The 1,067,358-nt window shown below is 35.9% G+C and overlaps 3 protein-coding genes, 1 long non-coding RNA gene and 1 pseudogene across 15 annotated transcripts; 3 read left to right on the forward strand and 2 right to left on the reverse strand.

Annotated features, from left to right (window-relative positions):
• The first annotated feature begins 359,330 nt into the window (after positions 1–359,330).
• On the forward strand, positions 359,331–824,576 carry PPFIA2 (PTPRF interacting protein alpha 2). Of its 11 annotated transcripts, none has more exons than XM_041738826.1 (34): positions 359,331–359,386; positions 360,725–360,830; positions 365,430–365,680; positions 438,555–438,608; positions 636,243–636,344; positions 647,345–647,509; positions 653,392–653,466; positions 685,091–685,207; positions 707,378–707,599; positions 717,916–718,062; positions 719,051–719,185; positions 724,990–725,073; positions 725,325–725,456; positions 727,070–727,132; positions 731,172–731,263; positions 736,744–736,879; positions 738,713–738,933; positions 748,687–748,924; positions 752,486–752,515; positions 755,641–755,771; positions 757,524–757,678; positions 767,173–767,266; positions 782,016–782,024; positions 793,168–793,249; positions 797,027–797,227; positions 801,703–801,765; positions 803,286–803,315; positions 804,905–805,080; positions 809,286–809,383; positions 815,081–815,256; positions 816,268–816,336; positions 819,670–819,829; positions 821,049–821,140; positions 823,184–824,576. In XM_041738826.1, the coding sequence occupies exons 3-33, from the start codon at positions 365,432–365,434 to the stop codon at positions 821,105–821,107; spliced, it is 3,765 nt and encodes a 1,254-aa protein (XP_041594760.1). In that variant the 5' UTR covers positions 359,331–359,386; positions 360,725–360,830; positions 365,430–365,431; the 3' UTR covers positions 821,108–821,140; positions 823,184–824,576. The 11 variants fall into 11 exon arrangements, with proteins under 11 accessions (XP_041594760.1, XP_041594762.1, XP_041594763.1 ...); XM_041738823.1 differs by having other exon boundaries at positions 359,332–359,386; positions 804,887–805,080; XM_041738828.1 differs by lacking the exon at positions 821,049–821,140 and having other exon boundaries at positions 804,887–805,080.
• On the forward strand, positions 499,295–501,014 carry LOC121481356 (annotated as a pseudogene).
• LOC121481357 (RWD domain-containing protein 1-like) lies at positions 562,575–566,192 on the reverse strand. The gene is made up of 2 exons (XM_041738662.1): positions 566,127–566,192; positions 562,575–563,578 (listed from the first exon to the last, which is right to left on the reverse strand). Exons 1-2 carry the CDS (start codon positions 566,190–566,192, stop codon positions 562,754–562,756), a joined length of 891 nt encoding a protein of 296 aa, XP_041594596.1. The 3' UTR covers positions 562,575–562,753.
• A 454-nt stretch (positions 824,577–825,030) lies between the features above and the next one.
• ACSS3 (acyl-CoA synthetase short chain family member 3) lies at positions 825,031–968,326 on the reverse strand. 2 transcript variants are annotated; one of them, XM_041738835.1, is made up of 16 exons: positions 967,941–968,324; positions 936,898–937,042; positions 922,201–922,389; positions 917,389–917,523; positions 913,820–913,960; positions 904,048–904,128; positions 903,872–903,967; positions 883,938–884,089; positions 871,662–871,765; positions 856,462–856,557; positions 853,668–853,731; positions 844,138–844,219; positions 841,859–841,981; positions 828,771–828,870; positions 828,511–828,686; positions 825,031–827,524 (listed from the first exon to the last, which is right to left on the reverse strand). In XM_041738835.1, the coding sequence occupies exons 1-16, from the start codon at positions 968,246–968,248 to the stop codon at positions 827,456–827,458; spliced, it is 2,061 nt and encodes a 686-aa protein (XP_041594769.1). In that variant the 5' UTR covers positions 968,249–968,324; the 3' UTR covers positions 825,031–827,455. The 2 variants fall into 2 exon arrangements, with proteins under 2 accessions (XP_041594769.1, XP_041594770.1); XM_041738836.1 differs by lacking the exon at positions 922,201–922,389 and having other exon boundaries at positions 967,941–968,326.
• Positions 968,327–1,018,957: 50,631 nt separating this feature from the next.
• Positions 1,018,958–1,029,042, forward strand: LOC121481464. Its single transcript, XR_005985295.1, has 3 exons — positions 1,018,958–1,019,056; positions 1,028,180–1,028,205; positions 1,028,836–1,029,042. It is a non-coding gene; the product is annotated as an uncharacterized LOC121481464 (long non-coding RNA).
• The last annotated feature ends 38,316 nt before the right edge of the window (positions 1,029,043–1,067,358 follow it).

The raw sequence follows: 1,067,358 nt of genomic DNA on the forward strand, positions 1-1,067,358 counted from the left end.
CCTCAGGCCCAGGATTGCTACTTAGATCCCACTGTTGGTGAGCAAGGCATCAGTTCTCTCAATGGAAGCTGACTCAGGAGGTGACTGCTTTCAATGGAAGCAGCTCCAAAGAAGATCTTTTGAGAAAAAAATGAACAAATACAGAAATTAAAGGCCGGACTTTCTGACCATGCTAAACACATGTGAAACTTGCAGAATATTACAGAGAATCTTGAAATTGTGTTAGAAAAACACCAGAATTATTCCACGTGAAAATTTTAAGAATGAGACATTCCAAGCCAACAGAACCAAAATGGCAGAAGGATTGGCTTGGCATTAGCCAGGGAGGACCAGGAACGGGCGGAAAAAAAATGGATCAGCTAGGTGAAGGAACAAGTTTCTAATAGCTCAACAGAATCTGGTTCAAGATGTCACACGGGGATAACCTGGACTTACATCCTCCCACAGACACACTGAGTCTACAGTTACATATGGAACAGTCCTTCTTTAAAAAAGCTTAGAGCCTGGCTGAGTGATGACTTCACACTAGGGAAATGAGAAGAAAAGCAAGTGGGAGAGGCTGGGACATAATCTTGCCCTAAGGCCCCCCTCACCCCAGTGCTGAGACCCACAGCTGAGAGAATTCAAAACCAGGGCTTCTTCCTGCGGAGCAAAGCATTCAATAAAGTTCTTTTTTTTATTTTTTTTTAAATTTTTATTTATTTATGATAGTCACACAGAGAGAGAGAGAGAGAGGCAGAGACATAGGCAGAGGGAGAAGCAGGCTCCATGCACCGGGAGCCCGAGTGGGATTCGATCCCTGGTCTCCAGGATCGTGCCCTGGGCCAAAGGAAGGCGCTAAACCGCTGCACCACCCAGGGTTCCCAGCATTCAAATGTCACATCAAGCACTCCAACTTTTAAGACATGGGTTTACATTATTTTTATTAATTTTTAGAAAAAAATGCAGATTTCATTTGGTAAATTTCAGAGGCAAGCACCACAAGAGAACCTTGCCAGTTGAGATGTATGTGATGCAGACAAACCGTCTTGTGAAAAAAGATTCAAAAGGGATTATAAGCATGGCTAGCAGAGTAATTTTAGAATGAAGTCAGGAGGCCATCAAAGAAATGTAGCTCATGCATCCAAATGTAATTTGAACTTTTGACTTTTGCCAACCTCAACCTACCACATCCTAGAAAACATCCTTGTACCTTGGACTGAAGTAGAAATAACAAAGTCCTGTTAGCTAAACAACCAGTCATGTATTAGTCAACTTAAACTTAATAGCACCAGTCATAATTAATTCAAAACATTTGTGTAAGCATGTAGTTTTTGTCTTCAAAAACTCTTGCCTATTGCCTGTGATTTGGAGCACACTTTTGATTTTGGTCTACACTTTGTCTCCTGGATTTTAATCCCTAAAACCCCAAATAAATGCTTACATTTATTTTCTGGTTTTCAGTTTTGCCTTTTCCTGGCCAACATTACCCCCATGGTAATTTAAACAGCTTTGGATATGAGATTGGGAAATTAAATTCGATATAGATGTGAAACAAGTCACCATGTACTCTGATGTATTCAGTACTATGAAAGAATAATTTGCTTTTATACTCTGCAACAATTCTGGGCTCCAAAAAGGGCATAGAGACAAGAAGTAACAGAATAGAGCTCCAAACTGCAGCCAGAACAATCTTCTAAATGAAGATGAAAATATAAATCCGTTAATGTCATCGCTTTGAATAAAGCCTTTTATCTCTTCATAATTGCTTTCAGGTTCAGGACCAAAATCTTTATCCTCATCTGTAAGACTCTTTGTGATCTCACCCTATCTTTTTTGTCCTCAGACTCTACCTCCATCACTCTCTCTCTCTCTCTCTCTCTTCTAGTAACAATGGACTTTCTTCATTTGCTCAAATGAGCTGTTTCCTACAGCTACAAGCTCTTTCTGCTGCTTCAAAATAGGGAAGATTCCGGTTCCCTTGCCGACTGAACTCAACATTCATCCTTCAAATCTCAAGTATCACTTCCTCAGGGAAGTGGACTCAGGCCAGGCAAGCTCCCCAGTTACAAACATTTAAGGAATCATGTTTGCTGTATGACTATTTGACTAATGTATTTTACCCAAGTTGTCTGTAAGCTCCATGAAATCAGGGACTGGGTTAGATTTTGGTCACTATTGTACTCACAGCTCTAGGAGTTTGTCTGTGATTCCCTTCCCTCTCTAACTCCTTTTCCTACATCCAACTTGTTTTTGAATGCTCATTTTTGAGATTCCCATGGTACTGTCGGGCTCTAGTCACTCCAGTTCCTTCTCTTTTACCTACAAATATACCATCAAGAGATGGGGATATGCATCAAACCCTGCGAGATATTCTACTATCAAGAAAAGTGAGGTGGCATTTGAAAAAAACTTGGTAGCTATGTATGTAAAAGACTGTAGCTGTTCATAAACTGTCTTAATTCAGGTCATTATAGAATTAAAAGGTAAATTGTAGGAAAAGATTCTACTTCAAACCAAGGAAATCAGAGTGGTTAAACTTGTAAGCCACATCTTGGATTGTTTATGCGACATTGACTTCCATGCTGAATTTGTGGTAGTTGTCTATTTCAAAATAAATGCAAATAGAGTAAGTGTTAAGATTGATGCATAAAAGAGAAAAGCATTTTCTCCATAATTAATATTCATTCCTTTTTTAAATTGGCTTAGAAATAAAGCCATCATCTCAGACCAAAATGACTCCCCCGTGATGGGGTCATTATGGTTTTTCTTTTTTTTTTTTAAAAAAAGTTTATTTATTTATTCATGAGAGACATAAGGAGGCAGAGACATAGGCAGAGGGAGAAGCAGGTCTTTGCAGGGAGCCCGATGTGGGACTGGATCCTGGAATTCCAGGATCACAGCCTGAGCTGAAGGCAGATACTCAACCGCTGAGCCACCCAGGTGTCCCCATTGTGCTTTCTATTGGGGGGGCGGGAAGTGAGGAAAGGAAAACAAAATCTTATGACTTAATTATCAGCGACATCACTTATTATTTCCACAGATGTAAATACTTTCTTCATCAATTTTCTCAATGTTCTTGATAAAAGTGATTACAATGCTTCATACAATCCTAGTGTAGGAACTTTATGTAATGAGAAGTTGTTTCTTTTTTCTTTTCATAGCTTGCCAAACTAGGAGTCATCTAATCAAAATTCCTCAGTAGCAGGTGAGAAAGTAGTACTTGTACTGTGAATGAGTGATATAAACATATGTAGGTGATTTGTTCCTTTTAGGGTGTATGTGTGGGTATGTGTGTACATACGGACTTTTTTTTTTTTAAGTGAGATGGTGCATAGCTAACTCATTTTTCAAAGATGTCTATATAGCCAACCCCATTTTAAGAACCAGACAATCTCATCTAAACAGTCAGGGGCAGAAAACTAAGGACATTCAATAAAAGAGGGGGAAGGTAAAGAATAATTGGAAAGATAGAAAACTTGAGAGTTCTGTGTAGTATGTTATTCATCCCCTCTTAAACGTATCTTATATTACTGCCTATGAAACTGAGACTCACTCTGGATTTGCTAACATTCCTATATTTGGATATTGATATAGTACATTTTATTATGATGAACCAAGAAGCAGTTACATAAAATGAGAAAGTCTGGAGGAAGTACAACTGTGTACTGACATCCAGGTAGGAGTATAAAAATGTCCTGGATTTAGAAAAAGCTACAGACGGAGCTATAGCCATGCAAATGGTGATTTGGACATACGTTATAGCTCACTGCCCCCAATTTACAAAGAAAACCACAGCTGTACTGAGAAATGACTACAGGGATGCAATGCATTATATATGGAAGATGCTTTATATTTTAGAAAAAAAAATTAAAAAGTGATGAGATAGTTTCAATTAATTGTCTAGAGCAAAATTTGTAACCCTATAAAATTATTCTAAGTCTACTAAATGTGTGTGAATTTAACAGAAAATTTTACTTGTCTTTATTAAACATTTTTCCCCTTACAGCCAGCAAATGTAGGGAGAAGTAATTAAATATGTAGTGTTTTGCATATAGACATGTTCTAAAACTAAGGCTGAAAATGTTCACTTTATTTACTACAACATTTTGATTACTAATAATATAGTTTTACAAGTCTTCAGATATCTTTTGTGGACATTTGTCATTTATTTCTTGATGTGGAGGTTTTATGAATTTCTTTTCAAAGACTCATTTATTTATTTTAGAGAGAGAGACTGAGTGAGTGAGTGTGGGGAGGGGCAAAGGGAGAGAGAGAATCTGAAGCAGACTTCCCATTCAGTGGAGAACCTGACTTGGGACTCAATCCCAGGACCCCAAGATTGTGACCTAAGCTGAAATCAAGAGTCAGACGTTCAACCGACTGGTGCCCTTGAATTGTTTTTCCAGAAGTAAGGTCTAATATACTAGTGTAGGTTCAGGAAACAGTGCTATAATTTAGAGCTCTAAGGGAATCTCAAACATGAAATTGTAGCATCAATAGAAGCAATTCTTCTAATAAGGTATTAAATGAATGGTTACCAATCCAAGTAAGATTGAGGTGGTAGGCAGGTAAAAAAGGCAATAAAAGTAATGAAACTTAATATGGTAGAAACCTGGTATGATAGTTACGAAAATTCAGATTAAAATGACCGTATTTTGAATTATTCTCTCTGAGGCTTGGATGTAGCTGGAGGGACTACCTGCTATATTACATTATTGCACAGTAGCTTGGAGTATGGACTTCAGATTCAGGATGCTTTTATCTGGAGTAAGTAACTTGTCTTCTGTACGCCTTGGTATCAAATCTACAGTTTCCGTGGAGCTTAGGGGACTTAATATATTTAAAGATCCTAGCACAAGCCTAGCACATAGCAAATTACTCCAAAATGTTATCTGCACTCTAATTACTGCCACCAATATTGATGCTTATAATCTCTATAATTGATAATATTTTTAATCTATAAGGAATCATGAAGAAGATATAGGAGACCGAAGAAAGTGATAGCAATATTCAAAGAGATGAAGAAAACAGGACGTATAATTGTAACCTTGAGACGTTTGTGCTGGATGTCAACTTCTGATCAAAAAAGAAAAACCAGAGTGAATTATTTAAATAGTGGTTTGTGAATAGGAGAAAAGGAAGAGGTGGTTATCAGGAGCCAAAATGGAATTTGAATGAATCATGTCAGTCTAAGTAAATTCCTTTTGACAGAGATACTAGACTGGTAAAACACTTCACTTCCTAAATATCATTAGGGACAGTGTTTCCAGGCTTTAGTAAGTCACTAAATAAGCTCTTTCATCTTGTGAACAGGATAGGGATTTTGTTGTTCATTAGATTCAAGATGCTGGACTTATTAATTAGAAAAGTAATCAATCTTGTAACTCTACCCAAAGGGTCCAGATTAATGAATTAGTGTAGACATATAAGAAAATTTCTAACAGTCTATTTCAGGGTCTAGTTTTGGCTGTCCCCTGTGGTATACATTTTATAAATTAATATATTGAATAATAATGATGATGATGAAGAACAGTAATAGAAACTTTAGAAGATTTTATCTCTATTCACAGCCAATTTCCTCCTTTCTCTTCTAACAAAACTCCAATTTTCTTCAGCCATTAACTCTTTTTATAGTAGCCATGTGCCCAAGTGGAAAAACATCAGTCCCAACCCCAGAATCATGACTGGTTTAAGTAAGACAACCATTATGCCCTATACCATTTGCCAGTGATTGATTTGGAAATGGGCATTTTGACTTAGAAGGAAAGTTGGCCAGGAAAGTTCCTGGGAGACAGAAGATAGAGATTTGTTTCTTAAGGCCTTCTGGATCTTACCATGAAGACAAAATTGTTGAAGATGCTAATGCCATCTGGAGACCATGGAGGGAAGAAAGCCAACATGCCTCAGAAGAGCAGGGAAAGACGATAGAAAGACCCCAATCACTGAGAATGTTCTTGAACCACTAAATAAATTTATTTTGCAACGTGTGTGTGCAGTAAAACTTCCCTACTTTGACAGCTGAGTCAGGTTTTTCCATACCATGTAACCTAAACATTTGAACTCCTGAATCTTGAGTGTCAGGTGCTGTGCTACATGTCTTAAACCCACAATCCCATTTAATCATCTCAGTAGCACTACGTATCTACATTTTACAGAGCAGTAAATTGAGGCTCCAAGAGGGGAAGTGATTTGCCCAAATCTCACTGCTAGTAAACAGCAAAGTTGATATATGTTGTCAGGTATCATGCTTAAGGATTTGCATGCTTGGCTCTTATAATATGCAAGCTTAACAGTTAAGTTAAAAAAAGAATGATAATAAAGCTTTGAGGGGGATAGCAAATATGTTGAAGGGAAAATTTAAATTCTAAGAACTTTGAAAAATAGGTTAAGTATGATAGCTGCTTTTGACCTGGGGGTGTTTTGTTAGAACTAGGCTATTTTGAGTTTCAGATCTGATGACCTTCTGAGAAACTGCATGGAATCAGAGCATGAGATACCATAAAAAGTGGGGGACGGGTAGGAATTCTGAGACCCCAAAGGACTATAACCTCAGGATAAGTATGAACTAGAAGCTAAACCTGTCCCTGCCCACTTTCATCCCCAAGATCTCAAAAGAAAAGTTTCTCTGCAACTTGGCAGAACAGGAGAAAAAAAAGAAACAAAACCAACTTTAGAAATTGTTGCCATATGTGAGATTTTGAATTCAGTTGTAGTAAAAATTCTCATCACTTGGGGACTAAGAACAACAATAGCAAGAACAAAATAATCCTCCAAGCATGAATAGTTTGCCATACAAATACTAACAGAGAGGAAACATGTGCAGCTTCATTACCATCAGATAAAATTAACTTTAGTATCTAAAAGAATTGTTAGAGATAGAGCAGATACTTCACAGAGATAAAAAATTCAATTGTCAAGGAAGATGGAAAATTTAAACATAGGGGTATATAGTTACATAGCCTCAAAAGACATAAAGGATGAATTTTTAGAACTACCAAAATAAATACATTGATCTCTGTACATGGTGGTGGTAGATTTAAGCAGGCAATTCTCAGTAATTGATAGAACAAACAGACCAAAAAATTAGTATGTGCACAATATAATTAGCATACTTGACCTAGTAGCCTCCCCAACTGAAGAATTTATATACTTTTCAAATTATATAGGGAAAAGTTAAAAATATTGACTATGTTCCATAAATACACTTTCAAAAAATGTAAAAGGACTGAGATGATATGCGACGTATTCTCCCATTGAAATGCATTTAAGTTTAAGAAGTAATAAGAAAAGTTTCCATGAAAATCTCCATAAGAGGGGGAATTAGGAAACCCAGTTTTATATAATTCATGGTTCAAAGAAGAAATCATAACAGAAATTAGAGGTATTTAAGAAATAAAATTCAGCTGAGTAAATGTAAAGATCTAATTGGCTTTATTCAACTATTCATGAATCAAGTAGCATCCCATCCAGCAAGCAGAAAGGAGCTCCAAAGGGCTGTACAAAATGGAAGGGTTTTATAGGCAGAAATGGGGCAGAACAAGGTTATTAGCAAAAGAAAAGAAAGGATTACTTCAGGCCAAGTTACCTTTCCTTAGGTGAAGGCAGGTGTCTTATCATGCAGAGTACTTTTCTAGGGCTAATCAGGAAATTCTAGACTTCTTGGCTTAAAATTCCACTCCTTGGCTTAAAATTCCACTCTTGGCTTAAAATTTGCCTGAAACTGCAATTAGATTAGTTATTAAATCTTGGTGAGGTTTAACATAAGTGACTCCATTTTGAAACTGTTTCTTTTCAACAGGGTATTTTTTAATAATGATAATACTAAATAGGAAATACTATTTTTAATAATGATAATACTAACTAGGAAATTGAAGAGGATATAGGCTAACACAATAATTAGAAATTTATAGCCTTAAGTACTTAGAAAATAAGGCTGAAAATTAATGTCAACCACGTGTCTCTAAAAGTTAGAAAATAGCAAAATAAACCACAAAAGTATATAAGAAAGAATATAAGAGCAGAGATTAATGATTTAAAAACAAATATATGAGAGAAAATATCAACCAAGCCAAAAGTCAGCTGTTTTGGAGGCAAAAGATCAATAAAATTGACAAACCTGGCAAAGGTGATCATGAACAAGGGAGAGGAGACCTAAATAATCCATACAAAGAATGCAAAAGGACATAACTATAGGTGCTGCAGACAATAAACAGATAGATGGTATTATAATTAGTTTATGCCAATAAATTTGAAAACATGGAAAAGAATGTCCAAAGTCCTAGGAAAATAAAACTTTCCCAAAGTGAGTCAAAGTAAAATAGACAATACGAGTAGTTCTATAAACATGAAATGAATGGAGTATCCAAGAATTTTCACAAAGAAAACCTCAGACCCAGATGGCTTTACTAGTGACTTTTATCAGGTAATCAAACAAGTAATTCTTATCTTCTGCAAACTCTTCCAGAGGACAGTTCATTTTATAAGGCCCATTGAATTGTTTTCAACAGTATACTAGTTTGTCACAAGATATTGAAAGCTTTTTCTTGCATCTGGAACCTGAATACTATTTATTTTAACATTGTACACATAAATTATACAAATTACCAAAAATTCATCAAAGAATCTAGATATAATATCAATATCCAACAATAAATTGATATATAATGCCATATCAACTACAAACAGAAAATGTAATTTTAGACTATAACATTCACAATAGCAACAGAAATGTCAAATATTTAGGAACAAATTAACACAAGTGTGCAGGATCTATATGGATAAAATTATGACTTTTTTGAAGGTCATTAAATATGTACACAGATATATTGCAATAATGGATTAGGATACTTAGTATTGTAAAGATGTCAATTGTCTCCAAATTGATCTGTAGATTTGATGCAATTGCCATTAAGGCCACTATAGATTTGTTGTTGTGGCTGTTTTTCTTGTTGAATTTGAGGAGCTGATTTTGAAATTTTAATGAAAAATGAACAGCCAAGATATCCTTTAAGAAAAAAATACATGATTATTGGAAAACTTGCTGCAACAGGTATTAAGATTTCTAATATATAAAGCTATAAAATAATTAGTGCACTGTATTGGAGCAGGTTTAGACAAGTAGAACAATGGAATTAAATGTAGTCCAGGAACAGATCCAGGGATAAAACTGAGGTGGCACTGCTGTTAGGTAAAAAGTAATGGACTTCTCAATTTATGATAGGAGGGTAATTGAATATTTGTCAAATAATGAACAGAAGTTCCATCTGGCTTCTCCCATCCTAGGCACAGAAGTCACATGTAGGTGGTTCAAAGTTAAGATTTTAGAATATGCAATAAAAAAATATATTTATATATAGAAAGAGTTCCTCATTAAGACAGGATTAAGACAGGAAATAAGACATGAAAACGTATAGCCATAAAGGAAGACTGGTTAACTTGACTACATTAAAACTGAGAATTTCTTTTAAAATTATAAGAATAAAGAATCACAGAGTAAAGTTGCAGCATATGTAAGCAATAAAATATCCTATCCATAATAAATATTTAGAGATTCTTACAGATTAATGAGAAAAAAACATGTTTTAATAGAAAATAAACCAGACAAATGACTTGTATAGACTTTCACACAACAGGACATCCAAGTGATCAATGGACAAATAGAACGCTGGTCTATCTTATTTACATGTTAAAGTTATAGCTAGATATATCATTACTTACTCAACAGAGAAGGATGTGAAATATAAAGAAGGGGTGTGGCAAGAATAAGAAGTGTAAGTTTTCCTAATAAATATTTTTGGGGAATGGTATGATAATATCTAGTAAAGTTGAAGATATGCAAAATAGTTTTTCCTCTTCTAATATATTCCCTAGAGAATCTCCTGTATGTGTGTACCAGGAGATAGTTATAAGAATTTTTATAGCATCAGGCCTTAAAAAAATAACTCCCGCTTGAGGCTAACACAATAGGAAAATGGAAAAAAAATTGTGGTACCTCATACAATGGAAAGTATTATGACAATTTAATCAAATGTAAAGTTAGGTGTAAAAATAAACGAAAAAAATCTGACAAATATGGTAAGCAAGAGTAGTAAGTCATTTAATAGTGCGTACAATATTTCAATTGGTTAGAGTTCAAAAATAAGAAAAACTAACTGCATTGTTAAAAGTAAGGGTTAATTTTTATAAAAGTCATAGAATTGGGTATCTCCAAGCAGCAGGGAGAATGGTCTGATAGAAGAAGGCATAATTCTGGGCTTTCCAGGATGTTGTCAGTGTCCTAGTTCTTCACCTGATTACATTTGGTGTCTGTTTTATGAAAATACCTTAAAGTATATATTTTATGTAATTTTTAATGTATGATATATCTCAAAGAGCTATGTTTAGAAAACAAACTAAAAGTAAGATTTAACAAGATTTTATTTTATTTTATCTTATTTTATTTATCAGCATATATTGTACCAGTTGTGTGTATGAGTGTGTGTAGCTGCGTATGTATGTGTGATGTATAAATAAAATCGGTTAAGTGATATATATAGATACATTTTTATTCTAAATGTTTCAATGAACAATGTATTTCATTCCTTGAGTTTTTATTTTATTTAGTTTTATTATTTTTTAGGGAGCATGAGAGAAAGCGGGGATGGGGTGGGGCAGAGGCAGAGGGAGAGGGAGAGAGAGAGAATCCTAAGCAGGCTCCACGCCCATTGCAGGGCTCAATCTCACGACCCTGAGATCAGGACCTGAGCTGCAATCAAGTCTGCTGCTTAACTGACTAAGCCACTCAGGCACCCTATTTCATTCCTTTAAAGATAATTTAAATGATGAATCATTTCATAATTTACAAAAATATTATGGTGAATTTTTATGTGCATACACACAAAATATACAATTATGCCTTATATTCAAACTAGTGTTGGTCATGGGACCTTACCTTTGTACACAAATATAGAAAGCAGAAAAAAACTTAAAAATTTCACTAATATTTAAATTCAATGTGATCTAATAAGAACTAGTGTTTAAAGTATAAAAATTAATACCAAGGAAATAAAATTCTTAAGTTCCCTGAACTTTTTAGATCATAACTGAATTATTCAGTTCATACTTAAAGATGGCTATGTTCATTATGTAAAGTGATAAGTGTATTGAAAAGACTAGACTTTAGACTATTTGATAAAGAAAACTGGACCTAGTGCAAAGGAGATTTAATGTAGACAGTAGAGCTGTTTTCAAATATTAGAAGGGCCATTATGGGAAATAGATAAATTGGACTTAAGCAAATTGAAAACTATTGTGCTGCAAATGGTACCAGCAAGAAAGTAAAAAGAACTCACAGAACTGGAGAAAATATGTGCAAATCATGTATGTGATAAAAGACTTCTTTGTAGAATATATATAGAACTCTTGTAACTTAATAATTAAAAGATAAGTAACAAAAAAAAAAAACAGGCAAAGACTTGAATAGACATTTCTCTGAAGAATACATACAAATGTCCAAAAGCACGTGAAAAGAAGGCTACATCATCAGCCATCAAGGAAATGCAAAACAAAACCACAACGAGATGCTACTTTACACCACAAGAATGACTACCATAAGAAAGATGGATAATAATAAGTGTTGATGAAGATGTAGAGAATTTGGAACCTTTATACCGACTACTGGTGGGAATGTAAAATGGTACAACCTTTTGGAAAACAGTATGGCAGTTTGCCAAAATGTTGAATGTAGGTTATTATATGACACAGAAATTTAACTCCTAGGAATACAACTGATCCTTGAACAACATGTATTTGAACTGTGTGGGTCTGCTTATATATGGATTGTTTTGGCTAAATACAATAAGTGTTGTAAATATTTTTCTTCTCTCTAGCTTACTTTATTGTAATAATATAGTATATAATACATATAACATACAAAACATGTGTTAATTGACTTTGTGTTATCTGTAAGGCTTCTGGTTAATAATAGGTTACATTGTAGTTGAGTTTTAGAGGGATCGAAAGTTAAATGCAGATTTTTTACTACATCAGGGGTCAGTGCCCTAAACCCCTGCATTGTTCAAGGGTCAACTGTATACCCAAGAGAAATAAAAGCATATGCCCACAAAAAATTGTGAATACAAATGTTTATAGGAGTATTATTAAAATGGCTAAAAAGTAGAAATGACAACTATTAATTAACTCATTAATGGGTATATAAAATGTTTCAGAAATGCAATAATATTCATACAATGGAATATTACTCAGTTATAAAAAGGAATGATGTATTGATACATGCTGTAATATGGATGAATCTTGAAAACATTATGCTAAGGAAAAGAAGCCAGTCAAAAAGCTCCACAGATTATACAATTCCATACTTATGAAATGTCCAGAATAGGTAATCTGTAGAGGCAGAAAGTAGATTATTTGTTGCCTGGGCTCAGGAGATCACTCTAGGGAGATGACGAGTAATTGCTGAAGGGTATAGGATTTCTTTTCTTTTCTTTTTTTTTTTTTAAATTTTAAAGATTTTATTTATTTATTTATGAAAGACATAGAGGAGAGAGAGAGAGGCAGAGGGAGAAGCAGGCTCCATTCAGGGATGTGGGACTCGATCCCGGGTCTCCAAGATCGTGCCCTGGGCCAAAGGCAGGCACCAAACTGCTGAGCCACCCAGAGATCCCCAGGTATAAGATTTCTTTCTGTGACAATTAAAATATTCTAAAATATAGCTGTTAAAAAAAATAGCCCCAAGAGATAAAATTAGGATCAACAAATAGAAGGTAAAACAAGACAGATTTTGGTTCAATATATGAGATATATGTATGTAAATGAATTCCTAGTTCATGGAATGGTCTGCCTCTGTACATGGTGAGTTTCTACTCATTTCTGATGCTTCAACTTACGTAGGATAATTACAAAGGAGGGTTGAAATAATTTATGTGTGGTAGGTAGCATTCCAGGTGTTTTTAAGCCTTATAATCCTTGGTTATATGAGGTAGGGCCTAGTTTGATTTCATAATTAACAGTATGGGTAACTCAATTCCTTTAGGGGATGGTGTAGGGCCTAAATATGTAAACAAAAGAATAAAGTATGGAATGACTAGATGATATTTGTAAAATTGCATTGTGAATCAATTGTCTTTCTAAAATACGAAGATAACTCATTTATTTTAGAGGATTGTGACTTATTTCCGTAACAAGATAATGCGTCAATTAATTGCCTTATGCTCCAATTAAGAAGCAATATAATTCTCATGCTTCCTTTTTACCCTTTTCTGTTTCCTCAAAAAAAAAAAAAAAAAAAAAAAAACAACAAAACAAAACAAAAAGAAAAACAAACCCAAAACTTGAACTTTAATGGGGGAAGATGTTTAGCTTTTGGAAGAAAAGAAATGTGTCCGTATATGCTTCAATGACCCTTCTGCTGGAGGAATCATTCTGGAAGAAACAGTCTTGACTAGAGCACCTGTAGTCTGGCTTTATCGTCTTCTGCAGATCACTCACCTCTTTAAATGTCAACTTCTTTATCAGCAAAATGGGGATAATAATAGTACCAACCTCATGAGGTGTTTGGCAGAATTGAATTAAATTGAGGTAATGCACGTAAGTCACTTAGCACAGTGCTTGACTTATGGTAAGGACTCTACACACATTTATTCAAAAGCCCAAATAAAAACATACAGCCTCTTACACCAGAATGGGTAGCATTGAAGCAAAGTTTCGGAAATGCAATGGAGATCTAGGAAAGAAAATGGGATTTGATCAGGGGAACTGCTATGGGATTTATTTGTATTTACTTTTATCTCGGCACAGTTTTCCTTCTTCCAGTTGGCCCACTTGTCCTTCTACTTCCAAGTGCACAGGATGCATCAGCAAACAGGGATTTCGAGGCAGACATGAGCATGTCACCTCACATTTGCCCCTTGAGGCCAAGAGTGCATCTGTTTAGTGGGTTGGTGGAAGACAATGGGGAATAATGTGTTATATATGGTTATCGGAACATACTATTGTCTTTCTATGGACATTTCTACAGGGCATTTTATAGATTAAAGTCTTGAAATATAGCTTATCAGATCTGTCACTTCATTCTTGATGTGTAAAATACATTCAAGATAAATCCAGCATAAAATAGTGACAATTTTAGTTTCAGTACTGACACTAAAAATATAAAAGCATGAATAAGTCAACTCTTGGATGCCTCTCTACCTTAAATTTTATTTTCAGATTCCTCCAACAGCCTTTTGCTTTAGGCTTATGGGTGGTTACAATCTGAATTCTGAATTTATAGCTTTTATATTCAGATCCTAGATCAATAATGCTTTCATTCCTCTTCAACATGATATGAAACTAAGAGTTTAAGAGACTAAGGGAATGTTTACATCTGTAAGTACTTATATTTAAGTGATATGCTTTCATTTTCTGAAATTTTTGTTCATTTCTAAAAATGAACATAGGAAACAAATAATTCTAGAAAAGGAATAGGTCAATTTCTTTTGGATTATTCTATTCTGGCTCTCATTTTCCCATCTTTTTTGGTGGTGTAGATTTACTAATAATAAAGACAAGACACTGAAACGCACTATGGAATTTAGTTATAGAGGAAGCCAGCAAGATTTATAAATATCTTCAAGGGTCTGTCTCTTGGTGTAAAGTCATCTCTCTCCTCCCACCATTAAAACTGAGTTATGCAAAAAACGTGAACTCCTACTTACAGAATTTCTTTATCTTGATCTCCACATTCAATATCCAAGTTCATGTTATCAGCATTGCTCATCAGCCTTGTACTTGGTCATCCAGCTTTTTTTTTTCTTTTCTCTCCCATTCTTTATATTGACATCACTCTCCCCTAAATCTTCTCCACCAACACATCCATACCCATAATCTAAGTGTGTGATAAAATTCTACTAATTTTGTAAGAAAAAGTAAGAGGTATTTTTCTCATCGTTAATTTCTCTTACTACTAAAACCAGAACTAACTTATTTCTTATGTGTGACCCTCGGCTCTAAAATGCTCTCTTAAATTTAGCATGTATGATGTGATCTTACAGTTTTAAAAATGCATGTGTTTGTCCCTGTTGTTAAATTGATAGCTCTTTGAGAAATAGGGTTGTGTCTATTTTTTTTAAAGATTTTATTTATTTATTCATGAGAGACACACACAGAGAGAGGCAGAGACACAGGCAGAGGGAGAAGCAGGCTCCATGCAGGGAGCCCGACGTGGGACTCGATCCCAGGACTCCAGGATCACGCCCTGGGCTGAAGGCAGGTGCTAAACTGCTGAGCCACCCAGGGATCCCTCTGTGTCTATTTTTTTAAAGTAGTTCCCAACCCTATCATGATTCTGGTTCCTTGAGAATGAAATGAAGTAGCAGTGGTAGAAATGAAGAGAAGTAAACAATTTCAAACGTATATTAAAACTGTTAGAAATTGCTGATGGATTAGATGTAACAAATGAGAGAAATATATCATCAAGATAAATCCTACGTGTTTGTCTCGGACAACTGGAACTATTTAGTGAGATGTGGAAACATAAGAGCTATGATGTATGGGAATCAAGAATTCTGTTTTGTAGCTGTTAAGAGAGCAGTTGATCAGGGAAGAAATGCACATTTGGGTATCATTTCATTACAGTTAATATTTCAATGCCATTGTATTGTAGAGATAAAGTAGGAAGAGAGAAAAAGAAAAGTTTGCTCAGATAATCTTCGGAATTCTTCAATTTTAAAAAGAGTATGAGGACCGGGGGGAGGGGCAAGATGGCGGAGGAGTAGGGTCTCCAGGTCACCTGTCCTCAGCAAATTACCTAGAAAACCATCCAATCATCCTGAAAACCTACGAATTCGGCCTGAGATTTAAAGAGAGACCAGGGGGAACGCTACAGTGAGAAGAGTTCGCGCTTCTATCAAGGTAGGAAGACGGGGAAAAAGAAATAAAGAAACAAAAGGCCTCCAGGGGGAGGGGCCCGCGAGGAGCCGGGCTGAGGCCGGGGCGAGTGTCCCCAGGACAGGAGAGCCCCGTCCCGGAGGAGCAGGAGCTGCACCGACCTTCCCCGCGGAAAGGGGCTCGCAGGGAGTTAGAGCAGGACCCAGGAGGGCGGGGATGCCCTCGGGCTCCCTGGGACACTAACAGACACCTGCGCCCCGGGAGATGCGCCGAGCTCCCTAAGGGCTGCAGCGCTCGGCGGGGCCCGGAGCAGCTCGGAGGGGCTCGGGCGGCGGCTCCGCGGAGGGGGCTGCGGGGCTCCGGGAGTAGCTCGAAGGGGCTCGGGCGGCGGCTCCGCAGAGGGGGCTGCGGGGCGGGAGCGCGAATCCAACAGCGCAGGCACCAGAGCACAGGGCGCCGGGACACAGCCCAGGATCCGGCCTCCCCCGGGACAGGCAGAGGCCGGGAGGGCCCAGGACAGCAAGGATGCTCCTGCCTGGAACTGAGCAGATCAGCGGCCCCGCCCCGGAGCCCCCAGGCCCTGCAGACGGAGAGCCCCGGAGCTACTGCGGGAGCTGACTCCAGGGTCCCAGAGCTGCCCCCGCCACTGGGGCTTCCTCCCGGGGCCTCACGGGGTGAACAACCCCCACTGAGCCCTGCACCAGGCAGGGGCAGAGCAGCTCCCCCAAGTGCTAACACCTGAGAATCAGCACAGCAGGCCCCTCCCCCAGAAGACCAGCGACACGGACCAGTTCCAAGGGAAGTCAAGGGACTTAAACTACACAGAATCGGAAGATACTCCCCCGTGGTTTTTTTTTGTTTTTTGTTTTTTTGTTTTTGTTTTAGTTTTTGTTTTTGTTTTGTTTTGTGCTTTTTTTTTCTCTCTTTCTTCTTGATTTATGATTGCTTCCCCCACCCCCCCTTTTTTCTTTTTTCTCCTTTCTTTCTTTTTCTTTCTTTTTCTTCTCTTTTTCCCCTATTTTTTTCTTCTTTCTCTTTTTTCTTTTTCTCTTTTCTTTCCTTCTCTCTCTTTTTCTCCTTTTCCCAATACAACTTGTTTTTGGCCACTCTGCACTGAGCAAAATGACCAGAAGGAAAACCCCTCAAAAAAAAGAATCAGAAACAGCCCTCTCTCCCACAGAGTTACAAAATATGGATTACAATTCAATGTCAGAAAGCCAATTCAGAAGCACTATTTTACAGCTACTGGTGGCTCTAGAAAAAACCATAAAGGACTCAAGAGACTTCATGACTGCAGAATTTAGATCTAATCAGGCAGAAATTAAAAATCAATTAAATGAGATGAAATCCAAGCTAGAAGTCCTAACCACGAGGCTTGACGAGGTGGAAGAACGAGTCAGTGACATAGAAGACAAGTTGATGGCAAAGAGGGAAACTGAGGAAAAAAGAGACAGGCAATTAAAAGACCATGAGGATAGATTAAGGGAAATAAATGACAGCCTGAGGAAGAAAAACCTACGTTTAATTGGAGTTCCTGAGGGCGCGGAAAGGGACAGAGGGCCAGAATATGTATTTGAACAAATCCTAGCTGAAAACTTTCCGAATCTGGGAAGGGAAACAGGCATTCAGATCCAGGAAATAGAGAGATCCCCCCCTAAAATCAACAAAAACCGTTCAACACCTCGACATTTAATAGTGAAGCTTGCAAATTCCAAAGATAAGGAGAAGATCCTTAAAGCAGCAAGAGAAAAAAAGTCCCTGACTTTTATGGGGAGGAATATTAGGGTAACAGCAGACCTCTCCACAGAGACCTGGCAGGCCAGAAAGGGCTGGCAGGATATATTCAGGGTCCTAAATGAAAAGAACATGCAACCAAGAATACTTTACCCCGCAAGGCTTTCATTCAAAATGGAAGGAGAGATAAAGAGCTTCCAAGACAGGCAGGAACTGAAAGAATATGTAACCTCCAAACCAGCTCTGCAAGAAATTTTAAGGGGGACTCTTAAAATTCCCCTTTAAGAAGAAGTTCAGTGGAACAATCCACAAAAACAAGGACTGAATAGATATGATGACACTAAACTCATATCTATCAATAGTAACTCTGAATGTGAACGGGCTTAATGACCCCATCAAAAGGCGCAGGGTTTCAGACTGGATAAAAAAGCAGGACCCATCTATTTGCTGTCTACAAGAGACTCATTTTAGACAGAAGGACACCTACAACCTGAAAATAAAAGGTTGGAGAACCATTTACCATTCAAATGGTCCTCAAAAGAAAGCAGGGGTTGCCATCCTTATATCAGATAAATTAAAATTTACCCCGAAGACTATAGTGAGAGATGAAGAAGGACACTATCTCATACTCAAAGGATCTATCCAACAAGAGGACTTAACACTCCTCAATATATATGCCCCGAATGTGGGAGCTGCCAAATATTTAAACCAATTAATAACTAAACTCAAGAAATACCTTGATAATAATACACTTATACTTGGTGACTTCAATCTAGCTCTTTCTACCCTGGATAGGTCTTCTAAGCACAACATCTCCAAAGAAACGAGAGCTTTAAATGATACACTGGACCAGATGGATTTCACAGATATCTACAGAACTCTACATCCAAACTCAACTGAATACACATTCTTCTCAAGTGCACATGGAACTTTCTCCAGAATAGACCACATACTGGGTCACAAATCGGGTCTGAACCGATACCAAAAGATCGGGATAGTCCCCTGTATATTCTCAGACCATAATGCCTTGAAATTAGAACTTAATCACAACAAGAAATATGGAAGGACCACAAACACGTGGAGGTTAAGGACCATCCTGCTAAAAGATGAAAAGGTCAACCAGGAAATTAAGGAAGAATTAAAAAGATTCATGGAAACTAATGAAAATGAAGATACAACCGTTCAAAATCTTTGGGATGCAGCAAAAGCAGTCCTGAGGGGGAAATACATCGCAATACAAGCATACATTCAAAAACTGGAAAGATCTCAAATTCAAAAGCTCACCTTACACATAAAGGAACTAGAGAAAAAGCAACAAATAGACCCCACCCCCAGCAGAAGAAGAGAGTTAATTAAAATTCGAGCAGAACTCAATGATATCGAGACCAAAAGAACTGTGGAACAGATCAACAGAACCAGGAGTTGGTTCTTTGAAAGAATTAATAAGATAGATAAACCATTAGCCAACCTTATTAAAAAGAAGAGAGAGAAGACTCAAATTAATAAAATCATGAATGAGAAAGGGGACATCACTACCAACACCAAGGAAATACAAACGATTTTAAAAACATATTATGAACAGCTGTACGCCAATAAATTAGGAAATCTAGAAGAAATGGACGCATTCCTGGAAAGCCACAAACTACCAAAACTGGAGCAGGAAGAAATAGAAAACCTGAACAGGCCAATAACCAGGGAGGAAATTGAAGCAGTCATCAAAAACCTCCCAAGACACAAGAGTCCAGGGCCAGATGGCTTCCCAGGGGAATTCTATCAAACGTTTAAAGAAGAAATCATACCTATTCTACTAAAGCTGTTTGGAAAGATAGAAAGAGATGGAGTACTTCCAAATTCGTTCTATGAGGCCAGCATCACCTTAATTCCGAAACCAGACAAAGACCCCACCAAAAAGGAGAATTACAGACCAATATCCCTGATGAACATGGATGCAAAAATTCTCAACAAGATACTAGCCAATAGGATCCAACAACACATTAAGAAAATTATTCACCATGACCAAGTAGGATTTATCCCTGGGACACAAGGCTGGTTCAACACTCGTAAAACCATCAATGTGATTCATCATATCAGCAAGAGAAAAACCAAGAACCATATGATACTCTCATTAGATGCAGAGAAAGCATTTGACAAAATACAGCATCCATTCCTGATCAAAACCCTTCAGAGTGTTGGGATAGAGGGAACTTTCCTCGACATCTTAAAAGCCATCTACGAAAAGCCCACAGCAAATATCATTCTCAATGGGGAAGCACTGGGAGCCTTTCCCCTAAGATCAGGAACAAGACAGGGATGTCCACTCTCACCACTGCTGTTCAACATAGTTCTGGAAGTCCTCGCCTCAGCAATCAGACAACAAAAAGACATTAAAGGCATTCAAATTGGCAAAGAAGAAGTCAAACTCTCCCTCTTCGCCGATGACATGATACTCTACATAGAAAACCCAAAAGCCTCCACCCCCAGATTGCTAGAACTCATACAGCAATTTGGTAGCGTGGCAGGATACAAAATCAATGCCCAGAAATCAATGGCATTTCTATACACTAACAATGAGACTGAAGAAAGAGAAATTAAGGAGTCAATCCCATTTACAATTGCACCCAAAAGCATAAGATACCTAGGAATAAACCTAACCAAAGAGGTAAAAGATCTATACCCTAAAAACTATAGAACACTTCTGAAAGAAATTGAGGAAGACACAAAGAGATGGAAAAATATTCCATGCTCATGGATTGGCAGAATTAATATTGTAAAAATGTCAATGTTACCCAGGGCAATTTATACGTTTAATGCAATCCCTATCAAAATACCATGGACTTTCTTCAGAGAGTTAGAACAAATTATTTTAAGATTTGTGTGGAATCAGAAAAGACCCCGAATAGCCAGGGGAATTTTAAAAAAGAAAACCTTAGCTGGGGCATCACAATGCCAGATTTCAGGTTGTATTACAAAGCTGTGGTCATCAAGACAGTGTGGTACTGGCACAAAAACAGACACATAGATCAATGGAACAGAATAGAGAACCCAGAAGTGGACCCTGAAATGTACGGTCATCTAATATTCGATAAAGGAGGAAAGACTATCCATTGGAATAAAGACAGTCTCTTCAATAAATGGTGCTGGGAAAATTGGACATCCACATGCAGAAGAATGAAACTGGACCACTCTATTTCACCATACACAAAGATAAACTCAAAATGGATGAGAGATCTAAATGTGAGACAAGATTCCATCAAAATCCTAGAGGAGAACACAGGCAACACCCTTTTTGAACTTGGCCACAGTAACTTCTTGCAAGATACATCCACGAAGGCAAAAGAAACAAAAGCAAAAATGAACTATTGGGACTTCATCAAGATAAGAAGCTTTTGCACAGCAAAGGATGCAGTCAACAAAACTAAAAGACAACCTACAGAATGGGAGAAGATATTTGCAAATGACATATCAGATAAAGGGCTAGTTTCCAAAATCTATAAAGAACTTATTAAACTCAACACCAAAGAAACAAACAATCCAATCATGAAATGGGCAAAAGACATGAAGAGAAATCTCACAGAGGAAGACATGGACATGGCCAACAAGCACATGAGAAAATGCTCTGCATCACTTGCCATCAGGGAAATACAAATCAAAACCACAATGAGATACCACCTCACACCAGTGAGAATGGGGAAAATTAACAAGGCAGGAAACAACAAATGTTGGAGAGGATGCGGAGAAAAGGGAACCCTCTTACACTGTTGGTGGGCATGTGAACTGGTGCAGCCACTCTGGAAAACTGTGTGGAGGTTCCTCAAAGAGTTAAAAATAGACCTGCCCTACGACCCAGCAATTGCACTGTTGGGGATTTACCCCAAAGATTCAGATGCAATGAAACGTCGGGACACCTGCACCCCGATGTTTCTATCAGCAATGGCCACAATAGCCAAACTGTGGAAGGAGCCTCGGTGTCCATCGAAAGATGAATGGATAAAGAAGATGTGGTTTATGTATACAATGGAATATTCCTCAGCAATTAGAAACGACAAATACCCACCATTTGCTTCAACGTGGATGGAACTGGAGGGTATTATGCTGAGTGAAATAAGTCAATCGGAGAAGGACAAACAGTGTATGTTCTCATTCATTTGGGGAATATGAATAATAGTGAAAGGGAATATAAAGGAAGGGAAAAGAAATGTTGGGAAATATCAGGAAGGGAGACAGAACATAAAGACTCCTAACTCGGGGAAAGGAACTAGGGGTGGTGGAAGGGGAGGAGGGCGGGTGTTGGAGGGGAATGGGTGACGGGCACTGAGGTGGACACTTGACGGGATGAGCACTGGGTGTTTTTCTGTATGTTGGTAAATTAAACACCAATAAAAGTTAATTAAAAAAAAATAATAAAAAGAGTATGAGGAATTGACAAAAAAGGAGACTAAGAAGGAAGAACCAAGGAAATTGGAGCAAAATCAGAAGAATATGGCGTCTCAGAAATTGTAGCGGATTGGATCATTGTGCCTCGCTATCCACTCTGTCTTGCAAGAGAACTATTTACCCCTGCCTGTTGCCACATAAACTCTTAGTCAAGGATTCTTGCACACTCTATTGATTTTGGGCTCAGTCGTATGATTTACACTGGCAAATGGAATGTGAGCAGACATGCATGCCCTGTCCAGACAGCAGATGAGAAGCATAGCAAGTTTCCACCAGACCAGTCATGTTCTTGAGCCCTCTGCCAAGAGAAGGCTAGGCCTCAGAGAGGCACCTGTCTGTCTCATGGTTGAGCATCTGCCTTCGACCCAGGTGGTGATCCCCGGGTCCTGGGATCGAGTTCTGCATCAGCCTCCCCACAGGGAGCCTGCTTCTCCCTCTGTCTGTGTCTCTGCCTCCCTCTGTGTCTCTCATGAATAAATAAAAATAAAATCTTTAAAAAGAAAAAAGAAGAAGCAGCTGCTCCTTTGACCTGGGTCCCCAAATGAGAAAACACATGTGGCATGTATTAATTAAAAGTATACATTGGAACAGAGTTATGACAGGCAAAGTGCTGAAAGAGACATATTACTAGAATCAGTTATAGATATTATTTTCTGAAGTAAATACAGTTTTGCAGGGCTTTTTTTGTTTTTGTTTTTATAAATCATACTCTAGCCAAAGTTGACTAAATATAGGACCAAAGAGAGAAGAATTTCAAGGAGGAGGAGGATGGTAATTAATCTAAAATTGTGTAAGGAGGTATGTATAGAATTTGATTTTAATCTCCTTTTCATTTTTGTAGTGTGTAGAATGCTGGTAATGGAGGGGGAAATTCAGCTTCCAGAAAAAATATAGGCACAGAGTATTTTGGATTAAACTGTCAGTGTGTTGCAGCTTTACAAAAGAAGCCAGATGTGGTTTTGGAGACTGTGATGAAGTGAAGCTAGGCCTTTCTTTGAAATAATTGAAAAAAGACTTAGTACAAAAAGTTTGTACCTTGAGCATATGTGTAGTCACATTCTAAGGACAAACCTACAGAAGAAATCGACTATTTTGTTGCAACTTTATAAAGAGGATAAAGAGAATTTCAGAAAAGGTACTTAGCTCAAATTTCATGATTCTCAAAAATAAAGCAGTATGGATGGAAAAGTAGAATATAGGGATATGTTTTCTGAATAACTTGAACCATTGTATATTGATTTTAAGAACGTTAATATTTCGAAGCCTGCTAAAGCCACAAACACAAAAATAGACTTTTGGAATCTATACAAGTCTTTTTTTTTTTTTTTTAATTCATGGGAGAAACAGAGAGAGAGAGAGAGAGAGAGAGACCTAGGCAGAGGGAGAAGCAGGCTCCATGTAGGAAGCCCGATGTGGGACTCGATCCCAGAACCCCGGGATCAGGCCCTGAGCCAAAGGCAGACGCTCAACCGCCGAGCCATCCAGGCGTCCCTATACAAGTCTTTTATAAATACTACTATAATAGCATCCTTCTTCTCCCATTAAATCTCAAAATAAATGAATGAAAGCAGCTTCTCGGTATTCATTATTACATTGTGAAGATATTTAACATCCCATTGATATATTCTAAACATTGTTTAGTATTTCTTTTTTGTTTCAGTACAAGTAAAATGAATTTGTCTTATAAATTTACACATGGTCTTTTGTCTTTCAGCACTATTTTTCTCCATAGGCTTTGGGTTCCCCAACCATGGTATCTTCAGTTATGGTTTTAAAAAATTAATGCGAATGTATTTTCAAAAGCTTCATTTGGAATCTGAGCTACCATTACTATTGAGACTATTTGTGGGGGTGAATGGGAGTAGGTAGGTAGCTGGGTATAATGCAAGATATCTCGCTAAATTTGAATTTGAGATAAACAACAGATAATTTTTAGTAGAAGTATGTTCCAGGTGATATTTGAAGTTCAAATTCTATCTGAAATCCTGTATTCTTATGTGCTAAATCTGATGACTCTAAATGGGAGGGAGTGTCAACATCCTGCCTCTTCATGTTACTCTTGCAGGGCTGTCTCAACAGTTATGCCATATAACTAATGTACCCAAGGTCACCCAAAGCTACTATGAATGGCAAGCTATGAACATAGTGGCCACGTTAGGACTTGATTGGCATACAGTTAAAATGCCAACCGAAGAAAAATTGGAGAGGAGACTAGCCAATGGCTTGTAGTATGTGGCTCAGTGCCCAGTCAGACCTGGATCAGAATCACTGCTCAGAATCCCACTTCCTGTGTATTCCTAGTCATGGCTCTTTCTGAGAGATCCAGTTTCATCACCATGTGAAATGGGAATGATAATAATTACCTGTAGTGTTTTTTGTGAAGCTCAAATATGGTTATGTTCATAAAATGCTTGGGACGGAGTCTGGCACAGAGTGTCATTGACTGTTACCCAATGACTATTTTCATTAATAATTTTACATAAGCTATTGTGAAAGAGAAACCTAGAATGATGTATTCTGCTCAAAATGCCAAAAGGTTAGCTTTAGTGCTGCTTGTATATTGTGTATTTTTTTTAAAGATTTTATTTATTTATTCATGAGAGACACAGACAGAGAGGCAGAGACACAGGCAGAGAGAGAAGCAGGCTCCATGCAGGGAGCCCGATGAAGGACTCAATCCCAGGAGCCTGGGATCATGACCTGAGTGAGCCAAATGCAGATGCTCAACCACTGAGCCACCCAGGTGCCCTGGTACATTGTGTATTTTGCTCAGCCATCAGATTTTAAATCACATATATATGCAATAGTTACTGATTTAAGTATTAATAATTTTTTTCAGATCAAAGCACTGTGAATATGTATTTAAAATCTCATTTATGGGATGCCTGGGTGGCTCAGCGGTGGAGAGTCTGCCTTCGGCTCAGGGCACGATCCCGGAGTCGTGGGATCCAGTCCCACATCTGGCTCCTCACGAGGAGCCTGCTTCTCCCACTGCCTAGGTCTCTGCCTCTCTCTTCATGTGTGTCTCTCATGAATAAATAAATAAAATCTTAAAAAAATAAATAAAATCTCATTTATATTTAAGAACAAATGAAATTTAACAAATTAGTAGAATTAACTGTATCCTTTATTCATATACTAATGGCTTCTTTATTAGACTGATAGCTATTACCTTGATAAGAAACTCTTAGTGTGTCTAAGTAATGCTAATTATATGGAAAGGTAGTATACTGGGCTCAATTTAGTTGTTTCTACTAGTTATTATTGTTGATGTTTTTAACTACATATGATATCTATAATCTCAGGAGATTATGAAAGGAACCAATTACAAAGATTTTAGGTACAGACCATGTTTATTAAACTAAATTATGTAGAAGCAAGTGTATTTAACCAGATAAATGAGAGTTGCACAAATGTCTAAAATATTTTTCTCAATATTCACTTTAAAAAAAAAGATTTTATTTATTCATGAGAGACACAGAGGGAGGGAGAGAGGGGGGCGGGGCAGAGACACAGGCAGAGGGAGAAGCAGGCCTCATGCAGGGAGCCTGACGTGGGACTCGATCCTGCGTCTCCAGGATCAGACCCTGGGCTGAAGGCGGTGCTAAACTAGGGAGCCGCTGGGGCTGCCCAATATTCACTTTTTAAAAAAAGGTCTTATTTATTTATTCATGAGACACACACACAGAGACGCAGACCTATAGACAGCTTCTTCCCATGGGGAGCCTGATGCAAGACTCCATCTGGGGACCCTGGGATCACAACCTGAGGCAAGCGCAGACACTCAACCACTGAGCCACTATTCACTTTTAATTGTCATAATTAAATAACCTTCACATTTCCTTTTGTTGTTCAGAATACAAATAAGTGGGCTAAAATATATTGTTGACTATTTTAACATAATATTTCACACTGTGGGATTTTAGAATGATCTCACCATTGAAACAATACTGGTGGGAAAACTTTGGAAACTAGCATCTGCATTGACATTTTTCATAAAAATTATTATTCAAATTCCTAAAATACTGTGCAATATTAGAACTCCCTAATTAATAAGGAAAGAATGTCACTTTTCTATCCTATGATCATTTGGCTGAATCCCAACTAATGTTGAGCTTTTGCATTGTCATTCAAAATACCACTTCACAGCTATTTTGTTGCCATTTCACCCTTAGTGCTGTATGGCATTGTCAGAGAAATTATTTAAAAGTATAGAAATTCAAGATGCCTGGAGAGTAAGGAGAGGAATGAATAATTTCAAGACCCAGTAGGATTCTGAAATTTCTGGCAGCTATGATTTCTAAAAGATGCATTGTTTTAATTTTATTTTTTTAGATGCATTGTTTTAATTGGAGATTTTCATTTTAACTGATTTAATAGTAGATTTTTCCCGGTACAATATAAATCCTTAAAGGAGAACAAAATTTTCTACCTTTTTGGGAAAAAAACCCTTAATTGAAATAATGAGCTATTAGGTTCATCAGGTGACTTTGTTTCAATGGTAAATTAAAATGTAAGTTTAAATGTAAGTAAGTAAATGTAAGTTTTGAGTTTACTTTTACTGTAGAAGTTTTATTTTCAATAGTGCTTAGCATGCAGTGTACTTGTCTTTAATATAACACAATTAATTACATAGTATTTCTAGAAGAAACTCTCATGAGATTCCTATTTCAGGAAAGGAACCAGAAAAAAAGAACTATTTGCCTAGATTTAACTAAATATATCAGAGCATATAAGACAAAAAAATTTTTTTCACCTTCTATTTCTCAGAAAATGTAAGACTGTCCCAGAAAATGTAAGTATGTTCTAGAACAGAGCATTCTTTAATTTGATAATCGTCAGATTTTGTCTAGTGTTAAAAGGTATAGTTTCCTTGTACTAGGATCTGCTTATCTAGGGTTCCTGGATAACTAATGGAACATTGCGACAGACTATTAAAATATATTTCCTTATGCTAACCTGACGGCTTAATTTTAGTTACATCAACTTTTTATCAAATTCCTTTAATTCTTTTCAATTGGAATTTTTACCTGCTTTTTTCTGAGTTAACTGAAATGTCACTCCTTCATGAAGATGCATGTCAGGAAATATTTTGCCTAATTTCTAACTTTAATAAGGAGTTAAGAATTGTGATATAAATATCTCTAACTATTCCACATTCTTAAGATAAAATATTTAGTGAGAATTAACAAGGGGTCAAATCCTGTTTTAAGTTTCTAGGAGCACATTAATAAATCACAGCTTCTGCCCTCAGGAGAGCTATGGCTTAGAGGGTAAAAGACAATTAATAGGACCATTAAAATACAGAGCAACGTGTGATGTGGTAGTTAGGGGGTGTTCAGAATTCTGTGGAAGCCAGGGCCACCTGTTTCAACCTCAGGACATCATGGGAGTTTCCCAGAGTAGGCAATTTATAGTATAATTAATAAATAGGAGAAAGGCAACCGGTATTGTGGAGGAATGTTGGGAAAAAAAGCTTGAGTAAAGAACTCTCAAGGTGCCTCAGAAATTTTGTTGCTACATGTGTTTGGAAATGTTAAATTGTGCCTGTGGAGACACAATTCTCCTTAGGTGTCTCTCATTTCTGTGTATCTCGTGAGCAAATGCATTACTGCTATTTTTACACACTAGCTTTTTGGGGATGTGTATATAGTGAACAGCTTTACAAGATGGGAGATTAAAAAAAAAAAAGATGGGAGATGATATCTTCTTCTGGAGCACAGACAAGCGTGTTTATTGTCTGTTATAGTAATGTCTCCCTCTGGACAAGCCAGTCTGACTTATTGTGCATTATAGGAGATGAGAGGTCCCTAAGGTCAGGGTTTCTCTTCTGTAGTGTAACCCACTAGATGGGTAGGCATTATGTGGCCCTGTTCACATTTCCCTTTGGGAACTCGGGGCTCAGAGGACTGGCTCAAATGCCATTACTCTCACCATTGCCATTTTTGTGAGTAATAATATTCAGTCAGATGAAAAATTCCTATTTATTCAAGTTTAATAAATATACTCTTTATTATAATGTATTTTTTATAGATTGGAGTGTTTATGGAAAAAGTAATGGGAACTAGTATGAAATAAAAGGGGGCACTTATTGTAATAGTAACAAATTTCTTTCTACCCTGATACTTTTGAAATGAGTTGTCAGATATATTGTTCATAAAGATATCTAACAGAAATGAAAATTATCATGAAAAATATGGCCAAGAGGCATCATTGATCTACTCATATTTATCATTTACCTTTTCTGTGCCAAGCACAGTTCTAGATACAGAGGATACAGAAGTAACTAAAAGACAAAATCCTTGCTTGTGGGGAGCCATGTTCTCATGGAGGAAGAAAGATAATAATCAAGTAGACAGATAATTGTAAAATGCATCCAGCAGTGATTAATGTTATGAATAAAAATAAAACATGTTTAGTATATAGAGAATAAAAGCACGAAGTACCATTTTTATAGTATAGCCAGAGAGAACCAACATGGTAAGTAACATTTGAGATGAGAACTTAAGAATGTGACAGAGCAAGTTCCGTAGCATTCTAAGGAAGAAGGTTCTAGGCTGAGGCAAGAGCAAGTGTAAATGCCTAAGGCAGGAGCTTGCTGGGTGCATTTGAGGAACAACAAGAAGGCCAGGAAAACTGCAGGGACACGAGCAAGAGAGTTGTAAAAAAAAGTGATCAGAGAGTACAATGTGAAATCATGGAAACCCCCTGGACTTTGAATTTCACCCTGAGTTAAAATCTTGGCTCTGTCACTTACTAGCAGTTGTAGGTGAGAAGCTCTTGGTTCCATGAGGTAAGATGAGTTTCAGTGCATCTGGAGGGGTTGGCCAGAGACGAGCATTGAAGGATGTCTGCTCTAATAAGGAGAAAGCCCAAAAAGACAATATTAGGGTTCGGGCAGGCTGGTACAGATCCTGGTAGGCTGATAGATTGGACAGTGGAAGCTTTAAAAGTTATATTTTGATTAATTGTAGGGTTTTTTTTTTGAAATAAAACAAGCAGGCATCCCTCAAAGGAGAAAGGAGAGGGGAGGATGTATCGGATGTTTTAGGATTAAGGAGAGCAATGCCATTGGAGGATAGGAGACTGATGACCAAGGAAATATGATAGGATATGTCGAATTCTAGAAAACATCACCAGACAACCTGTAAGCAAATATTAAACATAATAAGTATTATTATAATTTTATTACTGTATGTAATATTATTATTATATAAATAAAATAGATATTAGAACTTTCTCTGGTGAAGGAGTATACCACCTTAATAGAGACTTAGCATTCTTGCAGAAAGGAGAGGTCAGAAGTGTAATAGTGATAGAGTTTTGTTTGGCAAGCTGAAGTTGTTTAAGGTCTTTAAAGATAGGGAACTAATTGGGTTTAAACAAGGTTAATGATATAATAGTTTAGAATTGGTGGACATAGGGAAACAAGGGTCATGATGCAAAATCTTGATAAATAAACCTTGCTAAGCGACTGGTTTCTCAGATAAGCAGTTTCTTGCTTCCAATAAATTGATCTGTGGGAATTTCCAGAAACAAACACGGAGGTTATAGGTTTATTTAGCCTTATTTTTCCTTGGCATATTTCTTGAAGCAAACAAGTTAAGTCATGTTGACATAGGGGACATAGAGTCTTATCTCAGTTATAGTGACACAGATGGTCTCCATTCCCCACTTTTATTTGTCAATCTTCAGCCCAAGCTGGGAAATAGGTAGATCATTATCATACGGGGAAACAATCAATCAGCATCTGTATAAACTTTTGTAGAGTCATGACTCCATAGCAAGTTGCTGCTGCTCAGTCATTTCAACTGCTACGTATGTCAGGTTTTGTTGTTGTTATTGTTGTTTGTAAGATGATAATTTTTTTTTTAATCACTTGATAGGACAGTGGCAGTAAACATGTAAGGTCCTGGAGACACACATTTGAATCGTGCCATTCAGACAAATACTAGGAGAATAATTATAATCAGAATTTGTAGACTTCTAAGCCTAAATCCAAGAGTGCCTAACTAAACCAGGAGAACAGATTCCATCCCTAATCTAAAGAACCAGATATGGGGGTATTATCCAAATCAATTACTTTCATTGTTTTTTCAGTTCTTTATAATAATATTAAAGGTCTCATAAAAATCCATAGGGATGAACATACAGCATTTTTCCCCCTAAAATGCATATCTACAACCTCAAAAGGCCATTATTCTGTCTAGGGCTGCTCTGTTTTAAATCATCATATTCCCAGCCTCCTGAATTTCTTTGTGATATTGTCTAGCTTCCTCTGCAATCAATGAACCGAGGCAGGTAGGAGCTTCTCACGTTGCGTGTCTCTTTTAAAGCACGATATGAAAAATCTTAAGGACAGAAGAAAGCTATCTAGAATTTCCACTGAGTGATTATGGTTTTGAACCTCAAATCGAGGCCCAGTTTTTCTGCCTCTTGAATCAAGTGGAATGATATGGAGAAGGCCTGTAATTTTGTAAGATCTAAATTTGGCAAAACATCTAAAATAATTATAAATAGAGATGCCATCCTTGATAAATGTCTCATGTAAAAATGTGTTTTCAAAGATGAATTCTCGGGGGGGCGGGGCAAGACGGCGGAAGAGCAGGGTCTCCAGGTCACCTGTCCTCAACAAATTACCTAGAAAACATTCAAATCATCCTGAAAATCTACGAATTCGGCCTGAGATTTAAAGAGAGACCAGCTGGAACGCTACAGTGAGAAGAGTTCGCGCTTCTATCAAGGTAGGAAGACGGGGAAAAAGAAATAAAGACACAAAAGGCCTCCAAGGGGGAGGGGCCCCGAGGAGCCGGGCTGAGGCCGGGGCGAGTGTCCCCAGGACAGGAGAGCCCCGTCCCGGAGGAGCAGGAGCTGCACCGACCTTCCCCGCGGAAAGGGGCTCCCCGGGAATTGGAGCAGGATCCCCAGAAAGGCGGGGACGCCCTCGGGCTCCCTGGGACAGTAACAGGCACCTGCGCCCCGGGAGAGTGCGCCGAGCTCCCTAAGGGCTGCAGCGCTCGGCGGGACCCGGAGCAGCTCGGAGGGGCTCGGGCGGCGGCTCCGCGGAGGGGGCTGCGGGGCGGGAGCGCGAATCCGACAGCGCAGGCCGCGGAGCACAGGGCGCAGGGACACAGCCCAGGATCCGGCCTCCCCCAGGGACAGGCAGAGGCCGGGAGGGCCCAGGACAGCAAGGAGGCCCCTGCCTGGAGCTGAGCAGATCAGCGGCCCCGCCCGGGAGCCCCCAGGCCCTGCAGACGGAGAGCCCCGGAGCTACTGCGGGAGCTGACTCCAGGGTCCCAGAGCTGCCCCCGCCACTGTGGCTTCCTCCCGGGGCCTCACGGGGTAAACAACCCCCACTGAGCCCTGCACCAGGCAGGGGCAGAGCAGCTCCCCCAAGTGCTAACACCTGAGAATCAGCACAGCAGGCCCCTCCCGCAGAAGACCAGCTAGACGGACCAGTTCCAGGGGAAGTCAAGGGACTTAAAGTATACAGAATCGGAAGATACTCCCCCGTGTATTTTTGTTTTTGTTTTTGTTTTTTTTGTTTTTGTTTTTTGCTTTTTTTTTCTTTCTTTCTTCTTGATTTCTGATTGCTTCCCCCACGCCACCCCCCCTTTTCTTTCTCCTTTCTTTCTTTTTCTTTCTTTTTCTTTCTTTTTCTTCTCTTCCCCCCCCCCTTTTTTTTCTTCTTTCTCTTTTTTCTTTTTCTCTTTTCTTTCCTTCTCTCTCTTTTTCTCCTTTTCCCAATACAACTTGTTTTTGGCCACTCTGCACTGAGCAAAATGACTAGAAGGAAAACCTCACCTCAAAAAAAAGAATCAGAAACAGCCCTCTCTCCCACAGAGTTACAAAATATGGATTACAATTGAATGTCAGAAAGCCAATTCAGAAGCACTATTATACAGCTACTGGTGGCTCTAGAAAAAACCATAAAGGACTCAAGAGACTTCATGACTGCAGAATTTAGATCCAATCAGGCAGAAATTAAAAATCAATTAAATGAGATGCAATCCAAGCTAGAAGTCCTAACGACGAGGCTTAACGAGGTGGAAGAACGAGTGAGTGACATAGAAGACAAGTTGATGGCAAAGAGGGAAACTGAGGAAAAAAGAGACAGGCAATTAAAAGACCATGAGGATAGATTAAGGGAGATAAATGACAGCCTGAGGAAGAATAACCTACGTTTAATTGGGGTTCCCACGGGCGCCGAAAGAGCCAGAGGGCCAGAATATGTATTTGAACAAATCCTAGCTGAAAACTTTCCGAATCTGGGAAGGGAAACAGGCATTCAGATCCAGGAAATAGAGAGACCCCCCCCCTAAAATCAACAAAAACCGTTCAACACCTTGACATTTAATAGTGAAGCTTGCAAATTCCAAAGATAAGGAGAAGATCCTTAAAGCAGCAAGAGAAAAAAAGTCCCTGACTTTTATGGGGAGGAATATTAGGGTAACAGCAGACCTCTCCACAGAGACCTGGCAGGCCAGAAAGGGCTGGCAGGATATATTCAGGGTCCTAAATGAGAAGAACATGCAACCAAGAATACTTTATCTAGCAAGGCTCTCATTCAAAATGGAAGGAGAGATAAAGAGCTTCCAAGACAGGCAGGAACTGAAAGAATATGTGACCTCCAAACCAGCTCTGCAAGAAATTTTAAGGGGGACTCTTAAAATTCCCCTTTAAGAAGAAGTTCAGTGGAACAATCCACAAAAACAAGGACTGAATAGATATGATGACACTAAACTCATATCTCTCAATAGTAACTCTGAACGTGAACGGGCTTAATGACCCCATCAAAAGGCGCAGGGTTTCAGACTGGATAAAAAAGCAGGACCCATCTATTTGCTGTCTACAAGAGACTCATTTTAGACAGAAGGACACCTACAACCTGAAAATAAAAGGTTGGAGAACCATTTACCATTCAAATGGTCCTCAAAAGAAAGCAGGGGTAGCCATCCTCATATCAGATAAATTAAAATTTACCCCGAAGACTCTAGTGAGAGATGAAGAGGGACACTATCTCATACTCAAAGGATCTATCCAACAAGAGGACTTAACAATCCTCAATATATATGCCCCGAATGTGGGAGCTGCCAAATATTTAAACCAATTAATAACCAAACTGAAGAAATACTTTGATAATAATACACTTATACTTGGTGACTTCAATCTAGCTCTCTCTATACTAGATAGGTCTTCTAAGCACAACATATCCAAAGAAACGAGAGCTTTAAATGATACTCTGGACCAGATGGATTTCACAGATATCTACAGAACTTTACATCCAAACTCAACTGAATACACATTCTTCTCAAGTGCACATGGAACTTTCTCCAGAATAGACCACATACTGGGTCACAAATTGGGTCTGAACTGAAACCAAAAGATCGGGATAGTCCCCTGTATATTCTCAGACCATAATGCCTTGAAATTAGAACTTAATCACAACAAGAAGTTTGGAAGGACCACAAACACGTGGAGTTTAAGGACCATCCTGCTAAAAGATGAAAAGGTCAACCAGGAAATTAAGGAAGAATTGAGAAGATTCATGGAAACTAATGAGAATGAAGATACAACCGTTCAAAATCTTTGGGATGCAGCAAAAGCAGTCCTGAGGGGGAAATACATCGCAATACAAGCATCCATTCAAAAACTGGAAAGAACTCAAATTCAAAAGCTCACCTTACACATAAAGGAACTAGAGAAAAAGCAACAAATGGACCCCACCCCCAGCAGAAGAAGACAGTTAATTAAAATTCGAGCAGAACTAAATGATATCGAGACCAAAAGAACTGTGGAACAGATCAACAGAACCAGGAGTTGGTTCTTTGAAAGAATTAATAAGATAGATAAACCATTAGCCAACCTTATTAAAAAGAAGAGAGAGAAGACTCAAATTAATAAAATCATGAATGAGAAAGGAGAGATCACTACCAACACCAAGGAAATACAAACGATTTTAAAAACATATTATGAACAGCTGTACGCCAATAAATTAGGAAATCTAGAAGAAATGGACGCATTCCTGGAAAGCCACAAACTACCAAAACTGGAGCAGGAAGAAATAGAAAACCTGAACAGGCCAATAACCAGGGAGGAAATTGAAGCAGTCATCAAAAACCTCCCGAGACACAAGAGTCCAGGGCCAGATGGCTTCCCAGGGGAATTCTATCAAACATTTAAAGAAGAAATCATACCTATTCTACTAAAGCTGTTTGGAAAGATAGAAAGAGATGGAGTACTTCCAAATTCGTTCTATGAGGCCAGCATCACCTTAATTCTGAAACCAGACAAAGACCCCACCAAAAAGGAGAATTACAGACCAATATCCCTGATAAACATGGATGCAAAAATTCTCAACAAGATACTAGCCAATAGGATCCAACAACACATTAAGAAAATTATTCGCCATGACCAAGTAGGATTTATCTCAGGGACACAAGGCTGGTTCAACACTCGTAAAACCATCAATGTGATTCATCATATCAGCAAGAGAAAAACCACGAACCATATGATCCTCTCATTAGATGCAGAGAAAGCATTTGACAAAATACAGCATCCATTCCTGATCAAAACCCTTCAGAGTGTTGGGATAGAGGGAACTTTCCTCGACATCTTAAAAGCCCACAGCAAATATCATTCTCAATGGGGAAGCACTGGGAGCCTTTCCCCTAAGATCAGGAACAAGACAGGGATGTCCACTCTCACCACTGCTGTTCAACATAGTTCTGGAAGTCCTCGCCTCAGCAATCAGACAACAAAAAGATATTAAAGGCATTCAAATTGGCAAAGAAGAAGTCACACTCTCCCTCTTTGCCGATGACATGATAGTCTACATAGAAAACCCAAAAGCTCCACCCCAAGATTGCTAGAACTCATACAGCAATTTGGTAGCGTGGCAGGATACAAAATCAATGCCCAGAAATCAATGGCATTTCTATACACTAACAATGAGACTGAAGAAAGAGAAATTAAGGAGTCAATCCCATTTACAATTGCACCCAAAAGCATAAGATACCTAGGAATAAGCCTAACCAAAGAGGTGAAGGATCTATACCCTAAAAACTATAGAACACTTCTGAAAGAAATTGAGGAAGACACAAAGAGATGGAAAAATATTCCATGCTCATGGATTGGCAGAATTAATATTGTAAAAATGTCAATGTTACCCAGGGCAATTTACACGTTTAATGCAATCCCTAACAAAATACCATGGACTTTCTTCAGAGAGTTAGAACAAATTATTTTAAGATTTGTGTGGAATCAGAAAAGACCCCGAATAGCCAGGGGAATTTTAAAAAAGAAAACCATAGCTGGGGGCATCACAATGCCAGATTTCAGGTTGTACTACAAAGCTGTGGTCATGAAGACAGTGTGGTACTGGCACAAAAACAGACACATAGATCAATGGAACAGAATAGAGAACCCAGAAGTGGACCCTGAAATGTATGGTCATCTAATATTCGATAAAGGAGGAAAGACTATCCATTGGAAGAAAGACAGTCTCTTCAATAAATGGTGCTGGGAAAATTGGACATCCACATGCAGAAGAATGAAACTGGACCACTCTCTTTCACCATACACAAAGATAAACTCAAAATGGATGAGAGATCTAAATGTGAGACAAGAGTCCATCAAAATCCTAGAGGAGAACACAGGCAACACCCTTTTTGAACTCGGCCACAGTAACTTCTTGCAAGATACATCCACAAAGGCAAAAGAAACAAAAGCAAAAATGAACTATTGGGACTTCATCAAGATAAGAAGCTTTTGCACAGCAAAGGATACAGTCAACAAAACCAAAAGACAACCTACAGAATGGGAGAAGATATTTGCAAATGAAGTATCAGTTAAAGGGCTAGTTTCCAAGATCTATAAAGAACTTCTTAAACTCGACACCAAAGAAACAAACAATCCAATCATGAAATGGGCAAAAGACATGAAGAGAAATCTCACAGAGGAAGACATGGACATGGCCAACATGCACATGAGAAAATGCTCTGCATCACTTGCCATCAGGGAAATACAAATCAAAACCACAATGAGATACCACCTCACACCAGTGAGAATGGGGAAAATTAACAAGGCAGGAAACAACAAATGTTGGAGAGGATGCGGAGAAAAGGGAAGCCTCTTACACTGTTGGTGGGAATGTGAACTGGTGCAGCCACTCTGGAAAACTGTGTGGAGGTTCCTCAAAGAGTTAAAAATAGACCTGCCCTACGACCCAGCAATTGCACTGTTGGGGATTTACCCCAAAGATTCAGATGCAATGAAACGTCGGGACACCTGCACCCCGATGTTTCTATCAGCAATGGCCACAATAGCCAAACTGTGGAAGGAGCCTCGGTGTCCATCGAAAGATGAATGGATAAAGAAGATGTGGTTTATGTATACAATGGAATATTCCTCAGCAATTAGAAACGACAAATACCCACCATTTGCTTCAACGTGGATGGAACTGGAGGGTATTATGCTGAGTGAAATAAGTCAATCGGAGAAGGACAAACAGTGTATGTTCTCATTCATTTGGGGAATATGAATAATAGTGAAAGGGAATATAAGGGAAGGGAGAAGAAATGTTGGGAAATATCAGGAAGGGAGACAGAACATAAAGACTCCTAACTCGGGGAAAGGAACTAGGGGTGGTGGAAGGGGAGGAGGGCGGGTGTTGGAGGGGAATGGGTGACGGGCACTGAGGTGGACACTTGATGGGATGAGCACTGGGTGTTTTTCTGTATGTTGGTAAATTGAACACCAATAAAAATTAATTAAAAAAAAAAACAAAGATGAATTCTCTGGCTGTAGGTAAGAAAGATCCACTTACAAAAATATTTACGATGGAATATTTACTTGTTTAAATAACAAAAGATTAGAATTGAGAATATCCTATGTTTAGAAGAATTTCCTTTGAGCTTATTGGTTACCCCAGTTCTGTAGAGAGAATGTTTTCTTAATGAAAAGTATTGTGATTACAGAAAAGATTCTACTGATGATATCAACAGTTTCAAATTTTTAATATCTGTTTTGTTTTGAGGAGGATTGCAGGTAATTTTATAAAAATCCTAAATCATAAGACAATTAAAAACATGTTCTTTACAGAACTAGCAGTGGTATGGTTGGGGGATAGCTACGCCTAAGAATACGATTAAAAACTATTTGCATATGTACCCGTAATATTTATGCTGTTTGTCATTTTTTAATATTCTAATAGTCGAGATAAAGGAGTTTCCTCCTTTCTGTACATTTGCATATGTTATCTCTACTTTTTTAAGTAGAATTTTAATTTTCAAAAGTTTTTAAATAGAATAATTTTTATGTCTAGTTGTATAATAAAACCAAATTTTCAGCAGGAAATTAATATTTATATCAGTTCCATTATTTTAGAGACTTATATTCACTCTTAGAATTGTTTTAGTTTGAACTGTGGGTTGTATGGTCTCTCAAGTTGATGGGCCAAATAAAAGGGAAGCGGTAGGACACAGATTTAAAGAGGGATCTAAGAGCCAAATTTTGAAGCCAACGAGGAGGAGAGTAAGGAGTTTGGATTCTATGGAAGAGAGAGACTAGGGAAGGGTTATTTCTCTGAGACCTTCAAAGGGCAGGAAATTGAGCTAAAATTGAATTTACTCTGAATTTTGATTTTCTGTTAACACAATAAGGATCTATTTTGAACAGAAGGATAATAGCGATAATCATGAGACACTTCCCAGTTTTAATTGGTTATAGCACTCACATGCTTTTTAGTAAGAATAAGCTTTTCCTAAAAGCGGCCTGAACATTATAAGTTCTCTTTATCCCAGTGTTGAACTGCCAACACCTTTTCATAATTTTAATCCTATACTACGGCTTCACAGTCTGGCAAAGAGCTGCTGTATACTTAGTCAAAATGTGGTGTTCACACCTCGCTTTAGTTCACCATTATCCTTCCTTTCCCAATTTGGTTTACTGGATTTAAGGCATTTGAAAATTCTTTTTCTTTATTCTTTCTCAGAAAAACCCTTCCCCCTCAGGTGCTTTCCTTTTTATCTTTCTTCAGTTCTAGTAGGGCTCCGACATCAATGTGGTGTTCATTCTTGTCCAACAATATCTCAGTCTTTTTTTTTATCTCAGTCTTTTTGCTTAATGTCTTTTCCACGGGATTGAACTATAAGAAATTACCAATTTTTGAGCTACAAAGATAACAATTTCATATATTTTAGCCTATTGCTTCTCCTGCTTCTTACTCTCCTCATCATTGATACCTAGTTCACTGATCTCTTTTCTCTTCCTTCTTCTTCTTCTCCAGTTAGTTCCATAGCATCCTCTAGTACAAACCATAACATTTTGGGGGTTTTATAATTGGCTTCATAGTATATTAGATCATTAATAAGATACATATTAATAATATTAATAGAACACTTTGCACATGCCAGATATTTTCTATGGGCTCTGTAGGTATGAACTCATTTACTCTTTCAAACAGCTCTATGAAGAAGATGCTGTTATTATCCTCATTTTATGGATAAGGAAATAGTTACTAACTGTTTAAGCAATTTCCCCACAGTCACACAGAAAGTAGATATCCAAATTGGAAATTTGAGCCCAGATACTCTCTACTATTTTACCCTATTGTTTTGTTAATTAATTAAGGTAGAGAGGGGATTGGGAATTAATAGAACATAGGAAAAAATAGGGCAAAACAGTAATGCCAGTGAAGGAGCTAAAAATTGGGCTATTTAGTTTCAATAGGGATGTTTCAAATTTAGACCACCTTCTGGTAAACATGACAATCTTGGAGGAATTTTAAAATGGTGGAGAGCTTTGTAGACCCAGCTTGTGATGTACACTGTGGAGGTTTTGGAAGCATAATATTGGGAAGAACCCCATCCAGAGATCTCGTTTTTGAAAACTATATGGGAAGGAGTAGGGGTAGGTCCCATCCCTGAGGGACCTAAAGGACTCGGAGAATATTTAGTAATCCAAGGTACCTACCAGGACTCTCCTCCTCAAGGTACCGGTGATCCGGAGGACAAGTTCTGAAGTAACAAAGGCTCATGGAGGAGGGGCTCAGATAGATGGCCTGACTTCCTCACAGACATCTTGCAGAGGAACTGCCACTAATGATCTAGGTTGGATATTTGCTGCTGCAGCAGGCAGTTTTGACATTGTTGTTGCTGATTGCATGCTCATCACAATCAACGAGGATGAGGTTCTGATTGTGGTAATTATAACATTACTAAGAAAATCTTATCGCACTTACAAAATTATCATATTCCAGACATCTCAAATTTATGCAATATGTTGTTAATATGAGATAATGCAAAATTCCAAGGAAACAGTAATACTGCTACTAGAGAATTAATTGTGTTTATTTATAGGGTATGCTAGGAAACATTTTTGACATGAATGCTGACTCTCTGAATATGAGTAAATTGAATAGATATAATAACTAATTGTATAAAAGTTTAATTTCTGGCCTAATGGCATGAAAATCAATTGTAATTTTTTGAATATATTTTTAGCTCATATATCACTGTAACCAATAAAAGTAAGATAAAAGGTACTCAAAGACACTTTTCCTTATGATCTAATTTGATTTAAAAATTTGCAACAAGAAAATATTCCAATTTTAGCCTGTAGGAGCTTAAAATCTTGGCAATGATAGCTTGGTCTACCAAATAATATCAACCTATGAGTTTTTCCTATTTGAGGAGGATCAAGAGAAGGTAAATCTTTAAGATACATAGAGTCCTAAATTCCTTAGAAATCTTGAGGACTTTTACAGGATAAGTTTATTCATTGACTTTAGGTCACATTTTTCCCCATTGTCTAAGACAAGTCATATATACAATACTTGTGTTAAAATCTGCTGTTCTGATACTTTTGTATGTATCATGTCTATGACATAGAATATATGATAGGATGACTGTGTATCATTGGCTAATAAGTATTATTATTATTATTATTATTATTACAGCTTATACATTTTCATTAGTATGATTTAAAGTGTTTCAAAAAAAACTTTTTTTGACTAATGACTAATCCTGGCAAGGGTTGACAGGTCTAGGAAACTGTGTGGACAGCAATATTTTTCTACAAGTAAGTGAGTTAATTAAAAAATAAACAAATTAAATCTCTGTCCTTGGAGATTGAAAGAATATGAGATGCCACTTTTCACCTATTGGACTGGTAGAGGCTAAAACTTTTAATAACTAGTATTGGTAGGGATATAGTAGGTGAAAACATACTGTTGGTATAAACACAAGCAGACTGATATTATACAACTTGTTAGGCTTCTGGCAATGGATGGATCACTTAGGAATGTTTTGGCTGAAAGTAACAGAAAATCAGAGTGGCTTATATAAATAAGGTTTATTTTTCCTTACATGTCAAGAAATATTAAGTTAATTGCTGGGTCAGAAGTTAATGATATCAGTGCCAGCTCTTCTGTGATTTCTCTTTGCCTGTATCTCATACCTGTCGTCTCATGGTCCCAAAATGAGTGTTGGTGATTCAGATACATTTTCTGATGCCAAAACAGAGAAAAAGTGAAAGAGAGAAGGGCTATGCCAGCTTTGAAGAAAACAAAGGGAACTTCAGGTGTTCCTTCAGAAACTTTTGCTCATGTTTCAAAGACCAAATAGAGTCCTAAAGCCCTTCCTAGATTCAAAGGAAATTTGGAAAACAAATATTTCACTTCCAGTGAAGATTTTAGTGAGAAATGGTAAAGGAGGAGTAGGTTGAATATGGCTTTGTGATAGCCAGTTAACAGTGTCTGCCAAAGATAAAAGCAAGAAGTATATTCCTTCTAATCCAACAATTCCACATTCATGAATGTATCCTTCAGATATATTACCAAGGAAATAGTATAGGCTATGTGATGGAAATTTTTCTAGTGTTTCAGAAGTTCATAAAGCTCCAAATTTGAAGACAGTAGATAATAACTACTTCAAGGAAAACTGCCCCTCCCCTACATATGCATTTATCAACAGAACTTGAAAACTTAAATTGGTCCTCTGACTCTTGCTGTAGACAACTTTTCCTTTCCATCCAGGGAAAGAGGGCATGACAAGATCTGCTTGTAGTGATCAGAATGACATTCAAATTATAAGAGACTGAGATCACATTTCCTAGCAGGGATGCTTGCTGAGCTGCAGGCATTTTGTAGGCCCATCCTGCTTCTTATAGTAAAAAAATTGGGGGAGCTAATAATTCAAGACTTGTAGTATTTGGGCCCACTAGTGGTGGTAAAAGATGTCATGAACATAGAAACCATTATGTCCTTTATGCCTGGAGAATTCTTAAATCTGGAAGTTGGCTGATGGTAGGGAAGGCTTACCATCCTTTCTTCTTATTTTCAGTGTTGAACGTATTGAACTAGACTTGCTCTATCCAACATGGTACCCATATTGAGAATGCTTTTACTTAGCTGTGGGCTGCAAATGTCAGGGGCTGGAGAGACAGGGGAAGGGGCTGATGGAGTAGGCAACCACAAAGGTTAGCCAGAGACTGTACCACTCTACCTTGGAATTGTGCAAACTAGAGATGCCTGTGGGGGTCTTCCAGAAAAATCCACATTTGAGTAACTGCCATGCTGAGGATCCTGATGGTGGATTACAATAGCTCTAATCATTTCAGAGATGGCTTCCCCTTTTCTCTAACTCTTCTCCTAGATCTTAGGATTTCAGAAAAGAAAAAGAATTTTTCTTTTTAAAAAAAGATTATATTTACTCATGAGAGTCACAGAGAGAGAGAGAGGCAGAGACACAGGCAGAGAGAAGCAGGCTTCCTGCAAGGAGCCCGACTGATGAGGAACTTGATCCTGGACCTGGGATCACACCCTGAACCAAAGGCAGATGCTTAACCACTTAGCCACCCAGGTGTCCCAGTAAAAGAAACTTTTAAATAGCTTAGTCAGGGGTGGCTCAGTGGTTGAGCATCTGCCTTCAGCTTAGGGTGTGATTCCCCAAGGGCTGGGATCAAGTCCCACATCAGGCTCCCCTCGAGGAGCCTGCTTCTCCTTCTGCCTATGTCTCTGCCTCTCTCTCTCTCTCTCTCTGTGTCTGTCATGAACAAATAAATAAAATCTTAAAAAAAAAAAAAAAAAGCTTAGTCAGTTGGGAATATAAAAGAAAAAAAGTGAAAGAAGAGATGATGTTCCCTTTCTGTACTTGCTAAGTCATATTGTAGGCCTTGAATTGATTGTGAAATCAAATTTTCTACTTAAACTGTGAGATTTTTTTAATGCCTGAAAACAGTAGTGAAATGGAATGATAGGAGGAAGCTAAGGGATCTGCCTGAGGTATCCTCAAGGAGAGAAATGTGAGAGACATTAGAGCAGTGATTATTAAATTTTAATATGCATCAGAAGCACTTGGAGGGCTTGTTAAAACACAAATTGCAGATTTCATTTGCAGAGTTTCTGATTTGGTAGGTCTGAGCTGATCTCTGGGACTTAAGAATTTGCATTTTCAAATTTCCAGTGATATTGATACTAATGCTGATAGTTGAGGGACCATACTTTTAGAACCATTTTTAAAGGCAGTGGTAAAACAAGAACAACAACAACAAAAACAAAAACAAATCTTTTTTTTTTTTTTTTTGCATCTGTTAATTTCAGTGTTTAATAAACTATAGATAAAGTTAGGGGTGTAAAGAAATGTTGATTGCAGCTTTATTTGTAGGAGCAAAAAAATATGGGACTGAATAAATTATAGTATATTCCTAAAATGAAATACTATATAGTTATTGTAATTACAGAGATATGAATCTAATATGTATTTTCAAATTATAAAAATCAAGTATTTCAGCAATGTTAAGTTTTGGGGGGAATAAATACATGCTTGCATGGAATTAAAATCCAGTGTAAGAATACAGAGGACTCTCTATTAACAGTGATTTGAATCTTTGAGGTCAGATGGTAGAGAGTAGGTACAGGGACGTTGACTTTGACCTATATATTCTTCTGGTATTCTGATCCAAAGTTTGTATTAAAGAAAGAGTAGTAGTTCTATAGGACCAGTGCCTTTGCATATGGTAACCCATTCAAGCTTAATGCTTTTTTTTTCTTTTGGTCTGAAGAATAGACTGATCAAGTATATAATCTCCTCCATAAATTTTTTTTCAGGTTAATCTTTGCTCAGTGATCCCACTATTGTACGCTAAATTGTGTCCCTCTCAAATTTACATGTTGAAATTTTAACTCTTAGAATATGACTGTATATGGAGGTGGGACCTTTATAGAGGTAATTAAGGTAAAATAAATTCATATGGATGGGCTCTAATACACTCTATACTAGTGTCCCTATATGGGGAGGAGATTAGGACCCCAACATGTGCACACTCAAAAGAAACCATGTGAGGATGAGGACACAATGGGGAGCCAGCCGTCTATGAGCCAAAGAGAGAGGACTCAGAAGAAACTAAACCTATTGAAACTTAATCTTGGACTTCTAGATTTTAGAACTGTGAAAAAAAGGGACACCTGGGTGGCTCAGTGCTTGAGTGTCTGCCATCGGCTCAGGGCATGATCCCGGGATCGAGTCCCACATCGGGCTCCTTGCAGAGAGTTTGCTTCTCCCTCTGCCTGTGTCTCCGCCTCTCTCTCTCTCTCTCTCTCTCTGAGTCTCTCATGAATAAATAAAATCTTTAAAAAAATTTCTAAAAAACGGTGAAAAAAAATTTCTACTGTTTAAGCTAGCCAGTCTACGGTACTTTGTTATGCAGTCTCAGAAAATTAATATACCCATAGTACTTTCTTTATTCCACTCCTAAATTATTTGCTGCATCACATTTTAATGTGTTTATATTTTTCATTTTCCGCTGGAGTATAGCCCCTTTGTACTGGTATTCTACTGCTGTCATAACAAATTATTATAAAGTTAGTGGCTTAAAACAATACTAGGTTATTATTGTAGAGTTGTTCTATAGATCAGAGATCCAGTGCTGTTCTGTTTGAGCTAAAATCAAGGTGCTGGCATATTTCTGAAGGCTCTACGGAAAAATCTCTTTCCTTGCTCATTCAAGTATTGACAGAATTGAGTTCCGTGTGGTTGTAGGACTGAGGTCTCTTTGCTGGCTGTCAGCTAGATGCTGTCCTTGGTCCTAAAGTCCCCCTACATCTCAGAACTAGCCGGAGAGTGGTGAGTCCTTTTTATTGCCATTTCTAAGATGACTGGTAATCTCATTCTCTCTAACTGCAGGTAAAATGTTCTTTTCTTTTGAAGATTCATGGGATTAGGTTGGGTCCACCCAGATCATCCAGGATTAAATCCTCATCTCAAGGTCTGTAACCTTAATCTTATTTGCCAAGTCCTTTTGCCATGTTAACATATTCACAGGTTATGGGGAGCATAAATTTAAGAACATATTTCATTCATTTTTTGCAACCTTAGCTTTTAGAAAGGCTTGGCAACATGGTTTATGTGTTTATTTGTTTTTGACAAGTATGTTTTAAACTAAATTTCCTAACTGGAACATGTGAAGGAAAGCCAGAATAAACAAAGAGAGGATGAGATTGAAAGATTGAGGTAAACGAGGTGAAACAAAGGAAAACCAGAGGAAAGGAAAAACATATCTCTCACAGAATTTCACATAATTCAGTAGAAGTCCTAGTATAATGTCCAGTATGTAAAAGTTAGCTGCCTACGACATTAGAGCAGACATATAAAAGGTATTTAATAATTTTTAACAAATCTGAATCACAATTCTTATGAATTTGGCTATTAACTGGCTCACCAATGACTAACCTAGAGAGGTAATTACAGTCAATCTCAGTAAATTGTATTAATAGCATGGTTGGAAATTATTGCTTTGGCTAGATAATTATTCTTATTATATTGTAAACAGTATGATCCTCCTTAATTTTTAAAGTACTAGAATAAAATAAAATACTCTTGAAAATAATTTAATTTGTTTATGATTAAGTAAACCAAAAATCTTGAAGTGAGTCATATTGGTATCATAAATAACTTTCAGGGTAATGTCACCAACTAGGAAGATCTTTTGACACAATGCCAGAGAAATAGGAATCTACTGTATTCTTTTTTAGAAAAAGTGACTCATTCCACAAATGCCGTTTAACCTTGGAGATGCCCATAGTAATTTCTAGATTTAGGTTTCATCTCCCTAGAAAAAACTTTAGGGGGTAAATGGAATTTGTTATATATTACTTTCAAAGCATACTGATGAGAAGTTAATCTGTTTTAGCCATCTCAGTTGGGTTTTATGGGGATATCCTTGAATAAATGCAAAAGACTTACTCAGCAGCAGATAATTATCAGAGTGGGATGGTTCATAGAACATCTGAGAAAACATGATGTCCTTGATGAAAGCATTGCAGGATTTCTCAGCAAGATAAGGATTATGGTCATAAAGTTGCTTTTTTGACAGTTTTAGATTTTCGTTAACTAAATGCTAATAGATCTCTTAGTAGGGGTGTTGTAAGTACATAGGTTTTTCTGCCAACTGTTTTCATAGATGAGGATCTAACAACTCTCACTTTAAAGTACTGTAGCTATATATTTATTGGCAAGCTTTTTAATGCCTTTTTTTTTTAATCTGAGAGATACAGCATTAGGTTCTTTAGGCTAATATTCCAATTCCAAACACATCACGTCAGTATACCTGAAGTGCTTTGCTGCTATGGTAACCCACAACGCCGAAGTGCGCAGGTGCTAGTTAGCAGGCTATATTTCTCACTTGGTGTACAGGAGGAAGCTCTGTGCAGCCTCCAAGGAGTATATGTGGTGGGGGGGCTGCACCGGAGGTGGGAATGCAAGGATGCATCGTCTGACTTAGAACTTCCTCAGCCTTCTCCCTCCAAATTGACACCAGCTGATAAGAAGCATTTTTCTCAATGCCACAAAGATGGATCCCAATTATGTGTGATAAATTGAGTTCAGAGCCAGAAAAAATGAAATTCACTGGTAATCAAAAACACTAATTTGATGACAAGGGTCAATTTCCCCTCCCAACAATATTTAACATATTTGCTGCAAAGAAACTAAGTGGAGTTCTTTTCTTGACTCACCATCACTTCTCCCCCCCTCCTTTCTTTTCTGGTTTCTGCCAGAAGTACCAAAGAAAATGAGGGATAATCCACAAGCTAAGTAATTAACTTCTGAATGGCCTACTTGAGAACAGACAAATAAACTGTCTCCAACAGAAGATATGTTCACCGCACAGTATTTTGTTTGATTGGTATTATTTTCTGGCCATGAACTTGGGTCTTTGTATTACACATTCTGTGCTCATTAGTTGGCGTGTGTGTGTGTGTGTGTGTGTGTGTGTGTATGTCCAAGTGAGGAGCTTCCAGTGACTAGTGCGTAATATGACATGGTAATGCTACAGCTGATGACTAGCATTTATAGCATTTCTTTGCTTTTCCGTTTTTAGGGGGATGAGACATCTTTTGTATTTTTATGTTATCAAAGAACAAATAGAATTGGGGCTTTATATTGTGATTTTGTTGCCGATTTTATGTGTCATGTCTGTTAGGGTTTCTACAGTGCCAGTCTAACCTCTCTGTGAGTTCAGGGCCTCACACTGAGTAATATCCTCCTGCATCTTTCTGATGTTATATTTAATGCTAGATAGAACAAGTAAGTAATAAGCTCAGTGTCATACACAGACTGGCTGAGAATAGTTCTTACTTTATTCTTTTTCCAATTCTCTTAAAAACTGTTAGATATTTATTATCATTTCCAAAGGTGTCATTTTTATAACTTCAAAATAAAGGCTCACATGTAAACTCTATAGTTCTTAGGGAAATCTTGATAACCTGTTTTTGTCAATGCATCTCTGGAAAGTTAAATTACTACTTTAGAACTGATTTGTCCTTAAGAAGTAGAATTTTATTTATAAGACTTCTGCTTGTAACAGTGATCTGTCTGTACTCTGAAATAAATGCTACATGGGTGGAAAATGTTACCATGTTTCTATGATGCACCAGCATTTAAAGACAAAACAAAACTTGATTTGCTCAGATTTTCCAGATGCTCCTTCTTTTCACAAATATTTATTGATTGGTGTGTGTGAAAATTAACCATACATAAACCCTGTCCACAGAGAAGCCATGCACATAAATAACTAACAAATTATCACACGGAAGGTGGAAATAAAAACAAAACCCAAAACAGAAGAGGGTATAGACAAAATGCTATGGACATTTAGAGGAATAAGGGATTATTAGAGATTAGAGGAGATTTTTATGGAAGAGATGAGTTCATCAAATATTTACTAATGTCTACTCTATGCCAAGGAAGACAGAGTTCTTCATTTTACAGTTTGTTGGGAGCTAGCAGTTGAGTTGGGCTCTGAAAATCCAGTAAGACCTAGAAGCATAAAGATAAAAGACAAGATAGTTGCTTGTCTTACAGTTTGCTTTTTAAAATCTATCATCCACTATCTACCTGCTATTGTGTTTAGAGTTGGACTGCCTGAATCAGGATGATTTTGTGAATATTTTTTTTTAATTTTTATTTATTTATGATAGTCACACACACACACAGAGAGAGAGAGAGAGAGAGAGAGAGAGGCAGAGACACAGGCAGAGGGAGAAGCAGGCTCCATGCACCGGGAGCCCGACGTGGGATTCGATCCCAGATCTCCAGGATCACGCCCTGGGCCCAAAGGCAGGCGCCAAACCGCTGCACCACCCAGGGATCCCTGTGAATATTTTTTTAAGAATACTGGCTTGAAATGACAAATGGCCAAGCCACTCTAGTCTCTCCTCACACACTTGGTTGTGTGACCCATCTTTGCTCAAGTCATAGCAATATTAGGAAAGCCCTTAGACTCCAAGCATTTGTTGCTTAATTTATAACTCCTGGGGGAATGCTTGATCTGTAGGGTTCTCTTCTGTCCTGCATATGCTGAGAGGACATATGTTGTGGAGTCTGGGACTACTTGCCTGCTACCTTGTCTTTCTGCTAAAAGACATCAGTATTTTAGTAGGGGAAGATATATTTCTGTCACTCAAATCTTAACCTAAAATATATACCGCCATGATAAAGGAAATATGAGTAAGGGCTTTACACAGTTAAACCAATGCTATTAGTATTTGTTTTAGTCACATTTGGTGAAATTGACTTTTGTCAAGGGGTGACCTACTTAAAATATTAGTTCTCTGGGGAAATGAAGTTCCAAACAAGCAGGTTATAAGCAGTCTTTTGGAAAAAACATTCACAAATGGTGGGCCGCATGTATTTGTCAAGAAAATCTTCAGTTCTGATCAACTTACTTGTATGGTGTTTTGCTCAGAGTAAAGAATGTACCTTGAACAGTAGTGGAATATCTAAATATAAACCATGAGCATCTTCTTTCAGCCCTGCCAGAAACTTGTATTCAGTAGGTAAAGAAGACATGACATTTATTTATTGTGATAGTTGTTTTAGCAACCTCAAGGTTGATGTAGCACTGGTGGTTTTTTTTTTCTTCCCTCTAAGTATGACTCAAAATATTTCTTTCTTGAGGCTCACATGGAACTATACAGGATGAATAATACATGTCAGAGGTGTTTATAATTTCTTCCTTTAGGAAAATTACTGTAATCAATTATTAAAAGCTGATAATCAATGTTGATTATCTGAGAATGAGCTAAGAAAGTTAGAACCTTGGTAGATACATATGCAATTAATGTATTGAGGGAGATTAGTACAAATTAAAGAGGAAGTTAAAGGATTTTAAAAAGGCTTGGGGCTTATCTATAATTTTAGTAAGCCTTTGATGTTTGAGATAGAGATGCCGTAAGAGCAGGCTGTGGGACAGATATGAATAGTTGGAGCTAGACTATTCATAAGTAGCAAGTTGAGCTATGGTAGCCAGAATTGTTAACCAGACCAGAAAGGATACATAATCAGTAGCATCATGAACTATATAGGGATGTGGCCGTGTTCATGTTTGTAGAGGGTCAAGAAGTTTAAGGCTAATATTGAGGGGAAAATGGCCCAAAGAGAAAGGATTTAACATTGAGTCCTTGTGGGGCAAACAAGAAAGATAGGAGATTGAGGGAAACTACATCCAACATAAGGTTTTATTACACGTGAATGTTGAATCAGGTCAACAAGGCGATGTTGCAAGAACAACACAGAAGCAGCAGGAATCATATAATAAGAGCTGGTATAGGAAAATCAAATTACTAGTAAGGACTAGTCCCTTAAAAATAAATATATATGTAAGGGTGGTAAACACAGTATAGGTTATATGGTGAGCAGTCAACAAATAATATTTAGAATTGAATCTGAAATTGAGAAGGATTCCAACAATTCGTAGTGGCCAACTAGCAAGGACTACTGTCATATTAAATAAAAGTACAATGAGATAATACAATCATATAAATATCATATATTTATATGATATTATTGAGGGGTTTGGAAAGGCACTTCATTTCTACTCACAACTACCTAGATATAGATGACTTAGAATATCTTGAGACTGATTTGGTACTAAACTGCTTTTGGAGGGCCACATAATAAATTAAGTTTATTTGTGACAAGTTATTATGTAATATTGCATATGAAAATATTTTCCCCATAACTATTTTTTTCATCCCAAACTTATTCCTTTTACAGTTTTCAGTCTCCTTCAAAGAACTCTGTAAGTGTTGAAAATCAGATCATTCTAAAATAGATACATGGAACCATTCATTCATCCATTCATTCACTCAGCAATTATTTATTAAATGTCTTTTAGGTATCAGACATTATAAAACTTGTTGTCAGAGAGGGAGCCTAAAACTTAGGAAAAATTAGGCAGTACATCCTGAGAGCTCTGGAAGCATCTAAGAAGCAACCAATCTTCCCTGGAGGAGACACTTCATATATAAATTATAAGTTGCAGGGTAAAGATGGTGGGAAACAGCTTCCAGGGCAGGAAAATTAGACTCCCAAAGACATGGAGATAGAAAGGTATCTGATGTGTTTGAGGAAAAGGTGAGAAAAAAAAATGATGTGGCTAGAGCACAGCCTTTACGAAGATGAGATTCATTGGCATTGATTGGAAAGCCTCTGAGATGTTAAGCTAGAAAGTTGGGTCTCATTCTTTTCCATCTTTCAAACCCACAGTAGGCTTGAACGACATAGGTGACTAGATCTGAATTATGTTCTAGAGTGTTAACTCCAGCAGCAGTTGGAAGATAAATTGGTGGGAGGAAAGACTTGATTTTGATGGGAGAAAACAGAGACAGTTACTGCAGTTTTCCAAGGAAGAGAAAAATGCTTGAATAGAAGGGCACTGAGATAAAAAAAGAGAAACTGGATTCAAAAATACTTTTTAAATAAAATTGGGTGGGATTCGTGTCTGGTTGGATAAGGGAGATAAAGGAGAAGAAGTAATTGAGAATGACTTGGAAGTATTTAGTCGGAAAAATTCAATGGTGATGAAAATGAAGATTAAGAATAGAATAGGCTGTTCAAGGTGGGAGGCAGAGAACATTCTGGATTAGCCATGCTAGACCATTGCTTAGATAGAAAAACATTTTTATCCAACTGGCATCCAAACAGGAACTAACGCTGGCAGGGTATTGCTTGGTAAGCCAGACTTAAACGTAAAATAGAAATCACACATAAGAGATATGTTCAACTACTTATGCTTTGGCACGAGTGGCAAGCAACTTTCTTATGCGGTGGTATGAGCAATGGCAGCATTTCTTGTTTCCATATTTTTCCTTTAATGTTTTCCCATGCATGGCAAGTTTTCCATATGCTCTGCTGGGTAGATTCTTGTTGCCATATGGCAGCATGTAATAGCAGAAAAAAATCATAAAGAAGATGTTTCTAATTGTCTGAAGGGATTGCTCCTGGAAAATCATAATTTCATGCTGGGTTGCAGGACTATTCATAGTAGGTAGAATGTCTGGGTTAAGAAGTTGGCCAGTGCAGGAGCCATTAAAGTATGGATGCTAAGGATCTAGTAAGTTTCCTGTATTTCTTACAAAAAACAGACACATTTAACCCCAAATCAAAGCAAAATTGATCGCAGCTTGCTACTCTTGAATAATTTTACTCTTGCCATAGGGGAAAGGTAGAAAAAGAGGTGAGGTGGCTGCTTTTGCTGATTTATGCCTTGTAGAATTAACCATCTGTCCTTTCTCAGTTCAGCTCAGCTAACATTTTTTAATGGATATCTAGGTATTTGGAATCTTAAAAGATGAATGACCTTAGAACACTGCGAGTAGCATGGTGATTATGATATCAGAACCAGGCTTTTTGTCTGAGGCCTGGTTTAGTGGCTGGGTAGTCTCAGGTGGATCACTTCACCTTTTTGAGCTTCAGTATCCCCATCTCTAAAATGGAGATATAACCTCTACCTTACAGAACTATCAAGAACATTAGAAATAATAGACATAAATGCCTATGGCACTGCCTGTCCCAGGAAATGGAAGTCACCGTTATGTTGGCTTTTACCTCTGCACCTGCACCACCAAGACTGGCAATTAGCTTTAGTGGTAGACGACTTCCAGGTATATTTAGATTTTATTGTTTTATTTTGTATGTATTGAGCAAATACATTTAATGTAAATTGAGAAAGATCCAGGGTGCTATTTTCATTATACTTCAGATCTATGTGATGTTTTATTCACTAGTGCTTATGCTAAAACTAAGTAGTTTAAAACATGACATTCTGTGATCATTCAAAATATGCTTCTTATCCTTCAAAATGATATGATTAGAAAGATCACATAGCGGTAAGTTTTGTTTTATTAAACACAGAAGAGATGAAAGGCTACAGGGAGATACTGACCTACTTTTAAAAATGAACGTGCAGGTTCTAAATAAAATTAATTCACCAAAATTGATGATAGATGTTTAGCTATAGAACACTGGCAGGGAATGTGGATGTTTCACTTATTAATACTTTTGAAGAACAGATTGAAATCACCAAGTTTTGTTTTATTTTCACTGAGATAATGCTGGTAACAGGCAACCGTAGAGATCTCAATAGCATTCAACAATAAACTTTTCTTTTTTTTTTCTCATTCATGAGTCTTCTGATCAATTGCTATTCGGTTTATCTTGGCTGGGCTCCTCTGTGCTTGAGCTAGTGTAGGCTGGGCTTCTGGCTTTGGTTTGGTTTCATGCTACCCCACACCCTCTACTCTTTGGGTCAGGCTGAAGGGGAAATGGCTACATGGGGCACAGTTTTCTGATAGAGGCTGAAAATTCCAGGAGGCTAAGCCAAATTAAACAACCACCTGTATAGCCTTTCATAGCATGTGGTGTGTACATTTCCACTTACATTCTAAGTGAGAATTACATTCTCATCTGCCAGGGCAGATCAAATACCTAAGCCAAGTGTTAGGAGAGGTGGGGACATGTGTGCCATGTCTAAGGGAGGTACCGCACAAATCACATGCAAAAGGAATGGCTGTAACTGCATTAGGAGACCGTACTGGAGAATTGCGAACAATGACCCAGTAGACCACAGTGTCATACTGATTGAATAAAAAATAATGTTGACTCAAACACACAGTGAATGAAATGAGCTTTATGTTACTCTCTTTAGAGAAGACTAACATGGACACATTTAATAATTCCTGTCCTTTCGTATAATGATTATTTTGTTCTTATTTCATGTATCAGATATTTACTGAAGACCCTCTTCCAGGACCGTTTCATAAGCTACTGCCAGTTGTGTTCTAAGTTGCTGTGTGAACGGAGCCCCTGGACACGATGCCACACAACTGCCCCACCTCATGATGTTAGATAGTGTACCAAGAACAGAGGGAAGACACACCTAGAATCCTACAGATGCAATTCCCGGACATACGGCACTAGCATTAGAATCCAGGGCTCATAGTTGAAATGTTTTTAAGAGACCACCTGATGGCAACAGAGATGGGAAAGCAGATTGGTTACGGTACACTACGTGTGATACACTGTATTATGATCAAGAACAACACTATGTCTGCCTACTAGATGCTTTTGAAAACATTGACCTGCACCAAACATTCCCATCAAGGACTGGTTTGCCAGACTCATTTCAAGATAAACAGATGAAAAACAAAATAATTATGTGAATTGATATGTAGTTCATTATGATCTGTACTACTGAGAAAATAATTGCGAGAAGAGGAAGTGAATAATATATTCTCACCTAGCCTGAAAAACTTCCTCAGGTGGAAGAAAACAGAAGCAACCCTCCCACCCCCACCCTCATCAGAAAGGAACTTGGAGCTGGGATGCAAGTGGAGTGCTTACAGTGGGAGAAGCGCTTTGATCTCCTTGTGGCAAACCATGCTTTCAGCTTTAAAAGCAGCCCCTGTAGTTGCCAACTGATGACCATTATATGTTTCAGTGTATGGCCAGGATATAAAACATTCTGCAGATGGTGCCCATTACCTACAGAGAAAAGGATTACATGACTGGGACACATAACAGGAGGGAAATTTATTATTTTTTAAAAATTAATAGACTTTTTAAAATTTTTAATTTATTTTTATTTATTTATTTTCTTAGACTTTTATTTTTTAGAGCAGTTCTAGGATTACAAAAAAATTGAGCCAAAAGTATACAGAAGCCCCATATGGCATCCTCCCCAAGCAGGTTCCCTTATTAACAACTTGCATTAGTGTGTGTACCCTGATAATATTATAATTACATTAGATTATTATTAATTATATATTATTTGTTGCAATTGATGAGTCAATTATCAACACATTATTATTCGCTACAGTCCATAGTTTACTCTCTGTGGTGTACATTCTATGGTTTTGACAAATGTTTTATGATGTGTAGCACCATTAGAGCATCATACAGCGTAGTTTCACTTTCCTAAATACCCTCTCTATTCTGCCTGTTTATCCCTGGCTTCCTCTCCTTGCTTGTGATGTTTTTTTTACAATATGTCTTTTTGGTCTACTTGAAACTTTGTAGCCTTGGTCTAAGTAACCTATTTAAAAATATTAATGAACGATTTTAATCCCTAAGGCTTATAACAATAATGGGATGGAAACCACCCAAATCAGTACCAATAATTATATCACAGATCAAGACTGGTGTTGGCTAAAGCAAGCAATTAGAAGCATGATACCAAAATACAACCCAAGTAGGCCATTGGTAAGACTCAGAAATAAAAGGTGAGAAGTCAAAATGCACGGGCACGGCATGAATTTTCAACCAGGGCAGATGCTGGAGAGTTAAACCTATGGGCCCAGAACACACAAACATGAACCTTTCACACAATGATGAAGGCTGTTGAACCCATAAGTGTTGGGGAAGCTGTATCTCATCTGATAGGGTCCGTGATTCTTGGCTCAAGGAAGACTGGAATGCACCAACACCACCATGGCCTGTGCAAGGGGGGATTAGAATTGTGGGGTATCTGTGGGAACACAGAGGAAGACACATAACAGAATTAAAAAAAACAAAAACAAAAAAGTTCTCAGAAACAGAGCATAATGAAGCATTGGATTTCATTGATGGTTACAGATATCCGGTGAAGCAGGAGATGTTGAGGTCTGAGGCATTATAATTAGGAAACAATGAAAAAACTCCAACTATCAGAATATTTTGCATATTTTTACTTAACAGTATGTATGAATAGGTAATTTCTTTTTTTTTTTTTATTGTTAACTGGATTTTATTGTTTAGAGGCAGGCACATCAAGAGTCAACCAAACCAATTCTCAACCTGTTTATTTATACAGCTTCTGAATTTCTTTTGGTTATTTCTAGAGCAAATTTATGCTTTGATTTCTTTCAGAATGTATGGAAAAATCTTTCAGTTGATATTGAAGACATGCTATGTTATAAACTACTGAAGAGCAACTATGTGGAATGCAGAGGAACTTAATTTAATCATTTTAGGTTAAGAGAACAGGGGAAGTAACAGCCTTGTGTGCTAACTATGTGATTCCGCTCACTATATTTGGCTTAGTAGAACATATGTGCAGCAGCCCAGCGCAGAATGCATGTATATTGGAATCCCTCCATCTGTCATCCACTTTTGTTGAACAAGTAGCGGGTTGTTGTGTAAAATGCTCTACTCTTACACATCTGACCTCTTGCCAAAACCTATTTATTTTACTTCACAGCATATCAGGAATCTAGCTTTTCTTTTGCATCTCCACAGCCATATTCTTTAGCTGCAGTGATTTCTGGCATAGTCTCCAATCACTGAGTGACCTTTAAAAATGCAAATTTTATTCTGTCTCCTGCCTGCTTAAAACACTTTGCTGACTTCTCCTCGCTCTTAGAGTAAAGTGAAGAATCCTTTTCATGGCCTCAGCACCCTGTCTTTACGGTCCCTGACCACCTCACCTTGTCTATCACTTTCTCCCTGTCAGCAGCTCGGGCTGCTCAGGCCACAGCACACACTGACTGTCGCTCCCCCTAGGGATCTCTCCTCACTCCCTCTCAATCCTTTGCATAGTTATAAGCTACAAAACTCAACTGACTAATTTAAGGAGAAAGAAAAAGTCTTAAAAGCTATTAGGAGGCTCGCAGAATTATTGGGGCAGTGGGTGGGAGACAATCCTAGAGAACAAAGCTAATGGCCACGAAGCCAGGAACCACATGCCAGTGGTTACTCCAGACTCAGTGCCGTGCAGACACAATGCCAAGCCCCATATGTGGCTCTTCACCCTGCCAAGTCTGTTGCCCAAGCAACTCATTATTGCTACGTCAGCTGATACCTACAGAAAATATCCCTTCTATTGCCTGTTCTTTTCGTGTCACTCATGTTCAGTTCAGTCTTTCATACTTATGTCTTGAGGGCAGAACCTATGCAAATGTAGCCATACTCTAACTTCAAGGGATGCTGGGAAAATGAATATCTGGAATTTTTAAATTCCTTTTCACTAGGATGGGCTACCAAAACTCATTAAATGGTAAATTTATTAAACAAAAAGAATCTAGGTGTTGTCTGGCCCAATAATAATTATAGTTAATTTTTACTCATTCTTTAGCACTCAGATGAAATAATAACTCTCTCAGGGATCTCTTTCGATCACCCCTTCCTCCCAGTCCAGGTCAAGTCTGTTAGTAATATACTTTCGTGATATCCTTTACTTACTTTCCATAGCATTAGCACTATTCTTATGAAATGACTGTGTACTTCTTTGCTTAATTCTTGATTCTCTTTGCTAGAATAATAACTGTCTATGAAGACAGTTACTAAATCTCAGTGAAACCTTTGTATCTATAGTTTGGCAGGTAGTGGGTACCTAATAAATATGTTTTCAATGAATAAATAATATATTGAATGACACACCCCACTTCAGAATGCTTTCTTTTTTTTTTTTTTTAAGATTTTATTTATTTATTCATGAGAGACACAGAGAGAGAAAGAGGCAGAGACACAGGCAGAGGGAGGAGCAGGCTCCGTGCAGGGAGCCCGACGTGGGACTTGATCCCACATCTCCAGGATCACGCCCTGGGCCAAAGGCAGGCGCTCAACTGCTGAGCCACCCAGGGATCCCCACTAACCAAACTTCTAAACTGCTTTTTCGAACTTTTCCAACACATATTAGGAAGAGCATATTATTATTTAATTTTCTCAAAATGGTTACTCCTCTTAAGTGTACCTTATAAATATGCCTTCCTATATATGTATTAAAATTATATTCCTCTTCGTTTCTGGGAATAGGGATGGAACATAGTTATATGGTTACATTTAAACTGAATATTGCAGCCAAGTTGAAATATTATTTGTAGCCCAAACCAATTAGGTACCTGTTATAAAAGTCTTTGAAGCAGGGAATTTGTATTACCCAGGGTTTATCTGTACTAAACCTGGGTTTATCAAATCAGAGATTAAAACAGTATGTACACTTTGTTTTCAGAATGCTTTCTGAACAATACTGTATATTTGAGAGATTTCCTACTTGATAACAATTTACAAGATACCCATTTCCCGTGGTAAAAAAACTAGAGATGGGAAGTGTAGGGTTGGGAAAAAAAAAGTTTTCTCTACACTCTTAGGTTTAGTACATGGGCCCTGCAAATGGAAATGACCAAAGAAGTTAACAGGAAAAAGGTTTATGATACATGTACATGGGAGCTCAAAAAAGAAGTGAAAATCCAAAGAATTTATTGCCTACGCTTGAGAGCTTTTATACCATTTTGTACCATTTATATATCATTCATATGCCATTTTAACAAAGGATGATAAATTATGGGATTGTGACAAGACCAAGGAACAGAGGTTTGGGCTTCTAGAAACAGGAAATCATGTGAAGGTAAATATATGAAGAAACTAATGGAGGGGCATCCGGGTGGCTCAGTGGTTGAGCATCTGCCTTCGGCCCAGGACGTGACCCCGGGGTTCCGGGATCGAGTCCCACATCAAGGTCCCTGTATGGAGCCTGCTTCTCCCTCTGCCTCTGTCTGTGTGTCTCTCATGAATAAATAAATAAAATCTTTAAAAAATAAAATAAAATAAAATAAAAAAATAGAAACTAATGGAAGATAAGAGTTGCTTAGTAAAGGTTTGTTATGCAGATTCAAGTTGCTGCCAACTCCAGGGGTAAGGGTTGAATTGTTTTTAGTGTTTAAGAGTCACTCTTCTCTTTCTGGTATGGAAGATGGGTGAGACAACACTTTCAGGTTTGAAATATATAACCTGCTTTTAGTCAGAAAAGGAGAGGACGGAGAGTTCCTCTTGTGTTTGCTATTTCTTAATTGCTTTCAATTCATAATAATCTTTATGCCAAAGTGGCATAATCTGAGGTAGTATATTCTGATCCCCTTCAGAGGAAAAACCCTACATATATTAAACAAATATATACAAACAGTTTAGGAAGATTTCAATTGTGCATGTACATAAAAGCTTACTACTTTGCATTCATTTCTTACTTGTACTTTTATTATTTTAAAGTTTTCAAGTTTGGACTCAGGTACAATTTTCTTAACCCACATGTTTGAGCTGTGTTACCCAAATCTCATACCTCTTCTTTAATTCCCCCAAATTATCTTTTCTGCACATCTTTCTCCTAGTCATCCATTTTTTTTTAGGATTTTGAAGAACTTTGCATTACTTTATGGTTGATAACCAGCGCTCTTTTGTGTGGATGAGTTCTTGCAATTCTTTATAGAGAATGCAAAGGACCATATTTTCATATAGATTAAAGTGATGAGGATTATGGATCATGTTTCTCAAAATCACTGTCATAATGGTGGGCTCACTTCTTACCAATAGCTAAACAACATGCGTAACAGATAAACTCATTATTATATGGCACCATAAACTTGTAATTATGCAAGTAGGGGAAATATGTCCCAAGCTCTATACAATGTAATTCAATAAGGGGCTCCAATTACATAGCAAAGGCGCTCACTATTAGAGTTTTCTAGATTTAAAATCAGTGTACTAACAATTAGATTGACAATTTTACAATTATCAATGGGAGGATGAATTTGGGTTTTTAAAAAATTCATTCTAATTGCTCTTACTGATTTCCTATACCTTTATTGAGGTATCATTCTTGGAAAGGGTTCAATTAGTATTTATTGATTCACTCTGAAAGGTTCTGAAATACCGTACGAGCAAAACATACCCTTCACTATCCTTCATGGAGCTTAAAGTCTATGAGAAATCAGGAATTTTATTGAAGTATTGGCAGGTGTTTATTGAAGAATCACATAGCATACAATTAGAGTTGGGGGCTGGGGTGCTTACTGTCTGTGCAGTTGAAAATTCACATATAATTTTTGACTCCTCAAAAATTGAACTATGAAAAGCCTACTGTTGATCAGAAACCTTACCAATAACATAAATAGTTGATTAACACATATTTCTTATGTTATATGTATTATATACTGCACTCTTAAAATATAGTAAGCTAGAGAAAAGACAATATAATTAAGAAAGTCATAAGGAGAAAATACACATACAGCACTATACTTTTTAAAAAAACATTTTATTTATTCATTCATAAGAGACACAGAGAGAGAGGCAGAGACACAGGCAGAGGGAGGAGCAGGCTCTATGCAGGGAGCCCGATGCGGGACTCGATCCCAGGACTCCAGGACCACTCCCTGAGCTGAAGACAGATGCTCAACCACTGGGCTACCCAGGCTTCCCTAGTACTATACTATCTTTATAAAAAAACAAAAACAAAAACAACCAATCAATGTATAAATGGACCTGTGTACTTAAACTGTGTTATTCAAGGGTCACCTGTACCATTTACAATTGCACCATAAGAAAATAGCAGTCTGCTGGGAAAGACAAATATGGGGATGATGAGAGCATTTAGCAGGAGCTTGTTATCTAATATAAGATGATTAGGGAAATCTCCCCAGAATGATGTTAAGGCAGACAAAAGTGCATACAAATGTTGGGATGAGACACGGGGATCAGTGAATGTGACGAGATAGAGGCGCTGGCACTTGACATTGGAAGGTATCTGTGGACTGAATAGAGGCCTGGTGTATGTGTGTGGTCATGTGTGTATGTGCACTGAACAAAGATTATCTTCTTTTTTATTATTAATAATAAATTTTATTATTATAAATTTATTTAAAAATTTATTTTTAAATTTAAAATTTGAAATTAATAAATTAATTTTTATTATTAGTACTTATTTATTTGAGACAGAGAGAGTACAAGTGGGGCAGAGCAGAGGGAGAGGGAGAAGCAGACTCCCTGCAAAGCAGGGAGCCCTATGTAGGGCTCGATCACAGGACTCTGATATCATGACCTGAGCCAAAGGCAGATGCTTAGCCCACTGAGTCACCCAAATGCCTCCTAAAGATTCTCTTCTTGAGCAAACTCTATTCAGGCTTCCTGATATTGGGCTTCCATGTTCATCTTCACAATGTCAAAATTTAGCAAGAATCTTCCTACCTCACTTTAGCTGGGATCTTTTGCCCTCAGTATCTGGTCACTCTTGATATCTGATTGGGTTCCTCACCCTCTGCCATCCTCCAGGTGATATCTGATCACCTTTCAGCAAGATTCCTATTAGGTTGGCTTCACTAGAATTGTCCCTGATTGTGTCCTTTTAGCAATTTTCCATCCTCAGACTCCCCACCCCTGCTCTTCGGCTATATATACCCCCTTTCCTTGTTCTCTTTAGAGTCGAGCCAGCATCCCTCTCCCACTGCAGAACCCCATTGCAGTGGCCCATCTATCATAATAGTCCCCATGATGAAGTCTGACTTTATGTCTTAACAAGTGTCGTGAATAATTTTCTTGAACAAGTTTATGTATTTCTTTTTGTGCTTCTTCCCCAGCTGTCTACCTTACGTGTGGCTCATCACCAATAGCTTAGAACCATGAGGTAGAAATTTGCGAATTTGTGTGTAAAGTTGGCCTTAAGTTGAGGATAGGCATGGCATAGACCAAGATGAATGAGAGAAAAAGTGAAATATGAATAGCTAGCTGTACCCCAAAGCTGTGCACTAGAGAGTGATTGTATCTTCCATTTGCCTGGTCGTTATTTATGTTTCTTTTAACCAGAGGAAGGGTGCAGCTTTTGTGGAAACTCAACTCCTGGATCCATTAATCCCACCTCTGTCTCTGTTCATCTCTCATACTGTGCTCTCTGCCCAACATGCCCTGCTGGCCCAATTATCAAGCTTGTGCTTTCCTATCAGATAACATTTGAAATATTTTGAATTTAGTATGTTCTTTTTTGTTTTCTGCTTTTTGTTGTTGTCGTTTTTACTTCAAAGCTCATGATTTTCCAGCTATACTCAGAGGTTGACTCTCCTGATTATTGTCTTTGTACTATATGCTCTAAACTGCCTGGTTCCCTTATATAAATATATGTAACCGCTTATATTTTGATTTAAATTGTTTGGGATCCACAATCCCTTTGTTATGCATACTGTAAGCTCTCAGAGATAAACTACTATAAGAATTTCATTTGCTTCTTGTGGCTTTGCTTGCCTCAGGGTGCTACCAAATGTATCCAGGAACATTAGCAATTTGCAGCAGTTCCAAAGCACTATCAGTTATAAGACAAAAACCAAACGGCATTATGATTACACAGAAATTAGCGCAATCAATAGACGTAGCACTTCCCTCCACAATACATATGGCCCAGTAGATTATAAAATAGCTTGTTAGCGTACAACGGTGTACTTCTGTTATTCTGTATTATTTGTTCACATATGTATGAGCTATGACAAGGTATAATGAAAAGAGAACTGAGTAATGAATTGAATCCTGGTTCTGTATAATGAATTGAATCCTGGTTCTGTATAAGAGGTACAGCCTTGATCGAGATATCCACCTCCTTTAAATATCAGTTTCTCCATATATGAAACGGGTATGATCATACCTGCCCTCTAACAGGGTTATTAGGCAGATGTGAAACTTCTTTGGAAATGCAAATTTTAGGGTGTGATAATGGCTATTGAACCCAATAAAATAGCCACAGACATGCATAGTAAAGTATGTTTAAATTGCTATTGATGTTGCATACATTTCCTGAAACTAGATGAAATCATCTGTACAAGAGGGAAAACTGAAGCTGGCCATGTAGTTTTCTCCTTGGCAGATATTGCTATGTGATACACATTGTCCCATTGGGAAAGCCTCAGAAAATCATACATTCATTTTAGCTTTAGCTGTATGACTATGTGAGATACCAGGAAAAAGATTAGCTTTCTGCAAGAAATATGCTAAACAATGCATCGAACGCATTAATGTACTGAAGCTATCAGACCTAATTTCTGTAATGTTTGATTTGTAGTTGCTAAAATTTACATGATAGTGCAATGAAAATAAAAATAGGCATTTAAGTAAATTTGTTGTTTGCAGAAATTAGCCTTGATTTCATCAAGTTACATTCAAGATCTTCCTCTAGACGTTTTGTTTACCAATGAAAAAATAAAAGAGATTAAAAAGTATTTTACAACCATTTGAAAAACAGCAACTTATTATCAAAGATGAGAAGGCTGGTTCTTGGCAGATTCCAAAAGGAATTTTACAAAAATCTATTGCATATGTATGAATAAATTAATTAATCCTCTCATCACTTTAGCGGTGAACCCAAAGTAATAAAATATATGATCCCTGTTTTCTGCATAAGGATACTAAAGTAGAAAGGTTATTACATGCTCTAGGCCATTCTGAGAATCAATGTCTAAGCAGGGAAAAAATAATAATTCTGGCATTCTGGCTCCTGAGAATGAAATAAAGTCATTTAGACTTAGTTTTCTACTTAGAGCTTGTAGCAGTCTATCTTAGATTTACTTCACTGAACACGTTTCTTGTAGTCTTCCCTGCTCAAACCATTTAGTTTCCTCCCAAATAATATTTAACATAGGAAAGCAAATCTCATCCATCTGTGGCATCTCACACATAGTTTGCTTAATATATATCACTGAGTTGAGTTACTAATCGTATAATAGAAAGGGCATCTATTTTAATGAAATCCAAAAAGAGGGCCATGTTCAGTTTGCTGTTTCTCTTTATTTGGTAAGTTGCTGGAAGACTGACTTCCTAAAAGGAACCTGATGACTGTTTCTGTTTTACTTGTGTAATACTGTTCTCCTCACACAGGCTGCTTTGATTTGGTTTTGGGTGATGAAGTCTGTGTTTTGGTGCATTATGTAGGTGGATGTCATGCTGCATCTGTTAGATGAGCACCTGGTGTGCCTGGTCCCAGGGTTGGCTGTATTCCCGAAAGGCAGTTGGGGAGTTCATCACACAGCTGCTCTTCACGGATAACAATAGAGGCTGCTCCACTCATTTTGTGCCAACTCACTCAGCGTTTTCGGGAATATTACATTTTTTATATGACGTTGTATATACCTATCAGAAAATAAGCTTCAGTGAATTGTGAAAATACATCTGTTACATTTTTATATAATGCTTGGTTCTTAATTGAACGTAGTGAACAGTAGTGTTTCTCCTACCTGGGTTTTATATATCTATATAAATTATATATCTAGATATAGATATAGATATATCTAGATATTGATATAAATATATATTCCAAACACTTAATTTCATTAATTAAGCAATGATACATGACATTAGGCAAATGTTTATTAGTTTATCTAAAGACATATGTTATGAGAGTAGCTTATTTTTTTTTAAAGATTTTATTTATTTATTCATGAGAGACACAGAGAGAGAGAGATAGAGAGAGAGGCAGAGACACAGGCAGAGGGAGAAGCAGGCTCCCTGCAAAAAGCCTGATGTGGGACTTGATCTCGGGTCCTGGGATCACACCCTGAGCCAAAGGCAGACGCTCTACCGCTGAGCCACCCAGGTGTCCCAGAGTAGTTTATTTTAACAGGATTTGACATACTAGCTAGTCATAACCATATTTGTATTATTACAAGCAAGACAAAAAAAAAAGAAAATAAAAAATCAATGCAAATAAATGAAAGCTGGAAATGAAAGCTTACTTGCAGGTCAAATGAGGTGAGGAGAAAAATATTTTATTATGTTTCAGTTCATTAGGTGAACAATCTCTCTATTAGCCCATGGTGAGCTGAATCTGGGCCATTAAAAATAGCTATAGAGAGAAACAGATTGATTCATAAAGGAAGAATAGAAGGGGATTTTCATGACCACACCAAGTGGTTCATTTAGGTCTCAAGAGATGGCAGTTTCATATTTGAGAAAAGATGTGGAAAGAAAAAGGAAGAACAAGAAAAAGAAACCAAACTACTAAAACATCCCATCTCAAACCCTGTGAAAATGAAAGCAAAAAAGAAAACAACGTGAATGGATTTAGACTTAAGTGAAAAAATGGAATATGAACCAAGAAATACCTTTGATTATTTCCAGATCTGTTAGGGAGAAATATTGTCCAAAGCTATTGTGATCTGGGAACCCAAACAATACATATGGCTTTAAACATCAGTAGGTGATTTTGATCATATGAAAGAGTTAAATTTGGCAGTGGGGAATATAATTAAATAGCAATAAATTTTATTGCTAAAATATATATATTTTAAGTGTGTCTAAGAAGGCACATTAAAAAGAGTTTTTCGTTTGATTTGGTTGATTATCTATTATTTTAGCTTCTTGATTAACGGTGGTGTCATAAAGACACCGTGGTGTCATAGTTTGTCCTCAAGCAAACTAGGCATATTGTAACATGTGATCTTTTAAAACATCTTATAATGTATATTATACAAATGGTGTTTAATGTAGAAAACTCAGAATATACAAAGAAATAGAAAAATTTGTTAAGTCTCCAATGTGAGATATGTGATGTTAATATTTTATATACTTCCAAAATTCCATCTTTCATATATTCATATATTTCATATATGAAATATACTTTCATATATTTCATCTTTCATATATTCACACATAAACACACACACGGAACCATATTTTACATGATTCGATAACAATCATTTTTAATTTTCTTAAATAACTTTCCATATCTGAAAATATTTCTGTTCTTTTTAAGAGAGAGAGAGCACAAGAGGTGGGAAGAGGCAGAGAGAGAGGGAGAGAGAGAACCTTAAGCAGGCTCCATGCTCCCCACAGAGCCCAGTGCTGAGCTCTATCTCATGATGCTAGAAGCTGAAATCAAGAGTTGGACACTTAACTGACTGAGCCCCTCAGGTACCTCTGAACATATTTCTGGTTTGAATTCTCCTCTTAGGTAATTATTTAACCTCTCTCTAGATGGAGTTTGTCAATCACATTCATTTTTCATGCAACATATATTGAGCACCAACGATGTTCTGGGTATTAAATAACAGATTAAGTCTCTACTTTCTCAAAATTTTCACTGTAAACAGACAAACAAGTAAAAAAAAATCTGAAACAAAAAGATGGTTAATATCTTTAGTTAATATTATAACTATATTAGAATTAATATTATTAATATTACAACCTTATTAGAGTTAATATAATATTATAACTATATTAAAGTTAATATAATATTATAACTATATTAGAGTTAATATTATAACTCAAAGTATTATACTTACTAAGAAGAAAATAAAAGGCGATAATGTGATAATCACTAGTGTGAGATAGGAGTTGTACTGGTATCTGTCTAGGGCTGTTGGAATTATTTATGTAATATGTTTCATATGGTCCCTGGTATATGGTAAATACTTGACAAATATAAAAACAATTACAATAGTGATATTATGAGTGAGAGCAATTCATTATGGGAGTGCCTAAAATCAAAAGATAAACTGAAGCATATTAAAATCTTAAGTTTATTTGACCAAAAATTGATTCCAATTGGACAGCCAAACCAGAAGGGGTTGGGATCTCTCCATGGTGAGGAGCTGGGGGAAAGCCTTGCAGAGAGAAGAGGCCAGAGCAATGCCAGGAAATATTTGATTGGCTATAGTTTAAGCAGCTACATTGTGGAAAGCCCAGTTGGCTGCTGTGATTTGTTGTCCTTTGGTTTCAGTTTCTTAACTTTGAGGGATTATAGGCTTAGGTTTTGATTTGCTCACAAGGCTCTTAAGTCCTTAAAGCCACCTCAGTCTAATGGCCTCCTAGTGTATTTAATTCAATACTACGCTAGAATGTCATGTAGTTGCTATACTCATTCTACCTCCTGTTGTCACTGTCCCCAGTTAGCCATCTTCCAGTGATGCTTTCTCATTCCTATAAACTCATTTTAAAGTATTTTTGGTACTTTTATTTATAATATTTAGTTTCTGGAGGGTCAAAAATAATCTTAGAATTAAAAAAAATTAAAGCACTATATTGTAAATGCCTTACAACTTTTAATTTTTTTTTTAGAACGAGTAAAAACAACTGGACTTGCCTTTACAAACAATGAAATTAGTCTTAGCAGTTTATCAATTTAAAGACTTTTTTTTCCCCAAGTAAAGTGGGCACATAGTTGAATTAAGCTATTTTCAGAGGTTTCTAGGGAATAATGATCTCCTGCATCAACTCTTGTTAACCTCCAATCCTGTTTTGCAGGAAAAGCCACTTACAACTCTTCTACCTGTTTTTTTTCCTAGGTATTTATCTTTTTGATTCCTTCAAATATTCTTATATGGCTCTTAATCATTTGTGCATACTTATCAACAACTTCCAATTCCTTAGTTGAAGATTGGCTCTCTGTTGTGTCACTCTTCCCCATACCCTTGCTTCCCTCCTTCTTTTTTCTTAATATGGTTATATCATCATTTTGGTTACATCATTCATTTCTGTTTACATTTAAGGTCTAAGTAAGCATTTTCACACAGTCAAGAAGTGGTTATGTATCCTTTCTTGTGGTACTTTTTACTTTTCTTAGAATTCAGAATTTTCTTATTTGCCTGGTGCCTATCTTTAATTTTGTCCCTATGCTTCATTGGAGTCATAATGAGCACATCAATAGTATTTTCCAAAATGTCATCATCTCAAGTCATATATCACTTTGCTCAAGTCACTATCAGACCATCATCTCAGAGACCTTCACCCTCCCACTCCTATCTGGACTAGTTAATCTTTTTTTTTTTTTTAAGATGTTATTTATTCATCACACACACACACACACACACACACACACACAGAGGCAGAGACACAGGCAGAGGGAGAAGCAGGCTCCCTGCAGGAAGCTTGATGTGGGACTGGATCTCGGGACTCCGGGATCACTCCCTGAGCCAAAGGCAGATGCTCAACCGCTGAGTGGTTCCAGGCATCCCTGGACCAGTTAATATTGAGGCCAGATGCACAGCTGCCATTTGGGGATCCTTTTGTCCTCATCATGGGAATTCCCATTTTTCCCCTCTCCTTTGTTAGTTTCTCTCTTTCCTGGAGAGCACATCCTCTAGTAAGTTCCAAAGAAAGGATAAAAATAGAGAAATTTATTTTAGACTTTTACACCTGATATTCAGATATATCTGAATTTCTAGATTAAAAATTGTTTTCCCTCCAAATTTTAAGAGCCTTAACAGAATATCTTTCTAGTGTCATTGAAGTCCAACAAAAAACTTATTTTCATGCCTTCCTGAGCCACCTCTTTTAATGTTTAAAGGATTTTTAGAATCATTTTTTATCCTTGATGTTCTGAAATATGAACTTTTTGGCATAGATTCTTGTTCTTCTTCTTTTCCTCCTTCTCCTCCTCTTCTTCCTTCTTTCTTCTTCCTTCTCCTCCTCTTCCTCCTCCTCCTTCTTCTTCCTCCTCATCTGTTGTTGTTGTTGTTGTTGTTGTTCTTCTTCTTCTTCTTCTCCCGCCCCCCACCCCCCTTTCTGCAGCACATTCTGTGAGTCTGTTTAATTAGGATATTTAAGTCCTTCAAATCTGGACACATTTATAAGTTAGTATTTTGCTCTCAAAGTTTTTTATTTTTTTTTTTCTGTTCTCCATGCTGGTCCTTCTTTTATCAGGCGTTGAACCATTATGATCCTTTGATTTTCTAATTTTTTCTTTTATTTTCTTTCACTTTGCTTTTTGGAAAATATTGTTAGCTATTTTCAAGCCATTATTTCAATGTTTTAAAATCTCAGATACATACACATCTATGTCTATATTTATTCATTTAATATTTTTCCTGAACTTTGTTACTTCCTCATACCCTCCTGTTCTTTGTTAAAGGATGTATTATTTTAATTATGTCTCTGAGAATATTAGGTTTTGTCTGATAAATCGTTTTCTACTTTTTATATTGTTTCCACTTTTTTGTTTTTTCCTTACATTTATTTTGGTCTTATTCTTTTAGATTACTGTTATTAAAATCCACATAACAACTTAGTTTATATAGGCACAGAGGAACACCTATTTTGAGCAATTTGACCTCAACTCTTGTTGCATATTCAGTAGTTCAACTCTGGCAGAGAGTTTTCAACCAGAAGCCAGAAACATCACATATTCCAGGCTCACTGACACTTCACTTTCTATCTTGTACCCAGAGATTAGCCCTTATGACCAAGGGCAAAACTTCTGGCAAAGGATTGCTGGGCTTCCAGAAGCACTATGATCAGACTATTTTTCTATTGGAAAGTAAAATGGTCAAAGGATAGATCACAGAAATTTGCTTCCTAGCTCAGGAACATCCTGGGATGCATTAATTTCTTTTTAGACAAAGAAAAACCAATATCTTATCATGCAGGGAAGAGGGCAATCTTCTCTTTTGGTCATACTTATGGGGACTAGGCACTTCTAGGAAAGTCTTTCCAAAGACCATACAGTTCTCCAGCAAAGGCATAATTTTTAATGTATACCCAAGGAGAGTCCAGTAGGTCCAGTTCCAGTAGGCTGATCTGTCCTTTGCCTGCATGATCATCACATTGTAGAAGAAAGGAATCAGATCAGTTTATCCTAAGGAATGAGAGGCAGTTTGTATAGTCCATCATGAGACTATTCGGATTTGAAGTACTATTCAATACTTGTATTACCTTGGGTAAGTTACATGATTTAAACCTGTTTTCTCCTATATGTAAGATGGGGATAATAATATCTAGTTTGTAGAATTGCTGTGAGGTCTAAATAAGATAATTTATTTACTGTCTCTTTGCACAGTGCCTGGTCCATAGTAAAAGTGCAAAAATGACTGAGTATTATTACACGTAATAAATAAAGAGTAAGAATGGAAGGAGGTGTGATTCTAAGTTAAGAAGAGAATCTGTCATTTAGCTTGTACTTCGATTCAGTCTCAAAAAACCTTTGGCTATTGTAAAGGTGGCTCTAGGTCAAGGAAGTTGTGCTTGGAGATCATGAAACTATAAAAGATGGTCTAGTATCTTCCTCAATGATTCACAATGCTTTGGGTGGGAAAGACTAGAAGTTAGGAATTCTCTAGATGTGAGCATTGATAGCCACTCTAGAGGCATCAGCGTGGGGGTTCCTGCAGTTTGATAATGACAGGAGATGTCACCACAGTATGTCATAGCAGAAAGGGAGAAAAATATAAAATGTCTTAGACATACTAAGAGGAGTAGTCTATGGAGCATACAAGAGCTATCCTGTGGGGATTCCAAGCTCTACTTGCGAGCTATGCTAATGCTCCTAGTAGTGGCAGTGATGTTAATGATGGTGGGGAGTTAACATTCTGGAAGGATAGGTTTGGCTGCATGCAGGGACACACTATTTCTTTGTGACTAGTATCATCATGATCCTGTTTTTGTTTTTACTCTCCAAATAAATTGACTAAGTTTATGATGATTATAATTAAAATAGATTATTGCCCCTATGTGAAGTCAGTTTGGAAAAACTCAGTTGAAATTCTTTGTTTCTGTCAAGAATTCTACAATCTCTGCAAAGCATCTCTGAAGTCCTCCTTGTCCCTCTGGTGTGAATTGCTGCCTTTTCAAGGACCTCATATCCTCACATCTTCAAGCATTATTTTCATAATTCTTTAGCATTTGTTATGAGGTTTATATGGAGCTCTGAATGTCAAATATTACATATATTTAATCAAGGATTTGAAAAAAATATTTTTTGTTTTGGTGTTCAACAGTGTCTTGAGTTATGCTGACTCTTATAGGCCTAACCACTGAAAGAAAAAAACATTATAACTGGCTTCTCACTTGCATAATTTGTTTAAAGCATTGCTAATGTTTGAAGCCTCTTCTGGTAGGATTTCTTTGCATCTCGTGCTTGATAATGATTTGAGAGTAACTTCATGGTATAGTGATACAGGAAGGCATAACTTGTGCCATTTGATCTAAATGGATCAAGGATCTTGATTTCTGGCCCAGTGGTTTGAGATTCTAAGCCTGAACTTAGGGGTATCCCATATTCCTGTAATTTTGCTCAACTTGTAGATTCTTAGTGGCTGAGAAATGATTGCATGTCCATCCATGATTTTCTTTCCTTCTTTAATGAATTTGAAATTATCTATTTCATAAGATAATTTTGATAACAATGTCAGAAAAATATAGGAGTTACCTTCAATTTTCATTTTTACATTTCCTTCCTCACGAATTACTACCACTTATGTCAATTCACTGTCTATTGCTATTCATTTTAATTTTGCAATGGACTTCAAAGTTTTTCCTGCTACTGTAGCCTTTGCTGTGGTTTAGATTTTCTTTACTTCTTGTTTGCATCATTGCAAGAAACCTCTCAGATACATCCCTGCTCCCAGTGTCGACCTTCTTCAGTCTCTTAACACGCAATCGTCAAGTGGCATTCTATTGAAAATAAAATCAAACTTTAATAATTATAATTTTATACAGAAGAAAGTCCAAGAACCTCAGTCTTATCATTTAGAACCCTTAACAATTTAAACTCAGTTTAACTGTTTTTACCCTTTCCTCTTTCTCCCCTTCACATCCCCCCAGTGATTAATAACTTTTCTGGTTAGCTTTCCAAGACATACTGAAAATAATCTATTCTCTTGAAATACAGGACCTTGAGATATATGTGTATGTATATATATGTATATATAATTTATGGATCTTTCCAGAATGAGCTCAAATGATCTGTCTCATAAGACTTTCTCTCTCCTGTAGCCATTTTTTATCTTCTTTTATACCACAGGATGCCATGTTTTAAATGCTAAAGGTCTGAGTTGTACAGGCTGATTCTTTTAGCTCTTTCATTAGATAATGAATTCTTTGAGAGTAGGGACAGTATCTTCTGGTACGCTACACCATATCTAGCGGAGTACTGTAAGTTTCTTAAATCCTGAGTTAGGCTGATTGTATTGATTTGAGTTGCACTTCTATTTTAGGTTTCCCAAAAGACCTGGCTATATTTTAAAGTTCAGAAGTGACGCAATTTGTAAACACATTTCTTATCACACTTGTGTATTTCTAGATGAAGCTCTGCAAAGCAAGGTACCATGCTAGGGTCACGGGATGACCACTCAACAGGATCGATTCAGAAATATTGTAGTCCAAAATGTGAAATAGCACAGACTTAATTATTTAACATATGAGTATTGAGGACTTACTATGTATGGGAGAAATAACAGCTCAGTAATGAATAATTTAATTCCTTTGCTCAATAGCTCACCGTTTAGTGGAAGAGATAGTTGAGTTTAGTCTAATAGAAATGTGTTGAACACCTACTCTTAGGTGACATGTAGATAAGGTGGTCTCTGCTCTCTAGAGACCCATATCCTATAAGGGCAAGACAGATGGGTAAAGAAATGGCTACAATACAGTACATTTTATAATGGAAGAATCCACAAGGGGGCTTTGAGAGACAAAAGAGGATTGATTGCCTAACGCACCTTGCAATTTTAATGATAGCTTCCTAAGTAGATGTGTAAAGTCATAAATAATTTGCCTATGGGGTAAATCCCCAACAGTGCAATTGCTGGGTCGTAGGGCAGGTCTATTTTTAACTCTTTGAGGAACCTCCACACAGTTTTCCAGAGTGGCTGCACCAGTTCACATTCTCACCAACAGTGCAAGAGGGTTCCCTTTTCTCCGCATCCTCTCCAACATTTGTGGTTTCCTGCCTTGTTAATTTTCCCCATTCTCACTGGTGTGAGGTGGTATCTCATTGTGGTTTTGATTTGTATGCAATGAAACGCCGGGACACCTGCACCCCGATGTTTCTAGCAGCAATGTCCACAATAGCCAAACTGTGGAAGGAGCCTCGATGGCCATCGAAAGATGAATGGATAAAGAAGATGTGGTTTATGTATACAATGGAATATTCCTCAGCCATGAGAAATGACAAATACCCACCATTTGCTTCAAGGTGGATGGACCTGGAGGGTATTATGCTGAGTGCAGTAAGTCAGTCGGAGAGGGACAAACAGTGTATGTTCTCATTCATTTGGGGAATATAAATAATAGTGAAAGGGAATATAAGGGAAGGGAGAAGAAATGTGTGGGAAATATCAGAAAGGGAGACAGAACATAAAGACTCCTAACTCTGGGAAACCAACTAGGGGTGATGGAAGGGGAGGAGGGCGGGAGGTGGGGTGACTGGGTGACGGGCACTGAGGGGGGCACTTGACGGGATGAGCACTGGGTGTTATTCTGTATGTTGGCAAATTGAACACCAATAAAAAATTAATTTATTAAAAAATAAAAATAAATAAAATTATACATGGATGTAAAATAAATAAATAAATAAATAAATAAATAAATAAATAATAATTTGCCTATGTCTCTTCTCTCTCTGTGTGTCTCTCATAAATAAATAAATAAATAAATCTCTCAAAAAAAAAAAAAAAAAAAAAGAAAGCACAAGTGCATGGGGATAGGGAGGGGTGTAACTTCTTTTAGAGACTGGTACCTAGAAGTCTGAGAAAGGTTGGTGGGGAGGGACTGGCAGGCAAGGAAGCTAGGAAAACAGAATGGGGTGGGTTCAGATTGAGACTGGCCTTGTGTGCCAACTTAATTTAGACTTAAAATTGGGGGGCGGAGAGCTCCTGAAGTTTTTTTTTTTTCAATTTTAGCTTTTAATTAAAGCAAAAAATACTTTAAAGGGCATATCTGATAAGTGCATGACATGATTAATTTTTACAAACTCAATATAACTGTCCAGATCAAAAGACAGCATTCAAGTACCTTGGCCCTTGTTTGCCTCCTTCCAATCGGCACTCCCGAAGTAACCATTATCATGACTTCTAATAGCAATTATTGATTTGACTTGATTATGCATGCGTGTGTTTGTTTGTTTGTTTATTTATTTATTTTGAAAGAGAGAGAGACAGAGAGAACATGTGTGCAAGTAAGGGGGGGACAGAGTGAGAGGGAGATAGAAAATCCTAAGTAGGCTCTACACCTGGGAGCCTGACCTGAGGCTCTGTCTCCAACCTGAGGTGAAATTAAGAGTCAGATCCTTATGGGACGCCTGGGTGGCTCAGTGGTTGAGCATCTGCCTTCCGCTGAGTGTGGTGTTGGGGTGGGGTGAGGGGTGATCCCTGAATTCCAGGATGGAGTCCCACATTGGGCTCCCTGCATGAAGCCTTCTTCTCCCTCTTCCTATGTCTCTGCCTCTCTCTATCTCTCTCATGGATATATAAATGAGATCTTTGAAAAATAAAAAAAGAGAGAGAGAGATCCTTGAACAACTGAGCCACCCAGGCACCTCTGATTATTGTTTTATTTATTTATTATTTATTTTAAAAAAATATTTTGTTTATTTATTTACAAGAGACACAGAGAGAGAGCAGAGACACAGGCAGAGGGAGAAGCAGGCTCCATGCAGGGAGCCCGATGTGGGACTCGATCCCAGGTCTCCAGGATCAGGCCCTGGGCTGAAGGCAGCACTAAACCGCTGAGCCACCCAGGCTGCCCTGATTATGTGTTTTAGATATGGAATCACTGTGAGTACTTTTTGTGTGTTTGTTTTCTTTTGTTAATGCTAATGTTTGAAAAACTCCTTCATGTTGGTGTATGTGGTTGTAGATTGTTTATTTCCATCTCTGTATTCTATTGTATGAATATACCTTACTTTGTCAATTCTACTGATCAACACTTGATGGATATTTAGCTCATTTTCAGTTTGAGGCTGTTTTGAAAGTATTGCTCTGAGCGTTCTAGTACCTGAGAAATGTATATATTTCTCCTGGGTGTGTAGTGGAATGGTTGTTATTTGTAAATATTGCCACACAGTGTTTGAAAGTGGTTGTACCAGTGTAGACTCTACTGTTGCTCTGCATCATAAATAACATGCACTAAAACTGTATAAGGGAGGAGAAAAGAAAATACATTTATTAAGCAATTATTATGATCTTTTATACCGTTATTGGGGTAGGTCCAATTATGTAGTTTTTCTCATGCTACTATTAAGGAAACTCATGAAAACTGAGAAGGTAATCCAAAATCTCATAATGTAGATAATAATAACTCTAATTTACTGAAACCAATTATGACCTAGGGTCCTATAGTGGGCTGAGTAATGATTACGCTCCTTAAGACATACATGTCCTAATCCCTGGAACCTGTGAATGTTACCTTATCTGGCAAAAACTTTGCAGATACAATTAAATTGAGAGAAGATTATCTTGCATTGTTTTGGGTGGGGAGTAAATGCAATCAATCCCAATTGTCCTTATAAAAGACAGGCAGAGGGATATTTTAGACAGATGAGAAGAAGGTAGTATGACCAAAGAGGTAGAGATTGGAATGAGACAGCCACAAGGCAAGGAATGCAGGGGCCACTGGAATCTGGAAGAGGAAAGGAACATATTCTCTCTTAGAGCCCTGAGGGAACATAGTCCTGCCAACACCTGAATTTTGGCCCCCTAAAACTGGTTTTTGAAATCCTGGCCTCCAGATTTATGAGAGAATAAATTTCTGTTGTTTTAAGCTACCAAATTTGTGGAGGTTTACTACAGCAGCAATGGGAAATACAGGCATTAAGCTATGAGCTAAGGATTTTTCATGAATTATGTTACTTAATGCAATGAGGTAAGTGGATTAGCCTCATTTTATAGAGAAAGGAAGCGAGCTTTAAGCATGACTGAATTACTTTCCCAAGGGCACAGAGCTAGCAAGAATCAGACACAGGAACTGAAAACCAGAGATTGTATAACTCCAAAGATAATGCTCATGACCAACATAGCAAGCAGAAGAATCAGCCTCCAAATCCAGATTTCACTGATGCCCAAAGTCATAATTTCCCTATGACATGCCATGTAGTGGATTTCTGTTGTTTAAAAAGGTTCAAGAAGCATAATGAAGGATAGATTAGAACGAGAGTTAGGATACAGGGAAATCAGTTGGGAAACAAAGGGAATTATTTAGGCCAGACATGTTGAAATCCAGGACCAGATATCCATGGGAACCTACACTAGTGATGGAATGGAACAGCGTTTCAACCATAGAATTATCACACTGAGAACTGAAGGTGTATTATTTTATGCCCATAAATCCATGACTGAATGAATGAGTGAATGGCTGAATGAATGCCTGCTCAGCACTATTGCTCTTTAAATTACTTTAAACCACAGGGGAGAAGGTTTCTTGCTTGATGGTAGAACCATTATAAAGAATGACTTGAGTCCATAGGATCTGTGTTTTGGTATCAGTTCAGAACTGGATAGGAAAAAGGAAAATAATATAAGAAAGAGATTGTTTATCTCATCCTATAAAATCGAGTGGTTTCCAGTTCGCATACAGAAAATGTGCTCGAAATCACATAGGGTGGAAAATCCAAAGTAATAATATGAAGTTGTAAGGCTAAAGCATATGTTTCTTTTGAGGTAAAAACATATGGCTTTAAAAATTCTAGTTCTAAAAGTAATGCATGCTTATTTTCAGGATTTTGAGAAAGAAAGAAAAGTATAAAAGAAAGAATACAAAGAACTCACTAGGGGGATCCCTGGGTGGCTCAGCGGTTTGGCGCCTGCCTTTGACCCAGGGCATGATCCTGGAGTCCTGGGATCGAGTCCCATGTCAGGCTCCCTGCATGGAGCCTGCTTCTCCTTATGCCTCTCTCTCTCTCTCTCTCTCTCTCTCAATCTCTCTCTCTCTCTCTCTGTCTCTCATGAATAAATAAATAAAGTCCTTAAAGACAAACAACAACAAAACAAAACAAAACAAAAAAACCCACAGAGAACTCACTAGTTCACCACTCAGACATGTTTGTAGTCAATTTCTTGAGCTTCTTTCTTCTAACCGCTTTGCCGTCTATGTGTGCTAACCCATTCAGGATCATAGAGTGTCTCAACCCTTATTTTTTTCACCTATTACTTTATGGAAAGGAATTTACTATGTCTTCAAATACTTTTTCAAAATTTCAAAAATAATTATTTGATTTATTCAACAAACATTGACCAGGTGTCTGTTCTGTGCCAAGTATTTTATGCTTGTTGCTGAAGATCCATTGGTGAAGAGTATCTGAGGTCACTGTCTTCAAAAGCATATTCACCTAGTGGAAGGGATGGGAATCCCACTGGCAATTAGTGGGGGAAATCTTTAGATCTTTAGTCTCAGGACGCCTTAAATAGCTCTTCATGAGAGGTGACCATAGATGCTTATAAAAATGTAGCTGTCACCATTAATTCTTTAGCAGTCTCTTAGCTTCCTCTTTTCTTTTTATTCACACTAAGCCTCTCCTGCTTTTCCTATAGTAGACACCTGGATCCTAGCCTGTTTGAATTTTATAGACTAACATCTGGAAGCCATTTTATAGTCTCTTTTATAGCTCATTCTGGGGTGTTTTCTTTGAGTTGCTGAGAGGGCCAAGCCATAGGAATTACTCCTTTTGTTCTTTCTAATAGTGTCTTTTATTTAAGTGTTTTGAGGAGGAGAGAGAGAGAGAGAGAGCTCCCTTCACTTCACCATTATCATCGAGTTATAAAAAACTTAACTATACCTGATCTCCCATAGATGCAACTTTTTCAAGTACAAAAAACGTTGCTGCATGACTGTGGTGTGCACCAACAGTAGACAATTCTGCATGACTGCATTTCACTTTCTCAGTAGTATTCACACATAATCTTTAACTCACCGAGTGCACATATGGCTATAGGCTAGCTGTCACAAAGCCACATCTCCTATCTTCAGTTTTTTGAAGACTTTGATTAAATTTTGACATGTATACTTTTGCCTATGTACTTTGAATTGGCAACTCTGTGAAATTTAGTGTATTTCCAAGGCTCAAAGAATGTATACTCAAAAATTACACAAAGTCAAATATCTATACTGTATAGAACATGAAAATATCAAACTGTTTTACTGAATGGAAAGAAAAACACCTTTTTTGTTCTTTTACTACTGAAACCACTTTATACCATTGGACTCTATTTCCTGACATACTTTACCTTTATCTCTCAAAAAAGGGATCCAAAAGAAGGTATGATTTCTTAAGCCATCTGGCTTTGGCTTTACTGTTTGTTCTTAAATGTGTAGAAATCCAACAAGGATCTTCATGAAAGTATCATGCATTTCCTCCTCTGTCCCTGACCATGTAGACATTTTGAAGACAAGGGAAAGGAACATGTGAGACTGTGACTTTTGTCACATTTCTTTTTTAGGGGGCTTTTATTTTTTAATTCCAGGCTAAGATCTCTCACCTGTCTCCTTTAGCATTATATGACTTTTCTCTATTTCAATAGTTTTTATTGATAGATTAGCTTCCTATTGCTGGTACAACAAATCATCACAAATTTAGTGACTTAACACAATTTATTATTTAATAGTGCTGTAGGATAGAAATTCAACACTGATCTCAATGGACTAAAATCAAGGTGTTAGCAAGACCCTTTCCATAAATTCTAAGGGAAAAATCTGTTTCCTGGACCTTTGCAGCTTCCAGAGGCTTCCCACATTCCTTGGATTGAGGCCTCTTTCTTCTACCTTTGAATCTCTTCATACTTTTTTTCCTGTAGTTACTTCTTCTGAGTGACTCTGATCTTTTGCTTCTTTCCACCTTTAAGAGCCTTTGTGATTACATTGGTCCCACCTGCACAATCCAGGATGATCTCTCAATTTTAAGGTCAAGTTTATTTGCCACCTTCATCCATTGGCATATTTGATTTTTCTTTTCCCTGTGACCTAACATGGTCACAATTTCTGGGATTAGGACATGGATGTCTTTGGGAGCCATTATTCTGGGCATGATTACAATACCCACAATTGGGTATTGTATATATTTGCTTTTCTGTATCTTCTGTGAAAATATGAAGGCTTTCAAGTAGGGCCTGGGTTCTATTCATCCTCTCATTTCAGCCCCAAGCACAGTACCAGGCACATCATATTTGTTAGTGAATGGTTGTTGAGTAACATGAAATGTTTCCTTGTAAAGAAAAACAAAGACTTAGATAAGTAAAGAGTAGTACAAGACTTGCCAATGGAGGTGTCAGGTATATGTAATCTTGTAACAAGTGTGACTTTATCCTAGTTTCATTTGAGCTCCTTTTTTTTTTTTTTAAAAAAAAATTAGATTTGTAAAATAGGTGAGTATAAATTAAATGTTACAAATTATGGGAAGTATTCTATAATATATCATTTTAGAAATAAAATCAATATATTCTTAGGATATTATAACTACTAAATAGGTAATCCAACAGAAGCAATTTCCTAACCTTTAAAGAGGAGAAAAAGTGATTAAGGAAATAGATTTTTTATTTAAAAGTTACTTGCTGTGGCCTTTAAGGATCTTCTTCTTTGTCAGTCTTCCAGGTTCAGCGTGCTTATCCCTGTAGATCTCAGAGAATGGGACAAGATTTCTGCATGTTAATATGGAGATTTCAAAATCTATGAACCAGAGGACAATTGTGACTAACTCTTAGATACCAAAATCTTGCATTTATCAAACATGTGACTATCCTTTAGAAAATCCAAAGAGGAATGATGAAAATGAAACAAATCCTGGCACTATTTAAACGTAGCAAAGCTCAAAATTATTTACATAAGAAAGGAGGGATTGTTTGCTTCTCCCTCAATAATAAACTTATGGAATGCATAAATTTCAACGTTTTTCCCCCATTGTAAATGGAGAAGTCAGCCATATTAGGACGTCCAAAATGAGTTTCACAATTACCACCCTCTGGGTTAGACCTCATTTGCTCAGGCAGAGGGAAAGAAGGGTTGAGAAAGCAGCTCTGGAGAGAGACTGTCTGTGATCTACATTTAATACTGCCATTTTCTCTTTGTGTGACCTTGGGCAAACCTATTTTCATTTCTTTGCCTCAATTTTCTTATCTACAAAATGAGAATAATAGCACCTCCCTTATAGAATTATATTGAAGATTAAATGTCTTACTACGTATATAGTATAGATGAGTGCCTCCTTAGGACATACTGTCACTACCTGCAAGACTCAGTAGAAGAGTCAAGGAGAGGTCCGAATGCATTAGCTCTGTATGCTGCATGCTGATAAACAGTAACATACCTCCGTGTTATGGTTTGAGCTGCTGGTCTAATGTAATAATACAGTGTCGTAGGATCAATCACTCACCTTCACCATGCAAAGGAGTTTAACAGCATAATCCTTTATTGGCCTTAAAATATTCATTTTATGATAGGATAGATTGGCACCAAATAATTCTGTGCACACACAGACTAAACTCACTAAGGCAAATATAAACCTAAATTAAAATTTAATATACTTGCTTTATTAAAAATTTTCCCCTTGATTTAAAAGAGATGCAAAGGGACTTGCATTCGAAATAGCATCTAACTAGAATCTCCCAGTGCAACTTTTCCCCACTTCTCAATAAAAAACTCTGCAGACAGAAATAAAAAATAAAAATGTAAAGTAATGCTGGAAACAGAAACCATAGCCAAATGACAATTTCTAGTTATCTAGAGGTAGATGAAGTAAGTTCAGCAAAAATTATTAGTTTCACTTCTTGGCATACCTAGGAAAAAGATGAAAAAGGACAATATGTATTTTGTATAAATGTGTATTTTTTATGTACTTATTTACATATAAAATGTACAAATATACACATACAATAACACTTGTATATAAGAAGTGGTTTTTAAAAAACATTTTAGAAAGCCAGAACAACTTACTTTGCTCAATTCTAAATAGCATTTCATCCGAGAATTTTTAGTTGCTATTTCTAAATAATTGGTTCCAGTTATTCAGTGGGGTGTTGAGATGTTTAACAACAAGCTCTCCAACCTAACAGTTAATCAACCAATCAAGCAACCAATAGCTAACCCTGATTGGTGGGATTTGCTTATTTCCATACTGCCACTATGGCCAATCCAAATCACCAATGTGATGGTGTGGAACTGAACATTAACTGTCGTCATTGAGGGACGGAGCCTTCAGATGTTTTAGCTTCTAATCTTTGAGCTGCCTGGCTTGCATCACGTGGAGCCAGACTTTGCCAAATCCTGTAGATTCATGAATCAAACAAATATCCTTATTTTGTGGCCAATAAGTTTGGGAGTGGACTTTTTATTTATCAACAGGTAACTAGAACACTTGCTATCCCCCCCATTATTTTAAATGGTTATCAGGGACCACTTCTTCCTCATATTGATGACCCTACAGCTTAGCATAAAGTTTGCCACAGTGTAGGTATTCAATGTTTTTGCTATAATAGCAGGGAGAGACAAAGATCTCTCATTAAAAAAAAAAAAAAGTTCAATATAAGGAGTTTTATAATCTTATTCAATAATTCCAAGGTAATTTGACTGAAAATAAGACACATCTTAAGAATCCTTAGTAGGAGTATATAGATTAAAAGTACAGAAGAGTAAAAAAAAGTACAGAAGAAGAAATAAATATATAAAAATATTTCATAACCAACTTTTAAAATCATCATGTCATTATTGTGAATAGCCAGAGTCCTACTGTTAGATTCTTAAAAATCACACTAACTTTTTACAACGATATCAGAACGAGGTAATTTTCACATGTTTAATAAAATCTCTCTAGGGGTGCCTGGGTGGCTCAGCAGTTTGGTGCCTGCCTTTGGCACAGAGCATTATCCTGGAGTCCCAGGATAGAGTTCCACATCGGGCTCCCTGCATGGAGCTTGCTTCTCCCTCTGCCTATGTCTCTGCCTTTCTCTGGGTCTCTCATGAATAAATAAATAAAATCTTTAAAAAAAACAAATAAAATCTCTCTAAAAAAATTCCAAAATGAAAGTTAGGTTTTAATTAGTCCTAAAATTTAGGACTAATTTAAATAAACACAAATGTGCTGTGACCTACTGATTTAAGCCCTGGCAATCTCAGGCTCCTCCTTCATTCCGTCCATATAACCCATTATGTCCATTGGCCTTTTTGTTGTTTCTTACCTTAATCACACCATTCTAGCCAGGCTCCTCAGACTTTTCTTATAACTACTAAATGGCGAGTGAGACTGGGAAAAATTCTGCTGTCCTTATGTCTTCCAGTGGCAGAAGACAGAGATTCAAACTAATAAACTATAGTAAAATATCATTTAAAATATCATCATCTATCGTCATACATGGAATATTGTGTTTTATGCTCCCTGGTATTTACCTGACTTGCTATAACACTAATCAAAGCGCTACAAGGTAAACACTATTCAATCTGAATTCTCCCTCACTGAGAGTCAGTGACCCATATTATGCTTTCCTCACTTTGAATGGCCTCTTGCCAATCCATTTGGTTTGTTTATTCTGCTCTGGTCATTCTTTTTAACAATTAGTATCTTTTTTTTTTTTTTCCAGACAAGCTTTTAATTCAAGTCAGGTTACTAAGGCTAGTGCTCTAAAAAGAAAACTGAATGGCTGTATCATTAGAATAGATCTAAAATATACAGAAAAGATCAAGCAAAAAGCCAGTAGAACCATAATTTGTTGATTACAGGGTACGTTACAGTCTTAGATATACATTTCCATGGGGACTAGACAATAATGATCCCATATGGAGAAATTGAATTAATGCTCTCATTTCCTGGAATGCGTTGGACTCCTGGTTGGTAGTGTATACTTTGGTGTTACTTACATTTTAGATTGCCATTTCTCCAACCAGATTTTCAAGTGAAGGGATTAAATAGTATCTCTACATTTTATTTTCTCACCACAGTATAGGCCAGTCTTTTTAAAATAGTCCTGTTGTTGGTAATCATTAAGTATTTTTGAAAGAATGGATAGATGACCAATATTGATATAAAGATCTGAGATGTACAGCTAAAGTACATTAGGAAAAATTTAAATGATAGATCACATTCCATCTGTAGTTTATATTTATGGAAAGATATAATGTCGAATTATAGTTCTTTAAAATGTATGTTTATTTTCTTATTTCAGTCTCACTTATTTTCAAATGATTTAGGCATGACATACAGAGTTTTAAATTATTTCAACTTCAATAACAGAATAAAAAGGAATAGAGACAAGCTTAGAGAAGCATAAGGAGTTTATGTCACCAGATTTCTCAGATGACCTCATTACTACTACTGGGCACACAATTTGGCTTAGTTTCCTGGCAGCTAAGGCAAAAAAAAAAAAAAGAGAGAGAGAGAGAGAGAAAAGAAACATACCAAGCTAAGTAATATTCATGTCTGATATAAAAGACATAAACATTTCTCTACAGGGGCAAATTATTTCTTGGAAACATATTTAGTGAGACATATATCATGGGAGATCTATATATAAGGTGCAACCTTTACATTTGATAATATCTTCACTTTTGTTTGTACCATAGGCATAAAACCACTGTTGAAATAAAGAGTTTTTATTTGACCTCTTTTAAAGTTTGAGGGCAGAGCATTAAATCAAAGGGAACAACAAATAACTCAGTCAAGGCATTTCCGTGGGACTCTGAGCTATTATGGTTCAGCTATTATGGTTCACGTCCATGTGACTCATGTGTAATTTACAAAGATCAAATTTACCGAATCCAGATGAATGGATACTTACCATCTCATGAGACTGTCACTCTCACACATTCATATTTTGGTGTAGTCTTTAGCAAGTGCATTTGACAGCTTTAGCTATCAGATGTCAAGGGGCAAAGTTGTCAATCCTCTACTGGTTAAAATATTTCCTCCCTTAATTTCCTTTTCTTTTCTCTTTCCTCCCTTTCTTCCTTCTTTCCTCCCTCCTTCTTTCTCTTACCCTTTCCTTCCTTCCTTCTGTCCTCTCTCCCTTTCTTTCCCTTCCTTCCTTCTTTCCTTCCTTCCTTCCTTCCTTCCTTCCTTCCTTCCTTCCTTCCTCCTTCCTTCCTTCCTTTTCTTTGTATAGAGGTATCATATCAATAAGATAAGTTCAAATTATTGTCCATTCAACCATTCATTCATCAAACATTTACTGATCATCGAGTGTCAAGGACAAAGGAGTGATCGAGACAGTCCCATTGCTGTGCTCAGGGACCTACAGTCAACCCTGGAAGGTACATCCTGAACAGCAACTGCACTTCCATTTCTAGTGATATGATATGTCAGATGAGTAGAAAAATCCTCTTCATACATAATCTAAAATTTATGAATTAAATATTTAAAAATGTAAACTAGAGATTTAGCAAGAAGCTTAGTAAAGCTTAGGTCACCTTCTAAGTTCCTAAGCAAATTTGTATTTATTCTTTTGTATTTTTTTCCTTAATGAATGAGTCTTCCCCCAGATTATATAATGTTCAGGTCCTTCAAAATTGACCCTTTCCTGTTATCTATTTACAGATGAGTGAATGAGAAAGTGAGTGAAAAATCTCAGAGTTACCACATAGGGATAAACTATTAATCCAGAAAGGTAAATAACTGCAACAAATTATCTTGGAAACATCTATCCATCCTCCGTGGGCTTGGTGGGGAGAGAGGCACAGGGAGACTTTGGTTGGGAGTTAGACAGGAAAAGCCCGTAAAGTCAGGATCCCTAAAAGTGATACCTTTATGGATAAACTGGAAAAAAACAAAACTTGCCACCAAAAGGTGCATTGATGATAGTTGCCTGTTGTGGATTTATTCTCTTAGAGCGGGGTGTGTGGGGTGTGTGTGTGGGGGTACTTTTAAAGAATTCCTGACCACAAGCCTGGCCTCAGGAGTACTTGAGGCCAGAATTATTAAATTCAGTCATCTAGCCTCATGCTTACAACTTAGTTAGTGGTTCACCAAATTCTGCTTGCACACTGAGCAGTTTTCTCCTGAGGCTCTTCTCTTTCTTCCCTATCATATGCCCCTAAGAGGAGCTTGCGGATAATTCCAACATTTAGGCTTGGAAATCCATCAGCCTAAATCCTCAAGTTCATTAGGAACTTTTACTATCTTAGGTGACTGTGGACAATGGATTTGCCAATTGCTTTGCTACTAAAAACTACAGGCCACCATACTTTCATCTTATGTTGTTCTCACACTGCATTCAGCGACCACTGTCTCTCTTGCCGGTTTCCCAGTCTTAATACTAATGTCCCAGGTTCATTAGTCCCCTACTTCCAGTACCAAACTCTGTGTCAGTTATCTATTGCTGCAAACAAATAACTCCATAACTAGGTAGTTAATACAACAGTTTAACCAATTTCCATGATTCTGTGGCTTGGTTGGGTGGTTCTGCTGGTCTCCTGTGGCTTACTTGCGTGGGTACATTCATTTACCTTGAGGATTGATAGGAGAACAAATAACTCCATAACTAGGTAGTTAATACAACAGTTTAACCAATTTCCATGATTCTGTGGCTTGGTTGGGTGGTTCTGCTGGTCTCCTGTGGCTTACTTGCGTGGGTACATTCATTCACCTTGAGGATTGATAGGAGCCTGTCTTCACACCGCACATGGTAGGGCAGCTTCCAAGAGGGGGAGTTACATGCACAAGTACTTAAGCCTTTACCTTTTTTTTTTTTTTCTAAGCCTTTACCTTTACTGGAGTTCTTTCCTTACATGGTTTTGAGTTTACTATCTATTGTTATTAGTGGTTTTTGACAAACTCCGTGGGGACAGGTCTCTTTACACTGAGCAAGCTTTAGTCACATCAACTGAAGACTAGTGTCATGGATGGGGGATTTTTCTCCAGAGATGCCAGATAGGTCAGATAGCAACAATTCTCTGGGAATTGGACTTTTAGGGATGCTTCAAGTACTTCCTCCAGCAGTCTTCTGGTTTTCAAACCTACCATGATGTAAATCTGCTGATTTTCTAGGCTATCACAGAACGGAGGAGACAGTCATGGGGATTGGGCAAGTTAAGAGTCCATAAGACTTTCTGTTTTTACTGAGATTCAGCTATTTTTCTTGAATACGTTTTCTGTGAGGTATAGCACGTCTTTGTATAATTTCCAGAGTTCTGAAGAAAAATTAGATTCTGATAGTTTTGATGCTGTTCTCTTGCCTTTCTGGAGTAGTGAATTTTGGAAGGTTCCTTCTCTGACATTCCAGAAGAGCTTCTCCTGTGGTTATTTTTTGATGTAGCAAATGGAAACTAATACACTTTCCAAAAATAAATTAGTGGGTTTTTAGAAAGTATAATTGAAGAATTGACGTTGGGGAGGAAGTCTATAAATACTTCAGTGAGTGACTCCTGAGAATTTTGGGACCTCTGCTTTTCTTAAAGTTTTCTTTTTATTGGGTCTTGCTTCATCCCTACAAGATAAGAACAGAGAATCTGACTTGTTGCCCTGAGATTTGACTTAATAAGTGTTTTGTACGTTAGTCAGATAGAACTAGGTTGAAATCACAGTGTTTACTCAGAATGTGTTCTTGGGCAATTTATTTAAACTTTATTAATTTCAGTTCTTTCATTTGGAAATTGGAGATTATCAGAGAAAATCAAGATATATTGTGGGCATTTTAAAAATATTGGCCATTATAATAAATCATTCAACTGAATAAATTGTTTACAGGTAATATTAGTAAATGCTTTGATGTCTTCCTATAGAATGTTGACAAATATTTAAAATAATGTCAGGTAATCATTATTTCTGGTTCAGAATGGGGATCATGATTTGATAGAGGATATGTTTTCCCTAAATAGTGAATTTATTTATAAAACTAGTTTTAAAGTATTAAAACACCTACTAGTTAAATATGCTTTGTTTTAAAGGAACACAATTTAATGGAATTGGGACCACACTGCAGACACGTGAGGATATAACATACTTATTGCAAAATTTAGGTGGTAGTTCAGTGGCAAAAACTGATTAAAGAATCTAGCTAGTATTTTATTATTGAATTGCTTCTCAATTTACTTATTCAAAACTGAGCTTCAAAAAGTTCCCCCAAACTCCAACTTGACATCTTATATTATAGTTTATGTTTTAACAAAACTGAGAACTCAGTAGTTACTATATGTATTTAATACATATCTAGCTAACACATTATCTATCTATCTATCTATCTATCTATCATCTATCTATCTATCTATCTGAGAAACAGCATGCATACATGCTCAATAAATTTTTTCTTTGGGGTACAAAAATATTATATACATATTTCTGCATCTTTTCTCATGTTACTGTACTTTTATATCTTAGTAATCCACCTGAGCCAGTTGAAAATGATCAGGTAAATGAATGCATTCTTTTGGGGATTAGATAAGTTCCCATGACATGAAGTTACCACAGGCTCTCTTTATTTATTTATTTATTTTTATTTTTATTTTTTTTTAAATTTTTTTTTTTTTAATTTATTTATGATAGTCACAGAGAGAGAGAGAGAGAGAGAGGCAGAGACACAGGCAGAGGGAGAAGCAGGCTCCATGCACCGGGAGCCCGATGTGGGATTCGATCCGGGGTCTCCAGGATCGCGCCCTGGGCGAAAGGCAGGCGCCAAACCGCTGCGCCACCCAGGGATCCCTATTTATTTATTTTTTATTTTTATTTTAATTTTATTTTTTCAGGCTCTCTTTAGATTCAAGAGTGGGTTTTAATTCTCAGTTCAGTTCTCTATTGCTCTTACTTCAGAATTTCCTGAACCCAAGTTCTTAGTCACCTCCTCCAGACACCAGGACCTGCTTGGCTCAAGAGAGGCAGAAAGAAGGAATATAGTGGGTGGATGAGATCTGAAACAGCCATCTTACTTTCATTTAGAAAGAACAGTAATTGTTTTCAGGGTTTGTTTTTTTTTTTTTGTATAAATAATGAATATTCTCTATTAAGTTGTCTATCTGCTTTTTTCTATTTTCAGATGTTCTGAAAGAAAGTAAATTTTACACACTAATGGAGGAATAAAACCTATTTTCAAGTAATGTCTTTTTCAGAAAGTTAAGTGCTACAATTGTTTAAAAGAAGATACTACAAACAACTCATTTGAATGTTGAATGGTGGGGATTAATGGTTATTTATAGTGAAGGCCATGTCTTGTAGATTCCTTAAATTCTTTTGGAAGGCAACATTGGTAAGATTTTTATTAGGGATATGCTTTCTATGAGACTTTAATAGTAGTTCTATTTTTATCTGGGAAGAAATGAACCTCACAATACTAATTTTCTCACTTAATGGATTTTCCTCCCTTAAATAAGCCCAATTCTCTAATCTGGGGTGAGGAGCAGCTTGGTTTAGCCTTTATAGAAAAGTCCACTTATATAAGGGAAAAATAATTCAAGTAAAATATGATTTTAACTTTTTATGGAAACTGAAGAAATTGATTCCTAACTTTCCTTCATATCTCATTCTGGAGGTTGCCTTTGCAAAATCTAGGCTTTTAAATTATGCACGAAGTATTTTATACGATGTGTGAGTTGGTGGGAAAGCACATAGATTTTTAAAAAATGCATGAGAAAACACAAAGGATATGTTTTTATTGATTTAATAAGTATTTCCTTGTATGCTGACTCTTGTAGGCACTGGCCTAATCAGTAGAATAACTGGTGAGCAAGACAGGTGGTGTACCATCCTCAGGCAGCTTATATTTGGGTGCACAAGAAGACAAAAAATAAACATATATAGCATGATATCTGGTAATGACAAGTATAATGAAGGAAAATGAAATAGGAAAACAACAGAGAATTGAGTGCTATTTTAGATGGAACACTCTCAGCAAGCTTAGCAGCTTGTGTCTGTATGTAGACATATACATATATGTATTATTGTGTAATTTATTATAAAGAAATGCTCCATCTGAATTTGAAATTTGTTGTCATTTTATATGTACTATTTGCTTAAAATTCTATCTCTTCTTTATCTGTGATTATGAGTGTCCTTTATGATTCTTATAATTTTTTTAATGATTCCTATAATTGCCTATTTTTGCTCTTTCTCATTTTAACATGATTGGTTTATTTTACTGGTTTCCTGAAAAAGAAAAACAAAAAAATCATGATTTTTATTCATCCTTTCTATATTTTTTGTTGTTGTTTTCCTAATTTCAGCTCCATCATTATTATCTCTGCATACTTTCTTTGAAATTCCTAATTTTTCAAAATGAATGTTGAGTTTCACTACTCCATACTTTATTCTTAGTAATTTATTCATTGATATCTACAGATTTTTCTTTGAATAAATGATGGGCACACTCTCCTATTCCATTATAAAGTTGACCATGTAAGAACTTCCTGATGTGATGTTAGAGGCCATAGAGGACAGTGACAAAGAAATTTCTCACAGAGAATAGATTCAGGGGGTGCCAAAAAATGAGCTAGCCAAGAAATACCTCTATAACTAGGTATGGAGTGTGATTTTTGAAAAGCAAGAATTGATTACTAGTATGGACCAGTGATTTTTGGTATTTTCCTTCCTGTTTCCAAATGGAAACTTTCATTAATGTTATCTAGTTCCAACTCTATCATTAATTGTATGTTATCTGAGTGAGAAATGTAGGTAGATAATATTTAAGATTCCCCATTAAGCCATGACCAGACACCTCCAGACATGGTGGAGAAAATGATCATAAACCAGAGAGCCTGGGCTTCATAATGGATACACTAAATGTGTTGGTTTTGAGGAGTTACCTTCCTTGGAATAAGACAAGTGTGTTTTATCTGCAGAAAGTTGGATGTGTATTATGAGAGGAATGGACTATGAAAGAGATTACTAATTGGCCCCCAATATTTTTCCCTCCTAACTGCACAGTTATAGAATTTTTAGCTTCATTACTCCAGATTAAGATTTTATTTGTTGGCCTCCTTGTTGCTAACTGTACTGTGTGACAAAGGGCTGATCAATGGGTTGCAGATGGAAATAATTTATTCAATTATTGCATCAGGTGCTAAAATGGAAGTGTGTACCTTCCCTATGCTCTACTTCCATTTCCACTGGTGAAGGCACACCTTATGGTGTAAAGTAAAGCATCACTTTGAACAGGTAGATGGAAACTATTTTAGGATGGACGATGTAATAGAAGGAGCATAGGTCCCTATTGCTTTTAGAGTTGTATACCAATCTTCAACTCTTGACCTGGACATTTAAAGGAGAGGGAATTTAATACTTATTTTGCTTAAGACATTGTTAATTCTGGGTTTTTGTTACAGCAAATGAAACTGTATGCTAAGTAATAGATCAATGGAGAGGAGCATTCCTAGAGGAAGAAACAGATCTAAGAATATAACCTCTTTTTTCTAAGGAGAGTTAGTATTTTCCTGGAGTGAAGTTTGATGGGGTTTTGAGAGTTTAGTTAGTTGAAATATTTGAATTATAAAGAATGGAGAAAGTTCAAGAGCAATTACCTATTGACAATAGACAAATAATATTAAGCACTTTTATTTTGCCTCTTTTCTCCTACCTGTAATATAATCAATGCAAAATTAATGTGCTGGGTGATTTTTCTTCATTATATACAAGTTCGAACTTGGGCTTGATTATTTATTGTATAGAATTCCTTATAACCAGAATAAAAAGTTGAATTGTAGTTATAAACTGAATGAGTAAAGTTGTATGTGACAATCTGTGTGAATACAGCTTTGTCATTTAAATGCTCACAGGTTGTTAATATTTTGTTAGAGAGTTATATATATATTTTTAAATATTTTCTTTCTTTATTCATGAGAGACAGAGAGAGAGAGAGAGAGAGAGAGAGAGATGCAGAGACACAGGCAGAGGGAGAAGCAGGCTCAATGCAGGGATCGAGTCCCGGGATTCCAGGATCACATCCTGGGCCAAAGGCAGGTGCTAAACCGCTGAGCCACCCAGGCATCCCTGAGGGTTATATTTTTAAAATCAACCTCTGAACGTAATACTTGTATACTTTAATCTTTTTAGTTTTAAAAGTTCGCTGTAAGTTTAATCTTTGTTACATCAAAGAAATTTTATGTTCAAATGAAGTTTCTTTTATACCTCTGTAACAAAATATCATTGCGTAAGTAATCACTTTTTTAAGTCATATGAAAACAGGAAGTTCCTATCTTAAATATCTAAGAAAATGTTCCACTTTTTTTCCTGGAAGGATTATGTATGTCTTTCCCTCATGATACTGTACCATTTCAGAAAATAGTTACCTTTCTGACCTGATTTATGTTAAGTGTCATTTTGCCCTCAAGTTGCAAAGTAAGTGGGATTAAAAATAAACTTGCTAGTTGTTGCTTATACTCTGTTGATTTAACTGTTACAGTGAAAAATATTTCCAGAGTCCAAATACATAATTTAATAAAAATTAAAGAATCTGAGAACTAGAAAATATATAAGAAATATATGTAACTATAATATATATAACTCAGTACATGTAAAATCCTCCTATCAAGCATATAGTAAGAGTGTCTTCCTCAATATATGTGTACTTTCTTTTCCATTCTAAATTCTATCAAACACTTATTTCATATTGATTGAATGGATTTTTAAAACAGATTTTATTTATTTATTCATGAGAGACAAAGAGAGAGAAGCAGAAACAGGCAGAGGGAGAAGCAGGCTCCTTGCAGGGAGCCTGATGTAGGACTCGATCTCAGATCCTGAGATCAGGCCCTGAGCCAAAGGCAGATGCTCAACCACTGAGCCACCCTGGCATCCCCGATTTAATGGATTTTCATTTCAAAACATGTCATCAAAATTTAACTCATTACTTTATAATTAATATGGAAAAATAGTTTTAATTTAGTACTACACTGTATTTTTTGTTATTAAGCAAGTAAGGTGGCCTACTTATGATTAGTATTAAGTATAAGCAAACAAAGAAAAAAATGAATCCTTCACACACACACACACAAAACCCATAGCATACAGTTATTCAGGGTATTTATTCACTAAAATGAGCAGATAAGTGGTGCTGAAGGAAGAAGTATGTTTTTTTATTTTTTTAAATTTTGCACAATGATGGTGAATAAGTTAGTAGGGAGTCCAGTCTTAAAATGTGTTGCAAAGGGTGGCAGAGTGGTTCAGTGGGTCAAGCATCTGCCTTTGGCTCAAGTCATGATCCCAGGGTCCTGGGATCGAGTCCCACTTAGGCTCCCTGCTCAGCAGGGAGTCCGCTTCTCCCTCTCTCTGCTCCTCCCCTTCCCCCTTGCTGGTGTGTGTGCACATGCCATGCTCTCTTTCTCTCTCAAATAGATAAATAAAATCTTTTAAAAATGTGCTGTAAGATTAGGAAAGAGATATGTGCTATTGCTACATAAAAACTATCTAGAATTATAATTCTGAATTCCTCTAGAAATCTTTTCTCGGAAAGACTTTTCAAAATTTATTTAAGAAATGGGTAGAAAGAGGCTTCAAGGTTTAGAGCGGAGTCAAAATGCTCTATAATGTACGGAGATACTTAAATGAACTGATGTTAAAGAAAGAGGAACCTAGTAAGATACGGGCAATCCCCTTTGCTTTTACTAAGGGCATTTTGTATCTTCTCTTTTAATTTAAAAGAAACTAAATAAAGTTCTTTATGGAACTCAGTTTCTGAAATTCAGAGAAAAACCTTGTTAAAAAGTCCTTGCTTGTTTTGTGTTCATTGCACTTACAAATCTCCTTATGTAATATTAGCAATGAAAAGCTTAACATTGTTTTGAGTACTTTGTTCTGAATAGCCCATTACAGTGAAATACAATGTGAGTTGGCATTTAATCTTTGCAAAACCCTAACAATATTCTAGATTTTCCTTTTAGATATTTGGAACAAGTCTGCCATACTTACATTTAGAAAATGCTAAGGGCTTGGTGAGCTCTTACGAAATTTAATTCTTTTTGTCAGTGAGGTCTCATTATAAAAACACTGGATAATGCACTTTATAAAATTAACTGTAAATACAAATGAGAATATTTTAAAAATTATTTCAGCTATTATGCTTTATTTGATATCCTGAATTCTTTTACGAATTCTTAGGAAATATGCCAGTTCATTGTTCAGACTTTGCAAAGACATTCAATGGTCTAGTCTCTCTGCGAAAGTAGATGAAAAGCAATTCTATTGTTTGAAAGAGCAAAATGGCCTTGCTTACCATTGTTACCATTGTATTATTTTTTAATGGGTGCGTGACAAAATGAGCTCATTGAATTTTTTTCCTACTCTGTGTAGCAACTTTGTTGAGATATAGCTTATATCCCAGGACATTCACTCATTTTAAGTGTATCATTCAATGATTTATTTATGTTTTCAGAATTACACAACCATCATCACAATCTAATTTTAGAATGTATCCCTCACCTCAAAAAAGAAACCTTGTGCCCCTTGGTAGTCACTCCACATTCCAACCCCCAGGCATAAGCAACCACTAACTCCTCTTTCTAGACATTTCGTGTAAGCAAACTGTACCATATGTGAGTCTTTTGCATCTGACTTTTTTCACTGAATATAATGTTTTTGAGGTTTATCCATTTTCTATTCCTTTTTATTCATTCCTTTTTATCACCTAATAGATTGGTTTTGAGATTCTATGGCAGGAGAGATTAGGTAACTGATTTCTTGAGATAATTTATGGGACTCTGGGCACAAGCAGTGCTACTTTGTAACTCATGAAAATAAAATCAGTAAGTTAAGGAGGGTGTCATTTCCCTTTCCCTCAATTCTGCATAGGATATAGCATGATCATGACTTTTCAAGAAATGACAGTAGCTCTTCAAACTATCAGTAGCTCTCTTGGCATAGATGTTGGTATTCCCATGTTGAACTAACAATTTAGTTACTTTGCTCAAGTTAGTATAGCTACTAAGTGCCAAAGTGGGTTCCAACTCAAGAAATCTGGATTCAGAGTCTTACCATTAGGATATACAGGACACTGATGGCCAGAACCAAAGGTGTAGCCACGATTCCAACAATAGGAACACCTTTGATTCCCATCATTGGCCATGGAAAATCACACAGTCTTTCTCTTATTTTAGGATTCTTCAAAATAGAGGGGTGTTTTGATGTAGCCTAAAATGACTAATGACCACACAACATCTTGTATTTTAGTAAAACAAATGGGGATTATAGCTTGAAATTATAAATATTACCTATCTTTCACATAATAATGGTCCATTGTTTAAAATAAGTTTAATGTACAATCTTATTTGATCTTCATTAAAATTAGTGAAGAAAATAAGACAGCTAGTATTGAGTCCTTTATTTGTGCCAGGCATTATTATGGTACTTTTTATGTATTGTCTCATTTAGTGACCATAACAATTCGGTGAAGAAACACTATTTTCCTTATTTAATAAATGAGGAAATACTATTTTTTTTTTCATTTTCTAACGCCGAAAATGGGTCTCAGAGAGGGAAATAGCTCACTATAGGCCTTATGACTAATAGGTGATAGATCTTGGATTGGAACCCCGTGTCTTTCCTTCTAGTCCTTCTATTTTATCTTACTTCCTCAAAAGTAAATGGTTGAAAGCAGATTAAAAAAAATTAGAAAAAAAAGCAGATTAGAAGGATAAGGATGCATAAGAAGAAGTTGTGAAAGAAAGGCTGATTCTCCCATCAAGTTTCATTTTTGTGGATTTTTCATAAGCTACGAGATATTTGTGTTGTGCATATGTAAAGCTGTGTTTGCATGCTGTATAGAATTTACCTGGGAGTTAATTATATCTAGTCAGCAAATATTTAATGAGCAGCTATGATTAAGTTACTAGATTACTGTGCTGATGTGAAGTCAATAAACTAAGGGAGGGAGACAGAAATAGAAGGAGAGGGAAAGAGAGGGAGAAATAATAATTAAAACTACATTCCTTGAAACCCCAAACTCATTGCTTGTGTGAATTCAATCTTTTCAAACATAATTGAACTTGCTCACACCATATTGTATATGTGGGGATAGACCAAATATCTTATCTTGCAAAAAACGTGAAAATTGATTTTGACATAATATTCTCTATCTAACATAAAATACAGAATCACTGAATGTTAGAGCTGTGAGAGAGGCCTTAAAACTCATTCAGTCCAGTGATTTTCAAACTTGACTGCAAAACAGAAATCAACCAGAGAATTCCCTAAACTTCAGGCTTTGAGATTCTGATTCAGCATTCTAGGATAGGTCTTTGAGTCTGAATTTGTAATAAAAATTTCCAGCTAGTGAGTATCAGGTTTGTAAACATGCCCTTAGAAACCATTTAGTCTAAATGCCAACGTTTAAAGGTGGGAAAATCGAGACTCTGATAGATGAAGAGGTTCTAATAGGTTCAGCATACATTTCCAGAAGGCAGGGGTGGCCTGATATTTTGTCAAATATGCTGTTCTGAGGCCTACTCAAGTAACTGCCTGTCAACCATATAGAATTTATTTAGTTATTTATTTTTATAACAGATTTTAATTTTTTTTTTTTTATGATAGTCACACAGAGAGAGAGAGAGAGGCAGAGACACAGGCAGAGGGAGAAGCAGGCTCCATGCACCGGGAGCCTGATGTGGGATTCGATCCCGGGTCTCCAGGATTGCGCCCTGGGCCAAAGGCAGGCGCCAAACCGCTGCGCCACCCAGGGATCCCCCAACCATATAGAATTTAAATGAAAGATAGGACACTTTATATGATTTCTATTTTAATGAGAAGTATGTGAAAACATCTCAAAGCATTAACCTTAATGCTTGATAGAACTATGCTATGAGAAAGGTTATTTATACTATTTTATCAAATAGCCCCGATTGATTGCAGGTCCCAGACATATAAAATGACAAAGGATGTCATTTTCTTGAAAAATAGAATTTGTCTTAAAATAGTGTCTTTTTGATGGTTAATAATTTTATTATTTTGATTATTGATTTATATTTAAGTCACTGCATGTGATAAATGGGATGTTCATACTATAATTCTCATGTGTCATCATTAAACTTAAGGGCAATGAGATTACAAAGTGTTAATATTCTTATTGAAGCACATTAAGCTTGCCCTCTATTCTTTCCTGTACTATTCAGAGATTAAAATATGTCACATTTAGTTTTTTGAGGTATTGTGTTTGTAGTGAGTGTATAAAATGGATCAAATCAATATTTATAGATAATTATAGAAATATTCCAATGAGTATTATTTTTATTCTTGTACTATTAAGATCTCTTAGTGAAATGTGTGTATATTTTATGGTGGGAGAGGCTTGCATCTTTGGATGTAGTAAGGGCTAAAGCAGGAGTTATTCAAAAAATAAATATTCCCAGAGAAAATTGTTGCAGTTATGGCAGTTCACTCACATACTTGCTTTGTTGAAGTTGCCTCATTGTAAAATGTATCAGTGTTAACTACAGAATTGTGATGTATTGTGAAAATTGAATATACTTGCACATACAAGCACACACAAACACATTTTGAAACAGTTGCCTTTTTGGTCAGTAATGCTTATCAATTACAGTTATCAGTCTTGGTAATTAAGTGTTCATCATTCAGTTATTCATACATTCACTCATTTAATACACATATATTGAGTGAATTCTGTGTATCAGGTACTAGAGGTGCTTAGTGGAGCTTTCAACAGCCATACACAGATATGAAGACTGAGGTTAGAGTCATGGGTCCATTTACATACACATTAGAGCATCTCTACAACTAGAGCTGCACTCTAGTTGTAAAGATAAAGTAGAAGCAGAGAGTCCTTGCAAGGAATTTCAGCTCAGCTTTGAGTGATCTTAATCTCTGAAATTGGGTTAAGATGATCCCAGTGGGCCTGTGCCCATAGGAGACTAAAAGTAGTACAATTTAATCCCTTCTGGAGGAAGATAACATAACTTTAGGATCCAAATTATTTCTGCCAACAATTTTTCAAATATAATGCCTGACACTAAAAACCTATACAAGAAGAACCAATGAGGAAAAAAAAATAGTAAAAATACTGTATGTAACAGGCCTTATGATATTGAAGGGATGGTGGTGGGAAAAGAAGTTCTGCTGAGTCTATGGGAAGCTCCAGCTTGAGAATCACAAAATCTTCCTAGAGGTCATGCCTTATACACTGGACAATTATATACCTTTTGAAAGATAGTTTCTGAAATGCGCTTGAGCACTGATAGTGTCAGTGTCTGTATCAGACCATGAGACATAAGTGACTGTTCTTGCGGAATTGTCCATCATGAGACATGTGAGATCTACAAAATCATAAGGTCAGGCAAGACTAGTACCAGTCTACTAGGGATGGAAGTGCTAAATCCACATCGAACATGAGGAAGACTCAATGATACAAGCAAGCTGCATGAACAGGTAGCCCAGACACCCACCCCACCTACTACTGTTATCTGATCCCCTTGCTCAGCTCACACCCACAGCCATTGGAGGAATCCTTGCAAACAGCTGATAGGGAAGAAAAATTCCTGAGCTTTGCGTATGGGTTGGCTTGGTTTCTGGGGGCAAGTTAAAAATGGAGAGCTGAGCAACAGTCTCATTCAGCAGATGGCTTTGAAAGACTATTGCAAGGGAAAATCCTTCCAATAAGTAGAGCTTTACATGTGCGTCTATGTACATATATGTGGCCCATGCTAAGAATATGTGTTAAGTCATGGGCAGTGACTTGCCTGTTGGTCAGCAGTCAGAAAGGAGACCGACAGAGACCTCAGAGTCAAGGAAGGACTGGAGTAGAGGTATATTCATGGATATATAGAAGTGAGAAAAAAGTGTGAAGATTTTTGTGTTACATGTTATCTCTATAAGAGAGCATCTACCGTGAAGGAGGCACCGAACAAATTAGATCAAATTAGATCAAACCAAGTTGGCAGAATGGTTCAGTATGAGCTAGCCTTTGCTATTGGCTAACTCTAGTGCTACACCATAGGTATATGAATGAAAAAGCCACTTTGACAATATCAGAAACTAATTTTGAGCTGGAACATGAGGTCCCATGTCCCAGAGATGATTCAGCTAATGCAGCTGCCAAGTATCCAACCTGTAGCAGCAGAACCAACATTGAGCCTCCAATATGGCACCATTCGGCCTTAGACCTCTGTCTCCTGGAAAGGCCAGCAATTTGCATTGGCAGAAATTAATACCTTTTCTCAGTATGATGTGCCTTTCTACCTGCAGTGTCTGCACCAGTACCACCATCTGAGAGTTTATAGGGTATTTGATTTCTGACATAGGATCCCCATATAACATTGCATTAGATCAGGGAACCCATGTTATTGCAGAGCACTTATACTTATTTTTAAAAGGGAAAAAAATATATAGTATATATACTTTCCCCTCTTTCTTCCTCCTTTTCTCTCTCTCTCTCTCTCTATGTATATATATATATATATATATATATATATATATATATATATATTTAAATGTAAGTTTTAAGCGTATTCCATAACATAAAAAACCAAACAGATTTCTAAACCTCATAAAATTTGTTCAGCATATTTAATTAACTGAACAATGTATTCCAATATTACTGTAAATATTTGAGAACTAATTAGTTAAGGTTTTGGAAATTTTTATGTGTGATATACTCATATTATTAATCTTTCCTTATAAGTGCCAAATAGGTTTTCAACATTATAAGTTTTCTGATAATGTTAATTGCTTATGTGTGTGTATTTGAATGGAAAAATTCACCAGAAAAGAGCTTTTGAAATAACAAATATAATATTTTTATACAATGCAAAAGAGAGTTCAATCTAAAAGTATTAGAGCTCAGTATAAAAGTATATTCTTTAAGAAAATTAAGTGACAAGAAAGTTGTGTTCAGTTTAACATTATGCATAAGAAATCTGTTTACATGCTAAAAATAGAATCCATGATACTTAGCAGTATAATATTTGCCATTGATTTAATATTCAATACTTGTAAAAACACCAAGCTGCTTCTAAGTAATGCACTGAAGTAGGTTGGTAATAAGTTAGTAAAATAGATTTTAAAAGGAAACATTTGTACTTGTATCCTTTAAAAATATATCTAACCACAAATTTTATTGTTTTTAATTAATTTGCAAGGTGACATTTATGGCAGATTTAAAAAATATACTGGAGATATCTTTTCTCTATGTCTCAATTTCTGCGATGCATTTCTTTTAGGATTTAAAAGAATATTTTTTAATGGTAAACAGCCTGCACCTATTTTTTTTTCTGCTTTTTTCCCCCCCATCATTAGTTAATCTCAAACTTATCTCTGTTGTGTGAGTTTAAATCCTGGCTACACTAGGTGAACATGAACACTTAATATATGACATCGATATATTAATAATACATAACAAAATTGTGAAAAGTAAATAAAATTATGCATGTAACCGGTCTAAAATAACACCTGGAGCATTTGGTAAGCATTAAGTAAATGTTGATCATTGTTACTCGTATTAGATGTGCGTACATATATGTCTTAGTCTATCTGAGCTGTCATAACAAACTACTATAGACTCGGTGGTTTAAAAAATTGAAATTTTTTCTCACAGCTCTAGAACCAGGAATGTCCAAGGTCAAGTTGCCAGCATATTGGGTTTTTGGGGAGAGCATTCTTTCTGGCCTACAGATGGCTGCCTCTTTCCAGTGCCCTCACAAAGGGGAGGGGGAGGTGGGAGAGAGAGGGAGAGGGAGGGAGTGGGGGGAAAGAGGGACAGAAGGGGAAAGAGGAATAGAGGGGGGAAAAGAAAGAGGGAGAGAGAGGGAGACTGTGAGAGGGAGAGAGGGAGAGAGCTCTCTTAAGTCTTCTTTTAAGGCCACAGTTCCTATCTGATAACCACCCTGCCCTTATGAGTTGATTTAACCTTAATTACCTCCTAAAAACTCTGCTTCCAGGTTCAGTCACTTTAGGGGTTAGGGCTGTGACATAGGAATTTGGAGAGAACACAGTTGAGTTCACAGTACTGTGTTTATAAAATATCTGTCAATTTTATTTATTTTATGGAAGGATTTATATGTACTGTAGGATTTATAAATATGTATGCATATAAATACATCGATGTGTCTTATAGAAATATATAACATACATTTATAGTTTTATTTATATTTAATATATAATATAATATACATAAATGTTTCTTATAGAAATATATTTATACAATCAAAATACCATATGATTTCACTCATATGTGGAATTTAAGGACAAAACAAATGAACAAAGGGGAAAGAGAGCAAGAGAAGAAAACCAAGAAACAGATTCTTAACTACAGAGAACAAACTGTGATGCCTGGGTGGCTCAGTGGTTGAATGTCTGCCTTTGGCTCAGGGTGTGATCCCGGGGTCCTGGGATCGAGTCCCACATTGAGCTCTCTACACGGAGCCTGCTTCTCCCTCTGCCTGTGTCTCTGCTTCTCTCTCTGTGAGAGAGAGAGTAAGCACTCTAAACCTTGAATAAATAAATAAAATCTTTAAAAAAATACTATAGAGAACAAACCGATGGTTATCAGAGAGGTGGTGATGGGAATTCAGGAGTGTACTTGTTGTGGTGAGAACCAGGGGATATATGGAAGTGTTGAATCACTATATTTTACACCTGACAGCAATTTTATACTTTATGTTAGCTAACTGGAATTTAAATTTAAAAAGCAATGAAAACTAGATTGTTTGCATCTTATTTATCCACAGTGACTGTGATTTTTAAATATGGCACAAAAGATGCCATTGGAATTCCTATGATGCTTATACGCCAAGACCAGATGACTCATACACACACAATTTAGAGGTTTCCTCCTCTTATTTTTTCTCCTTTTCCCCACTTTTTTCATCAAATCATATTGCTGTGACAGCATATTTATGAAGAATTGCTCTTCTATACACTGTTAATTTTTCCATAAAGAAATACATGAGCACATACTTCCAGCTTCAAATGTAATCACAAAGAGAATCATTCTCCTCTTGGTGAGGGTTGAGGAAAAAGAAAATAGAAGAGGTGGTATTTGAGGCTGAAAGTACATAATCACCCAGAATGTGGATTTGAGATCAAATGAAGTAGTTTCTTTCAAAATGATTTTCAGAATTGTCCTGACACCTTCTGCTTCACATCTGATGAGAATCCAAAGGAATGCCAGTGTTGTGTAGCTGAGCTGCTAGATATGGTTAGAACACTGCTGGGTATGGATGCTGCTAACCCAACGGTGCATGCATTAGAGAATCCCTTTCCTTTTTGAAATGTTCAAAATAATATTTTGTATTCTTTGGGTATTGGATTTTTTCCCATGTAGTTTTTGTGGTTAAAATCAGGAGATTAATATGAAGTTTTTCCTGACATAGATATATTGGAAAAGAATGAAGATAATATATGCTCTTAGAAAGAAGGAATACAGGTGACAATAGTAGGAACTCCAAGGTTTAGAGTGTTAGATTTTGCAGGAATCTTATTATTTTTGGCAAGCCATGTTATGGAAGGCTGTGAAAATTGTACATTTTTTATTTATCTACCATGTTTATTAAATGATAGTATTATAAGGTCAGAATATCTGAATTATTTGCTCCTCATTGCCCTGTCACTTTCTCAGTCCTTCTTTCCCATGGTTTCCTCACCTGTAAAAGGGAATAATAATAGATAGTATAGTACTGATGTGTCAGATTCACTCTGTTATTTTAGATTATTAGCCATGTTTTCTGTAATCCCACTTCTCTGTTAAATCTGATAACAAATGGCTCTGGGATGCTGTCCCCGGCCATTCACAGTGCTCTATCCCTCTTGTTGCAACAATAGGTTTGTTTGAACACACAGTGTCAAGAGACCAGAGTCTCTTGTGGACTTATTTTATTTTTGTACTTTAATTATCTTAAACCAAATTCAAGCTTTAAAAATAAAGTTGGGGTTGTACCAGTAGTGTACATCTTTCAAGAAAAACTAGGAGTGGAGGGAAAGAGAGAGAGAGAGAGAGAGAGAGAGAGAGAGAGAGAAACCTGGATAATATTTGACATATGAATCCATTTATGCCTGAAGGAAACAAAATCTATTCCTAGACCACTTAGTGGGCCATTAATTTTTTTGTCTCCAATCCTCCTTCCTTCCTTCCTTCCTTCCTTCCTTCCTTCCTTCCTTCCTTCCTTCCTTCTTTGTCTCTCACCTTTCTTTCCTTCATTTTTCTTTCTTTTTTATCTCTTTTCTTTGCATTAGTTTGAATTGATTTTCTGTCACTTGCCTTTTGACCAATGCATAGGTTTTGTCTAATGAAGAAGTTAAAATAATAATAATTTTAACATAGATTTAAAGGAGTTGAATGGGGTCTAATACAGAGCAGACACAGTACTGGGATCTGAGGTAATTGCTTCATTATGTAATATTGAGTCATTTGAAACAGTAACACATATTGGGTATATTTCACCTTAGTATAAATTATTTATATGATAAAATCACCCTAAACATTACCTGTTTATACAGCAAAATTTATCTTGCTTCTTGAACTTTCTTCTGCTTATTATTAAGGACATTATATGATAAACATTTAATCAAGGGATTCATCTTTTGTGTAGTAGGTGTATTGAAGTTTAATGTCATTATTTGCTAACAACATTTTAAGATACCCGATCTGATTCACTGTAAGACTTCTTCCTCTTACTACTTTCTCTTGAAAGCATACAAAGAAAACTGAATTATGGGATGCTTGGGTGGCTCAGTGATTGAGCATCTACCTGCAGCTCAGAGCATGATCCTTGGTCCGGGGATTGAGTCTCACGTCGGGCTCCCTGTGAGGAGCCTGCTTCTCCCTCTGTGTATGTCTCTCTCTCTACCTCACTTACATGAATAAATAAAAATCGAAAAACAAAACAAAACAAAACTGAATTTTGCCAATTACTTTGAATGTCATGTTCTGCATTCATTGTCATGGTAGTAATCATTCTAGTAGATTTTCCATGAAATTTGGTAAATGCTAGGATTTCTTCTCTGAAAACTGTTATCAGACAATCAATCGCCTCACTCCATTTGACTGTTGTGAGCCTATAAGTATGCCAAGTACTTTAATTCATAAGTCCAAGCCTACAGGATTCCAAACTTGGTATTCTTTATCCTTGTAAGCATGATTTTGATGTTTATGGAGGAAAGTCAATGACTTTGTTCTTCAGTGATTGATTCTCACCTAAGCAAGAGCTGTAATTTACTGAAATTCAATTAATGACATATTGGATCTCATTGAAGGCCTGCCTCTTCACTGTCATTTTATCCAGTGGAATATGTCGCATTTGTATGGACCTAGCACATATTTAACACATCCTTGCAAAGCCACTGAGAAAAATAATGGTTTTGTATTACGGGGAAGCAAGTTTGGGATTCAGATGTCCCATACATTTTAGGACCTACCTTTCAAGACTATTAAAACCTTTGTATTAATTAATTGACTTTTCAATGTCTCCTTTGTCTTTATTTTATCAAGAAGATATACTTGCAGAATTTTTTTTTCTGATTATACTTAGTAGAAGAGAAAGACACTAAAAAATGTTTATAATTCTACTTTAAAACTCTGAATCTCACTTTTGTTTCAAATCCACGTTTAGGTTCTCCCTACTTCCCAAATCTTTGTCTGAATTTTTCTTTGTTCTGAGATTCTATTTTACATTTACTAGTCATTTAGTTCTCACCATTGAAGCCAGTGGGAGTGGCAATCAAAATTACACCACTACTCTAACCCCAGATTCTGAAGCAATTACAAAATAAGACAAAAGGAGACAGGGGCTAAACAAACATCACCTTCATTAGTTAAAACGTTGATAAAACTCATATCTTACTGGGTTTGCTAATAGTATTCACCAGAATATTATAAATCTACTTTAGAAGAGATACTGGCTGCTTACCACATCTCCACATGCTCTTCAATATTACCTAGCCCCTTTGCCGTCAAACTGAGTAATGTCACTGTTCTAGACATATGCCATATGTTTCCAGGGGTTAGGATTTAAACTCTACTGTGCCATCTATTTTTTTCCACCTTAGCCACATTACCAGAAGTTTACATGTTCAAATGGTACAAAATGGTGGCAAGATGTAAGCCAACTGGATCCCGGATCATTGCTTAGAAATGAGTGGCCCTGTAGAGCTACTGATCTCAGCTGACTTTGTTATGTAAAGCCACCAAATTTTTGTTATCTCAGCATTGCCTAGCTTAATATATCTAAAACATATTCCCTCCTAGTCCTTCAGCAGTGGCAGAAATTCCTCCCTAGAATGGGACAGCAGAGTGGAAAGCGTTCTCTCTATGCAAAGTATATTTTCTCTCCCATAGGAGAGAGGACAGCAAGTGGCTGGGCTAAATGTGTCCACTTTCTCTTCACCAACTCATGGATGTTGTGTGGGGGTGGAACAAGTGAAAAGGTGCAATTAGAGTGGAGCTCTTGCCACATACAAATAAATATCAAGAGTGTGAAGAGTTCAAATCCTCTAACATTCTTGCTGTTCTTGTTCTCTCAGGCCACCAAATTTAATTACCTGTGGATTGCCAGTGTTGTGGTTGTTCCCTTGGGGGGAAGATATCAGCCTGCAAAGATAGTCCTCTTTCCACCTGCATAAGGTCAATTCCTCTATATAAACCACTATTCCTTTGGGTACTTTTCTGGACCACTGATGGATAGTATAATTTTGTTGCCTGAAGGCTCTGAAATTGGACCAAAAAATTCAATATTAAATTAACATTTAGGCCACACTTGTATAGACACTGAAAAATTTATTTCCATGTCTATTTCTCTTATCATTTTGTTCCAAAATAGCCTATCTGTAATTTATAACTACATTACATGACATGAAGATATGCAAATAATGAACTGTCAATATAGACATGCCTCAAGTTTGCAAAATGAACCCTTTCATATTCTCAATCACTGAGGAGAAATGAACATTCAAGGAAATCAAGCCCTCTTGCAGGTTAGATTACCAAACACCGAAATGCAAAGAAATTGAAAATCAAATGATCTAGCTCTTGGCTATTAAATTTCAAAGAAATTAAACTCTAAAGTTTATCCTTCTCTTTTTTCTATCTCAACTAGAGGGATTTCTTGTGTTTAGGGTGATTTAGGACTTCTTCAACAGTCTTACCCTGAGGGAACTCAGACATTAATTAATTAAATGCCAAGTTTCTAAGTGGCTCACTTTTTAAGAGTCCAAATACTTGGTAGAGCATGCATTATAAGTATAACTCTAATCCCAAACCTATTGAATTTAGAATACTGAGCATTCCCCATTTAACAGAAGTTATTCCTGGCCAAATTCTATTGCCAAAAGCTATTAGGAAAGACTCAGTCATTTCAGTGAAGGAGAGGGAAGTATAGAAAGCTCCTACCCTCAAGGTTTAGTCTCTAGGAGAGTAGTTTATACCAGATGTCTGGAATTCATGACTCTGAATCTAAACACTATAAGTTGAATTCCCACATTAAAAGGTGAATTTTGGGGATGCCTGGGTGGCTCAAAGTTTGAGCGTCTGCCTTTCGCTCTGGGTGTGATCCCAGGTCCCAGGATCGAGTCCCACATCGGGCTCTTTGCAGAGCCTGCTTCTCCCTCTGCCCATGTCTCTGCGTCTCTCTCTCTCTATCTCTGTCTCTGCCTCATGAATAAATAAATAGGATCCTTAAAAAAAATAAAAGGTGAATTTTGGCATCATCTCATTATCAGACCTATGGGAAATATGCTCATGCTTCTGTTCATGCGTGATGAGAGATGTATCAGGCATAGTGTCTAGATTAGTCTGCCGCTGTAACAAATTATCCTATGATCTCAGTGGTTAAAAAAAAAATTTTTTTTAAACATGTTAACTAACTCCTGCTCACCTTACATCACCGTGGGACTGTTCCATATCTCTTTTTATTCCAGAATCCAGGCTGAAGAATCTTTGCTTACTTGTAACATGCTGCTTTCATAGCAGAGGGAAGAGTAAGAGATGGAAAATAATAATAATAATGATAAATTCAGTGGCCATTAAAGCTGTTGTGTGGACATGGTGAATGTCCTATTTGTCCATATACAGTTGGTCAGAGTGAGTAATGAAGCCAACCCCAACATTAACCTGATGGATATGTATACTCCTGCACTGGAGGCAGCACATGTCTTATGGCAGTGAAGAGAATCATAATTTGCTTATAGGAAATGGGAGTAAATATTTGAGAACAATACAAGCTATTATAAGTTACTATTTCCTCCTTGCAAAATTTAGAATATTATAAAGATGTCATCCAATTGCAGGTCTTTCTCATCCATTATACTAAAGGTATCTTACTTTTCATTTTCTCTCTGAGCCCCATACTTCAGGCTCCCCAGTATTCAATAAAATGTGAGAATGGTCTTGTGGCATCAAAAATCTCTTGTGAGAAGGTATTTTCACACATTTTTCAATCTCTCTTGTATATATTTGCTTAGGCCCCAAATAAACTAGTCTCCTAGGAATTTTTATTATAAATTCTTTGACTCATGTAATATTGAAAGGGATGTTTTTAATATTCTAAATATGTCTGTTTGATAGTAACTTGTAATTTAATAGCACTGTAGTCACAAGATGTATAATTCAGATAGTGAATTTTGAAATTTTTTGAGAATAGTCTTACAGATTGGTGTGTGGTGGATCGTGTAAAGAAATATGTATGTTTGAGCATAATGGACATCTCTAATATGTGGGCACAGAGCTTTATATGTATCCATTACATAAAGATTATTAGGTGTACTTTTCAAATGTACCACATCTTTATTAATTTTTTTCTTCATGGCTCATCAGCCATTGAGAAGGGTATATTGAAATATTTCATTGTAATACTCAACTTACTAGATTCATCCTATAACTCTATATTTGCATTATATATATGTTAAAAGCTATTTTATTAAGGTTTTTCAGTTTTGTAATTGTTATATCTTCCTGTTCCAATGAATTAGATGGCACAAAGCTTCCCAGCTAGAAACTTCGTGTCCTGGTCTCTTTTGTAACAAGCTATATCCATATACCTAACTAATCAAGAGTTCTCAGTTCTGATTAATGAGGTGGGAGCAGAGTGAAATAACTTCTCATTATGTGTATTAGGAGGAAGGTAATTGTTTTCTCTCCCCTTTTCCTCTTTCTGTCAGCTGAGACATGTTATTAAGCCAGTTTTATGCAGTTAAAAAAGAGAGAGAGAGAGCAGTACTCCAGGTGGTGGTGGACCCCATCAAGGTTGAAGGACTGGGAGTCTCTTCATGACTTTCTGGCCCATTGCCTCTACCTTCCCACATCTGTCTCATCTCTTGCCTCTGGATTGTCATATGATAGAGCAGGTATGTTTGGTGTCTCATTTGTTACCGCAGTTTAGGCTTAGCCAAACCAAGTTCATTGGCTGAAGTCAACTTGATCTAGTAGTAAGAGAATCACGCCAGTTTTGTTTTTGTTTTTGTTTTTTACGTATTTTCCTGGTATATCCTTTTCCAGCCTCTTATACCAAACTTTGCATTTTATCATATTTTGGGTGTGTCTTTTATGAAGAGCATACAGTTAGCTCTTCCCCCCCTTCACATCTGAGAATTTTTTGCAAGTTTAGTCCACTTAATTTTATTGTGATTGTTGATAATTTTGGACTTGTCTTCATCATATTACTTTTTTCTATTTTGTCAGGTTTGTATTTTTTTTCTTACCTCTCACCTTTTCTAAAAGCTTTATTTTTTCTAATTTTTCCACTCTTACTTTTTTCAAATAATATTGTAATATAGTCTTTAAAGTGATATATTGATCCAGTTTTGAGTTTAGTAGAAATTAAACAACATATCCCTGAACAACCAATGGGTCAAAGAAGAAATCAAAAGACAAAGTGGTATCTAGAAACAAATGGAAATGAAATGATAACATACCAATACTATGGAATGTGACAAAAATAGCTCTAAAAAGGAAATTTATTGTGATAAATTAAGAAAAAAGTTAGATCTCAAGGAAACAATCTAACTCACACCTCAAGGAATTAGAAAAAGAAGAACAACCTAATCTTAAAGTTAGTGGAAGGAAGGAAGTAATGAAGATCAGAGCAGAAATAAATGAAATAGAAAAAAGGAAAGAAGATCAATGAAATGAAGAGTTGAATTTTAGAAAATATGAACAAAAAAGACAAACACTTAGCTAGACTAAGAAAGAAAGAAGACTTCGGGCATCTGAGTGGCTCATTCAGCTAAGTGCCCAACTCTTCATTTAGGCTCAGGTCATGATCTCAGGGTTGTGAGATTGAGCCCTCATCGTGTTCCATGCTCTTAGCATGGAGCCTACCTGAGATTCTCTGCCTCTCCCTCGGTCCCTCTCCCTACTCTCTCTAATATAAATAAATAAAATCTTTTTAAAAATATATAAATAAGACTCAAGTAGATAAAATCAGAAATAAAAGATGAGACATTACAACTGATAACAGAAATACAAAGAAATATAGGAAACTACTATAATTATATGCCAACAAATTGGATAACCTAGAAGAAATGGATAAGTTCCTAGAAACATACAACCTACCAAGACTGAATCATAAAGAAAGAGAATCTGAGCAGATCAATGATAAGTTAAAGAAGATTCAACAAATAATCAAATCCAATAAGGAAAAATCCAGGACCAGATGGCTTCACCCATGAACAAAACATTTAAAAAAGAGTTAATACCAATCTCTCTCAAATTCTTCCAAAAAATTGTGGAGGAGAGAACATTTCCAAACTTATCATACAAAGCCAGTATTACCATATTTTATTTTTTGAAGGTTTTTTTTTATATGTGTTTTTTTCTTTTAGCAGACTGTGTTTTCTAAAGATGGCCACCACAATATATCCCAACTCATATGCCCTTGTGCAAGTTGACCTTGTGAGTCTATCTCTCTACCCCTGAAATCTACGTGGGCACTGTGACTGCTTTAATCCATATTTTATAGTAAAAATGACACTTTCAATTCTGAGCAGGGTCCTTACATGTCCTGGAAAACTTCCACTTGTTACTTCTTAGAATTAAGACTGTTAATAACGTTTTTGTTTGTTTTTTTTTTTTAGTGTAAGCGTGTCCCAGGCAATATTTAGGATATTTTATACTAAGAAAAAAAATTGTATCATTAATTCAAATTGAAGTGGATGTCCTGTATTGGTATTTACTAAATATGACAACCCTGCTTGGAAGCAAACAAACATACCAGAGGTGTGATTAACCTGAAACTACTGTGCTTGAGAAGCTCAAGCTGAGTGACCAGGCCTTGTAGTACGAGACACCATGTAGAGAGAGAGAGAAGCCAAGGAGCATCGAGGCATCAGCCATATGATTAAAGAAGACATCTTGGAAATAGCTCCTCTAGCCCTAGTGAGTCCCACTGATTCCAAGTGGATCAGATATAAGCCAACTAGCTTAGACTTGACCAAATTCCTGACATACAAAAGTTGTGAACAAAATAAAATGGTATATTTCAAGCCAAAGATTTTTGGAATGATTTGTTATGCAACAATTTAGAACTAAAATAGATCTCTCTTTGAAACAAACCAGCAAGCAAACAAACAAATACCAATGTCTTTGCAGGTCTAAATTTGCTGTTGTTATTATTCCTGATGAATTTCTTTGGTTTCAGTCATCTTTGTGGATGAACTCATAACTGATTGCATTTAATAGGTAAGAATTCTAAGTACCAGAATTTAAGTTATTCTCTTGAACGGAAGGGGAAATAACATTTTGTTCTGCTGGGACCAGGTCCCAGATTTAATGCAGGTGTCTCCATTTTAGCTCCTCATCTCACCAGAGACCCTAAAGTTTAGTATTCTTGTCTGAACAATTATATGGACAACCACACCTTTCATCTTCACTGACCATTATCCATTCCTATTCAAGTTTCGGCTCATGGGCTATTGTTTGGGGTTTTTCTTATTTTGGACAGAGAAGTGGTGATTTGGACAAATTCTTTCTGTTATTTTTTTTAAGGATTTTATATTTTTATCTAACAGAGGGAAATCTAGAGAGAGAGAGAGAGAGAGAGAGCACAAGCTGGGCGAGTGGCAGAGGGAGAGTAAGAAGCAGGCTCCCTGTTGAGCAGGGAGCCTGATGTGGGGCTCAATCCCAGGACCCCTGGAACACAACCTGAGCCAAAGGCAGATGCTTACTGACTGTGCCACCCAAGCACTCCTCTCTCTGTTACTTTAAGTTTAATGTCTTAAAAAAGTATCTTTTATTTACAACTTTTATTTAAAAGTCTTTGTTTTTTAGTAGAGAGCTTCTTAGATACCTGCTTTACTGCACAATTTCCATGTTATTTCTTCAGAAATTTTAAAATGGTTTATAGGAGAGACAAATTCATGTACTGAGATCCTAAAGGAGCTATACCAAATTCCTTGGACGATCTCCCATCTGTGGCTCTGAAGAAATCCCGAGTTTATAGGAGCATCAAGAACCCTAAGACCTGACATGATAAGAAGTTTGGGAAGAATTTTATTCCTTTAGGCTTTACTTCAAGAACAAGATAGTTCAGTTGAGGCTTTAGTTCACATGGATCTTGATGTTTTTAATTTATACCAAGATTTAATTTTTGTATTTTAACTTCTTCCTGGGAGCATAGAACAACAAAACATTTATTTTAGATTTGTGAATCTCTGCTCCTATTATTGGACTATCCTAATTTAACATTTAACTGATTTGCAAAATCTTTGCTTATGTTGGACAATGTCAGTGGATATAATTTGAGATGGCAAATAGAAGTGAGAGTGTGCTGTTGACTTTAGGTACCAAATGGACTTGGATTAATTCCTAAGTGGAACAGGAAATGACCAGTCCTCCATGGTGATTAGTTTGTTCACAATCACAAAATCATCAGGTTCAACTTGTGATGGTCCTATGCCTTTAATTTCAACAGTGTGCAGTTTTATGCAGCTATATAAACAATTCTAGGTTTTCAGTTTTACTCATCACATGAATTATTGGACTGTTAAAAGTATCTTGTACTTTTTCATTTCTCTGATTAAATAAAGAAAAAGAAAATTTGCCTGGCTAAGTAGGTTATTAGCTGAAATTCTGGAAGTAGATTCTTTTAGCTTGATTTGCCAAGTTTGGCTGTGAGACTTTTAGATAAATCCTCTGAGTTAAATTTTTAAAAATTTCTGGAGCTAAGAATAAAGATTTTTCTTCCTTGTCATCAAATGCAATCTGTAAATAGCCCTGTGCATTTCATAATGATTAGTATTAGCCCTGAAGTTTCCCTTCTAGAAGGGTCAATCAGTTCTAAAATTTTCCTCAAGATTTAATTAATATGAATTTTAAATTATTTTTGAAACTTTGAGAAATAAAATTTTCTGATGATCCCAAAAAGGTAATATATGAAGCTAAGATTACCAGGGGTGTAGTGGCTTCATGAAACAGAAAACCAAACTGTCATGATTTTCTTGTAATTTCTGTCAAAGGGGACAAACAAACCCCTATGTAATCATAAGCTTAATGTTTAAAGTCAATGGGTAAGAGAAACAAGAGCTAAAGATTAGTGAGGAATGTACTTCTTCCTTACTCTTGATACTTCCTTCTCTTTGGAGGGAGTTCCACTGGTATAACCCCCTTAACCTCTCTCCTATTCCTGCCCCCCCCCACCTCAACTTCTCTGCACAAATGAGGAGTTAGTTATGTTATTGGAGAGCTTAGAAAGAGACAGTGTCCATGCATAGTTTGTCTCTCTTCTCTTTCTCAATATCTCTCTTTCTCTCAGACAGGTGATTTTTAAACTTTAGTGTGAGTCCAAATTCCCTAGAGATGCTCTTTAAGAATTTTCTGGCCACCCCCCTCCAGAGATTTGATTCAGAAGGTCTAGGATGGACCCATAACTTTGCATTTTTAATACATTCCCAGGTGATGTTGATGCTGCTAGTCCAGGAACCACACTTTGAGAACCACTTCTGTAGTTCCCCCCTGGCCTGAGAGACCATGCATTCTGCTCTGCTCTTCCCAGTAACAGTTATGCAGCGGCAGCTTCTGCCCCCCGGTAGGGCCAGCAGTAGAGTCACCTCTAATAAGATTGGTACGTCCGTCCAATTCTGAGTCAGTATTTATTGTAAAGATTGGTACGTCCGTCCAATTCTGAGTCAGTATTTATTGTAAAGCCTACTTCACAATAAATAGAAGTGCTTTCCCTAAATTTGGTCTTCTATCTGTTTTCATATCTTACATGTCTTTTAACATGATCAGAGGTTGAATGGGGAAGCAGGGTGCTACTACTGCATCTCCTGATAATCTCAAAATGAGCATACGCATTCTCATGTAGTCATCCTAATTGCCTCGATTATATATAGGGAATTTAGAAATGACTGTATCTTCTCTATCTTTGTAAACTCAGTATGCAATCCACCACTATTTGTTATGCATTTGAACCCAGTACTTACTATTATTATTTTTTTAAGATTTTATTTATTTATTCATGAGAGACAGAGAGAGAAAGAGAGAGGGAGGCAGAGACATAGGCTGAGGGAGAAGCAGGCTCCATGAGGGAGCCTGATGTGGGATTTGATCCCAGGATTCCAGGATCACGCCCTGAGTGGAAGCAGAAGCTCAATCCCTAAGCCATCCAGGCATCCTGAACCAAGTGCTTATTAAAGAAAATATAGTTTATATATATAAATATTGCTGTCACCTCCTGGACAAGGAGATATTTCAGTGTTGGAATTATAAAAGTTATCTCAAACATATGAAATTCAAAATGAAATTTCAAACACATGAAATTTAGCAATCTGTTTCGAAGGTCTGATGCTGCTGAAATCATTAAAATGAGACTTTCAAGAATGATGTCCAGAGCTCAGTGAGTGGGCCGTCCTGATATGTGATTTCCTGGGAAGTTAATTTTTCAAGTTTAATTTATCATCGACTTTATTCCTTCAAGGTTTTCTATCTCATGCTGAGTGGATTACAGTCCAGTGACTACTCCTAGCAGCTAGCCAGCTGGTGATAATTGCTGTTAATTTCCTGGTATTTGGCAACCAATTGTTCCTTGACAACTGGAGGGAGACAACATAAGTGTCAGAGGGAATTGCAAAAATAACGTTGATTGTTTTTGCTTGATTATAAAAATGGTACATTCTTCCTGTTGAAAGTTTAAAAAATATGGAAAATATAAAGAAAAAAGTAAGAGTTTAAAAATAACCCTTCTACAGAGGAAATCATTTTCATAATTTTGTAAATTTCAGCTCTACCTGTCGTCTATCTTTATATATTCTGACAGATTCATTCAAACCACCACCACCACCATTTCTAGTAACAAAAATTTTGCATCATTCTATTTTTCCAGCTCTGGATTTTACTTTTTTGTACTTAAAGATATATCTTCAGCATTTCCCCTCTTTAGTTTTCAGAAGTGTGACTTTTGATGGCACTGCAATATGCTTTTGTATGGTTGTGGAATATATTGGTTTAAGAAATAACGAGACCAAAAAAATCCATCAAACTGGCAATTTATTTAAAATTTATTTTTAAATCCAGGAGGAATAATCTCAAAAGCAGTCAGATATTGTAATTTCATTTGTTAGCCCTAGCCTAATGAGGGCCTAGGCAGCCAAAGAAACAAGTCCAGGGTTGTAGGCCAATATGCTGTGTTTATTGGATATATTAATGAGTAAAAAACATAGATATAAGGAAATGAACATTTTTTTTGGTGTGAGGGGATATTTCTCTCCTATTTATTTGTTTTCAACAGGCAAACATTATTTCTTAATAACTGAATCCAAATCTAACCTAAATTTATCTTTCTTGATTATGGACAAATTTAGTCATTAGTAGGACTCCTCATTCTCCCAGGTATGAAATGTTTCCATAGTTCAATGCAACATCAAGATATTTCCTGTCTGTAAATGCTAATTAGGGTACAATGCTCACTGACCTAGTCTACAGGGGCTGTTCTGATGCTTTAAAATTAGTCTTAAAGATTGGTACTTGTATTAGTCAGGGTTTTTGAGAGCAAAGTCAATAGGATCTATATCTATCTATCTATCTATCTATCTATCTATCTATCTATCATCTATCTACCTATTTATATCATTTATCATCTGGCATCTATCTGGCATCTATCTATCATTTATCTAATAGGGGATTTATTATAGGAATTGACTCACAGGGTTATGGAAGCTAAATCACACAATTTATCATCTGCAAGCTGGAGGGAGAATCAGTAAAACCAATGGTATAATTCAGTCTGTGTCCAAAGGCCTGAGAACCAGGAGTTCCCATGTCTGAAGGCAGAGATAATGAAAATCCCAACTCGAGAAGAGAGAGAATTTGCCCTGCTTTTGCCTTTTTTTCCATTCAGGCCTCCAACAGACTATGGATGATGTTACTCATATTGGTGAAGGTAAATCTTCACTCAATTTACTGAATTAAATGGTAATCTCTTTTGGAAATGCCCTTGCAAATACACCTAGAAACAATGTTTTACCATCTCTCTGGGGACCCCTTGAAATAGTAAAGTTGACACATAAGATAAACCATCACAGTACTCCTTGAGGAGTACTCATTGGCTATTCATTAGATACTGATTTTTTAAGGTACATAACACCAGTCTTTCTTCAGTTTTTACCAGCCTCCTAGCTACTGACTTGAAGTACATAGGGATGAAATTCACCCTCTCTCCTTCAAATGTATTTTAGTCTGTGGAAAACATTTTTTATTTTTATGCACGTCGAAAACATATTTTAATGAAATAGGCTATTAATTAAGATAGGAAAAAAACCCACTGTCTTCCAATAGTTCCTGTTTTGATGAACAAAAATTTTTAAGACAAGGAAGTGTCACGGTCCTAAATACCTGATTCAGCTGGAGTGAAAAAGGAATTATCATATAGAGTTTAATATATATTTTTGAATACATGAATGGATGAATAAATGAGTGAAGGGTTTCTAAATTATAAATAGCAAGTATTTTCATAGTGTGCTTATGATTCAAAAATCACATATTGTGTCTTGTTTTACCTCACAACTCTGAGGTAAAAATCATTATTCCCATATTTTTACAGGAGAAATAGATGCTTAAAATAGTTTTGAATTGTCCAGGGCCACATTGCAGGAAATACCAGCTCCATCTAGTTTTGATTCTAGGGTAAGTGTTTATTTTGCCAAACACAACTCCTCTCTTAGGATGGAGTCACCACTAGAGAAAGGAGAAGTAGTACAAGAGTCTAAGAAAATTGAATATATAAAAAAATCTGTATTGAGTAGTCAGGGAAATGGAAATTGATCATTCAGGAAAGGAGAGAACAATTCTATAGCTTCCTAACTAATACATATGAGACTTGTTGCATCAAGGGTCACACTCGGGAGAAAATGGGCTCTGTGAACTAAGGATGAGAAAATATTTAGAAATGAAAACAGAGCCATTCAGAGAATTTAGAAAAGTGATGTAACTAGGAGAGTAGAGGAATAAACTGCTTTCTTGGAGCTCTAAAGTCAATACGCATGTTCTATCATAGGAAATGTAGATTTCTTGCAAAAGCAATTTAACAGTGTAATAAATCCTCTGAGTTTCAATGATTCCAATAATCCAGTTTTGTTCCTGGAAAGAACCAATGATTGGTTGTTGACTCCCTACTGAGGGCTGTAGACAGAATGGAATCCACTGGAAGATGTGCTCCTTAAGTAAGGAATGCAATGGACAGCCTGCCCCTATTCAGTCTAATCTGCTGGATGCTAATTGTGGCTGCTGAGTTATAGAGAGGTAAATGATATTTACAGAAAAGGGCTCACCAAAATCTTAGAGAACTGTGTAATGTGGTTTTTAACAGAAAATTGAGGTACTTCAAGGAGTAGTGATATTTTCAGGTGAATTCAGATATTATACATGGTACTAAAAAAGAGCATCTAGAATATGAATTATAACAACAGAAGCTTGGATCCTTGACTAAGAAATTAATATTCACACAAACCAAGAAGAGAATGTTTGCTTTTTTAAAATTAATTTTATATTATTTATTCTATTTTATTTTAACTGTAATATAATGAACATACAATGTTATATTAGTTTCAGGTGTATAATGTGATTCAAAAATTCTCTTTTTTTAAGATTTATTTATTTGAGAGAGACTGCATGGGGAGAAGGGCAGAGGAAGAAACTTTCAGGTGACTCCCCGTTGAGCACAGAGCCAATGTGGGGCTCAGTCTCACCACCCACGAGATCACGACCTGAGCTGAAATCACAACTCAGATGCTTAACTGACTAAGCCACCCAGGCACCCCCTGATTCAACAATTCTATATATGACTCAGTGCTTATCATGATAAGTGCACTCTTAACCCCCTTCACTGATCTCACCCATCACTTGCCCACTTCCTCTCTGATAATTATCAGTTTGTCTCTCTAGTTAAGGGTGTATTTTTGATTTGTCTCCTTTTTTTGTTTCTTAAATTCCACATGTGAGATAATATAGTTTTTATCTTTCTCTGACTGACTTATTTTGCTTAGCATTTTACTTTCTGGATCTATCCATTTTATGGCACAGTTTCATTCTTTTTGGTGGGCAAGTAATATTCTAATATAATATAATATAATATAATATAATATAATATAATATAATAATCTTCTTTCTGCATTCATCTTTCAATGGACAGTGGGGTTCTTTCCACATTTTGGCTCTTGTAAATAATGCTGCAATAAACATGGACGTGCATGTATCTTTTTGGATTAGTGTTTTTGTATTCCCTGGGTAAATACTTAGTATGGAATTACTGTATCATATGATAATTCTATTTTTAATTTTTTAAGGAAACTCCATATTGCTTTCCACAGTGGTTGTACCAGTTTGCATTCCACCAGCAGTGCATAAGGAATCATTTTCTTCCATAGCCTTGGCAACAGTTATTTCTTGAACATTTGATTTTAGCCATTTTGACAGGTATGAGGTGATATCTCATTGTAGTTATGATTTTTTTTTAAGATTTAAGACAGAATGTGCAAAGGTGTGTGAGTGGGGGGAGGGGCAGAGGAAGAGAATCTCAAGTAGACTGTCTGCTGCATGTGGAGCCCAATGTGGGGCTCAATCCTACAATCCATTAGATTACCATCTGAGCCAAAATCATGAGTTGGATGCTCAACCAGGCACCCCTTCTGTCTATTTTTAAATTGGATTATTGATTTTTTGGATGTTGAGCATTATAAGTTCTTTATAAATTTTGGATACTAACCTTCTATTGGATATGTGATTTACAAATATCTCCTATTTCCATAAGTTGTCTTTCAGTTTTGTTGATTGTTTCTTTCACTGTGGAGAAGCTCTTTATTTTCATGTAATCCTCATAGTTTTTTTTTTATTTTTTTTATTTTTATTTTTTAATTAATTTTTATTGGTGTTCAATTTACCAACATACAGAAAAACACCCAGTGCTCATCCCGTCAAGTGTCCACCTCAGTGCCCGTCACCCATTCCCCTCCAACACCCGCCCTCCTCCCCTTCCACCACCCCTAGTTCCTTTCCCCGAGTTAGGAGTCTTTATGTTCTGTCTCCCTTCCTGATATTTCCCAACATTTCTTTTCCCTTCCTTTATATTCCCTTTCACTATTATTCATATTCCCCAAATGAATGAGAACATACACTGTTTGTCCTTCTCCGATTGACTTATTTCACTCAGCATAATACCCTCCAGTTCCATCCACGTTGAAGCAAATGGTGGGTATTTGTCGTTTCTAATTGCTGAGGAATATTCCATTGTATACATAGACCACATCTTCTTTATCCATTCATCTTTCGATGGACACCGAGGCTCCTTCCACAGTTTGGCTATTGTGGCCATTGCTGCTAGAAACATCAGGGTGCAGGTGTCCCGACGTTTCATTGCATCTGAATCTTTGGGGTAAATCCCCAACAGTGCAATTGCTGGGTCGTAGGGCAGGTCTATTTTTAACTCTTTGAGGAACCTCCACACAGTTTTCCAGAGTGGCTGCACCAGTTCACATTCCCAACAGTGTAAGAGGGTTCCCTTTTCTCCGCATCCTCTCCAACATTTGTTTCCTGCCTTGTTAATTTTCCCCATTCTCACTGGTGTGAGGTGGTATCTCATTGTGGTTTTGATTTGTATTTCCCTGATGGCAAGTGATGCAGAGCATTTTCTCATGTGCTTGTTGGCAATGTCCATGTCTTCCTCTGTGAGATTTCTCTTCATGTCTTTTGCCCATTTCATGATTGGATTGTTTGTTTCTTTGGTGTTGAGTTTAATAAGTTCTTTATAGATTTTGGAAACTAGCCCTTTATCTGATATGTCATTTGCAAATATCTTCTCCCATTCTGTAGGTTGTCTTTTAGTTTTGTTGACTGTATCCTTTGCTGTGCAAAAGCTTCTTATCTTGATGAAGTCCCAATAGTTCATTTTTGCTTTTGTTTCTTTGCCTTTGTGGATGTATCTTGCAAGAAGTTACTGTGGCCAAGTTCAAAAAGGGTGTTGCCTGTGTTCTCCTCTAGGATTTTGATGGAATCTTGTCTCACATTTAGATCTCTCATCCATTTTGAGTTTATCTTTGTGTATGGTGAAAGAGAGTGGTCCAGTTTCATTCTTCTGCATATGGATGTCCAATTTTCCCAGCACCATTTATTGAAGAGACTGTCTTTCTTCCAATGGATAGTCTTTCCTCCTTTATCGAATATTAGATGACCGTACATTTCAGGGTCCACTTCTGGGTTCTCTATTCTGTTCCATTGATCTATGTGTCTGTTTTTGTGCCAGTACCACACTGTCTTGATGACCACAGCTTTGTAGTACAACCTGAAATCTGGCATTGTGATGCCCCCAGCTATGGTTTTCTTTTTTAAAATTCCCCTGGCTATTCGGGGTCTTTTCTGATTCCACACAAATCTTAAAATAATTTGTTCTAACTCTCTGAAGAAAGTCCATGGTATTTTGATAGGGATTGCATTAAACGTATAAATTGCCCTGGGTAACACTGACATTTTTACAATATTAATTCTGCCAATCCATGAGCATGGAATATTTTTCCATCTCTTTGTGTCTTCCTCAATTTCTTTCAGAAGTGTTCTATAGTTTTTAGGGTATAGATCTTTTACCTCTTTGGTTAGGTTTATTCCTAGGTATCTTATGCTTTTGGGTGCAATTGTAAATGGGATTGACTCGTAATTTCTCTTTCTTCAGTCTCATTGTTAGTGTATAGAAATGCCATTGATTTCTGGGCATTGATTTTGTATCCTGCCATGCTACCAAATTGCTGTATGAGTTCTAGCAATCTTGGGGTGGAGGCTTTTGGGTTTTCTATGTAGAGTATCATGTCATCGGCGAAGAGGGAGAGTTTGACTTCTTCTTTGCCAATTTGAATGCCTTTAATGTCTTTTTGTTGTCTGATTGCTGAGCCGAGGACTTCCAGAACTATGTTGAACAGCAGTGGTGAGAGAGGACATCCCTGTCTTGTTCCTGATCTTAGGGGAAAGGCTCCCAGTGCTTCCCAATTGAGAATATTTGCTGTGGGCTTTTCGTAGATGGCTTTTAAGATGTCGAGGAATGTTCCCTCTATCCCAACACTCTGAAGGGTTTTGATCAGGAATGGATGCTGTATTTTGTCAAATGCTTTCTCTGCATCTAATGAGAGTATCATATGGTTCTTGGTTTTTCTCTTGCTGATATGATGAATCACATTGATGGTTTTACGAGTGTTGAACCAGCCTTGTGTCCCAGGGATAAATCCTACTTGGTCATGGTGAATAATTTTCTTAATGTGTTGTTGGATCCTATTGGCTAGTATCTTGTTGAGAATTTTTGCATCCATGTTCATCAGGGATATTGGTCTGTAATTCTCCTTTTTGGTGGGGTCTTTGTCTGGTTTCGGAATTAAGGTGATGCTGGCCTCATAGAACAAATTTGGAAGTACTCCATCTCTTTCTAATCTTTCCAAACAGCTTTAGTAGAATAGGTATGATTTCTTCTTTAAACATTTGATAGAATTCCCCTGGGAAGCCATCTGGCCCTGGACTCTTGTGTCTTGGGAGGTTTTTGATGACTGCTTCAATTTCCTCCCTGGTTATTGGCCTGTTCAGGTTTTCTATTTCTTCCTGCTCCAGTTTTGGTAGTTTGTGGCTTTCCAGGAATGCGTCCATTTCTTCTAGATTTCCTAATTTATTGGCGTACAGCTGTTCATAATATGTTTTTAAAATCGTTTGTATTTCCTTGGTGTTGGTAGTGATCTCTCCTTTCTCATTCATGATTTTATTAATTTGAGTCTTCTCTCTCTTCTTTTTAATAAGGTTGGCTAATGGTTTATCTATCTTATTAATTCTTTCAAAGAACCAACTCCTGGTTCTGTTGATCTGTTCCACAGTTCTTTTGGTCTCAATATCATTTAGTTCTGCTCGAATTTTAATTAACTGTCTTCTTCTGCTGGGGGTGGGGTCCATTTGTTGCTTTTTCTCTAGTTCCTTTATGTGTAAGGTGAGCTTTTGAATTTGAGTTCTTTCCAGTTTTTGAATGGATGCTTGTATTGCGATGTATTTCCCCCTCAGGACTGCTTTTGCTGCATCCCAAAGATTTTGAACGGTTGTATCTTCATTCTCATTAGTTTCCATGAATCTTTTTAATTCTTCCTTAATTTCCTGGTTGACCCTTTCATCTTTTAGCAGGATGGTCCTTAAACTCCACGTGTTTGTGGTCCTTCCATACTTCTTGTTGTGATTAAGTTCTAATTTCAGGGCATTATGGTCTGAGAATATACAGGGGACTATCCTGATCTTTTGGTATCGGTTCAGACCCGATTTGTGACCCAGTATGTGGTCTATCCTGGAGAAAGTTCCATGTGCACTGGAGAAGAATGTGTATTCAGTTGAGTTTGGATGTAAAGTTCTGTAGATATCTGTGAAATCCATCTGGTCCAGTGTATCATTTAAAGCTCTCGTTTCTTTGGAGATGTTGTGCTTAGAAGACCTATCCAGGGTAGAAAGAACTAGATTGAAGTCACCAAGTATAAGTGTATTATTATCAAGGTATTTCTTGAGTTTGGTTATTAATTGGTTTAAATATTTGGCAGCTCCCACATTCGGGGCATATATATTGAGGAGTGTTAAGTCCTCTTGTTGGATAGATCCTTTGAGTATGAGATAGTGTCCCTCTTCATCTCTCACTACAGTCTTTGGGGTAAATTTTAATTTATCTGATATAAGGATGGCAACCCCTGCTTTCTTTTGAGGACCATTTGAATGGTAAATGGTTCTCCAACCTTTTATTTTCAGGTTGTAGGTGTCCTTCTGTCTAAAATGAGTCTCTTGTAGACAGCAAATAGATGGGTCCTGCTTTTTTATCCAGTCTGAAACCCTGCGCCTTTTGATGGGGTCATTAAGCCCGTTCACGTTCAGAGTTACTATTGACAGATATGAGTTTAGTGTCATCATGATATCTATTCAGTCCTTGTTTTTGTGGATTGTTCCACTGAACTTCTTCTTAAAGGGGAAGTTTAAGAGTCCCCCTTAAAATGTCTTGCAGAGCTGGTTTGGAGGTTACATATTCTTTCAGTTCCTGCCTGTCTTGGAAGCTCTTTATCTCTCCTTCCATTTTGAATGAAAGCCTTGCTGGATAAAGTATTCTTGGTTGCATGTTCTTCTCATTTAGGACCCTGAATATATCCTGCCAGCCCTTTCTGGCCTGCCAGGTCTCTGTGGAGAGGTCTGCTGTTACCCTAATATTCCTCCCCATAAAAGTCAGGGACTTTTTTTCTCTTGCTGCTTTAAGGATCTTCTCCTTATCTTTGGAATTTGCAAGCTTCACTATTAAATGTCGAAGTGTTGAACGGTTTTTGTTGATTTTAGGGGGGGATCTCTCTATTTCCTGGATCTGAATGCGTGTTTCCCTTCCCAGATTCGGAAAGTTTTCAGCTAGGATTTGTTCAAATACATATTCTGGCCCTCTGGCCCTTTCGGCGCCCTCAGGAACCCCAATTAAACGTAGGTTATTCTTCCTCAGGCTGTCATTTATTTCCCTTAACCTATCCTCATGGTCTTTTAATTGCCTGTCTCTTTTTTCCTCAGTTTCCCTCTTTGCCATCAACTTGTCTTCTATGTCACTCACTCGTTCTTCCACCTCGTTAACCCTCGTTGTTAGGACTTCTAGCTTGGATTGCATCTCATTTAATTGATTTTTAATTTCTGTCTGATTGGATCTAAATTCTGCAGTCATGAAGTCTCTTGAGTCCTTTATGGTTTTTTTCTAGAGCCACCAGTAGCTGTAAAATAGTGCTTCTCAATTGGCTTTCTGACATTGAATTGTAATCCATATTTTGTAACTCTGTGGGAGAGAGGGCTGTTTCTGATTCTTTTTTTTGAGGTGAGGTTTTCCTTCTAGTCATTTTGCTCAGTGCAGAGTGGCCAAAAACAAGTTGTATTGGGAAAAGGAGAAAAAGAGAGAGAAGGAAAGAAAAGAGAAAAAGAAAAAAGAGAAAGAAGAAAAAAAAGGTAAAAAGAGAAGAAAAAGAAAGAAAGGAGAAAAAAGAAAAAAAAAGGGGTGGGGTGGGGGACGCAATCAGAAATCAAGAAGAAAGAAAGAAAGAAAGAAAAAAAAACACAAAACAAAACAAACAAACAAAAAAAAAACACAAAAAAAACAAAAACAAAAATAAAAAAAAACCAAAAACAAAAACCACGGGGAGTATCTTCCGATTCTGTATACTTTAAGTCCCTTGACTTCCCCTGGAACTGGTCCGTGTCGCTGGTCTTCTGGGGGAGGGGCCTGCTGTGCTGATTCTCAGGTGTTGGCACTTGGGGGAGCTGCTCTGCCCCCTGCCTGGTGCAGGGCTCAGGGGGGTTGTTCACCCCGTGAGGCCCCGGGAGGAAGCCACAGTGGCGGGGGCAGCTCTGGGACCCTGGAGTCAGCCCCCGCAGTAGCTCCGGGGCTCTCCGTCTGCAGGGCCTGGGGGCTCCGGGGCGGGGCCGCTGATCTGCTCAGCTCCAGGCAGGGGCCTCCTTGCTGTCCTGGGCCCTCCCGGCCTCTGCCTGTCCCGGGGGAGGCCGGATCCTGGGCTGTGTCCCGGCGCCCTGTGCTCCGCGGCCTGCGCTGTCGGATTCGCGCTCCCGCCCCGCAGCCCCCTCCGCGGAGCCGCCGCCCGAGCCCCTCCGAACTGCTCCGGGTCCCGCCGAGCGCTGCAGCCCTTAGGGAGCTCGGTGCACTCTCCCGGGGCGCAGTTCCTCTGTCACTGTCCCAGGGAGCCCGAGGGCATCCCCGCCCTCCTGGGTCCTGCTCCACCTCCCTGCGAGGCCTTTCCGCCCGGGAAGGTCGGTGCAGCTCCTGCTCCCCCGGGACGGGGCTCTCCTGTCCTGGGGACACTCGCCCCGGCCTCAGCCCGGCTCCTCGGGGCCCCTCCCCCTTGGAGGCCTTTTGTGTCTTTATTTCTTTTTCCCCGTCTTCCTACCTTGATAGAAGCGCGAACTCTTCTCACTGGAGCGTTCCAGCTGGTCTCTCTTTAAATCTCAGGCCGAATTCGTAGATTTTCAGGATGATTGGATGGTTTTCTAGGTAATTTGTTGAGGACAGGTGACCTGGAGACCCTGCTCTGCTGCCATCTTGCCCCTCCCCCTATCCTCATAGTTTTTTTTTTTTTTTTTTTTTTAAACTTTTGCTTCCCTTGCCTCAGGAGACATATCTAGAAAAATATTGCTATGACCAATGTCAGAGAAATTACTGTTTGTCCTCTCTTCTAGGATTTTTATGGTTTCAGGTCTTACATTTAAGTCTTTAATACATTTTGAGTTCATATTTGTGTATGGTGTGAGAAAGTGGTCCGGTTTCATTCTTTTGCATATAGCTGTTCAGTTTTTCCAACCCCATTTGTTAAAGAGATTGTCTTTTTCTATTGTATATTGCCTCTTTTGTCAGAAATTAATTGACTCTATGATCATGGGTTTATTTCTGGGTTCTGTATTCTTTTTTATTGTTCTATGTGTTTGTTTTTATGTTAGTACCATACTGTTTTAATTACTACAGCTTTGTCGTATAACTTGAAATCTGGAATTGTGATATCTCTAGTTTTGTTCTTTTTCAAGATTGCTTTGGCTATTTGGGGTCCCTTGTAGTTCCATACAAACTTCAATATTATTTCTTCTAGTTGTGTGAAAAATGTTGTATTTTGGTAGGGATTACATTAAGTGTGTAGATTACTGTGGGTAGCATGGGCATTTTAACAATATTTGTTCTTCCAATCAATGATCATGGAATATCTTTCCATTTCTTTGTGTCAACTTCAGTTTCTTTGATCAATGTTTTGTAGTTTCGGAGAACAAGCCTTTCATCTCTTCAGTTAAGCTTATTCCTAGGAATTTTATTACTTTTGGTGAAATTGTAAGGTGCTATTTCATTATCAGTGTATAGAAAGGCAATAGAGTTCTGTATATTGATTTTGTATCCTATGAACTTACTGAATCCATTTATCAGTTATAGTAGCTTTCTGATGGTCTTTCAGGTTTTCTGTATACAGTATGGTGGTATCTGCAGATACTGAATATTTTACTTCCTTACCAGTTTGGATGCCTTCTATTTTTTCTTCTTGTCTGAATGCTATGAATAGGATTTTCAATACTACATTGAATAAAAATGATGAGATTGGAGATCCTTGTCTTTCCTGACTTCAGGGGAAAAGCTCTCAGTTTATCCTCACTGAGTATGGTGTTAGCTGTAGGTTTTGTATTTATGGCCTTTATTATGTTAAGGCCCTCTAAACCTACTTAGTTGAGGGTTTTTATCATGAATAGACATTGTACTTTGTCAAATGCTTTTACTCCATCTATTGAAATTATCAGATGTTTTTTTATCCTTTTTCTTGTTGATGTGATATATCATGTTGTTTGATTTGTAAATATTGAATCACCCTTGCAGCCCAGGAATAAATCCCAGTTGATCATGGTGAATGATTTTTTAAAATGTATTGTTGGATTCAGTTTGCTAATATTTTGTTTGGGGATTTTTGCATCTGAGTTCATCAGAGATACAGGTCTGCAGTTCTCCTTTGTGTGTGTGTGTGTGTGTGTGTGTGTGTGTGTGTGTGTGTGGTATCTTTCTCTGGTTTTAGTATTAAGATGAATTTGGAAGCCTTCCTTCCCCTTCTATGTTTGGGAATAGGCTGAGAAAAAAAGGTACTAACCCTTTAAATGTTTGGTGGAATTCACCTATGAAGCTGTCTGATCCTTTTTGTTGGGAGTTTTCTGTTTACTGTTTCAATTTTATTCCTGGTTAATTGGTCTGTTCAAATTTTCTGTTTCTTCCTGATTCAGTTTGGAGAAATTATGTATTTTTAGGAATTTATCAATTCCTTCTACATTTTTCAATTTTTAGGCATATAATTTTTCATAATATTCTCTTATAATCTTATAATTATCTTACAAATGTCTATGTGTGGTGTTGGTTTTTATTGTTCCATTTCATTTCTGGTTTTATTTATTTGATTTTTTTCTCTCTCTCTATCTCTTTGATGAATCTGGCTAAAGGTTTGTCAATTTTGTTGATCTTTTCAAAGAACCAGCTCCTGACTTCATTGATCTGTTCTATTGGGTTTTTAAAAAAGTTTCTATTTCATCTGTTTCTGATCTAATCTTTATTATTTTCTTCCTTCTTCTGGTGTTGGGTTTTGTTTGTTGTTCTTTTTCTAGCTTCTTTAGGTGTAAGGTTAAGTTATTTATTTGAAAATTTTCTTGCTTTTTGAAGTAGGCCTGTATTGCCTGTATTGCTCTTAGAACAACTTTTGCTCAAGTGTTCCAAAAATTTTGTACCATTGTGTTTCCATTTGTATCCATGTTTTTTGTTTTTGTTTTTGTTTGTTTTTCTTAATTTCCTGTTTGACTTTCTGGTCAAATCATTTATTGTTTAGTAGCATGTTTTTTAACCTTCATGTATTTGTGTTCTTTTCAGATTGTTTTCTTGTGGTTGATTTCTAGTTTCATAGTGTTGTCAGAAGAGATGTATGGTATGATCTTTTTGAATTTGTTGAGACTTGTTTTGTTGCCTAAAATGTGATCTATCCTTGAGAAGTTTCTTGTACACTTGAAAAGAATGTATATTCTGCTGTTTTGTACAGTAATGTTCTGGATATATTTGTTAGATCCTTCTAGCCCAATGTGTCATTCAAAGTCATTGTTTCCTTGTTGATTTTCAGTTTAAATGACATATCCATTTGTGTAAGTAGTGTGTTAAAGTCTCCTACTATTATCGTATTACTATCATTACTTCTTTTATGTTTGCTATTAGCTGCTTTATGTATTTGGGTGCTTAAATATTTACAGTTGTTATATCTTCTTGTTGTATTATTCCCTTAATGATTATATAGTATCCTTCTTTGTCTCTTATTACAGTCTTTTTTTTTTAATTTTTCTTTATTTATGATAGTCACACAGAGAGAGAGGGAGAGAGGCAGAGACACAGGCAGAGGGAGAAGCAGGCTCCATGCACCAGGAGCCTGATGTGGGATTCGATCCCGGGTCTCCAGGATCACGCCCTGGGCCAAAGGCAGGCGCCAAACCGCTGCGCCACCCAGGGATCCCTACAGTCTTTGTTTTAAAGTCTGTTTTGTCTAACATAAATATGCTACTCCACCTTTCTTTTCACTTCTATTTACACGATATATGCTTTTTCATCCCTTCACTTTCAATCTGCATATGTCCTTAGGTCTGAAATGAGTCTCTTGGCAGCAGCAAAGGGTCTTGCTTTTTATCCATTCATCGCCCTATGTCTTTTGATTGGAGCATTTAGTCATTTACATTCAAAGTAATTATTGAAAGATAGTTACTTATTGCCATTTTGTTGCCTGTTGTATGATTGTTTCTGGGTAATTCTTCTGTCTGTTTCTTTTCTTGTTTTATTCTCTGGCTTTTCTGGTTTTCTTCAGTGATATACTTGGATTCCTTTCCCTTTATTTTTTGCATCTATTACTGGTTTTTGATTTGTGGTTACCATTAGGTTTGTATATAATATCTTATGCATATAGCAGTCTATATGGTAAGTTGATGGTCACTTAGGTTTTTTTTTTAAAGATTTTATTTATTTATTCATGAGAGACACAACAGAAAGGCAGAGACACTGGCAGAGGGAGAAGCAGGCTCCATGCAGGGAGCCCAACGCGGGACTCGATCCTGGAACTCTAGGATCATGCCCTGAGCTGAAGGCAGACACCCAACCACTGAGCCACCCAGGCGTCCCGTCACTTAGGTTTGAATCCATTCTTTACTCCTCCCCCTGCCCCATTCTAGGTTAATCGAGTCACACTTTACATCCTTTTATTTTGTGAATCTCATCACTGACTTTTATGGATATACTTACTTTTACTGCCTTAGTGCTTCCTGCTTTTATTACTTTACTTGTGGTCTTTCCTTTCCACGCAGAGAGTCCCCTTTAGCATTTCTTGTGAAGCTGGTTTAGTGGTAATGAGTTTCTTTAACTTCTGTTTGGGAAATTCTTTAAGTTTCCTATGCTGAATGATAACCTTGCTGAAAAGAGTGTTCTTGGCTGTAAATATTTCCCTTGGCACTCTGAATACATTATGCCACTGTTTTCTGGCTTGAAAAGTTTCTGCTGAAAAATGACCTGATAGCCTTATAGGTTTCCCTTCTATGTAACTGTTTTCTTTTCTCTAGATGCTTTTAAAATTCTCTCTTTATCACTATTTTTTTTGTCATTTTAATTACACTTGATGGAATCCCCTTAGGTGACCTTCACTTTTTAATATTTTTTTCTCTCTCCTCTGTTTACCTTGATTGTTTTCCATTACTCTGTCCTCCAGGTCATTGATCCATTCTGCTTCCTCTAGTCTACTATTTATTCCATCTATTATATTTTTTATTTCAGTTATTGAGTTGATCAGTTCTGATTGTTTTTTTTTTTTTTATGTTTTCTATCTCTTTGTTGAGGGTCTCCCTGAGGTTTCTCAAGGCCAGTGAGTATCTTTATGATAATTACTTTCAATTCTCTATCAGGCATATTACTTATCTCCATTTGGTTTAGGTTGCTTGCTGTGATTTTGTCTTATTTTTTCATTGGAGCCATATTCATCTGTCTCATCATTTTGTCTAACTCTGTGTGTCTTTTTGTATGTGTTAGGAAAGTCAGTTATATTTCCTGGTCTTGAAAATAGTGGCCTTATAAAGATGTCTTGTAGTGCTCTGCAGGGTAATGTTCCCTTCACCAGAATCTGGTAGTTCTGAGGGGTCTCCTATGCATGCCACAGTGCCCTATTTTTGTGGCTTAGCCATATTTGTCTTAAGTCCAGTCATCTGCAATGTCTGTCTTTGCCTGTTGTGGGCAGGGTTTGGTCCTTCTGTTGTCAATGGGCCAGTTTGGGGCTGGCTTGGGCTTGAGCTGAGTCAGAACAAGCATTTGCCAGAGATGCAGTACTACCAAACTGCAGGACACTTTCCCTATGTTATCCCCCCAAGACACTTCTCTTGGTGGTAGAGCCTACAGTCATACCCATGTCTGTCTCCAACCTACTGATGGGGCCACAGTTGGACTGTTATTTGTGCATCTTCCTCTTCCCCTGGGACAGGAGTCACTTTGGAGTAGTGCTGGCCCCTGTCAGAGTTACTTGCACACTGCCAGGCTTGTGGAACTGTTTTGAATAGGTTCCAGTCAAGGGCATAGCACAGAAGAACACAGGAATGACCCGTGGTGCCAGCAAAGTTTACACCAGTCTTCTGTAGGAAGTACATGTAGTAGCCTAGGAAAACTCTTGCCCAAGATTGGATGGAAGGGGCACGTCTTCAAGAGAATATGGGAGTGGAGCATGTTGTTAGCAAGCTAGATGGAGTGCTCATGCTATGCTGATGCCCATGGGTGTCTGTATTTCTAGTCTCAAGGGTGGGGAAGGTAAATGGCACCTGCCAGCTCTTTTGTTCTTGGAGAAGTCTCCCAAAGATTCCTGCTCCTCTAGCACACAGTGTGAGCTTGGTAAATAAATCTCCTTCCTGTATACCCTAGGCAGTTGTCAATCTACCTCTTCTATGCTGTATCTCAGTGGGATTATTTGTGTATTGTCTCCTTAAGGGTGGGGGCTCTGCCCTCTTGGCTTTCCCCGAGCCAAGTTTGCTGACTTTAAAAGTTCCAGGTGTTAAGTCCCATGGATTGTTGGGCCCCTCTGGTTTTCAAAACCAAATGCTATGGGAATTCATCTTTCCGATGCCTGGGGTATCTCGCCTGGGGATATGCTACCCTTGCCTCTCTATGCCTGCCATATCCCTCCCTCCCATGGACAGTTCTGCAGGCTCATTTGACTTCTGACTGCATTTCTGCTTCTCCTATCCTCTTTGATATGGTTTCTTCTCTACACTTAGCTGAAAAGAGTTTGTTTTGCCAATCTTTGGGTTGTTTTCTGGGTTATTTACACTGATGTGGGTGTTATCTAGTTGTATCTGTGGGACAAGATGAGCTTAGGATCCTTCTATTCCACCATCTTCCCTGGAAGAATGTGTTTTGCTTTTTGCTTGAAGACTATGTGCTTTGTCCAAGAATATACTAAACTGAATATGGAGGAGAGATCCAACATCTAAGATAACAGAACGAGGTTGAATGTACCAAGAATTATATGGATAATAGGATTACTGACTATTAGTAAATACAATTTAAGACACATTAAAAATAAAATTTACAGTCTCAGATGTCTATCATATACCAATTTCCAGGGCATAACTACTAAATAAACTAAACATGAGATTATTTTTAAGTGGTAAAATTTAACCTCATTAAAGTCCTAAAGAGTTGTTGAAATGGATTCACAATGGAAGTAAGCAATTGCAAGTTGTAAAAATACACACAGAAGGGATCCCTGGGTGGCGCAGTGGTTTGGCGCCTGCCTTTGGCCCAGGTCGCGGTCCTGGAGACCCGGGATCGAATCCCACGTTGGGCTCCCGGTGCATGGAGCCTGCTTCTCCCTCTGCCTGTGTCTCTGCCTCTCTCTCTCTCTCTCTGTGACTATCATAAATAAATTAAAAAAAAATACACACAGAAGTCAAGAGAGGAGGACCAGCAGTAACCAGCATCAGGAAGATACATACTAATATATCCTAAACTTCCAAATGCACTGGGGCTGTAACGGGCAACATAGATGTGAGTACACTGTCCTCCTAATGCCAGTATACATATATTTTATGTCCATTCATCTTCATGGAGTTAGGGCCTTTTACAGTCGATGATGTCAACAAAACAAAAATGAAACAAATCAAAGCAAGATAAACCCTACTTGCTCAATACTTAGGGTATAGATCTAGGCTAGATTAGGCTTTGCTGTGAATTGAAGCAATAAGGAGCAATCAGAGGCCAAATTATAATGGGGTGGGGGTGGTAGTGGACTCTTTTGCACCTGATAAATAATTCTTTTAAAGGAAAGAAAAATTTTGAGCATCACAGGAGATTAGTGGCCTTGACTATAATTGGGAGTTGGAAGAAAAGTGGATCTGTAACTCAGTTCCTCACATTTTCCTCAGGGCAGGCAATTTTGACTGGACTAGATCTCCTTATGAATTGCTGGTGAAATTTACTAGCTGGAAGATAAATAAATGTCTTCAGAAGCTGCTGTATACTGACCACATATCCTTTTAGCAGAGAACTTCTGGTTGCTAGGGATGTTACTCTAAATAAGCCTATAATTTATGGATTTATGAGACACAGCTGAACTAGAGATTAGCAGTTGGTCATGGATTTTTTTGTAGCTATCTGGCTAGTAAGGTATAAAAGCTGAGAGAATGCCAGATTAACCAGATTCCTTTTAATGTTTATAATAGATATTGTTAGTGCTGGTCATTCTAACTAAAAAACACATTCCACTATGGAATTCCACCTTCATTTTAGGAAGGTGAGTCTTGTAGGGTTAGGACATCCCAGATTTTGATTTGGCACTAATTGTGTCGCCTTTCTTGATCGTGTCCTTTGTGAATTAGTAGTAAAGCTTGATGCCAAGTAAGACACTTTGTGTAATCCTGATTGAGGATTGAGCCCTTTGGAGGAGGGCAGTAGCTATTACTTGAACTACAGATGACCTGAGATCCTACAGCCAGACATGAGAGATTAATGAACTAGCAAAATCTAAATCTCTGTGACTTAATGATAAAACAACCTCAAAAGAGAGTATTCGTGAGAAGGTAAAAGTAGGGAAGTGCTCAAGTAACATCATTATTATCTCAGAGCCAAATACATAAATGCTGCTTCTTCAGAATTCTTACATTTGAAGGTGACAGACTAACAGATGGAGGGAGTGGATGATGTGTTCCTGACACAAATTACAGAACTGGCACAGAGGCAAAATGAGGGACTTTCTGGACATCTGCTGGAAGTCTCAGTTGGCTAAAATCAGAGTATCTGACATGTTCTTGATTTGCCTTGCTGATGACTTCATCTCCCAAAAGGCAAAGAAAGCAAGAACAGAAACTGCTACCCTGATTTTGACCCTTTTCTTTAAAGAATTAGTAGAGTAAAAGAGATAGAAAGCCTCGAGGAAAAAAAAAAGAGTGCTGTTTTGGAAGTTAGTATAGCCATGAAGGAAAGCCTGGGTGTGTACTGATGAATAATCTGCATATTGTGAAAGCCAACTTTATAAATGTAAGGGTTTATAGTCTGCCTTCCATGGGCTAAAACTCTTCATAAAGGAAGAGTTGTGAGTGTATTAGTTTTCTATTGCTGCTATAACAAGTCACTACATAATTCATGACTAAAAACAGTCCCAGTTTGTTTTCTCACAGGTTCATAGCTCGGAAGTCTGGACACAGTGTGCCTAAGGTGGAGTCTCAGCTTACGGATCATGTTCAAAATTAATGTGTTGTTTGGGCTATAATCTTATTGGAGGCTCTGGGGAGAAGTCCACTTCTAAGTTCATGCAGGTTGTTGATCATATTCATTTCCTTAAAGTTATTGGACTAACATCCTTATTTCCTTGCTGGCCATCGGCTGGGGCTAGTCTTTGTTCTTAGAGGTTGCATCTGTTCCTTCTCATGCTTTTCATGTCACTCTTTTCAGTAACAGCACATCAGGTCCCTCTAACATGTTAAATATCTCTGACTTTTCTGTCTCCTGTATATCTTTGACCCCATAGGTACAAAATTTTCTGCTTTTAAGGACTATTGTGATTAGATTGGATACACATGGATCATCCAGAGTCCTTGCCCTGTCCCTGAAGTTACAGTCCTTGACTGTAACTTCAATTATTCCTGCAGAGTCCTTTTCTTTTTTTTCTCTCTCATATGTTAAAGGGCAGAAATCAATACATGGATATCTTTGGAAGATCATTTTGCACACCAAAGTGAGGATCTTCTTCAGATTTGAACTATGCAAAGAATCAAAGTAAGGTATGAAAAAGGCAGATGAAATTATCCTGAGGTCACATTTTAAAGGATTCTTTATAAAAAAAATTTAAATACTAAAATTGTAAGAATAGCACAAGGAAGACTAATACCTCGAATGAGTTGATGCATTCAGAAACATTAAAAAAATACTGAAAGAACCATTACATTTATGTTTTCAGTAAGAAGATAAAGTTTTAGGCCTAGAGCTGGTCAGGATAAGAGTATTAATGAATATCCAAGAGATAAGGGAACTTTTCCCTTAATATAAATAGTCTTGGTGGAAAAAAATTCACACAAGAAATGTAAGAACTAATTGTTTTAGATGCTCAAATAGGCAGTGTCTTAGCCTACTTTAGCTGAATTATGTGCTAGGGCAGTGAAAGGATTTAAGGAAGAAAGCATCAAACATGATTTTTAAAGAATAATATTAAATGGTAGAGAATCAAGAAACACAAAGTAAAGCATTAACTCTGTCCTGTTCTGTTTAGTAGTTTAGACACTGACTTACATAAGGATATAGAAAGAGTTGCTCAGAAGTATCTGGTCTATAATTAAGAAGGAGAGTGTAAAAAAAAAAGAGAATTAAGATACATTCAAACTTCTCAGAATTTTTATTCAGTGTTTATGAAGGGCTATTAACCATGAATACTCATTCAGATGTCATAAATTGATGGTGACACAAACGGACCAGATAATATTCTTAAAAAGATAAAGGAGAATTGACAGTGCCTGAAGACTATTTTTGTCTGAGATAAACAAAAATACAAAGAAGCTATATAGTAAGATCTGATATCAATCTCTAGTTTCTCTATATTAAGAAACTGAAAACCCTTAACCAATATAGAAGAAAAAAAAATTTTTTTTCTGTGGTCTGACCTGTAGTATTTATTTTAGAATTTGGTAATTCTTTTAAAATCTTGCCATGTTCTTCTCGTCCTGAACGATTTTTACTTTGATAACTACTTTTTAAATTATAAATAAAAGTATTCCTTTTTTCAAAAAGAATACATATTATAGGTCAGAGCTGCGTCTAGACAAAATTGTATTCTTTCGTGCATCTCTGTTTTATGGGATCAGTTTTCTTCTTCCTGAAATGTATTCTTAAAGATAATTTCCTTCATTGAGGGTCTGTTGAAGGTAAACTTCCTCAATTCTTTCATGTCTGAAAACATTTCACATTCACTGTTAGGTGAACACCAATAGTATTGGTAGATATAAAATTTTAGGTTAACTGTTACTTTATTTTAGGTATTGAAAAGTATAGGTCATTTGTTTTACAATTTTTGTTGTTGTTGGGTTCTGTAATCTACTAATTGTTATTATTTTGTTAGTTATCTATTTTTTCTCATTGGTTACTTCTCCTTATGTTTAGCATTCTGCAGTTTCATTTTGATGTGTCAGAGTATAGATTTGTTTTTCTGTCATTTCTCCTGAATTGTTTTTATACTTTTGATTGCTAATACTTGATTGTCCTTTATCAATTCTATACATTTGTTAACCATTTTTTCCTTGAAAATTTGCCTCTCCTTTGTCCTTTCTACTTGTTAAAATTTATATCTTTACACTCCTTTGGAGTCCTTAATCTCCTTTTACAAAATTTTTCTCTCTTTATCTCTGTCTGCTACAATTCAGATAATTTCTTCAGTACTAACCTGCATTTTGTTAATTATCCCTTGAACAATGTCTGGTCTGGACCAAGACGTTGAAGTTTGTTTTTATTTCAATGACAACATTTTCAATATCTATAAGTTTTTTGGCTTCTTTTCCAAAGTTGCCTTGTCTTTTTTTTTTTTTTTTAAGGTCTTATTTATTTATTCATGAGAAACACACACACACACACACACACACACACACACAGAAAGAGAGAGGCAGAGACACAGGCAGAGGGAGAAGCAAGCTCCATGAAGGGAGCCTGATTTGGGACTCGATCCTGGGTCTCCAGGATCACGCCCTGGGCTGAAGGCAGGCGCTAAACCACTGAGCCACACAGGGATCCCCCTCCTTGTCTTATTTTTTATAGATTTTTTTCTCATATCTTCAATTTTTGTCTGTATAATTATTTTGAATATCCACTTGATCATTTTTTACTGCAATCCCAGGAGTCTAATTACCATATGTGTTGCTTTTATTGACTCTCACAATGTTGTTTTCTTCCCCTAATATGGAAATTTGTGTATTATACTTATTTTCATGAGAAATTTATCTGTGGGGATCCTATGGGACCTTAATTAAATATATTTTCTCCTGTCAGGTACCTATATAAATACATATAAATTAAATATAAATACATATATAAAGTAGAAGTTCACAGTCTAAACTTATATGATGGCAAGACTTTGTGGATTTTTAGGAGGAGGCTTTTGTTTTTATTTCTATCACGATTCTAGACTGGGATCAAATTTTCATATGTTAGGAATTTAGTAATCTTTCTAATGTGAATGTAATAACGCAAGGTAGCTAATACAGAAAAGTTAGGTTTAGTGACAGAATGCAGTGCTGTTTCATTGAAAACCAGAAAGATGAGTTACAGGTCATGCAATCAGATACTGGCAGGTAGATTATACCAAGCCCATCTTTCTCCCTCCCTCTCTCTCTCCCCCTCCCTCCCTTACTCTCTCCCTCTCTCCATTCCTCCCTTCCTCTTTCCCTCCCTCCCTCTTTAAAAATTATTGGAAAAAGGCATATGCTATTAATTCATAGGATCTGGGAGCTTATTCATACCATGCAAGATGGAATCTAGAGGACCTGCTTTTTGGATAGGTAGAAAATTAAGGAAGATATAATTTTAATATTTGAGAGAACTATTTTTGGTGTCTTCTAAGCTAACAGGATTCAATTCTCAAATACTAGGCTTATTTAAAAAGTCATATAGTAAATGATGTTATCAACACATAAACAGACCTACCCAGTGAACGTTAAAGTTAGAGAGCAAAAATATTACGAAAAATCTAAATTATGAAACCTAAGACAGGAAATGTAGAGAAGAATGGAAGATTTACAATCATAAAGGCATTACAAAGGCCAGGTAATGTAAATCAATACTATCATTTAATCCTACAAGTAGTTGTAGGGGAGATGTAGTCGATGCTTTACTGGTTTAGAAAATAGAGACCTTAATGTTTTGGTTGACCTAACATCATACAGTTAATAAAAAGTAGAACTGGCATTTGAATCCAGGTCTGAGTCCAAAGGTCATCCTAAGAGTACACTTGTTTTTTGCAAGGCTATACCATGAGGAGAGCACAGACTTGGTTTCAATCCCACATCTACAGTGATTAATTTTTATCTTTTATTTAGTCTCTTCTCCTGAATCCACATCTGAATAAAACTTTAATTTCTTACATCTGTCTCTGCCCTGCCTCAACTAAACTCATCTCGTTCCCAGACAGATATAAAGTCTCGGTCAAGAACCCAGGATCTAGAATCAAACCGCCTAGTAGGAATCCTGGCTCCACCACTTAAAATCCGTGTGACCTTGGGCAAGTTTTGAAATTTCTCTGTGTCAGCTTCTCAGCTAAAAACCAGAAGGGAAAATAATAATAGTGAATGTCTCCAGGTGGTACATAGTAAGCACTTCCAAAATGCTAATTTCAGCAATATTCTTGATTGGGGGAGGGACAATACATATGTGTAGGGTGATATACAAAATATTTGTGTTTGGCATACGTGTAAACCAATTAGAAAAGGTGCTGGTGCTACCACTGAAGCAGAATCCTTGAAGCATTTAGATTTTTATTGCTATATAGTGTGGCAAAGTCCCACAGGTCCTGGAAAAAAGGCAAAATTAGCTGGGGGTGGTGAGAAGGTACTCAAAAGACCAAGCACTAGGGCTATTTGCCAGTTACTATATGAATATTCTGTTTTTTTTAAAGATTTTATTTATTCATGAGAGACAGAGAGAAAGGTAGAGACATAGGTAGAGGGAGAAGCAGGCTTCCTGCAGAGAGTCCGATGTGGGACTTGATCCCAGGACCCCAGGATCACTCCCTGAGCTGAAGGCAGACACTCAACCACTGAGCCATTTGAGCTCCCAGCACAGAGCTCAACACAGGCTTGAACTCACAACCCTGAAATCAAGACCTGAGCTGAGATCAATAGTTGGATGCTTAACTGACTGAGCCACCCAGATGCTCCATAAGCATTTTTTATCATAAACAGATGGTATAGCCAAACTAGTATGTACGAGTTTGATATAGCCCTGAGTATATGGAAAAAAAAAAAAAAGTTTTGTTTGTTTGTTTTTTTTTTGGAAAAAAAAAAGTTTGATGAGAGTAACTAGTGTCTACAAAACTAGCCAGGCTCACAATTCCATATTGGAACATTATTCTTCTGATGGGGAGATTGCCTTTAAATCTCATTCCACTAATGTAGTTGTTGAGAAAAACAATAACCAATATTACTGAGCACTTCTTAAGTGTGAGGCTTTGTGCTAAATAATTTACATGTAAAAACTAAGTTAATCTTCACAAAAACATATCAAGGTGGACACCATTAAAATATGTAATTTGCAGAGAAAATGAGGGTGAGAGAGTATTAGAATTCATTGAGGAAAACAAAATACCAAGTTATTTCCAATGGAGTGTATTTAATGTGGATGTTGGATCAAATAATGATGAAAGGCAAATAAAATAATGATGGAAGAGAGCAAAATGGGGATGTGGACAACATCCAAAGATTAATAATGGTTGGTAGCAGCTATCATTCCTAGAGCTAAGAAAAGAAAAGAGATCATAGGAGATTAAAAGAGGCACTCTGCAGGGCTCAAGGTTGGACTTCCTTGGGGAAGCTCTGCTCAGCTGGTGTTTGATCCCTGTGGAAGTGTCATCACTTGTCAGGGGCTCAGATCACCAAGGATACTGTTGCATACTTGCACAGCCTAAAGAGCATGTAGCTCAAAGGGTAAGTGAGGGGAGCAAAGCAGTTATTTCCACTCTATAAAAGGAACAGATTCAGGTTTATATCCAAACCTGAGTGTGTGTGTGTTGTAAAGCTAATGCTCAAAGTCAAAGAAGAAAGTATAGGCTAGAGTCAGCAATTTGCTGCTGTTGGAGCAATACTAATGGAAACTGAGTTTCCATTAGTATTGTGGTTCAAGGCCCTTCCTTCCACAGACTTTCCAATTTCTCTTTATTGCTCCCCAAAGCAGAACCTAACAGTAATCCAGCTAACAAGAGAGTCTGAAAAATGTAATTTGCATAGTGTCCACACTACCAACAGAGAAAGATGTATGAAATTAAGAGCTTGGAGCTGAAACCTGTGTAGGTTGTATGCCAGTGCATACAATGCAGGTATGCATAGGTTGTAATGCACAGTTTGCAGCTATGTAGGTTATTTGCCTTCACAGGGATGAATTGTAAAGCACCATCTCTGGGAACCAAGTCTCTTACTGCTCAGAGTGTGAGTTGGCAGATAAGCATGGGAAAGAGATCAAAATATTCCACATGGCATGGATTAGAGTTGGAGATATCAATATGAACTCATTTTATCTTAATATAGATACATACAAAAGTATGGTCACATACAAAAGTGTGCATAAGTGTGAGTGTACATAATGTGCATGTGTATACACACACACATTTGTGTGGGGGTTAGTATACACACATATATTTCCTTTCTTTGTCAGCTAGAGAGCCTAGGAGCAATGGCATTTGGTAGTAGTGAGCACACTTGAAACCCAGATCTTGTTTTCCAATGACATCTAACAGTAAAAGAAACCAGGGCTCCTTATGAAACTGGCAAGGAATATATATGATGAGTCTGTAGCATCTTCCTGGGTCAGAATGAAGAAAGTGCAAACTGCATTGAAGAGCAGCAGGCTTCAAACCTATCATGGTCATAAAAAAGAAAGAAAGTCTGAGAAACTGTCACAGTCAAGAGGAAGATAAAGAGACCTGATGGATAAAGGGAATGTAGTATACTGGATAAGGCTTTGAAACAGAAAACTAAGGAAATCTAACTAAACTATAGACTTTAGTTAATAATAATGTTTCAATATTGGTTATTTAGGTGTAACAAATGAACCAGTCATTCTAATGTTTATGATAAGGGGAAACTGGGCTTGAGGTATATGGGGACTCTGCACTATTTTGGCAATTTTTCTGTAAATCTAAAACTATTCTAAAAGGCACCATCTCCCTTGGGAATGTGGATTATAGAATTTATTTTTGTATATATATATGCATATAATGATAGATTATACTGTATTACCCAGATTATGTTATATAGCATATTGTTAGACTAGATGAAAGAAGGTTCATGGATGGAAGGGCACTATTTTATTACCTGGCATTCAAGTTCTTAGGAAAATAACCTATCATCTGTCTTATTAGCATGCTCAGGGGGAATTTTGGAAGCTTGGAAAAGATAATGGTGTATATGAAATGAGGTGAAGATGCCAACTATGCCTTATTAGAGTATTAAGGAAAGCTCAGAGAGGTAGGTACTATAGGATCTCAGTACCCAACAGGTAACGTGTGTCCTAAGGTGGCTAAGAGGATATCTCCTTAACAGATCAAGAAATGTGCTATAAAGAGGGATATTAGCAAGAAGCTCAGTGGTGGCTATCCTATGTTAAGCAGCATTGGTTGTAGGAAATACTGTTGAAAAGTAGGTTCTTTCGTGCCATTAAAATTGTAACTTCTTAGAAGAGGAGCCAGGGGTAGCACCTAAACATTAGAGACAAAGTGGGTGATGTTAATATCATGGGCAGTAGATCAAATTGCCCCAAGGGATATCAACCTGCAGGGGTCAAGCTGGGTGTTCTTGTGGACAAGGTAAATTAAAAGTGGATAAGCAAGTGGCTGATGCCACTTATTCCAAAGGAAAATTGTCATCATTATTCAATTTCTAGATGCGAGACATTCCTCAGACCTAGAGCCCATCAGTTTAAGGATAGGCCATAGTCTCTTGAAGAACCCCACAACAACCCAGATATGTATAGTAGTGACTCCCTCAGTCATTAACCCCCAAATACTGCTGCCAGTTCTCAGAGTAACTGCACTCTGAAGAAAGGAAATTTCCAAAACTTTTGGAAGCTGTTGGATAAGTGTTCAAGCTTATACTGATATCGGGAGTTCAAAAATGCCATCAAGAAACCCCTATTAGATTAGGGCTTTTGGAGGCCAGTTGATAGCTCAAATGTCTCTCACTGCAACTTTAAGGAGTCCGTGGCTAACCGATGTAGTTATCTGAAAATTTCCTGAGTATCTGATAAGAATGTATTTAGTATCTGGAAGAACCATCATAACTGTTTCCATGTGATAAAAAAGCCAGATACCCCTAAAACTAGACTACCTAGGCCAAGGTAATAAATCAGAAACTATACTGTTTGTAGACACATAAAATGGCAGAGTTTAGTGCCATCTTCAAAGATCAATGAATACAGTGGTGACTCTCATATATCTAATGATATCTGTATATCTAATATATGTCACTAAGCTGGACCCTCCAAAGGCAGTAGATTGTAGTGAATACCAGCTTTCCCAAATGAGTGGAATGAGAAGAGTGGTCCTATTTGAGCAAAGAATGGTTGTTTGTTGTCTTTGTCCAGTACGTTTACAAATGACCAGATATATGAGGTCTAACACATGATTGCAACATAAGATACAACACATGAGGTCAAGTCAAAGGGTCGGCAATGCACTGTTAATATCCTAGAGTTCTGAACTCCTCTTATGCCCGAAGTCAGTGAGCATCACACACAATCACCTTGTCAGGAATATTCTGGAAGCTCAATCTTAAGTAATCCTGTGAAAGAAATAATTCACTGGCTTGCAGAGAGCAATACTGTCTTCAGGCTACCCCCCAGGCGATAAGGCCCAGCCCAGGGGCCTTGGAACAACCTCACAGACATGAGTAATGGAGCAATTTGGGGCCTCTTGTTGATCTCATGCATAGGGTTGAAATTTGAAAAGTGAGAGGGAAACATAAAGACCCAAGGGGACTCCACATGGATCCTAGTCTGAGCCTGAGACTCTGCCTGGACATAACTAGTAGCCTCTACTGGCTCCAGGCACAAGAGGGAAGCTTTGACAATTTTGAGGAAGGCCTCTTGAAGAGCAGAGCCTGGATCTAAGGGAGTTGGTGGTCTCTATTCTGAGCTCTAAGAGGACAAGATTGGGTCTGTTTACCTCATGGTTTTATCAATACCAAACACTTAATACATTTTTTGAAGGATGAGTAAATTAGAACTTGATTGCCAAAAGCATGAAAGATTAGTTGATTGTTGCAAAATTTTAACTAAAGTTTCTAGTTCCTTAAACACAAATTTTATATTATGCCTTTCTCATAAGATTTTTAAAACCTTAGTGTACTAAGTTATATAAATGCTTAGAAGAGTATCTGGCACAGATATACTTAAAACATATTTGTTGAACAAATGAATGAATAGTTAATGAATCCCTGTACGAAAGAAAAGTTTTTTTAGGTTTTCTGTTTGTAGAGCTTTAATTCATCATTTAATTCATGATTTCTGATTCTATAATGACTTAAAAAATTAATCTCAGGAAGGTGGGTCTGGCCCTGGTTTACTCTGGCTGGTAATTAGGAGAATATAGATATATATCTTATCTCCTGTCCTCTTTATTTTTTTCTTTTTCAAAGAATGGAACTTCTGGGTTCCAGGAACCAATATTTACCTTCATGTCAACACATAGTAAGTGGTTAGTAAATTTTAGAAGGACTCAGCTGACTTTATGGAAATAAAACTAATTGATTGTATTGGTGATGCTCTTGCCTTAGAGGTTGCCAATATCTGTATAGTTTCTTTCTTTTTGCTTTTTTTTTTTTTTTATCTGTATAGTTTCTTATCTGTCCTAAGTTTGTAGAGCCCTTGAGGATTCTGACAAAAATCTGGGTTTAAGTTCAGTTTTAGAGACTTCCCAGTAAAAGTTCTAAAAGAGTGATTTTAGAGGGGTTAATTTCCTTATGGTTATTTCCAGTTTTTCATTTATTTAAATTTAAAAATAGCACTCAAGAGGCTCAAAGGATTACAGAAAGCATAACTTAAATATTTTGAAGCATGTAGGAAAATGCTAGCTTTTTCTTTTATTCTTGAGTTTTAAGCATTGCATAACAACCAAAAATATATTGGATATTTAATTCATCTGTAGGACTGTCTAATTCATATTAATAAAAAATATGCTGAGATTTATTCATATTGTAGCTTTCCTTGGAAAATCTTTGAGGGCTAAGATTATTCTTTTATACATATACAAAACCCTCAGACTCTGGCATATTTTATCTTAAAATAACAACTACCGTTCAAGGAAAATGTATAATTCCTCGGTAGCTAAAAAGCTAGAAATATCTCTGCAGAGGTTTAGCATATTCTGGAGGAGAATAAGAGGAAGTCTAAATAATCTTATTTGAATGTATGGCTAAAATATTCAAAATGTGTACTCTTAATTTTTTTGCATTTAAAATGTCATTAATATGTAAAGTCACATAACTGGTACCTTAAAATGCTGGCCACATTTCTCACTTTACAAATGACTGCATTAGGATGACAGCTGTCAGTATGATCTTCCAGCATAAAATTGGGAGTTTGATAATTTCCCCTGTAGTCTTAGTTATCCAAGAAGATATTGTCATCTTCAATAAGAAGTAGAAAGTGGTCCTCACCAGAGGATGTCATGATTTTCTTTAAAGTATCACAATGATTCAACCTACATATTAATATCATGCTAATTGGCATTGTATAGCTAATATTGATCAGAGTCTACTTTTTTCCTTCTCTATGAAAAACATAAAAATAGATGAGTTACAGCAAGAGGAATGCATAGCTGGGCGTAAAGCACTAAAGTTTTGCTGGGTGTGTGGCTGGCTCAATGAAACCCTGAGATAATGCACTCTGCAATCATGCAGATTTGAAAAAAAAAATCATGCAGTTTTGGATTGGCTGTAATTCTCCATCAGCCCCTATCCTCCACAACAACCTTACGCCAGTTATTCCTTTAGTGTAGTATAGCTTCATATTGCACAGGTGATTTGGGGGGGGACCTCAAATATGGTATTATGGTGGAGTTTCACTGTATTTGCTGTATTTTGACTCAATACTATTTCTTTTTTCTTGCCATGGGACTCCTGTTTCTGTTTCTGTACTTTTTGGTAACATCTGTTGTTACCTTCGGTGTGAGTCTGACTTGACATCTGCTTCACTATTTGAATACTAGGCCTGCCTAACTGTGTTTCTGACTGCTGCCTGTATTGAATATGTGTTGGTTCTCAGTTGGCTTGGTCATCTGGTGCCTGTATCCCCTACCTAGAATAAAATGTGAGTCCTTAAGTTTCATCATCATTTTGCTATCGGTGTATAAACCCAAATAACTCATAGATGATCCTGTTTATTGGAGAGAAACAGACTGTACTGCCTCTGAATGTGTCATTCAATAGTGAGCCTTTCAGAAAATCTCTGTTGCCTTATGCAAGAAGTTGTGGGCATCGTAGTCATATATTTGGAAACTGTTATAATAGAAGAGTTAAGACTACTGCATCTGGAGTCATAGTGATTGGTCTGAATATCAGCCCACCATTTGCTAGCTGGATGATTTTGGCCTCTGTTTCCTTCCCTGTAAAACTGGGATATTTCGACCTGTGGGGACAATTCAGTAAAATAATTTACTAAATAATTACATGCTCCAAGTGCTCTACAAACATCTTATTTGTTGCTCACCACTCTCTATGTTAGGTATATCAGGTCTCATGTCATGATTCAACCAGAATAGACCCTGCCATTCTTTCTATACTTTTTTTGTTGTTTTCTTTTAAAATATCTTCTATTATTTGGATGCTCAGATATTTATGAGCTTCCTGGACAGGGAGATTATGTTATGTTTTGTGGCATGCTAAAAACCAGTTCTTATTCCTGGTGGTTACAATATATATATATTTTTTAATAAGTAAATTAATAACTTTCCTGAAAGCAATTTTATAATGAATCTGTCATGGCAATTAGAAATAACTATATTTTTTCACTTTTTCTAACGGAGCAGTCAAATTGGGAAAGTTATAAAAATCTTATAAATAAGAAGCATGATTGGGGATCCCTGGGTGGCTCAGCGGTTTGGCACCTGCCTTCGGCCCAGAGTGTGATCCTGAAATCCCAGGATCGAGTCCCATGTTGGGCTCCCTGCATGGAGCCTGCTTCTCCCTCTACCTGTGTCTCTGTCTCTCTGTCTCTCTGTGTCTCTGTGTGTGTGTGTCTCTCGTGAATAAATAAATAAAATCTTTAAAAAAAAAGAAGCGTAATGACAAAAGATATTCACTGCAAGAGATCATTGTTTCCAATAGGTCATATTTGGACTTTCTTTCTTTTTTTTTTCTTTCTTTCTTTCTTTCTTTCTTTCTTTCTTTCTTTCTTTCTTTCTTCTTCCTTCTTCCTTCCTTCCTTCCTTCCTTCTTCCTTCCTTCCTTCCTTCCTTCCTTCCTTCCTTCCTTCCTTCCTTCCTTTCTTTTTTTTTGACTATCTTTCTTTTCTGGATAAAAGTTGCATAACTTTTAAAAAAGGTCATTAATGGTGGGCACACTTTATATTCAATTTTGAATTATTTTCAAAAATGACTTAGTGGAAATTCCCTTAAAGAAAAGCAAATATAGTAGGTATGCCACACTTTAGAAAAAGGCATATAGCATCAGAGCTATGATTAGAACCTTGGCCCTACATCCTTAAAAACGTATTATATTGATAGATGTTAAGAAAACTGGCTCTTAAAACTTCATGTGTGTTGTACAGATTTGTTAGTACCTCAAAGATGTCAGACTTGCCTCATTTAAGTTCATTGCCACTCATGTGATTAAGTTCATCTATGATTTGTCTATTTGGAAAACAGTCTACTCTGAAGCACTCTCATTTATGCCACATGCAGCCATTCATTTGCTCTGGGCTGTATTCATTGAATATATGAATGGATTATGTTATGTGCACATAATTTCATTTAGAATTCATTAGAATGAAACTTAAGCCGAAACACAAGGGAACCTGCCGGGACACACGGGACCTGTAAGTCCTGTCTTTCACCTTGAGAAGATGGTTATACCCTATCAAGAGTTGGTAGTTAGGGGTAATGGTAGGGATGACCACATTTCCTGTTACTCCTCCTTTTCTCCTCAATATCACCCCACGTGGACATATCTGTGTGTCAGAAATGTGGGTTTAATATTATATCAATGAAAATAGCTTAGAATTGAATATAAGTACTCTCTCTTCCAAAACATTCCCCTTTGCCACGGAAAGTTCTCCTCTGATTACTTTGTTGTGTTGTCTCTCTCTCTCCTGCTTTCCTCTCTGCACTGCTTCCCGCTATACCAACCCTCCATCTCATCCTGTTCTTCTTCCCCAACTTCTTTTTACCTTCTTCCTTCTCCTCCTCCCTCTCTTCTTCCTCCCTTCTCTCTGTTCTTCTCTGCTCTCTTCTGTCCTGAAATCCTCAATGATTTATTATGAAATACATTTTAGATATGGTTTTTTCTTCGTCTGCTTCATTATTGTATAACCTAGATTCAGCTTCCTCCCTAATAAGGCTACATCCCTCTAGCAAATTTGGAAACAAGGAATTTTGCCTCACATCTGCTGCTGAATCAGTTATATACTGCAGCTGCTCATCTTACTGCCTAGCTCTCTTCCCCCAACTGATGTTTCAGGTAGATTACTGTCCCACACAAAGATGCTCCCCTTTTTACAAGCAACTAGGTTATCTATGTTGCAATGATCATCTCTTTTTATCGTGGTAGACTTAAAAAATTCTTCCTCTACTTTTCTCTCTGCATGTGTCACTATGTGACCTTGATATTATCTAATCCAGTGTTTGCTCCTCTGTATAGGGAATCAGGATATTTCTAGTTCTTATTCTATTTCCATGTCATTGTAGCAGGTGGTATTTAATATGCATTTATGTTTCTTGTTAGAGGAAAACACAGATGATTTATTAAATGCTTCTGGTCTCTTCATTTTTCCTCCTAACCTTTAGCTTTGGAAAATAGCATCAGTGTTTAGAAACTATGGAACAAAATCTTAAGCACAAAAAGGAAATGGGTCCTTGGCTAATAACTAGTAAATATTATATCTACTTTTTATTTATTTATTTATTTATTTATTTATTTATTTATTTATTTATTCATGAGGGACAGAGAGAGAGAGACAGAGAGAGAGAGGCAGAGACACAGGCAGAGGGAGAAGCAGGCTCCATGCAGGGAGCCTCACGTGGGACTCAGTCCCGGGTCTCCATGGTCACACCCTGGGCTGAAGGTGGCGCTAAACTGCTGAGCCACCCAGGCTGCCCTCTACTTTTTACTTCTATTATAAAATTATACAACTTCTTTAACATCTGAAATGGCATGACTCTGAGAACTGAAACAACTTTAAGGTTATATCCTGTAGACATATCAAACTCATATCCATAAATCAACTCATCATTCCTCTCAAGTTGTTTTTCCTTCTTGGTTTCTATAGGACTGCCACACATATCCATTGGGCCAATCGTTACACATGGAATTTCCTTGACATTGCTGTCTCCTTCACTTCTTAAATTTAAAGCTTCTCCAATGTCTGTCTATTCTAATGTGAATATCTCCTGAATCTTTTATTCTGAGGTGTCCATACTGACAGCACCTTGCACCAACCTGCTAACTACTATCTCCATTTCTAATCTCGATTCTGTTCACTCTTTTCTTCACATTGCATAAAGAATGATATTTCTAACTTGGCTGTCTGAGTGGACTCTTCCTTTGCTCAATTCAGTGGATCTTAGTTGCTTTTATCATACAGTCTAAAGTTACCTGGCAAATGCCAGCTGCCTGTGCATTCAATTTTCCATTTTTGCATTACCAAATACCCCTGTTTTCTGTTGGCTTACTGTGATGTCAGGATATGGATTCCATCTAAGTTTCAAAAATTCAGCAGGGGGCTTGGGTGAGCCCAGTTAGTCCATTCCAGTACCTAGCTTTCATGTGACCCATATTGACCAACTAAAGTGACTCTGAGGATTTTTCTGGAAATAGGACTCACCTTCCTTTTTTGTTTCTGTTCTGGATGTAAAGAGGAAGTGAACAGGTCTGGGAGGTATTGATAGTCTTTGAGATGACCAGTGCAAATGTTGGGGTGCCAAGAATGAAATCTTGGTGAAGGAATTGGACCTGGGAAAAGAAAAAACAAATAAGCTGGGTTCTAATCTAATTGTTTGCACAGTCATCTCAGGACCTAGAGAGATTTTCCTGTTACTTGGTACTGAAAGCATCTACTGAAAACATCTGAACTTATACTTCTCCTGCCTCAATTTAATCTCTATGATGGAATTGTACAGAATTTCTTTTGGGTCATTCTTTCTCTTATCTCTGGGTCATTGCACTTACGGCTTCTCCATATTAAGCAGTTTTCTCTCTTTTCTGTTCATCTCTGAAAAACTTGGCTAATTTCCAAATATCTTTTAGGTCTGAGTTTTGATTTCAGAAAGCCTTCCTCCAGTTTCAGATTTGGTACCACTCTTGTGTTTTCCTCTTTTACAGCACTCATGATATTGGTTCCTGTAATTGTCTACTTGTCTGTACCTTCAGTAAACTATAAGCTTTGCCATGATAGGGACCATGTCCACATTGTTAATTACTACATCTTTGGTCCTCGGTTCAGTGCGCGGCGCATGATAACAATTGGTTCATTCATTTACTCAGTAAACATTTATAAAACACCTCATATGAACCTGAGACACCTCTAAGACCTGGATATAAAATAGAGTATATTACAGAGAGAACCCTCCTCTTGTGGAGTTCATATTCTAGAGGGTAGGTAGGTAGGGAGAGTACACCACTAAAACACTACATATATAATAGGTTAGAATGTAGTACTGCTCTGAAGATGAACAAATCAGGGGAAAAGCAGAGTAAATGAGTGAATAAACCAGAAGTTGGGCTTTTGTTTTATGTTGACAACGTTATAAAATTTAAGAAACTTAATTTTTTCTGGCCATTTAAACTGTTCCTAGCAATTTTTTTTTATAGAGGATGATTTGCTATGAAATAAGTGACCAGCAGTTGAAAGATCATTGTTTAATCATCACCTAGAAGCACCTTAAACCTCCCCTCACTCTACATTTTTAGTGCAATAATTTTAACAAGTAATGTTTCTAAGAATCTGTTAACCACCTGCTTAGCCTTTTATTCATTGTGTTGGAATCATTCAGATTATTATTATAGGTTATGATAACCTAAAATAATAAAACCTAGAGAAAACTTATGAATATTTAAATTCCTCAATCATATCTTTGTGCAAGTTGTCAGTTTAAAATTGTCTTTAAAATGATTTCTCAAAGTCAATTTTTCGTTTTCTTTCCAAAATCATGAATTATAAATTATAGTATAGAAGTACCTATGAGATAAGATTTAATAAGAGGGAGTTCATAACATCTTTGAAGTGGTTTTAAATTACCTTAATTTCAGCTTTTGAGTCCTGATACATTTTTTTGAAACTAGATACAAATACTATAATAAAGGAAAGAGATTTTTGTTGTTATTTTTATGAGTACTAATGGGCTTTTTAAAAAAGATACCAAAAAATTTCATTTCTTGTTTAAATTATAGTTGTTTGGAAATACAAGTTTCTAACCTGGCAGTAACATTTTGCTTCTCCTATATGTGTTTCTTTTGAAATTTATGTATATATTTATGGATTTATAGTTTCCTTTAGAAAGTACACTTTTCTTTATAATATTAACACAAAAATCTAACCTACTACATTTTCTTTTGTCATTTTACATAAAAAATGGTAGAAAAAGATGTACTTATTTAATCAGTACATAGTTAGACTGCTTCTTATGTGCCAAGCATTGTGTTCATTATTCTCAATTCTTTGAATCACAATAAATCTTTATTGAAAAATATCAACTAGAGTTCCATCAAAGTATATCATTGAAATAAAAATCCCTTGGGTTTTTGGAAATCTTTCTGTATAACTAAGGTGAATTCTGTAGTGCAGAGACCTTAAAGGTTAGGGAGGAAAAATATATTTCTTCTATTAGGGAGGAAAAAGATATTTCTTCTAAAGGGTAAATACAAATAAACTGGAGACCCCATCCAAAGTATCTAGACTTAACAGGACTTGTTTGCTAAAGTATTTAGTCAGTTGGTGACATGTGAGAAGCATGGTGCTAAGCTGACATTTCACATTCTTCTGTTCTCAGCTGTGAACAGTGAAGCTTTCAGGTATCTCTGTTGTTTTTGCATTGTAATCTCAGGTTAGAATAAAACCCATGTGTCTAAAATGTCCTGCTTGCTCAGTACACCTTGTCTGGTGTACTGAGTTCCAAGTACACCACTGGAATGCATAGGGCTCAGTTCCACTCAGTGGATAATGGCAGTAAGTGTTTGGTAGCCAGCCTCCAAGATGACACCCAATGATTCCCACCTCTTTGTATTCACATCTTTGTGTAGCCCTCTGCTACACTGTACCAGGGTTGTCTGTGTGATCAATAGAAGTTAGTGGAAGTGATGCATGTCACTTCCAAGATAAGGTATAAAAGACTGAAGCTTCTGTTTTGAGAGCTCTCTTTTTCTTGTGCCACTTGCTTTAGGGAAAGTCATGATGTGTGAACAGCCTTATGGAGAGGACTATATGGTAAAACAAATTGAAGCCTCCATCAGAAGTCACATGCATGAACTTAAAAGTGAGTTCTCAGCCTCTAGAACTGCAGCCCTGGCTGACTTCACTGCAGTCATAGGAGATGCTGAACCACCTACCTAAGCCCTACCCTAATAGCTGACCCTCATAAACTATTAAGATAATACATGTTTTTAACTTGTTACTACTTGAGGAGTATTTTGTTACATAGTAATAGAGAACTGAAACACCTTTAAATTATTAAATTTTGTCTTTTGTTTTCATAAACTAGGTCAGGAGTTCAGTACAATGAATTTTTGATAACTGAAATCTATTCTTAGAGTGAAGTCAGGAAAACTTACAGACTTGTTGCTTTTCCATGATGCAGAAAATACTTGTCACCTTATATTTTCAGTCTTCCTTTATCTTAATTTTATGGACATATCTTCAAAGAAGAGAGGGAAGAAGAGAGTAAATGAAGAATTGGAAGGAGCATAGTGAGTGCTAGCTATTTTTCAGGCTTGTGCTAGATAACCCATTTACTCTTGTCCACAGTGTCATTAAGCTTGCCAACCCCGTTTTTACTTAGAAAAGTTAGATGATATCATGTAGCTAAAACATTTCACAACCTCAAAAGAATTACACTGGACTACTTTCTTACACCATACACAAAAATGAACTCAAAATGTATTAAAGACCTAAATGTAAGACCTGAAACCATAAAAATCCTAGAAGAGACGACAAACAGTAATTTCTCTGACATTGGTCAGGGCAGTATTTTTCTAGGTTTGTTTCCTGAGGCAAGGGAAACAAAAGAAAAAATTATTGGAACTACATCAAAATAATAAGCTTCTGCACAGTGAAGGAAACAATTCATAAAACTAAGAGGCAACATGGAATGGGAGAAGACATTTGCAAATGACATATCCAATAAAAGGTTAGTATCCAAAATATATAAAGAACTTATAAAGCTCAACATCCAAAAAAACAAATAAACCAATTAAAAATGGACAGAAAATATAAAAAGCCATTTCTCAAAAGAAGATATACACATGGTCAATAGACGCATGAAAAGATATTTATCATTACTTACCATCAGGGAAATGTAAATTAAAACTACAATAAGCTATCATCCAACACCTATCTGGATGGCTAAACTCAACAACACAAGAATCAACAAGCGTTGGCTTGGAGAAAAGTGCTGGATGTGGAGAAAAGGAAACACTTGTGGACTGTTGGTGGGAATGCACACTGGTGCACCCACTGTGGAGAACAGTATGGAGGTTCCTCAAAAAATAAAAAATAGACCTACCCCATGATCTAGCCATTACACTACTGAGAATTTACCCAAAGAATACAAAAACACTAATTCAAAGGGATACATGCACCCCTATGTATATAGCAGCATTATTTGTAATAGCCAAATTATGAGTGTACATCAATTAATGAATAAAGAAGAAATGGTGTATGTTTACAGTAGAATATTATTCATCCATAAAAAGAGTGAAATCTTGCCATTTGCAATGACATGGATGGAGCTAGATAGTATAGTGCTAAGTGAAGTAAGTCAGTCAGAGAAAGACAAATGCCATATGATTTCACTCACTTGGGGAATTTAAGACACACAACAAATGAGCAAAGGGAAAGAGAGAGAGACATATCAAGAAACAGACTCTTCATTATAAAGAACAAACAGATGGTTACCAGAGGAGGGTGGGTGAAATATATAATGGGGATTAAGGAAAGCACTTGTGATGAGCACCAGGTGATGTATGGAAGTGTTGAATCACTTTATTGTATACCTGAAACTAATATAATACTGTATGATAGCTAATTGGAAGTAAAATAATAACTGAAAAAATGTTCACAATCAGAATTCAAATATGAGTATGCTAAACTCCAATGACTGATTTTACATTATACTAAAGTACCAAATGCAAACATAAAAAACTTAAGTCCATAATGTAGGGATGCTATTTTTTTCCAGTTCAGTTGGAACCTCTGTTACAATGTTTGGGGAGTCTATTCTAAAGGGAGAAAAATATCTACATTGACAGATTTGTTGTAAGGATAAAGTGAGAAAGCAAGTGCAAACAAAGCTTTTGCAACTGCAAAGAAACATGCAATATAAGACCTGATATGATTTTTATAAGTCTTGGGATGGATGGTCAATATATATTTGTAGACAAAACGAAATGAGTTTTAATTCACTTTGGCTTCCTAGTCCATACATTTCTACAACAGCATGGATTTCTATCATATTTCCGATATACACTTATTTCTGGCATATAAAATCTATTTTTGAAAGATTTCTTTCTATATAAAACTTATGAGAGAAAAATAATCTTTAAGATACAGTATGAGAATATTAGCTGAACTGTACGTTGTCTGAAATACATGTATGTAGGTGAAACAGTTTTAAATTACTGAAAATATATTTATTAATGTCAATTTTGATTACTTTATCATACCAAGTTGATTTAGATGTGCATGTATATCATTTTTGACTGCTTGATATTACTGAGGCATTACTGATACGCATTTCTGTGAACGGTTTGCTTCAATTAATACCAAGATAGATTTGCCACTGTTCCTTTCAGCTGAATGTATTGTTGGTGGCATGTTTGTACTTTAGTCCCATTGCTTTACCAATGCCAATTCTGAAAGCAGTCATACCTACTGACAAAGTTTAGTAACTTATGTTTCTAACTAATTAAGTGAACAACTGAATAATTTTACATGCAACCTATTGGCGTCTTATAAGGAAATGAAGAGCCAAGTGAATACTCTGGGAATGGAGGTTTGGCTGGCCCTCAGTGTTCGCTTCTATAATTTTGATGAGTTACAGATTAGATTTCAGTATCTTTATATATTCTAGAAATAGTTAAAAAATTATTTTGGCAATCATTTTGAGTTCCATGACATAAAAGACCAGGAATGTATTTTGTATTATTTTTTTCACATAATGAGTTGAGACTAGAGCATGAACAGTTGGCTTGCTGAGGTTTCTAACATGGGATTCAGGGCAGTGTTCACACTTGTGGTCATTCAAAGAATGGCAAAGGGTGGTAGAAAGGAAACTGTACAGAGGTAGGATTGTGTTGGTCACATGTTTATTAGACCCTTAGTACATAAATGAAGAACCAACAAATAATTGTTATATTTATAAATGAATTAATGAAACTGGAGAGGCATTGTGTGTCAGTCATTTGGGTTATGACAAAGCTTTTGAATTTTATCCTGACAGAATGGGGGAACCACTGAAGGATCTTAAATTTTTGGATCATAGAAAGATTATTTGATGGCAAAAAAGTATTAAACTGAAGGCAATAAGACTAACTAGATGGAGGATCCAGGCAAGAGATGCTGGTTTGTTAATAAGAATGGTTAGAATGTGATGCAGTTCTGAACATATTAATTAGAAAGGCATTTGACTCCAACTAATAGAAAACCCAGCTTGCAGTGATAAATGTCTAGTTAATTTTTTTTTTTCGCAAACAGATACCTGGAAGTAGATGGTGGCCAATGTTGGTTCAGGAACTCAGTGATGTAAGGACTGGTGTTTTTGTGATTCTTTGGGAAATTTCATGCTTGTTTCCTCTTGAATACAAAGAAAGAAAGAAAGAAAGATTCAGGATAATGGCTGAAAGGAGCAGAGTTGTGCTAGGTACATTTGTTCTGTTTTATCATGAAGGGGAAAGCTTTCCCAGAAACTTCTTCAGCCAACTTTCTTTTAAGTCATTTAATCCAGAGACAGATCCCATAGCCGTTCTGGCTTCAAGGGAGATTGGGAAATCTGGGGAAAATATCCTCATGATTGATTATCATGATCCATCATTGGGGTGCTATATAGTTTCCCTAAAACATCATGATTCTGTGAGTAAGGAGAAGGGGAGAATGGATACTGGCAAGAGAATTACCAGCATCTTCTTCAGTTAGCTATTTTGACTCAAGTGGCACAGTGGAATAGGTTGCTGTGGCTCTCTGTGCTTGGGTGTAAATGTGCTGCTTCATTGACTGATTCATGTCATGATTGTTTATGATAGCTCTGATTAGTGAGTATGTAACCTAAAGGAATGGGCAAATTCAATTAAAAAATAAAGCTTCTCAAGCAATTTAATTTTCCTTATCTTCTATTTTAATTTATAGCAGCCACACAGAAAAAAACTACAGCCACCAAAGCATCTCTCTCTTTAGCCAGGCTGCGGTAGAGCTTTTTTGTTCCATGGTGATAAAATGTATGATTTTCATTTCAATTAGAAGAAATTGAAATATAGACGTTAGAACTAGAATGCCAAAGGATACCACACCACACTGACTTGCATTTACATTTTTTGAGTATCTAGATGTTTTATGATTTTAAACTTTTTTCATCAAGGCAGTTGATTTTTCATGTAGCAGTAGTTCCTCCATAGGAGTAAAATCATATGATTATGCAGCCTTGCACAATGTGCTTCAAGTCCGGTGGCAGTTAACTGCCAAAAGGACATTAACTCCAGGGAGCCTTCATCAGGCTTGAAGAGCTTTGGCATCTGGCACGTTAATCAGGGATTTTTGTAAAGTCAGTGAAAACGAAATATCTCCTCTGTATTCCTAATTTGTTTAAGAAAGTTAAATACCATGGACCTTTAAATGTTATCAGTTAAGCAATTGAATAACAGTATTCAAGGTCTTTGTCTATTGAAGTGAAGGTATTTTTCTATTTCCCTAACATGTATAGAAAAGACCTTGTTTCCTGCTACTGTGCAATAAATACTACTTAGTTTATCTTTAAGGGAAAATTGAATGTCTTAAGCAGTTTTGTTGTGTGGTAATTTTTTGGATGGAAGCTACAAAATATGCACCTAAAATACATAATCAGAAAAAAGAAAAGTTAACTATCTTATCCAGCTGAATTAAATTTATGCCATATTTTCTATTATGTTTTCTATTTTCATATTTTATATTTATATATCATATTTTTACTGATATCTGCTATAAATGAATACTAAGATGTAAATAAATATGTCCTATTCTATACTGTTTTTACATGTTAAATTATAGGCTATATGAAAATTTCCCTCTTGTCTGGAAAATGAACAAAACAACAACGTAATTCTTAGATTCTTTGAATTTTAGATTACAGCCATGGTTTGAGGGATCAACTCCTTTAACCTCCTTTTTTTGAGACAAGGAAATACAAAACCCACATCATTAAATTGCCTGTTTAAGATCTCATAGCTCAGTAAGGACAGTCAGTAGTTTGATCATAGGTTACTAATAATATTCAGCATTTTCTAATGATTCCAAATTCATTTTCCTAAATATCTAGATAGAGTCATTGCTCAAACCAGGAAGTGTTTCAATTGTAACTTAACATCAGATTGATGAGATTGGTCTACTATGGACCAAAGAGCCCCTTAGGCAGTTACTCTTTGGACCTCAATTTACAGAAGGATGGAATCTGTGGAAGGAGGAGAGATAGTTGACTGGAAATCATTAGAGTTTTGTTTCATTCATTCACTAACCTAATAGATACATAGAGACTATTTGTCAAGTGTCATGTACTATTTAAAGCACTGGAGCTATAATAGTATACAGGCAGATAAAATTCTTGTTCATAAACCTGCTTCCTTACCTGTAAAATAGACTTAACACTATGCACAATGCATATTAGGTACTCAATAAATGCTATATTCCTTTACTCTCATCATTATTAGGGTTAGATCGACATTGAGGAATATAAATTCAGTGTCTGAAATGGACCTGAATAAACCTCCTATCTAAGGAATCTCTATCCAGAATCTAATTCTGTTAGAGATACAGAGTAAGAACTTACTAAAAGTTGGTAAGAGAGCAATATCTTGATATTTTGTCCTCTAGATAGGGACCTAATTGAGTCTGTATTAGGCTTTCTACCATGTTATGAGTAGACCAATGAATCCCATGGACACTAGCCCTTTGTCTATGTTTTTTGCCATTTGTCTAATGATTAGAAGTAATCATGTGTGGGACAAAATGTTGATGCATTAGACCTTTAGTAAGGTCGCAGATGGTTCTGATAAAAGCATGATGAGTAAGGAAAGCAAATTCAAAAGCAGAATGAATGTTTATTTCCATGAGGATGTTTAACTGCCTTTTTCATGATGGAAGAGATCCAATGTAGTAATCTGGTCTGCATTGTCTAGCTGGCTGATTTCACTGAAGCTTGATAACATGCTAAGGGACTGGAATTAGTCACCACTTTTGAAAAGCTGGAGGACAGTGGTAGTAGGAAGATCAGTCTTCATGAAGGCAGTCCATGGCATTATGCTCATACATAACCTATGCCTATGCCACCATGGCCACCCATCTTGTTTATGAGCCCATTGAACAAGCACTAGGTTGCTAAGGAGAAGGCTCGCCTACATTCAGAGTAGATGAACATATGCATCCGATTGTTAATGGTCTAGTCTACTTCACTGTGAGAGGTTTTGTTGAGTTTTCTTCCCTAATGTTCTTAGTCACAAGTCTTTATCCTTGCTTCTTACAAGCCGCTGATCATTAACCAAGTATTCAGTAGCCACAGCCCAATAATTGGTACAGGTCCTTATTTTAGGCTCTCTATCTTTGCAGGCAAAGAGATGATGAGATATATGGCTAATATTCCGCTGCTGAAAGGATTTCCTTTAGTCCCTGACCTTCAGAGTCTTTTAGAATATGGTTAAAATAGCCCACTTTTGAATCTGTGTCTTTGTTACTGTTAAACTATTAGAATATTAGACTATCCCATCTATGTCATATGGTTTTGATTATATTTACTTTCATGCAAGTTTTAATGGCTAATAATATGTACTTCCTCTCAGCATTTTTCTTTAAAAATATAATTGCTGATCCTCACATATTTCTTTTTCTATGTGATTTTTATGTTAATTTAGGAGACAGGATAGGTTTATTGTAGAACCCATCAGTTACTTAAGGCTTATTTTAAGACTTTTAAAAAAATTTAATAAGACTTTTTAATAAAATTGAATATATATATATATATATATATATCTCCTGATTTTGAAGGCCTCCCATAATATCAGGACCTCACTCAAACTATTTAGCTTTGCCTTAATGATCAAATTTCTTTCTTTAGAGTTACCCCAACAGCCATTTAAATGAATAACAGCAATAAAATATTGGGGGCTTACTGTGTGCTGGTTGCCATGTAGTGAATTGGTGAAAAAAATGCTCCACTTCTTAGTAGAGGAAATGTGTTAATTTACAAATAACAATGGCACAAGCTAGTCTCTCATAAATACTCCATAATAAAGATGTGAATGAGGTATATATCCAGCCTGCCCATCCTCTTTCTACCACTTTGCTAATTTTTACTCATTTTCAAAGCCCGGATCAAAATCATCTTCTGTGTGATGTCTTCTCTCATGGTGATAATTCATAGTGACCTCTTTATTCCACTATTAACATTAACCACATCACTAATATTTATTGAGTTTCCACTTTGTATGAGATATTGCATTATGTGCTTTAAAAAGTTTACTCCTCAAATTTTATAAAGAAGGTTGTATTATGACCACTCTTATTTATTGATGAGGAAGCAAAGGCTCCAATAATTTCCTTCCTCCAAAATCATGCATTAAATAACTGATGGAATTAGATTTTGACCTAGATTTCTTTGTCTTCAATTTTCAAACTTTTTCCATCATATTTCCTCTTCATTAGGATTAGCACTAATCTATATGCCATATTATCTTAGTTTCTCTTTGAACAATGTATATTATTTCATTTCCTCAATGCCCATTTGACACTAAAATTCTGTCAATGTGTTAGCTGCATTTATTCAGCATCATAAACAATTTTTCTACATATTTAACAAATTTTGTGGCTCATGTCTTCCTTAAAAGAAAATCTCCCCTTTTGCCTTGAGAATTTTTCAACCACATACCTTTGCAGTTTATCACTAGGCAATCCTATAGAGTAGTGAGTTTATAAAGTGATTTATAGATGTTGTAGTTTAAAATGTAGTGAAAATCACATTTTAACTGGCTATATATGACACTTAGTTTTGTCTAAAATATTCATCTTCTTTATTGTTGATTCATTGTCTATTAACTGCCCATTTTACTATCTCTGCTATCCCAGGGATTCTATGGTAAATAAGAAGGGTGTAGATGAGGGCACACGGGCCAGAAACCCACTGTATCTTTTAGTATTCCTGGAGAATGTGACTCCTACATGGAGATCTGATGGATGAGCATTAGCTAGACCAAATAGGGGGAGAGCATTTTAAGCAAATGGGAAAAGTACATGTAAAAGCCTGAGATTAGGAAGAGCATGGAGGATTACTGAAGCAGAGAATATATGTGTAGGTATGGCTGGGACGTGAGACTGTGTGATAGGTAATGGACAGAGAAAAGAGCTGAGCCTAATGCCTGGCAAGGGTTGTACAGCTTTTGGAAAGTTTGAACTGACTGGAAGTCAGTGAACAATAGCTAGGAGACTGACTTCAAAGTGGAGTTCGATACTCAGGACTGGGTTGTGAAATTCTTCTAGTTGCACTTTAGAGGATACATTGGGTTGGGGAAAGTGATAAGATTAGAAGCAGATTTCTCAGTTCAGTGAACAAACAGAAAGATCCTGTGGTGGAGCTGGCAGGACTTTGTGACTGAGCGAATGCAGAGATTCAGGAGTACAGCCAGCTAAAAACAGTGGACCAGCCATGTGGAATCTGAAGCTATGGTATTTTGAAGAAAATACTAAAGAATAATAAATGCAAAGATGATTATAATTGTACGAGTTGTTTCCTGATAAGTTGTATAGTACAAATTAAATATTTTATAAACAGAATTTTAAAATAATTTCTAAGCACATCTAATGTTAAAGTAGCCTTCAGATATGATCAACATTAAAGGCTGATTGTAGATTGTTGAAGCTACAATTTACTCTATTCTTGGCTTTATTTACAAACAATATTTACTTAGCTAAAGATTTTCAGGAAAACAGCAGTCTTCCATGATGCATAGTGGGTTTGGCTAGCTCAAACCTAATTAACTGCTTATATTAATCCTTACTTGACAATGTAAAATGCATTGTAATATTTTTAAATGCATGCATTTTATTTCAATTGTCTGTTCTTGCTGCCATAATATATCAGAACTGCTCAGAAATCCCTTTATCTTACTTATTATTAATTCCCTTACAGCTACCAAACCTTGAATCTTTCCAAATTGTTGCATTAACACCTTTTTTCTCTCAGATTCTTCTGTTATCCCTGTAGGTGAAGTGCACAAGATGAAAATTAAACTAAAATTAGACATAATCAAAACATGATTTCATCATAACTCGGTACATATTCTCTAATGAATGGAAATCTTTTGTCTTGTTATACACTAATGTCTCAAGAATGAAAGTAAATTACACAGAAAAACTGCCAATAAAGAAAAAAATGAAATGAATAAACTAATTGTAACGAGAGGACAAGTGATTAATCTGTGAATATTTCTTTGTTGTTTAATTGCAGTGCATTCTCGTGGTATCAATATTACTCAGCTATTTAATCCAAGTTACTGTTATTTGAAGTAATTTTTATTCCAGGACATAATAGAAGGCAAACACCAGTGGTACAGTAACACTAATTAAAATTTTTGCATCTAAATATTAGTGGGTTAAATTTGTTTTTGATGTTTTATTTATATCCTACCTTCACTCAAGAGTCTCAAGAGTATTTGGATATTTCATTTTATAAGACATTTTCATATTCTTTATCTTTTTTAAACTTCCCAATAATTACTTTAGAAGGTCATTTTTATTCTCATTTTATATAAAAGAAAATTGAGACTTTGTGAGATTCAGTGACTTTTTGACAACACCAAACTTGTAAATATCAAAGTTGGCCTTCAAACTTAGATGTTCTGACTCTAAAACCTATCCTTTTTCCTGTATCATCATCATCATGCTAAAAAAAATAACAATGATGAGTTGTAGTGGCTCATTTCCAATTCCACTAACATCCATCGAATGCTAATTAAGTGCTGAATGCCAATTATGTGCAGCATTGATCAAGGTTCTGAGGCTAAGAGCAGGATCTCTTCTCAGATATGAATAACTTCAATACATCATAGGATATACTACTTCATTTACAGTTTTGTTGAGTTAGTATATTTTTCAGTAAAGAATTTTCTCTTATCATTATGTTCATGAAAGCAAAAGAAAAGTCATCCACTGTGAAAAGTGTGAAGAATCCAATTTCAATCCAGATTGTTTTCATTAGATACTGGTGATGGGATAGGGGATGATAGTCTCTACTGGTAACTAGCCTGGGAACAAAGGTGTTCTTGCTTGTTTGTTTCTGTTTTGGTCCTAAACAGTCCAGTCCCAAACCCATTAAAACCCATGTACAACCATCGGCCATTTGTCTGATGTTACATAGCTTTACTCAGCTAGACAAACAACATAGTATGCTTAGTTGCCCTATATCCCGGGAAATAGTGGAGTATTCCAAGTACTACATTTAAGGTTACCTCTCTTTAAGAGAAGAGGAAATAACTTTTTGAGTGGTGTGAGAGCTCATCTCTGAGAAGCTTTTTATAAATAAGGAGAAACAAATACATTTTTCTCACTGGCTTCTTACAGAGTTTGGGGAACATCTTTTCAACTAGGAATGGGACTTACATTTTTTGTCCTCCAAAAGTAGTCTTAAAAGTAATAATGATCTTAGAACTACTTTTTTTTAAATTAGAAATCAACATTTAAAATTCTAAATTTCTTCCTGTTACTCAAGCTTGAGTCTCAGGTGAGTTTAGATAAATTTTCAATTACAGAAAATAATTTATTAGGGATTTATTAGGGATGGAATGATTGCCAGTACAGCAAACAATGCTCTCAGTTTTTAGCAAGTTGATTATTAGGTTAATAGACTTTAGGTAGAAATCCTCAGAGATAAATGGTCAAATACAAATTATAATGCTCTGAATGAAATTAATGTGAGCATTTTAATATGCTTGGAATTTTTATTCATAGCAGTTTTTTTTTTTTGATTACTTCTGCTCATAGCCAGAGAGAGAAAAAAATGTGCTTGTTGATCTCTGGCCCTTAGTTCTTAGTTATTGCTACTTGCTGCTGAGATTCTGCTAGAACCAATTTACAGCTTTTTTAAAAAAAAAAATTGAAATATATTCGACATATAATATGTAAATTTAAAGTTTACAACATGTTGATTTGATATATTTGTATATTGTGATATGTTTGCCATTATAGAGGTTAGCCTCTGTCATATTATATAATTATCATTTCTGTTTAGTGGTGAAATAATTAAAATCTAGTCTCTTAGCAAGTGTGATGATTATAATACAATGTTGTTTTCTCTATTCACTATGCCATGCATTAGATCCCCAGGACTTATTTATGTGCCACTTGCAAGATTGTACTCTTAAACATCTCTTCTTAAACATCTGTTTAAAAAATACTAAAGACTTTCTTTCTATATGATCATGAGGTCTATGAAGCATAAATAGGCTGCTAGAAACTACCATACAAATTCTGAAATAGTGAATGAAGGCAGGGAACTCCTCCTTTATTCCTGAGCAGATTCTCTGTGGTTTATAAGAAATTTTAAAAGAATTTAGTTCTGGTAAGAACACTATATTTACTCTAGATACCAATAATGCCCTGTATTAGGCCGATGAAAGATTTGGAAGTAACAGTGAGTAGGGAAAAAGTCATCTTGTGCTGTAGATGGTAGCTGAGTAGACTGCCTAAGTTTTGTTCCTAAAGGGCTGTGTTTGAAGGAATATTAATAGATGAATCTTAATCATCTTTACTACTTTTATGAAAAAAAATTCCACAAAAATAAAGTGACTATTGATGCAAATTTACTAGTGCAATTTTGTTATGAATTTTTTTAAGTAATAAATTTATTTTTATTGGTGTTCAATTTGCCAACATACAGAATAACACCCAGTGCTCATCCCATCAAGTGCCCCCCTCAGTGCCCGTCACCCATTCATCCTCACCCCCCACCCTCCTCCCTTTCCACCACCCCTAGTTCGTTTCCCAGAGTTAGGAGTCTTTATGTTCTGTCTCCCTTTCTGATGTTTCCTACCCATTTCTTCTCCCTTCCCTTCCATTTCCTTTCACTATTATTTATATTCCCCAAATGAATGAGAACATATAATGTTTGTCCTTCTCCGATTGACTCATTTCATTCAGCATAATATCCTCCAGTTCCATCCACGTTGAAGCAAATGGTGGGTATTTGTCATTTCTAATGGCTGAGTAATATTCCATTGTATACATAAACCACATCTTGTTATGAATTTTGTACAGTTCTGTAAAGCTATAGAACTTTGAGGCCTCAGCAGCCCCTGGCATCATGGAGGCATTTCAGAAAAACAGCTGAAAAAATTTTCTATTATATTTATGTGTCATCTAATGCCTAGGTACAGGAGAGGAAAACTAAAGATTTATGTAGATTAACAAAATTTTTATTTTGTAAATATTTTATTTATTTATTCATGAGAGACACACAGAGAGAGAAGCAGAGACATAGGCAGAGGGAGAAGCAGGCTCCCTGTGGGGAGCCCGATGTGGGACTAGATCTCGGGTCTCCAGGATCATGCCCTGAACTGAAGGCAGATACTCAACCCCTGAGCCACCCAGGGATCCCCTAGATTAACAAAACTTTTAGTGGAAATGTGGTATTAAACTATATGAAAGATATATTGAGGACAAGTTTCTGTTCCACTATTCCTTGAGTCTGATGAGAAGATAACAAAGTTATCTTCACATTTTGAAATAGATAATAGAAATTTATAATGCTTATCATTGGACCAAAAATTGATTATCAATACAGGTTATTATTATCCTTATGGTAAGAAAAAGAATATCATTTGAATTGATTATGCTTTTGCTTTACAAAACATGGTGTCTCAATGCAACTGTTTTATCATTGATCATTTGAAGCTGCAAAATATAGCTACAACAATGAAAAAAAAGATGTTTTCCAAATGAACAAAATTTATGATTATCAAATACTCTAATATACTTAAAGCTGATTTAAATGCTTTGCAGTGAGTGATGCATGGATTTTAGAATTCATAGTCTCTGCTTTTGAATCATGTGCCTTTCGATTAAGAGCTGTATTACTTCTTTAGATCAGTAACCCCTCTTGTGTCTCATCTTCCTTCCAAGTAATAGTGGCTGATGATCACTCCCAAGCAATGCATGCTATAGAGTGACAGAGGCCAAGCTAAGGTCCATTTTCTGAGGTTTCAATTATAAAAGGGACAAAGAACCCCAAATTTTATAAACCCAATTTCATATAGTGGAATTACCAAAATTGTGGTGTATTTTAAACATTTACTTTTAAACAAACAATATTAGGAGACTTCTGCTCTGTTTAAGCATGAACTCTCTGAAGCATAAACAAATCGCAAGAAACTACATATAAAAAGTATGATTCCAATCATAACTTCCTATGGAGGAACTACCAAAATTCTAATTTTGAGATCCTTCATTTATGTGAGTCTGGGCTAAAGAGACCTCTTAGTTCCTGCTGGCTATTTCATTGCCTTCAACGCTAAATTAATGGTAGGGTACCTGTGAGGACTAACTGCAATATTTGAAAAATATTCCAGTAAATGCTTGTTACATTTTTTTCTTTTCCTTTCCCTTCATCTGAGGAAAAGCATTTGTAACTTTGGAGATCATGGAATTCAGTGTGGATTGTCCCCTCCTCTATATGTTAGAGACCTGCATTAACACTTCTGGGAAGCTTGAGTAAAAGCTAGGGGCTTCCCATGTTTTTTGATAGTGACCCACATGATCAAGTACACACACACACATACACACACACACACACACACACACACTACAGGCATCTCTTATTGCTGAAATTTAGCCCATTTCTGTAAACTTGTGTAATAAAAAAGTTTAACTATAGGCCAATCCTTAATGTCTAGCATTTAAAAAAAAATAGTGATTTTGCAGCCCATACAAAAGTCCTCTCAAATTTTGCCAGATGTTATTAAAACAAATAACTCAAATGAACATATAAAAATCTATTAGGAGTTTATTTATAATATAAAGCACTTATAAATCCAATTAAGTGATAATGTAACACTTAATGAACTCATTTGTAGGCATTGAGGTTTTGGGGAAGAACTCAATGATACTATGCAGTATTAGATACAAATTACATTATTGTTTTTCACTGCAAGGGACCTATAATGTAATGTGATGCAAACAATTAATGACATGATATTTTAAATATTCATAATAAAATCAAATACATTCGGCAAAATAAAAAAAAATTAAAACTTTCAAAATGGGCAGCCCGGGTGGCTCAGTGGTTTAGCACCTGCCTTCAGCCCAGGGCTTGATCCTAGAGTTCTAGGATTGAGCCCCACGTCGGGCTCCCTGCATGGAGCCTACTTCTCCCTCTGCCTGTGTCTCTGCCTCTCTCTCTCTCTGTGTCTCTCATGAATAAATAAATAAAATCTTTTAAAACAATAAATAATAAAAACTTTCAAAATGGAAAGTGAGTCTGGGCTACAACTTATCAGTTGAAGGGAGGTAGGGTTTGGTGGTGAGAGGTGGAGACAGATACGGTAGTCATTGCTGTTTGAGGGATGGGCAAGAGTTAAGCCAGTGAAGGAGCAAGTAAAAGAATAAATGCCCAAGTTCTATCTGTGACCAAATTCAAAGATGTGTGGACAGTCTTTTCTTTTTGGATCCCAAGATTCTTTAAGGAAATGACTATGCATCATCCATCATCTGAAGATTTAGACAAAGAAATGCAATGAAAAACAAAAAAGTCTTTTTGAGACCCTTTGCCTGCTTAAACTGGGCCTGGGAAACCAAAGTTTTCTTTTGTAATTGCATTTTTGAAAATAAGTTTTCTGCTTATGTCACGCTCATTCTCACTGCAATTTAAATGACTATCTTTATACTATTTTATTTTTCCTTTAAGATTTGATGTCAAGTATTCCTGGATCTTTAGATGGACAGTGAAAATTAAGTTGACTGTGTCTCAATAATAAGCATGCAAATTTGCTTTGTAGTGTAATCACTTTATCAAAGGTTTACTGCAATCCATTAGGAAAAATTGTTTCTTCCTCACTATCCGTGGAAAACACTTCATCCATGATCTTCAAATTATTATATAAATTTGCACATTTTTCTTAGGTCACTTGATCCGTCCTGTATTTATGGAAACCCAGCTCTTTCACCAAACCAATTCCTTTCTCCATTTCCTCCTTCCTCAGATTTTTAAATATGTACAACATATTTTGTAGTATGAATGTGATACTTGATGACATTACATGCTAATTGTGGCCATTGGTCCATCACACAAGATATTCCCTAGTTACTGCAAAAATTATTAAATTTTACTCTGGTAATGTGGTAAAACTTTCTAGAACTGAACTCATTTCTATCATTTTTGTTTCTTTTCATATTCATGTCTAGGTTTACAGCCTTTATGTGCTTTCCTCTACTCTATAGTTTATAACTTCCAAATTCCTACATGAGCCTTTCTAGGTTTCTGAATTCAATTACCTTATTCACCACATTTTACCATTTTTTAGGACATTATTAAGTTTCTAGTGAGGAGTGGTTTGTAACCATAATAGAGAATACATTTAAATAACAGAACTGTGAAATATGATCCTGTTTGAAGGAAATCCAAACTATGATGACAAGATGATCTTACATTTTCTTCTCAGACTCCCAGGTAACGAAAATATTTTTGTTAGCATACACATATGGATTTATTATAATGCCTTTTAGATTTGGACACGGAATTTTAAATACATATAATTGCTCTCTATTGAAGCACATGTTCAAATAGAGAAACTTCAGCTAGGGAGAATGTGGCTAACTGGATTATTGTTCCAACTCTTCAGTAAAGGGATGATGCATCCACACCTTTTACTATGTAATTCTGCAGTGCCCCTCCACTGTAGGAAGACTGTCCTGGATCCCTTGGCCCTGGGTTCAGTAAGTGCCTTGCCATGGCCAGATATTAGCTGATATAATGCAAATAGAGACATGAAAAGCATATGTGTGATTGTGTATCCTTTCGTGTGCCTCAACTACTGTCACGGGAAGAATATGCTGGGCCAGCACTCTGGTCCCAGAAGGAAGATGACAGATCATGGAGCAGAGCCAGCCTGAGTCAGGTTGACCATAGATCCATCGACCCTCCTCCTTTTCAGTGAATGAGCCCAGTTGAGACTAGCAGAGGCATTCAGTGAAGCCTAGACTTAGAGTAGACACACTATCTACCCACCCACCAATTTATTAGCTACATAAAATCTTACTATATGCTGCCAAGATTTCATTTTTCCTTTTTTTTAAAAGCAAAATTATTGTGGCCATGATGAACTGATACAGAGAATACTTATATAAATAACTGAAATATAAGTTTCTCAAAATAATGCTCTTACATGCTAATAACATTATCAAATACTATGAACTCTGATTTTATCCTATAATTATACTATTCTATTTTCACTTTTCTCTCTCTTTTTTGTTTCTACTTCATTATTTAAAAAATGATGGCTATAGGGCACCAGGGGGGCTCAGCCAGTTAAGCATCCCACTCTTGATTTCAGCTCAGATCGTGATCTCAAAGTTGTGAGATTGAGCCCCACACGGGCTCTGTGCTCAGTAGGGAGTCTGCTTGGGATTCTCTCCATCTCTCTCTGCCCCTCTCCCACTTGTGCTTTCTGTCTCTTGGGTAAATAAATACATCTTTTTTTTTTTTTAAAAAAAAAAAAAGATGGTTATAATCAACTGGAATAAATTATAAGGCAAGTAATGGTTTTCCATCCAAAATACTTTTACCATTTTGTTGTTTCAGTTCTGGACTCTTTCTGTATACCTCATGTCATCTCATGTTCTGACCTTAAAGGTTACATACTCAATGTAGAGCTCCTGTTATTGTCAAGCAAGTGCACAGATTGGCAAGGCCAAGCCCAAGGCCTGACTGATTGAGCTGGTGAGGATACAATGAGCCATTGATAGATTCAGACAGTTTGTTACTTATATAGACAATGAAAAGAATTTTAAGCCAAAGGTGCCAGTCCCCTGCTATTTTTATTCCACACACCAAAAAGGATGATATTGAAATGAAAAAAACTGGAGTTTGCAATGATATCTGTTGGACATGCCGTTGACTGAGGAACCAAGTACAGAATGTAGCTAAGTAGATTTATATTCTGACACTATGCTGAGGGGGATGGGCTAGAAATTCCTAGAACTCATCAGACCTTAGGGACTATGAAAGATTGTTTCATGACAGCCTCTCAGAGGAAAAAAAAAAGAGTGAGTAGGACAGGGCCTTGGGACATCTCCGTATAGGCTGCCCATCCTCTCCTGTTCCAAGAGAATTGTGAGGCATCCTGCCAAGACTCAGATAAGATGTGATTCAAACCTCTGCCTGTATGGATATGTGCAAGGTAACTAGGGCGCCCTGGAAGAGTTATTTCTCTATAGTTAACACGCTTTCTGTTTTTGTTGCAGTAAAAGGTATAAGATCACAGACTTTATGAAGTACAACATGTCTCTAATTGTCTATACAAAAGTAGTTATGACCTACATTATTTGTTATCTCAGTGGCTGCCCAATACGTATATTAGCATCTTTCTTATAAGTGCACTAATATTTTCTTCTCAGTGATTAGTATTATGCAGACCCTGGTGATTAAATGGTTGCATAAACCTCTTTTGGAAAGAAGAGTAATTTTATGCTTGAAATCTAAGTTAAATATGGAATTAGATTGCTCAGTGCTATGGGGTTTCTTGTTTAAGGCCAATAACTCTTGTCCAGAAGCAATTGTTCAGAGATTTTAGCATTTAATAATTTCATTTGATATTATTAATTATTTCATCATTACTATGCTAGAGGAAAGATAATTAAGTAAATAATAGTTTGGAGTTTGCATTTCAAATAGTGTTTTCGGATGTGAGTTGTTCATGACCAAACTTTTCAGAGTGAAATATTATTACACTAGGATAGTGAAAATACTCTGTGTAATACAATAGTGATAGATATATGCCATTATACATTTGTCCAGTCCCTGAAATTCTGCAAAATCAAGAATGAACCATAAGGCAAACTATGAAATTGTATAATATGATGTATCAGTATAGGTTCACCAGTTGTAGCAAATGTGCCCCTGTAGTAGTGGATGTTGGTGGTGGGGAACCTATGCACGTGCACAAGTACATAGGAAATCTCTATACCTTCCTCTTGATTTTGCTATAAACCTAAAACTTCTCTTAAAAAATAAAGTCTTGGGTGCCTGAGTGGCTCAGTTGGTTAAGCTTCTTTTGCCTTCGGCTCAGATCCTGATATCAGGATTCTGGGATTAAGCGCCATCTCAGGCTTCCTGCTCAGTGAGGAGCCTGCTTCTCCCTCTCCCTCTCCCTCTGCCTCCTGCTGGTGCTTGCTCTCTCTCTCTCTCTAGTGCTCTCTCTCTCTTTCACAAATAAATAAAATCTTTAAAAATGATAAATTAAAAAAAAATTAACTTAAATCTTTAGAAAAAGGCAAAAAAGTTTATTACAGCTCAACTATTAAGTTGTACTTAACTAAAAAGTAGTTTGTTTCAAAAGAAAACTTTCATTTTCATATAAGTAGAGAAAAATATTAGACGGTTAAATTTTCTATATGATTAGAAAACAATATCTTTTCCCAGCATGGCATGATTATAAAATTACTGCAATAATTTCATTATGTTTTTATGAACAGACATGGCCTGATTATTCTGAAAGAGGCAAAGCAATCAGTTCTGCACACAGGTTCTGCAAAATATTTCAGCTAATGAATTTATCAAAATAGTAATTTATGTCTGCTAAATTACTTTTTATAAGCTATAGGCAAAAGTAAAAATATACCCTAATATTAGTGCTAACTCTAATGATTTAAAATAGCTATCCTTGAGGAAACTTTGCATGACAAGTTTAAAATTAGATAAAAGTTGTTGCAAAGATGTTAAAAATAAAAGAAGGAAAATGTGTCTTAATATTTAAGACACATTTAATCTACGTCTTCCTTTAATATACGTAGTCAACAGTTTGAACACTGTATAAAAAAAGTTATTTCACCATTTTCCTAGAAATTATATTACTGGGAAAATTCTGCAATTTTTTTGTTTTCTTTCTCTTCAGAATAAAACTATACTCTTCATTTAGGGGTCCCTTGTCTTCTCGAACCACAGCCTCCCAATATAACGTTGTGATATGTCAATTATATCTGTACCAAACATTCTTTGACTCGTTGATGTCAAAGATAAAAATGGCAATGAGATCCCAATATAGCTTTCTGGTTTGGAAGACTACATACTTTAAAATAATCTAGAATAGAGAATACCACTTTTGGCAAGGTGCACTGGTGTTAATCTTGCTCTGGCAGGTCATCAATGAACAGGGTATTTTCCTGTCCTACCCTGATAGGAAGTCCTGCTAATGCCAGAGTTTTAAAAAGCTCCCTTAACATTCATGCATAATTCAACACGTGCCTTCTGATTTCTGAGCACTGTGCCTATCGTAGAAAGAAAAATATTTCCCTGAAACAGAAAATGCATGTGATGAGGCAAAATAAATTGTTTTGTATGGAGAAAGGAAATATTTTTATGTCGTTTTTATTGAAATGCTATTAGATTTAAATCTCCTAGCACAAAGGATAATACAATCAAAATTAAATGTCTTTCCATTACATATCCACATCTCCTTCCTCAGAGGTAATCACCATGAACAGATTTTTGTATTTTTACTGAAATAATATTCTTCATGTTTGCAAATAGGAATAAATATGCATATTTAAATATTTACTTATTTATTTATTCATTTATTTATTTATTTGAGAGAGAGAGAGAGAGCACGAGCACGGGAGAGGGGCAGAGGATAGAGAGAGAATCTTAATCAGGCTCCATGGTCATCACAGAGCCTTATTCAGGGCTAAATCTTATGACCCTGAGATCATGACCTGAGCTGAAATCAAGAGTCAGGCGCTCAACTGACTGAGCCACCCAGGTGCCCCACTGCAATATATATTTTTAAAGCAAAATAGGAGCGTACCTTGAGAAATATTTTTCATTATTATACTGTATATAAGTATTCATATAAGTAGTACAAGTGGACATGTTTCCAATGGGTATATTTAAAATATTTTAGCGTCAGTAACTATTTCTCCCTAGAGTCAGTTTATTGAGAATAATTCAGTATTATCTACAAATTATTTTAGTACTTTGTCAGATTCCTATAGGGGACATATTATTCACATACGATATTATTAGCTTGAATAATAACAGCAATGAATAAAGTTAATTGAATGCTCACTATGTACCATACTCTCTTCTAAGTGATTTACCTGTATTATTTAATCATTGCAATTAAAGCCTACTAATTTTACCCCATTTTATAGATAAAGAAACTGAATCAGAGGAAGATAAGTAACCTGTGAAAATTCCCACAGCCTATGAATAGCAGAGGCTGAGTTTGGATCCACTTATGTTCGTTCCTATGTTCTTATGTATTCTGCTATGTTAGCTATAAATATTTAATAAAAACTACTTTGTTCTTAATTTGAAAATACTATCTTTCAATATATCATATAGTGTTTAAAGAAAATGTATATTATGATATAATATGCACTTTATTTTCCATTCTGTGTGTTCCAAATATAAATCACAGAGAAGTTTCTTTTCTTTCTTTCTTTTTTTTTTTTTGTCCATCATAATATACTTTCTCTGAATTACTCTCTACAACCTAAATTGCTGTCATTCCCAACTCTTTCCAACGAACTCTCAGATGTCATTTCTATGAGAGTGTCTTGACAATCACGCAGACTGTGCTGGATTCATCTTATGTGTATCTGAAGGTATTGCATCAAACTTTTGGTCGTATGCGATCCATTTGGAAATTGACTTCCTGTCTCTCTCAGCATTGGGCTCCTCGGCTGTGTGACAGTTGGACAGCTATTGGGCTCTTCTTGGCTTCTTTCCTACCTTCCCTGTTACTTCCATCAAAACAAAGAATTCTTCTGTGATATGTTAACTCTTCTAGGACCAAACCCTTCTTTAAAAGAAGTAATCATGATTTTACAAAAAAGTCATTAGTGTAGAAATGTTGACCCATATTATCTTCCTCAGTAGCCACATTCTGCTAACAGTGTCTAAGTGCAGTTGTGCATGACCAAAATACTTCCATATACAGTTTCCATCCGTCCTCACAGAGCAGAAGATAAAGCATGTTGCTGAAAGGAAAAGCAGCTAGGATTTTAAAAGTTTTGGAGGAAGATCTCAGCTTCTTTGTGAAACCCCATCCAGTTCTTACCAATGTAATTAGTTGTTTAAGTTTTATATCTCATATTATGAAACCATCAAATTGTGTATCTAATAAAGAATTGAGAGTCACTTGAGAGGAAGAAAAAAAGGGGGGGGGGGAGGAGAGATACTTCAGGGTAAGGGAGATGTTCCTAAAAGTATTCTAAGAATATTGGCCTAGAAGCCTTGTTTAATTCTTCTTGCCTGACTGGGAAGATCCTCTATATTGCATTTTACATTCAGTTTTATGAAAGGGACAACCTTCTTCTCTAGAGAATGGTGAGCTGGTGGGATGGACTAACTTGGTGCCAATTTCTGGATTTTTTTAAAGGGTGCAAGTCATAATATAATGTTACAGATTGGTTGGGAACTGGAGATTTTAACTGCTTAGTTAAATTAAGTCTTCCCTCTTCTCCATCATTTATACATGCATTGGGTGTGGGGGGGGGGGGTTGGGGGTGGATTTTGCTATTTATTTGTTGTTTTGTTGTTTATTCAGCTGATTGATTTTCTTATAATTTTGTGGTGGCCATCAGGGCTAGTTACAAATATTCCATTTCTCTGCCTCTGTTGCTTCGACTGACAAATTGTGAGTAGATGTAATATGTATAACTTCCAGGCGTTATTATGACAGTATGAGATTGAGACTATTAGCTTGGGACCTTGAGTGACCTCTTGAACAGCCTCTCTGCTCATCTGCTTTGGACATATAGTGTGAGGGAGAAATAAACCTTTATTGTGTTAATACCCTGAGATTTGAGGATTGTTACTGCAGCATAACTTAGCCAGCCATGCCTGTGCTAACACACATTATTTTTGTCTTCTGAATATACCGCTATGGATCCTGAGTGATTTATAGTTTGTTAAAATTTCTGTTGAGATACCTTACTAGAGCACATTAGCTTTGTTATTCCAATTGTCATATATTGTTGTGTCATTACATAGCATTCCCCATAATTCTCATCCTTTTTTTCTTTTTTTTCCTTTTTTTTTCTATTCCTAAGAGAGATTGACCTTGTTTTCCTTGCTGTCACTTTTCTCTTTCAAATCACATTCATATCTTCCCTGATTTTTGTCAGAATTCTCATATTGTCATACAACCTTAGCAGCCAACATTAAGGGGAGCCACCACTGACCATAGATTTGACTCTTACAATTAAAAGGCAGCTTCCCTATATTGGTACACCTGATACCTACTCACATCAGTGCTATTAATAAAAGGATCTATCAATGTTTTGAGAATTTGCCCTGATATCACTAGGTAAAGAAGTTTTCCTTTCCCTCCATTTGTAGCATGGAAGAGCATTCCTATTTCAATTGGCAACACTGGCTCTATAAATATTATATATTCTTTTGGGGACCGATTCCACAAAATCATAGAGTTTTATTTAATACCATTAGAGATGAGGTCCAGAAATATTGTTACTAGGTTAACCTTTCATTCAGCAACAAGGCTTTAAATTATGATGATTATTGGGGGAACACAAATTTTACATCAATCATTTTCTTCATTAGAATATATATTATAAATGGTATCCATTTCTCAAGAATTTATCTCCTCTTTTGCAGTCACTCCCTTGTGACTTATTTTTAGGGATTTAAAAATATTCGTGTAGATAAACTTTCCATCACCCTATACTCTCTGGCTTTGACCTCTTCTTCATGCTCTTGTCCTCCATCCTGTCTCAGCCATACATTTTCATGGGAATACCCTAAAGACCATGTCCTTTCAATTACAACCACTTCAGATTTCTATTTTATGTATCCCACTCTCTAACCACATCATCCTCTTCTTTCTTATTTTACCTCAAGACCCAGACCTCTAGTCTTCTTCAATCTAACCAGTACCTCCTCATGTCTTTTACTTCCACTCAGTTTAAAACCGTGGTTTCCGATTTTAATTTCTTGTACATACTCTCTGCAGTCTTTTCTTTATGTTACCCTTGCTTTATTTTACCCCCTTAGCAAAACACAAATCTTGTTTAATTAAACTATTCTCCTATACTAAGCTCCACCTGTGCAAGGAAAAAAGCACAACTATGCTAACTTGTCTCATTTTAAATTCATGATTTTGAATCACAAATAAATCCTTCATTTTGCCCAGCAATCATATTATGCATCCTTAATCATTTCGTATTTCTTCTCTTCTAAATGATTATCTCTTCTTTCCTTCTCAAATTCATATCTCTTTATCCTCACCTTACTTCCTACTTCACTGAGAAGATTGTAGCAGTTATCAGTGAACTTTCACAGAAATCCACAACTACATCTAACCAGCTACCAATATTAACACATTCATACTCCAGTCTTCCTACTTGTTGCCATATATGGGTTCATACTGTTTTCATTTAAAGATAACACCTTCACTCATACTCTAGATACCATCTCCTGTCACCTACTCAATATCATTGTTCCAGAAATGCTCTCCTCTCCAATATGTTTGTTTCTTTTTTACTTGCTACTGGATCAGTATATAAATGTATTATATTATTTCTATGTCTGAAAATATCTCTTTCCCCATTAGCTCCAATGCCGTTTCCCCAAAGATCTGCAAGTAGCCAATAGGTACATGAAGAGGTGCTCAACATCACTAATCATCAGGGAAATGAAATTCAAAACCACAGTAAAATATTACCTCATACTTGTTAGGATGGTTATTTTCAAAAAGACAAGAGACAACTGGTGCTGGGGAGATTATAGAGGAAAGGGAACACTTTGCAAACTGTTGGTGGGAATGTAAGTTGGTAGAGCCATTATGGAAAACAGTATGGAGTTCTCTCAAAAATTTAAAAATAGAATTGTCATATGATCCAACAATCCCACATCTGGGTATATATTCAAAGGAAACAAAATCACTATCTTGAAGAGATATCTGTACTCCCATATTCACCGCAGCATTATTCACAGTGGCCAAGATATGGAAACAACCTAAGTGTCTGTTGACAATGGATAAATAAAATGTGATAAATTTGCACAATGGAATATTACTCAGCCATAAGGAATCTTGCCACCTGTGACAACATGGATGAAATTGGAGGGCATTATGTTGTGCGTGGCATAAAATAACCTAGATACCAAAAGACAAATATTGTATGGTATCATTTACATTTAGTATCTAGAAAAAAGTTGAACTCATAGAAATAACAGAATGACAGTTACCAAGGTAGGGGATGGATAAGCAGATATTAGAGGGTACAAATTTTTAGTTATAAGATGAATTAGTTTTGAGGATCTAATGTACAACATGGTGACTATAATTAATACTAGTATATTGTATACTTGAAATTTGCTGAGATTAGATCTTAAATGTTCTCATCACACATACACACACACACTAAACATACGAAGTGATGCATGTGTTAATGAATTCAATTATGGTAATCATTTTACAATGTATATCTATATCAATCATCACATTGAACAATTTATTTATTTTATTTTTATTTATTTTTATTTTTTGAGCAATTTAAAAATATATGACTTTATTTGTTGATTGTAGTTGGGAAATACAGTTATCAATAAAGTAGGAGAAAAAAATAACTATTTCAAATTAAAATTTCATAGTAGAATATGGTATGGCTCCAAGATCGAGCCACACATTTACATATTTTAGCTTCTAATTTTATTTCTTAAATTATATACAGTTTTCTTATAAAAAATCTATTTGTATACTTTAATTTCATGTTGAAAAACTAATTACTATACCACAAAATAATTGGCCAACCTGATGATGAAAATCTCCCCAATAAAAATGATCTTTTCCAATAATTTATTTGTCAAGACACTGTAAACAGATTTTATTCAAACTACTATTTCTGTCCTCACATGTCCTTTATATAAAAAGGACAGAATGCTATAATGTGTTCCAGATTCTATAGTATTGTTAAATATGAAACCGAAGTTGACCTTAAAAAGTACTATAAATGGTACACATTATTCCATATTATTCTATAGGAAGGAAATATCTCGTTTAAGTCATATGCCTGCTTATTCTATATATAATTCAAAGATATCTTTGGCCAGCTCAAAATAGAGTCCTGCTAGCTCCCAAACTCAAAGTGGAAGTTGAAAGAAAATAACGGAATGAGCAACTCTTGTTGCAAAATATTAATGGTAGATTACTGCAAAGTTTATTTGAATGTTTTGCCTGACTTTTTTTGTGGATGATATTTTACATATTTTGGATGTGATTTTTTTACAACATTTAATTTACAAAAATAATACCACACTTAACAGTAATCCTTTTATTAGTTACTAACGCTATCTTTATTTACCTAAAAAATGTTCTAAGAATCCTAGATTTTATGAGGCTACACTTTATAAATTATAAATTATAAATTATATCCTATATATTTACATAAATAATGGCATCATATTTAAAAATTTTTGAGCACTTTTTAAAAGCTGTTTTTAGAATCAAGTTTCATAATAAGAGCATAATAAAACCTAATGAAACTGAACTGTGATTTTTTTTTCTTTTACATTGGTTATTACATTTTTATATCAGGAAAACCATGTATAGAATATAAATATATTCATATGACTGACTATGACTATATATGACTATATATATGTATATATAGTCAGTCATCTTGCAAATCCTTATGACTCAACTCATTATAAACATCATTAGCCTTTTTCAATAATCATTTATGATTTTATGATCCTGGGTTTTTTCTTTCCTGGAGAAGTAGACAGGTGAGAAGTGAAGTCATAAGGTTTTTAATCTGAAGTAAAAAAGTTATAGTTAGTGAATCAAAAAGAATCACCATTGGTGAGTATGTACTTAATATCATATTAAATATTTTAGAGCAACTTTAGAAACTGTTTTTGAGTCAAACTTGTGAATAATAATATAAGTTGCTTATTGTTAGGCTTAGTATATACTGGAAGTGTAGTTGCAGCCATACCTGTATTTGAAGAGTTAACAAAGCGCTATGAAATATTAGTCTGGCAAACTTAGGCTGCACTCAGTTTGGAATGAAGAAAACTCCAAATGGCAAAGAAAAAGAAAAAGAAAAATGTTTCATTTCCTCTATTGAATTCAAGTTTCCATCAAATTCTACTAATTTGTGCTACACATTAATTACCTTTGGGGAATAATGGCGAAAACTTAAAAGAGAACCCTGCCACACATGTTAAAATTACCTGATGTTAAAAATATAAATGTAGCTCAAATTATAATCCACTCATCATTGGTACCAAATCAGTGGTTCTTTTCAACCTACCATTGGTCTACAAGGCGTGAATTAGCTACGGGCATTTTTATTGATTTCCACTGCCTAGAAAGAAAGTAGAATGTTTCATTTGAGCCAGTGTACCAATATTGAAACTGTTTTTCTGATAACTGGACAATATTCATCCTGGTTTGTTTAAACCAATTGAAAACCAATTAAAGTAAGGTATCAAAGCAATTGCTGATACTTCTGTTGTAGTAAAGTCAGTACTATGACATTCCTCCCCCTTTCATATTGTTTCATATTTTTAGTTGGTCTCCATGAGAATAGTCTTATGGAGTCTGCTGGCTTTCTGTATTTTCTCTCCATCCCTAGATTCACTGAATCTGGTAAGCAAGCAGTAGGGAGTACCCAAGTGATTAGAAGCATATGAGTGCCAGAGAATGAGAGATAAGTTCCATGAAGCTTAGAAGCCTGTCGCATCTGTGTTGATTCTGGAGGTTGAGAAGCCTGCAGAGCATGTCGGATCCTCTCAAAAAAAAAAAAAAAAAAAAAAAAAAAAAAAGACACATTTCTATACCTTACACAGTTAACCCATGAATGAAGAGGCACAACACCTGCAGAGGCTCTCTGGATTTTGGTGGCAATAGAGGCCACATTTTGGTATGCTGCTCTGACCCACTCACTGCGTAACCCATAAGCTCTGAGTGGGATCCAACCAGAGAGGGCTCTGCAGAAAGTGTATGTTGCAGTGTACACCTCCGGCTCATGGAGTAGGTGCATAGTTGTCCTTGTTATTAACAAAAAATTGCATGTCTTTGGTAGATATTGACTCATTTATAAAATTTTCGTATCTTGCATTTGTGTAACTATGTAAGTTAACTTAAATTTTTAAAAAAGGTATAAACAGCCAAACCGTTAGATGAGCATAGCATAAAAAGAATAAAACTAGAAATGGATTTGCTTTCCTTTTTATAAAATGAACTTGCTATATGATGCATGAAACAGACCCATGAATAAAAATCGTAATTTCCAATTAGTTAATTAGCCCATAGGACTACCAAACAAATGAGTGAATGTTAATTTTATGTAACAACTGTCATTCACAAATCTTTACAGCAGTACATGTTGATAGAGAGTTGAAAAAAAATTTTTGTGACAGGGATTTCAAATACCAGCTGCATTTGTATACTTTTCTCATGATATTGAACTCTTTTTTGTTATAATTTTCATTGTGAACTGGGAAGTAGTATATGATACAGCATTTAAGAATTTAGGCTTTTTTAGTTACACTATATGTTCAAATATTAACCAAGCTATTTTTTTAAAAAAAGATTTGATTATTTGAGATAAAGAGAGAGTGAGCTTGTGCGCATGAGCAGGGGCAGGTGAGATGGGATGCAGAGGAAGAGGGAGAAGCAGACTCCCACTGAGCAGGGAGCTTGTCACAGGGCTGAGCCAGGACCCGCAGATCATAACCTGAGCCAAGGTCAGGCAGACGCTTAACTGACTGAGCCACCCATGTGCCCACACTGTACCATTTTTAAGTTCTGGTGGCTTTTGTAGGTCATTTCAGTTCTCTGAAATTTTAATTTTCTCCCATGTAAAGTAGGGATAATGATGGTACTAGATCAGAGGTTGACATGAGGCATACAGGAGACAGGACGTGTGAAGTGTTGGCCATAGAGAAAGACTTCAACAAATATTAAGTGTTGATTTTCAGTAGACTACATGTCAGCTTCTTTAATTGTAAAATAACAATGCTTTGAAGACTTAAATAAGGTAGATGTCTGTTATTTCAGGTCACATCTATGTAAAGTAAAGTGAGGATTTCGTCAGCTATTCAGTGACTAGAGAAAAGAACCACTATATAAGCAAGGTTTATGAACAAATTGTAAGGACTGGTTGTATAGCAGTGACCCACTGAATCTTACTCATGTTTTTTAACTGTAAGAAGTAAGTTTCATTAAACTGCCTTTCAAAAGCAGTTAATTATGTTACAGATCTAGTTACACTCTACACTAAATTGTCTTACTCCTAGCTACTTCATCCTTTTCTTCCAAATTATATATTTTTATATCTCCTTCACAAAAGGGAGTTTGCAATTAGAACAAATAAGGTGTACACTTAGCAATTTAGTTTAGGTTGAAATAATGTTTTCATCTTGTGTTTGGTGAAAAGACAACTTTTTCTAAAATACCTTAATTCTCTCGTTCATTTGACAGTATTGACTGTCAAAGTAACTAAATGTTAAGGGCAGAAATATTAATGGAAATATAGGTGCATTTTCTGTTGCAATCAAAGATAAAAAGATTAAAAAATAGTTTTTTGGCATTTGCAATTACAGAAGGTCTTACAGAAAATAGCTGGGTAATTGTTTTGTCAGTTTAGAGATCACACACAGAATAATAGCATTTGCTTCATTTCACTCTGTGTCTTGAATGGATAGGATAAGCTGTTTGGGCAAAGACTTTGGTTTCAAAATATGCTGTGGAATTTTTGCATCAAATCAATATCTCTAAAAATGTGTACATGATTAATGAAATTTTGTCACGTTAATGATGACCTCCGTGGTTCTCAACTATTTCTCACTGTAGTTGTCATAAAGTGAATTTGCATCAGGCTTTCCATTGTTTTCTTCAAACTGTGAGCTTGATTTCTCATATTTGGATTTCATTGCCTGACCTGAAATTGGTTCATTGATTGTGATATGTCTCTCTTTGCTTCTTCTAGTAATTGTTTGCCAGAGAATGTGACTTACACGTTAAATGATGGTTTGTGTAGGATCAGGAGACATCAATAGTGAACCCACGAAGAAAATGTATGGGATATAATGAAATATTGATAATCTTGAACACATAACGCTGTGACTAGTGGTTTTCATAGAAACTCTTATAATTAAAAATGGACTTTTAGTCGCAGACATTCATAATTCTAATATTGCTCAAAATTGTTATCCAAACTATGAAAAGCGTTAATGTGCTATCATCAATGGTGAGAGTACCACAGACATCCTGTTAGAAAATCAGCTTTACCTACAACAATAAAAACTTTTCTTTCTCTGCAACTCTTCTGCTACTCCTAAGTTTAGACCAGATCTCACAAACTTAAATGCCTGAGGGAATTTTGCTGCTAACATTTCTTTCATATGGGTAAAGAAAGAAGAATATCAGGTAAAAATGTGTTTATGAACCCCATGCATAGCATTTGCCTAATTTCACTGCATTTATACAAACCCGAACAGGTCACACCTTGGTTTAGACCATATCTTCATTTTGTCTAGTCTGTAACACGTACTGGCCCACCTTCCATCTCTAATAACTCACGTACACTCTGCATATAATGTACTGGTCTTCTATATAACCAAACTGATTGCATAGTTTTCCTGTTTAAAATGTGCTCTCCTGGGACACCTGGGTGGCTGGTGGTTGAGCATCTGCCTTTGGCTCAGGGCATGACCCCAAGGTTCTGGGGTTGATTCCCACTTTGGGCTCCCCCGGAGGCAGCCTGCTTCTCCCTCTGCCTATGTCTCTGCCTCTCTCTGTGTCTCTCATGAATAAATATATAAAATCTTTAAGAAAAATGTGCTCTTCCTTCTCTTTGTTGCTGATGCAAAGATTTCACTTTCTAATACCATCTTCTGCACCTCATCTCTCTGCCACAGCCCAGGCTCTTGCCACATTGAGCGTCCATCCCTCAGGATGAAACCAACACTTATTCCTTTAATATCCTGACCAACATTTATCCTTTAATATCTCTCACTCCTGAAAATTTATGTAGTCTGTGAATCATCGCTTTAAAATCAGCTGTTTTCCATCCAGGATACTGGTTCCACCTATACCCATACTGCTTCTCGTGTTGTATTGCCATTTTCAGTGTTTGTGTCTATTTTCTGCTACCTGTCCTTCAGGGCAAGGGAAAATTCTTTTTTATGTGTGGAGCAAAAACCTAACAATATCTAGTACCTGAAAGGTTTTTAATTAAGTAATGTGTGTGTGCACACGTGCATGTGCATAAGTGGAGATAAACATATAAACTAGCAGTATAGTAAAATTAAAATTCTATGTGCACATCAAAGCATAGTAAATGTTTCTTTTGATTTTTCATGTAGTGAAGATTGCTTTTGACAAGTGTGAAAATATAGATAAAAAAAAAAAAACAAATGTAATGAGAATTGTCAAAGGAAATATGTCCTCTCCTCTCATAGTAACAGAGATTCGTCTGTATACAAATCCATCTATCTACTATTGTTTCTTCCCCTTGGCCTAAGCGCCTTCCATATCTGTGACTCTTTTATGATTTTCTACTTTTCCATAGAGTTTTCACCTGCTTTTCATTCGAGCAACAGAATTGTCCTTGGAATTTGAATGTTTTAAAAGTAAATGTTTTAAAGTAACTGTTTAGCTGTATGCTTACGAGATAACAGACTTTTCTATGATACCCTGCACTTGGGTCTTAATTAGACCTTAAAAGATAAATGTGAAAAAGCACAATAAACTGACATTTAGTGCATGAATGTACGTGTGTGTGTGTGTGTGTGTGTGTGTGTGTGTGTGTGTAAGTAGTATGGGCTAACGCTAGTGATCTGGAGTTCTAAAACATATTTTTACCTATACTTCCAAAAAAATCTCTGTTTTTCCTTACTGGGTTTAGGATATTGCTATTTCCTGTCTTTGTGATGATTCTGTTCTATTATTATAAGATCTTTTACCTAAATCTCCATTAAAATTGATTTTTTCTGATGTTTCCAAAAATATTATTCACATTTTTATTAAATCATACTTTTACAAAAAAATATGTTTGCATTTGTTATTGCTAGGTTGCTTCCATAGTTTCTCTGTCCTTTTCCATTTCTTGGGTGTACTGCAAGTTCTGAAACTGCTCTCTGTGATTTCTGAGTTCACCAGGGAGTTCAGGTTAGGCCTTAAAGCATTAGTGTCAGATACAGTTTGAATAACACCTCTACTAATTATCTCTATCTTGATTAACATGCTTAACCTTTCTCAACCATACAGAAAATGGGAATAACACCGAAACCCATGTCCTAGAGTTTGGAAGATTAAATAAGCTAATGCATGTAGAACAGATTGTGAAATATCTAGCAGATAATAAGCATTAATCAAATGTCAGTTGTTGGGATAATATGATGATGATGATGATCCTATTTTATCAGTGTCCATTTACAGTGCAACACCATTACAATCCAGCTTCACCCTATATCACCTCACACTATAACACTCGCTGCCTATAATGATAACTATTTGTCGAATCATTCAATAAGATCTACACGGTGTACTAGGTCCTGTTCTTGTGGATGGAGATACAGCAGTATGTGAACAGACGCAAGTCCTAATCTTTTGAAAGCTTACATTTGAGTTGAGAGGCAACATCTAATACACAAAGAAAAAGCAAATTCTGTTGTATTTCAAGTGATGATAAGTGCCAGAGAGAGGAAGCCAGAATGGAGTACAGATAACTGGGAAGCAATGGTGAAGTTTTAAGTAGGGCAGTCACAGAGCTCCCACTAAGAAGGTGATACTTGAACAAAGACAAAAAGAGGTAAGAAGACCCTTGTGCCAATTTCCTAGGCAAGAGCAATTCAGGTAGAGGGCAAATGCTTACCAAGTGTGAGATCAGAATAAGGTCAGAGAATTAAAGGGATCAGTGGCTAGAGATCGGTTCTGCTGTCATATAGGCCATTTACCATATCTTGCTTTTCTTCAAGTCAGAGGAGATCTGGAGCCCTTGTAATCACACCCTTTTCAGTTTAGAATCGCTGCACATGTCTGTTCGCAGTAACAGTGAGACACCAAGCACCAGAAGGCCCCCAAGAGGGTCACTTGTTTTCCACACAGATTCTTGCCTGTCCCCACTGTGTAAAAGCAGCCCTCCCTCCTGCTGATGGGAGTCAGTATCCCAGGGGGATGGCAAACTCCTCTTCTTGCCATTGATTCCTTGAGAGAGGAAGTCTAACGCTCTGACAGCAGCTGCAATTTATAATTCAGTAGGCCCCTTGTGGTATCTCCTGACTAGAGTGTGACTCCTTTGGGTGCTGAGGTTTCCAGCACTGACAAACTCAGAGTGATGGGGCCAAGGAAGCACAAAATTCTCCAGCGTGTCTCTGGAAGGGATAATAAGTGGGATAGCTCCTGCTTCCTGGAAGGATCTACGCATCTTTTCTGTTGGAAAGACTACAGTATCCTAAGAGTAATGCACTGCCTTTTCAGAGTGCTTCTTCCAGTTACAATTTTGGAAGACTGTTGCGGCGTTGTATGAGATTAGCAGTTTATGGATGGTGAGGCTAAAGATTTGACCAGTGGATTCTATGGTCATGCGCTCACTCTCATAACTCCTTTACTGTGAAGTGACTGCCCTGGCCAGAGGCTATACCATGTGTGATTCCATGCCTAAGAACTAGACATTCTGTAAGCCCCTTGATAGTGGTATTGGCTGACTCTCTACAGGAAAGGAAAGCAAACCCAACACACAATGAGGATCTCCTTCTGAGGGGACGAACTGGTCCTTTTAGGACTGGAAGGAGACTGATAAAGCCAATTTGACACTCATTGGCTGGTTAGCCTTCACAGGGAATAATGCCATCTTGAGAGCTCAGTGGTAATGTCTGTTGTTGACAAGTTAGACACTTAGAGGCATTAATAGGTAAATTTGCCTTGAGATGTGGAGTCCATAATTTTGGTGTCCCTATGTACCCTTTATGTCTGTCACTGTGATCACTCTAGACCAGCTTGGGCTTGATCCTAGCTGTGTTATTTTCATTTTTTTGATGGACGCTGCCATGCATGTTTAACTTTATGACTTGGCAGATCTGAAAGAAGCCAACTCATCATCATTAGTTCTGGACACACATTCACTTGGAGTGCCCTTGAACAAATATTTCCTTTCTATTAGGTCTTAAGACTTTTTTTCTCAAAAGGCCTATGACTATCTCCTCTGGATACATGAATTGCTTTAGAGTCCTTGTGGTTTACATCTGATTCCCCACCAGAGCTTACCATTAGTGCCACATTTTATCCTTTCCTGTTGCTGACATCTCCAACCCCATAATGTCTCCCAGATCACATGATGCAAGCAGCAGAGCTGACTGCACGAAGGTCTGGACCTACTATAGCATCCTTTTATGCTCCCGGCCCTACTTGGTGTGGGTAGCCTGATGTTTCACCCAGTATATGGCCCAGAGCAAAAGTCTTAGCTGTGGAATGTATTTGGCTCCAGAACATAAAGAGGCCTAGGGCTCCATGCTTCTTTCATTCTATAGGAAATTCAAAACACAGCATTTTGTATTTCAATTTGTGGGAAAACATAGCATACCTCTGACCACTGGATTCCTGAAAATTTTGCTGGAGTGTCTGGTTTCTGAAATCTTCCCATCCTATGGGACATATGTGTCTTAACACAGCCTCTAGAATACTAACAGCCTTTTGCTCATCCTGTTCGATCGACATGATGTTCATTAATGTAAGGGACAAGTGAGATGCTCTGTCGAATGTCTAGATGATACAGGTCTCTTCAGACTGTGTTATGACAGTGGATAACATAGTTAACACAGCCCGCAGGAAATATACAAGTGAAAATTGTCCATTCCGAGAGAATGGCAATGATTTCTTATCCTCTTTTCTAATTAGAATGGTAAAAACACATTCACCAAATTAACAACCACCAGTCATATACTTGTGGCTTTAATAATCCATTCCAACAATGACACCGTGAACAGAACAGCTGCTGTTATCAGGGCTACTGCTTTATTAGATCAGAAATGGTCTATAACCTTTCTCAGTATCTATTCCATTTCTTCAGGGACTAGACCATGAATTAAATTAAGATATAATATGGAGCACCACCCTTCATCTTTGGTGTTTAATGATAGCACTTATCTCTGCTGTAACCCCTAGGCCATGACATTGATTTTAATTTTCTATTTTGGCTGGAAGTGAATGATTGGAGGGTGCAAAGTTTCAGAGGTTTCCCTTTGGCCTTTTCCTAATATTACAGCTCTTATTCTAGACTAGGGACTCTTATGGACTCGATACTAATTCCATACATTTCCTCGAGGACTGAGAAAACAAACGAGTTGGGTTTCTTGGCCCGGAGGGCACACAGTGTGTTAGAATTTAGCCAGGACTCCAATCATTACCTGTTTCCTATAGATTCCCACTCTACCTAAAAGGACTATGATAAAACCATGGGTCTTTGGGTATCAGAGTCATCTCAGAATCTTTGTCTAATAGTCATTGAACAGTTTATTTTCCTTTTACTAGACTACAGTTATCTGAGTAAATGTTCATATGTAAGTCCCTTTGGAGAGTAACCATGTTATACACTTGCCATGGTGTTGCCCTGTTATTTTTCCCAGAGATTCGAACATCTCTTCAGTTACTAGACTCCAGATGTGAAAATGGGCTGAGATCTGGGAAACTGAGCAAGGAATTGTAATTTTTAATGTGACTCATCCTGCTTTTCCATTCTTGTTCAGCTTGCACTTTTTTTTTTTAACTTTTGTTAATTGCTCATCTATTCTTCTAGGGGCATCATAGTCTATTAATCATCTTCACAACCTTTTGCAGGGCAAGTCCTCTTTTCTGTTCCCCTGACCTTACTGGTGGTTACAGTAATTACTGTCTTGGTTTCTGGCAATTAAGTACTACCTATAACATCTATTACTTTGAGGCCCCTACAATCCCAAGAATGTTAACGACAGCAGCTCACTGATAAGTGAGCTATCCCCTATCACCACACATTCCTGAAAGATTTGATGAATTATGTATTCTCTGGATCCTCTCATGGATCACAATTATTTGGTGGGTCTTATGTCCTTATATAATATATCTATTCCAGTAATCCTACTTCTCTTCGACTGTTAATTCCTTTCTCTATCATCTGCCCGAGTAACTCAGGCATTTCTACTTCACTTAAAGTTGGCTATCATCTAAGAGCCAGGCATCTAAGAACCATTTCACCAACAACTTTCCTCCATCTGGTGATGTCCGTGATAGAGTATTAATCCCATGTCCCAAGAAAATGCCCTAGCTCTTCAAGTCAATGAATTCTTACTTATTCAGTCTTATATTCTAGCCCTCTTGACCAAGCACACTTAAAATCTAATTCCAAGAGGGCTCTTCAGGTTCCTGCTGATAAATGCCAGCTAATTCTTACAATTCCTTATTGTATATAATCTTAATTCTCGTTTAGACCAAGCACATCCCCATCTGGGCTACATTGGATTTAACTCTAGTTATCAGCTTGGAAGCCAGGAGAAGTGAAAGGACACCTGATGCTTCATGACAGAGGGGCTCCTGCAGGGTATTTTAGGACAGTGAAGTGCTAGCTCTTGCCAGAGAAGCATGGGCCACCTCTCTGCTAGATCAGAGAATCTGAGTGAGTCAGGCACCTGCATTCAGATATCCCTGAATGACCATAATTCTAGCATCTTAGGTTTTCTCTACCTGGCCCTGAACTTTATAAAACAGACTTGTCTTAATTGAACATTCAGATATCTCTGGGGCTTTATAACCCCACAATCTTCAAACCAGTGCTTGACTGTGTCTGTCTTTCTGCTGCAGGTAATAAGGTCTTCTATCACAGAGGCCCTGTGGCTCTAGAACTTGGCTATTAATTGCTTGTTAATAGTCTTTAGTCTCTTATTATCTTTCTGCAGGGCATCAGTACAATATAGCAGTAACTAATCAACTCCACTGCCTTTGTAAGCATCCCCTAACCCTGCTTGCATTGTGTCATCTGCCATGGCACTCTTCTCCACTGGGACTGATTTCCTCTTCCCTTTTATTTTTTCAAGTCACTTCAGATAAAATTGTCAGTAATTACACCACCACTTTGTACCAGGGACTATCCATGCTTCATTTATCAACCTGAATGTCAGTCTCTTTACCTTTGGGGTGGTGGTGAGCCAGTCTCAAATCCACATTTTACTGCCTACTTTCTCAGATTACTTCTGCTACCACTTCTATTAGTCAAGATCTAACAACAAGTAAATATTAAGATAGGCTTAATTAGGTAAGGATTTTATTAGAAAAGGTGCCTCTGTGACAAAATGTGAAGGAGCTACAGAAGCCTGGGGTGGGGGGCAAGTCTTTACCAAAGAAAGTTCGGATGGAAACACCCTAGTCTGCCCTGCAATCTTAAAAGTTTCCACAAAATCATCAGAGAGTCTTGGAGCCTATTTTAGGATCCACGTGTGTTCAGGGAGCAGCCAGTGAGAAGTACAGCCTTGGTGAAAAAATGTGGTGGTGGGTTCAGAGTGTAGCAGCCAATGCCTTTGGTCAGTTTAGCTCCCTAGGACTGGAGTTCTGCAAGGTTCTGCATCCTCATGCTGCCATATTAGATTAATGAAATATAACACATTAGTTCAGGGGATAGAGGGAGGTAGGTTACAAACTCAAATAACTATAGGGATATAAATGAACTATAGGTAATATAAATGAACAAAGTAGACAGCCTGGATTCTAGAAAGAAACACTGCTCAATCTTGAAAATAGTTTGATCTCAGTGTTGGACAAACAACAGGATTTGGTGCTGTGAAAGAATGATTGTTGCATGCAAGAATTGGAGTCTAGCATTGCCAGATCTTCTGGGTTTATTTTATTTTGTTTTGTTTTGAGAAGCCAGAAATGCAGATATTTATATATGAATTTTATGTGCTGAAAACTAATTTTATAAAAAACCTATTGGGCTAGCATAATAGAAGGCATCAACAAACTGATTTCAGCTTAAAGACTTGGAGTTTATGTTCCCCCATTTAACTATCTTAACCATTCTTCTTTTATCTTTAGACAAAATATGTTCCATATGTATGCACCCATAAGTTGGAAGCTCAATTCTTATTTTGAAGATTGACAAACCAAGAAAATAGGAGTGCATGGGTGGCTCAGCGGTTGGGTGTCTGTCTTCAGCTCAGATCATGATTCTGGGGTGCTGGGATTGAGCCCCACATCAGGCTCCCTGCAGGGAGCCTGCTTCTCCCTCTGCCTATGTCTCTGCCTCTCCGTGTGTCTCTCATGAATAAATAAATAAAATCTTAAAAAAAAAAGAAAAGAAAAATTCTTGGGAATTTTTTTCCCCTTGGTATAGAATGCTAGTATCAAAATTTTTCTAAAATTAGGGTGAGCTGATAGCTGTTTGCTACATTAGAATGTGAGTGCTTTTTCCCAGTGAGAGGGTACATAGTTTCATTTGAATCTTAAAGGAGTCCAGAAAATATAAATGAAAGTTTATGTTTTTTGTGTCTGTTTTTTTTTTTTTCTTTTTTCTTTTCTGATTTAGAGCCTCTTATATAAGAGAAATGTACTTGGTCCCAAGCACCTTTAGGGCATTTTCTGTGCTGTTTCAGAGCCAGGACTTTCTCATCCACCAATAATAGAAATTAAAGGAGGTAATTTTTTTTCCCTTGCACACTTCATCATTTCCCAACTGTCCTTCTCTTAGAATTAGTCAGATTCAATAAATGTGATTACACCATCCCACTTTTCTTTGCTTAAGTGTCCATCTGAGCAAAGAGCATTTAGAGATCTTGGGGCCTGTTCATGGATATAACTTTCAACCTCTTGCAACCCCAGTCTAAGCTACTTAATTATTTATTCTCAGTGGTAAAGCAGTTTAAAATAAGAAAATTTGGTGTTCCATGTGTAGATATGGAAGACTTATTTATCCATTTCTTTATAGGAACAATGCCATGAAGTTTAAATTTTCTGTAAAAATGTTATTGAGGAGGTCATTCAGTCATTAAAAAGGGTCTTTTATGGTAGTCTGCAAGATACATTTTGCTCCGATCTCAGAACCAGAAAGTTATAGCTTTCCTTGAGAAACTACTTGTTTTTATCATAAGGCACTGAGAATATACCTGAATAGTGCCATTCTTCTGCAAAGCTTGGAGCTAATCTGTGCACCGCCCCCACCCCCAAGGAAGGTTAATGGTATTTATTTTGTGTCAAGCCCATGCGGACTCCATTTTATTTCCCCATCCTTTTTCTCTTTGTCTCATTTTTCTTCACATTTTAGAATTTAATATAACCTAGCTATATGGCATATGTCTTTCATCGTATATCTTCTTAAAACTACCTTATGGACCAAAACATATAAATAAATCACACATAAGTCAACACTCCTCCAACTAACAAGTTCCTAATTACATTGAATGGTCACATCTGATACTCAAATATCATGTAAAATTTCATGGGAGTCTTTATCCTGTGCAATTCAAAGACATATTACCACAGATGGGATTAATTTTAGAGTTGTTTCCTGAGTACATGGTGACATTTATTGAAAGCACATTGCAGTACAAATGCAGAGAGTGGAATTAGGCTGTGTCTACCAGCAGAAAAGTTGTTAAGTGTGGCCGTGGCCACAGATGCTGACATTCTTCAATCTCTGCTTCTTACCAGACTCAGAATAGTCCCGTGAGATGTGACTTTCCAAAGAAATAATTTGACCTTTTAAACACAGACATTTCTAAAGTAGAGAACAATTTACTGTTCTTCCATACAGATAGGGGAAAAGAGAAGAACAACATGAACAGGTTCAGGTTTCACTAAACTTTTGAGGCTTAAACTCTTTCTTAGATCAATCACTTCTCATAAGAAACTCAGACATCTACTTTAGCTGACATTGTCTTTACCATTAGTGTTTTTTTTTTTTTTTGCATATAATACAGTAATTGTTGAGTCCTCCAATGTTTTCTCTGAAAACTGTATGTTATTTCATTGCAATGTGGCTGAGTTTTTTTCTTGCTATTTCATGTATTATAATTTAAAGTACCATTCATGGAACTTACATTTAAACAGACTGCTTACAGGTTAAATTGTCATGGGGAAAATTCACTTTTTCTTTTTCTTTTTTGAAAATATTTTTTACTTATTCATGTAAGACAGAGAGAGAGAGGCAGAGACACAGGGAGAGGGAGAAGCAGGCTCCATACAGGGAGCCCCACACGGAACTCGATCCCCGATCCTGGGATCACGCCCTGAGCTGAAGGCAGACAGACGCTCAACTGCTGAGCCACCCAGGAGTCCCAGGAAATTCACTTTTTTCAAAATGGTAGATGCTACATGTCTATTGCCTAAGAGCCTCCAAAAACTTTCCACTGAATTCAGAATGAATCCAAACTTTGTATTATGATATAATTCTCCCTTAGTCTGATGTCTAACTAACTCCTTTGTCTTCACCTTTTACCATTTTCCCTTTCATTCTCAGGGCCCATTTTTTTTTTTAAATTCTTTTAATAACCAGTATTAGTTCCCTCTCAAGCATTTGCACTTCCTCCTTCTTTTTCATGAAAATTTCCCCTAGAATCTTCAAATGTCTCTTTCTCTTTATTCAAATTTGCCTTCAGTATACTTCTTAAGAGAGAGGCCCTTCATAAACAGTAGTCCATAATGTCTATAAAATGCTATTTCCCTATGTCCCCACCCAATTATCTCATCACGTCATTCTTTTATTTATTTTATACAGATTATATTTTTGCTGTTTGGTTTCATTGGTTAGATGTGAGCTCACTGAAGGGATAAGCCAGTTTGTTATGTTGAATGCCTTATCTCCTGTTTTTGTGACAGAACTTGGTGCCCAGTAGGTTCTCAATCAAGATTTTTTTCTTGTCATTTTAATAAATGTAATAAAAATGAAGTACAACAGCTTATATAAACAATGCTGGGTATTAACCTCATTCTTGCTTTACTGAGTTGGTGAACAGACTTCCTAGGAATGTCTTCTTCCTCTACTCTCCAGAGGAAAACTGGGAATATTGAAGTTTTCTTCACTCAGTGACAGTGTTTTGTTCTGTTTTCTATGCAAAAATTGGTATCTGTGAAATATATCCATTAGTTTCAGTAGGCTCAAATATATGGCCAATAGGACATTATATAAGATTTACTTTTTAATTTGGTATATCTCAATGGTTTCACTTGAAAACACTATGTACGTTCTGCCTGAACCTCTTAATTGACAATTATATATATTTTGCTTATCTGCAGTATTTTAAGGTTAGTTTCAAAACCCTGAGGCCCTGAGTTGTACAATATGGTCATACAAATCAGAAAATCATTGGGATGAAATTGCATTCCAAACTCCATTTATTTTGTTGTTTTTTTTTTTTTCTATTTTACTACAGGTCTGATTTTATGACTTAACCTCACATTTTATTCAAAGTACATAAAAGATAGTTGTGAAAAACCATGATAAAAAATATTAATTGAGTTCATATCGTGTGGTAGGCACTTTTCTAAGCACACTGATAGATTATCTCATTTAATCATAAGACAAACTTTTGTGGCAGTGCTATTATCAGTTCCATTTTACAAATGAGGAGACTGAGGCCAAGAACTCAGAGATGGTGTGGAGCTAGGCTTTGAATCCAGGTAATCTGATAAATGGCCTTTGTGATGTTCAGCATAGGAGCCAGTGGACACCACTCTACTTGCTATTTGCCTGGATCACAGGTTAGGCAGATTTGAAGTCTTTTGCTGTGAAGGTGTCTCCTAGGATCTTCCTTCCCCTCTACCAAGGAATCTCCTGGCCACAGGGACTTTGGACATGCCATTCAATCCTTCTCTGAGCATTTCTATTTTCCTTGCTTTTTTTTGATTATAAAAGAATATTTGCTCGCTCTAGACAATTTTGTAAAAAAGTAAACATGTATTTATAAAAAAATAAAAATCCCTACAATCTCTCAATTATGAATATTTATTCAATTTCTTCCAGTCTTTTATGATGTCTTCCCTTTACAATTACATATTTTGTGTCTACATATCCTTATTTGTTGTTTTGGTTCTCCTAAGATGGGGCTAGACACGCAAGAGATTTATTGAGGGAAATGCCTGTGCTGGAATAAAGGGAGAAAGCCAGAGAGGATTGAGAGAATCTTCTCATCATGGTGCTAGTAAAGGAGCACAAGGAATAAAAAGGAATTGGATATGAGGAATTTCAAGGTATTGGGCAATTCTAAAAGTTTCAGTGCAATGGAAGATCAGAAACATAGCCAGTGAGCTGTCCATCAATTATGTTCTGCTCAGTATCAAGGTCACCAAGATTTACCCATTATGCAGTATACATCTGTGTCTCCATGCACATTCCAGGAGCAGCTCCTCATGGTTCTTGTGGGTCTCTCAACCTGTGGAGAAATATAAAAGGGTGAGGTTAGTAGTATGAACATGTCCCTGCTGTTGTCCTAGAGCCACGTCTGATTTTCTTCCTATCCCCCTCCCCCATCCATTCACCTTTAGTTATCACTTCATCAGGTCTTAGGGGCTTGCCTAATTTTGTGACTGAAACCTGTGTTTCTGAGGAGTCTGAGCCCTTGATAATTGTATCCTCCTCAGGCAAGAATCACTGTACGTGCTTCTTTACAGTCATAGTTGGGTCAGGGAATACCAGAGGCACCAAACGAATCATCTGGGTTCCATAAGTGCTCCTCCATTGTGTAAAAGCATCCCTACTTCCTCCTACTGATCATAGTTAAGTGTATCTGCCACCACAGTGACTTCTCTTCTTACCTGCTGGGTTCTAAATATAAGAAATCCAAAATTTTCTGGTGGAAGACTTAACTTATAGTTCAATGAGACTCCAGCTGTCTCCCCTTTTGTGGACCACAACATCCAACATTAGAGATCCCAGAGCTGATTTAGACAAAAATGAAAATTCACTAGGTCTTGAGGAGTAATGGTAAGAGTGATGGTAAGGACATTCAGTGCTTCCACCTCTGAATTTCCAGGGCCATATAATGTTCCCACTAGAGATGCAGCATCATAATAGAGTTCTCTGGTCTTATACATCGATAATATTGGGAAAAATATCATCCCATCTTTTCTGAATATTGCCCCACAGCTAGAGCTTCAGCTGTGCCTTAAGAAAACTATTCTGTTATTCTATAAGGCTGGCTATTTCTAGATGATGAGATGTCTGATACAACTAGTGAATCCCACAGTCCCGGGCCCACTCCCTTACCTCCTTGCTGTGAAGTGGGTCTACTGATTGGATGCTATAATGTTGGGATTCAATGACTACAGTTCAGGCATTCTATAAGCCTCAGGATAGTGGTGGGTAATGGAGTCTTAGGAGGCAGGAAAGAAACTCATACCCTGAGTAGGTATCTACCCCCGTAAGGATGAACCACAGCCCATTATCAGCAGGGTAGGAGCCCAAGTAGTTGGTCTTCCGAGTGACCAGTTGGTCTCTTGAGGCAAAGTGCACACTGGGAGGTCTTGTGCTGTTATGGACTGAACTGTGTACACCCAGAATTTCTATGTTAAAGCCTTAATCTTTATGGTGGTTGTATTTGGAGATAGAGCCTGTAAAGAGATAATTAAGTTTAAGTGAGTTCATAAGGGCTTTAAGACCCTAATTCAATAGAACTGGTGTCCTTATGAGCAGAAGAGACACCAGAGCTCACGCGCTCTCTTTCTCTCTCCATGCATATCTAGAAAAAAAGGCTATGTGAGGACACAGCAAGTAGGTGACATCTGCAAGCCAATCAGTGAGGCCTCACCAGAAACCAACCATTTTGGCACCTTGATCTTGGACTTCCAGCCTCCAGAATCATGAGGAAATAAATTTATGTTGTTTAAGCCATTCAGTCATCAGTATTGTGTTATGCAGCTGAGCAGAATAATAGGTTACAGATAGGATGGAAATTTAGCGATGTAGCATCTGGGTTTGTGAGTCCATTATCTTCTCAGCAGATTTGAGACAGAGGAACATTTTCAAGGCTTCCACACATATTCTCTTATTCATTAGTCAGACAACTCTGAGGAGATTGGAATTGTCTTAAATATGAGTGAAGTATAAAATTCTAATAAAAAGCATTCTCCATTCAAATTCTTCTTGAGCATCTGAATATTTAAGTTAACAGTTCTAGGGAAGAGATGGTTAATATGATATCTCAGCCATTAGAGCTTCCAGTAAAGAGTAAAACTCAATCGATAAGGTATTTCTGCAATAAAGTATCTTTTGCCTTTGGGGTAAAAAGGCATTTTGTTGAGATTGCCAACATTAGAGAGTAGAATTGTCTTGAATATCTCTCATGGTTCATTTTTTTAACATTCAGTATCAATAAATGTGAATCTGATGTTTTTTTAAATATAAAAATAGATATATAAGAAAATGATTTTCTACTTTGGAGTTGACATCTTTTCACCTGTAGACAAATTCCTAAATAACTCAGTAAATTTTATTTTGCACTTACTATGCATTTATTTTATGATGTAGTGGGGATAAAACAGTGAAAAACACAGGTGTTAGTTCCACCCTTACAGAGATTATAGGATAATGGTACTTCGCCACAGTTTCACTGAAGATGTTGAGGTCAAATACATCTCTCCATGCAGGTTTTGAGGCCCGTGTGTCTACTAATTCCATTAGTATCTACAGTCAAGAAGAATAGCATAATGAGAGTAAATACTGCCCAGAATATCTGTCATTTTTTTTCAGTTGATACACATGGTAAAAGATAAATCTTACTAATAGGGTAAGCTAGAATGAGCATTATCATACCGTATACTGTAAATAGTGAGCTGGGAGTACAAACATTAAAAGAAAACAAAGGAAACTCAGTTCCTGCAGCAAATCCAGTTCAAACCAAATTTGTGGCCTAAAGAAATGGGACCTGGGTAACATTTTCTACTATTATTCTTTTCAGTTCTATGTTGTAGACCGTTTCTACAATGCATTCTAATGAGAAGATATTTATAAAATAATCCATAATTCCCAGTGATGAAATTCTTTTGTTCATCACTTACCAAAGATATTTTGATCTTTTAAGTTATTGCTATTATTTTTTCACTGCCATATGCTACATTGTGTAGGGTGTATGTACATGTGTATGTGTGCATGTGCATGCACATATTTGTGTGTCTATGTGGGCATTGTTGGGTATACCTCTTATATTTCTCCCTACATCATCCAGTTCCTTGTTTTATACTATACACATTCTAGGGTTTCTGCTAAACTACTGTTCTGTATTAAATTGCTAAACCTCATGGGTAAATGTCTTTTCTTTCCTTAAATAGATTTAATATAGCCATACAAAAGTTTATTCCCAAGACCTTTAGCTATATCCAATAAATATGTCCAAGTAAGAACATGCATTATTTTTCATATCATCAAACTCAAGGACAGTATCACTGGAGCAACTTTACAGCTCTCTATAAAATTAAATGCGCATAACTCTTTTGTTACAGTTACCTCAGAACACATTGTATCTGAAAATGTTTTCAAGAGTCACCGTAAATTCGCAAAATTCAGCCAAGTAGAAGATATTACTTTATGAATATAGTTTACACTAAACTCATTTAAAAAATATACCCTGAGATGTGGTGGTAAATTGACTTCTAAATTAAATTTAAAAAGTCTACCTCATAATTAGACATATTTGCTGGAATACTAAAAATTGCCACATCGTTCCTCACATGATTTGGTTGCTAGACTACATAGTTAATGATGCGTAATCTATGAAGGTGTGAGTACTCCCTTAGTACTCTGACAAGATATTTCAGTTAATTATTTCTCCATATAATTTGCCTTCAATTTTTAATGTGATTCCAGTGGCAAAAGCTTTATGAATAAAACTAGTCTTTGCTATATCATTTTGCTTTCTGGGTGAGGAAATATCTGGGTCTGGAAAGAGTAAAGGCAAACGAATACCCAGGGTTAGGAAATGTATGAGTAGGATAAGCTATTCTATTCAAAAGTGTGCTGCTTCTGTCTTTTTTTTTTTTTTAAGATTTTATTTATTTATTCATGAGAGACACACAGAGAGAGAGAGAGAGAGAGAGAGAGAGAGAGGCAGAGACACAGGCAGAGGGAGAAGCAGGCTCCATGCAGGGAGCCCTACATGGGACTCGACCCCAGGTCTCTAGGATTAGGCCCTGGGCTGAAGGCAGCGCTAAACCGCTGAGCCACCCGGGCTGCCCTACTTCTGTCTTTTTGAATAATATAAACAAGTGTCCTATTCTTTCTTGGTTATTGATTTTTTTTTTTGCCATGGGTCTAATCTTATTAATTTATGTTAGTCACTAAACACAGCTTCAATTGGTTTATATTTTGTATAAAGTGCCCTATTAACTAATACTGAGATTGGTGCTGTAAAATGCAATGTATATGTGACCTTAACATAATTAGAGAATTATGTAATTATGAAATTAGAGTTCTGATTGGTTTTATTTGATTTGAACAGCAGTGATCCACATCCCAAAGATGCAGGAAGCATAAAACACTCCTGAAGCAAACATAATACTGCCTGAGTTTTATAGGTGACAAGTATATTTGTTAGACGTAGTTTTCTAGAGTGGCCATTCAGCCAACTCAATAGATGAAATAACCCAAGACACCAAACTCATTTATATTATTATATCAATAAGCAAGATATTTTCTGGATGGAGTCTCCCGTTCCTTTGAACTAACTTAAGACAGGCTCAAACTTCCAAACCTAGTCCGTGGAAACCTAAGCCCTTTCTTTAACATTGTGTGAATTTACTGGAGCTTCTATGATTATGGTTTCTCTGCATTTGGGCTTATGCTCTTGTGCATGCTGTTTCATCCCCACCCCCCAAAAAGCTCAAAAATAATTTATCCCTATTCATAACATAGCAGGAAAACTATTCTACAAAAAAATCACTCATAACTAAAGTAGTTCCATTAAATACTAATTCGGAAGCATATGATGACAGGTGCTGGAGTTGAGAGAAGAGAGGCCGTACATTGAAGCAACAGAAATAATTAGAAAGTAGATAGTCTCTCCTGGATACTTCTTACAGATAGATGTTCCTGCCATACACCGTCCCTCTGGTTCTGAACCTCTGCAGTTCTTTTGTCTCCACACCCTTTCTTCTTATGAGAAAAAAAAAATCCTGTCTTTGTCTCTTACAGTAAAGTATATCACAATTCGTTGTATCTTGTTTGTTTTCTGATACTAGCCTTCATAGGATTTAACCTCTAAAGAAAGTAGCTTAGCAGAAGTTAGCCAGAGGCATTTCCTTTCTAAGGAAGTTCCTGTTTTTGCCTTGTCCAGTGACTTTTTAGGAATGAAATGTTCTTAGTGACTGAGGCAGAAATGGCTCACTTGTAACAGCTGAGGTTTGCCCTTCTGTAGTTAGGACCATAGGGGGAGTCTTGAGGTTGGTGGGCAACATTGCCTCTCAGAGTATTGACTTCGAGAGTCATAGAATCCCTCCTGTGGTAAAGCAATCTCTGTAAAAATATAGCTGTATTTTCATAGGAAAATAATTGAAGGGCCACTTCTGGCTTCAAAGGGCCAAACTTGCCACTTGTAACTTTATATGGAAAGTGATTCTTATCTTTTTGGTTAAGAAGTAATAAGTGTACTACCGGCCTTTGTAGTATCAGTGAAAACCTATATTTATTAAGTAATAAATTGCTGGATTTTCAGTGTTGTACTCTCATAATAAAATTACACTAATTGTGTAATAATTTCTAAATTGGAATATATGTCATCAAGTAAGGTAATACCTTCTTGTCTTGGTATTTCCCCAGAAATAATATCTATAAAATGCTCTATTTTCAGAGCACAGAGCATTGATCCAGAACATCTGAACCATCTGTTTGGAAGTACTTCAAGAGTCACAACAAAAAACATAAAAGTATTTAGAGAAATTTCTGTTAGACTCTGCAGGCTAACAGGGCCAATTCAGAACTGAAAAATTATTGTTTAAAATTAACCCAATTTGGTTGAAATTTGCCTTTCTATTTCACACTCAATCCATCTACTTTTTTTTTGAATATACACACACATACATATAATTCATTTTTGAAAGAGAACACTGAAAATAACTATTTTGAAAATAATACGGACTGAATATACAAAACTGTTAGACACATTGCCATAGACTTTATATGCTCATATTTTAGACATGTCTTCATATTTAAGAATTGTTTTTGCACTGTTGCTTAGCAACATTCTGGTCATTTAATTCAAAAGCGACTTCTAAATTACAAAGCCTTTTGTGAAAAAGAAATCCAATAATCTGATTTTTTTTCATGTATAGAAAAAAAATGTGGAGAAAAGGCCTATTGTGCATAAAGGGACTATAGTATTAAATGCTGAAAAATGACATTCTGACTAAATTATTTGTTGTGATCTTTATTTTAAGTCTTTTTATCTAAGACATAAATAACATTGAAGTCAATTGTTCTTCACTCTGTTCAGTTGCTGGTTAATGTGACATCCAATTTACGTCCAAAAGGTTAAGTATATATGGAGAGCCTAATCTTTTAGGAAAAGGCTGGATGAAAATGTGGTTCTTTGTTCTCTGTTTTTGTGTTGCCTGAAGAAGAAATTAAGTAGGGACTTAATATATAAAACACATAAATATGTATTATATAGCACTTACACATCTATTATACAAACTTGTTACACTCTGCCTAAGGTATTAAAGTTTTGCATATATTTTATCCTCCACACTAATCTCTGTGCTTCTTAAAAGCAGAACCTTTTCTTACTTGTCACTGAATTCCTATACTGTAGTTGTATCTTATATGAAACAGGCTTTCCATAAATATGCATCAAGTGGAATATTTTAATAATAGTAATTATCATAATAACGACGACAATATTTTTTGAGCAGTTGACTATGTGTCATGTACTATATCAAGTACTCTATTTTAATTGTAGAGGCAATTATGACTTTTTTTTCTGTTTACATCAAGGACAGAGGAGAAGGAAATCTTAAATTATAGCACTGTAAGATCTGGGAAACACTGCAATACATAATCAAGAACTTGCAGTCTTCCACATTGTGATAAATAAGGTAAATTGAAATGCTTGTATTTTTAAGTATTGATAGGTTTAACAACTGTTTTTTTTTTTTTCAAACTTAGATCTCAAAACACACCAGGAATAATTTGTTATATCTTAGTGTAATGGATAGCTGTTGATTTAGCCTATGCAACATCTATTGTCTCATCGGGTAAGAGCTTCCTATTTTTTGTCTTGGGAAATCTCCTCTGCCCCATTCTCAGTTCATGTGGTTACAGTGGGAGGAGCCATCCTCCAACTCCAGAAGTGGGCACATAATCCATGCCTTACCTCTGACAGTGGCCTTCCCCTTTGGCTATCCCTGTGGTAACAAATTCACCAATTAATACAGGACACAAACAAAGGAAACAATTAGCAGCTCTGGGTGTTCAGTTGCAAATGGGGAAAGAGCTGTGCTCTTTTTATTGAGATTGCTGGGCTGGTTGGATTTAAGACTAGAGCCACTTGTAGTCACAATTTGGATTTCTTTACTAGCATCCCTTTGAGATTGAAACTAATGAATAAGAAACAATGTCAAGGCAAACATCACAGAATGATTATTCCAACCAATGTCCACTGATGAATGCTAAAATCATTGAGTAAAAGTTTGAGGAGAAACAGGATATTAGCATAATCTCAAAATCTCTCCTCCAAGTTATCGATTATAAAGGGAAAAATGTTAACTTTACAATAAAGAAATCTGGTAGAGGAAATGTAACCAAGCAATCAAGGTCAACATCATCAGAAATAAGATATGTTGGCACTGTGTTTCCTCAATATTATACACTTAAAGAGGAAAAAAATCAGCATTTTCTGGTATTCTTGCCCAAGAGGCATAAACTTACCCTAATCATCAGTCAAGAAGAAATGTCAGACAAATTCAGATTGAGGCGCATCTACAAAATAAGTGACCAGGACTCATCAAATTTTCAAGATAATGAAAGACAAGGAAAGACTGTGGAATTGTCACAAGTAGGAAGTGACTGGAGAGACAGAACAGCTAATGGCATGTTGCAGCCTGGGTTAGATCTTGGAAAAGAAAAAAAAGATTTTAAGGAGAAAAAAAAATCTCATAAAATTTAAATAAGGTCTGTAGTTTAATAATATTGTTCTAATGCTAATTTCCTGGTTTTGAAAATTGTATTATGTCTACCTAAATTATTAAAATTAGGAGAAACTGAATAAAGAGTATATGTGAACTCATTGTGATATTCTTTGAAATTTTCTGTATGTCTAAGACTATTTCAAACTCAAAAGTTGAAAAAACACACAAAAAGAAATTGAGTCAAGAAATTAATAACAATAGATTCCTGGCAACTTTATAGGCCTCTCTCCAGCTATATTTGAACATAGACATACCACTAGGCTTTCAGGTTGTGAGTTGAAAATTCTTTAATCGTTTTAATTAGATTTCTCTCACTTCCAAGCAAAAGAGATATGCAAATATCAATATCTCTTCTTTGACAGTGAGTTTACTGTGGTCTGTCTAGAAAACGTCTCGTGACTAAAAGTGTTTCACATAAGGGAATTTTCCCAATACTTTTTGTACAAGGCAATAATTTTTTTCATTTTAATAATTTTGCATGGAGGCATTCCTGTACCGTACTTTTCACTTCATATCTTTGTGGTGGAGTTTACTAAATATGATTTTTCATTCTTTCAGTGATTTTCAGTTACCATTATGAATATAAATCATCTGTCATAGAAAGTGTTGGCATCGTGATTGAAGTATAGAAATGTGTGTGTGTGTTTATACATTAATTGGCCTCTGTTAAAATTTATTTGTCTATTCTTATAATTTATGAATTCTACTCAACTTATATGGTTTTACATACATTTTCCTGCTATTTACCTATTTTAAGAGTCCCCCCCCCGCCCCAACTCACTGTCATATATCTGCTGTTGGAGAACACACTCTTACTGAAATCAAATCTAAATCAAGAGTCAGGGATGCCTGTGTGGCTCAGTGGTTGGGCGTCTGCCTTCAGCTCAGGTTGTGATCCCAGGATCCCGGGATCGAGTCCTGCATCAGGCTCCTGAGAGGAGCCTGCTTCTCCCTCTACCTATGTCTCTGCCTCTCTCTCTCTCTTTCTCTCTCTGTGTTTCTCATGAATAAATAAATAAATCTTTAAAAAAATAAATCAAGAGTTATTTGTAAATGAGGGAATACTGTAATTACCTCTTATATGATCAAAGTTCATGGATTGGGGATATCTGGACAAGAAATTTTTGTTTGTTTTATTTTCTTCATATATGTAACTATGGACTATGATCTATGTGGGTGAATGTATTGAATGTGTGACCTTGGGATATGATAGTGTAACTAAATTAGAAGTTAAAGTTTGTAGCTTATGTTTTTATTAATATTTTCCAGCATTTGTTTTCTTAAGAAGTCATCAGTGCTCCTGCTCACCATGATATATTTCCCAAAATGGCCTAAGAAAAATGAACATCACATAATGACAAGGAGAACTATGAATAACTCCCTTGGGCAGATTAAATGCGTCTCCATGTGCCAGGGCCTATGATTACTTCTTCCTGCTTACAGAGTTGTTCATGACATTCCTTTTGTGACGGGTCTTTTGTCCTAGCTGATGTGAATGTAAAGTCTTCTTTTTTGCCTGATGTATCAATTCCCTACAGCCACCTTAAATGCCTATTCCCTTTTATCTTGGTCTCCTTCAAAATTTGTCTCTTGCACATGTATTGGGCTTATAATTAATCTGAGTTGATTGCACTTCTCCTCACTGCCCATATGCATCTATTATTATCCATTCTTCTTCTTTTTTTAATTCCTTCAAGTCAGCAGCAGCTATACTGTGCTGTCATTTCCTTGGCTTGGAATCAATTCTCTTTTCCTGCCAAGTGCCATAGATCCTACAAAGTGCTTCTGTTGCAGTAGTAATTTTGTTACCTAATATAAATGAACAGCAAGACTTCAGAGCCTTTACTATAAATAGCATGGAGTTTCTCAAAGGTTTCCCACTGATGTTCACCAGACTGATTTAATCTCTACTAATAGTCTTAATTCATAAATTGACATTTTATCAATTCTTTCTGGATTTTTCCCACCACAGTCCCAATTAATATTTTTTTATGAAGAGATTTCTTTTAATTTTTATTTATTTATGATAGTCATCACAGAGAGAGAGAGAGAGGCAGAGACACAGGCAGAGGGAGAAGCAGGCTCCATGCACCGGGAGCCCGACGTGGGATTCGATCCCGGGTCTCCAGGATCGCGCCCTGGGCCAAAGGCAGGCGCTAAACCGCTGCGCCATCCAGGGATCCCCCAATTAATATTTTTATTGTTTGTAGAAAATTGGCTCTTAATAGTTTTGGAGCACTTATTTGTAAATGTAGTTTATCTTAAAGAAAGAGGAAAAAGAGGAATCAACAGGAAGATTCTTCTTTTTTTCTATTATTTCTTATTCTTGTGAACTATTTGTCACTCAACCTGAATACAATAAGACTGTGAAGAAACCTTTTCCTAATTGACAAAGTTGGGATCATCAGTTGGTAAACAAATTTATCGATGATTGGCAATTCTCAGGGTATAGCGTTCAGTGAAAGGGAAATGATGTAATGATGTAATGGAGAAGACTCTGAGCAGACAGTTGAAGAGATGGATTTTAGTCCCAACTAGACCAATACATTTCTGTGTGCTAATGTGTTATTTCAGTTCCATCTTCTGAAAATAGGTTTGATCACATGAATGTAAATTGCTTTTTTCTCCAATATTTTATGAGTCTAGAATACTGTGTTCCTTGAAGGAATTTACAATTTAATTGAAATGTAGAATGAGAAAAGTTGCATCGTCTACAATTCCTAATAAGCATTCTATAGCACAGGGACCATGTTTTATCCTTTCAATGGTCTCAAGTCCAAACATAGCCTGAAATAGAGGTTCTAGTTTTTCCTACTGAGCCACAGATAACAGATGACAGTCACATTTATAACACACACTTTTAAAATATATATATATATATATATAACACTTAAGGAAACACATGTGATTATGAACTTTTCCATGTTCAAATGGTAACTTTCACCCCTTCTCTGTCATATTTTAAAATTCATTGAAACTATTGAATCTGTTCTTGTTCATTTATTTAAACATCTTTATTCAGGTATAATACACAATAAACTGCACATATATAAAGTGCATAATTTAATGTATACACCTGAAAAATGATCATGATATAATGAATATATTTAACAATTCCAGTGATTTCCTCATGCTTCTCTGTAATTCTTCCCTTCTACTACTTCACCATATATTTCTATCCTCAAGCTAATACTGATCTCATTACTATTACTAGAGATAAGTTTGAATTTTCTAAAAGTTTAAACAAATGAAATCAGGGAATGAGAAGATACTATTTAGGGGAAAGTGAGGACTTGGCTTTTTGTACTGCATAATTATTTGGTTCATTTGTCTTGTTTTGTAGGTATAAAAGGGTCATTACTTTTTATTGTTGGGTCCTATTTCACTGTATAAATATACCACAGCTTCTCATCCATTTCCCTGTTGGTGGACATTTATTTGTTTCAAGTATTTAACTATTACAAAATAAAGCTCCTGTGAACATTTGCATATATAACTTGTATGGACATGTACTTTCAATTACTTAGGATAAATACCTAGGAATGATGGGATCATATGGTTGTTATCTATTTAACCTTTTAAGAAAATGTTAAACTCTTTTCCAAAATAGTTATACTATTTTACATTCTGACTCCTAGCATATAAGGGTTTCAGGTCCTCTACATCTTCATCAGCATTATAGTCAATCATTTTAACATTAGCCATTCTAATAGGTATAGTGGTATGTCATTGAGTTTAACTTGCATTTCCTTAATGATTCATGATGCCGAGCATCTGTGTATGTGTATGCTAGAGATAGATCTGTGTATCTTTGGTAAGATGTCTGTTAAAATATTTTGCCTATTTTTTTTTAATTTGGGAGTTTTGTTTTCATAATTCTAAACCCTGAGATTTCTCTGTATAATATGGATATAAATTCTTTTTTTTTTTTTTAAATTTTTTTTTTTAATTTTTATTTATTTATGATAGTCACAGAGAGAGAGAGAGAGAGGCAGAGACACAGGCAGAGGGAGAAGCAGGCTCCATGCACCGGGAGCCCGACGTGGGATTCGATCCCGGGTCTCCAGGATCGCGCCCTGGGCCAAAGGCAGGCGCCAAACCGCTGCGCCACCCAGGGATCCCTATCAGATATATTACTTATAAGTATTTTCATTCAACGTGTGGCTTGTATTTTCATTCTGTTTATAGTTTTTTTTAAAGAACAGAAGTTTTAAACTTTACGCTCTAGTTTATTTTTAAAATAATAAATGGCTTGGATATTATTCTGGCACTTTATTAATTAGCAAATAATTTATTACTTACTTCACAACAAGCCATGATACACAAATGTATTCTGATTCTATGGAAGACAATGCTGAGCTAATGGAGTCCTTATTGGTGGTGAGGTCATAATCAGTGCAGCCATTTGCAGTATTAAAATTTTTTGTCACATAGTAATTGCTACTACCCAGTCACTTCATTTTTAGGCTATTTAAAAATAACTTAAGGTAAAGGTTGTTGTAGATGTAAGCTCCAGGTTGGATAAGCATCATTTGCATGTAAGTCAAAGGAATGAATATATAAATAGTTCTCTGTCTTTATAACTTGGTGGATTCGTTGTTATATTTTCAGTATCGGAATATTAAGTTTATATCCTTGAAGTGGAACTGCGTTGTTGGAAAAATACTAATTTGTTCGTAACAGTCCAAAGCAATTACTTTTTATACAATGCCTTTTATATAGCAATTATGTTTTTTGCCCTTAACTCTATTACTCATTTAGAGTAGATACTAGTCTCCAAGACAGGACGTTTTATGCCAAAAGAACATCCAGTTCCAGGCTGCTAAAGACAGAGAAATGACAAGATTCATTACAAATGGAATCTGCACATTCATAGAAGTGCTGTCCCTAATCATGTTAATGGGAAGCATGGCTGGGAAAATCGATTCAGTTCTCTTATGGTTGATTCATATCTTCCTATTTACTGCCCCCAATTTTTGTAGGCAAAAATGTTGTCTGTGCACTATCAAACTTTGTTTTGATCAAAATCTGGTTTTAAGATCTTCAGTATGCTCCAATAAAATAAAGGTAATGAGTATCTCTTGTTTAAAATGAAAATATCCTGGAAAGTATAATATGATATTAAATCTTCAAATTTTATAATTGAACTTAATAAAAATATTTTCTAATACTTACACCAGACCTGACCATTAAGGTAATGGTAAATTTGGTTTGGTGTGAGAAAGGAATGAAAAGTACTTTTGGAATACAGTCATTGAAAATAGGTGAAGGTAATAAACACAATAGGTTATTGGTTGGTAACATGTGGTAAAGAACTAAGGACAAATAGAAGTCCAACAATATCCATGCATTATTTTTTTTAATACTTTGTTTAGAGAGAGAGAACAAGCAGGGGAAGGATCAGAGGAGGAGGGAGAGAATCTCAAGCAGACTCCCCACTGAGTGGAGAGCCTGATGCAGGGCTCAATCTCATGACCCTGAGATCATGACCTGAGCTGAAATCAAGAATTAGACATTTAACTGACTAAGCCACCCAGGCATCCCATTGTCTTATTTTTAAATATTAAAGCTCCCAAGGTTACAGGCTATATTCTCACTTTCTTTGTAGTTGGTGTACTCATATGACTAAGTTCTGGAAAATAGGACATAATTGAAAATAAAGACTGCAATTTGTAGTCATGCCCATAAAAAGAAATGTATTTGTGCTCACTTGCCTTCTTCTTATTCCTTGCTGTAGCAGGTGACAAGTACCTGATAAGAATAGCACCTGTGGACCAGAAGATGAAAGTCATGTGTTCAGAACTATAGACATGCCTTCTAATCCTAGGGTCCTTACCTCTAGAGAGTAAAAATTTATGAAAGAGATAATAAACATCTATTCCCTTTAAGTTTCTGTATTTTTGGATTTCTTTGTTATAGCAACTTAGCTCGTGCTCCAGTTAATAATGTCAGCATTATCAATTAAGAGAAGATATCACAAATTTCTAAATTAGAAAGAAGTTTAAATGTTTCATACATTTTTACTTTCCTGAAGTTTGATAGTGTATAGATAGTGTTCTCTGTATACAAAAATTGGACTATTTCTTTAAAACTGTATACATTTTTATTTTATAGGGATGTTCAAAGAATTCATCTGCCAAATTATTTTTTATATGTAAACTGTATAAAATGGGTTTCTTCAGAGGTCAATTTAAATCTAATGGATACTCTACTGGAATGGTTAATAAGGTATCTGATCTCAAGATTAGAAATTATTGCCAAATTACACATACAGCAGTTACTTCCTTCTCAATGAATTTACTGATATATATATATATAATATATATATATACACACACACACACATATATATATACACATACATGCATATATACATTCATATGCATACACATGACAGTAATCATGTTTAAAACTGGTAACTCAGTCTTTAGGAATTGTACAGATTTTTTGGTTGTTGTTGTTTTATTGTATTATGAAGCCCAAGATTTGTATATTTCCTAAAGTCTGGAAATCTTCTGATTGAGGTTGATGGTGGTTTTAAGCCTTAGGTTAGCAAATGGGAGCTGTGGTAGATTTTGACCTTATTATATTCAGTAGCCTACGTGTTTCTTGAGTTCGTGCGTCCTGTTTTGTGCTGGACCTTTTTTTTTTTTTTTTTACCAGATAGCCTGGAGAGATTGCTTTGAACTTAGCCTCTTGTAAAGGCTGGCTACCTGAGTTTATGAACTTGCCAGGTTACCACACTTTATGAAGGCTTTATTCTCAGACTTGTGGCAATTTTTATTTAGGTGAGCGACTTTTATTCAGACAAGTGGCTATTTTTAAATCATTAGGACTATAGCAGCAATATTAGCAAATGCAGGTAGACAGTGCTGCCCTTAGCAATCAGGCACAGTAGAGGCAAGGATTCAATTATAAAGAAAAAGGGACACCTGGGTGGCTCAGCAGTTGAGCGTCTGCCTTCAGCTCAGGGTGTGATCCTGGAGACCAGGGATCGAGTCCCACATCAGGTTCCCTGCATGGAGCCTGCTTCTCCATCTGCCTGTGTCCCTGCCTCTCTCTCTCTCTCTCTCTCTGTGTGTGTCTCATGAATAAATCAATAAAATCTTAAAAAAAAATTATAGAGAAAAAATGGATTAGTTTTCTTTTTTCTTTTTTTTTTGGATTAGTTTTCAATGGCTGTGTAACACATGCCCACAAACTTAGTAGCTTAAAACAATACAAATTTACTATTTCGCAGTTTCCATGGTCAGGAGTCCAGTAGATTATGCTTGAGTCTCTTGTGGTTGGCAGTCAAGGTGTTAGCTGGGGCTGCATTCTTATCTGAAGTTTGAGAACCTCTTCCAAACTCATTCAATCTGTTGGCAGAATTCATTTATCTGCAGCTGTGGGACTCATGGCTTCCATTTTCTTCTAGGCCAATAGGAGACCGTCTCTCACACTTCACCTTATTCTATCGGTCTGTCTATATCTATCTATCATCTATCTATCTATCGGTCTATCTAGCTAGCTATCTAGCTAGCTATCATCTATTATTGTGGTAAGAACATTTAGCAAGAGAGCTACCCTATTGACAAATTTTGAAGGGCATAATACAGTTTTGTTGACTACAAGCATAATGTTGACAGCATATCTCTGTAACTTATTCATCTTGAGTAGCTGAAACTTTACATCTGTTGAACAGTAACTCCCTATTTCTCTCACTCCCTCTAGTCCCTACAAATTCTATTCTCTGTTTCTCTGAGTTTGACTGTTTGAGAGACTCATCTAAGCGGCATCATGCTGTATCTATCCTTCTGTGACTGCCTTATTTTACTTAGCATAATGTCCTTAGGGCTCATCCACATTGTTGAATGATGGTGAGAAAACTGGATATCCACATGAAAAGGAGACTTAAACGTAAGATCTGAAACTATAAAACTCCTAGAAGAAAACAAGAGAAAAGGCTCCATGGCATTGGTCTAAGCAGTGGTTTCTTGGATATGACATCAAAAGCAAAGGCAACAAAAGCAAAAATAAACACATAAGACTACATTAAACTATCAAGCTTCTGCACTGCAAAGATAACTGCAAAGATTTGTATTGTCGATAAAGTCAACAGAATGAGAAAGCAACCTCAAAAGGGAGAAAATATTTGCACACCATATATCTGAAAATATTTGCACACCTAATATCTGAAAAGGGATTAATTTCCAAAACATATAAGAAACTCCCAACAACTCAGTAGCAAAAAAAAAAAAAAAAAATCAATTAAAAAATAGGGAAAGGACTTGATAGACATTTTTCCAAAGAGCACATACAGATGGCCAACATCTGTTTATGAAAAGGTGCTCCACCTTATTAATCTTCAGGTAAATGCAAATCAAAACTATAGTGAGATATCACTTCACATCTGTTAGGATGGTTATCATAAACAGATACAAGGATAACAGTTGTTGGTATGTTTGTGGAAAAATTGAAATACTTAAATTAGTGAAAATGTAAAATGGTGCAGACACTATGGAAACTATGTGAAAGTTCCTCAAAAAATGAAGAATAGTATTCTCATATGATCAGCAATCCCATTTCTGGATATATATCCAAAAAATTGAAATCAATGTCTTGAAGAGACATCTGCATTCTCAGGCTCACTGCAGCATTATTCACAATGGAAACAACCCGAATATCTGTCAACAGGTGAATGGATAAAGAAAATCTGATATATACCTATAATGGAATATCATTTAGCCTTTAAAGAAAAAGGAAAGGAAATCCTGCCACTTCACTTTATTTTAAAAGACTTGCTTGATTAGATCAAGCTCACCTAGGGTAATATCCCCAATTTAAAGCCAGTTGATTAGGGATTTTAATTACAACTGCTAAATCCATTCATAGTAACACATTAGTGTTTGAATAACAAGGAGGTTTTACAGCAGGGACTGGAAATCTTGAAGTAGGGGAAGGGATGTCTTATTCTTATCAATTCTGCCTACCAAAGGGAATCATTCCTAAATAGGTCTTTAGATATTAAAGTAAGAAATAATTTTTCAGCTGCTTAAATTGTCTTTCTTAGCTAAATCTATAAGCTTTTATCCACAAAGAGAGTTGAGTTCCACAAGGTGCTATAGAACCCAAGTTTTGTTTTAGATTAAAATTGTACATGCCAGGCATACCATGGTAGACAGACTGCCTCACAGTCAAGAAAACCTTCCACTATCCTGCTCTGGAATTATTAATTACAAAATTCTGAATGTAGCTTCAGATAGCTGAGCTTCAATGTGTCATTTCATTCACAAAGAAGGGGTAGATATTACAAGTAAATAAATAAAAGGAAACAATTTCCTTCTCATAAAAAGAATAATCCTTTCAAGGTTATGATAGTAGAAAAAACACATTATTGTAATCCTCAAGGCTAAAATGCCAATATCTCTCATACAAATAAAATGGCAGGTAGCTAGAAGCTTAGTAAAGAGAACCAGGGAAAGAGACAATCAACAAAAGCTCTCCTGGGATCACAGACAAGTCTAGGGTATGGAAAGCCAGTGCACATATATTTCTAGGCTGAGCTGGCTCAGGAGCAGTCAGAGCAAGACTTGAAAGCACTTCCCAAGCCTCAAACAGATCCGCAATGTCTGAAGCTTCACAGCAAAGGGGCTTAAACACAACCTCCAACTGGGTATTGTCATAACAATAAGCTACTCTAAGGAGAGGTAACTTTTCTTTCTTCTTCCTTCCTTTCTTCTTTCTTTCTTTCTTTCTTTCTTTCTTTCTTTCTTTCTTTCTTTCTTTCTTTCTTTCTTTCTTTCTTTCTTTCTTTCTTTCTTTCTTTCTTTCTTTCTTTCTTTCTTTTTTCTTTCTCTTTCCTTTTCAGATTTATTTATTTGAGAGAGAGATAGCAAGCAGAAGGGAGGAGCAGAGGGAGAGAATCTTTCAAGCAAGCACCCCACTGAACACAGAACCTGACATAGGGCTCAATTCTACGACCCATGAGGTCATGACCTGAGCCAAAACCAAGAGTCGGATGCTTAGTCTGTCACTGAGCCACACAGACACCCCCAGAGGTGATTTCTTAAGAAGGCAGGTTTTAAAATAATGTTAACAATCTCTAAGGAGAGGTAACTTTTCTTTCTTTCTTTCTTTCTTTCTTTCTTTCTTTCTTTCTTTCTTTCTTCTTTCTTTCTTTCTTCTTTCTTCTTTCTTTCTTCTTTCTTTCTTTCTTTCTTCTTCTTTCTTTCTTTCTTTCTTTCTTTCTTTCTTTCTTTCTTTCTTTCTTTTTTCTTTCTCTTTCCTTTTCAGATTTATTTATTTGAGAGAGAGATAGCAAGCAGAAGGGAGGAGCAGAGAGAGAGAATCTTTCAAGCAGACACCCCACTGAACACAGAACCTGACATAGGGCTCAATTCTACGACCCATGAGGTCATGACCTGAACCAAAACCAAGAGTCGGATGCTTAGTCTGTCACTGAGCCACACAGACACCCCCAGAGGTGATTTCTTAAGAAGGCAGGTTTTAAAATAATGTTAACAATCTCTAAGGAGAGGTAACTTTTCTTTCTTTCTTTCTTTCTTTCTTTCTTTCTTTCTTTCTTTCTTTCTTTCTTTCTCTTTCTTTCTTCTTTCTTTCTTTCTTTCTTTCGTTTTTTTTTTCTTTCTTTCTTTCTTTCTTTCTTTCTTTCTTTCTTTCTTTCTTTCTTTCTTTTTTCTTTCTCTTTCCTTTTCAGATTTATTTATTTGAGAGAGAGATAGCAAGCAGAAGGGAGGAGCAGAGAGAGAGAATCTTTCAAGCAGACACCCCACTGAACACAGAACCTGACATAGGGCTCAATTCTACGACCCATGAGGTCATGACCTGAGCCAAAACCAAGAGTTGGATGCTCAGTCTGTCACTGAGCCACACAGACACCCCCAGAGGTGATTTCTTAAGAAGGCAAGTTTTAAAATAATGTTAACGATCATACCTGGAAGCCTCAAAAACTATATGAATACCCAAGGCTGCATTCTCTCGGAATGATCAGAAAGAGAATATCCAAGCTACTATTCCTGGCTGAACGTGGGGAAAATATATACAATCCCTGAACTGTGGTAGTCTCCAAACCACACACACACATGTCCAACAGTAAAGGGTAAAAACATAACTAAGAAGGCTTATGTGTAACCTTTGACCAATAAGTGGCTTATGCTGACCCAAGAGTGACCAAGACTAGACAACAACAATAAGGGGAGGAATATGTGAGTAATAACATCAGAGGCTGCACACTGCAGGAAAAATACACCATATAGAATTATTTTAGCCAAGGTCTAAGTAAATAAACCAATGACCAAGCAAGTAACAACAGCTAGGTGTAATCAGTATCCAGAATTCATACCACATATTTTTATTAATGTCCAAGTTTCAACAAAGATAATGGTACATGACAACAAATGAGAGAGTGTGACTCATACATAGGGAAAAAACTGGCAATAGAATAGATATTTGAAGTGGTCCAGATGGTGAACTTAGCAGACAAAGGCTTTAAAGCAGCTCTTGCAAATATGTTCAAAGAACTAAAGGAAACCATACTTGAAGAATTAAAAGAAGGTATGATGATCATCCCATAAAATATTGAATACCAATGATGAGATAGAAATTATTAAAAAGAACCACTTTAAATTCTGTGGTTGAAATACAATAACTGAAATAAAAATTCACTAGAATGATTCAACAGTAGACTTGAGCTGATTAATGAAGAAAATGAATAAGCTTGAAGATAGATCAATAGAGATTATGCAATCTGAAATAGAATACAGACTGAAGAAACATTAACAGTCTTAGAAAAATGTGGAATATCATTAAACACACCAGCACACATATAAAAGGACTACCAGAAGGATATAAAAGCAAGGGAGAGGATAAATAAGTAGGGAAATAAAGGCTGAAAACTTCTCAAATTTGATGAAAACACCTTCATGCACAGAACCAAGAACTTCCACAGACTACATGATAAGCACAAAGAGCAAAACACCCGTTCCAATCATAGTAAAAATGTTGAAAGATAAAGAGAAAATCTTGAAAGCAAGAAAAACAGGAACCATAACATCAAACTAGAGTTCAGAAGGCATCGGGACGGATGACACAAAGTGCCAAAAGCAACAACTCTTAAAAATATATCTAGCAAAATTACCTTTCAAAAATGAGTGTGAGATAAGTGGGTGAGATAAAGACATTCCATGATAAACAAAAATGAGAGAATTTGTTGCTATCAGATCAGTCTTGAAAGATACATTAAAAGAAGTTCTTATGACTGGAAGCAACTGACATAGAGAGGAATTCAAAGCCACAAGAAAAAACAGAATACTAGTAAAGGTAATTATGCAGGTAATTACACAATATAGCATAATTGCATAGTTCTTTCTCTTTCTTCTCTTGACTGATTTAAAAAGGAATTGTGTAACCTAACGCTTATGATAATATTATTGGGTATATGACACGGGGAAAAGTAACATATTTGACAGTAATGGCATGAAGAAGGTGGACAGGAAGAAAGCTATGTTGGAATACGGAAATGACACTAGAAAGAAGACAAGAGAACCAGAAAAAGTGAATTATAAAGTGCATATAACAAACTATACATACATGCATGCTTTCATTTATCTAGCTTCTTTAAAAGATAAAAGATTATATAAAATCATGACTATAGCCATATATTGCTCAGTTTTAAAAACAGATGTAGTATAAATGGGCTATTAGCCCAAAAATCTAGGGAGGAAATGGAGCTACATAGGAATAAATCTCAAGGAACCCAGTGGTAGGAAACACAACTGATTTCATATATATCGGAACTTTAATAAGCAGCCTCTGGTTCCATTCTCTTGTCCTCTCTCTCTCTTACACTCTAGCTCTTTCTTACCCTATTTGTCTGAGACTGTATGTTGCATACTGGCTACATGGTCTTTCTCTTCAGAAAGGCCTGAGGATGACTGTTGTAACTCATGGTGAGTTCGGTTCCTGTGTCAGTGGTTCAAACACCAACAGGACAACACCTTATAACTTTGAGAAATAATGCCAAAAAACGAACTCCCTGAATCAGAAAACAAATTCCCAAGAGAGAGAATAAGATTAGGTTATCTTGGAATATATGCCCACTTTTATTCCCGTCACTTGTGCTTGCAGTGAGGTCACAGGCTCAGAAGAGGGTAGGCCGCCCCTTTATCAGAGTCTGGGTCTGAAGATGCTTCTCAGAGAAGGGCTGGGGGGGCAGGCATCCCACTGTATATCAGAATTGCCATATTTATTCTGTTGTTACATTTATGCCAGACGTCCTATGTAACCTTCAACAAGTCATTGAAAGCTTTCATCCCATAATTAAAATTACCAAAATTCTCATTGTGAGAATAAATAATTACATGCACTGTTTCGAGAATTTTAGAAAAAGCCTACTTCATCGTATTTTTAGATAGTTCAATTGTATGTATTGTAATTCAGGTGAAATAGGAGTAGTTATTTAAACTTCAAACATCGTTAATATTTTTTTTAAACATGATTATGGGAACTTCTATTACCTTGGGAAAGATAATGATCACAATCATTTTATTTCTATAATGATTCCTTTTTAGGTACTAATTATTGCTCTACAACATTTATTTTTTAAAATTCTTTAAAGTGTGTTTAACTGCACTCTTGAATATTTAATTTTGTTTAAAAGTAGTCTCCACTGAATTTTACCTCTCAAGTGAACTCTATAAAAATTGATTTTTGCTTTTCAAGAAAAGTGTTGAAAATGTAGCTTAAGGGAAGACTGTTTTATTATGTTTTCTCCCCCTTGTTCCCTTTGCTTAGATTCCTTTCTTTTAGTTGTACTTTAATGTTGTAGGACTTCCAACATTTCCTGAGGAGACCAGAGTGCCTGTTTTGGTTTTGCCTCCATTGAATGGAAGCAGTGGTTTTTTTTTTTTTTTTTTTAAGGTTATTTATTTACTTAAGTAGTCTCTACACCCATTGTGGGGCTTGAATACTCAGCCCTGAGATCAAGAGTCACATGCTCCCCCAACCAAGCCATGCAGGCACCCCGGAAGCAGTGTTTTTTAAAATTGAGATGCCATTGGACAGAATTTTGGAAGACCTGTTTGGATCCCACTTCTCTGTATCTAATGCAATGTATGACATTGGGCTGGTGACGATATTTTTGAATCTCAGGTTTCTCATTTGTGAAAGGAGGGAGTTAGGATATATTTTGCTTAATTTCCATTGTAGCTCTGATACTTTTTTTTTTTTTTGTGAATGGCTCTGTGGCATGATTCTCAGTTCAAAGTTATTATAGTAAACAACTATATGACCAGAAAATTATATTTTAAAACGACTCTGAAAAACCATCAGAGATTCACTGCCAGTATGAGAATCTTAAACCACAAGAACTTGACAGAGAATCCTAGTAGGTGTTAGTATATCTTGGTTTATTCACATAATGAGCATTTGCTCCTGATCAAAATGGTCTCTGAGTTTGCCTGAAAAGTTAAAACACTGGGTATTATACTATATGTTGGCAAATTGAATTTAAATAAAATTTAAAAATAAAATAAAATAAAACTCCTAGAACAAGAATAAAACAAAGTATTAAAAAAGCTTGATCCCACTTCTTCACCTGGCTATTTAAAAAAAAAATAATTAGAATTCTTTGATGGTAAAAGTATCAGGTGACATGTATGCCCCAAAATAAAGGATATGAAATTTGAAACTTGTGCAAAAAAGAGGATCTTTTTTTTTTTTTTTGGTTGGGTGTCTCCACTTTATTTATTTATTTTTCCAACATATTGCATAACACCCAGTGCTCATCCTGCCAAGTGTCCCCCCTCAGTCACCCCAACCCCCCACCCACCTCCTCTTCCACTACCCCTTGTTCATTTCCCAGAGTTAGGTGTCTCTCAAGTTTTGTCACCCTCACTGATATTTTCACTCATTAGAAACGACAAACACCCACCATTTGCTTCCATGTGGATGGACCTGGAGGGCATTACTGAAATGAATGGGTCCTCACAATGGCTGAATGAAATAAGTCAATTGGAAAAGGACAAACATATGGTCTCATTTATTTGGGGAATATAAAAATTAGTGAAAGGGAATAAAGGGAAAGGAAAGACAATGAGTGAATAGGATCTTTTTTTGAGAAATCTGAAGATAAGTCTCTCCCACCCTTAAATTTAGGAAAGCTTCTATATGGTTGGGGTCCATTCCCAGTTTTGTTCATTGGTTTTGTTTTCCTTTTAGTTAGCTTTGAGTTAGGAGTATATGGAAGAAGGAGGGCTCACAAGACAGAAGCCTAGGCCCTGAATTGGCATAATGTCACTCATGCTGTGTTGTGTGGGTAAATGCAAGCCAGACTATCAAGTCTTGTGGGAAAATAGGCTCCACTTCCTGATAGAAAAAGCTGCAAAGTGTTGAGGTCATTTTTGAAATCAATTCATCCTGAGTTTCTGATAAATTTGACAAATAGTATATCCTTTGCAGAATGTTCATGAGCACTGAGTAAAATACAGTGCTTTTTTCAGTGCCTAGCAAAGGGCAGCCAGTCAATAGATAACGTTTTATCAGCTATACAGTTATTATTAGAAACGTTACCTGTGTTTTAGGTCACCAGGAAACCAAATTCTGTTACTTCTACTCCTATCTTGTATTCCTTCTTTTCTACCTCTATTGCTATTGTGTGAATTATTTGCCATGAATATTGAAATAATCTCTTGAGTAATAAACAAGTGGTTATTAGTCTCTACTGAGGAGCCATAAACTCCATGAAGGGCAGGGACCCTGACTTCCTGATTTATAGTTGTATTTTCTTTTTCTGATAGTACCCTGAGCACAGTAGATGCTCCACAAATATTTACTATACTGTCCCCAAGCCCTGTTACAGCAGTTATCAACCCACAAACAGGTGCCTATCTTCTCCACCATATGCCCAGCAAGTGTCTGGTATACAGGAGATGCTTCAAAATTATTATGAGAATGAATAAAAGCAGGGTAGCACGTGCAAAGGAAGGGTAGCTTTAAAATTCATTGCCAGGAGTTTCACAGAATATCCCACTTAAGCCTGGGGATGTGTATTTTCTTTCCTCATTAAAGTCTCATTAGAGTCCCTTCCCCCCCCCCCCCCCCCCACTAAATGGACTGAATTAGCTTTCTTTGCTCTTAAAATAATTCTCAGTAGTGAGCTTGGTGTTACTCTATCCCCAGATGACTATTGTCCTAACCTTTATTTGCACTGAAGCCCGACTTCATTTCTCTTTGATTGCTTTAGCTGATTGAGCAGGTGGCTTATGTTTTATTTCTGAACATTCTCAAAAGACATACTAGTCCAAGTAAAGCAATGTTTATATAATGCTAAACTATAACATTTGGTAATGACTAAATTATTTTGGCATCTTGAGCGCAGAGCTAGTCTCAGCTTCTTCCATAATAATAATGATATTGTGTTAGTATAACTGCCTTCAGGAAAAAAGAGAAATCTAGCATCAATTTGACATGACTAATGTTTAAGTGGATCCTGCTGCCATTGCTTTTCAATAGGAAGAGAAAAATGATAGTTATTCAAAGCACCATGTGAATCATGTGTGTGCTATTGGTGCATAAGTTAAAGTAGCCCTAGGCAACTTTTTACTTACTCTTCTTTGATTTACTGTCTGTCTTAAATTGGAGCACAAATACATACTAAAACAATTTTAGGTCAACTAGTGCTTTTCTTTATTTCCCAACTATAGCCAAATTCTCCAGATTCTTAACTATTCGGATCAAAGAGTGACAAAAGAGGCACACAATTTAGTAAAGCAGAGGAAGATACAGCAAAAAAACACAAATAATTCACAAACCACATTTTCCAATTTCTTAAGGGTAAACTGGAGCTAACCCTTCCATAAATACATTTGGTTATTTCAGAAAATGTATGGACTTCTTTTTGGAAGAATTTTACCCTCCATTTTCCTGTGTAATGTTACTTAAGATTGAAAGGGTACTTCCATTATGTACCTAGTAATTCCTTTCCTTACTGCACTAAATAATAACATACTTAAGATGCAACTTAAGTTGAATAGGAGTCTTCTTAATGGACACCAACATTCTCTTTATTCAGGTGAAAAAACTGAAGCCCAAGGAAGGCAGTGACTAGGACAAGGTCACCCCAGCTCTCTATTACAAGAACTAAACTAGGTACTAAGACTTCATTCTTTTTTCCCTTTCTATTCTTTCTACTACATCACCACATATTTTTTTATTCTGCTTATTCTTTTGGTGTTATCCTTTTGAATGCTTATTTATAACAAGTTGCTTCAGAGGTACCTATACAGTTAAAAAGAAGTGAGATCTTTAGCATTAGGGAACTGGTTTTAAGGATTTGCTTAGAGATGCAAGACAATTATTATCCAGTCCTAATTTCATAAGCTCTCTTTTTGAACAATATTTTACATAAACAGGGAAGCAATTAATATTTAATTAATATTGCTATGAAGAATGCAAGTCTTATTCACGTTATTTTGGGATATATGCTGTAAGCAAGATATATGTTAGAAGTAAAATGCATGATCTATATTTAATTTGTATTGAAATTAATTTTACTTGATATCCTAGGATTGTTCGGGAGTATTCTAAAGCATTGCTCTGGATCTGCTTACAACATCTTATCATGTTGCACTCAGTCTATCACATAAATCTCCTATGCAGAAACACAGGTATATTTGTGATCAGTTCAATGTTGCATATATGGGTAGATCAATATTCATGCAATCAAGATATAAATATGTCTGTATGGTATTAAATAATGGTTGAGTTCCTTTTCCCTTTATTTTTCAAATTTTGTGTTAGTTCCAGTATAGTTAGCTTACAGTGTTATATTCATTTCAGGGGCACAATATAGTGATTCAATACTTCCTTATATTACTCAGTGCTCATCAAAATAAGTATACTCTTAATCCCCCTCATCTATTTTACCTTCCTCCCACTACCCCACCTTCCCTCTGAAAACCATCTAAATAGTTAAGTTCTAAATAGTTCTAAATAGTTAAGAGTCTGTGTTTTGGTTGGTTTCTCTTTTTTTCCTTTATTCACTTTTTGTTTCTTAGATTCCACATGTGAGTGATACCATATGGTATTTGTCTTTCTCTGTCTTATTTCACTTAACATTATACTCTCTAGATCCATCCATATTGTTGCAAATGGCAAGATTTCATTCTTCTTTGCAGAATAATAATAGATATACTACATCTTCTTTATTGATTCTTCTATCCGTGGGCACATGGGCTGCTTCCAAAGTTTAGCCATTGTAAGTAATGCTGCGATAAACATAGGTGTGTCTGTGTCCCTTCAAATTAGTGTTTTGTATTTTATCTGTCATCTATCTATCTATCTATCTATCTATCTATCTATCTATCTATATCATCTATCATCTATCTATCTATCTCTCTATCAGAGAGAGATCATGAATGAGGGGGAGACAGAGAGGGGAAGCAGATTCCCTGCTGAGCACAGAGCCCAACACAGGGCTTGCAGGGCTCCATCTCAAGATCCCAAAATCATGACCCAAGCCAAAATCAAGAGTCTGAAGCTAAAAAAAAAAAAAAAAAAAAAAAAAAAAGAGTTCAACTGACTGAGTCACACAGGTGCCCTGTTTTCATATTATTTTGGTGAATGCCCAGTAGTGAGATTACTGAATGGCAGGGTAGCACTATTTTTAATTTTTTGAGGACCCTCCATACTGTCTTCCATGGTGTTGAGGTGGCTGAACCAGTTTGCATTTGTACCAACAGTGCACAAGTATTACTCTTTTTTCTCCACATCCTCACCAATGCTTGTTCTTGAGGAATTTTTTAAGACATTCCGACAGATGTAAGGTTATATCTCATTATGGCTTTGATTTGCATTTCCCTGATGATGAGTGATGTTGAGCATCTTTTCATCTATCTATTGGCTATCTGGATGTCTTCCTTGGAGAAAGGTCTGTTCATTTCTTCTACCTATTTTTAATTGGATTATTTGGGGGGTTTTCTGGCATTGAGGTGTATAAGTTCTTTATATATTTTAGATACTCACTCTTGATTGAATATGCCATTTGCAAATATCTTCTCCCATTCAGTAGGTTCTTTTAGTTTTATTGATTGTTTCCTTTGCTATGCAGCTTTTCCCTTTTTTATAGCTTTAAAAAATTTTTAATTCTAGTATAGTTAACATATAGTGTTATAATAATTTCAGCTGTACCATGTTGTGATTCAACAATTTCATATATCACCCTCACTTATCACACCAAGTGCTTTTTATTTTGATGCGATCCCAATAGTTTATTTTTGCTTTTGTTTATCAAGCCTCAGGAGAAATATCTAGAAAAGTGTTGTTACAGCCAATGTCAGAGAAATTACTGCCTGTCCTGTCTTCTAGGATTTTTTTGATTTCAGGTTCACAGTTAGATCCTTAATCCATTTTGAGTTTATTTTGTTGGATAGTGTAAAAAAGTGGTCTAGTTTTATTTTTTTGCATGCAGTCATCCAATTTTCCCAATCATTATTGGGGAGACTTTTTGTCATTGCATATTCTTGCCTCCTTTACTGAAGATTAATTGACCAAAACATCACAGGTTTATTTCTGAGCTTTCTATTCTATTCCATTGACCTGTGTGTCTACTTTTTGTGCCAGTACCACACTGTTTTGATTACTATAGCTTTGCAATATAACTTGAAGTCTGAAATTGTGACACCCCCAGTTTTGTTTTTCTTTTAGAAGATTTTTTTGGCTATTTGGTATGCTTTATGGTCCCATACAAATTTTATAATTGTTTGTTCTAGTTATGTGAAAAATGCTGTTGGTGATAGAGATTGTGTTAAATCTGTACATTACTCTGCGTAGTATGGACATTTTAACAATATTTGTCCTTTCAACCCATGAGCATGGAATGTCTTTCCATTTCTTTGTGTCATCTTCAATTTCTTACATCACTGTTTTATGGTTTTCAGAGTATAGTTCACCTCTTTGGTTAGGTTTATTTCTAGGTATTTTATTATTTTTGGTGCAGTTGTAAATAGGATTGTTTTCTTAATTTCTCTTTCTGCTGCTTCATTATTAGTGTATAGAAATGCAACAGATTTCTGTATACATCAATTTTGTATCCTGTGACTTTACTGAATTCATTTATCAGTTCTAGTAGTGTTTTTTTTTTGGTGCTTTTGGGTTATCTCTATATAGTATCATGCCATCTATAAGCAGTGAAAGTTTTACGTCTTTCTTACCAATTTGGATGCCTTTTATTTCTCTTTGTTGTCTGATTTCTGTGGCTAGGACTTCTAGTACTGTGTTGAATAAAAGTGGTGAGAATGAACATTTTTGTCTTGTTCCTGACCTTAGGGGAAAAGTGCTCAGTTTTTCCCTATTAAGTATGATGTTAGTTGTGGATTTTTCATAATAGGCCTTTATTATGTTGATATATGTTCCCTCTAGATTTACTTTGTTGAGAGTTTTTATTATGAGTGGATGCTGTACTTTATCAAATGCTTTTTCTGCATCTATTGAAATGATTATATGGTTTTCATTCTTCCCTTTATCGAAGTAATGTCTTTTTCCCTTTAAATTGAATCCTTTGTACACATATTAAGGTGCTGTAATGTATATGAATTCCATATAGTTGCTATATTTGTGAATATATGAAAAGAACCTGCAAAGCTTTATTCACAAAAGTATGGTTTAGATAAACAAAAATATAATAACTATTATATATATCAAGATAAAAAATGGTCTATAAGTACTTACATATGTATTTTTTAAAGATCTCTTTCACTTGGGACACCTGGGTGGCCCGGTGGTTGAGCGACTGTCTTTGGCTCAGGGCACGATCCTGGGGTCCCGGAATCGAGTCCCACATGGAGCTCCCTGCATGGAGCCTGCTTCTCCCTCTGCCTGTGTCTCCGCCTCTCTCTCCATGTCTCTCATGACTAAATAAATAAAATCTTAAAAAAAAATCCCATTCCCTTAATATCACCTAATTTTCTTTCACTTTCTCATGTATATCTACCTCTTTTAAAAGCTCATTATCAAAGAGCAGTTTCCCATTTTTTCAAAGCATTTCACAGTTCTTACTAATAACACTTTTGTAACATTATGAGGAAGAGATATTATAATTCTTATTAGGAAAGAAATAAAAAGGCAGAAATATTCTTCTAAAAGTGTGTTTTCTCAGGTAGTTTTGTTGTCAAAATAGATGGGACTAGTTCTCAGGTTTCTTGAGTTCTTGTTTTAACTACAAGTCATGCTGAAACCTTACCTCCTTTTCATGGAGAATATCACTTGGATTGACTTTGATAACTACACATTTTCAAATTAACTTTATTATCTGAGAGCTAAATGATAGCTAGCATTCTGAGTTTGTTCAGTGTGTGTGCATGCATGTGTGTGTGTTCACTTAGGGAAGGAGATTGATGACAATGGAAAGATATGAATGTTCTGGAGGAGCATGAAAATGTTTGTGTGGTTGCTATTAGCCTGACTTTGGGAGAAAAGGAAAGAAGTGACCAAGAAGAGAACTGTGAACAAATGGCAAGAGGAAGCACTGAGGAAGAAACCAGCCTAAGAGAAAAATCCCTGGATCAGTCAAATATGCTTTCAGATGTACAGAAACCTAGCCCAATCTGGCTTACTGAAGAAGAATTCTTACTGTAAAATATCCAAGAAATTGATGTAATTTTAGTCCAGCTCAGTCCAGGGGTTTGACACTTTTGATGTCATCAAGAATTTTTCTCTTTCTGATGCTCAATTCTGTTCTTGCTGGTGGTTTATTAGCCTGACACTTAGGAGTGAGGTGTGTAAGAGGTTAGAGTGGGAGGTTAGAGTGAAATCTGTAAAAAGATGTTCAGGGTCACCACCCCTTAACTGTTAATTGTATCCTTGGAAAAGAATAAAATCACCCAAAATTGGGTGCTAGAATCAGAAGGGAAGAAGACTGTGAAGAAAATCTTGACAAACACTGAGTTTTTAAGGTGTAGGAAAAAAAGCCCATTAGGGATACCTTCTGAAAATGAAGACTACCAGGGACACAGAGGCCATGGGCCAGGTTTTGTGTGTCATAGATACATGCTATTTGGCTATCTATTACAATTTTCCCTTTTTCCAAAAAAATCTCTCTATGAAGGAATGGCCACTGGGATTGCATGGCTGTGACTCTTGGCTACAGTCAGATGTTTCAGATGGGTCCAATTGAGCCAACCTGGCTCATCAGATTCTTGTTTCTAAGAAACTAAACTTCAGAAATGAGAGATGTGGAAACCCCATATGGCACTCTGAGTTGAAGCAAACAAGTAAAGCCAATTAAATAAAAATACAGCCATGGACATATCAGAAGTAGGAGAGTTTAAAGGGTCTCAGCAGCAGAAGGAAAGGAAGTTAGGGGGAGGGTTGCTGGTGGAAGCATAGGGACTGGGGAGATTTTTGCTTTGTTCTTTAAGTTGTTAAAGACTTGAGTATCTTTTAATAGTTATATTTGCTTCCTCATTCTCATCAGATAAGCTTGCTTCCTAAATCACAGAGGATATAGAAGTCAATAGGTAGAAAATCTCTCAATTCCATGCCACCAAAGCTGAAAACAATCAACAATGGTGTTTATCTCACTATCCTTCTTTATGTCACAATGGAAAAAGCTGTCTCTCTCTGGTAAGTTACCCCACCATAACATTGTAAATAAGATCCCAAATTAAATACCTACTATGAGGGGCCACTATTGCAAAATTAATGAAATGAAGTCTGTGTCTGCACAGCTATCCATCCTGAGTTCCAGGGGCCTGTCTGCAAAATCCAAATCCAATTCATCCTGGCTGCTGTTTGGCATCACCTGATAGCTGCTCTCTGCTCTGGTTAAAATATACATGAAGATGATTGTAGGACCTAAAGCTGGCTATGACTTCCAGGACAGCACTTGAAATTCCAGGAATATTCCTAGTTATTTTGCCTTTGGGAAATTGGGACTGAAAAATACTGATAAAAATGTCTTCCACTACCTGCAGAAAAGAAAAATATTTTCCCATATGACTCCAACCCCTCCCCTACATTCCCTTCCTCTCATAAAATAAAAGCTTTGATTTGTTCCAGTTTAGAATAGGAGCTGGATGGAGAGAGAATAGGAGCTGATTGCCAGGTTTACTGAATGTCAGGTTTCTCCTGTTCTCTCAAGCATATTTTCCAAGATCACTGTATCTTTGATGCCTAGCATGGTGCTCAGTACATGGTAGGATCTCAGTGCAATATTGTCGAATCTTTGAACGGAAAGTGTATGAATGGATAGATAATTATGCAAGCTGGGAGAGACCTGAATCCAGAGTACAAGAGAAAGGATAAATGTTAGGGAAGAGGAAGACTTTTTTATCTTATCAAAATAAAATATTTTTTATTTAATTTTTTATTTTATCCTCATCGTTCTGCAAGGAAGGGAAAAATACAGATGTTGTTGCATACAAGACACAGAAAAAAAGAAAATTAGATAATAGATACTTAATGTTCTTTTAAATTCTCAGAATAGTGTCCTATGTGAATAAGGAATTATAATTGGGAATATGTTTAAATATTTACTTCTAATTTTCATTTCCAAGTGAGTTAATTGAAGCAGTTTGATACAATTTTCTTATTTTGGAACAACAAGCATTATTAAAGTAAGTTATCATGGATCTAACAGCTGCTAGTTTTAAACTAAGCATGGCTATTAAAGCAATGTATCTTGGGTTTGAAAACTAAACTTGGTTATGCTTTATTACATTGCAACTATTAAAATGTGGCAGTTTGATCAAAACCTTGTTTTTTTAAAGAAAAAAGATGTTTACACATATTTTAAAATTGTTAGTTGTTTGCTATTTGCAGAGGACAATTCCTATTCCCTAATACTCTTGGAAAATTAATTTAAGACAGGCAGAAGCAACTCTCTCAAATCAGCTTTGTTTTATTTTATCTTTAATAGGTTACCCTGTCCTGAACTTTTTTCATATTGTCTGGTTTTATCTCTTGTTGTTTCTAAACCATCATGAGACACTGTTTGTATTTGATAGGTCCTTTCTGATGAATAAAAGAGAGAGAGAGAATGAAAGAAAGAACGAAAGGAGGGAAGGAAGGAAGGACAATCCTTAGAAATCTCTTTTCAGATTACAAAGGGTTGGAGATACTTTAGGATATAAGGAAGTAGATAAAAATAACTGTAATTTTGTACTTTAATTGCAGTTGACCTCCATGCGTAGAGCCCAAACTAAAGTTAGCCTAGGTAACATAGTTTTTGTAGGGCACCTGTCACCAATAATTTATTATGATGGTTAATTTTGTGTCAACTTGACTGTGCTAAGGAATGTCCAAAGAGCTTATAAAACATTATTTTTCAGTGTGTCTGTTAAAGTGTTTCTAGAAGAGATTAGCATTTGAATCAGTGACACTGAGTAAAGATCTGCCTTTACCCATGTTGTCAGGCATCATCCATTCTGTTGATGACTGAATAAAACAAAAAGAGAGAGGAAGGGTGAATTCTTCTACCTGCAGATATCTGAGCTCCACATTATCAGGTTTGTGGCTTCAGACTGAGAGTTACACTCTTGACTGCACTTGTTCTCAGCCTTTTAGATTTAAACTGAATTATAATACTGGCTTTCCTGGTTCTCCAGGTTGTGGACAGCAGATTGTGAGCCTTCTTGGCCTACAAAACAGCATGAGCCAAGGAGCCAACTCTTCTATCATCTATCTGTCTATCTATCTATCTATCTATCTATCTATCTATCTATCTATCTACCTATCTACCTATCTGTTTGTCTGTCTATCTATCTAGCAATCTGTCATATTGGTTTTGCTTCTGTGGAAAACATTGATTAATACATTTGCCTTTATCTTTCTTAGAGAAAAAAATGAGATAAAGAAGCTTGCAATTAAAAAATAATATTTAATGAGTGAAAAATAAAATTTTGCTTTAAAACATTCTGATTTAGGCCTTTGTAAAAAATAAACTAGCTTATTTTCACTAATACAGGAGCTGACAATCAGAAGGAAGAGTCTCTTACAAAAATTAAAAAGCGGGACGCCTGGGTGGCTTAGTGGTTAAGCGCCTGCCTTCAGCTCAGACTTCATGTGATCCTGGAGTCCTGGGATCAAGTCCCACATAGGGCTCCCTGCATGGAGCCTGCTTCTCCATTGTCTGTGTCTCTGCCTCTCCCTCTCTGTGTCTTTAAAAAAAGAAAATTAAAAAGTAATATATGATGTTAGCTTAGGAACAGGTGGCTGGGTAGAAGGCAATCCATGTTATATGATAAGTCTATGTTATGCTGTAACAAAATATTTGGTAAATCTGTCTCCTGAGCTAACTTTGGGGGACAGATCATGTACGCATGATCTCTTAGTTTTAGGGGAAAAGTTGGGACATAGAATGGCAATGTATCTGTTGATGTTGCTTGCCCAGGAATTTCAGAGAAAGATGAGCTCAAAAAAGAATTTCCTGAATGTACAAACAATAATAAGACCAGATATGCCAGAAACTCAAGGACCTAAACTGTTAGCAGAGACAACTATTTTTAGAACTTGAACAGTGAAGATAACATTGAGAAACACTTTGAGTAAGCAAGGTTGATGTATATGACAACAAAGACTGCATCTTACTGCATCTACCAAAATGGCTAAAATCCAAACTGCTGTTAATTCCAAATACTGGTGATGATGTGGAGCAACAAGAACTCTCACTCACGGCTGGTGGGAATGCAAAATAGTACAGCCATTTTGGAAGACAGTTTGATGGCTTTTTACAAAGGTAAATATAGTCTTACCATGTGATCCAGCAATCCTACTTTTATCTATTTAACCAAGGGAGTTGAACACTTACATCTACACAAAATTTAGGACATGAATGTTTTTGGCAGTTTTATAATAATTATCAAAGTGGAAACAACCAAGATGTCCTTCAATAAGTGAATGGATAAATAAACTGTGCTACATCCATACAATGGAATATTATTATATAATTTTATAAGTAAGCTATGAAGCCAGGAAAAGACATGGAAAAACTTCAGATGTATTTTCTTAAGTGAAAGAAGTCAATTTAAAAATGTTACATATTGGGATCCCTGAGTGGCACAGCAGTTTGGCGCCTGCCTTTGGCCCAGGGCGCGATCCTGGAGACCCGGAATCGAATCCCACATCGGGCTCCCAGTGCATGGAGCCTGCTTCTCCCTCTGCCTGTGTCTCTGCCTCTCTCTCTTTCTCTCTCTGTGACTATCATAAATAAATAAAAATTTTTTTAAAAAGTTACATATTTTTTAAATGTTATATATTTTATAAATCCAATTATATGACACTCTGGAAGAGGCAAAACTATGGAAATAGTAGGAAGATCAATGGTTGCCAGGAGTTTATTAACTCTCCCCTGCACACAAACACATTCACTTGACAGTATGTCAGAAACTAAGATTTTTGAAGCAGTATGATCATTTCAGTTCTGACTAGAAATTTCTGTTACTTGTTTAGTGTTGAAGAAGGATGAGGCTCAGCAGTTAACTAGTTTCTTATTTTCAGCAAGACCAAGGAGACACTAGTTCAAACAAGAATCTACACTATGGTACAAATAATTTGTAGTAGTATTAGAGTACTAATTCCATGTAAACTTTGGGGATCTTTAGGTCAATATTTTTCCTAAATGATAAATTACTTTATCATTTTTGAGATCAAATGGTTATCTTTTGAAGAATGTATGTGAGTGTGTGAGAGTGTGTGTGTGTGCGCTTATGTGTATTTGATCCAGAACTGCACAATTGTAAAAGTAAGAAATCTGTGCAAATCTCAGAGGTGAGAGACTTGGAGGAAAAACAGACTTGGATTACCTAGGTATCAGTGAATATTGTAGTTTTCTGGGAAGAACCTGGATTTTGAAGACAGGCAGATGTGGGTCTAATTCAGGTTTTAGTTCCATGAGCCCCTGAAGTTTTGTTAACCTCTGTGAGTTTTGATTTACTTATCTGCAAAGCAGGATTAATAATTTATTGCTCATAGAATTACTGTGATGATTAAGATGATAAATGCAAAGGGTGTGGCTCACCACAGAAGCTCAATAAATGTTAACTAATTTCACTTGAATAAATAGTGGGTCGGGTGAGAAAGTAAATATAGGAAGACACAACTTTGGTCAGAAAACCGTATAGATCTTGGTTCAAGCTCTATATAGATTCTTTGGCACAAATGAATAACATTTCCTTTGTATTAGGTCTTAATTATTAAATATCCAAGTCCCGTATTAGACTAAGGTATACGCATTTAGAAATGCATAATGCTTTTTTTTTCAAGATGCTTGGAAGGGAGTTCAGAGAACAGTTATTTATATACCCAGCAGAACAAATAGCAAATAGTGTTAAAAAGTGAAAGTTAATTGGCAAGTGAGCCCAAATTGCTATGATGTGGGAATGGCAGCAAAAATCAAGTGGAAAATGAAGCATTTTATCTGGGTTTAAAACAGGAAAATGGCTTAAATAAATGAATCTATGGAATGACAACATGGGAGAGGATTAGATGACTGATGTTGAGTGTCTACTATGTTTCAACCGCTATCTACAAATTATCAAAATATATAGATTGAGCCTGATATAGTGTTTGCATACAAACAGACAGATGGAGACAGAGAGAGAGACACAGAGAGAAAAAGATCTAAAGATAGACATGGATGGATACATATCTTCATTTCAACTCTTAAAAGTAGCTATTATTAATTCAGTCTTGCAGATGAAAAAATTGAAAATTATTCCATTTCTTATAACTAGCAGGTAGAGAAGTGAATTTACCAGCCTGTGTCTGACCCACACTCTGGGTTCTTTCTAATATAGCATTTCTTGGATAGCAAAATATTTTTGAAATATAGGTTAGAGAGGTTAAAGTCAAATTATTTACATATAAAATTTCTGCTTTCCCCAATTCACAAACACTTCTGTATAGATCAAGAGAAAGGCTGGGGCTATCAGGGTGGAGATAGGGAGGAAGTTAAAGAAATGTAAATCTTATAGAATAGTAACCCGGTTTTTTATTTGCATTTTTACCAAGTTCGGAAATAAATTTTTGAGATCACTAGTATCTCTTTTCTTTTATGACATTTGTTTGTATATAATTTTCATCCATTGGGAATTTCTCACATCTTCATAGGTATTTTCTGGGTAGATATTATGTTCAAAATTCACAGGTTGTCTTCTACGGGCAGAGTATAGAATTTGATCGTCTTGCATTATCCAAAATGTAGCCTGGTAATTTTTTTTTTATTTCCATAAATTTAAGCTTGTTTAAATTGTAAGGATTTTCTTTTTTGTTCTGGGTCTCATAAGAGTTATATAGCATTTTTAACACAATTTTATCATTTTTACTATGTAATTTTGAGATATGCTAGGTTGTGTAGAATCATAAATAATGGGTAATATTGGTTTTGCCCGGCATTTATTGGAATATTACAAAGGTAAGTAAAAGGAATCCTCAAAATTTATTCTTATAATACTTGAACACATACATTATTCATGGCATTTATTTCTACATTCTTTAATGAGACATCTTTAAAAGGTAATTGAGTATAAATGGATTGAGAAAATCATTACTGATTTTCTAAAGCACGTTATTTTATCAGTTTTACATGCGTGGTTTACTTCTACAGAGTCACTTAACACCACCTATCAATATTGCTGTAAAATTGTATTGGAGCCTCCTTTGCTTTCTCTCAATAAAGAGCTTTTTTGACAGTCAAATTAATTTTCCACAAGGTACTGTGTGACATATTCAGTGTCTCACACAAGACTTATGTAAAGTTTGCTTAGATCATCACTGGATTTTTTTCTAATCAGTTAGCATTTAATTTTTATATGAGGTTATTACTTTGCTATTTAAGTTTCTGGTTAATGTGGCCATTGCTGATAGAAACATCGGGGTGCAGGTGTCCCGACGTTTCATTGCATCTGAATCTTTGGGGTAAATCCCCAACAGTGCAATTGCTGGGTCGTAGGGCAGGTCTATTTGGGGAATATGAATAATAGTGAAAGGGAATATAAAGGAAGGGAAAAGAAATGCTGGGAAATATCAGGAAGGGAGACAGAACATAAAGACTCCTAACTCGGGGAAACGAACTAGGGGTGGTGGAAGGGGAGGAGGGCGGGTGTTGGAGGGGAATGGGTGACGGGCACTGAGGTGGACACTTGACGGGATGAGCACTGGGTGTTTTTCTGTATGTTGGTAAATTAAACACCAATAAAAGTTAATTAAAAAAAAAAAGTTTCTGGTTAAAATTTATCTGTTTCTTAGATTTTCTTTTTCTTTTAAGATTTTCTTTTTATTTATTTATTCACGAGAGACACAGAGAGAAAGAGAGAGAGGCAGAGACACAGGCAGAGGGAGAAGCAGGTTCCATGCAGGGAGCCCGACGTGGGACTCGATCCCGGGTCTCCAGGATCAGGCCCTGGGCCCAAGGCAGGTGCTCAACCGCTGAGCCACCCGGGGATCCCCTGTTTCTTAGATTTTCTTAGCAGTTGGCCAACTATCTTATGTCATGTGTATTAAAATTTTGAACTAGTCATAATATTTACTATCCTTTGGTGTTTTGTGTAAAGAATATAAAACGTATTCACTGCATATCATATTTTTAATATAGGCACACATAAAGAAGAAACTGTTACCCATAATTCTATTACCCAGGGATAACAACCATTAACCTTTAGATGTATTCTGAGAGAGAGAGATAAAATAAATACATAGATGCAAAAATTATACCAGGAGATTTAATTTTCTTGGTGAAGTTGCATCCAGACACACATTTCTCCAAACATACAATGGTCAACAGGTATGTGAAAAGGTGCTGAATAGGGGCAGCCAAAGGGCCCAGGGCGTGATCCTGGAGACCCAGGATCGAGTCCTACATCAGGCTCCCTGCATAGAGCCTGCTTCTCCCTCTGCCTGTGTCTCTGCCTCTCTCTCTCTCTCTCTCTCTCTCTCTCTCCCCCCCCCAACACCATGTCTCTCATGAATAAATAAAATCTTTGAAAAAAAAAGTGCTGAATATAACTAATCATCAGGGAAATGCAAATCAAAATCACAATATTATCTCACACCTATTAGGATGACTATTATCAAAAAAGGAAAGAAAGAAAGACAGACAAGTGTTGGGAAGTTTGTAGAGAATTTGAAGCCTTTCTACACTGTTGATGCAAATGTAAACTGGTGCAGCCTCTGTGGAAACTAGTGTGGAGGTTTCTCAAAAACTTAAAGTCTCTGTTAGCTTATCTTAGTTAGCTTATTTGTATATGAAATCACCTATTGAGTTGCCACTATGTGATGGCTGATCACACTGGGGAATGTTATGAGTGAAAAAAAAATATCAGGCAACTCATAAGTACTTGATAAATATTAGTAATTTTCTACTATACTGATTATCTAAGCTACAGTATTCCATGTATAAGCTTCTTTAAATTTTTTGTCTATATTTATCTCAATCTATTTTAATGTTTATTAATTTCATTTAGATTTTCCTCCAAGAAATGGTTAAATTTTCCAGTTATTAAAAGGATCAGTTCTTCTTTGACAACATATTCATAAGTCACCCAGAGAAAGATAAATACCATATGATTTCACTCATGTGTGGAATTTAAGAAATGAGGGTTGCTGGAGGGGATGGTTTAAATGGATGAGGGGCATTAAGGAGAGCATTTTTTGTCATGAGCCCTGGATGTTGTATGTGAGTGATGAATCACTAAATTCTACTCCTGAAACTGATATTACACTGTGTTAACTAACTGGAATTTAAATAAAAACTAGAAACTGAGATAAACACCATGCTTTATGTTTTATAGAACAATAGTACAATTCTAATAAATTTAGATGTTGATCAGAACAATCTCTCATTTTAAGTTAATGAACAGTGATTTTAACTATCAGTGAAAACCAACTGTAATGCTGTATATTTGTTTATTGAGTGCAGGCACATTATTTTCCAGATGCTGTATGTATTTAAAATGAAGTGGTAAACTACTTGGATATACTCTCAGGATTTTAATATCCTGGAGAGTTATAGTCTTTCTACCTTATATGTTTTAAAAGGAAATATATGAAGTATTGTTCATGCATCCCTCCAACTAAAGGGAATGTTGGAGTGGGTTGAGGGAGATTCTGAGAAGAGATTTGCATGTAAAGTGCATTAAGGAGTAGTTTCACAGTCATGGAAGGAAGGCAAAAAAGCAGACTGGCCAAAAGGAGAAGTTGGATTGTGATGCAGACACAACAAAGACTTCAGCCAATCCAGAAAGAGATTCAGAAGGTGATATGACTGTACAGAATTTTCTTAAGTTGGAGCAAGTTTAACAGGCTTTAAGAGTATTAGACAGTCATTAAATGCATGTACTCTGGGAAGAGTCATGACCTTGGGTGAGTAGACTATTTGACTATGTTCTCAAAGAACATTCCATGATGATGTATTTTATGTATCAGCTTGACTAGGTGATAGTCCCTATTTATGCAATCAGACACTAATATAGATTTTGCTGTGAAGGTAATTTCAGTTGACTTTAATTAAGGGAGATTATCTTCGATAATCTTGTTGGGCCTGATAATTTGAGAGGCTTAAGTGAAGAACTTTCTTGAGAAAGAAGAAATTCTACCTGTAAACAGCAGCTTCAGCTGGTGCCCAGAGGTCCAGCCTGCCCTTCCTGTTAGCCTGCCCTACAGATTTCAGCCTTACCTTGCCAGTCCCTATAATTGTGTAAGTCAATTCCTTTCAATAAATTTCTTCACGTCCATCTCCTACTGGTTCTGTTCCTTTGGTTGAACTTCTACTGATGTAGGCTGAAAGCTGAGGACTGTCTATAAACAGAATGCCTAGTAGCAGGTCAATTAATCCTTCAGTCCAGAAGGAGTGTCTGAGCTAGGCATCACAGTGTTCACCATGGAATAAATTATTTCTCTTTTGCATTCAAATTTATACTACTACCACTTGCCATGCAGAGAAAGATGAAAGAAGACTGGGGATAACTATTATGCTATTTTACTAGAGATGACTCATATTCAAGATGCAGAAATCCAATCCAAGCAGTCTCTAGCACATATAAAATGAAAATTTGGGAGCAATGCTAACTTCAGGTGCTGCTGAACTCAGAGGTCCAAATAAAATGATAAATTCTTGGATTCCCATTCTTTATGTTTCACTTCTGCTTTTGTTTGGATTATTAGCATTTTTACCATTTATCTTCTTCACTGCTCAGGACTTCATAAGACTCATTCTAGAAAACCCAATGCAAAAAAAGAAAAAAATGCACATGAAGCATTCTGATTTTTTATTTCTTAGACTTAGGTGATAATACTAACCCTAAACCAATTACTATGAGTGAAAAAGACAGAACATGCTGATTGGTTAACAAAGTCTGGGTAACTAACCTTCCACTGGAAATGGGCGTTTCACATGTCATGTAAGGAAAATAGCTACAGCCTTGGGTTGCGCGGGAGTGATAGACATTAGCCGGAAACAAGTTCAATCTCCACTTAGTCACAACATAAGATAGAATTAGTAAAATGAAAAATAGATTGAAGGAAATTGCCTAAAATGCAGCCATGAGAACTAAAGAGAAAGAATTTGAGAAATTAATATAGAGGGAAAATTCAGTATCAAATAGGAATCACCTAAATAGAAACTAAATGAAATGAGAAGCAGTAGTATTTGAAGATATAAAGGCTTAAAATTTTCTAGTATTGAAAAAAACATAAATCCTCAGGTTCAAGAAACACAAGGGGTTCCTGAGGAAAATAAACAAAAAATAAAGCCCCCTTGGCACATTATAGTAAAAATGGAGAGCACCAGAAACAGATCTTAAAATTGGCCAAAGGAAAAAGTCAGAACAGGTACAGATGAGTGGTCACTTTTTTACCAGTAGACTTTTATTCTTAAAATCAAAAGTCAAAAAGAGAGTATAATGATTAGCTTAAATATATAGAGAGAAACACTATCCACTTAAAAGTCTATTCAGTAGTTTGCAGGAGACAGCTTACATTGCTTTGCAAGTACAAGCTGTTAAATCACTGGCTTCTTCAAGTCTGGGCCACTAAATTGCAAAGGAAATTCCCAGGGTAAGAAACGAATGTAATCTCCATGACATTTACTAAAAATTTTACTGAATGGATAAAAGACTAGCTCAGATTTCAAAAACTCAACATAATTAGGGAAAACAAAAAGCAACACATTTACAGACTCATGAGAATGAAAATTCAGAACACCAAAGGCAAACATAGGACTATAAATGAAGCAAGAGAAACAGAAGAAAACTAATATTAATCTGTCAACAATCTTGTCTATATAACTAATGGGATTCTCAATACAGTTGAACAATATCTTTTTTTTTGGAATATCTCCTAGATGATATAATTTAAAACTATATGCTAGTCATATATATGTATTTTAGCTAACCCTACTTAAGAAATAGTTAGTAATTTTAATTTGAATTAAAAGCTAAGCATTTACCCCAATGTTCATAGCAGCGATGTCCACAATAGCCAAACTGTGGAAGGAGCTACAATGTTCTTCGACACATGAATGGATAAAGAAGATGTGGTCTATGTAAACAATGGAATATTATTCAGCCATCAGAAAGGACAAATACCCACCGTTTGCTTCGATGTGGATGGAACTGGAGGGTATTATGCTGAATAAAGGAAGTCAATCAGAGGACAAACATTATATGGTTTCACTCATACAGGGAATATAAGAAAGTGAAAGTTATTATAAGGGAAAGGAGGGGAACTGAGTGGGAAAAATCAAAGAGCGAAACAAACCATGAGAGCCTCTTAACTCTGGGAAAGGAACAGAGTATTTTTGGAAGGGGAGATGGGTGGGGGGATGGGGTAACTGAGTGACAGGCAATTAGGAGGGCACTTGAGGGGATGAGCACTGGATTTTATACTATATGTTGGCAAATCAAACCTCAATAAAAACAAATGAAAAAAACAAAACAAAAACAAAAAACTAAGCATTTGATATTTTTTTTAATTGAAATGAATTATATGTGATTATCATTTCATTTTACACTAAACCTAGGGTAGGATTTATATTTTAAATAAAGGTTATTTCGTCCTTTTTAAATAAGCTGGCTTATTTTTTGCATTCTCTTTTACAAAATATATATGTATGTATATATGTAATATATATTTAATATATACATACATGAAACTAGGGATCTGATTCAGAAAGTAAAAGTAAGTATGATTTCAAATCTTCTGTAAACTTTTTATATTTTGCTATGGAAGTCATAAAAGTTACCACTATACAATCATACAGTTGACCCTTGAACAATGTGGGGGTTTGGGATGATGACTGCCTACACAGTTAAAAAAATTACATATGAATTTGTTTCCCCCAAAACGCCATGATAATAGACTACTGTTGACTGGAGGCTTTAACCAATAACATAGACAATTAACACATATTTTGTATTTTATATGCATTACATATTTTATTTTTACATTAGAATAAGCTAGAGAAAAGAAAATGTTATTAAGAAAAGCATAAGGAATATATATTTACATTACTGTATTGCATTTATTTAAAAAATCTGTATCTAAGTAAGCCTGCACCGTTCAACAACCCATGTTGAGTCAACTGTATTTTGAATAGAAAGATTAAATGAGATGCAAAGGGAATTTAAAAAAATAGTTCATCTCTTTCATCAAATTCTTAGATCACCTGGAAGTACAAAAGCTATCTGATGTTATTGGCTAGAAAAGATGTATTTATTATTTCAAAGTAATTAGGACTAATTGAATTCCTAACACCTCCCAGAAACCTTTTCTGTGTCTACTGTCTTTGACCCATTGGTCAACTGGCAATTGGACTGATTCATCCCACAGAATCAGTTCTGATGGACACTATGAACAACCTTTAGTTGTCTTCTTATCCCATTACTTCATTTAGTTCAAGATAAACTATTTTTTTAAAAAGATTAATCATGTGTATTTTATGACAGGTTCTGACCAACATTTGAATAAAATTTTATATGAAAGTTATCTGATGAATGTAGAACCATTTTATTGATTTCATATTTCGGTTTTCCTTCCTTTCTTTTTTTAAAGTTTTAGTTATTTAAGTAATCTATACACCCAATATGAGGCTCGAACTCATGACCCTGAGATTAAGAGTCACATGCTTTGAACTCATGACCCTGAGATTTGAGTCACACCCAAATAAGCCAGCCAGGCTCCCCTGTTTTCCTTTCTTTGAAAAATCTAGAACATGAATTCTTCAGTGCTTATCTGATCTTCTTTACATACTTCAAAATTAGTTTGGGGGAGCATAGACAAGATGAATTCTACCCATAAAAATTTTAAGTGGATTTTTTTCCTACTTTAGGCTTAGCCTAGCATTTTTAAAAATGATGATTCTATGTGATTTATTCTTATTTTAAGAGGTGATCATAAAATGCTTAATTTTTAATTGAATTAAAATATATTATTTCTTAAGTCGATTTAGCTAAAATATAAATGGTTAGAGGCCTTGACAAATATCACTGAACAGTTGCAGAAAAGTAATGTTAGTATAAGAACAATTTTGGAGACTATATTTTGTAAGAAAAATGTTTGGAAAGAAGTAAAGCTGTTTAGCCTAGAGAAGAAACTGATAAAAGTAAACATAATGACTGTCATCAAAGCTTCAAGAACTTTTCAAATAGAATTATCTTTTGAAAGAGAAATTAGTATGGATTGAGAAGACAAATTTAGTTTACTTTTAGAAAATCTTTTAAACAACCACATTGGAATAAAAATGAATAATTTATGGGATGCTGGATAGATATCTGAAGGTGTCAGATGAAAAATACCTGAATTAGGTAAACTCTGGAGTTAGAGTATAGCAAGAATAGCAAATTTTTAGTTCTGCTTCAGGAAAAAAAATGGTACCAAATGAGAATGTGAAGCAAGAGAGATTTGTTTTTGTTTCTTAAGACAGGAAGAAAACCACAGCACGATTATATGTTAAGAAAGATAATCCATGAGACAAGGGAGACAGGAGAAGGAGAGAAAGGGATATTTGGGAAGAAAAATTCTAGACTCTGAAAAAGCATATGGATGCAGGGCACAAGTGGCATTGGTAGAAATGCAAGTTGTTCATTTCTTATAATGGGAGGTGAGTCAGAGAATATGACTATCGTGTAGTAGATTGAGGTTTATTACGGTGACAGAATGAAAAGATTTGTAATAAGATCTAGCTCTCTCAAGTTCTGTCCTCTGAAAATTCTGAAAAAGTCTGATTTTCTGAAGTTTTCTTATTTCATGAGAGAGGAATGAAAAAGAACAGAAAGGATGCCAACACTTAGAGAATATGTACTACATTCCAGGCACTAGAGAAATTTTACTTATGTTATCACATTTTAACCTCACAGTACTCCTAAAATAAAGGCATCAGTGTGATTATTTCATAGGTAAGTAAACTAAGAAACAGAGTGATTAAGCTCTCTCATTTGTATAAATGACACCCTGCAACGTGACAAAGGTCAAAATTTAGGATGGAAATATGACTGCCTAGATCCCGTGTTTTTTTCCATAAATCATTATTGCCTAAATAATTGAAAACCACATGCAAGAAATATCTTTTCATTTTGATAAAAAAAATAATAATACTATGTCTTTAAAATCTTTCCTAGGCTGAGAATTTTATGGTAGTGGTTTGAAGCAATTATTACAAACTTGCTTTATTTTTAGTTTTCAAGGACTTAAGACCATATGATATTCCGGGAGTACTTAACAGATAATCCCTAAGAGAGTGTGTGCACTTAGAAGCCAATATTTTTTTCACTGTTTTTTTTTAATTTTTGCATTTGAAAAGCAATTTTTAAAATTGAAGTATAGTTGACACATAAGGTTCCATTAGGCTCAGGTATATAATATAGTGATTCAACAATTCTACGTATTATGCTATATTCACTACCAATGTAGCTACCATCTGTCACCATATACTATTACAAACCTGTTGGCTACATTCCCTGTGCTGTGCCTTTCATCCCCCTGACTTATTCATTCCATAACTGGAAGCCTGCACTCTGTGTTCCCCTTCACCCATTTGCCTACAACCGTTTTATACATTTAATAAAAGAAAATTCTTCACTCTTCAGTCATGGTAGTCCATAAAATAGCTCAGAGAGTTGATTGAAGAAATAGAAAAGTCAGTGATGGGGGATACAAGAAACAGGACAGAAGTTGAGGAATTCACCCTTAAGGGGTTTTTTGCTGTCTAGCACCTTAGGAAGATTCTCTTCTTGATGCATCTGCTGGCACACCTGGCCTCCATCATGGAAAACATCCTCGTAATCACCATTACCTGGGCTGACCATTGTTTTCAGACCTATCATTGCTTCCAGACACCTACGTACTTCTTCTTTAGCAGTTTCTCCTTTCTTCACCATTGAAATTTGTCTTAATTTGCTAACTCCTCCATTTTACTGTTTAATTCTGATGTCCAACAAGTCCTTGTAATTTTTGAATTGACAATGCACATATGTTTAATGTCAAAAACTTAGCACTATTGTCACAAAATTTCAAATTTCAGGTGATATATCTTCATTTTAAAACCAGTCAAGTCTCGAAAGTAACCACCCAGATGGGTGCTGAATATCAACAATTATTTTTTCTTTGTCTACAATAAGAAAATCAATTGTGTATTTTCCCATTCTATTAATATATATGATCATTTATAAATCCACAGCTTAACTTGAGCAAAATTGCTGATTGTGAGTGATTGATATTTTCCTTTTCTTCCTGTTAAGTACACAATATATTAAGCCTCTCTGCCCTTTTCTGCAGTCTTAGGGGATACATATTTTATGCTATCCATATATGGGCAATTCAAGAACACTTGAGAAATCTTTGTAAATTAGAGAAAAGAAACTTGTATTCTTCTTTGTCTAATTATTACTAATAATAAATCTCAGTCAAAAAAATCAAAACTCTGTACATCATCAAAACAGACTGTCATATATAAAGTTAGTATAATATAGTGTAATTTCTTTGGATGTCAAAACAAAAATACAAGAAAGCATACTAATATTATATATAACTCCACTCCTCTTATCCTTTTCAACAATAGAAACAAGTAACAAAGAATATGTCTTTGAAAATGTTTATTTCTTTATTTTTTTTCTTTAATTAACTTTTATTGGTGTTTAATTTACCAACATACAGAAAAACACCCAGTGCTCATCCCGTCAAGTGTCCACCTCAGTGCCCGTCACCCATTCCCCTCCAACACCCGCCCTCCTCCCCTTCCACCACCCCTAGTTCGTTTCCCAGGGTTAGGAGTCTTTATGTTCTGTCTCCCTTCCTGATATTTCCCAACATTTCTTTTCCCTTCCTTTATATTCCCTTTCACTATTATTCATATTCCCCAAATGAATGAGAACATACACTGTTTGTCCTTCTCCGATTGACTTATTTCACTCAGCATAATACCCTCCAGTTCCATCCACGTTGAAGCAAATGGTGGGTATTTGTCGTTTCTAATTGCTGAGTAATATTCCATTGTATACATAAACCACATCTTCTTTATCCATTCATCTTTCGATGGACACCGAGGCTCCTTCCACAGTTTGGCTATTGTGGCCATTGCTGATAGAAACATCGGGGTGCAGGTGTCCCGACGTTTCATTGCATCTGAACTGGCACAAAAACAGACACATAGATCAATGGAACAGAATAGAGAACCCAGAAGTGGACCCTGAAATGTACGGCCATCTAATATTCGATAAAGGAGGAAAGACTATCCATTGGAAGAAAGACAGTCTCTTCAATAAATGGTGCTGGGAAAATTGGACATCCACATGCAGAAGAATGAAACTGGACCACTCTCTTTCACCATACACAAAGATAAACTCAAAATGGATGAGAGATCTAAATGTGAGACAAGATTCCATCAAAATCCTAGAGGAGAACACAGGCAACAGCCTTTTTGAACTTGGCCACAGTAACTTCTTGCAAGATACATCCACGAAGGCAAAAGAAACAAAAGCAAAAATGAACTATTGGGACTTCATCAAGATAAGAAGCTTTTGCACAGCAAAGGATACAGTCAACAAAACTAAAAGACAACCTACAGAATGGGAGAAGATATTTGCAAATGACATATCAGATAAAGGGCTAGTTTCCAAAATCTATAAAGAACTTATTAAACTCAACACCAAAGAAACAAACAATCCAATCATGAAATGGGCAAAAGACATGAAGAGAAATCTCACAGAGGAAGACATGGACATGGCCAACATGCACATGAGAAAATGCTCTGCATCACTTGCCATCAGGGAAATACAAATCAAAACCACAATGAGATACCACCTCACACCAGTGAGAATGGGGAAAATTAACAAGGCAGGAAACAACAAATGTTGGAGAGGATGCGGAGAAAAGGGAACCCTCTTACACTGTTGGTGGGAATGTGAACTGGTGCAGCCACTCTGGAAAACTGTGTGGAGGTTCCTCAAAGAGTTAAAAATAGACCTGCCCTACGACCCAGCAATTGCACTGTTGGGGATTTACCCCGAAAATGTTTATTTCTTTATTTTTTTGAAAATGTTTAAAGGTTATGCTTGCTCAAAGGAAAGTTTTGTTTAAAGTGTTATTATACAATCCATAGGGATATATAAGAGGTAGACTGTTTTTTTTTAAAACGCAAGTTATAACAATTAGAAATACTTAGGTAAATTGTTTTATGTTGAATTCTATGGATGGTACAAAATTAAAGAGTCTGGATTGAATTAACTTTTTTGAAAAGAGAGTACAGAGCTTTGTTCTGGCTTGCAGGTGGATCCCTTTGATTCCCTTGGTTTTCTTTGGGCATTTATTTCAGTTTTATTTTTACTCCTAAAGTGTGCTCTTATTCTATGTACAGTCCCTACTCTTAAGATTTGGGTTTTTGGAGGTCTCACTTGATTGATGGCCTTCCAAGGAAATTCTCTTCGGCCAAGCTGGAATATCATGATGAGACCTCTGGTATCATCTTTGAGCCTGGCAGCTCTAGGTCTTGTCCTTTGCCTTTGTAGCCCAGCCAAGGAACCCACACACAGATTTCTGAATCACCATCAGCCTTGAAATTAGCAGCCATGTCAGCAGCCCTAACTCCAATCTTGATGCTTAGTTCAGTAAAACCGAGACTGGATATTGTCTAGTTTTATAATTATTTATGGTATAGGATAGGTCCACCACCAATCATTACATCATAGCTGGAAGTGCAAGTTCTGTAGATAAATTATTAACCAAAATGGAATCAGAGTTATTTTTTTCCCTAAGAATTCTCTTTTCCTGAAGTGTGTGTATTGAATTTGTACTTAAAATTAGAAGCATGATTTGAATATTGTAGAAGAAAGTAAATAAATGTTACCTGTTGTAACTTATATTATTTGTTGGTAACCAAGATTTTCAACATAAAGTAAAATGATGCAGGGATTAAAAGCAAAGTAGCTAAGGAAAAGCCCTACAATTTTACAGTTAATGGGATATAGCAAATTTTCCTTTAAGAACTTTATGTATTCCGCAGCTCTATCAATTGAAAAGTCCTATAGGCAATGACAATATAGTAACAGTGAACTCTTCTAAGTATCAGTCTGTAACAATTTCCCACCAAAAGAAAGGAGGACTCCTTGAAAACATGGGTGATTTTAAGTGTAGGTCAGAAAATGTGTGAGAGGAGCCTAGGAGATCATGTTGTGCTAGAAAATAAGCTATAAAAAACTAATAAGGTGATATTAAAACTTCGCAGGTACTGTCATTGACTAAAGATGGGACAGTGTGAGTCTCAAAAAACCCTGATTTTGATTAAAACATAATGAGTATTAAAGGCCATGAGTTTATCATAACACTTTACTTTTTCTTAAAGTAAATAACTTGTATGATTAATAAATTAGCTATTGGTTCCATATTTTGGCTATTGTGAATAATACAACAGCATGGATGAAACTTGAGGGTATCATGCTAAGTGAAATAAGCCAGACAAAGACTAATATGACAGTATGTCACTTATACATGGAAAGTGAATAAAAAGTCAAATTCATAGAAACAGTAGAAAAGTGGTTGCCAGGGGGTAGAAGGGTTGAGGAGAGACAGAGGGAGAGGTTGGTAAAAAGTACAAACTTTCAGTTATAAGATGAATAAGGTTGAGGATCCAATGTATAACATGGTGACTAATAGTTGGTAACACAGTATTATGTAATTGAAAATTTTTAGAGAGTATAACTTAAATGTTCACAAGCACAACACAAAGATAAATATGTGAGATGACACATGTGTTACTTATATAGAGGGATGAATAACACATGCCTCATCTCAATGTACACATATATCAAATCCTGATGTACAGGTCACATAACTTACAATTTTATGTCAATTATGTCTCAATGAAGTTGAAAATATTGTCCATTGCCCTAAGTGGAATTACTATTATGTTACATTTTTGAAGTATTTGATCACTCTACTTGTATTTAAGAGTAAGCTAAAATGTGTCCTTTTCCTCAACATGTTGTGCTTTCTTTTTTATTTGTTAAACTTTTTCATAACATTTTTTATCTGTTTTTAATAGATACAGCCATTTTTTTTAATTAATTTTTATTGGTGTTCAATTTACCAACATAACAGAAAAACACCCAGTGCTCATCCCGTCAAGTGTCCGCCTCAGTGCCCGTCACCCATTCCCCTCCAACACCCACCCTCCTCCCCTTCCACCACCCCTAGTTCATTTCCCAGAGTTAGGAGTCTTTATGTTCTGTCTCCCTTCCTGATATTTCCCAACATTTCTTTTACCTTCCTTTATATTCCCTTTCACTATTATTTATATTCCCCAAATGAATGAGAACATACACTGTTTGTCCTTTTCCGATTGACTTATTTCACTCAGCATAATTTTAGAGACAAACCACATGAGGTTAAAATGACTTAATTTTTAATTTAAATGATAACTTATAGAGTTCTATAATCAAGGTATCTATGAGAAAATGATATTGAATGATTTTTAATACTAGATCGTGGATGTGGCAAGAATTTAGACACAAGAGCTTAAAGAAAAGACATGGGTTGGAAACTATATTTGGAAAAACAGTATGGACTAAGGTCATGCTATTTCTTTTAATTTCAAACTATACTGAGATGGTGAGAAACCAATGAATTCATTCAAGAAATGTTGAGCATCATATTCTCATGTAATTTTGTATTTTGGCTACTTAACCGAGTGAATGAAAGCTACATTACAAGTCAGGGTTGAATCTCTGTCCATTCAAGCCAAATGTATGCATAGTTTTCATAGAAAGAGAAATTGTGCCAGACCAGTTAAACAGATGAGGACAATTTTATTCAAGACTATTGCAATAGAAGAGCGAGATCACTATAATAAAAGAAAAAGAATGAACTCCATTCCCCCAGAACAAAGATGGGAGGTGGAAAGGTATTGAAAGACACTGCAGGGAGGGGGTTCAGTCAATGAATTGGGCATCTTGTGTTTGCTGATTGGCATTTATAGAAGTTATATTCCCACCCTCCCACAGAAACTGGTAGGTAGAGGTCCTATCATTCTTAATGATTACGTTTCAAAGCAATGATTTCCAGGTCCTTGAGAAAGACATTTCTTGATTATAAAATATTTATACCTCAAAGGATCAGAGAAAGAATTTGCAATTCCAAGTTTTCTAAAGTAAATGTTCTAAGAAGGGAGGTCAGGGGACTATAGGTAGGAAGAAACCTGTCAAAAGCTTAGTCAAGCTGAAGGGGACATTAAGAAAAGGCCATCTTGGTCAACTATATCAATATTCTAATTATTGGACTTGAAGATTTCATAGAACAATAAAGCACCCTATACTTAGTGCTCTCAAGGCATTTAGGGACAAGTAACATATTACTATTTCAAAGTCAATCTTAGGTTTAATCTCCAGAGAATTTGGTTCACTGTACATTTTGTTTTCCTTCAAAGAATTATGCTTCTATAAAACTAAGGTTTCCACATAACAGGCAAAGGGATTTGAGGACGCTTTATCCCAGGGTGAATAAGCAGCCAATATGCTGTCATAGATGATGAGGGACAAGAAGCAGCCCAACTATTGAAAAAGAGTAATAAACATTTCTGTTAAGTAGAAAGGAAGTCTATATTCCAGGGCTCCCTTGTGGGAGGGTTGGCATAACCATAAATTGTAAATCAGAGCATAAGGAACCATTGCATGGCAAAAAATTATTTCAGGCCATTCAGTGAAGAAAATCTACTAGTGAATTGTTCTTTTCTTTCTTTTCTGGTTGATATGCAATTTATGTTCCACAAGGCTCTAGTCCATCTTAGCTTAAAATTTTATACTTGCTGCTTCTTGAGCTGTCTTGTTTTTTAAAGCTGGGTGAAAGTACAAGGGAGAATTTGTCAGTAGAATATTTAAAGGAAAATAAGTCTGTAAGATCCCTTGGAAAAAGTAAGAAGAGAAAAATGAGTGATATTTTTGAGCAAGGAAAGGATCAAAATCTAAGCTTACCTTTTCTTAGATATGACCAAAATGCTAGAATGGAAGACATTTGGAGTGAGGGTGTGGTTTTTAAGTTTTTATTTAAATTCCAGTTAGTTAGCATACAGTGTAATATTGGTTTCAGGTGTGCAATATAGTATTTCTACAAAACAAAAGAATGGCTAGTTAGGATCAGAACAGATATATGGAAATGTCTGGGGAAAAAAAAAGAAAATCAACCAAGAATTATGATGAAATTTGTAGAAGTGAAGAAAAGAGATAATTTTCTGAGATACTGAGATCTGGTCTATACCTCAATGAGGAGAACCCAAACAGTAATATTTGAACTTGTCAGTGGATATAACCTTATAGTAGTAGTAGTTTTGTAGCTACCCATGCTTGGGTTGATAATTGGGACATTAATTATGGTTCGTTCTAGAATGAGGTCATGCATTTTTAGATTTCACTTACATGTATTTCAGGGCTTTATGCATATATGCCACCCGCCCCCCTTCCTTTTCAAGCTCTTCTTCTCTATCTGTCACCAAATTTGAAGCTATTCAAGCAAAGCTTGGTCCTATACCACTCTTTCTGCCCATTCCATACAATTTCATCTGTGCCCCACCCTCCATGTGGTGTGTGTGTGTGTGTGTGTTTTACCGCAGGAAGGATGGTTGCTAAGTGAGTCGCAGATTTGTGTATCTGATGCAGGCCTGTTCTCTAAGTTCCAAAGCAAATAACAGTTTACCTGGCATCCTTTCCTGGGTATCTGAAAAAAACCTCAGCACAACTGAAGCTGAACACAATCCTTTCCCAATGGTAGCTGTCTTTGATAGGCAGCACCGAGCTCACCTCTCTCCCCCACACAACCCTCCGTATCTGATGCTTTACCATGACTTGTTACTTTTACATCTTAAATGTCTTTTGAACTCTTCTGCTTCTGTCCATCTGTCATGCCAACACCTTCATCCAAGGTGCCATCGTTTGACATCTGCATGACCGCAGCAGCCTGGACCACTTCCATGTTTCTTCCTGCCCTTTTCCTACCTTCCTGACCCACACACCTCTGTCATGTCTCCTTATTACCACTGGAGTGATCTTTCTGGAACGTAGATCTTGAGATCACATCATCAACCTCCTCTTTCAACTTTTCAAGGACTACTCGTTGCTTTGAGGATAAAAAAGGACTTCTTTATATGACCTTCAAGGCTTATATTACTTTGCCATCCCTACCTCACTCTGTGTTCCCCCTTTGTGTGTCTCAACAACCACTCTGGCTTTCTTTCGCTCCTTTAACCACTTTACTGACATACTATCATGTTCCCATCTAGAGATTTATGCTTGCTCATCCCTCTGCTTGAAATGTTTTCTCCCTAGATTGCCATGTAGCCTCTTATTTGGGTCTTGGCTCAAAAAAAAATATTACTTGCAAAGTAAGACCTTCCCCGACCACCCTATTTAAAATTTAGCATCCCTCTCCCCAACTTCTGTACTTTCTCTTCTTTGCTCTGTTCCTTTGGTGCCTTATTTGTCTCCATAGCCCTTAGCATCTTGATACGTACTATGTATTTTACTTATTTTATTAATTTTAATGCACCATCAGTTGGATTGTAAGCTTGCTTGCAGGTATTTTTCTGTGTGTTCAGGTAGTATCACTGAGCCTAGAAGAATACCAGAAACACAGCACTACATATTCTCCATTTGCAGCAGCAGATCTACTCCAAGCTTTCTCCTTGCCTGTTCTGTGGTATGGAAGGCTGGCCTCTACAGGTTGTATACTTGGACTCTTGCCCTCTGGCTTACACTCAGTAGTTTGCCAACTGGGAAATGCTTTCAGAGGACCAGAGGAGAAAGGGCATCTAGATTGGATATTTATTTCTCTTGCAGCACACCGGTAGTGGCTGTGTCTATCCAGTTAGGGCCAAAGATGTCTCATAATTCCTTTCTAAAGGTTGTAGGATCTCCAGGTTTTGGTAACTACTTCCTGTCTTTGCTTTTTAGGGGACAAGTCTTTGTTTTAATGGCTAGGCTCTCTGACTCTTCCTTTAGTTTCCTCAACCCTTGCTAAGTCCTGCCCTTCACTAAAATCTCCTCATTTACCTATTTGAGTGTGCCATCTACTTCTGCAGGTACCCTAACTGATAAAGTAGGCATTCAATAGTAAGACCAAAGATTATATACACTTAATGCTAATAAAATTATCTTTTAGGAAAACTGAGTGTGTAAAACACAACGTATTTCTGAGTGCATTGTAACTTCTCAATTAGTGGTAATTATTATTATTGGGCCAAGACTTAGTCTCATTGTTCACATCTTTTTTTTTTTTTAAGATTTTATTTATTCATGAGAGACACAGAGAGGCAGAGGGAGAAGCAGGCTCCTTGGGAGGAGCCCAGTGTGGGACTTGATCCTGGATCCCAGGATCATGCCCTGAGTTGAAGACAGATGCTCAACCTCTGAGCCATCTAGGCAATCTTTTTTTTTTTTTTTTTTAAGATTTTATTATTTAAGAGAGAGAGAGAGGGTTCGTGCACACAAGGTGGGGGGAGCAGCAGAGGGAGAGGGACTAGCAGACTCCTTGCTGAGCAGGGACCCCGATGCCGGACTCAATCCCAGGACCCTGGGATCATGACCTGAGCTGAAGGCAGATGCGTAATCGACTGAGCCACCCAAGTGCCCCTTGTTCACATCTTAATAGTATTCCATACAGCATTTTGTGTATGGTCTACCTGTTTAGCATATATATGGCACATAATATAACATTTCACTAAGTCTATCTGCTTTATCTCAGGTTAAAATATTTTAACAATAACTTATTTATAAGTTATAAATAACTCATTTATCAATAAGAAAATAGCATAGTAATAACTTGAAGATATTGGTCTTCATGGTTAATTTATTGTCATTTTGTAAAAATACAAGTACATACTCCAAAAGTGCTGCAGTAGCAGAAATATATTTACTTTGTTTTATGTCAACTAGGTGACTCCTCTGTGTACAACAGTGTAGTCCAAATACAGCCCAATTTACAATGCAAGCAAGAAGAAGATAAATCATAGAACAAAGATTCTAAAAATAACCAGTGATTACCTGTCAGGTCCCTGAGTATCACACTGCTTTAGTAAAGTGGCTCATTTCCACTTCATTCAGACAATAGCCACAATATCCAGTTGGCCACATATAAAGCTGTAGGGTGTTTAACAATGAATTTAATGCTAGGTTTTAAAATTCTGTGCCCCTCTAATTAATGTTTGTCCATAAATTTTTCTAGGAAGGTAATCTACATGATGCTATTAATGACTTTTTAAAATTCTCTGCTGGTGAAGAAATCAACATCACAAGCTTCTGTTTAGAATTCCTCTTAAGCTCACCCCAGAGCTTACTTAATGTAGTCTCTATGACACCACATGGGATTCCAGAAGATCTTTAATGAGCTGGTACAGAATCACTGGGATGAGAAGTATGTCTGCAGGAAGTCCTGTAAGCTCTTCATTGCCAAAAAAGATAAAATTTAAAAGAAGGAGGACCACAGCCTTTGGTCGAGATATAAACTCAAAAAGAAACTGAAGAATTTCTATTTCTATAGCCACATATGTAATTTACTTCATACTGTAATTATAATTTTAAACTACATAATTAGTCATTTTACTTTTAGTAATTTAGTCTAGTAATGTACTTTATCAATAATACAAATACATGATACAAAATAAATCTAATATTGGTAGAGGCTGGGCATCCTCTGGAACATATCTAATAAATCCACGAGGGATCTCTATTTCTATCACTCAGATCCACTGTGGTCACGAAAGGCAAAAACTTCATATTCTTCTACTTTCCATAATTTTTTAAATTCAATTTCTTCTGTGTCAACTTATGACATTTGTCTTCCAGATTTATGTTTAAGCAATTTGTCAGGCATCTCTTCACTCCTGGCACACACAACATAACCAGCTGTTGTCAATTTTTATCCCTTCCAAGCCTTTTGGATCAGTGACAATATCTCACCTCAAAAGATTCATTGATGTTTTGAGAGAAGATGAGATAATGAATAAGAGATTTCTTTGGAAATTTCAATATTTTTTCTCTATATAAATTGTCAAAAATAATATTTTATTCATCTAACTCTCTAGATTGATTTGCATCTTCAACAATGGCACATCTTTATCTCCACCCTCTCTGGGACTTTGTTCTCTTTATCCCTGTATCTGGGGCCAGGTGATGTGTTGCCACTCGTTCTTTCTAATTGTCACTGATTCCTCAGCTCCAGAGTAGAGTGTCCTTAACCAACATCCCCTCAATACTTCATTTCCACCCAAATGCTGTTTGAGAATGTGGGCAGACCCATATCCACATTGCACAGTTGTGTTGCAGAGCTATGTAGTATTCCTCTATAGTTGGGTAGAGCAGGAGGTAGGATTGCCCTGGAGAAAGGCAAGAGAAATAAGCTTAAAACCTTACCAAAAGATTTATTAGTGTATCTCTAACGTCATCATAAAATTCATATATATGACTACAGCTAAAAAGATGGACAAATGAGTACCCAGAATATCACACCACAACACACATACACGGACAAATGCTTCTGTGAAAGAAAGACTATTATTTCCCTCGTCTAATGATAAAAATGACCAGAAGCACAGTCCATCACAGATCACTTAGGATAAGGAAATGCCTCAACATGCTCCAGAGAGTCCAATTGTGGACATTTCCTACTCTAGAGTAGAGTAGAGTAGAGACTGCTATGTTAACTGTTGTGGCTGTTCACCTTAATTCATCTAATCTAGCTATATTTTTGAAGACCTAAAAGTCTAAATTCAATGAAAATTTATGGATTATTTTTAAATGAAGATAATTCAAATTTGTTGCTATTTAAAATAGTGAGCTCGAAATGTCGTTACTAAGAAGATCTAACCCTTGTTTTTACTTTAATAATACTTTATTAATCAAATCATTTGATTTTCCTCATAGAATTAAGATTCTCTATCCTGACTAGTCCCACCTGACAAATTGCAGGCGGGTCAGTGAGACAGAAGCTGTGACACATCCCTTCTCTGGGCTATAACATTTCCATGCCTCTGCTTCTTTGTGATATAAAGGGAATGGTAGATGGACTGGAAAGAGCGATGAGAAATGGATAGATGATCCCATGGTGCTTTCTGGCTTGAAGAGTCTGAGGCTTGAGATTACAAACTAAATGACTCATTTAATTCCATTTCTACATCACCACCATTCTCTCTATGTATATTCAGCAATTATAATAAAATTGGGTTTGGGGATAATTACTGCATCAGGCATATTGTAACATTTCATTCCAGGGATTTTTACTAGCTCCATGCACTGTTGCACTTTTCTCTCCATTGATTACCCTCCCTTCACGTTGATTTCATAGAAAAAATATTTATCAAAGTAATATTGACATACAGTTTAAAGATGCATAATACTGAAAATCAGACTCTCGACTGCTAATCCTCAGGGGACAACACCTCTTACTCTTTCAGTTGTCTCTTGTGATACTTAGCTACATACTCTCAGGTAATATATTAATGCCATTATTTCTTAATTTGTGTCTTTGTACAGTATCTATTGACTTCCTTTTATGGCAGATAAAGTTTTAGCTTCCTTGTGTTCTTGCTGATCTCTTTCTTTCACTCAATATAGAAATTATAACTTTTAGTTAAATCAGTTATCAATGTTTATCTTATCATGACTATGTAAATATTATCCATTGATGAATGTACGGTGATTTATATTTCTTTTCTTAAATACCTTTTCATGAATTTAAAACCTTTTTCTTTTTCCATAATTTTGTTTTTGTTAACTTCTCTGGTGAAAGCCTACAATCACACAGGTGATAGGAAAATAATGAAGGGTAATATGGAAGAAGGTACACCAATGAAAACTTCAAGTGTTAAAAAAAAATCTGTTGTATTAGTCAGGTTTCTCCAGAGAAACAGCTCCAATAGGATGTGTATGTGTATCTATCAATCTATCTATCAATCTATCAATCTATCAATCTTTCTATCATCATCTATCTATCAAGGCAGGGATTTATATAAGGAATTGGCTCACACAATTATAGAGACAAGTCCAAAGCTTCAGTGTGGGCTGGCAGGCTCAAGACCCAGGAGAGCCAACGGTGCAGTTACAGTCTGAAGGCCAATAGTCAGAGACCCAGGAAGGCAAGATGCAGATGAAGTCCAAAGGTCGTCTGCTGAAGAATTCCCTTCGGCTCAGGGAGGCCGTTTTTGTTCTATTCAGGCCTTAAACTGATTGGGTAAGGCCCACCCACGGTATGGAAGGTGAAAGTATTACTCATAATTACAGATTTAAAGTTAGTCTCACCCCATAACATTCTCCAAGTTGATACATAAAATTAAACATCACACCCATGATTTTGTAAAACACAGTGCTTTTTAAATTTTTTTTATAATTAAGCATGTTTTTACAGTGCTATATTTTAAATTACATCCCAGCTTGACTGGATTTTTCACCAATATGAAAATATTAGAAAATTTTTGAGAAAAAAATGGTCTCTTTTCTACATCCTTATTTGAAATAGTAATTAACTTTGCTAACAAGCTGCTTTAAACCCAGTATCGCTTGCTTTTCACCAGGGGTTATTAAAGGTCAAATAAAGAGAGAACATGAGCTCTCAGTGAAAAGAGTGGAAGCAGGGGGGTAAGGAATAAACTTTTATTATTTTTTACTTATGCTGCTGCCCCTCATCAGTGTTCTTAAAAAAAAGAAAGTGTAGCTTATTTTTCCTTAAACTTGCACTGTGCAATGTGAAAGTGACTAACCCCATGTGGCTCTTTACATTTAAATCAATTAAAATTACATACTATTCAAAATTCCTTTTCTTGATCACACTAGCTTCACTTCAAGAGTCCAAAAGCCACATGTTACTCTACTGCACAGAGCAGGTGTAGAGCATTCATGTCATTACAGAATGTTCTACTGAATAGCACTACCCTAGACAAATAATATAGAATTAGTAATTATAATCAAATATAGTGTTCCTGTCTTGTGAGAGGATTGAAGCACGCGCTCGTCTTACAAAAGTTGACTGATTCTCTTTTCTATTACTAAGAGCTGTTTGGACTTTAAAAGTAAGCCTTAAAATAAATATTACCTTTAAAACATTCCATTAGGACTTCTTGGTTTCTAGAACTCAACCCATTCAATTGATAAGGAAGGTCAAGATGTGAGAACATGGCACATTAGAGGAAGAGCGATACGATTTATATTTGGGAATGTGGCACATGAAGGGAAAGTGCTAACCCATCAGGGGTTGGTGGGGGTTGGATTCTTAAGATGTATGTGAAACATGTTGAAAAGCTTATTTTAGTCCCAAAACAGTAGACAAGAAATCTAAACTTTTTAAACATGCAGATAGCAGAAGCAGATTATTTTCCTTAGAGGCAGCTCTCAGTTTTATGAAGAGAACAAGCTAGAAAGAGGATAGGATTTCCAGTCAATCTTATCTGGATTCATATTATTTTTCCATCTGCCACAGTCTGAATTGTCTTATACAAATTCTTTAATTTTAGTCTCAATTTCTCATTTGCAACAGGAAACTAATAATACTTCATGAGCTGTTAAGATAAGTAGATGGGATAAGATATGTAAAGTATCTACTGAATACTTGGCATTTAATAGGAATTTTATAATTTGTTAGTCCGTAGTCCTTTCCTTAAACACATCTGTTCATATGGCAACAACAGAAGATATGAAAGGAAAATTCTGCAAGTATATAATATTCTTGATCCCATAGTTCAAAATGATTTTTACATGGCTTGATTTTTTTTTTTAACATGGCTTGATTGATGGGAAGTACAAGCAGTTTGAGATCTGATAATAGCTTATCACCCAGTAACAGGTCCTGAGTGTAGCAACAGCAGAATAGAAGTGAACACCTAGTAATCAAGTGGAAGCAGACCTAATACTCATGTACTCACCACCTGACTTAACTATTCTGAGACCCATCAATACAGAATTAGGTGTGGCCATCATAAATGCAAAAGAGAAAATAGTTTTTATCATATCTAAAAGGGTTTTCAGATAGTGTTGTGATTCACTGGGGTACCACAAACATGCACAGATGTGGTAATCTTCAAGAGATGTGTAGAATTGGTATTTCCTACAACTGAGAATACATATTCTGAATGTACTTACTTGACTACTCATCTAGCTGGAAAGCTCTCCTCCCAGAGAGTAACGTAACTTATATTTTTGCTTCATTCGAGTATCTGCTCAAGCATCACTCTTGCAAGGGGACCTCATTGACCATGACATCCAAAATAGCAGTTTTCCAAAGTTCTAAGTTTTACTTAGAGGATCAAATTTAATCTTTGGCAACAAGTACTGTCAGTTGTTTTCTTGAAGTGACAGGCTCACTCTGTTCATTTTCAAGTAAATGTCTGCCAATTACACAAATCTGATTAACCATGGTTTATCTGCCAGTTGTTCTTTCAAGTAAAAATGTTGCTTCATGAAAAAGGCAGCTAGTTTCAGCTCTCAACTCAAAAATTGTACAAATTCCTTTTTTTTTTATTCAAGCACAACTTAGGTATAGAGCAAAAGTGCCGTATGCATACTTTCCACTTCATCACATAGAACATTATAAAGTCAACATTTAAAAATTAATAATTTTTACTGTTTTAGTTTTAAGCGAAACTGACTTTTTTCTGCAAGTACATGGAATAATGCAGTAATTGGTAGTACAATTTGGTGGCACTGCCTTGATTCAAACTAAGGCACCTGTAATTTCACCCACCGTTACTTTCACACTATCGAAATTGCCCACAGTAATTAATTAGTGTACAAAATCATGTTAAAATAATAAAATAAATAATTTTATTGTTATTAAGTAAATTATAAAATCTAGGATTTAAATATGCTCAGAATATTGAACGAATAAATATATATTATATGCATATTAGAGAAAACACAGATGCACAAAGTTCAGAATTAGAAAAAATATAATCATATGAAATATTTTTGTTATAAGAGTTTACAAGGTCCAATAGAATTAGAAATACTTTATGTAATGGATAATTTTCTAGAGAATTGTAAGTTATCTCAATGCACCCAGTGGAAGATATATAATGGAAAACCTGAGGAAACATTAACAGTGTAACTTAATGTCAGTGACCCTTAATTTATTTTGGACAAATATAGGGCTAAGATTAGCAAGAAAATATGGGTGGAAAGAATAATAATTTATTTTATTAATTTCTTTATTTTATGCATTGAGAATTCATTCATTATTATGACCAAAAAATGGTATTTAAAAATACTGAAAGAGAAAATTTAATTTGTAAAGACTATACTTATTAGTGTCAAGAAACAATGTCACTGATGATTAAACTGGTGGGAACTCAAGAATATTTCATAACACATTCATTTTTCTCTTTTCCAATTAAAGCATAGCCACATAATTTGGGAAAGGTGAACACAAGCTATAACAAGTTAAGGATGGGCTGGTAAAATTAGCAATTTAGATCATGTTGAATATGCCTCATTGATTTTTCCTCAATGTTTCTCATCTACCATGTTAAAATTTCTGTAGCAAAAAATCCCCTTCTCTTGAAATTTCCATTTCCAAAACATTTCCAAAAGATTCTTATGGCAGATTTACACTTCCTATATCCAGGTAGCTATGAATAATCTGATCTGGTAATAGACCAGGTTCCTAACTCGAATACTTCACTTGGAACTCTTCTAAACTCTGATGGCACATTGCATTAGGAATTTGAGCCTGTACTCCTAGAAGCAGAATTTTTGACACAGTTTATGCCACAGAGGCTGCAGACTGGATGCTCACTTGTCACGTCTTGCCTGGAGGTACGTCTGTGGTTTTTGTTATGTTTCGGTTTGGTTTTTTGGCCCATTGAAGGTTTAAAAAATATTGAATTATGTTAACAGCAATTTGAAAATATTTGATTTCATAGAAAACTGAAATGTGGAATCCTGAGCTTTATTCTTTCTATCCTGCATGGCAAAAATCTTCTGGAATAGAGAAGTTGCAGGACTCCCCTCGATGGGGCTTTGATACTCAAGAACTTCAAGTGTTAAAAAAAAATCTGTTGTATTAGTCAGGTTTCTCCAGAGAAACAGCTCCAATAGGATGTGTATGTGTATCTATCAATCTATCTATCAATCTATCAATCTATCAATCTTTCTATCATCATCTATCTATCAAGGCAGGGATTTATATAAGGAATTGGCTCACACAATTATAGAGACAAGTCCAAAGCTTCAGTGTGGGCTGGCAGGCTCAAGACCCAGGAGAGCCAACGGTGCAGTTACAGTCTGAAGGCCAATAGTCAGAGACCCAGGAAGGCAAGATGCAGATGAAGTCCAAAGGTCGTCTGCTGAAGAATTCCCTTCGGCTCAGGGAGGCCGTTTTTGTTCTATTCAGGCCTTAAACTGATTGGGTAAGGCCCACCCACGGTATGGAAGGTAAAGTATTACTCATAATTACAGATTTAAAGTTAGTCTCACCCCATAACATTCTCCAAGTTGATACATAAAATTAAACATCACACCCATGATTTTGTAAAACACAGTGCTTTTTAAATTTTTTTTATAATTAAGCATGTTTTTACAGTGCTATATTTTAAATTACATCCCAGCTTGACTGGATTTTTCACCAATATGAAAATATTAGAAAATTTTTGAGAAAAAAATGGTCTCTTTTCTACATCCTTATTTGAAATAGTAATTAACTTTGCTAACAAGCTGCTTTAAACCCAGTATCGCTTGCTTTTCACCAGGGGTTATTAAAGGTCAAATAAAGAGAGAACATGAGCTCTCAGTGAAAAGAGTGGAAGCAGGGGGGTAAGGAATAAACTTTTATTATTTTTTACTTATGCTGCTGCCCCTCATCAGTGTTCTTAAAAAAAAGAAAGTGTAGCTTATTTTTCCTTAAACTTGCACTGTGCAATGTGAAAGTGACTAACCCCATGTGGCTCTTTACATTTAAATCAATTAAAATTACATACTATTCAAAATTCCTTTTCTTGATCACACTAGCTTCACTTCAAGAGTCCAAAAGCCACATGTTACTCTACTGCACAGAGCAGGTGTAGAGCATTCATGTCATTACAGAATGTTCTACTGAATAGCACTACCCTAGACAAATAATATAGAATTAGTAATTATAATCAAATATAGTGTTCCTGTCTTGTGAGAGGATTGAAGCACGCGCTCGTCTTACAAAAGTTGACTGATTCTCTTTTCTATTACTAAGAGCTGTTTGGACTTTAAAAGTAAGCCTTAAAATAAATATTACCTTTAAAACATTCCATTAGGACTTCTTGGTTTCTAGAACTCAACCCATTCAATTGATAAGGAAGGTCAAGATGTGAGAACATGGCACATTAGAGGAAGAGCGATACGATTTATATTTGGGAATGTGGCACATGAAGGGAAAGTGCTAACCCATCAGGGGTTGGTGGGGGTTGGATTCTTAAGATGTATGTGAAACATGTTGAAAAGCTTATTTTAGTCCCAAAACAGTAGACAAGACATCTAAACTTTTTAAACATGCAGATAGCAGAAGCAGATTATTTTCCTTAGAGGCAGCTCTCAGTTTTATGAAGAGAACAAGCTAGAAAGAGGATAGGATTTCCAGTCAATCTTATCTGGATTCATATTATTTTTCCATCTGCCACAGTCTGAATTGTCTTATACAAATTCTTTAATTTTAGTCTCAATTTCTCATTTGCAACAGGAAACTAATAATACTTCATGAGCTGTTAAGATAAGTAGATGGGATAAGATATGTAAAGTATCTACTGAATACTTGGCATTTAATAGGAATTTTATAATTTGTTAGTCCGTAGTCCTTTCCTTAAACACATCTGTTCATATGGCAACAACAGAAGATATGAAAGGAAAATTCTGCAAGTATATAATATTCTTGATCCCATAGTTCAAAATGATTTTTACATGGCTTGATTTTTTTTTTTAACATGGCTTGATTGATGGGAAGTACAAGCAGTTTGAGATCTGATAATAGCTTATCACCCAGTAACAGGTCCTGAGTGTAGCAACAGCAGAATAGAAGTGAACACCTAGTAATCAAGTGGAAGCAGACCTAATACTCATGTACTCACCACCTGACTTAACTATTCTGAGACCCATCAATACAGAATTAGGTGTGGCCATCATAAATGCAAAAGAGAAAATAGTTTTTATCATATCTAAAAGGGTTTTCAGATAGTGTTGTGATTCACTGGGGTACCACAAACATGCACAGATGTGGTAATCTTCAAGAGATGTGTAGAATTGGTATTTCCTACAACTGAGAATACATATTCTGAATGTACTTACTTGACTACTCATCTAGCTGGAAAGCTCTCCTCCCAGAGAGTAACGTAACTTATATTTTTGCTTCATTCGAGTATCTGCTCAAGCATCACTCTTGCAAGGGGACCTCATTGACCATGACATCCAAAATAGCAGTTTTCCAAAGTTCTAAGTTTTACTTAGAGGATCAAATTTAATCTTTGGCAACAAGTACTGTCAGTTGTTTTCTTGAAGTGACAGGCTCACTCTGTTCATTTTCAAGTAAATGTCTGCCAATTACACAAATCTGATTAACCATGGTTTATCTGCCAGTTGTTCTTTCAAGTAAAAATGTTGCTTCATGAAAAAGGCAGCTAGTTTCAGCTCTCAACTCAAAAATTGTACAAATTCCTTTTTTTTTTATTCAAGCACAACTTAGGTATAGAGCAAAAGTGCCGTATGCATACTTTCCACTTCATCACATAGAACATTATAAAGTCAACATTTAAAAATTAATAATTTTTACTGTTTTAGTTTTAAGCGAAACTGACTTTTTTCTGCAAGTACATGGAATAATGCAGTAATTGGTAGTACAATTTGGTGGCACTGCCTTGATTCAAACTAAGGCACCTGTAATTTCACCCACCGTTACTTTCACACTATCGAAATTGCCCACAGTAATTAATTAGTGTACAAAATCATGTTAAAATAATAAAATAAATAATTTTATTGTTATTAAGTAAATTATAAAATCTAGGATTTAAATATGCTCAGAATATTGAACGAATAAATATATATTATATGCATATTAGAGAAAACACAGATGCACAAAGTTCAGAATTAGAAAAAATATAATCATATGAAATATTTTTGTTATAAGAGTTTACAAGGTCCAATAGAATTAGAAATACTTTATGTAATGGATAATTTTCTAGAGAATTGTAAGTTATCTCAATGCACCCAGTGGAAGATATATAATGGAAAACCTGAGGAAACATTAACAGTGTAACTTAATGTCAGTGACCCTTAATTTATTTTGGACAAATATAGGGCTAAGATTAGCAAGAAAATATGGGTGGAAAGAATAATAATTTATTTTATTAATTTCTTTATTTTATGCATTGAGAATTCATTCATTATTATGACCAAAAAATGGTATTTAAAAATACTGAAAGAGAAAATTTAATTTGTAAAGACTATACTTATTAGTGTCAAGAAACAATGTCACTGATGATTAAACTGGTGGGAACTCAAGAATATTTCATAACACATTCATTTTTCTCTTTTCCAATTAAAGCATAGCCACATAATTTGGGAAAGGTGAACACAAGCTATAACAAGTTAAGGATGGGCTGGTAAAATTAGCAATTTAGATCATGTTGAATATGCCTCATTGATTTTTCCTCAATGTTTCTCATCTACCATGTTAAAATTTCTGTAGCAAAAAATCCCCTTCTCTTGAAATTTCCATTTCCAAAACATTTCCAAAAGATTCTTATGGCAGATTTACACTTCCTATATCCAGGTAGCTATGAATAATCTGATCTGGTAATAGACCAGGTTCCTAACTCGAATACTTCACTTGGAACTCTTCTAAACTCTGATGGCACATTGCATTAGGAATTTGAGCCTGTACTCCTAGAAGCAGAATTTTTGACACAGTTTATGCCACAGAGGCTGCAGACTGGATGCTCACTTGTCACGTCTTGCCTGGAGGTACGTCTGTGGTTTTTGTTATGTTTCGGTTTGGTTTTTTGGCCCATTGAAGGTTTAAAAAATATTGAATTATGTTAACAGCAATTTGAAAATATTTGATTTCATAGAAAACTGAAATGTGGAATCCTGAGCTTTATTCTTTCTATCCTGCATGGCAAAAATCTTCTGGAATAGAGAAGTTGCAGGACTCCCCTCGATGGGGCTTTGATACTCAAGACCTGCATTGTTCGTGTATACTACTTGGCTTACTCCTTCATAACATTTGAATTTATGATCACTTCTTTAGGTTATGGCCAAAATCTTGCTGTCAGAAAATGATCTCTCACCATGCTTGCTCTTCTATCAAATTACTATAAATAAAGACATTCTTTGGTTTATGGAACTCTACAAAATTTCCAGGCAGAGAGCAGATGTGTATCATGGGAGACATAGGTAATTTCAGTCTCACATTAGCGAAGATTGGACTGTTAATACCCGTGCAGGGAGTAAAGTTCCCAGTGAAGGTGATAGAAAGGATGTGTAAGTGTTCACGGGGATGTTCTCAGAAGGCTTTTTTTTTTTTTTTTTTTTTTTTTTTTTTTTTTTGTGGCTGCTCCAATGGCTTTATTAACTCCTTTCTGGGGGTGGCAGAACCTTGTAGTTGAAGAGCTGGAATGGAAACCAGGAAGTGGTGGTCTCAGTATGGATCATTAAAGGGGTACAGAGGGTCCCAAACATTGTGATTAGGCTAAGAAAGTTGAAACAGACAGCCACAGAAAGCAGCAAAGTTACTTTTGAGGTTAATGTGTAAAAATTCCCTGACCTGTGATGAATACAAATATTCTCAGATTTGAAAGCTGCTCACATTGGCTTTTGTACAGTCTGAGTCAGAGGCGGACTTCTTAAATATGTGCCTAAGTATACGTGTTTTTTAAAGAAAAAGACCAACCTCTAATATGTTTAATATTCTTATGGTAGTTTGATCTCAGAAGTTTGCTTTTTAATTTCCATCTTTTCCATGGGAAACAATTTTGAAATCTGTTGTTTTCTTTTCAAGACACATGCAATTAGTCTCTTTTTGACATTGCTCTAAGAGTAAACATGATTAAAATTGTAATGAAACCATTTATACAGCCATTAATAAAATGTGAATTGAATCCACATTTAACCTCTCCCCCCACATGGCTCTTTCTAGAAATCTATTCAACTTTTTGAATTTTGTCTCAAGTTATTTGGAATTAGGGTTTACCAGAATCAGCAGTTATCAGAATGGTTTGCTGCCTAAGGGGATAACAAAAACTGGGGCAGAGAATTTAGGTCCATCTTGGGAAAATAGAATATATGCTCCTTTTACTCATTCAAAAACATTTACCCAAATCTGATCATATGTTACTTAAACTAGTTCTTGCCTGAGGTGAGGGATAGAATAGGGACAGGTTTAACTTTAATTATACCTTTTTAAATAAGCTTTTCTTTTTATTTATTCCTGAGAGGCACACAGAGAGAGGCAGAGACATAGGCAGAGGGCGAAGCAGGCTCCCCGTGGGGACCCCAAGGCAGGACTCAGTCCTAGGACCCTGGGTCACAACCTGAGCCAAAGGCAGACGGTCAACTACTGAGCAACCCAGGTGTCCCTCTTGCTGTTGACTTTGATAATTTATGAAGAAACTAGTAGATTCCAGGAATGACTGGGGAAAAGGTAAAGGATCCAAGGAAAGGCCTGGCCAATGGCAGTGTTAGTCCTCTGGAGAGCTGGGTTTCTGCATTTGTAACCATCTCTTCATTCTTATCCCTTGGTACCTACTATTCCATTCTTTGTTCATACTTTTTAAAGCCAAATTTATCATTCTCCCCAAAGTGGAACATTTTTAGTATATCCTGTATCCACTGAGTAAGACATGCTCCCACCAAAAGCTGTTTTTTTAAATCACTCTAACCTCTAAATTAGACAATGGCCCATGAAGCCTGACTGCTTAAATTCACATTTTGACTACATCACTTTCTACTTGGGTGGCCTTTGGAATTGACTCTTTCTGTTCCATTCTCTTTCTGTTTCCTCATCTGTAAAAATTAAGATTAAAAAATCATACCTACTGGTTCTGGCTTGAATTGTTTCCCTCAAATATTCATACTCTTAAATTCTAACCTCTAGTACTTGAGAATATTACCTCATTTGGATATAAGGTCACTGCAGATGTAATTAGTTCAATGATGTCATACTGGAATGAGGTGGGGCCCTAATCACATATAATTGGTGTCCTTATAAGGCAGGGAAATGTGGACACAGACAAACATGTGCACAGAAAGACCACTGTGTAAAGATGAAGGCAGAGATCTGCAAGCCAAGGCATGCCAACCAGTGCTAACACACACCAGAAGCTGGAGAGAGAGACATGGAACAGATCCTCCCTCACAGCCCTCAGAAGGAACCAAACCTATGGCATTTTTATCTCAGACTTCTAGCTCCCAGAACTCTAAGACAATTCATTTCTGTTGTTTAAACCACCCGGTTTGTGGTCCTTTGTTAAGGCAGCCCTAACAAACTTAAAAATATAAAGCCTATAGGTTGGTTCTTCTCACAGAATATGTTAACATTTTCAGCCATTCACTAAAAAATAAAGGGGTAGGCACCGTGGTCCTTTGTGGTCCTCCTGAATTATCATACAGACCTAGGTCTGTTTTGCTGTCTGTAAGTTAGGTAAATTCAAACTCAACACTTCCATAACCAACTCATTATTTTAAATGCCATTGTTAATACTCTCAGGCTGCCCCTTATCCAGGGGATGCTTTTATCCCTAGTTTAACGCAAAAATTTCAACTTATCCTTAGCTTTTCCATCTCCATCATGATTGGTTGTAACATCTTATTTTTTTTGGTAGATGTTCAGATTTTCATAAAATAACATTAAACTATCTTAATGGTCTCCATATAGTTTTCCCTATATATTTTACACACCGGTGCTCAACACATCATCCTGAAATGCTCATTTGAGCACATCATCTCGTTGCTAGAAAATATGCAATGTTTTCAGAAAGGGATTTATACAAAAACAAAACAACAACAACAAACAAAAAAATAAGCAAAACCCTGTTTTTGCATTTTACCTTGTACCAAACAAATAACATATTTCATTTTCCCAAAACCTGAACTCCTGTTTCCAGAATACTTCACTACTATTTTAAAAATATTTTAACCACTATATTAGACTCATTAAAAAGTTTATAAAATAATATGATGAATATTCAGGTATTCATTACCCAGAATAAAATATAAAGCATTTAAGAACTTTGGAAGTTCATGATGTTCTCCTTCCCTACCATCCTCTCCTCTGCTCTTAAACTTCAAAGAAAACCAGATCCATTAATGTCTTTATAGTTGTACTATGTTTCCATCTCTGAATAATGTTTTGTACTATTTTAACATTTAGTATTTTCTATTTATGCTGTATGTGTATTTCTGCAATTGTTTTTTACTCAGTATCATACCATTAGGACTCATCACGTTGATTCATGTAGATCTAGTTCATTTATTTTCCCTAATATATAAATTTTTACCATGACTATACTAAGATGAATCCATTGTCCTATTGGTGGACATGTAGTTGGTATCTGATTTCATTCATTCATTCATTCATTCATTCAAGAAATATTTATCAACCATCAAGGATACAAAAGGAAAATGAATTACCCATTCTCCTGGAGCCTATGTTCTAGTACAATCCTGTCTTCTTTTGCAAATGAACAAGAGTTTCTATAGAATAAATTTCCAGTGGTAAAATTGCTGGAGCATTGATTATTCATGTCTTAAAATGAATAAATATTTTCACATTTTTCTCCACAGAGATTGTACCAGAATATTAGAATGTTATTTGATCTTTATCTTCACCAATACTTGACATAGTCAAATACAATTTACCAGTCTGATAGGTACAAAATAATGTATCCTTAGAGTTTAAATATGCAATTCCCCAATTACTAGTGGTACACAAATATTTTTATATTCATAGTCCACTTGTGTTCCTGTGCTTTTACCCATTTTCTACTGGAATATCTGACCTTTTTTTAACCGATTGACAAGGGTTCTTTACATATATATTATATGCATATATAATATGTGTATTGTAGTTTCAAGTTTTTATTTAAATTCCAGTTGGTTGACATACAGTAGAATATTGGCTTCAGGAGTATTATTTAATGATTCATCACTTCCATACACCTAGTGCTCATGGTTACAAGTGCTCTCCTTAATGCCCATCACCCCTTTAATCCAGCCCCCTACCCACCTACTCTCCAGTAACCCTCAGTTTGTTTTGTATAAGTTAAGAGTCTGTGTTTTGGTTTGCCTGTCTCTTTTTTCCCTCTATGTTTATATGTTTTGTTTCTTAAGTTCCACATATGAGTGAAATCATATGGCATTTGTCTTTCTCTGACTCATTTCACTTAGCATAATACTCTGTAACTCCATCCACATTGTGCAAATGGCAAGATTTTATTCTTTTTTATGGCTGAGTAATATTCTGTTATATATATAATATATATATTGTTATATATAACAATTTTGCCTTTGTAACAGAGATATGGTTTTAGCCCAAAGAGATATGAGAAAATTGTCTTAGAAGGTATAACAACGTGAATGTATTGTTCCTCTACTTTCCTTCTGTCTTTAAGGTGATATTTGAATCTTAAGTCCCTACTTTCCACAATTGCTTATGACACAAATCAATGCTACAATGGCAGTAGTCCATGTCAGACTTTATATGCCAGCTGATGTCCAGACATTGTATAACTTTATCATCGTTCATGACACTAGATATCAAAAAAATTACTTATTGTACATTGGGGTGACATTGAAAGAAGGGCCGGTGGCCATTTTGAGTATTAGACTTTTGTTTCTACAGAAAAAAAAAAAAACACATAAAATTTACTCAACTAGTAAAGGCTTTGACTTCTGCAGATACTATTAAACTGTAACATTTTTTACTGGGATTATAAATCACTTTACCATCAAAGTATCAAAAACTTCTGAGTTCTCATTTTTGATGGCACATTGGAGGATAGTTATTGAACCATCACAATGAAAGAAGAAAACTATGCAGAATAAGATATTTGAACCTGCTGAGACCACTATGAGATGAAATATAACTTTGGTAACCCTATCAGTATTGCTATTATATGACTCAGCATGCATATACCAATTATGTCATACCAGCTGGGTGTCTTGATTATTTAAGCAGTTGTCATGACATACAAATTGCTGAACATATTCAACATTATTATTGTTTAAAACTTGTTTTTAAGTGATATATGGCTAGAAACCAGATATACCATTTAATGCAGGGGAGAGAAAGGAGATTTTTCTCTGAAGTACCTGGAGGCAGTGATAGATTAGGTGGGGGAAAGAAAGCACAAGATGGATTATGCTCTAACTTGCTTCCATTTGCTAGTTTTGAAATCTCTAGAAAGAGTACCATAATCAAAAAGTGAAGGGAAACATTTTCAAAGGGATTTGGAAAATACAAGGAATATATAGTTCTGTCTCAGGGTTTAGGAGATAAAGTGTGATCTTGAGCATCAGTGGTTTTATTTCAATTTCTGTGAAGACCATACTGTAGTTCTGACACCATGAGAACTGGCACATCATTAATGTGTATGAGAACTTAACATCTAGGTGGAAATGAGTAGAAGAAATTGAGAGAAAATCTTTGAGAATATATAAAACACACATTGATGACCTCCAGAAATAAATGGAGATTGGGGGAAGGGTAAAGGCAGGTCTTGTGGTCCTGAAGTCATTCTTTAAAAATAAAGGTAGCAGAATAATTTGCTTAATTATCAGTTACATAAATAGGAAGGGATGGTGCCTAAGGATTTGATCTTAATAACAGATGGTATAGAGGAAGAGAATTTTCTTTAAAGATTTTTTTATCTGTCCATTTGAGAGAGAAAGTGAGAGCGAGCACAAACAGTGGAGAGGAGCAGAGGGAGAGGGAAAAGCTGACAGGCCGCTGAGCAGGGTGCCTGATGATTCGAGGCTGGATCCCAGAACTCTGGAATCATGACCTGAGCAAAAGGCAGAAGCTTAACCAATTTGAGCCACCCAGGTGCCCCAAGGGAGAGAATATTTTTATGTAGTGCTTCAGGTTAAGGAATTATCATATTATTATTCATAAATTACTGAATACTAAAACAAAAAAAGCAAACAAAAATATTCACTTGTGAGGCTTTGTCTCTTAGTAGAGGATTTAACCAAGTTACATTTATTTTACTAAATAACATTTTTTCTTGTTTAGATCGTTTATTTTATATTTAATGTTTTTTTATTTTCCTATCTTTAACTTCCCCTTATGTATAAAGTCATCCTAATTTCATATTTTTAAAAGTAGTGTTGCTGTTTATATATTTCTAAATTGACAATAATTTTCTCTGTACACTTTGCAAATCTCATTTCATTGCCTTCTAGCTTACATTATTAATCTCATTGAGGAAATTTCTTTGATTTTTACTATTATTCTTTTTTAGGTTATATTTTCTTGCTTGGGATAAAATGTGCTTTCTGGATAGATGTATTGTTATTTTTGTTTCAGTTCAGAAAACTCACCACCATTATCTTTTTAAATGCTTTGATTAGTATATGTTGGATAGATCTTTTAGATTTTTTGTTTTACTTTCACTTTTTTCCCACTGCTTGTGAGATTCCAATCAGATATCTCTCATTCTGCCTTACATACTTCTTAATATTTTGAAAATGCTTCTTAATATTTTGAAAATATATTCATCTCTTTAACTCTATGATGCATTTTAGCCACTCCCTGGGATATATATATTCCATTTTACAAATTCTCTTTTTGTCTCTTTCTCATCCATGATTTAACCTACTAATAATTCCTTTTATCTCAAAATCATGTATGGTTATTCCTAGAAGTTTATTTCTAATTGTTTTGTTGCTCATTTATATGATGCAGACTAAATGTTTAAAATAATTCACATATAACTATTCTAATCTATAATTCCATGTCTGCATATGTGAATGTTTAAATCTTTTCACTAATTGTTTCATCTGACTGACTTATGTGGCTTGACTTCTTTCACATATGTTGATCACTGGTTGACTTCACTTCTTCATTTTATCCATTGAAAAGCTAACACAACACAATTTGGGAGACCTTTCTTCCAGAGAAGATTCAATTTTGCATTTTCTAGCATCTGACTGAGATTATTTCACCCTCCTGATGACCATCATCAATGGGCAAATATCACAGACTGCTTTTCCACTTCATGCCATCTAAGCCTGAATATCCTCACAGCAGTTATTGTTGGAAAACCCTCAGAGCAACCCATTTTATTGGGGTATGTACTGTTCCAGCATCAGATCACACTTTTTTTTTCCATTATAAGGAGAATAATTAAAGGCCTCTTGCTCTTGTCAAACCAGCTATGCCTCATGCAAAGTGTTCTATTTAGGGTATAGCTAGACTATGGTGAGAATGGTTTATCAATACACTTAGTCACTTAGGTGTGGAACAGAAGTCACATTAACTATAGATGTTTGTCATCATTATTTGCTAAAGTCTTTGTTGTTAAAATCTATAAAATCATTTGGACTATTGGTGTGCTATGCTTCCTGTTTTACCTGACATTATACGTTGCCTTTTTAAAAAATCTTGGAAGTCACCAGTTTTCAAACATGGCAAGTCATTTTATTTCTGCTTTTTCTTTCTGTTGTTAATTTTAAAGTTTACCTTTTTTTTTTCCACTATGAAAAGCTCTTATACTCGAATAATTACTTACAAAATTCATATATTTTAAAAAGAGGAAAAAAGACCACTGTAATCTCCTTACCTAGGAAAATATAATTCTCATTTTGAATCATTCAATCCCAGTATTTATGTGCATTTTGCTACTATATTTTCACTTAATATGAATATTTGCCAATATATTTTCATTTAGGGAATAGAATCTTAAAGTACATTTAAGATTATGTACATCAAGATTATGATTAACATAGACATTCAAATAAATTTCAAAAATTAAAATAAGAAAAAAAGACATAACATTTTATACCATGATGTAGCCACTACGAATACTTTATTTTTTTAAGATTTTATTTATTTGTTTGAGAGAAAGAACATGAGCATGGAGGAGGGGCAGAGGAGAGGGAGAAGCAGACTCCACTGAGCAGGGAGCCCTGATGCAGGGCTTGATCCCAAGACCCTGAGATCATGATGAGCCAAAGGCACATTCATTCTTATCTTTTCATGAGATCTTTCAAATATGTGTCTTTATAAACTTTTACCTCCTTTGATTTGGTTTGTTCTCATTCATTCTTGCATGCATGTATACATTTGGCATTAATTCTACTACTGAGAGCCCATTGAGTGCTAGAACTAGATGCAGGCAAACAAATGCAGCTCTGCCCTGGAGACATACCAACTCAGTGAAGAGGAAACAGAATTAAACGCATATAAAGCATATCAGTGGCCTATATAGAAAACACGAGGGGTGCTTAGAGGAGTGGGCAATTCTTCCTAAGAAGGAAATAGTATAAAAACATTAAAGAAGAGTTTCTGAGTTGAATGTTTAAGATGAAAAGATGTTTGTTTACCTTGTGAACTTGTAAGACTAGGGATGAAGGAGAAGAAATATGTACAGTACCTGGTATTCAAGTAATAGCAACTTCAATAGATTCCATAAGTCAAGAGTGTAGGAGTATTAAATTTTTGGTAGTAGCGGTATAAGTAACTAAGCATAATTGGCAAAATACTAAGCAGCTAAAAAAACACATTTTCCCAAATTCAATTCATTTTCAGTGATATGTACTCCTTATATTACCAGACACTGCTATATCATATGTTCTCCTGCTATGATGGTGTGATTAGATATTCATTTCAGTAAACACTTGAGTATGTTTTAATTAAAATGCCTTCTGAGGAAATGGAATGTCACATTTTTTAAATAGAATTTCAGGTTGCTATAGTAACTAATAAAACTGTCACTATTTATTCTAAATAACATAAAAAGCATCTTTAAAGATGGTAAATCATTTTCAAGATATCCTGAACGTTAGTTACTGGTATTAAATTGAATTGTATTAACAACTAGTGGGATGGTCTGTATGTGAGAAACTGCAGAAAATGGGTATAGAAAAATAGAGAAATCTTTCTAAAGCTTATGAGTTAGATGGAAACAAATGTTTAATGCACCTTGTACAGAAGAGGGGATAATTTCTCTTTACTGATCAGATCATCTGTTAAATTCAAATGATCTAATAAAATTATTTTGTTGTTGTTCTCATGAAAGTGTGCCAGCCACTGAAGCATAAAGGTAGTTAAGTGAGGGGAACAGCAAGTGACATAAGGGAGAAATGCATCCTGGAACCATGGAGCTCTCGTGGTCATGTTTCTGCAGGAATACTTGCCTGTCGCAGACTTAATGATTTTGGAAACAATATGCCAACTACAAAATAGTTTAAATATTTTTATTTTTTTTTTAATTTTTTTTTTTATTTATTTATGATAGTCACAGAGAGAGAGAGAGGCAGAGACACAGGCGGAGGGAGAAGCAGGCTCCATGCACCGGGAGCCCGATGTGGGATTCGATCCCGGGTCTCCAGGATCGCGCCCTGGGCCAAAGGCAGGCGCCAAACCGCTGCGCCACCCAGGGATCCCAATATTTTTAAAAAGTGATTTGCACCATATAATGAATGCAATCTAGAATCTCAGACATCCTGATATGTTTTGAAACTTAGTACAGTATAATTAATACATAATCATGTCCCTATTTACCTGGAAATGTCAGAGACCACTAGAGCGTTGTAAGTAGTAAAGTCAGAAGTTGTGGTCAAGAATCCAAGTTTGGAAGTTAAGAAGAATGCCAGCCAAAGACTTCCAGGACTTTCAAGGCTTGAGAGCAAATTACAAAAATTACAAGGGGTACATGGTACTAATAGACATCATGATGCTTTTTCTTCTTTTGGAAAAAACAACATAATTGCTGTTTCTAGTTGGTCTTTCTCTGGACTTAGTTTTTCCTCATGTTACAAAAAGGGGGAAATAATGCCTACTGTAAATGAGGAAGTGATTTTAAATATTCTAGCACAGTGCTCTCTAAAACCTTGGTTCCATTATCTTGCCTACCCTTTTCAATTTTCATAAGATTTAATAAATCCTACCCTGCCATAGAAATTTACAGAAGAATGCTTTCACTGAAGGTACAACTTTGATGTGAAGGAAGAGTTAAAAAGTTGTTTTTTTTTTTTTTTTAAGGTAGCAGTCCATGCATGCAAAGCAAAAAAAAATGCAAAAAGATTCTGAGATCCTTTGTCATTAGTGCTGAGATTATTCATAATATACATTTAAGAATTCCATCATATTGTTTTATCTCTTTTATATTTACTAGAATAGTAAGAAAAATTGTATTTTCTTCCTTTATAATGTTTTATTTTCATGTTTAAGGGATTTGAAAAATTCAGCTGAAAATCCTCCTCTCATCTTAAGGTCTTTCTGGTCTAGTCTATTTATCTAGAGGGTTCCTAGAACTTTTTTATGGGGTAATGGCACGGATGTATGCCTTTCATTTTAAATGCCTATGTAAAAATATTTTATATGATAATTTGGAATAGAAACAAAATTTTTAAATATAAATCTCCTGAATTAACTATTTTCCTCATTAGTTTTAGCAATACACGATGGATAGCATGTATTTTTTTGAAGATGGTAGACTTAAAAGTTATGATCAAAAGATAAATGCTACTAAACAGAAAATAATTGCTATGCATTTATATAAAAATGAATAAACTATGACTGGGCATGTTATTATTGTTTTTAAAAGAGTAAAATGAAATAAAATGATCTGTATCTATTAGCCAAAAATGATCCAAGAGACAGATGGCAAGAAATAAAATTATTTTGTGTATCATCAATTAATCCATGTTAGTTCTAGCATTCTAGAAAATTGAGCATTAAGAAAATCTCTTTTCTTAAAAATTATATATTTTTTGCAATGTTTGAAGGTAATCACTCTGATATTATGAGGCAATTAAATACAGAGCATAAAAATCAGATGCCAAGATCAGAAAATTTTGAATTTCCATCCTATATCTACAGTATATATATATTAGGCATATTACTTAACTTCTATAAACCCCAATTTCCTAACTGTAAAATGCAGAAAGTAGCTAACAATTGTATGTAATAAGTGAGATAATGTATGTATACCCTTAGCAATCCTTAAATTTTGATAATGATTAGAAAAAGATAGAAATATGTACTTGTGCTTTTTCCAAAGAATACTGTAGTATACCAAATAATCAGCTTTGCCCTAATAAGAAACTGATCTTTTTTTGAAAAGTACAGGAGGGAACAAAATGATTATGATTTCCTTAACTGAGTATCTTAGTTTTTAAAATATTTGCATACCCTGAGTGCATATATATTTAAGACTAGTACCGTACAGTTAAGCCATCCATGTCCAGAAGATCATAACAACTAGATTTAAGGCTTAAAATATCAAAGGTAATTTTAATGCACTATAGAGATATTTCCAAATTCCATGTAATTTGTAATTAAGTACTGACACCAAGTAATATGAATAATTATATGCTCCTTCTCTAGACCTATGTAATAACCATTTTCATTTATGCAATTATATGACTTTAACATATCAGAGAGGGTGCTTACAAAATGCAGGATGTTTTAATGACTCTTTTATAATATTTGGGGCAAAGCTTTATAAGAAATCAGAGAAAAACAGTTGAGAAAGGGTTTACTTCACATTGTTTACTCTATCACAGTGGTTTTCCACTGTTTCTATATACAGTGCTCTATATTTAAAAAAAATTTTATAAGTCTCAGAATGGGTTTCTGAGTTATGTTATCTATTTTGTAGGTTTCTTTTCTCAAACTAGATTAAAAGTTCCTAATGGATAGAGCTCCTTTTCACCAACTTTAGATGAGTATCAATCAATATCTTGTACTGTTGGCTGCTTGATTGGATTAAATTGAATTGCATGAGACTCCTGGAGTCTGATTTTAGGAGACTTTCATATTCTAGATGTCCTCTTAATAGTCTATGGCCACTTGTTGCAAATATTTTAAGCCTCTGACCCCTCAGCAGTCAGAAAGGGATCATAACTTGCTCTGCCTTGCTGACTTCAAAGGTCTATTTAGTGCAATAATATGAATGAAAACACGTTAGTTCCATAAATGCCTTGTTTCCTTTCCCCAGCTCAGTCAGGAGCTCTTTTTAGCAGCTGATACTAAATCATAGGGCCCAGGTTTTACAAAGCCAACCTTTGGTCGCAAAATAAACAGTCCTTGTTCCACTTCTTTTCTCATTGAAAACAAAATAAATGTATGTCCAAAAATAATTAGCTGATATTCCTCCTAGAGAACCAATTATCCAATAAAATCAGGGAGGAGAAAGGTTGCCAAGAGCATAAGTATGATTATGTTCATTGATGTTTGGAGCATAATTTATATCTAGACCCTTTTGTTAATTGTTATGCATCTTTAATTTGCCTTGTGCTTTATCAACTATAATCACTGCATTTGAATTAGAGGTAGAGACATAGGCAAAGGGAGAAGCAGGCTCCCTGTGGGGAGCCTGATGTGGGACTCGATCCCAAGACCCCAGGATCATGATCTGAGCCAAAAGCAGATGCTCAACCACTGAGCCACCCAGGTGCCCCTGGCAATTTACTTTTTTTTAAACATAAGAAACCTCATAAGCCAACTACAGACTTTTATCAGTGTTCCTATGATGCTAATTTCTGTCAATTATTCATCCGAATTATGTTTACTCTAATACCCAATATGTATTTGACTTTTTAAAAAAAATCCCCAGTGTGAATATACTATCTATTTCCTGATGGACCCCCTGATACAAACTAGTAAGGACAGTAGTTACAAGGAAGAGAAGCTACTGGATATAAAGGATTTTCATTTCATTAAAAGAGTAATGAATTTATCTTAGAATCGTAAGGGCCACTGAAGATTTTTAAATAGAAGAATAGTATTTTCAAATGTCCATGCTTATCCTAGTAGCAATTATGATAATCGAATACATTAAGAGACTCTTAAATTTCAGAATTGAGCATATTTAGATTCAATGGTTTAATAAAAACCAAATGAAGCTTGTCTACGTTAATTTATTGACTATTAAGGTATGTTTAATCCAGGTGGGGCAAAATACAGAAAAGGAGGCTTATCAATGTTAGTCTTTTCTCAAAAACACCTTCAAACTCCTCACACAAATATTCGAGGACCTCCATTTGTAGACCATTTTGTCACCACCATCATTATCATCTTCTCCTTGTCCTACTAAATCAAAAGTACTGACTGATATGTTTTTGACATCTTGCCATGACAGGAATTGTGTACTCTTCTCATTTCTGAGAAGTCTCAGGAACTTTTCAGTCCTCTATAATTTGTTAAGCAATTTTTCTTATTCCCTTTTGTCAAAGTCTGAGACTTCCACAACTTATTCCTAGAAATATCCTCATTATCTATTCTTTTCACGGCTGCTGGCAACTTTCCACAGAACTTGAAGTTGCTCAAAGCTTAAGCAAGTTGAATGAGGGGGGACAAAGATCTCCGTTTAAAAATGTATATCTGTGGTATGTGGAGGACTAAAGAATCTATTAACAGATTTATTTTGGAAACAGCATAGTGGTTTTGTGGTGGTTGGAGAGAGAAGAGAGGTGAGAAGACCAGAGATGATGAAAGTTTACTAGTAAAAGTAAGAGAAGACAAATGAGTGAAAATAAAGCGTAGGGAAGAGATCTAAAAATCAGTCCCCAAAAATGAACTTGTTTTCTAAATGTGGATGATGAAGGGGCACCTGGATGCCTCAGTCAATTAAACATCTTTGTTTGGCTCAGGTCATGATCCCAGGATGCTGGGATCCAGCCCCAAATCAGGCTCCCTCCTGAGCGAGGAGCCTGCTTCTCCCTCTCCCGCTCCCCCTGCTTGTGCATGCCCTCTGTCTCTGTCAAATAAATAAAATCTTTAAAAATAAATAAATAAATAAAATAAGTAAGTGTGGATGACTAGTTAATAGAATTGAGGATGATTACAACTGAAGTAAGGCTTGCAGGATCTTTTTTTTTTTAAGATTTTATTTATTTATGAGAGACATACACAGAGAGGGAGAGATTGAGAGAGAGAGAGAGAGAGAGAGAGAGAGAGGCAGAGACACAGGCAGAGGAGGAGAAGGCTCCATGCAGGGAGCCTGATGTGGGACTCGATTTCAGGTCTCCAGGGTCACGCACTGGGCTGAAGGCAGACACCAAACCGCTGAGCCACTGAGGGATCCCAGGATTGCAGGATCTTATTATATATTGTTGGTGGGATTATAAACTGGTATTTCTTTTCTCATATCATCCAACTAGGCCTTCATTTCCTCTGTCCCAGTGAAATTGTTCTTATGTAGGTCATCGATGACTCGTATGCTGCTAAACCCTAATGGTCAATTCTGTTCTCATTTTATGTGATCTCCCAGCAGCATTTGACAAAGTTAACCACTGCGTACTTTCATATACTTTTGTCCCTAGTTTACTGGACACTGTCCTTTGGATACTTTTCCTTTCCCCATCTTTTAAAAAAATGTACTATAATTCCAGTATAGTTAACGTAAGGGATGCCCTTCACTTATTTCACCCATTCCCCTCTCCCCACCTCCTCTCTGGTGACCATCAGTTTGTTCTGCATATTTAAGAGTTTCTTTGGTTTTTGCTTGTATCTTTTTTGTTTGTGTCATTTATTAAATTCCATCTATGAGTGAAATCATCTAGTATTTGTCTTTCTCTGACTTATTTCATTTAGTATTATACCCTCGAGATCCATCCATGTCGTTGCAAATGACAGGAGATATATATACATGTATCTTTTCAAATTAGTGTTTTCTTATTCTTTGGGTAAGTATTTTTCTTTCCTCACTAATCACTCTTTATTTTTTCTTTTTATTTCTCCGTCATCTTCTCCTTGACCCTTTAGTGTTAATATCCTAAGACTCAGACCTCGGTTCTATTTTCTTATCTACCTACCTTCACTTCTTTAAGGACTTATCCAGGAGACCCTAACTTTTCCCAGATTTATATCTTCAGCTAAGACCACTCTAACTCCAGATATGAATATAAAGCTACATATCTGACACCTTTGCTTGAATGCCAAATAGATATTTTAAACTTGGATGAACACATCCAAAAGTTTGCTCCTGATCCTTCAACAAACTGTTTTCTTGCTAGACTTGTCACTTCAGGTGATGACAACTCAAATTCTGGTTTTTCATACCAAAAGTCATAGAGTTCTCTTAGACTTCTGTTTATATACCACATGCATTCTTTTAGAAAATCCTCTTGTGTCTAACTTTCAAATATTGTAAAATCCAATCACTTACAAAATTCACTACAACCTTGATTCAAACTGCCATTAACTCTCATTTGGATTATTTTAATGGCCTTCTTATTGATCTCCTTGTTGCTATCCTTGCCCCTCTTTGGTATATCCTCAACACAAGATCAGGGATGGTCCCTTTAAAACATTACTGAGATCATGTCTTTCATCTGCTCAAAATCTCATTTCATTCAGAATAAAACCCAAAGTCCTTATGATGGCCTACAAGTTCCTGACTGATCTGTGCCACCACATATTCCATTGTCTTTCTGATTTCATCTCTTACTCATTCCTTTAGTTACAATGGCATTCTTACACAACACATTTTGTACTGGTCTCTCTACTTGACATACTCTTCCACTAGATATATGTGTGGCCAACTCCCTCACCTCCTTTAATTCTTGTTCAAATTACTTTTCAATGGAATTTATTTGCAACTTGCTCCTGCACAACAATTTCCCAATTCCCCTAAACCTATCGTATTTTTCCCATAATGCTTATCACTTTTGAACATATTTTGTAATTTACTTTTTGTATTGTCTATATTCTCTTCCTAAATGTAAACCCCATGAAAACTGTTCTTTGCTTTCATTTATTGATGTATTCCATGAATACAAAATGATGCTTAGCACAATGTTTTTAAATAGATACTTGCTTAAATAACTATCATTTCACAAATTAATTTGATATTGTACTGTGGCATTGAACACCCACATGCTTCCAAGTAATTCCACTTCAAGGTACATATACCCAAAAGAAACTTCAGCACACTTGTACTATGCAGTATATACAATCCAGAATATATAGGGAACTCCTACAACTTTATAGCAAAGACAAAAACAACACCCAATTTTAAAAACTGGCAAAGGACCTGAATAGACATTTTTTTTAAAGAAAACATCTGAATGACCAACAAGTACATGAAAAGATTCTCAATATAGCTAATCATCAGGGACATGAAAAATAAAACTACACTGAAATATCACTTCATACATGTTAGAGTAATGATGATGAAAAAAAAAAACCCACAAAGATAATAAGTGTCACTGAAACTGTGGAAAAAATGAAATCTTCCTGTCCTGTTTGTGGGATGCAAAATGGTGCAGCCACTGTGGAAATAGTATAAATGTTCCTCAAAAAATTATAATAGAACTACCCCATAATTCAGCAGTACTACTCCTGTGTATATATCCAAGAGATTTGAAATCAAGATCTCAAAGGTATATATGCACTCCCATGTTTATAATAACTAAGATGTGGAAACAAACCAAATATCCATAAATAGATGAATAGATAAAGCAAATGTGCTATTCACCCAAAACTAATGTTATATGTCAGTTATATCTCATAAAAACAAATGGATGACTAGATGCATTAATGAATAAATAAAAGAATACATAAGAAAAAAGAGAAAATATGGTATATATACACACAATGGAATATTATTCAGTGTCAAAAATGAAGGGAGTCTTCTTTTTTTAAGTTTTTATTTAAATTCCAGTTAGATAGCATACAGTGTAATCTTTGTTTCAGGTATTGAATTTAGTGATTCACCATTCATATATATAGTGCTCATCACAACAAATGCACTCCTTAATATTCATCACGTATTTAACCCATTTCCCCACCCACCTTTCCCTCCACTAACCTTAGGTTGTTCTCTATAGGTAAGACTCTGTTTCCTGGTTTGCCTTCTTTTTTTATTCCCCCTGCCATGTCCATTTGTTTTGTTTCTTAAATTCCACATATGAGTGAAATCATGGTATTTGTCTTTCTCTGACTTATTTCACTTAGCATAATACATTCTAGCTCCATCCATGTCATTGAAAATGGCAAGGTTTCATTCCTTTTGATGGCTGAATGATATTCCATTTGAGATATATATATATATATATATATATATATATATATATATATACCACTTCTTTATCTGTTCATCAGTTAATGGATATTTGGGCTCTTTCCATAATTTGGCTATTGTTGATAATGTTGCTATAAACACTGGGATTCATGCACCCCTTCGAATCAGTATTTTGTATCCTTTAGGTAAATACTGAGTAGTGCATTTGCTGGGTTGTAGGGTAGTTCTATTTTTAAATTTTTGAGGAAACTCTATACAGTTTTCCAAAGTGGCTGCACCCATTCCCACTGACTATGTTAGAGAATTCCCCTTTCTCTGCATCCTCACCAACATCTGTTGTTTCCTGTGTTGTTAATTGTAGCCATTCTGACTGGTGTGAGATGATATCTCATTGTAGTTTTGATTTGCATTTCCCTGGTGATGAGTGATGTTGAGCATCTTTTCATGTGTCTGTTAGCCATCTGGGTGTCTTCTTTGGAAAAAATGTCTATTCATGTCTTCTGCCCATTTCTTAACTGGACTACTTGGCTTTGGGGTGTGGAGTTTGATAAATTCTTTATAGATTTTGGATACTAACCCTTTATCACACATGTCATTTGCAAATATCTTCTCCCATTCCATAGATTGCCTTTAGTTTTGTTGATTATTTCCTTTGCTGTGCAGAAGCTTTTGATTTTGATGAAGTCCCAATAGTTAAAATAGATACAATAAATTACAGATTGGATTGGAAGAAGTATCCATAATAAATATACAGTAGACCAATGTAGTTTTTAGTGGGAAGTCTGCTTTATGGAACCTCTTGTTTTTATGAAGAAAGCAAGACAGAAAGAAGGCCATGTATGAACCAATGTGAATAATGTTTCATGAACTATAAGCTATTATAATAAGCTATTTATCTAATCCTTCCCACTTAGGTTCCAAAAGGAAAAAATAATATTTCAGATTTGGTAAGAAAATATCTATGTTCTCATTGCTTGTGTTTCAACTATCTTTTCAGTGGAAGGCCTCAGGTTGCTCAGGGAAATTTTCTTCTTCCTTGTCCTGGGTGTCTCAGGTCTTACAGAAGAATGCTCAATAAACTACTTCAGTCTGGTTATGTCTGTGGTAGAGAATCAACAAATCTCCAGGTGTGATCCAAAATACACGAAGACCAAAACACTGTTCTATTCATGAAACCTCCAAAGTAGAAATTAGTTCTTAGCACGTAGATATCACAGTAAGAAAAGTGGATTCAGCAAATAACTGTCTTTATTTTTTCTTCTTATTTACCTTTAAGTAGTTAACATATAGTATATTATTAGTTTCAAATGTAGAGTTCAGTTATTCATCTGTTGCATATGACACCCAGTCTCATGATATCATGTGACCTCCTTAAGTGTCTTTAAACTTTTAATATTTTAAGTCAAATACAAAAGTAGTTTAATTTTAATGATAACAGATTCTCTAGTTTTTGAAAAAACTTAGAAAAGTTAGAATGCAGAATGGGTAATCAACTACATCAGTAAATTAAAATGAAAATAGCAAGCAACATAATGAAATATATTTAAACATCAAAATTGGTTTCTTTGAAATTTTGTCAAGTTTCAGTTATGATATTTTGGCCACTAGGAATTTCCATTTGGCTTTCCAAATGGAAATGTTTGTTTTCTTGCTTTTAAAATATTGATGTGCATTTTAAAATTCAGCAGTATCTTTGTTTCTGAAATTTATTTTACATTAGAGGCACAATAAAATAAATGTGATGGTGATGATGAAGGTAATATGCTATTTGGCTATGATGCTTTCTGAATATAAGATTATTAAAAATAATACTGTCATGAATGTGTGCACTAGAAAACTAATGAAAGTGGAATATAGATCAAATCATTGGCATGATCTAGGAAAAAGCCTACCATTTTAGTCTTTATTATTAGTCATATTTTTCTTAGTTGAAGACAGTTATGAAATATACATCTAATATTCATAATAGCCCCATGAGAATAGTAGGAGTTTGCATTTCCAAACATACTTAGCAATACATGAATAATATTATGCTGCAAATTGTATAATAACAGTTACAATTATTTTATAATCAAAGGGTAGGTGATAAATGGGAAAAACTTTGTTTTTTAGCTTAGAAACATTTATTCTTTCTATATGGGATAGAAAATTTACCACTTTCCTTGTTTTTTTACCTTGTCAAAGGACTAAAAATGAACACAAAACAATTGTCTCTTGTGATAACAACATAAATATCATCAAGATTTAGTAAAATTTCTAATGAGGATATGGCTTATGATTTTATTAAACATGTTAATTTTATGCAAGAATTTCCATGGTAGTTTTAGACCACTAGGTAAATTAAAGTGGATTCATATTAATTTTAATAAAACAATCTTACGTTTCACACAGGAGCTGATTCCAATAGCTTATCGAAAATGAAATAGGTGTTGGGTGCCTGGATGGCTCAGTTGGTTATGTATCTGCCTTTGGCTCAGGTCTTCTTGGGATCAAGCTCTGCATGGGGCTCCCTGCTCAGCTGGGAGTCTACTTTTCCCTATCCTTTTGCCCCTCCTCCACTTGTGTGCCCTTTCTCTCAAATAATTAAAAAAAAACTATTTTAAAAATAGGTTTTTTTGTTCTTTCCTAGAGGTGTGAGCCAAAATTGGCCTTGATCATTATCGTTATTATAATATGATTAATTCGGTTGACACAGGTAAGCAAGTCAACATTAAAATCACTTATCACATTAAAAGAGTCTTTTTCGTGTTTATTTTTTTTTTTTTTTTAATTTTTTTTTTTTTATTATTTATGATAGTCACACACACACACAGAGAGAGAGGCAGAGACACAGGCAGAGGGAGGAGCAGGCTCCATGCACCGGGAGCCCGATGTGGGACTCGATCCCGGGTCTCCAGGATCGCGCCCTGGACCAAAGGCAGGCGCCAAACCGCTGCGCCACCCAGGGATCCCCTCTTTTTCGTGTTTAAATTAAGTAAATAATAATCACGTTCTTGTAATATACTAGGAACTCTTATTCCATCAGCTCAAAACCTTCTATATCTTTGCAGTCCATAATCCATTTGATATTGATAAACAACCCGCTGATTCTTTCTTGCATTAAATGTAATTCCATTTTGGATCAATAAAAAAACCCTAAGTCCACTCAAAAAAAGAGAAGAAAACCAAATCATACTGAGTTAATGAATTTGCATGCTCTGAGATGTTACCAGCTGCTGCTCTTAATAATAAATGAAGTCATCACTTTCAGCAATCTGGAAAATAAACTGAAATAATTATGTTTTCAGTTTTGATTTAACTGAAAAACAGTTAATGGGAGGGAGCAAACATTCTCCCAACTGAAAAAAGCTGTAGTTCACTGACAACCAGGTCAAGTGTGCATTTTTTACAATGGCCTGATTTATTGGTATGCATATCCACTGAAGTGAGGAAGATCTCCAAGGGCTTAATACAGAGACCCAGCAATAAAACTCAAAAAGCTCTATATTCACAGTCACCAGATATTACTTAAAGACATTGTTTTGCAATTACTGAGTAGTTTCTCAGTACCTTTCTGACTTTATTTTATATTAATAGCTGACATTACTAAATACTTAATCTCCAACTTGCTTTTCTGTTACGTTAAATATCACATTTAATACCCAAAATGTACCCAGGAGGTTGGTGCTATCATTATCCCTGTATTAAATGTAAGGAAACTGAAATATATTCACTTGCCCAAGGTCACACAGTTAGTGACAGATCTTAGATTTCTATAGTCTTTCTGATTCCAGAGCCCAAGATTTCTTTTACCTCTATGATAGTAACTTTGAATGGGTTCATTTTTAAATCCACTATTTGCATTGTGGAATTAATATGTAGATTGCATATTTGATTCAAGAAATGTTTTCAAGAAAAACAAAGAAATTTTTTTTTGAGATTTTATTTATTTTTTGAGGGAGGGAAGGAGAGAGAAAGAGGGAAATAGCATGAACAGGGGAGGGGTAGAGGAAGAGGGAGAAGTAGACTCCTGGCTGAACAGGCAGCCCAATGCGGGGCTCCATTCCAGGACCCTGGTATCATGACCTGAGCCAAAGGCAGATGCTTAACCAATTGAGCCACCTGGGTGCCCCTGAAAGCAATTGTTTATGTCTGCATACAGCCTGGCAGCCACAACCCAATGCCATGAATATTTACGATCCCAATATTCCAGAAGACATCACTAAAAGTATCTTGTAAATAAGTTAAAATAGTTTCTCCTCTTGCTTTGGGTCACAGATCTCTGATTAGGTGATGGAGGTAATGAACTCACTTCCCCTCAAAATTGTGTATATATATATATATATATATATATATATATATATATATATATATAATTGCATTCAATTGTTTTGCATACAATTCTAGAGAGTTCTCTGAGCACCTGAAATCTGTTCATTGACTCCCTGAATTGACAGGCCAGAAACCAAAACAAAACAACAAAAACTGAGCTCATTAATTAAGCCAAAATTAAGGCAGAAAAAAAGGATCTGTGATTTCTTATTCTACCAGGAAGTCTGTCAGTAACTCTTGTTCTACTTCCAAGGCCTACCAAATCAATCAGCCTCTTCCTGCTACCAATGCCCTGTCTCAGGTGGTAGCCACTGTTTGGCCACCTAAAAGACAACTCATTTGGTCTTGGTGTTTCCATTCTGCCTTCCTATAACCCGTTCCCACTTTAGCCAGAGTGATGTGTCTACAATGTACCCCAAATGGTATTACCCACTCATTAAGACTCTCCAGCTGTTTTATTGAATTAGAATACACCCAACTGGTGCTCTGGCTCATGCTGACTTCCCCAACCTCACCTGACACCCTGCTCTCCTCCTATTGTGCCCAAGCTCTATCCCACTGGATTCTTCTTCCTCTCTACCCGCCAACTTTGTTCACATCTCAGGCCTCTGAATCTGCTCTTTTCTCCGGCATCAGGTACTTCTTCAACCTTCTCACGATCAATTCATTCCTATAACTAAAATCTTAGCTGAAATATTTACTCCTGAGAAAGAAATTCCTTAAAAACCAAATCAAAAGTACCCTGCTATACTCCAGTCACTATTTCAATAATATATTTTATAGCAATTATTAATATCCGATAAATTGTGCTTGTTTATGATTATTTCCATTGTGTATCTTTTCCTTTTTCCGCACACACACCCCTACGTAGAATTTGACTGTTTTTCTTCCCACCATCCCTGCCTGCCTGGCATGTAATAGGCAGTCAATAAACGTCACTTAATCCATTTCTCTAACTAATTGAGACTATGTATCATGCAGTATTTAGACTGAGTCTAGACTATTAGCTTTTATGTGTGTCCTGAACAAATGTGCTAAATGAATGGATGGTACCTTGTAGTAATTGTTTCATGTTGACATTTCTGAGATAAACCACTAACCTTTACAAATGGATTTAGGTTTACATACAGTAATCTGTTTTATAATTACCGCTTTTAAAGAAATGACTCCAGTAATTTTACTTAAAAGCTTGAAATTTCTGTATACCTAAGAGAACATGCTTTTTTTAGCTAGCTCCTCTTGCCAACTTTTTTTTCTGCTCATGTGAAATATAAAACAAACTTGCTGAACATGGTTTAGTATGGCTACTTAGGTACTATACAATCAGTCTCAAGTATTTGGAACTAGTAAAAAAAATACATAATCATATTGATTTTTAAGTGCTAGAAAAACAATGATTAATATATATAGCATACTTCTATTTTCTTAAGCCCATTATAAAATATGGGTAGGATGAAGGGTACCTGGGCGGCTCAGTTGGTTAAGTCAGTGCCTTCAGCTCAGGTCATGATCTCAGAGTCCTGGGATCAAGCTCTGCATCAGGCTCCCTGGTCAGTGGGGAGTCTGCTTTTCCCTCTCCCTCTGCCTGCCACTCATGCTCTCTCTCTCTCAAATGAATGAATCAATGAATAAATAAATAAATAAATAAATAAATAAATAAATAACCTTTAAAATATGTGTAGGGTGACAATATATTTTGTTTTTGCTGGGATAGTGTTAGTGTTTGTCTGTTGTCTTATTTTAAACATTCATAGTTTCAGTCTCAAAGTATTCCAAGATAGCAAATTATGTACTAACTATAAGTATGGGCAATATTAACTTTGGTAGCATTATTTATCAAATAGTAAGAAAGGACAATGATAGATCTACTTTTATAGGTTGCTGAAAAGATTAAATGATTCAGTGTAGCTAATGTACTCAGTAAGGTGTTTGGCATCTAATGCATGTTAAATAAATGTTAGCCATCATCCAGTTCTAATGGAAAGGATAGACCAGTAAACATTGGCCAATTAGGTAGAATAATAGCATTCAGTGAATCCAGAAGCTCTTCCCCATCATAGATACCTTTTACTATTTAGCTGTATTCAATTTTTATCTGATCTTTCCAATTTCCCTGGTTTTAATTTGTAAATGGGAGCCAAACAACTACCCAGACCACCAGTAGTCCTTTAAAATGATTGCTTCCCTTGTAGGCAGATTTTTCTGGCATTCAACTTTACTAGAAACAGGTTATGCTGAACAAAGTTCTTTGAAAAAGAATATAACATTCAGACATTACTTGGTTAGGAATATAGGACTGCAATTTTCTTTTCATGTGGGGAGGGAATTGGATTTTGAAAGGTGTGAGAACCGGAAGACAGAGATCATGTGTTTGATTAGAGGTGTTGTGCTTTAGGCCTCTCGTTTTAGAATGGAATTTGTTTGTTAGGTGAATCTGTTTCAGATGTAATAAGCACAACTGAAATGAAAGTGCATGTGTTATATCCCCAACCAACACCAAAGGGCTGTACTATTCATATGTTTAGGAACATTGTGTTTTATGATGAAAAAGATTTTGGGGGTTCCTGTCTTTGTGATCTTCAAGATATTAAACAATACTTAAGAAAACAACTCTTGTTTTTCTTTAAGGGAAGCACAACTTTATGCCTTTCAGTTTATACATAGAAATTTCAATCATTAAATTCGAAGCAATTTACTTGTTTCCCTGGAAATGTCCTTAGCAGAAACATAATTGGTCAAAAGATCCTCACTCTTGAATATGTCTGTATGAAAGTTTATTATTTATTTCATAATGCTAAAGGTATTATAAACTTTTCTTCATTTATAAGCAACTGGCAAAAGGATTTTGGAGAACATTGAAGATTTATATTTATCTTTTCATATTCATTAGTTACCCAGTTCTAGATATGTTCTTCTTTATGTAAGTATTTCTTTGGGGAGGCCATGGGGAATCTATAGAACTATCTTGATAGTTTGAGAACACAGTAAATTCCCTAATTCTCAAATTCTGTCTCAGGAGACAAAATTTTCAATGCTTATTTTTAGTCTACATTTCCTCAGACTAGTTTCTGTCATGAGTGTATTAAAGATTTCAGTTTAATTTTTTTTTAATTTATAAAAGTGGCAGAGTGCAAATATGCTGTACTTAAATTGTGCATTACTGTGCAAAAATAGATCCTTAAGTTGAATTCACAATCAACTCAATTTCTCAGTCTTGGATTTATAATACTTTCTATAGAGTAAAACAGAAAGTGGAGATCATTTGCCATTTAGTTGGTTGTGAAATACTCTGAACCACGATACCTGATTTGTGAATGACAGAAATCCTATATGATTTTAAGGAGTTGGAAGATGGTGGTTTGCCATCAAAAGGTACTACAGGAAAAACTAGTGTCAGATATTCTGAAAGTGACTGATAAAATGGCAGCCAAAGCAAAGAGACTCCTAAGAAATAACATTGTGTGTGATATAGGTTGTCAAATAGAAAGTTCTACACAAGATTGGATTTATGCATCCAACAAAATCAATAGCTTGTTGTTTATTGAATGGACTACTGAGGAGTTAGACTCCATTGAAAAGGGAACCAGAAAAATATAGTGTTTACCACCTTATAAAAATCAATGGGTATTTAAGAAACAAACTCTCTTCAACATAAAAGAAGACTGAAAAACAATTGCTTGAAACTTTATGCAGTTATTTTAGTTCATAATCTGAAGCCAACACATAAAGTTACTATAGTCTAGTTTTAGAAATGATTATCAATTTGGATTATTCACTTGTTCATTTATCAAATAATTACAGTAATAAATATAAAAACAGCAGGCATTTACTGTACAAAATTCTGGAGATCCAGTATGACAATAACTTATTTTCTTCAGATCTCATGGAATCCTTCCTGGATCAAACAGCATACTAAAAGTATGGCCTTAAAAACTGGGTTTTGTTGTTTAAATCCTCTTGAATTATAATTGACTTTTTTTCAGCTCTCTTATAGGAAGAATTGATTGATAAGGCAAATGTCAAAAGATATTTCATGGTAAAAGCATTACTGATAAATACTGTTAAGCATTTACTGTGGGTGAGGTGATATGTTAAACCGTTCTTCACTACAGCCCTAGGCCGGCTTTATTAATCAGAGTAGGGTGAACTACCAAATGGCTCCAACCGAAAAGCTCAGTTGACTAGTCAAAGGATATTACTGCCAGTAGGTGGGCAGCTGCTCTCCATGCATGATTCATCTGCTATCAGCTAGTGGAAGGAGAAAGAGAGCAGAGAAGAAAAATATCCTTAATAACCTTGACTCAGAAGAGACAAACATTACTTTCATTCAGAGTTTATCAGTAAGAACTAGTAACATAGGCATACCTGGTTGCAATGGGAACTGAGAAATGGAGTCTATAGATGGGCAACATTTCCCAGCAAAACCTGACGAACAGGGGATCCCTGGGTGGCGCAGCGGTTTGGCGCCTGCCTTTGGCCCAGGGCGCGATCCTGGAGACCCGGGATCGAATCCCATATCAGGCTCCCGGTGCATGGAGCCTGCTTCTCCCTCCGCCTGTGTCTCTGCCTCTCTCTCTCTCTCTCTGTGACTATCATAAATAAATTTAAAAAAATAAATAAATAAAAAATAAAAACAATAATAAAAAAAATTTTTAAAAAAAACCTGACAAACATAGACGGGGAGAAAGGGGAACAGCCAACCTACCTGCCTAGTATCTGTTAACATGATGGACATTTTACTGATGAGGAAAGTGAGTTATTGAATTCTTAGGAAACTTGCTTAGGATTATCCAGCTAATAAATGATATATTTAAGACTTTCACTGACAATGCACTGCCCTTTCATTTTTTTTTAATTGCCAACTACAATTTTAGTGAATATATATCCACTTGCAAGTTACTTCTTATATTCCCTTAAATTCTTTTCACTTGTGTTTCCCTAACTAGCATTTATACTTCATACAGAGACTCTGCCTTTTTTCCATTTCTGTAATACTAATATTTTTTGTGGCTCTGAGATAATTTCAACTCATAATTAATGTTCAATAAATCTTATCTGAATGTCTGATTACAGGTTAATGTTGGACCTAATTTAGAAACATAAGGCATATATAGGAATTGATATAAGAAAGGGATAGAAAGAAATAAAGGCTGAGTTCAGTGTCTTAGCAAATTTTCAGAGATGAATTACAATGCAACAAGTTAAACTATGACCACAATCTCTTATGTAACCCAGGAAATGCTGCATGTGAAAAAAAAAAATGATGCATGTGATGTAAAATATAACTGAGCTTTTTTTTCTTTTGATATCATTTGAAAAGTTCCTTTCTGTAAAAGCTGTTAGTATTGTGTGATGTAGGAGGAATGGTTGCTGCAGAATGTTTAAGCTTATTTTTAGGAGCATCAGCGTTTGAAGTAAATGAGTAACAGTTATACTTTAATGTCATCTACTTTCAAAAACAATAGAAATATTTTTCCAACCCAAAGGAACTAAATTTATTATGCAGATAGTAATAAAAACACACCATAGTTTAAAGTGCTGTGAGGGATCCCCGAGTGGCTCAGCAGTTGAGCGTCTGCCTTTGGCTCAGTTGGTGATCCTGGAGTCCTGGGATCGAGTCCCACATCAGGCTCCCTGCAGGGAGCCTGCTCCTCCCTCTGCCTGGTCTCTGCCTCTCTCTCTCTGTGTCTCTCATGAATAAATAAAATGTTTTTTTTTTTTAAAGTGTTCTGATAACCAGATATAGTGGTTGTCTTACTGGATATTGCATAAAAATACTTCATATAACATTTCCCCTCCAATTCCTGTAGAATATTACGAATCTAGCTCCAAATGGGGAAATGTGTCAAATGTGTTTTTTGGAATGGAGAGGTCAGATAACAGACAAGATCATATCCCATTTGTAGAATTTATGGGCAATATTCAAGAAAAATAGATGAACCACTCTAAAATTTTCCAGATTGACTACATGTTGAAAAGATACAGAGGTAAACCTTAGAATTAAATAAATGTTGCATTCTATATAGGACTTCTGGAAAAGTCTTTATAAAAGACAAATCTAAGTCTAAATTTGTTTTAACACATTAAAATGTCTCTTCACTATTTTGGTGAATTTAGAATTTTCTTTGTAGATTGCTTCCAAATCTTGAACATACTATTTCCTCAAATTTAAGCACTTACATATATCCTTCGAAATTTTTACCATTAAAAAAAAAAAAAGAAATTTTTACTATTTTGCAAACTGCATTAGCTATTATTTGCTAAATACGGTTTTTAAATCAACTTTCTTTTTTTCACTTAAAGAGATTTCTTTAAATTTTTTTTTTTTTTTTTAAGAATTTATTTATTCATGAGAGATACAGAGAGAGAGAGGGGCAGAGACACAGGCAGAGGGAGAAGCAGGCTCCATGCAGGGAGCCTGATGTGGGACTAGATCCAAGGACCCCGGGATCACGTCCTGAGCCAAAGACAAACACTCAACTGCTGAGCCACCAGGTGTCCCTAAAGAGATTTATTTAAAATTAAACTTTATATTATGCCTTTAAATAAAAAAATTAATTTCCACAAATCAAATGTAAAAGTTAATAATAATAAAACTAAAACAATTTTAAATTTATTTATGTGTATAAATAAATTTTATTTGTTAAATAGATTTGTCAAATTCAAATTTATTTAAATTTATGTATTAAATTTAAATTTGTTAAATTGTTAAATTTATTTAACAATTATTAAATTCTTTCCAGATAAATATTACCTGAAAAACATATTATTAAGTCTAGAAAGGTATTAAAGACAAATAGGCAATGAAGTGAGATTTCCTTTCTGAAATAGTTAGAGATATTGAAGAAAATACTTGTCTCACTATTTGATTTAATTTTTAACATTGTGTTCATATAAATAAAATCATCTTTTACCACAAGCAGCATGATCCCACATATTGGAATGTATGTAGTATTGGAATGATTTTATTGGTACGGAAAGCATTGGTATTTCTTAGGGAATTTGACTACATCTTAAGGTTTTTGTATTATTGCCACAGAGAACAAGAAAGTTGGTTTACTTACCAACAGTAAAATAGGTCATGGATTTTTGCTACAGCCGTTCTCTCCACTTGAAGTATCTTTATTCCCATTTCTCCCTGTTAAACAGTTCTTCATTTTTTTAAAAAAGATTTATTTTTTAAATTTATTTTAGAGACAGACACAGAGCTCAAGCGCACACAGAAGGGAGGGGGGCAGAGAAAGAGGAAGAGAGTCTCAAGCTGACTCTGAGTGCAGAGCCCCACCCAGGGCTCCAGGCAGGGCTTCCAGCCAGGACCCTGAGGTCACAACCTGAACAGAAACCAAGAGTTGGAGGCTCAACTGACTGTGCCCTGCCAAGTGCCCCAAACACACCTTTATATTTTAATCCCCAAATTTAGTGCCACCTCTTCTAAGAGTCCTTTCAGAATCACAGTCAGTGAAACATCTCTTCTTGATTTGTGACTGTTGTCCTGGAATCTCATCTTATTTAGTGTATGTCCAAGAGTTTTCTCATATTAATTATTATTACTAATAGTGCATTAAAATGAACTGACATGCAACTGATTGACCCCACTCTACCCCATTTCTGCCTCACTGTTTCCTAGTAGTATTGGAAAGACACGTGGTGCACGGTTTTCACTTCAAAGTATATGTAAAACTGGAAGATGACTGGTAACAATTCGTGTCTTTTCCCCTGCTGTTTCCAAGCACAAGATAACAAATACTGTTTGGAGCAGCACGAAGGACAGTAAGAAGAACTCCTAGGCCCTTGCTGGACACAGATGTGACAGTCCGTCGTGTCATGGCCCATTTCACAACGTGTACGATACAGGAAACTTCATGGAAGCATCAGCCTCAGCAGGAAATTCTAGGTTAGATGTAGGGAATTTGAGCAAGAAATAGAGGTTGCATCCCCTGTTTTAGAAAGGATAGAGATTCTCAATGTTCTTGCTGCAATAGTTTTGCCATTTATTGTTTGATGTAACTACATGACTATTAATATATGCATTTATTTTATGCTTGTTAATATTTTTAAATTCTGACAAGTCAAAAAATACAATTGCTTGTTTAATAAGATATTAAATACCAAAGACCCACTACACAAGAAAACTGATGAACATGTAACTTGCTCAAAATGTTTGCTTACATTTAACATCTGCCATGTGGCTTATGGTGATATCAATGGCCCATGAAAATAAAGTCACAAATCTGCTGAAAAGGCATCAGCATTTACTTCAAATGTAAGTATTCATTTTAAGAAGATGTTGTCTCAGAAGATGGATAATTAACTCATGTTGCTGTAGAAGATGTATTTATGGAGCTCTCTCTAAACCATGACTTTTTATTTAGCTCAAATAACTATTCTTCTAAAATAATTTCACTAATTTTTTCCTAGTTTTCTTCCACGTGTACAAAGAGCAAAACGGTCACTTTTAATGTGTTGGCTTATTAGCAGAAGAACTTTAGAAACAGGTAAAGGATAATGTTTAACATCAACGATGACTTTTTTTTTCAAGTAATACCAGAGAGAAAATCATTTGATTTAATTCACTGTTTTCATTCATTTCATGAAATCAAAGTAAATCTTTTGGAAGTTCATCCTATACAAGGTGAAATATCTGACATTATTATGAATGCTACTGTAAATTCAGTTTAGAAATTTCAATGTTGAACATAAAATTAGTGGTTTTGTGGTGAAAATTTAAATGCAAATTTCGATGGAGCACAATGTCATGCAAAATCCGTGTTCTTATCAAATTCAGAACTCTTGGAACAGCAGTAATGTGATTTGATTTTGAGTATGGTTCTCATACAGATTTATAATTGTGTAGAAACAAGCTGTGATATTTCACCAATCAAAATAGGATTATCAATAATTGTAAGAATCTTCTTAGTATAATCTCTTAACTAATTGAACTAAAATATTTTAAAATGAAGCTGATATTAAATACTAAAAAATTACTTCAGCATAGCAATATGTGATTTCTTTTTTTCTTTTCAAATTTTTATTTAAATTCTAGTTAGTTAACTTATTAAATTCTAGTTAATTAACATCCAGTGCAATACTGGTTTCAGGAGTAGAATTCAGTGATTCATCACTTACATACAACACCCAGTGCTCATCGTTACAAGTGCCCTCTGTAATACCCAGCACCCATCTAGCCCAGCCCCCACCCAATGCCCTCCATCAGCCCTCCATTTGTTCTCTATCATTAAGAATCCCCTTCAGTTTGCTTCCGTCTCTCTTTTTTCCCACTTCCCATATGTTCTTCTATCTTGTTTCTTAAATTCCACACATCCATAGGCTATTTGTCTTTCTCTGGGTGACTTATTTTGCTTAGTGTAATATACTCTAGTTCCATCCATGTCATTGCAAATGGCAAGATTTCATTCTTTTGATGGCTGAGTAATATTCCGATGAATTTATATACCACTTCTTTATCCATTCATCAGTCAGTGCACACTTGGCTTCTTTCCACAGTTTGGCTATTGTTGATAATGCTTCTATAAATATCGGGGTACATGTACTCCTTCAAATCTGTATTTTGGTGTCTTTTGGGTAAGTATCTCATAGTGCAATTGCTGGGTCATAGGATAGTTCTAGCTTTAACTTTTTGAGGAACTTCCATACTGTTCTCCAGAGTGGCTACACCAGTTTTCATTCCCAAAAATGCTGCAAGAGGGTTCATTTTTCTCTACATACTCACCAATATCTGCTGTTTCTTGTGTTCTTAATTTTAGCCATTCTGACAGGTGTGACATTCTGACAGGTGTGACATTCTGACAGGTATCTCATTGTGGTTTTGATTTGTATTTCCCTGATGATGAGTGATGTGAAACATCTTTTCATATGTCTGTTAGTCTTCTGGATATCTGGATGTCTTCTTTGGAAAAATGTCTATCCATGTCTTCTGCCCATTTCTTATAACTGGATTATTTGGTTTTGGGGTGTGGACTTTGATAATGTCTTTTTTAATTATTATTATTTTTAAAGATTTTATTTATTTATTCATAGAGACAGAGAGAGAGAGGCAGAGGAGAAGCAGGCATCATACAGAGAGAGCCTGATGTGGGACTCGATCCAGGGTCTCCAGGATCACACCCTGGGCTGCAGGCGGCGCTGAACCGCTGCACCACCAGGGCTGCCCAATGTCTTTTTTTTTTTTTTTTTAAGATTTTATTTATTTACTCATGAGAGACACAGAGAGAGAGAAACATAAGCAGAGGGAGAAGCAGGCTCCCTGCAGGGAGCCGGATGTGGGACTTGATCCCAGGACCCGGGTATCATAACCTGAGCCAAAGGCAGATCGTCAACCACCGAGACACCGAGGTGCCCCTGGTAAATTCTTTATAGATTTAGGATACTAAGCCTTTATCAGATATGTTATTTGCAAATATCTTCTCCCATTCTGTAGGCTGACTTTTAGTTTTCTTGATTGTTTGCTGTGCAGTAGCTTTTTATCTTGATGAGTCCAAGTAGCTCATTTTTGCTTTTGTTTCCCTTGCCTTAAGAGACATCCCTAGTAAAGTTGCTATGGCCCAGGTCAAAGAGGTTGCTGCCTGTATTCTCTAGGATTTTGATGGTTTCCTGTCTCACATTTAGGTGTTTCATCCATTTGAATTTATTTTTGTGTATGATGTAAGAAAGTGATCTAGTTTCATTCTTCTGCATGTTGCTGTCAAGGTTTCTCAACACCATTTGTTAAAGAGACTTTCTTTTTGCCATTGGATATTCTTTTCTGCTTTGTCGAAGATTAGTTGACAATAGCAATATGTGATTACTATCTTTGCTGCTCATTACCAACTGGGTTTTAAAAATACTGATCCTTTGATGAACTGTTAAAAAAATCCAAGTGTCTTAAAATAATATTAAACTTATTTTAATGGATTAGTGTTCTAGATTTGTTTGCATTTGGCCAAATGCAACAAATCATTTGGAGACCTATAACCAAAATGTGATGCACTAACAATCTTCAGCTTTTAGAGCTTTTAGTAAGTTACAATTACTGCAAATGATACTTGAAAACAGGAATTTATGTGATATCTACTAAAGTGAGCATATTATTTTTCTTTTAAGATTTTATTTATTTGGGAAGCCTGAGTGGCTCAGTGGTTGAGCATCTGCCTTCATCTCAGAGCATGATTCTGGGGCCTGAGGATCAAGCCCCACATCAGGTTTCCTGCTTGGAGCCTGCCTCTCTCTCTCTGTGTCTCTCATGAATAAACAGATAAACTCTTTTTTAAAGAAAAATTTTATTTATTTATTTATCAGAGAGAGAGAGAGAGAGAGCATTTGAGAGAGCACAAACCGTGGAGAGGGAGAAGCAGACTCTCTGCTGAGCAGGGAGCTCAATGACCTGAGCCAAAGGCAGATGCTTAGCCAACTGAACCACTTAGGTGCACCTAAAGTAAGCAAATTAAATGATGGAAACACATATATAAGATGTAGTTTAGAAATAAAGCAATTATTATTACATATTGATCTGTCTTAAGACTCTTTTGAAGGAATTCATAAGCTTAATTGATTAGATTTATATTCTATGCCAATATTGAATTAACTTGAGAGGCCGTATGATTTTACAGCATCTAAATTTTGTGAAATTTTAAATAGTAAATATAGGATTAATTTATTGTCTAGTTCCTTATGCAATGCAATTAAAAGTTTCTCTGAGTGAAGGCAAAAATATAGGTACATTTGAAAATGTGTAGGTTGAAATAGGTATCCATTTTAACATAAAAAAAAAAAAAAAGTGAGAATACCCTCCATTGACCAAAGTCTTATCTGGGTTTCTGTTACTTCAAGTTCTGTAGAGAGATTATTTTCTAAATAAGGTTATGATCTTTAGAAAAGATTCTTAAAAAAAAAGATTTTATTTATTTATTCATGAGAGACACACACACACACAGAGAGAGAGAGAGGCACAATCAGAGGGAGAAGCAGGCTCCATGCAGGGAGCCCGATGTGGGACTCGATCCTCGGTCTCCAGGATCACGCCCTGAGCCGAAGGCAGGTACTCAACTGCTGAGCCACGCAGGCGTCCCTAGAAAAGATTCAATTAAATAAGTCAACCATTTTAAATTATCAGCCACAAGTGCAATTTTGAAGACAACGGAAGGCCAATTTTAGAAAAATAACAATAATGAGACCATTTATTCTTCAGAAAAGTAGCAAATATGACATTAGGATAATACAGTTTTGAAACTCATTAAAGCTTATGAATACTTAAAAAGAATAATCATTTTGTTTATGGAATTTATTAGTGAGTTTTAAAAACTATTGGTTGAAGTATATGTGTACAAATACTCAAATAATATGTGTACAGCTCCATAGAGTTTCCCTGATTGAACTCACTGATGTAACCAGGAAACACACACACGCACACATGCACACAAACAGAATGTTACCAGAACCACAGAGGACCTCTTTGGTCCCCTCTATTTAGAATGAAGTCATAGATTTGTTTTGGCAGTTTTGGAACTTTATATAAATAGACCCATACAGCATGTAGTTTTATTATCTGGCTTCTTATCTCAATATAGTGTTCTGAGCGTCATCCATGTTTGTGCTTACAGTTAACTCATTCTCAGTGCTCTGTAGATTTCCACATGTGGATACCAAAATTTATTTACACATTCTAATTTCAATGGACATCTTGGTAGTTTTCAGTTTGGGCTATTAGAAATACTGCTATTATCACAATTTTAGTGTATGATTTTGAAAAGATATATATGCATTTTGCTGAGTATATAAATAGAACTATTGATCATATGATTATAGTTAGGATTGCATCCACCACAAATAATAAAACAATTTTGTAAGCCAATATACAAGTATTTTAGATTTTTGACACTTAATTTTAAGGTCCCTTTGCCCTCTCAAAATCGTCTCAATTTGAAGAAGAAAATAAATGATCACATTAATGATAACATGTTTCACTTTATCAGTCTGCAATTGAAGAAAATATTTTGTCAAGTGTACTTTTTGTTTCCCAAATAAAAGGACACATCTTTTACTATTAATAAAATATATATGCAATTTGAAATTTTCTTTTAATGTAATTCAAGTTGAATACAGGTCAATACGGGGAAAAAGCAGAAAATATAACATTCCTTGCCATTACTACACTACTTTTTCAAATAGTGGTTAAATCCAATTTCAAGAAAATGAATAAAAGCACAAGAGTAATACAAAAAATAACTTAAAACTGAAATGATTCACCTTTAAAATTCATTTTATTTAATGGACAGGTGACAATATTGAAAAAGAAATAACATACTTCAACATTTTGAATATGTAGATTTTCCATATTTGAAACTTTAGTTTAAAATACTGTAGCAAGTATAATTTAACATCGTATCATTGTTCTGTATAGCATTCAAAATGCTTTTAATGAAAGTACTGCAGAATGAAACACTCCTATTAGGAAGATTTTTTGCTAAGTATTCTTATAAACTTTTATAATTAATTTTTTAATATTTTTAAAAGCTTTTTTTTCTCCTTAGTAAATAAGTAGAAATCTTTTGAGACAATAATTATTTATCTAAGTATACTGGAAATATCCAAGTTGCAAGCTTCTTTCTAGGAAGTGAAGTACTTGGAAGTCAAGGGTTGTATATTTTAATGTGTTTTATATTTTGATTCTCAAGAGGTTCCAAATGGCAAATGTGATTCTTCAGTCACTCCATAGTTTTCAGTGTTAATTGACGTGGAGGTTCTTACTTTGAGGGGAATGGTGAACTGTTTAAAGGAGAGTGAATTCGGGACCCATAGGTGGCTCAGTGGTTGAGCACCTGCCTTTGGTTCAGGGTGTGATCCCAGGGTCCTGGGATCGAGTCCCACATCAGGCTCCCTTCAGTTAGACTGCTTGTCCCTCTGCCTATATCTCTGCCTCTCTCCCTCCCTCCCTCCCTCCCTCCCTCTCTCTCTCTCTTGTCTCTCATGAATAAGTAAGTAAAATCTCAAAAAAAAAAAAAAAAAAAAAAGAGAGAGAGAGAGAGAGTGAATCCATCCCATTTGAACATCAGGTTCCCACACAACAACCAGCACAACTTTTGATGCTGTACATATGGGTTTCATATCTTTTACTAAAATATTGGCAAAACTTTAACTGAATTGATATTGTCCTTTAGAAGGGCATGTGGCTCTTAACCCTGAGTTAGACTACTTTTATGTATATAATTCTAAATTGTTTTTCTTTTATTTAAATTGCTGCAAGCCATAAAACCCTAATGTATCTGTTATTTCCTTTAACCAATATATTTTTTTAAGATTTTATTTATTTATTCATGGAGATGCAGAGAGAGAGAGAGAGAGAGAGAGAGAGAGAGAGGCAGAGACACAGGCAGAGGGAGAAGCAGGCTCCATGCAGGGAGCCTGACGTGGGACTCCATCCTGGGACTCCAGGATCATGCCCTGAGCTGCAGGCGGCGCTAAACCACTGCGCCACCGGGGCTGCCCCCTTTAACCAATATTAATTGAACATTTACTATGTGTAAAACACCACGGAGGCATTGGGACTATAGGAAGGAAATGGACAACAATTCTAGAGGGAGGTGGTACATGGGAGCCTACATATGTTATGAAGAAAAAGAAATGGTGATGTGAGAGAGAATGGACTACATAATTACTTGCATGTGAGAGGATTACAAAGGAAATAACATCTGAGATCTTCCAAATCATAGCAGTTAAAGCTAGGGATACTTTCAGTTTCTTAGGTTATTTTAATGAGAAGAGAAAAAATGTTATAGTATCATCATATTCTGATAATAAATAATCAGCAGGAGAAACTATGTTTAGTTTTGGTAATGTAAATTAGAATACTATAAGCAAATTACCCATCAACATGCTTTCACCAGCCCTTGCAGAATTTTATAAGTAGTTCTCTCTTTAACTATGCACTTACTAAATAATTTTGAGAATTACAGCATACTTTATTTTACCATTATTGAATCTTAATGCATATTAGACTATTAGATATCTAAGAAGGCTTGCAGTAAGGAAACCTAATAAATGTTATTTAAACCATAATTTTCAACTGTATTTGAACTTTTTTTTTTTAATAAAACACTATTAAAATCCATAGGAAACCTGTGGTCTATGAGACACATTTTGGGACATGTTAGAAATGTGTCCATATCACCAACACTGAAAGATTAGAAAAATTTTAGTCACAGCAGAATAGCTAAAGGTACATTTCAGACTATATCTAAGGGGAAAAAAAAAGATTGTTCAATCTTGAATGGATTTTGAAGGAATTGGAGTTAAGTCATTGATATTTACTGAGAGGTGACATGTGACATAGACAGATATCATTGAGCCATCATTTAGTTCTATGTTTAACTATTGTGTCTTGAGCAGTTTTACCTCCACCAGCAAGTAAATGTGACTAGAGAAGCAGTTATTTTTATTAAATATTTATACATATATTTAATGAATAATATATAATAAACATATATATTCATATATATTTACTCAGCTTTTTATTCAAATAAATTATGAGTTGAAAATGGAATATATTATGACAAAGAATAGTAAGGACTTACTAGTTCCTTTAAAATATAATGTATAAAATTAATTTAAGGAGTTTCTTTATTTGTTTAGCATTTGTTTATGAAAGGTTTGCATGGCCATAATACCCTTCCTATGCTAAATATGCTTTAATTCTGGAGCCCTGCAGGATTGGTCATAGTTAAAACTTGCATAAGAAAGAGAGAGTTAAGGCCAATATTCCATTCCAAAGCTCTTTATTTGGTATTGTTTGGAATATATGCAGCATCTGTTATTTTGTTCCAATTAGTTTGCTTCACTCGAGTAATCAGCTAAAACTTTATTTCTGAAAAAATGATTTAAAAAGCTCAAAACAAGTCTTCCCAAAATGTGCCATGTTGGCATGTGGACTATTTTGAGTTGAAGACAATTGAAACTCTTTGGGCTCATATGAAAGTTTTGTCCCTCCATTACTATTATAACAATCTAAATTGGGGATCTTTCCCAGAATTAAAGTTATTACCAGAGATAAATTTTACCTGGGTGATTCACCTGTATGGGAGGACAAACATCTAATTACCAAACATCTTCTCTTCTTACTGTCTTGTGAATTACCCTCCTTCTTTTTGAAGCCCCAGGTTTCTATCTTATTCCTTAGTTTAGGATAAGATATATATATATACCTCACTTTACCTTTTTGCTTGGAACCTCTCATGTATGTGAAGTTCCAGTACATATGAAATTAGATTTGATTTTTTCCTTGTTAATCTATCTCATGTCAATTTAATTCTTAGATCAACCAGAAGAAGCTTCAAAATATACAGAATTTTTTTTCCTCTCCCATACTATTGAGCCTATAGAACAGGGGCTTTGTTAGGCATGAACCAAATGATGGAGGCTATGTTGAGGATTTCAAATTCAATCCAAAGATCAGAAGAAAGATGTTGTCAATTTACATATAGTGATATATCACATTTGCATTTAAAAATAATTTTGGGGGGAATAGATAGGGTTGAATGAGGGAAAAATAGCAAGTTGAAGGTCAGTATGAAGGTTCAGCCTATTTTCCTCTCATTTTGGTTATAGCTCTTTCCTGCCTTGTTTCTTATTTTAGCAGAAAATTTTCAATCACTTCTCCACGTCTCATGAAAGCTACTATTTGTCAATACTAACATGTAGAAGAGCATCAAATAAGAAACAAGCAGACTTTCAGTATTGGGAAACAGCAGTTACTTATAGTCAGGGGCCATCGACAAAGCAGGCAGAGAATATGAGTACAGTAGTGGTAGACAATGAAAGTTTCAAAGCCTAGATTTTTAAAAATCACTGCTCACGTCAGTTTCACCTAATTTCTATTTCTTGTGAAGATCGTTAACTTAATCATAGGTGAGGATGTTAAATTTAGGAAGTAATGCTATATTAATATCATATTTTAAATTTTTGACTGGGAGAAAAAACAGTTTGAAAAGGTAAGGAGGCAAATAGGACAAATAGTAAGAAAAATTATTTTTAAATGATACTATTTAATCCTGAATGATATTTTTGATATGTAGATTTTTATATTGGCTCACATAGCTGAAGATAAATTATATTCCAGTAGATTAATTATTTTTGCTAAACTCAATCAGAATATTTTTAGTATTCAAATGGAACATCACTTTTGAAGTAAATTGCAAATTATAAATTTATTGCTTACTCTTTTAGTCATCTCATGTACATCATGACCAAATAGAACAAATGTTTTAGAAGAAAAGAATAATTATACTTAAATTGCATTTATGATTTCATTTATTTATTTTTAAAGATTTTTATTTATTTATTCATGAGAGACACACACAGAGAGAGAGAGAGAGAGAGAGGCAGAGACACAGGCAGAGGGAGAAGCAGGCTCCAAGCAGGGAGACCCATGTGGGACTCAATCCCTGGTCTCCAGGTTCATGTCCTGGGCCGAAGGCAGGCGCTCAACCACTGAGCCACCCAGGCATCCCTGTATTTATGATTTTAATTATTTTCTTAAAATTGTTTTATTATGCAAACTCTTTTGGTTTGTCTCAAAAAAGAAGAGATTTACTAAGCTATACATTTTATATGAGATAGAAGATATAGATTTTATATATATCTAAGAAATTCAATGCATTTCGCTTGATAATTGACATTCACGGTCCCAAAGTTTTTCTTACACAGCTTTACTTTGAAAAATAAGTATAAGCTTTATAAGAGCAGAGAACTTTTCCCTTCTTTCCTTCAAGGTTCTTTGGTTGATCTAATGATTAAATTGATAAAAGACTAACAGGAGAAAAAAGTATTTTAATAACATGTATACCTCCTGTATCAATGGGAGAGACCCAGAAAAACTGAGTAACTCTCTAAAGGGGCCTAAGCAATTAATATAAATATCATCTTCAGCTAAAGACAAAAGAACATGTTGGGGGCAGTGGGTAGTGCTTGTGGATGAGAAGGACAGTTATGGTAGGTTACCAGGAAAAGCACAGTAGATAAAAGAAAGGTTATAACGCAGATTTAAGTCTTTGCCTTTTTTGTTAGCAGTTCCTAAAGATTTAGATGTATCCTCTTCCTAGTAGGCAAGGGAGATCCCCTTACAAATGGAGATTTCCCTTCTAAATCATAAATGTCTCTTAAAAGAGGGTAACTTTTCTTCAGGTTTTCAGAGCTTCAATTGTGCCCACGGTTTCTTAAAAATAACCATTAAAAAAATCAACATGCTGGTATTTTGGGGTGATATATTTTGGGGTGGTATATTTTGCTCCCCTTCAGCATAATTAAATTAATAAATCATCTTTCATCTTTTATTCTCATTTTTGTACATAGATTATAATTTTAACATAAGTATTATGTAAAATGTTTAATTCATTCACTTTTATCATTTAATTAGGAGCGTCTTAGTACCACAAAATTAAATGTGCACCAAAATAAACTAATATAAGCATTTTTCAAGAGATAGCAATAATATGGGAAAAGATAGAAGAATGATAGGCATCCTGCAAAGCATAAGTAACTGAGGAGACAAGTTCTGCACTAAATTCCTATTTGAAAACCACGTCCACGTTAACAACAATGCGCCTTCGAAGGAAAAAGGATGTAGCTTTAAGAATACTTAAAGAATACTAGTCTTATGGATAAAATTATCTATTATTATAAGAGAGAAACATTTTCCTTGAAAATCCTTCCATTTAAGTAATTTATCATGTCAGGATATTAATTTAAAAAGATTCATGATCTTGTCAGCAAAGCCTCACCAATGCATGAAGAAAATAGAAGGGGGTCATTATGTATCAGCATAAAAAATTTAACCAGACTAAGTGTTTTCCAGATTTGCTTATAATACTCAGTCTTAGGCATGAAGAATATAGTAGGGTGGAAAATTTAGTGGGGCATCTTTTTAGCTGATCTCACCTAAGTTTCCAAAGCTGAAAGTAGTGGCTTTCTCCTCTATATTTTTGAACTATTTGATCATACCTATTTGTGTGTGTGTGTGTATGTGTGTGTGTGTGTTTAAATTAAAGCCCACATCTATACAGTTAATTTTAAGTATGTAGCTGGAAGAATTATAACATATGATTTGACATATGAATATACCTATCTTAACTACTACCCAGATCAAGGTATTCAACTCCAGAATATTCTCTCAATCTGTGCTCCATCCCCGGGTACTTTTCTTCAGAAAGAACTGATATTCTGGTATCTATTGTGTTAGGTTTGTTTCGCCTATCCTTGAATCTAATATAAATTGAATCATACAGTATGTATGGATTCTTTCAATCAAAATTACATATGTGAGATCCATTTACACTATTATTATCACTAATTTGTTCTTTTTATTGCTGTATACTATTCTTCTATGTATGCACAACACAATCTAAATATCCAAATGTTTTTTGGCCATTTAATTTTGTTCAAGTATTTGAGTATTATAAATAAAAGTGCTATGTGCAAATTATTTGGTATGCTTATGTATTCATAGGGTCTAAGTGTGGAAGTCTAGCATAAGTTGTAGGGTTTTTTTTCGTAAGTTGTAGTTTTAACTTTCATAAATACTACCAAAGTTTGCCTAAGTGGCTGTACCAATGTACACTACCCACAGCAGTGTATGAAGCTTTTCCTTGCTCCATCTCTGTTCTAACATTGGAATATTCTCTTAAATTAAGTAACTGTTTTATGGTTTATTTTTCATTTCTTTGATAATAAGCTATGTGAAACTTTTCATGTGCTTATTGACCATTTCAACAACCTTTTTGTCAAGTGTTTGGCCAGACTTCTGACCTTTTTTTTAAATTGAGTTATCTTTTTTATTATTATTTAACAAGAGTTCTTTATATATTCTGGATGAGTCCTTTGTCAGGTGTGTTCATTGTGAATGTTTTCTTCTAGTATGTCTTACTTAGTCTCTTGATAAGTCTTCATGAACAGATTTTTTTTTGAACAGATGTTCTTAATTTAATGTACAGTTAGCAATTTTTGGTGAATTTCTTCTTTATGCTCTGCTTAAGAAATCACTCAATCAATTAAGTGTTTGAACTCTTGATCTCAGCTTAGAGCTTAATCTCAGAGTTCTGAGTTTGAGCCCTGCAGTGGGCTCTTTTAAAAGAAAGGAAGGGAGCAGCCCCAGTGGCCCAGCAGTTTGGTGCCACCTTCAGCCCTGGGTGTGATCCTGGAGACCCAGGATCAAGTCCTGGGCTCCCTGCATGGAGCCTGCTTCTCCCTCTCCTTGGGTCTCTGCCTCTCTCTCTCTCTCTCTCTGTGTCTGTCATGAATAAATAAGTAAAATCTTAAAAAAAAAAAAAAAAGGAAGGAAGGAAGGGGAAAAAAGGGAAGAAAGACAAAAGAAATCTCTGCTTACTCTAAGGTCATGAAGATATACCACTATGTTCCCTATATAAGTATTATTGTTTTACCTTTCTCATTTACATCAAGAGTCAGAATTGAAATTGAATTTATTCTTTATTATGAAAAGCATAAGAGTAGAGATATATTTTTTCTCACTTATATTTAGTTTTCTAATACCATTAATTGAAAATGCCACACATTCTCCACTGACTGGCATTGGCATATTTATTTTTGAATAAAATGACTTAGTGTGTATAAATCTGTTTCTTGCTTCCAATTCTAGTCATTGGTTTATTTGAATATCTGTATTTCAGTATTACACTGTCTTAATTACTGTAGCTTTATAGTAAACTTTGTAATCTGTTATTGTTAAGTTCTATAAAGTTTCCCTTATTATTTTTTTTTTCTGTTCAAAGTCCCTTGGATTTTGTGAGCCCTATTGGGTTAGAGAAAGTTCAGTTCATATTTTAATTAGTCTGTAAATATTTAAGTAGTCTGCAAGGAGTTTTTACTTTATTATAATATAACTTCAGTATATTTTCATTAGGAGGAATATTTTTCCTAGTAAAACTGGAGAAAGTTCCAGTAAGATGCAATTTTATTATGGACAATTATGGATTTTGTAATGTGTCATTGTATATATTCAGAACCGGGACACCTGGGTGACTCAGTGATTGAGCATCTGCCTTCGGCTCACGGTGTGATCCTGGGATCCTGGGATTGAGTGCCACATTGGGAGCCAGCTGCAGGGAGCCAGCTTCTCTTCCTTCTACCTATGTCTCTGCCTCTCTCTCTCTGCCTCTTTCTATGTCTCTCATGAATAAATAAATTAAATCTTCAAAAAAAAAAAAAGAAGGATTGGGCTTGGATAGGATGAGGAACAACTCTTTTGAAAGGGGAAGGACAGAGGAGAGAATGAGTATAGATATATGGTTTGCAAGATAAGTGACAGGAAGTTGAATCCTTTTCTTCTGTGAAATAACAAGCGAGACTATTTGCTGACAAGGAGGAAGGCAGAGGATCGGCTGTAAAAAGGAGAAGTTTTTAAATAATTAATAGACTAAGAAAGCATTTTAACCAGAGGAACTTAGCAGGATAGCTGTTGGGAGGGGTTGAAAGTTAATGTTAGTTTTGTTATAAATTTCCTTATAGTGGAATTCTCTCTAGAAGCAAGTGTGCAAGTTGTCATACTGTAGGTATCACCATAAGTAATTATATTTTAAAAAATCTCTTCAAAATATCCTCCCTCACAGATTTTTTTCAATATGTGTCAATGTACTTATTTCATATAAAAACATCCTTTGATATGGAATATTGTTATGCTTAGAAATTTTAAGAAAAGTCTTGATTTTCTTGGCTTATAAAAACTCTTATTCTATCTGTGGTGAAGAAAGAAAATAATTGCTAATTATTATCTGTGTGATTGATCATCAGCTACTTAAAAGTCATTATGAAGTCAATTCAGTTTGTGATGATATATATGTACAAATTATATATATATAATATATATATGCATATATATATGCATATATATATATGCGTATATATATATGCAGTAGGGTACCCTGAACTCTGTGTGTGTGTGTGTGTGTGTGTGTGTGTGTGTCTGTGTCTGTGTATTTGACCCTTGAACAGCATGGGTTTGAACTGGGCAGGTTTACTTACACATGGATTTTTTTCCAATAAATTCAGTACAGGATGAGCCCTGGGTATTATACTATATGTTGGCAAATTGAATTTAAATAAAATATTAAAAAATTAAATAAATTCAGTACAGTACTATAAATATATTTTCTCTCACTTAAAATTTTCTTAATAACATTTTGTTTTCTCCAGGTTACTTTAATTTATTGTAAGAATGCAGTATATAATACATATAACATATAACATATGTGTTAACTGACTGTTTATGCTGTTGGTAAGACTTCCAGTCAACAGTGAACTATTAGTAATTTAAGTTTTTTTTTAAGATTTTATTTATTCATGAAAGACAGAGAAAAGCAGAGACATAGGCAGAGGGAGAAGCAGACTCCCTTGCAGGTAGCTCACGCCCTGAGCCAAAGGCAGATGCTCAACTGCTGAGCCACCCAGGCGTCCCAGTAGTTTCAGTTTTTAAAGAGTCAAAGTTTGAGGTGCCTGAATGGCTCAGTTGGTTGAGAGTCCGACTCTTGATTTCAGCTCAGGTCATGATCTCAGGATCTTGGAATCAAGTCCTGAGTTGGGTTCCAAGCTCAGTGGGAGTCTGCTTGAGATTCTCTCCTTCTCCTTCTATCCCTCCCCCACTTGCACTCTCTCTCTCTTTCTAAAATAAAATAAATAAATCTTTAAGGAGTCAAAGTTTACACACTGATTTTTGTCTGTTCAGGGGGGTTAACACTGTTCAAGGGTTAACTGTAAATATATAGCCTATAATATAATCTATATAATATATTCTATTATATAACCCTTAGAGGAGTTTCCCTGTCAACTTCTGTTCCTTGTATTCTTTTCCATTGTAAGATTTAGAACTATTAATACCTTATGTTTGCATAAGGTTTTAGAAGTTACCAAGTATTTTCATCTCTCTTGTCAACGTTCATGCAACTATTATGCTGCCTAGGCCATAAAGTTAATTCTTCTATTTCTAATTCTAGCGCCATTTCTTCTATACCAGAGTGGAAACAGTAATACTTTATCCAGCAAGGCTGTTGTTCAAGATAGGAGAGAAAAAAAGAGTGTTCCAGACAAACAGAAAGTAAAGGAGTTGGTGACCACTAAGCCAGCCCTGCAAAACATTAGTAAAAGGGACTCCTTGAGAGGGGAAAAGACCAAAAGCAGCAAAGGTTAGAAAGGAACAGAGAACATCACATCTATAGGTAATATAATGGTACTAAATTTGCATCTATCAATAATCACTCTGTATGTAAATGTACTAAATACTCCAACCGAAAGACATAGGATATAAAACTGGATTAAAACAAAGCAAAAACAGGGATCCCTGGGTGGCTCAGCAGTTTAGTGCCTGCCTTTGGCCCCGGGCATGATCCTGGAGTTCCAGGATCGAGTCCCACGTTGGGGTCCCTGCATGGAGCCTGCCTCTCCCCCTGCTTCTCTTCCTGCCTGTGTCTCTGCCTCTTTTTCTCTCTGTGTATCTAATGAATAAATAAATAAAATATTGAAAAAAGCAAAAACAGAACCCATGTATATGCTGCCTACAAGATACTCATTTTAGACCTAAAGACACCTGCAAATTGAAAGTGAGGAATGGAGAACCATTTATCATGCTAATAGACATCAAAAGAGAGCCAGAATAGCCATACAGCCATACTTAGAGCAGACAAACTGGATTTTAAACCCAAGACTATAACAAGAGATGAAGAAGGGCACTATATCATAATTAAGGGGTTCATCCATCAAGAGGATCTAACAATTGTAAATATTTATGTCCCCAACTTTGGAGCACCCAAATATATAAATCAATTAATAACAAACATAAAAAAACCTCATTGATAATAATATAATAATAGTAGAGGACTTTGACACCCCACTTACAGATCATTGAAGCAGAAAACCAATGAAGAAACAATCGTGGTTTTTTTTTTAATATTTATTTATTTATTTATTCATGAGACACAGAGAGAGAGAGAGAGGCAGAGACACAGGCAGAGGAAGAAGCAGGCTCCATGTAGGGAGCTTGACGTGGGACTCGATCCCGGGACTCCAGGACCGCGCCCTGGGCAGAAGGCAGGTCCCCAACCACTGAGCCACCCACGGACCCCCAGAAACAATAGTTTTAATTGACTGATTGGACCAAATGGATTTAACAGATATATTCAGAACATTTAATCCTAAAGCAGCAGAATACACATTCTTTTGTAGTGCACATAGAATATTATCTAGAATAGATCATGTACTAGGTCACAAATCAGCTCTCAACAAGTACAAAAAGATTAAGATTATACCATGCATATTCTCAGACCAAAACACTATGAAACTTGAAGTCAATCACAGAAAAAATTTGGAAATACCACAAATACATGGAGATTAATATCCTACTAAGAATGAATGGGTTAACTAGGAAATTAAAGAAGAAATAAAAGCATACATGGAAGCAAATCAAAATGCAAAACATGGCAGTCCAAACTCTTTGGAATGCAGCAAAGGCTGTTCTAAGAGGGAGGTATATTGCAATACAGGCCTACCACAAGAAGCAAGAAAAGTCTCAAATATACAAGCTAACCCTACACCTAAAGAAGCTAGAGAAGGAACAGCAAATAAAACTTAAAAGCCAGCAGAAGGAAGGAAATAATAAAGATAGAGCAGAAATAAATGATATAGAAACAAACAAACAAACAAAAAATCACTAGAACAGATCAACAAAACTAAGAACTGGTTCTTTTAAAGAATTAATAAAATTGATAAACCCCTAGCCAGACTTATCAGAAAAAAGAGAACAGACCAAAATAAATTAAATTACAAATGAAAGAGGAGAGATCACAACTAACACCACAGAAATATAAACAATTATAAGAATATTATGAAAATTATATGCCAACAAGCTGGGAAATCTGGAAGAAATGGACAAATTCCTGGAACCCTAGAAAGTATCAAAATGAAACAGGAATAAATAGAAAATTTGAATACTATCAGCAAAGAAATTGAATCAGTAATCAAAAATCTCCCAACAAATAAAAGTCCAGAGCCATATGGCCTCCAAGAGAAATTCTACGGGACATTTAAAGGAGTTAATACCTATTCTCAAACTGTTCCAAAAAATAGAAATGGAAAGAGAACTTCCAAACTCATTCCACAAGGCCACCATTACTTTGATTCCAAAACCAGACAAAGACCTCACTAAAAAGGAGAATGGTAGACCAATATCCCTGATGAACATGGACACAAAAATTCTCAGCAAGCTACTAGTAAATTGAATCCAACAGTACATTAAAAGAATTATTCACCTAGGCTGTAGGAGTTGTTTAGTATTCACAAACCAATCAATGTGATATACCACATCAATAAAAGAAGGGATAAGAACCACATAAGCCTCTAAAGAGAGCAGAAAAAGCATTTAACAAAATATAGAATCCATTCTTTATAAAAACACCTCAACAAACTAAGGATAGATGGAACAAAACACAACATCACAAAAGCCATGTACAAAAGACCCACAACTAATATCATCTTCGATAAGGGAAAATCTAGAGCTATTCCTCTACAATCAGGAACAAGACAGGGATGTCCACTCTCACCATTACTATTTAACATAGTCCTGGAAGTCTTAGCCTCAGCAATCAGACAACAAAAAGAATAAAAGGCATCCAGATCAGCAAGGAAGAAGTCAAACTTTCAATATTTGCGGATGCCACAATACTCTATGGAGAAAACCCAAAAGACTCCATCCAAAAAACTGCTAGAGTGGAAACATGAATTCATCAGAGTTGCAGGATATAAAATCAGTATACAGAAATGTGCTGCATTTCTATGCACCAATAATTAAGCACAGAAAAAACAAATCAAGGAATCGATCCCATTTGGATTGTACCAAAAACAATAAGTTGCCTAGGAATAAACCTAACAAATGAAGTAAAAGATGTATACTTGAAAACACTATGGAACATTTTACAAAAGAAATTGAAGAGGACACAAAGAAATGGAAAAATATTCCATGCTCATGGATTGGAAGAGAAAACATGTTGAAATATCTATACTACTCAAAGCAATCTACAAATTTAATGCAACCCCTATCAAAATATCACCAGCATTTTTCTCAGAGCTAAAACAAGCAATCCTACAAAAGACCCTCAATAAACAAAGCAATCCTGAAAAAGAAAGGCAATGCTGGAGGCATCATGATTCTGGACTTTACATAATATTACGGTACAAAATATGTAATTACAAATTACATATTATCTTGTGGTCATGAAGATAGCATGGTACTGGCACAAAAACAGGCACATAGATCAATGGAACAGAAATGTACCCACAACCTTATGGTCAACTAATCTTGGCAGAGCAGGAAAGAATATCCAATGGGAAAAAAAAAAAAGCAGTCTCTTTAACAAATGGTGTTAGAAAAACTGGACAGCAACATGCAGAATAATGAAACTGGACCGCTTTCTTGCACTATACACAAAAATAAATTCAAGATGGATGAAAGACCTAAATGTGAGAGGGAAATCATCAAGATCCTAGAGAAGGACACAGGCAGTAACCTCTTTGCCTCAGCCATAGCAACCTCTTACTAGACATGTCTCCAAGGCAAAGGAAACAAAAGCAAAAATGAACTATTGGTACTATATTAGAATAAAAAGCTTCTGCACAGCAAAGAAAATAATCAACAAAATTAAAGGCAACCTATGGAACGGGAGAAGATATTTGCAAATGACATATGCCATAAAGGATTAGTATCCAAAATCTATAAACAATTTATCAGAGTCTACACCTAAAAACAAGGAATCCAGTTATGAAATAGGCAGAAGACTAGAATATACATTTTTCCAGAGAAGACATCCAGATGATTAACACGCATGAAAAGTCAACATCCCTCATCTTCAGGGAAATATAAATCAAAACCATGATGAGATACCACCTCATATCTGTCAGAATGGCTAAAATTAAGAACACGAGAAGTAACAGCTGTTGGCAAGAGTGTGGAAAAGAGGGAACCCTCTTGCAATGTTGTTGTTGGGAATGCAAATGTGTAGCCACTCTGGAGGACAGTATGGAGTTTCCTCAAAAAGTTAAAATTAGAACTACCCTTGGACCCAGCAATTGCACTACCTAGGTATTTACCCAAAAGGTACAAAAATACATATTTGAAGAGGTACATGTATCCCGATATTCATAGCATTATCAACAATAGCCAAACTATAGAAAGAGTCCAAATGTTAACTGAGTGATGAATGGATAAAGAAGTTTTATATATATATATATATATATATATATATATATATATATATATATAGTAATATAATATAATATAATATAATATAATATAATATAAGTATATCCCCAATGGAATATCACTCAGCCATTAAAAGAAATAAAATCTTACCATTTGCAATGATATGGATGTAACTAGAGAGTATCATGCTGATCAAAATAAATCATTTGGATAAAGATAAATAGTATATGGTTTCATTCATGTGTGGAATTTAAGAAACAAAACAGATGAACATATGGGAAGGACAAAAAAGGAGCAGGGAAAGCAAAAGATAAGAGACTTTTAATGATAAAGAACAAACTGAGGGTTGATGGAGGAAGGTGGGCTAGATGGGTGATGGGTATTATGGAGGGCACTTGTGGGACGCCCGGGGGTGCTCAGTGGTTGAGTGACTGCCTTAGGCCCAGGATGTGATCTTGGAGTCCCGGGATCAAGTCCCACATGGGGCTTCCTGCATGAAGCCTGCTTCTCCCTCTGCCTGTGTCTCTGCCTCTCTCTGTGTGGCTCTCATGAATAAATAAATAAATAAATACATACATACATACATACAAATCTTTTTAAAAATGAAGGGCACTTGTAATGATGAGCACTGGGTGTCATTTGTAAGTGATGAATCACTGAACTCTACTTCTGAAACCAATATTATACTCTATGTTTAGTAACTTGAATGTAAGTAAAATTTTTGAAAAGAAAGAAAAAAAAGACTACTGCAGCAGAGAATTGAACTTCGCTTCTCTGAAACAGAAGGTGAGAAGATTAAGTATTGGCTTGAGCTAAAGGAAAAATCCTAGAGGATGTTAGGGTGAGGTAGGTCAGGATGATGAAGCCATCTAAGTTTGCTAACGTGCTTGGACTCCTACCCTTCCATAGAGACTGGGAGATAGCGCCACTCTGTCTTTTGATGATTATATTTCAAAAGGGTGACTTGCAGATCCTTGTGAAAGATATTCCTAGGTTGTGAAACTGTCAAGAGGCTGGGAGAAGATTTATCGATTTCCCAAAAGAGCAGAGAAAGAAGGTGCAATTACAAGTTTCTAAGATAAGTGCTCTAGGGAAAGTGGGGTCAAGGGTCTATGGTCAGGAAAAAATGTCTAAAGCTTAGTCAAGCTGAAGTGAAGGCCATCTCAGCCACCTAGGATTAGGAGAGGAGCTAGACAAGAACAAGAGTGATTGCTAATGGGTACAAAGCTTTTGGAGGAAATACTCTGGATTTGATTATGGTTAATTTTTGGCCACTTCTGTGGATATATTGAAAACCATTGACCTGTGCACTTTAAATTGGTAATTTGGTTAATTATTTCTCTTTAATATTCTTTACAAAAATAGGCGCTTGTATAATTTTGAGGCATGCTGTCCTACCTACCAGCACTACTTCTTTAGCAAATTACTGTAAGAAGGAATGAAAAGCACGCAATTACGATGAGTTGTAATTTTGTCTCTAAGATACCTGTCTTTGCTTCTTAATTTTACATGGTTCTCATCACCTGACTCCAGGTACAACTTAGAGTTTGTTGAGCATCTTTTTTTCTCTTTTATACTCCCTAAGTTGTCAGCCAGAACAGTCTGCCTGTCAACATCGTTGCTTCATGATCATTTCATCTATCTGAAGAGCAAGTTGAGACCCGTATGCCAAGTGGCATAATATGCAATCAGCCAAATGTTATCTCATGTACCAAGACTTGGGTCCAAAATCCTTGTGTGACCTTCAGTTCTAATTTATTCAACAGGTACATATGAGGGCCTTATGAAATTGTCTTGCCTTTGTAACACATAGCTTTGATTAAAGGTCAGGTGTGAGCAATGGGCTTTGTTTTTCCTTTGCCTGAGAAAAAGGTTACATTTGACAAGTCGGTATCATTTGACACATTTGACCTCCTGGAAATACTGTCTTTGCATATTTTCTTAATACCAGATTTTGCAGGTTTCCTCCTACTTCACTGACTATCCCCCCTCACCTTTGCTGAATCTCTTTTTTTCAAATTTCTCGCTGTTGGACTACTTAGATTCTATGCCCTCTCTCCTTGCTTCTTTTCTTTATCTACATCTCTTCCCTATCTATACTTTAGAAGCACACAACTTCTTTTTGCTAATTAATGACAAAATTTATGTAACAAGAAAAATAAATCAGCATTACCCTTACTCATATAGAGACCAAATAAGAATTAATTTCTTTAGCTATGAATTTCACGTATGACTTACTAGAAGGAGTGTTTTAAAGTAGCTTTTTCGGGAACTAAGAGAATGCTATTAAAGCGATGTAACTTGGATATTATTTTTGCTTTCATAGCCTTATAAAATCACTGCTTCCTTATTTTACATGCAAAGAAACTTTTCTAGTGAATATGTAGGAGCATGGTCAACCCATTGATTCTTTTTTAAAGCAGCAATATAATATTAAAAACAAATGTAAACTCATTCATTTAGTAAATATTGCTTAAATGTCTCATATATGACAGGTTCTATTTCACAAATTAGAGATATAGCAGAGAACGAAATTGAAAAAAATCCTACAAGTATGGATTCTACATTATACTGTGAAGAGACAGAGACAAAAAAGAAAAGAAATAAATATATAGTGTACTGTAAAATAAAAAGTGCTATAGAGAAAAATAAATAAGGACAGGGGAAACTGAATGCCTCAGTGGGGGTGCAGTTTTTTAAATGATGGTCTGGGAGGACCTCTTTGAAAATCAAGCATTTTAGGCATTATTGTTAAAGGAAAAAATGTAGTAAACCATGCAGATAATATTGAGGTGAAGTGTATTCTAAACCGAGGGAAAAAATAGTGCAAAGGGCTTGCGGTAAGACATGCATAATATGTTTGAAAAACAAAAAGTCCAGTGTATCTTGAGAAAAATGAGTGAGAAGAGTAGAAAGAAATGAAACATAGAGTAAGTAACAGGTTCAGGTTCATATTGGGCTTTACAGGCAAACTAAAAATGCTAGTTTTTAATTTTCATGTTATAAGAAAGACATTTATTTATGGAGGATTTTGTGCAGAGAAGTGGCTTGATCTGTTACGCTTTTAAAGAATCACTCTTGCTATTGTGTTGAGAATAAATTTTAAGGGGGCAGATGTGCAAGCAGGCAGATAATAAGGTCATTGCAATAATATAGGCAAGAGATATAGTAGTGGTTGGTTATGATCAAAAGTATATATGTATGGTTTGGATATGGCGTGTCAGAGAAAGATGTTAGGATAACTCCAACTATTTTATTATGTGAGTAACTAGAAAAAACAAATTGCCTTTAACTGACAAAGGAGTGATGCAAGATGAAGGGTATGGGAGGCTCAGTGCAGAGATGGTGACAGCCATGCCAATTTTGAAATGTCCATTACACATTCAAATTGAGATGTTGAGAATGCAATGGAACCTGTGAGAATGGAGTTCAAGGAAGAGGACTGAGTATGGAGTTTACATTCGAGAGCCATTGCTGTAGATACGTTATGAATGAGATCTGCAAAGGAAGACTGGACACAGAGGAAAGTGACCCAAATCCTGAAAACGGAGAGTCAGCACAAGAGACTAAAAAATAACCACTATGAAAGGAAGAAACCCAGAATGTATGGTATGCTGGAAGCCAAGTGAGTATAATGAATCAAAGTAGAAGTGATCAACTGTGTAACTGGGCCTGAAAAATCAAGTAAGATGAACAATGAGAGTTGACCATGAGATTAAGCAACTGGTGACTTTGAAATAGAAGTTTTGATGTTGCTGGAAGCCCAATTCATGGCTTGAAGAGAGAATAAGAAAGGAGCTTAAGTAAACATCATTTTGATTTGTTTTTATTTTCATTTTGTTGTTGTTGTTGTTGTTATAAAAGGGAGCAGAGAAATGCATATGTTAGATTGATAACTATGAAAGCTATGATATCTCTTCCAGGGTGCCTGCCACCAAGTATTTTAGTTTTTAAGAATGTAGAAGACACATCTTTTAAGCAGAAGATCAATGAGAATCATGATCTCAAAAACAAAAACAAACCCCTCAGTTTTAAGGACACACTCTGGTTCTGGTCTCACATTTTACACCACATGGGCTGTGAGGATGGGGGTGGGGATGGAGAATGGAGTGAACTGAGACAACCAAACAGTTCTGTCTAAGGCTTAGAGTAGAGTAGAATTAAACTCCTTACTTTCTGTTCCTTCACCCAGTTCCCTATCTTCTTCTTTCTTGGTCTCTCAAATAAGTTCCACCTCTAGGTCCTAGCTTAACACATGCGTTTAAAACAAAGGAATCTAAAGAAATATGACATATTTTCTGGGGCTGCCCCAATTTACTTTTATTTGTAATCCCATTTTCCATCCATTAATAGTTCTTTCCTTTCCACATTATGGTAATGTGATAGGCATAAGAATGTACCCAGCAGATCTTCTAAGGGAGGATAATTGTCTAGACAAAGAGGTTGCTCCTTGAAGTCCATTTCCATGTTTGCACTGAGGACATGCCTTCCACAGCCTGCCCTCCTAACCCCTTCCAGTGACTAAATGTGATAGGGATAATAAGGCAAATCCCTCCAAGGAGACACAGGACTCTTTTGATCAACTTTGGTTCAAGGCTCACAAACTGCTTTGTTGAACCTACCTTAAACTCCGTCCAACTCTTTCCTCCTTCACTTACTTCATAGTCTGATAACTACCCCCCCCTTCCCTAGTCTCTTCTCTATTTCTTTTTATGCAAATATTTCAAAGACAATTGCAAACAGATTCTGAGTTGTCATCAATACCTGGAGATTCAAAGCATTATCATGCTCTCTTTCTCTCTCCCTTGTTCAAATGAAAACCTATAGTGGCTGGGTAAAAAAAAAAAAAAATTTGGTGAAAGTCTGGGCCACAGTGAGTCCACTGGGTCTGCACATTCATTCGGTGGTCATTTTCTTGATTCCTGAGCACCTAAATGGGATTGGTATACCTGACAGTAGGAGTGACTCCACAAGTCCCTGGTTTGTGGAATAAAAGCTAATTGTATGGGGGGAAATCAAGTAGAATACTTTGAAATGGCTCCTCCCCCCAGTCAATCTAGGAAGACAATGTGGGCCCCAATCCATATCCATTTAATTTATCATTGTGACCCCTGCAGACACTAGAGAATTAATTGCTATAAAGTAGCAATACTCTAGTATTGGCGCAAGTAATAGCCCCAATATCACCCGCTATGTCAGGCATGATGTCACTGCTAGAACCGATTAATAATATCTCAGGCAAATGGTATATGGTCATTTATTTCACAAATGGATTATTTTTCTATTTCAATTCTAAAAGAAGTCAGAAACAATTTGCATTCATATTAGATGGACGATATTAATTCAGTTTTATCTCAGGACAGTGTCAACTTTGCCAAGCTTTCTCATACTAAAGTCAAAGAGATTTGGACCAAAGAGAAATCCCATAAAACACCATACAGAACCATTTTAGAGATGGAGATAATGCCAGTGTGACACAGTGAACAAAAATGACCTGAGTTAAAAATATATAAAAATCTATGTTAGTGACCATTGGCCTGGATGGAAAAGGACTGAGAGATCTGAGACAAGGTCTTTGGTAGAGTTATGTGGATGGAAATGAAGTGAAAAATCTAGGTTCTTGTCTCACGGAGTCAAAGAATGAGTCTCTCCAACAAAGGAGAGGGAGTAAAGTGATAGAAGTTTATTAAGCAAGGATACAGAAAAAGCTCTCAGGGGTGAAGGGGTCCCAACAGGGTTGCCACTGAATATGAAAGAATATGAAAGGTTGGCCTTTCACTGAAAACCAGATGGGGAACCTAAAGTCTTTCAACGTATCTATTGATATCACCATTGAGTAAGGACTAGTGGTAACACCTTCAATGGCTAACTTTCTTTTTGGAGTCCAGTAATTCTTTCTCGGTCACTTGTGGCTGTTATATAACAAGACCCCAACTCTGCAGCCTAGGACAGGATGGTCTGGTTTGTTTATCCCTGGTTTCCTTTCATCTCCACATCTTTGGGATTTTTGTGAGCCTGATTCCATGGCCCCCTACTTAGCCCTGACTGTCCCTTACTCAGATATATCACAGAACACAAAGTGAAGATTTTTGTATTTATACTGGAAAGCATCCATTATGGAAGAGGCAGTGCATAGTGAAGGAGACAAAATTACTTAGCCAGCTTTCTTCAGTGACTGTCCCGTAATTAAGATAATAAGCGCAATTAAAAACCAAGTGGCTCGAGTGGCAGAGATGGGGGCTATTTACAGGCTCATTTATATGAAGTCTCTTGCCAGTGTGTACCTAGCCTCTGCTGCCTCTGTACAACTTTCAGTAATAGAAGTCAACTCTGAGCCCCCAAAGTGAGGCCACTCTTTGAGATCATGTGTCGACCCTGATCAGCTGAAGGCTGGAGAGCAGTATTACGTGATGAGGACAGGAAGTAATGTACGTGATCCACTTTCAATGCCTCCTGGTATTGACTGGTCCACCAGCTGTAACCATGGACAGACGTGTGCAGAAAGTGAGAGGTGTGTGACGGTCAAGTGTCAGGCTGTATAGAGGTGGTCTTTGGAAATGAATTTCTTTTCTTAGTGTCAATTAATTAACTCTTGATATGCTTCATCTATCTAGCTTTACTTCTTTTTAGATAAAATTAACTAGCTTTACTTATTTTTGGATAAAATTAGAATCTCTCGTATAGAACTACCCAGGTAAAAATGATAATGGATACCTAACAATACTTTTGTTAGGAATTATGACAATTTTATCCACTATCATGCCATTGTCTCAGTATATTTTCATTTGCTTCCCATCTTCATTTAGATGGAGTTTTTTTTGCAAAGAGATCTTATTTAGATATATATCTCAAAGATAACGGTTAATCTGTGTTTTCCCTTAAAATAAAGCAACAGGCAAATTTCAAAATATAGTCTTTCTTTTTTTGGTTATTCTTAAATGTTATTGTGTCGCAACTAACATCTGTTTACCCCGCTACCTTTTTCTACTCTGCTCTCTCACATTGGCAGCTGACCTGGATAGACTCAGTGAGTTCCCTTTCCCTACAGCTTCTAGTTAGGATCAGCAATTTGGGAACTGGCAGGAGATCAGGAAAAGGTAAGAAAACAAGGTTAGGCAATCTTTTATCCTGAAGTCTTTCCTAAAGGAGTATTTTAAATTGGTTGTTTTCCTCAAAGGTCCCAGTTCTTCTCAAATTGGTCATTTAAATATGATTATTTGCTTCCAGGTCTCTTAACTGCATTTCTTCTTCTTCTTCTTCTTCTTCTTCTTCTTCTTCTTCTTCTTCTTCTTCTTCTTCTTCTTCTTTTTTTTTTTTTTTTCCTCTTCTGGCATACAGGTGACAATACCTACGCTCATTGATTCTAGCCCCAGGATATTACACTATCTTTTGTGGTTTCCAACACCTTCCCCATACATTTGTAAATAGTCTTTGAATTGAATTCTAGGATTCTAAACGATACAATGATTCATTGTTTTTCAACATTTTTTCATCATCAGTCCCCTAAGGAGTATTTTTAGACATTATTTTCTTAATCACCCTCCAGTCTCTTACATTAAATACCATTATCATATCCCAGATCTTTTCACACTCAAGATCCAATTTCCACCACTTGGGGGTGATAGAACCACTGTTGAGATAACAGAAGTAGCCCAGTGGAATTTAAGGATTGTGTGGACAGACATATATCATCAAGGACTAAGATAGGACATGGTAGCTTACAGGATGTGATATGTACCTTGAACCAGCAGCTCATACATGTTTAGAATGCAGAGATCTGGGAACCAAGAGATAACAGTGAAGGTGATCTCTCTCATTATTACAATTAGCAACACTGACAAATTTCTCTTTTTTTCATTGCAACCTTGAACTCGGTAGCTTTGAGAATACCAGTGCCCAAAGCAGAAATGTTTTCTCCAAAAAAAAAAAAAAAAAAATCATGATTCTAATGATTTGGAGGCTAAATCTACTTCTGGCCACTTTGGGCTCCTCATGCCTCTTCATCAACAAGAAGAGAACTTACAGAAGCTGTCAATTCCCTTATCAAGTAGGTATTAGAACAATGGACAAAAACAGGTCTATTATTGGAATCCAGAAGGTTCACTGTGGTGCCTCTTGGTACTTCTTTGTGCTTAATAATAGCCCTGATCGTGGCAAAGCAAGGTGTCAAGTTCTATAGGAAAGATAGGTTAGATTACCACATTAAACAACCTTGTCCAGAAAAGCTCTGGAGAGGGTAAGGAGAATATGAAATATATTATGGATTAAGGCAGTTATGTTCACCAACCTAGGTCTTTGGACTAAAGATGTGGAGACTTAACAGCCATTTTTTGCATTAACATTTTTTTCTTCACTCTTTTTCTCTCATTTTCTTATATGAACACTGGTTGTGGTTAATATTTTAGGTTTCAGATATATAATTGAATGATTTTGTGTGTGACTTTATGAGTCTCCTATACTTGGAATATACCTGTCACCCAGGCCAAAAATAACAGTGGATGCAGAGAAACAAAAGGATGAAGTATGGCATATATCTTCTATTTATCCTTTAAGGTTCGCTCCCCACCCTGCTCTCCTTCCTGGAAAGTGCACCTGTAGTGACTATCTCAGCAGGTTCTCTTATCCCCTTCCAGTTGAAATGGGCCAATGAAGAATCCCTGGCAGATGATCAGAAGGAAGGAAGGCAGACACATTTGGGTATTCAGTGCACTAAGCCTTTCCCTATAGAGTCCCTTAAACATAGGTTGTCACACTACTAGCTTTTAAAATAATCTCTTTAGTTAACCCTCCTCTTTTTGTCTTAATTGAATATATTATCTGTGTCTTGCTGGGACCTTGACTTATACATTAACTATGATATATTTTTGTTTATATGAACCTAATTTCAAGATTATGTATCTATGTTAGCCATATTCCCTATAGCATGATATTCAGTATGAAATTGACTGAAGGAATAATTTTGCCAAAAAAAAGTAATCTGAATCTTGATAGCTTTGAAATTAATTACTAGCTTAGAAAAAATTTGAATACAATCTGACCTGGTAAGGTCAGCTCTAATAGAGTATAACATCATTCTACCAAAAACCAAGTTTGTTTTCAAAATCAAAAGCCTGTACGGTAATTTACATAATATCCTAATGAGGGGAAAGAAACTTAAGTAAATTCTTCTCTATATTTGACTTGTTATCTAATGATACACAAGGAAAAATCATGTATACACCTAAACTGTCTTAACTGTATTTAGTTTAGTATGTTATTTTTTAGACTAACACTTCTGCTTATACATTTTACATTCCCCAAACATAAAACTAGATTCCAATTAAAATACTTTAAAAATATAATTAAGATGATGTTCCTTTCTGATTAAATATGTCATCTTCAGTGTTTTGTCCCCAGGTTATAGCACAGTGAATGACCTACTTTTAATGAATTACAATAAATTATCAGTATTTATTAAATGAATGAAAAATTAGTTTTAGAGAAACTACCAAAAATATCACATAAGCATCCAAGAGTTTGTATCACAATCTTATTCAAAATCTGCTGAATTCAATACAATAGGAAACTATATTAAATGCGAAATTGTTGAAAAGAAATCTTTCAATTTCTTTTATATAATCTTTCATAGATATAAAATATAGAAAAATGTTGCCATTGTTTTTAATGACAAAAATATGAAATATATTCTAGCTAAGTATAACAATTAGAATGATGAATAATCCAGATATTAAAATTAACAATCACAAATTTCTGGAATGTGGTAAAACACTGATTTTCCTCAATCTCCCTTAGTCTAACTAAATTTGTATGTTTAATGCTTTTTTGAGACACAAATCTTCCAAATTTGGCCTGTGGCCCATGAAATTAAAAAGGAAATGTTATGTCTGAACTCTAGGAAACAAACTGAGGGTTGCTGGAGGCAAACTGGGTGGGGAGACGGGGTAATCGGGTGATGGGCATTCTAAGGAGGGCACTTGACGTAATAAGCACTTGTTATATGCAACTGATGAATCACTAAACCCTACCTCTGAAACTAATAATACATCATATGTTAATTAATTGAATTTAAATTTTAAATTTTAAATTTTAATTTTAAAAAAGGAAATATTATGTTCCATGATAGAGAATGACTTTTGTTCATAGCAATGTGTCTACCCACCTATATTTGTGTGTATGTGTGTATTTATTGAACCAGCCACTAAACAATTTTTATTTTAGAGTCTATGAAATTCTTGTTTATATTAACTGTGTCCATATAATGACTTGATTGTCTGCAAACCAAAAAGATGAACTCTTTAGAACTAATAAAAGGAAGTTTCCAAAATTAACAAGTAAAACAATCATTTAACAAATTCTATTAAGCTCCTCTATTTTGATTTTAATGAGCATTAATACATATCATAGAGGAACAGAAACAAAGCTCTGATCCATGTGCTTCAAAAGCTTTTATTCAAATAAGGGAGATAAAAAAAATAGCCATCCTTTGCAGTTTACGCAGGGCAGTCTGAGTTTATACCTGTGTCCCTAGCTTAATTGTTAGATGCTCCTTTTATTCTCAAGGTGGTCATGGTAGGTCAATAAATCATATAATTATCACCCTAGAGGTAATGCATACAAACCAATAACTAAAATATAGAGTGGCAAGTAATTAGTTTTAGGAAATAAGATAAGTACAAAGCAATTACCATTGGAATTCATGATTGGGTGAGTTCCATTCTCTCTGGTGATGGGAAGACTTCAAAACAGAGGTGGCAGGCAGTCTTAAAGAAAGAGGACAATTTAATCGAGATAAAACGAAGGACAGACAGTTTATTCAAAATATTTATATATAATGTGAAAAAATTTTCACATTAAAGTTGGAATGTAGATTAAAAACGTAGATCTTCTTTCCTGTCACATATCTGGTTTTCTTACTAAGGCTGTATTCACTGCTCAGGGGGGAAATTTTTACATTTTATTTGTATCCAACTTTAACCCTCCCCTATTAAGATAATTTAATCAAGAGACTGGTACACTATAGGAAAAAAAAATGCTCAGTCTCATATATTCAGTTTTCCTTTCAAAAGAGTATGTTTTAACATGGTTGATTTTTATAAGAATTTTAAGAGTAATAGATTTTTTCCAAGTTTTTATTTGAATTCCAGTTAGTTAACATGCAGTGTTATATTAATTTCAGGTGTATGATATAGTGATTCAACAATTCTATACATTACTAAACGCTGATCATGACAAGTGCACTCCTTGATTCCCATTACCTATTTAACCCATCCACTCACCCACCTCCCCTCTGGTAACCATCAGTTTGTTCTCTAAAGTTAAGTGTATGTTTCTTGGTTTGTCTCTCTCTCTCTCTCTCTCTCTTTTTTCCCCCATTGGTGGTTTGCTTTGCTTCTTAAATTCCATGTATGTGTGAAGTCATACCATATTCATCTTTCTTAGACTTATTTCACTTAGCATTATACTGTCTGGCTCCATCTATGTCACTGTAAATGGTAAGATTTCATTCTTTTTTATGGCTGAGTAATATTCCACTGGATATATATACATTTTCTTTATCCATTCGTTAATTGATGGACACTTGAGCTACTTTCATATTGTTGCTTTAATAAATAATACTGCTTATAAACTCAGGAGTGTATGTATCCCTTTGACTTGGTATTTTTGTATTTAGGGGTAAATATCTAGTAGCACAGTTGCTGGTTCATAACATAGTTCTATTTTTACCTTTTTGAGGACCCTCCATACTATTTCCAGAGTGGCTGCTCCAGTTTGCCTTTGCACCAACAGTGCAAGATGTTTCCTCTTTCTCCACATCCTCACCAATACTTGTCTTTTCTTGTGCTGATGAGTATAGCCATTCTGACAGGTGTGAGGGGATATTGAATGGTAGCTTTGATTTGCATTTCCTTCTTGATAAGCGATGATGAGCATCTCCATATTTGGAGAAATATCTGTTCATGTCTTTGCCCATTTATAAATTGGATTATTTGGGTTTTGGGTGTCGAGTTTGAGAAGTTCTTTATGTATTTTGGATACTACCCTTTATTGGATATGTCATTTGCAAACATCTTCTTCCTCTGTAGGTTGCCTTTAGTTTTGTGGATTATTTCCTTTGCTATGCAGAAGCTTTTTATTTTGACTCAGTCCCAATAGTCTATTTTTGCTTTTGTTTCCCTTGCTTCAGGAGGCATATGTAGAAAGTAGCTATGGCTGATGTCAAAGAAGTTAATGCCTATATCGTCTTTTGGGATTTTGATGGTTTCAGGTCTCACATTTAGGTCTTTAATCCATTTTGAATTTAATTTTGTGTATGGTGTAAGAAAATGGTCCAGTTTCATTCTTTTGCATGTAGCTGTCCAGTTTTCCCAACACAATTTATTTTATTTACTTTTTTAAAGATTTTATTTATTTATATATTCATGAGAGACACACAGAGAGAGGCAGAGACATAGGCAGAGAGACAAGTAGGCTCCCCGCGGGGAGCTTGATGGGGGACTTGATCCCAAGAACCTGGGATCACGACCTGAGCTGAAGGCAGACTCTCAACCACTGAACCACCCAGGTGCCCCAACAATTTGTTTTAGATACTGTCATTTCCCTGTCGGATATTCTTTCCTGCTTTATCAAAGATTAACTGACACATAACCCTGGGTGTATTTCTGGGTTTTCTCTTCTGTACCATTGATCTATGTATCTTGTGCCTGTACCATACTGTTTTGATTACTACAGCATTGTAATATAACTTGAAGTCTGGAATTGTGATACCTACAGCTTTGCTTTCCTTTTTCAAGATTTCTTTAACTATTTGTGGGTCTTTCGTGGTTCCATACAAATTTTAGGATTGTTTATTCTAGATCTAGGTAAAATGTCTTTCCAATTCCTTGCATTGTCTTCATTTCTATTCGTCAGTTTTCAAAGTATAGGTCTTTCATTTCTTTGGTTAGATTTATTCCTAGGTATTTTATTATTTTTGGTTCAATTGTAAAAAGGATTATTTTCTTAATTTCTGTTCCTGCTGCTTCATTATTATGCACCATTATTATGGTGCATAGGGATGTAACAGATTTCCAAACATTGATTTTTTTATTCTGAGAATTTACTGAATTTGTAAATCAGTTCTAGCCAGTTTTTGATGGAGGCTTTTGGGTTTTCTATATATAGTATCATGTCATCTGAAAATAGTGAAAGTTTTTCTTCTTCCTTACCAATTTGGATGCCTTTTATTTCTTTTAGCTGTCCAACTTTTGTGGGGAGAAATTTCAGTGCTGTGTTAAATAAAAGTAGTGAGAGTGGACATCTTTGTTTTGTTCCTGACCTCAGGGGAAAAGTTCTGTTTTTCACCACTGAGTATGATGTTTGCTTTGGGTTTTTCCATATATGGCATTTATTATGTTGAAGTATGTTCCCTCCAAACCCACTTTGTTGAGTTTTTTTCTTTTTATCATGAATGGACATTGTACTTTGTGAAATGCTTTTTCTAAGTTTATTGAAATAACCATAGGGTTTTTATCCTTTCTCTTATTGGTGTGATATATCACATTGACTGATTTGTGAATATTGAACCATCTTGCAACCCAGGAATAAATTCCGCTTGATTGTGGTAAATGATTTTTTCAGATGTATTGTTGGATTTGGTTTGCTCATATTTTGTTGAGGATATTTTGCATCTATATTCTTCAAAAGTTTTGACATGTAGTTATCTTTTTTAGTGGTGTCTTTTTCTGACTTTGGTTATCAGGGTAATGCTGGCCTCATAGAATGAATTTGAAAGTTTTCATTCCTATTCTATTTTTTTTGGAATGATTTGACAAGAATAAGTATTAACTCTTCTTTAAATGTTTGGTAGAATTCATTCATGAAACCATCTGATCCTGGACTTTTGTTTGTTGGGAGTTTTGATTGCTTAATCAATATCTTTTCTGGTAATTGGTCTGTCCAAATTTTCTATTCTTCCCATTTCAGTTTTGGTAGTTTATATGTTTCTAGGAATTTATTCATTTTTCCTAGGTTGGCCAATTTGTTGGCATATAGTTTTTCATAATATTCTATTATAATTATTTGTATTTCTATGATATTGGTTGTTACTTCATCTCTCTCATTTGTGATTTTATTTGAATCCTGTCTCCTTTTTTTTGATAAGTCTTCTCAGAAGTTTATCAACTTTATTGATTTTTTTTCAAAGAACCAGCTTCTGGTTACAATCATCTGTTCTATTGTTTTTGGTTTTTTTTTGTTTTTGTTTTGTTTTGTTTTGTTTTAGTTTCTTTTTTTTATTATTATTATTTATTTATGATAGTCACAGAGAGAGAGAAAAAGAGGCAGAGACACAGGCAGAGGGAGAAGCAGGCTCCATGCACCCGGAGCCCGATGTGGGATTCGATCCCCGGTCTCCAGGATCGCGCCCTGGGCCAAAGGCAGGTGCCAAACGGCTGCGCCACCCAGGGATCCCTTGTTTTAGTTTCTGTATCATTTATTTCTGCTCTAATCTTTATTATTTCCTTCCTATTGCTGGTTTTACATTCTGTTTGTTGTTCTTTTTTTAGCTTCTTTAGGTGAAAGGTTGGGTTTATTTGAGAGGTTTTTCCTTCTTGAGGTAGGTCTGTATTGCTATAAACTTACCTCTTAGAATCACTTTTGCTGAATCCCAAAGGTTGTGGATCATTGTGTTTTCATTTTCATTTTCATTTGTTTCAATGTATTTTTCAATTTTTCTCTTATTTCCAGGTTGACCCATTTGTCAACATAGCATGTTATTTGACCTCAATGCATTTGTGGTCCTTCCAAATTTTTTCTTGTGGTTGACTTTTAGTCTTAGAGTATTGTGGTCAAAAAAGATGCATGGGATGACTTTAATCTTTGTGAATTGTTGAGGATTGTTTTGTGAACTACTTTGTGTTCTGGAAAATGTTTCATGTGCATTTGAAAAGAATGTGTATTCTTCTGTATTAAAAGTGAATTTTCTGAATATGCCTGTTAAATCTATCTGGTCCAGTGTGTCTTTCAAAGCCTCTGTTTTCTTACTGGTTTTTAGTTTAGATACTTTGTCTACTGATGTAAGTGGGGTGTTAAAGTCCCCCAGTATGATTGTATTATTATCAATTATTTTTCTCTATGTTTGTTATCAATTATTTTATGTATTTGGGTGCTCCTATTTAGGCATATGAATATTTACAATTGTTATATCTTCTTGTTGGATTGTTTCCTTTATTATCATATAGTTTCCTTCTTTGTCTCTCATTACAATCTTTGTTTTAAAGTCTATTTTGTCCAATGTAAGTATTGCTACTCATGCTTTCTTTTGACATCCATTTACATGACAGATATTTCTCCATCTCCTCATCTTCAATCTCTAGGTGTCTTTAGATTTAAAATGAGTGTCTCATAGGCAGCATATTGATGGGTCTTTTAAAAAAAATTACCACCGTATATCAAAGTGTTTAGTCCATTTACAGTCAAAGTAATTATTGATATATATGTATGTATCTATTGTTATTTTATTACTTGTTTTGTGATTATTTCTGAATATTTTCTCTGATCCCTTTCTTGTCTTTTTCTTTTTCATGATGTGTTGATATTCTTTAGTAATATGTTTTGATTTCTTTTTCTGTATTCTTTGCATGTTTAGTAGTGGTTTTGATATATAGTTACTATTAGGTTTGTACCTCCTCTGTATATAATATTCTATATTAAGTTAATCATCATTTAAGTTTGTATCTATTCTTTACTCCTCTCTTCCCCATGTTTTAGGTATATGTTATATTCTACATTCTTTTATCTTGCAAGTTTCTTGACTGATAGTCATTTTTACTGCTTTTACGTTTCCTACCTGTCCCTTTTGTTCTTGAAGAGTTCCCTTTAATATTTCTTGAAGAACTTCTTTAGTCGTCATTAACTCTTTTGGCTTTTGTTTGGGAAACTATCACTCCTATTCTAAATGATCACCTTGAGGGATAGAATATTCTTGGCTGCAGATTTTTCCCATTCAGCACTTTGAATATATCATGCCCCTCCATCCTGGCTTTTGAAGTTTCTGCTGAAAAATCCCCTGCTAGCAATATGGGGCTTCCCTTGTTTGTAACTGTCTTCTTTTGTATTGCTGTTTTTAAATTTTTTCTTTATCATTATATTTTGCCATTTTTGTTTTGCTATTTTAGTTTTATGTCTAAGTGTAGATCTGCTTTTGTTGATTTTGTTGGGAGTTCTCTGTGCCTCCTGAATATGATATCTGTTTCCTTCCCCAGATTAGGGAACTTTTCAGGAATTATGTCTTCAAATAAGTTTCTGCCTTTTCTCTCTCTTCTCCATCTGGGACTCCTCTAATGTGAATGTTATAACATTTGATGGAGTCACTGAGTTCCCTAAGTCTATTCTAGTTTTATGTAATGCTTTCTTTTTTCTCTCTCTCTTTTCTTCAGCTTGATTACTTTCCATTACTATGTCTTCTAGATCATTAATTTGTTCTTCTTCTTCTTCTTCCAGCCTACAATTTTGTTCCATCGTGCATGTTTCTTGTTTCATTTATGGAGCCCTTTATCTCTCCTATGTTATTTCTTATCTTTGTGTTAAAGGTCTCATTGATGTCTTCCACTCTTTTCTCAAGTCCAGTCAGTATCCTTATGATCATTACTTTAAATTCTCTATCAGGCACGTTACTTATATCTGTTTCACTTAGATCTCTGGCCATGGTCTTGTTGATCTTTCGTTTGGAATAAATCCTTCTGGTTTCTTATTTTGTCTAAGTCTCTGTGCCTGCTTCTGTTAACAAAGTCAGGTACATCTACTATTCTTGAAGATAGTAGCCTTATGAAGAAGAGGTCCTATAAGGCCTGCTGTATAGTGTCCCCTCTTCCCCAGGGCCTGGAACTTTAGGGAGTGTTTCCAAATGTGTGTTGCATGCACTCTGCTGTTTTGTCTTGACTGCTTTATCTTCAGGCCACTTGCCTGCAGGGGCTCTCTTTGCCTGTTTTGAGCAGTATTTGGTCCCCAGTGTTTTAACTAGATATATGGTCTGCTTGTGAAATCAGACCTGTTCCCATGGCTGCTGGAACTGAGGCCCTGAAAAACTCCTGTGTCTGGAGATACAGTGTTGGAAAGGATCTGGGCAAGTTTTCTGGGGGGGGGGTCCCCTGTGCTGGGAATGGGGCAAGTGTGGCAGGAACGAGCAGTTCCACTAAAACATGTAGGGGTAGGGCTTGATGTAAGCAAATTGAGTAGTTAGTGTAGATGCTGTGCTGCTTCCTGCAGATGGCCCTGACCTTTGGCTGAGGAAGAGAGGAGAGAAATGGTGATTGCCAGCTCTTTTGTTCCTATAGTTCTTCATGAATGCTGCATCTCTGGGACATGCTCCCAAGATGAGCAACTAACCACATTGTGTGCCCTAGGTACTCCTCGGGTCACTGCTACCATGCTGTATGTACAAGGGCTATTCGCCTTGCCTTCTCTTTAAGAGCAGCCCCAATGCCTGTGGGCTTTCCCTGAGCTAAACCCACTAACCTTTAAAATTCCAGGCTTTCAGCCCCACTGATTGTAAGAACTCACAAAACTCAGCCACTTTCACTTTCTGAGCCAATCATTATGGAGAATCTTCTTCCTCATGTGCTCCCCTGCATGCTTGTCTGTCTCTCACCCTTCTCCACCACCATGGCTCCCTCCCAACTGCAGCAGCCATGATCCATTTCTCTCCCAAACCACGTCTTCACACTTACAATCTTTTTTAATGTGGCTCTTCTTTACCTTTAGTTGTGAAGTTTATTCTGCCAGTTTTCAGGTCAACTGCAGGAGGTATTGAGGATGATTTGATAGCTATCTAGTTGCCTTCGTAGGATGAGACCAGCCTAGGGTTCTTCTACTTTGCCACCATCTTTCCCTCTTTAATCAAGAGTTCTACATTTAACTCTAATTAGCTAAGACCAGTGTTTTTCTACTCCAACAATACTTCTATTGCGCTTTTCCTTATTTTGAGTGAAATAAGAGTGGCTGTTGGTATTTGGGGTTCCACTGAGGAAAAGAGAATTTAAGTTAGGACTATGTTTAGTTTGTGTAAAGCGTAGTACATTTTTTAAGGTTACCCTTCCCCCATGTAGAGTTCTGTATTGCTAGCATCCCAGTGCAGGAATGGCTTCCCAGAACTATTTCCACTGCCTACTATCATAACTCATCCTACTTTCATTACATGATGATGCAGGGCAAGAGTATTTAATATCATATGGTCATGTTTTATGGCATCTGAGACCAGGAGTATATGGGTAGCAATAGAGGAAAAAAAGGTCTAAAATGTATAAAATATATAGAGCCACAAGCTAATCTTTGAAAGCATGCTACCATTCCTTAAATGTGTAAAATGTACAGGCAGTTTCTCTTCCTATGTCTCTCTGTCTCTGTATCTCCCTTCATCCCTCTCTGTGTCTATCTTTTTACCTGTTTGTCTCTCTGTATCTCCTTCACTCTGTCTCCATATCCTCCCTGTCTCCCTCTCTGCCTATCTGTCTCTCTCAATATGTGTGATGAAATTACTCAATATAGAATTGATGAGAGTTCTTGCTTTGTAGGGCACAAACCTGTAGCAATACTATCAAGAGTGTGGTCTGAAATCAGGAACCAGTAAAATATATAATCTATTTCCTTCAGGTCTGGTTAAAGCATGATTATGTTGCCATACAGACTTAGTCTCCTCTTAGCACCTTCTTAAAAATAATTTATTTATTTATGTGAAAGAGGGAGAGGGGAGAGAGAGAAAAAATTATATACATAAGCAGAAGAGAGAGGGAGAAGCAAACTCCCTACATAGGGGTTTGATCCCAGGACCCTGGGCTCATGACCTGAGCCAAAGGCAGATGCTTAGCTGACTAAGCCACCAAGTCACCCTTCTTCTCAGCACTTTTTGTGCTCCCCATTTGTGTGGTTCAAGTGACCTGCCAGCCAGTCTTGGAAAGCTCAGCAGCCAGTGCTCTCAACTACCTTCTGGGTCTCATCTCAATTCGTGCAAAAACTTTAGGGAACCAAACTCTAACTTCATATACTAAATATGTCATATGACCATTTACTCTGATATGGACACCCCAAGATTGATAAGGAGAAAGATAACACTTGGGGGACAGTTTTATCCATAATCCAAAGAGGACCAGACAGCTTATTTCCCTCATTTATCTGACTTTTCAGTGTCAAAGCTTAGAAAAGAAAATTCACACTGATTTTACCAATTTCATCCTCTTCTCTCTTCCCTGCTTCCATGGGACAATGAAAGGGCAGGCTTCTTCCCCTCCTCTGTGTCCCAGCTTCCTCCTACTAAAACCAAAAAGCCTTAAAGCCTAACTGTCATAGGAGGAAGAAGCATCTCCTCTCTGCTCTGCTTGTGTTCTTTCTTACTGCCCCTAAAAATGTTGAATGGGAGCTGAAATAGTCTGGTATTTTTTTTTTTCCATATTGCTGGTCCTTCATGTCTAATGTCTTGCTAAAGAGAGCAATATCTCTACTATTTCCTTCTCGGGAACCATAAACTCCTGGTTTGGCTCTGGAGATAGGTAGTGAAAGAATTACCCATGACTTAAAGGGGAAACTAAAACACATTTGGGTCACCATTTGCAAAATATCAATCATGATACACAAACTTATATCTTTCAGCAGTTTTTCTCTTACCCTTACCTTGTTCACATTTGCTTTCAGAATGGAACACAGAAGAATGAATAATCTGAGACACCTTCAAAGTATAGAAAATTGATATTTTTAACTAAAAATAATTAAAAACTCTGCCCTATACATTGTCAGTACCCTTGAAACTATGGATATTATTTTCAAGGAATAGAAGTGATGTCTATGTAAGAATATTGAAGCTTTTTTTAAATTGTGAAACTTTCATTTATTATTTTGAGAGAGAGAGAACTAGAGAGAGACAGCATGCAAGCAGGGGGGAGGGCAGAGGCAAAGGGAGAGGATCTTAGCAGGCTCCATGCCCAGCATAGAGCCTGGACACGGGGCTCAGTCTCATGACCTTGAGATCGTGACCTGAGCTGAAATCAGGAGTCAGATGCTTAAGCAACGGAGCCACCCGGGTGCCACAGAATATTGAACCTTCTATGTATGTGAATTAAAAACAATAGGAGGTCAGCACTGTTGTCACAGCTTACAGCACAACTCTTAAATTACACCTCTGATTTATTTTATTCTTAATACATATTTAACAGAAACAAGTTATAAAATTATGTAGGTTATACTACCACGTGGTAACATGGAGTCCAAATTTATCTCATAGAAAAATTCTGTCATTTTTATGCCTAAAAGTAAAAGCATCACAGCATCTTTCAGTTTATCATAATTTTTCTGTGGTAGCTAGTCAAGGCTAGCAAGGCTATTCAAGTGTTTTTTCAGGGAACCATCCTTAACATATACCCTTTCATTCTCTGGAGTTAAGTTGCTGGACTTGTGATCATCTCTACAGTCTACAGAGGAGAAAGGGGGATGTCAAAGGCAAAGCCTTATTAAAAAAAAAAAAAAAGACATTTTGTTCAGGATGTAAAGCCTGGATTGTCCTTCTACATTCTGCTGTCAAAACTCTATCTCCTGCCCAGCCCTATAGGGAGATTATAAAGGCCACTGGAGTAATTAATGAGTGTTTTGTTTCCCACCCTTTAGAGCAGAGGAAGGCAGAGAGATTTCAGTGAGTCATGAGTGAACCAACAGCCAGTGTCTGCCACACTGACATGAGGCTAAATTTTGGCATGAATTCAATTTTAAAATATCATTACCTATTTCCATTTATAATTGTAAATTACATTATAATGATAAAACTTTAGCTATAGTAAAAATTTATGATTTTAGGTAATATATACATTAACTATTGACTATAACTTTACGTACATGCAGCATGCAGTGTAATTAAACACTAATTCCGATCTATCATGACAGAGTTTTTTCAGGATTGAGACAATAATTCTTAGTCAAATCGTAGTAAGATGACAATATTTTCAATTATAGTAAAAAACCGTGGTGTGCAATATTAATTTTTTCTCGGGAAACAAAAGCAATTGATTTTCAATTGAAATTCTTCTTGAGTCCCAGTGTAAAAATCCTTTGGTCAGCACATAGAAAAGAATACAAAAAAGAAAAAGAATAAGAATAAGGCAAAACTCATGAATAAGAATGAACTTGATTCAGGGGAACATTACATTTACCTTTTTAATTTTCTTTAGGTAAAGTTATCATAGCTGCAGTTTAAGGTATTATAATAGATCAGATTATATACTATAACTATGGCATTTTGAGAAGTTTGAGTATAAGAGTTAGATGGAATTATCTTGAGTTTTTGTTAAATACTTTAATATACAATGACAAACAACCAGTATATTTTTAGTAAGTGAGGAAATTAATTCATATAAATGAAGGGGATATATGTAATTCATATAGTTTCTATGGTGGAAAAAGCCTAAAACCAACTTCTTATAAGAAAATACATATCCTAAACTATGACTCATGATGGACAGCTTTGAGGACTTTTACCTATACAAGCAGAAATTATTCATTCAGGAAATATTTATAGAGCATCTATACTACGCTAAGGCACAGTTGTAGATGATGAGAACATAGTAGCAAATAAAAGATTTTTATGATGTTTGAACCATACTTAAATAGCTCTGCCTAAAGAGGATGATATCATTATGAAAATTTGGTTTGAGGGCCAATAACTCAGGGCTGTTAGCTACTGTAATCCAGAATGCACAGTCTAGGGAAACCTGGGTAGCTCAGTGGTTGAGGGTCTGTCTGCAGCTCAGGTTGTGATCCCAGGGTCCTGGGAATGAGTCCCTCCCCCACTGAGCTCCCTGCAGGGAGCCTGCTTCTCCCTCTGCCTGTGTCTCTACCTCTCTCTGTGTGTCTCTCATGAATAAATTTTTAAAAATCTTAAAAAAAAACAAACGAATGCACAGTCTGGGGTAGTCAGTCCTCATATTTTCTGTGGCCTGAGGAAAGATAGTGACTATTTTGTCTTTTATGATATATAAACTGAGTTGGAATAGAAAATATCTAATTGATTCTAAACTTTAAGTGATTCTTTTTCTGAATATTTCTAGTATTAGATGACATTCTGGGCTTTGATATAAATGAAAGTCAAAGCATACATTTTTTATAAGAGCTTTATTGTGATGTAATTCATACAACTTCTATGATTCACCCATTTTACAGATGTACAATTCAGTCATTTCTAGTATACTTACAGTCATACAACTATCACCACAATCAATTTTAGAACATTTTCATCACCCCCAAAAGAAACTCTGTACCCATTAGCAGTCTTTCTTCACCTTCTCTCCCTACAAAATATCTCCACTTCTGGTGCTGGGCAACTGCGAATCAACTTCCTATATCCATGGATTTGCCTATTCTGGACATTTACTAGAAGTGAAATCCTGTAATATGTGATCTTTGTGACTGGCTTCTTTCACTTAGCATACTATTGTCAAGGTTCATCCACATTGGGACATTTATCAGTACTTCATTTCATGCATTGCCACAGAGTATTTCATTGAATGGATATACCAAATTTTATGTATCCATTGATCAAATTGATTGACATTTGACTTGTTCGCATTCTTGCCTATTATCAATCAGATGATGCTATGCACGTTTGTATACATGTTTAGCTACCCAAGGCGTATACTTAGGAGTGGAATTACCGGGTCGGATGGCAACTGTATATTTAACCTTTTGAGGAACTGCCAGGCTGTTTGCCAAAGCTGCTGTAACATCTTACATTCTACAGGCAGTATATGAGGGTTCCAATTTTCCATAAGGTAAACATTTAAAGGTAAGCTTTTCAAATTCAAAAGGTAATCTTAGGAATAGACTAGCAGTTCATAGCTCCCCACCCCCCAAACTTGTACTTAGTAAGCCTTAAATGCTTATTGAATTGTGACATTCTGAGATGATCCATACAGGTTTATCACCTGTTATAACTACTAAATACGATACATTGATTTGGCCTCTCATTTCTTAGATTCATATTTCACCATCTGCTCTAACTGAAAATAATGACATTTCTCAGGTATGATAGGCTGAACAGTGGCCCCCAAATATAACCAATTAATCTTTGGGATCTTTGTAACCTTGTGCAGCAAAATGGATTTTGTGGATGCAATTAGTTAGGGATCTTGAGGTAGAGAAGTTACCCTACATTGACCAGGTGGGCTCTGAATGAAATCCCAAATTGAGAGGCAAAGAGAGATTTGACACAAAGAAAACAATGTGACCACTGAAGCAAGAAGCTACACTGCTGGTTTTGGAGATAAGAAGGGGCCATGAGCCAAGGAATGTAGCTCTAGAAGCTGGAAATGTTAAAGAAATGGCTTCTTTCTTAGAGCTTCTGGAGGAAGCACAGCATTGCCTACACCTTGATTTTGACCTAAATGAGACTGATTTAACACTGTCGACCTCCGGAACTGTAAGAGAATAAGTGTGTGTTATTCGTGGTATCTTGTTATAGCAGCCATAGGAAATTACTATATCAGGTAATACATTTGCATTTTGATAAGATTTTGGGGGGAGCCACAGTGCCTTACCTCATGTGAATTATTCTGATGGCAATTTCATATATGCAGAAAGTAATCAAAGGAGATATTTGGGACTAAATAAGCTTTTTATACCCCATAAAATTATACATCCTATAAGGTACTTTATATTTAAATCTGTGTAATTGGAAAAGTACACAAAAGTCTTTAACCATTGTATAAATACTGGTTAGGATTTCAGGTAATAAAATCTGTTTTCTATAAATTCAATGTGTAGGCATGAATTCATATTTATCCTTAATTTTCTTCTCTTTACCAAAAAATCTCTAATCACTTTGGAGAATGACCTTGACTTTTCTGTGACTCGACTAGAAGGAAGTATAGCAAAATTGTTTGCAAACTTAGGCTTTGTTATCGGTTAATCATAAATTGTGCTGGAAAATAGAATGCATATATATTAGAGTTTATTATGTGAGGACTGCAGGAGGTAAGTTTTGTAGAGTACTTAGTACTAGTCAACTTTCAAAAGTTCCCTTTAATTGTTTTCAAATATTACTAGTTAGGTATCAATGAGCAAGAGTCACATTTTGATGAAGAGCTCAGATCCTGAAATCAGACTCCCTAGATTTGGGTCCCAGCTCAGACATATATTAGGTGTATGACTCTGGATAAGTCATTTATCATCTCTGTGTCTATTTCCTCCGATAAAATGGTTTGAATAATAGAACTAACTCACAGCGATATTGCAACTGTTGCCTGAGTTCGTGAATGAAAGAAAAGAGCCATGCCTAGCACCTGGAGGCTCAATAATTTGAATATGATTTATTGAAGAATTGCTTTAAATCCACTAACTTAGCACATCGGAAGGTCTTGCCTTTTCAAGTCTCTATTTGTTTATAAGTGGGTAGAGTAAACCGACGTTGTGTCCTGTGTCTTCCACCCTGTCACGACACCGTTCACACCAAACACTGCTGCCTAGATCTCTTGAACCAGTGGGGGAAAAAAATCACCTATTAAGTGGCCTATTTAATCAGTCCACTCACACAGTGCTTGGGGATAAAGAGGCTCCTGCAATTCTGAAAGCTTCTCTGAGGGCAACATCCCCAGGACCTGTTGCTTGTGTGCAAATTTGTTTCTACTTTTGGGAAAGGAGCCTTATTTACTTAATGAAGATCAGTTTACAGAATCCAGGCTCCAAATTCAGGTCAGGTATAAAGAGGGAGCAAAGCACCCTGCCTGAGCAGGCCAGATTCAAGGCCATGAGGAGCAAACACAGTAATACCCTGAATGTCATGTACAAATTTTCCTTAAAAATATTTAAACCAAAAATAAAAATAAAAATAAAAAAAATATTCAAACCAATTCATATAATTTGATTCCCACAAACATTTATTTGGATAACTTTTCTTAAGCACCACATTTCAACGTCCCATATGTGCAGGCAGGCACCATAGCTCTATCATCATATTTACTCTTGGCCACAATTCCCTCAGGAAGGTATTATCAGCCCCATTCTGCATTTGAGGAAATGAAGTCTAAGATAACTTAGAAACAGTCAACACAGAGAAGAGAGCATCAGTATTTAAAATCTCTGCCTACCTAGTCTCTCAAAAGCAGATGGATGTGCCAATATTCTTTTAATCATTTTCTGAATGTGGAACATGTAGGTTGTTTCCAATATCTTGCTATTTAAAAGTAATGCCACAATGAATAAATCTGTGCATTAATCTTTGTCAGAATTTTTATTGCCTCTGGATAGAATAGTAAGAAGTAGCACACTAGGTCAAAGTGCATGTAATATTTTTAAGATTTTATTTTAAATACATGAGATGAGATTGCCTCCCAAAAGGTTGTTCCGGGCCTTCTTCCTGGTAGGAGGAAGAGTGCCTGATGCATGCACTTTTACCAACACCATCATCCTTTAATCTTTGCAAATTTGATAGGCAGTCTGTTCTCTCCCTCCTAATTATCTATAATTTCAAATGGTTGCTACTGCATAGATAAACACAGCCAACGACAACATGTGAATGAACTGAAGCATCTATATCTTGAACACAGGAAACTGAAAGCAGTAGTCATTTTATGTTTGCTTTTGTTGGAATGACAAGACTGGAAGGAGATTCAAAATGTCACTGAATTTTTTTTTTTAACCTTCTAACCAAACTACATTGTCCACACATAAAAGTTCACAAATAACACCTGTAGTGCTGGATTAGGTATTGAAATATACATCTATCTAGGTAATCACTATTTATATCAATATGTATTAGATACCTTACACTTTGAGAAGCCTCCCTCATGCCTACCCCCAGTGCTGTCCCTGGCAGATGGCCCCACTATTCTGACTTTCGTCACCTGTACGCTAGTTCTGTTGTCCTTTTTGTGTTTTATGCAAGTAGGATTGTATAAGATCTTTTTAGATCTTTAGGTCTTTCGATCTTATAGTATATGGTATTTTGCCCAGATTCTTTTGCCCAACACAATGCATTTGAGATTTATCCATTTTGTGTGTAGCACTGATGTTTTTTCATTGCTGCACAATATCCCATTTTAAGAATATAACACTATTCACTTATTACCACTGATGGTTATTTGAGTTGCTTCCAGTTTAGAGTTATGAAGAATGCTGCTATAAATTTAGCATTGTGCTCAACCGCACTTTCTATGAGCATTTCTACTGAATAGATACCTGGGAGTAGAATTTTGGAAATGATCACAGTTAATTTTGTTAGATGCTGCCAAATGGTTTTCCAAGGGGATTGTCCCAGTTCATGCCCCCACCGCAGTGCATGAGCATTCTGATTGCTCCTTGTCCTCACCAACACTTGGCATTGTCAGCTATTTCTTGCTGCCAGGAGTAGTATCTCATTGCTGATTTTCAATTTGTTTTTCCCTAATGACTAAGGACGTGCAACACCTCTTTGGATCTGTAAAGGCCATTTGAATTTCCTCTTTTGTGAAGAGCTTGTTCAATTCATTTATTTTCTTTAAAAAGATCATTGATCTGTGTCTTGTTGGATTTTTTGAATTTAAAATATTTCAAATGAAATCTTTCTTTAGACACGAATATTACAAATGACATCTCTCTGAAGCTTGGCTTTGCATAGTGTCTTCTTCTTCTTCTTCTTCTTCTTCTTCTTCTTCTTCTTCTTCTTCTTTTGGATTTATTTATTTATTCACGAGAGGCACAAAGAGAGAGAGAGAGAGAGAGAGAAAGAGAAAGAGAGGCAGAGACACAGGAAGAGGGAGAAGCAGGCTTCCTGCACGGAGCCTGATGTGGGACTCAATCCCGGTACCCCGGGATCACGACCTGAGCCAAAGATAGATGTTCAATCATTGATCCACCCAGGTGTCCCATGCATAGTGTCTTCTGATAAATTTTAAGAAATATTTATCACAAACGGAGAGACATTACAACAATATGGTAGAACTTAATACAAATTTCTTTAAGTCCCTTTCTGTCTCATTCATCAGTACCTTCCCCCCATTTTTTGATGGCCTGTTTAACCCAATTTATGTCCATAAATTCCTATAAATTTGTCTTATAACTTTTTTTTTTACTGTTACATTCCCAACCTTAAACATCATTTATCTTCAGATACCTATTTTGCTTGTGAATAGAACACATTATTCATGACAGGAAAGAAGTATTTAATATTTCAAGTGCTTTGTCTTATTTGACCCAAAGCATTGCTTGCTAAGCTGGGTGATACGAATGATGCAATTTGAAAAACTTGGGAGGCTGAGAGAGAAGTGAATTCTGTTGAGGAAGAAACTCATGAAATAAGGAGACCCTGTGAGCAGATTCTAAGGGTTGAAAGGAAGTTGTAGCCCCCAAGGGTGGAGAGGCCTGTGTGGAAAGAGAGCTAGCAAAGGGAAAGGGAACAGAACAGGAGGTTCTTATGAATATTCTTAAATTCTGGTACCTGGTTGCAATGAATCTCCATTTTCAGTAAAATCTACATTGCAAACTGTTGCTTTCTAGAATTGTATCCACTTTGAGGTAGGGTGTACAAAAACTTCTCAGGGTGATTCAGGATAGGCACGGGAGATTGAGATGCTGATCACGGAGGCTCCATTACAGGTGGGTTCCTTGCAGTTCTAATTCACATCTGCACAGTGTTTTAAGTTATGTTTGTAGTCAACAATAGAAAAAGTGATTTGCAGTCCTATAGCAACATATTTATTACAACAGATAGGATTATATCGTATTTCCGATCTACTACAGTTCTCTAAATGGTGAACATATGAGACTTGTACCAGAATACATCTGAAGTGGGCTTTTCTTTGAAAATTAGCTTTTTTTTTCTTGCTACATTATATTTACATGGTTAAGCAAATTGACATTGGTAATATAGATGATCACTCACCATCTTGTTTAGGCTTTGTCTTATTTGACATATTTCAGCCATGTCCTTGTTTTTTCCTCTCAGTTACATAGTTTGGGGAGAAATGTAGTTTTATTTTGTCTAGCAAAAAAAGAATAGTAGCAAGAAAGAATAGTAATAATAACAATTGCCTGCTTTTATATTAATATTTATTTCAAAAAAAAATGAAAGCTGTACCCTCAGAGGGTATTATTATGTTTAAAAACCATATTTTGTTATGGTATGCCACTATCTTTCCTATTCTGGTTGGTTCTATAATATTTTCTCGTCTATAGTATTAGAAATTGATAAAATTCACTGAATACTATCACTGACAGACAACTCCTGCCTTCCTTCCTACAAAAGAAAAACTGTCACATAAAATTTCCATCAAAGTCTTTTAAAACTCATACTATTTTGTATAAGCGTGTAAAATTCATGTAACATGTGCATTCACAAAGTCCCTCCATATGGCTAAAACTATCACTTGGAGAACTGATTACTGGGGAGGAATGCCAATGCCCCTGCAAGGGGAAAAGGCACAAGATGATTTCAACAGGAACCCTGAATGTCAAAACTAGAGCCTGATGGTATACTTTGTTAGGCTTTCAAGAGAGATATTCAAAGTCATAAACTATAGATGTTGTTAATTCCAACATTTTATAAAATGACTGAGAACTCATTTTGTGTGCTATCTTCTACAAAAAAATAATTAATTTTCATCTTTGTCTGACTGTCAATGGCTGATTTGGTAGCCCATAAAATGAATACTGAAAGACTCCCTTTTTAAATGAAGGAATTCATGTCTACAAGCTTCCAGAACAAAGAAGATTCCTACTCTCTTGCAAGTGGGACGAAAGGATTTTTTTCTCAAGTGGATTACACGTGAAATCAGGCAAAGTGTTCAATAGACATGTAGGAAATATTTACTGAGTGCTTCCCTTGTCTGGTATGGATGTCAGACTTCAGGAAAGTCCTGTAGTCTATATGTACTGCGTTCTACATGTCTATGAACAAAGACCACCAAAAATTCCCAGCAGCCAGTGGCATTTCCTGTTGGAAAAGTCACTCTGAGTGAGTTTTAACACTCAAGGAAGGTGGCCTAAAGATTCTTTTGCTTCTTTTATTAGCTTGGAGAGAATGTTAATCATCAGGTGCCAATTCTCTTTGTGCTTTTTTTCTCCTCAATTACCTTACAAATTGGTGTCTAAATAAAGCAGGCTTATTACTATTACTATTTCTGTACACTTTACTGAATCTTGGAAAATGTGTCATACAAGAGCAATGTGCGTGTCCTCAGACCTGCTGAATGTTTTTCCTGCCATCTGCTTTATGATTCTTCGCTCTGCTTCTCCTACCTGGCTCCAATAATCAAGCAAACAGAGAAGGTAGCAGTGATCTCACTGGTTTTTCATTCATACAGCATGTATCCTCTTGTTGATAGTTTTGTTTTCTTGAGGCCAAATGTCACAAAAAATGAACCAATTTACTGGAAGGCAGCATGTTGTGGTGTGAAGGGAGGGCTTTGGAGCCAAGGCTCTTCAGTTTGAATTGTGTTTCTGTTACTTACTCAGGAGTGTGGACTTGTAGAAGTCCACATCTCTCTGTTACTTAGTTTCCCTAATATAAGTGGTAGAGCACCTAACAGGAAGTCCTGTGTAATTAGACATAGGAGGGAGAGCACATTCGTAGAACATAGCAGGCATGACTTAAATGATAGCTAGAAGTCAAAAATTAAAATCTGCATTTTCTCTAAGTAGGCAGCTTGGACTATGATTAGAGATACATGACACACACTCATACAATCAGTATTACAATACAGAATATGATTTTGCCAAACGATTGATCAGGATAGTCATTATTAGAGAATTCGAGAAGCCCAAAGTGAAAGGTTCTGTGACATTAATAAGTTAGTGACCTTTTCTGAGCCCAAAGCGGAACAGTGGGATCACTTTCCAGGCAGGTGCTGTTGACGACCAGTTGATGCAAGACACCAGAAGTGGCTATGGGAGGTTAGAAGGCCATTGCAAAAATTTAACAGCGTCTCAAAGGCTAGAGTTGTATAGACGGATAGTTCTGTTCACATTGGAATTAAAAACATTTAAGGACTGAGGGGAGCAAGCAGCACAGATAGGTAATTTGTTCACCAAATGTTAAACAGAGATAAACATAATTTCTTCCACAGATATATTGGTAGCATCATTGATTTGAAATGAATTAAATTGCATTGAGCTGCTTATTAATGCAGAGAAACCAATCGGGGTTATGAAAAAGTATCTTTACAAATTATTTCCCTAGCAACTTCACACCCTGGTGCTGGCGTTGAATTTAATAAAACAGGGCCAAAGAAGCTGTGGCAATTGAAGCATGTAGCTTAGCTACAGAGCTGAGGGAGAGCACACAGGGCTTTCTCTGTTTCACAGGGATATGTAACAGCCACAGAGAAGCAGCTCAGGATCTGCTTGCTCCCAAGCTCCTAGTCCTCCCTTCATTCTAGGCCACCTACACAGAGAAAAGATATGAATTCTAGTGTCCAGTAGAGTAATAATAATAACTTTATTATTCTACATTTGCTTAGTACTCTTTAGCTGTCAAAGTGAAATTCATATATTTTCAGTAGTTTTTTATCGATCATAATCTCTGAATTTCTAAATATATTCCTAAAAATATATTTCACTTTTTTCAGGAGTTACATCATATTCACACTGTTGAAGTACTTTCTGTGAATTAAATTTTTAAAAAAGCTTAGAAAAAAATCCTTATTTTCAAGTCACTTTAGTGATACTAGATGAATAGAAATGTAAGACGTTTGACCAGAATAAGTATGTCTCTTGCAAGGAGAGAAAATAGAAGTGTGGAGAATCTAGATTTTGTTTAAGGAACCAAAATGAAATGTTTGAGATAGAGTCTTGAAGACTCTGGGCAATAGAAAAACAATAACCTTTTCCCCTATAGCCCAGCCCAGCTTCTTGAATGCATCAAGTTAGTATTAATATGGTTTTATATAAGTCTTTAGAGAAAGAGAATAGAGTTTCCAGAACTCTAAACTCAGATATTGAGAATAGCAAGTATTCTCTTTATATTAAAAGTGACTCTTACAACACAGTGTGCTCAAGGACAAATGCCCAAGTCGGCAAACACGTATTTCTCATCATCAACTCTAATAAATATGAGCTGTGCAAGTCACAATCTATCTACCATTGTTCCTGACAAGGAAATGAATATTTTTTAAAAGTGAGTGCCCTGAGTGGATGATTCAGCTCTTCAACTATAGGAAATCAGTGGTGAAATGTAATAAGCCAAAAGCAAATCAAATAGCTGGAGAGCCTTTATCTGTGAGTGGGATGTGTGTGTGTGTGCGCGCGCGTGTGTGTGTAAGAGAAAGAAAAGCATCTAGTATAGATACAAAATTCAGATTAAAGAAATTGAAAATGAATTTTTAAAAATGTGGTAAAAGATTGTATATTTCAAAACAGTGATTCTGAGGATTCCGTTAATATACTTTCTAAGAGTTTAAACATCTGTTTGGGGAGGCCACAGAAATAATAATTAGGGACTAATAATGCTATCTCTATCTTTTGCTCTGTTCAAATATGTTGTGAGCATAAATTTAATCTAAGTCTCTATAAGACTATGTCCAAGGATATTTTAATATGGCAATATCATAATAATAATGTGTAAAGTAATATTAAAATGAAGATTCCTTGTAGTGCCTATGTTAGACAAGATCCTGGCTGAAGCTGAAAATTTCAAAGTAGTAGTTTATCAACACGTCTTGCCACACTTAATGTAAGAGTTAACATTAATCAAAAAATGTTTTAAAATTGTGGACAAATATAAAACTGGATGTGATGCCATGACAGTGAGCATAATCCAAGGCTCCCCTGAGCAAACAAAGATATGTCATCATTCTGGTCAGGAGTAAAATCAGGGACTATGATTTTAAAAAAGTCAAGGAAGAGAGAGTTCTGGTAAACTGGGTTTGTTGACATTGCCTACCATTTTTTGAGCTCAGATTAGATAGCTTGTCCAGCATTCTTTTGGTTTAACAACATGGAACTCAAAGTTGACCTTTGTTAGAGATTATTGGTGTAGGTGTGTAGTGAGTGCAGACTAATGAAATGGAGAGATTACAAGTGTCAAGAAGAATGGTTGAAAATAGGGATCTAGAGTAGTAATTAGTAAAGTGGATGGGTTCTAAGGGGGATTTAAAAGATGGATAAGACTTGAGTAAGTTTATATATTTATGATGATAGGGAGTCAAGAGAAGGGGAAAAGTTGATAATAAAGAGAGAAAAAAATCTACAGAACAAAACGTGGATAGAGCTCTAGGGGCAGGAGTATATTTGAAACCAATTTAAATAAAGTTTGAAAACTCTCTAAAAAGTTCATTTGTGCTTGTGTGAATTAGAACCAATGGAGATAATATAAGAATACATTTTTTAATAGGAGTGCCTAGGTGGCTCAGTTGGTTAAGTGTCTGACTTGATTTTGGCTCAGGTTTGGGTCATGATCTCAGGATCTTGAGATCAAGCCTCCTGACAGGCTCCACAGTGGGCCTGGTGCCTGATTAGGATTCTTTCTCTATCCCTCAGCCACAGGCATGTACATGCTCTTTATCTCAGAAAAGAAAACACACTTTTCACTTTTTAAGAGTGGATAAACTAATAAGTTATGAAGACAAGCTTTCAGCAGTTTGAAATAGCTTCATTATAAAATACATTAAATAAATGAGAAAGTATTAAGAAGGTTGGTCAGAACAGTAATGGGTTTTAAGTTTTATGAAATATTGTGATAATTAGGTCAGAGTTTTCAAGTGGAAATTGAGTGATCATCCTTAGAAATGCAAAATATTCATGGAACCTATAACAAGAATGCTATTGAAGTGTTCAGATAAATATAATTCTGGCTGAAAATAATAAGCTGTCATTTATCATCCTGAATCTCAATAAAATTTGGCTCTAACTGTTTTTATGGAAACTAAAATTCTTCATAACAGTTCTTACAGTTTCTGAAATGAGAATTTCTGAAACCCTTTCTAGGGTTGAAAAACAATTTTTTTAAGAGTTGAAAATCAGTGAAACTACTATATATAGATATAATTAAAGAATTCATCTGTTTAAAAACTTTGGTTCGGTACAGTCATTACTTCACTTCTCATATAGCAATGTAACTTGATAAAGGTTTAGTTTATTGCCTACATTTAGCTGTGTTATTCCATCCTTCCATTATTTATGTCACTATTGGAAAGAAACCAATATCTGTTTATATGCTATGCCTGATAAAAATAAGGTTTCTTCATTATTATTACCACATGATATAGTGGTGACTCTTAGTAAAAGCCTAAAAATGAGAAACCCTGTATTCTATTAAAGGAATGTGACTTCTCATTGTGGTTTGACAATACAAACACCACTATCTGTTCATTTTTCACTGCTGCAAGTAAAACTGAATAAGATAACAACTTTCTACGTATTCACAAGAGAACAAATATCATAGACTTAGCCATCCTATACTTTATAGCATTTAAAATTACTATGACTATCTTTTTAAAAATTTTTATTTGTTTATTCATGAGAGACAGAGAGAGAGAGAGAGAGAGAGAGAGAGAGAGGCAGAGACACAGGCAGAGGGAGAAGCAGGCTCCATGCAGGGAGCCCGACGTGGGACTTGATCCCAAGACTCCAGGATCACGCCCTGGGCCAAAGACTATGCTAAACTGCTGAGCCACCCAGGCTGCCCAAAATTACTATGACTATTAATGATGCATTCTAATATTTAATATTACTTATTATTTCATCCAGTGTATTCAGATATTTTTTGCTGCTGTTAAGTAAGCTCTATGAACAATGTGGGGCTCAAATTCATGACCCTGAGATCAAGAATCTTATGGTCCACCAACTGAGCTGGTCAGGAACTCCTCATATATTTTTAATAAAATAGTTTTCATTTGCCATCAGGGTGAGTCAAAGCAATTTAACTGATTTTTATTTGTAGTGCTAACAAATATCCAATGTGGGTCAGAAACTAATATTGTTCTCATGCAGGGAAAGAATGCATCTGACAGACACCATATGGGAATACATATTGCGTGTGAGATAGTTTTCAAAATGAAGTGTATCTTTAGTTGGACCCAAATACTTAATATGTAATTTCAGTGTAGTCATTAAAAAAAAAAATAATTCCAAGGAAAGGTAGAATGATATAAATTAAAGAAGCATCTTGGGATCCCTGGGTGGCGCAGGGATTTAGCGCCTGTCTTTGGCCCAGGGTGCAATCCTGGAGACCTGGGATCGAATCCCACGTCGGGCTCCCGGTGCATGGAGCCTGCTTCTCCCTCTGCCTGTGTCTCTGCCTCTCTCTCTCTCTCTCTCTTTCTCTGTAACTATCATAAATAAAATAAAAAAAAATTAAAAAAAAAAGAAAAAAAAGAAGCATCTTATTTTGCTATTGTTTGCTTTCCTCTCTATCCTTGACATAAGAGATTTAAATAATATAGGGAGAGAGAGTGGGTGGGGGGATGAGGTAACTGGGTGATGGGAGTTAAGGAGGGCACTTGACGTGATGAGCACTGGGTGTTATAGGCAGCTGATGAATCCCTAAATTCGATCTCTGAAACTAATACTACACTATATGTGAACTAACTTGAATTTAAATAAAATCATGGAAAAAATAAAAAAAATAAAGGAGCATAAGTTTTGCCTAATTTCAGTCTTTCTTTTTTATTATAGTGATTATTCACATGTGAAAGTTCTTTGTAAACTGTAAAGGTCTACACAAAAAATGTTTTTACTAAATATCTTCGTATTCTGGTTATTAGAGTGATTCTTTCCCCTCAAAACTTGTGATATTGGGAGGGTAAATATACAAGATGGCTTTTATGAAACGGTGAAATTTTATTTTCATTCACCACAAAGTTTGGTAATGATATAACTATAGATCCTGGTGCCGAACCGTTTTGAATTGAAGTAGCATATTCTACATATCAATTATCTTTAATGAAATTGTTAATGAACTAAATTTATATTTTAATTTTTCTCATTACAGACTAGATGTTATAAAAATACGAATTGTAGCTCATCACTTCTTAAGTCAAATGAATTTAATTTGGTTTTATAATTGTCATTACAAAATGATTCTTTCAGTGACTTAGCATAGAATTAAATAAATTTTTTCCCATAATTTATGGAAGCTTCTCTTAAAGTACTTTTTGTTTATTACTGTTGCCTACAGTCATATTATGTAATGATAAAGGGGGGGGGGACTTAGAAAGCCATTTCACTATGGCATGAGAGGTGGAATGATTAATTCTGCCACTCTACATCATATTAAGGGAAATATCCTATCTCAGGTGAATGGGTATGAGAAATGCAGGGAAATTAATTTGTGCAGAGGAGGGCATCTATCCTAAAATGGGGCTGAAGAATGAAGGCTGCTTGTGAGCAGAAAGTGAGTGAGAATGATGATGGTATGGGAAGGACAGAGCCAGTCAACACCAGCTCCTAACCCACAGCAGTACTCAGGCTGTGGGTTCATGGCAGGCAAGAGTAATCTTCTGGTTCCGAGAGGTCACCTAGCCCCCTGAAGCACATGAAAAGTAGCTGGTGTCAGGGAGCAGCATCCAGGCTCTGGAGGGTAGCAACTGGAAGAGCTAGACAGTGTTTGTCATCAGCGGCGAGAGAACAATTCTAGGATCAGAACCCCGGCCCCAGAAAGGGACTTGGAGAGAACCAGGGAACTAGAGTAGGAACTTTCAGACTATGCAAATATGACAGGAGTAGGGGAAAGAAGCAGCTTGGGGAGCTCTAACGTACTCAGAAATCTCATCAAAGCAATAGCTCTAGAACATGTCTTCATAAAATTGATTCTAAAATTGTGCTGCTGACTTCCACATATTTTTCTGGAATAAGTAAAACAAAATGAAGGCATCAGCAACTGTTGTTGAGCCATGAAAAGTTCTCAGTAACCTTCAAAATACTGGTATACTAGAAATTTTACAGAGCATATTCTTGGACAGATTGTGTGTGTGTATTAAAAGAAATAATAATATAAGTAAAGTATATAAAATATAATCATTTAAAGAGAGATATACAAAATAACCAACAAGATGAATAGTTGGGATCTGCTTCTTTGGAAAGGAAATCGATATCAAAATTGCTGAATCTCTAGGAAATAATAATAAAAGTCGAAAACCTGTGTGTGGACCTCTGCTACTGACCAAGGCGAAGTGATAGAGACTTAGTTTACCCTACCACCTAAAAACAACTAAAAAAAAAATTAGCAAAATTAATTAAAAAAAAACATTGGATATCAAGCAAGGAGGAACAGTGGTCCCTAAGAGGGTGAGTCGAAGTGAGCCTTTCCCCAGCTTTTTGCCTTGAGAGAGCTTTGATGCTATGTGGTCCAGGGAGGAGGTACCTAGGTGGAGACTGGCATGCTTCCCGAGTTAAGGAGTTGGAGCTGAGATCTAGGGAAACCAACATGGATAGAGTTCTGCAGACCAAAATACCTGAAAAGAAACATCTCTGCACAGGGAAAGATCTGTAGCGCATTCCCCTTGAGTATTCAAGAGAATAATGAACAGTGTGTGACTATGGGAGAAATTACCTGCCATTCTGAAAAGAACCATCCTAAGGGATGCGGATGTTGTTCATAACCATGACGTCAAATACAAAACCCCTGAAGTAATAGGTTGATGGATTGGTTTGCATAATATCTCAGAATACTCTATGTCAAAAAGATCCAAAGACAATGAACAGATAAAAACATATGCATTATACAAAACATGAGAATCTGTTTCTTTAATATGTAAAAAATTCACAATTAGAGAAAAGGTTAATAGTCCCTTAGAAAATAAAAATGCTGTAGCGTTGCAGAGAGAGATATATGTAGGGATGATTATTACAGGGTTATTTGTAATAAAATTTTTTTCGTATTCTATCAAGAAATAATGTGGTTGAATATATTTTGTTATACTCATAAAATGAAATATTGTTCAGCAATTAGAAAGAACAAGGGAAATTTCTGTGACCTAATATATAGAGAGAAGCACAGGACAAATTATTTTGGAAAGAAAGCAAAATTGTGGAATATCAGTGTAGTATGACCTCGTTTTTGTAAAAATTAAAATAAATAAATTATATGTGTATGTAATTCAAAAAGAAAATAAAATTGAAAAAGTCTATGAAAAGATATATCAATAATGAATAAATATAAGAAAATCACATACCACAGACCAATAAATCTATGATCATGTGGAGATATTCATAAAAGCACTACCAGACTTGTAAAACTGTAAACAGCTGATAAACATCAACGTGAAAGTGTTGACACCTGCTACATAAAACAAATTCAAATAGTTGTTATTAATAGAACTTAACACTTCCAATAACCAATAAGGAAATGGATATTGAAATGAAGTGTTTGAAAACTAGACGTTCAGCTTCTAGAAACGTATCATACTTCTATAAATGTGGGAGCATATGTGTATGAAGACAGTCATTTTTTTTGTAATGGTCTCAACCGAAAACAACTTAGTGATCATTCATAAGGGCTGCTTAAAAAAAATTAAGGTTTTAAAGTACTATTCATATTCTGCAAGTTTTTGAAAGGATGTGCCATAAATTGGATAAAAAGTTTTGGATTTTGTCAATATGCCCCTCCTCATCCACTAAGATTTTGCTACCTAGACTTGTAGGAAGGTCACCAATAGCTTCTTTGACCTGTGGTTTCCAGTCAGGTTGGAAGAGGAAGAAAGTGACCCCACTCCCTGCTGGGTGACTAAGATTAGAGTGGGCTGGTGGTTCCTAGAAGGCAATCTTATCTATCCAGTCCTTTCTCGTCTCTGTATTTTGGGTGGTTTCAAGTCTAGGGAAATGGGAAGATGCCCACAGTCACTGGCTTCCAGATATTGTGCTATCCTTGTGGTTTTCCTTCACTTCAACCAAAACTTTATAAAGAGTCCCATTATTAATCACTTCTAGGCAATATATATTGTTTGGTATCACAAAAGCAAGCCAAGTATGTCAGGTAGTAAATCACGGAGGTTGAGCTTAGAGATTCTGGAGTCTGGACCTGAGTCCCAGCTATACCACATTGACTAGAGTGGCTAGAGTGGCTCTGGTAAAATTGCTTCACGTCTTTAAACCTTAATTTTCCCATCTCTGAAAACAAGCAGACACTCTCTGCTACAGGGTCTATCATGAAAATTAACTGAGAACGTGAATGTAATATACTGACCCCAAAGACTGGTCATTAGTAATGAAAGGTAACGCGTACTGATCTCTTACAATGCACCACATATTCCAGGCCTCTCTAAATGAACTATTTTAGTGTTTTCAATAGCTTACATATGTATACATATATATAAAGTAGTATCTGGAACATAGCAAATATTATTTTTTTTTAAATTTATTTATTTATTTGAGGAGGGGGGAGAGAGCAGAAGCAGGGGGAAGAGCAGAGGGAGAGGAAAATGCAGACTCCCCCTAAAGCATGGAATCTCACGTGGGGCTTGATCACCAGGGCCCTGAGATGGTGACCTGAGCCAGTTAGACGCTTAACCAACTGAGCCATCCAGCCACCACCATAGCCAACATATAAATGTTTGTGTTATAATTGTCATCCTAATTTCCAAATATTAAAGATAAGGAAATTGAGAGGTTAAATATTGAAGGTTGGTTTAAGAAACAAGAAATTTAGCTTGGATTTGAATTTGGGGAGAGTGGCTTTAGAACATCGTATTTTGCGTGCATTTATCAAGTAAATATTACTTATGATTGTTTAAATTATTCTATTTGTGTAAATATCTATTTAATAAATATATAGTTTATATTTATGGTATATATATGTTTATGGTATATATACACATCATATGAATATTTGTATGTTCACAGACTATGTCAAGGGAGACTCTATATCAAGTCACTATTTTAAAAATTACAGATGTAGGAATTAAAAATAAATTATGTAAGTGTATGTGTATCTACCTACCTGTATATCTATGTACTATCTGTATACATACAGATTTAAGTCTCTATCTATAAATGTGTAAATATATAGCACATTAATTTGTAACATCCTCTTTATTTCTACATGTATGACAAAAATCAGCCCATGCATTTGAGATTGTTTTTGCTTGCATTTCTTAATTTTAAAAAAAATATAGCTTTTTCTTCAACAATAGTCAAATGTTTGAAACTTGTTTCATCAAACAAAATCACTATATCTTATGTTTTGAATATGTGTAGTTATGATATTTTAGAGAAAAGAGTGTTTGTTTGCTTATGGATATGAAGAAGGATATATCTGCTGTTTGGTGCTACCACCAAACATATGATGATGATTTTTGTCTGAGAAATGTGTTAAATGAAAGGATATACTTTGTTCATTTCTAGGTTTTTTAGGAGACTCCAATATTATTTAATATAAGTAGTTGATCTTTTAAAACTCTTCCTCGTATTTTATCTCCCTCAAGAGTAGAAGCTGCCTTAAAATACTGAAATATGCCTCAAATGATGGACCTCGCACAAATTAATAGAATCTCTGACTAATGTAGAACTTCTTCTAATGTAACCATGGTTTCATCATTGAACATTTCTATTGTTAGTTCCCTATTCTACTGGAGAGAGGCAAAACAGCAGGACTTTTTGATATCTGAATAATTTGGACATAAAATGACAGCATATAATACAAGAGGAAGATAGCTGAGTTTTATGTGAGTATGGATTTAAATATATATTTTAATTTCCAAAAGGTAATATGGATTCCTATGCCAAAACAATGACTCTAATTTAAGCTACAATTTATTGTGAAGAATTAAGAGCATGATGGAACATTCAGGCAAACTGTCAACACTGATGTGTAAATGTTGTGATTACAGTTGCTATTTGAGGGCAGAGATCATTTTGCTTGAATTCCTTGCTGGTAAATTTATTGTTCAAATAATATGGTCCTTGAAATGTCGTATAAAATGGATAGCTATGATCAATGGATTTATGGTTTATTTATTGTAGATATATTTTCATTGTCAGATTTCTGTGTAATAAAGAGGGCAAATCACTGGGGAAAATGTTGAAGATGCAAATTATAGACTATGCTCTTAATTCTCTCAGTGGCAGGGAAACTTCAAGGCATATACCACTTTCACCATCTTATTTTTTTTCCTTTCTTGTAATTGGAAGACAATAAATGTTTTAAAGAAAGTGTAAAATAAGAAGAAACGTTAGCTCCTTTGGTAAATGATACTGAACAATCGGATGCGATGGTGAAGTTAAACTATACATCATTTATATTGATGAATAGATCTGTGTCATAATTGATTAAATTAATAGTTATAGTGTGAAGTTTAAATGTAAAAGCTCCCAGAGTAAAACATTCAAAGATAATTAATTAGCTTTCCTTTGACCTGTCAGCCAAACACTGATGGACACAGAAGGAGCTAACTTTTTTCTGTAATTTTTCCCTTAGCTCCTCAAACTATGTTCAAGTACACAAAAACCTCCTACTTTATCTCTTAGAATGCTATTATCAGAGTTCCTAGTTAGATTTTGGCAGATTTTTTACAGCTTGCATACATTTTTTAAACTGAAATATCATAATGATGATCTAATGACCCACTCAGACAAATAACTCCTCAAACTAGAACTCAGAGCGGCATTTTTAATTTCCACGACTTATTCGGAGCTACTACGGACTTCCCATATTTATGTTTTATTGTCTAGTGATGGAAGATGTTTCTTAATTAATCAGAGATGCAGACTACAAGAATGAATATTTTATTTTAGCTCTATCTTTGATTCTAAACAGCAAAAAAGTGATTTAATACTTAATGATCTTATTTTCTTTACAAAAAAGACTATTATTATTTGTATTAATATTATTATTAAGGATGGATTCTTTTTTTTTCTTTTAGTTCATAGTATCATGGAGTGGTGTCATATATTACTGCAGGCAAAAATTAGTCTTAGTATGGAAATCATATTATTCTCAAGTTTCTTATACACGTGAGTAAATTATTTGTATATGAAGGAAATAGAAGTGTACTGGCATATTTCAGGCCTCACTCATCATACTTACTACTTACTTCTACTTACTAGTTTATCTTATCATACTGGAAATTCTTTAAAAAAGGCAATTTATTAGTTCTATTATCTTCTGTCCTCCACAAAAATATATAATATATATACACATACATATATATTACATATATTCTATCTAGATAAATATGTAGAACAATTTTTCAGTCTATGATACAAAGATAAAAGATGATTTATTTTGTCAGGTTTTTTTTTTTCAGTTTTAAGTTAAAGTTTTCTAAAGTGATTTACTCCTTATTTTCAAAGTCTAAATGGTCTCAGTTTAAAGGCATTATTTAACATGACTACATTTTAATGCATTTTCCTTTCACAATAATTAAATTGTAAAGTTGATGGCCAGAATGGCTCCTGATGTGAAAAATTTGCACTAGAGTGATATCATTTAAGAATTGATTTATCTTAGAAAATTGACAACATAATGGATAAAACAACATTAACCTTGAAACCAGGACTTATAATTAGCCAAAGTTGACAAGGAACAAAGGTCACCATCTGAAGGTTATCTTCAATATCGTAATTTAATTTCTAAAGGACAAACTACTTCATCTAACACCCGCTGTCTAAGCGATCACCAAATAATCATTGTAAATTAGTCTAAACTAAATCACCTTGTCTATCCATATAGTTCTTTTGTTCTTTGATAGATAAGTGACAAAGAGAATATTAGGTTACTCTTGCTGATGTCCACGTGGTGCCTGACATGTAAACATATACGGCCCATTAAGCCAGTGGTGTTTTATTAATCTCAGTCAGATGGGCCAATGTAGTTAGTTCTTTCTAAAATGTGCCCTTCCTTCACAAGTTAGGTTTTCCTAAAGTTTTTCAAATACATTATATCATTGCAACCCTAGAGCCTTGAATAGTTTTGAATAGTTTTCCCACTTCAATAAGTTCGACACATTTTTGGGTCATGTAAAAACAATTAATTGAATCATTTGAAAGACTTTTAGGCAGAGAGGCAGACTTCAATTTATATGGTAAGTACACTATTACAGTAAAAGATAAGAAAATAAATACATACAATATTACTAAAGAAAATTTTCAAGAAGTGTGGGTTTCTAAGATAATAGAAAGCAAGATTTAAATTAAAATGCCTAATATAAATATGCATGTGGGAAATAATATATCCTCTCCGTATAAATGCCAATAATAGACATAGATGATAGATAGATGATGGATGGAGAGGTATAGATGTAGATAGAAAGATATTGCATTAAAACAACGATTATGTAAATATGCAGTGAATATGCAATATAAAATATTTTATGGAGTTGGTAATTGATAAATGAAAGATATCAATCTGTAGTTGTATACCTATTTTATAATGTTATGGCAGTACCTATTTTATTAGTCATATCTTCAATTATTTAGCTAATTTTAAATGTGCATAATCCTTTATGCACCATTTGAGTTTGTATTTAGAGTACATTCATGTGAAATATTATAATTTATTTGTTAAAATTGGACTGTTTGATGTAAATATAATGTAATTTCTTTTCTAAAATGAACCAAGAACATAAATTACACATTTAAATTCTTAAAATGTAATGTTTATGGCAATAAACATAATAGGATATAATGATATTTTTAAACACCAACAAGAGTATTGTTTTTATTCTTGCAGTAAAATGGAAAAAAAAAATTAAATTGTATTTTCCCATCTTAGAAAAATAAACTCCCAGTTTTAATACCAACACAATTTTAATATTCAGTTTTTTGATAATATGAACCTAAATATACAAATTATCTTAGAGTACTTAAGAGAGTTGCCTGTAGTGCCTTCTGTTTGGAAATTTCATCACATTTTAGCATAAAAATAGTAACTGTGAGGTAATTATTTTTAGGTCCACATTTTAAGATTTTCAAAATTGTCTCTCCTCTTAAAAAAAAAAAAAAGAAGAAAAAGCAAAAGCAAATGGTCCATTCTAAGAGAATGCAAAATCCCAGTACTTGAATATTAAGATATTTTCTCACAACTGCTATTCTTGGTGATGTCAGAAGGTAGCCTGAAACTTATACTATTGGCATTAAAATACGATAAATGACATCCTGGTGAAGTAGGAGTGATAAACAAATAAAACTGAGTTTGATATAGAGTAAAACAGTCATGAAAAATTATTCATGTGAACAATGTATCTTTCTTTACACATTTCAGTTAATATAAAAAAATCATTTTTTCTTGAGTAAACCCATTTTGTGAGCCTACTCTGTGCATGTTTGAATGCTATGTAAGCTTATACTTACCTTTTTAAAAGTAAAAATAATACCTTCAAACAGTTTAGGTAGATACTGCTTGTTTTGATAAGTTATTCATCTGAATTTATTTATTTTTTAAATTTTTATTTATTTATGATAGTCACACACACACACACACACAGATAGAGGCAGAGACACAGGCAGAGGGAGAAGCAGGCTCCATGCACCCGGAGCCCAACGTGGGATTCGATCCCGGGTCTCCAGGATCGCGCCCTGGGCCAAAGGCAGGCGCCAAACCGCTGCGCCACCCAGGGATCCCTCATTTGAATTTAATAATTGTTATTGTAATTGCACAGAGAAAGTGTGCCGTATTCAATGTTGTATCTATTGTACGCGACATAATAAATATTCATTGGATGTATTAATAATTTATTATTTTAGACAGAGGGGTATTTTCTATAGATCAAAAACATATATAATCCAAGAATAGTTGTATTAATAATATTTTGGTATGTCTTTTTATACTTTTTTAAAAAGCTCTCATATAGTCTTGTAGGCAACCAGTATTATTTGAGGAAACAATGTGATGTCTAGCGCTACCTTCTCATACATTGTTTTTAACTCCGTACCATGTGATTTAGGAATACAAGCTGAAGTCCAAAAAAGGATAATTTAAATGCATGTTTTCCCCAAATAAAGATATAAAGGATCTTCATGCTTTAACCATCTAACCTAACCATATGTTTATATTCTGATAGTCAGTGAAGATAACTGTATCAGGAAGCATTTTAAGAAATCATTAATAGGGATCCCTGGGTGGTGCAGCAGTGTGGCGCCTGCCTTTGGCCCAGGGCGCGATCCTGGAGACCCGGGATCGAATCCCACGTTGGGCTCCGGGTGCATGGAGCCTGCTTCTCCCTCTGCCTGTGTCTCTGCCTCTCTCTCTCTCTCTCTCTCTCTCTGTGTGACTATCATAAAAAAAAAAAGAAATCATTAATAAACTAAATGATATGTTGGTGCCTTAAATATTAACATAAATTCTATATAATTTAGTTATGTATTTTCTGAAAATACATAAAAAAATTCTTGAAAGTTCAGAATTGAGAGGGTAGAGCAAGGTGTGTTGATCTACCAAGACCATCCCTGACTTTTATCTGCTTGTACAAATTTGCTCTACCGTGACCTCTAATTTTTATCTCCGCTGCAAATACTAGGCTTTACCTGGTTTCTCAGGTCTGGAATTACTGGTGCTAATAATAGCTGGCATTTATTTAGCTCTGTATATAAATGATCTTCTTTAATCCTATGATGTAGATACTATTTTGTACTTATTTTTCACATCGTGAAATGGGAAATAGAGAAAGTTTAAATAATTTGCCTACTGTAGGCTGGCATATGATAGGATTTGAAACCAGGCAGTCTGTTCAAATGATGCTTTCGGTACTACATTTTATTTCCTTACTTAGGGAAAGTATCCTGCCTTTCTCTTGCAACCTCTTGTGAGCAGGAATTGTGCTTCATATGCTGCCAGACATCCCACTTGCTCCTGCTTGACTGCTAGAGTCTCACCCCTTATGTGTGGACATGATAATCCAGATGCTCTGCCCACTGAAATATTGGTGTATGATTTATCACTATACCTCATTATCACTATACCTCTCCTGTCTGTTGCTTGCCCCAAGACCCTTTAGAGTATGACTTCCTCCTATACTTGCTAAACACCTTCAAGACTATTTTTTTTAAGATTTTATTTATTTATTCATGAGAAACATAGAGGCAGAGACAAAGGCAGAGGGAGAAGCAGGCTCCCTGCTGAGCAGGGAGCCCAAGGTGGGGCTGGATCCCACTGAACCACCCAGGTGCTCCGTAATATTGACAGTTTCAAGGCAAATTCATTTCAAATTGAGTGTGCTACACTTAATCGTTAATAAATGGAAAAATACATCAAATGCTGTCACTAAAGCAGAATCTGCCTTATAGGTATATTCAGTTCATCATAAAAACATCCAGTATTGGGACACCTGGGTGGCTCAGCAGTTGAGCACCTGCCCCTGTCTTAGGGCGTGGTCCGCGATCTTAGGATCGAGTCCTACATCAGGCTCTCTGCCTTTCTCTCTCTGTGTCTTTCAAGAACAAATAAATTCTTAAAAAAAAAAAATCCAGTATTAAATTTAAAAGTACTCCAAGAATTTTTATTTTTGCCCTTAATAACTTCAAAATGAAATGCAAAATCAGACCAAAAGTTTTTGATTAATAATGCTAAAGTTTTAATTGCTAGGCCATTTTTAGGATGTTTTAATCTTAGTATAGAATTCTATTTCATAAGGAAATAGGTTTCAAGGAAGAGATTATGAGATTTGTTCCTGATAATTTGCTTAGGAAATTTTATGTAGTTATTTGTTATAACAGTTAAGGTATTTAACAAATTAATGGATTTCTATTTGTAGAGAACAAAGAATCATTGTTTCCTTCCACTTCTTATTTATTTATTTTGAGTTTCTAAATAAGATACTAAAACCCAATTGGACAGAAATTAATTTAAAAGAGAATTATATTCTTTGGTGTATCTTTTAAATTGATTGTCCTTAGGTTTGAAATCACTAATACAATTTTTTTAAATCCCTTTATCTATTCACCCTTCCTCCTACCCACCTCCCCTCTGGTAACCACCAGTTTGTTCTCTGTATTTAAGTCTCTTTTGTTTGTTTTTTTCTCATTGTTTGTTCTGTTTCTTAAATTGCACATGTGACTAAAATCATGTGGTATTTGTCTTTCTCTGACTGACTTACTTCACTTAACACTATTATAGGTTCTTTAGGTCCATCCATGTTGCTGCAAATGGCAAGATTTCATTCCTTTTTATGGCTAATATCCCATTGTGTCCACATATCACATCTTCTGTATCCATCTGTGGATGGACACTTAGGCTACTTAATTATCTTGGCTGTTGTAAATAATGCTGCAATAAACAGGGATGCATATATCTTTTTGAATTAGTGCTTTTCTACTTTTGGGAAATACCCAGTACTGTGATTACTGGATAATATGGTAGTTCTATTTTTAATTTTTTAAGGAAACTCTATACTGTTTTTCACAATGGCTGTACCAATTTGCATTTCCACCAACAGGGCATGAGGATTCCTTTTCCTCTACATCCTCACCAACACTTGTTTCCTGTGTTTTTGATTTTAGGTATTCAGACATGAGTGAGGTGAAATCTTATTGCAGTTTTTGATTTACATTTCCCTGATTATTAGTGACATTGAGCATCTTTTCATGTGTCTGTAAGCCTTCTTTGGAAAAATGTCAATTCAGTTCTTCCGCCCATTTTTAAATTGGATTACTTGTTTTTTGTGTGTTGAGTTGTTGGTCTTTATACAATTTGGATGTTAATTCCTTATCAGACATATAGTTTTGTGCTTTTTTATTTCAAAAATAATTATGCCAAATTGTTTTCTTCTTGTCAACTGTATTAAAATGTGAAAACATCATTAATAGTCATAAAAGCAACATATAATAAACAAAAATAATGAAGAAATAAAGAACGGTTTTGTAAAGAAGTACATTTTATTTATAAGCTTCCCTGTACCTTAGTAGAAACATATAGAAGTAAAGTGCATTTTATTTTATTTTTTTAAAGGTTTTATTTATTTATTTGAGAGAATGAGCAAGAGAGAGCACAAGCTGAGGGGAGAGGCAGAAGGGGAGGGAGAAGCAGACTCCCCATGAGCAGTGAGCCCAATGCTGGATGCGGGGCTATATCTCAGGACCCCAGGATCATGACCTGAGCCAAAAGCAGAAAAACTGACTGAGCCCCCCAGACCCCTCAGTAAAGTGCATTTTAAAGTATGATGTCTATGACATGCTTCTGGGTCAAAGTTTCTTTTTCTACACACACACACACACACACACCCACACACCCACCCACACCCACATACACACACACAGATCATGGGTCCATGGTTTGCAAGGTACTGCACAATAACTGATATTTGTAACTGGGGTCACATAGTACTGATAAATTGTGTGATAAAAAGAAAGTCTGTAATAAATATTTTGAAATAGATTAATACTAGAATGTGAACTCCATGAGCATAGATTTGTTTGTTCTTGGAATTTACTGCCACTTCCTTAACATTAACACATCAAGATGCTTAATAAGACATATATGGAATGAAAGAAATGAAATTCATAAAGACTGATGTGGGACTTAATCCCAGGACCCCGGGATCACGACCTGAGCCTAAGGCAGACGCTCAACCACTGAGCCACCCAGGTGCCCTGATTCTTTCATTCACTAAAATTTTAGCGTCATTTATTTGAGCAAATTAAACATCCAACAATCTAAGTGTCTTACCACTGTCCTAGGACATCTCTCTAGTCAGATTGTCCTTATAACCTTTTCTCCATTTCCCCCATCCCCCCAAATAAATTCTGTATAGTTGTTCAGGCTGTTTACTCATACTTTTACCTCCTAACGTAACTCATAAAAACATTTAAAAACAAATTACTGTCTATCTTCTTTGAGAACATTACTGTTGGGACACCTGGGTGGCTCAGCGGTTAAGCGCCTGCCCTCAGCCCAGGGCATGACCCTGGGGTCCTCGGATCGAGTCCCACATCGGGTTCCCTGCATGGAGCCTGCTTCTCCCTCTGCCTGTGTCTCTGCCTCTCTATCTGTGTATCCCATGAATAAATAAATACAGTTTATAAAAAAAAGAACATTATTGCTTTAATTTGCATAAAATGTCACTGGATTATACCTTTACTTTTTTATACTAAAGTCCTTTGTGATTTTGTCTTATTTCTTTCTTGGGGCCCCAAGCGCTGTGGCCAGTTTTTTTCCTGGTTCATATTGAATAACGTGTCATTACTTAATATATACTTGTTCTGTGAATAAAATAAAATTCTTGATATAATCCTTCCTTTGCACCGGTTATATAGAATGGAGAAAGATAAAAATTTGACAATGGTAACAAAATCCAAAGAAGATTGATACGTGAACACATTAGCCAAAGATAGGATTTTGAGAAGTATACTAATGTATTAAGCTAAAAGAATAACATCTATTCTGGATCTGTGGCAGAGGGAAAGGAGCCAGGGCAAAACGGTGATGACATTTCTGTGAGTTTCTGGCATGGCACTTTTTTCCACAAACACTGTCAAACTACAGGACCAGGCCTATGTCCATACTGAAGGGATGCATGCTCCTCCTACAGAAGGCAGTGCAATGAGCATGGCAGCAGGTGGGCATTTCTATCTTCTTCAGGGAATATTGGAATAGCAAATAGTAATATAATATAAATAGTTAATAAAATATGTAACAATATGCATTATAATAAACTAAATAGATTTGTTTTCCTGTCCCAGACAAAACTAGTCACAATAATGTATTGTAATCATATGTAAATTTAGGTCTCTGCAAGTTATAAAAATTATACACAGAGTATATGATATTGATGGGTATCTAATGTGTTACATACAGCCCTGGTTACTAATATTTTGATCTCTGACTCCCCTTAAGGATCTCAAACTATCAATATTCATCTAAAAAGTGCACTTGTGAGGATATATACATATATATATATATACACAAATTTTGCATATAATTTCAGGAGATTCTAGAACTTCCTTTTTTTAAGATTTTGTATTTATTTATTCATGAGAGACACACACAGAGAGAGGCACAGGCAGAGGGAGAAGCAGGCTCCATGCAGGGAGAGCCTGATGTGGGACTCGATCCCTGGACTCTAGGTCATGCCCTGGGCTGAAGGCAGTGCTAAAATGCTGAGCCACCCGGGCTACCCCTCATTCTAGAACCTTCTAAAGCCCCCCTAGGACCACATAGAGAGCTCGGACTTCCAAAACAAGAACTCATGTTCTCTTTTTAGCTTGTTCTGTCTCTTTCCCACTGTCAGCAGCCATAGTCCTTGGAAAGCCATTATTTCAACCTGTAACCTCCTTAAGCCATTGTGATTCGTATTCTATAATTATTACTTCAGTAAAACTTCCCTTACTCAATAGTCTATCAATATCTTGTTTCTAAATACACGGGTTGTTTTCCATTTTTAAATCTTACTTGATTTTTCAGGAATGTCTAACACTGGTCACTACTCCCTATTTCTTGCAATTTTTAAAAACTTGTATCCGTAACATATACCCTCCAAATTTCTCCCCCTATATGCCTATTTTGTGCTAGAACCATTTTGTAAATATTACTGTTCACTGAGATTCTGGAATTCAGCCCTTATTTTATCTAATTGTACACTTTTCATCATCAGTGTTGTTCACTTCCATGGTTTCAAATACGACTAATGATTTCCAAACATTTATCATCAGTCCAGATTTCTCATCTGATATATTAGCTTTCCCAATGTATTTTGAATATCTCTGATCGGATGGCTCACAGTCAGATAATAAATGTCAACATGATAGAAACTAAATTCATTCCGTTTTAAACCAAATACTCTCCCATTTTATATCTCACCGAAGAGTGATTCAATCTTCATATTTTGACCTAAAAGAGCTTTCTTTCTTCATTCCCAAATTTTAGCCTGTCCCTTCCAAAATATGTTCTACTTCTTTTTTATTTTCTTTCTTTCTTTCTTTCTTTCTTTCTTTCTTTCTTTCTTTCTTTCTTTCTTCTTTCTTTCTTTCTTTCTTTCTTTCTTTCTTTCTTTCTTTCTTTCTTTCTTTCTTTCTTTCTTTCTTTCTTTCTTTTTTCTTTCTTCTTTCTTTCTTCCTCCTTTCTTTTTTGAGAGAAAGAGAGAGAGAGAGACAGGAAGAGAGAAAGAAAGAGAGAAAGAGAGAGTGCACATGTGCCTGAGCAAGGTGTGGGAGGGGCAGAGGGAGTCGGGGAGAGGGGAAGAATCTGCAGTAGTCTCCACGCCCAGGGCGGAGCCCACATGGGCCTCATTTTCACTACTCTGAGATCATGACCTGAGCCCAAATCAAGGCAGCCGCTTAATGAATGAGCCACCCAGGAGCCCCCTTTTCCTTGATTTTAACCTTTCCTAGGCTCCTTCAGGATAAATTTAAGCTCTTAAACAAGAGTCACATGTTCTTTCATGTATGGTTCATTCTCTTCTCTCAGCCTGCCTCAGCCTCACAGAGGAGCCAAATTGACACTGTGCCCTGTTCTGTATGCCAGCTATAGTTTACCTGCTTCTGGTTATTTGCCATTGCTGTTAACACTTTCACACCATCCATTTATGATTTATTTAGTAAACCCTTCTCTTCCTCAGCTCTGATCTCACAGAAACAGATTAGATGGCTCTTTCCTGTGTTCCCATATCACCTCCAATTTCTCTCTTATCACATTGTGTGACTCCTGACTCCCTACGCAGCCAGTTACTAAATGATGCATTGACACCTAGAATTATGAATACAAACTCTGTTTATAAATGTATAATATCGGAAACCCAAAGACTCATTTTATAATCCCCAAAGTAAAATCGATTGGGAGAGAAAATGAAAAGAAAATAAAACACAGATGTATACTGTAACAAATGTTTACTATGGTAAATGATTACTAAAATAAAATTAATATGCACACTTGCATAATTTCAAGATGATAATGAGCCTCTACTGCCAGCTTACCTGGAGTCCAGATTCTGGTTCCCCTATACAAATTTAACCTCGACCCCGTTGCAGTTTGGCACCATTCAGTGATAGTTGTCTGCCACAACTTACATACCCATAGCATAATTTTGGGTTCTGCAGCAGAGTGAGACCAGAGATTTCAGGGAACAGCCAATTGGTTGGCACCTGGTTGGCCAGGATGAGGTTTTGTTGTTGTTGTTGAGGTATGCAATAATCAAATGTCCTGTTCCTCTCTCTGCTGCGTCAACCTTCCACACCGATGGTGTGGTTACAAAGGCCAGACTTGAAGTCTGAGCTAGAGTTCAACAGGAATAATACACTCTGGTTCAATGATACATACTCGTTGAGCTACAGAGATGTGGGGACAAATGCACCTGCCTGATAGAGGTACCTCTCCAATTAGCCTAATGAACAGCCATGGGTTTTATTTGTGTTACTTAAGCAGAGAACATATAGGGCCATAATTGAAGTCACCAGTGGATAGCCAAATAAAGACTTTGCAGATGATAATTTTTCATGTCTATCTATTGTATCCTGAATATTTACAGGCCCTTGTATCTTTATTCTTACATATATCTAAATACTATAAGTATATAGTTTCCAGGTGTCTCATAAATATTAGGTATCCTGATCTTTCCATCCCTTTCTATGTTTAACACAAGTATACTCTGTTTTCTAACTACTTGCCTTCTATCTAGCAATTCCCATGAATTGCACCCAGATCCAACAAACAGTTTACTTACCAGCTCCTCATCTATTTTTTTTAAATATTCTAAGATGCTTTGCCTACATTTTACACACCAAAAACTTATTCATCTAACAAATAGAATATTTTCAATAGAAAATGTGCATTTCACAAAAGTAGCCTGCTCTGGCTGATTATATTTGCTAAAAACTGCTTCAATAGTATTTTTCTTACCATGTGATTTTGATGCTCCTCCCATTGAGAGGTGAGGGTCTTTCTTTCCTTTGAAATCAAGTGGGCTTGTGACTGGTATCTGATGATAAAATATGGTGAGAATGACACTATTTGACTTTTTGACTTTCAAAGCTGGGTTATAAAAAGTGAAGCAGGGACACTTGGGTGGCTCAGTGGTTGAGCATCTGTCTTTGGTTTAGCGTGTGATCCCAGGGTCCAGGGATCGAGTCTCACATCAGACTCCCTGCGTGGGGCCTCCTTCTCCCTCTGCCTTGTCTCTGCCTCTCTCTCTCTGTCTCTCATGAATAAATAAATAAAATCCTTTAAAGATAATTAATAATTAAAAATAATAAAATAAAATAAAAAGTGAAGTGGTTTCTTCTTCTGTCTTGTTCACTACTTGCTTTTGACTTCTGCTGTGATAGCTGATGGCTCTGGGGCTGCCATGCTGTGAGGAAGCCCAAGCTATCCTGTTTCACAATACCACATGTAGAAACCATAAGACCACAAAACAGGAAGGGGGTGAAGGAAAGGGGATGAAGTAGAGAGCGAGAGATACCTCCCAGGTCAGCCCAGCTGCTTTAACAGCTCTACTCTTCTAGGTCCAGCCACTGTCACATTTCAACCACATGAGACGTCCTAAGCCGGAACTATCTAGACAAGAACTTCCCAAATTCCTGACCCATTGATACCATGATAAATAAGAAAACGATTGTTGTTTTAAGTTACTATGTTTTGGCATGATTTTTTACTCACTGTCACATGCCAGAACACTTGCCATTTCCCTACCTTATCTTGACCTCCCTTCCACATCTCACCTCTCCACGTTCATGACATATGAACCTGATTCCACCCCATTTCAGAATGAGCAGAAGACAAGGGCCAACTGCCAAAGACATCATATAGAACTGCCATTTCGAAGAGAGTTTTATACAGGCTTAGCTTATCTAAGGCTTATTGTTATTAGATTTTTCTTATTAATTTAATATCGAAGATGCTGTTTTCTATGCATAGTCCTTCTAAAATCAGACATTTGTATTCTTCATTATTCTATGAATCTTTAAGCTATATCCAAAATGAGGATTACCCATATCATTTATTTTCATTGTTTAATTTACTATCCGTGATTGTTTGCCCATGTCTCTGAATAAAACACTAAGAAAATGCTTTCACACTGGTGATTTATTTCCCAAGGAGTTCTCAGCGAAAGAGCAATCACTGAGCTCACTTCATCCGTTTTTTTTTGTGTTGCCAATTAATTCAAAGAAATATAAGATCGGTATTAGTGATGTCAATAATCAAAGTAGTTAGGTAATTAGAAATAACTTTGAGCCAAATGCTGAAGGATTTATATTTGATAGAAGTTGAAAAGTAGGTATCACAAGTCAAGCAGTAGATGCCTTGCTTCTTCAGGTGCTTGGGTTGGAAAATCCAGGACTTACTCCTAATGAGTTTTATTTTACTTACCTGTGAGATTGTTGTTAGATGAACACTGGGTGTTATACACAACTGATGAATTATTGAACTCTACATCTGAAACTAATGATGTACTATATGTTGGCTAATTCTAAAAAAAAAAAAAAAAAAAAAAGACTGGTGTTAGAATAGTATTCCCAGTATACTATTCTATGATTCTTCAATGATAAAGTGAGGCTCCTTGAATTTGAGCAGAGGCAAAAATGAAAACCTTCACTATGAGGTTTTATGTTATAATTAATCTCCTCTCTAGGTGAGAACAACTGCTGAATATATTTAGGATGCTTCTTCGCTCTTCGCTCTTGATATTTTACCTCTATGGGGTCTAAAGAGGAACATAAAAGATGTTTTCCTACAAAATGTTAGTTTTCCATTTAAAAGGAGAAAAATATTTCTGAAGTCATTCCTATTTTAGTTTATTGCTCTTAGATTTGATGTCAGCACTGACTGATGGAAAATAAAGTTCCCTGGAACTTGTCTTCTCATTATATTTTGACTTCACACATTAACTAGTAGTTTTTGCTCTTCTTGAACACTAAGATACTCTTACTTATGAGCTGAAATCTCAGTGACTATTTGTCAAGTTGCTACATTTTACAGTAATCCCATGTAAATGCATAAAGGCTGATTAATGTATCTCTACACAACAACTTATCTTGTGAGAATTGGTGCTTTTACATTTGTGTGGAGGCACAAGAGTCAGCAACAATGTGCTTAGTACAGCTCTCCTGTAGTCTGCTATTTTTAGACAGGTAAGAAGAATAATGTGTAGCATTAACATAACAAGAAACATGAAACGTACATAATAAACAATGCTTACTCTTTGTGATCATATTGGGTATTAATTTTATGACATTTTATGGCATTCCATATATTTTTAATGTATGCATAACAGAAAATTTAAATATAGCATATTGTCTGCTTGCCTTTTTTTTTTTTTTCCCTCTGCATGCCTTTTATTTCCACTAGGTTCACAAACAATATGTGGAAGAACTGGTTAAGTTTTTCCAAAAGCCTCTATTCTTCTTCCAGCCTTAAACCTAGACTATTTTCCCAGCTTTTCTTGTAATTGGATATTGCCATGTGAGTTGTTCTCAGCAGTGGAATTTGAGAAAAGTGTGTGTTACTTCTGGACCAAGGATTTTAGAAGTGGGTATGGTTCCTCCACCCTATCTTTTTCCTTTCGCTGTCTGGTTGTAATATCCAAGGAGACAGCAGGGCCCAGATAAAAAAAAGGTGCCTAAATTACCACGTGAAAGAAAGTATTCCACTGATCAATTCTCACCCTGAAATATCGAGAAAGTGAAGAAAGACTTCAAATGGGTTTGAGTCATTTTGCATTTGAGTTGTTTTGTTGCTTATTCTAAATAATACAATGTAGTAGTATTGTGTGGTCTTGTTGAATGAAATAAAATAAAATTCACGTTCCCACAAAACTACAGGTAGAGTGTATGAGGGGAGTTATTTTCTACCCAAATCCATCTTAAAATTTAAATTCAACAATAAGCATAAGTGCAGAAAATGTCATTTAATTGTTTTAACAATGTTAAACTTTTGTGAATATAGGCAAAATATTTTCCTAGTGAATAACTATATGGTTGAAATGAGGTGATACTGAGATCGATGCATCTATTACAACTAATATTACGTTTTCTTTTTACATCCAAATTATCCTTGCGATTAAAAAACAAATTATTGTCACTTACTAAATCTTTGTTGTTGCCATGGCCCATGCTTCTTTTGTGCTTGATCTCAGTAACTTAATCTTTACAAGGCCATCCTTGATTTTAATAAAAAAGCATTTTTAATTATTATTACTAAAGAGTAGTTGTACAGCACCCCAAACTTGAGACAGCATACAGACAAAAGATCATATTCAAAATAAAATGTGCAGAAGGAGCATTAGTAAATTAGTAACACTGTATGCCTCTGTGGACTGAATCCCTTCATTGATGTAAGGCACTAAGACTTATCTCATCTTAATCATTGGTCCTTGGCTATTAAAAACCAGAAGGAACAGATGACAACTTAGCAGATTAATTGGTTTTATATTTGTTGGAGAGACATTTTGCCTTGAATGAATCTGGATCTGTACATATTTTGTTCCCAAATTTCTTCGGATTTACTTAAGCAGTGGTTCTCAAGGTGGGATGCTTGACTCCGTGGTATTCCATTACACGGGAACTTATCAGAAATCGAAGTTCTCTGGTCACACCACAGACCTACTGAATCTGAAACTCTTGGGATGGATTTGAGAAATCTGTGTTGTAACAAGCCTTCTGGAGATTCTCTTACATGTTAAATCTGAGGGCCAGTAAGCCAGAAGAATTGGTGTAGGGGATGACTCCTCCTTACTCGTGTGAATTGGTTGATGTAATGCCTTTGGCAAAACTGCTGCTTAAAAGTGTCCCTCAGTTTTGATAGAAAATGTTATTTTCCTTTGAAGTGCTGTGAATGGTGAGAATATGATAATGCATAGTGTCGAAGCTGAGAGTAACCATGAAGACTATCTCTTCTTACTAAAATATTTTTTTACTCATGACTATTTCCTGCCTTCCATTATCAATTTTTTCCTTTCTGCGATCTCAGCTACCAGGTATCCTTTAACTCTGTGTCAGCCATATGTGGGGCTTATCCTTAGAATCAAAACTTTTATTTGAGGTGTGAATGGGAGTCAGGCAAATCAACAGTCTTCTTGGAAATGGCCAGTCACCACATCGGAAGCTGTAGTTGGCAAACGTTGATCACTAAGGGAATTAGGACCAAGGTTTGATAAGGAAGCTCTTCTTTTACGAGGAAACATATTAACTGTCTTCAAACACACGAAGTTTTCTCATGTATAGAGGACATTTTATGACTTCTGGGCAATTCCAGAGAGTGCTAGTTAAAAGAGGACTGATATCTGATTAATATGCAAAAGCTATCATTAAATTAGGTCTGAGTATGGACTGGGCTGTCTCATGAGTTGATGAGTTTTCTTGATTAAGCCACATCAGAGGGTAGGTTTGGACCCTTGCTGCTGAAAGTGTGGTCCCATCTGGAAGTTTTTAGAGGTACAGAATCTCAGGGTTTACCCCAGTCCTAGTGGATCAGAATCTATGACTTCATGGAATCCATCGGTAATGTGTATGCACCCGATGTTTAAGAACTGGTGCTTTAGTGGACACCTAACGAATCACCTAATTATTCTTATAGGATTAGGTGGTGGTGCAGAATTTGAATAACAGTCTAGAAGAGAAGCGGGGGCGGGGGGGGTGGGCGGGATGCATGAGCTTGGCCTCGCATCCCACTGTGGGTCGCTAGCGGCATTAAATGCTACTCCAGAAGAAAAGATTCTTTCCTGAATGTTGTACTTAACTTGAGTGAGCTGGTGTTTGAATACTATTTCTTCAGTTAGCTCCGGGCTCTTTGTGTCACACCAAACACGAAACACGCCTTTGGGATTTCTCGCACCGCACCGGCAAGGTACTGGTTCTAACCCTCCCCTTAAACCCAACCTTCAATCCTCCTCCCAGCCCCCCCACCCCCCCCGTCCTTGCCCTCTACCACCAGCTCCCTGAAGCTGGGAATCGCTCCTTCCCCCCACTGCAAGGTCCCCTTTTTGTTGAGAGTAGCTCCGGGTTTTGTGTCCTGCGTTCTCCCCGCGCCCGGCGGGATGGCTCCGTGTGCACCGGCAGCGGCGGCGGAGGGGGAGAGGGACAGGTGAAGGGACGCGCAGGTGCATGGGGCCGGGGCCGGGGGCGCCTTCTAGGGGGCACCCCTCGCCCGCAGCTGCCATGCGCTAGGGCCGGGGCTCCTGGGCACACAATGCTCCGCGCCCCGGGGACGAGAGCCGGGGAGGGGGCGACAGCCACAGGCGCCACCACCCCGCCCCGGGCCCGGCAGCACGGAAGCGGCTTCGGGAGGCCGGGAGCGCGCCAGGCCCGAGGCCCAGCAGGTGCCCGCGCGTCCGCCCCCCGCGCAGCCCCGGTACCCGCGGGCGCGCCCTGCCCGCACCTGCCGCCCCGGCCCCGAGGGTCCCCGCGGGCGCGTGTGCGTGAGCAGGACAGCGGGGACGTGATTACTTCAGAATTTATTTAAGGGCCGGTGGAAACCACTGCAGCGGCTTCCAGGGGAAGCCCTGGTTCCAGGGGAAGAGGAGGTGGCGGCTGCCAAGGAGGAGGGAGGAGGAGGGGGGAGGAGGGGGAGGAGGGGGAGGAGGAGGGACGCGGGGAGGGGAAGGAGGAGGAGTGTGAAGAGGTGGGGGGGAGAGGGGGGAGGAGGGGGAGAGAGAGGGGGGAGGAGGGGGCGGAGGGGGTGCAGCGGCGGCGGCCCCGGCCCGCGGCGGCGAGGAGGGGAGATGCTGCGGCCGCGCTCCGGGCCCCGCAGGTGGGTCCCCCGCCGGCGGGGGCGGGCACGGGGCGCCGGGCTCCCCGGGGGCTGGGAGGAGGCCCTGGGCGTGGGGGCGAGCGCTCGCCCTTCTCCCCCAGGTGCACGGGACGCCCCCCACCCCCCCGCGCAGAAACAGTCCGGGTCCCCGAGGGGACCTGTGGGGCCCCCCGCGCCCCTTGAGGTCTCGGGCTCCCGACGTTACCGCGCCCTCGGGGAGGGCGGCCGCGCGCGGAACTTCTCGGCAGCTCGCCCCTCCTCGCCCCTCCTCGCCCCTCCCCCCCATGCCCGCGGCTGGAGGGCCGCCCTGGGGGGGGTGAACACCCCGGGGGGCAGCAGCGGCGCCCGGTTAAGTCTCTCCAAGACCGAGCGCGACCCGGTCCCCGAGCCCCCCCCGCCCCCCCGCCCCGGGGCCGCGGCCGCTCGCGCGCGGGGAGTCGAGGCGGCTCCGCAAAGGGGCCGCTACTGCTTTAAGAGCCGCCTCCCCCTCTCCTCCCTCCGACAATGGTCTGAGCCGAGCTCTGCTTCCCAAAGCAAAATTTGTAATATGCCATTTTTCCGATGGGCGCTCCTGCTTGCGGCTGCTGACGGCGCGGCGGGGGGATGCCGGCCCGCGGGGGGATGCCGGCGCGGTGGGGCGCGCGCCGCTGAGCCCTTCTCCCCGGTTGCCAGGGCGACGGGCCGGGAGCGCGGGGCGTGAGCTGCCCGCGGCGTCGGGCCGGAGACTGCGGCTGCCGTTGACCCACCAGGAGGCAGGACCCCAGGTTCCAGACACTAGGTACAGACACTGTGTCCGAGTTCCCAGGCTTCCCTTCCGCTGGGCCATCCCACCATCTCCATCACCACCACCACCACCACCATCACCATCACCATCATTATTATTACTGCTGTTGTTTTTACCAGCCCCCTCCCCGGCCCCACCCCGCCCCCAGGGAAGAGGAGATGCAAATTCCTCCTTGCCAATCACCGGTCCCTACCTTTCCGCCTTCCACCCCCATCCTCTCCCTTCTCCTATTCTTTCTCCACCTCCTGCCTGCTCGGCTTTCCCCGGGCGAGCAGGAGAGAGAATCTTAGCGTGCAAGCAAATTACGGAGTCAACTTCAGGGTGGTGCTGGTGGTGCTGGGGAGGGGGTGGTGGTGCTGGGGTGTGTGTGTGTGTGTGTGTGTGTGTGTGTGTGTGTGTGTGCGGGGAGCTGGGAGGGGGTGTGGCTGCGAGGGGACTGTCCAGCCGGGGGGCGAGAGCTGGCTCTGGGCCCTCTGTTAGAGCATCGGGGTGAAGGAAGTGCCCGATGCTCCCCGGGAGAGGGGATGAGCGCATTCCCTGGGGCCACGGGGACTTCGAAGAGTTAAATAGGAGGAGGAATATTCATGTAATGTAATCAGACAATGGCTAGGATGCCTCTTCCCCGAATTACTCCTTGCGGGTTCACGGAGGTGGAGCTGGGGTGCTGCTCCAGACTGATCCTTTGAAGAGGGAAACTAACTCCTGGGGATAATTGCATCTCTGCCTGGAGTAGGGTCGAGAGCCCAGGGGTGTGCTTCTAAGAAGGGATTCATGGGCAGGAGAACGAGCCTTTTTTTGCAACCCGCTCCCATCTGACTCGGTGCTGCTCCAGAGACCTCTATCGCTAAGAAACCCATTGGATCTTGAGAGCCCTTGGGGGGGATGACTCTAGTGGGCATCCAAAACTTTTATTTTGAAATCTGAGAGATTTGGAAGACAGTCAAGGTTATGGACTAAGATGAGAGTAAGGGAGTTGGTTTTCCTGGTGTCAAAGGCTTCAAGCTCTATTGAAGCACCAGGATCAATGAAACCAACCAGGTATTTTCTTCTTCTTCTTATTTTTTTCCTTCCCCAACAAAAATAAACAATGTCTCTCCCTAGGTCTTAAAACCTTCCGTAATTTATTGAACAGGGCATCAACATTTAGGAAGGGATAACATAATTCCAACTGGAGGGGTGCCGAAAAGGCAGATATCAAAGAGAGCTGTTAGGATGTCCTTCCTGGTTTTTCAGGAATTATGTGGTGCTATACAATTTTTAATACTGAAAATGTGGAAGTTGCAAGTGGCATATGAGGCTGAAGTAGGCTAGCGGCGGAATAGCTTCTGGAAGTTGCCTTAGATGCTGTTCGTTCTCTAAGAGCACCGGTGTTTAAACTCTTACTTTGAATATAAGATTTTTGATTGATTTTAATATCTAAATCTGCATTTAAGAAGTAGGTTAACTGTATTTTCAGGATTGTACAATTGTTTTGTGATTTATATGCGATTCCTAGGGCTAGTGCAAAAAACTGAGCTGGTTCATGCAGGTGGCCTTTATTTTTGGTAGAAATTTATTTTTCCTCTAGTTTTGATGAGAAGACTTAAGATTTACTCATTTGGGTTGACCATTGGTGAATTCATTTTATTTCTTTTTTTTTTTTTTTAATTTTTTTTTTTTTATTTTATTTATGATAGTCACAGAGAGAGAGAGAGAGAGAGGCAGAGACACAGGCAGAGGGAGAAACAGGCTCCATGCACCGGGAGCCTGACGTGGGATTCGATCCTGGATCTCCAGGATCGCGCCCTGGGTCAAAGGCAGGCGCCAAACCGCTGCGCCACCCAGGGATCCCCATTTTATTTCTTAAGTGACTTTTGTATAGCTTGATTTTTCCCAATTGGATTTGAAGACTTCAGCATACCCACCGGAATTAAAACTTTAGGCATGGAATCAGAATGAGTCATAAAGGCACAATATTCTTTCTGCAAAGGTGAATGTTGGGCACTTTATTAAAAAATAAATACTTGAATTTGTAATTGCCCTTTATAATTATACTGTTTGATCGAAGTCAGGTATGCTGTTGGAGCCTTACCATGGGCTTATTAAAAAAAAAAAATCATGGATTCTTATCCCTACCTTACAGAAGAGAAAATGTTTTTGAGCAGTTTTTGAGAGGTGATGTGACTTGTTCCGGTTGCAATGCTGCAGGAGTGGAATCGAATCAAGTTGAGTGTAGAATTAATAGACTAAGACCCTAAGTCCCTAAGCTGCTTCTCCTCATAGCATCTTTGGACTAACTAAAATCAAAGACTAGCTTTTATGCTGATATAAGAGTCTAAAGTTTGTGAATGTCTAATATCTCATGGAGACAATAATTCTTTGTTAGAATTAGGGTCAGGTATTCAGAAGGAAATTGTAGCTGAGGTAATCACTGCAGTTTTGCGTTTCCTTGGAATTTAAAGTTTTTTATAAGTAATTCAGAGTGAAGATGTGCTACTGGCTTTTTTCCAAGAAGGATATGGTTTAAAATACAGATTTAAGATTGTTTAAGTAACCTTAAAATGTAAACCTTGCAAGTGTTTTGGCACAAATTGTCACAGTGCTGTCATTTGGCTTTAACCTTAAATGTCAAAAAGAAACACATTGGCTCCTGGTAATGATTTTTTCAGAATGACACAGCTGTTCAGTGTGTGGATTTTCATGCATGACATGTGAACTAATTGTTTTTAATATTCAAACCTGTTTGGAACACTTTTTCCCCCCCAATTCTTTTCAGTTAATGTAAAGAAAATGTATAGCAGTTAGAAAACAGTCTCTTTTTTCCCAGCTTTGTGATAATGTATAAATAAAATTCAAATTGAGAAAAATACAAAAAAAATACACTATCTTTTCATCTATTAGGTGTTAGCGATAGTAAGAATGTACATATGCGTGTGTATGCGCATGTGGGTGCGCTCCCTTGTGCGTTTAAATACATCTTACCTATTGTTACCTATTTTAGGGTGAATAAGAAATTGAACAAGTTAAATTTTTGCCTTCAGGTAGCCCAGTTTTTTGAGTGATGAGCAATAATTCAAAGTGTTACCTTAAATTATCCTAAAATTCATACCCTTCTTAATTTTTTTACATAGAATATCAGTCACAAAATACTTTCCTTTTATTGTTTTAGAAGTTTCTCCTACTTGTCAGTGGGCCCTGACCAAATCATTCAGATAATTGAGTTTATCTCTTCAATAACCCAATATATATGAAGAGTCACATAAAAGTAATTAACTATTGGGCTGTTAAGTATTGACATTTTATTTGACTATATCACCAGATATATTTTCCCTAAGGACAGGAATATATAGGCAGAAAAATGAATTGACCTTGCATTATAAAACCAAAGAATTGCTCCAGGATCAACAGCCAAACCAGCGTTTCTCCACATCAGCCTTCTGCAAAACCAAGCCCTCTAATTAATAGCTTCTGGCCTTAGTACAACAACTGAAATTGAGATGGGCTTGATTCTTTTTTGAACATAAGATGGAAGATAAAAGAGAAAATGAGACGATTTCTGACTTTTAAAATGCCATACAGTAGGCCAGCATTGCATCTTAAAGTCTGTTGTCTACAATAAATCAGATTTGCAAATGATTTAAAAAAATTCTGAATAGTTCATTTATTTCATGACTGGAGGCTTGTAATTAACAGCTGAGATGTGAAGTTACTACATTAGCTAATGTAATTTATGGTTTCTGTTTTGTGAAATATTTTGAGAGTGTTAGTTGGTATTGTTTGTATGGAAAACACAATGCAGTTCACAGGAACAAAAGAATATTAAGAGTAGTAAAAAAAAAGAATATTAAGAGTAATTAGTATTATAATAACCTAAACAAACTTACACACCTTAGCCACCTTCATAAAGCTTATAGTTAGTCATCATCACTTTATTTACTCTGTGTAGACTACCTTAACAATTTAGGCAGAGAGCATACAAAAGCGATAAAATGGGATTTATAAAATCAACAAACTTTAAACTGGTTGGTATGATAAAAAGCTGTTGATAAAATCTGAAAAAAAGTAGGAACTTATTATTATATAAAATGAATACCCAATTATTTGTAGATTCCCTAACTGAAAGAACGAACATTAGTTCCATTATTTAAGTCCTTGAAAAATCACTTACTTCTTACCCATGAAATGCCAGACACTGTGCTCGCTTTTAACGATATAACAAATAAGGGTAAGATGGTGGTTCTAACTGTAAGAGATTTGTAAACTTACAGGGGAAGAAAGGTGATCAACTAGTAAGTTGAATAACATATTACTATAAATTGAATTGGAGGAATAAATCATGAAAAAGAAAACAAACCCCAAATCTTTGAGAAGTAGGTGAAACCAAGCTGTATTTTGTAGGTAGGAACTTTATACACTGTCAATAAAAGAGAAAGTATGTAGGTTGGAAGAAGTCACAATGAATCCTATTTCACTGAGGTCAAAATATTTAGGGTGGTTGGAGCTGGGGCAGTGGGTAGAGGAAAAAACAATTAGGCTAATGAGCTGCAGGGTTTGGTGAGTTGAGGGTCAGGTGGTTTCTTTACTAAGACTTCCCTCCCCTTTACTTCCTTTAAGCAATGATGTGTGAAGTGATGCCCACGATTAATGAGGACACCCCAATGAGCCAAAGGGGGTCCCAAAGCAGTGGCTCGGACTCAGACTCCCATTTTGAGCAGCTGATGGTGAATATGCTAGATGAAAGGGACCGTCTTCTAGACACCCTTCGGGAGACCCAAGAAAGCCTCTCGCTTGCCCAGCAAAGACTGCAGGATGTCATCTACGACAGAGATTCGCTCCAGCGACAGCTCAATTCAGCCCTGCCACAGGTATGCTTCCTGGTAGGACTTGTCCTTCCTATTGCAATTGCAGATGTGATCAGACTTGAATAAGCTTTGCTTTATTTCTATTCTTAGGACTATCTTTTCCCTTAAGTTATGTGATATGCATGGTTTTGTGAGAGAAATATAAAAATTGATTGTTTACATAAAATTTTGCCTCAAATTTGTGGTACATTGGTGATGGTGGGTATGAAGGCCGCGTTCCTATCTGGTCTCTCTTTTGAAAATTTTATTTGTATTTTTTGATGGGCATAGAAAAATCACCTGTTGATCAGCATTCAACCACCCAAATATGAGAATAGTCAGTTTTCTCTTTTTCACTCTTTAAACAGTATCATGACATTTGGACATATGTATTTTCCATTTTTAGCTGTGTGGTCTGTCTTTGGAAATGATTGTAGTTTGGAATCTACTGTCTAATTATATTTTATCTGTCTTTCTTTAAAAATGCCTAACACCTGCTCAAAAATTCTTGGAATTATCGATGTATCATCCTCTCTTCTCAAAAAACATTTCAACCAGTTTCTTTAGAAACTATTTTGGAAGTTAGAGAAAAAGCAGGAATTCAGTTTTATTTTCACAAACTGAAAATTGTTAGATTAGGTGTTTTAAAATATATGCCGGTCAAGCATCTCATTTTATAGAAAAATACATCATTTTAAGGATTTTAAGCTTATTTACATACAAAATTAATATTGAGACTCAATTTTCTCATTTAATATACAACATTTGTGTTTGTTTTAGGTATGAGAAAGATTATAGAATATGAATGAGATTTTTAATAGTCACCTCCACTACACTGTTTTTCTTTTGAATACAAATTTGATTGACCCTCTATTCTAAGGAGAGTATAGAAATGTTGAAGAGTTGACCTCTTTCCGTGAAGTTGTCTTGTGGCAAATATCTTTTCATGAGCACTAAAAATTATATGGTCAAAATTGATAAAATTCTGAATCCAGCTGTGCTATGAACTTGAAGTGTGATGTTGAGATTTTAAAGACTCCCAGAACGGAAAGAATCACCTAGAACCCTCTATCACATCCCTATCAAGTAACCCTATAACCGTATATGAAAAACCCCTGTTCCAGTCCTTTTTTTTTCTTTTCCAGTCCTTCTCATTATCAGTCAGTTTGCCTTGTGTTAAGAGTCATACTGTTTTTAATAATTCTCGCCTGTTGGTACGCTGGTTTGTTTAAATACACAGAAAGGGTTGATTCATGTCAAAAGACAACTGTCATAATCTTCACCAGTTAATATATTTTTCAAGGTCGACATTTCAGTCTTTACAACTGTTTTTCATAAGGTGATTTTTGAAAGATCACCCTCACACTTACTCTCCTTTAAGATTATTTGAGATGCTTAATGGTGTTAAATTGGCTCCCGAACCCTTTACCACTATTCTTTATCTTCTGTGACAAGCATAGAATGGGCAATCATTTTTCTTTATGGATAGAGTGTTTTATTAAAGAGCCTATGATTATATTATACTTGGGGACAAGTTCAACATACTTTCAGTATGTCCTGGGACAGTAGTCACCTGAAGTTTATAATTGAGTTGCATAAATGCGGCATGTGTTTCCATTTTCCCTAAACTCTTGTTGGAAGTTGACTCTTTGGTCCTAAGTGTAGGACTATGTGTATCCCTCCTGCATTATCTTTGTGTATCTTATTCAAGCCTGATTCTGTCAGTGTGGATCCTAACCCTATCAAAGTGATTCTAAGAATAATTTAAGTGTTTGAGTTCTTTCTCTACCTATAAAAAAAGATGAATGAACAAGATATTTTTGGGGAAAAGAGGAGAAAACTGGAAATGTTTCATATATACTATATTGTGTAGATAAATCTTTTCTTAAAGGTACAATAATAAAAAAAAATTCTAGCCAGGCAGTTGTATTGAACATCTTGATTATAGTAACATCTGAAATTTTAAGTTCTGAATTTTAATTATACTGGTCTGCAATATCTTGTTCAAAAGCCCTGGGGTCAGTTGTGTTTTAGAGTTCAGAATTTTCTTGTTTTTTTTTTTTTTTTTTGTATTTGTATGATGTATATTATGGAACACTTCTCCAGATGGATTCTGGGAGCACCCCATAATTATACATTTTCATATCTGAAGAGAACTCTGTGAATATTCCTATTACATGGGAAAAATAAAGACCATAAATCTCTCATGTTAGTACAAGTTCAGTTTTGTACCAATCAAGTTTGCAATACACTTACAAATAAAATATCAGTTTTCAAAGTATATGGGTTTTGGAAATATAGGTTACATATCATAAATGTACATAACCTGTACATTTAGATGGACTTAGTTCCAGAGTCTTTTAAAAATACTTTAATACTTTTTTTCAATGTTGATTTGCATCTTACTGTTGTAAATATTTGAGTAACTCTAGCAATCCACAGGTCCTTAAACACAGTGATGGTCCTGTTATATTTTTAAAGCAAGTTTTTAATAATCTAGTCTGCACCTTAAGGGCTGTAGGTTTTCTGCAAGCAATAGAGGAACATTCTTCTTAAATTGGTATCTTTGAATCTTTTTGACTATTTTGTAAGCAATGTACCTATTCTGTTTGGTAGCATTGCATTGGATATTTACCCAGAAGGAGGAAATAACTATAAATGTGAGTCTTGAGGCAGAAATAAAGCATGTGAAATTGAAAACTACCACAATAACATAAAAATGAAATGATTTTAATAAACGTGGGATAGAATTCAAAGCAGCGTCAAACTTTTTGACATATTATGTATGTATGTGTCATACAATACTTTTAGGCGTTGGTGATCTGGTGCTTTGCTTTAGTCACTTTCTCTCTGAACATTCCTTTATGAACAAATGTAGTAGCAATGATTTTAACAATCCTAACCACGTAAAGTATTTTGTAGTAGTTTAGTATTTCATATGTGATTCAGTGTTTAAAGAGTACTAATTCTGTATTGGCAGTCCTGATGTTTCTAAGCTACACACTCAATTTTCTACCTTTCTTACGCACAGATGCATTTTAATGTTCCATAGAATCTTAGATTCAGTGTGCCCCAAACTCCGCTATCCTCTGCCTTTCATCCCTCATCCAAATATGGTTGCTCTGCCTTCTCACTCAGATACCAAGAATCCTAAATTCCATCATCATTGGGCCATATTATTTTTAATCTCTTGAATAATTCTCGAATATCTATTCTTTTCTGGGTTTTTTTGCACCTGGTCCCAAACTTCGTTCTTTTCCCATATCCTAATATTTCTACTTTAGCAAATGTGTCATGGCATGTGTTTGAGTAATACACAAACTTCATGCTTTTCCAGCCCATGAAACTTGATGATTTTCCAATATCTTCTTCATGCATATTCATCTTTATGCTCATAATGTTCTTCCTCAGTGTCTTTGTCTCACTTCATCTTGGCCAAAACTTTATCTCTTCCAGCGAGCCTTCTCTGAACCACTAGGTACATTTCCTCTGTGTTTCTTAGCCTTATCATTTCCCATATTATCATTAAATTATCTATTTATGTGCCTGTTGCCCGGCCTAGACTATATGCTCCTTAAGAACAGTAACATATCATAATCATCTTCAATCCTCTGACCCAGCCACTCGGAGTACCAGGTCCAGGGTGAGGGCTTTTAAAATAAAATCACAAGTAAATGCATATTCATTTGGATGGAGAAGGAGCAACAAACTTGAAATAGGAAGATCTAGTTTGTATTGTGAATCTTTCAGACATGTTCAACTTGAGTCAGGACTTTGGATTTCCATGCTACAAAAATCAGTTACCTCACAGGGTAGTTTGTGATGATTAAAGAAAATAATATAGGTAAAAACTAATTAATTTGTAATCCAATAAATAAGAAAACTCACGTCTGTTTTATCCAGAATGTCAAAAGATAAGTTAATTTCTATATATGTATGTCAGTGAGCATTAGAATTATATACTAGGAATATTGATCAAAAAGTTTTCAATTTTTTGAAAACAGGATGAATATTTGTCAATTACCAATATACTTAGTAAGAATATTTAAAGGAAAAGTAAGGGAAGTGAATTTTCCATTATATAAAAGTCACTATTTGGGCAGCCCCAGTGGCCCAGCGTTTAGCACCGCCTTCAGCCCTGGGTGTGATCCTGGAGATACAGGATCCAGTACCGTGTGGCTCCCTGCATGAGGCCTGCTTCTCTGCCTGTGTCTCTGCCTCTCTCTCTGTGTCTGTCATGAATAAATAAATAAAATATTTTTAAAAAAGTCATTATTTATAAAAGTTTAAAATTTCTTTTTAGCACTTTATTTAGCATATATTGAGGGTCTTCTGTGTATTATTAAATAGTTACATATATTTGTAAAAGGGATAAGGAATAAAAGGAACATAATTGGGCTTCCAGAGAACTCAGGAAATAGAGTTGCTTAGAAAAAATGTGTAAATGGGGCCAAATTAATATAACACCAGAAGTTTATAGACTTCTAGGGGATTGAAGTTCAGCCTATCTTCTTTGTAGGCTAGCCTTGAGGTTCCTGATTTGTACAAAGGAGAGAGATAAACTAGCAGCATCCGTGGATTTTTTTTTCTTTTTTTAAAGAAGACTAAATAGCGAGACGCCTGGGTGGCTCAGTGGTTGAGTGTCTGTCTTTGGCCCAGGGTGTGATCCTGGAGTTCCAGGATCAAGTCCCACATTGGGCTCCCTGCATGGGGCTTGCTCTCTCTGCCTGTGTCTCTGCCTCCCCACCCCCGTCTCTCTGTGTCTCATGAATAAATAAATAAAATATTTTTTAAAAGAAGAATAAATAGGAATCAAATAAGGAGACTAACTGACATATTTGTTTGTTGAAGAGTTGTAGGGTAGGAATCAAATTTTATATAGAGGCAGTGGAAGAATATTACCTGTTTATATATATAGTCACAGTTAACAATAGGAGTTAGTATGTAGGATGGTCAGAATTTTGAGTGAACTGGTGACATGATGAGGTAATAATGAAGGAGTATAATTCTGCCGTTTTGATTTAGGATGGATTACATAATATACTCATTAGCTAAGATATTGCTAAACTTATACTACGTAGAAAGACAAATACCATATGATTTTCACTCATGTGGAATTTAAGAAACAAAACAAATGAGCAAAGGGGAGAAAAGAGAAAGAGGAAAAGTGAGAAACAGATTATTAATTGTAATGAACAAATTGGTAGTTACTAGAGGGAGGTAGGTGAGAGGATGGGTTAAATAGGTGATGGATATCAAGCAGTGCACTTTGATGAGCACTGGGTGATGTATGGAAGTGTTGAATCACTATACTCTACATCTGAAACTAATATAACACTGTATGTTAACTAGCTGGAATTAAAAAAAACTTTAAAAAAGTAAAATTATGTAACAAACAACATAAAACTGCAGTGTAAAATCTCATGCAAAATTTTGGGTTAATGGAATTCAGCTGATCTTGACTTGGGTTGGTTGATCTTGGCTAGTTCACTTATGCCATTGGTTAGCTGAAGGTTGGCTCAATAATCTGTATGTTAACTAGCTATTGTCTGATCCAGAATGGCCTTGACTGGACCAACTGGGGCCACTCAGTTCTATACATGTCTGTCATCCTGTGATAGGCCAGCCTTGGCAGGTTCTCATGGTCATTGAAGAAGAGTAAGTACAAAGCAGAAATAAGCAAGTGCTTTTTAGGCTTCTGCTTAAGTCTTCTCTTGGTAATGTTTTTTGGCCAAGCCTAGAGGCAGAGTGGAAAGCAATACAAAATTACATGGCAAAATTACAGGGAGAGTTAAAGCACGAGGACCACCACTGCAATTGGTCTACCACAACTATAAAGTCATTCGGGCCATTATTGTATTAGGGAAAGCTTATTGTGATAATGTAATAGTCCTAGTGATCTGTGAGAATCTGAAATAGGATTGTGAACCTCGAATCTAAGACAGACCATAGAAATGGGAAGAATATTGGGGAGAAAGGATGGAAAGGATGGAAAGGATGGACAATGGCCAAGGCTTTGAAGTTGAGTTGGAAGATCTGGATTTGTATTGAGGTTTTTTCACTTATTAGCTGAGGGGTCACTGGTAAGTAACATGACTTCTCTGAAACTATTTCCTTAACTGGACGGAGGAATGATGTCTTCTCTTGGGAGTGGCTGATAGGAAGTGTGTGTGTGTGTGTGTGTGTGTGTGTGTGTGTGTGTGTGTGTATGCTTCAGAAACCCTGAACATTTAAAAATGTCAGGAGGCATTTTTCATAAATTGTGTGTGCTAGTAGTATACCCTGAAGAGGAATTAAGTTTAAAGAGGCTACTTGTGGAGAGCAGGAATATGTTTATATTTTGACACTTTAAACACAAAATATTTCAGTGATACTTGGGGAGAGTCACTTTAATTCTGGAGGCAGACTACCTAAGTATTTTCTTTGGCCTGTAACCTACTAGCTCAGTGATTTTGGTCAAAGTAGTTAATTCAAACAGTGATGGAACCTGCCTTATAGGATAATTATGAGAAATAAATGGGCTGGAACAAGTCAAATGATCAATTCAGTGCCTCACAGCTAGTACATGCTCAATAAATGTAAAATGCACCGACCGATGCTGTTATTATTACTGTAGATCTATAGATATTATCATCATTATTCTTAGGCAACCTTAACTGCATGATTTTACTGGGTAATAATGAACACTAGCACAAATTGAAAGCACTAAAAATCCTTACTCTTCACATTCTTTATCAAATTTTGCAAATCCTTTGATTTACCTTTTTTTAAAAAATTCTTAACTACACTCTTCTAAATGTTTTCCCTAAATTTTCCATTTCCTCAGGGGCTAGTCTCACATGTCCCTTGATTAAGTTAGACAACATCCCGCCATATTGTGCTAGGAAGATAACATCTGGATCGAGCTCTTTCCTTTTCAATGAAACCTAATGCCGCTGCACTAACCATTTTTTCCCTTGCTCCCATCAAAGACGCTGCATCTTTTGCTACCTCTTATAGTTATTCTCTTTTCTTAATGTGCTTTTCTTTCCCCCAGTTAGTTGTTTTTCCCAAATGAGATGAACATCATTTCATTTGGGAAAAACAAGCAGCCTTTGTTTCTATGATTTATATCTTTTTATTTGTATCTCTTTTCTAACCTTTATGACCAGGCTTCTCTCATCACCATTCTCTTAAAAATACACTCCCATATGCCACCCACGGATACATATTTTGCAAAATCTAGTGATCCTCTTTTATTCCTCATGCCCCTTGGCTTCTCTGTGCCAAGCAATGCTATTAATTATTTCATCTTGTAATTCCCATGTCCTTAATTCTTTGTAACCATTCTTTTTCTAGGCTACGTGTTATGTTGTCCTTCACTACTGATTCTTTCCCCACATACCCCCATACACTTATTTATTCCTATACTCATCTTCCTTTACTTCTGTTTGCCAGTGTTATGCGCTGCCCTCTCTGATTCAGATCTTCCTCCAAATCTTTGATGCCCTCTTCTCCTGTCCTTTTGATTATTATTATTTTTTTTTGTATCTATCTTCAATTGTTCTTGCTCTATCAAATGACTTTTTTGGTAATATATTCAAATCTATTTATTAAAATGGAAAGCACAAGATCCACAAAAGAGTCACTTAATTAATACCTTGTCTCTGCTTAGCCATCAGTCTATCTTTTCTTTTCCAGACACTTTATTTCCCAACTTGTCTGTTCTCACTGTCTCAGTTTCTTCATTTTCTATTCACCTTTGAGCAGCTGAAGTCTGGCTTTCCCTCAGACTCCCTGCTCAAAATGATGTCACCAGTAGGCAGTTGATGAATGCAATAGGTCTGTTTTATTAAAATTCACTGCAAAGTTTGACACTGCTACTGCTCCCTTCTCAAAGGGCAAAACAAAACAAAAAAAGCCAAACATCTTACTGTCTTAACTTACATGACTTGGTTTTTAAGTCTTTTTTGACTTTTTCCTCCCTATTTCTTTTTCTGTGACGAGCTCCTCATCTATCCACTCCTTAAATGTTAAAGAACAAAGATGATGAATAATAGCAAGAGCTAATCTTTGTGAACACTCCCACTATGCCAGGGAGTGCTTTATTTTAAGATCCAGATATTAAAATGGGAGTCTTTCTATCTTTCTCTTTAAAGGGAGGCTAAATAAGTGAGGTGTAAGACTTTATTCACAGAAACATAATCCAACTAATAAGTCCACTGTTAGTTCAAACTCCATTTTAAGACTCTACAAAGGTTGAGGTGGTAAAGCTAGAAGAGAAACTGGATTTTTTTGGGGGAGCTGTTGGTTTGTTGTGCATTACCTACCATTATAAGGGATGGGATGATTGCCGTTCAGTTGAGCCAGGTGAGAGGAACTTCAGGGCAAACACTTAAAAGAGCTTGATTTATTTCCTCCAGAAACTGAAGGATATAGAATCTAAAGTCTAAAAGACAACTGTGGCTAAGGATGCCTGTGCACAGATTAAAGGATCTCATGGTAGGCAAGCTTCAAGTCTTCCAATCTCAAAAAAAAAAAAAAAAAAAAAAAAAAGAAAAAAAATGATAATTTTTTGAAGCCCAGGTCCCCAGGTGGTGAATAATGAGAGAAATTGGAGGATTGATTCCCAATAAGAAACTGAATGTGAGTCAAGTAAAACTAAGAAAGACGGGTTCTTTGAGAAAGCCACGGACCTACTCCAGAAGAATGGTCATCAATTGTGCATTTTGTCATTCAGAATGCCCCGACCATAGATGACAACTGTGTCAGCCACATTCCACTGTGATCTTTCAATCCAGTTTTACCTTCCCTTTTTTTTTTTTTTAAGATTTTATTTATTTATTTATGAGAGACACACAGAGAGAGAGGCAGAGACACAGGCAGAGGGAGGAGCAGGCTCCATGCAGGGAGCCCGAAGTGGGACTTAATCCTGGGTCTCCAGGATCACGACCTGAGCCAAAGGCAGACGCTCAACTGTTGAGTCACCCAGGTGCCCCCCAGTTTCACCTTCCAAGGCTCAGACTCTGGAAGGGTCAGAAACTTTTGCTATGAGTGTAGGATGTCAACATAAAGGGAGATCACTCTGTCCACATTCTCCATTGCAGACTTCAAGCTTGAAACAAGCCCAAGCTGAAAGGGGTGAGCCCTAGGTGGGATAGGCGCTTAAGGCTTTGTATATTACATAGTCTTGTATGGAACTAGAACTATGAAATTGTTAGACTATTTAATTCCCAAACAAAAGGAAAGATAGTTTATTTTCTAAGCTGAGCAGAAAAGCTAAGACACCTCCCTGAAATTTTATTTGGGGTTCATTTCTTCACTTGAGGGAATCAGAAGACATAATAGTATTGATTTCTGAATCCAGGTCCTTCATTAAACTGGTTAGATGTATCATCTCAATTAATCCTCAAAACATTCCAATGAGGTTGTTATTATTCCCATTTTACAGATGATACAACCGAGGCACAGAGAGGTTAAGTAACTTGTTCAACACCACACAGTTGGTAAGTGGTACTCACCAGGATTTTATTCATGGCTTACTTTTGTTTTCTCTGAGCCATCTCCTTCATTTCATTATGCTCATTGAATATAAAGAAGTATTAAGCTTCTCTGGAAACCTTTATGAGACATGGGCCATTGAAATTATTTCTCATGACTGCTCATGAGTTTTAATAAGGCAAATAATGTTATTATGAATGAAATATGAAAAGATGATTAGAGTTCATATAATTATACAAACACAGTTATTTAAGGATCTCAAATCATTGTATTTATAATACCATGACTTTACCTTTTAATGTACTGAGCATACTTTATTGTCCATCAGATACTTTTTACAAGCAAGAAAATATGGATTGCATGGAAAAGTATTTAACAAGAAAAGTAATACCTGGATTTCAGTTTCAACTTTGCTAAACCCTGTGCCACAGAAAACTATTGAACTTCCGAGACTTATGTTTACTCACATATAAAAGAGTAATTCTTTATTTTTTTAAAGATTTTATTTATTTATTCATGAGAGATATACACAGAGAGAGAGAGAGAGACAGAGACACAGGCAGAGGGAGAAGCAGGCTCCATGCAGGGAACCCGATGTGGGACTTGATCTCGGGTCCCCAGGATCACACCCTGGGCCGAATGCAGGGCTAACCCGCTGAGCCACCCAGGCTGCCCTAAAAGAGTAATTCTAGTTCCCTCTAATATGTTGAATACTTTTGCTAATTTCAAATGATTACAAAGCATGTACACTTCAGCTTTACTGATTTAATCACAACCATTTAATCAACAACTATGATTTATACAACAAATATTTTAGGACCTACTCTGAGTCAGATTCTATGCTTACAGTGTAGCGTTGCTGATATCTATGCTTTATTTTTAAACCTTGGCTAATTATGGTTCCTAAGAATATATTGTGGTAATAAGAAGACAAGGCCTATAATCCAACTGGATATCAAGTGTATTTGTAAATTCTTTGCAACTGAGGGTTATTTCTAATTACTCCATTGCTTTTTATCCTCTAATGTAACAAACTGTCCATGTTTCTGGAAAAAGGTGGTTCCCTTTTGTGTGCCCATACGTCATCCCCTCTTGCTATTTCATGACAAAACGTTTTCTCTTCTTTTTCCTACATCATCAATGATTCCATCTTTAATGGGTTATAACCAACAGTATTAAATATTCTTTATTTCTCCCATCTTAAAGGAATTCTATTAATAACTTCGCCTTACCAAGTCACCACTCCATTTCTTTCCCTTTACAGCAAAAGTTAAAAAAAATTTTTTATACACTCATTATTTCCCACTTCTCTCCACAATTTCTTCATTTTTTCTTGAACTTACTCCAGCTGGGCATTTACCCTGTAAACGTCACCTACTCTGCTTTGTGAACATTATCTCTAATCTCCATATTGCTAAATGCATTGGTCGATTCTCAGCCTCATTCCTGTTAATCAGCAGCATTACCCGCTCTTGATCTCTTCTGAAACACATTCTTCATTTGGCTCTAGGGCAGCACACTTGCCTACTTTTCCTCCTACTTCATTGGTCACTCCTCAGTGTTTGTTGTTGGTCACTCCAGACCCATTAATGCCTGATTATTCCAGGACTTGGTACCTGTACCTTGCTTCTTTCCATCTGGGCTGACACGATTGATGATCTCTTCTATCTCCTGGCTTACCATAGCATCTAAATGTGGATGACTCTGGAATTAACATTTCTAATCTAGACATTTCCTGTGACCTTCAGACTCCTACTGTCAAATACAGAAATTTAACACGTCCCAAATTGAGTTCATGATCTTCACTTACTCTTCTGCATCTCGAATTAATAGCGATGTCAATCTTCTGTTGGCTTAGGCCAAAACCTCAATGTTTTATTTCTTTCACACATTCTGTATTCCATCTGGCAGTAAAATCTCCTCGTTTTATCTTCAAAATATATGTAGACTTGAACTACGCTAATCACATCTATAGCTCCATCCTAGTTAGAGTCACCATCTCTTACCTGGATCAGACAGGCTTTTCCTAACTGATGGCTTGCTTATGTTCTTGTGCCTCATCAGTCTGCTCTGAAAATAACAACAAGAAAGCTCCTAATTCTGATAAAAGGTAAGTCAAATTTTGTTTCACATCTGCTCAAATCTCTGAAATGCCTTCCCTTCTCAGTGTAAGAGCCCGGGTGTTTAAATTGACCTAAAGATCTAACGGCTGTCCCCTTCCCTTTTTCCATCTGATAGCATCTCCTGCAGTTTTCTAGCTCATCCATTCTACTCCCACTATCCTGGTGTATTTGCTGATCCACATATCAAGCATTCAACTGCCTTAGGGACTTTGCACTGGCTGGTCTCTAGGCCTGGAAAGTTATCCCCCAAACAACCACGTGCCTGACTCTCTCAGCTCTTCAGGGCTTTACTCAGATACCACCTTTTCAGTGAGGCCATGCTTGATCAATGTTTTCAAAATTAAAACAGCTCCTTCCTTAATATTTCCAATTCATCTGCTCTGCTTTTTCTCCATAGCACTTATAACCATCCAGAACAGTGTATACTTTATTTCTTTGCCTCGTTTATTGTGTGTTTCTCCCTCCACTAGACTCTGTTCCATGAAGCCAGGGGATTCTTTTCTAATGGTTTACAGCTGCATTTTGTGCCTGCAGCAGTATCTGGCATGTTGTAGCTGTTGTTCAAAAGTACTAAATAATGAAATGAAAACAAAAGTCATTCTTTTGTTTGTTGAACATATTCTCTGTGGTATCTACTTTGTGCTTATTTGGCAAATCTCATATAGTCATAAAAATTAGACATCATATATTAAACATCTTGATAAAACGAGAAAACAAATACAACTTATAGCATATTATGGCTAAAGTGTTTATAAATAACACTAAAGTCCTAGTATATATGAGGCTGGTGTTGAAATTACACCTCAAAGGTCCTTTTAGAAAGATGTGGGTTTTGTATTGAGAGATTGTGGCATTTTTGATATTTTATAAATCAGAACAAGGCAGATCAGAAGGTAAATGGCTTGCTTTGAAGGTATGAATAAGAGATACTAGTCCATTTTTACTTCAAACTCAATTTCTCTTCATACTTTCATGTTCTTTTATTAAAGAGTTTATTTCCTAAATTAAACCAGCTTTTATGAAAGAAATGGTGTGGATAGATAGCTATGAAATGTTATGATACTGCTATCTCTATTTGAAATCTATATCTGACTTTCATTTCATGGAAGGACAAAATGAAAGTAGAATATTTTGATTATTTTTAAATTTTTGAATATCTTATCTTTTAGTTATTGATTCTTTTCTTTTTCTTTCTTTTCTTTTTTCTTTTTTTCTTTTTTTGTTGCTCTTATGATCAATGATATCAACAGAAAAATAGCCATTAGTATCCTTAAGATGAATTTCTAACTTGGGTATTCCACTAAATTTTATGGTCTAATTTGGTGTACTTCATATTAGCATGCATATGACTCATTTGTTTTTATTAAACTCTGAAGAAAGAATCTAGATTCAATAACAGAGACATTGAAATTTACACTGTTTGCTTTTTCTGGATCTTTCTATTCAGGACCTTATGGCTCAAGGCTAGATAGCAACTACCACAATGTTCTAGTTTGGAAGAGAGAAAAAGTTTAGAACTATAGATGCAGAATGCTTTACAAACATGACTATCACACTTTAGCTAATTATATCACACATCTTTGCATCGATCTCTGCTATTTATTAGTTTACAAAATAGTAGCTCTCTATTAGCTTATATATCACAGACCTTAGTAGGCACCTAAAATGTATTGTCTGATTACTTAACAGTCATAAAGATTATGTGAATAATTCTTAGTGAAGATTAGTAGATCAAAGGAACGTAGTACCTGAATTTTAAATTATTCTTTGCATTGCAATTTGATTTATGACTCTTAATTTTTAAAAATACAGATCTACTAATGTCTCCCAAATATAACAGCATTTTTTGAGTGATATTCTGAATGATTGGTAATTTCTCTCTTGGGTCTTGAATTATGATAAATTTCTCCCAAAATGAAAATTTTAAATCCTTTTTTGCTTCCCAAGAAGTGAGATCCTTGATACTGAAACTTGGGAAAGGTGCTATGGGAAAAAGGTAAATATTCCTCTTAACTCTCTCTCCCAGAAGGTCAAGAGGTCTCAGACTGCCTGCAAAGACAGGTGTGAGTATTGACGGTTGTTCCTGCAGTATTCAACATTAAGATGAAGATTTCTGCTTTGAAACATTGTTTTTCCTGCAAGCCCATGTTCATTTTGGTGTTAATTAGAGGAAATTGTTCAAAAATGGATGTGATTAGAATTTGTCACTACATTGTTTGATATTAAACTAATATTCCTGGATTATTTTTACTTATGGGTCTCTTATGTCTACTTTTAGGATAATCTGCTTCAATTAAAATATGCAATATTTTGGCTCAAAATGTATTATGTATTTATATGAGAGTTTAGAACGTGCATTTATGTTTTGGTGACTTACCAAAAGATCATTGATTGATGAGTTTAAAAAATAGTGGTTATTAATTTAAAAGTTTTTCATGATAAAATCTTACCTAATGATATATTTCTAAGATAAAGGAGATAAATCAGCTCCAAATGATAGCAAGATTATTATATCTTTGTTAATTGTGTATATGGGAAACATCATTTAACGATATTTATACAAAGTGTCATTTAAGAGTAAGTTAATTGCCTAATCTATTCTGTCATCAGAATATGGTCGTATGGACTATATTCAATCTGTGCAAAAGAATCTATGGCAGTTGGCATTGCCTGAGTTAGAAGAAACTTAATCAGTTAAGATCTCTGAAGTCACTTGTTTTGGTAACTTTGTTAGGTAAATTTAATTTGTCTTCTAAAAATGTAACTTCCATTTTAGAGCTCCACGCCTAAAATTCTATGTTGGTATAATGTCTCCCCCTATGATTATAGAATTTCTATTTTTCTTTACAATTCTATTAATTTTTGTATGTGTTTGAAACTGTTATTAGTTGCATTCTACTATATCATTGTTTTATTTTCATGGTCAGTTGACCCTTTACTATCATGAAGTGACTGCTTTTCCTAGACAGGCATTTTCTCAGAAATAGTGCTTCGTCTGATTTTAATTGTACAATAGAGGATTTCTTTTTTCTTAGTCTGTACGGTACACATTTATCTATCCTTTTACTTCCAATGTGTCTGTGTTTCTATGTGTATTATGCAAAGATAGGAAATGGTTCTTGATTTTATTTGTATGCCAACTGACAATCTTTCTCTTTTAATTATTTGGTCTCTTTATATTTACTGTGATTACTTGAACATTTGCGCTTAATATACTGTCTTAGTAAGGGCTTTCTATTTCCTTGTCTGTCTTGTGCTCCTTTTATTCATCTTTCATGTTTCCTTTTGAATTGAATACTATTTTTAATTATTCAATTTCCTTCTCTATTACTCTGACAGTTTTATACTATTTTGCTATTCTTATAACAGTTAATGTATAAATTGTGATGTGCAAACTCAGTATGCTAAAGTGTAATGTTAATGTGTATTTACCTGCCTTCTAATCCCATATCTGTGATGCAAAAGATATTATTTTGTAGATATATACAGGCAATATTCCCTTAGATTTATTCACACATTTACCATTTGTGTTACTGATTACTCTTTCTGGGTCTTGACTCTTCCATTTGATCCATTTTTCTTCTTTCTGAAGAACAGCCTTCAGTATTTCCTGTAGTGTAGTCTACAGATGAGTAATTTCTCAGGTTAGGACTTTTTGAAAATTCTTTATTTCACCTTTATTCCTCATGGGTGTTTTCACTGGGTATAGAATATTAACGTAGTGGTTATTTTCCTTTGGCATTTTTAACATGTCATTTTATTCTGAATGCCCTGTATTAGTTTGGGAACAATGCCCTGTATTAGTTTGGGAACATTTTTGCTCTTTTCTTAAAATTTTTATATTTATTTATGATAGTCACACACACAGAGAGAGAGAGAGAGAGAGGCAGAGACACAGGCAGAGGGAGAAGCAGGCTCCATGCACTGGGAGCCCGATGTGGGATTCGATCCCGGGTCTCCAGGATCACGCCCTGGGCCAAAGGCAGGCGCTAAACTGCTGTGCCACCCAGGGATCCCAGCTACCCAGGGATCCCCATTTTTGCTCTTTTTAAAATTCATTTACATTCCATTTTTCCTCTCATTCTAGCATTCCACTTTCCATATGTTTATTCTTCTCATTTTGTCTTTTATGCCTTCTTACACTTTTTTTTCCTGTATTTTCTACTGCTTTATCTCTCTATGATTTACTAGGAACATTTTATATCCATTTTTTGGTTCAGTAATTTACTGTATCCAATTTGTTGTCAAATCTATTTATTTGGTTCTTTGTTGTGTTTATTGTCTTTTCTGACAGTACAATTTCATTTGTTTTGTTTTTAAATCTCATTTCCTGTGAAATTTTACAATCTTATCACCTTGAACACTATAAGCATAGTTATAATAAGTCTTTTAGATAATTTCAATATCTGGGACTCTTATGATCTGTTTCTGTTTACTATTTATGTTATTGTTTATTCTTAATGTTTTGTCCTCTCATGTGTATGGGACACATCTCATGTGTCCCCCTACAGGGGGAGCATGTATTTATTATGGCCTAGGAAAATAGCAATCCTCATTTACCTTTATTCAAATAATTTCTGGGGATATCTATCATCCAGGTGTATTTCTTCTTGAGTATGGCATTTCAGAGTCTCAATTTCAAATGAAGAGGATTCCCTAGAGCCACATCATCTTATCAGAACTTGACTACACCTGCCCCTCTAGAGCCCTATGAAGCTGTCAAATATGCTTAGGCTAGTCCCTTTAAAACTTGGGGAAAAATAAAAATAAAAAAATAAAACTAGGGACAATTATCAGACCTAAATGTCCAAGACCTAACTTGATCCCAATTCTTCACTACTTTCTTACTATATTAGGTCATAAATGAGTATGGTGTGTGTGTGTGTGTGTGTGTGTGTGTGTGTGTGTGGTGGACACTACACACACACACACACACACACACACACACACACACACGGTGTCTGATGTTTTCAGTTTTCCTTATCAAGAGAACTAGTCCAAATTGCACGGTCTGACATTACCAGAAGCAGAAGTCCATGAGCTATAATGAGTACAATAAATGTAATTAATTGAAAAGAGAACTGAAAGCAATTTTCTTAAAATAAACATGCTAATTTCTGTGAAAAAATTAAGCAATTATCTTACTTAATTCATTTTCTAGTATACTCCTAGTCTCGTTATATATTCCTGCTAGACTTCTGGATGTCAGTAACTGTTTCAATAGTGTTGAAAAATAATCTCCTTTCCTCCAGCATTTCCTCTTTCAAATACATCCTCCTCACAGCTGCAAAATTATCTATTTAAAATGCAAATCTGACTTTGCCACTCTTTTCCTAAAATGCTTCATGTCCACAAAAAGTGAAGCAAAACAACAAAAACACTATTAGAACAAATAAACTAATTTAGCAAGGTCACAGGATTAAAGATGACTACACAGAAATTGATTGAGGTGACTGATGATTAAGCTGATATTAAAGATGATATGTGATAGATGTATGACAATTATAGAAGTATATGCATAATGAATAAAAGTGAGAGCAGAATAATGGAATGGGGGAGAGAAGAATCATTTGTTGAACACGCATTATATCTCCAAGTATTACTACATAAGTTGCCACCTTAAAATATTTTATTTTATCCTCATTAGAGTCCTGAAATCAATCTCTTTAATTCTATTTTATACATAATAAAATAAAAATCTCAGAAATTGTTATGTGTTTCCTACTCTCATATTACTTATATACATATAAATGTCAAAGTAGGATTTAAATTAAAGTTTTTCTGATTGAATTTCATTTCATTTTATCTTATTTTATTTTTTTGTGGTAAGGGCACTAAATGTGAGGTTTACCTTCTTATTTTTTTTTAATTTTAAATTTTTTTTACCTTCTTATTTTTTTTTAAGTGGGTGCTGCACTGGGAACCCAAGGTGGGACCTAAACTCACAACCGAAAATAATTAAGACCTGAGCTGAGATCAAGAAAGAGTCTGATGCTTAACGGACTGAGCCACCCAGGCACACCGCTTCTTAATTTGTTTTTGTTTTGTTTTTTTAACTGCATAGTACAGTATTATTAACCAAAGGCACAATGTTGTGGCAAATCTCTAGAATTTATTCATCTTGCATACCTAAAACTTTATATCATTACACCTCTAAAATGCAACTTCTCCTAGAGCACTTAAGATTTTACAGTCAAAGATTGTTTTTTTTGGAAAAAAATCTTATTTCTTTATTTAGGAAAATAATTATATAATTTTTGCCCAAACTATAAAATTGGGTTAAGCTGTCTTTTGATTAATCACTATTATTGTACTCTATTCTTGCTCTTTTTCCATACTGAACTTGCCCATCTGTGTTAACATAAATCAATATTTGTTGTTAGAAACCTATATGCAATATTTTTACTCAAGATGTCTATAATTGCATTCAGGGTTGCAGTTAAGTGTTCAGCAACTATTTAAATGCCATTTATGCTTAGTGTACTTGAATGTATCATTCCTGTATTCATCATTTATCCATTTTTATGTTTTTCATTTTGCTTTCATCACGCAAATGTGGCATAAGTTAAATAATTGGCTTCCATCTTCTCATTACAATTATGATTGTTATAATAATTTATAATTGTATTTCTTTCTAAAAGTTTTTAGAACTGCTCTTTATGCACCCCTGCACCACTAACTCTTCAGAGTAGTGTCTAGAATAAGAAACAGAAATGATATCCTCTGAGAGTTTGTGTTCCAGATATAGTTCTGAGGTCTTTACATATCTATGTACATATGTTATATATATTATATAACAGACTTATTTTTGAACCACCATAATATGGACTACAGGTGCTATAATTATATCCCTTTTATAGCTAAGGAAATTGACATGGAGCAGGGTTCAGTCACTTTCCCCGGCTGCAAATATAGTATGTGGTAGAGTTCCAATACTACCCATGATATTTTCATTTCTGAGCTCTCACAGCGAGCACCACTCTATGCTGATATATACTTATATGCAACTTTTAATACCATTTCAAACTTACATATTTTTAAACTAACCAATATATCCTAAAAGGAAAGGTTAAGAAGGTAAGATACTGGCAAAATAAAGCCCTTTTGTGAAACTTGATACACTTAACTCTATAAGACTCTAGGCCTTGATGTGCAAAGAAAAGCATTGCCTGTGATATGTGAAGTTGGGATTTCAAGTGATGTAAATGTCTTGAACCACTTTGGGCCTCACAGTCTGTTTCTGAACAGTTAGTGAGGTTCATATCCATAGCCAAGAAAAATCAGCAAAGAAGGACTGAACCTTCAGATTTAAGTATTTCACATTGTCATTAGGGAAAATGGAGAGGGGCTCTGGAAAGTTCCAGTTCCAGTTGTAATCCTTCCAGACAGACCAGAGATAGCCTTCTTTCAACTGCTAGGATCAGATAGGAAAAGAAGAGAGGGAGATGAAAGAGAAGAAAGCCTTTTTTGAGCAGCTAGCACCTGGCCACCAGAGCAGCATCCAAAGACTGATTTCTGAAGGCAAAGACTGAGCTGACCTTTGTAGCAGTGATGGCAGTGGCGTTAGCGTATGGAAGTGGTAGTAGTTGTAATCTGAGTAGCAATACCAGGATGGCAGAAGCCCTAGAGATATAGCAGCTTAAGCAAAGATTGTTGACTCTTTTTTGTTATCATTAAGGAGTACTTTGTTAGGCACTGGGGCGCCTAGGTGGCTCAGATGGTTAAGGATCTGACTCTTGTTTTTGGCTCAGGTCATGATCTTAGGGTTGTGACATGGAGTCCCATACGGGGGGGTTTGTGTATACGCTTTCTTCTCTTTACTTTTCTTGATTAGAATATTGAAAGGTTATCTGTTTCTTTTCAATTAACTATTATTTCGCTTATCATCTGTATAATTTTTTCCTTATTCATTTATCATTTTAAAATGTTTTACTTTTTTAGGCTTAAGTTGTTCTTTTTCTAACTATGAGTTGGATATTTAATTCACATATTTTCACTGTTTCTTCTTCATTAATATGAGTATTAAGGCTTTTTGAGAACTGTTTGGTTTCTGTCAATTAGGTTCCAATATATAGTATTTAAAATATTCTATAGGTTTTTTTTTTAAGATTTTATTTATTTATTTGAGAGAGAGAGAGAGAGAGAGAGAGAGAGAGAGAAAGCACAATCTGGGGGAGGGACAGAGGAAGTGAGACAAACAGACTCCTTGTTGAATGCGGAGCCTGACACAGGTCCATCCCAAGAGATCCCTGAAATCTCATGATCAGAATCATGACCTGAGCTGAAGCTGACGTCAGTCACTTTACTAACTGAGCTACCCAGATGCCCCTAAAATATTCTGTAATTTTACAAAATTAAAGTATTGACTAAATAATTTTGATTTTCAGATGTTGGATATTGTTAGATTATTTTCTAATTGCTATTTCTATCTATAGTGCATAGTGATCAGAAAATATGGTCTCTACTGGTACTGTCTTTTAAATTATTGATTTTTTTTTGTGTTCTAATATGGCAAAATTTATGAACTAAGGGAATTTGGGAATAAAACTTCATTGCTTTTCCAGGTGTGGAATTCAATGTATATATCATATAGATCTGTCTTATTTGTTATTAAATTCTTCTAAATTATTATTTAATTTTTGCTCACTTGATCTCAACATGAACTGAGAAAAACCTGAATTAATTATATTGGCAATTTAGTAACATTTTGTCATTCTTTATAATTACAGAGCTTTCAAGTTATCAGCCAGGCATAACATAATGTCATTCTGAAACTTATAATAAGTAGAATAATTAACGATCACTATTAACAATGTCAAATACAACCTTTTAAAAGGGGATATTCTATAAATCTTTTAGTATTATTTTTAAGATTATTCAGATTTAAGATAAACAGTTGAAACCAAGCCAAAAGATGACTGAAAATACTCTCATATGAAACAGTGATATTTTTCATTTTATTTTTCTTATATTTGCAGATAGCTCCATTATTTAAAATGAGCAAAGGAATAATAGTTTGAAATTGCCTAAAATGTGCTTCAATCTCAGACATTTTAGTTGACAATTTAGATAAAATTAACAGCAAATATCATTTAGGATTTATCTCATTTTCAGTCTTGAAGGAGAAATGTCTCTTAATTTTACCCTCTAATTTGTGCTTTCAGATATAAAGCACCTTAAGTGGGGGAAAATTATCCCATTGTAATATGCAGAATTTTCTCAATGAGCTTGCTTTATAGACAGAAATTCTAGAGTGTCTTTATATTTCAGAATTTGCATTATAATAGATGTTTTTGCAAGAACTTAATGTGCTCAACTGGAAGCTTTTCAGTGTGTACAGGGAATTGTATTCTACTAAGTGATGACATGATTTTTTTATAAAGAAAAGTATTTTCTTGGATACCTGGGGAATGTACTACAGTTGAAATACTAAGGATTTAAGTTGGCAATAATGATAGTTAAAATTATATTTCATTGATTTCCACACCCCCCCAAGTATATCAATAATATGGACAGTTTTCTACAGAGTGATTTCCCTTACTCATTATTTTTATGAAACTTAAAAAAAATATTAGCTTTCTACTTAGTACTTTTTTTAGCTTTATGTATTTAAAACTAAATGTAGGTATGTTCACATATCATCTCATTTAATCATCGCTATAACCTATGAGGCAGCTTGTGCAGTCTTGCAGTTGCATTTTTTTAGATCAACCAAATATGTTCTCTTCATGTTTTATATTCGATTGCAAGCGGCAAGGATGCTATGAACTGGTTGGTATTTTGAAATGTCAGTTATAGGTTTCAGAGGGGATGCATGGAATTAGTGGAGCAGTGAAATATGAGGCAGCAAAGGAAAGACACGATGTATTCAAAATCTTTATTTTTCTGAACAGGTTTGCCTACATACTTTAACTGTACACATGTGCAACTAAACTTTTAATTGAGGCTAGGCACAGATGATAGAAGGTTATATCCTCAGGCTAGGTTCTGTTGTTTGCTGTTATATATTGCCAATTGATATGTAATTCATGTCTTTCAGAAACCTGACAAGCTGAAGAGGTAATTAGTTTCCCTTATGCTTGTTGCACTGCATCTGTGAACTCTCAGAAGAGAAATTTGAAAATAAATCATATTTTGGCAAAGCAGCAAGACCAGCTTAGATAAGCATCAAGTGGGCAGGTTTTTCAGAACAGGAATCTTCCTTAGGAGGATTGGAATGAGATAATCAATATTAAGACTTGAATTTTGGTTAATAAAGAACTCCCTGTGTAGAAACTGGGGCTTGCCTGAATTGGTGTTCTGATTTGCATTTGAGAAGGCAAACAGAAGAAAATATAGTAACTATTCCTCAAAGGATTTATCTATGGGAAGCTGAAGTTCAATATAGGAAGTGAGATAGATGTTCTTTCTCTCATGGGGTTTTGTGATGGTAGATAATACTTTGTTGATGCATGAGGAAAGATTTTAATTTTTGAAGGAAATCACAGAAGCTTTGTTACCTTTTATCACATAAATACACTAAACATGTTAATATAGATTTAGCCAATTAAGATTTGGAATAAGGTATGTATTATATGCACTTTAAGAGAATCCTCATAAATAATGACTTGATGGACAGTAAATCTTGTTTAGGGAAAAATCTATCTCTAAAGCAGGTTGATACACATGAAATCAGCTTCTTATTGTATAGTGTATTCAGACATTATTGCAAGGTTTCAAACCACTTGATTTTTGGTTAAGATTAAATAGGATTAAATATGCCTGGAAAGTGGGATTGGAGGGAGATCGTGAGGGGTGTGTCACATTGCAGAACTCATTGAGTTATACCTACTCTCTATATTGCGTCATCTGTATGAAGTTTTGCATGAAAACAATATTATTTTAGAGTGAATGCTGTAGAAAACGTTTTCCTTGAAAACCTGATGCATTTTCCCTTCTGAAGAGTAGGAATAATTATAAATCACAGGTCTTAACTAATGACCTATACCTATCACTACAGATATTTTTTTGGTTTTATAACACATTCTTTAACACATTCTTTTAAATAGTAAAAATAGCTAATATTTATTAAGCATTTAAAATACATCAAACACACAGTTATCTCATATAAATTCTTACAAATCCCCTTTGGTGTTGATAATTACCATTGACGCTTGAACAACATAGGAGTTGGGGCACCAATCCCCATGCGGTCAAAAATCTATGTGTAACTTTTGACTCCCCCAAAACTTTAGTAATAACCTACTGTTGACGAGAAGCCTTACTGATAATATAAATAATCAACTAACATGTATTTGTATGTTACATGTATTATATACTGTAATCTTACAATAAAGTAAGCTAGAGAAAAAAATGTTATTAGTAAAATCATAAGAGGAAATACATTTACAGTGCTGTGTGCATATTTATTGAAAAATATCTGCATTTAAGTGGATCGTGTTCAAGGGTCAACTGTATTATTTTGTTTTCCAGATGAGTTATAGAGAGACTTACTGTCATGTCCAAGGTAAAACCTCAGTAAATGGTAAAGCCAAGGCATAAGCTCAGGAAGTCTGATCTCAGAGTTAACTTTTTTAGCCTACCAACTGTGAATTAAATTCCAGGTTCCAAGTTTGGGAAATTTTTATATCAGCAGTTCTAATTTCTCTTAAAGCTTGGATAATCTGGGGACTAGATTTGTATTTATTCATGGAAACAGTGGCTTTAAGCTGAGCAGCAGTTCACCCTTTAGACACATTTCAGCAAGGCTATCACAATTGTACTCATGGAAGCTGAGACTCTGAATGATAAAAGTGATTATGTTCTTTTTATTTTGATTATCAGGATATTCAGAACATTTGTGACTGAGTAGTCATTTTCTTCTTCCTTCTGGTATTGATTTTTAATGTTCATAGCTCTCTAATGAGCATAATTTGTTGTGTGCATTTCTTTTTAGGAATGCCAAAGTCTTTGTAAGATGCTTTATTTGACTATTGTGCTGAAATCCCTTCTGTAATTGTATAAAGAACTTGGGTTTTAAATAGACATAAATTTTGTCATAAATAATTTAAAATGATTGCCATGGAAGAGTATTAGAGCTTCTATTGTTGAGCTGTATTCTCCTTAAGTATATGAAATTTATTTAACTAAAAAAATAGATGATATAATATTGATGCTATATCATGAAATTATGAAGAAAGGGTACAATTGCTTATTGACAATAGTTGTAAAAGAATATTTTCCTAATGGCAAAATTGGGGGATATGCTTTGTGAGACCCCTGATTACAGCTACCTAATCACTGCGGGCAATCTTAGAGTTCAAATGGCCTGTGTGTGTGTGTGTGTGTGTGTGTGTGCATGTGCACACACTTATTAGGTGGAATGAAGTTACTATGTGTTAATAGAATAAAAATTCTGCACGATTCATTCTACCAAATATAGAAAGGATAGTAACCATAACCCCTGCCCAGTTGAAGCTTAAAATGCACTGAGGAACATGAAAGAGTTTAGAATACATACAAAGCAAAATATATAGTCCTGTGGAATAAAACATGGTTAAGCAAAATTGATCAGGGGCGTTTTTGTAGGAAAATACTGGGTCAGCATGAAAGAATATTCAGACTTGGTCTTATCTAAAGGTTTCCCCATTTTACTAGTGATCTTACCATTTCCTCTTTTATTGTAGTTCTAATGTCACTTATAATAGCTGCAGCTAGGCATTACAAACTGTCAATATTTTTGTCTTGCTGAGGTGTGACCATTTATCTATTTTATAATCACTTGTTTATTGAACTTTCCAATTTGAGATTAAAGGGACATTTTATGTGCCAATTCTAATTTGTTTGTTATTACTACCAAACAGAAATATTTAATTTTTCTTCTGAGTGTATAGCATTTTATCATTTCTAGGAGCTTTGATTGGTCAGAGATCTTGTAAGTAATGGAAGTTGATTCTAACTAGATAAAGTGAAAAAAAGAATTTGAGATGTATACAAAGCAGTGCAGTCGCAGAAAGGAGACCCAGCAGTTAGTTCTTAGAAAGAATAGGGACTAAATAAAATCCAGAGATGTGAGCAAGAAGGAAGGGACAGTTGATGGGTTATTTGCATTTGAGTTGAATCCCTTCCAGTTATTTTCAGCTTTTCTGACTCTGTTCAATATTCACATTCCCAAGTAAAAGAATTGAAGCAGCCCAAGTTGAGTGACAAGCTCACACCTTGGCTATAAGGGGGGAAGACTTTCATCAATGGTTCTAGTGTATGCACTGGAGAAAAGTAGGGTTTCAAAGAATCTGAGGTCTCATTAATAGAAAGGTGGGTTAAGTGCTGTGCAGGGAAACTGATAGATGACATCCCTGCTGGAATCTTAAATTCAATCAATTTTAGTTCTGCTTATACGTGTGTAGCTCTTGGCTTTGCAAGAATGAAGTTAATACATGCATTTGACATGCAGACACAAATGTATTTAGTGCCCGTAACTTCAACCAATTTTTCCTCTAAGAAACATATTTTATAATCAGTTAGAGCTTTTTCTAGAACCATTTATCTTCCTAATTAAAGAATCCTGTTGAGAGCAACTGTCTGCACAGAAGTAAATAACAATTAGGGATTAGATTCTATTTGAAATTTAAGACTTAGGCATATGTAGGCCATGCTTCCTCACCAATTATATCACAGGTTATTTCACAGGACTTATATTTGCTCTCTTAAAGTAGAGAATTCCTGGCTATGCTTAAATTCCATTAAGTATTCTTGAGGTTTGCCAACTTTGAATATAATATATTACATATATATGATACAAATTTGATATAAAACAAACATCACACTTAAACTGTAAGCAAAGGAAGTAAATGCTCTTTTATACCTAAATATTCTATATAGTTAAAACAAGAATACATAAATAATGTGTGCAGTATATCAGAAATATATACTATTTTATCTATTTATTGTTTTTGTTTTGTTTTGTTTTGTTTTTTAGAAAGAGAGAATGGGAGAGGAGGAGGAGAGGGGGAGTGACTCTTAAGTAGGCTGCAAGTGTGGCGACAGCTTGATGTGGGGCTCAATCTCCCAACCCTGAGATCATGACCTAAGCTGAAATCAAGAATCAGACACTTAACTGACTGAGCCACCCACAAGGCCCAGGAATATACTTTTTTAAAAGTCAGAGGACATATACATTATTTTGAAATGACTTTGTCCCAGCAGAATATTAAAGTATATATAATTGCAGGAAATAATTGAGTTTTTATTCATTTATCCTTTAAAGATCTATGGTTAAATGCTGTTTTAAATATTGTTTCAATTAAACTAAGATAAGGATGTGTAATTAAAAACTATAACTCCACCAAATGGATCAGTTTGACATAAATTTCTCTTTATTGTCAATGGTATCTCAGCATACTTAAAAAAAAAGCATGACATAGAGATGAAAATTAGACTTCTATTTCAAGGACAAGTCCTCAGTAAGAGCTAATCACCACACTAAGAAGTTTTTAATAACAAATAATCAAGAAGCACCATTAGGATCAGAAACTTATATATGAGATTGACATCAGAATGCTATGTGGACTTTTTAAGGCAAAGCCGAAACTTTAGATATTATATTTTAAGAAGACAAACAAGGTATGGCTATGCATTGGAGAATATAAAAGTATTTTGATTTAGTAGAATTACAGGATATAGTTACTCTGCATTAAACAACAACAACAACAACAGAGGGCTGAAGGAACCAATAAATATTTCTATGAAGGCCACTACTAATATGAAATGGAATATTTCTTTCAAACTAATAGAAGCAACAGGATATCATTAGTATTATTGGGTATTCATGTGCAGTGTCATTTTTAAATTGCTTTATAACTACCTACAGATTATCCTTCAAGGATGGTCTGCTATTCTCCATTCATCAACTTGAACATAAAATACTTTGCATTGGACCTAGTAGAACTGACAATTTATGGAGCTGTAGTCATCCTGGAAGTAACTAGCTGACCATTGCATGTAAGGAGAATATGGCTTACTTGTTTGAAACCATATCACCATTTCTCTTCCCCACGGTGATGGAATTATAGCTAGAGTAAATGCCAAGCTAATGCTGGATCATGAGCATGCATTCTGTCTACATCAGCCAGCTAGCTCTCATCCTCACAAGTTTTGCCATTGATGGGATAATGTAAAGATTCAGGACTTAAACAAATGAAACCTAATATACAGAAACTGTTCAAATATTTATAGCAGAATTCTCTTCAAATGTATTAAATGGGAGGCTGCTTGCCATACATTTTTAGAACTCCATCCTTGTCTTTTAGCTTCAGTGGGATTTTTCCACTGTAGAAATTCTCTGAAATTTGGGAGTTCGACCAGATAGCTTTTGAGAGACCTTCAGGTTCTAAAAGATACCTTGTGGAGCTTAGTGCTTTTGTTTTCTTAGTATAAGAGCTCCACACCCTGCAATGATCTACAAAGCTCTCTACGTAATCTGTCACCATTTCTTTCCCCTCCAGCTCAATTCCTACCTACTTAACTACCTGTCCTTAACCACTCCAGCCACATCTACCTTGTCAGTCTTCATAGAACATTCCAAGGCTAGTTCTTTTTTTTATATAAATTTATTTTTTATTGGTGTTCAATTTGCCAACATATAGAATAACACCCAGTGCTCATCCTATCAAGTGCCCCCCTCGGTGCCCGTCACCCAGTCACTCGCCCCCCCCCACCTCCCCTTCCACCACCCCTAGTTCGTTTCCCAGAATTAGGAGTCTCTCATGTTCTGTCTCCCTTTCTGATATTTCCTACTCATTTTTTCTCCTTTCCCCTTTATTCCCTTTCACTATTTTTTATATTCCCCAAATGAATGAGACCATATAATGTTTGTCCTTCTCCGATTGACTTACTTCACTCAACATAATACCCTCCAGTTCCATCCAGATCGAAGCAAATGGTGGGTATTTGTCGTTTCTAATGGCTGAGGAATATTCCATTGTATACATAGACCACATCTTCTTTATCCATTCATCTTTCGATGGACACCAAGGCTCCTTCCTCAGTTTGGCTATTGTGGACATTGCTGCTAGAAACATGGGGGTGCAGGTGTCCTGGCGTTTCATTGCATCTGTATCTTTGGGGGTAAATCCCCAGCAACACAATTGCTGGGTCGTAGGGCAGATCTATTTTTTAACTCTTTGAGGAACCTCCACACAGTTTTCCATAGTGGCTGCCCCAGTTCACATTCCCACCAAGAGTGCAGGAGGGTTCCCCTTTCTCCACATCCTCTCCAACATTTGTGGTTTCCTGCCTTGTTGATTTTCCCCGTTCTCACTGGTGTGAGGTGGGATCTCATTGTGGTTTTGATTTGTTTTTCCCTGATGGCAAGTGATGCGGAGCATTTTCTCATGTGCATGTTGGCCACGTCCATGTCTTCCTCTGTGAGATTTCTCTTCATGTCTTTTGCCCATTTTCATGATTGGATTATTTGTTTCTTTGCTGTTGAGTTTAACAAGTTCTTTATAGATCTTGGAAACTAGCCCTTTATTGGATACGTCATTTGCAAATATCTTCTCCCATTATGTAGGTTGTCTTTGAGTTTTGTTGACTGTATCTTTTGCTGTGCAGAAGCTTCTTATCTTGATGAAGTCCCAATAGTTCATTTTTGCTTTGGTTTCTCTTGCCTTCATGGATGTATCTTGCAAGAAGTTACTGTGGCCGAGTTCCAAAAGGGTGTTGCCTGTGTTCTCCTCTAGGATTTTGATGGAATCTTGTGTCACATTTAGATCTTTCATCCATTTTGAGTTTATCTTTGTGTACGGTGCAAGAGAGTGGTCTAGTTTCATTCTTCTGCATGTGGATGTCCAATTTTTCCAGCACCATTTATTGAAGAGATTGTCTTTTTTCCAGTGGATGGTCTTTCCTGCTTTGTTGAATATTAGTTGACCGTAAAGTTGAGGGTCCACTTCTGGATTCTCTATTCTGTTCCATTGATCTATGTGTCTGTTTTTGTGCCAGTACGACACTGTCTTGATGACCACAGCTTTGTAGTACAACCTGAAATCTGGCATTGTGATGCCCCCAGCTATGGTTTTCTTTTTTAAAATTCCCCTGGCTATTCGGGGTCTTTTCTGATTCCACACAAATCTTAAAATAATTTTTTTCCAACTCTGAGAAAGTCCGTGGTATTTTGATAGGGATTGCATTGAACGTGTAAATTGCCCTGGGTAGCATAGACATTTTCACAATATTAATTCTTCCAATCCATGAGCATGGAATATTTTTCCATCTCTTTGTGTCTTCCTCAATTTCTTTCACAAGTGTTCTGTAGTTTTTAGGGTATAGATCCCAAGGCTAGTTCTATTGTAAGTTAAAGTATTTTTTTCTTTCAGATAACCACATGACCAACACTCTTAATTTCCTCTGGTCTCTTCTCAAATTTTGTAATAATCGAAATTAATTTGGACTTCCTTAATCACTCTATCTAAAAAGGCAATCTCTATCCACATCATTCTCTGTCCCTTTCACCCACACAACCATGTCATGACCTGGCATATTAAATGTTAATATGTTTAGTATTCATCTCCCTCTTGTAGTGGATACTGTTAGTTCCCTGGACAGATCCTCCTACTAACCATTCCCAGATACTCCTGTGTCCTTGTCTTGACAGACTTTCCCTCAGGCCAAACAGCAGCTATCTCTCCAGTGAGTGCAAAAAGTCCACCTCCTTCCCTCAAGAGGCAGCCAGTGGTGGTGCATTCTTACTGCATTATTTTCTCTGTTGGATCAGTGTGAAGCCAGTCCCCAGCTAAGAATATTTCTTGCTTAGTTTTTACTGAATCTTGACCTCTGTCCCCTTCTTTTTTCAGCCTCTGTTTCTACAGAACTTGACCCAATACACTACTTTGGAATGTAAGTTGCCTGAGGTTAGACAATTTGTCTCCTTTATTCACTGACTCATTCTCAGCACCCAGCCTGGCATCTGTAAATACTTAAGTGATTTAGAATGACTGTCTTAGTCTTGAAGGCCCTAGTTATTTTAGGTGATTTGAGACTCCTTCTGTATTGGGTAAAGACAAGCACACAAAAAAGTAAAAGTCTATCAGCTTTATCTTCTCCATTTGCAAACCTCTTAATGTTCAATTAAAATGGATTTCATCAATGTATATCTTTACTATTATTTTCAACCAACATTGGATTTTTTGAAGTTCTGTGTGATCATTTAAGCCAAACTATGACTTGTGGGTCAAATCCAGCCCTGTTTTGTATTGCCCATAAGAATGTTTTTTTTACATTTTTAAATGGTTGAAAAAAGATTTAAAGAATTATGCTATTTCATGACCTGTGGAAATTGCATGAAATTGTAATTTCAGTGTCCATAAATAAAGTTGTATTGGAATAGAGCCATGATCATTTATTCATGTATTATCTAGGGCTATTTCATGCTACGAAGGAAGAAATTTTTAGTAATTGTAAGAGACTATACTGCCCACAAAGCCTAAAATTTTACTCTCTGGTCACTGCAGGAAAATGTTTGCTGATCATTTATTGTAGGTGTAGACTCTCAAGTTGTCTCACTACCTCTTGGATTCTTTTCTTTTTTTCTTTTAAAGATTTAATTTACATATTTGAGAAGAGAGATAAGGAGAGGAAGCTCAAGTAGGGGGCTGGGGGGGGGAAAGGGAGAAGCAGGCTCCCCATTGAGCAGGGAGCCTCATGTGGGCCTCCATTCCAGGACTCTGGGATCAGGACCTGTGCTGAAGGCAGACACTTAACTGAGCTGAGCCATCCAGGCATCCCTACATCTTGGATTCTTATACACAATTTTATTATACTACATCATGAAATGTCTTTAGTCCAACAATGAGTGTGACACCATACTTTTCCCTGTAATTATTTTATGACCTCTTTCATTCAAAAAACAAACTTTATTCTTTCTTTTGGGAACTTTATTCTTTTCCTGGTTAGCAGCGGCTATGTGTCTAGCTGGTAACCTTTCTTAGTCATCCAAAGCATTCACAACTCTCTGAGTATGTTTGCTGTCTTACCCAGAAAAACATTCCTGGCACAAGTCTTACTAGTAGAAACAAGAAAAAAAAATAGAATACATGAAAACACAACAAAAAAGTATTTCCATTTGTGGCAATTTTCTTCTAAGAAGTTTTTAGTACTTATTAGATATGAGCCCCACAGTCTTTTATTCCAGATGAGACTAATGTTATCACTATTTCTAACTTGCATTTCTTAGATAAGAGGTCTTTTTTTCTTTCTATAAACAGTATAGAGACAAAGCTTTTGTGTGTGTGTGTGTGTGTGTGTGCGCGTGTGTGTGTATGTGTATGTGTTGATGCTTTCTAACTAAGAAATAGTTTATTATCCAGCTGAAGAACTGTGAGGTGACAAATAGAATATTGAACAATAACCATGGATTACACTTGATATTAAAAATGAATGCCTTGGCAGTTTTATGAACTGCTTTATGATTTAACTATCTCAGCGTTAGATCATAGTGCTAATGAGTTGAAAAGGATGAACTTATTTCCTATAGGCTAATTAGGTTTATGCTCTCCTTTGACCATATAAATGTCAATTTAGTGAGATATTTTGCTGGTCCAGCTCTTTATTGACATATATATTAAGGCAAGAGTGTGGATGAAATCAGTAAACTTTAATTATATACTTTACATTCACATTTGAGAAGAAACCTCATTCATTTAAGATATTTAGATTACATTTGAATATTTTTAAAACATATTATTCTAGATGGCACATAGATAAATATAGACTCAAAGGTAAAAGTGAAAAATTAGCCATTATGACTAGTTGAAGCCATGACAACCAATATTAGAATCAAAATTTTTTTTTACTGTATCAATGTTAACTATTCAATGTTAAATGTTACTAAATTGATTTATTCAACAAATCTATTAAAGACTTATTAAAGAAAATTTATTAGAGAAATTTACTCCAGTTCTGCCAGAAATGTCTCTGAACTATGAATTAAAATTTGAAATTTGTGGTTTCATACAAATATTAAGATTTTTTTTCCTCTTTCTGTGAAAAATGCCACTGAAATTTTGATAAAAAGGATATTGAATCTGTAGATCATTTTAGGGAATATGGACATTCTAACAGTGTTAATTCTACAGATCCACATGAACACAGGGTATCTTTCCATTTATTTGTGTCTTCAATTTATTTAATCAGTATCTTATACTTTTTAGTATAGAGATCTTTCAACTCCCTGGCTAAATTTATTTCTATGTATTTTTCTTTGTTTGTTTTTGATGCCATTGCACATGGGTTTTATTTCTTTATTTCATTTTCATGTAGTCCATTGTTAGTGTATAGAAAATTGATTTCTGTATGTTGATTTTGTATCCTGCAACTTTACTGAATATGTTTCTTAGTTCTAATAGTTTTTAGATGTCTTTAGGGTTTTCTTTCTTTCTTTCTTTCTTTCTTTCTTTCTTTCTTTCTTTCTTCTTTCTTTTTTCTATATAAGAAAGATCTATATTCTATACAGAATATATAGATATAGTTTATAGATATATAACTATAAGTATATAGATATATAACTATATAGATATAGTTTTTATATTCAAGATCATGTCATTTGCAAGATGATATTACTTCTTCCTTTCCTATTTTGAATCCCTTTTATTTGTTTTTCCTACCTAATTGGTCTGCCTAGAATTTCCAGTACTATATTGAATAGGAGGGGTGAGAGTAGGCATTCTTTTCTTATTCCTGACCTTAGAGAAACACTTTCTACATTTCACCATTAAATATGATGTTAGCTGTGAGCTTGTCATATATGCCCTTCATTATGCTAAGGTATGTTTCCTCTATACTCAATTTATTGGGAGTATTTCTCATGAAAGGATGTTGAATTTTGTCAATGTTTTTTCTGCATCTATTGAAATGATTCTATGATTTTTATTCTTTAATCAATTAATATGGTATATAACATTGATTGATTTATACATGTTGCACCACCCTTTCATCCCAAGGATAAATCTCACTTGGTTACTGCGTATGATTCTTATAATGTGCTTTAGAATTTTGTCTACTGGAAATTTGTTGAGAATTTTTGCATCTGTATTTATCAGAGATGTTAGCCTATAGTTTTCTTTTCTTGTGGAGTTCTTATCTGGCTATGATATTAGCATAATTCTTGGCTCATAAAATAAGCTTAGGAATGTTACCTCCTCTTTAATTTTCTGGAAGAGTTTGAGAATGATTGGCTTTAATTTTTCTCTACACTTGGTAGAATTTACCAGTGAAGCCATATCCCGAAAGCAATCTTGGGAAAGAAAACAATGTTTGGAGACATCAGGCTTTCTGATATCAAACTATATTACAAAGCTATGGTAATCAAAACAGTATTGTTCTGGTACTAAAAACAGACACATATCCCAGTAGAACAGAACTGGGAGCCCTCTCGCCCTTTGGCTTGTATAAATTTCATAATTATGTATTTAATTCTCAAAGTAATATGTATCCGTAGCCATTTGTTGACACTAATACAGATGATTAAGGAAAACAGCTGATTTTGGGGGAAGGGGAGCTACCGTACACTTTACACACACACACACACACACAGCCACACCATATATATATAATATACATATAATAAATTGCTTTACAGGGAATTTTCCCCTATGTTTTCCCCTACATTTCCCCCTATGTTTTCTTTTAGGAGTTTTATAGTAGAACTTGTCTATATTCCAAGGTCAATCATATATAATAAGCTGATGTGTTGATAATAATACACTAAAGTTTGTTCTAAATTACTTTTGTAGAAAAAAATAAATTATTTTTGTAGAGCTATAAATGATATATAGCATTATATTATTATATTCCTTTCAGGTGTACAACATAATAATTTGTTATTTGTGTATATTGTAAAATGATCACCACAGTAAGTCTAGTTAAAATCCATCACCATACATAATTACAAAATTTTTTTTGAAGATTTTATTTATTTATTTATTCATGAGAGACAGAGAGAGACAGACAGACACAGGCAGAGGGAGAAGCGAGCTCCATGCAGGGAGCCCAACATGGGACTCGATCCCAGGTCTCCAGGATCAGGCCCTGGGCCAAAGGCAGTGCTAAACCTCTGAGCTACCCGGGCTGCCCTAAAATCCATCACCATACATTATTACAAATTTTTTATTCTTGCAAGGAGAATTTTTAAGATCTATTTTCTTAGAAACTTTCAAATACACAAAGCAGTTTTATTAACTATAGTCACCATGTTGTATGTTACATCTCCATGATTTGACTTATTTTTTTATAAATAAAAATTCACACTCTTATTACCAAATAGTAAAAAATAAAGGTAAAATGAGATCAGAGGAATGTAGGCCATTACCTTCTCTTAAATTCATGTGAATTATGTATTTTTGTTAGTAATTGTTCATCTGTTTTATATAATTTAGATTTCCTTGCCTAAATTTTGTACATCTAGCTGGCAAAGCACCATACTTAAATTACAAATGTGTTTCTCATTATTTACCCCAGCACTGAAGGCTATGTTCATAAAGTCTAATAGCAAATGTTACATTCCTCTCTTTAATATTATGGCCTTCACCTTAATGTTGGGGGGGAAAAAAAGCTGAGAGAAAGAAAAAAAAGCTGAAAGAAAGAGAAAAAAGCTGAGAGAAAGCACATCATATTTGATCATCTAATCTGCTTATACCTAGTAGCTTATCTGAGACTTGAACTTGACATAATCTGAGAAAATGTAGACTTATCTTTTATGCCCCTGCATTTTTAAAAAGTTTTCTCTATATTAAACGTAGGATACAAGCATGAATTTAAAAATGTGTACCAAATTCATCAGTTAGTATATAGCTATTAACATGTAGTAGTATATTCAGCTATAATGTAATTAAATTCTTTTAATATAGTAAAAGAGAGATAGCTTAGTGAAAATAAAGAATTCTCAGTCTTATAAATGTACAGAAATTGTTCCCAGGACTAGACCCCAATATGAATATTGCATTTCTGTGGTCTTCTGTTAACATTAGGAAATTATCTGCATATATGTACCCAGGGTTCTTGTGAAATTTTATGAGATTAGGGCCAAGGAATACTTTTATATCTTTGACAATTAGAACTTCTATTGCTGAACAAATTAATACAAATAATACTCTGGTTGATAATACGAATAATATTAATTATATTCAGGGAAATTTGTAGGCTTTCCTCTTCATTAACTTCCATTGACCATTTACAGATGTTTATAACAAATGCTCCACCATTACCTTTTGGAAATGATAAGTGTTGGCCTGTGCTCTTGGCCTGATTTCATACCAAGAATTAACATATATATTCTTGTTCATTGCCATTATTTTATAACATAATATCAACTTTATATTTCTTGGTTCATTGTTAAAGCTAAAGCATCTTCCCTTATCCAAGTACAATATCCCCATAAAATTTGCAGTGTACTTTTATAAAAGGTATAGTTGCAAAACATGAATTCTTATATACTATTATCTAAGGGATATTCAGACCTTCTCTGTTCTTTCATATACAATATTCTAGTTCTTTCTTTATTCATACAATATAATTTCTTTTTCATTCCTCATCTCTAAATGTCACCATGCACTACAGTTGGTTCTCTATTTTTTCTTTCTATCTTGCCTCTGAGGGTGAGCTCAGCCAGTTTCATGGCATTAAGTATGATGCATAATGTGACAACTTCTAGATTTCATCTCCAGCTAGTAACTCTTCCTCTAAGAGACTCATATCTGCAACTGGTTATTGAGTAGTTCCATTTTGACATTGAATAAGATTCTGAAGTTTAACATATTTATAACTTGAACACTTGATTTACACCCCAGCCCTTCAGAAAAATTGCTCATCTAACTGCTTTCCACATTTTTGTAATAAATTGCATTCTTCCAGTTGCTTAGGCCAAAAATTTGAAGTAATTCTATACATAATTTTTTTTCTTTCACACACATCCCAACTAGCACTTAATTTTTTGGCTCTGCTTTCAATACACAAATGTATGCATTTATGTATATATTATGTACACATACCCATAATTATACACATATTTCCCATTTCATCTGTCCCTTGTGTCTCTTTAACACATACTACTCTCCCCTCTGACACTCTGCCTGTTCTTCAGAATTCTTCTTAAAGTGTCTCTGTGTCTCTCATCAATAAATAAAAACAAAAAAAGAGAGAATTCTTCTTAGAATGGTCTTTTCCTAGAGATATAGATGGATCACTTCTTCATTTCTTTTTTTAAGATTTTATCTATCCATTCATGAGAGACACAGAGAAAGAGGTAGAGATATAGGCAGAGGGAGAAGCAGGCTTGCTGTGGGGAGCCTGTTCAGGACTCGATCCCAGGAACCCGGGATCACTTGAGCCAAAGACAGACACTCAACCACTGAGCCACCTAGGCACCCTAATTTCTTCATTTCATTTAGAACTTACTCAAATGTCATATTGTTGAGGACTATCCCACCATTCTATATAAAATTACTTTCCCCATCTTTGATTTTTTCTTTCACAGTACTTACTGCTGATTATTTGTCACTCATCACCCTTATTTAGAATATAAGCTTCATTAAAACAGCAATTTTATTTTCTTTGTTTTTCCAATGGCTGCAACAGTAATGGATGCATTAGATATTAAACAAATTTTGACAAATAAATGAATCAAACTGACCTAGGAGTTAAATTAGACAGCAGAAAATGTTATGATAATGACATGGGGAAAATGCTAGAAGATGGGTACATTGGCAAGCCCATGATACATCGCTAACACATTAGGATTTCCAGAACTTGTTGGGAGTAATTTAAATTGGGTTGCTGTGGAACCACAGAAATTGGCATTGCAGAATCAAGGAAATGCTGTCTCTATAACTTTCATTATGACCTTGTTATAACTTCAGACTTGTGGTCACTAGAGAAAAACTTTAAGTTATATGAAGCCCTAGAGAGTATACTCTTCGAGAGTGGGAGATAGACTCCGTCTGTTCTGCTTTTGTCTTACTCTACTAGTCCTAGATATTGATTGTGGGCAAGTATCCTAATTTTCTGCTGTGTCAATATTCTTATCTGTCAAATAGGAATACGAATGATACTAACCTCATAAGTTTGCTATGAAGTTTAACTGAAGCAATACACTTAAAGCTCCTAGCTTATAGTCAGCCCTCAAAACAGTTCTATTATTATTTTACTTTCTAGTAAATTCATACTAAATATTAAAGGGAATCATAAAAATATTAATTATGACCGTGTATCACACAGATGTAAATTTGACTTATTATTAAGCAAGAGAGTGAATAATGAAAAAAAGTTAATCATGGTATTTCATACTTCCAGAAATAGATTCCAGCCCTTGCCTTGAGAATAATGAGCTTATGATACAATCAAACTTTACTTACTCAGTGGGACTCTAGCCACACCATCTCTTAGAGATGTGGTTAAAAATATCAGAACATTTAAGGAAATTTTAGGCATGGACAGGATGGCAGGTCTAGGATCCAAGTTAAAGACAGCATAATTGGAAGTATAACCTCGTGTCTTTTTGTGGTTAATGTAAAAAAAAAAAAAAAAAAAGAACAGTGATGTCCCACTAAAGAATCCTTTGGTGTTATTGTTAGAGCCAGAGTGAAGGGGCTGAGTCACCCAGTAAGCCACCTGTTAAATCACAATGTTTCAAACTCTATCTACCTTCAGAATATATTTGAGAGTGGGCTGTTCGTTAGTCATAACTAAAAATATGTGGTACTGAAATGCAAGCTAAAGACATAGTCTCTATAACTGATACTTATTACTAAACTCTTACTGTAAGTTTCTAAATCTGTTTAGAAGTTCAGGTAGCCTTGCTTTTAATGCATATCCTTATAAACCAAAATTAAAGTCAGTTGGGAGAGACACATTTGCAAATAAGCGTCTTAGTTTTTGTCCAATGCAGGAACAATATTATCGGGGAGGTTTTCTTTGCAATCAATAGAAAATATTAAGTACTTTAATCAAACTATTACAATGGCACATTGATATAAGCCTCAACACATTCAAACTTGGAAACTCTGATATTAATTTTAGATTTTTGCTGAATATTAAAGATGAAAGTGATAGCAACATATCTGATATGTATTATAATATATGTACATTGCGTATGTGTGTCTTTTTAATTTTCATACTCTTGGGATAAAGTAGGTCCTTTTAAAAATTGATACTATAAATCTTGATATAAAAAACTCGGTATAAAAATTAAACTTGACATAAAAATACTGAAGGGAAAACTGATTTGACTACAAAACAGCTGACCATACAAAAAAAGAAAATATATATAAAAGTTGGAAAAAGTATTTGCAAGTTAGTTGAGTACATATATTACATACTCAATATATGAATTAGCAAGTATCCATAATTTCAGTATTGTCAAGAATATGGAGAAATAGTCACTTTTAAGCAATGTTAATATAATTAGAAACTGATAAAACATTTTTGGAGGCGAGTAGAGCAATATGAGTCAGAATTAAAAGTGTAAATATTTTCATTTACTTAGATTAACTTAGGGGGATTATCTAGCAGAAATAATCAGGCATGTGCTTAAATATCTATGTACAAGGATGTAAATCAAAGTATTGTTACCAGTAAAAAAGATATTACTCTAAATAACCAACAATAGGGAATTTAATAACAATGCTTAGTGTATTTAAATAGTAGAATGCCCTGTAAACTTTAAAAAAATACATACTGCAGAGATATGCTCTCATCATAGATTTTTACTAAAAAAAACCTGGTTACCAGATATCAGGAGCAAAATGACATTAATTTGTTAAATATATATGTGACTCAAAAAAATATATATGTGACTCTGTGTGCTTGTGTATGTGTGGTTTGCATTTGTATGTATAACATCAATTTGCTAATGGTAGTTTGTTCATGACAGTGGAAAAACCAAAGAAGGTTTTAGTTGCCGTGGAGTGCCATACAGAGGGAAGTTTGACTGTAAACAACTAAGCATACAAATTAACAAGATACACTCAGAGTTGATGGTTGTTCTGAGGAAAAGAAAGGGATAATTTCTGCGTCAGGGGAAATGATGAGTACTTCAACAGAGAACTCTGGAAAGCTGTCTTGAAGTAGTAACGTTTGGACTGAGACCTCAATGGACAGGAGCCTCCTTGGAGAGCATTGGGGAATATAGCCTTCTAGGAAGAGGGAACAGCAAGGACAAGGATTCTTAGAGTCTTGCGAGGCTGGAACAGAAAGAAGCCCTAAGTGGGGATGCCTGGATGGCTCAGTGGTTGAGCATCTGCCTTCAGCTCAGGGTGTGATCCTGAGGTCCTGGGATCGAGTCCTGCATAGGGCTCCCCACGTGGAGCCTGCTTCTCCCTCTGCCTGTGTCTCTGCCTCTCTCTCCCTCTGTGTCTCTCAAGAATAAATTAATAAAATTAAAAAAGAAAAAGAAAAAAGAAAAAGAAGTCCAAAGTGATGGAGGGGTCTGAGCAAGGAAAAGGGTCTGAAAAAAAATCAGTCTTTTTTTTTTTTTAAAAAAAAAAGGTATTTTCATTTTAGTGCAACATATGAATGAAGCAGGACTAAATTTTACAGTTACAAAAAATAATGAGATAATTTTATTTTTAAGAGTTCCCTTACCTTGAAAAGCAAAAATTCCGATAGAATACTTAGCATTGCCTTCCTAAAGTAAGAGCTTTCTGCTTTCCCCGTCCCTAAGTTTAATTTAACAGTGAATCAGGTTCATTGAATCACAGCTAATTGTAAAGCTTTCAAAATTAGCAGAAATCTTCCATTAAGGGCCCGGGGATTATGTTTATTAGTATTTGTGGCCTGATTTGTTATTAGGTAAAGAATGCTATTACAGTGTAATCTCATGCATTTTAACAGCTGTGTTACTCCTAATCATTCCAGGAAAGCTGTAAACTGAGTCTCTTATATTAATAGAGATTCCCTAAACACGGTGGATGGTAACAATCTATTTTATTTTAAGGCACTTCACAGAAGTTGAGGGAACTATGTAATTAGTTTAATGTTATTGAATGTCACTGTTGCTTTATGTTAACCTAGCTAAATATTTATAAGTCGTAATGTTTGTACAAGTAATACTTTTATCAAAATAACTTCAGGAAACTTTTTATAAGAGGGTCATTGACTTATAAGTAATTTCTGAATGTATTTTCCTTAATTTTACAGTGATTGATGAATGCATCTAAAAATTTCTAATTTTAACAAACATTGATGATTTTAAGCCACTTTAAATTCTTAAATTATGTTATATTCTGTACTTTTGACATTTCTTTAAAATAAAGATAATCATGATAAATATATAATCATTATATATTTCTACCTAATGTTAATTTTATCTTTAGTTTTACTATGTACAAAGTGCTATTCAAAATCAATAGAGTCAAAGGAATGGTAGTATGCATGAATCAGAAAAATTAAATATTTTGTATAGTAGTTTTTTAGGGTTGTAGAAATAACAAAAATAACACAACAAATAGCCTCATTGAAAAAAAAAAGTGGTTATGAAATTTCTCACTGACCCAAGACAATTCCTTAGAGACTTTTAGGTTTAATTAAAATTATAAAATATATCTTCCATAGATAAAACTGCACTAAAAAATACTCATTTTTTTCTCATATGTGTAAGAAGTGACTACTGTGTTATATAATGCTAAACTTTTATGGTTTTCATTTGAAGCACATATTATGTAGAGAGAATTTTGTGTGCTTGGTATTGAATAAATTGGTGTTATCCATTCCTGAAGAATAATATCAACCTGTTTTATAAACCCTTTTGAACAGCACAGCCCAATAAAAATAGCTGCCCAATTTAACATTTTCAAGAAGACATATTTATGTATTTATTTTTTAAAGATTTTATTCATTTATTCATGATAGACACAGAGAGAGAGATAGGCAGAGACACAGGCAGAGGGAGAAGCAGGCTCCCCACAGGGAGCCCCATGCAGCTCTTGATCCTGGGACTCTGGGATCATGCCCGGAGCCAAAGACAGATGCTCAACTGCTAAGCTACTCAGATGTCCCTAGAAGACATATTTAAAAACAGGCAAAAATAGATGAAATAATATTAATAATATTTTTTATTTAAATCAATATATCCAAAACATTTTTCATTTCAACACGTGACAGTAGCCATGTTTCAAGTGCTCAGTTGCCTCTGGTGTCTCACGACTCCAAATTTGGTCAAAGAAGCTCTAGTATGTTCATTAATCTATGACCTAAATGAGTCCCTGTAGACTGTAGTTTCTCCAAAAGAGAAGCTGTGTTTCAATTAGCAATGATGGTTATAGTGGAAGAAAGATTTATGATTGGTTAGATAGTTTTGTATCATGACAAAACAACCAATTGTGTCACTTTACCTTAGATTTTTGCAGTTTTTTTAGTGGGATGTTTTAGCTCTGAGTGAACAAAAGTCTTCTATGCTGCAAGAGCTTGTTAATTCACTGAAGTGGAGTCCCTATTAATTAATTCACTGAAGTGTTCTCACCCTTTACCTATACTGCTGTGCACTTCATATTCCACAGACACCCCATTTTCCCTTAGACATGTGACTTTGTTTTTTTTTTTTTTTTTTTTTTTAGACATGTGACTTTGAACAGGTAATTCATTCCTTCTATCTGGAATAAGCTTCTCTCATTTTATGGGAAACCAAAACTCTACTTACACTTGATGCCTGGCACCAATGGTATACCCTTTGTAAGTCCATCTTAGAATGCACCAGGTAGAGTTAGTTGACTTCTCAATAGTGAGGCCTCTATGGCATTGTGTTATGTCTTCTATACTGCTGATTGCAAAGTATATTGATTTGTTGTTGTTTATCTCATAATCTTCCTTCCCTCTCCCTCCAATTGGATTATGGATACTCTGAATAGGTACTGTATGTTACTCATTTTTGGGAACTTAACTCCAGCTAGAGGATAGGTACAAGATAGGTCCTTAATAAATGTTTATACTTAAATTGCTATCCCAAAGTATTATTCACCACAATTTCGAATTTTTCTTATAAGTTATCTGTGGTTATTAGAATTTCCCAAGGCTCATGAAACTTGTATCTACACATATATGTGTAATTTGATTTTGCTACTTAGTGGGATCTGCTCTTGTCCTTAATTTCATCTCATCTCATTGGTACTCAGTTTTTGGAGGGCCATGGATGTTCAAGGTTGTTCTCATCAAAGAGATCCATTTGTTATCATTAAGTTTTATTAAATATTTTACATCTATTTGACACATCATGAAATCATTTCATGTATCCTCATGTATCCTTTTGAATTTTAGCTCCTCAAGAATATAAATGTTTCTAGAAAGTAATGACTATTTTTATTTTTATCTATGTATTTATTAAAGATTTTATTTATTTATTTGGAGGGGGGAGCAAAAATGAGTGGTGGGGCAGAGGGAGAGGGAGAAACAGACTCCCCACTGAGCAGGGAGCCCAGTTTGGGGCTTGATTCCAGGATCCTGTGATCATGACCTGAGCCAAAGGCAGATGCTTAACCAGCTGAGCCCCCCGGTGCCCTATTTTTTTTTTAAGATTTTATTTATTTATTCATGAGAGACAGAGGCAGAGAGAGAGGCAGAGACACAGGTAGAGGGAGAAGCGGGCTCCATGCAGGGAGCCCAATGTGGGACTCGACTCTGGGTCTCCAGGATCATGTCCTGGGCCAAACGTGGTGCTAAACTGCTGGGCCACCCAGGCTGCCCAGACTATTTTTATTTTTATTCAACTATCCCCATAACACCAAACAGTATTCTGGATAAGAGTATATCCTGGGTTCAATAAAAGCTTGTTGATAAATCCACAATATCCCTGTATAACAATTATAGGGAAGGGTTACTATTAGCAATAGAGTTTTAACCTTTTTTCACATTTGTATGATTTATAGTAAACCCTACTTAAGTATTTAAGTTTATGTCAAATACATATTTCATACTTGAGTTTACATTCAGGATATTGAGAGCTACAAATCCAGCAAATGTATTAGATACTGAGTATGCATTAATGAACACAAGGGACAATATCGTACCATTGTGTATTTTACAGTATATTGTGTATTTTATAGTATAATGACAAATAAGTAAGCAAATATATATAAAATGATCTTAATTCAATGAAGGAAAGAAAAGTTGAGGAATACAGAATAATAAGGGGAAAACACATAGATGAAATGGATAGGGACTCTATGAGCAGGGACTTTAAACTGGGACTTGAGTGATTAATAATCATGCTGTGTGAAGAGTGGGAGAGAGAACATTCCGGGGAGAAGGAAAAGCCTTGTAAAGAGCACAGTGCTTATTGAGATTTAAAAGCTGACCTTTGCAGCTAGAACCCAGTGAGCCAGTGGGAGTGGCATGGGATGAAGGTGGAGGGGGAGACAAGAGATAGGTTTAAGCAGAGACTTGTAGGTTATGAGAAGGAATTTGGTTTTACTCAAAAGATTTTGAGTAACAAAGGACTTGATTCATATTGAACAGAATATACAGCATTGAGTGGAGAAGAGCAAGAGAGCAGATGGAATAAGATTAGAGGCACATTGTAGGAATTCTTATGATAGAAGATGGTGGCTTGGGCCAGAGTTGTCAGAGTAGTGGTGAAGCAAAAATTCATTAAGATTTATTAAGAGATTGTAGATGTGGATTGAGAAGGGTGAAGGATCAAGGGTAGCTAACAGTTTTTCTGCTTTACAAATTGTAGATGTTAGGATTTTGTTTGTTTTAAGGAAAACACAATTAGAAGGCCAGTAAAAATAAGTTTTAGGAATGGGAAGAAGATGGCAGAGTAGAAGGACCCTGAGCTTACCCCATTCCACGTCTACAATTAAATATCATCCACATCCAACTGAATGAAGTGGAGAGTGATATAAAGTCTGGCAGAATAAACTCCACAACTAAATAGAAGAAATTGCAGCTGAAAGGTTAGGAAGATCAGAATGGCAGCAAAGGAAGGCTGCCTGCAGGAGGGGGGCAGCTTTGCACATGGAGTAGGCAGAGAGAAACAGGCCCTCCAAGACCCCAAGGAGCTCACACAGGGAAGCTTAAGCCCCATACTAGCTTTGAAAATTACATAGACTGAATTCAGAGCATATTGGGGGACTTTTCCCAAAACAAGGGACCTGATAGAAACCATTTTACTCCCCTGCTCCCCAGTATAAACACAGAGATACACTCAAGTTTTCATGAGGACTCGCATACTCCAAGCCTCCAAGCATGAGGACTCACATACTCCAAGCTTCCTGTCACTGTGCACCACACCTGTCTAACTTGTCGCACTGAGCTGTGCATCTCCAGCCATCCTCAGGCACTGGACTCAACTGTGCCCAGCCAACATTGTGCACTGCACTCTGGCTCCTACCCCAGCCACCCTGCTGCACAGCCCCAAGCCACCACAGTGTTTTGGGGATCTAGAAAAGGACCAGTGGCCAGTTCAACTTTTACTAGCACTGCTGCCCCACTCAAAGTTGGCCTGCCTGGGTCCCACTAACACCACAGGGAGTTCACTAGAGGAAGAAAGTAAACATGGCATAGACACAACAGCAGGGTGTAAGCAACACACATAGGATACTCTCCTGAAGTGCCAGGTTCTGGTGAACAGGAGACACTGCACTGCAGCGCACTCCAGGACCTTTTCTTCATACAGTGACTACTTTCAAGAGGACATAGCTAACTTTCTGTGTATTAAGAAAGACAGACACAGAGAGGAAGACAAAGTGAGGATACAGAACAATTATTCCAAATGAAAAAACAAGACAACGCCATAGCCTGAGACCTAAGTGAAACAGATATGGGTAATATGCTTGATAAGGAATTTAAAGTAATGATCCTAAGGATATTCACTGGACTTGAGAAAAGAATGAAAGTTGTGAATGAGACCTTTAACACAGATATAAGGTATAACATAGCAGAGATAAAGTTCTCAATAAGTAAAATTAAAAATACACCTGATGTAATGAACTACAGGCTGGAAGAAGCAGATGCATGAATTAGTGACCTGAAAGACAGAGTAATGGAAAGTAATCAAACTGAACAAAAGAAAGAGAAGAGAATTATGCAAAATGAGGATGGACTAAGGGAAATAAGTGACTCTATCAAGCATAATAATATTTGCATTCTAGTAGTCCCAGAAGAAGAAGAGAGGGGAAACAAGGCAGAAAATGTATTTGAAGAAATAAAGGATGAAAACTTCCCAAATTTGGGGAAGAAAAGAAATATCCAGATCCAGGAGGCACAGAGAACTACCATCAAAAGCAAACCCCACCAAGGCATATTATAATTAAATTTGTACAATTTGGTAATAAAGAAAAATTTTCAAAGCAGTAAGACCAAAGAAATCAGTGACTTAGAAGGGGAAATGCATAAACCTAGGAGATTTTCAACCAAAATTTTGGAAGCCAGAAGGGAGTGGCATGATACACTCGAAGTGATGAGTGGGAAAATTCTGCAGCCAAGAATATGCTATCCAGCAAGACTATCATTCAGAATAGAAGAAGTGAAGAGTTTCCTAGACCAATAAAACTAAAAGAGTTCATGACCCAAACAGTTCTTCAAGAAATATTAAAGGAGACTTTTTGAGACAAAAAGGAGAGACAGAAAATGACAATATAGAAGTAGGAAACACACAAAAAAATAAAAATGAATATTTCTGTAAAAAATTCAAGGAACTCACGAAAAAGAATATAAAATATAAAGACATATATGTAAAACATGAGAAGGAGAGGAGTAAAGAATGGGTTCAAACTTAAGTGGCCATAAACTTATTATAGACTGCTATATGCAGAAGAGGCTATTTTATACACAGACTTAATGGTAACCATTTATCAAAACCTACTTCTAAACATAAAAGGAATAAATAGAAATTGAAATATATCACTAACTAAATATATCACTAACAAAAATCAGCAAACCATGAAAAAGAGACAAACAAGAAAGAATCAGAGAAAATCTTAGAAACAATCACAAAACATAATAAAATGGCAATAAACATATATCTATCAATAATTACTTTGAATGTAAATGGATTAAACACTCCATCAAAAGACATATAGTGACCAAAACAACAACAACAGCAACAACAACAACAACAACAACAAAAAGATCTATATGCTACCTATAAGAGACTCATTTTAAACCTAAAGATACCTGCAGATTGAAAGTGAGGAGATAGAGAAATATCTATCATGTAAATGGATGTCGAAAGAAAGCTTGAGTAGCAATACTTACATTGGACAAAACAGATTTTAAAACAGACATTTAATGAGAGAGAAAGGAGAACACTATATGATAATAAAGGGAACAATCCAACAAGAAAATATAACAATTGTAAATACTCATATACCCAACATAGGAGCACCCAAAAAAATAAAACAGTTAATAATAAACATAGAGAAAATAATTGATAATAACACAATAATAGTAGAGGTCTTTAACACCCCATTTACATCCATGGGCAGATCATCTAAACCCAAAATCAATAGGGAAACAATAACTTTGAATGATATACTGGGCCAGATGGATTTAACAGACATATTCAGAAAATTCCACCCCAAAAGAGCAGAATATACATTCTTTTCAAGTGCACATAGAACATTTTCCAAAATAAACCACATATTAGTCCACAAATCCAGCCTCAACAAATTTAAGAAGATTGAAGCCATCCCATGCATCTTTTCTGACCACAACATTATGGAACTAGAAGTCAACCACAAGAAAAAAATCTGCAAAGATGATAAATCCATGGAGGTCAAATAACTTACTAAATAATGAATGAGTCAACCAGGAAATAAAAGAAGAAATTAAAAAGTACATGGAAACAAATGTCCACAATCTCTGGGATGAAGTAAAAGCAGTTCTAAGAGGAAAGTTTATAGCAATATAGACCTATCTCAATAAGGAAGAAAAATCTCAAATAAATAATCTATCCTTACACCTAAAGCAGCTAGAAAAAGAACAACAAAGAAAACCTAAAGACATCAGAAGAAAGGAAAATTAAGATTAGAGTGAAATAAATGATATAGAAACAAACTAATCCAGAAAGCAAAACAGACCAAAAAAATAAACAATAGAACAGATCAATGAAACCAGGAGCTGGTTCTTTGAAAAAAATCAGTGAAATTGATAAACCTCTAGCCAGACTTATCAAAGAAAAGGAGAAAGGATTCAAATAAATAAAATCACAAATGAGGAGAAATAACAACCAACAGCAAAGAATCATAACAGAATATTATGAAAATCTATATGCCAACAAATTGGACAACCAAAGGATCTGTATAAATTCCTAGAAATATATAAACTACCAAAACTGAATCAAGAAGAGATAGAAAACTTGAACAGACCAATAACCAGAAAAGAAATTGATTCAGTAATCAAACTCCCAATACACAAAAGTCTAGAACCAGATTGCTTCACAGGCAAATTCTACCAGACATTTAAAGAAGAGTTACTACCTATTTTGTTCAAGCTATTCCAAAAAATAGAGAAGTAAGATAACGTCTAAATTCATTATATGAGGCGAGCATTACCTGATCCTAGAACCAGAGAAAGACTCCACTAAAAAAGAGAACCACAGGCCAAAATCCCTGATGAATGTGGATGCAAAAATTTTCAACAAAATAAGAGCAAACAGAATCAAACAATAGATTAAAAAATATCCATCACGATCAAGTGGTATTTATTCCTCTGTTGCAAATGTGGTTCAATATTCACAAATCAATCAATGTGATACATTGCATCAATGAGAGAAAGGATATGAACATATGATCATTTCAATAGATGCAGAAAAAGCATTTGACAGAGTACAGCATCCATTCATGATGAAAATCCTCAACAAAGTAGGTTTAGAGGAACCATACAAAATAAGGCCACATATGAAAAACCCAAAGCAAACATCATACTCAGTGGTGAAAAACTGAGAGCTTTCTACCTAAGGTCAGGAATAGGACAAAGATGTCTACTCTCGCTATGTTTATTCAACATCGTACTGGAAGTCCTAGCCACAGAAATCAGATGACAAAGGAAATAAAAAGAGTACAAATTAGTAAGGGAGAAGAAAAACTTTCACTATTTGCAAAAGACACAATATTGTATATAGAAAACCCAAAAGTCTCCACCAAAAAACTGCCAGAACTGATAAATAAATTTAGTAAATTCTTAGGATACAAAATCCATGCACAGAAATCTGTTACAATAATGGAGTAGCATGAAGAGAATTTAAGAAAACCATTCCATTTATAACTGAACCCCCAAAATAATAAGAAACCTCAGAATAACTCTAACCAACAGATGAAAAACCTGTACTCTGAAAACTATGACACTGATGAAGGATATGGAAAATGACAAAAAGAAATGAAACGATATTCTGTACTTATGAATTGGAAGAACAAACATTGTTAACATGTCTATACCATCCCAAAATCTGCACATTTAATGCAATCCCTATAAAAATAACATTTTTCACAGAGCTAGAACAAACAGTCCTGAAATTTGTATGGAACCACAAAAGACCATGAATAGCCAAAGCAATCTTGAAAAAGAAAAGCACAGTGGGAGGCATCACAATTTGAGACTTCAAGTTACATTACAAAGCTGTAGTAGTCAGCACAGTACGATACTGCCCCCCAAATAGACACATAGATCAATAGAACAGAATAGAAAACCCAGAAATACACCTACCATTATATGGTAAATTAATCTTTAACAAAGCAAGAAAGAATATCCAATTGTAAAACGATAGTCTCTTCCACAAACAGTGTTGGGAAAATCAGACAACTACATGCAAAAAATGAAACTGGACCACTTTCTTCCACCATACAGAAAAATAAATTCAAAATTGATTAAAGACCTAAATGTGAGATCTGAAACCATAAAAATCCTAGAACAAAATAAATAAAAGTAAGCTATTGGGACTACATCAAAATAAAAAGCTCTGCACAGAATAGGAAGCAATCCACAAAACTAACAGGCAACCTATGGAATGGGAAAAGATATTTGCAAATGACATATCCAATAAAGGGTTAGGATCTGAAATACATAAAGAACTTATCAAACTCAACACCCAAAAAACATATAAACCAATTAAAAATGGGTGAAAGACATGAATAGACAATTCTCCAAAAAAGATATACAGATGGCTAATAGACATAGGAACAGATGTTCATCATCACTCCTCATTAGGGAAATGCAAATCAAAACTACAATGAGATGTCACCTCACGCCTGTCAGAATGGCTAAAATCAACAACATATAAGAAGTGATAAGTGTTAGTGAGGATGTGGGGAAAATGGAACCCTCATGTGTTGTTGGTAGGAATGCAAACTGGTGCAGCCACTATGGAAAACAGAATGGAGGTTCCTCAAAAAGTTAAAAATTGAACTATGCTATGATACAGCAATTGCCCTACTGGGTATTTACCCAAGGAATACAAGAATACTAATCCAAAGGGATCAACACACCCCTTTGTTTATAGCAACATTATTTACAATAGCCAAGATATGGAAGGAGCCCAAGTTCCATTGATTGATGAATGGATAATGAAAAGGTGGTAATATTATATATAATAGAATAGGTAGGTGGTAATATTATATAATATATAATACACCATCATATATGTATGATGGAATATAATACTTATATAATATTATATTTATATAGTACATACATAATACATATATATTACCACCTAATATAATGATATATTAATATATAATATTAATTATATATTATATTAATATATAATATAATCTATAATATATAATCATGTATATGATATATATCATATATATGATGGAATATAGTTCAGCCATAAAAAGAATGAAATCTTGCTGTTTGCAATAAATAGGTGGAGCCAGAGAGTATAATGCTGAGCAAAATAAGTCTATTAGAGAATGACAAATACCATGTGATTTCACTCATATGTGGGTTTAAGAAACAAAACAAACAAGCAAAGGGAAAAAATAGGCAGGGAGACAGAGAGAGAAAGATCAAGACACAGATTCTTAATTATAGAGAACAAACTAATGGTTACCAGAGGGGAGAGGGGTGAAGGAGGGGTGAATAGGTGATAGGGCTTAAGAAGTGCACTTGTGATGAGCACAGGGTGATGTCAGAAAGCGTTGAATCACTGTTTTGTACACCTGAAATTAATACAACGCTGTATATTAACTAAGTGAAATTAAAAACTTAAAATATCAAAAAAGAAAAAAATAGACAAGTTTGAGGTATCTGGTACATGTCCAATAAAACGTCAAACAGGCATGTTATCTCAAAAATCTGGAGCTCAGAGGAAATGTTGTGGGTGAAATGCACCTGTAGACAGCCTTTAAAGTTATGGAGCTGGATGAAAAACCCTGGGGAAAAAGTCTAGAGAAAGAGATGAGTTCTTCAAACTGAACTTGGGGGAATACATGGCTGAGCTCAGGCTGCCAAAAGAAATACCAAAGGAGGGTGGTTTATTTTTGTGTTTATTCTTTATATTTTGGTGCAAAATATAATATTATAATAAAAGCAAAAAAGGTGCTTTTATTATAGCACAGGGACGTGCCATCTATTTCTTACAGTTCTGGAAGCTGGGAAGTCCAAGATTATGGTGCCAGCAGATTTTGGCTTGGTGAAGACCCTCTTCCTGGCCTTTTTTGCTATATCCTTACCTGGAGGAAATAGAACTCTGGTGTCTTCTTTTTATAAAGACACTAATCCTATCATGGGAATTTCACCCTATGTGACCCGATGTAAGACCTAATCTTGTCCCCAAAGTTCCTCCTCCTAATACTATCACACTTGGGGGTAGGGCTTCACCATGAATACTGGGGAGATGCAAACATTTAGTCCATAAGGACTGGCCTTTAGAGTTTTGTTTGAGAAGGATACACCAGGGAAGTGGGATTAAAACCCAGAGAGTGTAGTGTCATTGGAGCCTTGCCCTTCCCCCAAAAATCTTCTTGTGGCTTCCTGTGGCACTTTGGATAAAACCCAAGATTTTTAGTGTGTTCTGTAAATCTCAGTGTTTTGAAAAAGGATGTCAACAACTCCAGGAAATGCCACTGACCTGCAACAAAATGTATTTAAGTAATTTGGTGATATCACCAAGATTGGCTTTCCAGGAGTATTTGAAGGCAGATTGGAATTGCCTGGGCACTACAGTGAAGTGGAGACAGCGTTCAAAAATTGGCTATCCATGGCAAGAAAGTGAGTAGTAGCTGGGAAGGCAAATGGGCCGAGAAAAGATACATTTGGGCTGGGACATGCTCTAGCACATTTGCATATTGAAGGTGTGTGAGTGCAGGATTACATCAACTTGCAAAAATCTAGGCTAGAGTATGGCACCAGACAAGAGTAGTCACAGTGCCATTTGTGGTGGAGGTGGGTCTCAGAAAAAGAAGCTACACTCCGAGTGTTTGCCAGCTGCCCTATTTTTCTTATTCCTAGCCAGCAACCAGCTGCTACAAGCAAGTGATAGGAAATGCCTGCTCACATCCTACGTTTTCTCTCACTTTCTCAAGTTTCCAGTCTGCTGTTCTTTCTTTCTTTCCTTACTTATCCAAGTCTGGTTAACCTAAGCTTCTAGCCACTTTCTTTTTTTATTCTTTTTACCTTCCCATAAAAACTACAGCCTATTCTGGTGAGGTTAACGGAAACCAGAAAAAGAGTGCAGTTCAAGGTTCATCAGAGCAGTTATGTGACTGAGGAAGTTAAGTAATAAGCCTCTATTTAGTTTTAATGGAGAACGATGCTAGCACTTTTTTTATTTTTGCAAAAAAGAAAAAGAACAAGAGAATGATAGACTATTAGGCAGTGTCTGATATTTATTTATTGAGCACTGACTGTGTTTCATACACTGCGTAAGTGCATTGTGGGCAACATCCCGTTTATGCTTTGCAACATTTAGTCACCTGTTATTTTTATCCTCATTGTGTATATAAAAAAAGTGAAGTAACTAAATGAAGATAATGCATTTCAGAAGTTTCAGAGCTAAGAGTTGAACTCAGGTAGTCTGACACAGAGCCTAGGCTCCAAAGCCTCGAAATCCTGCTGCCTGGCATACCAGAGCATGGTGTGAATGGATACCTTAACAGAATGCCAGAGCCATGTGGCTTTTTTGAGATGGTGTCCTTCTGAATCCCCTCAAAATGCATAGATCAGTTCGATTCATGTCCTGAAAGCAGGGCACTGTGTCTCTACTAACACATATAAGTGGTAGTAATAGCAGCAGCTACGGCCATACTTGGTAAGAGGTGACCTTTGCTGAATGATGACTAAATGTCAGGTACTGTGCCAATCATTTTAGCTGGAGCATTTCATTTCATCTTCCCACAGCCCTGTGCAGGGGTCCACGATGGTCTTCATCTCACAGTTGAGGGAAATGAGGTTCAGAGTGGCTGAGTAATTTGCCACCTTGTTCATAAGTATAAGAGGAGGCAATATTAGCCCAGATCCTAGGCTATTGATCTCAAAATCTTAGATGCTTTTATTTGTTCGAAATTCTTGATGAGTTAGCCAATTCTCCATAGTCTGTCTCTGCTTTATTTTCCAGAGCTTTCTTCATCCTAGTTTGGGTACAACTTGTAGAAGACATTTTGTTGATTTCTAAAGAACATAGAATATAGGAGGTTCATATTTTGAGCATTCTCAGTGAAGTTTATATCCATTCAGATTTTTTTCACTCAACTTTCATACCCAACTACTTTATTTAGATTTTTCTTTCTTTCTTTCTTTCTTTCTTTCTTTCTTTCTTTCTTTCTTTCTTTCTTTCTTTCTTTCTCTTTCTTTCTTTCTCTTTCCCTTCCCTGTTGTCTTTATTGGTAATTGTTCTCTGAAATATTTCTGCGGTAAATTTTAGCCATCACTTACTTTTTATATCATTCTGAACACTGAATGAAGTTGAAGTGTAAATTCAATATAATGCACAATGCCAGAAGTGAAACTAGTAATCTTTTACATGGTGACATAAAATTGTTTTGAAACACATGTTCCAGAACCATATGTTTTGGAATGTGCCAGAGGGGAAAAAAGAAAACCCTCGGGCAGAGAAAGTTTTCAGGTTCCATGTTTTATTCTTATAAGCTCATCATTTGTTTTTTTCACAAGCTATGACAAATTTTACATTTAGCAGAAGAAAACATCTTTAAAAAGCATAAGAACAGGAATTTTAAGTTTTTTTTAATTTGAAAGCAGTAGACATAGTGAGTAGAACTTTGTCTTTCATTAACAACTATAATTTTTCAAAACTATTTTCATTTATATATCAAGTGTAATCTTTGTAGTTACCCTTGTGGTTAGATAGGTTCACTTTGCTTTCCAAATGAGTTAACTGTGGTCTCCAGAGAATAGCCTCAGAAAACCCAATAATTTTACGTAGCAAGGTCAGAATTAACACATATGGCAAAGAAAGAAAATCCTTTTTTTTTTTTTTTTGGTCATTTTGGCCCTTACCTTGGGACTTCACTGACAGCATTGAACAACCCCTTAAACGTAAGAGGTGTTCCCAGAGAGGGTACAAAAGATTACTCTCCTGACATACAAGCCCAAAGATAACCAAAGGAAAGAAAGAAAGATCTAGACAATTCTTCTGAAAGTTACAACAGTCAATAGGATGCTGGATGCAAATGGAAAAGAACCCACATTTCCGTCCAGCCATATTTTGGGGGTCCCCCAAGCTGACAGTTGCCAAAAAAGTTCTCAGGACACAAAACTAGTGAAACAATGGGTCAAAGCTCTCTGAGAAAGAGAAAGGATCAATCAATGGATATCTGAAAGCAAATTCAGGAGTTGCAATTTAAAGTCTTATATTTATTTGTTTGTTTAACAAACATGCATGTCTGACAATCTGAATTTGGAAAGGAAAAGATGACAAAATTTTACTTTCCTCTCTAAACCAAGCACTGCAGATAGAGATCAAGGAGAGCTGACTTTTGTAAGAATTCTTATCCTTTGCCAACTTTTGCTGCCAGTTTTCCCAGGATCTAGTATTCAGGCTCTGGAGTAGTGGGTCTCACCCACCTAATGAGAAACTGTAGAATATGAAAAATATTTTCCCTCTATCCCTGATGGTGAGTTTTTGTCTGAGACTCTTTTTCTCTAGGGCAGCTCATAAATAGAGAAACTTATTTAGATTAAAATAAGTGGCCACTGTAATTCAAGATTATCTTTGGTAAAGTTTAACCTGCTTGTTCAGTCTTAAAACAAAATTTTATTCACTGGAGGCCTCATCCTGGATCCATGCAGCCTAAGTTGGACCTAGAATGATTCTGGACCTAGTCTGGTTTCTGTCAGACCCAGAACAATTCTGGACCAGGTCTGGTTTCTGAGAGGGACCAACTTTGACCCTGGACCAGATCTAGTTTCAGAGTCAAAGTGGACCCCTGGATGGGGTCCAGTTTCTTCATCAGACCCTTGGACCTGGTCCAGTTTTTAAGCCAGACGCTGCCTAACCCTAGACCCTGTCTGACCCTGAACCCAGTCTGTTTCTAAGTCAGACTCAATCTAGTTCTAGTGGGTTTCAGGACCAGTCTAGAAAAAGAAATTCTCAGTCTGAAAGTTCATGACCCAAAGCTGCAGAGTATCTGAGAAGGACTTAGAGGCAGCGAGAGAGCAGAGGCTCAAGGGCTCAACAGGTACCCATCTATGATTGCTCCTTGCTCCAGGGGTGCGGGGGAGGGGCATCGAGGTCTCCTTTGATTGTCTCTTTTGACACTAAGACCTGTTAAGAGAAAAACTGAGGCATACCAAAAGTTTTAAGATTTGGGACAACCCAGTGGCTCAGTCGGTGCGGTCAGTTGTTGTCTGACTTGATTTCGGCTTAGGTCATGATCTTGGGGTGGTGAGATCGAGCCCTGGGACATGGCCCACACTCAGTGTGGAGTTTGCTTCAGGTTATTTTTCTCCTTCTGTCTCTCTCTCTAAAAATAAATAAAAAAATCTTCAAAATTATTTCTTAAGAGTTTACTTGATCAAACATTGAGTCAAATTGGGCAATATCCAATATAGCAGGTAGGAAGCAGCTACACAAATTTAAGAAGACTTTTTTTTTTTTAAATTTTTTATTTATTTATTTATTTATTTATGATAGTCACAGAGAGAGAGAGAGAGAGAGGCAGAGACACAGGCTGAGGAAGAAGCAGGCTCCATGCACCGGGAGCCTGATGTGGGATTCGATCCCGGGTCTCCAGGATCGCGCCCTGGGCCAAAGGCAGGCGCCAAACTGTTGCGCCACCCAGGGATCCCTAAGAAGACTTTTATAGGCAAAAGAGAGTAGCAATAAAGAAGTTATACTAGGCAAAAAAAAAAAAAGTGAGTACATTATTTCAAAGTTACTTTCCTTTTAGGGGATTCTAGGGGTTTATCATGAAGATTACTTGACTAGTGCTAATTAGGAGATTTGTGATTGGTTTAAGTAAGATTCCATTTCTGGGAGAAGTCTTGGTTTGGTGATATGGGGGGTAGCATAAACAACTCCATTTTGGACATGTTGTCGTGTTTTTAATAAAGGATAAAATCTTCTTTAAGCATAAAATATAACAAACTTGAAAAAAAAGAAGAAAGATAAGTTTTTTTAGCTTAAGAAAAGACTAGATAGAATGAAAATAATGGGACCTCTAAGTTTGTACATTCTTGCCCCCCCCCAACTATTTTTCAAACCAATGTATTTCCAAATGTTATAGGACTAATTTCACAACAAAGGGGATGTCCACATGCCTAATACCAGTATTCCCTAATTTATTCTTTGGTGACTCCTTACCCATAGTCTATCCATACTGCAAAAACAAACATACTACAAAAACAAACATCCTTTGCTAGAAATGCAGATTTTCATCCCTAAATCCACTGAATCAGAAACTTTTGGATGAGGTGTGGAATCTGCATTTTTATCATCGTTCCACATGTGTACAGAATTTGAGACTTCTTAAGACCTAAAATTAGAAGGTCTGGGTAATGTGATAGAGAAAAGAATCATCCAGGGATTCTAAAAAGTCTGATCTGAGTAATGAATGGTAGTATTATTAATGAAGGTATGAGGGTCAGTTGAGAAGATGAAGATGTCATTTTGGATGCATTATATTTGGGGTTTCTCTGTGACAAAAAACAACAGGACAGATAAAGATTCAGGAATCATCAGTCCACACAGTAGTGAGTACCCTATAAATGGATGAGATCCTCCAGGGGAATCACAGAGTAAGAAGACAGATGGGTCAAGGGTATAACTTTGAGGCATACCAGTCTCGGATAAAGAGACATGCATGAACAAACCTGAGAGGTGGCCATTGGGGTTAGAACTAGGAGAAAGTTCAGGATTTTCATGGAAGCAAGTTTCCTGGGTTAAAATTTCAAGTGGTAAAGGTTCAACCATGTTATGGTAGTATGGACACCTAATAAGAATTTTATTTAGCTATGCATAAAGATCATTGTGCCTTTGGCAAGATAAGATTCAATAGAATTGTGGAAGAAGAAACAAGTTGGAATTGAATGATAAGTGAAGATAAAGAGAGAGGAAGGTATACTGCTTCTCCTAGAAGATGGACTAAACAAGAAGGAGAGACAGAGATACCTGGAGATGATTCAGAGCTAAGAAATATATATTAAGATAAAATAATTGGGGTGCCTGGGTGGTGCAGTTGATTGAGCATCTGACTCTTGGTTTCACCTCAGGTCAAGATCTCACCGTGGTGCAATGGAGCCCCGTGTTGGGCTCTATTGCTCAGGTTGGAGTCTGCTTGGGACTCTCTCTTCCTCTCTTTCTGCAACCCCCCAAATAAATATATTTTTTTATAAAAAGATACAGTAACTAATTTATTTTATTTTGTAAAATACAACAAAGGTAAACTTTTATCATTATGGAATCATCTTAGAATCCAATAATTTGCTTCTTCTTTCATTTTGATTACATGATCAAGGGAGAAGCTAACTTTTGTTTTAGGGAGTTTTTCATAATTTTTAAGTGTAGATATTCTGAACAAGTGCTTACATGACTCTTATGAACAAAGTAATTTCACCACTACACAATTTTTGATACATAAAGTATTTATGATAAACATTGTGGAAAAAAACTCTGAAACAAGAAGGAAATATTTCTTTAAAAACTAGTGTTTACATAATCTTAAAATCATTAAAAATTTATTTATTTATTATTTTTTAAATTTAAATAATATTATGTATTATTATATTTAAAAATTTTTTATATAATGTATACTAGAGTAGGGGTTGTTCAACTTTATCAAATGTTTAAGCTACTATTGACACAAATCAAATACAAATGAAATTGATCCTGCTGTATTAATATTTGAGGATATGGATAATTTGCCCATTAGAAAAGGTTTATAGTCTATATATCATCCTTAGTGATTTCTTCTAATTTCTTAAATCCTATAATATTTTATTTTTGAAGTATTTCTTTTGTTTTTTTTTATTTCTGTTGTTTTATAGTAGAACTATCATCTGATTCTGTATATCCTTTAGTAGTAGAATATTTGATCTAAGGCTTTTCTGAGTTAGAGGAAATAAATCTGTTTTCAAAGTTATTCATGCTTAGCAAATATCTTAGCTTTCTCAATATTTATAATAAAGTACCTTGTGCTCAAATGCATTTATTATGATATATGGTAATTATCACAGAACAGGCAACAGATAGCTTACATCCAGTCTACTCAAAGCCACTACTCTAAAGAAGAAAAGGAATGAGTCCGCTTCCACTAACAGTGTACGTGTGTGTGTGTAAAAGTATTTATATATGTCTGTATATATGTATATATATATATATATAAATGTATGTATGTGCATGTAAAAGAGTTTCTATATATATATGTGGGTATGTATAAGTGTACATGTATATATGAAAATATGTGTATATACATATATATCTATAAATATGGCTTATTTAAAAATGTTGCTAAACAAATTTACCTGAATAGGATTATTCTTATCACATTGGTTATAGTATTGTATATTTCAAATTCTAAACACTATATATAACCTTGCTTAAAAAGTAATTTCAAAGACTACCTTGATTGATCATTTTAGCATGATTTGAGTTAAAATAGTATATTAATCCAGTCTTTCAATTGTATTTATTGAGTGCCTATCATATGTAGACACTGATCCAGATACCTGTAAATTGAGCAGTGAACAAAAACAAAACCTTGGGGAAATATGCTGAATAGCATGGGAGACAATCCATGTGAGAGCATTTGTAACGTTTTGTAAGTTTTTCTATTGATTGATTTTCATTTATCATTTCCATGTTCTTTTGCAGTTTCTAGGTTAATGTTATTACCTAAAAGTGTAAATTATCCTCTTCTGAATAACGTATATCTAAATCCAGTGGAGTGATGTAATTATGTATAGATTTTTCAGTTGAAGTGGCCTTAAAACTCTTCATAATTATAAATGCAACTTATTTATCTGCTTTTCTTTTCCCTTCCTTCTCCAAACCAATTAAATATATCTCCCTAGTCTCTTCATAATTATAAATGCAACTTATTTATCTGCTTTTCTTTTCCCTTCCTTCTTTAAACTGATTAAATATATCTCCCTAGTCTGAGCTGAGAATCATTGCAAGAGAAACGAATTGTAACTAGTGTAAATAATTGTATTTTGTAAATCAGTTTTTAAATATTTTAGCATAATTTTTTTTGTAACCTACCATATGGCAAAGCATTTAGTGACTCAGACTAGCCTTAAGGTTTTAAAAATGATTTACTGAGAAATTATCTTACTTTGAATGTCACTTTCTGATAAGACCTACCAAATGAAAGCAAAGATTGTCTTCTGTTCTATATTTAATTAATCACACAATTAAAACATATTGATTAAATAAAATTTAGAAATTCAAGGGACAGTCTACATTTTCTGTGTAAGCTTGCCACTTTTCTCACTAGGTAATATCTGTCTGTGATTCATTTCAACAACAACAAAAAATATTCTAGATTCACAATAAGCCCAGATTTAAGATTAAAATCTTTTACATGCAAAAGTTATCTTGCTTTTCAAAGGAAAAAAATCAAACTAAAAGGTAGAACTTTACTTCCTTTTAAGTATATGTGGTTTAAGGATAAAAGAATGTCTTTTCATCTAGTGAAGAAAAACATAGCAGGATATCAAATAGGTCAAGACTAATTGGATCCTATTTTAATAGATAACTTTATATTGCCTATTTTCAAAAAAGTGTCCAAAACATTTTTAGTTCCTTTTCTGAGAAAAGAATTCATGATATGGCTTGAGAAATTGCTCATTCAAAAGTAAACTTTAAAGAAATGAAAATGCAGTGATATGTGTTTTTGAACAAAAAGTTTAGCTGAAGCCATGATATACAAGGAAACTTGAAGAGACCCTGCTTAATTATAGGTCTCATTAAACCTGTAAAAATATTGTGAGATCTATTAACCTTGGCTTAATACCTCTGCTTCATAAAAGAAGCCTGGTTATTTCATGATATTATAAGTCAATATTCAAGGCTTAAATATATAAATATTTAAATATTTCGGTCTTTTTTCCTTACTCTTCATTCAGACACAGTGTCTCCTGATGAAATTATGTCACCACACCTTCATGATTGGATGAGATGGAGAACCTATAGGCCACATACCTGGTAAAATTGAAGGGCCAGACTGTATTACTCTATTAATATGTAGTTCAAAACTCGAAACAAAACACATAAAAACAATATTGCAACAACTACTCTTACAGGTACTTTTGCTACTTCTGCTACTACCAGCTAACCCTTATTTTCATTAGCTATGTGCAGTCATTTACCCTCTCAACAACCATGTATGACAGGCACTGTTATTATATAAGTTTTTTATGTGAGGCACAGAAACACAGGATGTTAAGTAACTAACCCAAGGGTACACATCTGATCAGATTCAAACCCAGGTATTGTGGCTCTAAAGCTCATATCCCTAACTACATTATCCAGCCCTACATGTTAACACTAACACCCAACCACATGACACAGAACCACAATATGTTGAAATTAAATGAGCTTCTCAGTCTATTTTCTGATTGCAAAATTCTGGATAAATTTGTCTCTCATTTTGGGGGATCCTGCTTGTTCAGGCAATTATATAACAACCCTGGGAATTAGGAATGAGGTCAAGGAGTTGCCTAAGGAAACTAGAGTTGGGAATATAAAATGCAAAACCATTTAGAAGAAGCAGAAATCAATTGATGTGTATGGTGATCATTTGAGCAGAAAGATAAGGTTTTTTTTAGGAAAACATTTTAAAAAATGTTTTAGCTGGTGTGTGTGTGTGCACGCGAGTGAGGCTGGATCATTTCTAAATGCTCACATAAGGAGAATTCTTTACATGGAATTTAATGTCTTTTATACTTTATCATGCTTCTTCAAAAGGATGTTTTTAAAGTGCCTAATTTATTACTAAAGCACTAGGTAGAAATGAATTGGATGGATATATTCATATTTTTATTATGTGGTCAGACATTGAATGAGGAGTATTTTTAATCTCTGTTGTAAAATATCTCAGGTTAAAAATAAAGTATGAGTCATCTGCTATGATGGTATATTCAGTAGCTAAAAATCACAGTGCTTTTAAAACATTCTGCTATATCAATTTGACTAAGTCATTCATACATAATTGAAAAGATACAGCTTTTTCTTCATAAGATTTCATATCATAACTGATAGTTATAAAGCTTTGAGGTATCAAAACCCAACCTTGTAGTAATCAACACAAAAAATGCTTTTCTTAGAAATATAAGGATCCTTAAGTATTCAGAAGTGGCCAAGACAATGGAAATGTGTAGGGAAGAAGGCATATTGTGAGTTATGCATACTTCTTTATGATTCATACTCCTAATTATCAATAATGCAGGCAATCAATTGATCACTTAGTGTTTTTTTTTCTCCTGAACATTGCTTTGCTTTTAGAAATCGAGTTGTACAGATGCATAAAAAATAGAAGAAGAAAAACAACTTTTATGGATTTATTGATATAAAAAGCTTAATCCTATGAAATATTTTTATTTTATAATGAACCTTTACATGGTGAATGTACAAAACTGAGTGATAGTTTAGAAATGTATGAATTTTGAGTTTAGTTGCTATGTTAGCTCTCAACTGTGTAAACAGTTACACAGTTTTGTAAACCTCAAAACTTACTGGCTTAAAACAACAGCATTTATTACCTCACAGTGTCTGTGGGTAGGGGTTTGGTTCAGTGTAGCTGGGTCCTCTGCCCCAAGGTTTTCCCTAAAGCTGGAATCAAAGCATTAGCCCGGCCTGCAGATATTTCAGGCTCCAGTAAGAGAGGAACTGCTCCTAAGTTCACTTACAGGAACCTGGCAAGCTTCACTTCCCAGCTGGTTGTTGGCCTGAGGTGTTTGTTTCTTGTCACATGGACCTCCCCATAGGGATGCTCACAATGTGGCAACTTCCTCTAGAGGGTTCTGAGAGAGAAAGAGAGAGGGTTGTCACAGTTTTTTCAAAACCTAATCTCAGAAGTGATCACTTCTACCGTATTTTCACTAGGTCTAGCTCCCATTCAAGGGGAGGGGATTACACAGGGCGTGGATTCCAGAACATGAAATCATTGAAAGCCATTTTAGAGTCCTCCTATCACAGTTCCCAAAGACTATTAAGCCATATTGTAAAAGAAAGAAAATGTATCTTTTCTTCTCTTTCCCTTTGTGATCACTTTCTTCCTTACAGAATTATCTCTTCTGGCCTCAAATGATTTGTCTCTTCCCCATGACTGATTAAAATTGCTGTGAGCCATTATCCATCAATAGGTAATTGTTGATGTAATCTTATTTTGTGTGCAACACATTTAGCAAATGTGATGTGAACAATAGAAGAATGAGTAACTTAATGTACCTTTGCCCAGTGAGTTTGTACTGGAGCTGCTTAAGATGGGTTAGAATATGTTGGAATGATTCATTTAATGTTAGTGACTAATTCCAATCATGAGTTATCTTATAATCATGCCTTATTTCAATGCCTTAGAATAGAAAAATAACATATAATAGGATCTAAAAGGAAATCCTTTCTGTTAGAGGCTGTGAGAAGGCCTTGCTTCCACTATACAGGCAACTGCCTACTCTGAGCATCCTTCCACTGCTTTGGGATTTTTGAATTGACATATTTATCAAGAGCTTATATAACACAAAAAAGGTGTAGATAAATCTCTGCTAAGGGAGTTAGAATTTATATGGAAAGAAATGGTAGTATGTATGACAATTTATACATGAAAGTAGGTATAATAGAAGTTCAGTGGATGAAGAGGTCTTTCCTGGCTGGGCTGGTCAAGAAAGTTCTATTTGTTTTTAATGTGAGATATCCTTAACAGTTCCTACAATTGAGGTCAAGCCTACTCTGGCCTATATTTTTAATATCACCTTAAGGTGGGGTGAATAACAATCCTCCAAAGATATCCACATCTTCATTCCCCAAGCCTGTGAATATGTTACCTTATATGGTAAAAAGAACTTTGCTGATATGTTTATGATCTTGAGTTGGGGAGACCGTTCTGAAATATTTGGATGAGTTCAATGTAATCATAAAGGGCGTTATAAGAGGGAGGCAAGAAAGTCAGAAAAGGAGATGTTGGAATGATGCTCTTTGAAGTTGGAAAGGGGGCAAGGAATGCAGATGGCCTCTAGACGCTGGAAAAAGCAAGGAACTAGTTCTCTCCTGAAGTCTCCAGAAGAAACACAGCCCTGCTAACACCTTGAGTTTTAGACTTCTGACCTCCAGAATTGTAAGAGAATAAATGTGTTTTAAGCCACTAAATTGTACTAATTTGTTACAACAGCAATAAGAAATTAATATACTTCTTATTCTCTGAAATTCCACTGAGCCATTCCCAGGCCTGTTTGCTTAACCCTTCTAGGAAGTCCTCTTGGGTCAACTACCTTTCTCTCAAATAAATAAATCTTTGAAAAACTAAAATATGACATATGTTTATGCATGTGCATATATATATATATTCCATATATATCTGGAATGTTATACAACTAAAAAATAAGGAAATCCTCCCAAATGCAACAATATGGATGCATATCTGATTTTAGGTAGTGCTACTGATATCTGTTTTTTCAAGTTCTCATCTTTCCTTATCTATCTGATTCCTCCATGGCTGTTATTTCCAAAATTAAGGTATGGGGACTAAATACATAATATTTAGCTGAAAATCCCATGCCATAATTCTCTGAAACTATAAACTTAATTTGAAAATATTTTATCTGCTCTCTTGTCAGTTTCTCACGATTACCTTGAAAATTATTAGTGCTAATTGACTTAATGCCTAGACTCTAGTAACAGAGAGATATAGTTAGATAAATATTTATTAGGAATATCCATTTAATATACATATATATTTTTAATAAATTATTTGCTCTGGTTTTGTTTTCAGTTTATAAGCAATTCTTTCTTACGGTTATTTATAAATCAAAATGATAAATGGCCTTAAGGTACTTTAGTGTAGTCAACAGAATTGCAGATAATATTAGTTGGAAGGACAGATGTATTTTATTTTTTCCTCTAAAAAATCACCTCAGATAGGATAATCTCTGGTTTATTTTGACCCCATAAATGTTTTAAGCTATTATTTACTGAGTTAAAAATAAAACCTGACACTTAAAAAGGGTAAGATACTGTATTTTTTTTCCCTAGCTATTTACTTGTTTTGTGTCAGATAGGGGAAGAGTAAGTATAAGTGGAGGTTTAATTGTTAACTAACATCACAGTAGTTGAGTGTCTGACTCTTAACCAACATTGGCTGATAGATAAATCTCCCATAAATTATGAGTACCTTGGCATATAATGTTGATATCCTCTTTTAACTGTTGGATCTTTTCTCTCAGTTATAATAGCACATTTTGAACAGGCTAAAAGCGGCCCACCATGGTGCATAAATATGCATCAGATAGCACACACTGAAAGAGGAATAAAATGTGTATAGGTTCATGGTATCGATGTTATGCAGTAAATAATTCTCTAGCAAAAAGATTGCTCAAATTTTAGTAGGAAGAATAAAATGAGATTTTGAACTAAAGTATTGAATGCAGTAGTTATTAAAAGTAGGTAGTAGGTTGAACTGAACAGATAGATTATAAGGAAAAATTAACTGGCTTGGTATATGGTTACCAGGGTGAAGGAGGACTTTATTGACCTCCAGAAATCCAGATTGGGCACTGGACTGTTTATTGGAAGTACCAACAAGATAAGCATTGGAGGAAGAAACTGGATGGGAGGCAGCTGGCTATAGTCATGGGAGAACAGGAGAGGAAATGATGATGTCTGATTTGGACATACTGAGTTTGAGATAGCAAGGATACATTAATGTGTAAAAGTTGGCAAAGAGGGGCCAAAAGAGACTGAGTCAGAATTCAGCAAGAGGTTGACTTTATCACCTCAGCCATATGGAAGGGAATAGACAAGGAAGAAGCAACACAAACAAAAAAATTCATAAAGGAAAGCGTTTCAAAGAAGGCACTTCATGGAAAAGGTGGACCCTTAAATCTCTCTGATACCTTCTTCAGAAAGCCCTGTTCCATGCAACACTGGCACAGCTGTGTCTTTGAAACATATTATATTTCCTGTTTAGGTGTGAGTTTGAGGACAGTATTTTGAAATTAAAACTATATGGCAAAAGTCTTTGGAATTTTACTTTTTTGCTAAATTCAATGGCATTCACTTTCATATTTGTAGGGCAAACAAGGATATTCTTTTTCCCATAAGAAACAGTCCACTTCACTCAGGAAAACTCTGCTTACAATGCCATTCATTCTTTCAACAAATGTTGAATAAAATATGTTTTCTCCCAAGTCACCCTGTGTCATGCCAAGAAGCTGTCCCCATTTTTTCCCACACCTCCACTTATTTAAGAGTACATAATTAGTAGAAATGATTGCCTTTGGAGTCAGCTTTTCTAGATTTGAACACTTATTAGGTGTATGATTTTGTTCAATCGTATAAACTACAAAAGACTCTCTTCCATCTTAAAAATAATGGAAACAACAGCTAAAAGAGTTAGGAGCCCTGCTGTTTAACCAGGCAATAAGGCTCTTTATACTGTGTCTGGTATACTTAATGCTTAAATTAGTGTTAATTATATTTTTACCCAGCCCAGGTCTCAGGACAAACTTAACCCAGCATGCATTCAAAACCAAAAAACAAATTTGGTAACATGAAATACTCAAACTTATTGTCACCGTATAAAATCTATTCCTACAACACCTATAAAGTATAATTTTAACACCTTGTTTCTCAGAATTCTTCCTCATGTTGCTAGATTGAAAGATCTCCTTTTACCCTTAGATTGACATATTCTTAGACTGAAAAGATCCTTGACATCAGAGAGCATGTCATAGCCTGTAGATTCCATTTACCTGATTCTGTACGATGCCTTGTGCTTATTGTGTGCACAGTATACATATACTGACTAAATTGTCTTTGTCATTCTGACTTCCTACTAGACTCTGGACTCTTTGAAAGCTGTGACCTTGACTTATTCATCATCATGCTCTTCATGTTCAGCACAGTGCCTAAGTCAGTTATTGTTTCATGAAAGAATTAATTGTGTGGCTCATGGAAAATTCAGATTTGGACTGGACTGTGCTCAAAGTAAAAGTTTAGATATTTTCCATTTGAAAAAAAAAATTAAAGAATGACTAAATAGGGCTCTTTCTGGCTTCCATAGGAAATATTTATAAAATTGGTTGTGTGTGTTCCCTGCTTCTTCTCTGCCTCCCAGGAAATTTACCTTGTAAAGTTGCCAAGGAAACACTAACAGCTTAAGTCTGGTAGAGGAGAAAGATACCTTACTAACAAACTCAGTTTTATTATTTGGATGCTTGCCTCAAGGAGATGCTGTTCTGTGATGGAAGATTCTTTCCATTAAGCATTGTGTGAAAAACTGAATGATTTTTTGAGGAAATTTCTTCTTCTCGTTCCCAGTGCTGTGAACCTACACATTATGAGATGCTACATAAAAACATTATTGACTCGTAGTTCATTGTATTTAAACTATTTATTATTGCTAAGCACATAGGATAGATAAAGTTTTCAGGCATTCACTGTATAATGATTAAGGCATCAGGTCTTTAATTTGAAGTATTGACAGTATTTAACCAGAAGATAAATTTAATGTATTGTTTATTGCCTATTAAATCATTTTGTATATTTTCCTTCTTATGAACTAGAAACCCTGAGAATATAGAAATTTATTGCTCTAAGATAAGATAATACAGAATTGAGTGCCTTCTCCTTTAGGAGGACATTTCATCAGTGATGGATAATGGAAAAAAATGTACAAGGTGCTTGGGGTTATAACACTTGGGATTCAAAGCTTCTTTCCAGAATTTACCAGCTGTTTGATCTTGGGCAAATCATTCATTAATTTGTTCATTCAGGCATTCTATAAAGATGGGTTGTGCAAACACTATTGCCTTGAGCCTCCTTTCAAAGTGATATAGTCATATAAAAAATGAGAAATTCTTCATTGTTTATATACTCTGAGCCTCAGCTTTTATGTATATAAATGATATTATATGCTTTATTGACTCATTCATCCATTCAGAAAGTATTTATTGAGTTCCTACTGTGTGGCAAGCTGTTCTAGAGGTTAATGGGAGGTGTTCACCCTTTGACTCTTGGCAACATTGTTCTTTTATCTTACTTCTTTGGATTTAGGGTTGGTTAAGACTTCCAGCTGTTACTAGTCTCAGGGCTTCACCATTTCCTCTGGATCCCCTGAACCATCCATACCTCTATAAAGTATCCTTTTATTAACTACTCTTTTATGTATTTGAGTTTGCCATTTGTTTCTAGGTGGAACTTTTCACTGATTGAGACAGGGGAAGTCTGTCTGAGATTTTGATACTTAAACTAAGAAGTATCTTAGGAAACTGAGGAAGTGAGGATATCTAGGGATTGAGCATTCTAAGCAGCATGAAAAGCATATGCAAAGCAGACCCTGCAATAGGAATCATATTTGAACTGGTTCTGTAACAGCAATGGGATCAATTTGCCTGAGTGGCGTGAGAGAGTGGGATGATGGAAAAAGGATGATATCAGAGGGATGACCAAAGCCAGATCACTAAAAGGCATTGCAAGACATGGTAATAAGTTTGTGTTTTATTTTAAGATTAAAGCACCAGGTGGCTTGGATCTGGGCAAGAATCTATAGTTCCATCTGCTATGTAGAGAAGATTTGGGGGAAGGGGAGACAATGACAGATGGAGGGACATGGGCTATTTTTTTAGTCCAAGGGAGAGATTTCATTGATATGGTCTAAGGGATTAGGATTTTAGGTATGTATGCAGTAAGGAATAGTCAAATTCAAGCCATATTTTAAAGATAGAATTGGCAGGATTTGCTGATGCATTTAGACCTGAGAAGCTGGGTGAATGGTGATGTCAAGATGGAGAGTAGTGGGACAGGAACTTAATTTGTGGGAGGGATTGAGGTGGAAATCAAGTTTGATTTCGCATTATGAAATTTTAGATGGCCATAATACATCCAAGTGGAGATCAGTGCGGGCAGTGTGGAGCTCAGAGGGGAAGTTGAACTTGAAGATTAAATTTCAGAATTCATCAGCCTTCGTGATATTTAAAGCCATGGTACCAAATTAAATGATATAGAGGGTGAAACTAAATGGGAACCATGAGAAAAAGTATTGGAAGGAAGATGGAGTGGTCAACTTTGTCAAATGTGCCTTAGAGATCAAGGACAATGATGATGGAACATTGACAATTGATTCAGCCAATTGGGTATCATTGGCAACTTTGACAAGAAGATTGTAGTGACACAGTGGGGACAAAAGCTGCATGTGAGCTCTCTCTCTGCAAAAGAGAGAGTAGGAGATGAGAGACAATTTGAGGAATTTGACCCATCCTGTAAAAGGATGGGAAAGAAATGCTTAATATTAGTATTTTGAATATATGCATTTTATAAACTCCACAAACATAAAATACCTTATCAAATGTTTTTATTTTTTAAAATTTTATTTATTTATTCATGAGAGACACAAAGAGAGAGAGAGAGAGAGAGAGAGAGAAAGAGAGAGAGAGAGAGAGAGGCAGAGACACAGGCAGAGGGAGAAGCAGGCTCCATGCAGGGAGCCCGACGTGGGACTCGATCCCTGAACTCCAGGAAAGCAGAGCTTAAGCACTGAGCCACCCAGGCATCCCTCAAATGTTTTTAAATACTGTGGAGCAAATTTTAAATATAATCATCCAGTCAAAATGGTTTATATCTATTTTTGATTGATTTCACTATACTGATCCATTTTTGATAGATTAATACACTAAAATGTACTCTATATTAAAATTGAATCACTTTCTCCCAAAGAATTTCTAAAATATTCCCAAACTTTAAATATGTATAAACTAAATTTTAAAATATCGGTAGTTAATAACAACACTGTAATGTTTTAAGTATTTTTATAATATAAAGTGACTTTTTGGAAGTGTAAAACTTGAAACTTGATATTAACTTTAAATGTAACTATCAGGTTTTAGGATGTTCTGAGTATTATGGCATGTGCAATGTTAGATTCAATGGACTACTTAGAATTTTATTTTCTTCATTTTTCAATGTATTTGATATCCAAGCTATTTTGACATCTTTTCCTTGATCATCAGCTGGATGATCCTACGCTTTAGGTATAAAAATAAGGATACGGCAATAGCTCCGAAGGAGACTTCAATGCCAATATCCTCTTTTTCTTCCCCACTTCCATGTAGGGGAAGCAGGACTTAAACATCAAACTTGTGACTTGCATTGAAAACCACATGATTAATCCCTAATCTCCAATCCTGGAAGTGTCTGTCAAGGGAAAAATTGTGTCAACTCTTAGAGCAAGGGATCATGGGGAGAGGGTACAGATGGTCAACCAATAGCACCAGTGCTACAAAAATGTGGAGTTTATTTTAAATCTCTCCTAATGTAATACCCAAGGTCCTGGCTGCCATCAAATTTCATCCTACTTAGAGCTCTGACACTAATCGCTGCACCTGCAGCTCAACCCTCCCAAGACTGGAGACTTCTGATTCATGAGCCAACCTTGGCCTTACCAAGGAGCAGAGCTTTCCTACATTAGAAGAGGCTGCTTTTGCACAGCTTGTGTCAAGGACTGGCTAACCTCACCTAGGTATTTGACACCTTGGAGAAAAAGTGAAACTTTCATTACCTGAATTTTTTTTTTTTTTTTAAGAAATAAAGTTGTTAATATAGTTAAGAATCCTGGAGCCTGGGTGGCTCAGTCAGTTAAGCGCCTGCCTTTGACTCAGGTCATGATCTTGGGGTCCTGGGATCAGGCCCTGCATTGGGCTCCCTGCTCAGTGGGGAGTCTGCTTCTCCCTCTCCCTCTCACCCTGCTCGAGCTCTCTCACTCACTCTCTTTCTCTCATATAAATGGATAAAATCTCTTTTTTTTAAAGGACCCTAGTTAATTTTGTTCTGTGTAGATGATGGCAACACATATAATAGAGCCTATGTAATGCTAGTGGCAAGCAGCAGTAGTACCTGAGCAGTAGCAAGCCCACATGCTGATGCTCAGGTAATAAGTTGGCTTGGTGTACTTTTACAAATTCAACTGGGAAATGAGTCAGTTGGATTTAAAGAATGTATTACATACACAGCATAAATAAAATCACCATTGTGTCAGCCTTCCATGTTCCTAGAAAGGTTAGGACTAGGAGAGACCAGCAGGGTGCTTAGGGCACACAGTTTGAAGTCACTCATTCCTAGGATCATACAAATGCCAATCCTGTTCTGATAGGGCTCTAAAAATAGGGTATCTAAGGGACAAAATTTAAGGGGGCATTCATTGTCAGGATCCAGCCCATGCAGTGACCCATGCACTTGTATGGCCCTCAGAATGAATGCCTCCTTATATTGTATACCCTAGATGTATCACCAGTTGCCTCACTCTAGTCCCGGCCAGCTCCCTAAGTCCCACAGACACCATTAAGTTGGATGGACCAGATGACAGACAAAAGAAGGGGGAGGCAACTGGGAAGAAGCCAATTCCTCCTCAGTGCACCTAAGCAGTTTTACTGCCTGCAGATGGATCTATGGTGGGAAAGAGTAAGGTGGAAAGTTCCATGCCTCATTGGTGCGCCAGAGAAGTAAGTGAGAAGCTTACTGGAAGCTATATGGAAGCTCTTTCTAAGACTGCCTGCCTTGTTCTGTTCTCAAGAGGCTGATGGAACTTTCCATCAAGAGTTAGGCTGGGGATGCCAGGGTGGGTTAGTGGTTGAGAGTCTGTCTTCGGCTCCAGGTGTGGTCCCGGGGTCCTGGGATCTGGTCCCAGGATCGGGTCCGTATCGGGCTCCTTGCAAGGAGCCTGCTTCTCCTCCCTCTGCCTATGTCTCTGCGTCTCTCTCTGTGTCTCTCATGAATGATTAAAATAAATAAATAAATAAATAAATAAATAATCTGTTTTAAATGTCTTAGTCAAACGGTATTATAATAGTAAGCTAAAAACTCTCTAGGAAATCAATGTTTTTGCGTTTTGGTATATTTTGTTATCTATATGAAAAGATATCTCAATAACAAGATAGATGGATTTGTTAAAGATTTCAGTTATATTTTGCAGACAACATACTCTATCAAAAAATCGACTGACTTTTAATGTTCAGTGTTCCTCAAAAGATTTATTTTACCTATAAATTTTACAACATAAATGCATTCATGCACATTTATGCTCATTAGTCATACCTGAAAAGTTTATTTTTGCATCAAGTGATAGATAAGCCATGTTTAATTTGGGCATGTGTCCAAGTAGGACACTTTTCTTCAACTTAAAATAGCACATAAACTCAAAAGTCATTTTTCATTTAAATTAATAATCAAGATAAGAATGTAAATCTGGGGCAGCCTGGGTGGCTCAGAGGTTTAGCACCACCTTCAGCCCAGGGCCTGATCCTGGAGACCCGGGATTGAGTCCCATGTTGGGCTTCCTGCATGGAGTCTGCTTCTCCCTCTGCCTTTGTCGCTGCTTCTCTCCCTCTCTCTCTGTGTGTCTCTTATGAATAAATAAATAAAAATCTTAAAAAAATGTATATCTGTATTCTGTTTAGAGCTGTAGTTGCTAGTTTGCTGTAATTCAACATTTAAAAATCATGAATATCAATGCCTTTGCATTCATCTTCTAAATTCTGCTTGTTTTATTTTTCTCAAGATGATAACTCATGAAAGGCTTAAAATTTTAAGAATTTGAGAATTGGATCAATTTATCTAAATTAGCAAGAAATCTTTGTATCTGTGATAGTAAGAAATCTTCATGATACAACTTTTAAAAATACAATGCATTAAAAAATGGCTAATGTGCTTTTAATCTGAATCAATTTCTCAGTTATCTCTGATAATGACATCAGAATTGTTTCTCTTTAATGTATTTTATATGTCTTTCTATTTAGAAAAGCAAGTATTAACTCAAAATGTATTTAATATCATTTCCTTTCAATTTAAATGTACTTGGAAATCACTTCATGTAATTAGAAATTTGGTTTTTGTCATGGTTATAATGGGTGTATTTTCAAACAGTGCAATGACTATATTTATTTTCTGTTGATCTAGTATTTTAAGCCACTTTACTACCTAATTTTGTCAGTTCATTCCATGAAATTCTAAAACAGGTTTAAAAATTATACTTTATCTTTGGATTAAAAAAAAGTTTGTCAGTTATAAATGTTTCATGCTTTATTTTTATTATATAAGGACATAAGATTGCTTAGATTATTTAATAGGAATGCTAAAGAACATGTTAGATCAACAATTTAGGTGATTTGATTGTTGATGGTGTGAATAGTGCTAAAATAAAGAATCTCAACAAGATGGAGAAGCAGAGCCTTTTACAAATAAACTTAACAATGCAGTCATATTATTTAGAATATTTCTGTTTTTGAGAACAAAAATGTATCTTAAAGTTAGTTGCAGGTGGGGAGAAGGTCGATTTCAGATGTTCAGATGATAGAATCAAGGACTTGGACTCTACCATTATATCTTTTCAAATCCGTATTACCTTAATTTTCCATAAGACTTCTGTCTCATTTGAAGCAATTTTTATAAGCCTCCTCTGGAGACAGAAGGAGGGAGAGGAAGAAGTTCCTCAAAGGGATGCTGAATAGGGGAAATTGTTATGTATGATATGTGCCAGTGAAGACAACTTAACAATTTTCTTGGCAAGCATTCCTTGTGGTTGCCTTATCATTTATGGTCCTTGGTAAAATATGGATATAGAAATTCATCCCCATTGAGTACTTGTTCAAAGTCAGCTTCTTCCCATGGAAACTTTCATCACATCCTTCCTTCTCTACTGTCCTCCCTCTAATGTTGCCTTCACATGCTAATTTCAGCCCTGTGTTTTTTGTTAAGATTCCCCATTTTTGAGATACCAGGGAAACAATGAAAGTTAATCGTCCCAGATGAATTTGTAGCATAGTTAGTTATTAATGATAGAAAGGTATTGACTGTTTCTTTGATCATAGGCATTTAATTTTCTCTTCCTTCAATCTTGACTGGGATATCTTTCATCTCTGATTTCTTACTTCATTTGTATTTCCCAGATTCCTCATCCCTATCCTTTCAAACAGATGCAAACAAATAAGTGACTAGAGTCACAAGAAAGAAACTTTTTATCAGTTAGTATAACTCTTCAGCGTATCCCCCAAACTCCTCCAGCAGCCTTTGAGCAGACAGCTTTTGTCAAGCTGTATGTGTACCTGTAAGTTGGGCGTGTGCTCTCTAATTTGTCACTCACCACCCATTTCTCCATCTCTGATACTTTTCACAATTTCATACTCAGGCATGATCTTCTGTAGGTACTGATTCAAGATTAGAAATCAATCCTTGTAAAAGAGTACCTTATCTATCCACATTTGTTTATAGTTTTATCTTTCATGTATAGTAATAGAGTGGACTGTAGATAATTAAAATTTTTATAGAGTAAACATTTTCTGTGGGATTTATATTTTTGCAAATAATATGTTAAATTGCAATTTAAAAAAATTTTTTTTCTTCTGTTGTGTCCTCACTTCAACTTCTTGAAGAACAAAACATCGGCTTTCCTATCTAGAGCCAATTTTTTTTTTGCATATTTCAAGAATCATTAGTCTGTTTACATTTTTTTCTTTTTACAGATTGGCAGGATTAGGGAAAATATCTAGATTTTTAGATACAAGGTATTTATATAGTGTTACAGTGTGCAAGGTTGTCTCAAAACAAAACAAAACAAAACAAATGTAGCTGTGTGCCCTAACTTTGTAGCTAAAGAAAATATGACACTATGGGACTGGGAAATTCTCCATGCTGTTGAGTGGCATTTTACAATCAACACCTCTCCCCTTTTCAGGATATCGAATCCCTAACAGGAGGGCTGACTGGTTCTAAGGGGGCTGATCCACCGGTAAGTTAGATTCTTCATTAAATTTAACTATTGACTAATTGAATGATGTATACACCAGATCATTAGAGACACTTACTTATATAGTTTGTCATATAGATATCTTTTTGAAATAAATAGATATTGCAGTAATTAATACAAAAGTATAACTTGATTTGAGGTATTGTTTGGTGTTTTAAAAAGTTTTAATACCTTGTACAAAATTTGTCTCCATGTATTGACTATGAATAAGAATAAAATCTTCATTAGAATATGTAAATACTCTATGTCCTATGGGCTACACCATAACTTTTGGAACCTGAGGGTTTAGCATTTTACATATGAATGTGTGATTTGGGTTGCAATATATTTTTTTAGTTACTGAGAAAAATGATTTTATTGGCCCATTTTATCAACAGTATTGATTCTTGATATTGCTATTCTTTTCTACTTTATCCAGGGAGCTTCTGGAAAATAAGAGAAAGTATTCTAAAATTTTAAAGGTCTGTTATTTTTAAGCAATAAAAAGAGATTGATAGTCTAGTATTGGAACATCTTAGTTCTCTCTGTGATTATCTGCTTTCAGAAAATATTGATTAAGATAACATTGAAGTATAAACATGAGTTCATGGTGTATATCTAAAGTAGTAAGATTTAATCTATTTCAACAGAGAGTCAATGCATAAATGTGTATCACTGTTTGCTTTTCACTTAGCACTGTGAGGTTTAATGGTGAACACACAGAACCCAATGTTGTCAATTTTAGCTGGGTAACTAGATGAAGTTCATAATCACATTAAAACAGCAGTGAGATGTTAAAAAGATAACTTTCAATGGCATCTCTTTCTCTCCTGTCTCCTTCCTGTGTCTCATGATGTTGTCTAATCATCAAATTGCTTCTAAAATAGGCTAAACAGCATATATTTAGTCTTTTGCTTTCCTTTTATTTTCATTCTCTGAATTTATGTGGGGAAAAAAATGTATTGTCTTCAGATAGCTGCTTATATTTAGACCCTGAACCTATTATGTTACAGCATAAAGCAAGATGAAATGTTAAGTCAACCAGCCAGTATATTGTGACAAGATTTATGGCCAGCCCTCTATTTAAGTACTGTAGGTGACTGCTTATGTGATGTAATTTCACTCGCCTGCCTGGGATGGTGTTTGTGCATAGCATTCAACTTTTATTAGAAGAGTAAATCCATTTCCTTCAAAATCCCACCTTCACGTGTCCACAGATTCCTAAAAGAATTCCACAATTAGAGATCAATTGGTTTTAAAAGGATTTGTCCCTGGTTCAAATAAAAAATTAAATACCTTTCTTCTGCAAGGGGTGATAAAAATCTTATTCATTATTTATATATTAAAATAAGTTGGGATCCCTGGGTGGCACAGAGGTGTAGCACCTGCCTTTGGCCCAGGGCGCGATCCTGGAGACCCGGGATCGAGTCCCACGTCGGGCGCCCGGTGCATGAAGCCTGCTTCTCCCTCTGCTTGTGTCTTTGCCTCTCTCTCTGTGTGACTATCATAAATTAAAAAAATAATAATAATAATTTAATCATATCCTTTCAAGAAACCATTTTCCAAATATGAAAGATTAAATGGGTATAAAATCTAGTTGTTGAAAGAAACTTCTTGAAAGGAAAAAAGATCACAGAAAGGAAAGATGGTGTACAGAAGGCAAGCTTCATCAACTTCATTCCCAATAGGTAAAAGTGAAGTGTATGTGTGTGTGTGTGTGTGTGTGTATGTATGTATGTAGTTTATAATATTGTGAAATAAAGATTCTCTCTTGGCCATGTCCTACCATGATGTTGGATATTTTTATACTACTGCCTACATTTCTGAAATTCAGACTGTGCTTATTTTTTACATTTTTGTAGAGTGAGAAACATCATGCAAATTTCAGGATATGTGAACTTAGGCAATCTAATTAGGGGGTTAACAGTACACATAAATTTAGCACTGCCCATTGTTAAAGAGATATCTAAAATGTATTACTTGAAAAGCTATGTAATAAAATCATTTTTTTAGTCCAGTATAAAACTTATATAAAGCAGTCTAAGTAGAGGTGAAATGGTAGTAGGATCTAGTGTTACTTCAGACATTCACGAATAAGACTTTTTTTTTTTTAAGAATAAGACTTTGAATGAAGCTATTGTTTTCCCCCAACCTAGAAAACTGAAAGTGCGATTACATTAATTATAACCTAAATCCAATTGAATAATTTTCCTTTCTTTAAAAAAATATCTATATGCTAGATCATCTAAATACTATTGTCCATTTCTACAGTTATGTTTTTTGTATAAGTATTTATAACATATTATTAAAACCATCCTATGATGAAATTTTTATTGGTAAGAAATTTAGGGTCCTATATTTTTCCCCTCATTATACAGAATATATAAAGTGCTGAAGGAATGGCACCTCACAATGCCACCACAATGATGCATAGCTGTGAAATAATTTCTTGACCAGTTTAACAGAAATCTCAGTAATATAAATGGCATATTTAAATAATGGATTTTTTTCTGTGGGTACATATTATTTCTGAAGCATGAAAAGCAACTGAAGTTTGTATTATTTTAAGTAGTATATATGTACAAAACGTGTGCATTTGCAAATGTCATTATAAGTAAATTTGCATGCCTGGTAAGAATAAATTTGAGGATCTCCAAGAATATAGCTTACATTAATATTTTTAACAATAAATGTTAGCTAGCTTTTTTTTTGAAAACTCAAGTAGTCTCAATGATGTACTAATAATGTACTGATAATGAATGGGAGAATCATTCATTTATGATTTTTCAGGGGCAATTCAGGTTTTATGATGTCTTTCTTCCTCTGAAAAAGAATTTCAAGAAGGATTTTTATCTTCAGAAACTGAAAATTAATTGGTTCAGTAAATAGAATTTACAGATTTTTCTAAAGCACAGTTATCTTAAGAAAAAACCCTTCTGTCATCATTTAGAAAAATATTATGTTTAATATTACCTTAAAACTGCCTTTGAAAAATTGTATCAGACATAGTCTACATTTAGTATATTCGCAAAAATTGGATGTTAATCTCCAGTGTAAAAACATAGCATACATTTACATATAAAAATAAAGTGAAAGAAAATAATTAATTAAAATCTAAAGAGAAAAAATATCACTGAGTTAAATTAGTGCTTTTTTATATACCATTTGCCATAATGTTTTAAATTTTCTTAAGTTTTTATTCAAATTCCAGTTAATATACAGTCTTATATTAGTTTCAAGTGTACAATAAAGTGATTCCACACTTTCATACAACACCTGATGCTCACAGGTGCCCTCCTTAACCCCCATCACCTATTTTTTTTCTTAAAGATTTTATTTATTTATTAATGAGAGACAGAGAGAAAGAGAGATGAGAGAGGTAGAGACACAGGCAGAGGGAGAAGCAGGCTCCATGCAGGGAGCCCAATGTGGGACTCGATCCTGGGACTCTGGGATCATTTCCTAGGCCAAAGTCAGGTGCTAAACCGCTGAGCCACCAAGGATCCCCCCCATCACCTATTTAACTCATCCCTCACCCACTTCCCCTCTAGTAATCATCAGTTTGTTCTCTATAGTTAAGAGTGTGTTTCCTGGTTTGCTTCTCTTTTTTTCTTTGCTCATTTGTTTTGTTTCTTAAGTCCATGTATAGGTGAAATCATATGGTATTTGTCTTTCTTCAACTGACTTATATTGCTTAGCATAATACTTTCTAACTCCATCCATGTTGTTGGAAATGGCAAGATTTCATTATTCTTTATGGCTGAGTAATAATTCCAGAGTGTGTGTGTATCTCTGTGTGTCATGTGTGTATGTATCCCATATCTCCTTTGGCTATTATAGATAATACTGCTGTAAACATTGGGGTGCATCAGGAAATATATTGCAATACAGGCCTACCTTAAGAAGCAAGAAATATCTCAAACAATTTCACATTACACCTAAAGAAGCTAGAAAAGGGGGCAGCCCCGGTGGGCCAGAGGTTTGGCACCACCTTCAGCTCAGGGCCTGATCCTGGAGACCCAGGTGCCCTACATGGAGCCTACTTCTCCTTCTGCCTGTGTCTCTGCCTCTCTCTCTCTCTCTTTCTCTCTCTCTCTGAGTCTGTCATGAATAAAAATAAATAGTCTTAAAAAAAAAAGGAAGCTAGAAAAGGAACAACAAATTAAACCCAAAGCTAGAAGAAGGAAGAAATTAATAACAATTAGAGCAGAAATAAATGATATAGAAAAAAATAGAAGAGATCAATGAAACTAGGAACTGGTTCTTTGAAAATATTAATAAAATTGATAAACCTCTACCCAGATTTATTAAAAAGAAAAATGACCCAAATAAAGAAAATCACTTATAAGAGAGTAGAAATAACAACCAGTACCATAGAAATAAAAATAGTCATAAGAGAATATTATAAAAAACTAAATGTCAACAAATTGGGAAACCCAGAAGAAATAGGTAAATTCCTAGAAAGCTATAGACTACTAAAAGTGAAATGGAAGAAATAGAAAACCTTAACAGACCAATAACTAGCAAAGAAATTGAATCAGTAATAAAAGATCTACCAAAAGGCAAAAAGTCCAGGGCCAGATGGCTTCACAGACAAATTCTACCAAACATTTAAAGAGAGTTAATACCTATTCTCAAACTATTCCAAAAAATAGAGAAGGAAAACTTCCAAACTCTTTCTATAAGGCCAGCATTACACTGATACCAAACCAGATAAAAACTCTTAAAACATTTTAAGTAAAAAGAGAACTATAAGCCAACATCCCTGATGAACATGAATGCAAAAAAATTTCAACAAAATATTAGCAAACCAAATCCAAGAATACATTAAAAAATCATTCAACACAATGAAGTGAGATTTATTCCTGGGTTATAAAAGTGATCTAACATTTGCAAATCAATCAACATGACCTAACACATTAATAAAAGAAAAAATAAGAACCATATGATCATTTCTATAGTTGCAGATAAAGCATTTGTCAAAGTACAACATCCATGCATGGTGTTTTGAATTTTAAATAATAACATTAAAATGTCTAAAAAACTGATGAACTATAAGATTTCAGGGGATCAGTTTTCAGCCAACAGTTAAGAAGGCCAGGATAAGGTCTAAACAACACAGCTTCAGATAGTCAAGAGGATTTTGAATACTGAAATCTGGGGCACAAGACATAAACATCCTAGTCAGATATACTAGCTGTACTTGGTACTGGAGAGCTGTGGGTTTATAGGTCCACGTGGAACCAGTACTGTGATAGATCACTGTCAAGTCTTTTGCCCAAGAACCAGAGACTCAGAAGTGTTGATCCACCCATCAGGAGCCAGGATTTGTCCCAGACTGCGGGCTGGTTCTCAATCTACAACTGGAATTTAGTATCGCAGCTTGACCACAGAACTTGTTTAGTGACAATAGGCCCAAACAGACTAAAAGATACAACGAGGAAGGTTTTTCTTTGTAATTTGGTTTAAGAAATGTCTAAGTATTAGTCAGCTATATACTTATCATTTCTGATTCTTTGTAAGAGTCAACTTGGTCAAAATTTAAGAAAGAGTAATGTGGACAAACCCTAGACCACATGAAACACATTTCTGAATATTTCTCACTATAACATACACATTGGTTCAATGTGGAAGTGTCCTATTAGTTCAGAGTGCTATTATCAGTGTTTGGATGTTAACCTCATTGCCTCATCCAGAACCGATAGCAGTAATGCCATTGGAGCTATGCAGCTCCTTCTCTATTTGTCTTTCTGTTTGTTACTTTGGAGTAATAACATCTATAAATTTGCTTCTTATAGAACTTAGTGCTTATAAATGTTCTTTTTCCTTTATCCAAATGGTTCTTTTTATTTCTAAAATGTGGTGAATAAGTGAATACTCATCTAATTCACATCCTTGGGTTTGATATGTATACTGTCCTGAACATTCTCTAGCTCTATTATTATTATTTTTCCCGTTGAGGAACCAGAATTGTACATTCCATATATTTGTGCTTTCTGTTCTCATTTTGTCTTCCTGATGATTCTTAGCAATTTGGGTAAACACTCCACAGAATTTGAAACAAATTTATTTTCCCGAGGGTGCTGTTTAGACCAGATTATATACTTTTCAAATTGTAAATGGTCTTAAAATTCCAAAAAGTCTCCAAAACCAATTTTAATTGATTATTCAAAAAACCCCAATGTTTTACTTATTTGCTGTAAAAGGTAAGGTAATAAAAAATGCAAATCTGAATTGTGATCTGATATAATTTCTCTCAACCTAGAACTTATGTTGCTATATTACTTACTTTCATTCCTCTGTATATTTAAAATTTAGTGTGTATTTGAGTGTACACTATGTGCTAGACATTTGTTTAGGATTTGGAAATAGAGGGATATAAAATACATAGTTTCTCCTTTCAGAATCTTGCAATATAGTAGACAGGTTGGTAAAATAATTACAATGTAAACACAGGATAAGATGAAAATAAGAAAGAGAATCCATATAATTCAGTTTTGGGGAGTGAAAGGGGCTGGAGACTCAAAGAAGATGAATAGAAGGAAATGCTGTCTAACTTGGTAATTATAGGATAAGTGGAACTTTGCTAACTGAGGAAAGTGGGGCATAGCATTTCAATCAGAGGAAACAGTGTATACATAGGTCAAAAAAGAAAATATAACTTACTGTGGCTAGAGTATGAAATAAGCTGGAGTGTGGGAGCTAGTGGTGAAAACAGAAGGCTAGGTTAGGCTGGGGCAAGGACATGAGAAATTTCATGGAATTTATTCTCTATACTAAGAATGAGGAACCATTAGAGTTTTATTCAGCTTCCTTTAAAAGCCCTTTCTTTCTTTTTCTTTCTTTCTTTCTTTCTTCCTTCCTTCCTTCCTTCCTTCCTTCCTTCCTTGTTTCTTTCTTTCTTTTTCTTTCTTTCTTTCTTTCTTTCTTTCTTTCTTTCTTTCTTTCTTTCTTTTCTTTCTTTCTTTCTTTCTTTCTTCTTTCTCTTTCTTTCTTTCTTTCTTTCTTTCTTTCTTTCTTTCTTTCTTTCTTCCTTTCTTCTTTCTTTCTTCTTTCGACTCTACTAGAGTGATTTAGATAATCTAAAGGAAAGAGACAAGTGAAAGGCTCTTGTAGTCATCCAAAAGAAAGATAATAAAAATGGTAATTGCAATGTGTGTGTATGTGTGTCTACCCCACTGAATTATAAAGCTAACCAAGGGCAGTATACCAGAAGAGAACATCAACATTTTGAATAACACACTGAATGATTGATATGAACCTATAGAGTGACAGTGAGAATGGAGAAGAATGGACTGATTGATGAGATAATAAGGACATAGTGAATACTTAAGAATAAGGGATTGTTTAGAGGGAAGAGTGTGAGACTTACTGAGAAGTCAAGGCTGACCTTTGAACTTTCTGGTTTGGCCATTCAGTGGAATAAAGTTCCATATGCAGAAACAAGAATTCTGTGAGGTAGAACACTTTTGAAATGGGGATGATGAGGTCAGTTTTGAACACATTAAATTGAGCTAAGTTGGGAATATACGAGTGATTTTGGAATTTAAAGGTGGGATCTCATTTATAGCCATTGTTTTGGACATGTAGAATTGTTAGTAATTGAAGCCATTGGAGTTGATGATGTCCCCTCCAAGAAGTGTAGTCCAAGTGAGAAAATAAAAGAGTACATAATAAAGTTCAGAGGAAGAAAAACATTTAAGTAAATCAGAGGAACGGGAAACATCATGGGAGAGTATGCCTCGAAAAAGACAAAATAAGAGATGAGTACAAGGAAGAAATACCAGGAGGATGTGGAATCAAAATTACTAAGGTCAAGAGAAGGTGGTAAAAGGATTTCTATCAGTTTCATGATGTTGGGAGTTCAAGAAGAACAGAGTGCCCATTTTTATTTAGCAACAAGAGGATAGTGAGTGATTTAGGTTAGAGTAATTTTAGTGGAGTTAATTTAGTTAGAATCAAATTTCCGGTGACCTGAAAGATGAAATAGAAAAGAATTGGATTCGGTGGCTATAGAAAATAATCTCCAACAGCTCAATTATGAAAGAAGTGGGAGGGAGTAATAGCTAATAAAGGATATGAGGCTGAGTGTGTTGAAACATATGGAAAGCACATAAAAAGGGAGAAGAATTTACTGAGAAAAGAGAAATTAATTGCTAGAGCACAAAGTGAAGAAAAAAGGATGGACTCGGGTGGCCCTGATGATTTGGTGGTTTAGTGCCACCTTCAGCCCAAGGAGTGATCCTGGAGACCTGGGATCGAGTCCCATGTTGGGCTCCCTGCATGGAGCCTGCTTTTCCCTCTGCTTCTCTCTGTCTCTCTCTGTGTTTCTCATGAATAAATAAATAAAATCTTAAAAAAAAGATGGACTCCAGGGTTTGTTATAAAGAGCAGTGTGTCCTCAAATGTGAAATGAGTGAGAAAGAAAATATTCTTTTTAGAAATATGTTTCTAAAAACATTCATAAGTGGAGGTCTTAAGAAGTTGAAAATTTCCATTTAATGGTTTCTGTTTTCCTCACAAAGTGTAAAGGAGCTAATTAGCTGATAGTAGCAGAATCATGGGATAAGGTATTTCAGGAATAGAGAAGATTTATCTAGCCATTATGGGTTATGGGAGAACTATGTAAACCACAGGTGGAATACTGGAAAGTGTTAGGAGTCCACTTGTGGTTGTAGGCAGTGAGTTTGTAGTGGTTATGTGACTCAAAGGTATATTTTCTTTTACTTCCAGCGGTGTCCTGTAGCACAGGCATTGGAAAGGAAAATAGCTACAACCATTTTAATTTTGGGTTGTTCTGACAGACCATTGCTATGGAAGGCCCCGTGGGACAAGATAATTGAGAATATTAGCTGAATCTAAGAGTCTAAGCCGAATAATAATTGCAGTGAAAATAGGAGGGGATTGATAAAACAGAGGATTCAAAGTTCTCAATAAACTTGAAAAACAGGTACAGTGGGTAGAAGATTATGGTGAGAGACTAAGATGCTTAATTTAATAAGCATTTCAGGACCAAAACATTTCCAAGTGATAATAGGACCCAGATTGTGGTCATGGAAACGGGTGAAGTACCAAGGGAATGAAGCTGGGAACTGGTGAAACCAGGAAACTGAGAGACCACTGTTGGATGGATCATTTCTGTGGGTCTTGCAGTGTTTCCTACTACATTTACTCCCTTGGTAATCCTAACCTATTTTACAGTTCAAATGCCATTTAGACTCTAATAACAGAATGTTTTTACATCTGTAGACTGGCACTTCCCTGAACTTCAGACTTGTGTATCCCAACATATCCTTGTATACATTCAAAAAAGGAATTTAAAACATAACAAGTTAAAAACCGAGCTTCTGATTTTCTTTGTTACTCTATAGATTTCTTGCAGTTTTCCCCATATCAGTTCATGGCTACTATTTCAAAAAAAATCAAGACCCAAAGTCATTTTGTAGGTTCCACCTTCGTAATTTATCTAGAATCCAACCAGTTCTCACATATCCTACAAAACTACCAGTCTGGTCAAAGCCGCTATCCTTTCTCACATGCACATGCTCAGTGAACCAAACAGGATAAATTTAGGCTTAAATTTATCTAGGCTTAAATCACTGTTGGCTTCCCATCAGGATAAAATCCCCAAAGCCAATGGGGTAGTTTCTAAGACCCTTCTCTTAGGTTCCAGGTACCTATAGGAACTCCTCTACTTTTTAATTTTTCCATAGCTCCTTCCTTTTCAGTTGTACCAACAATTTGCTACATTTTACCCAGGCAAGGACTTGCTGTTAATTCCTTCTGCTTGCCATGCTCCCTCCTCATATATCTCCATGGTTTACTCCCTCATTTTTTGGGGGTTTCTCTTAAAATGCTATTTTAACAAGTCATCCATGAGCCCCCAGTATTCTTTTCTTGCCCCTATGTGTTTATTGTTTGTGTTCTTCTGCTGGAATAAAAACTCTGTATGGTTAGAGACTTTGCCTCTTTTGTTCACTATTACAGCCAAAGATCTACAAATAAATACCTGTTATATGAGTTCCTCAATATATATTTCTTGAATGAATGAATGAGAACAAACACATTTTAAGCACATGATTTATATGATTATATTTGTGTGCTTCAAGTGATAACTAGAAGAATACTGCATGGAAAAAGAGATTAAGAATGTTATAATAATTCTGTAATGAGATTACAACGGTGTACTTCAGACTGTGGTAATGGTAGCAAGAATTAAAATAACAGAGAATAAAAGCCATACAAAAGCAGTATTTTTTTGTTTTAAATTTATTTATTTATGATAGTCACAGAGAGAGAGAGAGAGAGAGAGGCAGAGACACAGGCAGAGGGAGAAGCAGGCTCCATGCACCGGGAGCCCGACGTGGGACTCAATCCCGGGTCTCCAGGATCGTGCCCTGGGCCAAAGGCAGGCGCCAAACCTCTGCGCCACCCAGGGATCTCTAAAAGCAGTATTAACAGAACCTTATGGTGGGGGAAAGAAATAAGACTCAAGGATAAATTCAGCTATTGGCCACTGAGAAAAATAACAGCAATAGAAAACCAGAAGGATCTATTTTGGATGCTGTATATCTCATTTATTTATCTTGCTTAATATCATTCTATATAAGCCCCTTTAAGGATTTTTCTGTCTGGTTTACAACTGCATTTGTAATGCTTTGAACACAATGGACCTTCAGTAAGTATTTAATAAATGAATGCACCAAGAATGATAATGTTAACAGGTCTTCAGAAGGTGGAACTGTGAATCAGGTATTGAAAACTTCAGTAAATAAGGGGGAATATAAAAGATAAGAAATGAAATTTGCATTCTTGATTCAAAGTACTACTTAAAGCCCCAAACCATAGTACCATTGGTGATAAATATCCCCACATTCTATGGAGAAGTGCTAGACATACTCACCACAGACTTACTAAGTGATAATTGAGGTACTATCAGTTTTGCCACAGTGAATCATCACTTTGAGTGTAAGACATGGCCAGAAAGGCATCAACAGAACTTCAGCTGTAGGGAGTGCTATATGTAGGTTTTTACTCTCTGAAAGAGGGAAGGGTGTGCCTCTTCTAAATCACTTTCTAAATGAAGGTGAACCCAAAGCAATGACTCAAAGAAGGAGCCAATGGTATGTCCATGTTTAGATATTTATTCAGCATCTAAATCAGAAGGTGGTCCCATGGAACAGATGTAAAGCAAGGAAGGAGAGAGAAATTAATGTGTATCTCTTGAAATATGGAGACTGCATAATCAATGAATTAGATATTTGCTTCCTGTCTAGTAAATTTGGATGGCAGAAGCATGGTTAGACTTACCCTAAGTCAGGGCAGTGGAAAGGGGTCTTAGTAGGAGTGGCTGATACATCTAGTTTGATTTGTGAAAGCTGCATGAGCTTCCCATGGAACAGGTTGATGGGGTAGAAGGATAATGGGATCCTTCATAAGATGGCTACTTTCTACCACAATAGGACCTGGTATTAAGACCAAAAAAAATTTCAAATGTTCCACCAAACACAGAAACTGAGATGTGAAGAGAGGTAAATAGTCAGAGTGCAAATAACAAAATGCTTTTGTCAATAAGCTGTGTAGTATGGGGGTGTCCCCATAGTCCAAAGAATTCATTAATGAACCCCAATTTAAAAATCTAATATTTAGGCACCTGGCACATATAAGTCACTAGTCATATAAGACTTGGCCTATTTTTTTTCCGTAATTTCTTTTCATATCCCTGCCCTAATCTAGAAGGAAGACCTATGAGGAAGACAGAAGACAGGTGAAGAAAAAAAAAAAAAAGAATCATTTTTCTCTTTTCAGTACAAGTTCCTCAGTCCTAAGTTGGAGTGATCAGGGAACCTTTGAGTTGAATAAGAAATTACAGTTTTGATACAGGGCTGTATTAGGATATAAATTAACCTGAAACAGTCTTAAAATCCTAAATAAACCTTATTCTTACAACTCTAAGTGATCAGAAAGCTATGAACATGCTCAAGCTCAAGCAGTCGGATATGGGGAAGAAATATATGACAAAGCATATTTAGTAGCAAGGATGGATGAAAATTGAAGTTGGTGTTTGTTTAGATTTGTTGCTTGTATGCAGTTACTCATTTAAATTGAATTCAGCTCATTAAATAAAGTCATTTATATTGTGGAAAGAGAATGTCATTTATAGTTATTAATGACAAGGAAGGGTAGAGCAGGGAAGACCTGGTGAGACGGTGTGAGTCTCCAAGTAGAGATGGTTTTACTTGAGACTGGAGGTGTAATGGATTGGAAATTCTAATGGTTTTCAAGAAAGGTGCCAACTTTACTTTCTGAAATGAGCTAAGAAATTATGGGCAGGGATCCCTGGGTGGCGCAGCGGTTTGGCGCCTGCCTTTGACCCAGGGCGCGATCCTGGAGACCCTGGATCGAATCCCACATCGGGCTCCTGGTGCATGGAGCCCGCTTCTCCCTCTGCCTGTGTCTCTGCCTCTCTCTCTCTCTGTGACTATCATAAATAAATAAAAAAATTTAAAAAAAAAAAAGAAAGAAATTATGGGCAAAGTCATCTTGGTGCTACCCATGAAGCTATATAAATTCAGTTAAGATAAAGTGATGGTGGCCTCCTTCAAAAAAGTGATAAAATAGACAGGAAATATTTTTTTAAGATTTTATTTATTAATGAGAAACACAGAAAGATAGAGAGGCAGAGACACACAGGCAGAGGGAGAAGCAGGCTCCATGCAGGGAGCCCGATGTGGGACTCAATCCCGGAACTCCAGGATCAGGCCCTGGGCTGAAGGCAGGCCCTAAACCATTGAGCCACCCAGGCATCCCGGAAAGATTGTTTACTGTAAAATAGAGGTTCCAGAAGTCTCAATGAAAAATTTGAGGGGAAGATAAGAGTGAAAAGTAGGGTACAGACAAGCAAACACAGGAAACACTATAGGATAAAGGTGCTAGAGAGACTTGGTGACTTAGAAGGATTAACATTTTGTGTGTCCCACAAAGATGAGAAAGGTTAACTGGTAGTAAGTTTCCATAAAAATTCATACTAAGTGTACATATAGATGCCACTCAGACTGTAATTTACAAAAAATAAACAAAACTTAAATAAATACACAGTGTAATATAGAAATTATATTTTATGTAAATCTCTATTTGAATTGTTTTGTAATCCATGGAAAATAGCATAAGATGTAGTAATTTCGATTATGGGCTTTGGAAAGTGGGCTCAATATAATTTTTGGCTCTGCCTTTTGCTAAGTATATGTAATCTTGATCAACTTATTTACTTCTTTGTGCCTCAGTTTCCTAAACTGTATGATGAGGGTAAAAATAGAATCTCTTTCACAGGGTGGTCATATTTAGTCAGTTACTACACAGAGAATACTTCAAATAATGATTGGTATGTGCAAAGCCTGTGTTAGTGTTCACCACTATAATTGTTTTGCATAAATGAAAGTCTTCATTAAATAATGTGGATCATTGCAAAGAACTGGCTTAGGTTGTATGCCATATGTTAACTAGAGAAGGAAAAGCAATAGTCTCTGTAAATTATTTTTAAATCAGTTCAACCCAGTCATTTGATGAACCGCAAAGGACATTCTCTTTGGGAGGTGGGTATGTACCAGAGTGGATGGGGAATAGGAAAGAAAGGAATTGATTTCATTGTAATCAATTAATATTTTTGACTTGTCAGAATGGTTAGTTAAAATGTTGATGGCATGACTGTGTAGCCAAAATACTGAAAGTTAGTCCATACAAAGGAGTTTTATCATGAAAGTAATGTGACAGTGGCATATATGGCACCATGATTCCCATGTTACGTTACCTCCTATTCATTAATACATTACTGAATAGAACTACTTAAGCATTTATATTTCAACACAATCAGATTACTTAATTAGAACAGACATTAGAAAGTGGTTTCCTACATTCAAAGGTTTGTGTTAAGTGTGAAAGTGAGGAAGGAGATGAATTATAGGCTAACATCTGAAAGTTGGGTTTAAAACAATACTGAATGTGGGAAACATTTATGAGATCTTTTGGCATATTGTTTTATTAATGATTAATGTGGTAAGAAACATTTTCGAAATGATTTTTCCAGTAGAGGTCATTATTTGAGAAGCTCAGAGTAATGAAACAATTCCTTGTTGGAAATAGTCTTGGTACTTACTGTTTATTTCTAATTATAAGAAAAAAGTTATTTGAAAAAATTTTGAGGGGGAACTAATGTGTGAGTAAAAAAACATAAGGAAAACAAATTAGGAACTTACATTATTGCAAAGATACATTATTTTTGTTAATGATATAAAACATTGAAATATATATTGATATACTGTTTTCTGATTATATAAAGTTCAGTATGAATTAATTTACTTTATCTTTGCTCTCCAAAATATCTATCATAACTTTGCCCAAAAGAGTAAAATAATTTCAACCACTTTTATAATTTGTTCCTTTGTGCTTACCTTCTTTTCTCTATTACTATTATATGTAAATGTGTTTATTTGTATATAAGTATATATATATTTACATATAACATATAAACATATCTAATAAATGTAAAACATATGTAACGCATATATTCATATATATTTTTATATATATATTTCTTCTAACAAAAGACAGAACAGATTTTTTTGGTCTCTTGAGTTCTTGATTAAACAAGAGGCTGGTTTCTAATTAGATTGTTCTTATCTAACACAATAAAGTGGAACTATTTTTATTCTTGATCAAAGATGCTTATAATTTAGAATGTTTATCTGAAAAGACAGATGGATGAATACAGCTTTATACATATAATTGCTCATTAAAATGTGAGAAATATAAAGTAAAAATAAAGATTTATTTAGAAAACATATTTGTAATGCCTGTTGTGTATTTAGTGCTATTCTAGGCACTTTAGGAAAAAATATCAACTCAGTGCAATAGATTTTTGCACTCCAACTGGCTTCCAATTGTTTCTTTTAAAAACATGATTAATAAGTATAAGAAGAGGTATAGAGATACATAATTTTGTGTTATAGGCAATAATTGTAGTAAGTGTGTATTTTGGGTATTTAATTTTTATTTTTTTAGAAGATTGTTTTGAAAGGTAAATGTTGAACCAGGTCTTAAAGAGCTAATTTGCATTAAGTTAAAACTTTTATTCTGGAAGGAAGGAAATCAAGGGTCTTTCTTTTCCTGGTATCTAAAAGTAGTTCAATTCTATATATAGCCTTTAGCAACTAATAAAGCTGGCTGCTGCAACCTGTTTACAGAGCATAAGTATATTTAATTCCCAAAGTTATTAAGAATATGAAATGAAGACTAGTTTTTAGATATCCTCAGGTGACAGGACTTGCTCAGCTCCAGGGCTGTTGCTTTTGTTTTTCTGAGGATCCCAAGAAGGTGATGCTCTGTCTCCTTTGGCAACATGGAAAGGAGCTAGTTTTCTAAGAATTTACCCCCTTTCCATTTGTGATACTCATTAAAGTTTGGCTGGGTAAGAAATCGCAGACGTCTTTGGCTAAGAGCCTCCCCATTTCCCTCCTTGGCCTCCAGAGGATAGGAGGCAACATTAAGGCTTGCTTACCTTCTAGCCCTACCAGGGTAACTTGTGTAAAGGAACACTTAACGGGAGGGAAAACAACTTGCTCTAGCTACACCTCTATAACTAGATATTCTTTTTCCAATGCATACAGTCAGAGAAACATGAACCAGCAAAATGTAAATGTTTGAAATTGCATGTATATTCTTTTTTTCCCACTTAACATTAATTATAGCCGTGGCAGGCACTTTAAAAAGGAATATGATTATATATTCATAATAAATTAAAGTTGAGATTCTGCAGAGTTCTTACTTTCAGTTAAAGTCTATGTTGGTTCAAGAACACAGTATAATAAGAAATATGTCCTAAAGATTTTATGATAGGCTATTAAATTATTTTTCAAAAAGGTATTTGAAGCAGTTGAAGTATATTTAGAAAACTAGAAGTATTAGGGAAATTGGGAAGGTAAACCAGAAATCGAATATTTGACCCAAAGAGTCCACCAAGGTTTTCTGAAAATTTCTAAGTTTTGTTCTGGCTACATAACAAATTCTGCAGATATTCTTATATTTTACTCATAGTAACCATTTATATTTTTATTGGAGTATGGTGAGAAGTTTTATGGAAAATCCTGGCCATTTTCTCTGTTCTGCCTTTCTTTTATCACAGATTAGAACTGGCAATCCAATGACTTTATCCCTCTGTAGACAGCTCTCTCTTCAAACTTAGAGAAAAATCTTCCTGCTATGCTTACTTAGAAGCACTGGATTTCGTTTCTTTTACTTCACCATTCTCTAAAAGAGCAAGAACTTAACTACAATTTTACATTTTTTACAATTTTTTACAATTTTACAAATTTACATCATTATTCTAACTTTTAAATAAAGACATTTAAGTAATTGAATTACATTTAAATGGGAAAAATGGGTCAGTTTGAGATAAAGATTGCCTGAATCATTTAAAAAATATATGGTTGTTTATAAAAGATATTGAAAATATAAGAATAAAGAAAGATCAAAAGTAAAATGATAGAAAATATATGTTGTATAATACTAAGAAAAAATGCCTATGCAGCTATATAATATCAGAAAATAGTCTAAGAAAAAAAAATTATTAAATATAAAAAGAAATACTTCAACATAAAAATTGATATACGAGGAAGATTGAAAAAATTTTAAGTTTGTGTGTCTAATAACACACTTAAAATATAGAAAACAAAAATTAACAGAAATAAAAAGATAAAAAAAGCCTTTGATCATGGTGTAACATTTTAATTTTTAAGATTTTATTTGTTTATTTTTGCAAGAGAGAGAAAGAGCATGAATGCATGAGCAAGCATGAGTCTAGGGGAGAGAAACAGAGGAAGAAGCAGACTCCGCACGGAGCAGGGATTCTCAACTGAAGACTTGATCCCAAGACCCTGGGATCATGACTTGAACCAAAGGCAGATCCTTAGCTTACTGAGCCACCCAGGCACCCACATAGTGGAATATCTTAATACTTGTCTTAGTATCTGATTGAACAAGGAGATAAAATTTGTAAAGATAATGATAAGTTGAACAATAGGAAAAACAAGCATGGTCTAGTGATCTATAGAGAACCCTATACTTGATTTCTCCAAAATAACCAAATGTGTGTCACACAGGAAGACTCAACAAATTCTAAAGAATTGAATCAGGCTGAAATTTTCTTACAATAGCAGAATTCAACTAGAAATTAGTAAACAGATAAAATTTTAAAATGATAAATAGAAAATACTTTTTGAAAGGTAAAACAGATACCTCTAAATAATTTGCTTGTCAGAGAAGAATTGGAAAATTAAAAAAAAAATTTAAATTCAGTGATATTGACAGGGTACCTGGGTGGCTCAGTCCTTTAAGTGGTCTGCCTTTGGCTCAGGTCATGACCTCTAGGTCTGGGATCTGAGCCCCATGGCAGGCTTTCTGCTCAGTGGGGAGTCTGCTTCCCTCTCTTTCTCTGCCCCTCCCTACTGCTCATCCTTTCTCTCTCTCAAATAAATAAATAAAATCTTTTAAAAAAATTCAGTGATATTGAATACTACATATTGAAACATATAGGAGGCAATTAAAGCCTCATTTAGAGAAAAATTTACAATATTTATATATATATTAGAAAAAGTAAAGTTTAGAAATTGACGATGTATTTATCTTATGAAGCTAAGTGACAAGAAGCAAATAAAACCTAAAATATAAGAAGAAAAGAAGTAGCAGAAATTAATAAAATAGGGTAGAAATATTTAAAAGAGTATAAGTAAATAAATAAATAAAGCTAAAGTTGATTTGTTGAAAAAAAATTTTAACACTGGTAACTCTCTGGTAGGCTGCTATAATAAGTGAGAAGGTGCAAATAAATATAATGAAAGGGTTTTGAACACAGTTTAGGTTTATGAATTTTAAATTGTAGATGAGGAAATTCTTGGACAATACACCATGGCCAATTTTAATACAAGAAATAAGAAATACAAGTAATAATTTTACTATGAAACAAATTTTCAAATAAAAATCTCCACAAAGAACACTACAGGACCAGATTGCTTCATTAATGGATTCTATAACCTATTAATGAAGGTATTATACCAACTACTAAAAGCTTTAAAGACAATTAAACAAAAACACTTCCCAAGTTGTTTTATGAGGTGTATTTGTTTTATATTGCTATGTAACAAATTACCACAACCTTAGAGGCTTAAAGCAACACACTTATTATCTCAGTTTGGGAATAGCTTAACCGGGCCTTCTGGTCAGGGTTTAACTGGCTGTGATGAAGATGAGGGCTAGGCTGCATTTTGATATGGAGTCAAGCTCCCTTTCCAAGGTCATGTAATTATTGATATGTATGCCTATAATATATATACACACCGTGTGTGCAGGAATACACATACGTATACAGTGATGGGAATGACATCCTATTATTACCTTTGCCACGTTCTCTTAGTTAGAAGTAAATTACAGACTTTGCCCATCTCAAAGGGAGGAAATTAGGGGAGGGATGAACATGGGGCCATCCTAGAGTCTGTCTGCCATGTGAAGCCAGAGAGAAAAATCTTAAAGCAAAGCCTGAAAAATTAACTTAAAATTAGCTAATTACATGAAGCAACACATAAAGACATCAGAAACTAGTTGTGTTTATTCCAGAAACGCAAGGTTATTTTAACTTTCACAATTCAATGAATGTAATTCATCATGTTAATTAAATAGGAAAAATCATATAATCATATACATAGGTGTAGACAAAATATAGATAAAAATTGAGTACTTATTTGTAATATATTCCTATATAATGATCATATGATTTAATATCATAATGGTTTAATATCAATATGTTAACTACATAATGATTTATATGATAAACTTTCAGCATTCTAAGAATTAAAGTGAACTTTCTTATTTATTAATTACTCTGTCATTATTTTATTCAAATATTTATTTAGGAACTAATATTCACTAGGAACTCAACTCTTTTCCCTGTCCATGTGCACACATAAAGATCACTCCCTTTAAAATGCTGGCAGCTCTTGGGGCACTTGGGTGGTGCAGCCAGTTAAGCATCTGACTCTTGATTTTGGCTCAGGTCATGGTCCGGGTCATGATCTCAGGGTCAGACTGAGCCCCGTGTTGGGGCTCAGCGTGGAGTCTACTTGTCCCTCTTCCTCCCTCGCTGTCTCTCCCCTTGCTCTCTCTCAAAAATATAAATAAATAAAATCTTTAAAAATAAATAAAATATTGGCAGGTCACCATATGCATTCACTATACAGAGATTATACTGACCAATTACACATCAGAAGTACATGCAAATTACTTTATACTTATCAAAATTTATATCTGAATTTATTTCTATTTTATTTCTATTTAATAATAAATATTTTTTCTCATATCCTTCCTTCTGTATTTCCTTCCTTATTATTTAACCAAACATAATAGCTCTTCCACATCTCTCCATATTTAACAGCTGGAGTTGTGTCCAATTTTCAAGATTCACTTAATATAATTATTCCTTTTTAATAGCTAAATTACACAGATATTTTTTGGCTAACACTGAAATGAATGAAATGAAAATTTTCAAGGAAGTGTGACTTAATTTGATTTTTTTAAAAGTAGAAAGAAGATGGATTATTATAAGTAGGCTGTAAAATATTATATTTCCCAGGTAACTACTAGTATGAAAAATTTTGCAAACATGAATGTATTTATATATACTTAAAACGGATAAACAAAAAAGTACAAAAATAGCTTTGCACTCATTAAGTAAAAAGATAAGCTGCTCCAGAATGAAGATTTGAAAAGTAATATCCTCTTTGTTTTGCTACTCTCTGCAGAACTTTAATTCTACAAACAAATCACCAAAATGCATACATCACTAACAATAATTAGGGAAGACTTATATTAGTATTCTTTTAAAATATTTAACTTGTTACTTGTAATTATGTTTTGTTTATTTTATGTTTGTTAATATTGGAACTTAATCTCTCTCAGCCAAACAAAATACATGCAAAAATGTTCAAGTGTAAAATAGCCTTTACCTGGTATTGTTTTTAGAGGACATTGCTAGTACCAAGCAAAAGAGTATAGTTAAGACTCCCTTCCTTCCTCCCCTCTTTAAAGTTCTAGTTATGGATCAGTTTCTTTGGGACCACTAATCAGCTCTTTTGATTATATGGCAGTCTCGATTTGCTAATCTAAACTAGATGAGGTTGGATGCCATAAGGAACACAGGAAGAATGCTATGTTCTTGCCTTTAAGAAATGTAATTCTAAAATCATCAAGACATTAACTTAAGTTCACATATTTGAATGCTATTCAAACAGTTTTAAATATTTATTTGGACATGAAGAAATTCCATTTTCAGAATATTATAGTAAGAACAATTGCTTCAAATACTTGAAAGGAAGTTTCATTTATTTAATATTGAAGATGTGACAAGAATTCAAATGTATTGCCAAAGTATAACTATAAAAATGCAGGTTTTGCTAAAGTGTATGAGGGTTTTATTTAGATATTAGATATATACATCAAAGTATCCATTGTCACACATCTAACTCTTGTTATCTTCTGTCAAGGTTGGATTTAATAGGAAAGCCTACTTTCCTTCCTTTTCCCTTTCTATGATGCTGTTGTCTGTGGAAAGCTCGTTTTTTTTTTTTTTTTGTTGTTGTTGTTGTTTTTTTGAAGCCAAATAAAGAAAGTTATTTTTTGCTGATCCTATCAGAGGACTCTATAGGGTTAACTCTGAAATTAATAGACTGGAAAGTCTAATTTAAAAAATATTTAAATTCATTTTAGTTAACAGAGTGTATTAGTTTTAGGGGTAGAATTTAGTGATTCATCAGTTGCATATAATACCCAGTGCTCATTACAAGTGCCCTTCTCAATGCCCATCACCTAATTATTCCATTCCCCTAACCACCTCCCTTCTAGCAACTGTTTGTTTCCTATGGTTAAGAATCTCTAATAGTTTGTCTTACTGTATTTTTATCTTATTTTTTCCTTCCCTTCCCTTCCCCTGTGTTTATCCGCTTTGTTTCTTTAATTCCACACATGAGTGAAGTCATATGGTATTTGTCGTTCTATGACTTCTTTTGCTTAACGTACCCTTTAGTTCCATCCACATCATTGCAAATGGCAAGATTTCATTCTTTTTGATGGCTGAGTAATATTCCACTGTATATATATCCACAATAGCCAAAATATGAAAAAAGCTCAGCTGTCCATTGATGGAGGAGGAATGGATAAGAAGATATGGTGTATATACGCAGTGTAAAGTCTAATTTTTTAGAACTTTAGTTTTTTTTTTAACAACTTATGTAATACAAAGTGCTTTTGCCCTGTGTCTTTCCTTTAACTTCCCATTCTCACATTTTATCTTTGATGCCTGTTTATTTTTTTAAATTTTATTTTTTAAGTAATCTCTAGCCCAAACGTGGAGCTCAAAATCACAACCCCAAAATGAAGAGTCACATACTCTATCAGTAAGCCAGTCAGGCATCCCTCTTTGACACTTGTTTAGACTTACATATGTTTCTGCCCATTTGCTTTTCCTTCTTCCTTGTATTCTTTATTCCTCAGGTGGTTTTTTAAATTATTATTTTTCATTCCTTAAATATCTTGTTTGTTTCTTGATAGCTTTCTTTGAGTATGATGACAAAGTTGAATTAAAAAATGTTCTCATGTTCAGAGTGCCTGGGTGGCTTAGTCGGTTGGGCATCTGCTTTTAGCTCGGGTCATGATCCTGAAGTTCTGGGATCCAGTCCCACGTCGGGCTCCCTTCTTACTAGGGAGTCTGCTTCTTCCTCTCCCTCTTCCTTTCTCTCTGCTCATTCTGTCTCTCTCAAATAAATAAAATTAAAAAAAGAAAAAAAGAAATGTTCTCATATTCTTAACTGGTCACAGGGTGTGCACATGGGCAATGCACACAAACATGTTACTATATTTATGTTTTCTTTTATATTTAAATATTTATATTTAGAATGTATTTATATATAGTATGCATATATATACTATATAAGTGTTTGTCATGTAAAATAAAATAAAATATCAATGAGATTATACATGTTTGGCTAGTGTGAAGGCAGCAATAGGGACCTCTTATTAAGAATGAGAGATAAGGAAGGTCTCTCTGAGAAAGTGACTGCAAAAAGATAAATCATCTAAAGAGTAGATGATGAATGATCTGGATGACATAATTAGAAGAGTATAGTGGATTCAAGTTGTCCCTCCAAATTCATGTTTACCTAGAACCTTAGAATGTGACCTTATTTAAAAAACACATTTTAATATTAAATCATCCTGTATTTAAGATGTGCTTTAAATCCAGAGACGAGTATCTTTATAAGAAGATGAGAGGACACAGAGAAGCACACAGAGAAGCTAGAGACAGATCGGAGTCAAGTATCTACGTACCAGTGAATGCCAAGGATTCCTGAGATCTACCAGAAGCTAGAGAAAAGCATAGCACAGGTTCTCTCTCAGAGTTTATACAAAAATAGCAAAACTTCCCAACAACTTGATTTCAGACTCGACTAAAAGAGAATAAACTAAAAGAGAATAAAAGAGAATAAATTTCTATTTTTTTAATTTATATTATTTTAGGCTACCAAGTTGTGGTCATCATTACAGCACCCTTAAGAAACTAAGTCAAGGTGCACAGGACCTAAACATGACTAAAGTTTAATGAGCTACAGGAAAGTGATGTGAAACTTTCCCTGCAGCCAAATCACATTGGGTCTTATAGGGGTTTGTTTGTTTGTTTGTTTGTTTGTTTTTTGCAAGTGCTGTGAGAACTCATAGGAAAGTTTTCTGTGGGGGAATGACATGATAACATTTATGTGTTAAAAATATTATGCTGGATGCTCTTAAAAAATGAGTGGAATAAGATAAGAATTGAAGCAGGAAGCACAATTGTATGAGCTCAGGTAAGAGATGGTGGGAGTCTGATTTAAGTTGGTGGTGACAGAGAAGTGAACTGAGCTGAGGTATAATTTGAAGTTCCAGTTGATGACTTGTTGATAAATTGAGTATATGTCTTGACAGAAAAATTAAAAATGCCTCTTTAAGTTTTGGCCTGAGCTACTAGATAGATGATCATGACATTTACCAAAACAAGAAGCAGAAAGAAGAGAAAAATTTGTGGGGAGGAAAGGAGGAGAATGTTATTTAGCTTGACAGGTGTGTTATTTATATGGATTGAGATTTAAATTTCAGGGATGAGAGTTTGTAAATATTATTTAAAGGTATGAGAATAGTTAAGATCATTTAGACAAAGAGTGTAGAGAGGAGAGAGAAGTCCAAGACAATATTGAAGCAATTTAGAGGAAAAGTATGCAATATAGGACATTATATAAGGAACTTCCTGATCAAAGACTTATGAGTGTTATGTTATAGAAGAAGAGAGATGTACATGGAGAGCCAAGTTCTATTGCCTCACTATAGTAGGGTATATATAACATTTATTTTTATATAAATAAGGGATTTACGAGTCAAATGATTTAGAGTTCAAGACGTTTTGTCCAACATCTTGAAAAAAATTTTCCCCAGGAATACATTATAGAAATGGAATTCTGAAGCAAATTGCCAATGACAGTTTTGTAAGACCACAATTTTTTGCTCTTGAGAGGTTCTGTGAGCAATAAACCTCAATCCATTCTCTTCTTAATTTCATAACCAGATGAAATGATATGACTTGGAAAAAAAAGTGTCTATATATGAAAGCCAAGTGGTGCATAAAGGAGGATATAAACCCAAAGCCAATCCAAAGCTTTGTTCACATCTATGGCTGAGCAATTAATCCAGTTTTGGACTCTTAGGGATATATACCTGAAATGGGCCTTACAAACTGTCTAGAAGTATACCTTTACTTAAAAATAAGGGAATCTCAGAAAGACAAAAACAAACAAAATAAAGCAAAACAAACAAACAAACAAACTTGTCCATGATCCTATCTTGCCAGAAATGGAACTGGCTTTTTTTGGTGGATGTCAAAACTGTACTGTGGTAACTCCTCTTTAGAATTAATCACAAGGGAATACTATCATTCAGAAGACAATAATAGATTCTAGTTTCACTGAGGGAAAGAACAAAAGAAAATGTTTATTATACCATGGTTAAATTAGTTGTAATGAAGGACCCTAAGGTTTAATCCCAATTTTATCACTTTAATAAGCACTTTGATTTTTCTCAAGCTACATATTCTCATAGAGCATCAGTTTTCTCATATGTAAAATTAAACCTGCATTTCACAGATGCACTGTTATGTGAAGACTTGTGATAATCCTTTAGTAAATGTAATTAAGATTCTGAGTTTTTGTAGCCTTCAGTCATAACACCATTAAAGCAACACAGTTTTGACTCACCTTGGAAGCTGATCTTGACAGGAAGGAGAGAGGTAGTAATGAAAAGGAAGAAAAAAAAGCAACAGCATTTTAAAGTTCTGCTCATGTATGTGTAACACCAATATACTGGTCTTGAACTCTTTTAACAGTAAAGTTTTTTGAAAAAATGTTATAGACTTCCCCTGAAGCAAGAATAAATCTTTTCTACTTTCCATCTTACTTTTTTCCCATCTCTCATATTTTTCACCTATAGTATCCCTCTCCTTTCTCTTTCAGCACCCTAGAGACCTTTAGCCTTCAGATAGTTCTTTTTCTTCCAGGAATCTCTTCCTTTCTGCTGACTCCTCTTTCTCTACTTTCAAATAGCACCTGTGCTTAAAACTCTTCTATAAGATGATACTGTCCTCTCTAGTTTGGGTCTATATCTCTTCTATACAACCAGATTCAAACTACAAAATTATACCTCCTGCTATAATTTCTCAAACACATTCTCTCTTTCATTTTCTATGAAATTATTTCTATTCCCAAACTATAACAGAATGTTTGAAAATTATATTTGGAGCTGTAGTAATTGAATCCACTGATCTAATTTCATTCTTCATTTCCCTTGCTCTCTCTGTAGCATCTGATATTGCTCTGGCCCTGCCTTGAAAGACTCCTCTTCTTTCTCATACTGCAACCAAGTGAGCATGCCCTAAAATTCAGTCCTTGGTCATATGTGTCTCTCTGTATATAATTACATTTTTACAGTGGTTAAGAAATACCATAGCTTTCACTATAGACAGCTAAATCTAAAATCTCTGACTCCAGACTTAAATTCTCTTTTGATCTCTAATCTACCCCTTGCAATTAAAGAGAAAAAAAAGTTATGTAAGGAATATTATAGGAGTTTCTTAACTTGTGCCCTTCCCTTCTCCTTACCAATCATTCTTGATTATGAAGTCTAGTTTTACCTTTCTAAATTATATATTTGATTTCCTTCTCCTGTTCAAGAACTTTTACTAATTCCTGTTGACTATAGATTATAATCCTGTACTTAGGTGGATTTTGCTTCTTATGCATTGGGAGTTCTAAGATCCAGAAGACAAGAAAAGAAGGAAGGAAGAAAGGAAAGGGAGAAAGAAAAGGAAGGAAGGTAAAGAGGGAGGGAAGGAGGGGAGGAGAAAGAAAGAAAAACAAAGGAAGGAAGGATGGAAGGAAGGGAAAGAAAGAAAGAAATAAAGAAAGAAGAAAGAAAAGAAAGAAAGAAAGAAGGAGAAAGAAAAGAAAAGAAAGAAAAGAAAAAAAGAAAAGAAAAGAAAAGAATAGAAAAGAAAAGAAAAGAAAGAAAAAAATGTAAAATTAGTTTTGAAAATTCCTTAGGAAGAAGCCTTGGTAAAAACTGATAACACACTACAGCCAACGCATCCAATACATTTATTTAAAAATTATTTGGGTGTAATATTTAAATAATAAAATTCACATTTTCAAAGTATACAATGTGATCAATTTTTAATCATGACCACAATCAAGATACAGAACATTCTTGTTACCCTAAAATTTTCCCTATGTCCCTTGGTAGTCAAAACCCTAATATGCGCACTGTGGCAGACGTTGATCTGCTGTCTGTGAGGATAATTTTGATATTTCTGGAATTTCACATAAATGGAATCATATAGTATGGCTACTTTCAGTTAGCATGACAGCTTTGAAATTATTACGTAATTTTGCCTGTATCAATAGTATATTCATTGTTATTACTAAGTAGTATCCCACTGTATAGTTACACCACAGTTTGTTTATACAGTTGTCAATTGATATATGTTAGGGACTTCTCTAGTTTCCCACTATTATGAAGAAACCTGCTATGAATATTCAAATGCGTATTAATCTTTTTTGAGAAGATACCTACAAGTGGGATTTCTAGATTGTCTAATAAGTGATCTTTAATTTTATAAGAAACTGGCAAGCTGTTTGCCAAAGTAGCTTAGCATTTTGCAACATCAACACAATGTATGAGAATTCTAATTGTTCCAACCTTCTCACCAACACTTGGTATTGTCAATCCTTTTTATTTTTGTCACTCTAATGAATATATCACAGTGTCTTATTAGAGTTTTAGTTTTCATTTCTTGATAAGTAATGATATTGAGCATACTGTCTAATGCTGGCATTTCCATTGGTTTCTTTTATTATGACTTCTATGCTTATGCTGAAGTTTCTTACTTTGTATATAATATCCACTTTTTAAAAACTGGATTTAACAATATATCAGTCATTGTTATTTTAAAGTTTCTAACTGAAAGTTCCAGTGTTTGAACAACTTGGATTTCTGTGTCTGGTTCCATCAAACTTTTTTTCCCCCTTTTGTATGCCTTGCAATTAATTACTGATTGAATAACAAACATGTGAAAATGAAAACAAGCTGAGGTAAATATATTTATGTCCATAAATTGTTATGCTTCCTTATCAAGCCATTGATGTGGGATTTGAGTCAATAGGTAGTCAAACTTCATTTGTTTCATTGCAACACAGGCTTAAAAGTCTCCTGTTTTTGAACTGAACCTATATTATATTTTATCCAAGTTTTGGAATGTCAAATGATCTGTTAAAGTGTTTCTGTTCCACCCTCAACCTCTGGAAAACACTATATGCCTGTCCTACAAGGTGGATGGAGAGAAAGCTCTGCATTCTAGCATCTTCTTTAGCAAAAGATTGCAGTTGCCCATTACTCATTGCAGGCTCATGGTAGGAACCATCGAAGAGGGGACTGGAACTTCACAGTTCTCCTCAAGTCTTGGTCTGAAGCCGACTCTGTACACCAAGCCTGAGAACTGGGTTCCATTTTCTCCATTTTCCTGCCCCTTCCTCACTGGGAATTTTTCATACCACCTCCAAGGTCGCTGACTCCCTTGATTCAGTAGGTGTTTCCACAAGCCAGTTTCTTGCCTTTCCCACAGCTATAGCCCTCTTCTTTACATTATTGCACATTCCTGGGATTGAAGCTTTTCCTTAGTGTCAATGCTGGTTGGGGGGGCGGGGGCGGGGAGGATTCTATACTTCTCCCAGTGGCAGTTGCCTTTGGCCTGTGAACAGTGAGTGAGAGGGTTTCATGTTCTTTCCCTAGTGAGAGTCAACCTTTGCTTGGGACTTTCTATTTCCTATAGACAGATGCCTTTTGTTAAAAAAAAATTAAAACAAGATCAGTCGTTGGATGTTACAAAGGTTCTCGCTTTACTGCCAGGGGCAGATATCTTTTTCTTTTTTCATGCCTGTCCCCAAGCAGCAGCTGAGCTCATCTTGTTAAAGGGCTGGTAGCTGACAGGTGCTGACTCCCCTTGGGCATGGAGCTCCCAGGATTCTGATCTCTCATGAGAGCCCACACTAGGCTTTTAAGAATTTGTTAAAATGTGAGTTTACTTCTTCTCACTTACTTTTATAGCTACTTTTATTTGTCTCCCATGTTCTGCCAATAATTAGACATTTTGTGTATCCTGTTTTCTTTAGACGGGCTTGTCAGCCTTGGAAATTTGGCTCATCTGGATGCCTGGTATCCTCACCTTTCCGATTGTTAAAGAAAAAAAAAATTACAATTTTCGGATCACCTGGTTATTCCTCATTGTTTACATGGGAGCAATGTTCTCTTAATAACTTTCTGTATCCTAAATGGAAGTAGAACTTCTCATATAATTATTTTTTTTTCCAGTATTGAAATCTATTATTCTCCTTTTGACTGGTTACTAGATAAACTCTGGTTTCCTTGAGGAGTGATATGAACAAATAATATAACATTTGAACACTAGAATGGTCCTCAGGAAGGTGAGATGTAGTACTCTGAGAGAATTGAGGGAACCAAGGGCACTGAAGAAATAACAGATTCAAACTTTCTGCCTCATACTTAACAAATACAATCTCTGAAAGAAATGGTGAATAAATCACTATCATTATTACGTTTTTTTCTACATATCTTTTCTCTCTCTCTCTCTCTCTCTCTCTCTCTGGCTTTTTTCTCTCCTTCTCCACTACCTAAATTCAAGCTAATATAAATAATGGCTTAGTATGTGACTACTCCATACTTAGCTTAATATTAAAGTCTTTCTAGATAGTGTTTCCATGCTATATTCTAGTTTTCCTCTATTTCCAGAGAAGTACATCAATTCCAAACAAACTTATCTTCTTCCTTCTGTCCTTTCATGTTTTTGCTTCTAAATAGACTGCATTTTCCTATTCAGATTCTAACTATGAATTTTTAAGACCTCTACATTTTCAGTAAGTGAATTGCTACTGAAACTTACTTGTATACTTAGCATTTTTTATTTTTTTTTATTTTTTTTTATTTTTTTTTATTTTTATTTTTTTTTACTTAGCATTTTTTAAATAAAAATCTAACTTTAATCCAATAAATGAAATGGTATGATCAGTGAACATAAATTTTAAGTAATGCATGCATTTTCATGGCTCATTTGATCATTCATAATATGCTGAAGCCTGAATCATGTCTTTGAGCACTATGCAAATAAAAAACTGCCTTCTATTGAAATTTTTAAATAAAGAGCACCACCTTGTGGAAATATGTATTTATATGAAATGGAAGACAAATAGCAAAGGAATAATAACTCATTTTTAAAATACCTGTAATTTATACTATACTAAATTATTAGTGTAAAAAAGAAAACATCATACTTTTTCCTAAGGAAGATTACAAGATAGCAAGAGAGAATAGAATATTAATTTTTATTTATTTATTTATTTATTTTAAAGATTTTATTTATTTATTCATGAGAGACACAGGGAGAGAGAGGCAGAGACACGGGCAGAGGGAGAAGCAGGCTCCTCTCAGGGAGCCCGACGTGGGACTCGATCCTGGGAGTCTGGGATCACGCCCCGGCCCCAAGGCAGATGGTAACCCCCTGAGCTACCCAGGGATCCCCATATTTTTATTGTGTAGTCATATGTCATTTTTTTTTCATACTCTATGAATCAATAAAAATCTGCAAAATTGTAACTGCTAACTATTCTTTTCTTTTCATATAAATGTTCTTCTGGAACTAATTTTTAGCATAAAATAATAAATATTGTTATAAGAGTCTATTACAAATGATCTAATCCAAAAAAGCCTTGCTTTAAAAATAAGGAAACCAAAATTGAGGGAATATATTTAGGGTGTGCACTAGGTATAACCAGTGGTGGGATAGATATGTTCATGGAAGCATCATTGCTGTTTGCCTGAATGGTTTTGGTCAATTAGCAGAAATTAGAATATAGTAATGCTTTGTTGATCTCTATCGAGAATGGTTTATTTAACATGACTGAATGTGTCATAATAAAACCATGCATAATATATAATATATTATCATTGCTTAAAAATAATTATAATTTTTCTAGAACCTTTCTGTGGTGCATATTTCTTTTTAACAGCATATAGTGCATCTATTGTTTTATGAAACTTAATTTGAAAAAACTGAACATTTTTATGTATTAAAGTATTGAAGGTTCTTTTAAAATTTCTACATTTGACATTGCTTCATCTCAGCTTACTTTCAAAGGTTGGACTAAAGCGTACTGATATTCTTACAAAGAGGAACCCAGAATTAGAAATTAGTTCTTCCCACAAGTATAAAAAGCAAACATAGATTTCCATCTTAACAAACTCAAAGGGTGGTCTTATTCTTTAGAACTTCAAATTACCTTACTACTTTTTGATATCAAGTCATAATCATAATCATTCTTTCATGTTGAAATTGCAGAAGAATAAAATGGGGAGTTTTTTGTTATTGTTTAATTGTTATAATTGTTTTTGATATTGTTTAATTGTTATTATTGAAACAATTTTGTTAAGCCAGGTTTTGCCCTATTGTAACTTGTGTGAGTTAGGCAAATATTTCTAATGAGGTTAAGCAATCTGTCTTTGATTCTTCCAGTTTGTTGGAATCTTAATGAATCCTGATTCTATTCTTTGGTTCTTATTTCTCTAATTTTGGGTGATAAATATAATTTATTTGTAAATATATTTTTTGTATACAATAACAACAGTGAACTAGAAAGGGTTGGTTAGACTTGAATCTTGCTTCTGGTAATCTATATTCAGACGACTCCCAATACAGTTATTCATTCTCAGAACCCATCTTACCACATCATCCAACTTGTCCTCATCTTTTCTCCAAGAGCCTTGCCTAGAGTGTTGGGCTTTAGCAATATTTATCTCTCTATTCCTTATAATCAAATGCAATTCAAATCTATTTGTAACTATTTTCATTCTTAATTTGTTGCATATAACAAAGCATTAATCTGAAGAATCAGATTGCATACATTTATTGAACTATGCATGATTTCCAGAAGTCACTGTATAGGGTAATTTACAGAAGCTTTAGAACAAGAGTCTTTGAAGGTATATATTGGTTTCGGGGTCTTCGATGTTTACATTTCAGTTTTCAAAATTCTTCTTTATGGCATATTTATTGGAAACTAATCCTTCAGAGAGATGATATGTGACAATAAATTATGTTAAGTAAATTTCAAATAATAATCCTTTTGCTCTTTAAGCCAACCTGAGTAGAGTATTTGAATGATAGCTTATTGTATTTGTATAATGATAATTTAAATAATTTGGATATGTATGTTGCAAGAATTAAATGAATGTATATAAAATCCTTAGTACAATGTCTGGCACATAGATGTTTCTGAATATGTTTGCAGTTTTTATTAGCATTATCATTATTACATCCCCAGGAAAATCTTGGAGCAAATAGAAGGATTAGAGGGCTATAAGTATTGTATGAATATGAAAACTAAGGCCAGAAAAATAAAATAACTTACTTAAAATCTTAATCTATATCTTAATCTATAATTCTGTATAGAAATTGTTCTATAACTAGAGCTAATATTCTACTTTTCACCTTTTTCTGGTATTTCTTTAACTTAGCTATATAAGCAATTTTTATGTTAGTCTTATAACAGGTTTGTCATAAAATTGTGTGTGTGTGTGTGTGTGTGTGTGTATGAAATAGCAAGCCTGAGGTGACTGCAATAATATAATAAGAGGGTAAAATATGCCAATGAATTTAATCAGTAAGACATCTTTACAAGAAAATGATATGAACATGATGGGAAATACAGTATGCAAGTATAAAAGTAGGGGAATAAATAGTAAGTAGGCCAGCTTGACTAGAGCAGAGTTTTCATAAGTGAACAGGCTACATTTTGATGCATCCCAGACTCCCTAATGGTGATTTAAAACAGTAGTCATTTATTTAGCCTACAAATAAATGGGGGTGGCAGTTTGGGGTGTGGGTTATGCTCAGGCGAGCTTGGCAGGCCTGTTCACATGACTATAGTCAGTTGTCAGATTAAGGAACCTGGCTGGTTTAAGATGGCTCAGCTGGTATGGCTCATCTTGTGTGTTCTCTCATCCTCCTGCTGGGCCAGATATGTTTAGTAGGTAGCAGTGATGGATGTCTCAAGAAGGAAGGCAGCAGCATGAAAAGTCTCTTGAGGCTCTGATTCAGAACTCAACACAACTTCATTTCTAGAGCATTCTATCCTCCACAGTAAATTACAAGCTAGTCCAGGTTCAAGGAGTAGTAACTGGACTCCTCTTATTAATAGGTAGATCTGCAAATAATTGCGGTCACTTTTGTAACCTACCACAACCAGAATTGTAGCCATGGAAATGAAAATGGTACACACTGTGAGATAATCAATGGGTTTTGGAATCAGACAAAAATGTAGAAAGTAGAAAAGTCAAGTTAAATTATTTGAACTAAGTGACTCAGTTAATGAGAAGCAATATAATTATTGTGGTTAAAGATTTGTAGTAAGGTTCACCTAGATTAAAAGTCCATTCAATTTTACCACCAACTCCCTCCCTTACCTAAAAACTGGCTTTAGGCATATCATTTAATCTCTTTAAGCTGTCATCTCTTTCTTCATTTGAAGAAAACTGAATATGATAATAGCTACCTCAGGTGATTGGGAGGATTAAATGAAATCATGCAAGTAAAATACAAGATTGTATGCTTGATATAGTATGGGCTCAAAAATGTCACTGATTTAATGATTATAGAATTCATATTTTCTTGGTAGTGGTATCCTGATTACAACAAAAACACATTTCAGGAGGAAATCAGTCGAACGTATTTCTGTTTGGAACAAAGTTTGACTGCATTGTCAATGGAAGAAGATGCTGGAGCCCTGAACATTTTGAACTGGAGCTTCAGATAGAAATCAGAGATAGAGATACCCACATAGAGATGGTAGTTGAAACCAGGGAATGGAGGAAATCTGGAGCAAAAATCTGTGCCAAGAAAAGAGCATGCAGCCAAAACTAAGTATTTAGGAATTTAGAAGATTAGAGTATGATTAGTTTGGCCTATTTGATCGAATATATAAGATAAGATGGTGTTTCGTTGTTGTTTACTTTCTGGCTCTAATGTTTTGCTCATCCTGTTTTCAGTCATGTACCATTGTTACCAACTCTTAGATCCTGTTCCTCTGCAAAGACTTATTCATAGAAGTCTGCTTTCCATGCTTAATGACCTCAGCCTCTATTGTAGGCGAATAATAACAGCTCAGGAAATATTTTAATTGAATAAAAAGAAATGCAAGATGCATAACATAATGAGATTCCAAAATTTTATAATACTTCATAGATGATAAGCATTAAACATATGTAATCATATGTATTTATATATAATCATGTTCAGATTTGAGTATGACCAATCATAAGTAAGTTTCCCCAGATTCAAATTAAACAAAATAAAACAAAAATCCTTGATAGTTCTTCCTGATAGTGAATTATAAATTTAGCACTGCCAGATACAAGTGGTAATAAGTGGTGTCTCTGGTATAGGAAAAATGGAACCTTTGGTTTCTTCAAAAGTAATCATGTATTTATTTTATTAATGGCTCACCACAGGGCGGATCATTGTCCAGACCAACAATTTTGGTGTCCATTGTATAATTTAGAATTATAATCTTAGTGTGAACTCTTCCGTGAAATACTGTAGCATTGTTAAGTCCTATTCAATAGATATTTAATTAAAATATATCATAGGATGGATGTTCTTATTTATTAATTAATAAAACTTTTATAGCCTTTGCATGAAACAACATGTATTTTACCTTAGTTTAAATCCCCCTACCCCCAAATAAAATAAATAAGACATTTCAGCACTGATAGAACCTATTATGACTGCATAATATATTTTATTGCTGACTTTAGGAAAACTAATTTTTTCAACTGAATAGATATTCTTTGTAAATGTGGTTAAGGGGAACGTGTGTGTTTGAGTCATGCTGGAGGTGGGAGGGGATGTGGGTGGTTGTAGTTTATTTTTCTAGGCTGTAGGTGGTATTTTGATATTTTGGGGATATTTCAAGGCTTAGGAGTGAATATTCTATTGTATTTTCTATTTTCTTTTGTCAGAGATATGCTGAATGTTGTTTTTGTCGTAGGTGGTATTTGGAAATTTGATCCAGAGGGACATGTTTTAAGAGAAAAAAAGTGGGGGGAAATCAATACCAGTCAAGCATACTCCTACACTACTCATCTGGTAGTTGTTATTGCTTTTGTAGTTTTGTTTTATTTATTTATTTATTTATTTATTTATTTATTTATTTATTTTTGGTAAGACAGTGAATGATGAACAAATTTTTGGCTTTCATATTTGACACACTAAGGGCTTTGACAAATCCCTTAATTATAAGTACTTCCCTCAAAGGAGAGAAAAGTGACAAAAAAATAAAGAAGAAATACAGGAAAGAGAGTCCTAAGTATATAGAAGTCAGGAAGAAAATTTAAAAGAAAAAAAAGGAAAAGCTAGGATTGCTGTCTCCCTTTTGCTATATTAAAAATGGAGCTGTAAGAAATTCTTGTATAGAGACTCCAAATTTATAAAATTATTATCATACTACATAGGTCTTACGTGGATACAATCAGTTGAACAAACATTGCTTCAAGATCCATCCTCAGGATTTCCCTTCTCTCCATAAAATCATGGCTATCTAAATCTAAACTCATGATTCCAAGTATAGCTATAAAAATTAGTCACCATTGTAAGGATAAATTTATCTTCTATCGCATAGATACTTCTTTTATTTATTAGGTTTTTCCTGAGCTCTAGATCCACATTATAACTTGAATGTCAGATAAGCACCTCAAGTACAAATCCAGTCTTACCTTCATGTTTTTCTCCTGTATTCTATATTTTACCAAATAGTTCTTTTACCAAGTCAGACGCTCCAGTTCAGAACTTGGATATCATTCTTTTGAATCTTTCTTTTTTTCTGAACAACTCTTTCATTGGCAATTTCCATTAATTTCATCTTCAAAATACATCTCAAACCAAACATTTCTCTTTCATTATGGTGTCACAGCGCTGGTCTAAATCACTGCTGCCTCACAAATGGACCTCTGCAACCGCCTCTTTCTTAGATTCCTTATACGCTGTTTCACTCTCAAATTATTCTATAAATTTGACACCACATTTTTCTGTATTATGAAAATCTGATTGCAGCATAGCTGCAAAGGAGTATCAAAGGAAGGAAGTTGGAACATGGGAGATACTAGCCAAACGACTGGAATCCTGAAGCGGAGCTTTAGAAGATCACATTGTCATTGATGGTGAGGACAAGATCAGATATAGCTATCTGCATGCATGTCAGCGAGGAACTACTGGAGGGGGGGAGACTGAAAACCTGGAAAAACAGGTTGCTGAATGAATTTCCTATGATTCTTTAAGCCATTAAGAATGGCAATAGAAATTGATGGAGGACCTGGACTTTTACTGTTCCGTGGAAGTAATGAGACAGCACCTCCCTTACACAAGTATTGGGGTAGTCAGTGGAAGCATGCCAAAACATAATTTTTATATAAGATCCAAGAATCATAATGTAATACCCAAAATGTCCAGATTTCAACAGATGTTAATCCTGAGATGACACAACAGTTAGAATTATGTGATGAGGAATTTTTTTTAATTTAAATTCAATTTGCCAACATGTAGTATAACACCCAGTGCTCATTACATCACGTGCCCTCCTTAATGACCATCACCCAGATTTAAGAGTCTCTCAATCTTTCTCTCTAATTTTTCCCCATTCAGTTTCTCTTCCTTCCCGTATGGCCCCTTGCACTATTTCTTATATTCCACATATGAGTGAAACCATATGATAACTGTCTTTCTCTGATTGACTTATTTCACTTAGCATAACACCTTCTATTTCCATCCATGTCACTGTAAATGGTGGGTATTCATCCTTTCTGATGGCTGAGTAATATTCCAGTGTGTGTGTGTGTGTGTGTGTGTGTGTGTGCGCGTGCACGTGTACATACATACCACATCTTCTTTATCCCTTTATCTGTTGAAGAGCATCTCTGCTCCTTCCACAGTTTGGCTATTGTGGACATTGCTGCAATGAACATCATGATGAAGATTTTTAAAACAGCCTTCGTTAAAATGCTTTAGTGAGTAATGATAAACATGCTTGAAACAAAAAATACAGTCCTGGCTAAGGAATACAAAGTATTGGTAAAATGATGGAAGATATAAAGGGAATCAAATGGAAATTTTAAACCAAAAAGTACAATACCAAAAATAAAAGTACAGTGGCTGAGCTCAACAGTAGAATGAAGAAGGCAGAGGGAAAAAATTCACTGAATTTCAAGAAAAAAAAAAGGATGATCTGTTCTGAAAAACAGTAAACTAACTGAGAAACAGTCTCACAGACGTGTAGAACTAAAACAAAATCTCCATTCATGTCAACAGAGTCCAAGAAGGAAAGGAGAAAAAAGGGGAGCTGAAAAATATTCTAAGAAATAATGAAAAATTATCATTTTTGAGTAAACCCCAAATAAGATAGTTACAAACATCTACACCAGGACGCATCATGCTAAATTTCTGAAATAAAGGACAGAGAAAAAATCTAGAAAGTAAACAGACAGAAATGGCACATTATGTGGTAGAGAAAACCAATATGAATGAGAGTAGAATTTCATAAACCTTGGCTACATAAGAAGAAAGTGATACAGTATTTTTTTAAGAGCTGAAAGAAAACTGTGAACCCAGAATCTTGTCCCTATCCAGTGAAAGTATCCCTTAAAAATGTAGAGAACAGTCAGGACATTCTCAGATGAGAGCAGAAAAGAGAATTTGACATCCACAGACCGACTCTAAAAGGCTGTTCTCTAAAGAGGAAGAAAATAACAGTGGGCTACTTAGAACATCAGGAAAGAAGAAACATGAAAGGGGCAGAAATATTTTCCTTCTCCTCTTAAATTTTCAAAATCTGTTTCATGGTTGAAACAAAAATTATTACGCTGTCTAGTGTGGTTCTCAAAAGCAATTATGATGACAAGTAATGTGTCTGAAAATTATAATGTGCAGTGTATTCTTTCAAGGAAAAACGCTCCCCTTTTCACCACAAGAGGGCAACGCAAAATCCTCTGGGGCAAGGATTGGTTTTAACCGCAGAGAATTAATGTGTAAGACAAGAAAATGACTCAATTTCAGGAAGTTAGTAACAGATCTGGGGAACAACAAAGTTATAATAGGATTGGGTCACTTCATCAATTCATCTGAAGGCCAGAAATATGCTGTTTAAAGAATACAAAAAACTTAAGCACTTTGTTCATTCCATAAAACAAGCTTACAGAAGTCATTCTGGTTTTATGAAAAATGGGATTCATTGTTACAGCAGGAACATTTAAAGAAAGAATGGAGACTTCTTGCCTTGTCCACAGTTTTTAACCCATAGCTATACAATTCATATTGCATGCCACAAAAAGATGCCAACGTCGGAACCAACAATTTATACGGAGCAGCCTGTGAGAACAAAACCCACTATTGTAAAGGTTAGAGACATTTGTAGAAATGAAAGAAGCTTCAACTTTTATTTGGAAACCATATTTGGTGTGGCAAGGCGCAAAAACTGCTTTACTGGAAGAAAATGGGACATTTTCCTTATATTCCAAGCCATTCTAAGGTGAAAACCATCTGATCACAGAGAGTACCCTTAAATAGATTTTTTAATATTTTAAATTTTTATTTTTTTGACCTCCTACCTTCGCCAAAGAGTCTGGCAGTGTTTTAAGTACCTGGTCTTCTCATTTTTGACATATATTCTCGAGCTCCTAATAAAAATGTAAAGAGCCTTTCTATTACCCCCCTCAGCCCTCCCAACAAAAGTCAAATTACCTTAGATATTATCTTAGAGGAATTATGGCTACTTTGATACTTTTCTATATTGGGGTTTTTTTTTGGTTTCTATTGTCTCATTATCTTCATATGTCTAATTTTACAGTTTTTATCCATGTAAGTGTTTGAACCTCAGTTTATTAAGATAGTTTTCCTTTGCTCATGAAATTCCTCTTGCCTCGAATGATCTATTCCCATATGTACAGTACCCTCCTCTACTAGCAGGCTACTTTTTAGCTTTCAAGAAATAATTTAAAAGCCACTTCCTCTAGGAAATCTCTCTAGTTTTGTTATTGTTTCACTGTCCAGCAAAAAAAAAAAAAAAAAGCAACTACAACAACCTAACCATGACTACGTCACTAGTTCTCTTATCTGAGTTCCCAGGTGATCTCCAGAAGATCCTGCGTCTGTGTCACACTGATGTCATTTTATTAAAGCAAAGGCACAGGACCCATGGGCAGAAAGAGCTGCTGCCCCGGGGTTGTGAGGAACATCTGAGTATACACTTTGGGGTTGAGGGAAGTTAAGGTAAGGGAAGTTTCACAAGATTTTCATATGCTAAAGAAGAGAAACTTGAGGCCTGGCTATTGTCAAATCAAAGTTGTTTTCCCTCTAACGAGATATTCACATTAAGTCACTCTGGAAAACTGTGTGGAGGTTCCTCAAAGAGTTAAAAATAGACCTGCTCTACAACCCAGCAATTGCACTGCTGGGGATTTACCCCAAAGATACAGATGCAATGAAACGCTGGGACACCTGCACCCCAATGTTTATAGCAGCAATGTCCACAGTAGCCAAACTGTGGAAGGAGCCTCGGTGTCCATCGAAAGATGAATGGGTAAAGAAGATGTGGTCTATGTATACAATGGAATATTCCTCAGCCATTAGAAACGACAAATACCCACCATTTGCTTCAACGTGGATGGAACTGGAGGGTATTATGCTGAGTGAAGTAAGTCAATCGGAGAAGGACAAACAGTGTATGTTCTCATTCATTTGGGAAATATAAATAATAGTGAAAGGGAATAGAAGGGAAGGGAGAAGAAATGGGTAGGAAATATCAGAAAGGGAGACAGAACATGAAGACTCCTAACTCTGGGAAATGAACTAGGGGTGGTGGAAGGGGAGGAGGGAGGGGGGTGGCGGTGACTGGGTGACGGGCACTGAGGGGGGCACTTGATGGGATGAGCACTGGGTGTTATTCTGTATGTTGGCAAATTGAACACCAATAAAAAATAAATTTATTATTTAAAAAAAAAAAAAGACCATTGGGAGCTTCCTGAGAGGAATTAGTTATCCTCTACTTGCCTCAGTATTTGTCAATGGGCTGCAGGTCATAAGCACCTTTAATTTTATCTACATTTCCTTCTGCCTTTGTTTCCCACAACAGCATTATATTAGAGTTGTTTGCAGATCTCTTCTCCGCAAGGTTGTCAGAAACTAAGTGGTGGCAATGAGAAATTTATCCCTAAATCTCCAGTATCTAATGCAGGACCGAGTATAGGACTCCAAGGTCTGGCTTATTAAATATTTCCTAAGCAAAAATAAACTTTTTTTTCTTTCTAATTATCCCAAGCCTTTCTACAGATTATTCTCTTATATTTTGCTCAAGAAAGAGAAATGATGGGGCACTTGGGTGGCTCAGTGGTTGAGCATCTGCCTTTGGCTCAGGTCATGATCCCAGGGTCCTGGGATCGAGTCCCACATCAAGCCTGCTTCTCCCGCTGCCTGTATCTCTGCCTCTCTCTCTCTCTCTCCGTGTCTCCCATGAATAAATAAATAAAGTCTTTAAAAAAACAAACAAACAAGAAATCACAGGTGTGCTTCAAGAGTATAAGCTGGAAAGTATTTTCTTTTCCTATAGTTCCATTAAGGCAGAAGCATTATAATATCAATAGCAACACTGTTTGTGGAGCCCAACAATTACCACATTTATCACTTACTAGATATGTGAAAATGATAACATTTTTTAACCTCTGCAAGACGCAGTTTTTCTCATTAATATCATTGCTACCTCCAAAGAGCTGCCATGAATATGAAATGTAATAAAGCCAGTAAATTTGGTACTTACAGAGTGTTCTGTGCAGTGTGAGCCATTATTACGTTTCCTACTCAGGCAGAAGCTGAGAGTCCAGTTAGGTCTCCAGTGCCACTGAAAATCACAGTGCCAACAGCTTTATTAGAGACCCTGTCAGTTGGCCAGAACCCAGGGCCCAGGGCCCAAGAAGAGTAGTAGTTCAGAGCAAGTGAGGGCCATTGAAGCCTCAGGACACAGGCCCTCCTAGCCTCTGCTGTAAAGATGGGACTATTCATACACATCCTGGCTGACTTTCCTTTGGCTCAGAGACTAAAAAAGACTGTATTTGCAGCTCGCACACTTCCTTTCTTATTCCTAGAGCAGCTGAAAAGTAAATTTATGTAATTTCTATCACCAGTTAAAGAAAGCTAATGATAAAATGAGGAAATCAGAAATGCAAAGAGAGCAAGAATGAAGTAGCAAAGATGTGGTGTTGCCATCAGACTATATTATTTTTTTATTGCCTGGATCTCTTTGTTAACTACCTTTGGTTTTTGTTTTATTGTTTTGTTTTGTTTTGTTTTTAGAGAGAGAGAGAACCCAACTGAGGTAGGGGAGGGAGGAAAATGTCTACAGAGGGAGAGGGAAAGAGAGAATCTTAAGCAGACTCATGCCCAGTGCGAAGCCAACTCAGGGCTCAATCTAATGACCCTGAGATCATAATCTGAGCCGAAATCAAGAGTTGGAAGCTTAACTGACCGAGCCACCCAGGTGCACCACTACCTTTGTATTTCTAACAGTTTTAGTACAATATATACCCAGGTTTTTTTTTTTTTTTTGTGTGTGTGTGTGTGTGTGTGTGTAGGTATATATATATATAGACATATTTATACACATGCATATACATAGTGGGATTCATTATATGTTTTTCAAATGATGTAAGGGTGATCTTTAAGAGGAATGAGATAATTTTATCTGATAGGGTGAAAAGTTTGCATTGCCAAATATATTGTAGAATGACTTTGTAGGTTATTTGTGATTTTTGCAATGAAGACAAAAAAAGTGGACGACTGCAGTTTATGGAGTAGTTGATTACTTTGCTTTTATATTGAGAGCATTTCATGGAATGCAAATTACTTGGAATTAGAAAATACAAATCAGTTTCCCACTTCTGTATTTCCTGTTAATGAACACTTTAGAGAGTTGTATTTTGACAAAAAAAAAAAATCTACTTTAGCACTATGTAGAAACACATTACGGGACACGTGGGTGGTTTAGCAGTTGAACATCTGCCTTTGACTTGGGGCATGATCCTGGAGTTCCAGGATCCAGTCCCACATCGGGCTCCCTGCATGGAGCCTGCTTCTCCCTCTGCCTGTGTCTCTGCCTCACTCTCTGTGTCTCTCATGAATAAATAAATAAAAACTTAAAAAAAAATAAAAGCATATTACAAAAGATGATTATAAGAATGCATGCCATTTATTGTGAAGAAATATATATAATTAGAATATATATTACTAGAATATATAATGTATATAAATATAAGTTAGAAATATGTATAATTAGAATATATATATAATGTATATTAGAATATATAATTTCAATGAAAAAATATGTTCACATTGTGTTGCATGGAATACATTATATAAAGACACATGTATAAAAGATATAACTAGGAGAATAAAAGAGAAATATGTTTTTAAAAACCTATTTTTTATACATTTAATGGTTTACAGAAGTAGAAAAGTATGGAATAAAAACAGTATGTGTCCCTAATAATGGACACAAATATACACTCAATACATGCTTGACTTGTTATGCTCAACACTACTAACATTAAGACTAAGGTGAGCCGGGATCCCTGGGTGGCTCAACGGTTTGGCGCCTGCCTTTGGCCCAGGGCATGATCCTGGAGTCCTGGGATCGAGTCCCGTGTTGGGCTCCCTGCATGGAGCCTGCTTGTGTCTCTGCCTCTCTCTCTCTATGTTTATCATGAATAAATAAATAAATAAATAAAATCTTAAAAAAAAAAACAAAAACAAAACTAAGGTGAGCTGAGTAGCTTTCCTGTGCTGGATAATGTGCCATGTCAGGAAGATATATGTCATGCCACTGCATCTTGTTATGAACTTGTACAATAAGTACTATGATTACCACAATTTTACACATGAAGAAGGTTATTTGGAGATTGTAGTTAGACCAGGGCAGAGCCAGAACCAGAAATCCTATCCATTTGTCCTTGAACACACCTCTACACTGCTCAGATATTTTGGAGTCATTGTAAAACGAAATTGGGATGAAAGCATTTACAGAAGCAAACTCTAGATAGTAGACGTTGTGCTAATCATGTTGCAACCTGGTTGAGATGGTATCCTCCAAATTTAAGGTTCAACAACTCATGAGTTTGATCTTCTGTATTTATCACCAGAAGAAATCTTGAAAAAGAACGAAAAACTTAATTTCAAAATTTGCCTTATGTCTCCATATTATCAAAAACTATTTTATAATTTTATGCAACATTATCACTTGTTTTCCCTTCATTTTCACACCGCTAGACCTTTCAGTTAGGTGAGGTAGAGGTTTAGCAGGAAAATGTCTACAGAGGGAGAGGGAAAGAGAGAATCTTAAGCAGACTCATGCCCAGTGCGAAGCCAACTCAGGGCTCAATCTAATGACCCTGAGATCATAATCTGAGCCGAAATCAAGAGTTGGAAGCTTAACTGACCGAGCCACCCAGGTGCACCACTACCTTTGTATTTCTTTTTTTTTTTTTTTTTTTTAATTTTTTATTTATTTATGATAGGCACACAGTGAGAGAGAGAGAGAGGCAGAGACACAGGCAGAGGGAGAAGCAGGCTCCATGCACCGGGAGCCCGACGTGGGATTCGATCCCGGGTCTCCAGGATCGCGCCCTGGGCCAAAGGCAGGCGCCAAACCGCTGCGCCACCCAGGGATCCCAGAAATGTGTATTTTAGTGTAAACATTTCTAGTAGCATTGAAATCAATGTCTAATTGTACAGGTCAGGTTAAAAAAAAGTTCTACAGCCCTTCCATAGCAATGTTTTTTGTAAGAATATTGCTGTAGTTTTGGAATATAGGTGAGGTTTGCTGGGGTGAGGTCTGGAGCCTACGACCAAGAAAGCATTCTTGAGACGTCTTTGGTGCAAAATGGTGGTTTTAGTAAGGCATGAGGACAGGGCCTGTGGGCAGGAAGAGCTGCCTGCTACCCTGGAATTGTGAGGAGCAACTGATTATATACTTCGGGGTTAAAGGAAGTAAAGGTAAGGGAAGTTTCAAAAGGATTTTCACATACTAAGGAGGTCCTACAAGATACTGGAGGCCTTGCCATTGTCAAGTTAAGGTTGTTTTTCCCTCTAATAAACCATTAACATTAAGATAGTTGGGAGCTTCCTGGAGGAACAGTACAGTCTTCCCACTTCATGTATCTGTTGTTGGGCTGCAGGTTAATAAGGACATTTCACTGTATCTACGTTTCCTTCTAGAAGCAAGTTATTGATAAACATGCTTAGGACACATACCCCACCTGGGTGGGGGGGCATTTGCGGGGTATCACCTTCCGCTTTGTCCTCAGCTGGCCTTTTTTTCCCTCATCAATGTGACAAACAGCAGCATTATTTTTTAAAATTTTTTTTAGCATTTTTTAAGTGAAAGTATTATGTAGAAAAGGTGGACTTATATAGAAAATACTTATTTTTTTTTTTAAAAAAAGCCATGTATATCTAAAATAGTTATGGCTACGGTAGGAATTGGCTTTGATCCCTGATAGCTAAAGCAGAAGTTTTAATTTCTGAAGTTTTATGATTTTGCTTTGAGCTCTTAGAGGTAGCGATCTAGAAAAGAATGGAGATAATGGGTCAGAAAGTTATCAGGCCTAGAACATCAGGCTTCCACAAACGATTTGATGATGATGTAGTCTAAAGAATAATGATAATATGAAGGATGATAATAGGAGATATTTGTACTTTCTTTGGGATGCCTAGCACTTGAAACTCTTGTATGCCTAAAGAATTCGTCACCGTGTATTTTTTCCCCACCACCTAGTTTTATTAAGATAAACTTGACATATGGCGTCATGTAAGTTTAAGGTGTACAACAACAATTTGATGTTTGATGAGGGTGGAGCTGGCTCCTCGAGATAGTGATTTCCCTTCTGGTAGATACAGAAAGTTAAATTGCTTGATCATATAGTAGTTCTATTTTTTTTTTTAGTAGTTTCTATTTTTAATTTTTTGAGCAAGTTCTGCACTGTTTTCCATAGTGGTTGTACCAGTTCGCATTCAGTGCACAAAGGTCCCCTTTGCTCCCCATCCTCACTGACACTTGTTATCTCTTGTCTTTTTGATAATAGCCGTTCTAACAGGTCTCGGTTGATTTCTCTTTGTGGATTTGAGTTTCCCTGATGCTTAGTAATGTTGAGTACCTTTTCATGTATCTGTTGACCATTTGAATATTTTCTTTAGAAAAATGTCAGTTTGAGTTCTTTGCCCATTTTTACATTGGATTATTTGGGGTTTCTTTTTGCTCTTGAGTTATAAGAGTTTCTTCTATTTTTTGAATATTAACCTTTCATCAGATAGGTGATTTACAAATATTTTTTTCCCATTCGATAGTTTGCCCTTTCCATTTTGCTGGCTGTTTTGTTTGCTGTACAGAAGCTTTTTAGATTAATGTATTTCCACTTGTTGATTTTTGCTTTTGCACTTTGTCTCTTACCAAGTATCTCAGGGGAAAGCAGAGCCTAAGTGCCCTACAGAAGCTACAAAAATATTGGCTTTTTTTAAGGCTTTCAGGTGGTCAGGCAATAACTGCATTCTCTAGACCTGGCAAGTCTGATGTACCCAACTAGCTTTGTAAATGAGCGTTAGTGATCAAAGAAGCATCCCTGTCAGGGGGATTGTGTTTCCTGCTGCTACTGTTAGAAATGAGCACAAATTCAGTAAGTTAAACCAACACAAATTTATCATCTTTTCTAGAAGTCAGAAATTGGAAATTGGTTTTATTAAGCTAAAATTCAAGTGTCAGCCAAGTTGGTTCTATTCCTTCTGACCAGTTCTAAGGGAGATACTGTCTCCTAGTCTCTTCCAGCTTCTAGAGTCCCCTGCATTCGGTGGCTCATGGCCCCCTCGTCTATCTCCACACCAGTCGTGTATCGTGTTCAAATCACTTTCTCTCCCTTTCATTCTGCTTCCCTCTTTAAGGACAGTTGTGGTTACCGTTGGGGCCACCAAGTGATCCAGGATAATCTTTCCATCTTAAGATCCTTAAGTTAATCCCATCTTTAAAGACTTTTGCAACAAATTCACAGGTTTCAGAGGTTTGGAAGTGGATGTCTTTGAGAAACCTTTATTCTGCTTACTACAAAAATCCTTTCTGTGGCTCACCAAAAACAGCATTTATTTCCTGGGGCTGCAGTGATCTAGATCCTAGTGGGGACATCTGGAGTCCAGTGGAAGCTGTTAAGTCAATGGGATTCACTGTTCTGTGACAATACTGTGTTTAGTTGATGGGTCTTGGGTGAAAAATTTTAAAGATTTTATTTATTTATTCATGAGAGACAGAGAGAGAGAGAGAGAGAGAGAGAGAGAGGCAGAGACACAGGCAGAGGGAGAAGCAGGCTCCATGCAGGGAGCCCCACGTGGGATGTGGGACTCGATCCCGGGTCTCCAGGATCATGCCCTGGGCTGAAGGTAGGCGCTAAACCACTGAGCCACCCGGGCTGCCCGGTCTTGGGTGAAATTTAATGTTTCATGTGGTCCCAGTTACTCCAAAGTCTCTGGGTTTTTTTTTTTTTTTCTTTCCAAGCCAACTGCCTCAGGTTTTTTGTTTGTTTGTTTTGTTTTGTTTTGTTTTGGTGGTGCTATGAGCTCTGTGTACTCTTTACATACATTCCTGGTCTGTTTAACGTTAATTAGATCTCTGTATGAGAGAGAGACCGCATAGAGAGTGAGTGAGCTAGATGATATTTAAAGATGGAAAGTCCAGTCCATGTAAAACAACCACAGAACAAAACAGGCCTCCCAAAACAACAAACAAAAAACAACTAAGAGAGTTTCCAGCTTCCAGCTGTTAGAAACTCTAATCATTGATTTATTGAATAAATGTAGTAGAGATTAAGGGGTGTCTGGGTAGCTCAGTAGATTGTCGACCTTGGGCTCAGGTCATGATCCCAGGGTCCTGGGATCAAGCCCACAACAGGTTCCCTGCTTGGTAGGGAGTCGGTTTCTCCCTCTCTGTCTGCCTGCTGCTCCTACTCCCCCTGCTTGTATTCTCTCTCTTGGTGACAAATTCTTTTAAAAAATGTAGTAGAGATTAATCTGTTATTTTTAAAGATTTATTTTTATTTTATTTTTAGAGAGACAGAGAGAGAGGGAGAGCATGAGCTGGGGGTAGTGCAGAGGCCAGAGGGGAAGAGCAGACTCCCTGCTGACTAGGGAGACTAACAGGCTTGATCTCAGGACATTGAAATCATGGCCTGAGCCGAAATCAAGAGTCCCATGCTTAACTGACTAAGCCACTCAGGCACTCCTGGTTGTTTTTAATCTTAAAGGGTTTTCGTCTAAAAATAAATATTTTAAATGACTCCTAGATTTTAAGTTGCTATCTAGTTAAATCAAACTATCAAAGTTCATTAAGTGTAATATACATTGTATTAAAGTAATCAATACATTGTAATTCAATCAATCTCTCTCTTCATATATATGTGTCTATATATGTGTGTTTATACACACACACACTCAGATCTGTGTTACATAAACATTTACAAAACTTAATGATTCAATTTGTGTCCCTTTCTTATTGTAGTGGTCACCCAAGAGCTTGTTTTACCTTTCTTTTTGGCATATATCCCTTCTGGAAGAGGTAGAAAGGTCAAATAATTTAGTTTACCCAGGAAGCCTGCTTAGCATCTCTCTGCCTGTGGTCTTTTTCCTCCCTTTTATTGCTCTGAGCCACTCCTTGTTATTCCAGCACTAAAAACAACAGGAGACTATAAATATCATGTGTCACTGTGTCCTTTTGCTCTAAAAAGAACTACCTCTACAGCTTGCAAATGTAACCAGAAGGCAGCTTCAAAAAAAAAAAAAAAAAAAGAGGCATTAATAGAATTTTGAATTGCATTCTAGAAATCAGATGAAAAAAAAAAACCCAAAAATGAAAAACAACAGAACTGTTCATTCCTAGTTAGCTCTTGCTAATGGGAATAGGACACAATGAAAATGGATGTAGATCAAGATCACCTGGCTCAAAGGTCTGGGTTTACAAATGAGGAAACAGGCTTAGAAAGCGTAAATAGCTCAGGATCAATATGTTTATTTTTTATTTTTTTATCAATACATTTTTAATACAGCTTCATTATCTGATTGTATTTATATGATTTCTTAAGCTGTCTTTGAGAATAAAAGTGCTCAGCTTATAAATACGTTAGGTAACCAAAATGAAATCCTTTTCTAATAGTAGTACTTTTCTAATAATAGTCTTAGATATTAATATTATATACTAAAATGTCTTTCTCTTAAAAATTATATTAAAGATAATATTTAGAGGGGCACCTGGGTGGCTGTCAGTTAAGTGTCTGCCTTCTGCTCAGGGCATGATCCGAGGTCCTAAGATTGACCCCCATGATGGGTTCCTGCTTGTACTCTCTCTCTCAAATAAATAAAAATCTTTTTTTTTTTTTTCAAATAAATAAAAATCTTAAAAAAAAAGATCACAGGATAATTTCATTTTATGAAATTATTATATTAATTTTATGGATCATTGAATGTCCATAGTCTAAAATTAATAAATAACCATGGCAAATCTCCACTTATTTACTATATTTCTTGAATAATTTTATTGTAGCCAATATTGAATTTTCAGAAATCAAGATCTGCTAACAATTCACATTGAAGAATATTCATGGATATTTCATCTTGAAATATTATAAAGTGAATTTTATGGTATTAATAAATCCTCAAATCATTTCTTGTATATATATAAAAAAAATTATTGTTAGTAGCATCATATGTGGCCACAAGAGGGCGATCTATGAAAATAATTGAAATTGCAAGGACCGCAGCATTTAATAAGTGGATGTTGTCAGCTACCTCTGATCACGAATTTAGCATGATTGTCAGGCTATATAAAGAGATTCCATTTTAACCACACAGTATTTAATTTTAATCGAGACAAAATAAGTACTACAGTTTCCTTTCGGTTGTGATGTTTATAGCTATGCAGTAGATACATCCTGTGTGTGACACTGGAATAAGATTGCATTCTAGTAGTAATGAGATCTTAGAAAACAATTGTAGTCAACTATCAATACCATCCTAGGAGAGTGGCAATGATCAAAACAGCTCTTATTTGTAGAGATTTTCACAGATTTTGATGACCCTTGCATAATCACTGATAAGGCCATTTCCTGATTTGAAGCACATCATATAAGACTTAACGAAAAAAAAAAAGATCCCTTATGTATTAAAGCTATTTTGATAAGTAGAAGTAGATTGATTATTAATTTTATCTCTATCCCTATGTCTCACGGTAATGTTCCATAAGAATGATTACTCTTCACAGGATCAAAAAGGAAAAGGTGATTAGAGGATAAAGACTGGTTTAGCATACTGAATTCTTCAAAAATGTCTGCCCACACTACCTTCCCACCCCAACAATCCCCCAAATAATACATAGCATTGAAAATGTACATTCACTTTTGTTCTTAGGAAAATAATGCAATAGAGTCTTCCAATTGAATTTCTGGAAGCAGGTGTTCTTTATGATAGCATCACCTTAATTCCTGCCAAGAACATAATGTTCAGCACACAATTCCAGTTTTATTAAATTCATTATTGCATGCAGTACTCTTCCCATTCCACCAAGACATACTGCAGGGTGACTCCAACATTGTGTTTTTTTGGTTATGTCCCTTAATTGTTAATATCATATAATTTTGGAATTTAATAAGCATGGAATAATAACAAATTTGTTACAGAATTATACTTTTGATGGTATCTCAGACTATGTAATAATAAATTTACATGGAGATTTTGTAAGTTGAAACATGCTACATAAGTAGAAAACATCCCTTTGATGTTGAATGGAGAAAACTTGAAAATAGTTTTTTTTTTTCAAACTATTTGAGAATAATTCTTTCAGATAGCTTTAAAGTTCTTTTTGACCTATGAGACATCCTCTCCACTACCTTTGAGGTTCCTATAATAGGTACGGTTTATGAATTACATGGACAAACTTGGTATAAATGATAGCAGCATGAGTTAGTGATCAAACATAGAAAAGGAGTAACTAAAACTAGCTTCACATATTCTGCTCTGGAAACCAGACATTTCTGTCAACTAAGTAAGGTTCTGAGATTGGGTTTTTTAATGAAATCTGATAATGATTGCTAGTGAGAATGGTTTCTTCCTCTTTCTGTGACTTTTGCATCATGTTTCTGTCACACATACTGAAGTGGTGGTGCAAAAACAATTATGGAGTATAAAAATAGAAGAGAGGGAAAAATCAGGGAATAGCAATAATGCTTAGAAAAATCCCTAGGGGGGGGGGAAAGAAAAGAAAAATCCCTAGGGAATGATAGAAATAACATATAAATGAAATCAAGGAATCTTTTTTAAAGTACTTACAACGTTAGTTATTTTAATTTTTTTAAAAAGATTTATTTTTTTTTTCATGAGACACAGGGAAAGAGAGGCAGAGACACAGGCACAGGGAGAAGCAGGCTCCATGCAGGGAGCCCAATGCAGGACTCGATCCCGGGATCCCAGGATCACACCCCAAGCAGACACCCAACCACTGAGCCACCCAGATGACCCTAATGTTAGTTATTTTCAAATAAAATGTCTAAATACAATGTTCTCAGGTTTGTTTTATTACAGCTAGTTTACAGCATTAGAAACCATGACTTTAAAAGTTAGGTATCTTGCCCAGGGACACATAATAGCCATTATGCAGTGTAGCAGAGCCAGGATTTAACTCACCATCCAAGTCCAAGTCCAGTTTGTGTGTGTATGTGTGTGTGTGTGTGTGTGTGTGTGTGTGTATTTTGTTGCGGTTTGTTTGCTTGTTTTGCTCTTGCCAAAGTTTCTAAAGGAAATCACTAAACCACCAGAATACTGGAGATCAACAAATTTCCGGAATATTCATACTGCTAAATAGAAAGAAGAGACAGAAGGAGAAAGGATGTAAAGAAAAGAAAAATAGAGTGAAAAAGCAAGAAAGATACAAACTGCCCGGATTGGAGATGGAGAAATTTTGATTTGGTGTCTGAGAAGCACCAAAGCATAATCAAGAAGTAGAAGCCACGTTTCCACACATAGGCCCTTACTCATCCGCCTTCTCCCATAGAGCCTGCTCTACCCTTGCACTGTCACTTCTTGTGGTCAGCGCACAAGCTGGGTCTCACCCAGGCACAGAGGTGATTCAGGGCTGTCTCTCAGCTGCTACCACTACGTTAGTCAACTTTGGCCAAATTTCTAAAGCTTTTTCAGGCTTCTTTTCAGGCTCACTTCTTTCTTTTTCCCTCCCTCCCCTCTTCCTTCCTTTTAAACAGAGAGATTTTTGCTAACCCTGACAAAGGAACTAAGGAAGATCACATCCTGACACCCTGTACTGATGACAGCAGTGTTGAGTTTTGATACACAGCCTCCAGATCCTTCCCATCACCCTGAGTTTTCCCGCCATCTTGGAGTACCTTCCAAAGAGATTTCAAATTTTGATAATGAATCTGAGCACTGTGTCTGAAGTCACGCATGATTCTTCTAAATTTCATGTTTTGAGATGTAAATGTAAGCTTTGAATTACCCATTCACAGCTTTTTTTCCAGGGCTTAGGACATGTCCATGCAAATTGAATGTATCATACACAACCTTGACATATCAGAATTACTGAGATTGATAAAGTTAGACCCCAACCATGACCTGGATTAAAGTGTGTAAGTGCACTGATTTAGCCATTAGGCACTAACCTGAGCCTGATTTTCTCTGCAGGTTATACACAATTCTCATGAGCTGAACAGATGCATTTCTGATATCCCAGAAACCTCCTGCTCTTTATGTAGAACATACTTACACAGATATATTCATATATATATACAATATATATGTTCATATAGACATATATTGCATATATGTAATCTGTAGGGTTTTTTCTTAGAAAACTAAAATATGCAGTTTTACTTATTTTAGTGATAGTAGAAACATATCCTATACTGTCATTACTTTTTATTTAAACAACCGTATTTTTTAGCTAAGTAAGCCCTCCAGTGGCTCAGGACACTCTTTGCAAGGTGATGGTGAGCATTTATGAATTCTAGTAAATTCTAGTATTACTTCAGAGAGTAAAACTGATTAATTTATTATGTCATAGCATTACTTCATAACATTATTACCTCCAAGCTTTAACAAACTGGCTTAATTTCATTTTACACGAAATTTGCCCAATTATTAACATTTTAACAGACTAAATTATTCTGAAATTTTTTTAATAGCGTAGTTAATTGCATGTGGCCAAACTTCTTCCAGATTTTTTAATGATTTTTTAAATGAAGATTTTTTTCATTGATATAACATATGACTTGGAAGTTTTTACTTCTATCAAAATTCTGAGAAAGCCCAGAATTAGTAAAGGGCTATGTCATTGTCTTAATTCTGATTGGTGTCTATAGTAAAATTTGGAGAGGAAATTCCTTAAAACATTTTGTCATCACCCTTATCATAATTAGATATTGTATATAAAATTATGACCTGGGACAAATGCTAAAACAATGTGTAGATTATAGGATTTGGTCTGGCTCTGAACCTAAGAAATTAATAATTAAGATATGAGGTATAAAGAAAGAAATGAGCATGTAACTATTCTGTATTTTTCTGGATCTGTAAGTTTGCTTATGATTGTCATGTGGCTTTCAACGAATCTAGGAAGACTGTATTTTGGTATTTAGTACTTACAGATAGTAAGATCCATTTTTTCCAAACCACCTGTCTCTTCCATTTCACCTGTTCCTTCCTATTCAACATTTTACATGGAATCTTTTCCCTTGGAAAGGAGAAGATATATTAATTGTGGACCAATTAGTACAAAATAATATGACAAGTGATTCACTATAAGGATTGATGGAATAATGTTCTGATCAAGAAAATAATGAAAACTGTTTCTTTGTGGTATGTGGGTGTGTGTGTGTGTGTGTGTGTGTGTGTGTGTTAAATGCAGTTATTTGAGTAATGCCCCAGATGTAGCTTCCTTGTTTACAGAAGATAAAAGAGTACTAAGTAAAATTTGCCCTTTTTACCCCCAATATCACAGTCTTAGTTTCATCACATCTTAGGTGGAAAAGGATGTGGTTAACACTTCTCTATTCAAAATAGACTCCAAACTCAAAAACATGATATTTGTAGCTAACACATAATAATTTCATTTCCACAAAAATGTTTCTGATACTGTGATTTATCTAACTTTAACTGTTTAAACAATCTTTGTATCAATCCTTTAACTAACACGTATCATAGTAACACATGCTCTGTATCCTCATGTCTGTAGTTCTTCACAACCATAACTATTCCAATCAGGAATTTTTCCAGTTAACCATTAAAGAAATATTGTTTCAACACTTTCTTAGCATAGAATACACAGTTGGGAATAAGGGTCTTTAAGGCTTACAGTCTCAATTTATAGATAAAGAAAAAATATAGATTTTTCTGTCACATTTTATGATCCAACCATGAATATTAGTGCTGGAGGTGAATAAACCATTATCCATGCTCTTAAGAGGTCTAATGGTGAATCGAGGGAAATGAATATACAAATAATTTGTCATGTAAGAAATATAGATATAAGCCTTGTAATAAAACTATGGACAGAAAGATCTGGGACTGATGAGAAGGAGAAATTATACCACTGTTTGAATATAAGAATGAATAATTATTATGTTTATATTTTATATTGAATGAATAATTATACTAATTCATACAGGGATTGGTTGCAGCTATGATAAAAGGAGTTATTTAGGATGCAGAGTTTTCCTTTTTTCTCTTCCATTTTGCACACACACACACACACACACACACAGCTTTTTAAAAATTCAAAATGGTATATTTGTTTCTCTTTTGGATGACCTGCAAACTGAGTTTTAACTACCCATGGTTCCTTGTTGATTATATACTTTTGTTTTGTTTTGTTTTGATTTAACCTGCTTTGGCCTACTTCTAATTTAAGTAGCAAAACCTAATGCCACCCTTCCATATTTTAAGGTTTTCTTCCTTCCCTAATCACTGCTGATGATTATTGGCTTAGGTAAAATTAGAAAAATCAGTTCCTTAGCTCCTGCAATTTGTTTTGATTACCAAATGTTTTTATGTTTCTATTGTCACCCAAAATGCAGTGTATTGTCTATAATTTGGGAGTAAAAAGTGCATATACATTTTAGGGCCTCCTACCTATGCCAGTCTATAATTCTATTATGCAAAGTAGCTTGTTTCAGGTGAGCCTTTTCACTAACTTCCAGGGAATGGTGTTGTCAGTGTAGCTTGTGTATGTTAACCAGTGTTCATTCATTCAACAAACATTCATTGAGCTGTGACTTATGTGAGGCTCTGTTCTAAGCACTGAGGTTACAACAGTGAGCAAAACAAAATTCCCTGCCATTACATAATTTATGTAATTCCAGTAGAAGGAAAGAATGAGTTAGTTTCACATTATGTCAGGTTTTTTGGTAACAAATTTATATAAGAAAAGATCCAGATACATATCTAGATCATCAGGACATTTGTTCTTCTTTTGAATGTCTGGTTTTAGAAACTGAATCCACATGCCCATAGGATGCAATTGTGGGTATACTGCATACCCGGTCTGGAAACAGATTGTAGTGGGAGTCTTACTTTGCAAATGTAAGTTACTCTGACATCTTTGCAGATCACTTAACTGCTCACATTTGTAAACATCTTTTGGCCTTAGAAAAATTAATGTCCCAATTCTGTGTAGTAGATGGATGAAGTTAATGGCATATCATTTTAGGTTATTAAAATTGCCCAAGATAGTCATTAATTTAATGAGCATTTATAAATAACCAGTTTGTATTTCTCATGACATTGATTCCTTTTTGTCTACTCTTTTAAATTAGTGCTATACATTTCGAGCATCTCTGTTTTCGCTATTTTGAATATCTCCTGAAAGTCTCACATCCCTAAATAAGCTTGAGGGACCCCACAAGATTGCTTTCCTATTCACAGTTCCATTTAGTGCTGGTGGAAGGCTTATCTCCTATTTGATTAAAATAGATTAATTTTGCAACTGTAAGCTCATTACCATGCCTCCTCTTCATTGTAACTTCTCTCTTTCCCAAGGTGCTTGTGGAAGAGCATACTCACCCTCTTGTTTTTCTTTTTTTAATTTTAAACTCTTAAATGCATCTTTTTTACCCCCTTACCTTAATGTGTTTCTGAAATGGATAAACCTCACTGAATATGTGTATTCTTATTTACATCAGGTTTAGTTTTCTTCTAGACTATAAACTTTTTCACATCCTTTTAATTATAATTTACTTAAATATATTGCTAGATATCCCTGGTTACCCTCAATATGCTGTCACTAGTTTTGGAGATTTTACATATCTAGAGGGAAACAATGCATTGACAACCTGGGCACATTTTTTTGAGGTCCATTTTCCCCAAACCTTCCTTGACTTCTGCAAATGCCAATTATTTTTACCTCTAAACTGGTTGTTTTTAAGTTTTTTTTTTTTTTTTTTTAAGATTAAGCTGTGTTTAAGATTAAGTCATGTTTATCAAGGCCCCAGGACTCTGTTTAGATGCCTCAAGGGTAACTTCAGCAGACTCTAAACAAGTACTCTGATTCTGTTATCTCTGACACAGATCAAGAAATTCCACTTTTATATGTCTTTTATCTTGGGCTCCCCTATATAATTTCATTTAAAATATATTCTGTTTGTGCTTACCAGAGGGGAGGTGGGTGGAGGGATGGGTGAAGTAGGTGATGGGAATTAAAGAGTACACTTAACCATAATGAGCACTGAGTAATGTATTGAGTTGTTAAGTCACTCTAATTTACACATGAACCTAATATAACACTGTAGGTTAATTATACTAGGATTAAAATTAAAAACAAAGTAAATAAAATATATTCTGTTTAGAAGAAGAAAGTACCAATTCCTGAATTATAGCAACATTTACTCAAAGGACCTATACTGTACCCCATTGGCATCTAGCACTCCCAGATTATTTGGGATATTGGCATTGAGCCCTGTATCGAATTATAGGCACATATATAATTCTGCTCTGGCCCTCCATTAAACTCAGAATGGGAAGATACTCATGTGATTGAACATCATCATCATGAATATCATCCTGTGACTTCATTGGTCATCAAAGTGGATTTGGGTGATCTAGTTGGCCAGGAAAATTCCACCTCTTTTTTCAGTCTACCTGGTTTGCTGTCCAGGTTCTCAGCTTGGACAAAGAGGCTGCTGTTGCTAGATAGGAGCCTGAGTGGACTGCTCCACTGGTCAAACACCAATCCTAGTGTAATGCTTATTGGTCCCTCCTTTTGGGTTTTTCTAGCCCTTCTTCATTTCCCAGGACTCTTTAAACAATAAGTGTTGGTGAGGGTGTAGAGAATAAGGAAGCCTCATGCACAGTTGGTGGTAAGGCAAACTGATGCAGCCACTATGGAAAACAGAATGAAGGTTCCTCAAAAAATTGAAAATAGAGCTACCCTATGATTTAGTAATTCCACTATTGGGTATTTATCCATGCTTTATTTTTAAGTCAGAAGCCAGAATGATTCTTTTAAAATGTTAATCAACCACTTAATCATGTCTCTCCTCCAGTAAAGGCCTTCCAAAGTCTTACTTCCACCTTCTTCCCTGTCTTACTCAGAATAAAATCCAATGCCCAGTTAATGCCCTATAACATTCACCATAATCTGGTTTACTGCTCTCACTGTGACTTCATCATCTAGAGCTTTCTTGCTCCTGTACCCAGCTTGAGGACACCACTCTGCTTGTTCTGGAGTTCTACTCTGAGCATGCTACCACTTTATCATCTTTGTATTTCTTCTTTGTTCTACCCAAAACCTTCTTTCTTTGATGCTTCCGGGGCTCATTTCTCACCTCAAGTCTATCTCTGTTCAAATGTTGCTTTCTCATGAAGAGCTCCATGAGGAAACGACTATTTTTTCTTCTGTTTTGTTCACAGTCAAATCCTCAGCAGTTTATACAGCTTTAAGAACTCAATACAAACACACACACACACACACACACAGATATATATATATATATATATATATATATATATATATATTTTCAAACAAATAAATGACCGGTCCTTAAGTTCTTCCATTTAATATCTAAATAATATATCTACTTTACTATGAGTAACTTGGTGCCCTTAACATTTCTAAAGTTGTAAAAGGAGATTTTAAATTTGCCTACCATTTTGCAGCAGACTTGTTGCTTCTGATTCATGCCCTGGGCTCCATTACATACTCTTGTTTCCACTCCTACCAGAATCTGTCCTCTGCTTGCTTGAACCTGCTTAACTCATGCATGGAAGCATCCCCATCATCTTCCTTCCCTACACTCTCATGGATGCAGCTTTTTATGAATAATTTTTGGAGACTAAAAAGCATTACATCACCAAACAGAAAACAGTTTAAAATCAATAATAGGCATAATAGTTCATAAAGCTTATTGGCCATTCTCTGCCTCAGATTATATCTTTCTTGCTCTCATGTGAAACTTTGGGTATTTGTTTATATCTTTATAGTTCTAGATTTTAGTTATAGCCTAATTATCAAAGTACAAAAGTTGGTGACATTAATAAAACTTATGGATCATAAAAACTAATCAGTAGTTGAGACCCATTACTGCTCCATTTTGGATCGAGAGGAAAAATTTGAACCATATAAACTTATTGTTTAGAGCTCTCATAATCTTTTTCTTTGATATATAAGTTATAGATTTAGTTGTAAGATATTTAATCTTTGATATGTTTCTGCTTTATCCTCTTTCAATAAAGAAGTTTTTCTTTTTCCATTTCTCTAATGAAGTTATCTTTACCAGTTTTCTTTTTAAATGGTTTATTTTATTTTGTTCATTGTCATAATGAAAATTATACTTTGTATTGTGAATATTAAGCTTTAATGAGTACTTAATTAAAATATGGATCTCACCAGGATGCCTGAGTGGCTCAGCGGCTGAGTGTCTGCTTTTGGCTCAAGGCATGATCCTGGGGTCCAGGATCGAGTCCCACATCGGACCTCTTGCAGGGGGGCCTGCTTCTCCCTCTGCCTGTATATCTGTCTCTCTCTCTCTTTGTCTCTCATGAATAAATAAATGAAATCTTTTTTAAAAATATGGATCTCACCATGCATTTACCTGTTATTCCTTTGGTAGAAACACTAAAGTTGCCAGAAAAACATTTTAACATTTGAATTGCAAAAGTAATGAAGATCATACTCAAATTTCTTGTAATAGAAAGTTTTATGACATTCTCAAAAAGGAAATAACAGATTTTTAAAATATCTTGAAGTATATATATCAGAGATATTAACTAGTCCCATTCACTGTTCAATGGCATATATGTATATATACACACACATATATATATGCCATATGTATGTACACATATATGCATATGTATGTATATATATAAATGTGGCATATATATTAAGAAATATATAAATATCTACAAATCAGGCCATATCCAGGTAGAAAATCAAAGGGTGAGAAAAAAAAAAAACTGATTATTGTTTGTTGTGGCATTTGGGTGAACTGCTTTTTTTTTTTTTTTTTTTAGATTTTATATATTTATTTGAGAGAGGGAGAGAGAAAAGGGGGAGGGGCAGAAGAAGTGCCGACTCTCAGACCTCACTTGAGCAGATAGACAGATTTTGGGGAGGGGGCTCCAGGCCAGGCTCAAGGCGAGTGGGGCTTGATGGGGCTCCAGGTGCTGGTTGGGGGTGGGGAGCAAGCAGCTTGGTGCAGGATTCAGCATGGGATCATGATCTGAGCTGAAGGCAGATGCTTAACCCAGGCATCCCTTGGGTGAACTGCTTTTATAACTTCTGTGACCACTTAGGTTAAAAAGTTATGTATCTAATATGCATGATTAACCTCAGTTTACAAATCTACTGCACTGACCCCTTAAGCCCTGGGAATGAATGCAAGAGTTAATAAAACAAAAAAAAATTCTCATATAAAATGGATAAGTATGATTTTTCACAAATAGGGCAATGGAGAAAATAAAGCTGACTAAGGGAATAGAGTTGCAGTGTAAGAGCCAGTCATACTTTTTACCTTCTCTTTAGATAAGGACTTTCTTAAGTGCTAACATTTAGGCAAACCCTTAAGTAATGGATGGAGGAAACCATATGAATATTGGGTGGGCTGGGGAGAGAGCCAGGCAAAAGAAATAGCAGTTGCCAATACCAAGAAGAGAACATGCTTAATATGGGATTTGAAGTCACAGCTATCTAATCCTTCTTCCCTTGCTCTAGTTCCTGTCCCACCCCTACTGCTCTACTTCTTTCCATTGCACTTATCCCCTTCTGACATACAATATAATTTGCTTATTGTGTTGGTGGTTTCTTTCTCTCACTGCAGTTAAAGCTCTGCAGAGAAGAGTTCTGTCTCTTGTGTTCACCAGTGTATCTTAAATGCCTAGAATAGCATTCAACTCATAGCTTGTACTCAGTAGATCTTCACGGTATTAATTGGCATTTATTTTGGAAACTGCAAGGAGATCGTGTGGCAGTGAACAGTATATAGTGGTGTGATGGCATGAGGAGAGAATGCCAGAATCAATAATTGTATGGCTTTATAAGCCACAGAAGAGACTTTGTATTTTCTTCAAAATGTGATAGGAAGCTTCTGGAGGGTGGAGAGCAAAAGAATGGAATGGCCTGATTCACATATTTATAAATACCAATAGGCAGCTGTGTGGAGAATAGTCCGCACACTCTCCAGCAGTTCCCAGTGTGTGGACAAGCACACCAATATGCTAATAACTCACCTATTGCTGACCTTAGTAAGGGCCACAACAAAGGACAGACTAATTGTATGAGGATAGAAGGATTCTGGACTGGTAAGACTTGATAGGTGAGGGGCACTGGAGTTGGATCTTGAGTATGAGTAAAAAGAAAATTTCAGGCAGCAGAAAATAATTGGGCAAAGAATAAATGCAACACAATCTATGGGTAGAATAAAGAAATTTGGAAAATAGGTTTGGATTCTGAGTACTGAGAAGGTGATAATGACAGTAAGTGCTTTAAATACATTTTCACTTAATTTTTACAAAACCCCAATGAGTTAAAACCTATTTTAATCTCCTCTTCTCAGAAAACTGAGGCCCAGGGAAGCTAAGTCAAAGCTTTATTCAACAAGAAAGATGAAGCATGGAGATTTGAGCTTGGATCTGTTTGATGCTCAATCCCATGTACTGAGTTGGTGCTTGAATAATAATACAATCAAAATTCAAAAAAATTATTCAATTCCTTGCTTCTAATCAATTCAATCCAATTAATATTTATTTTGCATGACTGGGGCTGCTAATGTGTATAATGTTGTCCAAGGCACCATAGTCATGTTACTGGTTATGGTCCTTTTTATATTAAAGCAAAGCATTTATAATAAGAATTTCTGTCTTTGTTATTAAATGTTAATATTTATGTTCCTTTCATTTATTTACGTATGGTTAATGTCAGGCACGGGGCAGATAAATTGAAGAAATTAATGCTTGCTCATAATTTATCATGACATAATAAGCTCTTAATTCTGTGTCTCCTTGGCCTTGTAATCAACAAGCTGAAAAACTGCGACTTGACCGTAATCATTTAGATATCTACAGTTCCACCTAGGAGGTTGTGTTCCAGGACATAATAACAACTTTTAATAATTCACTAATATTCACATTCATTTAAAGAATTTCTGCTGAGGTTATTTCCCTAAGTGGCGTTTAAACTTTTCATACCTTATGTAGTTATTGGACTGAAGGATATACTGATAACACACAACTGGTCACATGACCTGGTCTTAGACGAGACAAGAAACATTAAAAATGGAATTTAGTGGAGAAAAGGTGAAAAGATGGACTTCTCAAAGAGGAAATATTAGCCAATGGCTTTGAGGATAAGCATATACCACATCAGTGCTTCTCGATCTCGTTCACATTATAGCACAAATAGGGGATCATATTTTTACATTATATTAGTGTAGATGGAGCAGGGTGCTCAGGCCTGGTATTGAGTATTGCTGGAGCTCTGGAAGTCCCAGGATGTAACGAGTCACCCTGAAGCTGAGAGACTGCTGCTTCAGTACACCTGTAATCTATTTGCAACATGCTTGCTGGGAAGCTCTGTCCTAGTTAGCTCAGAATGATTCATGGCATGACCAAGAAAAGCAGGACATTTTTATCTTTCTTATGTTCAGTTGGACTATAAAAAAAAGAAAAAAAAGAATTCACTACATCAGCTATCCCTTAATCCTGTTTGCACATTGAAAAAAAAAAAAAAAGTCCTGGGGAGATTTAGAAAAATACTGTTTTGGCATCCTTAAACTAATTAAATAAAAAATCACTAGTGGTGAGGCCCAAACATTGGTATTTTTTAAAGCACCATAGAGGGTACTAAGAATATTCCACTGTACTGAATGATCACTAGTGCCTTTTATATCTCTAATCATCTAGGATTTTAAGTCATGTTAGAAGATAGTCTATAGCAACCTAAGTTTGGAGAAGCCAGTAACTATATGGATGCTATATGGGGAGAATTATGGAAAACCCACAAAAGAGACTGTCTCTCAGAAAAGAGATTTCAAGACACTGCTAATGATGCCTAAAAACATCCTCCTAGACTTAAAGTTGCCAGGAAGCCTCCCTTTCTCCTTGAGACAAAATTCAAGTGGAAGCATCAGTCTCAGACTTTGAGATGAGAGAAAAAGAGAGAAGGAGAGGGACAAATACATGTGAGATTGTAAGGCAAAGAATTTCAGTTTGAAGCAACCAGCTGTGACTCCACAGCGAATAAGTGAGGAAGCAGTGAAGAGAGGCCTTGCCAGACTGGAGAAAGGTTTATTGGACTGCTGGGGTGATGGGCCCCAGGCAGTACCAGTTGAGGTTGAGGATGGCGAGCTTGTTGGCACATCGATGGTCTGATGTGCTCCAACAACACACATTGGTTCAGAGAAGCTGGGGAATCGGATTAAGACAACTATTTACTGAGTGGGTCAAACAAAAGTATCTTAAGAAAATAGGCTGAAGGTATTGGCAAGAGAATGAAAGATACAGTAGACTGTGGATTCTTGGTTAGGTATGGAGAGACTGAAAATAGGAATTGGCTGATAGATTGGGACAAAACTTGGTCCAGTGATATTTATTTTCATGATGTCTAAGAAAAAATGTGGTGAGAATAAGAGAACATATGAATGGGAGAAAGGGAAGTCATGTTCTGGGGAACACCTTCTCTTCCACTCCAGGTGGCAGGACTCCCATTAGAGTAGTATTTCTGGCCTAACTTGTACTCCTCCAGGAAGAAATGGCTTCCCTGATAGATGAGTCTCATAGACTGAACTGGGCATGCGTGACTCATTCCCTTTGGCCCTTCTGTTATCAGTCTGTGGAATGGCCTCCTCCTGAGAGCATGCATTCTAAAGTGCTTTCTGCCTTGCTGGAAAAACTCTGTAGCTTCTAGCAATCCACCCATTTGTAGCCACAGCCTTTAATTGAGGGAGTGAAAATCAATGGATTTGTTTCTATATCTAAGCTGTGTTCTTTAATACAGGCATATTTTAATATTCTCTCTCTCTCATTTACATGACACTTTCTTACCATTCTCTCACTTCAAACATTCAATACTCCCTTCCCTAACCTGACTGTCAGTGAATGTCTCAGCTTCCTAAGTTCCTGAGCACATACACAAACTCCCCGCACTATAATCACCAGCCAGGGAACCCACATGCCGTGTCTTCCCACCTGTTATCTTCCCTCTGAAGTCACTCTTTCTTGCATAGATTCTATCTCCTTTCACCGACTGAAGGACACTGCTTCAGAAATTCATCCCTTTCTATCCCACCTCATAATTTTTTACCTTATCCTGGACCCTTTCCCTTAAGCACAACTTTTTGTAATTTCTCTCCTTCCCTCCTTTGTCAACTAGTGTCCCATTTATTTGGTTCCTTTTACAAAAATATGCTTTAAAAGTATGGTATAAACACACTGTCTTCAATTCTTCTCTTCCCATTTCATCTTAAATTTATATCAGTGAGGCTTTTTGAGTGCCTTGCATGCTCCTTCCTTTCCAGCCCCGGCCCTGGGGACGTAGCAGCCACCAAGGTGTTGATGCCTAAGAAGAACCGTATTGCCATGTATGAACTCATTTTCAAGGAGGGAATGATGATGGCCGAGAGGGACATCCACATGCCTAAAAACCCTGAGCTGGAAGACAAGAATGTGCCCAATCTTCACATCATGAGGGTCACGCAGTCTCTCGAATCATGAAGCTACATAAAGGAACAGTTTGCCTAGAAACATTTCTGCTGGAAGCTCACCAGGGAAGGTCTGCAGTGTCTCTGCGATGACCTCCACATGCAACCTGGGACTGGGCCTGCCACTCTGCACCACACCATCCTGATACTGGCAGGCCACAGCCCAAAGGTCCAGAGGGAGAGCAACGGGCAAGACTCACGCAAGGGGAAGCTGACAGCTACACCTCCAGACCAAGCTCTGGTGCCAACAAGAAAGCTGAGGCTGTGTCAGCCACTGAATTCCAGTTCAGAGGAGAATTTGGTCATAGATGTATCAGCCACCTCAGTAAAGTTGGAGGAGATTGTTTTTATGTTGAATGAATCCATAACCAGAGCCAAAGAAGAGGCTTTTCTCCCAACCACCTGCTAACACCAGCCTCCACAGTGCTAAATCTAGTGGCCAGTGTTCCTTGTCTTAATTGCTCTCGCAGCAGCATTTGATAGAGATGATCACTCTTGCCTACTTGATTCATGTTAATCTCTGGACTTCTAGGATACATCCCTCTCTTCGTCTCCCTGTACCCCACTTCATTGATTTGTTCCCACTCATTCTCCTCTGTTGGCTCAGGACTCTTATTTTTGGGGTGCCCTAGGGCTTGGGTTTGGGCCACTGCTCTTGTCTATTTGCATTTACTTCCTGATGACTTCATTCCAGTTTTTTGGTTTTCTGTCTGCATGCTAATGTGGTCTCCAGATTTGTATATTCAACTGCCAACGTGACATCTCTATTTAGATGACTAATAGAAACTTCAAACTCAACATGGACAAAATTGAGCGACTGAATTTTTCCCAAACCTGCTTCCTTCACAGCCTTCTCTATCTCATTTAGTGGCAATTTCATCCTTTCACTGCTCAGGCCAAAGACCTTGTAGTTGTTCTGGATTCCTTTTTGTCTTTCATAAATCACGTCGGATTCATCAAGAAAATCTGAATACACCCATAAAATTGAAAGAGTTCATCAAATAAACAATCACCAAGGAATTCTGTGATATGTGATATCAATTAGGAATTTATCAATCCCTTTTTTTTTCATATTCTCTACTAAATTAAAAATCAGTGTCAAATAAAGCAGTACCAAGATGTAGTTTTGATTTATAGTGTGGTAGTGTGGTTTTGTCATCAGCTAGACCTGGTTTCAAATGATGGGACTTTCCCAATTGTCTAAGTGTGATCTTGGACAACTTCTATTTCTCTAAGACTTTGTTTCCTTATATATAACTGAGGAATAAATACCTCCTTCAGAAGGTTTTATAAAAACCAAGTCTGGCTACCCTGTAATATTATTCAATAAATGGCAACTATTGAGCCATTGTTCTTGCTTTTAATGAAAATAAAACAGGATAGTGATTGGCTTTGTCTTTCAAATGCAATTCTTGGAAAAAGTAAAATTAAGGAGAAAATAAAGTGCTTGCTACCATGGCAACTGAGGTAGTAGAGAGCTTAAAGATTAAGAAATGATAGTCTGAAGATGGCTTCAGTCTACTACTCAGTTTTGACTAATATTGATTTGTTTCTGTAATTTTGTAATCTTTCTAATCTTAAACTCGGGATTGTGAGCGGAGTGTCCATCCATATAAATTAACATTTTTAAAATGTTCTATTATTCCAAGATAGCTATGTTAACCTTTTCCTAAAAGCCTTTGCATAGAATTGGTCACTTTCATGACTCTTCTCTTCCTCTTACCCTATCAGTTAAACCTATGTCTTCTGAGATGGTGTAAACAAAGTATTTAACATGAAGTGAACTATAAGAAGAGCTTTAGGATATCTGCTTGGCTAAAACCAAGCTAAAAACATACCTTTCTTCTTTCTCTTTAATGTGATTTTCCCCCCAATACCCTGTGAATGGGTGATGGAGATGAGTTTATCTGTATGTACATTTGAGTGAGTGGATACATGTAAGTTTGCAAAGTTATTTTTCTTTTAAAGTATATTTTTGAAACTGCTATTTTTATTTTTTATTTTTTTTAATTTTTATTTATTTATGACAGTCACACAGATTGAGAGAGAGAGAGGCAGAGACATAGGCAGAGGGAGAAGCAGGCTCCCTGCACTGGGAGCCCAACGTGGGATTTGATCCCGGGTTTCCAGGATCACGCCCTGGGCCAAAGGCAGGCGCCAAACCGCTGCACCACCCAGGGATCCCATGCGCCACTCAGGGATCCCTAAACTGCTATTTTTAAAAATCTGTTTTCTAAACTACTAGGCAGGATTATTTAATACAAACAATATGGGTTGGTAGTTAAAATATCTGGAGTTGTACATTCTCTTTTTTTACTCATTTATTTACCAACAACTTGACTAATTTTTTAAAAATCTTATTTATTTATTATTTATTATTTATTATTTATTATTTGAGAGAGTGAGAGCATGAACAGGGGGAGGAGCACAGGGAGAGGGACCAGCAGACTCTGCGCTGAGCAGGAAGCCCAGCGTGCGGCTCAATCGCCCGAGCCTGAGTTCATGACCTGAACTGAAATCAAGAGTCAGATGCTTAACTGACTGAGCCACCCAGGCATCCTTCGCCAATGAATTGACTATGATTATGTAGGAAGCAGTGCCTTCAGCCCAGACTTTGAATATTAAATATACCACAAATTAACTGTAAGAATCTGGGAATAAAAATAAGCATTTTTTAGTTCTCAGGGCTAGTCAGCAAGTCAAATGAGATAGCTACCATTAAAATACAACCCATAAAAAGAGAGAAGCAAAACAGCCAGAGGATGATTTGTTTCAAGCATTTCCCAAATATTTATTGGATGTCTACTCTATGCTGTGCATTGTGTTGGTTCTTATTAGTGATAGACAAGAAGTTCTATATAAGACAAGAAGTTCTATATAAGATACTAAGGTATCTTATTTCATTTCAAACTTTAGAAATTATGTTTCCTGATATAAAAAACAAAATCAGAATTCTGTATTAGTGACCAAGAATTTTTTGTATCCTGATGCAATGATTATAGTGTATAGTATAGTAACAGAGGACTTATATGGAAACTGGACAGTAAATAAAGTATGAAAATATAGATTTATCCAGAGTAGCAATCTTGGCCAAAAATGACTAAAAATTTCGCCAATTTCTAGGGAAAAGTGAAACTTAATATCAGAACCGTACTATAGAATAGAACATGGGGGAATCCCTGGGTGGCTCAGCACTTTAGCGCCTGCCTTGGGCCCAGGGCGTGATCCTGGAGACCCAGGATTGAGTCCCACATCAGGATCCCTGCATAGAGCCTGCTTCTTCCTCTGCCTATGTCTCTGCCTCTGTCTCTCTCTTCTGTGTCCTTCATGAATAAATAAATAAAATCTTTTTAAAAAAATAAAAAGAGAACATGAAAAGCACATCCAAGTTTTAAGTTCAATATGTAATAGTCCATATATAGTTCTTATGCCATAGAATGGACCCAATATTTTTCAACTCACTCTATTTATTTTTATAAAAGTCAGAACTCAGAAATCCCTTCAGGTGTTATAAAAACTTAAACTATGTAGGCATCTGGTATTCACAGTGATAGATGAAGAAATAACATCCTGCCATAGAACTTTACTGTGATTTTTGTAAAACTAAGCTAGTGATGTATATTTTAGGATGTGAGATAAACTTAACGAAATGTAGTAAAATTATTGTGTCATAGAATTATAAAGTTCCAATCAATCAGTATTTTTCTGTTCAAGTACCAAAACAAAGCAATACTCAATCCTGAATTTCATACAGTATAGTATTTTTAATTTAAGCATGAGGATGTTTATGAGCTATTATAATACATGTAAATATTTGTGAAAAAATGTCAATCAAGCAAAGAGAAACCAAAGTGCGAAGAAGAAAGAGTATGGACAGAAGGTACCATTTTAAAATGTTCTAATTTAAGCTTTGAAGACAATATATATGTAGGTATGCTTGTGCATGTATATGCACATATGTATATGTATGTATATATACATATGTATGTATAATGCACACACAAAACATGCATACACATAAATATTTTATGATGTTAAAAAACATTATCATCAAGATGCGGGTTGAAGGCAAATTTAATATTTTCATCTTGTTATAAGTGGAAGCTGATGAATTTCAATATGCTTGATTTGTATTAATGTATTTAGCCTGTATGACTACAAATCTTGAGGGATCACAAAGGATTCTAAGTATTGTCTTTATTTGAGACACTCTCAATGAATGGTTAGGTAGCTAAAAAGAATCTCTTGAACTTGGAAGAAAGTCTGAGGTTTAGAAGTTTTGTTGGTTGTTGTTTTTTTAATTGGGATTCTCCAATGCAAGATCTCACTGTGAGAATTGATTATACTGTTGGATGGAGTATCTCATTGGCTTGCTACAAATGCAGTGTTTCCTCTCACTTCACCTGCCTTTCATTTCTATTCTAACTATAACAGGTGTCTGGCACTGCATTGCTCCTCAATAAAAACTTGTTGAATGGGATCCCTGGGTGGCGCAGTGGTTTAGCGCCTGCCTTTGGCCCAGGGCGTGATCCTGGAGACCCGGGATCGAATCCCACATCGGGCTCCCAGTGCATGGAGCCTGCTCCTCCCTCTGCCTGTGTCTCTGCCTCTCTCTCTCTCTCTCTCTCTCTCTCTCTCTCTGTGACTATCATAAATAAATAAAAATTTATTTAAAAAAAACTTGTTGAATAAATGAATGAATAAATGAGTGAATGTACAAACCCTACAGACTTGTATACAACCAGCTGTGACTGTCAAGAAGAAGACTCAGAGGCAGGATGTAAACTTAGAGTGTTGGCTATCTAGATAGGGTCATCTTTGCTGAATCTTATAGAAGTCATGAAGAGAATGAAGCAAATATAGTTAGAGGTGCATAAATATGAATATATATTTAGTAGATAGATAAGATAGATAATCTAGCTGGCAATATGTACCTAACTAGCTTCCACATGCCATCCATATGGATCACTAGGATGTATTGCCCATCTGGACTGCAAATTTCACTCCATCTGGCATGACTTCTAACTGAATGCTTGGCTAGAAAATTCTTTGTTATCCTATAGTGTGATGCTGTAAATTGTAGTGATATCTCTCCTTCTTGTCCTCCTCCTCCTTCTCCTCTGTTCCCTCACTCCCTCCCTTTCTCCTTCCCTCCCCCTCTCTTCCTCTCTCTTGCTCTTCCTGTTCTTTGTCCAGTATGGCATTTTTTCCTCTGAGCATTTATCAGGAACTAACAGCAAATGAACAGTCCTTTCAGTGTATTTCTTTAATTCTCCAAATTCTTATCACTCTAACAAAGTTTTGAGCTACTTATCCAATACCCATAAATGAACAAAAGAAAAGATGTATTGAATTGGTTGTCTTGAAGTGGAATATATCTAACAGTTATTTATTTAAGAATTCTATTGAAAGGCTATAAAAAATGTGTTAGGTGAATCTTCCTGGCAGTATATGACATAGTAGACTCTAAAATATTTTTTTGGAACTTTTTATAAAACCAAGCTGATAACATACATTTCAGAAGGCTTAAGAGTAATTATTCTCAGAGGCTGAAGGATATATTAGATGACTTCTGGGAATCTTCTCTGTAAGTCTATTAAGAATAAGCGTCTGGCTTCAGGACTTTTATTTTACCCATTTTTAAGAAAGTGTAATTGAGTTATCCTTTTACTCTTTCATCTTCAATTTCTTTCTGTAAAAATTCAAGTGGTTGAAATAGCTGAAATTAAACTTTCTAGAGTTAATATTCTTAATTTACCTCTCCGGAGAAAAGATATATCTTGAGAGATTTTGGGGGGGTCATCTGTGTGTAGTAATTGGAATGGACGTATTATTTATCCTTTATATGGTTGGTAGACATTGCCCAGAAACTAATGTCTGCTGCCATAAGCACATTAAATTTTGTTTCACATAGTAATATTATACTGTATACTTTTTACTTTCAAGTTAATACTTAAAATAGTCTTATTATAAATTAAACTCAATCAAACTAAGAATGAAGTTTCTTGACAAGCCAAAAAATCTTGGAAAGCTATTTGGAAAACTTAAGAAAGATGTCAAAATATACTAACCAAAAGTATGAAAATATGTCTCTACATTTCATATATTTTTGAGACAAGAATGTTCTGACTTTACTTGAGTTCATAGAAATAGGGTGTTAACCAGACTAAATTTCTTTACTAATTTCACTTGAGAAAACACTTATATATGAAAAACACATCTAACGCAGTTACCTCATATGCCCTGAAATGTTTTCAGCCATATTTCCCAAAACATTCTGTGACAACCTGTATCTTTTCATGCATTGACCCTTCACTTTGGAAAGTCTTTAACCTCCTGCTCTTGCTAGGGTCACTTTGATATATCCTTTGAATTACGTGCTTTTCAGTTTAAACTCAATCTCCTTTATGTGAAGTCAGTCATTAGCACTTATTAAACTACATTTCAGTTGTCTTGCTAGTTAATAACCTCTTACTAGTTGATGTCCTACCCACCAAATTTAAAGTTCCATGAGGACAGAGACTATCTTTCATAATTATTCTTCTAGAGCCTGGAAACAGTATCAGGCTTCTACAACCACAATGGACAGGGCGAGATTCTGCATCCTTTTAATTTTCAAACATAGACACCACTTTCACTTTTGCTAAGCAGGCAGAGAAAGAAAGTTGAGTTGTCTTCAAATAAACCTTCAGAACAATGATCTACTGTCATCATAAATAGCCCACTTAGAAAACAAAAGTTTGGGAAGGAATGTATGCTTTGATAATTTCCACAACATTTAGAGTAAAGCACTGTATTTAAAATAGTTATATGTTAATACTATTTATCCTTCCAGCTTCTTTCAACATTAATTCATACTGCCTTCTTTCCCCTCCCCACACAAAAACTATGGAAAAGAAAAACTTGTACTCTTCTTGGTCAGAAAGTTTCAGAATTGCTAAAATAGTTTGTTGGTTGATGCAAATTCAGCAAATATATGAGATTATATCAGGAATATATAATATTACACCGGAAATATTTGATTTATTGGCCCCTTTAAAAAGAAATCTAGTGAATCATCTGGTCTATATTATATCAGGACTAATTAACAGATAAGCATAAAACACATGGAGGTTTTTTTTTTTTTTGCACCATAATCTATTTGGAAAAAAAAATTCCTTAAAAACCTGGGTTCTGAAGAAACTTCACAATTGTTTTTGAGATTTATTTCCACTAATAGCTTTTTGAGGAGCACGACTTACATGGTACCACTCACAGGAGGAAATATCCCAACATGTATCCTTGAGTATGAAGAATCAAAATTGTTCACATAGATCACGGATTACCAAAACTAGTATGCTTATATACTTATTTGAGAATCAACGAATCCCATGTGGTTAAAAAATCAGAAGGGGAAAAAGGATTATTTTGAAAAATATAGTACTATGGCTGCTTAAATAATCATGAAAAAAGAAAACATGTTTTTTCAACTTAAATTGCAGTGGTAGAGATATAGTTAATAGTTTTAGCAAAAGGGTAATTCCTGCAGGAGAAAAAAAATAAGATTTTATTTATTTATTCATGATATACCTAGAGAGAGAGAGAGAGAGAGAGAGGCAGAGACAACAGGCAGAGGGAAAAGCAGGCTCCATGCAGGGAGCCTGATGCGGGACTCGATCCTGGGACTCCAGGATCGCACTCTGGGCCAAAGGTAGGCGCTAAACCACTGAGCCACCCAGGAACCCCCCCCCCCCAAATTTTTAAAAAATAGTCATTTGAGTGCTCAAAAAACAAAAGGACGGGAGCACATCAAAGGAAAATAGGAGCCAACCTCAAGGAGCTCTCTGTGGCCAAAGCTGGGACCATTTGAGCATCAAAATAAAATTATATTTATTTTATCATAACCCCAAGTATAAAATTAATATATCTGAATCCATACTGATACAAGTAAAAGCTTGAAAAAATAATTATACACGAGGCAAATCTCCTCTATAGATGAATTCTGTTTAATGTGTATAAACACTACCCTCCTCAGGAAGTAAAGGTTAATTTCACCACTTTCTGTCACCTCTTTGAGGATATACTAGATGTAGTGACCAACTCCAAAGAGTAGAGTATGGAGAAGAGAAAAATAGTAACTTTACAGTAGAGAAATCTGGCAAATACCACCTTGCCAAGCCATGGTTAATATTACTAGGAATACATGTGGATATCATGGACTCCCATAATGATGGGATGAGCTCACTTCATTGATAGTATATGTTGAGAAGGACACTTTGCCTGTGTGGTATTCTTCCCACAAGCCCACAGCTCAAGTCTAATCATGAGGGAAACATCAAATAAAATTAATATAGGCGTCAGAGCACGATAGCCTGTGGGATTCTTGGCCAGTACTTGATAGTCTTCTAAAGATCATGAAAAACAAGGAAAAGTTGAGAAAGTGTCACAGACCAGAGGAAACTAGGGAGACTTGGAAACTAAATAAATGTGATACCCTGGATTGGAATCTAGAACAGAAAAGAGACATTAACAGAAAGACTAGTGAAATCCAAGTGAAGTCTGGGGTTTATTTGATGATAATTTGCCAATATCAGTTATTTAGTTTTGAAAAATATGCCGTAGTAATGTAAGATGTTAACATTAGAGAAATCGGGTGAGGGGTATATGGGAATTCTCTGTTCCATCTCTCCAACTTTTCCATAAATTTAAAATTATTCTCAAGTTAAACATTTGTTTAAAAATCATCTTCTTAAAAAAATCATCTTCTTGCTTATTTAGCACCTTGCTGGGTAAATAACTACCTACTTGCTGAATTTACCAGAGTGTGGGACTATCTAAGGAATTAAGAATCATCTTTCTGCTTCTTCCTCATTGATATTGTAAATTTGAATCATAATTGGAGAATAAAAGATATAAATGAATAATAATTTAAGTTTTGAGAGCCCATCATAATCATATTCTTTATTATAGTCTTCAGGTTCAAAGCAGGTGGTTCCTGGTTCTTAATTTTGTATAACTGCCATCTTAGATACATTTACAAAGACACCACTTTTGGCTCATTCTCATCTCTGTTCTCCTGAAGTCTCCACCTTTGAACCATGTGTAAATGGAGCATTTATTTTTACCTCTAAAAAGTGTAAAGTCATCTGAATATGATCTTTTTTACAGACTGAATAATTTGTGTTAAAAGACATAAAAAATGAACATGATTTGCAGTGTAGTCTAGATCTTTGCAGTTAATGTTTTTGGATATTGAGTGAAAAAAATCTTCATGTATCCAAAATATTTTTTTTTATTTCTTTTCTATATACGAGAGATAAAGTTTTGACTTTTTAAAACAAGTGTATTGTGCTTCCTAAGTCATTAATTCTGAAACTTAGTGAATTTTCGAGTTAAACTGGGGGAAGGAGAGTCTCGATTATGCCCATATTGTGATGTTCTTTAAGAGTTTGGAAAAGTAGAAATATTTTGTGCATTTTATTTGATAATGTTCCTAGTATTGTATGGCTTTACTGAATCGTATGCCTTGAGCCTTAATGTTCTAGCCAGGTTATAATATGCTTTGATCTATAAATTTAAAAAGAACTCTTCATGTTGAAAGAAAAGGATCTGTACAAAAGTCTAAAATCTTGCTGAACAGACTGGGAGTAACAAAGAGAAACATACAGAAATGAGAGTGATAGAACAATAATTTGTTCCTAAATACGGCTTTAAACAGCATAGGAACATGCTTCAGGTTAGTCAGAAGAGGTCCTCTGAATTACACTGTGCATGCTTCCCTGAAATGAAACTGTATGTTATTGGTTAACCAGGATATTTAGCATAATCACTCTGCTAGACTGTGGTGGAGGGAGGTGATTATCATTGAGAACAGATGGGCAGGTCCACAGCACTGCCAGATTCTGCACAAGCTCCATTTATTGTTGCTTCTTGCTTTTTCGCTTCTGTGTTTTAATTTTTCAAAAAAAACATTTTATGTTTTAAAGAACTCGCTGCACAAAAGGTCGGTGGCTGATAACCTTTCAGCTTAGATTGCAAACGTAGGAGAAAGACTCAAAATGCTATCACTGTGTATCTATGAAGGATGGGACAGATTTCATTTTACCCTCTAGCCTCCCTCAATGCATGCACGGATTTATCTGTACGCTAAGCTCTCTGCTCTGCATCTGTAGCTCCTTGTGGATTATATTGTCTCTGTGATCAGAAATGATTTTCTCGGATATGAACACCGTTTCTGGCTCCCCCAAAGTGCATCCTCCTAATGGGACCCGGTTTTACACTTTCCAAGTAAGTGTGTTTTAAATGGCTTCACTACTTAGGAAGTTAATGTATAGTCAAACTTTTAATAAAAGGGAATATAAGCAAAGGAAAACTGCAGAGTGTGAAAGTGTTAAAGAGGATGTAAGAAGTGGATAATGTGCATGTCAGTGTAATCTATTTTTTTTAAATATGGAAATAGGATGGCACTAGGATTCTCTGTGAATTCAAGCAAAATAATAATGAACACTTAATTTTCACAAGGTTTTTATTTATTTATTTTTTCACAGGGTTTTTAAAAATTGCTACTGTATCATCCTTGAGGGTTTATGAGATGTGTCTCCTGATATTGTTATTTATGGCTCTCATATGGTGAACATTACAGAGTTAACTTCTCTTATATATTACAGAGGGAATAGAACTAAGAGACATATTATGGAACTTTGAACACTGTCTCCTCTGGGCTTAGAAAAACATTTTATATTTTATATACATAGCATTACAAAATTTCTGTTATTTAATTTTTTACATGTGCAATATATGAGCAACAGTAATATAAGAGGTTTAAGTACCACGCTTAGTATGCTTTAGTATTTGAGATAAAGTAGAAACTCATTAAGATGGAAGATTTTCTGTGTTATCAGAAAGTCAAAATGATTTATAATATAAATATAAATAAGAGTTACAAAGCTATTACCTACTAAACTGTATTTCAATTGCCTGTGAATAAATCAGTCATCAATCTAGAAAATGGTTAAGTGTAAACTAAATCAAATTCTTCCTCATTTTTATCCTCAAACTGTATCTTCTAGTACTAAGGTTTACTTTGTAATTTAGTCATATCATCATTACATGAAAAGGGAAAATGAAAATGAACCTCTTCTGTCTGTGTATTTTACTTTATGGGAAAATAAACAGCTTGGCATTTAATCATTTTAGGTATATAGTTGTAATGTTCTGGAAAAAATATATATTAAGACTTAGAGGATTGATGTAGTCAAGATAGAATTCTTTTAAAAGAGGGCTCTGAATAGATGCACATCTGATTTATTAACGCCTCTTACCTTTGCAAACCATAAGCAGCAAAAATAATTACTCTATCTCTCTCCCCTTTTTATACTTCTATTTTTAATCCTGTTGCCTCTCTGCTTTACACTGATATCTAGTGATGGTGCAAGTCTGTGCTGTTACAGAATATATTCACTTCCAGTGACGATCTGCTTATTGTGGCAGTGACTCAAAATGCAAGTGCCCTGGGGCTGTCTACAGAATTATTACTTTTTTTTTTCTTCTCCGTACACTGAGATATAAACACCCTTTACAATATCCTGTAGTCTGGCTCCGTGGGGCAGCTTTTGACATTAAGTATTCTAGTTCAGTCTCTTAAAGTTTAAGGGTCAGTAAATTCCATATGCTCAGTCATGACACAGGCTTTCTACAATTCCTCAGTAAAGATCTTGCTGACACCTTTCTTGGCAGGTGATTTTCTTTGAAAACACACTGGAATGATTTTTAAACACTCATTTTTTTTTGTTGTTGATATTATAACGGTCTGTGTAAAAACTCTAGGAATTTGGATAAAATAGAAATGTTGACAAATATGAATTCTGTTCCACATTTTTAATTCATAAAGTGATTTTTGATCTTGACATTTATGATAACAGAGAATATGTGTGTTTAACTTTTTGTTGTTATTGTTTGTTTTTGTGTTGGGTAGAAGAGAAGGAAGAAAAAAAATACAGTTTTTAAGGCATGAAGACAAAGATTTATAAAAGTTGACCCTACTTTTATTTTCAAAAGGCATAATTAAACATGATTATTTTTATTCTTTATATGTATTAACCTATTTTAAGGCAATATATTTTCTTTGGTTGAAATACTGTTATAAGAAATGAGAGGCTATAGAAGCAACAACATTTCTCAAAAAAAAAAAAAACGTAACTTTGAAAATGATTAGTTTAATTTTGAAAAGTGGTTCTTATTATGGAATGACATCAATGCATTTCAGAAATGATTCTGTGTCAAGGAGTGGAGATTTTAATGCTTACTTAAAATTATTTTAGCGCAAGAGTTAACATATGCAAAAACGTTTTAGATAGCTTAGGATGAATAATATTGTTTCAGTTCCATCTTCTCATTAAATGTTCAAACTATCCTGTCATTTTGCTGAAATTGTACATTGCCAAATTTTAAGAGTAACATTTAAAATGTATTTGACCTGGATGGTTCAAAAGTAACAAGGCAACAAATAAGCTAAAGGATATTTTAATTACAAGACTTTTTTTATCTTTGCATTTTAATTTAGCCAAATATATTCATACTTGTACATATACATGCAAATACTGTTTTCATATAGACTATCTAACACTTAATTTAAATTAATTTCCTTATATGTGAAATCTCACTTCTAGATTACTATGAATATATGTGTATCTGCCTTTTTTTTTTTTTTAAGAGGTGCCTGGATCCTGGATGGTGCCAAAACTCAATTTGCACTAGATGTTAAGTGAATTGTTTATCACCAAAATTCAAGTTCTAGAATGGAGTTGCTTAGAATACCTTTTGATGGACAAAAATTAAGATTAAATGATGCTATAAGAGAAAAAAAATCGATTATAATGTTTTTATGCATCAGGACTGCCAATTTATGGAGTTCAAATGTTTATAAATGGACAGTCTTCTTTAAAACAAAATGATATGGATATATGTATACTACATGTATGAATCCTCCTTAATTTTATGTACATAAAAATGATGTCCCAATGTGATTTCACGTTTAGCTGGATATTTGCAAATAAAACCATCTATCTGCTCTATTAAATCCCTAGATTGGCTAATCATGACTTCATGTGTGAATCCCCCCAGAATTCATGTCCAACACACTACCCCTCATTTCCTAGAGATTAACTGTCTTCACCTCATGGTTTTCAAACTGTATCTGCACAGATACAGTTTCATGAGAGGTTTCATGAGAGTTTGTCAGTAGTTGTTAGAGAGTAGGGAAGAAGAATACACTCGGAGGATCTTAATGTTTCTTTATTCTATATTTACCAGTCTTATTCAATGGCACTCTATGCAAGTTTTATGAACAAAAATAGCAAACAGTATGGTATTAGCAGAAAAAAGAACAAAATAAAGGTTGCAAACTACTGCCTCAAACCAAAGGAACTTATTTGTGATGGGAGCAACTTTATCTGTTGAGTCCACAGAGTTATTTCTGTTCAGAATACATTTCTTTGCCATTTAATCTGAGAATTAATAACATTAACTGCCAAGACTGTGTATGAATGGCTGACTCTCTTGCCTCCTGGGGCCCCCCAGAAAACAAGATATGGCAACATAATAATCACGGTTTTTATGTTTATAATACTTCAGGTCTCCCCTGTCCTTAAAGGATAATAAAGTTCATATCTCAAGCTTGACACAGAAAGCTCTTCATGGTCTGGAGCACATGCGACACACTGCTTTACTTGTTTTGCTTTCTCAGAATGTTGTCTGTACGTGTCTGCTGTCTTTGCCTCTTCACTGAACTGGGCCTGGTATTTTTTTTTTTTTTTTTTTACTTGAAGACTCATCTCAAATGCCACCTCCCCCATGAAGCCTTTACTCATTCACCTCATTTCTGCAGGTGTATTAAGTGCTCCTTTGCCTGTCCGTACCACTCCTGAAGCCCTTATCATGCTTGGTTTTAATCCCCAAGAACATTTCATCAATCTGTGACCCTAGCACATGGATACTGCCATTATCTCCGTTTAATAAGCTGGGGAAATATATTAGATAGGTAAATGATTAAAGTATGGAAATTTAAAACCATCAGCAACAAATTCTTTTTTTTTTGAAACTATGTTGGCAGCTGATGAGACAAACTACATATTATTAAAGAAAACATCTAAAGATATATAAAGGTACATTTAAGACTAAGCTTTTGTGTACTACTGTTGGATTCTTCAGAATAGGTAATGGGTACATGAGTAATCAAGGAAAAATTTAATTTTATTATTCTTAAAATATATTGTTATGGCAGCTAGACAAAATCTCTGACAGTTTTTTCTTTATAATCTCATAGAGATTTATAATTCTTGTATAATCTTGTATTCCTTATGACTTAGCATTTTTCATATTTTATCAAGAAAAATTTAAAATTTGATTAATATAAATATATTTCCCATTCAGCAGACAGGAATAGCACGTGGAATATATAGAAACTGGAAGGCAAGCTGAAAGTCTCAATTGTATGAAGAATTTCATCCAAAGCAGTATTACTGGTATTTAGGTGAGACACCATATCTTTTATCACATGAAGGTGAGGTAATGCTGATCTTTTAGCAAAGAACCAGATTTTAAAAAATATTCTATCCTTTCAGTACTATCTAGGAGTCCACTGTTGTTCTTCTATTACTTGGAGCACATTATAACTTATTACTGTTGATAAGTTTGAAATGCATCGAAAGTATCTAGCAAATTCTTGGCACATGTTATGTGTTTAAAAAATTAAAAAAAAAAAAGTAAAAGAAATGAAGGCAAATTAGCCCTATAGAGAAAAGACAGATCCTATGGCTCTGGGATTACATGGTAATACAGACAAACAGTATTAGCTGGGGTTTCCAGCTTAATGAGAGAATTGAGGTTTTTCTCTGCATCCGCTAGTGTGTAGTCATGATTATGAGTGGTGGAGATACACAAGAGATGGTTCAAGCAGGTGGACCAACAGATTCAGAGGTATTTGCTGGTGTGTAGGAAAGGCGGAGCTTAGAATAACTGGAACATAAACTGAAAATAAGAAACGGTTAAAAGTGAAGTGTGCAAACTCCAGAATTCAAGATAAATGTGAATGTCATCCTCTGGGATCTTGGACTTGGTATTTAAGGATTTTCAACAAGGATTGACAGGCTTGGATTTGCTTAGTTAGAATATTGTACTGTGACTTGGCTTGGTGGTAGGACTAGAGCAGAGAGAACGATTCAGTAGCTTTCGAAAAAATTCAGATGAATTTTTATGATTTCCCTGTATTACAGATGAAAACAAACAAAACAAAAAATTGGTACTCTAACGAAAACCTGGTGCTCACAAAAAGTTTTCAAGTAGTTGTTAATAATGCAGAGAGTAAATAATGAAGTTTCTGTCTGAATTCAAGATTGTGGAAGCCAAAATTTCATGCTCTTTCCCCTATTTTCTGCTGCCTGTAGTGTTGATGACTAAATATATTAGCAAAAGTATTCCAAGCTACATAATTTTCAACCTCAGTGATCTATTTATTTATAAACATATAGAAATTTGCTCCACCACTTCAAAACATTGTATTACTGCCTCCTTGGGTTTTTAACTTAAGGCTTTCATTTGGTTACACCTTCTCATTTTATCTTTACTGATGCAAAATCCTCCTAATTGGAAAGACATTTTTATAGTAACTGAATTGTCAATAAACTTGTATCTTAGAATTCCACTGAAAGACAAAAAGAGAAATTGAGGGGGAAAGCTCTCCTAACTACATACTTGTGTTAGGTATAAAATGCTCTGTACATCAGTGAGACCAACTAAGGGAATCAATGAATAGCCCTTGTTGATTCAGGTAGGAAATCATAAATCTTCCACCTGCAGAGGTTTCTGTTTAATGGAAATGCGGTGGACTTTATGTTCTGTGAGCACAGGGATCGTGTCCTTCTTTTCACTGTTAAGTCACTAGCACCAAGCAAAGTGCCTGGCATATAGCCATGATTAGCAAATAGATACTGAAGTGATTTGCAAATTGAAAGGAAGAATATTTTGCTCTTCATCACAGAGGCATTACTGATACTCTGATATAGAATGGCCTCCTGGTAGGAACATATAAATGGTTCTAAATTTCCCAGGCTGAAGTCCACAAATATATTTCACTAATATCTAGTTAAAATAGCTATGTTTTTCAAGTAGTCTGAAGGGGAGAGCAATTGGAAGTAGGGAAATCATTAAAGATGTTCCTGAGATAAGCATTTCATGCACCAAGCACAGTGTCAGTTAGTTAGTAAGGGCCCCATAACCATCAGCTGTAACATCAGAAGCAGTAGAGATGGGGTCTGTGGACCACACTGGAGGTGGCAAGGATGAGCCAAGAGAAGTCAAGCATGAGGGAAAAGCTATTAAGAGATGACATTTAAAAGACTTTATTAACTTACCAAATATAGGACACAAAAGAGGACAAGGCAAGATTACCTCCAAAGTTTCTAATGAGGGAGAGAGGGAAATGGAGGAGGAACAGCTTTGAAAAACAATATATTGGGGATCCCTGGGTGGCTCAGCAGTTTAGCTCCTGCCTTGGGCCCAGGGTGTGATCCTGGAGTCCTGGCATCGAGTCCTACATCAGGCTCCCTGCATGGAGCCTGTTTCTCCCTTTACCTGTGTCCCTCCCCACCCCCACCCCGTCTTTCATGAATAAATAAATAAAATCTTTAAAAAATCCAATATATGTATTTCAGTGTTGGCCAAATTAAATAGACCAGTTAGAAACACAAGTTTGGCTCTCAGGAGAGAGGTCTGACAGGTAGATGTAAATGTGAGAGGAATCTGCTTACAGAGGAGGGGAAGCTATGGAAATGGATGAAATGACCTTTGCAGAGAATGAGGAGAATGGGGCAGATGGAGCAGGGCACAAGGTCCTTGGACACAATCTCCTACCCAGGAGTATGATCATTTCGAGTTATGTGTGCTTGGTTTATTTCATAAACACGTTTTGGAAGCTTTTTCCTTATCACCCGTCCTTGAATATTACCCCAAACCTAATTTAAGTTAGATCTTCCTGCCTCTTTATGTGTGTGTTTGCTTTCTTTTGTAAATGCATTTTGGAAGCTAACATTCCCTTTCAGCCTCCTCCTTCAATGTCATCCCTGAACCTTAATTCGAGTTAAATCCTTCTCTTCTTATTCTTCCATAAAGTAATTAATGTATGTCTGTTGTACCATTTACTGTACTGCATGCACTTTTTCACTTCTCTCTAAGACTGGTCTGTGAACTCCTGGAGAGCCTAAGGTATATTTTACTTAACTACTTCTATTGGTTTATTGACGCTTAGCCTAATGTCTGTCAAACAGAAGTAGTCTGTACATTTTGAATGAATAAATGAATTCATGTTTAAATTGCAGACTGCCCAAAATTAATTCTCCTGTATTAATTCATGAAATCATTCAACACACCTTGTTGAGAATCCCCATTGTGCCGGACTTGGATAATGGTGAGCAAAACACCCAGTTTCTGCACTTGAGGCAATCTTGGAGTTGCCTCAAGGAAAGTTATCCAAAAGTCACGGTAGTACATTTTTTGGTTCTTTAGAGTAGACCGACAAAAATGCTTTGACTTTAAAGATACATATAGATAGCACTATTGTGACTTGTAAATTTCAATTAAATAATTTTATCTCCAAATCTACTTTTAGTTATAGTTCACCATTAGCTTTTCCACTGTTACTGTATTCGTAGCAATAAAATTGGATAAGAGTTAAGATCACGTCCTTTGGAATTAAACACAGGATTCAAAACCAAGTCCCACTATTTCTGGGAGTGTGATTGAAAGTAAATCGAATCATTTCTGTATTTTCACTTCCCTTGACTGTTGTAAAAGAATAAGAATAACTCATGAGGTCATTATGAATGCTAGGTAGATTATTAAATCATGTGTAAAATATTTCCTTCTGATAAAGATGGCCCTCAATCAAGATTAGATATTATTGTTTTAATTATTAATGAACTTTCCAAATAATAGCATAATTTATTTTACAAATAATCTTTTTGCCTTTGGCTTATTTTAAATTTAGAAAAATTTAATGCTAAGAGAGTGTATTTTTTACCACTTAAGAGAGCATATTTACCACTTTAAATACTTAAGGGAGCTTATTAAAGTATACTTAATTAACTTTTCAAGATCTTAATTTTATATATAATATTTTTATGCTTATAGAATGTAAGCTTTTGGAACATTGAAACTAAGTATCCTTTTGAAAATATATTTGCATTCCTTTTGTAAATATATTTTTGTATTTCCAAATTGTGTTATGTAAATTTACTTTGAAGCTTACCTTGTATATTCATAATGACTTATTATCATCTAAAGTTTTGCACATATACAAATGCAAACCTAAAATCATCAGTTTGTGAAATTGGCTAATTTAGTGTAACATTCAAAATATCTAAAACTTAAAAGAAAGTACCTTACTTTGTATGCTGGATGCTCCATACAATATGTAAAGATCTAAAGTAGTTATATCACAGGGAACCAGCAAGATTCAATGCTATTATTGGCAGCAGAACTGCCTGAGAATTGCTGAGCATCTCAAAAATAATTAGACATTTTAACAATACTAAAAGTGTACAATGTTTTTAAAGAATTTCACAAAATGCTATGTTTTATTACATAGCAGAGTTGGCAAAGTAAAATTTAAAAACTGAATACTGTCATTAAAAATAAATGAATGTAATCTACCTAGTTCCTGTAGCTTAAATATTCACAATTTCAATTATATTGGTGAAAAATACAGAAGATTCATAGAAAACAGCATTATACTTAATTAGTTATTCTCTACCAGATAAAATCAGTGCAGAAGTGACAGTTCTGAACTACAGTGTAATTTTACAGTTATATAGTATAGTTTCATTTTATCCCAAATTTTCATTTTTCTTATTTAGCACAGTATTAATCAGTGCTTTCTAGGATGATCCACCTTTGAAGTTATGATAGGCCTATAGAAAGCTGCAGGTGTATTTTGATTCATGTCACAAAGAAACTAAAAAAGGAAACTTTGTTTGAAATCCTAAAATATATTATATGTTGTCATAAATAGTATAAATTTATTATATTTGAAGAATATACATTGTACATACATACATACATTGTCATTATTTAACTATGATTAATTAACTAATTAATTAGATTTTATTTATTTATTCATTAGAGACACAGAGAAAGGCAGAGACATAGGCAGAGGGAGAAGCAGGCTCCATGCAGGGAGCCTAATGTGGGACTAGATCCTGGACCCTGGGATTACATCCTGAGCCAAAGGCAGACGCTCAATTGCTGAGCCACCCAGGAGTCCCTAACTATGTTGTTTTAATACCATTTTGTTTAGATGTCAAAATATTTAATGCATAAAGAATCACAAGTTTTAACAGTAATATAATACAGTCCAAATGGCTGTATATGCATTTCTTTCATTCATTCTTTTCACTTATCAATAACTTACTTTAGATGTGGTCAATATTCTCAGGAGCAATTGTTGCAGGACATAACGGGTCAAAATAAATATCACAGAGAATCTCTCAAAATGCAATGACTTTGTACTAAAAGAGTCAGTTAATTCCAGATGTGTCATTGAGAAAGACTTCAACAAAGAACTTTGCTTTAGAAATTAGTAAAGAATTAAAAAATAATTCTATTACACAAACACAGGTGAAAAAAAATCATTTTTTTTTCAATTTATGTATGCCAGCCGTGTTCTGTGACCAGCCTGGCATCTATGAACTGTGAGACCATGCTAGCCTAGACCATGTTTTCCCTAGAAATCTAGACTTTGCCTAGATTTTCAGTGTCTTGTATCTCTTGTAGTTCCCAAACATACTACAAACCCCAGGCCTCCGTATCTTTGGTTATGCTGCTCCTGTACCCATGTTGGATGATGCACATGTAGACACAGTCATTTAGTACATTTTGGTGAGGGTGATCATGAAGAGGATCAGCTAAGGGGCCTGTACAAACAGTTTGAATCCTGAGCTAGGTTGGCATTTTGAAAACAGCAATGACTGGTTTGTTTTACTAAATCTTAAATGTCGAATATTTACTTTTCTTAAAAATTGCATTACAGGAAAGAAACTACATCTTTTCTTTGATGTTAAACATGTTTGTTGGGCAACCCAGGTGACTCAGCAGTTTAGCACCACCTTCAGTCCAGGACGTGATCCTGGAGACCAGGGATCAAGTCCCTATCAGGCTCCCTGCATGGAACCTGCTTCTCCCTCTGCCTGTGTCTCTGCCTCTCTCTCTTTCTCTCTGTCTCTCAAATAAATAAATAAATAAATAAATAAATAAATAAATAAATAATAAATCTTTTAAAAAAACATGTTTGTTGATAGAAGAGAGAGAAAGCTAAGAAATCAAGAAAGGTGAGGTTAAAGGAAGAACTCAAACAGTTAGCATTGAAAGGAAGATGCTTCATTTTCTAAGAAAGAAAAACTGAAGATGGGTAAGGAGATACAACAAAAACTTGAAAGAGAGGAAGGAAATTGGGGCAGTTCATATCCAATGGCTCCATCCTAATGGCTTTACCTAAAATAGGTAGGTTACATGCTTTAGGACAACAGGAAAGGTTGGAAATAATTAAATAATTGCTGTGTTGGGGATAATAGCTGTCAAGCAACAAGGAGAGTTAAGGTGAGATTGGAACATAAGTTTGTAACAATATTAATAGGTGAATTCTTATGTTAGTGTTTCTCAATGGAAATTACAATAGAAAGAAATATTGTCTTAAATGGCAAAATATCAAGGGAGCAGGGAATCCTAAATGCTATGAGATTAATGCAGACCTGACTGAACACAGTTGAGTCTTCAAGTAATGAACATAAGAAGTAATATATTTAATTAAAATTATAATTTACTTTTTTAAAAAGAAATTAAGTGAGAAATTATGCTTTGATTAGTGCTTCTACAGTATCATACTATAAAACACAAATTCCAAGAAAATGTATTTTATTTAAAATATTTCATCATGCCTGCTACATAGTAAGTTCTCAAAAAAAACCCAAATATATATATATATGTGGGATGAGTAGATGTTCTTTAATACCTTTGAAGATTTTTAACCTCATGAAATATTATAAATCAATAAAATTAAAATATTTTGCAGTATGAGGTAATTCTCAAATTTATTTTAATGTTTTGCCTATATGTAATGGAAGGATTAAATCACAGAACAAAACATGTATTTAGGGGAAGATGATGGAATGGACAAACATTGTGGATAATGATGGGGCAGTCATGCTTACTATAAGCTAAACAAAAAGTAGAAGAGTTTGTTTGTTTGTTTGTTTGTTTTTTTGTACATATAAAATGCCACAGACTAGATTAGATTTAGAAAATTGTCCTTACTTTCCATTTTACATTAGTCTAATTTCATTTAATATAGTCAGTTAGGGTACCACATTTTCAAAAAATAGAGAGAGAAATCTTTAATATGGAATGCTGCCAAATAACTTACGATATGAAAAGTAGATCTCAGGAAGAAAAGATAGAGAAAATTACCTACTTTGTGTAGCTTGGGGTAAAGAATAAGGAAGAGGGACCCAATCTCTTCCACTTAAAAGTCTTTTGATTTGCATACACTCTGGTTGTTCACAATATGTGGTGAGAAAACTGCAGAAATACATGAGTCTGAGTGAAAACAGGAGCAGTTTCAGTTGAATATAGAAAATGAAAAAAAAAAAAAAGAAGAAAATGAGTCTATACCTATTGCAGTGATAAAATACTGCAGTGAGCAGTCATCGAAGATAAGTCTGGGAACTCCCTACATCGGGGATTTTCAAGAGAAGGATGAGTACAAAATGCAAGTAGCCGAAGAAACAGATTTGTGTTTCATATTTGCAACTTGAAACATATGAAAAGGCAAAAATGTATGAATTTTACTGTGATTCAATTTCCTTTTCGTTTTAAGTAATGAGTATAGTTCATATGTTTCTCGGGGTCAGTATGAGAAACCACATTTGAAAACAATCTATACATTTAAAAAACATAGTTCAGTTAAGGCTCTTTTGCAAACAACAGAAACAGATTCCAGGTTCATTCATTGAAAGAAAATATGTGAGAATGCAATGGGACATGCTGAAGGAAAAACAGAGGAATCAGGATTTTATTGACTCATTCAGCCTACTGTGTGCCAGGTTCTGTACCAGGCTGGATAAAGGATGAGCAAGTGAAATAAGAAGCTTGTATTTTATTGGGATGAAAGATATAGTAAAATGAATAGGACAGTTAGGTGGTGATAAATGCCAAGGAGAAATACAGAGCACAGAACGGGGATATACTAGAATGAACTGAAGGATAGTCTCTTCACAGTGTCCTCACCAAATAGGTTACCTTGACCTACCTCACTGTATTCAGAATTTAAATTCAAGGGAGAGGAAGTTTGGCTGGCCCAGACTGCACTTCACTGAATCCTAGATGTGCTGACATTTGCTTGCCTTTTGCCTGGCTGGTCCAATCTCTGTCCCAAAGCTTTCCCACTTACCTAGTAAGGTAAACCATAGACAGACTGGCGCACAACAGATTTTAGATTTCTTTTAAGACATAAATAAATGTCCATTCCATCTGGATATTCCTCTCTACTCCCAGAACTTTTCTTTCTGTACCATCCTTTCCCTATTTTCTACCTTTTTTTGCACCCAAATCTCAGTCATCCTTTAGAGTTTGATGCAATATGTGTCTTTCATGAATACATCACATACTCCAGTTAGGTTCACCCCTTTCCTTGTTAAGATATCATAAGGTGTGGTGCTGAACTCAATCACAATAATTGGCACAGACCTAATTTAAGTATGCATATCCATTTCCTCATTATTCCCCATAAGTTCCTTAATGACACAATATATATATTTGTCAGGTGAATGAATTTTGAGTGCCCCCAAAATATCGACATATACAAAGGATACCTGTAATTATCCCAAAGATCACAAAATGCACTTTTGCATTATATCACATAAATTATACATTTTTACATTTATAAATGTATCACATTTTATGTTGCCATTGTGACTATAATATATGAATTACCTGACAGAAGATAGTTGATTACCTTGCATGTGCATGTGGGTGTGTGTATCGTTGTTAATGTGTTCTTTATTTGGTGGAGAGAATTTATAATTAAGGAATAATGTATTTTTGTATGAATTTTAAAATAATTTTTTAAAGATTTTTATTTATTCTTGAAAGACACACACACACAGAGGCAGAGACACAGGCAGAGGGAGAAGCAGGCTCCATGTAGGGAGCCGGTTGTGGGACTTGATCCCAGGACCCCAGGATCACTCCCTGGGCCGAAGGCAGACACTCAACCGCTGAGCCACCCAGGTGCCCCAAAGAAGATTTTATTTATCCATGAGAGACAGAGAGGCAGACACACAGGCAGAGGGAGAGGCTGATGCAGGACTTGATCCCAGGATCAAGCACTGAGCCACCCAGGCGTCCCTGAAAGAATGAATTTAAAAATAGTATTGGGGTCAGTAGAGGTGCTCACCATGGGGCTCAAAATGAATAAATGCAAAACAGGTGTAAGTACAGCATTCTTTTTATTAATATTATCAAAGTATCAAATATTTGAAATACTTTGTTCTCAAGAATATAATTGCTTCCTGTTGTCAATGCAAATCCTTTCTGGGAATTAAAATTGGGCTTTCAGAGATTATGTTATTGACTACAGTTTATGTTATCCTTCCTCTCTTGTGGATCAGAGTAAAAGATCCTTAGAGTTGTTCCAGGGACTCTCAAGTTTCAGAATATGTAATTATCCAAAATGCAGGCTACCAAGTGCCACCCCCAGAGATGATTCAGAAAATCTGGTAAGGGCCAAAGAATTTTCATTTTAAATAGAATTCCAAATGATGTCTGTGCAGAAATGTCACGAATTAGGAAACAGTGGACCGGAGATGGAGAATTTTTAGCACTATGAAAGGTACTTTCTGTTTGAAAGACAACTGATGAATAGGTGAAATGCCCACACGGCCTCACTCAGGTTTTCAATACAGCTGACCCTTGAATAATGTGGAACTTGAGGCGCTGACCCCCTGCACGGTAGAAAATTTATGCATAGCATTCAATTCCCTCAAAACTTAACTACTAATAGCCTACTGTGGATTGGAAGCCTTACCAGTAAATGGATTGACATGTATTTTATATGTTCTGTGTATTGTACACTGTATTCTTCCAATAAAGTAAACTAGAGAAAAGAAAATGATATTAAGAAAATCACAAGGACCTTAAGAAATGCAAAGATGTACAAATAAATCATTTTTTCAAAAAAAAAAAAAGAAAATCACAAGGAGAACACATTTATGCTACTATACTACAAAAAAGTTTGCATATAACTGGACCCTTGCAGTTCAAACTCATGTTGTTCGAAGGTCAACTGTAATTATTCTATTTTAGAAAGACATGCTTTCGATTTGTTGTGATGAAGTCACTTAGTTATTTCCTTCATGGGCAATTTTTAACCAGTTGCTGAATGAATTGTGAGGATTCCAAACTGCTGCTAAGAGAAGCTGATTACGTTGAGGACACACAGGAATGATGAACTTCAGCTTATTCTTCCTTTGGGGCAGTTGTTTGTCACAGAATTTCCAAATTCGGATTTAATATATTGCCACGTCAAGAAATATTCATTTGTTTTTAATTAATGATTTATCAGTCCCCCGGAAACTGTGTAAAATCAAACAAAATCTTTGAATTATTCACTGTGGTAAATAACCAGTTCCTTTTTAAAAATTCTGATTTCAAATTAGAACTTGATTAAAATAATAAGTGTTCATTAGAAGAGGGGTGCTAGGTGGTTGCTCTTCCTGCACTACTCAATTCTCAGCTATCAAGAATAATCCCTCCTCGTGTGTTTAGTCATTCATTATCTTTATGCCTTCAGCTAAATCTCAATATTAAGGCCTACAGAGTGTCACTTAGCTTTCATAAAATATCTGCCCTCATGCCAAGTTCTGTTTGCAACTTCAGAATCCCACATTCATAAGAAAATTGTGGTGTTAAAACCTTCCCGAATAAGGTTAACTACATGGCTAGTAGTAAATTCACTAATTTCTTGTCTCCAGATTTTTTTGAATTTAGCTTCAATGAGAAGAAAATTGGCAATCTTACTCTAATTTTGTAAAATTAGCAGTTAATAAATATATTTTACCTATTATAGAAAAAAATGCTTTAAAGTTCTTGAATTATTAGTGTTGATCAGTGTCCTCATCTCCTGTTCTTTGTCCTATATTTAGGAAGGACAGTGGTCACTATGCAGACATTTTTAATCTAGCAGGATCAGCCCAGAGCATCATCATGGTTGAAGGAGTGTTAAGATTTGGAATCAGATCGACACATATCCTGCCACTTAATGCCTATGTAACTTTGGGCCACTTATTTAATTACTCTATTGTAGCTCTCACACTATAAAATGAAAATAATTAAACCTAGCTCATGGGAACCTTATGAACATAAGAAATGATATAAAGGGATATTATGAAGATTAAGAGATGAATAAATTCTTAAGTACATGGTAGGCTTTTTTTTTTTTTTTTTTTTTTTGAGAGAGAGAGTGAGTGTGTATGGACAGGGGAGGGGGTTGTGGTAGAAGGGCAGAAGGAGAGAGAGAGAATCTTAAGCAGGCTCCATGCTGCTCACGTAGCCTGATGTGGGGCTTGATTTCACAATCCTCAGATCGTGACCTGAGTCAAAATCAAGAGTCAGATGCTTAACTGACTGAGCCACCTGGGTGGCTCCTATGGTGGGCTTTTTTTTATAATAAAAAATGATGATGATGATGATCATACTAATATTAAAATACCTGATTGTTTTCTAACTTCCATGATAACCTCCAATGATTCTTACCATCTGTAATGCATGCCCTTGTGTAGACCTCTCCTACATTAAATTAGAACTGACACTGTGTGAATAACATGATTCAAGTGACAGTGGGTGCCTTTTGGAATATCATAAGGCACTGCGGCTTCTACTTCGCTGTCTTAGAATTGTTCACAAGCCAACTGCCACTCTGGGAGGGTGCTCCAGCAGCCCTGTGGAAATGCTCACATGGAGAGTGGGTAAGGCCTCCTAGCCAATAGCTAACATTAATTTGCCAATCATGTGAGCAAAACATTTTGGAAGTAGATCCTTTAGTAGTAGTCAAGACTTTAGATGATTGTTGCCCCAAACAACCCCTGACTGCAACCTCATGAGAGGCTCCTGGGTAGAACTATCCAACTGTCCAACTGAGCTATTTCCAAATTTCTGACTCATAAAAATGAGAAATAATAAATAATCACTGTTGTTTTAAGCTACCAAATTTGGGGGGTTGTTATGCAATGATAGGTAACTAACACAACCACCAAGGTCAAAAGACAACTTTGTCTTCTCTAAGCAAGGTCATGGTAATGTATTCTGTCCATATACATTTCATTATCTCCAATTTTGCCTCCCTAGCCAACTGACTTGTTCTTTCACCACCTAATTTATCTTTGCTCCTCACTTTGCCTCAATGCTTCTACTTCATGAATACCATCAGTCTTAACAGCTTCAATATCTTTCGCATTAAACATTTTATGGGCCTTTCTTCCTGGAAGTATTTTCTAAGATGTTTATACAATATACTTATAAGTTGCTTGTCAGCAGGTAATCTCATTTTATAGTAGTTAAATGAATATATGTATGCTCTCTGGTGTTTGGCGATGGCTTTTTCTTGGTAGAGAAAGTACGTGATTGAAGGTCATGTCTACTTGCTAATACTGCGCATGGGAAAGAAGCTGGTTTGTTTTGTTTTGTTTTTTAAATTGAAATATAGTTGACAGACAATGTTACATCATTAATTTCAGGTGTCAAAGTAGTGATTTGACAACTCTGTATATTATACTATGCTCACCACAAGTGTCACCATACAGTGTTATTACAATACCACTGACAATATTCCCTATGCTATGCCTTTCATCCCCGTGACATATTCATTCCATAACTGGAAGACTGTACCACCCACTCTGATTCACCCATTTTGCTCATCTCTCCACCCCTTTCCCCTCTGGCAACCATCAGTTTGTTTTCTGCATTTATGGCTCTGTTTCTGCTTTTGTTTGCTTGTTAATTAGGACAGGAGCATTTTATGTAGGGGATAACCAGTCCAAAGAGATGTGTGAAAGAAAAAAAATAAAATAAGTAATTCCTTATAGGTTTTTATTTTTTTAATGAAATATTTTATTGTAATTTATGGTTTCCTTCTAAGCAGAGAAATGTTAATTTTGGTAAGCTGGATAATTAAAATAATTATTTTATGGAAGAAAAGATACACTAATGTTTAACTTCCTTAGGTAAAATATAATTTTGTATTGAACGAATCTGAATCTCTGTTTTTAAAAAGATTATTTATTTATTTACTTATTTATTTGAGAAATAATGCAAGTGAGCATGGTGGGATGGGCAAGGGGAGAGAGAAAATGCTAAGCACACTCCATGGTGAGCATGGAGCCTGATGTGGAGCTCCATCCCAAGACCCTGAGATGACAACCTGAGCCAAAACCAAGAGTCAGACACTTAACCAACTGCACCACCACTGTGCTCCTTGAATACCTATTTAGCAAATAAGTAAATCATAATAGCCTGTGTCCTAATTTATTTTATTATCTTGACTAACAAAATTCAAAATAATGTTATTCTTATATTTGATTTATGTAAATGTGAAATTCTAGTATCTTCAGCTATACTTCAAAGCTGTTTCTACCAAGTCTGGATTCAAAAAAGAAAAAAAAAACAAAAAACAGACGACTGGTCTAAAAGTTTTTTTAAATTGTTTTAGATAAATTGCAATCCCCTCTCTTCAAAAAATAAGTGGGCAGGGATGTTTTCAGAGAATATTTATTAGATGAAAGCATTGCTATGTTAAATGGGCTTTCGAACATGTTTTCACAGAAATATTTCCTAAAATGAGATTTGATCACCTAAAAATTTTCTTTTTTAAAAAAAGATTTTGTTTATTTATTAATGAGAGACAGACAGAGAGAGAGAGAAAGAGGCAGAGACATAGGCAGAGGGGGAAGCAGCCTCCCTAAAGGGAATGGGATGTGGGACTTGATCCTGGGATCATGACCTGAGCCGAAGGCAGGTGCTCAAACACTGAGCCACCCAGGTGCCCCTTTCTTCCTCTTTATTAAAAAACTCCTTAATTAGGCACATTTCACGTAGGTACACCATTCTCTCTTATAGCTAGGTATGGCTGTATGACTAAGTTTTCACCCACTAATATAAGGGAACAGGTTGTGTGAAACTTCTAGAAGCTCTTTTAAAAAGATAGAAAGCACCATTTCCCACTTTAATCCTTCCTGTTAATTGGAATGTAAAACTGTTTGCTGGAGCTCAAGCAACCATCTTTGATGATGCAATAGAAGCACATACTTAAATTGACAGAAACCAAAAAAGGAGTCTAGGCTTCTGGCTACTTGGACTTTACATGAATAGCCTTGGACCATACATCTACAGTATTTTATATGAGAGATCAGTAAACTTCTTTCTCATTTCTGTCATTTTTATATGTAACTGAACTTTATCCTAATTAATATAACAGCCTTTGATAACATACTAGATAAGGTCAAATCTCTCTGTCTTATAGGTTTATAGCACCATATTTTTTTTCACACTAGTTATCTCAGTGTATAACTATACATTTAAAAATTTTTTTGTTTTAAGATTTATTTTTAGAGGGATGAGTAGGAGCAGAGGGAGAGGTAGAGACTCCTCACTGAGTATGGAGCTCAACTCAGGGCTTGATCTTATAACCCTAAGATTATGACATGAGCCAAAACCAAGAGTCAGATGCTTAACCAACTGAACCACTTAGGCGCCTGGCCTTCTTTCTTTTTTAATGGAGACTCCAGATAGCAAGACCTATGTATATTTGTGCTCACTTTTATTAACTGAAGCCTATCATGGTGCTGACCACAAAGTCAGTATTTCATAAATATCTGCTTAATAAGAATGATCACAAGGTCAATATATATAAGCTGAGATTGATAAGCCTCAGTGAGACTTTAAATTTCTCATGAAATACTGTGGATGATGATTATGTTTCAGGTCCATGTTTGTACTGGTTGTATGTCCAGCAGTAGTAATGGATTTGTAAACATCTATTTTGTCATAAAACTTAATTTGTAAAAGGAGTGATATGAGACATATTGTTTTGGTGGATGAAGTTCACTGTCCCCATCACACTATGATGAAATTCACAGTTTCCAGTTATCTTAATTACATTTGTCTTTACTTTTAGGAACTGTTTCCATTGTGGAGGTGGGGATTTTAAGAAGTAATTATTAAATGTATGTTCACAAATTACATAAATTGTGTATGTCCCTAGATAGAAATATAACAATTTAAAATCAGTGATCTCATAAATTGTGCATTTTAAAATAAATAACTGTAACTATATATGTAAAATTCAGTGATCTTATAAATAATGCATTTTCATATAATAAAGTGTATAAATAACTATAGTTTATATATGTACACATAGGATTTTTTGCTTCATAATAAAATATTCTGCTAGTTTCAGAAGAATAACATCAATTTACTTAGCATTCAAATTACTTTTAATATAATTCCATGAAAATAGTAGAAAATATCAAAATCTTTTTGTTTACATATCATCCAATCTCAAGTAACACAAAGCCTTACCACAGCAGCAATTAAGCTTGGTAAATGTGAGATCAGTCTAAAACATAAAAGGATCAATTAAATTAAGCCTTTATTTCTATAAATGGACATGTGACTCTTAATGAAAGCCCCCTCGGGAGAGTGGAGGGTTTTTTTGAAGAAAAACAGAAAATCTATAAAGACACCATGGTAACTGCAGGTAGAAACATACACATACTATGTTCATGGGAACTTGAAAGTCAAAGGATATTTATTTTACAGATCATATTACTAAAAAGGTAATTGGTGGGTTATGTAACATGTTATCATTGCATACATTTGGTCTTAATAGAAGAATGTAGACTTTTATGCCTGGGAAGCTGAACACAGTGGCATAGAAATAAGAATCACTTGTTCTAATCCTGACCATTTTTTCTTTAATAGAATTCCTGTAAGCTTTTTCTTTCTTTTTTTTTTTTTTTTTTAATGCAAGGAATTTCAAAATTCTAACGGGGCTTCTGAAACCTCAAGAGAAAAGTCAATAAATGGTTCACTTAATGTTAGTCTTAGATATATTAAAACTCCTTAAAAACTGATCATCCATCACTATTACACAGAATATTATGTTACCTAGAATTCTCCATTAATTTCCTGATTAAAACAAAAATATATTAGCAAGCAATCCATCAGCAGATGGTAAGGCGTGGCATGGAACCTTCTGGCTGAACAGAAGTAGATGATAAAAGAGAAAATCTGAGTTATTTTTCCTGGGTGTCTACAGAAAATGGATATGCAGCCCATGATAACTATTTCTGTATTGTGATATTAGAAAATGTAACATTAAATGTGCAATTGAATACCATCTGTCTAGTTGCAAGCCAGAATCATGATCACAGATCCAACATATTAAGTAAGGCTCTAATGAGAGAGTGAAAGTCAGAGGTACAGTTCCTACTGAGAAAGTTTATAGCTTAGAACAAAGTACAGATGGGATTTTTTTCTTTTGTTATGATATTAGAGTGCTTTTAAGGTAGAAATATTGACCATTTTGAGATATTGGGGTCAACCAAATATTTAGCAGCCATAGATATTTTTAAAATAATATAGTTAAGGATTGTAGTAATTGCTATTCTATAGAAGCATTTTAATTAACAGTGTTGAAGCTCTTAGCTTCAGTGATTGAAACCATGCTGCTCTTTTTCTGTCTTCCTTAAGGGGGTTATACATTCTTAGTTGTGAAGAAAGAGTAGTGATTGTGATTGTCAGACCACAGGCAAGATTAGAATCACCAGGCGAAAGCTCTGAAATCAGAGGCAGAGAGAGGAATGTGGGGATTCAGGTTTATCAGAAAAGACCTAGAAATAGAAACTGCCTGGGGAACCTAAGTGTTGACTCTGCCATTTCTCCTTTGAGGGTCCAGTCTTGCTAATGTCTAATGTGGTTCGAGAATCAGAATGGTTGTCTCTAAGTATCTTTTAAATGGACATGTATAGATTGTTAGCATTCCAGAGTGGTGATATAAATTCTAAGTATAACACACTACCTGTTGTCAATACCAATGAACTAGCTATTTTCTCACTACAAAAAATGTGATAGCAGCTGTGTACCTACCCTGTAGGGTATCAGTGGATAAGGAAAAGACAAATCAAGATATGCTACTGCTTTAGTGTGGTGGCCCCTTTTCTTAAGGTCTGTGACTATCACCACGTAAATTGGGAACTTATAGCGCGTATCTCTGCGCTGTTTCTTCCCACCAATCTGCAACAACAACAAAAAGAAATCTAAAAATCTAAAAATACGAAGATAAGGATGCCTATCTCTTTTATCTAATATACCATTAGATCTGTATCCTGTTCAGTGTCTGGGTGGCTCAGTGGTTGTACGGCTGCCTTCAGCTCAGGTTGTGATCCCAGGTTCCAGGATGGAGTCCTGCATTGGACTCCCTGCATGGAGCCTGCTTCTCCCTCTGCCTATGTCTCTGCCATTCTATCTCTCATGAATAAATAAATACATCTTTTAAAAAAATTAAACATCTGAAGATAGCATGATGTTTAAACTTGTTATTAGCTTAATTAATTAGTCATTGCCTTTCTTATATCAACTAATAAGCAATATTAATTCCTATCATACATTGTAGAAGTACTTTTAAATTTAGGTTATGAATTTTTATTACTTTTTCTTTACATATGATATGTTAATAATTCACATTTATTAATTAACAATGAAAAGTAGACATTTCTAGCAAAACAGCCTTATTGAGCATTGTCCTTTTTTATGGTTATAATTGTAAGAAAGCTGTTATTTTATTCTGTTTTATAAATTAGAGTAAAATTGACTTCTTTTGGTATACAGTTCTATGAATTGTAGCACTATATATATATATATAGTTTATATAGTTATATATATGTTATATATATAGTCATATATATTTTATATATATACGTTTATATATAGTCATGTAACCACCACCACAATCCAAATATAGAATAGTTCCATTATCTCCCCCCAAATTTCCTACCACTATTTTATCACTATTTTATCATACTCTCCCCTGCACCCAACTATCCTCTGGCAATTTGATCTATGCTCCACCTAGTTTTGCTTTTATCTTTTCAAGTGTCATATAAATGGAATCATACATAATTTAACCTCTGCAGACTAACTGCTTTCATTCAACCTAATACCTTTTGAGATTCATCCAAGTTACTGCATGTATTAATAACATAAATACTTTTAAAAGCTTCTTTTACAGTTCCAAATAAATCTTTTTCCTATGTAAATATACCATGGACCAAATTACAGTTTGAATATCATTTTGAAGAAAGTAGAAAAATACCTAATTTAGATTTACTTAAACAATGGTTTTTGGTTTTGGCCAAATACATGTTTTATTATTATTTTAAATAAATAATTAGGGCACCTGGGTGGCTCAGTAAGTTAAGCATCTGCCTTCTGCTCAGATCATGATCCCAGGGACCTGGGATCGAGCCCTGCACAGCGGGGAGTCTACTTCTTCCTCTCCCTCTGCCTCTGCTCATGCTCCTTCTCTTGCTCACTCTCTTGCTCACTCTCTCTAAAATAAATAAAATCTTTTAAAAAATTATAAGTTTATGTCCTTATTTAACGAAGGATAGGGGCACCTGGGTGGCTCAGTAAGTTAGGCTTCTGACTTTTGATCTTGACTCAGGTCATGATCTCAGGGTTGTGAGATTGAGTCCTGTGTCAGACTTCACACTCAAAGGAGAATCTGCTTGATATTCTCTCTCTCTCTCCTTCTCTTTCTGCCCCTCCCCACTGTGCTTTCTCTCTCTCTCTCAAATAAAAAAATATAAAACTTTAAAAAGAAATAAAAGAATACACAAAGGATAGTATTTTGAAACAAAATAAACTACTTTGTTTAATTTCCTCATTAAGCCAAAATTTGTAGCTTCTGACCTCTGAGCCTGAGTAGTGATTTAGAGAAGGGATAAGGCTTGACCCTTTCCAGCAAGAGGGAAAACAGAAGGAAGGAGGGACAGACACTGAACAGGTTACAGATCTAATGGTATATTAGATAAAAGAGAGGCATATAAGGCAGAAGGAAGATTTGACCATGATGGAGTCCTGTTCTTTACTCTGAGTTGAGACTCACTCAACTACAGGTATAAGGGAACTTGGTTCCCTAGGCATGCCTGTTTTCCCTATAGGATGAACCTGTGGGTTCTCAGATCAAATCTCCCTGATAGAACATGCAGGAGGCAGTTAGTTTGAATATTTGTGGGTTTACAATTGGGCTAGCCCTGGGAAAAAGCAATCTGACCCAGCAGTAGAGGTGGGAGGTGGACCACCCATACAAGGAAGCTCAGTGCAGCATGTAGGCAAGTATAAACTGACTGGCAATGGTGACCAGGCTCCAACAGAGACCACAAGTAGCATTTACCATAGGCGGTTTGTGATTAAAAGGGAGGATCACTACCAGACAGACAAGGGATGGAGGAGGTAGAGGACAGCATCCTTTATGGCCCTTGACTCTTGTCTTTTTTTGTGACTTTATCTAAGTACCATCATCCTGAGCTGTCCTCTAGAGTGTAGCCAGGGCACACTCTGGGGAATCAGAGCTTTATCTAAAGGGATTGTTCAAAGTATCAGACTAGATTAAGTTCATTTTTCATCTATTGCTTACTGTAATCAGGAGGAAGACTAGATGAATTACATATTAAATAAGCATATACCAATCACTTTCTGTAGCTTCAAACATAGCATTAATTACATTTATGGCATGGCCACTACAATGTGGTTCTGACACTGACTACCTAGAGTTAGCACGGACTTCACAGGTTGAAGTATAGTCTTCCACAAGACTCTCTACACTTTAGACACCAGTTGCAAGCTCTAGGCTTCCCAAGTCACCCACGCTTCTAACCAACCGGCTACAAATTTGAGGGTCCCCACTACCCTGTCAGGTCAGATAACTCACTAGAAAACTCAGAGAACTGAGGAAGATGGTATACTTACAATCAGAGTTTTATTATAAAGGATACAAATCAGGACCTGCCAAATGTAGAGACCCATAGGATGAGGTCTTGGAGGAGCCCAAATGTAAAGGCTCCATGTTCCCAGAATGTGCCATCCTCCTGGCACATTGACGTGTATCACCAATAGGGAAGCTTATCAGTCTTCAGATATTCAGGTATGGTTCATTGACTCATTGGCCGAATGATTGATGTCAGTCTCCAGTTCCCTCCCCTCATAGGATAGAGGTCAGGAAGTTATGTTGACATCACATGGCTGAAAGCCTCAATTCTCTGATCACATTGTTGATCTTTCTGGCTTGCCCAGACCTTATCCTGAAACTATCTGAGAGACTACCATGAATCCCTTCATTAGCATAAACTCAGGTATTGTCTAAGGGACCCACCATAAGTAATAAAAACCCTCATTACTGGGGGTACGTGGATTTAAAAGCTCCCTCTTAGAAACCTGGGACAGAAACCACATATATATATATATATATATATATTTTTTTTTTATTATATAATAGTTTACATACTTTATATATATTTTTTTATTATATAATAGTTTACATACTTTATATATATATTTTTATTATATAATAGTTTACATACTTTAGAAATTGTGTTGTTAGAATTTTTGTTGTTAGAATAGAATTTTGTTAGACTATTCTAACAGAATTCAGTAGATTTCAAAGATAAATTTTGTATCAAAAATTTTTTATACTACATATAATAGTTGAATACTGACATACATATGTACATACTATATATGTATGTATCAGTATATATTCAGATATGTCTCATATATATGAAAAAGTAGTAAGTGGAATAGCATCACTTTTAACATATGTATCTTAAATTCAACTATTCATATACTGCAACATCAAACAAGGGGGAGACAAATAATCATTCAAAATTACAGAGAATTACATGCAATGAGCATATTCTCTCCAAGTGAATGTGAGATCAGAAACCTGAACAATTTCTGAAGTTGCTCCTGTGATTCTCATGGTGTGAGCACCTCATCATGCTGAATTAATCTCAGTTTTTAAAGCTACTTCTCATACATTAGAAAGTACACATTGCACTTTTTAAAAAACAAAGCCCTTATGGTGGGGCAAGTCATCCATCTGGTGCTTTTCCCCTCTACGAGTGATATGCTCTGGCTTGTGAGGAAAACTTCCTGGAGCAGACTTAGTGGGACATAGTATGTTGGTCTCCGGTGTGATGTCTCACTGAGGAATTGTCTAGAATGGTTTTGAGTACATTGATTTTTCCTTGTGAGCTGACTTTTAACACCAAGCCTTCCCCACAGAGAAGATGTGATTTCCATGTAAATGTGTATATATAATAGGTTTGAGAGCATCAGTTTCAAGTCTGCCTTTGGCAGCTAATTTTTTCAAAAGGAAATGAATAGTTGTAGATTTGAGCTAAAATGAAGTGATCAGATGACAGATAAAGGAAATATTTGTTGCATGATCTATGACATTTTTGAAGAAACAGCTTGTAAGTTTTTATAAGACATGGAAGATATTGCTAGGACTCTGATTTTCTTATTCTTGTTTCTTAGGGCAACACAGTCTCAACTATATTAAGTATCATCCATTTGAGGATTCCTGGGAGGTTAAAACTGTGATTAGGAATTGATCTATCATTTTATATTTGGAGTAAATGAGGGGTGGGAAAAAACATGTAATACTAATATGCCCATTAAAATGTTTTTCTTTTGACTATTATAAATATTTTCAGAAAGTTATGCACTTCACTGTATCATCTTACTTTTGTGCTCCGTTTGCCTGTTTGGTGAAAGGTTATTTGGGACAGAGCATCATGGGTTCTGGTTCTGCTATGCCCTATGCATCTGTGTGATTTGTGACAAATGTCTTTCAAAGTCAATTCCTTCTTCATAAAACAATGAGTTTGGACCAAATAATCTCTGAGTTCCTTTCAGCTTTAAAAATATGTGGTTCTATAAACTTTCTCAGTTCAACTACACCACTTTTGAAGTGCCATTTGATTAATAATTATTTTCGTAAGTATTTAATGAAGATGAATATTTTCTATCTGTAATGTTAATCAGAACTAATAATATCATTTAAAATAGCTGCTTTTCATACTTAAGTCTACTTTACAAAATGAGTAATGTTTTATGTCATTCACACAGAATTCATTACAGTCTATTTCTGTTCATTTATATCCATTAAAATAAAGATATTTGTATAATTTTTGTTTGTTTTACATACTTGAATGGGAACAGTGATTTGTATTAAAGATTTATGAAATGAGACCTCTTCCATGATACCATTCTGCAATGTAAATATATCTACTATAGCATCTATCGCATTTTATAACAACTATATATGTACTTATTTCTCTCAAAAGTTTAGGGACCATATCTTACTTACTGAAGTTTATACTTCAGCATCTACAATGATACCTGCCCACTGATACTGAATTAATATCTGCTAAGTGAACAATTAATGAGTAGTGACTGAAGAGTGTGTCATAGAAGCCAAGAAGGGAGACGGTTTTAAAGAAAAGAGTTGTAAATTGTGTCAAATATTAGACAGATTATTAGATGTTGACTTAAAAGACCATTGGACTTAATCCATTAAAAGTGAGGATAAATTGTACTGAACAGATTAAAACCAAATGGAAGCGGTGAAGTTAGACTACTTAAGAAGCATAGTTATGCAAAGGAGAAACCTAAGGCAGAAGAATAAAGGTTGTATATATATATGAAAGGTGTTGTTTTTAAACCTTTAAATATGTTACTAGTATATAATGTTGGAAGGTCATGCTGAAGGATCCAGTTTGAAAGTCATGCTGGAGGAGGAAGGTACCCAGGTTAAGTAGTGGAGTGACATGTCATAGGAGGAAGAAGATAAAAGTAATGGCATAAAAAATTTATATTTCTGGGAAGGAATAGATGGTTGGGTTCTTTGGAAAAGATAATTTAAAAAGAAAATGAGGAGTGCCTGGCTCAGTCGGTTGAGCGTCTGACTCTTGGGTTTCTGCTCAGGTCATGATCTCATGGGCTGTGGGATGGAGCCCCATGTTGGGCTCTATGCTCAGAGGGGAGTCTGCTTGAAGATTGTCTCCCTCTGCCCCTCCCCCAGTTACATGCTCTCTGTCTCTCTCAAATAAATAAATAAATAAATCTTTAAAAAATTATTTAAAAATAAAAAGAAATAAAAAGAAAATGAATGCAGGTAAAAGAGGGCAAAATGAAAAAATTTATTCCTAAATAAGAAAGACTAATAATGGAGGCCATGACTTCTTTGTGAAGACAGCGTTTATTGTCCATTCTCATGCATAATGACTTGCAAAAATATCTCTTGTTGCCTAATAACCTAAAGAAATGGTGATACTACCATATTGGAATTCTCCACAGCAAGTGGTTATGCACAGTCGCTTTCTTAAAAAATGCCTATATACTCTTGAGATATTCCTCAGTGAACTTTATTCAGCTCTCACATTTAGTCCTAATTACACAAAAGTCTGCAATGTCTTTTTTTTCCTGATAATATATCACCTGTAATTACCTATATAATAAAAGCAAATTATGGCTTGGCAATAAAATAATATACTGGCATTCTCTTAATTATTTTTATTTTACATGATAGATTAATCAATTTTTACTTGTTACAACTTTAGGATCAGAGCATCTATGCAATTAACCTTTAGTTTATATTAGCATACTTTATTCTTCTTAATAATTTATAACTTTTAGATTCATTCAATTTTTATGTTCTACTGCGTTTTCAGAATTTTCACTTCGTGTCCTCTAAGTTATATTTATTTTTCTGTAATGCTTGGCACCAGACAACTGCTACAGAGCTGGTTCTGAAACACATGCAGGCCCATCCTCTTCTTAAGAGATAAGAAAACTTTAGAATTAAAGAAGTTGTGTCCATATTAACTTATTAAATGATTTTTATCTTTGATGCTATCTCTTTTCTGTCACTAGCAAAAAAAAAAAAAAAAATGTGAACATGGAGTATTTGTTACAGTTAAAAGAAAGCCTAGCCAGCATTCATTGGACACAAAGGCTGTCACTGGATGTCGGGTATTCTTGCCTTCACTCTGGTGGAGTGAATTGGCTCTTTCCATATTTGCTGTTTATCACAAGTCTCAGATTATAACCTCAAGTAGAAGCATCCAAATGGCTGAATGTATGGGTGCTCCAGTCAGTAAGGATCAGGGTAGGCATCTGACTTCTTTGCAGTGAAGGGCAGATATCCCCTTCCCTGAGACTCACCCATCCATCCCTCTAGCACTCTCTTCCTTAACTCAGTTACTTTAAGTCGAGTAGTGACCATCTTATCTAAACTTGCCAATACAATCTTGCTAGGGAATCTTAGGAGAAATAGAAAAGAGGTAGCCTTATACCCATAAAGTTTGGGAGCAGTATGAAATCCCCCACCTTTAAAAAAATTGGGGATCTAATGGAGAAAAACCAGAACTTTAGAGGGTTCAGAACTCTTCACAGAAGAATAAGAAAGGGGTACAGATGAGTGAGCCTACAGACATCCACATGGTCTTTCTTTTCTTATTTACTGAGACTCAGTTCTTTTTTAAATTTTTTAAAATTTTTTTAAAATTTTTATTTATTTATGATAGTCACAGAGAGAGAGAGAGAGAGGCAGATACGCAGGCAGAGGAAGAAGCAAGCTCCATGCACCGGGAGCCCGACGTGGGATTCGATCCAGGGTCTCCCGGATCGCGCCTTGGGCCAAAGGCAGGCGCCAAACCGCTGCACCACCCAGGGATCCCTCAGTTCTTTTCCCATACCTGAATTTTGTGAGATGCTCATTATTCTTATAATAATTTATCCTTCTTAGCCAAGTAAGCTCAAGTTGTCTGTTAACTCTGGTTGCTGTAAATATATTCTTCATTTGTAGGTCAAATAAAATGAAATAAAATATGGTGAGATTTGATGTAGATGAGATAGGGAAATATTTATATAGTGTTTGACATTTATAAACTTTTAAAGTTGTGAAATAAATTCTACCATAAATAATGCCATATAGGAATGTATACTACACACATCCTATTTAAAAGGAGAGAAAATAGAAATTGCACCCCCAAAAAACCCAGTTGTTTTGCTTTGAAGAATTATTTTTTTGATAGTAACTTATAAATAACAGGTTATTCTATTTTAGCAAATTACTTGCTTATCTGAGTATATCTCTTCTGAAAATACTTTCAGCTTGATGCGTCTACATTCAAAGTACAAAGGATCTAAAATTCTCCAGGGTTAATGCTGGTGTAGCCACTCTGGAAAAACAGTATGGAGGTTCCTCAAAAAGTTAAAAATAGAGCTACCCTATAATCCAGGAATTGCTCCACTAGGTATTTACCAAAGGATATAAAAATACTGATTTGAGAGGTGCCTGGGTGGCTTAGGTCTTTAAGCATTGACTCTTGATTTCTGCTCAGGTATCTCAGGGTCCTGGGATCAAGGCCCGTGTTGGGCTTTGTGCTCAAGGGGGAATCTGCTTCAGGATTCTCCTCCCTCTCCCTCTGCTCCTTCCCCCACTTGCTTACTTTCTTCCTCAAATAAATCTTTTAAAAATAATTATTTGAAGGGATACATGCACCCCAATGCTTATAGCAGTGTTATAAATGATAGCCAGATTAGGGAAAAAGCCCAAACGTCCATCAAGTGATGAATGGGTCAAGAAAATGTGGTATGTACATACAGATACACACACACACACACACACACACACACACACACACAATGGAATATTATTCAGTCAAAAGAATGAAATCTTGCCATTTGCAATGATGTGGATGGAGCTAGAAAGTATTATGCTAAGTAATAAGTCAGTTAGAGAAAGACAAATACCGTATGATTTCACTCATGTGGAATTTAAGATATGTAGCAGATGAATGGGGGAAGACAAGAGAGAGGCAAACCATGAAACAGACTCTTAACTGTAGAGAACAAACTAAGGATTGCTGGAGGGGAGATGGGCATGGCAGATGGGCTAAATGGGTGATGGGGATTAATGAGCACTTGCGATGAGCACTGGGTATTGTATGGAAGTGATGAAGCACTAAATCCTATATTTGAAACTAATATTACACACTATGTTAACTAACTGGAATTTAAAAGAAAACTTGGAAGAAAAAAAATATCCGAGGGTTTAAGTAGAGTTTTCCTTTGCAGCATACTTGAATTTTGAATTAAAGTCACACTGGAACGTTTTCTGAATTTTTAGGAGTCCTCTTCCTTGAGAGCTTTTCAAAACATCTCTCTTAACTTTTAAGTATTAAGAATGATACTGATAGCAGAGGTTTTAAATTGGATAATTGTTGGTATTAACATGTGTGCATATTTTCTCTGTCTTCTTAATTCTAGATGTATAGCAGCTAGTCTCTACAGAAGATGCCAATATTTCCATAATTGTAATTCAGAATTATACTCACGATTTCTGAATTATCATCACAACAGTTATTATTAGCAAATAATTTTTAATTTATATATGTGATCATAAGAGTAGATATATTTTAAATTGCTTTTAAAATATGTGTTTTGTAATGTTTGGTCATATTTATTAATTTTTAATTTTTGAAAAGTCCCCATCAGACTTGTGATATTTACACTTACCAACACAGTGCATAGTACCTATTCCAAACTCTGGGTTACTTCTCTTTACCTTAAACTCCTGGCTTCCTCTCACCTCACCCCACTGATCTGAATTCTACATCTTTTTCCTCTACCTTTTCATGAATTACTCTTGAATATCCTCCATACATGCTCTCCTTTCCTTGAACTCCATATATAATCTTCTAGTATCTACCTCAAAAGGGTTAAGGCAAACAAGAAATTACACAGCATATGTACAATGATTGACATCTCTTAGGTGCTCAGTAGATACAAACTTTCACTCTGATGAAATATGTAAATATCTAAAGGCAGAAAGTTTGACTTGATGTTAATCAAACCATGCACGAAATGGGTTATGTTTCATGACGTTTCATAATAAATTTTTTTTTTGAAAAAAAAAGTAGAGAAGCTTTGGAAAGTGATTTTTTTTCGAAGATTTATTTTGAGAGAGAGAGAGAGCACATGAGCAGGGGGAGGAGCGTAGGGAGAGGGACAAGCAGACTCCACGCTGAGCACAGAGTCTGATGTGGGACTGGATCCCACAACCCTGAGATCATGATCTGAGCCAAAATCACGAGTCGAGCACTTAACTGACTGAGCCACCCAGGTGCCCCAGAAAGGGATGGTTTTTACACAGAAAGCAGAACTTGGTAGCTTGCATCTGTTACTAATTCCATCAGAACTCCGTTGTAACTGACACAAAGAGATCCCCTTAAACTGTCTCAGTCAGTGCTCCAGCGAACATAAAAATTATTCATCAGGAATAAAAATTATTTATCAGGAGAAGACAAACGTTGCATCTACATAGATTTAGGAACCCCTGAAGTACCTTCAGCAATGTCTCTACACACCCGTGTTTTTCTCCTGAACCACACTTTATAAAGTCGTACCTCTCCTTATGGCATCCTCATACCACAAGTAAACCTATCAAACTCTTACTAAAATCTGAGTGTAGCTGTATATTTGTAAAATTGTCAGGTGTCCACAGGTGCCATTTTCATATATAATGAACCTGTTTTCTGTGGCAATGTCCATGATACAGTATATTTGTCAATTTGGCAATTCTTAGAAAGCTTAGTATGAGTGCTCATAATCTACTCAAAACTAAATACTATCACTAGTTATCTTTGGGTTACAGCATTTTGAGTGATTTTTTCTCTTCCCTTAAGAGCTGTCTTTTCCATCTCTCATGCTGTCATTACTGGAGGCAAATCTGAAACTGATCTTCTAGAAGCTGCCAGTATTGTCTGTCTGCAAAATAAAACTTTCCCTTTCACACTTCTCAGATTAAAAACCCACAGTGGCTCCTAATTTTGCTGAAAGAAGACTGCCATTCTTTTAAAAACCCTAGAGGCAGCTCCTGGGGGTGTTTTTGGCATCATTTCTTGCTGTGGTATACCTTATATTTAGGCTTAGTTGCCCTCCACATTAAAGCCTGTTTCTTATTTTGTGTTTTTGCTGAATTCATCCACTTTCACCAGGATGACTCTATTTAACCTTTAAAGCTTCTTCAAAATTCACCTGTTTATTTGTTTAATCCACCAAATGTTTTTATTGAGTAGCTCCTAATTTTATGGTGAGAAAAAGCAGAAACAGTGCAGCTGTCTTAGAGCCTCCTGTCTAAAGGAGAAGCAAATATTTATCAAATACTCAAAGAAATATAGATATAAAAATTAGTAAGACCTATGAAGAAAAGGAAGGAAGTTCAGAGAAAACCTCCCTGGGGAAGTCCAGAACTTCCTCAGTGCAGAACTTGGCCTTACCTAGTTCAGAGGAAGGACACAGAGTGGGATGGTGGCTGAACTAGCCCCTGGACAAGAGATTTTCTGTCATAGCAAGAGTCAAGTAAGGACTTTTTGTGGTATACCTGTATCACCATATGCACATCTCAGTCTTGGCACTTATCTTATTAATTTATTTCTACTTCACCAAAGAGATTGTAGGATTTTTGGACCATGGACTGTGTCTAATTTATTCTCGCTTATTCTATCATAGTTGCCTGTCACATAGAAGGCACCCAAAACTATTTTATGAATTATTAGCTTATATCCTAATTGAAATGTTATGCCTCAGACTAATGAGATTAAATCAGTTCCAATATTATAAGGAAAAAGTGGGACATAGGAGTCAGCATATTATGTTCATGCATTTTGCTTTTTGCCATATCAAAAAGTCTGTATCTGTCTTTTCTCCTGTGTAAGCCACAGTAGAAATTAGATGCTTTCATTTTAAGTGAATCATAGGAATAATTTTGGCATGTTATTACACTTTTAAATTTATTAGTGAATTAAGTAAACTATTGCACTAAAATAGCTAAGGTATATACAGAAGTAAGCAATTAACTTTTCATTTAGAATAAAAGCTCATTTATTAAAATTTGTGCAGAATGTCTTTTGCATAAAAGGTGGTTAGCTGATATCTATTCCTCCCTGATCCGAAGTCTCAATAGATTAAATTTATCAGCTGTTTTCAGATAGGTACAATTTGTTCAATTTTCTGAACTGCAGCTTCTATGTTCACCAAGAAATCATTCTCCTAAAAATAAAATCTGAGACACTAGAGCTGAAACGTAAACTTAGGTCCTCTTTCTCTTCTTCTGTGCTTTCACTGGCCTGCAAGTATAATGTTACATGATGCTGAAAAATAGTACAGGCAAATTGTTGACACATTTAAGCTACATTTAAATATTTAGAACTATAAATTTAAGATCTGAAAAAGCCTTCTGTGAGAGAGAGTCTGCTTTCTGCCTGACAAAGAGTAGGCTTGTAGTCAACATTTATGAACATTTATTAAATAAGTCAATCCAATTTTTATTTAACAAAGAAGTAAGACACCTTGATAAATCTCCTAGTTCTTTTCAAAACATATATAATCCTCTGCTAATATTTTAAAAGAACAGTCAAATGGTAAGAACACTTTAATACTTATAACTAATATATGATTATCTATTGCTTTGCACATATAATTCCATGTCCAATGCTAAAGGATTCATTTTCTCTCTTTTCCTGTCTTTTTTTCTCTTTCTGTCTCTGTCTCTGTCTGTCTGTCTCTCTCTCTCTCTCTCTCTCTCTCTCTCTCTCACACACACACACACACACACACATACACAGAGTTTTGTCCTTTCAAAAAGAGATACTGGTACTTTTGACAGTCTTTTAAACTCCTTAACTGTAAGATCTCTGGCATCTCTGCTATTTCAACCATATTTTACCTTTCCTGCATCCCACTCTCTTCTATCTGTATTCCCCAAGACCCAGTAGAGCCCAATAAATGTCAACTAAAAAGACAAGAACAAGAAAGAAGGTGCACAGCTCTTCTGCCTCTGTTAGCGTGAAGCATTATAACATGTGTTGTGTTTTCAATGGAGGAGGCCACAGAGGTCAACTCATAAATTAACATTTCAACTTCTTATTCAGGCCAAATGAATCTACCGAAGTAGGATGATAATTAATTTCAGTAGATGTATGTCAACATTGGTCTGCGGGAAATATGAGCCAGAAGACTGCAAAAGGACTTAACATCATAGAATAAACACTGGATAAGAGAAAGAAATGAAATGTGAAGTTCATTTAAGAAATATTATTACTTTGCTGTTTTAGAGGTTTACAACGTTGCACCCATGTATGAAGGTGTTTTTCTTTTGGTGTTTCTGTGAACTTTTAGATACAGCAGCACTTGAACCCATTCTTAAGTCTAGAATTACTGAGCTGTAAGAAAAAAAAAAAGTCTTATAATGATATCTTGGGTATAATTTTCATTATATTTATAAAGTTCCCTTAGTTTGAAGTCATAATTTTCATTATGCAGCAGAAAAACACTAATATTTTCCTCCCAAATGAATAAAACTTTGGAGAACCTGTAACACACAACTACACAGAATTCCAGTCTTATATCATCTTTTCTTGCCCTCTAATTTCCTTACCATTTAAAATACACACACACACACACACACACACACACACACACACACACACTGCTGCCACCACATCCACATTCCTTTTTTAAAAAATGGGAACAGGGCCATTTAACATTTATATTTGAAGTGTAGTTAGCTGTTTACCAGAGTTTTGTACCAGTTAGAGCATTCTGAATCAAGCTTGAGTCTTTTAAAGAAATGAAGGATGGCATTTTCTGTTTTAAAATTGTTTCAGCTATTGCATGAAGTACAACATTTTAAAAAGATTCATTTAAAAAAAAATTCAGGACCATTACATTAACTCTGGGGTGGATTTAAGAAAAGAGTTTAAGTTGTCTAAATAGCCCTATGTTGCAATTCAAACACCTATAAAAACAAGTTTCACGCCTTCTCTAGTGCAGAAAGGACTATATATTTCAACATACTCCTCTAAAAATGGCACTAACACTACTATTGAATGAAATACACACATATTCATAATGTGCATTACACCCAGGCCACTGCCGCTAGAGGGTAAATCCACAGGTCACAACCCATTCTTCATGAGCTCTACCCACACTTGCCATTACAGGACTTTAACTAACTAGCAAGGGGCCAGCCACAACTTCAAGTATTGTACAAGTCTTCAGAGATGTCTCAAGAGTCCTCCTAAACAAACTTATTGAGCTCCTGTGATCTTCGTCAGTGGTCCTGGCTTCTTTGACTCCCCGCCTCCCTCATGTACATTATTCTGTAGCTCTGTGGTCTCACTAAGGTGGGTTTGTCTTCACTACCACCAATGTGCCAGGGCCATGCCGTGTTTCAGGTGGATGTGTGAGAATGCCCTCCCTGGGTGGTGCAGTTATCAGGGATTTATTTGTGTTTTGCTTCTCTGGATTTCCTAACTATTCTCAGTGAACTCATATCAAATTATAATTTATATGAAAATATATTTGCATCAACGTAACTAAATAGAGTAGATCACAGTGAGTATGCACCAGCCCTCCATTTGTTCTAAATACTGGTATAAGGTCCAAGCTCCACCAACTGAGAAGAATAGAGAACATTTGGAAAACCATGAATATAATTCTTTCTATATTTTGTTGTTTTTTTCCTATATTTTGATTTAATCATAAGAGAAGAATCAGTGATCATACAATAATATTTCTTACATACAAGGCAAAATTAGTCATCTATATATTTTTTGAGAAATGAGCCACAATCCAGGGATCCTAAGAAGCTTTATTTGATAAATGTGGTAGAGTCTCATGTGTTATGATGATTCGTGTGCAAATCAAGATTAGAATAACATAATATCTCAAAAACTTTTTAAGCATTACTATTTTTAAGCACATAATTACTTTTTAAGCATGCCATTGTTTCAGGCAAGACCAACTTGAAGGGACCCTATGTAGGTTGTTCCATCTTGTGGCTCTGACTTAAGAATTAATTTCTTGGGGCAGCCTGGGTGGCTCAGCAGTTTAGCGCCACGTTGAGCCCAGGGCCTGATCCTGGAGTCCCGGGATCTAGTCCCACTTCAGGCTCCCTGCATAGAGCGTGCTTCTCCCTCTGCCTGTGTCTCTGCCTCTCTCTCTCTCTGTCTCTCTGTCTCTCATGAATTAATAAATAAAATCTTAAAAAAAGAATTAATTTCTTTACCAAAATGTATACATTTCTTGTCAGCACGAGTAAGTTAGCTTCTACAACTTTTTCTCCATTGCATAATATACATCTCTGGTATATATATATATATATATATATATATATATATATATTTAAAATGTATAACATTCTATTATGACTACTTAATACACTGTAGTTTTATATTAAAATTTTGTTGATCTGCATGTTATGTCAAATAGCAACAATTCAGTGTGCAATATAATTTTTACAATGTCATTTTCAAATCTAGGTAAATGCAGACAAGTGATATATTTCCTTACTCCTTAAATAGTCTTTAAAATAGAGACCATTTGTTTTATTATTCAAAATAAATTAAAATGTTGTGGTAAAAAAAATAAAAATAAAATGTTGTGGTATCACACTTCTACATACTAATGACAACAAAATTGAATTGTAAACATATTAATACAGTATTTTTTTCAATTAGGGGAGAGCTATATTAATGACTGCTATGAAATTTGACCCAGGGATCCCTGGGTGGCGCAGCGGTTTGGCGCCTGCCTTTGGCCCAGGGCGCGATCCTGGAGACCTGGGATCGAATCCCACATCGGGCTCCCGGTGCATGGAGCCTGCTTCTTCCTCCACCTGTGTCTCTGCCTCTCTGTCTCTCTCTGTGACTATCATAAATAAAAAAAAAAAAAAAAGGAAAGAAATTTGACCCAGGAAATTCCATATTCCTATCTCTCAGATTTTAAAGAAGGAGAGCAGAAAATTTCTGTGTCAGATAGAAAAACAGGATATATATTATATTTTGTTTCTATTAGCTATGTAGAATTCTTTAAAACATATATGAAACATTTTAACATTTTTTTACAATTTATTTAAATTCCAGTTAGTTAACATACAGTGTGATATTTGAGGTGTAAAATATAGTGATTCAACACTTCTATACAACTCCTGTGTTCATCACTGCAAATGTACTTCTTGATCCCCATCACCTGTTTGACCCATCCCCCCACCTCCCGCTGGTAACTATCAGTTTGTTCTCCATAGTTCAGAATCTGTTTCTTGGTTTGCTTCTCTCAACATATTTTTAAGACTGTCATTAAAATGTTTCATTTCTGATGAAGTAAAAGAAAGTATCATATTGCACACCCAACCATATTATGTGGACCAAATAAATGAAATTAGGAGTAAATTGTGATGTAATTTTAAAATTATGACCTAGGGCCATTGATTCCCAAGCACATACTTGTAACTGGAAAGTCACCGTCCTTCAAGGAGCTTGTTGATCCTTTTTCCTATAATAATTCACTTGTCTTTTGAGAACATACATATCTCAATGTGTACGGCTTAGAACATTAATAATTTGTTCATGCAAATTAGGCCATAGCTTTTCTATAGAAACCTTTCCCGGGTCGCAGATGATATTAGGGAAGTAATTTATGGCCAGAGAGTTTGTAAGTACATTATTGCATAAGCATTAATTCTCTCAGACCATTAATAATTTTAAGTAAATTACCCATTTAGTGAGCTAAATGCTATTTAATTTGAGAAGGCTTAGTTATAGTCTGATAGTATTTAAGTCTGTGTAATGACCTAGACTTAGTGTATTTCCAAGAATTAGCTTGAATAATAGAAAAAGGAAATTATTATAGTCATGCACCTATGCAAAGACTAACTTTAATGGTAGCTTATGGAAATTGCTAAAATAAATCTGTTATCCAGAACAATTGATGACCTTTATCATAAGATTTTGAGTAAGAAAACATTAAGTCTAACAATGATATAACTTCATAAGGTTGATAAATTTTATTTTATTTTTTAAGATTTTATTTATTTATTCATGAGAGACAGAGAGAGGCAGAGACATAGACAGAGGAAGAAGCAGGCTCCCTGCAGGGAGCCTCATGCGAGACTTGATCTTGATCGCAGGACCCTGGGATTGGAACTTGAGCTAAAAAGTTGCTCAACCACTGAGCCACTCAGGCATTCCTAGGTTGATGAATTTTAAAGACACTTCTCTACTCTGGGAAGCAGAAAGGAAAATATGCAAGAATTCTAACTAAAGTGAGTTTGACATTGTATGTGAGTAACAGAAAGGATTTTATATATTCCTTTAAGATTTTGGGATTTGGGGATTTTGAGAGTTTATCTGTTGCAGGAAATTATGTTGATTTGGGAATATCGTGATGAATGAAAGTAGATCTAATCCCTCCACTCATGGAGCTTTTAGTCCAATTGGCGGATTAGTATGAATCAAGTAATCACTCTAAGTAATGTACAGCTATAGATAAGGAAAGATATACAGTTCTATAAAAGCATTTTAGAATGACTTTCAGTTTGGGAAGAGGATAGAAAGGGCTTCCATAGATGAATATAATTATATTCCTCTTGATCACAAATACTGTATCTCATAAATTCTCTAGCAGTCTCTGTAACCACAATTTATTGGTAAATTGAATTGGTTTTACAATGACTCATATCCAAATGTGAATAGAGATGGAAACTATATCAATGAGAATAACCGAAATTGTAAGAATTATTGGTAGGATTTACATGGGATTGGTTAGATAATCTTAACTTCATTTTGTGAAAAAGACTACCAGTGTGTGTGTGTGTGTGTGCCTGTCGGTTTTGGAATCAGAGACCTGTTAAACCACTTCTTATTTAACCCCTTCTTTTTTCTTTTTCTTGTAACATCAATATAAATGTAAAAAAAATGTTTTCAGCTTTTTAAGAAAGTAAGAGCTGCTAGTTTAAATTTATATTAAATTCAAAAATTAGATAACCTGCCATATTCTAATAAATCAAAAATACCAGTAAGTTGAGAAGCACCAGATGCACCATCCTGATGTACCTTATGTTTTACCTTTTCTTAGATCTATCATTAATTTCAGTAATAAGGACCTCAGAAATGTGTAATTACTAAGTTTCATGCTATATGTGGATTTCTCTCTTAAATTTGATATCACTGATAACATTTTGCATGATGTCTTACAGCCACAAAAGTAGTGTAGGAGGGAAGATAAATTAAGCCAAAACAACCTAATGAAGCATTTACCAAAAGCTAGCTCAAATTTCTCTACTTGTGTTCCCACTTCATTGCTTGCTTAATCTCACCTTCAGAAATAAGCTTTTGCTCATAGGATCACCTATTAAATCCAATCAACACATTCTACATAAAATTTGTTTAAAAAAACAGTTCAGAATTTTGCAACTTTTAATATGCGTGGAAAATTGTAAGAAATATTCCTCAAGTGATCATCAAACCAAAATCAATCAGATTTAACAGTGAACTAGTTTAAAATGTTAGAATCTCAATGAGCCCATTCTATTATTAATGACAATATGTGTTATTTATTTGATAGCCATAGACTCTTGTTTATTCATTGGGTTAATTTTGATAAAATCACCACCACACATATATCAATGTACAATCATTGGACTATTCACTATCTCTAAGTATCTGGTCTAATTAGTAAGTTTTCATTATGTGAATGAGTAATGATAATCCCAAAGTGTACAAATATAAATAAATATAATGTACATCATCTGGAGTATTTGGGAATAGTTGACAAGTGAACTGGGAACACCTAGTCCATGATTTTCACATATCATGACTAGTCATGGACTAGTGGTATCAGAGTCACCAAAGGTGCTTTTGAACATAAAGATTTCTTGAATACAATAAGAATTTCCAACAATTTCTTACTCAGTTTACTTAGGGTTAAGCCACAGGAGTTGCTATTACTAAAAAAACTATTTGAATTATTCTGATGAGTAGCAAGGTACTGGAGCCACTGAGTTTTATCCCATTATGTTTAATTAGGGCCATATTTAAACACTCAGAAGTATAATTATAGCATGTATATCTGTAATCTTTAAGCTTTTTAAAGATATTTTATTTTGAAGTAATCTCCATACTTAATGTAGGGCTCAAACTTATAACTCCAAGGTCAAGACTCACATGCTCTACTGACTGAGCCAGCCTGCTACCCCTAATCTTTAAGCTTTGTTCTGCAGACATGAGTTGGGATTCTAGATATTTTCTTCTCTTCATATGCAATTAAAATGCTATTATTTATTCTAAAAAATATCTCAATTCTATCAATTTACTAACTTGTGTTCTAATCTTATTCTTGTCTTTTATGAAATTAATTTTTAATGTTTCATGTTTTGCCATTCAAAATATCAGTGAAAAGATTAAATAACAGAAACAAATGGCTAAGTAACTATTTATTTTCTCCTAATGGAAGTCTTTCATTGTCTAAAAATTATGCCTATTAAGATTTGTAGATTGTCAATTCAAAGCATCTTGGATTAATGAGACACAACCCCTTTTGAGAAAAATAGGAAAAGAATTAATGCCAGTGTTATCCCTTATTTACAGCTATCATATTTAGTGAGATTTTATTCAACAAATAATATATGGGGTAATGATTTTATGTGCATTAATATAATACACACACACACACACACACACACACACCATATCCTCTAAATAAGAATTACAGTTTAAGTACTTCCAGTTTGAAATCATGGAAATAGATTTTTAAATCAATATTATCTTAAATGCACTTTCCAAAACATGTAATTCAGGATATTAGAAGGTTATTTTTATAAAATTAGAGAAAACTATGGGTACAGAGAGAGAGAGAAATTTTTCAGAGCTTTCAATCTTCTCATCTATATCGTGAGTGCCTAAGAGGCAAACATTAGAATGTATCACTTCCAGAATTCACATGACCATAAAACCCTGTGTTTTTGAAGTATTTAGAAGAATAGCCTTTGGGAAATGCTCTTCTTAAGCCAATGAACTTTCCTAAGATTTGCTCACAAACCATACTTTGCACCCCTATTCCCCCAAAAAACATCTACTTTAAAAGAAAGAATCTTAGCTATTAGAGTATCCACCCAGCCTTGCCACTGAGGGTGAGATGAACTCACATGGTACTGAATGAGAAAAACTCTGACATACATTTCAAACAGGCTTCAATTATTGTGCTGGAAAAAAAGTGTGTAGCTTTTTAGTTCAGAAAAACATTTCAATTTCAAATATAAGAACTAATAACTTCCACTTGATTTGTTGCCCTGCCATTTGGACATAATCATTTTCTTCTATAAGACTCTTCACCATACATCAGACAAAACTTCCCTTTGCTGCTTATGAGAATATGAACACTAAGAAATCAATTATTTCTAAAATATTTGCCCAGTTACTTTTGAAACAGTTTGTTTCTGGATCTGAGAAAGACAAAGTAGGCTTTCTATTAGATTTTGTTTTTTTTTTTAATTTATTTTATTTTATTTATGATAGTCACAGAGAGAGAGAGAGAGAGAGGCAGAGACACAGGCAGAGGGAGAAGCAGGCTCCATGCACCGGGAGCCCGACGTGGGATTCGATCCCGGGTCTCCAGGATCGCGCCCTGGGCCAAAGGCAGGCGCCAAACCGCTGCGCCACCCAGGGATCCCTCTATTAGATTTTGAACTATTAAATGTAAATCTTAGCTGACTTAAGAGGCCATATTTTCTTCCATCCAGTTTCCATCATCAAATCCAAAATTTTCTTAATGAGAAAACTGAAGAAACCATTGTACAGAGAAAGAAAAGAATGTAAGAAAATTTTGGAGAGAAGAAAAGTGAAAAAGAGATCTGGGGACATTGGGTTCCTCATTCCAGTTGTCCCAGACACTCAGACACATCTTAATCTTTTTCTAGGAGAAGCCCCATTATCCTCGAAATATGTCCCACATTACCTTAATAAAATTTAATTTCCTGTCATTTTTGACTATTTGAACACCCCAAATTATTTCTCCATCCAACCGATCACACCCCTTGAAATTCTTTCTTCTATACAGATATTTAAACCACTCGTATGCAACCATTCTCACTGTTGCCATTTTATTTCAGGCTCATTATTGGTATTTCAGTTATCAAGAGCTCTTTTACCTGGTTTCCCGATTCTAGTGGTAACCTCTTTCAATTTAAGTTGCAATATCTAACATGTAAACTGTATCAGATCAGTGTCTAGCAAAACAGAAATATATATCAAATCATTTTGTTTTGTTACAAAGCCAAAATCTTAAAAATCCTATGAAGGCCATTCTTACTCTGATTCCCAGACACTTATCCAGCTCTGTCTCCTGCCATCTATCCCATCATCATTGTCAAAATACACACTCCATATTTCAGTTATCCACTGTTGGTAAACAAAACTTCAAAACATAGTGGCTTAAAACAATAATATCCTCTTGGTCCATTCATTTTGTCACAAATGATAAGATTTTATTTTGTTTTATAGCTAATATGCCATTGTATATATGTATACCATATTTTCTTTATCCATTCACCTATTCATGGACACTTGGATTGTTTCTGTATCTTGGCTATTTTAAAAAACAAAACAAGCAAACAAACAGACAAAAAACAGAAATAAACCCACAAATATAGAAAACACACTGGTGGTTGCCAGAAGGGAGACGGGGAGGAGGGTGAGTGAAATAGATGAAGGGGATTAGGAGGTATAAACTTTCCAGGTATAAATGAAATAAATCATAGAGATGAAAAGGAATATAGTCAATATATCATAATAACATGATATGGTGAAAAATGGTAGCTGTACTTATTGTGGTGGGCAATGAGTTCCGTAGAGAATTGTTGAATCACTATGTTGTAAACTTGAAACTAATATAACATTGTATGTCAACTGTACTTCAATAATAAAAAAATTTTAAGTAACTTTAAAAATACAGTCATCTACAAGAAGGTTCCTTTCCTTATAACAAAACATCTTCTGGTGAGTATCACAGTATTGTAATGTAATGAAGTTAACGAAATATAATAATGCAACATCCACTAATAAGGTACAATATCAGTATTCCATTTTGCGTGTGGGTAAACCTGGAATTTCATTTATCTTTCATCTTTTCATTCAGTTACTCCACAATCTTTTATTGATCATTTGCTAAATGATAAAGTCTTATTTGTCTTGGCCTTGATGTGTTAACATTGCTACCAAATTCTGACTGTTACCAAATTCTGTATTCTGATCATTTTTCCACTCACTATGATCTGTGTTCCCCCTAACCATGCAAATTAAATTGCTTTTGCCGTGTTTTCTGTCCTATTTGCCAAATTCAGTGAATATTTTTCATTTTATTTATTTTATTTATTTAATAATTCTGCATTATTTATTTTTTTCTCTGTATTATTTATTACTGTTGATAACTCCTTCTTCTTAAATACTCTTTTTGGGATTATAAAATAGCTCAATCATCTGATTCTTCCAATTTCCTTCTCGAACATCTTCCTATCTCAGATTCTTCCTCTCCTTAGCCATTAAATATTGACTTTTCCCTAGGGTGCAGTTTCTGGTTTGCTGGTCTTTACACTTATATCTTCTTTTCTCATATTCTTATTCACATGTTTGCCTTTGTTCCCTACTTTATAATAATATAGCAAAGACATCTTGACTTTATTTCTACTCCCAGATGTCCCATATGCAAGATCAGCTCAATTCAAATGCCAAATTAAAAACCATCATTAAATACTCTAACACTGCTCTGCACAGCTTCCTCAGCCAGAATCCTGAGTTGATTGAAACCAAATTCTTAACAGGAAACTTGTGCCTGTTCAAAATCCTCAAAGTACTGTTTACTTCCACTGCTTACTTTGCGATCCTCAAAACACCACTTTAATCCCCTAACGTTCTGGCTAATTGCATTGCATCATTCTGTGTATATCCTGTAAAAGATATCCCATTGCTATTTTTCCAAATAAAATTCATCAGTGCTTTTACAAATGATATTCCCTGGGTTTGGAGTGCCTTAACTTCCCAAGTGCCTAGCAAATTCTTATGCACCCATGAAGACTTAGCTCAGATCAGATGTTTCCTTCTAGTGCATTCTGCCTCAGGCCATGAGCTCTAAAACATTTGGATTTTCTCTGATTCTCAAACATCTCATACAGATCCATTATAGTACTTAGTGCATTGCCTGCAATCTTTTCACTTGTCTATCTTCCTAGCTAGACAGCATTTTGAAAGAGGAACAATTTTGTCATTTATCCTATATCTTCTATGTCTAGTGTTAATTAATTGGTCAACTTAAGACTAAAGATTAAAAAATTTGGACTAAATTATTATTATTGTTATTATTTTTACCACAAAGTTCACAAACTTTTCTCAGGAAGAAGACTGTATTTGTGTTGAAATGTACCTTAATGAGCTTGGTTTCTTACTAAGATAAAATGGTCTGGGGCTGCTTTGAGAGAATATAGAGACAAATAAATTGCTTTATATAATAAGCTAATTGGGCTCTGCAAATGTAGAGAGAAAATAGTAGGGACCCCCAAAGAAAAATGATCAGCTGTACAGCAACAATTTCTTAGTGATGTGGAGAAGTAGTGGTTCAAAACGACTTTTTAGAATAAGAATGCCGTGGGGCCCCTGGATGGCTCAGTGGATCAAGCTCTTGCCTTAGATTCAGGTCATGGTCTCAGGGTCCTGGGATCCAGCCCCAAGTTGAGGCTCCCTGCCCACTAGGGAGTCTGCTTCTCCCACTTCCTCTCCTTCTGTGCATATTCTCTCTTTCTCCCACTCTTGCTCTCTTTCAAATAAATAAAATCTTAAAAAAAAGAATGCCTTATACTCAGATTGCTATTATTTATCCTTATGCTATTATACATTACTGTTATCTATGCTGAGATTATTGTATTTGTTGTCTATTAAATGCCTTATGTGAATGATGTTTTGAGAATATTTAGGGAAAAGAGCCATATTCAAAAATTCATTAAGACAAGAACTTGGGAGTGATGAGATTGTTGTGAGAGTGAACACTCCTGTATTTTTAAAAATATCAAAAGGGAGTGCATTGGACTTCCCATAGGTTATGACATGGATGTAGCAATCAATATTATTTAGATTTCAAAATGAAGGAGACCTCAATTGACATTGAGGTCATATTTTTATAGAAGCTAAAATTTCTATCAGTTCCTGTAGTGTTTCTGATATGCATCATTAGATATCTTAAAAGTAGATTTTTTTTTTCTTAGAATATATGTTAACTCTCCACTTGTCATCTCAGGTATTATTTCCATTTTTGAATGAGAGCCACTGGTAATTCTGGTAACCAGTAACTCTTACTCAACATTAATAAAGGGCAGACATTTCTAGGAAAATAGGGGCAAACAAGAAGTATATATAAATAAAGGCAATAATAATATATGTGCCAATGCTCTTTCTAAGGAGGCATGTGTTTCTAAAGGATACGACTGGTGAGGACAGATGGGACAGTGTGATTCTCTACTTGTTTGGAGGCAAGCTATGGCTCAAAGACATGATTTCTACTATTTATTTCTATCATGGGAAACTAAGCTTCCTTATTTTTTTCCTTACTAACTAAAGCTTTGAAATAACACAAATATTTCCTCTGCAAATTTAGTGTCATAGTTCTATAATAAGCACCTATAGTGTCTTTGTGTAAACTCATAGTATCTATTCTAGCATTGGTTTAATGACTACCCTCATAATTCCTAACTACGGCTATAGGAGTCATGAATTAATGCTGTCCTTGTTTAAAGGAAAGTAAATATTCTAATTCCCTCTTACTTCATTAAGTGAGAATAGTCCTTTGTGGGAAAAACACAAAGTTTTGTTTCATTTCCTTATTAAATTTTTCCTAGGTACTTACTATTGTTATAATTAGAGTTATTATTCTTATTTTTTTCCTAATTGAAATAATAGTCATATGGAATTCACTGAGGTTATCAAAGAACCATATAGAAAATTATTCTGGAATTGAACTCAAATCCACAATTTTCTTTGTTCTTTCTCAAATTGTCTGTTGCTTCTTCAATTAAATATGTCACTGAGCTACTTACAAGTTAATCAACAAGTAATAGCTCCCACAAAGTGAAGAGTATAGAATTTTGTTTCAACCTAAGACTCAAAAGTTGACTGTTGATACCTGGATTTGATATCGTTCAAGATGTGTAATTGATCAATAATTTTTTTTGGTAATGAGATAAGAAAACAAATAAAACTTATACAACTTAGGTTTGTAGTTAATTTAAAGTGAGCATAATTCCATAAAGTGAGCACAATTTCTATAAAAGATAAATGCAGATTGTCATGGACAAATAATTTTGCTGCCAACACCAAAATCTAGGTGCTGGAAAATATTATTTCCTCTTCTCTTCCAGCACACCCACCCCCAGCATCTGCTACACTTCTCATTGCCAGGTTAGGGCATGATTAGGAATCGAGAAGTCACAACCTGCTAACTCTTTCCATACTGGAGAAGAAGACAAACAGGATCAGGAGCTTCCTGGACCAGTGGTGTTCAAACCTCCCAGGCCCTAAACCCTGACTTGTAATGAATCCAGTATTTTCTAATGCAGTGCTCTTTCTTACTTCCTAAGGTGACAGTCACAAGAAATATAATTCATGGGACACCTGGGTGGCTTAGAGGATGAGTGTCTGCCTTTGGCTCAGGGTGTGATCCCGGGGTCTTGGGATTGAGTCCCACATTGGGGTTCCCTGCAGGGTGCCTGCTTCTCCCTCTGCCTATGTCTCTGCCTCTCTGTCTGTGTCTCTCATGAATAAATAAAAAAGAAATATAATTCATCTAAATATATAATTTTAAAAAACTCAACATAATTCTCTAATTGAATTATAAAAGAAGTATAAAATAAAGTTAATGCATAGTAAATAGCGTGTACTTTAATATGTAAATGTTCAGGCATTTCCAGACATAATTAATTTGCTAGATGTTTTTATTTATATGTAGGATCTCTGTAAATGTGGCAGAAATATGCTATAATGGTGACTTGAGTCATTGGCAGTAGGGCTTTCCAAAATGTTTTCAAATAAAATTGAATCTGGTCAACATCCCATTTGCTACTGCGGTGTCATGACTTCTAGGTCCTCTCCATTGACAAAACAATTATAAGGATATACTAACTCATATGTATATATGTACATACACATAGATGATAGATGATCGATCGATCAATTGATCTAAAGTAGATAGATCTGTATTGGTTGCCTGTGGTTGTTGTAAGAAATCGCCACAAGCTGGGTGTTACAAAAAACAAACAAACAAACAAACAAACAAACAAACAAAAAAACAGAAATACATTCCCTCACCTTCGAGAAGCTACAATCCAAAACTGAGGTGCTAGCAGAACCACTCTCTCTTCTATGCCTCCAGTGAAGAACCCATTTCTTGCTTCTTCTGGCTTTCGGTGGTTGTAGGCATTTCTTGGCTTCTGGGCACATCAGTCTGATCTCTGTGTCAATGGCCTCACTGCCTCCTTCTCTTCTGTCTCGAAACTCCCTCTCCCAGTCCCTTTTAAGGATATATGTGAAGCTATCCATTCAATAGTTCAATCCTATCAAATGTCTATAGTGGTGTCAAATTGTTAACTGGGAGCCCAGAGCAAATCAGCTGAATAAAAAGTGTTTTTACTTGGAAGCCTGATCACAGGTAGCTGAAACACTCAAACTCTTAGTCTTTTGTTTATTGATTACTATAAATACACAGTCTATCTGATTAATATATTACTATAAAAAGGGAACTATGTTGATCAATGACAATTTTTCCACAAGTCCATTTTATTTTTTTACAAAGATAATAAAGCCCCTTCTACATTATCATAGATTCTATAAAGCTCACACGGGGGTGCACGAAAACAGATGTACTTTGTTATGTATTCTTCTTGGAGTTTATGATTTTCCTTTAGCTCTGGATTTTCTACCACAAAAGACAACTGTTCTCATGGGAACTTCTTATAGAAACACTAATTTTGCACAAAATTATCTTGCATTAGTTTGGACAGTTGTTAAGGAGGGGCTCATGGATAGGGTTGTCAGATCTGACTATGCCGTGGACAATTTCCTACAGCTGAATTCATTTGAATAGCACTATTGAAAAAGAAAATGCCTGCCAATGATTTGTTTGTAATGCAAGGAAAGGAAACGTGGAAGTGACCTGATTCTCTGTAAGAGAATAAATGGTTTTGCTTTTATAATAGAAGACTATTCAGCAATTAAAACAAATGGATAGTTGTATATATATCCATACTGATAAATTTTTTAAAAAATTAAGTATAAAAACCAAGTTATTTGTGTAAACATTTAAACACAGAATGATACTATATTTTAATGGATATATGTATGATATACAGGAATCTGGATGGGAGTACTGTACTCCAGCTTCAACGTAGTGCATCTCCTTGGAGAAAGGGATTAAAAAAGGACTAGACGAGGAGATACAGGCTTTGATGGTATCTAGGACATATGATTTTTTTTTTTTTCCTAAAGAGAGATCCTAAGAAAATGTGGAAATATTAAAGATCTCTAAAATCTTGATAGGTACAGCTTGTATGTCATATTATTTCTGTACTTTTTTATGTCTTATTTTTACTGAAATATACAAAAATGCCTTAGAATTCTAAATTGTGATAATATATGAATATAATACTATTATTTGAGTATGTAAATTTTTATTTTGAATACCCCTTGTTTTTGTCAATACTAATAAAAGAATATATGGTTCTACAATTTGCCCTTAAAAATATTTTTAAAGCCCCAGTTAAATACCTATATTTATTTAAAATAAAATAGTTGAGGGATCCCTGGGTGGCGCAGCGGCTTGGCGCCTGCCTTTGGCCCAGGGCGCGATCCTGGAGACCCGGGATCGAGTCCCACGTCGGGCTCCCGGTGCATGGAGCCTGCTTCTCCCTCCGCCTGTGTCTCTGCCTCTCTCTCTCTCTGTGTGACTATCATAAATAAATAAAAATTAAAAAAAAAAAAAAAAATTTAAAAAAAAAAAAAAAAAAAAAAAAAATAAAATAAAATAGTTGATAAATTCCTCCTGTACCAAAGTTCCTTCCTTTAATGAGAGACAATTTCTTCCATCTATTTTTTTAAGATTTTATTTATTTATCTGAGAAAGAGAGAGCAGAGGGAGGGGCAGACAGAGAGGGAGAGGCCCTCCAGCAGACTCCTGCACTGAGCATGGAGCCTAACGTGGGGCTCTGTCTCACTCCCCTGAGATCATGACCTGATCTGAAACCAAGAGTCAGACACAACTGACTGAGCGACCCAGGTGCCCCTCTTCCATCTCTCTTAATAGCAACATGATCTTTGGTTCGCTTTTGGTGTGACATATTGTCGTGCATGAGAGATGAATCTCAGTCCTCATGGTGAGTTTACAGGAAAGTTTTTCCATTTGTATACATATTTATTGTTGTACATGAGGAGGTTCTGAAAGATTAAATCATTTTCCCTGAATCCATTGTTCGCTAATATCAAGCAGAGTTCTTTCCATTCTTACTACTAACTCTTATGATAAATCTTTTTACCTTTCTTTGTTTTTTTAAGATTTTATTTATTTATTCATGAGAGACACAGAGAGAGAGAGAGACAGAGAGACAGGCAGAGGGAGAAGCAGGCTCCATGCAGGGAGCCTGACATGGGACTCGATCCCAGGTCTCCAGGATCACACCCTGGGCTGAAGTGGCGCTAAACCACTAAGCCACAGGGCTGCCCATCTTTTTACCTTTCTTAAAATATTAAAGGAAAATTTCAAAAGATATGTCATGAGTTTACTCCCTGAGTTATGTTGTTTATTCCCTTGCTGTTTGTCATTTTATTTGGTTTGTTTGCTTTGGTGAAGGCAGAAGTGGGAGTTGGCGAGAAGTATAATATAGAATCTTCCTGAAATAGGCAATTAATACAAACATCTTTCCCTCCCCACCCCCTCTCTCCACTAAGGGAATTCATTTGGGTAAACAAGCTCTCTTTTGGAATACTGATTAGCCCTAGATGGATAAAAACCTTAGTTACATTTTTGTTGCTTTAATCAGCTTCAATGGAAAGGAATTGAAGTTAATGAAATCAACTTGGGAGGGTAAAATTTTCTCCAAGCAATCATGCCTAAAAGAAAATGGAAAATGAGGAAATAAGAAATATAAAAGTATGTAAAAGCATTAGCCTATGTGTAGTAACAGCTTAGGGTATTAGCTCACTGAGTGACTGCTTGATACTGTGTCCAGTGGAGTGTCTGGTTCTTCACTCAGGCCCAATGACAGTTTATTAACATTTAAGAGAATCAATGCAAGTCCTTCCATTTTAGCTCAAATCCAACTGTACCTCTAAGGCAGTGCTCCATAAACATAAGCATGCATCGAATCATCTAGAATAGTAACCAAAAAAATGAATTGCTGGCACCACCCTGAAGCTACTGATTCCTTAAGGCATCAGTAGGCCAAAGAATTGCATTTCTAACAATTTCCCCTGTGATGCTGTTGATGATAGTGGGGGAAAATCTTACCAAGTTTTTCTCCTACTTTACTGATTGTTCCTCCTCAATTTCCTTTGCTGGTATTTCTCCTTCCCAGACCTCCTAATACTGGACTACCACGGAGCCTAGTCCTTGGGCCCTTGATCTCATTAGATATCATCCAGTCTTAAGCCTGACATGTATAAACCTAGAAATCTTGAACTTTACCTGGAAACTGCTCCCATCAGACACTTGCCCATTTTATTTAGTGACTTCAGTTCTTCTAATGAATTATTGTAAAAATTCTTAAATCATTCTTGATTTCTCTCTTTTGCATAATACTACATACCCAGAAATCTGACCAGATCTTACCATTTATGTTGCTACCACCCTGCTCTGAGCAGTCACCTCCTTTCTGGATTATTATAGGAGTGTTTAACTGTACACTCTAAATCTTGTTTTTACTCTTGTCTCTTTACAGTCTAGCCTCATCACAGAAGTCAGAGTGATGTTAAAACTGTCAGTTCTTGTTATTTTTGTGCTCAGAACTCTCCAAAGGCTCCTCATCTCCTTCCAAATAAAACCCCAAATTCATAAAATGACCTACAGAATGAAATTCATGCTCTGGCTTCACCTCATACTGTCTTCTAGTTCACTCCATTCAGGCTATACTGGCCCCCATCCTGTTCCATGAAATAAGTCAATGCTTTATACATTAAGGACTTTGCATTTGCTGTTAACTATATCAAAATAATTTTATGCCTAAAATCTGCATGTTCACCTCCTTCAAGTTTTTATTCAATTAGCATCTTCTTAATGAGACTGACAGGGACTTCCCAATTTAAAATTTAAACTCCTCTTCCCACTCCTCATCCTCAGCATTTCCAGTCTCCCTGTACCTTCTCTATAACTTCCCCCAAAGCACTTTTCATCTTTCTCATTATATAAAATACATGCTGTATAAAATATGTATGTATTTATTGGATTTATCTTCATCCCGCCTAGAATATAAACTCCATGATGTTTTGTAGATGGATATATCCAAACATCTAGAATAGTGACTAACGCTCAATCAGAATATGTTTAATAAGGGAATTAATTAATCACCAAGGTCCAAAACTTCATCATCTTTACCTTTGTTATTGTCATGGTAATATCAACATTTGCTATATATGGTGCTATGTTTTTATCTTACCTTATCTTTTTTTAATATTCAAAACCAACTTTTGAGATCTATTGCCATGTTTATTTTAGAAAAGAGGAAACAAGCTTATTGGGATATAGTAACTTTCTAACATTAGCAAGTAGTGGGGATGACAACATTTATTTAATAAAATATGATCCAGTGGTTGTAACCTGAACAACTATGCTGTGATGCCTGCTATTAACTTTTTTTTTTTTATATTTGAAACTTTAAGGTCAGTTTATTAAGTTCAATGATGAAAGCTATCAGAAGAATATTCTCCTGAAAATTATTTTTTCTTAGAAAAAAAGAAAGGAAAATCAACACCTCCACACAGCCACAGATGCTGTGGCAGTCACACCTCTCTGTAGATGGGGATAGTCCATTAGTCAGTCAAATCACTCTCTGGGTCAGCAGGATTATAGTCTGGATCATCCTCATCATCCTCTAGCTCCAAGTCATCCATTTCCTGGAACAGGGATTCATCTACCTCCACATTGTTTCCAGCATCTTCCAAAAACTGGATATCAGATGTGTCAAGATTATGATCTGTTTCAAATAGCTGTTTCCCACTTAATTTATTTTTTCCTGCTTGTTCTTCTTCTTTCATTCGTTTCTTTTTAATTTCTAAGAGTTCTGCATCAAACTTGGCCTTCCAACTTAAGAAATTCTCAATTGTGACAGGAGTGCCATGAAATAATTGCTTTTCAGCTTCTTCTGCCTCTTTCTCTTTTTGTTTCTTTTCTTCTTCTCTTCTAGTTTTTATTTGATCTACTATTTCATTTAATTTTTCTTGCACAGCTGTCACTAAAGTAAAGATCATTACCATACCAAGGTTTTCTTCTGCCTGTAACGCTAATAGTTTTAAAATATCTGAGACATCATTATCTTCTAGATTTTCCTGGGAGAATATTTCATAAAGAGGGGCTTCATCTGGGTATTTTTCACTGTATGTAAACTTGAGGGTAGTCTGGACAGTTTCATCATTTTCTCCAGCCTCAGATGTCACAGTAATGGTGAAACTGGGTGGATTTTCTGATAATACTGTGATTGCTGCTGAGCCCCTGAGAAAAGCCTGTGCCTCACTCCAGCCCTGGGAAGCACTGGCCCCTGTCAAGGTTGGCAGCAGCTCAGCAACCTCTTTCTGTGAAGGAGTCGGGGTAGAAGGACTCCAGGGCCTCCAGCTCGTTGCGCTGCTCCTCGCCGTAATCTGTCATCGTGGCCCTCGCTGCTGCCCAGGGGCCGCCCAGCCACCCAGGCGGCGCGCTGCAGCTGGGACCGCCGCCGCGCCGGGAGAGCGGGCAGCGGCCGGTGCTATTAACTTTTGGAGCTTGTGCTTATCATATATGTTATGAACATGGGTAATGTGTGCATAAATTTAAGACATGGGTCCAATCTCAGCATGCTGCCCAAATCAAACGTTCAACCATACAAGCTTATAGGAAAGATACTGATCCGAGGAGGATTCAGTAAGGAAATGTCATTCCTTGAGATCCCTCAGGGCCATCCAGCTCTCTTGTCCCTCAGAGCTCAAGTGTCCTGTTCTGATTGAGTATCTGCCCAGGTCAGGCAGTGTGCCAGGCCCCGGAAGACTGGTGAAATAAGGAACTCACTTTCAGGCCAATGGGGAAGGAAGGATTCTCAAAATACTTTGTGATCTGCAGTCTCCCAGAGGTGTGTTAGTGATAGAACAAATGGTCTATCAAGAGCACCTAAGTTTACCAGGAAGGGTAGAGAGGCGTCTCAGGGATCTGAGTTAGATGAATAAATTATTTCCAGAACATTGGTGGAGAGCAGGAAAGGGAATCCAATGACAGGACATTGCATGGGCGAAGGCATAGAGACGAGAAAGAGTTAAATGTCTTGGGTATCTTTGATTCTAGTTCAGGCCACCATCTGTTTTTCTCTCTCTAGCTTACCTCTTTTCCTTCCTTTATTTATCTCTTTTTTCCTATTAATTAGGGAGTAAGGGGCCTGAGGGCAATGTCTGGATTGCCAGTGGGGAGGATTTGTGAAAAAAAAATGGGAAAAGTGAATCAAATGCTTAAATGTTGGATTTCATCTACTACGTAATAATCCCAGCAGAGATAATTTTTTTAACCTTATATTACATTAAATAATTATTCTCTTTTCCCTAGTTACCCTGTCACTGTTTCAGGTTAAGTTTTTTTTTGCCTCATGTATAAAGTAAATATGTATTTAACTGCTTTATTGGAAGATACTCAGTTTTGAATCATTTTCCTTCTACTTCCTTCCTATTTAGGTTTTAGGGCTATGTGGTACAAACAGTGTGTGCCTGATAAATTAATATTTACTTATGTAAAATCGCAAACTTGTCAGGCACTGGCAGGAAACCGTTAACGATTTTTAAAAATATATATTTAATTTTCACATTTAATATATATTGATAAATATATATTATTAATTTGGTAATCTACAGTAGCTAATTTGTCATATTTTTTATTCCTTAGAGGAATCGAATAATCTTATTCTCAATAAAAAATTTTGGAACTTTAAGAAACAGTTTCTATTTTTGATCTTCTGTAGTAAAGTCACTGGGGGGAAAAAGACATCTTTAGCAGGCATCTAAAATAAGGTGGTTGATGGTTTTTAGTATGGTACTTGAGTAGTTTGGAAAGTATAATTAAAAGCTTTATTTGTAAGGCACAATAAAAGTCTTAGATAAAAATTACAGTTTTTATGTAATATTAAATATTCATGAGTATATACAAGTGTAGAGAAAAATGTGGAAACTATGCTGAGCTAGTAAGAATTACTGTGTTGATAGTTCAGAACAGATGATACATTTATCTTGTTTCATGTTTATCTTAACCAATCTAATATGGAAGTAAATAATAGTTGTCAGTTTTGTTGTGATTTTAGATGACTATTAAGTGCTTTGGTAATTGATTCTTATACTGTATTCTATACATGCTGAGATGCTGACTATATTTATGACACTCATATTTTCACTGAAGACTTAGCTGTGATGATGTGAAAAAGGGAATTTGAGGAACGGATTTGAAAATCTGCCTTTGCTCATCTTTTATGACTTGCCCAATTTAGTGAAATGCTTTTTTTTTCTCAGTGGTTACCTTGTATGTTACTCTGGTTTCACATATAAAAGATAGATTTGTACTCAGCTACAACAGACAATGTGAAAACATTTTTCAAGTTATAAGTATATAATAGAACTGAAATTTTCAAAGAATGCCTAAATATGAAAGAAAATAAAAGTCCTACAAAATTCCTTATTTTCTGTAATGAATATCTTCTTATTCTTGAGCCTTTTTTTTCCTCACATGAAGAAACTTTGATAGTGTCATAAAAGAAACCTCACTTCTCTTTTAGTTAAAACTAGTTTAATGTTTACAGAGTTACTCAGGTTGGTTTTTTTGTTTGTTTGTTTGGTTGGTTGGTTGGTTTTTTTTTATGGTGGTGGTGGTGGTGAGGAATCTGTCCATGCTCATGAATTTTCTTCTTTCCCTCCTTGCCCAGGTAATATCCACATAGAAAAGGAAGTCTTGGGTGTTTTGTGATTTTGAGTTAGATTTTCTTTATTTTAGGTGTCTTACCATCATCTCATGGAATCAGCTACAGTGAAATCTTATCTTCCAAGAAGCTGGACATCAGGACCTGGTGTCCACTGAAGTGTGGCGCTCTGATCTTCCAACTATTGTTCTGGAACCCAGTGCCAATGAGTATAGACCTAGCCTTTGTCTGGAGTCAAGAGTTCCCATAATCTGGGACCCTCTTACCCTGAAGTCAGTCCTCTTGGAATTCACCAGCACTCTTAGAAATTCTGTAAATCCTTTGGTGCCCATTGACCTGAAGAGGTCAACTATATATTTTATTATGCAGGCTGCTGTGTACCAGATCTGCCACATATGCGGAGGATGCTCTGATGTTTTTTCATCTAGACAACTTCTTCAGCAATTGTATTATGGTGGGCACAGCACCCGATAAAACTAGGGCTTCTCTGAGGGTGTTGGGGCTTCTGAGGAGTGAGAAACTTCTCAAGATCAGTTTCTTCAGTCTACCTGAATTGATTTAAGATATCTAAATCTATTTGTATGTCAGTTACTTTATCTGGACTTTCTTCCAACTTCGTGGTCCATTATCTCAGGTTTGGTTCTTGACAGACATAAATTCTGCTTTGGTTATTTCATAAAAGCTTTTGAGTAAAAGTTTTATGAATTCTTTTTTTTATTTTGCATACAACTTTTTTTTCCTACCAGTGTTCAAGTTTTTATTTAAATTTCTGTTAGTTAACGCACACTTTAATATTGTTTTAGGTGTACAAGTTAGTGATTCAACACTTACATACAAGAGCTGGTGCTCATCACAAGTGCCCTCCTTAATCCTCATCACCCATTTAACCCTTCCCTGCACCCAACTCCCCTCTGGTAATCATCAGTTTGTTTTCTGTAGTTAAGAGTCTGTTTCTTGAATTGCCCTTCTCTCCCTTTTTTCCCTCTATGCTTATTTATTTTGTTTCTTAAATTCCACATCTAAGTGAAATCACATGGTATTTGTCTTTCTCTGACTGACTTATTACACTTGGCATAATGCTCTCTAGCTCCATCCACATCATTGCAAATGGCAACATTTCATTCTTTTTCATGGCTAAGTAATATCCCATTATTTATATTATTATATATATTATTATATATTAGATATAAATATATACCACATGTTCTTTATCCACTTTTCAGTCAATAAATATATACCACATGTTCTTTATCCACTTATCAACCCAAACAGTTGGGCTATTTCCATAATTTTGCTATTGTAAATAATGCTGCAGTAAACATCGGGGTGAATGTATCCCTTTGAATTAGTATTTTTGTATTTATTTCTTAGGCAGATATCTAGTAGTGCAATTGCTGGATGGCAGGCTAGTTCTACTTTTAGCTTTTTGAGGAACCTCCATACTGTTTCCCAGAGTGGCCGCACCAGTTTCCCACCAACAGCTAGAACAAACAATCCTAAAGTTTGATAGAACCACAAAAGACTCCAATTAGTCAAAGCAGCCTTTAAAAAGAAAAGCAAAGGAGGAAGCATCACAGTTCCAGACTTGAAGCTATATTATGAAGCTGTAGTGGTCAAAAGAGTATGATACCAGCATAATAACAGTCACATAGATCAACAGAACAGAATAGAAAACCCAGAAATGTACCCACAACTATATGTCCAATTAATCTTTGACAAAGCAGGAAAGAGTATCCAATGGGGAAAGACAGACATCTTCAACAAATGATGTTAGGAAAACTGGACAGCAACATTCAGAAGAATGAAACTGGACCACTTTCTTTCACCATACACAAAAATACATTTAAAATGGATTAAAGACCTAAACATGATGAGGGAAACCATTAAATTCCTGGAGAAGAACACAGGCAGTAACCTCTTTGCCTTTGGCCATAGCAACTTCTTACTAGATATGTCTCCTGAGGCAAGGGAAACAAAAGCAAAAGTAAAGTATTGGGACAAATAGTAAACCATTTTCATCAAAATGAAAAATATCTTCATAGTGAAGATAACAGTCAACAAAACTAAAAGGCAACCTAAAGAATGGGAGAAAATATTTGCAAATGACATATCTGATAAAGGATTAGTATCCGAAATACATAAAGAATTTATAAAACTCAACACCCCCAAAATGAATAATCCAATTAAAAAATATGTAGAAGGTATGAATGGACATTTTTCCAGTGCATTCTTGAGTTAATTTTGAAACTTAAAGTTCACTAATGAGTTGTTAGTCTTTGAGGTCCTGTCTTAGCCTTCTCTAAAAAATTCCAAAATAATGAAAAGTAACAAGAAAATAATTAACTTCCAAGAAGAGAAAATGTAATGGCAATATTTCAAAATATAGGCCCCTTTCATTGTATCCATTCTTCCACTTGGTAAAAAGTCCAGCAAGGCAGTGATAAATGAAAGAGAAATATGATGTTAGTAAGCAAGGTCACTGGGATAGGACAATGGCTAAAGCAAGGAAATTTGAATTTAGAAACCATTATAACTGAAGAGGATCTTTGCCCTACCATTGAAAAGCTCTGATTTATATTTCACACATTTATTAATATAGGGATATTTCTAATTAGAAGTAATTTTTGGACCCAATTTTATTCCCACACAGAAGCTTTATAAGTTTTAAAGCTCATAAGTAATAGAAACTCACTACGGAAAGCCTTCAACTGAGTATATTGTACCAGAACTTATTTGCTATAGATCTTGAGGTTTGTTCAGTTGCACGTTTTTTTTTTTTAATAATGTGGGTCTAAAGAATAGAATAAAAAGAATATTGGAGACGTACAACATTTAAAGAATATATATATATATATATATATATATATATATATATTTATATACATAAATTTGATAGACCCTAGAACCATAAATTATCTTTGAAGAAAATGTATAAGTATCCTTCTGTATTAAAATATTGCAGCATTGTTTATAACTATACCATACCTGAATGCCTATAAGCATTTTGAACATTTTAACAGTACCCTTTTCATCATGGTTACACACTGCACTTTATTAATCTCTTTCTTCAGCTGGGTGATATTGGATATGAAACTGAAACCTACTTTTTCAGAAAGCTAAGTACCCCTTCACAGCATTTCACATCAATGTTCTAATACAAAGTTGGAATGTCAGCTAGATTTTGACCAAAAACCAGATACATGAGAAACATACTATTAATAGAAAACTCCTAAGTGACATTTGACAAATGGAGACACATTCTTGATTGAGATTTAAAAAAGTGGGGGGGGCTTTTGCTTTTGTTGGTGAAAAGTTACTGTAATTAATATGTTGAGAGAAAGGAACAAATAAATATTTAAAAACATTTCTAGCCACCCTGCTAAAGAGAAGGAGGTTACAGGATGGGGAAAACAAACAATAGGCATAGTTCTTGCTTCAATAATTAAGATGAGGATCAAGATAGATTCCATCATAATATCAAGAACTTACTCATAATGGATGCCTAAAAGTCTGCAAGTGGACTATCCAAAAGACTATCCAAAAGAGGGATGCTTCAGATACCTAGGTATTCATAGAGAAGCTAAATAAATAAGTAAAAGAAATTCCTAACTATATAGGATCTTATTTGTTTGTTTGTTGACTTACTACATTTTCCACTCAGTATTTCTTTGGTTGCAACCAACCTACACAGTCATGCAAACCAGATCAAGAACAAGGGGTATTGATTATGAAGGTTTGAAGAGCCTCACAAAATCCAAGCATGAGCAAGAAAGACTACTTTGGCTTCATGAGAACTGGCAGGACCTTGGGAGCTGAGCTGCTCTGAGTCCTTCAGGGACTACATGATTCTTATCTCATTTTCCTTTTTTATGTCTGTTCTTTCCTCCTTTTTCTATAAATTGACTTAGTCATATGTTTGCAGAAGCTTAACAAATAGCCACTCCAGAACCTAACAGTATATGATCTTCTAGCTGTAAAGTATAAGCTCACTAGTAACAATCTCTACATCTCTCATTGGATTGCATTAGCACATCTCTTAAAGCCAGACCACCAAATATCATAAGTTTCTCTAAGCAAAATGTCATAGCTGCATTTATTCCAGTCTTTGATCCACTTAAGTGTGGCCAGAGGATGAAGTTGAAGGGACAGGATTGCATAAGCAGCTCTGTTATCAGGAAATGTGTCCATCACATTTATTTTCTTAATTAATATCTACTTAATGAATTCTCAGTTATTTCCAGAAATTATTTCCGGAAATTTCAGAGTTGATCTTTGAATTTCTTTCAAATTTTCAGATTCCATTGTTACCAATTCTATTATTATCATAGCCCCTAAATTCTATCTTCTAGTCTGCAGCCTCACTCCATCCATTTCAGCGTACCCTCCTGTGTTGTTCTTTGGGACAAAAAAAACAAAAAACAAAAAACAAAAAACTTCAAATCCTCCCCAGAACCATTAGCAAAAAGTTTTTCCTTCACATGTTCTCAGAATGTAGGCCCTTTTCCTTTCTACCTCATATTTTGCCATATCATCACATGCTAATCTGTCAGTCATCCTGACCACTTGCTGCTTGCCAATTATTAGTATCTTCTTCTTCATTAGTTTGTCTTTTCTTTTCCTGCAGTTTGATTAAAACTTGTTCATTATTCAAAATTCTATCCAATTGAGTCTTCTATGATCCTTTGATGTGGTGTTTTGTTTCCCTTTTCTGAGGATTCATGGTATACTCCACTTACACTATCATCGTATTTCTTCTCCAGTGTTGTTATTTAATTACCTGTCTCTTCTGCTATACTTATGGTTTTCTGAGGGTCAGTGGCATTATCTTTCCTCTGAATACATGCAATGCCTAGTCAAATTCCAGGTACATTATAGCTAATTAATCAATAGGCACTTTGTAATGAATAAATACTATACATACTATTTATGCCAGTTTGATTGGCTGGCAAGGTTTCCATTCACTGGATATATGAAAACTTGGAAAACTTACCTTGAGAAAGGTGAATATTATGTTAGGAAAAGAATTCAAGTTATTTCTTTGAAATTATTTTTGTATCTTTGATCACAAAATTTTATATGTTTTGCACCTTATATTTCTCACCTGTAAAATAAGGAATGAGGAATAAATGATCTCTAATCAGTCCTCAATACTATAACACAGTATTATAGGAAATACTGATATTTTAGTGTTAGTAACATCAGTTTTTTCATCACAAATATTCCTACGGTAAATCAGAATTATCTGTTGATAATTATACTCTGGGTTTGCCACCTAATTAGTATATTATATTAATATAAATGAATTTGAAGTATATTAATACCAAATAAGGAACGAGATAACTAGGTACAAGTTTCAATGTGTTTCTTCATCCCTGACATCCACAGAGCCCTAATGTGTATATCCAGTTGCCTACTTCACATCCACTGGGACATCTCATAGATACCTCAGACATCTTCAAAAGAGACATCTTAATTTTCCACCTTCAGAACTTGTTTTTCTTTAGCCCCAATAAATAATACCAATAAATACTACTACCATCTTTTCAGATTTTCAACCCAAAATTCTAGGATTTGTTTTTAATTGTTTCCTTTTTCTTATATGTCTGCCATCCACCAATTCCCAGTGGAAATCAGCTTTCCCTGATTTCACGCATCCAAACATCCCAATTTCCTTTCAGAGTAAAGCACTATCCACTCTTAACTGAAATATAACATAGTCTTATCGGGCCCCTGTGCTTCCATTTTTGTCTCCCTACCATAGCAACCAAAATGATCACTGAAAAATGCATATCAGATCTCATGCCTTCCACAGTCAAAACTTTCCAATGCTTTCCAGTGTAGTACTTGGGGGACAGAGGAATCCTTCAAATCCTAATTCTGGCCTTCATAGCCTGAAGTGTTACACTCAGGACTGCCTAGGTGCTCTGACCCCAAATATTTGAATCTTTTATCTTATACGTTACATTTATTATATTTTAATATATATTATGTGCATTCATATACTTGTTTACTTTTGCTATCCATTCCTACTCTTTACACACAATCATGAGTTCTATTTTAATACATAGAAAATACTTATTTGATGATGACTGCCATTTTCAGAATCAACATTCAGTGGTTTGAAATTATAAGCCATAAACTTAATTCACTCATTTATAAGCTTAAAATGTTATATTGTGAATCACACTTTCTACTCATAATTTTAGCAAATTTTAACCTTTACAAGGCTTTTGTTAAATCTATACTTTGTCATTTGTAAACTTAATATATTTTTCTATGTTTTGGTCTGCATCATATAGTTAATAAATTTGATTTCCTTTTTAATGGCTTAAATGGTTTCTCAGATAACATCATTTTAAATTACTTAGATTACTCTCAAACCTTAGTAATTATATATTCAAGACTAATTTCTCTTAAATATTTCAATACTGCAAACCTAATATGGTTTTTTCTTAAAATCATAGTTCTAAATCAAATGACACTAAACAAAAAATAGCCTTGCTCACCAATGTATTCTTAGTGACTAGAACAAGAATATAAAGCTTATTCTCTGCTTGGAGGTTATTTCTTCATGTTGGATTTGATTTTAGTTCTCACATTTGACTTTCTCCAATTTTTTTCCTCCCTTCCCTGCAAACTTTTTTCTTTGTTTTTTTTTAATGTAATACTAATGATTCTAGAATTATGCAATATTAAATAAAAAGGTTACTAGCATATTGAAACAGAAAAATATAAGTAAAAAAATATGACATTACCTCATCACTTGATGCTGGAAAGGTAGATGAAATATTAGCATTAGGCTCAGATACCATTTTTTGATTGGCTAGAGAAATCTAGAATTACATCATTTTTATATATTGGACTTCGATTTTTATTTAACACAGAGAAGTGTTTACTTTGGTGGTATTTCTTTGTTTAATGTGGTCCAATAAAAACAATGATTTTCATTTTGGCTGTCAATTTGATCTTTTCTTCTTCTATCACATTGACTTTGTAGGCTATTCCTTTCCTAGTTCCAGGTGAGCTCTTCTTAGCATTGAGAAGAAAATAAGTTTCATTAATGAGATATGTTAGTATATCTGATTTTTTTACATTTCTTCTTCTAAAATTGGAACTCTAGCTTCAGTGCTTTAATTTTAGAAAAAATAATCCAAAGTTAGAATATAATACATTTTACTGGTACTGAAAAATACCATGTCTCTTTGATAGTTATCATTATAAAAATATATATTTTCTTACTCATTGGTTTACTTAAATTGTAGAGCACACAATGTTTTAAATATAAAATATAATTTTCTGTTGTTCATGCTGCTGATTCTGTTGTGTGGGTGAGCACTGTAGTGCCATGATTTTGAGAAAAATAAAGCTTGGCTTTAGCATATTTCCTTTGCTGATTATAGAGGTAATTATTCTGATGTTGCTGTGGAAGTACTTTTAATAGCACTTTTTGTAGATTGTGTTGCTGGTGTAATATTTCTGTTTATTTACTTAGTTATTTATCAATTGGCAAACTTAAATTACATTTTCTGGGCATAGACAATTATGAAGCACTATTGCTTAGAGCTGAAAACATAAGTACTCAGTAATTCTAATGGAATGTAAATCCCTTCCCATTGTCAGGAACTTCTTTTATTTTACCTCATACTTAGAAGTTATGTTTGCCTACTTACACGTATAAATCAGCTTTTTTTAAAAACAAGTGCTGCTTCTACAGTATATGAAATATGTATGGGTATTTTATTCAGTAGAAAGCAGTTGCTTTCCATCTAATTCTATTCTGGAAGATAGAGCCCTATGCATTTTATCCAGTCTTTTTGTAGAATCTATGAATTCCTATTACCTATATCACTCTCTGATTCTTAATTTCTTCTAATCAAAGTATCTGCTTTAAGACTATATCCTGACATCCTCTGTCTACTGATGATGGCTTCCCTAATTTTTGCTCACTTGATAAATGGTGCTTTGTCATTCATTCAACTCTAAGGGCCACGCACTATTCTAGGAACTGGGATACTGAAGTGAATTAAAAAAAAAAAAAGACCCTCTTTTGTGGAGCTTACATTCTAGTGGGAGTAAATGGTGATGGTGATTAATACAATAATATAATATGATATAATATGTCTATCAGATGATCACTAAGCACTGAAGATAAAAGTAAAGCATGGGAATATTGGAGGTATTAGTGATGGCTTATCTGAGATTATATTCGGAACAACAACTCAAAGAAGGTGAGAAAGGGACTATGCAGATATTTGAGAGAGGGTGGGGAGGTCATTGTGAACCTTTTCAAGATAAGTTTTATTAAGAGAGTTTGGGTGAGAATAAAAAGGGTGGAAGTAAATACCATGAGAAGAGACAACTTTTTTTCTGAAAAGAAGCAGAAAAAAATGGGATGGTAGCAAGTAGGAAAGAGGATTAATGATATGCATTCCAGATAGTTGAAATTGCATGTTTTTATGCTGATTGGAAATGGTGCAGTGGAACAGAAAATAATCTATTAGATGCTCAAATGTAGTTTCTTGGTCTGTTTCCTTAGTTTGTTCATACAGCACCGACATCTATTAAAATAAAATATTGATAAGCCCAATTCCTACAAGCAAAGAAAATATTTTGGTTCAAAAAAATACATCAAGACACAAGCCTCTTGATCATGTAATTGGCATGGATTTTCCAGAATTAAGCCTTCTTGCCATCATCATTTAATAGAATTAGCCTAATTTCCCAACAGTTTTGCTACTTACTGTGCCATAGCCTTAGTTCTAATCAAAAGTTAATTTAAATCCTCATGGAGAGAAATCCTTTATTTTAACCATTAGTTCTCACTCCCATCTAGAAACAAGCATAGGTACAATTCTGTTATGGGAATTCCAAAATATGAGGAACTATATCTATCAATTAAAACAAATATAAATCAATGTAGGCTAGATCAGAACCGTCAAGATGTGAGTAGTTAGAGATAAAATCACTAAGAAATCAAATGTGTTAAATATTTTAAAATATCTGACATTTGTTACTTTTATCTTTGTAACTCAATATTAAGGTAAGAAATGCATTATTTTTGGTTTACATTATCAAATGAGGAAAGTATATTTTGTATACTTGTGTATTTGACATTAGTAACAAAATGTCAAAATTATCAATTCAATTACTTAATAGTTTATAAACAAGTAGCTAATTGAATGATTAATATTTACACTAAATCCTAGTAATTCCTTGAAAATACAGTTTTAGAAACTATCAGTTCTAATTTTACATTAAAATAACAGAATCCCAACTAAAGCTGGTTTTAAACTATGTCATGATTTACTGGTAATGGAAAATCCCCAAATGTGGTAGGATTCAGCATTTGGTGGTATAATACTTAGATTAATGTCATCAAAACCATAATTTCTTTTGTTTCTCTGTTCTGCCTTCCAGAAATGTTTTCTCCATTATCAAATAGGCAAAACACAGCCACAAATTGGCTTTCATTAGCAACCAGGCTCATACACGTCCTTATTTCCATCTAGGAGGAGACAAAACACTTGATGATTCCAGAATTCCAAGTGAAATATTCATACTGGGTACATCCCTAGGACAGTGTCTGAGGTCAAGAAAATAAAAATACTATCTCAAATCAAAAAGGTTCTCTGAAGTTAGGAGATTAATTGGCTTTTTGCAGACTGCCTGGGACACATGGAGGAGGGATAAATAACTGTTCTAAAATCTGGATACTTAGGAAAAAAGGAGCCAGGGTTGTTGGCAGAATTTGGGCCCTCGTCATTGCAGGGTGGAGACCCTCCACTCCCAGAGGTCAGCTAGCTACATCCCCCTTCCAGGTTAACAGGAGAGTTTTTTGTTATTGTTGTTGTTTTTGTTTTAAAGATTTTATTCATTTATTCATGAGAGACACAGAGAGAGGCAGAGACATAGACAGAGGGAGAAGCAGGCTCCTCGCAGGGAGCCCGATGTGAGACTTGATCCCAGAATCCCAGGATCACACCCTGAGCCAAAGGCTCAACCACTGAGCCACCCAGGTTCCTCAACAGGAGAGTTTTTCATTGCAATGGGGGTCAGTTTCTCTTTTAAGCTTTCCACCCCCAATCCCCCCCAAAATAATAATAATACTTTTGATTAACTCAAAAATCAGTGAATTTGAAAAATTAATTACATATGTAAAATCTTTTTAACTTTGCCATAATATGCTGTCTAGGAGCGAGTCACAGGTCCTGTCCATACTCAACAGAAGGGATATTATAGGGGTGCCTGAGTGGCTCAGTCAGTTAAACGTCTGACTCTTGATTTCTGCTCAGGTCATGATCCTGGGATCCTGGGATTGGGCAGGTGTTGTGCTCCCTCCTCAGTGGGGAGTCTACTTCCTCTCCCTCCAACTGAGCCCCCCATGCTCTCTCTCACTGTGTCTCAAATAAATACATAAAATATTTATTTATTTATTTATTTATTTATTTATTTATTTATTTTAAAGATTTATTTATTTATTTATTAGAGACACAGAGAGAGATAGAGAGAGAGGCAGAGACACAGGCAGAGGGAGAAGCAGGTTCCATGCAGGGAGCCCGACGTGGGACTCGATCCCGGGACTCCAGGATCTCACCCTGGACTGCAGGCAGTGCTAAACCGCTGTGCTACTGGGGCTGCCCAATAGGTAAAATATTTAAAAAGAAAAAAAGAGAAAGGATATAAAGAAAATGAACAGCAGAGGAAAAAAAAAATCAGTGTCATGACCGAGCCTGGGTCCATTCACCATAGGAGCCAAATTGACACTATCTAAAGGAGCAGAGGATTAAGGAAGGCTTCAACCAACAGGTAAAATGTGAATTTGGCCATGGAAAATAAAATATTTTTACTTTATCTAATTTTTGAAATTAATTTACTAGAGAGAGAGAAAGTACACGTGAAAGCAAAGCAAAGGGGCAGAGTGAGAGGGATATCTTTAGCAGACTCCATGCTGAGTGTGGAACCCAAGCTGGGGCCTGATCTCACAACCCTGAGATCACAACCTGGGCCGAAATCAATAGTTGGATGCTTAACTGACTAGGCCACCCAGGTTCCTCACGGTATTTTTAGGTAAGAGAGGAAAGAGCATGTAGGTACTGAACTAAAATGAGCAAAAGTGTAGAAGTGTATATGGAGTTTTAAAAGTGACTAAATGTGGAATAGAGAAACAGGTCCAGTCTGGTTCAACCAAAATGTTAATAAGGGGGGAAAAAAAAGGGCTTTAGCTTTGACTATGTATGGCCATATCATAATATGTCATAAAATAAAATTGAGACTTTAAAAAAAAATGAGACTTTCCTGGGATGCTTGGATGGTTCAGCAGTTAGGCGTCTGCGTTTGGCTCAGGGTGTGATCTCAGGTCAGGAGATGGAGTCCGCATCCGGCTCCCTATGGGGAGCCTGCTTCTCCCTCTGTCTATGTCTCTGCCTCTCTCTCTTTGTGTCTCTTACAATGAATAAATAAATAAAATCTAAAAAAAAAAAAAAAGCTTAGACTTTCCTCTCTAGACAATGGAGAATGATCACAGGCATTTTTTTACTCTTGTCCACTTTTGTCCACCCATTCATTCATCCATCAAAATTTACAGAATGGTACTTTGTGCAAAGCACCTGTTTGATGATAAGGATATGCAGGTAAAGGTTACCCTTTCCTTGCCACCCAGCATTTGCAGTCTAGTGAGTAATCAGTGGGAATCATTTAGCGATTTGTATATGAGACAATTATAAGTCTGTAGCTTTACTTGGTTCAGTCCCAGAGAGACTCTGCCATCCAAAGAACCCAGTTCAGCAACCAAAATTATTTCAAAATAATTCAGTTCCTTTACTTATGTTTCTTGAAACTGGGAAAGTAACACAAAGTTGGCAATAATATTTTCTAAACCTTCCCTTTTCTTCACCCCCATCTGCTCTAGTCAAATAGAAGCAACAGTACCTCCTGTCTGCTTGGGTCCTGGAGTAAGTGTGTGGAGCAGAGTTTCCCAGGCCATTAATTAGAAAAACTTCTATTGAGATGGAAGGGTTTCTGTTGCAGAAGCTACCATCATACTTAACTAATAAGAGACACTGTATCCATGGATAAGAGCATAGGAAAGCAATGCATTCTAAATAAAGCTCCATTTCAGTCAAAACTGGCAGATGGGAAAGCATTCTGTGAAGAATGCAAGTAAATAAGAGAGTGATTTATTATGGAAAAGGGCTCCTGAGGAAAAATTTGGGTAGGAGGGAAACAGAATGGAGTGAAGTAAAGAACTGATGTGACTTTTATAAAGATAAGTCTTGCAACAATATGTAGGGTGAAGTGTAGTACTGACCCAGCAGGAGCTCGAGGGCAGGAAGCTTGTGTGATTTCCTATTCAGAAATATTTCTGTTGTATAAAGAGATGTAGTACTGATTGATTCAAGTGTTTCTATGTCTAAAGCATTCTGTATAAGAACTTTTAAAACATATTTTCATAGAGCTAATCTTTATTTTTTTTTTAATTTTTTATTTATTTATTCATGAGAGACACAGAGAGAGAGAGACAGACACAGGCAGTGGGAGAAGCAGGCTCCATGCAGGGAGCCGGATGTGGGACTCGATCCCGGGTCTCCAGGATCAGGCCCTGGGCTGAAGGCGGCGCTAAACCACTGAGCCACCCAGGCTGCCCAGAGCTAATCTTTAGATAGGTACAATACTCTATTTTAATGTATTATATCTTTTCTAATACAGAAGTCATGTAGAGTTACATTAAATTATATATATATATATATATATATATATATATATATATATATGTAATTCACACTAGATGGTTAACATGTATTTCTTTTTTTTTTTAACATGTATTTCTAAAAAGAGGGTATTTGTGTACATATGAGAGTATTCATTCCCTAGGAATATGTGGACAGTGGAACCAAGAGAAAAATAGAGCCTGCAACAAATTACTTCAAAGCAATGAAATAGCTACCTTTAAATATACTAAATAATGACTGTTGTCAGTCCAATTCACATTTCTTATATTCTCTCCTTCTTTTACATCTACAGATTTAATATTTTCAAAAAGCTATTATGGAACAAATACATTTTGTTTTTGAATAGTTCTGTTTTAAATATTTTCCTTTATTCATCCTAATTGCTTCCCTTAGATAAGTGTATTATCTGATTATGCTTGGTTGGAATAAAAATCATGGTAAATATTGATCCTTCTTATCTTTACATGATAATCTATGATGTAAATTTTATAATAGAGAATCAGGCAGTCCTGGATATAATTTAACATCTTCATAATATCATAAAATAGATTCAGGGATCCCTGGGTGGCGCAGCGGTTTGGCACCTGCCTTTGGCCCAGGGCGCGATCCTGGAAACCCCGGATCGAATCCCACGTCGGGCTCCCGGTGCATGGAGCCTGCTTCTCCCTCTGCCTGTGTCTCTGCCTCTCTCTCTCTCTCTCTCTCTGTGACTATCATAAATAAAATAAAAAAAAATTAAAAAAAATAAAAAAAATAGATTCATATATATAAATGTGCAGTGATTTTAACAAAAGTCTATTAACATTTCAGAATCTCTCAATTATGAAGATCTATTCCTGTTCAAAATCATACTTCAATTAAGAAAATAATCTTATTAAGCACTCATTGCATATATAGACCACACTTATCATTGTGGCTCATAAATTGCAGGTCTTATTATATACGGGCTCTTATCCAAAGAATTAGTGATTAGTAGAGATCAGAATAAACCTCCATCCACTCAATTATATGATTAATATGTCAAATTACCACTCACCAGAGTGACTGTATAAGCAGCATTTTTATCAGTGGCTGTTATCTAGGCTGAAAGGAGGCTGAAAACGCACTTTGGTCTTTTGTTAGTGATCATTACTTTCATGTGACTTCTGAAATTTCTAAGTGTTGGGAACGCATTGTTTTCCATTGCCACTAATCATTTAGTTACAGTCGAGTAATTCTTTTATGACTATTTAGTACCACTCCTTTTTTAATGTACCGTAATTTTTGGATTATGTGATTCTCTAACATTACATAAAAAATAAGGTATCATATAAAAGAAGTTTCTTATACAAGCATTGGTAATTTGTCACTCCTCCACCTTCCCTCTCTCCCAGACTTCCAGTAGATTCCAAACTCCCTCCCTGACTACTAGGCACTGCGTGGTATTAACCCTGCCTATCTACTATGCCTCTTCTCTTAACACACTTACTGTCACAAACTCTGTTCCTAGCACGCTGGCTCTTAGAATATACTCCGCCTCTCCCACCAGAGGAAAGTTGTGTGAGAGCTTTCAGGAAAAAGTCACCATTTCTGACCCCCTCCCTCATAGCCATTCTCTTGACCTACTGGCTTGCTCTCTATCCTTCAGATCTCAGTTTATTTGTGTGATTTGTTATGTGTCATTCTGTCAAACCTGTCAGAGTGTGGCTGGCACATAGTAGATGACCAAAAAGTAGGTAAAGGGAGGAAAAAAAGGATAAAGGACAGGGAATAACAATTGCCTTTTTGCATTGCTTCTTGCATACTGTGTGGAATTACAAGTACATAAACCCAGATAATTCCATTTTAAACCGACTCATTATGAATATTACTATGATAAGCTCTAAATAGCATTTTGTGTGATATGCTTCTACCTCTAAAACCATGCAGACGTTAGGAGCATGTTAATTAAAACAAGGACTTGAAACATTTCTTTAAGAATACTATTTCATGCAATTTGACATACTGTAGATCTTTGGATGGTTCATTATAGTAATGAAAGCGACATTGCTGTAAACAATCAAAGTAACATGTATGTAAGTGTACGGATATAGGCTCTCCTGTTGCAAGCTTATGTAATGTGGGTCTCCATAATTAGCTAATCAGTTTAATAGTTTTTGCTAATTTAATTTTCTTTTCCATTTCCTATTAATAGATTGTCATGGTTGATTTACTTGATGTAATTAATAACTTGGGAACTACATTATGACAGCTGAAAGCATTGCTAAAAATGAACCTTTAAATATTTTTAAGCTATTTAATTTCCTTCCTTAAAAACAGATTGAAGAGTAGAATCAATTAGAAGACAATAAGAGTTTCAGTACAACTCTAATATAGCTTATAGCTATTTTAATTGAACAATTTAAGAATTTATTCAACTAGTTATCTCATATTTTTAATCTTTGAAAATTTTATTGTTGCTTTATTTCAAGTAATTATCATTTAAAAAGGTGGGAAATTTTATAAGAGGAAATAGAAATGGAAAAATTTCAAAGATATCTACTCAAATTTCATAGTAAGTAGTAAAAAGATGATCCTGTATTTTCATATGTAATTGACTTTTACAGTGGACTTTTCCATTTACCTTTAATGGGCAGACCAAATAGAATTTTAATAGTTTGCTTCATCTTAGAATTGCAATTCTGTATAGCTCACTTATTCAACAAAATATTTGAACATATATAGTGTTCTAGTTATTACTACATAATTATGTTGTTAATTTCCTCAGTAAATATTTATTGAGCTCCCACTTTATGCCAGACACTATTGTACATTCTGAGTCAACAGTAAAGGACAGAGTCCTTGGCCTCATGGAGATTATACTTAAATAGGAAAAGAGGAAGATAGATAGATAGATAGATAGATAGATAGATAGATAGATGATAGATAGATAGATAGATAGATAGATAGATAGATAGATAATAGATAGATGATAGATAGATAGATGTCACAGGAAACTATAAGGCAGGAAAAATAGTTTAGAGAGCATTAGATAACTTGAAAAAGATGACAGTGTACAAGATTATAACGATAAGTTGTAGCATCTAAGATGGGCAGCTACGCATGTGAGGACATCAGAATAAAGAGATGATATGCAGTGACTATGCTCCTTCTAGCTTTAAAGAATTGCTGAGTTTTGGGTATGTAAGATGGTAGAGGATGATTTATAGAAAATGAGATATTTATAATTTAAATTATGGTAACTGGGGTATAGTCATTGTTATTAGTGGGACAGAGCATAACCTTGAAAGTGGGTGGCTGAGGTAATTCAGAGGATTAAATCATTGAAAAAGAGGAGGTCAAGATTCTTCTCCATGGATATTGGACCACTGGAAATTCTGACTGGAAAAAACAAAGTGGCAGTGAGCCACGTGCTACAATCTTTAAGAAATCAGTGAAAGTAATTAAATTACATTTAAAAATTATTTCAGTAAAGAAAAGTAGCAGGCAGTGTAATCTTGGGTTTCCAAATAGGAGTTTTCAGGAAGGAAGTAGTCAAGAAGAGGCAACAAAGGGTAAGGACTCCTATACTAGACATTTCATTCGATATCTAGGTGCTTCCATGACAAACCAACATTGCTAATTTATCTGGTGGCTATGGTGTTGGTGCTTGACACCATCCCACTGTTGTTCTAATGGGCCTTGATGAATGGCAGAGCATGGAAAGCTACAACAAGGTACATTTTCAAGGTCTGTTACAGTTAGAGTTTCAGATGTGATGTATGTTTAATCTCATGCCTGCTCAGAAAGCTCTCATTCTATAGCTTCTGCTCAACTGGCTGACAAGCACACTAGAGACGTATGTGGGGCCTCTGATGCAGAATAAGCAGCAGTCTCAGCATCTTGTCAGGTACTTTGTGGATGTTGAGAGGCAGAACATGATCCTGACACAGATCTCACTGGTACAGGTTACAACAGATATGCTGTGGCTCTGGAGCTGCCACTGCTTTTGTCATTTTTTTCTGCTTACTGCAGTGATGCCAGAGACTTCCTGATTTGTGGAAGAGATAGCAATTCCCCTGGATCCTTGTTCTGTGGGATATCTTTAAGGTTAGTTAGTAAATGTTTAACCTACAGTCTATTTCTTCAGCCGTCCCAGTAATTCAGTCATTTACTATGCTGTGACAAATTTCACCACACCTAAAGTGCTCTGGTCTCTTGAGCAGTATAGAACAGTTAGTCAGAAAGAGCTACATAGAATTCCATATGGTAGACATACAGGGAGGAGTTAAGGAAAAATGTTAAATTAATGACTTCATTTAATTTTCTCTTTTGATCATGAAGCCTTCTTTTTGGCTCTGTAGAACATAAGAGCTATTTATTCAACATGATTTCGAGTAGATTTTATAGAATTTCATGTCTGGCATTATCAGTATTTTTCATTAAAAATTATCTAGTTGACTGTGGATACTTTACTAAGCAATATGACAAATGATCTACCAATTCCAGGTGCATATCTTTTCATAATTCACTTTCTAAAATGGTTAAAAGAATGGGCACATTTGTATAAAATACAGTAAAACAACTTTACTACTTTGCTGAGGCTGCTGTAACAGCATTACAAACTGAGTGGCTCAAAGAACCACACATTTATGTCTCACAGTTCTGAATGCTCAAGATTTATTGTCTCACAGTTCTGAATGCTCAAGATCTGAAATCTAGCCATTGGCAGGGTTAATTCCTTCTGAGAGCTGCGAAGTAGAATTCGTTCTATACCTCTCACGTAGCTGGTGGTTGCCTTGACTTGTAGATAGTGTTCTTTGCATGTCTTCACGTGGTCTTCCCTCTGTAACTGTCTCTCTGTCTAAATTTCCTTGATTTATAAGGGCACACACCAGGAAGGAACTTAAATTCCCAGCATAATTTAGCCCCAACCAAGTGACCTCATATTAACATGGACATGAAAGATCTTATTTCCAAATAAGGTCACATTCACATGTACTGGGGGTTAAGATTTTTAACACTTTGTAGGAAAGCACAATTTAACCCAAAGGACCACCAAAAAAAAATATAAATGGTATGTATAAAGTGAGGAAAATGTATAGTAGAGTTGATAAATGGACTGGAAGATTGTATAACTAATTTACTAACTTCATCTCAATAAGAAAGGCACACATATTATGAAATATCATCTTCACTTTACCAATGAGTACCCTGTATCTCTGGGTATTTGCATAATTTGGCTGAGTTTAAGCATAAAGACAGTATTTGAACTCTGAAATTCTAGAACTGATCTAGTTGAAACGAATCCAATACACTTTTTCACTCTTCTATGCTGTTTTCCCAAAATAGAAAACCTACATAAGAATTAAAAATCTAGAAAGCATCTTTTCCTTGATGCTCACAATCCTCACAGAAAAATATAATATTGCAAGAACGATTTCAACCATGAGGAACAGAAGATGTGTATGTTGGGAATTTAAGTTCCTTCCACGTGTGTGATCCTGATATGGTGGAAACTTTGGTAAGACTTTTGGTAAGAGATGATGAGGACTATGGAAAAGGAGAGGGGGAATGAGGTCCCAGAAATATATCTGGGTAGAATTTGTAAGTTTTGATGATTTGTTAGGTGTGTAGTAATGAGAAGAAAGGGAGTTTAGAATGACTCCCAGATTTCTGTTTTGAAAAAAGGAAGTCAGTCATAAAAGCATCGATGTGTATATAGAACCATATTCACAAAGAGAAGATATGGGAAAAATAAGTTTTGAGGGCATGAGATTAGAGGTGACTTTGAAACATCCAGATGATGAGCACTAAGAAGTTTGAATATGAAAATCTGAACTGATGGAAAAAGCCACTGATAGTCTTCAGAAGCTAGGACTGAACATCAAAGTAAATGTGAAAGAGTAGTCAAATTGAAACATGAGTCAGAAATCAGAAAAATGGATAATAAAGCAAAATAACTGTGGCATGTTATTTAGAATTTTTTGCAATACACATTTTTATTTGTTTAAATATATAAGCACAGTATGTTGATTAATATCAATATTACACATTTGGATTTGTGTATTATTTATATTCATCAGAATGTGATTGTATACATACTGGTTAATCTTCAAGATTTCTGAGAAACAGTAGTTTTAACCTACATGCAAAGTTCCTTTGAATTTAATTTTTGCCAACCATTCAGAGCACTAAGCTAATAGGAAAGAGGGCTATATAGCCTTACTGTAGATTCCATCACTGTTGAGTTAGCATTATCTGCTGTTTTTCAGCTGCCAAATATTGTTCATTACAAAAAGAGTATAATTTTAATTGTCAGCTCATTTTTATAGTGATTTTAAAATATCTAAAAGCAAACAAGCATTGTAAAATTCATGAGTTGTCAGTAATAGGAGAATGTTATATTTTCTCTCTCATTAAATTAATTTTAGTTTTCTCATACATGATCTTACAGATTAAAGTAAATAGCAGGGAAAAACACTGAAGGAACACAAAAAAATGCACAAGAAGAAAGGCAGGACGCATCTACAAGTGATTCTTCTTTAAAATAAGTGACAGCTTAAGTAGTAAAATGTCATAGAATAACAAATGAGTTAATTTATTTCTACAATCTGTTATCAAGGAAAGGACAGTGGATTGAAACAAAGAAAAAGACTAAATCATGTAGGATAGTTTAATGTATTTACTTTGAGAAATAGAAATCAAATGTTTTATAGTGTGTAAGTAATTATTTTGAATTTCCAGTTTTCTCATAAATGTGTCATTTAGTTGTTCAGAATACTATGATATCTCCCTAAATATTTTCTTTGCATTTTTTATTGAAGTATGGTTGGCATACATTATTATATTGATTTCAGGTGTACAATATAGTGATCCCACAGTTATGTACAATACAAAATACCATGATAGATATAGTTACCCTTTGTCACAATGTGGTGTTATTATAATTGGTTATATTCCCTATGCTGTACTTTTAATTTTTTAATTTTTTAAATTTAAATTTGATTAATTAACATATAGTGTATTATTGCTTTCAGAGGTAGTGTCCAGTGATTCATCAGTCTTACATAATATTCAGTGGTCATTATATCAAGTGCTCCCCTAATGTCCATCACCTAGGTACCCATCCTCCACTCTTCTCCCCTCTAGCAACCCTCAGTTTGTTTCCTATGATTAAGAGTTTCTTATGGTTTATCTCTCTCTCTGATTTCATCTTGCTTAAAATAACATAGGAGCACTTGGGTGGCTCAGTTAAGCATCTGCCTTCGGCTCAGGTCATGATCTTGCAGTCCTGGGATCAAGCCCTGCAAAAGACTCCCTGCTTATGGAGGAGTCTTCTTCTGCCTCTTACTCTCTCTCTCTCTGTGTGTGCTTACCCCCCTCAAATAAATAATAAAATAAAATCTTTAAAATAAAATAAAATAAATCTTTTTTTTTCTAACTGAATAGTCTTAATGGAGAATTTCCTTTCATGTGTATTAAATTATAAGAGAATACATAACTCCAAAAAGATCCAAACTTTGACTAGTTGAAGATAGTCTTTTAAAAATTTACTTCTACATTGATGGGATGAGCACTGGGTGTTATGCTATATGTTGGCAAATTGAACCCCAATAAAAATAATAAAATTAATAAAAATTTACTTCTACAAAGGTTAAAATAAAATACGTATTTCTTTTCATGAGTATATAGTATTCCATTATGTGAATATAGAGTAATGTATGTAATCATAAATAAATTAATGGGCATTAAGCTGTTGCTATTTTTTTGCTCACACAAAACGTGGTACAATGAACATACATTTACATAAGTTTTAAATAATTTTGAAAATATGGTAGAATAAGTTCCTAGAAGCAAGATTAAGTCAAAGAGTACCTGCATTTTCAATTTTAATAAATATGACTAAGTTACTTTCCAGAGATATACATATATATATATATATATAATTTTATATTTCCCTAGTGGAATATATGCCTACTCTTCCTGTCACCTTATAAATAACATCTGTAACATTTGTGACCTTATATATGACCTATGACACTATAAGGAAACACTGACTTCATTTTATAAATTAAGAAAGTGTATTTCTAGGCACGTGGGATATTTATCTCTGGGATATTTACTGACCTTTTGAATCACTTGGTAATTACTCTTTTTCTGCCCTTTATTCAAATTCATATTTATAAAACATATTTGCTTAGTTTTTAAAAATTTCTTTGTAAATTTTCATCAGCTTCAGTTTAATCTATCCAAGCCTTATTTTTCATTGGTAGACACTGACACTGTTTGTCAATAACTATACAATGGATTTTATGAGTCTACCTAAATATCAGTAACATGACCCACATATCTCAACAAGAAATAAAACCATACTACTGACTTTTTTGTTCCTGTATTCTATTTTTTCCCCTAAGTCTCCACTTTGAAGACATTAAGGAGTAGGGTAAATATGGTGTCAAATATAATTTTTATGTTTTTGGAAAAAATAGTATCAAGGCATTCCCATTGGCTGTTATATTATTTTAGGAAAGGAGTCTTGGTGGTATTTGAAATATGAAATGCCTTCATCAAACACAAGATCACACATATGCTAATGATGAAGAAAAAAGCAGATGATCAAAGCCTATGACAATAAAGCACTATATTAGAAAAAGAGGTGTGCCTATGAAGTGCCTATGAACATAAAGTGGTTCACTTCTAATTTGCAAGGTAACCTTGGAAAGCTAGGTCCATGTGAAATGTGCTTTTATGCTTAATTGGCCTCTTTGGTAAAACTGCCCTAAATAATTAAAATGTTCTTTGAAACTTTAAGCCATTTTGGATTTCGAACCTGAGTACTATAATTTCTAACTAATTCAGTGTAGCACATCAATAAAATGATTTCACAAGCTTCGTTCACTTCTGTGTCTGTACTAATCCATCTGAAAACACTACACTAGATAATTTATTCACCCCATAATTATGTATTGAGCCACTGCATTGGGCCAAACTTTGTGCTGGGCAGCAGAAAAGATGACTAAGACACAGAACCTGACCTTGAACAGGTGCCAGTCTAGGAGAAAGTCAGTCAGGGAAAGCTGCAATGACATCAGACATGTGTAAAAGAGGAACCCCAGCCCAGCTGTCAGATGGAGGACAGAGAAAGTTTCCTGAGGATGGTGACAGTTGCGGTGAATTTTAAAGAAAGATTAGAACTTAGATCAAGGCAAGATCATATTGCAAACCAGGATACAGAGCACACAGTCTAAGTAGAGAGTTCAGGGAGTGTAATTTAGTTTGGCTGAGGGTATGTACAAGGCACTAGTGGGGGATGGAGCAGGAGAGGTAGAAATGTGCCCAGCCATCAGATGTCTTTTGTGTCAGTTTGAGGAGTTTAGATTTTGCTATGAGACATTAGGGAGCCATTATGGGATTTTAAGTAAGGAATAATAAGGCAACATCTCCTAAGTATTAGACATGTTGTTAGCTAACATGCTGACATTGATGGACACTACAGAAAAAAGAACTAAAATCAGGCCAGAAAAAAAGTTGCATAGTGAATCTCAATAGATCCTAAGAGATCCAGTTTACTATGTCAATTGTAGCTCTTACTTACTTAGAGCTTTATGCTTGCATGCTAAATGTTATTCATGCCTTGGTGCCATTTCAGCTGCACATGAACACTCTGAGGTTGTTCTTAGGCTGTTCTCTCTTTTTAAATGAACAAATAAAAACACTCTCCTGTCTAATTTCACAAGATTAGAAGGGATGCAAACTGCCCTTCCTTTGAATAGAGAATATCTGCTTCTGTAGATGTGCTTGGCCTATCAAGGAGGACAGTCAGTTCAGGAGTTGGAAATGGTTGGTTATTAAAGAACTCCTTATTAGGAGCCCAACAATAAATATTCATTCACTTGTTAATTTTCTGGGGTGGTGGTGGTGTTGTTGCTGTTGTTGTTTTGCCCTGAGCAATAATTCTGTTCCTGGTATTGAACTAGGTGCTGGAGACATGAAAGTGAATAATTTTCTCACTAATGCACCCTCCATTATAAAGGAGAGCCTAATGAAGCAGTGGATGTATTTTTATGTATTGGAAATCAAATTATACACACGCACACAAACATACACACTCACACTTGCCTAGTGCTTTATAAAACAATATTATTTAGGAATACAGTCTTATGCCTTCCAAGTTTCCATAATTTTAAATGATATTTTAATCAGTTTTAATTATGAATATCATTGTATATAAATCTTAATCATTTCTGATTATTTCCTCATAATGATTTACTGGAGGAGGTATTAGTTCCTTAACAAATAACCTTGCAAAAAATTTTAGTGATTAACACTCCCACCAGCAAAGTGCCCAATAACAGTGTGAGAATTTTTAAAATGTTTTTGTAAATGTAAATGTTATCTGTTGGCATATTGTTGGAAAATGTGCAAAGATGGGTCAAAATGGTTACAAGGTCGACCTAGCATTTTTCAAAGTTCTCTTTGAATGCCAAGTAGCTTTCAACTTCCATTGTTTTGCTTGAAAAATTCTCAAATTTTTTATTGCTAACAAGGACTATTTTTAGGAAATCTGCCATTTATTTGGCAATGAAAATCTTACAGTATGTGGCTTTTCCTTTTTCTACTAAATTATTGTTGTGAGTTTAACAACTACATGTCTACTTCTGTTTGAAGATTATGGAAGAGATGAAGATGGAAACAAGAAAAAATAATAGACAGCTAATTAGAATGTTTTAATAGGGACATCAGCTTTCCTGGCTGAAGCTGAATTAGTTTTGTAGGGGTGGTTATGTTTTCAGACTTGGCCTTCTTTTTATTATTTCCAGTCATGAATATTTTTTTTGCAGTTGCAATTTCTTTGAAGGCTTTCCTTTTATGATGACTACACAGAATTAGTACATCATGACATTAATTAAAAAACAGAAATAACTGTGAGCAAAGACTCTGGAGTTATATTCTCTGGTTAAATCCCTGCTCGGCCACACACATTTGTGACTTCCTGTACCTCCTTTGTTATCACTAAAATGGGCATAACCATGAAATAAGTTTCATGGTGCTGTCTTTAGAATTAAAGACAAAAAATCTGCAGAGCTTTGAATAATATCTGCCACCAAGTAAGTGATTAATAGATGCTAGATATAACATTATATATTTTTATTTGGAAATTCATTTCAGTAATCAATGATTTCATGTTGCTGTGCTGAAACTTTGTTCCACAAATATCAAATTCAAATGTAAAACAAATTTGTTTTTATCTGTAATAATTTAAAAAACTAACATGCAGACAGGTGTGAAGTTCAAATTACCTGGATCTCAAGAGAAATGTATATTTCTCTAGGAAGTTATTATATATGCATCTGCCTTGTGTGTTTATTTGTGTATTTTACTAAGGAAATGTACAAAATAACTTTTTTGAAAAATAATCAATTTTTGGAGATTCAATTGAGATTTAGAATTGTGTGTGAAGATAACTTTTGGAATCTGCCCGTTGAACAAGCCAAGCTTTAAGACATAGGCAATTAGGTGATTGGGGGAGTCAGGCCGCAGTTTATGCGTGGCATATGTGTCTTTCTTTATTCCTCTTCTATTCTCCTTTAACAACTAACAGAATATAATGGTTCTGAACTTTTAAAAATGTTCACATTACTTCTGATGAAGAAAGACAAGGTTGAGTTCTCAGAGAAACCATCTTGAGTCCTTTGTTATTAGGGAAAAGAGAGAATATATTTTTTTAAAGTGGTGTCCGACTTCCTCTCTTGTTCAGGCTGGGCTTTCAGAACTCTGACCTGCCTGGGTGCACAAAAGCCACATTTGATTGTGCAAGTAGGTAGAGGTGATCCACAGCTTTGAGCTCAGGGCACCGAGAAACCAAAGACTGCGTTTCACACAGGAAGTCTTTATATAATTTTAAGTTTAAAAAGAAAGTTTGAAATCAAGAGCTAACATTGAAATGAAGAGTCCTCAGAAGGGGTGAGGTGGAGTGGGAAGATTCAGATGGCAAGACCTGGGAGTATTCCCTGAAGCAAGAGGACATGGGGAAGAGGGGGGAGCTGTTAAGAGCCCTGAGATCCTCAGAACACAGAGGACTCTATACATAAGCCTGCATTAAAAGCTTGTTCATCTCAGCTCTAAACCTGGTATTTGACCCTGATACAGAATCTCAGACCAAAGGAGAGAAGAGGAGGAAGGATAAGACACCCTTAGTAATACAATTTGAAGGTCCATCCTCCGCAACAGGAAGGCTAGAGTTAAAAACCTTTTTTCCCTTACCATTTTCTAAGTCCTAGAAAATATCTGGAGCCTATGAGCCCTTGTGGAGGGCTCATTCAGAACTCTGAATATAGCCATCCACACACCCAGATACCTCACCAGGAGTTCATGGGCAAATGGTTCCACTTTGCTTTGGACCCCAATGGAGTATTATTTCTATAATTTTACTTTTTAAAAGAAAGATTTTATTTATTCATGAGAGACAGAGAGAGAGAGACACAGGCAGAGACACAGGCAGAGGGAGAAGCAGGCTCCATGCAGGGAGCCCGACGTGGGACTTGATCCCGGGTCTCCAGGTTCAGGCCCTGGGCTAAAGGCAGCACTAAACCGCTGAGCCATCCGGGCTGCCCCTGTTTCTATACTTTTAAATGCCTATAAAATGTGCTCTTGTTATTTGTAATTCTGCAAATTTTTAAATGTTCCTACCATAAACATTTTCTCATTTGTTGCTTGTAGATGATACAAGAGACATAGAATTTATATCATGAACTTTATTTCAAAGACGAAAAGCAAATATACACATATAATAAGGCTAATGCCACACTGCAAAGTTTAATAGAATGGACTAGAATCCAGAGCTAAGGGTCTTAAGGACTTATTTATTTCAGAAGCAGGAGTAAAGGCTCTATGGTATTATTTTTAAAATACCTAACACTATTTATGTCATCAGCATGTAGATATAATTTGAGGAACCTCCGGTCATAGAACAGAGCCTCAAATGCCAGATTTTTCTGTGCTAGTCTCAAACCTGTCACAGTCCATGAGAGGACTACTACTACTCTAGATGCAAAAGTGAGAAGTTATTTCAGCATATAAATGGATCCCTGAGACATTAGGGCTTGTTCTTTTATGTAATCATGGTTGAGAAAGATTATTCTAGATAAGGGCCATATCTAACTGGTCACCAGTTTTTGTAAATAAAGTTTTATTGCAACATAGCCACACTCAGTTGTTTACAAACTATCTACGCTGCTTTTTTGTGGCATCAGTAGAGTTGGGTGGCAGGAAAGAGGTTGTATAAAAAGTTTGCTGACTCGTAATCTTGCCCAATAGAAATAATATACCTACTCTAAACCTTTCTGGTTATATAATATCTGAATATCGTGTCACATTTACCACAAAATACATCGATAAGCATAGTTTCAAGATAGAAATCAATGAAATAGTGTAGGAATAGAAAACTTGATATATGTGTTTAATTCAACTCATCAAGTAATAGTTCCTTAGCGTAGATCACATGCTATGTTTGATTTGGAGTTAAGAGAGCATGAGCCACAATCCACGAGCTCGATGAACTTACAGTCTAATAGAGAAAATATACATAAAGAAATATAATGAAATGGTATGTGGCAAAGTTAAGTTAGAGTTACATGCAGAGTCCTATTTGAAATTAAGATAATTCTGCTGATGCAGTTTTGGGGAAGATTCCATGAAGAGTAGGCATGTGACCTGGGCTTTAGAGAACCTTCGAAATGTAATGGAAAGACGAGAAAGGGGGATCCTTTGGTGGCTCAGTGGTTAGCACTGCCTTCAGCCCAGGGCGTGATCTTAGAGTCCCAGGATCGAGTCCCACATCGGGCTCCCTACATGGAACCTGCTTCTCCCTCTGCCTGTGTCTCTGCCTCTCTCTTTCTCCATGTCTCTCACGAATAAATAAATAAAATCTCAAAAAAAAAAAAAAGACAAGAAAGAAGAAGCATTCTGGGGCATTAGGGTCATTCAGTCAATTAAGCATCCGACTGGTGATTTCGGCTCAAGTCATGATCTCATGGATTGTGGGATCAAGCCCTGCATGGAGCTCCACACTCAGTGGGGAATCTGCTTGAGAATTTCTCTCCCTCTTTCTCTGCCTCTCCTGCTTGTACTCTTATGAAAATATGTGAGTCTTAGTTCTTTCACACTGCTATAACAAAAATACCATGGACTGAGTGGCTTATAAACACCAGAAATTTATTTCTCACAGTTCTGGAGGCAGAGAAGTCCAAGATAATAACCAGCAGATTCAGCGTCTGGTAAGGACCTGCTTTTTGCTTCAGAAACAAACGTCTTTCTGTGTCCTCAGGTGGTAGAAGAGAAGGGAGCTCTCTGGGGTCTCTTTTATAAGGGCAGTGATCTAATTCATGAGGATTTTATCCTCATGAACTAATCACCTGCCAAAGACCCCACCTCCAAATACTGTCACATTGAAGATACGTTGAACACATAAAGTTGAGGGGCTGGAGGGGCGGACACAGACATTCAATCTGTAACAGGGTCTCTGTTGAAAAGTAAGCACAAAAAAATAATTTATAAGCCCAGTTTCACTGAGCATATGACTTTGAATTTCCTCGCCCTGGTTCCTTCCACGAGAATGGCAGCATTCTCATGATACTGGCGGTGGCTATGCAACCTACTGGGATTCCATGCTTACTCTGTATCAGAATCTGGACAGCATTAGACTAGTTCTGTTCTGGGTTCTGTGCTTTACTGAGCCCTGCTCCTTTGGTCTTGTTCCTCCCACCAGAATGGATGTTCTTGAGGCCAAGAAGATACACCCAGGTAGATCCTCCATTACCTCTTCTAGATCATTTCTGTGTACCAGAAACTCTGAAATTCCCTAACCCGATAACCTAACCCTGCTTCCAAAGCCCAAGTGGATTTTCCTTTGTCTACAGACTTCATCTCTGACACGTGCTTCCCTAGGAGAATTGAACCAAAGGGAGGCAGCTTGTGGTAAAAGAGTTTGGACCTACCGGCCACAATGTACACATGTATACATGTGTCTGAGTCCCCTCTCTGTGTGGACCAGAGCTGGTGGTGGTGGGAAAGGAAGGGGAACAGCATTAAATCCCCTGTTGTTATAGGCCCCGCAAATGTTATGGGCAAGCCTGCAGCCAGAGGCCAGAAAACAAGTCCCAGCTGCTGGCCATCACATCACTGTAGATCTGGGTATAGATCAGACCCACTTGCAGAGGGAACCAGAACTCAACAAAGACACCAAATAAAAATCATCATGGGAAAAACACTTGGCTAAAGAGAACAGAATGTCAGATCCTGGCCTTGTAGTTAATTGCCAAGATTTTCAATCTGTTGACAATGATAAACCATAATAGCTACTCTACCGTCACTCTCAATACATTCAGGTGCACCTTCGTTTTAGATTTAAATAGTTTGACTCTTTCTTCCCATTCCTTTCCATAGTCCACCTGCCTCTGAGCCTCAAAAATTTATGAAAAAGAGGATTAAGGGTTGTAAGTAATTGGGAAATAACTAATTTATTTATAATTGGTTTATTATTTACTATAAAACGGCATATAAAATATCTCAGAACTAATTGTAATCTGCCTCCAGAATGTCACTCTTTAATTATATTATTTTAAATATAGTATTATTTTGCTCAAATTGCCTTGTTTGTATCTTTCTCACAAACAAAAACAATCCAAAATATTTTATTTTTAATGAGTTTTAAACCCAGCATTACTTAGCAGTCTGCCCCAGTTTTCTATACATTATAGATTCTGCTTGAAATAACCTTTTTAGTATATTTGTACTTAGGCATTTGCATGACTATTTAGGCTGTGAGGTGCACTTAAAAAATGTAGGATTTATAAATAAGGAGAAATGAGCAATCTACTCAATTTATTAGGGACCCAAAAAAATTAGTTTCTGTACAAAGGCTGCAGTTTTCAGTTCATACTTTACCTATAAAGTTTAAAAAAACTGCATAAATGACAAATATTTCATCTTTTTTGTGTGTTATCCCTTCACTTAGTAAAGCTTATTCTTTTTATAAAACAACAAAAGAATGAATAGTCCTATGTATCTAGACCTGGCTAGCTAGAGGTGCATCAGAAAATTTGATCAGAGTCAGGTTTTAGAATACTGGGTATGCCATTCTAAACTTGATCTTTGAACAATGGGAATTTGTATGGCTATTTTTTATTTTTATTTTTATTTTTATTTTATTTTATTTTATTTTATTTTATTATTTTATTTTATTTTATTTTATTTATTTATTTTATTATTTTTATTTTTTGCCAGTGAGAAGAGCAGATCTGAGTGTCAGGGATATTTCTTAGGGCTCTGAATGGCTGTTTGCAAAGTAAAGATTCTAAAAATCAGGAAAGTAGTTAGAAGGCTAATACCATAGCCCTTGCTAGAAGTGGACCCTGGCAGTGGCAGGGTGAGGGAGAGAATGAGAGAAAAGGACTAATCAAAGAGAAGTTTCTTATGGGAGAACAAAAAGTACACACAGGGTTTCTAAATAACTCAAGATCTTATGTTTGGTCTCAAGTGAAATTAAATTCTGTCTCTCTGTCTCACTTTCTCTTTCTCTCTTACAATTTCTGTGGGCAGATGGCTTTTGATGAAGGCTATGGTTTCTTCTAGAGATGTTCCAGGTAAAGGGAGCAGTTTAAGTTGTATTAGTTAATAAATGTTGGCCTAGTTTTAACTATATCTTCGATATTCTTTAGATAAATAATAAAAATAAATTTAGGTTAATTTAAATCAAATTCTCTAAGAGTGAGGCTAAAAAAGAAAGATTGAAAAGTTTGCTCATAATGTGAAAAGCTCGCTTGATCTCCTTTATTAAAATTATTAATTAGGTCAGGGTATGACTTCCATGAAAATATGGTCTTCCACTGAAAACCAAAACAAACAAACAAACAAAAAATACTCCAAAAATGCACATCCCATTTTTTGAGAGGGGAAATTCCTTATTATGTAACTTTCAATACCAGGGCTCAGATCTGTCCCTCTTCAAAGCCACATTAGTGTCTCTAGCTCTATGCATCTTTGGCTTTCAGTTTCTTGTTCTTTGATCTACCTTAGGAGCATATTGACAATAGCAGTATTAGGATCACTATTTATACTTAAGAGCCAATCTTCACCTTGGAAATACCACTGCCTTTAGCATATACTTTTAAATTTTTTATTTTAAAAAATATTAATATTAATAAATAAACTCCTAACAAAATATGTAAAGATTCAACGCAATATGATCACATAATATTATCTTCTTTTATAAACTGGCTAGTATTATTTAGTAATAATAACCCATGCCTCAATGAGTATCTACTCATTTACTTATTCAAGCACTTGATAATTACATTTTGAGGAACTATTCAGTGCCAAGTACTTCTTTAGGCTTCATAATCTAGCAATGGTCAAAATAGAGACATGTGCCTGTGTCATGGAGCTTCCACAGTGTTCAGAGGAGACAACAAGCCCATTTGAGCAAATATGTAGAAAGTTAAGTAGTAATATTTATCCTGATTGAAAACAAAGCAAAAAGAATGTTGCAAATTTAAGTAAGGTGGTGAGATAGATAACTCCCTGACAAAATGCAAATAAACAGTTGACTGAAGCAAATAAGAAACAATCTGGGCAAAGGCAAAGGAAATGGCAAGTGCAGAGGCTCTGAGGTAGAAATATTCCTGGCATGTTTGAACAGAGGGAGGGTGATTCCACTACAAATGGATTAGGATGAAAATATTCAGAGGTGAAATCAGAGGAGAGGGGTGCAGATAGTGTAGGACATTGTAGGTAATAGCTATGATGTGGCCTTCCACCATGAGTGAGATAGGAAGTCATCCAAGAATTGTGAGCAAGGGGTGGTAGTGCTGGTCTGTCTTTGGTGTAAACAGGATCTCCTGGCTACTGTATTGAAAGTAGACCAAAGTAGGGCAACTACTATTATTGGCAATGGTTTTGACCTCTTCCCTGAGGCAGCTTTATCTGAGTTAATCTGATTATGAGGAGCAGAGGTCAAGACTACAAGAATCAAGCCCATGGACAAACAGAAATAGCAGTTGAGAAATCAGGGTCAAATTAACAGCTAAAATTCAGAAAAGCTCACAGCTCAAAGATAAGGGTCATATAGCAGGTCAGGATATGCACATCGTTAGTGCAAATGAATGAATGACCACTTGACACCCTAAATGCTATTTAATATAATACCCAAGAAAGATAAAATCTGATTATGTTAATTTAAATTATATTCTAAAAACAACTAACTTAGTGTGTATTTTAGAAATGGAAATTGAACAGTTCCTATTGTGCATCACTGGAAGCATGCTGCTAGATTGACAAGATATTGGATGCTGGGTGCCAAAAACAGTCTTGTCTGTAGAGTGTGCTCTTTGGTCTGGAAGCTTTCCAATATAAAGGAGCTAACAATTTGGATAGAATGTGCAAATGACCTCAAAATTCATAAAAGGTCATGGAAATTATTTAAGTCAACAACATTTATGGAATGCTTATTGTGTTCCAAGCATTTTACTGCAAACGGAGGCTTAGAAGGGATGAGTGGTATAGGAGTGCCTAGGACCGGGAGGGTGATTACTTCAGTGGTTATAAGGCCAAGCTTTGGGTCAAAGAAATGAGAATTCTAGTCCTGATACTTGCTAGCTTTGTAAGATTGAATAAATAATTTAATCCTTCTAAACCTCAGTTTCTTCAAGTGTAAATGGTGATCTCAATTTCTGCTTCAGAGAGCTGATGGAAGATTAAATTAAATAATTATATGAAGTGCTTGGCAGAGAACCAAGCACGTAATGACCCAGTTAATGGTGACAGTTGCTCTGCTGCTGTTTTTGTCAAAGCATAAGAGTTTACAAGTTAGGAAAATAAATATACATTTCATAATGTTATGTGTTATAAAATTGATGTAATATACAGATAGGTAGTTCAATATGATTGCAAGGAAGAAATTTCTAAAGCTATGTGTAGGAATCAAGAAAGACATCACATGGGTAGGTAAGGGAAAATGTAAGCTGGATTTTGAAAAATCTTCAAGATAGAGGTCATCATTCATTCATTCATTCATTCATATATGATTAATCATTTAATTTTATTTCGTGTATGCTGTATTCTGGAACTGTGCTAAGAACTGAAAATACAAATCTTTATAAGAAATCTTTCCCACCATTTTCCACCATGATGGGAAAGAACAACTAGGGCAAATCAACTGTTACACTATGTGAATCTCTGTTCCCTGATGCTTCCTGTAGGTTATATACCCTGAAAGGGGAATGAAAAGAAGGTAAAGGTAAAGGTTTATTCTGTTTGAAGTAACAAGAGAAGGAAAATGAAAAGAAAATTCTGTAAGTATCCATTCTAGGTGCTTTATAAGTATATTTTCCTCATATTACAGTGGAGGAAGCCTAGAAGCAGGGATGTTAATTATCTTGTCTAGATCATTTAACCAGCAAAAGAAAGAATTGGGATTTGAACATGGCCACAGCTGATTTCAGGGGAAAGGGAAGCATATGTTGCTGTGTGCCCAAAAGGAAAGAAGATCTGGAATAATTTTCACCATCTCTCGTGACAACCACAGATGGCTCTCTGCATTGAGGAACTGGTCAAAGCGTGTGGGTTTAAGTAAGTCAGTGCCAGAGAATCATGTCCTTTGGTTTTAGGGTTCCTGATAAGGGCTGGAAATAGCAATGCAGAATATTGGAAGAGTAGTGTTCTGGAGAGATTGCATAGTAGACACGTAGGCATGGAAAATGATCAGGAACCCAGACACACAATCTCACATGAAATGAAGAGTTCTTAGGAGAAGCACTGGACTGTCCATGCTTGATTAGAGTTATGTGATCAACTGGACTTGCCACTTTTAATGGGGAAGAGAGCCCTAAAGCATTGGGCATGAGGAAATTTGTTCTATAAGCTCAGGATCTTTGCAGATGAATAATGTTAAAGCCAAGAATAAATCCTTCCAAAGAGTAAGAATCTTTGTGTTTAGTTTCTCATTTTACTACATTTCCTATAAGAAATTGTTATTGTTATTTGCTGTTGAGAGGAACTCAGGGAGCCATCAGAAACACAGAAAAACATAACTTTTACTTGCACTTTAGATTACATGATCTCTGACTACTCATTTGTAGTAGAGTAGGACTAGCCATGTGAAAAGGAGAAGCCCTAAGCCCCTTGAAGGGAGACAAAAACCTCAGAACTTTAACAGGGTTCTTTCTATGTACAATTGAATAGTATTAAACAGAACTTTGTGAAACCCTTGGGTGCCACAGGTATTATTGTTCGTATCATTACTGCCTTTCAAAAAGGATCAGAAGCACAGAAATAGCCATTGCCAGTTATCTCAGAGCAATTATTGGGGCATCTACCCTCCCAGAGAATGGTATCAGGATTGCATTTGACTGGTGATATCAGGAAGATGTGTGCATTTCAACCATGGACTGAGAGGGTATTCATCACTTACACCTTTAGGTGAGGGAAGCAGAGGGATCTTTGGTCTTTGCCCTTTACTACCTGGCTGACTTTTAAGAATTTTTTAGTCCCACTGAACTCTACTCTCCTCATCTGTAAAATAGGGAAAATAATATTCACCTCAGAGGCTTCTCAAATATAAATGGGATCTAATGGAATGTTCTCAGCATGGTACAAACATGATGATTCATCTTCTTCCCTTCTCCCCCTTTCTCTGTTCCTCAACAATATAATTATTATTAGCTGAGCCACCACCTCCAAGGAGAGAATTAACTGGGGAAAGAGGATGGACTCCCCTGAGGCATTGCTTTTGACTGTGCCTCTCAGCTCAGAAGTAGAATCAAAGAGAGTAGAGAGATAAAAGGAAAGAGAAAATGGGAGTGATAGACCTCTTTTCTTTTTCTTTTTCTTTTTTTTTTTTAGTTTATCAAAATTTCAGTAGCTGGAACAAAAGAAAAAAGTATTCACTGACTCCCTCTAATTGTTATTGTGGTTGGTAATAGAACGTGGAGACCAGATGTGGAATGGTGTATCCTTCAAAGAGGCATTACAGAGGCATTGTACGGAGATAGAATGTATGTCCTAGCAGAGAGAGGATGTTCCCATAAGTTCACTTTTGCAGGAGTGGCAAAATCTGCAAAGATTAATGTAGCAAAAGTACTGAAGTTCTTATAGCACCATATCTGCTAGCTGATGGCCAATAGGCCAAAAATGCCAGCAGAGAGAGTGTCATAACAATTTTCTTTTTCCATTGCTTGATGCACACTGCTTTTCCTTATGTCACTTTCCTAAAGGGAATCATGCATTTTTAAGTCTCTATGACTAGATCCCCTGAGAGGATGCAGTAAGAAGGGGACATCATGTTTGTGATTTTTTTTTACAAAAAAAAATTAATAACCTCAGTGTAATCATGAAAAAATATCAGATAAACCCATATTCAGAGAATTTCTACAAAATATGAAACCAGTACTCCTCAAAAAGGTCAAGGTCATGGAAGACACAGAAAGGCTAAGAAACTGTTACAGGTCAAAGTAGACTAAGAAGGCATGATGACTAAATGCAGCATGGCATCTTGATGTCTTGGATTGGATTCTGGAACAGAATAAAAATATTAGCGGAAAAATTTAGGAAATCTCAATAGTTTATAGTTTTGTACCACTGTTCATTTCTTAGCTTTGATAAATGTTCATGGTTAGATAAGATGCTAACAGTAGTTGAAGCTGGGTAAAGAGTATATGGGAACTCTGATATCTTTGTAACTCTTCTGTAGATTTAAAATTGCTTCAAACTAAATTAAAAAAAAAATTCTATGGCACATACCACAGTGTGCTCTCCTGAGCCATGTCAGCTTTGTATAAATTTGTGAGAATGAGGGCTGTTAGCATTTTTGTTCATTTTATCATTTGGGATAAGGTGCCCTTCTCCTCCTTTGTCTCTTTCCCAACCAATTTTATTGAAGAGCCAGAGAAGGGAAGAATATGGGGGAAAAAAGTAAAGCCCTCCCCATGTAAAGTGAAAGGAACTCTTTAGAACTAGAACTTAAGGGGATCCTTGGGTGGTGCAGTGATTTAGCGCCTGCCTTTGGCCCAGAGCGTGATCCTGGAGACCCGGGATCGAATCCCACATTGGGCTCCTGGTGCATGGAGCCTGCTTCTCCCTCTGCCTGTGTCTCTGCCTGCTTCTCTCTTTCTCTGTGACTATCATAAATAAATATTTTTTTTAAAAAAAATTTAAAAAAAGAACTAGAACTTAAGTAGTGCTTAAAAGTAACCAAAAAAGACATAAGAGACATAAGGGACTTATTTAGATGCAAAAATGTCATGAGGAAAGAGAAAAGGTTCTTTTTACAGTTCATCCCTATTATGTTTTCTTATATAACTCATATACTAAAACCATAAAGGAAGCCCTGTGGGGTTTTTTTTCTGAAACCCTGTGCTCTAATAAAAAGAAAATTAATTTACAAATAATCTTGGGAAGAAAAGATTATTAAGTCACTAGTCTCATCCAGGAATTCAAAAGCATCTCATTTTTTTAATCTTTAATTTTCAATATTGTTGAGCCAACAAATAAATAATAATGAAATGACCTTAAAATGTGGCCTCAGTGCAGTTGCTCCTGTGATTTTATTAATCACAGAGAACAGTCTCTAAGAGGATTATTTCTGTAGTCACAACTGTCATTGGTGAAAAAAGCATTTGGTTGTCTTTAGGGAAGTGGGACTGCTGCCAAACAGCTCATATGCATGAGGAACTAAGCATGGGTTAGGACATATATTTTGACCTTTATGATTCGGGACTGTTAATTATGACAGATTTTTGTTAGTGATTGTTGAATTAAAAACAAAACAAAACTGCAACTCCACTCTCAAGGGAAATGGTGTTCTAGTATGGCTAGAGCCACTTTAAAATCTGTTAAGTCAGCCCTATTTGCTTGGAGGCATGTCATAGTCAGGAAGAGCAAGATGTGGTACATTGCATAAGATACCTACTTTCTCAGATTTATTTTTATGACTCAAAGCTGCCTCCTTTTCTATCATACTAAACCCTCCTTCTAGTCTTACTCACATAAACATAGCATCATCAACATCCCATAATACACATATACTCAGAGTATCCCTTCTGTTTTATTTCTGAATGCTGAATTATCTCATACCATCCCAGAGGGGTGGCTGCTAGAAACCCTGGACTCTGATCATATGTATTAAAGCTGACAAAATACATAGCGTCAAAATTAACTGATACAATTTTTCCCCTTCACGTAGATTTATGATTATTTTGCCACATTTACTTTCTGTATTCCTTTCCCAACTTTTTATCTGGGATGCTTGAAAGTAAGTAGCAGATGACATGGTGCCTCATCCATGAAGACTTAGCATGTCTCTTGCAACAGTGAAGATTTTTTCCTATTATAATACAATACTATTAAATTATTGTATTATAATAATATACAATATTATTGTATATATTGTACATAGATTACATACATGTATGTATGTATACCCAAGTATTTCATGCAATAGTATTCTCTAACTGTCCATAGTCAATCTTCTCCCGTTCTCCCCAAAATACTCTTATTATTTATAGCTCTTTTATTCAGTCAATAATTTAATCAAGGATCACATGGATCCATAACTGGATCTTCCATGTGTTCCATTTCCTAAAATTGATTTGCCTATTGAAGAATCAAGCTGATTCTCCTTTCTCATATCCCATTTCACAAAAGCCCATCTCCCTTTATTTAAAAAAAAGAAAGATAAAAGAAGAAAGAAGGATAGAAGAAATGAAAGAAGGGAGAGAAGGAAGAGAGGGATGCAGTACATCACTTTCATCCATTTTGCATTTTTCATGGTACATAGTTCTAATTTATAAAAACTCCCTCCTGAGACACCAAGCAATAAAATAAAGCATAGCATTAACATCAGTAAAGTATTGTTTAATCAACTTACAACATTCCTCCTTTTTTCATTATACTATGCATTGCCAATAAAATTTACTTCCAAAAAAAAATTTACTTCCTATATCTTAATAAACATCAAACTTTGTAATATATGTAAACTGTTTTTAATGATTTTTTTAAAAATTTTATTTATTTATGATAGTCACAGAGAGAGAGAGAGAGAGAGAGAGAGAGAGAGAGAAGCAGAGACATAGGCAGAGGGAGAAGCAGGCTCCATGCACCGGGAGCCTGATGCGGGATTCGATCCTGGGTCTCCAGGATCGCGCCCTGGGCCAAAGGCAGGCGCCAAACCGCTGTGCCACCCAGGGATCCCATGTTTTTAATGATATTTTGACTAATAATTAGCCAATAATTTTGACTAATAACAATTTAATAATTTTGACTAATAATAGTTTATGAGAATTCAAACCAGAAGAAAATTTGAAAATTGAGCCTTATGATATTACACATTTTTACTACAATATATTTAAATATATTTACTGCAGGCAATTATGTTAGGTGATTAAACGAGTGACTCTAAGCTTAAAAGTACATCCCAAGTGGTGAGAATTGACATGGAAATACATTTTAGGCAGAAGAAAAATGTGAAATTTCAGTTTTAGAAAGGGATGCATTTTTTTGTTGTCTGGAAGATGATGGTGATATAAAATTGCAAAAGTATTATGATTCGGTTTGATGTATTTAAAAGGATGATGTAATAGTTTTATTTTAATATGCCAATTATATACATAAATCACTGTAATATATCAGAAATTGCAGTTTGTTTCCGAATAAACATAGAGTAACAATTTTTATATATCCCACTTTAAAGATGTGGGAGGAATTGCAATCCCTACATTTCCTAGGGGATAATTAAACAAATATGTTTGAAGACTAGCGTCCTAAATATTTCCACACCATGACTTTCTCTCATGTTTGCAACAGTGCCTTTCCCATTCTCATTCTCAGTTGTTGGCTCTGCTTCTTTTCTGAGGAAACTGCTGTTCCCATCATCACATCTCATCTGTTTATGCTTTATGCCTGTGTTCTACCCTTGTTGTTACTGTGGGAAACCTGCACCTGCTCCTGGCAAAGGTCAATTTCTTCTTTGGCTCCCATCTTGTCTACATTTCCAATGACCTTCTCCTCTTTCTCCTTGTCCTTTCCATCAGTGTTCACAATTCTGTTCTTTTTCAATGCAAACTCCATTTTTAAAAACCCTTTTGACTGGGCTTGGGGTTCTAGTTACACCCCCACCTGAATTTCTCTCATTTCCTTTACAGCAAAATGACTCAGAAAGTTGTAAATGCTCATTGTCTCTAATTTCCTTCCTCAAATTCTCTCAAGCTCTTGCCCCACCTCTCCAGCAAAACTGATAATGTCAAGAACATCAGAGATTTCCATGTTACCAAATCCAGTGATTAAATTTTATTCTTCAGGGGTGTTTGGCAGAGCTGATTACTCTCTTCTCGCAACATGTTCCAACCTTCCAGTAATAACATTCTATGTTTTTTCTCCTCCCTCTCTGGCCACTCTCACTAAGTTTCTTTTATTATCCCCCACCTTATCTTCCCAATATTTAGATATTGAGGAATACACCGAACTAAGTCTTTGGACCTCTTTTTTTTTATGCATTATATTATATATTTTGGTAATTATTGGCCACATTGTAGACTTAACTACCATTTTATAAATAATTATTCCCAAATTAATGTCTCCAGCCTGGACCTAAACTTCAGATTAAAAAAAAAAATACAGCTTAGTTTTCTAAATGGCATCTCAATTTAACATATCAAAACTGAGCTACTGACTTCCTACCCCTTGCTTCACACCTACTCTTCTCAAAATTTTCTTCATCTCTCTTCTGTTCTTCTAGTTGCTTTGGCCAAAATTCACTGACTCATCTCTTTATCTCACACCCACATATAATTTTTCAACATATCCAGTGGCTTTGTCTTCACAGTATATATTTTTATATACTGGCTACTTAATCCAGCTACTTCAGTCACTTCCATGGCTAACACTCTGGTTCAAGTCATCATTACCTCTCTCTGGATTCTTACAATTGCCCTCTCATTGGTTTTCCTCTCTTGCCCTACTAAAATCTATCTCTTAAGCAGCTGCCCAAAGGATTACATTAACACTGTAATTGGATCATGTCACTTTCCTGCTCAAAGTCTTCCAGTGGCTTCCCAAAAGCCAAGTCCTTACAATGGCCTGTAGAGTCCTAAGTTACCTCTGGGAACTGGTCTCCTTTTCTTTCTTGCTCACTCCGCTCAAAATACACTGTCCTTTATACTTGCCCTCACTATATCAGATGTGATATGATATCCTACCCTTAGGTATCCACATCACTTACTCCGTGATCATCTTGACACCTTTCCTCAAATGTCACATGATCCCTGAGTGCTTTCTTCCTCCCTATCTAAATTGCACACCTCCACCATTCCCCTTTTAAGGAGTTTTGTTTTACTCCTTAACACCACCGCCATCTACTATTCTCCCTATGTGCCTATTTGTCGTCTTTATTGCCTGTCTTCCCATCTCCTCCCAATATCCCTGCAGATCCCCACTGCCATCCCATGCAAGCACCCTAAGGGTAAAGATTTTTGTCTGGTTTGCGTGAGTACAGTCTGCTACTATATTTCCATTCTTTGGCAGAGTACCCAGTCCTCTTCTAGGAAGTCTATCAATATTTTTGAGTGAATGAATGTAATGAAATTTTGAAAAAAATAATTGAGAGATATTCTGGCTTTTTTTTTCAGATTTTAGTGTATTGAACATAAGTAGCATAATACCTACATGATATTTCTTTTCCTATTTTTTTTTTTAGAATTCATCTATCTATTTGACAGAGAGAGGGGAAGAAGGGAAGAGAGAGAGAGGAAAAAAAAGGCACAAAAATACACAAGCAGGGGGAGCAGCAGGCAGAGGGAAAGGGAGAAGCAGGCTCCCTCCTGAGCAGGGAGCCAGATGTGGGGCTTGATCCTAGGACTCTGGGATCATGATCTGAGCCAAAAGCAGATGCTTAACTGACTGAGCCACCCAGGTGCCCCAATACTTAGTTTCTGAAAACAATTTCTAGGATAAGTTTAAACACAAAACTGTTTCTGCTTAGATTTGAGGAATTATGAAGAAAAACAAATTGATCATTCAAATGATCAATTACAAATTACATTCTGAGACAGGATAATTTTATTTTTATTTTATTTTTTTTGAGACAGGATAATTTTAAACACAAAACTGTTTCTGCTTAGATTTGAGGAATTATGAAGAAAAACAAATTGATCATTCAAATGATCAATTACAAATTACATTCTGAGACAGTTGGAGAAGTATTCATTGAAGTGATAGGACACGAGCTAGGCTTTAGAACACCAGATTTAGAAATGGAGAAAGGTGAATAACAGGATGATCCAGGCAAAAGAAATGATGTGAAACTACACTGAATAGGCAAGAATATGTGTAAACATGCTTTTCTTCCCGAGCAGAGCATTCCAGTTAAAGGAGGAGAAGCTATGGTTTAGGGCTGCAGGGAAAAGCTAATACGTAGTGACCTTGAATGAAGAGCTGAGAACTTGCCCCTTTATCCTCAAGAGTTGGGGTATTCATCAGATGTTAGGTAACATATTTTGAGAGGGGAATGCGGGAATGAAATGCTAGACACAGTGTGAGAATAGATGATGTTCTGGCTATAAAATTCATTAAATGTGAGACAGACTGAAAGTAGAGATCCTAGATTGGCAATTAATTGAATAGAGTGAGGATGAAGGAAAAAAAAAAAAGGTAATGCTGAATTCTGGGAAAATAGCAGAGTGATTTTCCCAAAACATAGTAGAATGGAGAGAGATAGTGACTTTTAAGAAAGGGTTGCAGAAGTCTAACTTAGAGTGGGTAAGAAAAGAAGACCCTTCTCAAAAGAAGGCGTTGAAGAGGGGAGAGCATTCCGGGCTTAATGAACAGCAAACGCAAAGTCCATTCACCAGTGAGGGTTTGGTGTAAAAGGGAATGGGTGACAGTAGCATTATGGTCAGGTAGGAAATGGATGGAGATGAGGCCAGAAATAAAGTCAGAAGCCTTCTCTTCTGAAGTCAGGTAATAGCTTACAGTTGACAAACTACGGTGCCATTTCCCTTCATCAAAAGATATTTAGTAGAGCAATTATGCTTTGAAGAAAGCTGAATGAATTGAGAATGTTAAACATGAGGGAGGATCAACAGAACACGTATAAGCAAATGTCTACATGCTATAAACAGCAGGATAACATGAGAACAAACCAGAAAAAGACCGATAAGACTGAGGGGAAAAAAGGCATTGGAAAGGTTGGAGGTAGGAGATGCTCTAATAGAGACTATGATGGGATGAAAGCCTTTGAAGGCTGCAGAAGATTTTGCTGTTGCCTTTTTCTCCTGCAAAGTCAGTCAAAACTGTTTAACAGCATTTGTTTTTATCTGGTGAATGTGAATCTGACACCCAGAATTTCTATAGGATTTAAATATACAAACTTCAGCAAAGGTCTAATTGTACTTAGCACTTTTACTTTTACATGTTCTCAAACCTAAACATCCAGTTATGAGGAAATAGTATGTTCCTTATTTAAAAACATTACTAATGGCAAAATGGTGATAGGGAAAACCATAGAAAAGAATGATGTTAATGGCCTGGATGCATTTCTCTCTACTTGGCAATAATGCCCTTCCACTGAAGCAGGTGTTTACTTTTATGTTGAGTTTCTGCTGTTTCCATTTGTGATTTTCAGTGGATTGCATTTCCAGAAATACACTAAAAAGGAATATGTCTCTAAATGAATCATCAACAACAACAGTAAAATCAGAATTTTCTGAAGGGTGACCCAGTAACTCCTAAAATTCCCAGGGAACTGATCTGTGAAACAGCGGGTGTTGTAAGTTTGAGTTTTATATTTCCAAACTACATAATTAGTTTATTCAGGATGAATTTATTAAGCATCTACCATGTGCTCAAAATTGCTAAGATGTTTCTTCATAATACCAAGAAAAATGTTAGGTCTTATAATGAGGATGATCTGGTCATGGGGAACCTGGATATATATATACAAAAGAAGACTATGACAATAAGTAAAAAAAAAAAAAAGAGGGGGGACGTGAGATGGATTGATAGAGAGATAAGGAGAGAAAGATCATTTATTTCTCACTGGGGGAGTACTGAGTAGCCTTCTCTTACTGGTGGAATACAAAATAAATAGGGAGCATATCAATTGAACACTATGCAGCAAGAGTTAGAAAGACATTCCTGTTAACTTCCATTTGTGCAATGTTTTGAATTTTTAAATATGGTGCATAGGCAAATTTCAAATGATACAGGACTTTTTCAGCTCATCTATAGCTTAAGTACTGTAAGGTCTTAAGTAAGATTATACTTGACAGAAACTTTATTTCACACAAGACGCTTAATGGGGAGCAACTAAGAGTTGAATTATTTGAAATTTTGTGAAAATTAAAATTTTAATCAAAGACAAGTTTGTGGATAGTTTTTTTTTTCAGGATTGTGTGATAGTGGGGTATAGTAATTATAACAGAAAAGTAAGAAAAAGATGTTCTTTTAAGTGTTTTTTTTTTGACTACCTGATTCATAATCAAAACTGCCTAACTATATTTTTGTTATTTTGATTGCTTGAAAGTGGTGCTTTGAAACATATATATATATGGACACATCTAAATAAATAGAAAATCAGAAATAATGTCCTTGAACATGGGAAAAATATCTTGAACGTTCCTGTTCCCCACAGAGTATTTGGTAAAATACTTTATATTATAAATATTTTGATCTGTTAATAATATCTTTATATATTATTCCTGGACTAGTGAGCTACTAGAGGGCCATTTTTGAGCTTTCTCTAATACTTTGACACTTTGGATACCTGAAAAGTCATGAACTACCTGAGTAATTAACAATGCCTATTAGTACAGTTTATCATTTTTGTAACTCTTGGTGTTACCAAGGTAAAATATGTTGAGCATAGTAAAACAATATATCTGATCCAAGAAAAACTGAACATTGGTGATGTGGCCTAACTAATTTGTTAAAGTAAAATAGGGTCTTTTTACTTGTTTATGTGGCTGATCTCTGTAAATTTAAAATCATTGTACTGTGTGTGCTCAGTTTCCCTCCATTCCATTATTTATTAGTCATTCAAACATATTAGGATCCTGTTTTGCTCAAACACCTCATGTGAGAAGGTTACAACAATAAAGAAACCGCAGTTTCTGCCCTGCAGAGTCATGTGGTCCCATGTAGGAGTTAGACATCTGCACACATAATTACAGCACCATAAATAGATCTCCTGGTCTATGGGAAACCTCAGGACAGACTTCCAAATTCTTTTTGTTGAAGACAGGCTTCTTAGAATAAAGGATATGCCATCTAAGTCTCAGAGAATGAAGAGGAGTTGGCCAGGTAAACAAGGCAAGCAAGAGGAAGTGTGAGCAAAGGAAACAGGTGGTACAAAATAAGTGAGATCCAGTGCCTTCGGTAAATGCTCTAAAGTCAAGGGCTTCTTAGTGATCAGACTCAAATGCTATCAGGAGCCAGAATGCACACAGATTTTAAGCAGAGGAGCCACAGAATGATAATTGTGTTTTTGAAAGACCTCTTTGGTGGTGATATGAAGAGAAGAGGCACTGGATGCAGGAAGAGTTGATGGGAGTCTGGGCAAAAAAATAATCTTGATGTTAACTAAGACAATAATAGTAGAGAAGGAGAGGGTGGGTACATACAAGAGAGTAAAAAAGTAGAATGAACATGAGAATTGATTGGATATTATGACAGAAAGATGGGGAGAAATCTTTGTGTAATCTTTGTGTCCCTTTTAATTTGTGTGTTTGCATGTGTGTGTTGGTGGTAATCCCCATGAAATCTCCAGTTATGATGGAGCAAGGAGGTATTGCACACGGTCTCTAAGAACCAACCCTGCAAAGAGACATATGCACCCACTGTGTTCACTCAGCATTATTTATAATAGCCTAGATATGGAAGCAAACTGTCATTGATGGATGAATATATAAAGAAAGTGTGATGTGTCTGTGTGTGTGTGTGTACATGTGTATAAAATAGAATATCATTCAGCCATACTAAAGAAAATCTTGCCATCTGATAACACAAATGGATCTTGAGGGCATTATATCAACTGAAATAAATTAGACAGATAAAGGCAAATACCTTATGATCTCATTAGATGAAGAATCTAAATTAATTAAAATGGAATAATAACTGAAAAAAAAAAGCTCACATGCAGAAAAGAGATTGGTGGTGGTTGCTAGGGGTGGGGTAGAGAGTGGGAGAACAGGTGAAGGGGCTGAAAAGATACAAACTTCCAGTTATAGAATAAGTAGATCATGGGGACATACAGCATGGATCCCTATAGTTAGTAATACTATCTTGCATTTTTGAAAGTTGCTAAGACAGTAGATTAGACTTGCTGCAGTGCTGATTTCATGATATGTACAGATACTGAATTATCATGTACATCGGAAACTAATATAATGTCAATTATGCCTCAATTAAAAAATAAGTGGCAAAATGACAGGTCATGAAATTTTTTTTTTTTCATGAAAATTTTAAATAGGGGTGGTGGGAGGAAGCGTATGACAAACCAGTGCATGTTATGTATTTTATACATTTGCTAGTAGAAATTGGAATCGATTCTGGCTTCATTTTGATCATACCCTCTGTATGTGATTGTCTGATCCTATTCTCCAAATGCAAATATTTCTTTAAAACCTGCAATAATAGGGACGCCTGGGTGGCTCAGCAGTTGAGCACCCGCCTTCAGCCCAGGGCGTGATCCTGGAGTCCCAGGATTGAGTCCCACGTCGGGCTCCCTGCGTGGAGCCTGCTTCTCCCTCTGCCCGTGTCTCTGCCTCTCTCTCTCTCTCTCTGTGTCTCTCATGAATAAATAAATAAAATCTTAAAAAAAAAAAACCTGCAATAATAAAATGATAGGAATAGATAGGTAAGAACTCTTCTTTAAATAAATGCTGGAATTCTTAGGAATGATTAATATTTTCATAAAATATTTAACTATTTACATGCCTTCTAAATCAATTTCAATTTCTAATTTAAATATGAAAAATTAAATGAAATGGGTGATGAGTATTAAGGAAGGCACCTGCGATGAGCACTGGGTGTTATTTTTAAGTGATGAATCACTAAATTCTCCATCTGAAACCAATTTTACCATATATGTTAACTAACTAGAATTTAAATAAAAACTTGAAATAAAAAAATTTGAATGGAAGTGCAAATGTTAATCATATTTTGAGACTCATTATCCTCACAGGTGTTACAAATTATTTGTAAAATACAATTTTTATATTTTGTCTTCTGTGGCCATTTATATTAATTATCCTTTCTGTCCAGATCCTTTAATCATTGGGCTGGCCCTCAATAGCTGTCTTTATCATGATACTAGTTCCCAATGTTACTGTTTTTTCTCTTGCCATAACAGAAATAATTAGAATTGACTAAGATAAAATTCTGAGGGTGGATCTGAGAGTGTGGATGTGAAATATCAGCTATGGAAGTTGATGATTAACATGACACCGTCAGTCCCTATGGATGGGTGGGGCTTCGGGGCATACAGCTTACTCCTAGAATCACCTGTAACATGAACTTCCTGTCCTTAAAGACATAAGCTACGAGTTTGTTCCAATAATATTAGTTAATGCTTATCAAGTATTTGTACTTGTCTCAGAAACCCAATGAGACAAGTGTTTGGTTCTGTGATTTATCCCTATTTTACAGATAGGCAACAAAGACACAAAATGATAGAGTAAATTTCCCAAGGATATACAGCTACTAAAGGATGGACCTAGGAGTCTAATACGAACAGTTGCTTCTCAAGCTGAAAATTTTAACCACTTTGCTACTCTACCTTCCCAGAAAGTCACTTTTCTCCCTCATGTCAACAGGCCAATGATGAACTCACCCCCACAGACATTCTAGTTAAGTCCAGTCATGGCCAGTTGATGTTCCAAATGCTTCAGACTTGACACACAGTCCTGTGCTGTTCAGATGTTTTTCATCCTTAAAAGCAGAGATCACATGTTTTGCAAGATAGGAATATCCATTGAATAAAATTATATATATATACATATATAATAATATATGTATATGTATGTATATATACATATATAATAATATATGTAATACACACATGCTTTTAAAGAAATTTTAAAAAGTTCTCAGGATTTCACATGATTCATTATTTGACTATAAGAAGGACATGAGGTGGGGGTGCCTGGCTGGCTCAGTCCATAGAGCATTGACTCCTGATCTCAGGGTCATGAGTTCAAGCCCCAAGTTGGGTGTAGAGATTACTTTAAAAAAATGTTTAAAAAAAAAAATTACATGGAGTGACTGGCATATGTTTTCAGGTTTACTTAAAAATAAAAATTAGCATTTCACTAAAAGATGACATATTTCTCTTTTAGTTTCACTGCATTACCTCATCAACAGATTGGAGCTGACAATTATGTAAAAATAATATATTTAGATGGACTAAAAATGTTGTCTATTATTATAATGATTACTATCAGCCAAGAGTGGATGTGAGTATGACTCTTCTAAACTAAAGATGCATAGTTAATTTCCTTTATTGCTAGTATGAGTTATGTGAGTTAAATATGGCATACCTTTTAAGAAGTAATCACTAGCTGATTTTGGAAGTCAGCAACCAAGTTTGAAAATATTTGTGTATATTTATTGAACAGAGTTATGCAGTTTAAAAATATTGGCATGTATTTATAGTAAATAGATTTTTATCCTAAAGCAATTTGTGCCTGAAAAATGCATTGATAACATCACTTCTAGAACTACCATGGTTATTTACCATTTCTCTGAGCTTACATCCTAAAGTTCTCTGCCTTGTATATGAGATTGTTTTATATTGTTCGTGTTATAATAAATTAGAGTGCCATACAGTGTGGTGCTTACAAACTTTGACACCAAGTAACTAGGTTCAGGTACTAACTTCTGCGTGTAAGACATTAAAACAGGAATGCCTGTCTGGCTTAGTGGTTGAGCATCTTCCTTCAGCCCAGGGCCTGACCCTGGAGTCCTGGGATGGAGTCCTGCATTGGGCTCCCTGCATGGAGCCTGCTTCTCCCTCTGCCTGTGTCTCTGCCTCTCTCTCTGTGTCTGTCATGGATAAATAATTTTAAAAAAAAGACACTAAAACATATCAGACATTGGGAAAATTACTTAAATTCTCTGTGCCCCCATTTCCCCTCATACAAAAATGGGATAGAGTAGCAACATCATATGGTATTATGAACACTAAGTAAGTCAACACAAGGTGCCTAAGTGCTTAAAATATACTGAAAAATATATATGATGTTATTATTATTTATCTTATCAGTTATGCTGTACTTAAAAATTAATTTAATTTCTAACCCTGAAAATATATGACAGCATATCATGAGCAATGAGCTAAGTGAAATGTGAAGTCAAGAGGGGAAATGGTTTTCCGAAAGTTCAATTTTATTCAGTAAAAGCTTGGTATTGAAAGGTAACTTTTTCTCTAGGAAATCTTGAGGTTGAAAGATAATTAATTCACTGTTAAGTCCATTATCATACTTATAATGGATAACATTTTAATTAGTTTAATACATTAACTACTTTCTGAAAACAAAACTCGTAGTGGCCATAAATGAAGAACTTTGGTCAATGTCTCAACTACTTCAATCTATTGCAGCAAGTTTCACCCAAGCAAAACAAACCTAAACTCAAAAGGAATTGATGACCCATCGAAATAGTGACATTTTAAATGGAATCTTCAAGCATTAGGTGATTAGTAAATCTTAATCCTGTAATAAAACTATTAGCACTTAAAATTAGCAATGTTATTTGTAGTTTTAATGGGAGATATTTAATGGAGGAAAGCATTAAATGACAACCAAACAGAAACCTATAGTGGACATTTAAAAGCTGAGAAGATCCAATATGGTCTAATTTCTTGCTAAAATAAGGGTCTGACCTATTATGAAATGTGTACTCGCAGTTCTAATGCTTATTTATTTTCAAGGTACCGTAAGGAATGTTGCTATTAATTCAACTTATTGAAGTATAACTAAACTAGAATATATGCATTTGAATAGTGTAGAAGCATGACAACAAATAAAGCTCGTGAGTGTTGGAATATATTGGTCAATATGAAAACAGTATTTTTGAAAGCATTTCTTGGCTCCATATTCACCATAAATCCCACTTCCTCCAGAGTGTTTCTGTAGCTCGTTGCACACGTTTTGACCATGAAGGCTATCCCATAACTATTCATCTGCTTTGTTTACTCTATGAGATAATCAGCATCACTTGAAACAACACCTTATTTAAACATGTCTGCTATAGAACTGGGCTTAACACAGTGTGAACTAATATTTAAAATTTATCCATTATACCTATCTGAAGAGCTTTTGACCTTTAACCTGATGATATTTCAGGCCTTTTATTTGGGCTTATTTTTAAAAATTTTTTATTTATTTATGATAGTCACACAGAGAGAGAGAGGGAGAGAGAGGCAGAGACACAGGCAGAGGGAGAAGCAGGCTCCATGCACCGGGAGCCTGACGTGGGATTCGATTCCGGGTCTCCAGGATCGCGCCCTGGGCCAAAGGCAGGCGCTAAACCGCGGCACCACCCAGGGATCCCGGGCTTATTTAGATACTAAAATTACTAGACTATATTGGAATTATTAGTAAGGAAATGACCTATACTCAGGCAGTACCACATTTCTTTTTTAGTGTCTTCTGGAATATAGTACCACAAATTTAATAGTAGGGCATTTTAAACATGATTCCTCCCCTAGAGATACTTCTATTTTCCGCACAAGGGCAAGAACTAATTTACTTTTATATATTCACCAAATTAAAAAAAAAAAGCGAGGGGTGATTCTATAAAGTGCTTTGAAATGATTGCATTTATAATGTTATAAATTCCCAAGTGTGCAACAAGGAATTTAATTCAACTTGAAATCTATATTCTATAGAACTGAAAATACCAGACTTCAGAAATTAGAAAACTATCTTCTATGAAAGTCCTTCTCCATATTGACTTTTAAATACTTTGTATAACTTCATTTCCCTTATAGTTTTTAGAACTTTACTAAAATATAATTTATGTACCATAAAATTTGCTTTTTAAAAGTGTGCATCTCGGGATCCCTGGGTGGCGCAGCGGTTTGGCGCCTGCCTTTGGCCCAGGGCGCGATCCTGGAGACCCGGGATCGAGTCCCACGTCGGGCTCCCGGTGCATGGAGCCTGCTTCTCCCTCTGCCTGTGTCTCTGCCTCTCCTTCTCTCTCTCTCTCTCTCTCTGTGTGACCATCATAAAAAAAAAAAAATTAATAAAAAAGTGTACATCTCAGTGTTCATTAGCATATTCACAAAATTATACACCTTCATAACTGTCTAATTTTATAGATTCTTAAGAGACACAGAGAGAGAGAGACAGAGAGACAGAGGGAGACAGAGGGAGAAGCAGGCTCCATGCAGGGAGCCTGACGTGGGACTCCATCCCAGGTCTCCAGCATCACACCCTGGGCTGAAGACCGTGCTAAACCCCTGAGCCACCCAGACTGCCTGTCTAATTTTAGAACATTTTTATAACCCCTTCCTCCAAAAAGCTTGTATTCATTAATGATCATTTTCCACTCTCCCCCTTCTCCAAGCCACTGCCAACTACTAAACTATTTTCTTGGTCTATTACTTGTCTATTCTGGACATTTCACTTAATTGGAATCATACAGCAGGTGGTGTTTTGTGACCGATTTATTTCACTTATCATATTTTTAAGAATCATCCATGTTGTAGTATATTTCAGTATACTTAATTTCTTTTTATTGGTAAATAATATTCCATTGTATAGATCTATCATTCAATGGATAAAATTTTGTTTATCCATTCGTTAATTAATGGGCATTTGGATTGTTTTCATTTTCTGGCAATTATGAATAATACTGCTATGAACAATCACATGTAATTTCTTCATATAGACATATGTTTTTATATTTCTTAGTTACATAAGTACAAACGGAATCTCTGAGTTATATAGTAACTCTATGTTTAACATTTTGAGGAAGTACCAAACTGTTTTCCAAAGCGACTGCACCATTTTGTAATCCTGCCAGCAAGAATGAATGAAGGTTCTATATGACTTTTTATGATGCATAGTTGAATTAAAGAAAAATTCTATCTCCACTTTTATAAAATAACTTCTAATATTTATCACAATATAATATATATCACAATATATCTGGAACAAGTCTGTTACCTCCTTAGGCCATAAGCAGAATTTATTCATTTTTGTGATGCCATCACAATTTTGACATGTGACAGTCATTTTTTTTCAAAATGTTGAATAAATGATCATTTAGATTTATCATTTAATACAAATATCAATAAATATATTATTGTGTTTGATTTCTACTTTCTGCCAATGTGGCAGAAATATGAAATATGAAACCTTCCCAATACAAAAGCCTACATAAACACACCAAATAGGCCACTGAAATAGCAGTATGGTGTTTTTGGATGACTGGCGCAACCTGAAAACATTTGCTGATTTGAAGAACTAGAAACTTGGATTTGATGTCATTGGAGTAAACTGGGAACAGAAGAGGAAGAAAGGGAATTGGAACTGAAACCCCTAAATAAATCCAGAACCAGTAAAGGGCCACCCCCTCAGAGACTGGGCAACCTAGAAGAAATCCAGCATCAGCAAACAGATGTCAGGAAGACTATCAGTATAAATCCAAGTTAGAAAACTAGGTTTAGAAAAAATAACAATGATTAACACAATGTTGCCCTTGAAAAGGGTAGGAGTTCTATTTTTATTAATTATTTAAACTTTAAGTAGTCCCTGCTTCATAGTGCTTAGCAGAAGGAAAAATAAATTCTCACTGAAGTAATTTCTTTCAGCCAGACCTTAAAGAATTCCCACAGATTAAGGTAAACCAAATATGAGCTTACAATCACTATTTTTATATCATGAGAACTAAGCTGCCTTGTGCTAGAATAAGAAGAAACAGTAAATATCAAATTCTATTCTCAAGGATATTGACTATTAGAATTACAATACACAGCATATAAGGGTAAAATATTTAAAGAATAACACTTTACAAAGAATGAAACTAGTATGCCATGTCTTAAAATTTATTCATCAATAACTTTATGAGAAAAAAATTGTACTAGTTTTTTCTTAAAAAGGCTTATTAACATGCATTAAAGTTGTCATTACTAAATATGAACAGTTTAACCTTGTTCCTGTTTAACAAATGCAATTCTATGACTGGCCAAGTGTGAAAAACTGGCAATATAGCAGAGGCCAGAAAGTCTTAGTTCTGGGCTCATAGTTTACCATCTAGATGCAGAGATTTTTTTTTTTATACTGGATTAGAATTAAAGCTTCTAGTCTTCTGTCTTACTGGGAACTGAAGATTTACTATCCTAGATTAATAAAAGTCAAAGGAAGAGTGGCATAAATAATTTAAAATGAGAGTTAACTATCCTAAAATTCTCATTAATTTTAAACGACTATTAATGTTTTAATATCACTGTGTTCTGAACAATTCACATTTCACATCTGTCAAGATTCTTCAATCAGGATCCACCTTCTGTATGTACTGTTGACATCACCACACGAATGGTTCTAAGAGTGATCTAGTCAAAGCATAGAGCAAAATCAACAAGCTTATAGCTAATTAGAAGACTAACCCCCTCTTTAATATATTGGGAACAGAGATTTAAAACACTAATTAAATTTTCACTACTGGTGAAGAATAGATACAGGGTTTTTAAAGAACACAATGAAGACAATAACTACATTTCAGAGCAATTAAGTTATTACAGAATGGAACTAAATGCTAGCACATATTTACAAGTGTGGAATTGTTTTAAAAAATATAAAAACTCAACATAAAGAATGTATTAAAAATGTTTTCTTCTCTGAGAGTTATAACATCCTTTTACTTTTTCCTAAATAAAATTCTCACTCAAAGAATGTGCTCTTTCTCTTGAAGTATATTATTAAATAAACTAGTTTAACACCAAAAGATAAAATTGGGAAGAAAGAACATCTGAATGTATACTTTGACTCCCAGCTATTTTTAATTTTCTCAAGCAACATTAGCTTAAAAAAAAAGGAAGGAGTAATATGGACCCTCTGTCAAATGAAGTAGCGTTTCCATGTTGATTTCTCTGCCTAATTTATGCCTGTAAACACAAGATGGTAATCTAAGTCAGTTGTGCAGTTGAAGAACTTACTATACTAGAAATTTTTAACTTGAGCTATTTGAAACACTTTAATTTTTTAAGGTCTAAAAAAATATATAATTCCAGAGCAGAATGACAAATAGGATTAATCTTGGGTACCAGTCTGGGGTAGTAAACAGCTGCTGCATGAAGTTGCAACAAGACGGATATTATGAGACTGTTTCAAGAAACAAGTGATTATTTCAGGTTGTCTCAGGCAAGGGAGGATAGAGGGTCAATACACATGTGGTTTTTTGATACAGCTATAGAAAGCTGGTGTCAATAAAATTCAATCATTATTTAGTGATTATACATTTCACTTTCTATATGCAATTTTATGCACTGTATGTTTAGGTAGCAATTCAATATTGATGGGCTTATTTAATAAATGAGTAAATATCTATACAATACAGATGAGTCAAAAATTTCCTAACTTTAGTTGTTTTTGTTTTTGTTATTGTTCTTTTTTTTCTTTTTTTTTGAGAGAGAGAGAGAGAGAGCGCACAGAGTGGGGAGGCAGGATGGGCAGAAGGAGAGAGAATCTTAAGCAGGCTCCATGATCAGAGTGGAGCCTGACATGGGGCTCAATCTCATGACCTCAACATCATGACCTAAGCCAAAATCAAGAATCGGACCCTTAATAGGACTGACCCATTCAGGCACCATGGCTAAGTCTTTGCCAAAGATTTCTTATGAGCAGTTGAAAAGGTTAAGAATATAAATAAGTAGTTTTCCATTTACAGTCTTCTTGAAAAATATGTCTTGTGAAGCACTTCCCAAGAAAGCAGCATTCTAAGGTTCTTTTTGCTTCTACAGACCAGAAAGATTCAGATGTTAGAGGAAGTCCCCTGGGAGAAGAAGGAACAATGGCATATTTCTTATGTAAAGTGTTTTTATTATCTTCCTTTGCTGGGGAGGGGACACCAAGAAAATCAAGAAGATAGGAATGAAGAAATTTCCAGTAGCAACAATAAGCAAGTGTCATTGAAATTGAAAAATTAGATGTTCACAAGAAGACTGAATGGTTATTAAAAAGGAGTATGCTGGGGTATTGTTACCTTAATAAATTTAGCTGGGTCCAAATCTAGCCCTCTGCGGGGTAAGTCCAGAAATTTGTTTTTTTCAATGTCTTTGAGTTGGTAGTTAAATGCGTATGAAGGAAGAGGAAGTTAATAATGTCACTTACCTACTTAAATCCCTTCCATGGCTCCCATTCCTTTTATCAAAGACCAGAACAAATAGCATAGTTTTTACTCCACTGCAGCTATACAGAACTAATAGTTTTTTTTTAATGTTTTATTGAAACATCATTCACACACCATTTATATGCATATCTTGGAGATTTTGTGGGTTTGGATCCAGACCCCTGCAATAAAGCGAATATCACATAGAGTCAAATGATTTTTTTAGTGTCCCCATGCATATAAAAGTCCTATTTGCACTATACTATAATCTGTTAAGTGTGCAACAACCTAGTTTAACTTTTTTTTTTTTTTTTTTTATGATAGTCACAGAGAGAGAGAGAGAGAGAGAGAGGCAGAGACACAGGCAGAGGGAGAAGCAGGCTCCATGCACCGGGAGCCTGACATGGGATTCGATCTCGGGTCTCCAGGATCGTGCCCTGGGCCAAAGGCAGGCGCCAAACCGCTGCGCCACCCAGGGATCCCCCTAGTTTAACTTAAAGTGTGCAACAGTCTGAAGAAAACAGTGCACATACCTTAATTTAAAAACACTTTATGGCTAAAAAATGCTAACTGTCATCTGTGCTTTCAGGGAGTCATAATCACTGATCACAGATCACCATAACTAATATAATAGTAATGAAAAAGTTTGAAATATTGGGAGAATTACCAAATGTGGCACAGAGACACAAAGTGAGCAAATGCCGTGAAAAAAAATGGTGCTGACAGACTTGTCCCACTCAGGGTTAGCACAGCCTTCGATTTGTAAAAAACACAATTATCTGCTAAGTGCAATAAAGGAAAGTACAATAAAACGTGGTATGCATTATAGTTAACCCATTTAAAGTGTAATTCATTGGCTTTTATTAGATTCACAGAGTTAAACATCCATCACCACAATCAATTTTAGAACATTTCCATTATCCACCAATGAAATTCCACATCTCTTAACTGTCACCTCCTCCAATCACCTCATTTCCCCTAGCTTTAGGAACTACTAATTTATTTGCCGTTTCTATATATTTGCCTACTTTGGACATTTCACATTAATCAAATTATACAATACATGGCCCTTTGGGGCTGGCTTCTTTAACTTAGCATAGTATTTTCAAGGTTTATCCATGTTATAGCATGTATCAGGATTTTGTTTATCTCTGCATAATATTCCATATTCTGTATATATTGCACTTTTTCTTCCATCCTTCAATTGTTTGTTCAGGTTGTTTCTACTTTTTAGCTGTAATGAATGATGCTACTATAAACATCCATGTAGACTTATGTTTTTCAGTTTCTTAAGTATATTCCTAGTAGTGAAATTGCTGAATCATAAGATAACTATGTTTTACCATTTGAGACACTGCCAGACTGTTTCTGCAAAGCAGCTGTACCATTTTACATTTCAACTAGCAGTATATGACGCTTGGCCACATTCTTGCCAGCACATGTTATTATTTATCTTTGATTCCAGCCATCCCAGTGGGTGTGAAGTGGTATCCCATTGTGGTTTTAATTTGTATTCCTCTGATGATAAATGCTGTCAGATATCTTTTCATTTGCTCATTCGTATATCTTTGGAGAACTGTCTATTCAGACTTTTTGTTCATTCTTTGAGTTATTTGTCTTTTTATTATTGAGTTGTAACAATTATCTATAAATTCCAGAAACAACTTCTTATTATAACATAAATGAGTTGCAAAAATTCCCTCTCATTCTGTGGGTTGTCTTTTCACTTTCTGCATAACCTCATTTGAAGTTAATTTTGATGGTGTCAAAATTGTGATGGTGTCAGCTTGGGTTGCCATGGACAGGATGGCTCACACTAAAGTATTATCTTACTATTCTGGAGGCTGGAAATCTGAGATCAGGGTACCAGCATAGCCAGGTTCTCTTCCTGACTTGCACATGGCTGCTTTCTGGATGTGTCCTCACATCTTAGAGAGAGAGCTCCAGTGTTTCTTCCTCTTCTAATAAGGGCAAAAATCTCATCCTGAGAGCTTAACCCCCATGACCTCATCTGAATTTTTTTAAAGATTTTATTTATTTATTCATGAGAGACAAACACACACACAGAGAGAGAGAGAGAGAGAGAGAGAGGCAGAGACATAGGCAGAGGGAGAAGCAGGCTCCATGCAGGGAGCCCAATGCGGGACTTGATCCCGGGTCTCCAGGATCACGCGCTGGGCCAAAGGCAGATGCTCAACTGCTGAGCCACCCAGGTGTCCCTGACCTCATCTAAATTTAATGATCTCCCAAAGGCCCTATTTCCAAATACCATCACACTGGAGATTCAGGCTTAAACATAGCAATTTGGGGGAACACAATTCAGGCCATAGCAATAGTGTACATTTTATCTATTTTTCTTTTGTTGCTTGAGCTTCTAGTGTTGTATCTGAGAAACCAGTGCATAATCCAACATCATGGCTTACCCCGATGATTTTTTTCTGATGATTTTTTTTATGAGCATTACAGCATTAGTGTACTTAAGTGTTTTGTTTGTTTGCTTTCTTTGACTTTAGGAAGTTCTTTGTGCTGTTTCCTTAATCTGGAAAATATTTTACTCAACATACCTTTTGCCTGGCTCATTCTTAGTCATTTTTCACATGTCTTAGGTGCTCCCTCCATACACATACTTCCTGCAGGGGTTATAGTTGAATTGTGCCTGTGTATGCCAAGGACCCTGGAAATATCCCCCATCACAGCATTTATCACACTGTTCTGTAATTGCTTTATTTACCATGTCTGTTTCACCATTGGACACATTATAAGGTCTGAAAAAATTACAGGAGCTCCTACATATTAGGCATTCAGTAATATTTTATGAGGTCAATAAAGAAATGATCAAAATGTCAATTTTTAATTTATGGTGAGAAATAGAATTGTCAAGCAGACCTGCTATCCAAACTGAGCTGACAAAGACAAGTCTCTTCTCTGCAGGAAAAACATAGAAAATTCAGTTATTCTAAAAATATTTCTTGGTATCCATGGGCTCAGAGCGTGTTACATTATTGGAACATTTAATGGCACCATGTCATAATAGTGTGTGCTGACAATTCCAGAACACATATACTTGTCTCTACCCCTATTCTCACATGACTGTGATCCTTAGACTTGACTCCCTTTCAGAGAGAGAGAGAGAGAGAGAGCTTAGAAGACCCTGACCAGCTCTTTCTTTTCTGTGGATTGGTTTTTTTCTGTTATTTGCTGCCATTCCCTCCCCTTTCTCACTGACAAATTCTGCTTTATTTTTATATTAATACAACATAATAGGACACAAACTGTTATTCTCTGAGCGATGTTCCTCTTCTAAATGCCGCACACCCATGGCAGGACAATATGTTTTAATATCCTTTATAACTTCTAGGGCACCCACTGGAGCATTTTAACTCGGTGAATAGCAAACAATGTCATAGCCCAAATATTTTTGGCTATATAATTATAACTCTGTTGATCAGAGACATGATTTAGTTTTGTTTTGCTTAGAGTTAGAGCTTTGTTGGGCTATGTAGGGAGATTTAAATATTCAGCCTGAATGCTATTTTGTGTGCCTGGGAGTGTTTGCCACAGCAGGTGTTACCTAACCAGATGCTAAAGCCTTTTAAATTAATACGCAGCATCTTGTCAAACATGCCTCCTGCTTTACACCGTCAGAGCTGTTGAAAATTGGCTTTTCCTGCCAAGAGAGTTGTCGGTTGGCAATGACTCAGCCCTGACATGCTTTAGCTACAATGCTTACTGGGCCAGGTGACTTTACTAATGTGCTTAGAATGTTGAGTTTTAATAAGTCTCCAAATTATTTTCAAGCACCAAATAAGCAAAAAGTATTTTTGGACTTTGGTAAGAATAAAAGATTCATTCCCTCTCTTTCTGTAAAAATGAGTCAAGCTCAAGGACAAGCTTATTAATTGGGTTAGAGGACTAAAAGGCTTGGTTCCTGCATTAGGATTTCTCTCTGATGAACTTCCTCTCTCTTTTTTATTATATCTTATTTTCATATATCACAATAAGACAAGGCCTGAGGGCTTCTCCTGTTTGGAGGAAAAGCTGGAGCAGGTTAAATGGAAAGGATACCTGAACTGTGTAACTTCAGTCTTGGTTCTAGGCCATTGAGTTTGTCTATCTTTGTCATTTCAGTAATAATATGCAGAGGGACAGACAACAGGATTTGGGAGTTAGATAAGCTACTCAAAGTTAGGATCTGGAAAGCTACTCAAACTTAGAGCCAGAACCCAAGAGGGAGGGATCTTAACTCAACAATGGTCCATCCTACTCACCTGAGTCAAGAAATCTATAAAAGGCTTAGGCTATAACCCTGGATTCTGCCCAGACTTGTAGGCAGCTGGGCTGCTCTCAAACAGCATCTCATAGCAACCAATAGAAGGGTTCACTGCAACCTCCTCAAATATGTTTTATCCTATAATTTCACTTTGGACTCCTGACAATATCTTGAGAGTTGTGTAAGCCCCAGGGTAGTGGAAATAGATGCAGTGAGAGAGGTGTGGAGGGAATTATAGCAGATTGAGGTCACATGCATTGTAGGGGCTTTTAAGAACAGTTTTATGATTTCCAGGTAATTTCTTCATAGTTTCTACCTTTATAAACATTAACATTATGCTTAGAGAACAGAGAATGTTATTTGATGTGTTTTAGGTAATATTAACCAAATTAATGGAAGAGTAAGAATATCTTCCATGCAAAGGAACGAACTGATACAATAAGCCATTTGCTCTTGTAAAAATGTGCTGAGTATTTTTACTGTGTCACATTAATGTCAGTCATTTTTATCATGCTGTTCCATTAATGATACAGTAGGATCCTCTCTTCTAGAGAGCAATCCTGCTGTCCCTATTTATTATTAGGATCTTCCAAAAGAAAAATGTGTGTGTGTGTGTGTGTGTGTGTGTGCGTGTGTGTGTGCGCGCGCGCGCGCCAGGGAGTAGAGATCTCAATGACATTTATTTAACTGATTTATTTAGGTCGCTTATATGACTCTTCAGTTGCATTTCAGTTGCCATGAGTGGGGGAGAGAAGAGTGCATGATTTCCTAAAGCATCTACTGAAATGTACTACTCTAATATGGAAAACCGGGTCTTAGAAGAAAACAAAATTTTATGTAGAATACACATGGCTCAAACATTACAGAGTGTATGTCATTTTTTGGACATCTGTTGTAACCAGGACCTACACTAGTCATATTTGCATTGATTATCTCATTATTTTTTTTTTCCTTTAAGATTTTATTTTTGTAGAGAAGTTTTGGATTCATAACCAAATTGAGAGGGAGGGGCTTAGGTTTACATAGATTCCCTCATTATCAACATGCATAGACCCCCATTGTCAACATCCCCTATCAGGTGGTACGGTTTCTACAATTGCTGAATCTACATTGACACATCAATGTCATCCAAGTCCATAGTTTACATTACAGTTCACTCTTGGTGTTGTATGATCTACAGATTTAGAAAAATGTGTAATAACATGTACCTATTATTATAGTATAATACAGGGTATTTTTATACCCCCAAAACTCTCCTGTACTCTGTCTATCCCAGCCCTTTCCATCTCAACCCATGACAACGGCTGTTTTGTTTTGTTTTGTTTTGTTTTGTTGTTTTTTTACTGTCTCCATAGTTTTAACTTTTCCAGAATATCATATAATTGGAATCATGCACTATGTATCCTATTGAGAACAGCTTCTTTCACTTAGTAGTATGTATTTCAGGGTCCTCTATGACATTTCATGGCTTGATAGCTCATCTCTGTCTAGCACTGTGTAATATTCTATTGTCTGGATGTACCACAATTTATTTAACCATTCACCCATCAAAGGACATTTTGGTTGCTTCTAAGTTTTGGCAATTGTGAATTAAACCAGTATAAACATCCATATGCAGGGATTTTTGTTCCACAAGCTTTCAGTTCCTTCAGATAAATATGAAGGAGCACAATTGTTAGATCATATGGACTAATGATCTCATTTTTACTCACAGCAATCGCGTAAGAAGGCACTGCTACCTACATTGCCTGGACAGACAATTTTGGCTTCAAAAGTTCACTACGATTGGCCTAGATATGAACCTAGCTCTGTTTTCCCTGAAATTGGTACTATTTGGACCAAGCCACATATGGCTTCTATGAGGAGGGAGAGTTATAAGGCCAGTTTGCCCGTGAGGCACAGTGAAAGCACTGGTTAGGGCTCACAGTATTCTTAAGGGTCCATGCACATGTTCCAATTACTTTAAAAATTAAAGAAAAAAATGAATATTAATCAGTCTGGATTATGTTAATCTTTATATCAACACAATCATAAAATACAAATCTTAATACTTTTTATGAATTGAAGGGGCCCACAAAGGCAAAAGTACGTAAGGCCCACAAAGGTCATAATGTAGACAGAGTAGTCAATTTTGGGATACTGAAAAATGTACTTCCCTCCAAATGTGTCCCCAACCAATCTATGATAGCATTGCCCATCCTTTAGTATTCAGCAACAAAGCTGAATCATTTCTAACAGCTGCCTTTAAAAAGCATCTGATACTCAGGGCAGTGCTGTACACAGATAGACAAATTAAAGACTAGAAAGCAGAGCAGAGGTGTGATATAAGATAGGATCATTTCAGTGGGAATATAATAAGTGAGGCATGGTAAAAACATGGCTTCATGGCTATACAGCCTGAGCCTGCCTGACAGCACTGTGTTTGATTTCAACAAACATCCACTTTTTAGATGATGCCAGTTTGCTTGATTGGAAGGTTTTTGAAAGCAAAAGCTACCCAGTACCTATGTCTATCTATGTAAAATGGTTCTTTAAAAAAAAAAAAAAAAGGTTTATTTATTTACTCATGAAAGACACACAGAGAGAGGCAGAGACACAGGCAGAGGGAGAAGCAGGCTCCCAGTGGCGAGCCTGATGTGGGACTCGACCCCAGGACCCGGGGATCATGCCCTGAGCCAAAGGCAGATGCTCAACCACCGAGCCACTCAGGTGCCCCTGTAAAACAGTTCTTGTAGCATAATTGATTCTAAACAGACCCACATCTTTCAGGTCACCTTAACACATTAACATAATTTTCTATCATGCAGTTATAGGGAAAAGACAACACCAGTGTCTTGTGGGAATACGGATACATAAAAAATCAAGGGGGCACAAAATACTATTTGCATGGAGTTTAAATCTCATTTTCCCTCTAAATTGGGCAGTCTTAGTCAACAATTTCTGTGAAAACTCTGAGAGTCCAGTTGTGCCTGTCAAGTTGTATTAGTTGTGTAGGCGATCTACCTTCAAGCTATCTAGCCCAGGGCTGACCATGAGACATGGCTGTTTCACACACTAATTTTGGATGACAGCTTTTCCTGAGCTCATGCAAGGCTAGGAGGCAATTATGAGACCAGAGGTCATTAACACTGCATTTGATTACATAACATAATGTAGCAATAAGAATAATAAAAATAAATATATATATATGTATATATGTACATACAGAGAAAGAGGGAGCGATGGATGGGGTATTAATTTCTGTAAAACACATGTTTTTTAATTTCCAAGCTGAGTTTCTACAGCCTCTTGCGAATTTATAACTTATATTCTGAGATGTGCATATATATGTAATTTAAGGAATATATTAATACATTTTGTTTTTTGCTTTCATCTCTTCAATATAATATTTCTGTTATTAATTTGTTCTAGAAAAATATGTTCTAGGGTGTAGGGCAGGAGATAAGTATCATTATACATGCAAATTTATGTGCAGTTATATCCAAAGAAATGTAGATTTAAAATCCAAAGCTTTCCACTACAAATAGAATTGCTAGAGGAATTTTCAATTTTCAAAAGAGGAGACACCAAAATATAGTAAATTGGGGGTACAGCCTAACGAAGTCATTATAAAAACATTTTGAAGTTGTTAATTTTGTCTAATTTAAATGCTAGATGGTCAAGTCAGCATGCTTCCATGCCATATGCTTTCCTCAGAGCTATTTTTGATTTGCACAAATGTTAGATGGTTGGAGAATAAACTTAAAAGATGCTTTTTTTGTGGTTGGTGAGGTTGGTGGTGGTGCTTAGTGAAGCTGAATTCCAGTTCACCCTTTATTTTTTCTCTTCTTTCTCAGACTGGTTTGCACTTATGATTTTTTAGCCAGTACATACACAGATATACTGCAGAAAAAAGGCCATTGCCAGCTAATTAATAAAGTGGCCCACAAGATTAGAGAATGCAGGTTTAATTGGAGGGTAAAGAGTGTTAAAATTGTAATTATGATGAATGGATTGTCAGAGATTACTCTGGAGACTGCTGCCTGGTGTCAATGACTTGCAATTAAAAGGTTGAATTTCCCTCTTGTCATGCAGCTTCTCCTGCCCTGCTTTTCTGAGGTGAGGATTCACCTATTAAATCAAGGCCTTTCAAACATTTAGTTAATGAGAAAATATGTCCTCTTTTTTTTCCCTCCCAAATCAGCCCCCTCAAGTAAGCACACCATCCTGAAAAGAGAGAAGTTATTGGTCTATTTTAGTCCTATATTTAATATTAAACATCAGAAAATGCATTTAAAGGTGAACATATATAAGAGTAGAATGTTCTGCATCTGTGCAAGGAGGGACAGCCTAGGAGGCTGCGGTGATTTCCCGAGTGAAAAGAGGCATGAGAAGGGAAGAGAAACAACGGCCAGAGGAAGCTCTGAATCTCAACACTCTCCTCCTGCCCGTTACTTCTATAAAATGTGATTAGGTGCAGGAACCCAGGGAATCCTGGTCTTGCCCATATAGCTTTCACTTTTAGCCCCTACAGGAAGCAAAACAAGAGGAGTTTCTTTGCACGAAAACAGTGAGAACAATTCACTGACCTAAGGGCTTTTATTTGAAATATTAGCAGCTCAGACACTTGAATTACACAAGTTCATCCTTAGCTCTGATGCCAGTAGGCCCAGATACAAAGGCAAGTTACCTCTGCTCTGGGATCTAACAGACCTGGGGCAGATGGGAACCCGTACTGGTTTTGCTGGAATTAATTTCTCTCTTATTTTAGATTAATTGATTGATTGATTGATTGATTGATTTGAGAGAGAGAGAGAGAGAGCTCATGATCTATGAGATCATGACCTGAGGCAAAACCGAGTCAGACCTTTAAGCCACCGAGGCGCTCCATATAGTTAAGATTATCTTTTAATCAAGTTTTTTTTTATAAGACTTATAAATTGGAATTAGGGGTGCAAAGAAATTAGATGACTTGTGTTTGGTGTAAGAAATGATGCTTTCAATTTTTTTAAGATACTAACAAGAAAAATATTTCTCTATATATAGATAGATAGCCAAACAAATTTGGGAAATTAATATATATGAATTCACAATTCATATATATACAGATATATATATACACACATTTATATATATACACACATATATAAAAGAAAAATTTTTTTGGCTTTATTTATTTATTTAAACTCCAGTGTAGTTATACAGTGTGACATTAGTTTCAAGTGTATAATATAATGATTCAACAGCTTATATTACTCAGTGCTCATCAGGATGTATATACTCTTAATCCCCTTCATCTGTTTTCACCTGTCCCCTACCCATCTCCCCTCTGATAACCATCGATTTGTTCTTTATAGTCAAGAATCTGTGTTTTGGTTGTTTTCTCTTTCTCCCCCCCTTTGTTCACTGTTTTGTTTCTTAAATTCCACATATGAATGAAATCATATGGTATTTGTCTTTACCTGATTGGCTTATCATGCTTCGCATTATACTCTGGCTCCAGCCATATTGTTGCAAAAGGCAAGATTTCATTCTTTTTTACGTCTGAATAAAATTCCATTGTGTATATATACCATACATTCTCTATCCATTTATCTATTGATGAACACTTGGGCTCCTTCCATAGTTTAGCTCCTGTAAATAATTCTGCAATAACCATGGGGGTGCATATATCCCTTCAAATTAATGTTTTTGTATTCTTAGAGTGAATAATAGAGGAACCAGTGAACTGGTTCCTAGGGCAGTTCTATTTTTAATTTTTCTATACTGTCTTCCACAGTGGCCACACCAGTTTGCATTTGCACCAACAGTGCACAAAAGGGTTCCTTTTTTTCCTCTACATCCTTACCAATGACTTGCTGTTTCTTGAGTTTTTTACTTTAGCCATTCTGACAGGTCTAAGATGATATCTCATTGTGGTTTTGATTTGTGTTCCCCTGATGATAAATGCCATTGAGCACTTTTTTATGTGTCTGCTGGCCATCTGTATGGTCTTCTTTGGAGAAATGTCTATTTATATCTTCTGCCCATTTTTAAATTGGATTATTTGATTTGGGGGGTATTGAGTTGTGTATGCTCTTTATATATTTTGGACACTCACCCTTTATTGGATATGCCATTTGCAAATATCTTCTCCCATTTGGTAAGTTGTCTTAATTTTGTTGGTTGTTTCTTTTACTGTGCAGAGGCTTTTTTATTTTGATATAGTAGCAATAGTTTATTTTTGCTTTGTATTTTAAAGGAATTAATCTACATGGTGAGTTGAATTAGTTTTGAGACTGATTGATATAGCTAGAAATGATTCATTCTTTTTTTAAAGATTTTATTTCTTCATTCATGAGAGACACAGAGAAAGAGGCAGAGACACAGGCAGAGGGAGAAGCAGGCCTCCTGTGGGGAGCCTGATGTAGGACTCAATCCCAGGACCCGGGATCCCACCCAGGCATCCCAAAATGATTCACTCTTGAGTAAATGTTGCTTGAATGATGAATGCTCAAATGCTTATAACCTATTGAGAGCAAAAACTTTAACTTGCTTCCTTTTTTATCATCTATCTAGCACTTAGAATAGCGTCAATATACAGGAAGTGCTCATAGGAATGTGTGTGTGTGTGTGTGTGCGCATGTGCATGTGTGCACATGTGTGTGTGTGTTGGGTGCATGAGTACTTATTAGGAAAGAGCAGTATGTTCCCTTTGGTCTGAGAATACTTACATGGCACTCTGTTTCCTGACCACTCTTTAAAATTCCAAGAAAAAAATAGAGTAGGGAAAGTCATTTTGGTCCTGGGGAAAAGTAGGAATTTGGAATTTGGGCAGACTATGGTTGGGAAAGAAAATGATTGGTCTGAAAAGTTATTGAATATGGCTTGTGGCTGGTAACTGATCTACTACTCCTGTGTCAGTGACTCAAAGCAAACTCAGCTCTTCCTATAGACTCCTTTGAATTCAGGAATGGTGGAGTATGAATGAAGTTTTCTTCTAACATTTATCTTTGCTGTCTCAGCTTCTGAAAATACTCTGTGTTCTATATTGTGTTCTCTCTTTCTTACCTTTTTCACTCAAAATTATACTTTTGAAATCTTTCCATGTTGCTATAAGAAGATCTAGCCTATTTGTTCTGCCCTTTGCGCAATATTCTATTATGTGCATGTGCTATATTTAATTCCCCCATTTTCTATAGATGGAAACCCAGGTTGTTCCCAATTCTTGGCCACAACCCCAACTTTCCTCACAATCTCTGATATTCTGATGCCTATAGTATAGTTCCAAAAGCATATATTTTTCCAAATATGCCTTTTTGCCAAGGGCAAAATATATAGCATACATCATTTCCTAAATTCATTTGGCTATAGATTTTTTTTCTGAGAATCTTATAGAGATACAGTTCTATAGACTATAGTTTGGGAAACTAGAGAAATAACATAGATTAAATATGTATTTTTTGACACTGAATAAGACAATATAACCAATGAACAAATGATAAATCTAAGTACATGAATCATTGGGAACAATAGTACCACTTTATATACATGCAACAAAACATAATAGACAATAATGCCATTGCTATGTAGAATATGGCACAGGATAATATTTTAGATGTAGACAAAAATAACTGCTACAAAGTAAAAAGGATATCAGACATACTGTATGTGGAGCAAATTCTAAAAATCTCACTCAGAAAAAGAAATAACTACCCAATTATACCTTTTAAATATTGTTTTGGTATTAAAATTTAAAAGCTTAGGGAAAATGAACTATTCATTTATTGTTATAACAAAGATTCATTGCGTATAATTCATCAGGAACTATGCTAAATCCTGAGGATATAAAAATAAACAAGATAACAACCTTGCATTAAAGGATCATACTGCTACTTGGAGGAGATGAAAACATAATTCAATTATTTTAAAAACAATTCAGTAAATGCATTAATAGATTTTGGACAAGGTACTATAGAACATTAATAATGCAAACTGGTAATGTAACTATAAATTGGGGGGTGTCTGAATGGCTCATTCGGTTAAATATCCGATTCTTGATCTCAGCTCAGATCATGATCTCGAGGTCATGAGATCAAGCCCGTTGTCAGGGGATCCCTGGGTGGCGCAGCGGTTTGGCGCCTGCCTTTGGCCCAGGGCGCGATCCTGGAGACCCGGGATCGAGTCCCGCGTCGGGTTCCGGTGCATGGAGCCTGCTTCTTCCTCCGCCTGTGTCTCTGCCTCTCTCTCTCTCTCTCTGTGACTATCATAAATAAATAAAAATTAAAAAAAAAAAAAAAAAAAAAAAGCCCGTTGTCAGGCTCCGGCTCTGCACATCGTCTGCTTAAGATTCTCTCTCTCTCCTTCTCTCTCTGCCCCTCCCCCTGCTCACTCTATCTCTCTCTAGATAAATAAGTAAAACTTTTAAAAATAAATAAGTAAATTTAGTTAGGCAGAGAGAATGTGGAAGGAATAAGAGATAGTATGTGAATGAAAGAAATAGAAGAGAGATGAGGAAATGGAAAGATGGAAATTGAAACAGGAAAGGAATATCTGTGGTAGTTGCAAAAGACATCTTCTGAGAAGGAAGCTTTACAGGGTCAGAGTCACCTGTAGTAGACAGGTAGTACAGTCTACCTGTAGTACACTAAAAAGTTAAATGTGTCACTTTAGTGATGGGTTTTGAGTGACGAAAATCCCTAATGTGGCTCAAATGTGATTTCTGAAAGATCTATGAGATCAAGTGTAGCAACTATGTTATCTTTAGATCTTCAACTCCTAGCAGTGGGTCTGAAATGTGGTAGGCACCCAATAAATGTTGTATGGATGGATGGATAGAAAGCATGGTAAGTTTGTATCAATTGATACTGTTAAGAAATTTGATGATTTTGCTTTTTCAGACAAAAGGAGGCAATGTTGTAGAAATTACAGAGTTTTGAAATCAGGGTGGATTATTTTTATCTATGTGACTGACCTTGAGCAAGTTATTATCCCTGATAAGCTTCAACATCCTCATCTGAGAAATAGGGAAAAGATTAGGTAATTCACATAAAATGCCAAGCTCAGGGCAGAGCAAAGTGGCTCTTCCTCAAAAGGGTAATTGCCATTGTTTGATGAGAAATAGAGTGAATTAATTATAAAAGGGCCATGTTTTAGATAGTTTGAATTTTGAAAGTTAAAGTCTGTTATATTTGGTGTGTTTGAAAGTAAGAAGCTCTGAAAAGTTTTGTGAGCTTGAGAAAGATACGATTTTTACAAAGACTGAAAGAGGAACAAGTTGGAAAAGGAAAGTCTGTGGTCGGAAGGGAAAAACAACAAATTGTCATCACCTGTACCTAACATTGGGTAAATTTCTTACCTTCTCTAGGCCTCAGTAAGATTTTTTTTAAGACTTTATATTCTTAGAGCAGTTTTAGGTTTCTAGCAAAATTGAGAAGGTACAGAGATTGCCCATATGCCCTCCGCCTCCCCATATGCACAGCCTCCCCTATTATCAACACTCCCCATCAAAGTGATGCATCCATTACAGCTGAGGAGCCTACACTGCCACCACTTTACCACCCAAAGTCGGCAGCTCGCATTACCCTTGGTGATTATTCCACTCTTGGTGTTACACGTTCTGTGGGTTTAGACAAATACGTAATGACCGTTATCTAACATTTTTCCATGCAGAGCATTTTCACTGCCCTCAAAATCCCCTGCACTCCACCTATTCATCACTCTCCCCCAACCTAACCCTTGTCACTCACTGACCTCCACAGTTTGGCCTTTGTCATGTGGCTGGAATCATGCGATATACAACCTTCCAGAATAGCTTCTTTCACTTAGTAGTATGCATTTAGGTTTCCTCCATGTCTTTTCCTGTCTTGCTGGCTCGTTTCTTTTCAACATTGAATAATATTCTATAGTCTGGGTGTACCAAAGTTTATCAATTCACCTATTGAAAGTCATCTGGTTTCTTTCAGGTTTTGGCAATTATGAATAAAGGACCTTATAAAGGTCCGTGTGCATGTTTCTGTGCGGACATAGTTTTTCATTCCTTTGGACAAATGCCAAGGAATGAAATTGCTAGATTATATGATAAGAGTATATAGTTTTATTTAGTGTTATTCTAGCATTTTGTTATAGAGTTTTATTATGATTAATGAGATAATCAATATAAATTGCCTTGCAGTGGGACACCTGGGTGGCTCAGCAGTGGGGAGTCTGCCTTCAGTTGATGGTATGATCCCAGGATCACGGGATCGAGTCCCACGTCAGGCTCCCTGCATGGAGCCTGCTTCTCCCTCTGCCTCTCTCTCTCTCTCTCTCTCTCTCTCTCTCTGTCTCTCATGAATAAATAAATAAAATCTTTTAAAAAATAGATAAATTGCCAGGCAGAATGCCTGCCATATTGTAAGGGCTGAATCAGTGTTAATTATATTTGGTGTTATTAACATCTCATAAAAGATATATAAAACTCAGGTCATTTTAACAGTAAGGATGGAGAAGTAGATACAGAAAGAGAAATATCAAAGGGAGGTGTACAAACATTTGATGAGTAACTCTGTATGAGGTGTCTGCCTCTGTGGCAGTCCCAGATACACGGAATGTGCTTGTCTAATTCTTGTTGCTCTGCGTGGAAGACACACTTTGCCTTCAGCCTCCTAGTTCCCCATACTTCCTTTGGACTAATTAAGGATAACACAGGTGAATGTAAGTAATGGTTATCCAATGCTTCAGAAAAGGAAAAAAAGTACTGCTGAGTGCACTCCAAATCTGAATCATACAAATGTGATAAATAGGTAGGATCAATCAAATGGTAGAGAGCAATGACACTACTGGTCAAGCGTTCTGGAAAACCATATTTACAGTCTAAGTTACTGTGTATGGGTTGTGAACTTCATGAACTTCATGAAATTCTTAGTATTTCAGTTTCCTCAGCGATCATATGGGAGTGAGATACCCCCATGGGTTATTTAGAGAGAAAGAGGAGATAAAAAATGTCAAAGTAGTGCCTGAAATTTTCTAGGAAGTTAATAAATTTAAAGTTAATCTTAATAGATGGAGACACCAAAAAGCTTGCTCATATTCAGTTCCATGATAACAAATAAAAAATCCAAAGTCATCTATCACCCATAACATCATGACTAATTTCTGTCCTTGGTTTTGAATCTATGATTGTTTCAGTGCGCTTATATTCTCTGTGTTCTAAGCATTAAAGAATATTTCTTGATTGTAGAGAGTTTTGATGATAAAAATACATAGGAGGAAGAAAAAAAAAAGCACCAAAGCTCACCTATTATTTTAATACCTGGAAATACCTCATGTTAAAATTCTGAAATATTTCCTCTGATATTTTATCTGAAATATTTCCTTTGGATATTTTATCTTTCTGTAGATGTAAGCTAAATCTCTAGAAAGATAGGCCTAAATATAAGTTTTTAAAAACTGTTCTGAGGTCAAATATAGATTTGATTTGATTTTGTCTATAATACTCATAAGTATAGGATTACTTTTAAATGCCTATATGTTAACAATATATAATACAGCATCGTCATTTTCTTCTTTTCTCCAGCAAAATTCTGCTGTTTTTATAAAGTTTTGCTTTTATGAAAATGTTTATTGTTTTCTACTTGTTGCTTATTTCCATTCTCCGCTAAATAATATGCTCAGAGAATATCAACAACATTTAAGCAGGCAGCAATCAGAAGGGAAAACATTTATCTGTATAATGCCAGCCTAAATGTAACCATGAACTCTTTCATCTTCATTCTAAGCACTAAGTCTACTCTGAGGTCTTTGAAGTACCCATTTGGGCTAAAGCCACTGAGAAAGAAACTCAGCAAAATAAGTGGTTTGAAGCAAACAAAAATATAAACCCTAAACCTTCCACAGCTTTGCATAATCATCATATTGATTTACTTTTGACTATATTTGCCTTTATAGAGTTTAGGTTAACCAAAACTGTCTCACTGATTTTCATTTTTATTTTTGATCTTCTGACAGTACTTTCTCAGCATGGAGCTGTTTTCCCAAATATTTAAATATTTGACAAGCATCAGTTTTACTACTGAAAATCACTTTAAATGATTTAAAGATAATCATAATGATAACAAAGACCTCTTTACTATTTTTCAAAATCATTTTAAAATGGTATTTTCTTATAAATTGGAGTAGCCGAATAATTAAGTAAGTTTCTTGATTTTCTTTTATGTAATCTTTACTGTGTCTAAACTCTGCTTCATGGTAAAAATACCGAGATCACACAATTTCTGATCCTATTTTGAGGAAGCTATTGAAGAGTCCTCCAAATTGTCATTTTTCACACAGAGAGAAGATTACTCCAGAACCATCAATATTTTTTATAGCACCATGATCCATTTTCATTTACTGAAAATAAATACTATGTATGTCTTAGACATTGAGATTGTAGCAGTGAAGTCAAAGTCCTAGTTCACATGGAACTTATGTTTCAGAGGGAAAGGCTGAGCAAGGCATAAATTTGCTGGATGATTGTTATTAACTCTTAGATATTTATTATTTAGTAATAAATAATAAATGTAAGAGGAAGATTCTCTTCTCTCATCTTGTTAACATATAAATGAACTTCTTAATCTCTAAATAGCACATTTAGTAGGATTTTCTTGTGGTTGTTGTTAGTAGTGGTTTGGTTTGGTTTTGTGGGGTTTTTTTTTTTTTTGATGATTTAGTATGCTCAATCTGAACATTGTTGAATAGGAATGAAAGTATAAGATTTTTGTTGTTCACAAAATTAGCCACATTTCAATAATTCTGTATTATTAGTATATTGTCAATGTTAATTTCAATGTGATGTATCTGATACATTTTGAAACATATAATATTCACTTACCTAAACAACATATTATAATAAAATGTGAATGTTGAACATCATGGTTTAGTATTTTTCTGAACATTGGAATCAAATTGATTTAATAACAGAAATATATATGTAAGCCAGTCATTGAAGTTATTATTCCTTTTTTTTTTACATTCAAGTTTATATTTTTATTTTTTTTATTCCTGTGGAAAACATTTTATTTTAAATATCTGAAATATATCTTCAAATATATTTATTCCTTTTTCAGGAATTTGCTGCACTGACAAAAGAATTAAACGCCTGTAGGGAGCAACTTCTAGAAAAGGAAGAAGAAATTTCTGAACTTAAAGCTGAAAGAAACAACACTAGAGTGAGTATAAAAGTGCCTCTGCTTGGAATCGATTCCATATACAGTTCAATGCCTTATCTCTTGTACACTTATAAAAACACAAACATTTAAAAACTTGAGGAAGACCTCAGGCGTACACCAACTCATGGTCTGTTACTTAAACTCATGGAGAATATTCTATAAAACTCAAAACAGGAAGTCCAGAGACCTAAATTACAGTCTCAGTTTCTAAATCATTATGTTGCCTTAGAAAATGTTTTTATTCCTTCTGGCCTTTGCTTCCCTTGACTTGGAAAAGAAGGACTGGATCTCAATAGTTAGTTTCAAACTCTCAAAATGTTGTATTGGAGTAGAATGCCCATATTTCAGAGGCTGGATGTGGGCAGAGGAGGAGAGGCTCGAGAGGGTATGAGTTTCCGTGATGGGGTGATGTGAGGGTTTGGCACTGGTCCTCACCTAGTTCAAACGTATAAAACCACTGAAGCAGAACTCTCCGAATTAAACAAGGCCCAGCTTTTTTTAATTTCAGAAGATTGAGGAGATTTCTATTTCTGATGTTCTGATTTCATGATTTTGATGGTTTACTATCTTCTGTTCTTGGAAAACCCCTGTATTCTTTCAGTCTCATGCCCTGTGATATTCAAGTCCAGAATTTGATCAAAGATCCTGTATTTTCTCATTCAGAAGAAAAAGTCCCTAAATTTCATAAAATGTATAAATCACCAGATCACCTATAACTGAGAATAGTTTCTCTCCTAAAAGAATGTGGAGGAGAAAACTATATATCCACTCTCACGTGGATATATATTTCCATTTCAACATGAAGTGGGTGAAAAGTATTTTCAGTGTATTGCGCAGATTAATGCTAAAAAGTGAGAAAGTGAGGTATAATTAATAGTGTATTCATTTTATGCTTGATCTTGGAGAGTAATAAAAAAAACAATAGCTCCAAAAACAGTGAGCTTATGCCTTTAAGGAAAAGTACCAGTGTATGCATAATGGTTTTATGATTGAAATCAATTTATCTCTTTATTCATCAGTCTTATTTTATGGTAAAGAGAATTCACACAGGGCAGCCGGGTAGCTCAGCAGTTTAGCGCCTGCCTTCAGCCCAGGGGGTGATCCTGGAGACCTGGGATCGAGTTCCACGTCGGGCTCCCTGCATGGAGCCTGCTTCTCCCCCTGCCTGTGTCTCTGCCTCTCTCTTTCTCTCTCTCTGTCTCTCATGAATAAATAAATAAAATCTTAAAAAAGAGAGAGAGAGAGAGAGAGAATTCACACAGTTTACACACAAGGAATTGGTTTTCATTGAGACTGATGAGCCAGTCATATGGACTGCCTCAAATAGAACATAACAAGGACAGTTTAGATCATGTTATCAGGTGTCAGATGAATTTTTTTTTCTATTTCTTTCTCACTTTTGATATTTTCCCACCCTTGATTTTTTAACTTACACGTTTTTCATGCAAATTTAAAGTTTATTTCTGCCATGAGATTTATTCAGCTCCATTTCACTATATTTTCCATTTTAATGCTTTAGGCTACATTCCCTGATGTAGCACAGTACAGCCAAATGTAAAAGTGGGATCAGGAAGCTGAACATGGAAGGAAATGTAAACTTCTTGGTAGACTTTCAACTAATTCTCATATTTAAAATGCAGCAGAAACTCTAACCGTGTATTTCTCCTTTATACAACTTTTTAAAAATTTTTTCTATAGCCCTTTACTCCTTTCTAATGCCCTATGAGGGACATGTTTTAATTATTCCCATTTTACAGATGAGGTAACTTCTCAGAAAAAGGAAGATAACTTGCTTGAAGTTACATAGTAAATAATTAGAAGAGAAAAGGGATTTGAAAGCTAAGGCAGTCTAAGTCCAGAGCCTGTGTGTGCTCTGAGGCCATTAGCACAATTACTCAAATTAGATCCATGGAATGGGTACCTGGGTAGCCCAATCACTTAAGTGTCCAACTCTTGATTTTGGCTGAGCTCATGATCTCAGGGTCATGGGATTGAGCCCCACATCAGGGTCCCCACTCAGTGTCTGGTTCAGGTTCTCTCTCTCCCTCAGGCCCCCCACCCCATTTGTATGTGTTCTCTCTCAAATAAATAAATAAATCTTTAAAAAAAAAAAAGTTAGATCCATGGAAAACTCCAAGATTTACAACAGTTCAGGGAAGACTTTACCCTAAAAGTAAACCATTGCAGTATGGAGTGTATCATTCCTTCCTGACCATGACTAATTTCAGAGAACTAGGAGATTTGGGAGCAGCATCCAACAATCTTCATCATATTATACTCCATAGGGCCCAGAAGTACCTGTGGCTGTTGCACCTGCAGACAATCCTTGGGGGTTAGAAGCAGTGAGGCAAGCTGTACTTGCAATACCTCTTCAGGGTCAAAGTGAGAAAGATAGAGATATTAAGTTCCATTAGGGTAATGGAAAGTGAAGCCATTAATTTAAAAAAAAATATTTATTTATGATAGTCACACAGAGAGAGAGAGAGAGAGGCAGAGACATAGGCAGAGGGAGAAGCAGGCTCCATGCACCAGGAGCCCGACGTGGGATTCGATCCCAGGTCTCCAGGATCACACCCTGGGCCAAAGGCAGGCGCTAAACCGCTGTGCCACCCAGGGTTTCCGGAAGCCATTAATTTTAAACATGACTTTAAACATGAATAATAGGGCAGCCCAGGTGGCTCAGCAGTTTGGCGCCACCTTCGGTCCAGGGTGTGCTCCTGGAGACCTGGGATCGAGTCCCGTGTCGGGTTCCCTGCCTGGAATGGAGCCTGCTTCTCGCTCTGCCTTTGTCTATGCCTCTCTCTCTCTCTCTTTTTCTCTGTGTGTGTGTGTGTCTCTCATGAATAAATAAATAAAATTTTAAAAAATAATAATAAAAAACATGAATAATAGGTACTTTGAAAACATGAATAAGAGCAGAAAACATTTTTCCACCCTTCTTAAAGTAGTTCTGTGGAGGATTTTTGTTGTTGATTAGGGAAAAAATAGGGAAATAGACTTATGAAAACGTCTTTGTACAAATTTTCAATTATACAATAACTTCCTAAATTTCATAACCACCTGTCACCCTCTCCATCACACAAAAAAATATCTAGGGCTAAAAATGAGACATACGTTCTCTCCTATCCCATAGTGCCCTCTTTGCTAAATATAATACTTTTTATGGATTTATATAATAGTTTCTCCTTCTCCATGTTCTGGGTTTTTTTCTTGCTATAAACACCTACTTATTAATCATAGAGAAAGAGAAACAAGGTAGTATTTCCTTCTCACACCTAAAGAAAATTTGATTGGTGTTATATTGTGAGGAAGTTTAAAGTAGAAGTGAGTGTCTTAATTTCCAGGTTTCTTATACCTGTGACTTTCCATGTTGACGAGTTAACATATGCTCATGAGTTGAGATAAATACCACAAGACAGTCCACAAAGAGAACATAAGAGGATAAAGTATTTGTGATAATTTTGAGTATCATCAAAAACAATAGATGAGACAGGACTCTACTGAATAATATTTGAATGAATTATATCTTCTTCAAATAAAAAATAGAAGTTTCAGAGGGAGTTCAATGAATGCAGTTTATCTATCAATTAATAATGATAAAACGATAATAGCTAACATTAATTTACATGTGAAATGTTTCTCTTAATGTTTTGTATGTTTAACCCACTTTATCCTTACAGCAATCACATTATCCCCATTTAACTGATGGGAAAACTAGCATATAAATAGTTTGTCTCAGGCCATGCATCTTATAAGTGACATTCCTAGGGAATCTACTCCTCAGCCTAACCACAGGCCATGTATTTAAGAGATCATAAGCTTAAAGTCACTTGCAAATCGTAAGTGATACAAAGGATTGTGTATAGGGAAGAGCAGAGTTTCTTTATTATTTTGTAGTTCAATTCTAATGTTCAGTAATTGATTTTATATCATTGTGTGCAAAGTATTTTGAGGTATTTATTCTGATGTCAGAGCTGAAAGTTGTGGTCATTTATCATTTTGCCACTATAGTAACACGGGATCCCCAGCTCAAAAATATGAATGAATGAGAGAAATGAAAGTATCACTAAATTCAGCTGCCTCAAATAATTAAATTAAGGACATCCAAATAAAATCATAATAAAATAATAATGATATTATTAATGATTTTTAAAAGATTTTATTTATTCATGAGAGACACAGAGAGAGAGGCAGAGACACAGGCAGAGGGAGAAACAGGCTCCATGCAGGGAGCCCGATGCAGGACTCGATTCGGATCTTCAGGATCAGGCCTTGGGCTGAAGGTGGCACTAAACCCCTGAGCTACCCAGGCTGCCCTATTATTAACGATTGCACAAAAATAGAAATTTCAAAAATATTCAAAAAGCTTTATTGTTTAATATTTTCACACCGATAAAAGTGTAGACAAAAATGATTAAACAAAATTTGTTATTTCTAAAACTTCTCTCACAATACTTAGGCAAATTTTTGTATAGAAAATAATTTATTCCTTCCATTTTTTCAGCATACTCAAATCATCTGCTAAACCTTACCATGTTTTGGCCAAATTAATTAATGAAGAGGAGAAAGGAAACCAGAATATTAAACTAGTTCTTGTTTCTTAATATAGGAGTGGAGAATTTTTATTGTTTTGGAACTGTTTTAACTATTTTTGTGGCTATAGATCTCAAAGAATGCTTTATATTATTGGTAGTATTTTAGAAAGTAGCTATTGTGTGACTTTGAAGAAGTTATAAGGCGCCCCTGGGTGGCTTAGTTGGTTAAGCATCCGACCTTTGATTCTGGCTCAGGTCATGATCTCAGAGTCATGATATCCATGAAGAGCCCCGCAGTGAGCCCGGCATCAGGCTCTGCGGTCAGTGTGGAGTCTGCTTGAGATTCTCTGTCACTCTCTCTCTCTCTACGCATTCCCCCTGCTCACACTGTGTCCCTCCCTAAATATATAAATAAAATCTTTAAAGGAAAGAAAAAAAAAGTTAGACTTCAAGAGCCAGTCTTAATATCAATTTTAAATAATAAAGCTATAATTTCCCCTTAGAGGTCAACTAAAAGACTTAATGGTCCTTAATTTAAGCTAAAGACTTAATTTGAAACATTCTTTATCATGCCTTTACTTATGTTTTCAGCCAAGAAATTATATGGACATTTAAATACAATCAAACACTTGTCATTACTAAAGGGAAGCTTCCCATTCTTGACAAACCTCTGTCTACACTAGTTAATAAAATCCCTCCAAACATATTTCCTCAGTGAGTGGAAAGCACAGTTCAATTGAGAAAGAAAGACCCTCGCAGCTGAAGGCAGGTGAAGATAAATGTGCACGTATGTTTAGGTGCAAGTGTACGTGTATCTGAAAGTGCTCTGAGAGGGTATGATAAAGAGAAGGGGGCCTAAGGACACATGCCCTCCCAACAGTTATTGCAACCTGGGATTCAAACATTTACATTGGACCATAGGGGATTGTAAACAGCATTTGAGAGTATGGCTGTGTTGTGTGGCCATATTGCAGCAGCCGAATTCGTGTACAGACCAGAGTATGTGTCTGCTTGAATGCTATTTGTGATTGAAAATAATTGCACACGGGTTGTGTTGAATTCAAATTTAATAATAAGTTGTATAATTTTCAAAATTTAGTTTAAAAATTTCCAATGATGCAATATGTACATATGCCTATATGATACATTTTTATATATACGTATATATATGTACACATACATATATATAGGCTGTGGTCACTTAAAATGAATTCTAATTTAGGATTATTAGTGGCCATTTATGTAGTCCCTGCAATCCTTTGAGTACACCAAAGAGAGTGCCGTCTGCAAGACTTAGTAAATATTAGACAAAAGTGCAGCTCCTGGCAAAGGTGTAAAATTAGTAGATTGTCAGTGTTATCTTCATGAGTTCCTCTTTATTTTTCATTTATTTTAATTTATAAGCTTAGAAGCCAGAGATAGATGCTAGATCTGAATAATTTGGCCACATTCTCTATGTTAGATAACTTACATTTATCTTACTTCGATTTGACAAGTGAGTATTAAGCATATATTCTATTGAATATTTTCCTAAGTACTGAGGCGTATTCAGGATAAGTTAAATTGTTGAGCCCTTAAGAAGTCGGCATTATATTATTATAAGAACACATTATTTGGTTGTTATTATTTTACATATATGTTTTATATTATATACATATTTAATATATATTATCCTAATTGCATAAAACAGGAGAGCTTAACTGTTTTAATCAAGAAGACATTAATTAAGGAATAGAAGAAATCTCCAAACCTAGCTTCCAGTCACAATGGCTAGGACCATATTTCTTAGCCTTGTGAGTTTTCCTTACATTCACAGTTCCAGAAATGTGCAGTCTCTGCAACTACCTGTGACAAGGAAATGGATCCCATGTCTTGCACGTTTCCTCACTTGGCTCCCTTTACAATCTGTCTAGTGTGAGTGGCTCTGGTTGGCTGACTCTTAAGTCACATGTCTGCCACCTAGTGGTTAACCATGCCCGAGAAATTTTGTTTGTTTGTTTCCGATATCGAGAAGATGACATTCAGTATGCAGCTTGGAGCTGGAGAGAGAGCTACAAAGATGGAGCATCTGTTCAAAAGATTTTGGATAACCACAAATACCAAGTTTCCACTGCAACCTAAATTTTATTATACTCTTTTCTTAAAAAAAAAAAAAAGATTTTATTTATTTATTTATTTATTTATTTATTTATTTATTTAGGAGAGAGAGAGCACAAGTAAGGTGTGGGGCTGAGGGAGAGGCTGACTCCCCACTGAGCAGGGAGCCCAATGTGGGCCTCAATCCCTGTACTCCAGGGTCATGACCTGAGCTGAAGGCAGACACTTAACCAACTGAGCCACCCAGGCAACCCTATTACACTCTTTTCATATTAAAATTCTAAACAGCAGCAATGCTAACAGGTATCTACCCAACACTACAACTATACTTCTTAAAAAAAAAAAAAAAAAAAAAAACAACTATACTTCTTACACAAAAACAAAATCACCTTCTCAAAAAAGAAGGTGAATGTATCCAGTTACATGACCAGGGTTCTTCCATATGTATATTCTTACTCTTATTAAATCTCAATCGTCTCGTAATATTCTGTAAGCCATGGACTACTTTAAATGTTGATTAGAATCAAACGCCCAATATAAAATATAGTAAAAGGGGGGAATAATTGAATATACGTTATGTATATAACAAAAAATGAAGATCCTCTCTTCTCCAAGTGGTCAAAAAGTCTGACTGGCGATTATAAATTCCAATTCTGACCCTTGATTCCTGGACTTTTGTATCTGGACCAATATATGTTCATTCATCACAAACTCTAAGTGTATGCTAACTTCAGGAGGATAGCATTTCAACCTAGCAATGTGTTATCTCCAAGCAAGAATTAAGATAGACTCTTCCTTGGATCACTTAACCATTCCATAGGCTCACCTGCTTCTGACTGATGTGATAGCATGGTGAAAGCAGGGCTGGGAACATCCATCAATTGCATTACTCTTCACTTTAAAATGTGTTTTTGCTTTTTGGGTGGGTTATTTTGTTTTTGTTTTGTTTGGGGTTATTTATTTATTTATTTATTTGGTAGGAGTAGTGTTGTACATGATAATTAGACTGTGAGCAAAAATCTGATAAGATGGTATTGTTAGTAGAAGCAGAGCCATTAAGAGAAGGCAAATCCATATCCAGAAAAAAAGCATTTACTACATTAAGAAAAGACAGCCCCCCCCCCCCTTGATGGAAGGGATTTGTTATAATCTACTCGCCTCACAGTGACTGACTGGTCTCTAGGTATACTGTATCACAAAAGAAGTTCAAGATTGATGACTGTAGCTAGTTGCTTGGCCATTCATCAGCCTTAATGGTGAGAAGCCCATTTTGCCAGATCAATAAATAACTTCCATCCCTGAAGCCCTGGTCACTTTTTTGTGCCCATTGAACAAATATTGTGGAGGCCAGAGAAAAAAGGTTGATATCAAAAAGGTGAATCATTTTTGTCTGTGAGATTATCAAAAACCTCTGCAACAGCGAGTCCCAAAGAGTTAGTCCCATTTCAGAGGCAGCATCTAAGAAAATTCGGTATTCTCTTTTCCTCAGTACTCTTGACAGGCTAAATGGTTGCAGATGCTTTTTAAAAAGCTCTTCTGATTACCTATTGCTTCCTAGCAAACCACCCCCAAATTTAATGTCACAAATGACATTTTGCTGTACTCACAGATTCTGTGGGTCAGAGATTCAAAAAAGGAATAACATTTGGGCTCCCAGCTCTGACGACTTGATGGCAAGTGACACTGATGTGCTGGTCAATGATTTTTTTTTTTTTACCAAAAAAAAAAATTCAAGAGTAGTAATCTATCTAGTGTTTGGAATTTCTATGGTGTAAATACTCCCATTGTAGCTGATTTCAAGCTCCCATCATGATGTCACTAAATGCAGAGCTGGGAAATGACGCACAGTTGGGAACCAGTTTATATTATTTCTACCATTCAAATACAATAGAAGTAAACAGCCCAAGGAACATAGGATATTTAGGAATTTTATTATAAACTTGGAATTTAGTAAAATAATTAGGAAGTAATACATTTTAAGTATTACCTTTTAAAAATATTTTTATATAATTTAAGCTTTAAAGAAAACTGTTTTAGCCCGTGACTCACAAAAATCCTGAACATGAACCATCCCACTCTTAACAAGTTTGTATGAGCCAGCTTTAGCATACCATTTGCAGGGGATAACTCGAATATCTGGACTCTGAAAGGTCTACTTGGGAGCAGCCTGTTTCACATAAATTATAAGGCTTTGTATGAACTTAACCCTGTTTGTCTGATGTTGGTCTTTCTTTGACAAACTTTGCTCTAGGCATATGACTCTGCTTCTGGTTCCTCAATATGCCAACCCTTTGCCTTTGCTGTACCCTCTGCCCAGAGTCCTTCATCTGGCTCCTCATTTGGCCAGCTTTTTCTCATTCTTTAAGTCTCATTTTAATTATCATGCTCTCAATGAAACATGTGCTTACTGGCTCTGTGCAGAGTAGGTCTCTCCTCTTTTCACCTCCCATAACTCTTTATTTCTGGGTTAAGTTCACACAGAATCCCATTACCTATGTACCTATCTGAAACAGCTTGAATTTAACTAATGCATGTGCGTATCTGTAGAATTCAAGACAGTAGAACACCAGGAATATAATCAGAAATTGATAAGAGGAAGGTTCTCTGAAAATACTGCATCGTCTTCATACTGAAGAACTATTAGTATCATTTTCACCCTTAAATATGATCCCTACTGATCTATATACATGTAGGATTTCAGATATTTGTGTCCTTTTGTGCCAATGCATGGCAGTTTTCTAATATTTTGAACTGTAATTGGTGATGGTGAATGGAGAGAGATTAATTTATTAAGGGCTAAGAAAGGTGATACTAATATGTAACACTGAATCTTTTATTTATTCATTTGAGAGAGAGAGAGAGAGAAAGCGCACATGCAAGGGCAGGGGCAGAGGGAGAGGGAAAAGCAGACTCCCCACTGAGCAGGGAGCCCACCAGGGGACTGAGATCTTGACCTGACCTGAAGGCAGATGCTTAATGGACTATAAGCCACCCAGGCGCCCCTGTGACACTGATTCTAACAATGACATTGTGAAAACCAAAAATGTTCACTGTTTTGGAAATGTAAGCTTTAGGAAAAATGCTGCAATTATTTTTTCTTCTTTCCATCTCAGTACCTTATATCTGCTTTATTCTTTTTTGTTTGAGTAACTTCTGCTTTATTTTATATAGACACCATTTGTTAGCCTATGTTTTTCACTATCCTTTTGAAAATCTCTCCTATAAAACTTCCTGGTCATGTATTGTTGTTTACTGGCAAAATTTCAATAACGGAGACATTAAACCAGCAGGTTTTTTTTTTCATATATCTTTGTTTTTAGCAGCAAAACTCCCTTATTAAACAAAACAAATGTGAAGCCTCAATTTACAAAACATTTAAAAGTAAAATTTCCTTAGGAAATGTTGGAACAGACTGAAACTCTGTTCACTGGACTTTGCCCTGATCTCTATCATGGCTTCAGAGGCTACTTTGGGTGAATGTGGGTTCAAGAGTAGAGAGTTTAAAAAGCATGCCCTTTGACCTCTTCCCCAAATGATTATTGCAAATCTCAGTTGCTGCATTCCAGTTGGTTGCATATATTTTTCTATTATATAACCTAAGAATTAATTGTGAATAAAATCATTAGTGATTTTCACTATAATTGTTAGAGCATGTGATTACAACTATCACTATAATCACTACACAAATGTGATTATCACTATAATCGCATTCAAAACCACATGATGATGACACTCATTTCCTTTAATGTAACAGGTTTTTTTAAAGACTTATTTATTTATTTATTTATTTATGAGAGACACAGAAAGCAAGGCAGAGATATAGGCAGAGGGAAAAGCAGGCTCCTGGAGGCGAGGCTGATGTGGGACTCGATCCCTGGGACTCTGGAACCATACCCTGAGCCAAAGGCAGATGCTCAACCTCTGAGCCACCCAGACATCCCTAATGCAACAATTATAAATGACCAAACGTAAATTAAAATGGTTTTGACTTTTAATACCCTTTTCTTAACAAAATCATCATGCATTGTGCAATGTTTTTAATAATTATTATATTGTGCCTATTTTGTGTTCTATTTTACTGAATTCATGCTGAAATTATTAAATTTTCTAAAAGAATGAATAATTTACATTTCTTAAATGAGTAATTTGTTATATGATAGAAATGCGACTTACTTTAATGTAATTTATGAACCCTGATTTAGAATCAGATCTGTGCTTCTTTGCTGCTACCTGTGTTAAAAATCTGAGGTGATCATTAGCTGCTTTGCAAATCTGCAATCTTTTAAGGTAGAAATCATGAGTATTAGTAACTTGTATTCGTAAGGTAATTACATTTGGGGTAATTACATTTTCTCTTAAACCCAATAGCTGTTACTGGAGCACTTGGAATGCCTCGTGTCACGACATGAAAGGTCACTCAGAATGACAGTGGTAAAACGGCAAGCCCAGTCCCCCTCAGGGGTATCCAGTGAAGTTGAGGTTCTCAAGGCACTGAAATCTTTGTTTGAGCACCACAAGGCCTTGGATGAAAAGGTATAGTATTGATAAAGGATTTTCCAATCTTATGTGTCAATTATACCTCAGTCAAGCTGAAGTGTAAAAAAAAAATAAAATAAACTTTATCTACTGATTTTTAAAAAGTTCTAGTATTGACAAAGGATTTCAGGCTTAACTGTACTTTTGTCATCAGCATCAAGCTCCTTGTCTTCATCCAATGACTCAGCTGATTCCTGACGTAAATCAGTACAGAGAAACACATTCGAATTCTAGGAATATCATTTTTTAAATGCAACTGGATTATTGTGTGTATGTTGGTAATACTCATAACCATGTTTTTTTTATTGCCACTGAATCTATGGCTTATCAAGTTATGCTTTTATTATGGTGCTTTATGGTCCCAGTCCAGATGGCCATTTGAAATTTAATATTGTCATTCAGTCTCCCGCTCTCTTCCTCTCTCTTTCTGTACTTCCAGCCCTTCTGTGAAATGCATGTCTAGGTGCCAACCCAAGACTGCTAACTGACAATTTAACGTATCTTAGGTATACATTGGATGTACTCTAACCTTTGGGGATTTATATTAGAAGCATGCATTTTTTTTAGATCTCTAATATCTTAGCTGTGAATATACATTTTGAAGAGTCTCCACATAGAACAGCATAAGGTATTAGTGGAAAACCTGCCGTAGGTCTTTTTAAAAGTAGCGGTAAGCTTCTCTTAGCTGTAACTCAAATAACTTCTACTGACATAAATAAGCCAATATGATGATAAATCCTCTCGAGTTTAGTAAGGCTTATGACATGATTTTAATTTTGTGAAATGTTAAAGAATTAACTTTTTAAAAATTAATAAAGCTTTAAGATTTTGTAGAGCGGGAATTGGGGCACTTTATTAGAAATACCTGACAAGTTCTGAGTATTAAACTCCAAATGAGGGCTTAGTACTCAGTTATATCTAGGTTTTGAGCATGCAGACACTTGTGCTCCAGTTAATATTTATGTACATATATACTTTTATCATTGGTCTTTCAGATGTTCTTAAAGCAGGGGATTATGGGAAGTATGTGCAAAAGGATAACTATAATTCTATATTCCAGATTATTGAGTACAAATTGTAGCTTATTTTTCCATTTTAGCTGGAAGAGCCAAGTAGTTTATGAATAATTTTGAATAAAACAGAAATTGATATCATATAAAGATCCTTGATAAATATAACATCAAATCAATATATTTAACACTTAGCTTCATATTCCCTTTCTTATTACAAAAGAACATTGCTAAGAATTTGGAAGACTTTATATTTATGGAATATCTATTATCTGTAGGAACAGTTACTTGGCCACACAAAAATAGATGATATTCTCCTTACAACCAAGGAGTTCAAAGTTAGTGCTAGAGATTCATATGTTAATAACAAGTAGTGTTAAGAAACAATATGTACAATGCAATATGGAATAGCAGAAAAGGTTGTGACTAAGTCCGCTTGAGAGAGTGATGAAAAATTTAAGAATGTCTTCACAGAGGGAATGACATTTGGTCTGAATATTAAAGAATGTGTAGGAGTTTTTAAAGCATAGTCATAAAGATAACTCTGAGCACCAAGATCAATATGTAAAAGAGCATGGCCTTTCCAGAGAAAAGGTAATAGTTTTAAATGGCTTGAATGAAAATACTTGAGGATGTATGATTTTAGATTTCCCTATAAACATTCCCACATCACTTGAGTGATACTTTTATGAAAGAATGGTTGTAAAGCAATAAACAACATTCAAGACAAATAACCTGATGAATGTGAGTACATTTAAGAAGAAAACAGTTGTTGCTTAACTGAGAATCTAGAAATAATTTATTGTAGACATTGAGTTTAGCATAACCAAATGAAGCATTTTACACTCTTGACTCTAGGGTATAATCGTATTTACTAACTTACTAGAAGTGCCATGGACATTGGTGAGTTCAGGGCAAATGAACTGATTATCAGCTAAGTAGTGCAGACAATCTAAAGAAAAAGTATTATGAGCTTGGATTCTGTAGTTGGACAGATATGGACAAGTGACTTAACTTCTCTATGCATCTGTTTTCTCTTCTTTTGAGTGAATAGAGTAATAGTACTTACCTCAGAGAATTGTCATGAGTATTAAATGAAATCTGACATCAAAACTCCTAGCCAGTACTTAGCATATGTCAAGTGCTCATTAAATGTTAATGAATATTACTATTAATGTGAGTAAATTTCAGCATTTGATAAGGCTTTCGAACTAAGTATAATTATTGGAATCACTTTTGATCCACATGTTTGTTTTAAATAACATTTTATTTATTTATTGAGGGATTAATCTGTGCCTTCATAGACAGTTTCCCTAAGAAGACCTCACAGCTACTCAAGAGGATAGGGAAGGTGGGGACAAATCACAACATTCAAATTTAACTACTATGGATATCATGTTATAATATATAGAGATGATTAGAATAAGATGCAATTAACCATGTCTTGAGGACAAGACACTACCAACTTTACCATAGACGGTAAAGTTACACATGAAGAACTAATAAAGTGTAAAAAATTGAGCATAGATGTGGACAATCACAATGACTAGCAATCTTCATTATTAATGTCCTTATTCATATATCCACTGAAATGGAGGATCAAATTTCCACAATTAGCTAAGACCAACAGCAATTTTGACATCACTCTCCAATAGGTTTATCAATTTCATGGGCTGGAGGAAATGAGAGATATACATGTGTTTTGCAATCATTCAGATTTCATTGACTATTTTTTTTTTCTTTAAAAGACATATTGGATATGCCTGGGGAATATAAGCAAAACAAAAAAAAGAAAAAGAAAAAGAAAACAGCCCAGTAATACATATGCACTCCACATATATTATTTATTTTTATGATTGGCTATCACACTGCCAAAACTGGATTTGAAATTCTGGTCTAAGGAGATTTCTTTACAATGTTTTCTACTATGGGAATGATCATTCCAAAATGAAATCACCTTACTTTTAATTTGGAATGTATGCTTCTTCCACCAGAGTTCCTCTTTATCCTGAGATGCATTTGTTAGTTTTAGGGACTTATTTTGTTTTAAATCCTCAGGGATAAAATGTAAGTAGCCTTGGACCAGCTTTAGGGGAAAAGATTTTTGAACTATTTTGAAGAAATATACATTATGAAGAAAACTGATGTAACAGATGAAATTAGAAATAAAAAATTCCAGGTGTACATAAATATTTTGGAGCTTATACTATAGCTCTATAAATAGTGATATATATTAAACTTAAGGACTGCACAGACAATAGATTAATTGAACGTGGTTAAATAGTAAAAAAAAAAAAAATCAGAAAAGGTAGAGAGCTAAAGCTATCAATTGTGTTCTTATATTTAGGAAAAAAATTAAAATTATAATTTGTCATGGCATATCAATCATATCTAGATAGTTCCACGAGACCACTAAATAATAATTATTTATAATAATTATAATTTATCCTCATATAAATAAAGCACTGGTATCATACGGTATTGATAATTACAGCACCAGTTTTTACATTTATAGTTAGTTCAAAATATATTCAGAAATTATTTTCTTGTAAAGACAGCTTTAGGTTCATCACTTTGTGGGTAATATAATCTCAAGCTGTAGATACCACTCTAAATTTATTGAAGGGTGATTCTATTTTCAAATTGCTTTATGAGCTTAATGATTTTTACTCATTGGAGGCTCAATATCATGAGAATAAAAATACTTAACTTGTGGTAAATAGGAACCAGTTTAGAACAATTTCTATGATTATCAGTTTAGCAGAGTCAGAAAGATATTTTAACCTACAAATAGCCTGGTTTTTAACCATTTTTATATGGTTTGAATGACTCTTTTAGAAACATTCCAATGTATCAGTATATCTTAAAATAGGACACCTTTACCTCTTCACAGCAACCTAAATGTGATCTGATCAGTGTCGCATACGGTGAGATCGTTAAGTAGAGTGGTTCATATTGCTCTTCTCATCCACTAGGATTCTTAGACCTTTCTCACTCAAAACACCCATATTTTTTAGTTGGTATTTTAGGAAGTGGGCATAAAACTTTACAACATCCCTGTTAAATATCAAGCATATCTACTAAGATTTTTTATTGATACCTGCATTCCGCATATCAGCAATCCTTATTTTTAGCCTTCAAGATATTTGCTGCTTTTGCATCTATTCCAGCTGCTCCTAAAAAAGTATTCCCCAGGTCAAATCATCAAAGATTTCCTTTCAAGTAGCTCTTGTTCAGTTATTAATGAGCATTAGTTTCATGCATTTTAATGAACAATTATTTGTCTAACAGCACTGGTACCTGGCAGTCCATCTAGCACGCCTAAATATCAGAAAAGATCCTGTGTAATTATCTTTGATATCAAATATCAATTAATATGTTACTAATTTTCAGAGAATTTAAGTATAACTAAGTATAATTAATATTAAACTCCTCTTAGACAGTTATTCTTTCTTCTTCAAGATATATTTCAGCAGTTAAGTACACCCAGCCACCTGAATATGTATCAGTTTTCATTGTACAGCAAAAGAATATGTTTGAGATTTTTAATAAATTTTCTAATTAGATTCTAGTTTAATAGGATATTAATTTTTAATTAATTAATAATATATATTTTGGCTTTATTGTCTGTTTACTAATTGGAAAGTAATGTTATAATTCAACATTAAAATTGTTATGTAAGTTTTTTAAATACATTTTATATATTTAACCTATATTATTTAGTAATAATTAATTTATTAAACTGTATTACTTAACCTATATATTATATTTTCAGTTAAATCTTATTTTTTAAAAGGAAACTGTGATTCATTAAACTATACTATCAATGAATTAATACAATTAGAATTTATAAAAATACAATATTATATTAAAATACATGTTAACTGCACAAATACTGTAACATTCCCATGTGAAAAAAAAATCATTGTTAACTAATAATAAAAAAATCACCATGGATTACATCTCAGTTTGAAGCTATGAATTTTGTTGATTCTTTTCTAAGGAGAATTAAGCTGCAGTAGACATTCATTTTAATTCAGTCAAATTTCTTCTTCTGAATTTCTTAAATTTCTTACACGATAAAAAAATACGTCTTTTTAAATAAAAATAAATGTAATATACAACATATCTAAAGATTTGAACATATAATAACTAAATCAATTTTAGAACTTTTTTTTTTATTTTAGAAGTTTAAGAAAGCAAGAATTAAAAAACTACTTTGAGTTTCATTTATGTATGAAACATTTGCAAATCACAATTATTTTCAGATCATAATTACCTTCAAACAAATGTGCAGAGTTTTTGGTTCTACAAAATATATTGGCTTAACCTTTGGTATGAGGAAGCTAGTTAGGAATTCCAGAGTAAGCAATACTTTCCAATCCCTCAGTAACAATATAGACCTCTTACTAATACAAAATGTATGAGCAATGGACAACATTTTTTGGGTTCTGAGAATCCTTTATGAAGTTATTCATGCCAAATGAAGCTCATGTATTATTTTTTTAAAAGTAGAACTTTTTTTGCCTATGTCTCATCAGTAAGTCTATTTTACAGATGAATTCATAATCTGCTTTTGAACTTGCCTCCACTTACTATGAGTGAGAATTAAGAACAAGCAGGTCTATCTCCAACCCCATTGGAAATTCTGCCTCTGGAACACTAAAATGACTTGCTTATAAGGAAATCCCTTGATATAGTGATGCTATAAGGTGACAATGTATTCATAGTATTAATGAGCACTTCGGGCTCTAAAGACTTTAATAATTTGCCAAATGTGACTGTCTCTGATAATGATGTTGATGGGCTCAGCACAGTTTAACATGTATGGGATGTACATTACTGCACATATTTTGGTTTTTCTTCTAGGTAAGGGAGCGACTGAGGGTTTCTTTAGAAAGAGTCTCTGCACTGGAAGAAGAACTAGCTGCTGCTAATCAGGAGGTAACATACCAAACTTTCTCCTCTTTTGAGGTGCAATATCACTAACATTATAGCCCTTGTGTTTCACATCACTTTTATTAAAACTGTCACAAAAAATAAATGACATTTTGTATATGCCACTGAACAAGGTCTGTTGAAACTAGTTGCCAGAGTCATATTTTCTGATTTCTGGTGATTCAGATCTGTCACTAAGAGATGAAAAGAAAATCACCAAGAACTAGCAACAAAGGGGCTTAGAAAGATTGCAGTCAGAATACTTGTCCTTTCAAAAAGTACAACACAGCTTCAAAATTGGAAAACATGTCAAATATCTGGTAAACTTAGAAAATGTCACAAATGAAGTTAACTCCTTGGAGATATAAATATACTTCCCTTAATGTTATTATTCTTATCTTCTAAAAGCATCATGCCCATGTTTAGTGGCATCATTAATCTACTTCTCTTGCTCTCATTCCTGACTAAAGTATAATAACCATCTTTATTACCAGATTTAAAGAGTTATTTTTTTCTTTAGAAAAATTTACCTTTTGGTTATTAGTACACAAATGAACTAGGGCCATTAGATCAGATATATAGAGATACATAGATAGATAAAATAATACATTAAAAAGATATAAAATACATGAAAAATAATTTGTGTAGGCCACCAAAATAGCCCGATGTCTCTCTCTCTCTCTCTCTTTCTCTCCCATTTACTTATAAGGCTACCGTTTTCTCCAGAAATTTATTTCAGTGATATAAATATTGCTATTGCTAGTAGTAGACATATTAAAATAATCCTATAAATTCTTAGTTTTAAATAATTAAATATGTGAGAAGCTAATGCTATTAATTGTAAATACTATCAAGGCATCCTTATTAAAATAATATTTGAATTTACATTGTACACACAAATACACATTTTTAAACCATGATAAAAATCTCGTCTAGTATAAATTACCTTGTTATTTAAAATAAGCTAGACCAATTAAACAAGTTTAAAATTTCCCTTTGTTCTAGGTTTAACAATTTAAACCTTAGAAAAAATGGTCTTTTAAATACAAGAAAAATGAATTCCATGTGAGCTAAATGCTAGCAGTGTTAAAAGCATAAATGGTGGCACAACGGTTTAAAAAAAATAGACAAAGATTTTTGGTGACCAGATCATCTTAGCAAACTTGATGGCTATAGATAGATAGATAGATAGATAGATAGATAATAGATAGATAAAATAAATAAATAAATAAACCAAAGGGAAATAAAAGATTGATACATCTTAATCATTATAGTAGAAGAAAACTTCTCAAATAATAGATAATGACAGGAAGAACTCAGTCTTTTTTTTAAAAAAATAACAGGTTTTACCAATAAAGCAAGTATATACATTCCTGGAATGTCCAAAAGGAAAATACTAAATGCTTATTTATTTTATGTTTTATCATTGTTAATTTTGATTTTCATGTATGTTTAAAAGTACACTTATTTTGGGTACATCCCTCAAAATATTTTATTGATAAGAGTAAAGAAACAAAAAACTTCGGCAACTACTACTGTAGAAGCCTTGCTTACCATGCAGTAATAAAGCTTCTATTTATCATAGACAAAGGTGTGGTGAGACCCCTTGGCAAAATTATGTACCCCGAAATAAAAAGATACTTCAACTTCGAGTAAGGCTCTGAGAATTTGCTTCAATAATGGCAACGGAATAGTTCAATTAGATATGGAAGAACAATGGTTGAGAGAACTAAAGTGGAGGAACGACCTTTGACAATCATCTTAAATATTTTAGCCTCAAATTTTATTGTAGTCTATTGTAGGTGGCACTGTCCACTTGATTGCTTGTGGTAGATTAAATACATTTTAAGTCATGAACATTATTCTACAATTACTGTAGCCCTTTGAATGCTTTTTGTTTTGTTTTACATCATTTGCATAAGAAGAAAGTAATTGTGTGCTCATTATTAACTCTAATATTTTTTCTTTTTGTTCTTGATTTTTATCAAATTCCAGGTGGCTTAACCAGAATCCCTATTTAGGAAGTCACATATCCAAGGTTGAGGAAGGGGTTAGGGAAGTTCCCTTAGTTTCCTAACGATTGTTTATAAATAATTAATGATCTTGAGAGAGAGTGCATGGAGAAAGCCCAACTCTTAGTTCATAATGAAACTCGCATTTCATTATAAAAATTAAAAAAAAAAGAGGAATCAGAACACACTTGCAATTTGAATTCTTAGATAACAATTGGTACAAAAAATCTATAAGCAAGGCATTGTGTATTGTTGATAAAATATATTTAGAAATCTGACAAAAACGTTTAGAAAAATTTAAACTCTTGTCAAATTTAGAAAGGGGAACTAGATAAAATTTGAATATTAGAGGGAGTAATTGAAGCAAATGTTTTAGAAAATAAAGGGCATTTTTAATAGAAAAAAAAGAACTATTTAAGAACACATTCTTAATAATCAAACAAGAATATGTAACAGACAAACACAATCAGGTACTAGAACAAAATTCTGCAGATGGCTGAATGAGCAGGGTTTGGGGAAAATTTCATTTGATGCTTCAGATTTTAATTTTATTTTATTTTTTTTTTGTTTTTTTTGTTTTTTTTCAGATTTTAATTTTAAATTAAAATGAAAATGTACTTACAAATGTCCCTTATAATTCAAACTATGCATTCCTTGAGTTCATATAGCAAGCTTGACAAGTGATTATACTATAGTATCAGAATCTATTTGATTCCCGAATTTCTGGTAGTGATAATAACTGTTGAGATAGCAAGGAATTTATCCAAACATATTCCTGAATTATTTCAGTTCCAAAATTCAGAATGAAGAAATCAGAGAGCAGAGGTTTAGACTGCAAGTGATGCCAATATATTCATACATATATATGCATGTGTAGAATCTGAGAAGATAGTTTATTCTATCATCATTGTATTACGTTAATAGACTTTATTTTATCATCTATATATCATGATTCTCTTTCTGTGTCTGTTTGTGTATTTCTCCCTATTTCTGTCTCTCTCTGTCTCATCTTGTCCCATTCTCACACATGTTTTGGAGTTATCACCCTTTAATACCTTTCCTTTATATAAAGTCTTCAGAGGAGGCTTCATCTATTTCTCATACACCCAAGGCTACAACCGTGACTTCTGTGGGAGAAAAAAAATGGCAAAATCTGTAACTCAAAGTTCATGTTTTCTTCTGAGCTTCACAAAAGATTTTAAACGTTGGTCTGGCATTTCCCCACAGCTTTGCTAATGGTTGTAGAGATTGTTCTCTGCCATGGTATCTAGCACAGGGCAAAGCGGAGAGAATGAAATCTTGCTTAGGGTTCACTAAATCAAGATATGCACCTGTGTGTCTGTCATCGCCTACAGGGAGCGAGTTTTCTAATTTACACAAAGGCACCATATGCACTGGTGGGCCTGAACTCCACCTAGTTTTTCCAGGTAGTCCCATGGATTCCCTATGACCCATTAACACAATGAAAGAAGTAACCTTATTTGAAAGAATATGAGGCAGCTATATGTTCTAATTTGGAAAGAGCTCCAAAACATTCTTTTACAAAAAGAAAACAATTCCATAGACTGATCCCAATGTCTTGTACAAATACAAGTAATAAGGAACGCCTGGGTGGCTCAGCGGTTGAGCCTCCGCCTTCAGCTCAGGGCATGATCCCGGAGTCCTAGGATCAAGTCCCAGATCCGGCTCCCTGCATGGAGTCTGCTTCTCCCTCTGCCTTTGTCTCTGCCTCTCTCTCTGTGTCTCCCATGAATAAATAAATAAATAAAATCTTACATTATTGTAGGACTAGAAAAAATTTTGAGTATAAATACCAAACTGTCATTATTGGTTGTCTCTGCTGTTTGTAAGTATATGTACTATATATTTCTGTTGTATTTGTGTTTTTAATAACTCTTCATTATATCATAAACAAAATTATAAAGATATTTTAGAGTTAGATGACATTTCCCATGACTAGATGATTCTGTTGATGAGTTAACATTAACAATAGGTAATATTTACTGAGTGCTTTAAATTCTAAGGCACTGTGCTAAATACATACATATATATATATATATCAGCAGAATGATCCTGGAAGTTTGATACTACTGTTATTTTACAGGCAAGCCCAAAAAGGTCATTTCTCCTAATGTGCCATTCTCTCCTACTACAAAATGTTCTTATCTATTTGTGTTAACTCTCTGTATTTAGGCAGTTCTAATATTTACATTTAACCATGTCTGTAATCAACACCCCCCCCCCCATCCATTTACTCTCTTTTTTGTGTGTGTATACATTAAAGCCACTATAGTTCAGGTCTTCATTAATTCTCACTTGGAATATTACAGCAGGTTTTCGTTTATTTTTGTTTCCAATCCCTCTCTGCTATATAATTCTCCAAGGTTAAACCTGCTAAACAAAGCTCTAATCATAGTGATTATTTCTCATAATGGATTCCAACATGTAGTATATACCTATATGCGATGAATACCATATTAATATATTAACAACATAATAATATATTGTATTAACATGTGTTAATAATATAATCATATAACAAGAACCTCTTCAATGGTCCTAACCTACAAATCTAGCTCTAAGTACTACTACCCCTACTGCCCGGACTGAGTCATTCTAAAGTCTTATTAACATAACTATTTTCATTGTTTTTGAAATCAGCCAACATTTTCCCTGCATCTTACTTATGCAAATGTCTCTCTTGGAATGCTTCCACAATCCTAATTCGCCCATTGAAATCATACTTTCCCATTTAAACTGAAGTTCAGACATTACCTTTTTAATAAAACATTTTATGATTCCTTGCCAACAGTCAGCACTCCTTAGTTCAAATTGCTAGAGCTCATTGCTTCAGTATTTATTATGACTGTTCAACAACTATCAGGGTTAATTATATATCTGTCTAGGTCTAGGTTGTTAGTTCCCTGAGAAAATGGACTGCATCTTGTTCATTTGTATTTATTTATTGTATTCACTACAATGATATGAACCTCATGATTAACATGTATTTGTCAAATTTCATTGTTTAGCATTTATTCTAACCAATGTTTTCACATCATTCCTTTGTTCTTTCCTTAGTATTCAAGTTTAAATAACCTTAGCATGCTCAATAAACAACAATGCATTGTTTATATGCATCAAATGAACAAGGTGTTTGTTCTTTCCAAATAAAATTATTGAGTAACCACGAAGTGCAGAGAATTCAGAGTCTCTGAGAGGAAGAGTAGGAAAAAATAAAATGATAAATGAAATATTATGCAAATTCATGTAATTTGCCCTCAAGTGATGAAGATGAATATATAAATGTAAGTAAGATACAACTTAGTGCAAAATTAAATAAATGAAAAATAGAGGCCCAAAATACAGAGAGGAGAAGGGAATTTACTCTCAACTAAAGGGTCAGAGAAGGCTCACCTTAGAAGGACAACTAGGGTTTTCCCTAGTTTTCCCTTCATCATGATTTTGATGAAGTTTTGGAATATAGGTGAGGTCCAGAGCCAACGACCAAGAAAAAATTCTTGAGACATCTTTGGTGCAAAATGGTGGTTTTATTAAAGCCTGGTGACAGGACCCATGGGCACTAAGAGCTGCTGCCCTGGGCCTGTCAAAGGTGGCTGATTATATACCTGGGAGTTGGGAGGGGTTTGAGGATCGCGTACTATCTAAGGAATTTTGGAAGGTTTCCAGGGCCTTGAGGAAATAGCTATTTTTGGGAAAAGGTCATTTATTACCATCTAATAAAACCTGAGTCATGAGACCCTTCAGATGTGTATCGGTGGGCCATGTGCTTGAAGGATGATTGCCAACACATGTCTTGGGGGTTTAGAGATAAAGGAAATTTCTAAAGGAATTTTTATATGTTAAAGTTGACTCACAGGCTCCTCTGGGGATTGGGCTAGGATTGCCTTCTGCCCTTAGCAAAGTATGAACATTGAGGCAGTTGAGTCCATAGAAGATGGTCATTCTCCCTGTTTCAAGGACTTGTCAATGGGCTCTGTCCTCAGCTAGTCCTCTGTTCCCCCATCAATTTGGCTTTAAAACTGGGGGAAAACATTTCAGACTGAGGAGACAATATGGTCAAAAACAAAAACCTAAAAAAAAAACCCTGAAATTGGCTGTTTCAAGAGTAAAAGATGGTGTTGTGTCAGTAAGGATTTGGATGTGAAGAGGTATGGGAGTGGAAGGTGGAGAGATGGGGCAGACAGACTCAGATTTCAGAGGGCCCTGAATGCCATGACTAAGGTGTAGAATCCATACTTTATGAAATGAGAAAGCATTGAAGGTTTTATTTTGGTTTATTTTTGTTTTGTTTTGTTTTGGTAAAGTGAAAACTACTGAAAGTATATTCTTTTTTTTTCCTTTCTTTTGTAAAGTCTTAGGTTAGAGTGGAGTAGAGCTGTTAATTGACATAATTAGCTGATGTGTGATTTTGATCATGATACCTCAATTCAGCAAACATTTATTGGGCATCATCCATTTGGCAGGCATTGAGTTAAGTACTAGGTATAAATATATTAACAAAATTCAGATATTTAATGAATCAGTAGTTTTCTCAAATACAGGAAACATATTTAATGTCACTAAACTCTACATATAAAATTTATTAAAACAGTAAATTTTATGTTATGTACAGTTTACCACTATAAGAAATTAATTTTTAATACAATATGACTAATGTGAAAATAAAAGTAAGTACAAGGTTATTTTTTTTAAAGATTTTATTTATTTATTTGAGATAGAGTGAGCAAGAGAGAGCATGAGCAGGAGAAGGGGCAGAGGGAGAAGGAGAAGCAGGCTCCTGGGATCATGACCAGAGCTGAAGGCAGGCACTTAACCAACTGAGTCACCCAGGCACCCCAAGGTTTTTTAATATTACAAAAAAAGAGTAATTAATTGTATGGGCATAGAGGAAAAGCAGATTGTATAATAAAAATTTTTCTAGAGAAATTTTGTCATTTGCAACAGCCTAGGTGAATTTTGAGACATTACACTAAATGATATAAGTAAGACAAAGAAATACTGTATGACCTTACTTATATGTAGAACCTAAAAATGTTGAACTCATAGAAATGGAGTAGATTGGTGGTTTTCCAGGCCGGAGGTATGGGAGAAATGGAGAGAAGCTTGTCAAAAGGTAGAAACTCAGTTATAAGAAATAAGATTGGGGATCTTATGTACACATGGTAACTATAGTTAATGATATTGTATTGTATACTTAATATTTGCTAAGACAGTAGATATTAAATTTTTCCACTACCAACAACTAAAAAATGATAATTATGTGAGGTGATGGATGTATTAACTAACCTGATGTTATGGCAAACATTCAAAAACATGTACACATATCAAATCGCTACATTGCATACCTTAAACTTATACAACATTATTTGTCAATTGTATCTCAATAAATTTCAGAATATTTCTAGAGAAAAAAAAATTACCTAGAATTTGAAGGGTGACTTTAAAAAGAGCTTACCAGATGGACTTGGAGGATAAGAATGGAAGCAGGCATGAGAAGGGATGGGGAGTAGACTGCAGAGACAGGGAGATCAGAGTTGGGGAAGCCTGGGCTTCTTCCTATAGGCAACAGTGAACCAAATAAGAGTTTTTCAGGAGAGAAGAAATGTGACCACATTTCCAATTTTTCAGACCAGTGGTACCTCCAAAAGTTAAAGGTAAAATATGTATATGATAACCAAAGTATTATGTTTATAGTTCAATTTTTTTAATCAGTATGATTTTTTGAAAGAAACAAGGGACTAGTGTCAGAAAATATTAAACTGTGTAGAAGAGAGGTATTACCATGACCAGCATTTCTTCTGTTATTTTAGTAATGGAAAATAATACAAATGAAAGAATAAAACAGTATTTTATACACACACATACACACACATACACACACAATAAAAATTTGCTGTCATTTTATGCCTCTTCAAATAGCCTCACAGAGGTAGATTGTATTGGTAATGTTGAATACATTTTCCAGGCTATTGTCGTAAAAAGGTGAGTTCAGGTTATTTAGACACAGAAAATACAATAAAGCCTCTCTTTCTTGCAGAGTATTTTTGTTACTGCTTAAAATTGGGAAACCACACACACACACACACACACACATATACAAAAATGTACAATAAAGGGAAATGCAAGGAAGAATAGATTACTTCCTAACAATGTGTTCTCCTTTAGCAGAAACTGACATACTTTTAAAATTATTTCATTAAATGAGACAAAACGGATTATTTACAAGTTACAGTAAAAACTCAATTGACAGACTAATTTTCACTGACTATACAGGTGTACTTATTTTAAAAACTTTTCTACATGATTGCATTATACATAAAAATACTGGTACATTGAATTGTAGGCTGAACTATATTTTTTGAACTATATATTTTTATATTGCTTTTATTCAATGTTTGTTTATTCCAAGCAATGAATTTACCAACTTTCAATGAGAATTTTCTTAGGGAAATTAGCATTTCATTTTATTGCATTTATAACCAGCCTTATCCCTGAAGTCTAATTTCATAAGGAAAAAATAAAGAATTTGCATGGGCAAATCAAGTATCATTTGCATTCAGAAGGATAATGGTGAGAAGAGCTAGAGGTACCAAGCTCATGTTTGGGGGACTTACGGCACTATGGACTTTGACCATTGCATTAAATACATTTCACCATGAAATCATCACAAAGATTTCTTGAGTTGGGATAAGAACCAGTACTTTGTGAAGTCCATGGAAATGAATGGAAACATGGGAAAAATGAATAGATAAAGGCAAAGATAGAACCTACCCTAAAAAGCAAATACAAGTCTGGGAAGAAACAATGAGAGATGTAAAAATCAACTGAGTCAATAGTTAATGAAACAAAAAAGCAATAGAGAAAGAGAGACAGAGTTTTAAGTGTGGAGATTGGAGGTAACCAGCAGTATCAAATGTTCCATGAAGACATAAAACATTTTGTCTAATATGAGGTGATTAGATTTGCAATTAGGTCACTGGAAATGTTTGCAAAGACAGTTTCAATAAAATATAATGGAAGGAGAATAACTATGATGAAAAGAATTTATGAGTCAATTAGAAGTTTAGAAATGGAGACGATGAGTAATACTCCTTTGAGAAGTTTGGCAAAGAAGAAGAGAGGTGGTTAAAAATTGAGAAACTAGGCAATATTGAAGAGAGCCTATTGAAAATGCTTTCAGCCAAGGAAGAAACAAAGGAAAAGCAATTTTTGCTGGGCAACCACAGTAGAGGACTGGCATGGTTTCAAGATTAATTGCAGGTTAGTAGAACTCTTTCCTCCGAAAAATGGAGAAAGGAGAATGGAATGTGTAATGTAGAGATGTATGAAGAGTTTGATTTGGTCGAAGAAAAAGACGTAGTCATTTTATCAGAGATATTCTTCTCAAGGGAATATGGGTTCTCGGCTAAAGGAGGTGGGAGCAGAGGCACTTTTTATGAGCTTAAGGAAACTGAAAATAAGGCAATGTAGAATATGGCAAGGAGCCAATAAGACTAACCAAGGAAATTTTATTTTGAGACTATGGACTCAGAGGAGAGTCTCGTTGAGTTTCCCCAGCAAATTAAACATTGAAAGTTTCCACTTACCAACTGAAACAACATGGATTTTGCCATGATGTGTCCTTATCTCAATATATGAAGTACTATTATTCATCATAATTTCAAAGGAAGAAATATGAATATGAAATTGAAGTTATTTCAGATGACTTTGGCCCCTTTGAACCAATCCATAGGTGAAATGTTTTTCTAAGATTTGATAAGGGTAAAAGTCAGAAAGCTTTTGAAACCCATGAGCAACTCACCTATATTTAAATAGTTGGAGAGAAATTTTGTAGCTGAAGGGAAAATGTGGCAAGTGGGAAAGCTGCTAAGCGGCACTTAGTAAAGAAATTTACTTTTGGGGAACAGATAGCAATACTCATCTGAAGTTATGTGATCATTTATTTGCAGACTTAATGAAATGACCAAGTCATTTTCCTCTTCAAATTAAAGCTGCCATTTCTGTGAGTAGAGAGCTCCCGATGTAGAAAAGAGAGACTGCTGCAAAAGTTCTTGGGTTAAATTATTTCAGAATCCTAAAATTGATAATTATTTATCTTGATCAATTCTGCCAATTACTCATTTTTTGCTCCTTTTAATTCTCTTTCCCAGTTCCATGAGTCTGTCATTGCCTTTATAAAAATGATCAATCTTACAACTTTCTAACCTACTGCATGTTTATGTACACCGCAGCCTAATTCAGCAGATGAACTTATTATCATCATTAGTAAGTGTATGAAACTAATTTTGCAAATTTCATGACTGACTCTGAGTTAACATCCTAACAGAACATCAAATACAAGTTTTTCTGCGTTTTATTAGCCTTTGAAGCTAGTCACCATTGCTAAATGTACCTGAAAATATAATTTGTTTAATGACAACAGTGTTTGCATAAGGTAATGACATCTTGGAGCTCCCAACTTATATCCCAATGTAAAACTCTCTGATGTGACATTTTTAGCTTGCCTGAAGACTATTCTGACCTTCTGATAGACCCATTTATTGGAAACCTATACTTCCTGTTGAAATTGTATCATTTTGGGTTAGAAAATTGTGTGATTAATTTTATTTTTTTTTATTTTATTTCATGGAAGAGTTTAATAATAGTTGAATGATGTCCTTTTTTTCTATATATTGGTAAGCTCAAAGCTTCAGCATTGTCCAACTGGCAGTTATTCACAAAGGCCTACAATTGCTTATTATACCTCTTATTATCCTTTATGCTGATACTGTATTGTAAAGATAAGTATAGATACAGTAAATTGCCCACATTATTATCGTCAATAGAAAACGTCTTCTTTGCTGTTGATAATTGTATTGTTCCAACACAAAGAATCTTTCCAAATAAAAGGAAATCGAGGTGTCTTATAACAACATATGTTAAAATGCAACAATGAAAAGAGCTAAAGAAATTACTGTTTGCTACTCCCACTGTTTTTACTATCCCCAAGACCTGTGTGAAGCAATTGTGTAAAATATAGGTTAAAGTTGTCTCCTGTTGTGTATGAGACATTTGAAGTCTGTTTACCAATCTTTTTGACTCTTTTCCTGTTTTTTGTTTTCCCTGATGAAAGCATAAGATTCATTTTTCTTGCAATAACAGGATTTGTTGTTTTATTCTTACACATGGAGATTATGAACTGATTTTTTTCTCTTACTATTAATTGCAAGATCATGCTTGATATTAATACTTGGATCATAAGCATCGTAAATTGACCCATTTTATTTTACCCATATGTTTACTAAAGCAATCCAATTAATTTTAAAGCTAACGATTTGAAAAAGATTACTTAACTTTTAAAAAAGTTAAATGGAAAAAAAAATTAAAAAGTTAAATGGAATACTGAAACTTAGAGACAGAGTAGAAAGGAAAAAGAAAAAAAAAAAAAACGGATATTTAACTTGAAGCTAAAGATCCCAGCTGAGTCTTAAACTGATCACTTTCTAATTCTGTAGCTCCTGGCAATTTATTTACTCTCTCTGCAGCTCAGCTTTCTTTATCTGTGAAATCGAATGCTAATACATTTTGGATCAGCCTATCTTTAGAGCAGACATGATATTTGGATGAGATTGTGTATAGGGAAGTACTTGGGAAATTTGAAGTACTAAACTTGTATTGCTATTACAAGTCTCAAAAGGCCAATGTCAGCCAGTTATTAGTTGAATAGCAGAAAAATCTTTTCTATTGACACTTTGAACTTAATGACAAACAAAGTAACAGTACTTTTGTACCTAGGACTAAATCTCCTTCTTGGATAGATAAACATTTATTCACAAGATGATTCTGTAGCACAACACACATTTTATAAATGACTTTGCAATTCACTTATTTACACAGTTGTTGAAAATAATAGCAATCTACAGTTTTTTTTGAGAGATGATTGTGTGCCTGGCACTATGCTAAGCACTGTACATGCCCCCCCATAGCACACACATTTTTTAGTTAATCGTCACAATTAACTTATGAGAAAGAAGTAGGAATTCAGAACCAGGATATCTGACTTAAAATTTGAGTGTTCAATAGTAGCTGCTAGGCTGCCTGGCCTTTCTCTTAATAGCAAAATTATTTATATATGAAAACTATGTTTCTAAATAAACAGTTTGCCTTTCACCAGTTACTTAAATTCATGATGAATAAATTCTTCATATGTGTTCTATTCCTATGGATGATTTCAAGATTTGTCGCTTCTTATATGGCAGAGAGAGAAAAATAAGTGTTAGCTAAGTCAAACATATGTTAAATCAACCAATCTTCAAACTGTCAAATATTGGATTAAAATTAAACATTTAACTCTATGGAAAAGACTAAAACATCTAGATATTTGCAGTTGCTTGGGTAAATAAGATTACGGGATTTTAAATTTTGCATCTAAGTTTTCTTTCTTGGTGTAAACTTCACTATCAGTGGCTCTGACTAGTGTGCTCAAGTAAATAGCATGACAGCATTGTATTGACCCCTGTGTTTTCAATGTAGAAATTATGAGATCTCAGATTATATTAAAGAAGATCAGTATTTCTTTATTCTCATTTCATTTTTGTCAAGGAAGAACAAAGAGTCTTAAATGTTAGGAAATTTGGAAATTTCAAATAGGCAAACTTTTGGGACACTAAGCGGAAATGGATGGACAAAAAGGATGCACATATTGCCTTTTTTTATAGTTAATAATTTGCTCATGATTTTACTTTTTAAAAACTTGACGGCAAAAAACATCACAAATTTGATGAGCATATGTTGTTTGTCTCAGTCTATTCGGGCTGCCATGACATTGACTGGATGGCTTAAACAACAAATATGCATTTCTCACAGTTCTGGGGGCTAAGTAGGCCAAAGCCAAGGTGCTGGCAAGTTTGGTGTCTGGTGAGAGCTCATTTTTGATTCAAAGATGGCTGTCTTCTCACAGTGTGCTCACATGCTGAATGGGCAAGGGGGTTCTCTGGGTTTTCTTTTATAAGGGCACTACTCTCAGTCATAAAGGGTGAGTCCTCATGAACTCATCACTCATCAAGGGGTTTGAAAACCCACTACCAGATTCAAGAATTGATTTAGAGGACTAGAGTGAGGATATAATAGAGAAAATTCATGGGCTTTCAAGCAGACATACATAGGTTTAACTTCTTATCCTGCCATCTATAAGCTTTGCGATTTGACATGTCAGTTTATTTATTTATTTATTTATTTATTTATTTATTTATTTATTATTTAATTTTCAGAGACAGAGAGTATGTGAGTGGGAGGGGGGAGGGGCCAAGGGAGCGGGAGAGAGAGAATTTCAAGCAGGCTCCATGCTCAGCACGGAGCTCCATGTGGGGCTCAATCCCATGACCCAGAGATCATGATCTGAGCTAAAATCAAGAGTTAGACGTTTCACTGACTGAACCACCCTGGTGCCCCCAAGTCTGTTAACATTTTTAAACCAGTGATTGTCTATCAGTAAAATAAGAATGAGATCGATAACTACCTATAAGCCTATTTAATAATGAAATAACACGAAGGAAAGAAATGTAGCACAATTAATATAACAGCTGTTACATTACTCAATAAATGATAAATATGCTGATAATCAAAATAATGATGATTCTTACTTCTCTAATGAGAAAAATTGGGGAAACACATAGAACTTGTCCCATGAAAGGATGAATAAAATGCTGTGCAAATGCTTAGAACCATGCTTCCCAAAGCTAGTTAGAACTCCAGGGATATGATTTGGGAAGTGTGATTGAGTTCACCAGAAACTTTTCTTTATAAATGAAATTAGCATGCTCAAAACACTATTTCAGATGTCAAATACAGGGTTCAGAGGATGACACATAATAGGCTCAACATGGGAGTATTTATGGGTGCAGGACTAAGTCCTGATTTGCTGCAAGAGGACACTGATAAAATAAGTGTTTGAATCAACTTATGCTCAGGTCCTATTTCCTAGCTCTAGCCATTCAGAACATAACCCAGTTCTAATATGCGCTCTGATTGACATGTTTGCCTGCACTAGCATCCAACCCTGAGTCACCTTGCCTTCCTGGGTATTTGTAGTACAATATTAAGCTCCATCTATCCATCATGACCATGTCATGGCAAAGCCCCCAGTCCAACGTGTTACTATTCTTGCACACTTCTGACGATGATGGCAGAAACCCTAGTGGTCATTGAATTTATTGCTGAGGGCCATGCTCCCTTGATATTTAAAGATATTCCTTTCATTTATGTCAGGATTACTCTCATCAAAAGGAGAGTGCCGAAGACATACTTCCTATAACAACCAGTTCACAAACAATTTCATCTGTATGTAAACTCAACATAGTGCTTCTAAAATATACAGCTGGCTCTAAAACATAACATCCATTTGTACAAGTTGCTTTTCTCCTTTCTCACTGATAGGTTTTTTTTTTTTAAGATTTTATTTATTCATGAGAGACACAGAGAAAGAGAGAGAGAGGCTGAGACACAGGCAGAGGGAGAAGCAGGCCCCATTCAGGGAGCCTGATGTGGGATCCGATTCTGGGACCCCAGGATCATGCCCTGGGCCAAAGGCAAGCGCTAAACCTCTGAGCCACCCAAGGATCCCCCCTCACTGATACAGTTTATCACAACTTTTATTGGCTCAACTGACACGTACACACACACACACTCAATGACTTCTGTCTTTAGGTTGAAGTGTGTGCCACAGTTGCCACCACTTCTAGCCAGCAGGGTATGGAAGGGGCTCAAATGTATATAAAGATAAAATTTTAGAGGTGTGATAAGGAAGCAATACACATGATTTTTGCTTCTATCTCATTGAACAAAACTTGGATTCACAAAGTCCAACAAGTGCATTCTCTAGTCAGGTGGCCCTATGCAGGAGTTCTATGGCTAAAGAATCGGGGAATGGATATTAATGTGCAGCAAGGAGCATCTAGAGCACAAGGCATATAAAGAATCTTTGAGATTCATTTAAAAATTACATAAAGCCATATAAAAATATGTACACAAATATTGGTGGCATTCCCAGTAAATGTAAAATAGCAGTAAATAAATAGAAATAAAAAGTAACAAAATCAAAATAAGAAAAGTTGAAGACCATGATAAATGATTGATCAAAAATGTATGCAGGAATAATAATTTCTATTACATTTAGTAGAAACGACATTCACTCAACAAACATTGACTAAAGCAATTGTAATTAGCAATTATAGAGTACCTAAGGAGGCCCTCTTCGAAGTTTCTATGCAGTTTAGCTAGTTTTATCTTCACATTAGTAATCTTTGAGGCTGGTATTACAAACATCATTATTAGCAAAAAAGGAAAACTGAAGTTCGAAAAGATAAATAACTTGTTTAAGGTTATTCCGACAGAATGTGGCAGAGGCAGAATTTTACTTCATATCTCGTAGTCTCAATCAGCACTTTGTGTTATCCCCTGGACAGGTACCAGGCACTATCTTGGGCCTTGAGAACATACCAATGACCAAGTCAGAAGTTACCCTTGCCTCAAAGAGCTTGTATGAGAAACACATACATTTAAAAAGGATCAATTCTATGAAACAAATTACGCAGTGCGATGGATAGAGAGTATTGCAAATAGAACCCACAATTATTTTTAAGATTTTTCTCTGTTCTCTCAGTTCTTATTTTGCAATATCATCGGTCAATGTCATCATGTCATCTAAAACATTCCTCTTTTGACCAGAGGATACCAAAGAGGATACAGGAAAGAAATGCATTTACTTCATTAAATAATTTCGTTATCAGGGATAATTTAGCCCATGTCTCTACTGATTTAAATGACATGAGAAACAATGTGTGAAAGTGATTAGAGGATGTAAGTCTAACACTCAGGAAATGGAGTTACATTTCTGATTTTCACTGGAGCTGTTTGAACAGTTTTGAAATTATTTTATTTGTTATTTGAGCATGCCTGACACACAGTGGTGCATTAGTTTCAGGTGTACAGCGTAGTGAGGGATGACTTTATACATCATGCTCCGCTCACCGCAAGTGCAGCTGCCATCTGCCCCCACACATCCCTATTACAATATCATTGACTATATTCCCTATGCTGTTTTTTAAAAAAAGAGATCAGTGTGAGCAACTACATCAGGGAACAGCAAACTTTTCTGTAAAGACCCATCTAGTACATATTTTAGGCTTCGTGGGACAGATGGTCTCTGTCATAACTACTCTACTGTTGTAGAGTGAAAACAATCATAGACAATCATGTGAATAAATGAGCTTGGCCGTGTTCCCATAAAAATGGATGTAGGGACCCTAAATTGAACTTCTTAAAATTTCTATCTGTCCCAAAGTGTTATCCTTCTTTTGATTTTTTTTTCCCAACCAATCAAACACATCCAAACCATTTTTAGCTTGCAGGCCTGACAAAAATGGGCAGCCTGAGGGCTCTGGTTGATTATCCTTGCACTAGGTGACCACTTAGGGCCTGGAGACTCACTGTCCCTGGCCTCGGCTTTTCACTTGGCTTCTGCCTCAACCTACACAGTTAGATAAAACTCCTGAATTGAAGACTATATGCACTGGTCCTCAAACTGAAGGATGCATGATGGTCACCTGGCAGTCTATTCAAATTCAGATTCTTGAAAATGAAGTCCACATTTTTAACAGGCATCATGGGAGATTTTGATGCATGTGATTTTGAACTGCCAGCAAGAACCTGGACCTAATTATAACCTGAACATCAAACGTAGAACCCATAAACTGGAGATTACAAAACAGTGAGGGAAGTAGCACAGTAGAAATAAAGAACGGGACAAAGGGTACCAGATATTCTGCGAAAAGCGGATACTAGGGTGTAGTTAGAAGTTAGTATGGACAAGGGGGAGGAATGTCGCAAGTTTAAAACGCTCTTCTCTATGGAACACTTAACTGGGTGCTGCACATAAGACAAGAGAGGAAAGGCGCAAACACACTTGCAGATGGGAGCTGTGCAACTTCCCTGCAGGGGAAAGTTCCCTTCTCCCTAAGTGATACTACATTTGTAGACAGAGGCAATTCCCTGTGTCCCCTTTCCTCAATTAGCTCAGACCTCCTTATTGTGAGGTTTAAGTTAATGTAAAGAGCTTAAAACTGTGATTGGCACCAAGTATCTTTCAGTAAATATTTTTTTTATGTTGATAATTGATTTTTTTTTTTTTTTAGCCATGAGACTGTCTGACTCCTTTTAACGATGCTTGAACTGAGGTCCAGAGAGATGGAGTGTGTGAAGTTTGGGGGGGGCGTGGAACAGAAAGGTTTATTCCTCATTCTTTGTAGACTTTCTTTTCTTTATCCATTGAAATAAAGCGTAAAGAGCACGTAAGTTGTGGCCCCTTTCCATTCTGACATTTTGTAATGTATAAACATTTAAAAATCACATAAAAATAAAATTTGAATGCGTGCTAAAGAACTGTAGCACAGGATTGTTGCCATTAGAACCCAAACAAATAGGTTACTTTAATAGGAATTGTTCAAAATAATGGGTTTAGTATGCTTCTTTTGTTATTTCTAAGGAAGAACTAAATGGATAAACTCTTTGCGTTGCCCTGGCTTCCCTTTTTATATGCAAGAATGACTAATGGATATTGTTTCTGCCTTTTACATTTTCTCAAGTACTTTTCAAGCACTTTGAAATGCTTTTCTTTTCCTTAAGACTTTTTCCCTTACAATATCAGAACTAAAAAGAATTGTTCCAGGACATAACCTGTAATTTTTGTCACTTTTGCCCTGATTGGGAAAAACAAAAGGTGGAGGGGTGTATTCACAGTGTTAGTCATGCCTGGTTGAGGAGATCAAGCCTAATGGTGCTAAAAGGGAATGAAGTCCATCTTCAAAAAGGTTACTTTTATTTTTTTATGTTTTATATCTTGATTGGCAACTCTTTTTTTAAGTGTTATTGAGGTAAAATTGATATACAAAAATTGCACATTTAATGTATACATTTTGATGCTTTTGGACTTAAGCATATACTTGATAAACAATCAAGGTGCTACACTTATCCATCACCTCCAGAAATGTTCTCGTGTTCTTTTGTTGGTGTGTTTTTGCTTTTGTCTTTGTGGTAAGAATCCTTAATAAGAGGGGCACCTGGATGGCTCAGCGGTTGAGCATCTGCATTTGGCTCAGGTCATTATCCCTGGGTCCTGAGATCAAGTCCCATACCAGGCTCCCTGCAGGGAGCCTGCTTCTCCCTCTGACTATGTCTGTGCTTCTCTGTGTCTCTGAGTGAACGAATAAATAAAATCTTAAAAAAAAGAATACTTAATTAGAGATCTGTCTTCTCAGCATAAAGTGCAAAATGCCATATTGTTAACTAAAGGCACAATGTTATAAGCAGTCTCTAGAATTCATTCACCTTACATTCCAGACACTTCGTATCCACTGAGCAACAACTCCCCTTCCTGCCCCCCCCCACCTCAACCCCTGAAAGTGCTGAATCTCTTGTCTGATCTCAGAAGCTAAGCAGGGTGGGGGCCTGGTCACTACTCAGATCAGAGATTAATTTTAACGTGACATTTTAAAAGATTCAAATATTTGTTGACGGAAGTACTATTTGGATTATTAAAGTGGAAATTTCATCCTAAAACATCTAAAAATTCCTGAGAGCAGATGATTCACTCTTGAATAAACAAGTGACAGAAACATGTTCAGTATTAGGTAGACTCACCTCTTTTAATTATCAACATTTGCTCAAAGCAGTTTAATAGTTCCCAGTATACATAACTAAAGTTAGAAATTTTTATTCATGTCTTAACATATTTTATAAAAAATAAACATTTATTGAGACTTTTAGAGACAGACTCTTACAGAGCTTACTGGCCACTTTATAAACTAATCATGTCTGGACCCATTGGACCATTTACTTTGCTGTGACTCTTCTCAGCGTGACTTTGTCTCCTTATTTTTGCTTTTCTTTCTTTCTTTTTTTTTTTTTAATTTGGAGGGTGTGGGATAATTACTACATTCAGTTGTCCTTCTCCCCTCGCTAAAGGCTATGTCAAATTAGCATGTTTTTTTTTTTATTTCTGACTTTAGGGAAGATAAGGGGCCTAGTGATTGTGGGAAATATGTTGAAGGAAATCTCTGTTCTATGCCAACATGTCCTTTATGATAAGCAGTGCCTTTGGTAACTCCTATTTGTTTGTTGTTGTTGTTGTTGTTGTTGTTGTTGTTGTGAGGCATGTTACAAATTATAAGTTTCTTTATTCTTTATGCAAGATCCATTCAAATTGAGCAGCAGTGTCAAACCAGAAATGGTTAGAAGCCTCCCCATCCCCCGACAGGACCCAAGTGGGAGTAGAGGGGCTGGAGACAGACTATGTAGAGAGAGTGCCTTGCAAAGAAAGGTTATTGCTGGACTGGTTCCTGTGAAGCCTAGGGGGCTGTCTGTGATTGGCTGTCCTTGGCATTTTGGTTGCTTAACCCTCTGGCATTTTATAGGGTCACATTTTGGTTGGCTTATGTAGGGTGCCGTGGCATTAGAGACACTTCAGTCTAATGGCCTCCTTGTTTAATTAATTTAACAGTTTATTTTTTAAATAGAATTCTTCAGTCTTCAGGGAGGGGAGGAGTTTTAGCAACTGACATCTTCCTTATAATGTATTTTTTTTTCATGACATTCAAAACTTTTAACTAGGGGATCCCTGGGTGGCTCAGCAGTTAGCACGTGCCTTCCGCCCAGGGCATGACCCTGGAGACCTGGGATCCAGTCCCATATCCGGCTCCCTGCATGGAGCCTGCTTCCTCTTCTTCCTTGGTCTCTGTGTTATCATGGTGTCATTTGTTTACCTCAGGGAATATTCTTCACTTTTCCTCTTTTTTTTTTTTTTTTTGCTTATTTATATTTTAAATTGAGGCTTGCTTTCCTGCAGTGATAAATATAATTTGTTCAGAATATGTTTTCCTATTACTGATACTTTTGGAAAACTCCTTAGGACTTTGCTTTTGCTTTTATTCTCTTGATTAATTCTTGTGCTTTACCACATTAGCAGCCTCCTTGGTCTTTTTATTACCATTCTTCCATTTTGTGCCACTCTTAGCTGCTAAACCACCAAAACAGCAGTCTTGTGCCTTCATAAGATTCACTAATTCTCTCCGTTTTAAGTTATTTTGTATTTCCTGTATTTCCCTAATGAAAATGCTAGCATTTGATGTTATTATCATTTTATTTTTTAATTTTCATTTATTTATTTTTAAAATATTTATTTATTCATGAGAGATACACAGAGAGAGACAGAGATACAGGCAGAAGGAGAAGCAGGCTCCATGCAGGGAGCCCGATATGGGACTCATCCTGGGGCTCGATCCTGGGCCTCCGGGATCACACTCTGAGCCAAAGGCAGACTCTCAACTTCTGAGCCATCCAGGCATCCCTGATGTTATTATCATTTTAAATATTAGAGAAATACCTTCATAATGGAAATAAATTAAAATAAAGAGTAACCAAGTATCAAAAAGTAGAATGACTGAAATACAGACTAGAGATAGTTTCATAGAGAATTATAATTAATATTAGAATTAAATATCAATAGTTATATTAAAAATGGAGCTATTGAAATTAATATTATTGAATATTATAGTTAATGTTGAAAATGAATACCACAAGCATTCTGTGCAAAAACATAAGCAAACATTTGAAATTCTATTGTTATTGCAACCATTGTCTTAAACTAAAAACTAACAGTAAGAGTTTTACATGCCAGTTATTGTTTTAAAAATGGGCTTTAAATTTTTTAATATTATTGGAATTTTTTAAAGATTGTATTTATTTATTTTAAAGGGAGATAGAGAGTGTGAATGAGAGGAAGGGAGAGGAAGAGAAAGAGTTTCTCAAGCGGACTCTGCTCAGCACAGAGCCAGAAGAGGGGCTCAATCCCACAACCCTGAGATTTTGATCTGAGCCAAAATTAACCAACTGAGGCACCCAGATGCCCCCTCAATATTACTATTAAAAGGATTTTTTTCACCATTAAAAGCTATACAAGGAGTCCTCATTTTTTAGGTATAAGCAAAATCAGTTCATGTGTATGATTTAGAAATAGCCAAAATTCGTGTGCTGTTCATGCACTGTGTTTTCCATCAAAGAATCACCAGAAACTTACTGGTGATGTGCATTTAAATTTGAGTACTCAGTCCATTCATCTAATGGTAATTGGGAAGGCTGGTCATCCAAAGTGGAACAGGTTAAAAGTAAAGGTAGATAGTGTGTTCTCATTTACCCAATAAATATTTGTTGACTTAACAGAGATAGTATATTGGTAAAACTTCGAAACAGCCGCTAAGTGAATCTGTATTTTCTACCTCCAAGCTATTTGGTCATTCATTAGGATAAATGGATTCATTCTTTAAACCACTGATCAAACAACTATTTTCTGAACCTGACAAGGAGCAAAATCTCACTCTGCAAACCTCTGATTCTCTTCTCAAAAGAATTTGGTCATTCATCAAATCTGCTCAGTTTCACAAGTTTTCAATATTTCTATACTCACTGAAAAACAGTGAAAATGAATAACATATGAGCTCATCAAACTGCATTAGACTATATAAAGTTGTTTCATTATTGGCTTTAGTATGCTTCAGTGGTGCTTACAAATCAATGGCCAAGATCTAGAGCTGAAAGGTGAAATAGCTATTGGCTTGGGGTCCTTAATTCTGTCTGAATAAGTATCTCAATATTTATAATTTCCCAATTAACAGAAATCCATAGAACAACACAAATCCAAACTATTGAGGCTGGAGAGTTGCTTAAATGTAAATCGTAAATCTCTACTGCTCTACTAGTAACTTTTCTTTGCTTTTTCATGTTGCAACGTCAGTGGAATCTAAGCGTGGAATTCAGCTAAATTAGAATAAGTATATGTGTAGAAGCAAATTATGTGTTAGTGTAGTGAGACTTCTGTAAGTCTCACTCTTGGAATTGTTAATTGAGTTTGGGGTAAAAATAGATGAAAAGAATCTTTGTTAATTAGACACGGGCACTGTCTGGAAGTTGTTGTTAAGGAGGTAAGGGCAAACTATGAATTCACAAATATCAGAATGACGATCCCTGGAGAATTAGCATGAAGAGTAGACATGATTTATTTTAAAAAGTAGTTGGGCAATTTTCAAAGTAAATTGAAATGTCATTGCCACATAGGAGTTATAAATAAAAATGATAAAAATGTAAACGGCATGATTTTTATTCCTAAGAATAATTGATGTTATATTCTAACTGTATCTGAATTGTTCTGCCAAAATAGGACAGGTAAATTCCCCTGCTATCACACCACAAAACTGTAGTCCTGACCTAGATAAATGTTTGGATTGTGTATGCAGTGAATCACTTCAGTAATTTTCAAAAGGCATTATAGCGTAATACTTAAAACAATAAGTTGTGACGGTATTGGACCTGGATGGGAAACCTATCTGTATCACAGCTTTTTCTCTGTGATCCTAAGTACATTATTTATTCCCTCTGTGCTAGATTCTTCATCTGTAAAATCAAAATAATAATATCCAATTTATAATGCTTTTGGGAGGATTAAAGAGATTATGCTGATAAATTGCTTTGCAATTTGTGGCATGCAATAGATGTTCAACATACAAGCAACTATTATTACTGCCAGTAGTTCTTAATTAGAAACTTAATTTCTAATTTTTTTTTCTTATTTCTTAGCCTTCCTTACCTAACTTCATGGAATCTCCTGTAGATTAATATTTTCAAAAAAAAAAAAAAAAGAAAGAGAGAGAGAAAAATCAAGTGAAAATTAAATTACATTGTTTTTCTTTTTTCACTTTTAGAATTCTGTTGACAGAAATGAATTTCTAGACACCCTTGGAATTCCATTTTTCCATCTAACGTCAATCTATTCTAAATCTAAAGCATATGAACACAGCATGTACTGCAATACACTCAAATCATGTTACCTAGGCTGCAATATACTTATAAATATTTTGTAATATATTTTTTAAGATTTTATTTATTTATTCGTGGGAGGCACAGAGACAGAGAAAGAGGTGGAGACACAAGCAGAGGGAGAAGCAGGCTCCATGCAGGGAGCCCTGCATGGGATTCCATCCCTGGTCTCTAGGATCAGGCCCTGGGCTGAAGGCCCAGCCCCTAAACCACTGAGCCACCCGGGCTGCCCTATTTTGTAATATTTTAAGACACAATGAGACACAAAGGTCTGGTTAACTTTCATTAACCCCTTCCTAGCCTCCTTTATAGTTGCCTGTGCCTTCCACCCTGTGTGCCTCCTTACATTACAGCCTGTGAATATCCTACAAGACTAGGTCAGTGCTTCTCATTCTTTTCCTTTATTTTCTCAATGAGTTCTTCCATTCTCAGGGCTCCTTTCTAATCTTGAATCATGTATGAACATTGGGAAGATTTCAAGTTCACATAGTCTTCCACGTGAATGACTAATTTTCTTCTCCATATATTCATTTTCGAGAAATTTTCCATCCAATTTTTCTTACTCCCTATTCGTCTTTTCCTTTCATATAGTCTGCTTTCATTCAACATTCTGTAACTATTTCTAGAGTGCCTCTTACTTGTTAACCAGTGTCTTAAGCACTGGGAATAAAGAATCAGATATAGTTTCTGGTCTCAAGGCACTCAGTGGCAAAATGGGCAGTCAGAAAACTCAGCTAATGTGATAGTGATCATTTGTATAACATGAGTTATTGTAGAATGGTAAGAAATTGTGTAATTTTTAAATTCCTGGGAGGAGTATGGTCCCAGAACCCATCCCAAAGTGGGTGACATATAAGCAAAGACCTAAAAGGTGTTTCAGAAGCAGTCAAAAAAGAGGAAGCATGTGTCGCGGAAAACTTCAGTCCATTTCCAGTGTTTCTCCTTTACTCTCAGATGACTACCTTCCGACACCAGATGTGTGTGCACATGGGTGGGAGGGGAGCCTTCTTCCACTGAGCATTCACTGAGACACCATTAGGTATCCTACAATTTAGCTTAATTCTGACACTCCCTGGAGATAGTATCAGATCCCACAGGTTAAAGGCTCAGTCTCACATGACTAGACACATCATGTGACATGTCCCCCACTTCAGAAGTCAATTGTAAATAAAAGTTGTCACCTGTGTTCCTGACTCATTACCTGTAAGTCAGAGGTTCCCATAACCCCCCTCTTTGGATTCTGTTAATTTGTTAGAGCTGCTCAAAGAACTAAGGGTAGCATTACATTTGCCAGTTTATTAAAGGATACAGATGAACAGCCAGATGAACAGAATCATTGAGCAAGGTCTGGGAGGGTCTCAAGCCCAGGAAGTTCTGTCCCTGTGGAGGTGGGGTGTGTCACTCTCCCAGCACATGGATATGTTATGTTCCACCAACCTGGAAGCTCCCCGACCTCATACTTTGGGATCTTTATGAAAGTTTCATCAGATAAGTGTAATCAATCATTAACTCCAAGCCCTCTCCCCTTCCTGGAAAATCTGGAGTAGAGTTGAAAATTCTAAGCCTCTAATCTGGCTTGATCTTTCTGGCCACCAGCCCCCATCCAGGAGGCATCCAGGAGCCCATCCAAAGTCCCCTCATTAGAACAAAAGATGCTTCTAGTGTTTTTCTCAACGAGGAATTTACAAGGGTTTTAGGAGCTCCGTGCCAGAAACTGGGGGCAGATATATATATATATATATATATATATATATATATATATAATCTCACAAAGGCAACCTACATAAATCTACATAAATGAAAAAACTCACAGCTATGATGCCATTTTGTTTATGTGTGACTGCAAGCCCTTTAGTCACGTGAAGTATGGATAGGATAAAGTTGCACAGATGAATGGGGTCTTCATTATTGTCACTACATAATGTTTAATATACATCATATTTGACTTAGTACAAACACACTAAAGGTAGGTATTATTATCCTTCATTTTATAGCAGAGGAATATAAACTTGAGATTAAATACTTTGTACAAAATCATACAACCAATAATGCCTACAGGGACTCAACTTAGCTTTTTATTTTTTTATTATATTTTTTTAAGATTTTATTTATTTATTCACGAGAGACACGCACAGAGAGAGAGAGAGAGAGAATGAGAGAGAGAGAGAAAGGCAGAGGCACAGGAGGAGGGAGAAGCAGGCTCCATGCAGGGTCCCCAATATGGGACATGATCCCGGGTCTCCAGGATCACACCCTGGGCTGGAGGCAGTGCTAAACCCCTGAGCCACCCGGGCTGCCCTCAACCTAGCTTTTTAATTATTTTTTTAATCTAGCCTTTTAATGAATGCTATACTTCTGGGAATCATCTCCCAAACAAGCTATCTGTGTGCAATTACTTGTCTCAGGGTCTACTTTCAAGAAATCCCAAACTTGGGGAAAAAAGGCTGATACAGATGAAAAGTTGATCCAAAGAAGGAAATTTATATAATGTGCTTAGCACACTTTTTGGCACATTGTAAGAATTCAATGAATGACTTTTATTTTGTTTTGTTTTCTTATTGCTTCCTTCTTTTTTCCCCTTCCTTTACTGGAATGTAGTCTCCTGGAGAGAAGGGTTTTTTTTTTTTTTTTAAAGATTTTATTTATTTATTCTTGAGAGATAGAAGGAGAGACAGAGCCAAAGACACAGGCAGAGACAGAGCCAGAGACACAGGCAGAGGGAGAAGCAGGCTCCATGCACTGGGAGCCCGACGTGGGATTCGATCCCGGGTCTCCAGGATCGCGCCCTGGGCCAAAGGCAGGCGCCAAACCACTGCGCCACCCAGGGATCCCCGAGAGAAGGGTTTTATCTGCATTTTTCCCCTGTGGAGTCTGATCACTTAGAACAGTGATCAGTGAAAGTTTGTTGAATAAATGGATTAATACATCTTAAACACTAGAGAAATCCCCAAATTTGGAAATATAAAGATATTAAATAGACTGATATTTTCTCCCAAATCACATTTCTCTTAAGAATCTCATGTTTCTGGGGAGCTTGGGTGGTACAGTTGGTTAAGTGTCTAACTCTTGGATAAACTTCGTGATGTCAGGGTCCTGCGATGGAGCCCACACAGGGCGCTGCACTCAGTGTGGATTCTGCTTGAGATTCTCTCTACCTCTCCTTCTGCCCCTCTTGCTCTCTCCCTTTCTCTCTCACTCAAATAAATAAATAGATAGATAGATAGATAGATAGATAGATAGATAGATAAATAAATCTTTTTTAAAAAATCACATGTTTCTGTGCATTTCCTGACACCTTAAGTATCTAACTTATCAACTCTTACTTATATTTTAGCTCTTTTTTGGAAGAGGACATTTTATATCATTTGAAAAACTCACTGAAACTGTTTTCATAAATCTCAAACTTTTGTTTTTAATAATGATTTCCATCTCCCTCACTCTTTGCCTTCAGAGTTCTTCTCCCAGATATCCACATTGCTTTCTCCCTCTCATCTTCAAGTCTATATGTAGAAATCACCTAATTCCTAATTAAAATGAATAAATTTCTCCAGGCCATTAAGGAAAACAGTTGTTCAAAGGAAAGGGGATAGGAAAGGGTCTACCGGAAGACAAGGTGGGATCCCAGAGATAATCTGGTAGAAAAGATGAGGGCTGGGAAATTTTCCACACTTAGAGAAGACTGGCCAGCCGTAGTCCACTCTACGGGGTCACAGTTTGTCAGAGATTGAGAAGAGCCCAAAGAGGCAAGGCAAGAGCAAAACTTGGAAGATTGGCTTGGACATATCCTGGGTTTGGAAATGCCTAAAAACAATGAGCCAGGCTCTCAGAAGCTAGATGAGCAATCAGGAAACACAGATAAGAGGCAAGGCAAATCAACAAGTCAGAAAGCAAGAAGTATACAGATGCTAGAGTTTCAGTTGAGACACATTAGTTTTTTTAGTCTCCTGTTTTGTTTTGTTTTGTTTTTTAAGATTTTATTTATTTATTTATTTATTTATTTATTTATTTATTTATTTATGACAGAGAGAGAGAGAGAGAGGCAGAGACACAGGCAGAGGGAGAAGCAGTCTCCGTGCAGGGAGCCCGATGTGGGACTCGATCCTATGTCTCCAGGATCACACCCTGGGCTGAAGGCAGATGCCCAATTGCTGAGCCACCCAAGGATCCCCTCCTATTGTTCTTTTATCTTATCCAGATGATGTTTGCCATAGGAATATTAAACAACCTATAGTACTAGGAACACAACGAGCTGGTGTTCTATCCACCTGACCAATTTTCTCCCATTGTCTCCCACTGGTAAATTCTTAGTCATTCTTCAGAATCTCCACTTAGAGACTCCGCGCTCTGTGTTGCCTTCCATGCCCCTTGTTATATTTGCAAGAACGCTTTTAGTTTTAAGTGACAGAAAACCAAGTTTGAGCAAAAAAAGAGAATTTGCACATATTAATGAAATGCCAGGGGTAGAGGTGATCTAAGAATGGCTAGATTTAGGAGCAGATGTGATTCATCAGGGCTCGTTTTCATGTGCTTTTCTCATGAGCCTGAACTGATGGTAAATAGCCATCCTGATCATATCCTACCAGCTTAACCCCCATAGTAGCAAACTAATCTTCCCCGTACCCCTGCCAGAAACATCTCAAGGAATATTCTGATTTCCCTGGCTTGGATCATGTACCCATCCATTTGCCCTGAGCTCTGGCTCCCTGATTGACAGTCTCTAGGTTTAGAGCAGGAAAGGAGAATCCCACAGTGAAAATGTACAATGTTGTTACCAAAAGTAATATTGAAGGGATGCTGGACGTTTAAAAGCAAATGTCAACAGTTGCCACATCATGGTGAATCAATTAAAATGATTGTAGACATTTCCTCTTGACCAGATATTCATGGGCCTTCAGTGGATTGATACACTGAAAATGTAGGCACAACTATGCCTGGATGTGAATCTCTCCGGTGGGGAGATGGGTGGGGGGATACATACCTTAATGCTTTACAAAGGATTTGAGGGTGGGAAGGTAGACGTACTTGGAAACGAATTGCTTTCTCCCCATCCCCATTTTGTCTGTCTTTTTTTTTTCTCATTTTGTCTGTCTTAAGCCATGTGAGACAATTGACAGAGTAGAAGGTATCAAGATAAGGAGTTAAATTCTATTTGATTCCTACTTAGTTCTCATCAATCTGTTTATCTCAGTTTAATGACTTGTTAAGTATGGATCATAAAATCTATTTTGTAGATTAAAATAGTTTAGCACAGTCCTTGGCACATGGTGAGTTTCCAGTACTTTCTTGCAGTTTTGTAACAACTGGGTAAGCCACAGAGACTACCCAGAAGAGATTCCTCCTACCGGCCTTTGCCATCTCATTTGTGGTAGGTCATGCTATTTAGAAATAAGGGATCGGGCCTACTTTGGTATCCTAGACAAGTCATTGCCTCTTCCCATTCCCAGTTACTGAGGGCTCAAAGAATGTTTTTGGACAATCACCTTTTTTTCATTCTGCTTGTGCTTGCAAACTAGTTCCAAGCCATCTTCTGATTTTGCTTCTTAAGCCTTCTGGGAGAATTTCCTGAAGAGGCCTCTGCTGCCTGGAGCCCCAATGATTTCTAGGTGAACTTCTCTGCCCCTTTGAACACATTTAAGAGGAGGCCCAACCCCCAAAGTTGTATTCCCAGGAGAGAAACTCTCACTTATTCCAATGTGAAAGAAAGAATCAAGATTATTAACACCTACAATTAAATCAGATGCTGAAGATTTGCTTCATAACTACTCTAGGTAATTTGTTATTGGGCAAAAATAGAACAGAATAAAACCATTTAACAATGATAAAAAATATAGAGGATTCTACATCTACTTTCCTGTTTCAAAAACCTGATTTACAGGCTTGATTAAAAGCAAAAAAAGAATTTGCATGTTAGTAGTTGGAAATTATGTCTTTCTTAGAACTGTCATGTTTGTATTCTTTGTAAAACATTTGAAATTTGTCATTTTTAAACACAGCTACACAATTATATTTGCATACAGTGTTTTCCATATGAATTTGGTGTTTTGACTTTTTTTTTCTTTTTTTTTTTCTTTTTTCTTTTTTTTTTTTTACTATTTGGGGCATTAGTTCACTGAGTCACTCAGTAAACCTTTGTAGAGAGCCTGCTTTATTTTAGGCATTAGGCCATGTTTAAAATTTATCTGAATTACTAGACCAATAGAAATTATTCTGAAAACAGAATTAAATATGGTATTAAATATTTTTTTATAAAGGTCTTTCTTCACTTCTAAGTGAATTAAATAATGGGACAAAATGCATAAGATTTTAAAATTTATTATTACCTTTGTCAACATATTTGTTAAGTCATGAATGTTATCTTAGTGGAATGACAGTATACACTGCTTGAATTTTGAAAACTCAAAATAAAATTTCTTTATGTATTAATGATAATATAATATTACTTTTTTATTCAATAGACAATGTGTTAAGAATATAATATAAAAATGATATACCAAGGGACTATTTTATTCTTATTGTTCCTTTGATGTAATCCATTTCTATGCTAACATCAGAGAAATGTCTCTGAAGGTTCCCACACACCGTAAATCTTTATCTTGTGTTACTTCTGGATGAATCAGGTTTATATTCTTTGTTTATCCCTATCCATTCATTATTTAAATCACATTTTTATTGAATAAAATAAACTTTGCACATAATATGATGTGCCCCTTCATATGAAAATATTGTTTTCAATAAGATACTCCTTTGAAAATTATTTTCCCCTGGGGTATTATTAGGACTTCTGATAGCTAAATAAACAAGCAAAGGTATTATGTAAATAAAGGAATAGAATGTTAGATCTTAATCAATGAAGTACACACAATGATTAACAGGGTAACTGTAACAAGTGGTTGATGGCAAGGTTCGTTTTCTCTGAGGAATGGCATCTCACCTGAATTTTGAAAGCTGGCATTGTGTTAACTGTGGTTTGAGCTGGGTTAGAATGTTTCACGCAGGCAGTAAGATCAAGTTAATAAAATCTGGGTGAGAAAACGCGCAGTGGATTTGAGACACAGAAAGGAGGCCATTGTGACTGAAGAGATCATATAGGATATTCTAGAATTTGTTAAGAAGTTTAAATTTATGCTAAATAAGTTGGGAAAACATTAAGGTTCTTTGGAAAATAAGGAGTGGCACAATACCACTTAAGTTTAAAAGGTAAGGGATCCCTGGGTGGCGCAGCGGTTTGGCGCCTGCCTTTGGCCCAGGGCGCGATCCTGGAGACCCGGGATCGAATCCCACGTCGGGCTCCCAGTGCATGGAGCCTGCTTCTCCCTCTGCCTGTGTCTCTGCCTCTCTCTCTCTCTCTCTCTCTCTCTCTCTGTGACTATCATAAAAAATAAATAAATAAATAAATAAATAAATAAATAAATAGTTTAGAAGGTGAATCTGTAAATAAATAAATAAATAAATGAATAAATAAATAAATAAAAGGTGAATCTGGATGCTTTGTGGATGATAGATTGTAGATGGGCAAGGATGGGAGCAAAGGAACCAATGGTTTGCCTCTTGCAGTTCTACAAGAAGAAGAGCATTTACAGAGTTGGTCTACATTATTGGTGATATGCCCTTACTAAAGGATATGCTGTATGTTCGGATGCTGGAGGTCATAAACAAGATAACCTGATCTCATGAACACGTCATTGTCTATCTGGGCCTTGAAGCAGTGGCAGGGATGGGGACAAACACCCAACCTCTTGTTGTTTTATATTTATTTGGTGGTTATTGGTCTACATGACAGACTGGTCTCATATATGATTGACTATTTACTGTGTTTTAAATACAATGGGAATTGATTTCCCCAACAACCAATACCAACTCAGTATTGGAGTTGATAAGATTTGCCATGAAATAAATAAGTTATGATATTAATGTAAAATACTTTAAAAATATGTATGAATAGCAACTATATTTTAAAATACCATTTTAAAATGCTGGAATGCTATTTTTTCCTCTTTATTACTAAGATCACTTAAACTAAAACTCTCTGAGAATCTTTCTTAGTTGAAAATACTATGTAAAATTGAGCTGAAAATTTTCAAGAATTAATTGCTTTCTGAGAAGTCTTTTGCAAATGGACTATAGCTGAACTAGCAGCACAAAGATAAGGGCCATTAAAATAATGAAAATGAGACCAATTTAACTCTAAGGACTCATGATAGTGCCACAAAATTAAGTCCAGTTTATGTATTTGCTTATTTTAAAATTACAGTTATGCTGCCTCTTAGGGTGAATGAATGTGCTTATAACTAGCATTCTGCCTGTAATGTTTTCACTTATCTTTCTTTTATACTTTAAAAGTACAAACCAATATGAATTTTATCACATTTCATAAATTAATTTTAAAAGTAGTTTCTTAATTAATAACACATGGACCATGGCATTAATTTAGACACATTTCCAACCATATAGATACATTTTTTCAACTAGAAAATATTTTCTTCAGTAATTTTCATATTCCTGTAAGTACTATAAATATCGTTCAAAATGCTAACCTAAATGTTAAAAATATTTTTAAGTAATAAGTAAAATGTAATGTTTATTTTCTGATTATTTGTTTGTGTTCATTAATTCTTAATCACATTTGAATAAATTCAGGTTTTCTATACATTATGCTTTATTTTAGATTTTTAAGGCATAGTGCTTTTATTTTGCAGATTATTGCCTTGCGTGAACAAAATGTTCATATACAAAGAAAAATTGCATCAAGTGAGGGGTCCACAGAATCGGAACATCTTGAAGGGATGGATCCTGGTCAGAAAGTCCATGAAAAGGTAGGACAAGTAGGACATGGTTCTACAGGGAAATATTTACTTGCATATCATTTGACAGAAATATGAAATATGATGTCCATGTGATAAACATTCTTATTTTTTTATTTGTTGGTCAAAACTTGATGATTTTTATTTTCATTCATTGCTTTTAATTTGCTTTTCTTAAAAATAATATGTATTGTGTATTACTAGATAAGTAATTGAACTTCTCAATACTTGGTGTCAGTTTGATTTTCTGAAATAGTCCAATTCCATATTTAATTGAACATAAATAATTGAATAAATATATCTGTACAGATAGGTATGCCAGTAGTATATATCCAGGACCTTTTTTTTTTATCCAGGACTTTTTAAGTACAATAACAATAATCGTGATTTATAAATAGTTATTATGTACAATTGGTGACTAATGTATGGTTTATCACTGCAAAAAATTTCTGGTAATCTCCTATTTGATCTAGTATTTTCCGTGTGTTTAAGAAGGTCCTAACAGTACTCCTGTTGATGAGAAATTACCTATAAGGATAGCTGAAGTCTTGGGACTTTTACTATTTTTTAGAAGGGAACAATTTTCCTTTGGTTGCAGCTTCCACCCAGGCTAGAAACCAGCAGTCTATTTGGCCCCTTTTCTGGGCTAACCCATTTGGTTCTAGCACAAAAGGAAGGTCAGTTGCGGGTTGGTCTGGAAGCAGATAAAGATTACATAGGTTTTGCATATTCTGTGCCTGAGACTTAGACAATCTGCAGGGATATTTGCCGTTACCAGTTACATCTTCGGATGGTTGAATTTTTTAATCATCAAGACTGCATGAATTAGGTAGCTAAAATGATGTCATTGTGAATGTCAAGAGGTTTTAGAACATAGGGATTAAGAAGCAAGTGACTGGACCACAAAACAATGCCCCACACTTCTTAGCTGCACATACACTGAACACTTCCTGATATATCCAGTTGAAACAAATGGAGGGGCTTCTTAAGTTTTTTTTTTTTTCTTTTCTTTTCTTTTTTTTCCCTTAAGTTTTCTCCTTCAAGTATAGAAGCAAAGGAAGCCAAGGCAACCAGACTAATTTCCTGAGACTGCCATTGATTCTGCTGGCTGAGGAGCAAATAGCTCTTAATTTAAGGCTTCACCATTTCAGCCTTTATCCATGTATTTTTATAGAAATCTCAAGCTGAATTTTAAAAATAAACTAGTCTGACAGCTAGATTTCATGAAGTGTATTTCAAATTTGAATAAAGTTATTTCTCATCCCTTCAGATAAATAAATTGACATTAATTCAGTAAATAAACCACCAAGCTCTTTAGAATAAGCTGTTTGCACGCAAAACTCAGTTTAGGAAACTAGCATGTAGTTTTCTATTATTATTTCATTTTAATTATGTCATCAGTAATACAGGGCTATGCGTTTTAACAGAGAATTATAGAATCATACTCGTTTGGGTATAAAAATGGGCTTTGTGGTCATGAAGTCTTTTTCTTAGAAGTCTACAAAATACTGTGGGTTTTTTCTAACAGTGCTGTATTTATGCTAATCCAGAAAAGAATTAAAGAAATATGTCTTTGAAAGGTCATAAAGAAGTTGAGAACTTGTCTATTTCCTAACAAACTATTTGATATTCAAAGAGTTCTTCTAGTACTTTAAAGGAGAGGAGAGTACTCTCACACACATTTTTTTTTCAAATGTTTCTTTAAAGATATAACCCCTAAATATCCAGGCATTATAAAATGTAAGACAATTCATGTCAGATTAACTTTCAGAAACTGGTTATAGTATCAGGGAGGACCTATGTATAATAGATGTTTGTTTCTACAGATTCTGAGGATTCTGAGTAGTTGGTGACATAAAGTACTTAATCCCTAACGTTCTTTACCTTTTAGTTCCCAGAGAAGGCATTTCAGCCAGTATAGAAGAGAAATTCTGTGCCATTGCTAACTTACTCTTCCTTATGGATGTAACTAAAGATTTTTAAACATTGTAATTATTGATATTCTTTTTTCCCCAATTTCCCATAATCGGAGGAAGAGTGATTTCCAAATGCTTTGAAACAATGATACACTAGTATTGTCAAAATAGTATGCCCCTAGCCTCCAAAGTAAGCCTGAAATACATATTATACATATATTTTTTTCTAATTTAAAGTAAATGACCTGTTTCAACTCATATTACTCCTGAGATGTCATTCAAGAAAGTATTTTGAAAGTTTAAGGTTTTTTTATTGAAACATAATTGATACACAATATTATTTTAGTTTTAGGTGTACAGCACAGGGATTTTGATATTTATATACCCTACAAAATGATCACCACAATAAGTCTAGTGACCATCTGTCTCCATACAAAATTTTTACAATATTATTGAACATATTCTCTATGTTCTATATCACATCCCTGTGTCTTATTTATTTTATAACTGGAAGATTGTACCTCTTACTATTCTTCATTTATTTCATCCATTTACCAATGGCTACCATCAGCTTTATTTTCTTGTATTTATTTATTCATTCATTCATTCATATCACGTTTCTTTGCCTGCCATTCTTTTTTTTTTTTTTTCAGTTTTACTGAGATATAATTGACACACAGCACTGTGTAAGTTTAAGGTATATGACACGATGATTTAGCACATGTATGTATTGTGAAGAAATTACCACAATAAGGTTAATAAATACATTAATTACCTCACCTAATTACCTTTTATGTGTATGTGTGTGCATGTGCTAAGAACATTTTAGATTCACTCTCAGCAACTTTCAAATATATAATACAGTACTGTTGATAATAGTCACCATGCTGTATGTTAGATCCCCACAATATTATAACTGCTGACATTTATAGGTAAAACATGAAATAATATTTATATTATTACTATATCATATAGTAAATAATTACTATATTAATCTTCCAATAATATCCTAATTACTATATTAATCTTCCTTATATAAATACTTCTAATTTACACACATAAACATTATAAGTGTCTTTCCTTTTCAAAAATATTCTCTGTCTCATGATCATTTAAAGAATATCAATAGAAAAAACAATAAACAATAAAAAATAAAGAATATCAATACCATTGAATAGCAAGTGTTACAGGATTGTAATTTAAATCCTACCACTGGGATCCCTGGGTGGCGCAGCGGTTTGGCGCCTGCCTTTGGCCCAGGGCGCGATCCTGGAGACCCGGAATCGAATCCCACATCGGGCTCCCGGTGCATGGAGCCTGCTTCTCCCTCTGCCTGTGTCTCTGCCCCTCTCTCTCTCTGTGACTATCATAAATAAATAAATAAAAATTAAAAAAAAAAAAAAGTTAAATCCTACCACTTGGGCAGCCCCAGTGGCACAGGGGTTTAGCGCCGCCTGCAGCCTAGGGCATGATCCTGGAGACCCTGGATCGAGTCCCAAGTCAGGCTCCCTGCATGGTGCCTGCTTCTCCCTCTGCCTGTGTCTCTGCCTCTCTCTCTCTCTCTCTCTTTCTCTCTCTCTTTCTGTGTGTGTCTCTATGAATAAATAAATAATCTTTTAAAAAATAAATTAAATAAATCCTACCACTTAATTTTTTATTGGGAATTGTTTAAATGGATATTCAAACAAAAAAAAGGGAAATATTAGTTTGGGGAGTGTCTTTGCATTGAATGTTCAGTGAAGAATGACTGTAGTATTAATGCATAAATTGTGAAGTGGTTGTTGGGGAGAAATACACAAAACTATTGTTAGATACTATGGAACTGCCAGAAAGTGACTTTTAAATCCTAGTCACAAGGATTACCCTTTACTTAGAGTAGTAAAGTTGCTTAAATTACATAGTCAGGGGGGGTTATTAGCCAACAGATGTTTTATGTCAGTGGCTTGAGAATTCTGTTGACAAAATAGTTGATAAAAATAGTCTCAAGAAAAGCACACTCTGAAACGGGCCTTATTACTCATAGAAAAGCTGTGTAATTATTATCAACATTTTAAAAACAAAAAATTAAAAGAAAAAATAAGCTTAACCGAAACTAGTTTAAATGTTTCTGTGGGACATAAATTTAATCAGTTGCTCTAGAAGAACATAAATACTCATAGGATAATAAAAATTTTCAGAACGCTAAATTTTGCCTTACTAAAAGTTCAGAACTGGGCTCAATAACTGTCTTCCTGTTGCTTTCTAGAGGGGAATTAATTTGTGAAATTTTACAATAAACACACTGCTCTTGTAATGGAGATAATAATGCTCCTGACTCTATATTCTCCACTTCCAATTATTTTTTGCAGCTGCAAATATTTGCTAAGTGATGTGGATAAGTAGTATGTTTAGAAGACATTGTCTCTGTAATAAATTTGTTGAAATACTAGGGTGAAAAATAATCATGCCCCCATTAATATAACAAAACACGATAAATAAGCAGTGTCAAAATGATATTAGGGATGCCTGGGCAGCTCAGTGGTTGAGCATCTATCTGCCTTTGGTTCAGGTCGTGAGCCTGGGGTCCTGGGATCAAGTCCCACATCAGGCTCCCTGCATGGAGCCTGCTTCTCCCTCTGCCTGTGTCTCTGCCTCTCTCTGTGTCTCTCATGAATAAATAAATAAAATCTTTTAAAAAATGATACTGGAGTTTAAAGAAGAAATAAATTAAGTGTGATGAGAGGTGTCAGAGAGGCAGCATGGAACAGTGATTTGTTTGATGTCTGTCCACCTGAATTCAAATTCCATCTCTGCCGGTTACTAGCTGTGTGGCCTTGCACCTTAACCTCCCTGATCTTCAGTTACCGGTAAATAGTCCTACGCAACATACAGCTTTGTTGTAAAGGGTAGAGATGCTGACTAGGAATAGCAAAACTTGATTGCAAGCAATAAATAGGGTGGTTAGAATATTTATTAATACTATGTTTTCATAGTCATGCATTTTTCAATAAATATTTAGCAGCAACCTTATAGACGGTGCTAGGATATAGGTTCTGGTCTAGGTGGTTGGGATGTAGTCATGAACAAGGTGGGTAAGGGCCCAGGCAATAAACAAGGGCATATAAGAGGCGTGAATGTGATCAAGGGTAGATGTGAAGTATGTTAAATAGACATTGCAAGGAAGCACTTTCTTATTGGGTGGGATTTGAACTGAAGCCTGAAAGAAGACACGGGTTCAAGCACATGGAAAAGCTTAGAGTTTTTGAGGCAAAGGGAAGACTCGGTGCAAATGCACCAAGGGAGGGAAAAAGCTGCTTTGGCACATTCTTGGGAAGGAAGGATGATAGAGTCATGGAAGCCAAGTGGTCAGGGGAGAGTGCAGGAGGAGACAGGGCACAGCAGTGAACAGGCCAGATCATCGAAGTACTTGTAGGCTGTGGTAAGGAGACTAATGGTAGGGGATCCCTGGATGGCTCAGTGGGTTAGCACCTACCTTCAGCCCAGGGCGTGATCCTGGAATCCCGGGATCAAGTCCCGGGATCGAGTCCCACATTGGGCTCCCTGCATGGAGCCTGCTTCTTTCTCCACCTATGTCTCTGCCTCTCTCTCTGTGTGTGTCTTTCATGAATAAATAAATGAAATCTTAAAAAAAAGAAAAGAAAAGGAGTCTAATGGTATATTCAAAGCAATGGGAAGATAGAGGAGTGTTTTAACTTGGGAGCATCTTGATTAGAAACCTTTAAAAAAAAAGTCATTTGCACTACAATTATGTCTCCATTTGTCTTTATTTCACACATCAGACTTCTGAAGTAGAGATGTTTCCTTTCTTATTTTTACTGACAATGAAATTGAGGCTTACTTTGAAAGATTAAATGACATTTGTCCAGAGCAGAACCATACCCTGGTCTTCTCACCTCCAGACAATATATATTTTCACATTCCTTGTCACACGCCTGCATAATTTCTATAGGTGTTACTGTTGATTTTTTAAAAATTCATTCTAACTCAGTCTTAAATTTTCTGATCTTTTCTTCTTTTATTATTACATATATTCATTTGTTCTTTAGAGGTGATTATTTCATTCTATTCAAGAGTGTGCTTAAAAATTGTTTTCCTTTAAATTTTTCCCCCGACTTCTCCCAGTGATTTTTTTCACTCTGAACAGATCTTCCAAGGCAACGGAATTCCAAAATTTTGATCAGTACAAGTAGGGCTCTTCAGTCTGGGCAAGAGGGAACCGTGATTGGGTGGGTCTTGCTGCGGCCCTCTGTGCCTCTCTACAGGGTGAGATGTTTGGGAGACCAGAGGGCACTGTAAACCCATGAACCACACTACCACTGTTTCTTGACCACATGCCAAGTACCTGGAAGCCCAGACTTTCCAACCAGACAGCCCTTCACTTGCCTCCAGGGCCTTTATTGACTTCTTCCCAGGACCCATGTCCACAGTCTGCGTGTCCTCTTGTGCACCCCTTCCTAGTTGAAGCAGTGGCCAAAGGACACCTGTTTGCTGGGTTCTGCAAAATTTGAAAGTGTTGGCTGAGGTGTCTATTCAGATCCAGATCAGTATTCTGGAAGAGCTGAGACTAGGAAGACAAGGAGAACAGACTATAGGTGAGGGGCCTTATCTGACAAAGAGAGTCCTGGTGTAGAACTTCAAGGAGATGGAGAATTATTATTTAGAATGTGGTCTAAAAGTCAATGTGAAGGTGTATTTTCAAGGAATACAGTAGGTTATATTTTTACTTGACAGTTTGCTGACTTGATTTATAATCATTCAATATTTAGATTTATGGTATGTGGACCTCTCTTTGTTGTTTTGCCATGCCCTCCCCCCACCCCAGATGCTAGGGACACACTTGTCTGCTATTCCACTGTAAGAAATACATTTAATTTCAGCCTTTTCCTCAACAGCGTATTACATCTATTTGCATGGATGTGTAAAACTGAAACAGAAGTCTCACAAAACAATAGTTACATCCTGCCATGTGCAGTACATTTTGATATTTCTTATTCATCAGTGACTGGAACATTAATTCTTCACAGAGCTAAGAGTGAAGGAGGCAGCTGATTTGTCAGTGACCCTACAACCTGTGAGGCATATGTTACCACATGCAATGCGTTCAGCTCCCCTCTCAAGCTTCCTTGGCTTGTCATCCTCACTTTGAACCTAAGTACTCCAAATGAGCTGCTTGTTCCCCATTGTTCTTGTAAATTCTCTTCTCTTAGAATCTGACATTAACAGATGTCATCAGTCATTCATGACTGTTTTTAGATCAAAATGTATCATAACAACTGAAGCCACAGTAATATGAAAACGCAAAAGCTAAAGAAATACAAAATCAAAAATGGATTTTTATTTACATTTTTAGTTCTGATAGGCAGAAAAACTATGGCCAAAAAAAAAAAAAATCCACAAAACAAAATGAAGAATCAGTGGCAAGAATAATCCTCAGATCAGAAACTCTAGGAACTAAGTGTGTAATGTTTGCAATATAGAACTTTGGTCATGAAGGACATTGAATTGAAGTGTTACAAAAAATGAAATATGACATTTGCCTTTACCAAAGTTAAGAGTCTTGTGGATTTCTAGCAATACACTGCTATGTTTTAGATGAACAGCCAATGGTAAAAATAGGCACATGCAAAAAAATAGACAATATGATCCTCAATGATGACAAAAGGATTTTATTTCATCATGCTTTATGGTCTATAATGAAACATCATAATATGAAAATTCTGCAGTCTCACACAAAGCTGATAGATGTACATTTAAGGATTTGGCTTATGGATATGCCACATTTCTTTTTTTTAAAGATTTTATTTATTCATGAGAGACACACAGAGAGAGAGGCAGAGACACAGGCAGAGAGAGAAGCAGGTTCCATACAGGGAGCCCGACGTGGGACTCGATCCTGGGATCCCGGGGTCACGCCCTGGGCCGAAGGCAGGCGCTCAACCACTGAGCCACCCAGGGATCCCCCCATATTTCTATTTAAAAATACTAATAAACATAATTTGTCACAAATGACATTCTTTTAGAATCTTTTGCTAATTTCTGGTTGAAAGCTGTCATCCATGAGATGACTTCCAAGTATTAACTGCATTTTGGCCATTTTTATATTCCTTCCTCACAACGTGTCAACTACTGCCAACAACTGTTCTTCCAGAAATTTAGTTGTTGTCAACTGTGGCTTATTTTATGCATTATTGTATAAGCCCCAATTTCTTCTCTGTATCAAAGATAATTATCATTTGGATTTATTTACATCCAAATAGCCCTAACAGAATATTTTCTTAGGGGCATCAATCCCATATATATTGTAATCTAATTTCTCATAGTAACTTGTAATAATGTGTATACTTCTCTTTTATTCTTCATTTGAATTTTCAAGCAGTGAAGCCAACTGAAGGGATGGGATTAATGAAGGAATGGGATTAATGGATTTGCCTTCTTCGGTCAAGTATAGCCCTAGATACATATGGCTGGAGTGGCTTAGAGGTCTATAATTAGCTAGGAGAAGGCCCAGAAGAGGCAAGTTTAGGACATTCCATGGTTCATTCAATGGACATGAAGCTTGTCATATCTGTTTTAAAGTAGCTGAGTTGGAGAAAAGGCTTGTGACCAAAAGTCAGGCATCTTCTGTATGAGATGGCAAAAATGAGAAATAAAAATCTTCTAGTGTTGTGTGAGAACTCATTAAGCTCAAAATAAATCTCTCTCTGAATGCAGTGACTGCGTTTTTATGCTTTAACTATGGCCTTACTAGATGGGAAGAGAAAGGGGAATGGACTTGTCTTTCTTAGAGACCAGATTCGGTATCATTTATATTATCAGCCCAGATATGAGGGCAGAAGAAAAAAAAAACTTCACCTTTGCTGAAGTAGGATATTTCAGACTTTAAAAGACTGATTCACAGAATTTGACAGAAACTATGTTCGTTTATTTCCAACCTATTGTCATAATTTGAGTGTCATTTATACCAGAGAGTTGCTCCCTTAAAGTGGTATAAAACAGAACAAGAACTTTTCCTTCCTTATGTATTGTCTCATCTGCTGAGCCAATGCAGGAAAGTTTTAAAGTCTATTCAGATGCTCTCTAGTTGACCTATTTCTATTTTTCACTTTTATAGAGTTTATCCATCTTATCATTTCTCATGAAACACTAGTTTGCCAGGAATTTGGTGTGTTTTACACAATACACTCGCCCAAAAAGATAATTCCTAGGACAAGAATATTAGGAAATATTGTGCTAGATATTTTTTGAACTAACATCTTTACTGTAGTATTCATTAGAATTTTTATTTTTATTTTATTTATTTATTTTTTATATTGTCAAGCTCCAAGGCAAGTGGTATTCAGCTTTTCCTGAATACTTGTATGACCAGAAATCCCCTTTATCTGCAGGGAAATTGCAGATGCCAGGACGAGTATTCTGAAGAATATTCCTAAATGCTGGCTCTGGCCTTTTATAGATAGGCAAACCCTTCTTCAAGCCTGTGTGGAAATCTTATTAACAAAGGCTACACACCAATAAGAACAAGATAAATAACTGATATAAAGCCCTTAACAGCTTTCCAAAAGTGCTTTTACACAGCTGTTTTATTGGATCCCTGTAATAACTCTGTGAGGTTTGTAGAGCAAAGATTACTGGCTCAGCGTCCTACAGCTTGTGAACAGGAGGAGCTGACGAAAATAGCGTAAGTACCCAAATATTAAAGTGAATGTGGGTGAAGAAAGGGAGCGTTATCAGCTACCTGATTTCATGGATTTCAAGATAGAAGAGTATTCGCTTTAAGCAAAGTCTTAAATGTGTCCGTGTGCCTAAAAAGCCTTATAAGACTGAGCATGAACCTTTAAAAAATTCAAAACTGAAACTTAGACAAAGACAACTTTGTTGTTCCCTGTGTTGATGTCTCCAGCAATCATCTAGTCAATTGTGCTCCCCCCAGCAATTCTTAGTGTGCTCTCCTTGTCATTTTTTTTTCTTTATCCCATTCCTATAACATACATAATTCTTCCAACTAAAAAATAAAAAGTCTCTCCTGACCTTACTTCCACCATCAGCTATTGCTCTATTTTTGGCTCCCTTTTGCCACAAAGCTCTTTGAAGGGGTTGTCTGCTTATAAATCTACTCCAATAAGGTCTTTGTCCCACCACTCCATGGAAACCATTCCTGTTACCCTCATCACTAATTTTATGTTGGTAAATACAATGACCAGTTCTGATCTTTTGTCGTGGTGGATGTCCTAGTAGATCACTCTTTCCTCCTCGGTTCCCCTCCACCTTTTTTTTTTTTTTTTAACTGACATTGCAGGAAAGTACACTCCTTTTTTTTTTCTCTGACTTTACCAGTGGCTCTGTCTCAGTCTCCTTCCTTTCTTTGACCATATTCTTCTTCCCAACTTCTTAATGTCAGAGTGACCCAAGGCTCAGTCCTCCATTTCTTCTCTTGATTGCCATCAGTCTCATAATCTTAACTAGTATCTGTATGCTAATGATTTACAGACCCTTACCTCTACTTTAGACTCTACAGCCAAACACATTTATCCAACCACGTATTGAACATCTCCAATTGTACATCTAAAATATATTGCATACCTAAGATGTCAAAAACAAATTAGCTGCATCTTCCACATCTCGGGTGATGGAAACTTTGCCTTTCCAGTTGCTCAAGGTGAAGAATATCAAGTCATCCTCACGTCCTCCCTATGTTTCACACCCCACATCAAACTGTAAAGAAATCGGATTTGCCCTACCTTCAAAACATATCTAGAATCTAGCCACTTCTTACCATCTCCATTTGATCACTCCATTCTGAACCACTATCAACCGTCTCTCACCTGGATTATTGTAATTATTTTCTGGCCATGCTCTCTGCTTCTCCAGTGTGCCCTCTACAGTCTATTTTCAACATAGCATTGACTCAGGCTGATGTTTTAAAACCTAAATCTGAGCAGGTCAGTCTGCTCAAAATTCTGCAGATGTTTCCCATTTATTCAAGACTTTACATTGTGATTTGCCCTTTTTTGTCTCCCGACTTCACCTCTGACTCCACTCCAGCAGCACAGGCTTCCTGTTTAAATTGTTCTTCCTTCTGCCTACAATGCCCTTCTCCCAGATATCTATATGGCTATCTCCCTCGCCTCCACCAAGCCTTTGTTGAAATGCATAACATATTCTAACATGGCATATAATTTAATTATATTGTCCATAATTTATTGTCTATAACTCCAGCTAAAGAATAAACTTCACGAGGGTTAGGATCTTTGTTTTATTCCTGATGAGGCTCAAATTTCTAGAACACCTCCTGACACATGGTGAGCTCTTAATAAGTGTATGTTCAATACATAAATAAATGAGTACCACACTATTTTAACTACTATTAATTTATACATCTTAATTCTTAGAGCTTAATTATAATATCTACTTCTCAGATCCCATTTAAAGACTCTATTGAGATCTTATTGGAATTATTTAGTTGATATATTAATTTAGGGGAGAATAGTCACCTCTATGGTATACCATCTTACCATCTGTAACATGGCTTCTGTCTCCATTTCTTTATGTATTATTTACTGTTCTTCAATAAAATTGTTAATTTTTCACATAGAGATCTTGAAGGTACTTATTTCTAGGCATTTTGTTGCTATTTTAATTGTTTTCATAGTTTTTCTGATTAATACTGGCATAGAAAATGCTGTTGATTTTTCAGTATTGATATGGCATCTATCAAACCTGCTAACTATTGGTTTCAAGAGTTTGTTGTCATCTTAGACTTTTCTAACAATTAAAAAGAATTTAGAACGGTTTTGTTCTATTTTCTCTCCCCCTGCAACCAATTTTTATTTCTTTATTTCTTATATATTGCCCAAGACTTCAATGTTCAATACAATATTCAGGACTTCAGTACACTATGGAGTAGCATGGGTCAAAGTGGCATCCTTGACTTTGTAAAGTCAAGCTTTATGAATTATAATGATCTAGACTTTAATGATAATGCTGCTCCATAGTATTGTGGTGCTTTCCATAGTAACCATTTCTCAGATTTGGAACTGCCTATTATAAGTTTTCTAAGAATTATTATCAAGAATAAGACCTATTTATCTCTTAGAATGATAATTTCATTGATAGATATTCTGATGATGAACTATTTTTCTTTACCTAGGTCTTAAATTTTTGTGTTTTAACCATCTGCATACTTCTCCAACAAAAATCAAATTTTAAATTTGATTTGAGCACACCTGCGTGGCTCAGTCAGTTAAGCATCCAACTCTTGGTTTGGGCTCAGATCATGATCTCAGGGTCGGGAGATGGAGCCCCATCTCGGGGTCTGTGCTCAGCACATAGTCTGCTTGAGATTCTCTGCCTCTGCCTCTCCCCATGCTCCTCTCTCTCTTTAAAATAAATAAATAAATCTTTTAATTTTTTTTAAATTTAAATTTAAAAACAAAAAAAATCTTGGTTTACATTTATTATATTTACACTGGTTACTAATTCTTTACATATTTAAGTTATGATCTGATTAGATAAGATCCAATCAGCTTATTCTACAGATAAGTTGTGCCCTCTTTTGACTAACTTGATTGCAAAAGGACTCAAGTAACCCAATGAACAGTAAATCTGGTAGCACCATTGCTCTGCCTCAATTATCCAAGAACCCCTAAAACTTAATCAGGTCAAAAGCACCAGTTTGTTTTATTTGCTTTTGTTTTGTTCATTTAACATTTTGTGAAAAGAGAACTAGAAAATGTCATAAAGTTGCAAGTAAGCGTTTTTTTTCAAAGTATCATTTTTGAAAATAGATGGCCCCTCAGAACCAGATGCCATCTATGTACCATTGAAATAGCCCACTGACATACAGGCTAAATGAAATCTTCTATACCAGTCATTGGCCCGTTTCGAGTTCCACCAACAGTAGTGACATCCCATGTCAGAGTGCTTCTTCAGGGATAATTCCTCCTTCTACAGGTGACACCACTTTGAGGCCTAGTTTTACACCTAGTTTCCCAAACTTATCAAGATGACTGAGCCAGGAAGGTCTTCCAGACTCAGCCAGACACTGAGCTAAAACCATGTGTAATATTCGGCATTGGACTCAGGTCCCTGTGCACACTCCCACTTCCCACATGTAGGTTCTTCTCACGAACTCTTGGAAATCTTTCGGATCCAGTCAATTGTCTTAGTTTGTAGGATAACTCAGAATAACACTGAACTTTAAAATTGAAAGGAAAGCAGTTTTGTTTTTCCTTTCTGCCCTGAGGTTTCCTGGTAATTACACATATTACCCTCCTGCTATCCTCTTTTATATCAAGAGTCACTGGAAGAGACAGTTTGTCAAGGTTTCATTAAATATTCTTCTTTGAAGGCAGAGGGGTACCTACTTGCCTTACATTTACATATCTAAAAGGAGTGCTGAGTGATTCCTGTGGAAGAAAAAAGATCCTCTCTAATGTTACTTCCAAATTCTATAGCTAAACAAAGAAGGAATTCAAAATTTTCAGTTATAAACAAAAATGAAAAACAAAAAACAAAAATCCCCACTGTATACATATCTCTTTATATCTTTTAACTAGATTATTTAAGAATTTTATAGATGAATCATATCATAATATGGGTAATAGCTACTTCTTACATTTCTGAGTGTTATTAATATCAGTCATGGGAATATTGAATAGAAATTCCTCATGTTTCATCTAGATTCAAGACACTACAAAATGAAATGTATTTCTATCAAGCCTCATATACCAGACATAGCAAATGAATATTCTAGTTTAAAAATTATGAGAATATTAGAACTTCAGAGTAACAGTTATTCCTCAGGTTAAAATATTCTTGCTTTTGAATTTGATGGAAGTTAAAAATGGCTTAGAATGTACAGGAATGTATATTTTATAATTATTAATGAAACATAATTGATCACATTATACTAAAGAACTGACAAGTGAAGGCTCATCAGCCAGATATTTTAATTAAATAAAATTTCTAGGTATTTCTGTGTCATAATGACTTTGGAAATCTCAATGTTGAATAATAAAATGATTAATGAGGAAGTAACTATAAGAGGTCATTTGGTCTATAAATTTTCTAAGTAGGGCAATATTCAGTCAACTCTGTTATAGAGACTTCTTTCTTTCCATCTTTCAAAAATAAGAGATAGTTGTCTTTCCATCTGAAACACTAATATATTTTAAAATAATTAGCTGACGCTAGAATAAAGAATACTAATTTTTGAGATATATTATCATATCTTTTATTACATTCATTTCACCAATCATTTTATTACTTTATTATTTTAAATTCTCTCCCTCTGGGCAGCCCGGGTGGCTTGGCAATTTAGGGCCGCTTTCAGCCCAGGGCCTGATCCTGGAGACCAGGGATGGGGTCCCATGTCGGGCTCCCTGCATGGAGCCTGCACCTCCCTCCGCCTGTGTCTCTGCCTCTCTGTCTCTCTCTCTCTCTCTCTCTCTGTGTCTCTCATGAATAAATAAATAAAATCTTTAAATAAATAAATAAACAAACAAACAAATAAACAAATAAATAAATAAATAATTCTTTCCCTCTTTTAGCCAGACAGTTTTTTAGGTTTGCTGACTAAATTGGATACAGTAACTAGTAAAATACCTGGCTAACACTTATCTGTAGTTCTTAACCTCAACTAAATATACAATTACTCAGGGAGACTTAAAAACAATTCACATCTGGACCGCACCATTGGATATGGTTTGGAGTAGGATCCATTTTTTTTTATTAAAGTATAATGAAATACATAGTGTTATATTAGTTTCAGGTGTATAATATAATGACTCAACAATTTTATACATAACTCAGTGCTTATCAAGATAGAGGCACTTGGGTGGCTCAGTCAGTTAAGTGTCTGCCTTTGGCTCAGGTCATGATCCCAGGATCCCTAGATGGAGCCCCATGTTGGGTTCCCTGCTCAGGGGGAGTCTGCTTCCCCCCCTCTCTGCACCCCTCCCCCCATTCGGGCTCTTTCTCTCTCATAAATAAAATAAAATCTTAAAAAAAAAGATAAGTGTACCTTTGTACTTTTGATCTCCTTTATCTATTTCACCCTTCCCCCCACCCACCTCTGGCAAACACCAGTATGTTTTCTGTATTTAAAACTCTGAGGGTTTTTTTTTTTTTGTCTTTTTTTTTCTTCCTTTGTTCATTTGTTTCTTAAATTCCACATATGAATGAAGTCATGTGGTATTTGTCTTTCTCGTCCTGACTTATTTCACTTAGCATTCTACTGGCTTGGTTTCACTTAGGTACAGCCATGTTGTTGCAAATGGCAAGATATCATTTTTTTTTTATGCTTGAGTAATGGCCCAGTATGTGTGTGTCTGTGTGGTATATATATATATTTTTTTCTTTATTCATCCTATTGTGGTTATGTGTATGCACAATGGGATATATATATATATATATATATTTTTTTTTTTTTTTTTTTGAGAGAGAGAGAGAGAGAGAGGTGGGGACAGTCAGGGCCCAGCGAGGGTCAGAGGGAGAGAAAGAATCCTAAGCTGGGTCCATGCCCAGTGTGAAGCCTGATGTGGGGCTTGATCTTAAAACCCTCAGATCATCACCTGAGCAGAAATCAAGGCAGATTCCTTAACCGACTGAGCCATCCAAGCACCCCTATACCACATCTTCTTTATTCATTCATCTATGGATGGACACTTGCGTTTTTTTCCATATGTTGGCTATTGTAAATAACACTCCAATAAATAAAGGGATACATATATCTTTTTGGATTAGTGTTTTTATTTTCTTTGAATAAATATCCAGTAGTAGAATTAGTGAATTATATGGTAATCTATTTTTAATTTTTTTGAGAAACTTCCCTACTGTTTTCCACAGTGGCTGCACCAGTTCATGTTTTCACCAATAGTGCATGAGGGTTCCTTCTTTTCCACATTCTCACCAACACTTGTTATTTTTCTTTTTTTTTTTTTTAATTTTAGCTATTTTGACAGTGTAAAGTGATTTCTCATTGGAGTTTTGAGTTGCATTTCTCTGATTATTAGTGATGCTGGGCATCTTTCCATGTGTCTGGAAACCATCTGTATATCTTCTTTGGAAAAAACCTATTCAAGTACTCTGCCCATTTAATAATTGGATTATGTGTTTTTAGTGTTAAGTTGTATAAGTTTTAGGTGTATCTGTGCCTTTAACTTCTGGATGTAATTAATGTTAAGATAAATTCTTACTTTCTACTTTTTGGCCTCACGTTTTCTTATTTTTTCTGGAGAGATTAATAAACCATGTGAAGTAAAATGCATCAGAGAAAAAGAGATCTACTTGAAATTCTTTCGGAGAGAATCAAGCCCTTGTGGTTTAGACATGAAAAACATGGGAAAGGAGGTGTCAAATGGATGAATCAAGTATGGAACTAGGTTCATAATAAAGATTAAATTATCCGCTTCAGTGGTGGCTATAGTTAGAAAGACTTTGTTGTATATTTGAAAGTTGTTAAGAGAGCAGATCTTAAATATTGTCACTATAAAAAAAGAAATGGTAATTATGTGAGGTAATGGATGTATGTTAACAAATCTTATTATGGTGATCATCTCACAATATATACATGAATCAAATTATCATGTTGTACATCTTAAGCTTAAACAATATCACATATCAAGTATATCTCAATAAAACTGGAAAAATATCATCTGCCAAATATAAAAGCTTCTTGGGGTACGGGGAGGTCAACCACTTATTCATTCTGCAAAAAGTAGATGTCCAAGGGGAACTTAATTATTAAGGCATTACTAAAATAGTACTTTAAATGCACTCTGTTCTGTACATTCAACAGGCATTATTTTACCACTTAAAATAAATGTGAAGATTATTCTTTATGTTTCATAAACTGCTCTTCTTTGGTGGAGTAGAAGAGCAATGTATGACCACTAAAATATGCTCAAAATCAGCAATAACCATTAAGACATCATAAAATGCACAATGAAAATGAGTACATTAGTGATTTAACTAACTAGACTGCTACTTTTTTAAAAAAGATGTTACAGTATTTTTAAAATAAATACTGAAGCTAGAAGTAGGATGGAAAAAATATTAATGGTAAGGTTATTTTGTAGATGATTATCATATACAAAGAGAGCCATATTTCCAGTATTTCCTTGATAGAAAATGGAAGAACATGTCTAAATTCTTGGCTTTATTTCAAGATTATCTTTAAAAGCACTATGACTATGACATGGTAGGATTCTGGGACTTCATTCACTTCATTTGTTTTGTTTTGTAAACTGTATATTTCTGTCATTTATCTTAATATGCACTTATAACAATGGTTTCCTTAATTTATATCAGCTTTGTCTACCATAAAGATAATTCATCTCTTTATGCTTTCAAACAGGGCAAAAAAGGCTAAGTTTTATTTTATATTTGCTTTTTATGAAAACATTTTTTCATAAACTTTGTGCAATGATGGCTGAAAATATTGTTTCCTTATTTTCTTTCTTTTTGAATCCTTACTGTTTTTCCTAAAACTCATCTTACTCATTAATGGAAACATTCATTCATTCATTCATTCATTCATTTAACAAATATGTTTTTGTGGAAGATGGTGTTCTAAGTCACTAGAGTCACAAATTATCAATATTTATTCAGTCAACAAAAGTCTATCTCATAACCATCATGTGCCAGTCATCATTCTAGGTACTTGGGATACACAAAAAGAAAACACAGAAAGGCACTTTCCTTGCTGAAGCTTATGACCTAGCAAGTTGGAGGAAGTTAGCAGACAATAAACAATAAATATACTTAAGTAAATCATCTAGTATGTTAGAAGGTGATGCTGAAGAAAAGAAAAAGTAGAGAAACACACCCAAAAATTTAGGAGTCTTGGGAGACATGGAGGTAGGGACAATCTGCCCTTTTAAATAAGGTGATCAGGGTCAGCTTGAGTTCAATAATAGTTGAGGTTGTTAGCCATGTGGAGTACTTGTGAAGAACCTTTCAGTCAGTAGGAAAAACTAAAGCCAAGCCTGCAACATGGAAGAGTGATTGACTTATTAGAGGAACAGTGAGGTAGCCAATGTGGCTGAAGCAAGAGAGCAAGTGAGAGAATAGAAGGAGAGAGGTCATCGAGGGCAGGGTTTGGTGGGAAGGGCAAGGGAATAGGAAGTGGAGGGCTATGGTTATTGCTTATTATAATATTTTTGCTCAGTGCTCAATACATATTTTTTGAATGAATGTATATATATGTATGTATATATGTATAAAATTCTAACATTTGAGCTTTTATTGAATTTGAAATTTAATAATTTAATAATTTAAGTATATTATTCTACATTAAACATTTGAATAAAATAAAACATTTGAAATAAAACATTTAAAAGACTTCATAACCCTGTGTTAGGAAATAATTTCTTGAAACAACACCAAGAATACAAGGCATAAAGGGGAAAAATGATAAATTGGACCTTGTTGAAAGTAAAAACACTTGCATTTCAAACAGCACCATCAAGGAAATGAAAATATTTCATTTAGTATGTTTCATATAGTATATCCGCATGATGGAATACTATTCAGCAATAAAAAAAATCTGATAACATGTTACAGCATGAATGAATCTCAAAAATGTTACGCTCAGTGAATAAAGTCTGTCACAAAAGACTATCTGTTCTGATTCAATTTATGTGAAAGGTACCAAAAGGGCAGATTTATAGTGGCAGAAAGTAGGTAAGTGGTACCTATGGCTGGATGTGGGGTCAGCTGCAATTGACTGCTAATGGGTGAAGGGTTTCTATTTGAGGTGATGAAAATGTTCTCCAAGTTAGATTATGCTGATAGTACAACTCTTTCAGTATACCAAACACTATTGACAATTATACTAATATAATATTGACAATATTAAATGATTGAATTTTACGAATACAAATTATATCCAATAAAGCTATTTAAAATAACCACTGAGTTTTCTTTTAATTCAGTAATTTGTCATTTCAGTTAAAATCCACAATTTATTTGAAAGATAAGTCTACATAACAAAGATTTGGAACAAAAGTCATATTATTTTTCTAGGATATAAACCATAGTTTTTATAGGAACATTTACAAAAAATGTAAAATTATGAAAACATATATTAAGCTCATCATAAAATATATTTCAGGAGTTGAATAGATGAAATGCTACATATTTTTAAGCATAAATGACTTATAAACACTTCAGAAAAAAAACTGGGGTTTCAGACATTTTCCCATGGATAGTCCCAAATATCAATGTAGTGTGAAGACATCGCAGTGTACATCTGTTGCTAAAGAAATGAAAAAGGTTAACATTTTAAGTGTTTTATTTTAGCTGCCTGATTACTGTTTATATTTAATTAAATTTTTCTTACCTTGAGCCCATTAAAAATATGCAATTTTTAAACAAGATTTTAATGGACCTCAGGTGCACAGAATTGGAATAATCATTTTTCTAATTAGAAAATTAGCATGATTCAGTTGACTGAACAAGTGTTTGTTGAATGTGTGTGTGTTTATACTGAATATACTGTGTACACACACACACACACACACACACACTACATTCTTGGTACTTGTCTTACTGTATAGCATGTATAATTATATTCTGTTGATTTACGTGTTCTGAGTAAAGGCAATATGGTAAAGGTTAGATGAACTGAACTGGGAATTCAAAGTTCTACATTTTAATTCAAATCAGCTCTGTGTGATTCCCTCAGTCTCAATTCCTCCCAAGTTCTTTAGGGCTCTAGAATCCTAAGTGTATTTTTTTTTTTTTTAGTTATATATGACATTTCTTAAAAGCAAACATTTGTTTTCTAGTGATTTTTTAGTTTCTAAATATTGTCTTTTTTTAAGTTGACTAGAGAAAGTCCTTAATATGAGGAAGGAGAAGTTCTATTAAAGCTTAAGCTTGCCTCATTACTTGCGAGTCGTATACAGAGTCCAAAAATATTTGCTATTATATATATTTTTTAAAAAAACACAAAACCCTGTCAAATCACACCTCCGTTATACCAAATATGGACATAAGTGACTGGCAATTGGCCCTAGCCTTCTTCCCTAAACCAATTCTCAGTCGCTGCCTAATGATCATAAACTGGCTTTTCTCAGTTCCATGTACAGATATTTGTGTCTGTATGATGGTCATTATTAATGTTTTTGCATTGTTTTGCATTTCATGCCCATAAAAGCTGTCTAGAAAGGTGGTTTTTCTTTAGCTTTCTGGTACCTCTACATTGTATGTGACATCGCCTCAGGGATAGACATAACTTTGGAAAGAGTTCTTACTTCTGATCCCTCAGCAAGCAGCCATCGCAGCCCTGGGGGGAATAGAGACACTTGAAGAAGTATCTGGACCTCAGCAACATCTCTGATGTTTTTACATATTTGCAACACCTCCTACCTCTGCTACTAGATGACTAGACGTTCACTGTGTGCAGTGTAAGAGCTCAGCAGTATCTTGAAGGTATTAGGTCTGTAGACCTGGCTTCTTTAGATACCATCTTAAGACTATCTCCATCTCTTCTGCTGTTTTAAGTTAGATTTTCCAGGCTATTTCTCCAGGTGTTGGTTATTGAACATTTTAAACACTTCTTGCCATTTGTCCACATTCCCTTTCTCTCTGTTTTGTCATTCTCACTGCTTTTATGCTGCTTTCTGTTCTCCTTCTTCTTCACCTGAAGTCAATTTTGTTCTAATGTATCATTTGCATTCTGAAAAGTTACGAGCTATGCAAAAATCACGCAATAAAAAACACAGGGCTTGTAGAAGAATAGGGGTTTGGGTCACAACCTTATTAATGGCCTAAAACAAAGAGAAAACTAAGAAAAAAAATGTAGGCCAGTTTTATAGGTTAGTCATGAATTGCGTAAATACTATGACCGGTTACTTGATAAAAAGATCTGAAGTTTGTTGACAGTAGTGGGTGTCAGGTGGGGTTTAGGGTTTGTGCATGATGTGAAGTGGTAGGAGGGGCCTCTGAGAATCAGAAAATTATAACACAGAAGGGGGTGGTTTGTGTCAAAGCATGTGGTAAACTGAGGTGTTGTTAGATATTTGAGGAACATACACATGTCCGTTTTGTCTATTCCTACACACCTCAGTTCAGCTAGGGATTCTCAGGAATGGACAGGGCATAAGAAAAAAAATTTAGAGCACAGCATGACATATCGAGCTGTGGAATCATGATGTCGCATCTCTGAGACTAATGTAACATGGCTTGTCAACTCTCCTTGCATATATTGAAAACAAGAAAACATAAAACTTATAGGATGTTCAAATTGTTTCTTGATGTATCTATTGTATCAAAACAGATTCATGTTTTCAAAAGAAGCACTCTAGCAACTCCACTGTTCTTTCTTTGCTCTCTCTCATCTTCCTATTTCTTTTTTTTCTTGTTTATCTTTTTTTAATTTGGCATTTGTTATTCGCATTTATATTAAAGCAAAGTGCATCATCATTTTCTTATTTCAACTTAAGTTGTGCCATTTTGCTTTTAGGGCTGTTTCTCCCCAGTTGTCTTCACCATAAAACTTCTCCCATGCAGCTAGCAGCTAGCTAGAAGGATGTGCTTCTGAATACATGGGTCACCCTGGTTTCTAGGCAGCAAGGGGACAAACCAGTCTCAAAGTATGTAGTCCTTTTAAGCCTCCTTCCTGTGGGTTGTGTGCACTCATGACTTTTATGTTCTTAGCATTATAGAAATCAAGGCTTTTTTACGTTATACCTTTGTTCCAGCTAGGTCAGATTCACACCGGGAATAACCTTCTTTGAAAGAAAAATGTGTGTAAGTTCTTTTTCTGAGTGTCATTGAAAATAAAACCTGCAAATGCACACAGGATCTTGAATAAAAATAGAAAATCTTACAGGTTCTGTGTTCTTTCTTATTACTTAGTACTAATATGCTGTTTATATAAATATATTGTTCACAATAAATTTTGAATATAATTGAGAAAATAATAGCTGCCACTTACTAAATGTTGAGGATACACTAGTGTTTTGTTCTAAATTAATGTGTGTGCATATATATGTATATATTTATATTTATATATATAATACTTCTGGTTCAAATGCATCTGGTAACCTATTTGAGAATTACTGATCTACCTTTATATTTTAAGATCAATTAAGAGTTTTCCTAAAAAAAAGAGTTTTCCTAAAAAGTTAGCTTTTCTTCAAAACTAGTTAAGAGTTCTTCTTTCTCAGTGTGAAAGGTATATCAGTTTCATTTAAGTACATGGATTTTAAATTAAAGATGAAAAAAAATCCTGAGTGCCATTTCTTTTTGTTTCCTGCAGCGTTTGTCCAATGGCTCTATAGACTCAACTGATGAAACGAGTCAAATAGTCGAACTACAAGAATTGCTTGAAAAACAAAACTATGAAATGGCTCAAATGAAAGAACGTTTAGCGGCCCTTTCTTCCCGAGTGGGCGAGGTGGAGCAGGAAGCAGAGACAGCAAGAAAGGATCTCATTAAAACAGAAGAAATGAACACTAAATATCAAAGGGACATTAGGGAGGTAAGTGATTCATAGCGCTTTCAGTTTTTGCTTTCTGGATGCTGCTTCTGAGAGGCTTTCTCCAAATCTCCTCTAATGGCATCTAATCTTTACATCTTCTCAGAAGACCACAATTTGGGATGCATTACATTAGTTATGAAACATGTCCACTAAGGCAAAAATAGTTTACTTCATCAACCCTTTAAATATGTATGAAAAGAAAATTTGGTATCAAGTCACAGATAGAGTAAAAACTTTCTATAGTTTTTAATGAATTTTTAAAACTTTTAGGCTGCTAACTTTAAATAGCTTTAGACGTGGGTATGAATAATGAATTGCTACACTCTTAGCATATGGGAATACTCAAAATCATTACTTTAAATTTTCCCCATCTTATTTTGGTGTGGTGTCTGTGAGTGTAAATGTATCTATGTGAATGTGGGAATCTTTATTTCTCTGTATGTTCAGTTCTTCCTAGACGTGACATCACTTCATCTATTTAGTAGAGGGCTTAAAAGTTACTGCAAAAGATACAAGGAGATGTTTTATTTGTAACATTGCCTAATCATCTTACCAGCTAAGGTGATATATTTAGAATCTTTCACTTTCTCACTCTATTGCAATAAAAGTGAAATTATCCAGAGCACCTGGGTGGCTCAGTGGTTGAGCGTCTGCCTTCAACTTGGGTTATGATCCCAGGGTCCTGGGATCGAGTCCCACACTGGCTCCCCACAGGAAGCCTGTTTCTCCCTCTGCCTGTGTCTCTGCCTCTCTCTGTGTCTCTCATGAATAAATAAATAAAATATTAAAAAAATAAAATAAAATTATCTGTATTGGCGACCTTTTCATTTTTACCTATTTTAAATTATGCATTTTTATCTTTTTAAATATTTTTATATATAATTAACTAGTTGTTATTGGAGTTCACTCTACTCCATGTATTCAGTTCTTTTCTTCCCATTCCCTCTTGGGCCATTTTACATACTTTATCTGTAACATCCCATCAAACCTGTTCTTACCGAAGTCATTGCCGACTTCCATGTTGTTGAACCCAGCACTGGATACAATTATCATTCTCTGGAGTAATTCTTCACTTGGCTAAAAGCACCCTTTACTCTTCTGATTTTCATTCATTTCTACTTTCTACCCTCATCTCAAGCTCCTTCATTGGCTCTACTTCTCCCCAGACTTGTAGTGCCTTCCCTTCTCAATCTGCCTTCACTCCCCCTGCTAGGTTCATGCAGTCTCATGGCTCCAAAAACCACCCACTGCCTTATGACTCCCAATTTATATATCCAGCATATCCTATGTCCTGATTGCCAGATGCCTGGAAAATTAGCATATTTTCAAAATTAACATGATCAAGACTGTTTTCCTGTTATCCTCCCACCCCCAAGAAACCAGACTTTCTTGTAGTCTTACACATCCCAGCTCTCCCCAAGGCCATTATTGTTATTCATATCAAAAGCCTTGGAGCTGTCCTTGGTACCTCCGTTTCACTCACACGGCATTTGATTCAGCCATAAACCTATGATTTCCAACTTCAAAATACATCAATAATGTGACCTCCTCTCACAATCTTCATGGCTCTTCCTTATTCACACAACCATCATCTCTCACTGGACTGTTACAATAGTCTTGTGACTGGTCCTTCTCCTGCCTTCAATCCACTTCAGTCTATACTCAACATGGCAGCCTGAGTGACCTGTTACAATGTAAGTCAGCTCAAGTTAATATTCTACTTCAATGGCTATGCACCCTACTTACAGTAAAATCAAAGTCTCAGTGGCCTACAAGCCATGTGCAATCTCCACTACCACCTTCCTGACCTCTTGGAAATCATCTCCTACTCTTTCATTTCAGCCCATTCTGTTCAGGTAAAATGGCCTCTTAAACCAGCCAGACCTAATCTATTGCATTTTCTTTTCCCTCTTCCTTTTGCTCAAATGTTTTCTTCTCATGGACGTATTCCCTAACCTTGTTATTTGCACATATACACTCTCCCTCTTCTTTCATTTTCTTTGTTTTATCTCACACCACTTACCGCCATCTGACACAGTTAGTCCTTTATTTACTTGTTTGTCACATACCTCCCTCTCCATTGTATGGAAAGATTCACGTGGGCTGGGATTTTTTATTTTGTCTTGTTTTGTTCACTGCTCTATTCTAATCTGTACAATCATTGAACATATAATAGGCATTCAAAAAAATCTGTGTTGAAAGAATGGATATTTATAAGTGTTTGATGTAAATATCAAAAGACATGGATGAGATTAGAATGTATATAAAACCAATATCTACAGTCCCAGAAAAAGATAGATGAACCATGAAGTGACAGACTGGGCGACTACCACACAAATGATGGTACTGTGCTCTCCACACCTTTATATGAATTGATCGTTCAAAGATATGTCTCTCATTTTTACACTTTGCCACAACCCAAAGTCAGAGAATTTAGAAAACACCTGAAGGTTTGCTATTCTTCAAATCCATTTAGAAACATTAAGATTTCTGGCTAGTGAAATAGCAAGGCTATTTCTTGAGCTCCTTTCTTTCATTTATCACTCCTTTCCTACTTCCTCTCCTCATGTTTATCTAAACCAGTGTTACAGATCGAGACCAGTACCTTCAGCTCCCTATTTTTTATTGCCTACGTAAAAATAACCCCTTAATTCTAATAGTTTTTGGATGTAGCTGACAAAAAGCTCAGTCAGATGGAAAATAATCAATTATCTGATGCCAGGTGTTCTTCTATTAGGAACCTTTTCTAGTTGGTGAGGTGTTCTGCTTTCACATGGGATTCTTTTAAAATATAAATAATCTTATGAGCTCTCAAATTTTTATGTAGTTATATTTTAGAAGAAATTCACAAGAAAAGAATATCTCTCATCATTCACTTGGTTGTAAGCACAAATGTTTTAAGAGCCAAGCTGGTGATATAAACATGTGCACATTAAACAGGAAGCAACATAGGAAGTGATAGAGTTAATGACACCTGGACAAGGAAGCTATACTCTGCCTGCCTTTCTAGATACATCATGTGTGGGATGTGTGTGTGTGTGTGTGTGTGTGTGTGTGTTAAGGGCATTGTGAAGTCCAAATAAAATATTCCCAAAAAGGTTTGGGTCACAGACCATGGGCCCTGGTTTACTGCAAGGAATTTCTTGAGGATCAACTATGAAAACTATTATGGGTGCATTACATTTATTTTCTCTAATTTCTTACATCGGTCCTGCCCAGAAGGTACTTGTCATTATCTCCGTTTCTCTCAGGTGGGGTAAAGGGACTTGTCAAAAGCATTCGCACTGCCTTCCCCAGCACCCTACTACTTCCTACCCCTCGGCACCAAGAAGACACAGGACCAGCCTAGCTTCAAAACTTGTGCTTCCTCCACTATGAGCAGCTTCCAAAATCAACAAAACAGAATCATTTATCAGTGATAACACTAGCATAAAAAATGCAGCTGCACTATAACTGCCCCCTAACTAATCTTTTTTTTTTTTTTGCTCTTTCTTTCCAATAAGATGTGAAAATCATGTGCTTTAAAAAGGTATCACTTACACTCAAAACTCCAACCATTGCTTTTATTTTCCTGACTGATAATGTGCTTGTGGGCTATGGACACACAAAGTCTTTTAGATCGCAAGCTTTTTAGTAGGAAAAAAAAAGTGATTCTTCTTGCTACCCACATAGCATTGCTAACACAGTATGTATATATTGTATAAGCAATGAATATTGATTGAATTAATTAAGGAACAAATAGGGAATAGGAAAAACTGACAATAGAATTAAAAACTGAATTCATTTTGCTTTACATGTGAGGACTGACCAATATATCTAACATGAATTGTGGAAGTAGATTTCATTAATGGCTTTAGAATATATTTTCATCATTATTCTTTGTCAAGAAATAAATCTATTTAAAATTTGTTTGATGTTTTGTTTTATGACAAGAAGAGTAGAGGGCTGGATTAAAGCTAAACATAGTCCATATATTAGAAGACATAGACAATCTTATAGCAGGCTTGGCTTTCTACTTTTTGATCAAGATGGCTACTAGTTGGTTATTGGATAATAGTATTTTATTAAATATATAGATATGCAAAGAATTAGAATTTTCGATGATAATACTATTTTGTGAGTAAAACCATCTTATCTTTCCAACTGCCTATTAAGAGTTCTTCAAAAATTCCTAAGTGATTAAATGAATACATATATTTTATCTTTTCTATTCTCTGAAACATGGAGTTATATTTTTTATTTACTAGATCTAAGATACTATAGAGTTATATTTATTTTATACAATAAAATCCATTTTGCACAAACTTCAGGTCAAGGGATAATTGAATCTTTACACTGTTTTTCTCCTTTTTTAGGCAGCAGTTTTTAGAGACTAGAAAAATCTTCCTTTTTTAGAATTTCCAAGTGACACATAGGGAAAAGATATTTCTCCGACTTGTAAATTCAAAATTTATTTTTGGCAACACAGCTTGCAGTTAAAAATTGAATCTCCCACATGAATCACTGAATCAAAAATGCAGTAGCAAAGTCTATACAATGACTTTTGCATGCAGTGTTGCCTAGAGTCAGATCAGCTAATTGGAAGCACAATAATAATTAATAATCAAAAAAGAAGCTATTTCTTATGGAGTGTATTATGCATAAGACCACACGAGGCACCTAAAATATTATATCACAGCAATGTTATAAGGTAGGGATTAACATCTCAACCAAAAACAGGAAACAAAACAAACAAGAAAATAAACCAAAAAAATTGAAAATAAAAAAACTGAGTTATAGAAAAGTTAACCTGTGATAACTGCATTAATAAATAGCAATAACTGGGATTTGGAGTGAGTCTGTGCTACTCCACTGCTCATGTTTTCAAGAAGCCTGTTTATGTCTTTAACTGTATTTATTGCTATTATAATGTAGTTAGAAGTTTATATATGTAGGCTAGATTCAGAATTTTCCTTTTGGGCTACAAAATCGATATAATATTCCCAGAGTTCTTTATGAGAATGAAATTAACAGGATACAGTACTCCAAAAGAATCCTCTAAGATGATAAACTCTACCTTCTGTTGACCAAAAAATAATATTATAAGCTTGAAAGAGTCAAAATTTAAAATAAAATATTTTCAAGTAATAGCTTTTGTTCATATCGGCTAATATAGAGATGTGTAGATAATGTTGAAAAAAATTGGTCTGGGTAATTTTTGCCAAACTTAGACATCTGAACTTTAATATTAATATAATAGCAAAGTAGTCTTTATTGGATCTTGAAGGTCAGTAGGATTGAGGTAGACAAATAGGTAAGAAAAGTGCATTCCAGGCAGAAATGAAGTCACAGAGTGCATTAGTTTCTTGGGGTTCCTGTAACAAATTACCAAAAACTGGGTGACTTAAAACAACAGTAATTTATTCTTTCACAGTTCTGGAAGCTCCAAGTGTGAAGTCAAGGTGTCAGCAGGGACATACATCCTCTAAAGACTCTAGTGAAGAATGCTTCTTCACTAGAAGTGGCAACTTCTAGCCTCTGGTGGTTGCTGGCAATCCTTGTGCTCTTGGCTGACGGCAGTGTAACTACAGTCTCTGCTTCTCTCTTCACAGTGCATTTTTCTCTGTTTGTGTCTCCAAATCTGCCTCCCCTTATAAGAACACCAGTCACTGGATTTATGGTCCATCCTAATCTTATATAATGTCATCTTAACTTGATTGCATCTGTAAAACCCTATTTGCAAATATGATCACATTCACAGATCCTAGGTGGACATGAATTTGTGGGTAGGGGGTTGGAGGGGTATGCTATTCATCCCAGTATACAGAGATAGATGTGTCAGGTCATGAATCCACTTATTTACCAGGCGTTGTAGCTCTGATTTTCACTGAAGATGGGGGGACAGGGGGAGGGGTGGATGTATAACAGTATTTAAGCCAAAAAGGAGTATAATCAGACTGGCATTTAGTATTCTTTCTTGGTCAGCAGGTTAGAGAATGAGGAAGCAGGAAAAAGACCAATAGCAAGATACAGGTTAGGCTATTTAGTGGAGAGTTTGGGTGAAGATTACAAAGATGATTCTTTAAAAAAAAAAGATTTATTTATTTTATTCATTCATTCATTCATTCATTCATGAGAGATACAGAGAGAGAATGGCAGCACAAGAGGTACAGAGAGAGAATGGCAGAGACACAGGCAGAGGGAGAAGCAGGCTCCCCACAGGGAGTCTGATGTGGGACTTGACTCCAGGATCCCAGGATCATGCCCTGTTCCAAAGGCAGATGCTCAACCACTGAGCCACCCAGGTGCCCCTCCAAGGATGATTCTAACAAGAAAAGATGTTTTGTGGGGAGGCAGGGAGACTAAGGACCTGATGGGATTTCATGGTAGAAATATTGTTTTGTAATTGCTTTTAATTTTTATATATACACAATTTTTCAAAGTCAAATAATAGTAAGAGGGTATGAATCTCAATACATACACACAAACATACACAATCATGAAGAGTGCCCATCTTGTCTGAGATTCTTAATTGGTGGTTACTTGTGCTATTTTCCATCTTATTTAAACTTATTCTATGCCTTGCTATTATATGAGGATTTTAGCTCTTTTATTCTCTCCCTTCCTTTCTCCTCCAACCATCCTCCTACTGCAATTACCTCAAAATCGCATTTAGTGTCACTGTTACTATGGCTGTGTCAGTCATTCTCATGGCTGATCCAAGTGGTGGTTTCCTCTATGATGGTATTTCCTCTTGTACAGCTTTTTGTTTTTCTAGGATTTGACTAGTTACTTGATACATTAATTTGCTTACTTGTCTTTAAAACCATGGCATATCTTCCCACTAACTAGACCTGATTAGTAAATTCCATAATTTCAATGCAGTTACGATCAACAGTCAAGCAGATAATGTATCATTCTTTTCTGTTTTCTTTGAATCATTCCTTTTCCCCCTGCCTCATTGTTTCAACTGTAGTTGTGGGATTTGCTCCCACTATAACCTTGAAAATCCAGGACAAAAAAGTGATCAGGATCCCGAAAGCAGAAAAGATATAAAATCTAGAGCACAGATACTGATTAAACTTTGAGAAAAAGTAGTACACCTGTTCCTAAGTGCAAGCTGGAAGTTCATGATTTGTACATGTGGTTATTTCCAGTTGGTGGTGAGGGAAGACTAGGACACAGGAGAACTATCTATTTAAGGGCTTCTACTTCTTTGGGGAAAAATGGAAGAAAATTTATTTGCTCTGTGCATGTGGCAGGACTGGCTCTGGGTCCTGAAGGAGAGGAGCCAAAGGACGGATTAGGAAGACTGATCAAAGGAAACCAGCACTATCATCTCAATTTTAGACTCCTTATGCAAGGAAGCTCTCCCACAGTATCAGGAAACCAGATCAGTCTCATGAGGCTTACTTTTTAAAAAAAAATTAAATTCAATTAGTCAACGCATAGAACATTATTAGTTTCAAATGTAGAGTTCAGGAATTCATCGGTTGCATGTAACACCCAGTACTCATCACATCACGTGGCCGCCTTAATGCACATCACCCAGTTACCCCAACCCCTGCCTCCTCTCCAGCAACTCTCAGGTTTTTTTTGATAGTTAAGAGTCTCTCATGGTTTGTCTCCTTCTCTGATTTATTTCCATTCCATTTTTCCCTCCCTTCCCCTATGATCTTGTTTTGTTTCTTAAATTCTACATATGAGTGAAGCCATATGATAATTGTCTTTCTCTGATGGACTTATGTCGATCAGCATTATACCTTCTAGTTCCACCCACGTCAATGTAAATGGTAAGGTTTCAGCCTTTCTGATGGCTGAGTAATATTCCATTGTATACATATACCACATCTTCTTTATCCATTCGTCTTTCAATGGACACCGAGGCTCCTTCCACAGGTTGGCTATTGTGGACATTGCTGCTAGAAACATTGGGGTGCAGGTGCTCCTTCAGATCACTACATTTGTATCTTTAGGGTAAATACTTGGTAGTGCAATTGCTGGGTCATAGGGTGGCTCTATTTTTAGCTTCTTGAGGAACCTCCACACTGTTTTCCAGAGTGGCTATACTGCTTGCATTGCCACCAACAGTGTAAGAGGGCTCCCCTTTCTCTACATCCTTGCCAACATTTGTCATTTCCTGGCTCATTAATTTTAGCCATTCTGACTGGTGTGAGGTTGTATCTCATTGTGGTTTTAATTTGTTTTTCCCTGGTGCTGAATAAAGGTGAGCATTTTTTCATGTGTTGGCCATTGTATGTCTTCTTTGGAGAAATGTCTGTTCATGTCTCTTGCCTATTTCTTTTCTGGATTGTTTGATTTTTGGGTGTTGAGTTTGATAAGTTCTTTATAGATCTTAGATGATAGCCCTTTATCTGGTAGGTCATTTGCAAATATCTTCTCTCATTCCACAGATCGCCTTTTAGTTTTGTTGACTGTTTCCTTTGCTGTGCAAAAGCTTTTCATCTTGATGAAATTCCAAAAGTTCATTTTAGCTTTTGTTTCCCTTGCTTTTGGAGATGTGTCTAGCAAGAAGTTGCATGGCCAAGGTCAAAGAGGTTGCTGCCTATGTTCTCCTCTAGGATTTTGATGGATTCCTGTCTCACATTTAGGTCTTTCATCAATTTTGAGTTTATCTTTATGTATGGTATAAGAAAATGGTCCAGTTTCATTCTTCACATGTGGCTGTCCAATATTCCCAACATCATTTGTTGAAGAGACTGTCTTTTTCCATTGGATATTCTTTCCTACTTTGTCAAAGATTAGTTGATCATGGAGTTGAGGGTTCATTTCTCAGTTCTCTGTTCAATTCCATTGACCTATGTGTCTGTTTTTATGCCAGTATTATACTGTCTTGCTGATTACAGCTTTGGAATAGAGCTTGAAGTCCAGCATTGTAATGCCATCAGCATTGTTTTTTTTTTTTCAACATTCCTCTGGCTATTCGGGTCTTTCCTGGTTCCATATGAATTTTAGGATTATTTGTTTCAGCTCTGCGAAAAATGTTGATGGTATTTTGAGAGGGATTGGATTGAATATGTAGATTTCTCTGGGCAGCATAGACATTTTAACAATATTTATTCTTCCAATCCATGAGCATGGAATGTTTTTTCAGCTTTTTGTGTCTTCTTCAATTTCTTTCCTAAGTGTTCTGTAGTTTTTAGAGCACAGAACCTTTACCTGTTTGGTTAGGTTTATTCCTAGGTATCTCATATGCTTTTTGGTGCAATTGTAAATGGGATCGATTCCTTAATTTCTCTTTCTTCTGTCTCATTGTTAATGTATAGAAATACCACTGGTTTCTATGTCTTGATTTTATATCCTGCCACATTGCTGAATTTCTGTATGAGTTCTAGCAATTTTGGGGTAGAGTCTTTTGGGTTTTCCACATAAAGTATTGTGTCATCTGTGAAGAGTGAGAGCTTCTTCTTTACCAGTTTGAATGCCTTTTATTTCTTTTTATTGTCTGATTGCTGAGGCTAGGTCTTCCAGCACTACGTTGAACAACAGTGGTGAGAGTGGGCATTGCTGTCGTGTTCCTGACTAGGGGAAAAGCTCTCAGTTTTTCCATGAAACTCACATCTGCAGCTGACTTTTCTTAATATCTTTGTTAAAAAGTAGTTTATACACCTACTAGTAAATTTTCATATAAGCTGTTAGGAAGATAAAATTATCTCCATATTATCTATGAATTAGATAGTTTAAAAACTATTGTTTAGAATATCATTGATTCCATGGTTTACTCTATTTACACTCATAGTTGATTTTTCCCTAGAGTTGTGTGTTTATTTTTACTTAGCATATATATAAGAAGGGAAATGGTTAAGTTTCAATTTGTCAATTCATTTGTAAATATGACTCAAATTTACTTTTTTGCCTCCTTTTTTAACTATTGAGTTACTCTTATTTCTATCTGAAGATGAGAATACTGATGATTTAGTTGTTCTTATGGAAGATGGCTTTGCAATTTGGAACAGTAGCCACCATTCTACCAATTTTCTGGTTTACAACTCTACCCAAATTGTACTTATCTCTACTGTAGAATGAGCTAATTTATCTGTCACTTTTCTAAGAATGCCAGGTCTAAAATAGGCAGTTTCATGTACTCCACTGCATTGTCAGAGAGAGAGACTTTTCATTAACCCAACATGTAAGAGTTCTGACAGATAAATTGGGAAAATGCACATGATACCTTGCATACCTTCCTTGAAAAGAAAGGCATGAATATTACTTCAAGAAAACAATAGCTTTTAAATCTTATTAGTTTATTTAATAACAAGACAATACATTAAACTATCTGAAATCTGATTTTAATTACTTTCTTATTTTAATTGTAGGCCATGGCACAGAAGGAAGACATGGAAGAAAGAATCACAACTCTTGAGAAGCGTTACCTCAGTGCTCAGAGAGAATCTACCTCCATACATGACATGAATGATAAACTAGAAAATGAGTTAGCAAATAAAGAGGCCATCCTACGGCAGGTTGAGTATCTCGGTCTTGGTTATGTTCCAGTCTCACAAAACCTGGAGTAAATAAAATACCGTATTTCTTGCAATCAGTCATTCCCTAAAATTTAGAATAGACTAAACAGATGTGGGTTTTCAGTATGTAATTTATAAATTTGTCTCAATGATAATAAAAACAATGACTAATATTTACTTTGGATCTAGACATGAACCAGAAACTGCTAAACAGTTAACGTGTATTATCTCACTTAAATCTAATCATCTCCTGTGAAGTAAGTGTAATTAATTATTATATTGAGGCACTAAGGTTCAGAGACATGAAAACTCTTCCAGGGTCACAGATCTGGTAATTGCCAGAGTTTTTAGCGGAGGCCCAAGTCTATTTGGCTCTAGAGCAAAAGGAGACAAACTGTGGCCCATCTGTCAAAACTCTGGCACTGTTTTTTAAATAAAATTTTGTTGAAACATAGCCATACCCATTTATTTAATCATTGTCTATGACTGTTTTTATGCTACAATAGTAGAATTGAATAGTTGGGACAGAGACTAAATGATAAACAAAGCCTAAAATATTTATTTTCTGGCCTTTCAGAAAAGAAGGTTTTGTCAATACCATCTCTAGAGCCCGGACTCTTAACCATTGTGCTACATTCCATCTCTCACTCCAGTTAATACTATAATTTTCAATATCATGCTATCATGGTACAGCTGAAGCCTTAGTATTGAGTTACAATCTATTTGTCCAGGTTTATACTCACTAGTAACTTTTTTCTTTCTGCTGCCATTGGTAAGATCTTTCTATTTTTTAATGTGCTGAATTTTTTTAAGGAATGAGAATAAGATATGAAAGTATGAACATAGTCATCTCTTTGCATACTAGATGTGATAGAAGTAGCTGATTTTTAAGTCTAGAATAATGGCTGAAACTCAGAACCCCTAGTGACTGGCGATTGTTATCTTCACAGTGACTCCTTAAGTGTCTCTTTTTCCATCCCTATTTCAGATGGAAGAGAAGAACAGACAGTTACAAGAGCGTCTTGAGCTGGCTGAGCAAAAGCTGCAGCAGACTATGAGAAAAGCTGAGACCTTACCTGAAGTAGAGGCTGAACTGGCTCAGAGAATTGCAGCCCTGACAAAGGTATTGCAATAAGACAATTAGTCAACCTAGATATACTGACAGAAATGATTAATAATCCAAATAAAATCTATAGATTTTTCTTTAGGTTTTATGAAATCTAAATTTATTTAATCTTTACTATATTAGTTTCTTGGTAAGATGAATTTTTCATGTTATATATCTTATTTACACTGCCATGAATGATTTGCATATGAATGTGATGATACCTCTGCCTCTTTAAACACTAGGAAATACAAAATTTCACATCCTTATGGTTAATCTTCCATGATAATATTTGCACATTAGAATAATCACCAACTATGGACAAATAATGATGATATTTAATACGTGCATAGATAAGTCATAATAATTTAATAAACTTAACATAAATTGGTATTAAAAATGTAGGAAATACCATAAACAGTTGATTGTTTTCTGACTGTACTATGAAAAATTTGTTTGAAATTAGAAGTTAGATTTGTAGAAGTCTAAATTATTTATTTTTTCAGGATTTATTTATTTATTATAGAGAGAGGGAGAGAGCATGGGTGACAAGGGAAGAGTAGAGGGAAAGAAGAGTGACAGGGAGGAGTAGAGGGAAAGAAGGCCCCAGTTGAGCAGGGAACCCAATGCAGGGTTTGATCCCGGGATCCTGGGATCATGACCTGAGCCAAAGGCAGATGTTTAACCAAATGAGCCACCCAGGGCCCTGTGGAAGTCTAGATTCTAAAACCATTAAAAGTCAGAAAGTGATTTTAATAGTTACAATTTCTTCTGAACCAATTAAATTCAATAGTGATCTGAGGGATGTTCAAAACTATCTGCCATGCTATGGCTATTAGATTCTGCAACTGTCTGCATATTTTAGAATTTTGCAACCCTTATAATGTTAAAATGACTATTCTAACCTTTAACAGTCAAATGGAAATGATATTGCTTCAAAGTGTTTATCTATGTCACTACAATAAAAGTTTAGATTTGCTCAGTAAAACCATGTGTTACTTTTAATATCAGTTAAATGTACATTTTAAAAAATTTTATTTATCTCTTTATTTATTTATTTTGAGAGAGAGAGAGAGAGAGTGAGAGAGAGAATGGGAGCAGGGATGAGGGTTAGGGAGAGACTCCTCACCAGGAGTCTCTGTGTTTAGCACAGAGCCTGACGTGGGCCTCAATCTCAGAACCATAAAGTCATGACCTGAGCTAAAGCCATGAGTTAGATGCTCAACTGACTGAGCCACCCAGGCATCTCAAAAATGTGCACAAATTTTAGATATTCATGCAATTTTTGCTCTGTGCTAAGTTTTCAGTGCCACTATAATAAATGGGTAAGATAGATACGTGAACTGCAAGTTACACAAATTCTGACAGTAGGGGCTATCCAAAACAATTGATGCGGCAATATAAAAGCAGGCACACACATTTACTTTCCTAAAAAAGCAAATGATTGAAGAGGAACAGTAGACTGATGCCTGCTGGTAAAATAGGGTAATTAATCAGGTAGTGAAAAGCCAAACATTTGCAAAGTACAGCAAGGTTTAGAATAATAATCCAAATAAAATATTTGGAATATTGGAATAGTTGGTTGTCTACAGGGTATTGGAATAACTACCTGAATAAAACATTAGTGTGATTAGGGTAATGTTACAATCTGGATCCTTCTATAGTCATAGACATACCATAAACCCTTCTGGCAATTCAGAAATGTGTGATTTCTAAGATAAAGATAAATTTATCATTTCATTTGAGAAATTTTCTCCAAATTTTATAAAAATGTGCAAACATAGTAGTACTATTCTATTTTTTCTTGAAAGTACATTTTAAATTACTCAAGTATGGAGATACATATATACACACACACACTTAGGCTTTTCATTTGAGGAACATGAACTTAATAATATAAAGTTATTCAACTATTTTAGGGGGCTTGAGGTGAGTGGCTAATAATAAAAATAACTTTTGTAAAATAATCACCAATATTATTCTGAGTAAAATAGCAAGAAAATCTGGAATCTCTCAAAGTAACACAATTCACCAAATAATAGCTCCAAACTAGCCTCTGATAGAATATGGATGAAACAGACTTTAAAGCATAATACTTGACTTACAAGGCTTCAGATTATATATTCCTAAGAATCCTAAACTTAAAATATTAAAAAGAAACTTGAAATAGGTGCCTTACCATTTTTATACTTCATTTTTCTCTGGGGATCTTACGTATTTATTTATTTTGTTACATGTATTCGTTCATGTACCCACAATTATTTCCCTGGTTTACTTCTACTTAATAGTATGTTGCTAAAATTTTACTTCACCTGAATCCTTTTGATTTATCTTTTCAGTAGTTTTATCCTTCTTAGGAAGTATTAAAAATACTGGAATTTACTGTGCTTCTCTTTTTTAACCACTTTTTTTCAGGCTGACTTAATATCAACACCATTATTTCAAGTACAGAGTTTCTAGATTATTGCTATATTTAATACACATTTGATTTGTCAGTGATGAGGTTTTATCCTCAACTCTCCCTGCTGATAACATTTTTATAACATTTGAAGGTACTTTTTCATTTGTTTTTCCAAGTTTCATGGCTATAATGATCTTGTACTTTTTCTTTTCAGTTCACAGAAGTGTAGGAACTATCTCTAGAACCTGCTTTATTTATTTTTTCATTGTCATTTTCATTTTCAGTATATCACTATTATTGATCATCATAATTTTTTTCTACTTAATATTTTTGACACTAAAGTAAAAAGATGTCTGCTTAGCTTAAACCTAGGCTTCCCTCTCCTATATTATGAATGGCATTCTAAATAATGTTTCAGACATTTAATTTGGCCTTTTTTTTTTTTCTGCTTTTGTTATCAGCTACCTATACTTTTTTTCTCCTTGATCCTCTTCTCTTTAACTTTTATTTCTTCTCCATTTCCAAATATATTCATGCTTTTCTCAAAGCCATTTCAATGTATAATTTCCTCTAAAACTGTAGCTCATTTGAAATTTTCCTGTGTCACATCAGAGTGAAACCAAGATAAGCCCTATATCCCATCAAGAGATACATGAATTGCTTAAACTGCAGTCTGCACAAAGCTAAGATGAATATAAATCAATAGTAGTTGAAAATTGATCCCAGTTTTTTGTATAGAAATGATGCCTGGATGTATTCTTTGGTTGGTAAGCTGTGTGTGTGTGTGTGTGTGTGTGTGTGTGTGTGTGTGTGTACGTGTAGATAGGTAAGTAAAGCTCATTTAAGGCTTTAGAAAGTCAGAAGGATTGATTATGGATAAAAGTTATTATTTGACTTTGGCAAGTACATATAAAATTAAACAATAAAGACTTTGGGCTCCCAGTTTTATTATTTATAATGTTTACTTCTTTAATTAAAATGCATATTCCTCAGCAAGGATATAATTCATCTTGAATTCCATAAGGTATTTCATTCATTTTTAGTACCAATAAAAGCTATCAATAATAACAAAGTAATTTAAATTTGACAGAATTCTTGTTCAAGATCTGAAGTGAGTTTTCACAATGTGTGATGTTTTCAATACTTAAGATGGAAAGAGGTAGAAGTCTTAAGGACCTTTAGAAGGTCCACTGGGTTTGTGTTTTTGAAGAGAAAGTTTTGGAAATTGAAGTGTTCATGCCTTGACTACCTTAATCACTGATTAAAATTAATCAGTCACCTGGTTAATTTTTATAACACCAACTACCTGTTAAAATGTACTTTTAAAAGATACGGATACCTTAATGAACTTAGATTATTTAATTTCAACAAAATTTTGACCCATTTATGGTATTCTTATTTGAATTCTAGGTTTTTAAGTGATATTAGGAAACCATTTTGTGGCATTTGGAAACTATGGTAGCTTTCTGTGTTTCTTTTGCTTGGAAGTTTGGGGAAAGAAATTGCTTATTTGTTATTTCTTCATTATTTTCCTATTTATTAAACAATATCAAAAGGAAAATCTTAATGAAATGTAAATATAAAGTCATAATTTGTATAAGTACACCAGTTAAATGTCAAATATGTGTCTTATAGATTAGTTGGAATTTGTCGTGTAAAATAGTATATATGCATATGAGCCAATACATGAATAGGCTACTATTTCTTTTCAGGTACTGCATGACATATTTAAATATAGTCCTATATTTGCATAAAGTAAGTTTCACTGTCTTAGAATAAACTTATAAAATATAATAGAATATGCTCTGGAGTTCAATCTTATAGATCTGACATAGGATAATTTTGATGTTATAATTTCTTGTAATTATGATTAAAATGTTGATTTAACTTTACATGTAATCTGTGCATAACATACTAATACAACTCGGCTATCAGCAATGTCACATGTGTTAACACTCTGTGTCTGTGGTAACCTGACAATCACCTCCAAGACTTGTAACTAACCCCAGCACTGGGCAAATATGAGCTCAAAAAGACACCAAGCCGCCTATTCACTTAGGGCACCATTTTGTTTCCATAGCAACAAGTCAACACAGAAGCAGTTTTGGGGTAGTTCATAGTGTCATTCAGGGGAGTTCATAAATAAATCTCCTTGTTCTCAGAGCATATTGTCAAATCTTGATAATCTGAGGACTTTGAACCACTTGGATTTAAAACTTCAAATTAAGACTGTATCTGAAGATAGGTTGCTAAGGTTCTAGACCTATGGTCATCATTTGTATTCAGAGACCAGAAGTGATTTTGTAAGCTTGTCACTGTTGCTGAGGAAACTCAATCCTGCTTGAATTGGAGAATAGCCATAATAATTAACCCCGTGTCTTAGCTTTTTCTTGATTTCTAGAGTGTTAGGTTTGTAATAAATTTCGTTCCAAATTTATTTCACCTGGGTCATTGCCTTAGCATACACCTCAACATTGAGATACATTGTTTCCATTATTTTTAAGTAATATGATAAACAAACAAACCAAAATATAAAACTTCTAACAATCTATCAGAGACATATTTTAGTGTTTGGTTTCCCATAATTCCAATTATTACATGACTCTTTTCAGAGTTGCTTTAATTCATTCTGTAGTAGTCTTTCATTGCCAGTCATCATTAACCTTCCATACCTTAGGTTGGTAGCTTTTTATTTGGGCATATCATTGTTTTTCATTTATAACCATTGTCTGCATCGTGTTCACGAGATATCAGTGTAGTTCTTTCCATATAAAATTTTGTCTATTAAAGTATTAAATTTGCTGTCACATTTTTCTTTTAAGCATTCTGTGCTATATTCTGTTCAGTGTCAGTGTCTTTAGTTCTGATTTTTCAATTTTGTCCCTCTCCTTTTCCTTGACTTGTTAGTCTGATCCAACCTCTTCTACCTCATCTGATGATTATCAATATGTTATGGAAGCTAAACTACAAGAAATGATCTCCATACGTAGGAAGGTAGTCCTACTGGACTTTACTTTCTATTGCTAAATAGAATCCATCTAAGTTTTTCTTTTCATTTATAAAAATTATGTTACTTTTATTTATTGATAATCAACCATCTGTGCAGTTCAGTGCTTCAGGAGCTTAAGATTGGACAATGGCAGGTTTGTGTTCAAACCATGCACAGTCTGCATGTTACATTTGGCTGATTTCATTGCTCATAAATAAGTCCAATGTTTTGCTGATGCTTGGATGTAACAGGCCTTTGTAGCTGACACATTTCAAGCAATGCTGTTCAGCTGCCTGTTTAAAGAAAGTTTATTTTTTGAAAATTACATTTGCAGTTGGTAGTAGCTTGCTTTACATTTTATTTCAATTTATTTAGAGGGAAAGTGTTAATCAAATCTTACAGGTCAGGTACGTTTTTCATATTTCTTAACAGGCTGAAGAGAGACATGGAAACATTGAAGAACGTATGAGACATCTAGAAGGTCAACTTGAAGAAAAAAATCAAGAACTTCAAAGAGTATGTATATCAAGAACCACTCCCCTCAATCATCAGTTTATGGGCATGTAAGAAATGAATGTTTTTCTATATTATGGGTTATACTTAAAATCTTATGAATATGCTCTCTGCATTTAAAAGGAAAAAAAAAGTTTCTGCCAATGTAATCACACCAGACATAAAATAAAATCCCATTTTAAAACTAGAAAAATTTAAAATACTTTTGTAAATGACTTTTATGTCAAATGTATTTATTTTTTCTTGAACGTAAGGCTAGGCAAAGAGAGAAAATGAATGAGGAACACAACAAAAGATTATCTGATACTGTGGACAGACTTCTGACTGAATCCAATGAACGCTTACAACTACATTTAAAGGAAAGAATGGCCGCTCTAGAAGAGAAGGTAAAATGACAGGAGAGTAGAATCACATCAATGTTTAGCAATGCTCTTATGATCATGGTTGTTTTATACCCTGCTGCGTTTATTGTACTGGTCAGAAGATCCATTTATTTTCCTCAAGTATATATGGTTTATTCTTAGAAGTGAACAAGTAATAAATAAATAAATAAATACATTGAACAAGTAGTTTCTGTAAAAATGTATAAGATAAATTTTTAAATGAATAACAAATACTGCATGGTATGTAAATCTTGCATATCAGCATGATCATCTAGATAAATGCATTAAAATGTGTTTTGTGAATAAAATATTGTAGTTATCCTTCACCTGGGGTGCAAAAAAAAAGAGTGATAAGACAAAAACCAATATTTTGGAGTATGTGGGGATTCATCTTACATTGAAATATTCAAATGTTTCGAGTAACTGAATCTACTACTAATCTAAAAGTTTTAAAACCGAAAGATTGAATTTATATTACCAGTAGAACTAGTATTAATCCCAGTACAGAGTTAAGTAATGCAATAGTTTCAGCTGCATTGTTTCAAAAAATAAATAAATAAAAGCTCTTCTTGACAATGTGCAATAATATCATTTACAATTATATACATCTCATTGATAGCAGCTACCAGACCAGCACGAGTTATGTGAGCTGGTTGCCAATTCCAGAGTATAAATGAAGGTAGGGGCTAAAACCCAGGTGGACAAATCATCTTGGAAATTTAGATTGAATGCCAGTCATTACTTGTGCTACAGGTTTCCCCTTCATCCATACAATAAACTAAAATAGGAAAAAATATTTGTGGAATTGTTAAAGTAGACTGATTAATTTACTCATTATAAAGTGACAAGGCATGCCTTCTTCCCATTCAACTGCAAATGCATGGCCACTTTGCCAATTGCTACACACTTGGTTTAATTTTGCTAAAATTAAATTAGATAATAATACATTATTTTAAATCATGCTTTGTAGTAAGTATAAAAAAGTTTAAAGCTTTTACAATAGTAATATTTTCATGCCAACATTTTAAAAAAATATCTATGAAGCAATGTACTCCCACATCATGAGATATAACAGTTTTGTAAATAGTTAAAATTTCGATTCTTATTTCTCTAATAATTTAACCATTAGAAATTAATTATTCTGTTTTTGAAATAGAAGTCCAGAAATTAAACTTTCCAAAAATATGATCTGATAATTTATTTTTTTCTTTAAGTAATAAAAATGAGTTCATCGGAATTCTTTATCTATAGCAGCTTTGGCTAATATTTTTCACTATTACTCACTTATGCTCATTTTAAGATTAACCTAATTATTTCAAATTTTAAAAGACTAAGATGAGGAAAATAAAAATAGCTTAAAAGATAATATTTATTCCACTCGTCAATCCAAGTGAACAAAATAACATTTCCCACTTAAATTATGTATTTTTCTAAATGTTAAAGTATCGTGTTTAAAGATTCTATTTAAATTTGGTTTCCACGGAAACCAAGAAATAGTTGCACCAAAGAAGGAATCAAAGAGAAGGAATCAAAGAAGAATCTTGAGCAATAAAAAATTAATCTGCATGTATAATTATTTTCTGTTTAGTTAATTCTTTATTTTTTCTTTTCTTTAGAATGTTTTAATTCAAGAATCAGAAACTTTCAGAAAGAATCTAGAAGAATCTTTACATGATAAGGTAAAATGGAAACTTACATTTTACCCATTTTTCTATTTTACACTGATGAATGTTTTGTTGTAAAATAAATTTGATAAGAAAGAAGTTTAAGATGTTATCTGTTTAGAAAATTTTTAACTTTTATATTATACATACAGAAGAGTGTGCACGTATAGAAAAAGCATGAGGAATTTTTATAAACCAAACACACTAAAAACCAACACTATGGTAGCCCCCCTCATGTTAACGTACAATTATGTTACCTTAAACGATAATTACTGCCTTGACTTCTAACAGGAAAAAAAATGCTTTTGATTTTTTTGTGTTTTATACAAATGGAATAAAAATGTATGCACTAATTTGTCTTTAGTTTGAGGTATCATTTTGGCAGAAAAGTATTAAATATCTATTCTGTATGATAAATTATGCTAAGTTATGTATTTGTAAACATGATCCTAACTCCAAAGTAGCTGAAAAATCTAATTGAGGAGAGAGAACATACCTCTGACAAAACAGCGAGTTGCAGAGTAGCAGATGCCAAGTGTCAAATGAGTGAAACAGTAAGAGCTACAGGTAGGGGAGCTCACCATGCATGGCTGCTGTAAATAAGGCTTCAGGAAGGTGTGAATTGACAAAACTTTAAAGAATGGTAGGACTAGGCTGCAAGCTTTTCAAATACAGTGTATATGGCATGATTGCAGGTGCTTTGTGTGGGGAGGGGGTAAGTAGGGAGTTTGATATCTTAAATAATAATGAGCATAACAGTCTGGCTGGAATCAGTTATTCTTATTGTAGGATAGAAAAGGCAGATAAGGACCAAATAATGAAATGCTAAAGGCTGTAATTGCTAATATGACTTCTCCTCCTTCATTAGCCTATACATTCCTGTTAGCAGTTGTGTCTGACTTCATTTTGTTTAGCATAAGCAAATAACATCTAATCATTAATTTAAGAAGTAACCTACAAATGTGTGCTGAACAAAAGAGAAGGAAGAGAGAGAGGGAGCAAAGGAGGGAAGGAGGAAAGATCTGGCAATAGTGTGGCATAGGCAAAGTATTGGAAAAGATGAGAGAATGAAGATTTAAAAAAAGAACAATTGTATATTAAGCCCCACTGAATGATACATATTATGTTATTAATTTAAAACTATTTGGTCCCACAGTCAGTATATACCATCTCCTGAAAGATAGATCTGCTATCGTAATACAAGATGGTGCCTGGAAGATAGCATCTAATTCTTTCTGAGGTTGTTAAGAAAATCTACACAGGGGAGATGCCATTTCATCAGGCATATATGCTCTTGAAGGCATATAAAATCAAATAGAGAGGGTTGGGCAGAAGACGGAACCCATGCAATAGCACAGAGAAAAAACAAAGATGATTGATTTGCTGAATCACCGGAAGTTTGCTGTGACTTGTATGTGGTTAAAGAACTAGGTTGTGGCCAGATTGTGGATTTTGGATTTGGTCCTGTTATGCAATGTTATGTTATCCAAAGCTCTGTGTGCTCCTGGCAGGATCCCCAGAACCCACTCCCCCACCACCTACCCAAGCCTTGTAGCTTCAACAATCTGCCGAAGCAACCAGCAGAACTAAACATTCCAAGCTTTGCACCCTTGTTCATGCTAGTAACTAGAGGAAACAAATCCTAGGTCATATCTCATTTCTAAATATCATCCCATACAGCTGAACATTGTTCCTCATCTAACTACATCGCCTAGAACTTCTCAAATTTCCACTCCATAATCTATAACTGTACATCATTAGCAAAAACTCCTGTCTGTTCAACCTCTTTTTACTGTTTCTCTGCATCATGTTGATCTCCAAAATTTGAAACTCCTAGGACTGGTTTCAAATTTCTTCTCCATGTTCAGTCCCTGAGTTCAGTCTCAACTGATCTCACGGATTTAAATGCCATCTATATACTGAACATTTCCAAATTTAGATCACCTACTGGGTCCTCTCTGCTGAGAGAGCTCATGTAAGCCAACATAGTATCTTTTTTTGGACACTTTGGCACCTCAGACATCACAAGTCGGTCCCTCCACCCCGAACACCAGCAGCTGCCTTCTCAGTAAATCACAACTCCTTCTCTTACTCAGGTTAACCTTGGAGTTATTCGTGACCCCTTTCATTATCTCATACCCCACATTCAGTCCAATAGCAACTTCCGTTAGTTATGTCTTCAAGATATAACTGAAATCCAGCCATTCTCTTTCTGACACCATTAGTGTCCAAGCCACAATCGTCTTGCCCATGTTTTTGGAAGAACGGTAATAATTTTATTTCTTCTCTTCCTCCCAATCTTATTCAACAGTCAATTTCACTGCTCTTAGAGTGATCATATCATCTCTCTGCTCAAAAATCCTTCAGTCATTTCCAATCTCAATCAGAGCAAAAACTAAAGATTTTTAAATGGTTGACAAGGTCTTTCCAGACTACCCTTTCCCAGCCCTGCAAACACACTTTTCTAAATCTATTCCCTATCTGTCTTTCTCTTTAACCTGTCCAATTCAGCCAGTGACTTCCTTGCCCACTCCTTCAACAAATATACTCCTCCCAATAAGGTGCATTTGCCCTGTTATGCCTTTTCCTAAGATGTTCTCATTTATTTTTAACTCCCTCCCTTTCTTTAGATCTTTGCTCAAATAACACTTTATTGGAGAGCCTTTCCATGAATGACTCTCTTATCTTCTTTTTCCTACCAACATCCTATAGATACTATTTGTTTATTGTCTTTTTTACTAGATTATAAATTATATGAGGATAGGGAATTTTTTATTTTGCTATTTTAACATAGTGCTTAGCACAACAGAGGTGCTTTATGTATAATTTGTGGAAATAGCTAACAAATGAATTAATAAATGGAATAAGAAACCATTGAATATGTTAGGCAAATTATTTATTTGATCATATGTATTTTTTTTAATGACACAACTAGGGGTGCCTGGGTGGCACAGTCAGTTAAGCAACCAACTCTTGGTTTCAGCTCAAGTCATGATCTCAGGGTCCTGAGATTGGGCCCCACATTGGGCTCCACAATCAGCACAGAGTCTACTTAAGATTCTCTCTCTCTCTCTCTTTCTCTTTCTCTCTGCCTCTCCTGCTTATGTTCTCTCTCTCTCTAAAATAAATACATTTTTTAAAAAAATTAAAATGACACAATTACAGAAGAGTGTATAGAGAAGAGAATGAAGTCAGCACCACCTCTGTGGAAGCTGGTGAAATAATGCAGAGAAAAAAATAAAAAATATGTAAAGTAAAATGATGATAGTAAGAAGAAAAGATGAGAGAAATATTGGTAAAGCCACATTAACAAAAAAGTACAGTGAGAAATGAAATATGAGTCAAGTAAAATGTCAAGCATTGGCTGCTGAGATGAGAAAAATAAAGAGCAATAGAAAGTCCAGAAAGATACATTTAAATTTTTATAACATTATAAAAGTTATAATCATGAAGACAGAATTAAATGCTTACATAAGCATTTAATTAAGGACTATAAGACCACTCAAAAAATTTACAGACTGTAATACCAATCTGAGAAAATTTTCAGATGTACAAATAATACTACTAATGTCAAGCTGATAATTTTAATTTGTATCAGGTAATGATTTTTTTTCCTCATCTTTTTCATCCATTTTTCTTTCTCCTTTATCCATGTGCACTACTCTGCTTATAAAATAATCAAAGTCCTTCACTTACTACATAAATAAGACCTTTTCCGTATTTTTTGAACTGGCTCTCATTATGACTGCATTTTGAAGTGATGTATACATAGCTAGTCATGATCTTAGTGTTCCTGTATGTTTGCAAAAATTTAGGATTAATGAAGGTCATATATTATAGATAATTTATTACTAATTTCTGATATTCACATTTTCATTATAAGGAAAAATTTAGGCATATTTTACTGTCATGTCTAATAATCTTTAATAAAAATATATCCATCAGTTTTACATTTTTAAAAAGTCATTAAGCTTGTTAGCTTGATTTATCATAATTGAATGTTGGTATTATTGGCATTTACATATCTTCTGAGTAAAATTTCTTTGGTTTTTAGGAAAGATTAGCAGAAGAAATTGAAAAGCTGAGATCCGAACTTGACCAATTGAAAATGAGAACCGGCTCTTTAATTGAACCCACAATATCAAGGTAACGTTAAACTGAAATGCTATCTATAGCTCATCAAAAATAAATATGAATTCCTTATGATTTCCTATTGCCTCAAATAAAATAAATAAGTACCTCTTATTGCTCAGCAGGTCTTGCCCTATGTTTACTCCCTTACTGATTTACTGTTTCTATATTCAGAAATAATTCTCTAATTTAGTAATCTGTTCTTCAAATACATAATAATAATTTAAATTATTACCTTTTGTATTATTCATTTAGTTATATAGCTACAAATACATTAAAAAATCTAAATTGGCGAAACGAAACTGTATATAAGGAAATTACATCTTATTCCAGAAAGAGGCAACACCTCTTTTCTCTACACACAGAAATGTTTTCAGTGCTTAATGTTACTAAAGAAATATCGTTGACTATGGTCCCTGAGCACTGCCTGTTTTGTTAAGTTAGTTGCAAATACAGAGTGAAGGAGAAATTATACATGTTTTAAAAACAAATAAATTTAGCCATACCCATCTTCTTTCACTCAATTCCCCATGTTGAAAGAAAGAAGCAGTGACATAATTGTTTACTCTCTAGATAGATAGATCAATCTTGATGATTCACGTATAAATGTTTTTGGTGCTTAGGGCCTTTTATTTAAAGTGAATAAGAAATCCTACAAGGATTTACTCATTTGATCATTTATTTATTAGACAACACAATCACATCAGCTATTTGAAACTTTTGACCACTGCAGACTTCTAGAAGTCCATTTTTCTTGGTCTCATGTTTATCCTAAGAATGTTAGCTCCACAGGGGCTGGAATTTTGGGGTTTTTTTGGTTACTATAATCTCAGTACCTAAAACAAATTAACAAACAAGCATTAGTATATTATACTCTCAATAGATATCATTGAATGAATGAATACCTAATAAAGCATTTTTCAGATACTCAGGAAAGATCAAAATTAAAAAAATTCTAAAGGTGCTTATATTCTCTTTAATGTAAGTATTAATAAAAGTAATGATTTAAGTATAAATAAAAATAAAGGTGCTTATATTCTCTTTAATGTAAAGTATTAATAAAAATAAGGTTCAGTATTTTCAGTATTTCTACCTTCAATTTAATATAAGAAACACAGTTCTTCAGGCATAAAAACACCCAAATAACTTTTCAAAATGTAAGTCTTTAATTTAGAAAATCATGTTTATTTTTCTAAATGCTCTATTATGATATATCTGAACTAAAACTATCAATTTAATGATACATATTCACATGGTGACAAGATGATGATGATGATGGTGTTGAAGAGAAGAGCTGATAAAATATCAACAGAGTAAATACATAGAATGAGCATCAACAAGTCAACAAATTTAGTGTTTTTTAATGGAACCAAATGGCCATTTTGTTGGATTTTTGAGCTTTGGTCTTAGAAATACAGGGTTGTATAATAAAAGGGTGAGTGAGGGAGGGGAAGAGCCAAACAAAAAACAAGACTGTTAAATATAGAGAACTAACTGGTGGTTACCAAAGGAAAGGAGGGTTAGTAGAAGGGTGAAACAGGTGAAGGAGATTAAGAGTAAACTTATCATGATGAGTACTGAGGAAAGTATAAAATTGTTGAATCATTATATATTGTACACCTGAAATTAGTATAACACTGTACAGTAATTATAGTGGAATTAAATATATACATATGTATCCTTGGGGAAAAAAGAAAAAACAAGAGTTGTAGAAGTATTGTCTCAAGGTTCATCACTGCAATGAGTCATCATGAGACAGCCTAATAAGGTGACTTTTATCCACAATGAAGGATCATCGTGGAAGCTTGGAAACAACATACAGAACAAATTTCTTTGATACAACACCTGTAGTAGAAACAAAACTAGACCAAGAATAAGAAGACCAACATTCCTAGATCTGAGACAAATAATTACTAGCTGTTTGATTTTGGAAAGCCCGTTTTCCTTGATAAGTTCAAATTTTATATGTATTTTATATGAATTTGTATAAAATAATATTTTATGACTATCTCACAAGCTTGCTTTGCGAGGTGAGCAAAGGGTTTTATAAACAGTAAATCACAAATATACAATATTATAGGAACTATTGATAGATAAACGGACAGGATGGAATTTATAGTATGTTATAGGATAACAGTATTTATTGAACAGCAATTACTTATCAAACATTCATGCTTCTGAGTACACAATTTAAAAGGTCATAATAAGGGGATGCCTGGGTGGCTCAGCAGTTTAGCGCCGGCCTTTGGCTCAGGGTGTGATCCTGGAGTCCTGCCATCAAGTCCCGCATCGGGCTCTCTGCATGGAGCCTGCTTCTCCCTCTGCCTGTGTCTGCCTCTCTCTCTGTGTCTCTCATAAATAAATAAATAAATAAATAAATAAATAAATAAATAAATAAATAAAATCTTTTTAAAAAGACATAATAGGGATCCCTGGGTGGCGCAGTGGTTTGGCGCTTGCCTTTGGCCCAGGGCGCGATCCTGGAGACCCGGGATCGAATCCCACATCAGGCTCCCGGTGCATGGAGCCTGCTTCTCCCTCTGCCTGCGTCTCTGCCTCTCTCTCTCTCTCTCTGTGACTATCATAAATAAATTTAAAAAAAAATTAAAAAAAATAAAAAATAAAAAATAAAAAGACATAATAAAGGAGACAGAAGATGCATGAGAATGTCATTGATCTTACAGGCAGAGACTGTAGGAAGAGAGGAGCTAAAGTTAGTGAGTATCAGTAACATATTCTCTACTAGTACCTCATCTGAGAATAATAAATTGAGCTCCAGAACTGCTGGAGAAAGTCTGATTTGGCTTAACTCTGAAGAAAGGTAGTATCTGGGTCATTGGAAAGGACAATGGAAGATATTTCAGGAAGCAGAGAGATGGATAAAAGATGTTCTTTAAGAAAATTCGGACTTGATTTGTCTATGGAAGTTCTTTGGTGAGGTTATATGCAAGAGTGACTGAAGATTCAGGTGAGGAAACTGCACAGGTTCTTGTCTAAAAGAACCAGTGACTATATTGTAACTTTGACCCCCAAGTGACTAAAATATTGTACACCAAAAATTATTTAAAAGTTGAAATATATGGAAATATCGCCTCTGATTTCTGTTAGTAAAGTGGCTCACAGAGCTGAGTAAAAGGAGACAGGTGAGAAGTAATGGCTTTAGATGAAGTATAAGCAATGAGCTCCTCTACAGTTGATGTTGGTTCAGGTCTTTGTTCTTTCAAGATCATTAAAGCACTTTCTACTTGCAAGAAACTGTGCAGTGGGGAGATAGTGGTAATAGTGATGATGAATACATGTTTCAAATGGGAAATACAGGGATACTGTGAGGACTATTACAATAAAGGGAATACCAGGGGCTACAGTAGTATAAGACAACGGGGATTTTAATCTGAGACATTAAAAATGTTAAACACATAAATTCGTGAAGACTATTTGCAGCAGAAAGGACAGTATGTTCAAAGGCTCGGGATCAGAGGAAAGTGTGAGTTGTTTGAGAAATTGAAAAGTCAATATGGCTAGATGGAGAGAGACAGGAGGCAGTAACTAGAAGTGAAGCTAGAAAGTAGGAGAGTTCTAGATTGTGGAGGGCCTTGTAAAGGCCATTGAAGAGTTTTAAGTGCTGTGTCAGTAGGAGCAGATTTGCATTATGGTTCATGTTTTTATAAATGGCCTGGAGTTGAGAGAGAAAACAAGAAAACAGTACTCCTAGGATGATGAGTTATAATTTTAGAATCTCCACTCTGATGACCATAAAGACACTACCCAAGCAGTGACAGGCAAAAGATACCCAGAATATTCTGAAGTAGATAGTTTAGACTGTATTATAATTAATTTCATTGATTCATTATCTTACCAGTATTTATCAAGTGTTTATTTATGCTAGGAATACCCCCTTAAGCATACGTGGTGACTAAAAGTCTGGCCTTTGTCTTCATAAAACATAGGCTCTGTTATAGAGGCCTATTTATGAGTATGACCTGGTTCGTTAGTTTTTATATATGACTAATCCATAATAAAACCAGTTTGCTTGATTAAATTTCAAGTTCACCTCTATAAAAAAAAAAAAAAACAATATCTGTCCTCTGCTTAGTGGATGATTTCTTAGTTCATTTGCTTTAAAGTTCTATTTGACAAAACAAGGATTTCCATCAGTTAAGTCAATGTCTTCTACTGTTGCAGAAACTAGACTTTACCTACCCTTTTCTCTTCTTTTTTTTGGGGGGGGGGTTAATAAATTTATTTTTTTATTGGTGTTCAATTTGTCAAAATACAGAATAACACCCAGTGCTCATCCCGTCAAGTGCCCACCTCAGTGCCCACCACCCAGTCACCCCCAACCCCACCCACCTCCCCTTCCACCACCCCTAGTTCGTTTCTCAGAGTTAGGAATCTTTCATATTCCATCTCCTTTTCTGATATTTCCCACTTATTTTTTCTCCCTTCTACCTACCCTTTTCTAATCTTGCCAATCATTTGGAATTGTTTGGTTTTTTTCCTTTACTTTTTCCACAGAGAACTAATAGAAAGAGCTTAGATCATCAGGAGCCCCAGTTCCAGAGAAAATACAGCATTAAGCATATTTTCTACTGACAATTGATCATTTTATAGGACAGCAAGCTGTCACTGTTATCATCATTATTATAGCAATAAACTGAATTTGTTGTAAATCTATATAGAAATAATTTGTCTAGGGAAACCTTTATTACACTTTGATTACAGTATACTTTATTATCATGGTTATTGAAAATCAGTGTGATAGTATTTTTCAGTTAGAATTTTCCAACTACTTCATCTCTAAGCAGATTTCAGACTCAAATGTGCTTATCACAAGATTTTTCTTTATCTTTTTGAAACAATGTCTTATCAAAAGCTGAAAAATGTACTAGTGCTATATCCTATTTTATTTAAAAAATAAGTTTATTAACCTTGAGTCAATCTGATTTTAAGTATTTTATTAATTTCCATAGTAGAACTCTGAAAATAGAGAATTCTAGAACCCCTAAAGTATACACATTTTACTGTTAGATTAGTAGGGAATATTTACAACAGGTACAACAATAAACAACATATATTGATCTGTACACTAAGTAGTTGAACTAAAGAGTATTGCCAGAATTGAAGCCAAGGATCTTAGTTGTCAGGCTTAACACATCTCATTTTACTACCACAGTTGAAAATGATAATTAATGAATAGGCAGGGTTTTATATATATATATATATATATATATATATATATATATATATATATATATGTTCTAAGCAGAAAATCCACTTAACTTTCAAGAATGGACCTGGGACCAGAATTTCTGACACAAGCCTCAGAAGAGATCTCAAAGAGTCATGACAATTCCTTGAATTTGTTTTCTTTTTTCTTGAGAGTTTACGATTTATTCTTTACTGACAGTTAAGCAAATTATAGTGATTTTCTGGGAAGTTTAAGTTTTGAGATTAGTTACATTGCATATTGCCTTTTTTTTTTTTCCTTTTTCTAGAACTCATCTAGACACCTCAGCTGAGTTGCGGTATTCCGTTGGTTCCCTTGTGGACAGCCAGTCTGATTACAGGACAACTAAAGTAATAAGAAGACCCAGGAGAGGCCGCATGGGTGTACGAAGAGATGAGGCAAAGGTTATTTTTTTTTATTTCAAGTATTTGATGATTCTAAGTAAATATACTGCTCCATCTTGGACAGAATTTTAATACTGAGAGAATTCAAAACGCTAGAAATTTTAGTTTCAAGTGTGACACATGACATATTTTTATAACTTATGTAAAACCGCTGCTAGGTGCCAGAAGTTGAACTAAGCCTTTCCAGGTGTGTCCACATAACCTTATGAATTTGGCACTATTTTTATACTAGCTTCAGACATAGAAAAAAATGAAGCTCAGAAATTTTAAGTGTTCAACATTATACAGCCAGCAAAGTGATAGAGTCAAAACTTGAACCTCTATTTATGTGGTTTCAAATTCCACGTTTTTTTTTTTAATCCCTTATGCTGTATTGCCAAACAAATGGACTTTTGCTTGGCTTGACTTACACAGTGGTTTTCATATTGTCAATTAAAATGGATTAAATATTTTAATTATAATTACTATTTTAATAAAACTTTGAAGAAACTGTACATAAACTATTGAAAGTGTTATAGAGAACTCTTCATGATAAACTCAGGTGCGAGTCTTCATTCAGTCAGTTTGTAAGCTATGTATATTGTTAATTTATAGTTGAATTTTACAGAGAAGTAATTTAGTTCCTTTGTGACTTAAGTATTGTTTGTACTCCCCAACCACCTTTATCTGTTGAATACTATATAACCTACTTGTCCTTATTTGTACACAGGTTCTTGATACCCTATGTTTTTTAATTGGTACCTGTGTCATCCCTCATAGCAGGCATTCAATATCTCTTAAATGAATGAATAAGAAGTGAACAAATGAAGAATAAATGAAATCCATCTTAGTTCTTTTCTCATTTTTAGATGATAAATAAATTAGTGCTGCTTGGTACCAAAACAATTTGTAACAAATGCTAATTCAGGTCCTCAAGTATTAAATAAGTACTCTGGGAAATATCATGTGGTTCCCCACCAAAAATCATTTTACATCACCACAAAAATAAAAACCAATTTTTTAAAATGCAAAAAACTCTAGGTCCTCTCTCACATCCCTTCCTCCCCTATCCTCAGATCCTAGCTTTGAAAGACACTGGCAAATAGGTTACTGAGGATTTGTATCGGGGCACCTGGCTGGCTCAGTCAGTAGAACGTGCAACTCTTGATCTCTGGGTCATAACTTTTAGCCCCACATGGGGTGTAGAGATTACTTACAAAAAAAGATTTTCATTCACATGACGGATATATTATATATCAAATAAAAAACCATAGTCATATAAATTAGTGTGCCTTGGGCTTTAAAAAAAAATCAGTGAACCATTTAAGTGATCAGAGCAGTGGAGATGAAATTAAATCACTTTTCAATATTATTTTAATTATACTTTGTAAGAATCTATGTAAATGAATGTTGGGAAGAGAATTATTATATGACTTGTGTGATAATATTTGTAGTCTCAGCCTATAATAAGAACGTATAAGTAAGACTAATTAGTAAAAGAGATGGAAATGCCTCAATACAAGTGAATACAGATTGTTATATTTGGAAAGAAGGAAAAATGTTTCAGACATAGATGCTTTAAATGTTGAGTTGAGGTTGAACTAGAAATCATACTTAAGGTTATCATCATTATTCCTGTGAAAATTCTTGATATTCATGCTAACAATTTCTGCCAATTACTTCAGATGCCAATGAAATATTTTATCAAAATAATACATTAAAATGGTAATAATCAATTTTTTTCCTAGGTTAACTATAAAGGCATGTGTGCCTTTCGTTGATATTTTTCAGAATAGTGCTTTGATAATGAGCAGTATGATACATAGGATAATTACTCTTATATTTACCACACAGGTGAAATCTCTTGGGGATCATGAGTGGAATAGAACTCAGCAAATTGGAGTGCTAAGCAGCCACCCTTTTGAAAGTGACACAGAAATGTCCGATATTGATGATGATGACAGAGAAACTATTTTTAGTTCAATGGATCTTCTCTCCCCAAGTGGTCATTCTGATGCCCAGACTCTAGCCATGATGCTTCAGGAACAATTAGATGCCATCAACAAAGAAATCCGGTAAGTTCAATGATCACTGACGGTTTTAAGGGGTTAGAAGACCTTGATACTAAAAATGTCATAATTAGACCAGAGGCACTGGCATCATCTGAGAACTTATTGGAACTGCAGAATCGCATGCTCACACTGTACCTACTGAATCAAAATGCATTTTCACAATATTCCCAGGTTATCTGTACATGTCCTGTATAAAATTAGGACAGTTTTTATAAGGAACATACATGAAACATATGCCAACTAATGATATTAGAGCAATGTAAAAGAATAAAGTAAAGATAAAATATTCTCTGATGAATTTGAAGGCACTTTTACATTAAAATTTATTATTTAAATGATATTTATGATAACAAGGTACCTTCCTAAGGTACATTTAACACTGTCATAAAGGTACTAAATAACATGTGATTAATGTGTGGGTAGCTCTTTAAAAGTATTTAGACATCAGAGTGAAATTAACTAGGACTGAATTATTTCATACTAGATGCGAAAAAAAACACTTATCACCACACTGGATAACAGATGGTTTCCAAAGAGTAGATTATTACATTATCAAGTTGAAGTTGTACAAGTAAACAATTCAAACATTGAGAAACGTTGATAATTTCACATTTTAACTTGATATATACTTTCTTAAATCCTAATGACATTAGTAGTCTTTTTTTTTTTTTTTTTTTATCATTAACTTTACTAATCCCAGTGAAGAACCTAACTGTGTCTGGTGGATTTACAGTCTTCCAAGTATTGGGAAACTAATCCTAACTAGTTTTTTCTCAAAGGATGAATAGTTTTTCATTATTTTGAGCCATGGTTTGTTTTCCTGAATCTAGCTAAATCTGTTGGCATCCTAATATGATTCACATCTATACAGTTCTCTACTATCATTAGCCTATTGCAAATTATAATAGGTTCTCATGTAGATGACAGTACTTTCTTCCTGGTTTCCTCATGGTGTCTGGATTCCCATCTAATGCTGAGTAACACTGCAGCAAGAGAAGACTTTTTACAAATGTGCTTATGTAAAGTTACCTTTTTACAGACCCTTCAGTTGCTCTTAAGACAAAGAACAAAATATTCCATATTGTCTACAATGCCCCACCTTCCTCAGCATTCCCACCTACCTGATTCCATGTTCCATTATACATGACTTCCAATTCTTTAAATGTTCCTTGCTCTCTCCTTTGTGGTTACTGTCCCTTTTTTCTGGAACATTCTCCTCATTCCACACCATCATGCCCTAACTTTTCACCCTCTTTACTTCTACCATGAACATAACCACCATCCCATGTTTTGTCCTTCAGTTCATTTTACTGTCCGTCAGTCCCTTACCTTCATTAGATTTTAAATTATGTAAAAACAAGAATTGTATCTTGTTTTTCTCACTGTTTTATATCCACATCTTGGCACTTTTCTTGATAAATAATAAGTGTTTCCTGAATATTTGTTTAGTATAAATAGAAAAAATAATACAGAACATAAATTCAAACTGAATCACACTTTTTGATGCTATGGAGCTGATTTAACACACTGGATAGTTTTGAAATCAAGTATGTATCTCTGTGATTTTGTTTTTACTGAAAATATATACACACACCTTCAGTAACAATGTATGTCCCTCCAGGAACTCAACTTTCTTAGATTAGGATAGTAAAGCCCAGTTATAATCTTGGCCTTGACTAATTAAGTTCATACCCTTTTATATGTTTCCTTGCTGACCCTAATAATGCATTTAATATAGTTGCTAATATGTAAGAAATTAAGAAGTACATACAATTCAAGTATATAGAAATATTCAAAAGAAATAGGCACCTTGGACAGCAGGGGGAGATGGTGGAGTAGGAGGACCATAAACTTACCTCATCCCATGGATACAACTAGGTAAGACTCCTATCAGTGTAAATAATCCAGAAAATGATCTGAAGACTGGAAGAAAAAATTCCACAAATAAAGGTAGAATATATCTGTAAAAATTAGTTGTGGGACTCACAAAATAAAAGGTTGTAAAATATGACACCATATACCTAAAATGTGGTGTGAAGTGAATTAAGAATGGGTTCAAACTTAAGTAACTATCAATTTAATATAGACTTCTAATGGTAACCACAAATCAAAAATCAGTAATGGATATGCAAAGAATAAAGAGAGAGGAATCCAAGTGTATCACTGAAGAAAGTGAAGGAATGGAGGAATATTTATCTTGCAACTGGATGTCAAGGGAAACCAAGGTAGCAATACTTACATCAGAAAAATTGACCTGACTTTAAGACAAAGACTATTAACAAGAGACAAAGACACTATATAATAAATAAAGGAGAAAATCCTACAAGAAGATATAACAATTATAAATATGCACCCAAGACAGGAGCACCCATATATATAAAACAGTTAATAATAAGCATAAAGAAACTAAACTATAGTAATATGATAATAGAGGGGACTTGAACTTAACTCAATGGATGGATCATCCAAACAGAAAATCAAGAAGGAAACAGTAGCTTTGAATGACACACTGGACCAGCTGGATTTAACAGATATATTCAGAACATTCCATCCTAAAACAACAGAATACACATTTTTTTTGGTGCATATGGAACATTCTCCAGATGAGATCCCATATTAAACCACAAAACAAATCAACAAATTCAAAAAGATCAAAGCCATACGATGCATCTTTTTTGACCACAACACTATGAAAGTAGAAATCATCCAAAAGAAAAACCTGGAAAGAGCACAAATACATGGCAGTTAAATAACATGCTACTAAATTAAAAATTAGTGGAGAAATTAAAGAAGAAATTAAAAAATTACACAGAAACAAATCAAAATGAAAACACAATTGTCCAAAATCTTTGGGATGCAGCAAAAGCAATTCTAAGAGGAAAGTTTATACTAATACAGTCCTACCTCAAGAAGCAAGAGAAAATCTCAAAAATCTAACTTTACGCCTAAAGGATCTAGGAAAAGAAAACACAAAATTCAAAACCAGTAGAAGGAATGAAATAATAAAAATTAGAGCAGAAATAAGTGATATAGAATATAAAAACAAACAAAAACCAATAGAACAGATCAATGAAACCAAGAGTTGTTTTTTTTCAAAGATCAACAAAATTGACAAACCTCTAGCCAGACTCATAAAAAAAAAGGCCCAAATAAACAAAATCACAAATGAAAGAGAAGAAATAACATTCAACACCATAGAAATACAAACAATTGTAAGAGAATATTATATGTATGAAAAATTGTATGTCAACAAATTGGCCAACCTTGAAGAAATGGATAAATTCCTAGAAACATATAACCTACCAAAACTGAAGCAGGAAGAAATAGAAAAATTTGAACAGACCAATTATCAGCAATGCAATTGAATCAGTAATTAAAGAACTCCCAAAAAACAAAAGTCCAGGACCAGATGGCTTCATGGGTGAATTCTACCAAATATTTAAAGAAAAGATAATACCTATTCTTTACAAACTATTCCAAAAAAATACATAAGAAAGGAAAATTTCCAAATCCATTCATTTGTTTTTATTTGTTTAAGACTTTATTTTATTCATGAGAGACACAGACAGAGACACAGGCAGAAGGAGAAGCAGGCTCCCAGCAGGGAGTCTGATGCAGGACTGGATCCCTGGACTCTGGGATCATGACCTGAGCCAAAGGCAGATGCTCAACCACTGAACTTCCCAGGCACCCCCAAATCCATTCTGAGGCTAGTACCACCCTGATACCATAACCAGCTACAGATATCACAACAGAGAGAGAGAACTGTAGGCCAATATCTCTAATGAACAGATGCAAACATCCTCAACAAAATACTAGCAAACCAAATCCAACGATACATTAAAAAAATCATACCATGCAATCAAGTGGGATTTATTCCTTGAATGCTAAAGTGGTTCTATATTTACAAATCAATCAATATAATACATCACATCAATTAAAAAAAAGGATAAAAACCATATGGTCATTTCAATGGATGAAGAAAAAGCATTTGACAAGGTATAATATCCGTTCATGATAAATGCCCTCAACAAAGTAGATTTAGAGGGAACATACCTCTAAAACCTTTACATGAAAAATCCACAACAAACATACTCAGTCATGAAAAACTGAGAGCTTTTTCCTTAAGATCAGGAAAAACACAAGGATGTCCACCCTCACCACTTTTATTCAACATAGCACTGGAAGTGCTAGCCATAGCAATTAGACAACAAAAAGAAAGGAAAAACAACCAAATTGGCAAGGAAGAACTAAAACTTTCATTAATTGCAGATGACATGATACCATACATAGAAAACGCTAAGACTCCACCAAAAAATAAATAAATAAATAAGCAAAAAAAAAAAAAAAACTACTAGAACTGATAAATGAATTAAAGTGACAAAATACAAAATCAATGTACAAAAATCTGTTGAATTCCTATACACTAATAATGAAGCAGCAGAAAGAGACACTGAGAAAATAATCCCATTTGCAACTGCACTAAAAAATAATAAAATAGGTAGGCATAAACTTAAGGAGGTAAAAGACCTCTACTCTGAAAACTATCAAATGTTGATGGAAGAAATTAAAGACAACGCAAGAAATACAAAGACATTTCATGTTCATGGATTAGAAGAAAAATATTGTTAAAATGTCTATACTACTCAAAGCAATCTATAGATTTAATGCAATCCCTGTCAAAATACCAACAATATTTTTCACAAACCCAGAAAAAACAATCTTAAAATTTGTATGGAACCCTGATAGACCCCGAATAGCCAAAGCAGTCTTGAAAAAAGAAAATCAAAACTGGAAGAATCACAGTTATATTACAAGGCTTTAGTAATCGAAACAGTATGGTTCTGGCATAAAAATAGGCACATTGATCAATGGAACAGAATAGAAAACACAGAACTAAACTCACAAGTATATGGTCAGTTAATCTTCAACAGAGGAGGAAAGAATATCCAATGGGAAAGTCTGTTCAACGAATGGAGTTGGGAAAACTGGACAGCTACCTGCAAAAGAATGAAATGGAACCACTTTTTTACACCATACATAAAAATAAATTCAAAATAGATTAAAGATCTAAATGTGAGACCTGAAAACCTAAAACTCCTACTAGAGAGCATAGGCAGTGATTTCTGACATCAAACATAGCAACATTTTTCTAGATAGGTCTCCTGAGGCAAGGGAAGCAAAAGCAAAAATGAACTATTGGGACTACATCAAAAGAAAAAATTTCTGCACAGTGAAGGAAACAATCAACAGAGCTAAAAGACAACCTACAGAATGGGAGAAGATATTTGCAAATGACATATCCAATAAAGAGTTAGTATCCAAAATACGTTAAAAATTTGTATAACTCAACACTCCAAAAATAAGTAATTCAATTTAAAAAAATGGGCAGAAGACCTGAACAGATATTTTTCCAAAGAAGACATACAGATGGGCAGTAGGCACATGAAAAAATGCCCAACTTCACTAATCTGGGAAATGCAAATCAAAAGCACAATGAGGTACCACTTCATACCAGTCAGAATGGCTAAAAACAAAAACACAAGGAATAGCAAGTGTTGGTGAGGATGTGGAGTAAAAGGAAGCCTTGTGAATTGGTAGGGATGCAAACTGGTGATGCCCCTGTGGAAAACATTATGGAGGTTCCTCAAAAAGTTAAAAATAGAACTACTCTAAGATCCATTATCACAGCGCTATTTACCCCAAATTACCAAAATACTAATGCAAAGGGATACATGCACCCCTCTGTTTATTTCAGCATTATGTATAGCGACCAGACTATGGAAAGACCCCAAGGGTCCATCAATAGATGAATGGATAAAGAAGTGATGTATACATACAATGGAGAATTATTCGGCCATAAAAAGAATGAAATCTTGGGGCACTTGGGTGGCTCAGTCGGTTAAGCATCTCACTCTTGATTTTGGCTCAGGTCATAATCTCAGTGTGGGGAGATTGAGCCCTGCCTCAGGCTCTGCATGGAGCCTGCTTAACATTCTCTTGCTGGGGGGTGGAGGGGCAGGCTGAGGGCCTGGGGGAATGGGAGTGAGATGGGGTAACTGGGCATTAAGGAGGGCACTTGAAATAATGAGCTCTGAGTGTTGTATGCAACTGATGAATCACTAAATTCTGCCTCTGGAACTAATAATACACTATATGTTAATTAAATTGAATTTATTTTTTTTTTTTAAATTTTTATTTATTTATGATAGTCACAGAGAGATAGAGAGAGAGGCAGAGACACAGGCAGAGGGAGAAGCAGGCTCCATGCACCGGGAGCCTGACGTGGGATTCGATCCCGGGTCTCCAGGATCGCGCCCTGGGCCAAAGGCAGGCGCCAAACCGCTGCGCCACCCAGGGATCCCATTAAATTGAATTTAAATTAAAATTTTTTTAAAGAAAGAAATATGTTGCAGGTATACAACATAAAAATATTTTCCCTCTCCTTCTGACCCTCACCCTCCCTCATTTGTATGTGCACCTGCGTACATGGTCTTTCTCTCAAAAAAAAAAAAATGAATGAAATCTTGCCATTTGCAACAACATGGATGGAGCTAGAGTGTATAATGCTAAGTGAAATAAGTCAATCAGAGAAGGACAAATACCATATGATTTCAGTCATATGTGGAATTTATGAAACAAAAACAAACGGGCAAAGGGAAACTAAGCAAAACAAAGGAGCAGAGGGGAAAATGGGAGGCAAACCAAGAAACAGAGGCTTAACTGTAGAGAACAAACTGATGATTATCAGAGGGGAAGTGGGTGGAGTGATGAGTGAACTAGGTGATGGGTTAGAAGAGCACGCTCCTCATGATGCGCACTGAGTACTGTGTAGAACTGGTGAATCACTATGTTGTACATCTGAAACTAATAGAACACTATATGTTAACTATACTGGAATTAAAATTTAAAAACTTAATATAGAAAAAGAAATGAGCATCTTCGTAAAAACTGTGACAGTATTTTCATGAAAACTACTAACACTAACTAGAATTTATTTCTGGTTAAGATTTTTCTTCTTTCACGAACTATTTTAACCATTAAAAAAAAAAATTCCTCCTAGTTGGTTTCCTAATTTACTAATTCTCCCTTAAAGAAAGGGATCAAATTACTTCATCTGCCACTGCCCTGCTTGTTAACCTGTGCGTCTATAGATAGCTACTATTTGGGTGCCTTACTTTTGTGGTCTTATTTATTATTTCATCCTTTTGTAGGATTTATATGGGACTCTCTTCCCAACACATTAGGATATTTCAAAGGAAATCTAATTTCTTTCTTTCTTTTTCTTCTTTCTTTCTTTCTTTCTTTCTTTCTTTCTTTCTCTCTCTCTCTCTCTCTCTTTCTTTCTTTCTTTCTCTTTCTCTACATCAGAACTCTAAAGATCAATGGATTGTCATTTATTTTTCTAAATAAACTGAATATATAGGTAGCATTGGATTTCCTGTTTAATTAAACTTCAGTCTACAGTCTACTTCTTACTCAGCTTATTTCTCTAGATTTGACTCTCCTTTATGATTAATACAATGCCTAGAGTTCATAACTACAATTTATTTATAGAAAAAAACATTTCTTCTGAAAGTCATTTCCCACCAATCATCTTAAAATACAAAGTTTATTTTTTTTTATTTTAAGAGGAGGTGGTTTTTCCATTGGAATGTGTTTAAAGCATTAATAATGTGCTATGTTACCTGATTAAGCCTTCCCTTGGGATTCTGATCTTTGGGTGAACTTAAAGTGCATCCATGAAAATAAACTTCAAAGTAAGAGAATTCATATTCTTTTTAAAAATATTTTATTTATTAGAGAGAGCGAGAGCAAGAGAGAGAGAGCAGGAATGGGGGTGGGGGGCAGAGGAAGAGGGAGTAGCAGACTCCCCAGTGAGCAAGGAGCCCAGCGCAAGGCTCCAACCCAGGACCCCATGATCATGACCTGAGCCAAAGGCAGACACTTAACCCACTGAACCACCCAGGCACCCTACAGTTCACATTCTCTGTGAAACTGAAAACTTATAATTTAGAATAAATGTGTCTCAGTATTTTTTGACTCCAGTTTTCGAGCAGTTTAAGGTTCATGCAAAGTTGAGAGTTCATGCAAAGTAGAGAGATTTCCCATCTATGCCCTGGCCTCACACATGCAAAGCATCTCTTACTGTTAACACCTTTAACCACAGTAGTTTATTAAAAGCGGTGCACCTTTACTGAGACATAATAATTACCCAACTTCCATTGTTTACATTACAGTTTAACTCTTGATGGTGTACATACTGGGGGTGTGGAAAATGCATGACAAGATTCCAACATTATGGTGTCATACAGAGCATTTTCACTGCCATAAAAACCGTCTGTGCTCTGCATATTCATCCCTTCCCCCGCCCTGATCACTGACAACCACTGATCTTTTTACTGTACCAATACTTTTGCCTTTCCTAGAGTATCATAGACCTGGAATTATACAGTATGTGGCCTGTTTAGATGGCTTCTTTTGCTTAATCTTAAGCATTTAATGTTTTTCCATCTCTTTTCATGGCTTGATAGCTCACTTCTTTTTAGCCCTGAATAATATTCCATTGTTGGTATAAACCACAGTTTATCCCTTCACCTACTAAAGGAGGTCTTGATTGCTCTCACGTTTTGTCAATTATGTATAAAATTGCTATAAACATGCGTATGCTGCTTTTTGTGTGGATATAAGTTTTCAGCTCCTTTAGGTAAATACCAAGGAACATAATTACTGGATGATATGGTAAGAGTATATTTAGTTTTATAAAAAACTACAAGACTGGTTTCCAAAGTGAATATGCAGAAAGAAAACTTTGCCATGATCATAACCTTAGAATTATATCATAGGAGATCACAATAAGCCATTTGTGGTTAAGAGGAAACTAAGAGGAGTTTACTAATCTCTATTTCTTAAATCAACTACTGGTACATAGTTTCATTATAACAATATACAAAATGTGTATACACTCAACTTAAATAAGATATTATTTAAAAAATAACATATTTTTGCAACCCAACTGAAGCTCTTTGTTCTTTGCATCTTTGTAATAGCTAATTTATATATATTCTTGAAGCGTCTCCTTAAAGAAGAGTAATTAGTGCTTTGTCGTCTCAAAAAGATTAATAGCAACAGTTAAAACACTTTCTTTAATTATGTATGCATGTGTCTATCTACCTATGGATAGATCATCTCCATATTATTACATTGCCTGCTGCTTATTTTTTAGTTGACTTGACTAAGTAGGTAGCATTAAAAAAAAAGTCTCAAAGTTTTATTTGACCAAATGATAATTATGAATGACCATTCATCGAAGGTTCTGTCAACTGTACTTTTTCATCAGGTAGGAGGTAAGATTCAAAATCTTTGTTGGGACCTGAGTTTCTAATATTTTCATTCAATGACACCTCATTTCAGCTGTAAGATTAGGATGAGTGGCAGAAAAAAAAAGGATTAGCAGCAGAAATTATCTAGGCAAGCAAGGTTTTAAAAAGGTTAGCAGGTGGGGAAAAAAAGTTTTAGCAAGAGGTAGTACAGAAAGAGAGTCAAACTAAAAGTGGGGAGTAATTGTACATCATTTGAAAAAACAAAGGATTTTCTAAATTTCAGCCAGAAAGTCTCCAGAATTTATTGAAAGTTATACTGCCTTCAAGAAAAGGATGTAAAATGTTCACAGGGTTATTTATTCATTTATTTATGTGAATTCCAATTACCATTTTAGCACCATAAAATGGATCCAAATTAAGCTGTATCTTTCAGGCTAATTCAGGAAGAAAAAGAATCTACAGAGTTACGTGCTGAAGAAATTGAGAATAGAGTGGCTAGTGTGAGCCTGGAAGGCCTGAATTTAGCAAGGGTCCACCCAGGTACCACCATCACTGCCTCGGTTACAGCTTCTTCGCTGGCCAGTTCATCTCCTCCGAGTGGACACTCAACGCCAAAGCTCACCCCTCGGAGTCCTGCCAGGGAAATGGATCGGATGGGAGTCATGACACTGGTATGATGATGTACACAGAGAATATTTGCTCCCATTAGGTTTAATGGTTCATTAGCTGATATTTACTGGGTGTTTATTCTAAGGACCTTCTTTTATTTTTATTGTTTTTTCTTTTTTTTCACAGCATCCGTATGTGGTAGGTGCAACTATTAATCCCATTATGAGATGAGCAAATGTAGCCTACAAAGGTGTCCTTTTCTAAGGTCACATGATAAATAAATAGAAGAGCAGCAATCTAAATATCACATCAGAATGTCTTAAACTATTAAGTAGATTTTTACTGATATCTTGATGAAATAAATTGTGACTGGGTATTTTATTTTTAATGCAATAAATCACAAAAAATAGTATATTTGGTTCAATAACAACATGTAATGTTAACATTTTAAAATATAGATAATATAATTTTAATAAGAAAAAACATCAAAAATGATAGTACAATTTTCTAATTTTGTTTTAGAATTTCATGTCAACATGTTTACCCTTCTTTATTCTTTAATTCTTTATGTCATTTATTTTTATATTTGGGATTAAAAGTTGGAAACCTAAATTAGCAGGTACCCTGAACCTAACTGAGAGAAAATCAGAGTGCCCTTTGCTAGAAATAATATAGAGAAACCTTTAGAAAAAATGATGGGAATGACTACTAAATGGTATAATGTTTAGTCACTTAATTCTGATGATAACAGTCTGAGGGTATCACTGCAACAATGAGTAGAGGTATCTAGGATCTGAGAGCATGAGTAAATAGCTCATGTTCAACACAGTAAGTGGAACCAGATTTTTCTTCAAATTTACTGACACAAAAGCATGTACTATTCTGTCCCTTTTTTTGTAATTACCTGGGTATATATTTAAATGACAGTAATGAAGACTTAAATATTCTGAACTATTTTTGGAGGCAAAATTCTATTTTTATATTGAATATTAAAACTATACTATTAAAACAATAAAATTTTAACTAAAAATGAGTTTGAAGATAGAAATTAACTAAAAACAAATCAATGAAATAAGTTTATATACTGTAAAACTATATAACAAATAGAGGAGAAATTAATGATACTACGGAAGAATACGAAGTGTATATAGTGTTTCTAAATATAGTCAAAAGGCTGTGAAGCTACTATAAATAGTGTCACAATATCTATATCTGTGTTTTTCTGTATGTATGTAAAACATCTGAACAAAAAACTTAATTCATTTTCTAAATGATATCTTACATAAATATGTTGCAATAATGTGTATTTTAGCTAATAAATTGTAAAAATCATTTTCATTGGAATTGACTTATATAAATGCAAATATATGCACATATTTATAAAGACATTTCATTTTTTTAAAAGATTTTATTTATTTATTAATGATAGATACAGAGAGAGAGGCAGAGACACAGGCAGAGGGAGAAGCAGGCTCCATGCAGGGAGCCCGATGTGGGACTCGATCCCAGGTCTCCAGGATCATGCCCTGGGCCGAAGGCAGGCACTAAACCGCTGAGCCACCTGGGCTGCCCAAGACATTTTATATGTATATTAAATACTCTCACTTCTAGGGAAAAAGTACCTTATGAATTATTTTTTAATTTTTTTTCACAAAATTTGTTAGGTATGTAAATTAAATATGTTTTTTCTTCAGTTTTACAATTGAGAATTGAAACAGAAAACTATTTTTATGGCGTGACAGCATTTTTCATATTTAAACTCTTTACGATTATGGACTTCCATACAATAAAGTCAACTTATATAAAAGAGAAATGACAAAATTAAAAAAAAAAAGGAAACATTTACCTTCTTAAGTCACTGAATCCTCTATTCTGTGCTCATTTCCAGAGTTGATATTAAAATATTTTTAAAATAGACATCATAGACAATGCCCAGTCAGGAGAAAGGACAGCTAATCAGAACTGACCCCACCTAGACACAGCACCATCTTTTAGCCAATGTACTAAGATGTACGCAGTATACTGAGCTACATTATATTTTCCTTATTATAGAAATCTAGGAACCATTGATCTGACTTTATTAACTAAACAGGGTATTGTCTCTGGCTTAGTTTCTGTTGATATTTGCTACATGTATTGATGACTTGCTTATTATCAAACCTACAGTAAGAATCTTGTTGCACAGAGCAATTAATTTAGTCAGCATTCAAGGCAAGGAAGCTTTGATTATTTCTGTCCTGTTCTTCCTTATATTTTTGCAACATAGTGTTTTGCTCTTTTAAAAGTATTTTCATAAACATTAGTATCATAACCCTTAATAGTGTTATTATTTTATACTAATGAAATAATGTATTTCTAATCATTTAGACATGATGTTTGTATATATATGAAAAAGATGACACAGCTTTCAAGCATTTTTGAGCAGTTAGTCATAAATAAATCAGTGGTAAATGAAGATTATTGTATTGTAATTAGAGTATTTAAACATATTTAAAGCATTTCCTGAGGGTAAAAAAAAGTACTTAAAATGTCCCATATCTCAGAAAAACAAGAAATGAAATCCAGGAAGTCCTTATCACATAATAAAACTTTATCATTAAATTCACCACTCCTACAGTGAAAGACAAGCAGATTTTCTTTTACCTGGAGAAAATATTGGTGGGCATAATTTTGTTGGATGTAATCTATGTTTGCATATTCAGAGAAAAATGAAAAATTTTAGGGACAGAAAAGCAGAGACTGAATAGATATTATATTCCTTCATATTGTGTTTGTTTATATGTTTTGCAAGAATTGTTATTTGTCCTGACTATAGAATGTGCTTTTATTTTCTTTCACTTCACCACAAATCTGTAAGCATAAAGAACAAACTACCAATATCTAGTTAGAATATTGAGTGGAATAAATCAACCAATTTTTCAATAGCATAAAAACATATAAATGTAAATGTAACTAAAATGGAATAAAATTATTTTACTTACACAAGCAAAATTAACAAAGATAATATGTAAATAAGGTTCATCTGAAATCAGAAAGAATTAACTTTTTAAAAAATTCTGTAAAAGCACATTGACAAGAAAACAGCAGCCTTAAAAACATGTTATACTGAAGCCGGAGCTTTTGGCATTTGGGAATGAGAGATTTGTTAGGATGCCAGGAAATTAGAGATATGTGAGGAACAGCATCAAGGACCAAGACTGCATAGATAGGGCAAAAGAGAATGTTTATAACCTCCATATATGGGCATCGGTTCTTCATTCATGTATAATCTCCTTCATTCCCACTTATGTTTTCTTGGGAGGATATAATCCCATATTTATTTCTGGCTAGATCACCCCATATATGCTTCATATTCCCTAGGGTTCCACGTCTCAGATATCATGCACATATGCTTGACCTCATCATGTAGACATGCTCCCCACCCATTCCATCTAAGAAGTTCCCTCTCTGCAGTCGCTCTCAGGAGGGTTCCTTTTATAAGGGTTAAGGACATTTATTTAGAAAACAGTGGGATGAAAAAACAAAGCAGTCAAGTTATAGAATACTATTTAAATTTTAACATGGTCAAATGGTACTCATTAATTAGTTCTGTTTTATGTTGCTTTTATTACTGCCAATCACAGCCAAGTGATCTAAGGAAACATCGGAGAAAGGTACTGTAAATATCTTTTATATGATTACTAGTTGACTATTGTTTTTTCTATGAAAACTTTAAAATGATATTCCCTTTAGTTGAACTATTTTATTAACCTTAAAAAATATTAAAAGCATTTAAGTATTATCGAACTGTATAAATATGATTATAAGAGCAAATACCTCAAAATAAAATTGTTTATGCTTTCTAGAGTAAGGATTAGATTATTTGGTGGAAATATCCTAGAATTAGATTGTTTATTGTCAATGTTAGAGCAGTGTTGCTTATTTTTAAATGTAGGCTTTCGGAATTCAGGTATGTGAGACCAACAGAAGAGAAGACCACTGCCAATGAAAAGATAGCTTGTTACTCACACTTCCCAAGAGGAGGGGGCATGCCATGCTATGCAGAGGCAAAGGGAGGTACCAGCATAGGTCCTCCTGAGGAAGAAAGAGCTAGAAGAGAGGATGAGTAGAAGTTTCATTGTGGTTTCTGTTGGAAAGGCAAGGCAGGGTGAGCAGGCTTAGGATTGACTAGTTTTAGTCATGTCGGGAGGCTGTAGGTAGAGAGGCCATTTCTGGTTGTCTGCTTCCTGGCCTGGGATGGTTAAGGCAGAGGAATATTACCTCCTGAAGCGTAACAGCCATAGAGAATATGACTTGGTGTACGGGTCCAGACTGATTGATGTGCACATGCAAGGCACACTCCAGGGAAGTAGTTTGCTATCTCTAGCAATTAGCTGGCCCTGGGAGGAGCATTCTGTTCTGGATCTGCAAGGCACCAGATACCAGAGCATCAAGAGTACAGAAATTTAAAAATAATAATTAATACACTGCTTTCCTGTTTGGTGTGACATAAGTAGAATAAATATTGGAAATGAGAAACAAAATTGACTCCAGTTCTGATTCACAATATGATATCTTGTTAGATAATTGAGAACAGCAGAGCTTAGACTCATGGAATATCAGATGGGAAAGATTTCAGAGATTCAACCCACTATCCAGTGCATAGATCTATTTTTTAGCATCATCAAGATGTGATAGTCAGACTATGTCCAGACACGTCAGGAACCAGGAAACTATTTGTTTTTCTTTTGTCTTTTTTAAATTAAAGAAATCTATATTATAGTTGTGTGGCTTAGATTGATGGAATTTTTTTCTTGAGTTATCATTTATCTTCCTAGAGCATCTTCTCCTTGATACCACCAGTTGGTTCTCAACTGTCAAATTTACCCTGCATAAAGTTCTTATTATTTGTCTCTTTGACTTCCTCTACCACTTGAAACAATTATATTGGGAATATAGAAAGACCTGAGTAGATGATGAATGTAAAAGAAGTTTAGTGGATATAAGAAAAAAAAAGTTACAAAGGAAGGTCCCATACAGAAATGCAGGCTCAGGGAATTCAGAAGAAATGGTTGTTAAGAAAGGTAGGCCATGGAAAGAAGACCACAAACTAAAAATTGTTGTATATCAGGCTAAGGAGTTACTTGGTATGATTCCACTTGCCTTCAAAAGAACACATTAAGATAAGTATTATCGCATACATTTTATTGATGAGGAAATTTTGTCCTAGAGAAGGTAAGCAATTAGCACATGTCATTTAACAAATAAGAGAAACCAGGAAAACCTTTTTCCTCTACTTTATTTATACAGTGTAAGCTCTAGGCATGATTCAGACAGTTTGTGTATGATGTTTTTAAAAATCTGGTATTTGGGAATTTGGTTTAGTTTGGCAGTGTGGAGAGAATAAGGCATTGTAGGTGTTGCCGGGGGAAAAAATCTGGAAGCAGAAAGGTCAGGCTTAGCGGAAATAATCGTAGGAAACAATTATGGCTAAATCCTGGGACTGTGAAGACATAAGCACATATTAGGAAGACTTCGGAAATACATTTTATGAATTTAGATGAGTTGTGGGTTTAGAAAGAGTATTCCATAGTATTAACATCATGCTGAAAGTAGTTCTTGAAAAAAGATTCTTCTGGTATCACTATGCTCATTTAAATGGAGAGAGGAAATCTTATAAACGTGCCTACATAAACTCTTACAAGCTATCCAGGCTTGGATGACAAAAGCCCAATCAAACAATTTCATTAACTTTATCCAGTGCATGAAGTCTTCATCATATATCATGTATAAACACATTTATGCGGAAGAGCTTAACATAGAAACAAAGCAAGACATTATGTGGCCAAACGATGAGAACACAGCTGTAAAGTTTTTGCTATAGCCGTATCGCTAACTTTTTTGTCCCCAGAACTTCCAGAACTGTATCTTCTAACCTGCTTTCCTCAATCCTTCTCTCTATGTGTATGTATTTTAATGCAGTGATGCCATGAAAAAAAAAATGCAGGGTTGTTGTAAAAAAAATACCTCTTTACAATCAACTCGATTGTTGAAAAGTCTTACTGTAATGCAGTTTTAGATGTCTCTTTCTGACAAAATCTATAGTATCCTGAATTGTTCTGGATTCTGAACTAAATTCTTTAAAGAAATCCCTTCCCTTCCCATGATAGATAGTGAAATGAAACAATTTGTAAGAATTCTATTCTTACCTTTTGTAATCCTTACTTTAGAAAGATTTTTTTTTTTTTTCAAATAAACTGCCACTCATTTTTTATACATCTGGAACACATTGCATTAGCCTGATTTAATGCAGTTTATCTGGTAAATTTGTATTTTTGCCACCTTCTCATCTCACTTCAAAATCTACTTAAAAGATATCCATGTAATGGTAACCTGACTTTGCATGCTTTTTTTTTTTTTTTTTTTTAGTGAATTAGCTCAAATTCAGTAACTTTTTGTAAAGCATTTATATTCCTATTATATATTGAAATGGATTCCAGGATAGGTTTTCATAGTCCCTGGGTATTGATCTATGGTGTTTATTTACTCTGAAATATGTTTTTGTGCAATGTGTCCTTGTTTTTTTTTTCTACCTAGAGTGTCTTCACATTTAAACAGTTATGAAACCTACACTCTTCAATAATGTGATTTAGATGTGTAAGACCAATCTGTATCAAGTTTTTGGTTTTGTTTTTGTATTATAATTACCCATATGGCCTTGTTTAATGATTCTCCATTTTCACCAATTTCACTTGAGATCTAAAAAGAGTTCATCTGATTGTATTGTTTTTGCTTCTAGATTGCGGTGGTGGAAGAAGATGGTCGGGAGGATAAAGCAACAATTAAATGTGAAACTTCTCCTCCCCCTACCCCTAGAGCAGTCAGGATGACTCACACCCTTCCCTCCTCCTACCACAATGATGCCCGAAGGTATGAATCTCCCAGCACACAGCACAAGGCATGCTCTCCTGAAACCATTCCTCTTTATTTTCAGGGTTGTCAAATAGACTGCTTAAAATTTATATGAGAAATTTGACTTGAGCTCTAACTATCCAATAGAGTATTGCCCAGCTCCCTCTGCCGAACATCAGTTGTAAAAAAAATAGTTTGCATTCTGAGATCAAATTTTTAGTTTTAAAACTGTGTATTTGTGGTATGATTACTAACCAATTTAGATGAGATTAACTTTCCTATATTTAGTGGATATTTCCTATTCAAGTCAGGCTAATGGAAGGACTTATTAGGAAGAATAACAAAAAGCATAAGGGATTCTAGGAAAGGACAATAAATTTGGTTTAGGGGTAAGAATAATTGAGGTCTGAAGAGTCCATAATTGCATTTCATTTGCTTTTACAAGACAGGTATGTATACCATCCTCCAGATGCTGGTGCTGCCAGCTGTAACAGCTACTCAGGCAGAAAGTTTTTAGGGGAAAAAGAAAGTGTATTTGCCAAAATATTAAAAGAAAAGGTAAGGGAAAATACTCATTTTTCATAATAACTCATCCTATGGTCCTTTCTGTCTGCCTACAAAATCACAAGCAGATCTCTGTAATTATTAATAGTATAAAGAAATCTAAGTGTGCCTTTCACATCTTAAATATATGGTCTTTTACAGTCTTATCCATTGCAGCATCTCTAGACACGTAATTGATATAAGTGAACATGACTCAGCGTTAATATTTTATGTAAGAATCTATCTTCTAAATAGTATGTGTTTTATAGCAAATATATCTGAAAATAGAGCTTTCTGTGCTGGCAGGAATTTTTTTTTCTTTCTGTCTTATTTATTTTTAATTTCTAATGTGGAAAAAAAACAGTCATTCCAGTTTCAAAATATATGCTTTCACCCTCCAAGAAAAGAGTGAATTATATTTTAATATGTGAAAGCTATCGGTTTGGAGGTTTAGGTTTAGAGAATGTGAACTCTTTAATTAGGATAAATAAGTCAAGCAATTCATCATGGTGTTGTCAAATTAACAGCTATGGAATAGATAGCAATATATGTTGAACCTTTTCTATTAATACATTGTCGGCCACATCGACCAGAAATGGAACCCCAAGTAACTGCTTGGTTTCATTTCAGTTTATCATGTACCTTCAGTTAACATGTACCTATTCAGTTTTCTTATACCTGAGAGCTATAAGAAAAAAACATGAAGTGATCACGAGAGTATAAGATAATTTGCTTTTAATTCCTACCTAGATGATTTAAAATTCAATGAATTAGATTCCACAACTGAAAGAAAGACAGGTAGAAGAAAACCCAGTAAAGATGTGGGCTGAAATAGCACCTAAATGTCATTGTTAGTTAAATTTAAATGTCTTGTCAGAGGTCATTATGTTTATGACAAAAAAAAAAAAAAAACATAAACTGAGAAGGAAATAGAGAGAGGGTCCCATGCTAAATAACAGAAGGTCATTCAACATCCAATTAAGAATCCAACCTATGTCCATTGATTCATTTGAGGTTGTATGAAAACTAGAGGGAAAAACACTTGGAACAAAAATAATCTTTTCTAGAAAAAATTTGGAGGCTCAAGGAAACCAAACTTCAATATGCTTAAGAGCAAATGTGGGAGGAAAGGGAGAAAATAAGTGTTCTTCCGTTTGTCCCTTTATAAAGGAACAAGTCTTGTGTACCTTGTGGGACGAGCAGTCTGCTCTCTTTTGTGTTTTGCAGTAGTTTGTCTGCCTCCCTTGAGCCAGAAAGCCTTGGGCTTGGCAGTGCCAATAGCAGCCAAGACTCTCTTCACAAAGCCCCCAAGAAGAAGGGAATCAAGTCTTCAATAGGACGTCTGTTTGGTAAAAAAGAAAAAGCCCGACTTGGGCAGCTCCGTAAGTGTGCATGTGTTTCACTTTCCACTGCCACTCATTTTGGTCACTTCTGACGGTCCATCTGGTTTTCATTTCATTTCTCATCTTGGCATTTCTTCTTTTTTCTACCTGACAAACTTTCTTTTGCAGTCAGCTCTGTAAATTCAATTTAACCGAATAATGTTTGACAAAACCTACAAGGGAAGAATATTGAAAACAGTCCTTTAGATTTCCCTGAATAACAATAGCTAGAATTTATTTAATGCTGACTCTGTGATAGACACAAAGTCCTATGAGGCAAGTGTTATTACTGTTATTCTTATTTATTGATGAGTAAACAATGTCTTCATAATTTGCAGAACTGAGAAATTTATTCCTGTGTCAGTGTTTCAGAATCATTTTAAAGCCACTGAGCCTACTGCCACTTAAGGGACTGATATCTATAAAGGCTTTTCTCCTGAAAAAATTGAGATACCTATAAAAAAATTCAAAATAATTTTTTTCAGTCAAAATGAAGAATTATGGTGTGCAGGGGAAAAAAAGTAGAGGATTTCTTTGGTTAGAGCTAACATGGCTTTCCACAAACAAACTCTACAGTATGTAGGTGGGGAGACAGGATGGAATAGGGCAATAGGGATTGTGTTAGTTAGTTATCGTCAGTCACCAATTGAATAAAAATATAGATAAGTACATTTGAAATGACCCTAGGTAAATATATTCACATATGTACATAGATAGGTAAGGGATGGATGGAGGGATAGGTGGATGGATGGACAGAGATATTTATAATTGTCTGAAACAAAAAGTATTTGTAAAACGTATTTCCTAAAATGATGATATATAAACCTGCCTTGTGTGTGTCTTCCTATATATTTATTTTTTTCTTCTGAAATATTTTTTCATCATATTGGTTATTTGTGATTGCCTCTTTTTTTCCATCTTTTCCTCTAACTTAGAACTATAGTTAAATTATTGGGAAAATATTTAGCTTCTACCTCTAACAGTAAATGCTGAACAGAATGATATGAATTTCTTATACTTTCTTTAGGTTTCCAAATAAAGGAATAATTGCTTAACAAGTAATGCTTCAACTCCCAGCCTTACTGTCCTGTTCTGGCACCAAAAGAATTTCTGAGAATAATATTTATTTTACAAATGTATTACATTCAAAAATGCCTCTCCCAACTTCCATAATGTAAATACAAAGCATAAGAAGCCATGGGAAATTGATGTCCAACCAGCTGTGTGATTAAATGTTACTCAGCAGGTGAATTAAATCCTCTTTGAATTTCTGTTTCTCAGGAGACAAACTCCTTAACCTGTAAAAAAATTACTGCATAAGGAAAGAATATAAAAGAGGATTCTTTTTTGAATATCAAGTATACATGCCAAGGCATTGTTTTTTTTTTTTATTTAACAGCTGTTTATAATCTTACTAAATTGTCATTTCCAATAAATTACAGTATAATTCACAATAGGACAGTTATTTTAAAATATTTATTTTGCTAATGTAGTAATTTTATTTATTCCCATTTCAATGTAGATGTTCATTTTAGAATCTATAATTTACTTTTCCCTTTTAAAATGTGTTTAATTGCCTTTCTCTCATGGATTTTTTTCTTTTTTTATTTTGTATTTAACTTTGATGGGCAGTAACTGAATCAGAAATTTTGCCAACAATATTCTTTAAAAATCAAGGTATCCAAGATATAATTTAAAGTCTGGGAAACTATAGATTCTTCTAGAAACCTTATTACCCATTTTTCAGTGACTGTGTGGCTCTATGTCAGACCAGATAAGAAGGGAATCAATAACAATTACTTTCTGATCAACTCCATCCAAGTTGAAAACTAACAATAGTTGTTGGGGATCATGGCATCACCCCAGGAAGAATTCTGAGCTCTGAGCAATTTTGTTTTGTTCTAAAGAACAACAGAGATACAGTATATACAAAGCCAGAGTCAGCAGCATGCTAGGGACTACAATACTGATGAGGAGGACAATGGTGAAAATCTGTATGTCTGGTGCTATATAGAAGCTGTGCTGAAGGTGAGTCAAAGCTCCTGGAGAAGCCAAAAATAGAAAATCTTTATTGGAAATAAGAGTTGAGTAAGTAAGAAGAAAATACAGAACAAGTAGGTTGAAAGAAACCATATATTTACCAAAAGAATATGATACATGGTAACACTGGTACTTTGGTTGAGGGATATGGACTCAGGTCTATCTTTGTCTTGGAAAGTGTATCCCTGGTTATAAAGGGAAGACTGTGAAAACTTATCAAATCCAGCAGCTACTACCTCATCATGCTGATTTATGCATCAGAAGAAACTAAGGAAGCACCTCTCATGGTTATGATTTTAGTATCTTGATCTGGAAAATTCAGACATAGGCACTGGCAATGTTCTATCTTCTACCAATGAAAATAGAAATAGAAAAAAAAAAAAGAAAGAAAGAAAGATGCCACTGGGAGCAATGGTAGAGTGATGATGGTGTCAGAGAACCAAATTTGAAATTTTGGACCACGTCCTAAGATTCTGAAATCTTAAAGATTTAGCTCATAAGCTCAAAGAAAGAAAAGTAATCGACATGTAGCTATGCTAGAGGCCTCTAAATGAAATATGGTATGTAGGAAGAAAGCTGTCTAAACAAAACTATGAACATGTTCACTTAGTTCCATCAGAACAAAGGAGAAATTCTTAGTAATTCACAGAGGAGAATATTGGTAAAGGGAGTGTTGTTTGCATTATATAACAGTCTGAAAAGCTAGGATTATAAGATAAACTTCAGATATGATGGATCAGTCAGTGTGACTGCATTAAAAGCTGCTAACCATGGTGAATCAAACTGAATATTCAAGTAATCATTTTTTCAAATGTGTTAGTAGCAGAGGCTATATAAACATGGAAACCCCAAAGCGCAAAGGAAGCAACACATCAAAAAAACATTTGAACAAAGCTAACAGAAACCAAACAAAATTTGTTTATTCCAGAAGTTTGTTTATTTATTTATAGAAAATAAGCAAGGGAGAGGGGCAAAGGGAGAGAGAGTCTTAAGCCTAACCATCTTCCTTAGATGTTGACTTATCTTTCCCCTACCCCTAATATCCAAGCTTAAGTGAATTGCCCACAATTATTATTTTCACATTCTCATCTGCAGTCACTTTATGACCTACACAGCCTGACTTCCACACAACTACTGCTAAAATTCTAGAAACAATTTTAGTCCTAACCAACATAGAAGATCAGTTAGGACAATGAAGGATAGATGCTATACAAACAGTTCAAGAGGATGGTAACACACTCACAGTAGTATTTATTATGATGTGAACTTAAGGAAGAAACAGGATATCTGAGATAAGAGACCTCTTCCTAAAAACATATTTTGACTTTGGTGCCAAAGCTGTATGTATAACAAATGATAGATAGGAACAACGTCAGGAAGGCCACTAGTCCCAAATAAACTGTTGATTGGAAAAACTACCCAGACCAAAAGGCAACTTATAAAATCCTCTTACTATTTTTGTTTAGAAATTCTAAAATTTAAAGAAAATGAATAAAAGTAAGGTTTGCCTTATGCGAACAGAATATGCAAATAAGTGGAACTATTCAAAAATTCGTTTTTGCTTTTGCCTGTTAAAGACAAAGATTTTACCCAGAAAAGAAGCATTAACAAAAGGGAATTGAAACCCAACAGGGTTGAGATTTTGAGGGGAAAGAAGAACACACAGATACTCCAAAATCATTTGTCTTCCTACTTTGAGTGAATAAGCATATGTTGAGCTACTCTGAAGTGTAGAGTACCAACCATGGACTTTAGTACAATGTCTAAAGCATAACTGTTGGCATCAGGAAACTTTCAGTTTAGTAAGATAAAATACATAAACACATGTAACCTTTTATTTTAAACAAAACATAACAAAACCTTCAGTATGTTCCTGACCCAGAAAAATTTTACGTGCTACATTGTCTGTCCTATCAGGATAACTAGGGACAGGGGTTTTGAACCCTACAATCTAAAATTGTACATCAACTGATGGAATCCTGACTGGCTTGCCTTTTAATTCTTTCTGAAGGCATTAGCCTATTTTGAAGCAAAGCAAATTAAACTCTGTTAAAAATAGCCATGTCATATGACACTCGTTTGTTTTTTTGACAAAGTTACTCAGTTACAGAACAGGAAAGGCAGTGGGTGAGCTGTGACTCATGGAATCCCTGTGGACAAGATGTCAAAATGGGGTCTGGGTGATGGAAAAATTCAGTGGGGCTTATCACTGGTTGAATAATCCTATTATAGTGCTAATGAGTGGAGTGATGCCACCTTGGATCAAGGTTTCTGGTGGCATAATTAGGACTCACTCTGTCTTTGGTCAGTACATCCCCAGTCACTTGACATGAATATTTCAGTAGCACAGGTATCTGATTTATGGATTACTGATGTGAATCAGAAACACAAATGAGAAAAAAATAGAGTTATCCCTAAAAACTATCCCAAAAACTGATATATGGACAGTCCAAAACATCTCTCCATATGATCTTTACACATTCTTTGGTTTACTACCTGGGAAACACCGGCTCTCCCAGGTCTTCAGAGAACCCCAGTCATAATAAAGAAACTACAAAGAAAAGAACAGAACACACATGACTATCCTAGCTGATATTAACACTGAATGAAAAGGATAAAGAAAAGAGGCCATTGACAGATATTGTAAGAGAGGTGACCAGAAATCAAAGACGAAGAGATTTCCAAGAATGGAAAATTGATCCAATAGAACAAATGTGACAAAGCTATGAAAAAAAAAAAACAGTAAAAACAGAAAAATATATTGAATTTGAACAGTGTCCCCCATTTTGTATGTATAAAATGCATGTATCATTGAGGAAAAAATATGTAAATATATAAATAAATAAAAGCTACTCTTATGAATTTCCTTCAAATGCACATGAAAAGCAGTATATTTCCAAGCGATTTCTTTGCCTGCTAAATTGCAGTTCTCTTTCCTCTATGGTCATCTGCCAGGTTGCATTACAGTTGCCCAAACTCATTGACTTACTGTAATTAGCATAATGAGGAAAATATCTTCATAATGAACAAAACAGCATCGATATCACACCAAGATTATTTAGCAAAAGCACCTATGTACACATGAAATTTGGATGGCCTGAAATTTTGGGCCTTTGCCCCAAAATTCACATTGTTCTTAGATGCTCTGGAGCCAACAGATACAATATGAGTTCCACAAAGTGTCAATTACAGATGACTCATACTCTGGATAGTGAAAGGGCCTTTCTTTGAAGAAAGCACTAATTGGCTTCAATTATAAGTACATTTATGCCCTAGTTTATACCCTTTATGAGCCAGGCCCTGTGTCTGGTGCATTTCATCTCACAGATAAAGAGATATAGAGAAATAAGTAACCATTTATTCAAATCCAAGTGAATGCTATGGATCAATACTAAAGAGAGGTCCGATGAAAGAAAAGATGAAGCCAGCACTGGGCAACAGTTTGCAGTCTTAATCTCTCTGGAGCTGGAGCTCCCTTCTTTAATACAAGAGCAGGGACCTCTGTTGGACAAAGGGGGAGAGAGGTACAGACCTTGCAATGTGGGTTTCAGCTAGAAATTCCTACATATGTTGACCCTCAAGGGCCAACATGAAATTATTTTGAAAGGAATCTGAGGTCCAAGCTACATAGAGATATTTGTCCTCATAGCCCAGATGAGAAGATAGCTCCAACCAGCACCATTCATAGATCCAAGTGTATGAGGGTCCTTTACTGAATTCCTTGGCTTGGGTCTATGCTTTGCAGCACCTTCCTTGGAATTTTCTATTATCCCTCTCTGGTGCCTAGGAGAGGCTGTGGCTGGCAATGCTCTCTGTGCAGGACACTCCTAGCCAAGATTTGGAGCAGTGTGTGTCCAATCACCAGAAGCACTGATTTTTTTTTTGTAACCTTTCAGACTCTGGGACAAATCAGGGAGGCAGTGCTATCTGGATTTGAGTCCCTGTTTCTCCCCTTCAGAGTATACCCTGACTCTCTTCCCCATGCTTGCTGTAAACCAGATAGATCCCAGGGTGCCTAGAGACTCACACCCATGAGGTTGTTCTGGGCCAGTGGCCCAACTCTGGTTCAGGAGGGTGATCTGACAAGTGAATCATTCATTCCCACTGTGTGGAATGATATTGTATGATTTGGGACCACTAGATTATTGTTCGACTAATTTGGAGTTACTCAAACTGTTTATGTAGAAAATGATCTAGTAAAAAAAAAAATACTTGAGTGGGACCCTCACGTCCTGGAAGTGGTCCTGTGCCCAACAATTCCAACTCCTCAAAGACCTTGCCAAAGTAAGTGCACTTAGGGCTACCCCAGAGAACTTCAATGAGGCAAGGATTTTGACTTGGGCATTTGCCCGCACAACTACTAGGTGGTCACTGACAAAGTGATAAGCAATTTATTATGTGAGTAATCCATCGAATCATGAAATTCACATCTTCGATACCCGAGTACATTATGCCCTGAGAGGGTGGAGAATTAATGATGCTTTCTTCATATTCCTAATGAACCTCTCAGAGAGTGAATAGCCCCTAACTTTCACAGGCTAGTGTTTCATATTAGGGGCACTCTTGCCACTTTAAGGACACGCTAAAGGATTTTCTGCACAATATGTATCAGTTGCCCTTTGCAGTCACATCGATATCTGAAAATATGCCTCCCTCCCCATACCAACATACGCATATATTCATATTCCTTCTGGAGATTGGTACTGTCTCTAGTTTAGAACCATCAGTATATAGAGAGCTTTCCAACAGAAATATAATTCAAGCCACAAATGTGAGTCACATATAATTTTTAATTTTCTAGTTGCTACGTCAAGAAAAGTAAAAAGAGACCAGTGAGATAAATTTCAATAATTATTTTATTTAAGTTAATGTATTAGAACATTTCAACATGCAATCAATATAAAATTATTAGACACCTTATATTCTTTTTTTTTTTTGCATTATGTGTTCAAAGTCATATGTGTGTTTTATACTTGCAACATTTAATTTGGACCAGCCACATTTCAAGTGCTTCATAGCTTTGTATGACTAGTGAATAAAACATTGGTATAGACAGACAGGTGGATATTCCTAAAGTCCACACAGCTGTATGAACCCACCATCAACTGGCAGGCTCTTCCCAGAGTTAGATGATCATCCATAGAGTAAGAGTTCATAAGCTGGTTTGGCTGGAACTATTCTTACCAAGAGCTGGAACCTGAACTTTGCTGGATCAGTTCAATGAAAGAAGGTTCTCCTCCAGAAATGTTTTAATTGGTCTAAAAACATGCACATGTTTAGACTTTTGCTTCTGTTTAAGACCATTGTCCTACATGTGATACTTTAAAGTAATTTTATCTCCTATGGCCAGAAGTGTTCTTTTCTATTGGCATTTTGAAACAGATGTAGCTGTAATTCTCTATTAAGTGCTCTGTCCAAAGGATATTAGATTTTGAAGTATTGAAAGTATTTCCAAGCTCCTCATGCTTTTTATTTTTATAGCTTTATTTATGACAAGCAAAATCTAATATCTGCTTTAGATTTGACTCACAATATTCTTGTAGAGATTTCTTTATTTCTCTCCCAGAGCTTTCATTTAAAAAAAATGTTGTTTTTGCTAATTAAAATGTTGGATTCTTAGAAAAATTTTAAATCATAATTTACATGTTCTTGTTTGCTCAGAAAAAATAAAAACCCTGATTCATACAACCACTTGGTGGTTGAAATGTCTTGTTTATTTAATGGGTCTACTTCATCAATCTCTATGTCCCCATCTGGACTGATCAAGAATTTTGTAATTTTTGAGTGAGTCACTCATTTCTATTTCCATTTCAAGAGAACAATTTTATTGTTATTTCCAGACTGTGAATAGTAATTTATGGATATACGGTAAGGCAAGTACACTGACGAGAGACATAAAATGAAAATACTCACTCACTGTGCATAAATGGAAAATCTCACATTTAAAAATGACCCCCAAGACTCCTTTAGTCAGCTAGTGGATGGTTCTCCTAATGGTACCAACAATGAAATTCTTTCATAATACAAAAAATTATTTAAGTGTTGATTCCACATGTGCATAATTAAATAAAATAAATGTTGGTCCCCAAACTCAAAATTATTGATTAGATCCAGACAGCAATCAATGTGTTTTCAATTAAAGAGGAGGACTTTGTTACAATTTTACAGTTCAGTAACAGAGTTACTAGGCTATGAGATTAACATTTATACCAATGCTCCAGAATTAATAGCATCAGGTATTATAGTTCACTAAATTATGAAAACAGTAACAAAATTTGTCATGGTGCCTTAATAAGCTCATTTCACTAGAGAAACCATAACCTAGTCCAAGCCCTGCAAATGTGAGGTTGGAAAATTAAAATAACAGAATAGCAAAAATTGTGTTTAATAATTGTATTTATTGATATATTGGTGGCATGTGTGTGTGTGTGTATGTGTGTGTGTGTGTGTAGCCTTTGTAAGAGGTAGTATTAGCCTAAATCTTTCTACCTTATCTTGAGCTTATCTTGGACTTTAAATCCCTTCCATTTAAAAAATATGTATACCTTAACCCACTTAAAAATAGTGAACATTTTTTCGTTTTACCTTGACTTCATGTTTTTTTACATATAGGAAATATCAAAGAGAAAACAGAGCCCAGGATTAAGTTCTCATTTTTCAATTGTCACAAGAATCTATGAATTAATTATGTGCTTATGGATCCTGAAGGAAATAATTGCATTGTAAAATGTGTAGTTCTGTGTTTGATGCCCAACATACTTCTCTAAAATGACACTACACTAAATAATCTGTGACTTGCCGAGTAAAAGCAACTCTTCCCAAGATGTTTTGAACACATAGTTTTTTCCAGATATAATTATAAAATTTACAAGACAAAAGCAAAGCTCCCAGAACATGTGAAGTTCTGGAAGTAAATCTTACATTAAAGAATACAGAAGTCAGCCAAGTGAGGAAGAGAGGATTCCAGAAGCAAGATAGGAAAAAAATCTTTAGAAGTCAGCAAATGCCTCTGCATTCCCTTGACTTGGAATTGACATGCACCTTATTGGGTTCATTGGGCTGTCATTTATCCCATTATATATAAAATATGGCAAATTTTTCAAATGTTGAAAGAAAACTCTCACACACTATACCCATATTTGCTCTTGTTTTTTTGTAAGAAGAGAAGTGGACAGCCTGCAGACTGTATTTGTCCATGTATTTATGATGTATTATGTTGCTGCTGGGTGCAGTTGAGTAGTAGGCTAATATGTACCCTTTCTTTTCATTCTATCACTGTGCATTCATTTATGTCCCCATCCCATTTTATGGGCATTGAGTTGGAAATATAAAGACAATCTTAAAAAAGCAAAGGAATATCTAATACTGAAGGGTTGAGCAAATAACTTTTAAAAATTTCTTTTCAGCATTGACCCAATGTATGCAACCTAATGCCCATAGTTGCTTCTTCACAGGAGGCTTCATGGAGACAGAAGCTGCAGCTCAGGAGTCCCTGGGGTTAGGCAAACTTGGAACTCAAGCTGAGAAGGACAGAAGACTGAAGAAAAAGTAGGTTTGGAGATTTTCTTCTTCCTTTTTTCTAGCTTTGACTTGCTCTTTATTACTTGTGGGGAACTAAAAAGGCAGTAGTTGGAAACAACAGACTAAGGCCACCATTGTCCTTGTAGTCCTTAAAACGACTTGCTAAACTCAATTATGAAAACAGTAACAAAATTTGTCACTGGTGCCTTAATAAGATCATTTCACTAGAGAAACCATAACCTAGTCCAAGCCCTGGCATTTCCTAATTCTCTTGAGGGGCTGCATGAGATAGGTAGACACGTCTTTGGCCTGTAATAGAAATAGATGGTTTCTTCTAAGAGACTGACACATTTATTGCAAAACTCGTAAATATTTAAAATGTTTAAATGTAGCCTCATAAGTAATATAATAATCTATTTGATGTTGAATCCAGGACTGAACTGGTCTGATAAAATGAGAACATATACCATCCAACTTTGTGTTTCCTCTCACAGCAATTAAAGAACCTCCTCTCTACTTGGAGTATTTAAAAGGAGAATATTTCTTTGACTGATTGAACATAAACTTATTTTAGACCCAGAGCAGATTGTTTTGCATCTGTCAGGAAACTGATAGTGTATCTTTTCATTCACATGTAATATGGAACATTTAAATGACTTGCAAAATTGGCAAATTTTGAGTCTCAGCAGCTGTTAGAAAGCTAGTGGGTCCATAAATAACATATTTTTAAAATACAAAGTAGCATTTTCAGTGATTAAATAGTACCTATAGAACATGTTCTCTAAAAGCCAAAGGATTTCTTCTATTCCAGAATCTTTTGGTTGTTTACTCCTTTTCCTCTCCCTCCCCCCTCAGATATGTATTACATCGTGTTTGTAGTCTTCATGTTTACCTTTTTTCCTATGAAATAACATTCATTGCTCTAGTTACCATTATTGTAACAGGTATGCTTATATGGTTATAGTGTTTGGCATAATCAATTGACTTCATATTTTTGCCTTCTCATTTGCTTTATAGATGTTTACTAGTAATGAGAAAATACAGACTTGCAAGTTGTAGAGGAGCTCACTACCCTCATTATTTCATTAATTTTCTACTTATTAAAATTATATATATGTATAATATATGCATCAAATTTAGTAGAAACACTGTGCAGAAATAAAGAAGTGACCTTGAGAGCATTATTTCTTGAATACAACCAAATAGTTGTATTCAATAGTAGTAAATATTTCTTCTTATATTACTGATCACTCAAAAATATAATCAAATATTTTCACAATCTGTTCAAACTCTCTTAATTTTATTTATTACTATCAAGGAATACTTTATTCAATTTTGTGGCTATTTTTTGAGAAAAAATTCCTCTAAGAAATCTTCTCTTTAGATAGGTTTTTTAAAACTTATTTTAAGTCTAAAGAACTTCCAATTTTGTTTATTTAAAATATGTCTAGAGGAATAAGAGTAATTAAAACCCAGGCTAGCTAATGAACTTGATTTATTTCACTTAAAATTAATTTTTATTTTTCCTACAATGAAATATTTACATATAGTGGCAATTTAACCAGTTTTTACATTGCTTATAAGGGTGATAATGAGGCAGACAACGTATTTCATTGGTTGTTAATGGATCCAAGTTAAATGTCTTTGTCAACAGTTACTAAAGTTAAATATTAAAATCATGTAGTGATTTTAAGACTAATATATTTAAAACTTATCTATAATTATTTTAAACACTGTTGGATTGACTTAATGTTAATTTTAAGGAATTGTTTCTCAATCCTAACTACCCTCATAGTCAGAAACCTATTTTAGTTCTAGACTTAGTTTGAAGATTTTACTATACTTAACCTTTCAGTTTTATTTTGTAATACGTTTTGGCGAAATATAATTTTAAAATGCACTAAATAAAATACTTGTCTTAATGTTGAAAAAGTTATTAAGAACATTCTATGATATAATAAAAGGTAATATTTCTCAGTACAATTACTTCCTAGGGATAGTGGTATTTGGGTTAAAAATGATCCAACAAAGCAAATCAGGGTTGACTAATGGAAGGACAGAAGTATTTCTCTTATTATTGATTATTCCATGGCAAGAACCTCATGAGTATAAATATGTAACCAGTATTTATGAGACATATATAAGTGCTAACACTTACTCAGGGCTTGGATGACACTATGCCTTGGTTTCTGGATTACCAGAGGGAAGTGTCTTCATGTAATGAGTTTTATAAGATAGACAAGATAAATTATTTCATGTTTATTGGTCTTTCAAGATGGAGAAAAAAATTCAAGTACATTTTCAACATAGCAAAATGGAGCAATTTCTTTCAAAATATTGAACACTATAGGTTTATGTGCATAATTGCAATGACTATGGCTTCCTAATAGTTATTACTCCATGTTCTATCCATTGTCTAAGCCAAACGATGTTTCCAGGACAAAGTACTTAGGTTAGACCTATGTTCACTATCCCAAAAGTTATACCAGAGCTTCATTAGTCTCCGTGGGAAAAGCAGAGCTAAAGGAAAACCCTATTTTCAACTTACTAGCATATCAGGTATCTACAGTTAACAATCTGTGAATTTAAATTTAATTGAGCGAAATCTTATCTCAAGAAGTTAGTTATGACACATTTTTTAAAAAACCATATGTGGGAGATACTTTCAGAGAACAGCCTTCAAGATATTCCAAATTCTTGCAAAGTTCAGAAATTTGTAATGTTGGCAGTCCCCAGCTAAGGTCTAATTTGAGGCGCATTTACCATCCAGCAAATCAAACACACATAGGTTAGAACAGCTTACTGCATCTGTGTCCCTACCTCATTCTACTTTTACTTTGCTTTGTGAGGTAGGCATTTGTTTTTTTCTTCTATTTCTGGTTATTTTCCTATGATAAGGCATAGGAATAGTACAATACTGGATCTTCTAAAGCACTCACTGTTCAAGAGGATCTTGTCAACCTTTCCCTTCCTGAGCTGGATATTATCACACAGGTGCTATTCCATCGGAGCACCATCTTACCTAGGCCTGAAGTCAATCTACAGTTCTCCTGCCTGGTTTGTTTTTACTATGCCTTATCTTTGCTATTCTTTCTTTTAAACCTTTAACTACATTAATTGCCTCAACAGGTTTATATAGTGTATAGTTCATACCTACAAATATTGTGTCAAATTGAAACTCATCTAATAATTCTTCAAGTACTTCACATTAACTTCTCATCTCCCCCCATTAAAATTTGAATAGTTTTTCTGTAGCCTCATGGTATAGCTCTCCTAATCCTAAAGACTGAGTCACTTATTATTCTCAGTACGTTCTCTCCACATTAAAATTGTGATTCTCCTAGCTTTCTTGATGTGGGCTCCTTCTGGAGTGTCACAGCTCTTTGAGATCTTGTCCATCATCCTTTGGTTGATTGCACTGGACTCCGGGCACCTTCTCTGACTTAACACATAGTAAAAGGCATCTCCATTTCTAACATTCACATTATAAGGAATGGGGCCTGAGAATTTCACCTCCCCTCTTTTATACTGGTCACCCTGATCTTGAAGAACTCATTCCTCCTTCTTAGATCTCTAGCCAATGTTTTTTTTTTAATTAATTAATTTATTTATTCGTGAGAGAGACACACACACACACACACAGAGAGAGAGAGAGAGAGGGGCAGAGACACAGGCAGAGGGAGAAGCAAACTGCATGCAGGGAGCCCAACATGGGACTTGATCCTGGGTCTCCAGGCTCACGCCCTGGGCCAAAGGTGACACTAAACCGCTGAGCCACCCGGGCTGCCTTCTAGCCAATGTTTTAATCTAAGATCTACAACTACTTGCTCAAGATGGACAACTAAAGCCAACCACACAACTACAAAAGGTAACTGTGTGGCATGATAGAAACTATTGTAAGGCCACAAACTTACATGGTCTGGCCCATCAAAAATGTCAATTTCTTCTTGTTTTGTATATTTTTATTGAAGTATAATTAACATACAGTATTATATTAATTTCAGGTATACAACATATTGCTTCACCAATTATATAGATTATTCAGTGCTGAATTTCTAAATGTTCTTTAACTCCCCAAATTTTCCTTAAGGTTTAGATGTGGGTCTCTTAGGACCCAATAATAGAAACTCTGTTCTTTGCTTTAGTTTAAAACCTATTTGATGATAGACAAAGGAGTCTAGCAATTACAGATCAAAATGTCAACTTTATTACCAATCAAGCTGTTAGAATATGATTTACAAATATGGTAAAAAAAAAAAAAAAAAGAGGAAGTTTCCTAAAGCTGAAGCCCAGAACTAGAAATATTTATATGACATAGAAAGAGCTATATTGTCACAGGCTTCCAAAGTGCACAAGTATAATCCCCACCTCTCCTTAAAAATAGCATCTACAAATATTATGATTCTGTAAATGTGTCTCTCTAGAATCAAGGACTATGACTCAGGGTCATGAGATCAAGCCCTGCTTAGGGTCAGTGCTGAGATTCTTTCCCGTTTCATCCCTCTTCCCCTCTGTCTCTCCCCCTGGTCATGCTCTCTCACTGCTCTCACTTTCTCTTCCAATCTCTCACTCAGTCACTCACTCACTGATAAATAAATAAATAAATAAATAAATAAATAAATAAATAAATAATAATAAAATTGTTTAAAAAATAGCTCACAAGGGAGGAAATGAAATTTTTTATGTCTTAAGCATCTAAAAGAACTTTCAAAGTATCAGTGTTAAATGTATTAATATCTCATCATATTTCTTGCCTTTATTTACCTGGAATACACAAAGCTAACAATTTCCCGTATCACCATCTCCAGAAATGCAATGCTAGAGTGTGTGGCCATCTCTCTGAGTTTTTAAAGATCTGGAAATATATTTTACATCTAAATTAGTTTATAATTGCTAAAAGCATAAAACTATTGGTTCAAAGTAATTTTCCCTCAAAACCTTAAAGGTACTATTCTTCTTGCTTCTAGTTATATCTAATATCAATTGTCATTCTTTTGTATATAACATGTAAGATTCCTTCTCTCTCTCTCTGTCTAAAAGTTTAAGATTTTTCTATTTATCTTTGGAGTTCAGAAATATCATAACTATTTCTCTTCAAGTATTTTTTGTTTCATTTTTCTACTTTATACTTGCAATCTGACTTGTTAGTCTGACTGTTTATATGTATTGACTTAAATTTTTTTCCATTTCTATGCTCAACTTTAATTACAAGAAGCTTACTTTTATGATTAAAGATGAAGTTGTCTGTTTCATAGTAATACACTGGTCTCTCAAGACAGTCCTTGATTGGCAGTGACCATATTAAAATTAACAAAACCCTGTGAATGGTCACGTATCTCCAGAAATATAAATTCTGAAATCTGCATCTTAATTTTTATCTGCTAATTTTCCTACTGCATTTTTACACTATATAATTTTTTATTGAAACTGAGCGTGGGTAGCTCAGTCGGTTAAGCATCTGCCTTTGGCTCAGGTCCGGACCCCAGGGTCCTGGGATAGAGCTCACATCAGGTTCCCCATTCAGTGGGCAGTCTGCTTCTCCCTCCATCTGTCCCCCTGCTTGTGCTCTCTCCACTCTCTCTCTCTCAAATAAATAAGTGAAATCTAAAAAAAAGAAAAGAAACATGTATGCATACTGAAATCTTTTGTATCTTGAGACTTAAATTGAAAAATACCATATGAATATTAACATACTAATCTATCATTTTAAATCTTTAGTTATAATATCTGTAATGTGTTATTATTATCATGTTAGTTATACTATATTCTTCCAAATGGATAGCACTGCTAAATGAATATGGATTTGAAATCAATTTTTCAACATCATTAAAACAAAATTAACATTCCAACTCAGCTATCAGCAGCATCCTCCAGAGAAGTGGTTTTATCCTTGGAGCATGGCAGTCATAGTTAATCACTACCAATGAATCTTTATGTTAGAACTTCAAAGACATGAAAGTGAAGCTCTATAGATTTAGCTAATTTATTTCCATTGCAATCCTAAGGGTCTTCCTCAGTGCATAATCTTTAATGTGTTTTGAGACTCTGCACTTTTAATCTTTGGCATTTGGAAGGTTCAGAGTTTGCATATCTCTAAATAAAATAAATATCACTGAAAATATTCATTATGAAAGGTAGCACAGAAATTCCACAACATTCATTCATTTAATAAATATTTATTAAGTGTCTGTGTGCCAAGTTAAACTTATAAATGAGTTGTATTCCAGAGGTTAATTTGTAAGACGTGTGTTAGAAGCTTTGAATACATTTGCCCATCTAAGTAATGCTATACATATGGAAGGTAAATGTCTTTGCTTCCTCCACAAAAATCTATTTTGTAAGCATGCTGTAAGAATTGAATCTGACTAGATAAAGCAAAAGGGGGAATTCATGGGTAGGATATTAGAGTATCTCAGAGATTTCAGAAACAACAGAGGCAGGACAACTCCACAATTTCAACAATAAGAGATTATGAAATATTTCTCTAGAGTGTTGTCAAGGGCTCATATTTTCTGTTTCATTCCATTCCAAATTTTAAATTCCTAAGGGAAAGCATGTGACTGGCTCAGTGTGAAACAGATCTTTGTACTTGGATCAATCAGTTATAGTCAAAGGTTCATTTAATACAGACCTGATGGGATCCCTGGGTGGCGCAGCGGTTTAGCGCCTGCCTTTGGCCCAGGGCGCGATCCTGGAGACCCGGGATCGAATCCCACGTCGGGCTCCCGGTGCATGGAGCCTGCTTCTCCCTCTGCCTATGTCTCTGCCTCTCTCTCTCTGTGTGTGACTATCATAAATAAATGAAAATTAAAAAAAAAATTAAAAAAAAATAATAATAATACAGACCTGATTACAGGAGAACACGCTGGGGACTCAACTCAAAAGGATCTAATAAAGCAGAATATTTCAGAACCCAATCCTAATGTTCTCAGTATTTCTCTGGGAGAATGTCCCAATATCCTACTTGAAACTTCGCAAGCATGTCTTCTGTGCCTGCACTGAGCTAGAACTATCACTGCCTTGCCATCCAATCAATCATATGTAGCCCTGTCTAGCTCCAACTGTGGACAATTGTAAAAATTCTCTAAACCTAAAGAAATGATAATATCCAAAGGTAAAGACTAAAATGCATTGAAGATTTTTAGGAAAAATAAAACTAGGGAAAATCAGAGTGTTTTAAAAATATCTATATTTAGATATACTTTATCCTTTTGGAGGAAGGAAAATAATTCAGGGTGAATAGGGCTGCTGTTTTGAGCTTACAGTGCAATGTTAATGATTAGACTAAGTAGAACAGAAGCCTGTATAGTCTCCATATTTTCTGCCCAGGAGAAACATTTTTTATATGGAAAGAGTAAAATAAGAATTAGTAATAGGAAATTAAAACTTAAGATAGTTACATGTACAAGAGGAATGGCCTTTTCTAAATAAGTCCATATCATTTGTCTTGATTGAAGTATATCCTGGATTAATGGAATATGCAAATGGTAATTTTTAATTCATTCACTTAATGCCTATTATGTCACAAAGACTGTGTTAGAAACTACTGATTTTCAAATTACACAGTTCCATTTTTTAAAGTCTTTATAAACAGACAAACATGAAAACAAATTATTGCATGTAAGTATTTCAAGATCATGATCACTTCTCTAAATTACTAGGTTTTGAACACAATAAAAAAAGTGCTACAAACTTAAACCCCCCTAATGTTCTTATTTAAAAGTTGTTCTCCAAGCTAAAGTGGTTACCTCATTGTTAGTTTCCAAAATAAACGCATAACATAGGTTTTTTAAAAAAGATTTTATTTGTTTATTCATGAGAGACACAGAGAGGCAGAGACACAGGCAGAGGGAGAAGCAGGCTCCATACAGGAAGCCCAATGTGGGACTCAGTCCCCTGTCTCCAGGATCACACCCTGGGCCGAAGGCAGCGCTAAACTCCTGAGCCACCCAGGCTGCCCAACATAGATTATTTTTGATCAATAAGAAAGGAGATTATGAATGACCAAGAGGAAATGGAGTCCTTTAAAAATAAACTGTGAGGGGCACCTGGCTGGCTCAGTCGGTAGAGCATGCAACTTGATCTCAGGGTTTTGAGTTTGAGCCCCACATTAGGTCTAGAGATTACTTAAAAATAAAATCTTTATAAATAAATAAATAAATAAATAAATAAATAAATAAATAAATAAAGCAAGCTGTGCCCTTAAACTTTTCAAACATTCTCTAGACATGTAGAGGAGGAAAAATGCTATAAAAACACCATTTATTGAGTTCAGCAAGGTATTTCATTTACTTTTTAAATGATACTTCTAAACATAAAATTGGGTTGAAGCTAACAAAATGGATTTATGTCTGATAGGACTATTGTAATCAAAGGGGCTGAACAAAAGACCTGGTGATGGCTGAGTGAACTAGAAGGTGGCCGACTCAGCACTTTGACAAGTGATTTAAGTAAGAGCGTCAGATTTGTGGAGGACTGAAGCTAGAAGACATAGTTATGGTTTCAGATAAATTATTTTATTTAAGGAAGACCTTTACATAGAGATCCAGATCTAATAAGATAAAATTTAATAAGGGTGTTTATGTAATGCTACATCAATTTCATGACTAAACTTACTGGCTACTTGTGTATAGGAGGATATGGTGTGTGTGTATGTATCAGAAGATCTTAACTGCAACTCCTAAGAAAGTTGTTTCTGTAAGAAAAGACAAGTTAGCAAGAAAGGCAATGATATTTTCAATATCTATCAAAAAAAAATTGATAGGGCCCAAATTCTACGCACTGCACAGATCATAGCTGGATATTGTGTTAATTCCTGGGAAATACACTTAAGTGGATATTTTCAAACCAGCGTCTCTTCCAAGGAATACGACCAGTATCCTTGTGATAAGACCTTGGGCAAAAAGTCAGAGGTGGTTACAGATAAATTTGAGCCAAGTCTAAGTGAGAACTGTTAGCAATCACATATCCGAGAAGAAAGAATTGACCACCTGGAAAGAGAGTTGTTCCTCATGATTATGTCCAATATAGACCTGCCAAGTATGTGTATGATGCAGAAGTACTATATGGGGGATTCAAATTATACGACAGATTGAATTACATGCTCTTCAAATTGTCTCTACCCTGGAATTCTGTGATTCTCTATGTATTTCAGAGAACAGGACTCAGGAGAACCTAAGCTTTTTAAATTCTATTCATTTATTTTTTAACATTGCAGTGCCTGGCATATCACAGGTACTCAAAACATGTTTTCCAAATAACTGAATGCATGGATAGAAGCTGCGTGGGGAAAGAACTCTAAACGTGAAAATCTGAGAAAAGAACAGGAATTAAGGCAGTGACTTCTATCCAGATGACCAAACAAGGAACCTGGGCTTCCTCTTTGCCCTTGGGCTTCCTTGTCCTTATTCTTTTCTCTGTGCACCTCTCTCTACTATCCATACAGTAGGTCTTTGAAATCTCTCAGCTGGATTGGTTTTCTTCTTTCCCTTTCAGACCATCATAGTTAAACCATGTCCCATTCTCGCCTTCCTGTAATCCATTCTTCACCCTTCAGCTAAAGAGATCGCTCTAAATTATGTTTCTGAACCTGCCTACAATCCCTCAGTTACAACTCAGCTTCCTTAGGATAAATTCCAGATGCCTTTAGATGGCTCATAAATCCCTGCATCCCCTGGTCCCTATTTATCTGACAAGCTTTATCTCTCTCTGCTTCCCATGTTGCATGTATAGTCTTAATATACTAAATATCTATTTCTTGTTGATAATTACTCCTCTCTCCCCATGTGCATATATTCTGTTCCATTTTCCTCCTCAGTCTTCATTTAGTAATGATAATAATTGTCTAATATCTACGCAGTAACTGATAATCACATTGAGCAGTTAGAATATTCTAGGTGCCATTCTACATGTTTTAGATGCATTATCTCTCTCAATTTTCTTTTTTTTTTTTATCTCTTTCAATTATCACAAAACCTTTGAGGTAGCTGCTGCTGTTTTCCTCTGCCTGTGAGGAAACCTAGCTTTCCAGGCCCTGTGCTATACAAGAGGCTGGACCTACTGAGCTCAGCTTTCCTCTAAATTATTTGGGATCTCGGGGTAAAGCTGCAATTTAAAGCATGTAGTTGTCAGCTGGACAACTTGAATATCCTATATAATCTTGGATGCTTTATATAAGGAGTCAAAAAAGAACTCCTCACTCTCTGTATACTCTAAAAAGAGTAGCATATTTTTTCTAGAGAATAGTTTCTCATCTGACCCTATCCCATCTTTCAACATGAGCAACAAATATATTCAAACCAAGCACCTTTAAAAAAAAAAAAAAACTGAGAGGGGAATATAGTTTCAAAGCATAAGATGTAGCTGTGTTATAAGATTTCTTTTTTATATATAATTAGCAGCACATAATATCTCAAAGTGATATAAGAATAGTAATTATCTCTTATAAATAAGCTATGTAAGAAATTTAAACGTGCTTAAATCAATCTTAGGCTATTCATTCCAATAAAACTTACAAAGTCGGTATCAAAGAGCAAGGATAATTAACCCCCTTTTCTAAAAGAAAAAAAAGTCACTAATTAGACTGCATTTAAATATGATGCTGGTGTCTTAATCTGGAAATAATTCTCTCCATTTTTTTCCCACAAATATAGGATCTTATATTGGCTCTCCATAGGTTTTTCATAAGGTCTTTGAAGATGCCCTCCCTTCCTGTAGTTATTTAAAAATTATCCACCCATCAAGCAAGATTCTCTTCCTTGTTTCTACATTCCTAAGGAGGACAGTGGTTATCCATATCTTATTGCTAGAGTTTTATTCAAAAAATAGTTTATGCCAAAAGATTTCCACTAAAAATTATGTATGCGTATATGTATACTTTATGCACATGTGTATACAAAACTACAATTAAATGTCTTTGTTTCATATTTTACATAATCAAAACTTTAATCATGGGCCTGACTGGGTTAGGTTTGCTGGGCAAATTAGAAGAATAAAGATTTCCTAACCTCTGTGTAAGAGTCTCAAGAATCTCAAACTTAAACTATTGGAAATCAGTATTAACTTTAACAAACATTTAATTCTGAAGTACTGTGATGATGAACCATACTGAAAACTTCTGAAACCATACTGAAAACATTTCCTTTCATTTGTAAAGATCACTAGATATGTGTGTGGCCATTTTTTTTACCTGTATCTCATGTCTTTATATGTAAAGTGAGCCTTTCCGTCACCTTTGGGGTGCTCTTATATCCACATAGATCACCTGTCCACAACTTAACTTGTCCATGTCATGGCTTCATCACTTCCAATGCCATTCTCTACTCCAGGTCAGATACCTCCCATGGTCATAGTCTGTATCTTCTCATCACCTCCAAATCACTCCTACTCCAAAATTTCTATTTATTACCAATTCAAGCATATTATTCTTTCCTAAACAGTCTTCTTTCAACTTTGCTTTATCGACTTCTTCTGCTATCAATTTTTTTTACACTTCTATCCTTTCTCAGCACACTAGCCCCTTTCTCTTCCCTCCTTGCTTCCTGTTTAGTTTAGATTCCATGTGCATAATTTCAACACACTCAAAAATTCCTAAACGCTTTTGCTCCTCTTTCATTTGATTGTATCCACGTGTCATACTCACAGCCCCCAATGAATTTTCTTTCTTCATGTCTGCGTTTGAACACTTCTGTGCTCCTGGAGAACATCATAGCACAAGTTGAGCCAGCTTCAATTGGGAACTCAGCAGTGCCCAGTAACTGCAGTATGTTTGTCTTACAGATCTTGTTTCTACTCTGCAGCTTCCATTAGAGACCCCCACTGTCCTCAAGCCCGCATCTTCTGCAGATGAGCTCAGTCTGCTTGGGAGGGAGAGAAAAAAGGAACCATCAAGGTGCCCTGAATTATTTGCTGCCAAATATGCCCTAACACTAGTCCCTCTCCTGTTTCACTAGAGGAAACTAGGAAACTCTTCTTACCTGAGCCCACCTCTTCCCAGTTGCTCAGTCATGTTGTGCTGACTTCCTTATACCTTCAAATTCTGCTCTCTTCTGTGTTTTGGCAGCCAGCACTTACACATTCTCAGGTTTCACCTGTTAAGAGGAATCCTTACTTTATTCCCCTTTCCCCCATTACTACCCACCCACTTCCCAATCTGGTGTCAATAACTGATTCTAAAATCTGAGTCAACAACTTGAACTTTAAGAAGCAAGAGGCAAGCACAGTCCACATTGAAGCTCGTGTTGTGAGTTACTTATCCTGTGAAGTTTTAACATTCAAAGTTGACTAGTTTGTAAACAGGCAAAGGCCCATTCATTTAGTAAGAGATCTAGAAGATTGAAGGGAGACCGTTGAAAAGTTTCAGGCACCCATTTTGGAATATGACGTATACTAGCTGGTAGTGTCTCCTTGTGTCTGGACGTATGCTGATGTTCCCAAGGAAAACATGCCAGTAATTGGATTGGATCTTACTCATTAAATGGTAACTTAAAACCTGTTCTTTCTCTATGTCAATTGAAACTTGTTATTTGCCTGTTACTCATAGTGGTCTTTAACTGAAGAACATTTATTTTTCCACAGAGTCTGTCTTGGTATTATCGTAACCTTGACAATCTGGAGTGAAGAGAAAAAAGGATAAAGGTGTTATGTGATTTATAAATAACTGCTCGTAGGAAAGAATATAGAAAGAAGAAAAATTAAATACTGTATCTAGATGAAAAACTCTGCAAATATATATTCCCTCTGACATAAATTTGTAGTATAATCCCACATCATATATCAGAGTCATTTATGACTCTAGCTCTTTGTCCTTTGCAGAACTTTTTTTAAGTCATGAGCTGAAATATTTAATATTATAAAGTGACTCACTATTGCTTTAAATTAATTGACTATGGAGAACAAGAAAATGCATAAAAACTGAGAAATCAGACAGCTTATAAAAACCGATAACCTACATTAGAACTTTAAGCAGTACTTTTTGAGTATCTCCTTTATATCTGTGTTTCCTGTTTATTTTCACAATTTCTCTTACATTTTTATTTAAGGTATTTTTCTTGGTATAAGTTTTCAGTTTTTGAAAATGACAAATGAGGATGTGAGGACTATTAATATTCCACTGTGTGCAGATTTAATCAACTTGTTTTAGTGGAGGGCATTTCCTAGATAGCTGGTAGGCTGCGAAAGATGATTTTGTCCATGGGAGTAACTGGTCCCAAGTACTTCTGGCAATTTTCCTGGAAAGCTCAGAAATTGCCTTTTCTTAAGAGCTCATCAGAGAGTTCACAGGTATGTTGACAGGAAAGTCATTTTAACCACTTAGAAGGAGTCTCTTTGGGTTTTAATTTTCTTTCTGTTGCATGTGTGATGTAAAAAATATGCCTCAAATTTCTTAGAACATTGTAGTGCCAATGTGAATGGACATTTATGTTTTTGTTCTTGTGAAAATTTAAATAGCTTCCCCACAGCTGCTCTGGAGTTAAGGCCAAAGAATATGCATTCTCTGAAAGGCCTATCTAATAAAATAACACATGGTTTCTCTGAATGAATGCGTTTAGATGAGGCACGTACAGGGTGTTCCATTGCACGTCAACCTTTTCTTTATAACGATTGAGCAATAAAAAAAGAAACTATAAGTTGCCTAATTTCTGAGATATGAATTTCTGCTTCATACTTTGTTGTATTTAATATATTTTATGAGTTGTAGTAAAAGTTTTCTTTTTTCTAAAAACTAGTCTATTATGCTTGTATAGAAATTTTAAAATAATATTCTCATGGCTTTTTGTTGAATTATTTAAATTCCATATTTTCCCAGTGCCACTACTATATCCAGGGAGCAAGTGGGCTACCTCAAAAGCTACATTTAAATCAATGTTGTTTTATGATGATTGTGATAGTATTGGTGAACCAATCTAGTTTGCTTTTTTCCTCAAAGAGAGCAACATTTATAAACATCTGTCCAAATAAATGTTCCTATTGAAAGAGACTCAATTGGCACAAATGACATTTCTTTTGCCAGTTCAGACAGAGGAAGAAGAAGTAGTGTAGCAAGGGGAGTAGAGTGATAGAATTCACTAGACTTTCTCATGTTCTGACAGCTGGCAAATCCATCTTTATAAAAACAATAATAGTTATTATTGTGACATTTGTTAGAATATTAAAATTATGGGCCCGGAATGTAAAATTTCTTCTTGACCCAGTTTAAGGTGAGGAGATCGAAAATTAGAACCTGCTAGTAATTATGTCCAAGTCACGTCTGAGAACTAGAACCCAGATATTCTCACCCTCTAACTAGTGCTCTCTTCAGCTGCTGTATCTCCAGGGGTCTACTGAACTTTTTCTTCAGCTCAACAGTAAGCCTGTAAGGCTGTATGAGAATCTGAGCACTATTTTGTAAGTTATCGCTTTCATTTGTGAAACAACAGGAGTGGCCTGAGGCAAAGAATGTTCTTTAATAAAGTGCCTGGCTTCTTCCCGGGGTATACTAGAGGCTGGGAAAAATGTGGTCATGCATGTTTCAGAGTGGCTCATTTTCAAGAGACAGACTTACTAGTCAACAATTAGAGCTGCCCTAACCTGATCATGCTTTTGGACGCAGTGAGTATGTATGTCACGGTGAAATTAAAAAAAAAAAAAAAAGATACCACGTCTTTCTCATATCTGAGCTTTTGCACATCTGAAATGATGCTCTTGTTTTATTCCATGGCTTTCTTTGGACTGAAATGTATCCATTAACATTTGTGTGCTTTTCTTTTCCATCCATCCTTCTCCATCTCATGAAAAGCACATCTGGGTAAGTTGAATGACAATGGCTGCTGAACATGTTTATTTTCAGCACCATCCTTTTTTGCTTTTATCTTTAGTATTTCTCTTTTCAGTTTTAACACAAGCTGCACTGCCTCTGACCTCAAATGAAAATTGTGAAGTGTATTCATTTCTACACCGTAAAGGAATCATTGGTTCAGAGAAATGTTCATACTCCAATTAATGATGGTGGCCTTGCAGGCACTTCCACTTCTTCAGTTCTGTCAGGCGCATGTCAAAAGGCATTCCAGACGTCATTTCCTTACTTCTCAAGTCATTCTCTAGGAGTTAGCGTGGCACTCAGGGAGGCTTAAGTCATAGGCCACTTCTGTACTTTGGACTCTGCTGCATGATTGGGTCCTCCTGTGTGTTCCCTCATGCTTCATGGTGCTCCACCCGCATTCTCTTCCAGACACAAACTTCTATGTTAACTACTAAAACTGTCCTTAAACAAAGAGACTTAAATGCTGGAACTTCCCTACTGGGACTTTTGTACCCAGATTAGATTCCAAAGAAATCCTTGGTTTTGGTTGATTCCTTTAGTTTTGCGTGTTCTTTGCATTATTTCCTATACTATTGGTTAATTTTCAGAGCTTTAAAAATCCAAACTACTCAATCCTGCTCTTTGAGCGAAAATTAAAACATGTTATTAATCTATTCCTAAGACAACTTGGGCTGTAAAGCAAAACAAATTATTTACAACATTTATAAAACACTTACATTGGTGTAAACTTTTGCACGAGTAACATGGTGAGCTTTAAAAAACACGTTAGTTTGAGAGTTACTCCTTTTAAACTTAAAGCAATGTGTGTGTGTGTGTGTGTGTGTGTGTGTATACACACACACACACACACATAATGAGTAAATAAATGGGTTCCATTGAGATGCTGCTATACAGGAAACTACGGAGAGTGCCCCCAATTTGCTATATGGATATTTCATATATCAATACAGGGTCATGAACTTTGTAATATTGCTTAGTTCATTACTATGGCTTATATTTGTCTTACTTTTCCACTCTAATTTTAAGTTATAGTTACTACTACTAATTATTTAACAATGCAGATTTTACTTCGGTTAGGATAATTTATGATATTAAGGAAAGCTCTAGTAAGTGTTCTTTAAAATGCAAGGCAAGCTGAGGTTAGGGTACTGTTCAACTATGCTAGCCAAAGTTTCAAGCTCTTACTTTGGAAAATAATGAATATTCTAGACATTAGATTTAAGACAGTGTTTTTTGTGTCATCATGTAGTACAGGTCTTCTATTTTCTAATGACTTTTAAATTTCATGAGGAAAATAATCCCAATAAATAAAACTTAATTTCCCTATCACTTTTTGAATGAAATACTGAAAGTAATAAATGGACGATGCATTGTCATTTATGGGCTTCAAGAAACTGATGTAATTGTCTTCATTCTAAAATTCAGATTCTTGTCATCTTGTACATACGTGCTCCTAGAACTTAACATTTTAGGACCTCAAAATCATTTCTCTAGTAGAATTGATAAAAGCAAGCTTTGGAAGTTAAAGTGTCAGGAGGAGAGTACAAATATAGTGAAAACAGAAGATTTGAGATGGAAAGATCATCCATGGAATTAAGAAACAGAAGATAAGAATTTAAACACCAATTTTCCCATTTGTTGCATACCCTTGAAGGACTGACATGTTCTCTGTATTTACTGATACTACTGTCAACTTCCTGCACCTCATAAGAGTATGAGGAAATATATCTAACTTCAGAAACATGAAACTATAAACTTCAAAATCTTGGGCAGCCCCGGTGGCTCAGTGGTTTAGCGCCACCTTCAGTCCAGGGCCTGATCCTGGAGACCCGGGGTGGAGTTCCACGTCGGGCTCCCTGCATGGAGCCTGCTTCTCCCTCTGTCTGTGTCTCTGCCTCTCTGTGTCACTCATGAATAAATAAATAAAATCTTTAAAAAAAAAAAAAATCTGAGTTAAAGAGGGCTGAAAATTAGATGAGGCACTAAGGTAATCTAGTCTAAATGGTATCCAATAACCTGAAAATTACCAGTGTTCCTCCAGTAAGTCCCCAGTTTACTATCAGAAAGTTACTAGAGAAAACAGACCACAGAGTCTTTCAAAAGTGAAATTGTTTCATGAAAAGTAATACAAGTCCCTTTAGTTTTCAATAATAGGGTGAGTAATTGTATTGCCCCATCACATGTTGGGTGTGCATGCATGTGTGCGTGCGTTTATATCTTTTTAATGGTTTCGAAACTGATTAAATTCAAAATAAAGTGAGGAAAGAAATTATGTAAATCCCAATTCAAATTCACAAATAAAGTAAATTTCTGAGACTATGCCCTCCATTTCAGAGCAGCTTGAAGAAAAAAGGCTTCAATATGAATAAGCTTCAGTTTTAATGTAGTCAAACTATTTCAATTCCAAACAACCTAGCATGTGTTCTTGGAATCTAAATAAAACACTACTTAGATGCGTAATGGACTTTTATATGCACTTCATGTGAAAATGTGCCATATTATGATATACAAACACACATACCCTTGCACACACACAAAATCACAGTATGCTGTGCTTTTAAAATCAAGTCAACCTTGTTAATGTTGAATTTGAAACTCTTAATTTATGGAGTTAAATATGTATATTTAGGCAATCAAAGTTCTGAAGCAGCTGATTGGGATTTTGACATTTCTGTTTAGAATAATTATGTTAATTAAGATATACATTTTCAGCTTGCACATGTTAGAAAAAAATGTGGGTGGCACCACATTTTGTTCATATTTACTGACCAGAATTTCAAACAGTTCCTCAAATATGTAATGTTGATTTCCATAGAATTGATCGACAAGTCTAGATTTCTGAATGATAGAGTTATAGTCTATCATCTGTTTGAAATTTGAGGAGATCATTTCCTACTTTACCCTCCTGACTCCTGAATTTTAATGTAACAATTAATAATGGTGTGAAATGAAAGTAGATTTACTGCTAGCGTTATGTAAGGGAGGTTATTCTCAAGCCTACACTGTTAAGAAGTAGATTCAACTCTCAAATTATTTTGACTTATATTTTATTTTTGGTTCTTATTGAACCACATATTTATTTCTTCTGGTTATATCAATAACTGATTACTTGTCATGTGCTACAGTAAATAAATAAGCCCTTGAGATGAATTTCTCAATCAGCGCACTACTTTGTATTACAATTACACAAAGTCAGTTGAACTGAAACAAGTCACAAGAAATTCAGATTTTCCATCCCAGTTAGGTAAACAAGATCAGCCTCCTTCCTCTGACAGAGGTGCAGAGCCTGATATTAAGGAGGAACAGGAAAAGAAAAGGAACAGCTTCTTTTTTCTCTTATAGTGTTGAAGATTAAAAGGCATGATAGTAAGGGGGTAAAGACTATACATCTTAGCCAGGAGGCCAAATGAAGATGTGCCACTTCTAAATATAAGAAAGAGAAGTGGGAGACTATCATTTTATTTAATACTAAAAATGAAGTGGATGCTACTTGTTATAACGTAATAAAATTATTACAATCAGTTTATCCTCCTTTCTCAGTTATGAAAAATTCAAAGGGTAATTAGCTAACAGATCATATGGGGATTAAGAAAGTTAACTCTGTGGCCAAGTTTTGGGGGCTCAGATTCTGGCTCCATCACTCACTGGTTCTATGCTCCAAGAGACTTTTGCCCTTTAGTGTCTTCATCTCCCAATGAGTATCGGTACATATCTTATCATTGTAAATGTTAAAGAAATTATACCTATACATATACACTTAGGATAGGGCTTCATACAGACTTTGTGATAAATGCATGCTAGCTATTATTATATGGGATCCAAACCCTAATTTGTCTACATCCAGAACCTCTATTCTTTCACACCATGATATCCTATTTCTGAAGAATAGAAGTGGTTTAGGTGAAACAAGAGAGCACATTAGATAAATCTCTATTACAGTACATTTTAAATGAGAGATATGAGAAGTGCAATAACTGGAGTATACACAAGTTAAAATATTTGTATAGAAGAGAAATTTAATTCTGCCTGGGAGAGGTCTTGGAATCTTACCAAGAAGGATAAAGCATTAGCTGTGTCTGAAGGACAAGGATGAGTTTGCCATGATTATGATGTGAAGAAGGATGTTTCAGTTAGAAGAAAAAGACAGCAAAAGTATGGAAGGTCAAATAGAATGAGATATTGGGAGAATGGCAAGTGTTTCGGTACTGGTTGAGCAACAAGAGCCTGGAGAGAGAGCCAGGGCCAGATTACTAAGAGTGTTTCTCATAATGCTAAGATAGTTGACCTTTACTTTCAGGACAATGGGAGGTTTTTAAGTAAGCAAGTCTTAACAAAAAAATTGTGTTTAGGAGGGTCTCATTGGGAGTTGGAAAAAGGGTAGGAAGGAGGGGTACCAAACAAGAGAATGAGAGACTCTGGGAGTCCACTTCCATGATCCACAAATGATGAGAATTTGAATAAGCTTTGGTGGTGGTCAGTCAATTTGCAAAGTATCTTATTTAATGTTAGAGTACATTTTTTCTCTTTCTGAACAACCAATATAAGTAACTACTAAACAAAATTCTTCTCTTTAAGGTGCAATGCACAGTTTGATGTTAATAAAAACAGAACACTTAGAATTCACCATATGATCAAAGATCCCGGGTGGTTGTCAACATTGAGAGTTTTATGGATCACAATATAATAACTGTTCAAGAGAGACTCTTGTCTAGAGTGTGGGGAGAAAAGCAAGATGTGGTGGAAGAGCAAAGAGTCATCTTTGGGACTTTAGAGTCTTGGGTGAGAGATGAGATGCACGCATGTGGTGCTCATCAACAATCCCTATGGGGGATGTTTGACACTGTAAGTTTCCAGATTTTAAAGGATAAAGAGTCCTTGTGGAATGGGATTATCACAAAATGAAAGGAAGAGTCATTATTTAGGCAAACAGTAAGATTTTGATAGCTGAAGAAGGGAAAGAACTTATCCACTCTGGAAAATGATAGTTGCAGTGATGGGATTACTTTTTACACAAGTTATTTGTGAAAGTAGGTTCTCAGTTCTGGTTAAAAGTAAGTAAAGATGATTAGAAAAGTAAATCAAAATTAAACCTATTTAGAATTTGTAGTTCAGGTTGAGGGTTATACTTTAGACATTTAAGGAACCATTGGAGGGTTTTCAGAGGACAGCGCTATTGCAAAAGTAATGGCTCACACTCATTAGCTGCTTCCTTTGTGGAAGGCACTGGTGTCATCACATTACATGTATTTTCTCAGGTCACTTTCATTGCAGCCCTCTGAGGGAGGTACTGTTACCAGCTTTATTTTACAGATGAGGAAACTGAGGCAGAAAGAGGTAAAGTGACTTTGTCTGTGGATGCACAGCTAAGAGGAGGCACCAAGAATGAAGCCTAAGCAATCAGACTTTAGAAGTTTACCTGGTCTGGTATCATGGCAGATTTTTTTTTTATGTCAGTGTATTAGAAAGGTTTGAGAACTGGAGATAGGAACCAATTAAAGGGTTGGGGCGGGGGGGATGGATGGTGGCAACAAGAATAGAAAGGAAAGAAAGATGAAATAGAAAACATGAAGGGGAAATTGGCAGGCATTAAATGGAAGGCGACTGACTCGGCCATCCTGAGTGACAGAGGAAGGGGTGCTGTATGTTATTCAGACAGTCATATCACAAATTGGCAATCCTAAAATAGCACCGTAGGCTAAGTGGTCTGAGAATAAAGTCTCTTTTCACTGACAGTGATGAACAATCCATGTTGAGAAGAATATGAGAAAGGAGGCTTTACTGGCCCTGTGGTCTGTGACTTTTTTGAGTAATTAATGAACTTTATTTCTCAGAGTTTAACACTTTATTGAACTTGTTGATTTATAAGTTGTGTTTCCCTACTGTAAGGGCATGAGTACAGGGAACTTTGCATGCCCCAGGATCAACCAAATTTGTTAGGTAGTCAGTCATCTGATTTTTTTATAGACCTACTGTGGGCTGAGTTTCGTGTTCAGCAAAGAATAAAACCAATTGAGTCACTAAAAGCTTAAAGGTACCCTAGGTAGGAATACTTAGTGTACTAGGGTGCTTATAAAAATAAGTAGTAAATTTAGCCTCAGGGGCAAGGAAAGGATGATTTTCAGACAAGAAGCATCTTTGTTGGTCTTGAAAATCAAGACAAAGTGAGTGGGGAGACAAGGCAGGGAGGCATGAGGACATTGTTTAGTGTGATGGAAACATAGCTCACAAATATGCGAGCATATTCCACCAATTAGGTCAAAACTGCAATAGCCAAGGAGAGACATAAAACCAAAAAAGGAGAAGTCAGACATTTCCATTTGGATGGAGTCATTGAGGCAAATTAGTGTGGATTAGGAGTTAGAAGCTACAAGCCCGGCAAATGCCCTTGATTCATGCACATTTTTTAGACTCTCTTGATTGTGTATCCAGAAATCCTTGGGTGTGGTTGTTCCTAGGGTACCCACACCTTGTTCCTGTCCTCAGACCTGTAGAACTTGCACAGCGCCCCCTCTGTGCGGTTATATATGGGCTGGCAAATGAAAGCACACACACCAAAGTGTTCCCCACCTGTTGGCCTTCTTCCTAAGGTATCACTTTCCAGTCCCAGTAACTCACTGACACCTGTCTCAAGAGAGACTTTGGGGGAACCCTAAGGTCATTCTTTATTGTGGATGATAATGTGTTTCTTGAAAATACTCAACAATTCACAAGTTTTTCTTATTCAAAACGACCTTCCTTTACAATTAGTGCTTTTCTTTTAGTTTTGGTGCAGGTGATGACTAGCCCGAGCCACATAGATTTTCTAAAAGGAAGTGCTACTGATATTCTCTAAATTCTAGTCTAAATCTTAAAACAAAACTGCATACCCATAATGATAGTGAGATATACGTTATCCTTTGGGAAAAGATGATTGAATATTAGATTTTCTGGACAAAAAAAAGAGAGAGAGAGAGAGAGAGAGAAAATCAAAAATATTTGTTCAGGTCTAAATACAAAGACAGCAAGTTCCAGACTCAAACTTATCCTAAGGAAAGTTGATCACAGCCTTACTTTGGAAGAACTGTCACTTGACCTTTGAAAAGGTTGTACCCGAGTACAGGTAAGACACATACCTTTCCGTACATGGATGGGTTGGACAGAGAACACCAGGACATTCAAGATGCCTGCCTGTAGCAAATGAGTTATTTATTTGGTATTTCCTAAGCAATTGAGGTCACTATTTCTCTGCCGGTGACCCCACAGTATCTCATGAGAAGAAACACGCCCCCATACAATGAATGCTTAAATCCCTTAGAAAATCATCATGTATTAAACTCAGGAATTTCCAGTTATTATATTTTGCCCATATCATTTTTTTAAACATGGCTTCTTTTCCATGCCATAAACCCAGATGAATGTCTCTTATACCTTTGGTATGGTAGAGGTTTTTAAGACTGAGAATTAAATGAGATATTGCTTTGAGAATTTCAGTGCATTTCTTTGTACCCTTGATTCTGCCTTCAGATTAAGAGAAAACACATCTGGAGTTAAGGTCATGTAGCATGCAGTCCTGCTGCAAAACTCAGCTTCTCCCCCCTCCCACCCCATTCTAGCAGGTTTTTCTCAGTTTCAAGTGTGTCACCCCCAAGGCCTTTATGTGGGATCCAGCCCTGCCAGCTGGGAACCAAAGGACAGAAGCCGTTGGACTCCACCTCCCTTTTCTTATTATCTTAGCATATTCTTACTGACTTTTCCAAGGGCCAGATTGCCCAAAGCATTCACAATCGTGCAATTAAATTTCTGTTCTGACAGAAAATAGAACTATCTGAGCACACTGGATTGCCTCCTGTCAGGGATCCCAAACCAGATCAGACTTGGGATCAGCTGGAATGGGTGTTATTCCCCACACACCAGCTCAAGGGGAGACAGACCTTAAGGACTTTTTTTTATTATTATTATTGTGTTTTGAAACCTAAAACCCTGAATGGCCTTGTAAGCCAAAATAGAAAAAGATATTTGGACTACAAAAAAGAGAAACATCATGGGGCTCAATTTGCTGACACAAGGACCCCCTAAATGTGAACGTTGACAGACATGTTCAACGTTCACAGCTGTTTATTGAGCACCTTGTCTGTGCCTGACCTTGTTCTAGATGCTTCTAATTATCTCTAAACAGAATATGTGAAAACATTGGTACTTCTTGAGCTCATATTTGATGGGGGGTATAATGGACTGAGGTATGAATGATACTTTGTGTTAGAAGATAAGTGCCATGGAGAGAGATTAATCAAGGAATGGGGGTCAAAATGTCTGGTGGGGGTTAAAGGAGGGAGGGAAGGAGACAGAGAAGGTGACATGTGAGTAAATAGTAGAAGTCAGAGAGGGAGTAGACCATACGGAGATAGAGGGCCAAGCATTCCTTACAGAGAGAAGAGTGGGCACGAAGATCTTGAGGCACAACAAGACCTGAGCTGCTTGCAGGGAAGTGGAGGCATGGAGGCAGTGTTGCTGTGCGAGGTAGCAGCTGAATCAGAGAGCTGAAGAGGGTCAGGGGGCGGGGTGGGGGTGGGGGTCCTAACTGCTGCTTTGCCTTTTCTTCTCAGAGAGACCAGGAGTGATTGGAGGGTGATGAGCAGCGAAGTTACATTATAGGAGTTTTAACAGGTTCACTCTGGCTTGTGTGATGCAATATTTTTAGAGAATTAGAAGTTTCACAATAAAAGTGTTCTGCTTTTAAAATGGCTTTTGTAAATAATAATAATAATAATAATAATAATAAATAAAATAAAATGTCTTCTGTACAACTCATATAATTCACTTGTGACAATGCTATGTGCTTCCCAGGTGTGGAGTGCATATTGACTTGCCTTTTTACTAAATGTAGCAAAAAAAACAGCTGCAAATGTATGTTGGTTTCTTCCCCTTGACTGCCACTCGGCTGCTCCATAACTGGAAGTGCTGCTTCCCCTATTAGCTGTAACCTCACAACTCTGAATAACGCTTCCGGCTCTGCCATTGGCTTGCGTGTAGTCCATGCCAAGTCCTTCCCCCGACCTTCCCCCTCTTACTGCTCATGCTGCTTGGAACGCCTTCCCACATGCCCTTCAAAGCCAGCTTGGTTGCCATGATGCCTTCACCAATTGTTTCCATTGCTATTAACCCATTTTCTAAAATCCTCACACTCGGATTGTGCATCACCGAGTTTTAGCATCTATTTGTGTAATACATTGTGCTTTTGGACAGCTCGTGTGTTTGCTTTTCCCTCTAACCAGGGATCTTCTTAAAAACAGCTGGGCCCATGCCTGTGTTTTTCACATTGAGCACAGGTCTAAGCTCACCACAGGAGCTTACAATGAGTACATAGTGGTCGGTTCGTTGACCCTTCAATCCCTTTCTATCAATCCAGCAACAGTAAGAGTAGGCTACTTGAGTCTGTATTTCAGTGAAGGAATGTCGGGATGCCCACGGGAGTGGGGGCTGGTACCACAATCCAAGGTGAGGAAGCCCCTCTAGTTTTCACTTTGGATTCGGGGCACTGGTGTCACTGTTCCCTGTCACAGGGGCTGAATAACTTACATGTAAAACTAACCTATGCCTTCTTTGCAATTTCCTCAATTGAAACAGCAGTTGATCTATGTGTCTCTTCAGCTGCTATAACTTCAGTATTTGTATTGCCTCTGTTTCTTTTTCTCACTGAATTTCTGTTGGCAGTATCCCCTGCAAATATGGGAAGTTCTCACTGAAAAGCACTTTCAATTATATACAGTTGACCATTGAACACTGTGGGTTTTAAACTGCTCGGGCCCACTTATATGAGAATTTTCTTGGATAAATACACTACAGTTTTATGATGTATTTTCTCTTCCTTGTGATCTTCTTAATAGTTTATTTCCTCTATCCTTATATTATAATACAGCATAAAATACATAATATGTGTTAATCAGCTGTTTATGTAGTCATAAGGTTTCCAGTCAGCAGGAGGCTATTAGTAGTTCAGTTTTCAGAAAGTCAAAAGTTAAATGCAGATCCCTGTGCAGGGGGTTGCTGCCCCTTGCCCCCATGTTGTCCAAGGGTCAACTGTATGTTAACATATTATAATAAGTAATTGATTATTTGATGGTAGGAAGTAATCAAATGCTTCATTTTGGAGTTCATATATGATATTATTGATAGATTCCTAAGCAATGAAAGACACACATTCAAAAGAGCAGGTATCATCTCTGTGTAAGATCAGAGCACACTAAGGAAAAGAGAATATATTTTCCAATATCGTCCTGCTCAGGTATATATCAGCTTGAGTTTAGGTGAAAACACATATTTGCTATCTCAACAATGAACGACAAAAATTGGTTTTATAAATGGATGTCAGTTATAAAGCTCAGTAGCAGAGACAGTGATTAATAATGCAGTTGCCATGGCTTTTTACAACATTCTGCTATCAGGATCAAACATTTGTTGTCATTGAGGTGTTTCACTTTCATTAAAAACGGGGATGATTATAGATGAAAATGAATGTGCTATTGAATTTCACACCTTACATTGCTTTCTAGTGATAGGAGTTAATTTCCTTCCAAGTTCTCTTTGAATGAGAGGTAATTTCATAGTCTAGATGAAAAAAAAAAAAAAAAACACCTCTTCATGTAGCTACCTGGACCTGGGGAGCATACTAAGATGAAGCACATCTCTTGAATGGGGCTAAACTAACCAAATTTATCTACTACCTCTATATACAGACATTTTCTCCTCCATTGCAATAGTAAGGAGAAGTGAGCAAGGCAGATGGATGAAGCCTCATTTAATTCAGATCCCATAATGTATGCTTGAATATCTATATGGGGCCATTTTCTTGTTAAAGAGATAAGATATTTGCTGATAATATAATTCAACTTCTTAGTCCATTAACATTTAACATTTGAATTTTGTGAATAAATGTTGGGAGAAATTATTTTTAGATGTTGGTGTTTCACTCATAAAACCAATGAGTGATTTCTATGTATTACTAAAAGGAGGAAAGGATTTTGTTATTCTGTATTACCTCAGAAAAGCTTGTAAAGTATTATTTTTTTAAAAAGAAACTATTGTCATTACAAATAATCACCACTGTCTTTTTCCATGCTACCTAACTAATAATCTTTGCTGTGTACTTCAGGCATGAACTTCTAGAAGAAGCTCGGAGGAAGGGATTACCTTTTGCTCAGTGGGATGGGCCCACTGTGGTTGCGTGGCTGGAGGTAAGAAAATTATTAAACCAGAAAGTTCTTAAATTAATCACTCCAGTTTGACAGTTTTTCTAGATACGGGTAAGGATGGGTTTCTGAAGTCACAGTTTTCCAATAGCCTGGAGTAGCTTATAAAGGGAATATTTGCTTTTCCAGGGGGCTGTGGCCATTGTTGTGGTCTTAATATGATACATTCTTGTGATTGGGGTGGAAGGAAACACCTAGTAGGATAAAAAACCTTCTCTGAATTTCACCATCTTCATGTCTAGAGAAAGAGAAGACAGTTATTTAACCACATATCCGTTGTTGCAAGAAAACCTCTGACCCAGTCCATCAGTCCAGGGTTCTTCTTCATCGGCAGGTTACAGAGAAGAGCCACCTCTGTGTTCCATCCTGCTGTGTTATCCAAGATCTCACTGTCACCTGAATGCATAGAGAACCATTCCTTTGCTTGTACATTAATTCCTGAACCTAATTCTCTAAAGCCTAGAGGCCAGCTAGGTTTAGACGGCTGGCATAAAGCAGGAGAATGCGTATCCCCTTGCTCTCTTCTGGGTCTAAAGTGAATGTTATATTGAAACAGGAACTACATTCAGCATTTTCTACAGATCACGGGGACCGGGAAAAATAAAAACAACACCCGAGCAGGGTAGAGGGCAGCAGAAGCGGGCTGGGACAGTGAAGGGAGCACATATTTGGCCATAAAAGACCCCTTCATACTACTTATCAGTAGTGTTCACTGCCTATTCCATTCAGTGCTCTAATGTGGGCTGCTAGCAGCTGCCAGGGTATGCCAATGTCAGGGCAAAGAAGAAAATGGGTTTTTCTAAGTGACTAGAGAGTATAAGATCACTTACTTCCTTTATCCTATCATATTCAGACCTAACAAATTAATGAGGAAAAATTAAAACCCATTTTAGTTTAAAAAGTAGTCTTCTATCAATAGATGTAAAAACATACTTGGCATTTTTTTCTTGGACTGAGTGAAAGAAGCCTGTGTCTTGCTTTATTTTATTCTCTCATATCAGTCAGGGAATTTTTAGCATATCAGTGATCAGAGCTGCTTCTTCCAGGCGTGCTTTTAAAATTACTATACTTTAAAAAATCAATTATAATTCAAAATGCTTAAGAAAGCACACCTCAAAATTGATAGCAGTTTTTTGTTCAGTGTCACTCCAGTAAAATGAGCTGCAGTTTGACCGAGACTAGCTGCTATTTTGGCAAGTGATGAACAAACCCATATATATATATATATATATATATATATATATATATATATATATATATATATATATATAAAGATTTACCGACATTAAGGAGCTAGGAAATGACAGGCAGTGAAGTTTTGTGCTAATTAGACCTATCCTGAGCACACAGAAATTGCTCATAATATGCCTCCTAAAGTGACTCAAATTATAAAATAGAATAAACAAGATGAGTGAGCCGGGTGATCCGATGAATGAGAGCTCTTAACTTTCACCTCCTTTCACACCCCCTCGTGTGCACAGCCTTATTTAAGAATGATGTGCAGAAGTTAAGTCTGAGGCTTCACACACCACTTATCAACACCAAAACCTTTTTGAAAGTCTACTTCGGGATGATACTGGTCACAGTGTATTGGCAAGCATTTGGGTAATATTATTCAGTATAGAAATCTAAATATCTTTAAAAAGAGGGAGTGAAAAATCATTAATGTCCTTTGAAGGTATATTTAGATGTTTACTTATTTTGAACAATTTGAGTTTATAAACTAAGAAGTCAAGTCCCGTCTTCCATCATATCTAATGGTACCCAACGAGGTAAAGTCAATTCCTTGTGCCTCACCTGCTGGAAGATAGTATGAACTATTCAGTCATGGCTGTTCTTAGATCCCTTCTTCCTGTCTTTCATCTCCAGTCACAGCCCAGGCCATACTGACTCAAAGATTTGGCTTCCAGTTTTGTTCATTTGTCTTCCTATAGAGACAAGTAGCCTCCTCGTACAATTGAATTTTTTAAATAAAAGGATATCTAGATTAGTTGTCTATTACCATGTTAACAGACTATCCCCAAATTTAGCAATTATTTTCCTCATGGCTCCAATGGGCCAGGAATCTGGACGTGACTTAGCTTGGGTCCCTGATGAAAGTATCTCCCAAGGCTACAACCAAGGGGTCAGCCGGATTGGCAGGCATCTCAAGGCCTGATATGGGGAGAATCCACTTCCAACCTGACACTTGTTTTCACAGCAATGATCCAGTTCCTTGCCAGTGACCGGCCAGGAACATCCATTCCTTGCCAAGTGGGCATCTCCACAAGGCTGCACACAACATGGCAGCTGAATTCCCCCCAGAGCCAGAACACTGAGAGGAGGGAGGGACAGAGGACCACCAGGAATGAAGCTACCCTCTTTTTGTTACATAATCTGGAAAGTGGCATCTCATCACTTTCCCAATAGTCTGTTCATTAGTCACTGGTTTCAGCGCCAACTCAAGGTCAGAGGATTACACAAAGGCAAGGCAGCTCTGTCAGGAGGAGGAAATCCCTGGGACCCAGTTTAGAAGCTGCCTGCTGCAAAGCTCTAGAACTAATAAAGCTGAATCTCTTTGTCTTACAAATGAAGACACTAAGGCCAAGGTTTAGAGAAGTTACAGGACTCACCAGTGACACTGAAGCAATTAGAGCCCAACCTTCTAGTCCAGAGCTCATGGTACTGATTTTTGCTAATTTATAGCTTTTCTTCTTTTCTTACTGTCACTGCTCTCACTCATGTTCTCTCTCTCCTTTTGCTCAATCTGTTCATATCAACAAGATAGTCCCCAAAAATCAATATTTTGGACATTTAAAGACCAAGATTTAAACCGCTCACTTGCATGGGCCCTGCTTCTTACTCATAGCTAATGATGGGGGTGCAGAGAGAATGGAGACAATATTCCTTTTTTCAAACGTGTGTGATTCAAACGCTGCAACCCAATCCGTGTGAGTCGGCATTCCCCCAGTGCTGAAGATGTGTGCGGACACCGGGCTGTGCTCGTTGGACTGCTGATTCGGTGGTTTTTCAACAGCATCATAGCAGAGTTGAAAAATTGGAATTTCTAATTTCCATCTAATGCAGTTTTCATTTTCTTACTCTCTTTACCTCAGGTTTTCCAAATGTTTATAACTTTAGTCTTTTCCTTTAGCACTTCATTCTATCCTCCAAAACTTTGTTCACGCAGAACATCAGCTTAAGTTCACACAACCATCACATGCTATCGGTAGGTATGTGAGAAATGGGCCTTAACTACACTACAGGCTTTGACCAAAATCACACGGCTGGAGACCGTAGAGCTGTCTCTGCGACAGAACTAATTTGTACTCAGAATCCCAAAGATTTATAAGCTGAATTCACGCGTTAAACAAAGTCAAATGAGCCTTTACCAAACTCAGCTTGTGGCTGGTCTTCTTGTCCTTAAATCCACGGGGGCAGAGGTGGATTTGGTGATACACAGCTATCATGGTTAACCTAATAATATAAATTAGTTGGTAAATTGCACACCCTAGAGACTCGATTGCAGATTTTTATTTCCATTGTGGCCTACCTGACTTCCTTTTTTTTTTTTCTGACATGTTTTAATAAGTCGCTTAAGGCCTTTATGCCTCTGTGTCATCTCGGGAAAATAATAATAGCATCTATCTTTTTGGGGGGCCTGGTCACTACAAGAGTCCATAAGGGTAAGCTACTTAGACTAGTGCCTAGCACGTATGAGACGTGAACACGTTCCCCATCAGTATGACCTGTGTATGTGTTTGCTTCTCCCCCGCCCAACAGCTCTGGCTGGGAATGCCTGCTTGGTATGTAGCAGCCTGTCGGGCCAACGTGAAAAGTGGTGCCATCATGTCTGCTTTATCAGACACTGAGATCCAGAGAGAAATCGGAATCAGCAATCCCCTGCACCGCCTAAAGCTGCGACTAGCCATCCAGGAGATGGTTTCCCTGACGAGTCCTTCAGCTCCCCCGACGTCCCGAACTGTGAGTCAGCTTGTGCTCCTTCCCTCTCCCCCTGGCTGGGCAACTAGTAGCCTCCGTTAAGTCCACAGAGCGAGACAGTGGCAGCACACATTTCAATGTCAGTGTGAATTATTCTGAAGAGATTTAGCTGGCTCTTCATTAACCTCGCTGCCACTTTTAATAGGTTTGCAAGTGAGGAGCCGTGATGCCCATCCAACTGGAAGGCTGCGACCAAGACAGACTTTTGAGCTAGTCTCTAACTCAAGTCCAGGTTTTTCCCCCCATGCAGAGTGACCCCACGTTAACGCTTAAGGATGTTCCCTTTCAGAGCAAAACAAAACAAAAATAAAATAAAAGGAAATGTGCTGGGGGTAGTAGTGCTTTCTGAAAATCAGTGCTGAATTCACTACTTCTTATGCAGTTTTCATAATTATGAAATTAGGCAGATATTTGGTATTTTATAAATACATGGTGGAAGACCTTCCTTCAAAATCCATTTGCTTCTCATTTGTAAGTCCCTATACTTCTCATAATTTTATCCCTGTCCTAATGCTAGGAAGAAACAAAATGTCTTTTAAAAAATGCATGCCAGATGACCAACTCATATACTAAGAACAACTCCAGATAATAGTCACTCTTTCTTTAGTCCATCCCTGAGTTCCATCTTCTTCTGGTAAGGGATATGATTTTGGATGTCAACTCAATTTCTCTGGTTCCATGTCTTATGCAGAATAACAAAATGTGGAGGAATAAGGCAAATTTGAGTTGTGGGTAAAAGAAAAGTGGTATTGCTTTATTGCAGTTTTCAGACACAAAATTAAACTGGAGAATAACCTTTTCTTCTGGGTCTTCAACAGTCTGCAGGAATTGGCGTAATGCGTATCGTTTCTATTTTTACACTTCTTCCCAGTATACTGGATTCTAATGCCAGAAATACCAGATCAAATTATTTAAAAAGGTTTTGTTTGTCATGCTTGGATAATTCCATTTTAACTTCTTTCTAAATAAGGTGTAGAAAAAGATATAATTTAACAAACTCTTATGTATGACATTATTTTTAAATGTCTATCATGTTGTAGACTATAGCTGAAGTATCACTTGGGCAAAAGAATAATACAGAATATGTTTGACATAAAAGCTGAGTAGGCCACTAAAACAGGTATTATAAACCGAATTCAGATCTGATAGAGTTTAATTTCCAAAGGAAAGAGAAGCATCACAGCTGGCTTATATCAACCCTCTTTTCCTAAGAGTCAATGTACACACAATTATGGAAAATGCAAAATTGGAACATCTGAAGTCCTAATTTCAAGATGAAAAGTAGAATATGCTTTATTATTTTTCTTTAGCATCTGAGTCCGTTTCTTAATGGAAAGTAGAATAACGAAGCACTATTTTTCTAAAACTGTCTATGTGAACTTAAGAAATTTAAGTCACAAACTATTAAAAGTAACTGCATACTCAGTTGTTTAAAGAAGATTCAGAAAAAATAAATAAAAGAAAGAGGAGAGAAAGAAGAAAAGAAAGAAGAAAGAAAGAAAGAAAGAAAGAAAGAAAGAAAGAAAGAAAGAAAGAAAGAAAGAAAGAAAAGAAAAGAGTCAGATGTGAAGAGAGCTCAGGACACTAGCCTCAGTTCACCACAAAGGCTTTATCTCCCCCCCACCCCACCCCCTCACCCCCCCCCCCCACGTCAGGATCCCAGAAACACAGAACTAACTACTTTCAGTTTGCTAAACCCTCTTGCTTGCGGGTGATTATGAGCTTTTGCAATTTCTCTTCACTCCTCCTGGAACATTCTTCTGACTCCAGGGTCACCATCCTTCCCCAACTCCTCCTTCATCGAATGATTCTTGAATGTTTTTCCTTGAAAAAGCCAAAATCTAGTTTGCTTCCCTTCCTGTGTTACCACTGTGTATACTTATAAAAACTATCTTCTAATTTTCTCTTAATTTATCTTCCGCTAAGCTGAGCAAGGATATTACCAGTTTCCCATGGTCCCCAGGCCTTAATTCAGTGCCAGGCAAATTGTAGAGAGTAGTCAGTAAACATTCATCCTAAGAATGGTGATTGTACAAGTCACTCTGCCAAGCCAGAAGATACGTATGGCCCTGACTTCAGAGAGGACAACCAGGGTAGGAGCAGTAGGACTTGCTCACCACTAGGTTTTGTAGATGATCTAGTTTAATTCCTCAGTGTTAGGCAGAAGCAAAGAGCTGTGGAATTCCAAAGAAGGGAAAAACCCTTTGTAGTGGAATAAGGCTTCAAAGAGAAATTAACGGCTCAAAGACAGGTAGTATGTTATTAATTAAGGACTAAAAATTATTACTTTTGTTCAGTATTAACTTTTGGATAAGAGACCTTTTCAGTCTATTTTCCTTATCTTTTTATAAAGGTGAATTATTTCATATCATATATTTTTCTTTTGAAACAGTCACATAGCATGAACATTTTCCTCATTTTATTAAATATACAATTGTCATATCATGTTTAATTGCTGCGTAACTCCTTCATGGAAATACCATAATATATTTAACCAAATCCCTAATTTTGGGCATTTTGTTTATTTAAGGATTTTCATTGTATTCACAATACCATAGTGGTTACACACATAGTCACATTGTTGCATAAACAGATTGTTTCTTATAGAAGGAGGGAAGATCTTAACTATTTGGATTCACAGTTAATATAGAAGCTACAGAAATCATTGTAAGAATGAGACCAGCTTAACTGAATTTCAAGTAACCTTCACTGCGGCTCACTTTGAACAAACAGTGCAGCCACTCAGGCAAAGCACTGTGGTCACCCAGTGTAAAGGGTGTGTGACACATGAGTGTTAGGTTCTTCTGGGTATAGTGCACTCTTTACAAAGTTAATAAGAGCAATTTATTTGAAGTGATTTAACGATTCATACATTCATATGCCTCTGTTTACGTTGATCCTCACTCCCAAAAGCTGGGAGTAGAGGGGAAGGGCTCTTAACATGGGAGACTCCAGTATGTGAAACACAATTTATAGGTGTACATAGTTTTATCTTACAGGGAAAAATTCAGATATACTCTAAATTCCAAAATGGTAGGAAAATGAGAATTTTACACATATAAATTTTACATATATGATGCCTATCCTCTGGGTTTTTTTTTTTTTAAGTAAGCTCTATGCCCAGTGTGGGGCACTACTGAACTCCTCTTTGTTACTCAACCATATGTATATGAGAATATATATATTCCTCATTACTTATTCCTCACTACTTATAATTCTCTGATAAATAAGATTTCTCTTATATTGGATTCTATTCATCAGTTTAGTTTATATGTAGTTATTTTTCAAATTATACTAAATTACACAATTTATAACAGAAGGCAAATTAAAATGGTACTACTATGTGTTGGTAGAAAAGGCCAGAGAGAATCACGGTGGAGGCTAATGTTGGGACATCAGTTTTGCTATTTCTGATTCTAGACTGCTTCCAAAACAAATAATAAGCAATGCATAGGATATAAATTCCATTGTGGCTCTAGGATGGATGTACCTGGACCACTTTGCAATGTACATAAGGATTTCCCAGTGAAATGGTGGAATTTAATAGGAAGTGGTTCCCAGTGGCCATTATCATCCACAATATGCCTGATCTGGACATTACTAACTGGACTTAAGTTTAGAAATTGTGCATTATTCAGTGTATAGAACAAATATCATGGGTTATCTTATTTAGAAAGCAAATGAGATTTCATAAAAGAGTAGTGCCTGCTAAAAGGAAAATGTCCCTCTTACATCACGGTCTCTGTAATGGTGTAGGGCCTTGCCAAGAAATTGGGAAGCCTAGGTTTTCTACTTTCTGATAGTATTTAGTAAGGTTGAAAAAATGCCCTTTATTAAATTAAAAATAACATTTTACTTCTTTCTCCTCTATAAGAATATAGCAAAACAACACACTTGTGGAATTATAAAAGGAAGAAATCATTTGGGAAAAACTGATAGTGGTTTCCAGACAGGGTGTGATAGTGCTTTCAGCTTTGTACTGACCACCAATTTTCTCTTTTCAAGGACATTGAAGAATCAAAACTTTGTGAATGAAATATTGGTAATTGCACAACAAAGTACCCATGCCTTTGTTTTCTGAAGAACAATAAATACCTACCTCTACAGATCAAACCTAATCAGTTCTTCATGATTACAAAAAAATGGATCCGATAGCTACATACCTTTGAAATGCAAATCTTGATTTAGCCTTTGTCCTGATTAGTAATCACAGGAGCATCATTTAAAATCTATCCCACATGAGCTTCACAGCATGCCTCTTTCTATTTAATTTTTTTAAGTAGAAGAAAAAGGGAGCTCTGAGCAAACCAGCAATGCTGTCTCTCCTGTGCATGCTGTAGAGGCAAGAGTACTGTCGTGTTGCTGTGGTGCTGTTAACTTACAGTACTGCTGCCTTTCTTCTTTACCACTGCTTCCCTCTGGTGGATCCTACTGCCTCCCCTGGGCCTCCTCACTAGCCTTCAGGCAACGTTTGGGTGACCCATGAAGAAATGGAAAATCTTGCAGCTCCAGCAAAAACGGTTAGTCTTACGGCTTTGTTGAACGTGAAGAAAAATTATTTTGCTGCTATTTGGATGGAAACCTATTTTATGTATGACAGATCTGAGTAATGGGTATGTTTACATCGTGATATGCATGAAAACTAACTTTTTTCGTTAAGGTTTTATTTTACTTGGACGCTTCTAATGAAGCAGTGCTAGGTGGTTATAACATGGTTAGTATCACAAGAGTTTGTAACATGCTTATAATAATCAAGAATTTTAATTATATTCATCATTTATCATTCTGCAACGTTGGGAATTTTTAGTAGCAGATATCACTCCATATTGGGCATATTCACAGATAATACATGTTATCAAACCCAATTAAACTTGTAATAGAAAAGTTCAGTTTGAACACACCTTTTTTCTTCTTCTTTTTTTTTTTTTTTACGATTTATTTGTTTAGTCGAGAGAGAGCTAGAAAGTGAAGGGACAGAGGGAGGGGGAAAGGGAGAGAGAGAGAGAATCCCAAGCAGACTCCCTGCTGACCGTGGAGCCCGAAGAGGGCCTCCTCAGTCTCACCACCCTGAGATCAATGACCTGAGCTGAGATCAAGAGGATGCCTAACTGACTGAGCCACCCAGGCACCCCAAACACTCATTGTAATATAATCATTTAGTTTCTTATACTTTACCAGTACAGAACTTAAAACTCAACCCCCCCCCCACCCCAAATAGCTATTCATTTGATATTCAAAGCACAGGCTTAAATAAATTTTTAGTGACTCTGAAAGAAATTTTTAGTGACTCTGATTATAATTGTCAGCTTTTAAACCAATTATATATAGTCATTTTTCATGTAAAGTAACCAAATTGGGTAGGTCAGACATTTTATTCTTAGCAGTTTCTTCTAATTTAATGTCCTTTTGGTTTTTTCTAGATGTGAAAAATTGACTACATAGTTCATGAAAGATAAAAATGCCAGTCATTTTCTAATTATATTTCTAGTTCAGTGTTTTGGCTTTGCTTTTATTCTTGTTTACTTTTGTTTGTTGTTGCCCATTGCTAAAAATCTATTTGATTATCACAAAGCTTTGTTAGTAGAGGCAAACAGTTACTTTTTGTACTTCATCAATTTACTTTATGTTACACTTATTTATCATATATAAATATGTGTGTATATATGTATACGTTTATATGTACTGTATATTTGTATATACATAATCAGAAATTTTTATTGTAGTTCATTACATTTGAAAAACCACATACTTTTAAGAATTAAAAAAAGTTTGAAATGACCAGATCCAATGTATCATAAAAAGCCCATTTGTCATATGTGTGTATGTTTAGTTGGAATTAACTAGAAATTATGTGATTGACCTTAAACTGCTAAATTGATTACTGTGGGTTGAATAAGGATCCATGTGTTTATCTACTTATGTCATAATTAACATTTTCAATAACAAACAATTTTGCTTCTGCTAGAATAATTTTACTGTCTTCATTTGAGATTAATTTATGTTTATCTGCTTTATTAATCATTCCCTGCTGCTAACACAGAAAGAATCTGAGGAAGGAAGCTGGGCCCAGGTAGGAAATTCATATACTCTAAAACAGTATCATTGAGTACGCTCTGAGGATATAAAGTAAGAAACTGTAGTATATCATAATATTATAAATCTTCTACTTTGCTTAGGATTCAGCTAATATGTATATTTGAATTTGTTATGTTTAATACTATGTCTTTTTAAATCAATGATATTTTGCAACGAAAATGAATATCATTTCATATCTGGCCTCTTTTGAAAGGGGAATTTTCTTTCTTTTATAGAAGAATGAAGTGTAACTTAAATTGCTCTGAAATCACCCCTGAATATATATAATCAGGAGTCATTCAAGTTGGCTATAATAGGAGGTGTTAAAAAAATAACCTTATGAAACATATACTCTAAAGTATAATGGGAAGTGTGGGCAGGCTGGGGTCAAAGGACGTGTGTCCACATTGGGAGTGCAGGTCAGAAGTCACTTCCATGAACTGAGATGGCGATATGAGACAAGTATCTGTACTTTGAACAACCATGTGCTTTTGCAAGTACATGCACATGTTTCTACATTTCCACACAACATAAGCCTGAAAAAATTAATGCGTGCAATTGCGCATGTGATTCAAACCTTTGACTATAAGAAAATTTTGGTAGACATTACTAGGACCTATATTTAACCATTCAGTAAGTTAGAGTGGTATTTGGTTTTGATTTTGGCAAGAACTGCATCATTTTTAAGAACACATGGAAGAAAGGGAGCACCTAAGACTTTCATTAGAAATACAAGTTATAATTACAATTGTGAATTTGTTGTATCATAAAGAACTGAATAAAAGATACTGTAAAACTAGTAGATAGTAATAGTCCTTTTTAAAAATTAGTCTAGAGGTGAGGGTTGATGATTTTCATTTTGGCTAGATGAACAATGTGTGGTGGGATGAGTTCATTCACATTGTTATATTAAATAACTAGATTATTTGTCTTTGCTGTTGATCATACCCTGCTTCCTAGATACAGAGTCTATACTGACTGATTTCTAAAAGAGACTGAGTCTTTCCAGTGACCTCTATGGACCACCGGCTGCGTGCTTCAGTAGATAACAATAGTGTCCACACAGACTGCAGCATTCTGTCTCTCTAGCCTTGTAGCTCCTTCCTCTGTTTACCAAGGTTTCTATTTTTCACACTGAGCTTTGCCATTATACCATAGGGAGGGTAGTGGTAGAAGAGAAGAGAAAGAAGAGAAGGAAATGGTGGAGTATTAGCTGACAGATAAAAATCAATTAGATTAAATAAACTTACCTATACAAAAGATCTTTAAGCTCAGCATTTATATTAGGCCATTAATTCCATTTTAAATCAAAATGCATATTTGTGTAGGATGTGATTTCTTCCAAGAATACAAAGTGAACACGATCACTTTCTATAAGCAGATACCATGGTACATGTACCCAGAGTTCCATTTTGTCAAATTAAATACTTAAAGGGCAAATGTTATTTCTGCTTTTTTCCCCATATAGCAGAGTAATTAAATGTTAGTTATAATAATATGCAATATACTTCTATTACCATCTCATCTTGTTGGCTAAGAAACTTGACTGCTATAAAACAATTCTAGTGTCCGGTTTTTCTACAGACTCTGGCTTACGGAGATATGAACCACGAGTGGATTGGAAATGAATGGCTTCCCAGCCTGGGGTTACCTCAATACAGAAGTTATTTTATGGAATGCTTGGTAGATGCAAGAATGTTAGATCACTTAACAAAAAAAGATCTCCGTGTCCATTTAAAAATGGTGGATAGTTTCCATCGGTAGGTTTTTGGTTTTTTTTTTTTTTCTAACAGTAATTAAAATGAAACAATAAATAATGTGTATATTACTAGAACAAAAAGAGATGCCTAGGAAATAGAGAATTGTGCTATTGGAAACATCTGTGGACATACACTTGGCAAATATTTTCATGCAGCAAATTGCAGGGCCTATTTAGCGTAAAGCTGTTACACATTACAAGCTCAGAGTTTCCAGAACTACACATGTATATAATTCTCATGCAGTGTAAATCTTTTTATTTTTCTGTATCTTTGGGAAATTCCATGTTTGTGATTTATATCTGTGTATGTTTTTATGTTAGGATATTATTTATTAAAAATAAAATTAGGTCAGTTTCAAGTCTCTACAGTTACTCTCTAAAAAGTTACTCTAAAAATGGTTACAAATTGTATAACGTAGATACTAGAAAAAAATGTGAGAAGGAATTTTTCTCCAAAGAAAATGCCTTTGTTTTCATATAAATCTTTTAGTATTTTAGCTTATTCATGCATTAATTTTCAGAAAAAAGTACTGAATGGATTTTGAAGCAGCTATAAGGACACAAGAATAAAATGCAACCTCTTTTTTCAAGTTGTTTACCATCTAGGGGGTACAGAAGCTTGTTGTAATACTATGTCATAAATGTCACACTGATATCTTCCTAGGTTATGTGAGAAATGGTCAGTTGGATTATGATTCTTTTTTGTTTGTTTGTTTCGAGTTTTTATTTAAATTCTACTTAGTTAACATTCAGGAGAATTTAGTGATTCATCACTTATATACAACACCCAGTGCTCATCACAGCAAGTACCTTCCTTCATACCTATCACTCATTTACCCCACTCCCCTGCTCACTTCCCCCACCTCCAGCAACCCTCAGTTTGTTCTCTATAGTTAACAGTCTGTTTTATGGTTTTATATATAGTTTATTATGATGATAATAAATATAAATCTAGATGGTTTTGGCTTGCAAAACTCTATTTGTTCACATCCTGTCCAACACTTGATTAGCTAGTGAAATGAAAATGGTATAAAAAATCAGATATGTTGATGACAAAAGTTATGATGAAGACACAATAATTGGAAATCTTCGATTAAACTTATGGAAATGTTTTGAATCTTAATACAGTTGATGACACTGTTGGATTAAATTTAGTAGAAGTAAAGATGATACAGTCTTTAAAAACTATTAAAATGCTGGATGGGGAATCTATGATTTAAAACTAATCTAGATTAAGTGAAAACGGTATGATTTATACTTGGCACAAAAATCTCGGTTTTGATTAATGGCCTCACAGGCCATATTTAGATTGTGGTTAGTGGCAGGTACAATAGAAGCTCTGCTATATGCTGAGGTGACAATAAGAAACTGTGTTAATTTATGGTCATTAAATTGTTATTAATAAAATAGTAAGAGCCTGGTGGAAAAGTTGAATTAATTTTAAAAATTTATTTTATTTATTTTGAGAGAGAAAGTAAGCACCTGTGCAAGCGGGGAAGAGGGACCCAGGGAAAGGGAGAGAGAGAATCTTAAGCAGGCTTGACTCCCAGCATGGAGCAGGATGTGGGGCTCGATCCCATGACCCTAAGACCCTAGCTGAAACCAAGAGTCAGATGCCCAACTAACTGAGCTACCCAGGCACCCTGAAAAGTTGAATAAATTAAAGACATTTAGCTTGGATAAGGGTAGACTTAAGATATTTTCCTATCGTTTGATATTATTACATGATGGAAGAATAATATTTGCTCTGTTGAACATGTGCTTTTCTGGTTCAGATAAATGCAGATAGTAGGGTGAAGGATTTCTGTTCAATATAAGGAATGGCTTTGTATGACTCTCAGTTGCCCTATAGTATACAGATTGTTAGTGAGTTCCCTGTCCCTGAACTCAAATCTTGTGTGGTTGTATTAGATATTCGAATATTAGAATCTTTGATGACATATTTGTGCCTGTTTCCCATTCTTCACTAAACTGAGTTTTAATTGCTTTATATATACTTATGTTTATATATTATTCATATGTATACTTTTAGTTATGGTAAAAATGATTATTATAATGACTCAGTTTTGTTTTGTTTGTTTTTTTTTAATAAGAATTCCTGAAACAGGGGGTGCTTTGGGTTCTGGGAAATACACAAGCTTCATCTTTATGCTCTTCTTGGTTCTGACTTAAAAAGCAGGTAGTACTGACTTGCAGAGTGCATCCCACTGTCTTTATGACCCAGTTTTCCATCTGACAGACAGCGATGTAATGTAATATATATATCCTCCTTACAGTACGATTTCATATGACCTATAAAACTTGGCAGAAGCCATTGGTTGAGCCTCCAGCTGCCTAATGTCTATGACTATTATTACATCAGTATTATCTGGTTTTTCCACTAAATTAGTTTGCCAAAGTGCCATAGCAAAATACCACAGATTGGATGGCTTCAACAACAAAAATTGATTTTCTCACGGTTCTGGAGGCTAGAAGTCCACAATCAAGGTGTCAGCATGATCGGTTTCTTCTTGGCTTGCAGATGGCTGCCTTCTTATTGTGTCCTTATGTCATCTTTCTTCTGCGTGTGTGCTTTCCCCGTTTCTCTGAATGTCCAAATCTCCTCTTCTCTTTCTTTTAAAAAAATTATTTAAGTAATTTTTACACTGAACATGGGTCTCAAACTCAACCCCCGAGATCAAGGGTCACACACTCCTCTGAGTCCGCCAGACACCCCCCAAATTTCCTCTTCTCATGAGGATACCGACCAGTGAGACTGGAATAATACCCGACCTAAGGGCTATGTTTTAATTTAGCTATCTTTCATTTATTTTTATTTTTTTTAATTTAGTTATCTTTAAAAAAACACTATCTTCAAATATAGTCATATTCTGAAATACTGAGGGTCAAGGCTTCAATATTTGAATTTGAGGGAATATAATTCAGCCCATGAACTTGGATTTGTTTTCCGATTTCCTCTGATTCTGAAATATGTTAACTCAGCATTGTTCTTACTAAAAGGCAAAGCTTAGAAATGCATTCAGTTCTTGGGTGTCACCTGGCCAGTGTGTATGTTTAAACTTGCATGTGTTTCTAAACAAGAAATCACGAATGACAATGCTCTTTACTCTTGAAGCCTAGAAATTCTTTTTTTCCTATTATACTCTTTCACATCCTTTCTGTCTAATATCACCAGGTCTTCTTGTTTCTTCCCTCTGAACATCTCTGGTTTCTGAATTTTCTTTCTATGCTCATGGCAGTTGTTCATTTGTGCCCTTTATTTTTGCAGCATTGACTCCTTCATTGATAACCCCTAACCCTAGCTTCACCTAGTCTCCCTATCTCCGATTTTGCTGCCAGGTTAGTCTTCTTACATCAAAACCTCTTATGATCAATTCTTTCCCCTGTGAAAACCATCCAAATAGCTCTCTAAAGCCTGGATGTATTCCAAGCTTACACTGAATGCAAGCTTTCCTGAATGTTACCCCATTCTCCATATGTAATCCTATTCCTCCTTCCTGGCGTGGATTTCCAACTCTGTATAGTATGTCTCACTATCACCACACATTTAAAGTTTCATTGGCAACCCTGTGTTCATGGTGCTACCTTTTTTTAACAACCCTTTTCCTGCTACTTGACCTTTAAGGATCAATCAGTTTTCTACTCTTCCACAATATCCTTTTACTCAGAATTTCGTATCTGCTGATTTCTTTCACATACTCTGTATCACTGAGGGGTGGTGGCTCTTCATGTTGATAATGCAGTTCTCTATCTTGTTTTAACTTATTAATGTTTTTATTATTATTTATCTGATCAGCTTCAGAAGAAAGCATTCATTTTTTTAAAAATAAATTCCTTCCTTTCATCATAACAGTGACTTTATTTTGTTTTTTTCCAAATGAGTAAAATGTTCATCTGTCTGCAAATAATGTCAAAATAGCCTGATGGAAGACAAAGACATATGGGTGAACAACATAACCCATGTTTATTTTCAAGACTGTGGTTTTCTTATTTTGAAATTAATATTTTTACCCTTTAGAAACATTGTGTGCTTCAAAGAACTGTAGTTTATTTCCCACCAGCACTAAAAGATTTAATTACAAATGTAATTTATTATTTCTTTGCTCTAAGAAGTGGTGCATAGTGTTGACTATGCTTAATAAAAGAACATTCATTATCTGCTGAGTAAATACAATGTCTTTTCTTCTTATTTAAAAAAAATGACAGAACAAGTTTACAATATGGAATTATGTGCTTAAAGAGGTTGAATTATGACAGAAAAGAACTAGAAAGAAGACGAGAAGCAAGCCAACATGAAATAAAAGGTAATATGTCTTTCTTTCATATCAAATACCTTTTGTTCTGGGTTTTTAGCTTTCACTTTTATGAACCCCAAATGCTCTGTGTGTTACAATGGTCACTAGGTAGCATAACTATTTATGCCACTATTTAGAATAGTGTCATTTGTTTCTCTTCCATTGCTTTCATTATTAAAACATTAAAAGGATATCATCACTTTGTAAGGTGAATATCCCATCTAGGACATAATCTTGATTTTTTTTAAAAATTGAGATTTATTCCTCTGAACCTATTAATTATACATTCTGTTTGTCCTAAAGATGCCTCCATGTAGATATTTTTGTTAAACTTTTAATAGAACAGTCTCCTCTATGATTCAGAGAAACATGGTATCAACTTATTTGTAGCAGTTCACTTTAATTTATATCATTTGAATTTTATTTCAGTGTTTACAAATTTTATTTTTGTAGTATAGTTATAAAAATTATATAGAGATTTTACATAGAAGTTACATAGAGATTTCACCGCAATAAGTGAGATTAATCCATTAATAATTTCAGCTCTAATTATTAAGTCAAAGAAATGATTTAGAGGAATTGCTAATTGGACAACTATTGTGTGTCCAAAAATGTTTGATTTGAATAAGAGAAGACACTCTTACGGATTAGAAAAGTATGGTTATTTAATAATTAAGCCTCTAAATGTTGAGAAGTACCTTAATACACAGGGGAAAGAATTGTTTAAAAGAACGTGGTAGATCATATACTTAATAGACACCACTTTGCTTTTATTATTGTTGTTGACAGAAAATTTAATTGTTAGGTATAACTATCTATGGGTCTTTTTCAGTAAAAGTCATCAGTCCACTTATGTCCTTTATATTTTTTTAAGGAAAAAATTCTCATTAGAACCACATTTTTTTGTGGAAGCTTTTGGATACAAGCAATGTTTCCATTTACTGTTACCCAGGAGTTGATATGTGGAAGCATTTCATCAAATTCAATAGGTGTTTGTACATTAATTGTTCACAGTTAGGCATGAGTCTCTGTTTTCATCTTCACTTCTTTGGGGCTCACTTTAGATATGAAAATAGTATGTACAGCATTTTACATTACCCTTCCCTTCCTATTCAAGTTTAGTGCTGTTTTATTCTTTAGGATTATCTTAAAGTTCTATCATTCTCATTTGTGATAAACAATGTCAGAAATTACTTTTATCTTTGGCAGTTTGGGGACAGCACATTAGTTCTAGTAGAATGGACTTGAATGCATGTGAAGGCTATTGGTTAATATATTTTTCCATATATGGTTCATTGGAAAGAAGATCGTCACACAATAGATTTCTTGTAACAGTTCATTTGACTCATTACTTAGGAGCAAGAAAGTGTTTTTCCATTATCAAAATTGAGTTGTTTGATTTCACTTTACTTTGGGGCCCCAGGAAATTGCATGTTGTTTTCAGTACATTGTCATTCAGTTGAATTGAAATTTGGGAACTAATTGATCAAAGAAAGACCCTAGAAAGGAGTCTGTGCTTGACGGAACAAAAGATGTTTTAGCATACAAATTGATTTTACCCATGGGATACCACTTTCTAGTTTTCTTTCTGAAGTATTTTTTCCAATTAGATTTTATTATGCTTGGTCTCACCACATGGAATGCTTCATATATAAGGTAGATGTAAAAGAGAAGGAGAAATGACCCATTTGGCCCTACACCAGATATTATATTAGTATTTGGCAGTTGCTGGTTGGAGCATAGCCCTGAGAAAAACTGTTGTGATTCACTATGATTATACACAGACAGCTCCAGATGATAGGTGACTGAGTGAGGTCATAAATAGCCCCTATTTCCTGTAACTGATCCGATGACATTTGCAGGAATAATTCTTGATGCTGACAAGGGGTCTCTGTTATTATCTGAAGTGTTAATTAACCTTGACCTTAATAAACAGCTTTCTGAAGTGAGGGGACTGTGTGAACATCAAGGATGTACTAAACATTTAATTTGTTGCTAGGAAACAGTCAACACTGATATCTAGCCATTTACTGTTGAGGTCAAGAGGATCCTTATGGAGCTTTAAAGTCAGGCAATAAATTTTGCTTGAAAACAGATTTATAGAAAGGGATCTGATTTACAAGATGAAAAAAAAGGTATGTTGCTGTTCTGAAGGAATACAGTTTAGATTAGTGCCTTATTTACCTTCACCCTATAAGTAAATGGATTAGTTTCTATTTATTATTTTATAAATTTGAGGACTCTTAACCACAGGAATTTTTAATGAAGATATATTCAGAAATATGATAAATATAAATTTCTTAAACTATCAAAATATAAACCCGTTTCTAGAAAAGAACAAACACTTCTTATTTACAGATCCACTTGATGCAAAGAAAACTGGACAGTTTTGTTATCTTTTGAGGAAACTATTGTCACATTAGTTTTAAAAAATGTTGTACTTAGTGAAAGCAATTGGAGAACTGATGCTGTCACCATACACACCTGCCCAACTCTTGAAGTGTAAGTTTAATGCAACCAATAGTTAGAACTAATCAGTTGTGATCAGCAGTTGAACAAAGTAATCAAAATATGATACTAACCAACTTATATCCCATTTCCTGAGATTTAACACTTCAATAGAACAAGCTAGTGAAAACTCAGAGGAAAATATACACTTTAGGAATGACCCGGGAGACCCAGTGAATATATATATATACTGTAAAATTTCTCTATGTAGTAAAGATCATTGAGAAAGTCTTTTATTTTGTTGAAGACATGGGGGGAGAAAGACCCATTAAGTGTGAGGGAGACAATAATTGTCCTATTCCCTGAAGAAATTCCTTCTCCTTTGACTGGAGCCAGAAATGGTAATAAGACTGTGGGAAGTGGGCATTATGAGTCTTTCTTCACATGTTCCTCATTAACTAAAAAATATACATAAGGATTAGAAAAGAGAAATAGAAAACCCAGGTAATCTCATGATATGCCATATAATTCAACTTAACATGTGAACTTAGTAGGGTCTGTATATAAAAATTAAATATGGCTAAAAAAAATGAACTACCAAACTGTGAAGAAAAACATGGAGGGAACTTAAATGCATACTACTAACTGAAATAAAAGTACTATATGATTACATTGCAAAAAACATAGCATATGATTCCAACTATATGGCATTCTGAAAGGGGTAAAAACTATGGACACAGGAAAAAGATCAGTGGTTCCCTACAGTTAGTGGAGAGGGAGGGGTGAATAAATGTTGCACAGGGGATTTTTAGGACAGTGAAACTATTCTGTATGATACTGTAATGATGTGTACATGTCATTATACATTTGCTCAGACCTGTACAACCACCAAGAGTGAACCCTCATGTTAACCAAGGACTCAATGCAGATTTGTCTGTTGTAACAAATATAGCACTATGGTGAAGTATTTTATAGTCAGGGAGGCTGAGCACCTAAGGAGGCAGGAGGTATATGGCAACACTACTTCTGCTCAATTTTGCTACGAACTTAAAAATACTCTTTAAAAATAAAGGCTACTTTAAAATTTCAATAGAAAAAGCTACTGTATTTCCCAAAGCATTCTTTATACTTTGTCTGGAAAAAACCAGAAATGTATTGTCTCACAGTTCTGGAGGCTAGATTAAGGTGTCAACAGGGTTGCCTCCTTCTCAGGGCTGTGAGGAAGAATGAGTTCCATGCCTCTCCCCTACTTCTGGTGGCCTTCTGTCAATCGTCATGTTCTGTGACTTTTAGACACATTGCCCGGATCTCTACCTTGATTTTCATGTTGCTTTCCTCATATGCATATGTTATTTCCAAATTTCCCCTTTTTAGAAGGAAATCATCATACTGGATTGGGGGCCCACCCTAATAATCTTATTTTTACTAGATTACTTCACTAAAGAACCTACCTCTAAGGTTACATTCTGAGGTAGTGAGGATTAGGACTTTAATTCAGACACAATTCAACCCATAACAACAACAAATTTACCAGAATGGCCCAAAAATAAGCAAATAAAACAAAAACATATGAAAAATACAAAGTATTGGTAAAGATGCACATTTTTATCCATTGCTTGTGGGGGTTTAAACTGTGAGAGTGGAATTTACTTAGCATCTATATTATGGATATTCAAAGCAGCACTCTCCTTAATAACCCACAATGGAATCTGGCCAAATGTCCATCACCAGTAGAATGGATCAATTGTGGCATAATCATACAATGGGGTACTAAATAATGGAAATAAACAAGATACTTCTGTTTTCCATAGCACAGATGAATCCCACATTGAGTGAAAGACAGAGACACAGAAGTAGTTTTGTACAACTTCATTCATAACAGCTAAGGAAAGCAAAACTAAAAAGCAAAACTAACCTATGCTAAGAATAGTTAATATATTGGTAACTATTGACATGAGGACAGGGACTGAGAACATGACAGGAGAGGTCTCTATGGGGCCGAAGTATCACTTTATTGCTTTGATGGTATATACAAACCTAACGACTATAAGTGAATGCATGAGGACAAATTAGTAATGCTTTTGGAAAACTTAAACAATATATAAACACTCTCTGTTCCCCACCCCCCAAAAAAACCCTCGAATATTACCCTGATTTTTATAGACTTTTATAACGTAAATGGAGGAGGATGAGGGAGGATAAACTTAGTTAAGGTTAAGAATATTTCCCAAAGTATTCTTTATATTTTTTGGGGAAAAGCTATACATTTCATTCATATAGAAAAAAATTAACAAGAAAACTTAACTTTTACTGCTCTAGTAAATTATGGGTTTCATTTCCCTTTATACAGGATTAGGAAAAAAACGTTTTCACTTTTTTACATTCCCTTTTAAGTTCCTTAACATTCTTTCTTTTCTGTGAAACATTCTGGTTCTTCTAGTTATTATACTGGTTTTTATGGAGAATGCTATCAACTCATAAGAAGAAATGGGAACAAATCGAAGATGAAATAATACTTTGGTATGCTTTGGTGTAAGGAAAGGCATACATGACATTTTTCTCTAAAGATTTTAGTTTGAGAAAATAAAATCCAAAGCATTTTATCCCTCAATAAAATGCTACTTTTCAACCTAAAGGGAAAACAACTTGTGACTTGACTGAGTGCTTGATTTTTGCATGAGTATGTGATTGAAAAATAATGAATTTCAAGGTAGTGGGGTAAGTAGCAAACTATGGAATCCCTCTTCTAGCTTACTGTTCTGTTCTTTGATTTATGCTTCAGGTAAAAAAAAAATATCTCTTCTATATTCAATATTTAAGTAGTGGTTAAAAAGCAATGATGAAGAACCATATTAACCCTCTCATCTTGCTCTCTTTACTGAGGAGCTATGTATCAAGACACAAATAAGAAATGTCCCCCATCTGGTAATAAAAACACTGAATTTCGGACAGACCCCTAGAGCTCTAAAATGAAAACAGGAAACACTTTGAGACACTGCGTTCTGTGTGATAAAAGTGCTCTTCAGCGATAACAAACATTCTTCAAAGGACAACTTTTTTTTTTCTAGGCCAAAAGTAGCATAGGTTAATTACAAGAATGGTGAAGACATGCAACCCAAGGGGGCCGGGAGCATCAGGGACTGAATAAAGAGATAGACATAAATGCTACTTGGCCAGACACCTGTGGCTCATTGAAGCCAGCAGGTTTGTTTGTGATGCAAAATACCGTAGCCTAAAATGATGCACCTCTTTCCCTAGATGTGTTGGTGTGGAGCAATGATCGAGTTATTCGCTGGATACAAGCAATTGGACTTCGAGAATATGCAAATAATATTCTTGAAAGTGGTGTGCATGGCTCACTTATCGCCCTGGATGAGAACTTTGACTACAGCAGCTTAGCTTTATTACTACAGATTCCAACACAGAACACCCAGGCAAGCCCCTTTATGCCATAATTGTGCTGTGTCCTAGTTTATATGACAATAAACTAAACTTTTAGGGAAAAAAAGTAAAAGTTGGCTGCGTATTCATGATGCCTAATGAGAGTTAGCTCAGCTCAGACTTTGAAATAGGTCAGTGGGGCTTTAATTTCAAGCTTACTGGATTTCTAGCCAAAACAAAATCATAAAATTAAGCAGAAAAAGGGATTTAGGGGTTATGTAGTCCAACCTTCCACCTGAATGCCAGATTTCCCAAAACAATATCCCTGGCAGATGGCTTTCAGTCTCTGCCTCTCTGAGAGGCGTTCATTCCTATTCACATGTCTGAATTAGACAGACACTTAGCAGTGACTGTGCCACTGATTCCCCAACCTGGGTAATTATTTGAAATCTCCAGAGTTCCTTAAAAAATGTAAAATAAAGCCTGCGAGCTTCATCACAGGCCTAAGAAATCAGATATCCAGAGATACGGTGTAGGAATCCCAATTATCTTAAGTTTCCCCCAAATTGATGAGCACTGGGTGTTATTCTATATGTTGGCAAATTGAACACCAATAAAAAATAAATTTATTTTAAAAAAAGTTTCCCCTAAATAATGATCACTGGCCAGGTTTGAGAATAGACATGATAAATATCACACAGAAACGTGATAAATATCAAACATAAACATGATAAAAAATTTGGCAGCCTGGACTTTTTATTTTGTTTTTATATATTGCCAAGCTTATATGAAATATTCAGTTGGATGAATATTTTCAGTCCCTGGCCCTTGACCTCAGACATCTCTGAGAGGCTCTCTCTCCGCTGTCCAGAGAATAAATACAGAACATTGCCCTGCCTTGTATTTAAATCTAAAAGTTACAATGACTTACAGACATGAGGTCTAAAACTTTAAGCCCATAAATGAAACAGGATGGGTAATGTTGACCCAGATGAATATAATCTCTGTGATTTTGAAAATAAGATGTGACTTCAGCGACGGTAACTGTACTTTGATGTCAACAGGCAAGGCAGATTCTTGAAAGGGAGTACAACAACCTCCTGGCTCTGGGAACTGAGCGGCGGCTGGACGAAGTAAGTCCTTCTGTGTCATTGGCAAGGGATCTAAGACAGTCCAAGTCTAAGGCTCTCAAGGGATAGTGCTCAAAGTTCATCAGATGGCTTGGTGCTGGAGGGAATCTAGAATTTTCCCCGGTATTGTTCTTACATATTGAATTGTATTACTCATTTGATTTGAGAAGCACCTTTATGAATTCATAAGTATTATCATGTCAGCAGTTAGAAACACTAAGAAGTAATTCAGAAAAAAAAACAGGCTCTTTTATGAGCTGTGACTGCAAAATGATGTTGAGTGACATTTAAAACAAACATTAAAAAAAAGCAGGGATAACAGTCATCCTGATAAATTCAGCTTTTTATTAAGGAATGTGCTTATTTCTTAAATATCGGTAGGTCTTCGCAGGAAATTTTAGGATATTAAAATGAAGAGAAAACTTGCTTTCAGTAAATGAGAAGCTTTTCCTTATCTCAGATAGCAATACTGAGTCTTCCTTAAGAACATAGGAGAAACACGCTGAGTGATAGGATCTGAAAGCTATGTGGAATGTAAGAATCCCGAATATAATATATGCATGTTTAAATTATTTGGAAAATAATAAGCAGGTAAGTAGCCTCCTGAGAGGAAGGAAACACAAGGGACGTTGGCAAACTCTGTGCATTGGTAGACACTGTGGGCTTTCATAGTCCTTCTGAGTTTGTTACAGGGTCTTTCTAGAAGAAGTAGAAAGCAAACCTGTGTATGAAGGGGAAAATGCAGAGATGCACAATTCTGTGTTGCAAAATCCAGGTATTTCTTAGCTAAAGAAAAGCTGATTAAAATAATTTTGTGAATGAACCCAGCAAATCCTAAAATGGGCAATTATTCCGCATACAAATGAGTTGGGGAGATGCTTTTGGATTTATAAAACCCAAGCTTTCCTTTGCAGAGGAGGTTATAGACAGGCTAGCTTTATAGTCTTGACCTCAGTTAACTTCCTATAAATTCTTACTCCTGTCCAATCAGGATCTAGTGATTAATATTTTTAAAACCCAGTTAATATTTAAGTGATTTTAATTTTATAAATTGTTTGATAATATTTTTTAGTCCTTATTCTTAATTGCCGAATCAAAAAGACAGTCTACATAAACCCTACATACTTCTGAATAGAATTATTCTCCTTGCTTAAAAGTTGCAAAAGGAATTTTAATAAGAGCTATTAAAGATCCGTCCTATTGCTATATTTTAAAATGTGGATTGACCCCAAGGAGCCAGGCAGAGACACAAGCCTATACGAGGTGGTGTTGCTTTCTGAAAGTAATAAATAAGCAGAAAGGTCTAAATGGAATGTGACTATCTGCCTTTAAAATATGCTGCATCTTTTTCTTATTGTTAAAAGCATGGCTTTTAACACTCAAACTCTAGTCTCAGGGCGCCTGGGTGGCTCAGTGGTTGAGCACCTGCCTTCGGTTCAGGGAGTGATCACGGGGTCCTGGGATCGAGTCCCACATCAGGCTCCCTGCAGGGAGCCTGCTTCTCCCTCTGCCTGTGTCTCTGCCTCTCTGTGCCTCTCATGAATAAATAAATAAAAACAAACAAACAAGAAAACTCTACTCTTTTGTCCTAGTTGTTTGTTTTGGGGATTTTTTTTGTGTGCATTTTTATTTTTATTTTTTTGAGTGTGAGCAAAAATAACTAAACAACTTACCCAGAACCAGAGTATACTTATTTCTGGGGCTGATTACATTCAGATTCCACTAAAAGAATTTGAGAAGTGCTCATGTGCTTCTATAGCCTTTGACGACAATTAAGTGGGTATCTTTTAACCTCAGGTCATGGAAACTTTCTCTGATGTTGTCGCTTGTAGGTCCCATTAGCTTTCTGCAGCAACGCTATGTTAAAATAGCAGCAGGAATCATTATTTAAATCCTCAAGTTGCATATTTTTGAGTCCTTAACCCATCCATTATAGGAGTTGTATATCCCTACAATGTAATGTAATGTTTTGTAAAACTGAACAATATTTATCTTTCTGCAGCAGCTCTTTCAAAATTCAAGAAATCAGAGAGGGCACAACTGTGAAATTCTGCTTCTTTTCTTTATTTATAAACATTTGGAGGCCTAGGACCATGCAGAACCTGGCAGCTGAGAAAAGGAATAGCAGATGTCTCTTAAACTGTAAAAACTGTAAAAAACTGTAATCTAAACAAAATGTAGATTTGGATAATAATGATTCGCGTAGAACAATGGATATATGTATAAATCATTTCACAAATAATTTTATTTTTCCAAAATGACTCTGAAATGTCAATGAAATTAGCAAACTATGGTGAAGAATCCCTTACAGTTTTACTCATTTCTAGCAACGATACTTTGAGCTAAATATCGATCTCAACGTGAAGTCCTGAGCTAGTAGCATCAGTCCCACCTACTGGGCCTTCACTTTAGGGGATAGACAGCTGTTCCCTAAGTGAGAGATTTAATCATATAAGAAGATAAGTTCTATGCAGAATGATTAATATTTTCCTTAGAAATCAGCACAAATAATGATTTGTTTAATACAGAACAATACTAGTTAAATACTAGATTACATATCACTCCTTATGAATTTAGAGGAAGATCATTGCATCTGATCAGATACTTTGTGTGCACACAGGGCGGAGAGCACATCATGATATAACCAAATCAGCAACTGGCATTACATTTGTAAAAGAGCAACGAGAATTATGTTATACGTTTAGTGGCATCTGAGGAGCACGCATATTCTTAACAGGATGGTTTCCTGGGCTGCACAAGTTTTTCAGTAAATTACAAGTTAGTTCAGTATCAGCTGAAATCTAATGAATAACAAATTCAGAGTTTCTTCCACAGACTATAGGCTATGCTATCTCTTATGATCCAGGCTATATAAAATATAGCTTTTCCCTTTCTCTCGTTTACGTAAAAATAAAATTCAGGAAATAGTTGCTCAAGTTTGTGAGTCAAATGCAGTTTGCTCAACACTTCATCCCATACAGTGAAATCAGTTGGCTTGAAGGGTAACAAAGAATAGCTAATATTCTTGTCAGAGAAATTGTGGGGGTTTTACTTTAAGTTTTCAAAACTCTTTACCTCTGTTGATAGCAAACGTTCGAAGTCACAGTAACATTTTTATGAAGACATATCCGTTGCAGATCCCCTGTGTTATCGTTTTGGCATCAGTAGAATTCTCAAAATAATGCATAATATATTCCATATGTATGCTTTACAGCATACATATGAAGAATATAAATAATCAACAGTACATGTTTCTAAGCAAACAGTTTTAAGTACCTGTTGTTATCACATCAAATTATATATATATATTTTCAAATTATATTTCTGTCTTGGCAGAGTGATGACAAGAATTTCAGGCGGGGGTCAACGTGGAGAAGACAGTTTCCTCCCCGTGAAGTACACGGAATCAGCATGATGCCTGGGTCCTCAGAAACATTACCGGCTGGATTCAGGTTAACCACGACATCTGGGCAGTCGAGGAAAATGACAACGGATGGTACAGTAGTTTTGCATTTCTGCTCATAAAGTAAAAAATAAAAATAAAAAAAACCGTTTAGCAAATGCTAGTTCATTCTCTGACCTTGCATAGCTTTCTGGAATTCTTTACTTAAGTTGGTTTGCTCTGCTTTGAAGTTTACTTTGCTTTCATCAAAACCCAGACTCTTAGAAACTGCTAATGCATGAACCCATGGCACCTCGTTCACATTTTTAAAAATAACTTATAAAATCCTAAAAAGGACAATTTTGGCTAATGTCCACATCTAGGAAGAACAATACTCATCTGCATGATTTGTGTTTCTTTACTCTTCTATTCTCAAAGTCAACAATGTGTTTCGTTAGAGGTTGGATTTGGACTAATGGTCCTTCATAAATGGAAATTAACTCCCTGGTCACCCTACGTGTCTGAATATTATGAATTTTATATTTTGTCTTAGAAATCCAGACTCATCAGATATTTTCACCTCTGACCAAGGCAGAAGGCCTTAAATAAACAAGCACAACTATGAGAAGAGAATTAAACAAACACAAAGCCACCAGTAATTTCCCAATTAGTATTATTTCCTTCTGTGGACATTAGACTTGTATTACAGATGACACAAAGGAAGACAGCCATTCTGAAGGAGAGACCACTTTGAAAAAGTAGTCCCAAAGTCATTTCTATTTGGTAGGGATTAAAAAAAATTATAGTCCCCCTCTCTTTATTAAGACAATTGCCTAGAATCATTATTTCTTTTCAAGGTTATAGCTATCATGGCCCGTAAGATTAGTGCCAATATAAACTGTAATCTCTGACCTACATGTCTTCTAACCTGTTAATATTACGAAACGTTACCAAAATTGATGAGGAATTTAATGTGATTAAAATAAGTGAAGAAACTCTTCAATACTTGGAGGAAAGAAAAAAAATCCACCAGGCTGAGTTCTCTAGGAGCACTCTTTGCTTCAAAAACAGAAGCACCATGGGGAGCTGCTTTTGTTACAGGCTTCATCTAAGGAGGGATACACAACAACTCGAAAGTATAGCCGAATCACCCTGGAATAAATTTTCATTAGTAACTTGGTCTAGAGGGAAGGGATATGAGTGGCTTATGTCCGAGAGAAAGGAGGTCTACTGATATGCTCAGGATCCCTTTACGCAGGGGATGATCTTTCTCATCTGAGATGTTTGTACTCAGTCATCCAAGTTCCTCTAAAGCACTTTTCTCCGTTTGCAGTTGCTTCATCAAGACTGCAGAGGTTAGACAACTCCACTGTTCGCACATACTCATGTTGACAAGCCACTCAAAGGAGGCAGCACTGACTTGCTGTGAGTAGCTTTCCTTGGCGGACAAAGAACAAACCACCCCAAAACGGAACCTACATAGAGTAGTAATTATACACGAAACGCTTTGGGATGACCTACAGTCCAGAAGGGAGATAACCCCTTTGGATGGCTAGAGGGCTTCTAGAAGACGAGTCTTAATATTGTAGCTCTTGATCTAGTCTTTCCCATCACCATCTGTCTGCTCTGAATTAATGTCCCTCTGTGACAGGCCTGTCACTGTCTCATTACACCTCAGCAGACTGCAGCCCAGGCCGCTGTCCCCTACTTTTGAGTAGCATTTAATATTGACGCACATAGCATTTTACTGAGGACGGTTTGGCACTCTCAGAATAACACACTTTTAAGTGAGTATTTTCTATAGGGGAAGCTGAAGTAAGCTGAGGGTGATTCTAGTAGGTACCCAGAGTCAGAGAGTAGCAGAGACAGGAAGAAGAGTTAGAGGTCGTTTATTACTAAAAACAAAAGTGTAACTGAAAATTTTGAACTTTCGGTATGTCATCTCACATCACTGTGATTTATTATATTTGTTGAAAACAGATATGAGTGTTAAGTATCTGGGGCTTACAGCATAGGAACAAAATGAAATTATAAGAATGGCAAATAGGACTAAAACCTTGATACATAATCATAAGATATTAGGCACTTGTATTAAGAGAAATACTAGCTGATGGAATCTACTTCCAAGCCCATATAAAAAATGGAGTTTTACTGAAAACCAGTCATAGTAAGACTGTGGTTTCCTTAGGTTATTCATGTCAAATGCTCATGAAACTTTTTTTTTTAACCTACAACTCAGTTTTAGCACAATATTTACCACTTAGGATGAGTTAATATTTTGGAAAAATAATCTTTAGAGTCCAGTGTGTGCACAGGGATGGGGAGAGGAAACAGTTGTAGGCAGAGGAACAGCTCATCTTGTGCTGTTTATTCATTGCCTTGAACTAAAAGCTCCATGCAATTTATTGTTGGTCTTCGGGGCCTCAAGTGGGAGCTGGTACGCTGCCTTATTTGGGTCACTCTTTGAAGCTGCTGATAAAACAAAAAGCTTTCCGATAAGAGATTTAATTTCAGAATGTAAAACCTAACATTAAAAATTTAATTATGGTATACAATTTGGCATCTAATTAGGCATGATCTAAAGGATATAATGATTTGGCTAAATAAGAGGCTTTCCAAAATACTGTTTGTAATAGCTTCTACACATAAATGATAATTTCCCCAGGAACTGAATACTTCACTAATTTACAAATGACTATTTAATATGTTGAGTAGTGCTTGCTGCTTAGTTCTTGACTGATGGCTAGAATTGCTCTGTAACTATTTGCAGTCTGTATTTTGTGCATGGCATTCTGGGTCACATTTCCCAGTTTTTACCATTAAGTGGGACGAAGGTCTTTATGGACAGTAACCTAATCTCGGACAACCAATTTCTACTAGCACTTTTGTTATTAAAATAACTCAGAACATATTATTTATTGTTTCACTTGTGTTGGGAAAAGAAATTGTGAGCTTCTCCTAAGTATGTTATGGCAGGAAGGAATCAGTGATGCCACAAAACTGATCCAGATCCTGTAGAGTATGTTCTTTCTTGGCATTATGTTTTCATCACCATTAAACAGAGGTGTCTTTTCAAGAGCTCTAAAACTCTGGCTCTGGCTCTGTGAACTAGAATAAGACTCTCTTCCATGGAAGGGGTCAACTCAACCGAACTTACTGATGAGCACACTCGAAAATTTTCAAGAGGACTGCTCACATTTTCTGGGAAGACCTTTGTTTCTCTTCACTGCCATGCTTTCCACAAACTTGAGCAGATCTCGTTATTCATTAAGTTGGCCTGCACAAAATTGGAGAGGAGCAAATGGTAATTACCTAGAGCTCTGGGTCAGCTCCCAGCCGACGTTGTGTTCACTGACTCAGGGCAGACATAGGCAGGCTGCATGGAGGAGCTGGTGCCAGCAGTGGCACAGGGGGGTCTTCCAGTCGGGGAGCTGCTGGGAGACTAACGATGTGCATTCAATATTTTAGATGTCGTCTTTTCCGTCTACTCTACCTAAAGTGCACTACCATCTCAGAAGACGAACAGCGAAAAACCTTTGTGAAGACTGAATTCTAAGGAAACAACCACAAGTAATGGTTTATTAAGCTGAAAATGTGATTTGGGGGGAGTCAGATATTAAGTTTGATTAGTTTACTACAATTGTAAGACAGTGCTTAAGTCATTTGAATAATAAGCATCATCCACATCATAAATTCTGTACAACAGATGCTTTTATGAAATGGAGCCACTTGTTTTTTCATGTTTTATTGTAATATACTAGGCATTTATGTATTACTGTGTATGTATTTCTTTTTAAATGTGTAAGTCTTATGTAAATGGATATAAATATGATTTTTAAAAAAATAAAATATATGGTTCATGGAGTCTCGAGTGCAAACATTTGACAATTCCAAGTACTGTTTGTATTTTACCATTCCACCATTTTTACAGTTTTTGAATTGTAACAGTCAAATCGATATGTTTCTCCTTCAAGTCTGTCAATACCTAAAGCTGAAAACCTGCCTCTGATCATGTAAAAAAGAATGATTTAACCTGGAACTGGAGCCAAAAATAGTCTTTTAAAGGCAATCAGGGATGTCCTATATCTTTAGAAATAGCACTGTGATGGCTCGATCTCCTTTTCAATACAAAACAGAGCTAAACTGTTTACAAGAATCAAAAGCAATTATTTAAAAAAAAATTTCTAAGGAATAAACATTATCTTCTCTTGTTACCTGTGGATCAAGAAAAAAAGAAAAAAGAAAAAACTTCTTTACTAAGAACCACATGTTCATCAGATACCTTGAACCGCCAGCCAGCACTGTTCAGTGCATGTCAACCACTGCAGAGTCTGAGGCTCATTTCCATTGAAAAAACAACAACGACAACAACAACAAAAAAACCAACAAAACTCAGAAACCTTTCCCTTTTGTCAATGTAACAGGGCATTAGCCAGACTCATGTCTAATGTTATAAGCTTCTAGCCAAGATGGCCTTGCTGCGACTTCCCTGAAGTCAGTCTTATCAGAGGAAATAAATGAAAGACAGAATGATTAACATATATAGTGTATAAAAGTATAGAAGAGTAATCTCTTCCCTGTGGCTTTATTTGGTGGTGTTACTGTTGTTTATTCTTTGTTTATATGGGAGATTTCAAAGTAAAACCTATTTAATAATACCATTTATCTAACTGCTGATTTTCTGCTGCTTGATCTTATGAAGCGCAAGACCTGTCATTAGTAATTTCCTTTTTGTATTTAATTTGCTATGTTTGCACGTACATTACATTTGTTTTGATGTCTATTTTTGTTTAACAGATTCAGTCAAAAGGTAATGGTAACAGAAACCCTCTCCATTGTCAATAAAAAAAAAATACTTCCAGTTCTCTGTTTAATCTTTGTTTTCTAGTCACATAATGTTTAACAACTCACTTAGACCATAATGCAAATTGTCCTTTTAGTGACTCTCAGTCTAGTATTTAGCATCAAAAGTGAGTCTGCCACAAGAGGGAGTACTAAACTTGCTTATGGAGATGATTTTAAATGTTCTAGAAATGTTGCCTGAGCAGAAACAATGGGTAAGAGCTTTCTAAGCCCTGTCTGGTCATGGGGATCTTGACTTAAGGAAATGAAATGTAATATAGAAACTACAATACAATAATAACAAACTAGATTTGTATCTACTCTCAATACCTGACTTAATCGCATAATCAGTTTCTCCTCTTTAGAGATCATCTGGTAAGAAATATGAAATAATTTATAATAGACACTCCTGTATCGAAGTAAAAAGATCAACCAGTTCCCTCAAAAAAGCATAAAATACTCTTCAACGATAATTTCTTCCAGCATCTAAAGTCCATTTAATGAGTTATGCACAGAATCTCAATATTTTTCCTTCTGACCATCTATCGACTTTATAAATTTTCACATTTGTAATGATGAGAGACTTCTCAAATACAATTTTATGTAAATAAAAATGCTCCTTAAATGTAAAGTGGGTCTAATTTGCATATATTCAATGTATTATCTTGAGCAAAATAACTCAATTGGAAAATAACTTTTCCATAGGTTTTAAAAGAAAGTCTTTAAATCTTTCCAATATCTTACAGTAAAAAAATTCTATGAAGATATCAAAAGACGGTCACGAGGACTTTATTTCAGCACATTTAAATATGATTGCATTTTTAGTGACATTATATTATATTTAAAGATACATTTATTCCAGAATATTTTAGGTACCATCTTGTGAAGGTGCTTTCTGTAAGTATGAAATAGAAAATTGCTTTTCTTTTTCCTCCCAAATTTTAGGAAATCTACAATTGAAGTGTATCTTTCTTGCCCCACTTCTAGTGAAAGTAACAGTAGTTCTGATTCTTCAAAGGAGATAAATTTCTTCAACCAAATGCAAGAACAGTACTTCCTCCCCAGGCTCATGCACTGTTTTCCAATCTCATTCAACTGGAAAATAACTCAAGCCTGATTGCTAACATGTCCCTTCAGAATTGATTGCCAGGAAAAATGTGCAAGAGGTCCACAGATGTACCCTTCACACAATTCTCGGATCTGCCTTTGTTTATACCTTGCAAATGAACAATGATAATGCATTCAACTGAAGAATTTGCCATTTCAAAATAACTGAATCTTATATGAAAAAATAAGGTAATTTTTAATGTTTTAACATTAAAAGTTAAGTTTACAGCTGTGATGATGGGCAAAATGTACCCAATATACCCAATAGAAGACACACTATAAGGAACCCGACAGCTTCAAATTACAAGTTGAATGTCTATCTAGTTGGTTTAATTCCAGATACTAAAATAATTAAAGAGAACAGCTGAATATATTTTTTCTAGTGTAACAATCAAGAGGCCGATTTAAGCGAATGGGACTTGCCTTTGAGAAGCCATTTATTTATATAGCCTACAGTCCAAAAAAACAAAACAAAAAACCCTATCATTTTCAGGATGTCTTATATAGGTTGTAAGTCATTTATATGAAGCAAACAAGTAATTAAGCTCTTATGTGTTATTTCTCATATGTATTTCATAAGCCTAGACTATTATGATAGGACAGCTGCTCTTAAAAATAATGGTCCTGATGAACTGAAAGATTGAGAAATACTTTGAGCACCATCAAAGACTCAATGGGCATGGTATGCTTTTTTTACTTTAAATGTGTTCCTCGATAACTGCTATCATGTAGAATCCAAAGTAAATCATATATCTATCTATATCTATCTACTCTGGCTAATTGGCACATTACCATAAGCTTATTAACAAAGACTAATTTTCAATCATTTTTCTTAAGTTCTCAATACTTTTATATAAGTTTAAATGAAGAGATGTGTTTGGATGTCGCTTGTTTTCTAGCGAGTTATTATTTAAAAATTAGAGATTTCACATAAAAATCGGGGTCTCTTAAAAACTCCTGGTCTTTAGCATAATGTAAAAACCTTTATATTTCTTCTTTAAGAACCTTCCTTGTTAGCTTACCACATTTCTGTGTCATTTCCTTGTTTTTATAGGAAGCTGCAATCATTAAGTATACAGTCAACTAAGACCCTGAGACAGGAGGAGGAACTCCAAACAGCTCTCATCTCCATGACAAAGAGATTGGATTAAATGACCTCTAGGATCTGTCAGGCATGTGATTTCCCCTGACTAAGTAAAAATGACCTGAAGTCACAGCTGTACTCTGGTATATAACCTTCCCCCAGGAAATGTAGGACTAGACGTTATCTTCCTATCTAGAAAATCATCTGTCTAGATGATGACCTAAAACGTCCAATTTTGTCTATTTCACTTAAAATATCCATGCATGGGGACATCTCAAGAATATTAGCAAATATTCAGAATTTCAATAAGAAAAATTACAATTACTTTCTGGTTTCAACTTGAGTTTTAGGTTTTGGGTCAAAGTTACAGATTCTTCATTTCAGGAAGTATTTCTATATTAACGTGTCTATTTCAATTAAAATATTCGAATGGGGTAAGTTTTTAAAAAATCATACATTAGTTATTTTTTTCTTAAATCAAGTGCTATGCAACCCATGTTATAGGCAACTGAAAAAGATGCTAATTGGGTCTACTCAAACAGAAGGCCTAGGTCTCTCACTAGTCTTCAAGTACTTTTTTTAAACCAAGCTTTACAATTCATATTTCAGTTTGCAAGGAATTTCTATTTAAATATTTATTTATGAAAAATCCAAAAATTTGACTCCAATTAGAAAAGTGACTCAATTTGACTCAAAATAGGAAAAAGTCATGATGATTGCTTCAGCACTTCTTCTATGTGCCCAAAAATGCTGGGGTCTTCAATTGTAGGTGTTATCTGGAAAGAAAATAGGATTCAGATGAATGCCCTTCCTTGAACCCCTTCCATCTCTCAACAATCAACAATTACCGCATTCCCCATCATCTGATAAAATGCATATGGAAATGTTAAAAAAAAGAAAGGAACTCCAAATTTAATATTTTAAAATGTATATATAGGGGCACCTGGGTAGCTAAGTCAGTTGAGCGTCTGCCTTGGGCTCAGGTCATGATCCCAGGACTGGGGATGAACTGGTGTTGGGCTTCTCGCTCCATGGGAAGCCTGCTTCTCCCTTTCCCTCTGCCCCTCCCCCTGCTTGTGCTCTTGCTGTCAAATAAATAAATCTTTAAAAAAATAAAATGTATATGTAGTCTTCCAGAGTAATAAACTGTTCAGTTAGCAGAACTATAGGTCCTAAGTGGTACTTTCTCTAGAATCCCTCTAATAAGCCTTTCTATGTGCCTTTATAGAAATACATTTTTTTGCATTTGTTCATACAACTACTATTTACTGCTGCGTCACCTTCTATTAGATCTTGAGGATTAAAAACATGCATATCTATGCATGTCTAAAGCCCACAGAAATTAAAAGAATATATATACTTGAATCAGCCTAATGTTTTCCATAATAATTTTCACTCAAAACAGGAGGAATAATTGGCAAATGCATCAATTAGAACTGTTAAGCGTATATAAACCCAGCCTCAATTGTTTGCTTTCTCATTCAGTAATAGACATAAATGACTACAATGAAGGAAGTTGTGTCTTTAATTCAGTAAGACTGCGTTTCCACAAGTTGTTTAAATTTAACCGATATACTTACTAATAGTGAAAGAATTTCCACACACTGGCTACTATCATCTCAAAGCATATGCTTTTAATTAATCTGTGTTTCCACAACCCGCATTCGTAGAGAGCAGCTATGTAGTTTCCTTAACATTAAAAAATATACATTACTGCCAAAGAAGTGGGGAGAAACGTGTCCGAACATTCTTGATAATTCACCTTATATGGCTTGCCATTGACAAGGGCAGACAGGGCCGACCTGGGAATTTTGCCAGACCTCGTCTTGGGTAACTGTTTGACAAACACTGCATTTCGAAAAGCAGCCACAGGGCCAATGCTCTGTCGAACGTGTTTTACAATTTCTTCCAAAACTTGTTCCTCTGTTGTATTTATATCTAGGGAGAGAGTTCAGATGATAAGCCAATTAACCTTAGTGAATCATTCAGCGTCAAACACCAGGGAGGACAAAGACTTCTTACCTTTTCTCAACACGCAGAGTGCCAAGGGGACGTGACCTTTCAGAGGATCTTCCTTGCCAACAACAGCACAGTCGGCCACAGTGCCATGGGAAAGGACTGACTGTAATACGGAAAAGCATTCATTTAGAAAAGATGTGTGTGTACATATATTGTGTATAGACATACAAACATATATATCTTCATACACACACACACACACACACACGCATGTAGATATGTATTTCAATTGGGAAAAAAGTACATGTCCGAGAACTCAAAACCTATAGCTGCCTGCGTGGAAATTACTACTGATTCACAATTCTGATCATTACAACTGGGGTGCGTGAATGGTTAGGTCCCCCTTGGTAGTCACTCACTAGAGGCTAGCAGTAATTAAGACAAATCGCCTTGTTTACCTGGAAAGTAAGGGAATTGTTTCTTCATCTCACTTGCTCATTAACGAAGTCAGGGCAAATGGGCATTGGGTACCACATGGGAACAAATTGCATCCGAAAACAGATGACCTCATGGTGATGTGGGCTTCAGTGCTGGCTACCATAAGTGCACTTTCCAGAGAAATCCAAGGCAGCCCCATGACTAAACAGTGATTTTATTTCTGTATCTGCTACTGAGCCATGAGCAGAGCATTTGTTTTATTGAGTGACCACCCATCCAGAGAGGATTTTCTGACTTGAAAGTAAAAGCTGGGCATGGCATGAAGCCCTGACATCAGATAATCACCCCTGTGGAGGAATCGTTTTCATACTGCTTACCCTAAGCTCTACATATCTTAAAGAACAAAGCAGCTATCTATCTGGAATCACAAGAACCTGCAGAGTAACCACATGAAATACAGAAGCTTAGGGTTAAAAAAAAAACAAACACACATTTTTGCTATGATGGTACTTTTAAAAATGATTGTTCTATTCTGAGAGAGTAATAGACTGCAAATCTCTAATACCTAGAGAAAACAGTGTCCAATATATTGACAGCTCATTTGGCACTTCTCTCTCTCTCTCTCTCTTTTTTTTTTTTTTTAAGATTGTATTTATTTGTTCATGAGAGAGAGAGAGAGAGAGGCAAAGACATAGGCAGAAGGAGAAGCAGGCTTCCTGCTGGGAGCCCAATGCGAGACTCAAGACTCGATCCCAGGACTCCGGGATCACAACCTGAGCTGAAGTTAGGCGCTCAAATGCTGAGCCACCCAGACGTCCCTCATTTGGTACTTCTCATTCTTTCTTCTATTCATTCTTTCAACAAATATTTACTAAATCCTTCTATGTCCCAACCACTGCACTAGGCTCAATGTGAGCAAAAAGAGGTAGAGCACTGTCTCACAGTGCTTACAGTCTAACGGATGAGACTGTTTGCTAATAAACACGACTACTTAATATTAAGAATATTTAATATAAAAGTGACAAGGGCTCTGGGGAAATACCTTGGTTTTTATATGAGAACTACAGCAAAAGCAGCCAGAAAACCCAGGCTTTTATATGAAATATATGGCAAAAGCAGAAGCCTACCAGTCTCAGAAAAACCTTCAGGAAACGACAATGAGCTCAGGCCTACAGGATGAGTAGACATGGGTTAGGCAAGGTGGAGGGGCAGAGCAAAACCCTGAGGAAGGACTTGGCACAAACCATTCAAACCTGAGAGAAGCTAACATTGCTGGAAAGCAGAGAGCAAGACTGAGAAAAGTGCAAGAGGAAATGAGGCTGCAGAGGTAGAAAGGGGCTGTGCTAGGGACTTCCAATTTATTTTAGTAGCATTGGAAAGGAAATAAAACACTTTCAGGAGTTGAGGAGGAGATACAAGATCTTTGTGGATTTTTTTAAGAGACTTTATTTTTAAGAGTAGTTTTAGATTACAGCAAAAATGGAGGAGAAAGCACAGAGTTTTGCTATATGTGTCCTGCCGCCATATATGCACAGCCTCCCCCCCCCCTCAAAACCCCTCACCAGAGTGGTATATTTGTTAGAACTGATGAACCAACACATCATTCCCACCTTAGTTCATCATTTACATTAGAGTTCACACTTGGTGTTATATACTCTATGGGTTTTATGACATATATCCACCATTATATTGCATTTTTCAGAATACTTTCACTGTCCTAAAAAAAATCTCCTGTGCTCTGCTTATTTATTCTTACTTCTTGCCAGCCCTGGGAAAACATTGATCTTTTCAGAGCCTCCAAAGTCCTTTTTCAGAATGCTGGAATCATAAAGTATGTATTCTTTTCAGATTGGCTTCTTTTACTTCAGAGTGTATTTTGAAAAACAAACGTACTTTGGGTTCATCATGGAGAACAAAGAGAGGATTGTTATGGGTGAGTATTACAGTTTATTGAAATTGCCCATGAGGCTACCACAGTAGTCTAAGGCTATGACAGGGGGTAATGAAGACTCTATAGCTTCTTCAGAGGTAAAAAAAACAAAAACAAAAACAAAAACAAAAAACAAAAAAAAAACACAATTTTGTGATAAATTGGGTATGGTGCAAGAAGAAAGAGAAGAGAAATTAAGAATGATTCTGTGGTTTTTTTGGCTTGAATAACTGATTGGATAGTGGTACCATTTTCTAAGCCAGAAAATTCTAGTAAAGGCTAGACTTGGAAGGCATGATCATGTATTAAGTCTTGGAGAGATTCCACTGAAGCACCTTTGAGACATCCAAATTGAGGCAGTTGAATCTGATGGGAGTCTTAATTTAGAGATGCACATTTAAATGTCATTAATGCATAGATGATAAAAACTAGACATAGATTTGATTATTTAGGGAGAAAGCAGTGGGAAGAGTGAAAGTCCTAAGGAATGGATCTAATGGCTACATGAAAAAGGAGAAGCTGCCCAACTAGACTAAAAAGGCACAGCCAGAGAGAGGAGAAAAACCGATGGAATCTGGGACATGCCACTTTCAAGTCCCAAGTTTCCATGAAGTCTTCTTTTAATTATGCCAAGTTGAGAATGAGCTGTCTGTCTCTTCTCTGAGTTCCTGGAAGACTCAGTGAACTACTAAACTGGTGCAAGCTCCATGCCCTACCTCGCACTGGCCCTAATTAAACATAGAAATCAACATCTCCTATATCCTATTGTTACCATCCACTTTGAAATACTGAGTTGTAAGAATTGCCATCCACATAGTTTTTGACTCTTACGCTGCTGAGGATAGTATGTGTTAGATAAATGATTTTTGTGCTATACATTTTATTAATTTCATTGCTGAGACAGAGATGTGCACCTCATCTTCCATCAGTTGGGCTTAACTAAAAAGCTTCTGTAAAACACTGACTATCCAGACCATACAACACAATCTTCTCCTAGTGCTGCAATCTGAACTTTCAACGTGCTTCCAACAGCTTTCCCATTTGCTAAGATTTTATTTATGTTTCAGGTCCATATGCTTCGAGACAAATTTCATTGCCAGAGATTTGTACTGGTAGTTAGTATAGTGAGTCACAGTCTTTGGAAGAGAATATTTTGTCCATAGCAGATAGGATATAGACTTGGTGGGCCCAATGCTGTAATTCCGGTTGAGGAGTTCCTTAATGAGTGGAGGAAAAACTTTTACCTGCCTACCCAGAGTTTTGACTGTCAAAAAGAAAAATATATATATTAAATTTTTCACTGGTGTCAGAAGCCTCTACTACCTTGGTTTTTAAAATGACAATGTAACTGTTCAAATTACTATTTAAAAAAATTGATTATCCAGATATTTTGTCACCTAACCAGTATAACTATAACTTTAACTAAATCAAAACACCAAACCTTCTAGTTTGTCCTTATTTCACCTTGTTGTTTTCATTTCGCCATGTTTCCACCCTCAGTGTTAGTATGTTTAGAAGTGGATGGGAAAATGCTGACAAGTTTTCCATACAGGTAGGGTATTTTATTTTATTTTACATATTTATTTATTCATGAGAAACACAGAGAAGCAGATACATAAGCAGAGGTAGAAGCAGGCTCCCCTTGGGGAACACGATGCAGGACTTGATCCCAGGACCCTGGGATCAAGACATGAGCCAAAGGCCACTGAACCACCCAGGTGCTCTGGGCAGGGTATTTTAAAATCAGAAGTAATACATAACACAGTTTTCTTCAGTATCAAAGCTTCACATTTTTTTTTGCCTCATTTGTGGCCAAATTCTTAAAAATCTGTGAACATAATAATTTACCAGAATTGTATATCATCTGTAAATGAGGTTCATTATTATAATGGATAAAATACTATATTAATCTATCAATGTTAAAAAGATGCCATAAAGGGAAGGAGACAGCTTTCTATGTTGGCTCCACAAATAATATCTACATGCCAAATTATGATTTCAACAACTGAATCATTAAAAAGAAAAGCATCAAAGTATGTCTTGGCAACATGTAAGGAACAGGAGCCAAACAAATGTCTTATGGGGGCAAAAATATCAAAAGCCACTTTTATATATTTCCTCCACATAAAATCCATAAAGCATCTGTGATTAACTGGCAGTTAAGATCTGAAAAAATGATACAACTTGAGGGGTAAAAACCACAAACGTGTGCAATAGTTCCAACTTACAACTTTTCATCTTTAGGGTTGTGTGAAAGTGATACATGTGCAGTAGAAACTGTACTTCGCATTTTGAATTTTGGTCTTTTCCCATGTCAGCAGTATGCAGCGCACAATCCTTTCTTGTGATACTGGGCAGTGGCAGGAAGCCTTAGCTCCCAGTCAGTGATCACTGTGTAAACAACTGAAACACTCACAACCACTCTGTACCCATACAACCATTCTGCTTTCATTTTCAGTACATATCAAGAAACTACATGAGGTATTCAACATCTTATGATAAAGTGTCCTTTGAGTTAGGTGATTTTGCCCAACTGTAGGCTAATGGTGTTCTGAGCATGTTTAAGGTAGGTTAGGCTAAGTTATGATGTTTGGCAGGTTAGGTAATATTAAATGCATTATCAATTTATGATATTTTCAATGTATGATAGGTTTACTAAGACGTGATCTCTTTCTCAAGTTGAGGAATATCTGTATAAATACAGATGATAGGGTAATACAGATTACAGGGTAAATGGACCTAGTAAGTGCCTGTCATTTGTTGTTTCTGGAGTACTGTCATTTTTGTGTAAATTTTAATGGATTTCAAAGGTTCTTTGCCTTTAGTGGCTGAATTACACAGATTTCTCAATTATATTTTTAAGTATTTTAATATTAGAAGTATTAGTTTAAATCAAGAACCTACATAAGATGCAATGAGCCAGTCTTTGGCAAGAGATTGTCTCTGCAGTGGGAAGAAGAAGAATGCTTTTTCATTGCCTCTGATATTGGAGTCATCTAAGAAACAGGCAGATTCTGCATTATCATCAATATTCATATTTGTACTCAGGAAAATATTCAGCAATTGTACAACTATTTAAATTCAGTAGTCATTTATTGCTGGGCAGAACTGAAATTACATAGCATCTTTGTTGAATACACATTTTATGGAAATATATTCAATCCTGAAGAACTCACTCCTAAAAATAGCAAACAAAATAGCTAACTTGGAAAACAAACAGAGAAACTTTGGTTCAAATAACTTTCCAAAGGGCAAATTGCAATGAACACTGCCCTAAGCTTTAAGTTCCGTTTTTAAACTCCAGACTTCCAAGTTCCCAAGGATACCAGTAGGATTACTTAACAAAATGAAACTTAAGTTACAGGTGAAAGAATGAAACCAGAGAGCTTAATTTGTTCCCTGGAAGTGTCTTTGCATGAAAGCCTGCCCACAACAGTGAAAGAGACCCAAGCATGAAGGACCACATTAGCTCCTAGGAATTTTGGCTCATAAGATCTGAACTAGCAGATTTCAGACCCAATTTTCCTTAAGGAAAGGACACTTTGAACTTCCACCAAGTGTCCCGAGTGTCTAGCTAGATGTCAAGCCTTCAAACATTAATCAACCTTTCAAAAAGAGATGATTATTACTTAATAGTTACAGAAGGCCCTTATATGTGTTGAGATCTGCAAGGATAAGATCCTCTCAATTCATGAAAGCTATTCCAGAACTCTATTTTCTTATGATGAGAACAAAAAAGAACATACAGTTTCCCAAAATGTTTTTAATGTTGTAATTTTAATAGAATTTCTGTTGGATACAGTCTTATGTAAGGTAAAGCACTTGTCATGTTTTAATTAATTAATTTATTTTTTCATATTTTAATTTAAGAAACTGGATAGACACAGATTTTCACTATCTATGAAAACAACATCCAGTCTAATTATTACAAATGAGGGTCCCATGAATTAAGACCCTGAAGTCCTATTTCAGAAACTCAAAATAGAAATCCAGCATTCAGAATTGACAATTAAGAATCCTAGTCAGAGTCCTGGAAAGCATTTACATAGAAAGTAAGGTTTGGGCATTTTAAAAGTTGGTTATGTCATCAATGAGAACGTTTCACATCCATATTAGTTATCAACGTTAAGCAATTTTGCTAGAGGTGGGGAAAAAAAACAGGAAAGAATATTAGTTTAAAACTCTCTCACAGATGCCAATATAAAGAAGACAAACCTGATAAGAACTGAGGTATTAACTTTCTTATTAGACATAAATATACAATAGAGTTAATCATTTAATTCACATAAAGGGAGTCATTCACTTTAAGGTTTGAAGGCTGACGGGTGTCCTATTATGTGCTGTGTGTGACAAAATTCCTGTTGGAAACCAATGATTCTATTATGCTTTTTTTTCCAACTTTATCATTTTACTGTCTACCTTCTGCCTGTTTCATTCTCTGATTATATACACTGAGAAGGATGTCAGTAGAAACGTATTAAAGCATATATTTAAATAGGTTGATACTTCTCTTTTTTTGTTCTAAAAATAAAACAGAACCAAGAACTTTGACTGATAATAAAAGCCTTGCATATGTAATCTCCATATTTTGATTAGCTGAGTCTGCCAGAAATGCAGGTGAATATTAGAGGCAATCTCCTGAAGGCAAGAAATTAAAAGTTCATGCAACCAGAACCACCTTTTGCCCACACCCCAAAACACATGAAGATTGAATTTCAATTTTAGGTCATTGCAAAATTCAGAGTAGGCTAAAAATAAGGTAATATTATAATAGCACACAAAGCCACATATTCCAAAATATTATATAAAATATTTTCCTTTTACTCAAATAATATTACATTGTAGCACACGCAAAGCCAACATAACAAGAGGTGTTAAGCTATTTGGTTTTTCCTGATGATAAATAAGTATGACTTTTAAAGAAGGTGACCATCTTTAAGTTATAAGGAGAACTCAACTTTGATTCTGCATGCTCTCATCTCTGAGTTATTTTTAAGCATTTTCTTTCATTTAAATTTCAGTTTGCTCTATTCCATTAAAAAATAATTCTGGGTTTCTGGTTCTGAAAACGATGGAATAAATATGTTCTATCTTAACTCTTTAACTAATTGTAATGAAAAATTCTGGGCTAAAAAACCAGATCAGATGACTCTATTAGAATTATAAGAGCTTGAGACACACCCTCTTTTTTGCTTGTTTCTTTGGAGATTTTGAGTTTTGTTGTCATTATGGTTTGTTTGTTTGTTTGTTTGTTTGTTTTGCCTCCTATATATTCTGACTTGGGTGCTTGAGTAGCCCAAAAAGTGGAACTGCCAATAAGTGCCGACAGAAAAGCCCTAAGAAATGTTGACCTTTACAGAAGCCCAGGGAAAGGAGCAGAGGATCTGGGAAACAATCCTTTTCCTCTTACCCCCCTACTGTAGGTGAACACCAACAAAGACTCAGTGCCCTTCTCCCTTCCTACAGAGCTGTAGCGATCTTGTTGACTCTCCACGCCCTACTCCAAGTGAGTGCCGGCAAAAGAGCAATGTCCTTTCTTCTCCGCTACTGGTGTGCATCCTGTGGGATGGAGTCCCGAGGGACCCCCGTCCCAAACACACACACCTGCTCTGCTCTCCACTAAGAGAGTGCTATCAAAGAGACTGTCTCATCCTCTGCCCAGGCATGCAGTGCATGTAGGACATGCAGTATTGAACCCTGATAAGAACAGAGGGAGTGCAAAGTCCTGACTTTTTACCCAAGAGAGCAGCAATGGGCAACCCTGGAAATCAGAAAGTGAAGAGTAGATTATGGAGAAGAAGGAGCTGGACAAAGGGATACTTCAAATCTGTGTATGAAGTCCTGAGCCTACCCCAGATATGTGCATGCATGAGTCCAACCGGAACCAGCACAGTGAAGATCCTGAACATTTAACTTGAGTTTCACATTGGCCTCTAGGAGAGACACAAGTGAAATGGACCAAAATAGCGCTTCAGAGACTGAAAATTAAATTAACATTGGAACCACAGTCCATAGGAAGTGAGTAAAGACAGGTGATCTGACCTTAACTAAAATAGGTAATCACAAGAACACAAATCCAGGTGATTTTAACAGGATTCAGAACTTCACAATGTAATATTCAAAATATCTAGGATAGAATCAAAAGTTACTGGATGTAAAAGGAATCAAGAAAACCTAAACATCTCTTAAGATAAAAGACTATTAATTAATACACACAAACACCAACATGACCCAAATTTTAGAATTATCAGACAAACATTTTAATGCAGCTATTATAATGGTGGCAAGGGGATTAAAAACTTTCCTAAATTCCTCATTGCTGTTATATAAAGCCCTAGCCTCCCAAGAATCTTTAAATACAATGAGAATTTGATGTATAGCTGATTGTCGGGTTAATTACTCTGGTCTGAAAGGATAATAAAACTTTTCTAATTTCCCTGGGATGGCAAAATTATCAAAGTCTAGACTAGACTAGTTCCCTAGGGTTAAACTCACAACGTGCTGGGGAGAGTGGCTCACTAACTTCCTAGGTATTTACATGTCAAACAAAGATGAAGCCTCAGAACTTGGAAACATCTCTAAATTGTAAGAGTTGAGACACACAAGGCTATCTGGCTCCTAGAGAGATTTTATTTACATATCAAAGAGTTGGAGTTTGGATTAAGGCCCTTATGTTTTGAAGGAGACTTTCGGATGAGGGATGGAAGATCAATGCTTTCTTCTCCCTTATAAGCAGACAAATATTATCTTACTCATCTCTCATCTATGAAGTGTCTGACACTTATATAGGACCTAAGGCTATGGCCTCGGGTAAGAATGAATGACATATTTAATATCAAGAAATCTGCCTTTGACCCATAACACCTCATTTACATATTCAGAATAAAATTAACAGAGATGAATATTAAAAAAACAACAATAGCCATGGTCCAAGAAGAATGGGCAAACATTCTTGGAGTGAAAGGAATCAGAGAAGTTCTCAGTAAAGAAACAGAAGCTACAAAAGAAAATGAAATGACTTGAAGGAAGAGAGAAAAATGTATAAGAGAAAAATGAAGAAAAGGCAAAAAGAAAACTAATAAACTGATAGGCATAATATAAATATATGAATAATTTATTTAAATGTTAATTGGTCTGAAAACACCACTTAAAAGATAGATATTGTCAGATTGGATAAAAATAAAAGTAAGACCTAACTGTATGCTATCTACAAGAAGTCCATAAAAAGAATAATGACCCAGATGATGGATCTGCATAGATCCATAATAACCCACAATGATCCAAATGAAAGGATGACAAAAGATATATGATTCAAACACTATTCAAAAAAAGATGGAATGGCTATGTGATTACCACACATAACCAACTTCAGAACAAAGAAAATGACTATAGATGTTTAAAAAAAATCAATATATAAAGACATTGCAACAAGTAAGGTTTATCCCAGTAATGCAAGGCTGAACACTTGAAAATTAATTAATGCAATCCATGTATTAAAAGGCTTTTAAGAAGCCATATGATCATATCAATAAAAGCAGAAAAAGCATTTGGCAAAAATTCAGCATTCATTCAAGTTTTTTTTTTAAATCTCATCAAATTAGGAATAGAATGAACATCGTAATTTGATAAAGTTTATCTACGGAAACACCTACAAGGAACATGATTCTTAATGGTAAGACACTGAATGTTTTTACCCTAAGTTCGGAAATAAGACAAGGGTATCTGTTCTCACCACTGTTATTCAATATCATACTGGAAATTTTAACCAGTTCAAGAAGGCAAGATAAAGAAATAAAAGGCATTCAGACTGAAAAGAAAGCAATAAAATTATCTCTATTCACAGACAACATGATTATCTATATAGGAAATCTCAAGGAATCTATAAAAGATACATATCAGTTCAAGGAAGTCAACAGTATTTCTATCCACTAGCAGTGAAAATTTGTAAACTTAGATTTTAAAAAAGATTCTGTTTACAGTAGCTAAAAAATTAAATACTTAGGTATAACTCTAACAAAATAAGCTCAGAATCTGTATACTAAAAAATATAAAATGTTGATGAAACATATCAAAAAAGACCTAAAGAAATGAAGACATGTATAAGACTCTTGGATTGGAAGATTCAGTATAAGCCAAATAACAATTTTTCCCAAAAGTATCTATAGATTTAATGCAGTCACAATCAAAATTCATTATAACTATAAAAAAGTTCATTCTAAAATATATATGGAAAAGTAAATAAACTGGAACATCCAACAACAATTTTGAAAAAGAAGAGCAAATGTGGACACTATTCAACTTAAGGCATTCTATGAAGCTACAATATCAAGACAGAATGGTACTAGTAAAAGGATAACACATAGAATAATGAAACGGAAGAGATACTCTAGAAATAGATCCACTCAAATACTGTCAGCTGATTTGGACAAAAGTAAAAAGGAAATTCAAGGAAGAAAAGCAGTCTTTGCAATAATTGATGCTTCGAACACCTGACATCCATATTTCAAAAAAATAATAATCCTGGGATCCCTGGGTGGCGCAGCGGTTTGGCGCCTGCCTTTGGCCCAGGGCGCGATCCTGGAGACCCGGGATCGAATCCCACATCAGGCTCCCGGCGCATGGAGCCTGCTTCTCCCTCTGCCTGTGTCTCTGCCTCTCTCTCTTTCTCTCTGTATGACTATCATAAATAAATAAAATTAAAAAAAAAAAATAATAATAATAATCCTCACTTTACAACTTGCACCATACACACACGAAAACTCAAAATGTAAATGTAAACTGATCTGAAATGTAAAATAAAGTAAATGTAAAACAATAAAGTAAATGCAAAACATGAAACTATAAAATTCTTAGGTCAAAACAAAGAACTGTTATGACCTTGGGTTAGGAAAGAGTTCTAAGATACAATACCAGAATCATGATTTGTTAAAAAAAAAAAAGAATGTCACTTGACCTCATCAATATGAAAAATACTTCTGTGAAGTACATCTTTTTGTTGTTGTTAAAGATTTTACTTATTTATTCATGAGAGAGAGAGAGAGAGAGAGAGGCAGAGACACAGGCAGAGGGAGAAGCAGGCTCCACGCAGGAAGCCCAATGTGGGACTCGATGCCGGGTCTCCAGGATCACGCCCTGAGCCAAAGCATATGCTCAACCGCTGAGCCAACCTGGCGCCCCTGTGAAGGACATTTTTAAGAAAATAAAAAGACTAGTTACAGACTGGAAGATGATATTTGCAAATCATGTATCAGATAAAAGACTCTCAAAACTGAACAACAAAAAACAACTCATTTTTTTTTTTTTAATGGGCAGAAGATTCCCACAGGTATTTTACCAAAGAAGTTATCTGGATGAGAAATAAGCATGTCAAAAGATGCCCAACATCATTAAGTCATTATGGCAAACCAAATTGAAAGCAACGAGATGCCACTACATATCCATTAGAATGGTTAAAATAAGGATAATGACACAACTCCAAGTTTTAATAAAGACAGGAAGAAACAGAAACCCTCAAACACTGCTGGCAGGAATGTAAAATTGTGAAGCCACTCTGGAAAACAGTTTGACAGTTTCTTATAAACTTAAACATATATATTTACCACATGACCCAGCCAACTCACTATGGTTACTTATCATAGAAAAATAAAAACTAATTTTGCCCAAAAACTTGTACATGAATGCATATAACAGAGTTATTTAAAATTACTTCAAACTAGAAACAATCCAAATATCCTTCAGTGGGATCCCTGGGTGGCGCAGCGGTTTGGCGCCTGCCTTTGGCCCAGGGCGCGATCCGGAAGACCCTGGATCGAATCCCACATTGGGCTCCCAGTGCATGGAGCCTGCTTCTCCCTCTGCCTGTGTCTCTGCCTCTCTCTCTCTCTCTCTGTGACTATCATAAATAAATAAAAATTAAAAAAAAAAAAAACAAATATCCTTCAGTGAGTGAATGGATACAGAGCCTGGTTAATACATCCACTAATGGAATACCACATAGCAATATAAAAGGACAAATTATTGATATACAACAATTTGGATGGATCTTGAATGTATTTTCCTAAATGATATAACCCAGTCTCAAATGTTACATGCTATATTATTGCATTTCTATGACATCCTAGAGAAGCAAAAACATAGAAATAGAAAAATCAGTAGTCACCAGGGGTTAGGGATGGGGAGCATCAGAATACAAAGGTAATGTTACGAGAGAATTCTTTGGCAGTGCTGACATTTTTCTGTATTCTCTCTGTGGTAAAGGTTCCAAGAATCTATACAAGTATAAAAACTCATAGTACCGAACAGCAATAAAGTAGATTTTACTCTATGTAAATGTACAAATTAAAAACATTAAAAAAAAGTTCTTCTGGGGACTTGGTGACAATGTATTTACATTAGAAAAAAATATCAGGATTTAAGAGTACAATAAAATATTTAAATCTCCCACCAGTTAAAGACTATATGCAAACCTGGTTATCGGGCAAGAGAAAATCAAGAAGCTAGAGGCAATGCAAGTAGTAAGTATCAAGAAGCAAAAGTAGATAAGCTCTCCTATAAATAGCACAAATATGTAGCTTCTTCAAATTCCCCCCCCTACCACCCAGAGACCGGGGAGTGTGGAGAATAGGACGTTTTATACAAGAGGAAGTGAGGTGAGAGAGGTACAAGTAACCCAGCCTCTGCTTCAAACGAAGGGAACAGTAATTTTCCAGATACACTGACTTAATTCCAGTTCACCTCTGTCTCTAAATACTACCTGGAACAGAAAATTCATATTCATCAATACCTCTTCAATAGCACCTGCAGAAATCCTGTGACCTGCAACATTTATCACGTCATCAACTCGAGACATAACATACAAATAGCCTTCTTCATCCATGTAACCAGCATCCATGGTGTCATAGTATCCCTGAAAATGAGAATCAATAATGTCTCATTAGCATGTATTGCTAGGTAATGCAATCATTTAAGAGTGGTATAATATAAAATGTGATAGAAATGGATTTACTGCATGCACTTGACTTTTTTTCATAACTAGGCTATGGAATTAAACTCTTCTTGATTTTGAAAACTTACTAGAATCTCTTTGCTCCTCTAATAGCCAGGAATAAATTCAAATGTTCTTAAATATTTTCAAGTTAAATGTTTGAATGTAGAATTGTAAACTTTATGAACTCACTTTTTTTAATGGAGAATTAATAGTTCAGTATTTCCAATATACTTTGGTATTGCAAAGTAATTCTTTGATAGATTTCCTCTTTAATTAATATTAATTTTTAAAAGCTCTAAAGCTCTCTATGAATAATTACAAAATAGAGTGCTAGTTTGTTAACATGAATTTGGATTAGACTCGAGCTTCTGTGAAATATAATAATAGGGGTGAAATTTAATTTTTAATCAACTCAAAGTAGCAGCACATCTTCACCGGTCCAGAAAATCACAATAGAATGGAGAATCAAGAAGAATACAAAGTAGAAAGAAATATTAATTCTAATGCTTTTCAGTTATCTTGATACTGATGTTAATGAGCATGGGCTTTAGGAACAGTCCAGATGAGTCACTATATGCTCCTGAGTCTCAGGATGCTCATCTGCTAAACAAGGTAGTGAACTATATATACCCTGTAAGGTTTCAGTGAAGCATAGATGAGATGGTGTATGTAAAGAGGGCCGATCCTGGCACAGCGAAAGGCCTCAGTAATTGGCAGCTCTCACTGTCATTTCTTTCGGAGAGAAAAACCTAGAGTACAGTTCAAGAGCATGGACTCCAGCCTTTACTCATAAAGGCTTTCCCTTTACTCCCTTTCCAGCTCCATCACTTGTAAACTACAGGCAAGTTACTCTACCTTTTGTGCTGTGATTAACCCTTCTATGAGAAGTTTGAGGTCAGGATAACAAGAGTACAGTCACCCCACATAGTTTAACCATAAACTGAGACCCTGGGCACTGTCAGTGTAGAAAGTGGTCATGTTAAAACCACATGCACATCTCATTTGCCACTATCGGGTGTACTTAATCATATCAGTACTCTGAGGATTTAATGGCGGCCCATCAGGCCGATAGACTGGGCCGAGAGAGTCAACTCTACTGACAAATCTTCGCTGCCACAGTCCATCGGGGGCATGTTTTATCTCAGCTACTGAGATCATTTAACTCCAAGATCTCTTTTCTAAAGGAAGCTATTTTAAATCCTGTCATTTGCTTACTTGATTAGGTTACCTATCTTTCACTCACAAATAATAAAGATAAAATGCTAAACACTGAGACTTATTTGTTTGTTTTAATAGAATTCTGACCATTTTTTTTTCACCTACTGCATAATAAGAACCAAGAACCTCTTGGAAAGAAATAGAAACCAAAGTGCAGCAGCAATATGATGGTGGGACCTGATGTGTATTAACAATAAAGTGCTGTTATAAACACAAAACATATTACGGTGATATAGAGAAGCAGGTAAATGACAAAACAAAAAGAAGGACACAGTAAGTAAGGCCAACGCTTTTGGCCATCCAGGTTACTGGAGGTTGTGCTGCAGGAACCCTGTGCCTAGCGTGTATCTGTATTTTAAAATGGGAACTTAAAATAAAAAGCTAAGAGAACATTCAGGAATGAATGTCAAAAATAGGTAAAGGAGTGGAAAAATACAACTCTGGGCAATCCAAATGAACTTTGCTCACATAACCAGCTATAGAGGAGGTGAAGGGGTCCCAGTGACAGTGTACAATTCTGATCAGGTGCTCTCAGACAGATCCAATCAGGAAAGAATAGAGATAGCCCCCCAAAGTCTTTAATTTAACAAAAACGTTCCCGATATTCAGGGCTGCTCAATTTCAGGAAAATGTGCTAAAGAGAAACTGAGAAATTTCTATGTCCAGAGACCAATAAATATAAAAATGACTTAGTTAATTGTGGTTTGGGCATTCTTATTTCTGAGATCCAGAACTTGGTCCAGATAAACTTTAGAAGTTGTTATCTATGAGTCCAGGACTAAGTGCTCGATTTAATAGGCAAGAACTACAGAGAGGTACTTTGGAAGGTTTAAAAACAAGTATTATAAAGTTCTTACAGGAAATTTTTCAAAGTATAAATGCTTGAATGCTTCCTGATTCTTCCAGAGTCCTGAAAAAGCCCCAGGTGGTAATGGCAACCTTATATAAAAACAGAGCAGTTAGAATTATGATCAAAGTGGTAATAAAGATAGATTGATTAGAACAATTTCCTAGTGTGATGGATAATTGCAAGTCAAATCCCACATTGAAGCATGACCCCTAAATCTACTGGACGGATCCTAATTGAGGCTGAGCAGCTGGCGATGACCTGGCAGCAGCATTGAGGGATGACTGTAGTCTCAGGAAAGGGCACAAAAGGCACATTGAGGCTGGCGTTCAAATAGGTATTATTAGCAGCAATCACTGTTTCAATAGGAAGCATAACATCTGCACAAAGGAACCAGAGATGCATGACTGAATTACTTTTTAAGGACAAATATCCTTCTACCATAGGTAAATAAATCCTTTTTGTTGTTGCTGTTGAAGTACCAAGATCCCAACTGCCACCTCTGGCTATCTCTGTGATGAAATGCTCCAATTCAACATTCCATGAACAATCTTATCCTCACAATCAATCTGCCTCAGGGAAGTCCCTCTCACTGCACCCACTTGCAGTCTCTCTTTTCATGACCATCCCAACCCAGGTGATTTCTCATCCTATGAACACATGGAGATACTTGAGAATATAAAACAGAAGATCGGATATACCTCTTCTTTCCAACCAATTTGTCCTTCTATTTCTTTCCCCCATAGTATCAAATAGGTATTATACGCATGGTCAGGGCTTAATCTTGGTCTATCTTTATACAGGTAAATGAACAAATTCTCACATTGGTTCCCTGTAGGAAGTGCCACTCAATGAAAATAATCACTCAAATTGTTTCCTGGACACAAGAACCTTTTAGAAAATGCTTTAAAGTTTGGGAATTTCAAAAAAATAAAAAATAAAATAAAAAATAAAGTTTGGGAATTTCGATACTGTAGAATTTAAGGGTTTTCCAACACCTTCCCTCTCCAGGCTCATGCAATAAAAATACAAAGCGAAGCAGTGACTTCACAGTGTTCATATTGAGAAAACTGATAACAAAGTAGACATTGGCTACTGCTTCCCATGAAGCAGTGTCACGCATCCTCCACCCCAACATTAGACCTCCGAGGCGCTGAGTTGTATTCTCACATTCTGTCCGAGGAGTGGTGCTACAAGTGGCATCAGCGGCCCAGCTGTGATTGCCCATCTTCAGCCTCCTGGTAGGTCCTCCCTTGAGAAGCCCTCACTTTGTATTAATTTAAGATGGAGAAAAAAAAATGCAACATCTGCATTTCTGGACTTCATGCAATTGCATAAAATGCAAACGGAAGCGGTCTGTAATCTGTAAACTACAGACACTCTGCTGTTGTTGCTCTTGCTGTTCCTCACTAAGCCCGCGCGAAGGCCGTGGACCGAAGCAGGTGATGCCTGTGGGCTCTTCTAGCGGAGTCGGCTATGCCAATCCTAACTCCGTATCATATAATTTCACTTCCTCAGTTTGTTTTTATTGTTATTATCTTACAGGCAGGTGTAAATCATTGGTTATTAAACATGGTAATAAAATATGAATATAGCAGCCACCAAAACACAATCAATTCAGCACCATTTTCGGGATGCCGAGGATAAAGAGGTGAATAAGGATGCCAAGAAGGTTTGGTAGATAATAACCGAAAACCAATCCAGGATGGAAAAGATAACATTCATGAGTGAAGCTGACTACATGTAAAAGAAACAATCTCGACAATAATCTCAATGGAGATGGATTCTCCTTACATAGTAAATAAATAAATTTCCAATTTTCCTCCTCTCTAGTATATGATGATCTACATCCTTTCTGCTTTTCATGGTGATATTTATTCACTATACTCTAAGAAAAATAAAAGGTAACTGTGATAATAATTGGCAACTGATACTAAGGCTGCTTTGGGGAAATCAGAGAGGGCTGGGGTCTGAGGCAAATTAGAATGTGGATGCCGGGTCTAACAGAAGCAGCTGTTTCTTAGCACCATCTGATTGTTGGTGTACAGAAATGCTGATCCAACTTAACATTGCCTGTAGTGAAAACTATGCAGAAAGAAGGACATACTACTGTTCAAGCAGCTTTTCTTTCATTTTATCTCCCCTAGACACAGATTTTGATCCCCCAGCATCCAGACTGCCTCCTCACAGTAGAGACTCCTAAGTATTTGCAATAATAATCCAAATGAATTAGCTCCTCAGGCACCGAGTGCAATCTGAGTTTCCTGGTGGCCTGGGACGTACCTCATACAGCGTGTGTACATGGGACAGAGTGCGCAGCTTTTTCTGGTAAGAGTGTTACTAGAGAGAAAGAGAACATCTTATACTTCCCAGAAGCAGGTTACGTCTGCAGCCTCTATCTTTAAAAGAAGGTGCTCTGATAATCTGGGTTTTCTCTTAGTGCCTGGGCGAACTATGGCACCAATAATCAGTAACAGAGTAGATTCTTATAATTAATAAAAGTGTAGAGGATTAAAATATAGGTAGCCATCCTCCAGGGGGAAAAAAGTTAACAGATTTTAAGGACCTGGACTTTTTTAGCTGTTGCACAAAATCTCAAATACCTGCTTAATTTTTTTAAAGAACAGAGATGGTAGTGATTTTTATACCATTTTTTTCTCACTCCTGTGAGAAAGGTCTGTATAAATTTTTATCTACCTAGAGACCTTGAGAATTAAGAATAACATACCAAGGATATGATCCAGGGACAGTGAATGAAATGGAAGGAGAAATCCAAGGCCAAATGCTATTGTTCTTTAAGGACCAAAGAAAGGGGATCATTCAAAAAATAAATCAGATGCATGAGAACTAGGAAAAAAAGAGTATCTTAAGAACCACTACTGTAGAGTTTTAATAATGATTGAGTGTTTAACAAGGTCATAGAAGCACAGATTTTGTTTGAGAGTGATCCAACCGAGGTCAGGCAACTCAACAATGAAGATACGGTGAGTATTCTCAGGATTGCCATTTCAGGGGCACAGAGCAGACAATAATGAGAGTGACTAAAAAGTAAACAAAGTAAGAGGAGGCAGGAAGCTAGACTATATATATATATATATATAGTAGACTATATCTTTTAAGAGTCTGTGAGTGACTGGAAGGAAAGATATGTCATTGATGGAGTGCAGAGAGGCAGGCTGATTCTAAGACGGGGAAGGTGTGAATAGAAGCAGCCAGTGAAGACAAGATGAAGACGTAAAAGTCTAGTGTTTTTACAATACAGTTCGGGAGAAAGACTGTCATGAATGATGTCTATTCCCTTAAGTTAATGAAATAAGGTAAAGACGTTCATCAGGCAAGTTTTACACCAGGTCCTTGGACTCTGTACCGGCAGGAGCTCTTGGAAGGGAAAGTTTTATCCCTGAAATGAAGCCACACCTAAAAGCCAAGGTGTGGATCTGCTGGAAATGACATCTGAGTCTCCTGATCATTTCTGACATGTCCCCAGAAAACTACTTCATTATCCCCAAATTGAATTGAGGAACAGGCTGGAGAGCAAGATAAGAGATAGCAATTAGTAATTAGCAGGATACAATGAGGGGAAGCTATCTGTTCTTCACTAATAGAGTCTGATGTGTTTTAAAAATTCGGATGTTAAAAAAAAAATTCGGATGTTGCAATTTCAACATTAGAAACGGAGTCTAAAAAAGGAACCTTAAAAGATGCCATATAATGGTCCTAAAGAAATACAGGAAGAGAGGTTTTCAGAATTGGGAGTAACCATGACTAATATATATATATATTATATATATGAAAATATATATATATAATATATATATATGAAAATATATGAAATATATATATATATATATATATATATATATATATATATATGAAATAAAACACGTGAGAAGAGAAGCAATAAGCTCCAGAGAGACGTTCGGTGTATATATGAGCTAGAGTAGATTTTTTTTAAACAGAATTGCAAATTAACATTTTTCTTGTTGAATATCCTAATGATTATCCTATTGCTCCTGGAATAATGGATGCCCTGGGGTCTTCTTCTGAAGTTGCAGAAAAAGAAAATTTTCCTCTGTAGTTACAATAACATGAAGATACATTAGACTGGCAGGAGGAGGGGAAGGTTTGAAAATACTGGGACCCACTCTGGATAGTGCCTACGCTCCTCCTTCAAATCCAAAATAAGGCCACTCTGTGATACCTTTCCCAACTCTTTCAAGCAGAGTGAAAAGGGAAGTTTTGTTGCAACCTGTCCAAGGGTGGATCAAGAGTTACCCTTAGAGAATGTCTTTCCTGAGAACCCATTCTTAAAGGGAAAGAGAAATAACTCAAGTGATCCTCTGTGTGTGTGTGTGTGTGTGTGTGTGCTGAGAAATCCTTAAACAGATAAGAAAAGAAGGGACTGGTCATCACTGTAGAAGGTGACATTCCTGACCACTCTGGAATATAACACATACACGCCTCCATTCCCAGATACAGGATGATCTGTATTTACTGTTCCATCAGCAATCCCCATGGTAACAGAAGTTAAATTGAAGACCTAACTCCTGTTCCCTAGAGAATTCTGGGGGTAGATCCCAACTTTGCACTCCTAGCATTTCCACTGGAGTCTGTAGCTTTACCTGAGATTTTCTTATGAGGCTGCCTTTTGTCTCCCCACAAAGAGAATGATTAAGCCATCATTTCTTTCTCTCAGGGCAAAATGACTAGGTTATAAATGTGAGCTGTAGCTGCACAACTACTACAGATGTTTAGATGCCCATGTCTAAAATGAGGATAATACCTGCCCCACTATCTCACCGTGATGGTGTAAGGCTAATAAATGATCTTACTATAAAATCTGCGTATGACATTTAGAAAGGAACGTGATTACAATTATGTGCCACCCTTAGTTTTACTCAAAGGGATACACTAATGAAAAGAAAGCTGTCCTGGCCCTTTCCCAAGACAGCAGCACAGTGACTAAGTCACTCCTGTGAAGCTATAACGATGTGACAGGAGTCAACAGGGGACAGAAGTCAACATCTGGAGGCTGAGAAACCGGCAGGCAGCAGAGTGGAAGCCACGTGGACGATGCCTTCCAGGTACAGCACCCTCCTCCTGCGCCCAGGCCTGCGGGGCACAGACCAGGGCACATAGCAGGAGGTGGAAAGCTGCACTTCCAGTAGCAACAACTGGATCTGATCCATGAAAAACATAGGCCCATAAAGGAGGACTTATTTTTTCCCCTTTTAAAAAAAACCCTGCATACTGTGGAAAAGATGCATTACCCAGCACAAGTTGGTTTTGATCAACTATTGCCTGCTTGTTACAGTAGCCAGAGACCTATGGCTTTAATAACGGTGAGCTCTGGGGTACTGAGGAAGGCAATTGCAGTTAAAATTTTCTTTCATGGCCTGTTCTGTGCTGCTTGGAAATTACAGACTCAGTTTTATTTCTGCACTTTAGGGCTCTGGATGCAATTGCAGGAATACCTCCCAAAATTCATGAACATTCTGTATTCATAGCAATTCAGATACCATAACTTTCCCACTAAATGAACTGCCTGGAGTAGGTTTCAGAATCAAAGGAATTTGCTAACATCCACAAAGACATGTAGTTTCTTCTCTACTAGAAAGGCAAATCCGATGAATGCAGAGAATCTAGAAAAGCTGTAGGATTCATGCTTATTACATCCTACGGTCTACAGTAGTTGAGGAATCATTTAAACGTCTATCTTCCAGTGAAGGGATTCCCAAGAAAGCAAAACAGTGCGATTTCTGAAAAGTGTTAACAAAGAAGTGGAAAAAATTAAGTGGAACAAGAGTTTTCTGTTCAACATTTCCACATACCACTATTTCTCATTTTAGGGTGAATCGTCTTAACATGATAAAATGAATCATTCCATTTAATATCTTGAAAGGGTGGAAATATGATTATAGCTTCAGATTTTAAAGAAACTGCCACAGAAAGATAGTTTCCAATGTGATTTATCTTGTTCATAACAGATTTTATAGTGGAAGAAGCAGCTACAGCAGTACTTACAAAAGCAAACAAATTTGGAATTAAAACAATGAGTCATTTTTTTTATTGGCTTACTTTAATATAGTTGGAGCCCCATACATTTCAAATATTCCATGCTGATTTTCCCTGTATTCTTGTAATTATACTACAAGTATTATTAGTGAACCTACACCGCTACTAGTTATTATACAAAATAATAAAATAATAAAGAGAAGCCTAGATATGAATAATTGAGAGTGGACATCTATTTCTGGCCAGGGATCACTCCCAGAGGTAGCTTTTGACACCATCTCAGTTTTAAGTCCCTGGTGGACCCCACTCACCATATATACTCCTTTACAGTATCCACCTAAGTTTTCTGGGGGCCCATGTGGCTAATCTCTGAAAAGAAGTCTGCTTTCAGATCACAAACTTTCTTTAGAATGTGGTCTATATGAAAAAAAAAAATCCTTCTCTCTCAAATTACATACTTTTTTTTTTTTTTTAAGAACCGCAACAATTTTTATTAAGTCAAGAAGCTTTGGGTTTTTTTTTTTTTCATTCCCTTAATTCAATTAAACATATATTTTTTATGAGCTTCTATAAAGCATTCATTGGCTAGTCCCATTCTGGGTGAATGATGTATCCCCTCAAGGCACAGAAAACAGTTATGGACTAACACAAAGAAACCTTACCAATAGATGTTAAACATGAAAACATCCTACACGTTCTGCAGGCAGCCACTGAGATGCACGAGTAATTTTGATGTTGACAGGTTAGGGTGGAATGGCCACTAGAGAAGTGGGTTTCCAAAGGAAATCCTTTGGAATATCCTCCCAGATATTACAAATGAGTTCCTATAATAAGGTTTCAACTACTTTTACAAAAAAAAAAGAGCGAGATCTTGATGGGAACTATTTTTTTTTCCTGTTTTTTCTTCTTTACCTTTGAATATATATACAACATTTTCAAACATCTCGTCTCACTCTTAAGGCAGGATGCAAACTCCACTGCATATCATAATATATTGTATCTTCCAAGAATTCACAAAGAAATTTCAGAATCCCAGATCAGTGCAATAAAATTCCCTGTTTAGGAATGCAGAGAGTAGAAAATAATTCTGAATTGGTGACAATCTAAACCATAGAATGCTTTAAGGCAATGGTTGTGTTACTTTTTAAGTACCAGTAACATTAATGGCTTTAAGAAAAAATATAGTTTATATGGGCAACTGCTATATTGTTTTTGAATGGAAGTAGGGCAAAACAACCAATAATTAGAATGGCAAAACACACAGAGGGTATAAAACTGTGGCATCAATACTACCTTTAGGATCTTACAGAGTTGCTTTATGAAATAGACTCACTTATATTTAGAAGGTTATATAAAAATGTGTGCTGCTAGAGGGTTTTCAAAAACCAAGTGCTTCCCTAAGTAAGCTAAACATCCACCTACAATCTTGCTCAGATTATTAATTTCTTAGAACACTTTCCCCCAATTCTCCATTTCCCCCTAAGAAGTCAGATTTCAACCAGCTCTATGTGAACATGCATTCTAGCTCAGAATAATATGAATATAAATGGTATATTCAGTTTTTAATTTTTCCATCTTGACAACAAGTGTCTTAAAATTTGCGACACCTGCGTGACTCAGTGGTTGAGCGTCTGCCTTCGGCTCCTGTTGTGATTCCGGGGTCCTGGGATCGAGTCCCACCTGGGGCTCCCTGCAGGGAGCCTGCATCTCCCTCTGCCTATATCTCTGCCTCTCTCTGTGCGTCTCTCATGAATGAATAAATAAATAAATAATCGGTTTTTTAAAAAGATGTCTTAAAATTTAAACTTGAAAAAAATAATATAGTACTTACCTATCTAGGGATACCACGAGAATCTGAGAATTGTATCATAAAGTATATCTGCTCTATTAGCTTTTTGTAAGGTTAACATATCCTGATCTGAAGAAATCCATTCTTTTTAAAGTTACTGTTTTTCATTTAATTTTCACAGAATTTTAAATGTTTTATTAACCTGAGTTTTTTTTTTTCTCTAGCTCCATCCATATAAATGCTAAGATCTTGTACTTTTTCACTGCCGAGTAAGAGGCCATTATATAAATATACCACATCTTTTTTTGTTTTTTGCTTCTTTTCTTTTCTTTTTTTTTTTTTTTTGGTCTCTCAGGTCTAGGGGTCAGGTTTGGGTTCCGGTTAGGTTTAGTTTAGGGAAAGGGTGAGGTTATGTGTCCAATATTCTGCAGTTCAGAGACCTAATCTGAGAAATTTCATACCTGAGGTTAGGTCTCTAACCTGAGACAGGATGAAAATTCAGTCATGAAAATTCTTTTCTTTTATTATCTTATTTTTTAAAGAAATCTCCATGCCCAGTGTGGAGCTCACTGCGGGGCTTGAACTTATGATCCTGAGATCAAGATCTGAGCTGAGACCAAGAGTTGGACACTCAACTGACTGAGTCATTCAGGCGTCCCAAGAATTCTTTTAAATAAGTAGGAAAACAAATTTTTTTCAAAGTTTGACATACAATGTTCTTTATTTACAGCGGTTCCTTCTGCCAAATGCTACTACTTAAACCATATCAGTAAAGATGCCAATATTCCCGATCAGAGGCACTAAAGCAACCTGTATTAATTATTAAAATAGTCACACCTTGTTTGTCCCCCGATTTAATCAACTTGCATTTCAGCTTCCTTTAGCATGACAATTTTAAAATATGGATTTCAGTATTTGCACTTCCATTTAATTCAAATGGAAATTTGAATTCCATTTGAATTCAAAGCAAATTCAAAGCAAATTTCAAAGCAAATTTCAGTATTTGCACTTCCAATTTTGACGCTTTTGACACTTTTGTTTACAAATGAACAAGGATGAAAATGTTAGCCAGGAATTGTGGTATTTGCTGAGTTGGGGATTTTATATTATGCTACTATTTGACCTGATACTTACACTTTTAGAAATCATTCAATATGATAGCGATTATCAGAAAAGGAGAGAAGACAACATAAAAAAACAATGTTCAATATGGTATTATTTACCATCATAAATAAATCATAAATATTAAAGAAAAAAGACCAAGATTTCTAGAATGGGAATAAACACTTTTAGAGGCAGAGTTGAAGCGAAATATGCTCATGAGACAGGGTTAAGGAAAAATGGAAATACAAGAATAAGCAGTCTAAAATGCTGATCAAAAGGAAGGGCGCATATATATTATAAAATTAATGTTGTATCGCTAAAGGGTGGGAGTATAGAAACTTTAAATACATCTTTATATTTTTGGTATTTAAGTTAAATAGATCACCCATGCATTATTTGTATCATCAAAAAACTATTTAAAATGCAAGATTTATCTTTATAAAAAATCATAAATTTATCCTACTTTATGGGGCTTCCATGTTTAAATGACAAGAAGTTGGCACTGGGTATTGTCTAGCCATGCATGAGCTTATTTTGCAACCCCCTACTTAGTGCTATCCATTGCATGTTTTTCTTACTATTACATACCAATTCTTGCACTCTTAAATAGAAGCATTGTAAATTTTTCTTACTTTACCACAATATTTCCTAAACATCGAGCCTTCAGTTTTTGCATGTTGTCATCCAAAATCATAACTGCAAAGTAGAAACAAACAAATAACATAAATTTGAATAAAAATGTGTAGCCTTAAAGCTTGAACTTTTCCATGTTTCCTATATCCAACCCCCAAAACCGTAGCTTCACAGGCTTCTTTTAATTCCTATGAGACGATGAACATATAACTATGCTAACATGTCTCACAAAAAATTCAAAGGGCACATGCTTTGATTCTTAAGAAGATCATGAATTTTCCCTCAGAAACTCCCTAAGACATTGTATTTCAAACATGCTGTTAATTTCATAATCCGTGTTTATATCCACTTCAACGTAGCCTCCTATTCTATCAAAAACATTAAAAATGACACAAAAGGAAACAAATCAAGTTCTAAAATAGGCCAAAAATATTTCAAGCAATAAAAATAAAGTTTTTAAAAGCATGGGAAACCCTTTTGTGATTTAAGGCTTAATATCCACTTCTAAGCCTTAAAGATCCATTTAAGCCTCCCCAAATATCATCCCAGTGGTGCTTTCTGGGCCACACTATTCCAGTCCTGAAAGATTTTAGGAGGTCGAAGCCTGTATCCACATCCTACAACCCCTAGTGCAAACTGGAAATGAGGATATATCATCATGTTCTAAGCTCTAATTGATCCTTTATGTGGCGTCATCCATCCAGATTATTCTACTAAGCGAAGCTATGAGAAAAGAAGGACACTGTCCCCAGAAAAATTAATCATTCCCTTCTTTGTGTTCTCAGAGCACTTTACTTTAGAATTCTATTCTGACAACTAGTAGTGGTATGCATATTCCTCTCACAAGACTGGGAGGTCATTAAGGGTGGAGGTCATGCCTAACTAACCTTTGTGTCCTCCAAATCCCAGTGCCGTGGCCAATTTACTCTGTGCCCCTGTATAAATATTCTGTCTTTGGTTTCTCTATAAAAAAGTGGGAGTGATTCTTTGCTCAGTGTTCTTATAAGACTTACTTGAAGAGAATAAGTGACAAGCTTGTGTAAGGTACTCAATGAATGTGCGACTGTTACACTACATCGAATATTTTTCACACACACAAAAAATGGTTTTCTTTGCTTTTCCAGGTGGATACCACTTTTTTATCCCCATGCTGAATACTACATTATGCTTCTGAATCTCTGCCTAACCACAAAAACATGAAAATTATGAGTCATAAATTCACTACCTCCTTGGTTATAGATACTTTAGCTCTAATGTTTAACCTATGCTGTCTGTAAGCCAATGGCTTTCAGACAATGAGAAACTTCTGTACTGAAATTTCATGAGGCATCAAAGCTTAACTCTTTCTTATAGCTAGATATAAAAATACTGAAAGGGAAATGCATTTAACATCTCCCACAAACAACAGCCCCTAAAAATGGCTCAACACAAAGCAATTTTTTCTGATAAAAGGAGCAGGGATGACAGGACTGTTCAAAGTGCGGATTTCACTGGAGCTGGGTTCACCTTCCAATGCCTGGAAAAGTCACTGACTTCACAGAATATCTATTTCTGCTCTTAAAAGAAAAATTCCAAAGTGTCTTTTTATAAATACATCTACTAGGCTAAGTCAAATGATCCACGTTTCCTTAACTAATCATTGTCCTAGAAAGAAAATATATTTTTATGTCAGAGAGGCAAGGGATAAGTCTCTACATTTTATGATTTACATGCTAATAGAAACTATATGTAGGATCCATATTCTGTCCACCAAAGATGGATTTTCCTCGTAAATCTGTTAAGCTAAATTGTGACCTTATGCAAATAAAATAAATTATGTTCTTCATATTCCTTGTCTGTGAAATGAATGTGTAAGTCTAAATTAGGTCAGCCTGTCTGGCTTCTAGGAAATATCAGCACGCTACTAGCTAAGACTTAGTTCAGTCTGTTCACTGGCAAGTGCTTGTGTTAATGCTTCACTGTGTTACATCGTGACCCTATGAAGCATGTAGAATTATTATTCCCATTTAGAAATAAGGAAATTGAATTTCTGAAAAGTTAGGTGACTTGTGTAACTTATATAACTAGCAAGTGGAGCCCAAGGGAAATTAATGAACCACTGTAGCCTTACCAACAATTTAAAGCAAATATTTAAAATACATTGTATCTCATTGTCACATACTACCAGTATGGACGAAGTGATTTCTCTATTTAGAATCTTTAGTTTTTTATATTTATTTTTAGCCAACATGGTTCAGAAACTTTACAGTCACTCCTAAGTTAAAAGGTAGCATATTAATGGGAAAAACTACAGCTTTTGTAGCAAAAACATGCAAAACAAACAAACCAACAAAATAAAACATGATGGTCTGCACTGTCTATAGGACCTAACTAGCCATATTACCTCAGGAAAGTAATTCAATCTCTTCAGGCACCAGTCAACTCATCTTTAGAGTGATAATGATACCTCTGAATTAAATATAATTCATCATTAAGTGAAATGATATATGCAAAGTACTCTGCACCTAGCAAGTGTTCCATACATATTAATTTTACAGCCATATTCTTAACGTGCCTTATAAATATTATTTCTTGGTTATTACAGTCATTTAGAACATGTCCTTGGAAGTCAACAATCTTATTTTTGATCCAATTGACCTATAACAAAATTAAGGCATTTATTTTTAGTACAATGTATTCATTCAGTCAAATACTTTTAAGCACTGACTGTGCTTGTTTGATTCACATTAGACATGGAAAAAATACCAAATTTATTAACCTTACACATTCCAAATAATCAGGGTCACTTCTCACCATTGTATCCTGGAACACTTTTTCCTGCTTGTCCTGGAGGAGGTGTTTTAGAATTACCTAATCCAATGCAGGATGCTGTAATTGGGGATCCAGTCTCTGGAGAAATAAATATTTATCGTTTAATATTTAAACTTGAGATCATGATGTTTCTTCACTGTGTGCACTGCCCCTTACCTGTCCGCTCCCCCCTCAGTTTGTAATAGAATTTAACTTGCACGAGGGATAGATGAAGGGTGGAAATGCATTACTTAAAAATGAAAAAAAAATCTAGTAATTGATATCAGATCAACAGTTTTAAAACTTAAGGACACAAATTCAGAATAATGTATATAGTGATGCTTCTTCTAAAGAAAAGAGAGTTCTCTCTAATGTTCTTGGTTATGAATCAGCCGGCAAGCAGAATGCAGAATTACATGGCTATGAGAATTTTACAACACATGCTAAAAACTCAATGATCTCTAGAAAAGATGCCTTCTCTTCACACATCTAAAGCTATTTTATCATGGAAAATAATAGCTACATGCCAGAAATTTCTCTTATCTGTGGCTTAATCTCTGAAATAAGTGACCCAGAGATTTTTGAGAATATATGAACAATATCAACTCTAATTTTTAAAGAACTACACCTGCCTAGAGACCTTGTATCCAAAGCTGACCTTAACAATGCTGAATCAAATTGCTCTCAATCTGCTGTTCCTGGGCTTCTAAAAGGCAGGCAAACAAGGGCAAGCAGGTGGGGAGGAAGGCACAAAGGAAGGAAGAAGGGACATGTATGCTATGCTGATTATTTCTTTTTCTTTTTTTATTTTTCTATGCCGATTATTTCATCAAGACCAGAGACTTAGCCACGATTAACTTACATTGATGAACAAAAATGATAAATTCAATTTCTCTGTCTCAAGTTGTTAATAGTCAGAATAATAGCAGCTATTAAATGATAGCCATCGTTCTGAAAATGATGATTTCATGAACAAATGCCTTTGTCATTATTGGTAAACACAAGTTTGGTCTTAGCAGAATCTTTTAAGTATGAGGCTTGCATGAATGGAGGAGAAAGATAAGAGGCATCGACTGTGGGAAGTTTCGGAACTAGTGGCTTAGTATTATGCACACAAACATACCGTATGTATACCAAGGGACTAATTGCCAAGCCAATTGGATCCAAAGTAATCCAAAATATTAAAAATCTATCTTCCTAAGGACTCAGAATGTATTCTTTCCACTATGGTTTCTACCATAATTTATCATACATTTATATCACTTTAGAATGGTGGAAAGAATTTATTACTGATCTTTACTTTCCAGAGTAGTTAGGTTTATTATTCGCATTTTATGGATGGTGGCTCAGCTGGCATCAATAACAGAAGATGGACTCTGGAACATTAGCACACAGTTCCTAAGTCACAGTCCAGTGTTTAAGATGCTAAGCCATATGGTCACTGCTGAGAAGAGGCAGCAAGTCACCAGAGCAGACATTTCCGATGTTTAACAAAGAATTTTCAAATGGTTTCACACCGTCACCAATGTTTCGTACCATGACAAACGACTCAGATGTTTTCATCCCGTGACAAAAAAGGGGCAGGTATTTTACAAAATGGCATTCCATCAGTCGTGCGACACCCCTGCCTCTACTCCCCACAGCAGCAGCCAAGCAGGGAAGGAGACCCCCGTGTTAGGAAAGGTCGGCCGCATTTTTCCTGTTGCCTTTCTAAAAATGTCTCAATACTGACCTCAGCTGTCCTCCAGACTGATAGAGAGACAAGAGCACTGTGACAGCAGGAAGCAACCTGTCAAGTGAGGAGCCAGACAGAGCAAGGTGACAACAGCAACAGAAGCTACCAGGACACAGGAGGAAGAGAGATGTCCCCTTGATGGCGCTTCTGTTCCCCTCACCCACGTGGCAGGGGAAGCAGCCACCGAAGTCCATCTTCTGTGTTAAAAGTTGGCCCATCAAGTTGAGTTTATCACCAGAGGCTTTCAAGTTCAAACTCATCTACATTTTTTAACACCAAAGAGCCTCTCAGCACCTTGTCAGCAGATGGCTTGAGAGCCTACCAATGGACCTTCCAATGGCTACAGGGCCTGCTGTCTGAAGGGGGAACAAGCACAAACCCACAACAGAACCCTGACGGCACTCTGCTTCATCTCACGCCTGTGTGGACTCTGAGAAGAGATGGCAGCACTCTGTTCTTCTCCCTCTACCATGGGGCCAAAGGAGACATGGGAAGAGGAGGTGAGAATAAAACCTAGTCTTCAACAGAGGCCCGGGAATGACTAAGCTGATGCTACACATCCTGCCTGGGATTCTTGGCATCTTTGTACAGTGATCACACACTTACCCTCTTCTAAGCTTCAGCTGTTTGGTTGTAATTCAGGATGGGAAGACATGAACAGCAACCTCTTCTCTAAGATTACTGGGACTCAATTTTAAGGGCAATGAAAAGGATTGTCCATTCAGGCACTCACAGTGGACAATATTAGTTGGTGCTTTGAACATGAGTAACTTGAGTAGCTCATGGTCTTTAGTCTGATATTCATTTGGGGGTTTGGAAAAAGAACTGTGGGTAGTGACACGTAAAAGATACACGCAGACGGAATGGCAGTTGGCTGGCTCCACCCAGGGAGCCATGGTTAGGACGAAAGTGGAATGAGAAAGGCCATAAGGGTTGCTGGAGAAACTTTGGTCTTCTCTGTATCTCTGAATGCCCTGACGTGCAAAGAACGTACCAACACACCTGAATGTCAAGCACACACCCGTGTGCTCACACACTGATGCACACAGACCCTGACCACCCCAACTCTCAGGCTGGCCCATGTGCAAAATCGGCTCCTGGCTGGGGAAAGCCCTCCGGCATGCACCTGGCCTTCCCCAAACTTCTAAGGACTCCCGAAGCCCCATTGCAAAGATGTTCTAAAAACATCTACTTCACACTGTCCAGGCTGTAATTAACCGGTTATCGAAGGAGACGGGAAATCCAGATGTCACACTGTGACCGGGAAATAGCTGCATTTAAACAAACCAGAACTTTCTCCTTGGAGAGCAAAACTGGATGCCACATTGGGAGAAATCTTTCCAGAGACACCTAATCTTAGAAAGACACACCCAGGAAGAAGGTGGCAGGGAACCCAAGGTGGTGAAGAATATGTTATTTTGGTACATTTATATTCATACCGTGTTAACAGCTAATGCAGACACTTCACTTTACTGCCTCTCTGCCTTATGGCATTAGTGAGCTGTTACCTACAGGAATTTTCCCAAAATCAAACTCTAAAGGAAGAAAAGGAATGAGAACTAATATATTTATCTATATTATAAACATATATATATTTCAAATATGAATGGCGCTCTGTACTATGCTAAGTGCTTTTTGTTTATGTTATTGCATTAAATCAAACTCCATAAAGAGACAGGGGGAAAAGGGAATTCTTTTTACAAATGAAAAATATTGAGGACTAACCTAGAAAATTTAAACAGTCTGCCCCGGTTTGCATAGTTCTTACCGACCAGGAGAAGAATTGAACAGATAAGTGCACCATTTGTGAGGTTCTGAGGTAGGACACAGAGGGCTGAGGAGAATCACTCAGACTGTGTCCCAGAGGGGGAAAGAAAAACCTTGCATCAGAGATGAGCCTGGTCTCTACTAATTGCAAATGGACATAACGGTGGGACCTATCTCCTACTAGCAAATATTTATTGAAGACCTATAACGTGTTAGGTGCTCTTAGTAGAACTAGAGAGAGAACAAGAAAGTAAAGTGACCACAGTTCCTATCATCAAGGAGCTCACATCCTGGTTGGAGAGACCAACAACAAAAAACATAAATAAAACCTATGACATGTTAAAGAGTGATAAGCACTAAGGACATTTTTAAAAAGCATAGATAGGGCATGAGACGTGATGGGAAGGAACTGCAATTCCGGGTTGGTGGACAGGAGAGACCTCCCTGAGAAGTGGACATTTAGGCAAAGACCTGAAACAAGTGAGGACCTGTGTCACATGACATCTAAGGACAAGGTATCCAGGAGAAAGGAACCACAGGTGCAAAGGTCCTGAGGCAAGCTTATTCTTATAGTGTTTCAGGAATAGTTAGGCAGCTGGTGTTACTGAAGAATGAACGAGGAAAGTAGTAACAGGAAATAAGCTCAGATTATCATCTGTAGTGAGGAGACAGACCATTTAAAACTATCTTGAAGACCTCCTAAAACCGTAAGCCTTCAGCGTGTGATCCTACAAGCTGATGAGGACTTTTGAACAAGAATTTAAATGAATCACAACAATGCAAATAAAATTTACGTAAATATGTGCACAGCATTCAGATGCTGTGACTAGGTTTATTTTAGTTGGGGTTTTGAGAGAGATGTGTGTGAGAAAATGCATGGACCGGCAGAGGCTGTATTAGGATAGTTGTTTAATATAGATATTTCTGTGGCTTCCTAAACATCAGGAACCAATTCACAGGAGAAGTCACTAGGCTAGCAGAAAGACCAGGGCCTGGTCAGTTGGTGCAAGGGAGATACTTGGCCCATATAAACCAAACATAATCTTAATGTGAAGATTTTTTGTTACATAAGTGCTAGTGTGTGTATAGATCAACGTATTTCTGAAAGGCAATTTGGCAATTATAAAAAGCCCTTAAAAATGCACATACTCTTTAATCCAGTTGTTCCACTTTAAGGGATATATAAAGGAGATATTTGTAGGCATTCACAAATATTAAGTAAGCATCAAGGATATTTATATTAACGTATAGAAGACTGTTTACATTAATGTTTGGAAGACTGTCCAAAAATAGAGATTATTCCATATCAAGAATTAATGTAAAGCTATTCAGACATCACAGAAAAATGCCTGATAGGAAATAATTCTTACAAAATATTATTTAGAAAATCTGTAAAACAGAATGCATAAATGATTATTTTTTTGTAAATAATGTGTTGAACAAAAATATATATCTCGGCAAGATGCACATGAAAATATTGACAGAAATTATTTATGAATGGCAAGCAAAGGGGAAATTATGTTGAATTCAGAAGGCTACAACCACAACTTTGAGATTTACCCACTATGGAGATAAAGGGTGTCTGCGATTGGTTTGAGCCTCATTCTATTGAGAGGTGGGAACTATGTCCTGTCTATTTGAATCTGGGCCACTTTTTGATGGCTCTGACTAAACAAAAAGAGTGCAAGTGATTCTTAGTTTCCAGGCACATGTTTGGAAAGTTGTAGATCACGATCTCTGGAACCTCTGAGCCACCATGTAAGATGGCCCATTATTCTGAATCCTCCACACTAAAAGTGCCATTTGCAGGTATTCCTCTCAACAGTCCTGACCAACTCCAGTCTCCGAGCCATTCCCAGGCATGAGAGTGAAACCACCTTGCACCCACAAGACCAGCTCATTTACCACTATATCCTGTCCGAGTTGCCTCAATCAACAGTACCTGGAAACAATTAAACCAGTAGATGGAGCATAAAAGCCTTGCTGATGGGCTGCCCATAACACACACCCACGAAACCACGATATATGGTTGCTGTTTTAAGCTGCTAGGTTTTGGAATAATTTTCTTTTTTCTTTTCTTTTCTTTTTTCTTTTCTTTCTTTCTTTCTTTTTTTCTTTCTTTCTTTCTTTTTCTTTATTTTTTGCATAGCAATAGACACTTGGAACATTCACCACCAAAAATACTATAAAATCTTTCAAAAAAGAACTAGTGCAATTTTCAAAAACATTGTGCATATAATTATCTGAAAACTCTCTCCTAGTCAGTATTTGAAATCAGTTTCTTCCTGCTTGAGAATCATTTGAATCAGCAAGCCCAAACACAGTCTAGTCCCTGACATTTTATGCTCAGGAAATGTTTGCTGACTAGTAAATACATACTTCTTACATGGGTTTAGGCTCCAGTTCCCATTATTAAGGTCAGGGTTCTTAAAAAATAAATAGCAAATCACAGAATAATGCAATCCTAAAATGAATCAGGGAGAGGGAGAATGGAGGACTCGGAAGAGAAAAAGCTATATGTTACCATTATAATTCCGTCCCAACACTTTCTTATCCCAAGATGATATTCAAAGGTCAGTCCTCCAATACATATTTATGGAATTCTCTGAAAGGCATTTCTTTTAATGGGAAGACAGTGTTAAGGGTGGAAAGACATGCCAAACAGAAATAGCAGCATGTTCAAAGGTTGAGAAGTTAAGACCATCAAGGGACTGACTGCAAGTTATTCAGCACAGCAAAGCTCAGGGGAACTGGGAGGCTAAGAGAGAACAAGAGACAAAGGGAGGGAGATAAGCAGAGGCAGATCATGAAGTGTCTTCTGTGCCATGGTAAGAAATATGCCTATCATTCCGGGAACAATCAGAGACACAGGTTTCTTTGCAGAAGCGATTTGCTCAGAATTGCATTGTAGAAAAATCTCTTCAGTTGCAAACTGGAGCTTTAAACTGGATCCCAATCCAGAGCAAGAAGTCAGTCAGATGTTGGTGATCTGATGAGGGGAGCAGGAGGGGAAGATGCAACCATATCTGAGTTAGAGTCAGAGGGTCTTAGTGATTGTTTGGCTATGGACACAGAGCAAGAGGGAGAGCCCCAGGACCACCCCAGGGTTTTGGCTCAGAAATGAAAGGCAGTGTGGAAAGAAGAGTAGATGTGAGTGAGCGTGAGAGAGGAAGAAAACAGAGGCAGGTTCACAGAGCCCGACTCTGTCAATAAGAGCTCCTGCCGCATCTGAAAATCTGCTATTTTGTACACACTGTGGTTCTAGAAACACTACATTTAAGCAATATGGATTTAGAAGTTGGTGGCCCGTGCAGAGAGCTCAAGTCCTCAAAATCAATCAATTCAGCAGCCTGGTACCGCTGAGTCATATTAATCACAGTGTCATGATGGGCATAAAAGCAATTTGTAAAGAAACCATTCTCCCCACTTCCGAATCTATACAGTGTGCTATAAATAACTTGAATGGTGGTAGCAGAAAGAAAGCAGAACAGTGAGATGTACACTGGTGAAAGAAAATCAATTTAATCTTTGTGTTCATGAAATGGCACGATTACCATTTAAAATACCTAATTCAAAGCAGCCTAACTTTCTGTACTTTCATTAATTTGAACTGTGTTCTTACCCTTCTCCCTTACCAGCCCCTTACTGCCTCTAACTGTGGGGAAACCCATAAGTAACCTGCAGTTGAGTTAGGTAAGAAATGTTGAATTAATGAGTTAGGTAATACATGTTGAATTAATGTCATAAGATAAGACATAGGAAGGGAGGACTCTGGACAACACGTGAGCATTCCCATTCTAATCTTGACAAGCTCGTTGCCTCTGGGAAACTAAACTCTCTATGATTCCTTTTTCTCATGTATAAATTGAGCTCTTAAGTTCCAACTTTTCTTAAGTCTGGATTATCTATCTACAGGCCAGGAGGCTAAAGATGATCTTTACTTTTTGAAGGGAGATCCATAGAAAGGAGAGGGAAAGGGAACATATTTATTGAGTGTTACTACAGGCCAGGAACTCTGCTGCACTGTTTGTTCATATTTTACTTCATTTCAAGCTTTCTACAAACCCATGAGATAAAGTGCAAGCAGAAGATCAAGGACTTGCCCATGCCTACAGGGTAAGTGGGGGGACCAGGATTTAAAGGCAAATCTGTTACGATTCAGCAACACTTTCCAGGACCTACATTGCTTTTCTAAGGACAATGGTCACCTGTGGTTTTTGAAATTAGAACTGACAGCAAAAGAGGAATTGGGAACTATTTGGGGGCTCGATGGATCCACACAGTGTAGGGTTTACATGCAACAGCAGAAAAGTGAAATTTCCAGACAGTAACGTTTGTCAAGGAACGGTTTGGGAACTCCTTTTTTTCTTATAAAGATCTACAAAAACATATTTTCACCTTTCAAGAGTGGATTAAATGTGATTCTTGCCAAAGGTAGGAGGATTAGAATAGATGACATTTCAAAGACCAAACCAACTTCGTATTATTAATCGATTTCCCAGTGTTTAGTCGCCTGTGAAAACATTATCACTAATACAATAATGGGAACAAATAAATATTTTAAAAAGCAGTTACACATATCCAAACTACTTCATGTAATCATATTTGAAAAAAAAAAAACAACTAGATGTCCTTTCTACATTGTCATGCTATAAAGAGGACAATGTCTGATTTGATGGCTCCTATTTGACTTGGGAGATTCATTTTCAGGTGGATTAACAATTTGTAAACAGTTATTCACTTTCAAGAGGAAAGCCTCATCAAGCCTGCCTTATATTTGACACGAAATTATTCCTTCCACAAATCAAATTCACGTAGCTTACCTCTAAGCCCCTGCTTCTCAAATGATCAGTAAAAATTACCCACCTTAAACTAATGAAGATTGCTCTAAATGAGAAAAAAAAAATGCTGTTGCCAGGCAACAAAGATGACATCAGGACTTTTTTCCCTCGGCAGATGGATACTGTCGGCATCACTAGCCCAACGTCGCTGAGATGCCACTGCGTCCATAAAACTGTTTTTTTCCCAATCACAACTTCTCATGATAAACTACATAAACTCTCCTCCCCATGAATGAAAAAAAAAGAGATGAGCTTATTTTTGACCATTACATTGAAAAAAAAAAAGGCAGCAGACAGTAGTGATTCACTTGCATCACTCAAGACTCCTCATTCTATTGTTTGAAAGTAGCATAGGGTTACATAGCCCAGGTCACAGGGTGAGGGCACTGCCACTGCAGGCCACTTTGGCCTGGCACTTTGGATTCCACAGTGTGCATTTCGAGGGTTTAGTGCAATCTGTTGTCTTTGAAAATACAGGCCTGTACTTCAGTGAAGCCATACCACCATAGCCCCCAAAATTTGACGGACTCAGACATTAAGTAAAACCCCAAAGCAAGGAATGACAAAGAGTTAGAAAGCAAACATGGGAAGGCAGTGTTTGGTTGTGCACAGGCATATTTCACTCTGAGATATGCAGCCAGGGGAGTGTCTGCTAGTAAATCTTGGCACCCACGCTACAGAGAGTAGCTTATAAATAATTAAAGATAGAATCTTCAAGGTAAGTCGCCAACAAGATGCTTTCCCCACTGTCAGGTCACCTGTAGAGAGCCCCCTAGGCTTTAGTCCTAGAAAAGCATTTTGTAGCAAAATATACAGGATTTTGCATGGGGCAACATACATTTAAATGAGAAGAAAGTCAGATGTTTCACACATAGTTGTAAAATGTTTTTCTAAAGGGAGAAATAACAAGAATCATAAAGCTCCCAATGTTGAATTGCAAAAGAGGAAGAAAATTCCCTCCTATAGGCTAAATTTCAGACTCTAGACTGACAGATTGGAAGCTCTCGGCAAAAGGCGTAGCAACTTATGCACAAAAGTGGAATGTCTGAGAAAGCAAAGGTATAAAAGGAAGAGGATGATCCAGAAAAACAAGTGGCTTAAACTTTGATACCCTACCTATCAAATCCTCAAATGTTAGCTAAGTGTTTCACAGTCTACGTAGGAGGAATGAGAAGCTACCCCATTTGAACCTCTACCATTCCCACAGAGATCCCTGCTCAGGATAATTGCTATTAAACTGTAATTAACTTTTCAATTTTGTTTTTGTAAAGAAAATATATTGCTGTCTTTAAAAAATCCTGGGCTAGAGGATCTAGTCTGGATAAACCTGAGGATACAGACTCAATTGCGTTAGCCTAACCAATTTTTGTGGTTAAAACTATTGTACAAGTTGTCTGTTCTTAGGAAGTACATCCTACCAAATTGTCCAAAAACAAGGATTATCATGTCAAGTAGCCTTGACACATTTTAATAATATGGTATTAGGGTGTGTGTACTTTTAAGATCAATGATTTTGAACTGTCATGAATGAAGTTTGCTGGAGGATCTGGGGCTACTTTAATCAAATCTAGAATTATCAGATTCCTTCCCAGAGAAGGAGGATTTAGGCTATCTATAGAATATAGGGACTTCAGAACTGGCAACTGCAATTAAAACTGCAGCAGTTCAATCAAATAGAGACAGAAATACCGTGATTACTCTAAGACATAAGAACTCAGCAAAGATGGCTCAAGGCAGATAAAACAAGATCAATAACTTAAGTTGTCACCAATGTCTCAATCCATTAGGTGACTACTGTTTTCTCATTGAAATCCCTCCTTAGGGTTTTTGAAATTCTATGAGGGATCTTACTCCCCCATTAAAGTGATAGGAACAAAACAAGTAGACAGGCGAACAAAATCACCCCGTTGCTGCTCAAGTCGGCAGCTCTTCTGTCATTTCTGTTACTTCATCTCTACTTGGGCAGAAGGTACTGGGAACACTTTCAACATCAGCTCTGTATCTTCTGAGGGGAACCACACAGACAATATTCTAGTGGCAGATGGGAAGAATCATGGATTCCTTTCATCTCAACCCTTTATCAAATTATTCTTCATAAAAGCCTTCATCGAACTGGAGGATTTTAATCTCACAGTTGGTGTCTTTAATTAACTGACTCATGGCATGTGAAGAACTAGTGTTTCTACCTAAATAACATTAAAAAGTGGGATGCCAAGCTGCTTGGTTACAATCATTTCTAAACCAGTATCATAGCTTAACAGTAAACAGTAAGGAGAGGAGAGGAGAGGACATGTAGAAAAGCTCAGAAAAGAATAAGGTCTACTATGTTTTGGGTTTTAAAAGTTAGTCTCTGAAATTTAAGGAAGCTTTTTTTTTTTTTTAACTTGGTCATTCATTCATAAGGAAAACAATTCCTTTATAGTTCTCTTCAACCAGAAAAGACAAAAAGAAAAAAAAAAAAAACCAAAAAACCTTACAGCAAAGGACTCCATGCACTGCACAGACAGTTCTTTCTTCCTAAAATTGTTTTGTGTCTGATTTCTGGAAAAGCTAAAAATGATTTATAACAGTACAGGGTTTTATCTGGTGGTTGTACACCTGATGATAATGAAGTTCTGGCTGTTTATTATTTTCTTTTTTGCACATGAATTATCATATCTTAATGGGACAATTATCTATTCTCTTAATTTCCCCTTTTAAAATTATTTCACTAAGTATAAAAGGAAATGAAAACTTCAGTCAATAATCCAGATGTTTTCAGTCATTTTATGGAGAAGTTGCTGGGAAGATAAAACATCTGGATAAGTGACAATTTATCTTTTATCCAGATTGATGAACTAAGTGGATACAGCCCCTCCTATCTAAATTTAGCAAGATGAAGTTTCTTTCTGAAAGCACATAATGTTTGCATTATGACAATCCAAAACAAGCACTTAATATTCCAGTCATGATGAACAGTAGTCTTTATGGAAATGCTCCCACAAGGAGTTGATCAGTTCTCAAATTTTCCACAGATTAGTTCTCAATTTAGAATCTTAGATAGTATATAAATCAGATATTAAAGAGTTTTGATATTAAGAGGCCAAAAGAGGATGTCAGTCACTAGAAATCTGTTGTCACTAATACAAATTTCACTTATGTAACAAAAACAACATGGTAATGAACTGGATTGACTGCAGAGTGCCTACTTATAACTCAGGTCACAGGAATTAATCAATTTTTATTCATACATTTTAGTTACTTAACATATCCCTAATTAATTCCAAATCATACATCACCATTTTGAAACAGCTCATTTGTGCACATATATTAGTGTAATCAGAGAGCAAACTCATAAATTATACATTGTATGGAAGGCTCATAAAAGTGTACGATTATGTTAAAAAAATCAATTTCGAAGTCAGTAAAAAGAAAAAAGATCTTGTAGAAAACCTGTTGAAATGAAGAGTATTCCTTTGGCCAAAGCTTAACATTCCTTCAAATGTTATGAAGTTTTGGTTGGCATGAGGGGGAAACATGAGGTATATGTGGAAATGTACCCTCATCTGTTTGATATATAAAACATTAGGAAGTTCATGACTGTACCAGTAATATCGAATTTTCCTTTCTTTTTCCTAAGAGTCAATAATAACCCACAAAGTACTTGCCTTTTCCCCCTCTGGTGATTTAACATTAATGTGATATCCCCTCAAGAAAGGTGTTTGGCTGAAAATATTAAACTTTGGTAACGCTTTGCAGTACTTACCACAACCTACAACTTTGAAAATAATGAATTGATTTCTTCTAGACAACTGAATAAAAATTCAAACTAGATTTTGTTAGTAGCTGACAAATCTGCATCACCTAGGATGGATTTCTTTTATAAAGTATAAAACTACCTACCTAGCGGGCTACTACCTACCTCTCCACATGTAGGTATTTGTGTACTTTAATTGGATACAATATCAAATTCTGTAAAGTCAGATGGGAGGGGGTGGAAAGAGTCAGTCGTTATTAGTAGAAATCCACAGTGTTTTCCACAGTATTGAGCAGCCATTCAAACCTGATTAAACTGACAGCACCCTGACATGATGTGGTTATTAATTTTCCTTGAATGAAACATTAAAGAAAAACTGCAAATTCACATGAAACTCCATACCCACCAGGGACCTCATACGCTTGCTTCTCAGGCGTCAGTAAGCTTTTCTGTAAGCCTGGACGCACTAACTACATCCATCGGCACAGGCCATTACGTACAATAATATTAAGAAAAAGGGGGAGAATCATAATCTCATTTATTAATGTGCTGGTTTCCTTCAGTAAGCTGTGGCATAGTCAACTTTAATGGAGGGAAAACAAAACCCCTCTGTAAGCACTTGTGCAAAGTCACTGTGTTGGAAACAACCCCTCGCTTTGACCAGGAAAGGAAAACCATCTTAAAAGTGACAAGATAATAAAAAATTAAAAAAAATTAAAAAGTGACAAGATAGCTTTCTCTTCCTGCCTAAGAGAATAACTGTTAGGACTTTTCTGGTGAATAGGGTATGCCCCAAATCTATAAATATTTTTCTTTGCAGAGGCAATGATTCTTCACTTGTTTTTAAGTGTTTTTACATACGGCACTGCTCTTTCTCTGAATTTGGTCTTCTCTTTTTTATTTCCTAAATAGTTACAGATCTGAATTTAGATAAGAAATGTCTCCCCTGGCAAATAAACTAGAGAGGCTAGAAACTCTTTCTGATTTGCATTGTATTCAGAGGAACCTGTATTTCACTCTATCACTCATTCATTTTACATTTTGTGTTATAGTGGATATGGAAACCATGTTTCTCCAAGGGCAATATGCAAGATGATGATGTAAAAGCATAATTTATTAGCATCAAAAAATTCTAAAATACCAAACACTGAACTTCAGTTTTAGTCACTCACTTGATCTTTTACACTCTAATTATTTTTAAAATCAAGCTGACTTTTTGAGAGAAACTTTATTAATGTTTTTTTTTAATTAATTTTTATTGGTGTTCAATTTACCAACATACAGAAAAACACCCAGTGCTCATCCCATCAAGTGTCCACCTCAGTGCCCGTCACCCATTCCCCTCCAACACCCGCCCTCCTCCCCTTCCACCACCCCTAGTTCGTTTCCCCGAGTTAGGAGTCTTTATGTTCTGTCTCCCTTCCTGATATTTCCCAACATTTCTTTTCCCTTCCTTTATATTCCCTTTCACTATTATTCATATTCCCCAAATGAATGAGAACATATACTGTTTGTCCTTCTCCGATTGACTTATTTCACTCAGCATAATACCCTCCAGTTCCATCCACGTTGAAGCAAATGGTGGGTATTTGTCGTTTCTAATTGCTGAGTAATATTCCATTGTATACATAAACCACATCTTCTTTATCCATTCATCTTTCGATGGACACCGAGGCTCCTTCCACAGAAAAGACCCCGAATAGCCAGGGGAATTTTAAAAAAGAAAACCATAGCTGGGGGCATCACAATGCCAGATTTCAGGTTGTACTAAAAGCTGTGGTCATCAAGACAGTGTGGTACTGGCACAAAAACAGACACATAGATCAATGGAACAGAATAGAGAACCCAGAAGTGGACCCTGAAATGTACGGTCATCTAATATTCGATAAAGGAGGAAAGACTATCCATTGGAAGAAAGACAGTCTCTTCAATAAATGGTGCTGGGAAAATTGGACATCCACATGCAGAAGAATGAAACTGGACCACTCTCTTTCACCATACACAAAGATAAACTCAAAATGGATGAGAGATCTAAATGTGAGACAAGATTCCATCAAAATCCTAGAGGAGAACACAGGCAACACCCTTTTTGAACTTGGCCACAGTAACTTCTTGCAAGATATTAATGTTTTTTATTCAAATTTGATACTCCACCCCAGTTACTCAGAAGATGACAATTCTGAAAACATTAAAAAGGTTGATCGAATTTTTTGAACCAAGTGGAATTGAACTAAAATATGTACATAGGAAGGCCACAAGGTTCTCATAGCTCACAGTCACTTTTAGTAGGTCAAATGGAAAACCCAACAAAATCTCTACACTTAGTGATGGGGAAAACAGATAATCTAGATAATCTAACTTCCTTTCACATATATACACAATTATGCCTCAAAAGAAGTAGCACAGAGGCATTTTTTAAAAAAATTGTAACAGATTTTATGTTATATCCACTTAATAGGACAATTTGTTTCCCAAGGATCACTTAGTGGGAAGAAAATAGAGAATAAACAAAATAATTAAATAAATAAATCATATATATATAATGATAAATGTTTTGAAAAGAAGATACACTTCTCTGTCTTCAATGCTAGGCAGAATATATTTGATTTGATGGAAGACAACAAGGGAGTCATAAAACCACACAAAATCTTAGGAGAGAAATGGTGCTTTAAAAGAAAGTACTCTGGGAACAGTGTGCAGGGTATACAGGAGAGTGGAGAGAACAGAGGTGACCGATGAGGAGAACTTAAAGAAGGGCACATAATAATACAGCTGCCACAGCTCAAAGACAATGAGAGTACTGGGGTGGTGTGAATTCAACAGACACTTCAAAGCAAAATCTGAGATTTAGTGACTTACTGGGTAGAGGCAAAGCAAAGAGGAGGAGAAGCAACAAAGGTCTTCAGTACTTTATACCCAGGGACTAGGAGAATGGTGTCATCAATGTCATGTACAGAGACATTTTCAACAAAAGGATAACCATAGAATTGCTTATTTCTAGTGAAACCAAACTACCTAAGTCCTGAGTTTGTGCCTGATGGTCATAGTTCAGAATTTTCTCTAGTCCTTGCAGTGTTGCTGAACACTTCCACAATATTTATGTACATGCTTGGAGAATGCTCACCAGTTTGCCACCAGTGGTCTAGGACAGGTACTCTGAAGGCCTTTTTGGACCATTCCAGGGTCTCCACATCACATCGTTCTCCAGCCACAAATAATGTTTTGAACCTGAATATGAGAGGAAGAATAAATTGAAATTATTCCTTGAAAACAAATAGAATTTCATCCCCACCCTCTAAACATTCTAGAATCTAACCACATTAATTCTGTCAAAGGACAATAGCTATATTATCACAATATCATGCTACGGAATGGTGAGAAGGATTATTTGTGTTGACCCAAATGTAACCAAGTGCACATCACAGCATTGAAGAAAAGTGCTTCAAAAGTAGAATTCACAGCTAGAGTTTCTCAGTTTTGTGAAGAGCAATTGAGATGATCTTTATAATACAACTGTCATATTGATCTAATGATCAAAGATAAAAAACTTTTTCCTTTTTGACATCACCTCTGCTAATTTTAGTTCCACATTTGATTGCTATATTCTACTAAATACTATATACAAAAATATACTCTTGAGTTGCTAAGGCAACAAATAAGCTCATAAATATGATGTTTTTTGTTCATTTTGGTGCGTTTCTTTGGTAAAGATTACTCTGCTTTCAAGCACATATTTACCCTATCCCAAGGACATACACAGGAAAAACAGGTTATTTAAATGTAAATAAATGTGGCCTTCCAGTTCAAAAAGACTCTTATCAAAAGGAATATAAAGTTACTAAGAGATGAAGACTATTTGGCATTGATCACCATGCCACAGATTAGAAAGGATGAAATAGACAAATGGAATTGGGTTGACACTATTGGTGGTTCATTGATAGAATGATTGTTTTCTTTCATTCTCAATGTCTCAAGGTCTCCATGGTCTGTCTGTCAAAAAAGGAATGCATGTTTGAAGAGTTAAGTCATTGTCCTCAAAGTAAAAAACAAATAAAAACCTGCCTACTCATCCTAAACAACGTGATATAGCCACAGAAGACTTCTTACCATTTTCTTACCATTGCATGAAAATTCACGGAGATTCAGCTATTCTCACCCCAACAATATACATTTCCATCCTCTGCTATAACATACATCTCATTCTATACTTGTCTCTTGTTCATTTCCTACAGTGGACCATGAGCTCCTTAAGAGCATTCATCTTCATGACCTCAATACCAATCAAAATATCTGGGATTTTTAGGTATTTAAACATTTCTAGAAGCTTAGAAAGATGAAGTACACAGGTGGGGAGTTGATAAAACTTCTGTTAACTTGACTCATTCTTCTAAGTAAAAGAGGAAGCATGTTGTTTTGTTAGGGTGGAAATAGACAATGGAACAGTGACTTGAAGAGAGAAAAGTTCTGAATATTTTACGAAATTTTCAAAGAATAACATAAAAGTGAAAGACCTGAAGAGCAACCATTTGGCTTTCAAAGATGCAATTAGTAGTCTAGGAGGCTAAACAGAGATAACGCAAACTGGGTGTAGTACAAAAATGAGGAATGGCTTTTATTCCTAGCCAAGTAAATTACAATAAATCGAATTAGTTATAATGATAAACTATTAATTAGCATTGAGTTTTTAATCTAATGACAAATTTCCACGTAATATATGTTAAAACTTAGTATTTATTATTATAGTTTTGCAGTACAAATCTATTACTTATTTTTCCTAGATTTTAATTGCATTTGTATCATTATGGTAGCAATCTTCACACTGGCACTAATAAGCAATATAGAAAGAGATGATGTTCCACAATGCATAGTAAAAGTGATATCTGGTTTTTCTGAATGTCAATGTCTTCCATTTCCATTAAAATCATTTACTCTTTACTAAAAGCAAATGAAAAATTGAGATCATTGGTAAGTTAGAAAAATGTCAAAGTAGTATAGACAATTCCTTTCCCTAAATACACTAGAAACTACTAATCTATTTTTTATTAAATTTCCTCAAACTGCCCAAAGTTATTACTTTTATCAGTTACAGACTCTCTTATGTTGTATAACATAAATGGACATTAACACACTGTATACAAGGATTTAGGAATTGAATATGACTAATGAAAAAGTTAAGTGTTGTAATAAATACTTAATCAAATATTATTTTACTCCCAATTCCTTATAGCAAGCAAAACTATTCTGTGGGAAGTGATATTTTTATAACTGAGGTGATTACTGAAAGAAAAAAAATTTAGTATAAATCTATAACTTAAAGATAAATTATAAGATAAATTAAAGATAAACTCATACATAAGAGCATAAGAGGTCTTATTTTTTTTTTTAATTTTTATTTATTTATGATAGTCACAGAGAGAGAGAGAGAGAGGCAGAGACATAGGCAGAGGGAGAAGCAGGCTCCATGCACCGGGAGCCCGACGTGGGACTCGATCCCGGGTCTCCAGGATCGCGCCCTGGGCCAAAGACAAGCGCCAAACCGCTGCGCCACCCAGGGATCCCCCAAGAGGTCTTATTTTTTAAAAGACATTTTATGGCTTGCAAAAAAAGAATAGTAAAATCACTTAACAGTTAAATTTTTCATTAATGACTGACATTTTATTAATATGAAGAGATAAATGCCCCATATTAAAATATTTTTAAACAACTTTTCTTTAAAAATACATTTTATAATGGCACACCTGGGTGGCTCAGTCAGTTAAGTGACTGACTCTTGATTTCAGCTCAGATCATGATCTCAGAGTCATGGGATTGAGCCCTATGTCAGCTCTGCACTCAATGTACTGAGTCTGCTTGAGATTCTCTATACCCACTGCCCCTCTCCCCACTCACACTCTCTATCTCTCTCTAAATGAATAAATAAAATCCTTAAAAAAGTATAAATGTTAAAATTAGCCATTCTTGTGCAGTAATTTGGATTCTGGAGATAAATTTACCTAAGTTAATTACATAAGTCTTCTATCTGCACTGTATAATATGGTAGCTACTAGCTCTATGTGGATACTTAAATTTTAAATTAGTTAAAATTTTAAAAAGTAAAAATATCAACGTCATCATAGGATTATCCTCTTGTCAAGAGTTCGACAGTCACATATGCCTAGTCCCTACCATATTGCAGAACTGAGTTTTATTTGGATAGTGCTGTCCTAGATTATGATGGACAAATATGTGGATAATGTCCTGATGATAGTAACACATGGGAAGATGAATTTACTTCCAAACCCATAATACTAAAAACGTAAACAAAATTATAATATACAATATCCAGAGTAGAAAAGAAGTTGAGGGGATTAATAGGGATGAAGCCTGTATTCCTTTCCTCAATTCTATAAAAAATTGAGTAGAATTCAAGACTCAAATGAAGCTGAAAATTAAGCCAAGAGAAACAAAAAAATGGTAATATTGTCAAATTAATTTTAGTCCCAAATAAAAAGGAAGCTGCACAGAAATGGATAAAAAGCTAAATTCTGATGAAGAATTTTTAGGTAATAAATTAGGAACAGAATAAAACCAAAATGAATATTTCTTTCAAGCTCCATAAACTACCAAACAAGTTAAAATTACTCCTCACTTGTGCCAAAAGAAGTTAAATAAAAATAGATTTTTCAGCAATGCCTCATCAACTCCTAGTTCACAGAACATCATTACTTTTTGCCACCAGTGTCCCTGAGGTTATCTCTATCCTTCCTTCATTCTATTTTCCTCCACTTGCTCCCCACTAGAATTCACTTTTAAAATGTAAAGACACTAGTGGTAGTATTACACATGCATTTGTCACTCTGTCAAGGACCTACCAGCATTTGTCCAGCAATCTCTCTCTCAAACACAACCAGAAAAGCTAGACAATGTAAAAAAAAAAAAAAAAAAAGAAAGAAAGAAAGAAACATCTCTTTAAGGTATCAGAGAACTACAAGGGTAATGAGCACTGGAAGCATTAAGATCCCAAAGAAAAAAATGTAGAGATATCTGACATAGACTTGCTGCTTTGCCCCCTTTATATACGCCAAAGCAAGTAGTGGTTGAAAAACAGAGAAATGGAAGAAAAACTTGTGTCTGAGAGGCTTAGGAAATGAACAGCATTTCCTGCCATCACAATTTCTTGGGAAGGGAAAACTGGAGTGCAAGACCCACAATGGAAAAGGGGTTTGTGTGAAACACTCAAGGTTTCAGTTGAAATGCCTGAAGATTTATATCCTAACAATACGGAGAAACTGGGATGAAACTAGCCTTCTTAAATACTGAAGTCTAGCTTCAAGTCAGCTAAATCCCTAATTGGGTCAAAGTGATCTTCCCTCATGCTAAACTGCGTGCTGAAATAGGAATTACTCCATAGGACCTTAACAACTCTAGAGTATCAAAGTAACACACAATGGTCTATGAAGATAGAAGGCCGTATGACCAACGTGCAAAGGAAAAAATAGACATCAGAAAAAAAATCACAGAGAAAATCAGATATTCTTGTTATTAGAGACTTTACAGTACCTAAATGTGACAATGAAATATTTGTATAATATCAGCCAAGAACTGGAAATTATAATGAAGAATGAAATAAATATCTTTGAACTAAAAGATGCAAAAATATAAACTTAGAAACTGAAAGCTTACGTACAACTGAAGAGAAGATTGAAAACCCAAAATATACATTAAAAGAGAATAACCAAACTGCAACTGAAAAAGATAAAGGAGAAAAAACATAGTCTATGAGATATAAGTAGTATCTTAAGAAGTTCTTACATGTGTCCTTAAAGTTTCAATGTTTAAGAAGGGAAAAATTAGATAGAAGCAATATTTGAAAGGATAATGGATAAAAGTTTATAAAAATAATGAAAGCCATCAAGTCACAAATTTAAGAAGCAATTTGAATCAAATGAAATTGAATCCATTATTTATGGGGGGCTGGGTAAAATAGATAAAGAGGATCAAGAGTACACTTATGATAAGCACTGAGAAATGTACAGAATTCTTAAATCACTATATTGTATACCTGAAACTAATATAACATTGGATATCAATTGTAATTGATAGTAAAAATTAAAAATTTCTTAAAATAAATTTAAGAAAACATATATCTTTTATACAATAAACAAAAGAGCTAATTAGATAAATTAAATACCTTAATAAATTAAGAGATATACTATAATTATGATTTGGAAGTCCCAATATTAAGATACCTGTTTTTATCATATCAATCTATAAATTCAAGGTAATCTCAAAATTCTAGTTTTGTCTCTGTGTGTGCACGTGTGTGTATAAACTGATAGGCTGACACTAAAACATGTGTGGAAATACAGTGGGTCAAGATTAAAGAGCAAAGAACAGATGGATGTATTGCTGTAACTATTACTACTGGATATTAAGACCTGTTAGTGACAAAGACAGTGTGAGAGTTGCACAAATATAGGCAATTAGCCAATCAATGAAACAGAATTGAAGCAAGAAACAAAGAAGGATTTACGGATACTTTTATGACAAAAGTGGCATACAGAACAGTAAGAAAGGATGGCCATTTAAATGAATAAAACTTTTTGGATACACACAGAGTAAAAAAATGAATCTTGACCCCTTACCTCATGCTATGCACAAAAATCAAACCATGTAGATTATATGAAAGGTAAAACAATAAAGCTTCTAGAAAATGACACAGAGGAATAACTTCTGATATTCGAATAGGTAAAATGTCTTAAGTGGGACTTAAAAAAGCATGAACCATACAGAAAAAATATTGATGAAAAGAAGTATCTCTTTAGCAAAAGTCAGCATTAAGTGAAATATAAATTCAAATCACAAGATGAATATTATTTGTAATACATATAGTTAATGAAGAACTTAGACCAAAAGGCTATGAAAAGTCTTACAAATCAACAAGAAAAAGAAAATTAAAATGTGCCAAAGATTTGGATAAACATTTCACAAAAGAGAATCTTCAAATGGCCAATGAAATATGAAAAAACTAAATAAACTGGGTGCCTGGGTGGCTCAGTTGGTTAAACATCTGCCTTCGTCTCAGGCCATGATCCTGGGGTCCTGGAATCAAGTCTGCATCAGGCTTCCTGCTCAGTGGGAATCTGCTCCTCCCTCTCCCTGTGCCCCTCCTCCCTGCTCATGTTCTCTTTCTCCCTCTCGCTCTCAAATAAATAATCTCAAAAAAAAAAAAAAAGGAAAAGAAAAAGAAAAAGAAAAAGCAGTAAGCTTTAAAATACAATAAGTGAGGGGATCCCTGGGTGGCTCGGCGGTTTAGCTCTGGCGAGATCCTGGAGTCCCGGGATCGGGTCCCTCATCGGGCTCCCTGCATGGAGCCTGCTTCTCCCTCTGCCTGTGTCTCTACCTCTCTCTTTCTCTTTCTATCATGAAGAAATAAATAAATAAATCTTAAAAAAAAACTAAAATACAATAAGTGAGATATGTAGTATTTTTTCTATCTTGCATAAATTATTACAATTTTACTTCTTCACTTCAATAATGGCTTTAAATGATTTCCTTTTCTGATTTGACTACCATGGTGATAACTGGCACCTAAGTCTTTAAAAAGAAACAATAACAAAAGCTGGATATTTGAATTGCTCATCTGCAACCCATCACAAACCCAAAGATAGTTGACATATGGTCATTGTCACTTGAGACTCAGAAGACCACGTACTCGGAGCAGTGAATCAGATGTAGGATATCTCTGAAAGTTTTTGAAAAAGAAGGATTGATAATTTTCTGAAGAAATTTTGTTTCTGTGAGTGGGTTTTCTTATTCATTTAAATTTTAGTATTGGTGGTCACTGAAGTAGGAAAGTTATTTGTTTAGGTTTGTGCAGCTGTTGGACCAAAGGAAGAGAGGAGGAGCACAGCATGTGCACTTGATACCCTCGCCCTCCTCTCCCACTCATGAATACACACCCACAGTATGACAACCTTGATTTGCCAAAGTGGTTCACAGATTTCATGTCAAACGAGAGCATAAACAAAATGAGAACGTTTTCATTATGAGATTTCTAACTTCCCTGAAAAACAGGACAAGAGTAGATGATAATACAGTGGACTTATTACGTACAAACTGCCCAGTTTTATGCATAATTCCTAGTTTTATCAGTCATATTTATGTCACTTAGAAAATAAAATATTATTGATTCAACTGAGTTCTCTCCAACCTCTACTTAAATCTCTTCACCATCCCAGCCTCAGAGGTAACCAGAATTACTCAGAGGTTTTCATTCCCATTCATTTCTTTTTTTTTACTATTTGTATAGAAAATATGGCTTTTGTAATTTTTCAAAGTTCTCTTACTGTATGTCAGAGAAACCATCAATTTTCAATTTCTTTTTAAACTCAGCATTATGCTTTTGGCATTTATCCATGCTAATACCTGAAGTTCTGGTTGATTTCCACTTCTAACTATCCTGTTGAATTAATACACTGTAGTACACAATTTATTTTCCAATACATTTTTACTATACAAGTAATTACTTATAGTTTGTTTCATTTTGAAACAAACCTGTTAAGAACCTTCAAAGTACATGGTTTGTTGGTCACATTTGTGAGTTTCTCATTTTCATCCCTCCATATTAATACAGGTTTGTCATGGGGCATATAGAGTATGTGGAGCATCTAGTATTGCTAGTTATTTCCACTTTACAGTCTCCATAGTAGTGTAAAAACCATTCTGCTGTTTTGTAACCTGCAAGTGAATATCACCGTTAGATATTTTAACTTTTGCCTATATGATGGGAATAAAACGTTATTTCTCTGTTTATTGATAAGATTGAGGATCTTTTAATGTTTTAGACTACCCTAGTCTTCTCCATGAACTGACTGTCCATATCCTTTGCCCATTTGTCTATTGGATTGTGTGTTTTCTTATTGATTTGTAGGAGTTCTTTATATCTTCTGTACACTAATTGTTTAATGGTTATACATGTTGCAAATATCTTCCTGGGTGAATAATTCATCATTTAAGTTTGTTTATTCTTTTGCTCGGCGATTGTTCCTTTTAATGTAGGAAATCTCATCAATATTTTCCTTAATGATTTGTGATTTATGCTTTAAATGGTCATTCCCTACTAAAATATATTACAATACTTATCCATTTTCTTTTGAAGGTATTAATTCTTTGTTTTACAATTATAGGGCCTTGAATCCAGCTGAAATTTATTTCTGTGTAGTGTATATGGTAGAGAACTCCTTTTTTTTCTATATATATAGCTAGTTGTTGCAGCACCAATTTATTTAAGGGTCTATCCTTCTTTCACTTATTTGTTAAGTCACCTCCCCTGTAAATCAGGTTTCCATAGCAATGTGATCCTTTATTCATCTTCATTAGTGTGTTTGTTGATCCCTGCTCCTATACTAGTGTCTTAAGTAGAAGAAAAAGAAGTCCTTCATTGTTATTTTTATCTCTTGCTCCCTGTCCTGTGTTCACCTTCTCTGTCTAATAGGTTTGTGGGCGATGTAGCTATCCCCCAGTGATCCAATGCCACAGTGATGGTCCAGAATTATTAACACACAGTGATACTCAGGATATCACAGATCCTATTCTAGAACAGCAGGTGGGCACTTTAATTTAGTCTCCAGTCGCTGGGCTGTTCTCTGTCTCATTCAGACCTCTAGACCAAAGCTTGCTGTAAGTCCCAGAAAACACCCTCTCACCATTATCATCAATCTCCTTTCATGTGTGAGGTGTAACAACCCACTGCATGTTCAAGCACTGAGCTGGCTCTGACTCCACAATCAAAACAGGGGAACACTGAGTCTCCACTATGCTGCCAACGCCTGCTTGTACACCTAGCAAGCCTTCAGCCATGCTTATTATTTTTCAGATCTAGTCTATTTCCAATCCCTGATATGTTTATTTTTGAGCTCATCTCTGGCGCTCTGCTTTTTCTTTTTTTGTATTATCGCTCATTATTATGCAACTGAAAAAGAAGGGTTGCATCAGAGTATTAGGTACTGTGATACATTGAATGGAAGCAGCAGAACTGAATTTTTCTAACTTGATTATGATTGAACTAGAAGATCATGGGAAAATAAATCACCATGATGTGGTGAAGAAGAGCAGGACATAAGGAAGCAAAAAAATAATAATAACAGCCATGACAGTCTATGTTAAGAGCTGTTCCAAGTGTTTTACCTGCATTATATGCCTTTTAGTTTCATTATATTCTTGTACTATCGCTGTACTTCTATTCTGGAAGGAGGAGGAGGGAGATTGGAGAGGGAGGAGAGCAAAAAGAAGAAAAACAGCAAACAGAACAGAGACGCTGTGTAATTTTCTTGAGGTCACACAACCGGTAAGGGGTAGACTTGAACCCAGTGTGTCTAACTTCAGAGCGAGAATCTTAACTATACCACACTGTACGGCCTCGTCTCAGCTTTGCAGAGGGTAGCTCTGTCATCCGGGAATGGCACTTCACCTCTTTGTGGCAACATTTTCTCAATTGTGAGATGAAAGGATTACCCCGGATGACCTCTCATCTGTTTTCCTGACTTCTAATCGTCTATAATAAAATGAATTTCTAGTTCTGCTTCACTCCCTATTTCAGAAGACCTTTTGAAATTTGCTTTGGGAGCGAAAATCTTTGGCAAATCTCCAAATTTATTACAAAACAATCTTTGATGAGATATCTAATGCATTTGAAAAACACCATTTCATGATTTGAAATGTCCTATAAGAGAAGAGAGAAGCAAGCTCTATGGATAAATCATGAGTCCGCTATCATAATATCTAGTCAATGTCCGATCACTAAGTAAATATGAAAAGTCCTGAACGTAGATATGAAACGAAAAGTATAGTTGTGTGAAACGACTTGACTCCTGGTCTTTATTCTGTCTCTAACCCAAACTTAACTCTTCTGGACTTTGGTTATCTTGTTTTTAAAATCGGATAGTTGGGTTTTTGAGATCCCTTCTCTTTCTAATATTCCCTTAGTTCACTGGTGAGAATCTGCTACAGAAGTTCAGTGAAAGTATTATTTGAATAGGCAACAAATAAATAAGAAGTAAAAACCTTTATCCCACAAACAACAAAAATCCCTGGCTCAAGTTAGTTTCTTAATTTACCTCTCGTAAGAAGAATGTCTGTGTTAAGAATGTGGGCCCTGGGACGCCTGGGTGGCTCAGTGGTTGAGCGTCTGCCTTTGGCTCAGGGCATGATCCCAGGGTTCTGGGATCGAGTCCTGCATCAGGCTCCCCACAGGGAGCCTGCTTCTCCCTCTGCCTGTGTCTCTGCCTCTCTCTCTCTCTGTCTCTCATGAATAAATAAATAAAATCTTTAAAAAAAAAAGTGAGCCCTTGTCAGATTGCCTTAGTTAGTTTCTTTCTAAAGAGTTTTGTAAACCTTCTGGTCCTAATATTACACATTTGGAAAATGAGGATAATCACAGTTCCTACTTATTGTGATGACTGAATAAAAGAAACTGCTTATACCTGGCACATAGTAGGTTATCAGGAAATGTGTGCATCTATTAACAGTAGTAACTTGAATAATTGAGGGTATTTGCAGAGTCTACATCATTAAACATCTATTAAAAACATATGTGCCCACCATCATGAGTAACTTAGGTGCCTAAAGACAGAAGGGCATTACCAGGGGGAACTTACTGCAATTTCTCTCCTTTTTTTTTTAAGATTTTATTTATTTATTCGAGAGAGAGAGAGAGAGAGAGAGGCAGAGACACAGGCCGAGGGAGAAGCAGGCTCCATGCAGGGAGCCCGATGTGGGACCTGATCCAGGTCTCCAGGATCACACCCCAGGGCCGAAGGTGGTGCTAAACCGCTGAGCCACCTGGGAATCCCCTGAAATTTCTCTTACACTAAAATCTCATTTAGTATTAGTTTGAAAAAAATTGATGGCTTAATGGGAATTCAGTACTATCAGACGCTTTATGTATTAGGACAATTAGAAAAGGTTCCTGCCTTCACAGTAATGGGTAACATCTAAAACCCATGCACAAATGGGGAAAAAAAGATGTAGCAAATGAGAGAGACCTTAGCTTGCCAGTCACACAACTTCACACAGTGTTATCAGAAAGCATTTGTTAGTAAAGAGACAGTGCGAGGAACTACAATCTCAGCTTCTTCAAAATTCCCTGGGACTGTCCAAGACATGGAGACTATACACAGCCTAAGATACTGGTACCAAAATCTACTTTTCCATCCTTTTGGCTGAAATGGGAAAAATAAAATTGAAATGTAGTAAATGAAGGAACAAAATGGGGGTGAGTAGAAATACTGTAATAGGAGGTTCATTTTATGAGCGCTTTTATTTTAATGACTGTACTCTCTAGATTACAGGTAAAATTTTATGTAAATCCACACCTAATTTTTCATAAAATAAAAATATAGGGCAAGGACCAAAAACAAACCTACTGACTATCCAAACTGAAAGCTTCTTGCTTTACACCTGCAATCGAAGTATGAAATCTATTTTAACTCCTTCTTTGAACAACATAAAATTCATAATACTTGGCATTTAACTTAAAAATTCAAAACAGGGATCCCTGGGTGGCGCAGCGGTTTGGCGCCTGCCTTTGGCCCGGGGCCCGATCCTGGAGACCCGGGATCGAATCCCACGTCGGGCTCCCGGTGCATGGAGCCTGCTTCTCCCTCTGCCTGTGTCTCTGCCTCTCTCTCTACCTCTCTGTGACTATCATAAATAAATAAAAATTAAAAAAAAATTCAAAACAATAATCCAAACCCATTTTTTGACCTGAAGACACTTCAAATTCCTTCTTTTAGTTTATGATAGCAGTGACCAATTTCAAAGAGGTTCAAACGAATTGACTGCCTTGAAGATACAAATTGCTATAATTATCTTTGAATACACCTATCATTAAACTAAAATGGATGTCAATAAAGCAGCAGAAATATTTAAACTATTCAGTGCATATTATTACAAAACAAGAGAAAAATAATCTCCCCTCCTCTTTCAACAACAGTAGTTTGGACGATAATTTTCACATTTTATCTGTACACATGAAATCACATAATATTTTCCTGCTATTTACACTACTATTCTGTTTTCAAAAGATATATATATGTGTGTGTGTGTGTGTGTGTGTAAATGCATCTGAAGTCGTAGTCAGGATTTTACTTTAAGGAAAATATAAGCCTGGTGGTTTAAAAAAGGGAAGTATTTTGGTAAGATTTGAACTGAAATAAACACAATATGGTATTAAAACATATTCACAGTAGAGTTAAAATTCTAATTCAAAGCTATGTTTAGAACAGTCATTCCTAATAACATTCAGAATCTTTTGGCTCTTTCCATAGGGGTATGGCAGTGCCAAAAAAATGTACAATGTTCAGTTGTTCATTCTGATTGCAGTTTTTAATGTAATTTGCCCTGTGCATCCCAAGTTCACCTTGTCAGAGAGTACTGCTTCCCCAAGGCTGCCCCAGGGTCCTGTTGACGGATGGCTCTAATTGCAGTCGGCGCTGTAAACAAGGCAGCTACTCCATGCTCTGCGAGCACACGGAAATAAGCGCCAGCATCTGGTGTTCCCACAGGCTTCCCCTACAATGAGATTCATTTAAAATGTCACTGGGTAAAATGTCTCATATTTCATTGACAGTTCAATACTTATACATTTAACACAGCGATATTAATAAAGTGGGGTTCTCAACAAATCTTAGTTTTAAAATAGCCCTATGTGCTATCATAAATAAAACACACCAAATGCCCAGGCTTCAGAGAGGCCATTTGCTCCATTACATCATCCTAAAAGCTTTTCAATTTGCCATTTTTCCCTTCTTAAGTTTTCTCAAAGATAAAGGACAGGAACTATATATCACAATCAAATTAATAACATAAAACAGTCTTCTGTTAGCCAAGAAATGAAATACATTGTTTTGGGTGATAGACTAAATGAGAAGTATGATTGTTATGCATTTCTGACTTTAACACTTTTCTTCCTAATTATTTTTAAAAGTGACAAGAATGGGGCTCAGTCTGTTAGGTGGTGGACTCTTGACTTCGGCCCAAGTCATGATCTCAGAGTCCTGAAATCGATCCCTGCATTGGGCTCCCTGCTCAGTGCATAGTCTGCCCGAGATTATCTCTCCCCTCCTCTTTCCTTGCCCCTCCCCCAGCTCACTCACTCTCTCTCTCAAAATAAATAAATAAAATCTTAAAAAAAGAAGTGACAGTAACAATTCTCAAAGTGTTTGAGAAGACAGAAATATATGGGATCACAGTAATTTCTGAACAATAACTTTTTTCAATTAAATGCCTCATTCCAAGGAAAACAACTCTTATGACTTAAAAAAATTCAGTAAGATATTTCCAAATGTATGTTTCCTATAGCCTCAAAACGACATTTTACATATTCAATGGAAAATTCATGAATAAAAATCTAGCAATTTTATAATCAAAAAGACACAAACAATTTTTTTTTGAGAGAGAGAGAGAGAGAGCGCACACTGTGGGAAGGGGCAGAGGCAGAGGGAGAAAGAGAATCCCAAGCAGCCTCCATGCTCATGCCCAATTTAATTCCGGACACAGGGCTGGATCTCACAACGCTCAGAGATCATGACCTGAGCGGAAATCAAGAGGCAGTGGCTTAACCAAAAGAGCCACCAAGCTCCCCCAAAGCATTTTTCAATTGGTGTTTCTTTAAAGTAGAAAATGAGCATAGCATAAATAAATCAGTGATTCTGCAAAAATTCTAAGTGTTCCATAAAATCTATGGTCGCCCAGCCATATCCCCTCATTCCTTAATCCAATCTCATTACCGATACTTTTTCCTTTGATTCTAAAGCAAGATGCCTGGAATGTTAATATATGTTATATAAAAACAATCAAATTCTTTTGGAAGGGGTTGAGATAATAAAGGAAAACGGATCTCTGATTTTGGACCATTTCTTGAATACTTAAAAGTGTTAAAGAACATCAGGCATTCCCAAAAGATGAGTTACTATATATGTAGTATTTCCTAAACTTCTCTGTCCACACTCCCTATATGAACATCTCATGGATCTTATATTCTGGAAAACACACCTGGGAAACACTGATAAATAAGTTAAAAAGAGAAAAGAAGTTGCTGATGGCAAACTGAGATGTCTCTCCAAACAGAGAAGAATAAATGAAAGGATAAAAAGAGGTTGTTCATGAATTTAGATTCACTATCTACTTCTACTTGGATCTTTGATAGGGCATTATTAGTTTGTACTTTCTTTTTTTAAATGACTACCTTTAATATTCTTTCATGTAATTATGTTTTTAAAAATATAACCTCTTTCTTATATCCTGCTGCTTTTTCTCTTACTATTTTTAAAACCAAAGAATTTATTGCAACTAGAAATTCATTTTTATTATCACAACTATCCCAAAATACTTTATTTCAATTTAATTCCATTATCACATAATAATAGAATAATCAACATGTTGATATAGTATAAAAAGCTGCCAGATATAATCTGGCAACTCATGTACATAACTTGACTTACAAATTTTGAAGTCTTGAGCACATCAGTCTAAAATGAACAAGTACTTTTGTTCTTTTGAACCAAGTGAGGTAAACATTTGACTTTTACCTTTTCGATCTGTCTTAGGCACTGTTCAGTCCCTGGTGTACTAGATTGTGACTTCAGAAACTTGATCTCACCCACATAAAGATGATTTATTAACTGACCTTATGCAATTGACTTTCCCTGTCTATGCTGCCATTTTCATGCCTGCTGAATAAGAATAAATCACTTTTCCAATATTTCCTCGATAAGCTAAAAGCACTGAGATAATATTTTAAAGTAGTTTGACCTCTACTGAAGAAAGATATTTTATAGGCAATTGGAATTGAGTTCACTACAGTTCCGGTGTCATGGGACAAAGATAATACACTCACTAAAGGGTGATATTAGTGTCATAACAAAATGCTATACCATAATGACTACCTATATGGAGGAAAAAATTAATGGATTTTATAATGGACTTCAATTAATTATGTCTAATGATAATGACGGCTTAAACATTATTAGAAATAATAAAAACTCTCCTGTACCTTTTTATAAATAATATGATTATTACTGTTGCAATTCTGACCCACAGCAAATACATTTTCATCAATATTTTTTAGCATGAAAATCATGATAACATAGCATTTCTATTAGGACACTAATGGAAGTGATGTATATAATTGTACCATATTCCTTTGTAAATTCCTTGAGCTCAGAAAGGTTCAGATTTTTGCATCTGTCCATTCCCACAGGATCATTCGATGCTGTGTTTCACTATTTTAGAATTTAGTGACTCAATGGCTTATTGATTTTATTAAACACTCTTCTCCTCTGCTCTCCCATACATATATAAGCTTGTGTACACACACACACACACATGCATGCATGCATGCACAGGCATTATTATTTTACAATACTGTTTAAAAATGACCAATAGCACACTAACCACGCTGAGTTGCTTGGAGAAAATGACTTTGATTCCAGAACTTGCATATTCAGTGAGGAGCAACAGCCCAAACACTATTCAACTGAAAAGTAGGAAGATTCTAAAATTGTAGGGATTTTTAACAAACATACACACCAAAAGCAGTAATGCGGCTAAAAGGTAACAATAACAAAAACTTAAATTGGTTTGTTTATTTATTACCAAATTGACCTGTGTTCTCATTCCCTTTCCCCAAACTAAGGCTAAAGTGTCCACTGCTGCCCAGAAAATAGAAGCAAAAAGCAATCCCTACAATGGTGAAGCAGGGATTCTAAGTGCTCAGCTGTTATAGATCGTGAATTTTTAATATCAGAGACTTACAAGACAGCAACTGCTAATGTTTATAATGTACTTAGCGATGGTGCAAAGCATAGAAACTGAGACAAATACCTGAAGATTAAGTTGCATACATAATTTTCTACCACTTATGATTCAGTGTGTTAGTTTGAAGCAACCAGAGACAATAGATAGTGAGTTAGAAAACCAGGTGACGTCTCAACTTCTCACATAATCCATCCTGAGGTTCAATGGAATATAATGAAAGACAACAATTTACCAAGACTAAGACAAGCTTACGCACTAGAGTTAGATCTTTTAGCAAGAAATCATTTGCTTTATTAATCCTTTGATTTTGGTTTATCCAAAGGCTTGGTGTCAAAGCTACTTGTCATTTCTCGGACGTTGACATACAAATTTCTGAGTCAACTGAAGTTTTTGCCTCTTTTTGTGGCAGGATTAGAAATACATCTGGTCTCTTTTTGAACACTACTTCTGAGAACATCACCGAAGGCATGTTTGTACTGCAGTTCTAAGGTGAAGACAGCAACATCCCTTACAGACTAGTTCTGAATTTAATTTCAGCAGACAGGTGCAGCAGTGCTGGCTGGTTTATTCTGGAAGCGTGATGAAATTGGCAATAGCATTTGTTAAGTTCCTACTACATGCCTTGTGCCTTTACTAAGGGATGAAAGTTTGGGCATGCAACATCTAAACTTGAGACTTGTTAAAACATAAGCAGTTCCTCAGAGTATAATATTTAGTGAGAGAAAAGTAAAATGTGGGATAGTGTGCATATCATTTATACGACGCCATATGTATGAAAATGAGGAAGGGGACATTGCTTATGTAAGAGTGAACTAATAGACACAGAAGACCGACTGCTTCCAAGTCAGAGAAATTGAACTGCTAGGAACAGAGGACAGTGAGGTTTGCATTCTTTACCCTTTTGTGAGTTTTGAGATATGAACCAAATGAGTGTATAACCGCTTTTAAAAATGGGCTTTTTCTTCCGTAAAGTTCCTCTCTCAATAACTCGTATTATTTGTCCCAATCTTGAAAACATTACTACTGCATTAAAGCCCTATGAGACAATCACTCTATGCCTTAAGACCCTCAGATCTAGGATTTTGTGTTACTATAGCAGATTCCCTCTTAAGGAGTAAAAACTTGCTTATAAATACAATTGATAACCAAGAATTTAAATCAACTGGCTTCATTGATTATTTGCTACAGATTTCCCATAATTCCATGGGCCTCACCGGTGGGGATATCCTGCCACTTTCCCTTCCTTGATCTTATTCATACCGCCATCTAATTTGCCTCAATCCAGTGACTGTCAACCCTAAATGTAGACTAGACTTGCTTGGGATGCTTTTGAAAGATACCAATATCTGTTCCTCACTCCCAGAGACTATGATCTGATTGGCCTTAAATTTGGCCTGGTATTGTTATGTTTCATGTAATAAGTAATTCTAATGTGCAGCCAACATTGAGAACCAAGGCATAGTCCTTAGATATCAGGCATTACCTGAGGCTAGGCCATTATCCAATACCACCTGCCTCATTACTCTGGGAGATGAGCCTAGAACTCAACACTAGCCTTTTCCCACCTGCTATAAATAAATGAGCCAATCCAAGTATCAATAAAAAATATACTGATAACTGAAATCTGACTACTGGGAGCCAAATACTGGGAAAATAATTGGGGAGAATTGCCTCATTCTTTATATATTGCTCTATAACTTGTCTAGACTCTAGACTCCACATAAATACTATGATTTATAGGACCTAGCATTCTGAATACAATCATCCTTTCTCCAAAGACAGGAAGAACAGCCCCAGGCCAGCCACTCTTTCTGTGTTGCCAGAGACTTCTGAAAGCTAAGTTTCAGTTTAAAGGTTTTGTTTGGTTATATCACTACTTGAAAGGATTATATCTTAATCTTTTAGATGAAAGGTTTCTGACCAGACTTGAGGGTAAGTTCAGGAGTATTCTGATATTTTTTAACGTGTAAATGTTCATTTTCCTAGGGAGATAAGTCAATATGATTGGATTCTGAAAAGGAGTCCATAACCAAAGTCTCTAGGCAGATGAGAGCCTCCCCAACATAGGAATCTCTTCAAAGATTTCCTGCCTAGCTCTGGGAAATGGCTTGGCATCCACATTGGTAAGGAAGAAGTCAAATGGTCACTATTTGCAGATGACATGCTACTATACACCCATGCACAGATTCCACCCCAAAACTACTAGAAGTAATAAAGGAATTTAGTAAAGTTGCAGGATACAAAATTAATACCCAGAAATCAGTGGCATTCTTTTTTTATTTTTAAATATTTTATTTATTTATTCATGAAAGACACAGAGAGAGGGGCAGAGACACAGGCAGAGGGAGAAGCAGGCTCCATGCAGGGGAGCCTGATGTGGGACTCAATCCTGGGACTCCAGGATCATGCCGTCCTGGGCTGAAGGCGGTGCTAAACCGCTGAGCCACCAAGGATTCCCATCAGTGGCATTTCTATACATTAATAACAAAGTAGCAGAAAAAGTAATTAAGAAAACAACTACATTTTACAATTGCACCACAAAGAATAAAATACCTAGGGATGAACTTAACTAAAGAGGTGAAAGACCTGTACTCCGGAAACCACAAACCACTGGTGAAAGCAACTGAAGATGATATGATAGACACTTTAAATATCCTACAATTGTGTCCATTATCCCTCAGTAAAGCTGAATTTTAAAACGAGAGATAGAGAGAGAGAGGGAGAGAGATCTATCCCTTCTGGTTGGTTCTTCCCCTATTTTTCTCCCAGATCCCTGAGAGAGTTGACCATATGGGGCCTTGTGATGAGGCTACCCTCCAATGAATAAGCCACTGCTTCCACCCAGGTCATAAGAGTCCATCTGTCCCACTAAAAAGATGCTTACCTCTGAAAGTATTAATGCCAAGTAAATGAAGCAGAGCCCTGGAATTGGTAATTCTGCAGACCCAGTGCTGAGCTAATTAGGGACTCTGACATATTTACCACTCTCAGCAGTCACAGGGAGCATTTATCACTAGGATAGCTGGTAGCTCATGGCTTCTAGCAGGATGGCTTTCACCCCTGAATTCCTCCACGCTGATGAGCAATCACTGCTCTCTGCACTAGAGGGACAAATTAAGGGTTTCTTTACTCATGGTGAGTAGTATGAGTAGACTTTGCTGTAAGCAGAGAAATTAAATGGCTTCTTGCTTTTATTACACTAACAGATTTCTGCTCAGGAAGTCAAGTGTGGCTATCCCGTATGTACACTGCAATTCGACCTGGGGTTGTGCAGAGCCTGGCTACTCCATTCAGTCCAGTAATTTATCTAAAATAAGCTTCAAAATGCTCATAGTTCCCCCATGTACAAAACGAAACACACAAACCTTCCCATGGAATCGCTGACCACACCTTATTGCAAAACCCTCTTCAGTTATTGTTCTATCAGACCTCTTTCTGAAGTACTTGGCACTGCTGATGCCCATCTTCTAGAAAACCCCCTTCTGCTTCAGGATACCATTTTTCTGATTCTCCTACTGCCTCTCCAATTTTTCATTCTCAGTTTTTTTAGCTCCCTTTCTTAATCTTTACTTCTCTGAGTATCTTAATCACTTCAGATGACTTAAATTATTGACTTTTCTACTCATCTCTAAGTCTGAAAGTTTCTCTGGGTTTCAAACCTTGATTTCCCAATGTCCTACAAATATCTAAGTAGCAGCTTTAAAATTGACATTACTAAAACTAAAAATGATCTTTGCCCCTTCACAATTACTGTTGTTCCTCCTACAGCAGTTCAGTTGGTAACCAGCATCACGTTGGTTGTCCTAGCTGAAGACATCAGAGCTATTTTCAACTTCCTATTGAGCTCTATCTTACAATATGCACCCTGATATCCTGACATCCTGCCCTCTCCTTAAAGATCACTGATACTCTGCTTCTGGCCACTAGCTGAAACTACTCAATAATTTCCCAATTATTCATCTCTACATTACGGGTAGAGAGCACTGCTTTTGGAGCTAGAGAACATTGTTTCAAATCCCAACTCTGTCACTCATGGGCCACTGGTAAAGTTACTTAATGTCCCTGATCTTCAGTTTCTATAGTTGTAAATAGGGATTCAAAACATTTATCCCATGGGTGTATGGATAGAAATAGTTAAGACCATGTTTAGTAGAGTTCCAGTCACTCAACACCCAATCAACCGTAGCTATTATTATTGCTGCATCCACAAAGCTTTCCTTGTCTACTCTAATCCTAAACTTCCCTCAAGACACTGGTAGACAGATTTTGAGCCAGGGTGAACTCCAAACTGCCACTTACAAGCGATGCAACCTAAATCAATTTCTTTAATTCCTTTGATCTTTATTTAGTTCCATCATCAGAAAATTGCATCAAAACAAGTTCAAGAATTAAATGTAGAGTATTTACAGAGGCAATGGCTTAATGTCATCTCTGAAAAAAAAATTATATCTTCTACACAGTGTAAGAAATTTCTTAGTTAGGCAATGTTTGGGTCTGCTTCCTTTCTGTCCTTTACATTAATCTTAATTCTTTGACTATATTGTCAGTGTGTTCAGGGCAAGGAGTGTGTCTGATACTTATTCTGTTTCCCTATCAACCTCTAGAAAATACTGAGCTCACAAGAGGCACCAATAAATATTGTTGATGGACCCGTGACAATAGCTGCAGTTGCTTGCTCCAACATAAAACACAGGCACACATAGAGAAAAATAAACTCAGAAATAAATATCTTTGAACAACTAGTCATGTGAGAAATCTAAAAGATGCTGGCATCAGCTTTGCAATCTTTTCTGATTGAGGAGATCAAATTATATAGCCTGAATCAGAGTAATAACTGTCATCATTTTTCTCCTTCGGTACATACATAAAAGTACATTGCTGTTATACTAGATTAAAAAAAGAAGAAGAAAGAAGGAAATCATTTCCTATTAGATAAGAGGAGAAGAAGACTCTGATGTGTGCCTTTGAGTGTACTAGTTAGCAACATCAGGGGTACTAGTCTTAAAAGGAAGTAGCATATCCCTATGCTTGAAGGAAGCAAATCCCTGTCCTAAAAAAAAAAAAAAAGAAAGAAAGAAAGAAAGAAAGAAAGAAAGAAAGAAAGAAAGAAAAAAAAATCATCAAATTAGAGAAAACAGGTTAACATGGAAAATGCAAAGTTTTTGCAAAAAGAAGATAACTCTATACATGCAAGCAATGATTACATTTTAAAAATGAAGCCCTGGAGGGGATAAGAATTCAGAAGGTCCATGTGTGGAAAATGCATCATAGGATGTCTTCATGGAGATTGTAAGTCCAGAGCAGTTCGAAGTAGGTGACATGTGCATTGAAGAGATACTGTGGATGATTTGAAGAGTGTTCAATACAAAAATAATTTGAAAGTAATTAAAGTAGTATCCTCAATATTCTCAAACATAAGATTTTCAAACTGGAAAATGTTTTGATCCATGTATAGAAAGTGATAGTAATTATATCTAAAATATGTGTATGTAATCATATTTTGCTATTTTACTATGTATGCATATATCTTGTGATATTTCTTTGAGGCTTTCAAACTACATTATCTTAACCTGATTCCTGAGCAAATAAAGGAAAGCATAGAGCTCATTTTCACACTAATCATCCTAAAAAAGAAAGAATAGATAGGGGTACCTAAACTCTTCCTTCCTCCTATGAATTCAAGAAAAGAGCAATCAATAAGAGAATATCAATCTGAATATTCTGAAGTCTTCGAAGATATATACAAATTATAAACTAGTACGATGAAGCCCAGCAAAAAATAGAAGTGAAAGATTATACATGTTTAGACAATGTAAGCCATGAAATGTACCAGTTTATTCACAGATGAAAGGCTTCATGGCCTCTCTCAGTTCACTCACAAGTTCAGCTCTGAAAGGCAAGATCGTTGAGGGGACAGATCACTGGGTTATTTTCCATTTACACTACTCATTCTTCAAAGTTGATACTAAGAGGATCAACAACATCCTTGGGTGCGGATTCCTTTGCCTGGCTCTTAGAAGAGAATTAACAGGCTCTAAAGGGAGCTGCCTTTAGTGATTTTAATGATTTGATGACTGCTGCCAAGTTACAAAGGTAGACTTTGAAGGAAGAAATGTGGAGTATCTGCAAATTCAAGCATTTCAATGACTGGATTTCATGGGAATGAACAGTTGGTTTTTATATTGTAGAATTTTATTCTGGGAGAGAATAAATCCGTGTTTGAATAACAGCAGTAGCTTATTATATCTTGGCAACTATTCTACAGGCTTTTCATGGATTAACCGATTTAATAAAATATAAGAAAAATACTATTAATATTGATATTTATAGATAACATAACTGAGGTTGAGGGCAAAAGCAGACAGATAAAAGCAGAGCAAAATAAATACCACAGATATTCATATTTCCAGTCCAGTGACCATGTTCGTATATCACAATTCAGAATCTTTAAAAAATCCTCTATTTCCTCTTATTGTCTGAGAAGGCGGAATGTAGTACATATTTTCAAAGCTAACTGTTGAATTTTTAACAGATAGCCAACTGTCCTGGTAAATCTAGTGAGCATACATTACTGAAATAGCTTGCTGTTATAAGGTATACAATTAGTGAAATGCAAACAAATGTAAAATGAGCGCAAGCTTTCATTCCATGAGGACTTCCAAAGAGACTGTTACTACATAAAAATGGCAACTGCCATTTCAAGATCAAGTACACCAACTAGTTTACGACTTAATGCCAAACTAAATTGAAGGTGACCAGTAATCAACATTCCATTCTAGGTAATAATTTAGCCAAAGAACAGTAAGCTACTTTCTTCTTCTTCTTCTTTTTTTTTTTTTAATTTAAGGTAAAACCTATTTGAGTATATTTTGGTATATTTTGTATTTTTTTATACAAGTAGTTTTACATAATTTTCCTCAGATTTACTGAGGTGTAACTGACAAATAAAAATTGTATGTATTTAAAATGTACAACTTGGTGTGTTGATGAATGTATATACATTCTGAAATAATCACCACAATCAAGCTAGTTAATATATTCATTATCTCACATAGTTAGGATTTTCTTTTCTTTTTTTCTTTTTGGTGTTTGTGTTTGGTGAGAACACTGGCAATCTATCCTTTTATCGAATTTGAAACATATAATACAGTCTTTTAAACTGTAATCCTGTTGTTGTACATTAGATCTCCAGAACTAATTCATCTTGAATAACTGAAACTTTGTACACCTTGGCCAACATCTTTCTACCCAACAGCAAAGAAATACACATCCTTCTCAAGGGCATTTAAAACATTCTCCAACATAGATCACATGTTAGGTCACAAAACAAGCAAACTTAAGAAAATAGATATATCATTCCAAGTATCTTTTCTGACGACAATGGAATGACATTAGAAATCAATAATAGTAAGAAAATAGTGAAATTCACAGATATGTAGAAACAACAGACTCTTGAACAACCATTGGGTCAATAAGGAAATCAAAAGAGAATTTTAAAAGCATCTCAAGACACATGAAAATTAAAACATGACATACCAAAACTTACAGATGCAACAAAACTGATACTAAGAGGTTGAGTTTATAGCAATAAACTCTGACATTTAAAAAAGAGAGAGATCCCCAAAAGAGAGAGAAAGATCTCTAATAAACATACTAAGTTTACATCTCAAGGAACCATATAAAGAAGAACAGCTAAGACCTAAGTTAGCAGAAACAAGGAAATAATAAAGACTAGAGTAGAAATAAATCATATAGAGAATAAAAAAATAGAAAAAATGAAAACTAAGAGTTGTTTGAGAAGATAAAATCGATAAACCTTTAGGTGGACTAACCAGGAAGAGAGAAGACTCAAAAAAAACAGAAAGAGCACAGAATGTACCAGATGCTTCAGAAATTAAAAGGATCATGAAGGACAATAACAAAAAGTAATATCAAGTAAGTTGATTTCTTGCTTAGCCACACTGTTGCCATTATAAAAGCCTGGGTTCCACTGTATTATATGATTGAGATGTGTGTACAGGATACACATTTGTACATTAGTACCCACGTGAAGATAAGGAGAAAGAAGGCCCAGCCAGATTTCTTTACCTTGAGAAGAAGTGTTGGGTTTTGATTCTGCAGATGACAGGGTTTTTGTAAAAGGGGACAAAACAGAAGAAAGAAGCCAAAAAGCTTATCTGAGTATATCCATCATTTACCAACACATACACGTGTCTGCACATACACACCAGGCTGCTAAATTTGTTTATACCTGAAAGTCCCTGTTTGAAAGTATTGTTTGCTTCATTTCTCCTTTGACAACACTACTATCACAATATATCTTTGTCTATATGTCGTTGGGGTTACGTACGTCAGAATCAGTGCTCCATTAAGAAAGTAAATTTCCAAAAAGGCACCGTTTATTCTCTTCCTCTCAAAAAATAAGTTCTGAATTATTCAGAATTGGTTTGCACACTTTAACTGGTTGCGCTAGTCTGATTTTTAGAATTGTATACCTTAAATATGTCCAGTTCAATGAATAATACCAAATCTTCGCTTATTTAAAAAAATATATAAACTATTACTTATGTTGTTCATAAAATTCTCTGGTAAAGATACTACAATTACATATTCCTTCATAAGGGGAAAAAAAAGTCTTTACTTACAAAATCAAGGTTTGTTTGTTTGTTTCTCTTGATATCTTCATCCAGGCATTTATTTAACAAATATTTATTGGGAACTAAATATATGTCAAGAGCACATACACACACACATTTCAGCCTTTTGTGTATTTCTCAATTGGCATGGGAACAAAATTCAAAAGAAACAATGCTTATGTTATAAATGACTGCATATTTTTAATGGTTAGTAGCTGAGAATTGATGGTGAGGGAACACTAAGATGATCTCCTGCCTCTCGGAGGTTAGAGCAGATGGGGCCAAATAAGCAAACCAGAGTGGCCTATAAACTAAAGGGAACTGGGTTTGGAACATAAGCCAGGGAGGAAAAACCTTAGGTGCTTATGAGAGAGAACAAGATTTGACCCAGTCAGAGAGGTCAAGGAGGGCTTCATGAGGAGGAGATACTTGAGCTATGATCTAAAGGATGAGAGGAAATATATTTCAGGCAACAAGTAGACAAATTCCTATAGCAGGAATGAGCATTTGAACAACTTGAGGAAAACAGGAGCAGGCTGTGCCTTGGAAGGGAAGAGAGTGAGCAACATTCAAGGGTTGAGAAGCCAAGAATGATTAGGACAGAAAATGTCCATTAGCGTTTGGAAAAATAGAGAGATCCAGGGAAATTACCAAAAGCTGTTATTATGGAATGATGATGACAGATGCCAATGGGAGAGGACTGTAGAGTGACGTCCAGCTATCAGGCGCAGGTAAGCCTTCAACGAGGAAGAGAGTGTTCTAACTGCAAAGGGATAAGGAACTGAGAACTTATGCATGATTTTTTTTTTTCAGGGGGTTGTTTGTTTTAATGAAAGAAATATAAATGTGTTAAAAATTTGGTAATTATCAGAAAGCTAAAGTCAAAGCAGACAACCAGGATTTCCAATATGTTTTCACCCTACAGATGCAGAGCTATATGCCCCCTGTGGCAGAAAAGAAAATCCTATTTTCTGCTTTATGTATTCATGTTGAAACATGAATTCAACAGTGTTTCAAGTGGGTGACTCAACATATCTAGAAGCTGAACTGATTTTCCAACTTAGTTATAACCATTTTTGAGTTTTTTCAGCTGATGTAGATATGTATTCAATTCCTGAATATTAAAAAATCATCTTTGCTAAGAAAAAGGATTCATACATTATTCATTCATAAATTATCATGAACCATTTACATTCAGTAAGAGATATGTTTTATGAACTCTAGATGACTTGGTCACATAATGAACCAGTATTTCAGAACATCAATTTTTATCAAATCAAAATTCATCATTATGTAAAAATATCATCACACTCACCAATCCACTGCCATATAGCTTTTAAATGCTATAATTCATTAAAAATGAATATAAAGCTTTGAACATACTGAGCTGTATATGATTATATTTCTCTTTAGAAAGGTAACCCTATGAGAAGTACATGAAGGACTTGTTATATTATTCTATTCACTGTAAAAAGAATATATTTTTAATTTCCTAATGAGAGATGTTAGCTTCCTAAATAAAAATAAACTAGTCAGACTAAAATAAAATAATATTAACTTGGTAATCCACTTAAAATTGGGGCACAAATGGGATGATCATTTTGTGGAGGTTAATAAATATTTTTTCACTTGCTGGCCTGATGACAAGTCAGAACTCATTTTCAGTTTATTTTGGTTTTATTTTAATTAATTGAGCAAACAAGTTTTTTTTCCCTGCTTTCTGCACACTCAAGTTGTTAATTAATCCCCTTAGAAATGGTTCATTTACACAACAAACTTTACCTACCACCTGGAAAGCACCATGCCAGACACAGGGCAGGGGTACAGAAATGACAATATCCCTTGCCCTCAGGGTTTACAGTATCACAGCACTGAATCTGCAAGATTAGAGGAATCTAGATAATATTATTGAAGTACAGAGAACACCTCAATCAGCCAAAGGAAAGCAAAGGAGATATCAGAGAGGAGATGATATTTAACTTGATCCCTTAAGGAAAGGACCACTCTGCTACATAATGAGAACAAAAGTGGAACTTTACCAGCAGGAACAACTCAATCACTGGCAGTTCTGTTCAGTAAGTGCCAGTATGACAGGGTTTTTAAGTGGGAAGCTGAGTCAGAGGCCAGGAACCATTGATAAGACTTTAAACATAGGCCAACGGCAGATGACTATCACTCACTTGTATGAGGCAAAGGAGTCTGAACTCCTTTTGTATCAGACAAGAGTTCTTTGAAGGCTTATGTTTTTTTTATTTTTGAATTAAACCTTTTACATAAGATAATTGTAGATTCATGCAAATATATCATGTATTCTGGGTAAATACAGTTGAATATCACAACTGTAATACTGATATAGTCAAGACACAGAACAGTTCCACCTCCATAAGGATCCCTCGTGTTGCCTTCCTAGTCACAGGTGTCCATTGCTAGTATATAGAAATACACTTGATATTTGTGTGTTCATCTTGTATCCTGAGACCTCACTGAACTCACTTATTATGTTTTTTTATACGTTCTATAATTTCCTACATAGATAATCATGCAGCCTCAAAGAGACACAATTTTATTTCTTCCTTTCTAAATGTTTTTGCTTTTGTTTCCAAGACTACATTGAATAGAGGGTGACAGTGAGTATCTTTGCTTTGGTCAAATCACAGGAAGGAGCATTAAACCATTTATCATCAATACTGGTCATTGGCCATTTCGTTAGGAGAATAGTGACAATTTCTCTGAAGTTTTTCTTCATCTTGAGAATATCCTTATTTCTTCTTTATTCCCAAAGTATATTTTGATGGATATAAGATCCTAGATTGACAATTCCTTTCTTTCCACACTTGAAAAATGTGTCACTTTCCTCTGACTTCTGAAGGAAAATCCTGTCATTCAAGTGGCTTTCCTGGGATGCCTGGGTGGCTCAGCGGGTTAAGTGACTCGCTTGATTTTGGTTCAGGTCACGATCTCAGGGTCCTGGGAGGGAGCCCCGAGTCAGGCTCTGTGGGGAGTCTGCTTGAGAATTCTCTCTCTCTCTCTCTCTCTCTCTCTATCCTTCTATCTCTATCTCTCTATCCCTCTCTGTCCCTGCCTGCCTCCTCAAGCACTCTCATGCTTTCGCTCTCTCTCTGAAATAAGTAAACTGTAAAAAAAACAAGAACAAAAAAAAAAATGGCTTTCCCCCATAGGTAAGGTATCCTTGCTTTCTCCCAAGTCTCAATATTACTCTTTGTCTTTAGCTTTCAGAAGTTTATGATTTGGGGCAGCCCCGGTGGCTCAGTGGTTTAGCGCCACCTTTGGCGTAGGTGTGATCCTGGAGACCTGGGATCAAGTCCCACGTTGGGCTCCCTGCATGGAGCCTGCTCCTCCCTCTGCCTGTGTCTCTTGTGAATAAATAAATAAAATCTTAAAAAAAAAAAAAAAGAAGTTTATGATGTGTGTGAAACACAGTGTGTTTCTGTGGATTAACCGTTTGGAAGTCTACTCAGTTTCTTGAATGAATCTATAGATGTATAACTTTTGCAAGTTTGAGAAGTTGAGAATTTTCCTTATTTTTTTCAGTACTTTCTCCGCCCCCCAACTTCCTCCTCTCTTTCCATGACCCTGATGTCAAAAATGCTAGATCTTGTTATTATTCCACATTTCCCTGAGGCTCTGCTCATTTTTTTTTCAGTCTATTTTATTTCTCTTGTTTAGATTGGGTGATTTCTATTGTTCCTTTTTCTAGTTCACTGATTCTTTCCTCTGCCCCTTCCATTATGGAACCCATCCATTGAGCTTTTTTTTTTTTAATTTATTATTGAATTATGGTTGACCTACAATGTTATACTAGTTTCAGGTGTACAACACAGTGATCTGATGAGTTCATACATTATATGATCCTCACCATGAGAAGTGTCCTTACCATCTGTCACCATACAACATTATTATATAATTATTGATTATATTCCTTATGCTGTACTTTTCATCTACTGTGACTTATTTGATAACTGAAAGTTTGTACCTCTTAATCTCCTTCACCTATTTTATACATACCCCAAGTGAGTTTTTATTTTGGCTATTGTAATTTTCAGTTCTAAGATTTCCACATGGTTTTCCTTTACAACTTCTATACCTTCATTGTAACTTTTTATTTCTCCATTTCTTTCAAGAATGTTCATAATCACTTATGGAAGCACATTTATCATGACTCCTTTAAAATCTTTGTCAGATAATTCTAACACCTCCATCAATTTTTTTTTTCAGGTAGCTTGATATCATTCTAGTTTTTGATATGAGGAGTGATTGTTTTTCTTTCATCAAAGCTTGGATATTGTGTGTATTATATTCTGAGACTGGCTCATATTGATGTCTTTTGTTACAGATGGCTTAACTTTAATTTCACTCCATCAATAAAGGGGCAGGAGGGGTTAGAAATCCAGATTCTTCATTTGGCTTCCACTGATAACCAAACTGAAGAATGCTTCTCATTGATGCTGGGTGAGTTCCACTTCCAACAGTGGGCTTCCACTGATAACTCCCTGGCTGGAAGGTAAGAGTGCCCTGTTACTGCTTCCAGCATGCCCTCCTCTGACACCACCCCAATCAAAAGTGAGAAGAGTACCTCATTACTGATGGGAGGAGGTATAAGTCCAGACTCCTTTGGTTTTCACTGTCACTGCAAGTTTGTGGAGTCCTCATTACTACTGAGCAGGGATAAAAGTCTTGGCTCCCTAGTTGAATTTTTCTGACACCCCTATGGGATGATGGTGGGTTACAGCTCCTACTTACCACCTGATAAATGTGGAAGTATAAACTCAGCTTTTGCTGTTGGGTGGGAAGAGACAGCATGGATTTTTCTGTGGTGTTTGCCCAGCATAGAGCCATCTAAAGTTTTATGTTTTATTTAGGCTGTCACTTTCATACTCCTTTGGCTTAAGAGATCATGCTTCTTTTTCTTTTTTTAGTTTTAGTTTTTTTTTTTAATTTAGTTTTTCTGTTATCATTGGCATTTCTGAGTTGCCAGCTTTTTTCAGCAGCAAATCTAGAATGTAAGAAAAATAAAAATAAAACCCAGGGTCTTATCACTATGTTGTTCCTTGGGTCTCAAGGTCCCTAAAGCCAGTTTCCCTTCTTCTGCCCACCTTTCAGTCTTTTAATGTTTGTTGTAGACATGCTTATGACTTTTAGTTGTATTTAGAGGGAGGAATAGAGAAAAGTATGTCATCTTCATCTTCACAAAAGCAGAACTCAACCCTTTGAAGAATTCTAAGCAACGAAGTTCTATGTTGGCTTTTTACATTTTAGACTGATAACTATAAATGGGAAGAGCTCAGAAATTGGAGGTAGGGTAGAGGTCATCTGGAAGGACATTTAAAGCAGAAGCACCTGTTAGAACATGCTCTAGATTGGTTATCTGATGATAGTCTGAAATATACAGTTGGAGAGAATAGGCACAAATCAGATCAGAAGCCAAACACAGAATACACACCAGCCAGCAACATACTTATGCATGCCAGCTGGATATCAGCTTTGAATATACGGCAGGAGGTATGGAAGAGAAGGACACTTTTGACAGGTACTAAAATACAGACTCAGCAAAATGTAATGGCTGATGGGGTGTGATATGTAAAGATCATGAAATTAGAATCACTCCTTGATTCTTAGTTTGGATGACTGGGTAGATTCAGGTAAAATTAACAAAACTACAGAGTACATGGAGAGAAATGAGTTTTGCAAGGAAGAATGGAGAGGTGAGATCAGTTCATGTCATCTTGAGCATAAGATGTGTATGCACCATCCAAAGTCGGTCTAACCATAAATTGGTGCTCAGCAGGAAGATCTGATATATACACAGGAGTAGTTAGAAGCCTTGGTTTAATTAGCACAACACAAATCCAACTGCCTGAGGTTTATCCCCAAAATATAAGCAGAAGAAAAGGCTAAGAATAAGACTCTTATAAACCCCAATGTTTAGGATCAAAGTAAGAGAAACCAAGAGAGGGAAGGAGGACAAGCTGTCTGAGAGATAGGAGAACAGAGGAGTAGCGGTCAATTTAGTTCCCTGAGCATTTGCTGAGTGTTTAGTGTGTGCTATGCATTGTGCTGGAAGACTGGATTTTGAGGATCTCACACTCTACTAGATATAAACAGATAGTATCATGACAGTGTGCTCAGCTCAGTGATCAGTGATAGACATATCCGCGGGGGCAATGGGACCATGGAAAGGGACACTAAACAAAACCAAAGGCTGTTAAGAGGAAACTTTGAAAAGATAAGAACATCTAAGCAGAGTCTTCAAGCATAGGAGGAATTAACCAGGTAAGAAAGGACAAAGGGAAAGTCATGCTAGGCAGAAGAAACAGCCAGAACAATAGCAAAAGGGTGTGGAGTTCAGGAGGAGAGAGAATTATTTACAGGAAATAGCAAGGTTGATGCACAGAGAGAGTGAAAAGAAAATCAGATTGAAGATCCTTTGATTTGGTCACGTATGAAGTCACTGTTGACCTCCGCCGTGGTAGATTCTAGGAAGTGATGTGGACAGAAATTGCACCATCATGGGATAAAGAGCTTCTAAAAGAATATGAAATCCACACAGTGTAGGTTTGGTACTTTTTTCAAGGAGTTTAGTGGAGAAGAAAGTTAAGATGGGATAGCTAGAAGTGGGCAAAGGTCTAAAAAGCTTTGTTTTGCTATCAGAAGGAATGGAGGATGTTTATCCATCATACAAAAGAAACCAGGGTGCAGATAAAAGGTTTTTGAATGTAGCTATTATATTTAATCTTTTACATAAAAATATCCCTTAAAACATCTACACCCTTCTTGAGCACATCATTCCAGGATAAAGACAAACACCTGAGTCCCTTTCATGGTGTTCAAATCATGCTTCAAATAAACCCAAGAAATAATAAAAGGCCAATGGTAAATGCACAAGAACTGGATGTTGTTCAGCAATAAAAGGCAGCTTAATACTTATAGGGCAGCTGCAGCTCCGTTACATTTATGTTACTAATACTACCATTCACTAGAGGTATTCAGTGTGGAGATTTATTTTTACTTCAAAGGGAATGATTTTTTTTTAAAGAATTCTATTTTTCCGAGAGAGAGAAAGAGAGAGAGAGAGAGCACAAGCCAGGGGAGGGGCTAAGGGGAGAGGGAGAAGCAGGCTCTCCGCTGGTTAGGGATCCCCCGATGCAAAACTGGATCCCAGGAACCTGTGATCATAACTTGAACAAAAGGCAGACACTTAACCAACTGAGCCACCAAGGTGCCCTGGGAATGATCATTTAAATTTTTTTTTATTCTATTGCAATAACTTTGGGACAATACTTTCTAGAAATCCTTTAGGAATAGACAAAAAGGGCAGCCCCGGTGGTGCAGCGGTTTAGCGCCGCCTGCAGCCCAGGGCATGATCCTGGAGACCCTGGATCGAGTCCCACGTCAGGCTCTCTGCATGGAGCCTGCTTCTCCTTCTGCCTGTCTCTCTGCCTCTCTCTCTCTGTGTCTCTATGAATAAATAAATAAAATCTTAAAAAAAAAAAGGAATAGACAAGTTCATTAGTATATGTTTTTCATAAAATAATATTTACTGGCTTTGTTCAGCACAATTTAAATAGTTGGCTATTATTTTTCTGTATTCCTTTCTCTTTGAAATCATATCTTTAACTGGAAGAAGATATGAAAATGTCTCTGCCTCTAATCCAATTTTTTTCTGTTCCCTCTTGGAAACTACTCCTTTAAAAGTTTCAGTAAAAAAAATAAAATAAAATAAAAAATAGATAGATAGATAGATAGATAGATAGATAGATAGACAGATATAAATATAGATGATAGATTTCTTTAGGTGGTGGTATTAATTTCATAACATAAAATATTTCATAATATATAAAAATATAGATCTCTTTAGGTGGTATTAATTTCATTTGATTACCTCATATAGAACTGTTGTGTTCCCATGTAGAAGAGGTCCATAACAGATATAGGAATGTCCAACAACCCAGCCTAAATCAGAGGCTGCCCACCACACCTAAAAAATAAGAAGATAGTAAACTACATAAACGTTCATCAGGGAAATGTCAAGTATCATGAATTTAAAACCATGATTACCTCTCCAGGTTTAAGTCCATAGATCGAAGACATTGTCCAGTTCAGCATTACAGCGTATCCCCCGGTGGGTCTAACAACACCCTAAAGGAAAGAAAACATGAAGTTAACATCAATAACCACTGTGTGAAGAGATTCTTTGCCTTCATACTATCCATCTTTAAAAGTTCCTGTTTTAAGTATTTTATATTCTATAAACTACATATGACTTTGGCTTTCATATAATTATATTCGCATCAATATTTATTTGGCTCCCCCAATAATAAACAGAGAAAAATTTGTCTAGATCAGCTCACTTGTAGAGTCCATTCTCACAGACCATTCTTGACTTTCTAAAGAAAACTCATGACCTCATAGAATCACATGCAATGACATTTCTTTTTCCAGGGGTGGCATAAATTAACAACATTACATTTGCAGACACTTTTTCCAGAACACAATGGAAACTCTCAAAATTAAGTGCAAAGTCAAATGTAATTGTGTTCTTCAAACAGAGCATAATATAAGGATGGCTATTCCTTGATATTATTAAATAATAGTAGGATGCTTAGAGGAAACAAAGTCATATTCTATCCGGAGCCTCATTACAATGCTATACTGGGGTTCCTGCTGTCATAGTATGAGAGCTAAATGATTCTTTCATGATGAATTCTGGAATTCTGATAAAGCAATCCTCCTGGGTCGGATCTAAGGCTGACAGATTTGCCCTATATTACATTTGGGGCAAAAGTAGGGATTGCTACATCACAGTATTACAGCTTTCAAGAACCAGTTTCTAGCAGCTATCCACAATACTGAACATATTCAACTCTAATACAAGATTACTATTTGAAAACTGGCACAAGAGTCACCATAAATAAAAGCTGATGATAAATTTAATAACTGCATTTATTGCTTCACTATAAACATTAATCATCAGTGACTTAAAAAGGATTAACGGCGTGAATATTCAAAATGATCAAGTGACTGCTTGCTTAAAAACAAGCTATATTTCATTCACATGCATTTGGAAGCATCTTCTAGTAGAGCAACTATTATTACTTTATGCAGAAAATAATTATTTTACCTAAAGGTAAACAGGGCCCTAATTAATAAATGTACTACTAGTTGGAACCTTTCGGCATAACTCACCAGCTTTAACGTACATGCGTGAATCAGAGAAATGAAAAACATACCGACTTTCCATTAGTGACTAAAGTAGCTGTTCTCCTTAGGTACCACTAATAAAACATAGGTACCAAGCTGTGGAACACACTTTATCTACCAGCAGAAACACCTGGCCCCTTGGCAAATGTCACATGCAGCTTCGTTGGCATTTGACAGCTACTCTCTGCGATGCATGACATGGTTAGCATGCAGCTGGCTCTCTGGATCATCATTGGAGTATTAGAAATACTTAGCCCCCTGCCAGAAGATTTCACACGTGCATTTCCCCCGTGTAAACTGAGCAGCTCTTTCCTCTTATATTCTGTACTATTTTTCTTGAACTTCACTCATTAGTTTTTTTTTTTTGAGATCTTTTCTTATGATTCAATACTTTGAGGAATTTGATATTAATCATTGCAATTTGCAACGTCACTAAATCTCCCCCTTGCAAAAGGACACCCCATCCAGATGAGGGATTGTTTGAAGTATCCTGAATACAAGCACCCAAACTAACTAGGATAGAAGGGTAAATTTTTAGATTATATGGTACAGAAGAGAAGAGGAGTCAACTAGGAATGATAAAAAGGAAGAAAGGGCTAGAAAAAACATAAATGAGTAGTAACTCATTTGTAAAACTAAAAATATTATTGAAAGGATTAAATTTCTTTTTACCTCTCAAGTGGACTTTATCCTTTACCCTTCTTTAAAGGATATTAACCAATGCTGGGTTCCCCATAAAATGGTGGATGCTTAAATCCATTTGGGCAAAAAAAGTGGGACTTAAAAATGAGATCATGAATGAAAAAATATTTAAAATTATAAGGTATTTTTAATTTAATTTAGTATCTTATTAACAAAATTATTTCCTTAGTTCTAGCAATCATTGCTTTTTATTTTCCCTTGTGCTGATATCATTCAAAAGACAGAAACTGTTAAAGCAATTAAAGGTTTCCATAAAAAGTTCTCATTAAAAACAACTGAAATGGAGCTACTGGAGAGAGAAAAGCTGTGATGTTTGTTTTTCATTGGTCTTTGATAACAATTTTTATTTTTTATGGATGAGTATAAAAATTTCTATACAGTAACATTTTATCATTCATTAATCTAGATAATAGATCTGAAATTTAGTCTTTTTCTCTAAAATATTTGGGTAATAGTTTTCAATTTTCTGTGTATCTGATATGGTGTAGAGAAAAAACTGCATAATTTCATGTTCTTCATGTAGATCTTTCATAAAAAGTTTTTTTTTTTTTTAAACTTTTACTCTTTTTTTTTTTTTATTTGTATTTTTTTATTTATGATAGCCACAGAGAGAGAAAGAGAGAGAGGCAGAGACACAGGCAGAGGGAGAAGCAGGCTTCATGCACTGGGAGCCCGACGTGGGATTCGATCCCGGGTCTCCAGGATCGCGCCCTGGGCCAAAGGCAGGCGCCAAACCGCTGCGCCACCCAGGGATCCCCATAAAAAGTTTTAAGTAAAATAAAAATTGAAAGATTAGGTTTACAAAGATAATTTCTTTGTTATAATATTAATATGTGACTAAAAAATAAGAAGATAAAGTATTTTTTGGTTTCTTATTCATAATCATATTTTCCAAGTAACGATAATTAAAAAGCGAAAGAAAAACTTTGTTCAGCCTCTGAAAACACATAAACAATTCTCAAAAACAAAATCATTATACTCTAATAGTCCAAATAAATCTGAAACTAAAAACTCTTTTAAAACATATTTGAAATCTTAAGTATAAGGTAAAAACATTTAATATCAGTGCTTACCCCTAAAGTCCAAGCATGCTGCATTTTACTCTTTTGAATGTCTGTTATTACTTTCCTTATGTACTTAATACTCCATCTACCTTAAAAGTAAAAACACTGGATGTACTAATATATTGTCAGAAAAGCCCGGTTAAAAAAAAAAAGAAAGAAAGAAAAGAAAAGAAAAAAGAAAAGCCCTGCAACCTGCCAATATACTGTTCTGGTTTTTGGAGCATTAGCTATAACACTTTAAAGTCTTCTGGGAAACTTGAAAAATTTCTGGGTGGGAGTAACACTCTATACTCCAAATAAAGACATGAAAGTGAATTCTAGCTCAAAAATGCAAGAGAAGACAATGTTTTGCTCTTTAATACGAAACAACAACACATTTTTAATGTATATGGGCATTTAAGAACTTCAATCCACATAGGTAAAGTTAAAGGCTGGTTATTAGTCACCCACGAACGGGACCACAAAATCATCCCAGATGGTTCTTTATGACTTTCAGCTTAATGAGCTGCCTTTGAAAATAAGGAAAACCACAAAATTTCATAAATGGGGCTATTAAAACATAAAATATGAAAACATAAAACATGTCAGCACCAAGTGCGGTATGCAGTGTTTGTTGCCACAATGTAAGAAAAATACAGAACAATATGGGTTTTATCAGAAGAAGATGAAAGACTGAGTATGGTAAGATTAGGAGTTTGGGATTCTTCATCCCTAAAGTGTTTTCTTTTTTAGTGGATCTATAAAAATCTGGAAAGCAGATCTCACAATACTCAGGGAAGGGAAGTGTGGAGTACTCCAGAGAACGTCATACTAAGTTGAGCTCCTCTGTCATCCGACTCTGCAACGTGCTTGTACAAAACATAATATGCATATTTCCATCCATGTGGTATGTATTTATTCACGCATGCATATGTAAATATAGATGCTTACGTGTGTGTGCACGTGTGTTGTAATTTGGCCTGACAAGTTGAGGTCAAGAACAAAAGAAGAAAGGGTAAATAAATATTTTACCTAACTAAAAGAAATCCATCACCCCCATGGCTGGGGTCCGTGAGTCGAGAAATAAAAGATACAGTTCTGATTACTTAAAAAAAAAAAAAATCCAACAGATCAACAATAATCTTGTCCTTATAATGGCTTTACAGATGATATCCCTTCTTTCTAGAATGAACCACCGCTCCCACCTCTTCCCTGATCCCAGTAAACTCCTACTTCATCACACAAGTACTCAAAGACATCATGAAAGTACCACGTCATCTCGAAGTCATCTCCAACCCTACAGTTTGTGTTAAGTGTCTTTCCTGTTTCTTCCTTGGCTCCTGGGCCAGCAAACGTCTTTGGAGTGACCAGCCTGACCTAGGGCTGTGTCCCCCACCACACACACACACACACAATGAGAATGCCTCTTCATCTCCAGCACGGTAACTGCCATGGAACAGGCATGTAATACATTTGTTGACTGATTCAATACTGTGAACAGTTGAGTGAACAATGTACATGTAAGAAAAATACAATTCTTTTTTTTTTTTTTTGAGTAGTCTTCTATGTTGGGAGAAAGCTTTGAAACTTGTAGAACGTAGTGAATCATATTAGTTGAAATGGAATGGTTCCATTTGGGATAGAGCATCAAACATAAAATCTCTTTCTACAGGCTTTCGGATAACTCTGAAGCTGCCTCTACGGACGGTACTTTAGCAGCAATATAATTTTTTATTGATCTGAACAACTGTGAGATAAGAGGCAAAAGTATAGCAAGTTCAGCATTTTAACTGCAAGAATTGTACCACAGATTTAAAAAAAAAAAAAAAGTTCACTGCTTTTTTATTTGACTTTCTCCTATGTTTTTGCTCTAGGGTAAGAAATATGAATGTCACCTAACATATGTAGGAGTAGAAGTGACATAAATTGTGTTAATGTGCATCAGGACTAAAGGCCCACCACTTTCTCATCATGCCTTCCTTTCTTTTTCTTTTTTTTTTTTGTTCATTTGCTTCTTTTTTTTCTTTCTTTTCTTCAAGTGTGCTTGACATACAATATTATGTCAGTTTCAGGTACAACATAGTGATTCAGTATTTATGTACATTGGGAAGTGATCACCATGACCAATCCAGCTACTGTCCATGACCATACAAAGCTGTTACATATGATTAACTCTATTCCTTATAGTTTGCACACATTATCCCCGTGTCTTATTTATTTCTTAACTGGAAGAAAGTTACCTCTTTTCCCCCTTCCTCTATTTTGCCCATCTCATCAGCCCCTCTCCTCTGGCAACCATCAGATTGTCCTCTGTATCCAGAGGTCTGTTTCTGTTTTGTTTCATTTTTTTTTCAATTTCACATATAAGTGAGTTCATATGGTATTTGTCTTTCTCTGACTTCTTTCACTTAACATGATATCCTCTCGTGGTTTCCTTTCAATACTTTGCTTTCTTTCCCTCTTTATCCTACCCTGCTTTTCTGCTTTGGCACTGGGCTTTTTTTGTTTGTTAGCTTCGTGTGTGTGTGTGTGTGTGTGTGTGTGTGTGTGTGTGATTATCACTGTCCCTTCGTGATATCAAGGTGTAAGAAGATACATCACTAGATCTCCCCCTTGCAAAAGGACACCCCATCCAGATGAGGGATTCTTTGAAGTATCCTGGGTACAAGCACCCAAACTAACCAGGATAGAAGGCCACAACACTGCAGAAATGTATGCAAAGCAGCTCAGTGTGGTTGCGGGAATATTTACAGCAGCTGACAGATTAACCTATCACACAGAGACCTGACAAATCCAGGGCTGGCAGACGCAGAGATGCAAATATGCCCTAAATATATCTGCAACTTCTAACCAAAGAATAGATTGCCTTATGTGTGTCTAATATGTGCCTATGAGAAATGAGTATTTTTAAGCAGAATTATTTTTATGGGCTCACAACATTATTTTTCCTCATGAAGATCAAAGATTGAGAGAACAAATTATAGGACGACATGAAATTTATATTTAAATGCTTCATAAACGTATGTGTGCTCATCTTTCCTGTACTTCTATTCTGGGAATCCAAATATTAAAATTTCAGATCCCATTAATCCTGATTGTACCTGCCAAAAGTGAAATGAGAATCTTATGAATAGGGATCCCTGGGTGGCGCAGCGGTTTGGCGCCTGCCTTTGGCCCAGGGCGCGATCCTGGAGACCAGGGATCAAATCCCACGTCGGGCTCCGGGTGCATGGAGCCTGCTTCTCCCTCTGCCTATGTCTCTGCCTCTCTCTCTCTCTCTCTCTTTCTCTGTGTGTGTGTGTGTGTGTGACTATCGTAAAAAAAAAAAAAAAAAAAAAAAAATCTTATGAATAAAGAGGAATCCGGGAACTAACTGGAGAAACAAAAGATCATTTAACGAATCTGAGGATTGACCATGGCCCAGTTTTTAGGACAGTGACATACTGCAGCCAAAGACGTCTGAAATATATTCTAAGACCTCTGAGAATGTGCAATGTTATGCAGATAAGTAAACAAAAACATAGGCATAAGACAGAATAAAATAAATGGCATAAAGGTTTGCTGACAATGTATAATTTTGATTCAACTGAAATTCCAAAGTGCACTAGAGGGACGAAGGAAGTAGTCCTGTGGGACCTTGAAACACGACTACTTTTTCTTGCCCTTCTACATGCCCTACTTTGCAAAACCTACTCACTCCCATGCTTAAACACCAGAGCTCTGTATTGAGGACCCACAAAGGGTCTCAAGGTCTATCTCCCAACCCACATGCACTTCTGGGACCCAGACCTTCACCTCCAACTTTTGGCTAGGCATCTCCATGTTAATGGCCCAGAGATCCGTCACACTCAATATGTTCCAAAATTCCGAGTTTCTCCTGCCCCAACCCACCCACTGTGTTTAGTAAATATCCAAAACCATCATTCTCCTGTGCTCTCAGTTTCAAATCTTGGACCCCTCCTCTGCCTCACTCTTATCTTTGATCGTTCAAATTCTGATTTCTGTTAATTAGATGCTCTCCTAAATGAAGCCCTAAAAGCCTGAAAATGAATCTCCTTGCCTCCATTGTATGTACTTGTGTATCTTCACACCAAAATGTTGCTTCCTTCATATTCTTCTCTCTCGCTTAAGTAGCATTAGTGTTCCCCATCCCTTATATACAGAATATAACCTAAACTTCTTGGCTAAATTTTGAGTCTGGCTCCTGCCTATATATATCTAGTCATTTCTCCTCTGCACTTGTACCATATGCACTAGCCATCCTGGAAACTTTCTTGCATGCTCCTTCCCTTGCTTATGCTAACCCTTTCTGCCTATATGCCCTCCTCTCTGTGATGCCACTCTATGAAGAACTTTTATTCATCCTTCATATGTCATCTTATAAGAGCTTTCTTTGACCATCCTTTGGTGGAACAGCTCTCCCACTCTTCCCACTATTTGGTCCCATTACCCTGCGTTATTTTTCCTCATAACACTTTTCATACATTACATAGCTTTTTGTTTAGTGCCTGTGTCCTGGCTATAGAATATAAACTTCTAAAAAGAGAGCCAGACACATATATGCACATTGGGATATATGGGTGCTCAGTAATATCTGTGGAACTTAATGACTGTAAGAGACCAATGTCATCTTTTCCAAGAGAGAGAGAAAGAGAGAGGGTGTTGTCTCCTGGGTATGGAACAATAACACAGCCTCCCTATCAGTGAGATGTTCCCGTGCAAAAAATAAAGACCAAAGGAACAATTCAGAGAGCAAGACTGACTCAGGACTGGCCTCTGAGCACCAAGGATGGACCTTTATCTTGACAGGCCAGAGGAGGTGCTAACATCCAGATGCCTTTGTCCACTGAGCTTGGTCACAACGTCACAAGAGTGAGTGCCTGTCTTCCAGCGAGGCCTCATCTTCTCATTCCCCTCTGTCCATTCCCCATCAGTGTTTTGGCCAGCTGGAGACACACACACACACACACACACACACACACACACAGAACAAAAAACCTCCATCCAGTCTGCATTCATATATACTTCAACCCACTGGAATGAAGGGACTGGGGTTCACTCATATCTTTTAGCACAGAATGAACAGTCAATACACATATATTGAATGGAGCTGAATTCAACACAGAGATCTCCACACAATGAAAGCCTTCTCCAATCTACTGAAACAGATTATCTTCAAGATGGTGCATTAGGAAGAAAATGAGAATGAACGAATCTTCAAATGATCTTCAGTTTGGGCATGTAGGACTCGAAAAGAGAAGTTCTTGACCTAGACAAAACCTGGAAAAAAGCCTCCTTATTTGGAACCACCACTTTTTAGATTTGATGCCCTATATGTTACTGTCATTTCTACCACATAGGCTGAGTCAGTTTTGAGTCACTGACAAGCTCTTCTGTTCCTGTTGTAAAGATCCCCATTCAGGCCACAGTGAAATTCAGGGTAATTTAAAATCCTGAAGTGGCACAAATGTTTTAATAAGAATCCTTCAGGCTTATAGGAGCTAAAGTGATTTTTGGAGGGTTCTTTTTTATTTGGTTAGGTTATACTGTTTTCAGGGTCAGGGGTTTCCTCTCTCATGTTCATACTTTTCTATAAGATTATAATTTTCTGAATCTCCTTTTATTTTATAGCCAAACATTCAGTTAGACTCTATGTGACTGATGTATAATGCAAAATTACAAAAGGTAGGGGGTTATGATTTGGGTCCAAAAGATCATTTGGACTGCTTGAACAAGACATAGTCATCAATATGAAGGAATATTTTTCAGATGACCAGAGTTGTTAAAGAAATCATAAGAGCTTGATTCTACAATGACACAAATATATTTATCTATATGCATTTATTTATTTATTCACTGAACAAAAATTTATTAAGTACCAAACTACATACCAAGCATGATTGTAGACTAAAATGTAATAAAGCATGGTCTCTGTCCTCGGAGAGAATACATTCCTTACCAAATGTTTCATTTTATACAGGCAAATGAGTTTTATATGGGACATCCTAATTTTTCTTTTTTTAAGACTAATCAAGTGGAACCACTATTTTAAAAATATGACAAATTATATCTCAGAACTCTGATGCTACAGAAATCTAATATTAATAAAGAGGCCACTGCTCTCATGGGATGCAAGTGATCGTGGAAGTCCCTTCCCCTAGTAAAATTTTATGATTCAGTGACTGTTGAACTCCTTAATAAAAATGAATAGGAAAATGACACTATAAGCCTTTGTGAAGTTGTATGAAGAAACAGTATTATTTAGAGACACAGACAAAAGTGGTATTTATTTGTTATCTGACACCTTCAACATATTGATGCTTCTAACTTTGTTTTGTGAAGACACCTTTCATGGTAAGCAGATTTAAAAATCCTTGAGTGTCTTCAGTGTTGCAAATCACATAGTTCAATACTCTGGATACACTGCCCGTTGTTCAGACCGTCTACATCAATTCTCAAACTTGCGTTTATAATAAAGAATCAAATTCCCTTAGATCAAAAATCAATTCCATACTCCACAAAAGTTATATCTCGGTTTAGAGAATAAAAATATTTCATTTAAAACAGTTTTGTAGACTTTTATTAAACCAACTGATGTTTTAATCATTAAAATTTGGTTAAACCAATATCCATTCATCTTAATGGCTTACTAGAGCAATTGCAACTGCTGACGTATGTGAAGATTTTGAAAGAAATCGAGGGAAATCATCTGACATGAAATATGATTAATATTTTTCAGGATTTAAACACAACATTCCTTTAAGATATAAACTACCCAAGTCTAAATCTCTAGGTACAATCTGCATTTTTACTCAGTAATCAAACATTCTCAGGGCACAAAAAAATCTGCTGCTACAGATACTTATCCCTCAGAGAGCAAGTACCTTGGGCAGCCCCGTTGTTCCGGATGTGTAAAGAATATACAGCGGGTGTTCCGAAAGAACAGGAACACAGTCATGTGACTGTGCTTTGGCCATCTCCTCATCCCAATCAAGGTCACGACCTGGAACCAAAGGAACTGTCTCCTACACAGGAAGTATACAAAAATATGCACTGAACAAAGGAGGTTAAATCAGAACAGTGGAAACTGACTTTATATATATTCGTCTGAGCATCTGCCTGAAAATCTAGGCCTAGACAGCACTAAATATCAGATTTATGACTATGTATTTCAGGGTCACGAGTTAAAAATATTCCTAAAAAGTCCAACAATTTGATATTGGCTTCAAACGAACTGACAAAAGAACATATTTTTTCAAATCAAAGGATATCCTTAAGAAATCCAATGTGATGCAGTCATGTTTTCATCAACAGTCAGAACTTAGCTAACAGAGGTTCATGTTTTCCATAAACATATATACACTACTAACATTATAAGCCAATTTCTATTTTTTTAAATTTTTTTCTTTTATTTTGGAGCTAAAGTCTTCACAATGAAATGTCAACTCACCCATTAAAATGTTTCTTCATACAAGGGTAATTTAGAACTAATATTGTGTCTGTCTTTCCAAATGAGAAAATATTATATCATTTTCAGGGGTGGGGGAGAAATAAATTTTTGCTTTTCCAAAAACAAAAATTAGTTTTGAAAATTAATGAGCATATGTGACATATCTAAAATGCTATCCAATTTTTCCTCCATCGAAGTCACTGATTAATATAGTAGAAATGTTTATTTTCTTTTTTGTTCCTAGAACCAAGCTCTGCGCTGTAAACTTTATAATAATAGAGTCATGAGTTAGTCAGAGACAAATTAGAGAGATGAGACCTCTTTATTTAAAAATACTGCCAACAAAACAAGCTAGACAGATAAAGAGCAGGGAAGTGGCTTATGGGAAACTTATTCTAATGAGGAGACAGCTATTTAAGTCGAATTAAGATTCAGTACATGTCTGATTATTTTCTGAAATGTTAACTAAGCCCCAGATGACACATCAGGAAAGTTTATATTTGGTGAATTTATTAGTACAGGCACAGGCAAGGCTATACATTCCTCAGTGAAAATTAGTAAGATCCACCACCTACAGAGCATATGTAACCATTCATTTTATCAAGGTGATCCCCGAGTGAAGCCCAGAGACTCTGAGGGATTTAGAATAGCCAGGCCATTTCCATTTCTCAGGATCCTTAACATATTAATCAGGGTTGTAAAAATGTTCATATATTTAAGTGAGTACATTTACAAAATAACACTTCAATCTAGTATCATAAATACAGTGCCTCTGTGAATAATCACATTTAGGTAACAATCAGAATTGAACTTCACGAAGGTGAAGTGTAAGGCTCAATTGGCTTCTCCACCCTTGCTCTGATAGATACTGAATGTGCCACTGAGATAAATAAAAATAGTTAAGTGTAACCAAATTGTACATTTCCACTTGTTTTTAAGGATCAGATAAACACAACTAATTTCAAATTACCAAGTCTTTAACATTACAATAACAGGCTTATAAGAAAATTATCACACTGCATAATGAAAATTGTCAATTGAATGATCACAAAAAATATCACAGATCAAATGTAATAAAGGACATGAATGAATGGTTATTCTTCAGGCTAAGAAAACCCTTTAGGCATACGTAAAGAAGACTTGGCAAAAGGAAGAGAGGGAAAAATCAGCAATAACTTTTACATATATACATTCACTTCTGTAGACATGTCCTGTTATCATTCCTAAAAGGCAATATTGGTAGAGCACCAGAGCTGACAGATATGATATTCCTTTGATTCTGTTGTTGTTTGCTTGAGGCTTAGGAGTAGCAGCCAGGATTTTACCTCCTTTGGCAAAAATGTAATTCTGGTTAATGAGACACACCACCGAGCCTCATAATTTGTGTCTTTAAACTGAAAGCAAAGCCAGTCCACTGGGCTTAATTACTAACTAAACAGCAGGCCTACTATAAAGGGCATCCAAAGCCCTCATCTAAAATAAAGATAAGTCAAAATATAAGGAAGAGTCTCAAGAAAAAAAGGAAAATGAGAGGAAGTGAGCCATTATGGGAAGGAGGGACAGAGGAGGGGATCTCTGCCTATAAAGAGGAAAGACAAGAGATTTGCATTAAAAAAATATGAAGAGGAAACTTGCATATCTATATCAAATGTGCTGATAAAGTAAAAGAAAGAGCATATATCTTGTTGGTTAAAGTCATTGAATCAACATTCAAATCTTGGAACCACTTATTAGCTGTGACCTTGGGCTATGACCTCTCCATAGCTGAGTTTCTTCATCTGTAAAATGGGACCAGTAATAACATCTACTTCATTGCTTTGTGAGAATTAAATAAGAAGTATAGGAAAGTACTTAGCTTTGGGCCTAGCATAAATTCTTTACAAATTCATGAGTTTATATATGTGCAATTGCTACACACATATTCACAGAAATACTTCATATGTGTGTGTGTATGTGTTCCTACCTTTTCTCCAACCTCCTCATACCCAAAGTCTCTTTTATTGCTGACTTTGTATTCCTTGACTTAAAAGCAATAAGCCTTTTAAAAAATATGCTTGAGGGCATCTGAAAGAAACTCAAAATTCTTTGAGACAGTAAGAATATTAAAATCATTGAGTGCAGCAGTTCATGAACCACAGACTACTAAAACTTTACACAGGAATTTAATGTGGTAATGGGAATTGCTAGGTGGTAATCAAAATGACATAGTTTTAATGCTTTCTATTCTTATATCTTGTCATTTAAGCATTTTCTGCAGATAACCTCTCAAGAGTTCCATAAAATTACACAATTTTTTGCGCTCTTTTAATTTTCCTTCTGCAAAAAAATTTTAATCTGCTAGGAACCTAAGCTGGTTCCACTATAAATAGCTGCATAGATGCACTTGCATAGATGTAAAATAAGGTGGTCATTAGATCAAATTTACTAGAAAAAGCACTGTAAAATGTATTCATTGTTGTCTTATATTGCTTTTTCTTCCTTCATGGATCACAAAATAATTTCTCTGTTTAGAATATTTATATTTTGCTTTCATGAATATAGTTTTATTTCCAGACTAAATGCCTTCTCTAAAGTTTTTAAAAGACAAATTTTATATGAAATTAATCATACCACTCCACAAGGCAGGAGAGCTGAGGGATCAAGCATATACTCAGAGTGTGTGCATTCTGATCATGAGCCTGATGTTTACTAGCTGGGCAAGTCGTTTTAATTCTGTTTATTAGATTTCTCTTACATAACATAGGAATAATGCTATCCTCTAGCTCATAATGTTATCAGGAAGATTTTTTAAACTATTCATTAGTAGAGTATCAAAAATCATATGGTAAACAGTGTTTGGTACTATCATTATTATCATAATTTAAATTAATATAGACCACCATAATAGACTATGCATAGAATCCAATTCATTATCATTGCATATTATATGTGCTTCACGGCCAAAACTAGAATCATCCTTAGCACATCATCATAAGCAAGAACCAAATTCAAAATTCAGATTACCATATTCGGACGATTATAAATGAGAACGTTATCCGGTTTGTGCTGTCCTAATTTCAGTGCTTCTTCTAGAAGTGGGATGTATTCTACTCTCCTTCCAGGTTCAATACCAAATGATGCTGTAACAACCACCTTGGGCTACAATGGAAAAATAGCAATCATTGAGAAAGTTGAACAATACTAATTAAGGTGAGCACAATATTTTGGGCGCAGGTTGGCAATTTAACATTTCTAAAGAAATGTTTTAATGATTCTGTTCTCTGTTGAATAAATGGCCTGAAGACAATAAACCTTTTGTAAATATTGTAGACCTAACCACTTCCACACAGATCTCACTTACCTGTTCCGAACTTCACGTTTAGGATGCTTCAGGCCAATGAATAGGAGCTGTTTTAAAAAAAAAACTTTCCAAAGAGTTCATGAATCCAGATAGAATTGCTTTGAACCAATGACATGCAAGCCTAGGGGCCCAGCCCTTTCCGCGGCTGGTATACCAGTTAGTTGTTGCTGGAGTCATAGTGTTTCATAGGTGGGGAGGGTCAGCCTGCTGCTATCAGGAAGCTTTACTACATTTTTTTTTAAGATTTCATTTATTTATTCATTCATGAGAGACACAGAAAGAGAGAGGCAGAGACACAGGCAGAGGGAGAAACAGGCTCCATGCAAGGGGCCCGATGCAGGACTCGATCCCAGGTCTCCAGGATCACATCCCGGGCTGAAGGCAGCGCTAAACCGCTGAGCCACCCGGGCTGCCCTACATTTTTTATGTCAGCATCTCTGCTTAAATGTGACCACAAAAAAAGGGACCCAAATCCTGACTTTTTTATTGATTCTTTTCTCATTCTAAATACATCCATTTTTGCCAAATACTATATTTGTAATTTTATTGTATTTTTCTTAACAGGGCCCCCAAATGATTGGAGTTTCAAGCCTGAATCTGTCACTAAGTAACACCTGGCACTTCCCTTTACCTGACAACTTGCTGGTCATTCTTTAAGATATACAGAGATGTAGCCAAAAGGGATCCCCGGAGGGAGCTGAAGAAGTCAGGGTTAATCTCCATTGTGGGCAGGCCTCAGGTGCCCAAAATGTTCCTTCTTCCCCACACTGCACAGCAAGCTCCCCAAGGCCAAATTTGGATCCCACTTATCTCTGTGTCTTCTACACCTGGCACAGTGCTTGCCATACCATAAGCTCTCAATAAATGTTTTTGGAACTGAACCAAATTTCTCATTAATTTGCAGAAACAAACATGTCTTTATCCTTCAAAGCACAATGTTTCTTCACCAAGAAATCCAAAGCAAAAGAGGCCCATAATAAATTATTTGGGAGACAGATAATCAATCTAAGATAGTGCATCTATTCCTGAATTCTGATTTCTAGTTATAATGCATTTAATCTAGGAAAGGTTTATATTATACCAAGTATATGCATATATCATACTGTCTGCTTTTTGAATATCATTTAATATTCATGGAGCTGAGGCTCAGTTTATTACGTAGCTTGCCCCAGGTTACAAGCGGTGGAATCAGAAAGAGGGCCAGTTCTGACTGATTACAGAACCTTCTCCTCCCGCTATATCAAGCTGCCTTTCACAAGAAGGGGGGGGTGCTCGCTTCGGCAGCACATATACAGAAGAAGAGGGGGGGGAAGGAAAGAAAAAAAATAAGTCTTGTTTCCTTTTATTATATTTTTAAAGATCCAACATTTGAATAGAATTCACATTTTAATATCTATAATACTCACGAAAATAACTCTAGACAACATTCCCTAAGATTAGAATTCAGAAAAAATGAAAGTTCCATATCGAATTAAAAATATATAGAGAATATATCAAAACCTGAATAATTTAATAAAGTCAAAATTAGACTCTTTCTCTCAAAAAAGAATCCCTTCTACATTTCTATTAAGAGCCTTTTATTGGAGATTTTATTTGGTCTAGATGGACTTGTTAGGATACTGTATAGTCTTTCCATCTTCATCTGTTAAAATAAAGCTTTTTCTTGAGCCAATTTATTTGAAAATCATGACCTCAAAATCATTCCTGATTTCAAATATTAATTCTATCCAAGTATCTCAGATATACATATATCTATATATATCTCTACCTTCTCACCTTTAACTTGACCTGCTCAATGGTCATACCCATAAGAATATATACCCATTGCCTAAACTCCTTAACAGTTTGTGTGTGTGTATGTTCATGTGGGAAACAAAGGCAGAAGAAAAATTAGCAAATTTCTTTACTACCTACAGCCCATTGACATTTAGTCATAGGCATATTAATAAGTCCTTGAAACAGGCCGAGGGACCTTCCTCTAGAAACTCTGCTGCCTCGATGTTAATACTTTGCTAAGGCCAAAAGGCCATCTTAGCTCAGCCCCCAGGATCCTGAGTCTACTTTAACATATAAAAATTCTGTTGGAAACCTTCTTTATCTCTACACCCCAAGATACATGTTGGCAATCATCCTCCAAGCATATGACCCACCAATATGCATCTAAAGGGTCTCATGACTGAGTTTTTACTAAATAGTAATAAATTATCTTTTCCTAACAATAGCTAGCCCCCTCAAGATCCTGGAAACTTTGTTTCCAAAATACCTGGGAGGCTTCAGCTATCCTTAACCCCTTGCCAGCTTGAAAGTATATACTGGGCCACTCCTCATGACCCCAGGGCAGCTTTTTGCCCAAGAGTCCTGTCCCTGTGTGTTAATAAAACCATCTCTTTGCACCAAAGATGACTCAAGAATTCTTTCTTGGCCATTGGCTTTGAACCCTACCATCTTTCCTACATCATGTATGATGAATGAAAACTTAGCCAGTGATATTGTCTACATTTTATAAATCTTCATTTTTACGTATCTCAATTTCCCCACATCATATAATTTCCTTAAAATGTAAAAAATACATGTAGTGCATCTCATACTGTTACCCAAATGGTGTTTAGGATTTCTATAGCTAAACTGCTGGAGTCTATAGCTTCCTCAAAGAAGCCCCCCAACTGCCCACTGGTTTGCAGGTTAGTGCTGACTACTATTTCCCCCTAGATTTACCTTCACAAGCACTAGCTCAACATGTTTGAAAAAGAGAGGAAAAATTCTACCCAGTTAGTTCACAAACCAGCTTTCTAGTTCTAATAACTGATCTATTAGCAAATGACGTCAGATATGCAAATATTCTCTGCCTTGCATCCAAGGGACCCTCAACACATATTAGTTCCTACATTAAGAATGTCTCATCTCGGGCTTGTGAAACTCGTGAAAGTCAACCATCTATTATTCCCATAATGACCTCCTTCCTCAATCTTCCCGCTGCTATTACTCTGTTGCACATTGTCCATTACTTCACAAAGGGACCACCTGCCAAAGGGTCTGATTCCAACCCCTTGCCTCTCTCCCGCTCCCATCATATTGCAAGACTTGCCTCCTCTGAGCATTGCTTAAAACAAGACACCCACCTGCTCAAAAACTTGCACTGGTCAAGGTCTACAGGACTCGGTTCAGACAAAAATTGCCTTTGCAAGCTCCCCACCCCTTCCTCTTCAGCCACCTCTGTCTCCTCACTGTCTTCCAAATAAAATAAATTCAATCCTTATTGTCTACAGCCAGACTTCTATTCTTTTTCTCTCCTTTTGGATCCTCATGATATCAATCATTCAACAAGCTGAATCTTAAGCCAAGATCTAACTTAAATCTCAACTCAGGGAAGTCTTCTTCGGCCACCCCAACTAAAAGAAATCATTCCTTTTTCTAACTCAGGGGTTTGTGGACGATGGCTGAGAGCCAAACAGCATCTTTCTATCGAGTTTTATTGGGACATTGTCATATCTTCCGCTTATGCAGGGTGTAAGGCTGCTTGTGTGCTGTAACAGCACAGCTGAGGAGTTGCTATAACCATCTGTAATCCACAATGTCTAAAATATTTACTAGATTGGTAACTTACCAGAAAAAAGTTGGCTGATTCCTACTCTAAATTCATAGAAGAATGATAGCTAACCTTTTTAAAATAAGTACTATATCCTGGGCACTGTGTTAAATATTTTCTTTTTTTTCAATATTTTCAATTCAATATTTCAATGAGGTTTTCACAGCAGCCTTATCAAGTTTGTTATTCTAGCACCCCCATTTAACCATGTAACTCTACTCTTCCCTGGTATCCCTCTTAACCATTGTGCTTATACCACCATTCCTGGAAGTCCGTACATTATAAAACTACTATGTGTCCTATCCATTTAATAAGTATCACTCACTATCCAGTTCAAGGGATAGTACCTGGCATACAGGAGGAAATTAGTAAGTACGTGTTAATGAATAAATTGGTTATTCATTATTTTCCTTGTATGTCTTATATACCCAAATATGGCAAGCTAACTTGAATGGTATGCACCTAATCTTATATTTTATATTCTTTTTCTTAAAGATTTTATTTATTTACTCATGAGAGACACAGAGATAGAGAGGCAGAGACACAGGCAGAGGGAGAAGCAGACTCCCTGTGGGGAGTCTGATGTGGGACTCGATCCCAGGACCCAGGGATCACGCCCTGAGCCAAAGGCAGGCACTCAACCACTGAGCCACTCAGGCGTTCCTATATTTTACATGCTTTACAGCACCTAGCAAGATGTTTTTCATATTAGACTGACCCCAAAGTAAAATTTTGGTTAATATATGTATGCCAAAGAAAACACAAATTTTGTTTTCCATTTGAAAGGAGGATCTCATAAGTACAAATCACTCTTAGATGGTCCATTCACAGATAAATGTGGCTGTCCTCTATGTAGCTACTACTTGATTTCTCCAAATAAAGCACTTACCTTTGCATGATCAATACGACTACTTAGTTCTTTGGATGCAAATCCCCCAAATATGAGACTGTGGATGGCTCCTATCCTTGCACATGCTAGCATGGTATACATCGCCTGTGGGATCATGGGCATGTAGATAACCACAGTGTCACCTTTCTTGATACCATGTTTGACCAAAACACCAGCCAGCTTAGAGACCTGTAACAAAATCATTACATCAGCCAAGTGTTTTCTGTGTTATTTCACTCAACTTGTGAATTAAGACAGTAACACAGGAAGATGGTCACCCTCTTAGTAGCGGTTTAAAGAAGGCTGAGATAGACATATTTGGTGATGATGGAAGCTTAGTCACAGTAATAACAGACACCTGTATTACAATATTTGGCTATAAACCAACTTACTATTATTATGCTGTATAAACTCTGTGGCTTAAATTTGCTTAATTATTCATTCAGCAACATATTTACTGAGCAACTGTGATATGCCAGACATTGTGTTTCAAGTTGAGAACAAAACAATGAGAAACAAACACGAGCTTTTATTCTAAAGGGCAAATCTGTCGAGTGAACAGAAAAGTAACGTAATGGAAATTTGGATATACATTGGGTTAACTGTTAAAAGAGGTAAGTATGTGTAAGGAAAGAAACCATATCATACATTTAGAAGGTAAATAAGATAGATTCTGTTATTATTATTATTACTATTTAAATAAACATAACTGAGATTCAGATATAACAAATAGTTAACCCTGGACCACAGAGGTAGTATATGATGCAGCCACGTTACCATCACAAGTCTTTCAAACTCGTATTCTTTGTCCTTTCTACTGCCTGAAACCAATTACCTTTCCTTTACAGTTTTTTTCCTACTAATTACCTATACAAAGTGACTGCCCTCTATATTGAGATCAAACATACAAACTTCTTTTACCTTTAATATATGTTTTGGGGACCAAAACTGTGTAAAATATGCTCAGGCCTAAGTGAATAAGAGATTCAACATTCTTTTTTCTTTTTTTTTTGAAGATTTTATTTATTTATTTATTCATGAGAGAGAGAGAGAGAGAGAGAGAGAGAGAGAGAGAGAGAAGCAGAGACACAGGCAGAGGGAGAAGCAGGCTCCATGCAGGGAGCCCGATGTGGGATTCGATCCCAGGACCCCAGGATCACTCCCTGATCTGAAGGCAGACGCTCAACCCCTGAGCCACCCAGGTATCCCTCAATAATCTTTCATTTAACAAATGTATATTGGGTGCCTGTTATATGGAAGACACTGTTTTCTGATACATCTGTAAACAAAACAAGACAAAGATCCCTATCCTCAGAGAACTTATGTTTTAGCAGAGTAAACCCTTACAGTAAACATGAGTAAGTTATGTATTATGTTAAAAGGTAATCAGTACTATGGGTGGGGGAGGTGGAGTAGAACAAAATAAAGCGACTGAGAATGCAGGGGATATAATTCTCAAGGGGACAGCGAGGGTAGACCTCCCTAAGAAGGATACAAGTTAAGAATAAGTTGGATATCCCTAAGCAGAGAGAAGACTAGTACAAAGGCCCAAGGGGGATTATTTGTGATGTGACGGAGTAACAGCAAGGAGACCAGGGTGGAACAGAAAGAACAAGTGAGGAATGGTCATAGATCAGGTCAGAGAGCTAAAGAAAGGGCCTGTGGGGGTCAAACGGGCAATGGGAAGGACTATGGCTTGCCTTTGGATGTGAGTGATCAAGATACTGAACAGAGGAGGCCTGAGCCAAGGAATTGGGCCACAGTGCTATTTATATCCTTTGATTTCATCCTGCCTCTCCTACTTGTTCAGCAAGTTCAAAGGATTTGGAATCCTGATCATTCTTGCTTTTTCTGTTTATTCACTTCCCCTGTGCAGAGGGGGAGAGATGTGGTCAAAGTTAAGGGCTCCGGTGAAAGAAAGTAACAAACAACTCTCTTAGTGTTTTGTTCTCCCCATTTGCACACTAGAATTTAGTGCTATTTTTTAAGAACTCAAAGCTACCCAGCAAAAAGTTATGAGAAAGATATACCACAGGGATATAAATATGAACTTAAATTCTATATGGAGCTCAAGATGGAGAAAAACACTGGAAAATTATATCCACACCCTCAGGGTGCAATCCCCATAGAAATGGGATACTGGTATCCCATTTAAGGTACAGCACTAAGAGAGACCATTGAGAAGAGTGTGTCCTATTTACAACTATAACTTCAGTATCTTGAATAGCGTCTATTGTTGAATAAAAATGATCTTCAACCAAGACCCAATCTGGCAGTGACTCAGTAACAGTGTATTCCAACCTCATTTCACAATGTTGCTGTAAGATGCCCCAAACCTCTGTCCTCTGAAAGAAATGAAATCAATGGGGATCCCTGGGTGGCGCAACGGTTTGGCGCCTGCCTTTGGCCCAGGGCGCGATCCTGGAGACCCGGGATCAAATCCCACGTCGGGCTCCCGGTGCATGGAGCCTGCTTCTTCCTCAGCCTGTGTCTCTGCCTCTCTCTCTCTCTCTCTCTGTGACTATCATAAATAAAAAAAAAAAAAAAAAAGAAATGAAATCAATGAATTTAAGAACTTTTTTGAAAAAAAAACCTCAAAATGACCAAATGTGACCCCACAACGTATTTAAGTTGGAGTTAAGTCACATCTTTAAAAAAAAGGGGGGGTGGACACCTGAGTGGCTCAGTGATTGAGTCTGCCTTTGGCTAAGGGCATGATCCCAGTTCGGGGATTGAGTCCCACATCTGGCTCCCCATGGGGAGCCTGCTTCTCCCTCTGCCTCTCTCTGTGTCTCTCATGAATAAATAAAATCTTAAAAAGATAATACAAATAAAAATATTTAAAAAGAGCCAACAATTTAAATGAGGAGGTTTCATATACAAACCCAGATTTCTAGATTCTCCTGAAAACTTGTAAAGTCTAGCAACACTGGGCTTCTGTTCCTGAATGATAGCAAGCACCTGAACCTGATGATAAGCTACTATGTTGAACTCACCATTCCTTGGTGCCATTAATCACAGAGCATGAATTTTACTTCCCATCCTGAGTTTGAAATATATTCTTTTAAATCTTATTTTATGTTATATGCTTACACCATAGTTCTATAACCATAAAGGTGGGATATATACGGGTAATGAATTTTTCCCCCCACCCACTTCTCATTATCTGCTTGGTAAGGCATCTGAATTGTGAAACACTTCCCTGAAGACAACTTTCAGCAAATTAGGCTGCAGCAGAGCTGTATCAGCGCTAGATGGCGTCCCTCTGGCCTTGTTAACCTTGCTTCCTGCAGCCACTCAATGTTTTGATACGGTGCTAACCACATCAGAGTTGATCTAGAGAAAAGGTATACATTATCAATAGCTAGAATTTCTTTTTCAGTAGTGTCCAGGGCTAAATGCATACATTTCATATATGTATATATGTATATTGTATACCTTTATGGAATTATATGTATGTATGCGTGTATATATATGAATAAAAACACATGGGAAAACATTTCTGGTGAGACTTCTAAAAAATAGGCATATGAAAAGCAAATGCTAACTCATAGCAAGAAAAATAAATAGACATTGGTTTCAAATGCAAATGTGAGGGACGCCTGGGTGGCTCAGCAGTTGAGCATCTGCCTTTGGCTCAGGTCATGATCCCAAGATCTGGACTCGAGTCCCACATGGAGTTTCCTACAGGGAGCCTGTTTCTTCCTCTGCCTATATCTCTGCCTCTCTCCGTGTCTCTCATGAATAAATAAATAAATCTTTAAAAAACAATGAAAATGTGAAATAAAAAATATTTCATACTAACATTGTACCTAGAGAGAGTAAATACGGGAGTCTTAAAACAGAATGCAGAAGTCTTGTTTCAGACACAGATAAAATCATTTTGAAAATAAGTGTAAGCAACAGCAAACAATATGAGGAAAAACCCCAGTCACCTGAGAGTCCATAATCCCTCAAAGAAAGTGCTATGAAACTTCAACACAAAGGGCAATTTGATTATTGCTATTCCAGGGCTCATCTTGTTTTACTGACTTTCAGAAGGAAAATTATCAAGGAGAAGGAAATTCGATATTATTTTTGTCCAATGTTAATATTCTCATCCTACCATAGATATCTGAATGCAAATTTATCATTTCTATTGCTATCCAAAGGGAAAACATTTAACATATATCTTGTGTATATAGTTTTTCAATAAAGGAAAAGTTGAATCATGTGTCTTTCACACAATCCATATTCATTTTTGCATCTTAAGATTATGTTTTAATTTATCAACAATTTAATCTTTTTATATCACTCACATATCACCAAATTTAGTTTTCAGTCTGACGGCAAGGACGGTACACATGCTATGCAATCATGGTCAGGCCACACCCCTCTCTAGCATGAGGGTAACTGAACTAAGAAGGAAACCTGAAGAAACAAAATGAATGTACATATACATTTAGACACAGCACTATTTGTTTCTTCCCACTAGAGACTATATGAATTAATCATTATTTTGGTACTAATTTAAAGACATTCAACTTTATCAGTATCCTGTCATTGATTCAACTTATACAGTATCTACTATACATAACTATACGGAAGTCAAGGTTGCAGATGCAAACATAGGAAGACATAGTCCTTAAAGCAAAGAAATGCAGAGTCCAGGGAAAAAGAACATAAATAAATAGTAATGACAAAATAAGAAAATGTAACAACAGATATTTATGTTATGTGAAATGGTATACCATATAGCTGGTTTACATATAACACATGTGCTTATTTTGGATACAAGTGAGAACTTTAAATTTTAAAATTATAAAATGAAAACATTAGTATAAATAACAAAAATGAATTTAACAAATTTCATACGTATTCATTCTGCAAAATCTTCATTCAAAAGAAGTCTGTGGGTTAGTATAACTTCATGATCCAATGCCCATGACACAAATATAAACATTGGGCGAAATTGACCAGACTATGTTCTGTAGAGTAAATTAGCACTTGCTTTACAAACAGCAAGCGTGCCCATCTACAGAAAATCATCTTTGTATGAGAAAGATAGTATTGGTGTCCAAATTATAGTAAAAAGATAATAATTATGGGCTATTTCAGGGCCATGTCAAAGAAAATTATATGAAAGAGAAGACAAAAGGAAGCATATTTTTAAGCTGCAATGATGTCGCACTGCAAACACTGGTCTAATCAATCACAGAAAAGTTAACTAATTTATTTTTTTTAATTTTTATTTATTTATGATAGTCACACAGAGAGAGAGAGAGAGAGAGGCAGAGACACAGGCAGAGGGAGAAGCAGGCTCCATGCACTGGGAGCCCGATGTGGGACTCGATCCCGGGTCTCCAGGATCGCGCCCTGGGCCAAAGGAAGGCGCCAAACGGCTGCGCCACCCAGGGATCCCCAAAAGTTAACTAATTTAAAAATCAATTATAATATCTGAGGAAGCAGTCTTTTTTTCCTAGGATTCTACTTGAAGAATATTCAGAAACCTTTCCACGGTGTGCTACTTAAAAACATCTTGAAAGATGGGGAGTAACCAGGGAACTTACAGGTGGCTGCTCTATAAAAGGTTGAATCAGACTTTCTAAAAATCTCGTAAGTAGAGCCAGAGATCCTAGATAAAGATATAAATGTGGACTAGCTTCCACAAGGTACAAGGTGTTGGCATCCTTTACCTGCACACATGCAAGCGCATGTTGCTATTATTAAGGAGATTTAAGCTAAATGGTGCCTATTTATTTCTTTTCTGGACCATTTGTCATCTCTTGGTTTCCAATCTTGCCCACTAAAAGTTTCTTCTTCAGAGAAACCCATCATACTTAGAATAAAATATAGTCTTGGGGCGCCCAGGTGGTTCAGTTGGTTAAATGTCTGCCTTCAGCTCAGATTGTGATCTCAGGTTCCTGGGATCTCAGGTTCCTGCTTTTCCCTCTCCCTCTGCGCCTCCTCCTGCTTATGTTTTCTCTCTCTCTTTCTCTCTCTCTCTCTCTAATAAATAAATAAGTCTATTAGAAAATATATAGTCCTCAGGATGTTGTACAAGGTCCTATGGGATGTCTCCTGGATATTCCCCAACCTCACCTTCTTCCACTTTCTTCTTATTGCTGGCCCCCTGGCGCCCTCTGATGGCCCACGTTTGTTCTTATTCCAGGGCCTCTGCCTGACTTGATTTTCACTCAAATGGGCACATGGTTCTTTCATCTGTATTTGGGTCTGTGTCACTGGGTCATTTCCTTGGTGACAAGTAGTTTTCTCTGACAGACATATCTAAAATGGCAGCCCAGGTCAGTCTATAGAGTTATATTGTTCTTCACCTGTATTGTATAATTTTTCACTTACGTTGTATTATCTTTTTATTCATAATGTATCTCCCTAACTAGAATACAATATTCCCGTAAGGAAAGATTATATCAATCACTACTGTAGTCTATAATATCCACAGTAGTGCCAGATTTATATCAGGCATCCCAAAGTATGTTTTATAAATAAATAAATAGACTCGATCATCATTCTAGTCCAGAAAAATGAATTCAAAACAGATGGTCTGGGGCAGCCCAGGTGGCTCACCAGTTTACCGCCGCCTTCGGCCCAGGGCGTGATCCTGGAGACCCGGAATCAAGTCCCACACCAGGCTCCCTGCATGGAGCCTGCTTCTCCCTCTGCCTGTGTCTCTGCCTTTCTCTCTGTGTCTCTCATGAAAAAATAAATAAAATCTTAAAAAAAAAAAAAAAACAGATGGTCTATTGATGCTGTTAACCTTCTAAGAGGTCAGGGGTTACACCTTGAAGAAAAGATGAATTATCCACTAAGAACCTATCAACTAATGATAAAAATAAATTAATTAAGCAAATCTAAGAATCAAAGCCATGGACCAGAATTTCAGGTTTCCAAGAAAGCCAAGTAGGTGAGGCAGGATATAAACCTTCACAGTCAGGCAATGCATTAAAACAAGATTCTCACTGTATTCAAAAATAAAATTTCCCTGAGTGGTGCAGTCGCTTAAGCGTCTGACTCTTGGTTTCAGCTCTAGTAGTGATCTCAGGGTCCTGAGATCTAGCCCTGTGTCAGGCTCCACGCTCAGAGGGGAGTCTGCTTAAGACTCTTTCTGCCCTTCCCCCCTGCTTTTTCTCTCTTTCTCTAAAATAAATAAATAATTCTTTAATAAATAAATAATAAAAGTTTCCCAATGTAAAAAGAAAAGCACAACGTAGAGCGGACAAGTGATATTCTTGGAAATAATCATTTCTCTCAGACAAGGATTAAATTTTCTTTTACTTTCTAATGGATGAGTAACTGTTCTTTTTCATGAATCCATTCAGTATATAATATGAGCTTAGGCTATAAGGCCTGTATTAGAAACTATGTTGGCAAAAACAATCCAAATATTTAAATAAAATATCACCCTTATCCTCAAGGAATATTACTCTGGTCAAGAAATACACTAATAAATAGATATGTTAATAAATAATGTAAAAAGCAAAAATAAACCTGGGTACAGAGACAGTGTCCTGGACTTCAAATCATGGAGAAATAGCTTCTGGCATAGAAGGAAGTGAAAAGAAGTGAGTTTATACTTCAAACAACCTGAAAAAATCAGGCTCAGGATTGTTGTTATTGAGAGTTGATGCTTAGACATTTTGAATGTATGACTCTAAACATTGGGAAAGGGATATAAGGAAACACGAAAATGTTATTTTTCTCATTTAGTTTATTCCTTCCTATAATATCTATTAAATTGGTCTGATACTTGTTTTCTTTATAGTCAGTATTCTCAGACTAATCTAACTTACATTTTATTAAGATGAGAAGCTATTCAAAACAGAGTCCTAGCTACAATTCTGGTAAAAATTTAAATCAGTAGTTGGTGCCTACTTACCTACAATTTAAAATGAAGTACAAATATGTCTGCTAAAACATATTTTACCACATGGCATTATACAAAAGAGTTCATAAAAATAATAAGGCTTATGGGAAACGAAGGTTGAGCTAGACTCAAAAATCAACATAACTAGAGCTCTTTAACATTAGTACTCATCAACACTTGCCCTAAAGGATCTTCATCATTTTTTTTTCTTAAGGTTTTCAGATACGGATAAGGTGTTCTCTTTAAGTTGTGAGAAAGTCTCTCCTTGACTTCCTAACCAGGTAATAATCCAACAGGAGAATGAATGGGCAAAAGATTTGAGTGGACACTTTAGAAAAGTGAAACAAATGGCCAATAAGCACAGGAAAAAGGAGCTCAATTTCAGGAGTCATTAGGGAAAAGCAAATTCAAACCACAAAGCAATAACCCCACACATTCACCTAAAAGGCCCAAAGTAAAGAGATTCTCAATACCAACTGTTGACAACTGGCCCTCTCATATACTGCAAATGGGAATACGAATAGGTACAACCAGTTTGGAAAACTTAAATGAAAGAGCCTCATGCACAAAAAGTTGAATAAAAAAGTCAGACTCAAACAAGTATATTCTATTATTCAATTTATACAAAGTTCAAAAGCAAGTGAATGTCACGTGGGGATGTCTGAATAATAACCTCATAAAGATATGATTAAAATGAAGCATAATACGTGCTTCTGGGGCCTGGGAATATTTTGTCTCCTGATCCGGTTATGTGGGCATGTTCTGTTTGTGAAGAATCTAACAAGCTTTATGCTTATGTTCTGTGTGCTAATCTGAATGTATATGACATTTCATTCTAAGTTTAAAAAATGGCATGCTAAAAAAAAAAAAAAAGGCATGCTAGGAAAAAAAACCTACACAAACCACTGTAAATTCAGTCTCATACCAGCATCATTCACCTACTCACACAGCGTGGAAAAGGGAATTCGCCTTACAGAGATACACCTTTTAGCAGAGCTGACTGTAGTACAGCTGAAGTTTTTACTGCTGATTTAAGAAGATTAAACAAAGACAACTAAGCCATGCACTGTTGTACTCCTTCCCCTCAACAAGGCAATCACCGGCAGGGCTGAGTCTGCATGTTCTGGTTTTTGCATTTTAGGTTCTTGCTTAAGGAAATGCTGATGATGTGACAAAGAAATATCAGATTATCTTACCCTGACATATTTCTGAGAAGATGGAATTCATACTTTGAAAAGAGCATCCTAAAGGGCAGAGTTGGAGGGAGGACTTCTCATGGGACATGGCCCTTGACCTCAGAATAATTCTCTCCTCCAAATTATGCAACCTTCATAATTACAACTGCCACCATAATTATATTTCAAAGAATTGCCTTCAGTGGAGATAAAAGACACTTTTAGTTTGAATTAAATCAAGAAAATTTAGCACACACTGGGTTTTATCAGTTTTTCCGGCACCATATATTTGTGAAAATTTCTCAAATGCCTTTTAGTGATCACGTTTTTATTTAGCAAATAAATAAATAAAAATTCACAGTTGAGGGCACCTCGGTGGCTCAGTTGGTTAAGTGTCTGCCTTCGGCTCGGGTCATGATCTTGGGTTCCTGGGATCAAGGACCAGGTCAGGGTCCCTGCTCAGTGGGGAGTTTACTTCTCCCTCTTTCTGCTGCTCATGCTCTCTCTCGCTACCTCTCTCTCCCTCTCAAATAAACAAATAAAATCTTTAAAATAAATAAATAAATAAATAAATAAATAAATAAATAAATAAATAAATTTAAAAGAACCAAAATTGTTTAAAAACCAAAAAAAGCAATTAGAAAATAGAGATACAGAAAAGAAATTCAAAGTAGGAATTTCTAAACATGATGAATACTGTCTGTATATAATCAACACATCCAAATACAAACATAAACGCTCACACACACCCCTTTATTTCACTGAGGTTTGATATAAGCGCTACCTTGAAAAGAGCTACCAAGAGGAGGATGCGGTGAGCATAAACATTTCTCCTGGAATGCAGATTTCAGTTTTAAGTGTAGAAAATTTACAGTGGAAATATTCATCTTGAACTTTCAAGCCAAATGTAAATAAGCTACAATCCTTCACAGGTCAGAATTTACTTAGAAGGAAGCTGGAGTTATATTACTGATACAATTCACAGGTGAGACATTCTGACAATAAAAGAAGCTAGAGACATTTAGAAATTTCAAATAGTATTTAATTCATTCATTCACTCATTCATTCAACACATGTTCACTATGTACCAGTCGCTGCTCTGCAAGCAGAACAAGAAACCCTTCCCTCATGGAAAGTACATTCTAGAAGAGGAAACCCTAAAGAGGACAGCTAAGTAAAATATAAATAATGGCACTGATTAACAAGTGGCAAAACTAAAGAAAAAAAACAGAAAAGGGAGGTCCAAAGTGATGTGGATGTGGGAACATTTGTATTTAATATGGCCAGGGAAAATTTCATCCAGGTATCATGGAAAACAACATTTAGGAACCATGAACCATAAGATATCTGGAAGAAAAACTATTTCAACGAGAAGGTGGGTAAGTACAAAGGCTCTAAGTTGGGAGTGGAGTGAGCTGAAAGTTAGCTGCAGGAGGCAGTAAGGTTGGGGTGTGCAGTGCAGTGGGCTTGAGGTGTGCAGTGCAGTGGGCCAGAGATGTGCAGTGAAGTAGCCTGGGGTATGCAGTGAAGTGGGTCTGGGGTGTGCAGTGCAGTGGGGCTGGGGTGTGCAATGGGCCTGGGGTGTGCAATGGGCCTGGGGTGTGCAGTGCAGCGGGGCTGGAGTGTGCAGTCCAGTGGGGCTGGGGTGTGCAGTGCAGTGGGCCTGGGGTGTGCAGTGAAGTAGGCCTGGGGTGTGCATACAGTGGGGCTGGGGTGTGCAGTGCAGTGGAGCTGGGATGTGCAGTGAAGTAGGCCTGGGGTATGCAGTGCAGTGGGCCTGGGGTCTGCAGTGGGCCTGGGGTGTGCAGTGCAGTGGGGCTGGGGTGTGCAATGGGTCTGGGGTATGCAATGGACCTGGGTGTGCAGTGCAGTGGGCCTGGGGTGTGCAGTGAGGTAGGCCTGGGGTGTGCAGTGCAGTGCAGCGAGCCTGAGGTGTGCAGTTTAGTAGGGTTGGGGTGTGCAGTATAGTGGGGTCGGGCTGTGTAGTGAGTGGGCCTGGGGTGTGCAGTGGGGCTGGGGCGAAGGTCACAGGAGTTGATCGTGTAGAACCACAGGTCCCAGGGAGGAGTGACTTTTGTTTTCTTCTTTCCATGGTCTCAGAAGAAAGCACAAATCTGTAGTGTGGCACTCGGAGTTCCCTGAGCCTGCTTCCCTGGAGCCCTACCTCCCTAACCACTCGTGATTGTATCTTGTGCCAAAGCTACGGCAGAGGCACCAGGTTCTCCCTTCCCGGAATATCTGTATGTGCTATTCCTTCTGTCTGCAGGACTCTCCTTCCCACGATCTCCCTTCCCACTTTTGTTCGTTTGGGCTAATTTTAGGCATTGACTCTTCCAGAAAGCCTTTCTCTGCTGTCTTAACAGTTGGCTGAGCTGCATGCCTTCCCATGGGTTTCTAGAGAACCCAATACTTCCCTCTAACGTAACCTTTATTACATTCACATGGGGCTCTTAGTTCCTTAAAGTGAGGGAATGGGTGCATTCACCTTGTATCACTTGTTCCCAACAGGGTCTGGCATACAAAACAAATATTTGTTGAATGAATGAAAAATGGATCTTGAACCAGGCTCAAATCTCTCTACAAAAAATCTTAATAAAGGCTTGTGTAAATGATCAGATAAAAGGTGACAGTTTGGGAAAAGCTCTATTTCTGAATCATTCTGTAAAATCTTCAGATCCTTCATGTCACTGAAACAATTTAGCCTAAAATTTGCTCCCTAATTAAACAAGAAATGCTAACTACCTTAATCAAGTTCTACTTAGCCAGAAACTCCCAATAAATGAGACAAGGGAGATGAAAACAAGTAAAGTACAAAGCCGCTTCTCTTTGTTTGTTCTCAATGGCATTACCATTAAATCTTTCTCTCTGTCTTCTCTACTTAATAAAATAAAGGCCACAGGGAACCAGGAGCAGATAATCAAAGTGGAGCACAATGCCTCCCTCTTTCCTAACACTTCTTCCTTTAGTACTTTTAGAGAAGAAAAGCCCAGGGAATCAGAAGCTGTCAGCAGGTGAGAGAAACAGGCCTTTTAAGTACTTTGATGTCAGGCTAAACCGAAACCAATGAACCAGTACAAACCTCAAAAGGGTCTGAGAGTCTAGACTCAATATTAGAAAATCAAGATGAGTTAGCAGAAATGCTTCTAAGCAAAATGTGTGTGTGTTTATTATATACACTTATGCAATTGATTCTAAAAAAAAAAAATAGCAAGTGAGTAAAATATTTAACTGTCCTTATCTTACGTTTCCCTAATGCTTTCTCTTTGATGATGGTGTATCAAATTCAAAATGGGTATATAGAGAATATTTGGAAGTACATAAAATAAGCTTTCTACTCTGTATGCTAATTAAGAGTCACCAGTGTCTTAGGCCTTAATATTAATAAAATGAAACGGTGACAATACGCCCAAATCATAGGAGTAAGCTTTTAATCAAACAAAACCTCATCTAAAAGCCAAAACTGCAAATCTGAAATAAAACACAGAGTACAACAGGTTATAGGAAATTTACATTATCTCTTATAATAAAACGTGGCCTCAGATGAATACCGAGGTCATTCGCTAATGGAATTCCTTCTCTCCGCAGCCTCAGGGTGAGGTCTGTTTCTGTATAATTCATTCTGAAAATAGAGTTCACACTTACAGATCTATACAAAGTACCCAACAGTGTAATTGTGGCATTATTTTGTTTTGTTCTGTCTTGGGCTGCCTAGCATTTGAACTCCCTTTTTACTAGATTGGAATTCCCCCACTATGAGTCCTACCGGGAGCCAGGGCTCCAGTTCCTACTATGAAGTCAAAAGAAGAGAAGACATTTCTTCTTCCACTACCTGGTAATTCAGGCATGTAACCTAAAACTGGCCAACTAGGTATTCCTCCTATATCAGCCTACGAGGTTAATTCGAGTCAGCAAGTCTAATTACCAGACAATTTGTGGGCTCTCCTTAAATTTTTACCTCTGCCCTTTCCCCCTGGAGGTGTATTATTATTCTGAACCTGGTTCTTCAGTCTTCCCTTTTCATGAATTCCTCTTATGTTTAAATCAGCTGAAGCTGGCATTCACTGATACCACCTGCTGATACCCAGCTTGAGCGAAACTGGCGTAAATTTCTCTCTTGATTGTTCCCAACGACTCAGGATTGAGACATTGGATGGTCCCAGTTGCCTTTTTTTGAAATCTCTTGGAAGTCTAAACAGGAACATTTTTGATGCAAAAGGATATAATTTCAGGGAGTCAAGGAAAGTTGACCAAATTTTCTAAAAATCAGGTAGCAACCCTAAGTAGGTATTTTAACCAAAAGAAAGAAGAGAATGTGCTTCCAAAAGCCTTAATTTAAAAGCAAATGCTTGCAAACCCTAGTATGACTGACTCTGCTCAACCAGTAGTTCTCAACTAGTAACTAGTTTGCCACCCAGGGACATTCAGCAACGTTTGGAGACATTTTTGGTCATCACAACTGTGGGAGGGGAGCTACTAGCATCTAATGGGTAAAGGACAGGAATGCTGCTAAACATCCTACAATGTACATAACAGTATGCCATAACAAGAATTATCGGGCTTAAAATGTCAATAGTGTCCAGGGTGCTGAGTCGGTTAAGCATCCAACTCTAGATTTTTGCTCAGGTAATGATTTCAGGGTGTGAGACCAAGCACCGTGTTGGACTCTGTGCTCAGTGGGGAGTCTGCTTCTCTCCCTCTCTTCCCTCCCATTGCTCATACTCTCTCTCTCTAAAATAAATAAATAAAATAAAATAAATATTAAAAAATAAAATAAAATAAATAAAATAATAAAATGTCCAGAGTACCAAGGTAGAAACCCTTCCCTACATTATTATCTCTCTATAAATCAATAGAGCTAGAATAGGTGTTCCACAGTCCCCAATACCCAAATACTTTTATAATTACTTCTGAAACCTCATTTCTACCCTAATGTTAAAAGAAAATCTCATAAATCATCTGCCAATATTGTGATTCACTCGAGAACTACACAGATGGGAAAGAACAAACAAACAAAACAAAAAGAGCAAATAAGAGAAAGGCACCGTCTGTAAGAAGACCCGTAGAGTCAGATGTGCCTGAGGGCATGACAGGGTGAAAAACAGTTGTGTGCATGTCCAAGAATGTCTGGAAATGAAGTTGGGGGAAACGCTTCATTCCAAATGGCTTCTACACCGCAGGGGTCCAGATTTTACCCTCTAAGTAACAGTAATTTTTAAAGAAAAGGTTTTTAACTAGTTGTTTCTTAAGGAGAAAACTCTGATGCCACGTTAGGTGGTGACCTATCGGAGGGCAGGCCAGTAGTGGGGAAGCTGGGAGGCTGCTTCGCTAGTATAAGAGCTGAAAAGTAGCTGGACTAATGTGATGGCAGCATGGGTGGGAGCACAGGCCTGGAGAGGATTTAAACATATTCTTAGAGGCTTGCTAACCTCTCCCCGTAAAATGAGTATCTTTCAGTAGTGTAGCATACAAATATAAGGGAAAAAAACTATCTACATGAGTTAACATGCCTCTAGTTCTTCCATTGTGCATCAAAAGGAAACCACAGTAGCGTATGTCAATGAATTAAGTGAAATAAAGGTTACACAATGCAAATGCATATTATTTAAGTAACTTCTGTATGATTCCCAAATACCACATATAGAAAGTTTATGATATTACCTGCTCCAGAACTTCTTTGTAGGTAATAGTTGCTTTAGTATTTGTAACAGGACTGTCATAGATGATAGCAATCTTATCTCCTTGACCATTTTCAATATGGCGATCGATGGCATTGTAACAAATGTTAAGCATTCCTTCCACAAACCTGAAAAATTGAAAGGTATGGGTTAATAATTCTTTCCAAAATATTAACTAGTTTCTTAACTAGTTTCCATATTTAACTATAATTATACTAGTTAACTATATTTAACTATAAATTAGCGTAACTAGTTTCTATATTTCTAGTTTGGCATCACTGCCCTTAAAATAGTGTTTCCCTTTGCATGCTATGCCAGGTAATGATGTCTAAAGTAGATATTTAAGATGGTACAGGAGGGACATCTTTATCTTAATAAACATGTATTTATTTTGGTGTGTACTAGGAAAATAGACCTCACAGCTCAAGGTGACAACTTTGTGGATTTTATTGCTTAGGACGAAACTAAAGTATAGAGCACCAAAATCATCTATGTTACATGGATGAAATGAATATAAGAGCAGTGCAGGCCAAGAAAGCATTAGGCTGAGAGAACAAATGGTAGATGTATGACTCAGTCTGGGTATCTGCTGTGAAAAGACAAACTTATTGGAAAATTTAATTATTTTTTAAAAGACATTATATAAACAAACAAACAAAAAAAAAAGACATTATATATATAATTTTTGTTTTAAGTAAGTGTGATGTTTCCAGTTGTGCAAAGAATAAGCTCTGTTCTGCATCTTTGAGATGTTTCATAATTTGAATAAAGAATGGACATGCATATAAAATTTTAATAGATTTTTTTTCAAAGACCTTCCCAATTTAGTGCTTTTCATCTCCTAACTGATCAATGCCTTCCTTTGAAAATGCAGACATCATGTAGATAGATGTAGATACCTTTTAAGGAAAATATATCTAAAAATAAAACATGATAAATTAAAAAAAAAAAAAAAGGAAAATATATCTTATTTTTCCAAAAGAAAAATCTTTGCAGTTGTCACATTTTTAGGAGGAAAGGACTAAAATAAAGTATTCAAGTACAGTAACGGTCTATTTGTCCCAGTGTCAGGCTAGCAAATATTATAACAATGCAAAGTAACAGGAAAAAAACATTGACGCAAGAAGAAAAAGTCGTGTCAGAGAGCTGAGTATCACCTTCAGGTCTTCCCTCAAAAAGCCCTGTTGGGAAATGAGGCAGTGAATTAAAAGCAGCTATAGATTTAGTGGCAGCATCAAGAAATTACACACACAGGACTCGGCAGGAGGAGGGATCACTTAACCAGGGTCATGACCCTATACACTTCAATAATCTGTATATGACTACCTGACAGCACAGCACAAAAAGTAATTGATGTAAAGATTCTTAATCGCCAATGTTTGTGCAAAAGTATTGTCTCTTCCCCTTGCCCCCCCTCCATGAGTAGAGAATACTTCCCTTGATTTGGGCTCATCCATGGGACTGTGCTTTGGTAAATCAGCAGACATGATTCAAGCAGAGGCTTTTTCAAGCACTTGCACAACTGGGCTTGCTCTCCTTCACCTATACTTCCTCCAGAAGAGCTTCCTGGATACTACAGCTGCCTCCGCAGCCTGGTACCCAAAGCAGACATTTGCAGGTGGCAGTAGAGCCCAAAAGAAGAGGGGAACCTAACCCAGTCAGATATATGTCTTGGAGCCATGCTTCCAGTCATGCCCATCCTAGATCATCTGACCCCATGACAACCTAGAGCTACACGGAAGTAACAGCTGAATATGTTAGGATTTGGACATTTTTAGGATTACCTGATATGCAGCATTGTGGTCAAAATTAGCTAATATGCCAAGAAACGAAGATAATTTGCTCAACATTTTGTGCAGAAATAAGGAAAGATGTTTTATAGGATTTTCCCACAAAAATATTTATTTATATTTTTTTGGTTTTTATTTCTGTTTCTGAAACAGAATATTGGAATACTGCCTTGCAGGAACACTTCTCAAAGTTGTCATTATTCTCTTTCTTTTTATCTACAACTTCCACTCTACCACAATTTGTGCCCAATAATTAATTATGCTCATGACATTGCAAAAAGAAGGAGCCCCTCAATACTAAAGAACATGAGGAATTCACTTTGTCATTCGCTGACTGTTCTCCTACCTCTTTACTTATTCCTTTTCAACATCTTTCCTGGGATCTTCTTCCTCTGTCAAATCTTTGACCATGATTCCTAAGGTCCTATATCCATTCCTTGGCTCACGCAGCATACACTCCCTGGGTAATCTTTATACCCATATGGCTTCAACTTCCATCTTCAGCTCCAGCCCTGAACTCCTTTCTGAGCTCCATACCCTTAAAGCCAACAGTCTGCCAGACACTGAAGGGTTTCAGAATGAGCCTCCCCAAACATGCTACTTTGACATGTGGCTTATTTTGAGCAGAAGACAATCAACACCCAAAAGACTCAGGAAGACCTTTAACCTCCCCTCCTTAACTGCCTCTAAGAATTTAGTTAGAAGGCCTGGTCTAGGAAAAGATCTATTACCAAAGATAACTACAAAGAATATGGGCAAGGCATGGTAGGCTGTGGGGAGGGCTCGGCAGGGCTCATTTGTTTAAATTCTTCTGTGTCCCATGGCCTCTGTGTGGCAAACAAATATTTGCCTTTCCATCTTCCTGTGAGTTGTCTTCCTTCCTTGTGAAGCTCTAGGCCCCTACTCTCTTCACCTCAGCCTCAATAGATCTATCTTTGAATCTCTCATTTCTGTGTGAGGCTCTCATACATTCAAAATTAGTTTTTCCTCCTGTTAATTTCACTTTATGTCAATTTAATTAATAGATCATCCAAAGGAACCTATAAGGATAGAGTAAAAAAAATTTCCTCCCCAACAACATCTCTATTTGGAAAGAGTAACACGTGTAGTCAGTTCACCCCACCTCAACCCATTGCCCCATGCCAAATGCAAATCCTCCCCTTCTCCTGTTTTCCATATTTCAAGGAACAACCTTGCACACAGGGACCTGAATTAGAAACCCCAGAGTTCAATTTGATCCTTCATTCTCCACATCCAATCGGCCATATGTAACATCACATTAAGCTCTGTAAGTGTTCAGTTGTCTCTTTGATAACCTGGTTCAGAATTACTGCCTCCTTTTTTTTTTTTTTTTTGAATTACTGCCTCCTAATTAATCTCCCTGCCCCAGGCCTCAGCCCATCCCCTCAAGTCATCTCTCCATGCAATTAGATTGTTTTTCCTCAATAAATCAGTCTGAGAAAGACAATTTCCATATGATTTCACTCATATGTGTAACCTAAAAAAAAAAGAAAACAAATGAATAAATGAACAAAAAAAAAGGAGAACCAGACCCATAAATACAGAGAACAAACTGATGGTTGCCAGAGGGAAGGAGGTGGGGAAATGGGTGAAGGGGAGTAGGAGATACAGGCTCCCAGTTTTGTAATGAATAAGTCACGAAGATGAAAGGCACAGCATAGGGAATAGAGTTAATGATGCTATAATGGCATTTTACAGTAACAGATGGCACTGCGCTGGCGGTGAGCACAGCATAATGTATAGAGAAGTTCAATCACTAGGCTGTACACCTGATTTGAATGCAACACTGGGTGTCAGCAATACTCAAAAATTTTTTTTAAAAAGGAATTTTTAAAGAATGTTTTCCCTCCATGTAAATCTTCTCATACCAAATAGTGCTCCAAGTTATTTAATACTGTTCCATGAAGTTCGGAATAGAAACTGTGTCAAATAAATAAATAAATAAATAAATAAATAAATAAATAAAATAAACACTGTGTATCTTCCGATGGCTTGCAGAGCCCCGTTCATCTCAGCTTTATTTCTCCCCATTCAGCTTCCCACGTTCCAGCTTCAGTGAATCACAGAATGTGTAATTCTTGCATCCAGTCAGCTGCTCTTTCCGTGGCTGTCTTCTACCTCTACCCCCACCCTTCCCTAAGCAGTTCCAAAGGCCTCTGCACAGGTCTCTACCACGGTCCTCATCACATCTCCTTAACAATGCTTATAAGGGTCTGTTGAAGCACTTTCATGAGGGCTGTGTTACAGTCCTCATCACATAGCTGCAATCTCTGTGTCATCCCAGTGCTGGCATCTATTGATTGTTTTTCTCACTCATGTTAAGATTTTCCTGGCTTTTGGAATAGCAAGTGATCTGAGGTTGTCTCCTGGACATTGTGGGTATTTTATTATGAGACTCTGGGAGCTTATCTAAAGATCCTATTTGTATTCCAGACCTCCCCCAAAACCGTGTCAGTGGAGGACAGGGAGGCCTCATTACAACCAGGTGCAGGTATTAGTCCCAGGTCCCCTAATGGCCTCCTTTGACACGGGTGGGGATGAGGGGTATCTCATTACTGCTGGATTAGGGTGAAAGTTCAGGATCCCCCTAGGCTTCTATGACACTCTCCTGGCTGAGAGGAGGCATCGTTTTACTGTCCCCATGTGGTCTCCCCTGCCACTGCCAGTGGAAGAGCCTCCTAACCTCTCTACCTCAGCCAGAATGAAAGGTCTGACTTGCAATATAACCTCTGATGCCACCAGGGCAGGTGGCAGTGCTTGCGGTGGCTGGCTAGAGCACAAGTCTACACTCCGCACCAGGTTTTCATGGGTAAGTATGCGATCAGGGTTATAGCTTTTTCTCTAGTGTTTAGCTGGGTTAGGGTAGTTACTATCTAAAATCCAGAGACAGTCTTCTGTGGGGGGCTTGTTCTTTTTTTTTTTTTTCCTGCACCTATTGGTATTTCTGGGTGCCTGTTTCTCCAGCACTCAGTCTAGGATATATAGGACAAAAAGTAAACCCAGGGAACTCATTACCACATCATTTCTTAGGTCTCAAAGTTCCTGATGATTTGGTTTGTTCTCTCTACCTTTCAGAGTCTTCTTATGTGGGTTTTTTATATAATGACCTAGGTTTTTCTCTGTTTTTAACAGGATGAATAGGGGAAAGTACATTTCTCCATCTTGTCCTGAATCCAGACATCTTCATTTTAATTTTTTTAAATTTTATTGGAGTTCAATTTGCCAACATATAGCATAACACCCAGTGCTCATCCCACCAAGTGCCCCCCTCATTGCCCATCACCCAGTCACCCCAACCCCCTGCCCACTTCCCCTTCCACTACCCCTTGTTCATTTCCCAGAGTTAGGTGTCTCTCATGTTTTGTCACCCTCACTGATATTTTCATTCATTTTCTCTCCTTTCCCTTTATTCCCTTTCACTAATTTTTATATATAACATTTATTGATCCCTTATTCTAAGCCAACATTTCATGTGTATTAGCTCATTTAGTCAAACAACAACCCTGCCTCATGAAGTAGGTACTATTATAAACCCCATTTTACCTACGAGGAAATTTATCGGACAGTAACTTGCTCAAGGCAGCCTAATTAGAGAACTAAACCCTTAAACGTCACAAACTCTACAGTCAATATTCAAAGAACTTTACTTTTTTTCAAAGAACTTTAGATTATTTTTCAATCATTTGAAAATATGTAGTAGTTTCATATTTAAGTTATCCTAGGGTTTTCTTTTTTAAGGATACCCTTAAAAGATATTTAAAGAATTTTCAGGGTACCCTTTAGGCCAGGCAGAAAGGAAATAAATGGCAGGGCCTGAAAGCAGTGTCAAACAAGAACTGTTGCAGGAGATAACAAATTGGCATGGCTCCAGAGGTGGTAAGTTAATGAATATACCAATATAAATGGACTAAACTTAAAGATTGGTTTACTGTGGCTGACTGGACCAGGTGACCCACAAGCAGCCTCCTGGCTCAAAGATTTGATTATTCTACTATGACAAGATTCTTATTTCATTCTAAATCAAATCATTTCAGTAAAGGTCAATTGAATGCCTTCTATGTGCTGTCTCGTCACTGTCCTTTCTAAATTCATGAGCAAGTTTTAAATGGGTTGTCTCCCCAGATTATTAAATAACTAATGCCCACTGTAGACAACTGAGAAAATATACCCTGAGTATTTTATTTTTTATATATGTAAATATTTTGCCTCTATGTTTAAGATTCCAGTATTAGCTTTTTTCCAAGTGCCTGAAAAATAAAAAAAAAAAAACACATTTAATGATGGCATAATATTCCATTCAATGGCTATTCAATAATAAAGTTAACCCTGTACTGTTGCCAATTGCCTTTCATACTGTCATTATTTTAAATGATCCTGGAATGATATTTCTTATAGAGAAATATTGGTTAAATTGTTTTTATTACATTTGCAGGCAAGATGCCCACAATCAAATACATACATCAAATAATTAAATTCCTTCTGGAAATATTGAATCAATTTATATTACAATCAAAAAAAAAATTTATATTACAATCAGCAATACCTGAAATTCCACTTTATCACAATCCTCCAAATACAGATTATTTTCAATCTTCTTCTGTTTGAGAAGTGAAAAATAGTTTTAATTTTGGTTTGACTACTGGTATTAAGTACAATGTCTTAGCAAGTCTTAAAGGTTCTTTATGTTGAATGTTGAACTTAAGTCTGACATTTTAAAAATTATTCTCTCAAGTTATTCACTAATTTAAATTCATGGTGTTTCCTGACATAGAAATATCTGAAATTTGCATGTAGCCAAAAAAACTCACTCATCATTTTCCTTTGCAATTTTTTCTTCTAAGAAAATTCATAATACTCTCTTCTGGTTTTATTTTTTAGACTGATCCTTGACATTTGCCAATAACTTATTCATATGTGTATAAAATACATATATATGTTATATAGTATATACTACATATACATTTTGTATGATATACTTATATGTGTATGTGTATAAATATATATGTAAATACACACACACATACATAACGATGTGATGGTACAATCATATTAGTTTATTTAGCCATAGTCCATTTTACAAGCATCAATTTTTGTACAACTATAGATTTTTGACAATGCTTAGTGTCCTTACTCTTTCGTGATGCCCCATTCTTCCCATATATATTGTGCATACATATTCCCACATATATATCAGAATCTTTGCCAGGGCTATGTAGTTTCTAGACACAACTACTACAATGTTCGGTTGGTAGAGTCTTGCAAATAACTCTCTCTTTAAAGTCAGTCAGCTTTGGGGCGCCTGGGTGGCTCAGTGGTTGAGCATCTACCTTTGCCTCAGGTCGTGATCTTGGGGTCCTGGGATCAAATCCCATATCAGGCTCCCTGTGAAAAGCCTGCTTCTCCCTCTGTCTATGTCCTTGCCTCCCTGTGTCTTTCATGGATAAAAATTTTATTTGTTTATTTTATTTGTTATTTATTTGATTTTATTTGTTTTATTTATTTTATTTGATAAAAATTTTATTTGTTTATTTTATCTGTCATTTATTTGATTTTATTTGTAAATAAATAAAATCTTAAAAATATATTTAAAATCTTAAAAAACAAAAACAACTCAGTCAGCTTTTAGTTCTGTTGAAAAAAGAAAGGAGAAAACTTCATATTCTTTACCCATCTCAGCCCGGAATTCTTTCTGCAGAAAATTTTTTAAAAATTTGAATGTACCCTACACCTCACTTGAATAACAGAAAAATACATAAGCCCGAAATTAAATTGACAGTAATAGCAGAACCACTAGAAATGGTGCTAGCACCAGATTAGGGCAGTAGCAAATTTTGGACAATATAAAGCAAACAGAAACAGAATGGCTGCTAAACCCAGAAGTCATGAAAACCATGGTAGATCCAAGTGTACCGATACAGAAAGATTTCCATGACATCTTATATACTGTCAAATTAGAATAAAAGAAAGAAAACCATATGTAGAAAAAAATCATACAACCATACCATAGAATACATTTATGGGGAACTATACATCCTAATCAGATAATTAAAAAGCTCACTGAAAGGCTCTCAACAACTCTGAAATAACTTCACTATCAGAGGCAGGTAGGAATAAAAAATGGGCCATTGGTGTTTGAATGAATAATTAAGACATAAGCCAGACACATATACTCACACTTATCTACACATCACACAAGCTTTCACCACCCCAGTCTAACTTTCTGAAATAGGGAGAGTTTCTGCATGGATGAACTTCTAAAATATTTAAGACTTGTAGAACAGAACCACATTCCATATAACTTCCAGAAGGCCTAGAAACCCTACATACGATTGCCACCTGGAAATCCTCTCTTTTCTATCACAGGACTCTAGTACTAAAAATTGGTATTCACTGACACATAAGCTAAGATCTGGATTCTGAAATGCACTCCAGTTAGCTACCTGAACCTGGACACTCAGATGAATGTATGTGTGTACGTGTGTGCATGTAGGGTTCATGTATGTGTGTATGAATATATACATATACATAAAAAATAGAGGACAGTATAAAGCTGAGAAGTGGAAAAGGCATATTTCAAACATAAATAACAACGGGAAAACATATTTCTAACTTCAGCAATATATAAAGTATGCCTGAAAATCAATATGAAAAAAATGTAAAATCTAGTAGGTAAAGAATCTCAGCACACTATTCATAAAGGGAAAAAAATGATAATGGCCAATAAACAAAAATATGTGATGCTCAGCCTCACTGATGATAAGGAAAATGAACATTAAAATAATGAGATGTCATTTTTCTCCCACTGGATTGATATAAAGATATACAGTACTTTTCATTTTGTCAGAGCAAGGTGCTTGTAGGTTTATCTCCGTGCTGTACAAAAGCACAAGAAAGAGTCTAGAGCAGTATTCTAGAAAATCTTAATAGTGGTAAAATGGGGCAGTATGAAAGAGAGAGTCTATATTTTTCTATAATAAATACTGTGTGATCGATTTTTTACTAACATGCATTTATATAGTAAATAGGTTATTTAAATGTGTTTAAATAAAAGTATAATTTTAACAGAAGATTGCATGGCTCTTGGTTTGACTGAATCATTAACTCCATATCATCCTACCTACCACTGATTTAAAAAATAATTAAATAAAAATATCTCTTTTCAATTTTCTTCTGGTGAAAGGGAATATTTCGTATATTTGTGACAATATCTAAACTTAGTTTTAAGAAACTAAAACTTGGGCCACCAAATTTTTGGACCAGTGACATTCCAAATGGTGACTGCACTATCAACCTGTATTCTTGAGTGAGGACAGATGACATAAATCTCCTGGGTAACAAAAGATAAAATTACATGAATGAGATCCACTTGGACTATTTTAAACTAGGGATATTTGAGGGCTGTTTATTCCTGCAGAACAACCTGGTCTATCCTAATAGAAAAGTCCTCAGACCCATCACTTTTAGCAAATTCAAACAAATTTTAAAACTGTCATATCTCACAGTTTAAGAGGCAGACGAATACATTCCAGGGCACACAAAACCAGGGTAATGTCAGCTGGTATAATTATGTAGCCACTACAGGAATGTTAGATGTCCCTGAAAAGAAGTCAAGATGCACCATCATCAGCTCACAGAGGTGGAGCTGAGAGTCTTCAGAAGGAGCTTCATTAAGAAGAAAGCTCTTGGGGGCGCCTGGGTGGCTCAGCGGTTGAGCATCTGCCTTTAGGTCAGGGCGTGATCCCGGGTTCCTGGGATCAAGTTCCACTTCAGGCTCCCTGCATGGAGCCTGCTTCTCCCTCTGCCTGTGTCTCTGCCTCTCTCTGTGTGTCTCTCATGAATAAATAAATAAAATCTAAAAAAAAAAAAAAAAAAGAAAGCTCTTGAAATTCTTTCTAGACTTCCTTATGTGTCATTTCTTCCCCTCATTAACCTCTGCTAGTTTGCATCAGCATAAAAACTTGAACTCAGCTCTTCAGAGAGAAACTTCTTTGAATTTGACTTCTCTTCTTCCACTTAGCCTCCCCTGAATCCTATCTTCCTAATATCTGACATTGGCCCACCCGGTATTACACTTTGACCTTGTTTATCAAATGAGTTAAACTGGGGAGTGTGCTTGGCTCACACACTGGGCTGACTGAATGAACGCAGGTAGGTATCTGAAGGATTTTTAAAAGGTTGACAAGTTCCACAGTCTTGATCTCTAGGCACCAAGAGAAACTAGTGCCAAACATTCACATGATTCTTCTTTCCCATCAATTCTCAGGATTACCAACCTTCCCTTTGTTGAGAGCTAAAATTTTGTTATTTGGGCACGTATTTATTAAGTTGGTTTTCAAAATAATAAAAGGAAATAAAACTCAGACACTAAAAAGAAATATAAAAAAATAAAAAAGACTTCTTTCAGAGGAGGAAATTGATAGCATTTACTCTGTGATTTTGATTACCCAGGTACAGAAAGTGGAATTGGTAAAGTTTAAAATGTTATTTTCAATTTTACCACTCCTTCCTATTTCAAGAATAAAATTCATTGTATTTTCAATAGTGTGGCCTATGAAATTCTTTCACAAACTACCATATTTCAATCTATAAGAAATCACTGTGAAAGCTTCCTCTAGCACAACTATATTTGGTAGTCACAATGCTGCAAACCTCTCTGTAGTCTCAGCTTTTGATTTCTGTACTGGACGGACATTTGCCAGAAAGTCTAACTTATAATTTACCTAGGAGCTCCCTTCCTTGGGTCATACTACATTTTCCTTCCTTCATGACCACCTATTTGTGTCTTTATTTTGGCACAATTTCAGGAAAAAGTTCAAGCTCTTTTTCAAAAGTTAAATAAACCCAAGTATAACATATTGAAAAAATTCAAAGATGATGGTTATATTTGGCTATTTACATACTAAAATACTAAATGTATAACTAAAATAATGAGGAATGTAAAACCATGATATAGGAAATAATTCATTATCTTATAGGCAGACTTTGGCAGATTGATAACCACCAATGTTAGCTATCAATAATTATTTTCTCTTCAAAAGGTTTTTATTCAGCAAATTTATTTTATTTTATTTAAATATTTTATTTATTTATTCATGATAGACACAGAGAGAAAGGCAGAGACAGAGGCAGAGGGAGAAGCAGGCTCCACACAGGGTAGCCTGACACAGGACTTGATCCCAAGACTCTGGAAGACACTCCAGAGTGGAAGACACTCAACTGCTGAGCCACCCAGGCATCCCTTATCCAACAAATTTAACAATAATTTGTTATTGGCTAGACCTGAGACTGTAAAGAAAAGGGGAAAAATATAATTGCGAACATGTCCACCACTCTAAAAGCCAGAATGATTTGCAATAACTATAATAGGAAGCAAAATGTGGCAAATTTCCTAGCAGATGTAGAAACTAAGTATGATGAAAGTACATTAAAGAGAGATTAATTCCAGCAAGGGGAATGTGGTTAGGAACTGGTGGATGTTGAAAGGACTAAAGTATAGGTGTTGTAAAGGTCTGAACTTTGAGGTCAAAAAACCAGAGTTCAAATTTCAGGCATGACAAGTACTAGTTGTAGGTCTGCAGGCAAATTAGCATGCCTAGGTTTTCCTGCCTCCATCTATAAAACCAGGAAAACAAAACAAAAACCAACAACATAGCATTTACTCTGTTCCATGACAATACTACGAACAGTAAACACAAATCCATTCAATTCTCATATTGACTCTGTATATACACTAACATCATCCTGATCTTACAGATGAGGAAACTGAGGCACAGAGAGGTTAAACGGCTTACCCAAGGTCCACACTTGTGGACTGGACGTCAAACAGGCTCCAAGTCACAACCATTTATTCTGTGCTGAGGAGTTAATATGAAAGTACTCTGTATCCTCCACAAGCACAATTTTATACACATTGACTCCTTTCAATAACCCTCTCACACAATTACTATTATTATACACACTTACAAATGGGGAAACTGGCTTAGATAAGTTATGAAAGCACAGTTTTGTGGCAATGGGTATGATGGGCTGAAACAGGACACAAGGGGACGGTGACTGTAGCAAGGTTACTTGTAATATCGTGGCGATAGAGATGGAAGGCAGGGAGGGGTCTGAGAAATACGAAAGACTGGAAAAAGAGACTTTTAGAGAAAAAAGAGGAAGAGGATGAAAAGAATGCATATCAAAGCAACCAGGGCTCAAGAGGAATCAGCAAACTATAGTCACATGCCAAATGTGGGCCACAATCTGTGTAAATAAAGTTTTATTGAAACACAGCCACACTCAATTGCTTATGTATTCTCTGTGGCTGCTTTTGCTTGATAACAGCAGAACTGGTCCTTGCAATGGAGCCCAGGTGGCCCACACAGCCAAAAATATTCACTAGTTGGCCTCTTAAAGGAAAACTGTGCCAATCCCGTTTCTAGGGAGGCCTTGTACAATAGAAATTTCTGTGTGATGGAAACAGTCTGTCTCTTCACCGATCAACAGCATAGCCACAGGTAGCAAGCTAAATTTAAATTTTAATTAATTAAAAATAAGTATAATTCAAAATTTAATTCTTCAATCATACTAGCCACCTTTCAGGCGCTCAATAGCCACATTTGCCAAATGTCACGGCAGAACTAAATTTTAAATTTTACTTAATTCTAATTAGACGTAAATTTAAATAGCCACACGAGGCTACAAACTACCATATGCAGCGGTAGGGAACTGCAAGGAGGCAGAGGTGGTCCCCGGCATCAAATACCGAAGAGAGATCAAATGGGGTAAGGACTTCAGTTCATTCCATTGAATTAAGGAACAAGTAGGTATTGGTGATCTTTGGGGAGAGCAATTCAGATACAGAGAGGAGCACTGGGGCCACTGCAGTGGATGCAGGTGTATAAGGGAGAAGAGAACCTGGAGTTCAGACAACATGGCTGAGAAGTGAGGTTATAAAGATGAGGGGGATGCTCTGGCTTTTCTTTAGCTTGTGCCAATCTTTCCACTGGCTTTTATTAAAAGGATGAAAAGTGAAGGTAGCTGAGCGGGGAGGCAATGAAAATTAATGGAGATATTAGTTTTTAGTGGCAATGGCAAGTGAGATGAATACAAAAATTAGGCAAAGCTCAGTTTCTGTTTTAGAAGTACAAGTGCAAAAAAAAAAAAAAAAAAAGAAGTACAAGTGCATTCATGCTGCTGAAGCAGGAGAGGTTAGGGTGGAGCGGAACAGGAGCCAAGACAACAGAGATCAATGCAAGCCTTATCTAAAAGCTTGGAATGCCTTGTTAGGGAAGGGCAGGCCATTTCAAGGTCTAGAGCCGGAGAATGCCCTGCTTAGAAATGGATTCCAGGTCAAACCTGAGAGGCAAATGAGGAAATGGAATCAGTTAGCATCTACTGACTAGCCAAGAAGAGCAAAGTAAGAAATGAAAATACGGTGGAAGAGGAACTATTGTAGAAACAAATCAAAAAGGAACTAGAAGTAGGAGGAAGGATGGTATCAAAGAAAACAGGGTTTTTTTTCATCTCTAGATGTCAAATTTATGTTGTCTTTAAGGAAGACCTGAAATAAGAAGAAAAAGAGGTTGTGAAATAGGAAAAGGAATATTTTGTTAATCACCAATATGCCAGGTTCTGCGTCTGGTAATTTATATATATATCAAATCATTTAATCCACACACTATCCCTTAATAACATTGTTATTCTCATGTTATAGATGAGAAATGAGCCTCAGAGAAGTCAAATGACTCCCCAGAATTACAAAACTAACATGTGGCCGACTGCAACCCAGGATTTCTGACTCAAAGGCAAATGTGATGAATCTCCAATTATACATGTCTGCGTGCTTATTCGAGTTAATTCTTGTACCTTTACTAGAGGCTGTTTCCTGTGGGCAGAGACCACGTGCTAGCTCATTAATGGCACACAGCAAATGCTCAATAATTATTTTTAAATAAATGCCTGCCACTGTGAATGAATGTGAACTGAAGTAGTACTCTTCTGACACATTAACACAAATAAGAAAAAGTCTCATGAGGTAAAAGCTCAGTAAAAACAGTGACTAGCTCAAAAGACTACTATTGCACACAAACAGAGAAGGCTTTAAGCATTTTTAAGAGGGCATCATATTGCTTTATTCACACAGGGACATCTCATCTAAATTACAGATACTTGGCCTTGAGCGGTATCAACTGACTGTTCCAGGAAACCCTCCAAATTGGGTAATTGCTTACTTGGGGCAGCATAATAACCTTATGTTAATTTAACCACTAGGGATATTGTTTCTATAAAAGTACTTGGAAAGCACATCTCTCTATAGGACAATTATTTTAACAGAGAAACCTAACACAAAGAGAGAGACATTCTTTAGCCCCACTGATCCTTTATACATGAGTACATACACCCAGAACCTGGCCCCAGCCACCAGCCCTAGACACTGACTGTCCCATCTCAACATAAAAGGACAGCCCAGGCGTCCACACCACCGCCAGATCATCTCGGATTAAAACGGAGTGAATTGCCAATGGTGAGAAACACAGCCAACACGAAAAAGAATAAAAAGAATGGCTCTCAAGAAATCAATACCTGTTATCTGAACTTTACCCACTGTCAATGAAGAGAAGAGGCATGAATGAATGATCTTAAAGATTCATAGGTTGTGCGTCATGCCTGACAGTTAAAGTCAAAGCTGAGAGTGAAGTCACCATTTTATCTTGTGGGTTTCATTTTTATGCTAGAGGAAATGCAAGTAAAAAACAGAGTTTTAAGCAAAGAGAAATAGAATTCGTAAAACTAAAAGATAAAATTACAATTAATTGAATATTAAAGGTCAAATGCCAAAGATCCAATCAAAACATGTTTAAATTTCAAAGCATGAGTTCATTAAGATTGACATATAATCATAAATAAATATAAATTTAAAAGTGCATTTTAAAGGGAAGCAAATTTCATCAGTCAGCCCTTTCCAAAAGAGCATTAGGATACTCTTAGGAGCAGAGGTCCTCAATCAACCAACTCAGAAATAAGTCATGATAAGCATGTAAGGAATTAGACTCCAAACCAGAGCAGGTTCCTAGAAAACCAGACCCATAGACCAGGGCCCACGGGGTCTCCAAGCAGGTAATCATGACATCTCAAAACTATCTAGAGAACCAATAAGGTTAAGAGGTGGCACCACACTCCAATGCCAACCAGTATTTGTTGGAGGGAAGAGAAGATGCCTCTCAGTATTTAATCCTTATAACAGTGATGAAGTGATAAAGAAAAAAATGAAAAAAAAATTAAGAAGAGGGAGAAAAGAGAAGAGAGAGCAGCCCAAGTACCATGGAGAGGAGAAGGAAGTCAATTTGTTAACATGATGCTCCTTCACTCTGGTTAGGGTGAAATGTGAAGAGAGGTGAGAAATAGGTAAGGATTAAAACTAATGTGCTCAAAATCTGAGGACTTCAAGACTTATTTTTTTTCCTATTTTCATATTCATCTTAACTATCCATTCCTTTCTCTTTAAGGCTATAACTCACACAGAATGACACACTACAATGTTCTGATGACACTCTCCTCTACAGCTGAGGCTCCCAGAAGGCAGACACCACATTCATTAACTCATTCTGCACAATACTTAGCTCACGTCCACAGAGAGACGTTTAATACAAGCTCTTATTAAAGAGGAGGAATACAATCAGTCATTCTAGAATGTCTGAGGAGAACTTTTTCTTCCCATTGAGCCACTGAATTATTCTGAGATTGTTTCTACAAAGACTGTAATTGAGAGAGACACAAAGAGGGCATCAATTTTGTTTTACTGCTTCAAAGAAAAATATTTGAGGCAAATGTGACGCAACACTAAGATCTGTTTTTAAAGATTTTATTCATTTATTCATGAAAGATAAAAAGAGAGAGGCAGAGACATAGGCAGAGGGAGAAGCAGGCTCCCTGCAGGAAGCCTCATGAGGGACTCAATCCCAGGACCCCAGGATCACGACCTGAGCCAAAGGCAGAGGATACTCCATCACTGAGCCGCCCAGATGCCCCACAACATTAAGGTTTTAAACAGCCCAGTGTTCAGTGTCCAATAAATTATCTTCTTTATTTATTCTCTAAATATTTCATAAGGAAGAAGGTTGTGAGACTTTATGCACAATATGAATTTTTGGAGATAAAAATTGACAATATACATTAGAAAGTATGTAATTTTTCTTTGATCTAGAAATCTTCTAAGAATTCTTCAGCAGGAAGAAAGGAAAGAAAGAGACAGAAAGAGAAATCTTTGAAATGCTGTGTCCAAAGATGTATCTGCCTGTTTGTAGTAGCAAGTAAGGAGAAATCACCATGAAGGATTGTGAAATTAAAAACTTTACATTCACCCAATATATTTAAACATTCTGCAAACATTAAAAATCATGGAATAAAAAAAAATAAAAAATAAAAATAAAAATCATGGAATAGAAGAATAGCAAATGGAAAAATCACACCTTATTACAAGTGGAAGTATGGATGATATAATTGTTTACCTATAAGAACAAAAACAGAGACCTAAAGAATCAAACAGACTGACAGACCTATAGATTTTTAAAAGGCAAAACACATACACAAAAAAATGTGTGTGCCCAAACTATAAATCTGAATAAGGTTTATAGTCTAGTTAATTGTACTGTACCAATGTCAACTTTGGTTTTGATAACGTACTAATTGTGTAAGATGCTACCATTGGGGAAAGCTTAGTGATGGGTACAAACAATCTCTTTGTACTGTTTTTGTAACTTCTTTTGAGTCTCTAATTATTATAAAATGAAAATTTTTAAATAAAATAAAAAGAATGAAGGGAAGAATGCAAAATATACCAAGATATGCACTGACAATGTATTGAGATATTGAACTACATTTGATTTCCACCTATTTCAGCTTTACCAACTAGAATTTAAAGAAATACTGCTTCTTTATGGAAAAAAAAGTATAAATCTAATTTTTTAAATTAATTTCAGAGGAAAAATTTAGTGATTCATCAGTTGCATATAATAACCAATGCTCATTACATCAAGTGCCCTCCTTGATGGCCATCAAACCTAAATTTTGATCAAAATTATTTTGGAATAAAGCAGTGTCAATAAAGAGACAACATCAACTCACACCTAGGTCTCAAATCTAGGCCTTGTGCTTATAAAATCTCTGCTTGCTTATTTAAAAAGCACACTATATCTCATCCAGCTTTCCACCTTCACCTCTCACCAAAACAACTTTATAGACACAACCATGCTATAGATATATCTACAAAGATAAATCTAATTTGACTATCTCAATACCATTGAGGAGAACTTTAAAACTTTATTATGCTCTTTTTCCCTAGCCCTATCCTCAAAATAATCTTAGAACAGTATAAAAAACTCTATCTTTGCTTTATCCTTGCCAATCCCCCCAATAGCTAACATGCGTATTACATTCACAAATAAAACATTTTCCATTAACATTTCCATAATTTGAAACTTGAATACAGTGCTGCCTCCATTTCCTGCTAAGTCCACTATTTCCCTTTATTCTCTTTGCTGTTAGTTGACTTTTCTTCACCTTCTTTGTGTTAGCACCTCTAGCAGAAAATGAGACGCTGTACAAATGGATAAAATCAAAACTGGATGATTCTTTTAACTATGAAAGATTCGTTAGTTAGAAAGGGGCTACTGTTGATCAAAATGTGAGGATGTATCCTCTAGTTATTAACACCTCAGCAATCAAAGGCAATTCAGAGTAGAGCTGACTCTAAAGTAAAACACATTTTAACGCCCATATTTTCAGAAAATTGTAACTAGATAGTCCACATCACTCGTAATTACTCTTTTTTAAACAGGAAAATGAAAGTGATCTTATTGCAAGCAAAAACACTTTTTTTTCCCTTTGATGTATGAAGTTGTTCTTCAAAGTTACACTCTTATCTGGAATCTCATTCAGCACCTGGAATAGTTCCTGCTTGTAGAAGGCATAGTTGATAAATGTTTGATGAGTGAACAAGAGACAGAAGGAAAGGATGCAGGAAAAAGTTAAGTTCATGAATGAATAAATTCTAGAGCCAACAAACTCGACTTTTATAAATATAACAGGCCAACCAACATGGATGTGTGTATATAAATGTTTATATGCACCAGGCTTGTTTTTAAATCTATAACACTGGTTTTATAATAATAAGATGGGACTAATTGGAGAGGAATATGATACAGTGCTAAGCTGGTACACTTTAAAGCTTTAAACAGATCTAGTTTTTCATCCCAGATCTGCCACGTGCATGCCAAGTAAACTAAGTTGCTTAATCTTCCCTAAATTCTTCTTTAAGAATGAATGTGCTTAATTGAACACCAATAAAAAATAAATTTATAAAAAAAAAGAATGTATGTGCTTGAGAAGTTAAAAAACTATGGTAAGGAGTATCATTATTACTGTGGTAATACATTTTATATTCTCTAACACTTTAACACACACTAACACATACACACGTGTGCACACTCACTCATACAAACACACAATAGAGTAAAATTATATTCTAGGACCAGAGATTTTGACTAAAGAGCACTATTATTTCTATCAGATATAGACTTTGAAATAACTAGATATTTAATAAGAAGAAAATCTTTCTAATTAAAGGGTTTTTTATCAATTATAAATTTAAAAATTAATTCTTTTATAAGTTAATTAAACCTAAAGCAGAGAAAATTTTATCAAATTAAATCTACTAAGCCTGTAATTACAAATCCCATTTCAAACAGCTCTTGAAGTATTCAGGTGAAATAATGAAATGTTTATAGTAAATAGTAGAAGATCTTGAACAGTCAGGATCCAAAATTTTAAAACAATAATAAATTAATTTCATATTTTCTAAAATTCAAGCTCTTAACAGAATATGATCAACTTTTACTTCAAATAACAATAGTAAGATATATATCATCATAGCAAAATCATAAGTGTGTCCTAGAAAAATAATATTTTTGTATTATCTCATTGCTATCACTTTTTAAAATTCTTTTTAAATTAAGGCATAATTGACATATAACATTATATAGGTTTCAGATGTAAAATATAATGATTTGACATTTGTATACACTATAAAATAATTACCACAGTAACTCTACTTATCATCCATCACCACACAGGGTTATAATTTTTTTCTTTTTTCTTGTGATGGGGACTTTTAAGATTTACTCTCAGCAATTCCCAAATATGCAATACAGTATTATTTATCAAGTATAGTCACCATGCTGTACATTACACCCCATGGCACATATTTTATAACCAGAAGTTTGTACCCAATCATCAACACCCTTTTGATCCCCACTTTGGCGACCACAAATCTGTTCTCTGCCTCTATGAACTTGGGTTTTTGTTTTGTTTTGTTCATTTGTTTCATTTTTTAGATTCCACATATAAGTAAGATCATTCACCATTCATCTTTTATCACTTTTTACCAATGATTTTCATTTGGTCAATAAAATCTGGTTTATTTGGTTAACTTATTGACTACAAAATGACTAATAAATGACAATCTGGTAACTCTTAAATTGGTCCAACTCTTAAATCTGAAATGCTTGGAATCTGATATGTGCCAGAGAGACAACTTTTTCAGTCCATACTCGCATGGATACTTGGTCTGTACCATGTAAGTAGGATATTTACCTTCTCGTAATTAATGTGTGTGTCTTTGGCTTGACGATTAAAAACTCATGCTGACTGTAAATTAGTTTCTACTACAACTTCAAGATAAGTGAGCTAAAGAGAAGCAAAGGGAGCCAACTGCCTCATTATGAAACTTAGACCCATACAGAACGCAAACTAGTGCAGCCACTCTGGAAAATTGTACAGAGATTCCTCAAAAAGTTAAAAATAGAACTATCCTATGACCCAGCAATTGCATTATTATGTATTTACATAAATGATTCAAAAATATTGATTCAAAGGGATATATGCACCTCCATGTTTATAGCAGCATTATCAACAATACCCAAATATTGGAAAGAGCCCAAATGTCCATCAACTGATGAATGGATAATGTGGTATAGATATACAAGAGAATATTACTCAGCCATAAAAAAAAATGAAATCTTGCTTGCCATTTTCAACAACGTGGATGGATCTAGCCAGTATTACGCTAAGTGAAGTAAGTCAGTCAGAGAAAGACAAAATACCGCATTATTTCACTCATATGTGGAATTTAAGAAACAAAACAACCAAACATGGAAGGGGGCAAGGGGGAGAAAAGAAACCAAGAAACAGTCTTAACTACAGAGATCAAATTTAGGGTTACTGGAGGGGAGGTGGTGGGAGGATGGGTTAAATGGGTGATGGGTGCTAAGGAGGGCACTTCACTGGGGATGAGCACGGGATGTTGAATGTAAGTGATGAATTGCTAAATTCTATGCCTAAAACTAATATTGCACTGCATGCCAACTAACTGGAATTTAAATAAAAATTTGCAGAAAAAAAAGAAAATTTCAAACTCTTTGATGCCTTGATATAAAGAAGATTCATGAGCCATTTTGGGGTCTGGTAGGATGGATAATTCAGATATAACTGCCTATAATTTATATAGGAACCCAGATAGAAGATAGATTGAAAAGATTAATCTGCACATGGTGATGTTTCAAAATCAGGGCAACTGATAATACACCAGGATATGTGCATTCCACTGTGGATACAAAGATGCCTGAGACCTGATCCCTGCCTTTCCATTACCTAGTCATGATTTGTTAAATCATTGGTGAAAGTATCAATGGAGTGTGAGCTTATGTAGTTAGACGCATGGTGGATGGAGATGAGCACTGAGTATTCTTTGCCAAACTAACTTAAAGGGAAACACGATTCAAGGTGATGTGCTTTTTAGGGAAAAAAAAAATTAGTTAAGAACATGTGTAAAAGTGGAGTCTGGGAAACCAGTGAAGATTTACAATTCCTCTAAAATGAGAGAGTGGACGAAACACAGATGACAAATGAAGACAAGGGAAGCTACATCTCTCATTAAAAGTTTTTAGCATTTTAACAAAGTTCTCATTCTTTTCTACCCCTTAGGTCTCGACATCTAAACAGTCACATGATAACGAGACAGAAGTTAAAGAGTGTAGTTACAACTCATTATAGAAATTGTGCTCCAAAAAATGAAATAAAATAAAATAAATTTAAAAAAAAAGAAATTATGCTCCATAGAGTGACCCAACTTGGTTGAAAAATTAAGTCCACCACTAGATACCAAGTCACTTAATCACTCTGTTCTTTTGTTTATACAGCTATAGAAGTGCATTATGACTATACCTATTTCATAAGGTGTTGGTGAGATTCGAAGAATATAGTTTTAGCGCAGGGCCTGAGGCAGGTAAGTGTTCAGTAATTAGTTACCTGCCTTTGTATTGCCATAGTTGTTACTATTATCATTGCCATTACTGAGAAATAATACATCAGCACAAAAGAAAGAAATAGCTCAGGCATGAGCTAGAGAATAATCACATGTGAGTCCCCTTCTCATCTATTATAGACTCTACAGATACCCCAAGTTTTATTGTGACACACCTGCTAAACACTCAAAGGAAGCATTTAACAGTTTTAGATCATTTTTATCCCCAAAGTCTGGCAACATCTATGGAATAACACAGGTAAGCGAGAAAGCCCACAACTCATTGTCCTTGTACTGAATTTCAAAAAATAAGATATATATTGCAGATAGATATTGCATATATATGTATGCAATATGATTTCTGAGAAACTCATCCCTGTACTTAACATAAGCCATTTATCAAAGTTTGTCCACCCAGCACCAGGATTAAGATGGAAAGCAATGAAAGAAAAACAGGAAAGAATACTGTATATGAATGTGTAAATCAGTAATAAATGCAGTAAATAAAATCAACAAGCTCCATAATTACAAACATACAAGAAGTCCAATATTTTCTTTTACTGAGAGTATGGAAAAAAGGAAAATTTTTAAATATTCATACTTGGATGAATTAATTAGGCTATTTATCACCATGTTCTAATAAAAGTAATATTAAAGCATATTGTAAGCAAAGAATAATGTGGCCATTATAGATTTTCCTTAAGCCAAAAACCAACAGAACATTTTTAGAGAGAAGGTTAATACTGTTTTCTAGTATCCAGGAAACATTTTTAAAGTAGGTTACAATTAATATAAAGCCTCCCTCTCCCCAACTTTTGGACCGTAAATTAAATATTTACATATAAAACATAGTTCATTTTTTCAAAGAACATCAATCTAGTACTCCATATATAATATGGATATTTTCCAAATATTTCTAAGAATTGGGTCTAGCTGCTTTAAATTACTTTTAATGCCTTCAGTGGAGAAGGGATAAGAAAAGAAAGAAAAGCTAAAAATAACTGAGGCAGGCAGCCCTGGTGGTGCAGCGGTTTACCGCCACCTGCAGCCCGGGGTGTGATCCTGGAGACCTGGGATCAAGTCCCACATTGGGCTCCCTGCATGGAGCCTGCTTCTCCCTCTGCCTGTGTCTCTGCCTCTCTCTCTCTCTCTCTCTCTGTGTGTGTCTCTATGAATAAATAAATAAATGAAATCTTTAAAAATTTGAAATTACATTAAATTAAATTAAATTAACTAAGGCTCTTATTATAGAAACACTATAATGTAGTATTTATTTATTTATTTACTAACTTACTTTCTTGAGAGAGAGAGCATGTGTGAGAGGCAAGGGTTGTTGGAGGGGCCGAGGGAAACAAAGAGAGAATCTTAAGCAGGCTCCGTGCCCAGAGTGGAGCCCGACCTGGGGCTCAGTCTCACAACCCTGAGATCATGACTTGAGCTGAAATCAAGAGTCTGATGCTGAGCTGACTGAGCTACCCAGGCATCCCTGTAATGTCGTACTTAGAGGAAATATAGAAGCTAAATTCAGACTGCCTGGGTTCAAATCCTAGATCTGCTACCTACTAGTTTTGTAAGTTCAGGCAAGTTTCTTAAACTCTCCATATCTCCAGTTCCACACATATTAAATCAGAACAAAAAATGACCCTATCTCACAGGGTGGTTATAAATATTAAATAATGAAAACACTCAGTATTGTACCTGGCTTCTCATAGCATGGGCGCGCGCGCGCACACACACACACACACACACACACACAGCTTAGGTGCTTTTACTATATGCTGGACACTATGTACTCTAGTACCCAATCATCCCAACAATTCAATAAAGTTATTATTATTTCCCTCTCAATAAATAAGGATGGGATGGATTATACTACAGTAACAATCGCAAACTCTCTGTAACTTGCAAAAATCAATGGTCATTTCTTACTCATGCAACTTCCCTGTGGGTTCAAGGTGTTACCAATGCAGTTTTCAGTTTGTTATCTATGCATTTTCGCTCACCAGTCCAGACTACTTCTATTCCAGATGTGCTACACAATGGCCGTGGCTGCCCAGAAGACTCAGGATTGAAGCATTTGCAAATAAAAGCTTCACCCTGAAGTAACAAACCCTCCTCTCGCTGCATTAGCCAAAGCTGACCACATAACTCTGTGTATATGGGGAAATCCAATCCTTTTGCATGTCTGACATAGAGAACAGATACCGCTGAACAATAATACCCATCCCAGACCAATTTTATAAATTCCCCCATTTTACAATTATTTGGGCGGAAAGGACTGTTCAAAGAGTAGAGCCAGAATTTTAACCCAGGAATCAATGTGTTTTCTCCACTAATAATGATGATCCTTGACTTTTTTTTCCTACCCACCAAAATAACATATCTAACAAACCCCCATTGGTAACCGGCAAACTTCATTTGGCCTTGATTAAGGAAGGGAGTTTGGAGGAAGTTCAAGTCAGGGCATTTGTGGTTTAGAAAAGCACTTAACTCTCAATTGAGAATCAATAAAAACTCTATGAAAATAAGAAAAACTGTAGCATGGAAGCAAAGTTAGATTAGTACAAAAGTAGACCTTTCTAAGCTCCAATGCTTTTGCTTACAGTTATTTAGCAAATAGTCAACAATGCGGATTATATGTCCCTTTGACTACTACCTACCATACTAATTTTTTTTTTTACAAACATCTACATTGGTCATGTCTACTGTAGATACTAAGAAGTCATTCTTTTTAAAATCTTCCCAAAGTTCTTTAACTTACCTGATATATCTACTTGGGAGAGATGTCTTGAAGCGATTATACTTGGAAAATACTTTTATTCTAATATCAAAATCTAAAGAGAAGATATTCCTATTTCCCAGAGTTAGCTCTTAAGTTAAAGACCTACAGAACTTAATTGCTTTTTTCCCACTTAGAAACATTTATATTTTAAATCAGTAAAATTCACTAGTCACCTAAAAGCCATAAATTAAATTGTACCACTCTCTAACTTAGAATTTGGAAGAACTTATTTATTTAGTTATTTAGCCATTCCAAGACTTTCAACTGGACAACTTCAAACTCAAATTTTTTTTTTCTCAAAAAAGATCTTATTTATTTGAGAATAAGCAAGAGAGAGTACGAGCTGGGGGAGGAGCAGAGGGAGACGGAGAAGCAGACTCTGGGCTTGATCCCAGGACTCCAGGATCATGACCTGAGCCAAAGGCTGATGCTTAAAAGACTGGGCCACCCAGGTGCCCCAAAACTCAAAATTCTTAAACTTCAGCTTTCCTAGATATCATAAGAATAGTACTCCTTTCTATGCACTTTTACCTCATTTGGCCATAATTCCAGCAAAAGCAAACATAATTAATCTCTCTTATTATACGTTCTCTATCTACATGGTTTAGATAAAAGATTTGAGTTCCACATTCAGATATGCTTCTAAAATTGTAAGGTAAAGAGCTTACTAGATTCATATATTGTCACAGAGATTCATTAGCCTCCTACATATTTCTCTTATGAATGTCACACCACAATGGAAAGCAATGAGTTGCTGCTTGTTGCTTATGAAAGTAAAATTATTAAAAAAGAAAGAAAGAAAAAAAAAGAAAGAAAAAAGCAGCAGCAGCAGCAGTAGTAGCAGAAGCAAATTAACTTCAACCACTGGATTTTTTTCCTCAACTAATAGCATGTGGCATGAAGGAAGGAAAAGTAAGCCACCTTCCAGGAGGTGCTAAGAGTTTGGATTTTCCCCTGCACCTGGCAGTTGATCCGGTCACAGCTGATTGAATTTCCATTGTTCATTGATTGTGCCATTTGTCAGGCAATCCATCCTTGCTTATGTAATCGCAGCATTCCTGTAGTTCACTCTGTTCTGTCCTGAAGGTTCAGCAGCATGACGGACTGAGAAAATTAGATATGGCACAGGGTCAAGCTGCTGACCTTCAGAATATAAAATAAGGCCCATCTTTTAAAATTGGTTTTTATCAATGAGGTTGTTCTGTGGGACTCGATTTCTAACAGGCCATTTTTCATGCTGACCACGTACCTTCTTAAAATGTTTTTTGTATTTCTAAAAAAATGATCATTTAAATTTTAAATATGCCTGCACTGTGCACAATATTATGAATAAATTCATTTCATTTAGAATTTGTCAAAAGGAGACAAATTTTTCATCTTGAGGTAAGCCTCTCACCTTCAAACCAGAATTAAATAGCATTTTAACAAAATCTGATAAATATGAAGGAAAATACACAGAATCTTAATAAGTTAAAAAAAAAAAAAGACTAATCTTCCCAAATAGTTTAATGTGGCTGACTAATTGATTGCCAAAGTACCAAAATTCAGTAGAGCAATTAAATTACTTGCCAGTTACATAAAATCCACATTATATTTTCCTTGTTTTCTTTTGAAACAAAGTCAAACTCCCAGAAAACTTACAAATACAAGATAAAGAACTCTTTCCCCCTCTGAACCGCTTACTTACACAATGCCTAATAACCCAAGAATAATTCAATTTAGTGAATCAACAAATATTAATTACTTCATCCCTTTTCAACTGTCTCCTTATCGTCTCTGTAAACTTAAAATCAAATGTGTAGATACCTAGAGAAACAGAATCATTACAGTATATAACAAGAACATACAGATTGGCCGAGTGGCTCTTTATTTTATCGTCAGGTTTTTCCACCGAGTTTCTTCCACGAATTTCTAGTATCTAAACAAACAAACAAACAAAAAATAGATAAGAAGCCACACAAAGTTCAACTTGCAAAAACAGGAAGACCTGTTAATGAGGAACAGGTTTCAAAATAAGCAAAATTCCCTTCGTTCCAGGAATGAAGGGAAGGTTTCTAAAACTACCTTCTGAATTTGAGGACAGTAGTGCCCCCCCCCCCGCCCCCGCCCTTAACCGTGGTTTCACATAAGGACTGTTTCAGTAAAGCGAGGTCAATCTCAGGCCTAACATTTTGTCACAGGGCCTACGTCATTCATTTCACTTGATCTCATCATGTAGGCATTTTATCATCTCACACCATCACAAGAAGAAGAGAGGTGAGTACAGTACAATAAGCTATTCGGAGAGAAAGAGACCACATTCACATGATGTTTATTACAGTATATTGTTATGATTGTTCTATTTCATTAGTTTCTGTTAATCTCTTATTGTGCCTCGTTTATAGATTAAATTTTATTGTAGGTATGTATATATAGAAAAAAACCGTACATGAGCATTCAGTACTATCCACGGTTTCAGGCATCTGCTGGGGATGTTTGAATGTATCCCCCATACATTCATAAGGGAGACAGACTACTGGCTACTTCATACCCCATGGCCTTTGCATATGCTGTGCTCTTTGCCTGGGATCTTCCTCCCCATGTTTCATGTCTAATCTCTACTCATTGGGATCTCAGTTTAAGCATCATTTCCTCAAGACTCCTCCCATGATCCTTCTAGAGGAAGCTTTGCTACATTCACCACTACCCACTGTATTTCAGAGTATCTACTGCAATTCTAAATAAATAGCTTTGTGATCATTTGCTTAATGTATGTCTTCCCTGCTGCCATGTGGTGACTTCCTTCACTGTCTCTTCCATCATTTTCTCTGTAGCGTCCACACAGTAAGTGAATGACTGATGTCTAACTCTTAGGGACCATTTTAAGAGTTGGAGCGATTAAACAACCTTTATCTCATAGCTAATAAGTGAGATCTCACATGTCGAAAAACCTATACGCTTTTCGTTATAGAAATATTAACCAGGGGATCCCTGGGTGGCTCAGCGGTTTAGAGCCTGCCTTTGGGCCAGGGTGTGATCCTGGAGTCCCGGGATCGAGGCCGGGATCGAGGCCGCATCGGGCTCCCGGCATGGAGCCTGCTTCTCCCTCCTCCTGTGTCTCTGCCTCTCTCTCTCTCTCTGTGTCTATCATAAATAAATAAATAAATAAATAAATAAATAAATAAATAAATAAATATTTTAAAAATTTTTTGTCTTATTAAAAAAAAAGAAATATTAACCAACCAGAAATCATTTCCTAAGAACCGACATTTAGTTGGAGTCTTTCCTTTTCAGCTTATAGTCGCTGTTATTACATGTTAAATTCTAAATCAAATAGTATATAACAGTCTCATCATGGAATGTTATTCAAATAAAAATAAACAAAAATGGATTGCAATGCTTCCATAGAAAGGAACAAACTGATGACCTAGACAAAAGAGTCAACCACAGTGCTTATTGCAAAAGTGGATTGCCCAATCTTTACTTCAGAGAATCGCAGCTGGATTTCAATTTCAGAATAGGCAGCAGGATGTCTAATTCATGAGAGTAACGAAAACATCCATTTTGTTGTTCCAGGACTGGAGAAATTACTAGAAATTCTAATTGCTTCACCTTTGACTGCAGTTTGCCACCGAAGTCTCCAAAATAGAGACCTTAGTACCCACAAAACAAGGTGTCAACCATGTGAATTAACCATCAAACTGTGAGAAAAGGTGGTTCTTCACAACTTCCTAAAGCACCGACATGTAATTGGGATTTATTTTTTCAAAGATCCCAGAGATTACGGTACCAGAAATATATTTTCAGGGCTATTCACTTTCGAGACCAAGTCCCTTCAGTTTATCACCCTTAAAGATTTCTATTCCATGTTCCTCCTCCTGCATATGTAAACTACATAGGGATAGCTGGGTAGTTATGCCACGTGAAAGCCCAGGTGCATTACCATGTATGTGCTGGAGCTTTTGATAGGCCTACAGATCCTGAGGTGAGTATACTTTCATGAAAAACAGGCAGGATTATAATGAAGAAGAAGTCAAAGGGCATCAGAGATCTCCATCCCATGTAAGTCAGCCCCATCTAGGAGAAGAGAGCTAACTGCAGCAAGTCCTCCTCAGTTTACTTGAAGATTTGGCTCTCCACATCTCCACTGCCCAGATCCCAGCTACGAAGAAAATAATCAAGTGTCTCTCACAGTAAATTGTGCCTATATCTCCTTACCACCTCCCAAAGACGTATAAAAGCAAAAATCATCAAATCTACGTATTGTTATTTTGCTATCATTTTTTAAACTCATACATCAGCTCTGCCTCAGACCCTAGGGATATAAAGACAAAAAAAAAAAAAGAGAGAGAGAGATCTTCGTCCTGCCCTTGAATTTAACTTTATAGAATACTGTTAACCTGTGAGGGGTATCTGCAAGTAGGTGTCCAACACACTAATGGATTCTACTTGAAATTGAAAATGCTTATTGATGAAGTTTAAGACCCACCTGCAGTTCCCTGCCCAACTCTGCTCTGTAAACCAAAATTCTTAGCAAGACTGAATCACAGCTGCTGAAGTAAATACAGACTCAAAGATTCACCTTTATTCACTTTGATCTTTTGGGCCTCTATAAAACAGGTACGGCCAAGTGATTCCAAGAGGACAAAGATGAAGAGTTCAGATATAGTGTTTATCAAATGTCAGTGATCTACAACGTACTGGATTTTTGAAAATACAAAGACCCTTTGGCAAAAATCCTCATTGAAAGCATTGAATGCACACAATTTTAGAAAATTTACGCAAGAGATTAGAGATAAAAAACAAACAAACAAACAAAAAAAGAAAAAAAAACAAGTTAGAAAACAATCTCCAGGTCTAGGAGCACAGGGGTAGATCAAGTCGGTCAAGCATCTGCCTTCTGCCCAGGTCAGGATCTCAGGGTCCTGGAACCCAGGCCCACATTCAGCTCCCTGCTCACCAGGGAGTCTGCTTTTCCTCTCCCTCTGCCCCTCCCCACCACTTGTGCTGTCTCTTTCTCTCAAATAAGTCAAAAAATCTTAAAAATAAACAAACAAACAAACAAACAAAAAACTCCAGGTCTAAAATACCTATTTGATGGGCCTTTGACTTCCATGCACTCACCAGGGCCCCTACCAACCCCAGCCCCAACCAACCCTCTAGAAACCTGTGCTTCCCTTCCATTGCCACTGCCACTGCCTTACATCTGGTCCTCACTGGTTTTTACTTGGAACATCCCCATGGCTTTTTTTTCTTTTCTTTTCTTTTCTTTTTTTTTTTTTTTCTCTCCCTATGGCTTTTTAATGAAATTCTCTCTGCACATGGTTTTAAGGTGGGGATGGTCACACAGATAATTTTCAGTAGCACACTTCATGACAGATATGCAGACACAGAAAGAACTTTGAGAACCCACCGTTAGAAAAGACCATAATCTCTGCTTTGATCTGAAAAACACAAGGAGGGTTTCCTGCTCCTGAAATGATTGTGTTCTAAGAGCGCAAGGACAGCTACTCCTCCTCCAACATTTAGCAAGTCGGTTTCATCCGACCCATGGTCTTAATTCTTTACCCATTTGATCCTCGGACCACTTCTGCATTTATGGATGAGAACACTGAAGCAGAGAGATTAAGTGACTTAGCTGTGCACACACAGCCAGTAAGTGGGAGAGCCAGGTCTCAAACCCAGTCTCCGGCTTCATCCACCACACTCTCAGTCATCAGGGCTCACAGGCACATATGGGTATGGAGACCTCCACATCCACAGAGTGCTTGGGTCACTGCCAGGTATACAAAAGAGGGCCAGTCGAACACGACTGAAAACATGGAACCAGAAGAGAAAAGGAGCTCAGATTCTAAAAGGTAAACTATGTAAATAGTCCCAAACAACAGAGAGGTCACGGTGACCATCCAGAACGGGTCCTGGTTGGCTTGCCTTTCTCCCATCCATGTCTCCTGCTCTCAACCAGGAAGTATTTGTCAAAAGCAAACCTGTGTCATCCCGTGCACCCCCCCCCCCCATCTCCCTGTTGGGAATTTGGAAATCTGGGAATCCCCACTGTGTTTCTCAAACTTTCCCTAACGGCTGGCAGATAGCAACCACATTCTTAAGGACTAGCCACCTGGCCTAAGGAGCACCCACAACTAACCCTCACCCTCAGTACCCTGACAAGGCTGCCATTTACTCCACAGTGTATCTCTGTTGTGTTGTAATGTAAAAATACTGTTTACAGCTACTTATAACTGCAACTCTAGACAAAAAAAAAATTATTCTTACTGTGATTTCCTGGCCTATCTGTGCATACTTTTGCAGCACCTCCTATTACGGTTTCATACCCACAACAGGGCGATGGATCAACTCCAAGCCCTTCCCAGCTCAACCCCTGGTCCACCACCGCCTCTCCCACCTTTCCAGCCACACAGCTACTTGCAACCAGAGTGACAGTGACACCGCGGCCTGTTTTCCACCCCGAGTCTTTGGGAATGGGCTCCCTGTGCACCTTGAGGCGATACACCCCCTTCCAAGCCCCACTGCGGTGCGGTTTCACTGAAGCCTTTCCTCCATTCTCTCCCCGTCTGCAGTGTGGACACCCGGTCATACTTCCCTCCTTCGTCCCACGCTGCTTGCCTTGGTGTCCGTGGCTGTGTCCCATGCCGGCCCGTGCCGGCCCTGGGGACAGGCCCTGGTTTTAGTCCATGCGACGTCCTCGGTGCCCGGGGGAGCCCTGCCACGCCGCACGACCTCTGGTCTAAGGGAAATGGGGCTCACAGTGGGTAACCCAGTCCCTCAAGAGAAGGCAGGAGAGTTGACTGTAAAGTTTAACTTTAAAAAAAAAATTATTCATGAGACACAAAGACAGAGAGAGAGAGAGAAGCAGAGCCACAGGCAGAGGGAGCGGCAGGCTCCGCGCAGGGAGCCCGACGGGGACTCGATCCCGCGACCCCGGGTCACAGCCTGGGCTGGGGGACGCCCCCCCGCCGAGCCCCCCGGCGTCCCTGTAAAGTTGAAGTGACGCGCAGATGCAGGGGGCCGGGCCGCGCACCTCGGGCCTCGGTTTCCCCAACACAGGCCCGGCCCCGGCGGGGGGCCGGCGGGGGGGCGCCCGGGGCACTCACCAGCTGGCGGCCGGCGGGTGTCGGTCGTCCAGCGTCCTGGTCCAGGGCCTGTACCAGCTGATCTGCTCGGCCGCCGCGCCCCAGAACCGCTCGGGGTCCGCCGCCGCCGCCGCGAAGTGGCTCCGGTACTCGCCGCCCGCCGCCAGCGCCCGGCAGCCCGCGCCCCCGAGGCCGCCCCGCGCGCCGGGCCCCACGCGAGCCCTGCGGGCCGGGCCGGCTCCCCGCGCGGACGGGCGGGACCCGGGCAGGGGCCCCCCGAGGCCGCCGGCGCCCGCGACTTGGCGGCACTGCAGCCAGGACGGCTTCATCGCCCGCACCCCGGCCCGCAGGTGCGCCGCCCGCGCTCCCGACCGCGCTTCCCGGGGGGCGGGGGTGGGGAGGACGGCGGGGGGGTGCCCGGGGCGGGGTGCAGGGGGCGGGGCGGCTGGGGGACGGGGTGGCTCCCGCGGGGGGGCGGGGCGACTGGGAGGGGCGGGGCGACTCCGGGGGTGCGGCTCCCGCGGGGGCAGGGAGGGGCTGGGGCGGGGAGGTCTCTGGGGGGCCAGGGAGGGGACGGAGGGGGGGGCTCCCGGGGGGGCTCCCGCGGGGGGGGGGGGCGGCTCCCGGGGGTCAGGGAGGGGACGGAGGGGGGGGCTCCCGGGGGGCTCCGCGGAGGGGAGGGGGGGGCGGCTCCCGGGGGGTCAGGGAGGGGACGGAGGGGGGCTCCCGGGGGGGGGGCTCCCGCGGGGGGGGCAGCAGGAGGAGACGGAGGGGGGCTCCCGGGGAGGCTCCCGCGGGGGGGGGGGGCGGCTCCGGGGGGTCAGGGAGGGGACGGAGGGGGGGCTCCGGGGGGGGCCTCCCGCGGGAGGGGGGGGGGCTCCCGGGGGTCAGGGAGGGGACGGAGGGGGGGCTCCCTGGGGGGGGGGGGGCTCCCGCGGGGGAGGGGCGGCTCCCGGGGGTCAGGGAGGGGACGGAGGGGGGGCTCCGGGGGGGAGCGGGGGCCTCCCGCGGGGGCGGGGGCGGCGCCCGGGGGTCAGCGAGGGGGCGGGGGGCGGCTTCCAGGGGGGGCGGGGCCTCCCGCGGGGGGTGGGCGGCTCCTGGGGGTTAGGGAGGGGGCGGGGGGGTCGGCTCCCGGGTCCCGGGCCCCGGGAGGGGGGCGCTGGCAGTGGGGCCAGAGTTGCGGGAAGAAGCCGGCGCGGAGCGGCGGGGTGGGGGCGGGGCGGGGGCAGCCTGGGGGCGGGAGCGGGGGCGGGCGGCGCTGGTCCCCGACCTCGCAGGGCCCCGGGGCGCCGGTCGGGCGCGGCTCGCGGGCGTTCCGTGCCCAGAGGGGCGGGCGGGGAGGACTCTCCGGCCTGCGGCGCGACCCGACGGCCCGGGGCCCCGCGACTGCTCTACTCCCCGAGCTCAGAGCCTGCTCGGAACACCTGGAGCGGCTCCAGGAGCCGGGACGGCTGCAGCGCAGGGGGGCGGCGGCCTCTGGGCTGGGGAGCCCCTCCCCCCCAGGCCCCTCCCAAGGGCCCTCCCCCCAGACGGCCCCTCCCCCCAGCCCCCCCAGGGCCCCTCCCCTGCGGCCCGGACTCCCCCACAGGCCTTGGTGCATCTCCCAAGGTGCCTCTTTGGAGTTTGGGGGGGCCCTTCCTGGATGCTGTTAAAAAACAAAGCGGAAAGGAGGACCCAAGTAGCGATCAAGTGAATCAAACAAAAGAGAAAGAGGAAGGTGAGGAAAAGCAGAAGAGAAAGGCAGGGTAAATGACTGCCTGGGTTTAACCTTCTAAAAGCTCCTTCACTGCGTCCTACACCCTAGGGAAATCCGGATGGGATCCTGTTTGCCCGAGCATTTGGGGTTGAAAGCCGAGAGATGTGTATTCTCAAATCTGAGGTGACAAATAGTGGAAGGCCCAGACCCCCAGGAAGGATTGTAAACTTGAGAAGCTGGAACCGGATTACTCTGCAGGAAAAGAATACCGTGGAGATAAAGGTTAAACCGAGCAGAGATAAATCTAATGCAAACCTAAGAAAATTTAAATAATCACTTCAGTTATTCCCTTTCAACTGAGAAACAAGGCCCTACACTTTCTCCTGACACCTGTCACCGACTTGATTCCTTCCCAAGGCTTCCAGTCGAAGGATTTCCAATAGCAAAAGACATTCACCACCCCTTGAACCCAGAAATCAAGCCATTGAACCCCCCAGCTCCCTCCTCTCTTCTACCCAGTTGCTTAATGCCGCTCCCTGGTATGTAAGCTCCCTTGATTCCAAAGTATCCCCTATTGTATTGCAATGATGCCCACCCCGAAACAGGATTCAGACCTTGTTAATGCTCAGAGCTTGGCAGTCCCGGGCACCTTTAAATACCTGTGTGCCAGTGGCACTGATTATCAAGGTCTCAAGGCAGAGGGCTCTCTCCGGGTCAGTTCACCCCATTCCTGTCCCTCACCCCAGCATACTCTACAAATAGTATAATTTTCTCTCTGTCAAGACTTGAATAAAGTAGGGAATCTGACTCTGAAATGCATGGTTTTTGCACCAAGTGGATCGTCTTCCTATTTAGGGAGAAACAGAGAGAGAAGAAAAGGAAGGAAAGGAAGGAAAGGAAGGGAAGGAAGGGAAGGAAGGAAGATTTTAGACTTCCAATAAACTATGACAAATTGAATACTCACATCCATTCCTAGAACCCTACTGAAAGAGAATCAAAGAGTGACAGTGACAGTGGTGGTAAAAACCCACAAGGATGAAAAGAATAGGAGCTAAGAAACCAAATGAAAGAATGGAAAGAAGATGGATTCATGGTTATGTGACTTACAGGGTCACTTTAGGGTGGGGAGGGTTCTTAATTTAACCACTTTTGGTGGAGGAAAAGGATTTCCTCTTCAGAAACCTGGAATGTATCTGGATTTCCAGGCCCTGGCTTCCTCTGAAGGCTCAGAATGAAGGTTAAGGGCTTAAAAACCAAAGCATTGATTAAAAGATTGTATGAGACAGGGACACCTGGGCAGCTCAGCCATGGAGCATCTGCCTTTGGCTCAGGGCGTGATCCCCAGGTCCTGAGATCAAAGCAGGGAGCCTGCTTCTACCTCTGCCTATGTCTCTGCCTGTGTCTCTCATGAATAAATAAATAAAATCTTAAGAAAAAAAAAAAGAAAAAGATAGTGTGAGATGAAGTTAGACCCTCACCTCGCTAGGTGAAACCATTTTCTCTGGACCTGGAAGGACACCATGTTATTTTAAGTGGTTGTACAAAATAGATTGTTAATGTAATTTCCAAACTAAGCCACCGGAAGAGCACGAGTGAAGGCACAGTCCAGCAAAGACAAGGAGCAGAGAGTACAAATAGAGCATGAGTGACCAAGGAGACCAGAGGTCTTTATTGGCGCTCAGTAGAGAAGTGCAAAATAATGTCAGATGCAGGACAGAGCCTGACACTGCACCATTGGCCTTTAAATTAAGACGCTCAAAGCCTGTTGACTGGCCACAAAGCGTAAGGTTATTAGCCATTGTGTCTCAATTTGAACTGAGTACTGCTTGGTATCACTGAGTAGTAGTACTGCCACTTATTAAGTGAAAATTTGGAAAATGTGTGAACTCTCGTACCCTGTAATATCAGTATCTGTATTCTGAGGCTCATACTCCTTATCTCACACGACTGCTACAAGGTGTAAATATGTACACATTGATTCACACCAGGACAGTAGCAGACTAAGCTCATTTAGGGCAGCAGCAAAGCTTATGAACAACCAACCAATCCTAAATGTCAACCTCAAAAACCTCCAACTTTACCAATATACCTAAAAGTTTACAATCAGAAAATTTTGAAAGAAATCATTATGATTTAAATACACATGTATCTTTGACTCGATAATTGCAAACTATTAGATGTTTGCACCTCTAAAACTCCAGCTTTTTCATACAAAATATTTTTCTTGTGTGCCAATAAATTGTATATATCTATTTTTCTTTCTTTTCTTTTCTTTTCTTTTCTCTTATTTTTCGTCATAATATGTGCACTCTTTAATCCCTATCTCCCATTTCCCCCATCCACCCACTCATCTCTCCTTTGGTAACCATCATTTTGTTGTCTATAGTTAAAAGTCTGTTTCTTGATTTCTCTCTCTCTCTCTCTTTCTCTTTGCCATTGGTTTTGTTTCTTAAATTCCATATATGAGTAAGATCATGTGGTATTTATCTTTCTCTGACTGACTTATGTCGCTCAGCGTTATACTCTCTATCCCTATTCATACTGTTGCAAATGGAAAGATTTCATTCATTTTTATGGCTGACCAACATTTCGTTGTGTATATACACCACATCTTCTTTATCCATTTATCTATTGATGGACTCTTGGGCTGCTTCCATAGTTTGGCTATTATAAATAATATTCTAATGTTATAAGTTATGACATTATAAATAATTCTGCAGGGGATCCCTGGGTGGTGCAGCGGTTTGGCGCCTGCCTTTGGCCCAGGGCGCGATCCTGGAGACCCGGGATCGAATCCCACATCGGGCTCCCGGTGCATGGAGCCTGCTTCTCCCTTTGCCTGTGTCTCTGCCTCTCTCTCTCTCTCTCTCCCTCTGTGTTACTATCATAAATAATTAAAATAATATAAATAAATAAATAAATAAATAATTCTGCAATAGACATAAGAGCATATATCCTTTCGAATTAGTGTTTTTGTGTTCTTCGGGTAAATACCTAGTAGTGTGATTACTGGATATCCACTCTCATCACTTTCATTCTGCATCTACTGAAGTGGCCATATGGTTTTTATCCTTTCTCTTACTGATATAACATATCATGTTGATTGCTTTGCAAATATTATTAAACCCATCCTTGCATCCTGGGAATAAATTTCACGTGACTGTGGTATCTGATTTTAAAAAATATATTGTTGGATTTGGTTTGTTAATATTTTTTTGAGGATTTTTGCATCTATATGTATGAGAGTATGTATGAGAGATATTAGCTTAGAGTTCTCTCTTTTTTTTTTTTTTTTTTTTGTAGTGTCTTCTCTGGTTTTGGTATCAGGGTGATGCTGGCCTTCATAGGATGAATTTTCCAGTTTTCCTTCCTCTTGTATTTTTTTGGAATAGTTCAAGAAAAAAATGGGTATTAACTCTTCCTCAAATGTTTGGTGGAATTTACCTGTGAGGTCATCTGGTTCTGAGCTTTTGTTCGCTGGGCTTTTTTTTTTTTATTATTATTACTGATTCATTTTTCATTGCTGATAATTGGTCTGTTCAAAGTTCCTATTTCCTTCTGCTTTAGTTTTCATAACTTATGTGTTTCTAGGAATTCATTCATTTCTTTCTAGTTGTCCAATTTGTTGGAAAATAGATTTTCATGATATTCTGTTACAATTACTTGTATTTTTGTGGCACTGGTTATTATTTCACCTCTTTCATTAGTAATTTTGCTTATTTGGGTCCTTTCTCCTCCATTTTTCTCTCTCTCGCTCTTCTTTTTGGGTCTTGCTAGAGGTTTATTAATTTTGTTGATATTTTCAAAGAACCAGTTCCTGGTTTCATTGATCTTTTCTATTGATTTCTTTAGTTTCTATGTCATTTATTTCTGCTCTAATTCTTATTATTTCTTTCCTCTTACTAGGTTTGGGTTTTGTTCTTCCTTTTCAAGCTCCTTTAGGTGTAAGGTTAGCTGGTTTATTTGAGATTTTTCTTGCTTCTTGAGGTAGGCTTGCATTGCTATAAACTTTCCTCTTAGAATTGCTTTTGCTGCATCCCAAAGATTTTGGACCATTGTGTTTTCATTTTCATTTGTTTCCACCTAATTTTTAATTTCTTTTTTGATTTCTTGGTTGACTCATTCATTGTTTAATAGCATGAGTTGTTTTTTGTTTTTGTTTTTTTAAAGATTTTCTTTATTTATTCATGAGAAACAAAGAGAGAGACACACACAGGCCGACGGAGAAGCAGGCTCCCTGCAGGGAGCCCGATGTGGGATTCAATCCGGATCCCAGGACTCCAGGATCATACCCTGACCAAAGGCAGATACTCAACTGTTGAGGCACCCAGGTGTCCCTAATAGCATGTTATTTAACCTCCATGTATTTGTGCTCTTTCCAGATTTTTTTCTTGTGGTTGATTTTTGCTTCATAGCATTGAGGTCAGAAAAGATACACAGTATAACTTTGATTATCTTGACTTTAAGACTCGTTTTGTAGCCTAATATATGATCTCTTCTGGAAAATGTTCCATGTGCACTTGAAAAGAATGTGTATTCTGTTATTTTAGGAAGAAATGTTCCGAATGTATCTGTCAAATCAATTTGGTTCGGTGTGTCTTTCAAAGCCACTCTTACTTTACTGATTTTCTGTTTGGAGGATCTGTTCATTGATGTAAGTGGGGTATTAAATGTCCCCTACTATTATCATATTACCATGGATTATTTCTTTTATGTAACGGTTTTATGTATTTGTTTACTTTTATGTTGGGTGCATACATTTCTACAATTGATATATCCTCTTGTTGTATGTCCCCTTTTTTATTATATAGTGTCCTTCCTTGTCTCTTGTTACAGTGTGTTTTAAAGCCTGTTTGAAGCAAAAAAAAAAAAAAAGAGCTGTTTGATCTGATACAAGTATTGCTACCCCAGCTTCCTTTAGGCATCCATTTACATGATAAATATTTCTCTACTCCCTTACTTACTTACATCTGCAGATGACTTTTACTTACATCTACTCCCTTACTTACATCTGCAGATGACTTTTGGTCTGAAATGAGTCTCTTAAAGGTAACATATGGATAAATTTTATTGTTTTTGGTTTTTTTTTAAGATTTTATTTATTTGAGAGAGAGTGTGTGCACAAGCAGGGGGGAGGGGCACAGGGAGAGGAAGAAACAACCTACCCACTGAGCAGGGAGCCTGATGTGGGGCTTGATCACAGGATCATGACCTGAGCCAAAGGCAGATGTTTAACCAACTGAGCCACCCAGACACCCCTTCTTTTATCCACTCTAGCACCCTACGTCTTTTGATTGGAGCATGTAGTCCCATTTATATTTAAAATAATTATTGATAGATATGTATTTATTGCCTTTTTTTTTTACATGTTTTGTGGTTGTTTCTATAGATTTTCTCTGCTTTCTTCTGTTGCTCTTTCTTGACTTGCTGGCTTTCTTTCTTTCTTTCTTTCTTTCTTTCTTTCTTTCTTCCTTTCTTTCTGTAAACTCTACACCCAACCTGTGGTTTGAACTTATGACCCCAAGATCAAGAATCTCACGCTCTTCTGACTGAGCTAGCCAGGCACCCTGATTTGTTGGCTTTCTTTAGTGATATACTTGGATCCTCTTCTCTTTATTCTTTGCGTATCTATTACTGGTTTTTGATTTGTGGTTACCATTAGGTTTGTATATAACCTTTTCTGCATATAGCAGTCTATATTTAATTGATGATCACTTAAGTTTAAACCCTAAGACTATTTTCAATTTTCATAATTTTCTTTCCTCTCCTTTCCTCAGTTTGATTACTTTCCTGTACTTTATCTTTCAGATCATTAATTTATCCCTCTGCTTTGTCTAGCCCGCTATTCATTTCATTAAGTATATTTTTTAATTTCATTTCTTGTGCTCTTGATTTCTGATTGGTTCTTTTTTAAATCTCTGTGTTAAGGATCTCACTGATGTCCTCCATTCTTTTCTCTAGTCCACTGAGTATTTTTATGATCATTACTTTAAATTCTCTATCAAACATATTACTTATACCTGTTTGACTTTGGTCACTTGCTGTGGTTTGCTCCCATTCTTTCATTTGGGAGATGTTTCTCTGGCTCCTCATCTTGTCTGACTTTCTGTGTCTATTTTTGTATGCTAGGAAAATCAGCTGCTTCTCTTGCTCTTAACGGTAATAGCCTTATGAAGAAAAGGTGCTATAGTGCCCTGCAATGCAGTGTCTCCTGTACCCCAGGACTTGGAGCTTCAGGAAGTATCTCCTATGCATGTTGCCTGTACTGTTGAGATGTGGCCTCTTTTTCCTTCAGTCCCAGTGTCTGCTGGGACTGTCTTTGCCTATTGTGGGTAGCAAGGTAGTGAGGTGTGTGATGGTCTATTCTTGCAAACAAGATCTGTGCCCAACACTGCTGGAAGTGAGGTCTTGCCAAACGAGCAGTTCGGGAGATGCGGTTTTGGCAGGGTTTGCACAGGCCTTCTCAGGGAGGGACGTACAGCACAGGGAATCAGGAAAATGTGGCTGGGAAGGAGTGGAAAGAGGACTTGGTGCAAGCAAGTTAGATAAGGAGCATTGGCACAGCACTGATTCCTGCAGGTGACTGTTGTTTGTGCTGGAGGGTGGGGGAGGGAAATGGCACCTGCCAGCTCCTTTGTTCTTGGAGGAATCTCTCTGTGATCTCTATCTCTTGGGGCCAGGCAGTGCTCTGAGATAAGCAAATCACTCTCCCCTCATCTGCCCTTGGCATATTTTCAAACTCATGGTTCTGTGCTCTCTATGCACAGGTTGTTTGTTATGCTGTCTCTTTATGCATGGTGCCTATGCTTCCTTAAACTTTCCAGGCTCTCCAAGAACTGAGCCTACCAATTTTTAAAATTCCAGGCCTTGCTGCTTTTAGGAACTCATGATAAGCAGCCCCTCTCACTTTCTTTTTTTTTTTTTTTTTTTTTTTATTATTTATTTATGATAGTCGCACACAGAGAGAGAGAGAGAGGCAGAGACACAGGCAGAGGGAGAAGCAGGCTCCATGCACCGGAAGCCCGACGTGGGACTCGATCCCGGGTCTCCAGGATCGCGCCCTGGGCCAAAAGCAGGCGCCAAACCGCTGCGCCACCCAGGGATCCCCCTCCCCTCTCACTTTCAAAGGCAAATATTATGGAGATTTATCTTCGCCATGGGCTCCAGATGTGAAAGACTGTTTTCTTTCCTTCTCCACACCACCAGCTCCCTCCTTCTGTGGACAGCCGGGTCCTTTACACTCCTAGACCACATCTTTGCTCTCCTACCTTCTTCAGTGTGGTCTCTTTCCTAACTTTAGCTGTGGAGTTTGTTCTCCCAGGCTTCAGGTCATTTTCTGGGTTATTTACACTGATGTGAGTGTTATCTAGTTATATCTCACAGTTGTATCTTAGGGATACAACTAGATAACACTGTGAGCTTATGATCCTCCCACCCTGCCAGCTTCCCAGCCAACCAATAATAAATTGGATATAGTCATATGCAGATAAAAGTTAATTGATCACATTATCTGAGAAAAGCTTTCTAGTAAATAGAAAAAGCATAATGATGGAGAGAGGTGCAAAGAAAGAGTATAGAAAATGAAAAAGTGGGGATCCCTAGGTGGCTCAGCGGTTTAGTGCCGCCTTCAGCCCAGGGCATGATCCTGGAGTCCCACATCAGGCTCCCTGCATGGAGCCTGCTTCTCCCTCTGCCTGTGTCTCTGCCTCTCTGTCTTTCATGAATAAATAAATAAAATCTTAAAAAAAAAAAAAAATGAAAATGAAAAAGTGTGAAAGACTTCTCCAGAAAGAATGAAGGGAAGGGAAGAACCTGAAGTCAGAATATGTAATGCCTTAGGAAAAGATGCTGAAAAATAGGAAAAAAGCAGAGTGGAATTAGAATTAAAACAGAAAAAGGATACAAGAATCCTGCAACATAATCCCACCTTATAATTTTTGCCCAGGAGTGGTCATCCCTAAGCAGAAACGAACATTTTTCATCAGAGAGAGTAAAAGTGATGAAAGAGTATACAGTATACAAACAAACAAAAACACTTAAAATTATTTCTAAGTTAAGGAAAGTATTCAGTTGCTTCTATTTGAGAAAAACTAGAGAGGAATAACTTAGGCAAATATTTCTAATCCTTTTTTTCTAGTTCTTGTTTTGTTTTTCTCTGCATAGCAATTTACCATTGATGAAAAAATACCTTATAAAAATTGAAGATGACACAAAGAAATGGAAAGACATTCCATGCTCATGGATTGGAAGAACAAGTATTGTTAAAATGTTTATACCTTGCAAAGCAATCTACCCATTTACTGAAATCCCTATCAAAATGCCAAAAGCATTTTTCACAGAGCTAGAACAAACAATCCTAAAATTTGTACCACGAATAGCCAAAGCAACCTTGAAAAAAGAAAAACAAAGCTGGGAGCATCACAATTTGACTTCCAGTTATTACTACAAAGCTGTAGTAAACAAAACAATATAGTACTGGCACAAAAAATAGATACAAAGATCAACAGAACAGAATAGAAAAATCCAGAAATAAAACCACAATTATATATGGTCAATTAATTTTCAACAAAGCAGCAAAGACTATCCAATGGGAAAAAGACAGTCTCTTTAGCAATGATGTTGGGGAAACTGGACAGCAACATGCAAAAGAATGAAACTGGAACACATTTTTACACCAATCAGAAATATATATTTAAAAAGGATTAAAGACCTAAATGTGAGACCTGAAACCATAAAAATTCTAGAAGAGACCACAGGCAGTAATGTCTTTGACATTGGCCATAGCAACTTCTTTCTAGATTCTCCTGAGGCAAGGAAAACAAAAGCAAAAATGGACTATTGGGACTACATCAAAGTCATCAAAATAAAAAGTTTCTGCACAACAAAGAAAACAATCAACAAAACTAAAAAGTGACCTACCAAGTGGGAAAAGATATTTGCAAATGACAAATCTGACAAAGGATTAGTGACCAAAATATATAAGGAACTTATACAACTCAACAACCCAGAAAATGAATCATCCAATTTAAAAATGGACAGAAGAGGGGATCCCTGGGTGGTGCAGCGGTTTGGCGCCTGCCTTTGGTCCAGGGCGCGATCCTGGAGACTCAGGATCGAATCCCACGTCGGGCTCCCTGCATGGGGCCTACTTCTCCCTCTGCCTGTGTCTCTGCCTCTCTCTCTCTCTCTGCATGACTATCATGAATAAATAAATAAAATCTTTAAAAAAAAAGAAAAAAAAACAGGCCTTAAACTTATAAAAAAAAAAATGGACAGAAGATATGAACAGACATTTTTCTAAAGAAAGCATAAAATGGCCAATCAACACATGGAAAGATGCTCAACATCACTGATTATCAGGGAATATCAAATCAAACTACAATGAGATATCATCTGACACCTGTCAGAATGACTAAAATCAACAACACAAGAAGTGACAGGTGTTGACAAGGATCTGGAGAAATGGGAATCCTCTCTCAGTGTTGGTGGGGGTGCAGTGACTGTGGAAAACAAAGAGGCTCCTCAAAAAGTTAAAAAATGGAACTACCCTATGAGCCAGGAATTGGAATCATAGGTATTTACCCAAAGAACAGAAAAATACTAATTCAATGGGACACATACACTCCAATGTTATAGCAGCATTAACTACAACAACCAAATTATGAAAATAGCCCAAGCATCCATTGATTGATGAATGAATAAAGAAAATGTGGTATATTTCTATGATGGAATATTACTCAGCCAGAAAAAAGAATGAAAGCTTGCCATTTGCAACTACATGGATGGAGCTAATGGCATTTAGCTGAATGAAATAAGTCAGTCAGAGAAATACAAGTACCATGTGACTTAGCTTACATGTGGAATTTAAGAAACAAAATGAAAGAGCAAAGGGAAAAAAGAAAAAGAGAGAGAGCCAAACCAAGAAACAGACTCTTGGCTATGGAGAACAAACTGGTAGTTTCCAGAGGGGAGTAGTGGGGGGGATGGGCTAAATGGATGATGGGGATTAGGAAGTGCACCTATTGTGATGAGCACTGGGCGATGCATGCAAGAGCTGAATCACAATATTGTACACTTGAAACTAATATTACACTGTATGTTAGCTGACTGGAATTTAAATAAAAAATTTAAAAAATGAAAAAAATAAAAATAAAAAATGGCCCTTTCTGATAATGCAGTTGTGATGGAAAATCCAATACGAATCATTAATACTTAATTCAGATCATCAAAATCCTTGAGAGATCATTTTAATTCTTCTGTACAGACCATTCCTAAGAAATTACCCTGTGTCTGTTTCATATTCCACAAGTAAAGCCACTCTACTGTACTCAAATATTTGTAATAAAACTTTGAATATATTAGAAATTATCTTACTATCAAGGAACACATGATGCAAAGGAAAATAAATATCCTCTGAACTAACATTTTTTCATAAAGTGTAGCCAATTACCTAACGGTATTTTAGGCTGCCCTTTTTTTTTTTTTTAATGTTTCTGTTAACATGCTCATGCAGGGAGTGTATGAAATTAAACTAGGAAGTGAAACTTAAAGTCAATTTACCACAACAAGAGTTGTTCTTATATAACCAGGAGGTGAGCAATAATTTTTTTGGTTTCCAAAATAACACAAGGATCTCAATTGAAGTACTGTTTTAATATTAAAGGAAATATAGGGTCAAGTAAATGACTTACTTTAGGGAGATCATGAAATCAAGTATTTATCTGTTGGAAACAGTATAGGTAAGAAAAGCTAAAAAGTATGAAATATGGGTGAGGTATGTGGGCACCCTTTTTCATCCATTATTCTGAATGATGAGATGCTTCGATGACCCTTGTGGTACCTTTATGTTTTATTTGTTGATACAATTTTCTGTTTTTAGAGTTGAACCAATAAATATTTATGGCTTGCTTAGGACATTTGTTTAAAAAGAGGTTTTTGTAAATTTTAAGAGCTCCAGAGTACATTCAGAATTTACAGTGAAGATGTTTTGTGTATAAAAAGTATTTCAATTAACATGTTTTTGTTGGGGCACCTGGGTGGCTCAGGGGTGGCTTAGGGGTGGCTCAGTCAATTAAGCGTCTGCCTTCTGCTCAGGTCATGATCCCAGGGTCCTAGGATTGAGCACCAAGTGGGGCCCCTTGCTCAGCGGAGAGTCTGCTTCTTGCTCTCCCTCTGCCCCTCCTCCCTGCTCTCTCTCTTCCTCAAATAAATCGATAAAATCTTGAAAAAAAGTCTTTGTTATTTGCTTACACTTGCATTTTTTAATTCAGATACTTCTATACCTTGATGTGACTATAAAATGTATTTCTTTGTATCTATATACTTACAACTGTGTATATAAAGTCCATATTTTATAACATTTTATTATTTATGCCCATTGAAATTTGTATCAGCTCAGTATAAACCAACTCATCACATTTAAAACAGCAAGAAAACGGCTATTGTTTTTTTTTTATTTTATTTTTTTGTCCTTCTTTTTAGATTGTTGTTTCATAGCCACAAACTTCAGACACTTATTTGGCTTTTGCCAGACATTTTAGCAGAATAGACTGGAGGAGTCTTCCTTGTGTCTCTGTCTCTCCCTTTGGAGGTAGGTGAAAAAGCAATAGTGGAAGATTCAAGAAGAGACTGGAAAGGTCTCTTCAGAGTAAAAACAGTCTTTCTAGAACATAATTTAATTGTTCCACTCTTACCTTAAATCTGTGAATTTTTCCCCACTGCCTATGGGGAAAAGTCAAAGCCCTTAACACAGACCTGTGGTTTTCATTTGGTATCTGTACTGCACCCCAGAGGGCATTTGAAGTGAGTAGGGTAGTCTTACTCATCACCCTGCCGCAACCCCTACGGCCAGCCTGACCTCCTGGAGGCTGGGCCTGTGCATCTCATCCTTGCACTCCACCTTGGCTCTCATCTGCTCCCTGCAGACATGAGCAACTTGCCACCTTCCCGCACCCTCCCTGCTATTTAAATTTTTTGAGGTCTCTGTGGAAAGGGCTTCAGTTGGGGCACTTGGACAGTGGGGCCTGGGAGTCTCCTCTTGCTGCTATTTATGGCTGAGGTCTAGTCTCTCTCTGCCCCAGCTGTTTTGAGGCTGACTCCCCCATCTTCATCTATACATCCCTTTTTCATAATTAAAGTTCTGAAAGCTCAAAAAAATATATATATCTATCTTATCATAGATAAGACTACACTATCTATTGCTGACTAGTACCTTATCCCCTAATTTAGCAACTTAAAACAGCAAATGTTTATTCTCATATGAGATTCTATGGATCAGGAATTGGGATGGCTTAGCTAGGTAGTTCCGGTTCTAATGAGGTGGTGGTCAGGTTGCTGGTCAGAACTCTGGTCATCTTTTAATGGGCAGGAGAATCTTATCCACACTCACTTATGTGGTTGTTGGCAGAAGGCTTCAGTTCATTGAGCTGTTTTGAGGGTATCGTGGCTGCTTTCCCCCAACTGAATGGTTTAGGGGTGTGTGTGTGTGTGTGTGTGTGTGTGTGTGACAGATACAGACACAAAGAAAGGAAGACAGAAAGAGACAACAGAGAGAAACCAAGACAAACTCATTAATCCTTTATGACCTAATCTCAGAGAGGCAATGAGACTCTTCTGAGACAATGAGGCAATGAGACTCACTTCTGCTTTTATGCTGTTGGTTACACAGACAAGCTCTGGTGTAAAATGAAAGGAGACTTCACAAGAGTGTGAATAGCAAGAGTCGATGACTTGGGACCATCTTGGAGGCTGGCTACCAAAAATAAGGACACTTTTGGTTTGTCACGATGACTGGAGACTGCGATTTACATGGGCAAAGACCAAGGATTTTAAGTCTTGTTCAAGAAAGAGTTGTATCCACTCTCCAGACTGTCAGCAGTATTGCCAAATAGCTCTTCTGCACTTGGTGTACACTACCTTTTCCCATATGTGCACACCTGGCCTTATCTGTTCTTGGCTTCTAGCAATTCTCTATAAAATACTGTTTCTTCTGATCTCCACAAATATTCCCTCTGGCTGCAGTGCCTTCTTGACTCTGGCAACCTTTCAAACTCCCTCTTTAGGATTTAGCACAAATGCCTTCATCTCCTGGATGCATTCCCTGATCACATTAAGCAGATGAGCCCTTGCTTTTCTCTGCCCTGTTTATATCTTTGTTACAGTACTTATTACACTGCCGTAATTACTTTTACCAACTCTTCTCCCCTAGAAGACTATGAGCCCCAGTAGAAATATGTTGTATAATCTTAGTTTAATCTCAGTGTCCCCACACCTTATATTGTCCCTGCACAGAGCAAAATACTTCTTAATGCAAGTTTGTTCAACGAATTGCCCCATTCACACTTTATAATATACTTTTTAAATAAACATTTTGTTTATCTTTGACAAAAGGATAACTGAAAGTTGTATTTTGTAGATCATGTTGATTAATTTTAGGAGGCACTATTTGATTAATATACTTATCTTTCAGAAAACGTTCATGTTAAAGAGTTTAGAATACCATACAAATTAGAAAAAATAATCCTGCCTCAGTGCATTTAATGCTGTTTACCTGTTGAATTCCAAGAGTTAACACAAGTTCTATGTTATAGCAACTAAAATTCATTAAATTCATCAATAATAGGATGAAGAGCTACTATCTAAAAAGAATAAGAAATGGGCTAAGTTATGAGCAGCAGTAATCTGAAACTATGAAAACTGAAGCTTACTATTCTATACAAGTTAATGCAATATCTGAATTGCATTAACCGAAGGAATAACTTATTAACTGAAGCACCTGTGCTATTTGGGAATAATTTAGCCTTTTAGGGCTTTGATCTTTATTTCTAGTGTTTGATACCAGAATTATCTGTTTCTGTGTATTTCTATTTATGAAAGATTCAGCTTGCCAGTTATGACCATGTCTTGACTGACTTCCACAAATCTTCCAGGTGTTGAATGGCTTCCTAGACCTTCACCTGCTTCCAAACTCCTCTGATGCTCTTGGAAATATGACTAGTTCAATGTATACTCATTCATTCAGATATCCTTTTTAGCAAAGAGCTATTTAATGTCAACTATATGTCAGACATACAGATAGTAGAGGTAAAAAAGAAATACACTTTGTGCTAGATCTCATGATATTTACTTAATAGTGGACAGATATAGGAAATAATAATCTAGCATGTAATAATACAATAAATAAATATTTTATTTAAAATTTTTTTTTATTTATTTATGATAATCACACACACAGAGAGAGGCAGAGACACAGGCAGAGGGAGAAGCACTCTCCAAGCACCGGAAGCCCGATGTGGGATTCGATCCCGGATCTCCAGGATCGCGCCCTGGGCCAAAGGCAGGCGCCAAACCGCTGCACCACCCAGGGATCCCAATAAATATTTTAGATAAGGATATGGGCCATGGTGAAAATAAAGCAAAGTAAAAGGTGAATAAGTGACTTCCCGTAAGAGATGATATTTAAACTAAGTCTTGAATTACAGGAAAGAATTGACATGTGACTATCTGGGGATAGAGAACTTTAGATAGAGACACAAAGGGACCAAGAAGTATAAGGATTTCCATGGTTGGAACAGGCCTGCATATATGAGAGTCAGAAAGTTAACAAGTGATGCTGGAATATGTCAAAAGGTTGAGAGATGCAGTATTAGAGACAGGAGGTACTTGGTGAAAGACGTATAAACTATGGAGAGGAGCTTAGATTTTATTTTAGAAAGTTGAGAACCATTGGATGAACTTCAAAACCAAAAGTGATGTTTTGACCCTCCTAGTCTGTTAACATAATCATTAGCTCCTGAATCTATCTGTGACAAAAAGTCTTCAGAACGTCCAACAGTAGAAGTGGCTTGGGTTTGCTGATGGTGCATTGTCTCTTCTTTCTACCAGTTTTACATTTCATGGATCTTCAGTACCAAGTCCCACCCTGACTCAAGTCCAGAAAGTCCTTTCTCCTAGATGCTATTCTAGTTTGCCTCTGGGTTAGACAGGCACTTAATTCAGTCATTCTCAGCCTTTTTATCTCCCTTGTCAGGTCCATATTAGAGAACCATAAGGAAACTTAGCCCTCCTGAACCCCACCAAAACAAACAATCCCTAAAAACGTAAATATTTCAAGCCCCATTCTGGGCCTAGAATAGTTTAGTGGCTTAGGCCCTTAAAAAACAATGTGATTTTAACACAGCCAAACAATGCCAAATATTCCTTAGGTATTCAGTGTCATAACTAATCATTGATTTACAAACTGGAGTACATTCAATGCGTCTTCTAGACCCAAGACATTCAACCTGCTTAAGAAAGTGGTTTGTTGTTGTTGTTTGTTTGTTTTGAGAGAGAGAGAAAGAGAAAGAGAGCATGAGGGGGGGCGGTGGGAAGGATAGAAGGAGAGGGAAAGAGAGACTCTTAAGCATTCTCTGTGCCCAGAGTGGAGCCCTGATCATGGGCTGGGATCGTGACCTGAGCTACAAATCAATAGTCGAACGCTTAACTGACTGAGCCACCCAGGTGCCCCAAGAAAGTTCTTAACCTACTAATCTTAGATACTAGGTCAGTTACCTTAAGATATTTCTTATCCCTTTCCTCAATAACCCTCCTCCTCAATATTATCAAGACCATGCTTTTTTCATGTAAGTTTTCTGTAAGGAAAAACAATAAAAACAAACTTGTGTTTATTTGTGTAAACAAGTATAGCAGAAGTTCAGTTCTTATAAAGGGATGCCCCCTTTATACTTTGTCTTCTTGGGATCAGGTGCTTTAGGAACTAAGCTCAACCTTTACTTCTGCCTTTGAGTAATACTGTTTCAAATAACTCTTAGACCACAAACAATAGTTGAATTGAAAATTTAGATTAAAAAACACAAACTTCATTAAACCTGCGTGCTCGTGCTTTCAGGATTAGATAAGCAATAATAGAAAAGTGACTAACTTGTGCTTCTCTATTCTTTATTAACTACCGTATGCGTAATGCCCACTGATTTTGACAGTGCTACATGAAGCAGCTACTTGTAGCAGCGCTCTGTAAGACTCTATAAAAGGAAAATAAATTTTAGCCTCAATACTGTACATGCATTTGTGGTAATTAAAAAGTCCAAGCTGTTAAAATTATGTTCTAATTAAGATATGTAACAAAATTCTTAAATTTCGGTGAAAGTCAAAACAATTATGTACAACAAAGCAAAGACTTCTACAGCAAAAAGTAAATATATCCTAGGGATTTGGTTATGTTGTATGTAATTGAATTATATCAAATTTTATTTGTTGTTATAACCTTAATATTGACTTGTTTCTCCACAAATATTATTAGAAAATAACACTGAACCTATTTACTATAATATAAATTAATTCAAAATAGAGACTGATGTGAATGTTAAACTGTACTGTTGCAATTTCACTTTGGTAATTTGATCAAGACTGTGTGCAAGATGTAAATCCAGGGGACTTGGGTTTTGTAAGCAATACTCTGCCTCCCAAAAATAAAGTTTAAAAAAATTTTAAATTCAATTTAGTTAACATATAGTGCACTATTAGTTTCGAGATAGAATTTAGTGATTCATCAGTTGCATAGACTACCCAGTGCTCTTCACATCATGTGCCCTCCTTAATGCCCATCACCCAGTTACCCCGTCCCCCACCCACCTCCCCACCAGCAACCCTCAGTTTGTTTCTTATTTTATTTTTTCTTCCCTCTCCCTATGTTCGTCTGTTTCGTTTCTTAAATTCCATATATAAGTGAAATCTATGGTATTTGTCTTTCTCTGACTGACTTATTTTGCTTAGCATAATACCTTAATCAGCTTAGGTTAGAAAAACGACAGTAAGCTTGCAAAGGAAAGACAACCCACTTCAAATTTCTCTTCAGAGATGGAACAGGGGTTTAAAAAAATAACATTAAAAAGTAACAATGATTCAATTGTCATGCAATCAAAACAGATTTATTAAGAACTAAAGAGCACAATTATTTTTTAAATTTTTAAAAAAATTTTTTTATTGGAGTTCAATTTGCCAACATATAGCATAACACCCAGAGAGCACAGCTATTTAAATTCTACCTTGAACTTATCTGTAACCTCCCCCTTTATTAAAAAAAAAAAAAGCAACCGAGTGGCCTTTTATTCATTCTGTACAGGTAAATTAATGAAATCTGAGGTGTGCAATTTGAAGATATATCGGTTCAAAATACATGTGGAAACATTGCTAATAATAATGTGTAGCAAACATTTATCCAAAGGAGAGAAAAATGGAGAAAGGGAACTTAACACTTAAAAATTGTATGATTTTTTTTCCACTCACCACAATAACCTTTGATGTGGACAAAAAACTGTAAATTCCAGGCCATCAAAAACAAAGGAGTAATTATCATAGGGAGAACGAGAGAGAAATTATTATGATACAGAGGTTAAGAGCTCAGGCTCTTCAGTCCCTGTTCTGTCTCTTAGTAGCTGTAGGATTTGAGGCAAGCCTCTTATTTCAAAACTGAGTTGCCTCCTGTATAAAATGAGAATAGTACTGGGAAGCTTAAGTGAGATAATGCATACGAAGTACTTGGTACAACGTTAATTCATTGTTGACACTAAATAATGGTTATTTCTATTCATCCATTCAACATGTATTTATTAGGTGTCAGGTATATGCAAGACATTCTGCTGGATAATAGGATGTAACAGGAACAACATTCTTATTATGGAACTTGATGAGAAGGAAAGAAGATTAAAAAATCCATTATACGAAAGTACTGCGGGAGTAGGAAGCCCAAGATCATTCTTGAAGCCAATAGGGCAAGAGAAGACTGCTTGGAGGAGATCATTTTTAAGCTTAGAAAAGCAGGAATAGGCAGGGGTTGAACAAGAAACAAGGTCAAAGAAAAAAATGTTCAAGCAGAAGAAACAGTATATACAAATAGTTGTTTGGTTTTTTTTTTTTCCCCAGAGATTCGGATGAGTATATACTTTTCTCATCTTCATCCCTAGTTATTTTCACTTACCGTGACCTCTGTCTAGAACGCTTTTCTGCCTTTTTGCAGCTCCCTGTGCCATTCCACCTCACCCATACACCGTGGTTACTAATGATTAAAGATTTTATCTGGACATAGAAGGTCATATTAGTACCTTTGAAGTCATAAGGTAATATGAAATTTATCTTTCGGGCCACGCAAAGTCATTAAAGGTTTTCAAATGTGTGTGTGTGTGTGCATAGGATGCATGACGTTGTTTCCTGGTGGATAATATTCTTCATTGTACTCCACTTAAACAGCATCAACTTACCTTGAGAAAAGGAAAAATAGGTCTTCCTGGATCCTGGAGAAAAAAAAAGATGGAATTCCACAGATGGAATGGTCCAGAAACTGAAAGTTATAGCATTAACATAAGGTTTATACAGCCCCATAGTCAGTGTGAAAACAGTATGTGCTGTGATACTAAACCGATATGTGCAACAAGAAGAGAAACTGAACCCAGCAGAGCATAAAGGCATAAATGTTCAGAATGTATGGCTCAAAAGAAAGTGACAGCTGTGATGACAACAGAAGCACGACTGTGTGCTGGAAAAACTCACAAGAGGCCTTTACGACAGATTATGATGCAAGAAATGGACCATGTGGATCAGAGACAGAAAAGAAATTGGGAAAAGCATTTGATTTGCCTCTTACACTCCAAATAAACTCCAAATTCCTCAATTTAACTTAGATGGACCTCCAATATTTATCCACTCCTTACTTCCCTTTCCTTATCTCTTACCACATCCCCAACTTGTCCCTGGATTTTCAGTTTCTTCATGCCTGCTTCTCACCCCCCTCCACTTATACACATGGTTTCATTTTACAAGATCATTCTCTTCATAACCACTTGCTTAATTTCTCCCCAGCCTTCAGCTCTGTCCTCGTATGTCCTTTCTTCCAGAAAGTCTTTCTAAATACAGTAGCTACCTCTGGCTATGTTCTTCCCCTGTCAGAGCACGTCCTGTCCTTCCCCTGTCAGAGCATGTCCTGAACTATAACTTGTGAGAGAAAGGAGCTAACTTACAGAGGAATCATGAATCTACGTTAGCACGATTACATTAGTGGGTGTTTAGTAAGTGTTTGTAAAGAGTTTACTGCTTGGGGCACCTGGGTGGCTCAGCTAAGTGTCTGACTTCAACTAAGTTAAGTGTCTGACTTCAACTCAGGCCATGATCTCAGGGTCCTGGGATTGAGCCCTGCTTCAGGGTCCCTGCTCAGAGGTGAGTTGACTTGTCCCTCTCTCTCTGCCCCTCCCTCTGTTCATGCTCTCTCTCTCCTTCTCTCAAATCAAAAAATAAAATCTTTAAAAGAGTTTACTACTCATATCTCTGCTGCGTCATAAGTGAATAGAATGCAAAGGATTTCTGTATATTGATTTTGTATCCTGTCACCTTACTGAATTCATTTATCAGCTCTAATGGTTTTTGATGGAATCTTTTGGAGTTTCCATATAGAGTATCACGTCGTTTGCAAAGAGAAGTTTTACTTCTTTACCTATTTTGATTCTTTTTATTTGTTTTTGTTGCCTGTTTGCTATGGCTAGAACTCCCAGTACTATGTTAAATACAAGTGGTGAGAGTGGGCATCCCTGCCTTGTTCCTACTAGAGAGGAAAAGCTCTGTTTTTCACCACTGAGTAGGATATTGGCTATGGGTTTTTCATGTATGGCCTTCATTGTGTTGAAATAGGTTTCTTCTAAACCTACTTTGTTGAAGATTTTTTCACGAATGGATGTTGTACTTGTCAAATGTATCTACTAAAATGGTCATTTGGTTTTTATCCTCTTATTGATATGATATATGACATTGATTGATAATGTGACTATTGAACCATTCTTGTATCCCATGAATAAATCTCACTTGATCTCAGTGAATGATTTTTTTAAGGTATTGTTGTATTTAATTTGCTAGTATTTCATTGAGGATTTTTGCATCTATGTTCATCAGATATATTGGCCTATAGTTCCATCTCTCTCTCTCTCTCTCTCTCTCTCTCTCTCTCTCTTTGTAGTGTCTTTATCTGGTTTTGGCATCAAGGTAATGCAGGCCTTATAGAATGAATTTGGAAGTTTTTCTTTCTTTTCTATCTTTTGGAATAGTTTGAGAAGAGCAGGTATTAACTATTCTTTATTTTTTATTATTATTATTTTTTTATTTATGATAGTCACAGAGAGAGAGAGAGAGAGAGGCAGAGACACAGGCAGAGGGAGAAGCAAGCTCCATGCACCGGAAGCCCGACCTGGGATTCGATCCCGGGTTTCAGGATTGCGCCCTGGGGCCAAAGGCAGGTGCCCAACCGCTGTGCCACCCAGGGATCCCCTTAACTATTCTTTAAATGTTTGGTAGAATTCACCTGTGAAGCCATCTGGTCTTGGACTTGTGTTTGTTGAGAATTTTATTTATTTATTTATTTATTTATTTATTTATTTATTTTTGAGAATTTTATTTATTACTGATACGATTTCATTGCTGAGAATTAGTCTGTTCAAATTTTCTATTTCTTCTAAGTTCAGTTTCAGTAAGTTATATGTTTCTAGGAATTTATTTCTTGTAGGGGGTCCAATTTGTTGACATATAATTTTTCATAATATTCTTTTATAAACCTTTGTATTTCTATGGTGTCAGTTGTTACTCTTCTCTTTCATTTAGATTTTGTTTATTTGAGCCCTCTCTCTTTTAAATTTAAATCTCAAATGTCTTTAATGCCACCTCACTTAAAATAAAGTGACACCTGTCCCCAAACTTGAGTAACTAGAATTTTTTTTTTTTTTTTTTAATTTATGATAGTCACAGAGAGAGAGAGAGAGAGGCAGAGACACAGGCAGAGGGAGAAGCAGGCTCCATGCACCGGGAGCCCGACGTGGGATTCGATCCCGGGTCTCCAGGATCGCGCCCTGGGCCAAAGGCAGGCGCCAAACCGCTGCGCCACCCAGGGATCCCGAGTAACTAGAATTTTGAGAGAATAAGAAACTTAAAGTTCTTGATATGTTTTGAAAATACAAAACAATAGACCAGATTTTAACATCTAGTAAATAGCAGGCTAGAAAGCTGAAGAATATTTACAAGTCAGATACCTTTGAAGACACCAAGATATAGAACAAAGTTTGAATAATGTTCCTTTCTTGTTAGATCTTGTCATCATAAAACTTATAACTTATCACCTGTAGATGTGGTGGTTTGTTTGCAAGAAGATTGTATGTGAGATTTTAGTTTCACGATCATTATTTTTATTACTAACCTCAAGATGCTTGTTGCTTGTTTACTTGGGTGTTACAGAAAACTGTACTTAATCTCTGTAGAGTTTGTTTTAGTAAATTGGATTTAAAAGCATTCAAATTTAACCTGCTGGCAATTGTTTAATTGCTTTTGTTTTCATTAACTCGATTTCTTTACAATAGAATTAAGTCAGTACGTATAAAAGATTGGTCGGGGTTTCATGGAATTAGGAATCAATAAATTATATCAATTATGATTTTAAAAGATAGTGTGTGAATGTAACAGAGACATTTGTAAAAATAATGTCATTACCATATCGGCAAGAATCTATGAATTTAAACCAAGCCTCCTGAATGTCTATAGAAGATTGGCAAAGCCCATCTGGTTGATATCAATATCTATGTTCACTTCTCCTTTGGCTCACTACTAGACTACATAGCTCCTTATGAGGTGGAGCCAAGAGTCCCAAGTTCGGGGCCTACTGTGGGCGTCAACGATGTGTGTTCTCCAAGCCTGGTCCCTTTGAACAAGATACTTCAGATCCTTTTTCCTACCTCTCTGCTAACTAGCTGCACAAAATCCTATGGAAGTCTCCAAGACCTTAGTATATGGTGGAGATACACGACAGGAGCCTAGGTCCCTGAGAAACCGTAAAGAGTAGAATCCACCATTTCCTGGCTTGAGTGGTAGGAGTGAGAAATAAGTCCCTACTGTGGTAAGTCATCAAGATTTAGGGATAGGGGACGCCTGGGTGGCTCAGTGGTTGAGTACCTGACTTTGGCCCAGGGCGTAACCTCAGGTCCTGAGATCGAGTCCCACATCGGGCTCCCTGCATGGAGCCTGCTTCTCCCTCTGCCCTTGTCTCTGCCTCTCTCTCTCTGTGCGTCTCATGAATAAATGAATAAAAGCTTTTTTAAAAAAACTTAGGGGTAGTTTGTTACAGTAGATAGTCTAATCTGAATAGTACAGAGGATATGAGGAATATTCTAAATTCATCTCATGGCTTCCTCTCTTAAGTACCACTGAACGTGCTCAACCTCGCTATTTATTAAGTTATCATTAATTGTGTGGAAATTGGCCTAAATAAACATAGCATTGATATGGATATTGCTAGAAAATCTATTTATCAATTGTTTCCTGCATTTTTACAATTAAAAATGTGAGTCTAAATTAGAATTATATAGCACTTACAATAGTACCAAAATATTCTCCCTTTGTCCACAAAACACAAAAATGCCTTGTTAGTGCTTAGTAATATTTTCTTCTTCCACATGCTCCATATTTTCTGCTAAGATCTTTCTGCTGGACAATTTCCTATGAGTAGAAAAAGAGTAATTTGGGGGTTTGTAGGGAGTCTGATTTAATGAAAATCCATATTAGTAGTTAAAACTCATCTTATCAAATTATATCCATGAAATACTCATTCAAATTAGAGTTAATTCTCATTTTATTTCATCTTGCAAAATGAATATACTTTCTTTCTATTTAAAAAAACAAAATAGTATGCTAGCTACCAGACTGATTAGTTGCTAGCAATATAAACTTCCTCATTCTTTAAATGCATAGAAAAAGTTTTTGATCATGTTGGCTAACAAAAGTAGTACAATTATTTCTGAAGTTCTATTTGATTAGACCCAGAATCCATATCAGAACAATAAGGAGTCTCTATTACTCCAAAATAGTATTTTTGGCTGACTGATTTTTATGGGTAGATGCAATGTTCCCCTTAATTAATTAAACCTGAAAGGAAGTAAGCATTTTATTCCACATTTTACAGATAAGAAAATGGAGATTCAGGGCAGGAAGGTAGCTTGCTGAAGGAACCCCAGCTAATAAATGGGAGAGCTACATTTGACCCTAATGAGATTGGCTCAGATAGCCTGACCTCTTAATGACTAAATCCATTAACCAAAATTCTTCAGATGTGAGAGCCTACAGATTGTTGAGATTTTATCTATGGCTCACTAAAGCTCTATAGACCCTAGACTGAAAAATACAACAATTAACTACTAAACATAGTCTTATGTTATATCTTCGTCTAATAAAACCATAAACACACATTTACGTAGCAATTACAAGGCAGTTGCGTGATGGTAAAAGAAGCTATCGGATGACCTAAAACATGTGTATGTATACATGCATATTTGTCTATCCACCCATTTATTCATCCAGTTATTGAAGAGTCTGGACTTGGTTGTGTACAAATAGAGAAGTTAGTTTTCTGTGATCACTGCTTTTGCAGTGCTCATGAAGCATTCTTTCAATCTAGGTCTGCAAAAGGCTGTAGCACCCAGACTTTAAAAGCAATAAAGGAGCAAGGAGAATTGAAAGAGTATTAATTTCCATATACTCAATTTCTTCACAGAAGGAAGGCACACACTTCAAAAATCTCTCTAGACATCAAACAAAGTGACTTCGAAATATTGGTGTAAGAAAGTATATCACTGTCAATGGGTAAGCAAGGTAATATAAACCCCCTTAGGACTTGTGTCTTTCCCTATCTTCTAGACATTTCCATTAAAGTTGAAAAACTGGCACTTAATATAGATTAGTATTGTTAATTGTTGTTTAGAGACCTCACCTCTTCCATCTTCCCATCACTGTCAAAGAATGCATCAATTTTGAGGGACTTTCACAAAAGCAAAGCAAATAACATATGAGTAAGAAATATCAAATATTGAAAACAACTTTTTTCATATATTTAAAGATAAGCAGTTCATTTCAGCTCTTCTCAACCTTGGGACCTGTTAGTAGCTGAAAAGAAAAACTTTGAAGTGGTGAAGCAGTATAGGTTAATGAAGTAAATCCTTTCAATATAATTGGAATATGTTTTGAGACCACCAAAATTTTCAAGATGCATTGGATAAAACCCACAGATAAAATTTTTATGATTTCTTCCAGATTTGGTATGTATAATTCAACAAAGGAGTTAAAACCTGTTTTATCAAGTCATATCATGAAATACTTATTCTAATTATTCAATCCTCTTCTTATTTCATCTTATAAAATGACTCTACTTTCTACTTTTTATTTAAAAAATAAAGGTATATGCTAGCTTCTAGATTGGTTGGTTTGGGGGAATGGAGAAGTTTCTCTTTATGTAGATACGTGGGAAGTTTGATCATGTTGGCTAGTTACATTGATAAGAGTTCATTCTGATTTCATATAGAATAATTTAATTATTTCCTGTGACCAACTAACAGAGTCTGATGCATAAATGTACACGTATTTTACAAGAAAATATTTCTGAGTAAATAATTTATGATCTAGGCTACGTATTACATGCATTATTCAAAAATAAGTAATAAAAATAGCATACTGATTTATAATTTTGTTTTAGAAATTATTACAAAATTGTATGAGTTAATCTTGCCTTGATGGAGAGGACTCTATTTTACAAGACATGTTCTATACCACATTTTTCAGTGTTTTTTATAATACTTTTGAAAATGAGTATTAACATGCTTACTTGAATAGAAAAACGAAGCTAGACTTTCCTTATCACAAAGCATTTTTTCTGTTTTCCAAGTTTTATTATAAAGAGGTACTGATATTTCTAGGATATGTCTCTTCTTCATTTACCGAGATACATAATCGCAGTTAAACAAACAGCATGATGATTTGCCCAACCGTGAGTGTCATCAGTGCAAGTGCACCAGATTGCTTGGCGTGTAGTAATGTCATGTTTGCAATTTTTAGTATTGTTGACTCATTAAATAAATGCAATGATCACCATTTTATAACATAGTATTGTTTGGGGATGAGGAGACAGGTTCAGTAACTATGCTATAAGCCTACACAGTATTTTGCTAAAATATTTAGTTAGCTAATTAGTTAGTTAAAATTTTTATTATCCAGAGTTAGATTTAGAGAACCCTGCCTGTTCTGTTACACCTCAATGCCTGTTATATCACCCAAGGAGTCTGGTATGTGCCAAACATATGAACAGTCAAGAGAGGGTTTAATTTAATGAAACAAGTAAACAGGACACGCTGCCACTTCAAATGGCCACAGCCAGCCAACTTAGAAATACACTTTTTTCTTTTCTACTGATGAAGAACACCACTCTGGGTTGGATTCACTGTTTATTAGACTCTGTGTTTCCTTTTTCCTGATTTACTTTCACTTTTGCAAGATAACATTCCTAAGTCCCTTCCTAACAACGAGGTCATCAGAGGTAACTTCTGCATCCGTGAACACTTTAAAATGGCTTTAGTTGGCCCTTATGCTTAATTAGATATTTTGGTTGTTTATTAAATTCTGGCTAGCAATCCATTTCCCAACAGAATTTGAAGCTGCTATTTCATTAGATTCTAGCAATCAGTGTTACTGGCAGCATGTTGAGGTTGGTATAATTCTTACTCTTTTGTAAGAACTGTTTTTCTGCCTGAAAACTTTTTAAGATCTTCGCTTTATCCCTGGAATACTGAAATATTCAAAGTGCCTCACTGAAGGTTTGGGGTATTTTCCCCCCATTTTTTTTTATACTAGGTATTGGGTGGGTTCTTTCAATCCTAAAACTCCTGGCTCATTAAAAGCTCTGGAAATTCTCTTCTGATATTTCTTTAGAATTTCCCCCTTGATCACCTTTGTTCTTTTTCTGGAAATTATAATATCTGATGTTAGACCCTCCTCATAATTTTTTTTTTTAAGATTTTACTTTTAAGTAATCTCTACCCCTATGTGGGGCTCAGACTTCCAACCCTGAGATCAAGAGTCGTATGCTCTCCTGACTGGCCAGCCAGGCACTCCAGAAAGTATTTCTGATAATGGTTTTTTGGTTTGGCAATGAGAAATGGTTTTACCATTTAAATTGCATAGTAACCAAAGTTAGCTAAATCTGCAGCACCACGGTTTTTATACAGTTTGTTTAAAACACATGGCAAGAGAAAAACATATTATAAAAATATTATATTGGCAAATATATATTAAAATTTAAACTAATTAATTCTCCAAACCTTTCTGAGTAGATTGGGGGAAGTTTTAATTTAGTGGATAAGAGAACAAACCAAAGCAAGATGACCTGAATTGAAATCCTGACTTCATCACTTTCTAGCCAGGAGACATAAGGCAGGTGACAATCCATCCACTTCAATTTTCATCTTTAAAATGAGGTATCCCAGGGCCTATCCATAAGGTTGTGATGAGGATTGAATTGTTGATAGGTTAAACTGTATGAAATTTCTGTGTTCAACCATTTTTGACCTATGATCTCAGTTTCACATGGTTCAACCCAATATAAAAAGTTCTTGGAACAAACAGTGCCTGATACATGGTGAAGACTATACAGCATGAGTCTTAGCAATGAGTCAGTTAAGTTAAATGCCATTAGAGTAACAGTTACAGATAATAATTGTTTGGTCAGTTTTGGTAAAAGCCATTTCAGAATGGTTCCCAGAAGTGGAGTAAGTAAGTGACTTTCACCTCTAGGTAACCAATCTTTTTGCAAGTCAGTGGTTTTCAAATTATTTGCTTTTGACAAAATTGGAGGAGGATCTAAATAAGCTATGGGTAAATAGATTAATAACATTATTTTGGGTGATACATTACTGTGCTATTTTTACTTATAAAGAACTCAAATAATTGAGTGATGCTTCTATTAAAAATGTCATTCCTATCAACAAATTATGAAAGCATATTTTTTGTTCTATACAACAATAAGATAGAACATCAATGTATTGATAGACATCAATAGATATGGAATTGATCCTAAATTTGTTGCATTCTAACATTAAGTTATATTAATCTTTGCATATAGTAACTAGTATTTTAAAATTTAAATTTAAAAATAATTTAACCTCAGCCGATTCATTTCTAATTATTTTATATTTGTAATAATATTTTACCTTTAATTATTTTGGATGACATTTATAGAACATATTGTTTTTATGAATTGCATATCATATTAAAATAACTTGATCCGGAAAAATAAATATTAAACCTATAGGACATTTTTAATAAATTAAGAAATTAAGCTTAATTTATATCTATAATTCTCTTCCATCTGAACAGATAGGCATAAATCAACACTATGTTGCATGAGAAAATGTTCAACTGGGGAATAAGATATCAGTGTTGACTCTAATATCTTGGAGTGGCATTTTTTTTTTTTTTTAAGATTTTATTCATTGAGAGAGAACACATGAGTGGGGGGAGGGGCAAAGGGAGGCAGAGAGAGATAATCTCAAGAAGACTCCTCCACGCTGGACACAGAACCCAACCTGGGGCTTGCAGGACCCTGATATCATGACCTGAGCCAAAATCAAGAGTTGGACACTTAACAGACTGAGCAACCCAGGCGCCCCAAGGAAGTGGCCCTTCTCCAGGCTTTCTTTCTTGGATTTGGAAAACACCATTTCTCCACTGTTAAAGCAAAGAGGTGAAAACCCTAGGTTAATAATTTACAATGTGAATAAAGTTCAGCTCTCCTTATTCCCTGAGGTTCTGCTTAGATAAACAGGGTGGGGATAGAGAATAGGGCAATGATAGATAACAGTTGAGCTATTTATTTGTAATCAGCCATCAGAGAGATTATGGCCTCTTAATTATTTTTAGAATTCTTTAGAATGCAGAGAACTGATGCCTCCTTTTTCTCAGTCTTGGGTTTTTAGTTGTTGAACTGAAGTCTATCAACAAGCTATTTGGTTCTATCAATAAGCTACTCAACTCAAACAGAATGAAGCACAGATTTTAAAAATTATTTAGTGAAGTTATTGTAAAAACCTTAGAATGCATCCTCAGATACAAGGAGCCACAAACCCCAACCTGAAGTTCTGTAAGCAGTACACTTTCTAGAATTTAGACAAGTGTCATTTAAATCCTAGGCAGCCTGTGAACTAGACATTCCATCAGAACCACAAAATGTCTATACTACTATTTATAAGACAAATTTCATGGAGATTCATTTAAAAAAATCAAAATAAGGATCCCTGGGGGGCGCAGCGGTTTGGCGCCTGCCTTTGGCCCAGGGCGCGATCCTGGAGTCCCTGAATCGAGTCCCACATCGGGCTCCCGGTGCATGGAGCCTGCTTCTCCCTCTGCCTGTGTCTCTGCCTCTCTTTCTCTCTCTGTGTGACTATCATAAGTAAATTTAAAAAATTAAAAAAATAAATAAATAAATAAAAAATGGATAAGCCCATTAGTAAGTTATCTGTTACTTTATCTCGAAATTTCTGGAAAAGTATGAAATAAAATTTTGATATTACAATCAGCCTTGTAGGGTAAAATGAAGAACAATTTTTAGTGTTTTACTATTAATCAATTCTTTAAAACTGTTACAGAATAAATGTACCAAACTGGAAGAAAAGAAAAGGCACAATCATCCCATTGATAGTGTATTTTTATAAGCAAGTCCAGCAATTTGGATGAAAAGACTATTTTCCAGTATCCAAATATTTTCTAAAAATGATTATCTAGCAACACTGCTTCTTCTGTTCGTTTTTGGCCACCAGTTTATCTCTAACCTAATCAAGTAGACATCACTGGGGGCCGGGAATAGTCTCCAAGCCCGTGAAAACAGTGAGCTTAGAAACACATCTCGGTCTTCTACAATGTAGAGATAACAGAGGCCAAGTGTTAAGACGTTCAGCCCAGGCAATGGGCTGAATAAAGTCGCAGAGAACAGTTTGGGAACATGTAAAGAAACCTAGAGAGTTCTCATCAGAATGTTCACTAATCTTGCAGTTTGCAATTTATAGCACATTATCCTCTCAGAGTACTATAATTTAGAATTGATTCTGGTTGCACATGTAGAAAGTCAACGGACTCTAAGGTTTATGTGTGCCTTTTCCTCAATATCTAATCCAATGACTAAATATTACAAACATTCAAGGCAATGCATATATTTATTAACATAATAGTGTTGTCCAGGAGTACAACGTGTTTGTTATTTTCCACATGTCATTTTCTGTTGGATAATAATATCTGATTTACTCAGTGGTAAATCTTCTGGCAATTTCAACATCTGTAACGATCTGAGAAACTGATAGCAAGTGGGAAAGTTCTAACCCACTGAAATACCTGGTATTTTAAGATTCATTCATCTTGTCTACTGGCTAGACCATCAATTCAATATTTTATATAATGAATGGACATTTTCAACAAGCTTGGGTATTTTATTTCTCTGTCCACATCAAAGTAGAACTGAAAGCTTTGAGAATTTATACATTCATTCCATAAACATTTTTTAAAAGAATTTCCTCTGTGCTCAGCCTTGCACTGACAAACTAAAATGTTATATAATAGTTAAATAACAGCAAGAGAGGAGATTGAAAAACAAACATACTCAAGCCAAGCATGAGACTGGTGGCTGTGAAAATGACTCTAAATTGTTAAAATAAAAGCTAAATTATGCTTATGATTTTTTTTTTTTTGGTGAAAGCAAGTAGAAAGTGTGTTTATTTTAGGAGGATACTTTAAATTTTATAGGATTATAATTTAAATATATATTGTTGAAAATGTGATCTTTAATATTTAATTCATTATATAAAATTCATTTATTTAAACAATGGATTTCACAACAGCAGCAGGTGTATGACAATATTAACAGGCTGTGCCTCACTATTTCTTTAGAAACTTTTAGAATTTATTCTCATAAAAATAATCATTTCCAAAGGCCAGTAGAGAAATTTAATAAGCATGAGATTAATTATGATTACATTATGTCCCAGAAAATGGACATTGTGTAATAAGGTACAGCTAGATTCCCTGGAGAAACCACAGTGGTAATTTCCAATTGGCTATTTCTATTAGATACAGGATAGCACCAAGAAGCTTTGAAAAATGTAATAGCCTCTGTCCTCCCTAGAGGACTCAATCAGTGGATTGAAATGAAATGTTATGCTGAATTTCAAAATAGAATATTCTGAAATATGTACACAAGTTAATATTAGTGGTTATCCAGAAAAGTAACCAAACATTGCACATGCTAAACTAGCCATATAGAATCGCCTGAGTTCATAAGTTCAAGGGCTTCATAAAAATACTGCTGTAGGCAAATAAATATTTAAATCAAAATTGAAAATACAAGCTTCAGGTCTTATAGCTTATGTATTTTCTGGTCTAAGTTGCGTATGCATTATCACATTTTGTGCTCATAAAAAATGCACAGTTTTCAAAAATAAACACAAATGGTCACCACCCATCAAATTATTAACATCCCAGTGAGGTTCAGTTTGGCTAAAAACCAAAATTGGCAGTTTCATATCTAATCTCCTAAGGAGTTCTTTCTTTTTTGTGCCATATATTCATTATTTTAACCTAACAACATACCTCAATACTAGTCATTACCAAAACAGCTATCCATGACCATCCACATGTTTTGAGATGTAAAGTTGACAATTATTTCTGAGCAAATGTTTTATATTTTACTGGCAACTTACTGATTTCTAGGCTTTTTTCAGGAATGGCAGTTTTGAATCAATAATCCTACATTATTATTGTTATGCTTCTATAAAAGCATTCTGTTAACTGTTCTTAGCGTTCCATTACATGTAATTAGAGTTATAAGTGCAAATGAAATGAAACTAAAAATTTGACCAATGTTTGGTTCATCCATTTGTAAAGCAATCAAATAAAACAAAAACCTGCCATCTGCTCTATGTATTCAAAATCCACGTGTTTCTAACATGGTCTGTGGTAGTCTTTTGAGGTTATTATGATTTCCAGAGGAAATATATTAAGCTCATTTTTCATGGCATGTTTCTTTTTTTTTTTTTTAATAGCCTGTTTCAAAATATTGTGGACTGTCAGCAACTTCATGATTCTTGATACGTTCAATGTTTCTTTCCATTCCTACTTTTATATTACAAATCTATGGAGGTATTTTAAATAATGAAAATAACTCTTACCCCATTTTCTTGAATGCTCAAAGGAAATTCTTTAAAAATCTCTTCCTTAGGCATAATCACTGAAATCTCAAAAGAATGTGACTTTAGATGTATTACAATTGGGAAAAACAGAGCTTTTAAATAGTAATATTGTATAAAATCACCAGATGGCATCTCCCAGTCCCTATAGACGATTTCTCTTCTCTTGGTAGACAAAACATTTAAAAGAACAAGATAAATTATTCTGTAAGGAAAAGGAGCTGTTTCCAAGTACTAACTTTATTTTTGTATCATCCTTTCCTCCCTTGTTATCTTCTTGCTTCCATTGTTACTGATATTAACAGAAAGAACAAACTATAAATTTTATTACCAAAGAAGTGCCTAGAAGAAACCACTAAAATTCTTAAAAATCTCTCCAAGAATATAAAGTCCAGGGTGTGTGTCAAGTGTCTGATGGATGCTCATAATACGACACTGGTACTTCTGACTCAATGCTGACTTCTGTTACAGGAGGTGCAACCCAGAAGGCAAAATTAAATGTGCAATGTCTAAACTGCGTTCACTGATCATTCTTGTTTTCCTCTGAGAACCTCAAGCTGTGGTTTACAAACAGTTTTCTTGCAGAATGTGCTGTGAAATAGCAAACTGATTTTAACTTATCTGTTACCTTGGGGCTTTGTTTACTTTCCTAAATGGAGAAGCAGCAGGATATAAAGAAAGAATTCTGGAAAAGTATACCATCTAGAAGTGTTTCCCAATATCTTTGCTGTGGTCAAATACGATACAAAAATAACTGATTCAACAGAAATAAATGTTTTCGTTTATCTGTTTTTTTTTTTTTTGTTTGTTTATCTGTTTTTTTGAGATCACTCAGGGCTTTTTGTATTCTAATGTGTTTGGTGAATTTCTCAAAAAGAAATATTGGAGAAAAGTGGTACATTTCACCTCCATGCACATATTCTGTTGATTTTTTTATGAAGATTTGATTTCAAATGAATGTACTTTGGGGAATGTTGGTCTTGTAGAAGCTAATGTTAATCTCTTGTTTTAGAGAATTAATTATGAAAGTGTTAATACTATCATTAATGTTATTTTTTTCTTTAAGTGTGATATTATTGAATGAGTAGATTTGGAATATTTTTCTACTTGAATTTCTATTGGGACATAGTGATATGTATGGTCATATATTTTCTCAAAGAAAAATGTCTGTTTATGTGAAAAACCTGAGTAAGTCACTGAATTTTTCACGTTTCTATATGAGATGTGTTGATGTAAACTATGACATGGCATGAATTGTTCAAGTAGATTTCTTGAAAAATTTTCTCTGAATCATACAGAATGTTAAAGTATGAAGATGTTAATGGAACTATTTAATAAATTTACCTCCCTTGCTTTAAGGAAATTCCAAGTTCAAGGAGATAAAGTAAAATGTCCAAGTCTAAGTATCGGAAGAAAAAAAATGGCAAAAACTAAGAAGAAAACGTAATAAACAGGATCCTTGTGGCATAAATAAAAAAACTTTTATTTTTCCCCCTTCTCTTCAAGGAGTCCAACGGTTTCCAGCCTTGGCTCCGCTCTTGGTGACATACTGTAAAGAGCTTCCATTCCCAAGACCACCTCATGGTCCCTGTTAGCTGCTGGAATTTCAGCATTTAGGTATTTGCTCTAAGAACCTAGGAGAGGAGGATGAAAGGATTCTCTTTAAGAGTATTCTCTGAAAGCTGCACACCCTGTTTTCCTTATATCCCTCATTAGAATTTAGACATATGGTCAAACCTAATGGCAAGGAAGCCATGTGTCCAGCTAAAAATTGAGAATAAAGTGAAAATAGTGTTTAGGGGATAATTAACAGCCTCTGCCATTCAGGAAGCTAGTTAAAGCAGAGCTTGAAAGTTAATTCAGCTTCTTAGAATTCCTCTTTATTCTTTCTCTATATATTGCACTTGTAAATATACACGGGTTCTGCATTATTAAACTCTTTAAACCTTACTTTGAATCCCCCCTCCTTCTTAAAGCTTTTTCTTACTACCAAACCTCAGTATGATGATTTTTGTCTCTGAATTTTCATGTATTAAGTCTACACCACAAGTCTGGGTGGCATTGTATTTTAGACACTTCTGTTTGTATGCAGATTTTTTCTAACTGCATCTCAAGTTTCAAGAGGCCTAAGAGTGTAATGCTGCTACAGGATTGTGACTGGCCCTAGTTTTTTTTTATTTTGGGGATCCAATGACCTTTGAGTCCTCATCCTAGTTTTTTGGCTATAACCTTGTTGACCTCTCTTGTTTATAAAAATTCATCCCGCCCCTTAGCTTGTGGCACCACCCACCAACACTTCTCGTGAGTTCCAACTAACATGTTAGTGTTATAACACTGTGTTCCCACAATTCTCAGTAGAAGAGATCTTGAACTTTGACTCCCAGGCAGTGCTTACTTGTAGGATATTTTAATGTAGTCAAAGTTTGCACCCTATTGACCTACAGACTGGATCTGGTTTATAGACAGATTTTGTTTGGCTCATATAAAGTCACTGAAAGAGTAATTTAGTTGCTAACATTTAAAAAGAAGATGTCTTGTTAAAAACAGAATTCCTAGGTGCTCTTGAAAAATTCAAAGATCTAGCAACATTGGGCCAACATGCCTACATGCTATTAACGGGCTTCAGCTGAGTAGCTATTACTCAGAAGATATAATGCCATGTGTTCACTAAATCCCATTTCTTTTTCTTTCTTCTTTCTTTTTTTCTTTTTTTTTTTTTCTGAGCATCCGACTTAATTACATTTTGCAATAAATCAGGTGTCACTGTTTGAGTTCAATCAATCCAGTATAGTTAAAAGTGAATGGATGCTAAAAAAAAAAAAAAAAAAAAAAAAAAAAATTGCCCATATGATACTCACTGCTCCCTTTCTTAGCCTGTATGTCAGTTTTGTGCAGATGATACAACTGGAAGACTTCAAAGTCATGAGAGACAATGGGGGCACTGCATGGAAGGAGTCTGAATCCCAGAACCATTATGTGGAACAGAGTTCCCATGTTAATCTTTGCTGTAACATAAGCAATAAATAAACTTTTATTATATTAATCCATTGGAATTTGAGGATTGTTACAGCAGTTAACCTAAACCACTTTTTAAAAAAGTAATCTTCACACCCAACATGGGGCTCAAATTCATGGCCCCAAGATCAAAAGTCACATTCTCTACCAACTGAGCCAATCAGGCACCCCTAATATACCCTCTGTAGACAATGGCAGACCATCTATAGTTCACCAGGATCTACACCAATCCCAATTTACCTTCCTGACCCCGATAAGGAGTTGAATTTTTGACTTAAATTATGCACCTAGAGCAGTCATAGAGTAAATTTTGAGGATAAAGTCTAAAAGGAATTTGGCAAACGGAAACATTTAAACATTAGTTTACCAAGGCCCAGATTACTTGCCATAAAAAGAACAGTTGAAGGAATTATGAATGTATAGCTTGCAAATTTAGAAAGTATTTTAAACAATCTCCCAATATTTGAAAAAGTTATGCAATGAGGATTTGAGCTTGCTCCTCATATCTCTGGAGGGCATAATTAGAACCAAATGGATAAAAATAAAACTAAAATACCTCCTTACACAGCACAATAGACACTATTCTTATACTGGATTAATAGGTTGAACTATAAGACCACTGAATTCCAGAAAAATTCTTAGATTTTATGAAGTTGGTGATAAAAAATTTATTCATCTTATATGTGAATGTATATACTTATTATTAGTTCTGCTTTCCTTGGAATATTATAATTTTTGTTTTGTTTCGGTTTGGTTGTTTTTATTATTATGATGAACTTGTAATGCTCTGTTTTTACAAAGTGAGCTTCAATTGTGTTACAAATTGATTTGTTTATTATGAATACAAAAAGAAATTGCCTTGGTAAAGTCATTAGTAGTCAATAGGTCTTAATGGTGCTAGCATTTTTACTTTCATAGTTCCTAATATTGAAGATAGATGTGCTTTTATATCTTCTTACGTGAACTCTCTTAAATAGTTCTAGTGACTCTTCCATTTATAACCATCTTGAAATTTCATGAGTTTTTGCAGAATCCTAGTTAATGTTAATATCATTAAAATATAAGATATAAAATATAAAACATATTAAAAGGACTTTTGTAAAATAATTCCCTTATCTGAAGAAAAATATTTCTACATTTCTGCCCTTCTCTGGACTTTTTCAATCTATATGACCTAAACTGAAATAAAAATATGACAGTTACTGTCCAAGTCACTTGACTTTCCCTTCCCCAATCCTATTCACTTCTTTCTAGAAATAGCCATCAGCCTAAATTTGGAATTTATTATTCCCATACATATTTTTGAATTATTACTACATAAGCAAGTATTTTTAAAATTTATTTATCATTTGAGAGAGAGAGAGAAGGAGGTAGGGCAGAGGGAGAGAGAGAGAATCTTAAGCAGATTTCCCTCTGAGCCTGGAGCCCGACACAGGGCTCTGTCTCATGATCTGAGATCATGACCTGAGTCTAAATCAAGAGTTAAATGCTAAACCAACTGAGTCACCTAGGTGCCATGCTACATAAGCAATTATTAATAAATTATATATTATTGATTTTCCTGCTATTAAAACACATGCAATTGACTCTTGAACAATGGGAGTATCAACCCCCACACAGTAAAAAAAATCCAGATATAATTTTTAAGGTCCCCAAAATTTAACTAATAGTCTGCAGTTGATTGGAAGCCTTAGTGATGACATAAGCAATTGATTAACACATATTTCATAGGTTATATGTGTGGTATACTATATTCTTATAATACAATAAGACAGATACAAGAAAGTGTCATTAAGAAAATCATAAGGAAGGGAAAATAAATTTATAGTAACGTACTGTATTTAAAAAAAAAAAAAAACAATGTATAAGTGGACCTGTGTGGTTCAAACCCATGTTGTTTAAGGGTCAGCTACATATGGACCTCACAGAATGTAATTTGCTTTTATTCAACATTATAGGGTTTGGTTTTTTTTTTTTTTTTTTGAGTAAATGCATTCCTGTTAAATGTTCTACTTATTTTTCCCTTAAGCATTTAAACAATTATTAGTGCTAATCCATTTATATGGTTCCAAAGTCAATAAATATAAATCACTATAGAGTTAAGTCTTCCTCCCACCTCTGTACTTTAGCCACCCAGTTTCCACCCACCTTAGTTCCCCAAAATAGGTACCCATGGTTACTAGTTCCTTGTGTAGCCGTCCAGAAATGTTTTAAATGCAGAAATAAATGGTAGCATGCTATGCACTGTTCTGTACATTGCTTTTATTTAATAATATATTATCTTTTCATATCAGTGCACAAAGAACATCCTTTATCCCTTCTTAGTGTAGCATGCTGTTTCATCCCATGATTGGACCTTCACATATTTACTATTCTATTAATGTACATTTAGGTTATCTCTTTTTTAGCAACTACATGTAATAATCTTGCACATATGAGCTATATTAGTTATCTATTCCAGCATAATCAACTAGCAGCTTAAATGAACAAATATTTATTATCTGACATTTTTTGTGGCCAGAGATTTCAGGTACAATCCAGGTACACTATTTAGCTAGATTCTTCTGCCTCAGTAAATCTTGTGAGGCTGTAATTGGGAATTGGTCTGTGTCTGTATCTGAAGGCTTGATTGGGGGAGGATCTGCTTTCAAGCTCACTCGCATGACTGTTGTCAAGATTCAGGTCCTTAGAGACATTTTATTTAGGATAAACACATATTAAAACTATACCTATTATTTTAAAGTGAGTGAAAAGGTATCAAGAAAATTAAATAGGAAATAAATGCATAAAAAGATTGCATAAAATTGAACTTAGCAAATCTGAAAATAAAAGATGATAGAACGCAAAAAATAATCAGTTTTATTTTTTAAATGCTTTGATGAATATTTTGTGCCTGTAAGTTGGAACACAAATGCTAGAGTTTCACTGAACCTAATGTCTAGATGTGGAATTACTTTAGCAAAGTATGTGTACATCTTCAAATTCACTAAATATTGGCAAATTGCCATCGAAAATGTTTTTTTTTAATAAAATGGTTTTGTTAGTTTATATTTACATCAATATTTTAGAAGACCCAACAATTCTACATATATTGATTGTCAAACTGTTCCAATTTTGCCAATCCCTTGGGTGTGAAATGGTATCAAAAAATTATTTAAATCTTTATCTCTGTTGTTACTAATGAACTTGATCCCAGGACCCTAGAATCATGACGTAAGCCAAAGACAGATGCTCAACCACTGAGCCACCCAGGCGCCCTCAACAAACTTTCATGTATGGCTTATAGTGTTAAGTTTTTGTGCTTTTTCCCACCCCAACCCAGTAAGAAAAATAATTGCCTTATACATTTTTTAACATTTAACAATTTTATAAAATTTGACTTATCCTGTGAATCTTTAATCTATACATTTTAGTTATCACATGGCTCCACAAGTTTATTTTTGCTGCATCAATAACCACATTGAAATCAATTTTTCACTAATTCATTTCACTATGCTACAACTGGCATGCTTATGTACATGAGCGCATGGTTCTCTGTGGTAGCCTAGAAGTGGAGGTACCAAGGTGAAGAATATGCTTGTTTTCATATTCACTAGCTACTGCCAAATTATTATCCTAAGGGAATTGTTAAATTGGTTCTATCACCAGTAAAGTATGAATTCTACTTCCTCAGAATGTCATCAAACATTAATTTGCACCAATCTGAGGAGTCTTAATTGTTCTACCAGTAGTCTTTTTACAAAGTTATTTATTTCTTTCAATTTGTTTACTTGAGATATATTACACAATTACTTATTCAAAGTGGATGGTCTGTTTTCTGAGTTTGCTGACTGGCTAATCCCAGTTTATCTCTTTCACTAATAAGCAAATATCCCCAAAGAATGTATTAAATAATGTATCCTTCCCCATTGTTACCTCATACGTAAGACTCTCTTAAAGGTGATCAAGGAAAAGGAATTTACAGTTATTTACTTGCATTTTCTCATGCTCATGCTTTGAATATTCATACTAATAATATCTTATATCTTATGAGCACTTGACAATTTTAAAGAGTTCTAAGTGCATTTGACAAGCATTTAAAACTCAGATTAAAGTTTCTCATAACTAAGCAAAATAAAAGTAGTGAAGTGTTCTTTTTTGTGTGGATGAGTCACTTTCAGTTTCTTAGTTTTCTATTATGTTATGTTTAATCAAAAATGCTTGCATATTTATATCAACTTTCTGTTTACCCCTTAGATTATTCATGCCTGAGTGGAGTGTCAGCTGCAGAAATAGGAGATTTAATGAGTTTCATGGGGATACCTCATTCCAAGAACAAAAACTGGAAAAGGAATAAAGCACAAGTGCCTGCATACTAATATGGCCCATTGTTAGAGCTGATCTCAGGAGCACAAGATGATAGATAGTCCCTACACAATATACATCTCCTTTAGAGACGACTTTAGTTCCTATCTGGTTTTCTTTTTATAAATTAATCTCCTACAGACACTGTGCTAATGCTAAGTATATAAACGACAAATACCCAAAGGGAGAGGTTACCACTACTCTACCGTGAATACTGCATCACCCTGCACCTGCTCAGGTTTTATTTTAGACTATTGCTTTGTTCCACTGCTCTTTCCTTCGCTTTTTTTTTTTAAGAACCATTGTTGTTTGTAATAGAAATGGATGCCATAAGAATAAACATTTAGCTTATTAGCATTCTACACAGATATTCTTTTTCTTTGAAAAAGATCCTTAATTTACTTTGGTGAAGATAATGCATTATAAAGCACCTTTTTTACATATTTAATATATGCTATGTAGTGCTAATCTGTTGGGACAGCATGCAAAGTTAATTTAAAAGAGTGAAATTCAAAGTTGATCTAAGAAGTGCATGAAAAATGGAGAACCAAGGCAATTATTTATGTCTTTCAGATTAAAGATTCCAATATATGTATAAATAAAAAAGAAAAAGATTTTGGATCTGTATAATTTAGATACATTATTTTGTGTATGGTTTCTGTGTGTGTCTATGTGTGTGCATGTGGGAACATACATGGAATTATAATTTGGTCCTATATTTTACAAAAATCAAACAAAAGAGTTCCAAAGTATCCTACATTTCTTAAGCCAGGTGAAGTTTTTGGAGCAATATTTTCAAATGACATTCAGAAGGATTTTATTAACTCATCTGAAACATAGGGAAAAATATGGTTTGATTTAGTTTTAAACCTTGTTTTGAAGTATATTCAGCACTTTCAGATAGATATTCTCTAAATTTCCCAATTTTCTCAGATTTCAAAGAGAATAATTTTCATTCATTAAAGCAGAAAGATGCTGATTCCTCCACACATAAAAGAGTACTCTGATGTGGTGCTTGGGTAACAATGAGGAAGGAGATAGGCAAGAGAGACAAATGGGAATGAACAGTAATATAATGACTAATTCATGTAAGGCACTTTATGTATTATTTATATTATTATTGTAGTTGATGCTATGCCTTGTAATCCACCGCTTTCTTTGTTCTTTCCTTCCTTCTTTTCTTTCTTTCTTAAAAAACATTCTTTTTTTGTTTTCCTTTTGGCAAATGACCCAAGAGAAGCTAGCAACTTGATCAGTTTGCATGGTTAATAAGTGTCAGAGTCAGGATTTCAACTTTATGGCTACAAAAATCAGTATCCTGTCCAACTTAACCACGCAACAACAAGTACACAGGGAGTTTTGGCAAAGGGTGATGAGATGTGCAGATGTGTCTGATAAAGCCTCAAATTTGTTCTTTATGTTCTTCGGTGTTGTAGAGGAGGAATGGATATATTGTTAAGAGCATTTGTCTGGGGACGCCTGGCTCAGTGGTTGAGCGTCTGCCTCTGGCTCAGGGTGTGATCCTGGGGTCCTGGGATCGAGTTTTGCATCAGGCTCCCTGCTTGGAGCCTGCTTCTCCCTCTGCCTGTGTCTCTGCCTCTCTCTCTGCATCTCTCATGAATAAATAAATTAAATCTTTTTAAAAAAAGAACATTTATCTAAGGAATACAATTTCCTGGAGAATTCAAAGATATGAGATACTACTACTAACAGGGCCATATAGTACCTAAAATTAACAAATATTTTGTGTGATTTAGAAATTACTTCTTGAGGGCTTTTCTTTCTAATTTGATTCTATTACATTTTATCTATTCAACAAGCCAGAGAGCAAAGTATTATTAACCAGATTTAATAGATGAAGATATTGAGGGTCAAAGATCACAAAGCCATTAAGAGATTTATCAGAATTCAGAAGTCTCCAAATGTCTAGTCCTCTAAACTCCTGTTCTTCCCACTACCCCAAGGCGACTATTCAATACTTCAGAGATGGAGGACAGACAAGAGCCCAACAATGACTTCAACCTAAGAAAATGAGATAGTGGGGCACCTGGGTGGCTCCATAGGTTAAGTGTCTGCTTTCAGCTCAGGTCATGGTCTCAGGGTCCTGGCCTGGCTGATCAAGCCCAGCCATCTCCCTACACAGCAGGGAGTCTGCTGCTTCCTCTCCCTCTACTCCTTCCCCTGCTCATGCTCTCTTTGTCTCTCTCAATCTCTCTCTCAAATAAATAAAATCTTAAAGAAAAAGAGAAAATGAGACAATTATTGCAATTATTCATACTTCCAAAATTCCTTTTTTATAGAGTAACCCAAATTTCTGGATTCTAAAACATCCAAATAATTCTCTAAATATTTTTTCACTTTATCAAATAAATTAAGTGAAAAAATTCTTCTCTATCAAATTTTTTTTAATTAGATGAAGAAATATTAAAGGAATACTCTAAAATTTCTTGAATTTGCTGACAGCAAATGCTACGATGTTTTCAACCATCATCTAGGAAGGCCATTTATCTTATTGGTTAAACCCTGTGGCTCTGGGGTTCTGACTTTCAGAATCCAAATCGTAGTTCTAGAACTTATTTTCTAGATGATGGTATAACATTTCTGAATCTAATCTTTTCCATGCATGAAATGGGCATAATAACATGCCTATGAATCATTCATGATACTTAAGTATAAGTTTCACAAAACTACTCAAAATAAACTTCAATAACCAAAATTCAGTGACCTATGTAAATTAAGAGCTCAGAATTCTCCAGAAGTCTTTGATCACAGCTCTGGCTTCATTTTTCTAAAGTTTTGTGACAATGTTGACTTACTTCAGGGTAGCCAAATGCCTGCAATAGTTCTGAGATTCCAATCTCACAATGTTCCCTCCAGAGTAAGGGAGCTGTACCCTACTCACAATCATCAAATGCAGGCCCTTCAGACTTCAGAGGGATTTACCTATCTATCTAGAAAGTCCTTTAAACATTGTTTCTAGAGAAGCAAGAATGAGTACTCTTAGTGGCTTAAGCCAAAGTATTGAACTGGGTATAGGCTCAGTAGTAAACAGACCACATAGCAAGCTCACAGGCAGGAAGAGACAGAAATGGCAGCAGAAAATACCAAAATCATTGTCCCCTGCAGCCTGCATTATCCGGTGGTTGTAGAGTGAAAGAAATAATCTATGCAAAGCAGAGCTTCTGACACGTTTTATGTAAAAAATACATAAACACTAGATGTTATTCTACTAATGCTTTTACTTTATTTTCATTTCATTTGATGATTTTATTGGCAGATGATCTAAAATATAGAAGGCAAGATTATATAAAGTATCTTGTAATTTTTCCAGGATAGTTACTCTATATAACTGAATTAACCTGTTGTTATTTTACATGCTGAATTTGGCTTAAACAGAGAGCCAAATCATACATCTTGATTCAAACAATTCTTTGCTCTCATCCTCCTTTTTTTCCATAAAAATATTTATAAATTAAATTAATCATTCAGCAATGGTTGATTTGGTAATAAAACACTACAGTAGAGTAATTTAATTAACTAGCTCATTGGTTCTCAGGCTGTATGTGTTCGTGATACACTTTCAAATGCACCAATTTAAGCAGAATATTTAAAAAGATTGATAGAAAATGGGTAATTTTTTTAAAAGCACATTTCAGAAAATGGAAGGGAAGAAATCCTCTCATTGAAGTTACTCAACTATCCTTTGCAGAACTGAGCCACTGAGTAGTTTCATTTACTACTTTGGCCATATTCTTGTGAACTGGCAAGATGTTTTCACATATTTTGATAATCATGTCATCTCTCCTTTTTTTTCCACCTTCCTTTTCTCTGCACCTCTTTTTTTTGTCATAAGAAATTCCATATCACTTCACCAAACCCAACTTTTCATAATGATAGTAACAGCTAAAATTCATCAAGTGCCTATCATTTTCCAGAGGCTGTGTTACATTTTTTATACACCTTAACTCTTCTAATCCTCTAAATGGTGACATTCCTTGTGAGAGATGTTTGGTCCTTTTAGCAGACATAATTGGGAACTCTGGATGAAGTCTACCTTTTATAGCACTCTAGGCTTTAAGAGGTTATTTTTACAGTGTGAATAAGTCACTAACAAGAAAGGATGTTTGTATTGTTATGTCCTAACACACACACACACACACACACACACACACCTGCTATGTGATAAGTCTAGAGCTCTTCAACCAACAGGAGAATCCATGCCCAGTCTCTGAGTTTACAGCTCCATATGCACGCACACACACAGACTGCCTACCTATTTCTAAATCATTGTTTCAAATTCCTGGAAGAAAGAATCTGGTTGGTCCAGCTAAGATTAAATGTCCATGAATGAATCACTCAGCTATCTCTACCAGGAAGAATCTTTTAGCTGTAGGAAAAGAAAGAGGAGGAGGAGAAGGAGGGGGAGAAAATAGACCCATTAGTTTCTGCTATTTGTACGAACGTCTCTGATAAAAGGATGCAATGTTATACGAGTGCTTAGTTAGATGGAGGAAAATGGGACATACAGAAGTCAGAAGAGGCTGGACAAAGGGACAGGAAAGAGACCTTGCAGAGACACAATTCCTTAGCTTTACATCTAAGGCTCTAAGGAAGTGCTTTAGTAATGAGCATGGAGAATTTATAAATTATTTATAGTTATTTAATTGTATTTAACTTCGGAGCATACCTGGTTTGCTCACTCTGTAGTGTGAGTTGAATAGTTCTTATCCAACTTCTCATAATTTGAGTCAAGAAACCTTCCTGATGGTTTTATAAAGTTATTTCCAAATAGGGAGTTTCAGCAGATTTGTAGTTAAGATTCTGGTACCAGTGAGGGCAGACCACATAAACAGCAAGCCTTACAGAATATTGCAGTAATAAGACATTGCAGTCTGGAAATATTATGCCATTATACTCATTTTTTTTAAATGTTCTTTCTAGAAGCAATGAATTAGTGAAAGAGCATATCAAAACAAAATACATCACAGCCAACTAAGAACTCATACTCAGATGTGCAATAATCACTTCCCGGACATGATGTCTATAGATGTCTCTTCACACTCTTACACAGAGAGTGACCTACACCATTACTGACTTCTCTGGTCTGAAGTTGTCCAAGAACTTCCTTTCTTATTGGCCTGTTGGACTCTTCTCTTCACTCTACTGAAGAATACCATAGTTTCCTCTGTTACCAGGAGGAGCCACAGATTTTCTTTCAAGAAGCTAACTAATACCTGTAATGTTCATTGTGAATATTAACATAACAAGTAAAAGAAAGAATAGGACTCTGCATTATCAATTCAAACTCAATTTCAAATCAAGATCTGAATCAGTTTCAAATCAAGATCTGTATGATTCAGATCTTGATTTGAAATTGAGTTTGAATCCAGGATCTTTTTTGTATCCAGGATCTTTTAACAAGGAAAGTTATGTAAGAAGACAACATTTTGTATTACCAGTCTTTTAATATTAACAATTTCAGTTGCTATGCAATGACACCTCATTACAATTTTATTTTATTTTATTTTATTTTATTTTATTTTATTTTATTTATTTTTATTTTTATTTTTATTTATTCATGAGAGACAGAGAGAGAGAGAGAGAGAGAGAGAGAGAGAGGGAGAGGCAGAGACACAGGCAGAGAAGCAGAATCCCCGTAGGGACCCTAATATGGGACTTGATCCCAGACCAGGATCCAGGATCACATCTTGGGCCGAAGGCAGGCGCGCTAAACCTCTGAGCCATGGGGATCTAGGGATCCCCTCATAACAATTTTAATTTGCACTTCCCCAATGAATAATGATACTGCACATTTTGTGTTTTTTGGCCACCTGACTCTTTTGTCTTTTGCATGCCTTTGTCTTTTTCCCATTTATAAAACTGAGATTTACATTCTTCTAATTGACTGATTTCCTTAATCTTAATTTTATTATTTTTTGAATGGGATAGTATGGAGATAAGTTCTCTGAAGCACGTGCATGAGACAAAGGCTTATCTTTCCAGTCTTATAACAATATCCTTTGCGAATACTCTTAATTTCATAAAAAACAATTTATTAATCTTTTGTGATTTGCTTTTTGTTAACTGTTTCAGAGATCTTCGCATACTTTGAGCACATGAAAACTTTCTCCTCTGTTTTATTCTGGAAGTTTCATTAGGTTTCCTTTTATATTTAAGTCTGTGATCTATCTCAAACTAGTTTTTATGGGTCAAATTTAACGTTATTATTTATGAATATCCAACTGACCCAGCAGCACTTATTGAAATGATGATCTTTGTCTAAGAAATTCCAGGAGTGATCTTATCATAAAACTGATATAGTGTGAGTCTGTCTCTAAACTCCTTTATTGTGATTCCTAAATCTCTATACCTATACTTGTGCCAATACTATACATTCACAATTCCTGTAGCTTTGTACTTGATATTGATATTTACTAATATAAGTAAATATTTACTAATTGATATTTTCTAATATAAGTAATATAGCTTCATTCTTCATCAAGATTTCCTTGAATCATATAAATCCTTTTCATTTTCTTCTAAATTTTAGAATTAGCTTAATTTTCTTTTTTAAAAAGCTGCTGGGAATTTAATTGGGATTTTATTTAATATATAGACTAATTTGGATGGGGTCTAAAATCTTTAGTGTTTGAATTTTCTATTGCTGCATAACAGATTACCACAAATTTGGGGAATTAAAACAGCAATCATTAATTATCTCATTTTGTATAATCCGAGGTCTGGGCATGGTTTATCTGGGTTCTCTGCCCAGGGTAATGCTCACAAAGCTGTTGGACTACAGTCAAACTGTTGGTGGGGTCTTGGGTCTGAAATGAGGCTCAGGGTCCTTTTCCAAGTACTTGCACCACTTTTTAAAAATTTAATTTATTTTTTAAAAATTTTTAACGATTTTATTTATTTATTCTTTTTTTTAATATAAATTTATTTTTTATTGGTGTTCAATTTCCCAACATATAGAATAACACCAAGTGCTCATCCCATCAAGTGTCCCCCTCATTGTTCATCACCCAGTCACCCCCCCTGCCCACCTCCCCTTCCACCACTCCTAGTTGGTTTCCTAGAGTTATTTATTCATTTAAAAATTTTAATTTAATTTTTTATTTTTTTTAACGACTTTATTTATTTATTCATGGGAGATACACAGAGAGAGGCAGAGACATAGGCAGAGGGAGAAGCAGGCTCCCTCCTGGGAGCCTGATGCAGGACTCCATCCCCGGACCCCAGGATCTCACCCTGAGCCAGAGGCAGATGCTCAACCACTGAGCCAGCCAGGCATCCCTATGCCACTTTTTAAAATAATTTGCTATATAGATCACTTTTTTGATTACTTGTTGTGACAATTACAGAAACATCACAGTTTGAATAAGTCCTCCTCCTTATGCAAAATAAATTGGAGGGAAAAGGATGTGGGGCAAGACAGGAGATGAAGAGATGGCTAAATAATCCAAGAGGGAATTGGAGGGAAGGGAAAGGAAGTTACCAGAGGTAGAAAAATATAAACCCTAGAGGGGACAGCCCTGCAAGAGTGTCCTAAATTAAATACTTCTAGCTGGTAAAATCTAGTTTAGATTTTTCAGATCTGCAATTGGTAAGTCAAGCCTGGAGGGTGGAGCTACTGAATAATCAGCATAAGACAGACAAACCAGATGCCTTCTAAGGTAAGAGAGGCAAAGGCATAATAAACACAGGTCAGTTGGTCAGAGGGATGGCAATGGCAGGACGAAGGGAGAACTAGACTCCTACTAATCTTCCCTTACCACCCTTAGATAGTGAGTTTAAAAGCAAGGTAAGTGGGCAATATACTACAATGTAGGTTTGGCCAAAAGTTGGCTTTCTCCCTTGAGTTAGTCCTGATGCATGGTCAGGCACTCCTAATCTAGCTAGCTCCTTAATCCCACAGTTTGCACAGGTGACAGGGTCTATGTCAGCATTCTGCATCAACTCAAAGAGTAATTTCACCTGGGTCTCATAAGCTTGGCGTAAGATTTTCTCTTTGAACCCATAGGATACTACTAAAGTCTGGAAGCTAGAGGTTAATGAGGTTCAACCAGTAGATTCCAGTAGTAAAATTCATATGGTGTTAGATGTCTATGTTATGAATACAAGTACTTGAGGAAAATACTATCAGGAGGATGAACTGCATGATTGGGTGAGGCAGCTGATAGCCAAGGCTCAGTCATCAGAGAGGTTCAACTGGACAGTCATCACCCATAATGTTCTTGATGAGCTCTTGTGTGTCTGTGGAGGGTGAATCTGGAAGTTGATTGTGGCCTGGATCACTGGGGAATGACATTTACCTTGACCTCTGAATTTGTTTTCTTTTATTTAAATTTGATTGGCCAACATATAGTACATCATTAGTTTCAGATGTAGAGTTCAATAATTTATCAGTTGCATATAACACCCAGTGCTCATCATATCGCATGCTCCCTTAATGCCCATTACCCAATTATCCCAACCCCATACCCACCTTCCCTCCAGCAACCCTCAGTTTGTTTCCTATAGTAGAGTCTTTCATGGTTTTTCTCCCTCTCTGATGATTTTCCATTAAATTTTCCCACCCTTTCCCTATCAGCCTTGGTATCATTTCTTATATTCCACCTATGAGTGAAACAATATGATAATTGTTTTTCTCTGATTGACTTACTTCACTCAGTGTAATACCATCCAGTTCCATCCATGTTGATGTAAATGGTAAATATTCATCCTTTCTAATAGCTGAGTAATATTCCATTTTATGTATATACCATATCCTCTTTATCCATTCATCTCTTGATGAACATCTCAACTCTTTCCACACCTTGGCTATTGTAGACATTGCTGCTATGAACCCTGGTGTGTAGGTGCCCCTTCTGATCACTACATTTGTATCTTTGGGGTAAATACTTAGTAGTATAATTGCTGACATATTATGACATATCAGATAAAGGGCTAATATCCAAGATCTATAAAGCTCAACACCCAAAAAACAAATAGCCCAGTCAATAAATGGGCAGAAGACATGAACAGACATTTCTCCAAAGAAGACATATAAATGGGTAACAAACACTGAAAAAATGTTTCATATCATTTGGTTTCAGGGAAAGACAAATCAAAATCACAATGACATAACATATGACACCAGTCACAATGGTTAAAATTAACAGGACAGAAAACAACAAATGCTGGCGAGGATGCAGAGAAAGGGAAATCCTCTTACCCTTCTGGTGGGAATGGAAGCTAGTGCAGCCACTTTGGGAAAACAGTATGGCGGTTCCTCAAGAAGTTAAAAACAGAGGTGACCCAGCAATTGTCCTCTGAATTTAATATGATGAGTGCCATGGTGATCCTCACCAGCTCATTGGTTATACGGTTTTCCCTCCATTAAGCCTAGGACTGCCTCAGGGGCACTCAAAGGTCAGGAATCAGTATTTGTTCCTTACTGTGTAGAACTTGGAAGTTCATTCCTTTAAGACCAAGAGAGTCTCTTACTTCTTCCTTGTTCGCTGTTCAAACCCTCTCTAAAGGGCTCATGTGATCAGTCTGGCCCATCCATAATAATGGCACTTTTCCTTAGTGTCAACTAATTAGGGACTTTAATTATGTCTGTAAAATCCCTTCACTTTTGCCATATTCCTTGGTTAGAAACACGCTAAGGGCCCTGCCCGTAGTCAAAAGGAGAAGATTATACAAGGATGTGAGTCATTAGAGTTCATTTTACAGTTCTGCATAGCACAAAGCGGTAAGTCTTCCAATCAAGAGACGTGATATTCTCTCTATTTATTTAAGCCACTTTTAAACTTCTCTCAAACATATTTTGTAGTTTGCATTATATCACATCTATTGGAAGATTTATTCCTAAAAATTAGATTTCTTTGTGCTGTTATAAATAATATGTTAGTGTTGTTTCTAATTTCTATTTTCAGCATATAGAAATAAAATTTACTTTTGTATATTAGCTTTGTATCTAACAATGTAGCTAAATATACATAATAATTTCTACTAGTTTATCTGTAAATATTACTAGATTTTATATGCACACAATTATGTCATCTATTTCCTTTTCCCCCCTCAATTTTGTACTTTTTTTATGCTTTTTGCACTCAACAGAATCTATAGTACAAAATTTAATGGAGTGGTGACAGTGACATTCTTGTCTTGTTCCCAACCTAAAAAAAAAAAAAAAAAAGTTAAATATTTCACCATTAATTATGATGTTAATTATGGGTTTTTAAAAATATCCTTTACCCAATTGAGGAAGCTTCAGCTTCCTTCCATTACAGTTTGTGAATTTTTTTTTAGTCACTAATGAGTCTTGAATATTATCAGATGATTTTTCTGCATGTATTGATAGGACTATATTATTTCTATTCTTTATTCTCTGCACGTGATTAATTATATTGATTTTTTTGGATAATTTTTCTAATATTAAACCAAGACTGCTTTCCTGAAAGAAAACACTCTTCATTATGGTAACACATCATCTGTTTTGTCTATCACTTTATTTGACTTGCAAATTCTTATTTAAAACTTTTACCTATATGCCATGAAAGATACTGTCCTGTAACTTTTCTTGGTTATATTGTTCTTGTGAGGTTTTAGTATCAGATTTATTCTGGCTGCATAAAATGCTTTGGGAAGTATTCCCTCTTTCCATATGCCAAACAAGGTTTTTGTTGTTGTTGTTGTTGTTGTTGTTGTTGTTGTTTGATATTATTTCTTCCTTATGTGTTTACAAGAACTCACCAGTAAGGCTTGAGTTTTATTTTTTTGTGAAGACTTTAAGTTACAGATTCAATTTCCCCAAAACATATAGGGCTGTTCAGACACTATTTTTTTATTATGTCACTTTTGGCAAGTTGTCTTTCATGAGGAAATTTTCCTCTCATTTACCCATCTTCTTTCTGGGTTGTTGCAGAGTATTCTCAGTCCAGGCTTCCAGAATTCCCGTCTCTGCTCAACTACCATTAAGAGATTAAGTTAATTATGGACAAAAATTCTTTTCAAGCTATTAGGTAAGTTTACTAGCTATAAATGAATGATATATTGGATATATATTGGGTAATTTTCCATATCTTTCTAATAACAATCAACCATAACCAATAATTAAGTAAAGAACTTTTTGTATTTTGTATCACTTAAGTAATTTTTTTCTATAAGTTTTTGTTTTTATAACTTTTGCAAATGAATTTTTAGTAACTTAAGTGAGAAAACTAGTAAAAAGTTTGAAAGGATTGAAGACTCTTTTGTGCATGTTTCTCCATCCACTGCCGTATAGTCAGTCACCAGTTGATCATCTAAACATCCCCCTGATAAGCCATCAATGTGGCATAATGTGGATATGTTTCATAATAAAACTAAGAAGAACTTTTGCATGTCTTGATAATGTTAAAACATCCTAATAATGTGAAAAAGCCAATTAACCATTAGGATTTTGTTAGCTTGCACCTAAAATAGATATTTTTTTGACTATTATATCCTTTATTTAATCTTAAGTAATTCTGAAGGCACTTCAATATGTGGGAACTAAGATGTTAACCAATATACCTGAATTTGGGGAAATATAGAATTTGTTATAATATAACTAAACGATACTTATGCAAAATATATATGCTATTTAAATATTTAATTTCATTAATAGTAAATAAATAAAAATATTAAGACTAATTCATTAATTTGTGAAATGGCAATACTAGACATTTGGGAATTTTGGCTTATTTCTTCATTATATCTTAGAAAGCTTTTAGCTATTCCCAACACAAAGTACAAAATTTTACTTATTTGAAACTAGACTTAAGAATATTTTATCAAACTAGACTTAAGAATATGCTTCATCTTGTCTAATCAACCAAAGAGATATTTATTTTTATCAACCATAAAGGAAGAGGGTTTTCACTTTACACCATTCTATAAAATGATTTAAAAAATCAGGCAATAAGAACTGTCTGCCTGATTTTGTTTGTGAGTTGATTGATGTTTTTGTTCTCTTGCTTTGCTGGATATTCTTGGAAGGGTGTAAGTTTAGTGAAGGATCAAAATGGAGGGCATGCATGCTCAGAGGACAGTCTTCCACAAGTATAAATTGAATATTCTGAGAATTCTGTTACATCTCAATAAACATCATCAGTGTTTCACACACCAGATGTAAAGTACTCTGAAACCCAGCAGTGGCTGCCCTTCTTGAGCATTTTGATGCTTTCCTTCTCCCACTACCTGGGTAGGTTCCTATTGATGCTTGATTGGCATGACAAATAAACACTTGGTTCCTACTGCCAAATATCCCTTTTAAGACCTCTCTCTAGAACTCAGTTCCTCATTATCCATAATTTAAACTTGTAAACCACTTACTTTCTATGCCAATGTGAGTGTGATTTTGTGCCCAAGGAAATAGATTTGTTAGAATTTAATACACAAATACAAATATATGACCAGCTTTCTCTGTAGGTAATTATTTGGTGATCTTATGGATGACAATTCTGTTTAAATATACTATAATATTGAGATTTCATCACTTAAGTATTCAGTCTTTTGTATCCTCAGTATTAAAGTCCATGGATCTTTCACTGGGTAGAGTCATCCTTAAACTACTGACTGCTTGCCCTATAGGGAAGAAACAGTTGAAAATTAGTCTCAGTACTAGTAAGGAGGGAAAAAGTACTGCCCGGGTTAGAAAAGATAATTGGGATAATGGAAAGTGAAGCCTAGTATACAGGTTAAATATTTGAGATGCAAGAAGATGTCTTCTTATAGATTCTTCAAAGATTTGCCTATGTTTAATTCTATAAAAATATATTTATTTTGTAAGTGAGATTAATTGTAAAATGTAATTTAATAGAAGTTGGTGACTATATTTTTAATCCATTCATGTAAATTATTTTAATGTAGAGAAGAATGATATCTCCCTTCTACTGTATTTGGAAGGGCTTTCAGTTAAACAAATATCTCTTCTATGTGTATTAAAGATTTTTCTTTTCTAAATACAGGAGATGTGTACAGACTGAGATTAAACTATGGGAAAGAAAAAGACAAGACACAGAGCTTATCTTATGGCTAACTCTGCATTTTCCATTAAGCCATCGTTACAGTAGTTTTGGAATTCTTTGTGAGCCTAATATTAGTATCATGGAACTTTACAGCTGATAAAGACAATCTAATTTACAGCCTTCATTTCCCAGATGATGAACCAAGTTCTCCTAAATCCCAGTTCAGAATTGATTTCACAATATCAAAATGTCATTGTCTCCTTACATATGCATTTTTATCTATAATTGTTTCAGGAATGGAACTGATAACTGTAAGAGAATAATTTCCAGATTAGTCAGCATATTGAAATAATTTTTGAATAAGTACTTTAGACAAAACACGTTGTTTTAGTAGCACTATGATATTTTGTTCAAAAACTGAGCAGCCATTTTGCTTATTTTCATGTTATGTAAAGATATTGAAATAACACTATTAGCATGAAAGCCTTACAAATGAATATGAAATATAGTCAAAACTCTCCCTTAGCTAAGCAGAGTTATCATAAATAGCACACACATCCTTTGAAATTTCCATTTAAAAAAAGCATAAAGCCTTCAAGTGAGAAATACTAACAAACAGTTCATCTTTAATTAGAGTTCAAATTACTTACACTTTAAAGCATGGAACTTCACTAGAAATCCTTTTTTTTTTAAAAAAAAAATTCACAGTGTTTTAAATTTTATGCAGTGCTTTGAGTATTGAGTGTCCAGTAGCTCTGGATCCTTCTGTTACATGACTTATTTTGAACAAAGAGCGGACTTCTTGGAATGCATACTGTGGCATTTCACTGAATGAATGCCTAAGTAGATCAAGAAGTTAAATTTAAATTTTTTCTGACTTAACAGAGAATATTTTAGTGCTACACAATAGAGAACTGAAAGCCAGCTTAGTCACTCAGAATGTTAGAAGTTGTGTGAAGTAGAAGTTACCTGGGAGAAGTGTTACCATATGGTACATAGATGTTTGAAGCTATTCAAACAATACAATTATCAGATCTGTAAAATTCAACTGACTAAGAATATTTACTGGTTAGAGATATTCTGTCTTGAGCAATTTTCTCTCCCCCTTCTTCTGACTTCAGAAAGTGGGATACCATGGAAAAAATAAAAAATATGAAGTGAAATAACTATTAAAAATTACCTAAAAAATAAAAATAAAATAATAAAATAAAAAATAAATAACAATTACCTAATCACTGTTCTTCCAGGTTAGGTGTATTTTGGTCACTACTTCCTATGCTCATCTAAAACTGTGGGACCACATTTTGTGAATCACTGCTTTGAACCTCTTGACCCTACTCTACCTTTTCTTCACATCTATTGCAATTGCCTCCTATCCTGGAGGAAAGGTCATCCTGTTTGTTTGGTCATCCTGATTGAACGCGTTCCCCTCTTCTGAGCTGCGTTTGGAAGATATCAATCGTAAGAGTATTTTTAGTGTAGGGAAACAGCATTTGCAAAGCTCTGACTCTTGAACTGAGGTGGATTCTACTACTGGGGGTTAGAATATAGTGGAGATGAGAAAGCTGGGAAGTTCCTCTGGGGTGGGACTAGGAAGGATGAAGTATCTCAGTCTCAGGAGATTGCATTTAATCCTATAAGCAATAGGAAAGATGGCAGGCTTGTTTTCTGTTTTCATTACTCTCTTTCTGTTTGAGTCTACACTTTAAAGTTTTTCAGTTCAGAGCCACCTGGGTGGCTCAATCAGGAAGTGTCTGAATCTTGATTTTGGCTCAGGTCATGATGTCATGACTGTGGGATCAAGCCCCTAGTCAGGCTCCACGCTAACCAAGGAGTCTGCTTAAGATTCTCCCTCTCTCTCCCCCAATTCCTCACTCTCTCTGTCAAATAAATAAATAAGTCTATAATTTTTTTTTCCTGTTAAGTAGTGGGTTTTCTTGTTGTTAGAGTTGCTCCCAACTGTATCTCAGCTAAATTTACTGAAATGTCAGTTATCAAAGCAATAAATTTCAGATTTTATAAAAAAAAATAACAATGTATTAAACCAAACCTCCACAAGGTCCAGGAGAATGAGTAGTAGTTTAACTATTAGAACAAAAATAAACATTTCAGAAAAAGATAACAGAACACAGTTTCTGCAATTTCCCTCCCCCCATATCTAACATGGAATAAAAACTACTAGACTTCAAAGAAACAGGAAAATATGTAATTGTGAAAAGTTTCTTAGAAAATGTTCAATAGAAAAGCCCCTGAAATATGCAAGATATTAGAAATAACAGACAAGGGCTTTAAAGGAACCATGTCCAAAGGGCTTAATGTGAGATTGGAGACAACAGAAGAAAGTGTCAGTGAACTTGAACATAAACAATGAAAGTTATTCAGTCTGGAGGTAGAGGGGGAAAATGTAAACAAATAAAAAAAAATGCACAGAGTCTCACTGACCTGTGATAAACATGAAGTGGTCTGCAAGTGGAGTTATACAAGGAAAAGAGAGAATAGGGCAGAAAATATTTGGAGAAATTTTTCACAAATTTGGCGACAAGTCAGAAACTCAGCTAACTATAGTTGAAAGAAAGTAGATGAAAAACACCATAATTAAACTACAAATGAATACCAAAGAGTAAGAGTCTTAAGCAACAAGAGGAGGAAAAAGATATATTCAGGGGGATAGCAATATGAATTAAATGACCTGATTGTTCATTAGAAAAAAAAAAATTACTTGCAGTGGGATGCCCGGGTGGCTCAGTGGTTGAGCATCTGCCTTTGGCTCAGGGCATGATCCTGGGGTCCCGGGATTGAGTCCCACATTGGGCTCCCCACAGGGAGCCTGCTTCTCCCTCTGCCTGTGTCTCTGCCTCTCTTTCTGTGTTTCTCATGAATAAATAAATAAAATCTTCAAAAAGAAAAAAAGATGAAGACCATGGAATAACATCTTCAACGTGCTAAAAGAAATCAGAATTCTATGTCCAGCAAAAATATTCTTTAACGATGAGGATTTAAAAAGATTTTTTTCAATAAAGCCAAAACTGAGATCATTCATTCTAAAGGTCTACACTACTAGAAATGCTGAAGATTTTAGATGCTGAAATGTAATCTGGCAGACGGCTTTTGCTACTTTTTGTATTCGTCCCGTTGCATGTCGTGGACTTATACAAGGTAGGTGCTTAATAAACAATTTCTTGCAATCCATGTTTGTAAGTAATTAAGAAATAAGGAGTAGTTTTGGACCAATTATCTGAGTGATCAATGGCTCATTTTCCAACTTCTGTAATTTTTGTGTTCTTAGCTTAGTTGTTTTCCCTGGCATTTGAGGATTTTGATTCACCTGTACTCTCCAAAAATTTTACTAAAACCAGCTCAATATAGGGAGAGGGAATGAGATTTGTGGTATCCAAACAGAAATTCTGATTAACCAACAATTTTCCTTGAAAGATTTATGATTTTATTTTATTACTGCCTGAAGCACCCAAGTAATTGCCTTTTGTTCCGGGGAATTCCACATTATCACAGTGTAGCATATTTAAATATCCCTACCTTTAGACACAGTGCAATTTAAAAAGTATTAGCATGCATTTCGTTGGGATAGGCTTTAAGCTATGGCCTGTAAAAAAAGAATTATGAGAAATATTCTGTGGCTGTGTGTTTTCTTTCCAGGAGAAAAATTTATTACAGCACCAAACCTTCCCTTCTGTATCTTAATTTTCTTAATTTCCAAAACTAGAGTAAAAACTCCTCATGAATAGAATAGAACTTGGGTCTTGAAATCCTTTGGTGCAGTGCTGTCTACTTAGTAGCTGCTACTGGTGAATAAAAGAAAAAATAAATAAATGAATTGCCTAAATAATCAACTGAGTGGTTGGGTACACAATTTTCTAAGTTATAGTTATTCTTAGGTTAATATTGAAGAAGCTGGATGGTTTGCCACACAATCTAATTATTTAAATGTTGTTGACCTTCTAGGCAAACACCCTAAGTGTATCTAGAACTCCTCATTTTGGAGTTCTATTCTCTATTCTCATTTTGGCTCCCTGCATTCCACTGAAATTCTCTTTGTCAAGGTCACAATGATTTTCATTTTCCTGAATGCAGGGGCTTTCTTTCCATCCTCATCATATTCCAAATCTTGGAAACAATAACACCCACCCTCACATTGAGACTCTTTTTCTTCTGGTTTCTTTGCTTTGTTTTCCTTCTAGTTCACAAGCTTCTTAGGTATATAATTTTATTGTACATTATTTTGGTCATTTGTTGAAATTGTTGTAATTTCTTCCCAATACATTGATGACAATCAACATATTTCCTGATAATATATCCTTGAATTCCTATGAATAGCTCTCTGAGGGTTACTAGCTTATGGCCATTTTTAATCACTTCCAAAGGTTTTTCTATTCTACATATTCATAAGCAGGTTTGCATTAAGTGCAGAAGGGAAGGGGAGCTCTTTCATGTATTTTGATCTCAGAAGTACATATGCTAGCTTTGAAAATGATAGAAAAACGCTTCCCATTTTTCTAAGCTTCACTATTGTATATAGCACCAGCTACATCTGCAGTAAACTGCTAAGGGAAGAATTCTTAAATAAGTTTAATAAGTTCTTTAATACATTTTAATTGTTATCATAGTTACTTACTCAGAATTTTTTTTTTCCTTCTGGAGTCAGGTTCCAACCTTTTCAGAAAAATATCTATTTCATTAATGTTTTCAAGTTTATCAGTAGGTCTATGACAAGCAGTCTCTTAAAACTAATTCATATTTCTTCTTTTTCTCCTGTTTTATGTCTAAAATTATTTTTTCATTTATTGCATTTGTCAGAGAGTTTATATTGTATCTTACCACACCTCCTCCTCATTCCCACTCTCCATACACATGCAAAAGCAAAAACATGCACACTAGAAAACACAATTTTTGGGGATCCCTGGGTGGCACAGCGGTTTGGCGCCTGCCTTTGGCCCAGGGTGCGATCCTGGAGACCCGGGATCGAATCCCACGTCGGGCTCCCGGTGCATGGAGCCTGCTTCTCCCTCTGCCTATGTCTCTGCCTCTCTCTCTCTCTCTCTCTCTTTCTCTGTGACTATCATAAATAAATAAATAAAAATTAAAAAAAGAAAAGAAAACACAATTTTTAATTTTATGAACTGTTTCTGTCCAAAAAAATTTATAAATGATCATTTTCTACCTTGATCCCATTTATTTCCATTCCAGTACTCTCTATTAACTATTTTTGTCCCTTCTGTGTTCTTTAGTTGAATTATCTATATTAATTTCTTCTTCTTTCTTAATCACATAATAAGATTTTTTTCAAAGATTTTATTTATTTATTCATGAAAGACACCAAGAAAGGAGCAGAGACACAGGCAGGGGGAGAAGCAGGCTCCCTGCCGCTCCATCCCAGGACCCTGGGATCATGACCTGAGCCAAAGGCAGACACGCAACCACTGAGCCCCGCAGGTGCTCCCATAAAGCCTCCTTTAAGGCATATCACTTTATCTCTGAGCATACATTTGGCTGTCTGTCCCACAAGTTCCCATTTTTCTTTTCTTTATATCTAAGAATTTTATTAATGAAGATTGTATTTTCTATCTGAACAAATCATTTCTTTGGGAATCTTTTTGAATTAAGGTTTAAATTCTTACTCTGTGTAGGGCTCTCTCCCTCTGTGAAATATGATATTCCATTAATGTCTGGTACTTGCCAATCAGCTCTCCATTCATCCCTGACACCCTGTGCCCATCAGTTTCCCTGGTGATTCTACAAGTCGTACATGCTTTTGCTAAACATATGTAAAATTTCCATCCTGCATAGTTTTGGAGAAAATATAATTTGTAACTTCTTCCTGTTTTTTTTTCCCGTCCCTTCTCCTTGATGCTTTGCAGGATTTCTAGGAGAGCAATGGAAAGATAAGTAACGAAGTCATTTCTACTTTTTTTTTTAGATTGAATTTGTAAAATATTTATAGTGACTTAATAACTCTGCTATGGCAGAAAGGATCTCTCTCTGCCACAGTGTCTGCTCACTGAATATATGAATATACTTTTTATAGCATCTCATCACTACTGAAGTTAATTTTAAATTAAACTTTTTCAGCAACTAATCTAACTTTAAGTTAATTAATGTTCAGGCATCCTGTGTCTATTCAAAGAAAGTATGATTAACATTTTAGAAGCTAAATTGAATTTATACCTAGGGAATTGTAGGAAGAGTGGTAGCTGGATTAGAAGATATTTCGCAGGATAATAATAAAAATAAAATGAATCCAGAGAAAAACAGTGAATTCTGTATTCGAATGTCTCTAATATTTAGAAAACTAAGTAAATCACTAGAATAGTCTTTTTTTTTTTTTTTTGGTGGACTTACTAAGTATTCATATGACGGAGTGAACTATTCTGTGACTTCTTTTATGAGTTTGATCTGGTTCATTTGTATGTATGATATGACCAAACTAATTGGTATTTTGCACTCCTTTAGCTTTTGCATATAAAATGAAAGGCTATCCAAATTTTTAAAAATTAGGGAAGGAAATTACTATCTATTAGTGTAAATTTTAAAATATCTCTTTAAAAGAAGTATTATCAAGTTCCTAATTTTCATGCTTTTAGTAATAGGCTCCATATAATAATCAATACACAAGATCTACTCATCCAAGTTACACATAAGCTTTCTACATAGAAGCTTATTATTCCTCACAGTTGTATAGTCTTTCCTCCTGCTAACAAAATTGTCTCCAAAAATTCTAGTGGTAGATTTATATTAATGAAGACTAACCTGTCTCATAATATTACATTGCATGCATTTTTCAAACTCTCATATATCATTACCGTTAAAAGTTGCTGCATTCTGCTTGGTTAATTTCTAACACTATAGTTTGGACACAATTTTGAACACAGCATGTTGTGTTCTTTATACTCTTATTTCACAGTTATAATTCAATCCTTCCATTGTTATATGATTCATAGTTTACAGGTTTGAGTGGAATCTGCTTCTGAGAGTAAACTAAATACTTCTGTCAAAAGTAACAACATTGTGGTTATTTTGTTAATAATTTCTATGATACCTATATTAATGTATTTTTATATAGTTCGCCGCCAGCCGCACAGCCCAATTTCCTTAATAACTTAATCGTGATATACACAAAATTTGATCTTTCTTTTCTTTTAGGTCTTACTTCAAATGGTATCTTCTTGGTAAGACTTTCCCTGGCCATCCTATTTAAAAATATACCTCCAATATTCCCTACCCTGATTTATTTCACTCCATAACATTTACCTCCCTCTGATATTTTATATTTCACTTATGTATTTGTTTATGGTTTGCCTCCCCTTTCTAGAATTCAAGTTTTAGGCTGTCAGAGATATTATAAGCCTTTGTCCATGCTCTAATCACTGGTACTAGAATAGATTCTGGAATGTAGTAGTTCTCAACAAATATTTGTTAAATAAACAAAAAGAAAATCCAGGATGAAATAGACTATATATAATGTCAAGGGTATTACAGGAAGTAATGGAGAATATTTTTAAGTAAAACATTTTTTATTATATTACACAATATAGCATTTTAATATCTTGGTAAGGTGTGCCAACAAAAGATGGTCTATATAAGTTTCTGTATTCTCACATGATATGTAGAGTTGTATAAAGACATAATATTTGATGGAATCTTAAGAAAATAAGAATGAAGTTCTCAGTACTCTGGATTCATATTGACAATATAGATGTTAAATGATGAGCTGAGTATGTGCTTTGAAGTGTAGGGTATAGTAGAAGCTAGAAAACTGAATGAGATATGCTAGTGACAGTTTGCTTCTCCATTTCCAGACGCTGTGTCTCATTCAGTCATCTTCACTGTAACTGCTTCTTCCTGCCAAGAACAACATAAGAACTTGAAAAATATAAGACGGCTCTGTCTCTACTGATTTCCCCCCTATCTTCTGGTATGCTTAGTACCAGATAAATCAAGACTCCCAGTATAATTGGCTCCTCTATGGCTTAAGGTGCTCTTCGATGTCTAACGAGCAAAGTGTTCTATTATAACCAAGTAGGTAGGGGCATCGATACCAAACGGCCAATACTGGATCATAGCTCATTTTGGCACCAGTGCCTGATGCAGGATGAAGGAAGTAGCAATATGCCAGGTGGAGATAAAACACTTAGCTGGCTGATTACATCAAATTGCTTCCAAAATAATCAGCCGGGACACATTTACCAAATTGGCATTTCAAATCATTATAAGGAAGTTGAATTAATTACCTAGTTATATAGCTTAATATTATGTGCTCAGTATGTGCCGTTAGTAGGCACTTAAAAATGCTAATTATTACATATGGAAGGAAAAATAGAGTAAAATTACAACTGATTTTTTTTTTTGGTAATGTTAGACTTTACATTATGAGTCTGGAATAGTATCTTAATTATAAACTCTGTTAGTTATCAATGAATGTTTTCGATTAACCTGAAATGTGTACTGAAGCATCAGCAGAGAAAATTAGGAAAAATAGACTGCACCCTACAATATTCAGCACCTGAATTTCCTTGTGTCATTCTCTATTTAGAGTCCATCAAAATTTGACTGCAACTCCTTTTAAAATTTTCCTAGTTCTTCATTACTGTGTGTCTGCCAGCTCCTGGATCACAATTCAGCCGTGGTGTGTCCTGTAAAAATTCTTCTTGATTAAAAGGCTTTATTGGGTGGCTGTGATGAGGTTTTACACAGTCCCTTGATCCACAGAGTTCACTGTCTTGCCATTTTCACATTTCATTACATAGAGAAAATGAAACATGGGAAAGATTGGGGGATAGTATATATCATTTTTCTAGCTTTTGAAACTGATGACATGACAAATGAAAATAAAAATGCATTTTAAATCCTAGTATTATGACATTGAAATTAATGTAAATGGTGAGTTCTGAGACCGTCTTCCTTTTTTATTTAAAATAAAAGCTGAATACTACTGCTTGGATTCCGTACCAAAGATTTTTTTATGCCTTTTTAAAAGTTGCTCTCAGAACTAAATGATTCCTTTTCTTTAAGCCTTTAAGGCCTCTGACAGCATCAAAATTATAGAGTTGATGGAGGCTTTTCTTTATCACTTAAAAATAATGTGGTCAGAGAAGTCTCTAAAACTCCACTCTTGGCACATAAAAAACATTCCAAACTGTTAACACAGTTAACACTCCTGGCTACCGCAGGAAGGATTATGATTTTTTGGACTGGTTAAAACCAGAAATATTATTTTTGAAATTTAAAATACTTAACAAAATAAATTTGATCACAAAACATAATAAATGCTCACTTCAAAGAAGATGGTAAGTCCTTAGTTTTTACTGAGCATATTTATGAAACTCCATATATTCATTGCCAGAAATAAGAAAATACACTTATTATACTATATTTATTTCTTGGGTGTTTTTGTGGTAGACAGTTGCCTTATTTATCCTACTGCCCATTATCCCACCATCCATTATCCTCTCCCCTTCTCATTTGGGAAGGATTCCCTTAATTCAAGTGATCATGGTTCTATCTTCTAATACAAAAGTCCAAATACCCAGATGTCACATCACATCTCCCTGATTCCCTAGAGTGCCATGACACTGAACTAACGAAATTCTTCAGCTTTGACTTTGAATCTGCAAAGATGCAGATACTGTTAGAGATGTTAGTTTAGTTATATTGAGTCTTGCAGAAGTGCTAAGAGTGCCATCCTTCTCATGGACTAGACTGTATTCTCTGATTCTTAACCTTTTAGTGTATGCTTATTTCCTGGGACTGATTCTCCAGCTTTCCTATACACTCTTGAACTAATCATTTTTTATTCAAAAAATATTTTTTCTGAAGTTCTCCAGAATTAGTGGTGTTGCTTCCAACAAGAGCTCTGGTGAAGAAATTGCTATTTGGGAATGGATTGTTGACAGCAGATGCTTAGAGAAATAAGATTTTTTGAATTGGTTATGGACTAGAGAGTGTGGAAGGGGAGTGAAAATCTCCTGTAATTATGACAGGTGTAAATCTGGCAATGAAGGTACACAAGGCATGCAGAATTCAAGACTATAGGGTAGGGTGGCTACTTATAATTATATGGAAAGAGAATAAAGCTTGTGTTGTCCATTATGGTAGCCACTAGCCCCATATGGCTAAACCCTAGATAGTAAAGACTTAGTACTTAGAAAAAAAAGGAATGTGAAATACCTTATTATTAATTTTTAAGTGTTTTTATGTTGAAATGATAATATTTGGGGTATATTGGGTTAAATACAATATAAAGATAATTTTATCTGTTTAATTTTTACTTTTTAAAATATGGTTATCAGGAAATTTAAAATTACATAAGACTCACATTTCTGGCTCATAGGTTTTGCCGTTGGTTGAGAAAGTGAGAACACAATAGGGATGGTTAGATGGGTGAGATTCTGGAGAACTTGAAATATCCTCATTCTCCAATTCTGCTAAACTCCTCTTGACAGATAACGATACCCTTTCTCATTTGCCTAAAACATTGTAATTCCCTTGCATAAGAGTATTACCACAGAAAATTAAGCCAATTTCCTTCATATCCAATGGTCCATCCTTCATGGTCTCTAGGCTTCCAGTTAGAATCATATATCAACATGGTTCCTACAGGTTCAAATATTTTCAGAACATTGATATTTATTCCTGTAAATGTGTGGGAACATGAGTGAAAATAGATTCTAACAGTGCTCAACAAAAGGGAGTAATATAATTTGAAATTGGGCTGAAGGTATCAATATGAGCACATCTCCCAGAGATTACTGATTCAGTATGTTAGCTCAGTCAGCAGACATGGGCCTAATTGTTTGCTTCCCTAAAGTGACTCATGACTAGTCATCCACGTAACTTGCCAAATATTTCAGGGAATTGGTACACTGAGTCCAGTTGGCTCACAGTGTCCCAAATCACCACTGCAGTCAGTCAGTTAGAAGGAGTTCATTCTAGTCAGAAAGTTGATGGAGTTCTGACCAAAGTTGGCCTCTTGTTTGACCCAACTGACTCCTAACCCACAGAGCTTTTATTTAGCAATTCCTGAAATTATTCTGTAAATTCTATTTCTACTAAGGCTAACCAGAGTCCATTTCTATAGCTCACACCAGAGGACACTCACTGGCTGACAATAGATTTATGGAACTTAAGAATGTCTTCCATTTATTGGGAAGAGTACAGATATTGATAAGACTATACATTTTATTTTTATTTTTTTTTTTAATTTATTTATGATAGTCACAGAGAGAGAGAGAGGCAGAGACACAGGCAGAGGGAGAAGCAGGCTCCATGCGCCGGGAGCCCGATGTGGGATTCGATCCCGGGTCTCCAGGATCGCGCCCTGGGCCAAAGGCAGGCGCCAAACCGCTGCGCCACCCAGGGATCCCGACTATACATTTTAAGTCCGGTTTTGTAACTGGGTAACTATGACTTTGAGTACATACCACCTTCATTTGTAAAATTAGGGTATTTTACTATATTCTGAGTTGCCTGCAAGCCTAAAATTCTTGATACTTCAACCATAATGGAATCTACATGCAGTATATGTCTGCAAACTAATTTATGTTTAACCCAGTGATTTGACAGTTGCTACCGCAAATATTCATGTGTCAACAGAATTAGAATTATTGGCAAAACCTGCTCTAAACCTGAGCTTATTTTCCTGTCGAATGATATATCCAACAAAGTTCTAAAATATAAAACTACATTCACTAATTTATCTCCTGAAAAAGTGCTCCTTATTATTTTTGTGACCTTGTGGCTATAGATATCGATTGTTAATTTACAATAATTACAACTAAGCCAACTTCCTTAGTCTACAATATAACATAATCTCTGGGACAAAGTGGAAGATAATTATACAAGGAATAATTTTACAAATATACCACAACTGTGGTTATTGCCACAAAGTTTATAATAGGATGCTGTGAGAACATGTAATAAGGCACCTGGCAGGTAACTGCCTCTGAGAGAAGCAATGTGTTTTTCAGAGCTATGATAAAGGTGGAATCTGAATCATATTAAGGCTGGCAGCTGATGGGTACAGGGCTGTTCAGCTGATGTGTTTGATGAAGATCAAACTGAAGCAGGGGAATGTATGGTGCATCAGTCTGCTGACATACTTTATTAACCCTCTTTTCCTCTTGGAGTTCTGGAGATCTCAGAGGCCTTGGATTCAGGTTTTCTTCCCTCGCCAACCCAAAATCAGATGTTCACATCACTTGAAAGAGTAATGAAAAGGCAAATAAAGGTCTTCTGGTTGCCTCAGACATCAAGATATCTGCAAAGCTCTGCCTCACATGGATGCAGCCGTTCTTTCTCCTGGTTCGTTCTACTTTCTTTTAAACTTAGGGAATAAAAGTTTCCACCTGCAGGAAGTAAATCCAGAATTCTCCTTGAGAAGCAGAGTCCCATAAAAATCCACTATCCACAAAGCAGAAAATAGATTTTCTTTTAGGCTAGTGTTCTCATTTTCTTTGCCACTTTTGCTTAATTTAGGTCCTGGGCATGAGTTTATTTTCACAGAGGTATTTATAGAGAGAAGAAGAGAGAGAAATTTAAATTTGAATTTCTCCAATGTCTTTAAGATATCAGGGCTCTCTCCAAGGAACATGAATGTATTTTCTTTATAGTGGCAGCTTCCTAAACAAGATAGCCTGATGGCTAAGAGCCAGGCTCCACAGGAAGTAGATGAGGTTGTTATTTGGGTGTCACCTTCGTGGAATAATCCTTTGCTCATCTAAGCCTCAATTTTCCAGTCTGTAAAATGTGGGCAATAATAAGATTCTGGTGGGGATTGAATGAAATACATTTGTGAAGTGTCTGGTACGGTGCCCGGTCAATATCTGTAAGCTAGATGTTAGCTATCAACATAGCCATCATCATTATTTTTTAATAAAAAGTCAATACAGGGATCCCTGGGTGGCGCAGCGGTTTGGCGCCTGCCTTTGGCCCAGGGCGCGATCCTGGAGACCCGGGATCGAATCCCACATCGGGCTCCCGGTGCATGGAGCCTGCTTCTCCTTCTGCCTGTGTCTCTGCCTCTCTCTCTCTCTCTCTCTGTGTGTGACTGTCATAAATAAATAAATAAATAAATAAATAAATAAATAAATAATCAATACAAAAATAGCAGTGGAAGTTTTAGGCCACAGAAAGATAGAGAAAGGAGCACATTCATGTCATATAGGCAGCCTCTAAAAACATTTTAATTTAGATAAAACTTATGTCCATCTACATTACTCATTTTCACCACTTTTATGGACTATGTCTCTTTGGGTTAACCTTTATTTATTGCATTACAAAGCAGCACATTAAAATGTTTGAGTAAAGTCCCTGGCATCAGAATGCCTGGATACAAATGCAGTCTTTACCATTTTTGAGCTATGCCCTGCCAGGCCAGTTGCCACTCTGAGCTTCTGTTTTTACGTCTTTAAAATCGGGGTACCAATAGTGTCTACCCCATAGAGTTGTTGTGAGGATTAAATGAAATAAGATATGTAAAGTTTTCAGAATGGAGCCTACGACAAGCTAAACATTCAAGAAATGTTAGTTCAATATAATTATAGAGTTTCCTAGATTTGTCATGTTCTTCTCCCAAAATCAATAGTGTTCTCACTTCTTATCCTGTAAAGCCGGTTTAAGGATTTTACTCAGTGTGCTAAGAGTTGATAAAATTTTCATTGAAAAAGTTTAGGCTGAAACAAGCAGAAACAAGCAGTGTTGCCAAATCTCAAATTTTCAGAATTGATTTGGGCAACTTTATGATATCAGTCAGGGTTCAGTCAGAGAAATAAAGAAACTACTCCGGTGTTTGAAGTAGGAAGAAATTTAATACAGTGAACTAGTGACTTAAAAATATGTAAGAAGGGCTGGAGAAGGAGTGATTGTGGAAAGCACTCACTACCAGTGTTCAGTACCAGTAAATTCAGTGTTACTTTCATCATCAGCCATGAGAGCGTTAGAAAGTTCCAGGAGTTGAAAGAGACTTTCAAATGGTCTCAGCTCACCACAGCACCAGATGAACAATTTCCAGGGATTTCAAATGGTCTCAGCTCACCACAGCACCAGATGAACAATTTCCAGGGATCCCAAGGAGTTGCAAAGAATCACATGTGTTGAAGCCCAGGAGGTCTCCTTCCTGGCCAAAGAATAATGGTTTCTGCTTCTTTCAAACTTTGTGGCCTCTGCTTAGTGGGCTCTAAATCAGAAAGCTGCTGGCAAGGGATTTTGGGAAATGCATCTCCTAGACTCTCAGTTACTGTGATGTGAGGGCAGCAAGAAAAAAAGTACATGCTGGTTGTTCTTGAAAAAATAATATGCAAGTTATTCCTTTGACCAGTCAGCATCTATTTGGACCCTTCTACCTATATTTAAATTTAAGAACAACGATAAAAATAACAAAGTTCTTAAATCTAACCTATTGCAATTAGTTCTTATTCAAATATAGGTGAGTGTGCTCCCTCTCTTCTTATAAAGGAAAGATACCAAATTCTGTCAGTTACTTTATCCAAAGAAGAGTGATGTTTCCTATCCTTCTAGCTTGATCATGACCATTTTTTGATAAACCTTAACCTAAAGAATAAATTTTAAAGTCATCCACCATCAAAATACTCTGCTTAATATGAAACAGTAGGAAGGGGAAGGAGAAACTAATGTAGGTAAATGTACACAAGTATATTCATAGTGAATCAGGCAAGAAACTATGGGCACTCTAGTGACTTTCTGCACCTAGATAGGAACCAATAATTGATTTAATAACTTTTTTTGGATAATTATTTTGCCACCATTGTGTTCAGTTGACACTTCAGCTGCTTATTGTTCTTTACCTGGTGAGTCGCCCTAAACCTGGTCCCACCTGCATTAAGGTTGCTACAGTCCTCCATCAATTCTTACTGAAAGCAGTAAGAATGTCCCAGGAAATCCCTTCTGTTTTGCATGCCACCCCACTGTGTAGCAGAGATCTTATTTTTCCTTAATAATCAAGACCATTCATTTCAAACAGTTTAGTGAACCTCTTCTTAGCCTGTTGGTTCCCTGGCATCCCATCTTCCAGTTTATAGCAATTTCACTTGTCCTATGGTAAAAACATTCCTCCCTTAGGACTGAGAACCAAAGCTGTTAGGACAGGAATTGGGACACTAGGAATGAAATGAGCCAGTCCACTTAGTTCCTTAGTTCCAGACCCTTGTACTTTCATTATACTTCTAGGTGATTGGGTACCTGGTAAGACGGGTGAATCCTATAGGTATTAGTTTATTACCTCTCTTATAGCACAGTAAATCAACTCCTTGGTCAGAAACAACATTTCCTATGACAGAAACAATAGAACCTATGACAGGAAGTCCAAGGTTGATGCTGTTAGCAAGGGACTAAGAAGAAGAATCTATATCCACAATGTCTATTCCACAGAGCTCAAATTGCTACCCTTAATGAGATATAAAAATTCAATATATCGATTTGCTCCCACATGACTGGCTGATGGTAGGGAATGAAACAGTCCTGGGGACTCAGCTTTCATCTCAGCCCTTGACAGACTGGGTACTCAGTACTCACTGGCTGGGTTGGCCTTAGAGAAAGTCCACTCATATGGCTTAACTTTTGCATGAATTCCATTTGAACTACTTTGAATACTTTGTTTTTTAAATCACTGAGCACACAGTGGGGTGACTTTTGAAAGATAGTGATTAACACGCACAGATGAAAATCATCTTGTCTATGGGATTATGGAGTTTCCTCTGCAATGTACGGCCTTCGGTAAGGCTGTGTATATAGAGGATACAAATATCCTTACACTAAGTTATGACCTAAAAGGTCCTCTTCTGCTGATCCTAACACTAAGTTATGACCTAAAAGGTCCTCTTCTGTTCATTTACCTCCTCCTCCGACTTCCTTACCACCACTGTTTCGGTCATGTCCCTTCCATATTCGTCACTGCTTAATAAACCCATTAAAATAATCTACTCTTTGATATATATCCATATATCTGGTCATATCCATTACCAGCAACGTGAAACACTAAATGCACTGCTCATAGTTCTGTCTACTAGGAAGAGGTCTCTTTCCCAGCCTTTTAGGACCCTTATTGAGTGGAGTCATTGTGCTATAGGCGTATGGTTGACGGGTTGCAAATCTCGTTTTATGTGTAAACCAGCCTTGACATTTTTCTTTCTTATAAAATTAATTATAAGAACTGAACTCTCCATGGGGCACCTGGGTCATGAAATGGAGCCCTGCATTGGGCTCCCTGCTGAGGATGGAGCCTGCTTGAGATGGTCTCTCCCTCTGCCTCTTCCCCCACCCACCCACCTCCTGCTTGTGCTCTCTCTCCCTCACTAAAAAGAAAAAAAGAAAAGGAAAGGAATAAAGGAAAAAAAAAAAAGGAAAGCCTCCATGAAGTCACAGGTACAGGCTGAGGGAGAGGTGGAAATGCTTGCTAGCTGCGAAATCTAAAGGGGATTTTTTTCTCCATGGGACCGCAAGGAGTAGCAACTTATCTTTTACTTTGGAAGGAATATGTTAAGGTGACAGAGGCCACTGGCACTTTAGAAACTTCACTGAGGTAGCAGGCCCCAGAATTTTCATGGAGATGACTTACCAGCTTCTGACACATTATGTGTCCTCCCAGAGCACCTAGGATACTTGTTGATTCTTATCAACCAGATGCAAAGAGGATGTCATCAGTGTAGTAAATTGGAAAAAACCTATGGGTTGTAAAGATAATTAAGATTCCTGTGGAGAGGTAGAAAATTAAAATAATCCTGGTAAGAAAACAAACAAACAAAGCGGAAAAAAAAAAAAAAAAAAACCAAACCAAAACTGCTACTAGTAATCTCTTTAATAGCTTTGACTTTAAAGACTGGCTGTGGGTTTTCCATTTGTGTGAATTGGTGCTTTAGAAAAACTGAAAATTGGGAGAAAAGGAAAATATATGTTTTCATGTCTAATAAGATTTATAAAACAAAGCAGATGAATAAAAGTGGTGTCTAGGAGTAGGAGTATTATGTAAAAGGAATAGGTAATCATCTAAAAGAATGAAAGGAAGCAAGACAGGATCATAAGACAGAAGTAAGAACTTAAAAATGAATTTTAGATAATAAAGATGAGGGATGAGTACAGATAAAGCAAACTAAAAAGAAGCAACGATTATATAGAATGCTAGGATAATCCATTCGTTAGTTATTCTATCTACTGTAATTACTTTTCTTTTTCAATTAACAACCATGAAAGGGAAAACATCCCCAGTGCTAAAAAGCATTTACGACTAGTATAGAAGAAAAATAACATTTTTGCTACAGTCCAATGCCAGGAATATCATAGATTTTATTTGAATTTTGAATGTGCCTAATGTTCATCTTTGGGTATTTATTTAAAACTCACATATGCTGATTAATTATTTTCATTTTCATGGTTGCCATTGTTGTCAAAAAAACTTTAAGCACTTTCTTGAATAATTTAATATCATTCTCTCCTAGTAAAATTAGTCATCTTCATGCTGCTGTTATAGATTAGAACAATATTACTGGCTCTAGAAATAGTCTTCTTTGCTTCAGCTGAAACACAATATATATACAAAAACTTATATTTTCCCCCAAATTTCCTCCCAATTTTACATTATTTAATATTTTGTGACATTTTAAATTTCATGTTTTATTATTTTTATTTTATGGCAATGTACATCTAACAGGTTTTTAAAACTCAGAATATATTTTCAGATCCTTTAATTTTATTGAGTCTAAAGTATTAGATGCGGGATCCCTGGGTGGCGCAGCGGTTTGGCGCCTGCCTTTGGCCCAGGGCGCGATCTTGGAGACCCGGGATCGAATCCCACGTCAGGCTCCCGGTGCATGGAGCCTGCTTCTCCCTCTGCCTGTATCTCTGCCTCTCTCTCTCTCTGTGTGTGACTATCATAAATAAATAAAAAATTAAAAAAAAAAAAAAAAAAGAAAGCTTTAAAAAAAAAATAAATAAAGTATTAGATGCTTAACCGACTGAGCCACCCAGGCACCCAGAATTACATTTTCTTAATATTGCAGTACTGGAGAGGAATGGAGAGAGGCACCATTAAAAGTATGTAATAAGGATTTGCCATGTAGTAGGATTGGCACCATGTTAACTACACTACAAAGCATGAATGCTCATTGCCTTCTGGTAATTTACGATCTAATTCCTAAACCACTCTAAATACCGCCTCATTTTATATGTCTATTAATTTTTTTAAAAATCTCATTTCATTGTTTTATAGTTTGCATCTTCAAATATTATACTTCTAAGTATCTGTCCACATAAGAGTTGAGGGGCATGCATTTTATTATTAGGTGTTTTTTGGTTTTGTTTTTCAGATTTCAGCTCTGCTATTTCACAAATTAGTTTTATTGAGTTATAATTCACATACCATAAAATTCGACCATTTAAAGCATACAATTCAGTGGTTTTTAGTATATTTGCTCCTAATTTTAGAACATTTCATCACCACCTAAGAAACCCTGTTGCAATCATTATTCATTCCTCTTTTATCTCAGTCCTTAGGACTCACCATCTATTTTCTATCTCCATGGATTTGCTTGTTCTGTACATTTTAGCATATGTCAGTTTCACCTAGTTTCATTCACTTACAATGATATTTTCCAGATTCATCCATATTGTATCATTTATCAATATTTTACTCTTTATGGTCAAATAGGACTGTTTGGATATACCATATTTGTTTATTCATTCATCAGCTGACTGATAATTTAGATTTTTCCACAGTTTGGCTATTATGCATAGTGCTGCCATAAACACTCATATACAAATTTTTGTGTGGACACACGTTTTCGATTGTCCTGGATACATACTCATCAGTGGAGTTGCTGTGCCACATGGTAACACATACTTGTATAAATAAATTCCATCCTTCTTTAACAAAATAAAACATACACATACACACAGAGGTTAAAAACTTTATGAATGTCTTTGTCACACTAAGCTGGATTGGTATAAAAGTTATTGTTCATTATTATCTCTGATTGTTGGCAATTTAGCAACATTCCTGAATCATTTTATTCTCTGAGTAGGCCAATTGGATTGTGGCCTAGAATTACCGATAAAAAGCCCTTGTTTCGTATTGTATTTCGAGAAATACAAACCATTGCTCCTGGATCAACGTAGGATAGACGTAAGCTTCAGCAGACGTGAAGTTTGACAATACAGTCTGTGAATTTTCCTGCAAATTATCTGCTTTGAGGCTGTAGACAGCTATAAACATACATAGTGAATCCCTATATTTCCTCAGAAAGCTAGCAATGAACCCGAGACTTCGAGGCTTTTCCTGAACTTTTCCAACATACCCACTGGTTTTCCAAGTTCTGAAATCCTGGTATTAAATCTCTTCCTTCTTGGATTACTTGGAGTGATTTTTTTTTTTTTTAATTGAAACCTGATAGAGTTATGTTGGAGGCTTTACCACACGCATATTTTTAAGTCCTACAGAATAAAAATTCTATCCACACATTTAAGAGACTTTATTTTATTTTTTAAGGTTTATTATATTTAATAAATAAATATATATATTTTATATATATAAATAATTTTATATATTATATATATATCTTATATATATATAAATAAAAAAATATATATTTCTCTCTATATAGAGAGAGAAATATTAGGAGAAAGAGAGAGAGAGCAGGAGGAGGGGCAGGAGGAGGGCATCTTTAAGCAGACTCTTTGCTGAGTGTGGAACCCAAGGCAGGGCTTGATTTCAGGACCCTGAGATCATGACCTGAGCCAAAGTCAAGAGTCAAATACTTAACTGACTGAGCCACCCAGGTGCCCCTAATACATTTTATGTTAAACCTTAACTCTTATAAGGAGCTTTCTCATGGTGCCATCTTCCTTGATTTACTGTTGCTTTAGCTTCATCCAGATGGTCTACGAAAGAGAGAGTTTTCTACTAGTACCTTATGCTGAGGTCACCACATCAGTGCCTGTGGCATAATGGGCTCCGCTGCCTGGCTCTTGAAATATTACAGCCCGTAGAATTTCCTTCCTGCTTTCATCAGATGTCTCTTCATGGACGACATGTGGGACTGTCTCTGATTTGTTATGGAAGGGTTCTGGTTACTTATGAGACTTTACAGGAATGTGGAGAGAGCTAGTCTAAATTTTTGTCTTTCACTTTTGAAAAAGAGTCCTTGGAGTGTTATTTTTCTGTTCATTTTGTTTTCAGCCAGTTGTACAACTTTTTTTTTTTAAGATTGTATTTATTTATTCATGAGAGACACAGAGAGAGAGAGAGAGAGGCAGAGACACAGGCAGAGGGAGAAGCAGGCTCCATGCAGGGAGCCTGATGTGGGACTTGATCCCGGGACTCCAGGATCATGCCCTGGGCCGAAGGCAGATGCTAAACCACTGAGTCACCCAGGGATCCCCAGTTGTCCAATTTCTAATAAGAAAATCTATGGTCCTCTTCTTTATTATTCCAGCCTGCCTTCCATTACAAAAATGTGTTTTGTTTTCTTTTCCTTTTTAAGGATATTTCTTTCTTCTTTCTTTCTTTCTTTCTTTCTTTCTTTCTTTCTTTTTTTCTTTCTTTCTTTCTTCTTTCTCTTTTAGAGACAGACAAAAAGCACACATGCACATGAGTTGGAGGAGTGGCAGAGCAGGAAGGGGAAGTAGGGGGGTGAGAAATTCTCAAGCAGACTCCACACTGAGTGCCAAGTTGTCCTGGGGACTTGCTCATAATTCTTCAATTGTTCCCTATCACCTACACTATAAAATCCATATTTTTTAGCATGATTCAAAAGGTACTTTGTACATTGACTCTTTTAACCTACTAAGTCTTTGTTTTGTCCATTTCCTCTAAAATATATCTTTTCCTAACTTCATGTTTTTCCACCTGACTGGGATGCTTATTTACCAGCAAACTCCAAATCATCCTTTAGGTTTTACCTCCAACCATCACCTTCTCTGTTGATTTGATTTTTTTCAGGAAGACTTGGATAGAATGTTATCTTTACTGGCATTGCGTCGTGCACGCTTGTGTTAATAAAGTGTGCTTCTGTTATAAGTGTGTTATGAAGATTAAATAAAATTGTCCTTGGAAAAGACTCAAATCTAAGCTTTTACAATTTAGCTTTATCCAAATATATGAAATCAGCACTTTGTAATATTATGTATTTTTATTATAACTTCCCATTTTTTACAGTTCTACCATTGATATTGTAAATTCTTTTACACAGAGTTTATGCTTATGACTAGAAAAGATCTTGGGAATATTCTAGGCATGGCTTGTTCGCTAATATCTACCTGTTGCTGAGACTCTCTAGTTGGTCACCAGACCAAATTTGAGAAGTTATTAGGTCTTAAAATGAAAATAATTTGTAATGATGATGTACATGTTGATTTGTATTTCATAGTGTCATTGACTAGGAGGAACAGAAGTGGACCAGCTGAGATACCGGTGATGATGAACAGCCATAATTTCAATTGCTGGACTACTTAAAAAGTGGAGGGGGTAGGCCATCTTTTGGGGATAGCTTGATGGGGCCACATAAAATCTTTGCCTCTCTATTGACTGCTGGGGCATGTTGCTAGCAAGCAGAGGACAGTACAATGGTGATTCACAGTCTGTCCAGATACACAATAATTCCTGTTCCTTCTGTTAGGAAAGCTCATGCGGTGTGTCCTCAGCCAGTAAAAACTGACAATAAAGTAGCCTCATGTTCTTAAACTAAAAGTGAGTGAGTCTGTGTCTTGTTATGGCCATCTTCAAATATAAAAGAACCCATGATCTATGACCTGTGTAACATGCTCAGGCATTGTTAATGCTCTACCATTTTATATTTAAAACTACAAATCCTTAGCAATATTCTTGTCCCATATCAGACATTGGGTAAAGATGAAAGAAAAGAAAGAAAGAAAAAAAAAAAAGAGGGACACATACACACAGAATGAAGAAATGGTGGGAAGGAAGGAAGCCTGACGGCAATCCCTTTCCAGAAGAGGAAATCCTTAAAAGCCTTGCCATTCTTCATGTATTTATTCATGGAACAAATATTTACTTTATGGCAATAGTAGTTTGGACAGCTTATTATGTGCTGGGGGCCCTGCCCTCACGGGGACACCAGATAATAAGCAGGAAAACCAAATGATCTAGAAGACATCAGATAGTGACAAGAGCTACATATAAAAGTAAACAGGGTGATGGGCTGGCTACGCAGTGCCTGGGGAACGGGGCACATTAGATCAGGTGATCAGGGGAGATGCCTTACCTTACTAGTGGGACTTAACACCTATTAGTGTGCTTTTCTGGGTGAGCTCACACTGCGCCATGTGCTGTGCAAAACAAAAACAAAAGTAGCCAAAGGCAACTGCTCTCAAAAATATTAGTGAGTTTGGGAAGAATTCTGACCAATTTGGCCCCAGAGAACCTGATCAGCTTCCTCTGTTTTCTCACCACACCACCCCCCCCTTCCAATGTTGAGGCCTGGTCCGAATCCAGCCAAAACAGTTTCCATCACAAGATTCGTTTCTGAATGTGGTGATTCACGCTGCCATCTGACTATCTGCATTTGGCTCTGAGCAATGCTCCAGGCATGGAGACATGTGAAGCCAGTGCAATTCAGATTTGAAAATACCATCAGTATTATATTCACTAAACACTCTCATTTTTATCACAGTGTTCTTATTGACAGATAGGAAATGGAGAATTATTCTTATCACAACCAGATTTTAAAAAGAGTCAATGAGAAGAAGTTCAAGTGCCTTGTAGTACCAACGATATTTTGTTCTGTGTTGACAACAAACAAAATAGTCATTTAGAAAAACTAACGGCATGTGAATTAAGTGGTCAACAAAACTTGATGCGCCCAGTGAATTTGAGTCTTTGGCATCTAGGAGGGTGGTTGTTAAGCCTCAATGTGCAGAGAGTTAAAATGTGTCCCTTTGAGCTTTTCACTCAGGCTGATTGCAGATGATAGTCCATAGGCAGGATGATGGTTTAGCTGATGCCCACAATCTGAAGGAAGAAAAAGGTAACCAAGGTTTACTTAGTGCTTTCAATGTGCTGCCCAGGCAGTGTGCTAGGTGCTCTGTACATATTTCCTCATTCCAGTGCGCTTCCATTTCCAGGTGGACTACTTCACCAGGGCATCAACCTGCCTTCGATGAACACTCTTCAGTTATGTTCAAGTCTTCCGCAGCTTTTATGAGGATATAGACACAGAGGCTCCATGGTTGTACTTACAGTTTATCAGCACAGAAGGGCAGTGTGCACACCCCCACAAAAGTAAATGGAAGCTCATAAGGGGCTAAAGGTGCCTATTTCCAGAATCCCCTTCTAGAAACTGTACTTAGGAGATGGATAATCCTATAATGTAACCATATTCAAAATATATGTACATAACCTCATTCACTTAAAAGAAAGCAAAGAGAGAACAAAGATAGAAAGTAAACAAAAATTTTGTCATTGTGCCTCTGACTTATTTTTAAGCTTTTTATATGGAAAGATCAGCAAAGAAAAAAATAATGTCAATACTGCGAAGAGATGAACAGAAGAGTCAAATACTGGAACGCAGGTTGAGAGCCTTTGTGGCATACCCCTTTAGGCTAGGACATAAATTAAATCATTCCCAAGGGTTGCCTCACAAGAGCAGATAGTCTATTAAGGCGAGGTTTAGAGCTCGCCTTATTTATTGCCTGGGTTTTTTTTGTTTCTTTTTGTATCTAATGCATATTGGACTTTTCCTCCCTGTATTTTCATTTGTACCAAGGTTATAAAAGTGATTTGAATTATATATTAGCCATTTACATCCTCATGAAATCTTCCAAGATGACAAATTTGAAAGTGAATGATTATTCGAGGTATGTTTAGAATAGTAAAGCCATAACGGGAAATGTGAATTGCATTTTTGACATTTATCCGTACGTTAATGACTCAAGTATTCACACAGAAGTGGGAATTGTTACATTTTCTTCATATGTTAGTTATTGACCAAAATCTTATTAATATTTAGATGCAAATCATTCAGGCATTTTTTTTTTCTTATGTGGGGTATACCTCCAGAAATAAAACATGAGCCTCCAGGGTAATTGAAAAACCACTACATTTTACAATTATCAGATAAAGTCTAAGGCGATAAATACTGTCTTTAAAACACCTGGGAAACCATTATTTCTGAAAATAAATTGTAAACTAAGCATGATTTTATTTTGCAGGATTTTGAAGCTATAAATCAATTTATGCTTGCCCCTATTCATTTAACCTATTGTTCCCTCACCTCCCTATTTCCAAGAAGGTGATAATAATAACCCCCCTGTATCTCACAGGGGTTATTATGAAGATAAATGGCATAATATACGTGAACATGTTTTGGGCTACTTGAAGAGGTATATAGAGGGGCTGACTTGAAAGAGTCATTTACAAAAACTAACAGCGTGTAGATTAAATGGTCAAGTGTGGTTAATATTAATTACTACTGAGGAACTATAGAATGAAAGTTAGTAAGATTTTTATTCTTTCATGTATATAAAATTTCAGAGATACATTTAATGTATTTTCAGAAAAAGGAATCAGTGATTTACCACATCCTCTGATTCAGATGTTTCAAAATAAATGCTATTGATTTTTTCCTTTTGAGTTCATTATTTTTGATCACTCTAGTAGGTCCTCATGGGCCAGCTTTCACAGCCTTCTTTTCTGAGCTGTTGAGCCTAAACTCAGAAATATGCCTAGACCTTTTTGCCTGTATTACAACCATAAACAGTTAAGTCAATGATTATATAGAGGTAACAAATTATATTTTTCTCATTAATTTCTAAAAGCCATCGTGTTGTTATCTTCGATCTTAATTGTGCTATTTTCAATCCACCCTTTTAACCATAAATAGAGATGAGTAGTGATGTAGCTTATCAGAAACAACAGGTAATCTATTGATCCCTCCAGCAGAATAACCAGTTGTATGCAATGGGGCCAGTTGTGGGGATTTGTAAAAATGTGGCTGTAACTGGGTTGAATTTATTTTTTTCTTGGCTTCAATATATTATTGGAGAGGAGTCTCAGCTGAGCTCTCCAATCCCTCAGTTGAATTGTGGTTATTCATGGGTTCAAGGTCATCAACAATCATAAAATGAATGCAGATTAATATGGGGAATTGAATTTAATTCTCATTACTCTGGAGAAATAGCACTGGGAATGGATGCTATGCCTGCTTGGCTAATAGATCCCTCCTGTGCTCTTAAGGCACCTTGCCTACAGAAATATTTTCACTCGGATAAATAAATAAGCCAAGCAATGGCATGTATCCTTCAAACGACCAAAAGCATCGGCTGTGCGTTTTTGCATCCAGCAACTAGAACAGTGGCTAGAATGAAATAGATGCAGTATACAATATGTTCATGCGAATGAATGGATGTCTTGACGAAAATACTCGTTAACCATTTTTAGATCTCAATTGTGAAAACTATCATTCTTGTATTTGGAGGTCCAATAAAATTAGAAAAAGAGACCTGAAAAGAAACTTGGGAGAAAATGGAATTCAAATAGTCCTCTAAGGCACAGATGCTTTGCTGGAGAAGGGAGACACTTTATTAGGCTCTTCAGTTACATATAAACAAAGCAAGTTCTCTGCCTCCTGTTCTTTGTTCCTAAGGGAAACTGGGGCAATTATTTGGACCTTTTTCATCAGAGCTCCATTTCTGAATACTTGTTCTTTCCTTTGCCCAAAATCTCTCTCCACCCACCCCCCGTTTTATTTTGTTGTGAATATGGTTAAAGCAGGATGCCCTGCAATGGCAAAGTAGTTGCCTTTATAAAGATTATATATTCTTCTTCAGCAAGTTACTCATAGGATGAAAAGAGGTGAGTCTCAGTTACTTGAGGTAAAGAGTATCTGATCTTTAACCAAGAATTAAATGATGCACCCAGCACTTCAGAGGGAGCTCACATATCACAAACCCTGGTTGGGAAAGGCTCCCCATTTCTTGCTGGGCGTGTTAGTGTCTTTGAAACAAAGACAACCGCTGTTAGTAGGTGTCCACGTTTAAGGGCTGTGCTGCTGCTGAAGTTGGAGACAGACCATATAGTACTTCCAAAGATAGGGATTATTTAAGTGGTGAAGAATGGTGAAAGGTGAGAGAAAAGGCAAATTAACCAACTTCTCAAATTCCTTTTCTTAGCTAGGCAGCAGTGTTGCCTAACAAGATCTCATTCCCCAGTTGTACTGAGTGTCCATTTTCTTGCTTCCTGATCCAATTCTTAGTTTCAGAGGCAGTTTCAGATTGCACAATATTTATGCCAGTTGCTAATGGAGGCTGAAAAACATTTTACAATATAAAACGATTCATAGTTCTCTTAAATGTGAGTATAGGTTTGTATTTGCTGCAATTGATAGTGTAAAAATGTGTAGTAGGATTTAATTGAAATTCTAAAAGGTGCTTAAAATGTTTTATTTTATTTTATTTAAGTGAGTTAAAAGACTAATAAAATACATGATTAAAGTTAAAAATATCAAGGGCAAGCTCACGTACTAAATCAAGAAGTATAGTCAAACACCCAGAATCCTTTTCTGTGCCGTGTATGAGCCTACTTGAAATTATGGCAAAAAAACAAGCAAACAAACAAACAAAAAAAACAAAAAAAAAGTGACTTCAACTAGGTCAATAATGTAAATATTTTTTTTTGAAATATTTGGTGAAATAAATACCGAATCGCACCCAATAACCATTCTCAGACTCACTATGCAAAGGTGTTAAAACCAGACAAAAGGTGGTACACACTAGGGAAGTAAAGGAAAACAACAAGGTTTTCAAATTAGGAATGATTGTTGAAACCAGACTCTCAACTCTAGGGGTGCTAAGAAAGGAGGCTGCTTGAAGGTCTTGCTCAGTTTGGGGAAAGATTTATATAAATAAAGCTTTTCTACTTCATATGTTATCCAAATAGTACACCAAAATTACATTTATTATCTTGTTAAATGAAGTGAATTAGTTTATACATTGCCCCCCAGAAAACCCAAGTTACTAAGAATTTGTCTTAAGCAAAGCACTCTTCTATCTTCTTTGGCCAATTCTTTAATAGGTCTAAGAATCTCACGGGATGTGTATAAATTTGGAGTTGCATCTTTGAAATAGTATCAAGTTTTCAGCTTGTGATGGTAATTTGATATTTCAATAGTTTTAGAATCTGTCTACAATTTTTTACAGGTGATGTTCAAGATTGTTGTATATGTGTTGCACAAATTTCAGAAAATGTTCATCATTTTTAAAAATCCCCACTGGAATTAATGTAAGTAATTGAATAAGGTATTAAAATATTATAATAATCTTTTAAATACTAACAATAATAAAAGAGTGAATTATGATCTTTGACTCAAAATGAGAACAGTTTTAATTTTGTGCTATCTACAATTGTGTGGTATGAATTTTTGCTTGACATTGATAATATTAGAAAATACTTAAAAAGGTAAACAAACCTAAGGTTGGATACTTAAATTTTAGACAGTTTAAAATGTATCATTTTGGGGCACCTGGGTGGTTCAGTGGTTGAGCATCTGCCTTTGGCTCAGGGCGTTATCCGGGGATCCTGGGATCCAGTCCCACATCATGCTTTCCGCAGGGAGCCTGTTTCTCCCTCTGCCTATGTCTCTGCCTCTCATGAACAAATACATAAAATCTTTAAATAAGACAAAATAAAATACACCATTTCAAAATTCAGAGAAAATAAATTTTTAGTTGAAAAAAGTTTATATAAGATACGTAACAAAAGTGAATCCTAGTAAGATATGAGGAAATTAAGAAAATGAAAATATTTGTATAACTGTAAAGGAGAAGATCCATGCACAAATAATACTGAAACTAATGTCTACAGATATTATTTCCTAGCTATTATAAATTCAAAGTATGGTCTTGATGGAATAAGGTTGCGCAAACTGAGGCATATATTACTACTTTAAATTTTCTATATAATATCTTAGCATTGAAAGGAAAAAAAATGTATAGTGCTAGATGTAGCGTTATGAAATTGTAAAAATTTGATATAAACAATATAAGATTATATAACTAAATTAAATATTTTAATGGCTTCTGTGAAGTGTTCATTGTTCAAATATTACTCCCAATACAACGTTTGAACATAGATTAATTCCAACTAATGTATTATAAATTTATAAACAATTCCAGATAATTTTTTCCAAATTGAAGTTATTAAAGCAAATAAATTCTATTTAAGCATTGTGGTGATTAGACAAAGGTCTAATTTGGCATTATTGGCAATAGAATACCAATTATTTGAAAACCTTGATTATAACAATATAATGAATAATTCTGCTGACATGGAAGCTAGAAAATTGTTATATGAAATAAACATATAATAATTTATGATTTGTTTTGCTTTATTACTCATCCAAACACTTTCCTCTTTTCAATACAATAATCAAGCATGTGTCATATCTAAATTTGCTCATTTTTGATATATTGCTGACCTTCAGTAATAAAAATTGTCAAAGCTTAGTGCATATTTTTCAATGTATTCATCATGAAAGGATGCTTGTCAAGGTGAAAAAGAAGCATTTCATTTAATACCTGTAACTCCAATTTGTAACTTTTAAATATTTAATCTTATTGTATATGGATCTACATTTATAATGTTTTCCAGGTCTCACAAATATGAGATGGTGAGTCTTGCTCTGAAGGAAGCGGATATGTCTATTTCCACTGATCTTGCAAAGAAGCCAGAGTATCAAAGTATAATTTTCTACAAGCTAAAAATATAACTCATAAAAACATAAAGTAAGCTCATGTCAAAAACATCCATGAGAGACTAAGCCAAGGGTTAAACTAGTTCAATGAAGTCTAGTAAAGATCAAAGTATGTGCAGTCACAGAAAGAAAAAAATGCTGAAATGGCATTGCTAAATTAAATACAAAACTGCTTTATATCTTCCAGGACCATAAAACATAACCTTTGGGGTTATCTTTTCTATCAGATGGAAATCATTTGTATTTCAACAGAACAAAAACCATTTGTAATTTAACAGTCTTTTAAAGGTTACATCTAACTACACAGAGTCTGGAACATTATCAATAGGAACTACTGAATCAAACAAAACTGAATCCTCTTAGAGAATCAGATAAGCTTTGAGTAGACCCATTAATGTTCTAGTATGTCATGGACAGGACATGCAGTCATCTTTTGTATTCCAAGTTTTAGATACTTTTTCTTAGGGAAAGGAAATAAAATCTGGGAAATTTGGTCTTAAATTGGGGTGAAAGAGGGATTTTTTTGTTTTTTGTTTTTTTATTTTTTAATTTTTTATTATTATTCTTTTTTTTTTTTTACTGGAGCTTGGGCAGTGGGCCAATAGAAGTAGACTCAAAAACACATCCTGTGGTAAGAGTAACTTGGCCTTGGCCATTTAGAGGCAGAACAGAAACAAGGCCAGGAGGTATCCTGTGACTGGAACTCTTCATGGATGGGCCTAGACTGGTGCACTACAAAAATAGCTTTATTTTAATTGTAATGCATTATGTGTTTTGATAGTCTGTCTGTATCTCCAGCCTTCAGTAAAATCCAGTCAACTCATCTTTAGCTGTGTTGTAGGTCAAACAGTGGGTCTGCTCCGTGGCTGGGCAAATTATTTACAGTAAGCATGGAAAAAAAAGAGAGAGGCAATGTTTTTCCTAGTGAAGCCAGTATAGTGATAGCAGCAGTGGTTCAAGGGGGAGGTGCCCAGGCAAGAGAACCTATATGAATTACATATCATTGAAATTATTGGTTATACAAAGAGGAAGAGCTACATAGATTGAACATGGCCAATATCAGTGGCAAGAAAAGATCAGGTCATATGAATAACTTAGATTGGTGCGTAGGAGAAATGCTTGGAAGGGGGTCTTGGAAAAGACTAGCTTTTTCTTTTAAACAAATGAATGAAGGTGGTGAGCACCCATGCCTGTTGAATTATTGTATAATTGTAGCTAAGAACTCTAGAATCATATTGCCTGGTTCAAATTTTAATTCCATCTCTTGATAGCTATATGAATTTGATATAACCTAGCTACTTTATGCTTCTAATTCCTCATAGCAAAATATGTATAAAGCATACCCACCACACAGGGTTGTTATAAGAACTAAATGTATACCTATCTGTCTGTCTTCTATCTATCTATCATCTATGTATCTTCTTAAAATACTCAAAATGGTGCTTACCATATTCCATGTCTTTTGATAATTTTCTCTTGCCATAACTCTGTTCTTGCCTTTCTACACTCATTTGTGGATTATAGTCACTGGAGCCTGCGAACTGTATTTCCCTTGTTAGTTTGGATCCAAATTTTGGAAAGCAAGAGGAAGAGAGATGCCATTCTCCTTGCTCTTGGAGATGCCTTCAGTAGAAGTAGTAGCAGCAGCATCGTATAGACCCTTCAGTGAGAATGTGGCTCCCAATTCCCAGTCTGCTGCAAAAACAGCAGAGACAGAGCCTCCCTCAGGGTAGTGTCATGGCAGGGCTTTAGCCTAGGAATGAAACCAACTCAGGACCAGTCAGTAAACCTTATAGTACTCTGGTTCACCCAGCTCTGCCAAAAACTTCATAACTAATACTCTGCATTAAATCCCTTTGCACTTGAAATAGCAAGTGGTTTCTGTTTTTGACTGATGGACATAGTCATTATTTTATATTATTTCTATTATTAATGTCAGTAATAGTATTAGTATTGTTATTAATGTCCTCTGAAACAGTATCTAGGAACCACAAGTTTTAACAATATAACAGTCCTACCTGACTTTTCCAATCCACCACTCTAGTCCTTTTCCCCACAGACTTCATCTTCGATCCAGAAGCATATATAACAAATGATCAATAATTATATAAACTGGTGTCTCATTTAAATATACTGGTATGGGTTTATATCTATCATTGATCAATGGCTTAATGGGTGGAGAGATTTATTTCGTTTGACATCAGTCTAAGAAAAATCATTGGTATTTTAGAGAACAGATTTTGAACAATTATAAATATGTGTAATCAATACTAGGAGAGTTCTTATGTTCTATATAAAGCAAACGTGTCAAGAAATATTGTGTGATTTACCTTTAATACATTATCTTTCTCCAGCTCTGTATCGATTACCTGTGACTTACAACAGTTTGAAGGAGAAAATATACACCACACAGGTAACCTTGTTTCACAGCTGAAACAAGTGGAGTTTATTTCAATAGCTGGATTGCCTTGGTAAGAGGAACTTTGATTCATGGATTTAGCATCCAGAATTATAAATTCATTGAAAAATATGTGAACGTGAGGGCTTAAAACTAAGGAATATTTTTTTCTTTTAATTATCCGGAAAAAGGTAAAACACATAAACAGATGTGGAGGGAAAGTATCTGGTTCAGCAATGCACTTAAAATGTTCTAAGAAAAATAAAATGTTCTAAGAGATCAGTTTAAGGTCTCTTTATTTTTCTTTGCTTTTCATTCTTCTCTTTCTTCAAAGACTTAATTCTATCTTAAAATGAACATATCTGTCTTTCCTCACTGTCTTCCTCTGTTAGTGTCTGGAAATGACTGTCATTCAATTTGTCACTTCTATAGGCTTCTTCTTGCTGGCAAGAAAGAAGCTCCTTATTACACACTAACCATGTTAGCAGAAAAAAAATGTCTTTACTTTGAATGACTCCTTCCAACAGCATATTTCAGCAAAAAACAGGTTTTTTTTTTTTTTTGGCTAGGTTGAGGTCTTTGTTAATAATCTGGAGTATATAGGCATAAACCTGTGGCTAAAAATAAATAAGATTGATACCCAGGCACAACATGTAGAACCAGGATTGTTACAGTTATATCACTGTGACATCTGATAATTCTATACATGAAACAGTCTACTACTTTCTGAAAGCTGAAAATAGAAAAATACAAAGAACTACAGGAATGTAATTTGAAGAGTTGTTGACTAGAAGACAGTAGGGTGAAATAAAATTAACACTGGATTTACAATGAGACCACTTGAGCTCAATCCCTGACTCCTTTATTCTAAGGATTAATTCATTTAATTCCTCTCTCTCTCTCTTTCTCTGTGTCTTTCTGTCTCTCTCTCCCTCACATACACACACACAGACACACACACACACACACACACACACAAATATAGACTCGCATGCACATGTCACACGTATGGTTTATATCAGGGACCAGTCAGCTCTGACTTGGCAGGCCAAATTCAGCCTATCATCTATTTTTGTAAATAAAGTTTTATTGGTAAACAGCCATAGCCATTTGTTGACATTTTATCTATGGCTGCCTTTTCACTTCAAAAGCAATTTAGTAGTTGTGACAGAGACCATATGTTTGCAGATTCTAAAATATATTATCTGATTCTTTACAGAAAACATTTTGCTGATCTCTGGCTTAGATTATAACAGAATACCAAAAAATATTAGTCTCGTCACTTTTAGGTTGAAAAAATGTAACAGAACATCTAGTGCCAGGTCTTGGTTACTAAATCATTCTCCAGTAAAAAGAACCAAGGCTCCTTGGACAAATGGTTGATTCTAGGGCTGGGGCAAGAAATATACAGGGTGAGCCTGGAGCATCTTGTAGTGCCAAAAATAAAGAAGTTATTTAAAAAAAAAGAAAAATAAACAATACTAGGGATATGTCAATGGAGCACAATAGACAAGTAAAGGTACTCCCAATGATGAAAGCTGAAATATTTGAGTAAATAAATAAATAAATAAACAAATAAAAGGAGGTATTGTGTTATAACTCGAGATCTAAAATAAATCTCCATGAGTCCATACTGATATAAATAGCCAACTGAATAAATAAATAATGGGGGGGGGGGGAATCTCCAGTACAGAAGAATTTTAAATGATTTACTTTATGTAGATACTCTGTCCTCAAGAAGGTGTAACATAACTGTCCATTCTGTAAGTGTGGCTGTGCTAGTGACTACCCTCCAAGAGTACAATATAGAAAAAGGGGGAAAAAAGAGTAACTTTGTAGTAGGGAATCCTGACAAATACTACTGCAGCCAGGTGATTAAGGTCAACATCGAGAGTGATAAGTCAGATTGATAGTATGTACCCTTGATATGATGAGATGGTACTTGCCCCAGTGGTCTTCCTCTACAAAATATATAGCCCAGACCTAATCATGAGAAAAACACCAGAAAAATCCCAGGTGAGGGGCATTCCAAAAGTATCTGACCAGTACTCCTCAAAATCCTCGAGGTCATCAAAAACAAGGGGAGATTTGAAAATTGTCACAGCCAAGAGGAGGCTAAAAAACATAACTACCAAATGTAATGTTGTTTCTTGGATCGAATTCTGGATCAAAAAAAGGACATAGGTAAAAACTAAGGAAATTTGAATAAACTATGGAATTCAGTTAATGATAATGTATCAATATTATTGTCACATCAATTGTAACAATACATCATACTAGTATAAGATAATAGAGGACACTAGGTTTAGGGTAAATAGAATGTTGTTCTTTTTTTTTTTAAAAAAAAGAGTTATTTATTTATTTATTTATGAGAGACACACAGGGAGAGAGAGAGAGACAGAGACAGAGACACAGGCAGAGGGAGAAGCAGGCTCCATGCAGGGAGCCGGATGCGGGACTCGATCCCAGGTCCCAGGATCACGCCCTGAGCCAAAGGCAGATGCCCAACTGCTGACCACCCAGGCGTCCCCTGTGTTCTATTTTTGTATTTTTTTTTCTGTACTTCTAAAATTATTCTAAAGAAAAAAATTTATTTAAAGATCTGGGAGGAAACACTAGAAAAGTTACTGTATTTTGATGGCCATATCTTACACATTTAGATATAGAAATTATTTCACCATATGGATCTAATAAAGCAGAATAAAATGAACAAAAATGTTCCATATATTTTTATTCTCGTATAGTAATTTACTGTACTAAAATGTTTACTTGAAAATTTTTGTGGCTTTTGCATTTGTAACTAATGCAAAAGGTTCAGATCTCAAAAATATTAGAGAAATAAGAAACTATTTCAAGCAGAAAAGCCCAAAATAGCCGAAAATAACAGTCATGCTCTGAAATATAATAAAGTCATTCAGAGGTTCTATGTCATCACAGGACAAAAATGAGAAAAAAGATACAGTTAAAGGGTAAAATCTACTGGGGACATGTTTAATTCAAGCATTGTATTTTGGAAACTACCCAAAAGCAGTAAGAGACGTAGCACAATGTCTGGAAAATTAGAGAGAGCAGTACAATAGAATGGCAGTTCATTCATACATTGGAGGAAAGAAATCACCATGGTAAGAAAGAAAACAAGTTTTGCCACATTTAAAAGAAAAAATACTGTAAGTCATAAACATATTTCCCAAAGAAATAACTATCTTCAGGTAAAAAATGTGCAGTTTAGTATGTGCAGCTTATAATGTAAAGACATTTTTTTTTTTGCCAGGAATAAATCTAAAATTGACAGTTCATTCTAGAGATTACTAAGGTTTGAATGCTTTAGAAAGGTAAGCAAAAAAGAAAAAAAAATCCAAAACTGTCATCTGAAGCATTTTAAATCGATGACAACATGCTTAGTTTTAAAATGATGATTCTAAGCCAAATTAAGCCATACTAGCAACCTTTCTGAAAGAGAAACTGGGTATTTCACAGGGGCTGTTGTCAGGTCAGTTTGGAATAAGGATATGGATATCCTGGGCCTCTAATGCTAGAAGCAAAGGGACAGACCCTGAGTCAATCCTCAGGCAATATCTTTTTCAACCTATTTAAATGTAAGGTAGTAAAGTAATCTTTTAGAAGACTATGATATTCCCTTCAAAAGACATCCTATTGTGAATACAGTTAAACACAAATCAATGATTTCAGTGGCTTTCCCCGATAACACAGAAACATTTAGAATTATACCACCTTTATCTAGAAAATAATTTTTAAAAACAGATAGTCCTCAAACAAGTCAAGGTAATAAAGCAATTTAACTTATCAATTCCAGGGGTACGTGGGTGGCTCAGCAGCTGAGCATCTGCCTTTGGCTCAGGTTGTGATCCTGGGGTCCTGGGATCGAGTTCCACATCGGAGTGCCCTCAGGGCGCCTGTTTCTCCCTCTGCCTATGTCTCTGCCTCTCTCTCATGAATGTCTCTCGTGAATAAATAAATAAAATCTTAAAACAAAACAAAACAAAAAAAAATTACCAATTCCATGATACTAGTTCAGACAATATATGTTAAATTGAATATATTTATTGGCTATTGGTATTCTATATTAATACTTAAATATAGAAAACCATGCAATGTGCTTTTAGGAACTTAATTATCAAAATAATTTTCAAAATCTGATTATACTGATTAACTCCAAATTGAGCATATAAATTCTATACATATTTGCTTTAGTCTGATGTTCATAGTTTGTTGTTGTTGTTATTGTCTTAAAGCAACTAATATTTCAATGAAGAGTAAAACAAGAAAGGTGAAACAGACAGACTGATCCCTCTGACTGTTGTTTAACTTCTTGACTGAAGAGTAGGAATTAATTTTCTTTGTTCCAGTATAGCCTCAGCATAAATTAATTAAGGTTCAGTTATTTAACAAATGTTTACTGATCACAAAATTTGCATCAGGTATTGGGCTAAAACTCTGGGGATACGATTGTAAGCAACATTAAAAAAGGACTCTCTGTCTTTGTGGAGCCTATAATCCAATAGAAGAGACAGATATTAATTAAATAATCACAGAGGCAAATGTGAAATTACTCTTGTAATAATTGATGGGAAGGACAAGTACACAGTGTTGCGCGATATATTGTCAGAGAATTGGAAGAATTTTCTTGGAGAGTCACACTTGAGATCAGATGTAAAGAGTAAATAAGAGTTCACTAGAACAAGAGAAGAGGGGAAATTTCCCGGGTAGAGGAAGAATATATGCTACTATATTCTGGTGAAACTTAGTGTGGCCATGAAGGAACTTTAAGAATGCTCACCTTTATCTTTTTTTTTTTCTATTTTATTTATTCATTTGAAAGAGGGAGCATGAGTGGGGGAGGCAGCAGGGGAGAGAGGGAGGGGGAGGGAGAAGCAGAAAGCTCTTCATGGGGCTCGGTCCCAGGGCCCAGAGATCACGACCAGAGCTGAAGGCAAACATTAAACCATCTGAGCCATCCAGGTGCCCCTGCCTTTACCTTAAGAGAGTAAGAAAGCATTACTTTTCAACCAAAATATCAAAACTACTTTTGTGCTTAAAAAAATGCCATGCAGTGTGGATAGATGTGGATAGATGATGCGACAAAGTTGACTCAGATTCAGGTACATTCATTAAAGAGATATTAAAATATACTATACTATACTAGAGTACTATAGTATGGTATATAGTCTGAGAATCCATTTCTGAGAAACTGAGCCAATGGTGTTTTCCCTGGAGATTGTAAAAAGTGAATAGATTTGAGTACCATTTAGGAAATAATACGCACAGGACTTGGTGATGGGAGGAATATGTGTTAGGAGAGAAAACAGGAAAGAGAAACAAGTGGAAAGAGTAGCCTCTAGATTTCTGGCTAGTGCAGTTTGATGGGCTTTGGAGCTGCTCATTGAGATAGACTATAGGAGAAGATTATTAAAGAGGGAAGATGATGCTGCATACAGTGAGTTCATTTTGGGATGTTGACTCTAAGATACCGCTGGAGGATATGAGAAGGGATGACCACAGCGGCACTCCCTGAATGACAGAACAAGGATCTCTGAAAATCCAGTCCCCATAAAGACAATGAGAACACTGGCAATAATTTTCAGAATCAACTTTTTAAAAATTCTGGAAATTAACCAAAGGCTTACAACAATTACGAAGGTTTTATTTTATGAATCACAATGAGAACGATGAGCTCTATGGCATGTTAACTTCCCTTACTCTCATCACCTGTTCCCAGCTCCATAGTAGCATTGAAAGCCTACAGGCTAACAACCAGTATCTATCAGCTGCTGGAGGGAGCAGAGTGGATTTGGAGTTTCCTAAAGCCCCTTCCCCAGACACATGTTGCTATTTGACCTTTCCCGTATCAACTAGGTATAGCTTCCTTCTTAGGGTTTGCCTTTAATTGACCTAACTCAGAACTCCTTGTGCATGTGTCTTATACCCAGGGTATCTGTGAAAAATGGTTAGTGGTAACCCCTAATACCAGTTGTAGCTAAGAAGAGGTTGACAAAAATCTTAATAAGGGAAATGGAAAATGAGACGTCCATTGAGGAATTTGAAAAGGTCCAACATGTTCCTGGAAATCCAGAAGGACTCGCTCATGTGCAAGGCTGACATTTGCCCAGGAATGACTTGAGAAGGCTCTTATTTCTCACCTTTGACTGATACTGATGCTCTGACCAAGAAAGTAATAAAGACGAAGGCAGACGGTTAACTGTGTGATGGGGCATTGAAGGCATAGTTTAATATACAGACCCCATCAGTAAATACTGGATGACTCATTGGCACAAGGCCTTTAAGGAACTATCTGTCTAATTATTAGCTGCTCACTAAGTTAATTGATAAGAAGCCTCACTGGCTGCATACAACAAAGAGCACAGGTTGAACTAGTTCAAGTAAGTCACTAAACAAACGTTGTTGGTGGAATTGTAAAGTGGTGCAGCCATTTTGGAAAAGAGCTTGGCAGTGCCTAAAATTCTCTTAAACATAGAGTTAGAATAGGATCCAGCAATTCTACTCCTAGATATCTGTCCAAGAGAAATGAAAATCTGTTTACGCCACAGTTCATACATAATGTTCAAAGCAACATTATTTATAATAGCAAAAAAGTGGAAACAACATAAATAACCATCAACTGAAGAATGGATAAAAAATATGCTGTATCTAAATAAGGGAAAATTATTTGTACATAAAAGGGAATGAAATATTGATACGCAGTACTACATAGATAAACCTTGAGACATTATGGTGAGTGTACAAAACCAGAAACCAAAGGTCATATGCCGTATGATTCCATTTATATGAAATTTCCAGAATAGCTAAATCTAGAGAAAGGAAAAATTGGTAGTTGCTCAGGGCTGGGGGGAGGTAGGAATAGGGATGTGGTGTTTTCTTTTAGGGTGATGAAAATATTCTAAAATCATATAGAGGAGATGGCTATACAAATTTGTGAATATATTTAATTGTGCACTTTAAATGGATGAATTTTATGACATGTACATTATAACCCCATAAAGTTGTTACAAAAAATAAAAAGGATGGAATGATAAATTTCAATGTTTGGTGTTTATAAAAAAAAATAACTTTGGATGCAAGTTATAAAATTTTCTTTAAAATTTTAGCATGTTGTTAAGTGGAAAGTTTCATAATTGTCTTGGTCCATCTAGGCTGCTATCACAAAATCCTATAGACAAAATATATTTCTCACTGTTCTGGAATCTGGGAAGTTCAAGATCAAGAAACCAGCAGATTATAGGAAGGCCTACCTTCTGGTTCTTCTGCCTGTGTACTCATAAGGTGGAAGGGGCAAAAGAGTTCTCTGGGGTCTCTTTTATAAGGGCACTAATCCCATTCATGAGAATTCCACATTCATGACCCAATCACCTCCCAAATGCCATCACATTGGGGGTTAGGATTTAAACATGGGAATTTTGAGGAAACACGTTCAGCATAAGCAATAATGAAGTTACAGAATTAATTTATTTTTAAAGAATATAAAAAATAAAATAGAGGAGATAGGGGCCAAGCGACTTGACAAGGAAGGAGTTGCAGAAAACATCTTGGAGACATTACATATAGGTCTCTGGCTTACATTGTCTTAATGCTATCATGTTAGAGAACATAAATATGTCAAAAGTTACTTTGAAACCAGGCAAGAAATAGTATTAAGATAAAGGGAGCTCACTAAGGAGATTAAAGCATATGGTCCTTTGCTGTTTCTTAAACTTCCAAACTTTTCAAAGGCGTTTGGATGATAGAACAAAACATAAAAACAGAGCAAAAACTAAAAGGAGCCATCCACAGTAATTGAAATAGCCAAATATAAAATGCAAATTGTTTTTAAGGCACTGATTCTGTGCTTTAAGAACGCTTCAAGGCTTTTCAAGAGAAGCTGGAGATGGGCACGCTGTATATGGATAAAAAAAAGAGATTTAATTGAAAAAGAAACAACATCCCTTTCCATGTACGTGGTATATTCAAACCACTACTCAGTGCTGAGGGCCAATTACAGACATATATAAGAGAAACTAAAACAAAACCTATAAGAGAAGCTTAAAGAAAAGGGATACACGTCATAGCTACCAATCAATCTCACCATTGAGCATCACTGTCTTATATAATTATAGCGTTTCTATTTGCTTTGTCTGCCTTACAGTTTTGTTCAAAGTAGTATACCCATCAATACAGTTCCTCTTGCCAGCTAACCTGCTGGCATTTAGACTACTGTCATCTTTGAGTGTTAATATTAGAACCATCAGTGAGGAAGACTTGGGAGGTGATAGATAAATTGGCTTTTGAACGATGGATGAAAAGCTGATATGGTCCAAGACAGGTCTTTAAAAGAAGTTTTTTGAGAGGTGGGGTAGGGTGGAGAGAAAGAGAGGTGGCCTTTGAAATCAAGCTTGTGAAGGAGAGTGGTTAAATTCCTTAGCTCGTGTACTGAGTGTCTTGTCTTAAAAAGAGAATAATATCTTCTTCATAGAGATACAGGAAAGATTAAATAAAATGATGTTAGTAAATAGTTTGTGTATACCTGGAACAAAATAAGCTCTCAATCACTGTAGCTACCATTATATCAGTTATTATTGAATCTTATTTTACATTATAAACAATAAAAGCATCAGAGAAAAGCGACACTGTTGTGACATTACAAAGTGTCCAAATATTAGCGACACTGTTGTGACATTACAAAGTGTCCAAATATCCATAAATAATTGTAGTAAGTTTTGGCCAACACAGTTCTGTACCCTAGGAACTTGGTTCATGTTCACATGAGAAAAGCTGATGAAAACATAATAATACTTTCTACTTAAATATGGCACAGAGGTATAGGGTTTAGGAAACAGTGTTCTCTTCCTTTTGCAACTAAAAAAAAAAAAAAGACAAAATTCACCTGGAATCAAATCATATAACAACTGGTATAATGAGAAAAATGAACAGAAAATGACAAACTCTTTGGAACCTTCTCTCTTTCACGGATGAAAAGTAGAATGGGAGAAAATGATGATTTTTCAAATGACTATATTTGCCACTCAAATATGAATAGCACCTGAATGCTGACAAGTATTTCATATTTATGTAGGATGTAACCCGGTCTTGCTATCCTACCAAGGAAAGTTAGCTACAGAGCTGCATCGGTGGCATATATTACAGCAAATTGTCATTAGTGTAATTTTCATTACAGCTCATAGGTGTCATGAGATGCGCGTGTCTTGTCCACCTGTTGGTCTAAGTGCACTATGCATCTCTGGCATGTTACAATACTCAATAAATACTGGCCCAATGAATGAGATACTCAGACTGGGTATGCTGGAAACACACCTGCCACCACATTTTGGTAGGAAAGGATAACAGGCTGCCCTTACTCCAGCAGAGGTAAGGACTCTCCCGGTTCCTCTCCCAGGCAAGAGCTCCAGGAAGGTAATGGTGACAAAGCGGTACGAGTTTAAGTAACTAGAGTTACAGAAGGTGCGTGTTGGGGGGGGGGGGGAGGGGAGGAGCTCACACACAGCATGGATATGGAGCCCAGGGTTTTAGGATAGAGCACCTAGGGAAACCATTCCTTTGGGGATTCCAGCTGGGGTTGGACATGCATTTGAAACTTGGTGAGATACAATAATATGGGAGGCTTTGGGGCCAAGAAGTTGAGAACATTTTATGTAGACAGGGTGAACTGGCAGGTCTAGAGGGAATGGAGTTATATTATAGGTACTTTTGAGGTGGATTTAGAACCTAACCCTTATTTAATGGCATGTAGTTCTCAAGAGCATGAGCCTGATTCCTGTTCAGTGGGGCCTCAGAGGATACTGACAGCCTGGAAAGATAGATGCAGGCAGTCAAGGTCAGCCCATATTTTTTCCAAGAATACTATGCATGTCCATCTGCTCACACAAGATTTAGATTAAAATCCAGTATGCATTACCTACTGTGTGCCAGGTGACATTTTATCTTGTTACCTCCTCCCAGGAAACAATTTATTTATATTCATTAGGTTTGCAGAGGCTGATTTATTAAAACAGAATGGAGTAAATCCTTCAGGCAAATAGAAACATTTTATAATTCTCATCCATCATTTGTTCTCTATTAGGATTTTTATAGTTATCAAGTCAGGAGGAATAGCGAACACACTTACTGCATGCCAACGGTTTCCGCAGATTATCTCCTTTGATCTTTACAGCAACCTATTCTATAAGTGCAATTATAATCCAAATTTTACAGATGTGGGAACAGAGCAAGAGATACTGTCATTTAGCCAAGGTCACACAGGTACTAAGCAGTGGCTCTGGGATTTAGAGTCTGTGAGCTGATTTCAAAGCAGGGACTCCAACTCTGGGCCACACTCACCGTCACCGTGCACTAAGTAGGTCACTCACAACCGAAGGCTTCAACTTTTGTTCTAAGTTTAGAATAGTGCTCCTCAGATTGTAATGCATTTAAGAATTACTGTATAAGGGTAGAGACTTCAAATCAAGTTGTGTAGATAATATAAGGGAATTCAAGAACAAGTTTTGCCTTACTGGCTGGCTTTAAAACTTAACCCTTGGAAGAAGCAATCTCACTGCACTTTACAAAAAATCTCAGCCAGCCTGTGAAGCAAATGTGTTGTAAGTAGAAGCCAGCCTTCCACAATAGGGTGCTTGGATATGCCAACTACAGATAGCTTATCTATTCATTTTGGCTCAGATGTTGTTTAGGTACCATTAGTTTGCCCGCTGCATTGCAGTCAGTATATTAAATGTAAAATATAAAAGAAGTACCTGGAATGTATAGTTATTAGTATTGCTTTTCAGGCAAGCTTTAATCATTCTCCATTTATTCATTCATTTGTTCCATTCCTCTCTCTCTCTCTCTCTCTCTCTCTCTCTCTCTCCCTTCTCTCCATCTATTCATAATTCATTCAGTGCTACGTATTAGGTATGTGGGCCAAATGAAATAAAACATAACCCAAACATGCTCAGTTTATGCCCTTTAAACAAGTAAAGAGCAATTGCATTTCTCAAAGTGATTTAATCCTTAGAACTATGTCAAATATTAATCAATGGAATCAGGTCTTTTGCCTAAAACCATAGAAAAATCTAAGATGTGTAGAACTATGTCCTGATATTTACAGTTTAGAACTCTAATGGATAAAATTCTTGTAAAAAGAAGTGGATTAGGGCAGCCTGAGTGGCTCAGCAATTTAGCCCCACCTTCGGCACAGGGCATGATCCTGGAGACCGGGAATCGGGTCCCACGTCAGGCTCCCTGTGTGGAGCCTGCTTCTCCCTTGGCCTGTGTCTCTACCCCGCCCCTCTTCCCATGTCTCATGAATAAATAAATAAAATCTTAAAAAAAAAGAGAGAGAAGATGATTAAAAGAATCCCTTTTGAATAAGTGCACAAGTGATGCTTGTCATCATGATACTTTCTTTTATTGCTAGGTAATAGAAATATGTGTTTAGCTCTTGAAAATGTCCATCTGCTATCAAGCTAGAAGATCAGTTGTCTGTATTCTATTTTTATGTTTCCACATTTAAAATTTTCTTAGTGAGAATTTCTGGATTTTAATTTCTAAATGTTCCAAAAACACAAACAGAATTAGACAGTTTGATGCCCAAATGCTATCCTGTCCAAATGAAAACTTGTAAATCATGAATAATACCAGAATATGACTAAAGGAATCCTAAGGAAGTGGAGCACCCAGGCCAAAAGATGAGGAAGCTCAACCTACCTCTCATTCTGAAGGAAACACATTGATATTCCCTCAATGCAATAAAGTAATGCCCATCTGAGCGCATCTCCTTGGATAAGGATATTGTCAAATTGTACAAAGACATCCTAATGTATTTAATTAGTTTACATTTTCTAATGAACTTGTGGTTTGGAAATCCAGGAAAATAAATGTATGACTCATGGTTTCTACGTAGATAAAAGAAAAATCAAAATCACTGATAAGCCTATGAACAAATATATCAACTTTTCTACCATAAAATGCACTCAGTTTTGTAAAAATTAAAAGGCAATTTTAAGTGATTATTTTTTGTCAAAATAGGCATTTTCTGACATAAAATATAAATTGAGAGATAAGGTAATGACAATTTTTAATAAAGATTTTATTTATTTATTTATTTATTTATTTATTTATTTATTTATTTATTTATGAAAGAGAGAGCATGAATTATGGAGTGGGGTAAAGGGAGAAATAGACTGTCTGTTAAGTAGGGAGCCCAACGTGGGGCTGGATCTCAAGACTCCGGGATCATGGTGTGAGCTGAAGGCAGACACTTAACTAAATGAGGTGCCAAAGTGACCCTGACAATTTTAAGCAGACACAAGATGGCAAAGGTCTACAAATATAACTTGAATGTTTCACTAAACTACCCATAAAATTTAGAATCCAATGGAATGTTGTTTTCCAGAGCTCCCTTTGAAAGGTGAAGAAACAAAGGAAAAGTTTCGCTTATTCCTCTTTTAGTAATTTTTGCATTTAATAAGCATGGCCACTTACAGTTCACAAAAGGTTGTCTTATGTTCTTTTTTTGCTACCTTCACTTCTTCAAGATTTGTGTTAAATACTTTCCGAACTGAACAATGAAATGTCTCGAAAGATAAACATTTGGAAAGGAAATATTAATATCAATAAAAAGGATAAAGATAAAAGCGAACATAGAAGAAGAAAATTTGAATAGTGGGAACATGAAGAAAAGAATGCATTAGTAGATGAGAAGAAAAATACATTCTTTAATTTACATAAATATTAACTTTCTGATTTAGCAAAGTAATTAAACAATGTTGATAGTAATCTGAAGTCTCAAATTTAAAGACAATGTCAACCTGAAATTGATAATTAGGTAGTAGTATTCTTAATACACTATTTTAGTATAATCCAGATTTAAATCACATTGGAAAGATGAGGACTCAGAGAATATGAAGGCCAAATTATTGAAGCTGCATATTTGAAATCAAAAGTTCCTTCCTAACATGGAAGAAATTTCTATAGTCATTGAGAAGGTGGATCCCAGAGGACTAGAAAACTACTAAAAAAAGAAAAATGACCTGTCAGATGATAATTAAAATTACCTGCAGGCTTAGCGGTGGTGCTATACCACAATCTTGATAATGCCATGGAGACATCTAGTAAAATACCTCTTTCTTCACAAAATCTATTTTTTGAAAGGTTACTTGATAATATTTTCCATGGAACTGTATTTCCAAGTCTGTATTGAAAATGAATAGATGAATGGCATTTGCTTTATTTTACAAATCCCTTGAAAGTCAACTTTATGCAATGTATTTCTTCAATAACCCAAAGAGTTAAAGAAGGAAAAAAAAATCAGATATGGGATGTAAATAATAACAATTGAAGGAAATCTAACAAGTATCGAGATGGAGGAAAATTGAAGGGCAGAAATATAAATGCTGCAATTTTATCTCCACTTTTTCTCCTGAATGATGTTGAATGCAACAATTAACCTGGCACTAACCTCCACCCACACTTCCCATTGACTCAATGGGAGCTCTTCACAGAGCTACAATTATGAGCTGTGTATAATGCAAAGCTGTTAACTTGCTCATTTACCATCTCTCCTATTCTCTAAATATTTTATCTCATCTATTAATATGAAAGTTCCACTGATGTGAAAAGCAGATATTTTATATCTTTAAGAGCTATAACATCTATATACCTCCTATATGAAATGAAAGATAAATCTCATGTCTTTGCCTAAAATATGTCTTACATACATATGAACCTTTGTCTTATACAACCACTAGTCTCAACACAAGTGGCAATCACTATGTGTTAACACATTATGATGCTGAAAACCTATGGTAGGAATGTTGCCCACATAAAGGCCTGGAGTAAGGAGAGGAAGATTTCTCCTAACTGATAATATAATTTTTACAGGCACACTGACATGTTCCATTTTTTCCCTGGCTTCATCTTTAATTTAAAAATTGGTGTTAATAATAATTATAACAGAACTGACATAAATGACTCCGTCTATGCACTGCCATTTAAATCTCTATAACTACTCTCTCTCCTCACCTAGTTCATTTTCCTCCAAACATTTCGAATGAATGAACATATCATCATTATTCCAAAACTCATCTTGGAATGAAGTGGTTTCTTCAATAATTTCCAAAATCCTTCCCTAATGAATGAGTTATCCTTGGTGTTATACCCTACTTTGTTTATATCCTATTCACATTAAAATTTTTCATCTTTTCCCCCACTATTTCATTGTTGCTCTTTGCATACTACTTGGAGCTTAGACTCCAAGCTACTACAATTAGTAGGAACTTTAAAAAAAGCAGAGTTAGAGGGATCATATATAGTGACATCTTAATGTGAGGCATTAAGAAATCTTGACTCCTTGGAATTTCTCTTTTTTTAAGATTTTACTTATTTATTCATGAGAGACATAGAGAGAGAGAGAGACAAAGACATAGGCAGAGGGGGAAGCAGAAGTCCCGATGTGGGCCTCGATCCTAGGACCCCAGGACCCCGACCTGAGCCAAAGGCAGATGCTTAACCACTGAGCCACCCAGGTGCCCCGACTCCTCTGAATTTCAAACATAGGTCACTGCATACTTTTATTTCATAAACTAACAATTTTTCTGCAGCCGAAGTAAAAAACATTCAAGAAATAAATATTTTTCTTCCTGTCTGCCATGATGATCAATATTCATAGTGATGAGTGCCATCTAACAGAGGAATGGAGCTATAGATAGCTAGATCTATAGCCTCAGAATGGGTCTGTTCTCTTCAGATGTGACTAGAACATTCATTAGTTGATATGGATAATTTTGACTGTTATATCCAGTTAGAACTTGTAATCATTTTTCTGTAATAATTTTTAATATACTATTTCAAGAAGAACCACATAGAACCTTTCTGCTCAAAAAGCTCTAAAGCCCTTCTGAAGAAAATCTAAAGTCCTTAGAGTGACTTCCAAAGCCTCTTATGGTGCCTGCCATTCCCCTTCCCTACGTTTTTTCCTGGTCTTAACATTGTGTTACTTCATTCACGTCTTCCATGTTCCAGTAACGTGGACTGTTCCAATAATAACATAATGCCATTGTTTCCTGACTCCACACATTTACATGCTCCATTCAGTTCAACTAAAATGTCTCCCAATTCTATCTCTAACTAAAAAATTTTCCTATTTTTAGAGACTCAGCATACATGCAAACTCTTTTATAAAGCCTTCCATCTTCCATATAATGCTTTGT

Source organism: Vulpes lagopus, chromosome 23, assembly GCF_018345385.1.
Source record: "Vulpes lagopus strain Blue_001 chromosome 23, ASM1834538v1, whole genome shotgun sequence".
In the NCBI taxonomy this organism is placed as follows: domain Eukaryota; kingdom Metazoa; phylum Chordata; class Mammalia; order Carnivora; family Canidae; genus Vulpes; species Vulpes lagopus.

Coding starts and splice junctions, on each gene's coding strand:
- LOC121481357 (XM_041738662.1), bottom strand. CDS start 566,192: ATGGGCACCAAAGGATTTACAGAATTTCTAAGAGTGCTGGTGAATTCC. Junction 563,579..566,126: donor CCAAGAGGACTGACTTCAGG/GTAAGAGGGTCC, acceptor CCACGATGACAG/ATTACGGCGAGGAGCAGCGC.
- PPFIA2 (XM_041738823.1), top strand. CDS start 365,432: ATGATGTGTGAAGTGATGCCCACGATTAATGAGGACACCCCAATGAGC. Junction 707,600..717,915: donor ATCAAAGGGACATTAGGGAG/GTAAGTGATTCA, acceptor TTTTAATTGTAG/GCCATGGCACAGAAGGAAGA. Junction 809,384..815,080: donor AAGCCAACATGAAATAAAAG/GTAATATGTCTT, acceptor CTCTTTCCCTAG/ATGTGTTGGTGTGGAGCAAT.
- ACSS3 (XM_041738835.1), bottom strand. CDS start 968,248: ATGAAGCCGTCCTGGCTGCAGTGCCGCCAAGTCGCGGGCGCCGGCGGC. Junction 884,090..903,871: donor ACACAACAGTTCTATATGAG/GTAATCAAATGA, acceptor ATCTCATTGTAG/GGGAAGCCTGTGGGAACACC. Junction 828,687..828,770: donor ACTCTGCGTGTTGAGAAAAG/GTAAGAAGTCTT, acceptor CTCTCTCCCTAG/ATATAAATACAACAGAGGAA.